Source organism: Chiroxiphia lanceolata, chromosome 15 (genome assembly GCF_009829145.1).
Source record: "Chiroxiphia lanceolata isolate bChiLan1 chromosome 15, bChiLan1.pri, whole genome shotgun sequence".
In the NCBI taxonomy this organism is placed as follows: Eukaryota; Metazoa; Chordata; class Aves; order Passeriformes; family Pipridae; genus Chiroxiphia; species Chiroxiphia lanceolata.
In genome coordinates, this window is record NC_045651.1 from 3,957,180 (window position 1) to 4,965,833 (window position 1,008,654).

Here is a 1,008,654-nt window from a genome sequence, read left to right on the forward strand (position 1 = left end):
TCCCAGGACAATCCCAAACCAGCAGTGTCTCCAGGAAGACATCATCTGGGCATGGTACCAGTGGCAGCCACCCAACTGAGGGCACACAGGGAGTGCTTGGGATGCTCGGAACCACCTGGAAATCCACGGCACCCTGGTGGTGTGGGAAAAGATGAGAACTTTGCCAGTATTTTCAAGGAGGGTGTGGGACAACCTTGTCTGTGACCTGGACAAATAAAAAGCTGGCAGGAAAACAGCGGAGCCCTGAGCGATCAAGAGGGGGAGGAGAGCGGCATGGCTAATGCCAGCCCAAAAACACGAAGTAGGTCCCGTGGGATCCCGAGGAAATCCCATTCTGCTGGAGCTGGAGCACGGGTTGGTAGCAGGAAAGCCGCTGCCAGGACCGGCTTCCGCAAGACTTCCTCTCTCGTGGCCCTTCGTTAGGGAATTAGGACGTAACGAGACGAGCGCAGCGGAGAGGAAACGAGCGCCCGGGGAGCCGCTGCTGGGGGAGTCTCGGGGGCTCTGCCCTGGCCCTGTTTGCTCTCATTAGGGAGGTGGAAGGAAGCACAGGCAGGCGCTGGCAGGCGACCCACGGCTTGGGCACAGCGAGACCGTGCGGGTGCTCGGAGCAGCCCGGAGGGTGCCCAGCTAAGGGGCAGCCAAGGTGCCCCACGGGCCGGGGAGGGGCTGAGCCACTGGGCTGGTGGTGGGGAAGGGGAGTGAGTGCGGAGCTGGGGAGCACCGGGAGCGGGAACAGCAGTGCTTGGGGGTGCAGGGTCCACAGCAGAGGGATGGAGGGTTGGGCACGGAGGGTTTGGGCTTGGCACGGGGCATTGGGCAGGGTGGTACCAGCTAAACCTGCATGAGGCCATCTCCAGCCCTGGTGAGGGCGGGGTCCAGCACCATCCCAGCCACGGGCACCCACTGGAGTGGTGGGGCTGAGCCCCAAAGGGGCTGCAGAACATGTATCCATCGAGCTGGAGCCTGTGTGAGTGGATGGGCTGAATCCCGTGTGGGTGGAGGGGCTGGAGCCTGTGGGGATGGATGTGTTGGATCCTGTGGGGATGGATGGGCTGGAGCAATGTGGGTGGATGTGCTGGATCCCATGTGGGTGGATGTGCTGGATGGGTTGGAGCCCCTATGGTTGGATATGCTGGAGCTCATGGGAATGGATGTGCTGGAGCCGTGAGAGCGGATGGACTAGAGCCTGTGGGATGGATGTGCTGGAGCCTGTGGGGATGCTCAGAGACCCCCACCTGGCCCTGGAGTCCTGCTCCCACCCCAGCCAGCTGGAGAGGGGCTGAAGGATGTTCCTCTACTCACCCCTTCCCTGGACAGCTTGGCCTTTGCCTTTCTTGGCTGCAGCCTGGATGTAGCCTCAGCTGTGTGCCAGCTCCAGCTCCAGCTCCAGCATGCTGGCAACCAGTGGGCAACAATGCTAGAATAGCCCCAGTGGCCCTCCCTGGGGTTCTCTGGGCCTGCTTCCCCCTTCTCTGAGATCAGGAAGGCTGAATCCCCCCATGACACCCCTCCAGCCCCATCTCCAGGCCCTGATGGTCTTTCCAAGACAAGCAAAGGGAAACACCTGCCCTCCAAACCCAGCTCCCCCTGTCTTCCCCACGCAGGGGCAGGATGAGCAGCAGGGACGGCGCTTCCAGTCCCTCGCTATTTTTAATTGCTCTTTCCCAGAAAGGCTGGTGCAGGCTCCGAAAGCCGCTTCCAGCTGGGAGTTTGGAAAGCTGGTTCCAGTTAGGCTGCGCTCTGAGCTGTTATTTTTAGGAGGGCTGAAGGCGACAGCCCCGCTCCCCGGGCTGCTGCTCAGCTCTGGCCACAGCTCCTGGTCGCCAGCACCTCGCCGGACCCTCGGCTGGGGACGTCTTGGCGGCGTGATTTTATGACTGCCCTTTTTTTTTCTGGTGCTTTTTTGGCAGGGAGGGACTTTCATCTCCCCACGTCAAGCTGTGCAGGCAGGAAGACCAAAGGCGGAGGATGTGAGCAGTGGTCATCCCTGAAGGGCCGGGGCGCGGAGCAGCGTCCTCTGGTTTTAATTAAAACCCATCCGCTGGCAAAGTTCGAAGGCGTGAGCGGTGCCTGGGCCAGGACAAGACCAGCAGGGAACAACTCCAGGAAGCACCAGGGCTGGGGCTGCCACAGCACTGACAGGGCCTCCTGCCCCATCTCCGGGCTGTGCCCCATCTCCGGGCTGTGCTCCTTGTCTGGGTCCTGCCCCACACCTGGTTTCTGCCCTCACCCTTTCCCCTGCTCCCTCCTACCTCAGTCCCTCTCCCAGAGCCCCCCCAGTGCCACTGCTCTGCTATTCCCTGGTTCCCCCACCGATGGCCGTGACCCCTTGGAGCTCTCCCCGTGTTCAGCCTCGCTGAGGTGCCCCTGGGCTGCCAGGCTCAGGGGACAGCGAGCTGGGAGTGCCCCCCAGAGCAGGACACCTCAGGGGACCACTGACTGCCAGCCCCTGCCACAGTCCCCAGGCCTTTGCCATGGGCCCTATCCCCTCACTGTGACCCCCAGTCCACTTCCATGGGTTCATCCCATCACTGTGACTCCACAAAACTCTTCCATGGAGCTCACCCTCTTTCTCTGACCCCCTTCCATGACGCTCATCCCATTGCTGTGACCCCAAACCCTCTTCTGTGCAGCTCCCATTGATGTGACCCTCCACCCCTCTCCCATGACATTCATCCTGTCTCCATGACCCCCAACCCTCTTCAGTAGGGGTCACCCCTCTGCCACAACCCCCCTCTCTCCACTGTGGGGCTCATCACTGTGACCCCCCAGCCTTCTTCCATAGGGTTCATCCAGCCACTGTGATCCCCCAGCCCTCTTCCATAGGATTCATCCCATCACTGTGACCCCCAGAACAGTTCCATGTGCTCACTCTCTGCCTCAGCCCTTTTCCATCAACTTCACCTTGTTCCCATGACCCCCAATACTGTTCCATGGGGTCATCCCATTACTGCAACACCCCCCCATCAGCCTCATCCCATCGCTGTGCCCCCCAACCCTCTTCTGTGGAGCTCACCCCTCTGCCACAACCCCCATCCCTTCGCTGTGGGGCTCCCCACAATCACCCCACACCCCCACCTCGAGCCACGCTGACTTCACCCCGGCAGCGATTTTTATCCTCACATCAAATCCCCCCCCCTCCCCGAGCCGGGCGCGGCGTCTCCTCGCCATCGCCGCCGCTAATCAGCTGTATTATCTGCGCCCCCATTATTCACGCGCTCGCTGCTGTCGGTGCTGCCCCATCCCACCGCCCTCCTCCTCCCGCGGCAACCACCTCCATCCTTCCTTCCTTCCCACCCTCCAGCCCCACCGCCCCCCCCGGCCGGACCGCGGCCAGCTGGCTTTGCCTGCGTTTCGGCTTCAGCCTCCCCCAAGGATTCCTAAATCTGATAAGGGAGGGGGGGGGTGCTGCTTTCAAAGGAGCGGGGTTGACCTTTGCCGCTGCAACGAGAGCCGCATGGAGGAAAAAAATTGGCTGCGGCGAGAGAGGGGGGAGCGAGCGAGAGAGAGAGAGAGCTGCTGTGGTTTTACAATCCCTAAATAACGCCGGGAGCTGAGCTGTAAACACATGGCGGTATTGCCTGAGCGTGTCCGCACTCCCCCCCTCCCCTCACCTCCCCCGATGGAAACCCAGCCTTGGAAAATACTCCGACCTTAAGGAAAAAGAAATGGGAAGAAAACAGCTTTCTCGTAAAAAAAAAAAAAAAAAAAAAAAAAAAAAGAAGGAGGCAGAAATCTCCTGAATTATTTAGCGAACGGTTCCAATCCGACGGCTAATTCTGCCGGCAGACGCCGGCGGCCGGAGCCTGGCGTTGGGAGATGATGACTATCGGCGGGAGCTGGCGGCGGGAGCAGGGTGGTCCCAGCCCAGGGGGGACCCGCCGGCGCCGCAGGGGTGCAGGGCAGAGCAAGGAGCCCAGCCCGATGTCACCCTGCACGCTGGGTGTCCCTCATTCCCTGGGGACAGGGGAGATGTTCCCACACAGCCTCTCTTCTCCGCTCGTCTCCTTGCCCGGAGAGGAAAACCCCATCACCTGGAAAGAGCCCCAGCCCCAATGCACCCTCCTCCAGCACCCCCAGCCCCATGGACACCCCAAAAAGTCACCTCTCCCCCCGGCCAAGCTCCCCGCAGCGCCTCAGGAGCGAGGGAGAGCTGCCACCCCGACCCCTCTCACCTGTTTCTTCCCTTTATTTTTTTTTCGGAAGCAACTAACACTTTTCTTTGAAGAGCAACAGATGAGCGAGACCCTCCCAGAGCCTTTTATGATGTTAAATTTATTGCCTGGCTCCGCAATTGCCATTTTAATGACGAACGCTCCCACGGCTTTAGCGCGGCTGAGTGCTGGCATTGAAAACAGAAGCCGGAGGGGACTCGCTGTCTCCGGTCTCCTGGAGGAGAACGGATTCCAGCCCTTTTCCTGGTCCTTGCACAAAGTTTTGCCAAATAGATAATGTGTTTTATAATTTCCAGTCGGTGCTGTGCTGGTAAGGGAGGCCCTCTGCTGGCACCGGGCTGATGGGAGAGCCCCGGGAGCCGGCTGGGAACCACCACCGAGGCATCGAGCCTGGGAGACACCTCTGGCAAGGGGGACCTGGAGAACCCAGCCTGGAGAGTCACCTCCAGCGAGGTGTACCTGGAGAACCGAGACTGGAGAGCCATATCCTGGAAGCCAAGCCTGGAGAGCCATATCCAGCAAAGCCATGCCCAAGGAACCTCCATTCCAGAGGTCCTGGAGAGCTCACAGAGGTGAGAGCAGGGAATTCAGCCCATGGAAAGGAGCCTGGGAAATTGAGGCTGGAGAACTGAGCTCATCAAGCAGAACCACAGAGCCACGATCAGAGAGCTGGGCCTGGAGAGATGTGTGTGGCCAGACCAGCCTGGAGGGTCATGTCTGGCCAGACCAGCCCATCCCCAGCCCTGCTCTTTCCAAAGGATCCCCATCCCTGCAGCCTGTGCTGCTCCACAGCCAGGTGGTTGTGCACATCCAACAGGAGCATCCCAGCCCTTCCTTTGGTTGGGGAAAGCCTCTGTATGTCTGCCCTGGGGCAAGAGCTGAGTGGGACCATACAGGGATGTTTGGGATGCCAAGGGGGAGCCATGGCAGCTTTGGCATGGATTGGGCTGGAGCTGCTGCCACTCCCACTGTGTCCTACATGGGAACAGTGGGTGGGAACAGTTCCAGAGGCCAGGAGTGACAGCCCCCACACCAGGAGCACCCATGGTCCCGTTGGCTTCTCCAGGAGGGCATCAGGTCCCTGCCAGGAGGACAAGGGCAGGCCTGGGGCTGGCGATGGGCAGCGGTGGCGCGGGGCCAGCCCTGCAGACCCACGCCGGGGATCTCAGCCGAGGACATCGACTTTTATCAGCAGATGCTTTATTTTTTTTAATGGTGCCTGAAACTCAGCCTGGGTTATCAGGGAGATATTAAATTGCTGTTGGAAGCGACACCAGCGGGGCGGAAAAGCCGTGCTGTGCTCTTACCTCTTCCCACAAGGTCGAGCCAGCCAGCCCCGGGGGACGGCGCATTCGCCGCGTCCTTCCTGTAGAGGGGATCACATGTCAGAGCAGAACCGAAGCCTTGAGAAAATTAAACCCGTGAGCTCACCGCCTTCCTGAGCGCAGGCGCCAGCCCTCCCTGTGCTCCCCGAGCCTGGGCTGCCAGCTGGGGTGATCTGGCAGCCGGGAGGATGCCACCTCCCCCGGGGACAGCAGCGGACCCCGACAGCGCGCCCACGGCTGGGGTGTGGGATGAAGGAGCTTTAAACCCTGCTGTGCATCGCTGGGTGCTGGGGAAGGACCTGCCCATGGGAAGAAGCCGTCAGCCCTGACAGGACACAGCTGGCAAAGTCCCCTGAAGGCCTTCAGCCAGATTTCCTCTGGGAATCCAAGTTCTTGCTTGGGCAAAAGGACGGATAGACAGGTTCAACTCTGGTGAAATAGAAAAGTGTATAACCATGTCTTGTCCTTGCCAGGGCCGTTCCCAGACTTGGAGATGGCCAGGCATGAGGGTGGGTTTCTTCCAGGACAAGAGGAGTCCTGTTGCAGCATCCCTCTGTGACACAGGGGATGGGCAGAGTCTATGAGAGAAAGGCAGCATAGTCCCCAGTTGTGCCTGCATGTGTGTGTGTGTGGGGGGGTGTCAGCTGCAGACCCTCCAGAGACCCCAAGCAGGGACCCCAAGCAGCCCATGCCTGTCAGTCATCTGGGACTGGCACCAGGGAAGGGGCACCATGAACAACACTGGCTGGGGGGGCCAAGACCACCAACGTGGGACCTGGGGACAGCCAGGCATTGCCCAAGATGGCAAGAGGAGCAAGAAGAGGATGAAGGAGAGGTCTAAGGGAGGACCAAGAGAGGACCATCCATGGGCATGGCTTGAAAAAGCCCCAGGGCTGAGCCAGACTTCTTCCCAGGGCACCCTTTGCTCTCTCAACTTTGCTCACACTCAGAGGGGGAGCAGAAGCGGAGCTCAGCCTCCATTTTCCCCACCAGCCACTTGTTCCTTCATCACCCTCTTCCTCCTCACGCCAGCTCAGCTCTGCCCCTTCCCAGCCAGCCAGAAAGTGCCAGGGCTGGAGTTACACAGCCACACTGGGCATCCCTCACGGGGGACAGGGCTTCAGAGGACCCCTCGGCACAGCCCCCAGTTTCACCCATGGCAAGGCAGGAGGTGCACACCCTCCCCCCCATACACGCAGACCCCCAAATCCCCTCTCCCTGCCACCACAGTCGCCTCCGAGTTCCCCCCGGGACCACCGGGGACACGTCCAGCCCTTGGCACAGCCCAGCCTGGGCAGGGGCTGCAGCAGGGACGGCAGCAGGCAGGCAGGAGCCGTGTGGGGATGCTCCAGCAGCTGCCGCCAGCGCGGCTGGCGGATGCCCTTTGGCCAGGAGCAACCAGGCTTTTTTTTTCCAGCCCTTCCCAGGAAAAAAAAAAAACCACACACAACAACCCAAGCCCCATAACGAGCTGTAGCGAAGCAGCGAGGAGGCGGCAGATAAGAGGCTGGAGCCCGCGCGGAGGCCTCACGGAGATGAAAGGCGATTGCGAACGAGCCTCCCCATCCCCTGCGGACAAAAGAGCTCCTAAAATATTAACGAGGCCCCGTGCCGCCAGGTCCCCCGGCCCCCAGCGCCGGCAGGAGCAGGCGGTACCCGCGCCGCCGGCCGAGGGGTCCTGGGGGGATGGAGGCACAGCGGGGAGCAGCGCAGGATGCTCATTAATTACCTCCCGCGCTCGGCGCTGGCAAACGTGCCCCCCGCTTCCCTCGCCACCCCGGGGAGCCACTGCCACCTTCCCACCGGCTCGGCGTTTAAAGAGCGCAGAGCAGGGGGCTGTGCTGGGGATGGTGGCCCCTCGCTGCCATCTCGGCGCCCCGGGGCACAGCCTCCCTCCCCAGCACCCCTCAGGGTGAGTTTGGGGGGATGCCGGGGCAGCTCAGGGGGATATTTTTATACCAGTGTCACGGGGAGGAAAGGGAAGGGGGGACAGTGCTTGGTCCTGAATTTTTGGTGTCTGTGTGTGGTTCCTGCAGGCCCCAGGCTGGGGACAGGGTCCCTGGGGTGCGGGAGTGGGGTGTCCTGTGGGAGCAGCTCAGCCTGTGCCCGAGACATCCACACTGCTCCTGCCCCATTCCCGGTGCTCCAGTGGCTGAGTGGGCTCGATCCCCAGCGCTCCCCATCCTCAGAGCCCTGCTGAGGGCAGCACGGCCAGGCCGTGTGCCAGGGTCCCAGCCTGGCTCCACTCCCTGGGGAGGACGGGGGGGGGCCGTGACGGTGGCAGTCGAACCCAGCAGCCCGGTGATTCGGGGTGACCCTGTGGCACAACCATCCCCCTGAGTCCCCACAGCCGCCCTATTCCCTCCTCGCTCCGTGGCCCAGCCCGAGCAGAGCGAAGGGTTTGGCGTCAAGGGGACACGGGGGGAAGGACGATGCTCCTGCTGCTCCGATTGTGCCGCTGGAAGGGAGGGAGGAGGAGCGCGGCAACAGCAGCTCCATCGCCGGGTCCGGAAGCGGGTCCACACGCAGATTGGGGGATTTGCATAGCACAGATGGCAGCCCAGGAATTTCAAAGCATCCCCCGTCGCCGCAGCAGCTGAAGGGCTCGGCGGCCCCGCGCAGCTGCCGGAGGGAGGGAGGCTGAGCTGCCCCGGCGTCCAGGGCCCGGCAGCCTCGAGGAGGACACAGGGCACGGCATCCCCGGGACCGCTGCCCCTGGCCCAGGGTGGGCCGCAGGCGGCCAAGTGGGGGGCGATGGAGGGGGGATGTGGGGGCTGCAGCCCCCGCCGCGTGGAAGGGCTCCCGCAAGGGCTGGAGGGCATGACATGTGAGAGACGACGGGAGCTAAATTTACACGGCGGTGGAGCGAGCTGCCTCCAAGGAGACGTGATCACGGGCTATAAATACCTGCAAGGAAACAACGGGGACAGGGACGGTGAATTATTCACAGGCGCAAGATGGCAGGACACGGAGCGAGCCCGGCCGGAGAGGGGGGAGCTGTGCAGGGGGGCCCCCCCCCGAGCTGCAGCCCGGCTGAGGGGCATCGGGGCAGCCGGGGCTGGGACACCTCGTGTGCCAGGAGCTCCTCAGTGGAGCTGTGAGGGTCCAGCGGGAGGAACCCCCGCCGTGGACCCCCGAGGTGCCTCCTGCTGGCACCAGGGACGGCTGCAGGAGGGAGGGGGTGGCCAGGATAGGGGTGCCCCTGCGAGACAGGTGTCTGGGAGGGGGGTGACACAGCCCCAGCCCAGCCCCAGGGAGGAGCGGGTGGGGCAGAACTGGGAGCACCTCCCGCCGGCAGCGCCTGGAGCGCTGTGCTGAGGGAAGGTGTCCTGTGTGGAGGTGACATGGGATGAGCCTTAGGGATGCGTTGGTGAGGCCCTTTGGGTACAAAACTAAAGGGGCTTCGCTGTGTGGTTGAGCCTCCCCAGCAGGTCCAGCATCCCCCCATCCCGGTCCCGACTCCGCAGTAGGGGACAGCAATGAGGTGACGTCCCATGCGCTGGAGGCACCCCCAGCCTGCCCTGTCCCTCTCCGTAGGTTTCCCAGGGGACGCTGGGCAGACAGAGCAGCAGGACAAGCCCTTTGTGCCTGCAGGAGACACTTCGGGAAGGACTTTGGGGGGGGGGGGGGCTAAAGCGTCGCGGAGCACATCTACTCTACTCGGGCTTTTAACGGTAATAATAAACAGAAATAACAACTAGTAACCGAACTAGTAACGAGAGCAGGTTCCTAAATCGCGGTGCCGTGCCCGGGAGGGAAGGGGGGATCCCTCCGCACCCCCCGGACCGGCCGCGCCGCTTCCCCGGCCTCTGCTGCCCTCCCCCGGCCACGGGGAGCGGAGCCGCCGCCGCGCCCGCGGGTGCGGGGGGCCGGGAGGAAGGACCCCCCGCTTGTTGGGGGGTATTTCTCATTTTAGCCCCCGGTGGAGGGATAATTCCTCTTTTCAGCCGTGTTTTTTTCACGCGCACTGGGCGGTGGAATTGGGGGCACGGTTGGCAGATGGGCACCCCGCGGTCCTCCAGTGCCCCTGTCCTCGCCTCCTCTCTGCTCCCGGCACACACAGGGTTGGGATTGCCCTTTGTGCCCAGCTGCGCTTCCGGCTGGAAAGCCCAAATCTGTCCCGACAAATCACACCTGAGTGATAAACGCCCCTTCTCCACCGAGGTCCAGCTGCTTCTCCCTTTGGCATCCCAGCCTGTCCCTTCCACGGGGAGGAGAGACACGAGAATGCTCTGAGGGCTGGAGCCCCTCTGCTCTGGAGCCAGGCTGGGAGAGCTGGGGAGGTTCACCTGGAGAAGAGAAGGCTTTGGAGAGACCTGACAGCCCCTTCCAGTGCCTAAAGGGGCTCCAGGAGAACCAGAGAGGGATTTGGAACAAGGGATGGAAGGACAGGACAAGGGGGAAGGGTTTCCCACTGCCAAAGAGCAGGGTCAGGTGGGATATTGGGAAGAAATTCATCCCTGTGAGGGTGGGGAGGCCCTGGCACAGGTTGCCCAGAGAAGCTGTGGCTGCCCCATCCCTGGAAGTGTCCAAGGCCAGGTTGGATGGGGCTTGGAGCAACCTGTGATGGTGGAAGCTCCAGGGCCCAGCTCAGAGTTGGTCAAGTCTATGCCTGTTGCCACCACCCCCAAACCTTATCCTGACACCTGAAGGGGTTCCAACATCTACAGCCACAGTGATGGCCCCAGGTTTGTGGTTGCCACAGCCCAGAGCTGCTGTCACCCAGCCAAGGCTCGGCCAGGAGGGTGTCAGTGCTCAGACACTGCTAATGCAGCTCAGGCAAGGGCTGGGATGGACATGGCCTGGCAGAGAGGCAGCTTTGCCAGAAGAAGGGGAAAGAGACAGCAGCAAAAAGGAGGAATGGGGCCAGAGAGTAGGAATTTTCATTTAGTTCATGGAGAGGTGACACCAGTCGTCCCCCCAGGCAGCAGGACAGTGCTGTGTGAGAGGAACCCTCCAAGCAGGGGAGGCTCAATCCCACAGCAAAGCCCCTTTAGTTTTGTACCCAAAGGGCCTCACCAACACATTCCTGAGGCTCATCCCATGTCACTTCCACACAGGACACCCTCCCTCAGCACAGTGCTCCAGGTGTTGCCAGTGGGAGGTGCTCCCAGTTGTGCCCCATCTGCTCCTCCCTGGGACTGGGGCTCTGTCACCCCCTGGGCACCCAAAGACTCTCTGGAAGGGGCACTGATGTGGGGAAGCCTTTCCAATAAGCCCCTGGACAAGGATTTGGGCTTTCCTGTTGGGTGCCTTCCAGAAGCCAACATGGCATTTGTGAGTGGAGTTAATTGACTGAGGCAGGATTTGATTTGAGGGAAGATTTTAGCATTACAATACAGAGTGTCTGTGCTTACCTGCTCTATATCAGCCCAGACTGCAATGCTTGGACTCAGTCTTGGAGGTCTTTTCCAACTTAAATGATTCCCTAATTGGAGAAATTACCCCACAACAAACCAAATAAAACCCGCTTGGCAAAAACCCATCCTCCCACGAGGCTTCCAACGTGGATCTGGAGAAGTTCCTACAGCTTTTCCACCAGCATTTTCCAAGAAGGGATTGCAAGTTGAAACACTGAGTGCTTAATGTTGGTATTTAGGGCTACAACAGGAAAAATCTCACACGGAGAGTGAGTAAGGAAGAGTAAGTCCAGCAGGGTCAAAATCCCATCACTGACTTGGCAGGATCCACACTGACAGCTCACCTGGACCTGCACACACACCTTGATCCCTGCAGGTGAGCCCCCACAGGCACCTGCTCAGTGACAGCAAACAGCACAGGTACCTCCAGGAGCTGCTGTCACCTCACTGTCCCTGCTTGTGTATCCTCACCAACTGCTCTGCTCAATTCCCTTTGCTATCCTGAAAATCCCACACAGCGTCAGGGAAGGGGGGGTAAAAAAAGAGGGAACAAATCAGGGAAGCCATGAACAGGGTTAACCAGATCTCAGAACATCCTTCCTCCAGCTGCACAGGTGAGCAGATACGACCCCCTCACCTCTGGATGTGGAGAAGCCTTTCCAACAAGCCTCTTGTCAAGGAGGTTGCCTTTTCTAGTGGATGCCATCCAGAGGCAAACATGGCATTTGTGAGCGGGCTTTCTTGACCAGGCAACAGCCAAGGCCAAGCTGGAAGCACAGTGATGCTTTCCTGGAAGCTCTGGTGACACCCAGTTATTCCTCTGCTCTCTGCAACTCCCTGACAGGAGGTTTGAACCAGGTGGGGGTCAAGCTCTGCTCCCAGGGAACAAGAGACAGGACAAGAGGAAACAGCCTCAAGTTGCACCAGGGGAGGTTTAGGTTGGATATTATGGAAAATTTCATCATGTGGTGGAGTCCCCATCCCTGGAGGGACTTAAAAGCCATGTGGATGTGGCAGCTGGGGACATGGGTTAGTGGTGGCCTTGGCAGTGCTGGGGGAATGGTCAGGCTCGATGATCTTACAGGACTTTTCCAATCCAAACAATTCCATTTGCCTGCCAGCCTGCAGAATTCCTGATCCAGCTGAACCAGCCACGCACAGACCTCCCAAAAAGCCTGACAGCAGGACTGCAGCAACTCACAGAGCTCTGGGTTGAGAGGCAGAAAAATCATCACCATCCCAGGCTGTATGGGAGGGGTTTTAACAAAACTTGCTAAACACTGGCTCAGGAGAAGCCACAAGGCAGAGAATCAAAGCTCCCAAACAACACAACTGCTGAGGGTGCTCAAGAGGGAGCAAGGAGAGGGTTTAGACACAAACCACCCGTTTTGTTTAAGAGAAGGAAGGTCAGAAACCTCTGCAGGGTTGCTCCATCTCCATCTTTGCTCCATCAGATCAAGCTGCTTCAGCTGCACACAGGGACCACGGACACAGGGAAGTTCAAGGTATGGTGCTTGTGGCTTCAGGACACCCATCATCTATCAGAGGGACTTTGAAAACTACTCTGACACGATGCTTTACACACTCTCCACACCTGAGAGCACACAGGGGCTGTTTGGGCTTCTTATCAGTACCAATGTATGACGGATGCCACATAAGTCAGCATTTAAAACAAACAAACAAAAAGAATCCCCAAACCAACCCCTCTCTACCAAAAATACAGCACGCATATAACCCCAAAATTAGGTTATCTTTTGAAAAAAAAACATGTCAAAGACCAGCAAGAAAAAAGCTCTTAAAAATGTTCAGCCTGTGCAGATTAAATTCACTCCTGACAAGACCCACAAAGGAGGAGAAGCAAAGCAGGTGCTCATATCCAGACAGGGCATCAGGGCACAGACTGACCCCATCAGGCTTTGGAAGCTGCTCCCTCTGTGTTTACCATCAGCTAAGAACAAGTTTCTCTCCCAGTCATCACACACCAGGGTAGAAGTTTAGCAGCAGTTCTGGTTTGATACCAGCTCTAACCACAGATGCCATTCCCAGTCATCCAAGTTCACAGAATCAGACTGGTTTGGACTGAAAGGGACTTTAAAGCTCCTCTGGTTCCACCCCCTGCTGCAAGCAGGGACACCTTCCACTATCCCAGGTTGTTCCAAGCCCCATCCAACTTGGCCTTGGACACTTCCAGGGAAGGAATGAACAGGAGTTCACTGGTTATTCAAAATGCAAACTTTCATCTACATCCCACAACTTGCTCTTTCAAGCCAAAGAAACATTTAGAGCTGAGCAACAAATGGCTTTGCTCGTGAAAAGACAAGAATGGTAAATATATCCAGCTCCCACTCGCCCCGAGATGGTTTCACCTGACTGTAAACAATAAAAACTAAACATTCTCACCCAGGGCAGGAGCAGGGGAGACACTGAGAGGCAGAAACAATAAAATAGATCCTGTGGGTGCCAGATCAGAGGAAGAGTAAGCCATGAGTTGTGGGAACTCCTGAAGAGCCAAGACAGCTCTGGCTTTCTCCAGCACCACAAATACCTTGTGCTCTCGCTCCAGAGCTTGATCCCAGATTTAGACAGCAGTGAGCCCTCTGGATCAGGGACTGAGGTGCTGGAAGCAGCTCGTGTGGAAATCAGAGCACCAGCAGAATTGCTTTTAAGTCACAAGTTCCAAGAAGGAAGGGGACAGTGTGGGTTTGGTGGGAGCATACACATTTCTGCAGGAAGATGCAGGCACACGACCACCAAGGCCACTGCAGGTCACCCACAAAGCCCTGCCCGTGGCCAGAGCGAGCCAGGCTTTGTAGGGAGCTAAAAGAGCCAAGATGAAGGTGACTGGAGATGGTTGAGAGAGGGACAGCACAGGACTGGAGCATCAGGGAGGAGAAGGGAGAGAGCAGCCACAAGAGGAAAGGAAGCAGCACGAGCCAAAATAAATGGGTTAAAAGAAAAAAAAGCCATTAAGCCACAGTGATTTTGAGGGAATTATTTAATGATCAAATTGCGACACGATACAAGAGTACAGGCAGTGTTAGCACAGATCTAGTCACACACACTTCCAGGGGAGGGCAGGGGCAGCTTGCAGGGATCCCTCCTGGAGTCTCTGAGCACCATCACTCACAAAGGAGTTGGTCTCCATGCTTCCCAAAAGCTAGGGAGCAGGATTTGTCCTGCTTTTAACCTTCCATCAGGTACCCTCAGTGCTCTTGTCCCTGTGCATTCCCTGTAGGAAACTGCTTCTGCCAAACCCAAACAACTGAGAGTTCCAGCTCTGAGCACAGACTTGTTCCAAGCCTACCCAAAGAGCCCAGGAATGGAAGGAAGCAGGGAATGAAACTCCATTCCAGCTACCTGCAGGAGAGGGAGGGAGGCTTCCCCAGTGCTGAAGAGATGAGAAGACTGCTCCAAGGTTCTGTATTTATCAAGGACAGCCTTCCTTCCACTCAGACACACCTTCAGGCTTTTATTCTCCCAGGAGGTGACTTCCAAGCTGTGCCTGGACATGCCTGGAGCCTGACCCAAGGGCTCCTCCACCTGCAGTGGGAGCACTGAGCACATTCAGAAGTGGTTTGTTGTCCTGGTTCTTTAGTTGTAACTCATTGGAGCAGTTTTCTTCTGCACCTCCCACATGCCCAGGTCTCCTGCCTTGCTCTCCCCAGCATTTGCTGCTCAGGGCACAAAGAAAATCCACCTTTAACTGGGCAAAGTTTCCCATCATCCTTCCTTTAGGCTCCTGATCTTCTCCTGTACAGCAGAGCCGAGAACAACAGGTCTAGAGCTGTTTTGCTGCTGAAGATGACTGAGACCATCCAAAAATGCAGCCAGGCATTGCTGTCTGCAGCCAGGAAAACCACCAGGAAAGTCAGGCCCAGGACAGGGAACAGTTTGCTGAGCACACCAGGGACACAAGATCATTTCCAACTCAGTCCTGCTGTTTTTGCTACATCAGTTGATGGATGCAGACTGAACAGAAGAGTCCAAGGACATTTCAGGATGCAGCTTACTTGGAAGCATTGGGAAAGCATGATAATAACTAAAAATATTTTTTAAAAAAACCCCTCTTGCCTTGCCAAAAAGCTGTGACAGAAATGCAGCAGCACATCCTGCTGAAGGACAAGCTGGTGTTTCAAGCACAGTAATCAGGTCTCCAGTACTGCCCAGGATCAGCTCCATCCCAATCTGCAGGTCCAGGGAGGTTGGGCTTTGAGCCATGGGAATGTTTAAGCCAACTCAGCACTGAACTAGGAGAGGTTCCAAAATACATGGGATCATGTTCCTCCTCTGGGTCACTCCATGCAGTGGATGGGCACTGATGAGCTCAAGGATGTATCCAAGCACAGTGTTCCAGCTCTGCTGCCAGAGCTGGGGGGATCTAAGCACCTCAGTCCTTTTTAATAAAACACATTTCTTTAGCACATGTAAAGAAAAAAAGGGAATTCCATGAACAATCTACAGAATCCACAGCGTGAAGAAAGCCATGCAAAGGGAAACAGGCAACTTAAAATACTAAATGAAAGTTTAAAAACTGGACAGGGATGCAAGAGGTTGATGACATGACAAGTTCAATATTCCTAGAAAGGCAACATCCAGAGCCCATGGCCTCCTGTGCTGTTTGACACTGGAACATACTCAATGTACAGCATCAAAGGAGCAGGTTTCTAGTCCCAAAAATAGCTAAGCTGGGTCAGGTTTTCAGTTAAATGCTAGGAAAAAAAAAAAAAGGCTCCTTCATCTAGTTCTCAGTACAACCCTCCTAAACAAGTGGTCATCCCACACAAGGGACAGAGCACATCCTCCCTGCTCAAACATCACCAGACCTGCTTTTACTATGCAATTGTGGTCGTGCCAACAGCAAAAAAAGTCTGAAATGCCTGAGCACTTCACTGCAAGTGAGACTCATCCCAACAGGAGCAGATGTGTTAATGGATCATCCAAGCTGCAGCTGTTACAGACTCAGGACTATTTCAATGCATGTATGGCTTATTAATGTCCTGTCACCTCGTGGATGTGACTTCTGCTCCACCAGAAACGAAAACCATCTCCCTCAGCTCGCTCAGCTGTCACTGCTCCTTTCTCTCTCCCCCCATACAGGCCACCTCTGATCTTTTTCAGCAACTTCCAATGCCCAAAGCCAACCAGATCTGTCTCAAAAATCACTCTTGGGAGGCTCAATTGCAAAGCAGGTAAAGAGAATCCCCCCAAAGCTCCTTCCTTGTCTTTCTGTGACCCCATGGAAAAACAGGGGAGGGCAACCCTAAGAGTAGCTCAGTTGGTCAGAGCATGGTGCTAATAATGACAAGGTTTGATCCCTGCATGGGCCATTCCCTTAAGAGTTGGACTCAGTGATCCTTGGGGGTCCCTTCCAACTGAGAATATTCTGTGATAAACTGTGAAACTCCCCCACTGAGGTGTTTGCTGAGGGTCCAGCAGGAGCACAGCCTGCACCTTACAACAGGTCACAAACCCAGCCACCAGCTCGCACTCCAGGTTTGACAATGCCACAGGTGTTATCCAGAGTCACACCCTGCCTTCCCAGCATTCCAGACACCAGCACCCTGTGGATAAGCACCAAGAGCTGAGGAAGGCCCGACCCGAGGCTCACAGCCCCGCACACCAATCTCTCCCCCTCCCCTGTAGCTGTCACCCCTCAGCCAGGACACACGTGCTCCACGCCTTTTCCAGCGAAGCCACTCTGTCCCCAGGCCAGGAGAGCAGCGTTCCTGGTGCCTCTGGAGGGGGACACAGCTCCCTGCCCGAGGGTCACAGCTCCTGCAGCGCTGCGGACACACCGAGAGATGAGACAAGCGGAACAGATTTTAGACCAAAAGCAGTGGACATTTATTCCTCGTTTGTGCAAGAGTGTCAAGATGCATTTGGGAATGGCTGGGACAGACCCTGTGGCCGGAGAGCCAGCGGCTCCAGCCTCTCCTGCCCGATGGCTTGGGTTACAATTCTACTAAGAGGAGATAAAACTTGCAGACTCACCTACTGTCACACCAACGATGCTGGCAAATACACTTGTATACAAAGAAAAGTTTCAAACTACATTATTTTTTTTTTTTTCACTAGATTCAAGTGAAGACTTTGTTCCAAAAAAAAAAAAAAAAAAAGACACATACAAGTACAATTTAAAACTGTATGAACATTTGCAAATGTTTAGTGCAAAGTAATTATGTAAAAGCTACATTTTATGAAAGTTTGTGCTGATGTGTTTGGTAGGTTGGTTTTTTTTCATTTTTTTTTTACCCTTTTACATCCATTTTTTTTTTTTTAGTTACATAAGGTTTCACTTACCTACAGTACATATGCATTGTGTTAGGTCCCATGCAAGTGGGAGTAATACCATCAGGCTTTGTAAAATGTCACTCTGATTCGCATTTAGTAAACTGCTTATTTGGTTTAACAGTCAAGTTCCTGGCACACTACACATCCTGATTTCATCTAAGTGCTCAAGCTCCTGTTTGCCTCTTCAGGTGCCTTGTGTGATGCAAACCAAACTGCTTCACGACTTCAACCCAAAAGTTGGTTTGTTTTTGTTTTTTTAAGAGAAATCCACCGTTAGTTTAAGCCTGTAACAAACTGCTCTGAAAATTAAAAGCCTATTCACACAAAGTTATATGTAATGACTGTAGTAATCAGTTTATTACACAGATTAATCATTCTTGAACGTACAAGCTCCAGGGGAGCAGTTGGGTCTTTAAATACACACAAGTTTTCTGTCAAATGGATTTTTTTTTTTTTTTTACCCTTACATCCAGAAAGACCTAAGCAGTTAAAAAACTTAAGAAAAAATAAGAGCTATTAGCTAGGTATTAACTGAGAAACCACATACAAACCAAAAAAAGTATGAAGGGAGGGAGAGAGTTGAAACAAATCAACATCACTTGATGCACTAATAGCTCCAATCCATTTAAATGGTGACCGGTTAAACTTAGACCTTAAACACAGGATGTGGGTACAGTTTCTCATTGGTCATAACATTTACCTAAGGTGTAGGTCCTTCAGAATAAAATGAATACAGAAACAGTTTCAAGTTCTTCACCTTGCTTTTCATAACTGTTATGAGTTTAAAAGGATTCCACTTAAAATCCTTCATGGATCAGCAACACTGTCCCTAAAAAAAAAAAAAATCTGAGAACCACCAGGACTCTTCCCATTCCCATCTGATTACCCAATTTTAACTCAGCAAGGAATGCTTTTAGGCTCACAAAGTTATGACTGAAGAACCAGCTTTTCACACACACACTTCTCTGCTAGGAGTCAATGTTGGTACGGGGAAATACAGTATTTCTAGTTTGTTGTTCCAAGTATGTACAACACGCAGCACTGCTGTATCAGGTAAACATGTGCACAGGGGAAGATGAGGCGTGGGCTCATAGAAAGCAGTCAAATGGAAATCAAAAGGACTTTCTCTTTCAGAGTTCCCCTATCTTTATTTGTAGAGGTTATCCAATAATTTCTTTAATTACATCGCATACTTCTGAGTCCATTCCCGAGCTATTCTGTTGTACCTGTATGTATAAAAAGAGGATTTACTTAACGTGGCATCTGCACAGTATTCCAGCTCCAGCAGTCTAGTCTACACATGGCATGAACTCACACTCTCTACAGTACACTATCAACAATTTGTAACATTTAAGAGCAAAATTAAACACTAAGCAAACAGGGGGAACAAGAAAGCCCAGGGTGCTTCATGGAAAAGAAACACCTGGTCATGTTTACAACAGGAGTATGAGATCTTTGTGACTGGAGCCATAAAACAGAGCAAGGAAAGGGCTGAGGGGAAAGGATTCTCAGGAAGGTTTTACCTGTGCCTCCCCTAACCCCTGGGAAAACTTGCTGTAAGTTTTCATTTGGACATTCTGGAATAGATTCTCATGTGTCCCTGCCATCTCCTCCCTTCTAAGTTAAACCCAATATCTGCCCAACCCCAACAGCCCTGTTCCTTGCTACATATTGGACTGTCATTTTTTGATGACAGTCAGGACACAGTGATTTGTCCATCAGAATTGGTTTTGTTCTGAAGGCACAACAATTCCCAACCCCCCTGTGGCTTTTGCATCCAAATACCCTTCACAGCCAGAGGAAGCTCAGGATACCTGTGTAAATCAAAGCAGTTGTGATTAACTGCACTGATGAAAGCTTCTCTCTGACAACCAGTTGTTCTTATTCTACAGAATTAAAAGAATAAGATACTTACAGCCAGAATTTTCCTACAGTTATGCACACCAAGTTGGTTTGTGTTGGAATTTAGTCCACAGACAACATTCTTTGGCTTAAAGAATCTGAAAATCCACTCCTAACTCTCTCCTTCCCATCACTGCTCAGAGACTACTCAAGCATCAAGTCCTTATGGTTAAGCCCAAAAATTTGTTTCCTTATGTTTTGGGGAAAAAAAAAAAAAAAAAAAGAGGAGTCCTGCATACTTCAAGTGCAGAGTCAGTGTTCACTGCATCTCCAAACAGGTGCTGCTGCTCTTGCAGCTCTCAAAAACAGGATGCATGAACTTCTCTAAACACTGCTCCTCAAGCATGCAGTAGACAAAGCAAATTTGTGGATCATTTTCCCTTCCCTGACCAGATCTGGGAAGGAACAGAGAGGTAAGAAGTGTTTACAATGGTCATTAAGCTGTTAAAGTGCTCATTGGCACTAAAGCTTCTCTGTACAGAAGCTTGGGAGTCCTCCTACCCCAACCTCTCCACCACTTCTTCTTCCCTTGTGCTGACAAGTGAAGGAGAAACAGGGAGTTTTTGTTATTTCTTTGTATGATTCCAGACCCAGAGCTGCCATGGAATATTCTCCCGTTGGAGTAACTTGCTCTCCCTCTGCTGGCTACGTGGGATTAAAGCAGCTCAGAGAGTGGCATTACAGATCTCGGGGAAAAACAAAAACACCCCTAAAAAGACCACAGTTAGAGCTTTGATTTGCCTTTTTTTCCCCACTCTTTTCCAAGAAGTGGGGCCTTTCAGTTCCCCTTTACTATGTAAGTGTGGATTCTGCCCTGTCATATTCCACTTTTTTTGGCTTCCATACTTACTTTTCTCTATCTGTTTTGTAGATCCGTGCAATCTCAGGCACTAAAGGATCATCTGGATTGGGATCACACAACAGAGAACAGATGGACAAAAGTACTGGGGAGAGAAAAGAGACACAATTAGTTTCAGTGCAGCTGAGGACACCTGCACAGGTCAGCCCACACCCTTCCTTGCCCTCCAGTCAGTAGCATCAGCAGCATTTATTTAAAATTCCCAAGGAGCAGTAATCCCAGGTACATCAGCTGAGTGATTCTGAACAGAATTCCTTAACAGTGAACTACACAAAACTTCACATGATCACAATGTCACAAGGAATAACCTCCTGGATAGGTGTGTCCAGCAGCAGCCATGTCTCTCTGAACCCACATGTGAGAGCATTCTGGGAAGACTTCCCTGCTTTTGCACCTGAAATTCAGCTTTTCCCTAAACCAGACACCTCACGGTTAAATGACCTGGAGCAGCACTAATCAAAAGTCAAACAGCAGACAAGTCCAGCTGAGATGAATTAAGAAAGGGCTGTTCACAGCTACTTAAGAATCACAGAATGGTTTGGGTTGGAAGGAACTTTAAAGCTCATCTCATTCCAACCCCCTGCCCTGGGCAGGGACACCTTCCACTAGACCAGGTTGCTCCAAGTCCCATCCAACCTGGCCTTGAAGATCTGTTTAAAAATACACCAGTCTTGCAGAGAACTAAGAAGTTTTACCCAATTATTTTCCAAGCATAAGGAAGATTGAGATGGATTAAGTGTAGTGTAATATTCAAAATGACCCAAGAACACCCAGCTCCCTGCACTGCTCCCAACCCCAGAGCCCTAGAACTTGAGTGTTTCACTATAAATATATAGTGCCTATATCCCAGAGGCCACATCCTGCTCAGCTGAGTGACAACCTCATCCATACAAGGAGCCAGGAGACTGCTGCAAAGCCACAAATAGCACACGGACATTCCTACGTTCACACCAGAGAGGAGAGGAGAAGGCAGGGAGTTACAAGCAAAGCATATTGGGACAACACTACGCCAGGCACGGCAGGGACATCTTGCCCCCCTCCCAGAAATGCCAAACATTCCCTTCTCTCCGCCTGTTTGGATCAAACAGTGCCACTCCATATGTCCCTTCACCAATTGCAGCGACGCGGAGTTGTCACAGTGCAGCCTCCGAGCAAGTTGGAGATGACAAGAGTGAGGAGTCTGAAGACACTAAAACACAAATCTGCTCCAATTTCCATCACTTGCACGAGGCAGCTATCCATGAAAAATGAAAGGAAACAGCACACAGCCCCACAAAAACAGCAAAGGAGTTAAGATGGGTTAAAACACAGGCCACAAAACAGATCACAGAATGGTTTGGGTTGGAAAGGACCTTAAAGCTCAGCTTGTTCCACCCCCTGCCATGGGCAGAGACACCTTTCACCAGCCCAGGTTGCTCCAAGCCCCATCCAACCTGGCCTTGGACACTTCCAGGGATGGGGCAGCCACAGTTTCCTCTGGGCAACCTGTGCCAGGGCCTCACCATCCTCCAGAGAGAAGAGGTAAAGAGGTCTGATATTCACTGGAAAGGGAGAAGAGTTTTTTTCCAAGTGGGACAAAAGTGAAAGCTTCCCTAGGTCTGAACTGAGTGTGCTGCTTAGTGGTGTGAGCACCAAGAACACAGAAAACCACTTAGTTCAGTTTCCCCCCTGTTTCTGTAGATCCTTCACTAATCAATTCTCAATTCCAAGTTCAAAGCATTTAGGGCAAGTGTGGTAATAAAGTGGCCTTGATTTAAGTGAACATATTTCTGGTTTGGAATAAAGAGCAACCTCTTCCTCCTTTTCCCAATTTTCTACTGTACACCTGTGAGAGAGGAAAGGGCTTAATTATCCTCTACCATAACTGGCATTTGGGCTGTTTATTGAGCTCCCTCTCAGAACACAGCTTCAGAGTGTGAGGGGGGCATGTAGAAGCAACCAGTCCTGAAGTGCTGTCCCTTAGCAAGGGACAGAGCACATTTAGCAACTGTAGTATGGCTCCAGCACCAGCTCCTTTCCCCCACATACACTGAGTAAAGTGTTCAGTAATGGGAACTCCTTGACACATCCAGCTGCTCCCAGTCAGTTTAGCCTCAAAACAGCTGTTTCTCCAGCAATTCTCCTGTAGCTCATTCCTTTCTGTCTGTCAGACTCCACTGCCCAGATCACTTGAGTTTCTTCAGCTGTAGGATGACTGAGACAGCTCAAACCTGTCCCCTGCCTTCACCAGAAACAGCAGGAAATCCAACCCAAGTTTTCTGCTCAGCTACTGTAATTGTTCCCTCAAGTTTTATCTTACCAGACTTTAAAAACCAAGGACTTTTTGGAACACAATGGGTCAGAACCACACTAAGTCTGGCCAGTACTCTCAGCCCACCCTAACACCCCTTTTCCCAACACTCAGCAAGTTCACTTTTCAGCATCACTCCAAAAACACTGAATAAAAATGGACACAACCATTTGGCTTCAAGCTGCACTGCCACATTCATCTGCTTTGTTTTATTTTTTTAAGTCTTCATTAATCCAAACTATTCTCATTACACTTGCTCTTGCTGGTGACTTCACATCATTCCCTTTTTATCTGTACAGCCCCAGCAAGAAGAGCATTTTTAACCAGTTATCTAAACTGGTGTAATTTTAATATCCTGCTGAACCCAGCTATATCCTGTCCATATCAATTCAGGAAGTTTCTCTTGAGGTTTTCCACTAGAACATTGCACATACACACCTTTTAGACCAACCAACATAAGGAGCCTCCAGACCACTATGGAAAAACCCCTTGGAAAAGGCACTTTCTCCAAGTTTCAAGTGCAAGGGTAAAGAGGAAGCAACCAAATATGTCAGTTGTGTATCAGAGTAACTAATTAAACCAACACTATGGAATTAGACACTCACCAGACCACCCTCCTCTGCAATCAAGTATTACAGCAATGAGCTTCACAGCAAAGCCTTGACATTTACTACTCAAATGACTACTCTATTGGTAGGAGACAATAAAAAAGTTCCCAAAAAGTTCTATAACCACAGAAACAAGCTGAATAACTACACAAGGCAGGTAAGTGACATTTTTACACCTTGTCCTACACATCCTGCATGACCATAGGCAAAGCATTATCAGCTTGACAGCATCCCCTGGAGTCTCCCACTGGAAGGGATGTACCACAAGTGTGCACTCTTTGAATTCCAGTCTGCAAAATAAACTTTACTTGCCATTGTTTCAAAGGGTTCCTCCCTTGAAACAACTCTGTGCAGAATTATTTCTCATCTCTTCACTCTTAGCTGTCAGAGTTGCCCAGTCTGCAGCAGAACATGAAGCAACTCAGAACCACTATCAGTTTAAAGCTCCCTTTCACTCCAAAATTGGGTTTGCTTTGTTTTATTTCACTCACCAGGCAGCCTACTGACCTCCAACCTTTCAGCTGTGCTCCCTAACTACCTCTGCAGACAACAAATACAACCTGCTCTTCAGTGTGGTTCCTGCTGCCAGGAACTAGCACAGACCAAGTACTTCTCAACACCAAGGGACTGGGAGAACCAAACTCATCAAGCAAACAGGCTGACAACAAAGTGGTTCTAAAAATGAGCTTAGCTTCCCCACAGAGCAGTGAGAGAAATGCACCTTCATCAGGCAGAATGATCACTCAACACTTAATATTAGACTGCTTGAGTAACATGCAGAATACAGTCTACAGTGTAACACAGCACAACTGGCATCCAAGTTCCCACTGCAAGACTTGCCTTCACAAAGCACAAAACACTCTGAAGTTCAAGCACAATCTCTCCAGGCAGAAAATCCTGTCATGGACAGCTTGTCAGCAGGATCAGCTACAGTTCAGCACTGCATGATCCACCTCCCCTCCTCAGCAGCTGCTGTGCTCTCACACTTCCCAGGCCAGCTCACCATCCCCAACCAGTAACTTCACCTTCCTGCTGCTGCCCCACCTCAGACTGAAGGGGTGGGTAAGATGCAAATTCCACTTGTAAATTCCATGGCTGAGGTTCCTCTGCCAGGAAGCAGCTCAGGACAACCCATGACAACAGCTCTCCACAGGTCCTTCCAGCAGTAGCCAAATGAGCAGTGTGGAACACAATTTAAAGCCCTACTGGAACATCTATTGGCTCATCCAAATTTAAGAGGCATGTTAAAGATCCTGGAACTCAGAGGTGAAGAGACTCTTAAAAGCAGCTGATCTCCACTTCCTCATCTTCCAAACACAACCCCCAGATGATTCACTTTGTCTGCAAAGCCTGACTGGTCTAATATCCACCACTCCAGCCATCCCTGACAGAGTACCAGCCACCACAGATACTGCTGTTTAAGTCTAGCTGGAATTCCAAACAAACCTGCTCCAGTAAAGCACTCATCCATGGGACACTTCAGGGTAAGGAAAAGCAACTGAGGAGCAATGGAATCTCCAGCTGAATTACAGCAGGGAGATGAAAAGCACCAATTTTTCCAAGGTAATGAAGCTATCCAGAAAAAAAAGACTGGTGTGTTCTGATCCAACTGCTGCTTGGTGCAGTTACTGCTCTCCAAAGAGGAGCCAATTTAGAATCCACCCAGGAGCAAGGGTCCATCTCTAAGCAAGCACAGAGACTATTTAACAAACCCTTTGTTGGTGCAGAGTACCAAGAAAGTGCTGAGATGGTTGCTCTGCATGCCAGACTGTCAGGACAGCAGGATGACACTTACTCAGCTCTCTGTCTTGGCTGGAGTGACACAGGAGTCTCAGGATCACCTTATAATCAAAAAGGTCATGCACTGACATGGAACAGTTGGATAACACAGGGAAGCATTGATTCCTGGCCATCACCAGTTCCCAACAATGGCAGCAGCCCACCCCACCTGCTGTCCCAGGGGAGTGATGAACATTGGGCCCAGAAGGTCTTTCTGTGGAAAGCCATTTGTCACCTCCTGGAGACCAGGAGACAGTGCTGTGCCTCCTGATCCAGCAAAGTCTCTGAATATGAGACTTAACAGTTTGTCAGCTCAGATTTAATTGATTATGAAACACCTCTGCCAGCAGAAATATGAGCCTTGGACACAACACTGCTGAGGAATTCTGAATTCCATGTTGGGGGGTTCATCCAGCTGTCCTGCTTCTCCCACCAGCTCCTTCACTGATGCCTGGCAGCCTCCACATCAAGACCCACTGCTACTTCCACCTCTGTTCCTCAAAATCAGGAAGCAACCTGATTCCTGGAAGGAGCATTCTCCTATACAATCACTGCTTTGGAGTTTCAGGCCCCAGACTCTTGAAACTTTTGAGGCACACAGCTGTCAAAGAGTTTTATCAGCACTGACAAACATTAAGCTTTTAATTTTAAACACGCTGAAAACACCACTGGTCCAACAGCTTCAAATGAGTGGCTCCTGACTGTGAACAGGCAAGATGCACCCAAATAAAATTAAAGCAGCTTCAGACTCTGTTCCAATTCAATCCTATTTCTTAACCACAGTCCCATTTCCAACTCCTCCAGCCTCTTCCCCAGCCCTACAGCAAGTGTACCTTTAAATCTGAGCAGTTTAAACTTCTGGCTTCAAAGCAACTCGAATTCCTGCTAAGTCAGTTCAACAATTTCTGGTGACAAAAGAAGAAAAGTTAAGTGTTGCCCAGTGTATCACAGACCGGTTGAGGTTGAAAAGGATCTCTGCAGATCATTTTGTTCAGCCCCCTGGCTCAAGCAGGGCCACCTAAGGCAGGTTGGCCATGACTGTGTCCAGGTGGCTTTTGAGTATCTCAAAGGCAGGAGATCCCACAACCTCCCAAGGCAACCTGTGCTGGTGCTCAGCATTCTCACAGTAAAAATAAAACACAAGAAGGTGTTTCCTGCTGTTCAGAGGGACCATTCTGTGCTTCAGTTCATGCCCTGTCACTGGGCACCACTGAGAACAATCTGGTTCTGTCACCTCTGTACCCTCCCTTCAAGTATTTACAGACACTGATAAGATCCCCCCAAGCCTTCTCTCCTCCAGGCTGAACAGTCCCAGCTCCCAGCCTGCCTCATAATGGGAGATGCTCCAGTCCCTCCATGGCACTCATGGCCCTTCCCTGGGCTCTCTCCAGTACATCCCTGACCTCCTTGTTCTGGGGAGCCCAGCACTGGATATGTGCTCCAGATTCAGCCTCACCAGTGCCAAGCAGAGGGGAAGGATCACATCCCTCAACCTGCCAGCCACATCCTCCTAGTACAAACTTCCTTGGAGCAACATCTGGGAAGCTGCACAAGTGGTTAAACTACAGCTTTGAGAGTTGAAAAGCAAAAATGGGCATTTCCCTTAGAACCCCAACTCAGCACATCATGTCACACCCATGCTCTGTGACAAAGCCACCCAGTTATGTGGGTAAGTGCTACAACAGGCAAATTAAAGCGCCAAGAAGATGATCAGAAAGCAGGTTCCCAATTTTTAAAACTGCATTGTGAAGGTCCAGTTCATTTAGTTCGCTGGGTACTTGGGAAATCCCACACAGTAAGTCTCAGTTAAGCAATTCTTGAAGAGCAGTAGCACAGAAAATCCACAGCACACTGGGCATGGAAGTTTGGACAGCAGAGCTGAACTCTGCCATGAATGAGGCTGAAGTTCCTCACTGCCCCTCCAGCACACTCAAACAGGCTCCATGAGTCACTAGTTACAAAACATGGGGAGAAGTGGGACAGGACAGAGTGAGCTGCTTGACTTTCACTGCAGAAGTACTTCAAGATCAAGTCTTGCACATCCACTTGCCAAGTTCAAGAGAAAGTATGTTTTCCCCCCCCCCCCCAATAGTGGCTGGGAACAGCTGTAATCATGTTAAAATACTTCATTCTCCTGTTTCAGGCAACAGGGATTCTTATTTGTACAGACTTGGAGATAATGTTTTTAATTTAAGCCTACACATTCCACTTAAGCCTTGGAGTTCAAATTGCCCACCAAGGTGTGGTTAAGACTGTATTTTGAGATGATTTATTCTCCAATATGTATTCTTTAAGGAACACTGAGTAAAGAATTACTAATACAAGCAAACTAGCTGTTCTACTGAGACACTCACTGTTGTTCTCCCAAGCCTTTAGAAGCTGTTTTAACAATTCTAGGAGGGACAGAACAAAGCCCCAAAATGCCAGTCACCTGTCATAGCCACAATCACTTTATCAAGTTGCTTACAGAGGGCTCCAGAGTGTGAGGGGCCAAGACCCTTTACCAGCAAACTGGGATGATTAACTACCACTGACAAGATTTATCACTGCCTTTTCACCAAAAAGTGGCACTTTAAATCCAAAGGAAGTCACTGCACACCCCTTCCCCTCCCTCCTTGGAGGTTAAGGTGTAAAACATGTTCATGTACCACACATTAACTGCAACATAACACCAAGCCCATCCAAGCTGCTGACAGTGCTGCCTCCCAGCTGCCTCAGGAGGAAGCTGTGCATGATAAGCTTTTTCCTAGAAGGACTGTTTCTAGTCATTCCAGATTTCTCAATCAGCAGAAAGCACACATTTTTTTTTTCAGCTGTGCTCTAGTTATCTGCTTACAGATTTTAAATTCAAACAGCTTGTTCCCAGTAGTATCCCAGTTAAAGGGTGGCACGATTTAGGAAATACTCTAAGAAATCCACAATACAAATACTAAATTGCTGCTTTGGAAGGGATGTGAGCTTATTGCTGGAAGTCTTAAGTCCTGTTACTCACTCTAACCTACCTAATCCAACAGCTTTTCCTGCTAGGAACACATCCATTCTTTGATAAGGCTGATCAGTCACTAGAGAGCTGAAACAGCCCCAAAGTCTGTCATGACACATTCTAACCTGACTGAACACAAGATTTCAGCCCTAAAAGACTCAAGTTGCCTTTGTGCAATTTCTTTACACTTGTTCAAGATGGGACCATCAGCTCTTTGCTTCTGAAGCTGAGCTCTGCTTTCTGTGATTCTGAGGAAAGCATTCCCAGTTTCTATAAAGTCACCTATAAGAATTTGCTTTGCTGCTTTAATTCCTTCAATAAATGTACCCCAAGAGAAGTGGGAACAAGGTTTTCTCCCAGGTTAGAGCTGTATGGATGCTGTGCATGTGCAGCAGAGTTTGGGCACTGAGTGAACTCCTCTTCAGTGAGTGAGAACTGATCAGCACTACAGAGCCCCCTGACCCCAGCAGGGCACTCACAGGGAGCAGTGGAAGGGGCACAGTGGCATAAAACAGCCACCCTGATCCCACAGAACTCCAGCTGAGCCAGGAGGATACAGTTTGAAAAGGGTAAGAAAAAAAAAAAAGGAGTCCAAAGCAGAAAACAGGAGATGTTAAAGCATACTGCAAATGTATTTGGGCAGCAAAATTAACATTAGGATGTATTTTCAGCCCACTGCTGCCCTTAACCAGTCTCTTGAATTCTTGCCCCAACCGTCCCAATTCCAGTCTATCTCCCAGTATTTTCAAGCATGCTGTCTATCACCCCACTGCCCATATGGCCACTTTAGACTCCCTAAAACAACACACATTCTGCCCAGCTATACAGCAATTAAATCAAACCAGAACAGATGTCAGTGCTTGGTGCTAACTTGGTGCTTCCAGGAGCAGCCAGTACTGACTGAGAGCACTTGTAAGGAAATTACAGCAACCTGACAATCATTTTCCTCCCTTTACTGACACCATTTCTTCAGTGCTTTCAACTCACAACAAAGACTTTCAGCCTCGTGCACGAGCAAATTCACTTCTGACAAGAGACAAGGAGATACTGTTTTGCCTTTCCAACTGTTTCTACAAATGCCTTTAGTTGGACAAAGAAAGTGGGAACTTCTGTGGGTTCAGGGAAAGAGAGACAGTGATGATGTCCAAGGGATGTACCAGGAATCACCTGCCTAAATCAAAAATTGCCCAGAAACATCACAGGGAGTTGGGGTGAAGGAGAGGGCACAGGAAAGCCTCAGAGCAGGGACATGATGTGAAGGATAATGTCATCAATGTGGCAACTGCAGCATTTGAGCACAAGGACACTGCAAAGCTACAAAACAGAGGAGTCAAGACATGGTCCATGCACAGGGTAGACCCAAAATATTCCTAAATAGCCATGGCTAGACCTACAAACTTGATCTACAGTTCATAAATCTACAGTTTCATTAGCCAGAAAAATCAGTAAAATTCCAACCTGGCTTTTCTTTCAAGCATTTAAAGCCTTGAATTTATAATAAATATGAATACTGCTTTACCAGGCAAAGGATACATTCCAAGCTAACCACTAACTCAGTTCACAGGGTCCAAGATATTTTTAGCTAAAAAAAGTCAAGATAGTGCAAGCTAGTTAAGTTTTATAACATGCTTTAGCAGTGCATGTCATTGAAAGCTTTGTTTAAAAGCTGCCAACACGGAGTTATGATGTTTCCTTGAAAAGGGGTCTTTTAAAATGACAAACAATTAGACAAGTTTATAACTTCTTAAGAACTACAGCTGCTCCCTTACATATTTTACTCGGTGTGTATTCTGAATATTAAAGTCTTTCGTTGTCATTAATTAAAAATATATAAAATTAAGCCTAGTGTCAGTGTTCAGACTCTGAGGTGAGGTGGCAGAAGTGTGTACTCAGTGCAGTAGGACTTATCTGATCCACTGGCAAAGCTGAGGAGTCTCCCTGTGCCCCAGGGCAGATGGATGTCCCGAGCATCCTACACTCAGGAATTGGCTGCCAGCTCCAGGCAGGGTCACACGACTGAAGCAGTGACCACAGAAATGGTTGATGCCAGCAGGAATGCAGCAGTTTTTACATCCCAAATCAGTACTTCATTGCAGCAGAGTAAAAATTAAAATGAGCATTGGAGGTACCTTTTGAAATAGTTAGTGCTGGGGACCACTGTGATCGTAGAATATCAAGACAAATGCTGCCATTACTGTTAATATTTGGATGATAGATTCTTGTTGTAAATGCAACCTGCAGAAGAAGGAAAATTTTCAGTGTAGGCTCACAAATATATACATCAGACCACATGGTAAAGGATGGATTTATGGGAGAAGCCACTCACCTTAGGTGGTTTGAAGGGATAATCTGTTGGGAAGTGAATTGTCAAGAAAAATACTCCACCTTGATAGGGACTGTCGTTCTGTTAATGAGAAAGAATCATTGCAGCTTGAGGAGTTATTGCAAGACAACCCATCATAAAAAGCCACAAGCATCAATTCTCTCATACTTACTGGTCCCATTATTGTAGCTTGCCAATGGAACACTGAAAGAGAGAGAGATTTACTTCAGTTTGGAGAAGCTCAAGTAATGATCTTACTTTCTTTCAGACAAAGCAGCACAGAAAAGTCTATTTTCAAAACAAAGCCCTCTGAAAGGCTGCAGGGAAGGGAGCCAAGGAATTAAACAGACACAGGGCAAAGTACTCAATGCTCCACAGCCCGGGATTGCTGTGGTACCACACATATGCCCTGCAAAAATCTTGTGACAATAGAAATCCAGACAGTCCTAGGCAACTTTTCAGACTCAAAAGTGTGAGTTTAAACTCTGCAGTTTCTAATGGAGCAGCTGAACTAAGTTTCCACAACTGCCCTGTGAGAACAAAAGGTACATGATGAGCTCATACCTGCTCTCCTCTCAGAGCCCTGGTCACACAGAGAACAAGCCCCAGCTCTGTGTACACCACATGTACAGAGGTAATTTAAGCCACTGCTATCCTCACTGAACTTTTAAGCTTAGTCTCTCCACAGAGGCCTCAAGATTTCATTAAAGCAGCAGAAAGCAATGTCTTAAGAGAATGCAGGAGCAACAGTCTGCTCCAGACTCAGGACCAGAATGTGCTAGGACACACTTTAGGTTAAGTGGACTAAAGTTAAACCTCACTCATATGCATCTGTCCAAGAGAACGTAAATCTGGTCATACAGAGGACTTGTGAAGAACGTTGTTGTGCTGGGAAGGAAAACAATCCAAGTTGATAATCTGTATGAGGCATGTTAGGGAGTTCTTGCAGTTCCTGCATCTCCAAAGGCTTCAGTGCCTGGGCAAAGAGCACAAATTATTTGGGAAATAGGACCATAGAAGCTCCCCTCAGCATGGATGTCAGCTACATGGCACCTTCAGACTGGGAAGCTGGAGGTGACTCCAGTTGTTGCTAGGGAAGCCTTCCAGACACAAGATGTGTGGTGTCTACAGCTGTCAAGACTACCTGGGCCAGAAGTTAGGAGTGGTACTACCTGTTCTCATCTAGCATGAGCAGTTTTTAATTACACATGGTACAGGCATTACAGCTGGGAATGATGTCATACAAGGAAGGAGGAAAAAGGCAAAGTGGGAACAGCCCTGCAAGGACAGAGGAAATGAGTGTTGGGTTGGAGCAGGTTTGTTTTAATCTAGTCTTACATTTCTATAGGAATGTGGAAGTTTCTATACAGTTCAGCACTGGTGAACAGCTCAGAAATTATTCACAAAGATCTTGGCAGCTGATTTTTTTCCTTTTAGAAAGGACATCTGAGCTTAGAGCCCTCAGCCCATAAATGGATTTCTCTATTTAAATATCCCCTCTCTCAGGAGCTTGGATGCAGCAGCCTTTGAGAAACTACATTCAATGCAGAGCCAGGAAACAGAGACAGTAGATCACATGTTCATATGTGGCATTCCCCCCCTTTCAAGGGGTTCAGCCAGCTTCCCAGGAAGTGCCTATCACCTGCACCTGGACAGGGAGAAACCTGGAGCAGAGGACAAAGGGGCAGCAGGAACCCCATAGGGAAGACTGTGGCCAGTCACAGCAAAACCACCAAAAATCTCACAGGCACCAGTAGATGCTGATGAGATTCACTGGAGTACACACAGGCACCACTGAAAAGAGAAGTTCAAATAACCATCTATTGTCTTAAGCCCAACAAGAAACCAGAAAGAAAAACATTTCCACAGTGAATCTTAACTTTTTGAAAGCTCCAACCCCAGACTCAAGCAAAGAGCTTGTTTAACCTAAGCTTTAGATCCTCACAGTATCCAGGACAAGTCTGATGAACGACAAGATGGATTTGACATGCAGAGCTTATTCCAATTGATTCTTTCCTTTGAAATCACCCATAAAAAGGTATTTACAAAGTAAGGGGGCTGCTGACTTTCAGTAGGTAAGCACAGGTACATGTCTGGAATAGCTAAGCCACTGGAAGCACACCAGTGTCATCCAGTCCCAAGCACATTTCCAAAACACAGGCCAGAGGTGGGTGGAAAAGGGCTAAAACTACATTGCCAAGAAAATCCCATTCCTACAGTTAACAAGGCAGGAACAGCTCTTCACTTCCCAAAGTTTATGAACTACGGGGATGAGACACTTATAGCTGGGGACAGTCTGTATCAGCTGAAGTAGCCACAGGAGAGCACTTTGCAAGTACAGCATGTCCTGAACATCAGGAAATGTCACTCTGACAAGGCAGCCGAGGCACACCTGGGGCACAGGGATTTGGGAGAAGGCACTTTGCTGCTGCTGCCACTGCTATCCACTTACACACCCCCGAACTGTTGCTCTCAACAACTGAAGCCTTTCATTAGAGGTCCTTCAGAAAGGTGGCACAAGAAGAACTTTTAGTAATTTAAAGCTTTCTGTGCTCAGCACTAACTTTCCACCTTCTCTGCCAGACAGTCGTCATCACCTTTGATAAGGCTCTGGAAACCACAAAGCAGTTTATCGTGGCACAAATCACACTCGCTAATTTAAGGGAATAAAAGCCTCAGCCTGGCTCTCCATCTTAGTCATTTCTTTTCCATGAAACTACAAACCTCTTTGAAACACTATTTGGAAAGCAGAAATAAGTTGTGAAGTCACTAAAAGCTTGACCCTACTGCTAAACGCTCTCAAAACCAAGCTGAGCTTCCACTTGTTTGACAGTTCTGCTGAACAGTAACACCCCCACTAATTTCAGTATTTTCATTCTCAGGTTTCAAGTGGGTTTTTTTTTAAATCTAGCCCTACATTTCTGTAGGAATGTGGAAGTTTCTATACACTTCAGAACTGCTGAATGGTTCAGAAATTATTCAGAAAGATCTTGGTGGCTAATTTTTTCCTTTCAGAAAGGATACCTGAGCTCAGAGCTCTCAGCACACAGCTGGAGGGTTTCCCTACTTAAATATCCCCTCTCTCAGGAGCTTGGATGCTTTGCTGACAGTATATCAGTGAGAGACCACGTTGAAAAGCTGGATTTGCAAGTGTTCTTGTCTCACTGCAAACATCCTACTGATCTTGCTCACCTAAGCTATGACAAGAGTTTGATGGTGCTATTAAAAAAAACAGTCAAGTATAATTTTACACTTTCTGGTGAAAATGAAGAAGATGGTACAACCTGCAGAACTGCTGCAGGTTAAAGGCTTCTCACAGAAAACCACCATAATGTACAGGGCATCAGTTAAGGTGCCTTATTCACAGCTAATAATGGCCTGGAGCTGTGTCAGGGGAGGTTTAGGTTGTATCTCAGGAAAAGGTTCTTCCCCCAGAGGGTGGTTGGCACTGAACAGGCTCCCCAGGGCAGTGGGCACAGCCCCAAGGCTGCCAGAGCTCCAGGAGTGTTTGGACAACACTCTCAGGGACAGGGTGAGATTGCTGGGGTGTCCTGGGCAGGGCCAGGAGTTGGACCGGATGATCCCTGTGGGTCCCTTCCAACTCAGGATATTCCATGATTCTAATCAAAGCAGACTGGGGAACACCACTTACAACTAAGGTAAGAACCAGCCACATAAACAGCCTGAAGTCAAGTCACACGATGTATCTTGCCCTCCCCTCCCTGGGCCAAAATACAGGCACAAGATGACAGTAGATCTTCTTACTATAAATCAACATCAGATAAAAAAAAAATCAGGGTAGGATTTTAAAGAGCTGCTTTTTTCCTGCTTAACACACCTCCTCGAGCTTCAAAAGGACAGAACAACTGCAAATCACAGCTCAGGTGAGCAGCCTGGCACAGCAAACACCAGCTGATGTGGAGGCCAAAGAGGTTGTCTGAGGCTGTCCCTTAGCAGGAGCTGGCAGGGCACACTGATCTGGGCACAGGTTACAAACACAGAGTCAGAATGGTTTGGGTTAGAAGGGACCACAAGGATCATATTGTTGCACCCCCTGCCATGGGCAGGGACACCTTCCACTAGCCCAGGTTGCTCCAAGACCTGTCCAACGTGGCCTTGGACACTTCCAGGGATGGGGCAGCCACAGCTTCTCTGGGCAACCTGTGCCAGGACCTCACCACCCCCACAGGGAAGAATTTCTTCCCAATATCCAACCTAAACCTACTCTCAGCCTGAAGTTATTCCCCCTTTTACTGTCACTGTGGTTCCTGATGAAGTGCATGATTTAAGGATGCTTCTCCTGCACCTCCTCCCTCATACCTAAGTACCCACATCCCAGTCAGGCCACAGGTTAGTCATGACAGCAGAGTTTAGACATTCTGGTTTTGCTTATTGAGAAAGCCACAAGAAGGATTCCAAACCGAGTGAAATTGCTTGAAATCCTGCCTATAAATTCAAAAACCAAAACCAAACCCAACCAACATTACTTCATGATTCAAGTTGTAATTTATCAACATTTTCCTTCCAACCACATTTTAACCTCTCAACCCCAAGGTCTACATATAACCCTCTTTAAAAAAAAAAAAAAAAAGGTAGTGTTACCTAACTGCTGTGTAAAACAGAGCTAACCCTGACCTTGCTGTACTAGCAGGAGTCCTGGGAGTAGATTGTTTTAGTCCTACAAGAACACATGACTGTACCATGTACAGTTTAGATATCCAAGTGCAGAAAGCTGTAGGCAGGTGCTTGCTGGTTTGGCCACAGAGCTACTGAGGTTTCCTAACTCCATCCAGAATTCCAGAACAGTTAACTCAAAAGGTGTAACTTAAGATATGCATCGAGTTGTCCAATTAATAGGGTGGGAGCAGCATCAGTGATACACAGGGAAGGTGTTAAAGGGATACAGAAGAGCAACAAATTTCATATCAGGATGGGGAGCAGCATCTAGTACTCTAACCAGAAGAAACAGAAGGGTTCTCCTTGCTGAGGTGCTGGACATCCTGTTTTAGAAGGCAAGAAGTGGCAGAGTGCAGGTGTCTCTGAGAGCAGGATACTTACTGTCATCCCCAACAGGCCCTGCTGAACACTGTGCTGGAGGATCACGTGCCAGATCGTTCAACTCCTACAAAACAGGAAGAGTTCAGTTCGTCTCGTTTCAAAAACAACCATGTTATTGCTAAAAAGCTGCTGGTGGCAACTCTGGCAGCGCCACAAAACTAACAGCCAGGATTTTGGAAAGCAAAGCTGCATCTTCAACACAGGAGCCACGCTTGGCACCTGCCTCAGTGACCTGTCCAGGCTGCCCAGACCCGGAGCCACAGCAATCTCACCATGTCACAGGGGCTGTTGGGTTTGCCTGCACTGTCCCAGCATTACTGAGGCATTATATCCTCCACTGTCCCCAGGTCACAGGGAGATAAGGTGGCCTCAATCCAACAACTCTCTGTATCAGCCTTATTTTATCCCCTCTATTGTAACAGTTCCCAGACTGCCCCAGCTACAGTGATCCAGTTTGTCACCTCCACAGCCTGCCTGCAGCACACACAGCTCCAGTAACCTGGGGCTGGTTTGCCTCCACACAAACACATCACTGACCACAGGGCAGGGGGAAATGGAATAAAACACAAGGCCTTCCCTACCTACAGACCTGAATGGAAACCCTCACTTTTCAGTGGCTGTGTCAGTCAAATTTTCCTCTGAAAAAAATCCCATTATGAGTCTGAGTGGGCTGAGTAATTCACAGTACTCCCGAATTATACCAAGCTTCAATTTGAAGCAACATTTTAGCACAGTTCAGAGAATTACTGTTACCAGCAACTCACATTAGCCATTTTCTCAGGAAGTGGATGCTTATTGGGAAGTGAAAATAGAGTAAAACTTTAAAGACAAACTTTACCTGCCCCATTTCTGGCTCAGCCACTGACCTGCTTTGCATGATAGGACCACACATATCAGCTTTTTTCTGTCCTAGCTCAGTCTAGAAAGCTGAACACACACCAGACAAGGATTACAACTAAATCTAGTGCTCAGGAAACACTTCCATGCTGTCCCTGGTCCGTTGTTCGTTCAGCTTTTCACCTCCCAGCAACAGTCCACAGTGAAGTTTCCATACCAGGCTTTTGGCAGACAAAACATTTAAGGATAATGTTTAAGACAAGCTGATAGCTGGAGTGGAAGAGGTTTGTCACTTAATGGCCTTTTGTTATTTACAGGCAGTGAGTGATTAAGCTCAGATGATCTTTGGGAATTCCAGCTTCTACTTCCCAGGAACTGGGAGGCCATCACTAAGCAAACTCTCTCCAGTCACAACCCCGGAATGCTGCCATACATCAAACAGGTAAATCTCTGGGCATTTCCCTCTGGATGCAGTGCAGATCCAAAGCTTCACATTCCCTGACACACACACGAGTTTGGTTCAGCTCTCAGAAGCTCCCAACTGCTGAAGAGCCCAGCTGGAAATCTCCTGACTCACCAGTCTATGGGAGCTTTTGTGGAGCTCCTGCTGAGCTTCTTCCACTTTGTGGTTCAGCACAGACTCGGGCAGGAACAGGCACTGCACACGCAGCACCTGCTCAAGAGCCTCCTCCATCCTGAAGGTGGAGAGAACATCTCCAGTGCTCCATGTGCCATCTCTGAAAGCCCTTTGGAGTTGCTCCAGCAGCAGCAAGCCAGGAGACACCCTGCCCCACCAGGGCAGCACAGGAAGGTGCAGACACTACACACACCTTCCTCGGGGTCAGTCCAGCCAATGAAGGGAGTCTCCACATGAGAACTTAAAACCAGGAATACACCTACTCTTCCTAAAGTTGTACAGAACACAGTCCACTTCCAAATGCTACTGGGCTCTAATTTTCTGGAAAAGACAATTTAATGCTATGGTATTCAAAACCACAAACACATTCATTAAAAAAAATATTCCTTGCCACTTCTCATCCTGTTTCATGCATCAGTACAAAACATACACTAAACTAGGAAGGTACAACTGTAAGAATCCACATTCTCCATGTAGGACCACAGCCCACCATGGATTATATTTATGGACACACAACATGCAGCTTCTCTACTATACAGGGGAGATGGTTACAAACAGGAGCTTGGGCACACACTCCACCAGTTAATAGAATACACATAAAGCTGCCCTGACATTCCCCCTGTATCCTGCTGCCCAAATGCACCAAGGGCTTCACCACACTGGATACAACAGTGGGACCACAAGGTAACTCTCCAGAGGCAGCAGTGAAGTTCAGGTAGTAGCAGCTCCATTTCTCATCAAAATACTATTTCATTTTCTACATCTCCAGTTCCAACTAGAAAGGAATACTTTGGTGCCCTGGGTATTATCTCAGTGGAAAGCCATGACTTACAACAAGTACTTGTACCACTTGTCTCAGTGACAAGGTGGCATTTCAGGTTCTGCTCTACAATTTCAGAGTGAAACATCACAGATTAAAAGGCCCGTGTAAAAAGCAATGTGTAAGCTCCTTGTGCCTGGAAAAGTTTAGCACCAACTCCCATTTCAAGCCCCTGCAACACAAAACCTCCCATACTTTGCAGAACAACAGCTTGGAGAGCAATGAGGAAGTTTAAGACCCCTCTGGAGTGCAGGCACCAGCTGCCTCTGCCCACCAGAGAGGCAAAATGGATTTCCTGGCAGGGCATGGATAATCCCTTTAACACACCATTCCCTTCCAGCTGCTTCTAAGACTCCCACTACTCCCTGGTCAGAGCTGCAGAGCCAAGTTTAAGGACAGGAATGGAGCTGCATCTATCCAGGCACACACAGAGGAGCACCCATGGCTGCTGCAGAGCCAAACCTGTCCCAGAGGTTACTTTGCCTTTTGCAGACTCCTCAGCAGTTCCCAAGGCACTGCAAAAGCACAACACTCAACCCAGCGAGGCCTTTGCTTCCAGATGTTGTTGCTGAGGGAGACTGAGAACCAGCTGGTTTGTGTAACTCGGAACAAATGACTCCAGAGTTCCCATAAAACTGGAGCTCGTAGCACGTGGTGGGTTCAGTTACAGTCTGGTACCATCTACAAACTTGCACGGATCTGATCCCAAACTGTTCTATTCCCCTGTGATCCAGGAAGTCTGGCTGGTCAGTGATCAAGCCTGATCTTGACCACACTGATATTAAAACAAAATCTGAAACCAGTTCCCACTCCAGACAGTTTCTGGTCCTTAAGCACACGAAGAAGGTTTTGCTTTAGGAGCTTATAAGTGAAGACTCAAACAGGCTTTAGATCAAATTCCAGTTTGAGTTACTCAGCTCCCAGGGGCTGCCTCACCCTGAGCTGGCTTTCCAGCTGAAGGTATCCTACAGAATTTAAAGTTTCTGCCAGCTCCCCTACAGCAAAACACCTCCAGGGCTGGGCCCACTGCTGTCGATCCTACCATTAACCTGACCCATCTCACAGCTATTAATGAGTCCCTCAGCAAAAATGAGGAAGTGGAAGCACAGCACAAAGCAAGGTTCAAGGTGTCCTGCCCAAAGGCCAAGTTGAATGCAACTACTACAACTAAATCCATGAAGGACATACCCTAAAAAACTATAAAAGTCACACAAAAAACTGATGTTTAGGCTCCAAAATGAGATTTAAACGTGCTCCAAAGTTCCCAACAAACCAAACTCCTACTCAGGGGTTCCATGAAAGCATTTTAAGGGAGATGAAGTGTGTTTATGCCACAGACCCCCCAGCTGTGCTTCCTGAGTCATGAAAGGCATCAGCTGCCAGCGAGGCCTCGGGGCTCACAGGCAAACCAGTGCCACCAGCCTTGCTCAGCCCCACACTACCCTCATCCCTCCCCTCCTACAGTTCTCCCATTTCCCAGGAGCTTGTACACTGCCTTGAAAACACACCTCAACCCAGGAGTTCACAAACTGCACAAGAAGCTTTCAAAGAACTACCAAACCCGAGTGGTTTAGGTCTCAAAGTTTAACCCTGCACATGTTTCAGGTTATAATTGTAAGCTCCAAAGACATTTGTTAGAGAAGTTCAAATTTATTCCTCTAGACAACAAATCCCTCCCCAGCCTAACACATTCCTGGTAAAACCTGCTCTGGTCAGAAGACTAGTTTTAAGGATTAAGTTGATGCTAATACAGCCTTCAGTAAGAATAACCAACCTAACTGGCAACCTCAAGAAGCCAATCAGGTGAGTAAAAAGTCAGCACCCTTTAGCAGTCAGCTCCAGCAACTTTATTTGGTACATAGCAGAGCTCCTTAAATCCACTCCAACACACTAGATGTATCCCTCTAGATTATCCAAAGTCCTCTTAGCTTGGACTCCATGGGCTTTCCACCCTGCTCCAGTTTGAGCTGCTTTCACATTCTATTTTACTCAGAGACCACATCATTAGCTTGATTATAAACCTAATTTCTGCCTCAGGTTGCTGCTGTGAGTGAAACAAGCTTTTAGCAAGTCTACTTGCCCCAAGCCCCTGAACCCTTCAGCAACAGGCAGTGTAGGGTGATGTTACAAAATCCTGACTTATGTAACCAAAAAGGAACTCGCAGCCACTTAGCCATGAATTGTTCCCAGCTCCCAACAGAGCAGAGCCAAGCAATAGGGAATCAGGGCCTAAGTCAAATCCATCACACCCAGTCTCACCTCAGGACCACAGAGGGCAGTGCCAGCCCCTGTGCAGGACCCACGGGGCAGGAGGGTGGGAACAGCCTCTGCACCTTCCCTGGGCCAGCAGCACCTCCCTGCCAGGATCCAGAGCCTGGCTCCACCTGGCACTTCCCTCGGCTCCTCTCACCCAGCAGCACCAGGCAGTGCTCTCACGTGTGCACCAAGGTCAGGCCACCAATTCCCTGCCACATCCATAGGGGTTCTCCTGCCTGCAGACTACGATTCCCGAGCATCTGCCATTCTAATGCTGCTATCCCGATTAACAGCAGCATTTTAATCCTTCCCTTTTGACAGAAACTGCTTTTGCAATGCTTGCAGTGGCTCAGATCCTCCAACTTTGACTCCTTCCAAGACTGCAGAAGTCAGAAGGCAACTGAGCAGCATGAAAAGACTCACCATCACAGCAATAACCAAGGTAAGTGTTATAAACACACTCTGATGTAACTGTCACCTTTCCTTCTTTATTTTTTTCAAAGGCTGCACAGGAAGAAGACCAAAGCAATGTATAACTTCCTCCTGGGGTAGAGTTTGAGTATCAAAACACCTCTCCAGCTAACAGAAGCCTCCCAGCCTTCCCTGTACACAAGCTCTCCAACACAGATGGGCTGTGCTGGCAGCTCCACGCACACAGCGAGGCCCAGCGGAAGAACCCAGTTGCTCCCACTGGCTGCTGTACAGAACTGGGAGCACTGAAATAACACCGAGTCTGCTCAGCACAGGTAGCACAACTACAACTCAGCACACCAACTGCACCACTGACCTCACATCCCACCCACAGGCAGGGTTCATTTTGGCAGAATGATGCCTAAGCATCCCCAGAGGTCGGGCAGCTCTGGACTCCAGGACTACAGCAACTACCACCACCCTCCTCCACAGCTGAGCAGGAACTAATGGAAGTCAGAGTTTAGTTCTGTGAAGCACTACTTGGTTTTTGGGCCTCTACAGTACAAGCAACAGTAATCCACCACTCCTCTGCTACAGAAAATGCTTTACTTGAGCAGGGCTCAGGCACAGCTGCTGCCTTCCCTTCCCCCTCACCCGCCGATCACACAGGGGAGCCCAGGAAAGACAATGAGCTAACCTTTCCCTTGCTCTTCCATTCAGAGAACTCCAAACACTGCCCTAGTTATCCAGTTATAGGTATTGCATTCCCTACAGATAAGCAACACAGATGGGGACGTGGCTGAATCCAAAGTGCTTCGGCTTAAACCTTAAAATGGAAGCCATCCACTCTGGCCCTCCTGTATCCCTCCCATCCTGCCCCTGGATTGCTTCACTCTGCATTTCTTATGAATTTACCCATGATAAGACAGGTAATTGTTATGTACAAACAACAATTACATTGCTGCACTTCACTGTTATCCCAGGGACTCTGCCTGGCAGCCCTGCTTACACCCCAAACATGTCTAAAAGAAAGGATTTCAACTTTCAGGCCTGCGAGCCAGTAAAGGCACCCAAACAAGAATCTGCAGCCCCACTGCCCAAAATACTGCAGTGAGTAACACAGGCAGCAATCTGAGAGCAGGTCTCACCCAGGCTGAGCTCTTTTGGAGCATCTGCTCAGAGAACAGCTGCTGCTCCATGCACACACGTTATCCCAGCACGAGCCTCTGGACAATCCCAAGAGCAACTGTGCCACAGGGACAGGCTGGGACAGACCCTGCAGGTTCCTCTGCTGCCTCACACACCACCAACAATGCTGTTCACCCGGTGTAAACTCCTTGTTCTGGCCCCCTCTTCCAGCCCAGAGCAGCTCAACATGCAAGAGGCCATTTCAGGTAACACTGTATCAAAGGTTTACTCTCGGGATTTTCTCCTTCTTTCCAAGTTCTCATCCCTGTGTTATCCGAGGACACAAAAATTTTGGAAAAAGTGTCACAGAAAGGCCTTTGTGGTTCGGTATAAAACCCAAACTGCCAAGAGCAAGGTCCAATGGTCAGACCAAGCCCTGCACACCGATATACCACGACTGATACCACCCTCAAAATAAGCCAGAGCAGCAGTTTTCCCTCCCATCCCATCTCTGTGCTCGACTCCACAGGGATTATTCCTACTCGATCCACACTCTGCAGGTTCCTGCTCTTGCCACAAGTTGCAACAGCAAAGGTCAGAAGCTGTCTGTCCCCTCGTTATCCTGACAGGGATGGCCACCACACACTCCCAGAGCCCAGAACAACCCGGAGATGATGATAGGAGAGCTCTCCACGGGGTTTAAAATAGCCAGAGCGTAAACAACCAGCCACGATTACTGGAGCAGTCAAGGCCAGACACCCACAGCAACTCAGAGTGCTCCTTCCAGCCTGGAGCTCCACTCCCAGCCAACTTTTAAAGCACCTGGGCTGCTACAACAGGCAAGTTTATCTACCCCCACACAGGTTTTCTGCTGGAAATGCTGCCTCCAGCCCCATCACCTCCCTCTCCTCCACAACCACCACCACACTCACTTCACTGAAACTCTTGGTGCTTTGCAGAGCTCACACAGCACTGCTTCGGCACTTTGAAGACTCTCATAACCCTACACAGTCCTCATTATCCCTCGGGGTTCTTAATCCTTGAAAAGCAGCAGGAAGAGTCAGTCTACAAGCACCCAACGTTAACAAAGACTCAACACATCCAGCTCCTCTCCTGTCACAAACCAGTCTGGAAACACAAGTGCTCTCAGAGCATTGACTCCTGACCCTCAGCTCACACTCAGCTACAACCAAGCAGCTTTCCCGAGTTACCTGACAGGGGATTCACCGTCCCCACAACAGCCCAGTGTGTCCCCCAGCCACATTTACCCCGTTCAGCATCCACTGCTGTATCTCCCAGGTCTATCGACCCACTCCCGAGGAGGAAGAAGTATTCCCAAACTCCTGTGAGCCCACAAACACTGTGGAACACTCCTCACAGGACCCCGGGGATCTCTAAAGTAAGGGACAGAACACTGCAGACAAGCAACACTCAGCTGGAGCACAACTTCCTTATGTAACTCAGTCCTGGACCCTCAGCTGGAAAATCCAACACCCTAAAACCACACTCCAAATCCTCCCCTTCCAAGTGCTACCTATTCCATGAGCAAAAGTAAGGCTTCAAGTTCTCTTCCATTTTCTTCTCCACCTGAGCTTTAACCTGATCATGAAGCTTCACAAAGCCTCCAAGGTAACCTACGAGCAAAGCAGAGATGTTAACACAGACCCGACAGCACACAGAAAACCAAACAGGGCTACAAACTGAGCTCAAGTGGGTGCTGGGGGGTTGGCAGCTGGTTCTAGACAAAAATTAGATTTAGGTAATCACTGAGAGCAGAAACACCACGGGACGGCTATTTTCTACACCTGACCCTTGTATACAGACTCCAAACTGACAGCTACACATTTCGCTGGGAAAAGGATACAAATTCACTAAGGAAATGCAACTGGACTCCAATAACCCTCGAGTATTTTTTTTTCCTGGTAAAAGACACCGATGATCAAGCAAACACTTTTAAGACAGCAGAGGAGCTGGGCAGCAGCGTTTTCCCAAAAGGCCAGGACACGGAGCAGGGTTCCAGGGAGGGGAAGGCAAGGCTGTAGCTTCCCCTCGGAGCCTGCGGGATGACTCAGGCGGTAGCACAGCTCCATTAGAAGAGCTAAACCACAGCGCCGTGTGACAGCTTTACCGTGCTCGGGGCCGCGATCCGGAGCGCTGGGACGGGCCCCGGCGGAACTTCCAGCGCGGGGAAGGGCCGGGCCGGGCCCCCGCGGGGCCGCAGCGGCCGCCGGGCCCGCACCACCCCCGGCCCGGCCTGGCCCCGCTACCGGCGCCCTCTCGCGGCCCCCGCCCCGCCCCGGGGGGCCACGTTGCTCCGGAGGGGCCCGGGCCGGGCCCCCCTCGAACAAAGCGGGAGCGGCCCCCGCGCTGCCGCCTGGCCCGAGCCCCGCGCGGGGCGGCCCGGCCCGGCCCGACCCCCCCCCGGAGCGGCAGCCCCGGGGCTCCGGCGGGGTTATGTAAGGCGGGCGGTGCGGGGCCGCGCGGGGCCGGGCCGGGCCGGGCCGGGCCGTGCGGCCCTTACCTTGTGGATTCTCTTCAGCGCCATTGTGTGCGCGAGGCGGCGGCAGGAGGGGCGCGGGCGGAGGGAGGGGGCGGCCCGCGGGACTATTTGCGAGGGGAGGGGGGAGGAGGAGGAGGAGCAGCGCGGAGGTGGTGGCGGCGCGGGGAGGGGACGGGGAGGGGACGAACGGACGGAGAGAGCGGAGGGGAGGGAAGGGACCGGGGCCCCCCGGGGGCGGCGGGGCCGGGGCCGAGCCGGTGTCGGGGCGGTGGCGGCCGCGGGCTCAGCGGTGCCGCAGCTCCTCCTCTCCCTCCGCCACCGCCGCTTTATGCGCTGCCTCCGCGTCGCCTGCCGCGGATCACTCCGCCGCCGCCGCTTCCCCCCCCCTCCACGGGCCGCGCTGCCGGTTACCGGCGCGGAGGGGGGGGGATGGGGCAGAAGGGGGAGGCCGGAGCGGCACCGGCGGGAGGAGGAGGGGCTGGGAGAGGGGCGTGTGGAGGGGAGGACGGGAAGCGGCGGGGAACTATTTGTCGTGCGGCACCGCCGTGCAGAACTCTCCAGAAGGGGGAGGGGGAGCGCGCGGAAGGATACGGCGGCGGGCTGGTCGGTGGAGAGAGAAGCGCAGAGCGCGCGCGCGCGGGGCGCGTGACGCACCGGCGGCGTTGTCTCGCGAGAGCAGCGGACGGGAAGAAGTCCCGGCAGGGCCGGGAGCGGCCTGAGGGGACCGGGACCGAGACCGGGTCGGGATTGGGGACGGGACGGGACGGGACGGGACAGCCCGCCCGGCAGCAACCTGGGGAGTGGCTTGGGGATGGCACATGCCGTGCGTTTAATTCAGGGACGACACGTGGGCACAATGTTAGAGATTCGTGGAATGGCCTGGGTTGGAAAGGGATCTTGAAGTTCCATCGCGTTCCAACCCCCTACCATGGGCAGGGACACCTTCCACTAGCCCACGTTGTTCCAGCCTGGTCTTGGACACTTCTAGGGATGAGGCAGCCACAGCTTCTCTGGGCAACCTCTGCCAGGGCCTCACCACTCTCACAAGGAACAGTTTCTTCCTAATATTTAATCTAAACCTACTCCCTTCCACTGTGAAGCCATTCCCCCTTGTCCTGTCCCTCCCTCCCTTGTCCACACTCCCTCTCCAGCTCTCCTGGAGCCCCTTTAGGCCCTGCAAGGGGCTCTCAGCTCTCCCCGGAGCCTTCTCTCCTCCAGGTGAACCCCCCCAGCTCTCCCAGCCTGGCTCCAGAGCAGAGGGGCTCCAGCCCTCAGAGCACCTCCGTGTTCCCCTCTGGATGTGCTCCAGCAGCTCCACGTCCTTGTGCTGTTCTTCCCCAGAGCTGGAGGCAGCTCTGCAGGGGGGGTCCCAGAATAATCCCCCCTCCCTTGCTGCCCACACTGTGGGATCAGCCCAGCACACGGAGGGGTTCTGGGTCCCAGTTCACGTGGCTGGGACAATTGCCCCAGTCTGCCCCTCTGTCTCAGGTTTGGGGGGCAGTGCGTGGTGATGTTGGCAGTGCTGCTCCTGAGACAAGGGAGAAAAGTGCCAGCAGCATTTCTAACCAAGGCTGGAAGTCATAACACTTTCCAAGAAGGCATCAGATCTGTCCCGTTACAGGAAGGCCTGGTCTCCCATGGATTTTTCTCTTGTGTGACTAATGTTTTTATTGAATTTTGCCACAATTTGCTGTTATTGCCTGCTTTCTTCTCCCCTCACGCTGCAGCAGGGTTGTTTGCCACTGCTCTTTTCTATCCCACACCTCCCCTGCACCTCTTGGCAGAGAGGCAGGAATGGCTTAAACAGGAGATTTTAGGGGTAAATAACATAGTGATAGGACAAGGAATAATGGGTAAAAATGGAAAGAGGGGAAATTGAGGTTAGATATTTGGAAGAAATTGTTCCCTGTGAGGGTGGGGAGGCCCTGGCACAGGTTGCCCAGAGAAGCTGTGGCTACCCCATCCCTGGAAATGTCCAAGGCCAGGTTGGAGCAACCTGGGCTAGTGGAACATGTCCCTGCCCATGGCAGGGGCTGGGACTGGAGGGTCCCTGGTGCTGCTCCCCCTGGGACCAGCCTCCTGCAACAGTCCCACCTTTCTGGTGTCTTTAGCACAGGGCATGTTTTGAAGTAATTTATCTTCCCTCCTTCACATTTGGTATGGCAGAAATAAACCACAGATTCATAAAAATGGCTTTTTGGGTGAGTTTTACTTGTCAGTGGGGGTTTTTTTCAACTACTTTGGTTCATTTTGTGGCTCTTTTCCCTCTTTCCTGTTGCCTTTTGGGTTGTTGGACACCCCTTGATTGCTGAACTCCAGACAACCCTGCACAGCTCATTGATCTGATGTCCCAGCACAAGGGAGTCTTCTCCTTCCTCAGGAATGTCTTTGGAAACAACCTTCTCCCGTTCCTGGGGAAATTTTCCAAGTACCTTCAAGTCACAGCTCTAAGAACTTCACATCAGCCAAGATTAAAGTAACCTTTTTCCTGTATTCTCAGGAAAAGTGTTGGATTTCGTTTCCAAAAAGAGACGGGCAAACAGTTTTGTTGTGCTTCTGGTACCAGGGAAAATGATGAGCTGCTGTTTGTTGCCAGCTGGATGTGAATTTTTCCAAGAGATGAGAAACGGGAGCAGCAAAGTCATTTTCATAATGTTTTTTTCACGAGGTCAGACCTGTGACACCCAGGAATGAGATTTCATAGAATCGTAGAATCCCAGGGTGGTTTGGGCTGGAAGGGACATTAAAGCTCCTCCCATTCCAACCCCTGCCATGGGCAGGGACACCTTCCACCAGCCCAGGTTGCTCCAAGCCCCGTCCAACCTGGCCTTGGACACTTCCAGGGATGGGGCAGCCACAGCTTCTCTGGGCAACCTGTGCCAGGGCATCACCACCTTCACAGGGAAGAATTTTTTCCCAATATCCCATCTAACCCTGCCCTCTGGCAGTGGGAAGCCATTCCCCCTTGTCCTGTCTCTCTATCCCTTGTCCAAAGTCCCTCTCCAGCTCTCCTGGAGCCCCTTCAGGCACTGGAAGGGGCTCTCAGGTCTCCCTGGAGCCTTCTGCTCTCCAGGTGAACCCCCCCAGCTCTACCAGCCTGGCTCCAGAGCAGAGGGGCTCCAGCCCTTGGAACATCTCCATGGCCTCCTCTGGACTCTCTCCAGCAGCTCCACGTCCTCCTGTTCCCCAGGGCTGGAGGCAGCTCTGCAGGGGGGTCTCACCTGAGGGGGCAGAGGGGCAGAATCCCCCCTGCCCTGCTGCCCACGCTCCTTGTTTGTCAGGTAAATGTTGTCTCACTTTGCCGTTCCTGCTGCCCCTCACACCCCCCCCCATGGCATTTTAGGAGACATTCCTCCTGCAGATTCCTGCCTTCTGTCTCCCAGGGAGGGAACAGGTCCTGCAGCCCCTGTGGGTACAGTGGTCTCTCATCCCAGGGACACCACTGTGCTCTTGGCTCCTATTCCAAAGGGAAGCACTGAGGGCTCTGCTCCCTGTGCCTGCCAACACCATCCCATGCCAACACCTCCTGCTCCCAAGCAGCAGAGCATCACTGGGGGAGTTCTCTGAGTCCTGCCTTGTCCTCAGATGACTCCTGTCTCCATGAGCCTTTCCTTCATCTCCCTCTGAACAGCTCTGCTCCACGGGGTCAGGTTGCAGTGATGTATTAGGGGAAAAAACCTCTAAGTGATTAGGAAAGGCAAAAGAATTTAAAGGAACACAAACTTCCCAGCTGAGCTGGCTAAATCTGGTTTTTTAGGCTTTGATAACCTTTGAGACCTTTCTTAGAAGTTGAGAAAGGTCAGTCTAAAGGAGGGAAACACAACCAGGAAAGAAAAAACCCCAGTGTTGGACACACACATAATGTTGAGCGAGGTTCAAAGAAAAAAAAACTCCCTGAAAAATGGCCCAGGAGCAGCTCCTGTCCCAGAGGTGCTCTGCCCAGCAGCACCACCCCAGTCATGGAATCATGGAGTGGTTTGGGTTGGAAGGCACAATAAAGCTCAGCTCATTCCACCCCCTGCCATGGGCAGGGACACCTTCCACCAGCCCAGGTTGCTCCAAGAGCTGTTCAACCTGCACTTGGACACTTCCAGGGATGGGGCAGCCACAGCTTCTCTGGGCAACCTGTGCCAGGACCTCCCCACCCTCACAGCCAAGAATTCCTTCCCCACATCCCATGTAACCCTGCCCTCTGGCAGTGGGAAGCCATTCCCCCTTGTCCTGTTATTTCAGGCCCTTATCCAAAGTCCCTCTCCAGCTACCCTGGAGCTCCTTGAGGCACTGGAAGGGCTCCAAGGTCTCCCCAAAACCTTCTCTTTTCCAGGCTGAACCATGGAAGTTCTGGAGCAGAGCCTTAAAGATCCTGGGATAGGTTAGCCAGGCTGACAGCTTTTGGTCCCAAAGGGAATTCAGTTCAAAGCATTTCTAAAAGGAATTTCTGAGCTTCCACACCCAAGTTGCCCCGTGTGTCATGAGAAGACTCCACATCAACCACAGCTTGTCCCTCTCCTGCTGCCACTCCCGGGCTTGGCTGTATCCAGATGCCAGGGCAACCATTGTCCCCTCCATCAAGAGAGCAGATGGATCAGTATCCACAGGAACACTTGTCAAGGAGCTCCTTCTGCGGGGTTTAAACCCAGGGGGAAGTGCCCTGGAAATGCTCTTTTTAATCTTGTCCCAGTCCTGCAGAATTTGCGACATCACAACCAGGAAGAAAGTGCGTGGAACCATTCCCATATTAGTTTTGAAATTCTAGGTGACTCAAATAGATGAGTCTTACTATCAAATGATTGGGTTTCTTTCAATACTGGCACAGGCTGCCCAGGGCAGCGGTGGAGTCCCCAGCTTGGAGGGATTTAAAAGACATGTGGATGTGGCACTTGGGAGCCCCTGCTCCAAAGTGATTTCCCATTTCTGGAGTCCTTCATGGGATGAATCCAATCCAGGACTGTCACATTTTTTAAACTTAACAGAAGTAACTCGTGAAGTGACTTGCTCTTGTTCTCAGTTAAATGTGTTTAAAACTGAGTTGGTCTGAGAAAGTGTGAAAACTTTTATCCTTTAAATAAAGCCAGGACTGTGGGGGTTGGGCTTTTTTATTTTTATTTTTTAAATAAACAATGACAGGGCAGTCGTGGAATGGTTAAACCTCCTCAAAGAGAAACAGCAGGAGCTTTTGGGGCAGAAATCAGTGCTGGCAGCTTTGGGCAAGCCCTGAAGCCTTTGAAGAAAAAGATGTCTGAGGTCTGAACCCATCAGTGACTCGGGGAGGAGGAAAGGGCTGGTTCATGTCCCTCCCAGCACAAGAACAGTGACACCCCAACCAACACCAGCCTGTGACAGCTCCAAAATGAGCAAAAATGGTTTCTCCACCCAACACTGATGGTCCTTGTGGGTCCTTTCCAAGTCAGGATACTCCTGATTTTATGAAACTGCTTGGCTGAGCGAGTGAGACACGACATGTGCTTGGGAGCTGGAGGAAGCAGGTCCTGCTGCCACCAGATTTTACCCAGCACACGGTGGCTCCTCACTGCACCAGAGACTGGCCTGGCTCACACACAGTATTGCAGAGCACTTTATTTTTGCTATTCTGTGTCAAAAAAGCAGCCCCATCACACAGGACCTCTGGGGGACACTGTTGGTGCAACTGCAGCACTAAAAACACCGACTGCAGCACTTTTTAGCCGGGGGATTGAAAAAAAGGGACCAAAGCCACTTTTGACACCAGCCTGGCATCAGAACCCCATCCCTGCAGGTATCCCCAGTGAAAAGCTGTCACTGGGCACCCTGCCCTTGGGGTGGAGCCAGCAGCTCTACCTGCTCTTGCAGGGCAACAGAAAAAAAGGGGATTAAAGGAAGGAAGAGCTGCTGCTGTGCCCATCCTGAAGAGCCAGCTCGGTCGTGCTGCTGCCTGCCTTCACCCAGGGGATGCCAGGGAAAACAGGGTGTTCCTGGCCTGGCTTTTGGCTGGGGACATTCCATGTGCATCCAGCACCTGCCCTGATCACCTTCAGCCCCCACACTGGTGGCCCCAGCTCCTGGGGTATGAAGGGATTAATCCCCCTCACACCTAAGGCACCTTATGCAGAGCAGCCCGTGGGTCTCCAGAGGGCAGGGCTCAGAATCTCAGGCAAATTCACAGCATCCTACTGATCTCAGTGAGGTCAGCAGTGTTTGTAGACTGCTTTACAAAGTGTCAACTTCTGTGCCCAACTAAACCTCAAGCAGGTGTCGGCACCAGCCTGGTTGGAGGTGCCTTGGCACTGGTCTGGGAAGGTCCTTGCTGGGTTTTTTTATGCATCTAAAATCTTTCAGTGTCACTCATGACTTCTTGTTCTCTCTGCTTGAGGGAACAACAGCAAACAGGGACAGAGGGAACTTCAATCAAGGCACTATCTGGAAAAGCAAATTGTTGGCCAGAGCAGGGCAGGGAGGACAACATGGGCAGTTTTGGTGCTGCCACTTCTTGTTGGCTGTGCAGGGGCACTGGGCAGCACTGGGCTCTCCGTTCGCAGGCAAGCTCAGATGCTGCAGGTGTCCAGAGGAGGCCACGGAGATGCTCTAAGAGCTAAAGCCCCTCTGCTCTGGAGCCAGGCTGGGAGAGCTGGGGGGGTTCACCTGGAGAAGAGAAGGCTCCAGGGAGACCTGAGAGCCCCTTCCAGGGCCTGAAGGGGCTCCAGGAGAGCTGGAGAGGGACTGTGGACAAGGGGTGGAGGGACAGGACAAGGGGGAATGGCTTCCCACTGACAGCAGGAAGGGTTAGATGGGATATTGGGAAGGAATTCTTGGCTATGAGGGTGGGGAGGCCCTGGCACAGGTTGCCCAGAGAAGCTGTGGCTGCCCCATCCCTGGAAGTGTCCAAGGGCCAGGTTGGACGGGGCTTGGAGCAACCTGGGTTAGTGGGAGGTGTCCCTGCCCATGGCAGGGGGGTGGAATGAGATGAGCTTTGAAGTATCTTCCAGCCCAAACCATCCTGTAGTCTGAGATTCTGAGGAATCTTATTCCTGGAGTTTAGACTCAGTTCTCAGACAGGACACCACATCTTTGCTCTGAACAGAAGTGAAAGAGGCAGAAGTACCGCACGTGTTGGTGTGTTGAAGGTAGAACCAAAAGCAAGAGGGAGGTTCTGTGGGCAGGAGAGCCACCAGCTGCTTGAAGGGACCTGCAAAAAGGGATCTGGGAAGCCAGGCAGCCCCTCCACAGCACTGAAGAGCCACACAGAGCAGGTTGTGCAAGACCAGCTGGAATGGGACAACCTTTCTCCCAGCGCCGGAGGAGGAAGTCATTCTCTTGGTGTTTTATCCAACCTTTGTGATGGCAAAGCAAACAACATGTTGGTTGTACCCCCAGGCCCTCCTGGGGCTGGGAACACTGGCCAGATGGTTGGCTGGGGTTTCTAAGGTTCCACCAAATCAAGCAGCTCACTGCCAGTCCCTTCAGGCTCCTGTTCCTTCCTCCCACCCTCTGGGTTTGAAAATGCTTGAATTGTGTCCAGAGAAGGGCAGCGGAGCTGGGGAAGGGTCTGGAGCACCATGAGAACTGAGGGAGCTGGGGGGGCTCAGCTTGGAGAAAAGGAGGCTAGGAGGAACCTCCTCACTCTCTGCTACTCCCTGACAGGAGGGGGGAGTCGAGGGGTGGATGAGCTCTGCTCCCGGGGAACAAGGGACAGGACAAGGGGAAACAGCCTCAAGTTATGTCGGGGGGGTTTAGGTTGGATATTAGGGAAAATTTCTTCATGGAAAGGGTGGTCAGGCACTGGCACAGCTGCCCAGGGCAGTGGTAGAGTCACCATCCCTGGAGGGATTTAAAAGCCGTGTGGATGTGGCACTTGGGGACATCGTTTAATGGTGACCTTGGCAGTGCTGGGTTAATGATTGAGCTTGATGGTCTCAAGGCTCTTTTCCAATCTAAGTGACTTCAATATTCTAACTAAATGTGACCTGTGGGCACATCTGAATCAAGATCCTTGTGCTGTGGGCCAGCAACAGCCTGTGGGGCCCCCGGCAGCGTGGGTCTGTGGGGACTGTGAGGGTGTCCTGGCGCCCAGGGGCGTTCCTGGGCAGAAAGCAACGGCACCCAGAGCACATTCTGGACAGTCATGCCCTTGCTCAACCTGTATCCACCCATTTTGGCTGCATGGAGGCTGCAGGTGACCATGCTGAGGGTTTTGCTGAAGTGAAAGTGCTCCCTCATCCTCACAGCCAGTTTTCCTGCCATTCCAGGTAGTCAGGTTGGTCAGGTGTGACGTGTCCTTTGTAAATTCCTGCTGACTGTGCTCTTCTCATCCTTCAGGTGCTTTGCACTGATTGCTGGGAGGATTTGCTCCCTCACCTTCCCAGGGACAGAGTTGGTGTTGGGCAGGCTGTAGTTCACCTGCTGGAGCTGGATGTGAGGTTTGCCCTCTCCCACTCAGCAGGAACATCCCAATTGCTACAACCTTCCAAAGAGATCAGAGAGGAGCCTTGTCAGGGCATCATCCACCTCCCTCAGCATCCTTGAGTGCATCCCACCTGCTCCTATTGGCTTGTGTATGTGTCCCCGCATCCATTTTCCTCCAGGATGGGAATGCCTCACCATTGCAGACTCCACCACTAGAACCAAGGAACTGGGAGGCTTGAGGGCATCCCTGGCTGCAGGAAGCCCCTGTGGTGTTGCCAGCACCCATAGGCACTGCTTCCCAGGCTGGCATCTCCTGGAGGTGTGTGGGGTGGGGGGATCCAAGGCACAGAGTCACGCTCTCCTAGAAGGAGTTTCATTCTGTTTTGCCCCTGGCGACCTGCTGTGCTGAATCAACACAATCTCTGAGATCTGCTGCCCTTAATAAATTAATCTCAAGAAATTCCGGTTTCCTTCCTCATTCCAGTTCATCTCAAACTGCCCTGGCAGATACTTTGGGGCTTTCCAGGAGGAATAAACTCACGGATATCGAAACCTGCCACATCCACCCGGAGCTCCCCAGAGCCTGGATTCCCAGTGGGCTGAGACCTCGCCCGTGCCCTGCGTGGGAGGCCTCTGGCACGCTCTGCAAACTGCCCACTGCTGCCACAGCTCCTTTCATTTTCACTTTTCTGGGCGTGGGAGCTTCAAAAGCCTCCGGGTCTGTGTCTGCAGCACCTCCGAGGGGAGCCACAGCTGCTCAGGCGGGAGCGCGGAGTCCCCTTAACCCGCAGCCCAGGAAACCCAGCACGGCCCGCGCTGGGAGCTGGGAACTGCTCCGGTGAGTGCCAGCGGAGCAGGGAGGGCTGGCACCGGTTTGGGAGCGGGGTGGCCAGCCAGGCTTGGCTCTGCCGAGCCCGTTTGGTGCCGGGGGACATCCCCGAGGGCGGGAAGCGCAGGGGAACCTCCCCGGCAGCGTGCGGAGGGTTGCGCGCTCTGGGGCTCCCGGGGAGCGCTGGATGCACCGCGCCTGACCCGCTCTCGCCCTCTCCCCGCAGCGCTGCGCTGGGGACGAGCCGGTGCCCACCCCCGCGTGTGGCGCGGATGTCCCGCGAGTGGCGGCGGCCGAGCCACCCCCGTGCCCCGCAGATCCCGCGGGCGCGGGGCGGGCGCGCTCAGCGCGCCGTGTACCTGCTGCTGGCGCTGTGCGCGGCCGCGCTCTACCTGGCCGGGGAGCCCCTGGTGCCCGCCGCCCGCAGCCTCACCTTCCACTTCGCCACCCTGCAGATCGGGGCTCTGCTCAAGGGCGCCTGCTACCTGGCGGAGGAGATCTTCCACCTCCAGTCCAGGTGAGCCACTGAGGGGGGGCGGGTCTGCCTGCCAAACTCCCGGGACCGCCCTGCAGGCAAGGGCATTGCACCCTCCGGGTGTTGTGGGTTTGCTCTCTGTGGCAACGCTGTGCTGTGCCCTCCATCACCCTCCCGCCTCTCTCATCTCTCCCTCCCTCTCCTCCTCTCCCCCTCTCCCACCTGCCCAGCTCCCCCGTATGTGTGTGGATCTCTCCCCTCCCTGGCGTGCTCTTTCCCCGGGGAACAGATCTCAGCCCCAGCCTTTCCCCACCGCCCAGTACTGCAGGGCAGGGGGCTGCTGTGTCCCTTTGCCGTCCAGGGTGACATGCCATCTGCTCCGTCTGAGTCCCAGGGGTGCTGCAAGGGACCCAAGCCCTCTCCTGGGGTGCACTGGCAGGGTCCCCCAGGGCTCCCTGGCTCCACACTGCCCTGTAAGAATGGTGGCACTGGCTGGGAGGTGGGATCATCCAGTGCCCCGCGGGCTGCAGATGCTGGGTGTGTGGTCACCAGCCTGACTCCTGTCTCCCTTTCCCACCCAGGCACCACGGCAGCTTCTGGCGGGCCCTGAGCACGTGCTTCCCCCCGCGCTGGCACGGGTCCATGCTGCTCCTCTGCGTCTCAGCCTATGTGGCTCTCCTCGGGGATGGGCAGCCCCTCGGCCTCCAACTCGGCCTGGCCAGCCTGTGCCAGCTCCTCATCCTCGCCCTGGGGCTCCAGGTTAGGCTCCAACACCTCCAGCCTGGCTGGTTTCCTGGGAGCCCTTCAGTGCTGAGCAGCTCTGGGGGCACGTCCCCAGCTCTGTGTGGCACCTGCATACCCAGCCCACCCACAGGCAGCCTGGCAGCGGGAGGAACACCCTCAGCTCAGCCCTGCAGAACTGATCTCCCTGGCCCCATGCTGCCACATGCATTGGCATGGGTGCCATGCTGCCTCCTAATGAGCACAGCCACTCCGGGGGGCTGGCAGAGACCCCCTGACACAAAAATGGGGGTATTTTACATCTGTCAGTCAAGCTGGTGCTTGTGGGGAAAGCACACCCTGTGTGCTGTCCAGAGGGTTAATTACCAGCGTGCTGTGGGGGCAGAGCCAAGCTCCACGTGCCTCTGTAGCTTTGGGAGGGCTCTGCTGTGCCCCTGCAGTGCTGGATGGGAGGGATGTCACACAGGGGGCTTTGGCCACCCATCACCTAAACGAACACACAGAGCTGGCAGGGGCCACTGGGAATCCTGATATCACTGGGATGTCTCCTCTCCCATGCTGGGAGCACTGGGCAGACACACAGGTTGAACTGGGACACACAATCCCAATGGAGGGTGCAGCCAGGAAAGTGTCCAGCTCACCCCAGCCCCCCTCCCTCCCAGCAGGGGCTGTGGGGGCTGTCAGGGGCTCTGCCCCACTGCCCAGTGTGGTGCTGGAAGGGGGCAGTGGGGTTGCTCACTCTCTGGACCTCACTGGAGTTCTCCAATCCCTGTGGAGAACTGACTGTCGTGGAAGGGCCCAGGTGGCTCTTTCATCCCCTGGTCTGTCTGTCCTTCCCTCACAGAAGCCCTCAGCTGTGGAGGTGTCTGAGATGTCTGAGAGGTCCAAGCAGAACGTCGCCCACGGGCTGGCCTGGTCCTATTATGTGGGGTACCTAAAAATAGTCCTGCCACGTACGTAGCTGTTTCCCTGCATTCTCATGCCTACAGATAGAAATAGCTCCTAATAACAATCCTCCCACTTTTACAGTGCTAGCAGGGAGATGGGGAGCAAGGCAGAAGGCAGCTGTACTCACACCAGGCCCCTCTGCCTGATGTTCTCTTCCACCAGGGGTGAAAAAGTCCATGGAGGAATTCAGCAGCGCCAACCCCAACCTGCTGGTGTGCAGGAAGACTTGGAAGCTCCACATCTTGATCCCTCTGAGCTGTGATGTCTATGATGACCTGGAGAAAGCTGACAGCAACATCCAGTACCTGACAGACCTCAGTGAAACCACCATGGCCCGAGCTGGCACCAAAAAGAGGGTCTACAAACACAGCCTCTATGCAATCAGGGATGAAGAAAACCAGGTATAGTGAGAGCAGTGTTGGGACTATCATCCCAAAGGTCTTCCTGGCCTCAGATCCCAGCCCAGAAGTGGCTGTAAAGGCAGGCCAGTGTTCCCTCTCCTATTAGATACTCCCAGCTTTCAGCAGGCTTCCGTGGGATGGAGAGGTCCTGCTCCTGCACCCCTTCCTCCTGGCTGCCTCCTCCCGGGCTCAGCCCTTGCAGGGATACTGGGCTCGCTTAACCCCTCCTGGAGTTGATTTAAGTCCAGAAAACTGAGGAGAAAAAAGCAGATGTGGGCTACAGAGCATCAGTTCCCAGGGGATGCATGAGTGTTTCCTTGTGCTGTGAAGAGGTGCTTGGAAATGTCTGTGTGAGTCATTGTTTGGCTCCCTCCCTTTCCCCCAGTCCCCTCTTTTCCAGGCTGGTGAGCCCTAAATCCCTCCATCTCACATTGCATCCATCTCCTTCCACACCTCCAGCCAGATGGGCTGTGCCCCTGCACCCTTGGGGGAGGGAACACCCTGGTCCCACCCTGGCTGTGGATGGAGGTGAGGGCAGAGCGATGCTCCTCACCTGGGTGCCCCTGATCTGCCCTTTGAGGGGGGCTGAGCTCTGAGCTGTTGCTTTGAGAGCCCTGTTTGAGGGACCACAGAGCCTCCTCCTGATCCTGCTCTGGGGAAAATATAGCCAGCAGTGGGATTTTCCCAGTGTTCCATCTGCCAGGCCCTGCTGAGTCACCCGGCCTCCTGGGAGCTCCAGCAGCTCCAAGCCTGGACCTGGCCTGGCCCATTGCATGTTCCCAGTAAAATCTGCCCCTCAGCTTCCTGCCCAGTCCCTCACAGCAACACAACACCCCCCTGGCACCTGCTCCAGGACATGCTGCCAAGGCCAGGAGCTTCCTGCTTCTCCACCTTACCTGGGGATCCCACCCCTCTTCCTTTTAAGTTTATTAAACTTCCCAGTTTACCCAGTGTAAGACCTACTGGTAACCCTGTTCCTCCTTGGAATGTTTATGGCCTTAACAAATCTCTCCTTGTTTGTTTGATCAGCCTCCCTCCAGCTGTGCATCCATCTTGCCAGTGTTTATCCTCTTCTCTGCCCTCCTGCTCTCCATTAGGATGCTCAGACTTAGAATCATGGAATCACGGATTATCCTGAGCTGGAAGGGACCCACAAGGATCATCCAGTCCAACTGCTGGCCCTGCACAGGACACCCCAACAATCCTACCATGTGCCTCAGAGTGTTTTCCAAATGCTCCCTGAGCTCTGGTATCCTTGGGGATGTGACCACTGCCCTGGGGAGCCTGTTCAGTGCCCAACCACCCTCTGGGGGAAAAACCTTTTCCTAACATCCGACCTAAACCTCCCCTGACACGGCTCCAGCTGTTCCCTCAGGTCCTGTCCCTGGTCACACAGAGCAGAGATTGGTGCTGCCTCTCCACTGCCCTTTATCTGGCAGAAAATCCACCGAGAAGGTGTGATCACAGGGAAGGGGTGTCTCTGTAGGGACCAAATTCCCTGGGGAAAATCGCTCTCCAGTCTGCTCTTGGGAGCCCTGACAAAGCCAGTGGCTGCACCTTGTGGGCAGAAGCACACTTGAGCCCACCTGGACCTGCCAGGCCAGTTGCTCTTTCCCTGCTCTGTCCCAGTGTTCCAGCACACAGCACCAGTGCAGGGCAGGCCAAGGAGCTGTCCAGGGGTCCTGAGGGCTCTGCCCAGAGCAAGTTCTCTCGACAGCCCTTTCCCAGGTCCTCCTGTCCCCGTGTCTTTTCTGCCGTCCCTGCAGCTCTGGCACTGTGCAGTGGAATATGCCACCCCCCTGCAGTCCCTCTACGCCATGTCCCAGGATGAGTGTGCTGCCTTCAGCCGGGAGGAGCGCCTGGAGCAGGCCAAGCTGTTCTACAGGACTTTGGAGGAGATCCTGCAGGGCTCCAAGGAGTGTGCGGGGACCTACCGGCTCATTGCCTACGAGGGTGAGTGAGGAGAAGGGTTGGGGTGTCCAGCACTTGCTCTGCCAGGCCTTGGGTGACCTCAGATCAGGACAAACAGGAGGAAGCAGGCAAGGTTTGAGCAGAGCTCAGCTGATCTCCCCGCTCGGGGGGCCACGGGGGTCCCTGCTGCCATGGGAGGGAGGGGCTGCCTCACAGGGAACGGGAACATCCCCCACGCACATCATCACCAGCCGGGTGAGGGAGGGGATTGTCCTGCTCTGCCCCGCCCTGGGGCAGCCTCACCTCGAGTGCTGGGGGCAGTTTTGGGCACCACAGTATGAGAAAGATCTAAAGCTGGTAGAGAGTGTCCAAAGGAGGGACATGAGGATGGGGAAGGGTCTGGAGGGGCCATACAAGGGGTGGCTGGGGACGCTTGGATTGTTCAGCTGGAAAGGAGGAGACTGAGGTCAGACGTCACTGGGGTCTGCAGCTTCCTCGTGAGGGGCAGCTCCATCTCTGCTCTCTGTGACCAGTGACAGGACCCAAGGGAATGGCTGGAGCTGTGTCAGGGGAGGTTTAGGTTGTATCTCAGGAAAAGGTTCTTCCCCCAGAGGGTGGTTGGGCACTGCCCAGGCTCCCCAGGGCAGTGGGCACAGCCCCAAGGCTGCCAGAGCTCCAGGAGTGTTTGGACAACGCCCTCAGGGACAGGGTGGGATTGTTGGGGTGTCCTGTGCAGGGCCAGGAGTTGGACTGATGGTCCTTGTGGGTCCCTTCCAGCTCAGGATATTCCATGATTCTATGATTCTAAGGACTTTTTTCTGTGGGTCTGAGGAGCATGGAGGGTGCTGGCAGCGCTAGTCAGCCCTGTTGAAGTCCCCAAAGGCACTGGGACGAGCTGTCTACTCCTGAGACAATAAGAACACTTCCTCAAGGATTAAAAACAGCAGACATCCAGGGGTAGGAGCAGCTCCCTTCCCTGCTGATGTTCCTGGGAGAAGTGGCTGGGGCTGTCGAGCCCTCCCCAGCAGGGGGACGAGTGTGTGCTGGCTCAGTGCCATTCCTCCTGACAGGGGATGGCAGGGAGCGAGGCTTTCCCTCCTTCCCATCTTCCTTTCAACCCCCATCTCCCCACCTCTGCCAGATGAGATCAGCATCTTGCTGAAATGAATGTTGCTTGTTTTTCAGAGGGATCTCAGCGCTCTCCCCGATGGGGAGAAGCACTTCCAATCCAGTGAGGCAGTTCCCATCACAACAAGCATTACTGGGAATCCAGCACATAGTGCCTGTAATTTTACTCTCTTCCCTGCACTTTGTGTTTTAATTTCTTCCTTCTGCCGTGCTGAAAATGGGAAGTAAAAGCTGTATTTTGACTGCGCAGGAAATTCTGCATATTTTGGGGCATCTCCCAGACTCTGCTCCCTGCTCAAACCCCTGCCTGGGGCCAACCAGTGAAGGTGGGATTTGTCTTTCTTCTGTTCCAGAGCCAGGAGAAGAAGAGACCCACTTCTTGTCCAGAGAGATCCTGTGGCACTTGCGGCAGCAGCACCAGGAGGAGTTCGCTGTGCACGAGGGGACCCCCCCGCCCACCCCATCCACGGCCCTGGACTCAGCAGAGCTCAACCTGCAGATCAGTGCGTCAGACCTGCCCCAGCCGCTGAGGAGTGATGGCTTCTGACCCCCTGCCCAGCCTCTCAGTGCTGCCTCGGGGCTCTGCTCCATCTTCCCCAACCCCCTTCCCCCTCTGGCACGTGCTGCCCATGGCAAAGACCCCCAACTCCCACCCAGACCTCCTGTGTGCCGTGGTTACTGGAGCAGCTGACTCAGGCCACAGCCCTGTGACATGCTTCCTGTTTTTTCTGTTGTGTACAGCTCACATATTCATCTGTTGGTGTATTATTTCTTTTATATCTGCTTTGATTTGTGTTATATAAAGCTTTTTTCTCTGGGATGAGTTGCAGCATCCTAAATCTTTGGGCATGATTTGCCCTTGGATAGGGAAAGGTTCTATCCCCACAGGGTGGTGGGGCACTGAACAGGCTTCTCAGGGCAGTGGTCATGGCCCCAAGGCTGCCAGAGCTCAAGGAGTGTTTGGACAATGCTCTCAGGGACAGGGTGGGATTGTTGGGCAAGACCAGGAGTTGGACTGATGATCCTCGTGGGTCCCTTTCAGCTCAGGGTATTCCATGATTCTGTGATACACTGTGGTGTTGAAAGTGGCTTTGGAAATCCCAGCACAGACACATCCAGCCAGCGTGACCTGACCCATCACGTGGCTCTGCCAGCACAAGGAGCGTGTGTGGGACTTCCAGGGTACCCTGATGGACCCACTGCACAGCCCCACACAAACATCCTCACATTCCACCCACCTGGGTGGAGGGGGGACAAGAGGAAATCAGGCCATGCTGCCACAGACAGTGGCAGAGCTGTGCCTGGTACAGCTTGGCAAGGACACGGAGCAGGGAGCACCCACTGCTCCATCCTCAGCTTCCCCTTCTGCCAACAGCGGGAGGAGGGTCTCGGTGGCCAGTTCTGCCCCGGGAGGGCAGAGGGGTAGGAGGCGGCTCAGTTGACTTGTTACCCTCTGATGTTGCAACATCCCTAGCCTTTGGTCCTTCCCAGGGTTTTGGCAAAGGATGAGGTCCCTTGGCAGGTCCCAGGTGCCTGCCCTCAGCCTGGACTTCCAGCACCAGGAATGTGACACAGCTGTGACCATCCTCTGGGATGGGCCAGGCACAGAGACCCTGGGGGACTGGGGAGTCCAGGGGCCCCGGAGAGGTGACCTGGCTGGGGATGGTGACAGTGCTGGGCCTGGCTCCCTCCTGGCTCCACTCTCAGCTTTGCCTGGAGCCAGACACACAAAAGCATCCTGGGGAATGCTGCTCCCTCTCTGTGGATACTGTGAGCCTCCAGCTGAGCCAGCTGCCCTGCCAGGGAAGGAGGGCAGAGCCAGGCACGGCTGTCGGGATCACAGCAGGGCACTGGATTTCCCTGTCACTCCAGGCCAAGGGGAAAGTGTGGCATGTTCACTCAGGATGGGGAGATGCTGATGGGAAGGGCTGGTGGGTGCAGGCTGCGGCTGAGGCTACAGCCCTGCTCCTGCCTTTGGCTGCCCAGCTCCTTTTAGAATCCCAGAATCATGGAATCATTAAGGTTGGAAAAGACCTCCAAGATCATTGAGTCCAACCATTCCCCCAGCACTGCCAAGCCCACCACTAACCTCTGTCCCCAGGTGCCAAATCCACATGTTTTTTTAACACTTCCAGGGACAGTGATTCCACCACCTCTCTGGGCAGCCTGTTCCAATGCCTGACCACCCTTCTGGGGAAAAAGTTCTTCCCAATGTCCAACCTGAACCTCCCCCAGTGCAGCTTGAGGCCATTTCCCTTTGTCCTGTCCCTTGTTCCCTGGAAGCAGAGCCTGATCCCCACCTGGTTCCACTCTCCCTTCAGGGAGTTGCAGAGAGTCCCTGAGCCTCCTTTCCTCCAGGCTGAGCCCCCCCAGTTCCCTCAGCTGCTCCTGGTGCTCCAGATGCTTCCCCAGCCCCGTACCCTTCCCTGGACATTCTTCAGCCTCTCAATGTCTGTCTTGAAGTGAGGGGCCCAGAATTGAACACAGAATTCCAGGTGCCTCAGCGACGCATCAGGGCTATATATGCAGAATGTCAGGGCTCCTCCATCTTCCATCCACGTGGCAGGACACGGTGGGAGATGCCTCTCCCCAGCTCCAGCCCAGTGAGCTTTCAGAGGAGATTTGGCTGCACACTGGCCCTGCTGGGAGTGGGAATTGGAACCCATTTCAGGATGCAGTAAAACCTTAATCTGCAGCCTAATCTCTGTCGTGCTGCATCTGTGCAGCAGCCAAAAACGGCAGATGAGAGGGCTGTGAAGGGAGGGTTGGGACAGCAAAGGCCACTGTGAAGAGCCAGCGCGTTTGCAGGAGGGACAGGGATCTTTGCTGGGGCAGAGGGAGACAGGACAGCAGGTGAGGGACCTCCAGCTCGTGGTAGGAGACACCCTGGGAGCAGGGAGAACACTGGGGTGTGGGTCCTGATCACCTGAGCAGCGTTCCCAAGGGCATGGAGCAAACGCTGGGAGCACCTGCTGAGATCCAAGGGGAATGTCTGGGATCAGGGCTGAGCTCAGCGACATGGGAATGGCCACGTGGGCAGCAAAGCCACCACAGTCCCCAGGGGCTCACACCTCCCAGCCCACTGGGGATCCTCACTCCACGACCTCCCTGGTGCCCTGGTCCCTTCCCATGGGGAAGCTCCTTATCTTGCTGGGCTGGAAGTGCTGATAAGCTGAGGCCATATTAGCAGGGGACAGGCTGAAAGACAGGCACCAGCCCAGAGAAATGTGACAGCACAGCCTTGTTCCAGCAGCAGCAGAGCTGCCAGCAAAGGCTCAACTCCTGCCACTGCTCAAGGGCACAGCCAGGGCCAAGGTGAAAGGCTCTGCTGGCAGAGGGAGCTGCAGGATCAGAGGCAGGAAAACCAAACCTCAGGAGTGGCAGCTCGCTGCCCAAGCTGGCAAACACAGCATAACCAGCTTCCCCCTGAGCTCCCCAGCAGCACAAATAGCTCAGTTTTAGCTCTAACCTGACTCAGGACTCCCGGGTTGAAGGCAGATCCACCCCTGAGCCACAGGGAGCAGCAATGCCACCACACCCCAGCAGGGTGAGCTGGGCACGTCCCAGGGCCATCCCCATCCCGGTGGAGCAGGGAGGGAGGGTCACAGCCAGGATCAGATGAGCCAGGCTCAGCAGGGCTGCACCTCCCTCCAGCAGGGCTGGGAATGGGCTCAGCTGGGATGCAGCAAGGACAGGGCTTCTCCCAGCCCTTCCTCACAGCTCAGCTGTTTTCCCACCAGGATTTGGTGGGATGAAAAAGCCCAGCTCCATTCCCAGCCAAAGGTGGCTGGGTCGTCCATCCTTTCTGAGACACACTTGGGCCTCTTCTCCTTGGGGGTGACCAGAAACCCCAGGAACCCCCCAGTGACTTGTCCACGAACCTGAAAAACTGACCTTCAGTTCAGAGAATCCCAAAATGGTTGGAGTTGGAAGAGCCTTAAAGCCCATCCAGTTCCATGGGCAGGGACACCTTCCACTATCCCAGGTTGCTCCAAGCCCCATCCAACCTGGTCTTGGACACTTCTAGGGATGGGGCAGCCACAGCTCCTCTGGGCAAGCTTCTCCCCATCCTCACAGGGAAGGATTCCTTCCTAATATCCAATATAAACCTGTTCTCTGTCACACTGTCCTGCAGGAAGTGCTGGTGAGGCTGGAGATGGGTTCACCTCTGGAGGGGAGAGCAGGGAGTGTTCCCAGGGCTCTGCTGCCCTCAGGTGTTGTTTTTTACTGATATCCAAATTTTCCAAGTCAGCCTTGCACTAAGTGGCACTTCACAAGTGTAGTTGTGCTCCAAAAAAAGGCCTTTGCACTTGCATCAGTTTATTTTATTTTATTTTTACCTTTCATGTAGTAAAAATCCTGCTTGAAAAGTGGCTGAGGAACTGGAAGGTTCTAGTCCACACCTGCCTGTGGATAAAATTTGGAATCTGCAAAGCAAAGAAACAGCAGCTCAGCGCTCAGCCTTCAGCAGTGCTTGGACCTAAACTGGCTACTAATTAATATTAATATTCATTTTATTAATATTAATGTTTCTGCTTTGGGCTGCACCTGTCACTGCCTCCCCAGTGCCTTTGCTTTTCTCTTCCCAGTGCTCAGTGGGAGCAGGATAACACACCCCGGGAATGTATCTAAATTAAGTTGCAGAGTTGCCTGACAGCCCAAAAACCATGAGAGCCGTGTGGATGCTGCTGTAGGACCCACAAGGGTAACACACACATAGCCCACAAAATCCCTGGGTTTAATTAAATTGTGCCAAGTACCTCCTTGGCTACCTAATAAATAATTTAAAGCCATTATATGTTGCAGGGTCACCACTGAAAGGGCTTGTTTGACTCATTACAGAGCTCTCAACATTCCACTAACCCTTATATAATATTCCATTAACCATTACTTCTACCTAAGCAATTTACATCACTTCCTGCACCTCGAGGCTCAGCAGGAGGGTCTCCGCGATAAAGCCGAGGTTGGAAAGGACCTCAGAGTCCTTCCAGTTCCAACCCCCCCCTGCCACGGGCAGGACACCTTCCAGTAGAGCAGGTTGCTCCAAGCCCTATCCAACCAGGCCTTGAACCTCTCCAGTAAACGCCCTCTAATAAACACCAACTCTGCCTTGATCTCCTCCGAGGTAAAACGGAATTACACCCCCTTGAGCGCCCCCGCCGCGTCCCCCACAGAGGGGGAGCCCTGGGAAGGTGGGAGACACCCCTCCATCCCCAGGCACCCCCCGGGGTGCCCCGACCGCAGCGAGGGGCAGCTGCGAGCTCCACTATCCCTCCCCGAGGCAGCCCCGGAGCCCCCCGTGCCGCGCGGGGTCGGGTCGGGACGGCCCCGGCTGAGTCCTCTCAGGGGGAGGTGCCTCAAGATGGCGCCGAGCGGGAGGGCGGGGGTACAAGCGTCACGTGATCTCGCGCCGCCCAATCAGCGGCGGGCACCGCCGGCACGGCGGGAAAGGCAGGTGTCACGTGTCTCCTATCAGCCAATCCGTGACAGGGACGGAGAAGTGGGAGGTGCACGTGTGCCCCGCGGCAGCCAATGGGCGGCGGGCGGCGGCGGTGCCAAGATGGCGGACGATAAGGTGAGCGGGGCTTACCGGGGGTGAGGGGCCGCGGGGCCTCCCCCGGCAGGGCCCGGAATCATCTCTGTGTCTCCCGCAGGACTCGCTGCCCAAGCTCAAGGACCTCGCCTTCCTCAAGGGGCAGCTGGAGAGCCTGCAGCGCAGGGTGGAGGACGAGGTGCAGGCCGGCGTGGGGCAGGTAACGCGCGGGTTCGCGGCGCTCCCTCTGAGGGGGCGAAAACAAACCCTGGGGAAAAACAACCCGCCCTGTGTCCCCCCCGCCATCCCGCCTCATTGTGCCTTCCCGCCCCGCAGGACGGATCCCTGCTGGCATCACCCTTTCTTAAAGGCTTCTTGGCGGGGTACGTGGTGGCCAAGCTCCGGTTTTCCGCCGTCCTGGGCTTCGTGGCCGGCACCTGCACCGGGATTTACGCCGCCCAGAACTACGCCGTGCCCAACGTCGAGAAGACGGTTCGGGATTATTTGAATGCGCTGAAAAAAGGTCGGGACTAGCGCGGAGGAGCCCGGAGGCAGTAGGGACTGCGGGAACGGTGCTCCTCGGGCAGCGGGCACAGAGCAGACCCGGGGCTCCCGGAGGCACGTCACCCGCACCCTTCTTTCGTTCTTTTCCCTGGAAAAGGGCTTTGCACTACAGCACTGCGGCACTCAGGGGCTGTGATGGGTGTGCACGGGGCATCACGGCGGTGGTGAGCACTCTACTAACCCACAAGGGGGCCCCGAGGGGCTGCCAGCTGCCTTTTCTCCTCACCCTCACCTCCCCCGTGTGAACTGAGGGGCTGCCGTGCCCTGCCACCTGCCGTGCCCTGCCACCTGCCGTGCCCTGCCACCTGCTGTGCCCTGCCACTCACGCTGTGCCCTGGGAATGTGCTCTGTGTGGTTCCCCAGAAAGGCTTTGTAGTTCTCCTCCTAAGGAGAGACAGCGCCCAGGTCTCCTCCTGCACCACAAATGTAGCAGGGAACATCCTGCCCGAGTCAGGCTCATTAAATCCTTGGTTATTTGGTCTCTTCTTCGGTGTTGCAGGGTGACAGTCTTGTCTGGCCTGTCTACACTGACAGCTGGAAATGGGAATGCTTGGGAATGCTGCCGAGGGGCCGCTCCGGAGGGGGCTGTGGGCGCTGATGCTGCTGCTGTCTGTGGCCATCTACGGCTCCCACGCCCCCCTCCTGACCCTGTGCAAGGTGGACGGGGCCATCCCCTTCAGCTCCACGTCGGTGGTGGTGCTGGTGGAGCTCACCAAGCTGGCGCTGTCCCTGCTGTCCCTGCTGGGGGAGCCGCCGGCGCCCGCCGTGTCCTGGCACCACGCCGCACCCTTCGCCCTCTCGGCCCTGCTCTACGCCGCCAACAACAACCTGGTGGTGCACATGCAGCTCTTCATGGACCCCAGCACCTTCCAGGTGCTCAGCAACCTGAAGATCCTGAGCACGGCGCTGCTCCACAGCCTCCTGCTGCGCCGGCGCCTGGGCCCGCGCCGCTGGCTGGCCCTGCTGCTGCTGCTGGGGGCCGGGGTGTGCTACAGCTGGGGGGGGCTCCGAGGGCACGGCGTTCCTGGTGGGACACACCTGCACGTCACACCCGTGGGGCTGGTGCTGCTCTGCGTGTACTGCCTCATCTCAGGCCTGTCTGCTGTCTACACTGAAGCCATCCTGAAGGCACAGCCGCTGCCCCTCAGTCTCCAGAACGTCTTCCTCTACTTCTTTGGGGTCCTGCTCAACCTGGCGGGCTCCCTGTGGAGCGGCACCGAGGGCGGGTTCCTGCGGGGCTTCTCCCCGTGGGTGCTGGTGGTGGTGCTCGGCCAGGCCCTCAACGGCCTCATCATGTCGGTGGTGATGAAGCACAGCAGCAACATCACCAGGCTCTTCATCATCTCCTGCTCCATCCTGGTCAACGCCCTGCTCTCCGTCGCCCTGTTTGACCTGCAGCTCACTCTGCTCTTCTTTGTGGCCGTGGCGTGCATCGGCCTCGCTGTGTACCTCTACTACGGAGTCACGTAGCCACTGCCTCCCTCCCGTGTGTCCAGGCAGCCCCAGCCCTTTCTCAGGGTTGGGATTGTTGCTGCTGGGTGCCTGCACAGCTCCAAGGACCCCCCAACAAGGAGTACCCTGTCCCTGCTTCCAGAGGGAAGCTGGGCCCTGCTCCAGCCTGGCCAAGCTCAGTGCCACGGGGTTCCCGTGGGATCAGGTGTGCCCAGCCTTAGGGCGGGTCCTGAGCCCTGTGTGGGTGCCTCAGTCTCAAGCTGTGCCAGGGGAGGTTTATGTTGGACATCAGGAAGAATTTCTTCCCAGAAAGGGTGATTAAACGTTGGAAGGGACTGCCCAGGGAGGTGGTGCAGTACCCATCCCTGGAGGTGTCCAAGAAATGACTGGATGTGGCACTCAGTGCTCTGGTCTGGTTGACAAGGTGGTGATCAGTCACAGGTTGGCCTCAATGATCTTGGAGGTCTTTTCCAACCTCAGTGATTCTGGGATTCTGTGTCCCATGTCCTCAAGCTGCTTCCCCACACCACAGTGGCCTGGGAACGCTCCGGCAGCAGTTGACTCTGCCAGCCCAGTGTGGCACTGGTGCCATTTTGGCTCCCATGGATGCTGCTTCCTCCCTCCCCATTCCTGGTGCTGTTTCCTGGGGCCTCTCCCACTTCCACAGTTTTCCAGCCCAGCTCCTGGCTGAAGCCCTGCTGTCCTCAGGTCCCGCTTCCCCTCCTTGGGCACAGTGTCTGTGTGGAACAGACAGGGAAGGGGGAATATGGGAACTGTTTCACCTACTCCCAAAAGGGAGACACCTCCTGGATTTGTACCGAGTTCCTGGCAGGCAGAACCCACCTGGGATATTAAAGCTGCAGTTCAACAGCATCCGTGTGTCTGTCTCTTGTGTCTGTCCTGTGTCTGCCCTCCCTGCAGGAGGGGATCTGTGTCCCTTGGGAGAGGTTTGGGGGCTGGAGGTGTGTCCGAGCCTGGTGACAGTCATGGGTGGGGGCACCTGCTTTATTCCACATGGTCCCAGCTGGGGTTTGCCAGTCCAGTGCCTGGCACATAGCAGTTTTCCTCCCCTGGAGCACGTTTCTGCAGGGAGCAGCAGCTGGAGGGGAGGGGCAAGAGGGGAGGCTGTGCCCGGGGTAACCGCTGGGGCTGGTGACCCTCGTGCTGCCAGGCCACACCCTGGGAGGTGGCTCAGGGGGTCTGTGTGGTGGCATCTGCCAGGCACCGCTGTCTGGCCTCCCGCGGGTGCCGGCTGTGCTCGGCGATCTCCAGCGCGTCCCGGAGCAGTTCCTGCAGCAGCGCCCGGTGCCGGCGCTCCAGCGCCTCCCGCTGCTCCCCCGCCAGGCGCCGCTGGTCCCGCAGCACCTGCGGGATGCCCGGGCTGTCTGGCACGGCCCTGGCACCGCCGGGAGGTGAGTGCCCAGCCCTCCCTGCCCACCTGCAGCAGGTGCTGCCTGCAGCCCTGCAGCTCTCGCTGGTGATTCCGCAGCAGGGCCTCCAGGTCCCACTCGGCCGCCTCCCGCTCCCGCAGCGCTGCCTCCAGGCTCAGGCCCAGCACAGCCACCTCCTGCTGCCAGCGCGCTGTGTCCCACTGCGGGGGACAGGGACAAGGGCAGGGCAGCTCTGGGGTGTCCCTGCTCCCGGGGACTGCCCTCGGGAGAGCAGCACCAGGGCAGGAGACCCGAGGGCAGGGTGGTGGGGTGTGGCTGTGCCCACCTCCCCGCTGTGCTCCCGGGCTGGCCCGGCCCCGAGCTCCTGCTGGAGGTGCCGGCAGTGCTGAGCCCGCAGCCTCTGCCGCTGTGCCCTGGCCAGGGCATGCTGGACCTCCAGGGATGGGCATGGCTGGCACTGGCTCCCTGCCTGGCACAGAGTGGAGCGGGCTGGGATGGCACCGGGATCCAGTGCTGCCAGTGCAGAGCGCTGCGGGCACTGCACGGGGACCCCGTGAGCTCCCACTCACCATGTCACCCCCAGGCCGTGGCCGTGGCTGTGGCATTTCACTCTGGGACAGCTCCTCCAGCAGCTCCTGCCCTGCACTGGCTGGAGCTCTGCTGTCCCCTCTCTGGCTGCTCCCACTGTCACCCCATCCTGCATCAGGACAAGGGAGGAGGATGAGTGTGACGTGGAGGCTGAAGAAAGCCACTCAAATGGAGGAGGGAGGCCTTTCCCACCCTGTAGAGCCATGCTCCGTGCCCACATATCCGCCACCCAGGTGTGGGATGCATGTCTGGCTCTGTGCTCCGGACCTGCTGGCTCCAGAGTGCCACTGGTCTGAGTCTCAGGCTGGCCTGGTGCTGTATTCCCTGCAGAGACCTGGTCCTGTGGGAGCAGGACAAGATGTTACAGGGACACAACCACGATTCAGGGCTTCTCCTGCACCTGGGCTGTTCCTGGGTGAGGGGGCCTGGCCTGACCTCTGCCCACCTTGGCACTGGGCTGATGCATCTCACTAGACCGGAGCACCTCAGCTGCCACCTGCTTCTTCTCCCACCTTTGACTCTTCAGCACCTGGAAAAGGGGGCTGGGGGTCCTTGCTGGGATGCTGCAGACCTCCAGGCCTGGCACACCTCCTGGGACACATCCCACCCCTCCACCTCACCCCCTGGGCAGCCCCAGCCCCAGCCCTCAGTGCCCAACAAGGGCCTTGGCACCAGGATGGAGCCCAGACCTCACCCGAGCAGGGGAATCGGTGCCATCCTGGTCCCATGCGGATCCAGGGGTGTTCCCGCACCTGCAGCTCCCTCAGGGCTCTCCGCAGCTGGGCCACAGCTGTCCTCTGCTCTGGGAGGGCAGTTCCAGCCAGGAGCTCCATCCGCAGCCCTCGGATCTCCCTCCGGCGCACCGTGATCTCCTCCGCAGGGTCCCAGAGCGTGGCAGAGATGGTCTTGGCCAGCCCCTTCACCCTCTCAGCCAGCCCCAGGGCTCCCAGGATCTCCTCCCTGGAGGTGTCTGGGAGAGCAGCGAGCCCTGGGTAGGGGCCATGGGGGGACACCAGCACGGGGGGTTCTGGTACAATGGGGGTGAGTGGAGCCGATGTCCAGCTTCCAATGACCGCGGGTGTTCCTGGGACTGAGTGCCAGGCATGGGGCAGGATGGGGGGGAACATCAGGGAGGGGGCATCCCGAAATGTGTCCCTGTCCCAGGGGCTACCTGGCAGTGACACACACAGCAGCAGGAAGGTCAGGCTGTTCCCCTCCAGCAGCCGCTCCACGATCCAGGGCTGGCAGCCCGTGTCAGGTTCCCTGCACGTGGGGTGAGAGGCACCCTGGGATGGCACTGGCATCCACGTGCCAGGCAGGCTGAGCCCCGACCCACGGGAGCTCAAGGATGGGTTGGTCACACTGGGAGGGAGCCCACATCCCCAAGGGGAGGTGACAACCCCTTTGGCTCCCAGCCATGGGCTCCCTGTGGGGTGTCGAGGTCTCTCCTGCTTCACCTCCGGGTATGGAATCCCCGCAGCCCGCAGCAGGCACACGGGGAGCTGGAGGGGGACACGGCTCAGCCCTGGTACGTACAGCCTGGGGCAGGGCCCCGGGGACACCAGGATCCTGAGGGCTGAGCGCTGGCACCTGCCACCCTCCAGCTCCCGCTCCACGGTGAGAGTGAAGAGGCTGCCGGCCCTGGGGAGAGGCCAGTGTGGGAGCAGAGCTTCCAGAGCGGCCCCAGCACCCCATGGCTCAATCCTTCCCTGCCCTCACCCCTGCACCGGGTGCCCATCTGCGAGGGGCTGCCGTGCACACCCCTGGAACAGCGCTGGGATGGCACCCAGCCCCCTGGCATAGGCACCGATGGCAGCTTGGGCATCGGGCACAGCGATTTCCGTGGCCTCCTCCACCATCCTGGAAGCAGAGGGGGGCAATATTGAGCGAGGAGGGCCATGTCCACCCACCTCCTGCATGCCCTGGGGAATATGTGCTCCCTGGGCATCGTGTTCCCTGCCCAGCCCTACCCACAACACTGGGGTTCCAGCCCCCCAGGAGCACCTGCCCAGCCATGGAGCATCAGGTACCTACAGGCCCAGGGGTGTCACATCCAGCACTTGCAGGGCTCGGCCATCAGGGTGGAGCAGGTCCCAGGCTTTGTCGTGGGTGCTGACCTGGAAAGGGGGGCTGTGTAAAGGTAGGGGGGCAGGAAAAGGGGGCTGCTGGCATCCTGCACTCCCCAGGAGCCTGGGCTGCTCGTGGCTGTGCACAGGTGAGGGCTGAGAAGGGGTGACTTTGGGGTCACTCCCAGCTTTTCCATCCCTGGGGCCAGGGAAGGGCAGAGCCCTGGGAATGCCCTGTGTGGAGCTTGGCAGGTCCCTGGCAGTATCCCAGAGCCAAAGGGCAGGGCCAGCAGGGTGGCAGGAGCTGGCATCACTCCTGTGCCAATCAAGGTCACACAGAGTGACCTTCAGGCCACGGGGATCAGTGACTGGCAGGAAAAGCTCAGCCATGAGATCGGCAGGAAGGGGTTTGAGGGCTCCTCTTATCCCACTAGGCTGCTGTAGCCTGGGAGATGCTCCATGGGTAGTCTAGGCTTCCCACACCTGGCAGGTCCTGGAAAGAGGTGAGAAAACCTGGGATCCAAAGATCTCCAGCTCCTGGTCACCCTCAGGATGAGGGTACTAGATGCCAGTATGTAATAAATACTATAATATATTATATATAATATAATACATGCCCTTGGCACAGGAGGGTCTGGGCAGCTGCAGAGAGGAAATGGGACCCTCATTCCATGACATCCTGCCTTTCTCCTGCCATACCTGGACCAGGCTGACTGTCTGCAGGCTCTGTGTGTCATCCCCCAAGGCCTCCAGTTCTTGGAAGATGGTGTCAATCACCTGGGGACAAGCTGGGAGCTGTTGGTCTCACACCAGGCAGGATCGGGGCCCGTTGGGTGACCCAGGAGCCCAGCACAGCTGTGCTGTCACCCCTCCCTGTCACCTCTCCCCTGTGCCCTCACCTGCCAGATGACACTCTGGAAGGGCAGCTGTGTCCCAGGGCCGTGGGGGTCCCACAGCAGCAGGGACACGCTGTAGCCAAGGGGAACCAGGGCCAGCTGGGGTCTTGCCAACTCCAGGACCTTCTCCTGGCAGGAGAGACGTATGCAGCAGAGCAGGGATGGCATGGCACAGAGGGCATTGGCATGGATCAGGGCAGGGCAACACATGATGTGGCACAGGTATCCCAGCACAGGTATCCCAGTATGGATGGCATGGCGTGGATGCACAGCATGGCATGGATGGCATGGCATGGCACCAAGAGGGAACAGGGAAGGGATGAGAAACACCCACAGCGCCCCACATGGGACCAAGCCCAGTGTCCCAGCAGTGCCTGTGACCCCCGAGGAGCTGACAGTGCCCTTGGGTGTCCCAGCCCATGGCTTGGGCCAGAATGTCCCTGGCACAGAAGGAATTGGGGTTCACAGTACCTGTCCTGCATCCAGGTGGAAAACACCATCGACAGCCAAGCTGCTCTCCTGGCACAAGGGATAATGTTCAGCTTTCCCCCATCCCAGCACGACCAGTGCAAGGTAAAGGAGGAACTGGGCACACTGGGATGGAGATGGCAGGGGTGGCACAGAGGGCACGGCATGGGTAGGGATGAGGGGAGACCCCCTCCCTTCCCCTGCTGTGTGGGAACCCCCAGGAGCCCCCAGGGGTGTAAGACAGGACCTGCCCAAATCCTCAGCACCCAGCAGGGTCCCAGGAGTGGCAGGCGGTGGGACAGAGCCCCCTGCTCCCACCTGCTCCCCCAGGGCCCCTCATACCCTGGATGTCCCTGTCCCTGGGGGATGTCCCTGACCCTCCCATTCTCACCTGGGGCTCCTTCCCAGCCAAGAGGAGCTGCAGGGTGTCCTCAATTCCGTCTACCTGGCTCTCCCCCAGCCCTGAAAACACTGAGGGTGGGGTGGGGTGGGCATTACCCCTCCCTGCCCCTGCTCCATCCTGCTCCCCTTGCAGCCTGGGGGGCTTCACATCATTCCCGAGCCCTCCCACTATGGCTCAGAGCCACCAGGGTGGGGAGGACACTCCCTCCCCATCAGCCCAGGCCAGGCCCACCAGCATGGCCAGTGGTCCCAGTTGCCACCACGGCTGTGGTTGCCACCCTGGTCCCCTGTTCTCTGCTGTGGGGGTTCAGGTGAAGGCTCTGGCATGTCCTGAGCTCTACCTGCTGCCTGATGGAGTCCCACGGCTGCTCGCACGCTGACATCCTGCTTGGCCTGCTGGGATAGAGGGGAATGAACTGGGTTCTGCCCCAGAATGGAGGGGGAATGATCCAGGTCCTGCCCTGGGATGGAGGGGGAATGATCCAGGTCCTGCCCCATGCACTCAGCACCCACCAGGTGCTGGATGAGCCCCTGGGGAGCTGGGTAGCCCCTGGCCACACCACACCAAAATCAGGGGACAGATCCCTCCAAACTGCCCTGGGATGTCCCCCACCATGGCACTTACCTCCCCAGTGTCCATGGGCACCTCAGCAGGAGCAGCAGCAGCTGCTGTTTTGGCCAGGGCAGGGGATGGGATTACACAGGTGGTGTCCTGTTCTCCTGCATTATTGATGGGAGTCAGGCACAGCCATGTGGGCAGAGCCAGACCCAGCCTGGAGGCACCGTGTTCCAGAGGCTGAGCCCTGCTGGCCAAGGGATCAGCAGGACCATGGGAGGCAAGTGGGTGCCTGGAGCCACTCACGCCATTGGTGTGCTCCTGATTCCAAGAGGGACATCTCTGTAAGTCATGGGTGGGAGATGAGGGACCTTGGGCTGTCATGAAGGTTTTCTAGGCATGGGAAGAGACGTCAAACCACAGAAACACCTTTACTGGAGATGAGTCACAGCAAGAGAGCACAGAAGGAAACGCCAAAGCTGAGGGTCTCCGTGGTCTGTGGAAACACAGATGGTGGGAGACAGGAGAGAGGTCCCAGGACAGCCCCACCCCTCCTTTTGGACAGGCACGATGAGGAGATGCACATGGATCCCTCCGTTCACCACCATTCCCCATGTAGAAGACAACCAGTGCCCTGCCTCCCCAAAACCCCCCTCACCTGTGCCTCAGGTGTGAGGGTGATGCCAGGTGGACACAGATGGAACAGGCAGCACTGGGAGCTCCATCAGGAGCAGTACTGGGGGCATGTTGGGGCTTGGGCAGCTGGAGTTGGCCACAGGGAAAACCCCTCTGGGAGGGTGTAGCCTTCAAACCACAGTGGGACAGAGTATGGCATGGGGCTTTGAGGGGTTCCCCAGAACTTGGCTGGGCAAAGCCACAGTAGGATAATACTGTGGGTGCCTGGACCCCAGGCCCTGTTCAGCCACCCTCCTGCTCCAGCCTTGGGTCTTCCCACATTTTGGTTTCCCCCCATTTCCAGCCAGCCCAGCTCGTGTTTGCTCACAGGTCACATGTACTTGTGCACAAACAGAGCAGAGAGGGAGGGACACAGAAAATACCCAGGACCCTAATGAGAAGGCAGGACAGGTCAAGGGGATGAAGAACAGGGCTTGGCCAGGTGAGCTCTGCCAACCTGCAACCAGCCACTTCTTTTAACAAGGGCCTGGAGGGACAGGACAAGGGGAAATGGCTTCACACTGTCAGAGGGCAGGGTTAGATGGGATATTGGGAAGGAATTCTTCCCTGTGAGGGTGATGATGGCCCTGGCACAGGTTGCCCAGAGAAGCTGTGGTTGCCCCATCCCTGGAAGTGTCCAAGGGCCAGGTTGGATGGGGCTTGGAGCAACCTGGGCTGGTGGAAGGTGTCCCTGCCCATGGCAAACGGTTGAATGATATGACCTTTAATGTCCCTTCCAACCCAAACCATCTTGTGATTCTATGATTCCCCCAATCCCTATTTTCCCGTGCCTTTCCCTTCCCCACTCACCCCCTCCTTTTGATCCTTCCCATAAGCATTCCCCATTGTCCTGTATTCCTCTGCTCTCCCTCAGCACCCCATAATCAATTTTCTCTTTACTACGAGGTATTCTCTGCATAACCCAGAATAAACCCATTTTCCTCTTTTCACAAAAAGTTTCTGGTTGAACACCCTCAAGGTCACACCAGAGGGACGTGTCCATTGGTGCCTCCAGAGCTCGGGTCTTGGCTGCTCCTCCTTGTTGGCATTTGTGTGTGTGTGTGTTTAATTTAGTCATTTTTCTGTCTTTGTGGGTTTTCTCTTGTGCTGAAGAGCAGCAGAGCAGCATCCTCACAGACCAAACATCCTGGGCCAGGCACAGCCCCAAGTGAGGAGATGGAGGACCAGCAGAGGGGCCACAGAGGCTCCAAGGATGGCTGGAAGGGGGGCTACGAGGTGTTGTGGGGGTCTGGGCAGAGAACACCAGATCCCAGAGAGCTTTGGGGCATCTGAGTGCCGCCAGTGGGAATATGATGGAGCTGAATTCTTCTTATCTGGGGCAGGTGACATCGCAGGGGCAATGGGGGCATGTTTGGGTTTGGGGAGCTGGAGCTGGCCACAAGGGAGGGTACAGCCCTGGGACAGAGCATGGCACGGGGCTTTGAGTGAGGGGTGCCCCAAAACCTGGCTGGGCAAAGGCACAGTGCGATAACATTCCCCAGGGCAGCCCGGGCTGGGGACACCGAGAGAGCCCCTCACTTGGGGGGCCTGTGAGCCTTGCCTTGGAGCTCCTGTGTGGAAGCACTGCTGGGAAGGCTTCAACATCTCACCCTGTGGCAGGGCCTGGCCCTGAGCAGGCAGAGGGCCCCTGCCAGGCCCAGCAGGGCCAGGGCCACGCAGAGCGGGGCGACCACGGCGGCGCGGTGACACCGCAGCACCGACACCGGCACGGCCACCACCTGCCAGCCCTGGTAGCCCGGCGGGGACTGGCACATGTAGTCCTGTGGCCAGCCCTGCCCCAGGTGCCCCGTAGCTGCCAGCGCCTGCAGCCCCCCAGCCCCAGAGCATGAGCAGCTGAAGGGGTTGTTGGCTGCAGTCACGTCCTGCAGGCGCCCCAGGAGCGTCACCTCATCCCACGGCAGCTCCACGATGGAGTTGTTGTCCAGGTGGAGGGTGTCCAGCATGGGGTAATTCCTGAGGGAGGGGATGGCCTGCAGCAGGTTTTGGCTCAGGAAGAGCTTCTTCAGGGAGCTGAGGGAGATGTCCACAGCACGGAGGTGGTTGTGGCTCATGTCCAGCACTTCCAGGTTGGGAGGCAGAGGTGTCAGCACTACCTCCAAGCCAGTGTGGGACAGGTTAAAGACCCGGAGGGATGCTGGCCACTGGCAGGAGGAGGATGGGTCTGCCATGAGCTTGTTCTGGCTGAGATTGAGGTTCTGGAGCCCCTGCAGCAGCTGCACGCCCTCACACACACTGTGGTAGGACGTCAGGTTGTTGTGCTGCAGACTCAGCACCTGGAGCTGAGGGAAAGCTCCCTGGCAGAAGGCAGGTGTCAGGCTCCCATCCCCGAGGCTGTTTTGTGCCAGGTCCAGGGTCTGCAGAGCTCTGAACACCTTTCCAATGGCACAGGGCAGGCTGGTGACACTGGAGCTGGTGACAGCCAGCTCCTGCAGAATCTCCAGCCACGTGCTCAGGCTGGAGAAGGCCTGTTCACTGCCCATCAGCGGGGCAGATGTCACGTTGTTGAAGCTCAGGGACAGTATGGGCAAGCTCTGGCCATCCATTCCATGCCAGTCACCCGTGCCCTGGAAAACACAGCTGTCAAACGCCAGCTCCTGCACGTGGGTGTAGGAGAAGAACCTCAGCACACGGGCCAGGAGGATCTCAGGCACCAACACATCAGCAATAATTACTTTCTGGATGATAAGGGAGCCCAGAGTCTCAATGGTAGAGTCGTCCAGGTCCCTGATGGGGAAGGCTATGTATTTCTCTAGCTCTCCCCCCCGAAACTCCACCACAGTAGCAGCGAGGCACTGGATGAGGCTGCCCGCGGTCTCCTCGGTCAGGTTGTAGCACACACAGCGCTCCTGGGTGCGGTTGAAGTAACACCTGTTTCTTCTGCCTTCTGCCCCCAACAGCCCCAGCCCCAGGAGGAGCAGAACAGCCACGCTCATGGTGAACAACCTGAAAACGAGGGGGAACGGTGAACAGCAGGTAAGGGGACTTGCAGGACTCCCATCCTGGCTTGGGTAGGTTCTGCCCTGCAGAGCCACCCCTTGGGGACATGGCACTGCCCTCATTGCTTCTGCACACTCCATGGGCACCCACCTGGCTACTGAGGGCTACCTGACTGGCTACGTGACTCAGGGCAACACTCAGACCAGCAGCCAACACCCAGGAGCTACACCTGTGCCACCCTCTCTGTGGCAGGGAGCCAGTGGCACTGGTCCATCCCACCCCAAAAGTAGGGTGGCTCCTGAGGCTCTGCACTGTCCTGCCTGGGCTGCCTTGCTGCAGGCTCCTGCTCCTAAGTGACCAGGGAATGCCATGGAATCAGGAGAAACTAGAAAGGCCGAGTTACGGATGGGGAAGCCAGATGTGTCAGTCTGACCATGGGATGGGAGAGCCCCAGTTCTGCTTGTTCCTGTTTAATCTGGGGCAGGAAATTGCAACAGAGGGCTTCATGGTTTCCCTCTTCTCACCCAGTAATTTGATTCATCACCAGCCCCCAAAGGGATGGTGGAAAATGACCTCCAAGGGTCCCTACAGGTCCCTGTCAGCACCAGGTACTGTTGACAGGAGAGTCTGGTCACCAGACTGCAAAAAAAGCAGCAAGCAAAAATTAAAGGCTCCTAAAAAAGTGCTGACTCAGCTGTGTAGTCCTGGGGAGTCTTTGGGGGTCCCCGGTACGGCCTCCTGCTTCTAGCAGGTCTGTGCCAGTACCAGCCCCGATCAGCCACAGCTTTTTTTGGCCACATACCAAAATCCTCCAAGGATGGATCCCTCCCTACCTCTCTGTATCGCGGGGCTGCACCACCCTCCCAGGGAGAAACTCTCCTCCAGCACCTGCACCAAGCCCCCCTCACTCTGGGGGGCAGCGGGATCAAGGGTGAGTTTGTCCAGTGACTCACCAGCCGGCTCAGAAACGTTTCCTTCCCTCACGTCTGCTTCCTCTAACCGCTGCCAAATCCAGGGCTGAGGTGCCAGAGACTCCAAGTTCTCAGCTCTTCCCGGCACCTGATCTCCCCCTGCCTCGGGCCGTATGAGCCCCCGGTGCCTGCGGGGTTGTTCCAGCCGCCGATGGCGCTCCCGCAGCCCGCAGTTGGACCCACGCGGTCGGGACCGACGGACACCCCGGGGCCGGCTCCCGGGCACTGCCCCTGCGCCCTCGGCGTGACTTCCTGACAGGGCAGCGCCGGCTGAGCCACGGGAAGCAATGCGCCGAGCAGCAGCCGCCCAGATCACCTCTGCTTCGCTGCCCCGCGGCCGCGGGCTGGGCAGGGCTGTGGTCCGAGTGCCAGCGCTGCTCGCTTTCCTGGGAAGGGGCACGGAGTGGAGTGTGCTCAGGATTCCCCAAAGGCAGTCTCAGGATCAGCCCTTTCCTTCCAGATGCTATGGGATCGCTGTGCCTCAGAGCCCACTGGCAGTGGAGAAGGGTACAGGACTGTCATAGGTGGCATCCAGACCGTCCCCAGGGTTATTCCATGCAGGATGGGGATGGGACCAGCTCCATGCTGTACAGGGCACTCCCTCACCCAAGACGAGCTGACAGCTTGGCCAAGGAACTCGTATCACTTGCCCCGTGTCCTCTGGCAGCTGGTGGCTGTGCCTGCTCCGAGGGGTTGAGTGGAGACCATCAGGCATTTGGAAAGATCCAGAAGTGTTCAAGACACAACTGGATGTGGCACTCAGTGCTCTGGTCTGGTTGACAAGGTGCTGATCAGTCAAAGGTTAGACTTGATGATCTTGGAGGTCTTTTTCAACCTCAGTGATTCTGGGATTCTGTGATCTCTCAGGATTTTTTTACTTTCCCAGGGATTTCTCTGCCTGTGTTGGATTCAGAAAGGTCTTCAGGAAGGCAACAAAACTGCATGGTTGGACACTGCCATTCCCAGTTTGTTGTTGGTAATGTGGCATAACACATTAGTGCCACAACAGTTGGGGCTGGAGTTGCCTGTCCCACACTCTCTGGCATTCCTGTGCAGAGGAGTTCTGCAATTCCATGATTCCTCTTCTCTGTCCTTGGGTTACATGAAACTCCTCTGCAAGGGAAGGATGTGGAGCTGCTGGAGTGAGTCCAGAGGAGGCCACGGAGATGCTCCAAGGGCTGGAGCCCCTCTGCTCTGGAGCCAGGCTGGGAAAGATGGGGGTGTTCACCTGGACAAGAGAAAGTTCCAGGGAGACCTCAGAGCCCCTTGCAGGGCCTAAAGGGGCTCCAGGAGAGCTGGAGAGGGACTGTGGACAAGGGATGGAATGACAGGACAAGGGGAAATGGCTTCTTGATGACAGAGGGCAGAGTTAGATGGGATATTGGGAAGGAATTCCTGACTATGACGGTGGGGAGGCCCTGGCACAGGTTGCCCAGAGAAGCTGTGGCTGCCCCATCCCTGGAAGTGTCCCAGGCCAGGTTGGACAGGGCTTGGAGCAACCTGGGCTAATGGAAGGTGTCCCTGCCCATGGCAGGGGCTGGAATGAGATGAGCTTTAATGTCCCTTCCATCCCCAACCATTGTGTTATTCCATCAAACTGCTGCTGTGTGCACCGTGGAAAAATCACTGCTGCCCTCTGAGCTCCCGTCACTGCCCCTTTTGGCAGCTCTGTCAGCTTCTGGCCGCCAGCCGCAAATTCCCCAAACGCTTTCCTGAGGAAGCACGAGCTCCTCTGCCCCTCGGCCACCACCACCACCACCACGGTGGAAGATTCCGGGGCCCCGAGACGCGTTGGTTCGCATTTCTGGTGAATCTTTGGGCTTTTTTTGGCCTCAGCGCAGACATCCCACCCAGCACCGGCAACGCACAGCTCTCCGCGCCCGGGGCGGGCTGGGGGGCCGGGTTCCGCATCTCCCCGCCCCCGGACCGCCCCGGGCCTTTTCCTCCTGCTCCTCCTCCTGCTCCTCCTCCTCCTCCTCCATCCCGATGTGGGGCCGGCGGCGCGGCCGGCGCGGGGCCGGGCGTGGTGCGGAGGAGCTGCGGGCCCGGCGGCGGGAGCGAGAGGCAGGTCAGGGAGGGTTTGTGGGTCCCCCCGTGGGTGGGAGGGACGCCCCAGCTCAGCCTTGTCCCCTTAGACCCTCCCGGCTCCGTCCGGCCGCGCATCCCGCGGTGCGCGCAGTGATGGCACCGGGGGGTCCTGCCCGCTCGGGGAAGCGTTTTACGGCTTTAAAAATTTAATCCCGCCGACAATTCCACATTTCTCCAGCCGTTTCGGCAGCCGTGCTGCCGCGGTTTGGGTTTTCCAAGATCCCGCCCGTGTCTCAGACGGGATAAAAGGAGGCTCAGGGGGGACTTTCTCGCTCTCTACAACTCCCCGACGGGAGGGTGGAACCGGGCGGGGGTCTGGTCCCAGGGAACGAGCGACAGGACAAGACAAGAGAAGACGGCCTCAAATTGCACCAGAGGATGTTTAGGTTGGGTATTAGGGAAAATTTAATCAGCAAAAGGGTGGTCAGGCATTGGAAGGGGCTGCCCAGGGCAGTGGTGGAGTCACCATGCCTGGACTTGTTCTCAAAAAACAAGTAGACACGGTACTTGGGCCGTGTTCAGCTGGTGGGTATTCAGCTGGAATACCGGGTGGTATTCAGCTGGAGGTTGGACTTGACGATCTTGCAGGTCTTTTCCAACCTTATTGGTTCTATGATCCTTCGTAAAAGCAGCCTCGAGTCCCTGCTGCTGGTCCTTGCAGCTCTGTCCGGCGCTCCTGCCCGTTATCCCAGCTGTGGATTCGCACATCCCTCCCAGGCCTGCACGGGGAGGAACGGACAGTTTCTCCTCGGGTTAAGGGAGGAATAAGGGGCTCTTGGGTGGGATGGAAAAGCGTCCTGCCCTAGGTGGGTGGTGACGGGTCCTGATGCGATTGCAGCTCTCAGGAAAGCCCGGCGGGAGGAGCAGTTGGTCAGCAAGCGGCTTCTGCGGGAGGACAGCGCGGCAGAGGAGGGGGGACAGGATGGAGCAGACGCCGTGCCGGACCCACTCTCAGAGGATGAGGTGAAGAACATGACGTTCTCTGTGGTGATGGGGATCTCAGGGGTCTTCCCCAGCCTCAGCAGGTGAAGGAGGCTGGGCAGGGGTGGCTTTGGGAATGTTTCTGAGTCGCTGCCAGACACAGTAAGGTTCTCTGTGCCCATCTTTATGCCCTGGGTTCCTTTACCTCCAGGATTAATGGGATGAAATTTTAATGCTGGTACTGCTGCAAGCTCACCTATGTTTTGATTCCGTGGCCAGGTCCTCGAGCTGCTCAGAGCTGTGCAGAGGGGCTCGGAGGACAGGAAGGGATCGCTCACCCGCCTCCGCCGGGCTCTGCAGAACGAGGACACTCAGCAGAAGTTTGTCAGGTCAGCCCGGCTCTGGTGTGGCTGTTGCCACGTCCCGAGGGGCCCTTTGTCCTGGTGGCTGGGTGGGTGAGAGCAGGGTGGGAGGTGACAGCAGCCTTTGGGTCCCACCAGGCTGGACGGCAGCATCCGGACGCTGACGGGGCTGTTCACCAGCAGCCTGGCCGACATGCAGCTGGAGGCAGCTCGTTGTCTGCACGAGCTGTCCCACTCCAGTGACCCCACTGTGGCTGAGGCCTGTCTGCCCGTGACCTCCTACCTCCTCACGTACCTGTCGGGGCACAGCGTGGAGTTCACGGTGAGAGCCATGTTCTGGCACCAGAGGATCCTTTGGTAACAGTTGGTATTGACCTCTCTTGGCCAAACCTGGCTCACGTGGGAGTGCTGGTGGGAAGGGGCCTTCTGGAAAGCCCCTGGTCCAACCTTCCCCTTGGAGCAGAACTGTTCCCAGTGCCCAAGTGTTACAACCCACCCCTGAAGGTGTGGTAACTGAGGTTCTTGTTAATGATAGACCCCTTGGGTGGGATGAGGGTGAAACAACACTGAATGACTGGGGTTTATATATATATATATAAAAATATATATTTTTTATATGTATACGGCAGCTTTATTTTAGAACAATTTGATGGCAATGCAAAGGATGTTTGTAGATGTTTTGGTTATTATCAACAGAAATATAACAATATAAAACTATAAAGATATCACTTAAGAAAATATATAAGGAAAAGAAAATAAAAATAAGAGTAGATAGTGGAGAGGAAAGATATCACCACCAGTGGATCCAGTGATGAGACTTGACTGTTGCAATTTCAATGCCCTCCAAAGTGGAAGTGATCAGATCCCAACCTGAGCCAGACAGAAAAAGAACCAACTGAAGCTGACACAGCTGGGAATGGGGTGGCTGGAGAGTCCAGCAGTGTCTGTGTGTCTGAATTCAGCTCTGCCCTGCTCGGAGGAGGGTGTGGGACACTGCTCTGGTGTGTTGCAGGAGCTGTGTTTGTACACACTGGGGAACCTCGTAGTAGAAAGTGAAGCTGTGAGGAAGCAACTTCTGCCTCAGGGCATCATTCCAGTGCTGGCATCCTGCATCCAGGTGGGTGAAACAGCTCAGCCACACTTCTCCTCCTGCCCTGCCCTAGAGAGACTTCTCTGGCTGACAGCCCTGAGTGAGCAGCCCTCCTTCCAGCCTGGCTGTGGGCACAGACCCCTCTGCAGGGAGCTGTTCCCTCGAGTGTGAGGGTCACTCCTGGGCTCTCCTGCACTCCATTTTTGGGGCTCAGCTCACCACCTTGTGCTCCTCTTCAGCTGAATCTCTCCCACCCAGTGGCTTGCTGATACAGTCTGTAACACAGGGAGCTGCAGGCCTCTCCCCTCTGCCTGGGTTGGGGCAGTGCTTTGCAGGTCTGCATTTGGGCTCCTAGACCCCTACAGCCACAGCCCAGTGAGTGTGGGGGATGGCTCAGCTTTGGTGTGGCCACAGGTTCCTGTGTCCCTCCCAGTGCCCTCTGTGCCCCCTCTCCTCCGGGCACAGTGGGACTCAGCTGCTGGGTTGGGTCTGGCACTGTGGGCCCCCGGCTTTGCCAGGAGGGATCAACTCTGTTCTGTTTGATTGCAGTCTCCACACGAGGCCGTGCTGGAAGGTGTGGGTTATGTCCTCTCACAGCTCCTCCAAGCCAAGGAATCACCCATGGAGATCATCCCGTGAGTCTGAGCTTCTGAATCCTGCACCAGGATGGGCCCTGGGGCTCAGCGTGGTATTTGTGTGCCGGGGACATGGGACCTTTCCCATTCCAGTGATGTTAATAGCCTAGGGCAGAATCCCACCAGAATTGTGGGGGTTTGGATGTGGATCGTGGCACAGGGCTTGGCTCCTTTCCCTCAGCCTTATCCAAGCAGACAGCTCTGGTATTTTGGTGAAAGCCAGTGTGGAGCAGAGTGGGCTCGCAGGGAAGTTCTGGCTGTGTTCCTCCTGTGAAGGAAAAGATCAGATTGACAGCCCTCAGTGCCAAAAATATGACCTCAGCCAAGGTGTCCTGAGTGCCCCCAGGCCCTGCCATGGACAGGGAGAGCCCAAGGCTGCAGCCTTTGGCTGAGAGTCTCTTCCAGGTGTTTATTTGGGGCATGTGGCTCCCGGTGTGGGGTGTGGCAGCTCCCTGCTTGGTGACCAGGGTCAGTGCCTCCCTGTCAGTGTCTGTCCTACCTGTGCCTCCATTGACTCTGCTCTCTGACCCCAGGCAGGTCCTGGACTCTGTCCTCCCCCAGCACATGCTTCGCCTCGTGTGCTTCAGCCTCAAGGCTGGGCTGGGAGCAGCCGTGGAGTTTGCCTGGTGTCTCCACTACATCATTTGTAGGTAAATGTGCTTTTCTTCTCGTTTTGAGTTCCCCAGGGGCAGCCAAACAGAGGCATGAAGGCTCATGGTCCTGTGAGGAGACTGGATTTCCTCCTCTTGCCCTTTTCCCTTGGGAGAGCAATTCCTCTGCCATCCTGGGTATCCTGCCCTCATATCTGAGCACACATGGGCTGTTTGCAGGATCACTGAGTTCCTTTATGGGGTGGTAATGAGTGATAAACCTGAGGAGGCTGTTTCTGGTCCTCTGAAGTGCCCCAAGATCTCCTCCCCATGTCTGGAGTTGTCCTCCACGCTTCCCAAAGCAAGCTCCCTGAATCCTCACACTTGTGGGCTTGGGTCAGTGCCACCCATCCAGGCTGGTTGTGCCAGCAATCCCTGCCTGCCACAGGAGAACAAGGAATGTGGGGGTACTCAAAGAAGGGTTGAGGCTGTTGCTTCTAGACCCATACAGATAATTCCAGTGAATCTGTTTTTTATGGGCTTTTAAACATTCTCGGAAGCTTAGAAAAACCCCTGCTATTGCAACATGAAATAAGCCCTGTGGTAGTTCAGGAGGGTGCTCTGAATTTCCAGGCCCTGTTGTTTGGCGAGGAGCTGTGGCAGTTTTCCCTCTCCAAGCTCCAAGAGCCACCCCACTGTCCCTCCCCTTTGCAGGCACAAATCCAACACCGTGCTGCTGGCGCTGGGGGCTGTGCCCGCCCTCCGCTCGCTCCTGCTCCACCTGGCTTCTGAAATCCCCCAGGATGCTCCCGAGGGCCTGGAGCTGGTGAGAGGGGGGCAGGGTGCTGGCTGTTCCCGGGATTGCTGTTCCTGGGTCCAGCTGAAGGGCTGTGTGTGTCGCTCTGTCTGTCACAGCTCGTGTGCCCCGTGCTGCGGTGTCTCAGCAACCTGCTGGCAGAGACGGGCTGCCAGGTGCGGGATGAGCGCCTGCTCATCGCCCTGTTCCTCCTCCTGCAGTGCTTCCTCCAGCAGCACCCCTTCCTGGTCCAGGAGTGCCTGTGGCTGCTGAACAACCTCACGGGTGAGTGTCCCCCGGCACAGCCGGAGCACTGCTGGCACCTGCCCCGGTTTTACTGACACGTCCCTTCTCGGCCCCCCCAGCGGACAGTCCCTTCCTCTGCTCCGCTCTGCTCTCCCTGGACCTGCTCCCGGCCCTGCTGCAGCTCCTGCAGTGCTCCCAGATGGCCAGTGTGTTGGTAAGACCTCACCTCGTGCCTTAGAACGGTGGGGAAGCGCTGGAGTTCCAGGAACATGAATCCCACCCTGACAGTGCTGGAGTTGGAGGGTGGATGGGGCGGTAGGGACAGCTTGGCAGGTCTCCTGTTGTGACAGTCGCCAGCCACCTCCCCTGAAGCCAATCCAGCTGTATTTACCCCTGGCAGAGCCTTGTCCCAGCACAGGAGCAGTTCCAAGGGAGATGCTAACTTGGAGTGAGCCAGGGGAGGCTGCTGACACCTTGCTCTGGAGGACCCCAAAGCTTTAGAAGGCTTGGGGGGACACGCTGCCAAGGGGTGGGTGGCACAGCTGGGTCTGCTTGGCACGGGGATAAACAGTGCCTTGGGGTGGGCATGGAAAGGGCTTGTAAAGAGCATTGAAAGTCCAGGGGGTTGGTGGGCACATGGCTTTGGGCAAGCACCTGGCAGGACAAAAAAAGCTGGAGAGAGACTTTGGACAAGGGTCTGGAGGGACAGAACAAGGGGGAATGGCTTCACACTGTCAGGGGGCAGGGTTAGATGGGATATTGGGAGGGAATTCCTGGCTATGAGGATAGTGAGACCCTGGCACAGGTTGTCCAGAGAAGCTGTGGCTGCCCCATCCCTGGAAGTGTCCAAGGCCAGGTGGGATGGGGCATAGAGCAACCTGGGCTGGTGGAAGGTGGTTCTGCCCATGGCAGGGGTGTGGAACTGGATGAGCTTTAATGTCCCTTCCAACCCAAACCATGCTGTGATTCCACGCCATGGGAGTTGTTCCCAGCCCTCCCCAGCCTGTCAGGAATCTGCCCCGAGGTGTTCCCTGCTCCTGCAGGTGCTGACCGTGCTGTGCAATATCGCGGAGAAGGGACCGTTCCAGTGCCAGCGGCTGCTCCAACAGCCCGTCCTGCCCCTGCTCCTGCCCATCCTCACCCTGCCCGACCCTGAGATCCTAGGGCAGTGCTTGGAGCTGCTTCACCTCCTCTTCCTGCACTGCCCACAGGTGAGAGCTGGGGGGGTCTCCAGGGCACAATAAAGGGGCAGGGAATTCTTATTGTGGGGGTTATTATCATGGAAGGAAGATGATTATTATAATTTTAAAAATGCTATTCTCAGTCACCACCACACTACCCCCCATCCCTCACCACTTCCCTGCCCAAAGGGAAACTGTGATGCAGAAGGTGGAAGCCCTTCTTGTGTCTCTGGGAAGTTCCTTTTCATCAACCAGGACTGAGGTTTGGGCAGGTTGTTTGTACCCTCTGGGGTTATTACGGGTGGATTCTTTTTATTCCACTGTGGTTGCTTCATTTAGTGAAGACCACAGGAAGAAATTCTTGGCTGTGAGGGTGGGGAGGCCCTGGCACAGGTTGCCCAGAGAAGCTGTGGCTGCCCCATCCCTGGAAGTGTCCAAGGCTGGGTTAATCAGGGCTTGGAGCAACCTGGGCTAGTGGAAGGTGTCCCTGCCCATGGCAGGGGTGGAACAAGATGGTCTTTAAGATCCTTCCCGACCAACCATCAGCATGGTGGGATTTACCTGGCTTGGGAATGTGGTGTCTGTGAGGGCTCTGGGGAGTTCCTCCAGGCCTGTTCCCTGGGCTGTGGTGGCTGTGGGTAGACATGATCAGCTGTAGCCCCTGGCCAGCTCTCACCCCTCTCCTCTGGCACAGGCTGCTGCTGATTTCACCAGGCAAGGCGGGCACCAGGCCCTGGAGCAGCACCAGAACACCCCAGAGCTGCAGGAGCGGGCACAGGCTCTGCTGGACATGGTCAGGCAGCCCCTGGGAGCTCCCAGTCCCTGCCACACCACACTGTCTGCCTTCTCCTAGGCCTTGCCACCTCCCTGCCCTCCCCCACGCTCCAAGGGGGAATAAACTGTCTGTCCACCCCATGCCCAGCTTCCCGAGGGCTGCTCAGGGCTCTGGCTGCAGGGGAGTGCTGGTCCTTGTCACCACCCCAGAGCCACCAGCCCAGTGCCCCCCCAGAGCCTGGAGAGAAGCAGAGCTGAGCTGCTGCTGGTGCCAGGGAGGGTGTGAAGGGCTGGATCAGCCATTCCTTTGGGCTTCCAGCCACCACGTGAAGCTCAGGGTAAGCACATTCTGTTTATGGATTGATAAGTTAAAGATACATGTCTGACATTAAAGATCATCAGTCAAGTCTCCAGCACGTGTGTATTCACTGTCTGTCCTCATGCTTGGCTTTTCACAGCGCTCTCCAGGGCCTTGGCCACTTCATCCACCGTCAGGTTGTTCAGTGGGATGCTCTTCTCCTTCCCAAACTCTGTGGGAAACATAAAGGGTGAGATGGGGGAGGGATGTTGGCCCTCTTCTGGTGCCAGGGCAACCCAAAACCTGCCTTGGGCTTCCCCAGTGCCACTGGTATCACAGCCCAGGCTCCCATCAGCACCCTTTTAGATCTATCACTCCCCAGTGTCCCCCTCTGTGCCCAAGTTGTCATTGCCACCTTCTCCTTATTCTCCTCCTTTCCCTTGGAGACAAGCCAAAGGAGGCAAACACCTTTCCCTGCCTCTTTTTGTTAACTTTGGCTGGGCAGAGACACATCCCAGAGCAACCTTTCAGCCTGCTCCCAGCAAGGTGCTCACCAGCACCTCAGTAAAACAGTCTGAAAAACTCCCTGTTCCTACAGCAGCCCCAGCCCAGGGCTCCAGTTCCCTGCAAGTCACACACAGACAAGAGACTCCACTGGTCCATGTGCTCGCACCGGGAAATTTGTGCTTAAAGAGTCATTGCATCTCTTCAAAGGACAGTTTCTAAATTGTTTTGGTCAAGCCCAAATGGTTTTTGGAATAAAACAAAGCCTTTACAGAGGTGCTTTTCTGCTCCTTCCTTGGTGTTTCACTGACAATCCAGAGTAAATAAAACCAGCCAAATTTTTGTACAGTGAAGGGGGGGGGGGGTGGGAGATCACAGCCACAGGCTGGAAACTACCTGCTGAGCCAAAGGGCCCTTTTCTGCCTCCCCCCAGGCCACTTCCCTGAAGTGAATCCCCCTCCTATCCCGAGGGCTCTCTCTCCACCAACATCCTTCACTGTAACCCCTGAACCCCCACTGCTGTATCTCATGGGAAGGAATTCCTCCCTGTGAGGGTGGGAAGGCCCTGGCACAGGTTGCCCAGAGAAGCTGTGGCTGCCCCATCCCTGGAAGTGTCCAAGGCCAGGCTGGATGGGGCTTGGAGCAACCTGGGCTAGTGGAAGGTGTCCCTGCCCATGGCAGGGAGTGGAACAAGATGGTTTTTAAGGTACTTCCAACTTAAACCGTCTTGTGATTCTATGATTTTTCCCCATCCCCATTTTCCCATGCTTTTCCCTTCCCAGTCCACCTCCTCCCTTTGAGCGTTTCATGGCCTTTAAGTCCCTTCCAACCCAAACCATTCCATGACGATTCCAGGACTCTCTGGCTCCCCGCAGGTGCCTCCTCCCGGCGGGCACCCCACACTCACCGTACCGCGCCCAGAGCTTGGGCTGGACACCAGAGCACTCTCGGATGAGGATGGGGAAGTCGGGGTTCGCCTTCTTCAGGGTCACATAGTGCTTCTCGATGAACTCCCTGCGGGGGAAAGGAGGAGCGGCGGGTCCCCGGCGCTCAACCCGGCGGTCCCCCGGCTGAACGGGACCCCCAAGCAGAGCACCCCGAACCCCATTCCCGGCTGTCCCCGGGTCCCCGCGCTGACCTGACGCCCTGGCTGCCGGCGGAGCGCTGGCACAGGTGGATGCGGAGCTCCCGCATCCTGAGGCCCAGCCCGCCCCCGATGCCCCTCACTGCGGCTGCCGCCATCTTGTTCTGCCCTCACAACAACACGGGGGGGCGGGACAGCGGGATGCCTCCGCCAATCACAACGCTCGCCGCGCCGCGCCGGCCAATGGGAGCGGAGGCCACGGTAGCGCCGACCAATGGGAGCGGGCGGCGTAGGGTGCGCCGGGAGGGCAGCGCAGGGCAGAGGGGACGCGGAGCAGGGCCCGGACAGAGAGCGGCGAGCGCAGCGATGCCGGACCGCGACAGTGAGTGCGGGACACCGGGAACACCGCGACACACCCGGGAACACCGGGGACACCGGGAACACCGCGACACACCCGCGACGGGACACCCGGCCCTCGCGCGGGGGGTGCTGCGGTGCGCGGGGCGGGGCGGCCCGGCCCGGTGTGAGGGGGAGCAGTGTAGGCCCAGCCGGGGCTGCGGGAGCGGGGAAACTCTCGAGGGGTCGAGGGGATCCCGGGCTGGTGCGAGGGACCCCCCTGCAGGGGGACGGGGTGCAGAGACTGCCACGAAGGGACCTCTGGGGGTGAGGAGATCCCCGGGGCGCGGGCCGGGGGCGCGGGCCGGGGGCGCGGTGGGGCTGGCGCCGCGGTGCGCTCGGGGCGGAGGTGTCGGGTGTTTTTGGGGCGCGGGGGATGAGACATCCCTGGGAGGGCGCGGAGCCGCCGGGGTTGGGGCGGGGGGTGTCACAGTGGCACCGGGACGCCTTTGTCCCGAGCACAAGCGGCAGCGGGCTGGGATCCACTCGGAGCTGCGGGTGGACACTGCTCCCGTCCCTGCTCCTGGGCCGGGTGGGTGGGCAGAGGGATCAGTGCCACATAGGCCCTGTCTGAGCTCTCTCTCTCACGTTCCCCAGATGAGCCGTTTTCCAACCCCCTGGCCCCTGATGGCCACGATGTGGATGACTCTCACTCCTTCCACCAGTGAGTACAGCTCTGGGGCACTGGGCAGCACTGGGGTGGGACTGGGCCAGCACTATGAGACCCCAGCCCAATGCCCATCTAGAAGGTGGGACTCGCTGCTGCACCCCATCCTTAAGACCTTATGCCCATCTGTACCACACAGGACCTGCTGGCAAACCCACTGCCTCCTTGGAAGCTGTCCTGCACCAAAGCTCTTTGGGAATGATGGTTTCTGTTGCCTCTCTCCCTTGCAGATCCAAGCTGACCAATGAAGACTTCAGGAAGCTCCTCATGACCCCGCGGGCTGCGCCGACATCTGCGCCACCGTCCAAATCTCGCCACCATGAGTGAGTAGGACTGTTTTACAGGACCATGGGACAATCTAGGCTTGCTTTCCTGCTTTCCCTCTGGGGCTCCGTGCTCAGATCATCCTCTCCCTTGCACTCTGCAGTGGAGTATCTAAAGGGGGTTTTCCTGATGAGTGTGTGAAGTGGGGAAGCACGTGGATCAGGGCTCCTGTCAAAACCAGAATGAAGTTCATGGCTGTTAAGACACTTTGTGAGGAGGCAGATTTGGTTTTTGTTTGGTGAAAATCAGTGCTTTCCCCTCCTCTCCCTGCTGCAGAATGGAATTAGGGAGAAATTAGGGAGAGGGACTGTGCTTTTCCATCTTGGAGCTCCTCAGTGCCATTCTGTGTCTGAGGGACTGTTCTCTCCACCTGCCATCCCTGTGGCTCTGCAGAATACACACGTGTTTTCTCACTCTTTTCCAGGATGCCCCGGGAGTACAACGAGGATGAAGATCCAGCTGCTCGCAGGAGGAAGAAGAAAAGGTAAATGGGGAAAGCATTGTATCAGGACTTGTCATTATACATCGTGTCCCTCCCATGGAAGGAGCTTCTGAGCTCTTGAGCTCTTAAAGAAGGATTATTTTGGAGCTTTGGAGAAGAGCTCAGCCTGAGGGCCTGTCACTGCTTGTGGGAACAGCTGTGGGAGGGCAGCAGCAGGATGAGGGTGAAGATTCACCTCCAGAAGAAGCAGGAGAGGCTCTGTGGGTGTCTGGCAGAGGAGGGCAGTGGTGGGGCATCTGTAGTGGTCACTGTGTCCTTTAGGGCACGTCTGCACAACAGGACTGTGCTGGACCCCTTCATTTTGGAAGGGAACATGGAACTGCTCTTTAGTTGGCCTCAGTACAGCACTTTCCTCTTGCCTGGTGTCCTCCAGGCACATTGTATCCCATGGCAGTTTAGTGTGGGTTTGGGGAGGGGGTTGGGAGCAGGAGAGACATATGTGGGGCCTCAGAGGCTGTTATCTGACCCCAAAACCATGAATGTGTCACCCTTAACCCGGAGGTGTTTCCCACCCCCAGCTACTATGCAAAGCTGCGGCAGCAGGAGATCGAGCGCGAGAGGGAACTGGCCGAGAAGTACCGGGACCGAGCCAAGGAGAGGAGGGATGGAGTGAACAAGGACTACGAGGAGACGGAGCTGATCAGCACCACGGCCAACTACAGGGCTGTGGGGCCCACGGCCGAGGCGTACGTGAGCTGCGGTGGGGCCTGGGCTCGCCAGCCTGATCCTTAACTGCCTTCTAACTGGCTCCATTCTCACTGCCCAGGGATAAATCTGCTGCGGAGAAGAGGAGGCAGTTGATCCAGGAGTCCAAGTTCTTGGGTGGTGACATGGAGCACACTCACTTGGTGAAGGGTCTGGACTTCGCGCTGTTGCAGAAGGTGAGCGCAGACACCACCGGGCTGCTCTGCTGCCCTGCCCTCTCCCACGGGCAGAGGGTGGTAGTTCCAGTTCCAGGTGCTCTGATCTTGGCAGTGTGGATTTCCCTTCGTGGGAAGGGTTGCTGAAGGGTCTGGGAACTGGTGGCAGTGGCCGGGGTTGGCTGTGATGCGTGGATATTCTCCACATCCAGGTACGGGCTGAGATCGCCAGCAAAGAGAAGGAGGAGGAAGAAATGATGGAGAAGCCCCAGAAGGAGACTAAGTGAGTGGTTGAGGACTTTGTACTCCTCAAAAAGGATCTTGCAGCTGCCTCACAGAGAGGAGGAGGCAGGGGAGGCGTTTGCTTGGCTTAATACTTCTGGTTTCTGTTTTCGTTCAGGAAAGATGAAGATCCTGAGAACAAAATTGAATTTAAGACCCGGCTGGGTAAGACTGTGTGGGTGTGGCTGTTCCCCACCTTTTGTTGTGCCGTGAACATGGGAGAAATCCTGGAGAGTGAATGGAGAAATGAAAACCTTTAGTCACTGGAGAGGGAGGAGTCCTGGATTTGAGGGCTGTAGGAAGTGTGTCGCTTAGGAGGCGATTCTTGTGTTGCTGATAAACTGAACGTGCTCCATGGGCTTGTCCAGTGCTCTCCCACACTTTTCCTTGCTCTCCAGGTCGCAACATCTACCGCATTCTGTTCAAGAGCAAGACCTACGAGCGGAACGAGCTGTTCCTGCCGGGAAGGATGGCCTACGTGGTGGATCTGGACGATGAGTACGCAGACACCGACATCCCGACCACGCTGATCCGCAGCAAGGCCGACTGCCCCACCATGGAGGTACCCAGCTGGCCTCCTGGTCTGAATGGGCCAGAGCAGGTTTTTCCAGGGGGGAAGTCCCTGCCAGGGGAGCAGGATGCTTCCTCGTGGATTTGCCTTTCAGGCTCAGACCACCCTGACCACCAACGACATTGTCATCAGCAAGCTCACGCAGATCCTCTCCTACCTCAGGCAAGGCACTCGCAACAAGAAGCTCAAGAAGAAGGACAAAGGTAGGAGCTGAAGGGAACTGAGTAGTAGGACTTCAGTGCTTGGAGCACAACCTGAGGGAATGAGATGTGTTTTGGGGTGTGCCATTCCCTTGCTCTGTGAGGCAGTGGGCTTGGAGAACAGCACTTCCTGAGCACTGTGTCCTGAAGGACAGGCTGCTGGGAAATGAGAGCTGTGAGGGTGCCTCGTGCTGCTCTGAACTTCCTGGTGAAGGCCTAGCTCCCTAGGAAATGTCCCCTGTTGGGGAGGGATGCAATGGCTTCTTGGGGGGGCTGAATATGATGTGGTGACATCCTCCAGGCTTGCCACTCCAGGGGTTTGGAACCTGGACTGGGGACAGGGAAGCAGCGGGTGATGTGCCTCTCACTGCTGTTGTGTCCTTGCAGGGAAGCTGGATGAGAAGAAGCCTCCTGAAGCTGATATGAAGTAAGTGTCACCCTGCCCACAGGCTGTGGGGTCACAGCTCTTTGCCTTAGGGAATGTCTTTTTGGCCCACCACATTTGGAGAGGGCTGGGTTTGGAGCTGCTGGACCTGCAGTTTGTAGGAGAAGGCTGGAGGCAAGCACTGGTTTGAATTTTGGGCTTGAGGCAGGTGAGGGCTGTTGCTCTGGACCACAAGATGGAGATCCAGCAGCAGAAGGGAACAGAAATGCAGCAATACCTCTGACATATGTGGATGCCACTTCCACATCTGCTGTCCTAGCTCTCGGTGCTCGTGCTCTGTGCTCTGTTACCAGGGTCCAGGTCACAGGGAGGTGACTGTGGCCTCTCCTCCTGCAGCACCCATAACCACAGGCTCTTTCCCACTTGTAGCATCTTTGAAGACATTGGGGATTATGTGCCCTCCACTGCCAAGGTGCCACGGGACAAGGAACGGGAGAGGTACCGGGAGAGAGAGCGTGACAGGGACCGGGAACGCGACCGGGACCGAGAGCGCGACCGGGACCGGGAGAGAGACAGGGAGCGGGACCGGGAGAGGGAGGAGGAGAAGAAGAGGCACAGCTACTTTGAGAAGCCCAAGGCTGATGATGAGGTGAGCCTCTGCTCAGGAAGGACAGTCCCACCTGAGCCCTTTGGGGGTCGTGGCTGTGGGGCTGGGAGGTCACCCTGAGGGCTTTGGGTGCCCCTACACATGACAGTGTCAGCTCTTGCTGAGCTCTGTCTGTCCCCAGCGGTTGGTGGGTGGCTGGGTGCTTGTCCTGTCTCTCAGCAATTGAGGCAGGACTAGCACAAACCTTGTAGTGTTTGTAGTTCAGCTCTGAACAGTCTTAAAGCAGAGCTGCACATCATGCAGCACTGTCACTCGCCTGCCTTCAGCCCTCCCGGGTGACACTGTGTCTCTCTCTCTTCTTTGCAGCCCACAGACATCGACAAAGGTGAGTCAAGTGGTGTGGACACCTGAAAGACATTGTACAGGGTTGGAGATTTCAGAACTGCTGTGACAGAGGGAATTGCCTCTGAGTGTGTGGAATGTGCAGAGGCAGCAGAGCAGAGCTCATGCTGCCTGTAAGCTGAGGAGGATTCCAGGGAGAAGGCTCCAGGCAGAGCTCACTGCAGCCTTCCAGTGCCTAAAGGGAGTTTATAATAAAGAGGGAGAGTGGCTTTTTTTGTGGGCAGAGAAGTAATAGGACAAGGGGGAATGGTCTTAAACTAAAAGATGATTTAGGCTAGATATTAGAAAGAAATTCTTCCCTGTGAGGGTGGTGATGCCCCGGCACAGGTTGCCCAGAGAGGCTGTGGATGTCCCGTCCCTGGAAGTGTCCAAGGCCAGGTTAGATGGGGCTTGGAACAAGCTGGGCTAGTAGAAGGTGTCCCTGCCCATGGCAGGGGGAGGAATGAGATGGTCTTTAAGGTCCCTTCCACCCCAACCATTCTAACATTCCAGGTGTCCTGGGATCAGCCCTCCCCAGTCTGTGCCAGACTGGTTTGCTGCTGCTCTCCTACCTCACTTGCAGCCTGTCTTGCCTGTTTCCCTGTCCCAGGGAGGTTCTGCCCAGCTCCATGTGTATTGCAGTGACCTGTTCCTCCCCCTGAATTTAACCTGCTTCTCTCTCTGCCCCAGGACCTGGCTCAGCCAAGGAGCTCATCAAGTCCATCAACGAGAAGTTTGCTGGAGCTGCTGGCTGGGAAGGAGCAGAGGCATATCCTTTACTGTCCATGCCAGCCTGCCTGAGTGTGGGCCCAGGCTGCCCTTGCAGGCAGGCCATGCCCCTGCATGGCTGTGGGACTGTCTTTCCTCACCTGGGAGCAGGGAAATGCTGCCCAAACCTTGCTGTTCCTACACCAAATGTAAGCTCTGCACCCTCCGATTCGGCAGTGTTGGGGCAGGAGGTGGTTTTCCAGCTGGCTGTGCTCAGCCTGTACCTGTAGGGCTTGTGGTGGTGCTTTCCCTAACTATTGTCACCTTGAAAAAGCCAGAGGACAAGAAGCAGCTGGGAGACTTCTTTGGCATGTCCAACAGCTATGCTGAGTGCTACCCTGCCACGTAAGGAACAGCGGGAGGCTGCGGGGTGGGAGTGGGGTGTGGAGAGGGGATCAGGGTGTGCAGGGGGGCTGCTGATCTCTGGCAGCAAGAACTTGAACATCAGCCTCACTTGTTGGGGGAGCAGGCCTGGCCTTGTCTGTGGTTACAGTCGACTGTTAAAATGTTCCCGCAGTCTTTGGTTGTGGCAGACCTGGCCTTTTCTTAGCTGCTCCCTGCTGTACATGGCTGCTCGGAGCTGCAGCCCCTCACAGCCTGGGAGAGGCTGAAGTGGCTGGGAATGTGCTGAATTCTCTGGTAATCCATCTGGAGCTCTGGCCTCCCTCAGTGGAAGAGGAAGAGCTTTCAGCCTGTAGAGTCATCCTGGGAGCATTGGAGTGCTCTGTGGTACAGCTCACCTGCGGGGCTTGCAGCCCTGGGGGTTCTTCTCTCTGGTCCAGGAACTGAGTGCATTTGGTCTGAGGCCCCAAGACAGGGCTCCCACCAGCTCAGAGGTCCTGATCTATGTCCCATGGACCCACTCTAAACCCTTTCCTTGCTTTTTTCTTCCCAGAATGGATGATATGGCTGTGGACAGTGATGAAGAAGTGGACTACAGCAAAATGGATCAGGTATTTTGTCACCAGCCTTTAGGAGCAGCCAGCAAACTGGGGACTAGTGCTGGCTGAGAGGATCCCATGGGAGAGAGAAAGCCCTGGAGCTGGATGTTGAATGTCTCCTGCCTGGAGCTTCTCAGGGAGGGGATCCAGAGCCAAGGCTGGTGGGAGGTTGAGTTTGTGGCTGGGCACATAGGGCTGTGTCAGAAGCCCTGACCAGCAGCCACTGAGGAGCTCCTCTGACTTGTTTTCTCCCTGCAGGGTAACAAGAAGGGGCCTCTGGGCCGCTGGGACTTTGACACACAGGAGGAGTACAGCGAGTACATGAACAACAAGGAGGCTCTGCCCAAGTGAGTGCAGCCCTTGGGAATGGCCACCCCCTCTGGGTGGGGTGGCCATGCTGGCCAAACCTGGGTGCTGGGGGAACTTAAACAAGATGGGTGTGCCCTGGTGAGGCCCTGAGGAGGAGCTGTGGGTCCAGGGCCTGGTGATTTGTCTTTGCTCTTGGAATCACTCTCAAGGACTCCAGCCCTGATCTCAGGGGCCCAGGCTGGGTCTGGAGTGTGTGTTTATGGCTGGGGAGACGCATCCTTTCCTCTGGCAGGCTGTGAATTCCCTGCAAGCACTGAGCTGTCCTGCTCCTTCCCCAGGGCAGCGTTCCAGTATGGGATCAAGATGTCTGAGGGGCGCAAAACCCGCCGCTTCAAGGAGACAAATGACAAGGCAGAGCTGGACCGGCAGTGGAAGAAGATCAGCGCAGTGAGTGCCTGGTGCTGGGGCCTGGGGACTTTATCCACAAGCTGCCAGTGTAGCCCAGGACAGCTCCCAGCTAGTCCTGCCCTCACTGTCCCAGTCATGGCTCTTTGGTCCAGCCACACACTGCTGGGGTGTGTGTGCAGCAGGGCCGCTCTCGAGCAGTTGGATTTGCTCCTTGCAAGAGCATCAGCCAAATACTTGGAGCTTCAGTCAGGGTTTTTTTGCTCTGGGCTGTGCAGAAGATGAATGTGCCCAAACTATAAGTTTGGAGCCATCCAAAGGGGCTTGGAGGGGACAGGGCATGTTTGGTGGCTCCCTGTTTGCCAGCTGGCAGAGCTGGGGATTGTCCTGGCAGGATGAGCTGGCCATGGGCACCCTGAGAGTATGGGATGGGATGGACAAGGTGAGAACAAATGGTCTGTGGTGGCCAACAAGGAGCAGAGGGGGAACAAGCTGCTCCAGCTGTAGCTCAGCTCACTCTGGGCTGGATCCAGTGATCTGGGTGTATCTGGGACCCTCGAGCCCCTCTGCTGAGGTTGTGAACAGCCACATTCCCTGAGGGTAATGGGACTTTGTGCTTTCTCTGCAGATCATCGAGAAGAGGAAGAAGTTGGAGGCTGATGGGTCAGTACTGTTGTGTCTGCTCAGGGCTCAGCTGCAGGGGCCCTCTTGGGGTCCCCTCAACCTTCTGTGGGGTGAAACTGTGGTCCCTGGTGCTGAAGTCTGGCTGGGAGGGTGATGGAGCTGCCTGCCCTGCATCCTCACCACCCTCCTGCCCCTCTCTGTCTTCCAGGGTTGAAGTGAAACGTCCCAAGTACTGACGTCTCCAGCATCTTCTCCTCCCATTCCTGGAAGCCCATCCTGCTGGGTGCTGTTCCCAGAGTGTGCTGGTGTGCTCTCCTTGCCCCACACACCGTCCACTTTCTGCTCTGGGCTGGGGGGCTCTCCCCTCTCTCCACTCTTTGCTGTAGAGACTGTGCAGTGTAAATGATGTACCCTTAATAAAGTTAAAATAAGTTTGCCTGAGCCTCTGTTTGTGTGGGCAGGAGAAGGTGCCTGGGCGGGCTCAGAGCAGCAGGGATGCCAGGACTTCTTTTCCATCTACCAGGCAGTCTTGGGGCTGACAGGGCAAACCCTGGCTAAGGGTATTTATTGTGGGAGACTTTTGGGGTGGGGGGCAGCACCCCTGGATAAAATTAACAGATTAAGCCTATCTGGAGGCAATAATCCCAGCTGAACATCCTGTGCCTCAGCGCAGGGGGAGGAAAGGGAACCTTCATCTGGAGTACAGCAAGTGGAAGGGCCTGAAGCAGGGGATGTGCAAGGTGCCCCGACAGCTGCCGGGGGGGGGCTGTGGGTGGGTATGATGGGGCCAGCACCAGACAAAGCTTGTCCCCACCATGCAGGGCCAGCAGGGAGCTGGGATGACCCCTCTGGACAAGGGCAGGGGTGTTGATGGTGACCCCTGGCTGGGCTGGGGCCCCTCGGGCTGTGAAAGGAACCAAAGGGCCCCTGGGATGCAGCGAGAGGAGGCCCGTGGTGTGAACTGGGGAACCCGTGGGGCTGCCAGTGGTGAACAGTGAAAAAAAGGAGGTGGAGGAGGCGAGACCTGGTGAAATGAGGCCACAAGGGCCCACGGGCTGGAACTCGCTGGGGGGTGCCGGCCGCAGCCTGGGCTGGCGATACCCTGAGCTGGTGACACCCTAAACGGGTGACACTCCGCAGTCCCGCCGGGCCGGAGCCGGTCCGCGCAGCGCTGGAGGAATGCAGGCGGTCCTACATAAACAAAGAGGCGGTGTTATTCAAACGAGGGGCGTGGACATGCAAAACACAGGGTGCCATGGCGGCCGCCATGGAGGAGGTGAGCACGCGTGGGGCTGCGGGACCCCGGTGCCCCCGAGCCCCACGGCCCCGGTCCCACGGCCCCGCTGCCCCCAGGACTCCTCGGAGGAGCCGGCGGCGCGGGAGCCGCGGCTGCGGGAAACCCCCGAGGACATTTGCTTCGAGGCCACGGCCAACGCCATCGCCCTGCACTCAGAGCGGCCGCTGCTCGCCGCGGGGGACGTGGATGGCGATGTGTACCTGTGAGTGGGGCCGCGGGCGTGGGGAGGGGTCCCGGCCCTGGGCACCGCTCGGCACCGCCCGCGGGTCCCGGCGAGCACTCCCCGTGCCCGCAGGTACTCGTACTCCTGCACCGAGGGGGAGAACCGGCAGCTCTGGTCCTCGGGGCATCACCTCAAGTCGTGCCGGGACGTGGCGTTCTCCCAGGACGGGCAGAGTGAGTGCGGGGCGCGTGGGGCGGCACCGGGGGGCACGGCGGGGCTGGGGGCACTGACGCGGCTCCCCAGAGCTTTTCACCGTGTCCAAGGACAAGTCCATCCACATCCTGACGGTGGAGGAGGGGCGGCTGGAAACGCGCTTCCCCAAAGCCCACGGGTAGGTCCGCACAGGCGGCTCATCCCGGACCCCTTCCCTTCCCTGCTGGAGCTGGGCAGGCAGAGCCCGGAGCGTTGTTCCCGGTGCCCCGGGAGCGGTTATCCCGCTGTGTGATCCATGACCGTGGGCTCTCTGCAGCTCGGCCCTCAACTGTGTGCTGCCCATCGACCACCACGTCTTTGCCACGGGCGATGACGGCGGGGCGGTGAAGGTGTGGGACCTGCGCAGGGGCGATGCCATCCTGGAGGCCCGGCAGCAGGAGGAATACATCAGTGCCATGGCCGTGGACGGCAACGGGAAGATCCTGCTCACCGCCAGGTACCTGGGGCCGGGCTCCCCGTGTCCGCTGGGGGCAGCGCCCTGTGCCGTGTCCCCTGCTCACAGTGTGTCCCTTCCGCAGCGGGGACGGCACCCTGGGCGTGTACAACGTGAAGAGGCGGCGCTTTGACCTGCTCTCGGAGCCGCAGAACGGGGACCTGACGTCCGTGGTGCTGCTGAAGGTTGGCGCTGTCCCCTGACACGGAGCAGGATCCCATGGATGCATGTCCATGCTCTGAGTTTCTTGTTCTGCCTCACATGCCCAGAGGGGGAGGAAAGTGGTGTGTGGCTCCAGTGAGGGCACCATTTACCTCTTCAACTGGGACGGGTTTGGGGCCGCCAGCGACCGCTTCGCACTGAGGGCAGAGTCCATCGACTGCATGGTGCCCATCACAGACAGCATCGTCTGTGTGGGGTCCCTGGACGGGGTCATCAGGTCAGGGGGAGTGGAGAGAGAGGGTGGGATGGACAGGGATGGGGAGGAATTGTGGGGAGGTGGGATGGAGATGGGGTGGGATAGGGAGGGATTTTGGGGAGTGGGATGGGATGGGGAGGAGTGGGGAGGAATTGGGCGTGGGATAGGTTGTGATGGGATGGGGATAGGGTGGGAAGGGGGTGGGATGGGATGGAGAGATTGTGGGGAGTGGGATGGAGATGGGGAAGTGCAGGATGGGGATGGGGTGGGAGGGGATGGGGAGGCTGTATGACGGGCTCAGCCCTGCCCAGCACACAGGTCGCGGGGGGGAGACGGGCCCGTGGTGCCCCATTCCCCCCCGCCCGGCCCTCACCTCGTCCCGCGGTGCCAGGGCCGTGAACGTGCTGCCGAACCGCGTGGTGGGGAGCGTGGGGCAGCACCTGGGCGAGCCCATCGAGCAGCTGGCCGTGGGGCCGGGCGGGACCCTCCTGGCCAGCAGCGCCCACGACCAGAAGGTGAAGTTCTGGGAGGTGTCCGCGCTGCGCTCGCTCGTGGTCGACGACTATCGCCGCAAGAAGAAACGGGGCGGGCCGCTGCGGGCCCTCAGCAGCAAGGCGGTGGGCAGCGGGGAGGATTTCTTCGCCGACCTGCGCGAAGAGCCCGAGGAGGCGGCGGCGGGGGGAGGCGACAACGACAGTGACAGCGACAGTGACTGAGTGGCCCCGCGCCGGGGGAGCCGCCCCCTCAGCGCTGCCGCCCCGCCCCTCGGCGCGGCTCGGCCAATCAGATCTGCGGTCTCCGGGAGTGCCCGCCCACAGGGCGCGCGGCCAAGCGCGTATACTACAGCGTTGGTGGGCGGGGCGCGGGCGTTCTGATTGGCTGCGAGGGCTGCCACTCAAGTTGGGCGGTGGGCGGGGTCTTAAAGGAGCAGAGGGGACGGGACGGGACGGGACGGGACAGGACAGGACAGGACGGGACAGGACAGGACAGTGTTGCCCCGCAGTGGCTCCCTGGTACAGCCGCGGTTTTGGGGTTCGGAGGCCCCTGTGCGAGGAGCCCCGGGGATGGCCCCAGACTGGGGGGCAAGTTTGGGATGGGTGGCTGAGGGTCCCGAGGGAGGGGGGGTTGTCCCTGACATAGGAGGGACCTGCTGGGGGTCCTTGGGAGGGGGGAACATGGCTGGGGTGAGAGGGACTGGGGAGGACGTGACCCCTGGTGGAAGGGGTGGAGGGTCATGGTGGGGCTCTCTGGTGGATGAGGGAGCTCTGAGATATGGGGGGGACAGGGCTGGGGGTTCCTGGTGGATGGGGAGGCCCTGAGATGGGAGGGGATGTGGATGGGGGTCCCCAGTGGGAGTGACTCGGGGGAGGGGGTCACCACAAAGTCCCTGGTGTGGGTGACCCAGGGATGGGGGACATGGCTTAGGGTCCCTAGTGGAGGGGGCTTGGGGGAAAAGCGTCATGACTGAAGATCCCTGCTGGATAGGGGGGATATGGGGGGGGATATCTGAGATAGGGGGGGATATGGCTGGGTACCCCTGGTGGGGATGCAGCTCGGGGGTGGTGGTGGTAATTCTGGGGTTTGCTGGTGTATTTGGGGCTCCTGGGACGGGGGGGGGGGGGAAGGGTGAGGCAGGATAATTCTCACGAATGAGGGGCTGACCTGGGGTCCTGGGGTGCCTGGGCTGGGCAAAACATGTCCTTCCCTTTCCTGCCCTGCTATCCTCGGCGGCAATTAGCCCTTGTTAACTAATTTAGACATTGTCTCTGTTACAAATAAACCCAGTGCCTTTCACTTCCCAGCGCCTTGTGCCCGTGGTGTGGCTCTGCCTCAGCAGGTGAGGGTCCTGCCCCAGGAGGGCCAGACAGACCTCCAGGTAGTACAAACAGGCACCTAAGGGTGCACCAGGAGGCTCTTGGAGGATCCTGGGGGTCTCCAAAAAAAAGGAGGACTTGGGTGCTGCCAAAGGGACTTGGTAGGTCCAGATGTGCATCACAGTGTGCCGTGAGCAGGGAGGGCTGGGGGCAGAGGGGTCAGGACCACCCCCAGAACTGGAATCTGACTGCAGCTGAGGCTGCACCTGCTGGGATGGGACTGGACAAGGCCAGAGGTGCTGCAGGAGCTGGGGGAGCTGTAGCTGAAAATCAGGAATGAAAACTCGTTAATACCAATGTAGGAACAGGCGTTGCTTTACTGCCGCTCTGGAATATGGCCCTGGATGCACAGGGGATACAGGTAGTACCCTATTAGCCAGGATATAAAATTATTCAGAAGAGTGTTACAATTTGTTACTTAAGGCGGCCACAGAGCCCCAGAAATCTGTTGGGCCTCTTGACTGATTCTCTCAACATTCCACTAAATGTTAATTCTGTGGAACTGGCAACTCAGTGACCTGGAGGATCCAGGACCCCTGGGACAGACACAGACCCTCAAGAAAGGACAGAGAGTCCCCCAAGATGGATATGGAACCCTCCAGGATGGACACTGGACCCCTCAGGACACACAGAGAATGCCCTGGGACAGCTCTGGGCCCCCATCCCGGGGCACAGACCCCTGCTGTCCCTCCTGGGCCAGGGAGAAGCAGCATAGCACCATCGTGTCCTGGGTCTCCCACCACCCTTGTGCCCCATTCAGGATTCATCCGCCTGGAGCTGGGCTGGGAATTCAGGAAAGGCTCCAGGGACTGGTCTGGCCCCACCATCACTGCACACATCCTGCAGTGAGTGGGGCCTTGGAGGGATTCGGGGGGAGCCAGGACCCCCAGCAGCCACCTGTCCCATCCCACTCAGGGGGGTGGTGGTGGAATTCAGCCTGGAGACCCCTGGCCTCACTGTCTGTGTGCCAGGACTGCACCAGTATGGGGGACCCCTCCCAAAGTGGGGGTGTGAGGGGACCCTCTCTGGTTTGATGAGCAGCCCACCAGGCTGTGGAGGCTCCAAATCCCACCCTGTCCTTTTCCCTGCCCTTGCTGCTGTGGGGGGAGAGCACCAAGGTACGCTGGACAGGCAGGGAGCCGAGGACGGAGGAGGGAAAGATGACGTGACACAGCTGGTACAAAATTCTTTAATCCCAAATGAACAACATGTGGCTGGACTTCCCAGTCCTGAGGAATCATTCATGGACAGCCGGGAATGACCACGGCTGCTTCCTGGACATGGTGCAACAGCAAACAGCCCGCAGGCACTCCCTTCCTTGGACAGCAGCTCCTCCAGCCCGCGGAACGTCCGTGGGCACCAGGATGATCCCTGTGTGTGGCCTTCTCCTCACCTCGTCCACACGTCCACCGTGCTGGCATCCAACACTGGCAGCCTTTCCAAGCAGCTGCTGCTCCTCCAGAACATGCGCTGGGCTCCTCCACCTCAGCACAAACCAGTGTAAAACAAGACAAACTGGGCAGAAAAACCACCATGCCCAAAACAATGCAAAAGCTGGCTGGGGACAGGGTGGCTGCTGGGGACCAGGACAGCAGCCCTGATCCTCCAGAGCCAGCTCCAAAACCGATGCAAACAAACCCAAAGAAAAGCTGGAACAGGGCCGAGGCCCCGGCAGGGCTCGGACACCGCTGGCAGCACCGCAGCTGGTAACTCAGGCTCAGTTGTGGCTCCAGCAGAGCAGCTCCCTATGCCAGCTGGGACTCTGCTGTGGAGAGGGGAGCGTCAGGCTCTGCTCTCACCCCAAACCCTCCTCTTGCACCCTCTGCTTCCAACCAGGAATCCCACCCAGAGCTCAGAGCCAGCAGGGTCCTGTCTAGCAGAGGGTGGACAGTGTTTCAGCCCTGCCTGCCAGGCTGAGTCCTCCCCCAGACACACACTCCACACTCCCAGGAGACACTCCGGGACTTTGGGAAAGGTGGGGGGTTGGCACGGACACCACGGGAGGACTCACCAAAGGCTCACCTAACACACGGAGCATGTGCAGCGCCACTGCAGCCTTGGCCTCCTCGTGCCTGCTCTGGCTCTGCCCATCCTGCCGGACCCACGTGAACCCACTGAAGGGCATGGGGTACCCCGGGATCTGCACCTGGTACCAGAACTGCAGCCACCCGTTGGGGTTCACCCGGATGCACTTAGTGAGGAACAGGGGCGTCCCCAGGCGTTGCCTCCTGCACAGGGTGTTCAGGTGGTCCAACATGTTCTGCACGGCTGGAGGCAGGGCCAGTGGCTTGGGCACTGCCAGGCTCTTGTCCTCCTGCACCTGGCCGGCTGGTGGCCTCTCTTCCCACAGCTGCAGCTTCTGCTTCAGGTCAGGGTGCAGCCACTCCACTCTCATCCCTGATCCCCTGAGCCTCAGGTTCCCTGCGAGAGACAGGACATGCTCACCTGCCCTCCAGCATCACCCCATCCCACCCCTCAGCATCTGCTGCAGTGATCCCGAGGATTTTAGGGGGCAGCCTGGCTTTAGGGACAAGGTGCAAGATGCCAAAGCCAAATGCTTCTCAGCTGGGGCACAAACGGGTACAAAACAGGACTTTGGAGGTCTAAGGTCCCAGTTGAATGTCTGGGAAGGGTGTCCCAGTGCAATCATGGGATGGAGCTCCGAGGGGGTTGGGCAGCTCCATCAGGAGGGTTTAAGGGATACTGAGGGATAGGGTAGCTCCATTAGGAGGGTTTAATAACTTGGTCAACACTCTGGATACCCTGGAATGGCACTGGTGATGTTCCCGCTCTGAGCAGGCAACTTTTTGAAAACCTCCAGCAGCCTCTTCATCCCACCACCACTAGGACTTGTAGATATAAGGGATCAACCACACCAAGAGCAGCTGGTATCCCACAAGACACAAGGGGTGTCTCAAGGCTGATGTTACCTCGCAGCCAAGCCTGGAGGTGGGATCAACCCTTCCTTAGGGACACCAGGAAGCCCAGCCCCAGCTGGGCACCACTCACCTTCCATCAGGGCTTTCTTGGCCAGGGCAGCAGCCTGGTGCGAGCTGTACTTGAGCACGGCGAGCTTGGCCTGTCTCTGGTGGGGGCTGGCGTGCAGGGTGACGCTGAGGACGCCCTGGGTGGCCCTCTGCAGCGTGGCCTCCAGCTCCTGCTGGCTCACCGAGGCGGCCAGGCCGTCCACGCTCAGCTCCCGCTTCTGCGTGCTCCAGCACACCACGATGGCGCAGCCCTGGCGCACCGGGTAGCGGTTGAGGGCGGCGATGGCGTCCCTGGCGCCGCGCTGGCTGCTGTACTTGGCGTAGGCGAAGCCCCGGTTGAGCCCGCTGAAGGTCATCATGAGGCGGAACTCGTAGAGCTTCCCCACGCTCTGGAAGAGCGGGATCAGGACGTCCTCGTACAGGTCCTGCGGCAGCTTCCCGATGTACACCTCGGTGCCGGCGGGCGGAGGGTCGCCCACCCAGCCTGCGGGCACACAGCCAGGGGGGCCCGTGGGGAGAGCTGCCGTGCCCATGGGGCACCAGGGCGCCGGGCTGCCCCCCTCACATATGTGGGGGGGCCCCCCTCACATACCTGGGGGAGTCCCCCTCACGTACCTGGGGGAGTCCCCCCTCACGTACCTGGGGGAGTCCCCCCTCACATACCTGGGGGAGTCCCCCCTCACGTACCTGGGGGAGTCCCCCCTCACATACCTGGGGGTGGCCCCCCGTAGCGCCGCTGCCCGTTGATCTGCACCAGCTCGATGCCGGTCTCCTTCTCCCAGGCGAGCAGGGACGTCTTTCTGTCCTGGTTGATGCTGTTGGTCCACCCCTGAGGAGGGAGATGATTGTCAGAGCGAAATGTTTCCAACCTCCCAGCTGGGAGCGTCCCAAACCCAGGAGGGAACAGCCAACCTGGTGCCAGCCAATGCTTGGTGGAGAAAATGAACCCCTCTGCTCTCAGGAAACTGGTGAGAGCAACATGGCCAGAGCAACACAGAACACGGCCCTGCCCACTGTCCCAGCCTGCTCCACATGACTCAGTCCAGCAACTTCGTTAGACCCCAAGGTCACCAACAGTCCCCTAGAGCCCTGCAAGGGCTTGGGAAGCCACACAGGCAGCAGCTGGTGCTGCAAGAGGGAGCTGGAGCACAGAGCCAAGGTAACCCACTGCATCATAGCAGATTTAAACTGAAAGAGAGTAGGTTACATTGGATATTGGGAAGAAATTCTTCCCTGTGAGGGTGGTGAGGTCCTGGCACAGGTTGCCCAGAGAAGCTGTGGCTGCCCCATCCCTGGAAGTGTCCAAGGCCAGGCTGGACGGGGCTTGGAGCAACCTGGGCTAGTGGAAGGTGTCCCTGCCCATGGCAGGGGGTGGAATGAGCTGAGCTTTAAGGTCCCTTCCAACCCAAACCATTCCATGATTCTGGAATCCAGAATCCAGACTGGGGTCCCAGAAAGCCAACCCTCTTCTCCCAGCATCCCCTCAGGCTTCTGAGAACATTAAGGAGAGTCTGGAGACACCATGCTACAACACACTGTGACCTGAGAAATGTTCATTAGGCCTTGGCCTGGACAAACAGCACCTGGGATAAGCTCCTTTTGAACTTATCAGAAACACTGCGTGTTCCCAGGAACTGGTGCTGTCTAACAAACAGCCTTGGAAACTTGGAAACATATTTTTCTTGCCTGAATAACAACTGAAATGGAATAATATTTTTGTTATCAAACTTTCAAAGAAGGATAGTGACCTGAATTGGGGCCAGGATGGAAAATTCCTATGACTAAAGCCCACTCTCTGTTGGCCCTATAAACAGTGGTCCAAAGCGAGCTGTCCTGGACTACAGGAGTCTACTTTAAACCTTATGACTCAACAGCAGGATCCTCCATATTCCTTTTTATCCTTACCCTTTTCTATAATTTTCTCCCTACTCCCAGTCTCCACACAGATAGTTTTTGGGGTTATTTTGGTTTGGATTGATTGATTTTGAATTTTTGTTTGCTTTTTCTCGGCATCCTTTAACCACCTGGTAAGTAGTAGAGTGAATGTTGCCAACAAAATTTGTCATGCTGTTTTATATTAAATTCAGATTATATTAAACCTGTTTTTGCCAAAACTTTTGCTGGTGATTCTTTAAGCACTCTTAAAACACTCATTCACAACAAATAGTCAGCAGGATGGCAAGTGATGTCACTGACCACTTACAAAAGCATGGAATAAGTCCAAATTTTAAGTTCTCTGATGAATTACAATGCCTATGGGAACTTTAGGATATTGGAGAAAACATGTACCCAGATTTTCTATCATTGCTCACCCACTGTACTCACTGTTGCAGAAGGGAAAATGGTGGAACTCAGAACATGAGGAGAACATGAGTCGAGACCCTAATACTGGAATTAAAAACTATATCAATCACTGGGACCACTGCACCCCAAAATCCCATTATAGCAGAACGGGGTTTTGCAGAGCGTGGGACCTCCTGTGACCTGTTTCAAACTGGGCCTGAGGGACCAAAGAGACCTTTACTATTTAGTTTCTCTGCATTTGAAGTGACAGAATAGAGATATTCTGATGGAAAAAGAGACCTTCTTCTCTAGTCCAAGCAGCAAAACGAGCTTAGAAAAATACACCAGGAACAGCCTGTACAAACCAGAGGATAATTTAATTGGCTGGAATATATTTTAAAGGGCTCTGCTCCCCCAGAAGGACTTGCACAAAGCTCTCCAGTCAGGAAATTAATTCCTACCTAAAGGCAGTTGCAGAAAGAATGGAATTAACAGAAGGACCTACTAAAGTTTCTAAATTACAAATGACTAGAAATGCACATCCATTGGCATTACAACAACCTGTTAAACCCTCACCAATTTTAGGTGCACCTCCCCTCCCTGAGGGGATGCCAACAGAAGATATTTGGTTCACTGATGCCTCAGCAAAAAGGCTCAATGGTAAATGACAATACAAGGCTGTTGCATTAAACATCAACACAAACAACAGAAGAAGGCTAGGGGATGAGTAGGAGGGTTAAGAGCAGTTTTTCTAACAGCTCAGAACGGAGCAAAAATGATCCCTGTGGGCTCCTGTGCTGTTTGGGCTGGTGCCACACAGTGGCTCTGCCAGTGGGAATCCCTGAATTGGGAATTAAACAGATCTCACATTTGGAGATCTCAAGACTGGCAATTATTATTGAATATAGCCAGGAAAACACTGGTCAAGATAGGATGGGTTAAATCCCATGCCAAGGATAACAAACCAGCCATAAACTGGAATCAAAAGATTGGTGGATTAACTAAAATCAGGGACATAAAGACAGAAGACTCCCTAAATCAGAAATGGTATCAATTGGGAGAATGGTTACATCAGAACTTTGGTCACGGTGATGAAGAAGCCATTTATTTTGCTGCACAGAGCAAAGGGTGGCCCCTAAACAGGAAAACTTGTGACACCGTTCTCACAGAACGTCCTCAGTGTAGATTAGAATGATAATTAGATCACTCTGCTAAAGCATCACCCCTATATGTCAGGAAAAGAAAAGCTTTATGATCTCCGCGGCAAATGGATTCCATGGGGCCGCTCAGGCCCCCTGCAGGACACAATCCACCCTCCCGGGGGAGAAGGAGTCTCTGGCCTGCTCAGGGTACCCAGAAGCCAGAATGGAAACATCACTTTGGTTATGAAGTCTCCTGATTGCATCCCAAGTGATAATGGCTCTAATTTCTCATGTAAAGAGGTTCGTGAATGGGCCAGGTGCGGGATAAATTCAAGGAAGATATTCAGTGGAATTGTCCCCATGCAAATGGAATCAGAGAAAGGGATCACAAAGGGAGTTTAACAAAGCGTTAAACTACAGGGACTGAGTGGGATGTTCGACTCCCCAGAGCACTTCAGCGACTCAATAATCGGTGTGGAGCCCCATGGAGCCCCGTGAGCCGAGCTGTCTTTTCAAAACCTGCTATCGGCTGCTCCTCCTTCCATTAGAAGGGAACATCGGATAGCACTGCAAACAAGACTGTCAGTTACGGTAAAATTACCCCAAATTGGAACGGTGCCTCTGACTTTGACTAAACCTTGTGGCCCACTTGCTTGGGAAACTCCTGACAGCAGCGGTACAAAACACAGGATTAGTGCATGGTGGATATTTCCTTCTTTTTAATGGGGTAACCTGTCCGGGCCAACCTCACCCTGACTTGTATTATTTTACTTTTTAGGAGCTCCACCTAATAGCATGAATTTGGCAGAGGAAAATATAACCATAATACGTGAAACACAACCTCCAACCAAAGAAAGGGAATTTACTTACTCAGTTTGCAATTAGTGGAGGGTAAGTGGGCTAATATTATATTTGCACAACAAAAACTAACTTACACCTCACAATGCTCCTCCCAGGCTCCTGAATTATATCAGCCAGCAACAAGTGCTGTTTAGTCCTTCATAGTCCCTCAAACGAGTGGAATTACGAATGCAGGGTAATACCGCAATTAAACTTCCTGCTCACCACTCCTGTCTACATCCTACACTGTCATGGATGGTTCCCTCACCTCCCCAAAACCATCACGGACATATGTGACTGGTATTAAACAGCAGGGATGCTGAAGTCCCAGCAAACAAAATAAACTCGGCAACAAGTGATTTCTTACAAGCTTTAGGAACTAACCGATGGCCTTTACAGATATAGAACGGGAAAGGAGTTCCTGCAAGAGGTCCAGCAGCACCACCGAACGTCATAACAGAATCATCAGCCCAGTCATTAGACCCCAGATAAAAATGTCCCAAAAAGATACTCCGCATGGAAAGGGTCACTTGCTAAGGGTGAATGCCAAGAGGTCGGCTGCGTGGGTCGCAGAGAGAGGCAGGACCCGGCTCTCCCCCCCCAGCCCCCGGTGATAACGGGGCTGTCGGGCGCCCCGCCGGCACCGGCTCACCCCGGGGGAACGCGTGGGATACGGTGATTCTGGGACCGGGACTGGAGCCCATTCCCTCTGAGCTCCCAGCTGGGACTGAAGGGCTCCTGTCCCCGCGGGAAGGGTCACCCCAGGGTCAGCAGTGCCCGCACCGCGCTCCCCCCGCCCGCCGCAGTCCCGGCCGCCCCGACGGCGCCCACCTTCGCCTGCATCGCCAGTGCTCTCGTTTATCCTCCACTGCTTTCGCTGACCCTCCGCCGCCTCCTACACCTGCCCTGTGCTCTGAGAGAGCACAGCACCGCCCTCCCGCTCCGCTCCGCCCCGGGCGGGCCTGGGGAGCTTGCCTTCCCTGTCCCTCCCTCCCCTCTTGTCCTTCCTTTCCCTGCCTTTCCCCCCTTTGTCATGCCTACCTTTTCTGCTTGTACTCAAGGCAAGGGCCAAGGGAAAGGCAAGCAGTTCCTGCAAGAGGTCCAGCAGCACCACCGAACGTCATAACAGAATCATCAGCCCGGTCATTAGACCCCAGATAAAAATGTCCCAAAAAGATCCTCCGGGTTTCAAACTATTCCCATTGACAGCTGGAAGGCTTCTTGCTGCTTCTTCCAGTCCCTACTAAGAAAGACTAATTTTGGCGGGTCAGAAACATCTGCTATGAAGAAATCATTCAAAAAATTTCCCGATGCTCAGGAGAGTGCATTGCTCTAAATCTCTGCTGCAGAATAAAACGTGGGTTAAGAGCACGGGGGTGTGTGAGAGACATGGAAGTGTTAAGGCTAATGGCACCAAACAAACAAGGGGAGGCTGAGGGCTGGGAGCTGGGACAGTTTTATCGTGCTGATGATCTCTTCACCTCCCCAGGAACGTCTCATTCACAGAGGACGGTGGTATTTACAGTAGGGCCGTTATCATCCCATTTGATGGGCCATGACTGCTGCCGGTGAGGGACAGTCCAAAACTCCCCTCCCCTCCTCCTAAACCCAAACGTAAATCAACGAGCTTAAACTTGGCGTTTCGTGGGCTTTCTCCCGTCTCCGGTGCATCAGGACTGTGACCATCACTTAGACACACAGACATCGAAATTACAATCAAGTGTCCTCACTGGGTACACGTGCGGTGAGATCTTTCTACTCTTATCCTCCCTCTTTCTTTTCCTTATACATTTTCTTAAGCGTTATTTTTATGTGTTTATGTTGCTGCATTACTACAGCTAATAACCGAAGTGGCTACATACCTGCTTTCCACTGCAACCAAATTGTTCTAAAATAAACCCTACAAATTTATATATTATATGAATTTATATATTTATAAAGATTGGCCGTTCAGTGCTGTTTCACTCTAATCCAACCCAAGGGTTCTATTAACAAGAACCTGGGTTACCCTCATCTTCAGGGACAGTGTAGTAGCCTTATTTATTTCTAGCAGAGGAATTCAGCCCCACTGTCCAGGACCTCAAAGAACAATTCCAAACCCTTCACAACACTGTCACATGCTGGGCTATACTGAATTATTCCATATTGCCCCTTATACAGGCTCTGCATCTTCTCTGACATTCCACAATCCAAATGCACAATCCAAAGCAGGTTTTGTGTTTCCTTGCTGAGCTCCTGCAAGTAACAGATCAACTCCCAAAGCTCTTGCAATGAGGAGAGATCAACAAACAGCCTGCAGGATTCACTTTGGAAGGAGGCATAAGGATGGTGCAGATCAATGTGATCCTAAAAGTCTTCAGACTGCTTTATTATTCCTGCTTTTCTCCATAGAAAAACATGAAGAAGCAGTACCATGGGATCTTCGAGGTCCAGACAATGACCAATATCTCACAGAACTGTGGGAAGAGGAAAAAAATTGATACGATAAACCTTGAAGTACAGACACACCAAAAAAAAATCATACCAAAGAAATGTAAATTGAATACAAAATTATAATTATAACAATAATTTAAAAAAAAAGGTTTAAAAGTTTTGTCCTTTTTCCCTAAGGAGAAAAAAATAGATTGTCCAGTCAGTCTGCCTCGAGTTGTCCTTTATATTTCTAAAGATAAGCTGTTTAGCTACACCACCATCTTGGTAAAAATCCAAGAAAAAGTGGAAAGGGAAATAAATGATTCACATCCACGAGGCAAAAATTCACTAGTGATCCAGATTCATAAAGATATGAAGAAACACACCTGGATTACCTTCAAAAATGGTACCTTCAAGTGGAAATCCACATTAGCAATGTGCCTATTTGTGCACTGCTCCTACAAAATGTAATTACGCTTTTGAATATCTTGACCAATAACTGACTATTCCAAGAAATTAGTAGCTCCTACCCTTCTATCTGACACCCTCTTGCTTTTCTGAAATGTATCTCAGCAAACCAGTGTTGCCACTAGATGGCAAAATGAGACTGAATCTTCTACATGACCTCAAATTTTATTCAGGGGGTGGAGATAAAAGAGAAATACATAAATATATTGGTATCGATTTTAATCCTCTGATATTTGTTTGGACAACAGTAACAGTTGCAGGTATTCTACCACATGAAAGGGAATTTCCCACTTTCCATTCATCCATTTTAAAGCATCTTTGGAATCTTGCAACATTCACAGTTTCCCCCATCTTCTTATAATTAGGCAGGATTTCTCTTTTTCCTCATGCTCACCCTGATTAGATAAAGGTTTATAACTTCCTTCATAGAAATTTTCACTTTGTATCTTTTAATACCAAACCAGATTTTTTTTCGCTTCTCAAACCACCTGAAAGAGTAATTTGATTGAACAGGTGGTGCAGAAAACAAGTTCCCCCTGTACTAACCCATCAGTTTGTACCACACGTGCCTGTCTAGGCAAGGCTTAATTGTCAGAACTGAGCCCAGAGCCATAAGCACTGCCTAAGGCTCTTATTCTGATTAATAATTGCATGAAGATGTTAATGAAGTGAACTGAAAAAGTGTTTTTCAGCTGATGCTGGCCAATAGCTGTTTTTGTCTAAAGGGGAAAAAAATAACTCTGTAGTCAGGATTATATGGCTCCCCCAGCTGATTAAGTTACTAAATGGGGCAGAATATTTTCAGGACAAAGAGCCGACTGACTCTGTTAATATATTAATTTTTTGGAGGGTCAAAACACACCCATCTAACATCTCCAGAAGCCAAGCCCAGCACAGTTGTACCCAGAGCACACACGTGAGCACAGACAGACAGGGCTTGTGTGACCCATCAGGGCATCTTGGACATGAGCCTTCAGTCATGTTATTTGTCAATAAGAGGGAGGCAGAAGAATCAAGACTTTTGACAAAATCAGTTCTGCATCACACAAAGTTGTGTGTTTGCTGCACAATAGTTCAGGAACGAGCATAGAACAGTTTTAAGTTTTGCCCATACAAAAAGTCTTTTTCTTATTCCCATTTCTAGTCCTCAGGGTTTTATTAGTAAATGAACAAATTCTGGTGATCCCCTTTCTGTAGTTCTCCTCTCATTCAGAGATTGAAAATGTCCCGTGTCCGGAGCTCTAAATGGCAGTTTTTTCATACTTCCAACTTAATAGTCTTACCACGTTTTGTTAATTCCAAAATTAAGCCTCTCTCCTGACTTTGGTAACTTTAAAAAATGTGTTCTGAATCAATGTGCTTCTAGAGGCAGCTTATAAATGGTGTTTGGATGAACAGCTCCCTCTGTTGAAGTCTGCAGGCATTTTGCATTTTACCTCTCTGGATGTGAGAGGTTTGTAATCACCAGAACTTCACCAGCAGTGAGCAGAGGTGTCCAACAGAACAGTACATGGACACTGAGAAAGAAAATCTGCCCACAGAACCTCAGCTCAGTGACATCTGCACCCTTCTATAACAAAACCAAACAAAACTCAACCAACTCACCAAACCGTGTGAAAGACAAATAATTATAATAAAGAGCTGTTCTGTTTCTTCCCAGACTTGGTGTCTTATGTCTGGTTCACACAAACGTCCAGGAGCTCAAAGGCTTTATTGAACCTGGATAAATTAAAAAGTGATATGGGATGGGAAACAAGTGGGAGTTCTGCAGAACAGTTAAAAACAGGCAGTTGTAGGAAATTTTCAGAGCACACAGTTCAGACACTTCAGTGTCTGTCTTCACATTTCTTTCAGTGTCACACCTTGCTATTTATAAATCACTTATAATAAAACTACCTGAAACTAGTGTCTAAATATCACAATGTGTTACACTATACAGGGGATAACAGTCAAACAGGAAGAAACACATAAAAAGTGCTCAACTTTCTCTGGGAAATGTCATTTTAATTCTGAAAGTTTAAATCTGAAACATGAAGTAGTTCGTGACCCATCAGCCAGTGCAGAACAGAAAAAAAAAAAACCCCAAACCCAAAGAAATCAAAATAAACAAAAAGACCCCACAAACAAATTTGAAAAAAAAAAAAAGAAAAAAAGGAAAGAAGAAAAAAAGGAAAAAAGAAAAAAAAGGAAAAAAGAAAAAAAGCCTTCAGTTACTGAAAATCAACAGAAACAAACTTCTTAATATGAATTTGTAGATGTTAAAAAGGGCATTTTTCTTTATTCAGCGTGCTGGAGGTTTGGAGAAGAGCTCCTCTAATCGAATGACAGGTGAACAGGGCTTTCTATTCCACATCCTGTCTACATATTCATTAGATATTCTTAACACATATAATTAGCTCATTTACAGTCCTTCTGAGCTGTCAGTGGCTGTACTGGCAACCCCTAATGGCAGATCCACAGTGGACATTTTCCAGCCATCCTGAGAAATGCCCCCAGTTCTCTCACCCTTCGTGGCTGCGGTTGAGGGATTGTTTCTTTCTGTTCCCATCCCAGCTTCCCTTGCCCCTGGAGGGTTTCCAAAGCCCGGGTAGGTTACTGTGCTCTCCACTGCCCACGCTCTGGGTCTTGATACCCTGTATCCACTCATTCCCGGGGGGAATTCAGTGGTGCCACAGCCTGATCCCAGCGCTGCTGTTTAGTTTCAGTGGCTGTCAAAATGTCATCCACCTGCTGTAAAAAAAGCCCACCAGGGTTTTGAGTTCTCCAGTCCTCCAGTTCTTTTGCCAGTTGATTTCCAAATATTGTAGGGCTCTTTTACCCCCCCCCCCCACACACACCCCTTGGGAGGACCATTCAAGTCAACCGGTTTTTCCTCCCTGTGTTTGGGTTTTCCCATTCAAAAGCAAAAAGCTCTTGACTTTCAGAACTCAAAGGGGTACTGGTAAAGGCATTTTTCAAATCTAACACTGTGAACCACTTTAGTGTCCAACATAATCCGTATGTTACCCATCAAAATCTGCTCTTCCAAAAACCTCCTCCTAGTTTTAACAACCATTCCTTTCTCCATGCAATCAAACAACACCTCTAACACGGCATTGATATCCTTCTAGTCCAGATCCTGGGTTTTAATCATCATTTTGAATGCTTTTGCCATTTAGTCTGGGTTATTTCACGGAGGGGGAGCCACTACCACCCCTCCTTGTCTAGCTCTGGTTCTTCCTGCAACCGGACTGAAATTCTCTTCTCTCTCTGACACATTCTCTCTACCTTTTCTTCTAGATGTGCTAAATCTGCCTCTTCACATGCCAGTTCCCTTGCAAGATTGGTTTCTGCATCTTGATTATCTGTTCCCCCACTCAACCTGAGAGGGGGGCCAACCATGAGATCTAAGTCGTCCTCCTTATCAGGGAGACGTTTAGAACAAATTTTTCCTGTGCCACACGTCGAAAAACAACGTTTTAACTGCTTCCCTTGATTCTCCTTTTCCAGGGCTCACACCAATGGGTCTGAGGGGGCTGGATTTACACCACAATCTTGCTGCTGTTCCAGATGGTTCTGCAAAGTGAAAACTGTGTCAGCATCCATAACCTCATCCCACTTTGGTTCTCATCTTAAAAACAGCATTAATTATGACAATGTGTGTTATAATTCAATGTTCTATAATGGCTACCTTTGATTACAATACTTCATTCATTTCTCCCTGGTAGCTGTTCCACGGGGGGTTCATCAGTCTTCCTAAAATGCAGCCAAGTGGGGACTTTTTCAAAATGTCCTCTTTGGATTATCCATTACCCGTCTCTGAACAGCAAATGAACCCAAAATGTTACAGTTCCACCACCTAAAACTGTTACATTTGTTCTTTATTTTATCTTGTTCTTTATTTTTATCTTTATTTAGTTGACATCTTCTTTGTCTGAGTACATCCCTACCGAATTTTCTAGGACTTCTCTAAGTTCCTTGTTTGGGCATTCTGGGATATTGCGAGTAAAGGTTCTATTTCTTCTATCAGTTACCACAGTTCATTTTCTCAAAACAGTTCTGGCTCAGTTGTTCTCCCCGGATTCAAACCCACCTCTGCCTCCTCTCTCTCTTGTAAAAAAATTCTACATATGCTTTGGAAAATAAACCATCTAAAATGTAAGTATAAAATATTTATCTAGTTCTTTCATAGCATAACAAAAAAGTAAACAATGTTTAGTAATTGGTGATGAATTTCCCTTGAGAGTGACATGCTTTTATTTTGTTTTTGTTTTAAATCCTGGTATTTTGAAACAAAAACAATTATTTTTATGCAATGAAAAATCATTAGGAAGAAACAGCAACCCTGCATTTTGAAAAAGTCATATTTCACCTGGAAATTCAATCATAGAGGAAGAGCACACACACAAATCAGAGTCTACCCAAAGTGTTAAAACATTAAAGAGGAACAAATTACTTACATTATCTTCCTCTGTATTATCATTGTTGTTATGGTCATCACTATCCTTGAACCCAGGTGGAAGTGGTGGCCCAATGAATTCATCACCTTCATCCTCATCATCACCAGTATCCTCAGCTGGACCTTTAGCAGAACTCTGGGATTGCTGGAAGTCCATTCATAGTACAATACATGTGTACAACTTAAAATATATGCAAAATCCGTGTTTCTGAGAAAAAGTATCTCCTATTATGAATACACTGCATTTTGAACACAAGGTGACCCCGAAAATTTGAAAAGCATGGGATGCTCAAGAATTCAGCTCCTTGGAAACTCTGAGCCAGTCACAGAGGGGAACATAAATATTGAAAACTAAACTAACATTAAAAACAAAACTGTACCCCAGGCGATGCTGGTTACCAGCAGCTTGTTTTCCTCCCAGACATCTGTTTTCTGATCTGTGAAATTCACTCTCAAAAACTTTCAGGACTGGCAAAATCTTTACCCGTGAAGGTCTGAAATGAGCACGTCAATGTAAAAGCTGCTGAAGCTTTTTCTCTTTGTCTCAGCATTGCAAAATCACAAGTGCTTTTCTTGTTGGCCAGTAAGCTGTTGAAATATTTAGAGAATTGGAAATATCCTGCTAGGATCAGAATCAGCTCTGAATTTGGGTATGGACAAGATGCTCTGCAACTGCAACATTCACTCCACAAACCTTCCTTGTGATGGGCACAATGGCCAAAATCCCACCTTGTTGACCAGTTTACAGTGTAACTCTGCAAGTTCTATAGAGTTGGCTTTGTTTGGGTTAAAACAACTGCCTGTTTAAATAAAAAGATCATTTCCAGTCTGAATGTCAGAGCCAAGAAGCTGTTCATGAGTATCCACAGTTCATTTGATGAACGTATCAAAAAATAGGCTGAGTTAAAATAATCATAATTTCTTTAGCTGTAAGAATAGGTGGATAGACTTGAAATACCGCTTTTTATAAAACTTTGATGAAATAAAAATTGACATTTTTATTGCTGTTCAGTTGCCTTTGCTGCAAAAGAACAGTTTTGGGGTTTTTTGGGATTCTTGAATAAACACGTACCAAAAAAAACCCCACCAGAAAATAAAAGAAGGCAAAGCAGATGGAAGGCAAAGCCTGCTATGGAAGCACTGAATGGGAACACCTTGGGCTTCAGCTCCATCTGGGAATAGCAGCTCCCAGGGATGCTGACTTCCAGCAGAGCCCAATTCTGAGGGACACAGCAGTGTCAGGGGCCAGCTGGGAGCTAAAGCAGGAGCTTTATGGCAAAAGGGAGCTGGGCCAGTGGAAGAGAGCCCTGGGGGTAACTGGAGCCTTGCAGGGCCAAGGTCTTGCCAACTGCTCCCTTGGCAGAGTTTTTCCTGGAGCTGGCAGGAGGAATTCTGTGCTTTGTGCCCGGTGGGGAGGATCGGAGCAGTTAGTCCAGACTGAGGGGGGTGGTTTTAACTTTCTTCATCTTCACCCTTAACTCTGTCAAACTTACACACTCAAATCCAAAGCCAGTGTGTTCACTGGTGGAGTTCTGTGCCTGGCAAATCCTGCATTAGCAGAGAAGTCTCGTATCCAGACCCCAGCATCCTTTCCAGCTGTGCTTTTGGCCCCTTCAGTGTCACAGCACAGCTGGCACTGGATGGACTGAGCTGAGCTGCACTGACCAGCCCAGGCTCTGGGCAGGAGAATTCCTCAGTCCACAGTTCCTCCTTCTCAAGCTTTCCTTGGGAGCACAGCCTTTCACGGGTCACAGGTCATTCCTGTCCCCCAGAGTTGCCAAGTTTGCCTCCTTTTTCCTTCCCTCATCTCCAACTTCCCTTTCTCACACTAAGCAAAGGGTTTGTTCAGTCTTTCCTCAGTAGATGTCTTTGCTGAGGTTTGCTGGGGGTTCCCTGCATTTTTTGGCAGCATCTGTAGACAAACTAGACACATTATGCCATTTATAACCCCAACAGAGTGAATAAGTCATATACCAGAGAAAACAATGCTCTTTTTAGAATATCTCTAACTATTTACCTTATTTTTACAGCAAATAGTGGGGAACAGACACATAACCTGAGTTATTCTAGAAAAATAGACCATTCTGAAAGCTGTTCAAAGCAAGCCCTTGACTCCACTTAAAACAGGGGTAGACCACCACCAGGAAGAGGTGAGAGAAAATGAGAAACATGGTTGCTGTTTGAAGGCAGCAGAATGTGAGCAGTGTGAATTTCCCCCCTGTGTTGCCTAAAATGGTTTGACTCTCACATTTTCGAACATCAGTCACCAGACCATCACTGCATCAGAAGAACTGTACCATTGGCAGCTGCTGTCGAGGAGACACATTTTTTATGTGAAGGTTGAGCCACTGCAGGGTATAAAATGATTTTAGAACACCAACTTAGTAAAAAGAGTGGAAAAAAAAGGTCTCAGTGGAAATGTATGCACCTGATAATAGCTGTAATATCAATGTTTCTCAGCATTTGAAAATCTAAGAGTTTAAAATCCACCTGATGAGATTGCCAACTGAATTATATAAAAAATTGTGTTATAGAACAGATGTGTCTTGTGCTGCCTATTTACTGTGTGTTCATTTCTTGAAATATAAAATTGAACTCCTGAGATTCAAAGCATGTGATCAGTCCCAGCAGACAGTTAGGATTTCCTCTAATCATCACCAAATTTCTGCATTTCTCCTGTCAAACCTGACATTCTGCCCCAGGAACCCTCAGTGGCCCTGTCTGCTGGCTGGGGTTCATTTAGTTGTCCCAGTGCTCAAGTCTACCTGTCTTCCTCCAAACAAATTCCATGGGGTGGCTTCCCAGACATCCTCCCTTACACTCCCACCCAAATCTGACTGAAGATTCTGGCACAAGTGTGGACATTCAGCTGTTTCTCTCTTGATGTCTGTTCTTAGGGACCAGCAGTGTTGAAATTGCCTCTCCAAGCCGAGGGGGAAACAGGAGCATCTGGGAGAACGTGATAATTCTGGAGGTAACAGCAGTGAAGAGAGAAAGAGGAATAACAAACAAGTGGGAAGAGTGAACAGAGGAGCAAATAAAAGAGAAAAGAGCAGTCTGGTTGGGATTGGGGGTCGTCACTCATGCACGGTGAGTTGAACATTTTCCATTGACATCTTCAAACGCACACACAGGCTGGAAGTGCAGTTTAAAGTGGTTACACTGGTCTGGGAGTATCGCTGCAAATTCAAGTGTAGGGGTGTTTCAAGTGGTGTTTCCTCAGCAGGCCTCCATTGGCCACCACATCTGTTGTGTTTGTAACATTGCAAAAGAAGTTGCAGAGAAAGAGAAAGCTGAAGTGCATGTGCAGCTGGGCTTTGCAAGCTGCATGGAATGTGCAGGTGGCTGTAATGTACTCCCGGGGCAGAGACAGGATCCAAGCAAACAATGAGAGGAGATGCATGTGTTAGAACTTCTGTGTTAGCTCTTCCCTAGACTAGGTTGACTTTAGGGGTGACTGATTTTCTCCTTGCTCAGCATCAGAATAAACGATGCTGCAATTCTTCTATAACGTCACCAGAATAAATTTTGGCCAGGCTAATGAGTTTTGTATTAGTACAAATTATACTCCTCCTCGTGGAGGATGACTGAGAGAGAGAGATCAACCCATCTCAGAGTGAGGGATTCTGTTTTCAAGTCTGCCTGTGGGAAAAAAGACTTTTTCATTGCTGGCTGCAGGAACACGTGGCTGAGAGCGGCTTTTGAACTGCTGGGGCAGTCCTGCCTTTCCCCCACCCCCTCCCCAGGTTGCTGTGGGTTTCTTCCCCCACCTGGGGAACTGGGACTTTGTGTTGTTTCTCCTGAAAGTTTTTGATTGCACCATTTGTTGTTTATTCAGATTTTATTAATAAAAAGCTGTTTCTTTTCCTTTTCCACGCTTCCACCCGAAGTTTCTTAGTTTCTGAGTTTTAATCTTGTTAAACTAAGACGATTTGGGATAGAAATCAGATTAAAGGTAATGAAATAATGAAACACTGTATTAGAATGAACAGTTAGAAATTATAGCACAGGCTTCTTCCTGTCCCTGTGCTGTAAGAAACTTGTCTCTCTGTGAAATGCAGAGGATGTGTTGGGATGTCCGAGATGGAGTCGTGTAACCTCCCCCTCACCACTGCTGACAATGCACCAGGAGAGCAACTCCTCCTTTCAAGATTCTTTGACAGGAGTTCATTTAGTCCTGTTTCATCCCCAAACCTGGGGGTGATGATATTGCTGTGATACTGTCAGGACATGCCTCAGGTGATTCACATCACTTCCAATAATAAGAACCCAGAAAACACGGCTGTGTCACGTGGTTGAGAAATGCTGCACTGCTGGGAACAGCTGGGACCAAAAGCTCTCCAGAAAAAGGAGTAAGCTCCTTTATATCAGCCTGTGGATTTGAAAAGGAAAGCTCTTATGCTGAATACCATGAAGACTTGTAGATCTGATCTCAAATATGTGCACTCATATGCAACTCAGTTGCAGATTACAGATCCAGGGTTAGAAGATCCTCAGGGACTGGAAGCAAGGGAGCATCTAATAAGTATTTCTTTGATCATTAGAGAAAGAAGAGAAACTTTCCGGTGTTTTAGGACTATGCACTTGTTGTAACTAATACAGGACACAGATTATCACCTTTTGTGCAGCCTAATGGAGCACTTGTTAGTAGTGATCTGAGCATTCTTACCATCACAAGAAGAAAAGAGAGCATGGATATTCTGTTTTTAAAATCCAGGCCTGTTGTAATTACTCAGTGTAATCTCATCAGAAGGACCTCCAGACAGGAAGGTGCCTGAATTGGCTGTACATGACGGATGAAAGTCTCTCGTGTCCCTCTGATAATTTTATGGTTTTGTAGGTTCTTTTTCAGGCACAGAAATGCTCATAAGAGGTAGCTGAAAAATGAAGCATTGGAACAATGGCAATGTGATAATTTTTCATCTAAACTTGTCCTTTTTTTTTTTGTTTGTTTCCTTGAGTGATTCCTTAATTGAAGGAACTCTGACCATAATTCCACGAGTCCTGAATTCCTCCTGTACAAGTCCGACAATAACCTTTTACTGCAGTACAAATCAAAGAAATGTACTGGACACTTCAGGTAGTGAGGTAAATACTAGAAGTGTCTCTTAAGTGAACATTTTCTTCTTTGGAGGAGTAAACTTGCACAGGGAATGCAGATAACACAGTAATATTTTTATGCTGTACAGAGTCTGTAAATACAAGAACATTTATATATGGAATTCCAAGCACACAGGGTCCATAGCAGCTGACTTATACGTAGCAGGCAGAACATTCTCACCACTTTGCTGTGCTTCCTTGTTTACTTATTTATATTCAGAGAAAGGAAGTGGTGAGGCTGACTGGCTGCAACTTTTCTGAGAAGAGACCATTTTGTGTCAGAGGAAGCAGCATCTCTCTCTCTCTGGAACGTCCTAACAACGGGGCTCTGAAGCAGAAAGGGCAGGTCTTTGGCAGAACCAGCTGGGCAAGGAACCCCTGGACGGGCTGGAAGGGCTCACACAGAGGGAATCCATGGCTGGTTCATGGATAGCACTGCTATGAACACCCTGTGATCACCCAGAGGAGGAAAAGCTCACCATGGATCTGCGGAACGTTCCCTACCGCTCGGACGTGCTGGCCTGGAGCGCGGATGACCTGGCAGAGTATTTTAGGACGGTGAGTTTAACTGGGTTTTGCCTTCGTGTGACCGAGGAGGGAGCTCCTGTGAGGTTGCCCGTGCCAGATTTGGGTCTTTTACAACGGGCACAGCTTGCAGCCCCACTGAAAGCAAAACCGCTGTCAAATAAAAAGCTGAGCCAAACTGGGCAGGGAAATCTATAAATGAAGCTTGAAAGTGCTTTTTTAAATTGGGTATAAGAGAAACTGGTGGCTTTACACTTTGCAGCTACGTTATTGCTCGCTGGTGTAACATTAACAGCTGTGGAAGGCATTAAGGTGTAAAGATTACAAATTTTCTGTGTCACCATCAATGATTTTCAGAAGAGAGCTTTTTTTTTTTTCCCCCAAATTGCTCCATGTCACAAATAAGCCTCAGTGTCTTTGCTAATCACATCCATGGCTGGACTTGTAAAACCTTGGGACACTCTGGGCTTCTTTTTGAGATCACGTGAAGTTTGTTTTTTCAGCAGCTCCTATAACTCTATAAAGAGAGTTTTATTTGGGGGAGTTGAGGCAAGTTTGATACTAGAATGCAAACCTGAAGCAGATCAAACACAGAGAAGTAAAACTGCCAGCTACTTACAAACCCCTAATTTTAGCGGGCAGGGGTTGGTGGCACAGGAAAGTGAAACCAAAAACTGGAGATGGAACAGATGAGATCATTATCAACAGGTAACTTCAGACAAATACAAAAAAACATTACAACTCTGATGCAGTGAGGGGGGTTATATCCCCATTTCCAAGAAATTAAGAAGGGAAGTGGCTTCCTGAAAGAGCTGATCGTGGCTTTCTGAACAGAGATAAACGGGTTAACTGTCAGTTCTACCATAAGTGAACGTGTGTGGTTACATTTATTGTTTAGTATCTGTCTTTTACTGATTGAGATACCCCCCAGGATAGAGATAATCTTGGCATTCCACATTTGGAGAAGTGAATCAGGGCACAGGCTGCTTTAAATCATCTAAGAAATCTGGGTAAGACAACAGTGTCAGCCTAATTCAGCCTAATTCACCTGTCATAAGCGACCAGATCTCCCCTGATAAACTCATATAATTTCCTTCACACATATCACTAAAATTTATCAAAGACCAGGATTCAACTCCAAGAGGGAAAAGCATTTCTTCCTCCTTCTCAAATAAGCTAATTGTGGGATAATATTCAAAGGACAATCACCTTCCAATTTTCTGTCACCTGATGTGATTTACTCATGACACAGGGTACAATTTTCATCAATTCATTGTTGATTTACACCTTCACATGAGCAAAGTTCAGCCAGCACACACACAAGGAGTTTATGTGACAATACTGTGATGTATTAGGGCGTGAATAAAGTCCTCACTGTCTGTCAAATACAAATTCATCATTCTTATCAATAATAACAACATCTATTTCATCATTCTAGGTGTGTTAACTTAAAGCCTGTGTTAAATCAAACCACGCGTTCAAAAGAGGGAAGAACCAACAAACCCCAAACTTTTCAAATAATTTCCAAAGTCTTTAATTTCTTTTCCTTTTTTTTTTTTTTTTTTTTTTTTTTTTTAGAAAAAGCAAAAATGTTCATATCTGGAATATCCCAAAGGTTATTTTTAATAGCTAAACAGTATTTTCCATCAACTAGTTTAAGAATGAGTTTAGGTCTCAGCCCCAAGTGTTGCAGTTGCTCCCCCTGCACAGACAGTGTCATGATAGTGCCTATTGTATGAAAGAAATAGTGCTTATTGTATGAAAGAAATAGTGCTTATTGTATGAAAGAAATAGTGCTTATTGTGTGAAAGAAATTACTCACAGGTTTAAGTCCTCAGCCTGCACAAAATCTTAATCTGTATCCTAAAATATTTAGCAGAGTTGGCTCTTAAAAATATTCTCTCTGCTGTCTAGATGTTTTCAGGATCCATTCTCACACCAAGATTACTCCTTAAACAGAAAAATTGGGATAGAATTATGAAAGGACAACGTTCCCTGTAAGATGTTCTCTGCTTTAGGGGAATTGTCCCAGCAGCACAGGATCATTTGCCTCCATAACTTTCACTAACTAAAGTTTCAGGCTGGACAAGGGCCATTCTTCTTCCTCAAAGCCTCCAAAAATCACTTTGTCTGCCTGCTCTTTGGGTTCCTTCTGCTTTGAACCCGACCAACTTGAAATGGAAAAATGCATTCTAGCCAGACCAAAAATATTAGTTGTGTTCTTATATTGGGCTGTTACTGTTCAAATAAAGAAAAAAAAAATAAATAAAAAACTTAAGACATCTACTGGAAATGTTTAAAGCTACATCATCAATCTGTACATGACCAGCTTCTAAAATGCCCTTATCCTAAATGTTACTGTAAAACAATATTGTGGAAAAGCTTCCCAAATATTATAAGTAATTTCCAGGATTAACAAGTGGGATTTCCATCTGGAATTGGAGGCTTTTCAATCACAGCAGTGAATTCTGTGACTAGGGTCAGGCCTTTAGTATCCCAGGTTTTTCTGTAATTCTTGTTTTCTGCAATTGCTCATCCCTGTCAGTACCAAAATATCCATTTTCTAAATATTTCTTTGGGCCAGGCAACTGTGAGGTGGTTGGTAAATGTGAGGAATTACACCTTTCTAAATGGATGAAAATCCTCAAGTTCACTGAAGAATCTCTGCCATAAAAATCCATGTTTGTGGAACCAAATGAGCCATTTAGACAGGTCATAACATACAAAAGGGTAGCTTGAAGCATCTACTCAAAGCCAGCCATATATTTAAGTGTCTCAATTAATACTTACAATTAGGGGTGCAATAATCATCTTCTTTTCATTGACAGTTAAAGTACAAGGACTGTGAGAAAGTCGTGAGAAAGCACAGCATAAATGGACAAAGGTTTCTGGTAAGTGGAGTTATAAAATTCCTTCCTGTAAAATCCCAATCAAGTGACTGTTTTGTCTCCTCCTTATTTTGCATTGGCAGATACAGAGCACTCATCTCCCAGGTGGCCACTGAGCTGGAAATTCAGGGAGTAAATGCTTTTGCTAAAATCAGCCAGACATCTTTCTTTAAATATGGAAAGCTGGGAACTCAAACATGTTGTTCAATATGCATATTTTTTTAGTATTTTTCAAACTGACAAGTTTTAAAGCCATAACCTTGTCTTGAATTCATCTCTTCCTTTGTAGGAAGTTCTTGTTTTCAACTATTAACTACAGAAGCCCCACATTTGTTAGTTGTCCTCTCACACCAAAGAAGACAAAGCCCTGTTCAGAATGACTGACCTTGCATTGTAATCACTCCTTCAGTCCTCTGGAGATAAAATTAGATTTCTTCTGTAGCAATACACAAAATCAGTGAAGCTTTAAGAGCATCAGAACCAGTAAGCAAAGACCCAGGGGGTTTAAATCAACATTGTTCCACTGTGAATCAATGTGTGATTGGAAACTTATCATTGCCAGTAAAAAAGATGGAAAGAGCCAAACTATCCCCCATGTTCCAAAGAGAATTTGTGCAGCTTTTAATTAACTAAAGAAAACACTGAATCAACTAAATCCAAAGTTTTCACAAGGCCTGAATGTGCCCTGAAGGTGAAGCTGCTCGTGCTGGGAGAAGAGAGGGGGTGACTGTGCAGGAGCATCAGCAAAGCTCTGGAACAGCACAACCAGTCGGGAGTGATCCCAATCCCACTGCTGTGTGATGGTTAAAAGGGGAACAAACACTCCCCCCCTCCCCATCCCAGTTTCTAGAAAGATTTTTCTTAGGCTGCCAAGGCTCCTCTGAAGTCCAAGGAGTTTTCCAGCTGCATGTTTTGGTGTTACAGATCTTAAAACTCCAGCCAGTGGTTCTCTATCTTAAAATTTCCAGTTTTACCCTGAAACTTTGCAATTGTGCACAGTCTTGCCTGATTTCACTGCACAGACATGAAGGGATTCAATATATCTACTTCTGAAATCACTTAAATATTATGTGAATGGTAATTAATGAGTTTTTGTATGCAAACTTCTGTAAGTCTCAGGGTGTTCCGTGGGCAGTTTTGTGATGTGTGCCGTGTGTTTCCTTTCCAGAACATGTCTGAAAACGACATTCAGAAATTTCCCAAACTCCGAGTGCCGTAAGTAAAGCCAAACCACTTCAACATTTAAAATTATTTTAGCTGGTTTGCAGTGAAAACTCACAGGAAATATCAGGGGAACGATTTGCAAGCGATTGGTCAGAGACCTGTTTATTGGAGTGCGCTGAGGGAAAAAGCAGAATATTCCAAAATACCAGGAGTGTTGTCATGACTGCTCGAGCACGATGATACCACACAAAAAGGCTGTCTGGGGGATGTTCAAAAGAACCTGTGCATAAATTCTTTGTCTGAGAGCAACTGCACAAAGGCTGAAGTTTTCTTGCAAGCCTTCCCTTTGAAGTGTGATTTAACTGTTCACTGCTTAACTGTTGACTTGAAGTCAAAGGGGAAAAAAAACAAGTCAGGCACAGTCCACGAGAGTTGAGGAGTTGAAAGGGTTTTCATCATGTGGTTTTGCTTTGGGTAGGTGTTCAAGATAAATCAGTCTGGAACATGTGATTGGGTGTTAAACAGCTTTCCTTGCCTCCATTAGGCCTTGAGGAAGTTCTCGATTCATATGAGTAGCTTTCAGGATTTCGTGGAAGTTACTAAATGAAGAACAGTAATCTCATTAAGCCAATGCTCAGAAACACAGAAATCAGTGGTTTTTTCTGATATTTCATGGTGAAAAAAACGAAGGGGGTTATTTTGCTGTGAGTCCTCTGCTAGATATTTAAGCTGGAGGTCAGAAGGTTCTTGACCATGAGACAGCTGGAGCTCCTCGTGGTCTTCTAAAGAAAGAAGAGGTAAAAAAAAAGGGAATTCAAGCTTTTCCAACATAGCTGTTTTTTGTTGCTCATTTTTAATCAGATAGGCAAGGACTTGAACCTGACAGCCTCAAACATCACAAGTTTCTTACAATCAGATCTATATTTTCACATGATAAATATCCCAATAACAGGGATTGGTGGGGTATGATATGTTAGGAAGGGAGTCCAGATGTTATGAAAAAAAATGCCCTGATGTCTCAAAATTTTTGAACTCACTGTCAATTAAAAGCAACATTTAATAATGTTACTGATACTGAGAGACCAGATTGTGAAAAACTCATTTTACCCTCCTGTAAATCACATTGATTGTAATTCTCTGATATTTTGTCCCTCCTTACCAGTCCTTTGGCAAAATTGCCTTGTGTTCTTATTGTTTGAGCTTACAATTTTGAGAACTTTTGGTGGTTTCCTTTCAAATTCCTGAGTCAAAAGTGGTCAGTGGGTGTTCTAATACCCCCCCCCCCCAGAGATATTGATGCCATAGGTGAAGAGATAAAATTATATCCATCAATGTGGAGTTTCTCCTATCTCCTCATCTGTCCCAATAATGCTTTGAAAATTTGATTTTCCCAGTCCATTTGCCTTGTAAAAGCAAATGAACAGCCTTTTCTAGTGAGTTTTTTTGGGTTTCTCAATGAGAACTTGGAAGAATAAGAGCTTTAAAAGAAGAGTGAAGCTTGGTGCACAACTTGAGGAACTGAATAAATAAGAAAATCATTAAATCTGAATGAAAGCTCTGGAACTAAGGCCCCTGTTCTCAGATTTCTCCACACTTACAAACAAGGGAAAAAAAATCATTAGATTATTGTGAATATACCTGCAAAAAAGGTGGTGTCATGGGGAGTCCTCCATGTAAAGCCACTGTTTAAAGCAAGACTTTAGAGCTGTAACAGGGAAGAGAACTGGTTCCCACAAAAAAAAAAACCCAAACCAAAACAACAACAACCAAACCAACAACAGTGACAACAACAACAACAGTACCACCAAGAAAAAACAAACAAAAACGAAACAATCCAAAAGGGAAAAAAACCCCAAGCCACCAAAACCCAAAACAAAACCCCAGGATGAAATTCATGGGTAGAAGAACCTGCCATTTATTTTACCATTAATTTCATTACTTCAGAACCTCACCCAAACAGAAAGTCCTTGCTGTTGATTTCCACTAGACCATATTCACAGTTTTCTTTTCTGTCATAATACAAACCCCAACTAGGAGGAAGAGTTTTTCTACAAGCTGAAAGAGCATCAGCATATTGTAGTTACAGTGCCTGATATTTAACAGCAGCGCTGAAATCTGAGCACATTCTGTAAAAAAGCCTAATTTAAATGGCAAATGTTACACTCCCAGTACTGGCCAGTGAGGAAATGAATAAAAGGTCCTGGTAGAAGAGGTTGTTCCTGTAACTTCAGCAGGGTTTGACTGAGCTGCTGGGCTGAGAACAGAACCCAGCGCTGCAACTGTGCAAGGTTTGCAAACCACAGCCTCCCTCTGCACAGACCTCCTGAGCTGGGTGTGTGGTTTAAATAGAAAATTATATTTCAGCAAACCTGCTGCTCAGGTCCTGAATAGCACTGTGTCATTATTTGGGGATGATTCTGCGGCTTTTAAGGAGACAAAGGAGCTGAGAGTTGTCATTGCAGAGTATGATCGGTCATTTCCTGAAGCTAATTAAAAAACTCCACTGTCTTCTGTTATTACTAAGAGATTTATTAATTTGGAAATTAATCTCCACCAGCCCTGTTACAGGTGCACATCTTCACAAAAGTTTTGGCTTGTTTTTAAAAACCAAATGAAGCAAAGAAAAAGATTTAAGCACTGTTTTGAAAATTAAAATCCTTAAAATGTTTGGAATTCTCCATTAAAAGGGCTGAACTCTCCATAGAAAACTTTGCTAGGAAAATCAGTATTTTAATACCATTCAGTTAAAATACACACCTGCAGCCTCACAAACAACACACATTGTCCTGAAAGAGTGAGAGGGACACTGGTTAAACTGGGAAGGGATGTGGCATATTCTACACAGAGCAGGCATGGAATATCTGCCCTAAACTTTAAATGAAACTCAGAAACACATGAGGGTGTTACTAACATTTTGATAATAAATCTAATGAAACAAGAAGCCAACATACAGCTTAAGAGACATATAAAGTTTTCCTGTTGCTCATTAGCACTGTTGGCAGTCACAGAGGGTCATAAAGGTTTCAACTTGTGGATAACAAATGAGAGTCTTGAAAAATATTCTAAAGCTCATTCAGAATTCAACAGAATGTGCCTTACTTAATGTGGTCAGAATTAATGAAGAAGAAAAAGCAAAGATCTCATTAAAAATTTAAAATAATTGTGGTGGTGGGTTGATACATGATATAAACACTGAAGTTGGTCTTTGCCACTCCTATCGTTCCCTGTCTTAGAGGAAAGATTTCCAGGTTTTCAGGAGGTCAAGGCAGGCTGTTGATCCCTTTGACTGTTCTGTGTCAAGCTGCTGCCCAACCTGAGATTTGGAATTTTCAGCCTTGCTCAGAAAGCCATAGGCCATAACACCCAAACTGTATCCTATAGCACTCAAAACTGCATCCCATAGTACTCAAAATTATATCCCACAGCTCTCCTGAAAATTTCCAGTAGCAGGAAGAGCATCATTGCACTCCTGGCATGTGCCAGCTCAGCTCTGAGTGGGACACATTCAGAGCCTACAAACATTGCACAGTCTGAAAGTTGTTCTACTTCCAGAAGAGTCAAAGTGCAAACCAAAAAAATTAAGGAATCTGAGCAGCCTTTCTCTTTCTGAAGGGGCAGAGGGGAATCTGTGTGCACACATTCTCTCAGCTGGGATGCCAAAGGTTGTTGCAAGGTTTAGAGAACATGACTGATAATCAGTTTTAAAGCCAATATAACACATTGCATCTGCCCAACAGACTCTTCTCAAAAGCCAAAATAACAACTTTTATCACCAACTAAGCTCTTGACAGGGCTCAGTATGTAACTATGCAACTTCCTGGCCCTGAGGACTTTGTATTCCATCTCTCCTACCCATCTTAATTCCTTTATCCCAACACACGTAGAGTGGACCCTACTCCTGACACCAGGATCTGCAGCTAAGTGCACAAAAGCCATTTCTGGAGGGCAGCTTTGGGGGCTGGCTGTGTGGGTTTCTTTAAGCTTCAACTTCCTGCCAGTTTTAAGTTTAGCAACTGGTGGAGGAGGCAGAAAGAGAAAGAGAAGTCTGAGTAACATTTTCTGCAAGTGCTGTTGCCTTATCCTCTCCCATCATCCACTCCCACAGCTCGGAGAGCTCTGTGGTTTTGGTACTTCCTTCCCCCCATGGCGACACACTCAGTGCCCCAACCTCCTGTAATAGTGTTGCTTGTGAAGTGTCACCCTCCTAAAATCCTCCTCCTTCTAATAACCCCTCTGAGCCACTGCTTTGGAGCATTTCAAATAAACTCGAAGTTGTATTTTAAGTAGCAAATGATTCATTTGTTTTTTAAAACGAGCGAGTTTTTCCTGTCGCCTTTTCCTCAAAAACCAGTTGGTAAAAGCCCCTACAGCAGGCAGTCCAGGTTTAGTCCAGAAAGCTTCCAAAGACTCAGCTCTTATTCACATCCAGGGAAGTCTGAACTAAAAGAATTATTATCTCTAAAAGCATTGATCTTCATTTTATTTCTCCAGCTAAAAAACCCCTAAATATAATGAAAGATCCTTCCTCTACCTCTTCTACAAGACAGAATAAGCCACACACAAGTTCCAGAATCCCCTTCTTGACCAAAGCACTGGTTCACACAGAACACTGCTCAGCCCAGAATGTTCCTGGTGGCTCACACAGAATTTATTATTCACACAGCAACTTCCTCATCCCCTGCAGCAGAAGGAAATTCCTGGTGCAGAGCAGAGCTGGTTCCAAAGAAGAGCAAGAGGAGCCCTGTGTCTATAACCTGGCATTTTTCTTGCTCTATACAATTTGCTTGGGTAGCAATGTCAGATTTAGACAGTTGTAATCCTTCTGAAATTATTAACACTTGTGTGTATTTCAAAAGGGGCAAGTAGGACAAATATTGGTTTCAAATCAGAAGATTACAAAGCACTGCCTTAAAAAAACAACCCCAAACTACATTATTCCTCTGTATTTTCATACTTGGATCCTTCAGTACATATCCTCAACTTCTCATCCCCATCTGCCTCCTTTTCAGACCTGAAATGGTCTTGGGTTTATTGGCTTGTTTTTAACCTTACATTACTTGAAAGCTTGTCTGCCTCCTGTCCCAGCCCAGAAGAGCAGTTACACATGAAAGATGCACAAATTAGGTCATTTGGAAAAAAAACTAGGGGGACTGTTATTGCTGAGTAGCAGAAAAAGTCAGAAAAGGAGAAGAAAAACAAAATAGAGGGGAAACTGCCTGGCCACAAACAAATCTTTTACAATATTGATATCAAGTTTGATTGACCCAATCTGAGACGTTGGGAAAGAATTCTACATTAAGAAGGAAGTTAGGATTTTACAGAATTCAGAATCTGAGGCAAACAGACATGTTAAGTTCCTGATTTTTTTTTCATACTGCTTTTATTTCCACAATTACTGTCTCTGACAGATCTAACCAACATTTTTAACCAGTTGTACATAAACAACCTGCTTTGGCTGTCACAGGAGTTTCTTGGTCAGACATTCCTCAAACAAAGAAATAAGGAGAACTGAGAATCAGAGCGTGGCTCATCAGAAGCTTTCTTAGAAGAAGAGTAATCATAGAGGAAAACTTCTTTACTGTCCTCTCAGTGGAGATAATCCTGTGAATCTCAGTAATGACTGTCCTGTACCCTCAGAGACTCTCTCAGGGACTCATTTAATATCAGAATTCCCAATCCTAGATATCTGGGCTGGCTGGGGGTGCCCTGGAGGGATCCTGGATTAAGGATAACTTGGTTGCAGAGGAAGAAACACAAAAAGACTGGAGAGGACACAGGGTATATTTAATCCCTATTTTTGAAAACCTAAGCTCTGTTTCCTGAAGCATTACTTGATTTTTCCACCCAAAATCCAACAGATGCCGTGGCCATTATTTCAAGCCGTGTTCTAATGTCTGTAACACCCAGAGATTCTGAGGCTTCCTGGCTTTAAGGTTAATTTTTAAACATGGCACAGCAACATGGGCTTTTATCTGGGTAAAAAAAGCCTTGTTTTCAATTGGATGTGCTGTGGTGCAACTTTGCAATAAGACGGTAAAGTCGGCGTTCTTACCACATAATAAACAATTCAGTTTTAATTTAGTAAATACTGAGGGAAAGCAGCTGAGAAAATGACTCGGCTGCTTTGACAAGTGACAGGTTTCGAGGAGTTTTTTTAAACTGTTTTTGTGTTTCTTTTACACAGAATCGTAAGTAAATTAAGTCAAGAAATAAACAAAAATGAAGGGAGGCTCTCTTTCCTTCCAAAATGGTAAGTAAAACAATTCGGTTTTCTTTTTCAAAGCTTTCAGATAGATCTTTTATTATATAAAATAAAGCTCTGTTTAGATAATATCAGCTGTGAAGAAAAGCAAAACCTGAGCCCATGAACACCTCAGGTGCTTCTGCCCTGTCCAGAACAAGTAACATGCACATTTCACACAATTTTCCACCCCAAACACATTAATCCTTAGGAAGCCTACAAAGTCCAGGCACATATTATTGCACTAATAAATCATCATTAATGCATTTCACAGACTACACATCATTACAATTTTTAATTCTTAATGACTTGCCACTGAATAGAATATTCCTGCAATAGAAAAGGAGCAAAAATTGCAAGAGCATTGCATCAGAAAAGAACAATTTATGTTCCTACACGATGAAAACCCAGGTCCAGTCTACATAACATAGTTTTGCATCATCTTATCACATGATTTACTGAGTCTCTTTGCTTCAAAGCACTTGACCTCTGACTTGAATTCTTTTCCAGACAGTTTAGTTACATTAGATTCCTGTATGTGCAATATGAAATAATGTGGTTTTGGCATTTTGAGCAGAGTTAAACTCATCTAGATAAGCTTCTTTCTACTGTTATAGCTAAATATTATAGCAATAAAAGTATCAAATATTCGAGAATTGCAAATAGAAGGAATTTATTTTTTTGTGTCTTTGTTGTAGGGCCCAAAGAAGTCCTGAAAACCCAGGTAAGTGTGTACTGGCAGAGAGCCTCTGACAACTAAAAGTGTTAAAAAATTTTAAACAAGAAGTTTTTAAAATATTAAGTTAATACTTTCAGGGCAGAGTCCACTGAGAGGAGTGGGGGTGGGAGCCAAAAATCCAAAACAACAAATAGAAATATGAGAGCATAAAGGAGTTTAAGAGAAGATTAAGGAGTAGATACAGGAGAACAAGCAAGAAAAAGTGCTTTTAAGAAGAAAAGGTGGTGAAGGAAGGCAAGAACAGAGACATTTACAGGAGAATGCCCAAACTGTCTTTCTTTGAGCCAATGCTCAGTATCAGTGTTTATATATTTCTGTTCCAACACCTCTACCCCTGCCCTCGCTCCCAGCAGGACACACTATTAGAGAGGGAGACTGAAATTAAAAAGCCTTTTGCTCTGAGAGCTAAAATACTCTTAAACAAAGGGATAAGAAGCCTGGGCTCATTCTGAAGGCATTCTGCTTCAAATTGTGTTTAAAACTGGAAATGCAGGACAAACTCAAATCATCTCCCCCGAGGGGGACTTTGCTCTTGTTTTTCAATCAGAGCATCACTCCTGACACCCTCCGTGGCTGCTGGGCTGCCTTTGAAACACCAGCTTGTTCCTGTGACCTCCTACTGAGGTTCAGAGCTCACCTGGGGTTCATTGTGTCCTTTTTTTCGTCGAGTTATTCCATCTTTCTGCACACTAAGAAGTCTGTGGCTCTGCTTCTTTCCTCAGGGTACGCTCAGGATGACGGGGGCTGGTCTTCATTTGTGAGTATTGGCACTGACAAACCCCCCCCCCCCGGTTCAATGCCTTGTCTGCTCAGCTCCCACAGACCCCCACCTGAATTTTATTCACCTCTTTCAAGCTCTTAAAAGAGGTGGCCAGTAAATGAAGTGTTGCTGTGTTTTTCAGTGGCAAATCCGTGCCATTTTATTCTTTAGAGTTGATTTGCTGATGAATAATTTGTTTTAATCCAAGCAGACTGCAAAAGTTCCTTTTGCCTTTTGGCATTTTAGCCAACATCATTACACCTCAGCTGCTGATGCACAGGCTGGGTTCATGAAGATCTCTAAAGTTAACCAGGGCTAATTTTTTTTAAAAAATGGAGAGACATTTAAAAAAAAAAACCCAAACCACTTGTTACTCAGTTCACAGGAGATTCACTGCTATTTTAGGAGCATGGAAGATAAAAATATTCTCCTACAGAGCACTTGGGCTCTGTGCCAATACAGAGGGCTCTGGAAATTTGCAGCCAAGACACCAATGGAGTGGTTTTTTGTGGTGGGCACAGATATGTGCACTGACCACACTGGCACAGTGACCTCACGAGCTCCTGCAAGTCCCACCGAGCTGGTTTGGGTCTGGCCAGTGGAGGACACCAAGACCCAAATCAAAGACCTCATTTTTCCTGAAGCATTTTTAAAAGTTGGCTTGCAGGCTGTAGGATACATGTTAGTGAGCAAGAATAGACATCAACAGGCATCAGCTGCTGCTCCAGTGTGGTTTTGGGAACACTGGATCGTTTGCTGGTGCCTTGTCCCCAAACAAAGCCACTGTGCATTTGGGTGAGCTCTCTCTCACCTTATCCTGACCCTCCACTGCGTTGCTATAAAATGGTACTTGTGTCCTTTCTGAAGCTGTTCAGTGCTCCCTCCATTAACATCAGTGTTGCCTCCTTTCCCCATTTTCTTTAAATGGAATTTTCCCCCTCAAACTCGTTGTAAAACCTTGAGATCCTCCAGAGGGAAAAATACCACGGGGAAAGGCCACAAGGAAACTACCCTGGAGCGTTCAGTGCTCTGTTCCAGCACCCACTTTTTATGCTCATTTGCCAGGAGGATGAGGATGATGATGACTATGAAAGCCCTGATGAAGACCAGGAGAAGGAAGACGAGGCTGACTATGAATCCCCAACAGAAGAACCTGGGGAAGCAGAACATGACAGTGATGGCTACGAGCCCCCTCCATCCAACAATGATGAAGCCCATCACAATGTCATATTTCCTGCCAAGTCACTTCCAAGCAACACTGATTATATAGGTAATTACTGAAAATGAAGCGCTGTCAATGATTTGTAAATTCTGTTTTCACGCGTTACCAGCCACGTTTTGGGTGGTTGGTCGTGGGATGGAGAAGGTTCTGTGGGAGGTGCAAACCTACCTTTCAGACTGGCTGGTGTTTCACACAGTCACTGAACTGCAGGGCATGGCAATAAATACTGTGGCCAGCAGGCTGGCAGAGGAGTCAGCAGCACAGGGACAGAAGGGCTGTAACGGCCAACACTGACCTGATCATAAAACAGCTGCCAATGACATCCTACAGCAATGTCTTTAGGATCTATTAAGCATCCAGGTTCTTGCAAGGGCTCTTTGCCCTAAAGATCTAATGAGTATTAAATGACCAAACTCTGTGTAGGTGTTTAGTTTGGGATTTTTGTTTTCTTTAGACAGACCTTCAACAACCAGATCATCACATCAGCCTCCAGTGCCACCCCAGAGACCTGGCCCATCCCCAGGACCACCCCCATTTGGGGCAAGAGGTGCTTCTGTATGTTCCTTTCCTAATGTTTTACCTATTTCCCGTGCCAGTAACTTTTTAAAAGTCCAAGTGTAATGCCATTTTTAACCAGCTGCTGTACGTAGAGGGAGAATTTCAGCCATCAAAACAGATTTGAACTCTGTTCCAGGGTGACTGTTTTTCCAAGCAATTAAATTTCATGGGACAAATATATTAAATTACTTGGGTGTTTCCTACACTGGAAATTTATATCTACTTGTGAATGTCTCTAACATATAAATTATATATTTGTAAGAGATGCCTCTCTGTTTCTTTAGTGATATTTGTAAAATAAAAAAAAGTTAATTCTTTCCAAGCTATTCATCCAGCAGTTGTCCAATTGAATTAAAACCACATAGAAGTGTGAGAGACTGTATAGTGAGAACCTTGATGACCCAGATTTGACTCCTTTTATTTTTTTTGCTGCTGTGAATCCTTCAAAACTGAAAACTCTTGTGCTGTTGACAGCTGGTACTATAATAAGTTCAATGTTTGCCAGGACAGATGTACATTAGACCTACCATGTACACAAGGTAATTCTGGGGTGTGATAGAAGGATTTTTGGTCTGACCCAGTGACATAGTTCATATGTAGAAAACACAGAGGACTACTGGGTGTCCTGAGCTCTCAAAAGTGTCCTAAATTGAGGCTGAGGATGAGCTTTTGAAGGCAGGTGTCTGGAGAAATCCAGGTTTGGCTGCTGACAACAAAATGCTGTTTGACCCCAGCTCTCCCAGGAGCAGAGAACAGCCCGTTCTCCCCCTGCCTCAGTCACCAGTGAGTGACTTATTACACATTTCTCCTCTTCAAATGTACATCCACTCATTTCAACACATTTACAAACCCAACAACTGCTGCACTGGAGGGGCAAACCCACAGCAGTGCTGTTGAAGCTCCTATTTCTTTCCTTTGGCAATAAACACGATCCTCCCCCAAAATAGAGCCCACTGGAGTATCCCTTGTGAGGCAAAACAGGTGGAGGCAATTCTGCATCCAACGAGAAGCCAAGCACATGGGGCATTCCTCAGGAGAGCCCCTGGCTCCTGTCCTTCCCCCAGGGAGCTGGGATCTGCTGTGCTGCACAGACACAGGCAGATGTGTGTGCTGGGGTTAACACACTGAAACTAAACCAGAGAGGTGAGGGCACATTTTAACCACGTGTGAAATATCTGTTTCAGCTGCCAGCTTTCCCTCCTCCACCAAGCAACAATGACCTGGGGAGAGACAGGAATATGAAGCCTTTGAAATGTAAGTAGGGCTGGGGCTGTCCTTGTAAAGCTTTTCCTGTGGAGCTCTTGGCTCCTGCCTCCATCTCCTCACTTCCACTCTCTTCTACTCTCACACAGAAGTCTCTCTTGTTATTCTAAGTCACCCCAGTTCACGGCTGCACAAAATAAAGGTATATTAACCTATCCCAGCCCATTGTCTCACACAGCTGTTGTGTTTAGCCCCAGCTCCTTCTATAGACAGAAGCACAAAGCCCCCCCTGGACCGCCTTGCTCCCCCCTTTGAAAGAGAGAGCCCAGCAGCAGGTCAGTATTTGCTTTATTAATATAAATGTGATTGTTTTAATTACTGAAAATTATCCCTTCGAATATAATTGATGCAAAAGATCAAGGCTCAGCCAGATGTACTCTAATCCAGTCCCAGGCAAGGTAATCTGTGAATAAATGTTGTGAGCAGGACTTGTAAAGTGAGGGAGAAATTGTATTTAGAAAACAGCAACCCAAGGTCAGAGAGGTGAACAGAAAGACTTGATGAGATCCCTGTGCAATAAAGGTTTGGGGTGACACTTAAGTGAATGAACAAGGAGATATTTAGTAGGTTAAAGGAGAAATAGAGAGCTAACTCTGCACATACTACTGTATGTAATGTTACAACTTAAACAGACTTAAAAGAATGCTGAGAACTAGTAAGACATAGAAGAAAAATTACATTTGTTTCAGACTTGAAAACCACATTACACAAAGAATCTGAAGATATGACTCTATGATTTTTATTTATTATCTGAACTCTTTCATCTGTTTTATAATGGCAGAAAAGTATCCAGTAATTCAAAGCTGAACCCTAGAAAATATGATTGTAAAACATGCCACCTTGAAAATGGTTAAATTTGCCTTTAAAAAGAGGTATTGCAATTTTACCATCACTCACAAAGCCAGAATATTTTTCTGCTTTACATCTCAGGGGGCTGAGGGCTTCAACTTGCAAAATTAACTTCCAATTATGTTCAAAACTCACCACTTTCGTAGAAAGCTTGATTAATTAACTTTCATTTTTTCTAAGTGTAAGCTTTTACTATTTTCAGGGAAGAAGCCAAGCATTCCTGAAAAGGTAAGATTTTTTGTGTGTGTGTGTGCTTATTGATGTTTTTTGCCTGTTTTGACACACACATTCAACTTCTCCTTGTTGTTTTCCAGCCCCTGGTTTCACAGCTAAGGTAAGAGTTTTCCCTCTGGAAATGGTCCTCTCAGTGCCAGTATTCCCCAGTTATTTCTCAATAAGCAGCTTTTTGCCTTTATTTCATCACCTTGCTCCTGCTTTAGGTCCCTGGGGGAGCAGTTGGCAATGATGCCCAAACCTCCTGTGCCACCAAGTGACAGATATGAAAGAGGGAACCCCCCTCCCTTAAGGAAGCAAAGCCCTGGAAAGTAAGTGCTCATTTCACTGAAATTTAATGAAGGATAAATTAAATTCAACAAAAATCTAGACAAGCAACACAAGGTGGTACAATTTACAGGTGCTGCCTGACAGCAGGGGCTGTGGATATCAAGGATTTTAACTGATGGATGTTTTAAACTACAGGGAAGTGTGAATGCAGGAAAACCTCTCTCTCCTGTCCTGACTGAAACAGCCCCAGCACACAGGGCAGGACTCACTGCCAAGCTGGGCAAAGAAATCCATGATCCATGTTTTTTCCACCAGCTCAGGTTCTTGCTCCAGGGAATGTTATTTCACGAGTTCTATTGCTGGGTTTTTTTAAGTGTTAGAAAAAAGAAATCTTTACTTAGCCTGCAAACCTTTACTTAGCCAGTCACATTCTCCAGCAGAACTAGATCATTCTCCAGCATTTTCTAGATAAACTGGGGGCTGGACACTGGGACTGAGCTTAAAACAAGTTAAGAAAGTAATTGAGATCTGCTAATCAGCCAGGATAATCTATCAGAGAAACCAAGATAAAAACGAGATCATTCATCAGAGAAACAAAGCCTGGAAGTCTTATGCTGAGCTCCAGCAATGTTGCCAGGTATTAGATGTGAGTTCAAGACTTGAAGAGTAATGTTTCATCATTGCAAAAACTCGTTTTAAGCTCTAATCTCATAATCAATGCATCAGTTTTCCTTGTTGATAGACTCAAGCTGGGCTAAGGACAAGCATAACACCTTAGATTAGAGTTGAAATTAGAATTTTAGGTATTTTTATGAGGAAAAAAAAAAGGTTTGGCCTTCGTTGGGCCTTTCAAACTTACTATAAATTCATATTCTAGTTGAAAATGATGCGCATGAATGAACAGGTAGTGTTCCACCTGTGACGAGTGTTTTGTTTTCATTTCAGGCAGAGTTGGCCACCACACAAAAAAAATGAAGTAAGTGTAGCCCCAAAGCATATATTTAAAATATATGGACTCCAATAAAATTAAGTGCCTGTATTAACTAATAATTCTGGACAAGGTAAACTTGTTTCTTTTATCAGTTGTAAAGAACACTCCTGGATCTTTCACAGCACACGGGGTGTTTTTAAGCAGTTCTTCTGTGTCAAGCTCATATTCCCTGAGTACTTTATCTTAGATAAGGGGAGAATAAAACCAGATTATTTTTTTTACATATATATAACATGGGAGAAGTGATTTTGCTTACACTAAATCTGGGACTTTGGGGGATTTTGTTCATCTTGAGGTGACCTGAAAGTTTCACTCTCAGATAACTCTTGAGGGCCTGCACTTGGAGGAATGAGGAAAGTTTGTATCTGCTGAGAGTTTCTGAGGGCTTTGGGTCAAGAGCCACTATGGGACATCCACCACATTGCTTATTTGTAAACAATTAATTAATTAATGCAAGACCTTTAACAATTACTTGGTGTTGCAAGTATTACAGCCCTTGTATAACCAAAATCCACCCACATCCAGGTTTTGTTTTGTAAAATACTCCTAAGAACTCTGCTGTAATATGTTGCTAATGTTTATTTTCTTTTGGCTCCCCAGGAAGAAGAAGACAGTAAGTATTTCTACAGTGATTTTTTCAAGCTTAAGGTTTTTCTTTGCCTTAGTTCTGTTTAAAAAAACCCAACTTATCTCAGAGTTGTTTCTTTAGAGCCATTTCAAAAGTCAGGTTGTGCCTGGTGCCACTCTCTGTGTAATGTTATTCACTTCGATGGGCAGAAGCAGAACTTCTTACATGTAACAACAGTATTTGTAATGCTAAATTCTAGAGTTAAGTTTGCAAAGTGACTCCACAAGAGAAGCAGAGGGTTTGACCAGGTCTCTGTGAATTATCACAGCCTCTGAGCCTCCATAAGAAATCTGAGCTGTGCAGAGCTCAGTTACCTGTTCCCTCTTACTGGAAGTTCAGGTCTGAGGCCACTGCAGAAGGAAAATGTTTTATTTCATGCCGGGAGAAACCTCACAAAGGAATGGGGTTCAAAAGGTGACTCAAACCTGCTCTTTAGAAGCAGTGCAACAGAGAACACCTGGTCATGCACCACCTTCAGCTCTGCTGCAGGGAAAGCACCTGAATTGTGGTTTATCCAAAGCAGAAGTTAGGGAATGTCAGTGTTGCTCAAACCCGTGCCAGTTTATTTTTCATTTTAATACTCATTTTTAAGCTCAGCTGACCATCTGAATTTACAACCTGTGACTAATATATCCCAGGCTGTTTACAGGCTGTTTACTCCGGGATGTTTATCCAATTAAGCAGCAGTTATGGGACAGAATTTCTTCCTTTAAGAATGTCCCCCATAAGATTTCAGTTGCCTTCTCTCCCTTCTCCACAGCTGCACCCCAGAGAGCAGTGCCCCAGCTGTGCCTGCCCCCCTACAGCTCCAGCTCCCTCCCAGCCAAACCTCTCAAACCTCCACCCAAGCCAGGATCCAACAGCCTGCCTGGGGCAGAAAGGTTCGTTTCACACTTGTTTTTTTTTTTATTTCTCTTGGATCTCAATCCCTTGGCAATCCAGCAAATAACAGAGTGTGTGGAGCTACAGGGATCTCAGACACCCGAGGCAACCATGGGGTGTAGTTCCTTACTTAGATTGTATCCAGTAAAACAGCCCAAAATCGCACTGAAATACCCCAAAATAGACCCAAATCCACACAGAATCACCCCTGAAATGTCCCAGAAGATCCCAAAATATTCCAAAGTTCCTCAAATCCATCAAAATCCCACGAAAATCAACCAAAATCCACACACATACCACCAAAATCCATCGAATTCACCCAGAATCCTCATAAAATCATCCTCAAAATACCTCCGAATTCCCCAAAATTCAGTCAAGATCCTAGTAAAATAGCCCAAAATCGCACTAAAGTTCCCCAAAATAGACCCAAATCCACACAGGATCACCCCCAAAATGTCCCACAATATCCCAAAATATTCCTAAATTCCTCAAATCCATCGAAATCATCGAAAATCCACACAAATACCACCAAATTCCATTGAAATTCACCCCAAATCCACACAAAATTGCCCCCAGAATATCTCCAAATTCCCCAAAATTCCATCAAAATCGCAGTAACGTAGCTCCAAAATTAAAGTACTCCAAACTAGACCCAAATCCACACAGAATCACCCCCAAAATATCCCACAATATTCCTAAATTCCTCAAATCCATCAAAATCAATGGCAATCCACACATATACCACCAAGATCCATCAAAAGTCACCCAAAATCCACAAACATACCACCAAAATTCATCGAATTCACCCCAAATCCACACAAAACCATCCCCAAAATATCTCCAAATTCCTCTCAGTTTTATGTCAGGGAAATATTTTGGTTCTTGAGACATCTCTCCCTTATGGATCTGAAGGATCCATAGGAATGAAAAGCCCTTTGGGAAGGGCTTTCTACAAAAATATGCTCCACAGTTTTCTCCAAAACTATGCAGGACATAGGTCAAAGAGGTTCCTGCCCACTCCAGGAGCCCAAGTGCTAAAGCTGTGACCACTAATTCATTTCAAAACTAAAAAACCCACAACCTCAGTCGTCTGGAATTGAATCAGAATTTCACCACCCCTTCCTTTACTAAGTCTTACCCTGATGGTTGGTAATCCCTGTTTAAAATTGTGAGCCTGGCTTCAAATTTTTTTCCTATTTTCAGCTTACAAATATTTGATTGCTCTGTCTTCATTTGCTAGATGGAGGAGCTCTTAATTAAATTTTCATTCCTGATAATCTGAATTCTGGGAATCTTAGGCTTTGCCGAGTGAGACTGGGCTCCTTGAGTCCATGTCTGAGGCACATTTTCTAATCTCTCTGTTTTTTTAGTGGCTCTTTGATGAATTCCTCCAATTTGCCATCACTCTCTGGAACTGCTGACACCCCAGCAGAGCAAATACTGCAGTAGCAATAGCCAGGTCATATGCAAATGGAACTGTTGCTTATGATGAACACTTCTGGTTATATTCAAACAAGGTGCCAAGCATTGCTGCAGTGGAGGCCCCCATCTGACAGATTCTCTCCCATTAATCAGGCCACGATGGGGAGTTTTTGTTCTCCAAACATAATTAGCATTTTGTCTCAGAGCCTTTTCAGCAGCCCATTTAAGCAGAAGAGAAGCATGAACTGTAAAGGACAAAGAGTGCAGGCCATTTGTCCCCAGCTAGGTGAAGAAACAAAAATAATAACAAAGGTTGAAGATTGAGACTCCATTTTGAGAAGTTTTGGGTGTGGGCAGAGGTTGGTAGGAACCTGTGGATGTCACCTGGTTCAAACCCCAACCCAGGCAAGGTCACCTTGACCAGGGTGCCACGTCCAGATGGTATTTGAGTGCTTCCAAGACCAGAGACTCCTCAGCATTCTTGGCAATCTGCTCCAGTGCTTGGCTGCCCTCACAGTGAAGAGTTTCCCATCCAGAGGGAACCTCTGGAGTTTCAGTTTGTGCCCAGGGCCTCTGTCTCATCACTGGGCACCACTGACCAGAGCCTGGCTCTCCTTTCAGATATTTATGAGCTTTAATAAGGGGATCCCTCCCAACCTTCTCTTTTCCAGGCTGAACAGCCCCAGCTCCCTCAGCCTTTCCTCACGTGTGGGATGCTCCAGTCCTTTTTGTTGCTGGCCCTTACCAGCCTGCAACATTAATGAGAAATGGCATTTTCATCAACAATGTTGATGAATAGTTTTAGAGAAGCCACAAAAAAAATATGACTCTGTGACCCTGGCTATCTCTCAAGGTGTTCCCTGTGCTTCCTGCTTTTGGGGAATAAAGGAGTCATTCCCTGAGAAAACTCAACCAGCTGGAGTACTTTTCTGCATTGATCCTGCTCCAAAAGTCTTGGTGGCCATTACTGATTCCCTCTACCTTATTCCCAGATCTGAGCTCCAGGTAAACTTCAAGGTGGATCCACTTACCCAGAGAAGATTAAAAAACCAAAGTGAGGAAGGAGAAAACTTTCCTCATCCTGCACGGGTCATTCTGTAAAACAGGCACAAAGTCCCAGTCAGATGTTCAGAGCACAGAAATGTTGCACAGAAATGTATTTATACTGACTACTTTTGTTTTTTGAACAGTGCTAGAAACCTGTCTTCAACTGGCTCACTACCACCTCGCTTACATCTAGGTCTGTATCCTGCATTCCTTCCTTTTTTTTTTTTTTTTTTTGGTAAGAACATGACTGAAAGTTTGAAAAGTGGTTTCAGTGGTTTCAGTGCAGTTAATATATAATATTTTTTTTCTGTGATTGTTTCTGGTTGGGCTGTGAACAGAAAACTATCAAGTTCCTGAAAGGTATCTTGTGTAACTTTCTTGGTCTTTTGGGGTTTTTTTCCCCACAAAACTTGGGCTCCCTGCCTGGTTAAACCAGTGTCACAATTTGATGCAACCACCTTTTTCAGTCCAGCAAACAGTACTGAGAGCTGAGGTGTGCTAATGCTCTCAGAAAAGGGAGAAAACACTTCCCATGTGAAAACACTGCTTATTTATCTTGTAACAGCAAGTAAAAAACAAAGAAAACTTAGAAATCGATTGTTTTGCAGGTAATTTTTCACTTATGGTAACAGTTGCCAATGTCCTACAGTGACAGTTTTCACTTTCTAATTGCTAAGAAGACAAAGATTGCAGAGAGAAAATGTTGCTTCTAAAGAAACCAAGATGCTCTCAGCTGAGTAACTGTGGTCCAGAAACTAAAAAGGTGTCACCTCTATTTCAAGTTCATCTGGTCTTATGGAAATGCAAGAGTTCCTGGGGTGAAGTTAGGCAGAGGACGTGGTGCTGATAGAGAAGCCTGAATCTGATTTCAAATCAGATCCCAAACATCTCAGCACCAGGGTGATGGGAACAAACACTTCATGCCCTGTAAAACCAAGATCCTGCACAGATGAAATTATTCTCCTGGCTTGAACATTTTTTGGTTTTTTTTTTCCCTATTTTTCTATCTTTGAAGGCAACAACAGCAGATCCCCCTCGAGAGGCCCAGCTGATGTGAGACCTCCACTGCCAATCCCCGGCAGACAGACTGTCCACCAAACAAACCCCGAGGAAGATGAGGTACAAAACATCACAAATGCTGTTAAACACAGCAAATTCTCTCGTTTCGAGAGGGAACATCTTTCAGAGTTTTTTTTTTTTTTTGCAATAGTCGTTCTCAGGTCGCCAATAAGTGCTTTCAGTTTTCTTTTCTGGGTCAAATTTCAACGCCTTGTTTTGTCTTCACCGAGAAAAACAACAACAGCACAACCCTGACAGAACAAAATAAGAAAAGCACTTGTTTGCTGGATTACTTGTTTGGCACAATTGCCTTCAACTAATATTACATATTCAACTGATATTACATAACCGAATATGCAATATGTATTCCACAAAAGTTTGATGAGTAAAGAACTCAGCTTTGTAAGTGCATTTTTTGTTTCACATTTCTTTAAATAGAACATGTTGAGAACAAACTCCTGGTGATAACACAGCTGGGCAACCATAGATGCCCATTCATGGGATTTACAGCATTACTGTCTCAGATGATAGTTAAACAATGAAAAAATATTAATTTAAAAACAAACAAACAAACAAACAAAGGCAAAGGATGCCAGCGTCCAGGTGGACAAAAGAGAAAATGCCCTTTAAAATATTGTACTGAACATATTTGTTTATTTGGCTTAATTGCAAGTGTATTACAGCCAGGTCTGCAATATTTTCAAATTTATCAAAGTGAGCCAATAATTTAAAATCCCTCAGTGCCGCTTCACCAGACTGTAACAAATACCCTGAAACTCGAACCTGCGGAGATTCTGCACATAACCCCAAATATCCCTCACACTGAGGTTTCTCTCTGCTTCCCTTGTGTGTTGCTCGAATTACAGACTCAGTCACTGACAGCTGAGTTTCTCCTCTCTCCTCTCCCCCAAACCATCCCTCAGGGCTCCCTGAACAACGAGTGGTACGTGGCCTTTGTGAGCCGGCCCGAGGCAGAGGCAGCTCTTCGGAAAATCAACAAGGTACTCTGGGAATGGCAGCTGTGGGAAATTATCCCTCTCCTCAAATTTAAAAAAGGCAACCTGAACTTTGGGAACAAAGAAGCAAGGAAGAATTTATTCAACGTGTTGGGTTTTTCTCTCACCGAGTTTCCGGGGAAAAAGACTCCTTTGATTTAAATTTCATACATTTTGTAGTTTCACAAAATCCCAGCCTTTTCAGGTAAGTTTTAATGTATTCATCTTTACCTAAAAAGGTTTCTTTTCTCTGAAAAGGGGCTTTCCCTTTTTCCCAGTTGGCTGCAAGCCATCCCCTGTCAAAGGTGATGGATCTTCCTTTGTTCTTAACCCAAAGAGAAAAGGAACCTCGTGTACAAAATGGCCCCAAAAGATTTAATTTTTAAGAATTTTCTCATTTCCCTTATCCTGCCCAAAGAGACCCTGATACCCAAGTTCAGGTCTTGGGACTTGGATATCTTACAACTTCATGATATAAATGATATGATATTCACATAAAAACCTGTATTTTTATTTCTCATGCAGAGGATCCTCCCACTCCCTCACTGGGTGTCCTTGTGCTCCCATGGGAAGGGTGCAGGTCAATAAAACAGAGAGGTTGCAGCACCAATGTAGGTGCTCAGAGGGAAGGATTCCTCTTGAATCTTTCCCCACAGAAAAGTTTCACACAGGGTCTAAATCACCCACAAAAGGCTGTTGTTTGCCAAAATCCAAGAGAACAAATTACGTGTCTCCAGAAAGCAGTTTGACCTTGCCAGTCTTAGGAGGAGCGACTTGTTCTCTGGAAATAGTTTTCTGTCATCAGTGAGGAGTTTGTCCCAAATTCCAATTTTGAGGCAGCTTGAATTATAAGATCCCACCCTTTCCTAGGCCATGCTGACCAGCAAAATGAAGCACAGATTCAGACAGGTGAAACCCAGCTTATCTGTGCATGTGGAGATAAATTAAAATTATAAATACAAATGAAATAATATTCCATCACTGGGGGAGATGTGGTTACTCCACTATTGCCATGAGCTGAGGGTGACATGTACAACATTCCAATCACTTGGAGTAAGGCCCAGCTTATGGGATCACATTCAGTGCCCTTAAGAAAGGGATTTCAATGGAAGACTTGTCAAGCCAGATCTGAAAGGAAGAAAAGCAGAGAGAGAGAGGTACAATATCACTGCCTTTGCCTAAATTACACAGCCACTATCATTATTTTAGGCTGTCTGTAAATGCATCACACAGGAACCTTGAGTGGCATTGGGCAGAAACGAACTTCTTTTCTGGTTAATGTGATGTCAGGTCTGGCCTTTGATATTTTGCTTCCTCCTTTAATGGAATCTCTCCCTCATAGAACATCCTTCCTTCCTTCCCTAAAAATCTGCTTTTGTAACAGGCAGAAAGTGTTAAGTAGCAAAGTTGCAAGACAGCACATTTGCTGAATGACTTAAACTCTCTCATGGTGCAGCTCCTCTTAGAAGAAGGAAAAAGATTTCAGAAAGAAAAAACACTTAGAAGGGGTGCTCTAGTTAAGGTTGTTATGCTGATCAAACCCAGGAGTGACTTCTGTTTGTCATCTGTCATTTTTTCATCTTTCAGGATGGAACATTCCTGGTGAGGGACAGCTCAAGGAAAACTGTCACTCACCCCTATGTGCTGATGGTGCTGTACAGGGACAAAGTGTACAACATCCAGATCCGCTACCAGGAGCAAGAGCACTTGTATCTGTTGGGAACTGGCTTAAAAGGAAAAGAGGTGCTGTGTGTTTTCACACTAATTCTCTTCATTGTGAGGGATCTCCTCTCTTACTCCTGACTGTCAGGTTTTCCTGGGGTGGAATTCTTAGAGTTATTCCCGGTAGAACATTGTTAGTGCTGGAAGTAAAATCAGATTCTCCTGTTTGCACTCAGGGAATGAAGAGATGACTTAGAATACGGCCATCAGAAATCCACACAGCTGGTTAGGGAATGTTTATTTACCACTAGTGCACCAGATGAGGGAAATAAATACGGAGCTGAGAGCAAATCCATACCTGCCAACCTTACTGTGCTCCCAGACTGGTGGCTCAGCTGCGCCAGCAGCTCTGTGTGGATTTACTGGCACCAGTGAGCCCAGTGAGCCTCACGCTGCAGTTCTGATTGAGCCAAAACACTCTGAATTTGTCCCTTTGAACTTCCAAGTGCAGTCATCACATCAAGCAGAATGACAACATCACGTATTAAACAGACTGCACGAATTAATTACAGCTTGTACACAGAGTTATTGAGCTGCAGAGGATGGCAGGAATGAGAACAGTTGATCTGACAGTGTTTACTGGACCTTCTATGTTTTTTGTAAGACTGCTAAATATTTAGAGTTTAAAAAACCCCTTTTGGTTGTACTGATTACAAATAGTTCTGTCATTTCTGCCATAGCCTTCTCATTTTTTCCATCCCACAGGATTTTTCTTCTGTGGCAGATATCATTGACCACTTCCAAAGGACACCCCTTCTTCTGATTGATGGAAAAGACAGAGGTTCCAGAAACCAGTGCATGTTAAAATATGCTGCAGGACATATTTAAATAAGATCTTACTGAAGATCACGCATTGTATCGAAACCTAGTGAAGTTTGAAAACTTGAAGATACTTCCTTTTTCAGCAAACTAAAATCATGAAGTCATTAAAAATCATCTCATTTCAAGGAAAAAGGATTATGTTATTTTTTTAATTATGCCTTAAATGCAGTATGCTTTAAATGTGATTTTCCTACGATGTGTTTGTTACTGTCCACTAATCATACAGTACCTGAGAATTTTTTTTATTTTCCAAGACGTGTATATCCTCTTGAAATTATTTCCACACCAAATTAGAGGATCCAGGAATAAACATGCCCACAGATCTCTGCTGCCATAGGAGAATAAAAACGTAAGCTCTTTTTTTTGGATGAGAACTGCAGCAGCAATTATGTTACCTCATGTGATACAAGGTACACCCAAACCTTGTCAAAGCTGAGGAGTGGACAAAAGACAATAGAAGCTTATTTATTCCCCAATAAATCTAACTGTGTCCACTTCCCTGAAAAGGCTGTGGCTCCAACCTGGATCTGAGGGGCACACGGGCTTCAGTGACACCAAAAATCCCTCCCACCCCAGAGGTGCAGGTGCCTGTCGGGGTTCGTGTCTGGGTTACTCAGGTATGAAACTGGATTTTTCACAGTTTTTTAGAGAACTCCTGCACCTACAGACACCACTTTCTGCCACAGCACTGAGGATTCCATGCTTTATCCCACACCCTGGAATTGTGTGTCTCCTGGCATCCTCTAACCTGAGTCAGAACAAGCTTTTCCCCTTTAACACGGACCTTCCTCCAGCTGAGTCTTCCTGATTAAATCCAGCAGCTGCGTTTTACAGGAAGCACATCCACGAGTTTATCCCATTATCATGTGATTCCTGACTGGCAGAACACACCCAAAGCTCTTAGAAAGCACAGGCAGCAGCCTAAACTTAGTTCCTCTTCCACCACTGCCCTCTGTTGTACTGTATTTTTAGAAGAAAACGTTCTCAGATCTAAAATATAACTTGCAACTGATGACCACTGAAGCACCAAGAGTTTTCCCCTCACCTTTGTTAAGTGGGATTTATCCAACTCCTTGCCTCAGTTTTCTGGTAACTTTTGTGTTCTGGCAAACCTTGGTTTGATATGGTAGATTCGTCACATGTTTTCTCCTTTAAAGCCATTTGTGTCTTGAAATACTGGAACCAAAATTCAAGGTAGACAAATACTTCCCATAAAATCTGTAGAGCTTCTCAGACATAACAATCAGATTTCATAAACAGTTTAAATAGATGTGTTTTGTAAATGTTATCTGCCTTTCTAAAATATTTGGAATTCAAAGTTAATTTCGTTTCCATGCAGCCCTGGGTCCAAAAATAAAGATGAAAAATAATATCTTAAAAATTCTTCAGCTGAGAAAAGCTGTTTCTGGCTCAATATTTTTTAATCTGGTGAAAGGAGAATCAGTTCTAATCTATGTTTTTAAAAAAATGCTAAAATTGAGAACATCTCCCATATTACCACTGACTGTGAATTGGAGGCTGTAATTTTATTCCACTGCACTGCCTTGAAAAACATGGATCAAGAAACTTAGAAATACCTCCTGTGGAATTGTGTTTTATTCATTTTAAATCATCTCACAAGTCAAAGAGAAACAAAATTTATACCAGCATAACAAATTCTAACACTGCACATTTTTTTCCCAGTAGAATAAATCACAGTTTTATTATTCAGATAAACATATTTGGTAAAAGAAAAAAAAAATATACCAAACGTTCAAACACTCAGAGATGTCCACAAGTAAAGTGTGATTGAATATTAATTGGAATGAACTATGTGAAAAGAGTGGCTGCTCAAATTTTGGGCCAAGAAGATTTCAGGGTGGAGTATTTAGGCCCTTTTTTTGTAGCCAAATGCATTAGGGAGTCACTACAGAAACTAAAACCAAAAGTGCTTTTGGTTTTACAGTAATCTGCTCTCTGACACTTTTTTTGGAAGGAGGGAGGCAGCTCAAATGCAGAGTTGCAGTTCCTCTTTCACCGACTGTTTCTTATCCTGTTTTCCAGAGCACAACTGAGATAAAAGAGGAATGACTTGAAGTAATTTCAAATCTTTGGTGCTGGTCCAACATGTCTTTTTTTAAAAGGAGACAACCACATGGGAAAAACTTCATGCCCAGTTTCCTGACCTTTCTAATTAATTAATTAATTAATTACATCAGTCTTTCCAGCCCTGATGGGCTTAATTTGGGCAACGTGGGCTAAAAAACCCTCTCAAAATCAGTAACCTGCTTATGGCTTTTTCCACTCCACATTTTCTGCTTAAAATAAAAATAGTCTGAGTGTAGGAAACCATACTATCGTTGTACAGTTCAACCTTCAGTCTTTTGAGGGAAGAGGAAGGAAAGAAGAAGGAGAAGGGGAAGAAAGAGTAGAAGCAGAAGAGGAAAAAGAGGAAGAAGAGGTAGAAAAAGAAGAAGAAAAAGAACAAGAAAAAAGAGAAAAAGAAAATGAAAAAGAAAAAGAAAAAGAAAGAAAAAGAAGAAAAAGAAAGAGGAAAAGAAAAAAAAAAAAAGAAACTTCAGCAGTATTAATAGAAGACAATACAAGAAAATGGATGTTTAATCTGTCAAACTCCAGGTCTTTTCTTCAGCTTCTCGTAAGCCTTTGGCCTTTATAGGATGGTTGAAATTCAGAATAAGGTCACAAAGCAGGAGCTGGCTTTCCACTAAAAGACAAAGGACAGTTTATCAGCAAGGTGTTTAGGCAATGGCAGCTGCTCATGAAGGGCACCTACACAAACACTTTTTGAAGTGTTCGTCTATCGGCTCATTCACAGATTTAATGGGTCACCTTGTTTTATTTACTTCAAGACATTTAAATTAAAATTAGTACTATTCGTATTAGAAGACTACCAGTGTTTCTGCAAAGGGAATGACTTCTGACTATCCAACAGGTTTGCCGTGGTTAATCCACCTGACCCTATTGCTACTGGTAACTACTGCTTAATGACTTTGACGATCCTATTGCTACTGGTAATTATTGCTTCCTTAACTTGTCCAAACACCAGCAAATCTCTTGTTTCATTACATGAAAACAGTTGCACCACAAAGGAAAACGAGCCCTTCGCAACCCTTAGGACGCCTTAAACGCCCTCCCGTGTAACTGGAGGATGAAGGCAGAGTTACCATTCAGCTTCTTCAACTCGCTGGACATTTTGTCAACACTTTTAATCGCAGCCTCGAGGTTAAACTGCCCCGCAGTGCCCTGTATGAAAGAGGAACAAAACATAACTGGCGGGGTTCATAAACTCATTGAAATAGCCACGAAACTGTTTTCTTTGATTTTCTCAATTAATATTTTAATTAAAACTTCCCCTGTTTTATAATTGTCCACTTAGATATGGCAAATTGCAACTATGGCAGGCAGGTACCAAACACTCAGGGTAGAGTTTCTTTTCTGTCACTTTTTTTTTTTTTTTTCAAACAGCTGCAATGAAATGAATCCTGTCTACAATTTCCTCTCCTCACCAGCATTTGTTTCCGTTTTGGTTTTGACCTTTTTCCTGCAGAATCAAAGTTAAAATGAGTCCAGTAATATCATCAGCCACAAGATGGAGCTGATGTGACATTAATGTGCACAAGGAAATGGTCACTATTAGCACCGAGTGTTAACGAATCTGCCACAACCTGCCCAGAAACATTTGTGTCTGTGCAGGTAATTAGTTTCTAAACAACATCTTTTTGCTTACTTTGGAAACCACATTCCCTCCCTTTAGCATTTACTTAAAACCCAATCAAAATCTAGAGACAATTAAGACTAGGAACCATTTGAATTAAGTATCATTTGAATTTTCAAATTTGTACTAGACTCCTTTTAAGGTTTTTTTTCCCCTCTCTTAGGAAAATATGAAAGAGAAATGCACATATCACATATTCTGGCCTAGTTATAAGCTCTTTATTTATCATTCAGAAAATCTAAAAATAAAATCTGGGCAAACTCTGGGCGATCCATAAATAGTGTTCACTACGTGGAACACCTCAGCACGTTGAGAAATATGACTGAATGAATTACCATACATTTAACATTGATTCTTTGTCTGAGTCCCCCTTCCCTTCACACAGTGGCTTTATGTGGAGTTCATCAGCCAGGGTCAAAGATCCTATAAAGACAACCCTCAAATTATTAAGGATTAATACATATAGTATATATCTCTATATATCTCATGTAAAAATGCATAATAGCATTTGAAAACTATAACGATTAGACCTCATTTTCATTAGTGTTTTTTGAAAGTAGAGTCAAAGAAGTGAAACAGTTTTAATTCTTCTTGAGGAAGAATAAAAATCTTGGATTTTATTTATTTTACTTTCTTTTTGAGACAGCATTTCAGAATTTTTTAGGAGTTAAACATGAAGTCACTAATAGTGAAAAGCCTGTATATAATGATGAAGAAATCCTTTTTTTTTTTTTTAATTGAAAGCTTTATGCCTTTTTTTTTTAATTCAAAGCTTTCTGAGGGATCTGAAAAGACATTGAAATTGTTTTCTAATATCAGTTTATGGAAGGAAAAGCTAAAGCACACACGAAAATAGTCAAGTGTTGACTGTGATGGGGCATCTCCCCCAGGCCACACTGTGATCTGAGATTCTTCCAGTGACCTTAAAACACTGTCTGTTGGTCAATGACAGAGCTGAGATTAAATACCAGATCCCTGGGCTCTTTCTTCCCCCATTCTTCCTGCTCCTCTCTCTTCACGGATCAGGACACCCTCAGGTGAGCTGGAGTGTGTGACCTCACTGGAGAGTTGTTTAAATGCTAAAAAAAAGGGAGAAAATGGGGTCAGGACACCCTCAGGTGAGCTGGAGTGTGTGACCTCACTGGAGAGCTGTTTCAACACTAAAGAAAAGGGAGAAAATGGGGTCGTTATTTCACCCTGGGATGTGTTTTCAGAACAGGCACAATGAAATGATAAAGACTGTGCTCAGCAACAGGGCAGACACTGAGCCCCTCTGGGAGTGCCCCCCAAATGTCCCCCAGTGAGGGTACAGCTCATTTGGGCTCCCTTGAGGATGAAGCCCCTGCCCGGGGGCACCAGCTTTGATGTCCCCCTGAGCTGAGGGAACCCCACAAACCTTGAGGGTTTCCCTGCTCCCAGGCTGCCCTTCCAAGCAGCAGAGCAGAAGAGGTGTCCTGCTGGAATGCCAGAATTAGAGAGAGCAGTGGCAGGTACCTCCCAGGCTGCTCAGGCTGTGCTGGCAGCTGCCCCCTGTCCCAGGGGTGCTCCATGGGCAAGTCCCTGTGCTGAGAGCCAGAGCCATGGGCACCAGGCCCCGCATGGCACACGGGCACAGAGCCCTCAGCTCCAGGGGCTGCTGCCCTGGGCCTTCCAGGTGGCACCTACAGGGATGTCCCGACTGCTCCTGAAGCACAGTCAGGCCCTCTGAGTACCTCATTCCCTGGCAGGAAAAATTCCAGGACACCAGAGACTCCAGGGGGATTTTGGTGCTCCTTTCCTGCTGCCACAGAGCTGCCTGGGCTGTCCCTGAGGAAACCACCCCAGCCCCTCATCACATGTCTCTGCTGCTCCTTCCCCCACACACTCTTCCCCTGCTCCTGTGTGTGGTCCCTCCCATAGGAGACAGTCCTCCAAAACTTCTCCAACGTGTCAAATGGTTTATGTTGGAAGGAACCACAGAGGTAACCTGCTTCCAAGCCCCTGGTCATGGGAAGGGACACCTTCCACTAGACCAGGTTGCTCCAAGCCCCATCCAGCCTGGCCTTGAGCACTTCCAGGTGCTGATGGGGTCTGCAGGCAGCAGCCACACGACCCTTTCCACCAGCAGTGAGGACACTGCTGCCACCACAGCCTGGCTGTGCCCTGGCTCCTTCCTGGCAGGCACTGGGCCAGGCTGATCCCTCCAGCTTGGAACAGCCCCCCTGCTCTGGGGCAGGTAGGAGCCCACCTGGGCAGAGGGATGTGCAGACCCCACACACGGGCAGCCCAAAGGCTTCACTGCCTGATGTTCATCAGCAGGGAAAGCCCCCCGTGGTGTGCCCCTCTTCCAGCACCTCAGGGGTCAGCAGGTTGCAGGAGCCCTGGAGGAGTTATGATTTTAGGAGTGGGAGGTGAAAAGTAACCACAAATGCTGCAAGGGCTGAAGAAGAAATGGAGAAGAGAGGGCTGAGGTGTCAAGGGGGGTGGGGTGGGGAATGGTGAATGAATTTCCTCTTGTCCTTTGAGAGCTCATTGCATGTTGCAGCAACTCATCTATAAAACTAATTCATCATCAACTTAAATTCACATGGAGTAAGCTATGGTGAGCAAAGCTCAGATCATGAACCTAAATTCAAGGAAGACAAGAGAGGCACTTTGCTAGACAGATTTATCAATTTAGACTGTGTCTAAACACACAAACACTGCCCTCAGATGCACATACCTGACTTGAGTTCAAACCAAAACCTGCTAACTAATGAGCTGGACTTGGGAACTGCTCATTTCTTCCCCAGTGTGTGCCCTGCAGTATTTAAAGCCAGGGACACCAAGCAAGGGAATGACAGTCAGCACTTTTCTTTAATTTACTGAAACCACTTTTCCTGCTGCTCAGAATTCATCTGTATTTTGAACTTGCTGTTTGGCACCAGGGGAGAAGGAGTTCCCAGTACCTCAGAGGAGAGTGGAGTGACTTGGATGTGCAGTAGAGAACAGATGGGCAGAGGAGTCAGCTGCCTGCCATTTACTGACTCTGCCATTCTCCATCTTTTCAGGGTGTGCTTTCATAACAAATTCTTCTTTAAAAGAGAGCATTCTACGTGTATTGGTTTATGACTGTGGGGGAAGCTGAATTGCGACTCAGAACAGCATTTTCTGGTTAAGCACAATTAAAGTGTGATTCAAAAAGAAAACATGATGGGCTGCTCAGGTTGTGGGGCTTTCTGGAGATGAGAAACACAGAGGAGGAAACACTTCACATCTGCACTAATTCCTGTACTCTCAGTCTACAGCCTCTTGCAGGACCCCAGGGCAAACAATCTGAATGTGCCCTTCCTGTGTGCCCCTAAAGAAAAAGTCCAGCAGAACCTGGTGATTTTGTTGGTAGAAAACTAAAGTATAGCTACATACATAAGAACACGCAATGTATCTCCTCTATGTAGAACTTACAAAGGTATATATAAATACAGGTACAAAAAAGTAAAATGGTAACCAGCAAGTTCCTGAAAACATTGGTGTCATTTTCTTCACTAACCTGTAAAGCAGAAATGCTTCAGCTGATAAGCCCCTGTTTATGTAAGTTTACTTTCTACCTTGTTTTTTTCCTGCATCCTATAAATAATCTTTCGTAACATACTTAAATTCTTCTGCGAACTAACTGCAGAAGGGAAACAGAACATTGAAATGACCAGAAAAATTATATTTAAAATACATACAGTAAACTGAGTTGCCAGAACTAATTGGACAAACCAAAGAGAGAGGGTCTCAAAAGCAAGGCCTTTCTAAAAACAATTTTAAATTATGTGAGATATTAACAAGCAAGAAGACCAAAAGTGCAGGAGGTTGACTGTAGATGGCATTTTCTTCCAAGAAAAAACAAGGGAGTGAGAGATATTTAATTTCTGCATTTCAAATTTACTTGGAACTGAAATACTTTCTGGGTTTCTTTATAAGGTGATATTTCAAATTGAAAGGTGAAATTAATAGTGTGAATTATTGAGTTACACCTCTGAGAGGAGTGTTCTCGTCAGTGTTGCCAACAATTTCATATCAACCTGTCAGTCATGAGCTGTAGTTTCAGCTTTCCCTGAAATAAACCCCCAGGTTTATGTGCAAAGACACACAGAGGTGAAGCTGAAGAGGTGAAGTTCTCTTTAATCACAGGCTGCTCCAACACACAAACAGTTCTGCCCCCGGGGGCTTTTGGAGAACACGCCTGGTTATGGGAAATGAAGCTGGTCAGGCACCTTTATGGGTGTCAGATAAAGACAGAATTACTACCAAAGCAGTTCTCTAAGGAGGAGAAAAGATTGGGAAGACTAGGAAAAGTATTTGAGGATGTGAAATTAGGATTATGATGCGAACCAGCAAGCACTGCAGGCAACTAAAACACGGCAGATCACTTTACAGAGCTGCCTTCCTCAGCTCTGCAGCAAAATTACTCTGACTACAATTTCAGGCAAAATAAAACAGTTAGATACACAGCCACTGAACAGGAGGGTTTCAAAACAAAGGATATACAAGATTATTTTCCTGTATAATCACAGGTGGAGTAGAAAGACAGAGACCGTGATCTCATATTGTATCTTATGGTTACAAAGATGTTTTAAAGAAAATCTTCTAAAGGGAAGTAGAAAAAAATAATCTACTGACTTCAAAGTCAAACAATATTTTAATATCTATTAATAAACACCAATAAAGTTAATTCTCATGCTCATGCTCACATGCTACTGACTTCAAAGTCAAACAATATTTTAATATCTATTAATAGACACCAATAAAGTTAATTAATCTATTAATAAAAATTAATAGAGTCTGTCTTTTAGGGAAGTCATATTTACAACACTGCAGTAATAGGAGATGAGATATAAGGAACTCACAGAACCATCAAGGTTGGAAGAGACCTTCAAGATCTAATCCAATCATCAACCCAGCACCACCATAATCACCCCTAAACCATGTCCCCAAGTGCCATATAAGCTTCTACTGAAAATATTGCCATTTGCTGTTACCTTGAAAGCTTTATCTTTCATAAAAATGTCCTAGTGGGTCTAATAGGAGAGTTTGAAGTTTCAAGGCATGTTATTAAACTTTCACATGAAAAACTCTGACAAAAGGGAAACTGATTTTTTACCATTGCTTCGGTATGAAAACTGTTAATCCAGAGTGCAAGGAAAGTCAAGCAGAAACCAAACCAATACCCACAGAAATCACTCATCCTCGACATGTGACAGTTATTTCTGATAAAATAATGTGTTTCATAAGCCTTAGAGCACAGACTGTGTTTTGAGCAATGAAAACCGGTAAATGCTGATGGCCAAAAAAAAAAAGCTGATCAGATCATGGGACAAAGGGAGTAAAGCAAAAGCCAGTCTTTGTCTTTAAAAGTTACAGTTGAGACAAAGAGTGACAGGCAGAAAAGATTGCCAAGATATGGACTTGCCTTAATACATGCTGAGGAAATAGGAAGAGTAAACCCTGGGTTAAAATGCATATTTGTGACATAGCATAATGAGGTTTTAACATCTCGGATGTTCTTGTCTTCTGCTTGTTGGCAGGGGCAGTTTAAATCCCAACACTGAACCCACAAGATGCTTCCTGCTGCTCTAAAATGTATTTCTGAAAGTTATTTTTAAGCAATAAACAACATAAACTTATTCTTTGTAGATACTCTGAAAGGACTCTATTTGATAATCTGGAAAGTTCTTTTATGCAGTAATAGGTTTTAAACTATAACTTTTATTAAATGTATTATTTAATTATATGACACGCCAAAGATGTGAATATTCAATAACTGAAGACAAGTGCCTGTATAATGCTAATGCAGATGGAATTGTGTGCTGAAACTGGTTAGTTGGTCTGAATAACTTTTATGCAAAAAGAAAGGCATATTTCCAGCAGCTGTTTAATTTATAACATTTGTGCTGTTCAGTTTTTTTAATGAAGTCAGGTAACTGGGTGGTGAATTTTTTAAAAGATGAAGAGTAAATATCAATTAAGTTCTGGTGGGATAATTTGGGAAATTAATCATAAATGTTATCCTTAGTGGAACTTTGGGAGGTTTACTAATATTTTTGCTTTCTTCATGGTCCCTGTGTCACGGAAAGGGGTGGCTACTGAGGAAAGCTTGGCAGGCAAAGTCTGAGCCAATGGAATTGGAAACACAGCTGTTCTTGCAGGGGTATTTAAAGTGAAATTCAGATCCATTCACGAGCTGAGTGGAAGATTTTCAAGAAGTATTTAGAAATTCTTCGTGCTTTCTGGATTTCACGATAAAAGCAATTTCTGGTGCCATCAAATATTTTCCCACTGATAGTAAAACCACCTAAATGACACAGGACTCGATGCAACTGTGAACATTTTCTCCATTATCAGCTACCCAGAACCACAGAACTATATCTTTTTTTAGCTCTTAACTGCACTCACATCTTTTTCCCTACATCCTGTCACACACCAAATGAAATTCAGGAAGATTTTGCTCACCCACCCAGGAAAAGTGAGTTCATAAAGCAAGGAATTGTGAAATTGTCTCCAGATCCTACCAGTGATTCCAGATTGCCTCTTGGAAAATGCTGAGCCCTTTTGATTGAGATGGCATTACTTAATAGCTCTGGTTTTATAGATATTTCCCCTCTGCTGTTTTATCTCCCTGGCTTTTCACAGCAGTAACAGCCCAGTGCCTGAAATACTGCAGGGAGATATAAGGGAGAGTGTTTCTATCAGTATGTCAAGTTTATCATTTGCTACACAGCAAATTATCCCTTCCTAATTTAAATTCATTTAACACTGTAAACTGTAATGGTTGGAGACAAGATGTAGATATCACAGCTGCTATTAGCTGCTTCTATTGTAATTATCTACATTATTTTTCATTTACCAGCTTGCATACATTACTACACGAAACACCCTATCAGCATTAGAGGTACAGAAATGAGAACTGAACAAAAAAGTAACATTCTGCTCTGGGAAATGTTATTATCATTGTGAAATTACAGGCTTGATTACTTTTGTTGCTTTATCAGAAGGCTGCTTTTTGGATTAACTCATGAAATGGCCAGGAGGAGGTACAACAAAACATCCTGAACCAATGCCTGCCTCAGCTGTTCCACTGGGCATTTCCCTGTAAGTAAGGCTTTTCATAAATTGGCTTTCTGAAATTTAAAAAAAAAAAAAAGTCTTAATTTTTGCAACAACAGTTGTATAAATACAACTGTGTCACAAATTCCACTGTCAGCATTAAAATCTGAAAGCTGGAGTGGCAGAAGCAGAGCAAGAGAGAAGCCACTAGATGCCCTCCTTCCCACAGCCAAGATGTGTGAGGCAAAGTTAAGAGGAAAGTGGCATCGTGCTCGCTGAACAGGCTGCTGGTTTAGTGCAAATGTGAACATGACAAGAAAAGTAATAGATGTCAGATAATTAATGCCACTGCCTTAATAGCATCTGGTATTAGCTTATCCTGCAATCCTGGGGGAGGCTGTGGCAGAGGAAGGGAGGCACACGCCCACAGGAGCTGCTCCCACCTGTGCTGTCAGTGCTTATCCCTCACAGTGCCACCCATGGCAGGGAATTCAGGCTCAGTCAAACAACCCCAAAGGAAGCCTTCTCCTTTCTGTTCACCACAGTGACAGCTGGGAGAACTGCATCTCCCCTTGCTGAAGTTGTCTTTGGCTCCAGCTTTTGCACTTGTCTCGTGGAAAATCTCCCGTTCACGTACCCTGGTCAGGTGTGTACCTGGGGGAGCTGCCTTGTTCATGAAGTCACATTAAGTTCTGAAACAACAAAGTAAACTGAAATACTGGCATTTGATCAGATTCTTTTAGCAGAAGAGAGAATGTGTGAAGCCAGTTATTTCAGCTGGAGTTTGACAGTCTTTCAAATCTGAACGGGACCACTCTGGAATAACTGTGACCTAAGTGAAAGAGTTATTAGCTGTGATCACTTTGTGCAGATAATTGGCATCAAAGGCTAACACCTGTCACCATCCTTAGAGGGGTTTAACAGGCATGGAGATGTGGCATTTGGGGACACAGTTTAGTGGTGGCCTTGGTAGTGCTGGGATAATGGTTGGACTTGATGATCTTCGAGGTCTTTTCCTTCCTAAACAATTTTATGATTTTATGTTTCCAGAAATGTGAAGTGAGGCCTTTCTCCCCCTTCCTTCATCAAACTTGGTTTATAGCTAAGGAATTAAAAATAATGTTAAAATTATATTCTTTTCAGGGTCTGTCCTGCTCAAATTAACTTTACATAGATACAATTGCTTTCATTGTTTTTCTAATAAAAATTCTTTAAACCGTACAATGAAACTGTGCAAGAAAAATAAAAAATAACCCAAAACTCCTCAAAAGGACAAAAATTGGAATTTGGAAGATTGCTCCAGGAACCAGTCTGACAGTTGATAATTTCTCTTGTAGACTCTAAAGGGGTGAAATCTCTAATGACATTACTAGATTTCTTTGGAACCACAGAGAAATTATTTTATGACTAATCAGGCACATTTAAATGCAGCAAAATATGTGTAGTTACACACAATCCCCCTTTCTGTGCATTCTGGTATATTAGCACTGACACAACCAGAGAAATGCTGTGCAATCCTTTTTTTATTGTGCCCATTTTTCAGCGAGTTTGGAAGTTAGACAAATCATAAAAAGGGTCATGTAATTTGATTATCAGAGGGGTGCATTGTACAGATACACTCAAATTGCATCACAGCACAAAGCAATGGGAGGTGCTTCCTTTTCCCAAATGAGGCAGGAGGTGGCTTTAAAGGGAAATAAAGGACATCTGTCCTAACAGTTTCAAATGGTATGAACAAGAAATTACACCATATATAAATTTTACTGAGTAGAATGTGAAATAAAGCTGTCCAGAGTCAGCAACACTGGCAATACACTTGCCCTGCAAATCCAGGCACCCCTTCAGTGCCCTCACCTCCTTGTCCCCCTGCAGATGATGTACCTGCAGGATAAGAAGCAGATTCCAGCCATCACCAGGTAATGCCAACTGTCCCTTTGCTCTCTGGGGCTGTGTCAGCTGTGTGGTGACTCAGGTAAACTCAAAAAAGTGTTTTCTGTTGGATTCTACTGGAGTCACTACAGAGTGACATCAATAAAAGGTTCCATAAAGCCTTTTCTTGGGTCTCAGCAAATCCAGAAGTAATTAATAGTTACACACTGCACCTACTACCCTCGTCACAGATAGTCTAAAATCCAGACTGGTTGAATTCTGTGCAGAATTGCATATTATATGAATGCTTGCAAACAGAATATCCTATTCCAGACCAGCAGATGCTTTAGTGACCCCTCAGCAGGAGACAAGACCGTTTCCTGGACCTTCATAAACTTTCTCCTTTGACATCCCAGGTATAATTTCTGGAAGTGTGATTAAGTACTGAAATACAGGGGTGCTCTCTTTGCTCTATATTACAGCCAGGCAGGTCTTGCTTCCCGAAATTACCTTACTCAGCTACAACCATCAGTAGCAGCAATGCTTGGCCAGGGTCAGTCAGCCTTGCAGACAGCACAGCACAGACATCTCAAGACACAGAAACATCCTTCCTGCAAGGAATTGTGGGCTCAGCCAGAAATACATGTTTACAAAGCACTGGATTAGGCTCTGGACACACCAAGGAAATAAAAACGGCCCATTGGAAGTGGATCTTTGCAAGCTACTTTAACAGAAGGTTATTTTTGTTCCTTTCTTCCTTAAGAACTTGAGGAATTTGATATGAAAGAGTTAGTTTAACTTTGGAGAATTCATAGACCTCCACAGATAACGTTACTTGACAGGTATTACACCCATTTCCTAATCCATTCACATTATTCCCCTGCACAGTCCTCAGAAGGAATGAAAATAAAGTAGATTATTTCTTAACGCCTAATACTGCTTAATATCTCTTTTGACACGTCTGGGACATGTAAATCATTATAAATTTCCTTCTAAAGTTAAATGAGATATACTGAAATTAAGTAAAATGGAAAGGCTAAGAATGTTCTGACGTTAATTGCCAATTTAGGCATAATATTGCAAGTTTTTTGCTGCTGGGAATTGTAAGTCCTAACTCTAAATGAGGAACCTGTGAAACTGAGAACTTCTTTACGTGTGTAAATATTTACCTTTTCTGCACAAAATTGTCTCAATATTTTATTCTCCAACTCCCTCCTGTAATTTTCATCTGAATTAGTGTTGCACAGAGATTTTTACTTTTGAATTTCCACTCTTGCAGTGGAAAGTTTAAGAGAAATGAGCAGCTACAAATTAGACTGTTCACTGCTGTCAGGCTCCTTCTTTGTGGTTGTAATGAATCAGCAGGTTTTGCTACAGAACTGCAGAGGTTACTGTGCCTCAGATGAGATTTTCCATGTCCCTGGCTGTGCCATCACAGCTTTCTTTATATTTTACCAGTTTTTGTCCTATCTTGTTCTCACACAGGTGAGAGAGAGGCCAAAAAAGCCAGTGGTTGAATTAGGAAATGGTCCAAGAAGCCACAAAATCTCTTGACTTGAAGAATTAGGGAAAATATTCCTATCTCTGAGTGGAGGCCTGAACTCAGAGTGGGTCCCAGACTTCAGCCTGGGCTTTGCCTACAAAAACAGACCTAGAGGGATCCTAAGGAACTGTTCCTGAACTAAATCCATGAGAGCACAAAAATGGTGTTCAATCAGAAGCACAAGATTTTCCTTTTTTAGCTTTGTGTTAGTGAAGATTTGAATACAGCAAAAATTTTGGCCTTTAATGGCTGAAGTACTTTGTCATTCCAGCAACTGGGCAGTTAAAATCTGTGTGTGGCCCTAAAATCAAGGAAGAAAGAAAGGAGGGAGAACAAGTATCACAGAATAACAGGGCTCTGCTTAAATAATTGCTTTTGTCTGGTACATATCCCTTAGTAATACACATAAATAATTTTTATGCCTTATCATATGATCATAACTTGTGATCTTTGCTACCTTGGCTGATACCAAGAGCTGAGCACTGAACTTCAGGATCATTTCAGCCTCTGCTTTGTGCTCATCACTTTATCTCCTTTCAGCAGCCACACACTCTCCTGACTCCACCTTATTCCTTACAGGAAGCAATGAGCCTCCACTGAAAGTCATGAGAACATTTATTTCCTGGAGAAATGATGACATTTTACTGCCCAAGCTTTTTAGAACACTCAGGTTATGTTGCTCCAGTGGCTGCTTTTTATAGCTTTCTCCTCTAGCAAGAACTTTTAACGTAAATGTTTGAGAAAAACACAAAAAAACAGTAAAGAGAGGAATTTAGAAATGTAAAAGCCTACTCTGACTTGTTTTAATCATATCTCATCAGAGGAATGTGTGTTGAGTATATATAAAAACTCCTAGCCCCTCCTGTAAATCAATATTTGGTGAAGCAAAAATTCATCAGCTCTCTAATACTCAATGTTTAATTACCTACTGGTTGGGTTTCCCCTCAGGAAGTCCATCTTCTAACCATCATAAGTTTGTTTTTGATAACTGTACCACTGGAAAAAAAGCCTGTAAGTGCCCTAAAAACATCCACAAGTACAATTATGTAGTTATTCCAAAATAAAGTCAATGTACTTCACCAAAATGATTCATGCAAGGTTAATTTTCTTACTTCATTCTTAACAGTTTCTCTGACACAAAGGTTTCCCAGCTGGTGAGCACTGCTGGGTAGCATGGCCTGGGTCACTTTTTGGAAAGGCTGCCAGAAGTAACTTTGGTGTCATTATTCATTAGCACTTTGATCACATTAGTGAGGATTTGTTGGCAACTGTTGGTGCAATAAAATGCATTTTAAATGCTTTGACTGTAGAGTCTGCTGTGCCTAATCAGACTGGCACTGCCCTCTGTTGAGAAGTGTTGCATGATTTACCACTTTGCCCAGGCACTCTCAGTTGATTAAATCCCTCTTTCCTTGCTGCTGGGCAGCAGAACTGACAGCAGCGAAGCGTCTTTAATATTCCGTGTAGTGCAGCTCTAGAGCTCTTGGAATACATAAGTCCAAATTTTGGTTTAAAAGCTCCCTAAATTTGATTTTACTTGGCTGCAAACAGGCAACCTGAAGATGAGCAGGTAAAATATTACAGCTGATGCAGAAGACATATAAGTTTCCACCTCCCCATGTGCTCCAGCCTGAGGTGAAGTTTGACTGGGAGTGAGAGTTCGAGTCACCGGTGCATTCACACCTCGTCCCCCTGCAGAGCTGCCAGAATAGTGAGGCTGCCACCCAGGATACAGGATCCAGCAGCTGGAAAAGGGACATTCAGTCACTTCAAATAAAGCTCTGTACACCTGTCAGATGCTTAAAATTTCAGGACAGTGCAAACAGTTCATGCTGTGAACCGTAACCTGATTAATAGGCCCATTAACAACGCATTGGGTTGTTTTTGGAAGGGATCAATCTGAGTAATGTGATTATTAACAATTAGCTGTTCTGTTGGTCCTACTCATTTTCCAAGCTCTAATTGTGTGAGCAGCAAATGGAAGCACTTTGGAGTGAGTTGTTTAGCTGTTGATTGGACTGTACCTGGCACTGTTCACTCCAGCACTGATGTGGATAACTATTCAAGCAATGAGAATTTGGGCCAGAAACATGAGTATGGCAGTTTGGCTCACTGTGACTCTAACACAGGAAAGAAAATGGGATAATCTGATTTATATATCTAAACTTTTCCAGGGCTTTCAGGGCAAAATTTAAAATTTTTCAGGGATTGTGTTCCTGTGTAAGAAAAGCAATCCATTTATTCCAGTGTTCTGCTTTTCTTTTTTTTTCTTTTTTTTTTTTTTTTTGCAGGCTCACAATAGTGATTTTTCCCCCTGTGTCCTCAATAAAGAAAGTAAAGAAGAATGAGAGGTAGGTATTGTCTTTTGTGGCAGCAGCAGAAGTTAATTACACTTTTAAAGCTTCTTTATATCAATGAATCCAAGCTACTTAAGGCAAAATGAAGCCTCCTTTAAAGCAAGGTCACCACCTGAAATGAACTATATCAAGAGCATATTTCCTCACCCAACAAACTACCCCTTAAAATTAGAATCATGCCAGCTCTTTGTACATTAATATAGATTTTCCCTATATTTTTGTTCCCTGCAAAACCAGTATGTAAATATGTGAACCTGGATTCTGTGCTTTTGCATCCCTGATAGGGTGAATTATTCTAAGCAAGATTTTCACTGTAGTGTCTCTATATGATTTGCAAGCTGAGAAGAACTCGGTGTAGTTCTTGAATCCCAAGCTGACAGGGATCCAGTGGTGTGGTTGGGGAGCTGGTGGGACAAGCAGCCTGGATTCCTGTGGCACAGTCAGGACAGAAACCCAGATTGCCATTTGAGACTCATTTTTACGCAGTTACACTTCATCAGATCTAACCTTGTGCATCAAAACCTCACTTAAAACATTATTTCCTTTCATTCCCCATCCTATCCACCTGTTTTGATACAGCCAGTACTAAAACATTTCCGTGATATAAGCAAGGATGGGTTTATTGTCAGCACTAATGCATTTAATATTTCCCAGGAACGAACTCATTAAATGAGAAACCGATCCCACGAGCTTCCCAAACCACAACAATCAGGAACAGTAACTCACGACTCCCAGCAAGGGGCACTGTGTCACTAAATGTCCCTCACCACCTATTCTACACTAAAAAAAAAAGTTATTGTGCAAGTCATCTATTTAGCATGAAACTTGGAACCACATACACATCTTTTGTCACTTTTAGATGAAGGTAATCACTTTTATTAACGTGTTTCTGCTTATTTTATTCCTCAGTCAACATCTTGTTAGGTGTAGGACTCACAAAATGACTAAATTAAGATATGCTTTTGAAAAATGAGATGGAATTTACTTATTCACAAATGCTTGGGTATTTCAGAGGGAAATAGAGATGTATATCCAAAGGATGAAATATATAAAGGATTTACTGTCCAGAAACTGGGGAGGGACACTGGAAAGTGTTTGGAGACAGGATTCAATTTAAAGTTTAGGTGTGATATGCAGGGAAGTAACAAATCCTTTGCATGCTAAACAAAAACCAAATGAGGAGATATTCAGCAGATTCTGCTTTAGGGAGTCTGAAAACAAGAATAAGGACAAACCTGAACCAGTGTGTTATCATGAAAAGAATTCCCGTGGAGATGTCGGTCTTTTCCAAGGCTAAGAAGTGAAAAAGAAGAACTTTGGTCTTCCAAATTAGAGATTTTCTAAGAAGGCAGAAAAATGAAAAGGAAGGCATTTTTAATAACAATCAGTGGGCAAACAAAATGCTTGATGACTGCAGAAACTGGGCCAATGTGTAGGTGGTTTTTCCAAATCAGAGGACAAATTCAAGGAGAGCAACACCATCAACCTTGTCAAACCTTCAGGTGGAACAAGGTCGTCAGCAGGAGCACACCAGTACAGAGCTGGTGTGGAGCTGAACTCTTATCTCCCTTTTTTTACCTTGTATTATCTCCAGGGTTGTGTGCAGTGCAATCAGATCCAAGCTACTCTCCTTTATAGCAGCTCTTTGTTCCAGATAAAAATTGTCATGAGGACTTCGAATGAATCATGGAATAGTTTGGGTCGGAAGGACCTTAAAGCTCATCTTGTTCCACCCCCTGCCATGGGCAGGGACACCTTCCACCAGCCCAGGTGGCTCCAAGCCCCATCCAACCTGGCCTTGGACACTTCCAGGGATGGGGCAGCCACAGTTTCTCTGGGCAACCTGTGCCAGGGCCTCCCCACCCTCACAGGGAAGAATTTCCTCCTAAAACTTCAGAAGTTTCTGGAGAACGTGGTTCTCTTATTTTTACACTACAATTTCTTCCTTTCCTTGTGATGTTTCCTGGCTGGTTTTCCTGTATTTTTGTAAAGATATTTGTAAGAAAACACTGTAGAAGGACCTACTTCTCTGTGTGTCTTATTTAATGAATTGGAGAATCTGAGGTTTACTCTGAAGAATAAATGAGTATTTTAAACCAATCAGAGTTAAAAACAGTAGTTCAACACAGTTCAGCTGTAGTGGTTAAACTGTAGTAGTTAAACTCCAGCAGTTAAACACAGCAAAATTCAGGGGCACTTTGCCCACGCATCAGCTGGGAAAGGAACTATGACCTTATTTCTTCAAGCATTTGAAATATTTTAATCTTTCTAACCATTTTGCTTTTGAAACAAGGAAGATGCAAGAAGTCAAATGACTGTCCTCTTACCTCTGTTAGTCTGAGCAGCCAACCAGTGTCCTGCAGGTTGTTTAGGTCTCAACAACAAGGGGACCAGGCAGCTGTGGAATCCTCTGCAAAGGTATAATGCAGAAGCAATGTTTGACAGTAACTTCTAACATACTTCTTACTTGGTATAGAGCACTCCCTTCCCTGCTCTGCTTTTGCTATAATGTGCAACTCTACTACCAGGAGTCACCCAGCTGCCCCCAAGATTTCTTTGCTGCCTTGTCTGAGCATTTTTCCACATAATTAACTTGGGGTAGGAAAAAAGCCCATGTCTTGGATGGATATAATTTCTTCTCCAAAGGTCATTATGGTTCATTTCCTTCTGCCTGTAACTCTCTGGTGTGGTCACAGCTGAGGTGACAACTGGGCAGAGTGGAAGGGTTGCAGAAGGAAGTGGCTCTCACAGCTTTTTCAGTAGTCAAAATTTGGTCAGGCCTGGGCCTGAAAGACTGATTGGGTGAGGAAGTAAAAGACTGTGGCTGCTCTATAAAAAAGAAAATTTTTTAATGAGATCTTCTCTTTCTTTCTCTCCTCTCTATTTTTAGCATTATGGGAGGCTTAGTCTGGATTTCTGACATCCTCACAATTTAGGATGCCCAGATGAGGAGTTTCCATCCATTGTACCAGGCAACTTCCATATTTTGTGCTCAGGAAGTATTTTCATGGTTTCAGGGTTACATCAACCCTTGCAGAGCTGTTTCTGAGCTGTGTTCTGATCCACACTGCAGAAGTACCATCACAAACCAGTTTAAGGGGTTGCTGTTAATGAGATTAAGGCACAGTAAGTGGGTGGCTGTTACACTGATTTTTGTTCAGCTGTTTCTATTTACAGGAATACATGACAGAGAATGTCAGTTTTGTTGTTGTTGGTTATTTTGTAGCTCTCTGTACTACATAAACTCAAAGGAATGAGAATATACTGTATACTTTTCTCGTGCTCAGCTCTATCCAAATCCCAGACATTTAGAAGAAAACCTCAAAAACAGCAGGGGGAAATCTAATGTTTCTCAGCTCTTTCCTCATCTCACACGCTCAGAGACATAACCTGATGTGAATTTGTGACGCAGGTTAATTCAGGAACTCTTACTCCTCAGGATTTGTCATTGCAGCTCAGTTGCTGTATGACTCTTCAGGAAGGCTGTAATTTCTTTTTCATTGCAAATGGATTGTCTGGGATAAATACCTGCCTCTTATTTTGTAGGCAGAGAAGGTCAATAACAGCCTTTATAGGATCTCTCCATAAAAGGCGACGATAAATAACAGTTTAACCTCTAATCTATATTAACAGACTGCCTTTATTTATTGTTTGAGTTGTGTGAAGACAAAGACAGGTAATCCAAAAGGAGCAGCTAATGACCTTCTTTTACAAGAGTGTAGATACCAGTGGGCAAAAACCATTTCAGGTTCAGCATCAAGCACGGGGCTATTTTGCAAAGAAACACTGCGTGTTAGTTGTTGAAACTTTTTCCTGCATTCCCCGAAACAAATGACACTCTTCCGAATATTTTAAATAAAGTCTTTCATGTTGACAATGCTAATATTATATTTTAACATAGATTTGCCTTTGTGTTTTTCTGTCATTTTTTATTGCATTTTATAAATCCCAGAGCAGAGATCCACCAAGCTCACTTTGAGACAGCCCTGGGATTTCCTTGGGATAGCATCATGCACTGGCACAGGTGATCATATGGCATTTCAATGTTGTTTTCCTGGCTGAATCGGTGGGGAAGTTACTGCAATCAGAATTGTGGACCTGAGTTTGGAGAACCAGTCAGGAAGGTTAATTTTAAGGGGTTTTAAAAATAGGATTATTTTGTGCAAATAATTTTCATGGGTAGATATTCCTAATGCAACGTAATCTTAAATTATTTTAATCCAATTATGCATTAAATCTAGATAATCATGGAAAAGATGGGAAGGGGGGGGCAAGATAATAACTTTATTAGTACTTGTAATTCTGGGATTTAGCCACTCTGGCATCTTGGGGACAGATTAGGAAATTACTAACAAATATTATTTTTAAGGAATAGTTATGCACGTTTTGTGTTCTATCTAATAAATATTTCCTAATGCATGAAGATCCGTATGTAATGAAGTTGTTTTTACTTACTTTTATATTTTAGCAATGCACAAGACAGGTAGTTGGAAAATGCTCTTCAACCTTAAGTCACGTACCTAGAAATAAGAAGTTAATTTTTATTTACAGAAGTACTGATCCACAGCTGCTCGTTATTTAATTTGTTCTTGAAATCTTGTTCAAAAATACCTTCAAAGCTCATTCAATTCATTTTTTAGTCTCGTTTTTCACTGAGTGAAAGAATCAATTTCTAGATGATCTTTAAAGATTTTATTTTCTTCCTATTCCTACTTTATGAAGCCCATTTGTGACATTAAATAGCAGAAATCTCTCACACACACAGTGGCAGTTGCAGAAGGTGTATTAGAGTTGTAATAATGGGAGAGGTGTTTCCTGAGGGTAGAGAACAGAAGTTCTAGCACAGTTTGTCTCACCTTAGTGTAAGGAACAAGAAAAGGAAGCCACAGCAGTGCTGGGAGAGGAAGATTTTAATTTTCTTTTCAGTTACTGAAGGATTTTGATCTGTGAATGTACAGATCGTGTTTTTCAGGTTTACTCTGATTAATGAGGAATTATGACCGATCTCAGCTCTGTGGAAATGTCAGTGGTGCTTTTTGAAAAGGAGGCCTTGGAAGCACATTGACCTTCCAAAGCAGAGCCACCCAAAATTGCCAGTCTGATTTTCCTCTGCTGTTGGTTCTGCAGCTGAGCTTTCTGATTCTCCCATTTCCATTCTCTGCAGATCCATTCTAATAAACTCTCTTACTTGGAACAATGAGGTCGAGCATAATTCAAATCCTGAATTAACTGCAAATCTGGCAATAGAAAAATTGATTTAATACCATGACAGGATTTTTTCAATGTAAATATATTGCATTAATGATAAAGTTAAATTAAATGAAAGAAATGGATATTGTAAGGACTGACAAATCCAAGCCACCATTGTATCTGTAAGACTAATTAAATGTGTGCACCATGAGAACCCTGTGGAGATGGAACACTGGTGCCTTTGAGAGCTACATACAACTGCTTTTATAAATATTTTAACTCAATTTTGGACAAACAATCAACTGGAAGAACCTTAGGAGAAGACATAAGTCCTTCTTGCAATGTTGTTTTTAATATTACAAGTATTTGGCTTCATTGTGATGGAAATTGTGAAGCCTTTCTACCAACTGGATTTACCGCAAGACTGTTGCACTATTTCTTTGAACTTTCAAACAGAAGGAGACCAGATTTCGAATCTTAGCAGCAGCCAGATAAGTCCAACCTTAATTGTCATATACATGAAATATAAATATGGAACAACTTCAAGGCTTTGTGGCTGTGTAGACCTTGGTGCCAACATGTGGTTCAGAGTAACACACGAGGAGCTGGGCTGTGAATCCAGGACAATATTCCTCTATTTCTGCTCAGTAATTATTCTTGCAATGAAAAAAAAAAAGATGTTGCTATTTTCCTATTCTTTTAATAGGGAAAGGGCTTTTTTTGGCGAAAAATACTACTTTGTACATAGACAAGTGAATTCCAATAATTACTTGATGTTTAGAAACATGGAAGACCATTGAGGTGTCTTTTTGTTGCAAGTACATAAATCCAACAAATATGGAGAATGTACCCCTGAGGGAAACAGAAAAATGGCATATTTTCATTATGCCAAACAACTTTCTTTACAACTTTTGCCAAAAAAGATTTTGTCAATATAATGCTTTATAAGGCATTTTATAAGGCTGATTCAAAGTAGTTCCTTTTCTTAAATGAACCACTTGTAGCAATTAGGAAGCAAAGGAATGTGAGGCCAAATGGATTTTTTTCTCTATTAATCTTTTTGTTTCATTGCTGGTGAAGGGAGGGAACAGCAGGCAGGATTTAGTTGCTGTGGTTTCATACATACAGCACACACTCCCATTTGTCACATCATATGACAGCTGGAAACAAAAATATAATTGCTCAGCATATGCAGAATAGATAACAACAGGTCATGGCTAAACTCTCCTCTAAGTCAAAGTCAAGGAGAACCATATATTTGGATTTAAGTGCAAATTCAAACCTTTGAATTTAGCTCATCTTTCTTCTAAGTAATTCTGGCAAATGCATTTTCTTTAATGGTTCTTCTCAAGCAGAAATAGATCCAGAAATCCAAACTGACTCATGAAGGGAAGGTAAAATTTTGCTTACAACATTTTAAAATTAATTTGAAAATTTCCCGATTATCAGAGACATTTCCAAAAATACTGAAGAATTCTATTTGGTGATATAAAAATATTTATCTTGCTTTTAGCTCCACTGTCTTTCATAGACATTTATCTGAAACTTTGGTTAAATTTGCAGCCCCTGAGACAGTCAAAGAGAATACTGAAAAGTGTTAAGGATTAGGTAATACAACATTAGACATAGCCTTAATTTTCTTTCAAGGTCATTAGAATTTTTATATTGCCTTTTTTATTTTATTTGCTTATATTTTAATGTTTCTTTACTTGAAATTAATTATGATATTTAACATATTTAGCATACACTAGTGGAAAAGGTCTCTGCTCTCTGCGTCGATGGGGTTCTCTTGTCACACAAGAAATGTTAATAACACTGAGCCTAAAAACAAATGGTTTCAAAAATCGAATTGGGAATAAATCTGTGTTCAGGTTTCCACTTATATGTTACAGTATTGGCTAATCAGGTACCAGTGGAGCTTCTGTACTACAAGCCATCACCTATTTTGACCTGAGCCCTCACACAAAGTATTAATTTCCTTTGCTGCCTGACAGAACAGTTGTGCTGTCACACAGAGCTGCTGTGCTCTGCACTAGAAAAAGGTGGGACAGAAATTTCAGCAGAAGCACAATTTAAATGTCTGGCTTGTCATTTGGTTCAGCAGCACCTTTGTGCCTCTGGCATGTGAAACATGTTTTTAGCTCTTTAGACAAAGACTGACATTTGGTTTTGCTGTGAAGGCTCGGCAAGGGAAAGGCACCTTGGGAGTGTCACCTGTCTTAATGCAGAGGAGTCTGAGGCTCAGTGGACACAACTGAGCCACAGAAAGGAAGATAAAGCAAATAAGAGTGTTTAACCTGTGTGCTGTCTCTGCCAAAACAAGGGATAGGGACACTTCTCTCTGTACAAAACACTCACCCTTTTTTGTTCAGCAACCGGAGCAACTTTTCCAACATATTGCTGGTTTATTTTCCAAGTTATGCAAGTTCCAAGGGACCCACACAGGGTCATAAGAGCACACTGGCTTCACAGTCCACTGAAAATTACCCTAAATATCTACGGAATATTTTTAATACTTACAAAGTTTTATAAAAATACCATTCACCAATTCAAGTTACGTCCTTCTGGAAAGGCAGACAAGTGCTCTGACCCAGTTTTATACATTTATTTATCCACTTTCTTTTCCTCCCAATTAAGTGGAATCCACACTGTTCTCCTTTGCTTTTGGAAGCTGCCAAAATATGAAGTGATCTCTGAGAGGACAGTGAACATCATGCAGCAAAACCCGAACAGAGTTCTATCCTATTTCATGGAGTACTAAATCTAGTATATTTTGAACTTCCAAAATTTAAGATACATCTGATAAGAGAACCTATTTAAACATCAAAGGCCAGTTTTGCTGGATCCAACATATAAATATTATGTTCCTTAAAAGGACTGAAAGGTATAAATTCTGCACTTATCAATGTGATAATCAGATTTCCTTAAAAACAGATGAACTCCAAATGTCTTTATCATTACCATGCTGGTATTTTCCATTATTTGCATTTGCTGGCAACCTTTTTGTCCTTCCAGGAGGGAACACTTGTGCTTATTTACACAAAATAAAGACAGCTTCACTTTCTAAGTTCAATATTTTGGGCAAGCAATAATATACCAGTGTGCAGGCCAGTCTTAGCAGGAAATAATCCCAGTGCTGATCACAATGAGATGACTCGTGGTATCAGCTCATTTGGAGAAGTTTAGTAAACATGTTATCTCCAGCACAGGTCTGAGGTAATGTTTATGAGTTCAGTCTGCCCTGTTTTGCCATTACTGGTGATACTCTTGTTACCAAAACAGCCCCAAAGTCTTTTCTTCATCATAACCTTCAGAAGGTCACGTACAGATGATGTTTCATCATTTGAACCACGTGTTTAAAGAGAAATCCCTCATGCTGTCAGAACACTTTCCTGAATTTAAGCCTTTAAATCTTGTTTATAATGAAGCTTGAACAACTTGATCCTGCAGAAAGCTTTTAGCTGATAATCTGATCTTTATGTAAGTAGGTTCCATTTTGCCTAAATGGTGAATATGTCAAGTTGTATGGTGGATTATCTGTGTCTAAATAATGAATATGTCGAGCTGTATGGTGGATTATCTATCTGATTGCAAATGCTTACTTAACACTATGGTTAGCTGGCCATCTATATTTGTTAACATAAGGACCAACACATGTCCTCCAGGACATCTGAGTGAAGTCTGACTCATAAACACAAAAGGAAAAATTTATGGAGAGTCAGTTAGAAGGAAAAACTATGCAGTCTGTATAACACATTTTATCAAGGTTCTGAAAGGCATCAGGTTTGTTAGTACTCTTTTTACACTCCATACATTTTCTATTTCAAACAGTGCCTTTAAAGTGCTTAAATTGTAACCACGATCGTGTCACAGACACTTTTCTCCCTTTAATTTCTGGTCGTGTAGACTCTCAGTTTAACTGAGCTCGGTCTAATCCTGACACCCCCAACACCAGGAGAGATTTGGAGGCTGCAGTGACTCCATCTCCTCTGTGCTGATGGGAGGGTCTCTGCTTGTGTGTCACCATCTAGAACTTCATAAGGAACGCTGCTGAGGCCACGGAAAATCAGCCCAGCTCCTCAGTTCTCAGCTGAGCTGGGTCAGTGTTTGTAACTGTTTGCAGCAATGTTCCTTTAATCCTTTTTCTTCACCTTTAGTAAGAAGTTATAACTGAATATGCACATCAGGAGGATCTGATGGATAAGGGAGTACAATTTGTAGTTGTTTTCAGGGTAAATCAACCCTTCAAATTTTTCAGCACATACAGGTACAGGATATTTATTATATGGAAATTCACAGCTACTGCTCTCACACCTCGGGGTCATAGGGCAAGTTCTCTATTCAAGATCTTCTCAGCAACTTCTCTAATTACCTCCAGAGCCAGAAACTTCTTTCCAAGATGGTCTTTTTCAGATTGTTCAAATATCTTCTAGTTTTTTCTGCCTTTTGCTTGTGGTTAAGGCCCTTAGGAATTTCCTTCATTACTTGCCCGTGAGAGCTTCAGGCAGAACACCCAACACTTTTTATTTGCTGTGTACTTCATCTTTTATCATTTTTGTCTCAGCTGCTTCAAAGTAGAGGATCCTGGTCTATGTATAAAACCACTGAACTTAGCTCAGTGTCTGAGATCTGAAAGAGTCAGAGTTGTGCCCCTTCAGAAGCAATGAGTCTACAGTAGGAGAATGAAACCAAGCAAAAGAATTGCTCCATTGCCAAGAAACAGGATCTGAGATGATAAATTAAATAACTAACTATTAATAATTACACTTATCTGAGGATTACTATACCAGTAATTACAGTAATCCATAAGGATTACTGTATACCAAAATCTTATCTTAAAAAAAGGCATAAAACCAGTTACATAAGAAATTCCAGTAGTGTAACTGGCAGCTTTCAAGCCTGCAGTGTCTGCAGACACTTCTACCAATAAGACCTCCAAAATATGTGACAAGCCCAGACAATCTGCTGAAGTCACTTTACATTTTCAATTTTCAGATCTCTGAGAAGTCAGGACCAAGACAAGTGAAAAGACATGAAAGATCAGGCAGGAAAACTGCTGGAGAGTCCCAGGGCCTTGAGGAACAAGCCCTACCTGTTCTGCTTTAGGGAAAGCAAAGAGACTGTCCTCAGCTAAGCTCTCTCCACATGGAAAAGCTTTGTGTGTGAATAATAACAGTGTCAGTAAATAGGACTGATTTTCAAGAAGAAACTTATGCCTTTTATATCAGTAGACCTGCTTTTCAAATTATTTCTAAATACATTATTCCGTACTTGAAAGAAAAGTCAGTCAAGCTCTTGGGGTCTTTTGGGTTTGGCTGTTTTGTGGGGGTTTTGCCTGGTTGGAGGCCTGATCTGGAAATAAGCATTTGATCATTTAAAAGTAAATGTTTGGTTTTCCATCAGGCAAGCAGTGGAAAATGCAGTTCTTTTTCATAGTCAGCTACAAACACTTCTAGTTCCTTTTTTACTTGGCTTTTTGCTTATTTGTAGTGGTGTTTATTCATCCTGTGTGCCAATTATTACAGAGAGAATACAAGAACTCTTGAAAATATGTATGAGAAGTACAGTATGGAGGGCTTGGAAATTTCACATACAAAAAGACTGGCTAAGGAATGTTTATCCCTACTCTTGAAAAAATAAATACATGGACTATTGCCTATGTTTCAGGAATTTTAGAAGGTACCAGAAAAAGGCATTGGTTTTCTTTTTATATGATATTAAAAATGCACACTTCTTCTGTATTTAGTAACACTAATCCCTGTAACTGGGATGGTTTTGGGGTTCATTTGCATAAGTCATTCCATAGATATTTGCTCAGTGAAGCACAATTACAAGTTTCTAGTCAAGGCTGGCAGGGTGGGGATGCACTACAGGAATCCAGGATTCCCTTTTGGGCAGCTGGAATGGAAATCCATAGTGCAAAGCTCACATTCATTTTGGCATTGCCATTCCAGCTGCCAGTCATTCCCACCCCATTGCCAGCCAAGTGCTGTGTGCCAAGCACGGCACAGGCTGGAAGGAGCTTCACCAAACACTGCCCTGGCTCTGAGTCCTGCTCCTGGTGACACAGCTCAGTCTTGGAAGGAGGGACAGGCAGCAAACGTTCCAAAACTCCATGGACAAATGGGAAGCTTTGCCTCTGGTCAAGGCAGCAGAAGTTCTGTCAGACTTTCTACCAGCAGAAATCACTCCCAGCACACCTCTGCTTGGAGCTGCTGTCATTTGTCTTCTCTAGGAAACCCTTGGAATAGCATAAGCACTGTGGAGCAGAAGGAGAGAAGACAGATGGCTGGAATGTCTTCTCCCATCCTGCCAAATCCAAGCCTTACAGTGGCACAGAAACACACAGAAACCAGCTCCTTCCTCTCTTGTTCCAGTCTGTTTGTCTCTGATGAACACACTGTGCTATAAATTGATTCCCAGAGCAATGAATGAAAAATGAGCAATTAGGCAACATACTTCACCTGACCTTATTCCCACCACTGTCCAGCTGAGCTCATCTGAAACAAATCATTTAAGAGACAGAGTCTCTTAATATTGGACAGAGTCACTCCAGTGACTTTCCTTTTCTAATGTTAAAAATACCCCAGCTATCAGACTCAACTTCTGTCAGTCTTCCTCCTCTTTGCAGCACTTGCTCTAACCACCTGCAATTGCTGTTTTGCCAATATAGACACATTTAGTTCTCTTAAGAAATCACTTCAAATGAGACACTGCAGATGGGAGAAACCACCAGGCAGGCAGATCTGTGCAGCAGAGGATGTGTCAGTCCCTGTGCTCCTTCCCACCATGAAGGGGAGCAGGGCCATGCCTGTCTCATGCAAGGGAGCTGGTCAATGCCTGAGTACTGGAAACATGATTTTTCCCATTCTGCAAATGATTTCTGTGTTCAAATCTAACTACAGCAATGTTTGTGGGAAAGCAACCCTACTTCTACTCCCATGGCACTTCTGCACATGATCCTCTAGATCTTTTGAGGAGTTCAGAGGGAGAAATGAAGTCATTTGCAAGGACTTAGGTGCCCAGTTCCTTTTGGAACATCCAAAACACATAGAGGGCTTTGAAATGCTCTTGCCTAAGCTGATAATTTCCATAAGAAAAAAAAATTCATTAAAATGTCCTTTTTTTTTTTACAGTAGCTCCACAAAAAACTCCAACTCCCAAATATGTATTATGCACCCTCAAGAGGGCAGCATGGGATTAAAAAATCACCTTACTAATGCCTTGGCATAACAGCAGGCTCTAATGGCAGCATGGAATTAATGCTGTAAACATTAATGATAAAAAAAAAAGGCAAAAATTAAGGTAAATCCGTGGCAGTATCATCAGCTCAGCTGCCCATTGCTGCTGTTCATGTAGCACCACATGGCTCCCAGCAGCAGGTGATGCAGGACTGCAGTTTCCATGGCAGTTCTTGCTTAACCAATACCTACTATGAGCAATCTGTTCAAAATTGTGATAGCCCTGTGTCCAGGGAAAGGAAGAGTCTAGTTCTGGGATGATGAAATTCTTGCCTGCTTTCCAATGGTACATAGAAATTTAGGATTAGAGGTACACTGACTGCAAGGGGATCCCACTTGTAACCGAGTACAGTTGACTTTCATGGCACTGCATCATTTTATCCTGCCCTCTTAAAAGATTTTTTCCCTCTCACTATTTCTCTTGGAAGACCATTTCAGAATTTCGTTGCTCTGACTGACCTTCCAGTGTAGATTTATTCTCAGCCAATTTATGTCTTCTGGTTCTTGCATCAACATTATCAGTTGGCCCCTACACTGCTTGTGTTTTGTTCAATTTAACATGTTTCTGTCTTTCATGCTCTGACAAAATCTTCCAATTCCTTGATCATTTTAATGATCATTTTAATTAATGATCATTTTAATTAATGCCCTTCCTCAAGCAAAGATGATAGACAATGATTCCACATGAACAATCTCCAAGTCACTGTCCTTAATCCTTCTTCAAGTGCATTGGAAATTCATCAGATCACCACATGTGCCTTTTTAAGCTCTAATGAGTCAGGGATGGTAATGTTATCATGTGTTTTGAAGACTTGGAGGAGGAATAAACTCGGGAATTAGCTGCAGGTACAGCCTCCAATTGTGCCATCACAGTGCAACAGGCCAGGACAAACAAGACACATCTCATGTGTCTCGTTTTAGAATGGTGATAAAATCCACCCATGCTACCATGTAACTGATACCACAACTATAAAACTATAAAGAAATATAAGACATACCATATGTCCTAATAGGATACTTTTCATCTCACCAAAGTAGTGTATCCTGCTGTAATTCCCACAGTGATGTCCGAGGGCAACCAAGTGTTTTGATACTGATACATCACTCCATAACCCACAGTACTTCATGTACTATGATAACTACTTTTTTCTATTGAATTTTCCAAACTAACCCCCCTCTCATTCCAGGATAATGCCTTCTGTAATTGTTCTTTAAATTGGTGTGACCAGTTTCATCATAAATCCTGTGTACTAAGGAGAAAATGTCTAGCAGCACTTCTATGACTACTGCTTCTCAGCATCTTACTCCCAAATGTAGTGCATTGCAAGATAAAAACTAATTTCTTCCTGATTTTTTGCAGGTATTTTTATTCTTGTTGATATTTTTAGGTTTGTTTCAGAGAAGGCATTTGACTTGAAACAAAAAAGGACCACTCCTGTCATCAGAAAAGTGCCTGGTGAGATAATACACAACATTTCTCATACAGTCAGGATCTCACTTATGATATCCATCCCAAATGTATCAAATCTCCCCAAATTATTTGTGCTCAGCACTGTGTGTTTTGATACCACAGCAAATTATCTATGGCTGTTCTCCCTGGGAACATGAAAAAACACTCTGTGAAACAACACAACACCCAGACTATTTTCAAGCTCCTTTCATCTATCAGAACTTTACACTGCCTCTTCTCTTTCTAAGGAGGAATTTGTCCTGGTCTCCTAAATTTTATTGGGGGAATGTGTTTTAAGACTTCTGCATCTAAAATAACAATCCTATTAGATACCCTTGGTTTTACAAGGTTCCTTCACACGTTTCCTCAGCGATTTGATGTGAAACAAAGCAAACACAAAAAAGCTTCCGGACTGAATCACCTTAGAGCTGAAGAGAGATAAAACACACCTGACTTTAAAAAGTAACTACATTTTCATAGCTGACCTATCCAAGTGGGCTCTGCTGTTACATAATTCCTAGGAATTTATAAGTAGCACTTCTACATGCCTGGATCACTGATTCATTCTGGTACTACTTAATGCTCCTGCTACTTCTAAATTATGGACTGTGCAGATACAAACTACAGCCTTGCTGACATTTAGTTGACTCCCTCTCAGGTTCTGATCAGAAATCAGCTTCCTTGCAGAGAGGGATGAGCACACTCACATCTGTGGACTACTTCTGGCAGCTTTTTTTTTCTAGTTGAGAAAGGAAAACAGAAAACATAACAGACTGTGACTCTTCAGAATAAATCCTTGGCTCAGACCTGCAACACTAGAACAGCTCCTCTGGTCTGGCTCCAGGAAGCTGGGGAAACTTCAGCTGGAAAAGTTTCTTTCTTTCAGGCTGATCTCAATATTTCATTGGTCAGGTACACAGCAATATTCAGTTACACAAAGGAGTACATATTTTGCTGTTTGCACACATGCAATTCCATTATGGTACCAAAAAATAACAGAGGTGGGATTACCCACTACTCGTTTTTCCTGTTGAGAAGTCTGCCATGAGCTTAGTCCTGCACTTCTTTCACTTCCCAAACTCCTCCTGAATCAGATTCAGGGTGTGACCATTTTATGTTGGACAAAGGCAGGTTGTCAAGAGGCTCCTTGAATCTCTTCCCCAAACCTTAAACCTGGAGAAGGTTAAAGGAGATGGAAATCTGCTTTAACACTTGCCAGACGGAAAAGCTTAAAACCGTATCCTCTGAAAAGAAACAGTAGAAAGACACATCTCTAATTACGTTTTCCTCCATCCCCAACACAGATGTTGTACCAAGATTACTGTTTCCTGAGGGCTGGATGCACATTCAGCCTTCCCAGCTGGAAAAGGCAAAGCACTTTCTCCTCAGGACGTCCCGTTTCAAACCTGCATTGGAAGTAGCACAAAGCCAAATCAGCCCCTTGTTTTCCTGCTTCATCCCAGGTACCTGGACTGTACATCCACCTGCACCCTCCTACTCCCAACCCCAAGCTTTACTTGACTGGACTGTTGGCTTTGTTGGCAGTTAGCAGGTTTTACACTGCATTATTTATTAGCTTGAGAAAAATCAAAGGATCTTTACTGAAAAAAACATTAAGTCAGCCAACAAAAAGAAGGCCACCTTTCCACACTTAAGGCATATATTTCATGACTTCCTTTATATATATATATATATATATGTATCTTGATCTGAGAGCTCAGCTAAGTCATTTAGTAATGTCTTCTGTCTTCTGTTAAAGTCTTTTTGGTATTCTTGTTGGGTAAAATTAACTCAAACAGAAGGTTTGTATATGATGAACAAGATCTTTGGCTGGTGGGTGAAAGAGATAATAAACAGCTTTTGCACTCTGCCTTCCAAAGGCTGAAAGCACCAGCTCAGGCCAAACCACTCCAATTATGAGAGCATGTTGGAAAAGGAGATGAAGAGAGGTGGGCTCTGAAAGAGACATCATAGGGCAAAATAATACAGATTAACAAATTTATGTAGGAGTCCTGTTTCTAACATGTGTTAAGATTTCTATCATCACTGATGTTAATAATTGACATGCAGTACAGTAGGAGTTAGATAACAGCAGGAAGGTTCAGGCCAGAACTCATTTCTTTTTCCAGAGTTGTGAGGCACTGGGGAGTGGGGAAATGCAGAACCAGTTCAGAGATGATCTTGCTTCACTGCCTTACACATTGAGGAACTTTATTCTGTCCAGAAAGATTTGTGCTTGTGTCAAACAACAGGACGTGTTCTTCAGAGAGCTGAAAGGAACAGGAAGTTAATTCTGTGTTCATGAAAGTGAGGAATTAATAGCAAAGCCTTGAGTCAGATATAAGCTGCATGGGTATTGTGCAAGCCTCATCACACAGCACTGCCATCTCAGCCCAATTTATGATCTGGAACACAGCAACTTTTACAGCTTTCTGCTGGAACTGCAACTTGCACCAAAGCACACGAGGATTTTATAAATACAAGGGAAAGAGGTAGAAGCTCCAAATTTCTTTTACTCTTTCACCTGGCTCAAGTATAAGCTGGATGAGTTCTGACGACACACTGCACCTCCAAATTCTGCAGGTCACATTGCCACTGTTTAATTCAGGGTTTAAATACAGTCACTGTATATTCCCTGAACTCAGAATGTACATGGAAGCCAACATTAACTTTCTAGCACAGTTAAGTACAATTAAATGAGTAGGATCAACTTGAGCATGGGTATGATCTGTGTGTTCATGTGGGCAGGCCATGTTCTAATTTTAATTTTCACCATAATATCTGATTGGGGCAACATTTTTATTGGCCTCACAGAGTGCCAGAAAATCTCAGTGTGTCCTCTGTGTACAACTTGAAAGCCCCCAGAATTCAGGAATTGCTTATCTCTACCCTGCCAGAGTCCCTGACTCCTGGTTCATACCACCAAAAGCCAGCTCAAACCAGAGGTGAATCTACTTCACGATACGACGAACGGCAATCGCTCTGATTCGTCCCGTGTGTTCTTATCTTACAGTTGGCCATTAATCACCACCCTGGCAATCAAACACTGAGGTATTTGCACATTCTCTTTGAAAACCCATCTCAATTTCCTTTTACTTGAACTGCCCTGTCCTTTGCCACACCTCTCGGTGCATCAGTGTGCACAGCACGCAGTGGATATGCCCGAGGAGTCTGATGACTCACCCCAGCCAGGGAACACCAGGGAAAGAGGTGAGATTGAAAAGTGTGGTGCAATTAAACGCAGAGGGCTGTCTGTTCATTAGCAAATAGCCACATTTGCAGGGTGAAGATAGTTATAGGATCGTGACTGCCATGGCTGAAGGCCAGGTGCTGTTCTCAGAAACGTGACATTCTCCTCGGTGTGTGACCATGTCAGCTACATGAGTACCAAGTCTGTTCTAGGCACCAAAATCCAGGAAAATTGTAAATCTAATTCCATCTATTTGGTGTATATACAGTATATAAAATGTACACATTTTTTGATGCACGTTAGCTTAGCCTTTGTGGCTGTTGAAATCTAGCTTATTCTCTTCTATCTGGAGGGATTTTGTTCTTCACAGAGAGGCCAATTGGGAGAGGCTGATTTTATGGGAACAGCAGGGCACATGAATTGGTCTCCTATCTAAGGTTTATAGGGAAGGTTTCCTTGGTTTCAGCACAGCTCCCAGGTACAGTTGAAGGTACAGTTTCTCTGTACTGCCATTAAGCTTAGAGTACTTGGGTTTTAGAACAAATATCTAAGATTCCCAAAGTCATCCTTGTCCCTAATCATATAACCTGCAGGGATTCCTCTGTTACCTCCCTCACATCATGATGGGTTTGTATCTGTTGGTTTTAGTACTGAAATGTTTCTGCCACTCTGTGATGTGTTTCCACTACGAATGAATAAATTTATTTTGCAAATATGAAGAGATTGCCAGGCTGCCATGTGTCTGAAGGACAGCCCCATTATTGCCTGAAATAGTCTCTGCTGATTTACATTTTCAGCCTTACATTTATGCATCACCTGTATTAATGTGGAGTGTAATACCCCTTCTCCTCAACCAATGTGAGGACTGAGCTCTGAGTCTGCAAAACTTGCATTATGAAGGAAGGAAAATGAACTAACTAATACTTTATTCCAAGTTTTACCGGCAGATTTTCTGTCCTGATGATTTAACTGTTATTTACACTGAAACCAACAGGCAGGATGATTGTAGCCCATGACTCCCCAGGGAGCAGCCATGGAATTATTGCATTCTGCACGATGTTATGGGTTGGCAACAGCTCCCGTGTGCTACACAGATCACTTCAATCCCCTGTGTTTACCCTATAAATAAGAAAGTGCTCCACACTGTTGTGCTAAAGAAAACAGCTGAAATCTAAAGCGGCTCGGTCCTGTTCAAGCTGTCCCCAGACACACTGCCTTCCACGAGGCTTTGTTTCCATTGCTTTGGCAATGAAAGCTGGCAGCAGATGCCACACTTGGACCCAGCACATTAATCACTGAAAGAAAACAGTATTTCTGCAGCTCTGGCAATTTCTGTACTACACATAAATAAGGCTTCCTGCCTTCCTGTTAACCCTGTGCTCGATGTAGGATCCCCTAAAGCACTTGGTTTCTTTGCAATGGTGTATTTCTGCTCTAGCAGTGTGTGCCTGGTGTGGATTCAATTAAGATCTGAAAACATCCATCTGGTGTCTGATTCAGAATTTAACCTGTGGCAATAAGCACAAACACTGTGTGACAGGTGCTGGGATGTTTCTGAGAAATAAAATGCAATTTTGATGCTGGTTTTCACAGAACAGTGGTAACAACAACACCATCCTAAGAGGACTGATTTCTGGCATTCCTAGCTACACCCCAGCACTCCCAACACTATGTGCTGAATGCCTGTAGGGCACCAGGGAATTCCTGGTGTTTGTGCCATATATGCCCTTCACAGATGCATGACCACTGGCACTCATCTTGTTACAGGAGGACATGAGAGGGGTGTAAGTGCAGAGCCCTCCAGAGATCTAACTAGCCCTCAAACAGACCTTTTCTTCTCCCCACTCCTCCTTTATGGTTTTTTTAATCAGTGGTTCTCTTGAGACAACTTTCTCCCCTGAGAACAAGCTGCCCTGCACACACTGTTGTGACAGAAACTGCTTCCAGCTCCAGTCTGTACCCGAGAGCTCCAAAAATGTGGGTTCATTGCACTGTTTCTTTGTGCCATGCAGCACATGGCACACTGTGGACACCCCTCCAGAAGGCAGGATGGCATTGTTTCAGTGGGTAATGGCTGTTAAACCAGTGTTAACAAATCACCTGCTCTTCAGCCAAGCTGCATTATTGCAGATGATAATCACAACATTTATATTGTTGTATCCCCACATTCAAAGCTTTGGCTGTGTTTCTGAGGAAGAGTAAATCAGTTTATACTGTGGAGGTACCAATCCATGTCTGAGGGAGCCATCAAGTACAGGCCTTTTTAAAACATTTTACTGATCAAACAACCCATTATTCATATATAATTACTTTATCTCCTGCAATGGAAAAAAAATCCCTGAAGTCAATCTATCAAACTCAGAGGAGACATCAGTGATGGATGGAATCCTCCTTGTGATTCTATTATTTACACTCCAGGTGGCACAGAAGGATGGACCTGCCTGGTGACCAAATCAGTTGGGTTGCAGAATTACAGGAAATTGTTGGTAAGAGCTGGGTATAACAAAAGAGATGAATAGCAGTCCTTGGGGTAGGGTTTGCACATGCTAATCTACAAACAATACATTACCACAGAAATCTCTATTTTAAGAGATATAGGATATTTTAAGAGATTTAAAGAGATACAGGATATTTCAGTGTGTTGAATTAGGCATACCTTTTTTTCCCCCCTCCAAACCTAGTTTTCAAGTTGCTTTCTGCCTAAAACAGGTGTTTTCTAGTAAGAATAGACTCATCCTGTGTGATATCTCCCTGAATTTCTGTGCAATTTCTAAGTTCTAAAGTCATTATTCTCTCTGCCTTTCTCCCTTTCTTTTTTTTGCTCTTTCAGCTTTTCCTTTAATGAAGATATTTACAGCTGGGAAACTCCATTCTTGGTGGAATCCACTTGTAGTTAAAATACAGGGTAGCTGCATCAGTAAATATGTGAGAGTGTGACTATATTCCTCAGGAGCTGCAGCTGCAGAGCTGCCAGGTTACCAGGGGCTCTAACTGTGAGATGATTTTGCTGACTTGTGTGTGTCAAAATAGCAAATCACCAAATAGAAGTCAGCAAAAATAATAATAAATGAAATAACAGGAAGGAATGGCCAGGACAAAAGTTACCTACCCAACCATCACCAGCATTTGCTTTTGCTGCAGATCCCATCCACAGGAGCTGTCAGGGAGCACTCTGTTCTTGTGTTCTACAGCACTTGGGAACGTGTGGCTGAATCCAAACCCACCAACACCCGACAGTGCAGAGGGACAGATCTTTGCTTCTGTAACTCAGTGCTTTGTAACAATATCCAACTTCTGAATGCCCTTTACAAACAACGGTGCCTTGAAGCTTTTATACCATAACCCCCAGGCAGCAAACTGAAACACCAGTCAATTTGTAATTAGAACATAGATCAGAATAATTATTTTTATGCATAACACGATACCAAAAGCTTGAATTTGCTGCCATTTACATTAAGCCTCATTCTTCCTGACCCTTTCCCTGAACATGGATGCTGGCATGCACTTCAGAGGCTGCCTGTGTACAGAAGAATTAAGAACAATGAGTCAGCCTTTCTGCTTTAATAAGAAAAGAAACAAACTTGTAAAAACACTGGAGTGATTTTTAGTGTATCAGACAAGGTTATCCAAATAAAATACAATAGCCCTGTGATTTCATAAAGCCAATTACATCTAAATAACCACACGCAGAGGTGCGAGCTGTTCTTTGCCAGTTACTCATTAACCAATCTTCATTAATCATAAAAAATGGTTTTACATGATTCTGGATTCTATAACTGCAATCTCCCAATCAGTGTTTTGCTCAGGTGGCCTTGGTCCAGCTCCCATCCCTTCTTCCCTTGCTAAGATATTTTGCAATAGCAGCTGATGAGTGAAAGGTACAGAAAGAGGTTTGTGCCACACGTGAAATCTTTTGCAGATTAATCTCCACATTTCGGGAGTTAATCTTAAATTTTATAATTAGATACAGGAAAAGTTTTCATTTACCAATGAAGAAATCAAAAGATATTTTATATACTTTTCATCAGAATATTTAGAGCAGTTCATTACCCTTGGGGATGTTTTTTATAACACTTTCCAGGCTAAGTGCAGAATGGAAACAAATTATAAAACAAACTAAATGTATTTCCTTTGTTACAAGGACTGACAAACAGAACTGAGTCAAACAAAAAATCAAGGCTGCTTCCCCATTTTTCAGATGTAATCGAATCATACCTCAGAATAAATGGAAAAAATATTAATATTAAAAACTCAATCCTGTGACTCCAATACCATTTATCTGTAGCAGCCACCATTCCAACTCTGTGCTTGGTTTTGTTCCTTTCAGTCACATGATGTTATTCAGAGTAGAACTTGACTCATCAACCTAATTGACTTGTATCAATCACGAATCACTTTGCATTAACACTTTTAATGAACTTCCAGCCACGGGGTGGTTTCAGTAATCCTTTCCCTGGAGCTATTATGGCAATCACACTGTGTTCCTCCAATCCAACACCTGAAGCCTAAAAACCTAAAGGTGACTTTTCCCTCTCTTCCCGAAGCGGGAATGACAGCAGCTCAGCCTCAGAGGCTGCTTAAATCCTGCCCTTCTGCTCTGTGCCCACAGCTTGGTGCTGGCTGCTCTTACCCTTGTAGAGAGGCACAGAAAACACGATGTTATCTCCCAGGCAGGAGGTCTGGCAGCTGCTTTTGGGAGGCAAAACCAACCAGTGCTCTGTGGATTGGCCAGCAGGACACTGGGGAATATGAAGCTGGGGTGGGCCCTCCCCATGGCCCAGTATATTAAGGTTTAAGCTCCACTGACTCCAGTACAGTGGCCTTAGTCAAGATTTTTCATGCCTCAGAGAGCAGTACAGCTGCTAAACTTTCTTTAATAAGGGTTTTATAGCTGGGGAAGCTGAACAGGAATTAGCTGAAAGGAGATGACTAACTTCTGGCCTTATTAAGCAGCAATCTATTATAACTCAAGCTGTAACATTGTTTTGCTCTAGCATGAATGAGGAATGTTGGTTTAAGTGATTTAGCCAAGTCACTGAGGCTGTTTCAGTCATTCCCTGCATTTTCTCTTGCCTTATGGGTTTGCTTTGTATTCAGGGAGCCAAATGAACTGTGATCAGTCCCAGGAGAAAGTCCCACATTTCCAATTTCCCATCAAGTCAAACAGATGTTCCCAGGACTGAGGGGCAATGTGGTCTTTATAAAGCTCACCTTTGGATTTCATAGCTTTTTATTTTGAATGAAATTAATTCCCTGTTACCTTACTGAGCCCGTGTTGGCAACGTTAACAGAATGTTCTGTTAAAGAAACCACAGGTGATGAAAAGTGGCCACATTCTGGAATCTCAGTAAAGTGGCACTGAAGATTCTTCAACAGAATGTATTTTATCTTTGCAGACCAATTTTATTGTGGTAGAGTGCAAAAAATTCTTTTATTAAAGATCAATTTATTCTTTTTAAGTGACTTGTCTGGTCTTACTATAACTCTTACAGGAATAGTCATATAGTAATCATGACTCAGTATTTAGGTAACACTATTTCCACAGCATCATACAACTACTGCTTTCTAAAAAATGCTAGTTTTTTTACTCTAGCTAAAGCTTTCAGGCATACATATCTAAATTTCATCTCAGGTACTAATGAAATATTTTATCTTAAGCACCTATAGAATAGAATGGAAAGTTTGGGGTTTTTCTGAAAGACCTGAGCATCATCAATTGTTTTAATTACATTCTGCCTCCTTATCTTACCCCCACTGAAGACAGAAAAAAACAACTTTAATTTTTTTCTGGGGAAGAGCTTCATGAGGAGATTCTGGTTACAAAAGGAACCCCTTCTTGATGAGAGATGGTGTCTAATAAATAATCATAGGTTTGTTAAAGATTATGGATGACAACCAAAACAGACAGGAAAATAATCTTCCATTTGAAGCTACAGCAAATTCTCACACACCTGAAAGACAGACATTCATCTAAGAACATCCAAGGAAAATTTCACTCTGACAACAACAGTAAGACACCAAAACTATCATTATTTATAACTTCATCCTTTCTGATTTCAACCAGCTCCAACTGGAGTTTTGGAGGACTAAGAAGCATTATTGCTTCTTAGGTACAGCACTGTGCCTTTGAGGGATTTGAAGCCCAAGTGCCTCAGTTTGGAAGCCATGAGTGCTGTGCCAGCCCTTGAAGCCTCTAATGTGATCCCAACTCCTGTCCCACCTGTCTCTGCAGGTGTTGCACAGCTTTATTCTTGCAAGAATTCAAGTAAAAGAGCCCTGCTATTCTTCCCACTAACCAGGAGGCTGAGTAGTCCCTGCTGAGGTAGAACAGGAAATGAAATATTTTCCAAATGAGACACTTGCACTCTGAGAAGGAGGGTCAGGTGATCAGGTTATGCACAGGAATTATACCCATGTGTTAAATCTTGAGGCACCTGACTCCTAATGGAGCAGGACTGCCAAGCATTTCTCCTGTTAGCTTAAAGTTTTATCCATTGCCAGGGGTACACTCCAAACTGCAGCAGTGCATTGTCTCCTTTTTACCTTTCCCTTCCTCCTTTTCCTACACAAAGACAGATGAGGGATCAAGCTAAGCAGGTTATTCCCAGCTGGCACCCACAGCAAGGGAACAAATCTAACTATTGCACAGCAAATACGTGCCTTGAAGACTCAGGAGCCTGAAACTGTGGAATTACGAAGAGCAGCCAGAATGTGTTGAATATACACGACCATCTGCATTTACATTTACCTCCCATCTCAGCCCTGAAAGGCTGTTGTTCACGTCATTTCCTCTCATCTCTGCTGCCCCCACAGGGGGAGAAGGGATCCCATGAATTGCATGGCAGTACGAGATGATGTCCCACTCAGCAGCAACTCAACAACAAGACTTGGAAGTTCATCACACCTCCATTTCTCTAAGGCATGAAATCTCCTCATGTACCAGAGCCAGTCTTACTGTTTTCTTAGTAACTGCCTCAAAGATTCCATTCAGGCCACAAAGTCAAAAATCTTCCAAAATCTGCCTGTGATGAAAGTACATAAATCTTCCACTTGCAAACTGCTCATTAAGACTATTCCCACCGTTGGCAGAATGTACTGGTGGTGAATAGTGGGTCAAAGAGCTAATTCCCCTGCAGTCCTTTTGCTGTCCTTAATGATTACTGAGAGTCCGGAAATGAGAGCAAAAAAGTATTTCATTCTTTATTCAACATGAAATCATCTTGATTTATATTCCTGAAAAATTAATAAAATGCCCCTGAGACAGACCATCTCTGCTGCCAGGCTTGCACAATGTATCTGCTTTATCTGCTGACCTGTGCAGAAATGTAGGAGAGAATAAAACCTCTGCTTTCAGGGCTGCATTTACTGTAAATTTCCATTCTTCCAGGAAAATTCGGACAGACAAATTTAGCAGCTCAGCTCTGACTTAAAGGGCACTTAGCTGTTATTTGTTCCACTAATGCTTTTGGGAAAAGGCCTGACAGTTGGATTTGGTGCCAGGACTGAAGACACACACAGGGCCTATGCAAGATGCTGGAAAAGCATGGAAAAGATTGCTTTCCCTTAAGCTTTCCCTATAAACTATCCCCTCATCCCTATAAACCAAATCTTCCTGAGCTCACACCAAAGCAGCTCCTTCCATACCAGGGTTCCTCTTTCCACAAATCCCAGCACCATCCCATGCAGACAACAGCACTTGCTTTCCTGTACAAAGCTTAGTTGGGTGTTGTCAGATTTACCCAATTCAGCCAAACAAACAGCATCCCAATTACCCTGTACTTTGTTACATGCCACAAATGTTCAATTCAAACCAGCCCAAACTCTTGGTTATTCTTGGTGATGATGGCACAGGCTTCACCACCAGTCACAGAATAAATGCCATAGTTAAGAGGGTGTAAGGGAGGGGAAAAGTAGAATGTGCTATTCAGGCTTTAAAACCTTAGGTACATTTTCTTAGCAAACCATTCATTTATTGTCCTACTTTATCCTGTTTCCTTATGATCTTACTTTTCTCTCCTGTGAAACTCTGTTCTGTCCCACCAAAGAGGAAGCATTCTCAAGAATACCCACAGAGTTTAGGAAGCAGACTTACATCCAGGGTAATATTAACACAAGTGTGAAAAGTCACCATGTTTCTAAGAGGGCAGAATGATCACTCTCTTAGATCATTTTAATCCTCCTTCATGCCAAAAAAGTGAAGGAGGATGAAATATGAGCTCTGGGAGACTGGAGTTGCTGCTTGACTGGAGAAAGCATCTCCCATCACTATCCTCTCCACTCCTGTGTTATTGATAATTATTTTCAGATTTAGAAACAATCCCTGTTTATTGACTTTGAAATAATTGCTGAATAAGTTAATCAGCAGCCAGAACAACGCTGACAGTGCAAAAGAAGTCAAGCACAATTGCTGCACCACCATTTGTACCCTTGTCTTTATAAAGCCTCAGCCCTTAAAGCTGGAGATGGTATTTACTGCTCTGCCATGTAACACCTGTGTTGGTAAGTTAGAATTTTCATGCAACGAAAATCCTAAACAGAACTAAAATAAAAGGACAATTAGAAAGCAGTTAACGAGCAATAAACTTCTATTACTTTACTACAAAGGTCTTGAAAAGTTGTCCTTCCACTTGCTCCCAAATCCAGATGCTCACATCTACCCAAGGCACACACAAGTTGAGCCTGTGTTTGCCTGTTTGCAGATCAATTCAATACTGCACAACCTTTATCAGTGAGAGGGTGAAATGCCTTTGCAGACCTGTCTGTGACACACTTCAGAAGCAGCTGAAATTGGCTTCTGGTTGCCAGCAGGCTTATCTTTTATCTTTTACCTCTGAATAACATAGCAGAGACTCTATTACCTGCATTTTTTCACGGTGTGATCTTTTAGGGACAATTTTGGGCAGCAAAGATATAAAGCAAATTCTTCTGTCTTTTTCGTTCCTCTAAAATAAACACACTCTCTCCTGGGAGCTTATCTGGAAGCTTGAAATGGAGCTAATGCCTATCTCAGGAGAAAACCCAAACTGCACAACAAAATGCGTGTACAAAAGGCTCTGAGCATCCTCACTCTGATGCATTATTCAAAATATTGAAATGAAAAATCTTTGGAATCTTCCTCAAGCAGCTGCACTAACAAATGCTGCACATGCATTGGTATCAACAGACCACACAGCTCTGCTTCAGGTGCACCATCAGATGGACACATTTTTCTCTTCCTGTATGAAGGAGGGATTTCAGAGAGGGCTCCAAGCACAGCTGCTGCTGCACCTTGGCCAGCTCTGCCCTGTGTGTGAGCACCACTCCTGGGACCTCCCAGCGTCCCACAGGCCTGGGTGGGTCAGCAAAGTCTCAGAACATGATCCCTAAAGAGCAAACACTGACTGCATATTTAATGCTTCCAGTGGCTCATGGAAGTCCAAACCCTTTCACAAACTTCTGTCAGCATTTTGCTGTATTTTCACCATCCTACAGACAGGACAAACCCATGGCTGATGCTCTATTTTAATGAGACAACACAGAGTGCTGGGTGGGAGACAACTTCCTTTCCTGGGAAGGTGCCGGGGATATTTTTTCAGAGAGTTTTCTAACAATTAAATAAACTTCTTTCAAAAGCACAATAAGCCTGTAAGTACCCCTGAACCTGAATACAACAAAAAGCCAAACTTCTAAGTGTCCTTTCCATGTTTCAGAAATATTTAATTGGATACAAACAGTATAATTGATAATATATACGTTTTCATTTCCAAGACTTGCACAGATATTACAAAAATGCAAAAGTTCAGCTGTGCCAAATCAAAATGCTGAACTCTGGACCATTTAATCAGTTAATTGATTTTCAATTTGCCCAATTTTGAGTTTCTTCTGTCTAAAGGAAGATGCAGTTCTGACTCTATTAGTTCATTATGCTGTAAATCAGAGAAAGAAGAAATAGAAAAGACCAGCAGCAGAAGGAAACATTATCAAGTTCGACAGGAATGTTCAATAAATTTTTTCCCAACATCCTGTTCAATATCATTTCAGCAATAAGAGTGAAATAAATTCTAGACATTTTGTTCTTTAAGTGAAATGTTATCATTTCATTTTTCTAAAAATGATTCAAACGGAAATGAAAGAATAGCTGCCAAAAGTTCTTCATTAACAAAGACCCCTAAGGGAGGATAAAAACCCTACACATCCAAACTCTTGGCATTTATTATCATAACTCCTGTCAAGAAAGGAACAAATTGTTCAGCTGTATTGCATAAGTTTTCAATACAGAATCCATAAAATTTAATTCATGGAATAAACCTCTTGGCAACTGCTTTCTAGTTAAGTACAACTGCTTTATTTCCAGATTAGCGATCTTGGTTTGGAGGTAATCACATTTTAAAATTATGCTTTTTCTCAATATTACTTCAAAACATCTCTTTTTTAATAGATCAGTACATAAAACCAGGCTTCTCAGTTCTTCTGATAAAAACTTTGATCAATATTTAATTGTTTGAGTTACTCTCAACTAAAGGGCCTCATATTCTAGAGTTTCATACCAACTTTCACTGAGGTTGTGATTCCTCTGAGCCTTTTGTTAACATCCCAAACACAACAAAACAGATTATCAGATTTTTCCTTTTGAGGCTATTTTTAACAAGAATTCTTCCTTGCTGACAAAAAAATAAAATAAAATGCTAAGCAGAAAATATGTTGTTTATCAGAAACACTGGATAGAAAATACAAACACACTACCATCTGCAGAAACATCCTGCTAGAGCCCAAGGATACTGAAAGAGCAGACATCAGATAGGTCTGTAGGGCAAAAGAGCCTTGGTGTTCATGTAGGATCATGGAATGGCTCTTGGTCATTCCAGCTGAGAGACTGACCCCTCCTGTGGCCCTTCATCTTCACTGGAGATCGCTGCTCCTCACCCCTATGTCAAATATTTACAGAAAAAAAGAACCAGTTTGTGAACTTTAAAGTTGTGGTAATCACTGAAGAAATGTATAACTAGAGAAAATAGAGGGGTATTTGTCTTATTTGACTAAAAATCCAAACGGCCATCGGGGTCTCCAGTCCCGGGTGGAGATAACTCACATTTCCGGACACGCCGGAAAACATGTGGAACACAAGATGTGACTTGAAATCTTATCTGGCTCCCACTGACTGCAGGGGTGGCTTTAACAAGAGTAGGGAAGGCTCCTCAAAGTCTCTCTTTTAAAACATGAATGCTCAGCCTACCCCTCCCAGGCTGAATAGAGCACTGTTACAGCACTATTTCGACAGCCCGTGGAGCTTTAGTGACAACACCGGGTAAGAAAAGGAGCTGTTGGCAAGGAGAAAAATCGTTCAGCCCACTTTCCTTCTACTCCTTTTAAGTCCCAGGCAAAAAAAAAGCTGGCCAGGTACAGTTGGTGTGACATATGCTGATGGTGGGGCCACTGAGGGTCTCATGATGCAGTAAAGGGAAGATGAAGAATTCAGCTCTTCTCACTCTGAGAGAACACAACAGGTCATGTTTTCAAGATGGTTAGGAAAGGACAGATTAGTTGAGAACAAGCTGCAAAGAAATCTAGAAATCCCTTATTCGAGCAAAGGCCCTAATTATCTTGCCACGATCCCAGTTCTCAGGAAATAGGGACTAAAGTGCTGCTGAAGGCAGCATCAGGTGGTTTCTGCTTCCCAAAACTTAGTGCACCCCCAGAGAAATAGGAGCATAACTACAGAATACATGGGTCTTAGTCAGAATTAATCTACAGAATTAATTCAAGGAGCTTGCCATTTCAAATGTGCTTTTTCATTAAAGATATGAGCATTTCTTAGTATTAAGAAGGACAGCAAGATCCAGTTTCTTCTTCCCAGCTCTCCAGTGCCATATGTGAGTAACACCAACCTCGTAATTATCCCTTATTATTTGTTTTTGGCCCTTTTCATGACATCTTCCCTGCTTCGTTAGAAATTTCATTTTAGAATTGCTGATCTCACTGAAAGCCTTGATGTTGCACCGTGTTCTCCTGTCCCAAATCTTTGCTTTGGCTCTCCAGTTCGCTCTCTAACGAAGATTTCAATCATGTCAGCGTTTGCTTTGCTGTCAGCCCCTTTGACTGGCCGTGAGCGTGCTGAACTCCCTTAACCCCAGAGGAAGCAGCTGTAAACCCGTCAGGGTTAATGGTGCACGGGCCGGTGGTTTCACTCCCCGCTCTCCCGAAGGCAGCAGGAGAGTCCTGCAGCCTGACCTTCCAGGGAGAGGGAGGGAAGGAGGAGGTCTGGCTGAGGGAGCCAGGCACGCTCCTGTGTTTTCAGTAAACACTGCCTGGAAAATGGGGCTGCTTTATAGCCCAGATTAGAGACTAAGATAGATAGCAGCTGGCTGGGATGGAGAAGCCCTCTGAGGGGAACTGCAGGGGAGGAATGTGCCAGGAATCAGGCAGAAGTTGCTGCAGAGAAATGCAAAGCAATGTTGGTTTTGCTGAAGGTTGCAGCAGGGGTAGAGAATTAAATTAATGACATCCTCTGCTGCCGCCAAAGCTGTGCAGCTGCTCAGCCACTGCACAAAGCTTCCTTAGTGCTCTCCAGCTCCCCTGACGGATCTGAGGCGTCTGAGCCTCATTCACCAAGGATTCAGCTCCCTCTCTAAAAATTATTTGTGAGGGCTTACATGTTCTGGTGACTGCAGCTCATCCAGGAGAGCCCAAATTACCACAGGCACTGTTAGGGGTGTGTTTAAAGCAGTTCCCAGCTGTTTGCTGTGAGGCTACATTGCTCAGAGTGTTGGAACTCACTGGTTCAAAGTTGACTGAAACAGTCTGCACATAATTCCACCTGTCACCACTGTGAAAAGAGCCCAACCCAAACCAATTTGTCCCCAAAAAAGAGCAATAGGAAAGACATTTCCAGGCAAGACACTGCAAAGCAGTGCAGATTGTGCCTAAAGAGAGAAGCTTGGGTGCCAATGGCACAAGCACAGGACATGTCCTGCATGGCATGTCCTCTTGGTGGCACATGATCTCAGGGCACCTGACCACTTGCTGCCTTGAACTCATGGGTTTATTTTGGGAATTTGCTCATTTAAGTCACTTCCTTAGTTCATCATTTGCAAAATTCGATTGTGTTGCGTAAGAATGCTGAGAGGATAAAATCAGTCAATGATTCTGAGATATTCAACTGGAGTGGTGGTGCAGTGGCTCACTTAGTTAGACTGATTAAAGATGTGTGAATCAGGGTCTTTTCCAGCAAGTTCCAATAAATACCTGTTTCTTACTTTACTTAGTTACTTTAATCCTATAAAAGCTACATGATAGTAGCAAATGCTGTGATTCACACATTTCCTCTTTTCCTCCACTCCCTGATTTTCTGGCTAATGTACCATCAGATATCAAGATATCTAGGATGAAGCAGCTGCTTCATTCAGCCACAGATTCGATGCTCTCATTGACCTTCTCAAGATGGTTATTGAAACCATTTCAGAGAATGCTAGTCTACTGGTTTGCCACTTTTTTTTTTTTTAAACTTCTGGACCAATGTTGTTAAAATAGCCCAGCACTCCTATTTTTCCTGAATTTTAAAAATTCTGAGTGAATTGCTTGGTGCATCTGGCAAGGCTGGAAAAGCAAACTGGTTTTAAACTTCTTTTTCTTTTATTTCATGTTGCATTGCAGCCACACTTCTCTCTAGGGTCAGTATGTATCACACCCTCACACTTGCTATCCCCAGGAATAAAGCTTTTGAATGCAGTAGAATCAGTGTGAGTTTAAATTCCTTTACAGCATGGACCCCAAGCATGGTCTGGCTCTTAGTGTAGGAATCACAAAGGCAATTTGATTTTCTTTTGCTTGTTTTTGTCATTCCCATAACAAAAAACTAACTTCATGTGCAGGGTCAGGTACAACATACTGGTCAGTTAAGGCATCCAAAACCTAAACTTCAGTCAGGAATCTCGTAACTGGGACACTGGCACTTGGATTTCACCTTTCAATAGCCACACCAGCCTTTATAGCTCCTGCACTCCTAGAAGTCAAGGCACTACCCACCTACTGTGATTTTGAGCAATAACAGAATAACAATTCCCATCTTTTAATGTCATATGACAAAAGTGCCCTATATGAGGTGGGTGCTCGGATAAAAAGGGAGTACAATTATTTTGAAACTTAAATTTGAAAAAGACTGAGGAATGAGTGATGTTTTCAATGAGTAGCAGAAATGCAGCCATAGCCCAGTTCTCACTCTGTGGAACAAACCACTGCATCCACAAATATCTGCTTTTGGTTTGGGGGAATCATGGCTCTGTTTCCCAAGGTATTAACTATCATAGAACCACTCAGACTGAAAAAACCCCTTAAGATCATTGAATCCAACCATTAACCCAACACTACCAAGTTCACCACTAAATCATGTCCCTAGGTGCCACACATCTTTTAAGCCCATTTTATAACTACAGAAGAAGACTTTTCACTGAGGAAATAAAGTCTTCCAGATGGAATATTCTATGCTTAATCCCTCAGGTAACCAGTAAGTTTATAAGTTACAGTTAAACATTCAGTATATTTTGTCAGGAGAGAAACGTGAATGTGAAGATTGTTTTGCCTGGTTTGAGAACAAGGTTTTGGAAAGCATGCAGGACTAGCTGGGTAAATAGAATTGCTACATATGGAGCAGAAAAAATAATAATTTCCTTGATCCTTAGGCACATGTGGGTATAGGGAGTCACAGAGGATTATGATTTCCTTCTTTCTGAATTCATAAAGGCAACATTTCACTGCAAAGAAAGCTCTGTTCATGGATTGATTCTAAAGGAAATAGCCTGGAGGTTGCTCTAATCCTGCCAGGGGGATTCAGTACAAGAAGTCTCAGATTCCCATGCTGGATAGGCAGCAGTGAGACAGAGGGTGCAGCAGGTGGGGTCAGTGGCAGACACAGTGTCCAGTGGATGGATGGGGCAGCTCCTCAGCTGCTCTGAATCGAGGGGCTCCAGTGCTTTACCTGCAATCTGATCCCCTGGTTACACCCTGTATGTTCATGGGAGAGGGAGATCTAACTGCCCCAACATTTCACTGCTTCATCCTGCTGCTTTTCCCAGAAAGCTTTTACCACTTCTCATATGAAATGCTGGAGTGTATCTGTGTCTCTGAGATGTCTCATTTTCCATAATGCTCGTAGCTAACTGAAATATTAAATACATAAAGTGCCAGCCTCTTATTATTTAAAGCCTAAATTAGGATAATTACCATAATTAAGACAAATGCTTTTTTCAGTCTATTATGTCTTAGCTTTTCCTGAAGGTAGATTCATTATCTGCAGGCCAGCTTTTATCTAACAGTGAAAGCACTATTGAAATTGGTAGCATTAAAGTTCATTGAGACATGAGCATCACCACTTACCTGAATATTACTGATTTCTCCACTGATTGTCTGGGTGAACAGATTTGGGGCTCATTAGAAAGATCAAGTATTAATTAAAAAGAAAAGGTGAAACAGCTCAGCCCACAGTGGGTGACACAGTAAAGCCATTCCAGTAGCACAGGCAGAATTTTAATTCCTGCTGTATTAAGTGCATATATATCTATTTAAATGCATATTTCTTTGGTGGTTGCTTTTAGTTTTGGTGGGAGGAGGGCAAAATTCTATGATTCTATGAAAGCCGTACTAGAAACATTAAAAGAAAATTACAGAAATCGTTAACACAGATTGAAAATGGTCAAAGCCATGAAGTCAAATCTCACTATGTTTCCAGTTTGGAACTTACTTATATTACAAAAAAGAGGAACAAAAGAGCACACATAGATATTTTTTAACTAGCCAAGTGGGATACTAATAAGAGATTTACAGTACAAGCTTCCTCACTGACAGTATTCAAGCCCACCTTGAGATGCACTGAGGCCTGGCCTTGATGGCCACGGGTGTGGGGGTACTTTGATCATATCTCTCAGCTTCCAAGATAAATAGAATTAATTCAAAGCATGAAGTTCTCATGGGCTGCCCTCTGAAGCAGAATAACCACAAGGACACACTGCATATCACTACTGGAGCTGCAGCACAAACCTCTACCCCCAGAGCCACTGCTGAGGCTCACTTTGGAGTTACCAGCTCCCTGGAATACCTGCAGCCATCAGGACACAAGATTTCAGCCTTCTGAGAAAATAAAGTCCAGTTCAACTCTTCTTTTCAGTTGGTAGCTCATATCACAGTGTGCACTCATAAAAGCAGTGCTATTTTATTAAAATATAATGTCAAATTTATGGGAGCAGCAATATAAACTTTATTGCAGGTTTTATTGTTACCTAGCACTCCTTGCAATAAGGGCATCTCACTCCCTCTCTGTGCTTCTGGAAAGGATTGCTTTCCTGTAGGATCAGCCTGGCAATGAGCACACCTCAGGATGCCATTTTCCTTAATATAAGAAAGTCCTTTTTATGTTCCACTGCGTGTTTTCTTCTTCACAAAAAAGCCCAAGGGCCTGCTCAGAGGCCCAGGCAATGCACTGCAGGGAAAAAAGGGAGGTGTGAGGCAGAACATACCAGAGGATAGGGTGGAGTCACTGCACTGCCCCTGTCCCCACACACTTCCAAGACTTCCAGGTTCCCAGAGCACACATTTCTTGTGAACAATTCCCCATTCTTACCACCACTAAGCCTTTTGAGTCTTCCCTGGCAAACCTGAGCCTTGGCCATCAGATACTCAGAGAGGATCAACTCTGGCACCAAAACTGGCCTTCGGACTTTCAAAAAATTTCATCACCAGCCTAAAATTCAGGGTCTTTATTTGCTGCCTTTTGCTGCAAGCTGAAAACCCAGACTCCACTCTTGCTGGCTGCCCACAGTCACAGTGGCTGCCCACTGTCAAATCTGTCCTTACAAATTAGTTCTTATCAAAAGTCAGGCCACAGGCAGAAAGTTCAAGTGGGGTCTCTGTGATCTGGATATCTGCTTTCCATTTTTAGGAGTAAAAGCCATTAAAGTATCCTACCCTTATTTTCCTTTCCTCTTTGGTGAGTTTGTGGTATGCCAGGAATGCCAGCTGTTCATTTAATACCACTCATTACTGTATCTAGACCATATTTCTTTCACCCACCACGTGACTAAAAAGCTCTCTGGAAGCTGATAGTGCAGAGCAGAACCTTTCCATGGCAAATGGTGCTGGTTTTCTGCTACAAATGATCAATCTTTGTGGCAGTCACTTTGTTGGTCCACCTGGAATTGTGGTTCACAGATTGTTCATTTCTGGGAAGCAAAAGAGTTTTTTAAGCAATATAAAGATTCTCAACTGTCCAAGGTAATTTCCCTGTCCTGGCTGCTGGAGTAGCCAAAACCCTATCACCTTTTCTAGAAGATCAGGAATGAACATCTTTAATAAAACTCACTATACATGCAAAGCTGGGTTTGACAGACTTTGTCATAAATTACCTTAAATCTCTCTTATATTTGTGTAAGAGTCCTTTACCCCAGCAGACAATTATTTGACTGTTCCTTTTCCACTGTGGACAACCAAAACACCAGCTCTCATGATTCCACTACTTATCCCAACAGGGTCTCCTCAGCACAGCTGTTCAAACATTTGTTAAATCACTGCCCAGCAAATAACAATCTGGTGCAGAATGCCTGTTCCTCGTTTCCACTTAACCATAGCAATACTTGACATGCACTAAAAAACATATGCTGCATTCACAAAAAAAAACCCCAATTCATCTTAATCAACAGCAGCCTGCAATTCTCAGAGGATACTGGGAAGTTCCATAGGTAAGCAGTGTCTTAAAGGCTGTGAAAAATGGATAGATTCATTCATCCTGAAACCTCATTCCTAAGAATGTGCACGTAGAAGTTCAAATAATCTGACTTTACACTTTGGTGCCCAAAGGCTGGGCCTGATTCTGAATCTATTAATTTAGTTTCTATGTATTGTAGCAGAATCCACTGTCCTTTAAAAATACATGGGATCTGTTGGGATGGACACTCAGCAAACAGAAAGAAGGATGCCCAGCACCAACACATTAATGTGAGCAAACAGAGGCATGAAGTGACTCGCTGAAAGAAAATCAACTGTGGAGCCAGGGAGCAAAATTCAAGTTTTCTGAATTAATGTGCAAGCTCCTGGACCCTTCTGAATTCCCAAACATGCCCTGATCTCCTGCAAAATCTTATTACTGCACCCTTAAAGTTTAGATAAGCAAATGGAAAGTTTATCCTGATTACTGAGCGGTGAGTAAAGAAATATTTCCTTCCCTGCTTCTCCCCCTTTCCTACAGGGATCTTAGCAAGAACTTTATGAATTAAGCAAGAAAAGAGACCACTACCTTAACTCCCTGATGCCTATTTCTCTGCTCTTGCTCCAGGACTGCAGAGCCACACTATACCTCCTGGAATTTGCCAGAAGTGATGTAATGAGCAGCCAAGCCCACCTAGAGCTGAGGCTGCAAACACACAGGGGGCCTTCAAACAGTTTTAGACGAGCTGCTGCTTGGCAAAATATCAGAGCCCTGTTGCAATTCCCCACACAGGTGAAAGCTGGAGAATCCACACAGCTTGTTCCCTTGCAAAGGTGTGCTCAGTCTCATGGATAAGGAACTGGTGCAGCCTGTGAGTGATCCAAGGAAAAAGTGTGGGTGCCTTCAGCACAGGGTTGCAGCTCCCTTCTCAGGACTGCTCTGACTGCACACTCCGTGTCTTGGGAGAGTCCCTCCCTGCTTGTTTCCCTCTTTAGAGAATTCCATCTTCTCCTTGTAACCTCACTATCAACTGAAACTTCCAAATCTTTCCACCCTTCTGTCTCCCTCTCTGAGAAAAGCACGAGGCACTGTGTTCATGTTTTTTAACACAGGTCAAGGCTGCATTTGCTACTTGCACCAAATGTATTTGTTTTCCTCAGTGGATCTCTCAGCTACCAGGGTTTGCAATCGTCAAACAGCACCTCTCACTTAGGCAGGAATAAAAGAATAAGCACCACTTCTAAAACAGGAAACTTATTTCCCATAACTCACCTAAGCCCTTTCCTCTCCAAAAGTCTGTAACTCTCAAGGCAGTCAGTTGTTTAACGTGATGTATAGTGACATAAAACATGTCATATTAGGATTGGTGTAGACAAAATAGTGTGGGTTTTGTGTTTTACATGTTCTCACATGACATAGAAACCAAAATATAAATGTTATATTTTCTTTTTTTATCAAGCATTTGCAAAAACATGCACACATCTTTCAAGAGAGTTTTTTTCCACTGTAGTGTTCTGAACCTCAGGATCTGTCTTATTTGTTCAGGACATGCCACTGAACACAGGGAGATCCCTCTTGTAAGTGAGGCTGTTTCGTGGTGAAAGGGTTGGAGCAAAAAAGCCTCTTGAGGTGTCATAAAATGTATTAAAATTAATATATTACAACCTAAAAAGCTATGCCCAGTGCTTAAAACTGAGTTGGACAGTGCAAATGTTGCATATTTATTAATAATGTTTGCTCTTCTACAAGACATTAATAAAGGAGATTTCACAGCTTGTTCTCTTTCAAAACCTCACACAGAATGGACAGTTGGAAAACTAGGCCTCACTGGACTGTGAGATTACCCTGCAAAAATAACCAGAGAGATATCTTTAGCTTGAAAGGCCAAACCCCACTCCAAGGAGATGGAACAAAAATGTTCATGATGAACTTCTGGGTCTTACCCTCCTGAGGCACCAGGCAAGAACCGCAAAGGGGTTGGAGGGAGATTCCATTTGATCAAAATGAAGATTTAGGATTAAGTTTTGACCTTTGCTGCTAAATCTCAGGGAAATGTTAAATGATGTATAATGCCCTGTCCTGCATCGAGAGAGGCTCTATGAAATGTTTTACTGATCCCTGGGGGTTTAGGGTGCAATAATCAAGCTCTCTGTTTCAGTGTTAAAATCTGATATTAAGAGTCTAGGGAAAAAGAAAGTTTAAGATCTTCAAGTAAAGGACTATGTTGAATCCTAATGGACTATTAATGCACCAGTCCAAATGCAAAAATTACATGTGAGAGTTCTCAGCAGCTTAATCAGGATTATGAATCCCAGTGAAGGAAAAGAATCGTTTAAGTGCTACTGGACAAATGAATGATAGCAAACCATACCTGTATGAAAGTTCAATTTCTCCATGTTTAAGAGCTCTTTCGTCTTGCTAATTGGGAACTCTAGCTCTCAAAATCTGCAAGAAAAGTAAATTACAAGAGAAGAATCCAGAACAGACTTAGCTCAGGAAAGCCGAGGAAGCCCAGGAATCCAGCCTAGTGTTATGTAAATTTGGGTTCAACTTGGCTTCTGCAGCTTTAAATAGAATCTATAAACTAACAAAGACCCTAAAATCCAAAGGAGCTCAAATGATGTTTTTTTTAAATCACCATTTACTCTGTGCTCACTCTCTGGCTGCTTCACCACACCTACCTTCACTGGGGAAGTGCTGATGTCATGGATGTTTTAAAGCCTTTCTCATAAAAAGATAACTTCTGTACAATCTCTGTGGTTGAACCATGTTCCAAGACAGAAGGCAAAAGCCTGAAGCAAAGCATCAGCCCTCCTAAGCCAAGCACAATTCTCTCAGGTAGCTGTGCTGTGTTTACAGCCAGGCTGTGGGGCAGGTTTGAGCAGAGCTCTCTGGTACTTCCAGAAGGAAAGCACTTGTGCCCATCCTGCATCCTCCAGCCACAAGCAGGGAGCCAAATGGCACAGCAGTTCCTTTGGGTTCTTTTATTTAGCCAAATTAGATATGGCTGTGGTGGCTTCTCCCATCATAATTTCCACCTGGAGCTGAAGTATTCAGATTTCCTGGGCAGTGTCAGTGCTCCTTCAGCTTGGACATAAAGTTACTGATTTTGCAGAATTTCTGATGAAAGCACAGTATTCCTAAAGCATAAGTTCCTGAAAATAGACATGACAACTGTTGTATACAATCCCTGAAATCACATATGAGGCACTATAAACAGGGGTTTGAAACACAGTCATTCCTGAGAGATTTGACACCACAAGGAAGTAGAATTCCTGGGTTAATGAGAGTCTTTGGGAAGTAGATCTGCTACACCAGGAGCTCTGCCCAGAGCAAAACACCTCAGAGCCGTGGAGGTGGTGAAGACATCACTGAACAGTCAGTGTGTCACCAACGGGAAGATTTCCCAAACAGGCTCGAGGGAACAACCTGGGGAAAGCCTGAATGGCCTGGGTGTGTTTTGTGCTCTGAAAGAGCTGATTTTCAGGTAATAATAAGAGTATTTCACGGTGCTGAGAGAGGGCTGTGCCAATCAAATAATTGCTCCATTGTTCTGCTGATGCTTTCCAGTCCCTCTCCAGCACCTGCAGGTCCAGTCTGACAGTTCTTCATTGAAACAAGAGAGCACTTGGCCAGAGCACTTTGCTGTTTGGGGGGGTTTGGTTGTTATTGGAGGGTTTTTTGTTTGTTTTTTTGGTTCTTTTTCCTCTGAACTGGTTCTCCCAAGGAGTGCTAAGGGTCCCTTCTCTTGAGGAGCACTGTGGAATATCTGTTTATGAGAGTGGAGCCTGATACCAAAGAAAGGTTAATCTTTTAACTGGAAACATTTTTTAAGTAGCAGTGAATTTATTCTGTTCAGAACTCAGAGTATGTTTCAGATTTTGTCTACAACGATTTAGGCTATTTCAATAGGTTATGCACTATTTTATTTTTCAGTTAAAGTCCCCAAAAAAGAATTTAAAATGTATTCTCTTTTCACCCGTTGCTATGGATTTTAAGTGCTTAATGTATCGAAAATCCCACTTTGGCAAATTAGTTCCAGCTTTAGTTCAGAAAATGAAGAATGCAGCCACAGCACAGGACTGGCTTGATTTAGGCATAAGGAATAAAGCAGGATTTATTTGGCCGTGAGCATAAAAGAATAGTCTTTGTAATGAAATAATTGGGTTTTTACCTGTAGCTAATGTTCTCATATGAATGCTAATTAACCCACTATTGAGTTTTAATAATTTGGTAATTTCAAAGTGCTTCTGGAACTGCAAGTATGCAAGGAAACAGGTGAGATGAGCTTCACACTAGGAGGGCAGATTGTTTATTAGATTTAAATGTGCAGGTGGGAAGATATAAACAAGCCAAACAAGGCTTTAGATACAGACACTTGTTGCTGGATTTTTCCTTTTAAAATTTCCTTTCTGTTTATGCTACTTTCCCTCATAGGAAGTCACAGCATTTTTCAAGTATCAAAATTAATTTTAAAATTCTGTTTCTAGGACTGGATTCCCATATGAACACATTCCAGAGACCTCCAACACAGTGGCTAGAAATAGCACTGCAGAGGCAAAAATGTGTAGAATTGGTGTTTTTGAGCACTTAGGCTGTTCTCTCTCACTGGAATTTACTGTGACTAAATTCTTTTGGACTGTTTCAAAATTATAAACCATAGAATACAATATTTATCTGTGAAAATAAAAGAAGATTAGACATGGCCCCTTTTAAGAGCAGAGTGCCATCCATGACCTCTTGCAGTTTTTTATGGAGCTATTTATTCAGTTTACAGTGTGTATTTTGAGTGTATACACAGCATAAGAATTAGATCTCTTGAGTGATACAACTTTGTTCTGAGGACTAAGGGAATGTGATATTGGAAGTTCTCTATGAATTGTCTGAAAAGGTTTTCCCTAAAAGTTTTTTTTTGGGGGGGGAACTAAACAGAAAAATGGGTAAATGCAGTTTGGGTGTCAGCAAAGACCAAGTCTATATAGCCTTTTATATTTCAAAATCTCTATTTATCTAGAAACTTTATTTCTCAGCCTCTAGTTTGCATGTCTTTGACAACCCTCATTCACAGCATATGCAAATACTGAATGTGTTACTGTTAGGAGTAACATGAGATGATTTATTATTCATTTAATCAGATGAATCTGTTAATTCCAGATGCCAGTAGTTTTGAATTCTATCAATATTTGCATTACCAGTAACTGGGAGTCAGCTGAGCACGGAGTTAGTTTAGATTTATGGAGGGCTATTAGAGGGGGTTTAGTATTTTGCATATTTAATGTGGGCTCCTTTAGGATATCTAAGGACACTGCTGAATTTCTGCTTTTCCCTTGATCACTTTTGGCCACTGTTGGAGGCAGGACACTGAGCTGGATGTGCCACCAGCCTGACTCCATACAGCTTATTACATATTCTACATGTATTTCATGTCTAAAGAGCAGACAAGGCATTTACACCCTGTATTACCAGGACTCTGCTTCACACTGAATATCCTCCACTCTCCAAACCAGGACTGTAGGTACACAAGAATTGTTAAACAGCTAAATTAGTTGAAAGTATGGGCTGAATCACTGCTGCCTCTCCAAGCACAGCACTTTTACGTTGGCTTAGAATTATCTTCTAATTTTTTTTTTTTGATCTTGTACTTATTTTTTTGATAAACTCACAGAAGCATGAAGCAGTTGTAGCCAAGCCAATGCCATAACAAGCATTCCCAGAGCAGCAGGAGTGAGCCCAAGGAGCTGCAGAGCTGTGACCCAGCTCGGAGTGATGCTGGTGGCAGCACAGCCCCAACCTGGGATCAGCTCCAGCCCTGAATGTCCCACTGCATTCCCATAAACACTCTTTGTGCTCTTTCCACCAACAGCACATTTTCAAGTTGAAAACCATGAACACCCATCCTTGGAACATTCAGTTTGGGGGATTGGGAAAGTGTGGTCCTCTCCTCTGGCTCCTTTTTTCTCTACTTTCTTCCTTAATAAGGCCTCAGCATTTCACAGCCACTGAAGAATCCAAGGAATGCCATTAACCAAGATACCACCCTGCTAATTAAAGCTAAATACTTGTTCTGAAAGAATTCCGTAGGAAATCTCTAGTCTTACACACAGAAACTCCTTTTAAAGCCAAAATATTAAAGCTCTGTGTTTTCCAGGTGATGTCTCAACCTTTTTTTTTTTTTTTGCCTTTGCACTCTTTCCCAGTAATTATTCAATCACAATCATAAGACTGTATTATTATTCTTTTAATGCTTACAAACCCCAGTTTTCAAGTTTTAGTCTCAAGAGCTTGTTCTCTGCTTGCTGGGCTGCTTTTAGAGTGTGGCTGTACCTGCCTTTATCACAGGGGAGGGAAAAGGAGAAGGGGAAGAAGGGAAGAAAGGACTAAAGGGTGTGGTGGACAAAATAAATTGCTGGAATTTATGTTCACTTGGGACAAGGAAAGATATGTTAGTGGCTGAAAAAGGAGGAAAACCCATCAAGATTAGCCCCCAATCTTCATCTAATTGAAAAGCACATATTTTCTATAATTTTACATTTTTCTGAACAGACAGATAAAAACTGCAGCTCAGGTTTGTTCTCTGTGAGTTGTCACACATAAAAACTTCCTCATCGAGAAATCTGTTTAGTGCCCCAGGAGTGGCAGGAAATCAAAAAAGCCTTTTGGCTGCCAGCAGTGAAAACACTGCTACATTCACCCCGAGAAACAACTGTAGGCCCAACATCTACACGTAAATATTTCAGGAACCCTGCAAATCTAAGCCATTGTTAATGGTAGAAGGAAAAACTTTTTATATATGTCATAAAACTTCACTTCCCCCAATACAAAAGACCCAAACAGCTCAGAAGTTGAGCACAACTTGCTCAGATACATCTGGTTTTCCTCCCTTCCATCACAGACAGATGTAACTTCAAGTAGTCCAGCTCAAGGCAACCCCACAGGATCAAGTAGATTTCTTGCACTGATTTTCAGTGCAGTTCTGTGCTTTTGGACAGCAGTGTCTTACTCTCTCCATTATAATTCTGCAAAATGTGTCAGGTCACTTCCAATAAACATGCACATTCCACTTTCCCTCATATCCTCACCCCAATGAGATTAAACTATTACCATCATTAATCACTTCATGAAATACTGCATTTGTATCCTACAGTCCTATGTTGAGACTTGTATTGCTGCTTATAAGCACAATACCCAAATTTTATGGCTATCTGAATATAAATATATTTCTCTGTAGAGGAAAATAAATTGGTAAATACACACATATTTGATTTCTCCAGTACTGTGGATTGCCACAGAAGTTCTAATTCTCAAGGCTTCTCCAAGCTTGTTTAACTTTAAGACTTTACAGAAGGAGTTTGTGAAATAACTAAGCCTGGAGCTCAGAAACGGCATCTCATTTCACAAATGTTTGAAATGCTCTCATTTAACACTTTTTGAAATGAAACAGTGCAGGCTTTCAGGTCTGCAACATCTTGTCCTAATTTGCAATGCAAAGTTTTACAAAAAGCTTAATGGAATTAAAGGCTTTTTTTTTTTTTTTTTTTTTAATCCAGAGAATCATCCTTCGAGGCTCTTGGAGACTGGCCCTGGCATCAAAAAAGGAGGCTGAAATACTTAATTTATGTTAAATACCACATGTCAGGGCAGTTTAAGACAGAGGAAACTTGCTGCTCATCATCTCAGTAGAAAATGCTTTGCAGCACTGCCCTTACAGAGGCACTGGCACCATCCTTCCTGTGTAACAAATCGCTTTACACTGTGGGAACACGGCTTTTCAGAAGATGTGCATTCGTTTTTTTGCATCAAAATGAGAAATGTCTAGGGTACTGTTACGCCTTTTTAGTAGATATATTAAGATTTAATCATACAGCTGAGATAATGAATTCTTTGCTTGCTAGTGATCCATGTTGAAAGAGCAAAAGAGGGGAATATGGTTCAAGATTCTTTTTCCTGCATTACCAAATACAGAACTCTGCTGATCTGACTGATCTCAGTGCTGTAGATGACACTGCTGCAAAATACGAGGAATTTTTGTTGTTCTTGTCAGTTATTTTGGTTTTGGGGGGGGGCTTTTTGTTTGTGTTTTTGTTTGGTTTCGGTTTTGTTTGTTTGGGTGGGGGGTTTTGTGTGTGTATGGGGTGTTATTTGTTTGGTTTGGGTCACCAAGTTTTCAAAATATCTGGCTTGTGCAGACTGAGAGCACTGAGATTCCTATACAACAAGGGTTAGGATTTATATATATATATATGTATGTGTATATATATATATGTATGTGTATATATATGTATATGCATGTATGTATATATGTATATGTATGTATGTATATATGTATATGTGTGTATATATATACATAGGCACTGAGATTCCACATATAACAAGAGTTTGGATTATGAATTTCGATTTAATTTCTGGTTTCTCAGCTTCGAGAGCTGTCTGTGCTATGAAGCTATTTGGTACCATCACAAGATTTTCAATCCGAATTCAAACCCGGAGCTCTAAAAAGCAGAGCTACGCACTTTTGCTTAAGAAGAATGCAAAATTCTGCCCCTGAAAAGCACCGCTCAACTCCCCTTAAACTGCCCCCAGAGCAAAGCCCCCGCTTTCGCTCGCTCTTGCTCTAGAAAAGTGAACGGTGAATAATTCAAACGTTTCATTAATTTTGTAGGAACAGGATAATGTTAAACTGGTACAAGTCTACAGCCTGAAGTGCCCGGCGTGGGCGCATCGCTGAAGGTTGGGATTCACCTCGGGGGAGCTTCCCGATCCCAACGGAGGGTTTGGGAAGGGAGCGAGGACAGGGGAGGGAGCCTCCCACACCTGCCAGGGAATACCTGCACTGGAAGGCAGAGGCGGCTCGGGGGTACCCAGAACAATCTGCCCAGCGTTGTGCCAGGGGCACGAGCATCTTTGTCCTTTCCCCCCGGCGGGAACCTCCTCGTTCGATAACCGGGCCGTGGTCTGGGGCACGGGGGGTGGGTGGGTGTGAGCAGCGGGACCCCGGCGAGGGGCAGGGCTGGCTCTGTACCTCGGCACACGCAGGGACTGCCTTCGTTCCTGCTTCCAAACGGGGAACGGGCGGCTCTGGGGGCCCCAGGCGGCTCTGGGGGTCCGGGGCTGCTCCTCAGCCCGCGGGGAAGGCGGGAAGCGCTGAGGGGGCTCGGGGGGAAGCGCTGAGGGGGCTCGGGGGGAAGCGCTGAGGGGGAAGCGCTGAGGGGGAAGCGCTGAGGGCACGGCCGGGCCGATGGCGGCTCTGGGGGCACCGCCGGCCCCCCAGCCTCGGTGTGCCCGCTGGTCTCACCCCTCCTGCGGCTGCAGGAGCCGCCAGTGCCGGCCCTGGGCGGGGAACACACACCAGGGAACGTCCCCGGCTGAGGGACTGACAGGCACTGCCGGCCCTTGGTCTGACTTTGCTCTGAAACTGCAGCGGCAGAGATACCAGAACCCTCCTGCAAATCTGTTCTAGGTGTTGGCTACTCTTATGTTATTTATGTATACATACACACACACACACACACACACGTATATATATCAATGTCAGCTCTTGGTCTGACTTTGTTTTGAAATTACAGTGGCAGAGATACCAGAACCTTCCTGAAAATCTACTCTAGATTTTTGGCTACTGTTGTTATTCTCTCGCTATATGTATCTATATGTGTGTGTGTGTGTTTGTATGTACACACACACGCATACATATATATATATATACATATCTATCTATCTCAGGTCTTGGTCTGATTTTGCTTTAAACTTACAGTGACAGAAATACCAGAACCTTCCTGCAAATCTATTCTTGGTGTTTGCTACTCTTGTTATTTGATGTATATGTATGTATATATGTATCTATACATACATATGTACACACACACACGTATATATATATATATATGTCAACTCTTGGTCTGACTTTTCTTTGAAACTGCAGTGACAGAGATACCAGAACCTTCTGAAAATCTATTCTAGGTGTTTGCTACTCTTCTTATTTACATATAAAAATAAGTAAGTAAGTAAGTAAGTAAGTAAGTAAATAAATAAATCTGTATCTATATCTGTATATATACACACTTATACATATATATATATATGAGAGGAGACACAGATGATTTGTTTTGAGAGTTCAGCCTCTGAAGAACAGCACCTGAAGACTGTATTTCAGGTGAGACCTTAGCTGGGTACCCTAATTTCCACCTCCAAACTCCAAGGTTTGGAGTCTGTCCCCACAGCCCCTGCGGTCCCACAGCCCTCTCTGGGCACTCACTGCTGTGCTGTTGTGATGGTGATGGTGCCCTGCTGAGGAGAGGACAGTTAGACTGGTTTGGTATGACTTTTTATCCCGACAAACTCAGGTTAGCTGTGACTTACACCTTAAAGTTCCTTGTCATAACCTACAATGACGTGTGTCAGGTTTTATTAATTTACTGATTCATCTTAGTACAACCTAAGCAGCTCTTTTATAGATTCTCGTATTTGATCTTCATATTTTCTACTGAGAAAAAATTTACCAAGCTTTTGATCACAAAACATAACCAAAGACCAGATTGGTAGGCTTTGAACAAGAGAACCTCTTTCAGGGAGATCAATGTCTTTCTACTGCCATTGACACAGTTGTCCCATTCATAAATACACACTCGCCCCTTTCATAAATACACATTGGCCCAATTCATAAACACACACTTGTCCCTTTCATAAATACACATTTTCCCAATTCATAAACGCACACTTGTCCATTTCATAAATACACATTGGCCCAATTCATAAATAAACACCCACCAATTTTGTTACATCCCGTTCTTCAGCACAACTTCAGCAGCTGCAAGGCCACTTTGCTGTAGTAGAAATGCTGACTGGACAACAAACTGATTAAAAATGTATATAGGGATCTTATGGAAAACAGAGGTTTTCCAGGGAGGATGCCATGAGGGACAGCAAGAGTGATCTAGGCCATAAGGGAGGGACTGGATTTTCTCCACTACATAATATCAGATGCAAAAAAATATAAGCAGACTTACTATGTAAAATGGTGTGAACTGTTCACAGCATTGAAATGAGGGAAATCTGAGCTGCTGGAACAAGTGGTGTTGTGGAGACTCTGCAGTGGAGGCTGAATCAATTCCTGGACCAGAGCTGGCTGGTGACAGGGGAATAACTGAAATTTTACTTTTATATGCTTATAGTAATTATATGCAAAATTGTGATTTATGAGAATGCTGCAGTGTTTATTGCCTGTCTCCAACTGAGCCTTACAGGTCCTGTTGAGAACATAATAAAATGTAACATTTTGTTCCTGAGCAGTAAACACTAACTAGGAAGCAATTTTAATTTAAAGGTAGCTAAGGTCTTGCTGTTTATAATTGCTAACAGACAATGACTAAGTGTACAGTGTCTATGAATGAGAGATTAAAATTAATGATAATCAAGATAATTAAAGTAACAATAATAAAAGGATTGCTTTTCATTACATGACATGCTCAGCACAAATGAACACATCCCTAAATAGATTTTACATGTTTAACTACCTATTTCAGCTCCTCAGTAGGCAGCACTTGAAGCGATATTTAAAAATATAAAAAATATTATTTGTGTATTTGTAGAAGTAACTCAGGTTAAATCTTCCACAAATTTTTGATTTTGAAGTGATTTCAGTGCACAAGAGAGTCACAGGATTGATGAAAATAGCTATAACTATCTGCACAAATACAGATTAGATCTAGAAAAAAACAGTTACACTCTTGGAATTCCAGTGTCTATGCAAAGCAGTTAGGATTGACTGGAATTTTTGGGGTCTGATTTTCCTCAAAAATAACAAGTGTTTCATTTCTCAACTATATCAGTAACACAATTTATCATCATTTTATAAGATCAGTGTTTCAAGTGCATGTGCTGGGTGTGATCCCCCTTCCACCTCACGAGGCCTCCTGTCCACATCGTCCTGCATCCTTTGCTTGCCATCCCAGTCCACCATTTGATTTTCAACAATTAACTTTCTCCCCTCTCATTCCTGGTTCCTTTAATTTTATGTTTTGTTTTGTTTTAAAATTACAGAGCATAACACATCTACTCTCTACTGAAGACTCGATGCCAACTTATTGCAAGCTTACAGGTGGTCTTGATGGAGAACCTATTGTTGAAATACTACTATTTTAGTACCTTATTGTCCATATTCTACTGCTCCTTGTAAATTATCCAAACTCTTTACTGAGGGAAAGTCACTGTTTGAGCTCCCATAAGTTGTTCCCATGCATGGCAGACGGAAGGAAAGCTTAAGAAAGGCTAAAATAAGACTAAAGGTGGCATTTATTTGTAATAACTTCCCTGGATGTATTTCCCTCAAAATCATTTTTAGAAGAGAGAAAAAGGAGAGACTTAAAGGAGACATTTGAAAGGAGAGTTAAACAAAACCAGCAAGACACTTGGGTTTAAGGCATATCAGTGCAAAGGACCAGAGGGAAGTCACCAATCAGTGATTTTTCTTGTTATTCCTGATCTGCAGCAACCTCAACGTCTGTTGTTTAGTCCAAACATTTCGAAGTCAGACTGTACTTGTCCTGAAATACTCATTTATTTATATTTTCAACGAATGTCTTTCTCAGCACTCCCACACAAAACTCAAACATTTGCAGTCGTGGAGCTATTTCTGCCCTACCTAAATTGAATAATGTGTTAGAAAAACCCCAACTGTTTAGCAATTGTTGACATGTCTGTCATTTCTGTTCTACTTAGAATTCTATTCTACTTAGAACCCTTCTAAGTAAAATTCCTATTGACTTTAGGTTTGTCCCTGTGTGCTCTCCTGTAACTGATGGTGGAGGAAAGGAAGTTCCAAAGACTGACTAAGCTAAAATTCACTGGAGAGGATTCATCAATATTTTGGAAATTTGGACACACATTGGGCCAGTTTTGATTTGCCTTGAAGAAGTCAGTCCACTACAAAACCATGCTGACCAAGGCAGAAAAAAAACAATCCTAAAAGCAAAACCACAATAAAAAAAGCACTTTATCTTTTCACTTCAGACTTAATTTTATGATGTGGAGTTGATATGATGACACCCTTTTAAGTAGAACCACTGCCTTAGACAGTGAGCTTTGCAAACTTGTTTGTAAGTACAATTCATGACCCATTTTTCTCCTTTTTAGTTTTGCTTTTGGGTAAAAATTTTTTCTGGTACTATTGGGAAGAAAATCTTTCAGTGCTACAGAGGATGTGTCCTTTATGTTGCTACATGAAGGATGCCAATGACGCAAGGTAAAAAGGCCACCACCACCAAAAAACCACCAAAAAAACCCCCACTCCAAAGCAAACAAAAAAAGCCATTAAGCTTTGCCACAGAATAAAATTATCTTTTGCTTTACAGCAATCCAATGTACCTTGTTGAACGGGGACAATGTATCTCGGAGAGATAACGACTCAAATGACTCATTTTTTTTATAGCAGTGATAATAATTGAAATACCTCAATGCAACGAACTACTGTTTTGATTAAGGCCCAGGTTACCTTGGCCTGTCTGATAACTTCTACCAAAGGGATAATTTTCATAAAAAATCTGGCTTTTAATCAGAAGTTTTCAACGGCCTCCTGGCTGCCTCCTCCTGGGTAGAGCCACTTGGATCAGCACAGGAAGCAAATCCACTCTGCAGAAAGGATTCAAGTTCCTAGTTCTCCACTGTCACCCCACAGCTTGTTGGGGGGCAGAATGGACACCTGACCAACACCAAATCTCAAAATTCATCTCAGAGGCAGCCTCCTGTCTAGAGAAGGCAAATTCAGACTCAGAGTCCCTGGAGCTTTCACAAACTGGTTTCTAGAACATTCATTTGACTGAGTTTCCTCTGTACCAGATGAGCCAAAGAAAAACTTCTTGTCAGCCAGTAAATATTTAATTTAAATTTCCTTGTCAAACTCACTGGATGTGACTGGAAAATGAAACTGGGAGAATTATCTATTATGCTTAAAAATGCAGTTTGATGATACTATGTGGAATATAAATGATGTTCCACGTTTAATGAATGACCTGAAGCAACTTTTCAGAGGAGTATGAGAAAAACAGAACTTTTTAGAACCTGTGCCTGTTTATATTGTTTGGGTATCCCAGAGGGAGCATCCACTAGATTAGAGCAGCACTCCTGAGTGGCTTTCCCTCCCCTCACTACTGGGAGGTGGCACAAAGAAGTGTGGAAGGGACCCAGAGCAAATGTCATCCTGTATTGATGCACTTGGCTGTGCAAGGGTGATGGAGCTCTCCAAAATTCCCGTGTGGATGCTCTGGGCAAGCTCAGCTTTCTGAGCTTTCCTTGCCCACTGGGCTCTGATCTGTGCTTATCAACTGTCTGCTCACATGTATGAACTTTAGCTTTGACTGGCACTTCACCTTGTGTTACCTCTGGGTAGTTGAGACAAATCACCCTCCTCCTGCCCTGGCTGCATTCCCTAACCCGGTGCTATCTCCCTGGGCTCCACGTGCTCCAGCAGTGCCCCGAGGCAGGATTGGGCCATTTGTTTATATATAAACATGTGGCACACTCCTCCTGTACAAGTGTTTGGTTTTGCATAGCTGGCAGATAACAGGGCTGTAAATTTTATTGCTAAATATTATAAACACAGATCTATGGCTTTGCCCCCCAAGAATTGTGGTTTGGGCTGGATTCTGATCTCTCTTGTACCAATTTTTTTACCTGTGACTTAGCCAGGCATGACAGTAGAGTGAAACTCTGTGGTTTGCTTTTCAATAGCACTGACATTACAGGGGGGTATTTTTAACATATTGTAAGCAGTTAAAAATATATTAGGTGATTTTCCAGCAAGATGCAAATGTCAATGCTTAAAATAATATATTTACTTCCATAATTTTCTATTTAATTCCTTATCATATATATCCATACTGTATAATGAACACAATGTTTTTCTGACTGTTTTATGAGAACAATCATTTCTGGTTTTCTCTATTCTGTACATCACTGGGTCATGTCTTTTTCCTGAAAATATCTCTCCCTAAATGACTATTAACACTTATTTTTCCCCACTGGTTTTCTTTCTAGAGAGTCAGAATTTATCACCACAGAGAGCAGCTATTGCTGCATAGATCCTGCTCCACCTTGCCTCAATTTGCTCAGGATTTTATGAGTTCAGTTCAGTTTGTATCTTTGGACACCACGAGACCCCTTTTGACACATTCCCTTTCCATTAACAGCACACGTGGGAAGGGGGTGTCATGTGCTTCTTTGCACTCTGTTATGAGTAGAGGTTTTAATACCCACAATAATTTCAACTCAAATATGCCTTCTGAAGAATCCATTTCAAGAAGGAACAAAATGTAAAACTGAACAGAAAAAATACTAACTTCAGGACTGTTTTAGGTGGTTCAGTCAATATTAAACTGATGAAAATAATCTAAACAAATGTAAATTATTTCAAAACACAATTTTACAGATTTATACAGAGATTTTCAAGATGCAAATAATGCATAACTGCTTAGTTCTTCATGCTTCACTGTAATTTTCTACATTTTAAGACCGTTAATATGCACGATCCTACCTTTCTGTGCTTGGATTCTTAGGTTCCACGTGCTGTTTAAGTCTGCAGTGGCACAAAAGTTTATTTTATTTGTATGTACAGTGCCTTCACTTGCTAATACTTAATCCTCTGTTACAGAAGTGTTACAAATTACAAGGCAATAATTAATTCAGTCACAAACTATGTGCCACAGAGGCAGGAAAATTGCAAATGCAGTTACATTTGTATCACCAACTCAGCCCCCTGAAAGCCTCTTTATAAAAGTGCATCATCAACATGTGAGCAGTGCCCTAACAGGGTTTAGCTGTTCCACAGCTCTTTTGCTTTTATCTTACATTTGCTATGTGAAACATGTTGAATTAAAACTGATTTCTTGTAAAGCTCACCTGTTATACCGTGGCAGGTGTGAGGTACACTTGTTTACCAGCACTAATCACAATTAACTAACTGCAGAAAGATCAGTGCTCTTCAAATTCTGGTCCATTTTGAGAGTGTTTTTTACCTAAATAATGACAGATGCAGAAAGTTATAGAGCAGGCAGCTCCTGCTGACTCTAAATATCTGTATAATGAGGTAAAAAAAAATATATATACATGTTTTGGAATGGGAAGTCTGCTATTGTAACTTTTTAAAGAGCCATCACAATGCGGGCTGTTCAGTGGAAATGTGAGTTAACTCCTTTCTGCAGAAAGGCAAGGAGGGTTTATTGTTTCCTCAGGGGGCTGCAGCAAGGAGGTAATGACCTCCTGTAAGATATAATCACAGACAGAAGGAGGGTCTGGGGCAAGGTGGGATGAGGATGTTTCCACTGCCACCTTTGATTGCAGGACAGGGAGCTGCACTGTGTTAGAGTTTTAAACCAAGTATAATAACCCAGGTGTGCTGTGTCCTGGTCCTCTCTGTGCCTGGCAGCTCTCACGGTAAAACTGCTGCCCAGAATAAAGGGGAAGGGATTTTGAAGTCTCTTAAATGGCAGTAATAAACATGCAGACCTTAGGGGATGTGCTGGGAGGTGATAGGATCTCACCCCCAGAACTGGGCATGGTATCTTTGAAATCTCCTCAAGATTTCTAGAACAGCCCTTGTAAGTGGAAAAGTCATTGAGAATTGTTCTTTTAGACTGTTGGTCTTGCAAAGTGTTTAGATAGTAAATAGTTCATGGGAAAGTCAAAAGGCTTAATTAATGAATGAATGAATTTGAATTCTTCAGAAGAATAGTATTGTGTAAGTGAACATATACCCACTATTAAGCAGAATCCACAGCATCAGTGAACTGGTTTTTGTGGTATCTTTTGAAACTTCTGAAATAACCCTTCAGAGGAGTCTTCAAACCACAGCCTGTCCTTGCCTCTCCCAGAAGGAATCCTTACAGTACAGAATGGCTGTTAGCATTACATGTCAAACTTACACACCTCAAAATGGACATTGCAGGCTCGTTTCTCCTCAACACACACATGGACTCAAACCAAGAGTGAAGCAGAAACAGCACTTTCATATCAGCAGAATATTCTGTGATCCTGCTGCTCCCATTGATGCCATACAAACCCTCATGGACCACATTTCTCTACTGCCAATAAAAAGTTAATCTGACCCTGAACTATTCTGTTTGTATTTCTGGGAAATTCGGAACAAAATTTAGCTCCTCCAAGCTCTTTGCTATATCCAATTTTGTGTTACTATGTTATGCAATGGTCCCAACTCAGGCTGATGTCAGTGAAACCTCAGTCTCTTGCTGCTGATGACCTTGAATCTTTCTAGACATTAAGCAGAAGAAAAATAATGACTTTCCCAAGTAAATCTCCTGAACAGATAAGAGAAGCCCGATCTGGGCCTTTTAAAAGACACCCTAGCCTAAGAAAAATCCCTTATTCTCACCTTAACTTGCAAACTTCACTCATGCAGGCTGTGCTAAATCCCTGTCTCACCTCAGATATGTCCATTCATTCCAAACCTCAGTTTTCAAATGAACAAAATGCAAACAAAGACTGATGCTTTGCAGGGAAGCCTAATGAAGACAATTTTGTAACCCGTTTTCCTCCCTTTGGAAGCAAAATGTACACTGGACACAGAGGAAAATATCAGATGTATTTAATACATGTAGAATTATTGTCTGTCATGCATTAGCATTGTTCAAATGTGAGTGTAAAGCAGACAGAACACCAAGTTTGTAAAGTCAATCCACGTAATTATGTAATTTCTGTGAGAGATTAATTGTTCTTACTGCAGTTTTACCAGGCAAATGGAATTTTGTGGATTTCTTTACCTTAACTGAGCTGTGCTGCCAAATTCAGACCTCCTCTTGGTTCAATCCCCTTCAGTACAAGCCAGGCAGGAACATCTAGAAGAAGAAATACAATTAATTTTGTAGGATATAAAGGAAAAATGTGTGTATCTGGGCAAAAGGCTGGAATGTCTGTGAGGGTTTCATGGTGCCTTCTGCCTGCTCTCTCCTGGGAGGGAAGCACAGACTGACAACAGATTTCAAATGTGAAAAGTGGCTTTCTTAGCATTTCAAAATTAAATAACTGGAAAAAAACCCTTCTAAAAAACCTGAAACGTCTGGCAGAGTTTTCAGGGTCACTCTCTGCAATATCAGACGAATTACTCCTGTGTCCTAAGTGTGGGCAATTTTGGAAAAAGCAGTCCCAGAACTCTGTGATGAAAAGCGGGTTTTCAGGAGCATTTTTAAGGGAGTAATTTAAAAGAAGGAGAATTTTATTTCTTTTTAACTGTGGAAGTAAACAAAGCATGTTATTGATTAAAGAGGGTGATTTGGATCAGGGGCTGCAGTCACTACAATGGACTCCATCCTGAGACACCTCCCAGGGCCATTTGAATTCTTGCAGCGGGAGCAGACAGGCTCCAGCTAAATTTAGCCTACAACAAACACAATTAGTGGAACATTAAAGATTCCCAGGCTCTAGAGCTCGGCAGAAGCTCCAGCCAAGCCGAGTGGGTGTCAGTGTGTTTCTCTGTGTGTGGTACAAACAGATGCATTCACTTGACTTCACAAGTTTACCTCAAATTTGTAAACGCAGCTTCAGCCGCACCGGGAGTTAACAACCAGCAGTTGGCAAAAGCAGTAAATTTGGGCCCTTTACACCAACTCTGATGCAGTTCCATAAGCAACCTTTAAAACTGGGCCGTTCCCATGTTTGTATTTAATTACACGTGCAGTTAATTTGGGTGGTTAATTTGTGCATGGCCCATTTTCTCTGTTCTGTCGATGTAATTATCCCATTCTCGTAAAAATAACTGTCAAGTCCAAAGTGCCTGTGTCTCCTTTTCAGCCCCAGTGTGCATCTACAGTATTTGGTTAAAGCTCACAAACACCCAGAGGAGAGGGTGAATCTTGAGTTTTAGCTGCTCTGCTCTCAGGTGTGAACCCTAATTCAGTGTAAATTGGACTTGTCTGTTCATCAGCTTCGAAAAAAAATAGCGAGCAAGACTTACCATGTTGAAAGTTATGTAATAAAGCCCATCTCCCTTCCCCTAACACACACCTCTTTTTAAAACTCTGAGGATTTGGAACAGTTTGGAATTTTCATATATTTTTTTTCCTTGTAATGTAAGATGAATTGTACCATAGAGCAGTTTGCTCAGCTACAGAATCAGTCTGGAATTATGTGAGTTCATGGATGAAACTTTGTGACAGAAGCCTTGGTGGATATTTTAGTTTAAGTAGTTCCTGAGTTATTTTACAGCCCCTGCTTGTTCAGTTTAATCCTTGCTGAATAAAATACTGCTCCTGCCATTAAATCCTCCAGCTTTTTATAGGAATGTGTACAGCAGTCAACAGAGACAGGGTAAAACACAGACCACTCTTGTTTTTTGATTCGGGTTGTTGTTTTTTTCTTTACTGGGAAAACATTGAGTTCAACAAGCACATTTTGGGGGCAATATATTGGGGCTTAAAATTAAATTTTCACAAAACTTCTGGAGTACTTAAAGGTTGGCACTTGCTTTACCTGATATGATTCAGATTTGCAGAATTTTTTGCACACTGTACTCAGACCTGTGTGTTTTCTCCACACCACTGTCCACTGAAATCTAATATCAAACTTTTTTCTAAGTTTCAGGTGAAAATTTCCTTTACAAATATAATTTGCAAACCTGAACTAGTTGGCAGATGAATAATTGAAATATTGTAAAAATGTAGCAATAAAGCAGACAGCTCTACTGTTAGATCATGGAGATAAGAATAACACCCCACCACCCAAGGAACTCTCAAAGTCGTGCAGAAACCACTGTAACACTGAAGTTCACAATTGACAGGAGATACTGTGTCAAAAAAACTCTAAACTTGGTAAATTCTGGAGTTGCAGATTTTTTGTTTGCTTTCCACACTCCGGGGTTCAGGCAGCCCTTTCTCTGTGGTGTTTGTGGGTGTCACTCCCCCACTATTTGGCACAACAGGACACTAACCTGTCCCACCTGGCAGCAAGGCAATAAAAGCAGTATTAAGGGATTAATCTGACCACAACTGGCTTCTGTTGCCTTCATGTTCCAGAATTTTCATGTTTCTATCACTGCATTTCTAACGTAGCTTTTGTGTAAGTAGACCTGACCTGTGCTGTCCACAGCCTGCTTGACTGCTTCATTTTCATATTATCAGTTATGATCAACACATTTTTTTTCCACAGCTATGACCTTATTTTTCCCCTCTGTGCAGGGCTAGGAATGTTAAATACACTTCCACAGAGGGAGGAAGAAAAAGTCCTGATTGGTAACATTATGGGGACTTTCAGTCTTTTAGAACTACCTTACTGACTTGGCAGGGGACAAAAGACCAGGCCTCTTTGCATATTTATTTGCATAAATGCTATCTTCAAAAATTGCACAAAGTTACAGTATTTGCTTTAATGCTAATATCCAAAATTGATTGAATTTACAATATTTGCTTTAAATAACCCTCTGTATGAAAACCAGAAATAGCACGTTGCAAGCAAACCTGCAGGTGACTTATATTGTCTTATCCTTGCCTGAGGGGAGGAGATTACAAGTTCTTTGGCTGCATCTATTTCATGCAAAAGTGGTTTAAAGATACTGAAGGTTACACGTGGTATACCAGGAAAACAATGGCTGCTCTGCATGCTTGGTTAGCACACAGCTACTTAAGATGGAAACAAGATTAGATAAATCCAAATCTGAAGACAATCTTGCTCCATAACTATCCAAGGTTAGCTCATATTTAGCACTTCCAAACAGAACAGGAGATGATTTTGTGGTCTTGGAAAAATGCTCAGGTTCTGTGAGCTTTGCATTTTTGCTTAGAACAAACCTGGGATCAATAAAATGCTTAGACCAAAAAGGAAGTGAACATTACCTGTTTACTAACAAGGCCATATGTAAGGTGACATAAATATTAAAATAGCCTCAGTAAATAAGAGCTTTTTGAGCTGTAACTCTGATGTTTATTATGGTTCTATGAGTGCCAAAGGAGAAACAATTATCTAAGTTCTGAGAACCTGTGATTTTAGAACACACAAGACTAATCCTGTAACAACCCAGCAAGTTTTCTATAGGTGACAAGAAAAGTGCCAAATAAATATTTTTCTAAAGATTTCCTGTTATAGAGAGGGAGAGTGATGACATATTGGATAGAAATTAGTAAGGATCATGTAGCATCCCAAAGCCCAGTAGTTTTCAATACTTGCATTTGCGAGCAGGATGTGTGTTGGTTCACCATCTAAGTGGAATTTGGTCCATATGAAGAGCCATATATGTCCTTTAACATACATGTTTGCATTGTCAAACTGAGAGATTGCATTAGAGTGAACCCAATAATGTTAAATGAAAAATAATGCTCATTTTATCACTTGTTAAAGTATGTCTACCCAATTTAACTCAAAGATATATGATAAGGCCAAGTTATTAATATTAATTTTAACTCATCTGGTAGAATTTTGTGTAATATCATACACAAATATTTGTGTAATATCATACAAAAACCCCAAACCAAATCAATCAAACAAAAAAAAAACCCAACCTGAAAACATTTTCAGTCTTGTGAAAATGTTATCTGCTTCACTGCAGAAGGGAAATCATCATGCAAGTTTAAGGGTTAAAGAATCTGGGGATCCCAAAGACATCCTAAGTCTGACCAAGGAACATTTTTCCTGGGAGAATTCCTCAGACCTGAGCTAAATAGGGCTGTCCACAGCTGTGCCAGGCTTAGGGTAGGGAAGGATCTTGGAATGCCCTCATTACTGAAGCCACACTGATCCCCACAAAGCAACAGACAGTGAGACTGAATAAATATCAAACCCCTCATCCTTTCTTCTTCCATACAAAAGTTGTGTTCAACTGGTTTGGTTTTTTTAATAACAGTAAGACCCATAATTAGAGATCTGCCCACTTGTGATACAGTAAAATACAAGTCTGGCTTGTGGGCATGAAGTTTAGGTTGAGTTAGATGATGGCATTATCAGCATTAAACAATCAGGTTCCCAGTCCACAATGAAAAAACATATCCCTTTGCCTTCTTTGAACTTGTTGCATTCTTAGCATTCTTACCATAAATCATTTAATAGCTGCCCTATTCATAGGAAAATGTATTGCTGAAGTTAAACAGTGGGTTTTTGCCTTCCACTCTCATTGGAGAGGAGAATGATAAATTACACCTGATTTGCATGCAGGTTTGCATACACAAAACTCCTGTCAAGAACCAGCAAACAATAATCTGCTCATGTCAGAACACACTGTACAAACAACAGCATCAAAGAGCTGCTGAGCTGTGAGGAACATGAGAATAACCCTGCTGCTCTGAGTTACTGAGGCTTCACCTCCCAAATTGACATCTCTGAAAGGCAACAAAAGGAAATAAACTCAGCATCTTTGTATCTCTCGTTATGCTACAATCCAAACAACCTGCATCCTGACTCCAGGGAAATTCTGAGTCCCAGATGAACCTGTATGGAGAATGTATAAAGTATAAAAAGGTTTCCCTGATGACACAAGTCAGTTTTCCAAGTGCTGCCTGGAACATCCATCAGTTCAGGCACTGGGCAGTGCAGGATTAGCCACTCTGAAATTCTCAGCATTACAACACGGACACATTGCTCCTGCACTTGGTGGCTTTGCAGGAATAAAGTGTGTCACTAGTCCAGCTGTCACAGGTCACCTACACACAGTTTTAAACACGGGGAAAACTCTGCTGATGTGTCGTGTAGTTCCCCCAGAGCTCCTGACAGCTCTCCATGCCCAGTCTGATGCTGAGCCCTGTTTGCTGCCTGCTTACCCGACTCACCTTCTGCAATCTGCCAGAGGAACAGAAGAGAACTAATAATTGTGACTCATCACAGGTAAGGAGGAGGCAGCAGGACAGACCTTTGGCTGCAGAGGACAGAAGGAGAGGAGCAGGAACAGTTCAGGGCAGATCCCTGACCAAAGCATATCTAACGTGCTGCTGGCAGGTTTTGCCACAGAGGGAAAGCACCTTTTAATGAATTTAGAAAGACAAGTGCAGAAGGCTTCTGTCATCCCAGGGTTTGGGAGCTCCATTTAGATTGTCCCTGAAACATTTAGGGGAAGCAAAGGACCACTTCTACATTAAGAAACTGTGCAGCAGCCTCCACTGTTTGTTTTGGCAACCATTTCTATTTAAAATGCACTCAGCTTATGCACTGCATGAACTGTCTATTTTCCTGTGAGCAAAAGGTGTGCATAGAGCTCCCTGGCCTGTGGTTCTGAGAGTGTAGGAGCTGAAGGAGTTGATTTTGCACCACCTTCTGTACTTCCCCCTGTGATTTTGACTCTTTTTGTGTGAACGTGCTGCTCTACTCTCAGCAGGCCTGATTTGTTTCAATTTATTATGACAATCCTACATGCCCACAATAACATTTAAATCATTCACATTCCCCATTTCATCTGCCACTGAACTACTTGCACCTTGTATGAAATGGATGTTTGAGAGCTGAGGGCAGTTTTAAGCACATAAAGTTAATAAGCACAGCTCCTAAACTTAGATTTGAGGCCCAGCCAGGGAGCTACAACACTGTTAGGGAAATTAAGATATGGCAAGGACAATATAAATAACTCAATTATATGGATCAAACCCTTCTAACTGATATAAAAGTTATTGGGTACTTAGTTATATGGTTTTCTAGCAATTTAGTATTGCGTCACTGTCTGCTCACGCTGATCTTTTTGACCCAGAGAAGGAATGTGTAACTGTAATTCCTCCTTTGCTGTGGTTGTCAGAGATGCAATTCCACGGGATTAAAAGTGTCCATGGGTATATCTGTCCTGACAGAAGAGTTATAATTGTGCAGCCTAAGAGCCCCAGTACCAGCAACTACTTTACTGCTTTGACTTCAGAGGAGCAGGCCAGGAACTCTCCCATATCCTAAAAAATCAACTGTAAGGGAATGAGAACAGTTAGAGGGACAGGTGGGGGACAGACATGAATAATTTCAGAAAGAATATAAGGATTGTGGCATGTTTATAATTGTTCATAAGCCTAATCTTGAGATTTGATTCGGGTTTATGATATGCAGCTGTTCTCTTGATTTTTCCAGTGATGGTAATAGATGAAAAAAGGGATAAAAGATCAGATCAACCCTGTCTTGACATTTTTTTGCTAGGAGTTCAAACCCAAGCAGTTAGATGGCCTGCTTGATTGATGGGCATGCTAAAAATAGAGATACCTAATGTCAACGGGAGACGTAAAATTGTAAACTCAAAAACGCGTGGCTGTAAAATTGCTGGAGGAAGAACAGAAAAAGGAAGAGCAAAAGAAGTTGAAAATAAGATCTTTATTGATGTAAAATGGCATTATGAACATGTTCTGCTGCACCCACCCACACCCTACAAGTGCTTTAGAGACCTGTAAAGATTCTTCAGCTCCCCATTCATGCAGTTTCTGCTACTACAAATAAAAAAATCAAGTGTGGGATTTCCACATGCCATATTCTGCCCTAGATTTTGGTAAGGACTTACCATCCAATAGGTTCAATTTTTGCTCATCTGATGGTCGTTTCTGACAAAAGACAGCAATTTTCTCTCTGAGCAGAGAAAGATTTCAGTGAGTGGGGAAGCACTTTAGAGGGTTGTCCTGTTATACAAAGACCTTTGTAAAAGAAAAATCAGGATAATCAATCCATAATTAATCAATTAGGCCCCAATCAAGCAAACCAGTGTGTCCTTGCAGAGGCCTTCTGAACCCACTGAAAGGGTTCTGGTGCCCCCATGTTGGCACTTTGCAGGGTGAGACACATCAGTCAGTGTTGTTTTACAGGCAAGGAGCTGAGTCTACAGTTTCAGATTAAATAGGGGGGAGCTGGAATTCTTGAAACTTTGCAAGAGCTCTTAATAAGAGAAGATTTTTTTCAAGAATCTTTGTCAAAGGAAAAATAAATAGTTTTTTACCAATTAACTTAAATAGAAAAAGATTAAAGTGAGAAAGCAGGTGAGAAATTAGGATTAGCTACTTCTAGAATTGGCTTAATTTGCCACCTCCCTTCTAGAATATTAGCAATAGAGCAATATTATATGCTGCACAAGGCTAAAACCACTTCACTGCAAAGACATTTGCAGAGGAAAGCTTTTAGGATTTAAAAAGAATCAAACCCAAGCTGAGGTAAAGCACAATTTGCATTGCAATTCAGCCAACACAAGGCATGCAAAAATTCATTTTCGGGAGGTATTCTGAAAATTAATTTGCACAGAATGTCAGCAGGCAGGATATTGGGCAAGTGCACTCAGGAAGGGTTGTTTGGGTAGATCAAAGTCCTTACTGCCTTACAAATAGAAAATTTTGGTGTCTTTCTGTCCAGGTGGTGACAGCCCTGAGGTTTCCAGGCTGTGATGTGTCATCTGAGATGTACTGAACAGCAATCCCTCCAGGGCTCCAGCAGTACAGGCTCTGGCAGCTGTCAGCACTTACAGCAGGGAAATCCAGAGGTTCCAAGAGGTGTCCAGCAGGCTCTGGGCTCACACTTCACAGATCCTGAGGTGTGGGTGCTTGGGCAAAAAATCCCACAGGTCCAGGGCAACTCTTTCCAAGTTCCATTAGAAGCAGTTGTAAGGATTGCTGCAAACTTCCAGAAAATGGCAGAGTTAGGAACTGGCAAACCAAGTGGGAAGAAGGTAATTATTTTCCTTCCCTGGGAATGCTTTCACATGAAGCAACAAAGAAACTATTGACACTGCTAAACAGTGAAGAATTTCATAATGTGTCCCATTATGAGGGAAAGGTTAGTGCATTGTAATTCAGAATGAATCTGGCAAAGTCCCCATTGCTATTTATGGGAGAAGTAAATACTGTGAGGGCTGAAATGTGACTTTCCTTCACAGACACCTCTACCACACCTCTTGGTGTCATCTTTGAACAAATTGTAACACTTAAGCTCCCATCAGTTTATTATCTGGAAGGGCAGGCATTTGGAATTTTGCAGTTAAATACAAACCTTTAAGCCTCGTGGCTTAAATTTGTGGAGTTGGAGATGGGGTTTTAACTGGACTGCTGGGGCACAAAGGACCCAGAAAGCTCCATGGTCTCAGCTAAAGCAGATCCTATTATTGCAGGACTCCAGGTTTGCAACTAATCCCATGATCAGATGGAACAACCCCGAGGCTGTGATACAAGGGCTCTCTGTCTGCCCAGAGCTCTGCTGTGAAGCCCCAAATTGTTCCTCTCCCTGGAACATGAGCCAAGATTGGAGAGTCCCAGACTCCACAGCTGCAGGCCCAGGACACAGAACCAGGAAACTGTGGAATAGGAACCCAGGGAAGGTGTTTCTAATGAGATCAGTGTCAGTAAAGCTGCCTCAGGGATTCAGCAGCAATATATCTCAGATATAATGTAGGAACTCATTACTCATTTATCATTAATCAAGACACACTTGCCTGCAAGTGGAAGCTTCTAATATTTGCAGATTTCCTATGATAGAAGGAAAGCAAGTAGTAACCTATTCTGGCCACTTTAGGGCTGGATGTGTTTGGGGTAAGATGGGAGCAGCCTGTAAGAGTTAACATTTAAACCAGGAACAAATAATTGCAGTGTCATGAAGCACAGTGTCCACAGTGTTGTGTGAAGGCATCTCAACACAGAACACACTCTAAGGATGAAATAATCAATCCAGGATCTTTACAGACAAAATTATTCAGAGTTCTTGGAGCCCAAATTCTCTTTTCAAGCAGCACCAGTCACTAAATATGTCTGTAAAACAGACTATAGGTCTGTAAATATCAATAATGTTTTAACTGTGTTTTAGTTACTGGTCCTACTTTACTGGCTTCTTGAATAGCATACTTAAAACCAAAAATCAACTTAAAACAAACCAACAAACAAAAAGCCATCCTAACCCCATACCTTCATCATATTGGTAAAATACATAATTAAAAGCATTACCTTTGACAGAGCAGAGCTGCTGCTCAGATAAGAATAGTTGTTAAGTTTTCCTGTCGTGCAGTAGCTCCAGGAACGTATTGACACATCTGGTTATCAAAACCAATTCTCCCTGAAAAACAAGAAATCCAGATGAAAAAGAATGCTGCTCACTTGTTTCATTACAATGTAGTTCTGTTTTGAGGAGAAATAGAATTACATCTCATGCCATCATCTTTCCACTCCTCCTTGAACAGCCAAGCCAGGGGAATGGTTGTAGGGGAACCGATTGACTGGTGCTCTTACTTTTGTCTGGAAAACTTACTTTGGCCTGTGGAGAACTGGCATTTTGGCAGCAGTTCCTCATTGTGCATAAGCCAAAAGTGGTATTTGGTTGACAGCATCTGGGAAGCAACGAGACACAAACTTGTCCTTTTGTACACCTGTATGGTGTTATTTTTTGGGACTGGGAACTAGGGGAGCCAAGCAAAATGCTGGGTGACAAAGGAGTTGCTTTTTACTGTGTGCTGATTTAGCAACATCATTCTTACTGTATTTCCCACCTTATTTCTCCCCCGCTTTTGCTCTGTAGGTCCGTGATAGAGCATTTTCCATTTCAGCACTAAAGCAAACAGTCCCTTTCAGTTTTGTGAAGCATATACTGCACAGGAAATACATTTCTGGGCAATTTGTTGTATGTCTGCTGAATCCAGGGCACAAGCTCAGTGACTGAACACATTTCTCACTGTAACACGAGCAAGTCTCTCTCTAACAAATGCTGCCCCTGCTGAGTTGCAGGACACATTACAGCCCACCTGCCAGGCTGGGGTTCTGCAAAGGGGTTGTAAAATTCTGAGGGCAGGAGCTACAGCTCAGACCTCAGCTCTTCAGGGACACTTAGTGATGGCACAAGGACACCACTAGAAAGTAATTTTCTTTTTTTTCTTAAGCACAAATATCAGCAGTGCAGGTAGGCTTCAAGTGCCAAGTGAGAAATTATAGGGGTCCAAAACTATGAATAGTCAGAGCAACCATGATAGTGAAAAACTTTAAGCATAAAAAAAAATCAAATAATGAATAAGAACGCAGAAAAGATTGCAGTCATATTGGCTAATTCACATGCAAAAATTTGGTCTGGTTTCTGAAATTTTAAGTGATTCTGTGACCTTCTGTGGCTTTTAAAGTGCTCTTCCTCACACAAATTGCTCAATCAAACTATTAAAGAGACTTTTAAAGATGTAAGTAGTACAGTACACACACACAGGGACACACTCTTCTATACAAATGCTTTATTAAAAATGTTTCTGAGGAGGCCTGTAACAAAACTATACCCTTGTAGCGTTAAAAAAAATCAAGGTAAAATGGTGTCTATTACAATGTATTAATGTTTTCTATCACTTCAAGAGTCTGGTCAGTGCCCAGTTGTGAACAGTTAAACTCAATGTCCATGTATGCTGCAGGTTATCCAGTTACAGATATTACTCTACACAAATGTGGAATTTCAGTCAAGTCTTTGTTTAGAAAAACTTCGTATATATTTTAAAATTTTTTTATGGCTACAGTAGAGGGTAGGAAAAATAAGCGTTATTTCTAATATTTACACGAGCACAAATAGTACAGACTTTTACAAAATGACAAAAAAATACAGTACAGAAACTTTTTACAATATCTGCAATTGATACTTGGAAAGATCCAGCCTTTGGAATTGAAACCCAGAGTCAGTTAAACTTCTTACCTCCTTTTTCTTCTGCCCTTCCCCCCCATCCCAGTATTCCAATACTTTACTCAGTAGAATTGATTAATGTAAAATATTGAGATACAGCAAATGTGGTTTCTTCTTAGAAAACACATGTATTAAATATATATATATGTAGAGAGAGAGATATACTCAGGACAGATCCTGTTTCCCTTATGTGACTAGATTTGCATGTGTAAGGAAAAAAAAATTGACCCTGTAATTAGAATTGAAAGCACTAAGATCTGCACCAGCAGAAGACAATTCCACTGCACTTTGTTATGTTTCCCTTCAGCTTCAATATTCCTGTTGTGTCCATGCTGATGTTACTTTCCTTCACAGCCACATCTCCCCTGGGGCTGGAAGGGGGTCAGATTTTGGCAGTGTCTGCACTGGTGTGAGAGACAACCAAAGACAGCCCTCACCCTTCAAGTGTTGGTTGTTACTCACTAGACAGCAGTTTTTATTCTGGATCCTTCACAGCTTTGACCAAGTAAGAGCTTGCTAAGCATGTCTAGTGAAGGCAGCCTACACTGGCAACAGAGGATATTCACAGACACAACCACACTTCTGTGAGCACTTTAAAAAGCACAGCAGTGTCAGTGCCATGCCAGAAAGAGCTTCCTGCCTAAGGCAAACAGGAACTTCTCAAGGACATCTGTAGAGGCCCCTGGTTGGCAGCAGCTCAATCAGTGTCTGAGGAGAACTTTTCGCTGTTCTCGCTGTTATGATCCCTGATTTTTCACGTGGAGCTGCCAAACGTGGAGTGTTTGTGATTTCAGTGAGTGCAACAAGCTTGTGGCTGTCAGAAGGAAGGGTGCAGAGGGTCCTAGAGACAACAGGCTAATGCTAATCACCTGCCCACGGGTCACTTCCTCTCATAAATAACTCTACTTTAGCATCTTAGAATCCTTCATTTAAACCTCTGTCCCTTCCCTGGAGTACAGTGTGTTGTTCGTGCTGATACTGCTGTAAAAATGGGTGTTAAACTGGTTGAGCACAGAGTTGCTGTGGCCAAGGTGAGGGGAAGGCATGGAATTGGACCACTCTCCCACCCCGTGGCTGGGGATACTGGAGAGGGGGGAGTAGGAATTAAAGCCTCCCATGTTCTGTCCCATTTTGTCAATGGGTTCAGAGCTGAGTCCCAGGGGCCCCGAGCGGCCCCCCGAGCTGGAGCTGCTCACGTAGGCCGTCATGCTGGAGAGGAAGTTACCCAGACACGGGCTGCTGGACGAGGGAGGGGGAGACTCCTTCTCAGGGGAGTTGTCAGTCCCAGGGGGTGAGTTTTCCAAGATATCCTGGTGCTCTGCAGCTTTGGGGCTGCCAGTCAGGGGGCTGTCCTCTGATTTCTCAGCTCCGAGCGCGGCAGCGCTCGCCTCGATGTCAGACTTCCTCTTCCTCTTCCTGCGAAAGTTCCCGTTGTCAAACATCTTTTCACAGTTTGGGTCCAGAGTCCAGTAGTTCCCTTTTCCTGTCGAAGAGAATGAAAGCGCATTTTTAGTATAAAAATATGCACACAAACAAAAAACAGCTGTCACCTAGGGCTTTACAGTGTTTCTCTCCTTTCACAGAAACTGAACAACTGCACGAGCAAAACATATATATTTTTAGTCATTGAAAACCAGAAGCCTGCCGAATTCTGAAAAAAAAAAATAAAGTTGTGTGCTGTATTCTTTAGCTCTGACTCTTCACACATATAAAACTACAAGTGGAGCCACTAGGAGGCCTTTATGTTTTGTTTTCTTGGTAAGGGAAGGATGTTTTCAGTATACAGTTGGTCTTCTGAATTTATGGCAGAGTAATCAAATCCCATACTGCGCTGTTCCTCCAGATTCAGTGGGGGAGGATAGCTTTCTAATAACATAAAATCAGATTTTTGGCCCTCTGTTGCAGCATAATTGAGTGTGTTTTAAATGCTCCCAATGGTTCTTAATAGCTATTGACAGAAAACAATAAATAATGGAATATCTGACAGCATATCAGCCAAGGGGTCGGAAATGGCAGAGGTGTGATTCCAAGGAAAGCACTATTTGCAACAAACAAAATGAGAGCAGCCTGCTCTCCTCTGGAAAATCAATATTGACTCCCTAAAGCTATTGGATTTCTTTGACAAATCTGAATTTGCCTTATCCCCTTTCAATCAAATCCCGGTTAAGTTTGACTGAAGTCATGCATTACACCAAACGGGTCCTGAATGTGCCTTGCCCAGTTGGAATGCTCCACTGATCCGTGCTCAGGAAGACCCAGAGCAGGCCAGAATTCCCTTCCCCTCAGGGATTTCACAGCAACACTAATTCACACCTGAATTACACACAGCTGCCTTCTAGCTCAGAACTCTGCAAACTGAAGTGCTACTCTGTGTTTGTCCTCAATCCAGGCTGTTATTAAGTGCTTCCTTACACTCTTAAAGGTGGATCATCCCAGTCTCTTTACAATTGGGCATTTTTAAATCGATCAAGTTTAATTAGAGGGGAGAGAGAAGAGGGGAGAGAGCTGTACCTGGATCATCTTCATCTCGAGGTACCTTCTTGAAGCAGTCGTTGAGGGACAGGTTGTGCCGGATGGAGTTCTGCCAGCCAGCCTTGCTCTTGTTGTAGAAGGGGAAGTTGTCAGCCACGTACTGGTAGATCTGGCTCAGAGTCAGCCTCTTGTCAGGAGCCTCGTGGATCGCCATGGCAATGAGGGCAGAGTAGGAGTAGGGTGGTCTGACCAACTTCATGAGCTCCTCTTGGGACGGCAGAGGCAGCCAGCCCAGGTCGGTGCCCCCCAGGCCGTGCATGTTGGGCAGGAGCTGCCTCTGCATGCCGTAGGACTGAGGAATGAAGGGGCTGGCGTTGGATCCGGGCAGGTACGGCGGGGGGGTCATGGAGGGGCCGTTCAGCCACAGGTAGGGGTTGGGAGTGGCGCCGTAATCCGTCGTCTCGAAGGTGCTCGGCCTCTGGGGACTGGGGACGTTCTGCGGATGGAAGAAGTTCTCGTAGTAGATGTTCATCTCTGGAGGCTCCTGGCCAATATTTGGGAACTGTGGGCTGCAGCGTGGCGGGGAGTGGGGCTGTGGGTCGAAGAAGCTCATGCTCCAGCCCGGGCGGGAGGTTGTGACACAGCTGTGCTAGTGCTCTTTCCCGGACAGGTGCATCACCTGTGCCCTGCCCTAGCTACTTATGCACCTGTAAATGTTTCAGCCAGCGCTGCAGGCTCCACCCCACAGCCCTGAGTGGCTGCAGATGAGGACGATATCCTTTTTGGAATGCTGGCAGTCCCGGGCAGTCATTGATGTCACATCAACCAACTGGGAAAGTTACAACTGGTTATCTTCTCACATGAATGAAGGAATTTTCCACTAATGTCATGCACATAAAGAAAGCCTAAGGTGCCTTGAAGTTAAAACTGATCAGAGATCCTCCTCTTCCTACCTTTCACAGTGAAGCTTTAACATTTAGTATTTTTTTTTAATTAAAAAAAGACATTTTGTGGTGCTGCTAGTAACAGCTCAGAATGCAAAAGCCATTGTCACTAGTCAATGAAACAGTAGGGATATATATGCTTTAAAAAAAAAAAAAGAGAAAAGAAAAGAGAAAAGAAAAGGTCAGACCTTTTCCTTTTGTAACTTTAATTGCAGAGTTGCTTGTACTTCCCCCTAGGCAATCACAGTACTACAGGCAAACTCTGTAGCTGGTTACTCACGTGAGTAATCTTACTGATAGAAAGGGAATTAACTGCCTAAAGTAAGGATTAATCTTCTGAGCAAAAAAAAAAAAAATATTCAGCTTAATCATCAAACCTTTCTTTAAAGCTTAAATTGGTGAACTGAGATGGGAAATCATTATGTGCTGATTCCTCTTTGCTGCAGGATTGGTGCAGAGAGCTCATAAAACCTCTTAGCACAATTTCCAAACAGGAAAGGGGTGGCAGTGTTTGGCTCCTCTCAGCTAAGTTCCAGTAACTTCATTTATAGCTATACAGACAAAAGTTGATTCCTTAAAATTAGGTGACAAGGAAAAAAACTCTATCCCCTTTTTTGACTTGGAAAAGTACTTAGTGCCTCATGTGGCACCTTGCATGTTCAAAGGAGGAAAAGACAGAGCTGGGATGTCACCACCCCCTGTCTCAGGGGGACAGCTCTTCACTGCATGGAGTTAAACCTATTTGCAGTGATATTTGCACATTTTTTCTGTGATTAAGGCACATCCATGCATTTAGAACTTGACTCACCCTTAACACCATACCAGTACAGGAGGTTCTGGTGTGACAGGGCCTTTCAGGTAGCTCTTGTCCTGTAATTTCTGCAGAAACACGAGTTTTGACCCGTGGGTTTGAATTCCTGGCTGCACCAAAGATGTTCTTGTTTTGTTCACACGCTCATCTTACTCTTTTGTGCTGCAGCAGCACCACCAAGTTCCCCCTTCCCTAAACAGTAATGATTCAGCAATGTCACGTCTATATTGTAGTTGCTTCAAAAGGTATGAAACAAATCCCACTGGAAATACTACTGAAATATTGAGTACAGTGACAAAACTGGCCAATTTGCCAGCTCGGAAATGCAGCTCTACAGCTGTTGTTTTAAAAATACATGCCTTCCCTGCACAGAAAATCATTTGTGCTACAACAAACAAGTTGCTACTTTAATTTGACTGACTGAGAGCTCAGAGTTTGTGCAGAGACACACATCAAGCAGACAACAGTTAAGTGGAACATACTGGGACTGGCTTATTTTCTAAGTGACAACTGCTGTGCTAAAGGTGACTTAAACAAACAAAAAAAAAAGAAAAAAAATATTCATTTTTCAGGAGCTAATAATTTGAGTACCTCCTTCCTCAAGGAATCTCTCTGAAATAATTTTTTTCTCCGTGGGAATCTGAGTTACAATCATGCAAAAAGCTGTTAGAACAACATTGCCTACAGCTTCCCAATTAAGTTCCTAACATATGGGTATATTTTAGAATTATATCTCTAGTCCTGCAAATTTTGTTACAAATATTATTACAATTATTGCTAATAATCCCCCTCCCATTTACAGAAGAGTCCACAGAAAAAACGTATAAGAAATGCTCACATGAATATAAACACGTTTACAATGAAATAAGACCCAGAATATAGTGAGAAAAGTAAACATAATGAATTTTTCACTGCTCAGCAAATAACAATTTTGCCAAAGAAACCCTCGAAAACAAGAAAAACTTGTAAATTTATTCCAAGATGCTGACTGCATCATGAACTTGGATGAGTGACATCTAAATATTATTCCCTGAGGTGCTCTGCGGGCACAGCCACAGTTGAAATGCACTGAAGTGGGTGCTGAGTGAACACAGGCTTTGAAAATATCCCAGGCTGCCCCTTACAAGGGGGAAAAGCACTACTTCTGCAGCCAGAGACTGATGGAGGTTGTAAAATATCCCCTGCAAATTAATCTTTACGAAGTTTTGGTGCAGTGCACCTGAGCAAGGTCAGCTGAGCACGCCGAGGATGCAGAGCACCGCCAGCCCTCCCTGGGGTGACCCCTGAGCAGTGTCACACACAGCTAAGCAAAGCAAAGGCTGAGGGGGAGAATGGCAAGTGCTGCTTTTACAGCAAGGAAGTGCAAAAGACACCTGTGGGCTTCTGCCTCCGAGCTGGGAAAGGGAGGGCAAAGGTCTGATCCCTCCCTGGCACAGCTTCCAGCAGAGACACGATCCAACAACACTTGCCTTCCAACTGGCTGGGCCTGATTTCCTCAGAGCAGAGCATAAGCAGTGCCAGGAAAAAAGCACTTTGTGAGTGCTCTGGGCACACCTTGGTGCCGCAGGGTCGCTGCAGAACACGCTCCTGGGCAGCACTTGGGGGGCAGATGCTCCTCTGGAGGCTGGAAGGCAGCAAGGAGGGAATAAACCTTGCTCAAGCTGTGATGGGCTGGTCAGAACTGGAGTTAACTGAACGCTTCCATGGGGTCCTCACCCCTGGCAGGGCTGGAAGAAGGCAGCAACCCCAGAAGTGGAGAAAGGAAAAATGGTGAGGCTTCCATAGAAAAAGGCTGGGAAAAGGCAACGTGCTGACCAGGCTGAGCTAACAGATCACTTTCAGGGCTGAAAAACTCCGTAAATAAAATTATGCTGGAGACATACCTTAATTATGGTTACTTCCAAATGCACTGGGTTCAGTGGGGTCTGGTCTGACTGTGCAGGATGCATCATGTTTTTAGCATTTCTCTTTGCTCCAGCACACTCCTGCCCAGCCCTGGGTGCATGTCTCCCCCAGCTGCAACTCTGATCAGCCAGAGACTGTTGGTAAACCAAAGACTGTCCACAACTCTTGAGTTATTCAAATATTTACTCCTCTCAATTTCTTAAGTGAAGCTCCAAAACCTGCAAGGTCAAGGATGAGCCCCTGCAGAACCAGCGCTTTCATAGGTTTTTTAGGACAGCTCCCATATACCCCTCTACTCCAGCCAAAAGTAATATTTCTTCACAGTGACTGCCTTTTTAGAAGGGAAAAGGTAATTATCTGAAATTTTGGGTTATGAAAGGTTCAAATTTATTTCATTTCAACTAGGATTCCTCAGCATTTTCACTTATACACCAAAGTAACCTTTACATGCAGTGTTTCTGAAATGCAGTGAGAGGTGTGTACCCCCCAGCACAGTGGGAATCAACACCACACAGGGTCAGAAAATAGAGAATAATATGGGGAACATGCTGTAGTGTTTTGGCTGAGATACACCAAACTACTTTCTTAATTGGATTTCCCAAAATGAAAAAGCAAAGTAAAGCATGATACCTGCTAGTCCTACAAGCACCTTTAGGTCATCGTGCTGTTTCTCAGTGTTTTAGAGAACTCAGACCAATGAAGCAGCATTTCCTGCAGGATGCAAAGCGCAGCAGAGCACAAACCCACTCTGATGGCTTAAGCAAGTTCAAGATTTTTTTGGTTGAAGATTTTTCCTGGCAAATCTTATAACTCACCCCACGTCACTTGTCCCTCACACGGGCAACATCAAGCACCCTGCATCCTGTACTTCAGCTGGTTAATCAGAAATTAAATTGAGTGTTTACACTTGATTCAGATCATGAAACTTATTGCCAGATAATCCCATGGTGCAGAGTTCTCTTTCTACTGAAGATGAAGTTTAAGTTGTAGTCACAACATTTTGTATAGCCCCAATCTGGGTGTATTAGCACAGTTTAACACTTTGCTGAAGAAAAGTTCATACAAACTATTCATGTGGTCACAAAGAAGAGGGGAAAACTGTTTTTGAAAGAGTTCACATACAAGTCAGTATGTGAACAGTCAGCAAACAACCCACCTTGTGTCAAACAGTTCCCACCCTGAATTCAGAAGCAGCTCCCTGTCCATCAGCAGGACATTTTCACATAATCTATGTCCTCAGTTTTTAAGTAGATTAGTTGTAGAAGTCTTCTTGTCTTATTCCAACAACCAGCTGCCCAACATCTGCAAATCAAACCACATCATCATAAGAAACAAGGTGTAGCAGGCAAAGCAATGTCATCTCAAGGACGTTACAAAAAGCATAAGAAATGTAAAATACAGTATTACAAAACAAGGCAGTGGAGCTTTATTTCTAGAAATGCAGGTTGAACATTAAATTAATGGAAAAGGTAATATCATTTGGAGCTGTGCCATAAATGCTGAAATGCCAAAATGCCCTTAGACTTTTCAAGTCCTCCAGAACAAAATCACTGTGCATTTTTAAAGCAACTTAATAACTGAGTTTTTAGAAGACTCTGAAACCTTGTAAGGGCTCTTAGTTGCTTTCTGACCATGAGAACTATGACAATAAAAGTAGCCATAACTCCTGCCTCAACTAAGGCTTTCCACCATCTTGCCAACACATAATAAATGTGGGAGAGGGGATAAGGTGTCCCCTGAGTTATGTATTAGTCGTGACAGTCACAGGCAGGTGAGGAATCTCCAGCTTCTCTTTGGCTTCCTGTGGCTCCCATGGGATTTGCTGCACTTGGAGACACAGACACGCTCAGCCCTGGAAGAGAGGGACAGCTCAGGCTGAATCAGGCAGTCTGTAACAAATCCTTCTCATGGCAGAAGCCAAGGTGTCCCTCTCAATTATAGGAAATTAATATGAATATAGATACTTAATCAATCATACTTTGAGAGCCTCACTGCTGCTGCAGCTTCCCAAATGCTTCCCTCTTTTGGATTATCTGCTTGTTCTACACTAAACACTAAATGTTTGTTTATACTAGAAATCAACGGTGCTAAAATCAAATAAGCTGCTGTGTGAGCATCAGTGTGTTTACCAAGGCAATTAATCTGTACACCTTTCCAAAACCCCTCAAGGTTTAAATTCTTGAGCATTTCAATGAAATTAATTGGTTCATTTCAATGCATTTTGATGATTTATAGAAAGAAAAAGTAGTAACGTGCTAATGTTTCTGCTTCAGTCACATTTCAGCATCAAGGTATTTGCTGGGATGGATAAATCAGCTCCTCCCACTCCATGATTCAAATGGAAATCTGAAATTGAAAAGACATTTTAGAGCCAATGATTTGTCAGAAAACGTGACTTCCTTTTCTAAGGGAAAAAGAAAATGAGGTTTTGTTCAGTGTTCCACAGCCTTTTGGACTCTTACAGCACAAACGCGGGGAAAATTAATTAGCAACTAAAAGAGGCGAGTGAATTGGTGCAAGTCAGCGTAGGGAACTCCTCTCTGGGCACACCCAGCCGTACATAAACTTCGGGTTGTTTTAAAGTAACCCGGGTTTAACTGCACTAAACCAAGATAACCTGACCTGCGGAGAGGGTGATTTACAGAGCCGCGAATCCTCCCACTTCCAGCCGCTCCGATTTGGTTTTCCCGGTGTCCAGGCAGGGAGATCACCCGCTGGAGTTCCACGATATGGGCGAAGTATCGCGACTGGTCATCGCCCCCTCGTGACGATCTGGGGAAATGTGTGCATTTAGCGCGGCCCTGCCCTGGAGAACAGTCACCTCTCCTGTCCTGGTGCCATCCAGGTGTCCCCGGGGCAATGTCACCTGGGGCTGGGCTGTAGCTCTGACCTGTAAAAATAACCCATGGGACACGTAAACATTTTAAATGTTCCGTATTAGAATCCTTCGTTTGCTTTGGAAATCTGTGTGGAAATTCTGGTACATTTAGAGATTTGTGTTGGGTTTTTTTAGATTTGTTGCCTTTACTTTTTTTATTTCCCAGTCCTGATCTCCCATAGTCCTGTCTTGTGAAAGGAGTCTAAATGCAGTTGTTAAGAAAGATTTTACAAGTTAATGCATTGTCCACTATTGACTGTGTCAAAGCAACTGAAGGAAAGACTTCCCATTCCTCAGTATTTCTACAATCCAGGTATCCAACCATAATGTGCTACAGCTTAAAATAAAATAAAATAAAATATTCCAGCTAAAGCTATTCTATCCAGGGCTGTTTTCTTATCTATAAAAACATACAACCAAACATTCTGAAGAAATTCTTCTCTCAAATATATGTCAAACATGGAGTGTGTTCAAGACATTTTCTAGTTATAAGATTCATACTAGCTCACCTAGATAAGCCTCTTTTTTTTGGCTGCCCAGGGCACAGATACCTTAAATGACTGTTTCCTGCTCCCCATCACCTTTCCTGTGCTTTTTGAACCGATCACCATTTAAACCCATGGTAACACTCCCACCAGCCACCTACCATGAGCTGAACTAATTCAAGGGCTGGGAAGGCCCATTTTGTGTTAACTAAGGATCAGAGGTCATTCACAGCTCTCACGTGAAGTTGGTGTTAAATGCAGGCTGAATACCCACACGTCATGGGGCATCTGGAGCTGCAGAATGCACTGATGCACATGACAAATCCTTAACCCAGACATTTACAGCACAGACACTCACAGTGGATCCCAGGAAAGATCCCTCATGGCACAGAGAAGCTCTCTGCTATCCTGGAAGACACAGAAAAGGATAAGTCTATTCAAACTCCAATCAGAACCAACTGTCCTCACTTTAAAACCACGATTAAATTTACCTAACATTTTAAAGTTTATGAAATCCGTGGCCTACCCGGGGTTTGTTTGCAGAGCAATTATTCGTTTACGGTGTTAATCTTTAGCACACACTGCAGCACGGTGGCAAATCAGAACAGAAATCACACCCCGAGTCAATAAAGGACAACTCCTCTCCTCACCCCACAGCAGTAAATAGTGCCAGTGCTGAAGTCCTTACAACTGAGGGCAGCCCCCGGAACGTTGCTCAATGTCCCCCCTCAAAAGGACCTCGAATGCCTAAAAGCAAGTAGGAACTCAGTTCTGGGAGGGAAATATAAATAATTTCTATGCCAGGGACTACTCCAGGCATCCAGGATAGGAGATGGCTGCAAGCTTTTTTCCATGGAGGCTTCCATATTCCTCGGGGGAAAAAAGAAAGATGTATCTAAAATGATGGACATTTTCACATCTCAAAATTAATCAGGGAAAGAATCCTTTAACTGTTTGGTTTTCCTCCCTCCTCAGAAAGGGTTTTAAAAATTTGGCTTTAAATTGCCTGAATTCTCTTGATTTCTATGTGAGAAAGATCCTGTGTTTGGTTAAGTTATTCCTTTTCTCTTCCCACACTCTGGAGAATTAACCTGTGCTTTTGTTTTAAACAAAATGCCCTAAGTGAACAATTCCCATTGATGTTGGCATATACTGAGCCAGCCTCTGGGATAAATGGTCCATCTCTTAAATAGATTTGTACTGAAACAATATTAAAAAAAAAAAAGTCCTTTTGGTATTTTCCTGATAGTTAAGCTAAAATCCTTGAAAAAAGAAGAGGAAGTTAACATAGAGAATTGTGTGGTTGGATGGCTTTAGACACAACTCCTGGACCTCAGCTGACTTAAACATAAACCAGATTTAATAACAAACAAACTTGCTTTCTCATTCCTGCCTTGCTAATTGAAAAACATGTTTAGCAGCTCCTCTTATTTCAAAGTGCCCTCATCCCATGATCGGGGTGAAACAGCCCTGCCTTTGAGCTCGAGGAGCTTTTAGTGATTTAAGCTGTATCATTATTTCAAAAATGCTCCTACCTAGTCAGCAGCTTTGATTCAGAGCCTATACAATTGCAAGAACAACAAAATACTTATGGATTTAGCCCAGGCCAAAGCAGAAATCCATACTCGTTAGTGCAATCGATGTGAGCTCTCATCATGGCTCTGGGCAGGGACAGGACTGTGATTTACCGGCTGTGGAGCTGCTGAGACACTTCACATTCAAACTGATTAAGTCAAATCAATCAAAGGCCACTTCAGTGCCTCAGCAGTTTGCCATCATTCCAAGTGTTTTATTTCCATGTACCTGAACTGACCGTGAATAAAAGAGTCTGCTCCACCATTGCCAGCAGCACCATTGCTGAAGCAAAACCACCAAAGCCATGAATATCAAACGGGTTAAAGAGGTTCTCAGTCTCTGAATGCATTTTGTCCTTGAAAATCCAGTAACTTCATTAACATGACACAAAAGCATCGACCTGTCCATCCAATCCCCCGATTTTCTAAGAGCTCTTGACAAGTGCTTGGCACGGGTTTATTGCTTTTTGCCAGCTCAGGTGATTACCTGCCTTTCAAGTAGTTCTTACAGTAAAAGGGCTGCTGCCTTAGGACGCTCAGCAGAACATTGTAGCTGATGCTAAAACATCCTCATTGACTCGCTGGATACTTTATGTCCTCCAGACTGAGTGAAACTTTCCACTGCTATTCCGTTACAGCTTCCTTCTGTCAACTAGAAACAGACCAGAAAATTCTTAATTTACAATTCTGCGCTTCTGAAATTATGAACAAAGCCAATCCTCTCTCTCTCCTGTGGACTGTGGTGTCCCAAGACAGAGAGACAGAGTCTAGTTTAGTGAGTCCTTAAAGAAAGGGTAAGAACTTGATGAAACAAATTTGGGAACTAGAAAAAAAAAACCAAAAGCCAGACTAAATAATACCAACAAGGAAAATGAAAACAGAAATCCAACGGTGCCCAATGTGTCTATGGACTCCTCACAGAATAACCATTGTGGCACCAAAAACCCCCACTGGGGTTTGGGACTAGATGATCTTTAGGGTCTTTTCCAACCCAAACCATAATTCTACTCACTCACAATTTCTGTTGTCTAATAAAGAAGATTACAGGTGTGTGTGACACAGATAAAAGTTCAATGTCGAGCAGTACCTGAGCAGGTACACAAGTCTATCACACATTAATTGCCAGTCCAGGAACAATGTGTTCCTGAGGTCTGTAAAATCTTTAATAAAACTGTCCTTCCTCCTCAGAAACTTGATCCTTATTGACTCAGACTCTGAACACCTTCCCATAGCTCGCATCAGCTAATTTTTACAGAAATTTTAAGGGAATTAAATTCCCTGCCAAAATGAACAGTTAAGTCATAATTCCATAATGAGACTCAGTATCACTACATGGCACAACCAAGGGCAGGCTGGATACCCAGGGCAGATAAGGACACTCCTGAGTGTCCTGATGTGGGTGAATGCCAACATTTGCTGTCTGTGAGCAGATCTTGTGCTGCACTGGCACAGCAGCTCTCCTGGAGCTGCACCAGCATCCCTGACGTGGTGTTGCACTCCATGAGAGATTCCCAGGTACCTGAGTCTGTCCAAAACTCAGACATCTGCCTAAATTGAACGTCCAGTGTGCAGCTTAAATGCATCTTGAGGTGTCTCAGCTCCCTGCAGGTCAGCACATCCCACCTCAGCTGCAAAGCAGCTTTTCCACCCCCTGCAAACTCATCAATAATTACTCACACAACACAATTATTACCCTATGCCACACAACAGAAATCCAGACTGTCACCGTCCAGCCTATTGGAAACATGGGAGAGAAGGGAAATAAGTGACACAGAAAGCACAGGAGAACATTGTTGGTTTTTTTCTGGCTTGCACAGTGAGGGGTGGCAGGGCTGTACAGATCACAACTGAAGCCACCCCTACTTCAGTAATTCCCTTCAACAGCATCCTGGAGTAAATTCCTGCCCTCTGGGCTTCACCTTAAAGAATGTGAAATGTTCTGTGCCACCTGAGCAGACCTTCCTCTGCACACATGAGCTAAAGGCCTGTTGAGCTTGTGACAGAAATGTCATTTTTAACCAAACTTTGCCAGATTGCCATACTGGCAGTTTATTATCCCAGGGCATCAACTGTCCTTCCTGCTGTGTTGTTTATTTGGACTAAATGTCAGCATCCACACTTTTTAGAAACTGCTCCTGACAGCTTTTTTTATTTCATTTTGATTTTCTGAGTTTGGTTTTCCTGGTTGATTTTCATGATTTTGGGCTTGAAACGGGCTGGCAAGTAGAGGCCAATCTGTGGTGTGGGACAACTAATACAGTTTTTGCCGATATTTAGTAAATTAAGTGCAAATCTAAACACTGCATCAAAAACTGTACAAAACACAAGCATAAATCATGAACCACTGGCTTAACACTCCACACCAAACTTCCTTTGGACACCGTGCTCCTGCCTTCCTGGTATTGGTTTCTGGGCCCTCACCTCACTCCCATTTTTCACACTTTTTTATTTTGAGTCACACTACTTCAGTAACAATTCATAATAAAACAGCTTGAGGTAAAACTCTTATTTTTCCACTCACCTGCAAACAAAGCTGCAAGATGCAATGCAAAGGTTAACCTTTGACAGGTATTTTGACAAAGAATAAACAGTTGCTAAATCGTCCTTTTCTTACTCATTCTTAACAGAACCAACTCTTTTCTTTTAAAATGCTTTTTTTATGTGTGATATCTTCCAGGTACCTGCAAATAATCCTGAAGGCCAGCTTTGGTACCCTCTCCCCTCTTCCCTCAGATGTTACACACACACACCTCAACCTCTCACTTTCTCCAACTCACAGACAACCTTCTCTACTAAACAGAGGGCTTTTCCCTGGAAAACTTTGTTCCTCCTCTGTGCCTCCTCAGCAGGAGTGTCAAGTCGCTGTGAGAAGCAAATGAAACACAAAGTCTGTCAGTATTCATGCCAAACTCTGTAGCTGGTGTTAAAACTGGACCCATTTTGCTGCCTGTGGTTGTTCTGGTGAAAAGTATCTCTTGGTGCAGTGTTCATTCCAACGGGGAATATTTCAAACCTCTCACAGGAAACAATCACTACTCCTGTCAACAGCTTCACTCTGACAACTTGCAAAGAGAATCTATATTCATGAAGTTAATTATTCACTCTGAAAGTAAGTGTTGATAGAAATACTTAGGCTTGGAACAAACTGCAGATGTCTTTCCATCGGTTCAAACTCTCAGCAAGGAATAACTTCAACCTCTTTGCCTTTCCTGCATCCATATAAATGGCAGCAAGGCCAGTCTCCCCCATCCACAACACTACACGTGGTCATATTTTATTTACTTTATAGAGACCAATGTAGGTGTCTGAAACATAAAAGGATGAGTGAAGGAAATCAATTATTCATCTTTTAGAAACCCCTCTATTTGGATAACTTACCTGCCTGTAGAAAGAACTGGCAGGTAATAAGATGCTGACCTGCAGTGTTGTGGAGCTTCACACCACTGAAGCATCATCTTCCAGCTCCACCTCAGGAGTTGGGAAGACACAGAAAATCAACTTGAAAGCAGAGAACTTGGACTCACAGAATTCCATGTCAGCAAGAAACCATTACCTTTTACAGGATGACACCTAGAGATTTCAGGGAGAGAGGTTCAAGGCAAATAAAACAGACTTTCAACATTTTATTGAACAGCAGAAAACGCAGCTTTTGTTCATCGTGCTGCTGGATGCAACGTCGATTTGTACATGTGTAAATAAACTCTTGCACGTTTTCAAACACTAGAGCTGCTGTTCTGAAAATAACTCAGGCATATGGTGCCACAGCCTTGGGAAAGATTGAGGATACAGAGCAGTGGGCTGGGAGCAGCAGAGGGATCCGGGGGCTGGGAACCCAGATCCAGCCACGGAGTAAATTGTCAGTGGCTATTTTGTGCCGAGCCATTTGTTGCCTTGACTACACTGCCAGAGAGTGTAAAGAGAGCTGGGGTGTGTCTGTACAAAGCTACAGAAAATCAGGGCTCCCCTGCCCTTTGGGAAGGGCAGGACCTGCCTCTCATCCCACGGGGAGCTTTGCAGTTGGCCTTTCAGCACATCTCACTGCCCGGGAACGGGGTTTGTCCTCGGGGAACACACCAGTCCCTTTGACCTGGATAACCAGAGGCTCAACAACCCCCTGTCCCACATCCCAGTGGACACATCCTGCAGTATTTTCTTCCAGTGTTATTCCTGTATCTGTAGCACAAGTGTCAGAGCCCGTGAGTGCTGTTCCTATTCTCCATCAGCCACCGGTGCCTTTCTTTAGAGTAGATGGTGCTCTAAAATAGAATATATGTCTCTCTATATATTTTCAGCTGAGCAGTGGCCTTGTAAGGCAATGAATCACAGATCTGTAGATGAAGGTTTGAAATGGTGCTCCACAGACTGCTTTCCATCTTCCAGAACTCTGGAAATGCGCTGCAAAAGGAACACAAGCAGATTGCCATGAGTTAAAGCGGCTTCTGTGTTGATGTAGTAAGGCACATATTAATTACCAGCTTGTGGCTTTAAGTTGTAGCTTAAATAAAAATAAATAAATAAATAAAAAAGACATTGACCAAATCCTGGATGTTTTAAATCGTTTCCCTATTCTGCAAAACCTTAAACCTGTGTTTAAACCTGTCCACATGATTCCAAGTGTGCTATGAAGCACCTCATAAATGAATTTTTAGCTTTAGTTAGTCCTTTTTCCATCATGTCAGAAAGGACATTCTGTCCTCCTTATTTTATGTGCTATTTAGGTTTAAAAGTGAGTGGATGAGATCATGCTGCAAAGCTGTAACTCCTGAGTCTGAAAAGAGCAAGTGATAAATTGAATGTAAGTGAAATACTATAGACTTCAAATTAATGGGTTATTCTTGTTCCTACCAGAAAAATATGATTAAGAACACATTTAAATGCAGGTTTTCCCAAATATTGCTCTATGGTCCCTGAAGGCACTATCAATTTATTTATTTTTTTTTAAAGACTGCAGAAAGTAATGGATGAAAATGAAACCTATTCCCTAGAGGAAAAAAAAAAAAAATTAAAAAATGGTTTGTTTTGAAAGATCAGCAGAATTGATGTGTAAAATATTACAAGTGTCCCAGAAAATTAAATTAAATGGAAGCTGTATGAGGAGTGGGTGAGGTCAGTTCAACCTGGAGAAGAGGAGGCTGAGGGGAGACCTGACTGGGGTCTTCAACATCCTCATGGAGGGAAGAGGAGGGGCAGGTACTGATCTCTGTGTTACAGGGCCCCAGGGAATGGCTGGAGCTGTGCCAGGGGAGGTTTAGGTTGGATCTCAGGGAAAGGTTCTTCCCCCAGAGGGTGGTTGGCACTGACCAGGCTCCCCAGGGCAGTGGGCTCAGCCCCAAGGCTGCCAGAGCTCAGGGAGGGTTTGGACAATGCTCTCAGGGACAGGGTGGGATTGTTGGGATGCCCTGGGCAGGGCCAAGAATTGGACTGGATGATCCTTGTGAGTCTCTTCCAGCTCAGGACATTCTGTGATTCTGTGAAATGTCACCCTCCCTACCTGAAAAAATCTTAATAGCTGCACTGAATATACTTTTTTTTTTTTTCTTTTTCTTTTTGGCTGTCAAACACAACGTCAAATTCAATAGTTTTAATTTTGTGACATTTCCACAGAAACCAGCAAAAGGTCCCCCCTTTTAAAGGAAAGCAGCCTGTCCTGAGCAACACCGGAGACTCCGGCGTGAGCCAGTTCCTACTTTCCAAGCAGCATCTCTGAGCTCAGGAACCGGCTCACAGGAGCAGGTTTGTGCCGTGCTGAGCTCCCTGCGGTCCCAGCGCCCCGTGCCCGGGGCCGTCACATCCCCCGGGAATCCCCCCGGGAATCCCCCCGGGAATCGCCGCTTCCCGCCCGTGCCGGCACCGCGGGGATCGCGGGCCGCGCGCGCCCTCTCGTGGTGCAGAAACGGAACTGCACAGGGATGCACATCCCTGCATCCCTAAATCCCTGCATCCCTAAACCCCTGCATCCCTGCATTCCTGCATCCATACATCCCTGCATACCTAAATCCCTGCATCCCAACACCCCTGCATCCCTACATCCCTGCATTCCTGCATCCCTGCATCCCTAAATTCCTGCATTCCTGCATCCCTACATCTCTAAATTCCTCCATCCTCGCATCCCTAAACCCCTGCATCCTTGCATCCCTAAATTCCTGCATCCCTGCATCCCTAAACCCCTGCATCCTTGCATCCCTAAATTCCTGCATCCCTGCATCCCTAAACCCCTGCATCCTTGCATCCCTAAATTCCTGCATCCCTACATCCCTAGATCTCTGCATCCCTAGATCCCTGCATCCCTAGATCCCTACATCCCTAAATATCTGCATTCCTGCATCCCTAAATCCCTACATCCCTAAATCCCTGCTTCCCTAAATCCCTGCGTCCCTACATCCCTAAATCCCTGCGTCCCTAAATCCCTGCATCCCTGCATCCCTGCATCCCTAAATCCCTGCGTCCCTAAATCCCTAAATCCCTGCGTCCCTACATCCCTGCATCCCCAAACCCCTGCATCCCTGCATCCCTACCCCTGGAAGCTCTGCCACAGCCAGTTTGCCTTCCACGTTGAGCTTCCACCCCCCTCTCTGAGGACAACAACAAAAACAAAGAAGCAAACTTTGACTTACAATCCCATGTTATCTTAAAAATACTTAATTTTCATAGCAAAGAATTTTTGAACGCTTTTTTTGTTGTTGTTGTTTTTCCTTAAACACACAGGACCTACCATTGTTTTAAATAACTGGTTCACTTTCTTCTTTTTGAAGGTTTTCTTGTCAGCCTCCGAGGTGGAAGGGAACACTGGTTGGCTCAGCCTGTGTGAGGGAACAGTTTCATCGGGTGCCACTGTGCTGATGGACAGAGTCAGTCCTTGGAACAGAAACATGTTGGGGGCACAAAACCAAACAAGGAGAGTCAGAGTGTAAGACAAAGCAGAACTGAAAACAATATATTCACTAAGAGGCATTTTTAGTCTACCTATATCCTTAGAATACAAAAATAAGTAACGGGGAAACACTAAACTTCATTAGATTGATTTGGATTTGGAAAAAAAAAACAAAAACCCATCTGGTCAAAGAATTAAAAATAGATAAATACATGACAAAGAAGTGGCAATGTTGTGTTGTGCTAAACCTCTGTTTCAGACATCTGGGAAGAGAGGGACAGCGAGAGGGAGAGATGAAGTGCAGGTCAGGGAATGGGATGTGCTGTGGAAGAAGTGGGTAAAGGATACAGGGCCTGTTTTCTCTGCACCCTGGCCAAGAGATGAGCTCCACCTTCAGTCACACTGTCCCCTTTTCTTTCATCCCACCATCCCTCTGTCCAGTGGGCAGTTATGTTATCTTGTGTCCCCTTCCTCCTGCTGTCAGGGAGGTTTATGGGATTCCTCTCCAACTTCAAAAGCAGAAGTAGAGACCCTACTATGGGGCAACCTTTGGGGATGTTCATCTGCCAAAACAAAGCACTGAGTGTTTCTTCCTGTTCTTTCCTTTTCCTGCCCTCAGCTGTGAGCCCTTGTTTCTGCACATGAGACCTTGCCAGTCGGGGAACATGAATGACCCTTTACTCTTTCAGGCAGGAGGAATGTCCACACTACACAAGGAAGGAGATTCAGAGCTCCACAAGTGACACTTGTGGAATTTTCCCGTTGCATGGGCAGCCCAGTGCAGCTGTAGCAGCCCAGCCTCACACCCAGCACACATTTTCACTGTCCTCCTTGTCCCAGAGGCACGTGGGGGGAGCTGCCTGCCCTACTTGGAGCAAACCCTGGATCACCCCAGGGAGAGCAGCTCACCTGGGATTGTTGGCATAGAACGACTGACAGTGCTCATCTGCTTGAGGACAGACGTTTTCTGAGGTGCCACCACGTGTTCTGAGAGGTTGGTGTCACTCATGAACTCGTATTTCCTTGACAGCTGTTTAATAAAATAAAATGAAAAAAGATATCAATGATGAACTGAGAGTTAGGCCCAGGTATAATACTATGTACTAGCTAAAAACATGCAATAATTTTGCAGATAAATACTTCTCATTCTACATGAAAAAAGAATTATTCTAAAAAAGCCACAGAAGTAATCTGGAACTGTAGGATGGTATTCCTACCCTATTTTTGCCATAATACCATCAGACAGCTCTGAGTGTGGTCTGCAAAGATAAATGAAGTTCTGAAAACATCTTTCCCCATTGCATTAACATTTCCAACTCTGCTGCTGTGAGCAAAAGAAGCTCCTGTAACTCAGTATTCCATGAAATCCACACAGTTCAGTGTCTGTGGTATCTAACTGAATCAAAAGCTAAAGGTGTTGCTTGGTTTTGTATATCAATCTATCTTGGTTTTGTATATCAATATATTTTGGGGTTGTATATCAATATATTTTGGGTTTGTATATCAATATATCTTGGTTTTGTACATCAATATATCTTGGGTTTGTATATCATTGTATCTTGGTTTTGTGTATCAATATATCTTGGTTTTGTATATCAATGTATTTTGGGTTTGTATATTAATATATTTTGGATTTGTACATCAATGCTTCTCAGAGCACGACTGTGCTTTACATCTCTCTTGTGCATGAGGACATTTAGTGTGAGACAACCATAATCTTCCAGAAGTATCTCCTTGTTTCCCCAAAGAATCCTACCTTCCCACTCAATTTCCCCTTTCAGATTCCTTCAAAAAATTTTTGATCAAACTATTTATGCTCCCTCCATTTAATTCAACAGCCTGTTACTGCCTGCAAATTTAAATTGTGACAGGACTTGGTCCACGAGCCCTATATAGTTATTTGTTTATTTGATTCATTATTTATTTATTTTATACAATACTTATTTGCTTATTTATTTCTATACTAAAAGAAAATTTTCCTGAGAACTAAGCTCTCTCTCTTTATATATATATACATATACATATGCACATATACATATATATATACATATACATATATATATATACATATACACACATAAAGGCACAGTGTTATTTAAGTCCTCCTAATGATCCAGCAGTGCAATAAAAGCACTGAGATGATGTATGGAGTGAGAGATGCCAGTGCTTCCAAACTCCAGGCTGGCACATTTAAGGAGCAGTGTTTGCAATCTTGCAGTTTCTGAACAGCTGCCTGTTCCCTAACAGGGTACAAACTGTCCAGGGCTCATCACTTCCCAAACAGCCCTGACTGTGAGAGCTGCCCTGAGATGTCAGCACAGCCAATTGCCTCTCCACAGGAGAGCCACTGCAACCCTCCCAGCACAGTTTTAAACTAACCAAGCCTCAGAATTCGCAGCTTCAGAGCTGTGTTGTCTGTCACCATCAACGAGCAGAGATGTTCTGATTCTCCCCCCAGATTTGTCTCCTTGCAGGTTCCACTCCTGGCAGGGCAGATCATCTCTGCATCCTGCACATTCCCCCAGGCAGCTGCAGTTCTGTGGGATATATTTTACTCTTCCCAAGCAAAGGACTAATGTCCTCTTTTTTTTTTTTTAATGGATTATAAAATGATACTCTAAATCTGTAACATACACATTTCATGTCAGAGACAGAGAGATCAGGTGCTGTCTTCTCATCAGCAAACACCACACTGCTTCTCTTTGTTCTTTTTTTGGACTTTCTCATCTTGACTTCAGGATGAGGATTAGTTGGTGGAGCGGTCTCCTCTGATTCTGCTTTCCCTTGCTTTGGTAGCAATGCCTCCAGATCAAAGCTGCAGGAGCAAAAGAAAAAAAGCTCATGTTGGGGAGTGATATTTTAAAAGCCACTGCTGCTCTGATGTCATTTGCCCATGAAATATAAATGCAGGTCATCCTCTCCTTTGACTTTCTGTGCAGCCTGGCAAAAAGTCTGGGATGTGCTTCAGCTGGCAACTGTAGACACAAATAAGATGTCTTCAGGCAGTGAGACATCATCTAAAAACGTTGCAAAGAATGTAAAATATTAAAACTAGCTCAAATCCCTTCTTAAAGATTTGTGCATCAGCTTAAGAACTAAACCAAGCAGAGCTAGAGCTCACATGGCAAATTGATGTGTGGTGATGATGGTGCTGAAAGCAAGACATGCTATTTTGGTTTGAAAAGGACCAAAGTGGAGCAGAGTATTGCTATTTATTGCCATGTTTTAAATGCATCCTCCTATTTATGTCACCATATTGGCTAAGAATGCACATACTCAGTGATTAAAAACCAACTCCCTCCTCTCTTCCTCTAATTCTTAAAAGTTTAAAAATCAGGCTATTTCTCATTAAAAAAACCATGAAATTGGTGCTGGTTTTACTCCCTTCTCTGTTGATGTAATTAGCCTTTCAAACGTGGGACTGAACTTATTTTACAACACAAAAATTGACAAATCAAGTAGTGTGGTGAATTTGTTGACCTGTGCTTCCTAGAAACAAATTGGCACCACAACAATTCAAAATAGGTGCAGGATGCAGCTGCTTAAATGGACTTGTCTGGTGCTGTGGGAGGTGTCCTTTGTCACAGGCACAGGGCTGGCAGAGCAGGTTTGCAGCACACAAATCGTGTTTGGCAGCTCCACCCTTCTGGAGTGGAGGATGAAGGGTTGGAAGAGCAGCCTGGGCATCTCAGGGTGTAAAAAATGTTAAAAAATGAACTGGTTTTTTTTAAAAAAAAAAGGTAAGAACAGAGGGGTGTTTCAAGAAAAAAAACACTTCCATGCTAGGCTCATAAACCACTGGACTTTTAAGAAGTGAACTGCCCAAAAAGGGAGATCAGATATTTAAAAAAAAAAAAAAATCATAACCAAACACTGCTCAACAAGGTCAGTTTTATATGTACCTTGTTTGGGAAGAAGTTCTGTGTGTTCAGAAAATAATTTATAAAGTGAACAAAACTGTGGATGAAAAAGCTGATCAATACCCTATAACTGTTCTTTCAGACTTAAAATCTCTGTTTCCCCGTGCTGCAGTTAAAGCATATCAGGCATCAGCCTTTTACATCACTAAAGGCTTTACTAAAAGTCCAAGTTTGTAAAGAAGTTGTTCTCCTTCCCTTCGCATTTTACAAGCAAAAAGATGGCAATTAAGTTAAAAGCTGTATAAAGAGAAACTTGCAATAAAACCCCAGATCCCTGTAAATTTTTGAAAAGTAATTTTTAAAATACTTGCTTTCTGAAAAAGAATTGCCACTTTTTTTTTCTTCAGTGAGAGTTGAGTATATTTTGTGTATTAAGGCTGAAAGACTTTTAGCCTTAAGTTTGGAAGAAGTGAGAGCTATGGTTAAATAATTGTGGCCTACCCAAATCTTCGTTCACGAAGCCTAGCCATGAGTCTGAAAAGACTGCTGGTGGTCTTTTAAAAAATCCTTTTGTTTAATCCCATAAACTCATAAGGCAGGACTGAAAAAAACCCCCAGCATTGCCTTCGTAACCAACCTTTCTGAAGCAGGTTTTTTGGGAGTGCTGCACTCGGAATTCATGGAAGACAGGGAAATGATGGATAACTGGCGGTAGGATCTCAGCATCGACCTCGGCCTTCCCACTCTCTTGTCATCAAAATCTGGCTACAGGATGGAAAAGACAAACACATTGTATCAAACAACTTCGTGTGAACCTCCTTTCGTCCCTTTGCAGCAGGTCTTGAAAATCCTACATATGTTTTAAGGCTTGGCATGAGACAGGTTATTTACTGCCATGAATTACTGTGACTGTATCTTCTGTCTGGATGCATGTTTACTCTTCAGACCTCCCAGATTCAATTCACAGACTACATTCTCTGCAAAATTTCAAATAGAGTTTTGTTTGTTTGTTTGTTTGTTTGTTTGTTTTTAACTGCTGAAGGGTTCAAGCATAAGGGAATATTGCTAATTATGTATTATTGCAAGGACGGGCCACGGGAGTGAAAACAAAAAACAGACTGAGATAAATATAGAGATTTTTCATCATACAGGTGTATAACAAGCACAATATTTAGGTTAGAAACTTGCTACTTCCCCCCCCCCCCCAATAAGAGAAGAATTAAATCCTGTTATAAAATTATCAATGCTGAAAGCAACAATATAAAATAAATTCCAAAGAAACCGGTGTTTAATCACAAAACCCAGGCAACATCGTTCCTACTGGGCTGCACAAGCTCAGATAGACTATTTTATTCAACATTTGTCTGGGGAGTTTGTGCTCAGAAGTTATCCTTCAATTCTCAGATATTTCAGTTTGGTCTCAACTAATATTTATAGTATTATACCCATGACAGGTTTTACTTCACAACACAGCTGGAAGTGGCTGGCACAGGGAGACATCAATTGCAGATCAAAGCCCTAAACCACTAAGAAAAGTTACCAAGAGAACAGACATGAGAATTTGCTTTTGCTTCCTTAATAGGGCTGAAAAGACTTGTAACTTTAGTACTTATAATAAAATACTCCAAATCTTCCAGAATGAGGAATATTTGATGTGCCAGAGAATTGAATCAAATCTTGGGCTGCAAAACTCAGCTCCTGTTGCCTTCAGTCCACAAGGGAAAAAAAAAATATTTTTTAGAACAAGATGTATATTAAATAAATAGAAATTGAGGTGGAGGTTAAAAGGGTTAAAAGGAGAGCAGTACCAGTTCTCTGGTTCCATATTGTTTTTCCACTTTGGCTTTTAAATGCTTGAAACATTCCTCCATCCTGTCATGGAAAGGACGAAGCTTGTCAGAAACTCTTCTTTCATGGATTTTAATTCCAGCCCCAAGGAAAGGTATCTTAATAGAAAAAAAAAAAAAAAAAGAATAATAAAAATGAGACTGTTCAAGTAGGTCCAACAACCTCCCTGGCTCCATTTAAAGTACCTGCTAAGTCAGCTGCAAAACTCCTCCTGTGACTGGCACATGGATTTGTCTGTTGAGCTCAGCTTGGAGCAACAACTACAAGATGGAAAGGGCTCATGAAAAATGGGTTTGTTCAGCAAATCTCTGAAAAATCTTGGCTGCCTCTTAGTGACTGTTTCCTCTCCTCTGTGGTGTTTTGATGTTAATCTCATGTGAGACTAAACACACCGGAATTTCTTAAAAAAATCATTCTCCTTTGTCAGAAGCAATGGCTTGCTTAGCAAATTAAAAAATTAATAAACTTTCCAACCCCTTTTCCTTGGCTATTATCTTGCTACCATCACCTTTGTCATGGTGGTAATGTGGTTGTAGCCAGTTAAAACCAACCCAAATCTCGTCTTCAAAGATATAGGAGAGCAGACTTTGACATGCTGTTTTATTGATAATAAGCATATTCTAAAAGAGAAACTTTGTAAAGTTTTGTTACCTTTCAGGCTTTGAAGATGACAACTTGTGAGATGTGTGCAAAATACTTTTAGCTACCCTTCTGCCACTGACCTTTTCTAACTGCTTTACTGTTAACTTTTAGTCATTTTCCAGCAATGTTTGGGCTTTTTTGTAAAATCCACTCGGATTTCATGGTTCTTTTTTGTGTTCTGACCCCACAAAATACTATGAACATGGTATACATTGGTCCATCCGTCGACCTGATTGTATTTTATGGAAGTTCAATTTCAATATAACTTCTAAAGACATGGTATTAAAGTTCATCTGCTACAGAGAGATCTGTTTGTCCCCTTTAGAGGGGTTTACAGGGATAGATAGAAATTACCACTTAATTTCCTTATGCCAGCTGGGGTTACAGTCAATCTATAGCACTAATCCACTGAGTACTTCTGTGGTCAGAAAGCAGCAGCACACAGAGCCTTCAGTGGGCAAGGACCCAGGAGAAAGCTGTGAAAGGCTGGAAACTCAAACCAGTAACCAAGCTGTGAGGAATCACAATGAAACAGGAGGAAACTTCAAAAACCTTCAGAAAACAGTGCAAAACAAATCCATTAAAGCTACATGGAAGGTTCACTTTAAAGCTGAGGGAGGAATAAATGGTTAATTTTTGCTGTTTCTCATCTACGAAGCAGAACCATGGAATCACTGAACAGTTTGGGTTGGAATTGTCCTTGAAAGGTCATCTGGTCCAACCCCCTGCAAGGAGCAGGGGCATCTTCAACTAGATCAGGGAGCTCAGAAATATCTCGAGGTATTCATTTCTGAGAGTAAAATTCCAGATGAACCCTCACTATTTCTTAACATCCCCCCAGGTCCATTCATTTATACAGCAAACAGTTCTTTCTCATGTAAATCATCTTTATTTCACAGGACTCAGCAGTTTGTGGTTCCTTAACAAACCACCTCTGGGCCAAAATGTAAACCTGTTCTCTCACACTCATTCATTTTGCCATATATTGATAGCAATGATTTCTATTTTGGATTAGATAATGGAAATAGAATTGATAATTTCTGAGGTCATGTTTTGCTCTGCTGCATTATCATAACAAAGATGTAGGTCAATGAAAAGAGCCCTTTTCCCTTGAATCTCTGCAAAAATAGAGGTTTTTCTGCTACCACCTCCCATGGGTGCATTGAGGACAAAAGGGCTGCTTGTCTTACCACGTCTACACTACCTATAAAATAATAAACAGTAAACCCAAATAACCTCAGTGCTGCTTTATGGGCAGAACATCCAGCTCTGCTCAGGAGATGCAGCTTAAAAATATTTACTAATGGTCTTCCTTGCTATTTGTCACACAAAAGACACGTAGCAGCAATCCTGGAGAGTCACTGAGCAAGAAAATAATTCCTGAGAACAGCTAACACTCCATTAAGGTTTCTAATGCAAAAAACCCTGCCACAAACAAGAGATACTCAATTCTAGGAAAGAGTTGTTTCCCAAGAGGGGTTCTGACATTTGCCAATGCTTGTTTTCCCAGCAATTCATGACATTGTTGTGACTTTTGTCATGCTCTCTCCCTTTTGTCTCCAGGAACACAACCTGAGTTTGAAATCCTGGCCCTTTTAGCCATAAATGTAGCCCTCTCTATGTGTGGCTTTTGATAAACTATTCCAAATGATGTGTTCCACAAAGTACCTTTCTGGCCTAGTGTTCACCCAGAACTAGGCAGGAAGTTTGTAACAAGAATTTTCTCTTTCTTCTGCCCCTCCCTGCTTTGGGAAACAGGGGAAAAATGAAAGTGAAAACGGATATAAATGCTATGTTCTCCTGCCAGAAAGGAATGGAACAAAGGAATAGCTGATGAAGCCTCAGTGGCTGCTGTCAGTGAGAAGTTACCTGCCAAGCAATCAGATCTTTGAGTCTGTTCAGCTTTTCTTGATCCTCTGGATGGTCTCTGGCATATTCTTCTGTAAAGAAAGCCTTAGACAAAACAAAGAAAAAATAATTCAGTCCATCATTTTGACAGCTAAAGAAATGATCATAGTATTGGCCATCAAACAAGAGAGACACAGCCATGCTCTTCAGCCAGATGCTGCTGCTGATAATTCCTCACTGTCAGCTGGGAGAGGAGGTGTTCTTCTGTTAAAATGTTTTCAGTCTTTATCCAACATTTCTGAGTTTGAGACTCTTATTATGAAACCCAATTATTGTTTCTTTTATTAAGCTTGCAGTGAAACTAAAAAGGCACAGGTTTGGAGCATCATGATTTACATCAACTAATACTGAGCTTCAGTTACTCTGGTTTGCACTCAAAGACAGAGGTGACCAGGAAATGAGGATAAGAGAATCTCTTGACTGATGGAATGATTGATTAATTATGGTTTTCACATTCCCCATCCATATTGCACTGCCACTATAAACACAGGATGTAGGAGAATTAGGAATTGATGTATCTGAATATGTTCTTTGCATCGACTTAGAAGCTCTTACCTTCTCATATTTAGCAAAGCCACCCATAACAGCTGGATCTACAATTCCATTCAGAAGCATGGAGAGTGGATTGATGGGAAGGTTCTCATCACTCTGGTACTGGTTAATCATCATCAGAATTTTTTCATTTGTCGTGGACATAGTCTCAATAGCATTCTCTAAAGGACTAATCACAGCCTGTAAAGAAACAAAAGGCTTCTTAAGGCTCATACAGAGATAAAAAACTCTTTTTGGTTTTATAAAACTCCATGTATATGAACAACAATTCAGCAAACCAACACAAACTTGCTCAATTCTCTTAGGCCTTGATGGTGAGACTGTAAATCAGACACAGGATATATTATTGATCCTGTCAGCAGAACGATAAAACCTAAGTAATAACAGTTTTGTTCGGATAAAAATAAGTAAAAAATAGCCTTGTGTGATAATTTTGCTAAGAATTTCGGACGTGGGGATTCAATAGATGTTTTAGGGGCTCTTAGCATGTTAATATGTGTTAGTACACACCAGGGTCGTGGAGACGACTTCGAACCACCTCAGAATCCCGGGAAGTTTGTAAGCCGTGACAAAGGAAGTTCTCTCGATCCACATGGACTGTGAGGAAAACAGAGCGGGAGAAAAATCACACTTTAGTCTTTTCTGCCTTCTGAGGCACCAGAGTGAAATGAATGTGGATGGCAAACACATGCATATTTTTGCATAAAAAGACGCTGCCACATTAATCTAGCGCGGCAACTCGCATGAATAATTTTTCTGGTTTCAGATTAGGTCATCTTCAGGCACAAAGCCTGCACAAAGCAGAGGAAAAAAGAAAATTACCCCTGAATATTTTAGTGTCTATTGCTATTTTTGCCATTGCAGATGGAATGACTGGGACTAAATGACCTGCTCCTGCCTCTGCCCAGATTATACTTCCTCCCTCCACGTTCAAAAGGTATTTCTGCAATTAAAAGCAGTAATAGCCCAATTATTTCTACAAGTAAAAGCAGTAATAGCCCAACAACAACTTGCCAGCATTCTGACTATTTTAGTTCCTTTCACTTTCCTTTTCTGAACAAGACAGGTTGTTGGTATTTTAAAATAGTTTAGTTCATTTACTGCTCATTATTTTACAGTATCAGCTCAGCTAAGGTGCCAGGACTGAGAAACACAACAAATGCAATAAAGTCATCCTCCAAATATCCCAATTTCCACCTGCATGTGGTCTGTTGTCATCAGCAATGAAAACATCAATGATGTAATTTTTGTGAAACCATTTCAAGTTCTATTCATAAATAGGCTCAAAACTCTCTAGTTTGCAAAGGAAGCCAAGGTGCATCAAGAGTCTTGATAACACAGAGCAATTCTGGAGTGCCAGGGTAGTATTTGCATCTGAAACCTTAATTTAACAGCAGGTAAGAAGCTCCTTTATATGGAAATTTTGACATGCTAATCAGCACACACACAGCTGATATTGTACATTTTGGAAAGAAATGGCTTTTCCCGTCAGATGACACAAGCACAGTTTTAGTCATAAAGGTTGGATGGCTTTTGAGAACAAACTATAAAATATCAGACACCTGTAAAATGAAAATATAGACACTTCCTATATTTATGCACAACACTGAAAAGTAATTTATGATGATGTAGACTCCTCAGAATATTTGAACAAGGAAGACTATTCCTCAGCATTGCACCATTAGTCGGGGCAAGAAAAATGACACAGGCAGTTCTCTAGTCTGTCAGGATCTCCCAGGACTGATGAAAGCAGACAACACACACCTCATCACCGAGCTGGCAGCTGATAAAAGTGTTGTAAACTAAAAGCAGCAAAGCATTTGACATTTATTTACATGTCACCTCCTTTCATAATGAAAATCTGCACCGGAAAATGTGGCTGCTTAACACAAACATGTTGGATGTGCTTAAGTACATAACGTTTACCTGCAATTGAAAAAGTGGTGTATCGTTAAGTACACAGGAGTTGTGCTCAAATAAAAAGCCTTGCATTTGTTTTTATCCATCCAGAATCCTAAATTCAGGATGTCTATAATGAGTAATCTGGGCCCAAAGCAGGATCTAGGATCAAAATTCACAGTTACCAGAACTACGTCCATCACCTTGTCATTAATTTACTTACAGCAAATTCATTTTCAGGGTCAACAGATCCTTTTCTGACTGGCCTGGAATAGTGGAACCGCTGCACGTTGTTGGACTTGTAAAAACTGGAAGGTTTAAAAAAACACTTTTGTAAAATACAGAACCTGGAAATTAATGGATTTTGTTATCCCAGTGAAATATTTCATTCTGAGTCAGTTGAATTTTTAATTAAAAGCAAATTTACTGCTCTGAAAAAAAGCACTTTACTGAAAACTCGGGAGGAAACTACTTTATCTATAAATCACGGTCAACACAGAGTATTTTACAATTATTAAGCTTCAGCTTGTGACTGGGTGTATTTTCTGGGTAAAAAACCCTCCAGAACTTCCAGATTAATGTTCAAACCTACAGAAGAAGGACCAGAAGAGATTTTTTCCTCTCCTGAACTCTTGCTGTGGCACAGGCTCTGCTTGTTGACTTATTGTGGAGCCTAATTTTGTTCAAGATAACTGACTGAACAGTGCAGATATTTTCACCTGGACTGGAGCACAAGTGTTTTTTCATCCACAACACAACAAATCAGTTTAATCATGTCCCTGCTCACAATGCAGAACAATATTTACTCAATAAAATAAACAAATGAAGCCATTAATGACAATTTTTTTTGTGACAGATAAGAAAATGTATATTGTAGAGGTGGACACCAACATAAAGAATGTCTTGCAAAGTCCTGTTATAATCTATTCTATTCAGTTACTGATTTTTCTCCATCATTGTGACCATACATTTTCACTAAACTTGCAACCACTCGGTTTTTAACACTGACTAATTTGAAAGAACAGGGACTGCAGAGTTTTAGCTGAGTATTTTGCTGTCCACAGAAAAATATCTCTCTTTGGGCTTTGTTTTTTTTTTAAAGATGAATTAAATTTAAAGCCATTTTAAGTAAAAGCTAATTTTGTTGAGAAAAAAAAATAAATCTTAGTAATCTCTTGTAATAAAAATGAGCCATGTTTTGGAAGCCCAGAGAAGCAAACAAATAGAGAAGCCCCAAACAGCTGAGCTAAGCAAACCATGGTGTGTTAGTTCAGAGGAACCCATGATTTGTGACCCAAAGAGCTCAGATTATCTTCATCAGTAAAGAAAGAAACTGGAAAATGCTGCCACACTGAGTCAGGTCACTTCATACAGTTCCATCTGAGAGGACAGATATTTTGAAGCTCTTTGAGAGAATAAATGCACTGCCATCAACTAATGTAACTAACAATGAAATGGCCAATAAAGTACACTCATAAAAGTAAATCCCCAAGAGCAGATGTGATCAGCAGTTTGCTTGAATTCTGCAGCTGAGACAAACCATTACAAAATCTCCCATCTGAGCAGAGATTCTACTTTATGTGGAGCATTTCACCACGTAAAACTGTCACCAGTTCAAAGTGGGGCTGCCACTACTCTGAAATCCAGTCAAACAGGACCACATTTGGAATCTGCCTTTCACTTACTGCTTCAAAAATGAATCGAGTTGAAATTGGGACCACAGTTTGTTGTGGGGTTTTTTGTTTGTTTTTTTTTTTTTTTGGAGGGGGGGGATGTTTGGGTTTTTGTTTGTTTTTAAATCCTGTAGCACAAGACCTGGGCTTGTATCTGCTTTACTGAGGTGCACATGAGGAGGGGATTCTTATTTTTCTACTCAGCTGCAACTTCAGTAAAGATTCTCCAGAGAAGGCTGCAGGCAAAGGTGACGACTGCTTTGGATCCAGCTGTTAGCCCCTCTGTTCTCAGAATGCTTTGGACAGTTCATTCCCTTTATTCCTTTACAAAAGCTTGACCACAGTGCCAGTGGAAAGCACTTTGCCACCGTGTATTTTGCACTTGGCAAGACAAGCCATAACAAAATTCTGTTGTCCAAGAGCCTTCAACTCAACCACTCTCATTGCCAGGGGCCTCTAAGACCCCTCTCTCCATCACTTGTCTAAGAAGATGTGTTGAAAACTCAATAATTTCCACCCAAAGCATAGATTCCACCTCCCTGCCCTGGAACCAGAAGTTATTTCTTCAGTGGTAGGTGAAGATGTTCCTTCATGGAATTCCTTGGGAATATACCTAGGACAGGCTGGACAGAGCCCTGAGCAACCTGGTCTAGCTGAAGATGTCCCTGCTCATTGCAGGGGAGTTGGACTAAATGGCCTCTAAAAGTCCTTTCCCACATAAATGATTCTATGAATACATAACTCAGCAAATTAAGGCAATAAAAACTCTAAGATTCATTGGCGAAATAATGGTTGTCAGTTTAGGAATATGGTCTAACTCTCATTATACATCTATTACAGAAATCCACTTACTTTATAATTTGATCAGGTACTGCCTTATTTTTGAATCTGGGCTGCTCCTCCAGGACTGGCTGCACTGTAAAACACTGGATATCTGAAATCGTGGAAGTTAAGGGCATGTTATTAACAGTTGAAACACTGCAGGCTGCAGGGGAAATAAAAATAATAATAATAATAAAAAAAAGACATTTCCTGATGAAAAATCTGCAGTGTTCAGGGTTTCGTTTGTGGGGTTTCCTCGGCCAAAAAAGGAAAAATCTGTCAGTAGTAACCAGTGAATATGTATTAATATTAACTTTGAACTGCATATTTTTATTATTTACTGAGCTTGAATATCTGCAGCAGAATTTTTCACACTGACTCATTCATTAAATTTTAAAGCTCAGCCAACTTACAAAAATAACATCAACGCCATGTGATGTTAACAGTTTCACTGTTTAGCTCTAGGCTTGCATAAAGTCAGGATGGTTAACATTTCATCTTTGAAATCTGCAATGGAACAGCCCTTTTACTTGAGATTTCCTTTTCCTATGGAAGTGTTATTTTTTAAATCTGACTGCTGTATTTGTAAGTAAATACATCTCATTCTTACATGTTTCAGTATATTTGACTCATGCCCTCTGGGTAGATTCTGTAGCTTTTTCTTAAGTGCAGAACCAGTGTGTATCTGCTGCTAGTTGCAATTAGAGGAGCAAATTCTACCTTAAAGACTGAAACATGTGATCCCAAAAACAACCAATTAGTTAAGACACAAGACAGTCTTAGGAGAGGTTGGCTTTCAAGTTTAATGTACTATTTTAGATAAGCCTGTAATACTCCCACTTCAGTCCCAACAGTGTTGAAAGACATCAATATTCCCTTTCTGTTCCAGAAGGTTCCACCAAAACAGGTTCAAAAGAACATGTGAAGTGTTACAACACTACCTTGAAAATTAATAAAGGAAAATCAACAGGTGAAAACAAATGTCTGAGGCAATGAGGTGATCTCATATCTGCTCAGTCAGTAATGATTTAAATTAGAAAAAACACCCAATCATGATCAGAGTTCTTGTAAACAAGAATAATTTAGGGCATCCTAAAAGTTGGTTAACAATGTTCAGGAGTTAATTTTGCCAGGAAAATTTCCAAGAGTGACTTAAGGCACATTTATGTTGCCAAGAAATACAGGTGGTCCCCAAGTGTGGTTCCAGTCAGGGCAATGTTCAAGGAAGACACGAATTTCATATCAAGGGACGACAGCTAAGAATGTGAGATGAGAGAGAAGTTGCTGGTTTTAAACTCGGCCAGTTCAAGTGTGTGTCACTGGTTTTGCCATTTGAAGAAAATGAAAGGTAAACCATATATGAACTTCAATGAATTTTCTGCCCTGAAAGGGTTGTCAAGCCCTGGAACAGCTGCCCAGGGCAGTGGTTGAGTCACCACCCCTGGAGGGATTTAAAAGACTTGTAGACGTGGCACTTGGGGACATGGTTTAGTGGTGAGCAAGGTTTATGGTTGGAGTTTTTAGGGTTTTTTCCAACCTAAATGATTCTCTGATGAATGAAAGAGACAGACTCCTTAGGACTGTGAGGAAAACAAGGGCTGACATCTCAGGATGACATCTCAGGAACAAGCCACAAAAGCCACGAAGGACATGTAAGTAAAACTGCAAACAGAGCTGCAACATTAATAAACTTCCACTCTTTTCAGGAAATTATTGTTTCACACAGACAAATTTCTGCTAAAACCAAGGCTTCTCCAGCCCCCCCTTCCTCCTGTTTTCAAGGATACATTGCCCAGGAGAGTTTTTCACCTCCTCCCCGGGAGCTGCCGTGGTGTTCATCTCCTCTGCACTGGGGAACTGGCTCATCAGCTGCGCCTGGAAATCCTCCCTCCTCTCGTATTCCTTCCCACGATAGATGAACACTTTGTTCTGCAAGGCATAAAGAGCTCATTTCTCGGGCTCTGGGATGCTGAGGCAGAAGTCAGAGAGTCGTGGTTATCAGCGCAAACACACGACGCTCTCCAGATTTTGGAATGAGCGTCGCTGTTTTCTGAATATGAATCGACCATAAAGCCAAACACCACTTTGATCAGGTGCTGGAATGCAGCACTGACTCTCCAGAGACCCTGGTCTCAACATTTTATTATTCAAAAAACAGTAACACTGGTGTAATACTAATATATTTCACTATTTTTTCCAGTGTTTCCAAGGCAGCTTTGGCTTTTAAACGTGGGAAAGCAGGATCTCTTGTTGCTTTTCAAGTGTGAAGAAAGCTACCCTATCCATCTTTCTGTGTAAGAATCACTTTTTTAACAAGAAAACATCAAATATTCAGGTTAGTTTTACGCTCTGAGCTCATGCACTACTGTGATTTAAACAAAGCAACGGTTTTTAAAAAAACTAAATAAATTCCAGTTGTGCATGACAGGTTTCTTGAAAAAACAGACCTTTTGGAGTCCTGATTTCTCTCATGGCACTCAAAAATAAAGAAAAGTAGGGAAAACACAGTAGATTCAGCATATGTTGAATAAAGCTAGTTCAAATTTACCATAATTGTCCTAGGATAGAAACAAGCTGTTGCCATTCAGGAAAAAAATTAGAGCAACACAAGACAGTTGGTGTGTACATGTCAGCTCAGTGCACGTTAGAGATCAAAAAAGCAGTGTTAGCACTAGTTATCATGAGGAAAACAGGAAAACAAAAGAAGAAACATCAATATCACACTGGACAAATTCATAGTGTATTCACATTTCAAATCCTACACATGCTTCCTGTCCTGCCAGAATTGGATAGTGAGGGAGCCAGAATGTCACAGGTATTTATTTCCATTGCAGCTGAGGCAACATAAAGCTGCAACTCCTGTCAGTGCATGGTGAGGAGCACTAAAAATACCAGCCATGAGTGAAACAGAATTTTGGATTTAATTTGAACACGAGTTAATGACATTCTACCACTTATCAGCACCCTGTGTGGAGACTCCTCTGAGAAATTACATCATATTGCTGCATTTAGCTCTCCTCTACCTCCTTCACCACATCATATATCTTTAGTTTCCACTATCAAACTAAGAAAGAAGCAATATAAAAGCATCTCCAAACATTTCATGCATATTCTTACAAGTAGCAAATCAGATTTTATCTGCAGTCCTGCATCCAAGCAACAGGAAATCCAGGGAAAATATCTCCAGAGACTCACTTGCATTAGTAGAGTGCACTTGTATGTTTAGAAGCATATGAAAATAGGGGAAAAAAAGTAGGAATTTGAACAAGTTTACCCGTAGGAACGTGGGGAATCCTTGGCCATAATACCCAACAGCAAAATAGTCTGGCTTGGGTCTCAGAATTTTCATGATGTTTTCATAGAACTTTGCTTGCTGGATCTGAAAGCAAAAGCAACTGTAATTACTTGTTTTTGGGGGGCTTTATCTATTCATTTTTAACCTCTACAGCAATATGAGTTGATAAGCTACAGCCATAATCAGCACACACAGGACACTGCTGAGGGACACTAAATACTATTTACATTTAAATGCATGTATAACAGGTAGATAAATGTGTATGGCTTCAACTTCAATATTTGATCTCAGGCTTATCCTTAATTTAGTAGTGTGAAAAAAGAAAAGCAAACACCAAAGTCATACAGCCACTGATAACACTACTGAAACAATACCTTTGGAAAAAGCCCTGGCCTCAAATATTTCCCAAGGTTTGGCTTAACTCAAATTCCTGTCCAAGCCTCACACAAAGGGCACACACCATGGAAAGGGCTTAGAACGATTTCTGCCATAAAATACCATTTAGGTGTTGTGTTTATGAGAATGCAGCACTGCAACTTAAATGGAACTGGCAAAACCAATGCCTTTTATTTTATGATAAAAGCAGAATTTGTTGGGAGCAATGGAAGCTCTCTTTATAAACAATACTGCTCAGGAACACCATGGTTTGATTCCCATGGTTTCTTTGTGGAAGATTCAGGGATATCTATTGTATGAGCCCTAAACAGTTGTTAAAAATCATGCAAGCATACAACATGGGGAGTAGGAAAAAGAAGGTATGTGGGAGACAGGATTCTTTTTAGATTAATTCAATTTTAATGAAAACAAATAACTGAACATTTTCTCTTCCTTCAAAATCTTCTAGCCTTTGGACCTAGTTCTAATTCCTTGTGCTGTGATACTTCCCCACTCCTGATTAGGACAGAATTCTTCAGGTTTGCCAACATTCAAGTTGCTAACATTTAAAGGAAAATTTAGGGGGAAAAGTTCATCTAGGTGCTTTTTCTACCTTAAAGCAGTACAGAGGCCTCCAAACCTTGCTTTATTTCTTTTAAACATGGCCTTTAAACTGCCCTAAGTGTTTATTTAATCTACAGAAATTTCAAAATGCCTTAATAAACACATTTCCATGCAACTTTAATCAACAGGTCTTCGCTGTTCTCTCTTTTACCACTGGACTGTTACATGAAACAGCCAACAAATGGATTAAAAATCTGTTGTAGACAACAAGCTCACAGGCAGCTCTGTCATTTGATAACTCAAAAGTATTAATTTCTGTGATTGAATTAATTTGAAGACCTGTATACAATCTTACCAGGTTTTGACTTAGAAGTTCATAGTCAAAAACTTCCTTTTCATACTGCTCTGCAAGCTCCTTGCATAAAGATATGGCTTCTTCCCACATCTGCAATGCAACCACACATTCAAAATGTAAATCCAGCCCCAACAAACAAGTTTTTAATGCATCACAGTTTAACTACACTTTTATTGATTATGCTCTCTTTAAAGTGCAGTCATTTATTAACTGTACATTTAGAGTGGAGGACTCGAGGCAATCATAAACTTCAGGAAAGCAGATTAATGTGAAAAAATAAAAGTGTTTTATGATTCATTACAGGAAGGAATAAGTAAACCTACTTTATTCTTAGAATAAGCATCAGATACATTAAGAAGAGTAAATCACTGAGGTGATAACACCCAGAACACACCCCAAGCACAGAGCTGAGGGGACTGACACCTGCCACTCCTTAAAACACCATTTTATAAAACATCCTGCAGCATCCACAGCTGTAGGTACCTTGCATATGACAGCTCTCCCAGCCAGCTAAAAACTAAGGCTTAAATTGCCACTTGCCCAGAGCAGCAGCTTCTTTCTTCCCACACAATTTAAGGGCTGCCTCTGACAAGGACTGTGAGGAGCTGCACTGGAAAGACCAGACTGAGGAGAGCCTGAACACTGGGTGCTGTAGACCAGAAATCATGAGGATTTGGTTTTCCTGCTACACTGTGGTTGCTTTAGATACCAACCCAAAACCCTGAAGCACCAAAAATTTCTACCTTCTGAGTTATAGGAAGGGCTTCTCAAGAAGCACTAATGAATTGCCTTCCCTCTTCTCTTTGTACCTTTGGCTACAGCTGAACAAGACATAATGACTTAAAGGTCTTATTGGATAATGAGATTAATTATCTAGCACTGCAGAATTTTTTCTTGCTTTCTTTCTTTGTTTTATTTCCAAAAATCTCAGCTCTACTGTACTTGTACTGACAGGTAATTTTATTAACAGTTGCTTTTTTTTTAAAGTTGAACTAAACCAAGGTACTGAACATCAAACTACTACATTTTAGGTTTGGAATACAACCCTTAGTTTTCTCTGAAATAAATATGTCCATTTTGAACTGTCTGGCTTTCTTGGAGATAAGGACTGAATGGTCTAGAAATGGAATCTGTGTAGTCCATATTCTTTTCCTGGTAAAGCAGGTACATTCAACATTTTTTATTGCATTTTATTTAGTGCCTGGCAAACATGCTTGTGACAATGTGTTGAAACATTAGCCCTCTTCCTTTGTGAATGTGGTTATTGAAAGAACATGTTCCTATGGGAGCAGATATTCTCTGGGAATAAGCCTTCAGGACACAGTTTTTACTCGACCCACATTTCAAAGAAGCTTTTCTACACAAGCACTTCATACAGGGCACATTCATCCAACTCTGCTATCCAGAGCAGCACAGCAAAGAGAGATTTGGCAGGGGAGGAACTCTGCAGACCTACCTTTCCTTTGTCAAAGTACTCTATGATCTTTTCATATAAATTCTCTTTCAAGTGTCGATAGGTCTGCGAGCACTGGAACTCTGTTGACATGACTTGGGGTGCACACTGTTCATCTGACCACTGGGAACAAGAACACATCAAAAACCCCATGATTTTGGAGTTCAGCCTTTCAACCTCCCACCAGATCTGGTTCCCTGGGCTCTTCTAAGTGTTTTCTTGCCAAGCCTTTTTTAACCATCCACAGAGAAACTGGGAAAGACACTTGGAATGTATTCACTACCTCTTCAGCCAAGTGCTGTATTTCATGTCCCTAAACAGAACATTTTAAAACTTGTGTTTCTTCACCACCACCACTCCCCTCCCCACCAAAAAAAAATACTTAAGATAAAAATCTGTGTGAGAAAAGTAGTTAATTCTATTTCAGTGGTGTCATCTTCACTGACTTGGTTTTGATTTTTTGCATTAAAACACTTCTCATACTAATATCTTTGTTTACAACAATACATACAATATACCTAATGTATTTCTATGATCAGAAAAAATTAAAATGAAGTTCAAGCAAAATAGCACTGTGGAAAGCCAAGTTTATGTGGTTCTGCACTAAAAAAAAATTTCACTAAGAAATCTCAGATTTTTGCTGAATAACATTTAAATTTGGAATAGAAATTCCAAATGGAAACGCCATTTGGAATGGAAATGCATCTTACTGACCATTTCTATTTATAATGTCAGCTACAATGAGAACAAACATTAGTTGTGAAAGGCAATTACCAGCTACAAAAGAAAGCCAACATGACTTGATAGCGTGACCCACATTCTTTAAAATTAAAAGTTAGATGTCCCCCTGTGACAGATGGAATAAACTGTGTCTAATTGTCATAACTGTTATGTTTAGGTTAGTAAGAAATGAGGAAAATGAACACCACAAAATGTTCTCACTATAAAGAAAAACTATTCTTGCTACAACACTTAGCTCTAGAAATACATGGCTCTTAACAACCTATTGAAAATATTTCAATGATTAATATTAATTTCATATGACCTACTGCAGCGTTTTTAAGTAGAAACTTGAATACCCCTATGGAAAATAACTAACAAGCAGTAAGTCTGAGATTAAGGCAGCCAGTTTAATATATAAATTTGAAAACCGCGAAAGCTTAATTATATATTGAGTTTAGAAGATCTAACCTTCAAGAGCCACGTGTGGAGCAGAAGGGTATATGCTGCTTCTGTGTAATTCTCACAATCTAAATGAAGATCTCGCAATTTATACAAATACCTGAGGGAGGAGAGAGCAAGAATTAGGCTGGGCATTGGCATGACTGGAATACTGAGTGCCAAAATGTTCTAGATAAGAGGAAACTCCACAGATGTCCCACAGTCACTCCCCAAAGAGACTTGAAGGACACTGAGGGGGGTTAAAGCTCTGTGCATTCGTTCAGACTTTTCTGTGCTCTTCTGTGCACAAACTTTGGGCACAAAGGGAAGACAAAGAGCCACCCTCCTTCTGTGAACTGCTGTCAGCTTTACCTTGAAGAGGAAGAACTGTCAGACTCGAGGTCTAAGACAGCTCTGAGTCCACAATTCCTGGACTGTTAAGACAGCTGCCTTTCTCTGTAGCACTTCTCACATATATAGCTGAAACCACAACAGATAACACAGGGTAAAGGAGAAAATGGAAAATACCAGCCCAGAAAGACAGAGCCAGTCCCTGTACAGCTTGGAAAGTGGTAGAGGGAGGAGAGTTTTTCTAAGCTAAACCAATGTTCTCCTTGATCCCTAGGGTGGCATTGCCAGCACAACCACTGCCCATCACGGGACTCAGGCTGCACATCTCCAGCAGCCAGAATGGAAAAGTGCATCCCACCCTCTGTGTTTTGGGACACAGGAGCTCCAACACCTTGTTGTAGCAGTTCAAGGCATTCCCATTCCCAGTTGTCATCCCAGCAGAAAATGTTTCCCCCTCAGCAGCACCCACAGAGGGAGAGTTGTTCCCCCCCGGCCACTCCGGCTCAAAGCTCCGGGTTTAGCTCTGAATCACCTCATTTTTGGGATGCTGGGCTTTGTTCTGCACATTTTGCAGAAGGAGAGGAGAGGCAGGAAATAAGGAACTTTGAAACAAGATCTGCTGCAGCTCATATGCAAAACTCTTGGAGACAGTAAGAGGTCATATCACATCTGAAAGAATTGCCAGTGTAGCTTTAGCTCTCCCAGAAAATGCCTCCCCAGTAACCCTGCTGGGTGGAGTGTTGCATATTGGGAGAGACTGGGTTATTCTACAAAACTTGAATGCTTTCTCTGCCACTCTAAATGTAAGATACACCCTCCGTCAAACCTCAAATCTATCTGCATTTCTTTAATTTTAAACAATAAACAATGAATGTTGAGTGATTTGATCAACTAGGAGTTAGAAAAAAACGCTGCTGCTGAACACACATCATGGATTCCAGATTGCTGGAGGCTAAACAAACAGTGCAGTGAGAATACAAATGAGGCCAGGGCTACCACAGAGTCACTCTGGATGGTAAACTAATATTAAGCACAGAAATTCAAGCACAGCAATAAAAATCAGAATTCACGAGAAAATATTGTTGCCCTCTCCAAAAGAGATCTAACAGAACAGCTGTCATACCTGATGTACATCTCTTCACGGTTGATGTCCTTGTAGAAATTCTAGGGACACAAAAATTTAAGTTATCTCCTAATATATTTTAACAAAACAAAAGAAAAATATAAATATAGATGTATATGCTGAGGTTTTGCCTTTCTTGCTCATTGCACAGCCTAAGAAATAGATTATTTACAGACTATGAGAAGTTTAAACCTGGAACTCCTACTTCAATTAATATTTTAATTAGTTATATGCGTGTGTTATTATACATACATAAGTATATTTCTAGTTCTTTAACAAAATCATCAGTGAAAGTTTTGCTGTAGGAGAAGAAAATATACTTATCCAAATGCATTAATATAACAAACCAGATGCTCTGGCAGAACCTGATGGCCAGAAAAGCTGGTATGTATTGAAGCAGACATGTAGCACTGTAAATACACAACATGGTTGTACAATACCTCTAAAAGGGGCCAATTCCAGGAATAAAGCTCATTTTTTTGTCACCATAACGCGTTTACAGGTGTACAAGTTGCTAAGGCTGTGCAAAATGTATGACCAGAATTGTCTCCTGAAGAGCTGCAGGAATTTATACCACGTTGAGCAGTGGTTACTGAGGAACAGAGAGTATGTGAGAGCAACACTTTAAAGGAGATGGAGGTCCCTCCTCAGCTCTGAGGAGTCCCCCTGGGGGAGGAATCTCTGTCTGACATATTCTAATTACAAAAGAGGAATGGCAAAAAACCCATAGGACCAGATCAGAGACTCAAATCTTCTCAGCACCTCACTTCAAGTGCCCCGATGTTTCTTCCCCACATTTAAAAGCTGTAGCTGTTGAGTTGCTGGAGCTGCAAGTGGGTTAGTTCCTCAAGCCCAACTTGAACCTGGCAAAAGCCCACTGGCATGTTAAACCTATCAAAAGGTACAGGCATGTGAGCAGTAAAATTCCTGATTCACCCACAGAACACAGGGGCAAGAAGGAAGGATATTGAGGTCCTGGAGAAGGTCCAGAGGAGACCAACAAGGCTGGGGAAGGGACTGGAGCACAGGTCCTATGAGGAGAGGCTGAGGGAGCTGGGATTGTTCAGCCTGGAGAAGAGGAGGCTCAGGGGAGACCTCCTCACTCTCTACAACTCCCTGACAGGAGGGGGGAGCCAGGTGGGGGTTGGTCTCTTTTCCCAGACAACTATCAGCAAGGCAAGAGGGCTCAGCCTTAAGCTGTGCCAGGGGAGGTTTAGGTTGGATATTAGAAAGAATTTCTTTCCAGAGAGGGTGCTCAGCCATTGGAATGGGCTGCCCAGGGAAGTGGTGGATTCTCCATCCCTGGAGGTTTTTAAGAAGAGACTGGATGTGGCATCAGTGCCATGGGCTGGGAACCACGGCGGGCTTGGATCAAGGGTTGGACTTGATGATCTCAGAGGTCCCTTCTAACCCAGTTGATTCTGGGATTCTATGAAAACCAAAGAAGTGAGGGGATGCTGCTGTCAGACTTATGGATGCATCCATGCAAATAGACATAAAAACCTCTTGCTTCAGAATTTATATCACTACTGAGTATTGTCACCCACTGCTGTCACCAGAAAGATTTCCCTTCCCCTTTAGTAAATGGATTCTGAGGCTTTCCCTCTCCTCACCCGAGGATGCCAGGAGGGAACGTACCAGCAAGTTCACGGTGCAGCTCATGCGGTTGTCCTTGCTCTCGTCGTTCATCACGGTCCTGTAGTCCAGCAGCTTCTCCAGGAGGCCTTTAACGAGGCTGACAAACCTTTCCACCAAGTCAGAAATGCCAGGGTGCTCCTGGGCACAGTCTTTAAGGCTGCAAACGCAAAAAATGTTGGGACAATTCCGTGAAAATCAGTGGCCCGTCAGCTGAAAAACTGTTTGGACCTGAAGGCAAAGACTGAGGTGGGGTTAAATCAACTGCAGAATGCACTGGAAAATCCCTCTGTGAGTCGGTAATTTAGATACCCACATGACAAGTGGCATATAAATCAAATATAAAGAAGAGAAACATTTCTTTTTCCTGTCTGAAAATGACGTTGGATTCAAGGGTGTGGCCACGACTTCAGGACAGAGCAACCTGCATCGGTGTTACCACAACCTCCAGTCTCTGGAACGTCACACTATTGCAACAAACAATATTGCAAAATATTTAAACACTGCACCTTCCTCTCCTCAACATAAAATGCAACCTTTTCCTTCTTTTTGTGCTGTTACACGTGAGTGGAAATTTCAAACTAACAAAAATTACAATTTTAGGTCAAAAAAGGCATTCACTAGCAAGGCCTCACCAGAGTAATTTGCCCTTGAGAAATAAGGAAAACCAAACAATCAACTTTCTGCAGATTGAAAAGAGCAGCTCGATCTCTTTTGATAAAAACAGAGGAAAATTGGTTTCATAGAATGGCATCATCACACTGAATTCACATTAACAAGACATTAGCATATACTGTTTCTACAAAGTGCTGAAGTGGTTTAAGAGTAGATATTTCACTTTATTGTTGGAGCTTTGTTTTAGAAGTTTAACTGTTTGAACACCATGAAGCAATTACCAGCATCTCACTAAGGATTATTTTCTTTCTTTCTTTGAGAGCTTGTTTCCTCTGCTCCTGGTTTTCCACTGGGATTCTCTCTGACAAACTGCATTTTATACACATATATTTATATACGCACATATATACATATATTTTCACATATATATTATAGATGTATGTATTGGATCTGGCAGAGATGCAGTTCATTTTCCCCAAGGCAGCCCTGCTTTATATTGGTATCTGGAAAGGTTCTGCTTAATTATCAATTGTGATATTCAACTGATATCAACTGAATATCAAACATCATTGTTTTCAAGACACCCAGGTAAAAAATTAACTTACTACTAATCTTTAAGTATACTATTAAAAAAATTAGTATAAAGTGTGATGTTTTAATTAATTGTAGAAAATTTTTTTTTTTTACTTCTCAGAATTCTTTAAACCTTCTTCAGAAGATACATATTTATATGAAGTTCAGTTGCAAAGAAATCCTGGAAACTCTAGCTCAGAATGGAGCCAGGTTCAAAGTTCCAACTTAAGCAAAGTAAAACCAGCACCTAAAGTTTATTCCTTGGATTGTTCAACTCCAGTGGAGTTACTTTGCTGAGACAGAGGGAGGGTGTACACTGGTGTCTGAAAGAACATTTATATTGTACAAGATGTGTTGGACAGAGGCTGACAGATAAAACCCAAACACTTTAATTGCTGCTATCTGATCAGTCTGAAACAACAGCAGAAATATTTAAATAAGTAACTGGAATACACCTTATGACATTAAATACACTGCAAATTGAAGGTAAATAATAAATATTGAAGAGCTGACAACTGACAGAAAGGTTGGAGCATGTTAAATTACATTTGTGGGAAAGAAAGCAGGAAAGCCTCAGAACCACATAGGAATATTATACAGGAAAAATGGTGTTGTTTTACATATGTGAGATCAGAAACAGGGTGAGACACTAACAGAGCAAAGCACAGTCACCATTCAAGTGGCTGTTAGGAATTTTTGCCACAGGTTCCCTTGGAGTGACAGCAAGCAAGGCAGACCTCTGAACATTCCCTGAGTGCACAATGAACATGAGTCACCCAGACATGACATTTCTTTCCAGTACAAGTAGAAAAACCTTGACATAACCCACAAGCTATTGCTGGGTCTCACCCAGGACATAACACATAACTCCAGTCACCAAAGAAAGGTGAACTGGAGTGCACATAAAGGAGAACTACAAAAAGAACAGGAGAGAGGAACACCTGTCTCTTGAGGGAAGATTTAAAAAATGTATTGCTCAGCTTTGTACAGTAATCTCAATAAAAAGGACCATAAAACTTCCAAGAAATTTTCCCCCCAGGAAGGAGAAAGAAACCTTTGATTTTTTGAACAGAGCTTGAAAAAAAAAAAGATTTAAAATAAAAAAGATTTTAAATAAAGATCAAGAAAACAACTGAATAACGTGGGCCACTGCAATGATGGGGGAACTGGAGAGCTGCCAAATGTTGTTTTCTGTTGTGCCTATATTAGTAACTAAAACATGCCAGGATTCATTTTCTGAGCCTGAGGACAAGTGGCCTGGCACCACAGAGCTACATTCTCCTGCATTTCCCCAAACAGGGCAGCCCTGTGTCCTCTGCCCATTGCAAACAGCCTCTCACCTATCCCAGATTATCCCAGATTGTCCTCCCTGGTGTTGTCTAGGACAGCACTCACCAGCACAGCTCAGAAGCCCCCCTGGGGCACACTAACAGTCAGAACCAGGGACAAATGCTTAATTAAACTTCTGCTGAACCTATTTAGTTTCTTGGGAATCAGGAATTTCCCAGTAATCCATGAGTGTGGGTGAGTGTTGGTCGCAGAGGTGACCACCAGCACACCACAGTCACTGACTGCTGCTCCATGGCTGCATCCAGGGGGCACTGGAACTGTGCAGGGATGCAGTTATGGGAAATCAGCTGATGAAAAGAGGAACAAATGAATAAATTTGTGGAGCCCAGTTTAACTGGGTCCCCATCCAGAAGGGGACAGAGGCTTGAAATCCCTGCTTTGAAAGGTGAGAAGGAAGGAAAGTTTAAACCAAACCGAACTAATGGAGGGGAAAGGGTGGAGAGGGGAGAGGGAAGATGAGAGAGAAGAGAAGAGGGAAGAGGAGATTCTACCACTGGTAGGTCACCAACCTCTGCTTCAACAGTCCCTCTGCAGGTGTCATTCAACAGCTTCAAGGATGGAACAAATAATATTGTCTGGAGATAAGATGAAGTGGCATCTTTAGAAATGTGGAAACATTGAACTTGAAGCCTCGTAGAAAGTGGGACAGTACGAGGGGGAAAAATAGGTCTGTCAGGGCAAGGAGGGTGCCTTGGGAAGGCAGAGATCAAATGCTCTGGAGTATGTTTGATGACATTATTTGACTGCACTACTGAAAGATGGGGATTAACTGGAGAGGTGCCACTTCTCCAGAAAAACGTTAGAACAAGGCAGGTAAAGAGTGTCACACAGCTCAGAAAGAGGGAACTTCAAAGAGTCTCACACACAAGGTCTGAGAGAACCTTTTCTGTTTGCCTTGATAAAATCTCAGTTTGAGTACTCTCTCCAGCTCTAAGGAAATGTTGTGTTTTAAAACAGATGGAGACGTTGTAGGAATGTCCAGAAAAATTCCACAGGATAAACTGAAATATTGGGGTTGTCTACCCTAAAGGAGAAGCCAGAAGGAAACAAGGCAGCAACTTCAAAATTTGTTTAAAAGCTGATGGAAAAAAAAGAAACAGAATAAATGATTCTTTACGTCCCAAGAAATAATTGGCCTAAACTGAGGCAAGGAAGATTTGGTATGGATATTTGGAAAAAACCAGCAAACATTCAGAACTGAAAAATCAGTTTATTGCTCTCAGTTAACACAGTCATTGCATGTGAGGAAGTGAAAAGGGTGTATTTAAAACTTCATCTGTCCTTGCCCATGTAGCACTTTCAAGGAATAGGTTTATATTGCCTAGAAAGTGGCAATACTTCTATGTTTTTCAAGTCTGCCTTTCTATATTTTATCTGCCTCCTCATAGGACAGAAATTAAACTAAAATAGCAAACATTTATAGTTGATTTAAATGATGTCTCTTTTTAATTAGAACATAATCACATATTTTATAAATAACATATACATACTATTATTTTATTATATAATTCAGTAGTTTAAAAAAAGCTTCCCTGAAAGTGGACTTTTTTCCATTGTGGTGTAATCAAACTTTCATGGTTCATCTGGTGAGGGCTGTGACAAACTAGAACACACAAAGCCAGGGACAAACTCTCAGAGGGATGTACAAGGACTCCAGCACTGCCCAAAATGTCACACCCAACTTGCCATCAGTGAAAATGTGGCTATTCAGTCAGGGAGTAAAGCTGAATGTGGATGGCCAAGAAGAGCAGGAGGTGCTATGTGATATAATCTGAGGCTTTAGGATTATCAGAAATAAAGAAATACTTTGATTAGACCTTAGCACCTCTTAATATTCTCATTCTAGGGTAGTCACCTTATTTAAATTCAGACAATTATCTCTTGGAGTCCAATCTAGACACTGAGAAAAGCAAGTAAAGCATTTTAAAATGCCTTATTAGTGTAAACAAAAACTACTACTGAGAAGAAATTAGCTCTACCCTGGCTGAAACCGGGACAATAGGCTATAAAGAAAAGTGTGGAAAGACTAATAGTGGGGAGAATATTTGATTATGCTTGAAAGCTGTATACAGAAATGCAGGTCAGGTATAATTTCTTCATAAATTAGCTAATGAAAAGCAACTAGAAAAATCATTTTGATGAGCAAAACTACAATTCAAACTAGGTGTACTGAAGCAGTGTACTGTTTCCAGTCCCTTGATGAAAAAAGTTGCTGAGATTCTCCTTTAAGTGAGGTTATCTACCTGTTAACTGGGAATAATAAGATAAAAACATATTCTTAAGGCATTTATTCTTATGCACTACTTACATGGTCTCAAACAACTGCATGTAGTGTTCATCCCCTCGTCCTCCTTCCACCTCATGATCCAACTTCAGAATGATTTCATTTTCAAACTAACAAAGAAAGAAAAAATCAAAACTCTCAGCAGCTATCCAGAGGTCAAACACATTTCACTATGGCATGGAAAATGTACCTCTGCAGGGTTATGTCATGTATTTGTACACATGAACACATTGAGAGGCACAGAGAAAGCATTAGTGGAGACCTACAGTGAAATAAAGCTCTGCTGCTTTACATCTAATTATCTAATTATTAACAGCTCTGTAAAAATGACAGCACGTTCTTCTTTCACACAAAATTTCACACAGTTGTCCTACATGAATAATTCTGTTTCTCCCTGGAGAATTTCTGTGTAATTGAGAGCTTTGGCAGACTGGGATGCAGATCATCCTGTCAGAGAACTGGGAACCTTTCACAGTTGAAAGAATTACTGTAGTGTTTTATGTAAGGTACTTTCAGATAACTGCAATGCACGATTTTTTACCTTACTTTAATATATCCTCAGCGAAAGGTTCAGCCCAGGGCTACACAGATGCAAACAGTCCTTCCCCTTAAGACACCAAAAAGGTCACACATCTCTCCAGATGTGTTGTGGAAGGGACAACTCCTTCAGTTGTAAGGAAACGTGACATTCCAACTGAAAACATGTTGCTACGTGCACTTCCTTCAGGCAGGTCATGATTAAAACACTCCACCCAGAAAAATTACTCAGCATTTTTCAAGAGCAAAGGCCAAACATTCCCCATTGTTCTCCAGCATCCAACCCAGACCTACTGTCCATCCTGATGCTGCAAACTGCTCTTTTACAGAACACTGCAGTGGGTGTCGCTCCTTCCAAGGAGCTTTGAGCAGCCAGACTTTGACACTCCTCACACAGCAAAAGCCTGGGTGCAGAGGAGCTGGCAGAGCAGATATATTCCTCTCCTCTCTGGAAGGGGCAGGGAGGAAGGAGCAACTTCCACCACTTCATATTCCTCAAACCAAGTCGAAGCAACAAAACCAAAATCGCGTGGAAACAAAATTGTTCTTGTGGTCGTAACGCAGCCCCAGGCAGATGAGCTTCAAAGAGAGGGAGTTAAACACATCCAGGGGGTCAGTGTGACACGGGATCCTGGATCCAAGATGTGCACACACCACACCATGGTACAGACAGGCCCCTTCTCCAGCCCAGCACCAGGGACAGCACAGCTTCAGGGGAATGAGGAGGAAAGAACTGCTCATGAAAACGTGAGTAGTGCTGTTCTAGATGGACATGGAATGGTTCAACCCTTGGATGAAGGGGAAAATTGAGAAAATACTTTGCTATTTATCACCCAGTGAGATACCTCCATAGAAAAGGTCATTGCTGAGGGTGAATTGGAAGACCTGTAAAGTATGTACACGAGGAACATCAACAGCAGCACTGAGCAACCCAGGATTTGAGCAGAAATCAGCAGTAAATGTGGTGCACTGAACTCCCCACTGCTCCTCAAGGGACCTCATGACTTCAGATCTCAGAGTGTCCATTTAAGAACCACTTCCCATAATGTTCTCAGAGAAAACTATAAATTGTTCAGTAGTACAAGCCTGTTTTCTGATTTGAGTAGAAGGACTTCTACATTAGAACTATTTCTTAATTATTTCTTACAGAAGTGTCAAATAAGAGAGGGCCTTATTTTTTCTGTAGAGCCCAAGAAGGATTTTTGGTTTGTTTTTCAACTCTTGGTCCTGTTACTTGCAGGTTTTGCTGCTCCAATATTAATTCTGTCTCTGTAATTAGAATACAAATTAAAGATTGCCTGTGGAACAGTACATACTGTACTAATACTAGAGAATAAAGAGCTATCATTGAAAAATAGCTTAACAGGAAAAATAAAATTACTCTCTCTGGTGCAGACAGAAAAAGAGGGTTAAAGGGCTCTGAATTAATTCCTATATGTGAGCAGCATGTGTATTAGTGTTTATATATGTATTAGTAACATGGGTAACATAAGTGCATGGCAGTTTCAGGACAAGGAAATATTAAACAAAAACACCCAATCCATCCATTTTCTAGAGCTGAAGCCTGTGGATTTGCTGCATTAAGACAGAAATCTGTGAATTTAGTGCAAGTCAAGCACCAGTTAAAAACTGTCCACCTCTTAAATCCTTCCTAGTACTTATTCAGCAGGTAGAGAATTGATTACTTCTCGAAGAGGCAATAATTTTACTTCGCTGGATCTGAACAAAAAAACTCTTCCTAAGCATCTTTCCTGCAGTTTCTCAACAAGCTGCAAAAAAAAAGAACCAGTTGCTTGGACCAAAACAAGTAAAAAAGCCGGCAGAAATATAGAATGGAGTTTTAGCGTTTCTCTGCCAAAATTAAGCCCTGGAATTAAACACTCCTCTAACTTAAACAGAGTGTGCCTAAGTGTCATTGGCACCAGTTGAGCTTTAAACTGCTTATCTGTCTAATAGATCCCAGGAATCTGCAGAGCTCTGAGCACCCCTCAATACCAAAGCAGGAGCAAGTCCATGTTTTCCACGTGGAAGCACCAGGCCACACAAATTTGGGTTCTGCTGCTGGGATGATCTCACGTCCTGCTGAAATCTTCCTGCATAACAAAGTTTCAAGAACTGGGAGGCAGAAATCAAGCTATTTACAGCAGTGGTAAATCACAGGCACCAGGGGGGCTTGCTGAGCTGAAATACTGGTTTAGTAACTTTGTGAGAGCTCTGAGCTCAGAGAGACAGGACACTGCACCAGGAGCGCCGGGAATGAGCATCTGTCCTCCAACAAATCTGGGAGTCCCAGAACACCCCCTCAGCCAGCGCTGTTTCCTGACAGTCCCACAGCAGCCAGGAAGGAAAGGGAACACACCAAACTTCCCCAGATGGCTCCAGCAATTGGCAGAACCCAGGAGAGATCCTCGGCTGGAAAACCCAAACACAAACAGAGCGACTTATTTGAACAAAAATATAAACACGGATGAATTAATCTTTCCTAAGCCAAGTTAAATCTGTAACTTAAATCCATGTTTATTTCAATGATATTTTCATTTACTCTGCAAAGAGCTAATTTTTTTTTAAGTTTGATTTTTTTTGTTTGCTTGTTTGTTTGGGGTTTTTTTTAAAGCAATCATTTTAAAGCTCTTGGCCTCAGATTGCAGTCAGAAAAAAGAGCATGAGGTTGCTTGATAAGATGTGTTTTGCTTTCTGAAGCCTTAATAAAATGCACACCCTGATCCTTCCTGGAAAGGTGGGTCACCAACATTTGGAGGATGGGACTCCTTTAACACCACGTGTCCAACACATGAACAATGAGCTTCCCTTTATATATGAAGGAGAAAGGGATATATTTGCAGGACTAACTCTATCCACAGACACAGAAAATAACTTGGATAAACCGCCTTTCCAAGATTCCTCACTCTCTGAGCTCATGACAGACAGAGCCTTGATGGCTAAAATTAGCAGGTAATAATGGCTCCCTCCCTACATCTTCAATTAAAGTTAAAATTATAAACTTACATAACACTGCTTGGAGTGAATGGAAGCTACATGTGCAAAGCAGAAGAAGGGATTGAAAGAAAATGTCTGACTGTGTCAAACACCTACGTATGGATTCCAACCTGTTAAATATATTTGTATAACATGTCATTCTTGAGGTACCCACAGGTGGAATTTTGCTTTTCTCTGTGTGCCCCCCCCAAAAAATAGAGCCCTGTCCTGGTGCCCAGCACAGGCCCATGAAACACTAACAGAAACAGTCATTTTGGGAAAGGTTATTAAATCATGTGGGAGGCACCAGACAAGCTCTGGTTCCAGTGCTGGTACAGGCTCAGCTCATAAAGATGTTTCTGTTTGTGAATTTTTTTTCCCCCTCTCTCTCATTAGAGAAGATTAGATTAGAAATAAATTATTTATTTTTAAAGTTCTGCAAAATTGTGTTTTAACTGAATGTCACTCTGGGCTCCCGAGTGCCACAGGCACTCTGGAAATAACATGTTGTCATTCTCAAAATTTTATACTAAATCTTTCAAAAAATATCCTTTGTGCTCTAAATGTCAATTTGCATATACAAATTGTGCACTAGCAAAAGCTAGAGTTTGTGTGTTTGTGCATCCAATAATCATCCATTCATATTAATTATTTGCTCATTTTAATGAAGATAACAAGAATTTTAAACCATAAATCTTAATGTGCTTTTCCTTTAAAATGTATGTTTTTAAAAACTTACCAGAAGGGCTAAACTTACAGAGTCAAGTTTGTTTATCTTAATTATCTCATCCATGGGAAAGGAGAGAATAAAACTCACCATTCCTGGCCAGTAAATGATTTGCAATTCCTAAAGCAGAACATTAGAAGCTAATGAGATTATGAAACAGTTAATGATAAAAACTGTCTCTCTGCTCTTAAACTGCAGTAAAATGTCCTTGTTCCTTGGCACTGTAAAATACCACCTGAAACTTATTTCTATTGGCCTGAGAGGTGATTTAAGGGTCGCTGAAATGTCTGGCACCTCCCAGGCTCCCAAGCTGCTGCTCCCGTTAATGGGGCAGTTTGACTGATGAGTTCCTGGGATTTCTGCTCTGCACAGATCCCTGGGTCTCTCCCAAGGGATGAGGTATAAGCCACGAGCAGGAAAACATTTTTAAGACAGCAAATACAGGACTACCAGGACACGGAGGGAACAGATGCACAGAGGCAAAGTGGTTTTTAATCTTGGCTTTGAACCAAAAGCTTTGCACTGTGGAACACGGACCAAAATGGAAATTCCATCTGCTCCTTTGTTCCACACTCGGCTGACACAGAAATGCCCCGAATGATTTAAAGTATTAAACATAGCTGGGTACACGAGATATTTATATTTACATGTGTCTGAAATGATGCCCTTTTTGTTTGTCGCTCACCCTTACACAGATTGGTTTGAGTTGATTATTTGAGTAACTACAAAGCCTGAATATTCAGCTGAAAAGGTACTGGGAAAATTTACTCTGGAAACACAGAATAAGGTGAGTCCATGGCCAAAGAACCTGATGAGAATGGAGATGTCAGATAGGGAAGAAACCAATAGGTACTCACTGCCCAGGCAGACACAACAAGCGATGACAGGAGATTTAGATTAAAATTCCAAGTGCCCTCTCCCACCTTCCCTATTTCTATTCCATCAATCGGAAATATTTCATACTTGTGATTTAAACATTCTTTTATTCTTTTCAAAATGACTGCAGAGAGCACTTCAGGAGTGTCAGTTCTTCACAGTGGTTATTTTTCTCACAATAAATACTTAGAAAAGTTAGAGTTCCCTGGGAAATGTGATAATATGGGATTAATTATTCATTGCTGCTTCTGTGACATATGCTCTACTAAATACTGAACATTGTGGCTTATCAATATCTCACAAGGAAGGGGTATAAGGAAAAATTTAGATTATAGAGGATCCTCAGAGGTCATTTAATTCTACCTCCTACTTAACAAATGTAAGTCTTGTTGCTCAGAAGCTTTTTCAGTAAAACTCTGAAAATTTGGATTAAGATCCTGCAACCTCTCTGGGTCCCTATTGCAGTGTCTTATGGCTGTCATTGCAACAGAAGTTATACTTGAGTCCAACTAAATCACTCTGGAGAGCCCACACTTGCTGCACAAAGCCATTCCTTTGGTTCTTAATACTCAGGATTTGACTTTCTGGGAGCAGAAAAGCCCACATGACACACATTTAACCAGAAACACTGAGCACATGATACTTTAATGCCTTTTCACACAGAGTGTTTTTAATTACCTTTTTGAATTCTGCTGTCCTCTGATATTCACACAGCATCATGTCAAAGAAAATTGGGATCGTGGCCTTTCGGAGTTCGACTTCTGGAATAAGAGTCATTTCCAGGATGGGCCCAACCATCCCAGGAATAAAGCAGATTTTGTTCTGGCCTGAAGCAAAACCAGAAATTGGATATTTGAGGTGAAAAAACCACAACTTTTAGGAAAGCATGTAGGACATGCAATCATTTAAAGCACTGTTTAAGCCATTTGTGTTGGTAAAGTCTCACAACTTCAGTCACTCCTGTCTGCTCCTTCTCAAAGGCTGGGAGAGTGTGAATGGACACTGTCTCCTTCCAAAGGGGCAGAATTCAGTGCCAGGAATGGGCATGTACACCAGCTGAGTTGACATTTTTCAGTGAACACTTCAGCTTTTCATCTTTTGACATCTCCTTATAAATATTTAGAGTAGAAAGTAATAAATAAACCTGAGAACTCCCCAAATTCTATCAGTAGGAGAGAGCCACACAGTAATGCCACACTCTGTAACCTTTCTGGCTTATGAAGGAGAAAACCATTACTTGCTTTCCCTTCTGAATAACATCAGACATTGCAACCAATAAACCAAACCAAGCAATGCATCAGAATTGCAGTGAATAGAAGTGATCAGCCACAAGACTGTCTGGAAACTTGTCAATTCAAGTGCATTTCTCTTTCTGAAATCAGATGACAATCACCTGCTGTTAGGCCAGCTCAGAACTGTGAGATTTTAGAAAGCACAAGTCATTAGTTCTGAGCAATTCCCTTATAGAACTCTCCCAGTTTTCCTTTGTGCTCCACAATTCAGTAGTACCCAAGTTGGGCTGGTCCATTTTTCTTCTGTGGCTTTTACAGAAACTAATTGAGCTTGACAAGGCTCAGAAGGTCTGACCACTCCCACATGTAAGCAGGACCAGCCCCCACATTTATTTGGGGTTGGGCTCTTGCTTCTGGAGGGTCCTTTCTCCTTTGGCTACAGGCAACAGATCCCCCCAGCACCCAGAGATGAGGCTCTTCCCACCCCTCCTGAGCCAGACTCACAGCCTGACTCATCCCAGGGCACTTCCAAGAGCAACAAACTCATTTTCTCCTGGCTTCAAGAAGGCTTTTCCTATTAAGTAAAACTAAGAGATTTACTTTCTACTAAACTGTAACTGTTCTTCCCTTCTGGCTCCACGCTCCAGGGCCTCTGCCAGTGCTCCCTAGCAGGGTGGGCTCACCCTCCATATGCTTGCCCAGACCACACAGCATTTGTCCCCTTGTCCCACAGCTGCTTCCCTGTCATCCATTTCTTTGGTGCTCTGTATATGGAGCAAGGTGTCATTAAAACAGATCACATCAGCCATCAACACCACTTCTTATTATTCATCCAGCAGGAAGAAATGTCCTACCCCACGCTGGTATCTGAATATTTCCTTCAGATAATGACTGAACAGTCCTTGAAGTTGTACCTGTTATGCTTCTGACCCTTATTTGCCACCTGCAGTCATCACCTCGACTCCTAAAACCCCTAAAACAGAATTCTCCTGTAGCACAGCTGTCGGATCAGCTGACAACAAACACCCAAATCTGCAAAAAAAACCTCAGCCAGGTCCAAGATGTTCTTGAAACTCTGCTCTGGTGTGGAGCAGAGCAGCAGCAAACTCAATAACCTGTGCAAGAACGTCAATACTGCCCGAAGCTTCTAAGGAGATAAATATATTCTCATAAACAATTGTGACAAGACCTGTTCCATAACTGAGTATTCTGAATCTGATGTTCCTCTCTCGTGAGTGCCACATTGATTTTCCCACACAATTGCCACACAAAAGTTTTCCAGGATAAAACAAATATTCTACAGAAGTTCAGTTAATAAGAAACGATCCCAGAGGAGTTAATGAGAAACTCTCAAAGGAGGAGCAGCAGAATGTGGCTGGACAGGAAATATAAAAACACTTTGGAATTTTAATCTAAACAGATTCCAAGTCTGAGTCCCCTAAATTCTGGAACTGTAGGTTCAGGCTGAGCAAGAACCTTCCCAGGGAAAATCTATCCAGTCTCAATTCCTGCAAAATAAGGTTTCTGAAATCTGATTTCAGCCACGTTTGAAATCTGAGAGAAGGTTGTTCTCTGAGAGATAAAAAACTGGCAGTAGTCAAATGGTCTCTCATGACAGTTCCAAGCTTAATCACAGGAGTGAAAACATATGTTAACTTCAAATAGCAGAAATATTTACAAAAGCACTTCTTGTCAGATATTTTTCAATGAATCAAGAAATATGACACAGATTCAGTGGCCCAAGTACTCACCAAGTTTGTACCACATGTCCCGGATGGCAAAGCCAATTAAACGCCTCATATCTCCATATCTAGGAAAAAAGAAATACAAAAGGTACTTTTATCATTACCTTTCTTATCATTTTACTACAAAATTAAAGATATAAATTCAATACACATTTTTGCTTACTTGTTCTGGATTTTGTTGTATTTTGCATGGGAGAAGTTTTCCAGCTGCAGTGAATCTTGGGTAATAAAAGCCACAGCCAAGTGAAAGTAGTTGTTCCACAGCTGTAAATTGAATATAAGGAAATTATAATAATTTTGAGGAAAGCGGGAATAATATTAAATGATGCATAATGCAGAATAATTTATGAAACCAAACTATGCAAGCAATATGAGATTTCTATATTGTGCAAAGATGCACATCATTAGTATTATGCAATTAGCAGAAAAGCAAGAAAGATGAATTTTAATAACCACTACTACACATTTGCTTTTAATAACAGAGCAGCTGAATAAATATTGCTAAAAAAAGATCCACAGGAGATTCATTAGCCAACAACATTAAACCCTGAACCAAGGCAGGACTGGGGAAACACATTAACACTGGTGAATCTTAACTTGGAGCTAAAGGCACCACTGTAATTACACTGCATTTGAGCACCACTTCAAAAAGCATCTACTGTCTCCTCTTTGGATTCTAATTCAACCAGCATTTGTATGAAATTCCAATATGACTTGTGAAGAGCTCTCTACATGAAAGAAGGACAAAATACATCCCTGAATGACTACTGATGTCATGTACTTGGAGAAGATGAAACCCTCTCTCACTTCCTTCTCTCACTTCGTTCCTCAAAGCAAATTACTTGTTCTCCAGACAATCAAAGTATTTCTCATATGTTAAGATGGAATGGGGAAAGAGAAACTTCACTAGGAAACATGAATTTAAGGAAGGAAATACTATTTTGAAAAGCTTCTAAGCAGTCAGCAACAGCTTCAGGCACTTAAAGACGTGGCTCTATCTGAATAATAGTGGTAGGTGTCAGAGATAGAAAGGCAATGGTAAATATATTTAGTGGTAATTTAAAGGATTGAAACAAGAGTTGTAACAGAGCTCTTCATTTTGTATGCTGTAACACAACCCTGGGCTGGGAACCCACACTGGAAATATAATGTTCCATCAAAACCAGGAGTGACCTCTGTCCTTTATAGCCTGGAAAACTCCAGTGTGCAAATAACCAGGAAAAACAGAGACTGACACACAAAACCACACATGGAACCACAGACATTTCCTAAAGGAATTATTGTCTATAATGTGTATTTATTCCTCCCTCTGAGGTCTAACCAAAGCTCTCCTGAGCAGAGCTGATCATCTCAAAGCTGGCCCTGCTGCAAACACACCAACTCAATACCATCCTCATTCAGGGCCTTTTGCATCAGGATAAATGTTATTTATGCCCTGGAAGGCCTCCTTTCCTCTCTTACCAAATATTTTAAATTATTATTTTGACCAGTGAGGAGTTCTCAGCCCCTGAGAAGATGTGTTTTTTGAGGTGCAGGGCACTCACTTGGCATGTGTCAATTATAATTTATATTTCATCATCATCATCATCAATAATAATAAAACGGAAAATTTCTCAAATCATTCTAGATTATAGAGAGAAAAATGAAGCCTTATTACTAAAGACACTGGTCTATTTATTCACTTAATAGCTCCGAGCACAGTGCCACCTTTGTCAGAGACACACACTATAAACTCAATAACCTGATTTATAAAATACATTTCCTTTTGTCCTCAGAGTACTCCAAAATGGCTGAAAAACCAGGATCCTTTGTATTTCAATAGCATGTTCAAATTAAGGACTTCCAAGCTTTGAAGTACCAGAACTGACTTTAAAACCTTGTGAGGCCAAATAGTCTCTCAAAGGTAAAACCAGATAGAAACAGATTTTAAAAATGTAAAAAAGTATCCTTATGAGACCCATTTGGTTTTCCCTTAAGCCCACACTAACATTCCAAGATGTTTTGGACACGTGCTCAATCGGAAAATGTGGAATTCATTTAGTAAGAAATTTCCAGGCACCTCACAAAGAGGAGGTTTGGTAATTATCCTGAAAAATCATCCCTAAATTAAGGCTGCTGCCCCCTCCTTCATACACCTCTGAAACCGAGACATTAAGGCCACCCTGTAGCCATTCCCCTACAGATACCTTTGCCCAGGGTTTTTTTTTTTTGGTAATTAGGAGAAACATGAATTCTTTGTAAGCCTTTTGAATTTCTGACAAATCGCCGTAGATGCGAAAGAAACTCAAGCACATCCTAAAAACAGACAAGATGACGGTTTTTGGGGTTTTTTTCCTTGAAATATTATAGTGAAAGCAAGCTCAGCCCCTGGAGACCAGCAGCCACAACACATTTCAGCTGGATACCGGGTTCATTGGTTTGATTCTGGAGACAAATGACACTTGTAAACTTTCTGCAAGCGTGCAGAATTGCAAAGCACGTGTAGTTAGCACAGCTATGGAGCAAGGTTAGCCAGAAACCACCTTTTGGAACCTCTGAACAGCATAAGAAATGATAAACTGATTTCTGGGATATATGGCACCCTCAATATGTGAGGCCTTCACTTCAGGAATGATCTCTTTCATATACTGGAATACATTCAGTTGTGACTTAAAACGAAATAACTTAGAAGAAACACCTATTTATTTTTACTATTTTTGTGAGTTAGCCACTGCTTACGTTTGCTTACAGCTAAGATACACTAATACAAAAAAATAGAGAGTGGGAAGTCAAATTTTAATTCATAGTTAAGAAAATAAGCCAATATGCTTTGCACTATTCAGACCCTCTTCAGTCCAGTAGCAGCTTTTTAAAGAGGTGTATTTAGGCAACTGTTGGAAGGTTTGCAGAGCTTTTATTCACGGAAGAAAAGTAAAGTATCTGCTTGACTTGTGATTTTAAGTCTCCTGTGAAGTCTATGAGGGTACTACAATTCTTTACAAGGCTCTCCTCATTTACTCTAACGTTGTTTAGCTTACTCAGAGCCTCCAGCTATTTGACAAGTCATGAATAAAAGAGCATTAATGCATCCCCTTGAACTGCAAGGTGCAGTGTTGAACTACAACAGCCCTGGTTGTTTGATAACACTCTGGAACACACAGAACTGCCCCGGGAAGGAGCTGGAATAAAAGCTGCACATTAAACTGCTGCTCTCCCATTTGAGAGAGGCAGAGCACAGCTTAATAAAACTTTGACAGACACGTGTTCTTTAAAGGCTGTGTGGTTTTGGCAGCCTGCACACTGTGATGTCCTTCAGACCTCTGATATCTGCTTGTAAAAATTACTAAAGCATCGTTCAGGAAAAAGTGAACGAGGGCTACAGAAATCATAGCTTATAAATCAGTTGTTAATAAACGGATAGAGCCTAAGAGAGATTTACATCAAGGATCTGAGGGTTTCCAACAGGGGTATTTACTAAAAATAAGTGTTAAGTTTGTCAGGAGAAACATCTTTCCCTGTGATTCAAAAATCTTAATTAACATTATACATATATATATATTTGCAAAGTCACCCATTTTGAAGGTATGAATTTTTTAATGAAATAAGTGTGGAAGGAGCTCTACATTTCATACTTGGGAACAGTGTAACTGAGTGTGAACTGAATGTTTTACCTTTCTTTTTACTATTGTCTTTTAAACTCTTCCTGTGTAACCCCTCGTGTGGCTGCTCTGTAGCTATTTGTGACCGAGGGGTTTTGTGTTGAGGACCAAGAGACCAACCCCAAACAGTTTTTAGTACAATGAGCCTGAACAATCATGTGCAGCACAGGGGAATCACCTAAAACAGATTGCAAGTTGTGAGATTAACTGTAAAATACGAACCCCAAGAAATCAAGAAAGCAAAGCCTTGGACTTTATAGTAAGAGTGCAACAGAATCACTTTTCAAACTATACCTTGTCAGTGTATTCTCCATCTATTTCTACAGTGACAAATCCTGAATCAAAAACTGTATTTACATTTTAATAACAGCTTCATGAATGGGAAAACTACAGACATTTTTATCTAAAGGAAACCAAACGTGGTAAAATGCATGACCCAATGTTTAAAGTTACAAGGAATGATTTTGAGCAACTTAAAAAAAAAACCCTGAAACTTAATTAAAAATTATTTCAGAGGAAACTAATAAAAATAAAGAAATAAAGGATGACTTTTCAGGGAAGACTACAAGTTAAAAATGAATTCTAAGTGCTAAATACTCCAGGAGTCAAACAAAGTTAAGCTTTTTCTGTCCTACATACTGACATTGTAAAGGCTCCATGCTGACTTTCTGAATGCACATGGCTGGCTAAGACAAAAAAAATGAGTTTTCTGCTTGCCAGTCCTGATAGAATCACAGGACAAAGTACTCTCTTTGGGTGCCTGATCATAAATAATCAAAGCATGATTCTCGTGTCCTATGAAAGGTGACCTAATCCTGCCCCACTCAAACCAAGAGCCCACCTGGTGCTGATGCACAGGAGCAGACAGGGCTCTGCAGACCTGCACGTGCCACCTGGATACCCAGCTGAGAACCCTCAGTACTTACTTGGACTTCAAAATTCATATTCTCCAAAAATTTCTGGTTCATCGTCTCCGCAAATTTATTGATGGCCCTCAAGAACACCCTGGAAAAGCAAAGCAACGATACAGATAAATGAGTGTAACCCCTGGGAGTCGATGCCAAACACAGGGGTTGTTGGTGGAAGCACATTTAGCACTGAAGTTCCCACACGGTGCCATTCTGTGCCATGGCATGGGATTTATAGTCTGTCACCCATACAGAAAAAACGACACACACAGTTGTCACAAAGTTTCTCTACCTCTGTTGCAGAAGTCAGACAATAGAATTTCTTCCCTCTGCTTCACACCACACTGCATTCCTGAGACAACAGAGCGATTCTTTCAAACACATTGTTCTCTGCTGACAAAACCACATCATTTACAAGGCTGTCGTTGCCTCCTCCCCGTGGGTTTGACAGCTCAAAGAGCTCCTGTGCTCACATGATTAGTTAGGAGCTGCCACTGCATTTTTCCCAATTTAAAGACATAAAGTGCAGCTTTTCAGCTTTCTCACAGGTGGTGAGGGCAGGACGACACCCCTGCCCACCTTCCTCCTCAGGCTGATTGTAAAAACACATTCAAATCTCAGTTACTAGACAGTTATTTCCTCCAAGAGAAAGAACGTGATCATTACCCCTCTAGCCTGAAAAGCAGCACCTATTTAAGCTCTTGATTAATGCAGCATGATTAAGCCATGCTTCTAAAGCTAATTTCTTTGTCTGACTCCCCACAGGACATTTGTAAAACAAAAATCAATTGTATCTCTAAATATTTATAAAGTTTATTTTAATAATTCAGTTGTTTTCAAAATTGTAAATTGACTGAAAGTGATCCATTTGCCTCTGCTTCGTAGCAGAGTACATTTTTTAAAACTATTAAGTGGAAATATTTCTATAGCAAACCCTGTGGGGGCAAACAGATGCAGTCTGAAAGGTGAAGACAAGGAAAAAACAATCCTAAGTGTTCAAATACAGTGACTGGCTGTCAACCAGCTATTCCCAATCTGGAAAAAGATCTAATAGTTATAACAGCCAGGTCCAGAAACCCCCAAGTAACATCAGAGAGAGCAATAATTCTATAATTAGAACTCTTAGAAAAAGATTAAGAGACTGCAGGATATCCACATGTTACTGTCAAAGGAATGCTGCATCCTTGGGTCAGATCCTTTGTGGTGCCCCACCTCAAAAAGATAAACAGATACAAAAAGCAAGGAGAGAGAAGAAACCAAGCAAATAAATGTGGCACAGAAATGATCCAGCACATTTAATGGGTTTCCTTAGTCAGGGGACACTCGGTGACTGAGGAGGGAGGTGGTAGGATCTATAAAATCAAAAGTGCTGTGGAGATGAGAGACTGAGCATTCCCAGCTTTCCCAGAGAGCATCAGAGGGCACTGAACACAATTAGAATGTGCATTCAAAATCAGCAAAACCAAGGCTTATGCTCATCTTGCTCAACTCTGCAACTCATTGCCACAGGATGCCGTGAATGCCCAAATTTTATACTGGCTTAAAAGTGATTAAACACATCAAAGACAAAACTGAAGGGAGGCTGATGGAAAGCTGTTGGGTCACTGGGGGCTGGCAGAACACAGCAAACATGTTATTCCCTCCCAGCTCTGTTGTTATGCTCGTCCCTAGACACCAGTCTCTGAGCCACTACAGAAACAGAACAGGCAGGGAAAGGAATTTGGGTCTCACCACAAAAGAAAAAAAATAATCTGAAGGCATAATTCAGTTTCTTAATGAGGGAGGTAAAGCAAAAGTTCAGCTTTTGGCAGGTTTATGCCAGGAAATCCCACTGAGCAATCACCCAGAGGAGCTCCCTGCTTCATTAGAGCATCAGACCAGCTGCAGTGAAACCCCTTGCTATGGGTGAGGTTCTCCAGGAGGAAAAAACTCCTTGCAAGAACTTAAAGATTTTCTTTTCATCCACATAACATTCCTCTGTATTGCTGATGTGATCAAAGAAATAAAATAATTCATACATGGTGCCACATCCTGCCAAGTCCTTTTTGTTCATGTGGCCAGAGGGACACACAGGAGCTGGCACTGGGAGGTTCCAGAGCTCCAAGGGTGCTGTGTCACTCCACTGCATCATCCCACACATCCAGCTGAGCTTCCTCTCAGTGGTCCAGGGCATACTGATCTCAACTAACACTAGCTCAGCTAATCCTGCCAGCTGAATTAAGGGGCTGACCTGTGAAAAGCCGTGTCACCAAATTACCTCAAGCTCAAGAAAGCTGATTTTGCTCAATGCTGCCCTTGCAGGCTGTGACAGCTCTGCTGAACAACCTCTGTGCACCCCCTGCTCTTTTTCAGACTACTGAACCTGCTCTTCCACCTTTTATGTGATCAGGTCTTACTGTGGAAAATGTGATTTCTGCTGCAAACTGTCCCACACTGCCCACAAGAAAATAAACACATTCTTTCCTAACGCTCCACTCACACGGGCACATTTATCTCCTCAAAGCTGCCTGATGCTGGACACAAACACCTCAAGATGTTGCAGAAAAAGGGGATTCTAAAAAGAGTGGTCTGCTTTAGGCAGCCCAAAAAACCACACAGCGAGGCAGAATCACAGACACCCACGTGTTACTCTGTGTCATCATCCTCATCACTCTTCCCAACAGCAGTTTTAGGGCAAGGCTTTTTTAGGGGTGTGTCTTTCTTGTAGCACTACATTGCTCTGGATCCTTTAATTTGCAAGTTCTTCAGCTCCAGCTGCTCAGAGAGGAGCATTTCTCTTCACTCACAGAGTCTTTGCTTGCAGTAGGAGGAGGGTCCTACGTTTCTGAGGCTTTTTTTACTTCCCAAATTCTGTGTGTTCTCACTACTCCAACACTTCTGGTGAAACATGCCACCCAAATATCCCATTTGGGAGACTCTGGGATGGTGCATTAAAAAAATCCCACACTTTAAAGTACTTTACTCTTAGCATGGAAGTATCATGAAGGACATAGTAATTTATCATAATTCATAGCTTACACACTCATGAATTTATTACTGCACATCTATTTTATAATATGAACATATTCCTGTGTGTCTTACTTTAAAATTTTTGTGAAGAGCATGTGGTTTAATGCTAACCATACATAAAAAGCCTCAAGGACACCTGAGAAATACTGAGGTATTTAATGCCCAGTAAAATTTCCTGATAATACTAAAAATATTTACAGGTTTCTATGCAATATAATTATATGTAAGCTGCCTTCTGCAAATATCCCTTTCCCTCTCACAGATATTTTTGCCTGACAGACTGGAATGACATATTTTCAGGAGCATGCAATATTTCCAGGCTGTCAAATTCCAAACATTTTCATGCATCTGTATTTTGCCTAAAGGGTGTATCTATTCCTGTCATTGGAAGTCACTTAGGTAGTAGGTTTGAATTCTATTCCTGGCCCCTGCCAATGCCATGTGTCCTGCCTCAGTGATTTCATTTCTACGTGCCTCAGTCTCCCCTATCACCAAACAGGGGCATTAATTAAGTGGCCCCAAGTATGAAACTAAACAGGTATTTATAAAACAGTTGGAGATTTTGATGAAAACAAGGGAAAATATAATTTTAATTATTACTGACATCATATTCCTATTTAAAGAATTGAATCATTGACTGGTTATGATTATTCATAACATCAGTTATCAACTATAAGTGACATAATGGAGAAGACAGAGGTAGAAAAGAGATGGTAGGAGTGTCCCAGAGCAGCTCAGAAGAGCACAATTTGCCCTGTCTGACTGCAGGAGAAATGATTGAGGCAAACTACTGAAAGGGATTATCTTGTCCCAGTGTAAAATAACTGAATTTCCCTTGTTTCTGTAACAGAACATTGGAGTTTACCTTTCCTCTCAGCTCAGGGATTGCTGCAGAGCTTTGTTTTGCAAGGTTATACTGAACTGGACTGACCAAAGCACAGGATCTTCATTTCTCACACAGACAATATCATTCCATGATTTTTTCCATTTAATGTTCATGTTTTCCTTTAATTTTAATCATCACACAGGACTACAAATAGGTTCTTCTGGGTATTTAATCATGATAATTTTTCTACACTAAATATGAAATTAATTTCTCATCAGCTTAAATAATTGTGATCTGAAAGTGTTGAAATTCCTTCACTCAATAACTCCCATGATATATCCTGACTTTATGGAGACTGATGCTTCTAATGTACAGTTCATACCAAAGTCTTGGGCCTGAAGATTCATGGATGATCTTCAAAGCCTGAAATCTCTGGACTAAATCTGAGTATAAAAAGACAAGGTTTTGGCTTAAGACAGCCAGAGAATTGCCATGGATCAACTGCTCTTATTTGCTTTAACTTTCTGATTTTCCTGCTGCTTCTATGTTATTGTGCTGTCTACTTTTTTACAAATTCTGGCCTGAAAGAAAGGCCAATTAATAGAATCTGTACTTAGTTTCAAACACTTAGATGTCTGTTCTAAACAGGGATAGAAAGGTACCACAAGTAACAGACAGAAATAATTTATGACAGACAAAAAATAATTCGTAAGTCACCTCAAAATAAGGATTTCTTAATTGATTCTCCTTCAAATAAAATAAAACAGAGATGGAGCAAGGAAAGAATTCTGTATCCACAAACAACACGTGGATCAAAGTAGGATTTCAAGGCTATTCCTTATAAGATGATGACTCTCTGTTTAACGGTAAAATAGGTCTGCACATTGTCCTTGCTTTTGAAGTGTAAATAGGAGATAAACCTAAACTGCAGATCTGGAACTTCAAGCTATTTTTAGCAAACTAGTTAGAATTGGTGCATCAGCTCCTTGCAGCATAAAACAAGAGATGATTACAGTAAAAAACCCTAAACCACAACCAAACCCCCCCAAAACCTGACCAACCAAAACCTTAAATTCACATGGAATGTTCTTAGGTGGCTTTGCCAAAACTGGCCTGTTCTTGCACCTTGTTCCAAGCACAGAACAATTCTGGGGCCACAAAATTATTTTGGAACAGGTGCATAAATCAGGTACAGAATTAGAAACCTTTCCAAAATCATGGGGAAAATAGGCCTTTCCTCAGACTCTTACACATGAATTCTTTTTGAAGCAGTGGCCCAACACCAGTGAGATGCTTTTCAAAGTCTTTTCAGGCTCACATGAGTAAGATCTGAGAGTTCACTGCTACAGCTTTGAGGTGAGTAACCCAGACACTGAGGTGAAGGCTGAATTAGTTCACTCAGGTATTTATGAGCATCAACCCAACCTCATGTTTGCTGTGTCTACTAAAGCTGTGACTGCACTGATGTAATGGCAGGTGGAAAAAAAGAATCAAGTACAAACTTCTACTGGATAATCAGACACAGAAAAACAGAGATAAAGCTTAAAAGAATGTATTACCTCTGTTGTGAAACCTCTTACTGAAAGAAACCATTGAAATGTTGGCATATATGTTGGTTTGTGGGGGTTTTTTTTCGGATAACCAATGAAGGCAAAGACAGTTTTTACAACTCAGAACTCCTTCCCACAAACCCCAAGTGCTTTTCCTTCACACAGTTTGGTCCACAAATTCAAGGCAGAAGGAGTTACATTAACTTCAGTTTGGGAGGGGTTTTTTGCAATCCCCAAAGCTGATCAATCAGCGCTCTCATCAGGGAATCCTCTACTTGAACAGATGAGGAATATGAGGGAAGTTCTTTCAAAGCTTGGGAGATGTACTGACTATTATTTTTGAAGATCTTCTCTGAGTTCTGATAGACACTGTTTGGCCACTATGCCAGTTCTAGGAAATCTGGAGCAGGAATAGCAGAGCCAAAATAATACTCCCACGTAATTTATGTTGATTTATTAGTAGTACCCTCATAAAATTCTGTGCAGAACATACCTGATGGGTATTTTAACATAAAACAAACACAAGGGAAAAGCAGCTGAAGTCAAATTATTCTCTTGTAGGCTTCTGTCACCTTTTCTCTTCCTTCTCACGTGCCAAGCCAGAGGAAGGAAAATTATATAAAGAGAAGATTCAAAAGTGGGTCAGACCCAATCCTCAATGTTGATCATTGCCCAGGACTGAAACCCTGATCAGCAACTCTGAACTAATGATGGAAGATGAAAGACACACAAAAGAGGGATCAGACAAGCAATCAATCAGTGTGACAGAAGAGATTAAAAACTCACAGGTACTATCTCAGTACCAACAGAGAGCAGCAGGAGAAAGTCTCAGAAAGTAGGATAAAAGATAATAATAAAACCTTTACAAAGCAACAGCAGAAATTATCTCCTAATCACACGGCAAGCAATCACTGGTTTAGAAAGGAAGGACAATGCAAGATGGAAACAATATTTAAAAACCTTTTGGCTACATGAAACCTAGTTATTAAGAGTACAATAATGGCAACACTTAGTAAGCAATACCACTTCCATGGTAACTGGAAAAATATGGCCAGTGGTGCAAAGAAAGCAGTATAATTTAATCATATTTCTCCCTTGTGTCACCTCAGTTTCACTACAGGCTGAAGAATAATTTTTTGTACCATCCATATTGAATCCTAATGATAAAGTGATTGTCCTTTTCCCACATTCTTTTTTCAGTGTACACCCAGAGTGTAATCTAACGTGGTCAGGAAATAACTGCTTCCAAATGTCTGCTCTCCCTCTACTCTTGTCTCAATTATAAATTGTTTATGTACAATTCATTTTCCTTATTAGCATGATTTGAAAATTTACCTCGAGCACTGTGCCAAGCATCCAAAATGCTGCATTCCATAAGGTGTCAGAGTTAATTTGACAGCAGTACCAATGAAATCCTAGGGACAGACAGGAATGTGCAAAGTCTTTGTGCCACACAAGTGAAGTCTCCCTGTATGTAGCTTTTCCTTCAGCATCTACCTCAACCATGCTTTAAAGACTTCTTAGCTCTCATTTAGGAATCAAAATGCATTGTCAGAACTGCATGTTACATACATATTTATCTCAAACTCCTGAAAATGTGGTGTTTTGTGGAGTTCAAGGGACTTCATAGCTTGAAAAATATACATAAAAAAAGCTCATTTGAGCTCTAAGTAACTGAGCCTGAAAGGTACTCTCAGTAATTTTTCCTGTGTAGTGAGATTCCTCTCACTTCCTTTGGTTTTCTATGCATCACAGCCAATTTTTTGCAAAGTAGAAATATTCTGAATTAAAGAAAAAAAATTAAATCACGTGGTGTCTTCAGTGCCAGATCAAATCTGGGAATAAGACACAAAGCTGAAACCAAGTTCTTAAAAGATGAATGCAATGATTTAATGTGGTTATATCAGGATGCTACACATTAATAAACTCCCACGGCTTCATTTCTGAAGGAGGTTTGAATTGATATTGTGAAATTACTTCTCCATTCTTCCATTGACTTTTGTTTCTCACCTGCTAGCAGTAATTCACCATTTATATCATGTTTGTGCATCATTTCCATATCATTTATTGTTCATTTCTCTATATCTAAGAATGGTGAAGGGATGATACTTTGGTAAAAATATTTTCATGGGTATTTCTAGGGACCATTCACAAATCAAAGGATTAAAATTGGAGAATTACATGAAATTAGTGTGGATAACCAACGTCTTATTTTTGCTTTCTTTTTTTTTTCTTCTCCCCTCCTTCCCCCAGCTGCTCTGTATTTTATTCATAATCTCACCATAAAACTTTAAAAGTGAAGTGCAATTTGGGCTTTGCTTTTCCTTTTCCCTGTTCCATAACCTTTCTGTGCTTGAAACCCCTTCACTAAATCTGCTTTATGGTTCAACACAATCCACGTGCTCCTAATTTTTCAGATATTCATGTTGAAAATATTTAGTGAGTGAGACTTTTTCTCTCCAGTACATAATTTCTTTACTTTTAGGAAAGCCTGGCTTTTTCTGAAGCTAAGACAATAATCTGTAATTACAGGTACCTACGAATCTGCCTCTTGTCTAATCACTGCTCATGTGAGCTCACCACTTCCCAGCCCAAACTGCTTCAGTATAGAAGTTGCATTGAATCAGCAGATTATGCCTTTTAAAAGAGATCATTATGCAGCAAACACATAATGCACCACCAGCAGGGTTATTTTGTGATGCTGCTGTTTAAAAACACAAAAATAACCATTCCAATTAATGTTAAATATGAGAAAATTGCATATATTTGATTTCCTGAGAATCTCGTATGATATGACAGGCTGGTCAAAGTTAATCAGAAAGGGGGAACACAGAAAAATTCTCAGTTGCATCTACAACACTTGATGAAAATGATGAATACTGAATTTTCAGTCTTTTCTGTGGTGACATAGAACAGTTTGTGTGGGTAACTCTTCGTCTTTTTCTTTTACTAATTTGCACATATGTTGTACAGAAGGGAAAATACTCCTCATTGCCTTAACACCCATATGTTTTACTAAAATTAAAATGCTTGAAAGCATACAAAAAGCATTTTATAGCAGCCACATAGCAAAGAACCTGAAGGGCTTTTGTAGGAAGGTCAAAGTTGTAGCTGGGAAAGTAACAGTTTCTTTTACTGACTTTTTGAGAACATCAGATTACCAAGATGGTTTTGTTTTGTGTTGAGTTGCTCTCTCCACTGGAGACTTTTCTTTTAGCTCAGAAAACTCGTAGCCAAGGAGCAGGAGCATCCCAGCAGTTGATAGCAGGAAAAATGAGATACTCTGCAGTGGGAGTGGGAATGGGATATCTCACAGCAGGTTTTCCCTCTGCATTTTAGATAAAAGCCTAAATAAATGACTGCAGTCAGAACCTAACAGGCATCCACTGTGTACCACCACCATGATGTGCAACTGCCTCTCTTGCTGGGAGGATTATCTGCTGCAGCCACTGCATAATTAAAGTGTTTGGATTCTTGGGAAGCAGATAATTCCACAACATGGATAACAACGGGCACCACGCAGAGCTGGTGCAGAATAAGCATCTTGTAGTGGTTGGTGCTAAAAAGATGCACGGGTTGGAAAAGCAGAGTTCCACAGGGCAGAGTCAGAGTCAGGCAGCTGCAGGTGGAAGGACATTGAGGGGCTGGAGCAGGTCCAGGGGAGAGCAATGAGGCTGGGGAAGGGACTGGAGCACAAGTCCTATGAGGAGAGGCTGAGGGAGCTGGGGCTGTTCAGCCTGGAGAAGAGGAGGCTCAGGGGAGACCTCCTCACTCTCTGCAACTCCCTGACAGGAGGGGGGAGCCAGGGGGGGGTTGGTCTCTTTTCCCAGGCAGCTCTCAGTAAGACAAGAGGGTTGGGTCTTAAGCTGTGCCAGGGGAAGTTTAGGTTGGATATTAGAAAGAAATTCTTTCCAGAGAGGGTGCTCAGCCATTGGAATGGGCTGCCCAGGGAAGTGGTGGATTCTCCATCCCTGTAGGTGTTTAAGATGAGACTGGATGTGGCATCAGTGCCATGGGCTGGGAACCACGGCGGGGTTGGATCAAGGGTTGGACTGGATGATCTCAGAGGTCCCTTCCAACCCAGCTGATTCTATGATTCTATGAAGGGCTGCTCTCTGCCAGGCCTGGGGCTCACAGCAAAGCATTGACTCACTCACACACATCAGACACAGCTGGAAGTGCAACTCTCCAAGGGAGTAAATTCACAGCCCACAGTGAAACAACTACCTCTTCTCCTCATCTGCCTCGTTCCATTTTTCCAGGACCTTTTGCCCCATTGCAAGCACTGACTGTGCAGAGACTGAGAAAGGCAACGAGGAAACAGAGTAGCCTGGATGTGATGGAGCAGAGGTACCAATTTGACAGCACTGAGGAAACAGAGTAATTTCGATTTAATGAAAGGAGATACAAATTTGAGAGCACTGAGGAAACAGTAATTTGGATTTAATGGAAAGGAGATACAAAGTTAAGAACACTGAGCAAATCGAATAATCCGGAGTTAAATGGAAGGAGACAGAAATCTGAGAGCACTGAGGAAACTGTAACCTGGATGTAATGGAGCGATGATATAAATTTAAGAACGCTGAGGTACTAGATACCAAAAACCCCAGCATGGAAAACAATAAATAAGTAAATTTCCCTCTGGAAGAGACTTTATGTTAACAGGGAAACTGAATTTCAGCAAGGACATCTTTAGTCTCATAGCAAAACCAAACTGTTCAAGGACACAACCTATTACTAAACTTTCACTACATCCTATTACTAAACACAGTTAAAGCAGTGACTAAACAGTAAAAACTGTTTGCATTTGTTAAAATACTTCGCATACCCTTTTGTGCAATTGTGCATAAAGGAATGTTTTCATTAGACATTTATACTTGCTGTTTAAAATATTCTTTTATACATTAAATTTGCAAAGTTCTGCAATATTCCCTAAGCCTGCGTGTAAATGTGTTCTGCCCACCTGAAAATTCAAGCCCTTATGAAAACAACTGCATTCCTGTCAAGGATGTTTAAGTCAGTCAAAAGTTGCAGAGGAAAATGAGATCAAAGAAAAGAGTTACTTGTATGCAGCAGATCAGCCTTCAAAATTCGGCCTTATTTGTGCAGAATAAACTGTAACACTATTACCCAACCTTGGTTACATAAATGAATTTTAATTTCCAACACTTCTTCGAAGAAAAAGAATAAAACTAACCCAAACTACTCATTTGGGGCTTGTGTTGGGGTTTCTTTTTTGGAAATATGACAATTTTTCATTTTTACCTAGAGATAAACAGCGAGAAGCAGTTCTGATACTTTAATTATTTTGAGGTTTTTCTCTCCTACAACTTGAAATCATTGAATCACAGAATGGTTTGGGTTGGGAGGGACCTTAAAGCTCATCTCGTTCCACCCCCTACTATAGGCAGGGACACCTCCCACTGGACCAGGTTGCTCCAAGCCATGCCCAATTTGGTATTTAACCCTTCCAGGGAAATGTTTCTCTTCAAGGGTTGTGTTCAGAAATATGCACAGTGTGGAAACCACATATTTCAGAAATCATGTTTCACAGGGTCAGTCACAGATGAGCTATGAAAAAAAAACCAAAACAACCCAAACCCCAGGCCTGCAATCCCTCCTGTCCTTTTCTTTAGCAGAAATCCCTGCAGTCCCTTGCTAAGAGGAACTTATTTTGCCTCACTTTGCTGCCTGGCCAGGCCCAGGATACCAAGAGAACCCCCAGTGTGAGAACTGCTGGGGTTCCTGGGGGTGCAGGGGACACTGCTTAGAAACCACAGTGGTGGTTTTGCTGAATTATTAATGATGCTCCGACATGAGAACCGGGTTTTGAGGGTGTCACAAAGCATTTAATCAGCAAGTAAGAAGCTATTTTTAGTAAATATAATGAAAGAAAATTGACAACAATTCCAGCTCTTTTGCCAAACACCCACAGTGCTAAAGCTTTCAAGTTAAGACTTAAAAAGCGCTGGGGAAGACTTGACTCTGACAGATGTCTGAGAACACTCAGATACACAGGTAATGAAAACATATTTTAGAAAGAGCCAAACTCCTGATGTTAGAAAATACCCTACAGTGTTATCTCACAGGAGCTTTTCAGCAAGTAGGAACCGACCTTGAAATGAACTGGTGAAACACTGTTTCCTTTCATTTTTAAGTGTCTAAATATAATGTGGACAAGGCTCAAAAAAACAACTCAAATGGACACACAATCAAAGTGCTTAGCAAGGCCACTTCCCACTGGACACAGACCAAACTGATATCAGGTACTAATTATGATAAGATCAAATACCTTCTGACTCTGTGTAAGCAATTTCCCTTTCAAATCCCAGAGAAAGAGAGGAAAGGGATTTGAATACTTTCCCTTTAGTTGCTCACCCCATTAACTCTTCTTTTACTCAGCAAATCTGACTCCTCATGCACTTCACGTTGACAATAAGACACGTGAATTTCCTGGGAGGAATTATATAACTCTAAATTAAAATTGTTATAAACAGCTGAAGGATAAACAGACTACATGGTGTTACCTAAGCCAGCAAAGCACTTCCCCACAAATGTTCCTAGGAATTACTGCTTTAAATAAGTTAATAACCAATATCTAAGTGTCATGAGTGGAATAAAGTGCATATACAAGCAGTAGCAACTAGTAAGAAGTGTGCAGTAAGCAACCTTAATTAGAACAAAAGTTAATTAAATCTACCATGGAGGATCACAAAAATAACTCTATCTCCTCATGACCTCAGTGATGATATTGCTGTTTCCCAAAGTGTTCTGCCCCACCTAGCATGGCACAAAACAAATGTTCTTTCCATCTTGCTGTTATTGGAAGAGGAAAAAAAAGGTATTTTATTCCCTTTTTTTCATTCTCTGTTGCACATTGAACACTGCCTGTCCAGTGGGACTAGTACACACAGCCTCTGCCTCATCCAAATGGGCTTTGGGAATCAGAGCATGCTCTAAAAGCAAACAGCCTGTTATTTAGAATAGTGATTTAAAGTAATTAGAGTGAAATAGTTCTATCCTGATAGAGGCAAAGCTCATCTAAGTAAGTTCAGTCAATTAAGCTTCTTTCATCTCACCCACCTCAGTTCCTCCTGGATGTGAATGTGTCCATTCTCCCTTCCTCTGGACACTGTAAGAAGTCATTCTCTCACTCTTTGCCCCTTATCTATGCCAGACACCTAAATTTTAGTTGAAATATCCCTGATGTCATTCATGCACTGCCTTTAGTTCCATTTGACAGTAATGAGAGTGACCTGCTCGACAAACAGGACCAAACCTGCAGTGCTGGTTTTGCTCTTCCCTTTCCTCTGCCTCTCCATAAATGTATGAATTTTACATCTCTGTGCTGCAGTAAATCCTAAAGCAAAACTCCCCCGGTGCCCACTGTCCTTGCAAGCTCCAAAACACAGGAGATGATGCAGGGGAGGCTCCCAGGCTTTGCTGAGTGCCCGGAGAGCTCATCCTGCCACCAGCCAGGTGACTCAGGAGATGAGCCCACAGCCCTAAAGAAGCTTTTTGCAAAATCAGAGAGTGGAGACTCGAGGTAAAACACCTCCCCCAGAGTGTACAAAGGTCTGCATGGAGCCTCCTGCTCACAACAGGGGAATTAAGAATGCAAAACCTGTGCTGTGCTGACACTTACTGTGTTTGGTTTCTTGGGGGGGGGGTTTAATTTTCTTTTCTTCTCTTGGCATTATTATAAGAGACCCAAGTTGGATCCCTTGTGACTTTTTCTCTGCTACTTCTCTGGTTTGGAGTAAAGAATGTTAACAAGACAAATCTAGAAATCTAAATTAGTCTTCAATTCATTTCACAGAACATTCGTTCCCTCAAAAAACACCTGAACAAAGAAAAAAACAACCCAAAATTCCTATAAAGGCTGATAAAACTCCTCCTCCCCCAGTTGTTGATATAACATAAAATTAAGATATGAAAGCAAGATCAATAACTCATTTCCTCATGCATTTTTGAGAACAGCAACATAATCAAGGAGTATAAACAGTGCCAAGTCATTTTAGGTGTTTACAGAAGAGCTGTTAAATAGGATCTAAATAATGTAGTTTTTAATGCTGATTTTTTTTCTTTACATGGCATGAGGCTTAGAGCAACAAAACTTGCCTGGACCAACCTGTCCCACACAGTTCAGAGTCATTAGGATATCTACAGTCCCATAAAGGGATTTTATTGTCAGCACCTGAGGCTATAAAGGAACCACCAAATGAAGCCTCAAGCCCCAAAGGCTTTGAACATGGACAGATACTTCCCATCCCTACAGAATAAAATAATCCTATACTTGTGGCTACTGCAGATGTCAACAGCATTTTCTAGACCAGAGAAGCAGTTTTACATAGGAAAGGTTTGATGTGCTTCCATGTGCCAGGTGGTTTAGGACTAAACTGATACTTTTTCAGAGCAATCCTTGCTACATTAAAAATAATTGCAAATCTCAGCAGCAGCAACATAAGAATGTGCACTGAGTTAGATTTTACCCTGCAGGCCAAAGACTGGCTCAGACAGAAGAATAAGTGGGATGGAACTCTTGTAATTTATAAATGAACACATCCACCAGCAGATCTGAGGAGGGGTCAGTGATCCCTCTGCATGAACTTCAGTGTAGTGATGAAACGAGGCTTGAGCACCTGAGGCATCCCAGGAAATTATCAACTTCCTTAAGTATCCTCTGTCCTCTCCTTTTTTACATTATAAAACCTGTGGCATTGCAAACAAACAACACATGTGCACTTCTACGTGAATTGAAACCTACGTACCTTTGAGACTTAGTCCTTAGACCAGTCTCTCTGGGACTTCCAGAAAACCCAGTGTTACCACCATTTCTACAAAACTTAAACAATGATAGTGCAGGTGACTGTCAACAGAAGTCTTGCTCCAAAAAAAAAGTGTATTCACTTCATCATCTAATCCACCATCTAACTCAGAGTGTTTCTTTGAGAAGTTCAGCTCTAAAGGTAACATCCAAATAAATTAAGAAATGTAAATGAAGTGATTCCCCCCCAGTCCAGATTCCTTTCAGTAATAAGATTTTTAGCCATGATTTCCATGAAGTATGAAGAGGAGGAAATCCAGCAAAGAAAAATAAAATTTCACGAGGGAAGTTGGTCCCATGCTCATGGCTATTTTTTATATCATTTCTCCTACATACGCAGATGATTGTAAAAACTTCTACGTGTTTAAATATTGAGGAAACTTTTCCTCACCTGCCACTTCCCCAAATAAACAAACTGAACTAACTATGCTTAGAGCAGCCACGTGGTTTGTTTTGCATTCTCAGTCCAAATATCATTTTCTTTGCACTGTTACAGACTAGAGACATAGAAAGAATAAAGTCAGTACCTCAGAAGGTCCAGGAACAATTATTATGAGAGAAACTCTCTCATAGTCCATCCTGTACCTTATCTACTCACCTTCCCTTGTTGCCAAAAGATTTATTTCTAACTGATGCCCATAATAAGCAAGAAAACTCACACCTCAAAGAAGAACATTTCCTCCCTCTTCAAACAAGCAATATTTAAAGCTACTCTGAAGGAATCCATCTGTGAAAAGCTGTCCCAAGCCATCTGTCCAAAACCATTATCAATGATGGAGGTGCATAAAGGTCACTTTTCTTTCCTCTCCAGTATCACATGATATGAAAATGAAAATAAGATCATATGGTGGCAAAATCTACATGACATGAAACTTTGGTTGTTCTACTTGCAATCTGAACAGCAAGACAAGAGCAGCCCTGTGGCTGAACAGAGATCACACAACAATTTGAGTATCCCACCATCATTTATGATGCCACCAAACCAGATTATAGCTGTGGGTGAAGATGTACAACCTGCACAGTTTATGTCCACAACATAATCCTTCAGTGAATTCTAGAGTATAGAAGTTCTCACAGATTGCTTATTAACAACAAGATCTCATGGAGCAGAGAACTCCTGTTTCAGTGCCATCTGCATCTGCAGAGGGAATATACCTGAGTTTGGAGTAACCAATCATGATGAAACCCCAAATTATCCCTAGTATAGCAATACATTCCCTCAGGGATGTGAGCTCCAGCAAACACCATCAACCTCCTCCTGCAAATAGTGTGTGGCACCCAAAGATTTGGTCTTTATCATCAGATCTTTTAGCAACCCATAACGGTTCAGATATTTGATATTCTTGGCACCCCAATGAATTTGCTGACATATCAGTGGGGACATTCTCATCCTGTGCAATTGTACATGTAAGACTCACCTGACCTTTGACAGCTTGGCTTCTGTTGACTGTCAACATTAAGACCAACTATGTACTTCCACTTTACTATTAAATACAACTTCTTTTTCTTTCCATTGTAAGTAGACTTAAAACACAGGCAACAAGCTACCTAATGGATTATCAGCACACTATTTCAGATTAACCTCTTGGCATCCCCCAAACTGGAGTGACAGAACAGTCTTAAACTGCACTGCAAAGCTTTTTGTAAGACATGAAGCGATTCACTTTGCAAAAGCACGTGGAATGTGAGCTCTGCTCCTCCATCCCCATTTTACCTGTTCTGTACCATGCTCATGGCCATCCAGTCCGAAGGGTAAACGTTCTTCCCAATGAGATCTTTGAACATTATGAATGTTTCCATCAAGAAGTCCTGGAACGACAACATGCTGTCAGTCTGTGGCTGTGGAACACACAGTTTCTGCTCCACTTTGCTCCCAGTGAAGCCAAGAGGAGAGTTCCTGGTGACATCAGTAAGGCCAAGATTGGAACTGCAGTTGGAACAGGAGTCTCAGAAATGAAATGTCTCCAAATGAAAGCTAAAAGCCCCATTACCTTGGGATCTTAAGAAAACAAAAGCAGGGAGGAATTGAAGAAGAATTTGTAGTAAACAACTAAAAGTTTGTAGTAAAATTGTTGATTTTTTTTTAAATGAATTAAGAAAACAGTCTCACTAGACATAAAGAATAAATAGATTTGAAAAATACCAGATTTTTTTATTTAGTCCATTTAGTCCACATTCAGCATTCCAGTTATGGCACCACTCTGACTTCAAGAAAGAGGAGAAAGTGGTCAGTTCTTGACAAGTGCAAGTAGTGCCTCCACGGACAAACTGTCCAGGATTGGACTAATGGTGCAATCAAAACCTTTGCCAATACCCTGACTTACTTCAGAGTTATGTCAGGAGTGTAAAAAGACAGACATAAGACCATGGAAACCTTCCAGAACATAGTGACCCCTGGCACAAACTAGAATGTACCCCAAGTATCAATAAATTTTGCTGTAAACAACTGACATGAAAGAATAGAGAATTTACTGCATTTATCTTACAACATTATCTGGAGCAGGAGTAGACTCAACAGTGAAAATGAAAAGTGGAAATGAGTGAAGTGGGAGGAAGGGTTCAACTAGTTGAGGATTGATTTTGTTGGAGTCTTTTGTTGGTTTGGGTTTTTCCCTCCACAGAACAGTTTAACACAAGGATCCCATTACTTATTACATCACCACCTCGGTGCCAGGGTCAACAGGAGACATTTGTGTCCTTCCAACATTTACAAAGTTGTCCAATGTCACCATTAGAAGAGGGAGGGAACAAAATGACACAGAGACAGAAAATGTACAGCAACAGAGTTCATACTAGGAAGAATCAAACAAGATGCTCAAAAAAATACCACTGCTTTTTCACAGGAAATGAAATACTTAAAATCAGTACTCACCACTAGTTCTGAGCTTGTCTGAAAAGTTTCAATGTACACTGAATAATGCTGGTCACTCATCTGGTTTAGGATGGCTGTCATGCAGGCCACGAAATGACTCTGAAAGCAAACCAGACACAAATCAACACAAGTGGATCACTTACAGTGTTGGATTGTACTCTTTCTGAAGCTGCAGTACTCAAAATGACTGATAAATCCATTTATGTATGCAAAAATAAATAACATTTAAGCTTTTGCAAGCCCAAATGAAAGAAATATGCTAAGAACTTGAAAAAGATCATTCAAAAGCTGCCCTGCCACATGGAAACACACATTGTGACAAGAAAACTTTATATATAATAAAGTACAACTTTATATATATTGAAGTACAACTCAGTTATCACCTTAAGACTGCTAAAAAGCACATGAAGTTGTCTAGGAGTCTTCCCTTAGGAATTCATAGGAAGAAAACACGTTAGCATCAAAATTTTCTAATCATTCTAAAAGCACACAATATTGACAGGAAGAAATAGGGCAAGAAATGCCATTTTTTACATTCTGCAGGTGTTTAAGCAGCTATTACAGAACTCTCAGACTTCCATAGAATACTATGACCTTCATGACTCAGAACTTCTTTCAAACTTCCTTAAAAGGAAACATTTTATTTTTTCCAAGTCCTGAAGTCAAAATGCTGAAATCCATAACATGATTCGTAATCCTGTGTTTTCATGTAATTTCCTGAAAGCCATTTATCTCCCAACAATAACAGCAATGATTCGAAATTTTCCTTTCAGAGGGTGAAGAATCCTCCTTATTGATGCCTTTTAATTTGCTGAAGTTTTAAAAATGACCCTGATTTAAATGCTTTGACTTTGTTTTAACGAGATGACGAAGTTGAGCGTGTAAAATAACGTTCTAGATTTCCTTGAATCTTTTCTCCAGAGTGGGTCAGAACCGATCCCAGGGGCTCAGCAGCCCCTCTGAGCAGAATTTGATTTTCCCCTGGTGCTGCTCAGAGTCTGTGTTTGACTCTAATTCCCTTTATCCCTCTCTTACATCAGGGACACGTTACCAGGTCTCGGCTGCGCTGTCGCACCCAACCATTTTGTCCCCGCTCCAGAGGAGGGAATCGTTCCTTCCTCAGCTCCAGGCTGTGACCACTAGAGGTCTTGTTCTTCCCTCCATGAGCTGCTGCTCGGTTCGTGCTGCCCGTTTTTTTATTTATTTATTCCTACGTGAGCAGACCCAGCACACTTCTTGCATACAACCGGTGAAAATTACAACCTAAAGGACCTAATACACCTTCTTTTGGAGTAACAGGAATGCCAGTGAGAGCCTTGCCTACTTTTTTAAGGCTAAGAAGACACATTTTCTGCAGGTAGTCCAAAAGCTTTTCAGGTAAGAAATCGTGTGTTCTCGGGTACTGATGCTCTTCTAAAAAAGAAATGCTGGATTTCCTGCAGAAGTAGTTCACTTTTACAGTTCTGGAGCAGAGAAATCTTTTCCGTGATGTTCAGTGCATAGCTGAGAGGAATAACGAATTGCAAGGGATTCAGTGCTGAGACTGTGTGGGGGTTTTCTTCTCGTGCCTTGATTTTTAAAAAAAGATAACCAACAGAAGTTAGAGAATTGCCATGAAAAGCAGCTTGTATTTTTAGTAGTTAAGCGTTCACCACTGAATGCCTTTCTAGACTCAGGTTAAAAAAATCACTGCTAGAAATAAGTGGCATTTTTTCACGAGCATTGAATGGATGTATTATGTTGCTTAAAGGCATCCAGACTTTAAGAAGGTTATTTCCTTTGTCAAAACCAACTTCGAAAAATGTGTCTATATGTGTGATTATGGTACAGCATGAATGCCTATTCTTAGTGACTGGGTATGGTGATTAAAAAATTAACAGATTATAGCATGCCTTGAAAATAAGCAGAGACCACCTATGGCTGTGATCCCACCCAAGCTGTCAAATTCACCTCAGTGGGGCTGAATGATACATAAAAAAAAAAAGTGACAGTAAAGATGATTTGCTACGAAAACTTCTTCCATCATTTCCACATAACTGTAAAGCAGGAAAATACACAAAAACAGTTTGATCTGGAGGCTTTTTTCTCGCCAGCAATCTCAACTATCAGAAATCAGCTGCCAGCATCTTTATAGGTTAAATCTTGCCCCTCCCTCCTAATCCCCCCAACACGAGCAAGAAAGATTCGCTTCTCAGAGGCAGCCTCGGATCTCTGAAGTGCCCTCTCCCCTCCTCCCTCCCTCCCAGCATTGCCATTCTCACTGGCAGAACTTAAGGATAACAGAGGGTTCTTCACAGCTGTGATCAGATCTGCAAATATCTCTGGGTGTTCACCGAAATTCTCCTCTGTGGTTTAAGTGCCTCTTAGTGGAATGTGCAAAGAGCATGAACTGCTGGTAAATACAGTAAGTTCAGCCCAAGAACCAGCTCTCACACTTGGATCAGCTGCATGTTCACTGGACAGACAGAAGAAATTCAGAGTCACACCACAAACTAATGTTTGTGAGTTAAAAACTTATGAAGTCAAACACTGTACACAGGGATTGAATGGTGTAACAGAGATGGTGAAGTTCAGGTGGAATCCTAACAAGTCATTTCAGCTGTGCTTTGGCTTGTTAGGATTTATCCTGTGGATTACAGCAGAAAACGTTGATTAGAACTAGGTCAAATGTATAAAAAACAAATGCATCAAAATAAACACTTGACTGCTGAGGCAATGCAAAGAGAAGCAAGTCAGCACTGCTATGAAGAGATCTAATAAAATATGTTGAAAACATTCATTTCTATTTAAATACAAAAGAACCCATAACAGAAACAGCGCTGAATTCCATTTTTTTAAATAATAGATAGTTCTCTGACAGCCTTTCAAAAATCTGTAAAGAAATAAGGAAATCCACAGTATGAACTTCAGCCAGGAGTAAATAGGTAGTCAAGTGAAAGTGAGAGGGGAAAACAGCTCACGAGACATTGAAACTCTCTGTCCACTTAAAAAAAAAGATAATATTTAAATGAACTAAAATGCTGCCTTTAGTATAAACACTGCAAAGTGGTGGGTAAGGCAAAAGAAATTCTCTTTTGGTGGAGTGTATACCAAGTACAGCAAAAGGAATCACAGATTGACCCTGTAACACAAACAGGGCTCCCTGAGGTCAAGCAGGAAGAAGGTGGAGTCTCTTCCAGGGCTGTAAAAGTGCAGATCAGCTGTGGGTGCAACATTTTCAGGAAAAGAAACAGCTGAGGCACATCAGGGGGATGTGAGTAAGATGCCAAACTTCAACACCTAGCAACTAAAGCACACTCTGCAAAGGCACATGGTGACAGGTTGCCGTAGTAACTTCAAATAGAGGACAAGGATGAGGCAAAATGCACGAGAAAAACAACAGGAATAACGTGGAATGAAGCTGCATTTTTATTCCAATCTAATAGAAGCGTTTCAGTGGCTGCAGGGTGGGCAATCCTCGTGCTGGAAGTTCTGGAAGGACTTAGGAGGGTTTTTATTTCATGAGGGTACTTAAGTGACATTTACCCACTTTACCAATGCAGAGCCAGAGTGTGAATACAGAACCCCATGTACAGCATTAAAGAGGAGCCAAAATAAAACCATGAATAATTCCTAATAATCCAAAGACTTGAAGGCTGAGATGATGTAGTTATTTTTATATTCCCTCTTGAGCAGAATATTGGATGTTTTTCAAATGTTCATTTTGCTCTCACAACTGCTATAAGGTGAGAGGACTCTTTGCATAGCACCTCATAATCTACACTCACTAATGATGGTCTGTATTAATTAAAGCACAGTTTTCTGTAGTGGGCAAAGAAACTTATCCAAACAATCCAATGTTTTTGAGGTATTTGCAGCAATTATACTGCATAGATTGGATTTCATCCTGAACTCCTTTTCAGGTTAAGCCAGAAGTTTCAAAATTCATCATATGTTAGTGGTAGAAATTGTAAAAATTATACACATGAAAAGCATGACCAAGAATTTCCACGGGCCAAATAGTTTTCTCTTTTTTGCTTTGGTTTTTTTGTTCAGAAACAAGTTCAAAAATCTTTCTGGACAAAAAGTGATAAATATATAATCTTGAATGGAATTAAAGAAAAACTAAGCAATCAACTATTTCAATCTAATGTTAAAAATCATCAATATTCATATTGGACCACAAACACATTACTGGGAAGGTCTCAAAAAATCCTGTCTTCACAGAATGATTGAGTCATCACATCTGTTTAGTGTCATGGGCAACACAATTGCAAAAAAAGCGTGGCAGATGCTCAGTGATGCCACGAAGAACCACAGCAGCTTGAAGCCACAGTTGCTCAGAAAACCCCATTAAACCTGGAGAACTGTGGCACATGCAGAGGTTGAAACAAACATCTTGATCACATCGTGCAAACACTAAACAATGCAGGTCTGACAGGAAAAAAACAAGCAGAGTTTGAAGGGAATTGCTAATGTAGTAGTTCTGTTGCCTCTCCAGAAATAGATGTCTCTGCCAATGCCTGAGCTGGCCTAAAATGTACTTTTTCTGCAAAGGCACAAATACACAAACATTGGGACAGACTACTGGGCAACAACCTTGGGTGTTCCTCACGTGTGAAGTGGGAAACAGCTCCTCATCCCTCCAGACTTGGAGCTTGCCAATGAACACACCTCACCAACGATTAATTTAAAATAACATTCAGCTGCTCTGAGCGGGTCTGAGTTTTTAATTTCCCGTTTATACACTCCCGTAGTTCATTGGTTCAGTCTCCTTGTGTTCCACAGCTGAGTGAACGGGAGCTCATTCCACACCTCACTGACAGCTTTGGATTCCTGACTGAAAACCTGCTGGGCTGTTTTAGCTGGTTCTACCATTTCCTTTACATTCATATGATTTAGCTAAAAGGATGCTCAACTCTAAAACCAGCAGCCTACGAGGTAGAATAATGCAGAACAATTTGGTAACACAACAAGATAGTAACAGCAGCTGCTCTGTAGGATTTTAAGACATCTTACAACTTAGACAAGCAAGACAATTTCAATATTATTTCATTTAAGACTTTTCCACATGTAGATAAAAGCAATAGAATAATGGTTATGAGTATGGCATAAAAGAACCTTCATTTTCTTAGAATATATCCTTTACCATCTATTTTTGGTATATTTTTAACTTCACACTCATTTCCCAGCAATATTCCAAGAAAATCTATTTTTCATTCTCTGTACTGTTTTTGCTGCTGCTGAGTTTTGTTGTTTGGTTGGGTTTGTGCCATAAATCCACTCCAGAACTTCTACTCCCGTCTCTGGCTGGGATGAGCACTCTGTAATTGGTTTACCTTGTGCTCAGGTCTGTGTTCAGACACAGTTCTGTAATTTACTACTTCTCCCATAATATTAACTTGGTGCTCATCTTCAAGCTGCAGGTACCAATAAATGATGGACAGCATTATTCAGAATGAGGTCAGGAAGCAATCACCTGCCATGAGCAATCATTGCTTGGAAGCTGAACTGGCTTGTCCTGAGCACAGTTACCCAAAAATGAGCTGTTTTACCTCCTCTCTTACCCACTGCTGTCACACACCTGAGCTCAGTTACCCAAAAATGAGTTGTTTTACCTCCTCTCTTACCCACTGCTGCCACACTCCTGAGCTCAGCTCTGCTGGATCAGATGAAATCTTCCATCCTGCCCTTCAGGGATCTGTGCAGCTTCTTCCCTCCTCCTCTGCAATCCACTAATTGCTTCCCCATAATTACTTGAGCTACTTTCCAGACAGGTCCCATAGGCCAGGAGGAGCTTCCTGCCCTGGTACATGAGATATCCACTGGGAAATCCAAGAATCCTGGTGCTGTCAGGCTGCTTATTTCCAAAATTCCTTGTTCAAAGTGCTATTCCATTGCTCTGATGCCACTTAACTTGAGAGGGATACTCAAGTGACTTGTCCTGCCAGGTGTCCCTGTGCACTCATTCCCATGCTGGAGATAATGCAGTCAGTATTCCATGGAAACAGTGGAACTACACACACAAAATACAGGCAAATAATAAGATTAAAGGTACTATCCATGGTTTATTTACTGTAGCAAAGACTGACCAATCTCTTGCATTTAAAAGGACTGGAAGGAAGGGATGCAGTGGCTGGGAAGAAGGAGTTCCCTGCCTGGAGGGACAAGATTTAAGAGCAGGAAATAACCCAGACTGCACAGCAAAACACATCAGCTGCAAGGGGCACCAGCACCGGGTCAAAAAGTGTAGAACTGGGCAATTTAAACTCATGGAAGTGCAGTAAACATCTTTTATTTCTAAGCCATATATTTTAAATTTACACGTATTGTGAAGATGAATGTCTTGGGTGATGATTCACTTCCTTAAAACTAAACAGAGCCACCTCCTGTATTCCCAGAACTGAGCCATTCTATTTGATTTTGCTCTTTTTTCAGCTGCACTCACTGAAGACAGAAAAATTAAATTGAATTTCAACTACGTGATCAGAGATGAGACTGATATAATATATTTGTGAATGGTTAAAAAAAAGCTTTATCACAATAGTTCTGCTTAAAACTGCCCAAAGTCATAACATTCCTCTTACTTTTAAATTGATCTTACAAAGAAAATGAGGCCCAATAAAAATCATTTTCAAACAACTCACATCCATTACACTAACAAATCTGCCCACTGTGTTTGTTTAGGATTGATTAACAGCAAGTAGAGACTGTCAGAACAGCTTTATTTTGCATCTGAATTATTTTTCGTATTTAAATTACATCCAATTGGGGTTTATATTGGGCTTTTAGTTCCTGTGTAACAGTGAGCTCCACTCTTAAGCTTGATAAAAACCTTGGAATCTGGCTAGTGGGGTAAGGGGCTAGAAAACAAACTTCATAGCAAAAAAAAATTCTTCTAAAATAGTGAGCTTTTCATATTGAATTTTGGGTAAGTTGTTTAGTGGAAAGCATAGGGAATACTCAGTGAAAGAATACTCCATGGAAATACATGTATAAACACGAAGGGATAAAAATCCAATAATTACTGAATGTCCTGCTGGTGGATATTCCACAAACCACTACCAGATGTGCCTCCTCCTTGGGTGTGGATCTCTTTAAGGAGCCACTTAAGTAAGATGTCCCAGTTGATTCAGTCTCATTTTAAATGTAACAGAAACAAATCATCTTGAAATTATAATAACACAGAGAGAAACTTCCCAAATATCATTGTCTGCACCAGTAATTTGTGCACATGCTAAACTCTTTTAGGGAGATTCTGTCATACTGACACATTATCCTGGGCTCTGGCAGAAGAAATGCTCCTTTAATAACTCTGTGCACCAGCCCAATGAGAGCTGGATTTATTCTGTGCTTACAGGAAAATAGAATGAAGATGGGAGGTGACATTTCTTTGAGTACCTAAATCAGGGATTATTTTAGCGCTTGGTTTTTCTTCCTTTCTTTTTTTTTCTTTTAAATGAGAAACAGAGAAACCAGTCAAAAGCCTGTGAAAAGTAAGGTCATTAGTAGAGGAGATGAACAACCTCCTAAATACACAGTTAAGGATTCATATATCACCATATATACACACAAAACACTCTGGTAGAAGCACAGGAGAGAAAACAAGTAACAGTCACAGCTCAAGTTAATAAAGAAAACTGCAAGAATTTGAACAGGACCTTGTTTTTCTTAATGCAAATGCTACACTTACCAAATACTTGGAATTAATTTTTAAATAAATTACTGCTTTTGACTGCAGTGTTTGGGGAACTGGCTTCATTTGTACGTGCTCAACAGTTTTAAAGTTGTACCTACCTGGGGAGCTGCTAAATTGGACTCTGGGGCAGCTCCCTGGAGCTGGGACAGCAGTTTTGCCAGTGAAGAGAAAGGCACATGGAATTCCAGGGGGCCCTGACTCCTGTTCCATCAGGAGTGTGACTGGCCCTTGGCTGCTCCATGACTGCAATCCAGGAGCCTCCAAACCCTAAAAACTGCAAAAGGACAGAACAACCAGGACTCCTGTTCCTGGTTGTTCTCAAAACCCATCCCATGTCTCACAGGGGACACCTCTGCTCCCCTGGCATTAAACCCTTCTGACAGCAAAGGATGTCCTTATTCTGAAATTCAACTCACCTCCCCTAGGAAAACCCCAAACATAAATCCTCCTCAGAATAATTAGTTATCATCCCAACAGACCTTCCCAAACACAGGCTGGGTTTCAAACAGTTTCCAGCAATTTTGCAAACACAGTCACGAAAATATGATGCAGTGCCATGTCATCTGACCATCTGAACTCCTTCAGAGGATGACAACTATATGCCAAAAAGACACTTCTTTGTGTTGTTTTACTGCCAAAATATTCAGGGCTACTTGCAGAGATTTATTTTTCCTAATCACTAAACTAGGATTCGATCCAAACAGATTGCCTTGCTAACAAACCAGGATGCTAACACCTTCTCCTGAACAGAACAAAGAAAATAATGAGTGTAAACACATGTTAGTGAAGTGCTTTCCTAGCAGAAAACAAACAAAAGCAGGATCACACCCATATATGAGCAGACTTATGAGTCAGAGGGCCAGAGAAAGGGTATATACAGAAAATACAATTTGTTATGTCTCTGATATTTAGTGTATGCATTTCCTAAACTTATAAGCCTCTTATTTTTATGATTAGTCACTGCAATACAGAATGTGTGGGAGCATCAGTATATATCTAACTACACATATAGGTTATGATTAGAACTATCACGACCTACACCTCAACTATATTTTGCATATTAATAGTATTGGATTTAATAGCAGTTTCAGGGCTGTGCTACTGAAGCCCTTCATAAAAGCTTATTAGATCATGGTTGGTAGAATCATCTTTATTATACCCCTCCTCTGAAGTGATACCTGTTTATTAAGAAAGTAATTTTTTGCCTTTTTAATTCTGTAGAACTGAAGGACTGAACGAGCATTTGGTAGATGTTGTTATCATCACATATTCAAAAGAATTTTTAATATATTTTAACATATATTTTTAATTATATCTTGTGACATAATAAACAAATTCTTTTCCCACGTAAGTCAGCACAAACCCATTAAGCTGAATGTTACATTTCAGCTTCCTAAACCTGGATCTCACGATTTATTTTTGTGGTTCCTGGTCAAAGACTCTCCAAACTATTGGCTGCAACATTACAATATTAAGGCAAGAGTCTGGAAAGCTGGAGGGACTAGAATCAAATTTCCCATTTGGATCATTATCAGTTTTCAAGGCATGTTTATTAAGAAGGAAAAGAAAGAGGAACTAGTCCTGCTCAGTTTTTATTTTAAAGGATGCTACAAAGATTTTTTTTTATCTTAAACCAGGACTTCCTGGACTGCAGGGCATAATGCCAGGAATCCAATAATGTAGACTATTTTTTCTTAAATATCTTCCCTAAAATAAAGATGTCTTCCCCACAGAATTTCTTATATTTAAAAAAGATGTTGCAAAAAGAGCATTTACTACTATACCAAGGCCATTTATCTTGTTTTTTAAAATGGCACTGTAGTCACATAAGTTAACAGTGTCTTTTATTTAATCTCTCTTTGGTACAACATCTTGACCTCACAGCTTGTAAAATACAACAAACATTAAAATATTTAAGTAATTTTTTGCAAATAGTTCTGAATCCCTTATTAAAAAAAAAGTCAAAAAAGTTTACAGTCAAACAAGAGAAGAAATAACACTGCACATATGTTGATGCCAAATGAAGAAGGCAAGAGGGAAGGAGGAAAATTGAAATACAGCAACAGTAGTTCCTTATCCCTTCCAGATTATCATAAAATCTAAATGACAGTGCTGCAATTCCAGGGTTCCAGGACATTAGGTCGGCCTTAGCAGGTTGCAGAGCTCAAGGCACAGATGCTCTGGAAGAACAGAGCATTCAGGCATGAAAACAGGAAACCAAGAACGTGCTCACCAGGATTTTGGAGGAGAGAAAAAAAAAAAAGAACTTGCACTCTGTTATGTTCCAGAAGACACTCTTCAGGATTTCAAAGCAGTGTGTAGGGAGGAGGCTTTTTGGTGGCAAAGCAACTGAAGAAAATAACTGTACAGGGTATGGACAGTGGGCAGAGTGGGTTACCCTGGGCACTGCCAGCAGCTGAGAAAACCCAAATATAACTCCTGCTCAAATGCATTTATCCTCTGCTGGCTCCAGTCCTTCACCAGGAGTGATCCCCTGGCAAAGGTTTGGGCACATCAGCATTTCAGGCTAAAGGAGGAAACAATGTGGGGATGTCCCGGGGACATGCAAAGTGCATGAAATAAGCCTTGTTAGTCTGCTAGCAGAAATCTTAATCATTGCAGCAGAAATCACTGGGGTTTTCTGGAAGCTGTTCCCAAAACAGGTAATACCAGGAACACAAACGTCTCTATCAATGTCTGAAATTTTATTTTTTTTTTTTAAAAAAGGGAAAGGATGTTCCCACTGAACTGGGTCAACTCCTGTTACACAAGGATGCACACCCCCTCAGGCTACCAGTCAGGTAGCCTTATATTCCTGCCTCATGAGTCTTTCTGTGAATTTAGGGGAATAACAAAGCAATCTTGACAGATTACACCCAGCAACATTTCTGTGGGTTCTACCAATATTTTGAAGTGTGTTGTTTTGTTTCTTTTTTTTTTAATTTGACTGGACAAAAAACCAAAAACAAAGAAAATAAAGAAAAACTGAAAACACACCTAATTTTATTTTGTTAACACACTGATAATCCTCACCCAAGCTTCTCTAACAGATGTTTGGTTGCCTGGCTTGCTCAGCTTTGTGGCAAGGTACTCATTTGTTTTCTTGTTTAACTTTGTCTGGAAAACATTGGGGAAATACACTTACAGTTGAGTCTGGAATGAGACACCAACCACACCTTCCTGCTTCATGTTTGATCTGCCTTCTAAATGACACAAGACCACGTTTCAGTATTTTCCTTAAACCACACTGCTGCTTACCCAAATTAAACCTGAAGCTACTCCCAAGGAGACCTTTTACAATGAAATTATTCTTTAAAATAAAAAACAGTGCAATCTTCTGAAAATAACCTCGTTGCAGAGCCACTGGGGCAACACACTGCTCATATGGCATAATGAAGGAGGGAAGGAACTTCTATAAAATTGCTGATATTACACTAACAGGCCCCAGGAGAACATTCCAGGGATACAAAAAAGAAGAAAGGTCATCTTTGTTCCTGAGACACTGGAGCAGGGCAGGCCATATTCAAATTATGCAACTACTTTAGAGATTCCTCTTCTTTTCTCCAACTCGCTAGAGATGATAAAAATCACATAAAAGGCTTAATTACTCAGGCCATTCTGCATTATTGTGCTTAGAAGAGGATCAGAAAGCACAGGGAAAGTGATTTTAAGGGAATATGTATCTGCTTTTGTGATGAACTTACATATTACTTTCTGAGGATTTCACACATTTCACAATGTATGAGGAACTAAAGTTTCTATTAATTTGTAGAGAATGCTGCATATGTTTTATCTTCCTGTCTCCCTGTGGAAAAACAATTTCAGAACACCAAATTATCTTGAAGATACTTATTTCCATGCAATTTTTCAGTCAGGCTTATTGCAGTTCCCATATAGAACTCCTGGGCTTCTCCAAAGTGCCAAGCTGAGTAAAGACTGAAAAACAAATACCCCGACACTGAGTGACGAGCAAGTGCCACACAGCTCAGGACACTGCAGATTTATCAGACACATCTACCAACTACTAACTTCTCTGACTCTCTAAACATAATTTGGTAAGCTAAAAATAAAATTTGAATTTATACGAGACATAAAATCAGGTATGAGATGCAAAATCAGGTATGAGACGCAGGCATTGAGAAACACGAGAAAAGGCAAAGGAACAAGCAGGCTTTTGCTTTGCCCTTGACATCACTGGGACATGTGTTTGTGTTGTTCATTTGTTCAGCAAGGTTCAGAGCCCTTGGTGTGCCCACAGATGTTCATCTTGCCTCTGGTGACTCCATCATTAAAGATCATTAAAGGGTCACCTCCCACCCTCTGTGGGGTCATCTCAGAAACTCAACCAGGTTAAGCATCACCTCTCCCAGGAAGACAGGGAAATGTTTACACCCCTGTGATTTATGGCTTTTTAAACCTTTGCTTTTTGGACACACTTCAGGACAGACTGGGTACAAGATCCATCTGACTCTAAAGGCACCCAGCAGGAGATATGTTTAATTATATGATACTTTAGTATGTTGTAAGATGGTTCTCTGCTCATTCTCAATACATATTAGGGTATCATCATCTCACTTTTCCTGCCATTGTAATGAATTACTTTTAAATATGATATTAAATTTGTTATCTCACCACATGCACTATTTTATCCCCTAAGGTAGAGTTGCACAGAATTCCATCCTCTGTTTCCATGTGCAGTGATTGCCAAAGACCCCCAGCCCTTAACTTGGGAGTGTTGTGACATCTCCAATAATAACCTCTAACTGCTGAGTCTCCACTTCCTTACACTAAGAATTTATGTATTCAAGAAGTTATTCACATTAATATTTCTTTGATATTAAGAAATAGGGAATATTATCAAGATTAAGAGCTGAATATACCAAAGCAATTAGTTACAAGGCTGACAGAACAACTGGAAAGTCACCCTTCTTGTTTTGGGGTTTTTACCATGTCACTCTAAGCCCTTCAGACATCAGGGGCATTTGGGTTTCAGACAAGAGTTCAGTCCCTGTGTAACTCACACTCTTCCCAACTTACTTCATGAAAAAATAGACAAGATCTGGATAAAGAAGAAACACGTATTTTCTTTCTAAATACCAATAAAGAAGTTTGGCATTTTTTGAACACTCTCTGTTCCTACATTCCTCAGTGCCTGTCAGTACTGAGACAATTTTAACTTTCATAACCTGTCCCAAGCCAGCAGTAACCACCAAGAAAAGGATAAAAATATTAATAATGTAAAATAATGCTACATATGATAATAATTTTATAACTTAGAAAGTGTGAAGAACAAATTAGCCAGTGGTTTGTCTTACCCCAGTGGGGCAAGATTTGACTGATTTTTCATTCCATTGCTCTGAAGAAAAAAACCAGTATCTAGCCATGAATACATTAATAATCTAATAATGCTACACACAATAATAATGCTGTAACTTAGACAGGGTATCTCTGTCAAAGCATGAGCTGCAGAGGAGCTTTCTTTTGATGCCTGGGGCTCCCAGCGTGGGGAGTGGTGCAAAGTTTGGAGAGCAATTGTAAGGCTACATTATTTTTCAGGCTATAAATAATTAACTGAAGTGGGCTCCTTCCACATCCTCTCCTCACAGACAGCAAAGCTTTTCAAAAGCAGTTCTTCTCCCCCTTTAGAAAAGGTAGTAGGCACTCAGTAATGATGCTACAATTCATTTTTAAAGGCACCTGCTCTGCATGGTAATAATCTGTGCACCTCACAAACAGCATTAAACTGCAGAGCATTAAAATACACAGGACAGAAGTGGTGTATAAAATGACAGAATAAAGTCACAGAGAATTATGGATAAGTTGGTGAGCCAGACTGAAAACATGACTGAAAAAAATGACTTTCATAATGCTCATAAAAGAGACTAAACCTGCAGCTGTTCTCATGGGTTTAAAGAGAAGTATTGCAGACACAAGCACAGCTAAATACACCTGTGTTGTCCCTTCCCATTATTTATTTGCAACATGAAGCAACATTAAATAGACAATCAGGATGCTGAGGCTTGTGTTTTTACCAAATACTTGTAAGTCTTATAAATCTGAACTTTGAGTTTCCTTAATTCCTCCACTATGGACAATATGAAATAGAACTAAAATTTTCAACTGCAAAGTCAAAGGAAGGGAACAAACACACCAAAAGGCTTCTTGATTGTGTAATTCTCATCTATTTAATTATAATGCCCCAAAATACCTGTCAATGAACTCTCCAGCATCACCAAGCTGGTATATTTTGATATAAAATTACTTATAGCAGGAAGTTTTAATAAGCAGAGGTTTCTCTCCCCCTCCACTTCGCACCAGTCCCTCTCCAGAATGGATAATTCTGTCTCCTGACAGGCTGAGGATAAAATAACACAGAACTCACACAGGCTGAGGATAAAATAACACAGAACTCACACAAAACCTGCACTACCAACCTTATTGCCAAGTGTACCACTGCTTCATTTTGCAAACATTCCAAGAGCAGACCTGCCAATGCATTAGTGACTTAGCAGACCACACTGCAAAATCCCAAAGCCTGAGTGAGGAAAAGCTCCCTGTGATGCTGCAAAGCAGCCCTGGTCACAACTGAGAACAGATTTCCTCAGAGGAGTGCCCAGCTCGTTGTATCCCAGTCTCCTTCCTCCCTCCACCTGCAGCTGCTCCCACCAGAAGTTGGGAGCTGGTGGGAAGTGTCACTCCCTGCATCCGCCCTGCCAAAGCCAATAAACATAATTCCAGTCTCTCCAGCACTCACTGTCAGCCAGTTTGTGGTAACCCGGCCTGAGCTGCAGTAACTCAATTCCCCCACACCGAAAATGTTTTTCAAAACTGGCGTCTGGGAAGAGGGGACAGCGAGGGACGTTCAGCTGAGCACACAGAGCACAGCTCAGGAGGATGAAATACTGGCCTGAAGGGGAAAAAAAAAAAAGCCTCAAGATGCAGATTTGAAATTTGAAATCCCAGCCCTGTTATTGTGATGAGATCTGGCCCAATCCTTCCACACAGGGTTCGATATTTCCGTGGGAAACAGAGAAGCCACGGGAGAAGGGATTTCAGCAAGATCCTGGCGTGGTTTCCTCTCTCACTGTCTCCCAATATATCCAGCCTTGTGCTACAAGTGAGAGTAACAGTAGACTCCTTACATTTACTGAATACTCCCACGTACTGAAGTGGCAAAAAAAAGAAAAAAAAAAAAAAGAAGTTATAGAGAATGGTAACTGCAAACCCAGTGCTTGCAGGGCAGTGCACACAGCTGCAGCACAGCACACTGCTCAGCACCCTGGGACTCAGCTTTGCCAAGGCATTCTTGCTCTGAAGTGATAAACTGATTAGAAAAAAAAGGAAAACAAAGCAGAAAAAAGTTAAGAGGCTGCAGCAAGTACAATGAAAAGTCGGGGTTTAGGAGTAAATGAATATTGTAATGATGCAAACAACTCAAGTGTAGGAATCAGAGTCTTCAGCAAGTTTTTTGTTCTGGTTTTAAGTGGTTTTTCCTATAGCAGTGTCTCATCAGGAGAAAGGGGGTGGGCAGTGGCAACCCAGGAACCAAGCAAATGTAGCTTTGAAGTTTGCTGCTCAGGAAAAATATTCAGTTATAACTGAAGACCCAAGAGGAAGTTCAAAAGGTCAGTTTTATGAACTAATCCACCTGTAACCAAACAGCTGAGGCCTCTGCCATACCCCCACAGATGTGTAAACCTGCCTAGGCACAGGCTACCTCTAGAACTGCATCACATATGTATCTTTTAGCATTTTATAAAGCCTAAATATAAACCCAGAGTAAGCCAAGGTGTAAGACGTGTGCATACTGTGGCACAAACACCAAGTACTTAGCAGTATTTTTTCAAACTGCTAAGAAAGAGCACTGAAATTTTGTGATATGAACCAGCTCTTTGGACACTTTCCAGCTCCCCAACCTGTCACGTTGGATAACTTCCATCTCCCTGGAGGCATTGAAGCAGTTCTTCAAGAGAAATTTCTCAGTTTTAAGTACACTTGTCTTTGCAAACTAACACCGAAAAAAAAATGCAGCTTGTGCACTATATATAAATGTGTGACTGAAATACTTTCCCCTTAAGTGAACAAAGAGTTGTATCTTGCCTCCTGACACTAAACCTTGCATGAACAATTTCCAGTGCCTGCTCCAGAAGAAATACTGAGATAACAATGTTTCCTAATCCATGAAGCCTTTCTTCCTGGAACAGCCAATGGAATGTATCGTCTTTTCAAAGGAAAAGAACTTTTATTTTTTATTAGAGTAGAATAAATGAATTTTGAGTATCATAGTTCCAAAAGCTGTATTGAGAAGTGAGATCATCATGGCTTTATCTTTCAGTGCATCTTCAGCACTTCCTCCAGAATGGCATTGCATCATCTCAGTCAAATTAGAGGCAAACCACACTCAATTTTGCTCCTAAAACTTGCTTAGCTAAGTCCATTTTTTTGCTGCAGTAAATATCACAGCATCTTCTCTACCCAGCCTCACCAGCCTGCAGGAATTTTCAAATCTTGCTATAAAATTAAACAGAGTTAAAACCCTATAATCTCTGCCATCACTGAAATGTTCCCTTTCTGAGGACAGAAGCTTACACATCCTATCCTGTATTCCTTATCTGTGTATCTCTTCCCCAGTCACCTGGATCCCACCTGGAGGTGGCTCACAAAGCAGGATTTGTAAAAAAGTTCGTGCCTTTTCCTTCAGTCCTTGTTTCTCAGGTAAACTCGAGTAAAGCTCCTTCAGCACTAACCAAACCAGCGTTGTGGGGAAGATCTGAGCACAGAGAGGAACATGCAGAGAACTCCTCTGTGGCCCTGAGCAGCATCAGAACCAGGAATTCTGTGTGTGCCCAATTAGAGCAAGTGATAGAAGAATATTGCACAAGGCAAGCTGTGCACTGGAGAAAACTCCAGACACAAAACTCTGCTACACCAATTATTCCATCTCTTATAATAAACACATTTACCTTCATAAAATGTGCTTTATTCTGTGAGACCCAAAGCAATAAGACTCCTTGTGATCAACGACCGGTCCCTGGACACAGAGGCCACTTAAAAACCTCTCTCAGCAGGTTCATCTTTCCTGTTCCCTGCCAGCTCTTTCCTGTGTATCACAATAAGCTGCATATTTGCACTTCTGGGGGACTGATTTGACTTTATAGGCTCTGCATCTGTCATGCATTTTCATCTGAAAATATTCCTCCTTGCAGCTCACCAGTAACTTTCAGCACATTTCCATTCATTTACCTTGGCAAGAAGGAAGGAAAAGGGGAAAAGAGAGAATTTTCAGCATCATCCTGCTCTAATGGTTTCAAATCCATCTCTAGCCCTTCGTGCTAGCAGGTGATTTGTGTTTCACTGCAGTCTCCAGGGATTTCAGAAACGTATCTAAACTTATCCTCAACATCTCTCACTGTTTTGAGGAATAAAACCAACATGAGTTTTATAAAAAGAACAGATATGGCCAAATTAATCAACTTGGCCAACAGCTACTGCTGAAGTTGCTGGTGGAGACAGAAAATGAAGTGGAAGTAAAGCAAATCCAAACCAATGTACTCAGAGCCTTAGTTCAGACTTGTTAACTTAAAAAGTTACATTTCAGACACTGATTATTCTTTGTGAAAAGCAGGGGTGAACCTGCCTGTGGAACGAGAGCACACAGACCACAAGGGCCCCAACATGGGCAGCCTCTTGTCCCAAAAATATTTTAGGAATACTGGAAAGATTTGCAACGTGAATGGGAAGTGACAGTCGAATAAATTCCTTAGAAATGGAGGATCATGATTCTCCCACCTAGGAAACCATAATTAAATACATCAAGCTGGCTCTCTAAACTGAAAATGTCCATCTAGCTGCACATCACAGAAAATCTATATTATACAGGATGAGACACAAATCAGATATGACAGAAAACTGCTGAGTCTGAATATGTTATCTTACAGTTATTACAGCTCTGTCAGCTCTCATAGAATCAAAAAAGTTTGAGTTGGGAGAGACCTTAAAGATCACCTTGTTCCAACCCTCTGCCACAGAGGGACTTGGGAAATTCAAAGGGCAGATGCTCAGAAGCAGAAGGAAAATTACACTAATCATCTCCCTGTTGAAAGTCCTCAAAAAATGCTTTTACCTACTGACATTTAATGAAGAGAATCTACTCAAGCATTTTTTTTTCAAGAAGTATTTGCCCTAAAACATGCATAAAGGAACTCCAAAATACTACAAATATGTCACACTCACTATAAGGAAAAACACTTATTTCTTGAGCAAATCAGTCAAATAGAAAATTAAGGGGACCGACTGCAGGTGAATGGGTTTGAAAACTATATCAAATAGTTCACTTTTTCCACAAACTGCAGAAAACACCCACAACTGCCACTCTCACACATCTGCACTCTTCCAAAATCCCCACTGTCCTTTGCTGCATGGTTTTCCACTTCATGCAATTCCCCAGAATCTCCATTTATCTTTACCAGCTGCACTCCTCTACCCACAGCTTCACTCATTAGACTGAAATACGAACCAAAAAATGTGTTTGACTCTCTTGAAGAAATCAGGAAGGCAGAGGCAGGAAAGATGGGAGAATAATTACAAAGAAAAGTAAGATTATGTCTGTTGTGGTCAGATTTCTCCTGCCTTGCAGTCTAACTGAGCTGTGTGTGCATTCCTAGGAACTCAAACCCACAATCCTCAGGTTGGAAAACCAGTCCCATTGTTGTTTGAAGGGGCAGGATTTGCACCTGGGTCTTTTCCAGGCAATTCATTAATTACAGGGACGCTGGAGCAAAGCTAAGTTTCCGCTGAAGAGTAACTGCCACCGTTAAGAGATGTGTGCACAAAGCAGGGAGAGACTTTAAAAGGCAAGATTTGCTTTAACAGTATCAGCCAAGCCTAAAAGTCAAAAATGCAGCACTATCAGTCAGATTGACATCCTCAAAACAAGGAAAAGTGAAGCATGAAATGTCCTCGAGCTTCAGGAACGGGAAGGGCTGGGGAGGAAGAGGCTGCAGAGCTGCATGTGAGGCCTTGGAACCACAGCACACATTAAAGCCCAGGAAATTCCTGCTCCCCAAACTGTTACTATTATCACAAGACATAAACTTAAAACTCACTTATGCTTTTTGTTATGAGTGAGTGAAGTTAAATTAATACGTTGAAAGCATTTCTATAAAATGGAACCTCAGAATTTTTCATATGTCTCTCTGCAGGAAATAATGAGCAAAACAAGGCCTGTAAATTGTTGTGCCAGAAAAGAGTGAGGAATTACTGCCTGGGCAAGGGAAAATGTTATTTAAACCGAGTAATTGGCAATGTTACACTGATTTGTGAACTCAAGCACAGACACCTATAACTCATTGAAATTCACCAGTCTGGGTTTTCAGTCCAAATATTTGAGCATTCCTACCCATGTATTTTCTACTTCAGCTTGATTTAATATAAATAACAGCATCGAAACTTTCATTATGATTTGTCTGAACTATCGGATGCCAAGGAAGCTAAAAACCAACAGAGTTGAAATAGCAATTTGCAAATTAAGAATGCAGGAATCTCACTCACATGTCTCTACAGCCAAAGGAGAGAGCTCTTATAAAACCCTTAAGGGCTTTTTACTTGTACTTAAAACACAAAGGATTAGCTTTCTAAAGCTTCTTTCTGAATTTAATTGGGCAAGTATAAGTTTCAAAGTAGTCCATCTGCCTGGAGCACAGCAGCTGTGGTGGGAAGTGGAGAATGCTACTGCAATATTTGGATAAATTCTCAAACAAAACTGTAAAAAGTCTCCAGTAATTAGTGGATGATACGAGAATTCAGAACTTGGCAGTGGAATGTTATTTGCAGAAACTGTTGGACTTGTTTATTGTGATGCTTGTTTCCAGTGCACAAACACTACAGTAATTTCAGTGCTTAATTCTTGCATATCATCAAAGTAAAATTTGGTGCTAATGCACATATTTATTCCCCCAATATTTAATGTGACATTTCTCTCCGCGGAGAAATAATCCAACACTCATTTTCTTCTAAAACTTTATAATAGAATAATATCACATTACTACTTTGCTTAAATTATATTACAGTGCCTAAATGTTACATGATGCTACAGAACAGTTTGCTATATCCTGTAACAAGATCTTTCCCACTGCACCCATCTCATCAGTTCTCCTAAATTAAATATGGTAAAGTCTGTTTAATGCTTTAAACCTTAAATAAAAGGTACTGAGCTAATGGAAGTGCTAAGGCTAATGAAACGACCAGTGAATTAACAGGGAACAGAGTTAATGGTAAATTAGCACTGTGTTAGGAATTTAGCTCCAACCTTGAAAATCACTGTAATCCTAGAACTGAACTCTGTTGGATTATTAAAAATCTCATAGAATATTTCCCATATTTTGCATAAATTTCTCCTCTTGTCCCTATTCTGTTCTGGCAACCAGATTCAGATATTGTTTAACTTATTAAAAATACCGGAAAAATAATTGATATTCAGGTACATCCCACGTGTGAGTTCTGAAAGTGAGCAATTAAAATCTGCTACTGGTCCAGCACTACTCATTGAACATCCTGAACCAGGGCTCAGACTCTTCTGGAATGACTGGGGATAGAAGAATTCACATTTGTGAGGAAGTCTATCACACATGTAATACATAGTTACTGTGACTATATTACTGTCCTGACTGATTTTCAGAAATGGAAGATTTAGTGCCATTCAAAATGTTCAACATTTGTTTTTCCATGACGAGCCCTGGCCAAATGTGGCAAACCAGAGCTTTCCAGCCCAGTCTCCTGCACACAAACTGAGTATATTCATACATGTATGTGTTTGATTTTTCATCCATAACAGGATTAAATGGCCATTTTCAAATCTAAGTTTTAAGATCTGTATCTGGGGTCAGATTCGGGCCCGTGATATTTTATATCCGTTGGATATAAACATATAATTATTTTTGGTGTGTTGTATTGCATATGAAAAAAAACTTTAGGTACCTCAAAATTATAAAACATTTTTCAGTTTCTATACAAGTATCTCATTGCCAAAGCTACAGAACCACTGCAGATGAAAATTTGTCGGGAGACAGTAGAAAAAAATTACCCTGTTTGCCAGTTTGTTCAACTACAGCTGTTGTCTTTTAATTTTCAGGGAACGTTTTCTGTTGTTCTGCATTTGCTGGTTATTTGGTCTGGACCTCTCTTCTGATGCCAAAGTATTCACAGAACTGAACTGACACAACTGAACCAGCCCCTTGGATATGACTGGCCTGCAGGAACTGCAGTAGGTACACATCAGTAACTTCTCCCACTGAATCCCACTGGATGCTGGATTTTCCCCTGGTCAGAAGTGGTTACGTTTTGTTTAACTGTTTGGGAAGATTAGTTTCAACTGGAACATCAAAAAGATGGCTGAAGAAGAAAAACTCTCTCTAAAGAAAGCACTTCAGTTTGGTATAAAGGGATATATTCCAGCAGTAAATCTATGCATCAGAAATGAAAATGCCCCCAAAAGTTATTATGCTTCTTGTTTAGACAACATGCAAATAAAACACATCTGACTGGTCCATCATAAAAAAGCTGGATCACTAATGGAGAGCTGCTGTCAAACAAGAGCCACCAGGAAAGCCATAGACTCGACCTTACCTTTAAATTAGTTAACCATAAGTGTAACAGCCTGTTGCAGCTTTGTAATACAAAGATCATGTTAGCTTCAGACACCAGGATTTCTGCATTCCCTGGCTACAGGAAATCTTTCCGTAAATTTTCTATTTAATTTCTTTATCTGAGGGTTTGGTCTAGTCAGCAATTAAATTTGAACGGAGATCCCTAAGGAGAGCACGTCGGTGAAAAGTACATGGGATAACAAAGAGCAGAATGATCAGCTCCGGGATTAAAGTGTTAATTTGTATCTTGGGAACGACCTTCAGGCAGGGGTCGAATGACAAATGAAATGGGTCGCAAGGAAACACGTTACTTACAGACTCTAAACTGTGATTCAATGGCCCAGCAAAACATGAAAATGCGCCCAGTGCTCCTGAAAAGGAACAGCCTGGACTCTGCAGACTTCCTGAGGCCCCCCCAGCACCGCAGGACCAAATCCCAGCAGGTCCGGTTCAAGGAGGATGGAGTGAGCACCAAGGCAGAGCTGGAGGCTCATCCCACCCGAGACGCGCCTTTCCCGACTGGAAAACCAGAGATATTTAGGGATCACGATTTTTTCCTAACCCGCTCTCCGACTTTTCCAACAAGGGCTCAGAAGGGGCTTCGGAATATCGCCATCCAAACATCTCCCAGCCTCAGGAAACACTGCCCGGTTTTTAAGAAGAAGAAGCTGACAGGAAGCAAATCATTAACAGAGATGCCAACGGAGCCTGCCCATCCCATCCAGGTCAATGGCAGCCTCTGTGAACAGGACATCGTGTCTGCAGATCTCTGTTACCTGAGGATAACGAACCACGGGGAGGACGGATGCAGGAATGGTGAGGGGGACGGGCAGTTAAGTCAAAGAGCACCAAAAGCACAAAGCAACGGGCCCATCTACTCAGAGGATTCCTCGGTGTCAGAGAAGACAACTGCGTCCACACAGGTGCCTGAATACATCCACGTGAGCTTTCCACAGGACAGAAATGTTTCCATGGATGCACCAGACACAGCCACGGATCCAAGTCATTCCTCTACTGTCACCCAAGGCACTGAAAGCAGTGAGAACAGCACACTGTCCTCCGAGCCCGAAAGAGCAGAGCCTTGCCTAAGCAATTCTGCCAACTGCAGGGAATGTGATCCCCATTCTGCTGCTTGGGGAGTGGGGAAAAGCGATTCTGAGCTGCCTGTAGCCAGCAGAGACGGCAGCAGTAAGGAAACGGCTCCATTGTCACCTCCATCAAATCACAGCTCATCTCCTTGTTCCCTCAGAGACTGTCACCAGGCAGGAGAGCACAAAGCAGATCCCAGCTGTGTGATGTTACCAGGTGATCACACAACCAGCAGTGACCCACCAAAACCTGCTCCGTTATGGGAGCCTGGAATGGAGGAGAGTTCCACCCAGGCAGATGCTGCCCAGTGGAACAGCTGTTCAGGAGGATCTCACACAAAGTCTTGTCCGCCAAGGAACGAAATCAAACCGCAAAGCAACCAAGAGATGAGTGAAGTAAATCAAATTCACTTGGCACATGGCGAACTCTGTGCCCTCCAAGGCAGGCTGCAGTCTGTGGAGGAATCCTTGCAGTCCAACCAGGAGAAGATTAAAGTCCTTTTGAATGTAATCCAAGACCTGGAAAAATCCAGAGCGCTGAGTGAAGGGTATGGTGCATTTTTAATATTAGTAATTCATTAGATGTAAAGTAGATGTTAGTGTTCTTTTAACCTTTGCTCCTGAAAAATACACCTCTTCTGATGTTTAAAGATGAGTTTGCAGAAAAGGCATCTTATGCCTTTTGTGGTAATTGGGCCTCAACAGAGAAGAAAGTCTCTTCATAGTTTGGTTTTAGCTGCCACTACCTTCATTAATTTTAGTGAGACACAGCTTAACAACTCCCTTTTCCATTTAGATTGATGGTGTTTGATATGAAGCCCCTGACACCTGAAAATTATCAGTCTCCAGCTGACTAAAATCTGAATGCAGGAGAACATCAAAACCCAAGAGTCCAACGTACTCCTGCAGTATAACCCGTGGCAAAGTCAGACACACACGTAGTGCCCAAGCAGCCCTAGAGCTGACTCAGTTGATATCACAAAAGCCACTCTCCTGCTCTGTAAATCATTACTATAAATCATTACTGCCTCCAAAAACAAGCAGAAGGAATAGTGGCTAGAGAACAGCATCTGCTGATATTTGGGGCCACACTGCTGGTTGTGTTTCATGACACCACCAGCAGCAGAGCTGCTTCAAGGGAATGCCTTGGGAATGGGGGAAGCCACAGTGCCAAGTGAACTTTGAGAGCTTCAGTGAGTCAGGAAGATTTCATGGGAAGCAGAGGGAGGTGCTTAAAAGGGATTAGAACTAAGGACACAGAGGGAGTAAAGACTCTTGGGAAGAACTCACTTCAGAATCTCAGATTTCAGAAGTCTGCTTTCTGCAGCTCAGTGATGATGAGTGACCTGTATTTTTGACACTAGCTGAGGCTGCCAGCAGCATTTATACACTTATTTCTGCATTATAAATAATAGTAATACTATAAATCCAACTAAGGTCTAAAGAACGGACACCTTCAGAGGTTAAAATAGAATTCTAAACATTTCTATACTCAAAGCAGGTTTCAGAATATCCTAATCAGGCTTTGACACCATTAACAGCATCTCCCACTTACAGTAAATGTAACTTGACAGTTCTGTCTGGTTATAATGTAGTATATCCATCAAATAACTTCTCTTTGAAAAACTTGTAGATAAATCTGTCAAAGTATTAAGATAATAAAGGTTCCATTTTAATTTATTTTTTAAAGATGAAACAACATGAAGTCTATGTTATCATGAGTAATTTTATCCTCAGCACAGGCAGCTTAGGCATCTAGAATAATCACTTATGCACAACTGCTTTGTGCATCAAACAGCACCTTCAATTTTAAAATGAGAGCATGTGTATCAATAGTATTTACTGATTAAAATTAATGAGTAAATCAGATAATATTCCACATTTCCACCAACTGTGCAAACATCACAGGAAGGTTGCACTGAGGGTTTTGGGTTCAAGTTGTATAGAAATAGCCCAGAGCACAACCCTGCCCTGTTCACATCACCCAGCACTAGGCCTTTGCATTTGTTCCCACGTGCCCCAACTTTCTTAAAACTTTCGCAGAAAAACAAAGAAAAATCCATTTTGAAGAATTTGTTCTTTTACAAAGTATTTTAGTTGGTAATTAAAGTTAACTTCTATTTGTGATGAATAACTTTCCAACTCACACTCCAAATATGAATTTACACTCACTAAAAAAATTAAAATAATAGAAATCTAGTTAGCATGCAATTTTACTCCATACAGATTACCTTTTTTATCTGGAAACATTAACCACTAATGTCCATCTGGCTGTTAAAATGAAAACCCTTCTATTAGCTTCCACTGGGCCCACATAAATTGTTATTCCATGTAAAATCTTTTCCCACAGAGCTCAGCTCCAGCTATCCTCTCTCTGAAGCTTGTTCCATATGATTTTCTACCACCAACTTTCTAATAACACAACAGACAAAATCAAATACTGAGAGCAAAAATGCAAAAAACATTTATAGCACCCCAGAACCCAAAAGTTCAGGTAAGAGGAAAGATTTGAGGCAGGGACCCAAGTCTGTGTCCAGCTTAAGCAATCACTTGTCTATTGTATTCTTCATCCAACCACCACCTGGAGTGTGCTTCCTAAAGAAATGACAGGAAAGAACCCCCACACCTTCTCCCCTACACGGAGTTCTGGATGAGAGACTGCACAAGTTCCAATTACAAATCCAGGTTTCCATTTGAAAATCTGACCATAGCAAAGCTTAATTTGCAGGGAAGCACAGCCAGATTATCCAGCAATATTCATAATCCATTTCTGTTAAGTCACCACAGGATTGAAAAGAAAAATTTTGTGAAATACCTTGAAGTTTGACACTGGGATTCAATGAGAAGCTTCAATCCATCTTGCTAGAATCATCCAGCAGTGACAGTGAACATTCCAAATTGTATAGATGTATAGATGCACATGGACAACTTCCACTTTAATTCCAAAACCATCAGGAACTTATTTTGGTACCAACTGCTCTCCCCTAATCCAAATAAAACTTGTTAAATGTGAGTTACTCATCCTTCAGACTAAATGAACCACCAATTTCAAACTGTTTCTAACAGTTGATAAAAAACCAGCTTGATAAAAATAATTCAGCTCCATTTGGTGTTATATATAAAAATCCCTTTTCTTTTGTTCTCAACACTCCAAATTTACATGCTATGAGCAGCAGAAATCTCACTTGGTTATACTCAAGTAAGGAAACACAAGAAGAGGAAAGACTGGAAAGCATAAGGGCAAAGATCAGACTGATTCACCAAACCCATGAATTTTTAAACACTTTAAAGTGGGTTTGTAAGAAACAGTTGCATGTCTAAGTGTTTTCATAACAAATATTCATGCAAGAACCAACAACCAGAATCCTAAAAGAGCCCAAAACAGTGCGAGGTGGGAAAGATGCGAGACAAGAATCACAGGGTTTGTGTTTTTTAAAGCAACCTTCTAACTTAGAATTTGACACCAGAATTTTTAGTAAGGATGATGGAAGTGGTGAATTTTTGTTCATGAAAGGTTCAGACACCTGTTGCTGTATCTATAAATACACTTTACACGAGCTGCTGTCTCTTACAGGCGTAACTTCTACCACACTGGCCAAGACCTGAACAACTGCAGCACCTGCCAGAACACTGCCTGCATCATCTACAGGTAATTCCCTCCTTCCCACAGTTCTGCAGGGGCTGGATCTCCCTCCAATTGAACAACACAGTGTTTTACAGCTGTAAAATGTCTCAGCTATGACTAATCCAGCTTTTAACAGAACACCAAGTGGTGTGTATGAGGTGTTTCTTTTTGTTTCCCGAGCAGAAAACAATTGACAGTGGTGTTGGCTGAGAATTCAAATAGAAACTCCCCACTAAGGTCTCACAGCGTTCTTACTTATGCTTTCAAAACCTCTGATGCCATTTCTGAGGACGAAATTCTTCTGTTTGTTGCATTTTTAAAGCTGGGATTTCTGTAACACATTTAAGATCTTGAAAAAGATAAACACTCAGCTCTCCAAGTGCCGGTGAGCTACAGCTACAGTTCACAAAAATTAAACTCCCACACTTCTCACTTCTGTAGCTATTTGTTATTAACTTAAGAGAGTGCAATTTGACTAAAAAAACGTTGCAGCACTGTGTCCTGGAAGCTGTACATGTTTCAAAAACTGTGTCTGTAAAAACACACTGTAAGAGCCTCCAGCTCCCCAACCATCCACCCCAAACCAGCAGGTACCAAGTCTTGGTTGTACTCTGCAGGTGGTTTGTCCACTCAGTAAGGGATTTTATAAGGCTTCCTCTAATTTATAAACACTCTCTCATCTCTGCAGCCTCAGTTATTAGGCAGAGAACCCAAATCTTGGGTTACTTGACTATATTTACAAAAACAAATGGTAAGAGATTTTCTCTTTTAGATTGAAACCTTTTCCTTTATTTCAAAGAACATGGCAGACTATTATCGTTGCCAGTTTGCAAGCAATATAGCTTTAATTTTTTTAAAGGATACAAGGAATAGAAAATACCCCCATGGCAGTGTTTTTCACACCACATCTTCTACGTGAGCCAAATTTGCTAAAGAATTTTATAAACTGAACATAGCACTGGAACCTGTTGTTCAACACACAGACAGGTACTGATGTCCTAAATCTCTGGCAGTGAAATCCCAAAGTAACCAAGATATCACAAATTAAACACCACAACTCCTCTGAGACAAAGCTGCTCATCTTCTTCATAGCCCACTGGGAAGTAATTTCCACTATGGAAGTAACGTGACTTATCCAAGAGCAAAGACTGCATCTGTACAAAAAGGAAGATCCAAGACAAAGCAGATTTCCTTTGCTTGGTCATCATCTCTGACCAAACAATCTCTGTGTATTTGATTGGACTAGACAGGAACAGATCACTCTCTAGAAGTTATGTCCAAACTACCCTTTACCACAGGCTGAAGAATAAACCATGAGGGTTATCTCGTGGTTTTAAGTTTCAATGCAGAGAAGCTCCTGAACAAGTGGCACAATTATCCAAAGAAAGGGACAGAGGAAATAAGAAAACACTGATGTACCTTTTTGATTTCCTGGCTAGTTTGTAATGATAATGGTGCCTGAAGGCTCTGCAGGGCAATGATTAGTAGAACACGTACAGAACACTGGTTTTCTAAAAAGTTTCTAGTTTTGAGAAACAGGAGACAGTGAGGGAACAACAGTTTTCTCTTTACAGAAACGTTCCACAAGATGAGGTTATGAAAAAAGTATTGGGAGTGACTAACATTTGAATTTAGACAACATTCTAAAAGAAATTATCAGTGTTTGCTCTAGACAAACCCATGTAATTCTTTCATATTTTATGCAGCCTAAAGGTCCGTGCAAGTATTTTTCCCCTAACGCAGCATCCCTGTTTTCATTAATTATGGAATCAAATGTTTTATCTTGCTCCCAGTTTTCCTGCTCCTAAAGAACCCAGCTCATCAGTGATGCAGGGTGTGGGGTTGCTGTCACTGAACCATCTTTATCACACACATTTTAGGCAATCCCTGAGTCAAACAATGCGTTAATCTCATATAAATCCCAGTGTGGATTACACCGATCAGGAAAGTAATAAAGAGCTTTTCTGCCTCTCAGTGACGGTATATTTGGCTTTATTAACTCCCCAGCAGGGATTCCAGACTTGGGATTTTCAATCTAGATCATGTAACACAAATGTTTGTTAATAATAAACAAATGCAAGCAGCAAACAAAACCAGTTTTCTGGGCATCTCACGGACAGTATTAAATGAAGACTGAATCGACCTCTTGCCTCTGGAGATGATCTCTCCAACATGAAATTAAAAACTCTGAAGAAGGGCAGAAAATAGGACTAGGAGCAGATGCCACCTTTACACATACCAGAAACCCAACATTTACTGTTCTTGACTACTGAAAAGTATTAAGTTGCAGCTTTGGCAATAAGCTGATAAAATGCCAGGGACACCGATTTTATATCACTTTCTTCTACCTCTTTGATATTTGTTATGTCTTGTTTCTTGTTCAGAGATCCTTCTCCAGCTTTTCTAAATCAGAATAATCCTACTGCTTTCTTTTTACCAGCTGAGTTGTATTATTTCATTAAAAACCCCCAAACACATGAATTATAAGCAAACAAGCTTCTAATTAAGCTTAAAGTATTATTTAACAATTTTTATGGATTTCTATATACATAAAAATACTCACAAAAAATAGTGTTTAGAATATACATATTTACTAACTTTATAGATTTCTTCTAATCGGTGCCAAGAATCAATTCAGGGCCTGAAGGGACATCCCAAAAATCCTGAGACTGTGCTTGGATTATGAAAAATACCACCTTTCTGCTCTCCCTCTGCCTCCTAAAACTTCCCCAGCGGACACAGCTGATAGAACCCACTCTCCTGGTCAGAAAAGATGTTTGAAATAAAGAAAATACAGTCCTGCTTAATCACTGTCCACGCTGACTCTTTCAACCTTACATTGATTTCTATGCACTCATCTGCTGTTATCTAATTAACATCCTGGCTCTCATTTGACATTAATAATAATTAGGGGTTTCAGTGGAGAAAATGAGTTCTACTTTCCTGTTAACTAACACCACTTATCTCAAAGACTTACATATTGGCTCACTTTCATAGATTTTTGCTCCTAGCCTGTCTCCTAGTGGGAGACATTCACATTTAACAGAGTTAAGCATGTGAGAGTTTTTAATTAATTCCAAGCATATGACTGTTAGACTATGGTATCAAAACCTGACCTTTGAATAAAATGTATTGAAAGGTCATTCTGGTACACTTTCATTTTTTCTCCCTTAATTTTTCTCCCATTGTTTCGGGCAAAATGCTGGAGTTGTTAAGTCATATAAAGTAAAAGGTTTGCCTTAAAAAAAAATTAAAATGAATTTATTGTCAAAGCAGAAACCAAAACACCCATGTGTTTTCACCATGTTCTGTTACTGAATAATGCCAAGTTATTCTAATGAGATAAACATCCTTTCCAGGGTTTTTTTTTAGAGGGAATTTCTCACTTACTAGCTTAAATCTCTTCATTTTTCCATAGTGTAGAATATGACTTCAGACAACAAGAAGGAAGATTTCACCAGATTTTGAAAACACTGGATAATGCAGAGCAAGATCCAGCTTCAGCTTCACCTCAGAAGCCACCACCTGATCCTCCAGCTCCGGAGAAAAAGGAGTTAAGGAGGAAAACAAAAAAGATGAAAAGAAAATGCTTCTGGTGGATTTGACTTCCTTTGCCTCCTTTTATATTTCAAGACACCAGAACAGAAAGAGCTCGGGAGCACAGGCCTGAAATGTGCTATTATAAAACCACAAAGGTAAAGAATGTTTAATTAGGGTATCCAAAAAATCAAAATAATCGAATTTAGTTAAATCATCTCACTGAGTAAAGGTGCATGAAGATACTATTTTCAAAAGAGAAATTGTTACTTTCAAAAGGAAGCTCTCTCATTTTTTTTCCAAGGACACTTTCATATGGTTTCTAAAGACCTTTTTTTTCAACTTTCCAAAAACAGCAAGGTTCAAATCTCTACTTTAAAAAAAAACAAACATGGTAGATGAAGGTAAGCATGTCACACAGCTTTCATTTCCTCTTTATGAACAACTTGGACTAAAAGGGAAGAACTTCATTAATCTTTGAACAAACCACACCATCAAGAACAAATTCAGGGAAACCTATGCTGCTCATACAAGTCTCTCCTCAGAGGAGATAATCATCATTATCTCATGTCCCCACCGAAATATTTTTCTTGCTGTCATTCATCTAATACTGAACAACAACAAAAAAGGAATTTTGGTTTAAGTTTTACTCCGCCCTTTTATTTGTTCATTACAAAAAGCCCCCATTGAGAAGTTTCAGCCACTCAAGAGATTTCTCTGGAAAGAACTGGGGAGTCATAAAACAAGAGAAGATCGTGGTAACTCTGGTTTAACCCCCTACTCAAGCAAGGTCAGGTTAAGTGAATTTGAGTTTTGAGTCTCTGCAAAGACAAGAATCCCAAAGTCCTTGGGAGGGGCTGCTCCAGTTGTTATTCCCGAGATCCAACGTGACCCTGCAGCCCTCTGAGCTGTGCCCGTCACACCTCGCTCCGTCCAAAAGCACCTTCTGGAAGAACAGGATGGAGAACAAATGGATAATAAAACCTCTCTCCTAAGCCTTCACCTCTTAAAGACTGACCAAACCCAATTTTCACTGCCTCTCTTCCCACGCTCCTGCTGCAGCCCACAGGCAGCTTGGCTCTCTGCCTCCAGTAATTTGATGTCTTTCCTCTACCTGGAAGCCTAAAACTGGACACGGTCCCTCAGATGTCATCACACAACTGCTGGATAAAGAGGAATAACTATTTTGGCTCCTGTCTTACTAAAGCACCTGCCCAGTCTGTCCTTTGAAGACTGTATCACTATATTAAAATATCCCAAGCTGTGGGTTTTTTTGGCCTTAAGGTGTAAGTCGATACATGATACAAAATTGGACAGAAAAAGAAAATTTAATGAACTTATCTGTATTACACAAACAATTACATATGCTGAAAAGATTTTATCAAGTGTCAGTACATTGACTTTTTTCCTCCAAAAACGATGGATTTACCAGCCAGCACAGGGAATGCCAATGGAACCTAATTTAGGGCTGATTATACTATTATTTTACTCATGAGAACGTGGTCACCTTCCATATGGGGGGCAAAGGGGAAAAGGTTTCCCAAAGCAAGTTTAGTGGAATGTACTGCAGACCTTTTCTTAGTGACCCTGGTTCAGGGTATTCCATAGATTAACCCCTGCATCCTATTTTTCTAAGTCATACTGTATTAATTGTGCAGTGTTAATTTAAAATGTCTGTACATTTTTTGTACACTTCTCTGTTCCTTGAATACTTAGGGTTAATTACACATTTGAAAACACATTAAAACCGATTTTGCACAGAAGAATTTTGTCTGGAAGAACTAATTTATTTTTTTTTTTAATAGAACTAGTCTTTTTGAAGAAAGTATGCAATATGTCACGGCTTAATTTATCAAAATTTGAGGGGACTGACACTTTTAAAAAACAATTCCATGTTAAGTTCAGTGAGTACATAAATGACAGGCACAAAATTATCATTATTGTAGAGGCTTTTCAGAAGGAAATTAATTTTTACCAGCAAAAAAAATGGATTTAGTGAGACAGAAAAGCTCTTCAATAATAGGTTGTGGGTACAACAAAGGTAAGAATTAAATTATTGCATCAGAACACATCACTGTATTACACTCAAGTACTCTATAACTGATATAATGAAGGATTTATTAGTGCCTAAGTTATTCTTGTGTATTAAAATAGCATTTTAAGACTAATATTCTCTGTGGTAAAGGTATAATAATAAGCAGTACCAACAGGTGCAACGGCAGTAAAACCAGAAGTTTTTTTCTTCAGTGAACTGATTTTTAATAATAATTTATTATATGAAATCTTTTGTCTTTCTTTTTGTTAATAAGCACAAAAACCCCTCCCTTTAAGCTATTTGATTTTGGGTTTGCACACATAATGCATGTGATGCCCTCACTGTATCTTCAAAGGATCCAGATGATTCAAATTAAACAAACCCCAGCACTCTGGTTCACCACAGAGCACCAACCAATTCCTGGGCTCAGGAGAACTCTGCAGGAACAGAGTTTGGTTTAAGAAAGTGCCACCAAAGGAAGCTGTAAATAAGGCTCTAAGTCTTTCTTACAACCTGAACAGGCATCAATGTTCCTGAAAAACTGAACTACACTGATATAAATGCTCACAGGATGTATAATTTAATGTCTGATGGACTTCAGAACCGTGGGCGATTTTTAATCCTTAATCTCCCAGTCAAAATTAGCTTCTGTCTTCCAGATTCTCAAGTCGGTCTTTTTTCAGTTCCCTCTCCCTCAGGAAAGTCTGGATTACCCCCAGAGGGCTACGAAATTCCCTTTGTGCCATCTGCACCCACGGCAGGAGGGAAGCACTGCAGGGATCCAGGGACTGGACCCTCAGCTCCCGCTGCTGCCACAGGAGAACAGTCATTTGTCTCTCTACCTTCAGCTCTCAAACTCACCCCCTCCAAGACATCTGTTTTCCTTGGGAGGAAACACTCTCCTTCAGGAAGGTTGTCCTGGACTTCTCTATTTCAAGATTTCAGAACAACAAGAGAGTCTTTTTATTTTTATTTTTATTTTTTTTTGTCAGCAGTAGCAGCAAGAGTCAAATTCTGAAATATATATCAGATCTCAACTCAGGGGTTATCTAAAACACAGGCAGAACTCCCTCATTCCTTTTCTTGAGCCTCTGATTACCATGAGATGTTTTTATGAGGTTTCAGGAGTCAATTAATAACAAACAACATTTAAATTACAAAGGAAGCAAACAGCTGTTCTTTGGAAAAAGAAAAATTAATTGAAAACAAATAGGCATTTCATGGAATCCCACAATAATTTCACTGAAAATAAAGCAAAAGTGCTGCAGAAGTAAATTATCCCTACCAAAGAAAAAGTATCATATTTTCACAATCAAACCACACCTACTAAATGCCAGGAGTTATTATTCCCAGTCTGTCACACACAAAAGGCTTTCTCCATAAAACTTTAAAGGGAACATTGGAACAAAAGACTATTTGTCACACTAAAAGGTAACAGTGGGGGGGGGTGTCATGGATGCATCAGCCAAGATCCATCAGCACAAAGGTAATGCTTGGTTACTGATTTGGTTAGATTTAACATAGAAATTTGTATATCCTAGCAACAAAATAACTAAAATTTAAGAGCTTTGTAACACTTGATTGGAGAATCTTGGCTATATAAAAATGTAATGTGTAAGCATTGTTTTTTCTCTTATTGTTCGATATTTTTAAAATAGTTTAGGAATTAATTATCAATTCTCATAAGAAATAAAAAATTACCAGAGACATGTTATGCAATTTATGATGTCAAGATTGGAAAAGCAATAGAAGCTGGGAGAGTGTTGGAAGATAATAGTACTGGCTACGAAAAACTTCTGTGATTTACAAAATGACAGTGTAATCCCTAAAACCAGCTCCCAGAATAGGAAAGACATTTTAGGAATACAAACACATTATTAAGCAAAAATCTAGAAATACCCCAAAAAAAACCCATAAATCAATGAGAAACAAACCCAAACAAACCACAGCTACCTGACAGCACTTGACTAAAACATATTGTGGGCCTTCTGTGAAATATGTATTTAAATGACAACTAAAACATGCTATTTATAAAACATTGCACAGAACATGGTATATTCCAAAATTACTGTGTTTGAAATCGTTGTTTTATGGAGTCAGCCTAACTTTCTTTAAACATTAAGAATGTATGGATAAAATACTGATTTCTCTCTCATATAACACCAGTTCATGTAGGGCTTCTGACAGTTTTGTGCACTACAACTCTTTTGAAAAAGCCACAATACTTAGTAGAGCTGCCAGCTTAGATACAAACCATCTTCCTAGGGAAATTTATTCTCTAATGTATGTTTTGTACATATTTAGGCCTTTTAATGTGATGTTATCTTTTGCAATAAAATGAGATGTTTTATTAGGTTTCAGGAGTCAATTAATAATAAAAAAAAAACGTTTAGGAAAAAGAAAAATGAATGGAAAACTAGTAAGCATTTATGGAATCATTCTGCAGCTTTTCCAGGTAGAGCAAGGATTTAAACTGGAATACTGAACAAAACATCTGTAGCTTTTAGCTAGGCCATGAGTATATTTGAATATATGGGATTCTCCAGCCACAGCAGCTCTCCAAAGAGAGCTCATTATTTCCCCACAGAGAAAGCTCTAGAGTAGCTTTGCTTAACAGAGCACAGAGTTTTCTTTTTGGCAAAGTCCTCATGTGCACAACAGTGTATATAAATATTGTTTAAAAACCTCTCTGTGTGGCGTAGCTACACTTATTTCATCGTGCTAAACTGAAACTGTGAGCAGAATCAAGTTTAGAAGTACTAAAGGATTCATGGTATTTCTGTTTACCTAATCAAGCCAAGACTGAAAACAAGTATTGTGTTCTCCGTGCTTTTATGTTTTACTTCCATAATTCCTGCAGCAGGACTTCACTGCACCACAATGACCTTCAACTAAAAGTCTAAATTTCGTAAGATATTCAAGATAAAGCTTGAATAGCCATATTCAAACAGCAAACTCGCCCCTTTTCACAAGTTAAGAAACACTTCTACAGCTAGAAACAGTCAAGGTTTTATGGATTTTTAAGTGTGAAAACAACCAAGCAGCTGCTAAAACCTTCACATTCTAAAGCAGCACAATGAAGGCAAGAGTGGCACTTAAGTAAGTCTTCTCTGCAGCAGCTGCAAAGAGCCAAATTACTCTTCCACCACCACCACCTTCTCCTGAAGGGATTATTTACTTCTGAGCCCAACTCTTGCCAGTAATTACATGAACACAGCACAGGCAGCACCTTCTTCCCTTTGCCTCCAACTGGCACTGGCAGCAAGAAAAGATCAAGGCAACTGGAACCCAAAATCCTTTTAATGCCTTCTCTGCCAACAACAGAGAAGATTGTGAAAAGGACACCTGAATATGAAAATTAACCTGCTTACCCCTGCTAAAAAGTAAAAGCAACCTCAGGAGAATAAAATCCAATAATCTATCCAGTCCAAGGCATTTAAACTTGCAAGGAATTACAGGTCTTGTATATTGTCACCGCTGTTTTTATCAGTATAACGTAATATTAGCATTGCTTTCCACACTATTTTCAAATTCTAGAAAATCACACTGCAGAAGAATATAAAAATACTTGCAATATTCACAAAGGTAGTGACAGATTTAAGAATCTGAAGAGTAACTTTCTGTTCTCCTGGAAGTAACAGATTTATTCCCATTTGAGATCTCTCATACCTGTATAACATCAGCTACATATTCTGACTGTAGCTATTCCACATGTCCCACCTGTACCTGCCAAATTTACCATACTTTCATCAACTTGATTTCACCTAAACATTCTGCAGGACATAATTCCTGACTATCTGCTTCATTTTTAAAAAATTAACCATTCAGACTTTCAGCAAGTTTGACCCTCTCAAGATGTTTTAAAGCAAACCTGAAAATTAACCCAGGGAACTAAAGACAGTACACAGAGAATGAAAAAAACCACCTTATTTTGCCAGTTCTCTCTGAATGCAAAAGACTATTTTGTTCATTACAAACAGTTTTTTCACATCTGAAAGGCTTCTCTGTCGAGAGGTGTTGCCTCAGCTGTAGGAAACTCAGTGATTTTTTGGAATTCTGCTGTGAAAAACCTCTCAAATGCCCAATAAACACACATGCATAGGTGCTTATGAGCATAATTAGCATTCAGAAAACTGCATTTCAAAAGTCACATTGAATTTGCTCTTTTTAGGTTAAAACAGCTGAAGAAATTACAGTAGATGAGAGGGCAAAAAAAAAAAAAAAAAGGAACAGATTTTCCAAGCCATTTCAATGTAGTGCAAGCAGCTTGTTTCCTAATGGTTTCCTAATGAGAAGGATCTTTTATGCAGGATCACTTCAGCTCTGTTTTGCTTCTTCCCGTGGTGTTTATGGGGCCCAGAAATCCCCCTTAACAGATCGATTAAATCATCCATGACACTTTCTCGTGATACAGAAAACCTTTGCAGAGGCTGCAGGGAACTGAAAGGTTCACTGGTCTTCATTCCAAACCATTTGCTGCTGTGACCCTGGATAAATGCCCGAGGGTCCCACACAAACAACAACAGACCAAGTCCTGACAAACAGCTGCCACAATTCTGGGACTTGCAGATGGACCAGCAGGGAGTTTGAAGCAACCACTGGCAAATATTTCCTTTGAAGAGCTCAGTTATTAGGAGACTAATTTTTAGGAGACTCATGCTCTGGCTGGCAACGACCTAAAACTGGTGTTTTGGTTTTCCAACAGAAATAACCAGGGAAACACAGTGCAGTTTCAAAGACATGCAATGTGCCTCGTGGCCAAAGCAATCAAGTCGATGACGCTCGTGGATTTTGCAGAATAATGCAAATCCTTAAAGACAAACCATTAATATACATCTTCCCATCAGCACAGTCTGAAGGGCAAGCTCCAGAGTTCTTGATGGAAACAGCTCTCTTACCTTCTCACAAATAGTCTAAATCTACAGGAGTGCTCAGGAGATGTGCATTTAAATCAAAATAAATTCATTTAAATCAAAATAAATTGAAGAATCTGTCTTTGAATGTAACTCTTAAACCATGGAATGTCCCCCCAAAAAGTCTCAGGTACGTGCTCTGTGTCAGCACATCTCCAGGGATTTTTCCATCTGCCAATTATTTATATAAATTATTTTGAACAGCTTTATGGTTTGTTTTGGTTTGAGGGGTTTTTTTTAAATTTTACTCATACAAGTCCATTTTGGGTTAGTGGAAACACTGTTCTCATTGTATTCAAGTGTGCCCTTTATGCAGGTTTGTAAGACATTCTTCTTTTTGCAAATATCAATTAACTTCAGATTTATCATGTGTTCTTTTAAAGAACATGCAAATCTCACAACTACACTTCAAAAGACACTACAGTGGCACAGCTGAGTGAAAAAAGAGCAAAGCTTGAGACCTTTTCCTTGAAATCAAAACAAAAGTTCAGAAACAAGGACTCCAAAAATGCTGTATTTACTTTTTTTTTTTCAGGATAACTAAAAATGAGCTTCAAAGCATTGGAAACACATTAAAATATTACTCACAATTAAGGGATCTCGCCCCATTGTTATAACAGTTCTGTTCACTGTGCGTAACAACTGCACCATTATTTCTTGAATATGGTGATAAGTTGAAGCCTGTAAATGAAAAACAAAACAAAACAAAACAGAGTTTTGGTATTAAAACCATCTCTCTTGCAAAAGTAAGAAGAAACCAAATATTTCCATGTTGACAGTTCCAGTTGTATAATATAACAACCCTATTGCAAGAGCAGCACTAATTCTTCTTGCTCACACTGCTCCTTAGTTGCAGCCATTTCAGTGGAATTCTCATTCCAAGGGGCACAGCCCAATTTCAGCCTCATCCACTCCACAACTGTTTTTGTTTCCAACAGTCACTTCCCATCCCTCGCTCAGGGGGACTCGTGTTCCCCCAGTAAGTGAATAGTCTGTAACTCAACAGCAATACCCTGGTAACAGTTAATTAAAGCAAATTGTCAGTGCCCTCAGGGCAGCCAGGAGCTCAGGAATATTCTTGCAGCCATAAAGGGTATAGTTTTAAAGAATAAAGTCATCTTCATTTAACCCTGCAGCTCTGGGAGGGCATGAGCTGATCAGGGTCAGCTCTTCGGCCCCACTGCCCAAGTGCTGCTCTTGTGGCCTGAAGGATTTTTGATTATTTATTTTAAAACACTGAGCAGATGGGAATAACCTTACCTTCACCAATTTTACTGACCTTACTCTGATCAGTAGACAGCTGGGGAAACCAGATTGCAACAAAGAAAGAAAAAGTCTAAACAAATTTCTAACAGCAAAAGCTAATTAGCTTGTACCAACAAGGCACCTATTTAATGTCAGGTACAGTTTGGAAAGAACACCACAGTCACAGAAGCCATGGGGAGTTCTTAATGGTTTAGGTGTCTGAGGTCCAATAACATCCCAGGAGAAACTGCTTCTGACTCTTTTTCCTCTGAGACATCCAATGTTTTCTCCCTTTTCTCTCCTGTTCTGATTAACCTGGATCAGGCCACCACACTTTGCAACAGGGACCTTCCCCACATCTGGCAGTTTATTTACTATTACACTTAATCCTGTTGTGTCCTCTGACTGTAACACATAAAAGCTTAAATGATCTTCTCTGCTGTCACAGCACTTCAGAAGTTATTATATTCTACAAATGAACAAAGTATTCACAGAATAATTTGTGATTGGTGTTTTCTTTCTTAAAATTTCAGTTTCTCTGGTACAGTCCCAGATTTATAACAAGACTACCACTGACAGTGGCTGCACAGAAGACACATTTGTTGTTGTTGTTCTTACAATATTATTTACCACTAGAATTAATACACGTATATATATATCAACAGACAAAACTTATAAACTCTGTAGCAGTGCTTTGCACAGGGAATTAATTTGTTCATTAGTTTCCTTTTTTTTTTTTTTTAAATTCAGAGGTGAGGGGCCATATAATTTAACTTGCACATTTCAGTATGTGCTACACCATTATTAGTAACAGTTCAGGCCATCACATAATGGGTTTGAACATTTAGCTGTGACTCCATTATTAAAGAGGAGCTCTGCTCTGAATTCACACACAGCACATAACACACCTCTCCTGCAAGACTACTAGATATGCTCAAGCATGGAAAGGTTATTTTCTGCTAGACCTTTGAATTTTCAGAGAAACATTAGCAAATGAATTAAAATAGTTCCTTTATGAAACTGAGACTCCCTTTCTTCTTGAAAATCTGAGAAACAATTAGGCATTCAATACTGACACTCCTAAATTAACAAAAAGTGTTTTCACACGTTGTCTATACACAGGATTTCAGCTTTTATCTCCCAGTTTCTAGCTTCAGAGCAAAGTCTAACAACCCACTGCAACATCTGCTTTCTTGGATCATATTTCTCTTCACAAGGATGACATTGGAAAACCCACCATCAATTGGGTTTATCTCATTTGAATAAACAGAACTTTTTTTGCAGAAGTTAATTAACAACTTGTTCCATATATAAATGCTCCCTTGGAAAACAGGAATTGTGCTATTCCATTTGATGAAGTATGGCCATCAAAAATGTGTGCTTGTCTTCCCTGGGGAAAAGGATTTGCTGGGTGACCAAGGCAGGGAACAATCAGAGCTCACAGGTGTCAGCAGTGGGGGGTGTTCCCACAGAGCTCAGCCCCCTGCAGACTCATTGTTGGGGTGGATGGCACACAGAGACCAGTTAATAGAAAATCCAAACCAAATCAAATTTCACTCTTATTAAAAAATATCTGTGCAGGGTGATAGCTATTGTTTGGTATAGCTTTCATCTTCTGTTTAAGATTCTAACAGGGCTGGGACAAAAACAAGAGCAATTCCATTGTCTGAGAGTCAAGCACGCACTTCAGATCCCGATGGAATGCTCTTTTGTTTGGATGGGGCACACAAGGAGCACCTGAATGGCTCCTTTGGAACTGCAATATTACACAACCTGTACTTCAGAGCCCCACTTGAAGACACCTCTTCAGTGTATTCATTTCAGCTCCCCCAGCTGTGTCCTCTCCCAAACTCTTGCCCAGCTCCACCCTCCTCCCTACATGGGGCAGAGGGAGAAACAGAGGAAGCCTTGACACTGCTCAGCAGTAATTAAAATTTTAATTGCTCCATCATGAACACTGTTTCAGTCACAAGTCTAAAACACAGCACTGTGTGGGCTGCCACAGAGGAAAATAACTCCATACAGACCAGATGAAGTGTGTTCACTCCCTGGGGCACCCAGTTCTATAACTTCATATTCCCTCTCTGACATATGTACAAATAAAGGCACATGTAAAAGGACAATGATTTTTTTTAAACCATAATTCATAATCATGCATCGTTCTGACTGAAAAGTGTTTGCAGAAGACCTTAAGGTAATTGGCCTTAAAAGAACATGCAGGTTTTCCCTGACTACATTCCCCTGAAATTCTCTTTTGCTAAAGTTTCAAGATCTGCCATAAGTCAGGCAAATGCTTTAAAAAATTCTGTACAATTCCAGGCTTGTTTGCTTGTTTGCTAAACAGCTTAAAATGCAACTGCTGCCAGTTACTGACTTGGTGCACAGAACAGGGGAAGGTTCTTCATCTCTCTTGCACTTACACTCTCAACCAAGATTTTACTTTAGATTCCAAGAGAAAGCATTTACCATCACATTTCATTGTGTAAGCACTATAAATAAGAACTTGTTCTGATACAGTAAGTATTAAGCTGTAGGAGTTATGTCAGATTAGAGGCAAAGTCACCTTTTGAAACTATCAGTTTGTACATGTCAAAGCTGTAAAGAGGGAAAAGGGAACAGGTTTTAACTAAAACAGAAACAGAAAGCCACTGATTTCACTCTTTCATCAATGACTTAATTGCAGTTCTGAAATTTAACTGTATTTTGCAGGTGCTGGAAGCACAGTCTCAAGCTACAAAGCCAATTTCAGAGACGATTCAGTCAAAACAATGCCATCTATATCCAGAAGTTGTTTGCTGTAAAGGAAATTTAAAATCAAACATAATATCTCACTGAGATGCCCAACAATGACTGCCTATTCATATAAATAAAGTCCTTAACACAGAGCAATGTTTTTAACAATATCCTTGCTACCTGCAGAACCAGCAGCCAGGCAGCAGCTGAGGAAAACAGTGTTGGAACACAAGAGTCTGATGGTTCACAAGTTCCCACCCACCAAAGGATGTGAGGCAAAACAGCAGAGCAGAGCTGGAAACATGAAAAAAATCTCTTTTTCTTTGATAAAGGAAATGCACTCTTCAGAAAGTCTGTGAGAGCTTCAAAGATCACCTCAGAGTATAAATTTTGATCACATGGAACACAAAACAACTCCTGCTGCTTCTTCCCTGTCCTTTGTGAGTGTTTCTATTTCTGGTGATTTTCACGGAATAAATCAAACCCAAAAGTATCAAAGTTAAGTTGACAAAAAGTTTTAAATGCTGATCCAAAATCAGATTTCCCTACTGAGATTGAAATAGCAGAAGAAGTAAAGACAAGATGTTGCTGTTATCAGTATTGTAAAGTGATTCTGCTACTAAAGCCTGAAGTTTCCTCCCCCAGCAGGTCAAATCATTCATTTTCTTAGAAAGAGGTTGAGAGCTACAGGAAATGAGCTGTTGAATAGAAAATTGCCTTCATCTCAAGGTTGAAGTGCAGTCCCATATGAAAAAATTTGGTTAATTGCCAAAGTAATTCTCTCTATCTAGATCACACTGAATAAAGGCATTCTGAAGGACACTGCCTAAACAATAACCTGACCATAAAATGAACCTTTTCCATTTGCCTACAGCTCACAAAGTATAGCCTTGAAACAAGATTTCTCACTTCAGCTGGAAGGTTACACCCAGAGAAATCTGCCCTGGCTCTTAAGGACAAAGGACTGTGTGATGTCTCAGAAATTGCTGTATTGAAAGTATTCCCTCTCTTTGCTCTTTTTTTCCTCCTTCAGATATGTCATCTCAAAAGCAGATTTTTAGTCCTGAAGGAGGATCAGCATTTAGCTGAAAAATGAGACCATGACCCAGAGATTCTCTGTCGAGGAGGGGAAAAGCTGCTGATGAGAGTCACACATTCACTGTTGTAGTTACAAACCCACTCTTACATGTGATATGTACTTCAATATATTCTAAAATCCATATTGTCTCTGATCAGCAGTTGTACTGCCAGAAGGCATGACAGGGTATGTTCTTTTTGCAGCAGAAGCATCTGGTTCTTTTGTTGATGTCCCAGCTGTTCTATGATGTTTCTTATACTCAGGAATGTGATGCCTCCAGAGGGTTTGGCATATCCTGGTACCACTGCTGGATTTAGAATCCATCCAAGGGACTTTTCTCCTTGAATCAGAAATCCCTCAGTATTTACTGCAAACACAAGGAGCTGGTAACTGCCACCCAAACATCTCGCAGGGAACCTCCCGTTTACCTTCTTTAAAAGAAACTATTGAACCATTTGAACAGATGTCAATGTATTTGGGTTTATTTAAATGCATGTGTTTTAACTTCTCAGCCATTCCTCTGCTGTTCTGTCCAATGTTCTGACTCACATCAACATGAGCTACAAACCCATACTGTCAGTAGGCCCTCATGAGCCTTTGACATGTTATTGTAGACAGCAACTGTTAAGTTTGAAAATAAACTTAATTTATGTGGTACATATGTAGAAAGTATTACCCCATCTTGCTTCATGACTGTGTCTTGCCTTTTGAAGGATACAGTAACAAAACTGGTTGCTTTACATTACAGCCTCATGAGCTGATAATTTTAATTTTTGCCCTATCATGTTTCCAGAATTTCTCTGAAGAACTCCATTGCAAATTCAAATGTTCTTTTTATATTCAAATGTTCTTTAATGCCTCTTTAGTACCATCTTGTATTGATCCCTCCTCAAGTGCTTACATCTAAAACAATGAGGAAAATAGCTCATGATACACATGGAAAGATTTCCCTGTGCAAACAGATGAAAGCAAGAAAATTGCTGTAATGATTTCATTACTAGGAAATGACCCAAGAATCCACAGTGAAAAACTTCTAAAATGACAACTTGCTTTTATCCAGAGTCTGCAAAGTTTGAACACATGTATCAGAAAAATATAGTTCAGAAAAAATCAGCAGGTATTCACAGCAGAAATTACAACTTTCTTAATGTAATTAACTATTAGGTTTTCTCAGAATAAATTCCTCAGATTATTGAAAAACTTCCTTGAATAACCTGCTGCTCATTAAAAAGTGAGGGACTGAAAAATCAATTCAATATTCTCTGAAATGAGAAAAAAAAGTAACAACCCAGATCACAATTTCTTCAGTGGCCCAAAATTTCGGGAGCCTGAGAAAGAATCTACAGACTCCAAGTGTAATATAGTAAAAAATAATCTGTTTTACCCAGACACTGCTGAAAGTGGAAACCACACCTACAACATCTATACAGGGAAAAGCCTTTGTTTCAGAAACTACAAGGGTTTTTTCTAAAAGAAACATGATGAAATTTGAAATTTTTTTTCTGAATAATTAGGATAATCATAGAATCATCAAATAGTTTGGGTTGGAGGGGACCTTGAAAGGTCACCTAATCCAGCCCTCTGTGATGAGCAGGGACATCTTCAACTCGATGGAGTTGCTCAGATTTCAGTACTTCACCTTTCAAACCTCAACTGCCCTTTAATTTAAGTTTATGAAAAATAGGAGGAAAGTTCAATTTGCCACTGACTCGTATTAAAAATTTAAATGAGATTAATCATCATCAATAATTTACCACCTAATCAGCTCAGGCTTACTACAGACCTGGGCCATCTCCACCACCATCAATACTCACAGGGTCCTGACAGCTCAGAACCTCCAGGATGCTGTTGAGTAATTCAACACAGTGCTTCTTCTCCTGGACCTGGAGCTGCTGATCATCCTTCTGTTCCAGTAATTCCTTCAGCTCTTTTGTAATCACAGGGAGCAGAATGTCCCTGCATTCTGAAAGAAAGCAAATTACCTTAAGAATAAATGTAAATCAAATATTAGTTGCAAGCAAACCCTCCTCCAAACAGCGGAACTCAATGTGCTTTAACAACTACAGTCCCTCCCAGTTGTGGATTTTCCAGTTGTGCCTCAGGAATACTCCTAAATTTCAGTGATATTTTCCTAAGTCAACAGTATTTTTCATATATCAAACCCACAACTTCCTGATAAAGATATTTTGTTTCAGTAAAATTCTGAAGGCTGTTCAGCTTATCTCAAACACTTGAGGGTAAATTATTCACTTATACCCAAAGCACCTGGAAATAAGCTATGCTTAAGTAGTGACAGGATTTTAATGTAAGAAAAATACTAATTATTCTTTCTGAAAACAAGGCACAAACAGCAACAGAACTGTTGCGTGTCCATCATTTTGAAACACACCTTCTAAAGGCACATAAAAGAATGTAGACAAAGAAAAAACTCTAATGAAAGAGCAAAAGCTGTGCATACATTCATTCTTATTTAAATTGAAATTTAAGGAAGCTGACAAATATTAAGTTACATTCCAATCTCACATGACTTTTAAAGATAGAGGTGCTTACAGGAATAACTTTAATGAAGGTAATGTCTCTCTAGGAATAAAAATACAGCAGATTTCTGTTCTAATTTCGTTGATACATGTCACTGAGTGATTTAAGTATTAACTTGTTTGTACAGTGCTATATAATTACAGAGAGTACAGCACAACAGTGTGAACAATGCTGAGTAGATGCTTCAAAGACTTGTTATATTTATGAAAAAAACAACCTGGGTATGAAACAGAGCTAAATGTGGCTTCAAAGGCTCCACCTCAGAATAGTATTTGTTTAGAACTCCAGAAGCATTCCCATCACAGTCAGGGAGCTGAAGATCTCATGGATTTCTCCCCAACCAATTCCTTAGTGCTAAAAATTCTTGTCTGTCAGTCTCAGGGAAAATAATTACACCACCAATTGGATATTATTTTGTATCAATACCACACGTCACAGTTTCTGAAAAAATAATAGGACAAAACCAGAAAGCCTCTTAACTACTGCAAATCTTTTTTTAAAGAATGATTTAGAGCACCTCTACCTGGACATACAGTGATAGTTGATAAGTGCAGCATGAGAGGTGGTGAAACTGTATCCAGTTTGATTTCAAACAAGCCAGGGGCTCAGAATCCCCCCAAAATAAGGGTGCTGGTACAGGAAGAGAGGAGGGTAAGAAAGGAAGGAAAAGAATGGAAAGTAGATTGTAAATGTCTGAATTTTGCAGATGAAGCAACAGAAGCTGTCCTTGCAGATTATTCTTATTTCAAGTAACAGCTCCAAGCCAGAGGAACCAGAAGCTTTTAATCACAGCTAAGGAGCAGCATCATTCCTCGCCTCAGAAATTATCTGTACTCTTGGTAATGATTTCTACAGCATTATTCCAAGCTACAAGAGAAATCTTATTCAATGACTAAATTACAAACTCCCTTGTAAAGCAGCAGCTAAAGAACACATATCAACACAAGGCCTGCTTGAAGAGCAGCATAAAAATGAATTTCACACAGCTTACAGTTCCTTTATGTGACTATTCCTGCACACAGACACTTCCTGCACTTAATGCAGCCCACAGATACCCCTCTGATTCTTTCTTGATTTGCTCATATGAACCACTTCTAACAACTAATTGTAAAGGCAATAATTGCAGTGCTATTAGCTCGTCGAGCAAAAACTAAATCAAAGAAACATCATTAACAATGTTAAAAGTTAGATACAATACCTGAAAAACTTGCTGAAATGTGATAGCACTTCTTTTAATATAGGGTTTGCATACTCAGTCAACAAATAAGTACAAATTGTACATTAGATAATTACCTCCCTGCTTTTGAAAAAGCGAGAAACAAACTTTAATTCTATTTTCACTGCAGTCTGTGGAACTTGTCCTTCACAGTCAAGGGTTATTTAGGGGGGGAAACAGTTCCTAGTATGATCACTTCAGGATTCATTCATCAAGATTCTGACCACTCCAAAAACACTTAAGATACAGTAAGATATATTTTGGATATAACATGTGCTAAGCAAATTCCATTTCATGGTTGTTAAGAGAAAGACCGTAAGTGTCTTAGTCTGTTACTGAAAGATGGCCCACATTTAGCACATTTTAAAGTGGGTTGGATGAAATAAAAAGATGGACTCACAACCCAAACAAGCAGTTCAGGCTGTATATAAAGAAAAACCTCTTCCTTACAAGGACATTCAAGCTGCAGAACTAACAGGTTGCACAATCTCTATATCTGAGAGGTTTTCAAAACCCAACCAGAGCAACCTGGTCTGAGCAGAAGCACAACATAGTAGCCAGGTACTCATAGCAAGTGCCATGACACAGCAGGAAATTTAAAGGAGACCGTGAGATTTTGAATCTCTGGGTAATGAATAGTGACTGTCAGAATGCTGGGAACAAAGATGCCTCTCTACATATATGCCTGTATATGTAAATCATGGCATTTCTAGGGCTTGTCATTTTTTTATCCATAGAATCCAACAACAAGGTTTGCTATGTCAGAAGAGATGATATCAAAGTCATTACTCTAAAGACAGATAGGAGAAACCTGCCTCTTATCATCTTAATCCATAGCACTTGCACAGCATCACTAGAGAGGCATAAAAACTGTTTCACATACATTAAACCTGTATGAAAATACACATGCAATATGATTTCTCTTCTCTGACACCCCCAGCCCTGTGTTCCTTTCCAGATCTCTGACTGTGTGCAAGATATGCTGAAGGAATGATTTATCACAGCCTAAACCCCCATCTTTCCTGTAGCACTGTGGATCCAGTGCCCTAACCAAACAAACCTGTCTGCAGTTATACCTATTTCTACACATGGCAACATTTGGTGTCACAAATTCTCTGCTCTAAACCTGCTGTGGATAAACCACACTTTTTATAAGGCTCCAAAACTATTACCCCAACAATCTGCAGCAGACACAGTAACAGCTACACACAAATCCAACGTGAGGAATCCAACACACTCAACCTTTAACTAACCTGCAGTGATAGGTAGGAATACAGATTCCAAACCAAGAGCATGTCGGAAATTTAGCTGGCATCTCTTTTCCCATGGCTACCATTCTTAAAAACAGTGCCCTTGAACACGTTTCCACTTCAAAAAAACATCAGCAGGGTGTGCTGTGCTAACAGCAAAGTTCAAAGTCACATCAAATTATGTGACATCTCAGCCACTCTTCACCTCTCACAAAGAGGATGGAATGTTATGTGCACTTAACCAGTTTCACATCTGCCAGGATAAACATACTTACTGCTCTCACTCCTCCAAAATAATATCCAGCTCAATTTTCAAGCTGTTAAGATGTCCCTTTGAACTCTCTGACAGCTAGCAAATATAAAAATTGCCTTTGGATAGCTTTTAAAGTCACAGGAAGCAACTGGATAATAAAACCCTCTACTTAACGAGCTTTATTTCAAAGGCAAAGGAAGAGAGTAGACTGAGCAAAGTCATTGATCAAGAGAAATCCTGTATTTTAGCTACAGTCCATTTTAAATTTATACTTGTATAGAAAATAAAAAATGAGGTTTTCAAGGTAGGTATTCTGGGTATATTAATCACTAAATTCCACCTGACTTCACATGCCAGTGATACTCATTTGATCAGTAATCAGGAAGCAGAGAAGAGATCATGAGTTACAAGTTTTGCTGGACACACCTTAAAGAGGAGTGGGAGAAAACTTCACTGAATTTAAAACTGCTCCATACCAGGGTTCAGAGGCCACTTAAAACTTCCTACCAAAATACAAAATACCAAATGTCTGCTGTTGTCTATAACTTATTAACCCCCCCCCCCAAACACACATTTTGGTGAAAGAATTAAGTCTTTGGTATAATTTCTCTTCTGCATAAAGCCATTCCACACTTCTTAAACATGAGGAAAGCTGGGCTTCTTGCACAGACCAAATTTTCCCATTGTGCTGAGAGAACAGCTGAGGCAGAAGGTACAATTGATTTCCTCCAGTTTTAAGAGCTAATTGCTCTGCAAGCTTCAGTACTCCCAGTTGTCCTCGGCAATACAAATTAAAATTTGATCCATATTGGATACATACAGAATCTATTAAAAGGACTTAACATATGCAGCTGGTCAATTATTTACAGTGCATTTTCAGATGTGAACAGTGTTGGAGTATCAAGCTACATGGAAATTCAGAGGCTGTTTAACTAGCCTTAGCTTGTTAACCTGCCATTGATATTAAAATGATAAAGATCAACACATTTTAGTAATCAAATTTTGCTTTTTTTTAATGTTAAATTGTTTGGTTAAAAACAAGGTTATATGACTGTATTTTGTGACTGGCTGCTAGGTAAACTCAGCTTGTTAGTTAACACAGGAGAATTACTTAATTTTGTAATGTACTTCTAGGACACTTCATAAATAGAAGAATAGGAAAATTAATTAGGTTTTATAAGATCCCTACCAGTTAAAGTCATCCCATGTGAGGATGCAATAATTCCAAGAGGTTCTGAAGAACATATAGTATCAAAGCAACTGAAAAAGACCAGTATTTATAGCAGTATCTATACTATGTAGATATATATTTATAGCAGTATTTATAGCATGAATATATACATATACACACCAGTATTAAGCTCTAGTCTCAGCCTGAGCTTGCAGGTGGACTAGAAAAAACATAAATCTGTAGTCATGCCTTTGCACCTTTGAAACTTCAGCTAAAACTGCCTCAATAGCACATTATACAAAATATGAAATCCTTCTATCATACTGGGACAAAAAAATGTTTATTGAATCAGTACATGAATCCCAGATTATAATACTAAGGTGTCATTGCACAAGTTAAGCAAGCAGAACGAGCAAAGTGCTTATTTGCCCATCAGCAATGCACTGAATTGGAAAAAGAGAAAAGCAGGAAAATCATGGAAGTCAAAGTAAAATTTTATGTTGCAGTATTTGATGGTCTGGACTCATCACTGAATGCACCCTCAGCAAGTCTGCAGGCAACACTAAATTGGGCAGGAATGCTGACCTGCCTGAGGGCAGGAAGGCTCTGCAGAGGGCTCTGGGCAGGTTGGATGGAGGGGTTGAGGCCAACTGCAAGAGGCTCATTAAGGTGAAGTGCCAGGTCCTGAGCTCTGGGCTTGGGGCAGAGTGTCTGGAAAACTGGCAGGCACAAAAAGGACTTGGGAGTGCTGGTGACAGCAGCTGGACATGAGCCAGGTGGGCAAGGAGGCAAATGGCCCCTGGTTTGGGTCAGGAACTGTGTGGCAGCAGGAGCAGGGCAGTGACTGTCCCCTGTGCTGGCACTGCTGAGGAACCTCCAGTGCTGCTGGGACCAGTTCTGGGCCCCTCACCAGAAAAAGGACACTGAGGGGCTGGAGTGTGGCCAGAGAAGGGAACGGAGCTGGGAAAGGGGCTGGAGCACAAATGTGATGGGGAGCAGCTGAGGGAGCTGAGGGGGCTCAGCCCGGACAAAAGGAGGCTCAGAGGGGACCTTCTCACCCACTTCAACTCCCTGCCAGGCTGCAGAGAGGGGGGTGTTGCTCTCTTCTCTCAAGTAGCAATCAATAAGACAAGCAGAAGCTGTCTCAGGGGTTTTCAGGCACTGGAACAGGCTGCCCAGGGCGGTGGGGGAGTCACCATTCCCAGAGGTATTTAAAAGACATGCTGATGTGGCACTCAGTGGCAGAATTTGCAGTGTTAGGTTTACAGCTGGACTCAAGGGTCTTCTCCAACCTAAACAATTCAATAAGTCTATGATTAAGCAATTCTCATCTCCACAGCTCCTCCCATGCCCCAGGAAAGCCCAAGCCAGATGAGGAGAGACATGGAGGGGGTCAGATGCATATTTAAGTATTAGCTGCTTTCTTTACTGCTTAATAAATGATGTGAGAACATTGCCAACAACACTTATTCTTCCTTAATGTTCAAAAGCATGAAAAAACCCAACTGTTCTGACTGGCTTTTTTATTTCTAGGTGCTCCAAACTTTATTTGAACACCTAAAACATCATCATACAGTTTGAGCACCTTGCATTTCCTTCATCAAGGTCTGTCATAAGATATAGTATTATACATATTTATCAACTCCAAACTCCAACACACTTCTGGGATAAATTCCCTGGTAGCACCTTCCTCAATAAGGACAGGTAGATTCATTCTCTAAGATTTAGCATTTATATGTTTTTTTATTTTGGGTTTGGTTGGGGTTTTTTAACCCTTCTATTCACCTGATTCTCCTTCAGGAGATATCTAATGATTTCTTATGTACAAGGTAAGTGAGAATCACACTCTTAAGTCATTAATGCAATAATGTCATTAAAAAGACATTTGGGTCTCCTTCAGCAAAAATCACAGACGGGCTTCATTCCTGACTGCTTCGTGTGTGCAGCCAAAATGGTAATAAAGATTTAACACCACTTTTGTCTCCCTTAGGAAACACTACTCTTGATTCCCTGGCTTGCCTGTAGTCATATCCATCTGTTAGGATGGCTTCATGCCCACTTAAAAACTGGCATGCCAATTTAATAAGGACATAGGTGTCATCTGAACACAGATTTAGAACAAAGCCTTAAGAATAAAGCCAGCGAACAACATTATTTCAATGAGGAGAGACTTCTGATGGTAGTCAGTGCTCAATTAAAGCACTGAGCTTCTTCACAAAGGACATCTGTTCACAACTGCAGTGATCTTTCTATTACAAGTCCTCCCTCTTCATTATTTGCCATTTATCTGTTTGCTGGGAGCCCAAAATTGACGAATTCAAAATATTTTTAATGCGTTGCTAAATCTAAATTCAAATTTCACAGTTTAGATCAGAGCCTCAGAAAGGGAAGGTACCCCAGGTCACCTGCAGACTCTGACAGCACTGTCAGATGCAGATTCTTTTGGCCTCCTGGAAGTTACTTTTAACATACAGGGAGGAGAAGCACAGAGCACTGCTGGCTGTTCATGGCTCAGCAGCTGGGGCAGGACACAGACCCAGCATGAACACTCACAGCACCTCCCTGCTACCAGGCACAGCCTTGGGGACACCTTGAGGCTGCCAGGGGGGTTTATCTCCAACTTTCTCCACTCCTCATGGGAGCTGAGTGCTGCCAGGGATTCCAAGGCAGCCAGAACTTCCAACACTGCCACTGCTGGAGCCAAAACAGCCCTTTCAGCATTCGGTGCCTTTTGCAGCTTGCAGTCCTTGCAGCTGCCAGCCTGGAACACAGGCTTGTCAGCACATCCTCCCTGGCACACTCAGATCTTTAAGGTCCCTTCCAAGCCAGGCTATTCCATGTTCCTGTGAATATTGATGAATTCCAACTTGCAAGCTTCCACATTTTGGGTTAATTCACACACAATACGTGTCCTATCAACCGCTGTAATATGTCTTTGTTCTCTCCTTTCTGCTTGAAGTATTTGTAAGCCAAGTTTTACACGTACTTTTAGAAGTTTGTTGTTCACCTGCTTTGATTTAGATTTCCCTCCATACAACAAGATTTCTTAAAAATGTAACTAAAAAAAATGCCCTAATGGGTCAAGTTTAACAAAAAGTTACCAGTAGCAATATGAGCATGTCACTTCCTCCTCCATAAATAGAAGTAATGGCTTTAATCTACATGTGTTCATCACAAATGTATGCAGATAAATACCCAGAGATGTGCTTATGCCAACCCTATCCATATCAAAATATTGCAGGAATAAAACTGTCAAAAAATGAATACAGGATTTGAAGTGATGGTTTAAAGGTAATGTACCCTTGGAAAAAAAAGCCAACAAATAAAAAAGCTAAATATAAAAATCCAGACTGAATCTCGAGGAAAAAAAACGTGTTTTTATAGAGAACTATTTTAAAGGAATTTAAAGGAATTTATGAACGGTGGGTGATTTCAATTTTTTCCCAGGAGCTAAAAACAGAGGAGTCATTAACAATAACATGCATTAAAACCTCCTATGCTCAAACACTCTACAGTGTTGAGAAGTTGTGTTCAAAACAGTGGAGAAAGAAAAATCACAGAAAAAAAACCTGACACAAAAAAACCTTTGGCTTAAGAACTTATAGTAATAAACTCTAAGATTATAATAGTTAAAATCAATATCTATAATTCAATTCTGGCCAGAATAATTAAACTGAAAGATGTTTAATGAGAAATTAGGGTTCCTTAGATTTCTTTTTTTTTTTTAAACTTTTTTCTTAACAGTCCTGAAGGTAAGAACAACACACTAGGTCAGCAACATGTGATAAATAAATAATTGCGATTCGTGAAACAAATGGGTGATTACATCAAAATAAAACAAACGGATTGTAAAACTTAATTACAGCCCCATAAAGAAATAAAACAGACCCTTATGAGGTCAAGAGGCCTAAAACCTCCTTACTATCCTTAGAATAAAATATAGTAGAACTTAAAATCTTTAGATGCCTGTTCATCCAAGAATTCATGAATTATGACCGGCTGTAGAGATAACCCTTTTAGCTTTAGCTGTAAGAAAACCCATATATTAAATACTTAGCAAAAACATGTAGAATGTATATGTATATGATATAATTAATATGCATGAAGTAGCTAAGATAAATACTAAATGTACCTTGTGTGCAGATTTGGGAAAGAGGTCCCCATTTCTGTCACCCAGCTGGCTGCTTGCTTTTTCCATATAATAAACTATTATTCAAAAACTTATAAACTTTGTTTATCACAAACTCCCAATAATTTTTAGGTAGTGAAATCAAAGTATTTCACAGGTAACACTCAGTGATGTACACATGACTGCAGGGGAATCAGTCTCATCATGGTGTGTGCAAGCACCCACCTTGTTTAAACAACAGTACAGGGACGAAAATAAAACCCTGTAGTCACAGCATTTCTTGTGGCCTGTGGCAATTTAACCCCTGGTGCTGACATATGTCTTCTGCTGCTGTTCTCCCAAAGCCAGCAAGTGGTTGGCAGATGCTGAACATGCCATGGCTGTGCCACAGCCACAGAGACAGGACCTGCATCTTCAGCCAAGACACGGGAACTCCATTCCCAGCCCTGCCCGTGACCATCTGTGTGACCTACTTAGGGTTGATGTTCTCTGAGCAGCTCTCTCAGTGCTCTGCTACAAACCCCTCAGCAGGAGGGGACCACCAGGGAACTCAAAGTCAAAAGCAGCAGTATCAATAATACACATTTTATATTCATTTTGCACCCACAAAAACCAATTCTCTCAAGGCTGACTCGTTTACAAATTTCAGCATAACGTCAGTGAATATTCCATGGCCAGCTTAGGATGAGCATCTACCTCCAAATGCTGTAAAATCAGCAACACTAAGTACAATAAAAAAATCCGTGTGATTTGTAAATAGCTATGTCTTAATTTGTTGATCTCTCAAAAACGGAGAGAGGTGAGGGAATCTTGACAATAGGCTTCATAAAAACAAACAAACAAACCCAACAGCAGTGATGCCTCCAAGTATTTTACATAGAAATTAAGCAATTCTAACAAACTTTTTCAGAAGAGGGAGAGAATAATCCATTAGATCCCACTATACAAAGGGAAGGATTCATGACAGGAGGCAGTTTCTTACATAATAAATGAGACTCTCAGATCCCATTAAGGGTGCTCGTACAGGACAAGAAAACCATTTTCTTGCCCTCTGGGATTTTAAAATAAAAAAATACCGAGTGATCTAAAAGGAAAGTGTCAAAAATTAAGATTTCTTGTCCTCTGACCAAAAAGGATGTGATAGTCTTATGACAAAACAGCACAAAAACCTCTTCATGGGCTCACACACCCTGTTAGAACGTTCCTAAATGTTATGGGGAAAGCGCCGAGGCAGCAAAACATTCATCATCCTCCACTCAGCCACTCCAACACCTGAACCACCAGAACCTCTCTGAACTGTGGTACAGTTACAGAGTGGGAACAAGAAATCAATGCCTCAACAAAAAACCTGGCAGTGTAATTTAAAGGCTTCTCAAAGTGCTGTGGTGCTGTGGGGCCTCTGAAGATCAATCACAGCAGCACGACCCTGGAGCCCGTCTGAGGAAATCACTCCGTGCCACGAGCCTGCAGTGAAAACCTGGGAATGCCTGGGAATGCACACCAATAAATTCAGTTTGCCCTCAAGGTTTCCAGCTTCAGGTTCGTGTGTAACTTATTTAAGAAAGACAAATTTCACTGGCTCTTTTTAAAATTATTTTTTTAAAACACCTTTGCACGTTTTCACGAGTCTGTGAATATTAATGGGTCAAAGAATAGAAATGCCAGTGTGTGGAATCCAATGGAATTATAAAGACAATACCACTGGGAATGGATGTGAATTAATTGAACTGGAACTGTAATGAACTACACTGAAAGAGACTAAATACTAAAATCTGGAGGAAAAATGGATAATCTGAAACAGGCACAAATTAATAGACTTGACTGTAATTAGCAAGGTAGTTAAATATATTCCATATTCATGGTAGAAAAAAATACTACCTGTTCCAGATAAATGTGAACTTTAGCTAATGATACTGTTGGCAATCTCACCTTAATTATCACTCTGGATCCTGTTCTGTGATAGACTACATGTGCTTTCACTCCTGTAAATCACCTTCCAGCTCATTGAGTGCAGTAATGAATCAGGCCCCATCTACACCCTACACACAGTTGGTTCTTTACTCAATTAATTTTAAAATCAATTGTATTAAATGCAGAGCAAAAAAAAAAACCATCTTTGGAATTTTCTATTTTAAATCACAGCAATGTAAAAAAAAAAGATTTGTTTGCTGTTTACTGTGCACAGTATTACAATAGCACAGTACAGAGACATTTTCATACCACTCTAATATTAAAGATATTTAATTGAGTCTTTTCACATTCTTCAGTGCCTGCACTTCAAAACGTTGTGGACTTTTCCTTTCAGGGAACTACAACCCAAAGGCTGAAAACAAAACAGGAATGCAGATAATCAAACAATATCAGTTAGATAAAAAACACCCTGCAATTATTACAAGGATGATTTTCTGCCATTGGCAATGTAGAGGCAGGTTGGATGAAAGGAAAGGCATAAAACTCCTTACCAAAAAGAGAAACTCCATTATTAAATGGCCCAACAGATATTTGGGTAACACCACGAAGGCAACAGTAACATTTTCATCTGTGTTAGAGGTACCACAGCTTCATGGGATGGTCTTGGAAAAAGGAAAATATATTTGCAAGAATCTCTTTTACCCTGTCTTGGTCACACTGAGGATGGTGAAAAAGGAAATTGTCAGGTTCAAGCATTTTAAACTCTAAATAACAGCAATTCTAGACCTTAAGATGCCAAAAAGCAGCTGTTTTCTGTCACTTCATCAAAATACTGAAGGATGAAATCTTTACCTGAGTATTTTCTACTTAGCAAGAATACTCTCTGGTTAGCAGTACCATGACATATTGTTAAAACAATATGTTACATCAAAGCTAAAACAAACTGGGCAAGTTTTAGCTTTATTTTAAAATGACTTGGACTTGATTTCTCTGTTTTGGACAACTGCTTCAGAGGACTTTAAACTAATACATTGAAAAAAAAAAATCCATTTTCCCAGGCTCCTCCAAAAAGAACATCTAAGTACTATTATATAATTATATACCAAGTGTTACATTTAAAAACATTTTAGGGTAGATCTTGTATATGGAATCACCACGAGCATATGAACAAGCTGTTGATCTCTCCATATTATCAATGGATACATTTTAACTGTTCATTATTAGTGCTAGTTTGGATCAGTGGCTCCTCAGAAATCCAGGATACAGAGGGAAGCAGCTGGGCTGGCACAGGGGTTGGGTAGGAAATGCTGCCTTCATGCTCTCAGCTGCTTGGGTTTGCTGTCAAGTGTCTGATGTGAGCAAAAAATAGCAGAGAGGTTTTCGACAATACGATTTTTTAATCTACAAATTCAAGACTTAAATGAACCCACTAACTACCTGTCTGGGGAAAATTAAAATGTATTAATTATCTGGTCAGCAGTATGCAAAACCCACCATTTATTGGTTTTATAAAAGGTCCCCAGAATTCAGAACTCCTCTTAGCAAAATTTCTTATTCATTATTCCCTAAAAAAATGCAGAAACAAAACCCATGTACCCTTTTTAGAATTCACAACGTATTCTGAGGCAGGCATTTTCCACGAGACAGCAGCTATATATTTCAAGGCATCAGACAAGCTGCATTTACAAGCAGCCAGCAATCTATTATTATTATTTATCTGCAGGCAGTAAAAGCTTTACAGAGTAGTTTGCAGTAACAGACCACAGCTAAAGCAAAGGCTTGTTAAACACATGAAACAAGCACCACACCCAGCAGACTGTAATGGAAGCTTTTTGGGAGTCCAAACCCCCACTCCTTCATCTTCTGGACCATACAGGGATGGGGAAGAAAGGAGGAAGACACAAGTGAACAGAACTGTGGAGCACACAAGTTCTTGCAAGCTCAACTATTTTCCTCCTGAATCTTCATTAGGGCTTTATTCCTCATTATACAAACATGGGATCTGCTGCCCTGACCAACCCTCCTGACCCATGAACCAGCAACAATTGTACTCCAGCGAGACAAGTTTCTTACAAGAAAAACTACTGAACCAAAAAAAGAAAAAAAGAAAAAGGTTTAGAGCTTACACTTAATTTCTCAGTATTACCAACAGTCAGGGTGACTGACTGAATTCTCTAAGCTCAAGAGTTCAAGAGAGTGCATTATTTTAACCCAAGAGTCTTTCAGTTTTGTGAGAGAATATTTCTCCTTCTCGTCTAAATGTTACCACAAGCACCAGAGATGAAATTATGACTGGCACTTCTGATCTTAGGAGCAGCAGCAGTAAAAGCAACTGGTAATGCAGTGATATATCAGACTCTGTTTGTAAAATTGAAATACAGCCAACTACCAGAGAAAACTGTGAATACAGAATTAGGATTGTTTGCAAATTAATTAGTTGGATCTGCTTTTAATAGCTTGGATCAATGTCTGGAGATAGCTCAGCTGTAACTACTTAAGTTTCACCAGTTGAAGCCACTGTGAATCTTACATATAGTTAAAAAAATCACAGCTGATGACCATGAAACTATTAACAAACACAGCTCAAAATAATAACAATTGAATCTAAATAATTAAACCAATTACATTATTTTCTTGATATTTTTATTCCAAGAAATCTATACTGGTCTCAAAACGCAGCAGATACAGCTAATTGTAGTTAAAGTTTAAAACACAGATTTCAGTCTCAGTAGAGTGCAACACAGGTCTAAAAATAAAGTGCAGTTTTTATCTGTCCTGGCCAGTTAGAACTGCATCACTCTGCTGGCAGCACAATGAGATGAGCAAAGCAATCCCCTCTCAATCTACTCATAGTCAGGACTATTTGCTACCCACTGTTGTACAGTCAAGCTCCTGGAATATTATCTGTGAATTGTCAGAAACTGAAACTCTGACAGAAGAGACACCAACATTCATCTCTGACAGAAAAGACACCAACATTCATCTGAGTGATCTGTGCCTTTCAGGTTCTGAAGGTTTGCACAGCCAGGAGATGCTGAGGGAGAAACAACTCAGCTGGTCCATGAGAGAGGAGACAGAACACTTGACACTGGAGATGGAGTCAACCATGGAAAACCTGGCTTCCCTACAGAATTCCTTCAGCAAAAATTCCCTTTCTGTGCCAATATGAAGGAAAACTAAGCACAAGGCTGATAAAGGCGTTTCAGTATCATTAACACCCCTGAGAGTGGAGAAAGGCACTAAGTTCTGATAAAGGTTAAGAAATATCATAATCCCTGTGACTGGAAGTGCTGCATTGCAGCTGAACATACCCCAGCACAAGGAGATTTTTTTGTCCTCTTCCCGGGCTTTATATAACAGCTGTGTTCACACGGTCTCACTTCATTTCCCTATTTCATTATAGAAATTCAAAAGGGTTCAAAGGATGTACAACCCAACCACCCAACCACTACATCACAGGAAAACCACACTCCGAGTTCCTGTGAGCCCCACCTGCCCCTTGCTCCAGGTTGGCAACCATCCCGTGGGAAGGGATGGATCCCCTCCGGAGCTCACACTCCTGCCATTCCCGCCCCCTCAGCGTTCATTTCACTCCATTTCCAAAGGTGGATTGCACAAAACACAAGCCACTCATCATTTTCACACCTATTTATTTGAAGCCTTGAAGGTATTTTATATTTACCTCGTTTTTTAAAGAGGTTGCTGCGGACTATTTCCTTCATGGACTGCACCTTCTGCTTCTGGAGCTTCACCGGTGGAATGCAAGTGTAAAATTCATACAGGAGCTGGCTGCATGCAAAGGAAAAGTGCCATAAATATCATACAGAGGAATTCAAATTCATCATGTGTAAACAAAGACAGAGAGACAGAGCAAAAGGTCGTGTATTTCTAAACATTTATCACTTTTTAATACTTATGTTTACTTGTATATCACAAATATTGACAAGGGACCAATATCCTTTTACAAAGAAAACTTCCAAGAGAAACAAAACCAGGAAGAAATAGATTTTGGCCATGATTACATATGTTTACTACTTTCCCTTTATTACTTTCCATTTTTTTGCGTGGTGGAGGTAATTTATCTTGGTCTGACAAATAAAGATCCTTTTTCAAACTGCTAAAGTCAGATTTGGTTTTTTTGGAATAGAGTTTGTTGTAGGGAGTAGGGGGGAGAAGAGAAAAATGAAAAGTAGATTGTTCCACTTGCTTGTTTTATTCACCAAGTTACTGTGTAAGTATTGGGGCACCATAATGAATTCTGGTGTTATTTAAGTCAGGTGATAACTCACTGTTAAAAATGTGTGTGCCCAGAGTTGTACCACTCTCTTGACTAGTGGCATAATTGATCTTTGCTGACATAAATTGACCAATGAGGATTCATTGCTGACATTTGGGAAGGGTTCAAAAGCTGCTCACCTCAGCAACTTGGCATCAAAGACCATTTCAACATCATGAAGAACAGATGGGATGTACTTCAAGGCAGCGACCTGGAGGGATGGATGGATGTACAGATCATGGCAAGGGATGTTTACATGCACATAAACAATACAGAGCACACAAATACACACAAAACAAACTCATAAATTTGGACTTTTTTCCTCAGACTGAAATTTTACATCACATTTGAACATGATTTTCATCACAGAGTCAACACAAGGGCCCTTATGCTGAGGACATGCAGAGGAACTTAAATACAATAAGCCAAGGAGATCATACTCTCTTTGCAGAGCAGTGGAAGGGTTAAGATTGTCTTTGTAGAAAATATTCTCTTTGCAGGCCACTAAGAAAGTGTCATTATGATGCAAATATGTAAAGCAAGCACTGATCAAGCAGCTTTTTGATCATATTTTGTATCAATTCCACCCCAGAATGTGCCAGGCAGGAGGCAGAAGTCAGGAACAGTCACCTACCCACCCCAAACCTACACTTCCTAGAAGAGATGAAAAGGGGTGTTCTGTCTCCAGCAAACCATCCACAGTCAAGCTTTGGGATGATTTATCTTTGCCTATCAATTTTTGAGGTATATTTTGACAGTGCAGTGGGATAATCAAACCTCACCCTGACAGGGGTAAGAGACACTTTACTCTTCTTGCCTGGACAAGAACACTTCAGCAGGCAATTTTGAGGCTCCAAATCTGAAGGTTAATATTCATAAAGCCTAACTTGCAGTACTTCATTGTGCAGTTTTAGGGTGTAAATTCCCACTAACGTTTCGCTGAAAACTAAGTTCCAGTGATGTGAAGTCTCCTATTATCAATCTGATAGAAGCCTATCCAGGCTCAATACTTCTCTGTACCTCTACACAGCAAGCTTCTTGTTAAAAACTTCATCTCTTTACTGAGGGTGGGGAGGTTAAAATAAAGACAGTCACAACACAGCTTGCTTTGTCTCTCGTTTAGACCTTTCAGGCACCATAAAGATATTTTATTTATATGAGCTTCTACTGTAAAAACCAATTAAAAAAAAAAATCAAAAGAACTTTTAAGGTCTTGATTCAAAAAGAAAGAATTTAGTCTGCAGCAAGGGTGTATACAGGATTTCAAAGTGGCTCAGTGCTGGCTTAAGATACCTTCAGATAAAGTCATTCCTCTTCAGATCTCAAACACAAACCCGGAAAGGTCAAAAGAGTGTTTAAAAGCCGTTTCCACTTCAACAAAGAGATTGTATCTTCTGCTGATCTTTGCCATTATTATTTCCTTGAAGCAGACTGGGGGGGAAAACGTTTGGATTTTTTTTTTTTTGGTTGGTTGTGTTTGCTTTTCAACAAGACTGTGAAACCCCGGGGCTGTTTAAAACACACACCTGCGTTGGGCTAGAAACTCATCCTGGCTCCACTTTTATTTCAGCAACGTGCTGTTCCTCACTCTTCAAGACACAAATACTTTATGAAGACACTGTACAGCAGCAGCTTCTGAATTTCATTTTACAGCAATTCACAGTTACTGTGAAAGATACTTGATAAGGGACAGGGCCACCAATGGCCACAGAATACTCCAAGCAGTACTCCAGACACTTGGTCTGTTGTGCTCTGCCTTTCTCATATTCCCTGTTCTACACTTGTTTGAGGATGGAAACGGGAAGGACACAGTTCCCACTCCTCTGCAGAGCCACAGCACCAGCTGAAGCACAATAACAAGTATATCCCTGCACTATTTCAGACTCCCAAGTTTCATTTGCAATAATTGCTTCAAATGATGCACTGTGGACACAAGTGAGCACTGCCCTTAATGAAGTCATAAAACCCTCCTAGTCAGCAGTACAAGATGTTCTGTATTCTTCAGACCTTAAGAGATTAGGTTTTTTTGAGCAGGATACAGATAAACCCACAGCACTGCAGAAAATTATTTCTTACATATACAATGCTCTGTTAAATTTATTTTAACCTTTACTCCTGCCCAAGCTTATTTTTAGCTGCCCTCTTTTGCAGCGTTACATTATACATATTCATGAAATTCGAATACCCCTGAGATGAAAAGTGCATTCAAAGAAATCATTGGTGCTCTGTTTCTTAATCTAATTTTACTTGCTATGAAGGCAACTTTAACAAGTTATTGTGCCAGCCCCCATTGTACACAACAAACAAAGCATCACTGTCAGTACCTTTCCAGCTTTGTTCTCTCATAAAAACTGTACAGAGAAACGCAGATTAAAGTTCTTAGAATCTGCTGCAGCAACATGGGTGGGTCAAAACCGTGTGGGAAGAATGAGAGGAGAAAGGCAGCGTCTTCATATTACATTATCTTCATTCTTTTCAATGCCACACACAATTTCTTCTCCCTACGTTACAATAACCTTGAGAACGTGTCACGTAAGGTTTCTGAGATCACACAGAGCGTGGGGAGTTGTGCTTTCTAAAATCAGTGCCTGGGAGCAGGCTGGGGAGAGCTGACATTTGCAACAGACTGGACCATCTGGAGGTCAAATGTGGTGTGGCAGTCGGGGAACAGAACAGTTGGAAAAGAAGCCGGGGCTTGATTTGTAAATTAAGGTTGAGAGCACAGGCTGGTCAGTGAAAGGGCACAGGCACAGGCTGCAAGCCAGGAGTCAACAGTGAAACCTTCTGAAAACACTTAATCTGAAAGTTAAAAACCACGCATCCAATTTTATTCCCCAGAAATACGAGGTGATTTGCACAGGCACAAAATACATGTGCTGGAAGTGTTGAGGTTTTTCCCCCTGAGGGCTGTGGGAAAGGAAATGAGGTACTGACAAGTCCCTACTCCCTCTCACCCCCAGATCCTCCCTTCGCCAAACTGTTTGCAGGATCTGGGAATTTATTTTCAGATTTGCAGATCTCAAGGAGTCCATCCCTCAGAAGTACAGACTTTATGAAAATATATCCCTAAAAACTACAAAAATCCATCAGCAGTGGCTACAGAGAAGCAACATAAATGCAGCAGAGCTGTAACATCATCCCTGCCAAAATAAATTAAAGGAAGGTTAAAGTCTAGTGTCTACGAATTGCAGTGTAAGTTTGGAAATGATTATTTTAAATAATTGCAAGAAAAATCTGTAAAAAACTCTTAAAAGGAGGAATCCTTACCCCTCACATGCACACTGATACTTGTCCTGGTGAATTTATAATACCCCCAAACTCTTTTAGACTAACATGGATTTCCAGTTTACCAAGAATAAATGAACAATTCAGCCTTCAGCTGTTCCAAGCTTACATTAACAGTGCTGAGAAACAGAACTAGAGATTTACCCTTCTCAAAGCTCGGGCACTACAATAAGTCAAAGCCTTTATTCACTTCACTCAGTTTTAGAACAAGGGACTGAAAAACTAGATTTTTAACTTTTTGTAATCTTATACAGCATTTAACAGATTAGGAAGTAAGATATTGCTCAGTAGATAAAGTTAAATTGAAACAATAAAGTGCTCCTGGCACTGACTAGGCTGTTTATAAAATTACATCTTATATGGAACAATCTTCTCCTGAGTGAATTAGTATTCAACACAAGTCTGAGTACGATTCTATCAGTAAAAGCAACTGGGAAATTACTACTGACTAAAATACTGCGTTCCATGATTAAAAAAAAAATAAAATAGCACAGACCAAGACCTTTCAGGTCTCAAAATAATTCTTTAAATCTTCTAAAATTAAACCTTAATAGTTTTTGGACAACCAAGGATGAAATAAGAGTTAAAAATTCACATTCCGAGGTTCTGCAAACAAGTTCACATTAAGTTTCAACATCCTGAGAAACCCAATTACTTTAGCTTTCTTCAGGGCTCCTAAAACGTTCTTCTCTGATTATCTTCAGACCATAATCTACTTGAACACATTCAGTTGGTCCTGCCCATCTGTGTTCCACTTTAATTCATATCAATGATAATTTCAACTGTGACAGATTTAAGGCTGCTCTGATATGTTGAATATTCCTCCATTTTTCCAGCAGACTCTTTGAACTTTCCTCTCTGGGTACGTGGAGTGTGACACCTCTGCAGTCCCGTGTGTCTGTGGTGTCACTGAATAACTGCCTGTCCCTCACTCTGCTGAGTTAAATCTGCACTACTACAGCATCTATCACTGTCACCTCCAATTCCCCAAGGGAAATCAGTGTTGCAATTTAGGCAGAGAGAGGCAGATTTATGAATTTCTTTCTACTCCCTTCTCTCTCCCATCTCACCAGAAATTATCTCTGTTTTTCTGGCCTGGATCCACCTGCCAGAGCAGGAGTCTGGAGTATCATCATGGAATTCTCCTCCAAACAGGCCCAGGAACACACCCTGTCTGTTGTGAGAGCTGTGGCTGACACACCTATGGAGCTCCTGATGAAGTGAAGGGGACCCTTATTTTATATTTGTTCCCCCAATAAACTTATTTTCAGCAGCCAGCACTAAACTACAGTGGGACACTTCTCATTCCATGCCTCTCCTGTATGGACTTTATAACATTAATGCAGCAGGTTTTATTTACTGTGTGTAAAGCAATCTCTTTGCAGACTTCTTCCAGAGACACAGCTGCATGAGTCAGCAGGAGTGGGAACAACAGCAAAGTTAGGATATAATCAGTATAAACAGTATTTCCCACCTGCCATAAAATGTTCCTGCTAAAAAGAAAACTTACAGTACCTGGTACAGATTTAGATACCTAAAAACCCAGTAGTGCTTCATGCTTATGATTAAATAGCACCCATTTTTCACAACTGCCAGCACTCATTAGGAAAAGAATATCTTAATTTTCAATCTGGCATTGAGCAGAGCACAGCTGGTCAATAGCCAGCCTACCTCTGAACCACACTTACATGCTCTTTAAATCAGCAGAGATTTCTTTTCTTTAGTCCTTCTAAAGACTTAGTTGAATTTTCAAGGCATAAGCAAAGATATAGCTTTGCTAAACAGGTGTAATATTCAGAATAGCATTACATAGACAAATATGGAAATGAAGGTAAGCACAATCAGGATTCCTTAATGCCATCCTGCCACTGGCATTACAATGGCACCTGTTCCAAAACACACCCACCAGCCATTCCAGAAGCAGCATCCACACTTGCAGACTGTTTCCTACAATAATTTCTTGTCACTCAGCAATAAAACTCCCCTGCTCATTAGAGGAAACACAGAGGGACAATCCCACACACTCACTTGGATATCCAGGTTCTCCCAAAGAGCATCCTCCCAAATCCAATTCTCAGTTAACACAGTGATAGCACAACTACCATAAGAGCAAACATTATTATAAAAACTCTTTCAGTATTCCTCCAGAGATACTTTTTTTCTTCTCCCTAACACTTCCATGCAGTGTTCACATGTATAAACTACTCCCAGGAAGGCCTCTACAGAATTATCAAATAATAACAGAGTGTATTTAATTGATTTTTCAAATGCCTTTAAAATATTGCTGTAATCATGGCATTATACAATTAGAGCAGTATTTACTTTTTTGGCTCTTTTGCAGTTGCACATTAACACTCCATGCAGAGTGTCAGATAATACAAATCTCGAGATCAGCCACCTGAGGTTTTATTCAAGGCTTTTCCACTTCTAGTCTCAGTCATATCAAAAGGAATCAAAACACAAAACCAGAGGAAAATTCAAGCCCAGCAACAATAAAGAATGTATGAAGCATCAACATTCCAGCTGCCAATAAGTCTTCTGCTTTTTACTCTATGGAGAGCCTTGACAGTTCTCTATTTTAATAGAGAAATACACACAAATTATTTGATATTAATGACATTAATAGCTCTTTTTCCAAAAGTCAGATTCCAAAGTGTCAGAATAACTAAGATTGATGTAAATGGGAAGCCCTGATCCTATTTTCAGTTGTTTAAATAACCTAAATCCAAAAGGCTGATAGGATGAAGTTTACTTTTCAACCTAAAAGTGGTGGAATCCCTGTTCAATACTATTTAAAGAAACTTAAGAATTAAACATTCAGGTCCCACTGGAGGCTTCAAATCATTAGATTCCTTGACAGATTCCAGCACCTGTGTCTTGGTTTTTTCACTCACTGCATTAATAAAATTTCTATAAAAGTATTTTCCCCTGACCTTTTCAGACTAGGCTTCAAATTTTATTAGACCACTTGATTTTCCAAAAGAGGGGAATTACAAATGAGACATATTGGATAAATTTCCTAGGAGAGTCTTTTCCTCGATTTGAAAAGAACAAACATAAAAAGGCCACAAATAAAAACCTTATAGAAAACCAAACCCCACTGGTTTCCAAGCACACACCAACCTGCAACAAAATGGCAGTTTTGTGTTGGCTTTTCATCAGGTTGTTGATGGATTCAAAGAGTCTCCTCATAGATTCTTCAAATTCTGTCTGTTCTTTGCCTTCATATAACCTGTCGAGAGATGCAGCAGGTTACCCTTTCAGAATCACAAAGTTTCGTCATCCTAAATGTAACAAATTGGACATTAAATATATATTTCAGGAGCAGATCCAATTCTGTGTACAGATATTTCCCCAGTGGGTTATATCTCTTATTCCCTGCATTGTGTAGAGGTTGTTCAGTTTGAACACAACATAACAACTCTGAATTGTTTTAAAAGCCTCTAAAGCATGACACCTCTCAGATCTGAGCTTCTAGAACTCATTTCCCTTTCAAAGTGACTTATATGCAAAATAAAAAAAAAAAAAGGAATTTATTTTTTCCCCGCTACAACTGAGCTACTCCAGAATAATCTTCACAAATTATCACTATTTCTGTCTTCTGCTGCTATTGCCACTTTTTCAAAGAGCTATTTTTACTGGTCTCACTAACCAGTCTGGTTTTTGGGGGGAAAAAAAGGTTTCTATTTGACACTTAAAAGTTTAAAAGTGCATTTAAACTGAGCTCACTCCATTATTTCTTCCTTCCCTGTCCTTAAGTTGGAATCTCTCAGATTATTTCTCCTGTGTTATTCATACTGGCTATTAATACTAAACACTGCCTGAAAGAAGAGTAAAAACACTGGGGACATGTGGAATTAGTTGTGTGAAACAGCTGTCAAAAGATAAAGAAAAACAAGGTAAGAACAAAAAAAACCAAGGCAACAAGAGAATCCTGAAATGGGAGGAGAACACTGTGAACTAAATGCTGTGCCCTCACTGCTCTGTTTGCTCCCTCAGAAGAGAAAAATCTCTTTAAAGTCCTGTATTCCAGGGTCACGTGCTTTTCTTTTCAACGTGAAACACAAATTGAAGAGAACTAAAGGCAAATTGAGAGCTTTTGGCTACAACAAGTGAAAATCAAAGCTGCTGAACCCCCAGCATCTAAAACGTTATATGGAGGGGGAAAAACCAATAAATACATGTACCCAGTATACTCTGCTTGAGGGATGGCCCTGCTGAGGTGTGAAAGCTGAGTAAAAATGCCAGAAAAATTACATTTGAAAGGCATCTTGAAACAAATAAGTCTTAGTATAAGCACACTTACATGGAAAATAATCTCATTTATTATCAGGTGGTATTTTAGGAGCTTAGGTTTTGGTCAAATTATTTCTTTTTTTCTTCCCATAGTGGAGACTGTGGTATATGGCCATTATTTAAAATTATCTTTCAATGGGAACAAAGCACATTTAAGTTGTAACAATGTGACTGTCTCAGTCTAAATGTTTATTAAATTACTTGGCTAATGTATTGATACAGCTTTTATTGACTATAAAGGTACTTTTATTGACTATTTTTTTGCTGCCATAAAAGTAAATGAAGTTTCTTGAACATAGTTTTTCATGCAAGTGGAAATTTAAAGTTTCCTTGACTAAACCTGAGGGACAAGGAGGGAGGTAGAAGCGTCACACATCATCTATTAAACATGTTTTTTAAATTTAAAAGTGCTTTTTAAACTTACTGTAAGTAGAATGATGATTTTATTTCCTGACTAATCACCTAGCTTCCATTTAGACACAATGTTCTTTGTTAAATTCCAATTAAATTTAAATTTACTGTGTTTTAGAAGCTCAGATCTGGGAGGTGCCATGTTTTAGAAGCTTTTAAAACAATTCAGGGTTGTTATGTTGTGCTCAAACTGAACAATTTCTACACAACACAGGGAACAGCAGATATAAACCAATTAAAGTCACTTGTTCTGAAAGCAAATTTTAAACAATAACTAATCATTTGCTTGGAAACAACTTCATTGGTGCACATGAATTTTACCACCACAAACAACCTTGGGCCAAAGAAAGGAGGAAAACAAACCCTTGATGTTTTCAGAGTCTGTGTTGTGCAAACCTTGCTGAGTGCAGGCAAAAGAATGTTGCTTTCCTTTTATCTCTACAGTTTAAACAGCATCAAACAAATGAAAATTCAAGTAGAACTTGGTTATTTCAATGTATCTGCCTGACAACGAGATAAAAGGTCTCCTATTTTATGTCTAATGTTACATGTCATTAATTTATCTCTTTCCTACACAACTTTTAACTTGTAATGTCTCTTACCTTTCAAAAAGGCATCTCAGCTTTTTAAGCAGCCCATCAAATCGAGAGAGAACGATCTAAAGATCTGCCTCAGCTCTATTCATTCAAAATATCTCCAAAATATCTTCATTCAAAATGTCTCCAAGAAGGTTAATGTCAACCCTTGGAAGTGAAGTGCTTTAATCGTAAATCCTAAGTTTTCTCGTGGGAAGAAAATATATTAATTCATATTTTTAGGTATTTTCTTCTTTTCCAGGACCAGTCTGACAACAGGAAATGGAGTGGAAAAAGTTGGATGCCAGCAGCTGTAGCTGGAAATCCAGTGCCAGGGGATTCTGGGCACTGGTTGCCTTGGGAAGAGCTGTTACTGCCTAAAATAATAATTGTCCAGTGAATCTGGAGTTTCAGACTCCAGTTAAGTAGGAGCAGATATGTGTAGTTAGTCACCTGAATATGCAACATGCTGCAATCACCTAATTTATGACACGTTATCCAATGTACACTAGAGATTAAAATGGAGACTAAAGCTCTCTCTGAACCAAAACCCTGCCTTCTGACCTGCAGCCATACAGGAAATTTTCCATAACCCCCTACACAATGCTCCCTTCCCCATGACTCTAAAATGTCCTCTTTTGCCATGACACCTCTTATAAAAATATAAAATAAAGCTTTTGAACTGCCAACGACGTTCTGTTCCCATGAGCACCATCTCCTTCCTTCCAGAGCTTCACACAGTGCTCACCTGTGCCCATCTATAAATAGTAAATTCCTAGAGGCAAGGATATTTCCAAGGGACTATCTACCAGCAGCAATTACCTTCTGAATCTACTCTCACTTCAACCAAAAGTTAATAATTCATCAAATAGGTGTAGTATTAAAAAACTATAAATCTACATGGATTTTTTAAAGAAATGGGAGGTGGAATAACAGAGAAAAATTATGTTAGAGCTCCTACTGAGCAAAAGAACAGAACACCTTTCTGTTCTGTTGGATGCCAACCCCAAACAGAACATCCAGTCACTTTGCTCTACCTACAGACCTGAGTTTGCCACTGCTTTTCCTCTGCCACTGCATTCCTCAAACCACGTGGCAAAGGGACATCAGAAAGAACATTAGGGGAAAACTAGCTAAGGATAAATGGAAAAACATGAAGCAGAAGGGAGGAAATGTGTCTGTGGTATGTAGTGAATTATGGGGACATGGTTACCCAAGGGTAGTTTTTCTCCTTCCAGTTTTCATCTCCTTCATTCTTCCATCCTCCTTTTCCACTAAACCTGAATATTACTTGTAAATGCTACACCTCCTCTGTTTGGCTGAGGAGTCTTTCCTACAAATTCCTTAACTGGAGATCTGGAACTCCAAATTCCTTTACAGAAAATGCCACTGCTCTGTGCCCCCTGTGAGCTGCTGAACACGGTGTTCTCAAGGACGAGCCTCCAGCCTCCAGCCGTCTGTTGCAACGCTTGGCCGTCCACTGGTCTTAGGCCAAGCCACCTGACACAAAGAAAAATCACCCTCTGAAACCTGCTGCTACTACTAAATGCAACTCTGGAATTTACACTGAGCATCAGAAAGCAGATTTGTGAACATTCCCTCTCCAAAAAATGTCTCAGCGATGCCCGTGTCTTAGGCCAGTCGCCAGTTTTATGTTTTCTTTGTAAAAATAAATCCAGTTCTGCTCTAAAAATCAGCCTTTTCTGTTTCTCAGGTCTCCTTCTATTTGTGATATTAGACAGCTTGTTAAATGGCAGCAGCCTGGGTACTTACTGTGAAAATAATGTCCTTGATCTAACAATGAACTTGAAAACATATTCCAGTGCTTTCAGGGTTCTTAGGATAGGTTCACATTGCTCCCCTCTGCTGGAAGTATCCAGGTATGTCTTCAGAACAGTCATTAATTTCCTGAAGTTAAAAAACATTTTTTAAATAATCTTTTTTTTTTTTTAAATTAATTTCTTTAACTTGTTTGCCCCCTCTAAGTAAATGTTCCTGCTCAGTCAAGCACACACAGCAAACAGTACTGCAAGTATTTTTGCATTCATATTGCACAAATTCTGGCAGTATAAACAAATGAGGAGCAAATTCTTAACTGCACAAGCAAGAAAGAAATGTGAAATCTCCAAATAGCAGCATGACTTTACACAATCCTGACAACATTTTTATAGAGGTTTGTAATAAACATGCAGAAGGTAACACAAAATACTACTTCTGCCTACCTACACCAAGCAGTGATTAAACACCACTCCATGCTCTGAATTAACTGCAAAGAAATATTACAATATTCCAGCACACAGCAATATTTGCTTATTTATTTTATTTAAACACTTCTTACTTTGTATCCAAAAGCAACTTTGTGCTCAACCCACAACCTGCTACAAAAGTGCAAAAGTTCATCTGAAACTAAATCTCTTCATTTATAGTTCTAGAACCATCTTTAAGGATTAAACCAATATTAATGATGTAATCTTGACCTTAATGCAGCTGTAAGAATTAAGATTTGGGTGATTGGGGGATTTTTCACTATAAAAATGGAAGCTTACTGTCCCCTACCCTAAACAAATGAAACCAAACTCCCTCTCTCTCTGTGTAACTAAAACATATCCCCAGCCTAACTCACATTTCAGGACTAAAATACTGTGTTTGCAGCCTCTCAGCCTTCTGGGCATTATATTCATTGTGTGTTTCCATTTCCTCTTCCTTATATCTTCTCTGAACTGTAACAGAATTTCTCCAACTTGGATTTAAGGGCAGCCCACTCCAAGTGCCTCAACAGTCAGTGTTTAGTGCTCCCAGAACTCCAGAAAAGCCAGGACAAAGGAATTACTAAATAGGAGCCAACAGTTTGGCCAACAGACCATACCATAAATTGGTTATAATATGTCTGGGACACAGTATTTCTTTCCTAACTAGGAATTAGGCCACTTTCAGCTACTTGTTTCTTTAATAAATGATTCTTGAAGCAGAGTGAATCTTCCATGATGTGCTTGGGATCAATAATGCCAAGAGAACTCATGAAGTGGGGAACAGTCATAAGCATCATTATTTTGCCTCTACTCCCTTGATTAAATCATCAGAATCTCCCAGCCAGGCAAGGCTGAGAAATACTTGATGCAAATAAGGCTGTTCTGAGAGGTTCTGTACCCATCCTGCTCTTCCTTCACCATGGCATTAATTTACACATTCAATTACATGTGCTAATTACATATGGCGTGGGAGAGGATTAAAGAAGGACATGTAGTTTGCACCTGAGCTTTCTGAGCCCAATAATGCAACCTGAACTTCCCTGGAACGTGAGGAAGGGCTGGTTGGGCACTGCTGCCTTTCAACTCCAGCAAACTCACGGCCCAGGGCATGATTTGTGTGACATTTGCTGTTGAGGTAGAACGTGCAAATTCGGCACAGGACACTAGAAGATCTCCTCAACTATTCCAAACCTTCAGCTCAAGTCTTCCATGCACTATTCATATTCCAAATTAAAGTTCTGCTTCAATCTGACACCCCATTAAGCTGCCGGAACAAGGCTTCAGGTGGATTATAAAACCACATTCATCCTCTTGGAGCACTTCCCCAAGATCAGCACTAACTGAAGATGTTCCATTCCTTCATAATTCAGCCACTTTATCCTACAATCATCTGCAAAAACCTTTTCTAAATAAAGTAGGAATCCAGGATTAGATTTACTGGATAACATGTCTCCACAATTTTTACCCTCTTCTATGAATCCATGTCTTCCTCTCTGAGCATTATCTGGCAGCTCCAAAACTTAAAAAAATATAAATAAACTCCACCACAAGTTTGTCTACCTGCCCACTGGTGTGACCATGTAACAAATGCTAAAACTCCATTTCACAGCAGAACACATAACAAATACCAAAATTCCACTTCACTGCACTGAAACCCTCCTGGTGCAACATCACACTGAAATGCATAGAAAGATTTGACAGTTCCCAAAGAGGTTTTTTTTCCCCCTTGAGTTTGCTTGATGTAAAAAAACACGTGGAAACCTCTGTAAATGGGTTAAGAACATCCTCAAGTCCTCACTTCAGGCTTTTCAGCTCAAGGCCAGGGATATAAAGAGAGAGGCTTTACAGCAAATTATCTTTTGATAAACTTGACAGGATACAGGTGAAGTGCTCAGACACAGCAAAATCCAGACCACAGAACTGAATGCCAAAGAATCATTTAACCAACAAATGCCAAAGAATCATTTAACCCCAAATCATTTGCTATTTGTTCATTAATTCCAGTTATAATCACACACGTCTCAGAGGCAGGCTTGTTTCCAGATAAGCAAACAGCAACATCCAAACAGCAGTCACCATTCATCACATCAGATAAGTCACAAACAGGATTTACTTTCTGTAATGTGATGGTGGAGGCTTAGGAAAAAGAGAAAGAAAACCAACTTACTTGTATGCCAGTGTTGCACTAAAATGCTGTTGGATATAGGCTTCCAAAACAGTGTTAAAGTGTTGGAACTTACGGTCTGCAATGAGCCCAATGATGTAGATCTGAACAGACATGGACAGAATTAGCCACAGTCACGTTTCAAATTTAAATGTTAGCCCTCTGAAATATTTCTGATAACTCACTGTTTAAGGGTTTTTAAAGAAACTTGATTTTCAGGCAATTAGTAATATCCCATCTGCTCCGCGGCGATTTAAAGATTAATTCCCCGAAATGAGCAACTTGACTGCTCGTTCAAACTTATCGGGTTCTTTGCTTTGACAAGTGAAATCCTTGGTGCTGATTCTTACCAGTGCATCAAAGACAAGGATGTCATACTCATTGCTGTGGGAATGTTCCATCATGATGTTAAACAGGGCATCCAGTGTGTCTTGGAGAAACTATAGAACAACATGAAAGGACAAACTGGTGACCAGTTCAACTTGAAAACCTCACAAGTGGTTTTTCAGAGGGTAGACTTGGTTTCTCTCAAATTAGAATTTTAATACCTTCACTGAAACATCACTTTAATTCAGTAAACACTTCCAAGGATTTAGGCTCTAGTTTCTTTAATTTTAAGAACCTACATCCTCAGACACATGAGCAATCAATAATACATGCTTAGCTCAAAGCTTATGGAAAAGCTAAAAATATTATATAAATGACATAACTCTCTAAAAAACTGCATTCCTACTTCCTTAGTGACACAGATTAGTAGTTGCTATTTTCACATATACATGATGATTAAAAAAAAACTCTTCATACTTCTGTGGTCTGATTCAAAGCCTGCTTTAAATCAAAGGAAAGTATCCCAGTGACTTGGGACACAAATCTTTGGTTAAAAAAAATCCACCCCCTTTTTTTTTTTAAAGTTCTCCTTCCTCTTCTCCAGAGACATCTAATGTTTATATTTAAAGACACAAATGTAATAGTGCCTTCCATTTTCCAAAATATTAACAATTTTTTTCACCTTATACTCATTAAATTAATAAAGTGCTTCATTGGGTACATAGCACATCTTGGTTTTAATATCAACATGTAAATTAATAGTAAGAATTACAAAGAAAACAGTAGGAGTTGTTATCTGAAACAGATAGACAAAAACAACCAACTGAACAGAGACTATAGAAAATATTTTTACCATTACTGACATCATCTCCTATCAAGTTCATTTATAAAATTTTCTGCACATGTTCAAGTTGACCTGTGACATACGTGTATTTGGATAAAGCAATGGTGTTCAAAATAATATTCCTGATATTGAATTTTCCATTCAGGCACAAAATTTCCAGCAACATAAAACAACAGAGAGAAGAAAAGAATCCTAATAAATTAATTACCAGTGAAAGCACACAAGTTTTGGCAATAATCTTGCAAATCCCCACAGCCCATAGCCAATACCGGAGATATCTGAGAGCAACAAGTAGGAATAAAGCTGGATAGCAGTGAACAATCCTGTCCAGCTGTTTGCTTTTTGCTCCCTCTAATGCAGAGCTTTGCTCATGTCCTTTGCAAACCATCCTTGACAAAGGCATTCAACTGCATGATGATCAAAAAACAAAATATAAGCATCTGGCTTTTTCAGTTCCAGCGTTTGCTGTGACTGAGCCTCCAGTTTCATTTTCGTTTTGAAACTATTTACCATGTGCTCTGCCATGGTATCAGGGACAGAGAGGATAACTGTTATTGGAATAACTATTTAGAGATGTACCTTCACCACTTCCTCTCCATCCACAATCTTCAGCTTCTCCAGGTTCTCCTGGAGCAGCTCTGGCTTCATCCGCCACTTCAAGAGCCCCAGCAAGCCCACTGGTGGAACACAGAGGGACAGGCACTCACTTTAAAATTATCACCAACTGCTGCAAGTGTCTTCTTTCTAAACTGCCTGCTCAGAAGATACCCACCATTCTGAGTCAGCTTGGTGGAACAAACCAGAGTTGAAATATAAAATGCATCTCTGGAGCTCACTGAGAGCCCCCCCACGATACTCGAGCTCCTGACTAAGGTTGCTCCTTTGTTCTCCACGTGCTGACGTGTAGAAGGTAATGTCAAATAAGCACCAGCATCCTCCATTTTCTTACTGTCCCCCTGAAAGACAACATACCAGCCATCACACACTACAAGCCACTGGATTTAAAATTAGGCTTATTTTGTGTTTTCTAGAGAAGCAAACAGAAATCTCTGTTTCCGTGGACTTCAGCCAATGCACTAAAGGATCCTCAAGTCCCATGTGGCTCCTACAGGATTCAGTGTTAGTCAGAAAGAAAGGCAGCAATGAGCATGCAGGGAAAATACTTCACTGAAATCATGCAGGTCAGTGTTTTAAGGTGCACTAAGGGACTGTGAGGGGTGACATCACCGGCAGAGTAAAAACAAGAGCCAATCTTTCCTTAAAATGTCAATACCTATGGAACACAATAGACTATTGAGCATCACCTTGAGGACTGGACCTTTAATATAAAAGATAAGGGCATGGTAAGATCGAATTTTAAATCAGACAATACACTGCAGTAACTAAGTGACAAGTATCACACTATTTATGCTTTTCAGTAGAATGAACAGTACAAAACCAGAGAGCCAACAGGTATTTTTCCCTCCTCTGTTTCATCAAGTTTTGTGCCACAACCCTCACGTATTTTCTGTGTCTCAATTTATTATTCCCCAGACAGGAAAATAATTTTAGGCAAAGGCAATAAAAATCATGCTCCTCACTGTCTACAGAACGAAGTTTTTCTTTACCAAAACTACTCCAGAAAATCTCCCTGATTAGTTTGAGGTGTCACATAAAGCTACAACCCCGTGACAGATATGACTCCACTGCAGCCCTTTAGTCCACAAACAAGGAGTTACAAAACCACAAATCTAGAAAGATGTTTTAAAGCCTTAAGGTATTTCTCTGATTCAGTGACCACAGATGTACAGTTCCTACTTCCTATCAAACAAGAGGTAAAGTTAAAAATTGACTATAAAAGACTTAGACAAGAGGCAAAATCTTTATGCAGCAAACCAGAAAACATTACTAACATGTCTGACTGTATCAAGCTTGCCAAATAAGTACTCTCAGAATTTCTGGAACCAAAAGAAACTCTTGACCTCCTCTTTTTGAGACAATTTAGACAGACAATGGGGAAAAGACTTGAAATTTTGATTCAAAAATCTATCAAAAAGATCCAATGCCTGAAGGCATCAAAAATACAGCACACTGTTTAAAATTGGCAGTTTTCAAATTACTTGTTTTGAGAGGCCAGATGTATGACTGCTTTAGACACTTACAGCTTACAATTACTGCTTTTAATACTAGAATAGGCAAACATATGTCAGAAAATCTGTCTATTTTTCACAACCATAAATTAGGTCAACTCTGTTTAGCATTTCTCATCCATGCTGTCACTTAAGAAAAAATTACTGGGCTGATGCAGAAACGAATTAGGTGGAATTTCATAACCAACATCACCCACACTGTCATATGTGATAGTTATTTTCCTTCCAGTCTCAGTCTTTATCAATTTTCAATGAAGAGAAGATAAATAACTACACACTGCCATCAATCTTTTTTTTGGATTACCTAAGCAACTTGATTTAGTTGGATGCATCTCACTTGCTATTGATATTACAGCAACCTAGTTGACTGAAAAGAGCCCTGAGAAGTTTCTTTTGTGTTGGGAGTGATTTTTGGTTCTTAGTTCCTGCTAAACACCATCCTCCAAGGTGAGGGGGAACCCAAACCAAGGTCTTGAAACATCTGTTCCCTTGCTTCAGTTCACAAAGCCAAAGATGCTACTTGTGTCCCAGCAGGGCCAGCCAAAACTATTCTTCACATCCAAAATCAAGCCCCTGAAGCTTTTACTTTTGTATCCCATACACAGAGCAGTTCCAAACAACCAATTCCCTAAGATTTCATTCCCAGATTATTCATGTGGCAAAGATTTTAAACAAACCAAACAATTCCCTCCCTTCAGCAAGAGTAATGGTACCCACCCAGCTGCTGAGCTTCAGTATAACTTTCTCTATACTGCAGATGACCAAAACCAAAAATATCAGTGAAAAAGTTCTAAGAGTAAACATCTCTAATTTCTCTTAAACAATTTCTGACTGAAATTCAGAGCAACATTTACTGAATGTTGCATTTTTTTCAGATGAAAAGCATATTATCTTTGATAGAATAATAAAAATCAGTCTATCACTAAGTAAACATACAAAGCAGTCAAAGAGAACAGTGGAAAAGAGGTGTGCTCTGAGGGAAAAAAGGAAGAAAATCAAGGCAGTACCTTTAGGACTAACAAATCATGGATGCCATCCTGCAGAGTTGTTCCATCCTCCTTCATCAGTCTTATGTAAGCCATTGCAAAATTCTTCTCTCCTTTATCTTTGGCTGCAAAGCAAAACAAGACTTTCAGTTGGGTACTCACCAACGAATTAAAATTCACCAGAGTAAGAATTCCCTACTCACACTCTTGAGTCGACCTGTGCCTGAACATGAAGCGCAGGTGAATCCTCTGCATGTCCTCAATGGGCACTGCTACCTTTGGGAAAACCAGAAAACAAGAGGAGAGTTAGGGGGGGTGGAGGTGGAAAGTGGTTTCAGGTGTGATGAGCTCCTGTTTTAGAATAAACAAGCACCACTTCTGCTGCTTTTGTAACTCTTTTCACGGGCCACTTGAAACTATTGAGCAGCAGAAGTGGTGGCTGATAAGGAACGACCTGTTAGACTTTGCTCAAAGCCTAAAACCAAAGAAATGAAGCACAGAACACAGTTAATGCACACAGGTGCTTGTGTGCTAGAAAATAACCCCACTGCCAGTCTTACCCCCTTAACCAAAGAATTATCCAGCTGCACTATGCAACTTTCACATTTCTCATACAAAATCTGACAACTAGTTTAATAAACAAGTGAAAAAGGTATGAAAATTCTAGTAAAATAAATAGACTATATTTTTGTGATTAAATTTACCATCACAGCAACTCTCAAGTGCTTTATTCTTAATACAGAACCTTTGGGGCAAACACGCAACAAAAAAGGCCAACAAGGTAAGAAAAAGCAAGAATTGACATGTTATAAGGTTTATAGTTCTAAACTTTAAGACTTGCACTCCTTGGTGTCCATTCACAACTTCCCTTTACAAATCTGACTACATAACATTCCTCCGTGTTAACTACACTTTTCAACAGGATCTACTGATATTGCTTCTGTGCAAAAGTCTGAATTACAGAATAATTTTCAAAAGCAACAAGTAAAGTAAGCAATAAACAGAATGAGTCAACATTTTCAAAACAACAAATTAGCTTCTGTTGGAAATTACACTTCCTTTCCCTCCCTCTGCTGCACAATCACAGCAACACACCTTGAGGTAATAATTGCAGACTTGTCATACATGGTTATTTTATCTTAAAAAAAATTATGCTTGCTAGGAAGCCTCATACCATTTCTGGCAGCTTCTGGGCATTTTCCAACCATACACATTAAAGCTTGATTAGATAATTATTACTGTGCCTCTAAAGAAAACCAGGACAATTTTTTTCTCTCTAAAATCATGAGAGGGGGTGGGTGGGGCGCTTCCTTTTGGGTTGGCCCCCTTTGTTTGTTTGTTTTTTAATTGAAGCTGCTAATCTCTGTTGTTTCACCACGATGAAACAAACGCAATATTTCACTTTTGACGAGCACTGTTAGGACACGAGGTTATCTGAGCTGATCTCCTCCGTTCTGCTGAACAGAATCCCAACATCATTTTCTAGGCCAAATTTCAAGGCTGGGTGATCGTGTATCTCTAATAACTGATGTATGACTAAGGCTCCTTCCTTCAGCTGTATCAGGGCCAAGATGTTCTTTAGAAAAAGCTGATGCTGTGCAACCTTTCTGCCTGAGATACTCTGAAGTGAAAAGAGTGAGAAGCATCCAAGCCCTACCTTCAGGGTCTCCATCCAACGCGGCTGTTTGACCTGATAGTAAACCACTGATCTGTACTCGCTCACGGGCTTGTCCCCCGCGCCCAGACACACGGCGTTCTGACAAAAGGAGGGGGAAAGCAGCGCTTAGTGCCTCGTTAATTTGTGGGGATTTTTTGGAACTTGAGCAAAACCAAAGAATCGCCGAAAAGAGCCTCCCTCGGCAGTCCCGAGCCGGGAATTCCCAAGCGGCTCCGGGATGCGGCTTCAACGCAGCGACCGCGCCCAGACCAGGCTCAGCTCAGCCCAGGCTCAGCCCCAGGCTCAGCCCGGCTCAGGCTCAGCCCCAGCCTCAGCCTAGGCTCAGCTCAGGCTCAGCCCCAGCCTCAGCCTAGGCTCAGCTCAGGCTCAGCCTAGGCTCAGCTCAGGCTCAGCCCGGCTCAGCCCAGCCCAGGCTCAGCCCCAGCCTCAGGCTCAGCCCCAGCCTCAGGCTCAGCCCCAGCCTCAGGCTCAGCCCCAGCCTCAGGCTCAGCCTCAGCCTCAGCTCAGGCTCAACTCAGCTCAGCCCAGCCCAGCCCAGGCTCAACTCAGCCCAGCCCAGGCTCAGCCCAGCCCCAAGCTCAGCCCAGCCCCAAGCTCAGCCCAGCCCCAAGCTCAGCCCAGCCCCAAGCTCAGCCCAGCCCCAAGCTCAGCCCAGCCCCAAGCTCAGCCCAGCCCCAAGCTCAGCCCAGCCCCAAGCTCAGCCCAGCCCGATCTCTACATCCTGCCCTCCCAGCGGGTTTGAATTTAGACATGGCCTCATTTAAAATTAAATAGTAATGACAGCACCAACAGAGGGGAAGCGTTGATGTGAAGATACAGCGTTTTCCGAGCCTCTGAACACAATGAAAATAAACATTTGCCCCGATCTGTGGGCAGGGCCAGTGTAATTGCATTTTACAGGGGTCACACAGCAGACGTAGAGCGGTGTGAGGAACATGCAACAGATTTGATTTCTCAAACTGACGAATTTAAGTAACCAAGACATCACCTCAATTAGTATGAGAAACACACAAAGGGAAAATAAATAAATCTAGCTTCATTATTCCATTTTTTTTTTTACTCCATTTAGCTTAAAATGTTCTATTCCAGAAAAATTTCAGAAGTGCTTGGCTGCCACCACAGCTGACTTCCAAACTGAACATTGTAGAGGCACAGACATCAAACACTTCGAATTTTCCCACTGTCTAAAGACTATCAGAACTAAGATGCAAGTTAAAGGTTTGGTCAAGTTCAAAATCTGTGGCAACCAAGGAATTCAGGATTTTTTAGTGACTCTGTGAAGACACTTGACCTGCATCTGCCTGGTCTGGCTGACCTGTAATGCTGATCACTGGAGCAGCAAGATCCCTGACACTTCACCAGGCACCAGACATGAACCTGAAGTGCATGAAGGAAGCAAACAGTGTCAGAAGCCTGCTTCAAACCCCAGGGTGCCCTGTGAGCAGAAGGGTGTGATGCTGCTGCCTGGAGATGATTTGTACAGTCTGGTTACAGTGATTTAACAGCAGAAAGCTGGGTCTCATCTGCCTGAGCAGAGATTGTTCCAGGTCTATGCACCCACTTGTTTGAATGTATCCTGTGACATTCACTTGGAACAAAAGTTACTTGCACAACAGTAAAACCAGGGCTGGTTCTGCAACTGAAACTGTTTTGATACCTAAACAGAGCCAGTTTCCTGTGTAGTGACCATATATCTGGATAATGGGGAACATTGAAATTAATAGCAATTTTTTGTTGCAGGGGTTTTAGATGCTAAAAGGGAAAACCAATTACTTGTTTTATTACTTGCAGTCAACAGCATTTCAACTGACTCCTCAACAAGTTGCTTAAACATGTCTAAGGCACTTTACCCCCAGAAATCTGGTGTGGTGTTTCAGCTCATAGACAATGTGACAAATCCACTTTCTCCTGCTATTTGCAGAACTGAACATACAGAATATTGGAATGCAAGATTTAATGCATTGTAATAGCTTTAATTCTTCAAGGAATACTTTGGTGTCTATGTATTTTAAGCATATTAACTGTGATTAGACAGAATACAGAATAATTTGTGTGCATGCAAGTCATGCTTGGGTGCTGCCACAGGTACAGGTAATGTTTTGTAAGCAGAGTTACAATTTGTTGTGTGAACCTTAAGCATTACGTGGGTTTAGGATTCCCTTCACTCGAGCTTTAAAGTTACATTTTAGGTCATAAAAACATTTCTGCAAGTTGTGAACCACGGGGAGTTACTCCATTTTTATTTTGTCTCAGGGAGTGTCATTATGATTTCATCCTCATGATCACAACACAAAGCTCAGAAAAGGAAAGGTCAAAAATCCCCCTGAATACCAAGCTGGTGATAAACCCCAAGGAAAAGAAAAGATCTTCAAAATGGGAATAGACAAGCAAAAAGACACTGCAAACATTTATGTTCCATGTCTGATTGTCGCCACTTAATTCATTCTTTGCCATGTACTTAATTCAAGGGACAATGACACAAATCCTGGCATGAATCAAGGGTTTGTTATTAGCAGAAATGGTACTTCTGACATTTTAATGTGCAAGTTGAATTCTTCTGGGAATTTCCACAAGAAAAACCCCAGAGTAAGAACGCAGTAATTGTCAGGATCAGCATTTGTTCCTTGGCACAGCTTAAACAGGTCATTCAATGTTATTCCTTGTTACAGTTTTATGGAAGACATTTATAGAGCCTTAATAGATAGATCACTTTAAACATCATAAAACTTGTCTGTCACAAGATGTCATAAGCTGACACAAGTAAGGGAACAGCAAGTCTTTGAATAATGGTATTTTCTAAAAATGTATAAGTTAGGTAAGTCTTACTTCAAAAACACAACTCATGTTTCTGTATGTTTTTCATACAGAAAAAAAAATAAAGAAGACTTACTGGCAACACTTTTCCTTCTTCATCACAGACACACATGATCACTTCCACATTCCTCTGAGTTGTTTTATTGTATTTATCAAAATCTCCGTACAGCAGAGTAATATATATGTCATTTCTTATATCTCCTAAAAAACAAATCGAAAGGTTAAAAATCAATTAAAACGCTGTAGGAGCAAAGGATCAACCGCACTTCACACAAGAATCTCCTTTTTTGCGGTGAAACAGATAAAAATGTTTTATTTTCCATCTGAACTTAAATTTTTCAGTTTTTATTCTTAGCTGAAGAGAAACTACGACGTGATGACGAACGCAACAAATAAGGAGCTCTCCGAGGGACTCGAAGCAATTCTCGTCCTGCCCCGACACCTGCTGGTGAGGGGGAGGTTGATCCAGTAGGAATTTTCCCCAAATTCACAGCTCTCTTTCTAGAGGGAGCTTCGAAGTTTAATTTTCTCCTGTCAACGAATTCCTATGACTTTAAAAAAAGTATCAAAATTTTACTTAGGTTGGGAGGGAAAGGTTCAAGTTGTTTGTTTGTTTGTTTTAAAAGAAACACTGCAGAGACAGGGATTTCAATTGGAAGATATCTTGTCATAAATAAAATAAAATAAAGAGACTGTAAACTCATATGTATATTCTTATCAAATGAGAGCGATAAGTTACAATAAAACCAAGGGTAATTAAAAATTGAAGTGATATCCACCATAATCTACTTGCAGGACATGAAAACAATGTACAAGGAGACAGGATTATCAATCACTGTCTTGATTTTATTTTGGAATAAAATAAATAAATAGCAAATATTTTCCAAGGATTTTACTGTTTTATATAACCCTCTAATATTGGAACAATATTGGAGTGAATTCTAAAGAGCCTCTGAGTTACCCCTTACAGAAGTAAGTAAAGCTGCAGCTGCTGCTCATTAAAAGAGGGAAGGAGAGGAAAAAATCCCTTCCTATTCCAGAACAAAGCACCTCCTACCTGGCATGATGATTTCAGGGAATCCCAGCTTTCTAGCAACAACAGTGGTTCTGTCTACCAGGTGTGGGTAGTCCTTTCTAGTCTGAATCACATCCCCAACCAGCATTTTCACAGTCACCCAGACACCTATTAAGAGCAAAAAAAAAAAAAAAAAAAAAGGCAGGAGGAAACATTGCATTTCTAGTAGGGAAAAGAATAACCTGTCTTCAAATGATTTCCTCTTCCACCCAGCAAAGCAGGGATAAGAATTCACTTTCCCCACTTCCTGTAGATGAAAGTAAAAGCCCTGTAATCCAAAAGTGCCTCTACTAGTTTAAAACTGCCTCTAAGATTCTGCAACAAACTCGTGACTCTTCACTTCCAGCTTCAAAGTTGACCCACCACCATGGTGGTGCTACAGGTCTAACATAAAACCTTCTGCTTAAAATGTAAACAACATAAAATGAAGTGTCACAAAAATACCTTGTTATTTAGAAGAAAATAATAGAAATGCACTTTACCTTGTCCCCCGCTGTCTCCCTTTGAAGCAGTGATTTTGCTTAGGAGGCTGTGTAAAAAGTCATTCTCTGCCACTACCCTGCAGGATAAACAACAATGTCTGTTGGGAATTGAGTGCTAAATAGATCAGACCAGAGCATAAATGACAAACAGCCTCAGTCTTCTTTGCTGGACTTGACCCTCTTCTGATATGTTCTATAATTTCATTGCCCCTCCCTCAAGTTCCAGCCCACTCCCTTTTCAGTTCTGTGCACACAGAAGTGAAAAAGATTCAGTGACCAGCTAAAGATGGTGTCTGGGGCCAGAGTGACCATGTGAACAGCCTCACCAACCTGCCCCTCCTGCCCCCTCCACTCTCCCTGATAAACAGCTAGAGAAATGAACTTGGAAATTTTATCTGCTGCTTCTGAGTTTAGAAAGAATTCTCACACAACAAACACGTTGGATCAATTTGGAAACAAGAGAAATAATAAACCAGTGTGTCATAGCTGGGTCTTTCAGAATTAAATTTATCCTCCAGAGCACATGGCAGCAGTGCTAGGTGGGATGCACAAGGATTTTCCCAGTAAATACTGGAATCTCTGCATTGAATCTGTGAGCATCACAGTTTTAGGTAGCTGGTCTGGTATTTCTTTTGAAAATAATGTGTGATAATTCTATTACTTTTTAAAGGAAACCCATTTTTTTCTCAGATTTTTCTCAAATTCAGCACAGAACCAAGCTCATAAATTAGTAGCTACCCTTGCTTGTAAAGGTTACTGTGGAGTAGGGGTAACTATTTGGCTTGGGTTTGTGAAATGGGATGTGGTACCAGCTGTCTGAAGGAGCACATTCGTAGAATTATACATTTATTTAACATGCTGTGCAATCCCTGTCAAGTCCTAAATGCCTTTTCAAGTCACACTTAAATAATGAACATTGTTACAGCATAAAATTATTAAAAGGAAAACTTATTCTTCAACCATTTCAGGTTGTTACAGCTAAAGAGACAGATAAATATTCTTGTCCTTATCAAAAAGAGATCTGGGACTGTCTTACGGGTGAAAGGGAATGAAGTGCTGCTTTTCTTCATCACTTTCAGCTTTCCCTTTTATGATATCTGTGAGATCCATGACTAGAGGAAGAAAAGAAAAATCATTAAAATATATAATAGCATTGCAAAATGGCTCTTTTCTCTATGAATGATCTTGTGCCTCGAGAGAAATATGGATTTTCACTAGCAAGCAGTGCAGCCCAACAGGGGCAGGTTTGTGGGGCAGAGCATTTAGTGCAAAGTCCACACTACAAACCTTGAGTAAAGGGAGAATTCAGACTAATTTTGGTCTAATCCTGGGAATACAGGTGTGAGTGCACTGGTGATGCTGTTGGGACATAATCGTGGGCTTGATTTCATTTGCAAGGAATTCTGTCATTAAACTCTGGCACTGTGCTTCCATTTACACTTAGCAGGAAGTTATATAAACAGGAAATTAATAATAATATATTTAACAATTAATAACAATTTATTTGTATTATTGTATACTTAATTATATACTTAATAACTGTATTATCATAGAATTAATAATAAAGAACTAAACAATAATAGCAACATTAAATTCAAAAGCACGTTTCTGACTTGAACTAAAAAGTAGTTTTTAAGTTTTATGGATTTAAAAAAATACAGAAGGTAGTTGATAGAGCTGGTTTGTGTTCTGAGGTGTCTTGGTAGAGATTCTACATTCCAGGGCTGGCAAACATCCCTTGGGTCCTGCTTGAGCTCCAGCACAGGAGACATCAGGTACCTGCCACCCCAAAAGGCCTCCGGAGTCCTTGGGTGTATTTCTTGGAATTACTGTCCCTCAGATCCATCTTCCCAACTCGGACTATTTGACAAACTAAATAAATTTTGTCTCTGCTCAGGTCTTTATTTCCGAGATCCTAAGACAGAACCAGAAAAGAATTGAAGTATTACTTGAGGAAAAACCGAGCTGTGACATTGAAACAGGACCTCCAGTAAGAAACTGAGTCTTAGAAATCAACAGGGACAAAAACCAACAACTAACAAAACCAAACCAAACAAAACCACCTCCAACGAACAAAACATCCTGAGCACAAAGGATGAATTTGAAAGGATAAAATCTGAAGAAAATATAAGGTAAGATAAATAGAGAAAATAATAGCAACCAAGAGACACAGCAGATAAAAATATCAAGTCATCAGCAAATCTAAGAGGCAACAAATTCTTTTGAAGACCACTGAAGCACTGGAACATTAAAACATTCAGTCTTGCTCTGTTTCTAAGATTGTCTCTTGTTTCCTCTTCCCCTTCTTCATTCTGCAGGAGTTCTGGCAGTGACCACAGAGAAGAGACAATTGGATTTGCCAGTAAGAAGTAAACTGGAAAACACTTACTGTGAACACCACTTTCAGGTTGTTGAGCATATCAATCTCCTTTGGAAAGCCTCGGCTCCCCCATCTCACCAAGTAATTCTCACTGTTTTGAAGACAAATATCTCATTGTCATGTGATTTAAAAATTCCTCCCTTACACGGTACAGAACAAAAGCTGCATAACAGGCACTCTATGGTGATGGCTTAAATCTAATACCAGACTAAAAAGACAAGAAAAACACTGCACAAATATCATCACTAAGCTTGGAAAAAAATAACTTGAACATAACACAAATGGACACCTTTTATTTTTTTAGAAAACATCACTATTATCATAGTCTGTTTGGTGGAAATACTCCACAGAAACATAATCTGTCTTGGAATTTATGATTTTCTCTCATTTTTTTCCCACTCTTCCTCTTTCAGCACTTGACTCCACACACCACAATATTCCCCATCAAGAATAATCTCTTTAAATTTGCAACAGGCTCAGGCTTCTCCAAACTTCTGCAACGTTCAATCCAGGATCAAAGCATTTGGAAACCTAGAATCCTTGAGTAGAACCAGGAACTAGTTTTGCCCACACTTCACTTTGCTTTGGGTTTTGTCCCTTTTATTTCTGTATTCCCTGCATTATTAGCACGGTGGCAATTATTTTACTTCCTTTGGGCTGGCTGCTTTTGCTGCTCTTCTCCAACGAAAAGAGGAAAGTTTACCTGATAATTGTTGATTTCTGTGGGTCGTAGAGTGACATGAAGAGTTCTGCATCCTCTCCAATCCGGCAAACAAAGTTCCTCACAAACACATAGAGGCTGTGGGTCGGGGCTGAAGACATTCGGGAATACGATGCATAGTCTGGCTGATCCTTGGACTACTCAGAAGGAGGAAAATCATTAGCTGGATCCATTAATTAAAATGGTGGGATGCTACAAGCAGTTTAACTGTTACATATCACAAAAAGTGAATCTTGAAAAATCGAAGGAAGTTTGGATTAAAATGCTTGTTGCCCTGTACGTTGCTCTCAAAGCTTTGCTTAATAAGGCAGACACGATGAGCAAATAAGGTTCTGACCCTCCACCAGGCTTCACCAGGGGTTAACATCCCCTTCTGCAAGGAAGCTGGAGAGTCACCAGGTCAGAAGTGGAGAAGTGACAGAGATATTGAAGATCCCACCTTCCTCCTCTGAGCCCTCCCTGCACACAGGGAGATAAAAAGCTCAGACTTGGTTCTGGAAAACACTGAACTCAGACCAGGGGGGCACCCCATGTGCAAATAATGACAAAGTTAATGACAGAGATGCCTTAAATCACTTAGGGGACTTGGTATGAGTAAGATCTTCCTTTGTATGGAATTGTAAACTTATTTCCCAGCAGGGCTCTCCTTTCAGAAATGGAACAGGGTTTATTTTATTGGTTTTTTTCCAGGGAACACAATAGCTAAACTGTTTTTCTTCCCTTCTTCCTTCACCTCCAGGAACCTTCCTATTTTGAGAATCTTAGATTTACTTTCATTCAGGAGAAAAGAGCCAAGTTAAGTTTCACTCTTGTATTTTAATATATTCAAAACCTTACCTCCCCCAGGCTGCTTTCAGTGGAACTACTCTGAAGTCCATTTCTCAAATTCTGGTAAAATACTGTGCCTAAAAGACTTAACAGTGTTTTTGCTATGCTGCAGCAACTTAAAACCCTTTAGGAGAGAGCAGGGAGTTGGACTTGGTCCTTATGATTTTTCCACCTTGAGATGTTCTATGACTCCCCTGTCAGTTCAGTTCTTCAGCCACCAGGCAGTTACATAAAGGGGGAAACAATTTCACCACTTTTAAAGATGTCAGCACGGAAGTAAGTCTATAAGTCTGAAAGAATTAATTTTGGACACAGCAAGATACAGCAGAAGGTCTGCAATCCACATCATGATGGGCTTTCAGTGTGCTGGAAGCACCAGCAAAATGAAATAAGTCTCTTTGAAGAGGAGACAAATAACATGATGAGATCAAGACACAGCTGAGCAGGTTCACTGACTCAAAAATAGGCTCCTGAATTCTACCTATACTCCATTTCAACCACCAAGAAACAGCTACTTAACACTTGATGGCCTAAACCCATTGTTTGGCTCTACTTTTAAAACAACTCACCACAGTCTATTGCAGACTCCCAAGTTTAATTTTCCTTATATTGTTGGTTAATTACATTTTGATGTGTGGGGAGCAACATTTACTTACTGACACTGTTGAGAACAACTCAAAAAGTTTTTTGCAGTGGTTTGTCATGGGCGTTCTTGAAGTGTCATGACAACCCAACTGTTTTCTCTCAAGTGTTTTACTTGCTTTTTTACAGTTTATTTTCTCATAAATGGAGAAAAGAACCAAAGAGGCTTAAAAATCCCTGAAGAGATTTAATGTAGAAAAAGGTCAAGGGAGTGTAGTCACCTGCTTTGCAATTTAGAAGATTAAATTTATGCACTCGTCAGCTTTGCTCTGGCACATGAACTTCTGGTGTCCACAAGATTATGCTGAGTTCACCTTAGTGCCTCTTCAGTGAGCTTAAATTCAGCTTCATCAGACTAACTAACAGGCAGCAACATTAGCAAACAACTAGTGCTGCCACAAAGTCTTGTAAAACTAGCTGTGGTCACTCACAGTGTGCAGCTGAACTCCAAGTGTGTAACTATTCATGGTGTAATTCAGCCCATTGAGTAGTCCACAGATGGAAAGAGGAGATGTATTTCCATACAGAAATCCAAGAATGGATTTAGAACCAGCTTTAGACAGAGGCTTTCAGCCCAGCCTACAGCCCAAATCCGGTGCACAGACTCAATTAACTCAATTTGAGGCTTAGCCGTGTTCACACCACATGAATGTGAATCTACTCTTAAAGCCAGAGGCAAAAGTTTCCACCTTTTATGGCAGAAGGTTACATCCTTCAGCCCTTAGACTAGTTTTTGGTTTGGATTTTAGGAAAGGAAGCATTAAGTTTCCCACTCATTCCTACCATTTCCTCCTTGATTCGCTCAGTGATTTTATTAGTGGCTTCTTCGTGGGCATGAAATAGGCTGATGACACTGGTGTTGTCTGGATCCAAGATATTTCCATCTTCATCTCTAACTATCAGGTCGAGCTCAAGGATTCTGTGAAAATACAAATAATGGTTGGGTAATTTCCCTCTATATAAAGAAAGCTTAGAAACCTAACACACAAGGAGAGACTTCAAGTTTTAAAGCAATAAAGTCTAAATAAATGCAACTGTATTTCCCCGAAGAAAAATTTAACTAAACCAGGTGATTTTGTTTTCAAGCTGTTGTACAGTATTTAGAAATTTATAATAATGTCACCAAAGCATTAAAAGGTAAAGCATTAAAACATAAAATAGGTTCACCCTGTTCAGTGACTTTAACAGTTCTCAGCATTTTTGCTTTTTAATGTGCAATGTTTGTAATCAAGACGTGCAGAATTTTCCTGTTACCTTCTGCTTTTATGTTGCTCTCTCACCCTCCCAGCCCTGTTACTTAACTCACTGCTGTGCTCTGTTCTGCCTTGCTCTCATACAAATAATGTCTTTATTCTTTCCACTCATTTTTTCCCCCCTTCAACATCTAAAACCTCAAGTCTTACCTCCATAGATCCTACATATCTTGTCCACTGTATCTTCATGTCAAGAGACAGCCTTTCATCCCTATCTAGGTTCTCAATCCTCTGTCCCCCTCTAAAATTGGCCTCCTTTGTGCTGTACTGTACTTTTCCCAATTTTTGGAGTATTCTGGCTGCCTTTCCAGCACTGCTGCTGCTGTTTGAAGCATTCTGTGTCAGAATATAAAACATCTGCACCACTTCACGTGATAATCCACAACCCCTCCTGATTTGGTGTTCAATCTCCTCTCCCACAGTGACCCACTCAGCCCCCATTATTGTTCCCCTTGATTCCTTCTCCACAGTTTGGCAAATTTCCTTCACACAACACAACTCAACCCCACACTTCCAGGTGTTTATAAACTCTCTGTGCAATCCCAAACCATTTTAAACATCCCCCTGACCCCTGCTGTTCCAAAGGAAGCAGTTCACTGTCTCATAACGTGGAAAGAAGAGCGTGAAAAAAATCTGAAAGCAAATAAGTGTTAATGAGTTGTCTTGATCAGAACTTTGACTGGAGTTTTTCAAAGCAAACCCTGTCTTGGAGTGACCATTCAGCTCCACCCAGTGTAATAGGACCCAGTGTATCCCACAGTCTGTTCTGTGTGAATAAAATTAATCAGAAATTTGCATCCAAATCACAGTGAACAGTTCAGAGTTTCCTAACATCTTGTGCTCATTGTTTATGTGTAGCCACAGGTACTTGAGAAGCTTTTAGAAGCTAAAAGAAGACTTCCAGCTGCACAGAGGCCTTCAGGCCACAACAACCACAGTCACTTAAAATAGCTAAGTAGAGTTTATAAGCAGATCTCATTGCCTGTAAAACCAATACTACAAAGATTTGTTTATCAAGCTCTCTCTCTCTTCCTTTATCAGATGGTGGAACGCCACCAACAGCACTTTTTTTGCCAAAAACCATGTTGTGTTGCAGTGACCTTTCATTAGCAACAAGGAGATGAGATGTTTTGTCAAATAACTATTCTGTCCCTGGTAGTTTCACTTCTATTATCAGAACTAGAATTCTGCCTGGAAATTCCCCAGTGAACTGGGTGTGGATGTGTGTGTTTGCAGACTTACCATGGTCTGTCAGCACCAATTCTGAGGGTCACATAATACTACAGACATAGACTGTGTTTGTAAGGGGTGGACAAGTTTTGAGTCCTGAGCACACTGGTGTTATGTGTATATAAAGGCCAGTTATCTGACATCAAGTCTTTGCAATGAGCAAGCTCATATATTTATAATTAACAAATAAATTAATGCTTTGAAAAGGCACTTTATTATGAGAAACCTCACCACAGTATCCACTATTATCCCAGGAGTAAGAGGGAGAGGTTTGAAGAGGAAGATTCAACGTGAATCAGATTTTTGAGTTACAAAACTGCAAACATGAAAACTTTGTCGTCATCTCTTCGGTGATGGGCTTTAAAATAAATCAGGTTTTCCAGAAGCAGTGCAGGCCACTTACCTGTTACCATAATCAATTTTGGAAGTGACTTTCTGTTTGAGTTCTTTGAGCTCATCTTTCGGCAAAGTCCCGGACAGGAGCTGTGAGCGCCACTCCATCAGGTCAAACATCATGGACTGCACCTGCTGGAACCTCTCCTTCTTGTTTGTCTGAGACAGAAGAGAAAAAAAAGAAGTTTCAGGCTTCAAGTTGAAGTGTGACATTGCTCTTGAAAATTAAATACGTGCCATATTTAATGCTAAATTATTGCAGGAAGCAGGCAAAGTAATGAGCCCGGCTTCCTTCCTCTTCTCATCCCACAAACTGTTAAGGACAGAATCTCCCATGTGACCATAAAGAAATGACATGAAATTTAAGTAGTTTGTATGGGGATAGGGAATGATGTCATTTTTGTTTTATTTAATTGTGCTGGTTTAAGATTCTTTAAAAGTCTCATCGAGGGAAAACATCACAGAAGCAATTTACTTCTGTCTGAGAGACTGGTAAGATCATTTTGGGAACAACAATATTTGACTGTGGTATTAACACATTTAAGAGAAAAATGAGAGAATGCAGAGAAGTCACTAAAGCAGTTTTAGTGTCATTCACTGAAACAAGAAGGGTTCTCATTGTTGACTTTAACAAGAATAAGAAGTGACACGTTTCACAAGTGACATGTTTCAGAAAACTACACCACATTCAAGATTTCCTTGATCCAACAGAAAAAAAAAAGAAAATCCAACAGCTGGGATCCTGAACCAGTCAGCACAATTGCTGAAATTGCCAATTGTTAATAGCTACATGCCCCTAGTAATCCTTGAACAACCTTTGTTTTAGCATTCCAAGAACATCATGAGTCTTCTTCACGTGCATCTTGGTTCTGCTTTATACTCCTACCTGGAGACTTTCCACCTCTACAAATCAAAATTACGAAAAATTTATCATGCCCGGGATACTCAGTGTTGAAACAACTGCCATGAAGTTACAACACCCCTCAGCCTTTCCATTCACAGAATCACAGGATCATCAAGTTTGGAAGGGACCTCCAAGACCATCCAGTCCAACCCTGAACCCAGCACCACCACTGCCAGGTGGATGGTTGCACCAGATATAAAGCCATTTAAAGACATTTAAAGCCACTGAAGAAAATGGTAATTATCTAAGCAGTGAGGAAACAATTCCTTAAACCCACCCAGACCCTGCCCTGCATCGAGGAAAACACACAAATTTGGACACTATGCATAAATAGGACTGACTATCATGCCATAAACAGTGTGTTAAGTGTCCTACCACATAGAGCTGCTTCCAGATGCTTCCCCATTCCCAGAGAGTAGTGGTAACTTCTTGAACTAGAGGAATTTCAGCAGGTATTATGTTTTCTGTGTGTCTAGGAAATAGAAGAAAACATAACACAAAGAGAGTCTGTGTTTCATGGGTGTATATTGTAGTTACTGTGATTGGGCTTTATAAATGCCTTAAAACTCAATGTTTAGCAGGCAAGACTCTTAATGTGATACAACAGATAAATTCAATACCTTTTCTTTTCAACAGTCACTTCCTTGATGTGGATGAAGGATTTAGGAAATATTCCCTGTTGAAAGAGAAAAAAAAAAGTAAGTCCAAGAACATTTAAGTAACAGCCATGACTATGAACATAAACGTTAATCACATAAATGGTAATATCCCAATTAACTCTTGGCTATCTAGTTTTTTATTCAAAAAAATGTTTTTTATTCAAATAAATGCATTCCTCTTTGACAGACAAATAATAGAAGTTTTGTCATATCCTTCTCTGCTAATATTAAGTGCATAGGATTAACTTTCTTTATAAGAAACACCACCTTCCACACTCTTCCCCCAGGAAACAGTACAGTTAAATACAAGTCAATACCACACAATTTAAATTCATTAAAGAAACATTTTGTCATGTGAACCTGCAAATCTCTTCTTGACAGTTAAGCCAGGTTCTTCTTGGATTCTTCTCTGTTCAACAAGTGATTTGTGGTACTTCAAGTCCCATAATAATTCAATAACATATGTGCTACTTTATAAAGCCTTTCTCTGAGTTAGATTTCAACTTCTATAGCCTTTTTATTTTAAGCACTAGATCTTAATCAAAACACAATCATGTCTTATCAATTCCACATTTTTTCATTAAGATTTAAGTTCAAAAGATTCCATGAAGAAGCCAAGTAACAGAAGAAGGTCACACTGATACTAAATTTAGTGATATCTTAGCACATCAAATTAATAATACTTCTTGAAGAATTGATCTTGAAGCCCTTCAGCAATATTAGGAATTAGTTAAAAGGAAGTGATCAGTTCTGGTAAATATTTTTCCTTTTTAGTTTTTAGATTAAATTTTAATCAATTAAAATAAAAATATTATGTAGAATAAATGGCAACAGCGTTTTGATTCAAAAGAAATGTCAAAGGAGGAATGAAGACACAGGTGTGGCATTGGGGGGAATGGTTTGTCACTCTGTCATGTCCACCCTCAAGTATGGCAGATAAGCAGGTGATAGTCACTACCTTGGGTGTCTGAAATACTGAAATACATTGAAATATTGTGCTGGGTCAAGAACTTGTGGCAAACTCCCTTATCACTATCCTGCTCTTGCCTTCTCTGTGGTGAGCTAGAAATGGGCACAAACAGGTGTCCTGGAGCTCATGGAATGGGAGAAACAGCAGGGGGAAGTCTGGACATCGTTCATAATTCCCACAAAGAATCCCTCATTCCTCTGTCTTGTAGGATGAGGAGTCAATGAGCAATGGAATGAAACAACAACTCAAGCATCTAATGCTTCCAAAAGGAAAGGAAATCTTTCAGCTATCACATATAGTTTGTAAACAGACACAAATGAATTTCTCTAAGTTAGTTGAAGTCATTTCTAATACCTACAGGCCACTGAATACAGAACAGAAAAAAAATAATGGAGAATTAGAGAACTTCACACTACTCCATTTTTTTTTTGTTGTTGGCATATTATCTGTCCTTCTGCTCCCCAGATATCTATTTTAAAGAGGTTGTGAAGGTTTTGTACATCCTTTTCCCAAGATACAGAGAAGCAACTTCCAGCAAACAGTTTTGCTGTAATACAGGCACGAGTCTCTAACTTCAAATGCCTTTGCATTGCTGCTCCCTAAAAAAACCTTGTGCTAAGAGCAAGCTACTAAAACAAAGAAATGTTTTTCTTCTAGAAAAATGCATTTAAAACTAAGAAGTCACTTCCTTGGTATTTAACTCAGCAGTCACTATACCCAGGGTAAAAACTATTCATCTGTGCCTTTCCATCTTTAGGTATGAGAATACTGACCTTTTTTTTAATTAATATGATTTTTGTACCGTAGAGATATTTAGGAATTTGAGCCTCATGCAAGCTGTTTATATTGTATGTAACCTGAAAAATCCTTAGAAAAAGTATAGAAACAAATATATCTAGCAGTAAATTTACTCAAAATTTAATTCAAATGGTGTCTGTTAACCTGAAGACACAGTAATTTCTTCTTCAGTGATCTGCTTTTCTCCCAGTTCTCACTTCTATTTACCAACTGTCCAGGATGAATGTTGATCACTTTATTCATCTTGAAAGGAGAGAGAGAGGACAGAGCTGACTTGAGAGATCAGGACAGAACCATCTACTAAGAGAGAATAAAAAACCCACTTCAGGGGTTGACTTGTTAAAAATAGTCCCATAGGGCTGAACAGTGTGATCTTACCTCTGCTCCTTTGTATCTCACCAGGTAACCCTTGTACCAATCTGAAAGGGAGAAAGATCACTTGGTATGACAAAAAAACCCATGGATTAAAACACATCCAATAAAGTCACGAGTTTTATTTCATGTGAGAAATATCTAGCATAATGTTTGTAAAAATTAAAGGCTACTTTATGCATACACAGATTAAAGTGAGCACCAGGAAGCACATTAAGCATGACTTGAATTTTAGCAAACATGATTATATGGTCGACTTTCAAGTCTTGCATAGAAAGTACAGATAATCTTACACTGGATTTCACACCCCCACACTCACATTAAAAAGGTAGGATGAGTTGTTTTGCAGTGTAATATTTATCACAGACCCTTAGATATCTATCTCAGCTGAGGTGGCCCATGGGACTGGACAGCCCATGGAGCTCCTTTGATTGTGCTCTGGGTGTAGGATTAACTCAATACAGCACATGGTTGTTACATATCCATTTTCCTTGTATATAATAAGACTTAAGCCACCTTTCTGCCATGAGGAATTATAGCTTTTAGACTCAGCTTGAATAAGCAATTTCCAGTTAGAACCTCAAGGCAGTGCAGGACTGTTATTTGGTTTGTGCTCCATTCATAACCAGAAACCCCTCCTGGAAGGCAGGGGTGCTGTATTGCAGTAGTGGCAACTAAAACACCAAATCAGATTTTATTCCATCTATTCCACGGTTAAGTCACAATAAACTTCTACAAAAAAACATAAAATGCAGAGTTCAACCTTCCTGAATTACAGCAGAGGCCGTGACCACTGTGCACACAGCCACCATGCAAAATCACCTCCACAGCAACACTATTTAACTCTGTTAAATACTACATGTTTTCATCCCAAACAAAGTATTTTATGGCTAAAAGCATATGTTTTCTAATGATAATTTAATGAACTGTTATGATCTCTTCCCTGCCACTTTTTCCCTCTCACCATTTCTCAGACAGCACAGGAATTTCAGCCATGCAACCAAAACACACACAAAAATAAATCCCAAACAGTGCTGTCAGAAAGGTGATGTTAATAGGCACAGGAGGATGACTGACCTCATAAAAAGACTCAGGACATCTTTTTTTCAGGTTTTTTTTGCACTGGTATTTTTTTCCGTCACTGTCTTTGTCAACAACAAAATTCCATCTTACTTCTAAAACTGAATTATTTGCACATAGCCTCAGTTTACAGTCAGGTGTGTAGAATCTATTTCCTCCCATTTGCTGTGACAGCACATGTATGTTCTGGGCATATATTTTTTTGCACGCAAAACCAACTAAAATAGGACATAAAATGAGCACAGGAAAGAACCTGTCACTGTTGGTTACTCACCAGCTGCAGCTGGCAGCATATTTTTAAGATATCTGATAACAGATGAACTTCACTCACACAACGTGAAAGATTCTGCTTCTTCATTGGCAAACATATTTCATAAGACAAGGTATCAAGGGCAGGGGATTCAGAAAAGACTTCATATAAAAAATAACCCCATGAGATCAGCACTCAACTCTCTGGGCTGACAACAAATGTACCACAGGGATCAGAAACCTTAAGTGTTATTTCTGCAACTAACACAGAGCACAGGGCTAAGGAGGTTTCTGCTTTGCCCACGTGTTTTTTCCAGAGCCAAAATGCTTAGAATGGAGGCTTAAAGAATTCTGCAGAGCTTGCAGGTTTTAGGAGAGGCCGTGGATCATTACTTGTGACTTGGAGAGATTCATCTGCTGCCTGTCTAAGAGCAACATCAACGTTTTCACTGATGCTTAGAGATACTGAATTTCACAAGTAGAAGAAAAACCATGTGCTCCAATGTATTGGAAATGTGGTTTCTCAGATGCTCCTCTCTCAAGTTCTTTGTTGTTTCCATGCAGAGCTCTCTGCAGGGGAGTGGGCTGGGCTCAAACAGCTTCAGAGCCTTTGCAGCCCTGTGACCACAATGTACCAAGTGCCTTCCAACACCAGGCTGTGTCTGTGACTGTGTAATGCAGCAGCTGACCCTTCTCCTGAACATAACTGCAGTTGGTAAGATACAACAGACCCATTGGATCAGCACAAATAGGTTGAAGAGGGTAATTTTACAACACATTTTGCAAAGCTTTAAGCACTTCATAATTTTTTTCTCAATTTTTTTTTTAACCTGGTAGAGAACATCACTAATCATTACTGTTACAATGACACTTAGAGACACCTGACTGCTGTGAGTTAGGTATGCTAATAAAACTTTAGTAGCTCCTGCACATTTAGAGAGAATTCAGTCAGACTGTGAAGGTATTGACTGTCATGAATGACTGGACTTGGATTTTTGCTGCAAGTTGGATGGTTCTCAGAAATGTTTCTATCATGCAGACCCTCATTTCTTTAACATACTAGATTTCCTTCTTATATAACAAGGGTTCTGAATGTCTCCTAGCAACAAATATCTAGTTTAGAGGCAAAAAATGTACTTCATTAAAACTTAATGTCCCTTCCATCAGGTAGGTTACAAAGCTGGCACCAACTTCACAAACTCTATGTTCACCTTGATGACTTCCTCATTTGGTAATGGCTTCCCAAAAAACCACATGTACTGTAATATGCCTAATTTTGGCTCTTCAAAAAAGAATAGGTTCTTCCTCAAAATAGATCACTACCACCACTAAAAATAAGAGTATTAGACAACTACTGATGTAACACAGGGAACTGCTGTGAAGTGAAAGGATTGTGTCATTCACAAAGAAACCTATAGTGGAAGGCAAGTGACTTACCTTCACAGGACTCCAAGATATGGACCACATCACCAATCTGAAGAGGTAGTTGAGGTATTCCTGTGCCTTTGAAATTGTATATAGCTGAAAAATTAAAGGATGACAATACTATGTTTCAATACAGCCATACACTACAATTAAACTGAAAACCAAACATGGTTATTAAGACTCTGATACTGGGATAAGCACACTATGATAGACAAGCAGAACCACAATTCTATCAAGAAGCTCCATTTGTCACCATTAATTTGTCTCTTTGCTTGTGAGAATGGAAAGGTGGTGAAAACTGCCAGTGCTGAAAACAAACAAGAAATAATCAACAAACCCCACAGAAACCTCAGCAGGCACGTGGGAACAAGCTCTTCATCACCTGCTCTGCACAGGATTTAAGATGCAGGTCTTGAATAAATACACATTCACAGTGGTGGAGAATTGTTTGTCTACAGATTCAAGGGCTTTGAGCACACAGCTTACAGAAATTTATGGCTACACTGATGAGAAAGGGCACAGAGTTGCCTACAGAAACTGAATTTCCTGAACCCTTTCCTGGGTTTAGATGCTTCAATTTAACATGAAACTGTTTCATATGGAAAGAGTATAAAGTTTCATAGTTCTCTGTATGACTCTGAAAAGAACACAGGAGCAGTGGATTTTAAAAGTGTTCTAATCAGAAGCTTATCTCTATGTGGTTAAGAAACAGTACTTTCAGAGAGAATTCAAGAAAATAAGCCTCCTTACCAGTTCTGATGTTCTAGGGCTACAGGATGTGGGCTGCTATGGTTACCATGTGCCTCTGTAACTTTTTTTTTTCTTCATGGGCTTGGTTATAGACTTGAACAACAGCATTAGAGAGGAGAAGTGGTTATTGGAGTTAAATCACACTAGGAAACTATTAAAATATGTAGGTGAAACTCAAAGTTGTGCAGGTGGGAACAGGAACACTGGCACTGAACACGACCTGCTTGGGGCAGGAGAGGTGTTGGTCAGCAGAGCTCTCTGCCCTGCTCCTGCCAGTGTCCCAGTCCATCCAAACTGGAAGCATTTGGGACTAGGGGAACACTGATCCATAAAGCAGAGCCCACCTTCAGTATATTCCCCCACTCCTTTTTCTCCCCCCATCCAGGCTTCTAAAGCAGGATATTAAATCTCTGCTAGGCCAAAACGTACACTGGGGAAACATTTTATTTAAACATTTTACTTTGAATTATGTTTAAAGGCTCCAATTAAATTGCCTTTCAGGAAAATGCCTGAGGTAGGAGTGTAGAGCTAAATAGATTCATCCTTGTTACTTTACATGTATTCCATACATTATGTTTCCTGGGGGTTTTATATTTGCTATATTTCTGGAACAGAAATTAGAAGGAATCTCAGATGTAAGAGGCTTACTGGACTTACTGGTAATTATTTATTTTTTTTTACATGAAGAGACGTTCCCAGCTGTTCCTCCTCCTGAGTGGATAGAGCAGGGCTTCAACAATTCAACACAAGGGGAGGGGAAACTAAAGAATAACTTTGAAGTGAGGCTCTGCTGTCCAGATTCAGCCATTTATCCGAGAGAATCTTGAAGACACTCCCTCAGTGATGCTCAGAGGACTGCACACAAACTTGAAATTAAATAGTAGATGTGTGTATAGTACATGTGCAGTTACATTCTGAGTGGTTTCTTTTCAAGAAGTGAAAGATGGCCAAACCCCTGCTAAGTTCCCATGACATTTAAAGACACATTTCCACCGAGGTGTTTGGGAGATGTGGGGGATGTGTGTGCTCTTACTTTTTGCCTGAAATGTTCATGCAAATTAAGGTTACTGCTGACTACCACATGCTTTAGATTTCAAAATATGCACTGCTCTACTCAGTTGTAGCTGTCTCAAAACGTGGATTCAAATTACTGAGTCATATATTTATGTTGCATTTTGGGTTTGCTCCCTTAAAAGCTTCATTTACCAGCCACGAATATATTGAAAAGCGCAGCAACAAACTGACAAAGGAAGTGGTTCTCTGAGCTTAGACTTCTCTAAATGAGTAAGTGGAAACTTAACAAGAGAGATTTTACTGTAGAGCTTGGATTGTTTGGCAGGATGAGTTTAACAAATCCCTTTACTAAGTTTTAAGCTATAGACCTACCCAGACGTTTTGTGACAAGAAACTGTGATAAGCTTCCATATACCATTGCAAAAAACTCTAAACAGACAACTTAATACCATCAGCTATGTCTGTACATCTTATCTACAGCTTAACTATCATACCTGCTAATTTTTGATTATTAACTGTGAATGAAAATTTGAGTATTATATCCAGTGATGTTTTCTGTCAGCTGTTAGTGATGTCATTTCCCTTACAAACTGGGACCCTCCTATATTTGGGAGTATCCCCTCAGAGCTCACCAGCCATGAGAAGGGTTCCCTTTCTTCCACCCTCTGTGGAGAGGTCGTGTGTGGAGATCCTCAGGGTTATGTGTGCATGGTATACAGACACATATTTAACTCATTTTGCTCCTCAAAAATATGAAAACCCAGTAGGGAATTAAGATTTTTTTGGTGGGATACCCACCACAGGTTGTTGGTTTTTTAAAAGTAAACTCTCCATTCAGTAGAAATAAAACTGTCTGAAGAACTTTCCTACCTCTCCCCTCCCTGGTATCCTCTATCCCAACCATAAATCCATTGTGAGTCAGGATCCCCAAGGCACAGGAGGTTGTTCAGAGACCCCAGCATTCATTCTAAATCCCAACAGTGATTGCTGACCTCAGGACCAGCTGATGTCATGGCAATAAGATTAGTGGGGAAGCTTTGGCTGGCAGATGCCCTCCCCAGCAGGCAGCACCAGGCCAAGGTGTTCCCATGAGCAGGGAATCTGCACACAGCCACTGTCAGACTCCCCCAGAAAGGCACAGAGAATGCTCTGAACTCCTGTGCTCCTAAAGAGGGACTTCACACTTAATTGAGAACACAGTAAATTTCCCTCAAATGAGCAAATAAAACCCATCTTTTTTAGAGCTCACCACAACCTCGGTGGTAATTTTATAGCACACACATGACAGAAAACAAACAAACAGCCCAATGAAAAACTCCCTTAGATTCCAGGCTTGAGCTCCCTCAGGAGAGGGGCTGAAGAGCAAAAGTACCAGGTCAAACTGCTGGCATGGACAGCTCTCCAAACTGAACCCTGCTCCAGCACAAGGGGGCTTAGAACTGTACCTCAGGAAGTTGGAAACAATTCCCATCCGTGGCAGAATGCCCAAAAATTCCTTTCTTTTCCAGCCAAACAGGACCTGCTGTAAGGACAGTGACTGTGATTGTGCATCACCCTCACCCCCAGAACTGAAGACATCTCCCAGTGTCCATCCCAGGGGCAAAAAATGAGCATGAGGGCTGAAGAAAACTTCTATTTCCATTTAATTCCTGCTTATCTCTTAAAGGCAGACCTGCTGGATATGATATACACATTCCCCCACATATATATAGGTGTGGATGCTCTTCAATACACATGTGGCTGTGGAGCTGTTCCATTGCACCACGCAGGGATTGGGCACATTTTCCAGAGCAGAGCCATGAAAATCTCTAAAGAACATTGCACTCAACGTTCCAAGATAAAAAGTAAATCAGAACAGTCACACTGTTAAGGTTCCTATCAAAAAATAAATTCAGCAAGTACCAAAAAACAGTTAACATTTTGTAACTGAAATTTCGTGTCCCCCTCAATTCAGAAAGAGACAAGCAGAAAAACAACAACAAAAAAATCATCCTTTGTAGCTTGTTTGGGAACACTCACACACAAAACACTCTAGAAAAGTCACAGTGACCTAGGTAAGAGAATTCCTCCCTCAAAAAGATGGATTTCTTCAATATTCACTTGCTTTAAGACCCCATATTCTGGCTATTTATGTGATTAGCCTGTAAGCTACTGCAAGATGGGAAGGGTAAGCAAGGAAAATCCCACAGACATGCAACACTGAAACCATTTGTTATCCCAATAATCTTACCTGTCTTTCCTGCCTGTTTTCCCTTCATGTGCAGTCCCTGCTCTGCCCTTTATAAGAAATACAAGCACTACCTTGTTCCATTTTGGGACTTACCTTTTAGTAAAAATCCATGTTTCTGGTTGGTTTCCTTGGCTCCCTTCCACTTAGACTGAATTTGACAAAAATTCCTGAAGTATCTCTGAGCCAGCTCCTAATTTCATTTTTCCATAATATCAGGACTATTAGGTATGATTTGGATGTAATAACTAATGAGGTGTTTTGCATATTCAAACAATTTCTAATTATGTTCAGTTGCCATTTTCACCTTAGGTGAAAATATTATGCAGTCCCAACAGGATTTCTTAACTTCTGGAAAGATATCTATAAAATTTATGTTCCAGTGCTCTGAATTAAGGATCCCCCCCCCTCAGATCTCACAGAGCAAACGTGAACATGGGCACAGTTCTGATGGATATTTCACAGGTATCAAACCTCAGGGTGGGTGAGAGGCTGATTTCATTTCTTGAAAATCCAAGGGGAACTCTTCAGTTCTCAGGTAACAGACCGTTATCTCAGACAACAATTCAACACAGATTTCCTCACATGCTTAACCTTGGGGACAGATGGAGGTTTGAGCTGACTTGAGCTACTTATTTTCTTTCTCAAACACAACAAAGCCAGCATGGATTATAAGAACCAGGAAGTTCTAACATGCCTAACTAGTTATACAAAGATATTGTCACTGAATTTTTACCTGTTCATATAAAACATTAGCACTGTTATTTTTCTTAAAAGTCTTCATGAAGAACAGGATATTTAATTGTGATTTTTCATTTTGGTGAAAGATCATGGATGAAAAAAATCCCTTTCTTAGCTTTGTTTTCATCTTATTTCAGTTTGCCTTTTGTTGTTTCCCAAGCAGCTGGAACAGCCTGGTGGGTTCAGGGGTTACATTTCATGGAGGAGTCAACCTGCCCTGAACAAAGCTCTGCTCCCTTACAGCTCAATCTGTTTAGATTTTAGAGATGTAAAATAATTTTCAGAGGCATTCAGCAAATGAAATCAGACAAGACAGCCACAGCCCTTCACTCTCAGGCTGAGCATGAGTTTTTCTACACTTACAAAAAAGTCACCCACAACCCTCCATGATTTTTGCTTCAAATTGACAAACATCCATTTTCAGCTTCAGCAGGACAGGAGTAAATCTGATGCTTGAATTTAGCATTCCAATATAATATTTCACCAGTCTGTAACTTCCCTTAAGGTCTGAGCACAGAGCAAACACTTTCCATCAGGAACCTGCCATCCAAACCCACTTTTACCATGACTATTCCATCTTGTCTTGTCCACAGAAATAGCTCATATTTAAGCTGGGAATGCTCCAAGACTAAGAACAAGTTTCATGTGTAAAATCAGGCTTGTGGTTTCCAAGCACAGAGTTTAACATCTGCCACCTGGACCATCCCAATTAATCAAGTGAAACACAAAAGAGGGCACACAGGCTGGGTTCTACCATGGCCATGGGATGGTGTGGTTTTCCAAATGTCACCTGCAGCACAACATTGCTCCTCCAAAGCACAGTGGGCCCAACTCTTTCCAACTGAAACTCTGCCCATCAGCAGAAACTGAGGCAATCGGGCTCACTCCTAACAAAGGGCTTGAAAATTCAACCTGAGAATTGTAACCAGACACTTAAAACCAAAGATTTCCAAAATCACCTAAGACAGGATAACCCCACATGGTCAAAAAGCTTCCAGTGTCTATTATTCCAGAAGCTTTTCACCTTTCACAGACTTTATGACTCAGTCGACTCTGTTTGCCCATATTTCTTATTTTCCTGAGACACAGGAGACATGACTACAACAGACTATAAATTTAAAAACCTCTTCACTTGTGAATATAGTTGTTAATACCTCATATTTGAGGCCTCATTAATCAAATGAAACTCATAGAGTAAAGTTAGTAAAGTTTAGCAATCAGCCTATTTTTCCACCAATTTCTAAGTGGATAAGTTTACTAATTTATGATATAGGACAGAACAACCAGTGGTGGCAGTAGATGCTTGTTTGGGTTGGTTTGGTTGGTTATTTTAATTATTCTGGGTGAAAGATTCTCCCACTTTTCTCACCAACTTATATCATGAAAGAATGCATTTAATTTCCAAGAGAAAGGAAAATAAACTGTGAACCAACAGCTTGGCTAAGAAAAGGAACTCTTGGGTATAAGGTACAGATTATTGAATTTGTACTCATCTATCAACTTCAAGCAATTGTACAAAAGCAGAGGCAGAATGTTCCTACTGAAGACAACCTACCAGAAAGTTACATGTATGAATACTTCAATAACTAGTATTCTGATTTTGCTGGGAAGTCCATTTGATTATTGTTCCCATTTTGCCCACTCTGCTTTGTGACAGACTAAACCACAGCACTGCTGCAACTGGGATTTTTTACATACAAACATAAAGTGTCTTACAATCCAGTGTTACACAGAAACCTTGGTTAACCCAGGAAATGGACTTACTCAGGGTGAGCAGAGAAGGAGCAAGTTCCCACTGTCACCACACAGCAGGACAGAGGCTGTTCAGATTCTCTTTGCCATTAAAATCACTGTGTGCTCATGGGTGAGAGCAGCAGGAGAGCAAGAACAGGGCAAAAGAAAAACCACCAGGATCCAGGGTCGGTTCTTCCCAGTGACCTTCTCTAGAGCTTAAATTATATTCTGCTTTGGACATAAAAACCAACATTGCTGGGTTGGCATTAATTTACCAGGTAATATATTTTCACAAGGGGGTTTTTATTACGTGTGGTTTGCTGCACTTTCCAAATGCCACAGAGACTACTACAAGTGCAAAAATTAAGTATTTTCTACTATTTATAAAACTGAAACAGAAAATATTTACATACCCTTTATTTTGTAATATAAACTGCAACCACAAGAGGCTGCTTCCATTTCACAATTCTGCTACTGCTGCACATGCAAGTTGAACAAGAAAACATTTTTTTCCTCTTATTAATGCTTTGATGATTTACTTTATTTCATGAAGCCATTTGGGTGGATTTTTTTGAATTGAAGGCACATCACAAAACATCATGGCCTACTTCAAATAAAAAATGTCTTTTAGAATTTAGAAGTTTAATAACAGAGTACTAGTATGCATCTTTCAAGTGCTTTAGATTTGATTTCTAATTTTAAGGCTTTTTTTAAACAGCAATTCAGCCCTTTATACAAGTTAACATCACTCAGATTAAGAAGATGACTTCTCTTCCAAAAAAAACCACTTACCAGTTGAAATACAGATTTTTTTCTGTAACACTAACCACAAGTGACAATCTTGCAGAAGCAACTGCAGGATTCCCCTTCCCCTACGTTTGTTCTCCATAACTTCTGGCTGCTGGGCATTAAACAACACACGAGTAACTTTTTGCAAGTTACTCAGTCTGTTTCTAAAATACCAAGCTGCATTACTTGAGAGTGAGAAAGTTGACACTCGTGTACTTTTTGCCATTCTGGTTGAAGGATTAAAGCTTTTTACAAAATGGATCATCTCAATGAAGCCACCAAGGTAAGGTGGAAAGTGTTGATTCATCACAGCAGAGCAAACACCTGCCCACATCCTGCTCAGGAGGCAGAGAGACACAACCCAAAAGGCAGCTCAGTTACGTACCCACGCCAGTCTTCTCGGTCTTGTGCCATCTTGCCATCACACATGAACCCCTGAGGCTCCAAAGGATGCCCACCAGCAAGGAATCCAAGGTTGATGGGCTGCAGCCTTGAGGGCGGGTGACCAAGCCAGGCCTGGAAGGAGCCGCGTTCCCCAGCGCCGGCACCGAGGAGCGGGCGGAGGCAGCTGCGAGATTTGCTGCTGTTCTGAGCTTCCTTCCTCTTTTCTCAACTCAAGACATTGTCATGGGGGAGGGGAATCCCAAACTGGGTGTTACTGTTGCTCGATACTGGTGGTAACACATCAGCAAAGGACCAAACCCAGGGCAGTGCTCTGCGGCACCAGCCCCAAACTGGGGACGTGTGTGAGCCCGGCTGCAGTGACACCTCTGACCACGGCTCCCTTCACCTCACAACACCACACCCGAAAGGTTTGACTTCACAGGTCAAACATCTTAAAACCTGCTCTCTTCTAACCTGTCCTGGAACAAGGATTTGTCTTTTTTTCTTTTGCAAGTTCACCTCTCCTGAGAGGCGAAGACAAAGCCGCGTTTCAAACCGCACCCATCGTTTCTCAGTTCTGTCATTTTATGTTTGCAGGAAAAAACGTTGAAGACTTTCTCTTTAGTCTCTAAACAAAGCAGCACTTTCTTCAAGACTTATTGTCCAGACAAAACTGGAAAAAGCAATTTATGGCATATTTACAGCTGCTGTGTGAGCTAACTGCCATAAGGACATTTTGGATGTGCAAAAAAAATCAATCCAAGTTGTTTGTAACGTGGATTAAGGACAATACACTTAATTGAAGGCAAGTATGCCACCTTCGCTCATCTTCTTCACTTACAGTTTGGACTCAAAAAAACCCCAAATAAAATGCTTGCAAAGATTTACTGTTTGTTTGTTTGATCTCCTGCTTAGTACAACAAATTCACGTGACAATCCTGTCCTCTGGATATTATATTGCAACTTAGCAATCACTGTTTATCCAAACTGTTTAACGCTGCCACGCTACATTCCTTGGGACATTTTGGATAACACATGACATTCTATTTCTTGGTTTTAACTAGCAATCATGTGGAGCACAGACTGCCAGTCTGTCTCATTGCACATGGAATTCTGATACATATTTCTGGAGGAAAATCACTTTAAACTTTACCAGATTTGCTTGAATTGCCCTAAATCTTCACCATGTCCACATAGTAGCTTAGCAAAAGGGTTTAGCTTGTTACTCTCCCCTAAAATAACATTGAAATTCATGTTACATTAACTAAAGTGGGCTAAATTCTGAGCAACATCCATTATCTCCATTTACAGACAACAAGCTCCATCTATGGGTTCTAAATCTTTCCCACCCGTGGAACATCCATTTTATATCATTCTTCTGTTAAAAAAATATGTTGAGGCTGAACCATTTCATCTTTTAGTTTACATTATGGGATTTGAGCAACAGCTTCCTAACCAGTGATAACTATCTTCCTTACTCCTCCCAATCCCTGCTGCAGCAAATCCCCTCTTCCCATTTCCTATTTGGCCTAAAGGATGATGTGTTATTATTTTCTTGTTCTACATCTCTCTTCCTTATGGTGCTTACCTGTAACACAACAGTGCTGAGGAAATCCTTTCTAGCACTTACTTGCAAACATGCTTCCTCATGTAGGTCTACTAAACCTAGTTGATACCAGTATCTTTTGCAAACAAATTATCTAAAATACAGGAATTTCACCTTCAAGCTGGGATCCAGTTGGTAACACTTTGCTGCTGCCTGGCTGTGACTGTGCAGAGCTCAGCACACACCCAGGGACTGGGCTCTGTGCAGAGCTCACATCCCCCCTCACACCATCCCAGCTCCCCAAAAATGCCATTTTGAGGACCCAAACTCCCTCAGGCAGCGCTGCTTCCCACGTGCCATCCCTTCCCCACGCCCAGCTCAGCATTGCACACACATCTGCTCTGACTTCCTCCCCTGAAACTTTCACGATGATGCTTTTGCAACTCCTCGACCAGAACCTGCTGCTGCTTCACCTCCCTTGGCTCAGACAACCCCGTCTGACCGCGGCGGAAAAATCTGACCGCGGCGGAAAAATCCGAGCTGTAACTCCCAAAAAAATGGACTGAGGAACAAAATCCTTCTCTAGCTTCAAGAGGAAAGTGCACCCAGAGCAAAGCATGCACAGTAACCCTAAAATCCTGTTCTTACACCAGAGGACAAATCCCAACATCGCTCTAGAGAATTAAGGTGGATAATTGTTACACCCTCTGGCAGGGGAGGCTTTTGTTCCAAGTTATTTATGTAGTTTTGTTCCAAGTTATTTATGTAGTTACCATTCCACATTAATATTCCACAGAAAACAGTGGGCAGATTCATCACCCTCACATACCTCATAATTTTTTCCTTAAGACTTTTTTTCAGACAGAAGCTCTTTTAAGGAAAGCAGAAAATTCCTGGCTTCCCCAAAAGATGAAACTCTCTGTCCAGGGAGTTCACAGGTAGAACTTCCCTTTTGGGGGCTGGGGGGCAGGCAGAGGAAGGGAGACAATTCTTGCTTCCTTTAACATTGCTCTTGGTTCCAGAAAACAAGTTCTTTTAAGATGCTGACTTTATAACTAGCCAATTTTAGCTGTGCTAATTTCCATCATACAGGAGAACTTGAGCAGAACACAGAAGTTGCATTTAACTGCTTCTGAATTCTATTCCAAGCCAAGATCTGTGAGCAGCTGCAAAAAAAAAGCAACTGCTGTGACAAAACAGAACCAAAAAAGGCAATGCCCAAAGGACTCTCAGGCACAAAACCTTAAGTATATTATGGCCAAACCAAAGCCTGAATGCCAGACATATTTCCCCACCTGCTGTAGTTGTGCAAGAGATGTGTGAGCACACAAATATTGCATAAGATGAAAAACTTACACACTCCAAGGAAACTCCAGCAGTGGAGGTGAAGCAGTTCCTGAGGGTAAGAGAGAACTGGGATGTCACTGATTGGGATTTTGTTTGTAGCATTAATTAACAAGTTATTTCCATTTAGAAAAAAAAAATTAGTAATGCCATATTGCCAAATAGCTCAAAATATAATTAACTATAACTCAACATACAATTAACATAACATATAATTAAATGTCTTCCTAGACAACCTACAGCTCAGTACTCCCATTTAAACACATCAACTAATGTCAGCTTACCTGAGGTTTTCCTTTAAGTAGAACAATCACGTACTGCAGTTGTTTTATGCTATTTGTGTCACAGCAACAATAAACAAAGGTAACTTTCACCATTTGCATAAAAAAAAAATAGGTTTTCTTCTAACATTTAGTAGCAGGAAAAGCAGGATTTCTTCAACACAGCAGCATTTAAGTTCAAAGCAAGAAGAGTAAGAACTACTTCATGGATATACATTTGCTTCCAGTAATGTCATGGAATATCTTAAGAGATAACAGGAAGATATTCTCTTATGGAGACTCAATAACCAACTGAAGAATTTGGATGCAAATTCCTTAGATTAATGGTGATACAATTAACTTGTATGACACGTGGATCTCTGATTATTTTGTTCACCACCAGCAGCAGCAGCCACCAGGCTGTGCCTAAACCTCCCTGTGTAGAAATGGTCTGATGATGAGTTAGTTCCACACTGGAAAGGGAGAAGCCAGAAGTGGTCATTTAAAGTGACTTTCCCACCTCTTCAGTCACTTTGCTGTGACTCAGTTTTACAGTTCAGTGTTGGTTGAGGTGAGTGATGAGCTAAAGCCACTCCCAGTCACAGCTCACACAACCCCAGGGCACCACTTCTGACCTGGCACAACTGTGACCAAGCCAGTGGGTTGGCAAGATTGTTCCCCAGTGAATTGTTTTTCCCTGATGGATTTAAAAGGAGAAGTCCTACAGAACTTTCATCTGAACTAAGAACCTTCTACCTAGACAGTGGCTAATCCATTCACCAGAGAGAGCTTAAACTGCAGTATGACTGAAAGGAATTACTCAAATTTCCATATAAATGCTCAAAAAAAAGAATCAATGGAATAAGCTTAAAAGCCCTCCTCAGAATTATATTGCAGGACCTTCAGAACATTACAAAATTGTCTCCTAAAAGCATGACAACACACAGCACCTGCATTACACTTTCTTAGCATTTATTGATTTTTTTAAACAATTCCTACAAAAGACCTTGCCTTTCATTTAAAAAGTAGATACATGTTTCTTCTCAAATGCAATACACACTATATTTTATAAAGAAAGAGAAATAAACCTTTATTTTAATTATTAGTACAAATACAAGTTTCAAGTGAATACTGACCAACAAAACACACAAAAAGATTCAGTTCACCTTTGCCATCAGGTCAGCCTGAAAGTTGAAAAGGTACATCATTAGGAGGAAAAAAATATTAAGAATTCTGAATCCAGGAAGAAATTCAGGAGAGCCTGACTTAGCCAAGTTCTCCATCAACAACACTGTCCAGTCTGTCTTGCTCAGGGTTGCCCCTGTCCTGCCACACAATAAAACTAGTGCAGCAAGTGCTTCTCCTCCACAACAGCACATTTAGAGACTTCACCAAGAGTCAAGACAAGGCAACACTTGAGGTCCCAGTGAAGGGAACTCCACCAGTGCCCTCTGGGAAGTTATCAAAGTGCAGTTCTCATTAACCCCCTCATACTCTTCAGAACACAAGGCAGATCAATACCCAAGTCAGGAACCTGTACACTGAGGTGTGACAAGTTTACTCAGTATTTCCTGCTGAAGCAGGACTCCAAATTGTCCAGGTACCTTCCAGAAGTGTAAGTTTTACTGCTGAGCACACTGTGTTTCAGGGGTTTTCTTGGAAGGTACATACAAGGTTGTATATTTTGTCTTTTTTGTTTTCTTCGCCGCCGTGATTTTATTTTCCTTCTTATCTTCTTCTGTAGATTCAGATCTGGATTCAGCTGTTAACCTACAGGCAAAGCAACCATTCTAAATACACATTTAGTTTATATAAAACAGGACAAAAGTAAGAGTTTTAGGCAGAGTCAAGAAGCCAACTGGCATAGAAGACCATCCATAGGCAAAGACAGAGCAAGCAGGGCTTAAGGAGACTGAAACAGAGCATTTTTATATCAGTCCTAATCACATTTCATCACTTAAAGCCTCCCCCCCACACCTCATCTGCTGAAATGTTGGGTAAAAAAGGTTCCTGAGTGTGTTTTCTGGTTGGGATCAGCCTTCAAAAACACCAGTGACTGTGCCATGCACCCAGAGGAGATCAAATCCCCCAAAACACAACTCCAAGCCCCAGCAACATAATACAAATATGCTGAAGTCAAGCTTCCTTCTTCTACACCACAAAAAGACTACCCTTAGAGGACTCCACTAGCTTCCACCTAGTTCTGTACTACTATTGCCTTTATTTTAATGCCTGAATATCTTGGGTTGCTGCAGGAAAATTTATTTTCAGGCTCTAAATTGCATCATTTGCCCACTGACATGTTTCAGTGCTGCTGTGAATGGAAATGGGGGCACAACTGCCTCAATGCTGGCAAAGAGATAAGTAATTCTGAAATCAAAACATTGTCTTCAGAAGTCTAAATCTCATTTTTAACTTAATTAACACGCAAACATGCCAACAGAACAATTGATAAATAATGGTATTTTATCCAACCAAATCACCCACAGTCAGTTGACTGTTCCACATAATTTTTGTTGTGAAAATAATCACGAAAAATGAAGTTCCAAATTAAACATGGCTTTATATACCAACACAAATCTATGCTCCCTCATCACCACATACATTAAAGCAACTCTCTAGTGACCTTGTGGATTTCTAGTGGTCTCAAGAGCAACCACAGCCCCTGATAGCTGATTTCAATGATGGCTTTCCAAACAAAAAGAGCTGCTCCCCAGTTGTTAGAGATTTATTTGCAATACAGACCTGCAGCTCAACATGAAGACTATGAAAGGAGCTGTAACAAAACAGTTTGGGGAAATTTAGCTACAGATTCCAACTAAAATCAAACTATTATGCACTGCAAGCAATATTATTCCCTAAAAGCACTGTCTCACACTAACAAGAAATAGGTTTTGCTGTGCCCCTGCCCTGGGTCAGTGTTTGCTCCACCAGGTCATTCTCATGGCTCACAACCTTCTGTTTGTGGTCACCTTCCCCCAGGCTGCCCCACATTTTAAATTAGTCAAAAGTTGCAGCAAGACAGAACACACTTTTTTCTTCCCTGTGTAATTCCCAGTAATGATTCTGTGGTTTGCACTTCACCTGCAGTGCAGTCTTTGCCTCCCAGAGAGCAGGAATTAGGGATGGGCAGTTCTGTCCATCTGCTCCTGTGGTAGATTCCCTTCCTTTGTCCCTCCACTCTTCTGCTTTAAAACAACCTCTGCCCAAGGGCACCAAAACCACTACTCTAACAGCCAAAATTGCCACCCAGGATCACCTAAAAAAATACAGACAGGACTCAAACAAACCAAAAGACCAAATAAAACCAAATTCACTTTAGTTACGTTCCAAAGCAGCACCACAGGATTTATACAAAATACTGCCCCCTTTTACAGCATTAGGCAATTCTGTCAGTGTATGATGTAACAACTCTGGCAACCAAATTCACTCTGTGCCTCTTGTGAGGAGGATATGGAAGCCAAGAATGAAGCTGAGCCTGGGAGGAAGGGTTGGGCCACAGGGGGGAGGCAGTTCTCTTTCTCTCTCATTGTCCCACTGCTTTTAATTGGCCAGTTAACCTCCCCCAAGTCTGGTTGGCCCAGGATCAGTTGATCCCTGTCAGCTTTCTCTCTTCCCATCTGATGTTCTCCTTTGGCCTGTGGAAGAGAGGGAGTGAAAGCAGCTGGGTGGGAGTGTGGGACCCACCACAGCCCTCAGCCCATCCCTTGGAGCACTGCAATGGATCACCAAGTGTCAGCACAGGGAAATGGATGGATCAGAAAGAACAGGCACCAGTTAAACACTTCCACCTTTAAAAAGACCAAGCTATGACATGATTCTATCAAGCTGTGACTGGGCAGACTCCAAAACTGAGTTATAACTGGAGCTCTACCCATTTAAGGCAGATGAACTGTCTCATCAGGTGAAGCTCTGCTTGCCTAAAACCCCAAAGAGATTATTAGTATCCAGATCTCCTGCTGGGCCAAATGGCTGCAGGCATGTGAAGTAGATTTGGTCTATGTAATCCAACTAAATAATTTAAGGGAGCAAATAGGCTCTTAGGCACACAAGCTCTTCTTTAGATCAAACTAAAGCAAACAACTTCAAATCTAAATGCAAACTAAGTTGTGCAGCAAGGGCTGGAATTTGCTGTTTCAGTTTCAGAAGGGAAGAAAAGCATTTCAATACAGAAATTTATCTTTTTATTGACCAGATGGCCCAACAAAAGATACCACTGCACACAGCCTTTGTAGTGCCTGAATTTCAGCAGCAACTGATAATTAATAATAATCACTTGAATATTTAAACCTTTAGTCTCAACACTCTCATACCACAACCAGATCAGTCCCATCACCTAATAAGTTACTCCAATGTGTACTTTAGATTCTGGAAGGACACAGACATGTCGTGCAGATCCGTGTGCTGACAGGCTGAAGTGAGGTACCTGTACCTTGCTAAATCACCTTAGCAAGAAAGTGTCTTCAAACAAGGGAGTTTGTCACCCACACAAGCACACACTGATCACTCCTGACCACTTCACCACCTCCTGAGCTGAGATGACAAAGCTTCCCAAACCCCACTTTCCAGAAATGAGGTTTGCAGCCTGTAACCCAGTTACAGTGGTTCTTTTCAGTGCCACATTTCATGCACCAATAATGACAGAGCTAATTACTGCACAGAAACTATTCCAGTCACAAAACCAACCCCCAGAGGCCACGACAGCCTTTTCAGCTGGAGCATCATATTTTATTTAACATAAGTTCAAACACTGACACTTATTTAGCATTATTTTTACCGTCCACCATTATTTTTTCCCCCAAAGTCTCGGTTTTCAGGTCCACACTCAAGTTGCTAATAGATTTTGTGCCTAGAGTTTGGCCATATCCATCTCAGAACAGTCCAGAGATTCCTTTAGACTTTAGAAATCCAACCTCTCAAATACTGAGACTTGATCATGACTTCCTATTTCATAATAAATCATTGCAGATCAGGGTTAAGTAAACCCTCAATGTCATATTAAGAGCATCATGACTTGGGGATTTAGTAGTTCATTAACACCATCAGAAACAAACAGAACTTCCTGCCTGGATTTGCCCTTACCAGGCTCATACCATCATTGAAAACAGCTTATATGGAGTTTTGTGGCAGTCCTTTAATTGTGTTGGTGGTTTTTATTTTTTAAAAGTTATTGATTTATGTTTTGTTCCTTATTTGAACCAACAAGCAACAGGTGCAAGATTAAAAACCTCCCTCTGAGCTACGGCTTCATCTTCCTCTTCCACTTTTTCTATGCACTCTGCTTTCAAACATCAACTTCATATATAATTTCCACTCACACCCTCTCCATGATTATTCAAATAATCACCCCCTCTCCAGTTAAGTTCAGCCCTTCACTTCACATAAACTGTTTCCAACAACTTCCTGTCAGCAGACACTGTACCTTCCTTTCCTAAAAGGAATGTGAGGAAATAAGTGAAATGTTTCCTACCAGGTTCAATGCTACCTGTTCCTGCATGTGTCAGAACACACCACTATCACTCAGTTATCCCATCTTTCCTCTCCACTTTCACCACCCACATCTGACCTCCCTGATCTTCCCTCCTCACTAACAGTCCCTGCACACTTTGACACAGCTGCTCAAACAGCTGCTCCTGCCATATTTTTTCCAGGCTGTTTCAGAAGATTGCAACCTTTGGCTACTTTAAGTCTGTTAATCACACCCATGCAACCTTGACTAATTGATCTAAGAGTCAAAGGATCAATCCAATTACTTCTGAATGCCATTAGCTCTGGCTACACTGTGCAGGTTTCCATGGGCTAGGCCTTCCTCCATCTTCAGAAATGCTGTCATTTTAGACCCACTAAGTTATTTCTTCTAGCAGACATCAGCAAGCTGTAAGCTCAAACCATCTAGACAAGCCCAGACTTTTTTTCTCCTCCCAAACGAATGTGTTTACAAAGATTATGAACAGAATACAAAAAAGCATTCACTGAAAAAGTAGAAAATGGAAATCAGCATTCCTTTAACCAAGATAAAAAAAGCTGGAGATAATGACTATTCTCAGTTACTTTACCATCTAGCAAAAAGTAACTTCTCAGTTCAGGGCAAAAATGTGATGTTAATTTGGCAGTTGTCTTTCCAGCTATCATGCATCCAGATTAGGCAAGTCATTTGTCTGACAACACAAACAGCTGATTAATTCTCTGTGATCTTGTACGATGCCAGTTTTGTTAACGCCACTCAGGTTAAGAATGACTTTAAACAATTTTTAGGCTTTTAGCTAAATCTGCAAGTTGATGAGGGCTGAAATTAGGTATCAAACTGAAGCATGACACCTATTGCCTTTATTACCTTGAGGTGTTAACAGGGTTTGAAGGGACCAAAAAACAAGAAGTCTCTGAGGTTGGAGCAAACCAAGCGAGCTGTCACGCTACCTGTCTTCAAGTAATGGCAAGGTTATTTTAGTTACAGTTTCAAGAGTCTTTTTTATTAGTCACCACTTTAGTCCTCCTAAAAGGTATTGAGAGGTTCAATGTAGGCAGCTGGAGCTGAGGAATGACCCGGCATGCAACACTGAGGAAATAGATAAAGAATTGGATAGCAAAGTTCATGCAGCGAAAGAAAAGAGATGCAGGTCTGTGCTGATTGCCTTGAGCAGAGACAGAAGCTGACACTGACCTGAGGGCAGCTGCAGTCAAGGAATTATTTCCACTTCTGCTGTTTGAAGAAAAGGCCTCGTGGTTGTCTTCTTGAAATTTAACTCTCTTCTTTTCCCTTTCAGGTTCCACTGTGTTCCTCTTTGCTTGCAGAGCTGTGTGGAATGGGGATGCTGGGAAAGCCTGTCTTAGTGGAGAAGCACCACTCTGCTCCAAGTACTTGGCAGTTATCTTTTTTCCTTCCTTACTTGGCAATTGAGTGAGAGCACCTTCTCTTACTGGAGTACTTTTGCTGTCCAAGTATTCACAAGCAGTGTCCACTGGAATCCTCTCCCTCTTCTTTTTAACTTTAGAGCCTCTAGGTAATTCTAAGGAAAAAAGGAATATACTTTTTGTACAGAAGCAAAGCTGGAGTTAATCTGTCCACCAACATGCTCATAATAGAACTAAAAAAAACATTTCACATGACTAAAGACCATGCAGTAGTTTTTGATAGACAACTTAGATCCCTTAAAGAATGTCCCTTCATATAGTCTAATAAGCCCAACAGAAGCCAGCTTGAAAAAAGAGACATCATCCACTCTACCTTTTCACCAAGACCTTTAATCAGATGCTCTGAACTACAGGCTGTGAGATAAGCTTTCAGAACCAGGATTTGAAAGTCAAATCCTTTGGGTATGGAAAAGTACAAAACCAACTCACCCCATGCATAGAATCCCAAAGTGGTTTGGTTTGGGAGGGACCTTAAAGCTCATCTGGTTCCACCTCCTGCCATGGGCAGGGACACCTTCCACTAGCCCAGGTTGCTCTCAGCCCTGTCCAGCCTGGCCTTGGACACTTCCAGGGATGGGGCAGCCACAGCTTCTCTGGACAACCTGTGCCAGGGCCTCCCCACCCTCCCAGGGAAGAATTTCTTCCTAACATCTGATCTAAACCTGCCCTTCATCAGCTTAAATAGAATCATCTTCCTCCACAGTCTCCAGTTCCCTTATTTTGCACACACTCAGCTATCAGCTGTTTTTCAGGAGGGCCTCTGTTGCCAAAATTTAAACCATATTAACTTGAGCTACTAAACAGTTTCTCCTCTAAATGCTTTGCACTTTATTACAAAGCTCCTGCCAGCTGCATTCAGAAAACTGAGGCTCCCATCAACACAAAGATGCTGTTACTGTTATGAAAAGCACCTCCTGAGCATCTGTTCCCACCCACTTGACTGTGGTTGTCCAGCTGTACTCCATAAAGCCCCTGAACACTCATCTGTACTCTTTAGTCTTCTAAAGTCACTGTTAGGACACACTGAAGGGAGGTCCTTGAGCAAAGCAGGGCTTTTCTCTTTCAGTTCAGCAGGTTTTGGACCTGGTTATTATCAACAAGGCAGCCATTTAAAGTTTAGTCTACAGCTGGAACTAAAGTGATGCCTTCCTGTCTGATGTCATCCCATTTGTGAAGGTGCAGAACATCAGCTATTTACTTTTTCCCCCAAGTGGAAAAGTTGTATTTACCTTCAGGTTCATATTTCATTTTCAGCTCATCCAGCATAACTCTCAAGCTCATATTCTCACTCTGACACGTCTGCAACTGCCTCTCACTGGTAAAGAGCTTCCTTTCAAATTCCAGGACCCTTTGGCTCTCATACAGAGCTTTCATTTTTTGCAAGGAGAGTTCATTTTTCAATGTTTCAGTTTCCTTGCTGGGGTGGGAGGAAAATTATAAAGTCAGACTTGGTTTGCTTTGGTTTTGTTTTTTTTTTTGTTTGTTTGTTTGTTTTAAGTAAGGTAGGAGGTGTAAAGTCAACTCAGTACACAGCAACTTCATGGCAAATTGTATTTATACACTTGGATCTGAGGGATTAAAAACAGTCAGAGGCCAAACACTATGAACTTGATAATTAATGAATATGGAATTCACTAGTCAAAGAACATAACTAGATAGTCCAATAAAGCATTTTAAGTGTTATTATCTATTTCCTTTGATAAGGGAAATAAATATATACAGCCTATAGACTAAGAATCTCATACAGTCACCTTACAGATTAAGTTTCAATTTATTAAAGTTCTCAATTGTCCTGTATCTAGGAGCGTGGAAGAAAGCAACAAGGTACAATGGTTCTGCTGCTATCTTTTAAAACAGTAAATTGAACTCCAAACAGAAAACTCTCATTCCTATAATGAATTAGAAAATATAGCAAGGAGCATGTCTGTATATACAGTCAGTGCATAAAGACAGTAACAAAAAAGGGAGAATAAAAGCAAGTACCTACAAGATAACCCTGCTACAACCAACTTCTAGGGCTCAGGCTGTAAGTACTTACTTGGAGTTGTCAAGTTTAATTTTCAGTAAATCTGCATAGTACTCATCCTCAGAGTCACCTCCTTTTTTGCTACTCCCAGGTTTGGATTCTTCCATATTCTCATATAAAGTCTGATAAATAAAGAAATGTCAGGTTGTCAAGCAGTGACCTTTCAGAAGCACACTAGCTTGGCCCTTAAGTGACATTTTCCATGCCTTTCTATGGAGAAGCCTCATCATACAGGGATTTAAACACTGAAGATAACTCAGTTGCTCTGAGTACCTCCTCATTTGTTACAAATATCAAATAGCACTAAAACTGAGAGTTCTCTCTCATTCACTGAAAAAAAATAAAAAAGTAAGTTATCTCAACTGCAGAAGGCTTTCAAATAGCACTGCAGAACTTGCTTTATACTTGAAAATACAGGATATTGTATGGGTTTTTTCCACCATTTATTTCTAGGCTTCAGCAGCTGGACCCCAAAGGAACACAAGCCATGCTAATCAACAGTTAATCTCAAAATCAATTACATATTTCAGATGAGGGAGTTAGTTGATAATAAAGATGCCATAAATGCATGTGACACTGGGTTTTTGTTGTGTGGTTTTTTTTCTGAAGTAGCAGCAACCAGACTAAATAGTGTGTCCTACAGACCTCCCAGTCCTCTGTCAGTCACTGACTGCAGATACTTTGGGTTGGTTATTGGAATCAAGTATTTGGTTTCCTGACACCACTTATTTATGGCCTAGAGACAGAAATAGAGCTCAAACTTATAAATGGCAAAACTGGTAAAACAATCAGGCTTCCTCAATTGCTTGCTAAAATGGGTTAAGCTTGGCTTTACACCACTTGGGTTAAATACAGAATAGAGGAGGCTATCCTGGAAAGCATAATCCTACTGCACAAGCTAATACACCCCAGTTTACACTCCAAAGCTGTGATAAGAAAGGGCCAAACGAGTCCAGAAGTGCAAGAATTAAAAGAGGCTGCTCTCTGTAAACACATAAACATCAGTAACATTACACTAGTGACCCAGGGGTCCTCATGTACTTCTCATTTGTCATAATACTGGCAAGATAGTTGTTTGTATAAGAGGACTGAAAAAAATTGCTCTACAAGGATGATTAAACAACTCAGCTTGGTTAGAGAAGAGTAGGGTTCAACTGTAAAGTTAAGACACATTAAAAAATAAATATCCAGGAAATTCAACAGAGCTGAGACACTAAAAAGTGCCAAAGCCTAAGTACACACAGTAAAAGTGTGAAATGGCTACACCTTCCAAGAGAAAAATCAGATGTCACAGCTCAGTGAACTTTGACCAAGTAATAGGATTTGAATGCTACAAGTAACTAAGATACGAAGGTGCTACACACAGGAACCCACAAAAAAAATGTTTCTTCAACCCAGGTGTTGAATTTTCTGCTTCTCTAAACTTGAGGAGTATATGTTTCCCAACTGTAAAACACAACTGGGGTCAAATAAAAGTATGAGTAGTTTTGAGATCCCTTTTCAAACCAGTTTTCATAATTCTTGTTCTTATGTTTTAGCTTCCACTTAGGATTTTCTACAAACCACATACCTTAAATTTTTCTAGCTGCCTCACTTTCATCAGCAGATCTTCTATTTCCCCATTCTTTTGCTCCAACATGGCCTGTAAACGTTCCAGCTGATCAAATTCTGCCTGAGAGCCTTTCATCTGCAGCAGTGTAGCCATTTGCAGCTGGAAAAAAAGGGGAAAAAAAATAAATCTTTACTACAAGTACTAGGATTAGTGACTGAAAGTCTCAGCCTCTTACCCAGAACTGTTCAGGTACTTAAGCCTTGTAATTCTAACCCTGAATATAGAAGTGCACTGGATGCTTAAACTCAGCCTTCATAACAATCTTAGCAATTATCCCCATAGACTGACACTCAAAGTCCTCAGGAGAGCTGAAAACTCCCTGAACAGCTCAGTCCTGAGTGTCACACCCTCCTCTGTACTGACTAAAGAACCTGTAAATGCACTGTCAAGGACACACAACATTCCACATTCAAACCATAAACACCCAGTCAGTTAGAACCCAGCTACAGCCCAGGCTTATTTATCAGAGCTAAAATGAATCTTGAAAACTTCTCACTTGGGAAAACCCACAAATTTCAATCCCTTTTTTCCCCCCCACTTCTGATTCTGAGGTGTAACACCACCATGTTTGCCTTCTGCAATATTAACCCAAGAATTTCAGCTTTTTCTGCTCCTCCAGTGGAACACATCCTTTCAAGCACAAGAACATCCTCTGTCATTGCAAAGAAGAAGTTTATCACAATTTTGCACTTAGAGCAAAGTTTTCTGAGGGTGTTAATGTATTAATGTCATGTTTACAAGGGTCTTAACACATTGAGTTACAAGGGATAAATCAGACATTTAAACAACTGGGGAAACAATATGAAAACCAAGACATTAAAGACTTCACAGAGTGTTAATGGACACTGAGGCATTTTTATCAGTATAGTCACTATGGATAAGGTAACACTGTGGGACACTGGGAGAAATCACAGGGAGAGGATCAAAGGAAAAAATCAGACTACAGATTGAGGGAGAAAGTGAGAGGAGAGCATTTACCCCATGCAATCTCCTGTATCAGCTACAGGGTATTGATGCTTCTGTACACAAACTGGAGCTCCAGAAAGATTAAATTATCTCACAGCTTCTACAGAACATAAGGGAGGCAAAATTTTGCCCCTCCCCAACACTGGCTGACTAAAACTATCCTTACAGTTCCCAGTCACAGACATCTCATCTTCCCCCTCTGACTCAAAAGGCCTCTTGCTATCAGAATTACAAGTTGCAGTTGATCTACATAAAAACAAAGAACAGGGACATTAAGAAACTGGAAGGGGTAGTCTGGGCTGTGGTAGAACTTTCACAGGAGTGCTGGGACATCCTGTTCAGGACTCAGATCTTCGGGAGTCACCAGCAAGTACCACACAGAGACATTCTGACAACTAAAGCTGCAGCAACAGTCACCTCCACTGCAGGAATCAGTTGTGAGGGGGGAGATAAGCACAGACTGAGCTTTAACACACAGCAGCACAGTGCAGAGAGGAGGCTAACAGGGATCTAGGATGGCAGCTTAAGCAGAACAGCTGTCCTAACAAACTACTTACTTCCAGTGCTGATATCAGAAGAAATGTTATGAGTACAAACTGAAATTCCAAATCAAAGCATTAAGCAGCAGAACAGGGACACCAATTTGCCTCCATTTTTGGTGGAAGTCTTCAGTATTAGGCATGTTTCTTATACATTGAACCAGTAGGACTGACCTACCCTCATATTACAAGGAGAAAATTTCTGACCAAACTGATCCCACCCAATGACTTTGCTCACTCAAATCTTTGCTGTATCTGTAGGGTTTTTGCCTTCTCCTTCAAGAATGTTGTTTCAACTATTTTCAACCTCCTCCACAAAAGCTGGGGAACACAAACCTGTACTTTCAGCACAACTTATGATCCTCACTCTAGATTTTTAAGCACTCTCCTCAAACTTCACCATCAAGTATTTGATCAAAATGAAAGGATCCACTTTAGCATTGGAAAAAACCCAGAAGACCAACATGAAAACAGTTGGCAGCTCTGCCATTATCTTGTAAGTCAGCTTCTGTCAACTACTCAACATTAAACAACAGGCTCCCATCCTGTAACAGTGTAGTCTAAATTAAATAGGTATGGCAAAAGTTATGACTTATTCTTGCACCAAAAATAGGGAAAAGCAGAGAAAAAAAAAGAGGGCAAAAAGAAGAAAGCAACCCCGAGGGCAAAAAAACCCAGAAACCAAAACCCACAGTGTGATGGGAGTAAAAGCCTGTCCTTCTCTTGACATTCATTCCTGACAATGACAGTCAATGCACAAATATATGATTCATGTAGTACAAGAACTAGACAAGAAAAAACAATTATCAAGGCAAACTGAATGGTAGTTTGACTGACAGGAGCTGAGTTTTACTTTTATTCATTAAACAACTACTGCCAAAGGAAGCAAACACAGTGCCTTCAGTGCAACATGGAGGTCTAGGATAAAGCAGGAGCAGTAGTAGCAAAACAAAAATGCTGATGAACCGTAGAAGTCAAACAGCACAACATCATCTCACTTGTTTTTATTCCCATTTCCCTCCCCCCAGACCACTGTACCATATTTTAAAGGTAACAAATCCCCCAGGCTGTGCACTGGAGCAGTGCCCAAGGACACCTGGAGCATTACAGTAATGGTCATACCTTCATTCTCTGCAACTGTTCTCTAGTGAATGCATGCTGTTTTTGGAGGGACTGATATTTTACTTTCACACTGATCAGCTGCCGTTCCATTTCTGCCCTACGGTCCTCCACCTACAGAATATTGTGAACAGTTATTACTGGCAAGTTATAACACTTGGTCTCACTTGGGGGAGGAGTTTTACATGGACATGTTGCCTAGCAATGAGTGTTCAATCTGCAAATACTGCTTTTGCAGCAACAGTACTTGAAAATACAGGCTGTTGATAACCCCCCTGTAATAGAAGTGCTATAGCTGCTGAAGGGCAACAGATTTTTCTTTTGTTCTTTTGATATCAAAATAAAGTAACATTTCATATGCTTCAGTGTTGCTGCAGAATAGTTTTGTTCATTGGCATCAGAACAGTTTAAAAGAAAATTAACTGTGTACCAAAATACCTCCCTATGCATTTAAGAGCAGCTCAACTCTTACTGCAAAACCAATTCAAAAACCCTCCCAAATGCTCAAACATCCTGACATTTTCAGCATGTTTGTAAGACACTTTTTATCAGTATCTTTTAGTATTTCACATATTATCTTGCACATTAAAGAAGGCTTTACCAGCTGAACAAAACTACTTAGAGTCAAGATCTGCACACAGAACAGTCATGAGCCCTCACTCACAACTTTTGACTTGATAGCCAGGTAACTTTAAGTGAGTTCATTAATTTTAGTAACTCCTTAACTTCGGAGAGCATAAAGATGATTTTCCATATGTCAGATCAACACTGAAGTCATATTTGAGGAATAGAGATATGTGCTGGCCAGATCAGGTCCAAACACTCTAATATTTTCAATGCAATATAAGAAAGAAAACTTCAGTATTTTCTTCTCAGGTATCTATGGTATAATTGTACCTCAGCAAAGAGAGAATTGCCTTTACTTGTAGGGTCCAAAGATTGTTGCACTGCACGATCCAGTTGAACCTGAAGCTCCTGGTTGGCTTCACGAGCTTTCTAGATTAAAGCAGAGAGGATATTAACCATTCAAGCACCTGATGCTCTGCATACATGGATTTAATCAGATAGTTTGAACTCTAATTTCCTATGCTTTAGCACAGATTGTATTGGACTGCAGTACTTTAATGTACGTACAGTTCTAGTCACTAAGACAAGATAATTTCATTTCACTAAAAGGCTTAATATTCTGCTGTTCTTCAGGACAGGAACACAACTAAAAACCTTTGAGGGTTTGCTGTTTGTTGACTGGATTAATGGTATGGAGACCACAGGTCTTGCTGTGTTAGTCAGTCACAAAGCCTATACCCTCCAACACAAGTTTTCCCAGAAACTTGAAATAAAAACTAGAATTGTGGCAGTGAGCTGTGGGAAGGTCACTAAGAGGCAGAACAGTGCTGGGCAGCTCTCCTTACACAGCCTGCCCCAAAACAACCCCAAGAGAGAGCATTTACCAGCAGGCAACACCAAACACCATCAGCCAATACCCTTCTCTTTCCTCTCCCTCCTCAGAACTCCTCAAAACTCCAATTTCACCAAAAAGCTGGCACCACAACTTGTGCTATTTGGGGCTTATCTGCCAAAGTCATATAAAATTAAGAGAATACCTCTAATGCATTACAGTAAGAAACAACTTCTTTTTCCCTCTCTTCCTTTTCTGCGTGCAGTCGCTCCAGCTGGTTCTGTAAGTTACTGTTGATGAGTTCTAGTTGTTCTTTACTGTACTGAAGCTCATTCAGCTTCTCTTCAACATTGGCCTAAACAAAGAAAGTATGAAATAAATAGTATTTAAAACAACTGGCAGAAAAGCAAGCCCAAGTGAGCCAGACAGTTGTCAGTAGTAATTACTTTTAATACAAAATATTATATTGAAGAAGAGAAGGTATTAAAGTCTAGCTGTTTTTTTTTGCTGTGCACATTGTCTGAATATAAATCAATCCACACAACACATCTTATCATGAAATAAGTGCAAAATCTGATCTTCAATTAGCCTCCATTCCTAATGGTTCAGTGCTACTCACACACCTTCACACTTTCCAGTTCAGTGAGCTCTATCTGAAGGTTGAGCATTTCTGAGGACATGGTCTCGTGGACACGCTCAGACATCATGTGCAGTTCCTCTGATTTGGCAGCAATTATTTCCTTCTGATGCTCCACTTTGTGCCTCAGTTGTTTCTCTGAGAGTCGGGTTTCATCAAGTTCTGCTTTCAGGTTCTCCAACTTAAAAACAGTTGACGAGCAAGTAGTGTCATTTTATAATAAAGTCTTGAAAAGCACAATACTTCTGACTATTCCAATTACAGAAAATGTCTTAGAAACACAACTTTAAATAAACCTTTAGAGATAATTAAATGTGAAATGTAATCTAATTAACAAGTAACAGTGAAGATGTTTGTTAAAAATCAACCAAGCTTCTACACATTGTAACTATTTATTATTTATTTTACTAGTTAAGAGTGCAATTATAAGTTAAATTTATAGTATCTAAAATGCTACTAACAACCTTTTAGCTACACATTAGTTGTCAAACCTTGTTTTTAAGGTCATTGATTTCTTGTCCAAAGGCTCTGGCCAGCTGTTCCTTCTGTGTTTCCAGCTGCATGTTCTGCTGCTGCTTCAGGGAATCACACTCAAAATGCAAACTTTCCAACATCCGATTCTTGAGTTCAATTTCTCTCTGAAGAGTGTATTTCTCTTGTTCAAATTTCTGAAAGAAACAGCACATTAATAAATCTAAACATAACAGTACATCGACCCCTAAGCATTTATGAAAAAGTACAGACTCAGAACCAAGATATTTGTAGCTCATTCAATCTTTTGTTGGAGTTCTAATTAGGGAATACCCATGTTTAAAAAAAAAAGGAACAACTGTTCTAAAATTATTATTTATTATAGTGCAATATTCTCTTCTTCATAGAACTGTTTATTTCTTTGCACACAACATGAAATGCGGGGGCATCTTTTCTGCAAGTGCCACAAAGAAATTTAGCAAGAGTTTACAGGCACTTTCTACCACCATGGAACCCAATTATGTTAAAAGTTGGTACAGCCCATCAAGTGTTTCCCCCACTGCAGAACAGCTGAGTGCAATGGTTTTTAAAGACAGCTGAATTGTCTGCTGTTGTGGAATAAATCCCATCAACCCTCCCAGACTGAAGAATGATTTTTTTAAACAGCTCCCCTCTCTGCCTGATTGCATGTTTGTTAATTATAAAAGGCTTCCATTTTACTCTTCCATTCAGCCAGCAATTAAGGAGGAGGAAAAAAATAAAAAGAGGAGAGTGTTGAAAGTAGAAATGGTAATAACAAAGCCAAACCAGTCTAAAGATGCAGGACAATTTCTTTCCTTTTCAAAATAAATTAACTCTTAAAACAGAAATCAGAATTAAAAAAAGGAACAGAGCAAAACTAAAAGCTGTCAGGTATCAGACTGACCTTTGTGGCCCAGACACAGCTTATCAAGGACAGGCTTAGCTCTCAAATACAACAGGAGAAGAGCTTTAACTCAAAGATAAAGGCAGTGCACAGGACAGATTTGGGAGTGCACTTGTGGCCACACCCCAGAATGACAAAATTCAAGCAGATTATATCTTGTACAGAAGAGAACAGAGATGTTCCTGAACAAAGGTTTTGAAAGAACTTACTTGTGTGCACAGGAACTGCTTTGGCTCTCAGATTGCAAGGAGGAGAGCTAGAGACTCCACAGAATCTGTTGGATAACCACAGTTCCCACACAGGATGTTATTCTACTGAGTGAAAGCACACAACTCCTTCCCTCTGCCCTTGGAATCTGAGTTCCTAATTGATCTGGTTCACACAAGCTCTTGGCTCCAGCTCCTGACCCAGGATTACAACCTGTGGGTGCAGCCTGACAGCACAGGGTTGTCAGCAGCAAAGGAGGATCCTGCCCTGCCTTCCTTATCACTTGTGCCTTCAGCTGCCTCTCACACAAAGCTTGCCAATGGTAAACTAACCAAAACAAGCAATTCTGCTCTTTCATACCGTCCAGCTGGTATGAAAAAAACCACACAGAAACCAAAAATTACACACATTTTATCTCTACCCCAAGAGAAGGGATGGATGCACACCCAGAAAGAGGCTAAATGAAAACAAATGGTCTATATGAAACACGGGCTGGCCGAAAACAAACTTGAAAATTAAAGTCTTTATGAAAAGTGGAAGAGATTTTTCCTGATTGCAATTTTCTTGAACAATTAGTAAGAAGAAAACAGGTCAACTAAATAATACCTCTGTATCTCAGCACTGTACTACTCTTTTTTCTGAGCTGCAAAGAAATGTCCTAATAAGTTCAGGACCCCTGGGTATGTGAAAAATGTGAAAGCTTCACTACAGAAGAAATCAATTTTACAGTCTTGCTGCTCACATTCTTCTCACAGCTTTAAATGATGTAAAGCTTATAGGGAGAGCACACATGAATGAATTGCTGAACAGAGGCAAAACACATGCTCTGAAACAAATTCACTGCAGCATTTAGCATTCATTTTACATTAAAGGCAATTAGTCCTGCATGGTACAGAACACTTGATGCATAATTAGCTATGAAACCCTGTCCCAGTTAGATACAATTATGCTCAGTGTCTTAAAGCAGAGGAAAAAAAGCTCTTTATCCAAGTTCTTAGAGGTTTATTAAAATTAATGTAGACTTCAAAAGGCATTTAAAACACCTGTGCCTGCAGAAAACAGTTAAAATAAAACAAAGTTGAGTTTTGACCAGTCATCACCTCAGTTTTCTCAGTCAGTTCACGGCGTGTTTGATCCAGCTGATTTTGGACTTCACTCTGGGACTCCAGCAAATGCAAACCATATTCTGCTGCCTTTCTTCTCTCATTCTCTGCCTCCTTGAGTTGCTGTTTAAGACTTAAAATGGTGTCTGCCTCCATTTTCCTTCCTTCTGTCACTTCAACACTGCAAAGACAAAATTGTTAAAAAATACACCTTGCAGTAAGTTACAGTAAGTTACAGGATTTCCTTTCTTAACCAGGATACAGGGATATATTTTTTGCATTAAGACAAAAAAAAAAAAGGCAACCAAAAACAAGACAGCTCACAAACAAACAGATCTACAAACAGTAAAATAATAGCTATTTCTTCATGAATTTGGTTAGTGTCTTACTCTTTATTACATCTTAACTAACAGCATGCAGCAAAAGCACCCCTGCACACCTGGTTTCCTCACCCCCCAGAGCCAGAATAATCTGGTACAGAGCTCTCTTGCCAAGGACAAGAGTGGGCCAGGGAATAATCTTATAAAAACACTTATGCACATGGCTGGCAATATTTTCTTTGTATGACAAATCAAGCCCCACCAAGTACAGGATCACTTGTGTACACAAATAACACTTAAGATTCACGTGGGCAGCTGTATTAGCAGGCCAGTTCACTCCTAATAACATTAGGTGGGATATAGACACAGATCAGAGCAGTTCAAGGGAAGAGGCAAAAATAGAAATCCTGTTAAAATGTCTGGAATTTTAACACAGCATTTATTTAAGTGCTTGATGGAGTCTTTCATTATTGTTTATTACTTTAAAATTTCGCTGCAGGCAACCTCTTTGTTAATAACCATCTCCTTGGTACATGTTTCAGAAAGCTCATCCATTTGTCACTTCAGAGTGCAAAAGACACAAGGTGAATTTGGCAAAAAGTGAGTCAAAGTAAATCCAACGAACCTAATATTAAAAAAAAAAAAAAATGAAATTCAAGTCAAATTAACACCATAAGTTGGTGGGACTGCTTGCTCTCAAATCTACTGAATCAGCATGCTGCCAAAAAAATCCTATTAAGAGAGAAAATGCTAAGCAACTTGGGCTTCTGAACAACATATGCCAAGAGTTTGCTCAGAAAGCAGGAGGTACCAATGATAGACAAACACAAAAAAAAAAATCTGCAGTTGATTTTTCAAAGCCAGGGTTCATAATTGCTATATAAATTCAGGATTAAATTCTTTATTGAAGATCTAACTCTTTGTTTTCCCATAAGCAATTTATTTGTTGCCACTTCTTATTGGCACATTTATTATTCCTCACTTTTTTTTTTTTGCTAATTTGTATTCAACATGGAAAACTCCTTGTGGAGTTACCCAGCTCCCACTAAAATAAAAATATAGTGGAGGCATAGTCTGAGGCACGAGATAGAAGTTATTAAATTCTGGTTTTTGCATTTTCTTCTCCCTTCTTGTTGCTATCCAGGTTTAACACATACCAAGAGACTTTATCCAGCCATGCTCTGAAACTTCACTTTTTCACATCTAACCACTGCAATGCCTGAAATCCTAGTTCTGCACACTTATGCCAGTGAAAGACAGGAATTTTGCAAACCTGTAACTAAGAATCAACAATATTATGCTCCTGCAAGGACAGATAGACCGTGTACAATTTAAAAACTAAATGTTTAAGGTAGGATGTAGCAATACAAGCACATAGGCAACCACTCCTGGCATCTATTTCCATTAAAGAGAATTAATGAATCCTTGCTCACTTACAGAAATAGAATTTTTAAAATAGCTTTATCTTCTGATCAGACAGCAGCATAGAGGCAACAGAGCTATCTGACTGCTCTTAGCTTACTAAATTAAATGAATAACATGTTTAGCTCACCTTCAGAAGTCCATTGTAGTCTTTCTTGATTTTATTCTTGCACTCCACCTTTAAAAGAAAATAAAAGCAACAGTTGTCTACAGTAGCTGAGTCTGAACTGCCACCACAGCACAGTCCTTCAGAGAGTCCCTGGTCAGAACATGCCTAACCCTGGGGCTGCCTCATGAACATGCAGATCACAACCTAAAACCCCATATAAATGCAAATCTTATTCAAATCTCACTTAGGCAGCTGGCAGACAGTTTAGAAACAGCCAGATCAGGCAGTGCAGCCAAAGGAGGGATGCTCTGCAAGTGGCCTGTGGGGCAAGTAAACAGGCTACACCCTGGTCACCTACTTCTGGAACACATGGAATTTTTAAGGGTTGTTCAGGGATTTTTGTCTCACTCCATCCTAATTCTTCAGTCTCTTTTGCATTTCCCCCCCAGTTTCAGGTCGAAGACTTTTGAGCTCTTAATATATAAATTACTGCATAATATATATATAAAAAAATCTTATTTTTTTTATTTTATAGTTGAAGTATGGAGGAAAAGAAAAATAGCTCTCCTACTCACACGTTCTTTGCTTACTATTAGGGAAAAAAAACAAGTGTGTTTTTTGGAGCACAGACACTCTCAACATTCCATTGTCAATTCCAGATGCAGCTAATCTAATTCCAAGTAGTTTTGTTCATAAAGCTGTATTGTTGTATAGGAAATAATTGCCTGCAGTTTAATATTGTACATGAGGCTATGTAAATTGCCCTGAAAACGCTTTAAGAGTAGTTAAATAGGCAGCAAGGTGAGCAGGCAGGAGGCGAAATAAGGGCAGAATAAATGGAGAGCGACTTCTAAGAGTTGCAAGAGAGTTAGTTCTTCACTTGTGGCTAATTAACACATTTGATGACAGATTCTGGGCTGAGGGCTGCACACCTCGATTATTCAACCATTCAAGCACTCATTAATAAAAACAATAAGGCAGGAGATAAAAAGGCAGTTTTTTGGCAGGCAGACTTTTTCTTCTCCCGCTCTCTAACAGTTCTGGTTAATCTGCTATTCCCGAGGGCCACGTGTAACAGCTGCCTGTGTTCTGATCCTTCCAGGAGCACCTGCACAGTTTTCTGAGGGCTGACATAATCAGCAGGCTGGTTTCTCTCCCTTATCCCAGCTATTCCCCTGACAATTCCATTGTTACTCACACCTACCACCCCGCACACACTCAAGCTGGAACATTTTCAGGGCTAATCACCTTCCACAAAAAACCACCTTCTTGGGCTAGTGAGTAATACAGAGACTATCTGTACACCACGGATATATTACATCCCATATTATACGCCACGGATATATTACATCCCATATTATACACCACGGATATATTACATCCCATATTATACACCACGGATATATTACATCCCGTATTATACACCACGGATATACTACATCCCGTATTATACACCACGGATATATTACATCCCATATTATGCACCACGGATATATTACATCCCATATTGTACACCACGGATATATTACATCCCATATTATACACCACGGATATATTACATCCTACAGGACATGCTAGATACGTATATATTACATGCCATATCACATGCTGTAAATGTGTATCTATATCTATTTATACATACGTATTTATCTATAAAACGCAGAAATAACACACTACAGCCTCATCTTTCAGTCACCACAAAGCCCCGGGCAGGCCAGCAGCTGGCTCTGGGAGCACTTTGCGTAATTAGTGCCATGTCCCCTCTGCTCTCTCGTTCCGGACCCATTCCCCCCCCCCCACCCGCTCGCCCGCCCTCACCCGGTAATGCCCAAACGGACACCGAGGGCAGGCTCCCCCCGCTCCACCGGGGGCCGTAGGGCAGCAAACCACCCTCCCCGCCCCAAGGGATAGGGGTGGGCACCGGCAGCACGACCGAGGCAGCCCCAGAGGGAGAGGACAATCCCCCCCTCCCACCCGCTTCCCCCCTCACCGCCCTCACTGCTCACCGGCGCCGCTCCCGCCGTTCAAATCGCCTCCGCGGCACCGCCCCTCAGCCAAGTCTCGCGAGAGCTGGCCCCGCCCAGCACCGCGCCCGGCCCGCGCATGTGCGGGTGGGACCCGGGAGGGGGGGTTTCGCGTGAGGGGTTTGTGTGAGTGGTTTTGTGTTGGGGAAGCGCAGAGTTCTGCCTGTAGGGACCGTGTTGGTACTTTCGCAGGGCCTTGGCCGCCTTGTTTTTTGTCGTTAAATGCCAGAGTGTTGTCCCGAACGCGAGCTCGCAGCGCCGATTCACACACCGAACCGAGGGGTTTCTGTGTGTTATTCTAGTCTGCGCAAAGCAAAGGCTGGCTCAACGATCGTCAAATCTTTACGTTATTTGCATGCTTCAACAGAGGCATCAGCATTCCTTGGTTACAAGTTCCATTTCATGAGTACCCAAGCCCATATTCGCTAGTTATATCTCTCTTGTCTTAGCCCACAGGTGCAGTTCTCTGCGTTTCAGTCTGAGGTCTGTTCTGAGCAGGTGGTCAGTGGGTGGATGGTCCTGATCTCCCACTGCCAGAATTCCCTTCCCCTGCTTACTGCTCAGTCCTGCTGACTTAGAATCATAGAATCATAGAATCAGCTGGGTTGGAAGGGACCATCAAGTCCAACCCTTTATCCAACCCTGCTGTGGTTCCCAGCCCATGGCACTGATGCCACATCCAGTCTCTTTTTAAAAATCTCCAGGGTCAGAGAATCCACTACTTCCCTGGGTAGCCCATTCCAATGTCTGACCACCCTCTCTGTAAAGAAATTCTTTCTAATATCTAACCTAAACCTCCCCTGGCACAACTTCACTCCTGGGGGCTCTCTCCAGACAGCCCCTAATCGTGGGATTGTCCACCCTTTTCCTTAAAAGATTAGCCAAGCATACAACAATCACAATGCAATGGCTTCATCATACCTTTCCATCTACAGCTGCTGATTAACAACTAAAAAAGAAAAAAAAATACAAAGTCTGATTCAAATCCTGAGGGGCTCAATATCAAGAGCAGCAGTGAGCAACCCATCCAGGCCAACTACAGAGAGCCTGATCCGCTTGTTCCCTGTGTGCTCTGAGCTATTAAATGCCCCTGGTATGATTCTTTAGCACAGCACCGTGTTCACATTTTCTTCAACAGCAAGCTTCTATTTGTATATAAAGTCTGGGGTGCAAGGGTTGGAAGCAATGGTAAAGGAGGGTGGCCAGGGCTACTGTCGTGGTCTGGCTGCTCTTGTACTCGTTAAACAACATTCACTGTGTTAAGCCTTCCCCGGTGGGGAAGAATGTTTGCACAGAGCCCATGGGAGATTTTCCAAAGAGGGAATGTTGTAATAAAGCTCAGCTCCAGCACTGCAGCCATACCCAGCCAGAGCATAGGGAGATGTGCAGGACATGCTTGGCTTCCAGAGTCACAGACAATGCCACTTTGCTCAAAGGAAACACAGGGAGTAAGCGATGAGAGTCAAAATGTACAGAGTGCTCTGTGTCATCTGGGAAGCCTGCAAAGTCCAGGGGCAATCAGCTCCTCCAGGCAGTGTTCTACAGGAGAGATATGGGGCTGGCAGAAGAATGCTGCAAGTGTCTGTCCCACTGCCTGCTTCCCTCATGAAGGAAATCCCAACCCTCAGCAGGGCTGCTGAGGCTGCCTGCTCCTGAGGAACTGTCACCACCTCCTTATTGAGCCAAACCTTCCCTTGGGTTCTGTGGAGCTTTACTGTCCAAGCTACACAGCAAGTTCAAGTGCTTGTAGCATGGAATCATAGAGTATGCTGAGATGGAAGGGACCCATCAGGATCATCAGTCCAACTCCTGGCCCTGCCCAGGACACCCCAACAATCCCACCCTGTCCCTGAGAGCGTTGTCCAAACCCTCCTGGAGCTCTGGCAGCCTTGGGGCTGTGCCCACTGCCCTGGGGAGCCTGGTCAGTGCCCAACCACCCTCTGGGGGAAGAACCTTTTCCTGAAATCCAACCTGACCCTACCCTGACACAACTTCATGCTGTCAACTAACCTTCTAACTTGTTATTTGCCTCCCTAGCTTGCTCTAGTTTCTACTCATCTTCACTTCTTGCACCAGGGAGCAGTCCCAGGGAGGGATTTCACAGTGTTAAATTGTACACTATTCATAGATTTCCTAAGCCAGTGAAGATCTGAGTGATATCCAGCAAGAAGGACAAAATTCATCAGCAGGAGTGTTTCACCATATACCTCCTGAAGGTTATTAGAAAGTCCAGGGGCGGGTGTCTATGTACCATTTTATTCTACCCCAAAAGAAAACCTTAGTAATTTTTACCTTTTAAGCAGTGGTTAAATTTTTAATCTGTTCTGCAAGATTCATGCATTTTGTACTTATTATTCTATTTGATGTGACATCCCTAACAAAAGCCACTGCACAGAAACCTGTGATAGCAAATTCTGCCTTTAAAGAAACATGTTTCAAGTAATGCTAGATTAAATTCAAGCAACAGGCTGTAAGTAGATGCAAGGATAACAATCCTATTTGGAGCAACTGGGACAGAAATAGATGTCTTAAGAAAAAAGGGGCTTGGAAAATAAGCACATAGTATAAAATTTGACAGAGGGAGCCAATAAAACACTACTACTACTACTATCAAAATGATACTGCTCCTACTATTCTATCAAAATGTGAGTCTGGCTTTTGTCAATAGAAATGGGATTAAAAATTAAATACAGAATGATCTAGACAGGCAAGAATACCAAGTTGATTAAAACAGGGACAGGAAACGAGACAATCCTGTTCTAATCCTGATTCTGCTGCATTCACTGTGTGATTAACCACTCCAAATACCCACAGCTAAACCCCCTTGTTTTAAAATAAGGATAACAGCGACTTAATTAACAAATCCATGTAATTCTCATGACAGTTAGTGAGTACATCTTGGAAAAAAATAAAATACATTGTAAATGCTAAGTATTAACATGATTACTCCACCCTCACAGCATGCTAAATTTTAAAAGACTTAAAATAGCTGTTGCCTCCCCCTCTGGTTCCACAGTCACATATGACGGCTGACATGAAATATTTTAGCAAACTCCATAACATTTTCTTCAGCTAAGAATTTCCTTTTATACCTTAAAACGGACTTAGGAGCTTAGATGCAAAGTAATTAATTCATTATTTAAAACATGCCATTATTTTCAGACCTGTTCTCTTCCCCTTGCTGAATTGTCTGTCACTGGGACACTGTTTTACAGACCACGTCTGCAACTTGTAAAACCCATGTGCTGGTTTTTAATAAGCCAGTAGCAAGTTGTCAAGTGTCAGAATGCTACAGGATCATTCCCTGGTGTTACAGTGTCTGATTCTAATATATCCCAAGATTCCTTGGCTTTGAAGCTGGATTTCCCTCTAAGAGGTTGTAGAAAAGCCTAGAATGACAAGGTCATTATGTCCATTGTTTGTGGTAATTATGGATTTATGGAAACAAATACTTTTGTCCCATTTATCTATGAAAAGACAGTCGCTTTTCGTGTTTCTTTTCAGCTTAGGTTGTATTTAGTCCCTTGCTCTTAGAAACTTTTCTCCTGCCTATGACCTCAATAACAACCATTGCCCTATAGAGATTCTACAAATCCAGTAGTTACTGAAGCATAAAGTGTGCAGTTTGTATACTTTTGTTTATTGACATTTTATATCACTAAACTTAATTAAATCTGTGCACTGCTAACCCTGTGTAAAATGGAAATCCGTGTTTTGTCAGTCTTATCTCTTCCAGCAAGCCAGAATTCCACATAAGTAAGGGAGTAATTGCAGCAAGTAAATGTGTTGGGGCTATTTTTCCCCCCCGAGGAGGAGGCTTGTTGTCTTTATCTAAATAAAAACAAATGAGTTACAAAAGCCCTCTTGGTTTTTCCCTGCTAATTACAAACAAGTGAGTAGCAGCAGCCTGTTGGGAAGTGCTGATTAGGAGCTGTCACTCTGGCCCAACAGACCCAGGGGTCATTATAATAAAAACCTAGTGGAACATTAAGTTGTGTTCTGTTTGTTTGCTATTATTTGCCTGTTCTTGCTCTTCATTGTTTAAGAACACTTAATGTTGCACAATTTAAAGCCATATTACTTTATTTGCCAGTGCAGCTTCGTAAAAGCCCAGGTTTAACTCCGTCCAGATTTTTGGTAAACATGAAACTGTTCTGCACTTTTGAGATGGGACACTTTCACCTGCCATTAAGTAGAATCCAGAGGACTATACATTTCAATTTATTACTCTGAATTCCAAGAGCAGTAACACCAATACCTGAGTTGTTCTGCAAAGAACTCAAGTAGCTCAGTAATTACAGCAACAGATTGAGGGCCAGTAACTGTTTGTAATCCTCTCTAAACTCTTAGAGACTGACCTCATCCAAATCACTTCATCTCACTATTTCAGTCATCGTAGCAAAACACGTCTTTGCTCTATATTTTTCTTACCAATCTAACCTTAAATAGCCTTCTGTGGCTGCACAGGAGTACTGGGCAGGAGCTGTCAAGTAGGTGTGAGAGTCTCTTTCAAATACAGACTCTCAGGTTTGCAACTCCCTCATGAAAGCTTTCCATGACTTTTATTTAGATTTGTTACATTTTTTTACGGTTTGATTGAACAAGGCAGGAGCCTCACCATGACTTTCCTGGATTTATATAAGCCAGGGGTCCAGTTGTGAAAATATACTTTCTTCAGGACATAAATTCAGAGACAACTTACGGTGGAAATTTGCATTAAGACTCAATTAGCATCTTGTAGGCTGTATTTTCCTTCATTCCTGATTTTCTTTTTTTGTTTTTTAACTATGATGTGAAACTGGATGCATCTTTCACCCTTCTTTTCCAACATCCAGGGTTAAAATCACAACTGCAAGATTTTGCTAAAAACCAACAAAATAACAATACAAGTTTCATAATAAATTCAGGAGGTTGACTTGTTGTTTGTTTATACTTGGTAACCCAAGGGATCAGTCAATCCCAGGGCAAGGTTACCAAATCAACATGTAATAGAACCTGGAGTGTACAGGAACTCTTTATTCCTTTTAACTTTTCTTTCTTTAAACAGTACCTTGATAAGTCACTTGAACTTCCCACCCAGTATAAATGCTGATATCCATTATTACCACTCTGCAATTTGGTGGTGGGTCAGATCCCCCCCAGCTTTTTTCCCTGCATTATGACTTTCCTTACTTGACACAAGTTTCCGTTCAATTTATTGCACTGATATAGAGTTAATTAAGTATTTAAATTCTACTCTCCTCTTGAGTAGGAAAGGATTTTGGTAACAACACTGAGTAATTAAAACCCACATTTTATGACGTAAAAAATATACATACAGACACCATCATTAACGCTTCTATTTGTACAACCATTAATTAACCCAACCAGTTCACTACTCTTGAAACTCATAAATTATTGTGATTTACAAGGAGCTTTTATATACTCACCGGCAGCAGAGCTCCCCGAACTCAGCCATCTCCCTTCTAACGTGGTAGTTACATACCTGGGGTTCCCTCTGCCGCGAAATTTTCGCGATCCACGTTTTTATTCCTTCGGAATTCCCGGGCCGGGCTCGGTGCGCGCGGGTCTCCAGCACCATCTGCCGGCCATTCCCGGAATTCCAGCTCCTGCCCGGGGGGGAGGAATTCCCTTTCTGGGAATCAAACAAATAACACCTATTAAATATTAATGAGAAAATTATATTGAATTAATTAGCATAGCTTCATTTTTATAAAAGGTTTCTTTCCAATTATGTTTCACGACTGCCGGGTTTTTTTTACAATAAACAGTTGGACAAAGCAATTGCCTTTAATTTTAATTAAATTTAATTTCATACAGGTCATCAGCTACATTCTGGATGATAATTTGAGCACTGTTACTTTCCACTTCTAGTCAGGTGGAGTAAAAAGTTTAATCAGCTCTGCCAGCTGGAGGTCATTAGCTTTTTCACCATCAAAATCAATTTAGCTTCCACCTGGATCTCATTTCAGACCTGCTATAAAAGATCTTGACTTCCCCCAAAGATACAGTAGTTTTGGTGTGTTGAGCAGGTCAGTATGAAAAACTAGGTTTTGGGTTTGTTGGTTTTTTTTGTTTGTTTGTTTGTTTGTTTTTTGTTGTTGTTTGGGTTTTTTTGTTGTTTTTTTTTTTAGTTGTTGTTTTTGTTTGTTTGTTTTTTACTTTTTCTGTTATTATGGGTAGTGTATATTAAGCTATAGCCTTTTTCTTGTTTTACCCGTTCTTAAACAGGAGTGGAAAATGTGGATTTCTGGTTAATCTATATTTTATCAGTTTACTATCTATCAAGTAGTTTTGAAAATGCTGATTAGCTCTTATCCATCTCTAGCACTTGTAACAACCAAGAAAGAAAAACAAAAATCAAGTAAGGTAAGTTATTTATATGAGTTGTATTTCAATATGACAATGTTTGGCTCAAGAAGTGCATTTTAATTTTAAGGCTAGCTTTTACTCAAAGACTGTGTCGTGAAATGTTCAATCTGAGGTTGTCTTTAAGGGGTCTAAATTAAGCTGTAAATGTGATGCCATATTGTGCATAAAACTGCTGTTATAAAATATGAGACATAAATAACTTGTAACAGTTACATGGAAATGCATAAAACCTGATTAGTCATGTCTCCACTGATTGAGTTGTAATTGGAGAGCACTCAGTTGGGATTGGGATTTTGAAGCTGCCTTCTTTTTTTCTTAAATTACTTGAGTGTGTTTATCCCAGTTTGTGATAAAGAAGTATAATTTATTGAGCTGTAGTGATTTAGCTTTGCTTCAGTTCCAAGCTTCCTGGTTTTAGGAGTTGCTTTTAACCAATTTTTTTATTTTGTCTAATACTTGTGATTTTACCTGTTGTGCCAACCCTGGTCCCCTTTCATCCCTCGTAAAAGGTGAACTCAAACCTTTTATTAGATAAAACTAATGGATGATTCCTTATTCTTAAAGTGACTTTGCTGCCACTGTTTAGGACTATTTGACTTTAGAGCTGTAGAACATGACATTGGACCACATGTATCAGGTGGGAATTAATGATTTAGAAGTTGACCAAATCAACAGTATCTGATATTTATTTTTATAAAGAAATATCAGACTGAAAGTTTGGCTTTGAGGGGATTTTGAGTCCTTTATGCACTGATTTTATTTTCAGCTGCATGATTACCTGCCAGTTTCCAAGGGTATCATCAACCACAGCAAGGTCCAAATTTATTTGACTTGTTGGTTATGAGCAGATACATTTTCTAAAGCTTCTGGGAAAGGCTCATAAACCAAACCAAGCAAACCCCAATCTTTTTGTGGTTGTTTGGATTTTATTTTTTTCCCTTGGTGTAATTTTTCCTCCTTAAAGTTAATTTTGAAAACAGTATGAGAAATAAAAGTAATGAAATGAGCACAATTGAGCAAAATGGGGTAATTTGGGAAGATGAAACAGAAGGGTGTAATCACTTGAATGTGTTCTTTGTTTTTTATATTTGCTTAGCTTGGTAAAATATTCTGACATTTAGAATCCCAGCTTCATTTGCAGTGTAATTATACTAATTAATAGCTTTACTGGCAGATCAACAGCTCAGAGCCTGGTTTTAATTCTAAAGTTCTAAACATAATTAAGTTTTGTTTCATTTTTAAATATTCATGCTGCATCTCAAAATATAAAACCATTTAATTTCGAGTGCAAGGTCTCACAAAATGCCTCAGTGAAGATGGCCTGGAACCGTGTTTACTGTATTGTATTTATGATTACAGTGTCTTTTGTAAGAGAATTATTCTGTTTCCACGAGCTGTGCTACTATCTTGAAGGGTGTGCTGGAAGAAGCATTTAGTGTGAAGCAGTGAATCAGGCTTTGCAAAGCCTTGCCTTACCCAAACTTAGCCCAGATAATCCACTCAGACTTAGGTGGATTCACCTGAGCTTTTCAGGCTCAAAAGTACCTCTTGAGCAAACCATTATCACTCTGTACCAACCCTGCTGAAATACCAAGTTACAGATATATTTTTTTTTGCCTAAGTCTTACCCTGGGCAACATTTACTAGAAAACCCCAGTGTGAATTTTGGGCAACATCCCATAGAATATCTCAGCAGCTGTGACTCGGAAATGCTGCTTTCAAAGGAGAAATGCAAGTGGTTCTGAGCACTGAAACGCTCTTTTCTTAAAAGACATAGGCTTCCTTCTAGGGATTAACTCAGAATTAGGAAAAGCTGCAAAGTAATTAGGTTGTTCAGCACTCAGGGCCCGTTTTTGGTGGACTGAGTCTGTCCCATTATAGAATGTCTTAGGACAAATTGCTGCTAATTAACCCAGTGTGAAGGGAAGCAGTACTTCTACTTGCAAGATCCTTGCTAAGGAAGAGTAAGGTAAAAGTAGTTAAAGCATAAATGAATGCAATAAAAAAAAAGTGAGAATTTTGTGATTACCTGAGTTCTCCTAAACACTTTAAAAATAAGTGTACTCAGTAACTGGGAAATAATTCTATCAAAAAGTTGATTTCAGTTTCATTTCCTTGTGTTTTTATTGCTGTTGAAATATTTGTTTATTGTTTTTCTTGTATTTTCATCTTGGGTAGTACCAAATCAAAAAAAAAAGTGTATTTATATATTCTGAAGCTATTTGTTAAACTTTATAATAGTCTTGGTAAACCCTATAAATGTGGTAAAAGTCCTGTGACAGGCATTGCCCCCTTTCTCACATGGTCAAAATCAAGCACTGAAGTTGTCTTTTCAAGTGTAACTAAGCAGCACCTCGAAAAGCTTTTGGCTATTTCATCATTAGCAACAATTAGTATATTCATATATTATTCCTGTACTAAATACACATATAAACTTGAACTACAAATTAGGAGAAACACTTATGCATGTGGTCATTAAATAACTTTATTTTTGATCATGGCAATGAGAGCATAGTTAACTTCTGTTAGGCATTTAAGGTCAAATGTTCTTTATTGTAATTGTTAACATTTTTTCACACTGATTATATCAAAGAATAGTAATTTTAAGATTGCAGTAATCCTCCTTTTTTCCTGTGGCATACAGAATGCCTTTGTGATGTCTCAGGATCTGTTTTAAATTGTGTGTGCTGATTTGAGCAGCTGGCATCTGGCTTTGGTTTAAATGATCTTACTCAGATGAGTAATAGGACTTAGGAAACACTTCTGAAAATAGCAATTTTAAAGCATGTCACTGACTTAAGTAATGAACCACTGGATGTCACTGTCTTTCTCCAAGTGCAAAGATCACTTTTTGGTACTGTGATAAAGGTTGGTGTTGACTTTTCTCATAGACTTTTGTCATGGCCTTACATAAAAAGGGATTATAAAAAAGGCAATGTGGTTACAAGGGCTCCAGAGGAGGCATTTCAGCTGGTGGAGTAGCAGAGAACTGGTCATATTTTTTGAAAAGCCCAATGTAAGGACCTTGCTTAGGAAAAAAATGTATAGGAAATGGGGGGACAGATTCCTTCAGGATGTTTGGCTGCTGAACTGGGCTTTACCTTTCTCCATTTCTTTGAATTCTCCAAAATTAGAATACAAGTACCACTCTTTCAGTCTCTCCTGAAGAGTTCTTTTTATTTCATTAATACAGTTTTGCATATCTTCTCTTCAAGAGGCTTGCACTGTTTGGTTAGAGTTGTGTTCTCTTTTAATATCTTGGTGTTTGTTGTATTTTTGGGAACTATTTAAATGAACTGTTTTTGTGCCAGATTTGTGCTTTGCCTTTACCCTTTATTTTATTTCATTATTCGAGGTTGAATGGGGGAAGGACTGTTCTACCTGTGCAGTTCTGTGCTACTCAGTTTCCAGTGACTTCAGAGGGAAGTATCTCATAATAAAGTTCTTCACAGACAGGAAACTGAGGCAAATGAAGTTAAATCTTGTTTATTTTTAAAAAGAAATGTGTTTAAAAAAAAACCTGTTAGGTCATAAAAAAGAAATGCCACCTGAAATATTATTATACTTCAAATGCTATTGAAACAGATATAATCATTAAAAAGCATCAAATGTGCTATTATTTTGCTGCACAGTGTATTATTTATATGAGATGCTGAGGCAGATGTGTTTCCCTAAATAACTGAGGTTCATCATGGTTTGGTCCTCAAGTTAAAGGTGGTGCTTGTTGTCCCTTGTGCCTCTAGTGTGAAAACATGACAGGGTGGATCAGTACAACTGGCACTATTTTTTCTTGAATCAATTTAATTGCACTGAATTTTTCAGGAGCTCCCACATCACTTTGTTGTACTTTCCCCTCTGTGGAGCTCCTGGAGTTTTGTCCATGTTCTCAGAATGTGCATTAGCTTGGGATGTGCTCTGGTACAGCTCCAAAGCTCCCCAGCAATGGCAGGGATTTCTCTTCCAAATTGCTGCTTGTTTTCATGGAATTTGAAGCCTTTGTGTTCAAGCTGAGGTTGTAGTCACTGGGGTGGGGGAAGTGAAGGTGGTTTTGTGAACACTTGGAGCCAACCTAAACCTGTGCTGCAGGTGAAGGGCTTGGTCACATCCCCTTCCTGTCCCTGCCTTCCTGCTGCTTCAACAGGATCAGTAGAATATGTCTGTAGCTCCTCAGTGCAATGATTTCCCACTAACCATGATCACCTTTATCATGATACAGTGTTGGCTTCTGTGTTCTGGTTGGATAGTGAAGATCATGGGGTTTTCTGTGTTGTGCATTTTTAGCTGTACTTTCACTGCTGTGTCACTTTCCACGAGTCATTTAGTCAAGTCTAAATCAGAATATGATGCAAGTCATTATTTTTGACAATAAATAGTTATATACCATATAAACTTACTAAAGATTTTTCCTTTGACTTTCATATTCTACTGATGTTTTAAGTGAATTCAGTGAGGCTTCAGCAATCAAAAGATTTTGTGAGTTGTGATATGTAAGTATTTTGTGTGAGCTGAGTAATGCACTGGTTTGTGTTCACAGTTTAGGTGTGTAATCAGACAATAGTTTATCTACCATTGGCTTGTTCCAAAATGTCTGCACAGACTAATCTGATCTTTCTGTCTTGGAGTTGCAAGAGCATATGAAAAAGAGGAGGGAGAGGAAAGGAAAAAAGCACATCTTGTGCAAAACTATTGCTACTTTTCATCATTATCTTACAAATAGTATTGCTGACTTTTGTGGGAAATAAAGCCCTTCTGTTGCCTTGAGATCTGTTCAGTGATGTAAAGCATTTGTTTCTTTTAGTTGCATAATTAAGTCAAAGGCAAGGTTATCAAAATCAAAGATGTAAAGCTTTACTCTTTACAGACATTAAGCTGGGTATTTAGTATCCATATCTTGTGAATGTAAACTGTGTTGGATTTTTTTTTTTGAGATTTGCTCCATCCTCAAGTATTTTTCTCTGAAGTAGTATAGCCTTGTGTCAAAAGTTTTATACTGGAACTGGTTTTAATCTAGAATTGCCAGCAAGGCTGTTCCAAAAAGCTACTACTATGCAAAAAGTAGTGGTTACTCCTAAATGATGTCATGATTTTATTGGTATGTAAATGTGCTTCTGAAAAGCACATTGAGAAAAGACATATTTGTGTCAGGTAGGTACAGCTGCTGCACTTGGGAACTTGAGTCTTCATTGCTGCTTTGGGTTTCAGTGCTGTTGAATGCTGTGCACTAACTCTGAAAGCAAAAACTAATTAAATCCAGATGTAAAAAGAGTCATCAATTGCCAGGTTGAGAGGAAGAGATGATTCATTTGGCTGCTTCCACTGCCCAACCTGGGAGCTGCTCCTCGAAAAGCTCCCATCACTTCTGGAAGGGGGGAAAGGGTGCAGGTCATGTAATTAATTGCAGCAGACATTCATTACCTAATGTCTTGTGCTGAGGTTGGCTTTTTTACACATTTAGCAGATTTTAACACAATTCTTGAGGCATAGAGTCCTTCCAGTTGACAGCATTCATTTACTTAAGCAACTCAATAGCAAGGCAGTGTGACCTTGGGTCATATACCTAATGGTCATATACCATTATCCAGATATATGCTATTCCCTACTTTTCTGGCCTTGACTACAAGACTTTCAAAACCTGTGTTTGAGAACAAAAGCTCCCTTGAAACCCTATGCATTTCTTATCTGAATCTCTTTTCTGGTGCTCCAATTTACTATTTGAACCATATTGATACTCAGTAGCTGCAAGAAATTTGAGGCCTGAAGAAACAGATACTTCTTAAAAGTTCTTTTTACTCAAACTTCTAACAGGAAAATTCAGTCCAGGGGTTTATCTATGATTTCAGGCTCTTTTTGATTAGTTTTGGAACAATATCTCCCTGCTATTGCCATAATCCTGGAAGATGGACAGCCTGATTTGAGCTTGCTGAATTTAACCGTATTACTAGATATGATCCTAAAATGAAATACTTGTCTGTCTTGTGCTTATTCTCAATTCAGTGTGTTCTTATAGTTCCAAGGTTTTCTAATGCTGCTGATTAGCTGGACAATTAATGAAAAGTATAATGAAGCTTGAACTTGAATTCAGAAATTTTTCAGCACAGAGAGTGAAACTCTTATGAAAGAAAAGCTATGAACTCTACTTTGTCAATGTGAAATTAGCCAAATTTTTTAGCTCTAGTTCAGTGGATTAGAAACCTGAACTAAGAGTTACTGTGCTTGGTGTTGGCTTGAATTATGAGAGTCATGCCTCTGGAAACAGTGATTAGATTTAAGCAATTGCTCTGCTAAGCATTGCTTTGTTTCCTATAGTGAGGGAACAGGATGGGTCTACACTTCCCTTGGAAAACCTTCACTATGTTATTGGGTGTCTTATTCCAACTTGGGTCCTCTCATATTACACAAATACAGTATTCCACCAACAAGAAGAATAACATAAATTCCCTAACTTTTAGGTAGTACTTAGGTCCTACCTTAAACTTACAGCTCTCTTGATCTTAGGTAATTTATATAAGGTACTTTTTGAAATTTGTTTTACGTATATACTTTTTTTTTTTTAATTTCTGGCAGAAACTGTTTTGGCTGTGGCTTCCCAGTTTGAGAAAGCCAGGCCCAATTAAGGCTTTTCCTTAGGCAAAATTTTAATGTGATGGGCGGAGCAGGAAGACTCATCCACTGAGTCAGTTGTTTACCACAAGTTTTATTTTATTTGAGAGCACTTGTGCTGACTCCTTATACACCTTTGTAATGGTAGTTACTTTATTCCTGCTCTTCCTTCAGGGGAATAGAATCAAATGTGCTTAATTTTTAGGCAGAAAACTGGCAGAGGTTGACGTTAATTAATACCCCTTCCAACAGAATATGAATTAAAATGAATTGGAGCACATTGGGTTTAATCTCTTTGGCTGGCATCTTCAAACAAGGGAAGTGTTTGAAAGGGTTACATGTTGAGCACCTGCCTCTCCTCAGGAGTCCTGAAGATCTCAGCCTTTAGCAGAGGCACATCCTGGCACAGCTTGACTGCCAGACAATTTGGTGTTTTCTCTTTTTTTTTTTTTTAGCCCATTATGTACATCTAATATCCAGCATAGAACTTGCATTGTGTCTTAGAGCTGCCTCCTCCTTTGTCTTTGTGTGTAGTCATCTTGCTTCTGGATTTACAGGCGAGTGAAGCAAGTTTAGAAAGTACAAGGGAAGCAGCTCTTAGTAGCTGGTGGATTTTAGCTTCATTAAAACGTGGTTTTGTTTTCCTTGGGGATAAACTGCTGAGCAGAGGGACCTGAAAGATACTTAATATATCAGACTTTGGAGTGAAAGGCACTCAGATTATCAGCAATTAGTTTATAGTGGAGAATGAATGAGAGGAGAACTTGTATATAGAGTTACCATTCATAACTTCCTACACTATTTTTAGGTGTAGAAAATTCTGTTGCTTTAATACAGGTCTTAACAGGCAGCTATTTGAAATAATTAAGATATACTTTGTTTTGTAGGCATTTGGGATATGACTTGGAATGAGCAGAATGCATGTATAGGTGTGGATTAACTTTAACATCAAGCTGGGAAATATTGTGCTTACACTGAGTACAAAGCCTGTATTAGCAAACCTGGTAGTTAATTAATATTTTTAGTAGGTTGTTGTGTGTTTGTTTTGGTTTTTTCCCTCAAGCATTTTGTGTTCCCAAAGGTTCCCTGTGGTTATAAAGGGAAGTGTGGCTGTATGCACGTGCTGAAAATGTCTCAGGAATTGTATTTGGGGTTTACTTTTGGTACTTGTAAAAATATATTGAGGATGAGTTTATCCTGATGGTCTGTCCAGTTTTCAATACAGTAGGTTGTTGAATGTAAGCACTAGAGATGGGAAATGAAACTCTTACTTTTCAAGTGCTGTAAAATTGAGGCTTCTGAATGAAATCCAGGTTTTGTATCTTAGTCTGGTCGAAGGGTTCACTCAGTACCAGTGATGCTTTCAGACAGTGGTTTTCACAATGGGAAGTGTTTCTCAGCCAACATGGAAATAGTTACCAACTGAAGCAGCAGCTCAGCTCTCTGCAGCCTGGGATCCTTTATTCTACAGAAAGTGATCTGGCTTTAGTAACTAATATTGAAGTAAAACTCTTGTGAAATTTGATTTTTCTCTTTGATTAAACATTTGCAAATACCTCATGGGGAAAAAAACCACAAAAATTATTTCTCAATATTAAATGTGCAAACAGGGCTGAAGAAACCATATGAAATATCCAGTGACTTTGCCCTGCAGTTTTTGAGGGGGTTGGTTTGTTGACCTTTTTATCATTCTTTATTCCAGTTGAAGTATATCTTTGTCAGAAATCTGTGTGTGCTGTGCTTCTCTTCTCCTTACTTTTATAATGTAGTTGTGGAAAATTCCAAGCCTGAAGTGAGTATTATGTGATAACATTTCACAAAATACCTATTTACTTATCATGTGCTGGATATATGGATCACATTAAAACCTCGTGCTGTGGCACCATTTCATTTTCTCAGCAAATGAGGTGAATAAAACTGAAATGAAACTGCTCAGAAAGATATCCTTTCCTTTGAACTGAGTGTTACAAACAGAAATGATAGCTGTCCATCAAATGTGATCTTGGTGGCATGTCATGGACATATTTCTTGCTCCTGGAATTTCATTTTGACCTCATATCTTGGGACAAGGTTTAGAGGGGCCCCTGTCTCCCTCGGCCTTGGGGTGCACAGCAGCCTGACCCTTCCCTCACTGTCCAGATGCATTCAACTGACTTGCAGACAATGCCTGGACACACAAGCATTAAACCCACAACATTTAAAGTATTAAGGTCATAAAGAATTGATGGGAATTAAGGAACCATCCCATATAGATGCCGTTTCCTATTATTTTTAATATTTTCCAAAAAATAAATAGGAATGAAGTATTTCCCTAATAAACATCCCACATATTTCTCCAGCTGCATCCCTTTGCCTCTGTGGGATGTGCAGAGAATGTGGTTGTTCACACCCCCTCTGTCAAAAGAAGGTCCTATGCAGCAGAATCATTAGAGATGGAATCTGAAGAGACAAACATCTGAAAATGAGAGGCTCCTTCAGAGGCTGGTTTACACAGATATTTATACCGTGAATTCACAATTTATAATTTGCACTTGTTTCTCTGGTTCAGCCTCTGGAGGAGCCTTTCTGCCCACTGGTTATAGAAAGTCAAGTCCAGTAACTGTTCTGTGGGCTCTGATTCACAACTTGTAAACACAATTTTAAGATGTCTTTCCCCTTGCCTGTTGTAATGCTATTGAGGTATCCAGCTGCCATTTGGAAAAGAGGACTGCACTGAGTGCAACTCATTTAGCTCCTGACTTATTCCCTTGTTGCCTTCAGCACTTCACTTGCCCTTTTAGGAGTCCCAGCTCACTGTGAGAGCCCCTGACATTGTTCATCTCCCAGTTGCCAGTAGATAAGGGCAGGTCCCAGTCTCACAGTGGTTGTGTTGGGGCCATGTAACTGTTTAAGGTAAGGCAAAGACTGGCAAATTCCTATTTTTGTGTGGAAAAAAATCTATCAAAGCCTTGGAAGAGAAATAAAAAGTCCCAGGTGCTTCATGAAGGTGATAGGTGGGTTATTTACTATAGTGTAGGTAGGACTGATGTCAAGGCAAATAAATTACTCCAAGGGGAGGGGGTGTTGTTTTTGTTTTCTTTCAAGAGAAGGCCACAGGAACAATGAATACAGGTGGTAAAAGGCTAACAATAGTAACTCAATAGATACAGCCCTGCTTAAAAGGCAATTTTAACATTTAGTATCTGTCCTGGATATAAAAATAGACACTTCAAAGTTTGCTATGAAGTAATTAAAGGCTATAAATTTGTTGTAAATGAATGCATGTCATGGCATATACATGAGTTCTCTCAATTCATTAATCTCAAAAGGTCAATCATAGGAGCCATTGGAAATGTTGCCTATACATTTCCTGGGAAAGAATCAAAGAAATCAGTCTTAGGGATGCTGGCAATGACAAGTTTAATGCAATAACAGGTACATGCAAAAATGTTTGAGCCCAAGTTTTGCTTTTTATCACTTTGAAATTTGACATCTGATGTACTAACCCTTAACAGGGCACAGTTTAATACTTATATATTCAGAGGATTAAAAAAAAAGAAACTAAGTCCTTCCTTTTCTTAAGTGAAGCAACTTAGACTCTAAGAATTGTGATAATGGTACTTGGAACAAGTTCACAGGGGCATCCAGAAGTACATGAAAAAGCAGTCCAAGTCATTTTGCTTCAAGTCTTGATACTATCTCAGTAGAGTTAGATTCAGTAGTGTCTCATCTAGACAAGCCTCGATTTTCTCCAGCAAGAGGTGGGAGCAAGAAGCTGTATATTAACCTCTGGCCCAGAGTATCTGAATAAAAAGGAAATAAGGAGTCACACATGGTCAGGTTGCTCATTAGGTGAATATGTTGCTTGAGACTTTCACTGAATAGATGTGCTTATTACTTAGCAACTCAGGAGTATTTGGATGTAATTGCAGAATATTTTTGTTGTGTGTTAGTGAAATGACATTGTCAGGCAAGAAGATGGTGAGACTTGGGTTGATTTACACCTTCTCTTGCCTGCTGTTGCCCAGCAGAGGAGCCTGCACTGAGCTTTGGGCTGCTGCTGCAAAGGAACCAATTTAAAGATGGGGTGGAAAGATCTGCACTGGTCCAATAACATGAATGGTCTCACTGGGCATACTGGAGGCATTTGCTGTTGGCTCCTCTTGGCCAGAGGATATGGAGTTAGAGAACCTCTGGTTGGACAGGCACAGCTGAAAGCATGAGGGAGGAACCTGAAGTTTAAAAATAAACAAAAGAAAGATCCCCTGTGGTTAAATTATAAACTTTCTTTCATCTAACGACAAAATTTGTCCTCCACCTTCAGGAGTACTAGAGGTGGGTGAAGAAGAAATCAGTGTTGTCCATGGACTCTGTAGAGTGGGGAGAGCTGGGGGATTCATCAGCCCTCAAAGGATTCATTTCAGCTTTCTAAGTTTTACAAAGCCCCAAAGTTTTCTTTACAGAACAACACAAGTGAGTTTGTTCTTGGGGTGGGAGCAGCAAATGCTGTCAGGTTCCTCTGTTGTCCTCACAGTTTTGGGCCTTTTTTTGTGCAACAGTAACCCATGTGCAGCCCTCAGTGTTCCCCCAAGAGCTGCTGCACACTGTACATATTTGTACAATGTTTAGCTGGCAATTTGCTTCTCCTGAAAGCCTAATAAAACCATGGTGAGCTCGTTAGCTCAGACTTCTGCTAAGGTTTTGTGCTTTTGTCTGGAGGCTAATCTGGAGACAGAGAACTGAGAGGAAAAAAATTAAAGGTAACTGCAGTTCTGGTGAGCATGTGGTTTACACTTTAGCAGCTGTTGGCCACAGGTGAACATGTAGCTGTTGAGGTGTTCCCCAAAAAACCACCACTTTTAACAGATCTCTTTTTGCCATAAAATCATCTTTGGATTCGAAACTTCATAGCTTGGAGGAACTTGTCTGCCTTCAGCAATAAAGTGGATTTGCTGAAGGGCAGAAACTGATGACTGGATTTCACATGGAATTTTCAGCTGGTTTACAGAAGTCAGAACAAGCTTCCATAGATCTGGGACAAGGACTGTAAACATTCTGTGACAGAGATGTGAAAAGATAAAGAGGATAAACAGCAAAATTCTTCTCAAGATGGGTTTTTTTCTACCTCTTAGGCACCTTTAGCTGCTGTGGTTCTCTATGTTCCACGTCATGTGTGGCCATGTGTGTTCATACAACAGAGTTGCTGTGGTATCAGGTATTGATGCATCCAGATATACATTTAATTCTCTGTGTTCTTCATCCATATGCTTGTTGCGAGGCCATGAGCAAGTAATTCATCTTGTGTGTGTACTATAGGTAGGATAAAACAGTTTTTCCCCAAGTTATCAGTATCTTCTGAAGACAAATTCAAATTTTAGTGATGGTTGGGTTGATTGGTTTTGCTTTGGTTTGGTTTTTTTTCTATTTTTCAAGAAGAGGCCAGGAACCAAGTTCCCATCTCTGGCCAAGTAATTTTGAATGATAAACAGTAATTGCTCCTCAATAGAGTTTTTCAGAGCATTTAGCCACAGTAGGCAAGTTACCATTGCCCTGGTACATCTGATGATAATTCTGACCACAAACCAAGTGGGAAGAGAAGGTGCATCCAAGGTCATTCTAGCGAATATTCTGCTAAAAGTGATGTCTGAGACAGGTTTGGCTATTGTGTATCACAGGGGAATATGAGAAAGTGGTCAAGCCATAGGTGTGTTGTGTGGAGACAAATGTACAGCTGGGGAAAGCTCATGTTTTGCATTACCCATGACATGATTTCTCCTTGATCCCATGAACTGCTGTAGTTTCCAAACAGAATGAAATCAGAAAGCATGTAGACCTCCATGTGGTATAATTGAGAAATATGTTTAGAAAAATAAATCACTAACAGCTAGTTTTGTTTTGGTTTTTTTTTTTTTTTGCTGTTACTTTGAAATTCTCTAATTGGATTATTAGCAGATGGTGCCATTTCTATTGTCTTGCTTCACAGCAGTCTCTTCTGAAAAAGGAAGAAAAAAGTACTTTATTTCTAATTAGAGGGTGGTTTCATCTGGAAAATGTTGCTTTAGTAATCTACCTCATAGCTATTGTCAAATAGTGGTAGATAAGAGTTTCACTGATTCATAGATCTTTCCTAGAGAATATGGATTGCAACTTGTTTCCAGTGAAAAGTAAAACTGTATTTTGCCCTCTGGTAAGTAAGGGGCACCATTGAGAAATGATGCTTCTCCAAGACATATTTGTGCTGAAGACATTCTGACTTAACTCCTCCAGAAATTGAAATGTAATATTATTTTTTCTTTGCATTTGCTAAAAATATCACAATGGGGTTGGTGTAACTTAGCTTGAATTTTTTTTTCTTGAATCTTCTTCACTAACAGGGAAAACGCTCTGTCATTTGGAACATAAACTGTGTGTCACAGACAGGCAGCAAGTAGCTTAAACCACTTATACTGTAAGTTCTGTGGAGATAAAAGTTCTGCTTGTAACTAATTAGTTATGTATCTGATTAATCTTCCTGAATGGTATATAACTAATCATTTATTTTTGGGTATACAGAGTTAATCTTAGCAAGTGAAGCATAACTTTGTAACATGACTTTGGATATATCCTCGGGCTGAGAAGATCTTGGGTTTAGTGGATGGAAGCAAACAAGCAAAAACTTAGTCCTGAATCAGTTGAGTTACTTTATTCACACCCCATTTGAGGTTATTTACTGATCAAATTCCACTTGCTTTGCCCTAAAAGGCTTGATTTTTTTATTTTTCTAAGTCCACTTTGACTATCAATGTTTAGGCTCTCAGATTGCTGATGGGGTTGATAATTGTATCTGTCAACTCAGGGATAAAACTTCTCCTGTGCCTGGAAAAACTTCTGCTGCAAAATACTCTTTGAGAAAACTTCATCTAAGTTTCCTCAGGGAAGCAGGAAGCTCCTGTAATTAAGATTTACAAGAGTAGAGAGGATGGATAGTTGCCACTTAAGTGGCACATGAAGAGCAGACACATCCCTAAATTCAGAACAGACAATCTAAATGTTCTAAATGTCAAGGTCTCTGAGGTAAAAGTTGCTTTACTGAGTGTTTGTTACTGTACATGGATGGAACCTTTGGAGTCCTGACAGCATTTAACAACTTTCTATCTGTCCTGTTTAAACAACAGCGGGACTTAAACATGTTATTTGGCTCGATTAGCACTGATGCCCTTGCAATGTGCCATTATTACACTGAGAAGGTTGTGGTAGCTCCTCTTGCCAGTTGAAAAATATCTTTGAAAACAAATCCAGCTTTCAGACAGTTCTGCTATGGTTCTTGTTTAATAATTTGGGGGAATTTTTGACACACCTATTCCCTGAAGGGAATAATTTTAGCTTTTCATGTTAGGGATTTAACCTGTTTTGGTTATATTTGCTCACCAAATTGGCCACCATAACTCTTGGAAGGTAATGGAAATACCTGCACAAATTTATATTGCTCAAATCTAATCACATGGATACAGTTGTACAAGGGGTTACTAAGCATTATACACTTAATTGAGGGGCGCATACGACCTCATGCAGTGTTTGAAATGTCTCTAAAGGACAGGAAAGATTTTTCAATCCCTTCTATAGATGTTTTTTGCAATGAAAAAGGCAACATTGCAAATTGCAGTTGTTTAGTGGAAGAATATCCGTGATAAAGCTGGAGGTGAAGAGTTGTAGTAAAGTTTAACCTTAACAGAAACACATCAAGCAGTTTGCCATTTGTGGTACTGACCATTAAATAATCCTTTCTAGGCTTTGTTACAACTTCCTAACTCTGTGTCTGGGAATGGTCTCAAAAGGAAATGTAAAGATTCCTTTTCATTTAATTGCCCTCCTGTGGGCTGTGAGCTGTGGAGTTCCAAGGTGGGTGATTAAATGGCAATCACTGTCTGTACACTGATTTTTACAGTGGAAAGGCACTGCTGTCATGGAACTTGTCTGTTTGACCTGCTGCAGTGAGATCCTGCAGCAAAAGGGGAAAAAAAAAATTTGTGCATCCTGTCTTCAGGAGAGGTGGGTTTGAGGGCTGTTCTATACAACACGTGATCTTCAGGACAAGTTTGTTACCAGCAATGCCAAACACAGGGCAAAATAGGCTTCTGAATGACCATGGCCAAGAAAGGAAATGCCACGTGAACTTACCCAAACAAAGCACCTTGACTTAAGAAATGGAAACCAATAAGTAAATTCCATTGTTGTGCGTTTGTGACTTTTTCCTGTATGGGATTAAGGGTTACTTGAACTTTACAGTGTCATCTGGTGCCTTCTAAAGGATACATTTATATTTGTTTTGGCCAGCTGGAGTAGTGACATCATTGCTGCAGCATGTGTTTATAGGAATTATCGGGCTTGAAACATGTTATGAGGGTTTTATGCCTTGGTTCACTGTGTCTGGTTTTACATTTCAAGGCATGTGATGGGCTCTGCAGGGGTGATGCTGCTTGGAGCTACAAAACTGGCTGTGTCTGTATTGAATCCATATTGTAGATACCGAGGATTTGGAGTGTTCTGTTACAATGGGTTAAGTAAGCAATGTAAAAGTCCTGCACTTGTGTTGAATTTCTTTATGTACTAGAGTTGCTTAGAGTGTTTCTTCTAGACAAATGCAAAGAAGGGCCTGCCTAAAGGTCAAAATGGTGCTCTTAGGCATTAAACTGTGAGTGCCAGTTGTGCTTCTGTACCTGTGCACACTGACATCCAGCTTGAGTGACTCCTGCAGTCCCCAAGGACCTACTGCAGCGACAGAAGTAAACTGAAAATGTGCAGAACTCACTCGGATTTTCTTTCAGGAGCTGGTAAGCACTTGTGAGAAGAACTTGATGGCTGAAGCCCTAAGGAGAAAAGCAGCCTGTCCTAGGTAGATCCAGGAGATGAGTGGGGGAAGGAAGGGATATGAACATCTAAGGGGAAGAAAGGATAAGAATGGAAGAGCAAAGGGCAGGCTCCCAGCACAGATCATCCACATATGCTGAGACAGGGGTGGAATTCAAGCAGTTGTCTGTGCAGATGGAAAAGGAATCTGAGATTCATAAACAGAGAAAAAGGACTTTTTTTTTTTAGTATGTTTGGTTTTGTCCTGATATTTTGCTTTCTGATGATGTACTGGTTATTAAATCTAACTTATTACCATTAAGGAAATTAGTTCAGTCAGAATCATGTATTTTACATCAACTTTCCCACACTTCAAGGTGGGGACTTCACTCATGTTTCATAGCCTGAAAAACTTGAAATCTAGACCTTCTTGCTGTCAAGTTCAGCCTGATGTTTGGGTTGGAATGATGTTTTTGTAGTGATGATTCAATTAGAATGTTAGTAAATACTAAGCTTTGCATTACTTCTGGAAGTTTGGCTGTCACTGGTAGAGGAGCAAACCTTTTCTAAAGCCTGATTCTTCTACTGAGACTCTGTATTTCAATAAATAGTTAAAGTTCATAGAGAACTACTCAGTCAGGGCCCTCAGGGCACCAACAGGCTGGAATGGTCCTGACTTCACCTCAGACACACACAAACCCTGCCCGTGTGTGGTTGTCAGCAGCCACTGCAGTAGAAGAAAAGTTCCTAAGAGAAGCATAACAGGGGTAAGTTTATCTCTTTGTACATACCAAGGCTTTGGGTAGCATATATTTTGACATAAGTGCTGGTGCTGACCCTTCATTTCACTTGAACAGGGCAACAATGTTAGCATGATAAAATAGTAAATGGTTCAGGGTGTCTGTGTCAGACCTTAGTGTTACTGGAAGAAAATTTTCAAGTGCTGATTTTTTTTTTTTCTTTATTGCTGAATTAAAAATTCTGAGTTCAAAATAAGTCCTTGGTCCTTTATAGCAGCTGATGTGGAGTTCATCCTAAATCTCCTAGAGTTGTTCTGTTGACTCTGCTTTCTGTGGTGGTCTCCTGGTGGCTCAGGACCAGCTTAGTTTCCTGGACTAGAGCAAATATACCTAAATCAGAAGATCATTCCCCAGGCTGGCCCTGATGCTGCTGCAGTGGTGATGCCACAAGCTGTTACTGTGCATAGCTGTTCCTGTGCCATGTAGATGTACCAGCTCATGTGAATCTTCATTCTAGAATCATTAAACATGTTTTCTAAGGATACAACAACTCTGGTTTTTACCCAAGAGAACCATCTGTCTCTTCTTGCCAGTTCACTACATTATTTCCAGTGCCCTTTGAGTCTGACACTGGTATTCATCTTAAAGGGTTGAAGTCCTTTCACACAAGAACTTTCAATTATTTGAGTCCTTAACGGGGTGAATTCTTTTCAAGCTCTCCAAACTGTGAGAGCTGAAAAGTGAATCACAGACAAACTGCAATTTCTAAGACAAAGACAGGTAGAGATATGGACGTGTGCCTGAATGACAATTCTGCTGAGAGCTTATCTTCTGCCTTCTCCTCTATGAAATTCTGCCAGTAACCTGAACAATGAAAGCTTTTCTTCCAGCAGTGAAGTCATGATACTGTCCTCCAGCAAAAACTGCCTCTTATAGGTTCTGGGAGCAAGACTCAGAGTGCTGCTGAGTTACTGAAAAGCTGGCATTGCAAAATTAAGGTGTAATACCTGATCAAGCAATTTAGCACATCCTGAACCAAGTAAAAATGTATCTGTAGCTGGTTCATCTACAAGTGTGTGGTCATGGAGAAGGGGTTTGAGTGGGAAAATGTGAAGGCAGCATCACTAGCCCCTGTCCTGCTTATCCCTGTTCATCTGGTGTATTTGCATGGGATATCAAAGAAGTAGCCATATTTTAAAGGAAAACTTATATTGCCTTCATATTGCTGAAGTAACTTGTGGTGCTGCACCACCAAATATCCCAATGCTTGCCCCACATTCTGTGCTTCCAGGACAACTTTCACAACTGTGCCTCTTTTCAAGGAAAATTACATACTAACCAGTAACTTGGATATTGTGCTGCTCTTGTATTTAACAAGCTTTATTTGCTAGTTTTCCAAATCAAAAGTTAGAGCACCTGTAACTGTTGCCAAAAATGTTAAAAGTCTCGAGTTTTGTCTGTTTTTCAGAGCATATCCTTGCTTCCTGATCATTTTTTAATGTGATCAAGTCCAACAGGACTGGAACAATTCTTGTGTAGTTGGCAAAAGCCAATCTGAAGACAACAGGGTCTTGTGCATCTAAACTTTTAAGACCAGACCTGGTAGATAGAAGTGCTTTTCCTTTTGAAGCTTTATCTTGCTCAATCAAAATCAGGGCAAGATGAAAATTGTTTTTTCCATGCCAGATGCCCTGACTGGCAGAGATGTCTCCTGATCTTGGGGGCTGAGTGGGTTTTGTCTTTTTTATTGTTTTGTTTTCTTTCACAGACTCTTTAATCATAACAAGTGTGACTGAGGTCTTGAACACATAATACAGAAGTGTTCCAATGCTTATGAATTTTTAAGATCTTATCCATCTTGTGAAAATGTAATTAGGTCTGCCAACTCCTGAATTTTCCTTCCTTCATGTTTCCTTTAATGTTAGTGGGGGGTCCAAAGCCATTTGCTTTTGTGTCTGTGGAATGATCCTTTCATCAGAGTGGGTAGGTACTGATTGTGTTTCATGAGACTGAAGCCTTGACCATACACAAAATGAATGCCATGGGCAGGGCAGTGACTTAAAGCAGCTTGTAAGAAGCAGTATAGGGGCTGGAAAGGTAGAATAGAAATAGCAGGATGGGGAAAAATAAGGATAAAAATGCCAAGATCATGAATTTTATTAACATCGTAACAAGCAGTTTATTTTAGAGCTGTACTAAAATTTTAGCATCAGTTCTTCAATTTCTGTTCCAAATGAACACACCTAACACACAGTGTCAAAAACACTGCATGTGCCACAATGCAATTACTTTAAATAACAACAAGAATCAGTATCTTTCAGTTGTTTGTTCACAACAAGCCTTTTTTTCATAAATAAAAGGGAAGTTGACTTATTGAAATGTAATCAATACCTAGCAATGTTCAGTTGAACTTGGTAAATTAATAGGAGTTAGTTTAGGCTTGGAGAAGGATGGGGGTGGGATACCACCAGTACCTTTGATATCCAAGTAAATAGTCCAGTACACACTTGAATGATCAGGACAAATATTCCTCTGAAGAAGCAGAGACTAAAAGTGTTGGATTTGGGTTTTTTCATCTTAGATGTTAGTCAGCCAAATTCAGCTATCTCAACACCAGGTACTTGTATCACTGACCCCTCTCACTTTACATTAGTATTTCTTTACTTCCAGGGTCTCATTGATGTGACACTTGTTTGGTTTGGTGGGTTTTTGTTTGGTTTTAAGTCCAGTAATAAAACCCTGAAACCAACTTCCACACTGGTCAAGCTCTAATAGGAATATGAAGGGGGAAACAGAGCTCCCATCACCACTAACTCCTGAAAATGATAATCCATAAACTTATTGTTTACCAAAAGGAAAATGAGCCTTTCAGCTGGATTTAAGCAGCCTATGTGTCAGCTTTGCTGTCAGTGTGTTGTGCCTTTCCTTCCCTGATCCCCTTCCTTTGTGCTACTCTGGAAAGTCTGGATCTGTGGCAGTGAAGGGCTTGTCCTGGGCACACAGCTATGGAATGCTGAGGTTATGATGTCAGTGATGTGCTGTGATTTCTCTTCCAAAATCTCTTGTCCTTAAGGACAGTGCCTGGTGATATAAGCAGGGATGGTTTTTAAAAGTGTCAATAATTTACAAGCTACTTGTGCTGCAAGGTGAACTGGTCACACACAGCCTTCCTGCTTCTCCAGAGCTGTTTGATATGCACTGGCTAATTGTTCCCAGGGAATGCCTCTGGAATTATGGAACATGTAGGCAAGTAGCTTTGAGGACAGTTCCTGCCTGCTTGGATATATGTTATCCTTGTGTGACAGCAGTGATTTCCTCCTGAGTCAGCTCATTGGATGTGGCATTGCTAATTAAAAGATACATCACCCAAATTAAGCCAGGTGATAACAAAGCTTGTCACCTTTACTACATGGAACTCACTGAGAATGAACAGAATTTTAAACAAACCATGGAGTATCTCAGATCAGGATCTGCAGGAAAATGTGTTTGACAGTTACCCTTTATCAAAGGTTTTGGCCAAATACCAACTAAATGGGACAGCAGAGATTACTTAATGTACTGCATTCATCTCAGTCATGAGTGTGGAGTGCTTTGCTCACTTTGTTTGTTCAACTCAACATCTGTGAATCTGTATCTGGAAAATCATAGATGTTGATGTACAAGTTTAATGGGGACCTTGGAGGGTTCTGACTTGGATCAATGTTATCAACTGTCATGTGTTTTACTTCCCACTTCATAGGCAAACTTGAGACAGTTAATAGCTAATTACTTCAGTTCTACTCTTCTAGTAACTTTTTTTTACCCACCTGCCCCCTCACTGTTTTCCTCCCCCACCAAAAAGAGAAAGTGCTCTGACTTTGACTTCTTGTTGATGGTTTACAGGAGAGGAAGATTGATCCCAAATTACTTGTAAACACGATTTAATCAAGGGTTGAACTTGTCTAATGACAAAACAACACTTAAGGCGTAGTTTCAACTGCAGTGCTAAGAGGGCTTTAATTCAGAGAAATGTTTTCCTTTAATCTTTCCTGCCTCAACATGTGTCCTGTTCTTCTTCCCATCAGGTTTTTTTTTAAATCCTGATAGAGACTTATATGCAATATCCTAAGTTGTTAATATGTTGAAGTTCTGATGAAAGGAAATTGTACATAAAACAATTTGTTTTGGCAAGACCGTGTGCCAAAAGTAAACCCTCCCTTGATGTGTCAGTACAGAAATAAACACAGGAGGGAGGAAAAATGCTGGAGAAACAAACACAAATAGACTTTGGACACAGAAACACTCTAAGTTTACAAATAGTATCTATTAAACAAACATGAAGACTGGAAAGTTAAACAAAATGAAGTTCCTCAGATATATGAAAGCCCTTACTAGTAACCCTTAAAATAAAACAGAAGATATGAAATCCAACTGATGAGGTGACTGTGCCTCTTGCCAATTTGCTTTCTTGAAAGGCTTTAATGCACGAGTTGCTCACACTGCAGTGGCAGCTCCAGGGATCCCACTGGGGCTGGGATAAGAATGGTCCTGTCTTGCCCAGCCACAAGGCAGCCTTTTGCTTTGTGGAATATTTGGAGGACGCAGGTTGTGGTTTGCTGCTTCATATCACACCAGTGTGCTTGCAAAGCAGCCTTTGGGGCACGTTAAGTACGTGGCTTCTGGAGACTTGTGTGTCTTGTGGGAGTGTCTGGTCATGTGAAGAGAAATATCTTCTGGAGAGGGAAATGTCCTGGGGCACATCAGGCTCTGGGGCACCAGAACAATTCCCAAGCCTGCAGGAATCTCGGGGCAGGAGGTCAGCAGTGAGCTGATCACCCCCTGAGCAGCAGCAGCAGCCAGGCTGAGGGATTGTCTGCTTTGTGCTTCATGATTTTCAACTACAGGGAGAATTCTCTCCAGAACTCTGGAGCCTTCTGGCACAGCTGGAGCAGGAAGCAATGCCTCTTGCCATCACTCATCTGGGGTTATAATGAACTAAGTGTTAAGGTCTTGGGGCAGCTGAGCAGGTGAACTCCTGTTCTGAGTCTGTGCTTTGAGTTGTAAGTGAATTGAGATACCAATTCTACTCCTTGAAGTGCTTCTAATTCCCTACCCATAAATATAAACCATGTGAAAACCACAGAAATAACCCATACTTTGTGCTACACATCTGTGGATTATACCAATAACTGTAGGGCAGATAAACCTGATGATCTTTGAAACTATCTCCTTGTTTACTGAATCAATCCTTTCAAGAACTAGAAAGAAAATTCTATTAGTGAACCAATGATGAAAATATTTTTCCTGTGGTAAATGTAGCTCTTCCATTCTGAGTTCAGTGGGTGTGCTCTCTTGTGTAGTGCTGGGAAATTTACTTTATTTAAAGTAGACTAACTTGATTTTTTGATAAGGATTGACAAATCTGATTGTAAAAAATGCTCATAAAATGCAGATGATAGCATTGCATTGGATGATCTCAATATTCCAGTAGTTGATTTATACTGAAAGATTCTTGCAGTTAATAAATAACATCTATTTTTATCTTCCTTTAGCTTATCCTTCTGTTTGGGGCTATTTGAATTTTGATCTGGAGTTGCTGAGATTAAAAGAATGAGAATCAGATCTTTCAGGGCTAATTATTGGCCTTTGTGGTTGAAATTGAAACTTAAATATGAAACTAGTTTAGTCCAAAGATACACAATTAAGGCAAATGAAAAGAAATCAGTATAAAAAATTACAATGAAAAGCACAATGGTGTCACATCAGAATCACTTTGTAATTTGAGCACTGAAATTAATCTTGCACTTAATGAAGAAGTTGGGGGTAGTGATTATCCCGGTTTTTCTGATGTGTGTGTGACACAATTTGACACAACTTGGCAGCTGCTGGGTTTTAATGGAGCAGTGTGCTCTGCCTTTAGCCCATCAGAGGACTTGGTCATGCAGTGGTGACAGTGCTTTGGGATGTGTTCAACATTGGAATTTGCTTTTTTTTCTTTACAGTTCCCCATTCCGTGGGGAGCAGAACTCCTGTCTTGTGTTATTGAAAGCAATCACGAGAACATTGCAAAGCAAATCAAAGGAAACATAAGCAATTTTCCGATGATGATCTCTTTTCTCCTCAGAAAGATACAATGCTGTCACTTGATGCCAGAGACATGTTCAGTTTGCCAAATGAATATCCTGAAATTCATCCTGTTGTGTTCTATAGGATGTGTATCTCCAGTGACAAGAACTCTTGTAATTTGAACACCAAGTGATTTAAAAGAAAAATATAAATTGAATCGTAGAAGAGAGAGTATTACTTGCAAGTGTGAAGACCAAAAAATGTCAGAAGCCTGGCTTCTCTCTTTATGCTGCTTGTCCAATGATGTAACATGACTGATTCATATTTCTCAAATGCTTTGAGCAGTTCTTTAGCTTGTGTTTCTCCACGTGTGGCTGCAGCACGTCAGCCTCTTTGGGCAGATGATAAATAGCACGTGACTGCTCCATGACCATCACCCTGAGAGCCTCACTCCTCTCTTTCCTAACTGCTTGTAGGTGGCTAGTGGGGTTTTTTCACCTTGCTGGTTTGAGGCATTTGCAGAATTGATCCTGTTTCTCCTAGGGCCAGCAGTGTTGGGGGAGTGGAGGAGAGATTTACCTTTTGTCCTACACCTCTGTTACAAAGATAGCATTTCAGCCACCACTCATTTATGCTTGAGAGGAATGTTTAAGGTGTTCTCATCTGTGTTGCTTCTAGGGGAATTAAATGTCTAGGAGATGAAACAGGCTGTTGGGCTAATTATGTGCATGACTCCTTGGGTTCCTTATCTGAAAGCTACAGCTTATCAGGGAAAGACTGGCGAAATTCTTGGTTTGCTTTCCATAGTGTCTGTACAACATGCAAGGAATTACAACACCAGGAACTTCATCCATGTATAAAGTCCTGTTTAAATCACAGAAACATAGAATCAACTAGGTTGGAAAAGATCTGAGATCATCAAGGCCCCACTTAAATTGAGCTGTTATTTGCTACAGAAGGGGGAAACTGTGACCCTGCCTGGTTTTATGCACACTCACATATAACACACCAAAAGCTGTTAAGGTGCCTCTCTCTCTCTGAATAAACTGAATTCAAATGGTTCAGTTAGGAGGCTGTAACTGCAAGATGTAGAGCCCTCCAGGAATGGGAGGGAGGCAGCCCTGCCTTCTGGGAGGTATTGTACCCACACAAGAGATGGGAGATCAACAGGAAGAGCCTCTGCAGAAAAGGGCCCCAAGGATGGATCAAGCAACCTGTAAATGTACCTTGAGCAAAGCTTTTCGGTGTGACATTCCATCCCCACCCTCCCACCACTTCTCACTGCCAGAAATAAAAGCAAAGCAGCTTTCTGGTTCGGGATTTTATTAGAAGTGGTTTGGAACTATAAACAAAGATTGCCCTTTTTGATTTCTGCTGTGTTGAGGGAAATACAATAGTGTGATGTAACTATAAAGAAAAGGGTGGCATCAGAGATGCCAGATCCCATTATCTTCCTAGTTGGAACAATATGTAGGCACTGCAGTTTTTGGCTCGCTGGGTTGAAAGGAGATGACTCATATAAAATCTTAGCCTTAGGAGTCTTGTTCATTCTGATAATCAGTAACTTAATTAATGCAAATCTCTGAAAACTAATGAAAAGCAAACAGAAATGTATTTGATTTACCACTCCTGTAACTGACTCCAGTGGAGTTAGGAGAGAGCTGAGTCAGTTCCACTGCAAGATGCAACAGGCTGGCTGTGCTTCCAGAGGAGGTGGGCATTCCCAGGAATGGCTGGGACTGCTGGCAGACAGCAATCCAGAGACTTATGCAGTGAAGATAGTGAGAGAAATTAATAATCCACCTGTTTTCATTTGCTTTAATCCACATATGACTCATGGCTGCAGTGGGGCTTTTATAGCAGTTGATTTTAAAAATAGTCAACAAGTGAGCAGGCACATTTACAGCTGTGGTTGGATGGGTATTCCCACCACTGGAATCTTCAACCTGGTGGGTGTAGACTTCCTATTTTCACAAGAATTTTCAGTTTCTCATGAAATTGGTGGTAGAGGGAGGTGTGAGGTTTGAGGATGTGAAAGACCCAGTTTGAATTTCTGCAGTTGCCAAATTAAATGTAAGTTAAACAGAGCTCCTCCCTACTTTTTATTTTTAAAGCTGCTATATTGCAAGTTCTTGATGCTGAGCTCTACTTCTACATCTTCAAATGTAGTTTTCAACTATGGAAAGCAAGAGCTATGAACTTTGTATCTTAGGCTTGATAGGCAGACTTAAAATAACTGTTTTGAAGTCTGAAGTACCTGTTTTTTTGGTAAGAATTAAGCATAATGAAATCTAGACAGATGATGTCACAGAGAGTAACTGGATAATTGAAATCACCATACTGGCTCTGGTAGTTGCTTTTTACCTGTGAGTTGGCTGTTGACTGATCTTACCATGAGATTTTTCTCTTTAAACCCACATCTTTTTAACCTCTATTAAGCATTTCAGATAGGTAGACAGATAGAATAAATAGCAAGTCTGTACATATCTCAAGGCATTCAAATGTATGGTCTGAGAAGGGGTAAAAATCCTTTTAGCAGTGGTGGGAACAGAGGGTGAACATCACATGATGTGTGGGAAAGGTGCAGTGAAAATCGTTTATCCTCACTGGACTAATAGATGATATTTTTATCATCTATTCTAATGCCCTTTGCTGCTAGTTCTGTCACTTAGTTTGCACCAATATAAAAATACAAGTTAGACACACTGCTCTTAGAACATAGGAAGCTGTGTGTGTGTCTGCTGCTCTGCAATTGAGGGATGTACATATTATGGTAGGAAAAGATTACATTTCTTAATTAATCATAGAATCACAGAATATCCTGAGCTGGAAGGGACCCACAGGGATCATCCAGTCCATCTCCCAGCCATGTGCAGGACAAGATTCACATCCTGTGCTTTTACACTTCATTCCCATTAGCCCTCCTTTAGCAGTTAATGTGGGATGGGAAGTACACCAGCTCTGATCCTGAGTCAGAACTGCACAAATAATGTGGAGTTTTCAAGTATTCCTTGTTTTTTCTCGTGAGGTCTTAGTCCCTGCAAACTGTACAACAGCTCTCCCTTGAGTTAGTTTTGCAGATATCAAAATGTCACCTCGGGTGGATCCATCAACTACAACACTGCCAGAATACTGATATTGAAAATTCATTTGCTCAAGTGTTAGAAACAGGCCCTGGCTTCAGTGTGCCATGGGTTGGGAGCTCTTCTCTTCAACATAAACAGCTCTTCCCTTTCATTTTTCCTGTCTGTCTTGTTTAGATGCACAGTAAACTGGGGCCCTGTTATAAAATTATTGCACTAGATATTTACTTGAAGTTTTCTCCTTTTCTGTGCCCCTCGTTTTGCCATTACCAAGATAAATTTGTATGTGTTAAACCTCTGTGCAAGTCCTGAGAGAGCCTTTTTTTTCCTGCAAACATCAGTTCCACAAGGACAGATGCTGCAGATGGGGATGTGAGCTGATGGAAAACAGTGATAAAAAAAAAAAAAAAAAATGCAATAATGCAAAAAATTCTTCAGTGCTCTCTAGGGAGATTTTGTGACTCTTTTTCAGTTATCAATGTTTATCACTTTCCATAAGAAACTGAGTTATTTTCAGATAAATAGAATGACAATAGTGGTGATTTTCTTTGTATTTCATACATTGAATTCAGAGGTTGGGTGTAGCTTTCAGAGAGCTGGAATGGAAATATGTTGTGTTGTCAAATGTGTTTTCTTCTCAGTTCACAGTGGTTTTGGGAAGGGGGGCACATTCTTTCAGCTGAAAGGTCAAAGTGAATAAAAATGTGTGCAGACACTAAGTTTATACCTCATAAAATGGATTGTAACACAGGATCATCCTTTAGTCCCCTTAACACCACCCCCATCTCTCCTCAAGTTACTTTTATCCTCCAGACTTTTTTCCAGGGTCTCTTCTGTTTTTAGGAACTGCAATTAGGGGAATAAACTGCTAAAATTCTCCTTGGGATAGTCATTTACAGCTTGTTAATCAGGGAATGTCACAGGAGAGGAGTGTTCTGATCTTGTTGTAAAGCTTTTTAACAACAGCAAAGATGGAGCTTTTAATTGCTGGAATTGGAGTTTAGGCTGAGGAAGTTTGGAAGAGTTAAGTCAAATAGACAGAAAAAACCCTAAATGGTAGTAATTCCATGGAACTTACTGAATTTAATGTCTTTCCCCTCTCCCATTCTTAGTAAGGAGTTTATAAATAATTCACTCCAAGTCTCAGGGACAGTGCACTTCCCAACATTAGTGCATCACTGCACTTTCAGCAGTTAATTTACAGCTGTATAGGCAACTCACTTCTAATAATTTAACACTGACAAGTTCAGCTGTGAAGCCTTGCTCTCAGAAGTCAGAAATTCCTTCAGTGATTCTTGGAACACTCCTGATGAAACAAATGCCTGTTAACTCCAAAAATAGAGTTATGGATCCAGTTGGCCACAGTGCTGTGAGTTCTGGACACTTAATTATCAGCCTTTCCTGCTGTTTATAGTAGCTGAATATTGTGGTTCATGTTGAGAAACTTCAGGGGAATCAAAACATTTCCATGACTTCTCACATGCACTCAGGAGGCTCCTGAGTGTCCCCCTGGTGTCCCCGAGGGGGGAGAGCTTTGCATTACAATGCCCAGATGCACCTTTTGAATTGTTTGAAAATGAACTGATGCACAGATTTATAATGCAGTTAATTTCTGATGTTAACTGCAAAGAAAGGGGAGCTTTACTGACTCCTGCTGTATTCACAGAAGTGAAGTGTGTTTATGGGATGGACAAGGAGAGGCATTGGAGCTCTTTCATGACTTCTTGCCAGGTGTGCTGACAGATGTTCCTGCCCTTCCCTCCTCCCAGCTGAGACCCCAGCTCTGTATGTCCCTGTGCTTTTAGGCTTCCACAAAACATTTAACGACAGATCTTTCTTTTTAGTTCTTGCAATATGTCTTCATGCCTAAAACAAATACGGGTGTTTTATTTCTGTGAAAAATGGTGTTGATCCAGAAGCTTTTTAAGGTTTAGTTGATGTGGTTTGGAGCCTAAAAATGTTATCACAGGAAGTTCTCTCGTATAACAAACAGTACAATTTATGAACTGTTATTAAGCTTAGTTTTCATATTGGAAGGAATGAGAAGCTGAATCTCTTCAGCTGCTGAGTTCAAGCAACTGGGTAAAATATAAAACATAATCTTTTATAAGAGATAAAAGAATTCTATGGGCAAATTATCCCCATCTAGTCCTCAGATATTTTTTTTTTTCCGAAATGGATTTTTTCCCTCACTGACTGGAATGCACTGATCAATTGTGAAGGAAGCATTTAGGAGCTGTCTGCCACATGCCCTGGAATGATGATTGCACTGTTGGCAACTCCCATTTAGCAGAAGAATCTGCTCAAGGGATCCTCCAAGGAGAGTGCTGCTGATGGCTCTGGGCAGTGCCCTTGGATTTCAGCACAGAGCTCTGGCTCTGCTCCTCTGCTGAAGAGTCATTTGCAATCCTCTCTTCCTTCATCACCTTCAACAAACCAGCCAGTGTTCCAGAATTTTGGCTGGGCTTCATCTTCATGTCCATTTGTTTTCTTGCAGTCTGTCACTTTAATGCATAACAGTTAATAAAATAGCAAAAATGTCAGAAAGAAAAATACACAGTATGAGAGAGGTAGGTAGACTTCCTATCAAAAGCTGAAAAATGAACTTGAGCAGATTCTAAAACAAACACAGAACTTCCAGCAGGAACAGCTCCCAGGAGCTGGGTGATGGGATTGAAAGCTGAACTTTCTCCCTGGTTGTTTCCTATAAAGTGTTTTTGAAACACGGTCACGGGAGATGCAACCAGGTTCTCACCTGCCCAGAACCCCCGGGAGCTGGGCTGGTGTTGAAACATCAAAGCCCTTGGATTTATGGAAGCTGGGAAGATCCCAGCTTTCACTGAGCTCTGTGCGTGCTGTGATTCCTTACAAGTGGTGAAAGAACTGTGTCTGTGCAGATTTGAGGGCTCAACAAAGATACTTTGATTTAAACACGTAAAAAATGATGAAATGAAAAGTTTGGCCCATCTTGGAGCATAAGAACAAACCAAACAAATGTTTTAATTGATTTAAGTTGGCATCAGTAGTTAGAAACTAAGCCAAAGGGGCTGTGGATCTGGATGTTGAGCTTAGAGTTTATTTTTCCTTTACTCTTCAAGATGCAGGTAAACACAGAGGCACGCGAAGTGTGGCTCAAACGCTACAGAGAATGATAAGAAGGTGAAGGAGACAACCAGGAGGTCAAGAGCAGTCGAGAACGTTGCTTTGGGGGATCAGAAATTGCGGTTTATCGGGCACGGACCGAGCGGGGCTGGTTGGTGCTGAGCTGAGGCCACCTCGTGGTGACACCCGGAGGCTGCTCCGGTCACAGCTCCGAGCTTTAAATCGTCGGGGGAGGTTTGCAGGGAGCGACTCAGTGATGCTTTTTTAGAACCGACACGAACAGAATTCCCTTAAGGATACCCGGAGACGGTCGTTCAGGAATGGAAAACAGAATTCTTTTCCCCGCATTCTCCATTTTTTCTGTTTTATTATGGAAAAACCGTTATTTGCTGGGTTTTGTTTTTTTCAGGTGACTCAGTAACTTGGAGGAATTTGCTCAGCTTCTGAGGAGCAGCTTATTTCAACTAAAAATGTTATTTCTTTGAAGTGTTAGGCTGTTATGCAACGGGCTCGTAAACGAGTCTGAGTGCCACCCTCATTTTGTACAAGGGAAATATCTGAAATAGAAACTATTCTATAAGGCTTTCCAAGTTTGAGTGATCACTGAAAATTCAACCAGGGTGTCTTCTGACTGCAATTTTGTAAAAGAGTTTCTTAAATGGCTCTAAATCTTGATAACTCCATAGGTAATGGGAATGGCTTAACAGAAACAGCACCTGGTCTATGAAAATAAGCTGTTCAGTTTAAAAAATCCCAACAAACAACAGCAAAACAAGAAAAACCACACAACAAACAGGAACCCCATATGTCTTGGCTTCTTGGAATTCTCTGGAGTAGTAGTGGGAAGCAAACTGCATCCTCTGAACCTCTGATGGTTCTTAGTTGAGATATTTCAGGTTTTGATTTGAGGGCTGAGGAGAGATCAGCTGCTGCCACTGGAGAGTGGAAAAACAGTCATTCTGCTGTCAAGGGATCTGCTGCTGCTTTCCCATTAAATTGAATGATAAGGTATCTTACCTTCCTGCATTTTCCTTTCCTTGGTTCTGGGGGGATATATTCATGTCTCAGTACAAATGCTGCTGAACTTGGAGATCTTTGATGCTGTTTTCAGTTCTAAAAGTTGACCATATATCTTAAGTTTGGCTTCCCAGTTTTGTAGGATTGGATCCCTGTCCCTAAAGGTTGATAAATAGTTAAAAAAATTAATAGATTATCTGAGTAATTAAGTGAGGGTTTTATACACTTCTGTATTTCATGGTTTTCATCTGGCAGAAGCACTTTATGCTTGGATCTTTCACAGAATCTTCCTCTAACATGGGTACCTAAATACAATTTGAATGACATGGAATGTGAATTGTATGGCAAATACGTAGAGGTGCTTTCAGAGGATGAGCCAAAACACAGAGTGCTTTGAAGATGGATGTGAGTGTATCCCTTGGTTTGCTTTCTGACAGACATGTGTAAGCTCTGGGGTGTAGAAGGAGGATGTGTAGCTGTGGTGTAGGACACTGCTGGATTCAAATAATTGCTGCTTGGAGTTTGGACACAAGAACTGGGCTCAGTGTTGTATTAACTGTGGCTACACAGCTTTTGGTTGACTTCAAATATAAGCTAAACTCAGCAGAGGACTGGATTTACATTGAAATATTTGGCTCCCTTTGGATTGAAATTTCTAAATAAATTTCTAAATAAATTTCTAAATAAATTTCTAAATAAATTTCTAAATAAATTTCTAAATAAATTTCTAAATAAATTTCTAAATAAATTTCTAAATAAATTTCTAAATAAATTTCTAAATAAATTTCTAAATAAATTTCTAAATAAATTTCTAAATAAATTTCTAAATAAATTTCTAAATAAATTTCTAAATAAATTTCTAAATAAATTTCTAAATAAATTTCTAAATAAATTTCTAAATAAATTTCTAAATAAATTTCTAAATAAATTTCTAAATAAATTTCTAAATAAATTTCTAAATAAATTTCGGGTTCTGGGACTATTTAAACAGATCAGCAAAGGTATAAAGGTGTCCAGAGGGAGTTCCCTTTCTAATTAACTTTATGATCCTAGAATTTCCTGTACAGAAAGTTAAATACTTGGCAGCTTTCAAGAAAACTGTACAAACAGAGTGTCTGACAACTCAGCTGTTTGAGGTGTGATTGTCTCCTGTGAGAGACACACTGGCCATGCAGGGACCAAATTTATTTTATTAAATGGCTGTATGTGAATGACATCAACTCTGTTATGCTGTGGAATGAAGGCTCAGTGACTTAATGGGTGAAATGTAACAGAAAATAGAGAACAGTGAGAATCATGAGCTTTTGTGGCTTTTGTAAATATGTGAGCAATATTTTGAAAAGCCAGTTTAGTCCTCCACTGAATATTGATGGTGTAGCATTATTTTAGATCATTGGCTTTATTGAAGTAGAAAGTGACAGACCATTTAATCTTAGGTTGTGCAACAGAAAAAGCATTATTAACTGATTTTCCTCTTTCTCTTTTAAATTATCCCTAAGGCAAATAGTTCAGTTCATCTGTGTTTGCACTGTTCAATCTTACAGTCAGTTTAAGATAAATAAAAAGCAAAAAGGCTTTTATGGGACTTAGTTGTGATGACTGGGAGACACTGAACCAATTTAAATGGTCCCAACTGAGGCCAAGTTGGATCAGCCAGGGCAGAGTTTGGTCAAATTTACTTTAACACACAAAGATGAAAAGCACTGAAGGCTGAACTTATCAGAGTGAAAATGTCACAACTGAAAAGTTTTTATTGACCAGAAGCTGCAAAGGAAGTTGAAAAATTAAAGGGAAAAACCCCCTTGACTTCCCAACCATTCCATAGGGCAGGACTTTGCTAAGTGCTAATGGATCTCAGGGCTGGCAGGTGGTGATGACTGGTTTGAACACGACTTTAGATCCCATTTTCAGCATCTTGTGCAGAGATTGAATGCTCAGAATGCTGATCCACTCTGAAATTGGGTACAGAGGAGAACATTTAAACATCTTACTTGATTTCATGTGACACAAACGCTGCCACATAAATTGGAAGGTCAGAATTTTCACCTCTGGACTGGAGGTTAAGGTGTTTCTATGAAATCACCTTCAGGTATAACTATTATATATAGGGAGTTACAGTAACAGAGAAGAAAACCTCTTGGTTTCTTTGTACTGTGTGCTATGAGAAATAGCAACTAATTTGAAATACTTCATTACAACTATTAATTTGAATCTTAATTTCAATAGATGTGTTAATTAAATTAGATTATTCCAGTGGCGTTATCCATGCTTCATATTCAATATTTAAGCTGTATAAACTACGAAGAAGCTGGAATGATTTTGTGAAGAGAGTGGCAGGGTTTTTTAAGGTTTTTTTCTGATATGTATCACTTTCCAGTTTGATTCCCATGATGATAAAAAATTATAATAAATTGTGAAGGCTGGTATTAATAATGTTCTGCCATGTCAGAATAGCTGTAGTATGTCTGTCTCCCTACAGACATGATGGGCAGTGTGTCATTCCAACATAGATATAAATGTAATACTGGAAATTGGGAAGATTATTGACATTTGGCACATTAGTTATTGGTGTAATGGAATGGATTAGTGGATTAGTGTAACAGATGACATTTCAGAAGATGAATAGAGTTTTATTTTGGGATTTGGGGCACCATGTGAGTAAGGAGCTGGCAATCCCATTGTCAAGCCCAATGCAGTGCTAAATCAAGTGTTTAGGCTGTTTAAAAAATACAGAATCATTGTGTTCATTACCTAAAGGTTTTCCTCCTTGTCTCATTTTGTTCATGCAAAAGAGGAGATCTTGTCCCTGGGCAGTGACAAAGCTTTGGGGAAATATTCCCTGGAGTTCTGAGCCTTGAAAACAAAGACTTCCCTGTCAAACCTGTGTGTCAGCCTTTGCTGTGATCAGACTGATGGGAGTGGTGCACTGAGGAGCTCTGTCAGAGGAACAGGACAACATAAAACACTCCTCAAGAAGGACCAAACCCAACCATTTCTGATGGCAAAACCAGGCTTTGTTGAAGGGCCAACAGATGTTTTTTCATCTTCCATAATTTCAGTGTTTAGCAAAACCCCAGGAGGAACCAACTACTTGTCTAAGGTTTTGTTATCCTCCATAGATGAAAAATTACTTTGAAACTGGGCCAGGAAAATACAAATTTAGGTTGTATAACACAGATTCCATAGGTAAAAACTACATGGGGCAGCTGTGGTTTGGGGCTTTATTTTATTCATCCTCTATTCCACTTTTTCAGCTGGCCATGAGTGTACACAGGGCCACTTGGGAGGTCTGCTCCCATCTTCTGTGTCTGAAATTTAGGTAGGGTTTGCTGAACTTTAAATGCAAACATAAAATTGTCATGAAAAAAAATATATGGCCACTTCAAATGCTGTCCCACTTTTATCATTTTTTTAATAGTATACTTTGGTTTTTGGAAAGACAGTAAGAAGGAATTATTGAATATTTGTTATCACATTGATAATAAATAAAAGTGAATTATCAAGAGAGGCAGATTGGTGTTTTAAATAGATGAAATAAATATAATAATCTGAAATAAAATATAAAATAAATATAATTAAGTTGAAGTAAATATAATGATGAGTTTATTTTTACTAAATTCATAGTGATATCAGTATGAAGCCTTTAAGGCTGTGGTCTTTATCTTCCAAATTGCCTTTAGTTACATAATCTAGGAGAAAAAGATCTTAGTTAAGGTAAATGAATCTGCCTTTATGCTGTACTGTTTTAAAAGAAAACCCAAACCAGTCAAAATGAACAAACAAAACCATGCAAAAGCCAGAACCCTGAAGGTTGTGGGAAGAGTACATATGTAACAGCTACAAGTTAGGATGTCGTGTCATGTTCTTAGAAATAATAATTTTAATAATAAAGTGACACTACTTGATACCTTTGCCTGATTTTTTTTCTTTAAAAATATGTGTGCCTAAAGGTTGTTCTGCAGTGATGAGCAACTACTGGAAATAATTAGTGTTTCACTACCCATATAAGAAAATTTTTCTTACCATTAGTCAAGAATTTGTCACTGCAGTGGCAGGAAATAATTCCAGCTCCAGTGCTGATTATCCACCAGGGAAAGAACAACTCTTCTGTTCTTTCCTGAAATAAACACTTGTTTATATCTCTGTTTATTTATCTTTCTGTATATTGAATTTGTCTCCCCTTGGGCTACACTCCCCCTCAGTGAGTCTCACCTAAGTGATATTTTGCTGCCTCTGCCCTCTCTGGGAGTGGTTCTCATTTATTTCATGGGCTTGACTGGACTATATTCAGGTTTGGGTGGGTGACTGTATTCCAGCAGCATATTAATTCCTTTCCTGTTCTCTCCAGGAGTATTATCTCAGGGTTTGTAATCCACTCTTGTTCCCTCACTGTACTGAATGCCTGATGAATCTGGATTCATCATTTCTCAATATTCTTCCAGATCTGGTTAATTTTGAATTTCAGTATTGCTCCCCAGTGTTCTTTTACTTAGTTCCAGATCTTGCCAGATGAATGCTTATGAAGGATATTTGGTTATGTGATTGTTCAAACGAAACTAAAAGTAATGACTGCATTGAATAATATTGGAGCTCTTTGGAGTTCAGAAAGAGAGAATTTGTGTTAGTGGAGCAAAAGGTAGCTAGGTGTGTTTTAGGGGCTGTTGCCTTAATTTACACCAGGTCAAAACCCTTAAGCCAGGAGAAAAACCCACAGGAATTTCTAAACAGGGTGAGTTTCTCAAGAGTATTTTGTGCCTTAGTAGTTTGTAGTCTGATGCCCAAACTGAATCTTAATATTCTCCCCTACTTACAACTTCTTCATCTCTAAAAATAGTCTTTCTTAGAATTAAATGGTATTGCAGGAAAGCCCATTTATAGCAGTTTATTAAGTTTTATGGGTTTGAAGTTTATTAAGTTTTATGGTTTCCACATTCTCTTACTGAAGGATGGGGAGTGGATGTTCCCCAGTAGGGAGTAACTCAGCTGCAGTCCCTGAGAGGTGAATTGTGCCCACAAAATGTGACACTGGGAGAGCACACCCGTGGCTCTCACTTTAACAGGCTCCTTCCCTCACAGCTTTTCCCACTGCCAGAATTCCTGGAGCTGTAGGAAAACCTCCACGTTTGCTTTGTTGTGGCTCGTGCAGCTGTTTGTGATGAGGAAAAGACTTTTAACTTCAAGCTAATGAGTTAATTAGATCTTTTAAAATTATTTTCAGCCTGGTTTAGTGCATGTCCCGAGGCCACAGGAAGAAGTGTTTAGAAATCAATTTATTGGCTGACAATTAACTACACCCTCAAGTGTAAGCAAAATTCACCTCTTCAGTCCCTTGGCAAGTTCCTCTGCACCCAGTTATTCCTCCAGCTCTTTTTTGTTGTTGTTGTTGTCTGAGGATTTAGGTGAGTTTTCCTCTGTTCCTGTCAATTAAGATGTCAGAATATTGTGCTTGTAATTGTGATCCTGTTAAGATGCCTTTGGAAAGAATGTGCATTTCCTTATCTTTGAGCATGATTTTCAGTTTAGGTTGCTTTTTTTTCTTGTTGGGTCCCTCCAGGGTTACTTTGCTGTGCCCTCAGCCCTCACAATGTGTCAGTCACTGGCCCTGTTTGCTGCCAACCATGTGTTACTGTCTAGTTTTGGTGGTTAGTAACACAATTGGGAACCTCCTCCTCATGTCTGTGAAGTGTCTGTAATTTATTCTACATAGATAAATCACCATTAAAAAAAATATTTTGAAGACTTGAACTCTCCCTGATGGATTTTCTCCTCTAACTTTCTAATTATCTAAAATAGTCTACAAGTGTAAACATAAACATGATCCTGTCAGCTTTGAGTCCCTGATTTTGATGAATCCCTATTAAGTAGAAGAGAACTGATTTCTGGGTCAACTGAAAATGAATAACTTAAGAGCAGCTGAGGAAAAAAAATTAATATAGTCTTTACTGTCTTGAGCTCTCTAAGCATAACTTCAGTTGTTTCTTTAAAAAACAGCCAAACAGCCCCCCTAAAATGTTACTTTGTTGTGCTTTTATCAATCTGTAGAAATCCTAAATCACAAGGGTTTGTTACAGTGTCATATACAAATGCAGGGAATAATATTTTCAGATATTTTTATTTCATTTATTAGCACATTTAAACTTGTGAAATGCATGAAAGAATAGAGTTATTACAGAAAAGGGGGCTAAATGCTTTTGCTATAGAGCAAGAAGGGTAGCACAGGCATGGATATATAGTGTCTCCCAGGTCCCAAAGCAAGCCTTAAAGTAAAAAGGTAAGGAAGTAAAGAAAAGGAGAGGTTGGAAGACCAAGGAAATGGTTGCAGCAAACTGGAATGGATCAGGGAAAAGGGAGCAATTGGCAAGGGATAAAAGTTTCTCAGAAACTGTTAAACTGTCAAAAAAAGCCAGAAGAAATAATGAGTGTGAATCCTTTCAGGGTATAATATTTTTGAGGTTCTTTTGTCTTTATTGACTTGGATTTTATATATATTCCAAGATGATAAATTCTTTAAGTGTGCTGTTTTGCAGCTACTTTTGTGGAGGGGTTTACTCCATTTCTGCTACAGAGTGGGGGAAAATAAACTGTGGTGTTTGTGCATCAGTTCTAAGAGCTCATATTTAAGCTGGTTATACCTTAGTAGGGCTCTATTCTTGGTTAATATTTTACACTGAAAAAACCCTGTCCTTTTTTATTTGGTTTTTGTCTTTCTGGTTTTTTTTTTCCCATTTCCATTGGAGTAGCAGCTGATGAGCTCTGAGCTGGATAAAAGAAAGTTCTTGAAATTAGGCTCACAATTGTAGGAAGCAATAGGGCAATAGAAACCTTTACAGTATTAGGTGATGATTATTCATGACTGTTAAGAAACACAAAAAAGTCCTAATCTCTTAGAATGTTATAAGCAATCAATCTACTTCTCAATGTTAGAGAAATCCAACCACACTGACCTCTGAATCAGCACTGAGTGTCATTTAGCTGCAATACAGCAGCTAATTTCTCAAATATCTAATTTACAGAAACTTTATTTTCCTGTTCAGTGAAATCCAGGATACTACCGAGAAAAAGAAATAAATTCTCATCTCAGTTCTAGTCTTTCTTGTTTCAGCTGATAACTCAGTGTCTCCAAAATGAGTCTTGATTGTTTTAATCAAGGTTACTTTTTTTGATTTCTCCAGGAAATTGCTTTTGGTCCTGGTATTAAACTGTCACTGATGTGCTACTTTAGCACTCCATAAAGGAAGTAAACATTTGTCTTGCAGTAACCAGTGAGAGTTTGTGAGTGCCAGCTGGCTTTCCTGGGCCTTCCTCAGGAAAAGGAGCTCGAAAGAAACAAGATGACTTTATTTTTTTGTCTTAACCTGGGATGTACCAATAACACATTCATCAGTAATTAGAGGAATGTAAGGATCTGAGAACTTCTCTCCTTCCTCTTATCACTGAAGCTGAAAAGCATGTGAGGTATCTTAGTTATTTCCTGGGTATGGAAGCAAGAGGATAGTGGCTACTTATATTGAAATGTAAATGATGCAGCAGTTAAACAATTGCACACACAGAAATAGGAGTGCAAGAGATGCTCAGCTGTCCAGGTCTGATGGGTTTAAGTTATTGTCCAAAATATGTTACTGAAGGAACCACTTCATCAATTAGTGGAAAGTGGATAACAGAGGGGTTTGGAGAAGCTATAAATACCTCGTGCCACCTACAGTTTCTGAGTTTCTGTGACCTTCTGTTATCTATTCATGTTTTCCCATTGTCTGTGTATGGTCTCATTCCGCAGCAAGAGGGAGGGAACTTTGTGCTCCACAATAAGCTGATACACCACAAAAAGCAGGACCCATCCTACAGAGCTGGGAAGTCCATCAGCTGATGAAGTCAGACCTGTCAGATGGGATGTGAGGCAAGAGGAGTCTGTCCCTCAGGCAGCTGCACCAGCTCAGCACAAAACCAAAATAGTTTGAGCCAAGTGCCAAGCGCAGAGGTGTCTGTGGAGGGGGCAGCAATCAGCTCCTGTTCAGCGGGTTGGAGGGGTGTGTTTTATTAGCAGAAAGTTTGGATTCTATGGGATAAGAGTAGAATTTCATTTCTTGCTACAGAGTAAAGATTGCAGACACTGCACAAGTGGGGTTTCATTATGAAGCAGCTTGTCAGGTCCAGACACAAAGCAATATTCACGTTATGCAGAACACATCAACACCTTCAGCCGGCACCTTTTGGCCACTGTCACCACCTACTGCAGTTCCACACTGTTTGTTCCAGCACTGCTGGTGGGGAAGCAAAGGAATTTTCAGCTCAGCATTTCTGGAGCTTCTTTCATTCCTTCCTTTGATTAGAGCTCTGTTATTCTGATGGGATACTTGGAGACACTAATTTATGGGGTTAGTAGGAGTTGAATGATGATTCTCATCCTTGAAGCAATAGCTCTTGCTGTCACTTTGCTCTGCAGACTTCTGGGATAATTTCTCATACCCAGATTACTGCATAAACATTTTTGATGGGGACATCCATCACTCATCACTTGTTTAGGTGTTACTAAATATCTAAAAAAAAAAAAAAGACAAGTTATATATCCTAGTAATTAATTAGAACCTATTTAAATCTTAAAACATGGGAAGTTTAAGGTTGGAGCATGTCCTGCAACATGACATGGTAGTATGGACTTCACAAGCACTTTCCAGTCTGCAGTGATCCAACTGGTTTTCATTTGAAGCTGAAATTTCACTCTATTCAAACTTTAAAACTAAAGTGGACTCCTGAAGCTATACTTCAGAATTCATGTAGGTGTAATTCCATATGCAGAGTCTCCATAAATAACGTGAGTGATCCCATTAAATATTTAGATTGTGTAAAATACATCATAATTTTGCCCTCAATTTGATAAGCACACTGAGTATGTCTTTTAGTATGTGTATACCTTTTAGTGCAGGAAGGGACAAATATTTTTAAGGAACATGCAGCACAATTTTACCTTTAGGTTATTCTTCAATAACATCATTAACAAAAGATCAAGTTGTTGGGTTGTTTTTTTTTTTTTTCAGTAACACAAGGACTATTACATGTTAAAAAAGAAAAATGAAAATTATATGAGGTTTGGGGTTGGTGGGATATTTTCCAAAATGAGAATTCTGGATTGCCTCTTAAGTGTACAATGCTTACAGTTTCAGATAGTTATTTTGATTTAGTGTGATGTGTAGAAGTAGTTTAAAGCTAAGACATGTGCAAGATAAGCAATGTTTCCCATCCTTAGTTCTTTTTAATAACAAAACTGAAGACAACACAGACACAGTTCCTATTTAAACATTCTTCTCGCTGCCTGTTTTTGAAGTAGCTGGTTTGGGGGGTGAGGTTGGATACCTTGGTGGCTGAACAACTGGCTTCAAAAGGAAAGTCAAAATATTCTGACAAGTTTGTCCTCTCTAGAGCAAATGTGTGTCCCTCGTTCATCCTGCTAATGTGTGTCTTCTGTCTCCTTCACGGGGGTGTTTCTGGAATGTTTCCCAGTCTTGTCTTTCTGATATCTCTGGGTTGCCAGTAACAATTGTTTTAGATTTCATGTATGTATCTAAGTTTTATCAGAAGTTAAAAATCATGTTTTTATTATGCCAAACATTCATTTATGACTATAAAAAAATCACATTTGCAATGGGGGAGGGGGCAAAAGTCAGGAAGTCCAGGAAGACAAAATGGCCAACAGCTGTTGGCCAAATCCTGGAGCATGACAGTGATTTAGCAGGTCCAATGGCCAAAATTGGTGTGAAAGAGTCCTGTCTGCCTGCACAGCAGAGAAGAAGGACTCTTTCAATTCTCATTAGTTGCTTCAGTTTAAGAGACAAGCAGATATGTCTTAATTTGACAGGAGTGTAAATGGACTACCATAATCACAAGAAAAAGGGCTTTTTTTTTTTTAGCTTGAAATTTCCAACAACTGTTGTGCCAAGTTCATTAAATGAAGGTCTACTAATAGCTAGTTCCTTCTCCAGGTAAGATTTTCTCGTGGGGCAAGTTAATATATCTGAAGACATCAGATCCTCAGCTGAAAGATGTGTGGGAACAATGAATGCTTAGCATGTATCTGATCTAGTTAGAATGGAGTGTTTTGAAAGAAAACACCATAATAACACTTTTTTTTTTTTGCCAAAAGCAATTAACTCATGGCAATATTTAGCCACTACAAATGTTCTCTTTCAGACTGTCATTATCATGATTTGCTTTTGGTCAGGTTGTTGTTACAGAAGATGTGGCCTTCAGTAATATATTCAGTTAACTTTACCTTGGGGCAGGATTTAGCACTAAAGCTCAGCCTTTCAGTAGCTGTTTTCTGTTATTCTCCTGTAAGAATCGTGTTGTTCTGAGGATCTCTCCTTGTATAATGGATTTTCTTTCAATGGTAGTTGCATCAGAGAACTGGTGTGCAAAGCTCCTGCTGTGTGCTTACTGAATTTGTCATTCTTTGTGCTGCTATTCCACTTCTTCACCGTGGGGCATCTCTGTTTCCTAATTCTCTTACCTTACTGCAGTGCTGCTCAGGTGAGAAATGAAAAGGCAGCTGGCTGTTGTGCAGCTTTGATCAGGACACATTATTTTCGTTTGAACAGCATTAATGCACTAAAGAAGTGCACAAAGGGTCTTACTATTCCAGTTGTCCCCTGAACATGAAATCAGGGAAGGCTGTAGGAGCTCTGAGCTGCTGTAACATGTGGTGCTCTTCAGGAAGAAGCTGGAGTGATGTAAGAAGACATCAGCCGGACAGCTCGTGCTCCTGGAGCTGTGACATTGCTGTGAGAGCAGCCTGAAGCTCTGGGGATGGGGTGCACAGAAGCACAGATCCTGCTCTTTCCTTGGGGCAGGGAACCCCGAGTCACATCCGAAAGCACTTTGCCCGCGTGTCGCAGCACACTGAGCTGCTACAGCTCGTCCCGAGAAACTTCCTGTTCCAGAAAAGGCATTTGTAAAAATCTGAATTCGTGACACCCAGGTGAAGAGCTTTGGGGCTGAGCTGTGTCAGGGTGTGTGTGTGCAGATGCAGAGGAGCTGCAAAGGCCCCCAGTGACGCCCCAGCCCTGGGACAGGTGGGATGTGAGAGCACACTCAGCTCAGAGCGAGAGCTGCAGGAGGGGTCAGGACAACTGAAACTTGGTGACACCCACCCGAGTGGGAGATGACTAACACTGCAATTCCTAAATTCAGAATGGGGACTCATCCCTAGTGAACCGAGTCTTTAGAAGGGTTTGTGGCATAAGACTAAAGAAATAGCAAATGTAGGCGGAGAACTGCTGCTGACAGCATTACAAATGCTGCGTTAACTCCTGGACTTTGTGTTCATCAACATGCTCCAAAGGGAACAAGTTTGAGCAGGGAGGGCCCTCTGTGGTGGTGAGGGGAGGTTGTCAGAGGCATGAATTGAAAGGGACTTTGAAAAACTGTCTTTTCTTAAAGTGCAGTGAGCACTGTTGATAACCTGTGATGGATTATTAAATATCTGCCAAGGGGGGTGGTTGTTGTTCACCACTGTGTGTATCTTGTCGTGCCTTTCCATAAGCCTTTAGAAGCCTAAATAACCACGTGCTTTCAGTCTGTGTAGCTCCCTGAATATTTTGGTTAAAGGAAAAGAATCTTCAATTTCTTATATGGTATTAGTGTGGTGAGCACTGACCACAAACAGCCTGTGTTGAACATAACACAGGAGATGAAAATTATCAGGGCATTGAGTGCATTAATTCAGAAACAAGTTGATATTTCTGCCTTTCCCCCCCCCCTTCATCATATTGAACAAAAATAATTTGGTGGAGAGTGTGGAAAGATTTAGTTAAGATATTGATTTCTATTCTCACAGGTGATGCATAACTTTTAATTTTAAAATGAATCTAAGGGCTTTGGTTTTTATAGGGAATAAATACAACAGTAAATAACTACAAGGCAATGAAAATTACATTATATTTTTCACCATGGAGGCTTCAAAAGCTAATCCAGATGGGTGCTTAAATAACTCTGCAGACTTCTGTTGGTTGGTGTATTTAATGGGGTGATAGTTTTCTCTGCAATTCAGTAGCACCATTAAGTGATTGTTACCCAATTTTGGAAAGCACTTTAGGATGAGTAATGGTTCAAGATTAATTCTTTTGGAGTGTAAAAATAAATAATGGGCACACACAGGGATTCAGGAGTTTGAGCCTAAAATTTTCCAGGTCGATATAGTCACCAAGCAGGTAATTTAGATGCAGTGAACTTTGAATATATTGTTCAAGAAAAGCTTTAGGTGTTCATTATCTGAACAGCAATTTGTAGCAGTGCATTTAATTTGACAGATGAACATTGAGCTGGTAATGAAAGATAATGGAACTTTAACAGAGTGAAATACAACTTTAATAGTCAAAAAATAAAGCAAAAAACTACCACAAAAAAAAAAAAAACTCACACAAAAAACTACAACTCCCTCCCCAAACTCTTAAAAACTATTTTTTTTGTTTCTTGAAAGTATTTGCAGTCTGAATAAAAGCAGTGTTACAGATGTTAGAGTTCTTAATTCTGAAGAAGTTTAAGGAAAATGTCTCCAAGATCTGAAAAAAAAAACAACCCCAAACAAAAAACCAAAAAGGCAAGTAATCAATAATTACAACCAAAATATTTGCATTAAGCGGATCCAGAACACTTAAGAGAGGTTTTGGCAATAATTCTGTGGAATGGGTCTGGAGGCCCTACTGCAAAATCTGGGTATTCCTGTGTCTGTATACACAAGTAATACCCAAAGTATACAGCTTAACATATTTCATCATGCTTAGATTTTTTCTTAGTCTGCATTTTGTGACTGTGCTGCTCTTTAAAAACATTCTTTGGGATTCCTTGGAGTTGTTGCCAGAGCACTTCAAAATTTTAAATGGTCCTTTGTGTAGTTAACTTCAACAGGAAGAACAAATCTATCTCTTGATTATAACACCAAAAAATTTAGGGTTGACAAAGTATATGCACTAGAATTATAGGGATTTTAATTTGGATGAGTGATTTCAGAAGTTTATTTTGCACAATTAAAGTTCTCTTTCTGTGAAGGTTTTTGAGGCACTTAATAAGATGATTGAAGAATGTTTCCAAACATTGATTATAAACTATCTTTGAACAGTTTCCCAGATAGAAGGGGAGGATTATTCTAGAAGGGGAGGATTATTCTAGAAGGGGAGGATTATTCTAGAAGGGGAGGATTATTCTAGAAGGGGAGGATTATTCTAGAAGGGGAGGATTATTCTAGAAGGGGGGGATTATTCTAGAAGGGGGGGATTATTCTAGAAGGGGAGGATTATTCTAGAAGGGGAGGATTATTCTAGAAGGGGAGGATTATTCTAGAAGGGGAGGATTATTCTAGAAGGGGAGGATTATTCTAGAAGGGGAGGATTATTCTAGAAGGGGAGGATTATTCTGGTCTTTTCTTTGGGAAATGATGGTCAGAACAGTAAAAAGACAACTCTGAGTCCTGAGTTTAGCCATGATGTCTCTTGCACTTGCTGTCTTGGTGATTCCTCTTTAATATTTGTGTATGTACAGAATATATTGCTCAGTTTTCCTCTGTTTCTGAGTTTTTCATGGCTTTGTTTATCTTGGCAAACAGCCCCTTCAGTCAGAGAATAATGAACTACTTGGTATTTAGTTGTGCAGCAGCCAAGAACAAGGCAGAGAAGGTACTTTCAGAGCTGAAAGTTCTAACTCTAATTACATTGAATTCAACCTTGCTCATCTCTTGGAGTTCATCAGCATCTCCAGGTGCCTGACATGAAGCTGTTGGAAAAAACTGCAGATTAGTTCAGAGCTACAACCCTTATTGATGCTGAAAGTTCCCTGTGGCTCTTGGTTCTATTGTGAGTCATTATTTTCAGTAACTTCTCCCTCTCCATTGCAGTGACAATGCAGAGCTGTGACCATGAGCCAGATGCTACAACACTTAAAGCCTGTTCTGGAGGTCAGATAGAAATGACTCCCAACTGCACCATGTTGAGTAGCTTAGGGAAATGATGCTCAGATATAAAAGAATTCTGTTTGTAGTGGTAACACGTGGTAACTTCATGATTTTTTAAAAAAAAATTGAGTTTTAGTTCCTGTGTGGAGGGTTGAATGTGCATGAGAAGCCCTTTGCTCTGAGCATTCCATTCTACCTGCTTCTCTGTGTGTAACTTTGGTACACCAATATTTGGCTGTGGTTTGTTTTTTTGGGTTTTTTTTGAGGTATTCAATATTTTCTAAGGAAAAGGATGAAGTAGACCAGCGTATTATGATCATCACACATCTCTCTAAAATGGTATAAACTGTATGCCTTTCATCTGAGTTTTCAAAAGCCATTTTCCCCCCACTCAGTCCAGTCTTCAATAACAGTTTTTTACAAAATCAATCAAATCACAGACAGGCAGAGGATGAAACAATGCATTGGCAGCAACCCAGAATTAAAGACCAGCTTGTTCCAGTCAGGAAATAAATATCAGCTCAGGAAAACTGCATGTGAGCCCCTGAGTACTTGAGGTGAATCTCTTCCTTGCTAAGGGCTTTAAATACACAGCTTAGAAAGTGGGTGCTGGCAGTGACAGTACTGGGGGACCCAGTTACAGGAGGTAGATTGAGCAACTAATTGTTGAGTGACAGGCAGAGATGCTCTGGCATTGCTGGGAATGTCCTTCTAAAATGAAGGAAGGACCTTGGAATGTGAGTGAGGATAAAGGTGAATGGACAGAAGGGAAACCTGGCTGTTTATTTTGAGTTCTGTCTCAAAATGCATGTGCCTACAGAAGGCACATTCTCCTGCTGCCTTTATGTGGACATGGTAAATTTGACACCACAACAATGTGTTGGTGTTAAAATCTGATGCCAGGCTCTGCAGAGAAGTTTGTGATCATAACAGCTCAAGCTGGCTGCCTGAAAGCATTCTTTAGAGAAAGCCACTGCCATAATAGCAACCAGATTGGAGGGGAATTTGAATGTGTCTAGCCTAAAGCATGATTTTGAAATTAGTATGTATTTTGCACATATTTTAGGAGCTGATGTTAGCTGAACACTGGAAAAGTGACATGGGAGGGATAAGTAAAGATAATATTGAGCTTTAATAATGGAAGTCAATACCATAACATTGAAAATTAACAGCCAGAGTTCTTGGCCTTTTATACTTGGGCAGAAATTACTTATGTCCTAAGGAACAGACTTAAGGTGTGAGTAACCAGTGATGTCAATCATGACTGTAGTCAAGATGTTTCACTATATTCCAGCTATGGTTGTGTTCTGATTTAAAAAAACCAAACCCAAACCAACACTCTCTTCTGCTCTACAAGTTGGCCTTTCCCCCTGTGTGTTTATTCTGCTTAATTACACTGAAAGGATCTCAAATCCAAAATTCTGGGTCAAAAAAAAAATAAATAAAAATCTTATGTTTGTGTGAAATGGAGACATGAACAGTTTGGGTTTCCAACTGAAGCTCCCAAGCCTTTGTTTGGCATTTGCTAAATCTGTCTCCTGGCTGGTTTGGGTTCTAGAAATGCTACTTCAGTAATTAGCTTGTTAGAAAAATTCCCACTAACCAGATAAAATTGTACTTGATGCACTTGAACCCAGTCCAGGTTGCCTGTTTACAAAAGACAAATTCCGTCCTAATTCCTGAAATTACTTCCTACGTTTTGGCACAAGAAGCTGTTGTATGGCAATCAAATGAAGGAAAAATCTGCATCATAAACTGACCAAGAGTGAGCAGGAATTCAGGCTTCCAACAGCAACTTTCCACTTTCTCAGTTCATCTCAATATCTAGTAACAGAATAACTCTGTTCCTTCCTTTCTGTGGTCATATATTTTGGATTTTCTCCCCAGATGAAAAGCCAACTATTGTTCCCTCAAACCTTCCACTGTTTAATGCTTGTATTGATTACAGTCTCCTGTTCCATCTACTTCAGAGAGTTAAATACCAAGCCCAAGTGGACCAGCTGGTATTTTGTACTCACCACCTGGTGCAGAATAAAGGCAAAGCTGTTGTGGCACAAACAACCCTAATCCTGGAGCTGTGTTGTGTCCCAGTTTGGCTGTTTGTCAGTGGTGAGCTGTGTTCCCTGAAACTCAGAGCAGTTGGGGATGGGATGGGAGACAGGGATCCTGCAAAGTGGGACCAAAACTGCCACTGGCCAAGGGGAAATGAGAAAGAGAAGAGGAATTAAAAATCACATTAACAATGCCAGTGGAAATAACAATTGGAAGCTGTAAATATTTGAGCTTCACAGTGGTTGTGGAGGAAAAAGGCTGTTGCCAGACATTTAGCAGTTGTATTGAAACTTAAAATTCAAGAGTTGATTGACCAGCACAAGATAAACAATTTTGTTGTTGTTGTTTGGGTTTTGTGGGTTTGGTTTTTTTTTTTTAATAAGAATCATTTAATGCTCAAGTGATTCCATGATGTCAAGGTTACCCTCAGTCCAGATTTTGTCTCTGATTTTCAGCAGACCAGATGATTGTATAATGAATCCAGAAATCACTGGATTACTTGGCTTACACCAAACCCACCCCAAAGCACACAAGTATATGAAGGTTACTCTCAATCTGCATAAAGCCGATTTAAAAAGTAATTTTTTTTCTCTTCAGCATAAATGAAATGGGGGAAATATTTCTTTATTATAAAATTATGGCTTGGAAATATGATCTTGGTCAAGTGTCCAGTGAGTCTGTACAAACTGCCTTCATTCCATGATTGTCCTTGGCAGTTTTGCATAGATCTGATTTTGGTTTTTTGTTTGGGTCACTTCATTTGTGGTGTTCTCTTGTGTATGTATTGCATTTAAAGGAACCAGCAGCTACTAATTCTAACCTTCTGAGCTCTACTAACACACCTTTATCTTTACTAGACAAAAATCTCAATTTTTATTTTTGAAGATACATGGCAACAGAAACATGGCCTTTACTAACATAATTTCCTGTCTCAGCCCTTAATTGTGAGGGTGACGTTCTGGCAAAGGACAAATATGTTTTCTGCACAACATCTTGGGAAAGAATTCCATCTGTAATGTGAATTTTGCTTTTCCTCATTGTTAAAGGCATATGATAGTATGTGACAGACAATAAAGAAAGGCACAAGGTCCAGTAAAAGCAATTTTGAAGAAAAGGTTCAATAAAGTAATTTTTTGAGTTCCTAATGAGAGAGTAATCTACAATAGCATTAGACTTCTTTTAATGGTGTATGTATATATAATATATATGTAGTTTTAAAGCATTCCTCAAGGTTGGGAATCATGCTGTCTATTAAGCCAGGGTTTAGAGTCATTGTAGGTTGAATTGGTATTTTGGCATTCCGTGACAATTTTTTTCAGTAACAATGTAAAGAAGTAAAAGGTTAATTGTATAGTTTTTTGGTCATTTGTGTTCTGTTTGTGAGGAGGATTGTGGAGGGTGAATCATAAAATGGTTCAGCACCTCTTGAAGAGAAAATGATAGAAAAGGAGTTAGATGGTGGAATCCTGAGGTAGTTCACATAAAGTTATTTAATTTCAGGATTTCTCTCATATTTCTTCCCAAGTGATGATGAATGATGATAAAATTAAAATATGTTTGAAATCAGGCCTATTAGAGATAATAGATACACTCACTACCTGTTGGAGTTCTCAGAAAGGTGTTTCAAGGGCCGGATCCTGGCACAGGATTTGAAAGGTATCCCTGGTATCCCTTTGTATCCCCTGGTACTGCAGGATTTGGAGCTGGATCACAGCACTTGTGAATCAGTGGATTAGTTTAATTTGGACAAGTGGACCAATGACTGTCATCCCCTGCAGTGCCAGCTGTGCAAAGCCTTTGCTGGGCTGGGAGATTTTTATTCCTGGCTTTGTTATTTCCTTCTGTCATTTCTTTCCCCCTGTTCTGTACTTTTATACACTCCATTAGTTTGAAGTGAGAGAAGTGTGGCTTAGTCACCCAGAACTGCTTTTATGGAACATAATTAGGAGCTTCTGACCCCAAAATGCACTTGGGCTAAGTATTCAGAGGTTGGGTGTTCCTACAAGCCTGAGTGTGGTTCTTTTTTATTTCCCCATGTCAAGGTGCATTTTAACAGTAGCCACCAGAAAGAGAAGCTTTGTTGTCTAAATTTGTTCTTTTGTTTCCATACATTTGCAGGTTCCTTAAAGGAAACATAGTTTTGCTTTCAAAACAATGTTTCTAGACAATTTCAAGTGAGTTGTGTTGAAAAAAAGACAACATTAACCACAAGGAAGTTTGTTATTTCTAGGCCAAACACATTATCTACCAATCTTTTTAACACAAGGGATGTTGTTCATGTTTTAGGCTCTCTTCAGGTGTCAAAAGGCTGAGCAGACCAGTCTTTTTGCGTCTGAAATTAGAACAGGAATTGAAGTAACACTTTTTTGAGGCTTTTGTGCCCGTTGACTTCATTAAATTAATAGCATTTGGCTTTTTAATTAGCACCCATATTGGATACAGACTGCTCCCATTCCAAGGGGTTTACTGATCTTCTATAGAAAGCGAATGATTGAGCTTGAAAACTTCAATTCCTATACCTTGGAATAACCATTATGAAGTCTTGTGGCTTTCTTTCCAAGTGTTGGCTTGGAAGAAATTGTGTGAGAAAGCCAGTGCAGCCTAGAAATGAGACAAATCCTTTTTGCCCTGCCCAGTGTGGCCAGTCACTGTGTTGTCCTGATGGTTCTGGTTTCATTGGGAAATTTCTTGTACTCTTTTTTTCCTTCTCAGGGAGGGGATGTAGAATTAGAAAACCCAAACAGGAAAACAATGAACAAAATGGATGAACTAGATATGCAAAGCTTTTGAAGTGGAAAATTCAATAAAACACTTTCAGATCTCTCTCTCTTTGGCTTTCCATCTCTTTCATGAAGTGTGCAGAGCAGATATTGAAGAGTACCACTAAAAATCCTATTCTACAGCTGTCCAGATCAATGTACATCCATATGTAAGCACTTACAGGGAAAAGCTGGAATTTTCTCTAGTACTTTGCTTTCAATTACCATATCTATTAAAGACATCCATAAGGGAAAAAAATTTCTACTGTCAAAGACCACAAAATGTTCACATTAATAAAAGATTGCGTATTTACAAAATACTTCTAGTTCTTTATATTTAATGTAGACTTTAACTTAGATGGGAAAATAATACTTGAAACATGCTTTGTGAAGCTCAGACTGCTCTATAACTTTGTGTGCATTATAAATCTCCATAAAGAAGTAAATGGAGGCCAGGAGGCTGACTTGCCAAGGTCATAGCCCCTAAGTAACACAAAAACAAAATCCAGGTTTTCTGGTTCCTGCTTTAAGCACTAGATATTTCCTTTCTGCACTCCAAAGAATTTTTTAATGTGACTGTGCTGGTGTAACAGGGATTTAGCTGCCTAAGCTTTGTGCTGAACATACTTTTAAACTTCTGATGTTATTGGAAACTTTTCAATGTCAGGGGTAGGGAACCACTATATTATAAAGAGATGAGGCTCTGAACCCCTGATGCCAGCACATGCTAAATGATATTTTAACTTCTATTGCTGCATCTTTGAAGCAAAAATTCTAGGAAGTCACTTATTCTTCAAAACCAGACAGTTCTTGACATTAAGAACTGTGAAGCACCCACAGGTGAGGTAATGGAACATCTCACATTGTGGCAATGGCACTGCTTAGTCCATGTGCCAGTGTTAATAACATTCAATCACAATGCAGAAGTGATTAATAACAGCTTTGAAGGCTTTATTTCCTCCAAAGCTGCCAAGACTTTCCGATGAGCTCTGTCCTTCAAGACAGTGTAAGGTAATAAATACTTTTTCCACATGAAAATGTTTTATTTAGGGTAATAGGTGTATACTGCCCTATCCTTCTGATTTGGGTTCCAAACTGAGGAACTAGTCAAATTTTGAAAACTCTAAGTATTTAGGTTATGAAGCTGATAGTTTCTATTTAAAGGATAACTTTGTCTTAAAGAATGGAGGTTTTACTTCTTGTCTAAGAGAAGTATTGACTTCTGGGCCTACTGCTCTGATAATTTTGCATTTAGTTCACTTCAGTGGTTGAAGCCTGCATTTGAATTTGTGCCTAAGATTGTGCCACTTTAATTGTTTGGGGGTTTTTTAACAACTGCTGGTGTAGACAGCTGTGAATAATGAATTATTATGCTTGGAATTAAAACAAACGAGAGAAGAAAAAAACCCCTAAATGTCATGAGATACAGAATCTCTCAAAATTGCCTAATGTCAGTCTCTAGCAGAAACAAAACAAGTTTAAACTGAGGAAATACTGCTTCATACAGCAGTGAAGGTCACAGATTATTGCCAAAACCCTCTATATCCTGCACCAAAAGCAGCACCCTCAAACCTGAAAGGTTTCCACGCTGTGACCTCCTTAGCCTTTTTATATGTTCCATAAGTATTTAGGTTTTCCAGCTAATTCAGTACTTCCTTATGGAAGCACTATATGTCCTGTAAACAGAATGAAATGTCTTGAACATTGCCTGCTATATGCAAGCCATGTTCTTACTGATTGTAGACTTTAAGAACAAAATGCTCACCTATTAGGTAGACATTGTGTGGTAAAAGCCTGTAATGATGGGCCCTGTTTTGCATTTTTTTTTCCTCATTTTGCCTTTCATTTATTTAAGTGCTGAGTAAGAAACAGAAAAACTGTACAAAGCTGTGTGTGTGTGTGAACTGTGAGATAGAGGTAACTCAGTAGTTAATGCTCTGTAGTTGATGGAACATGTGGCACAGGAGGTAGCAGAGGGGATATAACATGCAAAGCTTCCTAGCTTGTTTTCGTTGTGTGCTACATATCTAATATAGAAGAACCTAATTTAATTTGCTAAGCTTTTAGTGGAACTACTTTTTGTTTACTTCAGAAGCTGTAATTTAAAATTCTTTAACACATTTAAAGTGTTTTCAGCAGCAGTGAAGGGTGTATGATCCCATCTCAGGGGGGGTTAATCAGCTTTCTGGTGCTTCCCAGTTTGACTTTGCCTACCTGAGCAACAGCATATTAGGAACTAGGAAAAGGAGCAAGGGGATTCAATACCATCCATTATTAGGATTAAACTGACAGAACAAACTAATTCCAATTTTCAAGGACAACTGCAATTCCATCTCTGAATCCAAGCAAGAGAAAATAGATGTTTTAAGTCTATTTTGTGATCTACTACATAGCTACTATACCATACTAGAGTCCTGCTCTAAGTGGAAGAAATCCTATTTAAACTCTTTGCTGCTCAAAGTTCCTTCTCTTTTTGTGCACCATGTGGTGATTCCCAGTGTGCCAGGGGGACACAGTGCCAAAATTATTGCTCCATGGAGTCATCTTGGGTATTACCACATCTCACAGTGGGGATGGATTGATGAGTAAAGGTGTACAGGCTGCTGATATTCATGGGTTTAACCTGGTTGAGGGGCATACAAGGCTTCCTTCCATTATTAGACTTTCTAATCCATGTGATGTTTCATAGTAAGTAGCAGCCTTCAGTAGTGCCTTAAATCTGATGACTGCTTTTGTTGTGTAGTTGTAGTATTTTAAAAGCAGCTCATGCTTATTTCAGTAAACTTAATATTTAAAAACAGACAGAAGTGAAAACGTTGTTTACTCAGCTTAACACACTCTTAACAAAGAAAACAAAAATGTTTTCCCAGCCAGCAAAACCAATTAACACGCAAGTATCTTTATAAAAGGTATTATTCAGTATTTAATTGATCATTAATTTTCCTTTTGAAATGGGAGTAGATAACACCGACATCTTCATGAAACTTGTCATTAAACCTCTGAGGGCTCAGATAAACTTGACTTCCCGAGGCAGCCAGGGAGCATCTGCGCGGGGCCACGAGAGGGCACCGCGACACCAGGCAGTGCCTGCGAGGGTGGTGGCACGGCCGGGTCCCCTCCGGCCCTAAACCCAAAAGTCCTGTAGCGTGCAAGGACCGCGCCGAGATGCGACGCGCTCCGAAACAGCGCGGCAATTATCGACATCCGTCACATCAAACCCATTTCTGGCTTCTAGCAAAAATCAAGCTCGAATTCCTCAGCATTGACAGGGTACCCAAGTGCAGCTTTATGTCCTTTTTAGGGAATGTGCTGAGAGACTTTATTTAACTTTTGCTATATGTCATTGCTTCCCAAACGCTCGCATCAGGGACTTTAAAATGAGGCGGGGTTTGAAATGCCCACATCAGCCCGGTCATGTGAGGGAGCATTAAGTGATGTGTCAGATGTGCTCGAGAGCTCCTCTTAGAGCTGTTCGGGGAGCCGTGTGACTTCTGATAAGATTCAAGGCTTGATTGCTTTGAAGTGATCAAAATTAGTCACTTCCTCTCCACCCTCCTGGTTCCTGCTGGCGGTGGTGGCTTTGCAGGTAGTCCTGCAGCACGGGGTTCTGTGCTGGCCTTTTGTTGCTCGAACCCAGAGTACCACACCTTTGGATTCCTTGAGTCGAGTCTATCTTTTGCCTGTAAACGTTCAGATTTCAGGACTTCATCCATGTTGCAGTTCCCCCCAGGCCTCCAGACAACTGACTGTTGTGCGCTGGAAAAGTGTGAGCGTTTGGGAGCCATCGGATGAGCTTGACATGTGCAGGCCACATGGACACCACCAGTGTGGGGTGTCCCGTGTTGCTCAGACATGTCACACTTCCTACCCAGCTTGTGCACATGCAAAACTGCCCGGGATGTCCCCAGGAAGAAATGTGGTGACGTTATGGATGCCACACCATGTCATGCAGCTCGAAATTAAGTGCAGACACTCGTGCTTGCGTGTTTTGTGAAGAACGCGTTGGAAGTTCAAAACTGTCCAGAAAAAGGGGGTTTTCTTTCACTTACCTCTCTTCAAGCAGCTGCCACGATGGTCTGGTTTTGCCCACCCTACTCCCAGAACTCAGCTCTGCTCGACTGTGAGTGGTTTTGATGGTGCTATGGCAAGGTGGAGGTGCTGGTGGAGCTGATGAGGATGTCAGTGGTGTGCTCAAGAAAGAATTGCTTAGGAGACAGCACTGCTTGAATGTAGGTACACTCTGAACATCTGCTTAGGAAATGCTCTCCCATGCTAAGAGGAAAAAACAAAACTACTCTTTTTCTTACTTGAAAACAAATAGATTAAATAAAAATATTAGTTCCAAATTGATGCAAACATGTTCTAAGTAGTGAAAAACTCATTTTCTAAGAGAAACTGCTATGTTTCTTATTGCAAAAGTAGCAGGCAAGATTTAAATCCCTGCTGAGCAGACAGCACACCTTTGATAGTCATCTTGTTTGTAAGGGGTTTTACATATATGGAAATGTTGGTAGTGTCTAATACTTGAGGAAACAGTACAGATAAAAGCTGTCCAGCTTTAGAGGGCTCCTAAAAATAACTTGTCTAAGTTGGTATAAATACAAATAAGAAACACTTTATATATTCAAATGATTTGATAATCTGTAGTTTTAGGTAACACATGCTGTGCTGACCTTTGCCAGCTCCATGCAAAGCGATGAACAGGGACTTGTTTGCCAACTTCTGGAGATTGCAGGAAGCTGGAAGCCCTTTTACAAGTGTGACTATGTAAAAAAAACCCAGCAGAGTTAATACTCTGCTTCACTGTGGCTTGTCTTGAGATTGTGGCCATCTCCTTTTAAGAGCTGTTTTAACTGGAATGTAGGAAAACGTACCTCTTTTATAAAAATTAAATATAATTCAAGGATATCCTTGGCTTTCAGTTCATCTATTTTTCTGTCATTTAGTCTGGTTCACTTGTCTTTTTCAGGGAAATGTTGTTCTGAGGGATTAGCAGTAAAGCATGGAATATACTGACTGCCTTGGATGAGTGTGTTGAAGAGGTTTTAGGTTTTTTTTTTTTTTCCAGGATTTCTTAGAAATTGAAATTTATCACAGTTATGAAAAAATACCACCAGTAATGTTTGCATTTCCTGTAATCATTTATTTAGTAACAACTGCTTCTGTCCCTCCATCCTGGGGCAAGGGGTGTGCTCCTCTCCTTCTGGCCATCTTTGTAGCTGGGAAGATGATCTCTAGTAAACTAGAACAGGAAAAAAGCCTTTCTTTGGAATGATGTTTCCTGGCTGCCAAGGAAAGTTAGGTTCCAACAAAAGCATTTTCACTGCTCGACTGAGCTCAGGGCGGACACCAGAGTCTGTGTGGAGGAGACTGCAGAGCTTTTGCAGTACTTTGTCTCCCTGAGCAGTGTCATTTCTGTCTTGCCTGGTCTGAACCAGCTGTTCCTTGTTCAAGAGCTGATCCCTTGTAGACTAACACTTGATGGAGGGCACTTGCCCTGGAATAGATAGTGCTGAGTGTCGGTGACGTGCCTGGAGCTGGCTGGGCTTCTGCCCTCTCGAGAGGTGAAGGAGAGGGACATGGTTCAGGCCCCTCTGGTTATCACTGCAGCTTTGGGCACTGGAGAGTTGTGGGTTTGCCCCCTACTTCATGTGTTTATGCTGGTGGTTAAAGTCCTCTTCCTCTGGGAGAGCTTAATTTGGGGATCCACACACCTCCCCAAGCTTTTGGGTTCTGTGGGTTTGGAAGAGAAGGGGGGGATAGTGATTTCTAATCTTTCCTGAAGCAGCATAAAGCAGCCACTTGAAGGGGCGACAGCTGACTCCCTCTGGGCATTTTCAAACCTGGTGTCACTTGCCACTGAGCCTTCTCATGTTGGGTACTGCTGGAAAAGGATCACTTCACTGAGCTTTGTGTTGTCATGGAAGTGGTTCAGTCTTATGGCTTGATCAAAACAGTTTCTATGCACAAATGGAATTTCTCATGTAAATAATTCACTCTTAAATGAGAAAAAGCACTGCCTTGGTTTTTCAGACAAAGACCAGGAGAGGTGAAGGTTAACTTGTGGTGTTGCCTGTGCTCTTTGGCAAATTTGCCTTCACAGGGAAAAGCTCCAGTGTCAAGCCTTTGCTTGTTAGAGAAGGCAGCAGATAAGTAGCTGCCCTGCTGGCTGTAAAGGAGGACAGTCCATTGGTTTGGGCAAAGCCAGCTATCCAGGTGGGCAGGAATGCCTCATGTAATTCCAAATTTCACTAATCAAATCATGAAGAAAATATTGCCAAAAATGATCAGATATTTAGAATGCGTCACTACACACTGGAAGGCCATGTCCATACCTTGTGGTGAACCTCTTACACTGGTGTTTTCCTATAATCCCTTCACTTAAAATACTAAATGTTTATGCTTGTAGGAAAAAAAAGCACCTGAGAACCTGAGTCCTAATGTAACTTAGCCTTGTCAGATCTTTGGAGGGTCGGAGGGTTTTGTGGTCATGCTGGCCATGATCCTTTGTTGAAAACTTTTCCCTTCCTACAGGAGCAGAGCCTGGACTCCTGTAGTCAGAGACCAGAAGTTTGTGATGTAGATAAAGAACAGATTATCTGTGTTGCCAAGTGAGTTAGGCATAAACATGTCTTTTGAACTATTTTTAAGTGTGCCAAACAGGCAGGTTTTCATGATGTGCATAACCAGCTTTATTTTGGGTCAGGAGGTCGCTGTGTGTGTGGAGCACTACAGGGAGACCCTTCCTGCTAATGGGCCAAGACTTACTTTTTAAAAACCACTTTTTTGTGCACCTCCCAAGACTTGCAATTTTCCAAGTAATCTCTAACAGCTATAAGATTTTTAGGGTGTGCTGCGTTTTTTTGGTCCACCTCAGGTAAGATGTTCTGAGCTTCACACTGCACCAGACCAGGGCGGAATTACCATGCACAGGCACCTCGTTTGGTCTTATTTACAGAAAATTTGTCTGAGTTTTAACTTAGCGCTGGACTTCAGCACTCCAATCACAGCAGGGGCCGGGGCGGGGGCCCGGGGCAGGAGCGGGTCGGGTTGGGGTAGGTGAGAGGGACCGGGGCAGGTGAGTCCCGGGGGCATCGAGTGCACGTGAGCGGGGCTTGGACGCAGTGGAGGCGCCCCGGCAGCACCGGAGGGAGGGTCTGGGTGCAGCAAAGTCTCGAGAACACCGGCGGAGGTGCTGATGCAAGTGCCGGTACAGGTGAGCAGTGGGAGCACCGGCGGCGGTGCAGGTGAGGGGGCCGGCCGCAGTGGAGGGCCCGGCACAGGAGAGGGGTCCGGCCGCAGAGGAGGTGCCGGTACAGGTGAGGGGTCCGGCCGCAGAGGAGGTGCCGGTACAGGTGAGGGGTCCGGCCGCAGTGGAGGTGCCGGTACAGGTGAGGGGTCCGGCCGCAGAGGAGGTGCCGGTACAGGTGAGGGGTCCGGCCGCAGTGGAGGTGCCGGTACAGGTGAGGGGTCCGGCCGCAGTGGAGGGCCCGGTACAGGTGAGCCGGGGCAGCCCCGGCCGAGGCGCCGCCGCCGCCGCCAGGGGGTACTCGGGGCGAGCGAACGCGGGGAACAAAAGGCGGCGGGTTCCCCGCGGCCGGAGAGGGGGAAACGCGGGGCCGGTTCCCGAGCCCTCCAGCCCGCACATTCCATCCCGAAACCCGAACCGGGGGCCGGGGGCGGGCTCGCCCGCGCTCCGCGAGCCGCGTCCCCCCCGGCGCGGGCGCGGCGCGGGGCCGGCGGGGCCGGGGCTGCGGGGCTCGGCCGGGGCTCCCCCGGGTCCCCCCCGGCGCTGTCCCGCCGCCGAGCCCCCTCGGGCCGGTGCCTCCGGCGCGGCCCCGAAGTTGCGGCGCCCCGGCCCCCGAAGTTGAGCGGGCGGTGACGTCAGGCCCGGCGGCCAATGGAGCGGCGGGCGGGGGGGGGCGCGGCGGCCGCTCCATCCCCGCACCGCCATCCCCGCACCGCGCACAGCCCCGCGCCGCTCCCGCACGGACACACCGCCGCACGGACACGCCGCCGGAGCGCGGACACGCGGCCCGGCCGGGGGCGGCTCGCGGCGCCCCGAGGAGCCCCCGGAGGCTCGGCCCCCTCCGCGGGGTTACCTGCCCGGCCCAGGTGGGGCGGTGCGGAGCGGAGGAGGCTGTTTCGGAGGGTGCCGCCGCTTCTGATGGATGTTTTGTGTGCGTTTGCCTCCGCTCCCGGGTTCTCTTTCATGTGAGGACGCGTCTGGCTCGAGCTCTGTTAAACTATCTGCCTTCTGGTACCGGCCGTAGATAACAGAAAGAAACCTGAGCCCGAAAGGCAATTCCCCACCTTCTTCCACCTAACGTGACCTTCTCGGGCGCCTTTGAAGGTTTGCTGGTGCTCCGGCGATGATGGCAGTGGTGGGTTCCCTTGGGCTGTACTAAGAGCCTCTTGTTTTCTTTTCCCTTTCTTAGAGGCATTTCATCTTTAAGGGCCGGCTGCTCGCGCACACTTTTATACCCACCGAAGCCATCAAGAAACCATGTTGCGTGGTGGAAGAAGTGCGTTTCTGTGCCTTGGAATGATCTTGAGCGTTTCGAGCTCCGTGACTTGGATGCCTGTTGGAGGATGCCCGCATAAATGTACATGTATTGCTTCCAACGTGGATTGTCATGGACTGGGACTCAAAACTGTACCGAGGGATATTCCCAGGAACGCGGAGAGACTGTAAGTAAAACCGTTAAGGGCTCCTCGAGTACTCGTAGGAACACCTGGGACGAGTTTCCCAACACCTGCCTATCAGTGCAGAGTACTTAGGAACAGGAGTTTCAGTAATCCAAGACGGATTAATGTTTTCAGGAGGGAAGGGGAGGAGCTTTTCGGGAGTTACAGCGATCCTGCCGCTGTGCCTTTTCAAAAAACGATCGGTTTCAGAGTTTCACGGTTTTTAAGTTTCAGTTGCCGTCTGATTGGGTTTTGCAGTGACTTGCTTGTAATGGAGCTGGGAGCCGTACCTGGAGTGCTCCCCGCTGTAATCATTGTCAATGCAAACACCAATTTAATATGCAATTAGAAACCTGGATGTTTTCACCTGGTGGCAGTTTCTCCTTACTCTCTCAGTATGGCGATTTCATCACCATGGAAAAACCGCCTGCTGCCATAAACTAATTCAAATGGAGAAGTCACATTAAACAGCCTCTAATTTCTCTTTTAAGCTGCTGCGGGGAGGCTGCTTGTTTAATTTTTAATCTGCTTCAGGGTTTATGATAGTAATGTAACGCTGTGGGGAGCAAGGAGAATAGCGAATGTGTTCTTAGCAATTCCTCTCTGTCATAAGTTCTTATGAGTATTTCACTCGACTCCTTTTACTTAATAAGTTTCTAAGGAGAAAGCTGAAAGCGAACCCGAGCTTTGTGATAGTGTTCTGGCACTCAGTTGGTGCAGAGGACGGCGTGTCTGACGTTCTTAATGCATAGCAGATGGCACATTTCAGAGGGTGCCCGGTGCTAGATATGAAGATGTCCAGAGTGGAATGTTAAACAGAGCCCCAGCCCGGCTCTGCGCTGCTCCACGCATGACCTCAGCAAAGTGCACTCGGTTGTGCCTTGTGTGGATTAGCTGATAACTTAAAATGTTTTTGAACTTGTAAGCAAACGCTGGAGATTGTATGGCCTGACTTCCTGTTTTATTTCCTTCTGGGTCATAGAGTTGGGGAAACTTCAAATTTTCAAGCAGTTTTTTTCCTCCGAGGAAGAAAACTGGATGAGGTTACTAAGCAAACAAAGTTTCTGTGCAGAGAGCACTCCTAAAGGCTGAGTTCTGCCCCGGAATGGAATTTTATAGTATCCTTGGCTGTTTCTAAATGCGTTTTATAGTGCTGAGAGCTCTTAAATGACAGCAATATGCAGCTTTCTCACTACACTGTTCTACCATCTTTGATGTTATGTGGCCATATCAGCCTTTCTTTTAACCCCAGCTGTGTGAGCAATCGTTTTCAGATGTCAGTGCTATAGAAACCTTAACTTCTGCCTGAAACGGTGAAACTGTCTACTCTAAAATCGATGAGTAGCAACCTTGGCAGTTTAGGGCCAAAAAAACCCACCCCGGTCCTGAAACAACAAACCCCACAACAAACCACTACCAGAGTAAGCACTGCCGAGGCAGGCAGAGTATGTGTGATAACACGGATGGCTTAAGAGTCAAAGGCTAGAATTAAACTTCTGAATTCCAGGTTAAAATGATTCATGAGTGCAAGGTTAGTTGGCCACCGTAGAAGAACTTCAAAATGATAATTTGTTATTGCTCAAGTTTAGGGGGAATAAACGAACGTTGTTGCCAGGTTTCACTGGTGAGAACTTATGTAAGAAAGACCTGAACTTGCTTTGCCTCCTGCAGGAAGCTGAGCCAGGAGAGGAAAGCTCTTGGCCTTGGCATGTTAAGTGTTAAAAAGACTAGAGGAAAGTGTAATCACTGTGCTCTTGGTCTTGTTCTTTTTGGTGTTACTTACAGATTTAAATTTTAGATTAATGGCTGCATAAAGAACAGTAGTAGCGATTTCACAATATTCAGTTTGAATATTTAACCTTAGAAGATACCACCACTGATAAATATGAAATGGAGCTGTGTTGGATAGTTTGTTTGGTTTGTTTTTTTTTTTTTAATAGTGTATTATTGGAGCATTCAGTGGCTGAAACCTTGTGGAAATAGGATACAGAGGATTGCATAGTAACACATTAATCCATATTTTTAAACACTGTCTTCAGCTTTCATCCTGTCAGTCCATCGTGAGCCTTTCCCTGGTTTTATAATGCTCACTGGCATCATCATTACAACTGTGTTTTAAAGCTTGGGTCAATTCTTTCAAATCTATTTGTCTACTAATTGCACTAACTTGAATTTTCTAGAGTAAGCAGTAGAGAGAAAAAGACTGAATTCCTCCGAGTCTGATTCTGCTCGTGGGTGAAACATCAGTCAGCCACAGGACATATCAGAGGATCTCATTTTCCCTGTGGTCCACAGCAACCTGTAACTATTTATGACATAGCAGTGGGTTGATGTGTAGTCTTGTAACTAGTATGTTTAGCTTGTAAATAAGACCTAATTGATTATATCTGAAGTGATGAAAATATTTCTCATCTCAGAGAAGTGTTTATATGTTGGGAAAATCATTTTAACAAGTTTCTTGCTGGCCACACACTGAGTGCCTTTTTCAACTGTTATGCTCTGGAAAGGTATTTACTTCTTTCTGCATTCTCTTGAGCTAAAAATTCCACATACCTGTTCAAGTTGGAAACTTTTTGCTTTAATTAGTGAGAGATCTAATGGCACCACTTAAAATGTTTTGCCACTAAACTTTTAGAGTTATGTTTGGACAAATGTTACAGATTGTTTGGGCTAGTGGAGCCAAGTTAAATATTATTCAAATTTGTGTTAATATGAAACCCAGGAAAACTGAAAATATAACATAAAGGAAACAATGGGAAATATCTTTAGGGGGAGAAGAATTTCTTATTGAGAAGTTCTATTAAATGAACCAGCTTTGATTACTGATTCTTCATGAGGAATGAGATGCACATTTTTTTTCTGAAGGCTTTGAAGGTGCACTTTTTGTGAGGAGTTGTACCTATGATCTGTGTCTTGAGGGAAATGCACAGATTAACCAGGGATCACAGAAAGAGTTGTAAAACTATCCTATACTTTTTTTTTTTTACACAGATTCGTCTTTAATAGTAGTTTTGCAAATATAGCAAGTATTGCTAGGTTTGGGTTGCAGTTTACCTTGTTATTACACTCTATGATAGTCTTCTAATTGTGTGGTAGAGATTGAAGCTTTGGCTCAGTTCACTTTCATGAAGAGCTAAAAAGAGGTGAACACCATGTACTGCTGCACAACCAAATTACTCAGTCTGGACAATGTAAGTGGTGAAGGAAATACTTGTCACTTCCAGGAGTAACTTCCAATTATCTTCGTTCTGGGGAAGGAACCCTTGGAATAGCCATCGTCTCACGCAGGAAGAGAGACAGAAATTAGGTCTGAGACTTCTCTTCAAGTTGCAAAATGTGATGCTGCACAGAGGCCCTTGAGCAGGATGATGGAGCTGACCCTGTGGCTCGTCATTAGGATTGACTGGTCCATTCCACATTGTGAAACAACATCCTACCAGAAATAGAAGTTTGTAGACCTTTCATGTTGAGGAGAAAACTAATGATTTAGTAGTGAACTTGATTATTTCTTTTAAGCTATGCAGCTGATAAGACCTTCTGTCTTATAAAGGCAGCACATGTAAGGATATGTAAATACATCCATGAAAATCCCAAATATTTCACCTTAATGAAAAGTTCATTAGAATTGCCTCATCAAACTCCTCTAATCAGAGTTTGCTTAGCTGTGCTTCAGTTCTTGCATGTGATTATTTATGTAATTTTTCTTTGGTGGAAACCTTTTCTGTCTGTGTAAAATATTATACATGTGGCCTTTTGTGACACTTAATAATGCTGATAGTCCAGTTTAGTTTGAGATGATGGGTAAATGCAGCGACCAGATCAAAGCCACCTGTCTGACAGTTGTGTTTTTGAACTCTGAAAGGGACAAATGACATGGAGAAAACTGCTCAGGAGCCTTCTGGGTCAGTGTCTGCTTTCTGTTGGAATGGAAAGCCTGAGCTTTTGTGTTTTCCCTTCCATTCGTGCCTGGTTATCTCCTTGTCTGTTAGCAGCACATTATATATGTATAAAAGTTTCTTTGGAGAATTTAACCATGTTTGAGTTCTTGATGAGTTTATGTTCAGTGGCTTAGAATCTTGTTTAATTGATAGCTCTCCCCTCTTAGTCATTGTTTTGCCTTTCATTTGAGGGATTCTTTACCTTGCTAAAGTGATAAAGCTTGCGAGACTAATCTGTTCTTTGCTTTGTCTGAGCAGCTAAATTGAGTGTCTCCACATATAGGTGCAATTTAGAAGCTTAGTCATCTGCTTACTCCTGAGTTTTCATGTGGTCTGGGGTTTCTGTTACACAAATATATTATTATGGTGGTTTTGGCCTAGGTGCATTGAGCTGCTGAAGTTGCACTGGCTTGTAATAAGTCTTCAACTTCCTCAAGTTTGTCTCCAAATTAAATGCGAGCTCCTGTCTTGAATGCTTCCATATTGCTGCAGAACACGCTGTTAAACACATGCAAATGTAATTATAGTGACTCTTACACTGACATTCTGTTTTTCTAGAGCTCTTCCCACTAGGGATTACCACTCATTTGTTTGTGCAGGAATAGTCTCCAAAACCTTGCGTGGAGCATTTCTCAGTTTTTTTCCCTAGGTCATGTGTCAGTAAGTAGATGTACATGGCTTTGGCTTGGAAAAGCTTGTTTTCAGAGGGGACTGATCCTGGGAAAACTTGGCTGAGTTGCTTAATTTAATGGGGATACTTCCCTTTATTGGTACAATGCTGTGTGTGCTTGGCTGGACACTGCCCTGTGCTTGTGTAGGCTCAGTCTTGCACTATTAAATCTCTTCCCTCATTTTGAAGTGATGGAAGCAGGAAGGAGGATGGAATCAGCTGCTTGTAAATTGGTAGCTACAGGAGCAGAGAGGTGGCCATTGTCATGTTGTCTGTATTTATTTGCAGAAATTTGGATTAGATTCTTAGATGAAAGACCAGACTACTTCCTGCAGAATTTTTTAATGAGTTGCTCTGAAACTATTTTGGTTTTTTTTCCACGTTCTTTAGCAGAGGAGTGTTGATTCATGCAGAAAAATTAGGTGAAAGGAAAGTTGCTCCTCTAAAAAACAACTGTTGTCTTTTAGGAAGTCCTAAAATACCCCTGATGAGCATTGTTTTTTACCCCTGGAATTTGTGTTTGTATGAGTTTGTGGAAGTGTGTACCAAAGACTGCAGGTATAGCTTACCTGTAGGGATGGGTTGTGAGGCCAAAAACATTCAACTCTAGTATATTTTATTGGTTTAGTAATTGTATAAAACTCAGTGTTGTAAGCTGTCACATGACTGCTAAGAAGTCATTTGACCTTTATAGTCAAAACTACCTGTAATCTTTTGGAATATCACTACCAAGTTTGTGGTTTTTTTTCTGTTGTGTGGTTTTTTTTTTTATGTTTGTTTGTTTGTTTTGGGGTTTTTAGTGTACAAACATTTCCAGCTGTGTTTAAAACACAAATAACTTGTCCTGTGTGGATGTTAACTTGTGATATGATTTATTGTCTGCATTTCAGGAGTATTTAGGCTACTCCTTAACTTCCACAGAACAGAAGGAAAATGATTTTTCCAAAGAAATCTCACAAGATGCTTGGGAATAATGACAGGGAAAAAGAACTTGTCTCTAAGAAGAACACTTAGTGAGTGAGTTTCAGTGATTGTATGTTAAGAATTGAGCTTGTTTACTGGAGAGACTGTTCAGGAGACTTAAACCAGGATGTGTTCCCTCCCAGGAACTAATAGTTAAAATTACTTGAAGCTTAATTTTTCCAGATCTCTTGATATAGTTTGTGTGGTGCCCACAGTGCTTGATTTCCCACAGTGTGACTGTGTGCAAGTGGCTTCTCCAGGACCAGCAGATCACAGCTCTAAGTAGAGCCAACATTGTGGTGGAAGCTGGATGATGGCACCTGTAGGAATCAAAACACACATCCTGCAGTCCCACAGCTCTCTGAAGTGGCTTCTCTTTTCCTGCTTGGCTTATTTTCCACTCCTGCAAGACAAAGCAGGGATGTCTCCTTCAGGGTGAGGCACAGCGAGTTTCTAACTTCAGGTGAGGAGGGAAGGATTTCAAGGTAAGTTTGGGGAGAAAAGCTGAAGTGAACCTCAAACAGCAAAGCTTTTTCAAGAACAACAGTACTGGCAATGTCATGGAGAATGACTAGAAGTGTGGCAAGTATTTCTTCAGATGTTTATCTATCCAAATACTCCTGTACAATGTGCAGGGGAGCAGTGGTGCTCACAAATGTTACCATAAGAGGTCAGTTTTGTTCCCCATCCTTGTGAGGTTTGAGACAGGCTAGTGGGATGTGCATCCTGTCCTTGGCTCCTTTCTGGTGTTTAGGTGGCAATCTCTTCTTGTTGATTCAAGTGCATTAGCATGATTTTAGATGGATTTTGGCCCGGGACTGCTGTTGTCACTCCCATCCCCTTTTATGTTCATTAACAGGTTTTGTTTGCCAATGTAAAGCTATATCAATTTGACTTTTTTGTTTGTTTTTAAGTCATTTTCAGGATAAGAAAGGGCTGGGTTCTAGTCACATTTGGCTTGCAATATGGCCCAAGCTACTCTGTTTTCAGTATTTTCCAAGTCTTTTCTCCCGAGATCTGTAATGCTCTATTTCCAAATCTGTTTTCAATGTTGTGCAGTCAGACATATCATTAAGATCTTGAATGGTTCTCATCAGTGACAAGAACTGCTTCTTCCCTATTAAGAAATGGCTTTGTAAGCAATTGTCAGTCTTTTCTAATGGTCCTAAATACATAAAAGATCCGTCTGCCTATTTACAAAAGGGAGCAGGTCTGTGCTCTTGGGCTCAGAGTAAATTTTAGATGAGTTTAAGGCCATTTCTGTAGAAAGGGAATTTAAGAGGGTGATTTTTACCACTGCCAGTTATTTTCAGCTTTTTTTCCCCCCCCCCAACTGAATCTGGTCTGTCAGTTTTCTCTGTCAGAATAAATTTGCCTGGTATTCCAGTTTTACGCCATCTGTTTGATGGCTACAATCTATGTTTTTAATCTTATGATTGATAGATTTTTGGAGCTTTTCATTAGATTTTGACTTTTCCAGCAGTGACTTGCTGCTTTTTTCTAAGACCTTAAGTTCATGTCTCAGGTGCAAATAAGAATTTAGCTACGGGTTCAAATCTCCTTTGCTGTTGCCAGTGAAGGAGCATTTTCAATAAACATGGATACACTTAAAATGAGGTAGAAAACACTGTTTTAAAGCGGATCTTGTCTTGACTTTGCATCAAGAAATGTGGAAAAGCTGTCTGAAATTTACTGCTCAGTTGTTTACAGGATTGGTGTTGATCAGCAGCTCACTTCTACCTGTGTTTTCCTGAAAATCTGCAATACTGTTGCAGAAGTGATTCCTAAATTCTAATATCAAAGCAGGTGATACATGGAGAGTCCTCAGGAGGCTCCTTGGGAGAGTCCTCTGTTTCTCCTGCTGGGATCCCACTGTGCCTTCCTGCCTCAGGGCTGTGGTGAAGGATCAGCTTTGTGGGATTAGTACCAGGTTATTAATGAACACACTCAAATGTTTTCAGAGTCCAGGCAACACTGAGGATTTTGGGAGGCAGCCTCCTCTTGTTGATACCTTGCTGGCTGCTAAGTTGAGCCCTGGTCATTCTGCTCTGAGGTGCAAGGCTTTTAGCAGTGATACCATATTTAGGAAAGAGTTTTTTAGGCTATTTGGAGAGACTTTAACCCTCTCCTGGTCGTGGGGATGCTGTGGTGACACCATGCTGTGACTGCACACAGACAGTCACCCAAAAATACAAGACACACGAGGTACCTGTAATTCTTGACAACGTTTTCCCTGCAAACCTTGACAGTAGTTTGTGTCTACAGGACACAGGACTGGTGTTTCAACCAGGGCTCCATATAATGGGAGGGATAAACTGCTCTGGAGGTTAATGATTTGGAGATCAGTAACCCATTTTAACAGCCTGGGAACATGCTTGGAGCAGGTGTGGGGAGGATGAACTCCATTTCTGAAAGATATTTTTGGGTTTTTTTTTCCCCCTTTCCATTTTGGGGTTTTCTTGGGAGGAACAGTCCTCGTTTTAAACAGAAAGTTTGTTTTGCAAAGTTTTAAATTTACTGTAATTTTAATTCTATCAGTTAAAAATATGTCATGCCAGGTAGGCTGAGTTAGAGTTGAGGGCAGTGCCTGCTGTACTGCTCAGTGCTGTTTCATCTGCCTGTCTTCATCCCTCTGCTCTTTTTTCTTTGCAGAAAACCCTTTGGGAAATCTTTGTTTGTACAGTGCTCAACAGGAGAAATCTTGAGCTATCATGAGGGTGCTTTTAGGCCTGCTAACTGAAATGATAATTAACTTCATATTAGTGAAGCTGAGGTTCTGATCTCCAAAATCACAGCACTATCAAATGCAGCTTTTAATGTCTGTCTCCAAACTTTTTTTTTTTTCCCCAGGAGCTGGAATCTGTCAAGGTTGGCTGCTTTTCTGTGGGGGGGGAGTGAGGCACAAAGTGGAGGGAAGAGTATGGGAATCAGCTTTCTCATGAAATGTGTCAAAAGATAAGCATTTAACTATTAAGAAAATAACATTTTGATAGCAGAGGCATAGGTGCATGCTTGTGCATGCTAATAGTTAGGGGACTGTTTCTGAATCCTTGGGGGTTTTATTAGTTGGTCTCTCTCCTTTATTCCTGAGGCAGGTAAGGAATGTGCTAATTAACTGATACAAAATACATGTGTTAGTAGACTGTGAGGTATTACTGGTGGGTGTTGTTGTGAGACCCTAATAAATAACCTTGAAAGCTTCAAAAGATGGTGAGTTGTGACCCTGATGAACCATCTCAGGTCACATTAAAGTGAAGTATTTTAAGTCATTCAGCCAAACTGTCCTAGAGAACTGTCTTCTCTGACATTTTCTCTGGGTGTGCACTGGGCAATAGTGAGCACTTGTGCAGGTATTTGAGCAGCTTTTTAGGTTGAAGTAGTACTTGGTTGTCTGTCTGTCAAAACTGGTTTTCAGCATTAGCAGAAAACATGGTTGTACGTTACGTAATTCTGACCTTATACAAAAGCCTGGCTTGACTTGGAAAAGCTTTTTCCACAAACAACTGGTCCCAAAGTAGAAAAGATTCAAATTCCTAACTTCAGTTTTCCTTTGAAGATAACAAAAAGCTCAGCCAAAAATGGAAGACACTTCCCCTAGAATTTTGCAATCATGTTCCTTGGGACGTGCTGTCTTGTCCAAGATGAATGAAGAAAGATATTCTCTGTGTAAGAATATAATTTATATTAATGATTCCCCCCTTATAAGAAGGAAATAACAAGCAGCAGTTTGATGGTCCATTCTCTCTGTTTTAGGATACAGAGTGTAGCATGTAAAGCTCCTGTAACAGATGTGATTGCATGACATGCAGCCCATTACAAGTAATCCTGTAATATGTGTGCTGCTTGTCCACAGCTATGGAGACACCAATGTTTAATTAAAGCAGTTGTGTTGTTTAAATACGACTCTGAGAAACTTCAGCAAGAAAAAGAGCGGTTTAAATGCCTTGTGCCTTCCCCTGACTCCTAAAGCATGTTCTGCCTGGACTTTGGTGGGAACTTAATTTGGGGATTTTCTCCAGATTTATCCTTTGGCTGCGTGATGGTTTTGTTTAGACTAGGGAGGCATTATATTAGGAAGGGGTTTTTTTGAAATGCTGATTTTTGGCAAAAACCTGGGTGAAACATCTTGGCTTGGGGAGGGCAGTGGTTACAGCACCACTGAACAATGTGGGAGCTCCTGGGTCACAAGCTCCTGTGGAAAAGTTGTAGAGGGATGAGAAGAGGCTCTGACAGTCTCATCCTTTTGAAGTGGTAGAGCTTGTTAGAGGTGATGTTTTAAGAATAGAGCTGGGGAGCAAAAAAAAAACCCGAGAACTCATTGTAAGGGAATGGTACAGGGAAGCAATTGTGCATTTCTGAAATGCCTGAATAAATGCAGCAGGGGAGGTAAGCTGGAGATGGGAGTAAGGGGGTGAGACAACCTGGAAATAAAATTCTTGGGCAAAGAAAACTTGTTTTGCAGAAGTGGAAATAGATATGGAGAAATAAAGCCCTGAGGGAAAGGGCTGGTTCTTCAGCGAGATGAAAACACACATCTGGATATAAGTTCCTCAGATAAGAATGTGAAAGTGTAGAAAACAGCCCAGGGATCCTTTGGAATTGTGAGTTTTGATAGATAACATATGAGAAGACAGCAAAAGATAAGGAGCAGTCAGAGGTTTTATGATTTTTTTGGGGTGGGTTGTTTGGTGTTGGTGTTGGTTTTATGTTCTTTTTTTCCCCCTGGAGAGTTCTTTAGCTAATTGCTTATGAAGTTTTTTTAAATGGATTACTCCCTGTTGATGTGAACTTCATTTTATAGAATAGATATTTTCCAAGGTTGTTCTTCAGGTATGTAATTGGGTGAGTGCAAAGTGGTTTTATAAGCATGAATAGTTTCAGTAACTTGAAACATAAGTTTTGTGTGCCAAGTCTTTAGGAAAACTTGAGTTTTGAGTTCATTTAGCAAACGTTGTGAAATCAATTCAGCTTTACTACAACAAGTCTGCTGTTGAAAACCAAAAGTGGGATGAGGATGGGGAGACAAGGAAGGTGGGAATCTACTTGAGAGTGAAGAAAATTGTTTGTAAATTGGTTGTAACATCTGGTTGGGAAATTCAAGTCAATATAAACTTCCTTCAGAATTTTATTTTACATTTTAAAAGTGTTCTGTCTTTTGCTGCAACTTCTTGGCTTCATCTGCTCCTTAGTGGCCACAGTAGACCTGTTACACTCAGTGTGGTGGTATTTGGAAGGAATAGAGTTGGTGAAACTGGATGCTTTATAAATTAAAAAAAAAAAAAGAAAGAAAAAAACCACCCTGAACAGCAACAAAAAGAAAAACCACAAACATAAACTAAGACCTCTCTTACCTTTCCAGGAAAAGATCTCCTGGGAAGGGTTTCTAGTCTGTGCATGTCTGAAAGGGAGCAGGGTGATGAAACCAAGGCTTGATTTTCATGCCAGACTTCACTAAAATCATTTGTTTGTTGGTGGAACTTCTTTCCAAGTCATCAAGGATTTACAGCAGTCAGAAGCAGGTGTGAAATACTTCAGGTCCTAAACATCAAGTTGTCTGTGTTACTGAAGAGCACCTAAACACACAGAGCACTTTCCTCACTGTGAGATACTCAGTCTCACACCATGTCATTAAGTGAAATCCAGAATTAAATGCAAACATCAGATACTGTCTCTGTGGAATAAAGCAATGTGCATTTTGCTCAAGTTTGCTGAAATGTGGGGTTTTTTCCCCTAGATGAGTCCAAAACTGACAAAGATGGAAGCACAGGCACTGTCCTGATGAGATTGTCCATATGATAGTTGAATGAAAATATGGCCCAAAGAATGTTTGTTGTCTGATTTCTCCCTGTTTGGCTGCTTGAGCTTTGGAATTGCACTGGGCTGATCTAACCACCTGATTGATGTCCATATAATCAGCTGGTGCCTGGATTTGAAAGATGAGCTACAGTTGTAGGAGTTAAGTAGCAATGGCTAAATAAAATCAAGAATTGAAAAGAAATAAGTAAAAAACTGAAGTTTTTGTATAAGTAGTTGTTAATCTGGGTTGGGCTTTTTTAATATGAATTAAAATGATACTTGAGCTAATATGAGAGCAAATATGACACAGAACTGTACTTCTTTCTCTTTATAATGTGCACTTTCTGGCTTCTTCATATGAAGCCATGTTTCTGTAGCAACTGTATTTTAAAGTATTTCATATAATTTTCTTTGTGCTTCAGATTTAAAGCTTTCTACCAAGCCCTCAGTTCCCCCCAAAACAGAAAACAACAAATATTTGTTTTACCCTCTTCTCTGTAGAAAAGGTAGGACCATAGAGTCTTTAAGGTTTGAAGAGACTTCAGGAGGTCTCCTGGTCCATCCTCTGCTCAAAGCAGAGCATGGAATTTGGGCAGGAAAGTGTCCAGTTGGGTCTTGAAAACCACAGCACCTTTATGAAACCTGTTCCTCAGCTTGACTGTCCTGACAGCAATGAGGTTTTTTCACGAACAGCCAGAATCTCCTAATTTTCAGGTTGTGAGCATTGTATCCCTTCCCCTGTGTTGTGCCTCAGTGAAGAGCCCTGCTCTGCTCCCAGACTGACCCCTCTGGAGGTGTTGGAAGCTGCTCTTCAGTACCCAAAGCCTGCCCTTCTCCAGACCAGACGAGCTGAACTCCCTTAGACCCAGCTTTTGTAGTCAAGCTCCTTGATCACTTCAGTGGTATCTTACTGGCCTTGCTCAAGTCCATTGGGATCTTTCATGGACAGAAGGGCCCCAAACTGGACTCAGCATTCCCTGTGTTGTTGAGAAAAAGACTCTTCTCCATTAATCCACAGCTGTTATTTCAGTATAGAAGCCATTGAGGTTGCTCAAACATGATTGAACTTTGGTGAATCTGTGCCTTTTCTCAGCCAGCTTCTCTTCTGTTGGCCTAGAAATTTCTCCCAGTGGTATTTGCACTGATTTTCCCAGTAACAACAGGCTGCTGCTGCCCAGTCTGCACTTTGCCATGTCCTGCTTCTAAACTTTTTCCAAGGCAAAGGTAGTATTTGCCTGGATCAGAGATGTCACAGCAAGGCTGTGCTGTATCAGCCAGATCTCTGCACCAGCAGATCAATCCTGTTTTCCCACAGGCTTGTGTGGGTCAGGATTTCTTAGGTGATGCTTGACTTGATCCTCTGCTACTACTGCCTGTTCTCTCCTCCTTGAACAGAAAGACTTGAGAATGTGTCAGTCAAGACTCGGCTCAGAGAGGGCTTTGAGCACCTGCTCTGTCACTAAACCATCACATCTTGTTTATTATTTTATAGCTAATGTTCTGCTAGAAGCTTTTCTTGATGTCCCTTGCTAGTTTGAGCTCCAGCTGAGCTTTCACCTTCCTCATACCATCCCTTCATGTCTGGGCAGTGTTTCTGTGCTCTGTGAACTGTGTGTTCCCCCCTCTCCCGTGCTGGAGCTCTGTCTGAGATGCCCCTTTACCCAAGGTGTGAACTGGCACATGAGGTATTGCCAGTACAACCTACACCTGTTTAATTCTCTCTACAGACTCTCTTTGTCTTCCACAAGGGCATAGGTGACACTGCCAGGTGAGATCTGGGACACATCAAGAGTAGCTACAGGAGTTTGGGAACAGAGGTGAAGGACAGAGGAGTGTAAAATGTGCTGTTCAGCATTATTCTGTCAGCATAACATTTCCTTTCTATATAATCAAACCTGCAAACCCTAATAATTAGACAGGAATTCCTGCAGGCTGAGACAAACACGTATTTCCTTGGAAGAAGCAGAGTGCTTGAATTACTCAATCCATTATGCTGCTCTCTGTGGGCCTTAGGTATGACTTCCACATGAGTCTGCTCAACTGGAAATTCAACCACTGCACAAGCTGCAAAAAGTAGGTTTGGGGGGTTTTTTTCCTTGATGTTTTTTAACATCTGTAGCTTGCCAGATAACTTTTTTTTTCTTACTTTTTATGAGGATGAGGACAGAAGTGTGTCACCTGCGAGCAGTTCCAGATCATTTGGACACTAAAATGTGTGTTATTAACCAAGCACTGCTGTAATGGACTTGAGAAGGGAGAGCTTATTCACAAGATTAGGGCACTTATCCTCTAGGATCCCTTTTCCCATTGTTCAGCCAGAAAGAAAACAGTCTGAGTCATACCTGACAGCCTCTGTAATCACAACGAAGGATCTCATTTTTTTGCATTAAAAGCTGTGTGGTGGAGGTGTGTTACAGAGGTAGGATGGGCTGCAGCACAGGGTTTGCACACTCCAGCTGTTGTGTGACTGTTTAATGACTATTTCAATTTTCCTGGGGGCTGAAACTATCCGGTGTCATGTGGTGCTGTCCAACAACTACAGCAGAAATTATTAAATGTCGAATTCTGAGTTAATTGATATTGTGGCTTAAGATCCCCAAACTGCTGGATCCCAGCATAACTGTGCAGATACACTGTTGTTGCTGAAGCTGTGCAGGATATTTAGGAATCTTTTCTAGGACTGGTGGTTGTTTTTTTTCTCTGCTACTGTTCCTCCACCTATGACTTATTCTTACTGCAGATCAGACGAGGGGTGGTCTGTTTTCTCCTGCAAACCAGGTAGTTTAAGATCTCCCCTTAACCTTTTGTTTAAGTTGAGCAGCTCTCTCATCCTCTGTTCATTTGTCACATGCTACATGGAGGGCTTTAAATCTTTTTCTTCCGAAAAACTGGATGATGTGAAGTGTTCAGAGAGTGCCAGTCTTTCAAGAACTCTGCAAAGGAGCATGAGAAATTCTTTTTCTAAGTGAACTGTTTAAGAAGAAGAAAATCACTTAAGCCTTACAGAGTCAAAATATATTTTTTTGAAAAATGAAATTGCTTCAGCTGAATTTGATTTTGAAGTTGTTGTCTTTCTTTACAAGTGATGTTCATACTTGCCCATGTGACTTGGAAACTACTGGAATTTGTGTATTTCATAAAATCCAGTCCCAGGAATTCATTTCCTGCATTGCAAAATATGTTAAATCTGAAGATATGCAGATTGTGCTGCCAGAGGGCTTCAGGGTAGCGTTATAATTGAGTAGTTTATCACAGTAACTTTGAAGTTCTTGGACTGAAGGCATAGGAGAATTGCCAAGTGCTTCCTATAGGGAATATGGTCATTTAAGGTTAAGAGGCTAGTGGCAGTCCACAGCCATTAAAGGCAAATTAGCTGCATAGCAGAAATCCTGGAAAATGGTTAAAATAATAAAACAGATACTGGGTGTGTAAAGACTGCAAAGGGCAGCCAAAAGCTACTCTGTGGGTCCATTCACACATGGAGTGGATTTTTGTCCTTTTACTGGTTATGGTTATTGGTGTGTTCCCAAACTAAGAACTGAAACACTCAAGAGAGGAGGATTTACTGAACAGTTTTTTGCCTCCAGCTCTGACTTTCCTAAAAATCAAGAAGGTATTCCTAAAAATCAAGAAGGTGTTTTTCTTATGGCTTTAAGTTTCTAGAGTGCAATAGGTAGCCAGGTCAGTGGTGGAAAAAATGCATTACCTGTGAAAAATGCAAGTTTCTTCCAGCTCAGGTGCTGAGTGTTTGTGTTCGTGGTCACCTGGCATGGTGATGGGGGCTGGAAAACAAATCTGACAGGAAAACTTTTGTGGGCTGACTCAGCTGTCATTCCACCTGGTTTGGGTTGACACAGTCACAGAGTCACAGAATATTCTGTGTTGGAATGGACCCACAGGGATCAGAGTCCTTTAACAATGTCATGGCACAGGAAAGTCCTTGTTTCCCAAGAATAGGGGCTGCTGTAGTTATGTGGAGGAATTGGGCTAATGAAAAATATCAGTAGCTACTCAGATTCAGGAATCCAGGTTCAATTGTTATCACTGGAATTTTAGCTGCCACGTTTTGAATGTTGATTTATCATTTAAAATAAAATCCCTTGGAATGTATTACAAATTATTCATAGCGAAGAATGTGTGCTGTAACCTCAAAACAGATGCACTTAAATGTCTTGGAAAATCGTTTTTCTTCTGTTCTTCATGAACTTCTGAGTGTTCCATGACTTGTGTTCCAGGTGAAGTTTGTTTTGATGGGAGTTCTAGATGGTGTGTTGGATCCTGATCTGTTGGCTCTTAGGGGGCAAGAGAGGTTTTTATTAATTCCTAAGTGCATTGTCATGTGTGACAGAAAAATTTTATGCATTCCTTCTTGGAAAATGCCAAAAATGAGATGAAGAGAAGTGCACCTTCCCTGTGGATTACAGGGAGGGTTGGTTTAATCAAGATTCCTTTCAGAGCATTGGGTTCTGTGCTGATTTGTTTGTCCCAAATGTGACCTGTGTGTGTAGCTTTGAACTGGTGTGTGGCAGCCACTTTGAAAACTCAGCAGGAACAGAAACTAAACTTTGTTTGAGATTCTATGACTCAAAATGAATATTTACCTTACTTGGGAAGCAGTTGGACAGGAAAGAATCCTAGTGCTGTTTAACTTGGGTAAGAGCTGTCTTTTGAAGTCTATGGCAGTTAATTTTTCCTTAAATACAGTTTCTCTACTGCTCTTATTGAGTTCTTTATTAATATAAACAATCAAATATCTAAGGACTTCAATGAGGTCTAGTGCTCCTTCTCCTCAGATATTTTCACTTTGTCTGCAGTTTTGTTTTGTGTAATGTCTTCTTGAGTTCAAGAAAAACGAATTAATAAATATTTTCTGAAATACTGCCTGTCTAGGACTTGTGTTTGTCATTGAAATGCAAAATCAGCTACTACCATGAAATTACTGGGGATCAGAGACGTTCAGTTTTGTTGTCAGGAATGCCGCTGTGTTTGCCAGATTGGCACCTGAAGGCTCCCTGAAAATAGAGGAAAACTTAGTTGCTCTAGAACACTTAGTGACAAGAAATGGCCTTAACCAAATGCAATAATTCTGTTTCTTCTCGAAGGGGAACTATATTTAAGCAGCTTCTTTTCTGACCAAAAGCTAACAGGGTTGGCTCTGAAGTCTGATGGTTTTTCAGACCAGAAAAAAAATTGTAACTTAAAAAAAAAAAAATGTACAAAGTAGAAGCTTGTTCAAAGCAAATACACCACTTGCAGTAAGAACATCAGAGTGAGAGTATTTTGTTCACCTGTGAACTTGTACAGTGCCCATATATGAGAGACTCCAAAACCAAACCATTACAGAGTTGTACAGAGAGAAAACTGGTTTATGGGCTTTAGTAAGACTTTTGAATTTGCCTTCTGTGTGCCTGGAAAAGCATAACTGGGCAGCCAGAGGTAACTCCAAAATGGGCAGTTGATTAGGAAACTCCAAACCTGTAGTCTTGGAAGAGCTGAGGAATTATGTTAGGGACTCACCTGGGCATGCTCAAGATTCACAACTCTGATCAGGGCCCAAACTTCAGATTATCTTGCAGACTATATTCAGAGAAGCAAGTAGCAAAATGACATCTGACTGTGATAGGAACTCGCTATTACTGGTGTTACTTTGAAATTTTGCATCTTAGTAGTGTTGGTTTGAATTTTTGCATCCTCGTGTATATAAAAGGATTTGAATTTTGTGTAAGGCATTTTTATTTATATGTAACTACTGAATTGTTGAGCTGAAGATTGTGCAAGACTTCAGCATCTGATGGCTGTTGTTGTTGGCTCTTCTGTCAGAGTTGTGACGTTCATTGTGGAGGTGATGTGGTGTCAAACTCAATTCTGATCTTGTTCGTCAGAGGAGCAGAGGCTCAGAGCTGGCCAGGATGAGGGTGTGGATGTGCCAAGGTATGTGAGTCTGGAAGGCTGAAGCACAAAGTGTGAAGTGGCAAGTGGATTTGCTTCTCAAATCATAAACTTTATCCAGTCCAAGGACGAGGGTGGGGGCTGAGATCAGTGTCTGGATGTTTTGGAAGAGCTGAGTGGCTGAGCAGAGTCATCATCAAGTGAAATTTAAGTCATGTAGCAGAGGAAATCTGTGCACTCCTGGCATGCTCCAGAGAATGTTGGTGCTTTAAAAGTCTGTCTTAAATTCACTTGATTGTCTTTAGAGAGGAATGAAAGATGAAGCAATTCAGAGGAGTTCTTGTGATGAAGCAGGATTTGCTCCAGTTGCTCCAAGCATCCCTGTTTATAATAAGTGTGTACATTGTGTGACTCAGTCTTCAGCATCTACAAAATATGTACTGGGTTAAATTGTTATTAGAACATAGCAGGACATGTTTATGAGTAAAGCTCCCTTTAAGAGTTTATCTGAACTCACTTTCATGAGGTCTGGTACTGTTCTAGTTCAGTTCATGTTTCTATTCCCACTTAAATGATTTTTTTCCACATCTGTTTTCTTGAAGCTACCACTACACCTGAATTGACCTTCATGTTTTGCCCTAAAAAAGTAAAAATTAGAAAATGGTTTGACAAGAGAGACTTAATACCAAGGGCTTTATTAGAGCTGGTATAGATGACAGTTCTGATTTCTTTTTAAGTGAGTGATACCAGCCTGGCTGCTGACACTCCACAAGAGACCTGTGTTCTTTAATGGTGTTTTCTTAGATGTTCTCAGATGGTGAGACAATATTATTTGAATGTGAAATGACAGAGTAGTAGCTTGGCTTGTGTATGTGTGGAGTGAGGTAGATATGTTGACTAAGATCCAAGATCTGCTTGGCCCCACATTGTACCCAAAACGCAGGAATTCTGCACAATAAGAGTTTTATGTAGAATTATTTTATCTGGACGTAGATATGTGTTAAATTCACCTTTACAGTATTATTTTCCTCGTATCTTTGACTCAGCTGATTTCTTTTCCAAGAAATCCTTTTGACTCCAACAGTCCTTTTGAACCCTGATGGGTTTGAAAGCCAACCAAGGTTGCACGTTAAGGTTTAGCTTTTTGTACTTCAAACCCACTAGTGAGCCCATAATCAGCTGCCAAACTTTATAAAGGAAACATAAAATATTATGTTGCCCACAAATACCAGCTGTAAACCACTAATGTCTGCATAGGTTCAGTAACTTCAGAGTCACAAAGTTTAATTGAGTAATGGGGTAACCTGTGGCAATCTGCTACTCTGCAGCCAGGGTTAGACCTACTGTGAGCTGCAGGAGGAAGTTTTACACAGTAGTTCATCACAGTTTTACTCTGTTTTTCTTCAAATGGCAGATAAGCCTTGAGGAAAAACATGCTGGAAAGGGCAAATGTTCAAAAGGTAAACACTGTTTTTAAAACAGAGGCAGCAATTAAATCAAAATGGTTTGAGGAAAGTGATCTTCATGAAGAATGGCTCTCCTAAAGTTAGAGCTTTGTGCAAGTAATTTGACTGACAGAAATGGAAGACTCTGACTTAGATAATAACCTTTGCAAAGGAGTAATAGAATTGATGTTATGTGTACAGTATAGACTGTGCCAGTCTGCAGGAGTAGAGGAAAAAGCAATCTCAAGATATGTATTGATCAAGGAATGTTAAAGTTTTTTTCAGACTAGGGAGCTGCAGATTTCACCAAGGGAAGAATGTTGAGTGTCCTTGGGGCTGAAAGCAGGGAGGAATGTGTGGGATTGGTGTCTGGGGCTGGGCAGGAGGGGTGGTGTGGTGGAGAGATTGCTGTGTATGTGCCAGGAATGGAAGTTCTTCATGCACTTGTTCAAGCTGAGTAAAGCTGGGCTGGTGATCAGGTCTTACCAAAATGCACAGAACCTGCGGCCACTGACACTGTGTTGCCCTGTACACCTTGGCTGGCTCCTGCCTGCCTCAGAATTCCAACCAGCTTGGTGCCATGCTTTGCTAGAGCTTCTCTGAGATAAAGGCAAGGGAAACCTTGTGAAGGAATGCCATGGAAAGCAGGTGGGGAACAATATACAAGTCCAACCCAGGCTATTTTATGTGTTGCTTGCTCCAGATGTAATTGTTTGCAATGTTCCCTGCAATCAGCTCATGCTGGGGCGCCAGTGAGTGGTTAATGATGCACCAGGGTGGGAGGACTGAACTGAGAACAGAAGAGGAAATTAAGCTGGAAAATCTGAAAAATGTAGGCAGTGATTCAAAGGAAAAAGCATGATTTAATGGAAAGGATAAAGACAAATGGAAGAGAATAGTTGGTGCAGGCAGTGAAAGTGCCCTGTAGATGCTTTGTGGTTTGTTTTTTTTTCTTCAATGGATCTTTTTTAAATATAGCTGACATAAGGCAAATAAGGATACTGGCTGTCTTGTTCATATAGCTAAATTGTAGGAACTTTCCCTCCTTGCTTTCCATCTGTGCTAAAGAAAATGTCTTCCTGACAGGAGAATGTGCTTCTTGTATTATAGGAATATGTCCTGTGCTAAGATGCATAAACTCTTAAAGTTTATAATATCTGTTCTTAAACCATTTTATGACTTAAGGATTTTGTTAGTATTATTTTGATGTCTATCAAAACCCATCAGAAGTAGAATCCAGTATTATTAAACACTTATTTCTCTACTCTAATGTATCACATACTGCTTTAATCCTGTTAAAGAAAGTGGCAAACTGGGACCTATGACACCAGTAAATATTCCAGTCATCTGAGTAGGACTGCACTTAAGGGTCACTGAACTAACTTGTCCTCACTTCAGGCTCTGTGTGGTCTAAGTTTCTGCAGCAGGTTGGACTCACTTGGTTTAGAATAACCCCAGAGTCTGATCTTAATTTAGGAGCCTAGGACTCATGTTTCAGCTGTATTATACCAATTGGGTCTTGAATATATGCAGCTTCTTACAAGGTTGTAGTCTTTGAGGGAGAAAGAAGCTTTTAGTGAGCATCAAAACTAGGAATACAAGTGGAAGAAGTTTCATATATGAGAGCAACATAGTCAGAGGAGGAGACAAAATGCATCAGGATTGATGACTTGCTTTTTGAGATTTTAATGGAAATGTTCATTTGTACAGTGTGAGCAGCTGGGAGATGCTCCAGTGACTGAAATACTTTCTGCTAATGGAAATTTGGATGTCAGTTATAGTGCCTGAATGCTGCTTTCTTTTTCCTCTGCAGCGATCTAGAAAAAAACAATATCACAAGGATCACGAAGACGGACTTCACGGGGCTGAAGAACCTTCGTGTCTTGTGAGTACAACACAAAATTTGTCTTTTTTTTTCTTACAAGACTGTTTTAGGGTGTTAGTACTGAGATGTCCATAATTCTAGAGAGCAAATGGTGGTAATTTCTGCATATTATTCAGTTGTTGTTCTTTTAAACCAGGCAACTGGAACAGTTTGTGATGTGAAACAGTAAATTTTAGTTCTGTGCTGAAGTGAGTGCAGTTTCAGAGCTATTTAATTCTTTCCTACTGACTTTTAATAAATCCTGTGGTAAAAACCTTGTCCACTATACAATCATTAATGCATAAATCAATGATATTGAAACACTAGCAAATAGGACTTTGAGATTTTGGTCACTTTAAGGTACAGTGCCATTAATAGCACTTTTGCAGAAGATTTTGCAGGAGTTCATTAAGGAGAGCTGTAGAAGTTGTACACAAGGAAACCTGTGCATTTTTTTTAGTCTAATATGCAGCAATACATATATTTTAGGTGATGCTGTCTCATGATCTCAAAGTATCAGTCAAGAGCTTAACCACACTCCTACATGGACCTTGAACATTGAAAGGGGAAACAGGAATTTGTCATTCCTGGTTTCCTGTTTTCTCTTACCTGAATCTCAGATAGCACCACTAAGTTAGCGATGAAAAGTTGTCCTTTGAGTAGCTTCTAAAAGAAGTCCTTAAAACTGCAACAGTTGAACTGTCACAGTCATTTAGTGATAATTCAGTTAATTATTTAAGTCCTGCAAAGGAAAAGGCAAGTCATTTCTTCTGCTACCTTATTGCTTTTGAACAACTTGTCATATACTAAGGAAACACTTCAAATGTATTGGAAGACACTGTGTTCCTGTGATGTTTCTCTCATCTCTAGCAGTGGAGTTGTTTAGATTTCCTTGGCTCCCATCCCAACTGTCAATACCATTTTGGGTGTCTATTAAAATACATGAACTATACTATATTAATGCCATAGTTGTTTTGTTTTTGTTGGGTTTTTATACTGTCAGACATTGTCTAACGCTGCTACAGTCATTTATGCCCTTAACAATAAGCAAAATGTACAACTGCCCTTTTTTATATGAATTTTTTTGTCCTATGTTTATTACAAGTTTACATTACAGCCTTGCAGTAGTGTGGTGTTTGCCACAGAATTCATTGGGAATAAAGCATCCTTCAGATTTTTTTAAATTTTTTTAGTTCTTCTTCATAATTCTGGAATTCTACATTACTAAACCCCTGTTGTCCCTCTTTTTGTCCCCCCCTGTGTACATTGGGGGTATGGTGGGAAGCACAGAAACATGCAACCTGTCCCAGTGATCCTAGACAGGTATCCTAGTCCTGTTTGCAGACATCAGAATGAGGACTAGAAACAAGTGACCTGCAACAAACTCATAGAACAGGCAGAAAAAAATATCTTCTGGTCTCAAATAAGCAACATGGAAAATATTCCTTTGTGCACCTTTTCCTTTTATCCCTCATAGCTCCATCTTTTTTCCTTGGGCAGTTTTTCCTCTCCCTCCTTTCAACAACCTTTTTGGTTCACGTGTTTGGATTTTTTTTCAGTTTTGGTTTTTGACCTTCCTACATGGTCTTAGATGTGGAACACTCTCTTGCTGCCTGTCCTCTGTGCTGCTCTCCTGTTGAACAGCTCTGAGCATCCTCAGAGAATTGAGGGCAGAGGAGTGGCTGTTGAGAACAGGCAGGGTTCTCAAGGTTTCCCTGGTCTTCACTGAGCCCACACTTACTGTGTGTGAAGTTCTTCCTTCTTAGCTTTAGCCAAAACCACATGGAACATTCAGAGATGTTTAGTCCCTGCACCCAAGTGCTCTAAGAGAGGCAGAAATGGGGCTGTGCTGGAAGGCAGCACCGAGGGAGGGAAAAGCTGAGCTCAGTGGGACTGTTGGTATCTATTCCTTGGCTTCCACTTCACCCACGGAGCATTTCTGCTGTGTAAATGAATAATCACCCCCTGCACACTGTAAATCAAAGAGGAGTCAGTCTCCTTCGCTTAAACTTATCCCTGTCGTGGTTTCAGGGTGTGGAGCGAAGCAGGATCAGACAAAGTGGAAAGCTGGGACTTGTCCCTTGTGATTTTACACCCTGAAGTTGTGTCACAGAGCTGCCTTGGCTCTGTTTCTGGGGGAGGTTGAATCCCTTTGGATTACCTACCAGAGTTTGCTCTGGAGAAAGCCTGAAATCTGTGCAGAACAAAGTCTGGACACAAAAATTACATCTCCACTGAGTGAGCTCCTCTTGTGGGCTCCAATATCTCAGTTATGTTGCAGAGGAACATACTGAGGATGTAACAGCCAGGCTCTAGACCAACACCTTTCTGAGCAAAGTGGTTATGGTTGTAGAAGTTTAGAAACAAAAATGTGCACAAGTCTGGCAGTTAAAAGGCAGTTTTGGAGCAGTATCCTGTCAGTGACCAAGAGGAACAGTGCTGCTCTGTCCAGGCTTTAAAATAATCTCCAGTTACAACTGTTACTGATACTTCTGTGAAAAGCATTTTTATAACGTGTGAGGAGAAGTGGGGAAGCTCTTATTTATTGTGTTAAAATTAACTGGTATTTTTGGAATTGCAGACACTTGGAAGAAAATCAGATTAGTGTGATAGAACGTGGAGCTTTTCAGGATCTGAAACAACTCGAACGGCTGTAAGTACCTCTATTTATACACCTCTGGAAAAGCTACAGTTTTTCTACCTCACTATCAGTGGCCATCCACAATATTTCATGATTATAAAATTAACCTTCTTTAGGAAAAACAGAGATGAGCACCTGCCTAAATTAAAGTGGTCTTTTAAATACTGCTGAATTTGTATTACATGATGGCTAATAACTGAAATAAATGTAGAGGTGCTTGCCAAGAAAACAGAACTGATGGCAGTGAAATCAAAGCCTCAATAACATTATCAAAAGGACATTATCTGGGCAACTCATAAAATTGATATGTGGGTGAAAAGATTTTTTATCATTATTTCATATGATTATATATATTTTTATTTTTATATATATATGTCTATGCTAATGGAAGTTGGAATTCTCTCCTTAGAGATCCACAGTATTTCTGAAACTGTCTTTGTACTTAGTTTTCTGATGAGCTTCATTTCCCCTGAAGTAGCATAATGCCAGTGACAGCAGTACTTTCAGAGTACCAAGCAAGAATTACAGAACAGACTGTAGATTTCCTCTACTTTTGATAGCAATTAAATTTACTTAGTAAAGTAAATAAGTCTCCTAATCGAGAATCAGTTTATGGAAAACTAGTGGCCCTGCAGAAGTATAAACTCAGATATTTAAAAGGGCAAAAGTAATACTATATCCAGCTGCTGCTCTGAGCTGGGTGTGCTCCTTGGCTTTATCATGAAACTACACTAATTCTGTCTTCTTATGGTGGGAGCAGAACAAAATCTCTGTAATGCTGAAATACTTTGGGGAATTATTCTTTGTTAGAGGTAGGTGACAATATCACAAGCTGGTTTGGAATGCAGGGGGGGTTTTATGCTTGATTGGGAAGTGTTCTCTGCCAGGAATTTCTTGCAGGACTCGTTATTTTCTCACTGATATTTTCCAAAGCAGCTTTCATAAGTTAAGTACCCACTAGCAATTGTTCAGGAGAAGTCTGGAGTATTGAGCAGATGTACTAAAGCTGTTTCAGATGATCTCAGGATTAGTTTTGCATTTTAGTTGTTTAACTAGTGCACTGAACTTGGAAAATTAATTTACTCAGGATTTTTGTCGTGCATTAGAAAGCTCTGCTTACGGCAATAAAGGAGATGAATTTTAAATTCTGATTATAAGCCATTTTTACCTATATTCCATTAGAAAGTACTTTTATGAGCAAAGTTTTGCCACAGCTGATTTATTTCAGTAAAAAAAGAAAAAAGACAAAAGCACAGATTAGTTTTCTAAAATTAAACAGAACCTGACACTGTAGAAAACAGTTTATTCACATTCTAGCTCATCTTGGAGAGTCAGCATCCTAACTAAGTCCTGGTTTTAAGCTTATATTTTTGTGTATATATATATATATGAAACTAAATCTTTCTCATATCTCTATTTAGATAAAGATTCATTTAGTTGTGAAATGAATTTTGAAACAATTTCAAGAGAAGGGCTGGCAATTAGTAGCCAGAAACGATACTCAAGTGTCGTCTTGACGTTTTTGTTGTCAGCAGATGAAAACAATGTATTTTGTGAAAGCAGAAGTTAGGAAATATGATACCTTTAATAGTGTCTCTTTAAGTGTGTGATGTTTGAAAGTCTTACTTTTTTTTTCCTGTGTGAACTCTTAGCTTGGCCTGTTGAACATTCTGCATCTCTGCCTCTCTTTTAGGATTGCCTGTCATTAAAATATTTCCTAAATTAATGTAGTACGAGAGGGAGGCCTGGAAACTTGCAACTTTTTGGGATTTTAGCTTAAATCACTTTTAGGACAAAACTATAAATCTGGCTTTTTTGCTGTGAGTCAGTAGGCTTTGGAGAATGAACTGTGGAAAGTTTGGCGACACTTATAAAGGCTAAGTTGCAACATTTTAGGTGATATTAAGGCTGTTTTACTAAGTATTGTCAAATATTGCAAAATGCTAATGAAGAAAGTATGCTGGTTGCATTTAAAAAACCCAACAAACTGGCTTTTTTCCATTTAATTTCTTTCAAATAATGAATAAAAATCGCTTATATTGCTTTGATTTTTGGAATAACGTTCTTTTTGATCTATCGAAGTGAATGAAAAAGCAATCGTTAACTTCTTTTTAAGCAAAGCAGCTGCATTGGGTCAGACTTTAAAGAACAGGAGTAATTTCTGTTCCTGGCAAAATACCATATATAAAGGTTTTTCATTCAAAGTAAGAGAGGAAGTGTGTTGTTCCACTTCTCACCTCATGGCAATCATTTGAAGGACCATAACCTCGGGTGAATGTTGTAGCTCATTATATTTTCACTTATCTGGATATGGAAGCAAATGCATTGTTATGATCTGAGTAAATTAGCAGAATTTTGTTTGCCATGTCCTGCATAACCATCTAAGTAGACTTTAAAGGAAATGTTTTTAGAGCTGTTACCCACTGCTGCCAAATGCACCGTGGGGATGGTCCTCCAGTTATTTGGATTTTACTCTGGGTTTTTTTATGTGGGGTATAAATGCTCACAATGCCAGTGAAGCAGGATATTGTCAAAATTGTATACTGGCTCAAAGTTTGGCAATATCAGCTGATGGAAGCACATCATGCAAGGTTTGGTAAAATAACAGCACACAGCTGAGAAGGGAAGCTTTGGTGAAGGTAGAAGCCACTTCTGACTTTGGTATGTTTGTACTCAGCTTTCCAGGTCTGCAGGAATTTTAACCATTGTCTCTTAGCAAAACTTGGTATTTTCAGTGTACGTTGTCCTGTTGAATCCTAAGATTCAAAATCCTTCAGAATGACCAGTGGTACTCAGTGTGGAAAAGCCGAAATGTCTTTAGGACTTTTATTGCAATAAGTTTATATAGTTTTATTCCAGAACATAAAGATGAGTGGTGAGGTAGCTGACCATAAAAAGTCAAGCAGCTGAGACAACACTAACAGACATAATTTTTGCACACAGCTTAACTACCTCCTTCTTTTTACACTCTCACTGAGCCTCAGGCCAACCAGCTCCTGGGCAGTGTAATCCTGGAGAACTCCTGGGTCAGTGTGACTGCTCTGAGGTGCTGGAATGACTTCAGTGAGTCTCCTCTCAGGCTGCTCAGCTTCTCCCAGGATTCTCTGGCCATCACAGCTCATGTGCCAAGAGGATCAAGAAGTAACAGACTTGTGGTGGGCCCAAAGGATGAACTGACATTTCTTCCAGAGCCAGATGTGTGCGACACATCCATGTGAAAAATGAGGCAGGATATGAGACACCAAAGTAGCTCTGAAGTTCTTCTTTCCAAAAAGTGCTCCTAATTGATGAGGGATGATAGGCTGTGCAGGGCAGATATGTGCATCTGTTCAGTAAGTGTTTAAGGAGCTATGGAAACGTTCTGCTAAAACCTGGATGTGCCAGTTGCAAAGTTTGATAGTCTGCCCTCCTGGCCAGGGCAACAATTTTACCACAGTGTGTGTGCCTGGTGTACAGAAGCTTTCAGAAACTCTAGTTCTTTTTTTTCCTATTACTCTTCAGTAATTTTTTTCCTAGTACTTAACTGTGAAAGATCCGACTTCCATCCCCTTTCCTGGTTTTGTTTTTTGTGGTTGGATGTAGTGAGCACATGCCCATACAAACAGAGGGCTAAGTTGCAACATTTTAGGTGATATTAAGGCTGTTTTACTAAGTATTGTCAAATATTGCAAAATGCTAATGAAGAAAGTATGCTGGTTGCATTTAAAAAACCTGGCACAAAGTGTTAAACCCAAATGTATTTTGGATTTCAGCATTTCAGTTTGGTGCTTTGCTGTTGACACCTTGCGTGGTTTTAGGATAAAATGATTCTGAAATTTCGGGTGCCAAGAGGATCAAGAAGCAACAGGCAAAAGTGGTGGGCCTAAAAGATGAACTGACATTTCTCCCAGAGCCAGATGTATGTCACACATTTGTGTGAAAAATGAGGCAGGATATAAGACACCAACAGATCCTGACTTTTCCACGGCCAACTGCCAGAAATTGTCACGTAGCTGTATAATCTTCAAAAGACTGGACTTTGGCTGATGGCTGGTTCTTTCTACTCAAATTAGTGTCTTTAACTAGCATAAAAGATCTCAACATCTGAAAGCACTAAAACTGTGTTTTTGTTGTTTAGGGGAGGGGGGGAAAAATGTATAAGCATGGCCAAATCTTCTCAAAGTTGGGAAAAATAATTAGCTTTAAGAAAGAAGCAAAAAGCTAGAATCCAAATTTTAACCCCAGCGTATACAATGTATGGTTTTGGTTTTGTCCATGTGAAGACAGAGGTTAAAATGGAAATTATATTTGACTTTTAACTGCAGAGATGCTACTATGTATTAAATCTTTGTAAGCAGCTTCTTAAATGCCTCATTAAGGTATTAAAGTGTATTTATTTGGCACAGGGTACTGCAGAATTGCTATTAGTGACCAAAGATGCTGAGGAGAAGAATAAATTGTTAGGTGATGCTTCACAATCTGGATTTCATAAATTGAGATTGAACAGGCTTTAAATAAATCATGTAATACAAAAAGCATCTTCCATAATTACCACGCTGAGAGGAGAGGTTGGTAGGTGCTGCAGAGCAGTCAGGAAAGTAATAAAAGCATTGGACAGTTCTTGGCTGTTCTAAACAAAAGCAAATCTTTGGCAATGTGGACAAACCCACAGTGTTTATGCAGGGCTTGCAGTGTGTGCAGTTGGGATGTTTTTCTGGGGCTGTGTAACACTGCACATTTAAGAAGCCATATGGATCTGTAAAGATGTCAGACAGTTTGAATGTAACCTTTCAGGAAAAAAAAAGCTTTATTGTTTTCTGTCTCCGTTTCCCTTTGTCATTATGGGTAACATATCTAATTGGAAATCCATGCTCATAAAATGCTTATCTATAAAGGCAGGAGAACAAAAACACGCTGAAATGGATTTAAAGCTGTGATCTGATGTTTAATCAATTTTCTTACTTGCATACTTCCCTCTTCCTTCTCCAACTACCACAAGTCAGTTGCTGGAGGACCAGGTTTGCTACCAAACTGCCCAGGAGCTGCTGGTGCTTTAGAACTGCTCCGGTTTTGCCTGTGTCCTGCTGCCAGGGCAGCTCTTCACACTCAGCCTTGCCCCTCTAGGGAGGGTGTGAAAGGTAAATTGGAGGCATCTGGAAGCTCTGGTGTCTCTGCAGTGGGAGGGTTGGCTTTCTTTGTGTTCAAACCAAAGACAGTGGCATCACCCCTATCTCCTGAGGAACTGGGTGTTCCATATGTCAAAACTTGAGTTAGTCCTTTCCTGCTGGGCAGAATTACTGCAGCAAAGCCCACCATCATTAGGGTGGAACCATCCTGTGCTGTCTAATCCGAGGTCCCAGTCTGTGTCAGTCATGTCATCTTTTGTAAATGGGGGAAAGCAGTTTCTGTTAATAACTTTAGTCCCATGTCTTTTGAGAAATTATTCCAGTCAAAAAAAAAAAAAAGGGAATCCTGTAACCAATATCTGACAAAGGAGTCTCTCTTACCTTCCCTTTTCAAGAAAATTCAACATTGTCTTTCAAATGCTTGTCTGTGTGAGTATTCACATTGTGAGGTTGTCCAGCATGAGGACCCAGAATGTTTTGGGTGGGAGTATCTGACCAGGTGCTATTGGTTTTATTCCTGGATTCTGACAGGACAATCCTGGAGAATGGAGCACTCTGTGCTGCAGAATCTTCCCAGTATTATTTGAATCACTTCCATTCCTTTTCACTCCCCAGTCTGGGGTTTGTCCAAGGCTTCCCTTTCAGACAGTGTCTTTGAAAAATCCATGGCAAAGCTATGAATTTGTTTGGAGGGACTATTTGGCTCAACCTGCATGGTAAAGTCTTACTACTTTGCTCAAGAATTGTATTGTTTTGGAGTGTGGGTCTTCAGTTTAAAGTGGCTATATTGTGTTTACTGCTTCCTGTTATTATCAGTACTTCATCTGCATAGTTTTCTGAGCTTGATAACAATAGAGCAACACCTTCATGTAACAGCTTTCTAAATTCACAAGTTCCTTCATCAGATTATTGCACAGTTCCACAGTTTGATGCTGATTCTGGCTCAGAACCAGAAGACCAGAGGAAAGCTCAGTCTCCTCTCTCAGCTGTGCTCTGGAGGGATGTTCACTTACTCTTTCTACAGAGTACAGAAATCATACTTATCAAAGAGATCTCCACTGAGGGCTATTAAATACACTAAGCCTTCATCCAGATGAGAAAAGGTGGGAAGCTGGCAGGGCTGTAGAAGAGAATCATACCTTCTTGCCCCCTATAATCTGCATATTGGCACTGGTGGAGGTGGGATACAGAGCTGGCTGGACACTAAGTCAGTTCCAGTACTGGGTGATTTCTGATTTTCATCTACTGCGAGAAACTGAGCTGCTTATCACGTTTTCCAAATCTTATTCTGCCTCTGCTGAGCTAGCTGACCACCATTTAGGTCTGAGGGATGTGCTGTCCTTTCCATGGAGAGGGCTGAGATGCTTTTTCCTGCCCGGAGCAGAGGTCCTTAATGGACTTCCAGCTGCCCTTCATCCCACTCTGGATATCTGAATTTCAAGAGCTGTCAAGTCACTACCAAGGAATCCCTGTTTCCTGTAAGAGTTGCTTAACAAAAACCCAGGCAAAATCAGCAGCTTCCCTGAGGAATGTGACTGATAACGAGAAGGTAAAATAGTAGATGTGAATTTTATTTATTATATATGATGGAAACTGCTATACAGCATGCAAATAGTGTATTGCTGAGCTGTGTGATCAGTGCCTGAGTTTACATTTAGAATCACACAGGACAAAACCAGTAGGAAGGACAGGGTAGCTCTTGGTGTATCTGTATGGAGGGTGTGTCTCTACAAATAAAAGAATAAAATAGATATGGACAGGCTGAGTGGGAATAGTGCACTTCAGTCAGTCATTGGGGAGGAATGTAAGTACTGTATCATATTGAGTCACATCTTGGCTCAAGCTGATTGCTCACCTTTGTTAATTCTTGGAAGGAAAGAAGGAAGCTCATTAATTTTATATTGCTTTTGAGTCAGCGTTGTGTGCCGCTCTTGGCTCAAACAGCCAAAATAAATGTTCCCAAGATATGGCTCACATACTTCACTTATCTGTCAATACTGTGCTCTGGCTGCTCTGGAAGATTTCAGAGAGATGTATTTTTCTGATGCTACTTAACTGGCAGTAATTTAGGGAAATGTTAGTCATTTGTGTAAATGATACATCAGATATGGTCAGGAATGATTATTTTTCTTTTTTACTGAAAAGAACTCTCTCTTTGCTGTTCCCACAATTCAGATATGCAGTCAATAAAAAAAAATTGTTGTGAGAGGAGGAGAATTTGCAACTATTAGTCCAAAAAGTCATCTTTTTTGGAAAGGAATGTTGTGAGATGTCTAGTACATACATTTCCATGTAGAGTCAAGCTTCTCACAACAGTTAAGAACTGAAAAAATACTCAAATATGGCCTAGTTTGTGCAGATACCCAGTTCACAGTCAATAATATATTCTATTATGTATATTAAGTTTTCAGAAAATTTTACTTGATTTTGGCTGTAGTACAGTGGTAGTGTTACCACAAGGCTGAGGTATTACTCTGACTCTGAAATTAAAGAATTCAGGTTATTTTTCAGAAAGGCAAAATAGAAAGAGTTTGGGGGGGGCAATTTACTATAATCTTAATGATATCTATTCTGCTCATGGTTAGAACTTGATATGCTGTAATATAAATGTACAACACAGTAGGGCTGCAATATATATACACACATAGACACTTGAGTAACATTTGTGTCTTGGTATCTCAAGATTAATTAGTGTTTACCTTCTCCTGGGAATGGGGGCTTGCAGGTAGAACTCGTTTATTTTTTGGGAGCCACAGTGGTTGAAGTGCAAGGACAGATCACGAGTGGGGTAAGACTGTAGTGACAAAACCCAGCATGAAACAGCTCCTAGAAGTGAAGCCTGGGCGTTCTGAGAGGTCCCCAGTCTGTGTTTTGCCTATAGAGAAAGTCAGTCTCCTGTTTAGTGTCTTAATAAAGCTGTCTGTGGTTCTATTCCAAGTATTCCAGTAGAGTTTAAACCACATTGTGAAAAGGTCAGTTGCGTTTTCAGCGATGTTTCTAAAAATTGACTTATAGAAGTGTAAGGAAAAGCTTTAACACAAAAAAAAAATATATATCTGGGGCTTTTTTGGAGGTGACTTTGTTGTTCTGTGGGCACTGGAGACTTGAAAACCAGTAAAGCTCAGCCCTGTCATGTGCTCTGATCGTGGTATTACCTCAAACAAGAGGCATCTGCGGTTTGGAGCTTGATGTTGGGGGTTTTTTTTCCTTATATTAAAGCATTTAACTTTAGTTTTTATGGAAATTAGTCAAACATGATTTCAAGCACTGAAAGATGTGTCTTTGCACACCGAGGAGCTGCTGTTTGATGTCAGTACAGGTTATATGCTTGGAAAGGGTTTATATTTCTTATGATGCTTTGAGAAAAAAGTCAAAATTGCCTTGCCTTTTCTATTATCCTTTTAAAAATATGGCAAGCTGTCAGTTTGCCAAACAATTCTGCAGTTGCTGCACTTGAAGTTTCAGGACTGGAAAAGTAGGTGCAGGTGAATTCAGGGAAGAAATCCACAGTCAGCTTGGTAAAACTCACTCCACGTATATCAGGTTTGATAATATGTGTTCCTGCACATCAGAAAGACACTGTTATTGGGACTGCACTTGATGTGAGTGGCACAGACAGACTTAAATGGTAGCAATGTCATCCTTTTACTGTTGATAAGTACCTTGCATGAGTGCAGGTCTTGTCCAAGCAATCTGGAGGTAAAATGGAAAGAGCAGGTAAAAAGTGTTGAGCAACTGGTGGTTTGTGAGTTCCCTGCTTTGAGTTTCTACTGCACCATCTTTATTTAGCAAGGATTTTTTTTTAAGCCTCTAGCAGTGGTAAATTAGTTCAAAGATTAATCCCTCCTGCTCTTTCTTGCCCATGAGTCAAGTGAATAAGAACTGTATTTCTTTGTGTTTATTTTTATGGGACTGCTGTTGAAATAAATTTTCAAGTGGTACAGTAGCTGTCACTGTCTTACCCTTTGGGGACTGTTCAGTGAATAAAGTAATGAGAAACCACTTATTCTTTGAAGATGTGTTGAGGTTGTATTTCCTAATTGGGTATGTGCATTTGGGAAAATGATAGTTTCCAATAACTGTTTATGTACTTTGGACTCCTACAGGGCACTAATACCCTCAGATTTCATAGTTTGCCCTGTCTGTAGCACATAATTATATAGTTATATATTACTCAGCCATTGCTGGACAGCCAAGCTCTTGGTTATTGCTGGTCCAAGAGTGAACTTTTTATTTCTTTTGTAAACATTAAATAAAAAAATATAAAAAAATTGGCCCCTCTTTTCCGAGGGAGGCCATTAGCAACTCTGTCAATAGGCCTGCACAGGAGGAGTCCAAACACAGGAAAAGTGCAGGAGAGGCAAAGGGCAGCGAGCAAGAAAGCAGGATGCATGCTTCAGTGAGTGGGGTTTGGTTTGCATTAGTACATCTGAGCAGGGCTACAAAACAAAGAGGTTTATTTTAACAACATGAAAATAAACGAACCCGATTTCATCAAAAACATTTTCATAGTAGGTCACTGACCCACAAGAACTCGTGGAAAAACAGATTTGGGTCTCGTTTCTGTTGACAAGAGGTTCTGTAACCACAGGATTCTCGAGCTTCTGAAAGCAGTGGTTGCAAAGCCAGTGGAATAAGGACCCTTCCACTCCAGTGTAGCTGTAACTCAGTTGGAGTAGCTGATCAGCACTGGACATTACATCAGAGTTCTGAAACATTCTTCTTTCCTGTGGTTTGTTTGTTTGATTTTAGTAGGGTTTTTTATACTTGATGAAGACTTATGGGGGTATTTGCTTAAGCAAAACACTTAAGGATTTAGGAGTAGTTTCTTTCAGATCTGTAGGAAATACTCGAGTGTCTGTGTTACTGTTGGGTAAGAACTTCTGCATCACTGGTCTGGAATTATTTGGATGAACTTTATTTAGCTTAAGTAATTTTATCAAAAGGGTTTTGCTTCTTTGAGCTTCCTCATATTAGAAGGATTATGCTGCTTGCCATCTCAGAAATACCATAAGTGTTGGCTGAATTTCATGCTGTCGAGCACAGCAATCCTTAAATAATCCTGTTCCTGAGTGAAAGGATGATGAATTCAAAGTACTTAACCTCCTTTTGTTCTTGGAGAATACATGAATATGTTGATCTTGAAGCCCTTCTGTCCTTGATGAGATCAGTACAGTCTTGATTTTGCTTTTCCTCTGCCATAACTCCCTTTTAGCTGTGTCCATTGAACTGCAGCTCCCCTGAAGCTGCAGCTTTCCTTCTACATAGAACAGAATAAACTAATCCATTGTTGGCTTCTAGTTAACTACATGTTAGTATTATGTTCTTAGTTGCTTAGAGATGATTTATTCTCTAGATCTTTCTCTTTGTCAGGGTGTTCTAGTATGAGTATACAAAGAAGAGAGAGAGGATTCTGTTCTAGCAGAAGCATCCCAGGAAGAAGAGAGGATTATGGGGTTCATGCAGGTGTTATGGATATTCCACTCACATTTTAATACTTGTGCTTGATAACTCTGAGTGAGGTGAGATGTGATGTAGGATATTAAGAATACAGGAGAGAAATGGAAACTCTCAGGTACTGAAGCACCTCAGAAAAACTGACCCCAGAATTTGGTAACCTGCTGGCAAAGTGGCTCAGAGGTAATTATCACAGCAACTGACTGTGCTCAGTTTTTAGATAAGACAGATTTTGGTGACTGATTACCCCTGTGGCTTCCTAGTGAGATGTCCTTTGAGTTGTGACAGGGAATTCCCAGAGTCAAGAGCTGCTTTTTCATTCTCAAATTGAAGCCAAGTGTGCAGTGTGCCCTCCGTTCCACCCAGTTATTTCCTTGTAGCCATTCCATTGGCTTTGGAAGGTGGACCCTTTTTTAAGGAGCCAGTTTGACTTCAGGGAGGAGATGCTCCTACTGGCCTTCCTTTTTTAATAGCTCTGCTTGGCACATAGCCCCAGGGAGAGGGAGCACCCCAGTGCCATGGAGCATTCCTGACTATATATGGAGAGCGTGGTGAGCCAGGCTGGTATCGGGTTATTAAAACATATCAAACAGGGACAGTTCTATATTTTCTGGTAAAACATTGCAATAAAAGTTGTACTTGTGAGTTTTATTCACTGCAATTTCTGACTTCTGGAAACAGTTAATTTGATTAGTATAAACTTTTAAGACTTGTCATCAGGGGCAGTGTGGCTTGGAGATGTGCATGCTAAAATTTACCTCTTGCTTTCTTCCTAGGCTTTCAGTCCTGAGAGATTACTCTCTGGTGTAAGAAAATGGTTTAACTATGTCTATTTTACAAAAATTGATGAAGTATCAGAAGTGATAGACACTTAGGGATATTCCAGTAGATAATGTTCCTTGGATCAAGTCCTGTTTTTCACATAGTCCGTGGAGTAATAATGAAAAAGTAACCACTCATTGTGTATTAGGGTTTTGAAGATAAAAAAATTTGAAGATTTTGTGTGAATTCCTTATTTTTTTCTTCAGATCTGAAATAAGAGAACTTACTAAAAGCTTTGCAGAAACTGAGAAGCAGCTTCAGCAAAGAACACCTCTGTGTTTTAGGGTTTATTGACTAAGCTTTTTTGGATTTATTTGAATGATAGCTAAAAGAAATTTTTAGTTCTTATGTTAAAATCTGCAAAAGGCAGATCTAAAATGCCATCCTGCATGAATGTAACTGAGTGGTTTTATAAAGATGCTACTGAGTTAAGAGACTGGGCACATAGTTTGTGTCTCTTCTGGATTTACAGGATTTCCTTGCAGTGAATGTTGTCATTAAGAAACACTCTGAGACTTGAGTCTCTATTCTCATCTTCACTGAAGTTGGTAGTTACACTTCTGTCCATTTCTCTACCCTGCAGGGCATTGATCACACTTTTTAATGACATTTAGTGAATGTTATTAGGCCCCTTTTTTTGTTTCTTCATGTTGGCTTTGGGAAAACGTTGAAATTTAAACCTGTTCCTAATACTTCTTTTGCCAACGTTTGTTCCTAGCCAGAGAACATGTGTGTATAATGCTTATTAGTGGTTCTACCCTCCATCTTAATGTCAGATTTTTTCATATGAGGAGATCCTTAGGAAAAAAAAAAAAAGGAATCTTTTATGCTGAAAACTATCAAATGTTACAGAGCTCCCAGTGTGTGTGTGCTGCCACTTTGCACAGACACATAGTCTGCTTCTGGGAGAGGGTAGATAATCTTTCTCAGTCTAATGAGAAGTTACTAGTAAAGGTTATTACTTCTGACAGCTTTGAAAATGTGAACCAGGACCACCCAGTCTGCTCAGTTTGGAATAAGGGATCTCGGAGTTGTAGCTGTTGTAAACAGTTTGCCTTCAAAATATGGTCCCTTAGCAACTTCCAGTGGTATCTCTCACAGCTTTTGGAAAGGCTTCTGTAATAACATGTCACATGGATAGAGGAGTTCATTTATCCCACACCATAATCCTGTAATATGGTTGTCCTGGGCTTCCTCATAGCAACCTTATTGAAATTCCATTATATCTGGTCTGGCTTTATTTCCTAGGATAGTAATATAAAGAGGTGATGACAGAAAGTAATGGATAAGGTTGGCTTTTTTAATGGGTGCTGCATCTTGGCTGTTTTTCCTTTCTGAGAGGAAGTGATACAAAGCAAAGAAGAAGTTACATTAATGAACACAACATATTTCTTGATGTTAATAGGATTTTCTGGTGAAACCATTGAAGGCAATTGGCTGTGCTCCTGCATTACTGCTTCCCAAGTCAGTGCAGTTAAAAGAGAAAACTCAGTTACTCCTTGGAGTTCAGGAACTCCTGTCTTTCTGGTTGAGTCTCCTGTTATGCATTAAGTCATTTTTGCTGCTTCTTGGTCCCTCCCAAGCTTGTGATGTAACTGCTTCTCTCTTTAACTGGTAGAAACTCCTTCAACTGCATCATGTTCCCCGAGGCTGTTCTCCAAGGACAATGCCATGGAGCTCTTAACAACAAAGGAAAAAAAGCAAGCTTGCTCCTTGCCAAAAATGAGACCCAGATGTTTGGAGTGTGAAATAAAATAAATGACCAAATTGGGGAGTGAACCCAAAGTTACTTGGATAATTTCTGCATATTAAAGGCTGAAGTAGCAGGACTGTTCCTTTAAAGCTACTCATTTAAGAAATTTAAATGCATTGTAATTTTGATTTTCTGTTGGAGAATGAGTTATGTAGTAGGTAGCCATGTGAATATAAATTTTAAGTCAAACTTTGAAGTTGTTGAACTTGTGTGGAAAGGAACTGAGTGCTACCTATTTCATGACAATTATGAGTGACTTTGGTTTGGTAGTAAAGCTGTTGATGCTCAGTAGAAAAGCAGGCACAGGATTCAGAGGCTGATGGGTCTCACATTCATGGGGTTAAAACCAGGTAATTGCTGTACTCAGAGACAATAAAGCTGACAGTTTATGTCAGAGTCTGTGTATGAACTTAAATTTCTGGGTGGAATGTGTTCAGTAATATGCAAGTGTAGTATTAGTTAATATAATACTGCAAGACATTTGAAATGAAAAGCAAAGTTGTGTATAGGGGCCTTTTGCTGTGAGATTGTCTGGCAGGAGTCTGGTACTTTGCTTTTCCCTCATAGCCGTGGAAATTTGGTGATTTCTACTCGTGCCTTCAATATTTGCAGTTTGCCTGAAGTAACTGATATTGTGGCATTCAGAACTTTCAAATGAAGTCAGTGGCTTAAGGAGAAATTAAGTTGCTTTGGGAAATTGCACAGTTTGCCAAGTTTGAATAAACAATACTTGCATTGCTTTTACATTGATTTTGTATTTTCCCTGGGAAGGAGGTGAGTGCCCCTTGGGAATGTTGAAGAAGGAAATTTCTCATGGCGTTGGTGAGTATCCACTCACTGTAACCTTGGAGAAAAGGGGGTTTGGGTTTTCTTTGATTTGTTTCTTACTCAAAGTAAAACCCTTCTGCAGCTGTGAGAACAAAGTATGAAGCTGAAGGTGCTCTGTCTCAAAATACTGGATACAACTGTGTTTGGTGTGATCTGGTAATGCTGCTTCTCAGACCCACTCTGAGGTGTATTTGTACACCCTGTGTGCAGATGAATGAGAGAAGTCAAGAAGGATTGTTATTGCATTAAAGCTTTTTGAAATTTCCATATTAATTGTATGAGGAACGCACAGGTCTCGGAGATTTTAAATGTTCTTTTACCTGTTCGTTTGAATTCTGAAATTCTTCTGAATTTCCTGAAGTCTTCCAGTGGTGCTAAAAGCCTTGAGAAGGAAGGGATATAAGGAAGGGATATCCTGCAGGGGAGGGGTGTCACACTACCTGCTTCTTCAAGTGTATTCTCCTTTATAATTTGCAGTAGCAAAGAATCTGGTTTAGGATGTTCTTGAAAAAAAGATTAAAATGGTTGTGAGCTGAGCAGTGTTCTAGTACTGGTTGTGCTTCCTTGTGCATCTTGTTCTTTTCCATCTGTGCTAATCATGCCTATGATATGCTGATCATGCCTGTGATACAGGTTAGATTTAGTTTCTGTTTGCTCTTATTGTGAGTGGAGCTCCATGAGGCAGCAGCACCTGAACTGGATGTGACCCTTCCAAGTGTGTGAACATGAGGGATGCAGCTCAAGCCAGTACCCACAGAAAGTTTCTCCTCCAGGGAGACGTGACCTTGAAAACAAATTGAAAATTTCCCTGTTGATATTGAGGGGTTTTGACTCAACCAGAAGACAAGAAAAGGAATAAAGCAAAAATGCAATAAATATTAAAATAACCTTTGTGAAATGAAGGGTTTTTCCCTCCATTTGTTTCATGGAATGATCCTGATTAAGATCTTCAGTTTACTTCTAGGCTGGTGGTGTTGTTTCTTTCCAGCCTTTGGTGGTTGTTTCCTACTCTGTGTTTTAATAGTCAGGGGAATCTTAATAGTTAAGTTTCTCTCCTGTCCCAGCTTCAGACAGAGGAAGGAATATGATTAGCCTGGTTGGAGCCAGGAAGGTAGGAATTTCACAGTTAATAACTTCTCCATTGTTTTTTTAAAGGCCCTTGATATTCTGTGATTGACACAGAGGCTGTTTCCCTCCATCCCTTTGCCTTCAGGACATAAACCCCCCCAGTTGGGCAGTAGGCTGAGGGAGGAAGGGGAAAACTGGCCCTTTTTATATATATAAGCCAAATCTTTTTGGGAGGTGAGAGGGGGTGTTTGTCCTGTGTTGAAACAGAGGGTTTGATGCTAAATGTGGCTACTCTAAAGAAAACAATAATAAACCAGGGGACAGTGTTACATGGATGGGACTTTTAAAGGTCACAGATTCTGTAAATCTGTATTTTAAGCCATTTGAATAATAAAGCAGGAAAATGCAGTTTGTGATACGATAAAGCTGTGAAGTACAGAAATTTATGTATTAATTTTATATGAAAATAGAAGTCAGCATCCAAAATAACTGGGAGAAAAAGGGCTTGCTTAGAGGCATGGAAGGGCATAGGAGTTGGGACAGAGGGACCCTGACTGAAGTAAAATAAAGAGAAAGTCCATATTTATAGACGTGTAGGCACAGATACATGGATATGCATATGCATATATATGTCTGTATACACATCTGCACATATTCCTATCTCTTGGCTGCAGCTGGAATTATGAATTTTTTGTGGTGGGCAAAGATATCATGCATATATATATGATGTTATGAATATTATTATATATGACATCACGTATTTTATAGAAGTGCTCCTCCAATACACCAGAATTTCATACGCTGGCATTTAAATGCTGCATTCTTCTAAGGTGATTAGAAGAGTGAAACCACTGCCATGCCTGGTTCTATGTGAGGGATTTTGAGAGGATGAAACTGTCTTGTATCCAAATTTAAATAAACTCTAGATAAGTTTATACCCTAGACTGAATTTTCCACTTTTCTAAGCAATCTTGGTTTTAAAAGTGTGCCAGTAATTTGTAATAATTTCAGAAGAAGCAGTTTTTCACTTCTGCAGTGAATTCCTGCATACAGAGGTATGGGCTTTTAGCTTTTAACATTTACAGCTCCCTAAACACCTTCCAGCAGAACCCCAGGTGAATGAATATGAGCCTGTCCCAGTGTATTGGTTTCATGGCTGCCTTGGAGGTGACATATGGACTTCTGGAATCCCATTGCTTACACACCAAGAACTATTGTGTGCAGTTGGTGCCTGATCAACTTTTTTGGGTCACTTATGGGGACCTGAGGAGCAGAGTAACAAACCAGAACATGGCAAGTTGTATTTCCCTTGCACAGGAGTGGTTAAAGCAGCCTGGAAGGTGGAGGGAGCTGCAGTGTGTGGAGGTTGTTGACTGTGCAGCCAGCATGTGTCTAATCAGACTTAATAAATCTCAGTGCAGGTATTGCCAGAGCTGATATGACTCCTGGAGAGCCTCTCTGCACAGTTCTGCAGCTTCCAGGAGGCTTTATTAGTCTGGACTCCATGCTGTGCACATCCAGAGCTGCTTCTGATCCAGCACTGGAGCTGATCTGTCCTGTGGCACGGGGGCGATTACGGATCATCCTGCCCAGCGCTCCGGGATTCCCGGAATACTTTGCAGGTCTTATGAGCTGTAAAACATCCAGTGCAAAATACATGGGAGAGACTCAGCAGCTGCCTTCTCATCCAGCAGTCACAGGTCAAAGAATCTGGAGCAGATCCTGCCTGGCTCTGTGCCCCAGATTCCATCCTGGCCCTGGCTGTACCTGGGGTGGTGCTGGGTGTGCACACACACACTCGTGCTGGTTGCAGGCTGGATGTGTTACCAGTGTGAGGGAAGAGGCCACTTCCAAGTTTTTATGTTGCAGTGTGCTGAGTCCCAGGTGGCATTCCCAGTTTGAACAGTCCCAACGATTTAGCGTGACAAAATTTGTCTGATTTTGCTCACGAGAAAATGTAAATGATCATTTTTTAATTCTAGTCCACTGTTCAGATTCACAAAGACATGTCCTTCCTTCATGTTGTAAAGGTACAGCTAAATGTCCTTACAGCTACAGTTGTAAAAGTGACTCTGATTTAAATTCAATTTCCAGGTATCACATATTGTTATTTCTATTTCAAGTCACTAATTTAAAATCAGGAATATCTATACTTGTTGATAAAGTGCAGTCCCAAGAACAATGCCCACAAAATCATTTTACAGGATTTTAGCTCATTTGGTGTATGAACGTTTTGCAGACCATTTTTGTTTCACTGTTGTAATAGAAGGCTTCACCATTTCCAAGGTGCTTGTTATGAAATGAGAAATACTGCTGTGATTAAAATTGAACACCTGACAGGATTAAGATTTAGGCAATAATGTGATGGTGAAAAGCTCTTGTTAGCAGGTATTGTTAGGCTCGTGTTAGGAGCTATCCCACTGCATTTCATCTGTGTTTGGCACTTCTTTGTCAAACTGGAGGAAACTGCTTATAAATGACCATTCAGAGCATTTGGTCTTTTCATTAAATAATCTTTGTCTATGTCTCTTTTTTTGGAATTTAAAAACATCCTGTCTGGTACTTTGATACTTCAGTATTGAGGACTTTCTTAATGGCCTTTTTCTCAAGCCCAGGAAGAGAAATAAGAGGTGTAACTGGGATTTTTTTTTTTTCCCTAGGCTATTGGTAGCTTTCTGGCACATAATAAATATAAGCATGTTAGATGTATCCTGTGGCAAGTATGTCTAAGTTTCTAAGAGGTGATCTAGTCTTATATTTTGGTTATTTACAACTGTAATACAGTAGGTGATGTGCAAAAGAAACAAACCCCTGTTCATTCTCTGAGTTCCCCTAAGAATCCAACTATGAATTAAATGGCTTTTGGCAGAAATTTCAACTTGAAATGAATCTTAGGAAGTGGTGGAAGGTCTTCTGGAGAGTGCCATAGCTTAAACCAGGACATCAGTAGCCATGGACTCTTCAGATGTTTCTTGTTACCTTAATTTGCTTTGTTATAACATAGTCACACAGCTTTGCCTTAGAGCTTCAAACTCTGGTTTGGGGCAGAAATGTTGTGTACCCACAGTGTGTGGAGGATGTACCATGTGCAGGGGCACTAACCAGGACTGCTGGGTTATTTTGAAAATCAAGTTTATGTGAGTTAAAGCAAAGCAAGGATGTCCTCAACTTATTGACTTTGACACACAGGTTCAGTTTGCTGACTGCTGCAGTGTGAAAAGACCTTCATTTATAACAATATAATGTGAAAAATATTTAATAAGTTTAGACCCATATGAAAATTTTAGTGCTAGTGAAGAGCAGGTCCCAATGTGAGCTTTGCAAAAGTGTCCTTGTGTGGACTTTACTTCATGTAAGGTTTGAAAGAAAATCAATACTGATGACTGGATGAAATCTTAGAATACTTAGGACAATTTAGAAGGGCAGCTGAGAATTTGTTCCATCACAGGTAGGTTAGTGTTGGGCCATATAAATAATAGAAAATAATTTCAATGTTTAATATTCTGGATTGATATGATTGTAAGTTAGGGAAAAAGAATTTGATGTTAGGGTGGTTTTTTTCCTGTAAGTTATTCATGTCACTGCAAGTTGTAAATGTTTGACTTCTCAGGTTGCAAACTTTCTAACCTTGAGAATACAATTTTTTGTTAGTATGGATATTGTCTGCTTGTTGGTGCGAAACCTGTTCTAGAAACTTAATCTGATTTTCATTAGTTTCTTAGGCTTAAAACAACAAGGACAAACTCAGCAGAGAAAAGAATATTCTTAAAACATATTCCTTGGATCTGAGATAAGTCAGATGACTTTTGGGTTGGCAGTGGGTAATTGTGTGTACATTGTGAGATCTGAAATGACAGTCAGCCACAGGAATAAATATTGGACAATGTGTGGAACAGATTCATTTCACTGATAGTAGCTTTCATTCTGATTGATAAGTAAGTTGAATGTGTTGAGTGTTTCTCAATAACTGGTGGTAGTCTTGGTGAATGAGGATGGAGCTTAGTGCTAAGCCCTACATTATCATAAGTATTTTTCTTCCTGATGTTTCATCCTGTTACTCTAGAAGATAAACATGCTTAGCTGAAGTAATGAGTTTGATGAGGGTTAAGTAGCACATTACCATCGAACTTGAATTAAATAAGATGAAGATTAAGTTTATTTAGGTATAAAATTGTGAAATGCCACATGGATGTAAGCAAATCCAGTTTTACATCTTCCCATTTCCTTTCCCAAATGCAAACTAGTGCTTAGTATCTCTCATGTTCTTGTTTAGTGTTTTATTTGCTGTTTTCTTCATTTATCTCCGCAGTGAAATTGGGGAGTTGGTAAAAGCACTAGGAAATAACCCATATTTGTCTCTGCTGAAGGCAGCATGTGGTATGTGTGATGCACAGGCTCTGGGAGCAGGATTGCAGGAGCAGCCTTTGATCTGTTCTAGGTGTCAGAAAGAGAAGTTAATACTCCTCTTTCCTCCCATCACCCCTTTAACTTGCAAGACACATTCATATGGTAGCCACGTGAAATCTCTGCCATACGAAACCCCACAACATTGGTTTGATCTCTGAGGAAGGGCTTTCAGTTCCAAAAATTCTTGAATTCTGATAGTGAGATTGCTCAGTGTGCAGGAAAACTGGAAACCAGATATTGGGTGTGAAGTAGCAGTAGGTTTATAAGAGTTCCAGGTGTCTTTTGGAGATCAAAACTTCAGCAAAAAACCAGATCTGCTATCCAAGTTAACTTGTCAGGTAGATTGGGAACAAAGGGGGCATAAAGACAGGCTCATAAATGAACTTACAGGACGCAGCTTCCTGTTTAGAACAGGGAGTTGGGTGTGATTAGTTCAGGTCAACTTCATTAGGATAAAGCCAGAGACTGTTTTTATTGTCAAACAGCAGAAAAAGGATTGAAGAAAAAGATTGTGTCTTACAAGTAGAACTGCTTTTGGATTTCACGGGGCTGTCACGCCTTTCAAGGAGAGGAGGCTCGTGCTTTTTATAGCTACTAGGCTGGAATAGCTTGTAACAGTTGTTTTCTGAAAACTGGCAAGTTGTCATCAGTGTTAAACTTTGAGTAAAAGGGACTGATGTATAAACATTAATCTGTTCTCTAAAATGTTCCTGGAAGAATCTTCCAGATTAATATTCTATTTCAAGTCACCGTGTAGTGGTCTGGTTACCCATATGTTCTTGTGTTCTACAAGAGGGCTCCTGTTTGCAAAGTGAAGTTTCAAGGAAGTTCTTCAAAAAAAAAGAATAATAATTGTTTATGCTGTAGAAATAACAGCCAAGCTGGGAATAATCTTGCTTGGTTAAGGTGCTGTTTTTCTGTGCCTGTATTTTTAGAAGGAGAGAGAGAAAATCCAGATACCTGCTGGTAGCTGTTCCTAGAGCAGTGTGAGCTGAGTGTGTGATTCACGGGCATCCAGAGGGAAACTGAAAAAATATATTTGTGTACTTATCCATATGAAAACATTCAGACTTTGTGGTGACTGTTCCTTGACTCTGTAACTCAGAGATGTAGGCAGGTGATCTGCAGGTGGCACAGTCACTTTGGCTCCTGTGTGAATGACATGCACAATGCATCCTGTGCAGAGTTCACGGCATGTACAATGTGAGCTTCATGTTTAATTAATAAACTTCTTAAACTGGAAGATAATCTAATGGTTTTTTTTTTATTCTAATTGTTACTGTTTAGGCGTTTGAACAAGAATAAATTGCAAGTCCTTCCAGAGCTGCTTTTTCAGAACACGCAGAAGTTAACTAGACTGTAAGTATAATCTGATTTATTTTTCTATTGTGTGTCCCTTGCTTTACAGATTTCCACGGTTGTGTTTTGACCGTGGTGAGAGGTTTAATTTCTCTGATATTAAACTGCTAGTTGGTAAGGGTTTCTTAAGGGATGTGTTTGCATGTGTGTAGTGGTAATTGGATAGAACACAAATATCAGAGGGAAGAGAAACCACAAAATTTTTCTGTTTCTTGTATATTCACCATGATGACATGAAGGTGACTTATTTTCAACTCTCTATGTAGGTTTATAGAAACCATGAAATGTGGCAGCTTCTCATATCCAGTACAGTCAAGATGTCCACAAAGAGAGACTGCATATTCTTGTTTAAAAATAATGCACAGTTAGATTTATTTTTTTCTTTTAGCTTAAAAAAATATCTTTTTTTTTTTTAATTAAGTCAAGGCATTGTCAGGTAGACCAGCCAAGTTCTGGCTGTTGTCTTGTCAGTCAGGAAGATGAGGAAGTATGGAGAGGTAAAGAACTTTTTTTTTCCTTGAAATATAAAAACTGTGCTATAAGATGATTAGATGGTATCATGTCAACAGCAGAGAAGTCTAACATGAGCCTGGAATTATTTCTTTTTGGTGGGAGGAGGGAGAGGTGGTGTCAGCACAATGGCTGGATGAGTTTTTAAGTATATTCTTAAAAAGTGTATGAAAATAAAATGGATGATGAGGTGCCTGCACCTGCATTTACTTATCAAGAAAAGAATCATCTGCCTTTCTAAAGGAGTTGTCAAAAGCTGCTTGAAACTGGTTTTTGGATCCTGACAAAGTTAAACTCGTGATCCACACTGGCTTTTTGAAAGATGTTCTAGATGATAAAACTGTTCTTTTAATGCTTGGGTTTGTTTATGGAAGGTCAGATACTGAGATTTGTGATTTGGTCAGTGAAATTGTGAAGTTACTACTTGTTGGTTGAAAAGTTGCTCCGTTCATGTGGAGTTTTCATAAGTGTTTAAATACCTCCATCTGCAACCAAACCAACCATTTGGGCAGTGCAGTAAATTTTTCTTCCTGTGGACATACAAACCACGTGGTGATAGTGCAGATTAATTTTGGAGCCATGACTGTTTAAAGAGGCAAGTTTGGAGAGCGTTGTGCAGCGAGTGATATCGATAGTTTGGAGAATTTCTGTAATGAACTTTTGGTCTTGTCCAAACTTGCTCATGAAAAGCTGCACAAGTAATTCAAAGACATTGTTCTGCAGATTAAAAAAAGGTATAAAAGCATCAATAATTATAAGCTATAGCTGTCTTTTAGTGTTAAAATCATTGCAAAATCTTTGTTAGACTTGTTTTGCAAGCTTTGTCGTGACTATTGAATGCCCTAGAATATATTTGCTCGGGCTGAACAATTGTGTTGTATTTCCTAAAGTTCTTTGCCTGGTTTTGAAATGTTGTATCTTGGAACTCCCCTTGAGTGTAACATTGAGCTGGTACTTGCAGATATCTTCATCTGGTCTCTGGAAGGTGCCAGTTGTATTTATTTCTTGGAAGAGCTGGTTCATGTGGGTTGGTTGTCTGTGGAAATGGTGATGCTTGTGAGATAAAAAACTTTTTGAGAGTTTACCTGTATCACTACACATTGCAGTTTAACGTGTTGAAAATCCCTTTGAGTGGCTGTCATGAGGCTGAAAGAACTTTCTGGTAGTTTGTGGTTTGGTGGAAGGTGGGGTGTGTTGATAACTTGTGCCTCGCACAAAGAAACAAACAGAAAATAGCAGAGGTTTTGCAATACCAGAGAGTGTATTTTTTAGAAGATCATACAATCATGATACATGATAGTCCTTAACAGCAAGGAAAATCGTTTTGCTTTTAGAATATGAAGATTGTAATAAAATTACACAGACCAGAATGATTAATCTGAATGCTGTGTTCTGTAATGCCTCCCAACGGATGCTGTCGGAACATTTGTCTTTATTCACTGACATTCACTCAAAGTCTTGCTTACTGTTTAATAGTGCATTAGATAGATCACTTTAACACTGTTTGTCAGAAGAAACTTGCTTTTTCTTTTGAAGATACAAGTGTTATATAAATACAGTGTGCATTTTAAGTAAATAAATCTTAGCTAAGTGAACTTGCAGAGTCCCAAGTGTGGTTTGGTTTTATGTTTTGCAGTCATGGGATGAGAATGAGAATTTTTTTCCTACTATAACTTGTAAAAATACACACACATACACATATATATGGTTGCTTTCTCTTATTTTGTGTTACTGTCGTGGTCCTACTGCTGGAGAGTCAGAGTTGTTCTTTCTGTTATGAAGTGTCTGAAATTCAGCAGTGCCACTCTGTTCACAAATGGGTAAAATGCTCCAGTGAAGAGGTTTGGTGCTTACATTCCTCTCCCAGCTGCTCTGCCCCAGCCTTTCAAGAAGAAAGCATAGCTGAGAAAGTGATGAAAGGGAATAAAAGTAGTGAAACCAAGACAGACTGATGCAGAGGTGATGGAGTTTTTGTGGGATTTATGAGGAGTGAATGAAAATGAACATTAAAAAGTGTAGATAATACTGATCTTAATTTTAATTGTCCATGCTAAAGCTGTATTATTTCTGCTGATGTATTTTCAAACTCTTGATTATGGGTTATTATTAGTCCATTATTTTATTCTCAATAATTATAATCCTCATTAAGTAGAAAGTCTAAAATTGAGTATTTTAATTGTGTAAGCTTGCTGCACCTCAAATGATGCAAAATTTTAGGAACTAAATATTACTGTGCAGTGTGTCCAAACTGTAAATTTTGGATAGTCTTGTCTACATGGACATGTAGGAAATACAGATGAATTCTGTGATTCTTACAGCTGCTCTCTTCAGCAGGATTACAGTGAATGTAACACCCTATAGGTTTTTTAATGAAATACAAGCTTGACTTTGATTTTATTTTTTGAATGCAAAACTAAACAGAAAGATGACATTTTAACTTTGGTAACTTGATAAGAGTGTAAAAGTTGAGCATATTTATTAGCATGAATAGAAATTGGTGGAGATGGAGTGACCGACCTGCTTAAACATGCAGGAATTTTGTGTGCTGGAGGGTTTCAAGGAAGACCTGTTAATGTTTCAGGAGTAGTTAAGGGTTGCAAAACTAACTGAAGACTTTTCTCAGTGTTCTGTCAGCTGGGCTGAAATCTCCCTTGGGGTTTTTTGGAGGAACCAACTTTATTTATGTCGTTCAGTAGCAGCAGAACCTCTTCAGCCTTGTTGCTGCTGGAAATCGCAGCGTAGGACGTTGTTTCTTGTCAATGATGTGCTTGAAAAAGCTGGAGAACAAACCTGTTTGGTTCTTGTGCTGTTTCATACACACAGAGTTTGGAAGAGCAGTGCTGGTGTCCCTGATGGTTTCCTTGTGTGCCACCACAGCATCCTTGGCTCAGGGCATGGGGCGTTTCCACTGAAATGCAGCCTTTCTGGTAACTAATGAATTTGAATTTAGAATTCTGCTCAGACTATAACTGCTCCCTCAACCTTCACCTCCAGGTACCTTTGCCTTTTTTCTCCAAGCCTCTCCCAAAATGCTGAGCTTCAGGATATCCTTGTATCTTTTACAGTGCTGGACAGACTCCGTTGTCACATCTGGTCGTTATTAGAAGCAGGAATATATATAGTGAAATAAACCTTAAGTGGAATGTGAAATGTCCCACAAAATGAGTTTCTCATAAGGTTTTTGAGCCTTTTCTTCTAGAAAGATTTGGCTTGGAGACTCATGGATTTTGTTTGCTTTGGTTTAGATAAGAGTTTTAAGTTTAAGTTGGATGAACCCTTGATTGGGTTCTCTGGTGGAAATGTTTCTCATTGTTCTGTTGCCTTGACTGCCTGGGTTTTAAAGCTTCTTAACTGCTTTATCTGGGATAATTATCTAATAATTCAAACTGCAGGCACTTTTAATGAGAAAACTGAATCAAGGAAAAGGCATTTTTAATAAATTGAGTATTAGAAACAAGAAAGATATTTTTTAATAGTTTCAGATATTTACTGATATCTAGCCATAAAGTAAAAGGTATTATTAATACAAGTGATGAGAACATATAGTAAAAGGAAACATGTAATTTAACAGCTATAAACCCAGGTTTTGATTCCAAGGTAATTACTTTCTAATATCCAAAACAACCAATGAAATTTATTAGCCAAGTTTGTAAACAAAGCTTTGTGAGTGCTGGAATCCTGTGTATCCTTTGTGTGCACAGCTGGTGTATAAAATGATTGTAATGCATCTGCTTTTCACTAAAAAGCAAGGATGCTAGTGGTGGTGAGATATACTAATTTATCTTAAAAAACAAAACAAAAGGGGAAAACAGGCCCATTCCCCCACAAACACCCCATCAAGTAGGAATATATTGATTTCTCTGTTGAAGCCTCTCTACTTTAACCAGCTGCTAAGTAGCCAAGGTAAAGCTCCTTTGTGTGGGTGGAAAAAAACTCTTAGAAGTGCTCTAAACTCAAGTCTTGTAGTGATGCCTCCAAGAATTTATAGCCAAGGACCATTTGGTGGGTCTATTCACTTTTAATGAGCTGTCTTAGTTGTCACTTGACTAAATAAACCAGGCTCTGGAGACTTAGATACTGAGATTTGATACCAGAAGTATCAGGTTCGTGGAAGCATCCATTAGGCTCTGAAATTGTTTACTTTTTAGGGTAGTATCAGAATTCAGATTTCATATCAAGGCTGGACCTTGTAGTGTGGGAGCAGAGCCCTGTGATCCTGAATTCTGAGACAAAACAGGTTCGTGGCTGTGTGTCCATAATACCTTTCAAATCTCATGGTGCTTAAACTTTCTAGTTATGGTGTCCCAATGTTTTATCATGTTCATCTCTAATTATTACCAAAGTAGGAAGATGAACAAAATGGAGATGTAGATCCAATAAAATGGGATGGCCTCTTAGTGTCAGGTACAGCCACTGTGTAATAAGTTGCTTGTTGTTAACACAATGTCAATATTTGTAGCACTGTGAGATTTGTCAAAGCTGGATCAGTGGGATGCCTGTTTCTTGCACAGTGGAATGTTTTGAAAGTTATTGATGGATGGCTAAAACAGTGAGTCAGTACTTGTAGCATTCCATATGAATTCTCTGAGTAGCCTTAAAAAGAGGCAATATTTAATTTTAGCGGAATCACAGAAGGCTGAGGTTGTGTGCTGGGTTGACCCTGGCTGGGTGCTGGTGCCCACCAAAGCTGCTCTAGCACTGCCCTCCTCAGCTGCAAAGGGCTGAGAGTCTAGGGAATGGCTTGTGGGGAGAGATAAGGGCAGGAGAGGTCATTCACCAGTCACCATCATGGGCAAAACTGACCTAACTTCAGGGATGTTCACTTTATTACCGGTCCAATCAGAGCAGGGTAATGAGAAATGAAACCAAATCTTAAAACACCTTCCCCTACCCCTTTCTTCTTCCTGGGCTTAACTTTCTGAATTCTCTCCCTGCTCCTCCCCAGCAGTGCAGGGGCACAGGGAATGGGGGTTACAGTCACTGCTGCTCCTTTCTCCTCTGGGGAAGGACTCCTCCCACTCTTCCCCTGCTCCAGCCTGGGCTCCTCTCCCTACGGGGCTGCAAGTCCTGCCAGGACCCTGCTCCTGCTTCCCACAGGATCACAGCTTCCTTTGGGCATCCATCTGCTCCACCCTGGAGCTCCCTGGGCTGCAGGAGGACAGCCTGTCTCACCTGGGCTGCATCTTCCAGTCTCTTAATTGGAAATTTGTGTTTCCCAGGGAGGTGTCAGTGGCTATCAGTGACTGTTTTGCTTGTTCAAGTGCTACTCAAACATTTAATTGAATCACTGAACCAAACTGGAAAGTGAAACTTGTCACTTTTCCTTTAAATTAATGATTGTCAGGAACTATCTGACATCAACCTCCTTATAGAACTGCTGGTTTTGGAAGGATGAGAGAGGATAGCATGGGGAACTTTGTGAACTTGCACTGATCCACTGTCATTTGTAATGAAATTTAAGTTGCCTTTTATCTGATTACATTTAATTTGCTTCTAAAATGTTTTCATCCTGAAATAAGAAAAATTATTCTTCCTGAAATAAGAAAAATCTCATCTGTGCTTTAGTGCCACAGCTGTCTGTGCATTGTGATGGATCATCTGAGTTTTCTGGTTTGGTGTGCAGCAAATGCTCATCATAGCTAATAAGGTGTGTGTGTTCTGTAAAACAGGCAAATAAGTAAATATAACTATGGTATCTGGAGGAGCACCAGGAAACACAGAATATGGAGGTTATTAATAATTTTTAAGGGGAGCTTAGAAACAAGAAAGCACATCTACACAAACATACGCAAAATATACCAGATGTTGCTGAAGAATTTGCAGGCCAAGTTTTATTATTTAATAATACCTTCACTGCTTAATTTTTCTTCTTGAGCTAGGTGTTAAAACCACATTAAAACTGCCTAGAAACAGTGGTTCATCCTGTCATTCCTACACTTTGGAGATGCTGGTGAGAAGTGTGTATTGCTGCGTGGATTTGCACACTTCAAAGCAATTTTAGTGATAAACTTATTAGACACTGGAAACCCAGGTGGTATGTTGAATTATTAGTCACGTTGGCTTTTAGTTTTATTTTAATGCATTACAGTTTTCCATCTCTTTTCTTGACTTGTCTGCTTCCTCATGTTACTGTTTGTGCAGTGCGTGTGTGTGGATTTGATTTTGTGTGAGTAGTTTCATTAGAAAGGAGTAGCTGGAACTGCTTAGTTACATCTTTACTTATGAGGCTGCCCTGGTTAAACATAAATATGCAGTTTTTCTTATCTCTGCTGTGTGATGTTGTTCCATTGTGCTGTGCTGCAGTCAGGGGTTGCTCTGGGTAAGTCGGTGTGTCCTGGCTGGAGTTTGAGGAGTGTGGTGTGTGTTGGATTTTACCAGTGTCTGCCTTCCTTTGATTGCACTTATACCAATGTCTGCTCTCCTTTGAGTGCCTTTATAAGATGTTTATTGTAGCCAGGGGGTTGTTGCACACGGGCATGGTTTGCCAAGGATTTGCTGCTGAAAGCCTTACTAGAAGCGTTGCTTGTAAACCCTCCTTCCCAACCTGCTCCTCAGCAGGCACAGAGTATCAAATCATGACTCCTGATCGAATTCAGCCTCTTGTATCCTGGGGATGTTATCGGGAGCTGTGTTTGGAAAAGCGACCAGATCATAAATTTTCTTAGTGTCCTCTTTATTTCTCTGTTTGTTCTCTCTCTAGAAAGAAAGCTCTCCCGGGTTGCTGCCTTAGAGCTCCATTATCGTTTCCCATTAAAGCAGGATCCTGACAATTCAGTTGTTACAGGAGTTTGAGTTACAGTGTTGCCATGACAGAAGAGCACGGGCTTGTAACAGGGTGTTTTTGTGGTTTTATCCACATCCAGTAATTGTAGTTTTACTGTGTATAGATCACAGCAGGTCTTTTTAGAAGACAGTAAATAATTACAGTAAGTGTTTGCTGGTCTCTGGGGTGCACTTCTGGCTTGAGAAAGATGTGCATTAGGTCAGAAGCTTGTGCTGCAGATAGCTGGATGACATTTACACCATTTATCAAGCTGAAGGCATTCTAGATGATCTTTTGGGCTCTGGTTGTAAATAATGTATGTAACCATTTTTTTTTTTTAAATGCAAATACCAGTTTTATTTGAAAAGTCTAAGGATTTTTTTTCTGTCCAAATTAGTGCAGAGGAACAATTTAAAAATATAATAAAAGATTTATTATTATTAATACTGTGAGAGTAGAAAACAAAAGAAAACATATTGAAAAGGCAGAAGGCTTCCTCCACAGTGCTGCTTTTCCCATGTGTAAAATTGGTTATTTGAAATGATAGTGTGCAGATGTCTTATTTCCCCTCTTAGGGGAAACAGGCACGATTGGGAAAGAAAGGGTGTTCTTTGCAAAAATTACTGCTGGGTTTCAGTGGCGTCTTTCTTCTAAGAAGGTTCCTGTTGCCAACTTCTGTGATCAGGTCATCTTATTACAAAGCTATTTAAGGGAGTTTGTGGCAAAGGATTATACATTTCCAGAAGAAATGCCACACATGCAGATTAAGCATAAGTCTGCCTTGGAAATAAGTTTTTTTTACTCTGTTGGCTGAGTAATTACTGCCTTGCATTTCTACTGCTTTTTCCTGTGCTGTTTGAAAGGTGACATTCTCTTTTCATTGATGTTTAGCTCAAGAAATCAGGAGGTTCCCAGTTTTGGGATTAATTTTCCACTTAATGATTTGGCAATTATTTGGTAGCTTTAACCATGTTGCTGGGTGTCCATTTCCTGATGGTTTTTAGAGCACTGTCAAACATATTCTAGTTTCAAATCACATGGCTTGGAGATAACATATTAAAAATTATTACACTGTTATTGAGTGTTCAACACAATCCTGAACTGGAAAAGGTTTAGTTTATTTTACTAACACCAATAGTAGCCTTTTAAACTTACTAAGTCCAGCCTAGGACTCTGCATCAACAGAGCTGTTGTAAATGGTTTCCGATGCTTCTTAAAATTTGTCTTACTCTTAGTATCAAACAAGGAGTATTGATAAAATCCAGCATGTACTTGCTTTATCCAATTAGACATTAATCCCTATTAGAGTTCATTCTTTTCTCCACAACGTTTGGGAGCATCCAGGAGATGCTTGGCAAAATTAGGCTTTTCTGAACTTCCCCAGCCTCTCGTGCCTCTTTGAGCTGCAGCAAAGCCAGCTGGATCGGGGCTGCCTGGGTAGTCATCACCTACAGAGCTGGGCAGGTTCTGAGGATGGCCCCGTGTGCTCTGCCAGCTCTGAAATGTGTCCTTTTTAACTGGCTTCAGCTTCTGCCTGCAGAGTGACAAGTTAAAATGGGGGGAAAAGCACAGTGACTCAGCCTCTGGTTCCGACGGCTCTCCCGTGACTGAGAGCTGTTAGAGAGTTCTCAAAATATTGTGGGTGGGCATTATTGGCTTGCCCTTTTCTTACATTGGCCTCCAGAACTTTGGGGCTTTGCTTCTCTGTTAGCACCAGTTCAAGTGCTGTAGCTCCCTGCAGTGCTGTGTTCTGGTTCCTCTGGGTTGCTTTGTGGCGAGGGCAAGGCTGGGGAGCCGCTGTTGCCCCTGGATTTGTCTGTGGCCCTCCTGGGCTGCTTTTATTAAGCTCGACAGAGGATTGAGTAGCTGTGTAGGTTGCAGTCGGAGATTAATTAGGTTATATCACAGGTATATTATTACTGTAGGGATTCTGACCTGATGGTTTATAGGCAGTTTCTTTTCCGGAAACTGGATAACCCTGTTAGTCTGACTGTGCAGCTCTGAGTTTGTCACAGTCAGATTTACTGCATTTGCTTTGTAATGTGGCTTTTTGGCCTTGCTGTTAGAGCCAGTCTGCAGATGTCAGCACATCTCGGGGTACCTGCACATAAAGTATTGCTATATGGATATTGCTTTTCTTGTTTAAAAACTTCCTTTTAGTCGGTTAATTCATAGGTGAATATTTTCTGCCTTTCCCTGAAAGGAGCTGAAAGGAGCTGTAAAGTGTTTTGCTGAGTGCTCAGCCAGTGGTCTGGAGCTGCTGTGGTCCTGTCCATGGTTAAGAGAAGCAGTGGGAAATCCACTTCTAAATTGTCATTACTGCAACTAGGAGAAAATGCAGAACAAATATAACCTTTTTTTTTTTTTTTTGATGTATAGGAGATGAGAATTGGAGCATTTGGCATTATTTTCACATTGAGGCCATTTCCTCACACAAACAGAACGTAGGAACAGATTGAACTGGTGACCTGAAGCACAGACATCTCATCTGCGTAACAGGAAAAATATCATAATGATAATGTAAATATTTCCATTGCTTTCCATAATAGACTGTCATCCTGAGGCCAAAGATGAGTTTACATTCATCGTCTTGTAAAAGTCCTTTCCAATACTTAAGAACGATGTTGGAGATAATGAGAATTTCTTTTAGTGTGTGTGTGTGTGGCTAGTACAAATAGGAGGCGTGATCATTGGTGTAGAGATACTAATGAGGGTTAAATTCTGAGTGCTGCACATGAAGTCTTGATTTTGATCAGCATCTTCAAAAACAAAAGGCCATTTCTGATCACCAGTTTTCTGGCATCCAGTTCTCCTGCTGACTGCTTCATGGCAGCAGAACTCGGCTTTACCTGCAGGGCTTTGTTTTACAGTCAGAGTGCCCCTTGAGTTAAGGGTTTGGTGGGTAAAATGATGCCAGGCCAAACACTTCCTTGCTTTAATTCTCATTTGGTTTCCTTCTTGATGTCTGTAATGTGTACAATGGGAAGCTTAAGTCAGGCTTTCTGGAGCTTTTCCATGTGTTTCACAGGGGTAATAGGGCAGGCCTGGTTAAAGTACTTCAGACACTTAGAGGTCACCCAAACCAGTGCTGCTGTTACTTTTAAATGCACTATGTTTGCTTTTGAAATACGGTCGTAAATGATCCAGGATTTCATTTTGATTCAAATCCCCTTTGGCTGAGAGAAGCTGTGGGATTGTAGCCTGAGGCAAGTGTGTGCCTGTCAGAAGGGTCAGTGTGGGGCTGAGCCAGGAGGGGTTGGATGTGGAGCCCGGTGCAGTTCCGTGTCCCAAGTGCAGCCTGCACTGGAAAACTTAGAGGAGCAGGAACTATCCATGAAACAAAATTAAAATAACTTGTGCAAGTCGTAAATGTTACGTGGCTACAAGAATAGATTGGCAGGGGTGGCTTGTTATCATCTTACTCTTATGACTAAGGCAAGGATGATGTACAAGGTGTGCCTTTGAGCTGCTTTGATTTCTTAGTGTAACACACTGAAAACAAAGGCTTATGGCACCTCGTGTTGTACAAAGGCCATGAGCTGATTTTTCATGTTTCCCTGGTATACTCTGGAACTTAGTTTAGTGAGATTATTCAAATGTACAGTAATTGCCACGGTTGAAGTTGGAGGTTTTCTACAATGGAAATGCAAATACTGTTGAGAAAATTGACTGAAGCATATTTGAAATTAAGTACATGCCTCTGTAAACTCCCTGGTGGGCTGTTACTAAAGACATATCTCTGAAAGGATTTCTTCAGGAAACAGCTGATACGAATTTACTTCATTCCTATTGATCTATGAGGGAATGGTAAATTTAATATTTTGAGTGCTTTACATGCAAGGTACAATATCGGTGCTTGGTGAATGTGAGGGGGGAAATGCTGACAAGACATCCAATATGAAATTATTATGGCTTCTGCAGTTAATTACTTTAGTTGAGGGAATCATCACACAGTCACAGGACTAGAACTCCTTGTTAGTTGTGATAATCATCACTGGGTCACTGTCCTTTCTGTCTAAAGAAGGTGCTGAGTGCTCTGGAACATTATCACACTCTGAGCCTTAAACTAAGTTTTCTACAACTAATGTATGCATAGAGTAACTGTCTCTTCAAAAGTATTGGGATGGGATTTTTCTTTTTTTCCCCTTGAGCTACTTACATTTGTACCATCTTATTCTCCTTTTTCCCAAAAATTGCTTGATTAACCCCATACCTTAGAGTCCCCTTTTGGGAGCAGAGCTGGTGGGGTCTTTATTATGCTAGGTCTTTATTATGCTAGGTCTTTTATTAGGACTTTTTCTGCAGGAGTGGAGGCCTTTGCAGTGTCTTGGTGTTATTTGCTCTGGGCAGCCTGCTGGTCTGTAGGAGGTATTTCACTTCAGCAGCTTCCCTTCCTTTGCTCTGGAGGCCTCACGTGTCTCCTGCTGCATGAAGTGCTTGTGTGGCTGCCAGTGGCTACACTTGGAACCCCAGTCCCAGGGTTGTGTGTTGCAGCCAGACTGGCTGCAATAAAACACCTAAACCCGTGTCCCTTCACTGGGTTTGCTGAGAGGACACAGGGGCACATCCCCACCTACAGGAATTAATCCTGTGAAGCTCCGTCACTCTTTTTTTTTGGATGTTTGTCGTGTGACTGGGAAATGCCTGGTTCAGGGAGCCCATTCCCACCTACGACAGAGTTAGGACAACATTGCTCAGGTAGCCTGCTTAGTTTTGACTTTCAAGGTCACATTTGTCAAGTATTTTGATCCAGTGTAATTTACATCCATCAGTAATTACAGGCTCCGGAGGGACCGCAGCAATAATGGTTATTTTTTTCCTGACACGACAGGAAACAAATTTCCCATAAGCCTGGGGAATGCAACATGCCACTTGCCCCAGTTGGTGGTGAGCTTCAAAGGAAAACAATGTTTCTTTTTGCTGGCCTCGGGTTTTGCACTATTTTATCTTCCAAACTGGTGTTTCGATTGCTGGAAGGGAATTATTTGTTACTCATTTTCCCTGCTTTTCAAAAACGAGGACCACCTCACTCTCTTGCAGCTGGAGCTTATTCCAGCTCCTCTTTAATGAGGTAAACCAGTTTCATTGTGTTTAAACAACACATGAACAAAGGGCTGATGGCTGGGTCGGCCTGTGGATAACTGTGGCTACAACAGGCCGTGTGTCGGGTGTCAGACTTGGCAAAACTCTGAGCTACGGCTGTTTCCCACTTTGCAGTTAAGGTTTGTAAATTGTGGATGTAAATAAATACAGTGTTGCAAAAAGCATAAATGATATACCTTAAAGAGTTGAGACTTATTTATTGCCAGTCTGGTTGTTTGGGGGTTTTTTTTGTATCTCTTAATTCACTTCATGGGGTTCTTTTTTTTTTTTTAAAATAACTCAATGAAAAGGGGAAAAGGACTTCCCTCTTCCTTTAGGGCACATTGAGCAGACCATAATGTATGGAAAAGTGAGGACTTACCACTCTAGCATGACTCTGGAGCCTAGTCCCAGAAAGGAGGAAGAATTTTGTTAAGCAGAGACTTCCTGTAGCATTTTTTGCGTGTGTTCACCAGTGTTTGAGTGTCAGGTTGGAAGGAAGAATGCCAGAGTGAGCTTCCTTTGGGCTTTCAGCCTGGCATCTCCCTTACTTATGGTGACCTGAAAGGAAAATACAGTTGAAAACTGTGTGGAAGCAATTTTAATCTCTGAAAATTTCAAATATTCCTAGTGAAACAAGCTTTAGCAGTTGCCAGGGAGTATTCAAATGCTAGAGGACTGTGTTGAATGGCCTGTGACAATACTTCTGTGTAACTTTAAACCGTGCTTATTGAATTTTACAGCAGTTAGTTACTTCACTGAGGGTTTTTTCCCAAGTAACTTTCCACAATTGAATTCATCTGTCCAGGTTGGGGGGATTAGTTGTAGAAACAGTCAGTGGCATGTCTTGCATCAGCAGTCACTGGGGTTGTTTAGGTTTTTTTTTCCCCACTAATGTGCCTGCTTCTTAAGGTTTTCATATTTAGTCTTATGTTGGCCAAGTCATTTGTTTCTTTCTCCTGTAGAAGGAGATTTTTCTAGTTTTCTTGCCAGAAATATAAGAAATGTATATACCATACAATATAAGAAGGAAATCAGCATATTAACCTCACTAGCATTTAACTGGCCATGTTTTGAGTGGGAATTTGAACCATATGACCTCAGAGGTCCCCTACAACCTGAAATATTCTGTGGTTAAATGTATTATTTACAGTATTTAATGCTAGGGTTTGGAAGCTTTTAGCTGGTGCAAGGTTTGGCAGATACTGTGGATGGGATACTAAGCTGTGGAGTTTGTCTTTTTTTTTCCCCCCCTCTTTCTATTCAGAATGGAAGATTAAATGGCAAAGACAGGGTTTTGTGGGTGCTGGGGGATCCTGTGCCTAAGAGCTACAAGACTGTGCTCCTCAGCATCTTGCAGGAGTGTGAGATGTTGGTTCTCAACTCCCCCAAAATTTGAAAGTCAGCAGGAGCCAGAACTGATGAACTGCTGCTGAGGAAAGTAAAGTTCAGCTGTTTCCTACCCTAAATTGTGCTGTTTGAATCCACTTGTAGTGTTGGCTTTGATACCCTTTTCAGAGGTAGGATGTGCCTTTGGTGTTCAGTGTTTTTACGTTTTATCTTCTTGCACCTTATTGTAGGAGAAACTTATTTGCTTTCTCCATTTCCTGAGTGTGTCCCGATTCTGCCCTGCTTAAAACCACCTTATAAACCCAGAATGACTGACCTGTGTCAGGGCTGTTACAGAACACGTGCACAAAGGTGCTGCCCAGATCCTCTTAGAAAATAACATGAAAAAAAGGAAAAGAAAAAAAGGCAGTAGAAGTACAAATGGCTCATGTTCTCAGGTTTTTCCTTCCTGAGATCGTTTTTAGAGTGGACTTGGCATGGATGGAGGCTGAAGGTATTCTGAGAGGGGCAGGAATTTCCAGTTTGGTGTTTTTTTTTTTTTTTTTTTTTTGAGGACCCATGTTTTCCTGCCTTCAGGAGGAAAATCCTGAGGTTCCCCAGAGGGCGTTGTTTGGGATGGGGTTGAGAGTTGGCTCCTGTTTCCATCCTGAGCTCAGCCTGGATCTCGAGGCTGTGTCAATAACTGAGTGTTGAGGGCTTTCAGAACACCCAGTCCTGAACCTGCCAAGGCTTTCAGTTCCTGCTCTGTGGCATTCTTCTGTTTACATCTCATGGTAAAATTTGGAAGGAGGGCAAATTGGTCCCAACCTCACATTATCTAAGAACATAGCTTTTGAATTTAAATGTTATTCACTTAGTTTCAGGTTGCAGCTACAGCAAAAGGATTGTTCTCTTTCTGATCTTAATCTGAGGATCTTGATCTAATTTTTGAATTTATTTCCAAATAGTCTCTAAGGTAATGTTGCTACAATGTCAGCAGTCTATTTAAATTACAGAAAAATCCCAACTATTAAATAAAATGGTTGAAAGGAAATGTTGTCATAAGATCCACTGGGCTATGCTGAATTTTAGGCACGTTTTAAGCTACTACAAAATTATGCCCATGTCTCAAGTGAGGTTGGTCTGTGAAGATTCAGACAGGCCCAAACAATATATAAAATGAGATGGTGAAGTGACAGAGCTGAGATGACCCTGTGGAGACAAGTATTGTTGTCAGTAATCTTCAATATTGTCTGTGCTTATTTAAAAATATAAAGTGTATTCCTTAGTGTTTTGGAGACAAACACGTGATTTCCTGTGTGTGTTTTGAAGCTTGTGGTAAAGCTCCAGCTAAGGAAAATATAACACTATTTCTTGTATGGTCCCTCTGATGCTGAAGGGAATGACTTCTTGGTAGTGCCTCCAGAAAGGCTTAACTTGAATTACTCAATTAAGTTATTGAATTACAAGCTTCTACTTTAATGTAGAAGTCAAAAGATTTTTTTTTTTCAAGTAGTGGGGTTTTTTTTTACCCCAAAAAATTCTTACAGAGTTTGTGTGGGAGCCACGTGTGTACAAAAATAATACAAAATATTCCAAAATCTTAACATTTGTGTTGTGCAGATTAATTAGTTCAGACTTCTGAGGTAGTCAGCCAAAGAAATGATTTATGCTGTGGAGACTGTTATGGGAAGTAATTGGTAATTGTGTGAAGGTGACAGGTACTTGAATTTTTTGAAGAAAAATTAAATATTTGAAATATTTTCGTATTTTCATTTTCTTTGTAATAAAAGACAAATTCAGTTTGTGAGTTGGTTAAAACCATTTAATATTTAGTGGCTCTTCATTTTATATATTCATAAACTGAAGTTATGTCACCTCATAGCCCTGTATCTTAAATAATTCCAGACAGCATAATTATCCTTAATTATTAAATTATTCTTTACTTGGTTAATTTGCAGATAATTTCGAGTCCTCATTTTACCAAGTAACTTCTCATGAATCCATCTTGCCCACTGGTTACCTTGTAGCAATGATGCTTATTGAAAATAGTACATTAAATCATTGATTACCATTTCATAGGGTTGTACATTTTATATTTCATAAGAGAATGTAGAAATTACATTTGAGCTGCAATGCTCTTATTCCTTTGATTGACCCCAAGGCACTTCAATATTTAAATGAAAGGATGGGCAATGAATTTTTTTTGCTTATTGTCAACTATCTCCACTTGCTATAACATAAGTTTAGAGACTTCTTATGGGAATTAGGCCTCTTTTTTTTGCAGGATTTTATGTAGGTATTAAAAAATTGATAGCTTTTATTTCACTTGTGTGCGAATGAGAAAGTTTTAGAGGACAAAGGAGTGATCCATATACTGAGGTCAGGAGCCAGAACAAGGGGCTGAGAGCCTGGAAGGGGATTTTGTGGCAGTTGTTTTATTTAGGATTGGAGTTGGGGTGTCTTCAGACTAAACGGTGGCCAGTGGGAGTGAGGTCAGGGCCCACAGGATTTTGGGAGTCAGGGGCTCCCTGGAGTGCCAATGTCATTATCCCTGGGCTGGGATAGAGCTGAGTCCTGTAGAAAGTCATGAAAGCACATCTTGCTTGACTGCCTGAAATCAGAACCAGCAGTGAGTGAGATCAGTGTGTGATACCTGGGGAGACACAGAGCCCTTCTGAACTTACACTGCTGAAAACCCACCCAGCCAAAACCCCTCAACTTGGACAATTTAAGACAACTTTTAATTTTTTTTTAATATTATTGTCTTTACACAGTGGAGTTCATGTTCTGAAAATACTGAGTTAGTCCAGAGGACAACTGGGGTTTAAATGTAGCTGTTGTGCAGAGGTGAATCTGTGTTTGTGGATGTGATCCCAAGTCATCATCTGAACTGGTTCAGGTGTCTGCAGAGTCCACCTGCTGTAAATCCACCCCTTGTTCTGCTCAGTATTTCAAACTGGGTTACATAATAACTCAGGGAAACAAAAATCCTGTATGGAAAAAAACTATTTATTCAATAACTACAAGTTGAGTGCTTGGACTGATTTTTTTTTGAATTTTTTTTTTTAAGTCATCTTGGAAAATATTAATTAGCAGGTAATAAGGCAAATAAATGCCAGATAAGGGCAAGGAATTCTGGAATGTGGTGAGCAAGTCTCGGTGTTCTGGTTGGAATTTTAAGTTGTTGAAGTAAGTACATTATTTAAATGGCCTGTGCTTTAAAGAATTGGATGGCATTTGGAATCGAGTAACTTTGTGAGGGTTAGTTTACTGTTAGATAGCCCTGGTGTTAAGAGTTGGTGATTTATTTCATTTTAGGTGGCCAAACATCTTTGTGTGATGGTTGTTCCACATGCACATATATTTTCCTGACCCTCCTGGTAGTTACTTTTTTCCATCTCTGCTCTTGCACGTTTTGCTGATGCCCAGTTGCTCTTGGAAACTGTTTCTTTATATGGAAATTCAGACTATTTTTCAAGAAAATGTAATACTTAATGAAAACAGTGTTTAGTGCAACAGCCCAAGCACATTATAAATGCACATGCTACTGTAGATTTCATAGAAATGTTACAATAATGTACTGTTTGCCTTGGGATTGTTGTATTATTGGGATATAATATAAACAGCCAGCTCTTGAGATACATGGCAGTTTTTGAATGAAAGATTTTGTAGGTGTAAAAACTGCTGCTTTTGAGTTTTAATGGGTATATTGGGAAAATTGGATACTACTTGAATTGTCTTAAGTTGTTAAAGAGTAAGTAAATTCTAAAAAAAGGACTGAGCTGTGATCGTTCCTGTTCCTGAAGTGCTGATGTTTTTTCAGCAGTTGTAAATCAGTGCTTAAATAGTCTCCTGGTATAGAGACAGGACACAAAGGGTTTAACTGTGCCTTGCCTTAAAAATCATGGAATTTTTTGGTTAAACACAAAGAACTCGGAATGGTGAAATCTCAATGAGTGATCGAAGCAACTTTAATTTTTGTTGCAATTTTCTTCAAGACTACTGATATTGTCCAATTTTATGGCATAATAGAATGATGTGGGCAGCTCATAAATTGGACTGTATTTTCCCCATGGTTCCTGATATTAATAGAAAGAAATAAAATAAGTCTGAGCTGGTTTTATGCACCACTGAAGAGAACGTGTGACGGCGAGGCGAGCCTGGAATTGCAGAGGGGCTGCAGTGGAAACAGGCCTCGGGTTTATTAACTTGAGATAAATATTTAAAACTGTCATTTCAATGTGTGCAGAGTGTATTTTTCATGGTTAAGTTTGGTTTCCTTTTCAAGTGTGTGTCAGAGGGGAGCACCTGCTCCTGCTGCTGTTGTGGTGCTGCCTGAGGAGCAGGTCCAGGGGAGCTCCTGCTGCTGCCGGTGGGTCGGGAGTGAGGGTGGCAGATTTTCAGCCCTGGTGCTGCAGCCAGAGCTGGGATTGACAGCCCGAGGAGACAGCAAAGAGCTTTGGAATGGGCTGGTAGGGAAGTTGAGAGGGCAAGTTTTGGAGAATTTCAGCTATGTCATGGGAAATGGCCGCAGCCAGACCTGTGATTAGCAGGAGAGTGCAAATCCTCTGGGTCATTGCCAGGGTTCAGGAGGGCAAAACACTGCTGGGCTATCAAATTGTTGCCATACTTTGTTTAAAAGAGAAGGGGAGGGGAAATATAAGAAAAAAAAATACCAAAGACTTTTTTTGGTGTCAAATTTACCATCATTTTAGTGCTGCTGACATGTACATCCTGAGCAATGCATGAGGATGGAGAAGGGCTGGAACAAGTGCATTTAAATACTGAAGAGGTGTTGAAGAAATCTGAAGAGTTAATAGCTACTCGGTTTTTTTTCCTGTGGATTAAAAGAATTCTCTCATGAATTGCCACTGATTTTTGTTTTATAAAACTTACCTACAGCGAGGGTAGCTTTTACATATTAGTGATCCCAAAATGGTTTTAAACTGATTTTTCTGATTCCTAAATGGAAAGCAATCATGTGGCATATTGAGGTAATATGGAAAATTATTTTACCATTATTTTTTTTAACGAATAACAAAAGTATATTCTGCAAGAACGCTAATTAGGGCTGTAGGCCAAAAGCAAAGCAGACAACTGAAACTACTCTCAGTGCACTAAAATGCATTGAATTTTTCTGGTGTGAGGCAAAGCTGTTGTAAATACCTGCTGTATTGGTCAGACCTGCTGAGTGTGATCTGTGAGAGCACTCAAGGAGAAGTTTCCTGGTTCTGGGACAGCTTTCCAAGTCAAACCTCTTTATTCATTCACCTCAGCTAAGTAAACAGAGGTGTTTTGTTTTGCCCTTCTGTGGTTGCTTCCCAAACCACAGTGCCAGGGCTCTTGGAGCAGCTCCTTTGCCAAGGTGTAAAGTAGAGTGAGGTTGTGCCACCGGTCCCTGGGACAGGTGGTGGCTGACCACAGCCTTGCCACAGTCAAACCCATTCATTTTCCTCTCACCCCATTTCTTTAATACTCCTGATTTATTCCAGGAGCAGGCTGGAGCTGGGATTGATTGTACCAGCTTGTTGCAGTAGGAACCCACAGCCTGCAGAGCTGAGCAAGCCCTGCCTGGATCCCTGCCCTGACTAACAGTGAAAGGTGTGGGTGCTTGCTTTGAGCATCCCAGAGGGATGCCAGGGCTCCAGACTGACTGGCATTGCTCCTATCAGGAGTTTTAGTCTAAATGACAGTGTTGATGCTGCCCTGGCCCTCTCTCAGTGGCCGTGGTTGTGGAGCATCAGGATGCCCATGGCTGGCTGTGGAACTTGCTCCTCTGGATGATTAACAGAGGGAGGAATCGACTGTGGTGGAGGGGTAAAAACAAAGTCCTTTTACCTGGGTTAACTCTTAAGTTATCCAGCCTTGTTTCCCAGTCCCACAGGGCAGGGACATTTGAATTGGCAAAAGCTGATTATGCCTCAACTGGGACTGACAGAAGTGCTGATCAGTCTGTTCCCAAAGAGTGTGTCAGGTCTTATGTAGTGCTGTGATTTATTTTCTGATCACTGGGCTTGTATTTATTTCTTGTTCCCTCACAATACTAATGACATTTCCAGTTGATCTTTCTTGTTTTTCATTTCCCTTACATGTTTCAACTTTCAGTAAATACAATTCCACATTCTTTACTTGTGTATAAGTTACAGAAAACTTACCCTAAAAGCGAGTCCCTGCAGTTTATATGTCACTATTATATTTTGGTGTATTAATCTGATTGTTTGAAGTAATCTATCCAGCCTATTTCTTAGTAAATGCAGAGCACTTACAGGTTAATGTTTCAAGAACAATACTGCAAATGAGCAGAGCTCTGCACACTTCTGTGCCAAATGCTGTCTAGATCTTTCCCACACAGAGCTGTCCTTCCCCCACTCCTCTGCACAGAACAATGGGAAGCAGCAGCATCATCCATGACTCATGACACAGAGCTTAGTAGATGCTGTGGAAGCTCAGAACTGTGTCTGCCACAGCCCCAGTGGTGAATGTGGGACTATTTGCTGACCAGTTGAGAGCTTACATGAGGCATTTGGTTGGAGGACACACTGTAAGTCTTCACAGTGATAATACTGATGATTTTGCATTGTTTAAAAAAACCACAGACCTGTGAAAGTAATATCTAAAAAGCACTGTGTGAATCTGTGTTGACTTTGATATCATTTTGGGAAGCTTGCATATCAGCAGTCTAGTAGGCTGTTGTTAGTGCTTGAGATTCATGTGTTGTCTCATAAGAACAATAAATTTCCTAGGTGAGAATTTGTTCACTAAGAAGTAGCTAAACTGGGTGTAGAAGCAATAACCAGGAGCTGCAGTGAAATAAAGCTTGATGGGAGACTCTCTGGATTTCAGGCCTTCATTCCTGAAGGATGAGTGGAATTGATAAGCATAAAAATGCAGATCTGTTCTGTATTGTCCCCAGTGCCCTGTGGACTCTGTTTGCATAGAGTGATATGCAGGGTCTGAAAGGTACTTCTGAGGAAATCTTAACCTCTTAATTGAGGGATTAAGAGGTCACCACAAGAACTAGTCACAGAACACTGCCTCTGAGGCTGAGGCAGTGCTCTGCTGTAGGATGGGTATGTTCTGCTGTAACCAGTGACAAAATATACTGGTGCTTTTGGGGAGTGAAGCGGAGGGATGAACAAATATGAAATATGGGACAGTCTTCAAAGCACGGAGAGGTAACAGTTACCTGGAAACACATGGAATTTCTCGATGTTTTCGGCATCCTGAAAACCAGAAGAAAGCATAAAAATGCCCAGATGTGTGGAAGAGATCTGCAGTGTAAATGCATGAATACCGTCGTGATCGACACACGCAGTGACTTTGGAGTATGTTTTTAATTACATTGTTTTCGTGTAGTGCTGTGTGTGAAATGTTTTGATCTCGCACAGGAAGAAGAGTTAGGTCTGTAACAACCACATGAATGGTGTGAGAGTGCTTTTCAGTGTGTTTCTGTGCCTGGAAAAGCTGGCATGTTGTTCCCTGTCATCAGCTCAAGACGTGAAAAGGAAATGTACAACTGCTGAAAGTTGTGCACAGAATCTGGTGAGGAATCTTCTGTCTTTGAAGATCTCCATATGTGAAGTATCAGGCATGTTTTGAAGATGACTTGGTTCTTGGGATTCCTGCAGGTACTAAGGAGGAATGTACACGTTTACCAGGCCTGTGTTTGGCAACAGTTTAGCAGCACAAAATAAATCACAAAGGAAATGCATAAATATGCTAAGTTATTGTCTCTGTGAGAATTTAGCACAGTTAGAAAGCTCTGTCCAACTGTGATCTGTGTGGTCTGGCTTCTGGCAGTCAACATACTGGAAGTACAGAAGCCAATGTTCCAGAAACTCATCTGTAAGGAGCTCCTGATGGGCAAGACTCGAGTTGTCAGAGATCAGATCGTGCTGTTCTGATAGCAAACCATCCATCTTTTTCCTGTTGCCTGCCTTAGTCAAGTGCTTCTATTCTGAGCCTGATGGAACAGGGATGTACAATGACCATGGAGAAAGACTCCATAACAGTGAGAGAGTGTGATTTGCACCTGGATGGTGTCCTGAAGTGCTGGACAAATGAACTCATGAGTCAGGGAGTTGTGTTTCTGTAAAGAGGCTGCACTAGACTGATTTTTTTTTTTTTTTTTTATATTTACTTGTTTTCTAACTTTGTCTTGATTTGTCTAGGACTGATTTGTTGCTGGGTTTTTCTCTGCACCTCAGGGTTGCTTGGATTGCTGTGTAGGCTTTTTGTGTTGCTTCTGAAAGGAGGTGGCCAAGGTTGCCACATCAGAGCTGCTGTCCCAGTAAGAGCCATCAGAAAGAGGGATAAGGGATAAACTGAAGGGGGATATCTAAGTTCATTTGCCCACAGTTTTATATGGTGAGCTGCAAGTCTTGTGGGTTCCCAGGGGCTTTATTCTGAACTAAGGTGAGCTGGCAGACATGCAGATTAGAGCCTAAATGGGACTTAAGTACAGCACTTCTGGTGAAGCTCTGCTGTTTTGCCACAAAACAGATGGAGCTTTACTAAGGTGTTTCATAAAAATTCTGGGGATGGCTTTGACAGACAAGATCAGGAGGAGAATTTAGCACTCAGATGGCTCTAAGCTATCCCAGGAAATCCTGAGCACAATCTTCTCTCTCTGGTGATTAAAAAAAAAAAAACCTCCTGAGAGTGGGGATTGTGAATGTTTAATTCAGAGAAAAGTCTGTTGCTTTCATAGTAACGAGACATAATTGAACATAGTGTTTAATTCACAAGAATATTTTCTGAGTGGGCTATAGGAAGAGAAACAGGGTTGTACCAATCCATGTACAAATTTTCTGTGGTGTAAATCTGAATTTTCCTTTGTCGTAGAGTGTAGGCTGGGCCTAGTGGTGAAGTTTACTTACAGCTTTAGCCTTCTATTCAGACAAACAGAAAATTTACTAACTAGATTAAAAATTTTAGAAGAACTGAGTGGAATAATATTTAATTGCACAAAGATCCTGGCTTTGCAGGAAAGGTTTGAGATACAGTTTTAATAAGATTATTGACTAAGTTTGGGGGAATAAAGCAGTATTTCTATTAATTGTAAGGTTGATTTTATTGATCTAGTCTACTGACTCTTATGATGGATAATCTAATTGTTCTGTGCTTTGAAAATCTCATCACACCAGCATTTGGGCAGGAGTTCAAGGTCATATCTGCCTTTATGGAGCACGTTTCTTGCAATAGGAATGTGCAGGATACAAATACAGCAGAACAGAGGCTTAACAGTAACAACAAAGAAACACGCCTGCTTTAAAACCAGACTTTAATTTTACAATCGCATTTTCCACATTCATAAAGAGATATTAGAGCTTAAACTTGCCTTCTGGTTCGAGATATGGCACACAGACCAGTGCATATTCAACTGCTCTGTGTGTTGTAGGCTGGCCTAGAGCTGTGCTCGGCTCCGAGGCTCAGCCTTTCTCTGAGAGAAGCAGAGCTGAGTTGAGAACTTCATTTTGAGCTTTGCAAATCTTTCGGCTACCTTTGAATAAAATAAATAACTTTGTCAATTCCTTGTCGCTTTAGGTTTGGTTGTTTTTTGTTTTTTTTTTCCTCAGTTGACTTCTCTGCCAGCAAAGATTGTCTCAGGAGCCCGTGTCCTGTGTGTCAGGAAATGTTGTGTGAAATGAGGGTTTTGCAAGCTCGTAGTTTTCTTTGTCCATTCCACTGTGTTCGGGGAACGAGGACGAGCCACGTGGTGCTATTCATCAGTGGCAAAGCCCTGTGAAGCAGAACTGCTGCAGCAGATGAGAAAACAGTTGTCAGTAGATGTAAAATTAGAGATAAGCTGACTGGAGTTATTGGTTAAGCCCGGGGAAAAGTCTTTGGAAATACGTCAGGAGTTTGGATAGTGAGGGACACGAAGGAAGAAGTGGATTTTGTGGTTGTGGGCTCACTGCATGCAGGTGAGTAGGAGTTCCTGTGGAGCATTTCAGTTTTAGTTATGATTCCTGTCTGTGCTTGCATTCAGGGGCAGGATTTTAGTCCCAAATGGCACGTGGTACTCCTCTGAGCTCCACAACTTGAGTATGGAGTGAGGTGGTGACTTGAAAGACTTCCAGTCTCTCATTCCTGGAGTCTCATAAGAACTCGAAACACTGATCTTTGCAAAGTCTTAGATGTGGATTTGTTTTAGCAGGCTGACTAAAGCATTCGCCCCAATGGCTTTGGAAATCCAAATTCCCTTTAATATTTTTTGAAACTGCAAAAACAAAATCAAGAGTTACTTGTACTGTGTTAGAATATTGGTTATTAACAGTTTAGAGCTAACCTGGTTTCAGAAATGTTCTCCAATATAAATGTGAAAATGGGAAAATATTTAGGTGTTAAAAAAGGGCTCTTCTATCAGGAAGCCTGTTCCTACTGTTAAGGTGTAAGCCATAAGGGTTTATGTCTTTCAGAAATAAGAAATATGCCTGTTCTTTCAATTGGCTGTATAAGTGTTATCTGTGCTATTTCCATTGTAAGTGTAAATTGTTTAGCCCAACTTTGACTTGGTTGCAATATTTATTTGTTATTTTTATGGTGTTTATTTTGGACTCTTGAGATAAAGTGTACATTGACTTTCCCATTGAAATGCAAAAATAAATGCAGTTACCATGGCATCTCACTTCTGGGTTGGGGAGTGTGCAACATTTATTTTGACTGCTTTATTTTAATCTATGGCCAGATAAACTTAACATTTTACTTCATATAATTTGATGTACAGTTATTTTTGTGTGTCTGTTTTATGGATTTTACTATACATAGATCTGTATCAAACTGATTCTGTATACAATGTGTTACTTGATTTGTCTGATTCCCCCCCCCCCAAATTATTTTTTAAATTGTAATTTCATCTGCTGGAAGGTAATTGCTGTGTTTTTAGGTACAGGCTGTATGACAAAAATAACCCTCTTAGCTCGCTGCAAAAAGATTATGCAGAGAAATGGAAAAGTAAATATAAACTTAAAAAGGAGATGAGATGACATCTCTGACTTATGCTTAGTCATTTTAGGAGGAAGCCTGTTCATCAGCTTCACTTCAGAATGGATTTTGCTATTAGTGAACTTGTGATGCAGAAAGCTTCAGGCAGTGTTTAAATAGAACAGAGAGTACAGCTGTTTGGGCTTTTGCTTATCCTAAAAAGGCAGACAGGCTTTAAAACCCAATTCTGCAGCTTCTCCCTTGTTTGCAGAATTATCAGAGGGACAGATAAGAGTGAATTTTGCCTGTGCCCCTCACTCAGCTGAGATGCCCTTTGGGAAGGGCTGAGGGATGCTTTTCCCACTGAAATGCAAATGGGAAGTACTGGGGCAAAACTGTCCAAGTTCTGTGGGTTACAAACCCCTTGTGCAGGTGCCTGTAGGCAATGAAATCCTGCCTCTGCTTCTGCCAAGCAAACAACGAGGCTGAACGAGCTTCTCCTCTGAAGTGAGGAACAAATGCTTACAGTGGTATAGAAAGCTGTTCCCAGGCAGCTCAGATGGGCAGGGCTGGGTGTAAAACAGCAGCACCAGGGGTAGCTGAAGTGGAGAAGGGTGGTGAGTTAATGACCATTCCTGCGAGGTGAGGAGGGACATGGAGCCCTGCAGTGTAAATATTCGGAATACTTGCTGTTGGAAACCTGTGTATGTTTTTCTTCTGGGCTTTTTAAAATCCAGTTAGCCAAATAACCCAGACAATTTTCTTGTACTTGTTTAGGCAGGAAGCCAGCTGTTCAATTTGTCCATATTAACTATCTGAGCATTTAGAAGAATAAATATTCCATCTAGTTTTCACTTTCTTGAAGTACAAAGTATGTTAAAAATATTCCCTGTAAGTGTTTGCCTTACTTTTGTCTATAGATCAACAATTTCTAATTAAAAAGCTGCCTCATTTCAGGACAATGAATTTAGCTCAGAGCAAATGAATGATAATTGTAACCTTTGGACAAAAGGGTCTGATTAATTGTAATTATTTTGTGTGCAAAGATGCACAGACTTTTGCTGATTACCAGGAGTAGGAAAAAAAGTCAATTTTTCCTAGATTATTTTTAAAATCTGTTTATTTGGTGCATCTTCCTTTCCTGTGGAAAAGCTGCTACTTCTGTCATCTTTTGACTCCATAGAAATCTTTCCCAAGTAGAGTATTTATTTGGAAGGGAAATGTTTATTTTTGTGCCTAAGGACAGGATGTGTTTGTGCCTCCCCTTCGTGTCTAAGAGGAGAAGGGGAAGAGAAGTCCTGAAGTCTGACTGTGGCATTTGAGAATTCATCCCAAGGTTTCAGTCTTAACAGAATTCCTAAAAAGGGGGTGGCTTATGCCATGAAGTCAAACTTGTTACTTTTGGCTGCCTAATCACAGATAATAATTAAATCGACCTGCTTAATACAGGGCGGCTCTGTAACTGATGTGTGAAGCTGCAGTCAGAAATACCCTGCAATATATAAAGCTACAGAGCACAGACACATCAGAAATCCTGCTTCAGACAGAGGGAATAACAGAATATAGAACAGATAAACTAGGGATGCAGTAGATCTTCCTTCTCAAAGATTTATTAGGTAAACAGCAAAGTAGTTGAAAGTAGTTTGTAAAATAATACCTGTTAAACTAAACAGAAGCTTCTTGGTTTCTCTGTGGGTGTCTACAAATAAACAGTGGTTTGGCCTGTCAGCAGGAGATGCTGTCATTCACTGTGGCACCTCCCTCTGTGCCATGGAAGGTCGTTCCTGGTGCTGTTTGGTGCCCCAGGAGTGAGGAACTTGCCCAGTTGTCACTGCAGGAGCAGCAGTGCCCAGTGCTGGATCAGCCAGAGAGCTGCCAGGAGAGACCCAACAGCATTGGAGGCTGGAGAGAATTCCAGATCCCCCGACAAACAGACTCATGGAGAAGATGAGTTAGAGGAAGCAGAGTTTTGTTTGATTGTTTTCCAATAGCCTCCAACTGCTTTTGGTGCAGAGGTTCTTCTGAATCTTTAAAACTCCTGTTACCTGGAGGTGTGTAAGCAAGTGCAGTTTGATCAGTGAATTTTTCAATGTAAACAGTATTTGGGGGATCAGTATTCATTATATAATTTGTTTTAATAAGCAGCTGGTTCCTCTGGGCTTTTCTTTCTTCCTGTTTCTATTCTTTCTCTTTTTTGGTGAGAGAAATTCCCTTTTGTGTTTGCTGTCCTGGTGTGACACCCAGAGCTTTAGCTGCTGGTGTGCTGAGCTGTGCAGGCAAGTCCCATTAGGAAGATTGGGGTCTTTCTGTATAACCTCACACAAGCTGAAATGGAAACCAACCACTTTAGTTGATTATAATTCCATTTACATTAATTGTTGGGTGATATGACACCTGATGTATAAAACCTCCTTGGATAAAGCACAAAAAACAATAGTGCCCAACTGCTCCAGCTAACTTTATTTACTATTATGAGGCAACCAGTCTTTTTATTTATATATTTATTCACTGGTTTTGCGTTTTGTTGATTTTTTTTTTTTCTTGATTAGGGCATTGTGAATATTTCAAAAGCCATCAGTAGTGGTTTGGACTTTGTTTTCCCCCAGAAGATAAGAAAAGTGGTAGACCCCAAGGGGTGGAAACCCCTGGAAGTTTTGAATTTCTGTCCAATGAGCGCTCCTGCAAAAAATGTAAACATATCACAACCAGACCGGAAGAGGAGAGTTGTAGTTTGAGGTTAGAAGAAGGTGGCCATGTTGTGAGCCACAAGGAAGGGGCTCTGAGCCCCACAGGGGGGGGCTTTGGCCCCCCAGCCCCAGCTGGAGCCTGTGGGGACCTGGAACAGCATAATGCTGGGCTAGGTGCCTATAGTTATGCTGGGAGATGTTTTTCTCCATCGTGGGCAGTGGCCGTGGCAGTGGCCGGAGAAAGCAGCAGCCAGAACTGAACCGAAGAAGCAACAAAGACATGCAGCACCAGAGAAGGGACTCCTGGAAGGAGACCCGAGGGAAAGAGAGTCAGCAGCTGAGTTCTACAGAGTTCTTGGGGGTAAGAACTGATACCAGACCCCCCAAAACTCCTTTGAGACCTCCTGGAAGGAGGAAGTTGATAGACTCTTACTTGAAAGAGCCTTGAAGTGCAACATGCTGAGAAGCTCGGACGTCCTGAGAGCTCAGCCAGGACGGAGTGTGGGAGGTTGGCCTTGAGGGCCCTCCCTTGCTGCAAGCTACAAAGAAGCTCGCAGCCTGAGACAGGGCACAGAGGCCCTGCAAGGAGCTTGAATCTCCTGAAGATACCAGACCGTCACGAAGACCCCCTGTGCTTCGTGATATGACGTGGTGATACGACCTTGTCTGGGGTGACGAAGCCCACGGAAGACCACTCGTTTGGAGAGACGAGTGGCCGAGGGGGATACCCCCCTCGTGTGTGCTGGCAGAGATCCAGCTATCAGCTGCTACAAGAAACAGAAGAGACAGAGAGAACCTGCTACCTTAGAAGATGCTGCTGCTTAGTGACTGCTACTCTGAAGAAGCTGCTGCCCTAAGAGACTGGAAGGGATCTGTCCTTCTTTCCCTCCTGGACTTTTATTTGGAGGGGAGAAGAGATCTGATCCATTGTAAATACTTACGTCATGGTAGAGATAGTTGTAGTCGTGTGTATAATGTATTGTAGTATTTATTTGTATAGTCATTGTAATATATTCCCTTTCCCCATTCTGAGTCTGGTTGTGTTTTGTCTGGAAAAAAAAACCCATCTCACATTGGGTTGAGATGTGGGAGGGGGGATGGAGCTAGGGAATTGGAATTTGGGCTATCTCAAACCATGACACCATCTCTGTGATATTTGACAGATGAGAATTGTAAAGTCAGGCACATGTCACAAACAGCCCATAACAGATTTACAGTGGACTCCTTATCTTCTAACTGCTTAAGAAATTCAGGAAAAAGTTATTTTCTGCTCTTCTCTCTAACTATTCACTTTTAGGCTTTTTGGTGTTAATATGTAGTAACAGCTACTGAAGGCAAATGTCCTTTGAGGTTTTACTAACAGCTGTGGTGATGGTCTTGGCATCACCAGGACCTGCTTTTAGCCAGGATGTCTTTGATTTTCTTTGCTGCTGCTTTGTTAGGATGTCACCTCAGATGAGCAGTGCTTGTATTTGCATGTCTTCTTAGCCTGAATTATCAGAAATTAAATTACTGCATCACCATCCCAGTTTGCACAGTTAGCAAAGCTGACATGCTCTTGTTGATGGAAAAGGGAGCTATAGTTAAAGAACAACAACAACAACAAAACAAAAAACAACCCACAAACAGACAGTGGATCTTTATATTATACTTATATTTATAGTTAGGCTAATCAGGTTTTATTTATAATAATTTTAAAGGGAAATGCTGCAGTTGAGAAGAAGCCAGAAGGGATCCTGGGGGCTGTCTGTGTTTGGAGGCACCACAGAGCCTGTCCACAGAATTGATATATAGTTTCATAGTGTGCAGGAAACGTGTCATTTCACTCAGGGCTGTAAGATCAGGGCTATAATACATCTCACTCACTGGAGTGTGACGAATCAAATAACTGTCTGACAAGATCTGCTTCTTGGGAGCTCTGCAGAGATGAAATGAGGTCTGAATTCAAGGGCATGTGAGAAATAATACTTTAGAAAATACCTGGAGATGAGAATTAAATGTACCAAAAAGAAGGTGAAATGTTTAATTTTTAAAGGCATATTTGCTGTGTTTGGTTCAATAAGTTAATGTTTTCCATATTCTACGCTCACAAAAAGAAAAAGCAGAATGTGTGTTCTTAAGCAGTGTCTTGACAAGGGCCAGTCCCATTTCTGTCATTAATGAAGGGTAATGTCTGCAGTGGCAAATGTCCAGAAAAAGCAATCCACTATAAAGGCATATTTACTTCAGTCAGAGAATTTGAGCTGTGGTTAAAGTATCAATATTAGCTTAAGAAAGTATTTGGCAGAGAGAGAGTCCAAAACACAACTGGTTACCTTACTTAGCGTGTTTGTGCTCGGGCGCTTTCCCCTGGTTGTCACAAAGCCACTTTGAAGGGTAAGGAAATATCTTAATTCTTCGCTCTGCAAGGGTGAAGCTCTAAAAAAGAGGTTTCTTAACAGTTATCAGTGGCTGTATGATGCACAGGTAGAGTGCAGAGCCCTCTCCTGCTGCTGGAGGTGGTGTCCAGGTGAGGAGGAAGCAGTGTCAGGCATTTAACAGTACCTGGTTCACCAGCTCCTTCCCGGAATATGAAGTGGCTCAGGGAGCTGTATCACTAGTGGGACACCATCTCCCATTCTGGCCATCAGTGTAACACTCCTCTCTCATTATGGGTTTCCTCTAAATTCAAAACTACAGCATCTGTGCACGAACTGTTTGCTGGAAGAATTCCTTGCCTTTTATTAATACGCTCCTGTAACCAGTTCCAAGCTATCTGCACTCCTTCACACCCTCCCCACATGGAGAGATTTAAAAATAAAAACGAACTCAGTCTTGAAGTGGGAAGCATGAGAACCTTTGTGGGTTATTCCAAATACATGAATGTATTTGGGGCTAAGTATTGGTCCGATAGGAAGCGTAATTTCAAATGACTCATTTGGGAATATCGTTCTGGAGGGGAACAGTGCTTTTCTTGATTCAGCTAAGTCATGTTCTCTGTCAGCATTGCTCATTTGCTGTAGATGTATTTCAGATTATTTTAATGTTTTAGCCAGGTTTTACCTCAATTACTCAGCTACAGGAGTGTTTATGCAGCTTCTGATACTGTGGAGCTGAAGAAATTACTTTGTGTTCAGCAATCAAAACAGTTTCTGCCTGGTACAGAAATGGACTGTTCTGACACATCCTTCAGTATTTTCTAATTAGAATTTACTGAAATACAGAAATTCTTGTAAATAGTTTATGTAGTCTGATACAACAATATAAGAGTAATTGGAAACATGACATGTGAGTGTCCTGTGTCCATTCTCATGTTTTAATTCTCAAGAGTTGATTCTGTGGTGAAGAGTCAAGAAAGGTTAATCTTTCCTTAAATGAGATTAAGGCTAGGGAGCAACATGATTCACATTGCAAATTAATTAGCAGGAAATGTGTAAAATGCAGATTACTTGCTTTGACTCTGATAAAGGATAAGATTATTTTACTGAAAGCACAATTTGGAATATATGCTGATATAATCATGCTTTAAATACGCTTAAAACCTGGTCACTGCTAACTTGATCACATTTTTCATCAATTAACAAAATTTCCATTTTTGTAGGGGATGGATCTTCCAACTTGGGTGGTGGGGTTTTTTTCTTGTCTGAACCTTTATCCCTTGAAGTTTTTTCCTTGAGTAAGAATTTCAAATATGGATTAAGTACCAATGATCTTGAAATTAATCCATCTTCTCTGAACATAGGGGTGCTTATAGAAGTATTTTCTATTAATTGAGGGTGTTGGTATGGAATACTTTGGGCTTAGATGTTTAAGTTCAGTTCTTGGGTGGCTTGAAGGGTGTTTTGATAATGCAGGAAGGGGGGGTATATTGAACAATATCAAGACCAGTAGATTTCCCCTGTATTTTCCAACTTCTTTTAAGTACCTAAATCTCTTGCCAGTGTAGAGGGCTTTGGGTAGCTTAATTAAATTATTAATTTATTAAGTTCAGAATTTTATTTGCCCTTCTTTAGTGTAGTGTTACCTCTCCTTAGGTGATCCTAAGAAGAGGACACATATTATTGCAGTGTTATCTTGACTTATTTTGTGATAAATGGCTTTGACATTTTCTGGGCTCATCCTTCCCAAAGTATTTAGAAAGATTTTGTATTCGTAATAAACATCTTCATCTCAGAAACTGATAATAAAGGTCTGCTACAAGTAGGAATTGAAAATGTCAATTTGTTTGAACAGCTTGTGTTGTTTTAGCACAAATTGTTTGGTGAGTACACAAGGCTCCAGTTCCATCTGAATGGCACTAAATTATGCTGAACTAATTATATTCTTGCTTTATGTAGCCTGACATTTAATTACAGAAATTAAATTCCATGTGCACACCTCACCCCACGAGTGCATGACATGTAGCTCTCTTTCCTTTAGCTCTTTCTCACCTGCTTTATCTCCCCATCAACTTCTCATTTGCAATAAAAATGTATTTCCATGACAGCTTTTACCTGAGATGTTGCCTTCGAGTTGCAGTTCAGAAGCCATGTGAGCAATTGGCAGAGGTGCCATTTTTTAATTATTTTTGAGTGTGTATCAGGCTTAACTGATGGAGTTGAGTTCTTTTCAATAAATTATGATTTGACCTTTTTTGTTCTCCATGGAAACCATCCTTTTATTAATGCTACTGTTCTCCAGCAGCTTTTATGATGTATCAGAATCAGTGAGCAGATATTGAAGGAAAATAATTCCACACAAACACTCCCTTCCCCCACTGAAGAATACAATTTATTCTAAATTGCGTTTTCAGGTATGAAAAATCTGGATGAAGCATTAGATGAAATGGTGAATATATCAGCTGAATCTGTTACCTAACACATGGGCTGGTCAGAAAGGAGCAGTCAGCTACCAAAGGATTGTAAAACCTGGATTTGCCCCTGCAAGGGGCACTTCCAAGGGGAGGAATACTCCAGGGTGTCCCTGCAGTGGAATTAAGACAGCTGTATAAAATACACTTGCAGAGCACTGGTTCGATTATGGCTTTTTCTTAAGGCTAAAATAGAAGGTGTGGCTGAGAAATTTTTCCTTTTCCCCACACAGCTGGAGTGTCAAAGCATCTTTCTGTTCACAGTAAGTGTGGGCTGGTTCCTGATGTGCTCCAGAGTTTGCTGCTCCTGCAGACAGAGCCTGGCTTGCCTGGGACAGTGGCAGGATACAGGCAGAGGATTGGGTAAAAGGCAGTTCCAAAAGCAGGTGGCAATTATTTCTCAGTACTGTTTCCTGAAGACTCGAAGTGTTTTTAAAGTAAAAAAACTCTCACAGCATGGAAAAGAAAAATAGTCGATTTACCATAAATGTATTAAAACACAACCAGATCATCCCAAGACAGGTTTAAACGTTTAGAACTTTATACATGTTATATACAGTTTTATACTGTGGTGATCTCTGGACTGAAAAACCTCTCCGAAAATTAAAACGTAATCTTTGTCATTATGTTGCATTGTCCTCTGCAGTATTAAATTTCAGATTAAATACTGTGACTAGAACAAAGCTGTGAAGTGTATTTGGATTTCTGTGTGGCACATGATGAGATCCTCTGGTCCTACCTGGAGTCATTTTACAATATGATCATAATCTTGCCAGATAATTTCCTGACCTCAGGGATTAAGTGTCTTGTCTCTGTTTTTCTGGATGATGTTGTGTGCTTTTGGAGACATCTCAGACTGTCTTGAAGTCTTTAAACTACCCTCGTGTGTAATCATGCAAAAAAGATTTGGTTTTGTGTGATCGTGAAGAGGATAAATGTATTTTTTTTTGTCAGATACTGATGCTTAATTAGAGTTGTGCTGGAGCTGCAGCTGTGGATGACATAACTGATGAGAGGGTATAGGTTGGCATTTCCTCAGGTTTGCATGGCATGCACAGCCTGCCTTTCCAGGGGAACTCTCCCTTCCCTGATGGCTCCATGAAAACCCCTCCACCTGTGAAGTCTGACCTCCGAGTGCCCTGCAGGGGAGATAAAACGAGCCTGATTTGCATCGAGTCTGTTACTCTGCCACTGAAGAGTCTCTTTTCCTCCTTTGTTGTGATCACTTTGGAACGGTGTCCAGGGAATTCCAACACTGCTGTTCATGAGGAAACAGCCCTGCTTCAGGTTTCTGGCGTTGGAGGCTGCAGGGAGGTAACCAGATACTTTTCCAAGGTGTCATCATTTGAGAGTGAGAGGCATTAACGAGGGCTGAGCTGTTGGTCTAATCAACCACTCTGTTACTTTGTGACAACGTTATTACTTCTTCATTTACAGAATCATGAGCTTTTGTGTCAGTCAACACCTCATCAGCTGTAAGATGCTGCCCCAAAGCAGGGCTGTAGGTGTTACAGCTGCTGTGGGGCATTAGCAGTGGGTTGCAAAGAAATGAAAGCAGTACCTGCAATTTGGATAACAGCTGAAGCATTTTAGTCTTTTGAAAGTGTTCTTGTATTTCAGAGAAAAGCTTTTGACACACTGAGCTTTTCTGTTCAGAATCATCCCAATTACGGTCATCTGAGGTAAAGCACCAGATTTTTATTTTTTTTTTCAATGGTGATTTAAAATTAACAGCTTTTCCTTTTTGTCTGTGAACGAGGAAGAGAATGAAGTATTCATGATCTAACATATTGCCTATTAAAAAAAATCTATATCATATCACTGAGTACTTTGTCCAAACATAGTTTTAAAAGACTGTACCACATTATGTGTAAATGCTGCTCTTTGGACTGTATAAAATAATTGAGTGTTTTTCAAGCCTTTTTACTTTTGTGAATTCAAGATCTTTTACATTTTGGAAGGACTGTTGTGCTCTCAAAAGCAAGAAGCCTGGAAAGCACTAGTGCCAAAAGTCTGTTAGAGAGTAACCTGAAACATGGAGTGACAGCAAAAGCAGAGCAAAATAGTTGTGGGCGTGGTGAGTTTAATTTGTAACATGCATTGATTGCCACACCCCAACCTGATGCAGTGACCTGTCCATTGAGCTGCTCTCTACCATCATTACTGTTCTCTTGACACAGGTATAGGACACTACAAAGCCTTTTTTACTTTGCTTATTAAAGTTCATTTGACATTAATTTATTGTGGAACACAAAACACGTTGGAGTGGATGTTTGCCTTGTGTATTGGACATGCTGAGAGGTGGCTGGGGAACCTGGAAAGCCCCTCCCTACCCAGCAGGGTGATTTGGTGATGGCAGAAGCTGGTTGGAGGGTGCTGGGAGAGTGGTGCTTGCATAGTTTTGTAGATGGAACTGGTTAAATTGCAGAAAAAGCTGAAGAGGGAAGATTGTGATATGTGTTCCTGGAGAGCTGGATTGCAAATTGAACTATAAATTCATGGAAGGTACATGTTTGGCTGTTGAGGAATTTGGAAGTCAGTGAGGTGCTTGCAGGTGTGAAACCTGACTTCACAGCTCCACTTCTTTTGGATGTTCCCAAGTCCTGTTTCCTGTGGCTGCTGAAATTCCACAGAACAAAAAGTGTGATAGTTTCCAGGCAGGTTTGAATTTGAGTCACTCGTGTTTGTTGCCCTCAGCATTGCACTGACTGCACAACTATTGGAATGGACTTGTGTAAATAGGGACCAACACTTAGTTCCTTTAGTTATATCTAAAAGTATCACATAGATGCCTTTATAATGGTCTGTACTAGCACTATGTACTAACTGGCTCATCCTTTTTATAGCAACAAATTCATATATTGAAGCCGAATTTTTGTGTCTTTTGTGGTCACATTGCTGGGCAGACCTTAGTTTGTCTTCAGCTTATTTTTTTTCTTACCCATGTGTGCCTGTTGCTTGGGGATCAAAGTATAGACTATCTTTTTAAATTAAAGCAACTGGTAAATGAGGAGAGAAATATTGACCTGCAGAGAAATGGCATAAATTTAACAAACTGGTTAGAATCTCCTTGTAGGGATTATAAATTCCTGCATTCTATTCAGAATAAGCAAACTCCAAACATGTGTCTCTTTCCTTTTCTGTTGTGTGGTCTTATCTTTTAATAAGAGCCTTTTTTTTTTTTTCTGGTGACTGCAATTAGAAGGTTTGCTTGAGCTGAAGATCGATTAGGGGGAATTTAGCTGACTAGAGCTCTTCAGTTCAAGTTACAAAACATACAAGGCTGTTCAGTAATTACATTTCCTGGAGCTGCTGCCTGCAGTTGATGCAGAGGTTGGTGTAGAGTGGGAAGGACTTTTGAAAACCAATATCTTGAAAATGTGGCAATTCAGTGCCTTGTATTGAGAGGGGACTAGCAGAGGATTAAGTCTATTTTAGAGGTAAAATGGTTATACTTTATTGTTCCTAAGGAGAAAGTACCCACGGAGTTATCTAAGTCTTGATTGGAAAAGATCATAACCTTTCTGTGTCAGAAATGTCAATTAATGTTGCAAGAATGAATGAGCGATGCTAAAAGCTTCTCAGGAGAGATAATGACATTATGGCAGAGCACTGATTAGTTGACACAGGAGGGTTTGTGTGATTAATGTGATGTAGGACATTACTTCTGTGCACAGAATATCCCAGTTCTGAAGTTAATATTGAAGGAAGGTTCTGCCAGAAAGCCTTACTTTGAACATTTCCAGCCATTTAAAAAGGAATTATAAAATATGTATTGGTTTATTTTCTTTTGTGACAAGACTTTCAAGGACTTTGATCAAAATTATGAAAATATCATAGCTACTGCTTTACCAGTGATGCTTCTTTAATTTAAAAACACAGATTACTTTGGTTTAAATTGATGGAAATCTTATAATAATTCCAACAGCAGTGAAAAATCCAACTATAGTTGGTTTGATTATAAGAAAAAAAATAAATTTTTGCCTTTAGGCAGAAGGATTTTAAGGAAGTATCTCATATGTGCTGTTATAACATCAGGAATTTGTGGGTTAAACATTTTAGCCCTAGAGCCTGGCTTGGTGCTTAGATGTACAAGTGCAGATAGGAGGCAGTTGTAGCTGTAAAAAGCCTTGGGTTTTTAAATGACATGTGAATGTACATCAAGTTGGTTCAGAAAATTAGACTACAAGGATCTCAATCTCCTTTCTTGCCCCCACTTCAAGAGGTCCAGTGCTTTTTCTTTAGAGCACTGAGACCATCAGCTAATTCAATTTGGTATCTTGCAAATATCCAATTTCCAAAGTATTTTTATTGAATGCAACATATATTTTTCTTATTATTATACGTTTTTATGCTTCCTTGAGTTTCAGAAATTTAAGAATACTGCCCTGAACGAAAAGAAACGAAGTTCAAGTGATGTCATAAAGTAATGTTAGCTGCATAAACAAGCAGTGATACTTTTTGCTCAAGTGGTTTTTACTTTGGATGATTAATGTTATGCTATTTAAAGGCTTCAAGATTTTAGCTTTCAAATGTTTGGAGTATTTGATAACTGAAAGGAGTGGTATCAAAATATGGGCACGGGGTTCAGAGGGCATGTTTCTGTGCTGAAGAGAATACATGTCCCAGGCTGGTTTTGAAAAGCTCAGGTAGAGGATTCTAAGAGATACAAATTGTATTGGAATAAATCTGGGCTTCTGTAAGAATGATCATCTCCCAAGAGACACCTGTAGTTTTATGGTGCCTGAGACCCTGAGGTGGTTTTAACCATCTTTATTTCAGTTTATGTGGATGTTGTGCTGTTCCAGTCCCCCTGGATCCCACGTAACCCTGAGCTGCTGCAGCTCAGTGTTTTATCCATCCTGACAAATAAGTTGTAACCCACAGGTGGAGAGCAGGAGAGCAGCAGTTTGCAAGGCCTTAGAGACTTGCCCCAAAAGTGCCACATCACCCCTGAGATGGATGTGTCTTCAGTTACAGAAGGAGAGAGAATGAATGAATAGTCCAGTTCTTATTTTACAGACAGAAAAGAATTATTCAGAAACCATGCACAGTTGCTTTATGGGAGAGTAAGTTTGCTCTGATCATCTGAGGAAAACAGCATTGTCACCTGTTGCCCTGCCACCAGTCATACCTAACCTATAACAATTAAGAAGAAATAAAAAAATTATTATATTAATCTATAAATAAATTATATAAATATTATATATAAATATATAAAAATATATAAATTAATTATATATATTAAACTATAAATAAATAAAAATTAATAAACTAAGAAAGATTTTTCCAAAAATCTAACTCGGGTTTAGGAGGAATAAAGAGATTTCACTGCTTTCCCAGATGACCAAGTGAAGCCTCAGAGCAGGAGGTTGGTTGTAGCCACTGTGTGAGTGGAGGTGAGCAAGTGTTGACAGGCACTTTTAATGTTGAACACTGAACTATATGGTGCTTCCCCACAGAACTGTTACATGTTAAATATTTGCCTCTGGGTGCTACAGATTTCTCTTCCTGTGTATATTCTGTAGCAACCTTTTAGTGTACAAGATTTACATTTTTCTCTTTTGATTTTGGTGGATGAAGAAATGAGGGATATAAAGAAGTCCTCTTTGGTTTAAATCTCTTTATATCAACACATCTGAGAGTGCCTTTTTTCTTGAGCAAGCAGGTGTTTTTATTGAAGTAGCTGACTCCAGACAGCAGTCCCACTGCAAATGTTCAGGAAAATCATTTTAAAAAATCCAATTTCTGTGTTAAGTTCTTTCATGCTTTTAAGGGGCTCTTCCTGCTAGAACTATTGGTGCACTGATATCCCCTCAGGACCCCTGCTGTAGGCTTACAGCTGAAATGGTGAACATTAAAGTCCATTATGACATTTAAGGTCACAAGGTTTTTCTCATGTGGTCTCTGTTTACTCTGGATGCTCCTTTGAGGCTCTGGAGTGTGAAGGGGTGGAAGAAAACACAGAAATCCAAATTTCAGGTTGTAGGAGGACAACTGGGGGAAAGTTCCTTTTGATAAATGCTCTCTGCTCTCTGCTGTGGATGTCACTGTGACATTTTGGGGGAATGTTTTATCCTTTAAAACCATATGCCTCATTGTCTCTCTCTTCTTTTCAATTCCTTATTATTTTTTATGTGCTATATACCAGTCATCAGATTGTATTCTAGATTCTGGTTTTCCTTTCATTACATGGCAACGTGCTTTCTCCATTTCTCTGGTTAAGCACCGTTCCAGACCCTTTAAAGAAAGGTTGCTCATGCAAAAACTATGCTGAAGTGCAAATCTGGACGTATTCAGAGAGCTGTTGGATTCATTTTGCTCAAGCTTTCAATTGATTTTAAGGTATGAAAACCTGGGCTTTTATCCAACTGGCCAGGCTTATTCCACCATCTGCTTTTGCAGATATTGCACCTTCCTTGGGATCTGCTGGTGATATATTTGAGGTATTCACAGGCACCGTGGTGAGAGGCACTGTTGTGGATGTCATCAGTGATGAGGCAGTGAGAAAGCTGAGTGCACTCACATCAGATCTGGGGAGGTGACATGTGGCTGCCTTGTCTTGTAAAGCCAATCTGAAGGAAAAGGAAGGTTCATTCCTATTTAGGATAAATATATCATGACTGTAGGGACTGAGGTAGAAAAATGATTTTAGTGTGTTTGTCACGTGAGGTAAAATGCTGCTGGTTTACAGAAAATAAGCAATGTTTAGCAACGAATGTGTAAGAATAAAATGATTTATGCTAAACCCCAGATTGGTATTAGATATTCATCTGAGCTTTACATGGGTCCTTAGGAGAAAAATTTACTGATTTTGGGCATCCTTGTTGTGCTTGCACCTTAAAGGTTTGGATGTGGTGGCCTAAGTGGATTCAGTCTTGGCTCTGTGCTCATGTTCTGTGTGATGGGACAAGTTTCAGTGTCTTTCTCTTGTTTCTTTTCACTTGCCTCACAATGTCTGCACCAAAACAGTGTCCACTTGCAAATGTTCTGACCTTTCAAGGAAAATACACACACCTGTGGTTCACAGGCTTACATGACTTTTTCTTCCAGGGAGTTTTACACCTGGTAATATAAAACTACCTCTCAAACATAGCTTTGGCTTATTTGTGTGTGAAATCCTTGTGGAAAATCAGCCTGTGTGTGAAATCCTTGTGGAAAATCAGCCTGTGCACCGTGTTTTACACCTGGTATTATAAAACTACCTCCAAAACATAGCTTTGGCTTATTTGTGTGTGAAATCCTTGTGGAAAATCAGCCCTGTGCACAGCACAGATGGAACTGTGTGTGCCATAGAAGGGAAATTCAGAGTTTAGATCCTTGAGAATTTAGGTCATCCTTTCAGCAGCAGCAGAAAGATTTCCTGCAGGTTTATTTGGTGCCTGATCAACTTTGTGCCAAAGTTTCTCAAGAATTTGGCTGGAGAGCAAGGAGGCTGCTTGTGTGCATCATTAACCTTCCATGTGATTTCTCATTTCTGGGAGGTTGGAGCTCTCCTGGTTTTGTTGACATGCCTGATTATGGAGCCTCATGAATGCAGATAAGGCCGTATCTGTTATATGTAGTCTTTTTTTGTTGTTGTTCTGGAAAAGAGATTCTTCTATCAGTATGATCATAGAATGGTTTGGGTTGGGAGAGACCTTCAAGACCACCTTCTTCCACCTCCCCTGCCATGGGCAGGGACACCTTCCACTAGCCCAGCTTGTTCCAACCCCTGTCCAACCTGGCCTTGGACACTTCCAGGGATGGGGCAGCCTGTGCCATGTCATACCATAAGTGGAAGAAGATGATGAACTCCAGCAGAAATTGCCTTGGCCAACTGAATAAAAAACACTTTAAGGAATGAAATCATGGGGAGATTAAAAACTGTTTATAGAAAAACTTAACATGCTGTCTATTTGAATTAATATTTAACAGAATATCAGGTTATTCTTTTCTCTGAAGCTTTAAGCTGCATGTTTTAAGTTGAAAGAAACTGGAGGTTCAGACAAGGTGCATGAAGGTCCAAGTGCTGTTAGCAAAGCCTTCATGGAAGGATCAGCCCTAAGCCAGGGTGAAGCAAGCACTTAATTGAGGAATTCTGGATTGGAAAGAGTAACATGTGGGTAATTATGTAGAAACAAATATTTATGTCAGTTTGAGGTGGATGTAAGGTTTAACTGTGGTTTAGCAGGCAAACTAAAAATCAAAATCTCCTGAGCTGAGTTTGTACCATCTAAGTATCAGCCAGTGTTAAATACAAACTTATCATGAGAGGCCCAGGGCAACCAGTGCTTTAATTTACAGACTTTGACCCCAAATGAGTAAATTAGTTGGCTTGTGCATCTGCAGCACCAGCATTTACCCTGGAGGGATGGAATCAAGGATGATTTGCAGCCTTCCTAAAGTGAACACAGTTACAGCACCAGCCCCTGGGATCTGAATTCCTCCCAAATATGATGAGCCTACTTTTGATTTAATTTTTTTTTTTTTTTTTAATATTAGAAGAGAATATTTAGCAAACTGGAGAACACTTGAGCTCAGACTACAGATAGTTTTGCAAATGTCTGCTATGAATGGATGGACAAGAATTGAGAGACCACTTTTGTCAGATTTGGCAAAATGCACCCTGTGAAATGGGCTTTATTTCACCAACATTTTTTGCTTCAGGAAGGAATGCTGATAGACATTTCAGCATCACCACTTGCCCATGTTTTGACATTCCTATCAGCTATGTGCTATTTGCAGGGTTGTTTGCTTTCAAGTGGTGCTTTTTAAAGGTTTTTCTCATTTAGATGTACTAGTATTTTAAAATTTTGGTTTATAGGGATTTTGGAAGATCTCAAAATATACAGGTTTTATTTACACTTAAACAGAAGTTTGTTTCAAGATATTTAAGTCCCATTCTAAGTTTTCTTCTGCCACATAATTTTACAATGTACAGCATGGGGAGCCACAGTGCTTTTCCTCTGGGACTGACAATAGCATATTGCATGTGGATTTGGGAAAATGTAACATTTGAATTGAAATAGAATTGAAATTCCTGCCTTCAAGATGCGTTTTATTTGTGCTACATTCATTCTTTTGCAGCTAACCCACTATGAACCCTTTAACAGTTAATGCCTTCTAGAAAGAAGTTCCTTTAGTATTATGCACGTGAAATTATCATATTTTAACATTTACAAAAGCTTAAAAATTAGTTTTAAAATAGGGAGATGTTAAAACTTTTTGGGGGAGTGATTGATTAATTAGGAGCATCCATTGTTTTTCACATGTGCAGGTTTCTTTGAATTTTAGTCTATTCTCTCAACTTTGGGGAAAAACAGGTCTGTTAAACGAGTTTCAGAAACCGATTCCAGGCCTGATTTCTTCAAGCACAAGGGATTGGTATGGGAGGAATGCAGTTATCCTGCATTCTGTGGCCTGGAAACCTCATGAGGTTTATACAGTCAGAGGATGCTTTTTCCTTTTCTAAATGTTTCTGCACTTCTCATCTGGCTTTATGATTAATACTGGGAGAAGCTGTTTGCTCGAGATATTAATGTATCTCTCTTTGGAGCAATGGCAGTGGCAGCTGATGCCTGATGCTCCTGGCTTCTTGTGTTCATGGCATGTTTGTGTCAATTCTCACAGCTTTGAGTTTCTCTAAGATTTTTTTCTTGCTCACCTGAAGATATGATGATAAAATCTCACTTAAACAATGCAAATCTAAGAGGAATCTCTGGGAACTCTGGTTTGTTCACAAAAATAAACAGTAAAGCATTGCCCAGGTTGTGCCTCTGCATTTTGCAAAGATTGCTTATCAAGGAAAGGCAGATTTGTGTGTGTGAGATTTGAGCCTGAAGAGAAGAAGGTCCCAAAAATACTCCCCTGAACGTTAAGGCAGCCTTGTTTTAATTTCAGTGGTTGCAATAATAACCACGTAAGGAGCAGAAAATAGGCAGTCTGAGCTGAGCAGGGAAAATTGTGGGGTAAGACCTTCACTTCTGTAATCAAAGCATGTAATAGAACTCGATTGTACACAAATTTATACTTATGACAGCCTTCATTTCATGTTCTATTTAAGAGGACCTCTGTATGTGAAAATGAGTAACAGGCCAGCCCAAAATAAAACAGACTTCACATGGGATGCTGTTTGGCAATGCATTCCCCAGCCAGCCTAATCAGAAGCCATAAATCAATAGGCAAATAGGACATGCCACTAATTAGTCAGTAGAAAATTCTACCAATGGGTTTTTAGCAGAGGCTTGTGCCAAAAAATCCCCCACTTGTTGAAGGCATCTTTTCAACTCCGCCGTGTAAAAGGCAGATCTGGCTTTTCCAGAAGAAAACTTATGTAAATGGGACGAGATTTGTGTCTTAACTGGGGTAAACCAACGTGTCACTAACTGAAATCAAATGTTTGTGGCGGTGTCTCTGGGATACATCTAATCCTAGCTGATTTCTATTAGCTGCTTTGTTTTGCAATTTAATGGCTGTCAGATTTGGCCCTCTGTGTCAAAACCCTGTTTAGCCAAATGTCATTGCCAAGGCAATCAAACGAGCAGTGCTCTTGGTAAATAAAATTTGGCAGGGGGTTCACCAGTGCATGTTGTGGTTAAACCAGCCCCACTCGGTATTTCACACATGTGTGAATTCTAAAATGTATCAAATTTATAACAAATAAGCATATTTGAGTTGATGATTGTCAAAGTTAAAGAAAATCAAAAGGTCCCCTGGAGTTGAACTCTGCAATATACAGGGTGCAGTCCCAAATACCTGCTCAGCTTTTATGCCTGAAAGCAGAAGTAGCCTTTGGGGATGCCAAATGTGAATCTAACATAGAAGAAACTACAGAATAAACATTCCTTTTGTTTCACAACTGTTATTTAATTTAAATCATGTTATCCTGTGGTATTTTAGTGTCTGTGTGCCCAGCTGTTAATGAGGGCTTTTGACATGCACAGCTGCAGGGGTGATCCCTGAAGAAAATATACTCAAGTCTTTCACTTTCTAAACACAATTTATGTCTTTCCAGTTTAGATATTTGCATACAGACTTCTATTCTGATGTGCATTCTTGCTGAGTTGCTTCATAAGTCTTTTACATTGCTCCATGAGAATTAATATGTGCAATGTACATACAAAAACTGCTGCATGGGATGAAAAAGGTCTGTTGAATTAATGATTTTTCTGGAAAGAGCAAGTAGAAAGTTCTGTGAGATACGAGTTACTTTTGAAGTATCATTCTCCCATTTTTTTCCCTTATATTTTTAGTTTCAGGTACAAACATATAACATTTCTCTTTTAGCTGTGTGCTGGGGGATTTTTGTGTTTGGGAAGAGTGGACATTGCACCTCTGCTTACTTCATGTTTTTGTGAAGTAACAATTTCATGTGATGTAGGAGAGTATCTGTGAAACACACTGGGGCCTGAGTTTTACTTGTAGTGATGCTGAATATCAGACATATTCCAGTGGAACATGCATAGGGCACTTAAATCCTCCGGGATTTGAGCTATACCACGAGAAGGACAATCCATAGGACTCAATAGGAAACTGCAAGTCAAGTAATTTGGAAATTCAGCATTACAAATACATGGAAATAGAGCTCAAAATCCATTGAATCCTCTTGAAACAGAAAAACAAACAAAACCTCCAAATAACCCAAACCACAACCCCCGCCCCCTGCAACCTTAAGTCCATGTTAATGGACTGGCTACTTCCTTACTGCCCAGTGAACATATCTTTCATTCCAAAAGACAGACATAATAGCTCAATCCTGTAGTAAGTAATGTGGATATTGTATTTTACTCAATTAAAATAATTTTTGGCTGAATGCAACGAAAGGTGGATGTGGGTGTGGCACTCTGAAGTCTGTGGTGTATTAAAATAATGATTTAAAAAAATATATAATAGATTAACTAAGGGTTCTTCAACTCCACGAAGGAAAGAAACTGGTCCAGCAAAAACCTCTTGTGTTCTTTTATTTTTTTCACTTGTTCCTGCTTAATCCACCTCTGCTCTTTTCCCTGCTGCTGGAAACTGGAGTTGTTTCCTCCTCCCATGACAGCTGTGAGACTGGACTACGTCACTGGGTGCTTCTGGATTGCTCTTGTTGTAAGGGCTGTTGAAAAGCTGTACAATATCATAACACAGGCACTGAGCTTGTGTCACCTGTGTCACTCAGTGTGTGCCTGCAGCTGTGGGAGGTCAGGTGGGCCCTTGGGAATGCCCTGGTGGGATAACAGGGGGGGATGGATCCCCTGGAGTGCAGCCCCACTTGTGCTGAGCACTGCCTTGGGTCAGAGTTGGCTGAAGCAAACAGCTTGTGCAGGGAATGTGAGAAATTTGGAAATCTCTGTGCTTGTTTTCCTGCGAGAGAGGATTCTTTGAGGATTTCGTTCTTCTGCTCTTGATCAAATGATTCCTCAGTTTGTGTAATCATTGTGCAACCCAGGCTTTTGTAAATGGGGTTTGTTTATCCTAAGGAAGGAGACAGATGTTTCTTGTAAGAATTTCTTTTTTTCAGTGCTATATAACGTAGAAACACAAAGTTTTTTACTGGGTGCTGTAATCCACTCATGCTGTTTAGAACTTTGGGCTGTAATCCACTCATGCTGTTTAGAACTTTGGGCTCTGGTTGCTTCACCAGTTGTGTGGACCCTCCATTGAGAAAATAAAGCAGTACTATCACTGAGCAGTGCTCAGGAATTAGCACAGTGCTTTTAGGAACATCTATAGTGAATCCTGAAAAACATCCTGAAGGGTTTTGAACTGCCAGCTTGACTGTGCTGTTGGATGTTAATTATTCCTTGCATACCCTGCACCCTTATTGGTTTTACTGCCTTAGAAAATGTGGGAACGGTGAATCTCGAGTTACGAGAGGATAAATTGCACAGCTGGTTTTAGGAAGAAAATAAATTATTGATTTTCACAAATGACTGCTGCAGTATTTGGCACCAATATCTCTGAGAGAATGATGATGGTGTTTGCAATGCTCCCCCAAAGAGCTGTTCCAGGCCTCCTGTCCCCTGTTTTTCCATCACCGTGTCTGTTGCAGTGAGAGTTCTTAAATGTGTACTTTGTACAGGACAAAGACAACTAACGTGGAGAAATAATCTCTCTGCCTATGTTAGCAGAATATTTTAGTATTTTGGGGTGGATGGAGTTCCCCAAACTGCTTCACTGGGAGAATCTGGCTGCAGATTTGCCGTCTCCCTCTTTCCAAGAGCGCCGGGAGCAGCGGTTGGCAGTTGTCATGTCAGGGGCTTAATCAGAGCTTTGCATCTCTCTACATCTGGAGACACTGGTTTGTTTTCAGTGCCTGTTCCAGGTGGTCAGGCAGGGAACCAGCTCCCTGTGATCCCAAACCACCCCTACAGAAAGGGCTGCAAGCGCTGAGCTTTGTTCCCCGGATTGCTCAGGCACCAAGGAAGGGTAGTTAGAGGAGAAGACTATTTCTGGCATGCCAAGGGTATAATTTGGAGGAATAAAGTCTTGCTGTACGTTCTTAGCCATTTTTTAAATGCAGTTTGACGTTTCCCTTAAATATGCCATGAGATCTGAAGCTCTGGCAGAAGATGAATGCTGTGTTCTTCTAAACAACATCGGATACATGCGCACCCCCGGATGTGGCAACACTCGCATTTCCTCCCAAAAACTTCTTAGCAAGCAAATGCACAGAGTAGGAAGTGAAAAATATCTTCCAGTGAAAGATTCCTGACATCTTTCCTGCTACTAGTGCAAAAAAAGGAATGATCTTTAATCCCTGCTTTTCATGCTCACGCTGTAGCAAGCATTTAAGGTGGTGATGCTTAGAGGAACTTTCAGGGGATAAAGAAGAAAAAAGATCCCATATGTTACTGTAAAAAAACCAAACTAAGAACATAGAATTGCAAGGTGTGGAGAGGTGTACTTGGGACTGTGAATATAGACTTAAAATGTAAAAATAAATAGAATGAATATCTAGAAATGGAGTGTGAATGGTTGCACACCTTGTCAGTCTTATTTTTGCATTCTCTAGTTGCTCATCATTTGCCATGTCCCTTACACTCTTTTGTTGCACATGACTCTGGAGCCCAAGTTGTCCAGACCAGCATTCAGCACTCCTTTTATGGCTCCTGAAGTGTATTTTTCTTCTGAGTATTCAGTTATAGAATTTCCTATCCTGAAGTACTCACTTTAAAAAGAATAGTGAGAAAGGTTTGAACCTTAATACTCTTGGAATGAGGAAACAGTTTCTTGGCTCACAGGTTCTGAAATCAAGCTGAAGGGCCGAACTTCTGAAATAAATCAAATCAGGGATTTCATTTGTTTAATTCATAGACACGTCCAGACCTTTACTGGAATAAATTAAAGGGCAAATCTTATCTGACCTGCCAGTCTTTAAGATCTTTCCCACTGCTTATCTTCACCTTTTTATTGAAAAAGCAGAGATTAGGCTTTGAATTGTTGGTTTGCCAACATCTGTCTTCAAGCAGTGTAGCACAGGTGTCTGTGAGGAATATTTTAAACAATAAAATTGTATATGTTAGCTGGAGAGTGCATTGTATTCGACCCTGGCTGCAGTTTAGCATTCCTCCCAAGACTTTTCCATGATCAGGGATCCTGTTCTCTCTCTGAAGGAGTCAGAGAGCTCCAATGTGCTGCAGTGGTGAAGGTGTTGACTCCAGTCTTCACTTCAGATTACATGGAGAGGTTTGAAATGCACAGCATTAGTCAGGACCAAGACTCTGAGCTTCATTCCCAATTCTTTCTGGAGTGAATTATCAGCTGTAGGACTTTCTAAGTTGATCAGTTTTGCTTTATTTGTTTTTTCTTTTTAAACAACCCAGTGGTAGGACCAGTGAGAATCGAATATTTTGTTGTTCTAGCCTTAGGTTGCCTTAATATGCTAAAATCAAGCAAAGAAGATAAAATAAAACACCTTCCAAGTGTACTACTGGAGCATTCATGGTGTGGATCTGTGCTTTGTGGAATGATGTAACACAGACACTGTAGTTCTGCTAACTAAAAAAACCCACAACATCTTCTGAGGGACATGCTGTCATGGTAGTCCAGAGAGCTTTTCCTGAAAGGACAGAAGAGGAATGATTGAGAATATCACATCTCTGAGACACGTGCCAGCAAAACTTCTGATATAAGTCATGTTTCATAGCAGCTGGAGTAGGTTTGGGGTTGTTTGGTTTGGTTTTTTTTTTTTTCAGAATATTTTTCTGCATGTTCTATCTCCTTTCTGCTCTTTCTTAGCATTGCATTCCCTTTGCAGAATGAAAGTACAGTGAAAAGCAGAATTTACTTTCTAAAACTACAATTTCTAATCGAGTATAAAATTAGGAAAAATAAATGTGGTTTTTTTTCATGTCCACAGTGTTTTTGCAAGGGGGAGGGAAAATGATATTATGTGGAAGACTGGGAAGAAAATTAGTGCAGCAGTTGAGAATCATGGACTAGCTGAGGTTGGCAGGGAGATCTAATCCCACCTGCCTGTGGTTGTGTCCAGATGGATTTTGAGCATCTCCAAGGATGGAGACTCCATCACCTCCCTGGGCAACCTGGTTTAATCTGTCTCACTTGGGGTGGTGCAGGGGGAGGTGTGTGGAGGACTTGGGGGTGGCTGCTCCTGTGTGTGGGGTGACACAAGACTTCTTTTAGAGCCAGAAATGGCATCACTGAAGAAAAAAAAGGGTGGAAAAAAGTTCCAAAGGGCAGCTTTATTTATAAAACACCTACTGCAGCTGTTTGTCATTGCAGGCAGCAGCTTTCTTGCTTAATTGCTGGTTTATTTAGGAAAGCACAAAGTTTGTTTGTAGACCAGACTTTTTGGCAAGTTTATTATGAAATACAGTGTAGTACAAATTCTGTCCCTTTTAAATGAACTAATTACAATGGAAACTTAAACAGATGTTTGTGTTTATCTGTGGAGATGAAATCTTGATGCAAGACAATTTTAGTCCAACATTAATTGACTTAATAAATGCTTGAAGTGTAATGAAAGTTCCTTACAGCTTTAAAAAAGCTCTTTTTGTATTTTTTTTTTTTTTATTAGAATGGTGGGAATCATAGAATGGTTTGGGTTGGGAGGGGCTTCAAAGATCTTCTAGTTCCAACCCCCTGCTAAGGGCAGGGATGCCACTCACTAGAACAGGTTGCTCAGGGCCTTCATGTGAAGGATAAATAAAGGAATGAAAATTAGCGAGCAGCATTTATTTTTAAATTTAATAATCATATTAATATATTGAATTATTCCTCTTATCGCTGAGTTTTCTTGGAAATAAGGATAATTACAAAAAAGCTCTAATCTGTTATGTATTTTCCCCCCTCACAATGTATCTGGTGCTGCAGCAAAACTCTCCTGTACAGAACAGTAATTCAACAAGTTGGATGTTGAAGGCTGTGAGATGAATGGTGGGAATTCAAGGCACCACGTGTAACAACTGAATTAAGCACAATGCACAGTTACATAGTAAGTCTGGTGTTATTTTTGGAAGAGGATCTTGGAGAAACAGGAGATGTGACAAGTTATGAAAGTCTATCATTTCATAACTCAGAGGAGACTCCAGAATGTCATGAAAACACCACGGTGCTGGTGCAGGGGGGCTCACAGGGGAGAGCTTTGCCTTCTCCCTCCTCTTCCTTCTGCTGTTTGCACCTGTCAGAACCGAACTGGTTCAGCCAAAAAAATATGTGGAATGTTTTTCATTGGTGAAACTGAGCACTCCCTTCCCAAACCAATCTGAAGTCACGTCTCCTGCAGGAGGGGAGGTCGTGTGTCCGCGGTTGGGTTCACCCTCAGTTGGCTACTGAGTGTTCCACTGAAGGAAAAGTTAAATCCAGCAGCCACTCTGCCCTGTCTAGATTTGCTCTGCTCCCTAGATTTGGAAAGAAATACTGTTAAAAGTGAGATGGGGTTTCTCCCTGGAAAAACAGACTTAAAAAGGTGCCAAATCACGGAGTATAAATCACAGACATCTTCCTCTCTGGTTTTTTTCGGTAGGTGGGATAGTGGGAGAGCAAGGGCACTTCTAGGAGTTTCATTCATGTTTCAGATGTATTTATATGTTTTTATTTTCACAGCTGTGGACTCTAGGAAGATTGATTTGCTACAAAATCAGGGAATAATAGCCTTAAAAATTAGCAGGTTTTGGCAATGTGTCCTTTAGTAACGAACCAGGAGTCTGAGAGGGAGCGCACGCCCGTGGGTTGTGAGGCTCTCTGGTTTCTATGGGATTCCTACAGAAGGATTCCAAACTTCCTGCTGTCAGAAGCCTGTAGTTTTATGCTGGAACAAAACAGAAATATTCTGGTAGGAAGTGGGGTCTAGGATTTCTTTTAAAGCTGGTGACTTGATGTGCACAGTGCAGGTAGCTGGTTCCGTGCCCAAGTGTTACTCCTGTTGGTCTCCTTATAATCCTGATGTTTTCCTGTTGTATGAAGATGCTGGTAATTTTATTCAAGATGATGGATTGTTCTAGAGAATTTTTGGTTCTTTTAAAAAAACTGCTCTGTAATGCAGATATTCCTTTTGCAGTTTCACAATTTCTTAAGCTGCTTGAAATCGTCCCAGGGTTGTGTTTCAGCTTGGCGAGATTTTCCAATTGTAGGACTGCCATGGCAGTATTTGATGGCTGGATTAAATAAAGTGGGGCTGTAAAATACTTCTCTCCTTCCAAAACAGCAAGGAGAAGTTAGCCTGACACTGAATGGCAATTCTTTTGCAAAAGCAGTTAATCTTTATAGTACGTTCCTTAAAAATATGTAAATGTACTCAAAAATTGGCAAGTGTAAGTTTAGTGGTGATTAAGTGAAATCATAAGTTACACTTTATAATATCTTTCAATCTCTTTTTCTGCTTTCCCTGGGCAGTAGCAGAGTTTTTTCCTAGGGTGCCAAGTTTAGTTTATAAATTGGAAATGTGTAAGGAAAGAATGTTCTCTGCACTGACTCACTCTGGTGTCTGGTCTTTATTCCAGGCTGTATTGATGACAAAGTATGCTATGAATTTAGAACATCTACAGCCCTGCAGAGGTGGCAAATTGCTTTCTGCTTTGCTTCCAGTGTTTGCATGCTCATCAGGCTTGCCTCTTGACCTTTTCTACACCAAGTTGCTCTTGCACAGCAGAGCAGTGGCACAGGTGTGCTCTTTCAGACAGGAATGCAACCTTTCTGGGCTATCAGTGTGTAAAACTTTCCTGCTTTCCTCCCTGTGCATTCAGAAGTATGAGTTTTCTGGATTTTTGAATTTTTTCTATTAACCTTGAGAGCTTATGTAGGTGATAAACCTTTAAAATACCATCCACAGACTAAAAAAAACCCCAAACACCTCTGTTTGTGATTTTTGTATCTTTTGGTTTCATGTAAACCAAATCAGAAATCACTTCTGTTAAAAATAAAACCTAAAGTAAGGTATCCTTGTGGTCTTTAATCTCAAAATGGGACGGCACCAGCATGAGAAATTGGAAGAAAAGCCATGTGAGTGCTTTTAGATCAGTGTTGCATCTGACCTAAAGCTTTTGTTCCCTTTTATTCTTTGGGAACCAATCCATTCACTCCTGTGGGATGTACATCCCTGCTCCCTTGGAGCAGCAGGCTGAGTAGCTTCCCTCAAATCTTGAGGTTATTTTTATAGGACTGTTTGGCATCTGTAAATGTCAGTAATAGTTGAAGGTGGAGGATGGGGAGCAAGGGATATTAAACTTTGACAGCATGTACATTTTTAAACTGCATTTTTCTTTTCTGTGGTGATTTTTGGTCTTCAGCAAATGGATGAGGGAAGCCCAGCTACCCCCAGCACTGTGGTGCAGCTGGGACTGCCTGGAGCTGGGCTGTGCATTACTGGGGCTGTGCTCATGTTGTGGTCCTTATGTTTATGACTTAGGTCAGTGGGAGTCAGTATTGGAACCTTTTTGATTATTCAGTCACCTTTTTCAGTGTTACAGGTGTCTCCAACTACTTTTGCTTCAGTTGCTTTCTGCATTTCTTTCCATTGTCAAGCCAATGGAGACAGTGCTGAGTGAGGATTCCGAGAGCTTCTTGTCCTCACATCCGAAAATCTGTTCCCGGTTGGTGGATCTGTCACTTGACAAGTACACAGACAGCCCAGTAAGGAAGTTTCCTTCCCTACTCCAACGTTTTATTTTTGTTATTTGTGTGAGGAACTGAGCTCCCGAAATAAGTGACTTGGGTGTTAGACTCTGAGTAGGTCTGTGACAAAAATTTTTTGTCATGCACAATGATGTGCATAAATGCTCTGTATGTGGGATTTGGTTATGCCAGATGGTGTATCAGTGCCTCTGAGAGCTCTGCAATTAATTGGTTTTGTTTCCTGCATCTCTCTTGACTGGGGCAACCAGACAGCGATTGCTTCCCTCTCCCCAGTGAGATTCAGGACTAAATAAAACTCTATTACACACCTAGGGCAGCAAATTATTTCCACAGTCCTCTACAAAGTGTTTTTTTCTTGAAGGAAGATGATGAGTGTAGGAGAGGGAAACATGTCTGCAGAGAAACCTTGGTGTCCCTTATGCAGCTTTACAATGAATAAACTCACAGCAATAATTCTGACAATCTTGACCTGGAAATTTGGGTTTATTGCTACATAAATATGGGCTTGGTTTTGGAGTTGTTATCTTTGCTCTGGGTAATTGTCTGCAGATCCATCAAAATCCTAAAAATAGCAGCTGATAAGATATGGGACATGCTCTTCATTTTTTATTAATCTGAAGTGATGCCATCAAAATAGTAATTACTTTTCCCTGGATTAATTTTATGGCGCTTGAATCTGGAGATTTTTTTTTTTTTCCTTCTTTCACCTTCACCTTTTTCTTACTGGAAATATATTTTAAAACTTCAGGTAAATTTAATTCTTTTGTAACTACTTTTTAATTTCTCTGTAGATCTGAGCACATTTCTCATCTGTGGCGTGCAGTTCAATTATATGACTTCCACAAAACTCGAAAAAAACTTGAGGACTGTGCTTGGGCTTTCTCCAAAAGTTGTCGATGTTTTCGTCCTCTAAAATACCTTTGTGCTGTTGCAGTAGTGTTATCTATCCGTACAATTTTCTGCTAGTCAGCTATTTTAAGCTCATGATTTCTCTTGCTGCCACGACATTGCGTTGTCACATACGTCTGTTTGTTGCGTAAGGAACCGGCATTGCGATTTTAATGGAAGCCTTAGGAATTTGAGAGGATGTCTGGGCTGGAGTGGGCAGGTATCCGCGGAGCAGCTGAGGAATGTGGGGCTGGAGGAGGCTCTGGGAGGCAGGAGCTGTGTCCTGCAGCAGCCGCTGACACTTCAGTGCCATCCCGCCGGTGTTTTGTGCTCCCCGCTGGGCGCGGGGATGGGTAATTAACGGGAATTAAACTTTGAACCGAGAAACGGGGTTTGAGGGGCCGGGGCTTTGAAGAGCAGGAGATCACAAGACCAGTTTGCTGTTGGTTGCTTTGCTTCAGATGCAGCTCCACGTGGAGCTGGACCGGGAGCTCAGCCTGAGCCCCTCCTGGCCCCGGCAGCAGCCGGATTGTTGTGTGCTGAGCAAACACGGCACATAGGACACGGCTCCATCCCTTGGGACCTGGGGTCAGACTCATTAAGGGCTTTTCCTACGCTGAATTGTGTGTGATTTGTACTGTAGTATAATCCGTTGCTCTTCCAAAGATCTTTGGTTTCTCTTTTGGCAAAGATTGCAAAGTGAAATTTGCCTTTATTACATCGTTAGGATTGACACCTATAGTCATATAGTTAGAAGAAGCCACACCCTTTCAGTATTTTATCTTGGGGCAAAATTGGGAGCAAATTAGACTAAAAATATTAGAATTCAGTCAGAGTTTTTGATAGTAATGTAACTGCTTTAATCCTAAAAATGAAGCTTTATATATGAAAGTGTTGCCTGACAGTCACTTAGCAGGATCCCTGTCAACTATTCAAAGCTCATCACCACTTGTATTTCTCTAATACTGTCCTGCTAACAGAGTAATACCCCAGGAGTGATTGTAAGACAATGAAATACCCTCTCAAACATATACACTGTGCATATAGTTTTATTTTTATATATATATATATATATATACACACATATACACACAGACACATATGTATGCACAGGCTTTATAACAACTCTTACCTGAAAATGTCAGGACTGAAGGTCAGTCTGCTGAGTGCAGCAAATGCACTATAAATTCTTTTTGGATCCAAGTGGGGAATATTTGTTTGCTGCTGTCAGTTTTGAGGTTATATGTATTACTCACTGTCAGGAAGCTCGTTCTCCAAAGAATAAATAGATCTGTCATAAAAATTTTAACCTACCTTAAAAAATATGTTGTAGGAAAAACAATGTTTTTATAGATTAGCACATCCTTCTTGCTGACTTTGTGAAGGAATTTGAGGGTATGCAGTAAACTTTTATTAAGAATTTATGGTTTCCTGGCTCACATTTACTGTGTATTGATAAGAATAATCTCATTGTTTTAACACAGCTTTGTTGGCTTGTATTCTTTTCTCTGCTTTCCATTGGCGGTTTTTTAAATGAGTCAAAAAGAAACAATATCCCTGGGGAAGACTTGAGAGCAGAAGGTAAAGTTCAGAACCAGAAAATTGTTTTCTTGTAGGGGACAGCACCTGGCTGACCCTTTGTTGTTTGAATGTGGCCTGAAATTCTTTGTGGTTTGAGTGTAAAACCTTTGCCTGCCATTGCCCTCTGGCAATTGGCAAGTCGGTGCCGAGCTGGAGATTTTTCCCTTTCAGAACATGAGCAAGTGGGTGGTGGTGGCTGCAAACGTCCTCAGCTTCATCCCTCTGAGAAGGGAAGCAGGCAGGGAAAATCAGGCAGATGAGAGTAACAGCATGAACAGGCTGAAGATTTTACCATGGGGAATGTCTTGTGCCGTGATCCACCTGAAAATATCTATTTTCTCACTGCATGTCCACTATCTGGGGTGGAATGGGAGAATTTCACAGCCCAACTGAGTGGGGTTTTCTTTTTATTTCCTTTTTCTTTTTTTTTTTTCTTTTTAACTTCAAGGCAAAGTGTGACCTCCTAATGCCTTTTTAACCTCTGAGCACTTTTTCAGCACAGAAGCAATTTACTGGCAAACAGTAATTAACCTGCAGGGAAACACATCCTTGAGTTTTATTGTATCTCAGTATATGGGTCAAATTAATAACAGTGCAGAGGTATCATCTGTGGCATTTGAAAATACCAGTAGAAAAAACAAATCAGCAGATTTAATTTAAAATGAATATGTTCAAAGATGTAAGGAAGAAAGCTCATTTAAGAGAGCAACGGTGTTTTGAATTAAAAACCTTTTGGAGGTTTTCAGTACAATTTTATTCTTTTGAGATGGTGATAGCCACTCAGGCGAAGGTTTGGAGTTATTCAGGTTTTTGTTTGGTCAGTATGTGATTTTTCAGATGGCTTGTTAGTGTAATCCAGCTTTTGCTTTTGGTATATATGAACAGAGGACAAATTTGCTGTTATTTTTGAAGGAACAGAAACCCCCAAAAAGGGAATCGCTAAACTTCCAAAACATAATATTTTCCAAGCCTATTACTGAGTGTTCAGAGGAACTAACATGCTGTTCTCTACCTGGCTTTGGGCATGGGGAGATTGACTTAGAGGGGAAAATGAGAGTGAATCAGAACATAGAGATTAAGTGAAACAGCATCTTAGTTTTTCAAATATGAGCTGTTGAACAGGTTGAAATCAGGCACGGGGGTTTCAGGACACCGAACTGGGGCCTCTCTCTGAGGATGTGCCCAATGGACCTCATCTGTTCCTGGGTTTTTGTGCTTTAAAGCACTTTGGCATCACCTCTGGTGCACAAGCAGGGAGTCTGAAGGTAATAATGAACCAACAGGTCTTTTGAAATGACTGATGATCTTCCTGACAGGGAGAACAAGAAGAAAATGGTGGCGGGAGGGCAGAAAGAAATCCAAATTCACTCAGTGGTTTTTTACTACCTGAGAACCCTCTCCCAAGCTATTTATAAAATATTAGTTTGCATTACACAGCTGAAGGAATTCACAAAATGCTAAAGCTGTGACTAAACCCAGGCTGTTAGGGTTTTTCCCTTTGGTGCTCAGAGAAATGGGAGTTGAGGGAATTGACAGTGAAACATTGCGAGTTTGCAGCAGGAATGTAACTAAGAATTGATATTTTAAATGAGGCGGAAGGGAATTAAACCCAAACACAAACTCCAGTGCCATTACCCCAGTAATGTATGGAATGCACTGCTCTGGGAGAACTCCTTCCCTTTACCCCTCCCACCCCATCCTCGAGTCCTGCAACTCTGCAAAGGTCAACTCTCAGAAAAGCTGGGAAAGATGGTAGGAAAAAGCCAGGGCTGGAAACTCTGAAGAAGGGCCTTTGAAAGGGGATCATATTTGTTCTCTGGGCCACACAGCATTAGGAATTTCCATAAGGGTGAAAGAATTTACAATGTGCAGCCTATGCATAACCAGCTCCTGCAGCCTGTAAAACTCGGTGTGTTTTTCCAGTAGTAGGAGCTCCTGCAGGAATCCCTGCTCTCCTCCCAGCCTGCTGCAGTCCTGGCAGTCCAGTGCTCTGTGAGAGAAATCCTGGGGTGCTGTGCCCTGGGAGAGGTCCCTGTGTTAGTACACAAATCAGAAAACTTTCTGTCCTGTGTAACAGATTAGCCAGGGTGGAATTGTGATGTCCACCACCATAACACAAGCCTCCCTCTGAAGCTGAGCATAGCAAAATTACCCAAGTTCCCTGTTAAATGCAGATTTTAAAGTTCTGTTTTAATGCATGGTTACTTTTAACATTCCAGGAGTGTGTTTAGTAGGAACAAAATTTTTTCTTTTTAAACTTCATTGGGACATCTTGAGTAATAACAGTAAACATGATAACAAATTGTTCTTTACTGCAGTGGTGTTTCCAAGAATGAGAGGTAGAAAATATTTGAGGTGAATGTGTGCCCTTCAGTTTATAGAAGTGAAGAAACCATGTCCCAGATTTCATATGTACACTGTACCCCTCTACTCTTACTGATAATGCTAATCCAGCAGGAGAACTGAGTATTTGGCCTAAAATGTCATAAAGGTCACGCTAACATTCACTGACATAACCAGTAATATACTTGAAATCTAATTTCCAGAGCTCCTTTTAACTTTGAGTCCAAGGCATTTTCCTCCTGTCACTATTTGTTCCTGAGTGGATCTTTGTGTCAGTGAGCTCCTGCCTTTCCACAAATGTCATGGAGCTTGTTCTTGTCCTTAAAAGCTGCTTCTTCCTCATCAGCTCTAGTGGTAGATTTTCAGTTTGGTGTTTGCATTAGGGTTGTTAGGAAGGATTTAGATGATTCTTTCAGTGTGTATTTGTGCTCCAGGTGGGTGTCTTCTTGCTGCACCAGAAGGCTCAGTGCTTTCCCCAGAAGGTTCCAGCTGAGCCAGAACGTGGCAGCCAAGGCCAGGGACACAAGAGATGATGTTTTCTGCTGGTTGGGCCCAGTTCTCCCCTCTCCACTTTGAAAAAAACCCAAGAAAATAAACAGCAGGGCATAGCCCCTTGTCATGCACTTACTGCATGGGGATGGCAGAGAATGATCCTTCATTAGCACATGTTGGAGATGGGAATATACTGTGCAATTATCCAGCTGTGGCTTTGGTTTGGTGGAACTAGGGAAGATTTCAGTCACAGGAACTGCTCACCTTCTGATTAAATAGATCAAAGCATTGGCCTTTTCAGTGCACTGTGTAACAGTGCACGAGGTCCAGAAGAAAAGCACTAATTTTTCAACCCAGCAGAATAGAAAGGTCAGGATATTTTTTGAGTTTGTACTGCTCCAGTTCTGAAATGCTTTGTAGTGAGCTGTGGTGCTGTGGTTTCAGAACAGAGCAGTTATTCAGGCTCAGTAACATGAAAAGAGTTTTACGAGGTTGAGTATAAAGAAGTGTTTCCAAGTTATGCTAGGAAGGCAGATATAATTACTTTTGAGACTGTTCTCAAAAAAAAAAAAGAATCATTTGAAATCACAGATTGATAGATAGATATAACTTTTTTTTTTTTTTTCATAAATAGCACCATTCTGCAATAAAAGTGCAGTCAGTTGCCTCAGTGATTAAATCTCTGAAACTGTTTAAAGGCTCTGGAATGGCTTTGCATTAGGAAAAATAACAGTCTTGCATGGGTAAGTTTGGCTTGTTTGGGATAGCTCCTATCAAAAGCTTCATTAGCTTTACTGCTGATAGTAATTTGACTGCAGCACATGCCAGTTTGAATGATGTTGAAATTCAAGACTGGATTTAGGCTGCTGAAAGCAATGAGTCACTGTACAGAACTGAGGTGGTGTGAAAAGCTTTGCTGTGTTTAAAAGCATTTTATAAATTGGAGGACCCGTGTGTGATGGTTGTAGGTGGATATATGATCACATGAGCTTTATTTCAGAGATTAGGTAGTAATTTCAAAATGTAATTTTTGATTCTACAGCTTTATCCTGTAGTAAGATTAATGAAGAACACAGTGATTTTGAGTGTCCTCATCCTCTAACAATATTTTCAAGGGAAGTAGTGAATGGGGTCCTGTCACGTTTCCTTTTGTCTCATAGGAGTGCTAAGAAACTCTAGGACATATAAAATGGAATATATAATTCCACCTCAGTTTTCAAAACTTAATTATGTAAGAGGATTTAAAAACCTTGCCTTGGAATTATCAGGCTGTCTGATTTGAATCAAAGTAGTGCTATATGCTGCTAGAAGTGTGCTGCAAAGAAAAAGGGAGATAAATCTCAGTTAAGAAAAAATCCGATACCTGATCCAGCCTTTAAATGTGCCTAAGTGATATATTCATCTTGAGCATGGTCTTGCTTCTGATAGTTTTTGTCCTGTGGTTTATTTTTCAATTGCTAAAGCTATTCCAGATGCCAGAAGTGTCAAACAGACAAAGCAGTGATTCCAGTCGACATAAATTCAGATTATTGATTTAAGGGGTCAGTAGCAGCATAAAAATACATGATATATTTAATGTGTGAACTGACATATAAAGTCTTTGAGTGGCGTTATTTTGGTGATGGGCAAATATTTAGTCTAGTTTGAATTAAAAATCCATCAGTTTTTAAGCTAAGGTAGGTAGAAGTGTTTGTAAATATTAGTTAAAAATTAAAATCAGAAAGGAGTATGAACTGCCAGATTTTGTTACAGGGATTTGGGACATAAGAACCAGTGTGTTCCTCAAAAATTCATCTTTTCAAGTCAGGTTTCTGGATTTATGATTGAAGAGAAAGTAAAACACGAGTTATGGGTTGATTGATAGGAAACTCCAGGCCATGGTTGCAGTACAGGCAGCACTGGCAGCTGAGTCAGTGGAAGAGCTTTTTCACCATCATGTGTATTCCTTTTCTTTACAGGTGTGTTTAGCCAAGGATTTTCTTTCACTTGCCTTTGCTCTAGGATGTTTTGTTCAGTTCCTGTGCTGTTAGATGTAAGACATTGCTGCCCTCTGTAATGTTGAGTCAGGGCCTCTGGGGTATAAAAATAAAGTAGAAAACAACAACAGTGTTTATTTAGAAAAATTGTCTAATATTGATCATTGTTATCTCCTGAGAACCTGTAGCAGATGAACACATCTTGTATGAGTGGCCTGTGAATTGAAAGCTATTCCATATAGGATTTATTGATATTAGATGAGTAGTGAGCACTGAAGTCAAGGCCTTTGTGTAAGGAATCACCCACCATTGCTGCTTAGACTGCAATTATCTCTAGTTGTCTGCAGAAAGCTTTTGAAAAATCTACTGTAGCCTAAGTGCTGGAAGTATTTCAACATCACCACTCCTGAGAACTTGGTCTTTGGATTGCATCCCCCCAAAAGCTTCAGTTAGAATTAAACAAATGGCTTTAGCTTTAAAATATAAACCCATAAAACGAGTATAATGGTTGGAGGCCCCCCACCACCACACACACTTTTAATTAAGTGACTGTGTTGTTTCCAGATGAGAGGAAAGATGACTCATTTGGGGGCTTTGAATGATCTCTATTTTGTATTGAAAAAGTAAAAAAGTAAATTCAAAATGGTTACTTCAAGTTGCACATTAGCACCTGCACCACAATTGGATATACTGTGTCTCAAAGTAAAATGTTTAGTCTGATTTTTTTTTTCCCCCAAAGCTTAATTTCTGGAGTCTGAACCCAACTTTTAGGTTTAATGAAGTTCTAACCTTATAAAAGCAGGGTTTTATCATGGAAAATGCCTGGTTTCCACCAGGAAAATGTGCTTACACCTTCCAGTACCAACGTGAGAGGTATTAGGAGCCATGAGTCTTAAAATAGAAAGAAGGAAGCAGCTTTAATCAATACAAGGCACTGCACTGGGATTTAGAAAACTTGGTTTGTTTATAGATTTGCTGGGGCTTAACTGTGTGGTCACAGGCAAAAATCTATTATTGATATTTGTTGCTGCATCATTATTTACTATTCTTCCATCGATACCTTAGTGTAGAGCATCTCCTTGGCTTACACCAAGTTTAGTTGGAATCTCTGCTGTTGGTATAAAATGACAACAAATGCCAAATCTGAAACACTCCAAGTTGCTGCAGAGCTGCAGCTTTTCTACTGGAATACAGAGAAATACCTGGAATCAAGGTTTGGCTTCTGAGAAAAGCCCATAATTGACTGCACACCTCTGCAGAGAGTTTTAAAATAAAAACTTGATGTTTTTGTTGCGTAAAAATGCAATAGTTGCTCAATTCTTCTTTTATTAGAAACTAAGGAAAAGCTTAAATAAACTTTTGCTTTACAGCCTTTAATCTTTGTCTTTAATTAACCTTGGAAGGTGGTTAAACACCTCGGTGTCGTTTTTTGGGGTTGACAGTTGCTCATTTGTCAAAGGGTGAACATTAACAATCCCCATTAGATGTCAGGGCTTGGATGGGTGCAGAAAGATGTGTCTGTTCAATTCAGTTTAAAAAGCGAGGTATGTAAAGTGTTTATTGCACCCTGAAATTGAATTTTTGCATTACTGATGGGTTACTGAACTTACTTTTCACGCTGTGACTATGGTTATAATAAAAGTTCTAAATAAAACCTTTCAGTAAGTGTGTGGTTTTATACGTGTAGCACAGTTTTATTCTTTGAGTCCCTGGCCGTGTTGCAGCTCAAGGAGCAGGGGGGAACATTTTACAAAATGATGAATATTTCCTGAGTAAAAATGAGATGTTGTTGGGAATGTATAGAAAGACAGACTAAATCTCTTCTGTTTCCAGCATACTGTCAGCTGGACTGAGTCATAAATTCTTCAGTCAACAGCAGTCCTGCGAATGCCGGGAACAGAAATGTTAAAGTCTTGTACAGAGAGTAAAGAGCTGAGACTTGCAAGTGAACTGAAAGGACTATGATTCATTAAAATCTGAGAGAAGTAGAGGTCCACAGGTGAGAACAATATATTCTTGTCATGTGCCCTTTCAGCACAGCCCAGCCATTCATCATCCTGCTCCTTGCTGTAACCAATGTGTTACGAGCTGTGTTTTCCTTCCAGGCATCTTTTTCTTTTTTTTTTTTTTTTTTCTTTTTCTGTCCCCCACCCCAAAAAAGGCAATGGAATTTTGCTCAGATATTTGCTTCTACTCCCCTTGTTGAATCTTTCATAAATCTTTATCTGTTGGGTCAATTACAAGTCATTACTGAAATAATTCATTATAGGCTCGGGCAAAGTTAATATTGTTAAATTATGAACAACTGTACCGTGTTTTCTTCCCTCCAGTTTTCCTTGGGGCTGGCAAAGTGTGTGAATGGGCCACTGGGGCTGGGGGAAGAGCAGCACCAAAGGAAAGGGGACAGGTCTGGCTGATGTCTCACTGACCCAGAGGTTTGGGTTTTGTTTTCATGGCTGGTGCAGCACAGTTGTTCAGCGAGAACTCAGGAGTGCAGTGTGTGACTTTACAGTACCTACACCTCTCCTATTTTTATTCTGTTCACACATAAAATAGAACAAAATCTTTTCCCGTCCCTTGTTGAAGTAGAAGATTCTCTTAAAGCAGAATTTATCGTGGATTTACAGGCACAGGGGAGTGGGGCTTCCCAGCCTGGCTGGCAGAAATTTTCCAAGTGCACACTTCACTAGACCTAATAGGGAGACAAAACCATGAGTCTTCTTAAAGACTGTCTTTTAATTAGCTTTGTAATGGATTTCCATTGACTTCCTCTGCATGAGAACTACTCCACTAGTTCATTACTATGATTTAAAAGCAGCTAATTACAATCATAGCTAAATAATTGTGTTCAGGTATTCCAGCACATTTTGGTTCTCATATTAGCAGTTTCCAGGCAATGCATCTCACTTGTGTCTCGTTTATAGCCTTCTTACAAATGAAGTGATGGCAACTTAAATGTCTTTCTCTCTGTAAAACAAAAGGGAAAATCAATAATGTCATCTATAAAGAATGTGAATGTACCAGCATTGAAAATGATGTAATGAGAATGAAATTCCTTCTTGTCCTTTTCTGAATGAGACTATAATACTCTTTGATAACAGTTGGTGTCTTCAGAATTACTGGAAAGAAAAGCAACAAACAAAAATATTTGGTAGAATTTCAGCTCCCAAAGCCTGCAGGGTAGAGAACAGCAAACCAAGGCTAAATGACTCTATTTTCACATAATGCACCGTAGATAGATCAAAAGCGTTTCAAAAGTGGAGCTGATAATGTTTTTTCTTGGTGTGATTGTTACTCAGAGTTAATAATAGATTATCCTGTTTGTAAAAGAAACGTGCTCACTGAGCAGGGACTCCTTTCCTTTCCTGTCTGGTGGAAAAGACAAGTTTGAGGTTGCAAGGAATGTATTTATTGGTGTGGGGAGTAAACTGATGCTTCATAGATGAGTTGTGAGAGCAGGAAAAGGGGTGTAATCTTAGTCATGGAAGAGCTGTTCCTGGAGCTTCCCTGCCCTTCTGTTCCTGTTCTTTTTCTCAGTGTGCACAAGTGCAGACTTGCTGCCTGAGGGTTGAGATTGGGGCTCTTAAACCCACTGGCACTAAGTTTGTGGAGCCTGCAGATTTTCTGAGAATCATTTCCTTGTGAGACTTTGTAGTTTCAAGATCTGGTTGGGTGGGGACTTGATGCTTGTTATTCGAGGTTCATAAACCTCTCTCTGATGTGTCTAAAGATGGTGTTATGAGGTGGATATTAAGTGCTGGTCATTAGGATACTGAGGATATTAGGATATTGAGTGCTGGGCTTGATGTATTTGAAGTGTGGAGTTGTTTATGACAGTAGCTGTGACAGTGATTTAAAATAGACTCGAGTCTATTTTGCGTTCTCTGTAATTTTGGTATGGGAGGTTTTCCAGCAGGAGTATGTGGTGAAATCTCAGAAGGCTTCACTTGGAAAAACCCAAACCTTTGCAAACTGTGATTTGGCTGAGTTTGTATCAAAACTGTGACATTAAATACACATTTGTAGCACAAACATTTGTACTTATTAATTGACTTTGAGTCTTGGTGCTCCTGAGAAGTTTTCTATGTGTGAACACAGCACTGCTTTGGAGTGGAGTCAGGTAGGTTCATAAATCCAAACCAAACTACTTCTAGGTTGCAAATGTGTCTGCAGATGAATTTCCATTTGTGCAGAAATAACAGTTGCTGTAACTGGGCTGCATCAGAGTACAATGTGTGTCCTCACACTGCACTGCAAATCACTGAGGCTCTTGTACAAACTGTACAGATGACAGAGTGGGAGCAAAGGTTTATAAAGTGACTTGTCTCCTGAGCCACTAGAATTGGGCTGCACCTGCAGCCCCTTGCCCCTGCTGTCACCCCAAACTACCCTGGAATGCTTTGGTGCTCCAGTGGGAGTGTTGGACCTTCACCCCGCTCACCTCAGCCTTCGAAATTGTGATTTACGGGGTTTACTCTGTTCAGAAACTCTCAATAACACACCAAAGGAGCAGCACAGGGGTGTGTGTTTTTTGAGAAGGACAAAATTACTATTATCAGCTGCACGTTCTCCCTGAGTTCAGGTATTTACTGGGATGATTTCAGGTGAGGGATGAGTGGTTTAGCTCCCCTGCTTGGCAGCCTTTCTGACAGACCTTCAGCAAAGAACACTTGGGGGTTTTCCCCACAAAACCGTGCTCCCACAAAGCTGGTAAATGAGAAAACAAATACTACAGGGAGGAGGAGCTCAAGTATTCCACTGCAAGTGCTCTGGATAATGGAAGAGTTGGTCTGAGCAGTGTGACAGACAAAAGGCTACAGCTGATGTTAGAGCTTAAAATTCCATGTTCATCTAAGTTAATGTTAGTGAGCAGAAGCAGGATGGTTTGTGGTGTGTGCCCTTGAGTTTTCACCATCGTGGAGGAGGGATGAAAGTTCCTGACTGCTTCATGACATATGCTGCAGTTTATTTGCACTGTGGTTTGCACAGACCTCTTTTTTAAAACACCAAACTGTAATGTTATGGAACACACCACATGTTTTTGTATCGCGACTGTAGTACAAACGTGCTCAACTTTCATTTTCAGTGTATCCATCTTCCTATGGTTGATGCTGTGATGTGCCTCCATTTTGTGAAAAACTCCTTTACCCCTTGTCACAGTGACGGGAAGGACAATATCAGCTGTTCGATATTTAAAAACAAAAGATTATTTTTTTCTGAAACTTGAATACATTACGTTCAACTCACTGATTTAATAGTGGTTACTTTCAGAGTAAAACTTGGTTTTCCTGTTTCTTTTCGCTGTAGTTTATTAAAACCCTGTATTTTCATACGTTTAAATCCTTGTACACATTTTCTGATTTTACAGAACAAATTAAACCCTGTTTTCTTATTACTGTACATCATTATTTATAGTTCTTTTTCTCACTCTATAATCCCAGTGGGATTTTTTTCCATGCCCTTCAGTGGCTTATGTAACAAGCACTAAATGAATGAATGCATTGCCCTTTGGTAGTAGATAATAATTAAGAAGGTACCTCAGAATATTTCTGGAGTTGAATTTCAAAAAAAATGTCTTAATTTTAGCACGCAGTTTTCTATTTTTTGATGAGCTATACGGCCCTGTTCTCCTTCCAACACTTAAAGAATGTGGTCTGCTAAGAACAGATGGTGTCATTTAAGTTTTATACTGATTCTACTTAAACTTTTAAATGAAGTCCTTATGCTTTTAAATGTTTAGTTAAGACTTACTGATTGTTAGCAAATTGAGAAAAGTTGGTCACAACTGATTACCTGTTTAGAGACTGAAAGGGGTAATTGTCTCAATTTTTAAAACTCTGTAGTCATTAACATCGTTAGTGGATTCCTGTCATCCTCCAAAGGAAACAGGGAAGCCAGTTCATAAGCTGGGAATCATAGGTGGACTTGGGCTTTTCCAAAAGCCAGGAAGTGGTAGGGCTTTTCCAAAAGCCAGGAAGTGGTAAAACATGCATGTGGTTTGCTTTAGTTGGGAAATTAAGTGGGATTCTCCACCAGTGAGGCTGATACAAATGAGGAATCACTAATGTATGAGCTCTGCTGTGACACTGTCAAAACAGATTATTTGAAAGCACAGAAGTGATGTGTTTTTGTCAGCTGTTTCCCTCCCTTTTATGCAGCTACAGAAGCTGTTGTTTGTATAAGCTGCCTTTCACATATTTCCCGGGTTTCAAAGTTACTAAAGTGTATTGTTCATAGTTTACATCACTATTTGCTTGGCAACTGCATTAATTCAGTTAGTTTAACTTTCATTTGGAGATCTATGAACGTTCTTTGCGAAAAACACCAAAAACCACCAAACCCTCAGAAATCCTGACTGTGGAATGCTAGGTGAGGAATTGTCTGCTGAGAGATGAATGAATAATCACAGCACAACACTGTGGTATCCATGTGTTCCCAAATGCAGTGCAATGTGCACCCCGTTGCTTTCTCTGGGAGGTTGCTGATAGAAAAGCTTGTGATGAAAAAGAAGGCTGAATGCCCACAGTTGGTCCTGCCCTTCTAGCACAGTGTAGTTAGAAAGCTTTCCCCTTCAAAATTTAGCCATAATTAAGATGTTGGAATTTCTGCTTTCCAGGCCAGGCCAGAGGCAGGGCTTTGTATGTGTGTTCCCTGCTGTGAAAAGTCAGCCAGTGAAGAGGACTGGACCAAACCCATTGCTGTGCAGTGGAAGGGATTATGGAGTCCTCACATGATAATTTTTTGCTGTCAGGGCTCTAATCTCTGGCAGGGGAAAAGGACAGTCTATTTAACTGCTGCAAATAATTCCCAAAGGGATCAGGTGCTCAGTCGTTTCCATCATCATGAATTTGTATTTCAGCTTCTTTCCTGACTCCCAGAACTGCAGAGGAATTTAGAGGTAGCCTAAAAATTTCCTTGGTCAATGAAACCTGACTGTCAGCGTGGCCCTGTGTGCCCCTAGTGAGAGGCTGCTGCCTTAAAGGTTTTTTGGCTGCAAAATGTGCCTGTGTTGGTTTTTGGTGACACCAGTTGAGCATTTTTAAGGAGTGCTGCTGTCAGGGCTTTTCTCCACAGCTTGTGATGTTTGGTGTTACCAGAGACTTGATAACTGTGGAGAGTTTGCACCAGCAGTCACGAGTGTAGAGTTCATTTCAGTGTGGGGTAGAAGAAATGATTTTGGGTGGCAGAACAGGGATGGCTGCGTTGCCACGGGCACTGTGTGGTTTTGCCAATTAAATGGCCTTTGGTTCCATGAGTGTGCTGAGTACCCACCAGGCTGGTGTGGTTCCTGCTGGATTGGCCTTGGCTCAGCCTGTGGGAGGGGAGCTGAAGGCCCTGCTGCTAATGAAGAAGTGACTCCACTTAAGGAGATGCAGATGTGCCATCGAGTCCTTGTTCTGTGTTGTCTGTTTGTTTTAAGTAGAATTTGGTCTCGTTTTGAAATAGCTGAGTAAACCTAATCAGCCTCAGGAAACTAATGAACTGACACTACCAAAGGGGCAGAAATATTGATTCACTGGCTAATAAGAAAAACTTAATAATGAATTGTAGCCTTCTATTAATGTGTAAATGAAAAGCAGATGCTAAAGATGAATGAAAGCACGGATTAATATTGGGTTTTGTTGTCAGAATTTATGTTGATGGGAAATGGAGGAAATGTACCCTTACAAAAATATTTTGTAGTGGTTGTTAACACCTTATATTCTTTCTAGGACTTTGCTGTTTCATGTACTGTAGTATAAATGTGTAAGCTGTTAACAGCAGGATGAACATTCAGCAAGTTGAACAACCACCTGCTCCCATAACTGAATCATTATTTAAATTCCCTCTGCATTTCACAGGTTGCAGCCCTGAGAGGGATTCAGATTTATAGTGCAAGGCATCACACACAACTCTCAGTGCCCTGTTCTCACCAGTTCTTGCCTGCCTTATGTATCCAGTTTGGCTGCAAGTGGGTTGTGCTGTAAAACTAAAACTCCAAGGTGATGTGTGATAGGGCTGGGCATCAAATGGGTTGGAAAGTAACCGTTCTCCTTAAGTTATCAATACTGAAAGACTTCAGTAGCACAAGAAATTCCACCCCTTGCTTGCCCTGGAAAGTGATTGCAGGAACAAGAAAACTGTTTAAAGAAATTCAAGCAGTAGTGAGGCTGAGCCCTTTCAGGTTTCACTGTCTCCTTCTCTCTGCAGTTGACACTGGTGATATTTCCAAAATCAAGTGCTTGTTTCTCTTAAGCAAATATACTATGAATATAAGTAGTTTTATCTGTAGACAATAATAAATATATTAAGTACTTGAATAGAAATTGATTGTAGGCTAAGAAAATAAAAACAAGAAATGTCCACCCCTCTACCAAAAACCCCCAACACTTGATTGATTTAAAATATTTCAGTTTGATATAAAAGTTATGTAAAGCTTCAAAGCACTGGAGTTCACAAGCTGCTTTGTCCATAGGCTCTTAGATATGACAGTGGTTTAATGTCCTTTCCAGTGCACAACCACCTTTGCAGCAGGTACCATTCTTAGAAGAGTTTATCTGTTAGGGATGTGGATGAATTCAGTGGTTGAGTGTTAACTCTAGTTGGCCCAAATTTGCTAATCATTTGAGAGAGGGTGTGTATTCCATGTTTGTCTGACAAATTTCTATGCTTTAAGAGTCACAATCTGACTCAAAGAAATAAAACAACTTTTTGTGCTGCTTTGATGACACTTCTCTTTGTCTAGTTTAAATGCTTTCCTGTATTATGGTTTCAAATCATTGTTATTTCATGCCCAGCTCAGCCTGCTCTGTCTTGCTTTTTGACTTGTAAAATTGGTGGGAGCAGAGTGGAAAAATGAAAGTAGGCAGGGAGGGAAATCTGGTGTTTAGTTGCACAGTGTCGTGAAGAACCAGGTAGAGACATGAACATTTATGTTGTGGTTGAGCTGTAGCTAAAAAAATCATGATGTGCATGCAGGAAATTCTGTGACTGCTAGAGCCACACTGAAACTTTTTTGTTGTTTGTTTGTTTTTTTACCCTTCTTTCAGGCCTTTTCATCTAGGAAAGAAGGTGGCATCTGCTTTTGACTGGATGATGAGCGTGCCAGTAATCTGATAACTTCGTTTTTCTCTTTTAGTTCTTCCTTTAAGCACACAGTGTAATTATTGTGGTTTGGGCCAAACAGCTTCTACATGACATTCATGTCCTGGCTCTGAGGGATCCTAATCCTGGTATTGGAATTTTCAGCAGTGTTCCTAGGGTGCTCTAGATCAATTTTTGCCATCAATCCACAGAGAAAACGTGCATGTTAAAGGGGACACAACCCCTTTGTATGTTATTTCAGGCTGACTGGGGAATATTTAGAGATAACAAAGCTAGATCTCATTGTCATAGGGCAAGCATTTGTCTGATTTACTAATCCAGGGGAGATAAAACAGTGTCTAAGCTAGGATTTGTCAGACCAAAAGCACGTAGAAACTGGATTTGCCACATGCACATGATTCTCTTTTACCTGACAGTTCTCTAGTCTGTGTTTCCAGCCAGTTGGCTTCTCTCCCTCATACCAGCTGTTGATTTACAGCCCTCCCAGTGTCTGTAGGAACATCTCTGAATGTGGTGTGAGGTGGCTGCTCCATTCTGGAGCTGCCCCAGTGTCCCTGTGGGATCTGAAGGCTCAGTGGGTGCACTGAAGCTTTGCTGCCTGGAGAAACCAGCCTGGCAGTCCTTGGGGGTGCAGAAAGGTGACCAGCTGCCATCTGGTGCTCTCATGCAGAATATTGCTCTTCCCCATCAGTTCTTCCTGCTGCACTCGCTGTCAAAGCAATGAGTTCAACTTCTGCTTTCAGAGGTGCTTTATTTTTCCCTGAAGACTTTTCTGTTTAACTCCTATTACCCACCTGATGGAGGAAATTCCTCAATGTCTTTTTTTTCTTCAGGCCACTGTCCCTTGCAGTTGCCTTTCTGTAAAACTTTGTTTGTGATCTTGACGGGAGAGCAGAGGGGAGACTGATCCTGGAGTGGTGTGGGGTGAGCCTGTTGTGTTCTAGACTATCAGTTAATGTTGATTCTGTTCAGGTTCAGTTTGGGGGGGTGAGACAAAAATAATTCAGAGAAACCTCGTAATCCCTAGAGAAGAACTAAGGATGGAGTTCAATGGACAGAGAACAGACAAGCCCTGAAATCCTGACAACACTTAAATGTTGATTGATTTACTTTGTTTCTAGAACATATAGCTGACAAACTAATGCTGAGATAAAAGACATGTTTAAAAAAACGATTTAGGACATGTGATCTTTGTAATGCTGATGCCCTGTAATCTGTCAGAATGTAAATTGTGTACACTTGAATCCCAGGTAATCCTGTACTTTGCAGCTCTTCATACTTGAGCTGCTTTCTTGTATAATTCAGAAAAACTACAAATATTTGGGTTTAGTTGTATTGCTTTTATTAAGATAATATTTAGAGACTCCAGTGAAGAATGGAGTACCACATGTGTTCAATAAAAACATGGTTTGTGTTTAAAGGAAATAAATTGGGAAAAGGCCCCAAAGTTCTCAAGCAATCCCTGCATCAACTGCTTCAAAGCAAGGCTCTTGTTCCTTTCAGCTTCGTGCCTCAATTCTGTGTTTATGTTACTGATGAAGAATCATGATGTTACCTTTTTCAAGTTGCTCACTGTGGATTAAATGATGCCTTGTGTTTCCTGGAACCCCTGAAGAAGCAGCACCGGGTGTTTGCAGCAGCAACACTTGGGCTGAATGGTTTGAAGTTTGCTCAGATGATGTTGGGACCAGCCCTCTTAACGTTATTCCAGGAAATACCCCGTTCAGGTGTGCTGGGAGACTCTGCCCTTGGTGTGATTGCAGCCTTTTGTGGATGTGAGACAGCTTAGAATAACTTTGCCAATTTTTAACTCAGTGTTTAAATGCTTTACTTTACATTACTTAATTTGCTTTACATTTGTGACTGCTCATACCGTGTGGATTCATTTAATAGGAAACATGGCTCCTCTAATCAGGTGCTTTAAGCTTTTTTGGTTTTTTTCTTTGAGATTAGGAATTCCTCAGTTAACTGCTTTTGTGTGATTCCTGATGTCAGTAACAGGCTCAGTTCCTGGAAACATCAGTGCAATTATAGGCCAGAGGTACAAACGTCCCTTGCCTTGGGAGAAACAGGTTTCATCCATCAATTAGAGGCATTTAACAGTTCCCAAGGTAATTTAAAGGTTTGCAGCCAGTAATGACAGTTAATTCTCACTGTTCCAGTCTGAAGGAGTCGTGGTACTGCTCACCCCTGAGCCTCTTCACATCTCTCCAGGTGGTCGAGGCCCGTGATGCTGACCCAGGCAAACTGCTTGGTTGGAACTGGTTGGTCTCCAGTGTGCATAAAACATTCCTACTGGAACCTGTGGAAAATGCTTTGTATTAATCCTTTCCAGTTAACAAAAGCAACCATAGAAATAGTTCGAAGGTTGTGAAAGATATAAAAGTCAAGGGATCGTGCAGCTCATAAAATTACAAATGTTATGTTTCATTTTTGCTTTCATCCATGTATACTTTTAACAAAGTATTCAAAGTTGAGGACTAAAATGCCAGAACATTCCCTTAGTCTTGATTTGGTTTAGAAGAGAAGTTCATTGCTTTACAAGCTTGCTGGAGTTCCATCGTGTCTCTAATCTGCTATTTCTGAAGCTATGAAATTTGACATTCAGCTCTTCTGTACTGCTGTGCTGTGGCAGGACTACTTCCTTGGTCTGTTCTCTAGTTCTAGTTGAACTGATATTATTTGGAACTATTAATGTAAAACTACTGGGAAATAAATCTTTTATATATTTTCTTTGATAATTGATTCTTGAATTGCTGCGGGTCTAAGACTGCAGTGGAGATTTAACCCAGATCATACAGATATTGTTGAGTTTCTCAGTTTATATTTAGTTGAATTGCCTTGTATTTGCAGTGGCTGCCCTTGGGAAGTGAGTGAGATCAGTGAGTGAACCAGTATTCATCAGGGGATAGCACAGGGTAGCAGGAGGGCAGCTTTTGAGTACTTAATATATAAATGGGAATTCAAAGGGTTCTGCAGCTTGTAAAGGTAAAGTGTGGCCACCAGTGAGCACAGGGGCTGACAGAGGTTTTCAGGTGAAGGCATTTGATTCTCTTACCAGCACACAGAGCACCATTTGCATCCAGGATTCCACAATGGCTGTAGAGATTTCAGTAAGCTCACCAGAGAGAATCCTACTCACATTTTCATGCTGTGCCTGATGGTTGTGCTTTGCACATCCCTGGGGTAAGCTAAAGGTATAGGAGATTATAGATAGATAGATATGTGTAGTGCTTTGCATGTGGTCCTTTTAGAGTGAAATGCCTGAAGATTTTAAGTTAGTTGGGCAAATAGAACAAAATAAATTGGCTTTCTACATGAGGACAGGATAATATTGTCATTATTTTCACCCGAAGGAGTGCTACAGTATCAGCCCAGCTGCTTTGCCTTGCCAGATCACTTCCATTAGTTGATGAAAGCAGTTATTAAATAAAAGGATAGCACAAGTAAAGTGAATATTGAGACTTTCTTGTATGAATTTTATCTGAAAGTGGATTATTTGCTGAAGCAAATGCGTCTTCATTTATACTTCATTTAACCAGGGGAAATCTCAGACCAGCTATGCCAATACATAAGAGTAATACTGAGAAGTGTCCAGCTCTCTGCTCTGTTTGCTGGAAGTTTAAGGCTGCAGTGAGGTGATGAAATCCAGTAAGCATTGTTATATTATACCCTGCACATTCAGTGCTATTACACAGCCTGTGTAGGCAAGTCTCTTGGTTTGACATCTGAGTCTTCCCTTGGCAAGTGATGATTCTCTCTGTTGATGAGGTAGTTGATGTGGGAATGTGGATAAAATTAAGTTAGATGCCCAAAGAAACACAAAGCTGTAATGTCTGGTTTACATTCAGAAATGGCTGTTGTGTGGACAGACCTCTTTTTGTAAGATATGTATTAAGTACCACATTTCTTTTGAAGATCATTAACTTCAAAATGTATTTGGTTGTGTGGGGTAATTTTAGTATAATTTTGTATACAAAGAAACTGAAAGTCAGGAGATAGTGAGGACTTTAACTAGATCATGTGGTGGGTTATTCTGGCCAGAGCACTCAGGAGTTTGACATTAGACCAGACACCACATAATCCAGGCCTGGGAACCCTTTTCTGAGGAAGACTTAGTGTAACTCCTGGTGGGTGTTGAGCCTGCACGGGCTCTGCCACACTGTGTACGTGTTCTTACTCAAGATAGAACCATTTTCAGAAAAACACACTGACACCTTTAATTAAGCAAACAGTATGATTAAGGAAAAAAAAAAAAAAGCTCGACACCACATCAACAGCAAACCAAAGCAGCAGCTTTGCATCACGTGGTGATGAAAGATGACTTCCTAAGAAATGCCTTGATAGCCCTAAATAATCCAGTAGTTGGTTGGAATGTCTCCCATGTGCTCTGGGTTTGTCTGGCAAGGCTGCTGGTCTGATTCATGGGTTCAGAGAAACACAGGACTCGATGTGTAACCCCCGTGAACTGGGCAGTTGTGCTTTTAGAGTTCTCAAAGTGCAGAGTGATTCCAGTCAACCTTCTTTGTAATCACTTCAAACCAAGGTTTCATTGCAGTGTGCACATGACCTTGAGCCTCGTGGCTGGAAAAAAAAAGCCACTTTGTCTGCGTTAGCAAACTGCATGTCTTTCCTTCCCCTGAGATCCAAGTGAGCTCCTGGTGGATGGGATGGACCTGCTTTTTGGGGTTTGGTTGGGGTTTTAACACTGGCACATATTCAGGAGGTAGGTTTGTGATTTTGAAGGGGAAATCATTGCTTCTTGTTCACTTAAGACAGCTTTGGACCCTGTAAAATTCCTTTATTTGCAGTTGATAGTGACAGTGAAGAATGGGATGCCCTTATTTCGCTTCCTTTTGTTATATTTTATAATGACTGAGGAGGCCAACAGAAAACCTCCCACCTCGAAGGGCTTGACCAGATTCCACAAAGGAAAAACCTGTGATCCTAATCTGTGCACTTAATTGGGTAGGGTAAGTTTAATGGGAGGATGGTCATGTGTAGATGGATACAGATTTTATATAAACCCGTTAAATATGATTTGATGCCTTTGTAATAACATGTAAAATACCCTGATCCTGTCTTGGAGGTATTTTCTGTAGTTGAGAGTATGGAGACATTACATTAAAACATCTGACATTCATTTCACTCCCGAAAGGAACAGAGGGAAGATACAGAGGCCTTTGACCAAAGGTTAATTTGCTCCTTTTTGTGTTATATTGTGTTCGAAAGACTAAGAAAAACTTGTCTTGTGAAGCTCCAATTCAGTGGTGTTTTGTATTCTAAAAGAAATGAAGAGACATTTTCTGACAGGTGTGTTATTTGTCTTGTGATTGCAGTGAAGGTGGTTTCTCCTTCCCATGTGAGGGTTTTTAGCAGGGATTGACATCAGGTGTGTCACACTCGTGTGGCAGCAGCAGGGCAGGTTCTGAGAAAGGGGAACGAGTGCTGTGATGGACAGGAACGTGTTTTCCTACAGGAATTTTTGGCGAGATCCATCCCAGAGGATTCTCAGAGTATGGCAAAATGCATGGATGTCTCTGGTTCCAACCCCAGGTGTATCAGGCAAGGCAAATCCTGCCCTTGCAGGTCAGGAGAGAGGCTGGATTGGAGTGTGGGGAGGAAAGCCTGGTGTTAGACTGCAGATGCAAGAGAGGGATGCTTGGGATGTGACTGTTCTAATGGGTGCCCTGAGTGATTTCTCATCTGAAGAGTAGGAAACCTTGGGATTTTATTCCTTTTTCGTCTTGTGACATATTACTACTTTTGAGACTGTGTATTGAATTTCAGCCTTAGGTGTACAAGAAAAGTGCAGCTGGGCATAATTAAAATTATCTATGGCAGGATTTTAAGGCGTTAGCTTCTCTTTTCATTCTGTGTAAAACTTGGATCAAGGATTTCCTATGAGCTTTTCTGGAAGCCCAGTTTCTCATTTTACTGCTTTGATCAGTTTAGCATTGATTTAATTTGTAATGACTGTTTCCTTTATTGCTAGATTGTAAGATAACTGTTGCCAAATTATCTTTATTTGTGTGTTAAATTGGAATTTTAGAGATGCTTTGCATTCCTTTGCAGGGTAGGTTTGTCACATGCCACTGTAAGTTGTTAACAGATAGCTTATTTTAAGAACTGATGGGCCTGTCCCTGCCCTGCCTGATTATCCCTGTGCCCCCTTAACTGCTGTGTATTGATTCCAATTAACATGACTGACATCCACCACTGAGGGTGAAGTTAATCAGCTAGAGGATCTCCTGGTGTGAATTCATTTCCTCCTCTGAGCTTGTCCTGTGCAGTTGAGCATTTAAAGAGACTTAATGCAGACACTGCACAGACATGTCCAGTCTGGGCAACAAGTCTGAGCCTTGGAAACTAAAATAGCTTTTTAAAAGCTGTCCCGGCCAAATAAAGTTGATACACTTTTGAAAGGTCAAGCAAACCACCTTTTCCTTCTGCCTTGATTATTGATTGCTGGAAAAGGTCATCAAACTTGGTCAAATTTCAGCAAATATGTTTTTTAGCTAAGCAGTGACTCAGATGAAACAATGGGAGGTTTTGTTAGTGGTGTTGGCGGCACCAATTCCGATTTTTGTGCTTGGGATGTGAAACATGAACGTCCTGGAACTTGGAAATTTTGGGGGTAGGAGAAACATAAAGGTTACTGAAGTAGAGACTTTCTTAGGTCATTAGTATGTATGATGGATAAGAGGTTTACATTTATAGACTGAAGTTGGTGACTGTGGTTAAAATGAATCCCCTACTGAGCACAAACCAGGTACACTGGGCAGCAGCTCCTGTTCAGATTGTTTGCAACTGCCACCCCTTCTTAATCACTGCTCTTGGCCCCAGCTGGAGCTATGAAAATTAACAACTGTGGGCTAAAATGTCTGTCTAGGTTGGCTTAAATAGTTAAGATAAAAGCAGAGAAGGAAGGGCAGACCTGGAATAATCATAGTGAATTGATAAATATCTTCATTTTTCCCGTGCCAATTTAGCAATTTGTAGCTGTTAGAATATGAGCTACCATCTGGCTTCATAGATCTTTATCTCACTAAATTACCATGGCTGGGCCAGGTCCTACTGAATGTTTGTAACTGTGACAAGCAGCAAATAAAGAGAAAACACTGCTGAGCCTGCAGATAAGGCTGATACTTCCCTCTGGAGGAAAAAAAAAATTGCTGGGTTTTGGTAATTTCCTACTTAAACACTTAGAAAGCTTAGCCCTTTGTATAAACTACAGATCTGCACTGTTTGTTTTTCTAACTGCATAGCTCTAGTGTACTCATGTAGGAACGATGCTTGCTACTGTAGGATGTCATCTGTCAATGAAAATGCTGTTTTCAAGTGATTTTTTTTTTTTTTTTGGTCCTTCACTGAAGGATTTTCACAAATCTTGAGCCCAAATGGCAACATGTGAGAAAGAAATGCAGGATGTAGTAACAGCCTTGTTACCTTGGGGTGGTTTTATGCCTTTTACTTGTCTGTGTCTCGTGTGGTTTTGCCTTCCCATCCCCTGGTGACATCCACAATAGCAACAAGCACAGAAATTTTTTGGTTTTTTTCTTCTTGGCCATTCCTAGTACATGTAACAGGTATAAAGGAGATTATTGTGCATTATTATAAGCTGTTGTGTATTATATGGATCCACAAATATTATAAGGATTACACAACCTGTTGCCTGAATCTTATTAATTCTTCTGCTCTGTCTCCCGGTTTTTTTACAAAGTTGTTATAAACTATAAAAGATTTGTTACCTACAAGCCCGTTTTCCTCCAACTTCCATGTGAAAACTTGGAAAAAGTAGGCTATGGAATGGTCTCTTGCTGGTTAATTCAAGGTGAATTCTTTACCTGAACTGAGTGTGGCCTTGCATAAATTGTCCGTTTTGTTATTTCCAGGAGGAATAGTGAAAAAAGAGTTCATTTTTCCTGAAACCAGATTTATGCCTAACCTTGAATGATTGTTACATCAGCATTTGTGAATTAAACACTGTGATGATAAAAGGTTTTCTTCTTTCTGGATGCACCACGTCAGTACCAGGACACTGAGAGCCAGTCCTGTAGAAAACATCACTGGCTGCCCTTAATCACTGAGCAGTGAAGGGGTGGATCTTGCAACATTTGAGCTCAGAATGTTTCACTGGAAGTCTTTATAGTCCCAGTGTTTATTTTAGTTTCCAGCTCAGGCCATGGTGTGACACAGCAGCAGGTACTGCACTGTCTGTAGCAGCTTATCCAAGCTGGGTATCCCTTAGTAGTGGCAAATTGAGCATGGGGATTTAGCCTTTACTTTTTCTTTTCCTGCTTACTTTTGGAGCATGACTGCAGTTATTATGGCTAGCAAACTTTGATAACACATGTGAAAATAAAGGCAGCCTTTATTGGAGCTTTCCAATTCAGAGAGTAGCTACCAGAGAACCAGGAGAAACAAGCTGGTAATATCTGGAGAAGGAGCTGATTTTTAATAGATTTTAAGACACTTATCAAACCAGGGTTTTTCTGTGCATGCTGACTTGAGGGGTTATATTGCAACTAAACCCATATTCTGTGGAACCTTTTTCACTTGTAGCTGATTATTGAGAATTAAATCACCCAAGTAAGCAGGTTTGTGCACACATCTCCAAATTAGTAAGACTAAATTTATCAGGCTAGAGCTGTCATTTTGAGTATATGCCTGCTCTATTTTAAAACCAGATTATTGCACATTGTATTGTATTGGAAATTTTAGCTTAATAGTTACTCCCTCTTAGCATATAGAGCAGGATTTGTCATGGCAAACACTTGTTATTCCTGTTTCAGTGTTCCCTAAGTGGAAGGAGAAATAGACTTCTTGTTTATGATTATCATTATTATTTTGGATGGCTGATTGTTTTTCTTCTCTGCTTGTTTTTGGCTTGCTGTGGGCAGATATAACAAATGATCCAACACTGTAACAGTGGGAAATGACCTTCTGTTCACCAGCTTGGATACTACAAGCACAACCTCCCGAACTGACAGGAGGAGTATTTTCTGGTTTGATGAATGGGTTCAGATTTTATTTGGTTTCCCATGGTTACTGAGAAGGGATAGCACAGTTAGCAAAGCACCAAGGGGGGTCCTCTCTTATTTTTTAAGTCCAAAACCTCATCATAAAGATTTATATCAGAGTACTTCACAAATATAGACTCTCAGAATCAGATCTTTCAAGCAGGGGCAAATAGAGGTGGTGGGATGTTACAGGAACTGGGTGGTACATCACAGTGCCTTAGTAGCAAGATGTCCTTTGAAAAGGAGAGAGAATATTGGGGAGACAGAAATTGTGTTGAATGATGTATTTTTTTTATAAGCAGAGTCCGAAAACATAGTAGATACTGTGAGGCACTATCAGGTTTTATAAATGAAAGTTGCATTTCTTGGTCTTGCAGATGACATATAAGCAGCATCCAGAGGCTAAATGTCTACATTAGTCTTATATGGTCTGGTCAGAGAGGGTGGGGAATGATTCTTTCCTTGTGTGGTTCCTTTATTTCTTTCTCCAGATGGGTGTAATTATTTAAATTTGGCTCAGTTCTAAAACTTACTTATTTTTTGAAAATGTGACCTCTTGTCAGCAGAACATGAGAAGTAAAGTGGGTGGAGGGAAAGAAGCAAAGCTCTTTCACCTTCTGATTCTTTGGTTTTCTAGATGCTTTCTGAGAACAGGAGTAGGAACCAGCTCCAGTCCTTGATTATCCTTATTCTTACATGGGCATCGTGAAGAACCTGTGGTAGATGTGCCATAGGGCTCCTTCCCTGGGGAGAAGTTGTTGCTGGGAAGGGCAGGAGTGATTTCTCCCTTTCTGACCTGACCATGTTTGGTGTCAGTCTGCTGGAACCTGTCTGAAACCCTTGAAGAGTGTGTTTTGATTAAAGCTGTTGGGTATGTGCAGTTTATTTTGTGTGCCTCAGGTTACAGTATTTGGCTTAGAATGGGGGGCTAAATGGAGTCTAATGGTTTATAGCAAGAGTTTAAAGAAATATGAATGTTATTGTAGAGTGGCAAGTCATTTGTCAGTATTATCAGCCCTGCCATTTTCTGTCTTTGCAGCCATCTTATGTCTCCATTTAGATAAAAATAAAACCACACAAACATAACATGACTGTAAGCATTGCACTTCTAACAGTTGCAGTTACAGCAGACGGATGCTGTGCTTGGTGAAGAATCCTTTTAGATCATGTGTCTTTGATATCTTCTAATGCAGGGAGTCAACCCTTTGAAATAAGTTGATCTTTTAAGCAATGATTTTAATAATGTAGCTGAGAACTTTTTTGTTATGTAGAACAGTTCTTCCTGGCCTCAGCTTTGACGATTAAATTCATTTTTCATGAACTCACAGTGCTTCGGGCTCCTGTGAAACCTTGCTCAGCTTCTGAGGATTTTTTTTTTTCAATGTGTGATGTGAATTCTGTAAAGCCTTTCCATAATCAGAAAGGTAATTTAGGCCTTTCCTGACCCCTTTTTTTCCCCCCCATTCCTCTGAAGAGGGAAGTTTCAATAGAGTTGGAAATTCTCCAAAGGCTCTTATACAACTGGTACATTCTGCTTTAACATAATGCAATCCTTCCACATTTTCTGTTTTTCCTTAATTAACGGGCGGATGGAAGGAGTGTTAGATTCAGTTTCACAGAAAGATTTTATGCAACCACACAAGACAGAGTGAAAATAAGAGAAGGAACTTTGGAGGAAATAGTGTTTTTGAAAAGTCAGCTGCATTCTAGCAGGTTTTTTTCCCTGCTGCATGTTATATGGTGTTGCTGGAAACACTGTGATTTGCTGATCCTGCTGCCTGTTACGAATTGCCCAAAGAAGAGATTTTTTAATGTAGCTTATTAAATAGGACATTCCCTGCTGTGCAGTGGGATTTGGGCTGCCCCAGCCTCCCTTCCTGAATTTAGGTTGAGCTGCAATGTTGCTGTGCTGCAGCTTTGGGTATGTGGTCATGTAAGGACAAAAACTTCCAGCCTGTGAACTGTAGAGATTTTAGCAAACAGGGACAAACGTGGAAGCTTTTCTGCAAGGCATCCATGAAGAAACTGAAAGCTTAAAAAGTAAGGTCTCTACATGTACTGCAGTGCATGTCTGCAAATGTAGGGGAAATGGCTGGAGATGAGAGGCAGTAGGAGTTTGTGAAGTTAGGAAGCATCAGGAAAGGGAATATTTGACAGCTTTAACAGATACTAGCGACAGAGAGGGAGTGAGGGGGAGGGCAAATCAAGACTGGATGGGTGAAATTCTAAGTTGCCTGTTTTTTAAAGGAGTAGGTTGTTCTTAGGGCTTAATTGGGGAATAGGAACTGTCTGATAGTCTGTGTTCTGCACAGAACATACTGTAGCCAGTCATAAAATAAATGTTATCTAGATCACCAGTAACCTCTTTCCCTGCAAAGCAGAAGTCTGTTAGTTGAAAAACTGGGTGTTGCTAGATGTAGTTCTTCTGTGTCTATAACAGAGATTCCTTCTGCAGACAACTGGAAAATGTAAAACAAAAATCCCAGATGGAAGCTAGACCTGAAGGGAAACTTCTCAGCACAGTCTGATTTGGTGATTGCACTGTGGTGTGTGAGTGGTTGTATGAGTGAATTTCAGCTTAAGGAAATCTTTCATTTCTGTGAAAGACACTCTGGTAGTGTGGAAGGGGAAATATGTTGAGCTGCAGACTACAGATTCACTTTATTTTAACAGAACGTCCCTGTAGTTTATGCATCTCACTTTGCTTTAGTCTCAACTTCAGAAGTTGAATTTTAATTCAGAGAAGTTGTTGATACACCAGATGATTTTGCTGCCATTCAGAGGGACCCCACCAGCCTGGAGAAACAGGCTGATGTGTTCATGAAGCTCAGCAATGTCCTGAACCTGGGGAGGGATCATCTCTTGTAGCAGTACCTGCTGGGGACTGGCCATGGGGAGATCAGTCTTGCAAAGAAGGATCTGAGGATCCTGGGAGACAAGGTGACCATAAACCAGCAAGGTCCTGGGCTGTGTTAGGTAGAGCATCAGCAGTGGGTCAGGGAGGTGAGCTTTGCCTTCTGCTGAGCAGTGGTGGGACACATCTGGAGGGCTGTGAGAGACACATGAACTTACTGGAATGAGTCCAGCAAAGGGCTGCGGTGTTGATTAAAGGATTGGAGCATCTGACACATGGGGAGAGACTGAGAGGGCTGGGACTGTCCAGTCTGGAGCAGAGAAGGTGCAGGGATCTTACCAGTGTGTATTAATACCCAGGGAGGGGGACTTAGAGAAGGCAGAGCCAAGCTCTTCTCAGTGGTGCCCAGTGACAGGACAAGAGGCAATGGGCACAAATAGAAACACCAGGAAGTACCTTTAAATACAAAAGGAAGATGTTTTTACCTACAAGGGTTCTAGAACATGGGACCAGGCTGCCCAGAGAGGTGTTGGAGATAATTTTGGCAGTATCCCAAACCTGGCTGTGCGTATCCCTGAGCTCCACTGCTTGAAGAGGCTGCATCTCCAGGGCTCCTTTCCCATGTCACCCATCCCATGACTCTGGAAACTGGCAAGGATGCCAAGCCAGCAAGAGAAGAGAGAGCATGTGACAGGTACAACTGCTAGTAGGAAACCATTTGTTCAAAGCTGAGAACGTGGGAGATTTTTGAGAAGGGACTTCAGTTTTTCCTGGACACACAGAGATAGCAGAGACACTTTGCACTTGGGTACCTTTGTCCTCAGTGCAGAGCTGTGTAGATGATGGATATCTTGGCTGTGGAATGTGCTACTTGGGCAGAACAGGTTAAAAACCTTAGAGCTTTCTTAAATTAATGTTTTTACTGTAATTTATAATCCACTTATATGAGATCGTTAAGGGCTGCTAGTTCTGGGGAACTGGTTGAGAACTAACTGGGATTTGTTCCTCCTGTGATTCTTGCAATAATTCCATAGGTGCACCCTGACTTGTACTCCTCACTGCCACCCTGTGATGGTACGTGGGAGACTTGGGTGGTACCAGTTGTTTGGGGAGGTTATTTGTGGTGTGGTAGGGTAAATACTGGCATGAAAGGAAACATCCTTCTTTTGCTTTGCTGTTTTACTGCTGAGTTTTGCATGAGGGACGTGACTGTGGTGCCTGTTCAGTGAGAAGGGGTGAAAATGTGGGTATATGTTTTCATCTTTATAAAAACATGTTTTACTGTTTCATAAAGTTCAGAGAAAGAGTTCTTTCAACTATGAATTAAATATCAAAGCACAACAAACAGGTAAAAGCTCAATTCCCTTTTCATGTATTTTTCTGTAAGACAGTTCCTGAGATTGGGCAGAGCCATCACACCTTTCACTTTTTATCCCTTAGTAAGAGAGAACATACGTTGAGATCATAAATTTTGGAGGGTCTTTGGAGGTTTTTAATCCCACACCTTTCTGCAAAGCCCTACACATCAATTAGAGACTTCTCCCCTAGGAGAGGGAGGAGCAGTGGAGATGCCCTTGCACCTGGCCCACAGATGAAGCTCAGTCACAGTCATGCTCTGCTCTAAACATTCATCTGCTGTCTCAGAGTGCAGGAAATGACAGTGCCAAGGGGAAGGAGGCTTTGGGTGGACATAAAGTGTGTCTACAAAAACACAGACTGTGGATGTGTGAGCAGGATCAGGATCAGACAAAGTTTTTCTTTTTTTTTTTTTTTTCTTCCAGTTGAATTTATTTTGAAACTTGTAAATATTTGAGTCATTCATCATCCATATAGATTCTAAAATAAGGCATTCCTGAAACTTGGGTGTATTATTTTGAGACAGAAGGCTAACATTCTTATTTAGATTAACTACTGTTTTATTAAACCAATATACAGAGAGGGTGGAGGTATACACAAGCTAAAAGAAATGTTCATTTTGTTGAACCAAGCTGACAGGCCATGATTACAGATCATCTATTTTTGTGATGCAAACTGGAAATTAATATAAACAGTGTGGACCAAAGCAGGCTTATGTTTTGCTTGTTTTTGATAGGAGCTGTGTGGAAGGGATGTCTCAGTAAATCAGCTCCAAGATTTATTCAGTGATGCCCTGTGAAAACGTTCCAAGTCAAGTCAGTATTCATTTCTGAGAGTGTAACATTTTGCTCTTTAGAGTTTTAGCTCTGAGATAGGGAACACCACAGCAGCTTGCATTAATTGTTCGGTGTGATGAAGCGTATAAAGTCCAGTGTTCCCTGAACATCAGATCAGAAAACAGATACAATTCCAAATATGTAAAGAGTGGGCAAACTTTGGCGACAGTATGATAGATCCTGTGGTAGCTACAGCTAAAACAGGCTGCTAATATGCATCTGAGCTCAGGAGATATTAAACTATATATAGATTCTGCTATTCCTAACAGATTGTTGTTGAGATACCTGACACATTTTTTGATGTTACATGCATTCAGAAGAGCTGAGCTTTACATAATTTCTGGTTAGTGTTAGCTGTGTGAAAACATATTAAAATGAGTGGCCTAGTTAGGAAACTCTGTCACATACGCAGAAAGGCAGGTTTGGAGGTTTCTGCCAAAAATGCAGAAACTCTCTTGGTGTAGCAGGCATTCTGCTCTGCACATTTCTTTTGAATTTAACATAGGTGCAAAATACAGTGAGAGGTGATCTGTCATAGCAGCCACCCCAGGGACACGAGCAGCTGAGTGTGTTCCCTCTTTGCCAGTGTCACCAGGCCAGCCAGGCACTGGGAAGGTGAGAGGGACCAGGGTCCTGGGAGCCAAAAAACAATCAGAAGAGAAATTATACACATTTTAGCACCCTTTGGCTACAAACTGCCTCAGTGCAAAGAGCCTTAGAGCGTTCCTCAGGCAAACTCCCAGCAGATGTGTGAGCACGTGTACGCTGAGATCCTTCAGAGCTCAGCTATGTTTGTGTTTACTGAGCTGAAAGGCAAAGAGAAAAGATGGTGGGAAGCAGGGATTCTCTGCTTCCATGCTCTGGATTCCAGTGTAGGAGGTATTGGATGGGGTGAGGAGGTGAGACATGTGCACTGTTGATATGACTGATGGAGTGAGTGCTTGTTCCTCACACGGTGCTGTTACTGCTGGAGGTGCCCAGGGCTTTTGGCTGCACGGGTCCAACTGATTCAGATCAAGAGAGCTGCAGAACAATTCATCATATGGGCAGACCAGTTCTCTCTAGCAACCTTCTGTGAAATCGTGGCATCGCTTTTGTTGAAGACTTTAGCTCGTTTTGCAAAAAAAAAAAAAATGTTCTTTTTCATCCGAAAATAGGGTTATCATCTTCAAAATATTATGTGTTGTCCCTTATCTCTTTTGCTGTGAACTTTGTCTATCATTTCCAGCGTTTCACAAACCTTGGCAAGTAAAGCTGAAGATTATTTTTATTACTGTACCTGGAACAGCGTGTTAGGAGTGTACTTGCAGCCAAAGGATTACTCTGGGTTTTCAACACCTCCAGTATGTCTAAGATGACCTTCCTTTCCTCTTTGGTTATTTAGTTGCCTGTCTTTGATAGGTGATGTAAGAGGTCATACGCTGTTCAACTATTTCTAGGTTTTTATGCCTATTTATTGCCTTCTAAATGTTTGCTTGGTGGTTCTGCTCTCTTTGCCAGGGGATATTAATCATAGTAGTTTAGATCTAACCTTTAGCATAGAGACAAGAAAGTCTCTTATTTTTCTTGCTTGCAGGACAAAACCCGAGGCAAGTGCTCCTGGCCACTCGAGAGGACACATTACTGAGGCAGATGGAGCTTTGTTTTTCCTCCTGGGTGTCTGTGTCTGATAGAACTGCTTTCAGAGAACTACTGGGATCTAATTCTTGTTTGCTTTGTACACATTTTGGGATGTATGGATTTTCCAGCTCTTTGCCGAGGCTTTCTTTAGGTTAACTAACTATTCCAGGGTTCTTTTGCTGTCTCCTGTCTCTTGCTTTATAGAGTGGAATAATAAGATCATTTAGCTCTTGAGAACCACCTGACTTCTGATGACAAAATTGTGTGTTCACAGTGGTTTGACTGAGACACCAGTTTGCTGTTGAGCATCTTCATTGTCAGCGTGGTTAAAGATTTGTTTTCAGAGAAAAGCATCTGCAAATGCTGCAGTGGGATTGTGGAGCCAGGAAGCTGCTAAGCAGCTCCAGTCCTTTGCTAGGCTCTTACAGGAGGTTTATTTGATTTTAGTCACCACAATAAGTGAAGTGCCAGAGAATGGTAGTCACAGAAGATATTTTTTCAGGCAGCTGTGGGGATGCACCAGGCTGGGACTCCATGCTGGTGCCTGGCCTGTGTCTGCTGCCTGCCACAGCTCTGCCATGGGCTCATCAAAGAGGGGCTTCAGCTTCCTCAGAGAACCTCTCTGCTTCCCCAGGGTAGGTGCAGTCACACTCAGGACATCCTGCTCTGCTTCTTGGTCTCCTTAAAGGTGGTGTTGGGGATATGGGAGTCAAAGAGGAACTGCCTGAGGGATCCTGGGTCTCTGATGAATACTCCCATCTGAAGAACCACCTTTTGGTGCTCCTAAGAGCCTCTGTTCAGAGGAGAAGATGCTGCCAGGTGTTTGACAGGTGACATTGAAGGTCCTGATCTTCTCTTGTGTACCTGACTGATGGCATTTTTGGGAGGATGCGTTTTTGGGAGGATGCAGTTCTTGACAGAAGCGGGGTTTGAGTGTGAACCCATGGTGTGTCCTGCCAGTGAACAGACCTAGATTTGGCTGAGGAAAAAAATACTTAGCTGGGTGTTTGTCTGCTCTGAAATGCCATCTCTGATCTAAACCCTCTCTCTAACCTATATTTGCCACTGAAACCACAAAGCAGGAGTGTGAGGTGCAGTTCCATTCCCAGATTTTGGCAACATCTCGATGGGAAGAGTTTTTCCAGGAGCCCCTTTAAAGGGTTATGGAAGAGGCTGTGGAATAAAAGCACATCTCCACAGAACAAAGTGCACACACACGCTCCCTCCCTCCTGTTACCAGGCTGTGACCAAGGCCTGGGGGAGCCAGGGTTTGCCCTTGGGGCCAGGAGGAGTTGGACTTGGCACAGCTCTGTGTCCTGCCCTGGTGTTGGACCAGGGAAACTGGGGAGCAGCACAGACCAGGCTGTGCAGGGATCAGCCAGAAGACCAGTAGGAATGGGCATTAAATCCCACTTGGGTGTTACAGAATCAGCTCATGTTATATGTGATTGGGTATAACTTTGCTCCTGAGATACAATCTCAAAGACAAGGAAGCCAGGAGAAGTCTTATCAGACTGAGATGTCAATCTTAATACTGGGCCTTGGAGTGTGTGGCCCCTGTCCCCCTCAGGCCTTGTGTGAACATGTCATTTAGCAATCCAAAGCTGCAATTTTCGCTATTGCTGTGTATGTTTCAGCTGTGCTTCAAGTAGCATTAAAAAGACAGTAATAAACTGAATTTATTTTGAAGGATAAAAAAAATGTGTATAATTAAAGGAATCTGATTTTAGGAAGGTAACCAAGAAAAAAAAACCCCACTCATGCCAAAATATCCCACGATCCCTCAAGAAAACCAAACATAACCAAGGATTGAGTTATAACCTATTGTATCTTTAATCCCTGCTTAACATCTGAATAAAAAGAACATTTCTCTATTGAGAAATTAAATGCTCTATATTTACATTTTCTTTATGAAACGAGAAGGAATGAAGTCATTGCACTGCATTCTCTTTTGCTTGACTGACATTTGATTTCACACTTTTTAGTCGACTGTAGAGTTGTGTTTTCCATAATAAAGAGATTTCTTTTCCCTTGCATGATTAAAATCTATTTCCTCCCTTGGATCTTCAGCAAAGGGTTGATTGGGTTGTTGTATATACATATATAGATATATTTTTTTTTTCTAATTTCTGGATTGTTTTGGTTTTTTTTTTTTTTTTTTTTACTTTTACAGACTCTTCAGACTAGATTTTGTTTTTTTGAGGGGGTTTTTCTTACTTACATGGACCCTAAAGTTGTTCTAAGCTGCACACTCCATGGAGTTTCTGAGAGTGATTGAGATTACCATCTTTAAATCATTGGAGCACATAGAGAGCATAAGCAGATGTTATAAAGCACTTTGATCTCTGTTATGCCAAGAAATTTGGTGGTGGTGATGTAGGCAAGGTCTCAGGCCCCAGACACATAGTTTAGAAATAGTTTGAAGTCCAGACCAGCACTTAGAGCATCAGGATCTGGGAAACAACTGCATTTTAAGCTGGGAAACCCCACCCAGTTCTTTTTTAGCTTTTATATTTCCTCTCCCCCTGGGGAAATGTGTTCAGTTGGGCCTTATATTGTGGAGATTTTTCACCTACTGCTTTCAACCAGCACTGTCAGAGCTGGGGCAAGGACAGGGCACAGCCCCAAATTTCTATATCAGAGAGGGGTTTATATTTTATTTTATTTTATTTTTAAAGACTCAAGCTCTGTAGTTTAGAACATCAGAGCTGCCCTGTTTCTTCATGCAGATGAGTGTGTTATTTCTAAAGGTGTCCCAAGCATCCAGTCCCCAGCACTCTGCACTTGATGTTTGGCTGGCAGAGGCCAAAAGTGAAAGCACTAAATCCTGCCCTAAGAACTGCTAATGCCTGTTGACATAAATGAGTATTGAGGGTTCTCAGCAGCGCTGAACCGACACTTGCCACTGCCAGAGGCCAACTTTAAACAACTTGATTTTATTCCTACTTATGTCCCAAGCCTGGAATTTGGATAGAAGCTATTGTTGTTCTTTCATAAGCCATGTTTTAAAAAGGAGGCTTCGTTGCTTCTGATTTATTTCATCTTCTTGTCTTCTGTCTTCACAGGGGCTTCAGCAAACTGTTCTCATAACTGATTTCAGATGATTTCAGAATATTTTATTGTCATTTCCTCTGGTGAACCAGGAACACAATATTCTTAGCCTCTGTGGAGGAATTTTAGGCAGAGCAAATAATTCATGTGTCTGCAGAATCATTTTATTATTGTTTCTGTTGCAGAAAGTTACAATTGCCCTATTTTTAGAATTTACATGAACTAAATCTGAAGAGGTTTTCTCAGAAGAATAAAAAGAGAAGGAATGGTTTTTGAAACCAGTATTCACACAGTAGGAGAAGGGTTGTATCTGTTTTCTTTGCTAAAATTAGATGCTGTGAAATATGCTGAGAATTGAGTGAGTGCAGAACCTCTCCTGCTGTATCCCAGTGTTTTGGTTAGGTGGTGATACTCCATCCCTTTGCACTGGTATACTTGGGGAAGGCTAGAATGCATTGATACTGCTGCAAATGCAAAGAATTGATTGGCTTCAGTGCATCAATATTGGTAAAAATAGGCAGTAGAAGGGTTTCTGTGGCATGGGTCCTGTTTTCACTGAGGAATTTCATGTGGTCATGCATTTTTATAGAGCTCTCATGCAGAAATAGAAGAATTAAAAAAATGAAAAATAAGGACATAAAAATAAGACTAAAAATAAAAAGAATAATTAAAATAAATAAAAAAGGAAAAATAAAAAAAATAGAAAAATGAAATATTCGTGCCAGACTTTGGACTGAGTGCTCAGGGCAATAGAGTGGTGAAAGTGTGAGGTCACAGGAGCTGAAATGTTTCTCAGTCTGTTGGAGGATGGGGAGCATTGGGAAGAGATGCCCCAAGTACAGTCTCCACAAAACCAGCTGTGAGCTGTGTGTGTTTACAGCCCAGCAGCTGAGACACACACCTGCTTGTTGGCTTGGGAGCTCTCTGCTTATTTTCATAGCTTTTGGTCATATCAGAGGCTTCCTGCCAAAAAAAAAGTTAAACGTGGAATATCCAAGAGTTTAACTGAACAACAATGCATGGGTGAGAATATCTGTGTGGCACAGAAGGGCTCCTGTTAGAAATGCTGATTAAAATTATAACAAAGCTCATAGAGATTTCTCTTCTGGCCCCTTCTTAATGTTGGGGTTTGAACAGAATGGGTAGGAAATATATGTGAAGGAAGTTTTACTGGGAAGCTGTTTTTTCTTCTGAAGTAGCGTCTAGTACTGGCTTGGACTGCTTATTTCCTGGAGCATTTGAGGAAATTTCAGTGCTCATTAGGATTTTACAAATTGTGGAGATTTCCAGGAGATGCTTATAATTCTTATTATAGGACTGAAAGGAAATTATAATCTCTGTCATGCTGTCTCATAATTGTATAAGAATATATAAATATAATATTAATAATATGTGCAATGATCTTAATAGCATATATATAAAAATAAGGATTTATAATAAGAATTGAATAATTATGTTGGAACATAGTGTAGAATGGAAAACACAGCTTTTATTTGATCAATAAGGGCCAAGAAGGCTGAAAAAAATTAACTGCTGAAGTGTTGGAGGGCATTTTAGGAAATTCTGGAGGTTTCTGTGAAGTAGGATAGAATGTGTTTTCTTGTCTTAACTGTAAGAAGAATGTGATTAATTAAGATGTTATGTGTATTTCCACTACTTGCAGAAGTGCCAGCGAACAACCCCCTATGCTTGCAGAAGTGTAAATGTATTTTTATGATGGAATACAGAGGAACAAAGACAATTAAACAGAAGGGTACCCATGTCAGAGAACACTACAAAAGTGATGGGAACTGTAGAGCAGTTGTTTATTCTTCCTCTTTGTCTTTTCCATGTAATGGATAAAAATATCTGTTATTATCAATGGTAAGTCTCAAGTGCAGAGAGAGACAGTTTTTATCTGGAAATCTGTGATGTGCTCCAAGGGAGTGGTGTGTGCATTGGACAGCTGGGGACACAAATAACTCCTCTTCCACCTCAGGTTGAGGCCCTGCTTCCCCAGCTGGTTCTCTCCTGCTGCAGAGGCTGCATTTGGGGTTCTTTGCTCCTTGAGCCAAGTGGTGGAGAGAGCTCTTAGTCCCACGAAGCAATTGCCTGCTTCTCCTTCCTCCCAATAGCACTTGTGAATGATGCTGAAGAACATGTAATTTTATGTGCTTTTGACTGAAAAATGCAAGAAGTAAGTGTTGAGTCTGAGTGAAGAGATGGAAATGAGTGGAAGATGCTCAGAGTTTCTGATTTGGCTGCCTGGCCTGGGAGTGGAACAGGGTAAAAAGATCGAGTTTGCTGGGAGGAATTTTCTCGTCATTCAGATAATGCTGTGGATTTTTACATCCTTCTAAATCCCTGTCAGGAGATTGAAATGAGGGTGTTCAGGGCAAAAATTGCAGGAGGTTGGGCACCAGGAGTCGGTAAAGGAGGAGTGTTTAGCAGAGCTGCAGCTCACAAAGCAGGAGCATTAGGGAGTGCTCCCTCCTTCTGTGGGCTTTAAAATGACCTCACCTCCTCCTTCCCCTTGCTGTTTGCCTTTGATCATTCCACAGAACTTAAGATAGATGTTCTGATCTTAACACAAACCCTCTGCTGTTTGGCCACTGAGTGTGGAATGACTGTTGAATTCCTGTAGCCCCAGTTACTCAGCCAGGCCACAAAAAGTTACTTTTCTCTTAGGCAATGCCCTGTTTTCCAGCTTTCTCCCATCATCCATGTCTGCCCTTCCCTGAGCAATGTGGGGACAGGAACTGGAAACAGTGTTTTATAGGAACTCTCACCAGTCTTTTTTTACAGCAACACTCTTGCTGTCTTGCCACGTGGGGGATGAACAGGAGCTGCAGTCGTTTGCTGTGGAGGCCTGGATGAGTTTACCCAGTTTCTGTGGTGGGATGCAGACATACAAACAACCCCACTTGGGTTGAAACAAACTTAAATCCAAATTACACAGCTTATTAGAGAGAGTCTGTAAACAGCAATTTCTCTTCTGAAGCAGCCTGACATCGGAGGCCCCAGCCCCTGGTATCCTCAGTCATGTTCTCACTTAGGATTAATAGGTTTTGTGTTAATTTTATCTTTAGGAAAGCAAGATTTGTCTTTTTCTTGAAGAAAAGTAATTAAGTAGAATCACAGAATATGCTGAGTTGGAAGGGACTTATCAGGATCATCCAGTTCCACTCCTGGCCCTGCACAGGACACCCCAACAATCCCACCCTGTGCCTCAGAGTGTTGTCCAAATGTTTCTTGAGCTCAAACAGGTGGTTTGACCACTGCCCTGAAGAGCCTGCTCAGTGCCCAACCACCCTCTGGGGGAAAAACTTTTTCCTGATATGTACTGGAGGAAAGATTATATACAGTATGAGTCTATCCCTATTAAAGAATTTATCCAAAGCTCAAATCTCAGAACACAAGTTGAAATTAGCTTTTTAGAGTGCCTATAATTATGAACCTGGATGATACAGATCATCCTAAGGTCAGTCCCACAACCTTTCTGCTGTTATTTTTGTCTCTCTTTTCCTCACGTCTCTGGACTTTCAACTGATGAAGCTGAAAGACAACATGAAAAATACTGACATGGACTCCATATTTATGGGAGACCAGCAGTGTTTGGTTCCCACTCTTTCTCTGGGCATCCTCTGCTAACTACAAAGAAGAGTTACTAATGTCTACGTAGATTTGTGGAGAAATATCTGCATGCACTAAAGCCAGGTAGTATCTAGGATTCATTGACTTCAGAGGGAGAAGTGGATTTCTGCACTTGAACACCTCTGTGCTGAGCAGGCAGAGGAGCCCCAGGTGTGTGGGAGAGCCCTGACCTGCAGCAGGATTTGCTGGGATGTGTGGGGGAGCCCCAACCTCGTGCCTTTGCCCTTTGGAGTCGTGTTGTACCAACGGAGCAGGGAGAGCACCCAGGGAACCTCCAGCACCTGCACAGGGGCTCTGCATCCCCCAGCAGCCTGGAGGAACACCAAAGGGAGCTGGCAGCTTCCCAGCTGAGGGTCTCTCCCAGGCTGAGGCAGCTGAGCCAGGATCCCACCATGCAGCACTTTGTGATATTTTCCACAGCTGGATTTTTTTTTTTTTTTCTTTTTTTAGAGCTTTATATATTCTCTTCACAGTCACCAATAATATCTTGAGTTCAGCATTCGTTCAGGTTTATGTAGCTCAGCAAAGATGTTTCATTTCTGAGATATTCAGCGAGGGGGGGGATTTACAGACAGAGAAGATGAGGAGGTTTTCGGTGTGGGGTTTTTTTTTTTTTGAGGGAGGAGCTTTTTAATGTTTTTAGCTTCGGGCCATGAAGTGCTGGAAGTGCTGCAGAATTTTTTACTTATTTTTATTTTTATCTGTGAGCCAGGCACTCGTCCATGCTCTCTGCCCTGCCAAAAAGGTTTCAGCATTAATGTGACAGACCACCCTGCCCGTGGGTGAGGTGTGTAATTCTTTCTTGGAGCAGAGATCTCGAGCAGAGGCAGCTTGTTATGTCGAAGTGCATGTGGTTTTCTCACACGAGTTACTTGGCAGTCCAGGGAAAATATTAAACTCCACTTAACTTGGAAAGACCAGGAGGCCTTAAATGCATAGTAAAAAAATGTCTGCATTTCATTTCATTTCATTTCTTCTTCTCCATCTCTGTATTGGAAAGTCTTTGGCAGTGGTGGAGAGAAATCTTCCCTCCCTCTGAAGTACATCCCCATGTTTGAGTGTGCTCTGCCTCAGGAATGACTGCTGGCATTTCTGCAAGGATTTTTTCTCTTTCATGGTTGCCTATTGAATTTATAAATAGAGATTAAAATGACTGGTATTAAGAAGGAGGTAAACCCCCAAATCCAACGTTCAGACCTGGGAATTACTGCATTCTCTTCTCCAATTTTGCACAGGGCTCCTGGGCCTTACTTGTGCCACACAACTTCTATTTTTGACATTAGAAGTATTGATATTTTTCAGCATCAGTGTTAGTATTTGTTTTTATGAGAGGGTAATCTTTTCATTTAGTAACTTTCATTAAAGACCATAAATTAGAGTTTTGAAAGTGTCTCGCCCATTAAAACAAACAATCAATTTTAGGACTTTAAAACATAATTATTGGAAATCATTAGAAATTATTTCTTCTAAGGATTAAATTCCTTTAATCAAGTTTCCTATTGAAAATAATGGAATTTTTTCTTTTGTGGATAGCCATTTAATGTTAAACAAATGCTGAATATTTACTTTTTCTACTTTCTGCTTTTATAATAATATTGATATTAGAAGCTAGTTTTTAAAAAAATGTTCAATTTACAGGGTTCTTTTAGTCAGAATTGTGCCTTTGTGCTCTGAATACTTGTGAGGAAGCAGGGACTGTTGACATTCCCATTGTGCTCATCTCTGTGCTGCAGCCTGCTAAGGGAGGAGCTGGGATTTGCACCTGTGTACACGGCATCCAGAGGGATGGGAATGGGGATGGCCATGGCTGTGTGAAAGGTGGGGGCAGCCTGCCAGGGAGGGGAGAGAAATTCTCTGCACGGGGGTGTGACAGAACATGAAAGCAGAGGAGAGTCCAGAGGAGCAGGGGTCAGGCAGGTCTGACCCTCCATCACCCGGCAGCTTCCAAGGAGTTCACAACTTCAAACCGGAATCGTCGCGGCAGCAATTCCGGCACGTTCTTGGTTGGGCTGCCTTGGGAGCCTCTTGTTCAGCAACTGTTTTCTGGGCTACCTCTGCCAGTGTGCCTGGAAAACAGCCTTCACGTGGAGCTCCAGATTTTTGGAGCAAAGCTGGGACTTGATCCATGCCAAACAAACAGAAACCCCTCTCTGAGTTCCCGGCCATCAGTGAAGGTTGTCGGTAACCAGGGGTTACCACTGGGTACCTCCGAACATTAAGTCCTTCACGTCTGGATTAGTTGTTTGTGTGCCACATTTGTTTAGAGAGTTTTCCTCTTGCCAGCCTGGTGTTGCAAGATTTCCCCCTGTCAGACCCATAACAGCCCCAGAGAGGGCTCCCAGACCTGCTCCTGGGGCTCAGTGTTCCCTGCTGAGCCGCATGGCAACCGCCTCTGGAACGCCCGTGGCCACAACGTATGGAAGAGAGAGAGCTCGTGACCGAAATGCTGTTGGGTTCCAAAGAGCTATGGAGGCAAACTTAGCAGGGAACTGAATTCTGAATCTCAAGGAGAATAATAGGAAAAACAGCTGCAGAATCTCCTAACACTTCGTGTACGAGCACTCATTTTAAAATGAAAAATTACAATTTCATCAGACTGACATCAAATTGGCTCGTCAAGCACTGAAAATAAAATGTGTTTTTCCTTTAGTTCTCATTCCTTTTTGTTTTTTTCATGATACAGTTCAATTTTCAGCTTTTCCTTGTAAAAAAAAAAAACCCAACCAACCACTCCCAGAATGTTTCTGAAAATGAAAGCCAACAATTCCAGTGAACTCACAGCTCCTGAAACTGAGGTTTTTAGCCATCAGACACTGGGACTTGCCATGGAATGGCTGTCGGTACCCAGCAGGTCTCAGAGTGTGCAGTCTGACTGTGGGCTCTCTTCCTACTCTGGATGAATCAACCCTAGTTCATTTGAACTGTTAAAAAGCAAACAGCTCCAAGATGCAGAATGAAGCCAAGACTACATAGCACAGGAGTTAAAATGAGTAAATAGCAAGTACTACAGCTTTGATGTACCTAGATATGCCTCTAGGACTCTACAACTGCCTCTAAATTCCGTTTAATCTACTGTCTGTGTTTGAACTTAGGCAACAGCCTAAATATTTGGGTGTTGTATTTTAACCATCCTGTTTTCACTGGGTTTTGGAATATATTCTTTTCTATGTAGCATTTGAGCATAAGGTGCAGTCGTGCTCTCGACATGTTGATTGGAAAATGGATTTGTAATCTGCCATAGGAATAATGATGTGTCCATATGTGGATATCAAGTACCACTGGACTCCTGCTGCATTGTAGGAGCTCAAAACTCCAGTGCTGCTGCGGAAATTGGAAGCATGTTTGGGAACAAGTTATTTATTCCTCTCCCTTGGCCTGCTCAGGTTGTGCACCCAGTGCATGTTCCTGCCCCATCCTCATCTCTGCGGCGTTTCCCTGGCGTGGTGCCCATGGAACAGTCCCCAGGACCATCACCAGGATGCTCCCAGCTGGAGATGTGCAGGACAGGAGGCTGGATCATGGTTCATTACCTGTGCACCTGAATTTGCATCTTAGGCCAGCACTTAATTTCTGATCTCCCCGTGCTCAGCTTTGGAATACACTCGTGGAAAAATCCTTAATGCAATACATCCCGTTGTAGGGAACTTCAGTAGGTCCTGTTTCAGAGTGATCTTACACTTTTTAGAGGGGAGCAAAAAGCTCATCTTGTACAGAAGCACAATGCAGGCAGTGGGGAGGGTGTTGCCCCGAGTGGATCCCCCATGGGCTGCTGGAGTGTCCTCGCCTTGCTGCAAACCCGGGGAAATCAGTTCTGATCTGTTGCCATCAACATGAATTCCTAAGGACTTGTTTGCTGCCTTCTCTGTGTTAACACTGATGGGATTTTTTACAAGCGTTCCCCAAAAATAGGGCGTTGTGTAACACTGGGTGGTCCAACACTGAGGCATGAGATTTTTAACTCTTCGTGGGTTTAATGAAGTTGAAAATGGTGCTATTTGCTTCAAAGCAACTTGACTTAGGTTTGGCCAAGGTACTGAATTTGTTATGGTATATACTGCTAAACAGTGCTGCAGAATTCCAGCCAACGGCCGTGTTTGCAGAGGTGGGGATTTTGTTGGAGCAAAATTTTATTAAATTTACAGAATAAATTTAATTAAAAGCCAGTAATTTCTAACATCTTATTTACCGTGAGCGTGCAGATTTCCAGCATTGATAGCTTTGCATATTTACTTGGCAATTTGTTAAAGCAATTTACTTTGTAATTATTTCGTGATTACTTACACTTTGGTGCCATGCCACTCTCTGTTAAGTTAAAAATTTTGTTGTTGGCTTTGTGGCTCTCAGATCTTTGTACCACTTTGTGTATAATAGTTCTTCATACCATCTTCTAATCTTTGACTTTCTTCTAACTTTGACTTTGTTCTAACTTCCTTTGCTCTGCTTTTGTCTCTTCCTGATCCATCTGTGTGTGGCCAGCCTAAGAGAAAAGATGCTTATTAAGATGTCCTTTCGGACCAGCCTTATGGTCTATTTAGGTGAACAGTGTTTCTATGTATTTTTTACATAAAAATATTGTTTCCTATGCCATGGGTACTTTCCAACCACATATAAAGAGCAGGGGTTTTCCCCAGAGCATTCTAGTCTCTAGGATTAACAGAAGTAGGAAGGATGTCCACGTAGCAAGTCCCTTGGGTGATCAAGGTACCCATTATGTCTGTATTATGTCACTTGTTCCCCGTGACAAATATTCTTCTTCATCCCTTGATGATAAATTCCCCTCATATTAATTCCATGTGGATTTTTAGGGTCAGTAGCTTCTGACTTAAACCCCAGTTGATACTGGATTAGGCTGTGCCTGAAGAGAGGAGCAGTGGCAAGTCTTGCACGTGCACTCTTAGGGGGAAATGAAGCTTGGATGAAAAGTGAAGTAAGGCCAGATGGAAGTGCTGTTAAATATCCCTGGTAGCCCAAGTCTTAAAAGCTCTGTTTTCTTTGTAAAGCTTTCCTGCTATTCATTCAGCTGGGAAGTGTATCCACAGTGTTCTTCAGTGCAGCCCCATGTAACAGATGATGTGTTTGCAGGCAGAGCTGCTGTGGCCCGTGGAGTCGTGCTCTGCTCCTCGGCAGTGACATGTTTGTGTGGGATTTTGATGAAGCCATGTCTTCCTGTGTTAGACAAATATGAGTGTCATTTGGGCAACCCTGGGCCTCCTCAGTGCTGCTTACCTCAGATGGCATTCCTGCTCCAGACCTGGGCTGGACTGTGTTTATCTCTCAGCTCACAGGGTGCCTTTTACTACTGTGTCTGCTGCTTGTCTTGAAAAGAAAGCTTGAAGTGGTGTTGCTTGGTTTTCCTTTGGCTCCCACTTCAGTCTCAGCCTTGTTATTCTTAAACATACTTCAGAAAACTGCTAGAAGACTTGTACAGATCTGCAGTGGTTTGTGGGCTTATCTGGGATGTGTGCTTTAGTTTAAAGTATGTGAGATCTCTTCTTGCCTGTTCTCCACTGGATTTAAAAGTTATAGCTTGAAAAGTGACTGCTGGTAATGGCAATTTATAACAGCCCATGTCCTGGAGCATAATTTACAATGAAAAAAGCAGAGGATTTAGCAAGTTTAAAGCCTCCCTGTCTGTTGCTCTGCTTTAGGCATTGTGGGATAATCTGGCACATGCTTAGTTAGTCACTGCTTCAAACAGAGCGGTATTTTCGCTTTGGTACCTAATGTCTTTTGCAGACAGCATAGATAATGTTGTCCTGTGAGGTGGGGTGTGTTCTTATATTTGCCAGGGCTGCAGAAGAGGAGACAGATACCTGGTGGTCATTTATTTTAGTGCAGATTACTGTTTGCCTGGTTTTGCTTGGGACTGTGTACAGGAACCAGATTAAGAGATGTCTCCTGTCCAGCTTTTTGGTCGCTGTGAGGTGACGGGGTGGATGTGAAGTCTGGGGCTCACTCATTACACCACAGTGAGTCCTGCTCTCTTCTGCTCTGATAAAACCATGTCTGGGATGGGTGTGATGCACAGCCTGGTGCCCTTGGGAGCCTGGCTTTTTGCTGTCCTGCTGCATTTTGTCCCTGCACCAAGAGGAGCCTGCAGGTCAGGTGCTGGTGTGGCCCTGTGTGGCTGCAGCTGTCCCTCCCACCTCGTGTGTCCTTGTATTTCTTGATCCTTAGGTGTGCTCCCTGTCTCTTTCCTTAATGTGCACCCAGGAGCTTGATAGTGAGAGAACTGGGAGTTCAATACATAGTATAACTAGAAAAATGGTGGATAAATTTTCTCCAACCCTCCCCTTTGCCAGCATCTTTGCCAAGGCTGAGAGTCACTGCTGTGGGGTTGCTGACTGTGGACAGGTTTTGCAGAGATGGTTCCTTGGATACAATCTGGGACGAGAGCAAATGTGTTTACAGGACTGACCTCTCCATCAGCCCAGTTTAGGCTATTGAAATCTCTTTCTATGGGTTATTGCATTCCTTTGAGTATCTTTATAATACATTAAACACAGAGTTTCTGTTGCAGTGATTTATGCTGAGGTAAATTGCTGGTTGATACACAGGGATTTAGTGTCTCAGTTTATGAGTCTACTTATTCCCTGTGCATTAAATTACTGCTTCCTCTGACTGGAAGCAGCTGAAATTCAGTGTATTTTATTATTTCTTGCACCATTTTGACAAACTTACCAATGTGGTTCAAAGAGTGAAGCTGTTATTTAAATAATACAGATGTGTTTGTTCATCTTTACATATGATAGTCCTGGTTTCTTTCATGTTCATGACCAGCTTTGCCTCAGATTGAAATATTTTGTTTTCCAGACACAGGGAGTCTGAAAGGATGAGGGTTTCTGCACTTTGCAAGGTCATGGGACACAGTGAGCCAGCAGGAACAGAAGCCTTGCCAGGGCTCACAGAGCAGCACCCTGTACCAAAATCCCCAGGGTTTAAGAAATTCTGGAAAGCAGCTGGATTTTCCTCAGTGCCTGTGCTTGCTCATGCACCCAGAAGCTTGACAGTGAGAGAACCAGGAGTTCAATAAATAATATAACTAGAAAAATGATGGATAAATTTTCTCCCACCCTCTCCCTTTTTAGGTGGAGAAATCCTTTCATTCAGTTTAGATAGTTTTGGTAACAGGGCTAGGATTGAGCTGAGCTCGGGATGATAAAGACCCTCTGATATACTGGATGCTTCCAAATGACTCCTAAATCTGTGAATTAAGTCTGTTTTGTTTATTAAGATTGTCAGTGTGTTTAGTTTTTCCTCATCTAGTACAAGCACTTTAGCATCTGCATCTCTGTATAATAATTTCAAGATTTTTCCTCTTGCCCTCATTTTACTGAACTTCTTGATAGTTTGATTTATTATATTCCTAATCTTATTTCAAAATTCATGTGGCATGTAACTTCCTTGGAAAGTTAAATGTCAGGTAAATGGCATTGCTGTGTTAATTTAAATTTAATCAATAGATAATGTGCTGCAGCAGGAACACAGAACTGCTCAGCAGGTCTCTGGCTGGAGGTGTGAATTTTCTTACAGAATTTTGGGGTGCTGTGTATCAAATGGATGCCTAATGTTTGGCTGGAGGTGCTGTCACATGAAATCTCTGTAGTCAGTGATTCATTTTCAGTTAATTTAGTTTGAGTGCATGTACTTTGCCTTATTATCTTCTTGTAGTGTTTTCTGTTGTTGTTTTTTTGCCATGACTATTGTCAATGTTATAAATAAAGCTCCCTTTGAGTACAACCCAGCTTGTAATTGGATTTGGGGAAAGGAATATTGTGCATGTTAACTTTGCTAACAGCTGTGAGTATGGCTTTTGTACTCATGAGTGTGAAATGCTCAAAAACCAAAGGACAGAGCAGTTATTTAATTTGGTCTGAGGGTATAAAATTGGGCAGTATTATAGTTTTTATTTGAGAAGAGCTGTTGGCCTCTACAGAGAATACAGGACCTGATACATGGCAGCATGTAGCTGCCAGAGGAGATGCATGTAGTCTGGGATTTTGGTCTGCTTCTGTAATATCAGATTACTTTTTGCCTATTTTTGATTTATCTACTGGTTACTTTTTAATGGCAATTGGGAAATGGATAAGGGTATGGTGGGATAACTGTGAGTGTTTGCACATCTGTGGTTTTAAGTGCCAGTCTGGGAAAAAATGAGAGCAGAGTAACATATTTCCATTGATAAAGTAAAGAAATAAGAAACAGCAATGTACATAAAATAATACAGGAAGAATGCAAAAAGAATGTTATTTTGGTACAGTTTAAGAGGCCTGATATCAATGGGCCTGGATGAACTGTCTGACCTTATGAGATTTGCCAGAAGAATGCTGAAATTTTATGTTCCCTGACACAGCAAAGGGGGTGGCTCAAGGCATGGCCCAAATGTTCCTGAATGCAGCAACTGCAGGTGATCCTGCAAGTAGCAAAGTGAATTAACCAAAAAGAAGCTCTCCTGTCTTAGATTTTGCTGCATAATGAGCATGTTACAGGAACACTGTCAGTGAAAGCAACTCTTTGGGTTACTTTCATCTCCATGAGTTGGTTCTGCATGTGGGAAGGAAGTATGGCTGAGATAATCTCTCAAGTTTTCTATTTAAGGGTGTAGATGGAGATTAAATGAAGCAAATTGGCTGGTGAACTCAAGAATCACAGGCTCACAGAGCTGGTATTTCTTCATTTTCAAGGTTAAAAGAAAAGCAGAAAAGCTGCAGCAGAGGTCTTGAGGTTTAATTGGATGAATAACTGTGTAAAAGACTTGGACCTGGACAGAGCCACTGTAAGAGCAGCAGGCTCAGTAAAGATGCTGTACATTCTGGAAAGTTTGCTATTGAAGTTGTAGGTGTTTTTGTACTGAAGAGTGCTAATAGAAAGTCAAAATAACAAAGCATGGAAACATGGTAGTTAAATGCATTCCAAGAGAATGCTTGTTAAGCTTCTTAGAAGTATTTTCCCTTCTGCTTGTTCGGCCATAAATCTGGCACAGTTTTATGTTTCTTACCACAAAACTGCCTGTTGGTGTAAAGAAAACCAAATTCCTTCTTTGCTGGCCACCAACATCATCCCTTGTAGCACAAGGCTCAGACCTGGCACAAATTTCCACCCTGAGTCACGTATTTAGTAAACATTTAATTCAATTTGGGTATTCACCTGGGGAGGAGATTAAATGAGAGAGGTCAAGCAGCTGCTGAGTGTTGAGTAATTCTATACTTTGGACATGTTGAGATTTTAATAAACATCAAGGTAAATGGTTTGAAATTGGAGCTGGGAGTTGAGACTCCAGAAAGAAAGGCTTCGTCTTTCTGTTTTAATTATGAAACCAAAGAGACCTCTATCCTTGAGTCCTCAAGCTCTAGGAAGGTATAATGAGCTCTGTTCAGCTTTGATTCTGTATGTGAGAATATCCTTCAGCTACAGATTAAAAAGACAAATATCTAAAAATATTTTTTAAAATTGTTTTGGAGGCTACTGACCTACTTCTGTAAAGAGCCTGCAGTGTAGTACATGTTCAGGATTTATGGACTGTGTTACTAAGTCAAAAGAAAAGAGAAGGCAAGACTTGAGTGCTGTGCCTGTGATATCCTTAAGCCTGATTATGTGTGTGTATTATTTCTAAAGTCAGCCTTTTATTTAAGTTCACCTTCGTAAATACTGATCTGGATGGAGATTTCCATGTTCATCATTGTATCATTCATTGAAGAACATGATTTGGCTTTCTGGTGTCAGTTCAGGGTCCTGCTGCAAAGTTCATTGTCAACCTGTTGCTTCCCTGGTGTGACAATTTGTTTGCTGTGGCAGGGAGGTGGAAGCCCTGGACGTGTGTGATGCAGAAGCTGTTTGTCTGCAGTTGCAGGACAGCTCCTCAGAAGTGAGGGTGCAATCCATCATCCACTTAGCTTGTGAAACAAGACTGCGTTGCCCTCAATTGTGGAGTTTTTAAACAAGTTTCCCCCCTCTCCCACATTTCCCTTGTACTGGGAAGGAATTGAATTCCCTGTGAAGACCTACTGAGCCCTCTGTTTTTGCTCCTCCACATCTGCCCTTTAAAATCTCTTGAGTTTCCTGATGAAAATGTCTGCTAAGGTGGTGAAACCCTTCCTGTCACACTCACCTGTGCGAGTTTTGTTCCCTTAGAATTCCCTCAGATGTCTTCCTTGTGTGCATTTGGTCTGTCTTGTTTTTCACTTGTGCTACATTAGTCCTTTGCCACCTGAATATCATCTTCCTCTCTCTTTTTATCTTTAGCTGCTTGGAGTCCTGGTGTATAATTTGCAATTTTTAAGCTACAGTGGCGATGGATAACTTTGCACCTCAGTTCCAGGAGATCAGAATGGTGCTGTAATAAAAACTGATAGGAAAATAATTTATTTTCATTTTCTCCCACATAATGAGCTTTATGTGTGCCTTCCCAGGTGTAACATATACCCTGTGTGACCTTCAGCTGGAAAGTGAGTCTCCTCTGGTTCACAGTTCGACCTTGAATCTATGTTTTATTCAATTCTAGGATATTTAGGATAACTCATCTCACCATGGAAAAAAAATTTTGCATATGAAGTTCCCCTGCTCTGCATTTCTTACGCTTGTAGATTCACTGTGTAGGTGATGTGCAAGTAAGAAAAATCTTAGAGATTTGTCCTTACTTCGTGTTACATACAAAATACAGGCAGAAAAGGTGTTAGCTTAGTAAAATCTTCATGTGTTTTGGTTTGCTAATAAAACTATTATGGCATCTCAAGACTAGCTGTTTCAAAGAATAAAACTTTCAAAACACCCTTACCTAAACCTACAAAATCTTTTTTCGAGTGCTGACTTTGAAAGATGATTAAGGTTAACACTTCAAAGTATGCAGTAATCAGCAAGTGATTTGAACTTTGTTGTGCTGAATTGATCCCGTTAAAATCCTGCTGTCAGGGGTGATTTGTGTGGCTGAGGCTTTATTGAGCAAACAGAGCTGGCAGCACTGTCCAACTGGTCAGACCAGAGCTGCTGTGGCCCGGCAAGCCCAGAGCCCTGTGTTTGGTGTGTCAGATGGGGCACACGAGCCCTGGGTTTATCTGCAGCTCTGCTGCCGTCCACAAACATGATGCTGAACATATTCCACACACACAAATAGGAGCTGCAAGTTTCATTGGTTTAGTTTGGTTTGGTTATCAATTTCCATCCATCTACTTTTTTTTCCCCTCCCGTAAATATTTGCATCCCAGTTTTGAGAGCAAGTATTATTTTTTTTGTTTATTTGTTTTGTCTTCACAAAGTCTTCTAGAAAGAAGTTTCATGCCGCTGTGTGTTATATTAAAAGATAAATCTTTTTGGTTTCAGATGCACTGGTGATTTTATTTGATGTGCTTTAGTTCTCCGCATGAGAAGTGGTAAAAATAATTCTTGTTTTCTGCTTAATGTTACGTGCAATCTCAGTGTATCCACTCTGTAACTCTTGTCCAAGCTGGAAGTCCACAGCTGTCTCTGTCCTTGTGCAGAGAGCATTCTGTGTTTCTGAGCTTTCTTCATAGAATCACAGAACATGTTGAGTTGGAAGGGACCCATCAGGATCATCGAGTCCAACTCCTGCCCCTGCACAGGACACCCCAAGAGTAACATCATGTGTGTCAGAGTGTTGTCATTATCTTGTTTTCTTATCTTGGTTTTGGAGGCATTTCTCAACTTTGATCAACTGATAAAAAGCACTTTATCCATAGTCACTTCTTATGAAGTGACTGCTCTGGGCAATTAACTTATTTTACCAACATTGAAAAAATCGGAGTCATCTGCAAACCTTGTTGCCTCATCCACTCTCTTCATTTCATGGACATGTTGACCATCACCACTGTCTCTGGAACCATCCTGTGAGCTCCCCATCAGTGTGAAACTGCCCATTTATTCCCAGCTCCTGTGTCTTGATTTTTAATATTGTTAATGCACACAGAGACCCTTTCCTTTCATCCTGTGACTGCTTAGCCTTTGTGAGTGTCTTTGGTGAAGGACTTTGCAAAAAGCTTTCCAGAAATTAAAGCATGCTGTAACAACAAGGTCACCCTGAAGAACAGACTTGTTGGCTACTTCGAATAAGTTTGTTTTTTTTTAATTTGAGGTAAGACTGAATTCAGTAGAGGCCATGCTAGCAGGTTTTCACTGTACTTGGCCAATAAATGTCTATTAATCCTGATTCACATTAATCCCAATTAAATACTAAGATTTCAGGAGTCTATTTCCTTTTCTCCTCTAAACTGCTTCGGAATATTGTCTTTGCCTCTGTCACCTTCCATTTGTTTCCTGCTGAAGTCAGTCGTGCTCTGTAGTTGTCAGTGCAGAAATGTTTTGCTGGTTTTAAAGAGCTAAAAGCAGCTGGGTAGAGTAACACGTGAGGCTTATCTTGAGCTAGCACAAAAAAAAAAAGGCCAAGATACTTGTCACTCCGTGTCAGAACTACTTTTGAATGACACCTATTCCAGGTGATATCTCTGTGAATTTTAACAGTGTTGTAAAGCCTCTTCCCCTGCCTCTCTCATTTCTGACAGTTCCTTTGGCTCTCACCTATTTTAAGGGAAAGCTGTGGAGTGGGAACTTACTGAGCTCAGTGTAATTATTTACACTCAGCTTTTCTCCAGTGGCCTTAAGTCTCGGGGGCATATCTGTTGCATCTTTATCCTTTTGTTGCCCTTAATTTTCTATGGCAGATTTCTTGCCTTTGAAATCTATGAAAATAAATATAATAGTACTTTTTCTACCTTTAGCAAGTTGTTCCTCAGAGTCTGCCTTGGCTTGTCTCATTAGTTTTTATTTATTATTGGAAAGCTGGTATTTCTCTTCTCTGGGATCCTTATATGTCTTTGATCAGTCCTTATGCTACTTGAAACATCTATTTTTAAAAATTTATGGTATCTAAACCTTTATATCATCTAAAATTACTTCCCATCACAAAATGTAACTGATCTACGTTAGGATAATTTTTACTGCCAGCGTTCATAGGAACATTCTTTTTTGATTTTGGTGTAGTTGCTTGTGGTACTTTTACTCTTCTTAAATTAATGATTAACTGGTACTTGCCTCCAGTCTCCTCTGCTGCTTGTTCATTTTGACTCTACATTAAATTAGGATGCTGCAAAATTACTACCTGGAGTGTCCTTTGGTCAAAGAAATTGTTTCAGTGGTTGGAAATTTCGGGACCTATTAATTTAAGATGCTTAACATTTAGAATCAGTTGGAGGGTGTATAATTATCTCTTTAGATAATTTAGTGAGCATATCTTTGTTATTTCGCTAAACAGAATTATCTTAATATCCCTGTGCAATCGAGCAGTGTACATAAAATAACACTTACGTGGCTCTGTCAGTGTAGCACACGCAGGTTTGAGGATCACATGCACATAGGTGACTGGACCATGTTGCCTGTGAGTTGCAAAGCTTCTGGAAAATAGGGCTGTGAGGATCAGCTTTGTGCTCTTCTGCTGCTGACCTCGATACCAAGAGAAAATAACACAAAGCACATTTAATCAGGTGCCACTGCTCGGTTCAGTGCATCTTGCAGATACTTTGAGTTAAAAAATAAGCTGTAGAAAGGAATTTTCAGCTTTCTTTATCTGTCTCTTGTGTGGCTGATGTCAATTTAATGAATCTCTTTACTAAAAGGATGTGTTACAGCTCTTTATTTAAAAGTTGCCTGTTGCTGCCTTGGCTTCCAGCTCTTCTCGTTCTCGTGTGAGGTTATTACCTGCTGACCTTTGCTAAGGTCAGATTACTCTGAGCTTTATAGCTCCTATCCTGGAGGTTATGTTTGTGTAATACACAGGTAAAATTTAATTGCCTTGTCAACATTTATTTTCAGCTGTGCACAAAGTGGTTGTTTGCCTATCAAATATCTGAAGTCAGCAGCTGAGTTCCATAAGCAGAGCAGTTACAGTTTTCCTTTTTGCTTGCTGAGCTCAGTGTGTTCTTCCATCTGATGTTCAAACCAGCTTCAAGCAACATTTAAAAATAGAAGGTTGTGCCATTTTGTACGTTCATGTTTGTTTTGACCAGTAACTAAAACCCTGACAATGGGAGAGGTCAGGGAGCAATAGGAATTTCCCTTGGAGCTCAGGTGGATGAGTGGCTCTAAGGGGACATGAAGCTGCTGTGTTGTTTTTCCAGGAGCCACCTCCTGCACAGGCCACATGAGATGCCCTTAACACACATCTCTGTATTTTCATTATGGAGGGGGAAAGGTGTTTGCTGCTTCCTACAGGCTTACACGTATCCCTGTGTGGTCCCCCGGTGTGCAAATGGCAAATATCTGCTGTGATTGCTAAAACAGTTCCATCAAGATTATTAACTGCATCATTAGAATGTATAAATAAAACTTGTCACGTGACTTTGATTCTCTTGCTGAAATTTGAACATATGATGATGTGCTCTGGTAGCCTGCCGTAGTAAAAGCAATAATTGAACCATCAGACCACAGTTTCCTACTAACATATATTCCTTATAATTATATTTTTCCATGGCTTAAGGGAAAATTCACAAGGGGACAGGCTGAGTCTTTGCAGGGCTTGCTGCTTCATCAATCAGTGTCAGCATTTTAACTCAGGGACTCTTCAACCCAGGGAGCTTATTGTTTCTTAGCGGGTGTCCACGGTGCAGAAAAAGATGATGAACCGAGAAGAAAGTAGCCCAACAAGTTATGCTTTTTCCAGAAACAACAAGAAATCTTCTAGGCATCTTACAGCTTTGAGGTGTCTTTGCATTTCTGGTTCATTCACCAGCCTTGAACAGTGGAACACTGAGCTCTGTGTAGCATCCACAGATTTTAGGTTTCCTAAATTATAAATGTACTGGTTTCAAGTGTATGTGAGCAAGAAGGTATCAAAGGGAGACAAGAACTTATTTACTCTTGGCCTGCATAAGGGGTAGGACTGGAACTGCTGCCTTCTTCAAAATGAAGTCTGCCAAGGGAGGCAGAACTGTGATGCCAGTGGAATAAATTAGGAAAGCAGCTTGTGTGTTTGGTGAATAAAGGGAAGAGAAAGGAAAGAGCAGAGTTTGTCCTTCATGAGAAGGAAAGGTTCTATATGGTCTGGATCTGAGGAGAGGTCATGGCACTGCTAAAGCACCCAGTAACCCTCCCAAGGTTGGTATAAATGAGGAGACAGGGGACGCTGGGCAGTAGAACCAAAACAGAAACCTCAGAACAAAGCAACAAGCAATTAAAAAAAAAAACAAGAAAAAGGGGGGGTAAAAAAGGGAAGGAAAAGCACAAAAACAAAAAAAAAAAAGGAAAAATGTCGACAAAAAAAATCTAACCTGTAAAAAACCCACAACAAACAGTGCAGACCATTTTTTAAATTGCAACACAAATATCTAATGGTGAGTATTGGACCTTATTCCTTTCAATGAGAATATTTCATTGTCTAGTCAGTAATTAAGAACACCTTCACTGCAGTTCAGTGTGCAGCTTCCTAGAGTGCCAATAGTAAATAATTAATACTAAAGAAGTGTTATTTCTCTAAGTGATGAGAGTGTTTGTTTTCTGCTTCCTCCACTTATGGGAGCAGGTGGGCTGTTTTCATCTCACATCAGCTTTGCAGATGAGCATTCTTTTGTATTAAAAATCAGTTTGGATTTTTTCAGTATGTAAAAGCACATTGAGTGAGACTGGGCGAAGGAAATGCTGAGTGGAAATGGAAATCATGAGAGAAATCAATGTACATTCTTACCAAAAACAGCTCTCACTTTATTTGATGCAAAATCATTAAAATATCTGTGTTTTATGTTACAAATTTATTCTCTAAATTGCTGTTCCTTTTCTGGATGATTCAGCATTTGATACTTAAATCTGAAAAGACTTTTTTATTTATTCTCCTTTGTCGAATTGTCAGAAAAAACCCTGTGAAGTGAATGAAGTCTCCTTTTCTGTGGCTTTGTATTTATTAAATATTTAGGTAGGAGCCCTTTGTTTTGGCTATTTGCACCTGAGCCTTCAGGGAAATATTTTTCTAAATATCCTCTTAGACTTTGTTGCCACAGCCAGAGGAGTGTGGATGCTTTAATGGATGCACCTATAGAACCCATACAGGCGATGGTGGTTATTTCGTGAGCAATGTGCTTTTTCACTTGTGTGGTTTTTCAGTTGTCTTAAAGCATTTCTGCTGAGGGGAAAAAAGATGATTATTTTCAGATTTTTTTAATGCAGAAGTTCTGGCAAATAAATTAACCTTTCAGTCTTAAAGGAGGATATGCACTGTGAAGTGTCTAGAAGGGAGGACGACTCCGGCCTTAAATGAATTCAGAGCGGGATGTCTGAAATGGCAGCAATGACAAGCAACAGCTTCACTCTTAGACCATTAAAGCATTTACATGCCAGAATATTCCCCCTGAGTTAATGGGCAGGTTGTGATTTATGGAGCTGCTTTTGTGCACAGTGCTCTGGCTCACAAGCTGTGGAGCACCCTTGGGCCAGCGCCGTGTTTGGCTGTCCAGCCCCAGCCCCAAGGTCTGGAAAATTTTGTCTGTACAGCCCCAGGGTCTGGAAAACCCCCCAACCCATGCCCTGTCCTTGCTCAGCATTCACAGCCCTTGGAGGCAGCTGAGCTGTCCACAGCAGGACCCCAAGAGGATTTCATCAGCTGGTTTGCTCTCCTTTCTTATTTTTGACAATTTAAGTACTGCACCATGTGCTGTGCCCTTTAATTTTTCTGTATAATTGTTTTCTCCCTCCTTTGACCTTCTGCAGCACATCTGAGCCAGCTGGGCTGTGGGGGCAGTGCTGCCAGCAGCCTCTGGGCAAGGTTTCAGTGCTGTGCCATTGCAGTAGCCCACGGTCACATCTCCACCCAGGTAACAGTGGGGGATGACAGACAACCCTCTGGTAGCCTCTTTATACACTTCTAGACAAGGCAGTTTTACAGTCCTGTTTTCCTTTTTATGAGGTGCAAAGACTGAAAGTTTATAGATGATGGCAGGTTAGTTTTGGACCGTCCTGTAAATGCTGTATAGGGGCCTCTGTGAATCTGATTGTTTGTACAGTGTTAGTCTTCTCAGTAATCAGATGCAAGCACTTTGGAAGAAGAGAATCTTTTTTTCACTGGTTGGTAATTTCTTTGACAACACTTATCACGATGAAGACTTACTGCTGCTTAGCTGTCCTAGCAAAAGATGGTCATTATTAAATTTGAAACCACAGTCTCATGAACAAAAATAAAAGATTTTTATGTGAAAGTAGAGAGACAAAAGTGATTTATATTTCCTTTTCCCTTCTTTTCCTGCTTCCAATAGGTCCTTTGCCATATTAAAGAGATCAGTGACTCACTGAGCATATGGCAACAAATCTGTGGAGCTCCTAATCCCCGTTGAAGCAGAGGCAGTTTCCAAAAGTGAGGTTCAATGATTTATGAGGAAGAGCGTTGCTTTCTTCCTTTCTCCAGATATTCACATCAAACTCTGTCTTTACAAGAATGCTTTGTTTCCTTTTGAACATTTTGAGCCTGTCTTGTCCCAGTGCTGGAGCAAGACGTGTAACACAAATGGACTCTGGCAGCACACGCTCGGCTTCGAGCTCAGGAACGTGCTCGTGGTTCACACGGTCGGTGCAGTGCAAATGTGTTCTCCCTCACCCACAGCAGGCAAAGGTCAGGAATCAGTTTGAGCCGTTCTTCCACCTGCTCCCCCGGGGGTCCCAGGCTTTTCTGTGTCCCATTTCTGAGCAGGTTGCTCAGTTTGGTGGTGGGAAAGGCCAGCAGTCTCTCCTCAAGTGAAAGAGAAATGAGAATCTGTGTGTGATCTGCTTTTGAAGTCAGCCAACCAAACTGGTCTTGACAAACACAGATTAGCAGTGACTCTGCTCTAGATCCCCATTGTCACAGCAGTGAGTGGGTGTTGCTCAATAGCTCCATCACAGTATCTCAGTTGAAGCAGAGGTGTCTTGTCTTCCAGCTGCCCAGTTGGTTTTTCATGGCAGGATATCTGTCTCAGCATCTCCTATGCAGCCTGTTCAGGTCTTCAGCTGGAAAATGCTTTTTATGTGAAAAAATGTTTGTTTCTGGAGTATGGTTTTTAGAATAATAGCAGTAGAACACTAGATGAAGTATTTGAATTTAAGTATTACTAGCAGTATGTGGTCCCTCTGAATTTATGTGCTCTAAGGGTTTTTTTCTGTCTTTTATTATTACTTATTGCAGCTTTTTAATGGTAAGCCATAAGTGCTAAGCTGCAAGACATGGCTTGTACTCTGATAATCACATTAATGAGCCATTAGAACTACAGAGTCCTTTGTTAACATCACAGGTTTGTGTGTGGTTGAAACAGTCTTGTAGTTATAAAGTTGTAATTATGCCCAGGTAAAAATAGAGAAGGCATCTGTTATACTGGGTACTGAAGGCAGAGCCCCTGTGGCAACTCCCACAATAGAGGCAGGTGTCACCATGTTGTCACAGTCCCATACCCTTGATTTCAGACAGAATCCCCCTTAGCTTGCCAAGAATGCAGGAGGAGAGAAGTCATCTTCTACTTTTGGCTCCAGAAGGAAGGAAGAAAGAGCAAAACCCAACCAGGTGCTTCTGAGTGCTGAGGGACAGCCCCAAATCCACGCTGGTGCCAGTGCTGGCTCTGGGACAGGTATTGGCTCCATGAGCTTTAGACAACCTTCTGCACTAGAACAGAACAGAATAGCTATTGCTAAAACCATCTGGTGATATTAATTCTAATCTCACTGAGGCAGCTTTCATAAAATTCTCGTTACTAGAATCCAATCATTACTTATGAATAAAGCTTTCACTTGGAAGATGAAGCCTTAAAGCTCTAATGGATGTAAGAAGCTTGAAAACCTGAATGCTTGCGTGTGCCAAGGTTGAAAATAAAAGTTGGGGAATAAGGTGGTATAAAAGAAATAATGAGATTTTTCCAAGGTTGAGAAATGATTTAGTGAATAAGGTGGTATAAAGTCAATAATAAGACTTTTTCTTAGAGGTCTAACTAATAATTTTTCAGCTCTGTGTTTGATACTGTTGAACTATGAGATGACTATTATTATCTTTGATAAACAATACACAAAGCCAAGTCCCCGTTTGTGGGACTTTGGAGATTCATGGATCACAACCGGTTCCAAGATAGGATTGGAAGAGTATCTGGGAGAAACATTTTCCTAAGCATGATTGTACCATTACCAGAACATTAAACGTAATTTTAATGCATTACTGGAATTTGTTTTGAACTTTATTTCTGCGTGTATATTCTGGATGTGCACCATTCAGAAAACTTTATCTGAAATATGGATTTCTTGGCTTGCTGTACTAATTTTGGTTTTATTTTTCGTGTATGGGATAAAGAGTGAAAGTGACTTAATCCTCAAAGGCTGCAAGGAATGTTGGATCTGGCACTGAGAAAGAAAATAGTTGGTTTGCATTGGGAATGGTACAGAAACCAAATATTTCTAATGCTTCCTAAAAGAAGAAAACTGAGCAGCTGATACTGAGAACTTGCAACTTTCAGGCTTTTATCACAAATAACTCATTAAAAATGCTCATGTATTTTGTCAGCCATTTTTGCAGTAGCTTTGTGCTGTTACTGGAATAACACATCACCAGCACAGCTCACTTTTACACAGAGAAAACACAATTTGGCAGGTGTCAGGAGCATGTAAGTGAGTGTGACAACACCAACATGTTTGTGTATAAACCTACAATGCCACTTTATGTTCTGGATTGACAGATTTTTAAAGTCCCTCTGTGGAGATGAGCTTTAAAGTTGGGATTGGGGAAATTTGCTATGCTTTCATTTGTTTTGCTATAAAGTAGATATTCCTTTACAGAGCTCCTTCAGACAAACATCACAAGTCGTGTGAATTGAGTTTTATATGAAATTGGACTGGTTTGCTCCCAAGTTTTCATACAGTTCTGATAGGATTTGGTTTGGCTTAAACATATGTTTGACATTTGTGGTAAATCTAATTGATGGTTACTGTTTTTATGGTAGATATCTCAGCATATTTTAGACCAAAATGTAAAGCTGGTTTGTATACATACTTTCTGATCTCACTTCAGTACTCCTACAGCACTATATGGATTATGATTAGAGCATTCCTGAAACTGGAATGCTCAAAGGTTGTATGGGAAGAGATCGATCCCTGCTGTTCTTGCATTATTGGTCATGTTTCTGCACCAGTGACTGTGTAAAGTATTAAATCTTTTTATCCCATAGTTTTATATGATGTTTTCGTATTCCTACTAGAAAAGTAATGAAAATGTCTTTTAAATGTCTGAAAGCAAATATTAATGTTATCCTGGCTGAGTATTCCTATGCTATAACTGGGATAATCTAAAAATAAAAGCTAGTAATACCAGTGGGAAAAACCACAAGTTTTGAGGCTTCAGGTATTTTGAAGAATGAAAGTTTTGGTTTTTTTCCTCAGCTGTGTCAGTTACTAAGTAAAAAAGGGTATTTTTCTGTAGACATGGCCTCAATGACAGGTTATTATAGCCTTATTAGAGCTGTTATTGGTGACAGCCTCAATTCCAAGGCTACACTCGAAGTAGCAAGATTATTGTGTGAGGGAAAGAAATAAATGAAAAAAATGGAATTTTTCAGTGCAAGAAGGAGTCAGTCCTTATGATGCTTGTAATGCAGCAAGCATCATAAAGCAGGGAGTTAAATTCTGTTAATTCTGTTAAAGCAAGGAGCTGTTACATTCTGCCATGACTCTTTGACTGAGAAACCTCCCAAGGGAAGCAGCCTTCCAGGGAGATGGCAGGGCAGTGGCTGGTGAGCTATTGGCTATTTACTGGGTGCAGACCTGACCCTAGTTCATTCCTGGAATATTAAACTTTTCATATTTACTCCTGTTGTATCTGGCAAGAGGCCTCAGGGGAACCCCTGTTGGTGCTGCTCGACTCCGGCGTTTCATCCTTCCTTGGCTTAATCTGATGGAGCATTCCCAGGCTCAAAGCCAGGCCCAGAGATTTCCTCAGCAGCAAAACATGAGCCTGGCTGAAGAGATCCAGGCAGCTTTTCAGTTGCTTGCCTTTTTTTTTTTTCTCTAGTCACTATATGTTACTGTGCAAATCGGTGGGCTCTGAACAAGTCCCCACCGCATGGAAATCAAACAAATGCTCCTTCTTAACATTTCCTAAATCTTTGCAAGTGGCACAGAGATTACACCCTTGCTTTGGAATGATGAAATGGCTTCAAGATGATCTGCGGAAAACACCGGATTATGATTTGGATGATTAATAATTTCTGTAGAAAAACTTACGTGTCTTATTATTTTTCCACGTTTTTGGCCTAAAAGGCGGGTAAGGTTTCAGGCACTTCCTTGGATGAAATTGATACAATTTAGGGAATTAAACTGCAAAAGAAAGGGGGAGTGAACACTAAATGGCACACGTGGTTCTCATGTACCTCGTGGCCCGGGCCATTTGGCAGTTCTGCATTTTCCTGTGCTTCAGAGTGCTAAGCTTTTTGTACACGTTAATTTATAAGATGTGTTGCTGATTGATTTGCACCCGAATCACTGACTGCAAAGGTGTTTACAGAGAAATGGTGTCAGCTCCACAGCATGTAGGGCTTGGGAAAACATGACTTGCAGGGAAGGGAGAACCACAGCAGGTTGGTTTACATAGGAGAAGAAAAGCTTCCAAAACTCACAGTCCTCGTTCACAGCAGAAAAATATTTGTGTCGTCATTTTACTTTTCAACTGATTTTGGGCAGTGAAACTCAAGTATTACAAGTGTTGTTTTGGAAGTAGAATAATTTGGCAGTCCCAGGTACCAAAACCTGCAGTAAGATGTCATTTAAATCATGTTGTCAGTCAAAATCCAGCCAGCTGGATTGCGTTGACTGAGGTCAACTTTCTCTCTGTAAAAAGGAAGTTCTTTTTTTAAAAAGGTGTGGTGAAATATGTGTTGAGTCAGCTTGTAACTAAATTTTTTAAGTTTTTTTGAGACCCTTTTTCTTTCTGAAGTCAAATGCAAAATTCAGCCTTTGCAATTAACCTTTCAGTTAATTGTCATCAAAAGTTCCAGTTGTTTTAAGTATTTCAACCGTAGTCACGCTGAATCTCCTTCCCTTGAACTTAAAATCTGCTTTACTTGGCTGGACCTTTTGTCACCACAATCTTCTTCCCAGAATCTTCCAGCTTTATCTCTGTTTCTGTATTTCACGTTCACCCTGGGCAGGATTTTCAGATGCAACTGGGGAAAACAGATAGCATTAAAAAATAATGGAAACTTGGCTACCAAATCATACAAGGGTCTTTGCCAACCCTATCATCTTCTGTGCACAACATTTGATGTGTTCTCCTCTATGAAATTTTGCCCTTTCTGCTGACTTGGTGAATCTCCTTCTTTTACCATCGCTTTGAGTGGCTCTCCCTCCTCCCATTCTCCTTTAAATGTGGTGGGAAGAAGAGAATCAGAGGATTGCAAATGGCAGCCCTGTTTATACTTGAAGATCTGAGCTGTCCTGAGGTTTTATACAGTTCATATAATGTGTATGAACTCAGACTTGTACCCATAGTGGTAACACATAGAACTCTGATCAAGTGATTTTTGGGTCACATTTTCCCCTGAATCTCCTCTCAGTACTTGGTTAACCCTGTTGGGGTTTTATTAAGAACTAAGGATGCAGAAGCATGTGGTGTGCCTGTGTAACTCTAGATTTCAAGTTTGTGCCAGATTACTTTGCTTGAGATAAGGACTAACTTTCTCTATACGTTTTTTGCTACTACTTCATTGTGATGCAGCAAGATGACAGGAACATTGAAGTGATAGTTCCTTCCAGCTTTGATGGAGTAGGTAATGTAGGGCAGCCTTTGTTAGTACTTCTTGGCTAAATAAATGTTTCAGAGCAGACAGACATGGCCTCGAATGCTTTAAAATATATACTTTTATCCTCTTCAGAGGCAGCCCAGTCAAATATATGAAGCACCAGCAGCCACTCCACTTTAACTTAATGCCTGTTATGTAAAAACAGAGCAGAGCAGCAGTTTGTCAGGCTCATCATTCTGCCTTTGCCTGTGGTCAGGGCAGTGCCTGGAGACCCACGTAGAATTGCTTCCATTGTTTGTTTTTTTGCCCTGGCTGCCTTTGGTGTGTGTGATGGCAGCTTTGGACAAGAAGCAGAGAATGTTTGTACCTCATCAGGCTGTGTCATACACGAACACCTCTGTTTTATCCCTTCTCAGTTCCTCCTTTTCCATCTCTAATATTCCTGCTGCACCTCGTCATTCCAGTGTGGAGGCTGTTTTTTCTCTGTTGCCCTTCTCTGAACCTTTCCCAGTTCTACCAGTAGGATCTTCCCCAGTTGTTTTTCAGCTTTCTGTATTGAGTATACCAATAGTAAAGGTTGCACTGAAGGTGGAAAGCACACCTGGGATCTGAAGAGTGATAAATGACTTATTCTTTGTTTTCCTCTACTCCTGATATGTTTTTGGTATTTGTTTTGTTTTGTTTTGTGTTTGTTTGTTTGTTTGTGGTTTTTAAAAATTATTTTTGTTTGTTTGTTTTGGTTTTGGTTTTTTTTGTTGTTGAGCTGATGTTTTCATGATTTTGACTGCTTAGTCCTAGAAACCTTTTAGAATTTTAGGTAGGTAACCTCTCATCCTGCCAGTATCTTGCTGTTCACTCCATTGATATCTTCCATAGCCTGATGATGCTCCTGAGGCATTCCCAGCACAGAGGTGTCTGAGATGAGAACTTCCTTTCAGCAGGAGCATGGATACAATTGAAGTTTTTTATGGTTTTGTACTGGTATTATCTCTGAATGTCTCCTGTGTGCTTTGGTGACCATGTGGTACTTCAGGCTTTCTGGAAGTGTTCTTGCTTTTGATAAATGAGTAGGATTTCTACTTTCAAGGGTTTCTCTGAGTGTTGGTTTTGTGGGGTTGATTTACCCCCACCTAATTGTGTTTTTGCAGTTAACCTGTTGGAGTTCATTGTCCTTCCTGTGTCATTTGGTCCTTTTATAAAATGTTTTCTGTTTTTGTGGTGTCCTTAACCATAAGCAATGGCTTTCTCTTGGTCTAATAAAATTCTTTTTGATGAGTGATACATCCTCTGAATCTTCAGTGCAGTGACTTTAAATAGCTTCTGTGCTGCCCACTATGGGCTTGGTGCCTCGACTGCCTCTTTTAACTCCTTTATCAGAATATAAGAGACTCCTTTTCTTACTTTCCCGCAGTTTCTGCTTTCGGAGTTGAACAGAAAAATCCACTAAGCCCCATTCTCACTGTTGCTGCAGGGCTGTTGCAGTTGACCCTGCTGTGGTCAGTGCTGCAGAGCAGCTCTGTGGTGCTGCCCCTTCCCTGGGTGCCACACTCTGCTCAGGGGGAACTGTTGCTCTGCTGTTGGTGGGTTCCCTGCCTGGCTGTGCAGTCGAGCTGCTGCTGATCATATCCTCGTGTGCAGGCTCTCCTGAGCTGATGTTATCTAGTTTCCATGGAGGTAATGGAAGGCTCCCATTACTGTTGTGTTTTCATCCTTTGCTACATTTCTGCTTTCCTCCTGTATCTACTTACATGATTCTATTTCTGTGCTTGCTGTCGCTACTGCCGGCACAGCAGTGCCAGGCATATGTAAAAAATACCCAGAAGAAGCCTTGAACCTCTGGTGCAACCTCTGGTTATATTCCAAGGAGCTTTCAAAAGACTTAAATTTAAGTAAGAGATGGTGCCTATTAGCTAAAGCCAAATTACAGGACACATTTGTACACTCTCCCCAACACAGGAAGTAGAATTATCTGATAACTCAGATCTGAACAGCGACTCTGCTGTGCTTCCCCAAGCTCACTGTACTTTTGTTGCATGTCCACGTGTGCCAGGCTTTGACAAGTGCTGTCATTGCTCATCAATCAGCATTATCCAGCACCACCACTGCCAGGAAGAGTTTCCTGTAAGAGGACTCTGCAGCGGTGCTGGGGGACAGGTGCCTTTGGGGGAGTTTGGCCTCCTTCCCCTTCAGTTGTGAGCTGTGGGTGATGTGACAGCAGGCTGGGCATGAGCCACCAAATCAGACACATTAGACATCTGCAGAGGAGTTAATAGAAGTGTGAGGCAGGAAAAACAGGGATGGGGAGGGAGATGAATGTGAAGGAGGAGGAGAATTCCCCTGGTTGTGGTGGAGGGCTGTGGAGCCTGTGCTGGACACCCATGGGTGCCAGCATGGCTGGGCAGAGCAGTTTGTACTGCACAGGGCACTGTTTGATTGGCACATTTTTAAATAAAACTGCTGTTCCCCCCACCTGTTTGTGGAAATGCTGCACTTGCCAGGCTGTGAATGGGTTTTGATTTGCTGTTGGTGGTTGATTGACCATTTCCTTCCCGTGGCAGTCAGGGTTACTCTGCCATCTCCACTCTCGTGGGAGGCACTGGGATTCTGACCATCTCCCAGAGGGATTCACACCTCTAATAGAAAATAGCCTAAGAACCTGGAATTAGCTGGGATCCAGACAGGCTTTACAGAATAAAGGACAGAGCCTGGTCAAGGACCAGAAGCTTGTTTTTCTTACAGAAACTTTAAAGCAACTTAAAGCAATGGGATTTGCTTTTTAAATGCTACAACTACTGGGAAAAAAGTTTGTTTGAGTCTGGCTTGCTGACACAGCAGAACCAGTCAGGCAGGAGGGTCTCAAAGCCATGGCCAGTCCTGGTTCTCACAGGTATGTGCTGCCTCTGCTCCTCCTCTGCTGTATCCCTGAGGAGAAGAGAGGAGTAGTAATTTCCTTGGCTTATTTTTTTCTTTACAACTCTTTCTGAAGTTGGACAAACTTCAAGGGGTCAGACTAGGAAACCTGTGCTTCTGAACATGGGTTTTCTTCCATGGACAGATGAAGGAACTGAAGGATGTAATTTACAATTAAAACCAGAATAAATTTACACTTTCGGTTCCTGATGAGCTGAGCTTTGTATTTATATTTAAAATATTTCCTTAAAAAGAAGACAAAACTTAAAATTATGTCTACCTGTAGAGCATAATTACTTTTAACTGATTTTAGAGGCAGACACTTGAGCCTTGTGATGCAGCTTGGACAGCACTGACTGCTCACACCTGTCTGTGGTCCCTGACAGTGAGAATGGGGGAGCAGCAATCATAGATTGCTTTGCTGATTAATAAAATCCATATCATGCATCTCAAGTACAAGATCAAAGTTTTGTAAGGGGGGGGGGAAAGCAATGCACAGGCAAGAAAAGAAGCTGAGAGATGAGCTTCATGCTGAAGATGTCTGCTCATCTCATTAATTTTTATAATATGAGACTGTTTGGTTTATGCTTGTGAATTTTCTTTGCATCAAATTTGCTGCAAAAATTTTCCTTTACCCCGTAATATGCTAAGCTGTTCTCTAAATATAAAATGTGTTTCTTTGCAACATGTTTTTTCATGCATTTTGTTTGTTGGGTAACTTCATAATGCTTTTAATGTAGTTTGTTTGATCTGTCGAGGTAAAACCAAGATGGAAAAATGTGTAAGAAGGGTTGGTATTTTAATCTTCTTTGCTACTGAATGTAATTTGCCCTTACTGTGCTTTTATTAAGAAAAGCTTTCTTGAAAAAAATTGCTAGTAACACAAATTTCCTTGAAGCTTCTCTACGTCTTTTAGCCTCTTTATTCTCCTTGCTCTTAAAAAAAAAAAAAATAATATATGAATTATGTGTAAACATCAGCAGCTTTTTTTCCACCCCTCCAAGACCTTTGGTTTTATGTTTTTTTCACATGCATCTGTAATAGCCCTTTCTTTTCCTTCAGTGTAAGAACTTTTTCTGAAAGTATAATAGTAATTTTGGAAAGAAGAGCTATTTCTAAGGTAGCCAATATCTCCTTGGTTGATTTTTAATGTCTTTTGGAAATGAGGAATAACTTACTCATCAGGGCATTCAGGAGCTGTTGCCTGGAAGGAAAGGTATTGGAGAAGGACAAAAGAAGGAAAAGTAAAACTGGACACTCCATATTTTTTTCTTGAGCTGCATGTATCATTTCCTTGGAAATGATTTGTGTTTTCATTCTTTCTTATTTGGATGTCTAACTGATTTAAGTGTGCAGAAATATTTAATTAGGGATTAATGAAAGACCCTTTTGTATTACAAATGAACATGCCTTCGAGCTAATTTCCTCTGTTTAAAACCCCACATTTCTGAACTTTTAATTAAAAGTTTGAAAGAACTTTATGAAAAAATATATATCTAAATATGAAGCTGCACACATCTCTGCATCCTTACCATCCCATGTCAGTGGAGTTAGTACAGTCCTTCAGTGAATTTATGCTACATCTGGCTTTTCTTTCAACTCCCTGGAGTCACAATAAGGGACCTCTTACTGTTGAAATGATCCATCCTCCTGTTCTGTAAAGTTATTCCCATAAATTCAGTTCCCAGTTTAGCAGTCAAACTGGAGCTTTGCTCCTCATTGGCCATGCTTATCTCCAATATCCAAAATGCCAACTCTGCCCTCAACCTCTGACACTTGTTTGAACCAGGAAAGAGCAATGCAGGAGTCAAAGCAACAACTGTGAGTAACCAGGCTTGGATTTCCAGTTTGCCAACCTTTACCTGAGGTGATAAAAGCAACTGGCAAAGGGCTGTGTCATTCACTCTGCTGTTTTCTCCCACAACTCCTTCTCTGTGTCATTGAGCAGCAATGAGACCTGGGGTTCCAGTGAATCCTGTATCACTGAGAAGGAATTCCCAAAGAAATTTTTTATAGGTGAAAGAGCATTCCACAGCATGTGAGCTGGGATTGTACAAATGCACCAACACCGTTCACAGCCTTGCTCTTCACAGGTCTCTGGAGGAATCTAAGCCAAGCTCGTTAGTTAATTCTCTCCCTAGAAACATTTATTTTCCCTGCCCCCTTTTCTCTTTCGTTTTGGTGGGTAGGGAAACCCTAGGATCTGACAGTGAACTTTTGGTCTCAATAAAGCAGTTATGCAGCGCCTGGGTGGAATTTCTCTGAACTCCACTAAGAGGGAGAAAATGTGGAAAATGCTTCCTCCAAGCAAAATATGAACAAAATGTTGTGATTCATTAAACTCCTTCCTATTTGCCTGCAAGTGAGAGAACCTTACAGTTATTCAGCTGAACGGTGCATGGCCCTGAGGGGGCAGAGCCAGCAGAAAAGGAGATGGCTTCAGTCCAAAGAGCAAAATGCATGTTTTCAGGAAAATCGGGACATTTTGCTGCAGGCACATCCCTACTTGCACAGTGAGTTTGTTATACTGGGATTTTGTGTTGCTGTTTGCTTTGGTTTTAAATAAGAAACGAAAGCTGCTTTTGGTGTCACCCGGTGTCTGGAGGCTGCTCCACGGAACGGACCATCTGTCCTCCTGGACACCTACTGAAACATGTTCTGTCTACTAACACAGATTCTGTGATTCTACTAACAAGGGCCACAGGATTGCCTTGGAAGAAGGAAGAAAAAAAAAAAACCCACACAAAAAAACCAACCCCCCCCTCCCAAAATCCCAACTCAATAAGCAAGATAGGCCCTTTCCTTGTCTGAGGAAAGGCTGATTCTTGAGACTGCCCTGTATTGGCTTGATATAAAGTTCTCAGCTGTCTCAGAAATGAAGCTGACCACCTACAGATGGATGTGGTAAATTCCAAGAGAGAGACACACGCCGAAAAACTCCTGCAGATATCACCACGTAGGGATTTTACATAAAAACATGGAAACCCAAAGCACCCGGCTGGAAAAAGAAATTCTGGTGCCACATGGATCGACTCTGCGCTGTGGGAAGAACGTAGACTTGGCTCCAAATGGTGAGGAGAAGAGGCCATGAGCGCTCTAGGAGCGGTGGTGCCGAAGGAAAGGGGTTTGGCAGAGTGCAGGGAGGGAAACGTGGGCAGCATACGGCCTGGGAAAAGCTGATCTGTGCAGGTACCTCACAGGAATTTAAGCCTTCCTGAGCCTGAGGGGTGTGAGGGGAAAACTCGGCCATCCTGGAGCTTCTACACACGGGTGATGGAATTCCTGTTGTCCCTCTTCACTGTGGTGGATGCTGTTGCATTATACAGCTTCTTCAAGAGCAAAGACAAAAATCAGTCCTTGTTTTTTCATCACTCCTTTGTCTGCAGATCCTGTCAATAGAAGCATCTTTGTGGAGTGTCTGTAGTCAGGTCATTGGATCACTCTCAGTCCTGTGCAGATGGGAGTTCTTAGTTTATTTTAAGCTTTTGTTTTTCTAGATGAAAATAATTGTTCAGCAAGTTGAACTCAGTTTTAGAGTGAGTTGTCTTGAGTACATTACAGCACCCACATCCTATTGAATCACACTGTGTGTAGGCTCTTGGCAGCAGTGACTTCACATCTGTTTTACAATTTTTGAATCTCTCTTAATATAATAAAGATAATGTTTATGAGCCTTTAAAACTGTGGTGTGGGAAAGGGTCGGCTGACTGCTGAAAAGCTGGTGTGATGATGAAAATGGAATAACAGGAATAGACATGGTCTGTATTATAAAAACATGTCTGACATGAAAACAATGGCTTCTTCTAATCCTTTAGGGCTGTGACTATGGTTTGTCCTGGAGATGCTGCCTTCAACTTCATTTAACTTTGGCTTGGAAAGGGAAAGACTATATAAATACACCATGTTGCTCTTTGGTGGGGTAACTTGCTGCTATCAAAGGGAAGGAGGACCCCAGAGCATCGCTGTGGGGCAGCTTCTCAGCACTGCAGCTGCTGCAAGAGTATGTCTAGACTCTGCTGATTTAGCTGTTAATCAGGTAGAAGAGATGAAGACACTTAGACATTCAGTGAGCAGTGAAAGGGTAAACGTCAAATAATTTCAATGTGGGTTTTTGAATGTAATGTCTAATATTCGTGGATGAAGTATTGTGAATTAACTGCATTCCCCTCTGCTGATGTGCATGAAGGAAATGTTAACTGGGTAATGCAAACCAGACAGGTATAATTAACATGCAACTCGACTTGGTTAAAATGCATGTGAAGGAATTATTTAGCATAGTAAATGAAAACAGTTGTTTGTTCAATAACAGTTTCAGCAAATCCTCCTTAACAACAAAATCTCTTTCCCTCCTGTGTTACCTTTTTAAGAAAATATTGGGAAAATTTAATTTCTACTGATTGTCCTCTATTGATGGGCCTGTTTGTTTTATTTCACCTGTCAAGTGCTGCAGGCTGTCAGTAATGCTCACTTTCTAATGACCTGATTAAGGGACAAATTTACCTACACCTGTACAAAAGGAAAGACTTCTGTTTCAAGTCCATGTTTGCCAAAATAAATGTTCTGTATTGATGAGATAGCTTTTCGAAAAACAGGGAATTTGTGTGTAATATACTTCATTCCAGAGTGCAGGTAGTTTTTCAAGGATTTGTCCGTAGCATTTAGGGTGAGTTCTGACTGTAGCAAACTTGGCTATTTCTGTAAAGATTAGAATTTTTTCTCTCAGTTGCTCTCAGTTACCAGGCTACTGAAGCAACTGAAGGTTGGATCCCAGGGTGGGTTCAGGGACAGTTCTTTACGTTCCTGTGTTTTAGAATCTCTAAAAATACCTCATTTGAGCAGAATAATCTAATGAAATGTTTTTCTCTGCACTTGCTGAAGATTTTGATCTCCTCCTGGGGCAGTAGATTGGGAGATGTGTTGGAACAGTTTTCCCTGGGAGAAGTGGGGCTGTTTTCACAAACAATTTTTATTCTTTCCTTGCATTTTTTTTCTATCTGTCTCACTGTCTGAAAAAGGTGTGACATCAACGCTTGGGCTTGAACACAACTGAGCCAGAAAAGCTGTGGTTTGCCAGGATGGTTTCTTTCAGGAATATGTTTTTTAAATTACGTGGGATTTTTTTTCTTAAAGGAAAAAAACACACGGTTGTAAAGACATGAAAAAAAAAAAAAAGGGTCATTTGGACCATGAGAGTCATTCTGACATTGTGATTTCACCTTCTGTGGCGATGCTGCTGGGGAAGGATTTTGCTCAGTGTTGCACTCTGAGTTGGCTGTGTGTGCAGCCATATGCCAGGGAGTATCAAGGATAGATCTGGCAGACAAAACCCCAGAGTTCTTTTACAAAAACCTTGTGGAACCAGAGCTGAACATGTTTCATATCAGGTGTTTTCCACCAGTGTGGTCCACGCTAGGATGGTATTTTGTTACCCTGTTGAGAAGTTAAGATGGAGTACTACGATTATTGCAGTTCTGTAATTATTATAGAGTACTGTAATTGCTATGGGCTATAAGGGGTCAAGATTTTGTTATAAACATAATGCAATTGGAAAGCTTATTTGTTTATAGCAAAGTATCATGAGAAGGATCTTAGATGCATTAAAGCTAAACAAACAGGACTGAATCTCTGAGGTTAGCCTGCGGCTCAGAGTCAGCATTTTTCCTTGGGATTGCCCCAGTTGTTTGGTAAATTCAATGTTCTTTCATGTTATTGGCTGAATTGGAAAGTTGAGAAATGTGAAACTAGAAAGATGTTGATGTTCTTGACATAATGAATGATATAACTCAAAGCTGAGCCCAGCTCAGATAGCAAGTCTGCTCGTGTAATTACCAGTCCTTCTCTGCTGGACTTGCAGGCAGTTCCTTGGTTGTTTTACAGCTCAGCATCAAGTGCCATGTTCTGTTTCGTAGCTTCTTGCTTATATATGAGCATAAATGCCTCACTGCTCCTGTTTCATGAATTTTTGGACAAAAGCACCTTTTTAAATCGTTCTTTTGAATGTGCACACCTGCCACAGTGTATGCACCTGACTTTGGTGTCCTCTGGTCCTAGCAGTGAGTTAGCAAGTCCAGTGTTGGAAAAACAGAATAAGCAGAACTAAATAATCACCAGCTTCTGATTCTGATGGAAAAGACACCATCTGTCCTTTCCATGAAGAACATTGTATTTATCAGGAGCAAGCCTGGTCCTTCCAGAGGGGCTCCAGTAGGGAGAGATCCGTAGCTGTCAGGTGATAAATGTTCCTAATTAACAGGTGGCCCCCAACATCTGACGTCCCTGCTGATCAGATGATGTATTGCCCATGTTGTGTCATGGACCACTGTGTGCTAGAACAAGGAGGTAAAACCAACAGAAATGTATCATTTCTTGCTTTCAGTGATGGCAATAACCTCACTAAATAAATAGTGAGAGAAACCAGACCCCGGTACTTCTCTGCATGAAGACCAAAACTTGAAATTTCGTTGGTTCAATTCAGAATTAATAAATAATTCTTGGTCAGTTATGAAAAATAAGTCCTTTATGTGACTGTGATACAAGTCTCTCTGAAAGTCACTCCCCAGTCACTGATGAGAAATTTCCATTGTTCATGAACATTACTGATTTTTAGGCTCAAGACATAAAAGTTCTCCTTCAGAACATGGCAGATTGGGGTGGGATGGGGGGACACACTGAGTGTTCCCCTCAGGGCTCTCCCCTTGGAAGGCCTGTGGAGCAGGGAGGCACAGCTGGCAGATGGGGATGGTGGCTTGGAGGGGCTGAACACAGGCACTGGCTGCTCCAGGGCTTTATTAACTTGTTATGGAATTCAGTGTTTTCTACAGAGCCAGGTGCAGGTGAAGGCTGTCCCAAATCCCTGTGCAAAAATATCAGACATGAAGGATGGGGTTGATCAGTTGGCTTTTCTTGGAAGAGCAATAAAATGTATGGAGTCTCATGATTATGTGTGCCTGCATTACAAGGAAAATCATCTCTTGAAACCTGAAGGAAAGTGGTTTTCCTCAAAATGTGCTGACCTATCTACTGCTTGAATTGTACTGCCTGCTGATGTTCCCTGGAATTTTAGTGAGGCAAGAGTCATCTAAAAATGAAAATAGATTACTTGGCATTGTTTTTCTTACTGTGTTATTAGTGTATATTAATTTTTCTATTGTATGATATGTTTCATTTACAGAATACCTTGTCTAAATAACTTCTCTATGGATAAAATGTGGCATAGTTAACATCACTACAAGAGCATTTGTTTTATATGTCCAGTTAATCCAAACAATTACTAAAGGACTATTTGTAAATTATAGTAGTGGCAGAAAAATCAATTAGATGCTTGTTGCAAAAATCGTTACATTGATTGCATTTTGGTTTTTTCTTTCTTTTGCTTAATACAGAATGGGAGTGACAAGAAAATCAAGTTACCACTCTAATAGTTTTTTCCAGGACTAGCAATTATACTTGTTACTGAATTTATGATCACATTCACAATTTCATTATTTTACATTTCAGTACAGGCAGCCAAATGTGACAGCTACGAGGATTGTGAGTTTATGGTCATGGCTTTCAAGTGTGTTGCTGTATTCAAATTATTTTAATTATTCATCCTAGAATGGTGATTGTTTCCAGCTTTTGGTAGCTACTAAGGGGGAAAAATAGAGTTGCTTCACAATTCATTTGGATATAAGGTATTTTAGCATCTCAAAAGACTTTGAAAGGAAATTGAAGAGCTGTTTAATCATACTGATTATATATACAAATATATTCAATATATGTGAAATAAAATTGTAAAGGTATGTATAATATGGCAATAACCACATACTCCTGAATTTTATAGAATCACAGGCTGGTTTCTTCCCTTTCCTTCTCTTTAGTGCTAGTACAGAATCCTGTGTGTTTCTGGACCAGTGAGAAGGATGTGGTATCCATCAGGGAACTCTGCTATTCCTGATGGCATTGAAATCTCTTGGATTCATGGGGGATATTTCCATTTATGTGCTTAGGGACGGACCAAGCTAACAGACCTGGGGTTTGTACTCTCTATTAAGCCGTGTGAAGAGGTCAGGTAGACCCAAATTAGTGCTAATTGAACTCTTATTACTACACCAACTGTCCTCAATCCCAAATTGCTTCAGATCTGGCACCTGAAGACTCACAGGAGCAGCTTTTCTTCTCACCTGCAGGAGGTAGGTGACAGTAATGTTCTGTATGTTCCACAGTGTAAGTGCTGTTAGATGGTAGGGGAAAGAGCAACTTCTGAATTTCATTGCAAACCCAGAACCATCCTCAGGTTGCTCTGTGGCTCTGTGTGCTGCATCCTGAATCTGAATCTCTGGATATTAAGGCAGAGTGTGTTTTCCATGAGGAGAGTTGAGCTGTGGACCTCAGCGTGCCCAGACTGTGCAGTCTCCATCCTTGCAGGGTTTGAAGACCACACAGGATAAAACCATGAGCAACCAGGTCTGACCTCAGACCTGTCCTGTTTTAGAGCAGGGACACTCCAGGCTTCCCTTCCAACCTGAATTACCCTGTGGCTGGAGGGCCTTGGGTGATGAGTGGGATGAGACACAGACCCTGTTTCTGTTTCTGCACAGAAGATACTGCTCTGAAGACCCAGACATTTGTTCTGGCATAAGTTTTTTTTACTGATCCAAAATAATTTTTCCCAGATATTCCTTGTGATTTAGTGTTATTTCTGTCCCTGTGAATACACTTAGTCGAAAGTCATGCAATTAACTGAGTCATCCACATTAGTCACTCCATTTTTATTGTATGAGATTTCCTTACATTTTCCTTTGCTTTGTTGTGACCCTTCTGAAATGACACATTTTCTTTCTGAGAGAAACAGAGAAATGGCCAGTGAATCTGGGTTTATAATGCACTGGGGTTTCAATTAGTTTCTGAACTAATTAGTTTCTGAACTCAGAGACTGATTTCTAAAGCAATCCTTCTCAGGCAGGATTTCTGTCTTACCCTCTCGGCGTGCTTGGCTTTCATTATGAAACTGGAACTCTTAACTTTTTAATCCAAACCTAGTAGGATGAGAACTTTTTTTTTTTTTTTTCCTTTGGAGTATGCTTCCAATGCATCTTTCACTTTTTCCATAAGTTGTCCACATCTGTTTTGTGAGATGTTGTTTAAGGAATGGCTGCAGCACACGATGGTTATCTGTCCTGACTGATGGAGCCTGGGTATCGAATGCACAGGCTCACCATTAGCAGGAATGCCTGTGCTGGGATTACAGCACCACAATGGCATGTTTGACCACTCACACGTCCTGTGCAAGCTCTGCACCTCACACCATGCCTGTTTTTTTGGGCTGTGCATGGTGTGTCACTTAGAACGCAGCAGTCATTTGGAATTCAGACCGGCACCTCACTCAGTGATTGATTGTGCTTAAGTGTAGGGAAACAAATAACTCTGGGCATTACAGTTCTGATGGATTTCTTTACTCGTCTGTACACTCATCATTTCCAGTGGGATTAAATGGAGAGATGTGTGAATTTGTCATGTTCAGGCCACATTCCTGTGTTAATGAGTCACCTTGAATATGTGCTGAAATTGCACTGACTTTTCAAATATTTTGTTATTCAGTGTGTTGCAGTCTGGCACAATAGGCAGTAAAATCAAGTTTTGCCCAATGGAAAAGGGTATAATGACTGATTTTTAAAAGGAGTTTTGGTTGGGGGGGGGGTTGTTTTGTTTCCTTTTGTTTGTTTTTGCTCGGGGTGATGGAGACAGAAAATACCATTTGAGTTTTACTCGTGTTCACATGGCTCCAAGAGCTTGGTGTTACTTCAACAGAGGGTTCCCTGATCGCATTAATATTTCTGATATCAGTATCACCTTTGAAAGCAGCAAGTCCCTCAGGCCAGACCTTTCAGCCTGGTTAGACTAAAGCATTCCATAGTTTAGATGTTAATGTTTCTGGCCACCTCTGAACCGTGGTGCAGTGCTCACTGGAGAGTTCAGTTTAATAGAGCATAAAAGTATTGGTGATCCTGCACATGTGAATGACCATTCAATGTTTAATATAGAATGCACATCCTTTTTAAAGGCTTAGAATACATCATATAAATTAGCAGGAGAAAAGACTGTGTTATACAAGAGATCAGACCTCACAAATTTGAGGTCTAAAATCCACGGATAGACTCTCGTTTGGTTTCCGGGATTTTGGTTTGCGTTGTGCATCTGAATTTTAGCTTAAGCACTAATATTTGCTCTCCTTTTTTTCTATCCTGCTAATCTGAGAATTCTTACATTAAATATAAATATTTAGCCAAATATTTATAATACAGTGAAAAATTACTTTCATTTGCTCGTGTTTAATGGCAGTGATAATTTGCCTCATAGGTTATGCCATGAAGTAGGACTGGGGAGCTCAGCTCTGAGAGGTGCAGAGGGAGCCAGGCAGGAACTAGGACTGCTGTCCTCATTTGTCTTTTCCTTTAATATAGCTTTTGTAGCTGATTTTTAGTATTCCCCTTTAAACTGACAAAAAGAAATACTGGGTCAGAGCTGTGTGGTGCTGTTGGATACATGTGGATAGGGACAGGCCCTGCCCACGGTGTGCTCTCCCCGAAATCCCTGATGGGTAGCTTGCTTTAAATTTGTGTTAATGTCATTAACAGTGGATGTTCAGTGCTCTGGATACCCATGAATTTTGTAGTATAGAGCCTATGTGGCCTGTTCCACTGAGCATAGGGCTTATCAGAGGAAATGAGAAGTGTGCTAAGAGGATCTGGATCAGCTGATCACCCGGGAGCCAGGGGGCTCACTGGGGGGGGGAGTGGGGGGGTGTGAGCCTTTCCTGTGTGTCCCCATAAATATTTCTGTGCAGATGTAAGTGTCTCCTGTAGATTGTGTTGGGAGCCATATACAGATGTCTGGTAGATCAGTTTACTTTGTAGCCCCCCAGACTGTTTCACCAGATGACTCCAAGCCTGTTTTCAAAGCGATGCCTGAGCACACAAACCAGGGGGAGGCCACTTGCTGAGTGGCTTATGGCAATAGAAACAAATGTATTTTTGGTTACTTACAAATGTGTAGCTGCTTGAAGAATGAATTTCCAAGGAAAGGGAAGTTGGAATATATGTCTAATGGGTTATGCAGGCTTCTGGCTGGAGACCTTCAGGCTTTGCTATATACGTGTGTCTTATTTGCATTCAAGTGCAATGAGAAGAGCACAGAGCTTTCTTTTTCTGGACTGTGGTGTTAAGAGTTCATTGAAAATGAATCTGGGTAACACTTTGTCATTGCAATAACATTAAATCTATTAAACATCTCTGGAAACATCAAAAAGAAGTTATGGATTAAACCAGAACCAAAGCTATACAGAAAATAGAGCAGGATTCTTTCCCTGAATACTTTTTTTTTTTTTTAACCTGAACTTGTTCCCCGGTGATTGTTTTAGAAATAAATTTCAGTAGTAAATATTTGCGTATTGTACATGGTGAAAATAAACGGTGAGCTGAAATGGCAGGGTGCAAGTTGAGCAAGTAACCATGTTAAAATTGTTCGATTTGAGGAAAAAAATAACCTACAGAAGGATAGTTTTGTGGCTGGGACTGGTTGTCTCAGCCATGGGTGATGTGAAGAGTTGCCAAATGTGTTGTTTGTGATTCCCATGCCTTCCCCACGCAGAGTCTAAAGAGAAACAGAAAACCCCCAAAGTAAATAAGAGCCGGGTTTGCACAGAAACAGTCGTGCAGCTCAGCACTGCACATCATCAGCCAGGCAGGACGGAGCCAAGAATGGCATTTTGTAACAGATGCTGTGCAAATCAACTGTTTTAAGTGGAGATAGCTATTTAAACATCTTATTATAGAAAGGAGTATTTGCAATAGATCTTCAGATAAAACAATTAAAAAAAAAAAAAAATCTCTCCTAATGGTGTTGCCCTCAATCTAATAACGAACTGACAGCACACTCTGTTGGTGAGACCAAGCTCTCTGCAGTTTTTTCCCTGTATAAAGATGGTACATCACAGCTCATCTGAGTGAAAACATGCAACGTGCTGAGCCAAGTACCTGATAGGAGTGTTTTTAGAATTTAGTGTTTTAGGAAGAAAACACCAGCAATCTTACCAAGCGAATCAAGCAGGAGGGATATTGCATGTTGTACCTTGTGATCTTTGTGAAATGTTTGTCCTCCTCGGTGACAGAAGCATCCCAGAGCCCATATAGACACATTTCTGGCTGCAGCACTTTGAAAGCACATTCTCTTCTTGTTATTTTGCTTTTGTCACAGCGTGGCTCTTTCGTGCAATTAAGTCACGCAATTAAATTTCACGCAATTAAAGGGAACGAAAGGGAGGATGAAGGCAAGACCGCCTTTTTCTACTGGAATTTTTTGGGAACCCACGTCTTTGCAAATAATTTCATGGAGTCTAAAGTTAGACTAAACAGTGTATTAGAAATGTATCATTGTATGGAAGATTGCTTCTGCCTTGGTAAACAAACCGGGGATAGAGTTGCTCTTTGTTTGATGTGCCTCGTAGCCTCACATAGTACATTTAATTCTTCCCAGAACGTGCTCGTTGGAGTGGGGGCTCTTTTGAAGGTTTTTGTCAATGTCTGTGTCCAAATTACGGCGCGGTTACCAGGCACACACACACACAAACACTCAGGCAGAGCTCACCACCAGCCCTGCTGCTGCTGCTGCTTAAAGCAAGGAAAACATTTATCCTGCTTTTCTCTTCTGCCTAGCACTTCAGAGCACAGCCTGCTTTTATTAGTTGGTGACTGCAGTTGTAAGTCCTTTCCCTCCTACTCCCAGCCCTTCTTGTTTTTCTAGGAGGTTCATGCACCATCAGAGCCCTGGTGGGAATGAGACCAGAGGGCTGGATGTTGGGAAGCTTTGGGGGTAGGGCTGAAGAGGGAAGGGAAAGGGGTTTTAGTACTGTTAGGGAAGAGAATCCTGGGCAGCAGTTTGGGGGAGAGTTAAAAGATTAGACAATAAATTTACTTAACAGAGACTAATCTACTGGGACTGAACTTCATATCCTGTTTTGGGATAATATATTTCCTTCTGTGCTCTGGAATGAATCTGTCATCTCAAGTCTAATAATGAGAGGCAAAGGATTTTTAATCTCTGACCCCTTTCCATATAATTTAATAAAGGCTGGTTTCTTTATTTTATTTGGAAGCCAACTTATTAAACTTGTTCTTAACTGCTCTTCTGAAAAACACAATTCAGGATTTTGCATTTTCAGGTTTTTAAAAATGGAATAGTTTTTTTTTTTTCTTTAGTTGAGGGCAATAATGTACTTGCAAAATCTTTGTTGTAGCCCTCATTTCAGAGCAGGGTTGTTTGTTTATCTCTCAGCATCTCTGTTGCAGTGCAGAGATGAGAAGCAGAGTCAGGCCACGCTGTTTGCACATTCTTGGCTCCGCATCCTCGCCGGATTCCATCCGACTGGGGCAGACAGGGATGGGAGACCTAAAGCTGGCGTGGGACTTTCTGTAGCCGTGAATGCTCCTTATGTGGGAAGCTGAGTTTCCAATGTGGTAACCACATGCATAATTAGCTGCAAAATCACAATCCTCCCCCCTCCCACCAGCTGCTCCTCGTGTGGCAGCGATCGCACCCCTGACCTGACACAGTGACTTTGCTGAGCCCCCTGGTCCTCTGCAATTTGTTGGAAAAGGTCTCCTCATCCTTGGGCAGCCCCAAAACGTGCTTTGATTATAAATCACTCTGGGGGCCCGTTGAAAGCTGTTGCTCCCAAGGAACGTGGTGGCAGGTCACGCCGAGGTCTCTCTTGCTCTACCTGAAAGGAAGAGTCAGTAAAATACGGCAAAGAACAAGGCTGACTTCCAACTGCAGATTTAGAAGCAGAATACAAAAGGAACAAAAAACACAACCAAGCCCTTTCCTTAAAAGTCTGTCTGAGATTTAGGTCAGTGTTAAGGGCTGACCTCCCCTAAGGGCCTCTGTCCCAAGGATGTCTCGGGCTCCTCTGGTTCAAACCAACCACGCTGTGCCCACCACAGACGTGTATCTGTGGCATCCAAGGCCCTTCTGAGATCCTGCTTCCTACATGAGCCTGTTTACCGTGGGCTTTCTATAAAAAGCATTTTCATGTAACTTGTTTTAGCTTCAGAGTTTTTACTTTTTTTTTTTTTTTTTCCCCTATTACAAAAGGGCCAAACATGACAGGGCAGGAATTTCAGATTTGTCACAGTGAATTTTAGAGACTGAATTACAAGGAGCAGTGCAGGCCTTTCAAGTAGCCACGTGATCAAACTTTTAAATTCCTGTCGAAAATAAAAGTTTGGTCTTGACACTGATTAAGAACTTATTTTCACACTTCCTAGAAATTCCAATCTAAGCAGGCAACTCTTAAAAACTAAGTTTTCAAGTAGTTACTTTGGTTTTAATCTTCCAGGTTGCTGTGTCCCGTGTTTAGTTCGTGTTCTGGACTCTTATATTTGCTTTGCAGATGCTGCTGAGGTGTGGCAGTTCCAGCACCTTGTGTGTGATTGCACACTTTATGTCCTGTGTTGGTCAGTCCTTCCCATAAAGGGGCTTTGGAAAACCTGGGCATGGGTAATACAGCTCGTTCTTCTGAGAGTTTAAATTCCAAGGATTAACACAGAGGGCAGACCTTCCTTTTTTTGAACACTGGAACTCAGAATTCAGCATGCTGGAGTCCAGGTTCTCAGGGAAGAGAGTGATGGGTTTGCAAGAACCGAAGTGGAACTGTGCTGCTTGATACAAGTGTGGCTCTTCTCAGGCTTTCTAAGTGACTTTTTTTGTGGTTGGTAGTGGATTAGTAAATTAGCAAAATCTTGAATTTAAAAATAGGATCAATTTAGGGATGTCAATCCTCTAGGGATCATGATTAAAATGTGAATATTTTGTTATAATCACTGGTTTCCATAGTAACAGCAAGTTACAGACTCATCAGATTCCTGGGCTCTCTTGTATCCCACTGTAACCTCGTTGTTGAACAGCTTTCCTCCTCAGAGCAAAACCCAATAACTCTTATTTTCCATTAGCTGTAACAGGTCCAGTAATTAGAACAGTAAATTTTGTCCAGTAAATAGAGTATGTACTTAGCTGTGCTACTGTGGTTTTACAGCAGAAGAAAAATGGTGACAGTGGCAGTTTTAGAACTGATACGAGTATTTTCATGTAATTTAAACAGCAATTATGGGAAAAAAATAATAGTTTTGCTTCATCTTGATAAATTACATGTTATGGATACCTCTATAGTATTTTGTCTTCAGAGACACTTATTAAAATGTTTTCTATACAAAGGACGTTTGCTCCTTCATTTTGATTACAAGTGGGAGAAAAAGCAGATAGATGAAAATTGAGTATTCATGAGTGGTAATGGGAACAAAAGTGCAGGTTGAAAGATGGATGGTGTTTTTTCCTTGGGAAAGGTGATTTTCTGTAGCATAGAGACAGGAACCCTGGATTAGAACATCTGGAATGTTTGGCTTATCCCCATTAATCTTGAAAATCTATCCTGTGACTCCTGTGGATTTATATTTCCCCCCTTTTTTTAGCACTCTGAGTCATTAGATTGTCTGCTTCATTATACACATTAGCACATCACACTCCATAAATCCAAGCTGCTATTCTCCTGGATGTGGCTGTTATTTCTGGGTTTGCTGTCTGTCTGTCTGTCTGTCTGTGTGCATTCATATCCTATTTTCCCCCCCAACTTTTTTGAAGGTTGCAAACTTTGCTGTTTGCTCAGTAACAGAGACCTAAAGCCACATCAGCGACCTGGAGGGGGCCTGGTGCTTCATTCAGAGTAGGCAAACTTTCAAATCCAGTTTCTGAAGAATTCTTTCAGCTGTTCCTTAGATGGAAAACTTACTTTTCACACACTCTCTCTCTTAGAAAAAATATTAAAAAAAAAAAAAAGAAATAAAAAAAGGGAAAGCAAAAGCCCCAAGTGGAATGGGAAGACCCTGTTTCACCTCTGTGAGGTGTCTCTCCAGGTCAGGTCCAGGAGGCTTTAAATGGGGCCCCTGGGGCAGGTGCTTGTAGGGTTTGTGCTTGTTCTGTGAGTAAATAAATTACTTCAGTCTCCAGGACTGTCTCCAGGGCCTTTCAGCAGCACTATAAATTCTTGTTATCCAGACAAAAATCAAAACCTATTTCTAGTAGAAAAAGCAGATCCTTTGTTTCATTTTTTTTCCCCCCCCAAAGTCTTTTAAGACTGAAAAAGCCAAGCAAAATTGCCAAAAATATTAAGATATTCAAGCAGATTTTGTTCAGCTCCCTGGCTTGGTCTTCTGTAATTAACTGGGTACCACATGTGGAGTTTTTGAACAGGGAAACAAATGGAAGCAACTCAACATTCCAGGTGTACCCTACAAATAATATGAAGGGCTGAAGGAATGTAGTTTCCAGTGTATTTTAATTAGCTGGGATGTCTTCTTAGCATTAAGTTTATTTGATTCTGCAGCAGAAGAGAGTCAAGTGTTCTATGCTTTATGGTTTTCCCTCACTAGGAAGGGGAAGAAGGCAGATTAGGTTGATGGCTACCTGGTGCTAGATGTCACCATCTGCCACCAGTGACATCTGACAGATGTCACTAATGCTAGGTTTTCTCTGTCACACTCAGTTTTAGGCTGTTCTGTTCTGCATTTTTAAGTCAGTGAAACTTTAAATAGCAAGAAATCACTCTCCAGGCTGGCCAGAAATAAAACAAGAGCATGGGCTGAACTGCGGGTGCTGGGATGGTAAATTATTTTGGATATATTTACAAACATTTTCTCTCAGAGTTTGCATTTGTTATATTCAGGGTGTGTTACAGCTGAAGAGGTTTTAACATTTTGATCTTGAAGTCTAGATTTTGAAATCAATCTAAAAGTCTGAGCAAGACTGTTACTTATTGGGAAGTATTGATTATGATCCCTCACTGTAAAATAATTCCTGGAGGTTAGATGACCTGAGACTCCTCACTACCTTTCTGTTTTGTCCTCTTCTGTCCCTAACAAAGATACCTGTAAGGAAGAGATTTCTCACCAGACACCTTTCATAATTCTCAGGCAATGTGGAGAGTTCTTGGTGTAAAAGTAAATAAGGCCCAAAAATCAGGGAGTTCTTTCTATACTGTGTGACATTACCACATTTAAACTGATGGCAGCTGAATATTCACTTTTTAGGAATAAAAAACCAAACCAAAACACAAAAGCACAGAAAATAGTCTTTGCTTTCATAGTGTTTGCTACAGAAAAATGCTGATCTTCAGCAGTGCAAAGGTAAACACCAGCTCTGGCAGAAAAAATGGGCTCCTTTGGAGGGTCTTTGGGGGTGTAATGTATAGAGCACGGTCTGAAATCATGTGAAATGAGGTTGGTTTTGCTTTGAGTCAGCTCCCGTGTGTTTGTGGCAGTATTCAAGTGCCTGTCACATCCTCAGCCCTGGAAACTCGACTGAAAGCTAAACTTGATATTCAGAGTGTGATTTCTCATTTGAATTACAGAAGAAATGGTTTATGGATTTGTTCAGTAAATAAAAGAGACTTCTGAGTTCTGTGAGCAGTAACTGTTGCATGCACCAGGCTCTTCAGTCCTTGTGTTACCTGTCTGGGGCTTCTCACAAGCTCAAGAGCTCTCTGGAGAGCTGGGATGGAAGATGGAACTGTGAGTTTTGGAAGTACAGAGACACTGTCCTGATTTGGGGGTTATACTCTTGGCCATCCAGGCAGTCTTAGTTTTTTACTTCATTGAATTTTCCTTTCAGATCTTTTATGGGACCTCTGCATGGCTTTGATTTAAATTATTTTTGTTAAAACAGTGTTCTGTGTTTATAGTAATAATGGGAAACAGAGCACGGAGTGTAAATACTAACTCGGGAAGGGAAGGAAAAGGCTGTGGCAAGAGTGCAAGGCAGGCAGAGAATAAACATTTTCTTGGTGTAAAAAACCTTGATTCAGGGAAAAAAGATAAGTAAACACAAATAGCATGTAACTTAGTGTAGTTGCTGTAGATGTTGCATTATTTCTCAGTGAATATACAAACAGTGAACCTGTGCTCTCCGAGAACTGCCTGAATTATTTCAGCTCTAACTCCATATTTCGGTCACTAGTATGAAAAAAAGATACTTTTAGTTGCTTTAAGGTGGGAAAAACAGCCATTTGTTTCTCATATCTTCACAACTACAGGAGTCAATAAACTTCCCTGAAATAACACAGCTGAAAAACCCGATATCGAGTTTCCCAGTGTGGTTCACTTTCAAGTATGTAAAATATAAATTATAACCAAAGTAGTGCTTTTCAGCAAGTTTGGAGGATGTGATGCCTGTGTGTTATAGGAAAAGCTGTAACGTGTCCATCTCTGCCACTCAGACTTCTCCACGCAGCTTTGTGCAGTCACACTTGATCTATTAGAAACTATAGTTGCTGGAAAAGTTATGAAAACATTCGCTAATATTTTACAGACTGGAGTTTATTTTTCCAAGGATTTTACCTTTCATTTATCCCGGAGCCTTTCTTTTTTTTTTTTTTTTTTTTTCCATCAAACTGGGTGGTGAAAATATCAGATTGCACTTGAATGATGGCACGTTGGGCCCAGCTTTCCCCGTGCTGTGTGATGTGTGCAGTGGAAGTGTGTGGCCACTGACTCATTAAATAACTGTGGATGGACCAGCCCTGACCTGGGTGTGGTTCCTTCTCCAGGTGTTGGTGTCCCAGTGGGTGCTGAGGTTGAGCTCCTGTCCTTGCTGGAGAGGAAGGGGGTGGCTTGCAGAAAACAAAGGAACCAATGATGGTGACATGTGTTGGTTTGATGGATCTGCATCAAACGTTAATTATGAGCTTTGGTTGGTGGGTTAAACAGCATCTCCTGGTTTGAAGTTGGGAAAGGTAAGGTCAGGACAGAGTGTTAATTTTCTCTACCAGATCTATGGATCTCATACACTTCCTTGAAAGATGTTTTGCTCCTTGGCACAGCAATTTCACATCATCTGTGAAATTCCACATACTGTCAATATTTTTGGGCAGTGTGGGGAGGCAAACACTGTGCTTTATTCAGGTGAGATTTCTAATAGCCAAATTGTATATTTGTTATGAATCAGAAAAAAGTTATATAATAATTGTGCATATTTAAGTCTTCTAGTTACAGAGGCAAACCCAAAACATGTTAGAATCCTGGTTTTAACTCTGCCACTGGTCAAGACAGTTTGTGACAGGTTGGTTTGTTTTTTTAACTGCTGTAACAGAGAATACATGATTGTAGCTAAGAATACCTTTCTTAGCTACAATCAAGACGTTGTAAAATCTTTAATTTGAGAGTTAGAAAAAGAGATATTCACTTTACACACATTTTCTTAGACTAAAACTCTTACTGTGAATATTTGTGTAAAGAACAGATGTTAATCCAAATTACACGGTGCCTGATGACAAATACTAAAAAACTTATAAATGTGGTTATCTGTTCTGAAAACCTAATTTTAAAGGAGATGTTCCAATTTTTGACTATGGAGTCATTCACAGTCTCCAGCCAGAATGATGTATGGATTCAATTTTTAATAATTGAAGCATTCCATGAAATGCTTTCAACATTTCACAGAGTCACTGTCAAAACTGTTATTTATGGAATGCAACCGGCTCTTTTTCTTTTCCGTTCGATAAACGGGGCACACAGAATGAAATATATCCAAAAAATGGATTGTCAGGGCAGATATGAACCTTTGCTGCAGTTGAACCACTTGGTGTTGACAATGAAGGAGTCCAGGCACGGTAGATCATGAGCTCTGAAGAAGTTGCCAATTTAAAACTGCGAATATTGGTTAACATCTTGGTTGCTTAAGTCAACGAAGCAGAATCCTCCTTGCAGTACTTAGTTAGGCAGAGGAAGAGCTTAAAAATACGTTGGTTTATGGCTTTTGGGTTTTTCTGATGTTTAATCCACACCCTGGGTGCCAGCAGTGCTGTGAGTAACGAGTCTGTCCAGATTTCAGTCACGGATGGGAACTGTGAGCTTTGCATTTGATAGTTGGCCTCAGCAACCTGCAGTGCCGTCCTTTAATGAGCCTTCACTCCAGTTCATGACTGGGAAGGAGCCCCAGCACTTTCCTGGCAGGAAAGCAGAGGCAGTGCCACGGCAACTCAGGGCTGTTCTTTCTCAAAGAAGCTGCAGGAGGCCGGTGCTGCTCCAGGAATAGGCTGCTCCATCCCAGGAGGTGGAGCTGGGCTGCTGTAACCTGCTTTTGCTCAGCATCTGAACATGAGGAGGACTCGTGGGACCGCTGGGATTGACCCCTGCTGTCCCCACTGCTGCCACTTTCTCACCAGGGAAGCACCAAGGGGCACCAGGCTCCGTGGCGACGGGGTGATGTGGGGCCATTGAAACTTGTCTTAAAGGACACCAATTCATGCCCTGGGTGCTTAAAGCAGCTGGAAACAGGCTCAGTGGAGTGGGCCCAGCTGTGGTTCCTCCTGGGCTGAGTCAGTGATCAGCAGAGGGCACCAGATCAACACAGCTGCCACCTGCGTGGCGGGGCGGGCGCAGGTTGGCCTGGCCGTGCTCTCAGAACTGCGGGATGACTTAAATCTCCAGCAGAGAGATTCAGGTTCAGTGTACAGGCTTTCCTTTAAGGCTTTTGCACATGTAAATCATGTAAACATGATTTCCATCTTATTGTTAAAAAGATAATTTCAGGTGAGTAACCTGCTCCGCTGTCACCTTTCCAAAAGCTCTGGGACCCCGAGCTGTGCCCTCGCAGCACCTGGAAGCTCAGATAATCTGTTCTGTCATTTCAGAGAGATTGAGATTATTCAGTTGTGACTTAAAATTCTAAAACCCACACAAACCCACTTTTTTTTTTTTTTTTTTTTTTTTTTAAATGAGCAAGGGTCAAAATAGCCCAACAGGAGATGACTCTCTGGAGAGTGAGGATGGTATTAGTTTTGCATTGCCAGAGTTGCTGCATGAGGAAAGGTATCAGAAAATGAATGAGTAAAGTCCCACCAGCTTCTGGTTTGTTTTTCCATAAGAGTTGCAAAGAAATTTTAAGTTTATCAACATTAACACCTGACAGAACAAGAAAAAAAGATAGATGAAAACAAATTGTTTTGTTGGGAAAACAAATGTAAAATGAGTGAAACATTCTCAGGTTTCATTGGAAGGTGCCAGCCCTGCAGTGTCCCAGTCCCTCCTTCCCTCTCACAGTCCAGTAGAATGTCCTCAGCTCCTGCTCAGTATTCCTAAAGACCACACTGGTGTTTAACTGGCACAAAGTATTGTTTTAGGGGAATGAAATGTTGGAGCTTTTCTACTACCAGAAAGGAAAGGAAAGCAGGTGAAGCTCCAGACATCAGCTGGGTTTTTCAATCTCTACAAGTTCACTTTAATGCTTTCACCAGAGTGCATCACCCCACATAATTTCTCCAGCTTTTTATAGCTGTGCTAATGATGTTCTCATTTCTTCTATAATCTGTTGCAGTCCTACACATTAGATTCAGTGATGACTTTGCAGAAAACACAGAATATGATGTTGGCAGGAATTCCCTTCCCTGGAGGTACAAGACATTTGAGTTAGGTGAGGAGGGCAGAGTTTGCAGTTTTTCCTGGCAGTGGTTCAGTGCAGGTCTGTATTTATTGTGACTCCAAAAAAGCCTTTTATTTAGTCTTTGCGTGAAATGCCTCTTGCTTTTCTTTTGGAATTGGTGAAAGTCGAGAGCATTTTATATCCTCAGAGATTTTACATTTTTTACTAGTGCATGTCAATGTAGCAGAAAATTTTGACTAATAATGCCTATGGCAGGGGGAATACAGGGCCTGAGAGTTTTGTAGTTTATTCAGGGAGAGCAAGATTAGAGTCTCAGTTGCTAACCTGACTACTGCTACAGGACTAGAGCAGTCTAGATTTAATTTACTTTTTCTGAGGGGCATATCAAAAGGAAGAAATCATTTTATAGGCCAGACAAATGTGAATGGTATTGTGATACGTTGTCATGGAAATGTTTTAAGAGACCAAACTTATTTAATAATATATAATATTGTAGATAATGCATTAGTTAAATCAGTGAGTTACACAGGTCAGTGAACTGAAACGGGTGTTATAGGGAACAGAACAGAAAATGAATAATTTAAGCTGTTACCGTATGTGTTTTGTAAAGTTGAATATAGGCAGAAGAGATGGATAAATACAGTCTGATGGATAGAAGGAAATGGAGAGACAGAGATTACTTGTGTAATTCATCCAGCTGTCACAGTAAATAAGAAAATCTGTTTTCAGTCCTAGATCAGCCCTCTTTGCACATAGTTGAGCTTCTGCTCTGCCTCTTCATCCTCTCAAAATATCCTTCAGAGGTTTAATGTCTCAGGAATTTAAAAACCCCCATGTAAGGGGTGTTTTAATACCTTGTGTGTTGGGCTGTGAGCAGCACAACTGTTCCTTAAGGAAATGCTCCTGCGTGTGAGGGATTGGGACAGGATCGTTTGAGTGCCGTGGCAGAGGGGGCTGAGCCTGGGGCAGGACATCCCTCATGTCTGTGCCACTGCCAAGGTGAAAACTCCAAAACCCTGCACTGTGGGACACTGGCCATTAAACAATCAAGTGTGTTGTATCTCTAGAGCTTCTGGATTATCCCAAACAGATTTTATTTTTTCTTTCTGTACTGATTCAAAGTGGTACGAGTCAGCGACAGAAATATGTAAGGCACCAGTATCTAATCTCCCCCACCCTCATTTTATAATGTTTAAAAATGACTCTTTGCCCACCTACAGCAGTCAGCCCAATGAAATAATGATTAAAGTAACTGGGGTACCACAGTATCCTTCAGGGTCCCTCATCAGGCACCAGCAGGGCCACATGGAGCAGATCAGGTGCTAAGTGTTCCTCTTCAAAAGGGTTCTGTGGAGCAGCTAGAGACTGTTAAGTCTTGCAGACTTTTTTTATTAACTACTTCTTTAGGTAAGCATGGAGGTATTTTCTGCTGTAGCCTGCACACCACCTCTGAGTACCAGAAATCAAATAAAAAACCCCTATTTCCTGTCTTCCCAAAGGAACTGCATTACCTATAAACCTTGTTTACCTTTGGGTCATGATTAACATTTCCCCAGAAGAGAGGATTTTGGGTAGCCTGAGAAGGAAATGCAACACAGTGATGTGTGTGTTTATAGTATCAATGTGAGAAGAGTAAACAAGGAAAAAAATATTTCTATTTCTGTGATTTCTCATTGGACTTTTTTCGTTTGCCATTTAACTAGTAATGGATGGGATAAGAAAACATTCATGCTGTGATTTTCGGGGGGGAATAATGATAACAGTCAGGTTTGTACATATTTCCAGTGCATTTTTATTTTCTTTGCTAACCCACATCCTTGTTCATGTGCCAGCAGAGAACATCTTTGTAAAAGTCAGCTGTTTTTTTTATAAATACCAGAACATCCATACTATATGCTTCCTGCAGGATTTTCCACCACCAGAGGATACAGTTGCTTATCCCTGACTGTGAATTTTGTGTCCTCTGAGAGCAGTTAATACCACAGAGATTTTAATTGTGGTGCTAATGTGGAAGGAAAAATAAAGTCAGTGAGTAAGGTGGAGAAAAACATGTGTTTGTTCCAAAAGAGTATTGAGCAGTTGTGTGTGTTCTGGACTTGAGGAGGAGGCAGCTACACCTCGAACTTGCTCTGTCTCATGCTACAATACCTCAGGCCACTGCTGCCTGTCTGGAGGGGTTTTAATGAAGGTCACCCTCTCCACATGTTCAGCTGCTGCTCATTCTCTCTTAATATAATATTATACATCATATATATAATATATGATATAAAATATATAATATATAAAAGAGATATAATATCTTTTATATTTTATATATATAATATATTGTATTAATATCCTACATTAAAACAGAGCCTCCACAGAACAGTTCAGCTTCACTTAGTTTGGTATAGTCAGTCTGGCATCCTCTTTCTCTGCTAAGAGAATTAAGATCTTTGCAGACCTGAACTCTCAAAACCAGCAGATACCTCAGTGTTATGTTAAAGATGTGTTTCAAAATGGAGGGGGGGAGGGATTTGTTCTATTTCTTTTGTTCATTTTGTTTAGGATGCCAAAAATTGGTATTTACTAAGTGCCCCTGTTTAGGTACTTGAGATTAATCCTCCCTCTCTGTACTGAATTCCAGTGACTCATTGGAAAGAAATCACCTTGACAACCCCTAAGTTTGTGTGTACAGTTCAGGATCTCTTCTTGCTTATGGCTTCCTAATAAATAGTGAAAAATCAGCATTTCAGTTCCAGGGGCAAAACATATGAGTAGTGAAAAAAATCTTTGCTAAAGGCAAATATATTAAGTTTTGCCAACAGCCTTGTGCAAATGGTATTAATTATTGAGAGCACAACTTGTGTGTCATGTAGCACTTATTAAATTGGAACTAATAGACAAGATGTTTTGTTTTATAAGAAATCAGCACCAGTGGTTTAGACCTATTGGCCGGGTGAGGTGTTCTTCAACAGCAGCATTTTTACCTTTCATTCTTATGCAGCTAGGCCACAGACAGTGAAAAAAAACCAAATAAAAAAGGCATTAAAAAATGCAAACCAGCACAGAATGACAAGGGGATGGTGTGTCTTCCTCATAACCAGGCACCATAAAATTGAACAGACATTAGTGTAATTTAATACTGTGCTCATATTTTAAATTTAGATTCTAGAAGCTTCGTACAGGTGTCAACTTGTAATAGTATGTTCTGTAAGTAAAAGGACAAGTAGTTCTGTTGAATTTTTATTTTTTTTTTTATTTGTGGTTCATGGGCATTTGGATAATGTAAAAATATCCCATGTAAGCTGATAGGCTGGTGCTATCAGAGCATCCCTGCTTGGAATTGCACGTTGACAGACAAGCAGATCACTCTGTGCATGTGCTTTTGGAAAGGTTGAAGGAATTTGAAAGTTAGTGGAAACAGCATCTGTCAACTGTTATTGTGGTGTTGCTCTTCCTTGTTTAGCAAGTTGTCAACCACTAAATTGACAGAAAATCAAGCAAATGTATTTTTGTGTACAGTCCTTGTCAAGTGGTGGAGACCCTTTTTGTGTCTTGTCTTGGCAATGGCATTGTAGGTTCATGGAAAAAAATCTAAGCAAGCTATTGCTGCACTGAAAGACCTTGGGTTAGGACAATTGAAAATACTTGCTCTCTGACATAATAAATATTTAATAACTCTTCTGTAAATAAGAAGCAGTTGGAAAACAGAATTCACCAGCAGGATACTTGAGTTTTCTCTGAAGTGAGCTAAATGCTCCTTTTAGCAGTTAAGCCTTTACAGATGTCAGCTGAGGAGAACAAACATCTTCATAATTTATTTATCACAAGTGAAAGCTGATTTGCTACTTGTTCATGTAGATGTTGCTTCCATTTGACTGTCTCCATCATGTCCACTTTAAAGAAAATTACAAGCTGAGATTCTAAAATAACTTTTTTTTTTTTTTTAAGGATGCTTTTCTTCCCTAAAGGTAGATCTCATGCAAGAGAATTTACTAAAGGGAAAACACTGTCCATCTGCAAAGCTTTTCAAAGAAATGCTCTTTTTTCATTAATTTGCATTGGTGAAGTTGCCTTAAATGCAAAGGAAGCTTTTATGTTTGTGTATGTGTGTCCTTCAGAGGTATCAAATCCCCAGTTTTAGAACCAGGTTTTTGCAAGAATTGTATTCAAACCCTCTGAAGAAGAGGAGCTGGGCCCCAGTCTTTCAGATTGACTGTTTTCCTGCACCTTCAAACACCTTTTTTCACTGTACGTGACTGAAAAATATTTTTAAATTCTGGGATTTTAAGACTGAGTGGAGATTTTAGGCAAACTGCAAGAAGGCTTTTGTAGGAAAGGTCTTTTGAATATGGAAAAAGACAGAGGGAGGACAAACCCCAAACTATTCCATGCTCCCTTATTCCCTCCTAAGATTCTGAGTTGATACTGCAGCGAAATTTTTCTTTGGGGTGTAATGTTTACTTGAGGAAGATGGTGTTGAGGAATAAAATTCCCCCCTTTATTTTAGCTACAACATTCTTAGGATCACTTAGCTGCTAGGTTGTGCTGTGCACTGTTTGAAAAGAAGCAGAAATTTTGAGATAAGATCAACTGCTCACCTGGGGAGACTTAGAAAAGTTTCGTATTTGAAGCACATGTTCCAAACTAGCTAGTCAGGAATGGATAACATTAAATTCTTACATCTGGCACAGAGCTGCTTTGCTTTTATGTTGGTTTCTTTTCTTGTTTTATTGTTTAAAAGGATAATAAAACCTCACAATAATATCTCATAATCAGCATAGCATATCTCCAGGCACCTTGTGCGTGGTGGATTTGCCAAGAAGAACATAAGTCGTGGTTTATTTTGCCTGCAGAAATGTTGAGGGTTTGCATCTGGATCCCTTTGGAAATAAATTTATGATTTGTACCAGTGCAAAAAAAAAAAAAAAAAAAAAAAGAAAAGGAAAAGGAAAATATTTCAGGCTGGATGAATATATGGTAATTCATTTTGGCTGGGTGGTAAACAGAATTAATTATCCAAGCAAATGATGCACTTTTGGCACCACTTCAGCTGCTGCCATAGGTTGCCACAGATGCTTCAAAGCCAAAGTTCCAGCTATTTGAATTTGGCTTTGGTGTAGTTCTGTGGTTAGTTCTGAGTAAGTGGAATAAGTTGCAGAGAATAAACCCAAAATCCATCTTAAAATGAACAATAATTCCAACTTTTAGGTTTTTAGTGTAGTTTTAAAGCAGATGTTAGCTGTGCCTCACACAGACTGATTTTTCACTGCTTGTTTTTAGGACTGTAGGAAACACAACAAGAGCAAGGAAAAGAGTTGAACAGGGAACGTTCAGGTGTCTTCATTAGAGTTTTCTCTTCAGAATTCTTTCCGAATACTCTACTTTTTCCCCCCCACTAATTCCTTTTTATTCTTCAATCTATGTAAGTGAAATGTTGATGTCAGTGGCCTGTTTATTGGCTGTGTTTGTTTCTTTATGCCAAATGTGTGTCAGCTGGAGAGGTGTCCCTGCAGGTGTGCCCTGGTTGTCCCTCCTCCCTGGACACCTGCTGTGGCTGCTGGAAAAGGGCAGGTGACTCAGCTCAGACTGATCTTGTCCTTCTGTCTCTGTGGCTTCTGCTCTAGATTTTTTTTCCACCAGTTCAAATTCCTTTATAATTTTTGAAAGCAGCTCTTTCCTAAGGATTCTGAGGGAATCAGGATCCATCCACCTTTTGGAAATCCTAGTCCCAGCTGGTGATTGTAGGGTATTTTCTTCGTGAGGTGAGTCTTTCCTACAGATCTCTTTAATCCTCCCCTTTGTTTGATGCAGATACTTTTAGCTCTCTCTAAGGAAAAAGTTCTTCTGAAGGTGTCAATCAGAATGTTATCCCAGAAATGTCTAGATGATGTTACCAAGAGGAGGAAAACCACGCTTTGAGCAGTGATATTTGGTCAGTCACATTTACATGTTCTGATATCCTTCTTTACTGGAGCCAGAAACTGGACAGTGATTATGAGACCTGAGCAGCCCCTTTGGTCTGTGTCTTTTTAGGCCTATTCATTATTTGGCCAGCGTAAATAATTTGTGACTTGTTTTTTCCAGGCTTACAGCTTATCTTTGTTTGGGTCTAACCATCTAGAATAGTTGTGCACTGTTTCATTTTCCTTAATACTTTGCCTATATTACTAAATTGGGTTTTTTACTCTTTTCTTATAGATAAACTATCTGAAAACCTTCTGTGAATAGACTGCTGTTCCAAACAGAGTTCTGATTACTAAGCAGTCGGGTTTTTTGCCATCAGCAAATGATCATTCACTTACTAATGTAATGAACCATTTTAAGAGAGTTTGTCTTGTTTGTCTCCCGTTAGTGTTGGTTATCATTTGTCTGATTCAGCCTCTTAACTCCGTGAAAATTGTTCCCATCAAATTATATTTTTAAACCATGACAGTGCTAAATGCAGTTAATTGTTTATGGAATGTTCTGCAGCAGAGTGATAGAGACAATTTGGATCAGTCAGGTGGCTCTGACTAAAGCAGAGGGATAAATTACTGCGTCACTGTGTTTCAGAAATCATTGGTGTTGCTTTGAGAAGTGCCAGTCTCAGTTAAAGATGTCAGCAAAGTTAAGGGGAAGACAGAAAAAAAAAAATCCATTTTAAAAACCTTGGTTTAATTTAAAAGTTAATGCTGAAAAGTGTACAGCTGAAATTCTATTTTCCTTCTGTTACACCCACTGATGACTGCCATGAGAGCAATAGGCCAGACATGGGATTAAAACTGTGCTAGTTAAGTAATTTACTAACTACTATGCTGCAGTTCTACTCTTTTTTTAGACTGCTGGCTTGAACTATAGACTTGAGAATTCTTACACCTTTAAGACATTTTACTAAACAAATATGAATTTAATATTGCGAGTTACAGAATGGAAAATATAGCCTATACAGGGCTTACAGTATTTCAAGGGCCGAAATATGAAATGCCATTTAATATGAAATGCCATTTTTCATGGAAACACATAAATTGAATCATGAAGAAATACTTTCCTTCTAAATCTTTTTCTGTAGACAGACAATTTCATCAAACACGCTCTCAATAGATAATGTGGGTGTCAAGGTGTGAACATGTCTTGAAACAGTCCTTTAATTTGCCATGGGAAGTTATTATGCTGACTGTAAATACTGTAACTTTCTCGTGCTAAGTAAATCCAAAATGAAATCTAGACAGGCCATAAGGAAATAAAGCTTTGGTTTAATTCCATTGCATTCCAACATTATGGAAAGGCACATCTTGGAATTGGAACTGTCCATATCTAAATAGTTTGGGGTTTTTTTTAACCAGGACAATTCAGTTGTCCTTTCCACGGTGTGGTCTCCCCACAATGCCTGGAGAAACACAGTTGGTCCAATTTGTCATTTATACAGATCTCTCCCAGTGCCTGGAGTACTTGTTTTATGAGGAGAAGGTCAGACTTTACAAGGGCTCATGTCAGCCATCCTCATCTTGCACAGGCATTTGGGGAGTGCACCTGCAGAACTTGCATAAGGTTTCATTCAGCAGAAGGATGTCTAATATAATTGTTTTTCAGCTTGGACTGTATTTCGTTATGTGACTTCCTCACCTAAATCTTAATTGTGCTGGAACAAGTAAGTAAGTAAATAAATGTGATTATTTTAAAAACTTGAGGTTGACTTTTAAAAAAAAAAAATCTTCTCACATTGAAAATATGGGAGGAAAACTACTTGGAGATGTCTTGTGTATCTTTTAAATACTGTATTGACAAGTACATCATTTATTTTCCTTAAAATTTGCAATATATGATCAGTGAGTGTAAGAAGAGTTTGTGAAGAAGTAGCAGCTTCATTTTTTTTTTTCCATGATATATATTTGTCTTCCCAACTTGATCAGTAATGAGCAAACTGCTCTCTTGATATTGGAGAAGCTCACACTTGGGAGTTCAAAGCCTGGCCTGTGTGTCTGTGACTTAAGCATCACATATGGAAAAGGGAAAATATTTTCTTCCTGATAGTTTCTTTTATATTAAGTATTTTTCAGGTGGATTTTTTTTTTTTTCATTCACTAGAAAACTTAAAATCATTAAGGAAATCAGAAAACTCCCTTGCCTTGGGATTATTGGGATTTTGTTGCCAACCAGCAGAAAGGAAACACTCACTGCAGGTAGAACTGAGCTTCCTGGGATACTTCCACACTGCTGGTGATATGTTAACATGACTTGGCAATTTTGATAAGTAGTTATTATATAAAAAAGAGGATTTTCAAATGCCTTACTGATCAGTGGCTGACTAGGGCTGTGCTGTAAAGAAATTTTGAAGGGAATTTGAGGAGATTTTAGTCCTGTGCCCATTAGGAACCGATACCAGTTGGCTCAGGAAGAGCATCCGTGGTCATTACCTGCTGCTCCAACCAAAGCACTGCTGTGTGTCACAGTTCATGATGCCTGCAGTTTTGGTTTGCATCCAAAATGGTTTCCTTTTTTCTTCTGTGAAACTCTCTTGTTAAAAGGAAAAACTTTATGCATGCTATTTATCTTTCTTATGCATTTAGGAACTAAAGAATGATCTTGGTCTTTCCCATTTAAAATAGAAAAATAAATTCTTGAAACTACCTCATCTCATGAAGCTCAGCTGAAGAACAGGAAATTTCTGAGAGTTGGTGTTTTTATTTTGCTGTTAGAGGCTTTGTGGTGGCCAGAGTATATATTTTAGGCAGTTTTCTGTGACTGCTCCAAGTAGAAAGCCCTGAGGTGTGTTTTATTTGTCAGGTGTGACCAACCAAAGGGTTAAACAGAGTCCTCCAAAAACGTCAGGCCGTGTAAAACCACATGCCAAGTTTGTAAAGTGAAAGGCATGTGAGAAAACAGGTCATAAATCACTGTGTCTGTAGGAGATGAAGTCTCCAGTATTTATTATTTACACACCATTTTGATTTGTCCATAAGGAAGGTCCTTGTCAGGATAAATACTGTAACTGTAGTGATAACATCCAGCATCCAGCAATGGGGCACAGCTAAGACACCAAACATCCTCTTACCGTGTTTCCAGAGATGAAGGGGAGCATTTGGCTCACAATAATTTCTTTTTTAGGGGAAACTATATATAAACCATTGAAGAAAAAAAAAACTGAAGGCAAAGAAGGGTTGTTAAAGTATCTTAAGGAAACACACGTATTTCTTTTCCTCGTGTGTTCTTGAGCAGCAAGGAAGAGCAAGGAGTTTGGGGGGGGGTTTTTTAAGAGCTTTTGGAAAAAAATGGGTTTAGATTTCTTTTCTTAGGACAGCTTTTCGTATGCATCTATATAAAACATGTATTTTTTTTTTTGTATGTGTATGTACGTGGATCTGAGTATATTTATAGCTCTGGCTGGAGCCAAACACGTGAAGGCAGACGTGAGTTCCCCTCTGTACCTCTCTAGACCCACACGTGCTTTCCTGCTCCTCCAAATCCTTTGAGGAGAGGCTGCCAGATGGAGCAAAGTGACTCCATACACATGCATCCAAATATGTAAAAAAAAAAAATAAAATACAGGTTTGATACAAATCTAAAAGGTTTCCGAGTGATCTGAGAACCTTTTAAGGGTTTTCATGAGCTCACCTGTTTGCTTTTCCTTTGTTGCAGATATCAGCTCTTTCACTGCCTTGTGCTGGCACCACAGCTGAGCTCCCTGAGCTGGTTAGTTCTGTGTCAGTCCTCTCTTGTGCTGAATCTTTCTGGCTATGAAAAAAAATAAATTGCTCTTCAGGATCTTAATAGTGTCTGAAGAAAAGGCCCTTATTTTGTGACAGAACAGTGTGTATCTGCAGAGCTTGTTCAGCAGTTGGGAAAGATGGGAAAGGGTTGTGTGTTCCCAGCACACCTGGACCTTCTATAGAAGTGACATATGGGGAGATGAGACTGTGTGACACTTTTTCTACAGTGACAGTTACAGTGACTATTCTGAGATGCATTGGCTGTGTGATTTTTCTGTGTTTGACTCTCATTTCGTTTAAAAGTTTTTAATTATCAAGTGGGCTTTTATTTAGAATGACACATTCTGATATGTCATATGAGAGTAGTTTATACACTCTAACCAGTTGTCATTCAATTTAAAGTAAAACATTCATGTATCTCTCTTTTGCCTTTGTTAAAGGAAGAAATATCAGTGTGGAAAGTTTAGACTTGGTTGGTTGTTTGTTTTTTGGTTTTTTGGGTTTTTTTTCAATTGTGTTTATTCCTTTCTTCTCTCTGTAAGAAGCTGGTGTGTTCCCTGGGGACAATGTGCTGAACCAGTAGTCTGAGAGCTTGGGTTTTATCCCCTAGTCTATTCACTGTTTTTCTCCTCAATAACTCTCTTTATCTTTCTGTGTTCCTGTTTGTCTCATGTGCAAAGTGGGAATAACAATCCCGGGGCTTCAGTGGAAATAATGTAGAAATTTCTTTCTGAAAATCAATAAGTAAAATCTATGTGTTAGTGACCTTGGGTGCATTCCCCCCTTTTTTTCCCTCTAAATAAGTTGTCTTGAGAATTTTCCTCTCAACTTGGACAAGATGCCTGTGGAAGTATCAGGTGTCTTGTCAAAATAGTAAAAAGCGTTGCCTGAGCTGGAGGTATTTTGTAAACTGCAGAGAGAAAAAAAAAATAGCTGTAATAGTTTTCTCAGAGATGTGTGATTCCTCTTAGCAGGGGAGGAAGAGAGAATTTTATTCTCTGACCACATTCATGGGAGTAGTTTTCATACGTGATTTTTGCCAGCAAACACTCCCACTCCGCATATTCCCTAATTTCGTGCCTCACAGGCACGGGTGGCTATTTTTGACCAAGCTTTTCCAAAAAGATGCAGCAGGTTGGCGCAGGCAGGTTGGTGTTGGAGATTCAGGCTCTGCCATTTCCAGTGCGTCTCCATCTCCGCCCCGCGTGGCTCCCTCCTGGCAGCACGATTCCCAGGGATCTGTCAGAGATGGATGTGGAAGCAGAGGAGCTGCAGCGTGTACGAGTAGCAGAAGACAGGATGAATAGCTCCTGAGGGTGTGCAACCCGCAGGAAGACAAAGGAGAGAGCACTCCAGCTCCCAGGGAAGAGGCATCATCTCTCAGCATGATTAAGTGCTTCCACGGAGCTGCAGCAGCTCCAATAGCACTTACATCTGGTAACTTCTAGCTTTTATAGAATGCCTTTGCCAGATTTTTCGGTATTTCAGTGAACATATGTATGTTTATGCTGGAGAAAGGAGTTTGCTTTAATGTCACCCCTTCCGAGACACACTTGGTAATAAACAACTCCAGATCACGCCTGGCGTGTTTTCGTCGGGAGCGAACTCAAAATGTTACGCTGAATTTCAGGCTAACACTAGAGAATACACCTGGGCCTTTGACAAAATATGTGTATCTCAGGGCAGGATTAGTGTGTGAAATTCAGGCTCCTCGAGTTTGTTATTTTCTCAGTTTTGGGTCTTTTGATTTTGTCACTGGGGTGATTAGAGTTGAACGGAGCTTCGTGCGGCCAGGTTGGGGAATGTGAGGAATTGGTGCCATGTGTTTCCCATTGTGGGAACCTTTATGATATCATCGTCAGGAACATGCTCAATATGCCTTCCAGACTTGGCATGCTATTCAGATTGCATGATTGGTTTGGACTGTGTCAGGACAATATTCATGTTTCCCTCGGTGCACAAATATTAAAATATTTAAAGCGTTTAATCTGGAAGAGGAAAGATCCCCCCCCCCCCAAAAAAAACCCCAACAAACCAAAAAGAGAACCTTTATATTCCTGATGAAAATGTGTCCAGCATTAACATCTCGACCTTGTTTTGCTGTGGGGACTCTAAGAAATTCCCTGTTCAGTGGAGCACTAGTTCTCACCTATCCATCCTTCAGTACTCTCACAAAAACACATTTTTGGTCCCAGTTGCTAGAAATAAAGTCCTCCTCCTGTCAGCATATGGATAACAGCTGTCATTACTACTAGCCAGTTATATTGTCTGCTGTCCCAGTCCTTTATCTGTCCAATTCCAGACACTATTTCAGAAAATCAGAATAAATAATCCAGGCATGTAGAACTGAGGCCAAGCGATTTTATTTACAACACCTGTTGCCTTTTAGAGGGTTGGCAGAGTCAGGCTGAGCCACAGGGCTTTCTGGGTTTCCTAACTGGACTGGAAAAGGATCTTTGCAGGTTTTTTAGGTAACTCTTAATTTTTATTTTCATTAAAAGGTTTCTTATTTTATTTATTTGTATTCTCACTGCAGTTCTCTTTAAATACCCCTGGATTTTCTTTTTTAAATTTTTGATATCCAATGAAAGCCTTTCCATTTCCTCGGATGTTTCCAAATTTTAACAACTTTTCTTAATTTCTGCCTTCTGAAAGCTTGTCAATTTAAGCTGAGATGTTTTTGATGTTTCAAACTAAGCAGAGCTTGCATGTCAGTATTTGAATGCCAGACCAGGCCAGCCTGGGCTGACTCCAGTCATGGAGGTCATGGCTTGGCCACTGGTATTTTGGGCCACCTGGTCTTCGGTGTTTTGAAATTGTGGTGACCTTGAGCAGCTCAGCACAGCCATTACAGCTGTGCTGCTTTAGGTGTGATCTCAGAAAGAAATCCCTCATAATGAGTTGTTTAAGGCACACCTGTTTGTTATCTTTAGATGAACTGGTAGAGCTGGAAGTAGAAAGGCTTTGGAGGACACAGACACTTCATCAGGTCAGGCAAATTAGCTTATTTTTTGACTGTGCTTATTGATTTAATGAATAATATTTTATCTGTCCAGAAATCTTTGTCTTAGGTCTTGTTTAGTCAGAATTTACATTGGTTTTGTGTAAATTTAGAAAGCTGCAAAGAGGACTCAGGTGTCTCACAACCTTAACTAGAGCTCTAGAGGCATTTAGGCTGGCAGGGACCTCTGAGGGTCATGAAGTCCAATGTCCCTCTTAAAGCCCAGTCAATTGTAGCAATTTTTTAAAAGTTATCTCCATTTCGTCACAGGAAAATCAGAAACTTGAAGCCTGAGAAATGGAATATGTTTCTTGAAAATGTATGTAGTACATATAGATACATGTTACATATACACATACATGTTTTTAGCATCCAGTTCCAGTGTGGCTGCCTTTGCTACCTGTGTCAAAAGAGATGGAAAATTATGTACTTGGGTTCCAATGCTGGTGATTTTATATGCTATTCAAAATAATAATTAATGGCCTTTGTGAGAATGGGTTGGTCTCTAAGTTTACAGATATGTAAGTACAGGACAGAAAGGAGAAAAGAAAATACAGCCTCTTGCTCAGTAATATGCATATATTTATCTTAATTTGAAATAATTAATATTTATCTTAATTTGAAATAATTACTTTCTTACATAGCTGCCAATGATCTCTCATTTCTGTGGGTAAACAAAATTTATTAAAGACTTAGAAAAGCTAAAATGCATTTTGGATAAAAAGGCAGTCATCAAAACTACATAGAACCACTTCTTGTGCACTGAAAGTTTTTGGAGGCTCTGTGAAATAGCAGCTCATGCAGGGCTTCTGCCCTCTGGGGCTTTTTCTTATTTTAGCAAGGATGTCATGCAACATGGATTATATGTAGAATGTACATAATATCTGTCTATAAATATGCATATTTTACTCAAATCCAGAATCCATACAACAGACCTTTGAATGTGAGATGAGCACAGGCAGAGTTAAAGTGGTTTCAATGCAGTTTAAGACCAATAGCCTGAGTCTGCACCCATTTCAGTGCTCCCAGTGTGGAAAGTATCCGGGGGGAAGGAAGGAAAAAGGGAGCTGAAGATGTTCATGGAGTCTACAAACTGTTGCTGATCCAGAAGGAAAAGCTGAAAGTGCTTGATCCAGTGCAAAACTCTTTCATAGGTGCACCATTGCCATTTTCTTACAAGGTATTTTGTTTATTAACCTTGGCTCTAGGATGTGAAGTGACCATTATGCTTTTTGCGCCTTCTTTTTAAATATATTGTGCCAAAGAGAGACATAACAGTTTGTGGAGAGACAAAAAAGTGCTTGGAGCTGAGTTCTCGCCAAATAGACATAATTATGTTGGATGTAAAGAAGAAACAGTGTCATTGTATGAAATATGCTTTAGCAGGGCACGTCCAGCTTTAGAAACCATACACACCCCTAAAGACAGTGATATTCTCATAATTTCTTTATCTTAAAACCTGCATGCCAATGTGAAACAAAAAACACCTGCCTGTTCCAACATCTTTTCAAAGACCATGAGTGCCTCTAAGTGGCAGGAGTAAATAGAGTGGCAGAGTTAAAACTCCCTGTAGTGCACTCCAAATGGGATTAAACATCAACAAACCCCTGGTGAAAAGATCTCTTACTTTGTAATTTCCTGCGTTGGAATTATCACAGTTTTGGGAGGAAAAACCAGAATGCAGGCGTTGTTTGATGTGAGCATGAGGAGGTGCTGTGGCTTCCCCAGGTGGAGTTGTCTTCAAGACTTCCTCAGACATACCCATTTTAGGAAATCTGTGTGGGGAATGACACCTGTGTTTTCCAGTGCCCCTAGAATTACTCCTGTTTTCATATTATTTATTCTGCAGTCACTGAGACACACTAGAGCAGGTTTTAATTTTTTCTTATTTTGTGGCCCTGCTGCCCACACAGTACATTTCTGGAATGGGCAGCTCATGGGGGAGGCTGGCAGGGAAGTCCAGTCCTTGACAAACTCTGTAGGCTCAGTAGGTGTTTCCTGGGTATGGCACATCTCTGAGAATGTCTTTGGAACAGGGTCCTTCTGCCTGGTATTTATCACACAGTGGAGTCCCTTTTACCACTGCTCCAAAACTCCAGTCTGATATAGGTACTTCATTTTGTGATGGGATTATTGGTTTTGTGTGCTGGTGCTTTGATCTCATGCATTAGCCACCAAATCCAACCTTCTCCAACAGGTAAAAATCCACTCCAAAGAGCCAGTTCTCTTTGGAAAGCACCACATCCACCCTGGAAGAAAATTCCCATTTTCTGAAGCATTGCTAGAGAGCATTAGCAGGTGTTTTTTCTACACAATGGCTTTAACTAGATACCTTTTTCCTTAACAGAATAAATATCTATTAGATGCCTGCAAAGACAATAGAGGAATAAATTTTTCCATATTTAGATTTGTTGCTTTCTTGATAGGAGCATTCCCCATGCTCTGTCCCTGACAATTCCCTTGGCAGTTATGTAACTTTCATTTTGCTCTATAAATTTTCATTTCAAGTTCATGTATAAATGCTAGTGTAAAACAAGTATTTTCTGAGGTGGTTTAAACATTTTATTTATTTTTACTCAATAAGTAAAATATGGCCTACTATAATGACAAATTTGATTCCCCCAACCCTAAAAAAAAAAAAAAGAAAAAAAAAATCCAGAACTTTGTTTTTCATTAATAGCAGCAGTGGAAGATTTCCTCAGGTTTTAAAACTGTACTTAAGATAAAAATGTATTCTGTATGGTCTCAATTAGTGTGAAAATGTGCAAATGTCACAGATTGTTAATTACTTGAAGCCAGAAACATGGGAGAAGGAAAGGAGGTCCTCTAGTTTTCCTTTGATGTGAACATGCTCCAGAGGATGGCAGCTCCCCCATAACTCAGTGCTGAATGAAGGAGGGGGGTGTCTCCCAGGTGATGAATTTGCACTCTGGAGCCTGGAATTTATTGTAAGCTGTGGAAGCTGAGATAGTGGCCACAGGGTCAGTTTAGGAAAATGCTGCCAGCACAACAGTTATCTGGGCCTGGTACTACCAGCATGATATAATTAAATATGTTGTTTGGCCAGCAGATCAGAGTGGGAGTTGGAATTAGGATATGAGAGTGCCAAACAGGCAGGCTGCAAATCAGCCCTGCTAGTTGAATTCTTCCTTATTTAAAAGGAAAAAGAAAAAAAGAACAGAGAAAAAAAAAAAAGTGAAAAAGATTTGTTCATGTTGTCATTACCTCTTGAAAGGAGGTCTTAGAAAGTCTGACATTTTAGAGGAGAGGTAGGAGGACAAGTCGGGGTGGAATGGCAAGGCAAGATTGATCCTTGAGAGGCTCGGGGAGTGGGGGGAACCATGTTACAAATGTTAATAAGGCAAGTTAAGAAAAATGATACCAGATGTGGCCGTAATGCCAACAATCAGCAAAAAATGTAAACATATATAAAGCTGTAGTAATAAAGCTGTTACAGCTGTAATGTTCAGGATGGAAAGAAAAATGAGGTCTCTCTTTTTAACTTGAGCTCTGTCAGGCTCTGGCCTCTGTTGATATTTGTTTTTCCCCCTGTCCGTTCCATCCTGTTAGGACAGTGATCCGTCTGCACGGAAATTTGGGAGAGGCCGTTTCCAACGTTTTGTGTTGGAAAACAAAACGTGGCACTGCCAACTTCTCTTACAACAAACTTTTCTATTTATATCAGAGGACACTTTTGAACTCTTCAGCTTATTTCCCAACCAATTAAATTTCTGAGTGCGTGGAAACGTTTGAAATTACTTGTCTCCCATTCAAGACCTGCAGGACTCTGCCCTGACAATACTGTAAAACCTGTTGAGAACAAGGTGACAATTTTCAGGCCAAATTTTATTTTCTCATCACCTCTACAAACAGGAGTTCTTATACTTTTTTTTCACTTTTTTTTTTTATGTACAGGACTACCTTACAAGCGTAATTTTTCAAAAGGCCATGAAATCTCTGTATTTCCATAGCACATGGAGTGATCCATGTCTGCAGAAAGCTTTGCTTTTCACTTATCATGAGCTTAGTGATTCAGTATTTGATAATTAAGGCTTCTTTTCTGTCGATCCCATGACTCTTCCTAGCTTTAATGACGCAACAGCCTTTGGATTATTTCTCAGTAACGATGAAAAATTTCAGGACTTTGAATTGTTCCCAGCTTTCTGGGACTCCCTAATAATTGCACCACATCAGTCTAATGAGTTAGTGCAGTCCTAATGCATCCTGAGTGTGAATGACTAAAAAGTCATGTGGCTGTTGTAAGAGCTGTAAATTTTGTGTGTAACTGTGCAAAAAAGTACAGCCTTTTATGGTCCGTGGTGTTGAATCACGAGGTTTGTGCCACACTCCTTTCACTTTATGGGCTCATATATATGATTAAAGGGAAATATTTTTTAATAAGCTTTTTTGTAAAACTATACTCTGAGCTTACAGGGAGTGGATGCATTTTAACAGTGCTTGGAATTTCCACTCCTGGTTGTTATACAGTGTTGCTCAGTCCTTTCCTTATTTAGTAAGGAAGCTTGTGAGATTGTTATCTGTCAGATGTTGTTCCACTCGGTTTCAGCATTTCATTCACGTGTTCTCCCAGTCCTTATCATGGCATAAATAGTTCCTGTCTTTTTGTTCTGATTTGTTGGCTGCATCCCTTATTTGCATTCAAGAGGGAAACATCCTAATGCAGGGGCAAAATGTTGTGATTGTTTCCATCAGGAAGGACTCAGTTTGGCTCAATTAACTGGGATGACTGGGTGCCTCTAGCATGACTGCAGCAGGATTTCATGCTGGCAGTACCTGAGGAGTGTTGCTGTCAGGAGGTGCTGGAGAGAGCAGCAGGATTCTCTGCTTGCTTGTCTGTGTGTTACGTGTTGGTTTTGCCTGTGACAGTTTGATTTGCTGCTACGGGTTCCCACGTGGTCACCGTTTCTGAGACATACCCTTCTCCTAAGATGAAATGAGATCTGAAATCTGTGACTTCTACAGATGTATCAGTACATTAGTTCAAGTAGATTTACTTATTTCATCTCCTCTGTACTGATTACTTGAAACACATTCAATAAATCAGATTTTCGAGTCATGCTTGGGAAAGAGTCGATCATCCCATTAGTCATTTATTATTCCTTCATGCAAAATGGAATCACTAATTCTGTCTGGGACACTTCTCAGCTACCTATGTTAGCTCCTGTTTGCGAACTTGAACTGTGTAGAAGAGGCAGTCTTAAAACAGGAAAATCTTCAGGTGGAACAGATGTTTTTCCATGTTGCTGCTACAGCAGTAAGAACACAACCTGTCAGGTACTTCCTTGCTTTATGTGAGTATCAATCTTCCAGTAGCTTCCTCCTCATGCTTCTGCTCATATTCAATCCTACAGCAAGCCCTGTGTGCTGTAAGCACCCTATGGTCAGACTCCCTTCCCCTCTGTGTAGTGATGTGGAGTTGCAGAATAGAGTATTTCTGCAAAGAAGAAATGTCAGGAAGAAGAAATAGGTGTTGGAGGAAAAAAAAAAAAAACCTGTTCCAATTGTAATGAGCCACTTCTCTGAAATGCTTGTACAGAAATATTCTCCAGAAGAGTTTGAGACAAAAAAAAGTAAAGGCTGCTGGGAGCCATTTGGTATTGACTTGAAATTAGAATTAAAAAAATAAATCTTTGTGCAACTCCCCTGAAACAACGTAACGGTGAAGTTTGGACAGCAAATGAAGTAGAGAGGGAAACTACTCTTGTCAAGTTAACTTACCAATTCGCTGTGATTTTTGTTAATCAGGTTTACAGTAACTCAAGATAAACATTTGAGATGACAGTGTGTTATCACAGGTATCTCTGCCCTTTATTGGAAGGCTGAAATAGTTGTTCAAGATGAACAGTTTATTTTCGGAGAAATAGACCTTATCATTAGGGCCACCCACAGAGAGAAGCAACTCCAATTATTGACTGGAATTGCTCGTTCGCTCTCTTGTCTCTGATCTGTGTGAGGCTGCAGAAGCTGCTCCTGCCCCACCAGGTCCTGCACCAGCCCTAGTGAGGCAGGAGGCTGCTGAGATTCCCATCTCCAAGCCCACAGAAGATGCTCTGCTTTTTCCATCACAGAGGAGCAAATTGTGTGGGAGCAATTCAGTGCAGGCAGGAACCCCCTCCAGCCCTTTGCCCTGGAGATAAGAATGGATAAATAAATAGTGACTCTGTGGTCAGGGAGGCAGGTTGTTCACAAAGGAGGCAAGAAGTCAAGTGTGGGAGTTCGAAAGCCGGTGCAGACTGGGAGGAGGGCAGAAGAAAGCGTGGGAGGTCATTTATTCTCTTGTTGAGTGCACCATTTAGTTTGCATTTTCACTCTGTAGTTAACACAAGCTACAGAGGTCTTCACATAGAGTTTTATATAAATATATAAAACGTATTAAAAATTGCATTATTTCTTAAAATATTTTTTTCTTTTAGTTCAAAGTGATACTATGAATGATAATTGCTCTCATGTCCCCTTGTTTGCTTTTAGGAAAATATAAATGTTTGTGTGGAAAAAAAATCTTACATCTGGAGTAAGCATAGTTTAAAGTTTGCATTACCAGTAATAAGAACACAGACAGCTTTGTGCTTTTCTTATTTTGGGGGTGAAGTGGTGCTGGGTGACTGCACTGGCTCCTCACAGCAAATAGTGTCACTCTGCAGTGCTCAGATCCACTGGCAAGAAGTAGATCACCAGAGATTGAAGTTTAATCAGTCAGTGATGTTTCAGAAATGAGTTGGACCCCTTGCAGGGTGAAAGGGATGTGTGGGGTGGGTGATGGGTTCCAGGTGAGCTGCTCAGGCACTCCAGGTACCTGAGGAGAGGGAGGGAGCTCTGCTCATCCCGCCTCTCTCTCCCCCAGGTGTCACTGTTGGTCCACACTGTGCGGGTTGGATGCTCCTCCAGCTCCACCACCTGTGGTGTACCTGTGGCACAGAGGTCTGAGGCAGGGCATGTCCTCTGTCAGCAGTGTGGCCAGAGTGAGGTGACAGCCATGGAAATACTGCAGGCTATTTTATTGTACATCTGAAACAACGCTCTTCTGCTCAGTGCAAGTGGTGGTTTCCATTTCTAAGCTCTCTCTCTGTCCATCTGCCCCAGAACTGAGCTGTGGTGGTTTCCATTTCTAAGCTCTCTCTCTGTCCATCTGCCCCAGAACTGAGCTGTGGACAGAGCTGGTAGGAAGATCAAGGAGCTGTGGAGCAGTATTTGAGGTGGGACCTGGCTGTGCCTGGACCACCATCCCTCTCCTGCCTGTGTCTCCTCAGCAGGGCGAGCGGTTCCCTGGCTCCACAGGAGCCGAGTGCTGTGAGTGAATCAGGGCAGAAAAGGCTTTGCAGCTGCCCCATGGCTGCACTTTGTGAACCCTTGGGTCCCCACAGAGGGGTGGCCCCTTGTCCCCCTGCTCCTCATCCACCCAGTGCTGCATCCAGGGTGCTGCTCTGCTCTTCGCTGAGGGGACACAGCCGGGAGCAAAGGGACACAAAGGAGGGAAGGCCAGCTGGGCAGTGCCAGTGCCCTTGAGGAGTGAGAGCACCAGCAGGTCCATTGGGGCATTCTGCAGTATCCCAAAGCAAGGTAGGATATTTGGCTTCTAGTTGCCAAAAACATAATGCAAATTCAACGTGTCCTGAACACGGTTTTGGTGTCTGTGGGGCCGCTGGTGTGGCCGTGCCAGCCGCCCTCAGGAGCAGGGCCGGGAGCGGCCGAGGGCCCCGCAGCGCTGGTGGGCGTCCCCTTCAAACGGGGTCTGCTACCATAATGAAATAATTACAGAATCCCAGGCTGTTATCCAATTACCCTGACATTTCACCATTCTTTGCCGTTAACTGGATTAGGTCCATTGTAAAAGGATTAGAGCTGGAGCAGAGCTGAGCCGAGCGAGGCGCCTGCGCCGGGAACGGTCACTCCCGGCTCCCTGCGATGGGAAGTAACTCGTTACACACAATAACGCAAAGTATTTAAAATCTGTGACGGCGTTGTGGAAATCTTGTGCATGGATTTTTCTAGTAAATAATTCAAGGCAGCAGAAAAGAGGAGCTTTTTTCTTTTTCTGTTTTCTCTTCGTAGTTGTTGCCCATTGCCATCTGCATTGCCACAGTAGCCAGCGTCCATTTTCTGGAGAAACGAAATACCCCGAATATTTCTGTGTTTGAAATGCTGGAATTCATTTTATGTATAATAGTTGGTTTGATGCTGTGCGTTCTCTCTGAATTAACTGTTTTTAAAAATATTAGACTGATGAATAATCGCTTCAGTAAGTTTTCAGCAGGTTTGATCCTTCTGTAACTACACCACAGCTTTTCTTTTTTCTTTTGTTTCTTACTTCTTTCTGTCCAATTTGGATTGGTATAAACACTGAGTGATGGTTGTTATTAACCGGTCAGACTGTGCAGATTTCAATTTCCAGTCTTACACTTTGCTCGCATTATCCACACTGTCACTAAATACAGTTTTACAGTGTTATCTTCCACACATGATGTCCCTTGGTGTGCTTTCTCCTCACAAAATCCACCATTTCTGAGGCTGCCGAAGAGCTACTTTTGTGTTGAAGTACAAGAACTGCATCAACAACAATAAAGAAAAGAGTAGGGGAAAAAAAAAAAAGGAAATGGGCTTGTCAGAGTTGAGAAAGGAAAACAGTGTATTAAAATTGCTTTGAAACTACTTCATTCTGCTTGTGTCTTTCCTGCCAAATCGTGCTCTCATTGAAGTCAATGGGATCTTTGCCATGGAATTAAATAAGGACATAATGGAACACTGCTAACGTCACCGCCCTGGCTTTTCCCCTCCCCTTCCTAAAATGGTTTTCTTCCCTTCTTTCATTGCTTTTTTTCTTTCAATGAAAGCTGGCATAACAATTATCTGGAGCCATGTTTAGGGAGCGTAATTGTAGTATCTTTTTTCGTACGTGTGTTCACTCTTAAACGTTAAATCTGATTTATTTTAGTTCTGGAAAAGATCTACTCTTCTGTTGGCAATACTAGAGGATTTTTAAATTGCATTAATTGTTTCAGCATCTTACGAAGCAAGTATGTGTGAGAAAAGAAACAGGTTAAAAGCTGCATATGAGGTGGTTGTGTTGCCAGCCCAGAGCCTTCCTTCCCAGACCTGTGCTGTCACTGGCTTCAGGTCAACACAGTGGCACTTGAAATCTGGTTGGGGAAAAAATGTAATTGTTTTGGATTTCCTTGGTGGTAGTGTTTGGATTTGTTTCACTAGCAAAAATGCCTTGCAAGTGTTCTTGTCTGTGAAATTTAGATATTTCCAAACGTTTCATTCTGTGTAATTATTTGGGAAATTTTGAAGTAAAAGTGCTCCAACACTTATTTTTTTTTGTTTAACTAAAAATTTTGCCGAAATGGAGCCATTCCTGCTGTTTCAGTTTCTCTAAATGAGAAGCTTATCCTATTAGGAAGATCTCAGATCTGTTACATGTTGCTGTTCCAATTTCTGCTGTAGACACAGCTTTTGAGCTCAAGTAGGCATAACCTTTTAGTCTTTCTAAGTGGGGCTATAGTTCAAATTTAGAAATTTACAGCATTTACAGTAAAAACTGCACCTCTTGTGCTTTAGTAAGGCAAGTTCCTCCCCTGATCAAAGCCAATCAGCTCTGAATATATACACATTTCTTTTTATTGGGTGCCTTGCTGAGGGACTGGGGCTGTACTTCCCTTTAACTGCTGTAATGGAATAGGGGTAGGAAATAAGACATGCAGAAAGCTTTCTGTTGAAGTTTTCCCAGATTCCACACCTAATTTGCCTTTCAAGTACAGAGCTTAAGCTGCTCATTTTTCCACTTCATGCAAAATAACCCTAAAGCAAAGCAGATTTTGACAAATTCCTCCTCGTGGCCAATAAGTGTAGCCCTTCCAAGCAGGTTACACTTGACCCTTTGGTAACTCTTTTCCTACCTCTCTCCCTACTTTTCCTCTGCCATCATCTCGTGGTTTTACGGGTCCTGTCTTCCCCATTTCCTAATTATGTCCGTGGAACTCGATCATTATGTGGGTAATTGGAGTTGTGATACAGGCTTACAGCCTGCATTACAATGTAATATGAAATGTAGACACTTCTGCTCTAAGTGGAAGTGACAGATCAGAGCTTACAAATTGCATTCATTCACTTAAGAACCGCCTGGGACCTCTAAATTGATCACATGTGTTGTATGGATTATGTAATATTAATTAGAGTGGTATCCAATAGAGCAGCTGTGGTGCTTTGATGGTTCTATTAAATCTCTGTTTTCAGGGGGTTGTAATTCAGTTCTGCGAGGCTTTTATTTCAAGGGAGGGAAACTTGGGAGTATAATTCTTTCTTCACTGGAATTGAGAAGGGTTAGCACAGGTAGTTGTAAATTTAAGAGTGAAACAAAGAAAAACAGTATTCGGGAGGTCTCAGAATTCCAAGTATTTTTGCACCTGTCCTCAAATTTTCTATCTTTAGAAATGAACACTTTTCATCTCAGAACTGAATATTTTCTGTTTTAATTAAAAATAGTAATTTATTGCCCTGCTACTGTAGCATTAATGTTTTACATAAGCTGATGATACTTTTGTGTTTCTTGAAGGATGTTGACAGTTGTTATTTATAGCACATAGGATATACAGTATTTGTTATTTAAATAGATGGTTATTATTAGAGTAGGATTAAACTAAGGCATAGGAGGTGCACTGTTTGTCTAAAGCAACCTAAAAAGAAAGTTGAATTTGTAAGTGTAAGGTCACACCTCAGTCTTCTTAATTTCAACTTTTCAGCAATATTGTCTTGATGTTAAAATACTTTTATGAGGATATGAACGTGCTGCAATTATTTTGTGCAACATCTTTACCTGCTCCTGGGTTGGGTGCTCTTACTGAGCCATATATGGTGTTAAAGTTTCGAAGGTAATTAGAATCACTCACAAACTTTGATCTAAAAGTTATTTTGTTTGCTAAAACTCCCAGGCAGCGTTCTAGGCCTGATTTAATTTGCAGTGTGAGTGGTACATCTTCTGATTTCACACCTTCAGGCTCCAGCCTGTCTAACATAAACTGTGTAGTTGTAACACAGGGAAATAAAAGGACTCCGTTAACATCCTATAAATTATATTAAGAATTAAAAAGTGGCATTTGTGGGCTCTTTAGGGTAGTGAGCCTGGCTGGGTACTTGGTTTCATCTGCAGTGGGACTGATACTGGTAAATTCATAAACGTGGCCTTTTTCCCTTCATGTGTAACTTGCAGTTCAGAACAAGAGCAAACAGCACCAGGCAGATGCTCCCAGCACTTCCCGACTGCTGCAGTAATAAAACTTCAGCGTTATTGCCTTATAACATGATTGATTTGCACTGTTTTCCCCAGACCCTGTGTGCAAACCTTGTTATTTAAGGTCTGCATAAAAGCTTTTTATATATTAAGAAGTTTCCTATTCTAGTGTGTAGGGATAAAAATCTGTCAGTGTGGAGCTATTTGGGATTTTTTTTTTTCCCCTCAAAACCTACATTATTAGTCATGTTGAAATTATGTGTTATATCTCCTTTGGGATCCTGTTTTAAAGGAGCAGTGGCCCACATTCCTTTTATTTTCGTTTAGTATTTTCATTTATTTATTTGTTTGTTTGTTTATTTATTTATTTATGTTTGCTCTGAAGTTTAGAGCCACTTTTTATAGAGCAGTTCTGTCCCTTGCAGTTACTCTCAGTATCTTCCAACCCCAGAGAGCTGCACTGCAGAGTCCAAACCCACGTGCACATTGCATTTTTCCCATGTGCAGCACTAATTATTTCTCAGAGCAGTGATGATTTTTACATTTCCCAAAGCATTTCAAAGCAATCTTCAAAGCTGTGGGGCTCAACCTTACTCTAGTGACTGAAAATCGGATTTTTTTTTTGTTTTTTCCTCAGTTTGTACATCACTTTACTTTCAGTATGTTCAGTGCAATAAAAAATTATATTTATACTTTTTCTTAACAAGAAAACCTTGAAATCATCCACTAAAGTGGGAGAAGGGTTGAAGTTTTTCACCGGGGTCACTTAATTTGCATCGTGGTCTGAGATATTTGATCACAGGATATCAGAGATCTTACATAAGTTTAGAGTTGGTTAATAATCAGATTTCTTGTTAGCTACTAAATAAAAAACATAATTGGATACATATGCCTTTTTATAGGGGATTTTTGTTGTTAGGAGGACTGGATTTATCTGTTGATCCATGTATTTATACTGCCAATCTTTGTAATTGATAGGGAAAACTAATTTTGTTTTAATCTTCTGCCGAGTGCAAAAGATTATCCTTTTGTTAAAAGGAGCTCCTTGATTATAAGTGTGAATTGTTATCACCTGCTGAATTAAAGTGTAGTTATATCACAAAAAGTACTCAGAAGCAGAACGAGTTCTTACCATCCTTTAGTCTTCATACTCTGAATTTATTTTGGCTTAGTTGTATTTCAAATACAAACAAAATGGCTTTTTAAAAACTAACTTCTTAAAAAACACCTCCTTTGAAAATGCTTTTTAAAAATTACTTGAAAATTTACGGTAGCTTTTTTACCAATAGGAAAATCTTAGTTCTGCATGCAAACCCCAAGTATTACATATTACAAGTATTACAGTGTTGCCAGGAGTGCTTTTGTTCAAGGATGTACTTAATGGATTTTATTTATTGGAGTCACTGCAGCTCACTGCTTACCCGACCAGCAGAAAGTCTGAATTCCACTTATGTCCTGAATATAAAATGTCATTTTCTTCGATTTTATTTGTTTATAATCCTCTCTTCTGAAAAAAAAACAAAAACAAAACCAAAAAAAAACCAAACAAACCAAAAAAAAAGAGAAGGGCTTTTATTATTCCTAAAACAAATTATAAAATGCTGGTTTGGATGACAGTTTTGGGATGCCTCAGGACCGTGGATTACAGGTGTTCAGAGCAGGATCTTTAGCACTGTGTGATCTCACTGCTTTTCTAGTGCTTTAGGATGGTGAAGGGGAGTTCAGCAGCCCTGACTCGAGGGTGAGGGGCTCTTGGGGAAGGATTTACCAAGCAGGATTTACCAAGTTTCGTGTCCTTCTTTCCATAAGGATGTGGAACTGTTGGTGCAAGCCCAGAGGAGGCCACAAAATTGATAATGGGACTGGACACCTCCCCTGTGGGGACAGGCTGAGAAGGTTGGGGCTGTTCAGCCTGGAGAGGAGAAGGTTGAGTGGAGACCTCACAGCACCTTCCAAGATCTGAAGGGGCCTCCAGGGCAGCCAGAGGGGGACCTTTCATCAGGAACTGTAGTGACAAGACAGAGAGTAATGGGTACAGGCTGAAAGAGGGGAAATTTAGGTTTAATGTATGGAAGAAATTGTTTCCTGTGAGGGTGGTGAGTCCCTGGCACAGGTTGCCCAGAGAGGTTGTGAGTGCCCCAACCCTGGCAGTGATCAAGGCCAGGTTGGATGGGGCTTGGAGCAACCTGGCATAGTGGGAGATGTCTCTATCCATGGCAGGGGGGATTGGGACTGGATGATCTTTAAGGTCCATTCCAACCCCTTAGCATTCTCTGATTCCATGATTTTAGGATTTAAGCCTGGGGAGAAACTTGCTCTACCTCTTGCTGGGCCCTTCCCAGGCCAGCAGGGCTCTACAAGGAAGAGGTGGTCATTCCTGGTAGATGCTGGTCAGAATTTCAGCACTTGTGTCTCAGTTAATTTCCTCTCTACTTTTGGATACACTTTCCATCTCCATGAGGAACTTCCATTTCCATGAGAAATCAACCTTTTTTTATTTTTTTAAATTTTAAAGTGCCATTAGACAGACAAGATGGATGGCAGCATTTTGCAGCTGTTGGTATGCTGTATGATCAACCTGGAAATGGGTGGAAAAGACTTTTTAGGACTTATTGAGCGGATCCTTCTCTTTGATACAACCTCACAGGTCCCCAGAATAACAATACTGCAGGATTTTTCATTACAAAATTATCTGTTATTTTCCTGTAACTTTTTCTTCACCTTACACTTGTCTAAAATGAGTATAATTGTGTGCATTTGAAATCCTTGTCTTTTTTTTTTTTCTTCTTTAAATTAGTAATGAAGTAATTTCATATTCCTCTCTTCCCTAAATTTCAAAGTAACGAAAGAATCTGGAATATGCTAGAATTGTTTCACTGCTGCCCAGAGCAAGAGCCCTGCCAGCAGGTATCCTCTGAGTCTGCCCACCCTCAGCCAGGTGTATGGAAAAGGTTATTTTCCGGGGAATCATTAAAATATGGTCTAAAATTGTTCTGTCTCACTTCATTGCTGCAGGTCTTAAAGCAGCTTTGCCATAAAATCCAGTGGATACGTACAGGTTTTAATCATCTGGCTTAATAGGGTGGCTCTTGTATTAAATACTCTGCATGGCTGAATGTTTGAACCATATTGTACTGCTGGAAAATCCATCTCTAATGAGATTTCCCTGCAAGTTAACAGAGTGATATAAGGAAATGAAGTTAAAGGGCAATTTAACAATCTACTGTTTATATGAAATCAGAACTTTTTTTGAAGAATAGAAAGTTTTCGCTCGAAATGCTGAAATCAAAGAAATGAATCAAGCAACCTTTTGTTACTGAGAATTTTACATAATCCCTTTTTGATATCTCAGCAGTTTCATTTTCATAAAACTTCTTCTTTATTACTGAGCACTGAATTAAGGCCTTCCGCGATTTTTTTTTCTATAGGAAACTTTAAGGCTATTTCTGGAAGGGGAAATATGTTGATTGTGAGGTGTTAATGGTATTTCCAGTCTGGTTTGTGGAGATTTTCCTTCAAAATACGTGATTTTGAAGCATCTGAAACATGCTGAAACATTTGAAGATCCTGGAAGCATCTAAGTACTTTAAGAGACACATCTTTATTTTGATTAGCTTGATAGATTTGATCAAGACTAATACATTTGATCAAGACTGAAACTTCTTTGAGATATTACTTTGTGGTTTTTATACCAGCAGCATTCATTCAATATAGTTTTAAACTCTGTGCATATTGAGAATAGTGTTTCATCATCCAGCATAGATTTAAGACCATCATTTTAGTGCTTAAACTATAAACAATTTTTAAAGAATGACATAAAGTATGAAGTAATTTATTGTGTCCCTTCCTTAAAGGCAGCAGAGAGGAAATGAACCAAAAGAAATGCTATTATGCATGACAAATAGGCAAGGCAACATTATTAAACAACTAGACTGCTGGTAGTTAATGAGAAAGCCACAGTGGATTTTAAGATGGTAAACTAAATTATTTTACTAATAGTTATTTGGTTTTCTCGCTGTAAAAGCTTGAATTTTTAACCCAGATGTTTTAACTCAGATGTTTCCAAGTGTCCCAGCCCTTCCCTGTACCTCCAGCTAAATGTCTGACACTGACAGTATTTATTTCTGCTCTTTCCACCTGCTGGAAAGGCAGGGCAGGTGAGTCAGTGGTGTAGCTCCTGGTGACTATCAAATTAGTTCCACTACAGTAAGAAAACCCTTTTTTGTGACTTTTTAAAGCCAGTTTTGTTGATATGGAGAAAGGTTCACATATCTTCAGCCTTGTCCTGTGACCAGTCTCGGTTTCCTGTAGCTCACATGCAGTGTTTCATTAGTCAGCTGGGACAGTCAGTGCTGTATCAACAGCTCCCTGCTCATCCTCATCTTTCTCAGGTCAGTAATACTCAGATGAATACTGGAAAAAAAAAAAAAAAGATGATGAAAAATGGTGGTGATTTCCAGTGTTTTTCCTTGGCTCTCTGACAGAATTTCTGATTTTCTTTGCCACGCTCCTCCTGGCACCCAGTATCACCCTCTACCTTTCCCTTTCCCTGAAATGTGCTCCTTTTCCTTTCCCCAGTGTTGCTCCAAAGTGAGCTGGAATGCCTTACTGACAAATCCTGCTCATTCCAGACAGTACCAGGTTCTATCTACCTGATGATTTCTTAGTATCCAGACAGTTAAAAAATATCAGAGATACTAGAAGTACTAAATTTAATGTATCTTCTCCTTGATTAGGCATTGTGTAAATCATTTATTCATTCAGATACAATACATGAAAACTGAATAGATTGTGTAATCTTGCAGCAAAATGGGTCATTCATGTGTCTGATAAGTAATACAATTATTTATAATTTGATTTGAAAGTCAATTTTCTTTTAAATATATCAGTCATATATGGTCACACACTGTCAAGAGCTCTGTGGACAAATATTTCTGAAAGCTGAATGGTGTTCACCTTCTGAAGCTGATACTTGGTCAGTGCTGTACGATTTCCTTGGATGAGCTCCAACAGTTTCTTGTGTTCAGTTGTGTCAGCAAATGCCAATACACCACCACAGTGCCTTTGCAGGCACCAGAGTTACTCAGGCATTGGAAACTGCTTGAGAATTCAGCTTAACTTTAGGAGAATTTTTCAGGCTGGTTCTTCCTTCTAAGCAAAATCAAGTGGAGTGAGACACCCCATCAGATCTCCCTTTGGCTGAATGAGTGTTGAATCACATCTCCCACTGCCAAGGCAAGAGTCCCCCTCTGAAGTGATCTGCAGTCCTGCCTGGAGGGATTTCTGCATCCCCAGAGAATATTCAAATATAGGTAATGATTTCTCATCAAGTAACACTGGCTAAGGACACATACCAGTCAAACTCTGAGCTTCCTTTGTCCCAGGAATAGTAGCAAGCAAAAGCCCTTAAATGTTTATTTACCAGCTTTTTTCCTACAGGCACTCGTGTCACATAAAAGTACTTAAAACTTATAGAGCTGCTGAATCAGGCCTGTGATAATGGATGATTTTACTCTTTTCATCTTGAACATCAGGCAGGTTGAGTGGAAGGGAGTGATAGTGCTGAAGAATTATGTGGCACTTGCCAAATGATGCTTCGTGTCCCCTTCTACCCTTTGCAATATTGGTAGTATTGGGAAAATTTTGTAGCTGAGGATGTCGAAGACAGTTTATTGGAACTCTGTGGAAATACACTTTCCAGCAGACTTCATTTTTTAATAATTAAAATAACAAATATCACTTATTAACTTGGCTCCTAATTTTACAGTATTTATGCTAAATAATACAAATATTATTTATACTGTACTAGTAGCAGAAATGGAAGTCTTCATCTTGGAATGCATTGTCTCTTGTAAGCAAGGATGTCCCTGTTAGTAAAATGGGTGTTGCAGACTCTTCTGGCAGGATGAAATCCAGGCTTCTTGGGTATTTGAAAACTTAGACTAAAAGTGAATTCTCCAAATCCATCCTTCCTTCCTTTTTAAAACCCAAGGACAGCATTGCAATATAGGACCACTGAAACATCTGAACTTTCACACTAATCTACACTTTAGCTTTAAACATCATGAATTAAAGTAATTAAGATTAATAGAATTCAGTTCTGAGCAAGACAAGGCGTGCAAGCTCTGAACTCCTGCTTGTCTCCATTATCCTGGTTAAGGCATATTAAGAGTCCTGCATGGATTCCCATGAAATAAATGTGTGTAGTTGTGCTAACTACTGTTTTTTACTTCTTTTTGAGGGACCTTCTGAGCAGCACAGGCTATTTTAGGTAACAGAAATTACTGTGACAGGCAGGATATTAGTAGATGTATTAAAAGTGAAATAATTGCTTTTGCAAACTGATTTTTTATATTTAAAATATATTTTTCTCTTTAGCAAACTACCAAATGCCTCAAACATGAGTGTTTTGTAGTGTTAAGAAGAAATTTGGGCAAGTAGAAGGTCTATTGCTTGTCACCTAAAATTTGTCTCTTGGTATACATGGAAAAGTACAGGTTGTGACAGATTACATTTCTGGAAAATGTCATGAGTGGAGAGATGACAGAAAAGTGTGTTGGCATTAAACAACAGTTTTAGTTAATAGTTCAGGAGTTATTTAAGAAATACTGTTATGTGTTACCCCATATGTGTATGTTACTGCTGATGTAAAAACTACTGCAGTGTGATTTTATCTGATTGTTGATGCTCGTGGGAAGGGACCTTAGAAGGCCCCGGGCTTTCAGGAGAGTAAAAGTTGCAGCTAGCACATCTTCTGGCTCCTGGAGGATTTAATAATCCATTTTTGAAAATATGGCTCCTTTCCAGTTGGTTGATGAGCAGAGAACAATCATTACAACCCCTTTTTTCCCAAGGGAGCACAAAGAGCAGTTTTTGTGTTTTTAAGAGAGGCAGATTAAGATTCTCAAGTAAGGAAGAGTTTGAGAGTGTTTTCACAGATGCATTATGGAAAGCATGTTTGGCCATATATGATTTATAGTAACCCTCTAAGTGTTTGGTCTGATTTGGGCCTGTTGGATTTCAGCAGCAAATCCTCTCCAGGGCAGTGACAGGAGAGGGTTGTGATATCATATCCAGAAGGCAGGAGGGGTGACACTCTGTGTGTTAAAGAGCTCTTGGGATCAGAACATCCACAAATTGCATATATTCACAGCATCTCTCAGGCAAACCCCGGGAATGCCCCATGTGAGGGGCTCTGCCTGCCCTGCGCTTCAGGGACTCCCTGGAGTCCCCAGGGAGCTGCTTGTCAGCCCTCAAAGTGAGTGTAGATATGGCTCACCTCCCACTTCATCCTCTTCACCAAGCTCAGAAAGCAGAGCCCCTTTTTTATTATAGCTCAGCACTTGTGCTCATTTGAACTCTGAGAAAACAGCCTTTTATTCCAGAGTGGAGCTGTAGTTTTTGCAAAATCTCCTCCGTTATATGAGGCACTAAAGCGAAGAAATTAAGAGAAGTGGTAAAGTCATGATGATTGAACAAATTGTTGAACTCTTTACTTGCTTTCCTCTCATCTTCAGGCTATTACAAAGTCAATTTAAATGGAAAAGTAAGCACGTAGCAACTGTTGTGTGTGTTGAGAGGAAATTGTGTGCTTTCCAATTTATGGTGATTTCAGGAGTGGGATGAATCCACGTCTTTGGCTGTGTTCCAGTGAGCACTGCAGAAGTGCCATGTCCTTGGCCAAGGAACACCCACCTGTGTGTTGGTGTTGCCTGCTGTCTCCATTCTCCCTTTTGCCATGATACAGAGATATTATAGGGAGAGAGGGTCTTCCAAGGCTCAGGTGGGTATTTGAAATAAACTGCTTTTCCAGTGTCCAGCTCACTCCTTGAATTACATGGGGACTTAAGGTTCTGTATCCTGTTGTCCTGCTCTCAGAGAATCACAGAACGCGCCGAATTGGAAGGGACCCACGAGGATATTGCAGGACTGTGCTGATTCATCAGAAAAACCTTTATTAAAACACAAAAGAGGTGTTGAAAAAATTTAATATATGGAGGTGATTTTCTGCCTGGTATTTCTCTCTTGTGGGACCAGGTCACAGCAAAATCTCTTCTTGGCAATGCAGAAAACTAGGCTGTGTTAGTAGCTGTATGTACTTACTTGGACTCCTGAGCTGAGATCTTTCAATGTAGGCAATATTTTTTAATTAATGCCAGGGGAAAAAAAACATTTGAGAAAAATCAGTGTTGGATCTTTGAAAGCCAAGACTCCAGTTTTTAACTAGTTCTGCCAGTGCTTTGGTGTGCTGTCACTGATAATTCAGGGTCTGTATCCATGATATGTGAAACATAATACCCATGAATGCAATAAAATTTATTTTGATATTATTGCAATATTTGGATGCCTTAAATTAGTTGCCTGGGAAGGCAAGGTATTATAATTATGATATTTTGATTCTTGCATGTCTGCACAGTGGAGAAATCCCTATCAGCAGGCATAGTCTCATAGTAAATAGCACTGGGGAACTGCAGAGGAAGTAGATGTGCAATAGCAGGAGTGCCAATGTAATTATATTTTGTTCTTCTGTGTGGTTACTCCTGAGGGAGAAGGAAGTCGGTAATTGAAATGATTAGGCACCAATGTTATTGTGGTATTAGCTGGCACACAGGCAGCACTGAGAGCTTTGTCACTTTGTAGTGGAGCTTTGTGTATGATTTACTCAAGGTAGAAGTATTTAGAGTAATTAAGGGGAATGGGAGCTTAGCTGTTCAGGGGTAATAATGACTGTAGAAGTAGCAATAGTAATGATATTTTGAGACACCTGGTGACAATCTGGCCCTCTTTGTTTCTGCAGGGGCACAGTCAGAGCTCCTGGTAGCTTTTAAAGCAACTGTATTACTTCTCTAACTGACAGACCTTATGCAATCAAGCATCTTATGCTTAACCTACGGTTGTATTTCCCCTTATTTTTTCCTGACCTTGAGTAAATGATTGTCATTTTATGTTCTAGCCAAAGCCCTTGAAATGTTCCTCTCCAGAAAAGGACTCAATATCACTGTTCTGTTCCCAGAAGATTGCTGGGTACTGTGAGGGTGGAAACCATTTGCTATTACTTAATGAAAAAATGTCCTCCATAAATCACCTCTTCAAGTGGAGCTCACAGTGAAACAGCGTGAGTCTTTAGCACTGCCAGCACTCTAATAGACTTATATATCCTGGGTACTCATTATTTGCTGGTTGTTAATTATAGAGTGTGTTTAAGACAGGAAATCTGGTGTGCTTCTTAAGGGAAAAGCAGCATGCCCCATCCTACAGATGAGAGGGAGAGGGATCAGGGAAAGGAGGGGAAGGAAATGTCTTTTGGTTTAATTTAAAGGAATGGACTCTGTACTTCACCTACAATGAAACACATCTGATGTTTTAATGCATGTAACTGGCTGGGGTTTTTTTTTACTTTTTAACTCTGAATGTTGAGGCTAAAGGATTGTAAGACCTCTAGAGAGGTTATTGCTGAGGCAATTTGGGTGCACCTTTGGGAGGCTTTGTTTGTCATTATGGTATAAGAAACCAACCCTTTGGTTAGGTGTGTGAAGGATGTCCCTGGGGGAGGAAAACTGGAGCTTTAAGATCTCTACGCTGCTCCCTGCTTATTAGGTCAGTTAATCTAATTAAGTGGTTTACTCTGACTTCACACAGGCATGAATCAGAAGCAATTTATCTGGGAAGTCAGTTGTGTGCAATCATTATAGTGGTGGTGGGAGAGGAGGGCTAAATCCAGTGCCTGTGAAATCACCCCTGCTCTCTGCTCCCAGAGATGGCTTTCACATCCATGTCAGTGGATGAAGTGTATAAATAGCTCTGCAGCAAGAACTGACAACTCAAGTTTTCCTTCCTCCGGGCAACTCTTTTACCTGCTGGTTTCTATTTCTGACTTTCTGGAAGGTTTCTTTTTCTTTCTGTCAATGGCACAGCTTCCGTAGGGAGGCCAGAAGGGACTGCTCTTGCTGCAGAGCCACTAGTTTGCTGTTCCTGACTCCCCCTTCTGACAGGGAATAGCAAGTTTGGACCCACTCCAACAGAAAGTAATGTCTAATTCTAGTTACCTGTTTTCCAAGCTGTTTTACACAAAGGAAGAGTAGAAACTTCAGTTGTCCTTCTCTGGCTGAAGGATTGCTTGCTCCTGTTTGAGGGGGAAGACGTGGAGGGTAAATGGAAAAGGAAAAGATGGGAAAGGTGGAGCACAACTGGGCTTTGTAACCAGGCTTTGTCATTCACCTCTTCATATTTATTATCAATAACAATAAAAAGCCACGGGTTAGTTATAAATAAGCTCACATGTGATCTTGGAAATAGTGATATGGGGGAAATGTTGAGATATGGGGGAATGGAAAACTAACTGCTCTGTTTGAGATGTGCTGTGTGAAGCTGTCACACCCGTGGGAGCAAAGGAAGTAATCGGAACAACAGAGGCTTCTCTTGATTTCTTGCTAGCTAATGATCCTCATTTGTCAAAATGGGGGAGGGAGGGACAGAATTCCTTTCCTCAGGAAAAATCTTCCCATATTCTAATTTTTGATAATGTGTACACACATTGTCCTGTGCACATTAACTGTCAAAGTTTTCTACTCTGTGTCCCTGGCTCCTCTCAGATATCATTGAGCATGGAAGGTGCTTCAAAACAAACTGTGCTCCTGCACTGGTCTGCATCCTGTGCAATCCATGTGTTGTGCCTTGGAGCAGAAAGCAGCTGATAAAACACTGATGACAGACTGTCTCTATGGTCAGATTCTTGTCTTCCTGCAAGATACGGGCTGTGTAGAGTCAAACTGCTATATCAGACTGGGAAATCTTCTGCAAGAGTGTGGGTTCTGACTTGAGTGCTAATTAATGTAGTGAGTTCCTTCATATAACAGTTTTATTGTACTGTAAGTTTTAACAAGGCTAATTACATGCAATTTATATCAATAATCTGTCAGGCCTGAAGACCAACAGTATTAGAGAACCTGTATTAGAAGCCATTATTTCTTTAAGAATACTTGGCACCTTTGAAGACAGTCTTGTTTTGAGATAATTGATGTCACTTAGCATTTTTATTGATGTATAAATGTATATTTATATTGATAGGATATAAACTTTATTAATCTAATTTTGCAGGAGGTGAGTGACTTTCCAAAGTCTATTTGGTAGAGGCAAGAGCATAGCTGGGTATTAAGACTTCTCTAAACCAGAATTGGTGGAGGAAAAACTTTTCAAATGGGCGCAAGTTGAAGTACAGAAAATTGAGCAGTTTGGAAACTGAGCAACCTCTTCTACTTGGCCCTACTTTGAGAAGGGAGTTTGAATGAGATGATCTTCCTTCCAAACTCTCCTGTGACTGAGATGACTCTCTATTTGGTGATTGTGTATCCAGCTCTGTGAAATGAATGTGAGGATACTTGGCAATATTTTTATTTTCCCTCTACACCTTTTTGTTTCTTCACCTTTGAGTGCTGTTTTTAGACAGAAAAATGTTGAGGTCAGGTTCTGGTCTAACAGTGCAGTAACATGCTGCTGATCAGAGGTTCATCCATATCTCCTGCCCTGAAGGCTGCTTTTTCTGAAGAGCCCTCTTCTAAATATTTTTATTACTTTATGGCCTTGATGAAGAGAGGGAAGCTTTGCCTGCCAGTTCAAGAGCTCCTGCTCTGTGTTCAGACAGCCACCAGCTGTGTAACTACTGCTAATTGCCTAAGATTTCTGCAAAATAATAAATCCTAATTTTGTAGCAATTTTATGGCCTTTGCTTGCTCTTCACCTCTGTTGGTTTGCAGACACCTGCACTCAGGTCCACTGGTTGAGCTGTTCATGGAATGTGTCTGTTGCCTCATTCAGCACCATTTGCTTACCTTGAATAAATAATTGCAGTGGGCAGAGCTTTCCTGAACCACCGGGGACATTCCAGCGGGGACACTAGTCCCTGATGGGACAGCAATGGTGAGCAGCACTGCTGCTGGGGAGGAAACAAACCTCACACTGTGCCCGTCCACCACAACACAATCACTGCAGGAAACATCTGCTCACCTGTCTCATGACCAGGCACAGTGCTCCTGGCAAGTTCATGGAGGGCAGGACTGTCATAAAGGAAGCTGGAAATTGTGACAAACCACAGAGGAAGGATTCTGCATGCCGAGGTTGGCAGTAGTACCCCTGGAGCTGGGAGGTTGCAGTGGGAGTTCCTCAGACCTGTGCCTCTGCAGTGAGCTGTCCTCGTGGCAAAAGGCAGGGCTGTAAAGGAGCCATCCCTGCAGCTGTGTGGGACAGGGTTGTGCTGTGCAAGGGAGGCTGCCAGGACCTGTGAGCTCCAACCGTGACCTCAGCACATCACTTACTGCCTGAGGTGGTGACAGCCCTGCAAGGTGGTTGTGTGGCCAGGGCTGGAGGGTCAGGGGCCACCCCTGATGGGAAAGCTGGGTCTTACAGTTGGCAATCCATAATAGTCTCCTAAAGCAATCCTTCTGGCAGTGTTTATTCTGCTATTTCCAGTCTGAGTTCCTGAAGGAATGCTGAAGATAAGGAGGCTGGAATAATCAGGTGGCATAGGGAGCAGCAAAGAATAAACTCTCTTTTCCAGCGAATGCAGAATTTGGAAAGGACAGACCAAGTTGGGACTTGAAAATATATCACAGGGAGAGAGGGTGGAGTGGAGCCTTGTGGCCTGCAAACTCTGCTGGAGGAAAATCTGCTGTTTTGCACTGCTTGTGGCTCTGCTCTGTTCCCACCCTCCCAAGTGGAGGGGAGCCTGCTTACCATCCCACAGCAGGGTCTTACTGAGGTGAAGGGTTTAGAGGAAAATTATTTCATTTCCAACTTATTTTCTGTCCGCAAAAATAGCATCTCTGTAAGGGTTTTCATAGATGAGAAAATTCATCTTCTTCCATTTTCTCCTCATTAGAAGAGGTTAAAGGAAAGTGTCTCAAAATGTTTCGGATCCAGGCACTGAAGTACTTTGCTGTGACCACAAGGAGGCTGAGGGTCCGTCTGCTTTCCCATGTGCTTTGTGTTGCCACAGCCTTTGGATAAGGAGCAGAGACTGGCAGGCCTGATGTGGCACATGCCACTTCTCTGCCAAAAATTAAATATTTGCCGTGCCAAGCCTGTTCTGGCAAACTCACCACAAGCAAATAAGAAATGTGTATTTTCTAACTGAAAGCATACTGAACATCAGCTGAAGTCCAGCAGTTCGGAGTCTCCTTTTTAAATTTTCCTCAGAACGAAAAGATATCATGAATAACACCTTTTTCTGTTTCCCAGTGAGGCAGAGATTAGCAAAAAAAGCCCTATCTTTCTTTTTTCCCCACAAACTCTTCCTGAAAGATGCTTGAAGCAATGGAAAAAATTAGCAGGCATGTGATAAATGGCCCACAGGCAGCAGATGCAGTAATCTGTGTGCCTTTCTAAAATAACTGTCTTAAGGGGAACTTTTATGTCGTTATTTCTTAGCTACTCTGCTTATCAGAATGGCTTTGCACAGTGGCATATATCATGCTTTTATTTTAATTAAACATATCTCCAGGAAGGGCTTGTAAAAACGTAGCCAGAGGTGTTTTATAGGATTTGAACTTGAGGTCATTTTGTTCCATTCATCTCATTTGCATTCAGTGGCTTCTTCACGTTCTCTGTGAGCAGAAAAGGTACCAGGGCAAAGGATGTCAGTGTGGGTAAAGATCATGGTTTGTGCAAGGTAGCCTTTTCTACTTCAGTGGACTTCTTTGTAATGTAGCTGCTGTCTGATACTTATTTAGTCTTTTACAGGGGAAGAATGGTCATTTATTTTAGGAATTCAGCCCTTTCGTTTTCCAAAGCAGGTTAATGTATTTTCTCACATATCTTTGGTCTACAGGCCACGTCTGTATTTTCCTTTGTGGCGTCCCCAATCAGCCTCCTCAGATATTAAAGGGCAGTTTTCGTGATGCTGAAACATTAATATTTCTAGAATCACCTCTGAACAACGTTTTCTGTTTTATTCCTTGGTAGCAAAGAGGCAGATGAGCAAAGTGCCCAGTTCCTAAGAATTATCTGGGAGACAGAGCTGGGTGCAGTAGTTTCAGTACGAGTTAATGTTGAAGTGGATGGGCTCAACGGAGCTTTAGTGGAAGGAGCATAAATAAAGGGACATGTGAGAGGGTGTATTAAATGGACCTGTGTCAGGATTCATTTGTTATATCTACTGGGATTTGTCTTTGCATGATAAAGTTGAAGGCTGAGAGATCAACCCCTCTGTGGAAGAGAAACCTCATTCAGGCAGATGTATTTTATTTTATTTCTAAGTTGGCGAGTTACAAAATGCATATACATTTCAAAAGCATTTTGGGTGTAGTTGTACAATATAAGAAACAAACAGATAACACTTTTTTGTCCTACTAGAACCACAGGTACCCTTTTCATCCATATTATTTTAGTAGTATAATATTTTATAAAATATGAAAGAAATCTTACAAAAACTGAATGACTCATGCATGAAACCTGATCACACTGGGTGTGGGTCAGGAATCAAAATTCTGGATAACCCAATGGTTCCATTATAGCAGAGCTGAATTTTTTCACGGAGTTATATTTATTCTGAAATCTTACAGTAGTGTAGTGTGATTATTTTTGATTTTAAAAATATTCCCCAATGTTAGGAATACAGTGTTCAAGAACCCACTGGACGTGGCACTTCTGCCATGATCTGATTGATCAGTCAAAGGTTGGACTCAATCTCAGAGATCTTTTCCAACCTAAATGATTCTGTGAATAATTTTCATAGCAACTTTAGGCTTGGACCTGCAAAGTTAGCAGTGGACTATTAGTTTTTCTAAATAATGGTTGCCCCTTCATGAAATGTAGCTGTTCCATGTTTATTTTGAATATGTTGTAGCTGTCTTTTAGAGCTTCTAATTAGTCAAATGGGCTCTGTGTTTTAGCAATAGCATTTGAAATATATCAAGTTTATATCTGCAGTCTAATAGTTAATATGATGTTTATGTGTGCTCACACGTGCATGTGTGTTACAGGTAGGGAGGGGAAGATGTGGGAGCCAGTATTACTGAGCTGATCCAGTCCTCACCTGAATTTTAATCACCTTGTCACCATCTAATAATGTTCTGACAGAGCTCATATTACTGAGTTCTGGTGATTTGGGGGCAGTTTAAATTCTGTTTGTATCTTGTGAAGCAGGAGCAAGTCCTATGTTAATGGGATCATTTATCCTGCTGCTCAGTGTTTCATCCTAAGCAGTGGTTACTGTGGTGATAACGATGGTCCCTTTTAGTTTTGCTACCCCAGCTGATTCCAAAAAGCCCAAACTGGACCATCCCAAAGAGAACACAGTGTGATATTCAGCAGAGCCACCTCTCCTCCCATGATGAGAAGCGTGGCTGTGCAGGCAATGTTTGAAGAAATGTCTGTTGCTCCTGGCAATATATACAGTATATATATATTTTATATATATATAAAACATGTATACATGTGTGTGTATATATATAAAAAACATGTATATATATAAAACATGTGTATTTGTATATTTATATATAAACATGTATATATGGGGCTTTTTCCGCATATTTACCACCTTCTAACAAATCCATATGAAAATACAAATAATTTCAGGAAGCTCAAGCTGAAAGAGTAGTGAGTTTTTCTGAACCATTGATACTGCTCTTGACAGAACAGTATCTGGGATAATAATGCCCATCACAACACCCCCAGTGCTTTGTGGTTCGTTTGGCTCCTGTGAGCAACACAGTTGGACTCCTACATCACTTTTACCTTGTTGGGGGAAAAAAAAAATCTAATTGGTCATTAAACTGCATTAGCATCTGTAATGAGCCCAGGCAGCCCTTTTCAGCTTTTTTTTTTTTTCTCAGCCTGTGTTCCAGAAACCTCTGTCGGGTTGTTTCATACAAGCATTAACGACACAGTGACACACTTAAATGCAAAATCTTGATTTAAGAAATGGTATGATAAAATTTTAATTAATCTTGTCAATTATTCTCATCCCTCAACGGAAAATGAGTAATTTTTCTGGAATACTTAGTGTTGTATGGATTTATTTAAAGTCCCGGTGCTTCCACGTTAAAATGAATGATTTTTTACTTACTGGAGTAAAATGCTTGGGTATGATAAAGGCAGCAATACATCAGTCTTCATGTCTAGAATCTCTCTACAACCTAAATACTGGAGTTTTGTACTTATTTTAATATATCTTCATTTTTCTTTCCTGTCATTACCTGATTTCCTGTGAAAATTTCTTGATGTGGTTCTCTTTTTTTTTAAATTCATTAGATTTGGCATGGCTGTTTATTTTATCAGCTTGGCATCTGGCTAGTGTAGCTCCTTTAAAACAATGTGATTGAACCAACCCCTATAAAATTAACCCTTATGATCTAAACAGACAGGTACATATACAGTATTACTGTAATTCTCGATCTGTAAAAATTACTTGGCCAAATTAAAACTTCTTTGTGTTCTCTTGTTAACTTGTGTCCATCCAGTGGAATGTTTTAACAACTTTCAAAACATTTTTTAGGCCAGTATTTTTACATCTGCTGTCAAAGGAAGTGTCTCTTACATTGGGGGGAAGAAAACCCAACCAAAACTAAAAAGAACTTTGCAGAGCTGCAATATAAATCAAGTGCTTAAGTTTTGCTTGGAAAGCTGTAAATAATGTGTTATAACATATGTTTTAGGGAAAGTTACACATCCCTATGCAATTGCTGATGTTCTGAACTGGTCAGACTCCTGAATGCAATGTATAGGAGCTATAACATGAAGTGACCAGGTCAGCATTCAGGATCAGTTCATGATTATATTTAATTCAGTGTTCATTTCCAGCTTTCCTCTTCTTTGTTGTCAGCTAGTGCCCCTCTTGCAAAGCATTTCACAGCCTGTTTGCCAGTTGCTGCTTACCCAAAAGAGCTCTACCAGAAATATCTTTATCCTATTGTCAAGGCATAGAAAGTTCCACATGTTTCTGTTTGTTTGTGGAGTTATTTGGTTGATTTGGTTGGGGTTCTTTTTGCTTTCTCTGTTGGATTGCTGTCTTTTTTTTGTTGTTTTATCTATGAATTCTAACGTTCTTTATCCTGCCCAGTGAGGGTTTTGGGGTTATTCTTAATGACTTAAAGCTGTTCTGTGTGAGAAGGGAGAGCCATGCTAACTAAATATACAAAAGATATATTTTTTTAATAAAAAAAGGCCAAGGAGTGTTACAGCACTGTTATAATACCAGTACTCCCACCAGAAACCTCATACATATGCATGATAAGAGACCACCATGTGGGAGAAAGGCTGTGAGCATGGGGGAGAGAAAATGAATATTGATAAAACATGTCACAGACTGTGAAACAGCCCACAGGAAATATATAATCTCAGTGGGTCTGCTTAACTGAAACAGATGAAGATCTAAATCCGTGCAGCTGATAATGTTTTTTATCTCGAAAGGTCAACTGGGTATTTGACACTCCTGGTCTCACCAGGAACCTATGGAAAAGACACTGGGCAGGGTGTTTTCAATACATTTTCTTTAGAATGGACATTTATGGCCGGTCATTGACCTTGGGATTCCATCAGCAGTAATGAAGGGCAGTCAGGAGTGCTCTGTGCCCAGCACAGCAAATGATGCACATACACAGATGAGGACACATCCCTGCTCCATGCTGGGCTGGGATAACCATGGCACTGGCACTGCATTCCTGCTTCCAGCCAGATAGAAGAGAGCAGTGGGACTAACAACAGCAAGACCGCTTTGGGAATATTTTAATCTTAGAATATGCTGGAGTTCTGCTTCTTTCCACTTCCCTTCTTCCCTCCTCTCCCTTTTCTCCCTCCTCTCATTGGTAAAACATAAGCCAAAATTTCTACTTCTTTACCCAAACTCTGTTTGCCTGATCCCACATGGAGTTTAGTTGAGTGCTGTCGTAAAGATACATCACCAAGAAATTAAGTACAAAATAGTGTTTCTAGAGCGCCCTTACATGAAAATGTTTTAAACTCCAGTTAATCAGAAAGTGTCAAACCAGCTCTGGGTGACGTTCATTGTACCAGAAGCACAATGTGTAGATTAAAAGATGATCACAGAATCACATAATGGTTTGGGTTGGAGGGGACTTTAAAGATCATCCAGTTCCTACTCCCCTCCCATGGGCAGGGACACCATCTCTGAACTCAACTAGTCCACCCCAATGAGCAGGAATTCAAGCAAAGGTGGAAAGGAGGAACAAGGAGATCCTGGCAAAACTGAAAGATAAAGTGTTCAAGAGATGGAAACAGGGAAAGGTGACCAGAGAGAAATATAGAGATACTGTCTGAGTGTGTGGGATGGGACTGAGAGTCATCCCTGTGCCTCTCACAGTTACTGTTCTTGTTCCTCTGTGATGGGACATGAGTCTGGTTAGAGCCCAGAGCACTTTAGAAGTCAATGAAATCAGCTTCTTCATTCTGTGACTTCCTCAGCCTTATGGCATTGTTTACTTTCTAAGTCCCAATGTCTTAAGTTAAAAATATTGGCAGTGATTGGGCTGGTTCATATATGATGAAAGCACAAAAGAAAAAAAAATTAAACATATTCTAGTCTGCAGACAATCAATCTATGATAATAGTCATTGAAAGTAAAATATTCCACTCCTTATTATCATAGTTGGATTCAATCTGAGGTAGTTTTTAGTTCTCTTAATTTTCTTCCCTATTTCCATTAATTTATTATTCATGTCAGAAGTTTTGTTTGTGTGTAGGGCATGGTGTGCTGTTTTTGTTCTTGTTGGTTTCTCATAATAAAATATTTTCCGTATGTCCCAGAACATGAAATTTCACTTATTTAATTTCAATTTACTAAAAATGTGTACGTATATAGCTGCATGTACTTCAGAGAATATTGATTAGAGAACACCTCAGTATAATCTTCCTTGAAAGGATATAAGGACCTAAGTATGAAATGTAAGCTGCCCTTGAATTGTGGAGAACAAATGAAGTTACTCATATTTGAGTGACTTTTATTAATTGCTTGTCTCTTCTGTCTGCACTTGGATAATATTTGCCCAGAGAAAATACCTCAGCAAAAATTTGTTTAGCCTAAAATATTACTTATTCCTAATAGAGTTACCCAAAACATTGGATTATTCTTGCCCTCCTTTCCATCCTTGCTATTCAGGTTGTTTAGAATGAAACAATAATTTTTTTGATAAATCACTAGAAGACCCAAAAAATTGACAGTGTCAGCAAATTAAAACCACAAAGATAGTAGGCATTCAGGCTTTAGAAAGTACATTGTTTTCTTAATAGGATAGGCTGCAATAAAAAACAGTAAAAGTTGACCACTGAGATTTCATTGAGCCGTGGCAGTGTTGGCAAAAGGATGGAGGCTTTAAAGGTCATATTGGATAAATCTTACTTTCAAATGTAAAGTCACCTGAAAATCATTCATTTCCCTGAGAAAAGAAAGTTTGCCTTTGGAAATGAGGCTTGCCAACCTTTGTCATGGTGCCAAGCTGAAAAAGCAATTGTGAACCCCCTGCAGACTCGTGTTTTCCCTTTCAAAACAAAAGGGGGAGAGGAAAGAAAAGCTGCCACCACCCAAGCAGCAAACTTCACCTGTGGTCTGTTCTCCTGCAGCTACCACCAAAAAGACCTTTTCCTGCAGCACAGGGATCATTTCCCCGTTCTTTTGGAGGCTTTGTAGCATTCCTGGAATGGTGGGATTCCTGCTCCAAGTGGCTGTTGGCAGCAGTGGAGCTGAGTGAGGTGCCTGAGCCCCGGGGCTGTCCGTGAGGCAGCAAAGCTCAGGAGCTTAAAAAACCACCTTTAAACAGGAGCACATGGGGGTTTGGAGTGCCCTGACCTTGCCCTTGGAACATGTTCACCTGCTTTAGCCTTGGTTCATTTAGAAGCCCTGTGAAGAAAGTGTGAGCAGACAAAGTGCAAAGTCTGAGCCCTTCTTCCCCACTGACCTGGAACGTGGCAGGTCAAGCTGCTACAGAGACCTTGCTTTAATTAGTTGCTCTTTTTTTAGCATCTTTCATGGAAGGAGCTGAACCTTTTTTTTAATTTAGGCCTGTTGAAGGCATCTAAGGAACCCTTTTTGGCTCATAACCAGGAGTATCTGAAAACAGGACTCCGGTAACCACGAGATGTCTCTGCCTGGGGTTCTCTAACTTCTTTATTGCACGTTGAAAAAAAATGACGTGTTGAATTTTAAGGTTCCCTGATATAAACTGCTGGAATGCAAGCTGGGCAGGGCTGGGATTGCACTTCTGACTCTGGATCAAATGCCAAAAGTTTCCATTTGAAGTGGAAGATAAATGCTGTCCCAGGTTGGATGTGCTGTGCTGGTGTTGGGATGTAAGGCAGGGTGGGTTTGACTTTGGCACAGGTAGGCAAGAGTTGTAACTGTGTTACACGTGGAGAAACTCTGGCATGTTCTGGGAGCAGACCCCCCAGGAAGGTGGAGCTCACTGGGTAATCTGCTTCCTTTTTACATCAGATGAGTCAGTGCCTCATCCTGCAGACATTGACTGTGTGCATCCTTGGCTCACTTAATCTTAGCTGATTTGATTGAAAATAAAGCACTTAGTATCAGTTTCACATTAAAAATATTTCCTTAGTTTTATTCAAGATTTGTAATGTTTTCTATTTTAGAACTTAAGTGAAAGTTTTTACGTGTTAAAAACCTGTTTATTACTGTGACTCTGTTTTCTGTATAATAACACAGATTTGAAGAAACATCATTATAATTTTAAATATAAATGCATTCACAGGATACATGTTCTCTAATTATTCACCCTTGACACGCATGTTTTTAATAATAATTTGGCATTTAAGCGAAATACACCTCTTCATCTTGTAAAACTTAGGGTAACAACTAATTAAAGCAGTAGTTCTGCTTTATTTGAAGAGCGGTTATTTCTTTTGGAAAGTGTTGTAAGCCCGGTTTTAAAGTCAAATTAACTGTGTTCTGTGTTTATAAAAGTGAAGTGTTCCATTCTGGGGCCCGAATTCCAGTGTCCTGCAGCAGCTGGGGAGTGCTGGGAGTGGTGGTGCTCTGGGAGGCCAGGGAGACCCAGGGAGGCAACTTGCAAACAGAGCATCATTTTCTTTTTGAAGATATCTTTTAATAGAGGTGGATAAGCTTTGTCTTTTTTTTTTTTTAAAGTATATTGCTGATGCTTGCAACTTCCCCAGAAAATGTTTTCTGGTGCTTCTGCAGGACTGTGGGTTGTGGTGTTACAGCAAACCTGGATTTCCTGCCATTTGTCATGTTAAGAGAGTACTGCCTTTGAGATACTGGCATAAAACATGAGAGCATCCAAGTAGCTGAGTTTCATTCTGAGCTGTCAAAAGAAAACCCTGTAACTTATTTTTTATTAAAAAGAAAAAAAAAGAAATCCTGAAAAACTTCTTCAGTATTGAGGGAAAATCTGCTCGTTAGGGCATTCCAGCTTTGATTCTGCAGTTTCTGTGATTTGGAGTCAGCTGCCCAAATCTTCAGTCTCGTTAACACCGAGGAAAAAACAATCTTTTTGTCTCAAACGATCACCTGTAATCAGTCAAACATTTAAATAGCCTAATCTGACTTCCCTGTTAAGGATGACTGATGGTCTGGTTCTGCATAAGGTCTTTTGATTAGATGCTTTTCTTTTCTTTGAGTACATGTGCCTCTCTGTGCATCCTTTTCCAAGAAGAACACAGCACATTTTATAACAAACTTTTGTGGTTGGTTTAGAGCACGTACCGTGAAGAAAAATTAAATTTATTCTCTCATAACCAGCGAAATCCCCCTGTTATTCATAAATGTGGAACACTTCAGTAATTACCAGGGGGTTCAGCTTCTCTTTGCAATACTGCTAGAGCTGAAACTAGTGCTGCTTTTCATTTTTAGTGGATGAAAAACTTGGGAAATAAATGCCTGTTAAAAAGTAACATATAACCTGGCAATTTTTTATATTTTGTTTCTTGGGTTCTGACATTCCCTAGGAAAACTAAGACTTAAAGTAAGTTCTGATAATCATGTAGATACTGCTGTAATAGCAAGGTATTGAGATGTCACATCTGTCAGCCATTTTTTTAAGAGCTGAAGTTTAGGCTTAAATGACATCAAAAGTCAATGTTTAATAGTTTTTATTTAAGTTAAAAATATTACCCTTGTACCTGCAGTTTCAGGAATGACTGTGAAAATGAAATTTAGGCATAAATGAAGAAGGGGACATATTTTGAGAATGTACCATGAGATAACAAACCAATTTAATGCCATCAGTGCAGAAAAAGGGGGGGGAAAAAAGCAATATGAACGTTCAGAAAAGAACATGGTCATTATGGCCTGAGGTTTGGAAGCAGTATTTAAAATATTATGTTGGGGCTTAAAGTCAACCATTAAAGAAAAGAATGGACTTCTTTATTAAGGATGGATTGCATTATACAGAAATATTATGTGAGAGTGGTGCCATTTTCTTCATTGCCCAGGTAAAACCTGCAGCAAGAGCACGGCACAGAAACTGTTGCTGCTCTTGGCAAATCTGATGACACTTTGCTCATCTGTCAAATTCTGCATTTAACTGGGCAAGAGCAATATCCCAAAGCTGCTCTTCAGCTGCAGAGAAAGCAGAGCCACCACTCCAATAAGCAGCAGGGTAAGACATTATTATTCCATATCCCAGCTCACTGTCTCTGATTTATGCTCAGGTGTAAAAGGGGTGCAGATCAGACACATTCACACACACGCTGTAAGGAAGAGACTCTGCTGGTGGAGAGGTCACAGCAGATAAATCAAGTGGCAAACCTTTGACTTCTTTGTTTTATAACATCTTCTTTAGGCCATCAGCTGGTTGCAGTGGGTTGTTTTTCCCTGCAATGTAGTTTATTAGGTATAAATTTAGGAATGTGTAATAAACCAGCATTCAGTATTTTTTTAGCCTTCCCTATTGATTACCACAGTAAAGGGATGAGAAGCTCCAGTGCAGTGGTTTGCTGAGATGTTCAGGATGTACATCCCAGGCTATGACTGAGTGCTCTAAGCAGAATAATGCCATTTCAACAGAAAGCAATTGGTTGGAGTTGACCTATATGAAGAAAAGAGTGGGTACTCTAATCAAATGAGAAATTATTTTCTATTTTATTTAAATTACAGTACTTCAATACATGAAAAACACTGCTTTAAATACAGCAAATTGCACTTAAGTTAATCAACTGAAAACAGTTCAGATCTTAAATATTTGTAAGAATAGTGGAGTGAGGTAGGATGAGGCTGATACAAATTATTCCTTCTCTTCTTTCCTGACATTTCAACCACTGTTCTTAAGATTTTTTTTTTTTAACCTAACAAACTGCTTTATATCATGGAGTTTATCCTTCACTGTCACAGAAGATGCTGCCATGGAATTCAGCTAAAGAAATCGATTTAATGTTTTGATAAAGGAGAAAAATTAGATTGGCATTGCAGAGAAACATTTAATAAGGATGAGAAATAAAGTCAAAGCACAGTGCTTGTCTCTTACTGTGGTTCAAGTGTATAATTTAAAATACTGTTGGTGACTTTGGAGTGGAGAAAGTCTGGAGAAGCTGACCCAGAAGACATTGGTTGACATGAAAAAGCATGTAGCTGCTACATTTCTTAGTTCTGAATGACCACTGCCAAGTCATATTTGGCTTTTAATTACAGTTTAGTAAGAGTTTTTTTACAAAACTCAGCACAGTTCATACAATGACTAAAATAAATACGTTGTTAAAGTATTTACAGGCAAAATCTCCTTGATGTGACGCTTGAATGTAAAATATAAGAACCTGAAATTTAAGTTATACAAAGGCTTGAGCTGGGTATTATTTTTGTAATAAAATTCAATAAGCTGTTCAGCTGAAAGGAAAGATGAAGGAATAATAAATGCTCTTATTTTACTTAGAGTTTTTGTAGTTTAAGCTCCCTTGGAACAGTTTTTGCTTTTCCTGTATTTGTTACAGTGATAGAAAATCCCATGTGAACAGAACTTTTCCCTTAGCCTGTTTTTGGCAGGGGAAAAGGTCCTTTGTGTTGTCAGGTCACCTGCAGTCCTGCTGAGGGGGGGGTCTGTAGCAGTTGCAGGGAAGGCACTTTTGGAACACTTTTCAGTGGAGAAGACACACTCATTTGTACATGAGGTATTTCTCACCTGTGAAGGCACAGGTTCCTTGTCATAAAATATCCTGAGTTGGAAAGGACCCCCAAGGATCACTGAAATCCAGCTCTCCTATGCAAGAGAACTGAGCCAGCTGATGGCTTTGTCAAGGTTGCAGAAGTACATTTAGGATGGAGCCAGGAATTATGCCAGGAAATGCAGCATCCAGTGCTGCTCTCTAACCCAAGAAATGGTGGACTCAAAATTGGAACCACTCCAGGCTGGGAGTAGAAGTCCCTGTGCTTGTGGGGTAAGATCCTTGCTCTTCAAGGCATTATGCTATTGCAGTCTGATTGAGAAGTCTTTATAGTAATTGCATGTCTGGAGAGAAAAGTTTTGCTTCCTTTTCACTTGGAAGAAAGGCATCATAGTGAGCCTCAAAGGGGAAAAAGCCCTATAATCATTTAGGTTGAAGTGCTTCTTAATTCAAATGGTGTGCCACTTAGAGAACTTGATAAGAAGGATTAGAACTGGGAAAGAAAGACATTTTTAAAAGCAAAGCTATTACAAGGTTCATTACTTTATTTATATGTTCTCCAAAATCACATGAATGAAGGGAAAAAATGAGGGGAAAAAATACTGGCTTCAGTTCAGAATGTCAATTACTACTTTTTTAATCCTCTTTTCACAATTTATTTGACATCTTGAACAGTAGCCAAAAAAGCTATTATAACTATAAAACATATTCATTGGTATAAATCTCATTAAGTTGAGCAATTTAATTAAGGTATTGACATGCTTAATTGATACGTGCAAGGAGAGACCATTTTCATATCTAATTTCCATACGTTTTCTGCTTTTAAAAAAACCAGCTCCGTAAAAATGTTATAGATTCAGCTAAGCCCTGTCATCCCAAAGGAGCACTTGCTGCCATTTACCTTGATTTAGAGCCAACTACTCTCCTAAGTGGAGCTCCATTAAGTGGATGTGATGTATGCCTGACTCAAACATGCGTCAGCTTCTCTTATGATCAATAGTGGAATATTTATATTAATAAAGCACCAAGTTAATTAAATAAAATAGTCTTCTGGGTAAACTTAAGATACTAGGGGATGGGCAGAGAATCAATATACTCTGCCATTTGGACATTAACTGTGTGCTCTGAAATTTGATGTTATGGTAGCAAAGATGCTTGCGGTGTAGGAGTGTGGGAGGCACAGAAACTCGCAGGGCAGGAAGCTCCTGAGCACCCTGGGCAGGCAGGATTTGCTTATCCAGTTAGAGAAAAACCAGCAAACAAAAAACCTTGGATCTGTTTGGCTTCTGTGACTTCATTCTTGCAGGCACATCGGAAATCCTTTCTTCTGTGGACACACTGAAGTGGGTGTTTTCCCTGTTGCCTGAATTGTTCCCTCACTGGCAGAGAAAGGAGCGTGAGACACTTGCCCAGTTAGGGTTTATCAGTGTCAGTAAAGGATCATAGGTCACCCACAGAGACATTTTAAACATTACCTTTAAAATCAGTGTGCCACCCATGAGTGTGTCCAACTCTCGTGTGTTCCATGTCTCAGCCCAAAGCACAGCTGTCCTTCAGCCCTTCCCAGCTGCAGCCACCCCCATGGGCTCTGTCTCCTCAGACAGAGCTGGCTGAGAGATTTCTACATGAATGAGTGACTTTTGACCACTGTGGAAACCTCTCCCTGTTAGAAATGTAGTCCCAAGTCTCAGTCCCAGATCCATGTCACTATTTTGCTCTGATAAGCAAACCCTGCTGTCCCTGTGGCATTGTGCTGTTTCTATAACGTGCAGATGGCCTTTGAAGGAAGCAAGTTCCCTCAGGTACCATTGCAGTCCACTGATACCACTTCATCCTACCTTTTGTCTGTGTTTTAAGGCTTCAGCACAGCAGAGCAAAAAATAAAGTGTGTTTTTAAATAATACTGCATCTTTAAAAAAAGAATACCTGGCTTTGATAATCAAAGGAGACGCTCGCAAGGCAAAGAAAATCTTAATTCAATATTAATAGTTTGTTCAGTCATCTTAGAACTCGTTCTGTGTAAATATGCTCCCATCTCTTAGTCAGGGGCACTGTGACATTGCCGAAAACACTGACACCTCTGGTGCAGAGGCAAGTGCTCGTGTGCCAGAGCCCTCAATTCCTGAATTCCTGCTCGCAGGCGTTGCTGGCTGGCACTGGGCTCCTTCCTGCTCCCTTCTCACATGTCCTGGGGTTGGTTTAAAGGCAGCGAGTTAAAACTGAGAGAAGAAGAGCACATTCCCTTGGGCATTCCCTTCTCTTTAAAATCTGAGATGTGCTGGGCTGGGTTCTTGCTGAGCGCACAGTGATTGGGGAACGTCCCATGACCGCAGCCTGGGGTCAGTGGCTCAGTGGAAGGTTTCTGTGAGAGTCTTTGCTGACCTCTGTGTGACAGACACCACCCACCACACAAACTGACAGAATCAGCCTGTGAACCCAGGGGGAGGCAGCATATGGAATAATGTACAGAATTTATTAAAATAATCAGTAGTGGTGCTTCTGGGCTACTGCAGGAACAGGACAGTGACATTTTCCTGTGATGTGTGATTTTGACCTGGTTGAAATGTTTCTAATTACCAGGCACAGGGGGAAAGCTGAAGGAATAATCTCCTTTGTCTTACAGTGAATTTTGTCTTCCGGTAGCTTATGTCAGCACTTACTGAAAATACTTGATTTAATTCCTATTTTTGCATTAATGTAGAACCTTCTAAAGAAGACACATGTATGGTGTGTTTGATACTTCCAAATATGCTTCATATATGAAGAACTAAACTTTGCCTCTTGTTTAGTATTACTAATCAAAGCATGTATGTTACATCTGAAAGTTGAAAATGTTTAATATATGTAAAACAGTACTTCTGTTGTATTACTGTGTTCGGTAAAGTGTTGGTAATGCATCCCAACCCTACCATTTAGTATTTGTTTTGCCTTTCTTCTTTTATATAATTCTTCTGTTCTGTGATTTAGAAAGACTGAACAAAGAGTGCAAACTAGAAACAGCATTGGAACCATATGTGTTATAGTTGTATATAATCTATATCATAATTTAAAAGGGTGGGATAGCTTCAGTTAGAAAACCACTTTCTGTGTTAGACATAGAGCTGTCTTTCCAGAAATTAACTGTTCAGAGAAAGGGAAAGCGATTGCATCTGAGCTGGGATGAAAACAGATTCCACCATGAATTCCTTTCTGGAGCCTAACAAAAACCTTTGTGTATGGAACTGTGATGCAGAAAGTCTTGCATGTTTTTTGACTGACTCTTAGTTTTAGTCTCTTGATTGTTGGTTTTCTGTTTGACATCTGGAAGTAATGATGTGAATAACTAATATCAGAACGTAAACTTTCCAAGTCTTATAATGAAGTTAAATTTCCTTTTTTGATAAGAAAGAAGTGTTGGTGTCATAGGACACATGACACCCCCTTAGCTAATTGTTTTTTGAAAAGCTTGCTTAAAGAGGTGTCATAAATTGAAAAAACTTTTGGGATAAGAAGTCAAGTGTTATGGTCGGGCAGAGTTTCTCCAGGAGACTCAGATAACTGCAGTGGACTTTAGAGAAAGTCATCATCATTCCCAGCAGTGATGAAATCAAATCACTCTGGAATTTCATGTTCCTTGATTTGAGAGCGTCTCAACAATGAAACAGCGGCGTGTAGACTTTTTGCTGCTTCCCTTGGGGTCTGTTGTGCAGGAGGCACTCCTCCCTCTCCCTGGTCAGCTTTTTTACATTTAATTTGATTTCATTTTCTGAGCTGACATTGTCAATCTGAAATTCAGCATCGTGCTTGACAGGGAGTCGGAAGGAAAGCCGAGCTCATTTCTGGAAGTGGCTTTATGCAAATAAATCCTGCCGTGGATCGCTGGAGCAGCGCATTTGCTGATGGATCAGAGCAGTGCCCTTGTTTCCTTGGCATTTTGGGAATAAAGCTCCAAATGTGCCACAAGAGTCTCTGAGAGTTACCATAAACCATTCACTCAGGTCTCTCTATGAGTGTTTTGGGTGTTTGGGGATAAAAGGTGAATTTGTTTTCCAACAAAGACCTGGAGGTTTTCATTATAGGGTGTTTTATTGGCTTCAGGGAACTTACCCCAGCTTGTGGCTTGTTCAGGCCAGGTTGGTTTGTAGGTGGTAATGAAGTCCTAAGGACAGTCTTAATTCTTGGGAGTTGTCTTCATTTTAGCTGAGTTTTCAATAAAAGTTTAGGTCCTTGGTGGATGATCTACCAAAACATTAACATAAGAAAACCCTCAGTAGGATGAGTGGCATGATTACAAGTATAGCTTCTTTTCGGGAAGATAAATTCATTAGCTGAAAGCTAATTTTGGCTTAGATCTGTGTCATGTTAGCACCTTTGTTCTACTAGTGCGCTTTAATTTCATCTTCTGTATTTAAATTACTTATATTCTGTTTAAATGCCCTTTTCTAAATCACAGCACTATGGAATGATAAACTTTCCGTGCATGTAGTGGGATTCTTGAGTGGATAGTCATTGAAAAAAAGAAATTATCAGGTTATATTTCAGTGAGTCTGCAGATAAAGTAGGGGAATGAGGTTTGTGGGGGTCTCAGGCAGCTGTAATGGTCAGGGTGACCTGCTCTGAAATCCTTGGATAGCTTGTGGCTTTGTGGATCCTACTGTAAAATGGAGAAGCTGCTGTTACTTAAACAGTTGCATCTTGCAATAGAGTTGCATCCCCAATAGAGTTAACCACTTTGTGGTATTACATCGTGGTCTAATAAATCTGCATGTCATATCCTCATAGAAAAATGAATTAAGGCTACAAACCCATCTGAAGTGTATCTTCTGCTGCAGCGTTTCACAGGGACTTTCGGGGACTAAATGATCCATAGCAGGAAAGATATATAAAGGTGAAGCTGAGGAAGAAAGAAAGAAGCTAAAATATTAAAAAAGAAAGAAGGGACAGGGTGCCTAGAACTCTTTTGTCCTTTTTCTGGGGCTTCAGTAGTTGTTCATGGAGTACAGTCTGCTGAATACCACTGCAATATTATCATTTATTTTTAAAACTTGTATTACAGCTAAAGCACTGGTGTGCCCCTTTTATATTGGGGCACTTTTTACCACTGAACAGAATAACCCCCCCTTGACAACCAGGCCTGAGCTGTGAACTGTTCTTCTCACTGTAGGGGATTCAAATAACTTGCAGCTCGTTTTTACCTCACTGGAATAAATTGAATGTCACTGTAGTTGGTTTTAGTATCCATGGATTCTCTAAAATGTTTATTACTTTTTATATAGCCACAGAAATGTCTACAGCGATCACACAAACAAATTAAATAAATGGCCTCTTTAACGTTGTTAAAAATAAAGCCTAGATTTTTACATGTGCAATTGTACTTACTCCTATGAAAACTGTCTTATTTTCTTAGCTAAAGTACAGGATCATAGCCTGAATTAAATAAACACTGTTATGATTGTCATTTTAATTCTACACTGTGATGGTCAGTTACACAAAAATGTAATGGTCAGGGAGATTATTTTTTTTGAATATGTCAGTAAAGTGCCAAAAATTCTTTACTATAAAAATATTCATCATTAACAAAGGCAGAGTTAGGTCAGGAAAGATCATTCAAAAGAGAGCCTTGCTCCAGATGTTAATCAGTTATCCAATGATGGTGCAGGTTATTAGCTCATGTTTTATACTTTATGAATTCACACATTTATCTTCTAAAATAAGAGCCCATCATATGTAAAAATATATATAATAAGTTATGTACAATAAACTGCAAATATCTTTTAGCTTAGTGCTCAAGCAGGGCATAACCAGGGGCTCATTTTTGCTTTGTGGAGATGAGAGGAGGGTACTATTGCCTAGTGTTGTTTAGAATTTGCAAATGCACAGCATTTCTTTCCAGTACACATCAACAGACAAAGGTGTAAACCAGAAACAGGTATAAACCAAAAACTAGTTTGTTTGGGTTTTTTTAATTAGGTTAAAATAGCAGAGTTTCCATATAGCTCCATTTCTACTTCAGAAAGTATTAACATTAATAAGCAGTCTTCTTATAATTTGTTAGTCAGAAGCCTTATCTTATTTCTAGTAGGCTGCTTCTCTTCAAGGGTTTCTCCTGAACCCACTGGCTGTTACTCTCTTGTTCCTTCTCCCTGACATATTCAAAGTTGAGTATGAAGACTTGGGAGGACAAATTTCACTTTCATTGCCTGTGTTCCAGAAGACAAAACAGATGCTGCTTTCTAAAATGAAAACTCACGATCAGGCTCAAGATGGGTGGTTGTAAAATCAGAGTCTCCTAAATGCTGTCTGATCACTATTTGCTTGGCATTTTGGAAATGGCAAGAGGAGGGAGGAAGAACTGTAAAAGTCATAAACATGCCTTTGATTTGGGCATTGACACAGATTAGTTTTACAGTTCGCTTAAAATCACATAAAAATATTTACTAATCTTCCTAGAGATATTGTGACAGATGTAACTTTTTTTCTGTTTTCCTTGGGTGCATTGATAGACAAATGTTGTAACACTGTGTCTAATTCAGTGAAACAGAGGGGGTTTCGTTGTTTGGTTGGTTTTTTTGAAGCAACCAAGAATTTTAAAAACCTCTAATGGTTCTTTCAAACATTTAAAAGACTAGAGCATGTGCTGTGTCATCCCTGCAGTTGTGAAGTCATGAATCTGTAAAAATCCGTGCAGGTCAGGTCCCTTAAAGGGTCTTTATTAACAGATGGGTTTCAGTTTGTCCTTGGAGAAGGTGGAAGATACTAAAGGTGGAAGACAATACGATCTGTTGCTCAGATCCTTTTCCTCCTTGATTGCTTTGTGAACGCTCCTCCCCGGGAGCTCAGGCTCTGCTCAGTGTCCTGCTCTTCCCGACAAAAGCATGTGTGTGTGACTGGGGTTAATTAGGCCACGTGAAGCTTCGGGTAAATGGTGAGGTGCAGAAGTATAGAGTTAACATCTCTCACCTCACAGTGAAACTGGATCAGCAAAGGAATCGTGGTGTTTATCTTCTGGAAGCTCAGCAGTAGTGCTTGTGCAGCAGTGCGTGATTGTGTGAAAGCAGCGAGGACTGGCTTAATTGGAACTTTTGAGCTAAATTCCCTCCTCAAAACAAACAAAACAAAACTAGAGTTTTCCCAGCAGCCTCCCAGAGCACGGGTTGATAGCCAGCTGTATCGTGTTTAGCAAAAACACAACCACCTTGCCTTGTTCGGGGCACACAACATCCCCAGGACCTGCTCTCGTTTTGCAGAACTCAGAGCCTGTCACCATCTTTACTCTTAGTGCAGTAGGAGTAGGAAGAAATTTTTTTCCTTTCAAAAAAATCAGCAGTGATGCCAAGTTTCCACAGAGTAATGCTCTACAATCCTGTAGTTCTTAAGCTCTTGCCTTGTAGCCCATGGGCAACAACACTTATCCATTTTTCCTTCAGACAGAGAGCTGGAAGTGCTGCTTTACAGTAAATACCATTTTTTACACTGAACCTCCAGAAAGAGCAAAGCCACTGCTTCACTGAGGGTATAAAGCCCTCCTGAGGACAGAGGTGCTGATGAGTGTCAGACTTGCCACAGCTTGTTCTAATTACTGTTGGAGTGAGCTGATTTGGGCAATGCATTTCCCACCTGGAAGTTGATAAATATCTTGAACTTACCTTGCATATTCACAAGGCTCAAAGTTTCTAAATTGTCCTTAACAGCTAACTCAGTTATTTGTTAATCCATTTGGAGGACAGGAAAAATTTAATACTGACGAGTTTTGGAAATACGAAGACAATAACTCCTACGTAAGAATAACATTTGGTTGTTGAAAATGTTCAATATTAGTTTTAGGTAAAAAAAAAAATAATTCAAAAGCTGATGTGTAATTTTGGCAGAGCAGGAAAAATCCTTTTGTTCTTTGCTGTAAATGAAATGGTAGCTTAATGTGGTACAAAAAAAAATGTGGTGGAAATACTTACAGAACCTGTTTTCACCTGATTTCAACATGTCCATCCTTGAGCTTGTGTGTGCTGGTGCTTTACCTCCAGATCCATTTCTTACACACCTCAAGCATGGTCCCTACTCTCTTGGCTCAGCCTTACCATGCCTTAGCCTTGCTAAGCACACCCTCCTTGCAGCAGAGACAGATCTGCATCCTTCTGCTCCCTGAGGGGCTGGAGCTGCCTGGCAGATGTGACCAGCTGAACTGTCCTGGTGCTCCCAGCATTGGATTGATGGGCAAGAAGAAATCCCAGCCCTTGGAAGGGGATCTGTGCTGCAGCCCTTGTGCTGTTGGTGCAGGGATGCTGCCTGTGCCGTGCTTGAGGTTAAGCAAGGTCTGAGGCACTGCAAGTTGTTGTGGATTGTAGTAGAAACTCTACAAGAAAAAAAGCTTCCTTGGGAGTGCCAAGCACTCGGTTAAAAGAAAAACACATCATGAATATTAATATTCTGTGCTGGAATTGTTATAGATATAATGGAGTAAACTTCTTTTTTTTTCCCCTGTGGATTTCCTTGGTCTTTTTACCCCTTCATGTTACCCTTTTTTCTCTTGCAGACTCTTCCTCCAGCATTGATTCCTTTGCCCTGTCTCTTTGATTGTAGGAGTTACTTTCCCTCCAGCTCTTGCTCTATGAAAAAGCTGAGCTGTATCATTCCTCACTTCATTGACTTGCTTATCTTTTATTATGTGTTACTTAGAGATACCTATTATCTTTGGATTATACTCTCTAATTTTCCCCATCTGTTACTCTTTAGCTCCTTAATTGTGTTACCTAATTCAGCAAAACATTGTAGGATAGAGTTTATGTGTAACATGTTGTACAAATTAAAACTAATTCTAATGAGACAAATTGCAGTGACCAGATTGTGTTAAGTATGTGACCTTTAGTGGAGTGGTTCAGTCTGGTTTTAGTCCAGTTGTAAAGAAAAGTTGGGTTGAAGAACAGTCAATGAACTGAAGTGCACAAAACCTCTGAAACATTTTATTTTATTTTATTTTATTTTATTTTATTTTATTTTAATCACTGGATGAGACTGAAATGTTTTAAACCCAGAAATCCTATTTAGTGAAAGAATGTAAACAAGCTACCAACATGGATGAATTAATTCTCATTTCTCCCAGCTACACATTCTGTGGCTGGAGTGAAGTTAGTGGGCACAGGGCTGATTTCTTAGCACTGGTGGCAGCTGACTCTTAAAGTCAGCATTCACACCTTTCATTGGTTTTATTTTGCAAAGCAAGCAAACCTCATTAATTTTCCCTGTTATTTTGTCAGGAAGAGTTGATGGGAAACAAATCTTGCACCCTCAAGCCCCATATACCATCAAATCAAGCAGCGTTTGCCTTCTGGTTTTGTATCAGCTGCTACAGAGAGTTGTGTGTGAGCTCTTCTTTCTTATTGCAAGAAGCAATTGAATGGTGGACAAGCTAAAAGGTACTTTGAAGGAATCAGTTATTCTGGATTTGTCCTTCATTTTAGCTAAACCATTGGTTCCATGTGTTAATGGTTAACTCTGTGAGTTTGCAGTTTTATTATGGAATCAACATGCAGTAACATACTGGGAAAGATACATACTGGGTTGTGAAGCATTTGCTCTTGGGGACTATTCTTGGGGACTAAACTCTTTAAACATTAAAGGCAAGCCTAGTTCTTTATGGGATAACACTGCAGTGTGATCTCTGTTAGCCCATTTGGGCGGGAGAAATAATTAAAGAGTAGTGTTCAACCACAATAAATACTTCTTAAGCTCTTTTCAGGCAGTTGTGCAAAAACAGTCTTTTAAAATCTCTGTGTCAAAAAAGATTGGGAAAATAATTTGTCAGCGCTCAAAGAGTGGGGGTTTTTTGTTTGTATTTGAAAGGGGGGACAAGCATATGGAAGACTAAGCATAAGACTCAGCATAATGTTATCACTGCTGATTTTTTGATTTTCATATAATCTGTGGTATTTCCAGCACCATTGGAGCTTTGCAGGTTGTATCAAAGTAGCTGTTTTAATGTTTTAAATCCGTAGTTCAAATGAAGACACTAATTTTATGAATGTTCGTAGGGTCTGTGTTCCAATTAACTGATTTATGTTCTGTCACTGGCAAAATAATAAAAAAAGGGTCTTAATGTATTTTGTTGCTCTGTTAGAGAGTTGCATTTTCACTTGGGATGCAATAGGCAGTGTTAAAGCAGGAAGCTAAAACCAGCACTACGGCAAAGACTGCAGAGGCACTTAGGAAACGTCAGCACTTTTGGGTGCTTTTTTTTCCCCCTTTTCCAATCCTTTTGTCAGTAAGGCTCTTTCAATGCACGTTTGAAGATCAGGAAAACAATATTAGACTTGCAGAGGGAGTTAATCTGCGTCCGAAGCATTTCAGCAAAATTAAAATAAAAACTAAAAAAAATAAAAAAATAAAAAAATGTACTGACTTGTGCCAACTCCTGTTCGAGGCTGGGTTGGACTAACGTGTGGTCTGCCGTGCTGGGAGGGCACGTGAGCCACAGCTGCTGGGTTTTGTTAGATCCCACAGCTCTGATTGTGCAGAATTGAAGTCCAAGCTCTTTAATATCCCCGTGGCTCCATTTCTCCATCTCAGAAAGGAGGATGTTGCTTCCTTTGGGGGTTCAGCACACAGTGCTGGCTGGGGGAGCTCTTGGTTGAACGTGTCCAGTACCGTTGCCTGCTGTGCTGTTCCCCTCACTGGTCCCTCTGGGATCGCTGCCAAGGGCTTTCCAAGAGTGTTTCCATCAGAAACCTGGATGAGGGAGCCAGGGGGTCACTGCACTGTGCTGAGGCAGTGGCTGGTTGCTGGATTTCTGTGCAGTGTACTCTGCCTGTGGATTAAACTGGATGAAATTTACTCATATTTATCAAAATAACAGGAAGGATAATTTAATCTCAAAACATTTACTTCTCTCAATGTGTCTATTTTATCGTGAAGGTGTTTCCTTTGTGTTGGGCTCACTGCTTTCTCCACAGAGGAACCTTTGTGAAGGAGGGTGATGCTGATGGACTGGCACATTTTAGTTTATCCTTAGGTCAAGTGCTTTTGGTCAGCTAACACTGCATGTTAGGGGGGGCATTTTTGGAAGTCTTTTCTTCTGTAAAGCTGGAATTTTTCAGATTTCCTCCTTAGGATATGTCATGTACCCATGCATTGCACTTTCCTTCCGTTACAGAGTTACGTAGTTTGAAACTTCTGCCTAAGAAATAGGAAATGTATTAGCAATCATAATTTATTTTTCTTCATATTTGTTCATTTTTTCTTGAATACTGCAATATTTTTCCTTTTTTTAAAGAGTTTTGTTTTAGCCTCACCTCTGTTCACCTGGTTTTCTGCAGTTGCTATGAATAACTAATATTTATTTTACATACTGTCAGTGTGAGCTTCTCATTTTGCCTGCAGGGGGTGAAAAGCTGGAAATTTAGGGTAAACTCAGTAGACAAGTTGCTTGTTAACAGCCTTCTGCTTTCTCGGAGCAAATTTTGGGAAGTGCCCAGGCTGAGCCTGGTTGGGGTTTGCTTGCTTATGAAAGATGCTTAACAAAGGTTTGGCACAGTATCAGGAGGCAGAGAGAAACACTTTTCCTGGCCTCTTCAAAATGGGATTATTATAATTGTGAGAAGGCAGTTAAAGAAAACTAAATCTGCATTGGTGAATTTTCCTCCATGCTGTGTCATTAGGGCCATGCAAGGCTGGCAGTTCTTCAGCCCACTGGAGAGATTTATGCAGTAGTGGTACCTAGAGGAGAGTGCCTAATAGAAAATGAAAATAATACAGTTTACAAGAATGTTTTTCATAGGAAATGGATGAACTTCCTACAGTCCCCTGGTTTTGCTGACTGCAGGTTGAGAGTTGAGCATAAAGAAAAAGCACAAAGCAAAAACATAAATTAGCCCTTTTAGAACACAGTAATGCTAGAAAAAATAACTTTTAAACCTAACTTATTTTTAAACATGATTTGAAATAATGCACAATAAAATGCCAGACAAATGCAACTTGAGACGTTGGCGGATTTAGTGTGGTTTTCTTTGACCACACAGTTCTGCTTTTTCAAGCCCTTTTTGTTCTGCTTTGCGTGCGTCTTCCCTTCAGATCTGACTAATTTTTGCCTTCCTAAGCCATTTTGTCACGCTTTTCCCATTGGCTGTGGCTCTGCTGTGCCTCACTGTCACACCAGAGTGACTCCCTGTCATGAAATCGGTCTTCAGCATAAGACTTCCTTCTTCTGGGTCTGAAGTACCCTTTACTTTCTCTGGGTTGCCAGATCATTTGTCTGGGTTGAAGGTCTGTCTTTAAAAGAACTAATATTTTGTTGCTGGCAAAATAAAGGGGAGGTGAAGGAGAGGTCAGAGTGTGGATCAGTGTTAAACAAATTGTGAAGGTCACAAAGAATTTTAATCTGACTTGAAAAAGGGACTTGTATCCAGCAGCACATTTTTGTTTGTGATAGTCTGAATGGACAATTGTGGCTACTTTGAGAATTTGGTGTAGACTGCATGACTGGTATAAATTGAATTAGTCCCATGACAAGGACATAGTCCCCTTTTTTTCTTATCTGCCTGATGGAAAGCAGAAGAAAGGCCTGCGTGACACATCTTGACCCGCAGTGTCAATGTGGGCTTTTGTGACAGGCTCTGATTTCTGGCCTCTCATTTGATAAAACCAATTTGGGGGAGGCTAGAAAGGGAGCTTGCTGCAACACTAAATGTACTTACAGAAAAGAGTGTCTGGGGGTGAGTACAGATTCCTGCCATTCATTCCCTCTTAATAGTCATTAGAAATCCAGAGTTTCTTTCTGAAAAGGGGGCAAAATGCTGGGCTTGTGTAACACGGGGACACAGTCACCCCAAACGATGCACTGTGTAATTCCCTGGGCTGCAGTATCACCTTTCTTTGTCCTTTTGTCCAGCCATCCTTGCCTTCCATTTGCTCATTTCTTATATTTTTCTTTCCCACTCATCTGCCTTCCTGTCCCCTTCTTACACAACTCTCTTACCCCGGCTTTGTAACCTAAACCAGGCTGAAGTTGCTCCCTCTCCTCCCTGCTGACAGGGCACCAGCAAGGAAATCAGGGTGAGTGCTGCTTTTCCTTAGCATGAAAACATCCCAGCTTTCTGGGTTTGTGTCCATCTCCCTCCCATTCCTGATGCCCTCCTTCCTGCCTCCACCTGCACTGCTGGAGGGTTGCAGATTTGGAAATATTCATGGTGCAAAAAGGGAAAAAGCACCTGAATGCAGGTTGGGTGACAGGAAACTACAACCTGAACTCACAATGAAGATGTGATAATTTAAATGGAAACATTTGTAATGTTTTAGTACTAGAAAGGCTTTTTGACTTGCTGTTGGTTGGTTGTTTTTAAGCAAGGTTAAAAATTCAGTTGTTGCCATTGATTCACACTGCAGTGGGGTTCTTAATGTGGTGGATTAAGATCTTTTCACTGTGAATTTACAAGGCTTACAGGAGAGTGATTGTCATGTTTTTCCTGAATATTAATTTCAAATAAGAGGCTGTAATCTGAGCAGGGGTAGCCAAGTTATTTTTGCAGTCAGTAAACCAACAGGAGCATAGTGAGAAAATTTCATTTACACTACAGGGTTGCAATTCCAAGGCACAAGGTTTGGCTGCAGGTACTCTGACAGCAAATCCTGCATTGTGCCAGTGTCATGACTACATGTGAGGGATGTTTTCTGGAAGTTCTGTCACTGGTATCACGAATTCTGGTGGGTTTTGTTGTGGAGTCATTTCAGCTCATTCCATAGACCTCTAGAGGAGGGAAAGAAAATTGAAAACATCATGTGGTGTATCAAATCCAGAAACATCTACTTTTCCAAGCACGTGGATGTTCCATTATCTCATGGAGATTTGAGAAATGTGTTCTCTTTGTTAATACAGTGTATTTTTTTTTTCCTCTTCCCTTATTTAGGGACCTGAGTGAAAACCAGATAAAAGGAATCCCTAGAAAAGCCTTTCGAGGAATCATCGATGTGAAGAACTTGTAAGTGACAACTTCATTAATATTTGTGGTGAAAACCACTCTCCCTGGGTTACATCTGGCTGTTATTATGTGTTTGGCTACCACTTGTTTAGCTCTGTGCAACACCAAAGGGACCTGCAGACCCTGCAGCTTTTTGTCAGGGGCCTCACAGGCTACTTTGGTCCACACTGGGAACACCCCTGGGGAAGTTCTGAGCAAAGGAAAAAAAGTGTTCTTAAATGCTTTACCCATTCCTGCACTATTGCCCTGAAGAAAGATATGCATAGGAAAAGTACTGTTAGAGCTCAGGGATGAAATTGAAATGTTTCACTTAGAATAAATCTTCTGTTCCACCGCTGGTGTGGACAATAAATATGACAAAATGTGGCACACAGGCACCGTGGTTGAGTGCAAACATCAGAAAATTAAAAAAAAAAATAAATAAATACTGTGGGCAGTTAACTGTGCATGCTTTGACAGTCGGTACTGAATGTTAAAATAATTTGTAAAAGCCATTAAAGAAAGAAAATAGGGGTTTATTGTTGGTGCTGATGAAGCTAGGCTGTCCTAACTGTTTTCTGTAACATTTATTTAGTAGAAGAGTCAGCTAAGGGAGATCTAAAAAGAAGCCCTTTTGTACAAAGTCTTGCACCATACCTGTGTTCTGTTTTTTCTGAGCACTGTGCAGATGCCTTTGGAGGCTTTGGGATGTACAGAATATGAACACTTGTAGACATGATATAACACTTACAGCTGTTTCTGCAGTCATTCAGCACACTAAGCCTGTGCTTCTTCAGTGGTTTGTCACTCACTTTGTGCATATTCAACAGTGACTTTAGCTTTTCTGGTAACAAGAGGCCTTTTTACCTGAATATCAGCATGAGAAAACACATCTTGAGAAGCCACTTACTCTGATGTTCCTCTTCAGTGGAGGAGCATCAGAGGACCTGTGTGAGCAGGTCTAGTTTTCAAGACACAGGAAAATACGAAGAATGTAGTATATAGCAGGAAACATTTTGTGGATTTTAGACAGAAGAGTGGCTTTTTTGTCATGTTAGCATGAGCTTTACTTACATTGTGTGATCTAGAGGAACAATAGATGGTCTTCTGTCTCAGAAAATCTAACTTTCCCAGCTATAATTCATTGTTAGTTGTCTGACTTCATTTAAAATAGCAAAGTTTGCATTCAGAGTTTAGTTCACCTCTGGCAAGCTGTCACAACAATCACAGGTGCTTTGATTTATGCACCCACTCTCAGTGCAGAAGGAAGCAGGGTTTTTCTCCTTTCCCTGAGCTGATATCAAGGGATGACTGGCTGGAGTGCTTACAGGAGCTCTATAAATGTCAGGATTTAAAACTTCAACAACAAATTGTGACTGTCAAGTTAGGCAGTATCTATTATTTTGCTGTAAAAGACACAGTATCAGAAATACTTCCCTGTAGCTACTGCTTCTGTCTCTGATGAGTACTGAGTTTATCACAGAATCATAAAATAATTCTGGTTTGGAGTGACCTCTGGAGGTCACCTAGTCCAGCCTCTGGCTCAGCAGGAGCACAAAGCTCAGTAGTCTGACAGATTGCTGATGTGAGCCACGAGCACTGATTGTTTAGATAAATAGCAGGAGGAGCAGACTTTCCCCTCATATCTGTAGACATTCTTTTTTGGTAAGAACTGTGTGAGTTGTGTACCCAGGGTGGTTCATTAGAGCAGGTGACTCTTGTTTCCAGACACAGACTGGTGGCCTGTGAGCTGCTGAGAGAAACATGGCAAACTCTTGAGCCAACTTGCTGCTGGAAACACATTAAAATTTCTACAGCAATAACCGTAAGGGTGTGATGCGAGTTGAACCAAGTTTTAATATTTAAAGCTCTTAAAACTTTAAGCAGTGCCTTTAACATGCCAATTGCCATTCTAAGTCTAGACTTGGCAACCAAGCCTCTCCCTCTTTGAGTCCCAGGGATGACCACGCCAACGGAGGAGGAGAATGAGCCTCTTTTGCCTTTTGGTGCCATCCAGCTGTTCCAACACCTGCACTGCTCATGCCTGGTGCCTCTGCCACGTAGACACTGAAGGGAGAGCAGCAGGGTTGCCTGTTTCTATGGTTATCGCTCTGCTGATTTATTGTACTGTCTCGGAGTTCTCCCACCCTATAAAAGCGTGTTTGTGAGGGATCTTGGAGACTCTGAGACGTAAGAAATAAAGCTACACATTCTCCCACGCTCCCCAACCTTTTCCAATTTATATTTAAAATTCATACAGGGAAAGGCTGGCGTGGAACAGTCTCTGTTTTCGTGGCTCGACATTTAACGTGACCTCAAATTCTTCCAGGTCCTACAAAAAGTGTCCCCATGTCATGGCAAAAATAATAACTCTGTAGATATTATAACAGGGACTCAGCAAGTGCTAGAGCAGATGAAAGTCTCTAGATTAATGCAGTCTTTCACAGCAGCTTGGAAAGCTTCCCTCAGGAAAGAAAGCAGAGTTGATACAATAGACTAAGCCAGGGCATGAATTCCTTTTGGATACAGGCTCCGAAATACTCGGCCTGAGGGCTCAATATAAATTACAGTGGGTGCCATTTGGAAACCCTGTGAGAATTACCCTGTCTCAATGTGGTCATAAGTGACACAAAGTCACAGGCTGTGTCCAGCTGGAACACTCTGGTGTAAAAAAAAATCTGTTTGGTGAATTTAAGGGCAGAGGTGCTGCTGTGTGTGCAAAACACTGAGAGTCTTTGGTGATGGCCCTGAGCACCAGGGCTGCAGAACTGCCTTGGTGCCAGTCATTTAAAAAAGTAAATGTTAAGATGATAGGGGAAAAAAAAAAGTATTATAAAAAGCAATGTTTCAAGATATTTTTCACCTTGTCTTTCTCTTTAAATGGTAAAAGCTTTGTATCTTTTGTCATTCTTTTAGCAGAGCAGTGAGCCCAAGAAAATGGGCTTGGATAAGGGCTGTGCTAAAGAAGAGCTTTTAAATGTCAGGAAAGCCACTGTTTTTGCACAAAATGAAGCCAAAGCAGAAACTGGGGGTTTTCAAACTCCCAAGCGGGGGAAATTTTGTTGTCTGAATGATTTTCATATGAAGTGTTTTCTGCTGTTTGAGTACAAAATCAAAGGAAGAATCTGCAGACAAAGAATAAATTAGTAACTCCATTCCTAATTGAAATACAGAATTATACAGCTTTCAGAAAGTGTCATGAGCACATAATGTCCATTACCAGTAGTGAATTTATATGATAATTTGGCAAAAGCTGACACTTTGAACATAGTGTAGAGTAGATGCATAAATGCTGCTCAGTGGTCCTAAGAGCTGAACAAGAAAGGGCAAGAGAGGGCCAACCTGCAGAGTGCACCTGTATTCAATTTCTGTTCCTTATTACTTAGAGGACAGGAAATGTTTCTTGCAGGATTATAGCCCCAAGTAAGCACATTTATTTCAAGAATTAAAGTATATGGGTTTGGGTCTCTTTGAGCTTTGGGCTATCTCAGCACTGTCAGCCATGGCCTTTCATCATAAAAATATATGGAGCTGGTTCTTGGATTTCTGCACGTTTCCCCTGCTTGAATCACATCTTGGCATTCAGGTGAGTGCTCCTCTGGTGAGGCATTCCTGCAGGTGCTGTTGAATAAACCTGCACAGCCTACCTTACTGAGGGCAGCCAGGCACCCAGGATAGGAATATACAGAGCTTGATATTAGGAAGGAATTCTTCCCTGTGAGGGTGGTGAGGCCCTGGCACAGGTTGTCCAGAGAAGCTGTGGCTGCCTCATCCCTGGAAGTGTCCAAGGCCAGGTTGGACAGGGCTTGGAGCCACCTGGGCTAGTGGAAGGTGTCCCTGCCCATGGCAGGGGGTGGAACTGGATGAGCTTTAAGTTCCTTCCAACCCAAACCATTCTGTGAGTCTACAAAATCTGTCCCAGGCAAGGAAGTGAAATGATTCATGGCAAAGGAAAGAGGAATATGCAGCACAGATATGTGAGGAGAATGGCAGAGCAGCAGAGCGGAGGGGGAGCCAACCTGGCTGAGGAACCACCCCGTTTGAACCCCACTGGAGCCACGTGGAATGACACACTCATTGCTTTTTCTGTGAGGATTTGCTGCCATTTCTTGTTCTTGATTCACCAGAACCTGTTCGGCTTCTGCCTTTTATCTCTTGTAGGCTTTGGCTATAGGATACTTTAGCACTGGGATTCAGAATACCACAAGCTCAGAGGTTCATCTGTCATGATAATGTGGGCTCATTGCATTTCTGTCTAAATATTTCCCAGGCACACACGAGATAATAGCTCATATCACTAGACCTGCAAGCTGCTTTCCTGGTGTCCTGGGGCCACTTAGCAAATTGAGGGTAATATCCTTCTTGATAGCCCTAAAGGTGCTTTTGGAGGAAGAAATGAAGCATTGAGATTTATTTTTTTAAAAAAAATGCAGGAATGCATCAGCACATATGTAACGTTTAACACTTCTGCAAGTCAGTACACATTTATTTTCCTAGTGGTTACATTACCTATGCAGTGTGAAAAATCAGAGCTCTCTGAGTACTGTAAAATATTGTTGTACCTATTAGTTTCAGTTCCTTATTTGTTAAATGGCTTTTCCTGGAAGGTACTCTTACTTTTTCTGCATGCATCTACTATTAGCATCGATCCATGTGACTTTTACAAAAATTAAACATCTAGATTGCACATTCAGGTTTTGGAAAAAGCTGAACTTGCTCTTTACATTAAGAGTTATTTGACATTCACCTACACAAAATATAGAAATGTTCCTGTGGAATTTTTTTCTTTTTAATCCATCACAACCAGCACTGCAGAGCATATTTGTAATTTTTGCCATTCAGCCATAGAAATAACTAAACATACCTGTCAAATTAAAATAACAAATAAATCCAAGAAAATAATGGTTGATTTGTGTGTAGCTGTTTCACCAGCAGAAAGCAAGTGATTGTGAGTTATTTGCCCTACATAAATATGCAGTAGATCTTAATGAAATGTTACACTACAAAAAGTAACTTCTTTAGTCTCGGTTCTCTAGGGAAGCTATTATCCAGAGCCCTCTGAAATTCCTGGCCTTAGTTTCTTGACATTTGTGTACAGTATTCACTGTTACTGTTGCAGTTTGCAGTAAAATAAAACAAAAGGAGGGAGATGAACAGTTGGCCAGATTTTCCACTCCTTTGGTGTAAAATCTGGAATAAGTCTACTGAAGCCAGTGGTTGGATTCAAATAAAAGAAAAGAAATGCCTAGAGGAGAATTGATTATCACATGTTGGCTTGTGTACTTGCTTATGTATCTTTCAATGGACTGAACAATAGGTGTCTGTATTTGATGGTGTGCATGAAAAGCACAGTATATTTTAAATATGAATAATGAAAATTAAAGGAAAGGATACATTTCTGTTATGGAAGAGATTTCAGGTTGTTTTGATCTCAGCTGGTATTTTTAAGTATTTTCAGAGCTGGCAAAACAGGTGAGAGGTATGGAAACAGCTATTTGAAATACTGGAGACAAACCTTTTGCCTTCTTTAGGGGGTGAAAAGATCATTTTACTTCAACCGTAAAGATTTGTAAATAACTTTCCTTCCCCTTACCCACAAATTCACGCTGCACTCAATGTATTCCAACAGTGTGTTCCTTTCTGTCTCCTGTAATTAGTCTTCATTGTGACAGTGACCATAATGAATTCAAGAGAGATCTCTGTGGCCATCACATTTGCTTTCCTAGAAATTTCATTGTCATGCAGCATTATTATAACATTAAAATAACACGTTACCCACTTACCACCTTCTATGGAGAAACACCACCTGCAGCGTCGGTTAATTTTATGAATACATTAGTTTGAGCTTTTGCCATCTGTTCTGTCCCTTGTAGCAAATGCAAAAAGCATATATTTCACAATTAACTCATTAAAAAGATATGATTGATTGGAATGCACGTGCATGTTCCCTGCACAATGCACGGTGCACTTAAGGTGAGATGTGCAAAACCAACCCAGCAGAGAGAGAGAGAGACTCTGAGTGGTAGCAGAGGACATTTTGGGAGACAATCATGTTCATCTCTTTACACCCTCATAAGAAGGGCCGGACACAGAGCTCGCTGCTTCATTTTTAGTTGAGACTCGTGGCCCACCTTTGCAGGCCCTGCCTGGCTGCCTGTTCTGCCCAGGGAGCTGCTCTTGGCTCTGCTGCCTGAGGTCACTTGCTGGTATATCATCCCTTGGTTTTGTTTTCTACTTCATTCAGCTCTGAATCACTAACCTTTAAAATCCACCTGCACTGATCTTTCTAAATTACTTCTCTTGTCTATCTTATAGTAAAAATCAGAGAATAAAGCCAGAAACCCTAAACACTGTGCCTTAAGCCTGGCTTTGGGCAGGCAAGAAGGTGTAGGGGGGACTTCTGTTTTCCTTTGTCCCAGCTGAAGGCGCTTCCTGTTGGCCCTGTTTCCATCAGGAACATCCTAACTGCTGCAGCCGTAGCCAAGGGAGAGCCTGTTAGGAACACAGAGATGAAAACTTGAAATTTAATTCAGAAAATGCATTCTTTTAATCTCAGTTTCCTCTCTGCCTCCAGTGAATCTGCAGAGCCTTTTTCCTCTCTGTCTGTGCTGTTCTGTGTTGGGAAGGGGAGGTGATGCAGATTCCCTCTGTACTTCCTAAAGGTTTGTGGGAGCACAGCATCCTGGACACAGGGGTGTGTGCCCTGCCTTCAGGGAGGGCTCCTCTGGTATCCCATTGCAGGATGGCTGAGGATGAGCTCTTGAATAAGGAGCTAGTTCTGCATTTTTCTAGAATATGATACCCAGAGGCAGTGCCTTCTGAATAACTGTGCTCTCTACCAGTTTATCAGAGCTGTCGTGAAATACTGTGTATTTCAAGTGTCATTGCAACACTGAAACTCCTGCATGTATCTCTTTTAACATCATAAGGAGTAGGCATTATTCAAAATTACCTCAGTGGGAAGAAAGTTTCGTAGGATTTTTGCATTGTGCACTGATGCTCAGAGATGCCAGTTCAGCAGTGATCTTGCTAGTGAGTGAGCCAGTTTCAGTCTTGATAGTGCATTTTTGCAAATGCTTGGCAGTAGTGTTATATCAGCTCTTCAGGGGCCATTTGACAAAAGCATGTGGTGATAGGACAGGGGGGAGTGGCTTTAAACTGACAAGAGAGCAGATTTTGGTTGGACATTAGGAAGAAATTCTTCCTGTGAGGGTGGGGAGGCCCTGGCACAGGTTGCCCACAGAAGCTGTGGCTGCCCCATCCCTGGAAGTGTCCAAGGCCAGGTTGGACGGGGCTTGGAGCAACCTGGGCTAGTGGAAGGTGTCCCTGCCCATAGCAGAGAGGTGGAAGTGGATGAGATTTAGTCCCTTCCAACCCAAATTATGAGAGTCTAGGATCCTGTGATTCATGTGATCAGCTGCAGGGTTTGGTCCCAACCTGCTCGATATTCCTGTATTTTATGAGCAGAGCTGCCACTGGGAATGCTGCTTCCTTACATTCCTCCTGAACAACCTCAGATGGTCCCATCTGCATCAGGGAGCAACAGAACAGACACGTACAGACTAATAACCTGTAAGTGCTGCAGCACACAGGAGAAATACTGGAAAACCCCAAAACCATTTCAGGAAGTATTTAAACTTATGTTGTATTTGGTAGTGTGATCAGACTACATTTTCTGGTTTTTTTAATCCCCTTTCCCATGTCCCTTTCTAATAAATAAAACACAAGGTGGACTAACCAGCACAAAATGATCTTAAATCTGTTGAATGTGCTAAACTACGACTTGTACTTCTCTTGAGATCGATTGCACAGATTGAAAATGCACCGCTCTTTTTATTTTCTTTCTTTAATTTTTTTTTTTTTTTAAATGAAAACATCTGCATTAAGTAGAGTGGATGTCTGCTCTATTCTCCTGTCCACTTGCATTTCAGGAAGTATTTATTTCATGGATGCCTGTAGTTGTGGGCTCAAGTAGCCACAAGGGATCTGTCACCGGCAACTTATTAAAAGCTGAACCATCACTCCCGAGAAACAGATTTCCTCACTGTAAAGTTTGCTTTCCCCTGAGTAAAATGTCAGATAAATAAAAGCTGAAATACCTCTTAAGTGTGTTCTACCTATAAAATAGAAGTACATAAGCCAGCACTATGTTGTAGTGGAGGATGTATGTTTGGTGGCATTTAATATTTTTTAAATTTTCGTCTTTCTGATGCTAATCAGAGCTTTCTACCTCCATAATAAGGTTATACATAATATTGATTTCCCCAATTTCTGTATGTATTGGTTTCAATATCAATTTTTGGGCAAACCATAGATTGTTAGATATTTCTTGTAGGCATAAGACAAGCATTAATACCAATTATTTTTTCCTTTACTGGAGACGTATTTCAAGCATTCTTTAAAGGCTGTACTTTAATTGTTTATATGGTAAAATCCTAATGCTGATGGCAAGAAAGATGAAGTGCACCACATAAGCCTAAGTCATCCTTTCCATGTACTTCAAATTCTGTTGTGATCTTCCCTGTGCTTTATATTTTGCATAATTTATTGCCTTCTCCTGTCTAAGAAGGCTTCTCCTGCAGCCATGAGCAATGCAGCTCTGTAGGCTGGTCATCAGTGGGGCTTTGGAAGAGGGACATGGATGTACTGTGTCCCATCAGGAACGTGGCACATCTGGCACAGTGACGTGAATCTGGCACGGGAGACCGAAAAAATTCAGTATTTGGGTGGGAGGGCCCCGGGCTTGGTGGTCACTTTTAAATTTTCCGTTTGATTAGGTGAAAAAAAGGTAAAATCTGGGAGTCTGGAGATTTACGTTGCACATAATTCACTTGCTTAAATGTAACACTGGTGGAAATTTTTAAATGAGACCACAAGCACCAGGTCCAGAGCCTGGTATAAGAAAACCTCACTCCTAAGCTTGAATGGGATCCTTTATCTGGGGTTTGAAATCTGCTACAAAAAGTCAGGGTGACTGTTGTTATTTCCAGAGATTATTTATCTGCTTACTTAGTTCTCAGAGCTCTGCTCTGTGTTTTCTAGGCTCATTATTCTTTTACCCTAATAAAGCACAGCTCCATTTTGGTGCAGCACCCAGGCTGCAGCACTGCTTTTGTAGGGACAGTAATGAATAGCAGATTTGGCCCTTTTCTGTTTTAATAGTCTTACAAGAGTCTCTTTGACAGAAACAAACTCCAGAAAGTACCTTGATTTAAAAACAGGCTATGTGGTATTCTTACTGTCTTTTTGATATAAAACTTGATTAAAATGGGATGAGACATCAGTTGAAAAAGTATGGAAATCAAATTTTCTTTATTATGTACGTGTTTAGGCTAAGATATGCCTACAGTTTATCTTTGTATAATTTATGCTGTCTTTTTGCCATACCTTAATTCTGAATACATTTGCTGAAGATTTCCTGCAGCATTCATCTCTGATTGTCAAGAGGAACTTTTATTCTGGAAAAAAAAAAAGAGACAGTACTGGTTTTAATTATGAATCTAAATAGCTTCATAACCACTGTGAACTCTGAATTTACATCATTTTTATGATAGCCTCACCATTCCAGGTTTATTGATTTTGTCATTTGCTTCATTACATTTAATGCAAACCTTTTGTATGGAATTATTCCGGTGCTGTGCTGGGCACGGAGGGGTCAGTGTGTGCAGTCTCTAGCCAAAACAGCACAGCAATATCATTTTAGTGCAGACTCCATGGCTAAAGGGGGGTTGTAAATACTGTCCACCAGCAGAACAAAGTTTGCCTTCTCCTCTTGACCTTCCCAGCTGGACAAAGTTAAAACCATAGCTTGAGTTGTCTTTTTTTTTTTTTTTTTTTCCCCTTTCTTTCTCTCCCCCCTGTGTTTCTTTTTTGGCTTTTTGGTCGGTGCAACACATGTCTGTCAGTTAGAGAGAAAAAGGATCTTTTGGCAGATCAGGGTTGGGCAGTGCCTGCTCCATCCCTGGCAGTGCCACTCTTTGCCATGGGACTGGTCTGGCAGGACCAGTTCTGTGCCCACTGGAGATGACCTGCTGCTCAGAAATTGTTTTGAAGAGCCAAGGTGCTTTTTGGCTTTCAAGGCAGGGACACTGTGGGTTTCTGGGGTCCTCAGTTGTTTTACCATTTCACAGGGATTAAGTTTTGATGTTTCATTTTGTAAATAGGCAGCAGTGTGCCTGGATTTGCTGTAGCTTTTAAAGTGCCCCTGCCTGTGGCAGAGGGTTGGAACTGGATGATCTGTGAGGTCCATTCAAACCCAAACCATTCTGTGATTCTATGAATAAAACCTCCTCAGTTCTTAATTTACTGCATCCCCTTTTTCTGGGGAACACAATTATTATTTTTAATCCAACTTCATTTATAAAAGCAATGAAAACACTACTGCTAAACAGGTAAGTAAATGGATCCTTGTTTTCCCAGAAGGCAATGAAATGGGCTCAAAAATTAATTTCAGTAATTGATTGGGAGACTAGATTTCCTGTAGCACTCTTCCTCAACCATGAAACGAGATGGATGTCCCCCCCCCTTCGTGACCCCAGCCCTCAACTCAGCTGCAGCTTTCTGTGTGAGAGCAGAGCTGGGTATTTAAAACAACAATAATGACGAGGCCTGTGTAGTTTCTTGCCACATTTAGAGCCCAGAAGGGAATGATTGTGTTTCCCATTCAGTCTGTTCCATGGCTTCGCTGCCCTGCAGTTGGGTGGCTCCCTGAGATGAAGTGGCTGTAGGAGAACGGAGCCACCTGCACTCCAGTTCAATTCAAAATCGTTATGCCTTGAAAGGAAAACATTTTTGGAGGGGAAAAAAAAAAAAGAATTAAGCTGTAATGGGATGGTTGTGTTTTACGGTCTTTGTATCACAAGGTGGTTTTATATGAACATATGCTCACCGTGTTTGTACAGCAAGGGATGTTACACAGTCCTTTTAAACAGCTACATCGCTGCATCATTTGAAAATTTCCTCAGAGGAAGCTCAGATCGTGTAAATCCTGCATGGATATTAAGAAGATCCTGTGGAAGGTCCTAATTTTATTTAAAAAAACCCCTCAATGTTTGTGCTTGGATCTGCAACGTTTTCTTCCGATATAAAATAAGGATCTGAGTGAAGCACAGAGGGATTCTCAGGCACTCAAATACATGTTATGAGATTAATAGAAATAGTGAAAAGTTGATTATCTAGGTGCAAATTTGAGAATGGCTTCAGTATAATAGCTTTGAGGTAGGCAAGAATAAAATCCCTTTTGTTTAAGACCAGATGACCCAGGGAGAGTGGGAGAGCAGCAGTAGAAAAGGGCTGTGAGATGATGGTCTCATTTGTACAACTGATTTCTGCTATGGAATATCATTTTCCTTCACATTTTTTTCCCCTACCAAAAGCCTGTGGGATCTAATTTTGCTTTTGTTTACCCTTTAGTAGTCCCATAAATGTCAGAGAAAGAAATGGGAGAATTCCATCTTCATGGGGAAGTGACCTCTGCTCCAGTCTTTTGTGGTTTGGTTGTTGTTTTTTTTTTTTTCAAAGCTCTTTTTGGAGTTATTTTTCCAACTCATTGAGCAGTAGTGCAGTAACACTGTGAAATATCTGTACACAGCTTGTCTGAGGTGCATTTTCACACTTAAGAATTCTTCTTCCTTTCTCCTGTTTTACTGGGGAAAGTGAGGATTTCTGCCTTGTTCTTTTGAAGGAACATAAGGCTTTTTGAATGATCAAAATAATTGCTGTATGTAAAGTCTGCATCAATATTCTGTCAATCACAAGTTGTTTATAAGGCAGTCACAGTATGTTAATACTGGAATATAGAATGATGCTTTTCAAAAAACAAACAAAAAACCCCCACAAAAAACCAACAACAAAACCAATCCCCCCAAACCCTAGAATTTAAAGAGAGAAGCTAATGGGCTGTATAAAACTGTGGTGTGGGGAACAAGAAATCTTAAGGCAAATGGTTTGCATTAAGATCCCTGTAAGCAGCTCTTGCTGCTTTTCCAGGTGCCCAACATAGGAGCACCCAGCCTGCTTCTCAGGGCAGCGAACCAAGGCTCTTTCATGCATGTTAAAAATTGCTTGTCATGATGTGGGGTGGGAAATGGCGCTTTTTGGTGTGAAAATCAGCTTTAGAAATGAGATTGATTTTTTTTTTTTTTGTGTCCTTTTTATTTCTTCCTTCTGCTTTCCTTTGTGACCCCTGGGTAGCCCCTGTTGGCGAGTTTCACCCTTGAACCCGCTTTATTTTGTGTTTCATTGATATGCTTAAACTCAGGTCGCGTGCAGCAACAGCTATTGATTAGGTCCTGCTTTTAAACCCAGTCTTACAGGGAAGATGCTGCCAGGAGGTCAAGTGGTCTGCCTGGAGTGATTCACTGAGTGGGGAAAGGAGGGGGACTCGCAATTACCTGAAGCGTTTTAGCGGGGGTTTCTTGGTGGGGATGGATTTTTTTTTTTTGCTCGGATTTTAGCGCTCTGCCTCGAGCTCTCCTTGCAGTTCAGAGACGTGGTGCTCTCCCTTGATGAGGAGCAGCTGAAAGCGTAATTAAGGGTTAATGTTCAGGCGGGTGGGGTGGGGGGGGGAGCAGCAAACCTTTTGCAGTAAGTTGGGCAATAAGCAGCTCTCTCAGCCTGAGAAGGGCGGGAGAAATGTCCCGGGAAGCCAGTTGTGCAGGTATCCTCTTTACCTACTTACAAAGGAATTGTTGCTTTGGTTGCCAGGGAGAAAACTTCAGGGCAGGGCTTTTCTCTGGCCGTTTTATTTCGGCGCTGTCACATCTCAGCGGGGAAGAGATGTTTGAGGTTTGGTGTAAAGGGTCAGGTAAGGTGACTGGTGTGCTCTTGTGATCCAAACTTGCTGCCCAATCCTACCAGGGAGGACAAGTTTTCTTGCACGACTGCCTTTTTGTCATGACAATCCTGGCAGAGGAAGCAGCTTTCTCTCCTATGAGTTTTTATGGACTAATGTCAGGAAAAAAATACTAATAAAAGTATGCCACCTAGCAAGGAAATTGCAAGGCCATATGGATTGAGTTAATTTTTAAATTTCTTTGTTAATGGCTTCAATTTTGTAAGTCTTGTAGAATCATTATTCAGTGACCAGTAAGCAAATGAATCAATGTAAGTAATGTAAGTGAATTAACAGTTCAGATACATAAGCATTTGTATTGAAGAAATCACAATGCCTAAGATGACCTGAAGGTTCGTGTTAAAATATTTCCTTTTGAAATTATTTCCTTAAAAAATGTAAAAAGAAAAAACAGTTTGCTGAGAAAAATTTTGGCGCCTGTAACTCCTAAGAAATTCTGTATATAAACCTGCCTCTGCAATATTTCCTGTTGATGTCAGATGTAAGGTGCACAAATTATTTAATAATACTAACCATATTTCTAATAGTAAGCCATCTTCTACCTATATTTTTGTTTTTGAATTGGGCATGCAGTTATTTCACGATGCTGTTTTTACTGGATTTTAATGGAATAATTCTTTCCCACTTCTGTTCAATTACAAGTCCTGCATTTATAGATAAGTACAGACTTCTAAGTTGCTCAAGTCTCCTGCAAGATGGAATAAATCCCTTTGGAGGTGACCTATCATCCTGTTTCTGCAGTGACTGTTGTTTTGGAGATTATGGTTGTCTCTTGATACTTGGATTTCTGAACTGTGAAGCTTCAGATCCAGAGTCAAGTTATTCCTTGTCCAGCAGTTAATGTCTCCAAGTGATTAGTGATCCAGAGGGAAAGCTGAAAAACAGGCTTCTCCACCTGTTAGCCTGATTTTTGGTTCTCCCCAAGAATTAAGGTTTTGTGAGGATATCAGATATCAGTAGGATTTTTATGATGTTTTTACTTTTAGGCACTGCAGGTCAATAAAACACTAGTGCTGTTATATGTGTTTTACCTATATCTTTATAAATGTATTTTGTGACAATAGCAACATCATCAGTAACTATTGCAGTGAGTGGTGTTCAGCACTTTTGGTATAAGCTCTCCCTGTTCTGTGTTTTAGATTGGTATTTACATGTCCCAAGGCCAGGGAAGCACATTTTAAATTGGAAATTCTGTAGGTTAATGGAACTGGAAGGGACACGTTCAGTTCCTCATGACACTGCTGACAGCTGAGCATCTGTGGGGTGGAGGAATAAATATATTAAAGGTTGAGGGACTCAAATGCAAGAGCCATCACATAAATGGCAAAAATAGATGGATGCCATTTGCTTTTACGAATTAAAAATAATAGACCTATGCTTTCATGTAGGTGGTAAGAAACTCCCTGGTGAATATGCACAAGAGTTGTGACATATGCTCCATGTCCCGTTCTTGAAGGATATGTGGTAGTGCCACATTGATTTGGTGAAACATTGTTCAGAAAGTTGAAGATCTGCTAACAAAAAACTGAACGTAGCGATCCAAACATATTGGGTGCTTATGGTTCATATGGGCGTTCAAGTGGGAACATTTGTTCCCAAGTGCTTGTAAACATAAATCTGCAGGATGGATTTGCTGTCCTTACCCTGGGTGACAAACGTTTCACAGCTGACGTGAGTTTGGCTGGCTGGAAAACACTAAAGCAAAATGGCTTTTTTTTTTTTATTTTTTTGTCAGCTGCAATCCAGTTTGCTGTTAATTCCATAGCAAAGTATTTAAAAATGGATGCAATTACTAAGTGCCCAGATAACTAAGAACATTATTTTTAGTTCCCATTTAATCTGTCAGGTAATTGACTTATATTTGGTTCTTCAAATCTTTTCTGGGTTTTCTTTTGATTGGCTTTTCTTAAAGGTTCTTTTCTTTTTCTGTCTAGAAACTAGTTATTCTTTCCAAACCCTTCTTGTTCTGGTTGGTTCTTAAGTGCTTTGGGCTTTCGTTTGTTGCGTGCAGGTGTTTCATTGACAGCGTAGGTGAGTTTTGGAAGTGCTCTAGACCTGGTGTAGATTTGGGAAGAGGGCAACACAAGTCACAGAGGCATAACTGGTGTGACATCTTTAGAAATATGCCACAGGATGATTCATCTGGATATGGACAACTACTGAGGGAGGAAGGATAGGTCTTCAAGTTCACGTGTAACTGCCCCACAAACACTTCATGTCTATGGGTGGGCTCTGATGGTGGTGATAATGAGGAGTCACCTGTAGGCTGGCCTGCCCAGGACTCTTGCATGAGGCTCTGAATGCACACAGAAATGAGTAACAGTAGCAAAATAGCAGATTTTACTAATTTGAACCTTTTTCCAGTAATCTTAGTCTAATGGGAGTGTTATTACCTTACTTATATATAAGTGTATGTATATGTAACTACCTAAGATAAATATATAAGCACAGTGAGTGCCCAGAGAAGTGCAGAGTAGTGTTTTTATGAACTTAGTACAAATATAAATAAGTATGTGAAGTGCACAGCAAGAACTCACCCTTTCAGTGAGGTTTTTGTAGCAGAAGCGGATAAGGCAGAAATCCAAAGCACACATTATGTTAACTTATTTGTTTGAAATCATGTAGGAGAACAAGCAAATTTGTGGCAATGAGGTAGAGAGTCAGACTATAAGAAGTAATTCCAGTGGGACCTGGGATGGGGAATTTGAATTCATTGCCTTGAGCAGTGAGAATGAAGTTTGATGTAAATGCCTTAAAAGCTCAGAAGGTTCAGGCTGAATTCGAATGTCTCTCTCCCACCCTTAGCACCAACTCATCTAAACTCACCCATATGCCTATCTAGGAGTGATTACAAGTCAGCCACACATCTGGCTTGCAGAATGAGATGTGATGCTAAGAAATGACAGACAGAAAGACTTAAAATCAGGGGGTCAGGACATTGCATGTGCGTTGAAGCAACGACTGGAAAACAAATTTCAAATGTTTTAAGTATCTGTTGCCAGCCTTGTTTTCTATCAGTAAGAGGGAAACAGCACAGGAGTGTGGTTATATGATGTTATGTATGGTTATATGATGTTATATATGGTTATATGATGTTATGATGTTATATATGGTTATATGGTGTTACATATGGTTATATGATGTTATATGTGGTTATATGATGTTATATATGATGTTATGTGGTTATATGGTGTACTTGAGTCTGCTACTCTTCCTCAGCTGGCCTGAGAAATCATGTGCCTGCAAAGCATCCAAACAGGATGAGGAGTCAGAATTTGGAGCTGCATGTTGTTTAGGAGCATTTGTATGTTAAAAACAAAACCTCTGATAATACTCAGACAGGTACCCAATTAATGACACAAAGATATAACTAAGCCAAATGACTCCTTGTCTTAAAGTAATTAAAACACTATTTTTATAGGTTTTTTTGTTATTTTTCAGTGGCAAATTTTACAGCAGAAACCACTAGAATGAGATAAATTCCATGACTCAAAAGTGAGCTGCTGTTGCCTGATCAGTATTGGAGAAAAGGGGGAAAACAAACAAACCTGGAAGCACAGCTCTTACACCCCTCACCTTTAATCATCTGGAGTGGCACTTGCTCTCCTAAAATCAGAGCCCACAGCTGGGTTAAAGCTGGAATGGCCTGCTTTGAAACCCCTTAGAAAGACTTCTGAACCTGTGTTAAGCATGAGCAGTACTGGAAACCCCTACCAGAGTTATCTAAAACTAATGCAGCATCTTGAAATATGTAGTGTTCATTAACTATGCTCTGGTGACTGTGGGATATAGTTGTTACTTTAGCATCTCTTAAATGTTGAGGAGCTGAATAGAACCCTACTAAAAAAACAAATAAAATCCCTAAAATGGGGCACTGAGATATTCAGAACTGTGCTTCCTTCTCTAGCTTTAACTGCCTGTTTTTAATTTTTTTTTTTAAACAATCTGATAAACCAGGATCCAGTTGAAAATTTATTGGTGTATTATACTAAGAAACTACCATTTATAAGTGCAAGCTTATATTCATCCACAAAGTTTTAATATGAATTTTATAGTTAACAAAAAAAAAAAAATCACCAAAATCCAAAAACCTACTGGTTTGCCCAAATTTACCAGCCATGCAGCAAGTCACTCTGCCGTGACTTTACTCACAGCATTTGCTGGTTTGGTATTCCTTCCTCCTAATTTGTGTCTTAAGGGCTAGAAAATACATATCTCAGGTCATTGTATGACTGTGGGTGATAGAATTAATCCAATGTACTATGGGATTTCAGAGGGGACAGATGTCTGGAGATCAAATGTCCAGATTTGTTTTTGCTCTGTCATCTCCTTTAACCGTGTAAAACAGGAATTACTGGAGTCCAGGTTCTGGCACGTTCACCTTCCCTGTGCCAGGGGTTCTGTTCATTCTCCACCACAGCCTCTGCTCCTCAGGTCATTGCTCATCAAGTCAAAGCCTCTCAAAAGCAGGAGAGCCGTAATTTTCCTCTCAAACCTGATTTTTTAAAATTATTAATGATACAAATGTGTAAACAGTAAAATGCCAAAATTAATACACCTTTTGCTAAGCGACCCTGTTGAATAACCAACCTGGGGGCTCCTGCTGAGCTCTGCACAGCCCTGGGCAGAGCTGGGCTCACGGGCATTCCCAGGGAAGCCCTGCAGGGGTGTCCTCAGAGCAGCAGGAATGTCATCCATGTGCAGAACATCTCCTCTCCTGTGCTGTGTGCAGAACCAGAAGGGCACTAACCCTGCCTTGCATCGCTCCAGAAAGTTTCTTGCACCCCTCTGAGCCCATCTTAGAAATACTGGTAGCTCCAAACAAACCTTGTCTGTCCTGACAACTGGCAGCTGATACACTTTTTAATAGGAAGGGATGAAGCATTCTGTGCCTTCCCTTTTTTTTAGGTTTTGGTTGCCTAATGAATTTGTTACGGCTCGGAAAGTACACACGGAATCATTTTCAAGAAGAAAACCCAAATCCCGGCTGATGGCCCGGCATTGATCAGCTGGAACAGCTCGCCTGTGGGGGCTTATTTGTTTTGCCTTCAAGAATGAGCACGGCTTATGTGCTGTTAGTTCCACAGAAGTGATGCCATGATGGTCCTTGAGCCTGTGTAAACACTGGCCTTGCTCACAGGGCACGTGTAGCCTCCTGCTGTGGGCGGTGGGATGAGGTTCTCTGGTGTCCTCAAGGCACAGCAGCCTGGGCCCTGTGGATTCACTGCACCTCTGTCTCCCTTCCCCTCCCTGGAGAGGAGCAAGAAGCTCCAGGTTTGATAGAAACAACAGCCACAAATGTGTAAACAGAGCTCAGGCATCGCTGCAGGTCAGGGGTGGGAGGTACCACTTCCTTAGGGATCCCATTCCACCTGGGACGGGTGGGTGTGACCACCTGCACCTTCTCCACCCCTCTTTGTACATTAAAAATTTCTACTAGACATAGATTAAATATCTGATTTTTTTTCTATATAAATGCCTTGGTTTCGCATTTTCCAGTTTCATACTAACATCCCAAATTATATGAATCCCTGTTAATATTCCTAGTCTGATTCCCTGTTATGATTTCCTATTAATAAGGTAACTGATTAGTAACATTTTGGAGGTAGAACTTTTCTTTACATTTGGTATTTGATACTTGTGAACTGAAAATAACAATAAGTAAGAATTTAAGGAGGTGCAAACCTTCTAAAAGTGTAAAAACCACCACAGTAAATAACTTTGGTATTCTCGAACACCCATTTTATCTTCCTCATTTCTTCCCCTTTTCCCCTTTGGGGCTATGGCAGAGGAGAACAACAGATGGTTATCAGTCAAGAGTAACTAAGGAAACCACAAAACCTGCCCCAATTGCTATGGAGACAGCCATTTCTGTGCTTGGTATGCACTATTTGTTACATCAGCAACCAGAGAGAGTTAAAAAAAGAAAAAAAAATTCTTCTAAAGCACCTGATATTGAAAGAAAATCTTGGGTTTATGTGTATTTGTCCTTGTGGGAAGTGGCAGGAGTAGTCTCCATGTCCGTTTGCCACTCAGGTTTTGCTTTAAGCTGATCTGATGGCTCGTTTTTGACAGCAGCATTTTGATTTGTGAGTTTATGTAGTACAAATACTCAGAGTAAATATTTAATATTTTTGAATAGTCTGCAGAATAATTATTTATAAGCAACTCTTCCCCTTCAAGTCAGATGTCCCTCCCTCTTTGAATTTAACAACCCGGCAGCAGAGGTCGGGTGTGAAAACTGAAGAATGTGACTGTGCCCAATTATTTCAGGCAGATGAGCTGTTTCTGCACAAAAGCTTCAACTGTGGCTTTTGGCAAAACCACATCCTTGGGAGACAAAATAAAAGGAATTTTGGAACACATGTAAAAATCTCAGAGGGAGAGATTGCAGCTTGATCACAGCAGCTGTATCAATTTTTTCAATTTTCTAATATAAGCAAGCTCTTATAGAATGATTTTAATGAAGCATCAATAGAGTAAAAATTAAATGTGAAAAAATGCCTTAAAAGCCACTTTGAAAGAACTTCATATTATTTTAGTGTAATTGAATTTAATGCTACTTAAAAGAACCATCTTTTCCCATTTATTGGGGCTTCCTTATCAATTAATTTGAGGATAAGGACTTTAGGTTGGTATGTGAGAAATTTTACATAGATGTGTTGGTGTCACTATCCTTTGAGATTTTAATATTCTTGAACTTATACTAGGACATTAAATGTTATAGAGTGTATCTAATTCTTACAGGTTATTAAAGAGCTTAAGTGTGATAGTGTGAACTTTACAGGAAAGGGATGGCAGAGACCCAGCAGTCTGTATTAGAAATGAAATAGAAAAGGTTTGGGAAAAATGTTGTCCAAGCAGAGGTTATTTTGGAGGTATAATTAACAAAATTAATTCTTTTTCTAACAATGATTCTATAATAAGTTACAGTGAATTTGCCTTCCTGTGAAATGACTGTTGACAATTCCTTTACATACTTTAGAGATACCTTTAATATGGATATTTCTGGTTAAAAATGTAAGTCTTTTATTGATGAGGTAATGGCTCTTGCCTAAATTCAGATCTACAACAGTAGATATCATCTATAACAGTAATTTTGTATCTGTAACTGCAGAACCTTCTTAAAGATGCAGCTGTTATAACACTGCTTTTTTATGCTAAACATGGGAAATGTGAGAAGCAAAGAAACCTGAACACTATTTATTATGATACTTGTTAATGCAGGCTTTTATTTCAATATTTAACTAGATTTTTGGGCAAAATATAGGAAGAGGTTGTAGTAATTTAACTACTGTCACAGTATAATTAAACAACAGATTAGCACTTGAGTTCTGTAGTGGCCTTGATAGTGTTTCAAAATAAAAAAAAAATCCCTCACTAAATAAAGTACAAAACACTGCTTATATAGTCCATTATTGTGAAATGTTGGTGCTTGAAGGGCCTGTTCTTCATGAATGTGAGTGTGGCTAATTGGAGAAAAAATACTGAAAGCTCTTATATAGGCACAGGTTAGTTGGTGTACTGTGAGGAAACCTTGCTACTAATATAAATGTAGGGTTTTAAACACTAACTGATTTTTAATGTTAGTAAAAGATGAGATTATTTCAGTTTTGGAAAATTTCACCCTGCATGACTTGAATTCTTTAATATTTTAGAATAGTTTTATGTTTTTAAAGCTAGTAACATGATAACAATTATATCAGCTTTGTTGCTGGGGATTTTTGCCTCTCAAATGCATTTGAAAATTAAATATTCCTTATTGTTGTGAGCAAAACCTTCAGGGCTCAGTATTTAAAGGATTATTTCAAATGGCAAAAGAATATCAACATTGTAAAACCCTATTCCTTATGAATATTATTGTAAATGTAACTCTTGTGTTGGGTGGATAATGCACAAGTCTGGATGGATAAGCTGCTGTTATACTCTGTCAGGGAAATGTTTTAGACATTTAAAGTGGTGCCTTGGCCAAGCCATAGGCTCTCCCATGACATAAATCCATTAGGACACATTCCTCATTTCTTAGAAAGGTGATTTGTATCCAAGATGTTTTGGTTTTTGAAAGAAACATCAGTTTTAAGTTTGACAGTGATCAATCAGTTGCATACAATTTAGTCACATAATTCTCCTGCTTTTTAGTAAAAACTGACTGTAGGTGTTGAGCCCTGCTTCGAGGCAGATCATAATACGTGTGGCTTTATGTATTATAGCTCTACCCTGTGAAAGATGCTTTTTCCTCTGAATGGTTTCATAAATTCTTGCATCGTTTATAAGCATTTGTCTGTGTCACACTCCACCTAAATCCCATTTGCCCATTCAATATTTTCCTTGCTTGAGTGCTTTGCTCCCTTCTCTGAGGTCTTCTGGTATTGCTCTTTGTTATCTGTTCACATTGTCTGGTTGCTAATTGCCTGTCATGGAGATCTGGGATCCCTGGAGCCTCTTAGGTGAGGTCAGGGATGATAATTCAATCACAGGGAGCTGCTGGGTTTCCCAGGCTGGGATCTCAGCTCACTGACATTGGAGCAAGGACCTGTTCTGGACACGTCACCAAGTCCAGTTCTTTGTGTGTGATCCGTGAGAGATTTGGCATTTAACCCAAACACTTTCACCCAAATTAAAGTTAGTTATCCGTGTCACTTTGCAAAACTCAGAAGTTCAAAGCTCGGTGGTGTTTATTTGTTTATGCCTTGGCTTGTATCTCTTATAATGTGCCACTACCTGGCTGTTTCACACAGCTCAGTGATTGTGGTTTCATTCATCCTTCAGCCTCTTTTAAATGCAGTGGCTCACTTTTTCAGCCTGAGAACACTGTTTTCTTCAGAGGCAGTTGAATCACTTAGTAGTTTTAGATAAAATCTGAGCTTACGGCTCTCTTCCTTCAAAAGGCAGTAAAGGCTTTATTCTTTCAAAAGGCAGGAGTAAATGGAGGTGTATGAAAAGTGATTTTGTCCATTTTAAAATTGCCTTAAATCTGAGTTTTTTGTCGTCTGACCCTTAGTCACCAATACATTGCACCTCTGTGAACGTAACGTCCTGTTTGTAATCTTCAGGAAAAGTTTTTCTGGAACAGCTGTGAGTGCTGACAAGTAGAGGTGGCATTTAAATCTGAATCAAGGCTTCTGCTGGCCAAGACCATTTTTTAAGTTTCCCTGTAAGCCTGGAGCAGCTGACCTGTGTCTCAGGTGGCTGCCTTGTGCTCTGTGTGTGTGAGTGCTCCGTTCAGAAGGCAGAGATGGAGAAATGGGAGCGGTGTCACCTGTTCCTCAGGGAAATGTCTGTGCCACCTGTTCTGAAATACTGGCTTTTTGTCCTTTTTTTTTTTTTTCGTTTAAGTTGAATTTTTACTTTCTCTGCATATGGTTAGTTTTATTCAGGTAAGATGTTCCTCTTAACAAATGTTAGGCGTGCCTGTTCTGCCCCTCCTACAGCCTACCCACACTGGGTATGTGATCTGGCTGCTGGCCCACATCACAGGGGGTTTATTTTGTCTTCATGGGTGTAAAAGTATGTGCTGAACACCTGCCTTTGCCTTTCTGTAAGACTTCACCTAAAGTTTTCCCAAATCTTGAACTTAACACGTTGTCTTGGAAAGAAGAAAGTGTTTTGATTTTGAACTCTCAAATCTCTAGTCTCGACTGAACCGCTCACCAGAGTGTTGTACAGATGCACAGAACAGGATTTCCATCTTTACACATGGAGAAATAAATTGGGAGGTGGAGGGTCTTAAAACAAACCATGGCCTGATTTTAAGACAACTAACAGTTCTATTCCTTTTGAGAAGATATTCTCATGCTTTGCATTATAGGCAGATGTGAAAGTGTTGGTGTGATAGATATCAGGAGACATGAGCTCTGGGACAGAGGAACACCAAATGTGTGCATCTCTCCCAGAGACTCTGCAGACTTAGTTCATGGGCCACAGAACCAGGGTGCCTCACTGATGAATATTTTCCCTATTTACTGACCATCCTGCTAAGTGTGTGTCCTCTGAGCATCTGGAGGTTTCCCTTGCTGTGTCCTGTGCATTGATCACACAGACTAAACCTGGTTGTTAGCACCAGCATGATTGGACCTCTGGAAATATGATTAAGATGATCATTACGCTTCTTCAGCAGAAATCAATCTATGAGAGTAGTGTTTTTTTAAAAAAACCCAATACCCACATAGGAAGCCCTTTAATCAGAAGGCTTTGTGACTAGCACACTGGGTTTATTTGCTTATTTTAGTGTATTTGACAGAAAAATCAATATTATAACTCAAATAAAAATACACAGTACACAGTGCTTCCCGTAGGAGAGGGAGAGGTGATTCTCAAGTTGAGCTCTCTCTCTTCATCGTGCTAGCATGTGCCAACTTTATGCTTAGTAAAGCTAAGTGTAAAATACTTAGTCAAACAGTTAAATATAAATATAAACAGTAAATATAAATATAAGTCATTATATATAAATATAACAGTGATATATTGAACTCATTTGGAGTTTATTCCTCTTGAAAATGCACCATCCTTTCTGTTTGAGCCACAAATTTTTGACAACCCACACAATTAAACAGGGATATCAGAAGAAGCCATTCAGCAGCTGAAGGTTGTCCCAGCATTCAAAAATATAGAGGTTTTGGCATCTTTCTTAGATGGTCAGAGAAACAGAGAGAACGTAAATATGTATGTATACATATTTACTTACACATGCATTTATACTCTGCATGAACTCTTACAGAGAAATCCCTTTTGGATGATTGTCCCGCTGTCCATCGGTATAGGAGACATTGCTGGAGTTTTGCCAAATTCACAAAGTTCTCCAAAGTTACAAGAGCTATGAGAAACTCTAGTTGGGCTTTATGCTTCCTAAGCTTTTTAGTAGACCTTAGAGTGTCTATGGGTTTTCCTGTGCTTTAAATCATAAAAAACATGCTGTTCATTGACACCACACTACAGCACAAAGGGTGAGTTTCCCATAGGTGTCAAGTATATACATACTGAAAAGTTCAGTGTTAGTAGATCAAACTCAGTCTTTAAAGGAATTCATAAAGATTGTATTTGCTCTGTCTGTGCTCTGTTGTATATAGTAAGATAACAAATCTCTATGTAGAGCAAAAATTAGATGCAGCAAATAAATGGAAAGAAGCTGGTCAAACTATACAACTATATTGTACATGGGTGTAATATATTTGCTATATTTCCATATATATATATATATATATATATATATATATATTAGAAAACAGGCACAGCAATGCAATCTTTGAATCTTTGTTCATAATATTTTACATGCACAGTACAAAAGATCTCTGCTTCACCAGATCTAAAGTTTATGCTGTGCAAAGGGCAATATCGTATAAAGTCAGGAGCTTGCCTCTATTTTTTCATGAAATGCAGATATTTTATTTAGACGTGGCTAGATATGTAATTTTATTTCTTTAAGCGTAAAATTTAAGGGATCAGATGTCAGAAAATGTAATCACTGAATTTTAAATTCCAACTTTAATTTTTTTAAGCAAAAGAGACAGATGTAGCTGCACTGCTGTGTCCACATGTATTGCAAAACACATTTAAATCATGCGCATACAGGGAGACAAATGAGAGAACTCTGCCATCCAAATATTAAATTACACATTTTGAAGCAAAATAGTGGTTTAAGTGTACATGTGTATAATGCTTTTTGTCACTGGGTTGCTCTCCCTGATGCAGTTAGACAGGATCTGTATTTAGTCAGAAATCTTTCAATAGAACGGGCTACCAGATGGGACCAGTAACAATGCAGAGAGGCATCGAACCACCACAGACATTTGGTGCTTAGAATAATAAAAAGACTATAAAATTAGATTAGTTGAGTCTAATTTGGAATTGGTATATTCCCTATGCACTCTCACAGCTCTTGGGTAGATAAAGCCTGGAGATTTAGTACTGTCAGGACAGAGGACTCCAACTTCCAGTAAAAGAAAAAACGGCATTCTGGGAGGTCACGGAGGGCAGCACAGTGACCTCCAATGATTTACAGGCCTTTAGCTTAATGAAATTGTTTCAGTGACATGACGGTAAAAGCTCATAATGGATTGGATGCCCTAATGTAATGAAATTACTCCCTTCTGCCTTAAAAAAAAAAAAAAAAAAAAAAAAGAAAAGAAGGAGGGAAAAAAAAAAAAAAAAAGACGCAATTAATATTTACTGAGACCTGACAGGCTTCAGTGTGCGGCATCGTGCAGCGCTGTCAGACAGCCGCGAGCAGAGCCCCAGCAGCAGCGTGGCAGCTGAGCAGGCGCTGCGAGGGGGTGGAGGGACACCTCGGTGACGGGGAAGCCCCAACCTGGCGCTCTGAAACAGCTCTGCCCGTTACCAGCCTTCATCCTCCTCTCCCTTCCTTCCTGCAGGCAACTGGACAACAACCAGATCAGCTGCATCGAAGATGGAGCCTTCCGAGCCCTGCGCGACCTGGAGATCCTGTGAGTTGACTTGGTGCGCGGTGCCGGGGCGCTGGGGGGGTGGCTCTCCCCGTGCTGCAGTGCTGGGGGAGTCTGGGGGCTCCCACCTCGGCCCCCTGGTGCAGGTGGCAAAGCCAAACCTCACACTTCCCCTCCGGGCTGGGGTTATTGCTAATTAAAGCACAATAGACGAGTTCTCCGCTGCCGCTCCTGAGGAGCAGAGATATCGCCGTGCTCGCTGCTGCGTGGAACAGATGGGCTTCAGCAGCATTCCAAGTGCGTCCGATGTGTGCTCTGCAGCCACTGACCTGCCCGGGGCTGCCTGATGCCGAGCAGCGGATGGGTAACAGGTTCATGAGGAACAATATTATGAGATATCTGACCACTGCCCTAGACAAAAAGCTGTTTGAAAGGTGTTCTGTATGTAAGAGGGAGGAGAGACGGGCGTTTGGCAGGCTTGTTCAGTGCAGTCATTGGCTTTTGGGGAGGATCCTTCTCTGAGGGCTGAAATAACACCACGTTGTGCTCTCCATGTACCACAAACTTTACACGTCGGCTGTTAAAGCTGCAGCACATACCACTGAAAGAGAAGCAAAGGCTTTGACAGTGCAAGCTGACTCTAACAGAGAAGCAACATATTACATTTAGATTACAGTCGTTGTAATGTAAATCCAGTATTAGCCAGAACTCTGTATCTGAGCAGATAATTTGCTTATTACTGATAGTTACTCGTTCACTTAAAGACCTTTTCTGGAATAGGTTTTCACTGTGTGAACTGATATAAAGCTTCTCCTGTCACCTCAAAGTTAATCCTGCGAAGCTGAGTGTTAATACTTGTGAAAGCACATCGTTCTAAGCTGAAATGGAAGGGGCTGGGGGTAACACACGACCCCTGCAAAGCTGAAACCCTTGGCGTGTGACCTGGAGTTGGTGCTGGACCAGCAGTGACACCACAGACACTTAAGTACAGCAGGGAAGGCCTGCCCAGACTGCTGCAGAGCTTGCCCTTAAATTACATGGGATGAAACAGCAAATGGTAGGTGGTTAAAATAAGCACCTGCCTCACACGCTCCTGGCACCTGGAGACTGAGCAGAGTCACAACATTGCCTTTGGCTCTTGAGAGCAGGCAGGGCAGTGGGCTGTACAGGCAGAGCAGTGGGTTGTACAGGATGGACAGTGGGCTGTACAGGCAGGGCAATGGGTTGTATGAGATGGGCAGTGGGCTGTATGAGATGGGCAGTGGGCTGTACAGGCAGGGCAGTGGGTTGTATGAGATGGGCAGTGGGCTGTACAGGCAGGGCAGTGGGCTGTATGAGATGGGCAGTGGGCTGTACAGGCAGAGCAGTGGGCTGTACAGGCAGGGCAGTGGGCTGTACAGGCAGAGCAGTAGGCTGTACAGGCAGGGCAGTGGGATATACAGGCAGGGCAATGGGCTGTACAGGCAGGGCAGTGGGCTGTACAGGCAGAGCAGTGGGCTGTACAGGCAGGGCAGTGGGATATACAGGCAGGGCAGTGGGCTGTACAGGCAGGGCAGTGGGCTGTATGGGATGGGCAGTGAGCTGTACAGGCAGCCCTGTGCCACACACCACAGAAGGCTGAGTACACGTGTGACAACACAGGGAACTCTTGCCCAGGGGCTCTATACACCTTGTGCTGATGCTCAAGGAGTTCTGCCACCAGTGTCAGCACCAGCTCAGCAGTCTGAGGGACCTGGGATTGGTGGCTGTGTCTGTCAGGGCCAGCTGAGGTGCCTTTGGCCCCTCTGTCTCCCAGGCTGAGACACTGATGTTGGTCAGATAGTATGTGTTGCTCATATTGTTAGCAGTAGGTTCCTGATGAGTTTCTTATGTGGGAACTTATGCTTTCAAGAGTATTGTTCACATTCTATATTAATAGCACTTTCAGGAAAAGTAATGCGTTACCACTATGAAGTTTTACTTGTCTGTCAGATTGAAAAGTCTACTGTGTGGTGAAAGAAAGGAAGGAAAGAAAAAAAAATTAACTCCTTTAAAAATTGGCTTTTTTTCCCCCCCTTTTTTTTTTGATGGACTGATTTTCCATATCTGCACAGAGTGAATCAGTCCTCTCCTGACAGCAGACTGTGCTATAACTTTCACTGAAATAGGCTGGACAATAAATGGAGGCTTTTTCTGTAAAATACTGAGTTCTGCAGGCTCTGCAGAAGTTGCTGGGAATGCACCCTTCTTCCCAAGATGTAGGAAATTTTGAATTAGTTTATTTACCTCTTCTGCTTTTAATTGGTTAATTCTGTCCCAGTTATTTTTGGGTGGGAGAAGAGGAGGATATAGAATATACATCATAATCAGTTCTTTAATGCATTTTTAATTTCAGCACAGATACACTGCTACAGGAAAAATCAATCTTAATTCTAAAAGATGAGAAAATAGATTGATAATATCTATTTCTAAACTTATTTTTCTTGCAGTCACAAAATGTGAGTTTTATGCTTCCAATGTAATACGATTTTTTTCCATGTTGTTCTTCAAAGTCTGAGCATTTGATCTCGCTATCAAAATAAATTTGCTAAATGCCCCAGAGAATATAATATCTTCAGTTGTAAAATAGTCATAAGTGCTAAAATATAAAATGATCTGAACCATCAAAGAACCTTAACAAGTGAAACCGAATTTCATCATTTCAGATACGCCGTGCATTTTGCGCAGATATAGTTTAACCTATAATGCAATATGTAGAAAACATTTAATGATTCTGGCAAAAAAAAGTAATTATTTGTTTGAACAGTTTGCAAGGGTACCAAATAATGTATTTCCTATTTATCTTATCGAAATCTTGTGACCTTTCTGATATTGAATATTTCCATTCCTGCATCTTTTCTCTGCGCGCGCCGCCCGTCTACAGAATTCTAAATTCTGTAGAGGACTCGGGGCAGAGACGAAGTGCTTTGCATTACTCAAAAAATAAAACTAAGAATGCTTTCTTTAGAAACACTTTGGTTTCTGGATCACACTTCTCACTCAGGTTGAGTTCCTCAAAAATCGTGAGTGCAAGGAGCTCTGTGGTTCAGTAGCTGTAGGAAGGGAAGGAAGTTGTGCAGTTATCCGTCGAAGTGAAGAGCCCGCCACGGTCCACGTTATTTCTGTTTATTCACAGATTGTTTTCTCTTACTATTTTTATTTTCTTGTTTTTGTTTTATGAATATGTTCCTGTACCAACAAATAGCACAGAGGTAGAGATGAAAATGGCACTGAAATTCGTGCCTAATTTCAGTAGCTGACGTGGTGCAGTGAGTTGTGAACGTCAGCTGCAGCTTGGATCAGACCAAGGCAATGCAGCTCCCAGTGCAAACACAGACTTTTTGTCACTTCTGCGTTTATGAGCCTCTGTGTTTGGAATGCCATGAAAGGTTCCCCATGATCCTATGGTCTCACCTAATGCAGGTGCCAAGTGCTACTGCTGACTCTGAGTTTTGGGTTAAAAGATGTGAAAATGTTGAATATGAAGCGCTTTGGTGCCTTCTTTGGATTGTCTTTGCCCCTGCAGCGAGGTGAGAATGATGCCTGAGAAATGACACGTGGAACTGGCACACTTACTTAAACGTTCTTTCCTGGTAGTTCTGCACTGGGACTGGTTTTGTTCATTTTTGTGTCAGATTTTATTCCCATGCAGGTTTTGGTTTCTATCTGTTGATAAAATAGGGATTTTTCATCTTGACATACTTCCTTTCCCCCTTTTTATTAGATGATAAAGCATATTTCAGTGGTTTTGGTCTTGCATTCCAAGACATAGAAAGGTGTGTGCGACAACTAAAACGATAATAAAATGTAAAAGGTGAATATATTCATAAATGAATGGCAAAAGCTATTAACTATCTTATGACCTGTTGGAATAGAAATGCGCAGAAGAGTTGAAGAAAACTGGTGTGAAACCTTCCACTAATTAAAGCTTTTTTTAGTTAGGAGAAGGTTTTCTGCTCTGCTTAGTTTTTACTTATGTCCCATGGCAAATATCTGGCAATAACAGTATTATTGAGAAATATGTATTAGTGTAGCCATAAGCATGATTAAAAGTTATTAAAAAAACTCCAAAAAGATTATTAAAAAAAACCAAAAAAAACCAAAAAAAAACCCAAAAAAACCAAACCACCCCAAAGTAGTCTTCAAAATGAACTTGGCCAGTATTCCCTATGGTGTGTGACCATATTGTTCATATCATTGTAGATTAGAAATTAGTCCAAAGCTTTATTTCCGAATGTGCAATATTATAAAGGATAGGAGATAAAACTCTTTGAGAGCTCAGAATTTCACCTTCAGTCCCTTAGGATACATGAATAAAAGGAATTAATTTCAAGGTGGTTCAACAAGCTCAAACTGGATAAAGTAGTAATATCGAGTGACTGAACACGCTATTGTCATTAGACTGGAAGAGCTGAACAATTTTTCTCAGTAAGAAACAGAACTCAATTTAGCAAAAACCCCTTTAATTTATTTATCATTGTTTTTGTCTCTCTGGGGTAGCTTGAAAACTGTGTGGTGACATGGCAGTTATAGCATGTGGACAGCACAGAAAGAATTACGAGTCACTGTTGACAACTTAGGTGGAGTATTTTCTTTATGCTGTAAAACTGTTTTTGCTCCTGCTTTATAATGATAGCCAGAGGGACTGGAGGTTGAACACATTCTGTTTGTTGCACAAGATTTTATCCTACCAAGAACTAATCCTGGGAAGTCTGCGGGTAGTATTCTATTAAAGATGGCAAATGAGTTCTTGCTGTACAGAGCTAGCACAGAATGATTGGGGGGGTTGTTTGTTGTTAGTCATGTTAATTGTAGGTCTTTCATGTAATAGCACTGTGTCTGAAAATCCTCCTTCCTGAGCTCACCTGCTTTTTGAAGTGAATGAGCATCGAGTCCATAGCAACAAACTACACGCGTGGGGTTCCACCATTCCACTTCAGACACTTTAGCGTGGAAAATCGTGGCAATTCCTTCAGAATAAATACTGAAAAAACAGAGACATCCCAATATTTGTAACTTCCATTCTAAAGGAGCCCTAAATATTTTATCTTTAAAAAGAATTATTTTTTTTCTCTGATGGCAAAACATAATAAAGGAAAACACGCCACCCTTCCATCTGTGAAATCTTGAAACAAAAATGATAGGAGTCTTAGAAATTAAAGTTGTTGTGTCAATGTTTGTATATAGAAGCTTATCTCTCCACATATTTCTGCCTCACTCCTATTCCTGCTCCATGACAAACCCACAGAAGCACAGAACTCCAAGGGCTGCCCTGGTGTTTCTGAGCTCTGCTCCATCCCCGAGCCGTGTTCAGCGGGACACAGCACGATCTGTCAGACCAGTCTGGTCTGCAGCCCCCAGTTTTGTGCACTGTCTGACACATCCAGTCATTGCAAACATCTTACCAGTGGAATAGGGTTATTCCTGCTTTCCTTGTTTCGATCCAGTGCGTTGCTGTTATAAAAGATTACGTTTTATAAAAGATGTAGTCCATGCAATTTCTGATGGAGGTGTCATGGATGAAGTGTGCCTATAATGCTCACTGCCTGTTGTCATAGCAAACTTTTAAGAACTTGTTTAAACAGAAATTAATATTTTGTGCTACAGGCAGGATTTAATTGTTCCTAGGGTTGCCTCTGTATGCTGAACACTCAGTTATGTAGTCAGTTTTACTTATTTGCAAACTGCTATTCTGGGCATGTCTTAACTAGATAGAAGATTTTTATTTGCTTTCCCAACCTGGAGAGACAGGGAATGAAAGTCATGACATAATTCTAAATATATGAGATGTCATTGCTTAATGAAAGCCTGAAAATGCCACACAAATGCGATTTCCTCCTCTATTTTGCTGGAAATTACGGTCAGTTGAGGCAATCAGGATCAAATTTGAACTCTGTAAATTGTGTTCCTATAACTGATACCAAAATGCCTAAATACAATAATGAAAATGAGAATTCTATCTAAAATTATGTGCATAGGTGGTGTACTTATTCATGCAGTGAAATTAAAGTGATGGGGGGTTTGGTTCAGTTTTCTTGTGGGTTTGGTTTTTGTTGTTTTGGTTTTTTGTTTGTTGGGGTTTTTTTTCCTCTTACCCAAGGTAGCTCAAATTTATGTAAATTAATAAAAGTAATTTAAAATCTTTATTTACTTCATCACTCAACATGTAAATAATACATGTAGTAAAAAGAAAACTGAAGGGAGTAACCACTGGCAGTGTATGAGTAATTGAAGTATCTATCTGTCGGGTAAAATTAGGTGAAAACCAAGGAATTTGGCATCTAAGAGTATCCTCAGCTTTCTGTGTTGAGCTTGTCTCACAGACAGATTATGCCAGAGGAAGAACAGCCGTTGGTTTGGCAACTGAGAAATGGTGCACTCAGAATACAGAGGTGTCAGTGGGCAAATGGGAATTTTGACTTTTCCTTACTCCGTTATTTCTTAGACTGTCCTGGAATTTATACCTTTCCTGTTCTTCCTGTGTCGCTGTAGGTCTGTAAGGAAAATGTAAGGAGAAATGCTCCTGAAGAACCTGGCTGCTGTTATTACAGTTTCAGTTATATAAATCAGAGATAAGATGAACTGCAGAAATGCCTTTTTCTGGTGAACTTTTAGAAAGGTACTGCCCCCCCCCCCACTGGACCCCAGGGAAATGAGATGCATAATCAGCGTAAAGAACTGATGGAGGAGAGATGGGGTGCTTACAGGGTTGCTTGATAAGAAATGTTTCTATTTGCTGATGCATGTCCATGGGAGATGTGGTGTGGCTGCTCGAGATGTGGAAATTGAAGTCTGAGATAACCTCTGTTTGCAGCAGATTACAAATGGGAGGTTGGAAGTACAGCATGGTGAAGGGAACACTGTCCAGATGGCACCGTGGTGACAGGCTTTCTATCAAAGACCAGCTGAGATAAAATAGGAGTGGGTAAAAGAGGGTCTCTGAAAATCACTGGTGCCTGTTAGAGATGTAATGTAGCTCTCTCTTTTATGGGGAGAATATATTTGCATAAATTCATTGATCAATGGTTTCGCTAATCCTGCCGCATTCCGGGCATGTCCTCGCAAATTGATGAACATTCCTCTCGATCCTCGGTGCGGGTCCCTAATTGTGTTACATATTTAGAAAAGATGGATTTTTCCCTTCCTGGAGCATATGTAGTAGTTGAATGCTGTGCTCATTCTCCTTCCCTGCCCCATTAGGTTGGAGGGTTTTTTTCCCTTTAAGAATAGCCTGGAGCTGTACCGGCTGCAGAACTTATCAAGATAAGAGCCGTGCCAGGTTAGAATTATTAGTTTCATGAATCACTGACCAATATGCTTTTTGAAGAAGCCCAGCCTTTATGGGTTGTGTGGTTTAAGCCCGTCATTGGTGCTGCAGTCACTGCTCCGAGAGATTCCAAAGTCAAAACTCCAGGAGACACAGAGATTTCTGGCAAACCTTCTCTGCCATGATATTAATTGTTTCATTTGCATGCTCTGCTCATCTTGTGACCTGCCCTCCCTCCCCTTTGACTAATATAGTTTCTTCATCAGTAATATAAAAGATGTAGAACAAGCATTTTGACTGTTGAAAGTCGAATGAATGTGAACGACTTAATCCAGAGGACACTCAACTGTGTATTTAATGCAGACATGCGGCTCAACACCTTAACCAAGAGCTGAGCTGAAGACTAGGATGGGAATAAAACTCCTTGCTGGTAAAGTTGAGGTGATGACACAGTTCTGAGGGAACTTAACGTGTTCAAGGCAGATGAATAGTCATTTTATGCTGTCCCTTGCAGTTCATTGTTTATGTGACTCCCCAAAGCAGCAGGATGACGAGACTACGGTAGTTGGATGTAATTGCGTCCGCATCAACAACCTCTTTGGCTGAGGGAGGAGGCTGCATGTCTCTGTAGCACAGGGTTCTGTGATATCAGCGTTAGATATCCCAGGATGTCCTCAGCCCTTCAGTGACACTGTTTGGGGTCCAGAACCGGTGGTGTGCGTGGGAATCCCCTCTTGCTCCGGGGTCAGTCACCACAACGGCAAAAAATGAAGATTTCCAAAAATGTTTCAAATCACTTAACAGTTCCCTTCTTTTTTTCTGTGTGCAATTAAAGGCACTGTTTATGACCTAAACATTTTTGTCTTTCTCAGAGGTTGCTTTTGTTCCTCTACTGTGCCAAGTACAACAACATGGACAAAGGCTCTGAGCTGCAGCCAGTCTTTATACAAGGGAGGACTCAGAAGTCTGTTTTTCTGGAAAGAGAGAGTAAGATTATGATGGGAGCTCTGTATACCAGCATTGCTGAGCTCCCAATTCAAGCAAGGTGTCAAATATTTAACCTTAAACTGTACCTGTAGGGATCAGGGTGCTATGCATTACTTATTACTGGCATAATCCAGTGTTTTAGGCTGGGACAATAATATTGTGCCTATGGTAAATTAGAAATCAAATCAGTAACGTGTAGATAGTTAGCTTGGAAGTGAGGTAGATAACTACAGCTGCACCTGAAAAACAAAACATTGGTGGAAACTTCTCATCTAAAGATCAAAATGTGTCTTTTTTTCCTGCTGTTCACAAGGTTATGCATATAATGTAAGTATATATGTGTGCAAGTATATGTGATGACAAAAGCATGTGTGTTATGGTTAAATCAGGAAAAATAATTTTTAAAACTTGAAAAAGAAAGGCATATGATTAGTATAAATTAGGCTTTATTTATGTAACATACCCAGTTCTGGGTTTAAGAAAAAAAAAAAATTAAGAGCTGCTTTAAGGGTGGAAGTATAAAACAATGTCAAAGTAATTTGAAGACAAGTAATCGCAATTTTTATGTTAATTAAATTATCATAAATGAAACAATTTCACATTAACTGGTTCGATATTTTTGAAGTGGAATGACATTTCTTACGTTCCTGTTTCGGGGTGAATAATCTGAATGCATTGGTTTTGGCTGTATGAGTGATGGATGACCACGCTTGGGACATCTGCAGATCCTTAGAAACAAATTTTAAGGTGCTCTAAGGTCATCCAGAAACCTTTGCTGTGATGTACCATGTTGTCCTTCAGTGTTTTAGAGGTATGAGAAAATAGCTCAGTCAGTTGGAAAAGCATCAATGGCTACATAAAACCATTGAAGGAAACAAGGGACAGTCGTGCCATTAGTTCCCAAAAATTGCACACATCCCCTTGTCTTCACAGTGCTGGGTGGGGTGAGACATCAGTGGTCTGCGAGTGCCAGACTGTTGCTCAGAGTGGGATTTCTTTGAGGGTAAATTAGAAGAGAAGCCAATGGCTGTGCTGAAGGGGTGTAGGAGCACATACCAACAAGGCCTCTGTTCGCCATCAGAATCTTGGGTTGTGCCTGACACCACAGGGGCTTTGTTGGGAGAAGGGAGTGTGGGAGAGCAGATCTTGCTCGTGGCTCTCAGCCTCGGACTTGGCTCCCGCGGTCGATAAATTGCCGCAATGCAGCATCTCTGCGGCGGCGCCCGAAGGCCGCCGAGAAGCCCCCGTTGGTGCAAGAGGCGGCCGCGGGCTGGGCGGGCTCTGGGGAGGGGGTAGCCCCCGCCGCAGGCACCCCCACGCTTCCTACTGGCTCCTTGGGCAATTTCAGCGGTGTCTTAAAAGGGTTGGGTCCATTCCGTCTGCGAGACACCCCCGTCTGCCCGTCCACGGGTAGGGCGTGAAACCAGGTGAGGCGCTTCAGTCGCACTTAGGCTGAAACGGTTAGGACAGACCATCCACCATGGCAGGTATATTTTATTTTGTGTGCATGCAGATACTGCAGAGATACAGCCATGTATGGGCAATGTCTGACTGCTTTTATTTAGCTAATGTAGAATATTTCTGAACCGTCGAATTTTTTTCCGTGTGTGTTTTATTTTGCGCTTTTTTCGCTCTGTGGACTGAACGCAAGTGAAACGCTGTGAGTATTTGCTCTTGCAATTGTTATGGGTTCTTAGCTGTGTTGCATAGGCATGCATGAATATGAGCAGGTAGTGCTGCTTCTCATGGGCAAGTGGTGTTTGGGAGAAATGTAAAAATTGGAAAGACAGGCATTTTTAAACATGTTGACCTTTCTCTTGTGTGATGCAACACAAGCGCTGTCTAATGTCTTATTAAAATAAAATCCTGATGGAAAGCAGATCCCTTTCCAGCTTCACCAAGAAACATGTAATTGCCCTTGTCTAGAAACTACGTGTAGTCTTTGTTCTTTCAAAGCATTTCTTTCCTCTGTAAATGTAACTTTTCCTTAACAACTGTTCGTACATGCAAGTTTAAATTCACGGGGTGTGTGTACATTCCCTATTTCATTCATATGGATTTAAATTAGCCTGTATAGTAGCCTTACTTTCCAGCATGTGTGATTTGCAGGTTGAGGCATTACATACTATTAGAATATAAAATTATTCCACAAATACCTTCTGAGTGTCTTGCATTTTGGGGAGGCAATTTTGGCAGTCAAGGTGAAGTGTTCTGTCTTTGAAAGAATTGGTTCTTTTCCTTCCTCTGCTGTCCAAAGCCAAGAATTGCCTTTGCAGTTCAGTGTTGCACCGTGCCCATTGTCCTCTTGTTGGAGCTATGGAAGATCTCTTCCTGCTGCTCTCTCCCAGTGGAAATGCCATGGCCTTGGGAGCTGAGGGGCAGCTGAGACACTGAAACCAGAGTAGCTAATCTGGCCAGAGGAATAAGGGGCATTATTTTACCTGCAGGACCTGGTAGTTCTGCTGTTGGGGGAAAATGCAGCTCAGAGGTTCTGTCAGCCCCGTGCGTTCCGATTGCCCGCCTCATTAGTAAAACCTTTTCACTGGTGCTCAGGCTAAACTGCCACCAGTGCCGTGTCATTTGCTGTGTGTGCATGTACCTGTCACACGTGGGGCTGGTGGCTCGTCCCTCTTTGTTCCCAGTGGCCAGCCCTGGACCTGCAGCACCCGCAGTCCCACGGGCGGTGCCGCATTGCGGCAGGAGCTGAGGTGGCCACAGGCTGCCACAACAACCAACCCAAGGAGACCCAGTGTTGTCACATAGCCCCTTCCATGCAGAAGACCATTTTTATCACTTTTTCTAGCTTGGAAAGGACAACTAATTTCTGTGTACCACTTGGAATGGCTTTTCTGTCCCTCAGGTGTGACACGGACCAGTATGAAAAGGTTATCACGGAGGGGGAGGCTGTCAGAGCAGAGGCTTTTGCTGTAAGGCTGTAGCATTAAGGTTGCAGTGTACTGAGGATGGGACAAGTTAAAACACTGTTTTGAAGAATGGCACTGTTCCTTTCTGATCCAAATTTAATCAGGTTCTTTAGAATTTCTTCTGGTGGAGTCCTGTAAGAAAACTGCAGCACTCAGCTGACTGAATGCTGAAACCTTTTACCCTGGAAATCTCCATCATTAAATGCCTTCAGCCTGAACAAATGACTGAAATTGCTTGCTCCTTTCAAATTATGGAGTTGAACCGTGTTAGTTTGAATTGGATTATGTTTTTAAGGCTGCTTCAGCTTCAGAAAAGACTAAACTGAAACAACTGTTCAGGCAGGGACCTGAGAAACTGTTTTATTTTGCTGAAGAACTGATGCATCAAACTTAAGGTTTGTATAATCTGACTCCATCTTGTTGATTCTTTTTCATCTTTTCCATAAATGCTGTCTGGTAGGCTTTCAGACCTTTGTATTCATTGAGAACCTAGTCCAGTTTGCATTGATTTTGTCAGGAGTAGCACAGAATCCATAAACAACAGTACCTGACATGCATGCAGTTGGGTAACACCAAGAGCCAAGTTTAGTATGAGACATCTCTGTGTAACTTAAAAAAAATAAAAATAAAAACGTATCTACTTAACAATGAATTTATAGTAAAGTAAAATAATTGTATTTATTTTAAGCTTAATTATATTAATTCGTTGCACAAGAGATTTTCAAATGAATCTACAAAAAAAAATGTAGGGTACTTGGAATGGAATACAATCATATTTTTGATTGCTGTGGCTCCTGTGAAACTCCATGCCTAAATAAATAGATTGCAGTGACTAGATTCACTCTCTGCTGAAATCAGCAATGGGACTTGCTCTGACTCCAGCAGACATTGGTCTGGGTATTATGACAATTGGACTCATTCCCAGTGGTTCTAGGCAAAATATCAGCCCTGAAATTTGGTACCATAGAGAAACATCAAAACTACCCTGATGATGCAAAACATTTATACAGTGTTTGCAGCAATACTTTTCTTTCTCTGAGTCCAAGTAAAAATTCTGGATGTAATTGGGATTTAGAGCCACAGCAGGCATTCCCAGTCCAGTGTACTGAAAAACATGGAGCCTTTGGATAAAGACTTGGGAAATTTTCTTGATTCAAAAAAACCCTCCAAAAACCTGACAACAATTCATTTGCCATTTTTGAGTTTAGAACAGTAACTGATTGGAGAATCCTTAATTCAAAAACAAAGTAGTGGCAGAATAATTTCAGCCTGCATTCTCTTGTCTTTGCACCAACGCTTTTATATTTCCATTCAGACTGAATTCAATTTGTATTTTCTGCCTAGAATTAAAGTGCCATGTGAAAGATTGAAAAGCTGATTGAAATTTCTCAGAAAAAGCTTTTTCAACTCTCACTGGTCAGAGATGTTAGAAAGAATTGTGGGATGCAACTGGTTACCTGTATTTTCTACAGCTAATAGAGGTGATTTGATTGTGTGGGAAAATAGCTGTGTCTTTCTGTGTACAGAAAGAGCAACATCCTTAAGGGGAAGCAGTAAGACATTTCATGTAAGACCATGTGAGTGACATTCTTGATTTAACATGTAACAGCACATAACCTCAATGAATTTTGTACCCTTTTTCTCTGTATAACCTTTTTTATATTTACCTCTTCTCTTCTCTTCTCTTCTCTTCTCTTCTCTTCTCTTCTCTTCTCTTCTCTTCTCTTCTCTTCTCTTCTCTTCTCTTCTCTTCTCTTCTCTTCTCTTCTCTTCTCTTCTCAGCAAGGAAATTCAGGCATAATGATATTTATATATGCACATCCAGCATAAATGCAGGGCTAAAGGTAGCACTGGAAAGGTTTGGCCATAAGTCACCAGAACCCTTAATTTTGCTCCTGCTTGTATAGATGCTGCAATAAAACCTTTGATTTTGCAGGCCAGTATGATTTTTTTCTGGCCTCTTTTACCTATTTGCACTGATTCCCAGTCCAAATCTATTTAGCTACATAGTTTGCCCAACATTTTCATAGCTAAAATTACTCCCTTTCCCTCTCCCCTGCTCTGAGCTTCAGCTCCTGAACTCACCAGTCCCAGAGACTCTAGCAAAGGCACAGCCAGATTCTAAGAAGAGTTAATGCAGCAATTACAGGATTTAAGTTAATATACCCTGAAGTTATCACTCTGGGCACATGTGATCATCTTGGTTCTTGCCAGGTGACAAAACAGGCATTTTAAGCAAAGAATTTGTTATTATAATAACTCAGTTTCCCCAAAGCCTGATGTTTTTGAAAGTAATGTCATGCCTTCAAGGGGAAAAAAAAATTTACCATAAACATCTGGCCTTTATAATAGGCTTAAATAGTTAAAATCTGACACTTGTATGCAAATTAAAATTAGCCACGGAATGGGAAGAACTGGGCAATTGTAGCAGTAAACACTGCTGACAGTTTTGTGCATAATTCCATGCTAAGCTTATTTATTTTATTTCTTCCATACATTTCCAAAAGGAACATTTTCTTTCCTCTGTGTCCTTGAGATAGTCATATTTCTGATGTCTGCTTCCCAAGTTAACAATGCTAGAGCCTCTCACCTTGCTGTGATGAGAACACTTGTGAACAGATTGTCAAAAGACTCATACTAGAACAGAAACCACAAATTGGCAACTAGTTATTTTTATTTCAGTGGATTTTGCTTGTCACCTGGAGACTATTTAGAACGTTATTTGCCTGGGCTAACATTGTGTTTAAAAATAGCACTTAGACAGTGCCAGCTCATTTTAGAGTTGGGTACAAATATTGAGACAAAACCCCAGCTGTTATTGCTTTTGCTGCTAATTTGAGGTGTCAGATCAGAGCTCTGCTGCTGTATGTCAGTGAATGAGGCCCCTTGTGAGATCATTATGTTTTCTAACAGTCGAGAGTAACGGATTAATCAGTGCAGCATCAGTTGCTTTCATTATCTGCCCACATGGTAGTTGTGGGCTTTAACTTAAACAGCCTGTGGGGAGATCAAAGGCTCGAGTACAAGAGGCACTCGGGACTCCCCAGAACTCTGAAGGGATCCAGTTGAGTTTTGGACGCTGCCTAATGAGCAAAGCTTGGATGCCTTGAAAGTCGAGGGTGACTGTACTCAGTGCTGAGGGATAGAGTGCCAAAGCCATTTTGCTTTTTCATCAGAGGCCATAAGAAGCAGTAAATATTTAATTCAATGCAAATTCCTCCTGACCTGTGTGAAAAATAGCTCTTTACAGCTATTGGAAGTATAGCTCCTTTTTGCCCTGCAATCTGAAAGTTAATTAGAAACATTAATTATGGCAGTGTATAAAATTCGAGTCTTGGTTTTATTACTAAATATAGATTCAGATTCCCTTTTTGGAATTGCTGCTGTTAGTTATATTGGGTGGTATGTAAGGACTGGAAGGGGTTTGAAGTTGTCATCTACTATCCTGCTCTGGGCCCATCAAATCCTGACAGGAATTCATTTAGTCTTTTATTACAGGTTTCACTTTCTGATCACTGTACAGCTCTTTTCTGTATTTTTCCTGATTTTACTGTAAGAAATATTTCCCCTGTATCTAATGAAAATTCCCCATTCTGAACTTGAAACCTGTTACTGCTTTGCTTAACCCTTGTTTGAATACAAAAACCAGAGAATGTCTTTTCCCTTTGCAGTGGCTTTTTATGTAGTTGAAGGGATGCTTAAAAGCAAATTACATGGATGTGCTAACACAGAGATCTAAGGTACTGTCACTGTTAGTGTTAAATTTTGCTGCAGATGCAGTCACCCAAGTTTGTTTCATCTCTAGTATTTCAGACAGACCCTTAGATCCTCCTCTTTATGTGCACAAATACTGATGGTGATGTCTAATCTTGCATGGGCTGCACAGTTTCAGCCCACATCTACAACTGTGAAAAGATTCCTTCACGTATTTTTATTTACCAACACTACACACACACAGCCTAAAGCTTTTGAGTTTGGGAGAAGTTGTGTTTCTGGCAGTGCCAGGGACAGACTAGTGTTGCCTTTCGAGCTCCACTGGCAACTTGGGGTGGACTGTTCAGCCTATTTTTGCATCAGTTCACCCACTTCTGAGTAGAGATAACATTACCAAGAAAACTATTTACATGAGAGGCTTAATTATGCTTGGAGATGCCTTGGTTAAGTCTGAATAAATTTCCTGTTCTCATTTACTGGATGTATGGTTGCACTGGGGACAGGAGCCTGGAAACCAGGCAGTTGTGGGAGAAGCAGTAATCGGGGAGCCTGACAGTAATTCACTCCTGGGAACGTTACAAGGCTGCAGACACACCGTTTGTGGCTCTCCATTGCATGCACACAGATAATAATCTTGCATTAGGCCCAATTACATGGTGTTATGGACACACAACATGGGGATTACACACCCAGCCACCGAGCACCCCGTGATAAAGCAGTGCTGTAATTGGAGGAGACAGAAGGAAATGTTAGTTGTTAGTGCTGCCACTGCTGCAGTGCCTGGCACTGCTGTGCCCCACCAGCCCTGTCCCTTTGCTTTGCTGCTCCATTTCAGTGTCTCACCTTCAGAACACAGGTTTGTCACAGTGCCGGATAACTCGGCACCTTCTCCTTTCCACAGAGTGTTGAGGGAGTTTTGAGCAGGAAAAAGGAACTGAACAGCTGAGGTTGAAGCCCACAGACAGTTGGAAACATGCTGCCAAAGGAGGGCTGGTGTTCCTGCTATCAAATCCCATGTATTAGAAGCCTGTAAAGAATCTACAGTGCCCAAGCATAAAAGGCATTCAAAACCAGAAATCTAGTATATGAGCTGGTGCCTTTGCAGATCTTTCTCCCCATTTACCTATCAGTAAATGACTCTGAGTATTTCCTTCTGAGAATTTTGCAAATGCTGCAATGTCCCTTGGTCAGCCAAATGTGACACGAAAGCAGCCTGGCGTGGATCACCAACCTGAATGGCCAGCACAGCCATGTGTTACAGCCTCCAGGAACCATGCTTGTTAAGGCTCAGGGAGAAGTGTGTTCTCAATTTGAATTAAATTTGAGTTAAGATTCCTCAATTTGATTAGCTGCTTTGCTAATCAGCTGCAGAAATGGAATGGGAAAGAAAATCAGTCTCTGTTACCGTCAAGTAACACGGAATATCCTCAGCATCTGACAGGTCTCCCCTGCCCCTTCCACTGGAATCTCTTCAGACTGTAAACAAGAAGCATCACTGTGGGTGTGGTGCTGTACTGATGCACAGCTAGTGATCTGTGTACATTATGAAAATGCCTTATAGTCACAAAAATGGACATAGCAGTTTTTCCTTTTCTCAGTGAAAAACTAGGACACCAGAACTGTTTTTAAGGTGGGGCGTACCAGGTGGTTTTGTCATCAAACAGTGTCGTGTGTTTAACAAGAAACCCAACCCTCCCATAGATTTTCCCACTTGAAGTGTGACTGGGAAACAGTAAGACAGTCACTATTTTACAGAATAGTGAATATTTTAGATAATTCTGTTACGTTGTGTAACTTCTTCTGACATCCTTGCCAAAATATCCTTTTGATTCATATCTACTAAACTGGAATAGAGCACATAGGTATATTGTACTGAAAGTAGTATTTCAGATGAAAAAGTTGACAGGCATTCTGGTATTTATTGTATGCTCTTAATCACATTAATTGAAGTCCAAGTAATAGAAGCAAAATCTCTGTGTACTTGGTGATTTACAGAATTGGCGGTGTTTGACCACTGACCTCAGAATTAGTCCAAGGGACATGAAAGGATATTTAGAGTTCGTGAGTTTTTAAAATAAAATAGTTTTATTTTAAAAGTATTAAGTTTTTAAAGTAAAATACTGTAATATTAGAAGGGTTCAAAATTTATACATTTATACTTTTTTTCCCCAAATTCTTTTCCATAAAAGTTTTGTGATTTCTTCTAGCATTAGGAGTATAATTTTTTTCTGACTTTCATCTAGTCCTGAACACTTGTATTCCTATACCAAAGGGTGGAGAAAGATGTGAAGAATAATGCATAAATATTATCTAAAAAACCACAGACATGACAGTCATTTCTACATGTTAATGATTTTACTGTCATTACATTGAGTCTGTAATTAAGACCTCTTTGTCAGGGAAAGACAGTGGTGTACATGAATTTGGAGCAAGCCAGAACAGAAGCAAAATGTGCACCAAAAGTTTGAGGAAGGAGATAAGTAATTGTTCTCAAATCATGACAGGATTGCAGACTGAGCATTCGTTCCTTTAGAGAAGTTCTGATTAGTAGGGGCTATAAATCAGCTTTTTTCTTCAGAAGGAGGAAAGCAGCTCCACACGTGGCTCTAACCAGTTTGGACAACTGGCAGAGGAGTGAGTCAGGAGAGCAGCTCCTCTGGGGCTGTAAATTGGAGTCAGTGGGACTGTGACAGTTCACAGTGGTGGAGGAGGTACCACCTCAGAGATTGCTGATCTCACCTTATGCATCTCCCAAGTAGTCCTTGGAGGATCCTCAGCTCTGCTGCAGTCCTGCTCCTGCTGAGCTTGCAGGATCTGACAAGGATCACGGCCCAAGGTGGGAAGTTGGCTGGCATAAATAATATTGTCTGTAACCTCAGTTTCCTGATTCAGCGTTTTGGATGTGAATAGTTTACAGGGAGAGGACTTCTAAATGAGAGGACAGTGCTTTTTCAAGGGACAAGGGTTCTGGAAGAGGTGGGAGGTATAAGGTATAAGAACTCAGCAGAATATAATTTTCTCCACATGATGTTGAAGGAGTCAGAAGATTCTGGAAGTTTTCTACTTCTCCCAGCTCCCTGGTGTTTGTGAACCTGTTTCTGTGGATCTGAAGCTTAGGTGGATCGAGATGAGGCTGGGTCTTGGAGCAGCTGGCAGATGACTGGAGCACAATTTATTTTTCCCTTCATGTGCTAAAATGCTGCTGTATTGTGTACTCACCATTATTGGGACACATCCCTTAAAAAATCCTAGCTGGGAAGGCAAGATGGAAAGCTCTGCAGAATATCTCTGGAGCACACCTCTCCTGAGCATGTTCCCATTCCAGAGCCAATGAGTTCCCACTGCGTGGGAGCTGCGTGCTCTGCAGGGGTAAATTCCTGCAGCTCCAGCTGGGCTGTAGTGCAGGCAGTTCACTGGTAATTAGTGCCCTTTGCAGTGTTTGGCCTCCTTTGTTCCGAAATAATTGCTGTTATCATAGATGTTTTATTGCCTTCATTATGGTTAACATTTAAATATCAATGAAATAGTATGCTACTAAGTCATCTGTGCAATAGCTGTCTGCTGGAGTTATCCCTGAAAATTGTGTTTAAAGAGTATATTAATTCAGCACTGACTTAGGATTCTTAGAAGGAGGGTTATGTATTTGTTGATGAATTATGGGAAACCATTGCTTATTTAAAAACAAGCAAATATTTGAAACCTCTGCAAAACCTGAGCCATTCTCATTTGATGTCCCGTGAGCAGAAATACCACGTGATTGGAATAATGCTCTGGCTGCTAAATAGAATTTTTAAAGAATTTTTGAAATACTTTTGGATCATCGAGTCAGACAGTAAAGGGTGACCTTTTTGCATCCACAAGAAGAATTGCACTGGGAGCCAGGGCTGTGTTCTCTGCAGAAGGAAGCTCACTGTCACAGCCTATTCTGCCTGAATCCAACCCACGTCCCTTTGAAATCAATAGAAAATCTCTCTTGAATTCCTACAGCCTCCACTGACTCCTGTAGCACCACATGTGACCTATTCAGACATCAGCTATGGATGCAATTTGATTTTTGTGAGCTGACTTTACATGTGGCTTTTATTTATCACTCTGTACCTAAGTTCTTCCATCTGACTTCGTAGCTTGTTTCAATGTAACAGGCAACCGAGGCAAGTTTGCCTCAGAATTATATTTTTATGTTTACAGGAAAAAGAAATGGTGGTGCAATTATAAATTCCATTCGTGAGCCCTATTTGAACTTCCCAAAAAGCAAATAAATACAGATACAGAGGGGTGGGTGTGCTGATGTAAATATTTATGCACTCTTAATGGGTTTGTTCACTTTCTGAAATTGTTGTACAGGCTTGTTTTGGCTCCCTGGCCACACAGGACCGTGGTTGCATCACTTGGTAAATAAGGCAGTTGAGCAGTAGCAAGGGTATGACACAGAGTTTCATTTTGCACCATAAAATCTGCCACAGTGGGACATGTGTGTTGTCATGATGAGATGAGCAGGAATTCAGAGGCAGAGCTTCCAGCCCTGCAGATGTGCACTGGTGCTGTGTGTGTCACTGCCAGCACTGCAGCCACAGCACGGCAGAGGAGGGCAGGCTGGGATGCACAGCTGCCAGGGACAGGGCTGATGGATGTGAGAGCTTCCTTGCTGCTTTACTGCTTAAGTTGACAGTGTTTCCCTCTTTATCTTGTCCAGTACATTTATAACAGGCTGTGTTTGACTCCTTGCATGTTGAGGAACTGAATGCACAAAGCGAGTGGTTTTTGCACCCAGTGATCCCCATACTTATCTACACGTTTCTTGTCTGATTTCTGATAGCCTCAGTTTTCCAGAGGATCTGGAATGAATACTACATATTACACTATAAGCCTTGTTATGCTAAGACCTGCAGCTCTTATCAGCCTGGTGTGTGAATGTGTGGGACTCGACTGACACAGATCTCTGGCAGCAGATCTCACATGCAGATCCCAGGTTTTCAAGACACTGCTTCTAGTGACATAACTCCCTGTGCTCACAGATTTGGAAAGGAAGGGGAATTTTGCTCTGTTGATGCAGTTTGCTGTCATGGGTATGTCAGCCCCCATGCTGGCTCCAGATTGCCAGTGTATCCATCTGGAATACCAGCTATGATCCTGCTAACAAAGTGGTTGAGTGCTTTCCTGCTGGGATGCAGTGCAGCAGCAGCACAAGCACAGTGCTGTCAGTGGCAGAGCTGCTCACACCCCTCTCCTGAGCTGCCTGTGCACAGCTGTGTTACCCTGCAACCTCCTGGCTTTGCCAGTGTGCCCATGTGTCTTCCTGTGTACCCAAAAACCAGCCTTAATAGGATATAATCTAATTAGCTTTAATCTGCTGATATAGATGATGGCTCTGCCGAGGGATTTCTAGGCAGAATTGTAAAAATGTTTTTAAATTGGCAGATGACCAGGAGGGCTGGTTAACTTCTGTAATAGTCTGCTAGAGCTTTTGATTAAATATCCTATGTAAATATATGTCATTGGAACAACTAAACAGTGCAGGGAAGGAGAACATGCCTTTAGGTTGCTTCAGCAGGTATTTTCTTCAGCGCATACATAAACATACACCATAAACATGGTGTCTTCTACCAAGGTGACCCTGTGGAGTGCTGTGCCCCTTGTAGAAAGCAGAGGTTGCTCCATGCCTTGGTGCTGTGAGCACCACATGTTTCAAACAGGCAGTGGCAGGACTGGCCACGCTGGGACACGGAGTCGCCACCAGATCCATCCATTCTCACGACAAACCAGCCTGCAGCATTTCCAGCTTTGGTGCACTTGCAGCATGGCAATTACGCCCTTGTTGGAGTGCTTTCCATTTCCTGTGCCATCTTGATAAACTTTATAGCTTCTAATTTGCTAGAGAGTCATTGATATAATTAGGAGCCCCGTAAATGGGAGCAGCACACTCAGCTGATGGCAATCGAGCCAGTTCATTTTCCATAAGAAGCTCTAAGGGGGTCCCTCCCAGCAGTGAGATTATTTTCTCTTTAGGCTCAGCTTTGATAGAGCAGCAGCAATCCTTACATGCCTGGGTCATGACATGTTTTATTGCAGCCCGTTCCACTACCCATATATTTTTTCATAAGGAAGCCAAGGAAAGGGAGCTCATCCGTCCTTTTGTTTCCAAAGAGCAATTTGAGCTGTCTGTCCATGTCAGCAGGCTGTGTTAACAAGGCTGTGAGAGCCAACAGCTCTCTTTTTGTGAGATGAGCCCTGTAAGTGCAGAGCTTTCACACTGCTGGGTCCTGGTCTGATGTCCCTCCACTCAAGTTGCACCAGGTTTTCAAGCGAAGTGGCAGCTGAACCCATAAGGGTGGGTCTGTTCCAGTAGTCAATAAAAATTCATCTCCTGCACTCCTGGTTACTGTAACATGGTAAGCACTAACCTTGAGCCATTCTCATGCTGCTGTTGGTTGTTTTCCCCCTAATATCATCTTTCATGGTATGTCACAAATTGTCAGAGGTATCAAGGAGTGTGTCTTGCTGCTCGCAGCCAGGCAGATTTATTAGCAAGGATTTTATCAGTTTGTTTCTGTAAATAGTGTGTTGGTGAAGAAATGTAAATAACTGACCAATCTATTATTCTCTTTTCTCTCTATTTTTTTTCCTCCTGACAGTACCCTCAACAACAACAACATCACCCGCATTCCTGTTACCAGTTTCAATCACATGCCAAAGATCAGGACTCTGTGAGTAATATCCTCTAATATTATAACATAATGATGGTGTAAAACAACTCTTTGCCTGTTTGTTGCCTGTGATAATCTCATTTCAGTCTCTCAGGCTGCCTTGGAGGCCTGGGTGACTGCAGAGCTGGGGAACCCAGGCAGGGGTGTGAAGGTGCCTGGTGCCCTCAGGGCCCTGACAAGCACTGTGCTGGATTTACCCAGAATTAACATCCAGTTTTAGCAAGAATTTGAATTTACCCAGAAATGAAACTGGCATTTTTTTTTTCCCCCATGGGAAAGTCCATAATGTGAAATGTTTTCCAAGCTGGAACATCAGGAAGATCATAAAAACTGCTCAGATGGATCAAATAATTGAATTTGGTTAATATCCTGTATTTCAGTCCTAGTTATTCTTTTCAAATTCAGAATACTAATTGGTGAAACAGGGCATTTTTAAAGAACTTGAAAAAGTGTCTTTTCCAGATACTGTCTGAAACAAAATGTCACTGATTCTGATGCATTTTTTTTTAAAAGCTTCTCTTACATCAAATCTGTCTTTTTGTAGCAGGATGCCATTGCACTGGAAAAGCTTTGATCTTTAGCAGTCCAAAATACAAAGATGTGAAATTAGACTGACTGTTTGTATAACTTAACCATAGCCTACCAAAACCGTATTCTTTAAGTACCTTACTCCTTTAAATTGCTTTAGGCAAGATACAGCTTCAGGAAAAGTCATGTTTAAACAAAGCGTCTGTTTTTCCTCCAAAATCTCAAACTCAACCAAGATGTATTTAGTTCTAAAGGCAAAGAAAGGCAAATAGTAGCTAGCCTGAAAATTTTCTGTGCCACTGAAAAAATGAAATCCTTCAAGGATGCTGCATGTGCCTTTGTAAAATCATATTAAATAAATTAACAGAACTGAAGAAAAATGGCTCTTGCTTATGTCAATCTGTGTCAGATAACCTCTGACTTAAATTTACATTCTTCATTAAATGATGGCATTATTAGATCTTAATGTATGTATTTAAATGGGAATGTTTGTCTTTTAGGAGGGAATGGATGAAGAAGATAAAGGTGTAGAGTTAAGGTTCCTGGAGTTTTGCCTTTTCTTATTCAGTCACAGTGCTCCAGAAAATTTGCCTGGCTTTTCCAGATTAGCCACCCTTGTCTGTTAGCACAGCTCGGTGCCTTCTGCCATTTTCCTTTTAGTTTAATTTCAGAGATGGCTTTGTCTATAGCTCCCTGGAGACTTACACTGACTAATCCCCCTCTGCTGTAATTAAGGGGAAAAAAAAAAAGAAAATAAAAGAGAAAAAAAAAAAGGGAAGGAAGTCATAAATAGGATTTATAAAGGGAAGCTTTTATATTGAATTCTGAGAGCCACGTTTTATAGAACATGAATGCTGACCCACTCTAAAAGGATTTGCTGGAAATTTAATTTAGGGTCTATGGCTAAAAGGGCAATTTTAGCAAACTTGCATTTGTATTCCTTCACCTTATGTTCTTTAAAGGTAGTTTCATCAATATCAAGGGACATGTTTCAGTCTCCAAAGATTGCCAGATAACACACAGTACCCTTAGCAGATCAATATAGGAATTGAGAAGTCCTATATAAACAGCTGGAAATATAGTAAAATGTTTTGGTTTTCAGTCTTTCATTCCATATGTTTCAACAGAGGCAGAAAAGTCACCAAAATAGCAATTAACAGAAGATAAATACCGGACTCAAATAGCATTTCATAATTTTTTCTGCTGCTCCTACGTATTAAAAATTCTTCCTCTACCCCAAGTCATCTTAGCACTTTTCACAATTAATGCTTTATCAATTATAGTTATTATCAAAACAAGCTTTCATCACTACATATTACTTAACATTCTCTGAATATCTTCTGTTCAGGCTGTCACCTGTTGAGGTTAATACCATTTTGATTTAACCAAGTTTTGTGTCCATGGGTAGCACTGCCCTAACCACTAACACATAGCTGAGCATATGTTAAACTGATCAGGTTTTGTTCACCTATGTAAAACATTTACCTAAGGATATTTTTGGGGTGAAATGTTAACATTAATATTGTCTCTAGTTTCCTGAGCTTTAGCACACTTGACAGCCTGTTTCTCCTGCATTAATATACAACCTCAGTGAAGAGTCTGCACGCGAGGAGAAAGCTGTCTGAGGTGTAACAGCTGAAATAAATTTACCATTTAATCTGTTGGCTGTTGATGCAAATTCAATCCGAATGGATATTGAATGATGCTGTTACAGTTTGATGACTCTACTGTTTTCTTCAAGAACGATCATCAGTCTGTACACCTTCTCAGAGAGCTTCACACTTAGGTGTGCTTTTTTTTTTTCCTTGTAGGAAATCCCTGGTCTGAATGTTCTTAAGTAGGGACAAGCCCTTTATCCCATCAGCTGAGGCCCAGTGCACTGTGGATATTTTCCCTGTGTGTCTCTTTTACACTCTAGTGAGATCCATTAGCAGGACATTTGAGGGTCCTTCTGCAGCAGCTACATCTGCTGTGATGGTTCTGTGGATAAATGGCTTTTTCTTCATGGCTCTCAAAACAATCTGCTCATTTTAGAACACAGAAGGAAAAATAAAAGGTATATTCACCTTCAACATGACCTCTGAGTGGAAAGAATGAAAAGAAATGAGAGAAGTGCCAAGAAATTTTGAAGCACCCGAAAAACTCTTTACTAAAATCAGCTCTTCTGTGCTAACCTTTTTTACTTAACTGTCTTTTCTGCTGTTGAGTTTCATTGATCTTTTAGCCTTGATTGGAAGTGACAGGAATTAGTTTTTATTGATCTGCTTTCCTTTGCTTGAAACAGCTTTATTTATGGTAAAGCATGTCCCCTGTATCTATTTGCTTAATGGTAAGTGTGCTGTTGTCTCTGCATGTGCGAGTGACTGCTGAGACAGGTAATTGCATAATTTCTTCTAATTTTTTTATTTGAGGGTAAACTGAAAATGTGCAAAATCACTTCAGTGCCTTTCATGTTCACAGGGAATTGGTGTATAATGCTTTTGAAGTACTGTGAGAAGTCTTTTTGTGGCTGTATTCATTAATATAATTATCAAAAATATATTCTAATGGGCTGCTTTGTAAAGACTGATAGGCTCTCTAAGTGGTCTCTTCTCAAAGAAAATCGTATCCGTGTAAAAACAACTTGAGCAATTAAAAGAAGGGCTCTGCTGAGGCAAAGCAGTGGTGGTTTGCTCTGCTGAAACAGGAAACCCCAGGGTCCAGCTTTATCGATTTAGTGAGGGGGAAAAAAGCAACTCACAGAATTGGAAAACTGCCCCTTTTTGTGAAATTTATTACTCCTGCCTGCCTTACATTCCTGTGCAGGGGATGCAGGGAATGGCATGGGATGAGCTCAGTTCCAGTTCCTGAAGGAAGATGATCCTAAGTCTCATTGTTGGCTGCTGTGGGAAGGATGAGACCTTGAGGATTTAAATGAAATGCTGACTCTTCTTAAGTCAGAACAAAGTCTTACTTAGGGTCATTTCTGGCTAAATGATATTTATGTATTTATTTATTTATTCTTTCCTTCAACAGAAAGGCAGGTTAATGGTTTATAATAACAAAACATTTTACTAGAAATCTGACTTACTGCAGCTTCACTTAAATAGCTTCACGAGCCCTAAACTCAAGGTCTCGTAGCCATCCTTCTAGAACAATTACATGTTACAGCACTCCCAGGAGAGCAGTGCCTTCCATCTCTGCAGGAGAAACTCTCAGTTCCAGATTTGTGGGGGATTTTTTACCATGGCTGCCCACCCCAGACATACAAATCTGGGGACTGTCAGCCCGGGCGCCACTGCTGAGCTGTGCTGCTGCTGTGCAGTACAAACAGCTCCCAGGCAGACAGTTAATTTATTTGGAGGATGGACAAGGCTAAATCCGGTGCACACCAATTCTGTGCCTGCAATATTAGTGAATAATGCTTTGTCTAACCGTTTCTGACAGCATTTTCAATCTGGTTTATCATTTCATTTGGGGTAACACTGCAAATCTATGACTCATTACGGGAATGAAATAATTAGTGTCCTGGGCTTTTGTTTTGACCTTAAGTTTGGTAGCTATTAAAAGTACCAGATTTGCTCCCTGAACACATCATGGTTTTGCAGACTTCTTCCCACAGTGTGATAATGCTTCTGTAAATCCCTGGTGCCAGGCATGGAGCAGGCTGGACAGGGAGCTGCATGGATAGATCCTACATGAGTTAAAACTTCCTGCCTAGGTCCTGCACATTTGCATTAAATTGCCACAGTATAAAAAAGCATTGCTGAATTTCTACAGGCAACACAGCAACATAAAAGGTGTCAGTAGACTCTGATGTGGAGGGGTTCTCTCTTCCCTCTTTTCCCATCTCCTCAAGAGAGGGAGAAGAGGGAAGAATCTCCCATCATCCTGTTTTTCAGCCTGGTCCTCACGTTTAGACAAACCACTCTTTGAATTGACTCAAAGATATCCCATTCATGCAATTCTTTGTGATATAAAATCACAGGCAAAGTGATTACGTGTCACAATCTTAAATTCTGTATGTTCTTGTCTCTAGAACGGCCAGTTGTAGATGGGTCATTATTGCACTTCATTTTTCCAAGGCATTATAAATAATAGCACTAATTTATATATGGCCTTTGTGTCACAGAATCACAGAATATGCCGAGCTGGAAGGGACCCACAAGGATCATCCAGTCCAGCTCCTGGCCCTGCACAGGACCATCCCCAAGAGTCACCCCATGTGCCTTTAGAGTATCATCCAAATGCTCCTGGAGCTCTGGCAGCCTTGGTGCTGTGCCCACTGCCCTGAGGAGCCTGTTCAGTGCCCAACCACCCTCTGGGGGAAGAACCTTTTTCTAATATCCAACCTAACCCTCCCCTGGCACAGCTTGAGGCCATTCCCTGGGGTGTGTTACGTGGCAGTGCGGACAGTCAAGCCCTGACTCAGCCGCAAGCAAGAACCTACAACGATCCTACTGAAGCTGCAGTGTAGAGCCTGGCAGACTTGTACTTGATTGCTCTGTTTGTGGCTTATGTTTTAAAAAAACCTACCAATAACTGCAGGTTTTTGTGTCTCTTGCAGGCGGCTCCACTCCAACTTCCTGCACTGTGACTGTCACCTGGCCTGGCTGTCGGACTGGCTGCGGCAGCGCCGCACCATCGGCCAGTTCACCTTCTGCCTGGCCCCCGTCAGCCTCAGGGGCTTCCTGGTGGCAGAGGTGCAGAAGAAGGACTTTGTCTGCTCTGGTAATGGCCCCAATTACTCGTTTCTCTGTCAGCTGGTGGGCTTATGTCGCTATTCACATGAAAAACATCGAGTGGAAAACGACCGTGTTGTGTTCCAGTGCCATCCTGTAGCAATCCTGGTTTTATCACTGCTAAAATGTATGGGAGCAGATCAAGTTGTTGGGGTTTTTTTTTCAACTTTATAAGAATTATTGGATTCCAGTTAACATTTCACTTCTCACATTATTTTTTTTTTCTACTTTAACGTTGCCAATGATATCAACATAAGAAATCAATTAAGTGTGGATAATCTGGTGTTTCTCAAGGGAAGAGCCTTACAGCTGACTGGAATAAGAAAGAAAGGAAATAGAAAATGCAAATCTGAGTTGTGTTGACAAATGATTGGACAATAGAACATGAGGAGCAGATTTTATCCTGGAGACTGAAACAGGACTCTTAGGGAGCCAATGCACTTTGCTGTCCTGCAAGTTTCCACACTGATAAATGAGGCAGATGATACATGGCAACTCACAGACCATGTGTCTGTGTGTTGGGCCTATTCATCAAATCTCTAGAACTGCACTTGGCTCTTGTGTGACACAAATAGATTTTCCTAAAATAAGAAGAAAAACAAAGAAAGGGAAAAGTAGAAAAATTGGAGAAAAGAAACGTCTGAATTGGGTTGATAGGAAGGAACTGGTGGAGGAGAGCTATGGCAGTGGGTATGACGTGAAAAAAGACACCAGACATAAGTTTGGGGGTAATTTTGTAGGCCCAGTGGAACACAGGGAGCTTGTCATGAAGCTGATGTGAGTTCTAACCTTGACAGACTGAATCTTGTGCTGTTGGGTTCTTTCTCTCTCACAACCCTAAAGCTCCATCCGATTGGTACGTGGGTTGGCTGATGGAAATACAGTAGAATTGTTTGTGCTAGAAATGTTTTTAGGAATGCCTTTTTTCTGTAGTTTCATTTACATGTGACAAAGAAAAAGGGTTTTACTTGGAGAAGACCCTGCTTAACTACAGTAAATTCGTGCCCAGGTGTGCAGAAGTGTTATGGGCACATGGAAAATGAAGTTGCACACGAGTGGTCTTTGAGACATGATATTCAAGAGTGCTGAGCAGCTTCTATGCAGTTGTGGAGGTGATGCCCAGAATATCTTGTAAGTTACATCAAAAGTTTGAAATAAGTTTAAAATAAGTTTAGAAATGTTAACAGTCTTGGGAGAGGAAGGATAAAAGAAATGGATAAATGAATTAAGCTATTAGCAGAAGCTAATTTTATTGAAGAGGTAACCACAGCTTTTTTTTTCCTTAAGAAATGAAGTTTTACATGGGGCATGGGTTCAGCTATTTGGATTTATGACATGGTGAATGAGGGAAAATGAGTTGTTTAAATCAGGAGAAGAGATAATAATTGCTGAATGAGAAATGTAACGTGAACAGAACCCATTTAAATGGGGTTTTCTGTGCAGACTGTGACTTCCAAAAGAGGCAAGGGTTTGAACAGTTGCCTATTGGATCAAAAGCATATAAGGGTACTCTCAAGATTTGCCTGCTTTTAAAAATATATAAAATAATGAAAATTCAAGGAAAGAAGTTTTCAGTGAGACAGTACATCAACTGTATCCGTGTAACTCTCATTTGGGAAATGAAATGTACTGAAAAAGAAATTAATTTGAAGAGCTCATTTTAGTGGAGGCTTTAGCTGAGAACTCAGCTTAGTACATGCTAGTTCAACAAAACCTACATGGACAGCTAGTTTAAAGAGCATATAAATCTTCCCTTTTCCTTATTACAGTTCTTATTCCTAATTTTACAGCATAATTTGTTAATGTTTGACTATGAAGTCAAACTAGGACAGATGGTGAATAGTGAACTGAACTTGTCCTTCTGCAAAGGAATTTTATAGAAGTTGAGCTTGTATGAATCACTGTAACTAGCCTGGAGCTGGCAGTGAGAGCCACCTTTGCATCACAGTTATGAAGAGCTGAAGTAGAAAGTAGTGAACAGTAGCCCTGTTTGAGTACAGGCTCAGAATCTTAAGCACCTGTGTTTTTATGGCAGTGGGAATATCATCGCAGGAAAAGGAAACTCAGCTTTTCCTTCACTGTGAAATGGGCTTCATCAGAGCATTCCAGTTCAAAACCTGTGCTTCTGGATGCTTCAAAGGAGCAAGAATAGAATCATGATTTGGGGAAAGAAGATAAACAACATTGCAAAACTGACTTCTCTTTATTCTTTGAGCCCCATGCAAAAATAGTGGTGTTTTATAATTTTATGGGAAATACTTTCTTGGAAGCAGATTTTGAATGCTACATGCCAAGCTGGAAAAGAAAAATTGAAACAATGGCAGAGAAGTGCCATAACTGGAACCCAAATTGCTCGATTCCCTCTAGACATGTCCTGTCCTGTGATGTTTAGAAGCATTAGCAGCAAAGCCTCTCGAGATAGTGTTGCTGAAGCCAGAGTTACATGCAGATATATCTGGGTGAACTGAGTCATACCTGTGTAACCTGGGAGTCAGTCTTTCAAAAATGTTATTCAGTTTATGCACATGAATCATAAAAATGCTGTTTCCAATGGCCCTTGTGGACCAAGTGTGAGCAGCAAGAGGAGCTATTCTGGGTTTCACTTGCTCGTGCCCATGAGCATTTGGCTCAGAGCTGGAGGTGAAGGTGCAGAATTCAGTGGTGCACAGTTGCCTGGAGATGGGTTTGCAAGTATGTGTAATTGGATTTGTGTTACTGAGGAGAAGGGGAAAAGTCATGGACAGACCTGAGTGGGGCTGGGACTCGACAGCCCCTCACCATTGGAGGAGAGGTGAGTCCTGCTGCCAGTCCTGTCACCCACCAGGACCTTCTGGCTGGCTTCTCCAGCAAGCTGTCCCCTCCTCGTTGGAGAGTCTCTCCTCCAGAGCCACCCCTGACAGAACAGCTTTCCTGGGCCTTTGCCTTTAAGGCCATCTGTTCCCAGGGAAAACTCCAAACACACTCTTCCTCCTGCACAGTTGGTTATTGAGCTCTGGGATGCATTTGGTGAGACAGTCTCCTACAAGGTACTATGTGTAAGAGGGGAAATTGTGTGGCACCAGAGGATGAGCCCCTTGTTGATGTGCTGCACAAAGGTAGCAGGCTGTATTTCACACAGGTAGCAGACTGTATTTCACACAGGTAGCAGACTGTATTTCACATAGGTAACATGCTGTATTTCACATAGATAAAGAAGTGTATTTCACATAGATATATTTCACATGATATATTTCACATAGGTAGCATGATGTATTTCTTCTCTCTCTACCATGCCCTTGCCATTCACTGCCACACTGATGTGATAGGAGAAGACAGTACTCTAAGTAAAGACTTAGCATGAGTTGAAATACTACCTGTACTCTGATCTTTGGGACTTGTTTATTTTTGTATTCCCTTAGCTAGCAGAGAAGCATCTGGGGGTTCTGGCTTATGCTCAGTACCTCTTAGAGCCTTCCAGTCTTTGCCTGGATCAAACCCAGCTTCCTTCCCATGCTCAGATGCTTCACTGTTCAACTGGCCTTTCCTTCTCTGCCTCTCTCCAACACACTTTATCTCTCTGCCTATTTGTCTGTCTCTTGTCCTCCCCTGACCTCCTCCTGATAGTAATTTTATTTCATTTTCCTCTCATATAAGTTTTATTATAGCTCTTTGATTTTTCTTCTCCCTGCTCTTTACTTATTGAAGTTGAAATTAATCTGCATATTGATCAATTATGTCAAGTCATAATGTGGTTTTTTTCACCTGCATCAGTGTGGCTGTAAAGCTTTGCCAGCTGAAGCAGTGGGTTTGTGAAGTTTTGCAGTTGTACCACCAGCAGCCCCTTGGTCTTTTCGGGGCTCTGTTCAGGAGCCACTGAGTGACCCCATTTAGATTTTTTTTTATCATTCTGGTTTTCCTGAATATAAACATGGGGGAAAAAAATACATCTGAACTGCCTGTCTAACAATAAAGCAGCTGCATTTAGGAGCACTGAATCTCATACTGGGACTGTAGCACACTTCAGCTGCTGTCCAGGTTTGTTATCATTTTGGCCAGTAATTTGATGTATTTTACAGTGGGCAGTGTTTGAAATGGAGTATGAACATTAGATGAGATTTCTTAGAGTAGACCAGAGATTGATTTTTCTAAGAGTTGATGAAATTTATAAGTGTAAAATATGTGATTTTTAAGTACTTTTCTAAGATAGGGGTTTTTTTAATAATGAAAGAAGCGTTCTAGAGAAGGAAGGTAGATCAATAAAACATTCTCTTTTTTTATTAGAAGCCATTTTCTCTGATCCTTGATCCTTAGTTGCCATTCAGAGGGTCTCCAAGAACCTGAAAGAAGTCAAGATGCATAATTTGGATTAAACAAGTTAAAATTCAGTCTGAAATTTACTCAAGAGAGAAAGTATTATCACAGACAAGTGTCCAGTGATTTCTGCTTATATAAACTGATACTGATTTTAAGAAAACAGTGGATTGACCCAAATCTCAGTTGAAGATCTAGAGTTTCTGATTCATGTAGTGAGACTGCAGCTGAGGTATAATAAAGAGAAAAATATGTTAACTTCCTGCTGCTTCATGCAGACTGGGAGCCCTAATGAGGCAGCAGATTTATTTGTTTAGGTGAGGTCAAATGGCCTTAAAACAAAGCTGTTACTCTGTGGCCCGGACCAAGGAGCTCAGGAGATTGTCTTGCTCCGTTTTTTAACTAATAATTTCATAACATATTGTTGAGGAGTAACTAATAAAACAGCACTCTTCAAGCTTAGTGTCTTAATGAGAGCATTCAGGAGATGCCAAAGGAGAAGTGGGTGGGGAGAGGAACTCCCCCCCATCTGCTGCTGTTTAAAACTCTGTGCAAGGGTGTATCTGTGGGCTGGAGAGGTGCTGCCAGCAGGGAGGATTGGTGCTCCCTGCAAACTAAAGAGGGGGAAGGACTGTTTGCTAATGCTGCAGGGCAGTGGCTCCTGAGGGATTCTCTCCTTGCTGTCCATCCCAGCTCATGCAGAGAAAGGCTGCTGCTGACCCTCGGTTCTGATGGTCACAGGAACTGGATAAGGAAACTGGGAGGAGGAGAAGGAGGAAAACTTTTCCTCTGTGTGTGCCAATGGTCACTTCCTGCCATGTGGGACATCCTCACTGTACAGCTGTTTTATTGCTTTTAGAATGAGCTTGACCATTTCATCCAGCTCTGACCTTTCTCCACAAGAGTCACCTGTGGGTCATGTCAGACACAGCATCCTTTTCTTCCTCCCTATAAAGTTGTTTCTTGCTTTTTCTGGCCATTCAAAGACCCCATAAGTGCTCTTATAATGCGTGGAGTCCAGGCACGACTTACAGCGTAAGACTTTTAAAGCCTTTTGGTAAAAATTGTGGTTTAAATTTGATCTTGGGAAATTTCTGTGGAATGCTGATGGAATTTTTACCTCCTGTTACAATGTGCTACCACAAACTAACATTAATGACCAGTCTAAAGAAACTTTTCAATACTGTGCAGTTGTTAGTTGCTCCTCAAATGAAATCCTGTAGGAGATTTGGAGAGATACTAATCACTGTTTATCAGTTTGTTTGTTTTATGTTTCCATTAAGTTTCTAATAACAAATTTTAGTTTACTCTAGCACTAGCAGTTATGTTGTTTTAGACTGTAGGAATTTACTTCTTGACTTGCTTAGTATGTAAGATGCCACATATGGTGCTTTTCATTTGGGTGACCATCTTGCAATTCTGAGGGATAAATACATATTTATTAAGGCACTTAATACTTCTTTGAGGACTAAAGCTGAAAATTGGCTTTTAATTACAGTAAATTTAGCTTTACTGTTGAAAATGATGTCTTACCTTTCAGTATAATTAGCTTTTTTTTTTCCTTGGAACCCTCTGTTCCCCAGAGCAGTATGTATAGTGCCTTAATGCTTATTTAATTATGGCAGGTTGGGGTATAATTATTCTGCCACTGAGCTTTTGAACTGTTGCTGTAAAAATAATAACATGATTAGCTTTTATGTTAATGTCCAAAGCTTGTTTTATTACAAGTTGTGTTGGCAGTATTTTGGTACAGAAAAAGCTTCATGGCAGTGCCACAACTGTTCTCAGAGCCAGTTCACAGAGAGCAGTGGTGTTAAATACACAGGAACGGGGTTGACTTTGAGGATGTGGACAAGCCTTTGTATGAAATCTGTAGAGTTTCTTCTGTTCAATACATGTATGTGATTGGCAACTCATTTATGGACACACAGTTAATGAGAGTAATTAAACCAGGCATAGGGCTGCTTTATGGACAGTGAAATTAGTGATGTTATGTAGTTGCATTACACCCGTGGTGGGTTGGCAGTGGCCCACCATCAGCCACCCTGCTGCTCACACTCTCCCTCCTCACTCTTCTCCTCCTGGGGTGAAACCAGGACCTGCTCCAGCACCTGCTTCCCCTCCTTACTCTCTGAGTTTGCTGCTTGCAGGACTGTCTCTCACACTTTTTTCCTCATTCCCTACTGCCTGACAGCATTTTGCCCTTTCCCAGGTGCATTCTCACAGAGGCACCACCACCTTCACGGGCAGGCTGAGCTGTGGAGCCGAAAGGAAGCGTCTGGAACTGCTGCAGCCTCTCCTCACAGCAGCCTCCCTGGCAGCTCTGGGCACCAACAACACCCTGTACCCAAACTGAAGGGGTCTCCTGGCCCATTGAATTAACTCCTAGTAATGGCAGGCAAACATGTTTAGGTCAGGAGATCCGTAAGAATTTTATTCTATAATTTCCAGACACCATAAAGAGCTCGAATGTACCAGGGGCCTCTTGCAAAAGACCAAAGGCAATGACTCCAGTTTGTCTCAGGACAAAGGCAGGAAAGGTCAGTGTTACCCCTCCTTCCTTAGTGTGTTCCAAATGTCAAAGAATTTGGTCCATGGAATCCCCAGGTGGCCCTGGGAAGGGGATGATGCTTCACTTTTCAGTCCTTGCCCACTCCGCTGGAAAAAGGTGTTTCCTCATCTGACCAGGCTGGATCCCTTGGATGTCATTATCAGGAGAATAGTCACATTATGCCAGCCATCCCTGAATAGCTGTGTGAAGCTGTAATGCTTCTGGCTGGAGTGAATCCCATCTTCCTCCTCCCCCTGAAGAGCCCAGCTGTAGTGCCAAGGAAGGGAAAGCCTCACTTTAGCTGTGGCAGGATCAAACAAAGCCACGTGGTATTTAAAACTCCTTTTCAAGTAGCAGCAAAAAAAACCCAAGGGCTCGAAGCATAGTCTTAAACTTTTCCTATTTCTTCCAGAACTTCATCAGATTTCCCTGTGAAACAGTTCAGGATGGATCACCTGTTTAGAACTGTACTCCCATCATAGGCTTACAATTGATCATGACCATTATCTGTCTTTTAACCTAGTACAGGTGGTATCCTTCCACTTAAATTATTTATCTTCCTCTTCATTTTTATGCTTGAATATATTTATAAGTTCTCTGCATTATTTCTGGACCTATTTTTAAGTGTCACATGCACCTCTGAGACTGCTGATACAAGTTGTGGAATTGGCATTAATGTGATGAGTGTGCATGGGCAAAAGCACTACATCTTTTAAGACTTTCTAGTAGCATTATTTTAGTCTTTGACCTGCTTTGGAAGACCAAACAATATACAAACCCACAGAACTCTTTCAGGAGAACATTTATGGACACACATATGTGTTGACAGGGCTGGAGAAAGACCTTGGAAAAAAGGCTCAGAGTGGGCACAGGGCATAGGAAATATTCTGCCTTTTCAATCCCTCCTGTGGAAGGCTTAGGTGGAATAAATTTCCCTGAGAGAAAACCACCTTTGTCATAGTTTTGCACAGACTTCAGTTGTCTCACAGATTATGTTTTATTAATCCTTCAGAAGACCAAATCTACCTGTTCAACCTCTGTGGTTACAGGTGAGCCTCTTTCTTTGTTCTACTTCTTTTCCATTTTGCTTAGAAGTATTCTATATAATTTTGGTGCTATTAATGAAATAATTGGAATACTAGTGCTTTTAGGATAAGGTAGTGTGAAGTAAGATCTGACTTTCAATGGTGTTGCCTTACTGATAGAGTCTGAAACATGCTAAGTAGGATTTTGTGGAATAAAGTAGTCTTCATCCATTAAGCCAGACCTTCCTTTCACTGCAATTGGATATTTCTGGTTTTACTCCTCGATATTTATTTGTAAACTGATTAGTGTTGACTTTTGCCCACAGAGCACTTGTGCTCGTGTGCCAGGAATTTTTAACAGATACATTTACTGTTTGGGAACGTTCAGCAAAGCAGTGAAGTAGAATCAAATAATGAATATTCATGACTAGAAAATTTTTGCATACCATGAACTTGATGGTATTAACATCCTCAATTAGGGGCTCAAGTTACTAATCATAAATCTTAGAGCTGTGCTCAATGAATAACTGTTGAACAATCGTAGATGGAAATATTTGCATAAAGCATTTGCTGCCCATTTATTGTAGAGTAAACACATTTGTGCAAATTTTGTCCGTTAGAGGAATATTTGCCATCCATAAGGAATGTTGGCTTTGCAGAAGGTCAGCTGTGATTCCCTTGTGATTCCCTCTCTGCAGGACTGTGTGTGCTCAAATGTACCTTTATGCTGGGATGCAGACACCAGTCAGGAGCAATACATCTGTTTTAGGTGGCTCTTTGAGTGTGTGTCGCTGGGAATTTAGTGCAGACTATAGCTCATGCAATAATAATTGATTTCAGAGGTCCCAGCACTGTCAGAAGTTCCCATGGGTTATTTAATTAAACCTCAAAAGGTCAGACTGTATCCATGGATCTGCAATACTCATAGTGTTTTGTTTATTGATCAATAATTTCGTGTCTGGTATACTTAAAATTATGTAAACTCGCCACAGATTTTTAACCTGTAAGCCCTGTCAGATTTATCTTAATATCCATTAATATTCTTTACAATTAGCTGTGTTTTGCTGGTGGAAAAGAGCTGCTGCAAAGGCAGCTGGATAGGTGAGGAGGTAATAAAACACACTACTTAGTGTGCTGTAATTGGGTGTCAGTGAAAATGAGATTATTTAGTTTATTTAGTAATTGCAAAATTTATTTTAGATGCCTGTGACATTTAAACTGTCCATTTATACACCATAACCATTCTATTCTGATAATTATAATATCAGTCTGTTTGCTGCATTTAAAAGGGTAGAAGCTAATTAGAAGCTCATTTGGAAAAAAAGCATTTAATTTCTCTGTAAACTGCTGGGTCCTAAGTCTCTCCTCTTTTCTCTCTCCCCCTAACCCATAGTCTGAGACTAAAATCAAGTGCTGCCAGATATTAACTATCATAATCACTGACCTTATCATTCCATTACATCAGGCACAAAAAGCACAGTAATTTTTGTTAAATCACTTTCCCATTTTAGCTTCCACATGTTGTTAGTGTTTTTCTTACAGCAAAATGTATAATTGAGTTGATGATTTTTATCTCTTAGAGAAAAATATAATTAACGTGGTGAACTAGGGCTGCTGTGTAACAGAAAAGATCTGAGATGGCAAAATGACAGATCATAAGAACAACTTCAGAAGGGAGATAGATAATATAAATACAACTGGCTTGTCTGTGGCCATTTCCTTTGGCTGCATCCACTCCATAAGGAGTTTACTGCACTTGTGGAGGACACAGAGAATTCCTGGAATAATTCTGTCTTTCCTGTGTCTTTCCTTTTGGAGAAGTATTGGCAGCAGAAGGAAAATCTTTTTTTTGGATTTCAAATACCTTTCTTTAGAGGTTGTGTTGCCTTGGGGCCCTTGATGTGTCTGTATGCTCATACTCTGCATACCTGGGAAAGTCATACCCAAATTTTAATAACTTTATATTCCATAGACTACTTAGACTTGTTTTCTTGACCAGTCCTTTCTTTACCAGCTCCCCACAACTATACAAACTTTAAACTGATTAATCTCTCTTGGATTTTTTTGTACTTTAATTCTATAGATCTGATAACAATAGATCCTCATTTAAGTGGAGCTGTTGAATCAGATGTGCTAAATACCTGTTGAGTGTGTGTGTAATACAGTATTTTGCTCTTTGCCGAGGAGAAACAAGAGAAAACATTTAATAATAATAATAATTTACGCACAAAGTCATTTTATCATTAAAGTTTTCAGAAATCTACGGTCTAGGTCTGCTTTTGGTCATGAAGAAGAAAGAATTTCACCTGCTCTAAAGGGCTGTGCTCATAGTGCTTAGGGATGTGGTTTAGTGATAGAACTGCAGTGCTGAGTTAATGATCTTAGAGGGCTTTTCCAGCCCTTGTAATTTTATAATTCTACTCTTGCTGCTTGTTTTTTTCTGCCAGACAGACTTGTGTTTCTATCCCTCCTCTTTCTTTTCAGACTGCTTTATATAATCCCCTCCTTTCATGCCATTCCTCCAGTGCAGATCCCCCTGCAACACTGCATCACACAAACTGTGGAGGTGCTGAGCCGAGTCCCACTGACTCTTCTAGCGTTGATTTAGATGCAGTAGAGTCAGAAAAGACCCTTTGAACTCCAACTGGCAATCCATCAGGTGTTTTGATGTTGTGCCCTAACAAAAAGGGAGGGTATTACTGCTCCTCTAACCCACAGTGATACGTGGTAGTGTTATAACAGTGCAAAATGCATTTTCCCCCTGCTACAAAGCCACTTCAGAAAGCACATCAGATGTGTGGTGATAAAGGATGTGGGGAAGATTTGACCTTGCTGCCAACTTCTTGCCTCCCAAAGAGCAAGGATTGCTCTGAAGTATTTCTTTCCAGTTGGATAATTTCTCCTTATCCCTAAAAGCTTTCAGTAGCTCGTTTGCACTTCACTCCTTCATTTAGTTTTGCCCATGGCACCACAAGGTAGGCAGGCAGAGAGAAAATGTAAAATATTAGCAGTCAGGTTCCAAGAGCAAATTTCTTGTTCTTAAACTTAATAGAGAGCAGTGCATGTTTTGAGGCAATATAAACTACTTTGGGGAGTAGTCACAGTTAAAATATAACAGAAACCTTAGACTTGCCTTAGATTGGCAAAGCTGGCAATGCTTTTGGAGCAGAGCACTGTTAATTTTGCAGGAATTCTATTCACTGACAATGGTGCCCTGCATTTCTGTGGCCAGAAGACAGACCCCAGAGAGCTGCTTGCCTGCCTGTTATACATGTGCTTGTTTAACTAGCAACATTGTTTTGTCTTGTTCAGTTCAAATAGCTACCCCTTAAACACTATATTAAATGCATGGTCATGTGTGTAGACTATGTTAAGACAATAATAAGATTTTGAAACTGGACAAGTCAAAGTTCGAGGTGCCTGATAATTATAAATTTGTTTCCTTGGACCATATGCATATGGATTTAGATTTTAATTGCATTATTGAATTAATTTTTACAGTAGATTTTTGCCCAGATGATTCTTGTGGGTGACACTGAAACCAGCTCTGTGTTGAGATGAAAGACTGTTGATGGTAAACTCCTTATCTGCAACTATCCCAGTGGCTGGAAAGAGGACTATAAATGAGATAGGATATTTTAGCAAAGACAAGGATCATTAGGATCACCTCCTGGTGAAAGCAGCTGCCCACTCTCACAAAGAATGCATTTGACTCCTGCCCATGCTGGACTGAAAATTTCCTTTGAGATCCTTTTTTTCCTAGGTGGTCACTACCTCTGAAAATCTTATTTCTGGATGCCTGAATTGGAGCTCTGGGGCCTGGTCTGCCAAACTGCAGTCACTCATAGCTCTGATTAGCATCAGTGAAAGCTGTATTTAAAACACATACAGTGCCATGAAACCCACAGTTTTCTCCTGCTCTCCTGACAGAAAGTCAGGTGGTGACCCAATAAAAACATTTCAAACCCGTTACTTGAACTTGGCAACACTTTGCACACAGTTTAAATGGTGATCTTACCCTGAAACTTGGTAGTGTATTTTAATACAAGGCAGTTCTGTCATCCCTGGTTACAAAATAATATTGAAAGGGGGTGACAGCTTGCTTGAACTCAAGGAAATTCAGACAAACTGCAGTGACTTCCCTTCAGAATTCAGTGCCTTTCTGACGGAAGGCATGATTTTGCAGTAATTGCCTTTTGCTTTCCAGCAAGTGTAAAGTCAATCTGTAGAAGTTTTCAGCTGATGCCTTTTCAAACTGTACCTGCCTGTCAAAATAATGATACTTAGAGGTGCCACTGAGTGGCTTTCCCGTGGTGGCTTTTCTGTGCTGTTCACAATGCTTTGCAAACAGGAACGTGAGTAGTCTTGATGTACAAGTTGACATTGTTGTGCATAGTTAAGGGCTAAACTGAGCATAAATCAAAGGCATAAATCAAGAGAGACAATTTATAAGAATTTTTATAACATTTTGGTTGTCATAATGAACACTGGATTGCAAGTTGATGCAAAAAAATATTCTTTTGACTTTTTGTCACCTGCAGTTTTAATTCATGGATCATATCATAGATCTTTCCCAAGACAAATCCCAAGAATGCACAGATTTGTGTATAGTTGTTTAATGGTTTTGCATGTATTTGTGATTTGACAACTATGATATTCTAGTTTTTCCAGCCAAAAGGCCAATCTGCCACGACTTTTGTCACTTTTTACCAGCTCAAGCCTTCACATTTAGCTGTGTCTGGTACCCGAGGTTCCTTGTGTTCCATGTACTTTGGAAACATGACTCACTATAAATAAACCAATAACTGCTACATCTTGATAACCTCCATTAGCATAGCAAACCCATTTTATCTATGGCTAAGTGTATGCATATATCAGAACTTCCAGTGTAAGAATCATAACCATTTGAGTAAAATTGACATAATTGCTACAGTTTCAAAAAAAACTTAATGACACCTAATTAAACCTGAATCTTATGAATTGACTAAAATGGATATAGAGCAATGTCTTCGTGCTACACCTTCGCTCTGTGAGAAGCTTTGTGTCTCTCAGTGGTATTACTAACTCAAGGAAGGGTTTGAAGGTTTGAACTCATATATTTCTAAATTCTTTTTGTGTTTCCATTAACTGCATTGTCTAATCTTGAAAAAACTGGCTTTCTGTTTCCAGTCTGATGCCATAACGTTACCTCATTTCAAAAACATAAGTCATCATTGATGACAGTCTTCTCTCAGTATGTAAAAATACTCAAGAAGTGTTTGTGTAACAGAAACTTCTAAGCAGAGATAACTTTTGGAAATACGACTTGATCCTGAGGTTTAATTTTGAAATCTTTGAATAATTTGATAGGGCTGATCATGGAGGAGACCAAAGAAGTGTTCATGAGGGAAAGAGATTGATAGACTGGAGACTGAGGAGGAATAAGAACACAGTAATCTTCTACACATTTTTCTCTGCAGTTGATGTGTAGCACATAATGTTCACTGAATCCAAATAAATTATTACTTTATACAGTGAAAGGATCTGGAAAACTCCAAGCCTGATGTATTTAGTTGTTAAAATCTCTGCTGATCATTTTTTAAAACTAACGTTCAATGTTTTCGTTCTGTCTCAGGTTCCCAGTCTGAACCTCCCTCGTGCAGTGCCAGTTCCATCACCTGCCCATCTGCCTGCACCTGCAGCAACAATGTAGTGGATTGTCGAGGAAGGGGCTTAACAGAAATCCCAGCTAACCTGCCAGAGGACATTTGGGAAATGTAAGTGCCAGTGTAATGCGTTCTTTTCCTTGTCTCTCCGTTTTTATTCCATGTCTGGGCCTTCTGTGTGGAAGAAAGGCACATGTTTTGAAAACTATTCTGTTATCAGGTATAGTGTAGTTGTTCTCTTTGCTTTTGTTCTTTTCCTCTAAGAGCTCAAAACATTCTTTATTGTAATTTAAGATATTGTTTGACGTCGCCCTACCTAAAAGCGAGATGAAGTTCTTGGTGTATTAAGTTCAGATTGTGTTTGCATCTCACAAACCTGGAATTACAGTTCTGTAGTCAGTAAAAGAAACACACAGTCCTTTTTTATTTCTAGTTGGTGATTCCCCCATGAGATGGAAGGATGTCTTGATAGCTTGGCAGAACGCATTTATAATGAATTAGGACATCAGAGCACATTGTCCCTGCTGATTTTACCTTCTATTTCTTGTCTTCCGCATTTTGTTATTCCCAATTTTTTAACAGCTTTGTGACTTGTGTGGTGAAATTAGATGCTAGTTTTACAGAATTATTTGTCTTTACTACCTTTAGGAATCGGAATCTTCTATTTCTGTATCCATGACTTCATGCTACTGTGGTCCTGAAATACTGTTACATTAAACCAGTTTGCTTTTGGTTAGTCCATAGGGAATGCAGATCAGTTCTTTTCCTATTTAGGTGCTTGTCACACAGAGTTTTCTGACATCCAGCCAGCTTTTACAGTCTACACTGTATGAACTCAAATATTGGGTAGTCACGGGACTCATCCATCTCTTGTTGCTGTAGACATACTGCTACATAGCAAAATTCACTACAATAAAGAATAAACTCATAGGATCATAGAATGTTAAGGAAGGGATCCTGAAGACCATCTCATTCCACCCCTCTGCCATGGGCAGGGACACCTTCCACTAGCCCAGCTTGCTCCAAACCCCGTCCAACCTGGCCTTGGACACTTCCAGGGATGGGGCAGCCACAGCTTCTCTGGGCAGCCTGTGCCAGGGCCTCACCACTCTCACAGGGAAGAATTTTTTCCTAATATCCCATCTAACCCTGCCCTCTGGTAGTTTCAAGCCATTCCCCCTTGTCCTGTCCCTCCATCCCTTGTCTGCAGTCCCTCTCCAGCTCTCCTGGAGCCCCTTCAGGCCCTGGAAGGGGCTCTCAGGTCTCCTCGGAGCCTTCTTGTCTCCAGGTGAACCCCCTCAGCTTTCCCAGCCTGCCTCCAGGGCAGAGGGGCTCCAGACCTCTCATTGTCCTCTGGACTTGCTCCAACAGGAGCTCCCTGCCCTTTTTACCCCGTGGGCCCATGAGCTGAACGTGGCACTCCAGGTGGAGTCCCACAAGAGTGGAGCAGGGGGGCAGAATCCATCCCTTCCTTCAACCTGCCGGTCGTGCCGCTTTGGATGCGGTGCAGGGTGCGGGTGGCTCTGAGCTGCAGGCACTCACTGCTGGGTCATGCTGAGCTCCTTCACAACCAACACCCACAGTCCTTCTCCTCAGGGCTGCTCTCAATCCATTCTCCACCCAGCCTTGTGTTTGTGTGCTTAGGATTGCCCTGATCCAGGTGCGGGGCCTTGCTCTTGGCCGTGTTGGACTCCATGAGGTTTGCATGGACCGACCTCTCCAGCCTATCCAGGTCCCTCTGGATGGCATCCCTTCCCTCCAGTGGGTCAACCACCACACCACCTTTGCCAGCTTGGTGCTTTTGGCAAACCTGCTGAGGATGCACTCAATCCCACTGCCCATGTCAGCAGAGATGTTACACACTGCTGGTCCCAATATCCAACCCCAAGGAGCTTGAGTTCAACTAGTTCTTGTATTTCCCTTTAACTCAGTATTTCTTTATGAGCCAAATTGTGTCTGACAAGAACCCTTGACTGACAAACTGTTCTACAAAAGTGAAACACAGAGCTGTTGCTCTAACGCAGTTATTAAAAGTGACCTACATTTCACTCTGTTTCAGTATTAATTAAAGATCTTTTATTCAGCCTTCCTACCTTTCTTCATTAGCATGGGTAGGCAGAAACTTCTCTGACAAAGCTGCCAGCAAGTCCTATAATTGTTTTTGTTGATAAAACCCTATCACAAAACAGGTAACTCACGTGTCATGGGACATAAATCAAGCATCATATAACACTAATTTTCCCTTGCTGCTGACCTCTGCTACATGTAACTTAGAGGTCTGTTGTGTTACTCTATTACCCCTTTTTCTCGAGGTGAAGATCTTCATGTCAAGAATGTTTATTATGAAATAAAAAATTTAGGAAAGCCAGAAATCTCTATCGCAGACTTGCTTTTTCATAATTTCATAAAGTAGGTAGCAAGAATGTACAGAATGCAATTCATTTTTTCATAAAGCTTTGTGTTCAGTGGGGAGCTGACATCAGCAGCCAAATTGACTGAGGAAAAATGAGTTACAAGAAATTGAAGCTGAGGAATACAGACTGTGTGCTGAACGCTATGAAAGATTCTCTGCTTACAAAGTGGTTCTCTTGTGCTTTTCAGAGGAGAAATGAACAGTGCATGTTATAGAGAAACACATGAGAATAAGCAGAGAAAAGTTTTGCATGAATACTTGGATGAAAACAAAAGTCATTAAGCACCTGGAGGCATATACTGACAAAGAAATACCAAAACAAATATGGCTTGGTGGTTTGTTGGAAATGAACAATATAGTCATTTCAGTACATTGAAACAGCATCTACAATAAAAGGAGAAGTTGCATTTATTTAGAAAGGGTGCATACAAGGTAAATAGGGAGCTTAGAGTGAATGCAGAATGGACTTGACCTTGCAGAGGTATAGGGAAGGAGGGATGACTAACCGGTAGGAGACAGCCTCCAAAGAATCTGATTTTCTGCTCAGACTTCATTGCAGCCTTGCAGCCAGTGCCTGTCAGACTGAGTGACAGCTCAGCCCATGGAGGCAGCAGAGCCAAGGCTGTAGCAGAGACTTGTTAAACCCTGAGCTCCCAACTGTGCCTGCAAGAGTCACTGCCCTGCAGCTTGTGGGAGCTCGGAAGGACGTTGTGACAAACAGGAGGGCAGCAAGTGTGGCTTTCCCTCAGTGCGTGGTTTGGGCTGCTGTTGGCTCAGGACATGGGCTGGATGGGTCCAAGCTCTGGCACTGCTGGGTTTATGCCAGGGTAAGGACAGCTTTCCTGCATGCCCAGGTGTGGGGCACTGTACTGTTTCAAACAGTATTTCCTTCAACATCCTGCTTGGCAGCTCTGTTTGATGCCTCCTAGTAGAGGAGAGGGATAAGTAACTCCCTATTCATTTTTTCCCCCTCTGGCCACACTTTCCCTCTAACCCTTCTTTAGAACGAAGTTTTCATGCTATTTGTCTATCTCAGGTCAGTCTACTCATTCTTTATTTATCACCTCAAGCGAGGCTGTATTTTAGGATATGAATTCTGAACAGCTTTTGTCTGAGAATTTTGTACACTTTAAAACAGTAGTGCAGGGACTACCACTCCTGCCTTTGTGCTTTATAATAGTTAGTGCAAGACCCTCCTGAGTGAAAGCAGGGCACAGCTCCCCCAAAGCCTGGCCCTCCTGCTCCTGGCTGGTCTCAGGGGTGCTGGTGCTGAGATGCCTGAAGGTGCCAGAGCAGGGACCACTGGCACTGGGCACTGCTTATCTGAAGGATCTTAACATTGTTTAAAAGGAGGATTGATTTAATTGTAATACTAAAGGCTGGATTGTGATTGAGATGCTTGAAAGAATAAAAACTAGCTGGGCTAGTATGGAAACTGTTGGGAAAAGAAGGCTAAACTCAAATCAGGAAACAACCAAACACATGGAGGAGAAGGATTGGGAACAAAGGAAATCAAGACAGGTCGAGCAAAGTGCTGTGAGTCTGAGAAGGTGAGAAATATTTGGTGATAAGGCCTGAGATTGCTGTCAGTGAGTCTGGGGCACAGGGTGGGCTGTGGGGATGTGACAGGAGAGCTGGGACATTGGGGTTGGGCAGGGTTTGTGGCCAGGACAGAGTGATGCAGGTAAAGATGGAGCCAAGGAGTCTCTTCCCACCAGAAAGCACAGCAATCTTCCAGAGCCTTCCTCCTTTGTCACCATGCACTTGGGAAACCCAACAACAATTTGTGTGTCTGTCCCTGTGCACTAGTGACTATCTAGGCAGAGATTAACTGTTAAACTCTACACAGAGATTTCCTGCTTTCACTGCTGCTATTTCAGTTTTAGACAGCACTGCAGAGGTCTAGGTCTCATACTTTTGTTACACCTAAGTTTCCTTGCGGTAGAATTAGTTGTTTCGGCTTTTGGTTATAAATTAAATATTAAATTATATTTTAATTGAATATATTTTTTTAAAAGTAAAAGAAAACTCAGAAAATTACAAAATTAATGTTTTTAGCTGCAGTCTTCATTCAGAGCTTTTGTATACATTTATTGTGGTATTCACTCTAACAACAGCATAGTCTCACGTTGCTGTTAAAAGCCTGGATTGGTTCCTTGCTGTCTAGGGATGTATCATGGATGTATAGTGAGGGAACCTGTGCATATAGGGTCTGTTTACTTGTTGCAGAAACAGGAAAATTGTAAAATGGGGACTGTGGGGAAGATAATATCATGAATGATATTCAGAGAACCGTGTTTCTCTTCTTGCCAGGGGTTTTATTAATTGATTCTGGGCAAGGGACTTGCACAGACTTTTCCTGGGTGGTCACTAGTGATGTAATCCTCGGGCTGTGGCTGACTCAGCTGAGACATTCACTAGTGCTGAGGACTCACAGCTGCAGCAAGAGTCAATAGGAGCTGTGCTGTGAACACATTGTGCTGTGCAACGCTAATTACTCTGGAAAGCCAAGTCTCAATTTGTAAGTCTGCAGACTTACAAATCAAACTCCACAATCTACAGTGTATCCTTAGACCTTGAAAGTGATCTTAGATCAAACTTGGGCTTTCTCATATCAAATTTGCTTTATTACTGTTACTTAACCTGTACCATACTCTCTGCCTGGTGAGATTAAGAGAAATGTAATTATATAAGGCAAGGGTAATGCTGGATAGGATGTGTCTGAATCACACACGAGGACTGTTTGGTTAAGTGCTGATGTAATTGCTCCAGACAGAGTAAAGAGGCTGTCAGTCCCTCAAGGAAAAGTGCTGCTTAGGCACCGTGTCTGGTGAGAGAACAACCACAGCTCCATCTGACAGCTGAGCAGAGTAAACCAGGATGGCAGCCTTCCCCCCAGCACCTAGGTTTGGCTTAAGGTCAGTTTTAGTCACTTGTTCTGCGTTGGTTTAGTTTATCATTCTCACTCCTGGTAGCTGAGTTGGTGACTGATATTTTTGTGGGTGTGAGCAGTGTGTGATTTTGGTGTGTAACTCCTACACTTGGGAAAAAATCTGGGGTTTGAGCACACAGGAAGGATCTGATGTGCTTAACTCTTGGTTTCCTAATGGTTCTGGCAAAATGAACACAAACCTAATTGTCTGCAAGGCAATCACTTTGAAATGTGGTGTTCTACTTGTTCTAACTGTAATGAATGCTTTCCTGACAAATTTAATAGAGAATTGCTGTCATGAGGGTACCACTGTGCTGGGCAGTGTTTCAGACTGACCTGCAGATAGACAGGTTTGCTCTGATTGTTGTTTCCAAGATTGCCTCAGGAAGAAATTCCCTTCTCTGTTCTTTAATACCTGTAGGAGTGTGTATTTCAGGAGAGCCAGGAATCTTTATGAAGCTTTCGTGATTTGAGGAAGGTGATGAACAATGTCTGGGCATTTAAATTATTGGTATATTCAAAGTGAATTTTCCACCAATTAAAATAAAATCAGAAAAGCTATTATGAAAAGGTTGAGCACTGGTAACTATTTATTATAGTAAAATTATTTTTTTTTTATATAAAATTAACTGCTCCACAACATTTTCATGTTTATTAACAACTAACTGTGAAGTTCTCAGCTTCTTAAAGGCAGGATTTTTTTCTTTTACCAGGAATATAAGCATGTAGAAACCATAAACTTCGTGGATAAAAAAATGACAGTTTTGCATTTAACACTTTTCTTCCTCCTAAAAGAAAATTATAATAATTTTCCCAGGCTTCCAGTAAATACTGCAGCTGAAGCCAGCACAGTATTTTTGAACAGAGTAGTAAATGTTCCATAATTGCCTCTGGTGGCAAGTTCTCTGGCTGGGGAATCAGGTTGGCTCCTGTAGTTGAATCATATAATATAATTTTCATTCACTGCTATAAATTGGCTCTGGACAGCTTCACATGTCAAACTTGACTACTATTTTCTGGATCTCACCAGGCAAACTGTGTCACTCACTCCTTGCATTCAATAGAGGTTTCTGTTGTCGGGCCAAGAAATATGTAGGAAATATTCTGTGAGATCAAGACACAAAAATAATAAAGAAATAACAAAATATTTTAGATTGAGAGTCAGTGGAGAAACAAATATACGAAAAGTGATAAGAATAAAGGTATATTCTGTGCTGAGAATGATTAAGGAAAACAGAAACCTGTGTTTTAGAAACAAGCAGTAACAGCAGGGAGTTTCTGCTGCAAGATCAAGACAGGACTTATTTCTTACATCTTTTCTTTCATTTCTAAAATTAAGTGTATCTAATGTCATCTGTAGACACAAGATGTTTTTATTTTGATAAATCTAGATTTCATACACATGATAATGTCCCTTTTGGCTGTATCATTTTTTACCCTCTTCACTACTCTTTATAATTGTGAGATTTCTTCTAAAAAAAGGTTATGTACAGGTTAATTTACTCAGCCAAGCTGTATAGGAGTAAACTTACAAGGTGTGTAGGTTTGAGCTTGTCTTGGTTTTTTGGTTTGGGTTTATTTTGGGGTATTTATCTTTTGTGTGTGTGTTCTCTTTTCCCCAGAGGCATCTCTTCAGTCCAACAGGAACATAAATTAATAATTATGAATAAAAATGAATGGTATAACCAAAAAGGCACATATCTTTTATCTAATACAAATTTCACTGCAAAGCTCCTGTGTTGCTAAACAAAACAAGGAGATTGTAATGTATAATGAGTATATACATTCTTAAAGCCAATTATGAAGGGGAGAAGCAATCACAGAAAATAGAGTAGGGAGCATAAAATCTTCACTTTGACATTAACTATACTAATCAGATTTTTTTACTGGATGAAACACTAATTGTCTTTTGGCTTACATGTGTTCTCCTGTTTATTTTGCTTAAAAAATTAGGAAAAGAAGAAAGTATTTGGGGAAAGTTTATAGTCAAATGCCGTAATCCATTTTGTTGACAAAGTATTACAGGTGGCAGAACTTCAACTACCGGAAAGCTATTTAATTTTTCTACTAATTTCTGGTGTTCTGCCTTTTTTTTTGTCAGTATTTGTAAATGTGTAATAAAAATACAGAATGTATGGAGCTCTTAAAAGTAAGTTAGATTAGAGATTAAACAATTACTTTTTTTTTCTTTTCTCTGAGTTAACTTTCTTCCATTTCCAGCAAGTCTAAAGGTAGATTTTTGTGTTACAACTTGACAAATATCTTGCAAACCAAGTTGAAATCCTCAAATCCCTGAGCTAGGGATAGCACTGTGACAAAATTTGGAGAGTGGGTCTGGGCTGGAATTTTCTTGAAGTAATTGGAAGCCAACAGAGGGTGATTGGGACTGACCTACTCAAGCACTAATGAAATAATAATGGGATGTGTTACGGGGTAAGTCTTTCTGGGACCTCACAGAGCAAAAACTTGTTCTCAGGAACGCAAACATTCTGAGTCTGGTTTGTTAAAAACCATTCCTGCTGCTTTACATTCAGGAAATGGAGCCATAGGTGAGTGATTGCTTTCCCATAGGCCCTGTAGAAACCATCTTTCTCCCAGATATGACTTAAAGCTTCAGAAAAAAAAAAAAAAAAAAAAAAAAAAAGAAGAAAAATCCCCAAACCAAACTCCCCCCCCCCCCCCAAAAAAAATCCAATTAAAAAAAAAATAACAACAGAAAGTGCTCAGCAAAGGTCTAAGGTTGAGTCAGGCTCAGAGCAGATGCTCTGTTGTTGAACACAAGAACCTCATCTCTGTGGGATGGTCTCTTTGGAGCCTTCTGAACTGGAATCTCTTGGTCTGAACTGGAACAATGGGGTGTCACAAAAATCCAGGAGGGGGATCCCTGTTGCTGCTGTTTGCTAGACCACAACATCTTGGAAAGACACACACATGAACTCTTGTGTGCTGGTTGAATGAGGTGCGTGACTGGGCTGCATTTCAGCAGCAGGGAGCTGGAAATTCCCAAATTTCTCCAACCTAAGGATTCTGTGTCTTGGATTTGTGTTCACAGCCTGTATACAGGTAAAATTCTTCCTGTAAACCCTGATCCCAAGTCCAGTGACCCAACAAAGTCTGCTGAGATGGGAACAGGGAGGCATTATTTTGTATTCCACCCCAAAACAGCTTCTGTTAAACCTTTAAGATCCTCACTGGTGGTGGCTCTGGGGAGCTCAACTGGAGTCCCTGGTTTTACAGCTGGGCACAACCCAGAGCAGTTCCTGCAGTGGTGGCATTGCAGTGGCAGGTGCTGGCTGAGGCCCTGCACCCTCACTCCAGGGATGAAGCAAGGAAAATACATGAATGAGGCTGGCAGGGGGTATAACAACGAGAGGTTGTGAGAAGGACCAAAAATTCCGACCGGGAATGTGGAGTGTCACAGTGGTAGATGGAGAAACCTTGAGGTCTGGCAGTGTAATGCTGCATTCTGGTGTTTATGTGGTTAGAGGGACATTGCTGTGATGTCAAAAAGTGTTTTGCAAAATACCAGTCTAAGGATTTCTCTGATGTCTTCCTGTTTGTCTGTACTGCACTTAATGCAAGATTAACATGCTACAACAGAGCTGATGGATTCATACTGCAGCTGCCATTACAAATTCAGCATTTACCAGCTGATACCTGACCAAATGCTCAGTTACACAAGTTGTGACAGCTGAAACTAGTTTCACTGGGGCATGTTAGAAGATCCAATATCACTAGCACTACTTTCAGATGAGCAGGGAACATATCAAAACATCTGGTTTCATTCTGAAAGATGTCTTCTGGTGAGCAGAATTATCTGTGTAAGTTCCTGGGTAGATTTAGTTGACAACTCAGTTCATTGTTGGTAGGATTTTGTCTGTTGAATATCTGCCCTCAGGTGAGTTGTTAATAAGCAGCTCTGTCTAAAACTATAGCAGGAGCTTGACAGCCAGACTCTGAAAATCAGCACCAAACTGAATATGAAGGGAAACTCTAGTTGTCACCTTGTATTAATATAGGTGGATGGTTTACTGGCTCTCAGCTCTCCAGTTCCTAAGGCAGATTCAATGAGAGGGATCTATAATGCAAATTATTAATTTTATTTGGAAGTCATCCAGGTTCTGTGATGAAAGGCAGCACTAGGAGGACCATATGTGTTTAGAGGTTTTACAGTGGTGGTAGAACCTCTGGCTGGGGCAGAGGCTGAAGGTTTTAACTCTGTTGAAGCAAGCAGTAAGCACAGACATTTAAAATGCTGAATGTCCTACCATCCTAAAGCTCTTCATTTTCTACCTTAGAACTGACAGGTGAGAGACACAAAAGGCTGTTCCTTGGGATGTAGGTCCTTAAACACTTTCTGAAGCAGCAGGACTGCAGGGTTTTTGCCTTGCAGAGCAGTGCCCTGTTCTGGGGTTTAAGGAGTAACAACTGTGGCTTCTGCATGTTTTGCTGCTGAATGAGCCACAGGTTCTGGCTGTAACTGCAGGGCAGGATTCCTTCCTTCTTTCCCAGCAAGGGTGTCTCTGATCCAGGGCTGTCTTAGGGTAAATACTTCAGTGCAGCTGGCCAAACCTGTTGTGCATGGTAGGAATAAAACTCGTCTTTCAAAGGAAGAGGCAAGAAAGGCATCAGGGCAGGGACCAGATCTAGCTCATATTTGTAATAAGAAGATCAGATTTTAAGTGTGACTTATTCATCTTAAATACTGAAAATACATCGGTGGGCTTTCCTTCATCAGTGTCAAAAATATATGATAAGATACAAAGCACAAAATATGAGATAGAGGTGAAATAATGGTCCAAGCAGGTTTTTTTAATCCAGTTGTTTTCAGTCCTTGACAAGGAGGAAAAGTCTCTCGTGACTGTTGAGTGCTCTAGAAATTTCCTCCTTCCTAATACAAACGTTTCTCCCCAGCCCTGGGCTCTGTCACTGTGGTGGATGCACACGCTCCTTGTTTCCCCTAGACAGTCCCTGCAGATCCCTGCTTATAGGGCAGGGGAAAATAAGAGGAAAAGGGAGGGTTTTGTCCTTCCCAGCAACCTCCCTGCAGGTTGTGTGTGTCCTGCCCGGGCAGGAGTGTGCTACAGGTTCCTGCTGCACACTCACCTGGTTCCTGCTGCACACTCACACTTCAACCTGAGCTTTGGCTCTCTCAGAGATTGCTTTGGTTGTTGGCTGCCTGAGCAATACAAGCCCCAAAGAGCCCTGTCCCCGGGAGCAGTCTGGCTCATCCACTCGTTTTCTGTCTCCCAGCAGGGAAGGCAGTGGCCGCCCAATGCAGGGGGACGTTTGTGACACGTCTCAGGCAGGAGCTCGGTGGCACCGCTAATAGAGCGTGGCTGTCTCATTTGTAGGCTCTATTCATCTGACAGCTGAGAATTATCAGTACTGATGCTTCACTCCCTCTCTCTTTTTCTCCAAGGTAGTGATTTGTCTATGTTATGGGTAGGTAAGCTTGACAAAACATTACACATTAGCAGCTGAGACGGTGTTTGAAATGGGAAAATTGCTGGCAAACCGCTCCATTAGAGACCCAAATAACAAATTCTTTCTTTCCCTCAAAGAAAGGGAGATAGTTAAGGCCCAAATTAATACGTCTGTCTCCCCCACTCTGCAGGGGGAATCACTCTTCAAGACAAATGGCTTGGTCACTCCTGAGTGTGAGCTGGCTCTGCTCAGCCCACGTTAAGCAGAGTTTTTTTATCCTTTGTGTTTCGCCATCCTGGGCTGAGCAGTTACAGGCACCACGTGAGGAGGTGATGAAAAGATTTGCACCTCAGTGAACTCTGAGATGGATTAGCATGGGAATTTGAGTGCTTATTCTTTACTCTGGGATAGTTTTTCATCTTTAACTGCATGGTTTCCCCGTGTTTGTTTTGGATTTTTTTTTTCTTTGATATGTTTACTTTTTGCTGTCATTGCTGCAAAGTCATTTAAAGAGAGTGGGAAGAGGGAGGACTTTACCCTGTCTAACATCATGTTGTTACAAGAAAAATGTATCTGAATCCGTTGGGCCCTCATACTTTCCAATCTCTTGATGATATATTGGAGAATAGAAAGGAAATTGTTCTTGTCCTTTGATGTTGTTGTCAAAGACACTAAAATAAAGCTTGGAGAGGCAGACAGAGCGTTGCTGGGTGTCAGGAGGGGGGAGACACGCTTCAATTCATCTCAGCACTCAGCTGGCAGCAGGAGACATGGCACAGGGAAACTGGGAACTGAACGGAGGAACAAAAGCTGCTGGGAGTTTGAACAGGGCCAATTTATTGTATTGGTGTCGTGAATTCTACTTGTCGAGTCTTGTGAGCAGATCTGAGCATGAAATACCAGAGGAGAATCGAGGGAAATTTTCTCGAGTTGTAAGAAATCTTAAATGCAGGGGGTAGTAGTTTAAATTATGAAAATTTACCCTTTTAGGGCTGTGTGTCTTGTACACGTTTCTCAGATGTGTTGTAAAATTATTTTATGGTATATTCTGATAATACCGCCCAAAAATGAACTCCCTGATGCTGCCCTGCACTAGCACAGATGGTTTTATAGTGTATGACAGCACTCCATAGTATGCAGGGATGGACCATGAAAAGCACAGTTTTCCAAAGGTCGTGTTCTAGGTAAACCAGGTAATTTTCTCTGAAATAAAATGTGGTGGTAAAATTTAGATTAGCTGTTCAATTTTTGGAGGAAAAAATGCCAACATAGGTAAGGAGTGTGTTTTTCACTTTATTTCAAAGATGGCACCTCTAACAGCAGTTTCCCATTATGTCACGAACAACACTGTTTTATAATTAAGCCTTCATCACCCTGAAATTGCCAACACCCCTTCTGGCAGAACCTAGAGTTTCTTGAGATTTTTAATCCTCTGCTGTCCTTGACATGTCATTTACGAGCTCAGATGAGGTGAAAGCACAAACTATTAATCCAAACAATGTGTTTTCTGCTATTTCAGTTGTGTAAGTGCATTGTGTTTTTCAGGCTATGCCTGCCAATCTATAATTAAAACACGTGCTTGTTTTATGCAGCGTATTTAATGCAGCACAAGCACTTATTTAATGCTCCAGGATTGGCTCTGTTTTGTGCCCAAGTTGGAGCCCACCAGCAAACACACCCTGATGAGAGCCCGTGGTGCTGCCTGTGCTTCCCTGGTAGCATCTGCAAGATGTAGTGCACTGAGCAGGATGGCTGCTGTGTAACCTTTGGTGCTTCATTTACAGAGAGCTTCAAAAATGTAAGGTCTGAGGTGAAACTGCAGCAGCACATGACACCAGCCTTGTCCATCTATTTCTGTACAGGCCATCTGCTCTAAATCCTGTAGGAACGGGTGAAGAGTTCATCAGTAGCTTCAGAAGGCAGCTCTCTCGAAGAATTCCTGTTTTTGTCTTCCTCTCCACCTTTTCTGGAAATTTCTGTATTGTTGGGGTTTTTTTTTACTACTTAGGACATGTGGCTATTCCAATTTTGTATTTTTTTCACCCTACAAGAGGAAAATTCTGTGTGTATTTCCACCCTTAAATCACTAAAATTTCCTTGGAATTTTAAGTCATAATAAAAAAGAACATGTTCCTCCCCCTGCCCCCCATCTTTTTATTTGAGTTTCCCTGCAAGGACTGCTGTGCCTGTGTGCAGGACCTGTGATCCCCCAGTTTCCATCCCCAGGGCCAGGGAATTGGGCAGGCACGGCCCTCTTTTGTTCCTCGAAGTGTCTGCACAGAAATACTTGGGAGGAGTGAAACACCCAACTGGCAGGCTGACAAAAAGCCTTTATGAGAAGAGTGTGTGTACTGCTAATTCTGGTGACAAACACCCAACAATAGTGGTGTGCTGGAGCTTGCAGCAATTTGCATTTCACTGTGGACTTGCCAGAAATGAAGCGTGTTATATTTAGACCAACTGGAAGGGAAATCTCAGACACTAATTCAGATCACAAAACAAGGAGTAGAATTAACTCTGATCACAACCTTTAAGATAGACTGCTGCAGAAATAAAAGAGGGCATGCACGTTGGCTGTACAAGTTGACTGTGCAAATATCACAATATTTGACACTTAAATAGCTTCTTAGAGTACAACTGTGCTGGCAAATCATCTTATTTTCAAGGGGATTTTTTCTCTTGTCTGTGGATCACCAGAAGGATACCCTGTGCAATAGAGAGCTGATGGGCCTTACACATTTTCTCTGCATTATTCCCAAACCTTGATTTATTTCTCCCTTCTCCCATTTCATTTTATCTCCGTTCCTGGTTCTAAAATTTTTTTCTCCCCTCTGCAATGCTGCAGCAGCTCCAAATGACTAGAGTGCTTCATTCCATCATTGCAGTATGTTTTTGTATTTCAATTCCATTTCCAACCGCAGATTTTTTACTATTTAAACTCTTTCTCTTTTATGGCACTTTGGGGAAAAAATACACAACATTTGAATAATAAGTAAGAGAAAAGAAAAATCACATTTTACTCTCAGTTCCAACTCTGTAGAAGTTTAGCTGTCGTGGTCATTGGAATTTATTTTATGGGAATCTACTTTTACATTTCTAATTGAGATGAACACTTAGAGTTCATCTGAGGAGAAGTTATTCCTTTTAGCAGGAATTTGGGGAACTTGCTGACAATTGAAAGTACTTCTGGGAAGGAAGAGAAATTAATCTTAGTGGTTACTGTATGTGGTATCTTAAAGCTGCTTACATTTTATGTTAGTGAGACGTGCATTTATGATACTTCATAAAGAATACCTCTTTCAAACCAAATCTTAGAAATAAAAACAGCAGCATTTTTTTGTAGTCCAGACCATATTTTAGAAAACCTTCAGCATTTGGTAGTTAAAATAGGAAGATACTGTTCTTTTTTGTACTGCTTTAACATAAAGTTTCTCCCCCTTTCCTCTTAAAAACCCGAATTCATCTTGCAGTGAATCTACTTTGTTTTTTAGCATGTTCCCACAGATTCTTGCTCCTTGAATTGTTCTGATAGTATTATTAATCTGCTTATTAAGCTGTCACAACATAGCCTAACTTTTAGTTCGGGTGGCTACGTTCTATTTACAACACCTAGTCAAGGAAAGCATCTGCATTTTTTATTTTCTACCTTAACTTTCAAATATACATACTGTTATTTATTAATTCCACGAGACTTAAAGGTGCAGTTTCTCTAACCTGAGGCTTTTTTCCTGTACCAATTTAGTGTAATCAAAGAGATTGTTTTATTTTCTAAGTTATTTTCTCAGCGTTTTCTCCGTTTGGTGGATTTCAAAAGAAAAAACGTGTCTTGCATAAACATAAATTTGTTTTTATATTTATACAGAATTTGCTGTCATGTTTAATGTGATTCCCCATCCTGTAGCTGTGTAGTTAACATGTATATTGCTTTGTTTGTTTTCAGACGTTTGGAACAAAACCTCATCAAAATCATTCCCCCTGGAGCTTTCACCCAGTACAAGAAGCTTAAGAGAATGTAAGTTTTAATAAGACCAACATGCAAGGGCAATCATGAAACTTCCAGCTTCAAGTTGAGTATCTTTATTTCAGAAACATATTGGCAATTCTGTGTTGAAATCACTGGGGATTGCACAAATAATCTCTTCAAAGTGTAAGCAACAATGGAATTCGGTTCAGGATGCCTAACAGTGCATGAAATCCTTAATAATGCTTAATTTCACTTCCTATTATAAACGATGTGATCTAATTAGTTGTTAGTCTGTTCAAACTTCAAATCTGCTTCCTCAGAAAAGATTTGAAGTCCCATTTTTTTTCTCTCTTTTGTTCTGGTGTCTGTTTGCAGCAGTTCAGTGAAGTTGACCTCACTTAGAGCAGGAGTGAGGATTTTTTTTGTAGTGCCTTCAGTGGCCTGATGTTGAAATGGTTTGACTGTTTACAAGAAAACAAAGAAATCTGCTGGGGAGCTTGTTTTCCCTGTTGCTTAATCACCAGTTGATACCCAGACAATTATTTTTGTATTAGCTCTCGTGTTTTCTTTTTGGATTAAAAAAAAAATAAATAACCCTGATGTGTAGCAGCTCTGTCCTGCAAATAACCCAGGCATTCCCCCAGCTGGGTTTTCTTTTCATTTTTAAGTGGTATATAAGAGATGATGTGACAGTAGCACCATGACATAAATAATGGTAAAGCAAGTTACTCCTGGTTGATCACAATATCAAGAGGTTTATGGTACCACTGGACCAATAACTTCCAGGAGTCATCCTGGCTTTGTAGCTCAGTGCTAACACTGCTGAAAAGGTGCTTTTGCAGTTCTTTTCTGATGTGAACAATGCTGGGATTAAGACAGTGTGAGCTCATTTCATGGAAGACACTGGATGAGCAGATAGCTAATGCTTTTGGAAACTGAAATGAGCTCCTGCAGTCCCATTGATGTAAGGGTGAAATGACTGCATTTTCCAGTCCAAACTCACCAAGTTCCTAGTGCTGAAGAGCTGTAAATATGGATCTTAATATTTAACAGGTCTAATCATCAATCTTAGAGGGTCTCCATTCTTCTGTCTCACTTTCAATATAGCTGTATGTATTTTTAAAGAAGTCCTGTATTGGATAGTGAGATGGTAATTTCAGTGAAAAATGATGGATCCCTTACCAGTGACCTAACTTGTAATTTTTTCATTATTAAAATCACTACATAGTTCTTTCTGAGGTGTGACTAACTTTAGGGTTTGGCAGTGTTTTACTGTCCTTTCATTTGTCTTGATTGGTGAACTCTAGTTTTAAGGGAGTTGACCAGAAAAATGTTCTTTCATGTTACTAGCTGCTCAATCCAATGCAGCACTTACTATGTGAAATGATTAATCTTAGAATTTCACAGCAGAATTCCATTAGCAAGTTGTGTTAACAGCTTTCTGGAGAATAATTGGCATACTCATTGAGATCTGAACTCATAATTAAATAATAAGTTATTGTACCAGATGATCTGTGTCAAAGCTGAGTTAATGGAAGAGCATTTTGTGGAGGAACTTGGGAGAAGTATTTGGGCTGCAGAATGTCCCATAACAAACATGATGTTTTGCCATTTGGTTATTGACCTGTCTCCTTGTTTAAGTTTTGTTCCTGCTGGATGGTGAGGTTTTAAATTGAGCACCACTTCAGTTTCACATAGTTTAATTGAGGACATTTGTTTCAGTATTTGAAGAGATTATTGACATTGTCTTTTCAGTGTGCAAGATTCCCGGTACTGTCAACACAAAAATATACTTTAGTCAAAAGAGTATCTCTTAAAACAAAAGAATCATCCCTTTTTTTCCATTAGAGGAAGGACATGTTCGATATCACTGAGCCTTTCTTCCTTTCTGTCACTTTGATTTCAATGAGCAGTGCCATAGCATGAAGATTATCAATTTAGTTAATTGATACTCTGCTCAGGGCACAAAAGAAGAACATGAATATAATTGTTGTTATTATTACTATTAACCATTATAATATTTTATCTACTTCAGAGGAATATTAGCATACCACTGTAAATTTTATTTTTCTCCTAGTGAATAAATATACAAGAATGTTATGGGTAATAGCCTTCTCAATTGCAGCACTCTGGATTTTGATTGTTTACTGAGTATTTCCTGCAAGATTAGACAATTTTTGTTTCTTAGCTAATTGGATAACTGAGATTAATTTTTAAGTAAGAGCCAGTTGTCCAAGATAATCTTGATAGGGCTTGATATTAATAGGTCAAGATGATAGCAGAGGATGGATGTTAATTCAAGTGTTATACTTGCATGTAGCTGAAGTTTGCCCTTTAGAATGTCTCTTCAACAACTTCTAGGATGGGAGAGCTACTTTGGTGATCCAATTTTAGCTAAGGAGCTGGAATATTTTGTGCCTTGACCTTAATCATAATTGCCCACATCTCCTCACACAATTAATGACATGAAGCTAAATGTATCCATCTCTTCTGAGAAGGAAGATTTGACACTTGAAGGATTCAGATATGCACTTGAATGATATAATCTGGGGTGATGGTTTCCCTGATTTTGGGGTGGGTGTAACCCCAGCTCTGTGCTCAATTATTCAAGGGCTTTAGAAGAGGTTTCAGGGGCTTGAAGGAGACACATCCTGTGTACAGGGGTAGAAGTTGTCATGTTTGCATGAAGTATCCAAGCCCAGACAAGCCATTTTGAATTAATTCACAGAGCAGTTGTGCTTGTACCATAGTTCTGTAACTTTTAACTAACAAGTTTGTAGCAAGTTTGTAGAGCAAGACTAAGAGCCAAGTACACAGAACCACTTTGAAAGATGTTGTACCTCTCTGATGCTTGTAGTGACATTCCATGTTGTCAGATTAATTTTACCACATATTAGCAGAAAACACATTGAGATTTCACAGGCTTCCCAGTAGCTCTGTGGAGTTGCTACTTTTGTTAAGCAGCTTCTAAAAACTAAACCATATATGACATGGAGTTTACTGAGTACTCCTGTCCAATGAGAACAGTCCATTTTACATGTGAGAGATAATCAAGTAATCTGTTTCTAATAATGTTACTCAACAAAGAGCACATTCATCCAATGCTATTAATAATTTTGCATATGGCTGCATCTAAAAATAAATCTGTTTTGTTTCAAAACCTTTTACAGTAAAGACATTTAAGCCCTACAGTTGTATGTTGCACAGTGACTTGCAGGGTATCCTTGCTCCCCTGGTGCAAAGTCAAACCCAATTTATGTCCCTAACTGGTAACTGAGCACAGCCACCCTCCAAGGTCTGTTCAATAACCTTTGGAAAGATTTCTACTGTGCTGCCAGAGGTGCAGGGAGACAAGTATGAGGTGACTCATGTATTCCCTGCCTGAGTGGAATCCTGGTAATTTTATTACATTTCCAGTTGAAGAGCCACACTTCCCCTGAGGGATTCAGAGATACCCTAAACTATGAAAATGAGCCTTATGTCATCTAAATTGTCTTTTACAAAAACCTGTGTCTCTTTGTCTTGGTGTAAATCAAGCACAGAATAGGACAATCTTACCCAAGCAGGCCAAACGAAAGGAAGAAAAATACAAGGACATAATTGAATCCCTTTCCCTCAGTCAAGTCAGATGGAGCCTCCTTATCCAACAGCAGAGGAACTTGGGCTCTAATGGAAAGGAAATAATGTGTCTAATTATCTTCTAATGCTGATTGTAGTGCATCTGCATGAAGTGAGTGAGTGTCATCACCCAGCATGGCATTTCTGCACGTTCAGGCACCATTAGTTATACACTCATTAGTGTCCGGACATGGAGAGAGAGGAAGGATGGAGATGTGGAAATGCAGCAAATCAATAAAATAGTGCTGAAATCCTTGCTTCAGAAATCAGATGCCCCTTTCAGATGCTTGTCGCTGTTCAGCAAATCCGTCTTTTCATGTGATTTTAATGGATTTCAATGTGTTGCTTGATAAATAGATAGAACTGATCCGCATCAGATTTCTGCTTGCTAGATAAAAAGCAGAAGTCAACCTAAACAAGTTGCACAAAAACCTGTATAAAAGTAAATATTCCTACTTTCACTGTGACAAATTTGACTGGTGTAAGTTAAGCTGAAGAACCAGAAACCTTCCATGAGTGCTGTCCTGGCAGGCAGGATGTTGTAACAGAAAACAATAGATTGCAGAGCAAATTGGTTTGATGAGCCTTATAAAGTAATCAAATCTTAAAAAAACTCAAAAATCTCACTTTATGTGGCAGATTTGAAAACTAAGGACTGCATTAAAATGTTAACCAACATAATTTGTGGCTCAAAACATGTATAGAATGGCAAACCTTCTTACTTTCTGATTATTAAGTTCTCATTCAAGTGATGTTTATTTAGAGTCTACTTAGCATGTGCCCCAGTGGAAATATCAGTGAAGATGTACTTGAAATACTGTATTACTGCAGTTTCAGCTCTCAGTGAAGAGATTTAATGCTAGTGATACAAGCTGATGCCAACTGTCAGGGAATGCAGTGAGGGTGGCTGAAAGTTGTCTCTCAGCTCCGCACTTGGTTGAACTGATTGACAGAAAGTTTGGGTGGCAGTGACAGTCACGATAAGGCTCTGAGCATCTGGGTACCACGTGGAGTAAATTGGGCTCCATCTATAAAGATGCTGTGGCACAGTCTCTATTCATCTTTGTTGGTTATGATTAGAACTGAAGGGTATTTTCCTAACCAGGAACACGCTTCCCTCGCAGATGACAGCAGGCTGTGCAGAATTCCACTCACACCGCAGCTGAAGGGGTGGAATCTTGCTGGGCTCCCTGGCAGGGTCTGCAGCTCACTCACTGGGTGTTCCCACAGTGCTGCTGGCCTTCAGAGCTCCACGATTTCCATTCAGGTGCTCAGAGGCTTTCCCCAGTGTCTGAAAACTCTGGGCAGACCTGCCAGTGCTCTGTCAACCCTCTCCTCTCAGCTGCTTCACCAGGTCAAGGTCGTGCTGGAATTCTGCCATTAAAACCCAGGCACCACTGGTCCCGTGCCGAGCTCCTCAGTGGCACTGGGGCCTGCTTTGGGATCAGGGGCTGGGCAGTCTGAGTGATCCTCTGTATTGTTATAAAGTTGGCCTCCCATGCCTGCATTTAAACATTCAGACAACCTTTATGCTTTGTCAGGGGCTGCTTCTCGTGCTTGAGGGCCACCCCACAGAGTCGCAGCGCGGTCTCCAGTACTAACAGCTCTTAAGATGGTTTTATCAACACCACTGTTGTGCTCCAAAACTCTTCATAAAAACCTTTGTTTTAATGTCCATAAAATGAAAGACCCCATTAACAGGAGAGCTCTGGTTATTGAGGCTGGTGGCTTGTCGTACTGACTGATGTTTCCCAATCCTTCCTGGAATTTGCCTATCTGTGCCCTTGCATCACTTCTCTGAGTTAATATGATCTTTTACTTCTGTTTTTATATCTTCCAATAAACCACAGCTAGAATCTTTTCGTCAAATTCCTGTTTACAGTTGTTTTTTTAATCCTCCCTTCTCTTTGCAGAGACATCAGCAAGAACCAAATAACTGACATTGCGCCTGATGCATTCAAAGGCTTGAAATCTCTCATTTCATTGTAAGTAGAAAATAGAACTGAATGGGCATTTGGGGAGAGCTTGCATGGAAGAGGAATAAAAATGATAATGTGCTGTCTGGGGGAACATATGTTTCTGTGTGCAATTGCCAGCTTGCGTGAAGCATCTGATCTTTTGTAAATGAAAAATTGGTGATGAAGTTTAGGAGAGACTGTTTACAAGTCTCTAGTAAGCTCTTTTATAGATCCACACCCCCAGGGTTGCTGACTTGTTCAGTTCTTCACAGAAGTGCATTAGTTGATCTTCACGTGCACCTGCAGTCTGGTCCATTCACCCCTACTCCTCATGGCCCACAAAACCTCACCATAGCTCACACATTGTTTGGTGGTGTGGAGGAGCTGGGAAAATACTTCCATACTGAATTTTTCTTCCAGAGTACAGAACTGAGATTACACTCTCTTAAGAGTTTTCTGGTTTATTTCGGTTTTTGTGGGGGTTTTTTTGTTGCTTTTTTTTGTGTTTTTGTTTGTTTGTTTTTTTCTTTTTGTTTGGGGCTTTTTTTTTCAGACTAGTTAGGGAAGAACCTAAGCTTGTAAGAAAAATGTTTATATTTCTTAGCTGTAATTAGTAATTTATTAAGCTGGAAGGGGTCTAAAATATGACTTCACACAAAAGATAAAAAGAAGGTAGGATCTCTTGACAGCCATTCATTTCTCTTTATAGAGCACAGAAACTGGTTTAGCACCAAGTTGAACTTACTTGCAGCTATATTTCAGCCTAGGTGCTCAGAGCACTATTAAAATAGTGGAGCTTTTAATGGGTAAGAGGAGCAATGCAAGGTCAGAAGCTACATATGGAGGATAAACTAGAATAGACTGTTAGAAAGAGCCCAGGCTGAGAGAAGAGTGTGAGCACAAATAGAATGATATTTGCCTGCGTTTATCTTAAGGATAGTTTTAAAACAATTATCTCATTAATATTCATATAACACAGCTCGATTCTTTAAAGAGTGTAGTTTATTTCTATAAGTTGCCATAATTTTGTTCACTGAGTACTGGGTAATTCTGACAGACTGGATAAACTTGTTGACTAGTACTGATATTAGAAGGTTATTAGGTGTTAAACTTACATGTTACAGTAAACCTCTGAGCCAGAGTTCAGAAGGATTTGCCCTTTTTTGTGACCTGAATCCAGCTGGGAGAATGCCAGAAATATATATTAAGTGTTGCTGGTGTTTGTTGAATAGTTTGGGCAGTGTTATTCAACATGGTGTGGAAATGGTCAAATCCCTCAATGCTGCCTGGAAACAATTCAGTGAGTGAGTGACATTTACTGAACGCTACAGTTTTGGCTTAGTATGAAACTACTGCTGATGCTGCAGTGCTACAGCTTTCTGGTCTTGGCAAACCTCCTGATTTAGGAGTGAGCTAAGGCTCACTTTAGGCAAGACATTTCCACTGGGATTGGCCTCCCAGTGCAGAAGTTATTCAGCTTTAGCTATAGTTAATTCAGATACCCCCCGGTGGCCTCAGGAGTGGGATGAAACACATCAGAGTGGACAGAGAGGAAATGAGAATGTAAACTGGGCAGGAATTTATAGTGTTTTGACTTTCATACAGAAGCAAGTGAAATGACTGTGTATTCTCTGCCCAGTCACCCCAAATGATATTTTAAGTAAATGATGTTTAAATACGTTTATATCCAAGTGGGTAAAATATTGCTTAAGTTAATGCTAAAAGGTTACAGGGGAGAAGAGAGAGGGCAGGGAGATGAGACACAGCACAGAAAAAGCTGTAGCAAGGGAACTGCCTCTGAGCAGTCTTTCTTTTGCTTGGTGGTATTCTCTGCCTCAGTTTCCTCCTACCACAGACACACAAAGCTGTTGTAACACACAGTTTCTGTTTGGCAGATTCGTTTCTAGGACAGTATCAGACTTGTTTCTAGGACAGTATCAGCTCCAGTTTTGAAATTGTCAGCCTCTTCCTCTAGGTTCCATTGTCCACTATGCTTTTACTTTCTTCTGAAAGGTTTTACTCTTGCTTTTCATTGCAGGTAGGTCTCATATAAATGTTTTCCCTATGGTTGACAGGCAGTGGTTGGTTCCCTCCTCTTTCACAACGTGTCGCCCAAATCTTTGGCCGATTCCTCCCTGCTGGTCACATCTGTAGTTGTTTCAGTTTCTGAGCCCTGGATGTCTTTATGGAGCAAGATTATCTGCTGGTCTGCAGAACCTGGGTTTCACTGAAGAAACCTTCCCCAGGTTTCTACCTCTGAGAAGCAGAGGATCTTCTTTCCTCTGATCTCTGCCACAGCCACCAGTCCACCTCTGTCAGTCACAGAAAGTGTAAGAGAAGATGAATCCTTTGAAGTGCCAGCCCTGCCAATGAAACTGCTGAAGGGGGAAGAACAAGGAGGTGGAAATGAAGTGAGACAGTTGCTTACTGGTGTTTTCCCTCTTAAGCAGCTCACTCTGTTGGGTGCCCCAGGCCTCAGTGACTTTAGCCAGCTGCACGCCCTGAAGGAACACAGCTCTGCATACGGTGCTTCAGCCCAGCTGAGAGCAACTTTTATTGTCCATATACCTCAGTCAGATGTGATTGGTGCATACATTTTAATGAGGCACCACCGAGGTTTAATCTGTGAGCAGAGCAGCTGGACTTTGCAGCTATCTGAGTTAAAATCAGAGGAAAGGAGGGGGAAATATTAATGCACAAATGAAAGCAAGCAGCTTGGTTTCCATTAAAAATGAAGTACTGCTGTACTGCCTAAAATCCTTGCTCTTTCTCCTCTGTATTATTCCCATTTTCTGCCCCTCCCTTTCCTCCCTGCTTGCTTGCAATTGCAGTGCTCCCTATGGGTCTGAGAGAGTGAGAGTGCTTGCCTGGAAGGCAGCCAACATTGTTAGACTGGCTGGCTAATGGAGCCCTATGTACAGTGGGTTCTACTCTGCTTTCTTCTGAACTGAACTCAGGTTGGTGTTTCCAGGCAGAACCGTTTCTCAGAGTACTCTGCCTGTTGTAGAGATGGTAGAAAAAAATTGGTGTATTACAGTTTTCAGAACACAGGAATGTTTATCATAGAAGCCGTTTCCCCTCAAATGTATAAAACTCAAATCTTGAAAAAGTGCTAAGTGATCCATGTGCTAGCAGGTCATAAGTTTTTACTGTAAATCTATATATTTTCTTTAGCAAGAAATCCACCTATGGGAGTCAAATAGGTCACAAAATCTTTATGCTTCAAAGTAGTCATTTCTACCTTGGGTTTTCTCTGAGTACAGCAAAAGAAAGGTAAGTTTGTTCTTGTAAGGACTCAAGACTTCTCCATTCCCCACACTCAGGAAGAAATAAGTTATTTTTCTATGCTCATTTTTCAGTGGGATTTCATTTCTTATTCATATGACTCTGTGGAACAAGGAATTTCTACTGTTTTTCTTAGAAACATTTGGACATGTACATAACTTTTTTTTTTCCTGGTTGTTACAAGAATAAGCAACCAGAAGCATTGTTCTTAAAGAACCTTTTTTTATTATTATTATTGTTCACAGAGTTTTCTGGCTTCTCCTTTTCTCCTTGTTGTGTCACAGGCAGGTCAGCCCTGGGTCTGTATGTTCTGAGGATTTAATTCCGTTACAGTGTCTGAAGTTCTCTTTCAATATTCAGGCATTAGGGCTTAGATCCTTAGCATATTTTTGGTAGGAACCTTCACAGGTTTGATATGAAGGTTCAAACCTGCTTATGGACAAAACTGGGGCTGCAGTAAGATCCATGCTCTGGGTTTGGGAGAACAGAGTTGTGGAGAGCTTGCTGTAAAACCATGGCAGGGAATGGAGGCTGTTGTGGACCAAGGACTGAGAAAAAGGGCCTTTGGTCTTAAAAATGCCACTGTGGGATTTAGGAGGAAGAAGTTACAGTGCATAATGTCAGTGACAGCTGCTGGGCAAATAACTGCTTGTCTCTGGCAAAGTCTCCCCTCTTGAAAAGGTGGAACTAATTCTTTGTCTCAGAGAGATCATAGTGTGGTGCATATGTTGAAGGCTGTGAGATGTTGTGATACTGCAGCACTTGGACCATGGGAAATATCCAAGATGAGAAACAAATAATTAGATTTGAATCTAAAAAATCACTAATGTGGCCGTGGCTTTCATGGTGGAGGGTTTAGTCTTGCCATCCAATGCTTCTTTCCATATAAACACGAGAGCAACCAGTACCCTTGCACTGAGAAGTGTGGCAAGACTGATTGGTTGTAAAAGAATGTGCTATCTGAATTTTTAAGCAAAAGTTTGAGAAATACTGAGTTTGTAGTGCTTGGTGTTTGTGTTCCATGGTGAGCATCACCCTGTGCTGGAGCTGGGTGGGTAATGACTCAGCCCAGAGCACGGGGGCCAAATTAGGAAGAGTTTCATGTTTCAAAATTGCCGCATGCACTTTCTGAAGTAAATTAATTTTTCATTTAATCAGCTCGAAATCTGTCTAATATCAGTGAGAGGATTGTATCAGCATTTGGTTATTGTTAATAGGATCAAAGATAAATGTTATCCTTGGGGTCTGTAAACTTCCCACAAATGTAGGTTTGGAAGGCCATATCCAGACTGTCTGGGGACATTTTATGAGATATGACAAAATAGTCTAAGCCTTCAGGGTGTTAAACTGCATGAATAAATTTTAGACCACTGCAGAGGGAGAATTCCTTTGGTTTTGTTCATATACTGAATTAAGCTAGGGAACACTTTAAAAGCTTAGATCAGCCTGGGCACAAAGACAAGAGACAGCTTAGGTTTTGACATAGCAGTCCCATTTAGACCATCATCTCCTGGATGATGATGTATGAGGTGTCATTCATGGTGATTTGAAATCTGCAATAAAACACTGTCTATTGCAATAACTGCCAAACTTATTTTAAGGTAACAAATTGCTTTGGATAGTTTTACTGTGATTTATTTAGCTTAACTTGTTCAGAAGAAATATGAAATAGTGCAGGGGGAAAAAAATTACATGTCTAAGTTTCTTTCAGATATTAGAAATTTATTGCTGTTTTTATCCCTATCAATTCCTCCTCTTTTGAAAACCTGGATTCTTATTGAACCTGTGCCATCGTACATACCTTGGGAAATATAATTCTTCCTAGCAAGAATTGTTTTCACAGTCTGAAGGAAAGGTAAAAGCATTCTGAGGACTGAAAAAGACATTGCATAAAGTCACAATTTGACACTTCAGTAAGAATGTTTCAGCCAAGCCAAAATAAAGGAACACTTAGCTGGAAACCATATGGTCTAAAGTAAGGGATTCTGTGCTAGGCTTTCATACCCCAAAAATTTCTGTATCACCTTCAAGGGGAAAAAAAAAAAAATCTCAGTGTTCTGTGATCTGACTTAATGAAGCAGCTAAATTTCAGCTACATTTGTAAGTAAGGTGGGCTGAGAAATTGCAAAACAGAGACAACACAGCAATTATTGTTTGAAACCCTTGAAGGTGGCATGTTAAACTTCAGTGAGCATGAAAGGGAGGGTACCCCCGTTGGTAAAGTCAGTGCAAATTCCTTCCTTTTAAAATTGTTCCAGAGGTCAGAATGGATAGAGACTGTGAAGAATCACTGAGAATTTTGTTTCAAGACCCTGCTGCTGAAGGTTTTATGCAGGCTTAATTACCTTCTCATCCAAGAAAACACAGTTGTGGTTATGTGTCCTTCCAGTGCTTCCTTTGTCTGGTGTGTCCCAGGCTTCCAGATGAAGCCATGCAGTGACTATTTCCACTGTTTAATCTTTATTTTTCACTACTTACAACATCCGTTGGATTAATCTGCAAAACCTGAAGTTTAGTAGTAACAATTAATTATTTAACTGGAAATTTAATATCTAATTGTGTCTTGGAACACATGCATTGTTGGGGGAATATTGAAATACGATGCCAGAACCAGGCTGAAGAAACACAACGCCTCATTATGGCTGTAATATATTTGTATAATTTCTTCTTGCAGATCTGTAATAACTCTTTAGGGTGCTTCTTCCAGGGATCTCCTCCAATGCTCACAGTGCTGCCAGGGGTCTGTGCTTTATGTGGTGTCGTATTTGTCAGGCCTGGGGCTCGTTTGGTCTCCTAAAGTTGAGAAGCAAATGAAAAATCAGGAGCACGCACTAAAAGTTTTCGTAGTTTTTTGGTGTTCTAATAAAAGTTGTTCTAATTCACTGATTCGCTGTCCATTGGCAGCAATTACTGAGCTAATTTGATTTTTATTACGTATTAACCTTGTTAGTGTATTTTTAATAAGAAAATATTTTGAGTCTAACACTTGAGGTGCTCTGGGATGGGAGAAGGGTCGTGTTCCTGTGCCAAGCCTCCACTTTAGCCAGGCCACCTGCATGTCCTGCAGCACGTGTGAGGGCTGCAAGTGAACACACATTTTTAGAACTTGTAATGCCATGGGCAGATCTGCTCTAATTTATCTCTGCTGGTAAACTCGTTGAAGATTTAAATGAAGTTCTTGAGTTGATTTGGCTGTGTTTCCTGTTATATGGCAGTTTGAAGTTGGGTTGTTTGTTTGGTTGGTTTTTTATTGGGGGTTTTTGTTTGGTTTCTTTTTCCCCCCGGAGCTGCAGTTCTGGGAATGTTGAGGTGCTGGCCAGTGTGATGGGCAGCTGGCAGGAGGAGAGCAGAGTGCTGCAGTAATACCCAGCCTGGCAGAACCTGACCAATGTCATGTTCATTGGTGTGAGGATGAGGATGATTTTTCTGCCTTAAACAGAAAAAAAGAAAAAAAAAAAAAGAGAACTCTGAGGAAAGCAAATTTTCTGTGCTTTTTCTTAGAGCAAGTGACCATAAGGAACTCCAGAAATGGGGTGCAGTGCATTGGGATCTCCCCACCTCTTTGCCTCTCCCTGCAGCCCTGCCATGGCAGGCAGACGTGGCATTAACTAATTTGGCTCTGGGTAGTGCTGAACATGAATATGAATTAGAGACAAGAATATGAGCTCTCATACTGACTTTTGTTTAGCTGTTAATCTGTTCCAATGTTAATGTGCCACATGCACATAAGCCCAATTAGGTTGGGAAATGCTTATTTTCCTTTTCACAGCTTCTAAAAACCGAAGCTTTGTTTTTATTTTACAAGCTATTTTAATCTGGTTTATTTTGCTGAAAATAATAAAGGGGATGTATAAACCCGTCCAAGGTTTAAAATTCAGTGACACACTGCACTCTGACCTTCTGACTCTTACTTTAAAAGTACATGAAGGAATTACTCTGAGAGTCTTATTTTGCATTCAGTCGTACCATAGGTAACAATTGCACTGGGTGTGAGTGGGGATTTATTTAAGGGTTTACTTTACGTGTTTTTACCTCTGCAGCCAAAATAACCCTTAGACTGGAGTGGGGATGCTTTTACTTTCCATGGGTATTTTGTAAAGTTTATATTCTCGACTCCTTCTTATATGATAGACTATTCTGCATTATTGATCACTATTGATGATCCTGCTACTTCCCAAACTAAGGAAGGTGCTTCTCAAACACCTCGGAGCTCGTAAACTAAACTTGGTATGCAGATGATGTGCTTGCTAAAGAAATCATCTTTCAGAAAGACTGGACAGTGAAATGAGTGTAAACTGGATTCTGTGGGCATTAAATTAGTGTTTAACCTTTTACAATTATTTTATTTGCAGAGGTTTTGCTGATACAGGTGTACACATCAGTTAAAAAAGTCTGTCAGCCACTCCCATGTTGGTTCAGAGCCCAGTGAAATTCAGTGACTTGAATGTTCTCCCATAGTTTGAATCTGCATCTAAATGGTCCTGTTGAACCTCTCAAAGTTCAGCCACCATTTCTCTCTAGCTTTGGGTAGAGTATAAAAGTCTCTGTGACTTGCATGAAATTTTGTTGAAGTAGGAAATTGTGTGTGTCTTCTGAAGCTGAAGTTAAGAAACAATTAGGAAGATTTACAAGCATTCATTACCCACAAAATACAGTCACTGGAACAGCACATTAAAAGCCAACCTCCTGACTCTGTAATAGATAAAGAGAAATCATGTCACATTTGTTTAGAGAAAATATAATACTGGGTGATCACTGGTTTCTTGGGTAGCACTTCAGTTCCTGCTAGACTGCAAAAGTAATGAAAAATGAAGTTTCAAGTTTGGATTTTCATATTTAAGTGGTGTTATTTTATTTAGACTCATTTTATTGAGGCTCAGAAATGAGCTGATCTGGGAAGGCTCCCCCAGGGGTGATAGACTTGCAGTGACTGATGAAGAGTAAACTGAAGTGGTGATGCTCTGGGAGGGCCAGAGGGTATTGGAAGGGGTCTGTCATGCCAGGGAGTTTGTTTTTCAGTATGTCCAACTCTTCATAATATTTCAAATGTTGTAAGACAGGGCAATTGCAGGATTTCAGCCTGCATTCAAGCCTCACATGGCTGTTTGATTCATTGCTAGGATATTGTTCCACATGAAAAAGTTAGGGAATTAACCAGTTTAGTGGCACATAAGCACCAAAGTTTTGGCATGAGCTGGTTTATAACCATTTACCATGTCCTGTGCAGGGCATAGGAATTACATAAATACTGTTTTGCCCAATTTGAAGTCTATTAAAATGTTTAGGTAAGGGAAAATATTTTCAGAGGGACCCTAATCATCTTCCCTTTTCCCAGGGCCCACGGAAGCTCCTCACCCACTTTTCTGGTTTTGACAAATGTTACCAACTTGCAGAAATGACATGAGTAAATACTTCAGCCATGATTGAAATTCAGGTGTTCTGTCAAATGTGATTTTGTTCTGATCACTGGATAGCACATCTCAGCATAATGGTGCTTCTGTCCCTTTTCCCCTTTAGTTCAGTTTCCTGAGGATGATATATGTGCATTTTTCCATTAAAAATGAAATATTTTTTAATATTGAAACTGAATCGTGGATACCAGGTCATATATTTATGGTTGAATAAATATATACAGTGACTCTCATTTTTATTATAAAGCTTTACCGATTTTTATAACTAAGCCATGCCTAAATTATTTTTGAGTTTCTGAAATACATGTCTACTTCCAGTTCAGGATAAATTTCTTTATATTAGCTCGTTGAAATGGTAACAGCAGCTGGTGAAGCCATAATATTTTATCCAATGATGCCTGTGTCACATTTCATGCCAATTACTATATCTTAAGAGACTCAGTTATATGAAATTTTATCTACAACTGGCTTGTGCTCCCTGGCTTTTAAATTCAGTATTGCTGAGCGGAATTCTAGGTTTTTGCATCAGACAATGTGCCTTTCAGTGGTTAAAATATTTCTAAAAAGGGTGAACAAAAAAAAAATCCCTTAAAAGAATGAAAAATATTTCAGATACAGTTTTTGGATGATGTCCAGTTTCTACATTAGAAATGCTTTCCAACACCAGACGAAGCCTGAATCATAACGACTCATTTAATACCATGTGCTCTCTGAAAAGAAAATGAGATCAGTGGTTAAATGAAATGCCCACAGATCCTGGGCATGGTGCACAAGATCAATAAAGATGATAATGCAGAGATGTGGGAGGACACTAAACTGGGCTGTTATTTAAGATTTATTTTGTCTTCCTGAATCTTGCAGAGTGCTCTATGGAAACAAGATCACGGAGATTCCCCAGGGCCTTTTTGATGATCTTGTGTCTCTGCAGCTGCTGTGAGTATGATCCCTTCCTCTCCTTTATTTTACAGACTAGCTAGATTTACTGTTTTTTTCGGCTTCTGACATTAATATAACCACCTTTTCCACTGCAAACTCACTGGGATGTGCTAGTCTGTTGTGTCTGTGTCAGGCAAGAGGGAGGCAAGGGCTGAAAAAAAAAAGAAAGGGAGGTGTCAACAGTTTTATAGCACAGTGTGTATAATGGATAATAGACACAGAGGATTTGAGTGTGGGGAGGAAATGAGAGAGGGAGTGAAGTCCAAGAAAGGAAATTTGGTCACCGGCTGATGCGTGGGTGGGGATGCCATCTGATTGTTTTTACACATTTAGCACTTGTGGTTGAATGTCTGGATCCTTGAGGGCTGTGCTGCCAGTACCTGCACAGGCAAGGGAAAGGGCACTGTGAAAGCTCTGATTGTTGCAGCTCCTGCTCAGCTCCATCTTCTTCTTACGTCAAAAGCGGCTTCGCCGCTGGGGAAATGATTTCACAATATATTGTGATCTGAGGGGTTTGTGCCATGTGTGATTTAGCATGATCAGGGGAAGTTATATATGTTCAGTGCATATTAATGTAGCAGAAAAAATTTCCTAAGCCAAATGTGAAATTGCAAATTTCACTCCTGTCTCCATAACCACATTGAGAACCAGTAGCTCCTTCAAAGAGAAAGGAATCATCAGCCAGTCAGTAGAGGGAGCAGAAGTGAAATGAGTTTAATATGTATTCCTAATGTTCTGATTACCATCATGGATGATGCAGTCAGAAAAATAAAGGTGATATGTCATAAATTAATCAATTCTGGTTTATATCACACGCAGCACTCCACTCCCAAACAGTAAATCATATAAAATATAGAATATAACTTACCTTCTGGACACGTTATTTCAAGCCTCTCTGATGATTTTGACATAGCCAGCAATGAATATCCAGAAGTTCATGATTGTCATTGGGTCTGTCACTCTGTGATTGCAGTCTTTGCCATCCTTATAGTGCTGTATAAAAGTAAGCATAGGTTTAGATTGGAAATTCATGAGCAAAGCCAAAGTAGTCAAATGAAATAAGGGAAGGACTACTCAGACATGTAATTTATCCATAAGATCTTAATTGCAAACATGGACCACCCTGTTCTGGACAAGGACAAGTGAGAGCAGCTGTGGTTTGGCTGTGACAGCCCCTGAGCTGCAGCAGTGGGAGCTGTTCATCTCCTGCTCACACTGCCAACCATTTTATCTTCACCTTTGGCACACACATGTTCTGGCAGCTCCTTTCCTCTCTCCTGGCCCACACCTCACAAGTTTGTTGCAATTCAGTGTCTCCATGGGCAGCAAGAGGCTGTGTATTTAAGGGGGAGATGGTTTGCCACGTGGGAGGGCGATAACTGAGAGTGCTGAGGAGCTGGGACTGGGTATGAGCAGAGGTAACAGGCAGGTTAGTCCTTGTCTGAGCCTTATGATAGTCCTTCACCCTAAATGTTTCATGGTTACAAGTTTGAAGTGATACAGTTGCTCTGTCTAACCCAGGACACTTTACAGATAGGATCTTTCCCAGTAGGAAAAAAAATAATAGAAAAAAAACCCAACTCAGCGCATGGATCACAGTGTCCTACAAAAATAAGGGTCTAGAACTTGTGCACAAGGCATTAAACAATTTTCAAGACCTTTATACTATAGTCCTGCATATATTTCAGCCAAGATGAAGTAGTTTTCCAGTCAGAATTTAAGTGCAAGTGATGCCTTATTGTAAAGGAGGTAAAACCTACATGCCAGAGAACCAGAACCATTGAAAGGGGTTGTGCTTCAACCATTTAAACATTCTCAAGCTGAGAAGATCTAAGTAGGTTGCCCCATTATGGGATTTCCAGAGCATTGATGCTGAAGCCTTTCAGGGTCTTTGAAAGTGTTTGAATGTAAAGTATCTTTTGGCAAGGAGAGCACTGAATGATCATCCTTTAAATACAAACAGATGTTTGCACACTTTTCTGATTGTGGCTTTGAAGCAGCTGTTTATGAGATTGCTTGTAGTATTTTAATGGGTACTAAAAAAATAAATGGCATTCGTTGGTCCTAGACCTGCTGTTGAACAATTGGAAGAGTGCCCTGTGATTAGATCTAATTTAGTGTTCAGTGGGCACTAGATTGGATTTCTTCTTATTAGTCTGGAGACACACTGATAAGAATGCTCTGATTAGGGTATCCTGCTAGCCTGTCTGATTTCCTGAGCTGGAGCAGAAGGATTCTTGAAAGTGTTATGGTGAAGCAGAACACAATGAGAAAAAGGGAGTCCTTGTGGGTCCTGTGTTATATAGAAGGAAAAAAAAAAGCACTGTGAAATTGCAGAACGGAGGATAGTCTTATTAATTATTTTGGATAAGACTCATCAGAATTTCTCAGAAATGTCATTATCCTTGTGTTTAAAAATACTGTCACAATATAGGCCCAAATTATTCCGCTTGTATTTTGGCTGAATTGTCCCTTACATCTGCAGACTGTGCCTTACATCTGCAGATTGTGCTGCTGATGTCAGGAGACCCATAGCTGGGTAAAGTGACACTCAGCTCAGGCCTGGTGGCACCTTAAACTGCCCTGTCTGACTTGGGTGTGTGGGACATGAATTTGGAAAAAGTTTTAGACCACCTGGCTGGTCTTACCATTCTGTGTTTCTGTCCTAGGAGACAGAGGTGGGTAAGCCAGTGTGATATTGTATTTGGCAGGAAAATAACTAGGCATGGTTAGATAATAAGGGGTGGTGGTTTCCTTGTTGTTTTTCTTGTTTTGTTGGGTTTTTTTCTTAAGCCCTATGGGGTTAATACAAAATGTTGCTTATGAAGTTTTCATTATAATTAGCTATGTTAAGTAGTTGACATTCCCCACAGAAATAATTGCAATTGAATTTTTGTTAAATTGCTGATTTCACAAATATTAAGTCTTCCTAAATATGGAGTTGTACCTAACACAGCAGCAAACATCATTCTGCAGTCTGACTGCACATCTCTTCTGTGGAGCAGGAGCATTTCTTGGAACATGTAGTTTTCCATATCCTGTCTGAAGTTGCCCAGGGAGAGGATGCTAGAAAGCTGCTGTAGCTACTGTACCCTGTCCTCATACACTCTCTTCAGCAGGTTGGATCAAGTGTCTTCTGAGAATTTTAGGTCATTTTGCATTTGAGAGAGCTATGCTTTTTTCCAGAAAAGGATAACTGGAGTCTGATTTGTTAGTTGTTTTTTTTTTTCATATACAGTGAACTGAAACTTTCACTGGGGAAGCAATCCATCCAAGCCGTGAAACAGTGTTTGATTAATTAACATTGTTTGTGTATCTTGCATTTGAATATCAAAAGAATGGCGAGGGCTCCAGTTTAAGGTGGAAGTTTTCAGGTAACCGTTTGCTGCAGACAGTTTGAACTCCGGTCCAGGAGCCCTTCAGCCTGACCTTGGTCTGTCTGGAAACTGGAACATATTTAAACGTCCTGCCCACCTGTCTCTCAGTTTCCCTGGAATGTGGACCAGCTCTTTCAGGAGCCCTGGAGTTTGCCAGCGTGCCTGCCAGTCCCTGCACAGGGGGCAGGGCACAGCACTGAGCAGCTCCCTCTCTCTCAGCAGCGCTGTGACAGGGAACGCTGACGGCTCCTGCACAGTCACCGCGGTGAGCTGGGGGGGACGGGCACTGCCTTTGTGAGCCAGCATTTGTCACAGCTAAGCCATGCACCCTCTGCAACCAGATTAAAACAAACATTCTGGGAGCCTTTTTATTGCAGCCCTGCGCTGTGTGCTTCGCAGGGCTCCGTTTCCTGGAACGAGGAGGTATCATAAAATCATAAAATCTCTGCTGCTTAAAGAGACTGTGTAGCAGAATAATATGGGGGGCGAGGTCTCATTTTTCAAATGTCTGGCAAGTATCAGTTTTCAATAAATCCTTCTCCTTGAGGAAATTTACTTTGCATAGTTACCAGTCATAAAGTGGTGATCCTAAATCTTACAGCTGTGATCCCCATGGCTTAGTGAGCAAGAAAGAATCCCCCCAGTGGTCTCTGTTTTGATGTTGCTAAACGTGGATCTACTCCTGGGGTACACATACATCGAAATCAGAGGTTTGTTGTATTCCTCTCTCAGAAAACAAAGCCAAAATCTTACAGCCTTCTCCTCTTTCACCTAATATTCTGATCATTAGGGAGAACTCAACACAGTAGTTGTAAAAGACCAATAATACTGGTGGATGGAGTTTGACGTATTGACACATAAAATAACTTCAAAAGTGGTGAAAAATTATCACTCTGGGCTTTAAGTGATGTTTAAAATCTTTGTGCTCTGTGGAATTCTTCAATTTTTGCATGAAGAAAGACAACAGGCAGTTAAAAAAGAAACCTTCTGACCAGATGTAAGGGGACAATGTTTTCACAGCAATGTCAAGTAGTTGGAGTAGGCTGCCCAGAAACTTGTGCATTCTCTGTCCTTGAAGACTTTAAAGACCAAGCTGAATAGAGCTCTAAGCAACCTGATGTGACCTTAGAGCTCATCCTGTTTTGGCAGTCTAACAAGACAAGAAACCATTCAAGCTTCCTGCAATTCTGAATTATCCTGTGATCTGGAGAAATAATTATTTCTCAGATAAAGCACATGTCTGCATTAACTGTGTATAAATCACCTTTGAGTGAGGTTCAGACCAGGTGACCTGAAGGTCCTTTGCAACCTGTGTCATTTCTGGGTTCTTTGAATCCAAATTCTTAGTAAAATGACATATGAGCTTTTCTCTTGATGACTCTGAATATTTCTGGCTACACTCATCCTTTTAGTCCAGGACAGAATGCTCTCTGCACAGACCTATTTAGTAGCTTTAGAATTGTTTTCCAGCCATTTGCCTCAAGGTTTTTTCCTTCAGATTTCTGCATTTAGTCTGCTATTGTGATAATGTTACTAAACTCAATAACTGCTGTTAAAGTGAGGGAGCAGCATCTGCCAGACTCAGAAATACAATTACAGTCAAGCACTAATGAAAGACTGCAACAGCATCTGCCTTTTCTGTGCCACTTGTGCAGCCTGGCTGATGCAGGTTCCCAAAACAAGCACTCGTTCCTACGTCAGTGTGGAATTCATTAGTTCCTCTGACGCCAGTGCTCCGAGCTGGACCCACCTGACAGAAACTCTCCTGCTTATCAGAACATGAGGAACTAACTTCCTGATAGTGTAGAAAGCTGATAAAATGTGTTCATTCTGTGGTGCATCTGAATTATCATGTGGTTATCTGGAATCAGCTGTGATCTTATCAGCAGGCACAAGTTAGACAATACTGAATTTTAAATACAGAAGTCTGGGTGCTGTGACAACACGTGCTTATAATTCTCCAGGTAGTAACATGAGTACCACAGAGTTGTTTTATGGATGGTGTTCAGCTGGAGTTGCAGTTTTCTGGATCAGAATTGAAATCTTTCTTTAAAATCTCTCCAGAACAGGACTGTCAGACTGTCAGACTCCGTGCTTCCTTCTCGACTCATTATCAGCTTGTGACTTTTCCTTTTTAATTTACTTTGAATAAATTTGTCGTCACCATCATCCAGCTTCCTGAACATGGAGAAACACTTGAAGCTGTTTCAAGCAAGCATGATGATGATTTCACACTGGTTATTATCAGCTGAAGCACTGACAGAATCTTCAGTGGTCAGTCATCACATTAGAAAATGTAAATTTTAGTAGATGTCTAAGTGTCTTGACACAGTGAGAGGCAATCAGAATGTTCCCTGACAGTCCAGGCCAGTTTAAAACATTCCTGAAACCTAATGTAATTATTTTGCCAATAAGTAAGCAGGGGCACACACATTTCTGTCATTAGATGTTGCTTGTCCTTGACTGCTGGGCTGACCAAGTACTTGACTGGATGTTGCCATATTGACACTTGAGCTGCTCTCCCGTGATAAGTCGTGTTAAATCAAAGATGACACTTGGTTCCCTATAAATGTCAGGAGAAAATGCTGAAAAATACATGCTAATTTGTTTTTTTTACTTCCTGTGCCATGTGTTGTATATCCTAAGGAAAAGTTCCTGCTGAGAGTTCTTTCCTTGCTGCCCTATAGTGCCTTTGAATGTAGGTGAAACTTTTGGCTATTGATTTTCTATAAAGGTCACGTCTGTTCAATTTGTATTCTACTCTTACCCATGCAAAACTGTTACCCAGTTCTCCTCTTCCAAACAAGCCTCCTCTGCCTTTTATATCTGCCTTTTTCTGGTGAGTTCTCATTTTCCCCAGTGGAGTCTGGCATGTGGGATGTGCCAGCCAGTTCACAGGATGCCAAACATTTTCATTCTCATCATGTTGTCGCTGCTGTCAAAACACAAAGCTAGTAAAAGAGGAGGAGAAGTTTTTTTGGTGCCTCTGTGAAGCTTTTCTCCCTGGCATTTTGGTTTTGGCTCACTAATGTACCCTGGGTGGTTCCTGGTCCATCCCCTAGCACCAGAGACCAGCCTGCAGTCCCCAGCCTGTGCAAAGTTGCTCAGCTGCTGTTTGATTCTCCAAGTTGTGTGGTTATTTGCTGATAGTTTGATTACTTGACTTCACTGAGATAAAAATGCAAACATTCCTAGGGGTAAAAGCCATATAAACATTCCCATTTGCTCTTAAAACCCAATTTTTTCGATCATTTTGGGTTTGGAGTTCAGAATGTTATTTAAATGTTAATCACTTGAAACTGTGCTTGGGCATATAATTCAATTACGGGGACCATCTTAATATGCAGATGGTTGCTTATGAGCAGCTGATACAATTACAGAGCCAATTCAGTGCACATCCATTTCAAGGGCTTAGCTGAAACACGTTATTATTTCAGTGTGTGTGGACAAATCCACTTTTTCAGGAAATGGGTTCATGGAATTGTAATAGTGCTCTGCTCAGCTCACTGCTCTCAATGGCGTGTAAACCACAAGGTCTTTAACCATCCTCCTGTCTTCTGTGGTGGTCCAAGGCTTGAGAGAGGTTTCTTCGTGTTTTTAACATATCCAGAGGGATGAAAATGGAGACTTGGGTTAATAATCCATCATCCCTCTGGGCAGCAGGCGGTTTTATTTCTGCTTGAATTTTTAACCTCCCTTTGAATGCCGCCCCACATCTGGAGGCCGTGTGTAACTCTCATCCAATCAAGCTGATAACAAAATGGGAAAATGAGTGGAATTTACTTTCACCATGAATTGGTGCAAAATAAATACCATGTAATTCCTGCTAAAGTAAGACTCAGCTTTTAGTGCTGTGCTTTCTCTTGGTGTAAGTCCAATAAAAGGAACCCTTAGTATGTTTTGCAGACTGGTTCAGTGTTTCTGCTTCCTGGAATATGTTTTTCTCATCTGCCTTTGTGTTAGTTTTAAAAAAACCTCTTATAACCACTTTTAGCTCCATGTGAGGCCAGCCTTGTATACCTAATTAATAATTAGATGCCATTAGGGGGGCTGGGTTAGTGAAGAAGGATTAAGCAAAGAACTGGAATTTATCGAGGGGAATATCCACAGAGGAGATACTTTAAAACAACTGAGGGGTTTTAAAGGAAAATGAACCTTAATGCTTCTGGCCAAAAGTCGTCATCTAACTCACAGTAAGTAGGAGGAGAAAAATTTTAGGGATGATTTATTCTGCTTTCTCACAGTTTTTTGCTTTAGATTAGATTAGGGACTACACATATTGCATGGGTGATACACAGAATAGGTGTTGTCACCTCAGAAAAGCTCTGTAGGACCTTAATTCCCACCTCTGAGCAGTCTGCACAAGCATTTTCCTGTTCCAGATTCCTCTGATACTTAAAGGAGAGTGCGAGCCTCTGTATTTGTGGCTTTACAGAGGATCAGTTGCTCTCATTTTTGGTATTTGGCTCTTAAGGAAATGTCACAGATTTTATCCCCATGAACCCAGTCATTGAAAATTCATGCCAGGAAAACTCGTCACATTGTGAATTCCGTTTTCCAGCACTGGGTTTATTCATGTTTTGTTGAAACTAATGAGAGAATGAATCTGAATCCAGTGTATTCACTGCAGTTCCAGGTCAGCTTTGCTTGGGAGGATTTATTCAGTGGGATGGTTAGACTTCAAGGCCAGTCTTAGCACAGGAGTGAACAGCATCTGCCCAGCACAGCTCTGCTCTGTCTGCACTTCTTAAGCAGTACAAAAAGACATCCTGGTTATCCACGTTTAGAACTACAACTTTAGTTCTGTTGTAAACTTTCTTATTTCTGAGATTGTTTTCATTTTTGTTTTATGCCTTGTTGCAAGTACTGCTTGCAACATAGACTATCCCTATAACAGTAGAAAACAATTAGCATCTAGTAAAATAAATTGAAGTACACACTTGCTTTCAGGTTTTTTCCTGTGTATTTTAGATACCAGTGCACAAGGACAGAGGGTAGAAATCAAAGGATTTGTAATCCTAAGAGCATGTCTGGGGGTGTTGTTCAAAACTCAGTAGCTGGTTCTGCCTTCTCATACCTTCCTAAGCTGTTCTTAATGGATAAGATACTGTACAAGCCAGAAAGAGAAATGCATAATATGGGAGAACCAAGAGAGGATGAAAACTGCTTTGGCTTGGACACACGAATGGCTACAAGAAGCAAGCAGGAAGGGATGACATTGCTCTTTGCTGTGTTTCCTGTAGCCTAATATGAAAATTACCCTGTTACTTCTGGTGGAGCCAATGGGAGTGTGGATTAGGTGTCACGGAAATTCAGATTCCAGAGGGGTCATACTGGTGCTGCTTATGATTTCATAAAATTGTTTTAGCTATTAGTTCATGCAAAAATGTAACCTCATTTATCCATCATTGCCTTCTATGGGGTTTTGCCTTAAATAATGTCAAACTTCATTTTCCACAACATGTAGAGGAGAGAATTGAGCTGAATTTATACTGACTTTTCAGTAGGCTGGAAAGGTGAATTCTCCTCCGAAGCCCCCTCATTCCAGAGCATTCCTGTTCTCCTGGAGTTCTCCATACTGCTCAAGTATGCCTCCATCTCCCTCCATCACAATTGCTGGAGCCACTGGCTGCAGTGATGAGGCTCTGCCAAAACAACAGCAGGAGCAGAGAACTGTAACGAGTGTACCATGTTCAAAAGGTTTCAGGAATGCAAAGGCAGAGGAAGCACCTTCAGAATTATTTTTTGGAGCAAAAGAAAGGCATCATGTGCAGCTGCCAAGCACACATTTCCTCCCTGGGAGGCTGCCCCGTTGTCTCTGCTGGTGTATGTGCAGAAAAGGGGAGCTCCCCATGCTGTTAGTGGTGTATTTAAGATGCTGCATTTGTTTGCTGAGGAATAGAGGATATATTTTCCTTTTTTCCTATAACCATATCCATCTTCTGATTTCACATTACTGTGGTGCCTTGTTGAGAGCCACAATGATGCAGCCCCTCGAACTCATTGACAAGGGAAGAATTTTCTACCCAAGAGAACTTAGTTAACAACATACATTGTTTGCAATTTACCATTTTTCCTCAGGCTGAGAGTAGTCAAAAGATATGGATTTTGGCTTTTGTAAGAAGAATAGGTAATTTCCTGCCTCTTTTCCTTCTGAGTGTAAGATACCACCTATGCAGATGACAGTGACAATTCAAGTGTTCTTGTGTTTGATTGTCTCAGCAGGAGATCCAGCTTGTTGTTGGGTTTGTATATACTTGTTATGCAGGACAGAACTCCACTTGGGTGATCTAAGAAAACTTGCACAAGTACTGTCCAAGATTTTCTGGCTGAACTGACTGGTGTAGCTGTACAAAACGTATTTTTTAAAAAATAATTTAAATTGCCTTTGTGCTGCTTTTTCACAACTGCACAAGGGATATGGTGTGACTGGAATGGAGCAGGTTCATGGGACTGTAGGACAGTAGAGTTTGGAAGGGTCTTCAAGTGATCACTAGACAATGAGTCTGGAGAGCCCTTGCTTAAAGCAGAGCCACCTTGTCAGGTCAGAGGAGGTTGCTCATGACTTTATTCAGTATCATCTTTAAAACCTCCTGCACCAGAGACTGCACAGCTCCTTGGGCAGCCTGGTCCCCTGCTGATCTGTCCTGAGGTGGGAAGTGAGTTTGCCTTTCAGTAAGTTTTAGTCCAGACCTTACACTTCTCTTCTTGCCTCTGAGCAGAAGCACTTTTTTTTTTCTTTCCTTCCATGATCAAATTAGCCCTGCACTGCTTATCAAGAGATTTCAAACTCCCAGAATTTCAGTTAGACTTAGGACAGCTGCTGGTAGAGAAAACTCAGGGGGGAAAAAAAAAAAAAAGGGTTCTTCTCATTGTAAATGAGTGGGTGCATGGAATAGCAAGGTGAGGAGTATTTGCTGTTTCTATGTATATTAAGCTGAAGGCTTCCTTAAATATTTGTGTAGAATTTTGAGCAAATTGGGAGGGGGCTGGGCATACAAAACCCCCCAATCTTTGTGTATTTTAAGATGGCTAGCACTGTCATATATATATATACATGTATGATGTATGTACACACTGGTACTGTATATTCCCCAGCTATGAGAGTACTCATGTTGACTGTTTTCTCACATTTTAAATGTAGGAGGCGAATGAAGCCCTTTACATGTGGGTTGGCTTTGCTGACTTGATTAATAATTTTTTAGACTTAACCCCAAAGTCCGGTCTATCTTTATTTGATTACTACAAGATGAACAGAATTCTAAACCTTTTCTCTGTTTTCAGGCTTCTCAATGCCAATAAGATCAACTGCCTGAGGGTGAACACGTTCCAAGGTCTGCATAATCTCAAACTGCTATCTCTTTATGACAACAAACTGCAGACCATCAGCAAGGGGCTCTTTGCACCTCTGCGATCGATCCAGACTCTGTGAGTATGCAGGCAGATCACAAATGACAGCTCTCTCTTTTCCCACCAGAGATGTTGCCTGTCTTTGCAGCTGACATTAAGACAATTGGAAGAGACAGGAGTGGAGCAGCCCATCCTTTCTCACAGAAAGAAAAGGAGCAAGAAACAAGGAGTATTGCATCAGTTCAGCAATTGATAGCAAGGCCAGCTATCGACACAGCCTGCCCACAGTGACATAAATGTCATAAGTGTGCTAAGCTTGTACTGCTTTTTGGGGAAGATAATATGTGCATTTGACTTGTAAAACACATTAATAGCAGATTCTATTAGAATCGTTGCCTAAAAGTTTTAATGAGCTAATGAGTTGGAACCTCTCCTTTCTGGGTCTGAGTCTCGCTCATTGACTGTGGAAATGATACCTGTGCTTGTGTATATTTACATTATATATATATATATATAGGTTGGAAGGTGTAGGACCTGGGCATGACACAGATGGTATATTCAGCTGATATTTCACTTCAGAGGAATGATCCATTGTATTATTTGATCCATTTAGAAAATCCACTGAACATTTTGACAGTCTTTGCATTTGGAGGCATTAGAATAGGAATCAGAAGCAAAAGTACAGGAATGACTCAATATTTTGGAGAAGAAGGTCTCATCCTAAAGCTGTGAGTTGTAAGATAATAAGGTAAATAGTACTCCTTCAGAGCAGGAGTTGGCAGCTGATATTCCAGTATTAAAATATGTATGGATATGTATTATACACATACTGGAATACACAGGCACATATATACGTATATGCACACACATACTGTAGTACTGGAAAATTTTTGTATACAACGCACATATATACTTTAATACTTGAAATGCATTGGCCTGAGAACAGTTTTGTAAAGGTTTTATATTCATACACAAATGAACTCACTAGGGATGATTCTAGCAGCAGGGTTTCTGCCTCCACCTCAGGCACAACCTGAGTTTTCCAACAAGATACCTGGCCAGTATGTCCGCTGCAACACTGGAATAACCCCCTCCAGTTCTGTATATGTACACAGATGTAAACAGGGCTACAGAGAGGGTTCATTCACAGAAGTAATATAAGGTTTGTCAAGTTAAACAACAGGCAACACCCTCAGGTGTAACATTTCCCTGGTTTTCAGGGTATTGTTGGCATTCCTGGTGGCCCTTACTTAGAATGGACTTGTTCCTTCACACCAAGACACTTCTTCATGAAATGTTTTGATTCATGCTCCCATTTTTAATATTCCAAGTGATTACCCTCTTCTGTGTTTGTTCTGGAGCTACAAAACCAGACCCATATCGTGTCTCTCTGTGCTTGTTTGTTTTTTGGACCTTTCACACCACGAACAGCTCTACTGCAGCAGTCATCTTGAGTTTCTTCAGGCCCTCTCTGCTCTGTGTGCCTTCCCTTCCCACTCCTTCACAACCATTGCCCTGTTGTGTTTATTTATACTTATTCTGTTAAATGACAGTCCATAAATGTAACTACAAACAGAAAGGAAGTTTCTACAGGTGGAAAACAGTAACAGAGGCTATAACTTTACACCTCTGTCCAAACCAAATTGAAACATCTGTCTTTTCTTAAACTGTCTTTGCAGTTATTGGAGAGCTGTGTCCTGCTCCCCTGGAGGTCAGAGGGACTGATGCAAGTTAGCTTAACTGAGATCAGAACCCAGATCTGGGAAAGACCTGACAAACTCTCCTGATAGTGCTCAGCTTTGTCAAGCAGAATGAACCAGAACAGCAGCAGAGGAATGCTGTTTCTCTCTAAGATGCTCCAGCAGATTTCTGTTACCAAAGTCTTAACTACCCAGTTAAAATCAGTGCTATAATACCTGTTTCCAGTGGCATAGGAAACAGGTTGTGCAAATTTTGGTGAAGGATAAGTTCTACCTTGCATAAACAGTTCAGTCTAGTAAATAAGACTTTTTGCTCCAGGAAGGAATACGTATAAGGAGAATACTTTTACACATGATGAGTATATAAAATATTAATTTCATTCTTGGGAAGAGAGTCCTGGATCCTTCTGGCTTTGCCCAAAGGTCCAAGAACTTTACTTAAGTATTCACATTGATCCCTAAGAAACTGAGTTGCTGATAAAATTTCTTTTAAACCAAGATACAAAACGATGTCCAGGTAAGGTATTTCTATCAAAAGGCACATGTCAAGCTTTCAGAGAGAACACAGGACTTGGTGACAGGAGGTCTGTGTCCTTTAAAGCGGGCTTTGCCATCTCAGTTTTTGTTTCCTCCCTCAAAGCACTTGCGGGAGGCTTAACGAGCTGTGAAACGTGGTAGCTCACAGAATTCTCCCATTCAGGTGCAGCTGTGTGTGGTTTCCCCAGGCCTGGGGTTTGGTGGGCGTTTTTTGGTTTTGTTTTTGGGTTTTTTTGGGGTGGGGAGCTTATTCAATGACTCCGCTCCTCAGGTTTGCGTTCTGTGAAAAGCGGTGATGGAGCGGCGGTGTCACGGGTCACTTGTGATTAAACATGCCATCCTTCTCGCAGACATTTAGCTCAGAACCCATTTGTGTGCGACTGCCATCTGAAGTGGCTGGCTGATTACCTGAGGATAATCCGATCGAGACGGAGCGCGCTCGGTGCAGCAATCCCCGTCGCCTTGCCAACAAACGCATCAGCCAGATCAAGAGCAAGAAGTTCCGCTGCTCAGGTAATTCGTTTATCCAGCCTGTGCTGCACTTTCAATTCAGAAATAAGCAGGTCCAGAGAGCCCGCTAATCCAATCTGCGGGACAGTGTTTGCTGTAATGGATATTATGGAGCATCTCGTAAAATTAAATTTGGAAAATTCGGTTAGGTTGTCCAGAAAGCCAATTAGCTTATGGATTAAAATAAAATAAAATATTAAAAAAAAAAAATAGAAAAGGCAGTCTATAGCTGTCTTCTGTGTGTCTCTAAAAAACAGAGGAAAAAGATAAAAGCTTGTGATATGTAATTGTAAAGAATGACTAAGTTATGAAATATTTAAGGAAAACAACAAAGATGTGTGTGAATCCATGTGGCAAATGTCATATTTTGAAGGTGTGGAAGGTGGCTGGGTTGTCATTTGTATTCAGCCAGAACTCTTAGTGACCTAATGAGAGCTGAGCTCAAGTAAGTTCTCAGATCTTAAACTGAAAACAGTGTGAGTGAGATTTTAATACACTGGCAATGGGCATTTCTGATCTGGGGTGGAATCGTCGTCACAAACTTCATAGACTTATGTCTTTATATCCCAACACTATCATGCCTTAATTCAAGCAAACCTGTTGGTAGACTTTTGTTTCAAACAGTTTTTGAATCAAAATTTGCATCATAATTTAGGCAAAGGTTTTGCATTGTGAGCTAAATGGAAAAATGTTTGCACTTGAAAATAACCTCCAAAGTAATATAAACAGCTTTTTTCAACCCTAGCTCTTCTTTATGATTCAGCTGTCAGTAAAAGGACGTTTGTTGCCTTGCACAGCACAACTAAGCACATGACTGCTTCTTCATGTGTTTTTCCTATTGCTTATATTGGTTATATGTATTTTAGATGACTGCTCTTTTTTTTTATATTGTAATGACAAGAAGGTTTCAGTGAGCAAATCTATCAGTGTGTACCGAGAAGAAAAATGACTGTTATTGATGGAGTACCTCGCAGTGTTTTCTATGAAAATTACTATGATTTTTCTCTTTTCCTCTGAAAAGAAACATGATTAATTGTGTTCCTGGTGGTAAAAGATTAATGACTCTAGATGGGGATGCAGCATGAAGCTGAGGTGCAGCAGCCCAAAACAAAGCTGTTGTGCTTTGTGCATCTCTGAGAGCAATATGCCGAGCTAACCTTCCCTTTATGGGGAAAATAAAATAAAGATAACTTCATTTGCAGCTAGCTTTTCCTTGGGCTAGGCTTGTTAAGGTTTTAATCCCTTGTGACTCAAGCCACAAAATTTATTATCAGACCTGAAATTATGACATATTTTGTCTAGGTTTCTGGATTTGTGTCCATCATAGTAACAAGATAATTAGTCGGTAATATTCATATTTAAAGAACTGGAAATGAAAATGCATAATATAATTTAGAAAGGAAAGTAGACTGCAGAACAGATCTGTATAACCTGTACCCAATTTGCCATTGTTATTTCTTCTGCTTTTATTAATAGGCTAGAGAAATTAATGTTATGTATGTGCATGCATGCTTTGAACAATGGTACAGGGGGATTGGATAAGGCAAACACCTCTGATATCACTTAGGAAAAAGTCACAGCTAAGACGAGCTACAGTGCAGAACACAGTACCTGGTGATGCTGAGAAGAATATTTTGTGTGAGTTCTTATCTTGGGGGTCCTTTCCTTGAGGCATTGGGCTGCTTTTCCCTTGGTCTGCAGCTCTACATCTATATCAAAACCACATGGAAAGGCATAAACCTGACTTATGAAGGAGGAGAGCAGGGATTGCACAGCTTCAGAACAAGATTTCAGCTGGCTGAGAACTAATGCTATTCAAAAGCTCAATAGAGAAGATATTTTGCCTGTAGAGTTTCCAGATGGTGATGAGATACATTGAACTCGACTCGCTGTCTGCTCACATGAGACAGGGGAACGTCTAATGGTTTAGAAAATTGAGTTTGTCAATCAATCCAGAGAACAGACATCCTTGGCACCTGTTCTGCTCAACTTGTCCCTTTGAATCATGGCTGCTTCAGGCTTGGCATTTAGCAGGAATTTTTCCGTGTTTCATTTTGAGGAATATGTTTCATCCCGGGATTTACACAGCAGTCTCTGGGCAGAAATGTCCATGAGGTTGAATCTTCATCACTCAGAGTATTGAGCAGTGCTTTGTGTTATGCAGGGATGAGCCTGCACAGTCCCACAGGGATGGCAATGCTTAGTAGCTTGTCAGTGTCCTTGCTGGCTTGTGGGATCCTCCCTCTCCAGGTTTTACATCTTTTGCTTGGTGACCGAGAAAAGAATTTTTGTTTAAGCCTTTGTGTAAATATGCATCTGTTTCTCAAAGGATTCTTATTTCAGGATCCTGGTATTTTTCATGTAGTTTGTTTAATGCATTTAGTACATTTCAGTGGTCAGAAAGTTGGTTTGGAGGTGGGGGGAAACACAGGAAATATGAGGGGTTAGTTAAGGGAGCGGTGGGAGGGGTTTTATCCTGATCTGGTCTTTGACCTTGAGATGAGATGAGGATGCACAGGAAATGTGAGCTCTGTGGGAGCAGAGTTACTCAGCCAAGGTCAGGATCACACCAGTGAGCAGTTAATTCTGGTGAGCTCGATACTTTGACACCAGGGAAAGGACCAGGTTTTGAAGTCAGAAAATTCTGAGGTTGTCCTGAAGCAATTATGTGTTTTCCACCTTCCATTATACAAGGCATGTCGTGACAGGACAAGGGGAGTGGGTTTTACCTGTAAAATGGTCAGTTTAAATTAGGGTATTAGGAGAAATTGTTCCCTGTGAGAGTGGTGAGGCCCTGGCACAGGTTGCCCAGAGAAGCTGTGGGCTGCCCCATCCCTGGAAGTGTCCCAAGGCCAGGTTGGATGGGGCTTGGAGCAACCTGGGCTGGTGGAAGGTGTCCCGGCCCATGGCAGAAGGGTGGGAATTTTTAAGATCCCTTTCAGCCTCAGCCGTTCTATGGTTTCTATAATCATAAAGGGGCCTGTCAGAAATGACCTGGCACGAGAAAAAAATGTGACTGTTCAGTAATTAAGGGAAGAAGGGAAGTGGTTTTTTGTACAAGGGTAGGAGGAGAGGAGTTCTTAACAGGAACAGGGTGAAAAGCTGAGATGTTTGATGTTTCATCAGTGGGAAATGGTCAAGGAGCACCAAGAAAGTCATGTCAAGAGGATACCTCAGAGATGCAGATGGGCTAAATGGAACTGTATTGATAATTAAATGAACCCATTGAGGATAAAACTATGCAACACAGCAAAAAAAAAAAAATCAGATCTAGAAACTTCATTCTGCACACTGCTTCCTTCAGGTTTCATTCCAGCTCCCCCCATCCTTTAATGATAGTATTTAGCAAGAAGTACTGCTTTGTTTTTTCAGTTGATCCCTTTTTTCAATTGAGGCACCTTCCCCAGATGCCATTTCCTCCCAGCACCAAGTGACTCAAGCTTTTACTGATAACAGTGCAGAGCATCTGCAAAGGTTATGAGTGGCCATAGGAAGGAGTCTCTGTGCAACAGGTAGATAATGTCCATAATTCTTTTCAAAAGGAGAATTGGAAGCATTATAGCATGAAATGAAAGAACAGCAGGGAGAGGGCATGTTTTTGCCCAGGGCGGTTAGACAGGCAAAGCTGTTGATATACCATCAAATATGTTTAAGCATCAGCTTGCAATGGATACTATTTCCCAGATTTTCTGCTTGCCATTTTATGCATTTAATACAATCACTAAAATAATAATAACCTCCCTGTTGCTCAACTGTCTCCCACAGCTATAGAATCTGAGGCTAAAAATCTGAGACCTTCTCTTGACAGAGAAATTGGAGGACACAGGCTGTGGCTAATTCTCTCTCTCTTCTGTTTTAGAAAAGGGAATACTGTCATTTGCAGTGGCAGTAGTGAAATTCTGATGATCATTTTCTTTTTTCTGCATCGGCCCACTATGACCACCACGGATGCAGTGGTGCTTGCCAGCCTTAGGTCAGTGGAGGCTCCACTTCTTTGTGGGGAGAAGAGGAAAAAAGATCAACACAAATATCCTGCCCGTAGCATTTGATTAAGTCACTACACAGCAGTTTGTTTTCTAAAGCAGCACTGGGCTTTAGGAGGAAGGGAAACACATCTATGAGCAGATTGTGTTGTCTCTGTGGTAGCTTATTGTCACTTCAAGAGTTGGCAGGATCCTTGATTGCTGTGTGACACTGTGTATGAAAGAGGTTTGGAAAGAATTGCCTTTGTATTCATCTGCATATCTGTTTTTCCCTGTGATATGTTCGCATTTTTTTTTAGTGTATTGTGTATTTCAAAAGCGATGAAAGTTCCCCCTGCTGCACTGACACAAACTCTCTCTGATAATGATCAAAGCAACGTGTATCTACAAATACCACATCACAAAGCTTTTTATCTTCTATTCTTAGAAATAAGACTCTTACAAAGAAGATTGTTATTTGAATACTATGAAGTAAAGCTGTCCTCCTGCCTCCTCCTGCATCGGGGCATACGTTGTATCTAAGTGACCTTTAATTGTTACTTCCGTTCCAGATTGTGATGTACAATCAAAAGCACAGGGAAGAGAAGGAGGACAATGAACTGTCTTGCCAGCTCTGTTCTCCTCCTCTTTGGACACTACTGTTGGTTAACCCAACCCAAGGCAAAGTCAGCCTCTGTGGGGCATATGGATCCAGAGCTTGCTAATTTAGGCTGGTGTGCATTTGTCTCGTGTTATCCCTATTATTAGATGGTAATGTTGCTTTTTGGTCACTCGTACTTTTTTAAGGCATTTGATAAAACCTTCTCCTACTAATTCCATTTTTTTTCTCCTAATTCTCCTGTGTGCTTTTCCAGTCTCTGTCCTCATCCTTACTCACCTTCCTTGAGTTACCTGTCTGCTTGGAACAGAGCTGCTGTTGTGTGTAATCACCTGAAATTTCTTCTCTCTTCTCTGCATTGTTGCACCCTGAGCAGCACAGAACTGCAGTGGATGGAGTCAGGGGAGCACAGGCTGCTCATCAGGACGTTTTGTCCAGTCCGACAGCAGTTCATACATTTCATGTCCCTTGGTCTCCCGGGTTATCCCCTTCTCTTGGCCTCTTAGTGACATGTAAATACTATTTAAGCTCTTTGAGCTCTCAAATGAAAGCTGCAGTGTGTTGTTACTCCTCAACAGTGTTAAAAGTCATGAAGGTGTGGGTGAGTTAATCCAGATCGTACACACCTGTCTGATTGAAACACGCTCCAGTTGTTCCTGTGATTTGCAATCACTCTGATGACAACTTTACAAATTCCTACCCATTCTAGTAAGCAAGTAGTCATTACAGACGTGCATTCACCTTCTGCCCTTAGCATTTCTGCTTGGTGGAAAGCACTGACATCCACCCTGCTCATGTCTGCCTGTGCTACAGGGTCAAGAGGCCAAGCTCCAGCACGTTTCTCAGGAGGGCTTTTGTTTGAGTGCAGGGAGGGAAAGGGATACAAAACACTGCCTATGATTTGGACAACTGGAAAATTGACTGCATCCAGATTTTGTCTGTGTTTGGTTTTGAGGTTTTTGTTTTGTTGTTTGTTTTGTTTGGTTGGGGTTTGTTTTATTTTGTTTGGGTTTTTTTGTATGTGCTTTGCTTTCGTTCAGTTAAATGCTGTGTGTGTTTTACCCTTTTTTTTCCCCTCTCTGAAGACAAAAAGACTCAGCAAAGGTACCTTCAGAAACTCTCTGAATGTACCAAACTGAGGCTACGTTTGTGGTGCATAAGAGTAACTCTGTGTGAATGGAAGGCTGTTTAACAGCATCAAATCACCAGCAGATTAAATCCTGCACTGAACTCATTATTATGAATACAATTTTTTCACTGCACACTGAAAGTGAGTATATTTGAGCTTTGGTTTGCTTGAAATCTTTCTGAAGTTGAAGTCATCAGGGAACACAATGCAACTGCTATGACTAATGGTAATGGAACTAAATTCCCTTGTACTGCAGAAGTGTTCCTGTTGTTACAGTAATTTGGCTGTACTGGATACTGATTATAGCCCTCCCTTTTCTGCACATCTTTGATAGCAACTCAGATCTCCATTTTAAAATTCGTGTCAGTGACTCAAAGCCTTCACTAGCTCGTGCTGAACATGATGGTGAAGGGTTCCTGCAGTGGGGGGAAGGTGGGCAGAGTGAAAATCATTTCACTCCAGGGAGCATAAGCTTAACATAAAACAGGTGGGTCTGGTTTGGCAGAGAGTGTGGTTCTTAATAAGGAAGTAAAGTGGCGTGTTCCAGTCAGAAACTATTTTAGCCTGTGCCTCATTTTATTTTTGAGTTGAAGTAGCCTTCAAAAAACCCTAAACATCTGAACTGCTTTGTTAGCCACCACCATCCTTATTTACAATTGCAATAAAGAGGCAGGATGAATGTTTAGTCACAGATGCATCCATATCACTTAGGCATCCAAATAACATAGCTGTCCTGGATTCCCCATGCAGGCAGAGTATAGAGCTGTACAGATTCCTCACTTGAGATCCAAATTGTCCTCTGGAGGTGTCTTCATTAGCTGTGGCAGAAAGCTGAGTGACTGATTACTCCTGTAACCTCAAAAACTAAGGTGGGACAAAGTTTGCTCTCTTCTCTCACGTTGCCATTCCATGTGTTGAGATTAAGCTGAGCAAAACTTACCAGAGATGCCAAGGTAGCACTTTTTTGTGTATAGTGGTCACTTGAATAGGATAAAGAAAATAATTGGAGAGGAGCTGACTTGAAGAGAGCTAGTCAGCTAAAACCAGTGCAAGGATGTTAGTGCCTGCAATTGGACAATAAATTTTTCATCTGATTGTTCTAAGACTGCAGCAGCCTCCTGAGGTGGTACAGCTTGATGGGGCACTTAAATTAGGGTCCTATATACAAATTCTTAGCAAACTGCAGATTCAGTGACTGATCAACAGAACTTGGACTACAAGAAGTAACACCCAGAACAAGCCATACAATGCTGCTTGGATGCAGAGGGTACCTAAAGGGAGGGGTTTTCATGAAAGCTGGCAAATATCTGGAGATAAGATCATTCATTTATCAACCTCATTTTCTGCAAACATTTGTGCAGGGTGATCTTATGTACATCCAAAGGCTTATGGAATTTATTTTCTTTAATGGAATTTACAAAATATTGTGTTTTCCTGGTACTTTGCCTCTCCTGTGTTCTAGGGACATGAATTAGGGTTTTGACAGACTTTTCTTTGTGTGCTGGTACCTCTTGTTCATTGCAGTTGATGATTAGCTTAGGCAGTTATTGTAAGTGGTGTTTAATTAGTGCAGCAAAGGAACAGAGACTTGTTCAAAATATTCTCATGGGTTTTCTCAGGAAGAGACATTTGCAGAGCTCTGACTGCATTTGTTTCCAGTAGGACTGAAAGAGTTCATTGACACTGAAATTACTGGGTTTATTACAGATATTCCACTTAATACTGTAAATCAGTATATAATATAAAAGTCTTTGGAAGATATGAACTGTTACTTGTCATTGCTTAACAGAGTACTGTGGATGAATTTATTTGAAGAGCCCAGGCCAGAACTGCTGCTTTATTAAACCTGTGTAGGACTAAGGATATAGAACTCTGCATCCTTCTTCACTGGAGCCATGCAAAATTATTACCAGGAATGGTAGTTATAGATATAATTTCTAAATAAATGAGGTGTGGATTCCAGGCTTATGCATACTCTGAATTAATAAGGGGAGAAAATTAATGCCCTTTCGTGCCACATTGTATGAGTCACAAAAGAAAATTTATAAGCTAATGTTTGTATCAGTTTGGACTCTGGCTGGTTTGGCAGCTTGTAGAGACTGAAGATTTATTGTGTTAAGATTCCCTTAAAAAGCTGGTTTAGTTTCTCTCCTATATTGTAAAGATAGACAGTAAATCAAATTGTGTCTCGCTGCTGTACCAAACCCACAGAAGGGGGTGACTAAGTTGGCACTGTACTTATTTTCTGGAGTTCCCAGGTAACTGTGTGTTGACTTTTCTGCATTATAAGGTTGGGTAGTAGCAAAATGGTGAAGCAAAGACCCTTCTGTATTATCTGTCATCTCTGCTCAAGTACTTGTATTGTTCTTCATGTAGGCAATGAATAATCTGCTGGATGCTGACTTTGTTCTTTGGGCAGTGCAAAGCCCTTGCTAAGGAAAGTGATAGGTTTTTAAAAGCACAAGCACTGACCTTCACTGAAGTCCAGCAAAATGTTCTGAGCAGTTGCAGAGGACAGACACTGCCTCTCTCATTGTGAATCCTGCAAGAACATTTGAGATGTGACTTTCAAAAGCACTGTCCACTGGTAGACACTGAAGTCAGTGAGAGTTTTATTTCAGAGAGAGCTGTCAAGCCAGAACTGAATGCCCTGCTTTATGTGTCAAAGTTGCAGCAATGAGTTACAAGAAGCAAAGCTGTTTGAAATAATCCAGGATGCTGGAAAGACAGAATGCTTGGCTTCCATCAGCAAATGATGTACCAAACCCAACAAATATGCCAAGAAACAGAGTAACAAAATATATTTCTGTAGTAGCACGTGTGTGCTCCTTTCCTATAAAGTGCAGTTAAAATAAATAAAAAAGAAAAGAAAAGAAAAGCAGTGGTAATTACAGATGTCAGTGTAAATGGCCCCAGCATAAAAGGCTCCTGGGAGCTGAAATCAGGCTCAAAGGGCCCTCGGGGAGCATTTGATGCCAGAGCTTGGCCATCAGCTCAGAATCTGCTGTTATTAATATGAGCTGAGGTATTTCTAAGGTTGCATTTAAATAAATGGAGCAAACCAAAATGGCATTTGTACTGAAAGGAGACACCAGGAGAGAGTAAGTAATAAAAAGCAGCGTAGATTGGGCATTGACTGTGTGGTGGAAGTTGCACATCCTTCCTGGAAGGAGCTGTCGGCAGTCCTTTGGCAGTATGTTTTCTGTGGGACCGGTTCTGTCTGAGTTCTCCTGGGCTCTGTTCGTGTACACTAACCCCCATTGTGCTCCAGGGTGTTCCTGCAGCTGTAGCCTAAAGGATGACCTCTTGTATCCGGCACCTTTTTGCATGGGTGGAGTGGAGAGCAGCTCCCCGTGAACCTTCAGCTTGTGCTTCTCCATGCTGCTTCCTCTCAACGCTCCTCTCTCTCTGGCGCTGCCTAACTCTGACTCTGGCTGTCCATGGGGTTTTCCTTTGTGCTTGATCTAACCATGTGGTAGAACAATACAAATGGAACATGGTTCTGTCAAGCACCATGGAAGGCTGCATACTCCCTGCAGCATGGCATGCTCGGATACTTCTGCTGGTTTCAGAAGCATCAAAAGGTGAGAGATTTCCCCTTTTCTCCCAGGGAAAAAAATAAAAAAGGTGAGGTGTTGCTTGACCTGGGCACGGAGGGGGGAGCCTGAGTGATGTTCGGGACAGACTTTCCACAGGGCTTGCATGCAGAATAACCATTTCTAAGTAATTAATCTGTTTAATTGCTCTTACAATAGACAAGTCAGGCATTCTGTTGGTTGATATGATTGAAGGGTGATTCCAGGCATACCTGCAGAGGTGAAAAATCAATTTTCTTACCTATAAATAATGTAAGCTGCATCTGTGTGTTTGAGCTGTCCAGTCCTTCTGCTTAAGGTACTTTGGATGCCATTTCTGTAACAAGAGGCCTGCAACTTAACTGTGACTTTGGACCTGATCTGAGCAATCTTAATGCATTGTGAAGAAATATAATGCAAAAAAAACCTTCAGAAGAGTCTGCAAAGCACTGTCTTTTATCTCTTGAAATGACATGGGTAACATGGTCTGTATGAAAATACTGTTATCCAACAGTTCCATAGCACAAAGCTGAGTCAGCAGACCCAAATGGGCCATTTTAGCTTTGACAGATCTTTAAATACTTCTCCCCTACATAGAGATAATGACACCTATTCACAAAGGACTTTGAGAGCCTCATACAGAAGTTTTCTCATATGGAAATAGTGTCCAGTCTTGCAGATTTGTCACTTATCTGTTGTGGAGCCATTAGGAGAAGGTCATCTGATAGATTTTATCTGTAATTACTGATAAGAATTAATACCAGCAATGTGAAATCATCACAGACAATGTACCTCCTTTTTTCCTGTGGTTACATGAAGAAGTAAGTATTGAGATCCCTGGGGTTTTGTCCGAGTTTTAGACCAAGTCATCCCTGTGGTCCTAGTTTTGATGCCAAATTTGAGGCAGCTGGATCATTTTCTAGAATGAATGCATCAGGTCAGTTTTGAAACCCCTGTCAAGACAGCCTGATGTCTTGCAGAGCAGATCATCCAGCACTCCTTTTAAGTCCTCTGGGCAAAGCTAAAGTTTAAGAACCGAATTCAAGTTCGCTAAACAATGCTTAAAAAGAAGAATAGGATGAAAAGGTATTTCTGTTGCTTAATTTCTCCATGTGTCTATCAGAAAGGCACCTAAAATTTTTGAGCACTTGGAAATGTGGTGTTTCTTTATCTCTGTACTGCACATGTGTTTGTTTTATGATACTGAGAAATTGCGATGCCCTGGTACCTGATAGTGGTGTCACATTGGTTGTGAAAAGCAAATGTTATCAGTAACTAGCAATTCAAATAACCACAGCTGCCCTCAGTTAAGCACAGGCCTTGCTGTTGCCTTGGCTACTTGTTTTACAGCAAACTTAATTCTTGCTAATTTTGGAAATGACTAGAAACTTCCAGGTAATGTTCTGTCCTGCATCTCTTCTCCCTGCCTTTCCAGGAGAGATCTTATGGTGTGCGAGAGATGCTACGTGCATGTGATGGTTTAACTGTGCTTCCTGAGTTCTGCTGTGCTCTCTTGGAGCCCTGCAGTCCTGCCCTGATAAAGCCCTGTGGAGAAATGGGTATATGTGCTTAAACAGTTCTGCAAGCAGATGGCTGAATTTCACATTGCTATCCCAGATGGGAATATCTTAATAGAGCAGCCACCTGTCCAAGTGATCTCAAGGCTCAGGTCAAACAGTAAATTTTATCTAGTCTTTGGCAGGTGATTCCTGCTGTCTCACAGGCCAACAGATGACTGAGTACTTGCTGAGCTGTTGGTTACTTTTGACTCAAGAGCTTACCTGGGTAACTCTTATTTAAACTCACTTGGAAAGGGGGAAAAAAAGAAGAAAAGAGAAAAGAGAGAGAAAGAAGAAAAAGTATGAAGGTGATGTTTGCTCCCTGCCTCTCCTGCTGAGCTGAGAGGCCTTTCCTCTGTTGTAAGTGTGGTGGCCGTGGACAGATGCCCAGGCAGCATCAACTTCTTGTGGCTGATGCAGTGTGGAAGGGTTTGTGCCATCAGGAGAGCAGGAACCAAGTCAAAATGTGGTAAAATTCTTTATTTACTTTGCCAGAAAGCTTTAGAGAAAACCAAAAACTGATTTTCAGCCTCTAATGTTATATCCTCCTTTTTCATAAAGCATTCCAGTTACTTTGCCACCCTCTTTTCCTGTAGGAAAATGAATCTTGTATCCTTCAGCGGACTAAAAATTACAGTTAATAAATTTTTACCCTAAGTAACTTCATGTTGTTTGTGTTTTTTTTTTTAAACAAAAGCTTTTACTACGAAAATGAGAAGTGCTTCTTCAAGGGTTAATTTGGGGATTTCCAAGATACTTTCTGATTACTGAAAAATGTTGGCGGGTTTTTGAATGTGTACTGTAATTGTAGCAATTCTAATAAACTCTGGTCCTGATAACTGTTCATCTTTGGCATTATTTCCAAGGGATCATAAACAACCAGACATACTGACTACCAAGCTTGGAATTGTTAGGACTGAAAATCAGATGTTGGGGTTGGTTTTTTTTAAAGGATAAGAGTTTAAATGATGGGGCTGTGGGGAAAGGCTTAGACTGTAGTTTTATGATGCTTTAAAATGTCCAGTGGTCCTGTTATTGTAAGTGCTGTGCTGTCAGTGAAGTCACACTTCAGATGTATAATTTACAATAAGCACAAAACCCAGCAAAGTATTTGACACCACTGAAGTGGTAAAATGCAGAGCTGTATGTCAAGTTTCTCACAATCCAGTTTGGAATTACAAAACTAAACCAAAGTCTGTGGAATCAAAATGTTAGACTGCCTGTAGAATTGCTTGTTTTCACTGCATTGCTCTGTGGAGGTAATGTGCAACATAAATTAAAATAATAGTGGGTTTAGGCAGTTTCTTTTTTTTTTCAGAAAATAGTAGGTGGTCATAAAATGAGCAGTGGAGTATTTATCAGTCAGGGAAGGGGAAGCAGGTGATGAATGTCATCAAATCTCTAGAACCAAATTTCTGCTCAGGTTTAAGGTTTTATTGATGTTTTTGGGTTCTTAAATAATCTGCTCAGCCTCTCCCTGAGAAAGCCTTGCAGTTGACTGTTTAAACTTTGGAAAAGAAATGCTTCTTGGTAGTTACAATCACTGGGTATTTCACGAGGTTGCTGAGGCAATTCTGGTGCTTCCATTATGAAATACGAAGTGAGTGGGCAGGAATTGCATGGCAGGGGCTTGGCAACACTTTGCTTACATACACATTTATTAATATTCCTGGTTCCTTGAAGCACTGAGATCGAGTTTCCAACCTGCTGTTACTAAATGAGAAATACCAAACCTGAAGAGGACAGATTAGTTCACTGAGCCTAATTGGAAAAGCATTTCATTAGAATGGGTCAAAAACCTAGTCAAAGAGGTCTGGCAATCATGGAGTAATGGTACATCAGGGAGTGCTTCTCACTAAGTATGGTCTACCCGTTCCTTAATTAAAATGAAAATGATTTAAACTCCTATTACTTTCCTTTGCTGTTTGTTTAACATACTTAATAAAGGTATCTAATTGTTGGAGAACTGACAAGGTTCTCTAATAAAAGGTTGCTCTCAAAAATAGCTCTGATAGCTGAGGTCTGAACATTTGGGGCTTTTTAATGACATCTTTAAAAGTCTTTTGTCATTTGAATTCTTTCATGAGATGCCTTTTCCCTGTTGCTGGACAAACTTCCAAATGGGAAACAGCATCTTTGCTGGAAAACACCTTAACAGGTAGGTTTGTTAGACAAGGAATTAATCTATCAGGAGAAGAATGAAAAAACAGAGGCTAGTCTTGAGATTTTTAAAAACTGCTGAGCAAAATTCCTTGGCAAGCATTAAAATTGTGTGCAGGAGCTGGGAGCTGACAGGAGGCAGTGTAGAAGGTAGATTCCATGATACCTCTGATCACCACAGTTATCAACAACTGTTTGCTGGAATATGTTTTCCTTTCGTTGCAGGGTCAGAGGATTACAGGAGTAAATTCACCGGGAAGTGCTTCATGGACCTCGTGTGTCCCGAGAAGTGTCGCTGCGAGGGGACGATCGTGGACTGCTCCAACCAGAAACTCACCCGGCTGCCCAGCCACCTCCCCGAGTACACCACTGACCTGTGAGTGGGGCTCTCCAGGGGATGCTTGGCTTTCCTGTTGGCTTTCCTACCTCTAAAGGCTGTGAAAGGGACTCAAACAACTGAAGGCACCTCCTACATCATCCTTGTGTGAAAATGGGGAAGCACTGCAACCCTCATTTCCTGAGCGTTCATGCCAGCGGTGGGGATGAGGAGGGAGCCATGGCCCCCTGCACCAGCCAGGTCCTCTGTGTGTCCTCCTGAAGTGCCATGGTTCCCTTCCACTCTACCTTAGAGTCCTCTCTATTTTCCTTTGTCTCTGGTCATTTTATTTAAGAAATGGTTTAACCCTTTTGAGTAAACCTGTGGTCAGGAGCTTGTTCCATCTCAGCAATGCCTGCTACTTGGGTGAAATGGCCCTCACTGAAACTAATTTATTCTTAAGCTGCAAGTAATTTTGGGAAATTTATTTGCTTTTTGAGATTCTTCAGAATTCTAAGGGTAATATACTGCTAAAGAGAGTCTGAGAAAACATGTTTGTTACTTAGTAACTGAAGAATCTGGTTATTTTCTTGCATTAGTAGCCCCTTCAAAGAGAATTTTCTTTTTGTGTTAGCATTGTATGTATTCTACTTATTCTGTTTAAACCTCCATAAAAATTTTTGGTCTGAAGTTAAGACGGAAAATTATGAGAGACCTCCAGAAACACAGCAAAGACTCTCCATAGCAAAATGGAGCTATGTGTTATCAGAGAAAAAATTTTGCATCCCAAGCCTGCCAGGACAGGGGCCTTCACATTAATTTTGAAGACCAGTAGACTTGGACAGGAAAGGACCTAAAATCAGATCCCTTCTGTTTGCATGGCCCACATCTCCAACTGCATGTCTGGTGTAGCAGAATGCTGAGGGAGATTCAGTCACGCAAACAAGGTTGTTGTGTAATGGATAAGGTCAATAATTCCTTGTCCCGTGGGTCGGAAGATGAAGCCATTCTGACACTGTCCTTTGGCATTACGCTCCTAAAGGCATCCCAGGCTTTTACTCAAGATGCTCTTCTATGTTCCCTTCCCTTCAAAGCTAAACTCTTTTAACTGCAGGAGCCTGAGAGACCGTGGCAGACAGTGCCTTGCTTACCAAAGGTCATGGTTCTCCGCGTGGCAGCCCCGTGTGGCACAGAGATATCTCTGCAGACATCTGTGAAGCACTAAATCCCTCTCTGTTTGTTCCTGTCAGGCGCCTGAATGACAATGACATTGCTGTTTTGGAAGCCATTGGACTCTTCAAGAAACTGCCCAACCTCAGGAAAATGTAAGTCTGAGTTACTTGCTTGTTGAATATACACTGCCTTGGATTTTTACAGCTCAGTACTGCAGTAGTAGAAATCTCTTTTTAATGTGAGTTTAAGAAACTGGGTGAGTTGCCTCCTAGATGGACAGACACAGTTAAACCACACTGACAGAAAAAGATCCCTAGGCTGACATTTCATTATTTTGTTGGGCTACATTTCTCAAAGTCTTTGGATCATAGGGACTGACAGGAATTCTGTCCCAGAGTTTATTCAGATATGCTTATTGTTAGAGAGGGCTACAAAGCTTAGCATTTTGGTTTTGTCTTTCAAATGTATTGCGTGACTCCAACTGGTGTATTTTTTTCAAATAGTCAAAGGAAAATGATATTACAGCATACAGATGATGGCAGCTTCATTCAATCATCATTGTTTTAGAGAGGAGAATCAATTAGCAAACTTAGAAATCAGTAATTCAAATATATATTTGTGCAATTCTGTTGACAGCCTTCATCCTGGCATTGTGCAATATATATATTTAATAAGAGATGTGTTTTGGGAAGAGGATAATATGTTAGATACCTCCTAATAGTCTTCAAAATGGATTTTTTTCTGATGTTATTTAAAGTTTTAACCCTATGCTAATGTCTCATTTAACTGTTTACTTTAGTAATTTAGTAATTTAGGGTAACCAACCAGCCAGGCTGGCTGTTCTGCATTCATTTCACGTGGTTTCTGCCATCTGGAGCTTCCCAGCCATTTGAATCCATGTGAGACCTCAGGGGCCTTGGAGGCACTGTAGTGGGGTTCTTTTGTCTGTCTTATTTCTTCAAGAGTTTCAGGTGCAGCACTGTAGGTTTAGGAGGGGGGTTATATTTGTACAAGTACAGACCACCAGACTTGGAGAATGAATCATAAACATTAACCTTGTATTTTGTGAATGATCCATAATTTGTAGCTGCAGTGCACTTAGGAAAAGTTGTTGACATTGTTGAAGTGCTCTGTTCCCTCTGTAGGGAGACAGTAAATGGCAATGAAAAATGCATGTTATATAAGTGTATACACAAACTGGAGAGCACCTGTCCTCATCAAACCTTCAGGATTCATGTCTGGAAAATTGGAGAGGTGTGATAGCTGGAATAATTTCTTTGGGTTATTTAAAACTTACTGCAGGCCAGTTATGGTGTTGTCCTTTCTGTTCCCACCCTCACTCAGGGATGCCTTGATGGGTCTGTATTGTGAGGCATAAATGCAGCATGAAACTGTTGTGGGAGTTCTTTTAAGAGTTTGTTTCCTGTGGAAGAATTTTTTATCTGCCTTGGTAGGTGGTGAGAGCTGAGGGGTGTAGGCACAGGTCAAACACGTGGCAAAAACAAGTCCACCCTACACCTCAGAAGCAGTGTCTCTAGCTCTGTGTGTGGCAGGAATGTGGTTCGTGTGGTCTTAATTGGGTCTTATTGCTGCTATTAAATTAAGGAGGAAGAATATTAATCCAACCCCCATTTTTAGTGTATATAAGGGACAAGACACTTTACCATTATTTGATTGACAGCATTGACTCTGTCTCATCCTATTCCTTGTGTGTTCAAGTGTTAAAGGCAAACAGCAGGTGAAGGAATCTCTCTGGAAACTGCACTGCTTCCTAGGCTTAAGAAAACAGCTCAGAGCTTTGCAGTGGCAGAAACATTTGCCTAAATCGCATTTTTCTTTCTTTTTTCTTTATTTTTCTCTGTAATACTCTGTTGACTGAAATTAATCTGAATATCTGGAGTATGGATATCAGAATGGGTATTTGAATCCTTGCCCTCCAGTTGTCCTTCAGTTTAGGACTAGTGATAGATCTGTGTCGAGGAGCTTTGCAAAGAACCTCATTTGAGAGTGCCATGGTTCCACTGGGGCTGGTACAGCTCCAGCATCATTCCAGAGAGAGGGGAATTATCTCTGCCTTCCTCTTGATGGGTGTTTCATCTTTGTGCCTCCCCATCTTACATTATGCTTGTGTAGCTTTGGTTTATAACATGAACACCTTGAGGTGGTTTGTAAATTTGACCATAAGAAGGATTCAGACTTTGCTTGTGTCTCACCTTTGTCCTTTTGTCCCTCGAGCTCCATCAGGTGTCCCTGTCTGTATGTGTGTTGTGGCATACAACAGTCTCTGGAGTTTTTCCAGTAAGATTTCAAAGGGAAGTAGTCATAGATTTGGCACTGAGATAAGATTATCTTAGTTTTGAGATATACAATATTTTTATTAGCTTTGTTTCCTGGTAAAGGTGAGCTTCCTTCTTTTGTTTAAAAAAAAAAACAACAACCAAAGCTAAAAAGTATCCACCTCTAAATATGAGAGGACATCTGACTGTTTGTTGTTTAAATCTTGTCTATGTCATAAAGCAAGCATGAAAAAAAAAGAAAAAGGAAGTGTCAGAGCACCTCTGCAATAAGTGTACTGCCAACCCCACCTCTGATATGTAGCTGTAGTGGGCAATTTGTCTGTAAATAGTCCTCCTAAGCTGAATCTTATTGTATGATGTGACAGCCCAGGATTTAATACATTTTAATGCAAACCAAAATTGAATTCCTGATATAGAAATATAAAGGTCAGAGATTCATAATTCAAAGTGTTACCACATTTTATTTAGGAATCAATAGCTAAATTTACCTTTTAAAAGGTTAACACGTCTGCGTATGGCTTTGAAAAAAAAATCAACAATAATTAGCTGCAAAATCTCATATGCATAATGCTATTTTCCTAACCTAAAGTTGAATCTATCTTTATGTGTGATGCTTTTTACAGTAGAATAAAAAGGTTGATGTAGTTTCTTCTAGACAGATTTAGCCCAGTCCAGAAGTAATTTACTGGGTTCTCCAGTGAACTCTGTGTGGCTTTCATTGCATTCTTGCCACATTGCCTCCCTCACATTGCAAGTGTAAAGGGAAGCCTTGTCTCTGAAAGCTGAAATCACTTCCAGGCTCCAAGGACTGTGCCACTAGTATTTTGCAAGGTGGTTAGAAAAGAGCACTTTGAATCTGCTGAAAGTGCAGGAGAAATACAAGGATGTGTTTTCTGAGCATTTGAAGAGCGGGAGGCAGCTCCATGACTTGGATTTTTGGGGGTATCCTATCCCCATGAGGTAGAAAGGCTCCAGGACCTGCTGCCCTCCAGCCCTGGGAGCTGGAACCTTCTGCCTTTCACAGGTGATTGTGTTTGCAGTGGGAGATGTTCTCACTCAGCACAGCAAGGTCTCTTATCAGGGAGGGTGAGGGGAGACATCACCATCCACAAGTTTGGACTTTTGCCTGCAGCAAGTACCAAAGTCAGGATGAAGCAAATGCTGGGGACCCCACAACTCCCTAGGACTACCTCAAGTTGTTACTCAAGGAAAAAAACCCTCCAGTGCTTGGGGACTCCCATGGCAGTGGGAGCCTGGAAGGGTATTCTGGCCACAGCAGACAGGTTCAGGCTTCAAACCCCCCTGGGTACCCAACTCAGAGGGAGCAGAGATACCCTTGCTGGATGAAATGGGGTGCTGACCCACAGAGAGAGGCTGCAGCCCCCAGATGGCATCTCATCTCCAGAGCCTGCCTGTGCCCACGGGAAATCAGTGGGACTGACCATTCCCTCTGAGATCCCAGCAGCTGTTTCAGGCCAAAAAAATCAGCAGTGAGCTCGAATTCAAAATAGAAAGGTGAACTGCCACACTTCATGCAGTGCTGGGGAAAAAGGGGACTGACCTCTTTTCTTGAGAACAAGAGCAATAAAAAATATTTACCTCAAAAACTGAAAGGGTCATCTGACAGTTCATTCTGTTAAGTCTTGCTTAGTTACAAAGTGAGCATATAATATGGTCTTATAATAAGAAGTGTCAGGCTGTCTTGGCAATAGCTGGTACTGCCAACCCACCTCTAGTATGTAATTGCCTTTGGAAGTTTAATGTGTAAGTATTTCTGCTGGATTGAATTGTATGGAGTGTCAGACAGTGTCAGAGCAGGATTTGAAGCATTTTACATGTCAGATAAAATTGAATCACGACAAAGTTTGCAGACATGAAGTCAGTTTCGAAACCAGAATCTCAAGTTTCTCGGGGAGGCAGAAGTAGTTTGTGTCCTTGGAAAAAGATGTTACCTGCTGTTCTTTCCCCTAAGCGTGAATTTTGCCGTGGCAAATGAGGTTGCAGTCAGCTGTCGCTTGTTATACAGAAACAGGCTTTATTTTCTGGAAATCATATTGCAGAGTGTGTTGTGGTTCATGGCATTTGGGCTCATCGTGAGCCTCCCTTTTTCGTCAGTGAGGCCATCAATCTGCTCTGCTGAATGACTGTAGGAGTGTCACTGGGTGCAATTCACTGTAGTATTTAAGACTTTCAGTGCCATCCTGCTTCTGAAAACAGCTCACACTATAAAAACCAGCCAGACTGTTGGTAAAGTCTGTAAAACCTTCTCAGCATCCTCCTGAAGAATGCAACAGCACTGGGCTTTTCCTCCCAGCAAATACTTGAAGATTCCAAACACATCACCAGCAGACAGAAATATCCTAGGGAAATCCCACTTGGAACAGGCTGTTTATATGATAAAAATACAGGGTTTGAGGTGAGACCAAGCAGAGCCTTTGCAGTCCTCTGGATGGGAAGGTGTGTCAGTAACTCAGCAGTGAACAGCACCCTGGAATGTTAACATTAACCCAGCAGGTACAGCAGGATTGCTTCTCCTAAGTCTGAATAGAATCCAGCTTGTTCTGTGTTGAAGTTATGAGATCAACAGAAATAATATTATTATAAACTTAGCCATAAAGTAAATGAAATCTGACTGAAAAGTGAGCTGTGTGAACAATGTCACCTTGATAGCTTCTTGATCTGTTCATTTCCTTTTCACAGCCCCCCATAAAGTAGACCCAGGCTTTCTGAAAATTTATTTTGACCTCTTGCCCAAAATAAAAGTCTGGAAATAGGATTAAATGTTATCACCAGGGTAAATCAGGGAGCCCTTACAAAAAGCCTTCTCGAGTGACCAGGTTGACTATAGGCTCCCATTTGGGTCCTTCCAGAGGGCAGGAATCTCAAAGCTCAGTTTCTTTTCCGTTGTCTTCCAGTATTTCAAGAAGAATTCCTTATAGGGGCTTAGTGTTGCAAGAGGATAGGGCTTTTCTAGAAGTGGGAGTTTGCTATTAAGTCTGTCAGTAGTTTTTTTCTGATAAAACAATTCCTTGTCAAATGTGATGATCACATCTGAAAGGTTCTTTTAGGGCTGGGAAGGACAGAATTAGAGGTCTCTGAGTTGCAGAGCAGGTAAAGTTTTCAGTGCTTTCATTTGCGTTTTTTTTTTGGTGAATGAGTGTTGTCATCTACCTTTTTTTTTTTTTTTTTTTGGTTGCATTCTGATATGGGGAAACTTTAATTCAGGAAGACAAATAACAAAATCCAGGCTGGCAGAACATCTGCTTTGACAACACTCCAAGCAGGATTGCAGGGAAGTGTCATCTTTGCCTATTCATTATTGCAGAGCTTGTCTTCCCTCTGCGTTGCAACTTTGATTTCACCATAGCATTTAATCTTGGATTTTCAAATCTCTTGCACGGGAAAGGTGTATATAACTGGCTTCTCCTGAGGCTGCTGGCATATTTTTGGACAATTTTGTGTTGCTGAAAGGGTCAGGCATTATTAATTCAAAGGAGTGAAGTTGCCTATCTGCAGAAGTTCTTTGGCAGCAATTAAAATTCAGATGGTTTGCAATGTATAAAGGTGCCAGTTCCCTTACAGATGGTGACCAGCTTTTGTCTCCAAGATTTGCTCTTTTTTGCCTTCAGTATCTAACAGACCATTAAAATCACACCCATGTTTTAATGCATGCAACTTTTAGATGGTAAAAAGTAACTGATAAAACTTCATAACTACAAGTGTAGGTCAGTGTGCAATCTGTGACTTGAAAGTCAAAGTCTGTCTAATAAAGTAACTCGCCCTCCCTTCCCACCTCAAGTACTTACTTATTTATTCATTCATTTTTGTGCAAATATTCATTGTGGCATGATCTTTACCAGGAAAGGGATCTTTGGGAGCATTTATTTATGCCAGCATTCAAAAGAGATGCTGAGCTATAAACATTTCCACCAGAGAAATAGCTGAGCCCCCAAATTAAATGCATATGTCAGAATATCCTTCCTTGACTTGCTCTGACACTGAACATAAACTCTTCATGTGAGCGTTAGCACAAAGCACTAAACTTCTGGAAAGCAAAATCTGCATGTAAGTATTTCTGTATGGTTTTATGTTATTTTTGGCTGATTGCTGGCGTGCTCCTATTCTTTCTGATCACAGAATGCACAAGAGGTGATGGGCCACATGCTGTAGGGCCCACTCTCTGACAGTCATTCAGCAGACATAAACCAGTGTACTCCAGTTTCCCACATGAAACATATCTCCAAGACTCAGTTTCTTTTTTTTTTATTAAGTGATGACTTCTGCAAAGAGCAAGGCCCATATTATTTCTATCTGAGGCCAAGCTGTCTCTTGCCATGTCTTCTGTCAACTTTTATCCCAGTAAGATTGCCAGTTCTTCTGAGCAGAGTAGCCCAGGTGTTAATCTGATACCTTGTCATTTGTTTTATATCACCTGGAATTGGATTTTGAAACTATTACTCATGCTGTGTGTGTACTGGGATCATTTCTGGAATAATGTGCTGTTCAGTATGAATAATGGTTTTGGAATTTGGCATCTTCTTGGGAGCAAGAACGTATCTTGCACTTTCCCTTTTTTTGTTGTGGATAGTGAAACAAAGAATAGTGTTTCCTGTCATAAACCTAAACAAATAGGATTATTCATCATGATCTATACAGGATATCATGGGAGATACTTGAAGGACTGAGGCCCAAAGTTTTAATGTGTTTAAGGCCATCTATATAAATGTTTTAAATAATTAAATGCCATTTATTTTTATGCATCTCTAATGGCACTTTTATCATTCAGAAATTGTCTGTTCACCGGGGTTTTCACAAATATGAAATATTCAAAAGATTAATTTTGCATTTCAGCAGAACTTCATTTGACTTTGTACATCAAAGTTTTCCAGTGTTGATCTATAAGCAAACATCTTGAGGTGGTATGGGCAGAGTAAATACTTAGAAAATAATGCTGTATATTGCAGTGGCTGTGAATTGACAATTAAGTGATACTCATTTCATTTTGGTTGGCAGTGTTTGATTTAAGTGCCTGGGACTTCATGAGTGCACATACTAGAATTTGTATCAGATGTACTAAATAAAAGTGGTCCATATTTCCACAAGTGACACCATTTCAGTGGTAGTAACATTAACTGATCCTTGCCAGATGAGAACACAGTCTCAGGCTTTGTCCATACCTTCATGGACATGAATCAGATGTTAGAAACTCTCACTGATTATATCTCTGAGACATGTATAAGAAAGAACCACACGAGGTGCTAAAGAGCTGGTAATTCCATTCATTTAAATTATCTTGATGTATCTGATATAACTGTGCTTTTGATGTGGTTTCTGGATACTCTCCTTGCTGAATGAATATCTCTTTAGATAACCACTAAAAGGCACAAATTCCTTCTATCCTCCTCCTTCCAGTGTGGTGATGTATGTTTGGAATGAAACACCACTAATCTTCTCACTGTGACTGGTTGTGTCCTTCCAGAAACCTCAGCAACAATAAGATCAAGGAGATCCGAGAAGGTGCATTTGATGGAGCTTCAGGAGTGCAGGAACTGATTCTGACAGAGAACCAGCTGGAATCAGTGCACGGGAGGATGTTCAGAGGCCTCACAGGGCTCAAGACCTTGTAAGTGCAAAGATGTGTCTTTGTTCCTTTCTAGGTGCAGTGGGGCTGCTCAAGGTCAATGATTCCTGCTGAAATACCTGTTACTAGACAACAAGTGCTGCTGCTGGGTCTTGCAGCACGGTTATGAAGTCTTCAGTATATTTCTAGTTCCGGGCAGGTTTGAGATTTATCTGCTATTTCTGTAAAATAAACAGATTTTCAAGAATTTCGGGAGCAAAATGACAGTGAACCGGGCGTGTGCCAAATCTGTGCACTTGTAATCATTTAATACTTCTACTCTTTTGTTATTTCCTGTGGAAACAAGGCACGTGGGACTGTGTGCTCTCTCTTAGCCCATCCTCCCACTCCTCCTCCACCCAAATTGGAATTGTTGATCTGCTTTTGAAAAGCCTCATAGTGGGCTAGGAGCTGACAAAGGCAGTGGGCACTCACTCTAAAGTGAAAGGTACCTCTCTTGCATAGTCTGCCCTGCTCTAGGAAGCAAGCACTTGACTAGATGAGGTCAGTAAATAGACTCTAGGAATCAAAATGCAATTAAAATCTGCAATGTATTCATTAGCCACAAGTGCTTCTTATGTTTCAAGGTATGGCACAATTACTTAAGCCCTTACTCAAGCATAAAAAGAAATTCAAGTTTCTTTTCAAGGACTTTGGTCTGTAATGACAAATATGGAACTTTTGCTGTTCCTTTCACATTTTTTTTGTGGTTACAGCCATCTGTTCTTTAATTTAATGTATGCACTTTACTAAGAGATTTGAAAATACTGCCCAGAGATATTAAATTAATTTTTATGCCGTAAAGCAGCCCGTGGCAGTGCTCCTAAACAAAATTCAGCATTTTTTAATAAAAAGATACTTAACATTCAAGCTATCCTGCTGACCTGACCTACATTTCCCCCAGCTGATAAAGCAGTCTAAATATACACAGCATGATATGAGGATCTGTGAGTATAAGTTTTCTTTCAGGAAGGGCACACAGTGCATGGTGAACCATGATATGAAACCAAAGGGTTTGGCTTGAGGGGCATATATTGCTATCCATTAATTTACTTTCTTTCAGCATTAGAATAGTAATCTACTGCAAAGGGACCACATTCATGAGGGTCATGGTCCAGTTTTTATAAAAGACTGTATGTTCCTGAAATGTAATAAATCACTGTGCAAGGTATTTTAGTGTCCAAATTTGGCCTTCCCATCTTGCAGTTCTGCATTACCTACAGTTGGGGAAATGTTTCCCACTGAGGGCCTTACTTCCCTCATTTACTGCCCTGTTTGTTGTAGAGCTTGTGGTCTTGACCTGGCTTTCAGACAACTTAGTACTCCACCTGTCAGGTGTGTGTGTCTCTGTGCCCTGGGAGTCTTTCCTGACACAGTTTCACCCCAGCTGCAATCCCAAAATTACTGAGACCGTGGTGCCTCTGATGGTGACTGTACACAGAGAGCAGTAATGCAACAGCAACATCATGTTCAGCCCTCAGACATGATGGCCCTGAATTTCTCCCCAGCCATGTTTAATCTCTGTTTGGTATTTTTAGGTATCACTGATGTAGCATTTAAATGCCCAACTGGCAGACACCAATCTGAGATTTAAACTCCTCAGGGAGCCTGAATTTTTGTTGTCCACTGCATGAATTTGATACCAAGATGTTTAAGCTTCCTCAATTTGGAGGATCAATTCACTGGAACAGCAGCATGAGCTGCATGTATTTCGTGGATTTCTACTTTAATTACTGAATAATTTCTCACCTAAGTAGGAGAATCACAACAGTGCAGTGGTGTTTACAGACCCAGCTATTGATTGGCACACAGTGTAACAAATACACATGAGCCTTTTTTGCAATGGAGTGAAACAAGATACTCCAGTCTTTCAGATTAATTGGGCTCTATCGTGGAGTTCATTGTTACCATAACAACTCCGAGAGATGTATCTTCCAAAACACGGCACTGATTCATCTGGTACAAGCACTGAGCAAAAATCATTTTATAGGATGATTACTGTTTTTCATCTTCTCAATTAATGATGATAATGACATTTCAGAGCTTGTGCTAGGTCTGAGAATCTTTCCTAAGCTATTCCTTGATTTCTGCTGAGGATGCTGTTCCCTTCCATACTCTTGCAGTGTGGATTACAAAAAACACCCATGATAGTAGCAGAAGTAATGCAACTAATATTGTTATTGTCACACACTTCTGGGAGTCTTTCTCAATTGAATTCTGAAATACGTCCTGACTTATGATTATCCTGACTCTGATATTTACTAAATCGAACCTTTAATTTTTATTTCAAGTTTGTCACTAGTCATAATTGTAATTACATACTGCATTCAGATATGGATCTCCCCATCAGCTTCTAATGTTGTGTGGAAAAGATGTGTTTTAAATTCATGAGACCATGTTTACATGAATCTAGCCCTCCTCTGGCTGTGTTCTCCTTCAGCAATCAATAAAAACAGAGTGCTTTCCAAAGCCCTTGTTGATGCCCTTGGTAAAGGACCTCCTATCCTGAAATTATACCCCCTCCCAGTAGTTCCTAATTCCCTGATTTAATCCTTGCAGGATGCTGAGGAGCAACTCTATCAGCTGTATAAACAACGACACCTTTGCTGGCCTGAGCTCAGTGAGGCTCCTTTCTCTGTATGACAATCACATCAGCACTATCACCCCTGGAGCCTTCAGCACATTGGTCTCCTTGTCTACAATGTAAGTCATCTTTTTATGGCATGAACACGCCATGCTGCTGTTACTCTGTGCTTTCCTTTTGAAAAGACAACCTTGCAGCTTGTATCGAAAACCTTATTTAGGGAAGGAAAACTCCATCCCAGGTTTGGGGGATACAAGGTGTGATTCAGAAAAACATTTGAATTGCTTCAGCTGGAGTGGCTGAAAACACTTGGAGGTTGGCAGCCTCAGGCAGGATGACTGTGGGTTTTGCTGTGTCATAGCCCAGTGCAATGTGCAGTAGAAGTTCACATAAAACAACCTCTGCAGATTCAGAAAGATGTAGCTTATCATACACTTCAGCTCCCTGAAGCTGCTTTTGTTTCAGTAGAGTCTGATTTTGTGAGAACAGCTTTCTTGGATTTCAGTTAAATTAGTTAAATATCAGAAGAAATCTACTAGCTAATGCCTAGATTTTTAGAACAACTGAAGAACACAAAACAATCAAGTCTTACTGAGTGTGAATTTGAAAATCCCAACCCAAGCTTTCTGTTAATTCTCTTATACTTCTCATTCCTCCTCTGGAGTACGTCCCATGTTTCTTACATACTTTTAAATGCTTTTTGTAGTGTGTCCATTTTAATAAAGTGCAGACTGATAAATATGGAAAGAAAGTCTGCCCTTTGTTTCCAGCTGTGAGTGGGGACCCTGGTGTTGCTGTTAATGGAAGTTGTCTGTCCTGAAAATACTGCCTAATTGTCCAGTCAAAATAAACTAGTGGTGCTATTGCATTTCAGCTTTGGAAAGCATTCTCCATCATGTTTGGGGGAAGAAAGAAGTGTTGAATCTCAGCTACTTTGTTGCTCACACTTTTCATTTTGTTGTTATAACTTTTCACCAGAAAACCAGTTATCATTTTGGCATTAGCTCCGTGCAGCATAAGGAACACAGACTCTTCATCCATTTACATTTTGTAATCTCAAAAGTCTCCTTGAAACTGATGGACACAAAGAGAAAAACAACCAGATTGTTTTTACTGTCTGTTTTCAAGTCACTGGTCAAGGCAAGTGGTACTTGCTGAAAGCTTGTTCTCACTGTGCTGCAGGCAGTGCCTGCTCCTTGTGCAGTTGTCTCTGTGCTTCCTTCCACGATTCCTTTTGTACTTGGGACTCTCTGAGTCAGTCTGTAAAGTCTTGCATAGAATTGTGTTTGTCATGTTTTGTTAATAGCCTATTTTCTAATTTTTTTCTGCCGTGGAAAAGAGATTATTGCACTTGCTAGCAAGAGCAATTAAAGCTGCTGCTAATTAGAATGCATTGCTTTGGCACTGACTTGTAATCCTGTTGGTTCCTGGCTGTGTCTTGATGAAAAAGTTTGTTCTTTGACACATTTTCATTCTGTATTTGATCTACAGAGAGAAGAGGTGTGCTTTTGACTTCTTTAGTCATTGGTTTAAGGCTATAGTGATTTTTCACATATAAATGCAAAATTCAGCTGTGTTCATTTCCCAGCAGTTCTCCGTTGTAGGTGGATATATTAGATGACAACACTGCTGAAGTTTGATAGTATGACTGCTTTTCCTGTTCAGCCCACACTCTGGGAGTTAATTGGGTATTGTAATGACTTTATTTTTGCATCTATTGATATGAGCCAAAAATTCATGCAAAATTCCATTTCCATTTTTATATTGGCATACTTACAGCACTAAGAAATATTGCTCCTTTTGTTCTTACTCTTTGTGACTCAGCCTCATTGATATTCTCAAAACACGGACAGCTCTGACAATAATACCCTGACTAATGGTTTTCAATAGGGGAAGAACATCTATTTTGTAAGTTATTGATAAAAAAATAGCAGGTTTTTATTTTTTTATTAGTCAAACTAGCTACTGTAGCATCTTAATTTGAAGTGTGCTTGCACTTGTGCATACAGAGAGTTCAGTCATGTCTTTCAGTCCTTACACAGCCAAGTGGACATATTTGCAAGTAGAACTGGTTTTCCGTGGATTATTATTCTAATAGGTACATGGAGCAAATGCCAGAATGATAACTGGTTTCATCAGAATAACATGCCAGTGTTCTAGGATAAACTTAATCTGAATTCCAGAATATATTTCCAGCCTAATTTCAAAATCATCCAGATGTGTTTCAGCATGTTTTTTTAAGAGGTCACTAGAATCCATTTAAATAGTTAATATTCTATGGCTTCTTTGCAATTTTGAAGAGACACTTGTAGTAGGATATGCATATTTCATTTGTCAAGACTTCTATTTCCCCTTGATTTTAAAAATACGTCTGTGTCCTTGAGTAAACACTCCTGAATTTAATGATAGTACAACATCCCTGCTAGAAGTTTGATTGCTGTATTTCTCTTTGAGTGGTTAAATCCCTCTGATGATTAATGATGAATTTTTACGTCAGTTTGTCCGCTCAACATTACTGTTGGTGATTTGAGAACTCCACTTGAATAGCCAGGTTGGACAGTAAAGCTTTTGCATATAATCAGCTTTTCCAGACCTTACATTTCAAGCCAGGTAGGGAATCTCTTTTCCCATGTGGTACTTTAAAGAGAGCCTTGATCTTACGGTTTTATCAAAACTTGCGTCACAGATTTGCCATGGAAAGAGCATTTATGTATAGACATGTACACTGCATTAAAGCAAAAAAATCTCTGCTCTGCAGTTGGAAAAGGATGAAATTTAGATGTTGCTAAAGTAGCAGGAGGACGTGTGCAATTGCTGACAAGATAAATTTGTTCTTTTTTGCCCAGAGTTATTTGAATTCCAAAATAGTAGATTTGCTTATTTATTAATTTTATGTGTAGCAACCCATTTATTTCTTTCTTATTTCCTAAGAAAAGCATAATCCAAATTCTAACCCAAGGATTTAATGAATTTGGTCATATGTTAACCTGTGTTTGCCAAGAAGAAAATGAGAGTTTGTGGATAGTTACTGCTGCTCAGCTAGTGAGCAGTAGCACATTAAATCAAAGCAGTCTCTCTTCTCTAGACAAGGATAATTACTATTTTTGGAACATTTTCTCAATTAAATGATGGAATGTTTCTGAAACGTTTTGATACGTCTCAGTAAGATGCTCTCTGGACGTGCAAAATGTTCTTTACAACCCAGAGCTGCTGGTATTCCAGAAACCTGATTATACACACCTGCTGTTTGTTTCCAATTGTGGATTATTTAATTCTCAGGATCTGTGTCACGGAGGTAGTTCTGTGAACATGATCTCACTCTCTTCCACCGGTGGAACAAATGCCCTTTGAAGTGTTCGTTGGCTCCCTCAGCGTTGGCGGTTCAGACATTTGGTTCGAGCACTCTGTTCATGCCAAAGTAGATCAGCGTGGAAAACACACAAGGCATCCTGCATGTGGTCCCATTATGGATTTAAAGAAAGTGGAAAACAATTCAGAAGGAAAGCAGCTAGAATTAGAGTAGTGCTTTCAGGGCTTCTCTGCACCTTCTGTCTGAAAGCTCCCGTGTAACCTGTTGGTTTTCTCACCTCTCTGTGGCAGGTTTGAATCCTGCTCAGCGTGAAGCAGGTTCAGTGTTGTTATTACTGAACATTCTGCTGAGTTTTCTGCTCCCCCCCAGTTCTCCTTCTCCACAATGTCCAATGGCCTGTGCTAGATCCACGTGTGACTACAGCAGTGATTGAAATGGGCTGTTCTGCAGTGCCAAGAGCAGCTGTAAATCATATTGTGGCTCTGTGAAGTTGGCCTAGAACCTATAGAATTTAGGAGTTGGTTTGGGTTTGTTTTCTTGCTGCCACACCTCAGTGGAGCCATATGTGCTTGTCTTCAGCACTATTGTTTTCTGAAGGAATTGCTTGCCTGAAGTCCTTTGGGTTTGTGAAAGTGTGTTGCAAGTGAAGGCTTACAAGGTCTTCAGCTACTACAGCTGCATTTGAAGTACCTGTTTCTTGGGACTTAAAATTTCTTATCTCAAAGAAAGTCTTGATTTAAAGAAATTTCATTATCATCTTTCTTTCTCTACTACCAAAATAATAACTCTCGGACATATTCACACATGACATGCAAATTCCATCAGTGTTAGTTTAGATACTTCATTTTCCATACAGAAGCTCTGACAGCTCATTTTTTCTTCCATGAGGCAACCTCAGACTGAGGCTGTTTGTTCTCCCTGTCTCTGTACATAACACAGTCAGCTTCCTCTTTTTTACAAGTGAAACAGTAAATACTTTGGTTTATAAATATATCTATATATTTAGATATTAATTACAATCCTAGTCCTTGTATAAAACCTACATAGAACTTCCCTGATCTGAAGGATGGAGGAGGGATCTCATAGAAACAGATGGCAGGGAAGAGCTTGGACTTGGAGCCCCTCATCTTTGTGCAGTTATTTCAGTATTTCTGTATGTTCATTTGTAATGCAGTCATGTCTTGTTCCCTTGCAGTAATTTGCTGGCCAACTCCTTTAACTGTAACTGCCATTTGGCCTGGCTGGGAAAATGGTTGAGGAAGAAGAGAATTGTCAGTGGAAATCCACGCTGCTTGAAACCCTTTTTCTTAAAGGACATTCCAATCCAAGATGTAGATGTCCAGGACTTCACCTGTGACGGTAAGAAAATCCAATTAATTTTGGCATTTGGGATAATGTTGGCAGCTCTGTGAGAATGTCCCTTCTTGTCAAATAGTACTGCAGGATAAACATTTCAGTTTAGTGACGAACAAGGCAGCCACCTAGAGATGATCATTGTTCTCTATCAGGAGTTTATTTTTATTCTTGGTTTCCAGTTACTGAATTTATACTATTTGCACCTAAATATAAAAATGAATTTACTGTAGACAGATGTTCTGCTTTGTCTAATCCTGTGTATAATCCTGGGCCTTCCTTCCACTTCCTTATTTATACACTTAGTTAACACTCTGAAGCCAGTGGGAATGGTGCTTGTTTGGAAAGTCTTTTAGTTTTGGATACTATTCAGGGTCACCAGTAACAGGTATGAATACAGGGAATTTAAAAAAAAAAACTTAGATATTATTTTAAATGACTCAGTGATGCTTAATACTTTGTTGGGTCTGTATTTAAAAGAAAATATCCTGACATTTCTTTCATTTTCCAGGTAGTTTTTTTGACTTCTGATCAAGCAGATTTTAAAGAAAATAGTAAGGAGAAAATTGCCTGATGACTGCACTGCTAACTTGACTTGTAGCATGTTAAGACCAGATAGGCTGGAGCTGCAGTTAGTCATAGCTCTAAAGAGACCATAAGAGTGATAGAAGTTTCCTACTAAGAGTAAAAATTAATTCCTATCCTAGTTGAGCAATCTGGCAACAGGCCCAGGTGCTTGGGCTCAGAGCTCAAGGCACCCAAGTTTAGTCATTAAAGAATCATTTACTTTTAGTTTGGGAGGAAAAAAAAAAAAATCCCAGTCCCCAAAATGACATTTTACACTTGGGAGAAAAAAAGAAAAATCCTTGTGCACAAGGTGTCATTCCACACTTGGGATCTTTGTCATTCAGTCACTCAGAGCCCTGGGGAATGGAAGGTAGGTGGTGGCAGGGTGTGAAATGCAGAACACAGGGGAAAATTAAATATGCTGAAAAAACGTGCTCTTTCTGCAGGTTTGTGAAGGACTTTGAATTTTATTTCCAGTCATTAAGCTCAGCTGGGGAGAAAAGTTAAAAAAAACCCCAGAAGTCTTCCCTATTGCTCTGTAGGCTGGTGGTGCCTCCCCAGCCCTCTGAATGCAAATGACTCCCTACCCCTGCAGTTCGGGGTCATCCTGTTATCTTACATCAGGGCTTCCAGTCTTATTCTTTAATCTCAGTGCTTGTGGGTGCCTCCAGCAGAGAGAAGAAAAGAACAGATCTGCCTCAATTAGTCCTCGCATCAGTTAAAAGGCAGAGCCAGGCAGCGCACAACGAGGGCAGGCTGTGTGCTCTGTGTCTGTGCTGGGCAGCCCGGGCTGCCTGTGCTCACACACAGTCCTGTGGTTCCTCTCCCTGTCATCCCAGGAATGTGCCACTAAGTGTTTCCTTTCGTGTGCATCGTGATCCTGCACCGTGCCTGTGCCTTATGTTTTGCAAAGCCTGTTGCTTTTGGGGAAAATCCATGCTTTAATGTTCTTAGCTTCAAAGAGCTGGTTTCTTCTGCAGAAACCCTATTGTTCTTCAATTAAAAGATTTAATCTGCTGTTTATGGACCTTTGGAACCGCTTTTGGAGAAAGTAGATATTTTTATGTGTGCACAGATGGATTGCCAGCAGTTGGGAGTATTCTGCTTCACGTTGTTGTTTGCCTGGCTATCGTATTCGAAAACAATGAGGCTTTACAATTCAGATGATAAACAAAGTGCCAGGCTGACTTCAAAAAATAAACATCTAAAAGCTGAATTTTAAAAAAGTCTTCCTAAAGCAGGGTAGGTAGTGTCTAGATGAATTTAAGGGCATCTTAAATGATGGTCTTAAATTCGTCGTAATTTAGTGGCTAAGTTCTCCATTTCCTCTGGGGCACTGTGGGTGGGGGAAGGATTTGGGATTCACATGACTGATTGGGCTGCAGTTTGTAAAATTGCAAAGTAGATTCTCCTTAAAAGTATGGCTATTCAGTTTATGAACTGGTCACGTTGCCTGAAGAACCTGTATGAAGGCTGCCCCAAAGCGCTGGATGTACTTTAAAATATCGCAATGGTTCCCATGGAGTCAGGGGTGTCCCTCCTTGGTCCTTGTCAGCGGTTTTATCTCCAAAGGGCCTGACTGGGGCTGGAAAACTCACTTCCTCATATTCCACCTCTCTCCCTGTGCAGGTAATGATGAGAGCAGCTGCTTGCTTTCACCTCCTTGTCCTTCCCAGTGTACCTGTGTGGACTCCGTGGTTCGCTGCAGCAACAAAGGGCTGCGGATGCTGCCCAAAGGAATTCCCAAGGACGTGACTGAGCTGTGAGTTACCTTTTACCTCGCCCCTTTCATCAGAAGTTCATGAAATTACATCATAGGGAGGCTTTGGAGGTCCCTGGGGGGTTTGCCTTTGACTTCAGTGATTTTGTGCTTTGGTGCTCCCCGTATGTTCTGACTGTAATTTCTGTACTTATTTGTCCCTTGACTGAATAAATTGCTCTGTAATGGGAACAGGGTTTATCTGTCCTTGTACCCATTAATTCTGGGTGTAGGGAACAAATGCATATATTAGTATCAAGTAATCCTGTAGCACTTCTGCAAAGCCCAAGCTCACAACGGGCAGTTTGAAGGGATGATGGAAATAAGTTCCTGAGTTACGCAGCTGTGAGCTAATTATCCTCTGAGGAGACTAAAAAAAAAAAAAGGAAAAAGAAAGCTGGTGATCGAAACGTGGAATTCTTTTCTCCAAACCTCATGAAATGGCTAAAATAACAGACAATTAGATTATATGGTAAAGTAAATTCATCCTAGTTGAGAACCATCTTCCTTGTTGTCTTTTCATCTACTTTATACTGGATTTTCTTTCCATGGAAAGAAAATAACACTGGTGGAACTGCTTGGCTTAAACAGTTGGCAGTAGAAATACTGAGCTTTTCCCCTTTAGGCCCATATTCAAATCTATCCCAGGTGAGTCGTTACTGAAACTTGTTACAATCTCATCAACATTGCTATGTGAAAATAATTGGTTGAGTTAGTTGTATGTTCAGTGAATTTTATAATGAATTAAAATCTGATTCTGCTATTTTCTAGTATCTAGGATTATTTTTACTCCCTTCACAGTGGGACAATGGGGTTTACACTGTTTTTACCAGTCTTGTAGTCAAATATTGTTGCTGAATGAGAAGGGTACTGGATGTGCTTGTGGCAACTCAAATTAACATGGAAATTTTGCATTAATGAATACATCTTGGCCTGTATTCTCTTCTATATTGCCATCAGTGGTAAGAAGCCTGCAAGGTGATTTCTGCTCTGCTCTTGTTCAGGTTTCATTGCATTCAAATGGGACTTGCCAACACTGAGATGTCACAGATGTTACTTTGATTTCCACTGCCACACCGAGGAATTTTTCTGTTTGAATTTTGCATATTGAGTTTTACTGATATTATCTGATACACTGACAACGTAACTTTCACAAAAAGAGTGAAATTAATCTCACATTCTTGAAAACTGCTACATTTCTTAACTGTTTCTTGGCAAATGAGGCAATAGCCTGGAACTGAGCAGTTTGAGTTCATAGGAATTTACGTGACTGTCTTCTTCAGTAGGAACCTCTTGGCTGTGCAAAACTCTAGTGCAGCTTTCTGCTTTCCATCCAGAAATGTGTCAGCAGAACACTGTCAGCCATGGACTGCCTGGCTCTGAATATTTCATGTTCTGCAAATATAACCTTGAATCTGTCCCAGCTGTCTCAAAATTCAATCCTGATCTCACTCTCAACCAACAAAAATTGAGCTCCTTATTTGTATCTATACCAAAAGATGGGCTGCAGGTACTGAAGCAAGAAATTTTATGTGTTCATGGAAACTGTGACAAGAATGAAATACGTAAATAACAAATAATCAATCTTACTTGCCTCTCTTCTGCATCCAGATTGAGATAAAGATGTTGCCCATCATCTAGAAAGGACTATATCGTGCGGGTTCCAAGCTACCAGTGTGAACTTACACATTTTAATTGTTCTGTGTTTGAGAATTGCCATTGTTGCTGTGATAAACAGTATCCCCTGTGCAACTCCACCTCTTGCCTCATCTCCAGGGCAGCTGGAACCTGGCAGAGAGAACCCATTAACTTTCTGGGCACAGGGTGAAAGAGAGTTATCTTTTTCAATATATTAACACTCAATAAAATAAATAAGTAAAATACCCCCATTTCCTTAGGGCACTCCTAGATCCCTTGAACTGTCTCCTAAGCCTGGAGTATACTCTAGAAGCTGTTTTGTTTCTGTGGTGGCAGTGGATGTCTGTTTAGCACTTGAAACCAGAATGCTCCTGAGGTACCTGTTGCAGAAGATCTCAGTGCTGTTGGATGTCTAGAGGGAGCCCCAGCAGCCTCCAGGGCAGGGCTGCCTTCACCTTCCTCACTGGTACAGCCCTCAGAAGTGCTCAGAGACACTAAAAACCCTCCCCATGTTATCACTGCCCCCACTCTCCTTCCTCACTCCCACATCCAAGACCTCTGGGCAGCGTCTTGGGCTCCCACCAGGCACTCGCCCAACCCCACGGTCACTGAGGACAGAGGTGGTGACAAGGGGACAACAAGGACATGAAAACCCTCTTGTCCTGGCAGCCCACAGCCCCCTCCCTGCAGGAGACCTGAGCAGGGATAGGATTCAGGGGAGCATTTTAGTGCAGCTTTTCTGAATGCACCACCCTGACATTCGTAAACTTCCACTATTGACGTGTTCGTTTACCAGGCACATGAATTGCAGTGCTTTTTTATTTAACTGCAGTGGTTTTATACAACATGGCTTAAGGGAAAAGGGCTGCCACGTATCTAGTTAAACCAGTCTGTTGTGGCTGAATACAGCCTTCTCAGAAGTTCTTTTAAATTCTTTTAGAGGTCTTAAAATAGTCTTAAAACAGGAATCCTTTCCTTGTAACAGCCATTAAATAGCAATGTGCAAAACTGAACATATCTCTTGCACAGGCACACAGGGAAAATGTTACCCTTTCTGGGTCAAATTTCACTGTACCTAAGCTCAGCAAAAAAGATCACCAGCAAAGTTTTATTGCATGGTGGACTGGAGACACAGGCTCACTCCTTCCAGCTTTCTTCCAGAGTTTCTGGTTTGGATGTATATGTAGACAAGACATGTGAAAACCATTATCTCCTTCATATTTAGAGCTTGGAATGACAGGAGACATCCCTATGTTTGGTTTGTACCACCCTTGGGAGGAGGGATTACCTTGGCAGGGAAGGCTTCCATCTAGAACAGAGTTGAAAAGATCACTAAGTCTCCTGGCTTTTTAGAGGAATGATGATGCAAGAAATTTCTAATTCCCATTTAGTCCTTCACAAAACCCCATCATCGTGGGCAAGCTTTCTTTCAGCTTCTTGGGAATACGAAAATAATTTGTTGTTTCTTTCAAATCCCTTTGCTGTATATTTACAAACTGCCTGCATTTTTTCCCCCACTCTTTGCCCTGAAGAGGAGCCTTGGGTTTTTTGGCCATACTCAGTTTTCTGGCCCAGATGTTCAGAAGTAAAACGTTCATGCAGTGAGCTGGTTTGGAACTTCACCTCACTGCTGCTTAGTGTTTTAGGCTTTCCTTTTCTTCTACTTTTTTTCCCAAGTCTGTTTGAACCAAGTTTCCCATGCTCTTTTTCCTTTTATGTATTACCTCAGTGTGTGAACACTAGGTTTTTTGTCTTTTCTTCCACAAAAGTATAGTCTATTTCTAATAAAGTCTTATCTGACAGCATCCAGCTGCTTTTATGGACCTACAGCAAATAATATTTTGCACTGGGGAAAAACATTGGAGGCAATTATGTGGACGGCGTGTGCACAAGCTGTAACATAATGAGTGTGGTGTGTTTTAGAATAAATATGTACTCATCATGTCATCTCTAGGCTCCAAATGTTGTCATGACACTGAGCTATAGGATTGCACTGGTGGGATTGTTAGGAAAACCTGCATGCATAGATCATTGTTAGTGATTGTTTTTCTTTCCATTTATATTACTACATACTAATATTTGCGTTACTTTGGCCATTTCTCTTTCTCTCCTCGCAAACCTTCCCTCTATGTTTCTGTTTCTTGTTCTTTGTGGTAGGTTCCTGTGCTTGACACATCAGTTTTCATGTCTACCTGGAGCTATTTACCACCAATCTCAACCTTCCTCTCCATCTCCAGAGGCGCTTGTGATTTCTTTTGACTTGTGACTAAAAACAGTGGCTTGTGCTGGGCCATGCAAATTGGTGCCATAAATATTCTCAGAGCAGTTGGTTATGATGCATGTAGAATGTTGTAAGAGTTTAGTACCATTTTTCAGTTTGCCTGTGTTGCTGCTGATCAAAGGGAAGCTCTGGAGTGAGATATCTGATGAAAATCATCTGCTTGAGAATGCAAATGCTCTTGCTTCTGTCTGGAAATCCACTGTTTTACACACTGACCCTTAGCAGGGGCTTCAGTGAATTTTCCTGTGATAATAAAGGAGAGAAGCAATTTAGATCAAAGCTTGTGCTTACCTGGTCCTGTGTCACAAGAGGTTTTACACCCTGCTTAATTCTCTGTGGAGGGGGATTCTCCTGTTGAGAGAAGGGGTAGCACTGTAGAGGATATTTTAGTTACAGATGAAATACAGGACTTAATCTGCATTTCAAATCTGATAGTTTGGAAAAAGTAAATGGTAGCAATACTATCAAATAACATGTTCAATGACTGGTAAAGTTTGAGTAAATACGAGAAATGTGGCATTAGCACTAATAGAGACTAAAAGTATGTTTAATTTTAGGGCCTTCACTTTCCTCACCCACCTGTGTTTCTGTGTGTCAGACACGTAGGTTGTGATCTGTACAGCAAATACAGCAAAATCTGGAGTCCAAATTTGCCACAGCTTAAGAAAGTTCAAGGTCCAGATTCGTACCCAGATCCACACTTGAATTTTGATTCTTCTCGAGAAACTGTAATTGAAGCTCCTAAAAGTCGTGCTTTGTGGATGTTTCATCTTTCACAGCCCAATTCTTTTCTAGACCACTGTTTTTAGGACCTTGAACTTGACTCGAAATGTTAGGATATTTGGTATCTGCATCAAAAAATTTCAGACTATAACTTAATTTTACAGCTTCATAAGATTGTCAAGCATCATCTTTTTTTGTGTGATGTAGCATTCTATATGAAATAAATACAAAAATTAAAGGGAAGGCTTTGTGCCTTTTCAATTACTGCCTGAGAACTGATTTCTCTCTCTCCAGTTTCTTCTCTTAGCACAGATTGCCACTGTGAGCTTGACTTTATGGCTGAGTAGACATTTCAGTACAAAAAGGAGTCCAAGTGATTCAAATTGTTACATGATGCTTTGGCACCTTGTGCTGGTTATATCACCTCCAATCCAAGTGGTTTCAGTACAAAAATAGACCAGTTGGAAAAAGAACAGCTGTCATCTTTTATGCATAGCTTTAAATTTTTTATGTGCAATGTTAGTGTGTGTGAAAGGTGCTGGATGAGCCCTGGGGCCATTCCCACAGTGCCAGCCATCCTGGCCACTTACCCATCTCCAGCCATGTTTTCCAAGAAGCTTTTCCAGGTAGGAGGGAGGTGGCTTTCTATGAGAACTGAACACATATTTTGGTGGGGTTTTTGGTTTGGTTTGGTTTGGTTTTTTTCAATTTTTTCTTTGGTAATTTCTTGTTGTCATCATTGAGACTTGAGGATTCCCAGCAGCAGGGTAAAAAACCAATTTCCAATCTGATATTTAAGCTAGAGTCTAAAAACTTCAGGAAGCAAATGAGATTGTTTTGGGTACTAGTCAGTGTCTGTATTAAGGCAACTGACACTCACTCTTGACTCTGTATATTAATAAATTGACTCCAAGCATTAAAACTAAACATAGATTTTTCATTCGTACCAGAATTTCTTTGCATATCAGATGCCATGGACATCATCTTCCTTTGGCTAAGGACTGAAAAGAATTTAAAATGTAATCTTCCCTCTACATCCCTCTTTTACGGATATTTTGTTTTGTTTGGGCAGGGGGTCTCTAGCTTCATATATGGCATTTTATTTGTGTAAATGTACCCATATACAAGTTTTGTAACTCTCTCTGCCCATTCACCCTCAGGGATAATTCTGTTACTCACTGTGTTCAGCTTCCAGCCCTTTTGCAGCCCCCATCCATCATGTTCAGCTCAGCAAGGTGGGGAGCTGCTGCCCCTGCACCCCCCAGCTCTGACAGAGGCCTGACCTTCACTTGCAGCCATTGGTTTCTTCAACTATTGCAGCTCAGATCCTCCTGATTCTTGGCAAGCTCTTATGCCCTAAAAGCTCTGTTGTTTTGTTTTTTTTTTCAAATTCCCTGCATTTAAATGTGCTTTCAGAATGAAATGCTTAGAAACTGCTGCCATGCTTTGGATAATGTGGTGAGAGGTTTAACAGTGGTGAATTGTTCTTATGTGTGCACGAAAAGTGTGTTATTGGTACTTTTTCTGAGTAAAATTGTGTTGGTTCAGAAACTATACCACTGGTATAAGTATTGCAGTTTTCTGCTAGCACATTTATATAACCATCAAATTGCTGCAGTGCAAATCCAGAGCTATTCAAAGCAGATCTTCTGTAGGAGTTTAACTCCAGGGGTCTGCATGTCTATGTTAGTCTGAGTCATAAAGAACTGGATTAAAATGTGCACCCTTGACTTTTGATTGCAGCAGAAAGCAAAATAGGAGGGAAAAAACCTTGGCTCACCACCATCAGTTTGTTTAAATTGCAGGCTGTTTCTTATTGAGATCAACAAGAGAATATCCTGAAAATATGTTTCTGAAGGTTTCAACATATTGCAAAAGCCGAGTCTCCTTTCTTAAACGAAAGTCATATATAACTTCCAAATACATAATACATGACCTGCTTTTGATTTCCTTTGGAAATCCTTTGGATTTTACATTTGAAATAAAGGCTGGAACCTTGACCTATCCTCTTGCATGGGTTTGGGATTTGTGATTTTCTGGGATGAAGGAGAAGGAACAGGCTCCCAGTCACTCGCCGCGTCCATAGCAGAGCGTGACTGGGGGAATGAGACGTGGCTTGCCCCGTTTAAACAGTAACACATGGGGCTGGATTCTGAGGACCTACATAACAATTTATGGTGTGAGTTCACCAAAAAACTCCGCTTTCAAAATAATTTATGACAAATTTAGCCAAAATGGAGCAAGTGACTTTACACTTGCTGACTGTGGATGTCCATGGGAGGTGTGAGTGTGGCACAATGAACCCATACTCTGATTAGTGACAGTGTTTGTCAGCAGAGCAGCTGTCGCTCCTTTTAACTGTTGGATGTGCAACTCTGTCACTCGGATCATTGTCAATGGAGAGATTAATTTGTTCAGTAGGCTTTTTTCATTAAGAAAGAAATTTGCTTTTGGTGAAAAAGTCCTGCCTTGCCCAGCCTAATCCTGGCAGGAATTAGGAGAGCTGCAGTGCATGGGCTAAGGTAACTCTGCCTGATGGCATCCTGTGCAGGAGGGATAACTGTGAGGCTGGTTGGAGTAGTTCAGTTGGAGAAGTTCAGCTGAAAAGAGATCTGAAGCAGCAGCAAAGGGTGAGAGGGCGTTATGCTGAAATAGAAGGGGGGGGAAATGATGTGACAGTTATAAAATGTATTATGCAAGAAATTCTGTTAGTGTTTATAGGCTTTTATTTTTAAATGATGTAAAAATAAAGTTTGTGGGAAAATTTTCTTGGATTTAGTTTACACAAGTATCTCTGTGTTGTTACAGTTAATGTAGAGGGGGAACATACAGCACAATAATAATCTATTATAATTGTTGTTTGCTGTAGTAAAAGTAGAATAAGGAGGTCTGTTGCCAAAGAAAAGGAAATTGTATGTGTGGAATAAAAATTCTTAACATAATTATCAGATTCTGTTTTCAGCAGCAGAGGCAGCACATTAAGTGTTCTGATGTCTGTGGGCTCCATTTCCTGGCTACACTTGATTATATTTCAAAACATGCCACATCAATTGCATTGTCTGTCTATCTTGGAAAAAATCCCACGAAGTATCTTGCAAGGAAGGGAAATATCATTTCATCTTTTATCCCCACCTGTGGGGGGAAAAATCCCTTCCTCCTACACAGTGCTTTCTGAGAAGGTTGGATTTGTTTCCCAGGTAGATGTGGCTTCTGGCAGATGTCTGGAGGATGCCCTTGGCAGTGCCATGGCACCACAGCAGTCACTTTCCACTGGAGACTTATCCCTTTGGTATCCTCCAGGGATGCAGTTTCACCTAAAAGCCAAGGTTAAGGAAAAAAATTCCAGCTCTGTCTCTAGTTTATTGTAATAAACAGGAACCCCTCACACCCCATTGCTACCACAGGTCAGCTGTGGAGTCTGGAGTACCCATGCTCTCTTCTGGGCAAACTTTTTGAAAGTATTGTATTTGTTCAGGGTTTTTCTCTTGGTTACTCACTGATCGTGTTACTTCAGTGGAGAAAACCTGCAAAATGCAGGCACTGTGTGCCTGTATGAGGACATGGGATTATCCCCAAAGCTTTAGCCCTACTGTGCATGTAAATACATAGAGACATAATCAATGGTGTCTCAAACAACTTTCATGCTGGAAACACAAGATATTTTATGAAACACACTTAATGCCTGTAGGAGGAACCTCTGTTCAAAGAGAGCTTGGTCTTTGGTCTTGAATTTACACCAAATTTTCTTCCTGTACCAGCACACTGTGAACAGGAAAGGTGAGGAGGGTGTATAGTCAGAATTGCTGTGATGGATGTGGCATCAAACTTGTGGATGTTTCTGCTGACAGTGGAATAAGTGGGACTTTTTGCAGCCCAGAGATGTGGCAGTGCAGCTCCTCTTCCCTTTCTGGCTGTACAAGGAACTTACCCTCACAAGGCAAACCTTCCCTAACAGGGTCAGGGAGCAGTCAGTGCTGCTACACGAACTTGTTAAAGGTAACTTTAAGTTCAGGGCACAAGCCATGCAATTTTTCTCCCTTCCTTCAGTTGCTGTCATAGGAGAACCAAATGGTCATTTCTGTTTGCTGTAGGCCAGAGATCCTTTATTCGCTTCCAAGTCTTAAAACAAATAAAATAAATCAATAAGCTGCTGTCGTGCTTTGCATGTGGGGTAATTCAGTTATAAAGGGAAAACTGCTAAAGTTCCAAAGCAATGAATCAAAGGTAATTTCATTAGTGACTGACTTTATATTTTCCTCATTCATGGTGCCGATTGAGTGACACAAGTTCTTGTTAGTATGTGTTTGTGTAATTGTCAAATCTGACTTTTTTCAGATACTTGGAAGGAAATCATCTGCCTGCTGTGCCGAAGGGGCTCTCTGCCTTCAGACACCTGACACTGATGTAAGAAACACGTGGTTTCAATGACAAGAAAATTACATGACTCTTTCTGCGCTGTGCTGTGGGTGGAACATAAATAATTAGTATTTGGGGAGTGAAAAAAGCCCCACAAAACCCCCAAACCTTCTGTAATTTGAATTTGGAAAGAATTTCACAGTGGCCACTGCTGCCAGTAAGTCTTCATAAAGAGTGAGGTGCCTGAGAAGCCCCTTGCTCTGCAGGAGCTCACAGCCTCTGCGAGAGGACTGAACTCACCCAGGCTGCTGCAGTTTCACTTGGCAGATTTATCTGTGCAAAGCTGTAAAGGTCATTAACAGAGGAGATGCATTAATTTGTGCTAGGTGAGGCAGTATTTATAATGCTAAGGCAGTGATAATTTGCATAGCTGTTTGTGCTATGAAGTGTCACGGAGACAGAGACACAGCTAGACTGTGTTCGGTAAAGTGCTGCCTGAAATACACAGGAGTGAGATTCCCTGCCCAAACCATTTAGCAGAAATTTTCAAATGCTGTTGGAATCAGCTGTGCAGGTACTCAAGTCAAACGGGCAGAACAACCTCAGACAAAAACAACATGGAGAAAAAACTGGAATCCTCTATTTTGAGAGAGCTTTTTATTTGGCAACATCTCTAATTTTGGGTTTTTTTCAAGGCAGACCAACAACAAAACGAAATGTTCTGGTTGAGCCTAAAAGGACTTTTTAAAATGAAAAATGAAATTTTGTTCTAGTAGCTGTCAGTGTGAAGAGCATATGGAAATTGTGTGCCTGGAATAGATTGCAAAGCAAGTGGGGACAGTAAATATTCAGCACTGCTTGTATCCTTTATTGATTTATCCTTCTTCATTGAATGTTATATGCTGGAAATAAGTCTTAATATTCTGAGTCTGAGGCTTTTCAGGGGAGTCTGATCTGCTTTTCCTTTAGACCTTATTCAGAGTTGGTTAAAAAATACAACAGTTGATAAAATGTGACTTTTCAATTGCTTCAAGCATTTCGCTGCTCATATATTATGTAATCCTTTAAAAAAGCCTTATATCTCAATTCATACATGCAAATGATATTTTCTCTGTGTGTTTCCTCAGTGATTTGAGCAACAACAGCATCAGTGTGTTGGCCAATCACACCTTCAGCAACATGACCCAGTTATCAACCCTGTAAGTGGCCCAAAGTTTTGGTATCAGCTTTAATTGCTTTTCAGACACCATCTTAGGTGTTGAGCCATTAGTGTATATCTTGTTAGTTAAACCTGTGCCTTTCCATGCTTCTCTGTGGTTGAATTGGCAGTGAAATGATCAAAGACATGCAGTGTTGTAACTCTGCTCTCTCCTTCTCCAGCATCCTGAGTTACAACAGACTTCGCTGCATCCCCGTCCACGCCTTCAACGGGCTCCGGTCCCTGCGAGTGCTGTAAGTTCCAATCCTCCCATGAGCTGAACTTAGCAGCTTATTAGGATGCACTTGATGGCAGGGAGGGTTTTAATGAGCAGGTGGCTTTCACTTGGTCCAGGATTCATGAATACTTTCACACAGTGAGCCCCAGTGTACTTGCACTTAGGTGCAGTATGTCCAGTAATGACTAGAGCAGGTAAGTGCTAAACTTTTAGTGAAGCAATTTGCATATTTGCAGGATGAATGACTTTTCTCTGATGGTTCAGGGACAGGAACTGTCATGAAAACAGGCCTCCAAAAGATTGCATAGAGTCTTGTCTCTTCTACTTGAACAGTGTTTTGCTGCCCCACAGGAAAGGGCTTTTCTCTTTGTCTGTAAAAACTTGATCATCTTTCAGAGTGTAAGTTTCCATTGGATGCTTCAGCAAGAGTGTCTTCATGGAAAACCTGGGCATTTTCAGAATATTTCCTATTGATTGAGATTTATGCAGGCAGGGTTTTACATAAAAGAATGCAATTTGAGGGGAAGTTAGAAGCCCCCACACTAAAACACTGAGTAAGTCAGTGGCTGGGTACCAGTGGTGTTCAGATGCCTGTCTGAAATATTTTTGAGTTGTGAATGAAGTTTCACCTCATATTGACTGTGGCACACCCAGAGATATCCATGTGTGGGTTATTTCTTGGGAGGTCCTTTTCTGCACTCTTTCTTTCCAGTGTAGCTGCTTTCAGCAGCTTTCTGGATTGAACAATTTGCTTACAATCTCTTCTGGAAGTCATCTTTACATTGTCTCTAGAGTGTGGGCCTCTTCCTTTCAGCAAGCAGCCCCTTCCCAGCTTTCCTTAGGCATCTACTGAACTGATTCCTGCTTCCATGTAGTATTTACTGCCTCTCTCTTGCCATCAGAAACAAACCCCAAACTGGGTTTGCTCAGTTGCTTTGGTGGACGTGCCCCATGTGAAGCTGTAAGGACAAGGTGGAGAAGCCACCTTCCTTCCTCCTCGTGGCCCAGAAACATGAGTGAGTCACCACAACTTGCACAGTAACTCAGGGGAATAAATTAAATAGCTTATCTGTGCTGAAATTATTCAATGTGCTGAAGGAGAATGGGCTTTGAACACCGAAAGGTCAGGACAGAGGAGCTGAAGAGTATGTCCTGAGTGCTTTGAAACTTCACATTAATATTTTCTTGGGTTTTTTTTTTTTCGAAAAAGTTAGATGTCATTCACGTGCAGAAGCATGTGTTAATTAAAAAGCAATGGGTGCTGTGCAGTGACTCCATAAATGTGGAATCAGAGGGTCGGCACGGGCAGCCCTGCGACTGTGGCAGCGCTGCTTGGCCGAGACCTTTCACTGTGGTTTCAGTGGTAAAACAGATATCTAAGTTTCAGCCTCCTAAATTACGAGGCAGCTCTGGATTCCCAGTTTTCATTAGTAAAAACAAGAAAGATACGTGATTTGGATTTGTTGCTTTAAGTTTGGCGTGGGAGCCTGATTTCTAGCGCACCAGGATGGTCACATTTGAGCTGTTACATGAGACCTGAAATTCAGCCACAGATTGATATACTCTGTTTCATGGCCAAATAAATTATTCCATATGGAGCTGTCTTCTGGCCTGCTTCTGATATGCAAGCTAGCTTGATTAAAGCTAGTGTGGGGCTCTCTCCCCCAAATTACAGTGTAGATAAACCATGCCTCCCTCTTTCCAATAGCTACAATTTGTCTTTTCACTTCTGTCCTTGCAGGCCACATATGGACAGAAACAAAGGGCAGTATTTTAATAACAGCTGTTATCTTTTGGCTTTTTTAAATGATTTGCTAGTCAAACTGAAAAAATGTCTTCCTCCTTCAAGGGAGAAACCCCCCCACTGTCTTGCACAGAGCAGTGAAATGAAGCCCAAGTGGGAACCTCTGCCTCTGCTCCCTGCATTTGGAAGCTTCCAGATTGATTTGATTTATTATAGCCCACAAAACTCTGGTATCAGCTACAACTTCTGCCACGTGTCATCAGTGTTGTTACTAAAAATCAATTCTCCAAAGAGAAAGTGGTTTCCAAGCGACAGTATGAAATCTGTTATTGTCAGTTATTTATTATCCACGCTCTCGGGGGAACTTAAAAGAGAAAACATCAGCAAAACAATTTCCACATTTTTTGTAATACAAAGAATGCAGGGATCTCATTACCTTTGGCTGTGCATGCCTTTGAAGGTAGCAAGACCCTTCTCATGCAGACTTCTGTCTGCCAAATTATGTTCTCTTTTTTGCCTCTATAGTAAATACATTAAATATGTCTTTGAAAATCAGAATAATCATACATGTATGATGCAATTGGTCTTTGACAGATATTTCATCCTGTCCTCCCTCTCTTACACTTTTCAGCATGATCCCAGTTGAGAAAACTGCAGAGTCAACATGTTTGTGTTTAAGCCTTAATATCTATCAGTGTTTACACAACCAGGCATTTAATCTCAGTCTTCACATGGTTTATCCACAATGGCAGCCCGAGTGTGCTGGGGACCACACGACACAGAGTCTGGAGTATTCTTTTAATAAGCAGAAGTTGATATCAGGAAGTTTTTGTGCCAAAGCTATTACAGTGAAAAATTGTGGGTTTGTTTTTTCAGTTCATTTGTCCAAAGCTAGTCTTCTCAGAAATTAAATGTAAACAGATTAAGAAAGCTGAGATTGAGACAAATTTTAAATATTGTAACTTCCTGGAAGACCTGAACAGATTATTTTAAAGATTATTTTTATTGTGTAATCACATATTTTTATATGTGATTCAGTTAAGAGGCAAAGACCAGAAATCAAAATACTTTCTCGGGTCACTAAATAATTTTCCATATTATATTTAGGGGGGAAAAAAGGATAAAATGAGCTACTGGATATTCTACTAAGATGAGATATTCTACTTTTTCTGAAAGCTGATGGTTATTTACTGCAGTTCAAAGCTCAATCAAACAGCAATACATGTGATGATAAATCTCCCACTAATACTTTTTGGGCAAACCGTTGGAACTGGTTTTTGCAGTACACTTTCATTGCTGGATGCTGCACTGATTTGACCTAATGCAACTATTTGGTGGGTTTATTATTATTATTATTATGATTATGATTATGATTATTTTGCATCATAGAATGACTACTTGTGCTTATCCACCATCATGGCTGGACTTCGCGAACGAAGCGCGTTGGTGGCTAAAAAGGCCAATACGAGACAGGCACGTCTGGTTGCAAAAGGCACAGCAGAAAGACTCCTTAGGTGGTAAATTCTGCAAGGCACAATTCTTTCTGCATTGCCTTTTCTCCTCAAGGGTGATCCTGCTGCGTTCTCAAAGGCATCAGCAGCGTTATAGATGGTGTGTCTCCAGACCTCCCGACTGGAGGCCAGAGTAGACCTGTTATGGTGATCAATGTGGCCAAGGCTGAGATGTTGTTTCAGGGAGTCCTTGTATCTTCTCTTCGGGGCTCCTCTCTTGTGGCAGCCGGTGGCAAGTTCACCATAGAGCAAGATCTTAGGGAGGGGGTGGTTGGTCCTTCATCCTTGAGATGTGCCCTGCCCAACACAACTGTGTTCTCAGCAACATGGCCTCAATACTTGTGACTGCTGCTTGTTCAAGAACAGATGGATTGGTCACAAAATCTGACCAGTGGATGTTTAGGATTGTGCGGAGGCAGCGTTGATGGAAGCGTTCGAGGAGTCACGGGTGGTGGTGGTAAATGACCCATGATTCAGATCCGTATAAGAGAGTAGACAGCACTATGGCTCTGTAAACACTGATCTTTGTACTTTTCTTCAAAGTACTTTTCTTCATTTCACCAAACTCTTTTATGAAGCTTTCCAAAAGCACTATATGCCTTTGCTAACCTGTTGTCTGTCTCTCCGTCAATCTCACCATCTGAGGAGATGAGGCTACCAAGGTAATTAAACTGCTGGACTGAATTGAGCACTGATTGGCCAGTGGTGATATGGGGATGATGGAAGACTTCCAGAGGTGCAGGTTGATAGAGAACTTCTGTCTTTTTTAAGCTGACTTCCAGCCCAAAGAGCTCAGCAGCGTCTGCAAAGCAGGATGTTAAACGCTGCAGAGCCGCTTCTGTGTGGGCGACAAGGGCGGCGTCATCAGCATAGAGCAGCTCCCAGACAAGATGGTTTAAGGTGCTTGTTCTAGAACAGATGTACTGGTCACACAGTCTGACCAGTGGATGTTTAGGATTGTTCGGAGACAGCGTTGATGGAAGCGTTCGAGGAGTCGCCGGCGGTGGCGGTAGATGACCCGTGATTCGGATCCATATAAGAGAGTAGACAGCACTATGGCTCTGTAAACACTGATCTTTGCGCTCATCCAGATGAGCTCTGCAGTTGTGAGCATGGAGCAGTGACACTGAGGCTTCCCACTGTCCCTGACATCTGAGCTGTGCCAGGTCCTGCAGGGTTTGGCATCTCTCAGGGTTCACTGTCGGTGTTTGCCCCCGGTGGGATGTGGCTCTGTGAGCTCGGCCAAGCCTTTGGCCACATTTGTCTTCACTGAAAACACATCCCCTCTGTGTCTGCAGTAACCCAATGCTGTGGACAATGGGCTGGCAGGCAGGACGTGGGAAGGGTTAGTGAAAGAAAAACAACCAAAAAACCCCAGCCCGAAAGGATATGCTGAATTCATTTCCCTCCCTGAAGACAAAGGAATAAATTAGTGAGATTAAGTTTTGACTTCAAGAATTAGTGTGTTTTGTTACTCTGTCCTCCAGATGAGATCCACATCACCTTAAATCCACACCCCTGCTGCTTACCAGTGTTTAGACAAGAGGATTGCTAGAAGTTGTGCTTTTGAGGGAGAACACACACATCAGTGTATGGGCTTTAACTGTCCTAGTGTTAAAGATTTCATTTGGCCTTTTGCTTGTAAGGATTTTTGATATAAAAATGAGCTCCTGTTGGTGATCCAAGAGGAAAAAGATTTTGTTGCACTATTGAATTGTCTTGCCACTATTTATTATTGTGAGTTTTAAGTTTGTTAGCATTTGTCATTTCATTTTAGCTGCCTGGGTGATGACGTTGCTGTAATTTCTTTTACTGAAATACAGGCATTTGCATCCATGAAACATACCTCAGTGTTTGAGATATGTAATAAAGCCAGTAATTTTAAATGGTTTTTTTTTTCATTTTTGCTGGGATTATCTTCTTGCTGATAAATGGTTATGTCGTTCTTCGGCTTCTCTTGGAAGAGTTTCCAGTGTACCTAGGAAAGAAAAAACCTACTCCTTCACAGAATAAACACAACTGATACATGAAGATAAATATAAGTTCTGCTGTCTGTTCACAGAGAATCATCTTGCAGATCTTTAAGCTGTTTAAAAGATCAGAAATTAGGAATGGCTGCTTATTTAAATGTGCTCACATCACTGAAGTCTGAAGGAAGGAACATTTTGATGACAAGGCCTGATCTTGCACCCTCATACCAACAAAAACACTCCTTATTTAATAGCTGTGGGGTTTGTCTCAGTCAGCTGGTCATTCTGTAGAGAATTAGAGAGTATATTTTATCTGGAGTTCCTGTGTGGGAGCTCAAATCCTTCCTGTTCCTGGTCAGATTAATTGCTTGGAGATCCATCCTTTTATATGCCAAGTTATTACTAATAGCCAAAACCAAGGTGTGCTTAAAAGCAAATTTCGGAATCAGGATGTTGGGAGGGGAAGCTTTTGGCACACTGGCAGTGAGAACTGGAGAGAGGTGCCAGCAGGATAACTCTGCTGCAGTTTTTGTGGCTTTATGCTCTGTAGAAAAGCTTTGCAGCACAGTGAGATAGAAAATGCAGCTGCAATGAGCTGTGAAACGTGATTGTGGTGACGTTGCTTGTGCTCACATAGGTCACAGACTCAGGGAGACAGGACAAGGGGGATCTTCCCCTGGCAAATTTGGCTTTCCTTGCTGTGTGTACTGACATAAGGCAGGGTGTAAAGGTAGAATTTGTAACAGTTAAAAGGCATTATGGAGATCCTGGTGCAGCTTATAGTGGTGTTAGGGTAGGAAGGATGCAAAAAGAGATGCTTTTGGTTTCATTTGGGGCTGTTGTGTTTTTCTGTGGGTCTAGATTTGGGTTGTTCTAAATAAACTTAGTGTTTCAAGAATATGCACACTCACAGAAATAGAAAGTGTGATTGCATTGTCAACAAATCAGCAGGTAAGTTAGAAAATAAATGACTCGAGGGCAAGAACTGCTACAAAACTGACACATAGCAGCCTTCTGTTTTCCAGCCTCCTCTGCCATGTCTGGAGCACTGACAGTAATTCCCATTTATGCTTCCTTATGTAACCCACACATAAATGTATTTCTTAGAAAAGAGATAAAGTGGATGCTTAAACTGCCCTGGAAACAGGGCAGAACTCTTTCACAAGGGTCCTGAAAACCCTGCTAGAAAAATGTTAGTTTCTTTGCACAGAGCGAATAATGTCCTAAAACAACTAATTTCAAGTACTTTCCTTGGTAGCACAAATGTACTTGTCAAATGGGTTTTAAAAACACCACACATAGAGGTACTTCCTACTGTAAGAATGGGAAAGCACAGCTATATTTACCCTCAGGGACCCTTGCTCTCTCCTAGGATCTCTCTGAAGTCAATATTTAATTTAACTTTCACAGTTCTTATTGTCCCTGTTCTGTTTTTGCTGTGTTTCTGGCTAATGGGATTCCATAAGAGAACACAGGTCTGTATGTGAGGGTCTGCTTGTCATCAATACACTTTTAATGGCATAAATAGTATGTCACCTCTTTAATTTACAGCCGCAGTCACCAACAATTCTGATCATATCATTGTTTTAAGTGCCAGCATCTAGAAGTAGAAGTAATAATGCATAAAGTGTGGAAACTCAAGAGTTGTGAAGCTCATAAAAACTCTCGAAGAAACAAAATTAAATACTCTTTTTAAGCATTAATCCTTTTACCTGTGCAGTAAAGGGAGCAGGGAGCAGACAAAATACTGTGGTTTGCTACCTTCCTGCTTCTCTCTCTTCTAGGACACTCCATGGAAACGATATTTCCAGTGTTCCTGAAGGTTCCTTCAATGACCTGGTATCCCTGTCCCATCTGTAAGTACTTCTGCTTGGGTTCATCTGTTTGATTGATAGCTTCAGATTTATAAAACACTGCATATTATTAACAGTGTAGGATTGTGTAGCTCTTCTGGTTTTCCTGCTCACTTTTCATATTGTGCTCTGGATATTCACAGTGCATCTGTTCAAAAGAAACAAAAAAATACTAGAACGTGTTGTTATTAGTTGCAAAAATATTTTCTTAAGGAAAACCAAATGAGCAAGTGTGACAGTTTCCTTCTCTGTGGGCTTTGTGTTTAAGGTTTTCTTTCAGCGTTGTTGATGTGAAATGCAGAGTGTGTTATGGTCTGAGAGCGAGACAGGAAACCTCCCACAAAGAGCAAATATTAAGCAAATGTGAATTCTTCCCTTAATAAGTGTCATATGTTTTGCATACCGGAATGTTGTCGGTATATGAACTTGTTGATGAATCACTACTTCAGACACATCTATTTAATCACGTGGAAATTGGTCATTTCACAGCATTAATACTTCATTCCGTAATTTGCAAAAATTATTAGACATTTCAGGAAATTACTGTTGTCCTGGTGGAGGTCCAGGATATTTTTAAATGCGGTTCAGTTGATGAAAGAGCTGTACAGACAAATAGCTGCAATGGCTACAAACTAAACCTGAAGTGTTACAGTTGGTGCCAAAAAAGTGACCAGACAGCGCTTTTTCAGTGAGATAGTATGTGATACTTCTCATTATTAAACAATACATGTAAAGGAAAGGTGATTTTGTGTAGCATGTTTCTTGATTACTGTCCTCAAGTTATCAGAGGGTTGGGCAGCTCCTGGTCTCTGTGGGAAGTGACCATTTTCACAGGTTGATGTGGATGTTTTCTGCTCTGCTGCTGATGGACACACACACACTGAGACATACAAACAGCTTTGTGTGCATTTAACATAGCTTTATATCTATCTATTATCTCTTTGCAACCTTCAACATGCCCTCCAGAACAGTTCCCTGAACGCAAGATTCAGTTTGAATTGACATATTTTCTGTATAGAAGGTATATCCTCAGACTGTGTGTTTCTGTGTGGCAGCTTTCTGCCTCTGGTTCTCTCTGGACAATGAAAAATAAAAATGTCTCAGATTGGTAGGGACAGAAATCATGTGAGCAATCTGGGCAACTTGAGCTGAGAAATAACCCTCTTACAGGGTTACACCTTGATATAATTTGTTTTACACAAAGTGTATTTGTTTTTCTCGTTCCCAGTATAGTCAAGTCATTCTGTGTGTTGTTTAGACTGAGCTGAAGCCCTGCACCTCCTTTTGGAAGTGCAGTAACACCTTCCATATTGGGAATCTGGCTTCTGGGGGTATTTTTAGAATAAGAGAGAAACATATCGTGCCCCATTTGTTTGGATTTCCCTCGGGGTTCACTTTAAATGAAGTGCAGACACAGTTTTCCTGGGTAAACTGGTCACCTTAGGGAGTGATAAAACCCCCTTTGGCCCAACACAATCTCTGCAGTCTATCTGTTTGGATATATGTGCTGCCAGAAATGTAAAATACACAAAGCTCAAATGAACAGTAATAAATAGGATCCATAAAATAAATAAGACCTGTCTGGGGTGTAATTTGCACAGTTGAACAGTTGAATTTTACAGTGCAATTGTGCTCTCTGGTTTCTTAAAGAGGATCCTGAAACTTTTAGCAACGACGACGAATTTGTTCTTCACATGCCAGAGAAAGCTGTGCTTACTCAAACTAAGTCATACATAATTGAAAATAAATGCATTTTGAGCCCTTCCTCATATATAGATCTTCAAGGAAAGAGCATACACTTGGAGTCAGTCTGAAAATTATCCAGGGAGTTGCTATTCATTGACCTCTTAAAGCAGGGGAGAAGAAAATTTTGTCTTAAAAGTTCAAGCTGTGTGTGCAAGGGTGGGATAGGTGTTCTGGCAGGAGAGAGGTGAGTACCAGGGTTTTGAGCCTGGGCCTCCTTTGTCAGGACAGTTAACCTTTAGAATTGCAAAGAGGTATTTGTGTTGCACAGACAAAACTTTTGGGTTTAGTCAGAGTCTTTCGTAACAGCTTTAAGTTGGTCTGTAACTGGAAAAACAAAATCTAGATACTTCCCTCACTTTCTCCATAGCTGTTTAAAGAAAATGTTCACCACATTTCCTTTACACTGTAACCATCATATAGCTGTAATGCAAATATTATAACAAAGGTTTGTATGTGCTATACACACACTGCTTTTGCTTACTATTTGTTGCTTTATTTACTTGAACCACGCAATTGTCTATTTAAGCCACGACTCCACTAACTTTTTTAGTCCATAATAAAAATGTTACAGCACTCCTGGAGGATCAAGTGTAATATTATTTAATATCGACCCAAAATCCGTTGGGGTGGAACTGAGACCTCCTGAGTTAGGTCAGTTCCTGCATTTGTCCTCACCCTTCACAGCTCTTCAACATTCAGTGTTCCAAACACTGCCCACACATAAACTGACCCCCTGGCAATCCAGGGATTCCACAAACCCTTGGTAACAGGTGCTGGGTAGAGCAGGTATTTCCAACATATTTCCTGTGAACAGCTCAGATTTCTAATCTGTTGAATCATCTTGTCTTTACTCAAATTTACATTAATTACCTATAAAAATAACCCGTCCCCTTCTTTGTGTCTTTTCCCTCCACATTACTGTGAATGGATTTATTTTAATGGACTTCATTGAGTTGCCTCGAAACAAAATAAGTGTCTGAACAGAAATACCTGCCCAGCATTTTTGAAAATGCTGCTGGTGGTGTTTCACTACAGCACAAGATATTTTTACCTTCTGGAAATAATTTGCTGTAATGTGCAAAGAAATTGAGAGAATATGTTAGAACTCATGAATGAAAATAAAAAAATTCACTGGAGTTTCTAGAAATAATAATAAAAAAAAAACCCACAAAAAAACCCCACCAAAAAAACAGACCAAAAAACCCCCCAGCAAAGCACAAACCACAACCAGAAGAACAGGAGGATACATATAATAATTTCTGCAGTTGTCAACAGTGTTATTGGTAATAATTTGTAGTGTCTATAGAGCAGTTCTATTTCTAATGTAGTTTATAAATATTAATTGACATGGTAACTAGCTTTCTGTTGTCCTCCCCCTCTCATTTTATATATGGCAGTTGCTTAATGCTAAAGTTAATTTCTCAATCCAGCTTTCACTGCTGCATTTTATTTGACCTTGGACAAGTGAGCCAGTTGATCACAGTTACAGGGTCAAAAAGTCAACCCAGTAGTTTTTTTCCATTGCAAGCAATGGATTTCCAGGAGGAGTGGATGGATATTTTTTAATGCTGTGCTGCAGTACACATTTGATTTTGATGAATGAGGCCCAGACAGGGTTTGAACCTCTGAACTCTCATTATGAATCTGTCTAGGGCACAGTGGGTTCATTAGTCACTCCAATAGAAATGTATCAACAAATTTACTGAGGTTTCTGTCTTAATATCCTGCCTGATACGTTTTTATTTGAAAGAAGCTTGAGTTTAAAGTACCACCTTAAAAATAGTTTATAGCATATGCAGAAATTTTAAAGTCTAAAACCCAGTTTGAATTACTGGTTTCTTTACTATCTCTTGCCTGTGCTAACTTTATTTTGTTCGTTTTCTTCCCATGGCAATTCAGGTGTTTTTACAGCTAAAGTCTTATGTTTGCTTTGAGCAAAATAAATTCAACATGCATTTCTTCACACTTTCAAAAATCAGTTGGTTTTAAACTGACTTCTTTGAAGTCTGGACTCTGTTTGTAATTGACTGATTGCCTGAAAAGACACTTTCTTTAAGAGAAAGAGAAGTATAAATGAGTCAAGGCAGCACCTGAATTTAAGGTTAAAAGGTTTGTTTTCTTTCGTGTAGATGTCCATAACAATAAAGAAGTTCTGAGAATTATCATTTCACTGTATAAATATATCTTCCTCAGCTATATGACCTAACTCAAATGGTGGGTTAAGCAGCAAATGTGTTTTCAAAGCCATAAATAAACTTAGCAGACACCAGGTTGCAGTTCTGAAAACTGAGGTATCCTCTGTGTGTGTGTGTGTTTTTCATCTGGAGAGGAGTCACTAACCTGAGTCATCAGATCCAAACTGAATCACACAACTCACTGCTTGAATATGCTCAGGAAGGACAAAGAATTAAATAAAGGAAACCAACGTGATAAATTTTATGAGAGCAACGTCTGGTGGCATTGCTGGAGCACAGCTGTTTGATAAAGGGATTTCTTGTTAAGTATTTTTACAACTTGCCTGCCCGGTGATGAGAACACTTCCCGAATATTCATCAGATCTTTGCCATTAGGACAAAATGTGCCTCGGTGAGGTCAGAGCTGTTGTCTTTGCCAAATAACCTCTTCTGATTGTTCTACCCCCCCAGGGCCCTGGGCACCAACCCCCTGCACTGCGACTGCCACCTGCGCTGGCTCTCGGAGTGGGTGAAGGCGGGATACAAGGAGCCCGGCATCGCCCGCTGCAGCGGCCCCGAGGCCATGGTGGACAGGCTGCTGCTCACCACCCCCACCCACCACTTCCAGTGCAAAGGTAGGAGCCATCCCAGAGCTCCCTGCCCTGTCCTGCTGCCTTCCCTCACACACACACACGGCTTCATTTTTATGCTCTCGGGTTCGTTTGAGGGCGCGTCGGGTTTGGCTTTTGCTTTCTGAGCCGTCACGTTCCTTCCCTTTTCCATTTCCACACGGTGCAGTTAGAGCAGATGAGAAATAGTTACATTTCCTCCACTGGAAGGAAAGCCAGGGAACCTCACAACATATATTATTCCTGTTGCTCACACCAGATTATACAGTGGCACATTAGCACATAAGGTGTTAGAACTTATTGGAGCAAATAGATCGATTTTGGCCTGTGGCCTACCCCAGAAAACTGAGGTAAAATAAGTTATTTAAAAATATAGAGCGCTCTATTTGTCATACACATGCACTTGAAAACTGAGAAACTGAGAATTCTTCTAGAAAGCAAGTGTTTAGCAAAAGCACATTTTAATTTGCACATCTGCAAACTGTTCTCATCAGCTCTGGTTCAGAAGCTGTAGATCATAGAAAACTTGTCATGTTTGAATGGGGTGTGCATTCATTCAGGAGAGGGTTGAGGTGCAGCTATGAACCATTAGGGTAGTCAGTGATAGGAGTGTGCTGCACTAGAGAGCAGTCAGACAACTAAAAAGGAGCACACTGTTTTACAGATAAAGTATCTCATTAGTGAATGACGATTTGGACATACCTCTGTGTTCTCATTGTAAAACAAAAAGTTTAGGAGGTTTGCTTAGGTTACCAGCAAGTACTTGAAGGTGGAGGTGTATTTATAGTGGAAAAGATGGCTCAGTGGCCTCTCTTAGAAATGGAAATGAGGGCATAAAGCCAGTTTTTATGTGTCTCAGAGTGCCATGCACATTTACAGTACTGCTTGGCAGGGTGATTTTATAGATGCTGGGATTAAACTGCTGAACAAACAAATAATGGTGTTGAGGTGGGTTTAGAACACAGCTTCCCAAGGCTGAGCTGAATTTTATCTCCTTTCAGATATATCTTTAATAACTGTAACCTTATAATTTAATTACTTTGAAATTTCAGTCTCAAAACTATCAGAACTCTGACTGTAATTATCAAACTACAGCCTTTACAATGGTCTCTCAGACCTGAAGTACAAATACACCCTAAGTACTAAAAATACCACATAATGTGTTGTTCCCGTTAAGTGAACCACAGAAAATAATTGCATTTATATATTAAACAGGATCTGTAAATTAATTCAGAAAGAGAAGCTAGATGCTTTCTTCATTCTGAAACCAAGATATATCAATAGTTATGCTCACTCTCTCCCCAAACTAAACAAGCAGTTCTTAGGCTAGAGATAAGTCTGTTATCCAGGATATTAAAAGTAGCTGTATGCTTTTTATGTAAATATTGTTTTGGTCCACTAGAAAGCTGCTGGACTTTCTAATACCCCAAAATGGGACTTTCTACTATCTCCATGGTTTGCTTTATCTGAGTAGAAAAGGAGAAAAAAGTGTTGATTTGGAGCTGGTTTGGGGCAAGAAGAAACTGTTGATGGTCTGGATAAGTGGCAGTAGAGTCCAAGAAGCTAAGCTCCAAGCCCTAGAAAAATTCACCTTTGCTCATCACAATACACACATTATAAAAAACAGTGCAGGATTTGGTAGTCTTTCTGCACCCATTTCCCATGTGCATGTTTGAGACTCATGCTGTTCTGTCTGGGAGCACGTGCAGCTCCAGTTCTGGAGCTTAGGGAGTGCTGAACCCTCCAAATCCCTGAGTCACTGTGCCAGGAGTTGGCCCATCCTGAGCTGGATACTTTGAGATGCAGTGTAAGGGTCGTGCACATGTGTCCTCTGTGACCTCCAGGAACTTCTACATTAAAAAAAAAAAGAAAGTAGTTTAACTTATTCTTGTTAAAAGTATGTTTTTAGCCTGTGACTGAGCGGGAGATTATGTCTCAGCAGAGCCAAGAAAATAAAAGTGTGTAATGTGCAAGTCATGCAAACTCAGCTCTGTTTTTTATTAACTTGCCCTCCCAACTATGCAGTAGAGGAAAGGAATGTGCTGGGCTGAGGGCATTTTGCTATATGGATTTATAAATCAAATCCACAAGGGCAAACTAATGAACTACTTAACTGCTAGGAACTAACACTGTTCTTATTAGCTCCTACATTGATTAGCTTTGATCTATGCTACAGGAATAAATGGAAAATGTACGCGTGTGTATTATGAAATAAATAAATAATAGAACAAATTCTTGCTTACTGACCTCTAAATCTGGAAGAGCAGCACTGCTGCCTGGCTCATGAGCTCTCCAAGGAGCTACCTTGGTTTGTTCTTTGTATATTTTGCCATCAGGACACAAGTAGCTCAGATATGTCACATTCCAGGCCCTGTCAGTGCCAGAAATTCAGCTGTGATTTCCCCTGGCTGCCCCAGCTCCAAGGTAAAAAGTGTGGCATTTAGTTAGACATGAACACAAACACAGAAGAGGATGACAAACAGTTCTTTATTTTATTTTTTTTTTTGGATTTGTTACTTCTTTTGTATTTTTAACTCATTACTGAGTGCCTTGAAGGCAGCACCATCAGTGCAGGACCAGGACACAGCCCTTACCTGGCAGGTGCTCTTCAGCTGAGACCCCTTGGTCCCCATTTCTGCCGTGTTCTTCCCCCTGTTGGTGCTCTGCAAGGGTTCAGAGTAAACAGAGAAGGTTTATAGCTCATGCAGGATGATTCAAAGCAAATCCCTGACTGGAAAGGCCTTTTCATCCCTAGTTTTGGAAACCCTCTGGAGCTCCACCTTCTCCCAAACATTAAGTCATCAAATATAAACTTCTTTTCAAGATGTTTCACTTTCAAGATGTTTCATAATTTACTCCTTCTCACTACTTACCATATAATACCAGAAGCTCTGTGGCCACTTCTGATGAGTACAGGACCTATTCTAAACTATTTTAAAGCATATTTCCTTAAAAGGGAAACAAAATTATTTTAATATAATTTGATATCATTTAAGCCCTTTTAAAGTGCTAGGTTTTCTTTTTTACATGTAAAAGCCAATGAGTTAATACTCTTTAATGTTTGAAAGGCTGCCATTTAAAAAAAAAAAATCACCATTCTTTAGCTATGAATATAACTGTCTCAATTAGCTCCCTGTAAAATCTCAACAATAAAATAATGATTGAGTTGGGACCCCAAATGTACTCGGTATTGTTTTGGTCTGTGTTTGTTTTCCTGCTCACTCACAAACATCACTATTTGTCTGGAAGATTTCTGTTAACATATATGAGGTTTATTAAATGGTTTAAATATGGCCATGTGTATTTACCTGAATACATTTACATCTTTGCATATTTGGCTTTTTTTGCATTTTGTCAAGGTTGCTGAATGTTGATGATCATTCTTCTGGGTAGAATAGGAAGAAAATAAGTTTTTAGCTTAAGTTAAAAATTAGGAATGGTAGAACACTTTGCACCTAAATATTCCCATAAACCTCTAACTAAATCTTTCTTGTGCATGTTTTTTGTTTATTCTGTTGCATCTGCACTTTCATTCTTGTTATCAGCCATAGAAATGTCAGGTTACAGTTCCCTGGGGGTTGCTGTTGCAGGATTTCCAGCACTGAGAGAAGGAAAAATTGCTGAAAGCCAAATATACATATATATATATAACCCACTCTCTGGAGGTTCCCAGGGTGTTTTTTTCAGAGTATATGTTTGCATCTTCAGAATATAAGCATCGTTGAGACTTCCCTAGCACTTGATTTAAGCACTTAAAGCCTCTCTGATCCCTGGGAATCCCAGGCTGCTGTGTTTGTGTGTTTGTACCAGCGCAGGGTGAATACTGCTTGGGAAAAAATGTCTGTGTGTGCATGGGAAGTGTCAATTTTGTCCTCCAGTTCTCCATTAATGCATTGTGTCTGCCTTTCCAGAGCCAGCAGATCTCAGTGTTGTGTCCAAGTGCAACCCCTGCCTCTCCAACCCGTGTAAGAACAACGGGACGTGCGGCAGTGACCCAGTGGAGCTTTATCAATGCACTTGCCCTTTTGGCTTCAAGGTATGGCTACAAATGAGCTACATGAAAAGCAAGAGCATTTCCCCTTCCCTGCTGGTCTTTTAATTGTTGTACCATGTCAGGTTTAATTGTCATGCACCATGTCAATTTTATAGGCAACTGGGCTCAAAAAATCCCTTACTCAGGGCACATTGTGTGTGACATTTCAGCTCTGCCCCACTACATATTTTATCCCATGCTATTGGAATTGCATTGCTTTATGCTGTGACCACACAGGTCATCCTGAGCAGCTTGCTTTACCTGACCCTGTTTTGAGCAGGTTGGTTGGACTGTACACTCTCCAGAGGTCACTTCCAACCTTGGGCATTGTCTGATTGTATAACAGACATCCATACAAAATGGCAAGTTTATCTTCCTTTTAGTTTCTTTTCTTCTGCCAGCAATGACATAACCATTTTATAGGCTTCCAGGCCAAAGAGGAGGCAGTTCAGATGAGAATTAAGTGCTGGTCTGGTCCATGGTGACAGAATGTTGGTACCTGCTGGTTTGCATCCATCTTACACAGACTGACTAAACAGAAAGGTGATCACTGATCAGACACAACCCCTGACTCAGCTGTCCCTGTCTTTGGAGTGCTGATGCCCACAGAGGGGTCTGCACATGTGAATCCTCTGGATGCCAGGCATTGTGGGCAGGCAGTGCCAGCTTACTGATAGCACTGGAAAATGGGGAAATCATGTCACTGAGTAATGCAGGCCCTTCAGCACTGATGTACAGTTCCCCTGGTTCACACTGCATCGTGACAGCTTGAGGGTACCAAGACACTGCCTCAGAGGTGATATAGCTGGAAATCTAACTCAGGAGCCAGTAGCTGAAGGATTAAGTATAAGTAATAAATGAGGCATATGATCTGTTCACAGCCTGGAGGGTTTGGATGTTATGGCCAAAGAAGTAGGCTGCATCCTGCAGACTGGGATTTTATTTGCCTCTTTGGATATTTCCTACAGTCTTGGTCAGTTGAAGCAGATGCTCATAAAACATAAAGTAATAAGAATTATTACTTTGGAAAAAAGAAGAAGGGCAAAAACCAGACATACATGTGGGAAGTAAGCACAAGTATCCATGTGTTACACTTGAGGTAGGATTTAGGAATTAATCGGTTCTGATGATATCACCATTTCCCTTCTCTGTTTGCCTGGGATACATCCCAGAGTAATTGTGGTAGATCTTTGAAACATTGGAAAAGGGAAGATGTAAAGCTCATTTTTTCTTGGCCCCCACACCTAGTACTCAAGAAGAATAACAGTTCCCCTAAATAATTGAAAAAGCCATTGGAAATTTCCTGTCATTAAAAATCATTCTACCCATTGGCATATCAACCAGCAACTTTTCTGGGATCTTAAAAGACCATATTGTCAAAAATTCATTTAACTGAAACTACTTGATAACAATCTGTTTATCTCCTCGGGTTAATAGAAGAATGGCCATTTTAATTTGATATTTAACATGAATTATGTTGAATTCAGATGGGAATTTGAAAAGTAAATTATTTCAGAACTAGCAGGAAAACACATGGATCTTTGTGTACGTCTTACTCTGCAGGGCACATATCATGGAACAGGTACCCAGGCTATTCAAAGTGAAAATTTGTTAGTTATGAGCATCTTCTTTTTTTTGTCCTCAGATTTTTGTTTGCTGGTGGTTGTTTTGGTGTTTTGGGGTTTTTTTACAGTATTTCTTATTCACAAATTCTCTAGTATAGATTCATTTATACTGCTAGAAGTTTATTAAGTTTATATTTATGAATTATAAATTATCAAGAATAACCCTCTGGTGATACCGGCACCTTGTATTGCGCATTAAACCTCAGGATGATTCTTTGTCCTTGGAAAGGGTTTTGATAAACGCTTGAAGTGACTCAGTTCAAACATCTCAAAGAGCATCCAGCTTTTCTCCTCTCTCACACACTTTCTCAGGTGACATCAGTGTGTGAATGAAAAACCCAAAAGCACTTGTGAGCCTGTAAGCACCGAGCCGTCAGCCAAGCGTGGCACGGAGCAAACAGACCGGGCATGGCACTTGGAGTTTAAAAATTGGGTTTAAAAATACTGCCTGGATAACAGCTCGGGGAGAACTGGTGGAAATTTAATAAGCAAAAAGAAAAAAAAAAAAAAAAAGAAAAGAACCGTGTGTCTTTACCACAGGTTTTTGAATAAAAATGAAGTATGACAGGCCCAAATGCAAACCATATGAAAGGAGCACTCTATCTACCACGCAGTTCTCCACCAGAGATTCATGCTAATTCAATAACAATACCTTGCTTCCTTCTCACCAGCCAGCACCAAACAGCTCAATCCATCTGGAAGCTATTTCCCAGACCTTGATAAATTGCCCTAAATCTGCCCTCTCAGCATTTGTTTTTCCTTGTTTGATGTAGATTTTCAAAAAATCCTGTGTGGAAGAGTGCATCAATAAAGTGAAAAACCCACCTATTTTTTTCAAATGTAAGCTGACGGCTTTATAATGTTCCCTGGGCAGGGACAGACATTACAAACTGTTTTCTGGGGCTCCTGTGCTCATGCCAGCCTTCAGATAAAACCAGTAGGCCAGCCAGCAGAAAGCCACCTAAGTTTCCAGTTGCCAAAGTGGTGCCTGATGAATCAGGACGTTCTGTCAATTAACTGCATTCTCCAAGCCCTGTACTCTGATTTTCGCTACCACATTGATGATGACTCCATGTCTGACTTTTCAAGCTCACAAAAATGTTTTTGCTGTTGAATGTATACCTTTTATGGGGCTTTTAGCAACGTGCAGTGCTGCCCTTGGTGGTCTGAGTAAGCTTAAAAGTGAGATAAGCCATGGGCCACCTGAGCTGCGAGGCCAGAGGGCACCAGTGGTGACTGATGAGGACAGAAATAGAGATTGCTCACTCAGGAAGGGGCAAGGCTGTGCTGATAACAATCTTTGCTGCTGCTCTTCCCTTAAAATGGGTGATGAATGTGTCTGCTGTAGTGCTGTTGTGGTTGTTCTTTGGGGAGAAATCCCCAAAGAGTGGGAGCTGGTGGGAAAGTGCCACCTCCAGCAACTGGCAGGATCACAGGCAGGAGCTCCAGGGTGCCACCAGTGCTGGTAGGAGGTGGCTCTTCATGTCATGAAACTCATGTTTTCATATTAAACACGGGCATAGGTGTAATTATCCAGCAGGCTTTTTTTTTTTTTTTTTTTTACGCCATGGCATTCTTTGAACGATTATTTAAATAATGTGTGTGGTTTAGATTGTAAAGTGTGATTGCCAGTAGAGAAATGGATCTTTCTTCTGCTGGAAATGCTGCTGGCCACCTGCAGAGCCAGTGTGTGTGAGTGCAGCTGGGGGCTGGTAAATAGATAACAGCCCTTTACCAATCCATTTATCCTGCAGAGTGTGTGGCTTTTAAGTATTCCCATTGATATTGCAAAACTGAGTCTATGGGTGTTAGAATTCAACAGAATAATCAAACTTGCAGTCAATAAGCCATTGAGAAGGGATTCACTTGAATAGCTGTAGTAAAAATTGAGGTAAGGGAAACCAACACAATATATTTTGCCATTGCTGCATTCCGAAAATGCCCTTTTGGGGTTTTTTGGCTGATTTCTGTGTCTTTTGTACATCGGGGGTCTTTTTTAAAACTGAGGTAAAAACAAATGGAGGAGAATAATTTCCTTCTTTCAAACAGAATTATTTGTAGAACTGAGGAAATAGTTTAAATTACGTCTTTGTTTTATCTGAAATGAAAGAACATTGCCAACCCAGAACAGGAAACACAGGGCCTGCCTGCAGCCTCTGTGATTGCTCAGGTAAAGGAGCCAGAGCTGCTGGGATGCAGGATGTTTGTCAGCTCTGCGTTCTGCTGGTACTGAAAGCTGTCTGAAAGGGAAAGTGAAGATAGGTAAAATTAGCATAGCCCATGTCCCACCCTTCAGGCACCAGTTGCTGATGTGTGTCTGTGGCAGTGTTGCTCACTAGGTTTTATCCAAATCTATTCACCTCCCTGTTGAGCTCAGCCAGTGTCCTGACTTTTCCAGCAGCACTGCAGTATCTGGAGGGTTCAGGCAATTTCGCCAATCATCCAGAATGACAGATACAATTGGAAAAATCCTGGGTAAAGCTCCTGGGCTTCGGAGAGACAGCACTCTTTGCAGCCAGACTCTTGTGGTGGGAGGCATTACAGTGAAGCCAAAATGATATTTATTGAGGAAGCTGGCTCCAGAGTTCTGCTAGGAATTTGGCTCTTCCCCCTCTCCACCCCCTAGGCCAGGTTTTCATCCCTGGGAACACGGTTAGAAGCTGGGGGTCTCAGAACAGAAAGTCTCTGGGACATGCAGGATTCATGTCTATCCCATGTTGTGCACAGACACAACTGATGTGCCAGCACTTGAGCAGATCAGAGCAGCTGAGCAGAAGCTGTGGCTGCTGAGCACAGGTTATATCAGTGCTGGGTACAGTCTGTGCCACTGGCAGGGACTTGCTGCTGCACTGACTGTATCATTCCCTCCTGAGGGTGCACATGGCTTTGCCTTTGCTTGGAGCAGGGGCATGAAAAGTTCGTATTTGCGCTTTGCCATGTCGATGTTCTGTAACATTGCACAAACAATCTGTCAGTCCTACAATAATGGCACTTTGAGGAGAATTCAACACAGAACTAAGGTGGGTGTGGTGGCGTTTGCTCCTCCACAGGCACCCAGGGCAGCTCTCACAGCTCAAGGGTGAGACAGTGAGGTTGTTGCAATGGGGCAATTTCTCCGTGATGCTGATTTGGGTGGGGTTGTGTGGATGTTGTGTGAGCCTGTGCCTACTTTGTTAGGCTAATACTGCATGCAAATGTAGCTCCATGCTGTTGTTTCTTTGGGTCTGTTAACATATCCATGTAAGTCCCATATACATCATTCAGTGCACAAATAAATCCCCAGGTTGGAATTGCAAAGGGAGAAGAAATTGGAAGGAACTCTTCACCCAGCCTGCTCTCATCCACATCAGCCAGGAGAGCAAACACTTCTGCCTTCATGTGTTGCTCTACCTTGGCCTCTTTCCTCTCCCAGTGTCAGGATTGGGGGTCAGGCAGTGGAATGTCAGATCAGTGCCAAGTTTTCACATGGAGAAATAAGTGCAGCAAAATGCTGCTCGTGTGAGGTGGTTCTGCCTTGAACTTTCATTCTAATAAATTCTCCTGCCGTGCGTGTTTATGTGATCTGGGGTGTTTTATTTTTGTTTGGTAGTTTTAAGCATACTAAAATTACTTATTAATGAATGTTGAAGAAGCATTTTCTACTCCTAGTAAAATAAAAGAGAAAGCCTTTAGGGATGAGAGGTAATGGGTGGCCACATAAAGTGAGTAGACCTGTATTTATGTGTGGATTTCTAAGGCAAACACCAGTGTCAGCAGTAGGTGGTTATAATTTCATATAATGCTCCTAGGGCAGAAAAAAACTTGCAGAAATCACAAGAATTTCCCATGTATGCTTATTCTGTAAAACCTACCGTGCATCAGTCAGACTTGTGTTTCTTTCTTTTTGCTCTTTTTGTTTTAGTAGTTCTAAAGAAAATAGAGATTTACATGTAGAAGAGCACAGAAATGAAAGGCTTAGGGAGGGATTACCACCCCAGTTGCTGGATGAAGGTGTCGAGGCATGAACACACCCACCACAGGCCCTGTAAAAACACACTCACGTGGTGTGGCAGGCCCTAATGAGGGCTCTTAACAATAAAGACAGCTCTGAAGAAGTATTTCAATTTCTGTCAGGCCAACAAGAAAGCAGATGTTGAGCAGCTTCAGGCATTTGCTGTGTTTGTGTCAGCAGTAGCTGAGCAGCTCAGGTGAATGAGGAGCTGTACCCACAGGTGGGCACTGTCATGTTCATTTTCTTGCCAGTGTGGGTTATTCCCCCTCACTCTGTTTTTACTGCTGTTTTTCTAGTCTAGTTCTAAATGCTTTGAGGTGACCTGTCTTCCAATTTTTCTTTTCCCAGGGTAAAGGAAAAGTTTTTATTGGCATTTAAGCTGAATTTCAGGCTCTTCTTCTTATGTTTGCCTGGTCCTATTACGCTAAATAATAATTTTTCTTCCTCTGTGGTTTGCCTGTAATTCAGGTGATTGCTGGTTGCTATAACTCTGCTTAATCAAGTTCTGTTTAACCAGCTCTTAATTTTCTGCATCCCCCCCATTTCCGCGTGATTGAGTCGGTTGACATCGTTGGCCACGGCTCAAAATCCTTATTGTTAGATTTCCTTGTGATTGTCTGTCATCTGTCATCCTTGAGGCTTTCTTGGCACCGACTGCACTTGATGATATGGCTTTTTGGGTTTCTTTTGTTGTCCAAGAACACGAGCGGAGATTGTCCCTGGGAGGCTGATTGCCTTATTTTCTCCTTTCCTTTGGGGGTGATGGAGTTGGTGAACTTGCTACAAGCAGGCTAAAATGAAAAGAAAACTTCATCATGTGAGAGTAAACTCTCTCTTGTTAACAGAAATGACCTAATGCCAGACTAGCTTGAGAATTAGTAGGTGAGTGAGTAGGGGAAGTGCACAGACACTACAGGTGAAGTTGTCCCAAAGCTCTCTGACAGTGTCAGGCTCCAGCTCTGAGCTGGTGCAGGGCACACCTCTCACCCTGTGGGTCCCCTCCTCGTGCTGCTGAGCACCTCTGACATAACTGCTGTGTCTGTCTCATTATCATAGTGGGCATGTTTCATGTCTTTGATGGTCTGAAAAAGCCCTGTGCACGTTTGATTCTGAAATCCCTGCTGCCTGCCTGGGTTACCTGTCACTGCCAGCCACTATCAGATGGATGCTAGAAAGGAGTGCTGGTATCTCTGAGCTGGAAGCCTTGTAAGGGAAGCTTTGCAGAGCTTCCACGAGCAGAACAGATTATACTGGCATTTTTGCTGATATAACTTGTATTTCAGTGTGAGACCCTTTATCAGCACAGAGCTGTTGCAAACCAAAAGCCTGAATCCTTAACAGACAGGGATACAGCAGCAGAAGGATCTTCAAAGGGGCTGTGACTCTTCCAGCATCTTTAGCTCTATTTATTTCAGAAACCTAGTGAGCTCTTTGGAGATATTTTTTTAATCACATAAGCCCATGTTAGGTTTCCTTGGGTTCCTGCTTGTAATGCATCCCTCCTCTCCATATTCAGCTTAAGTGTTAGGCATAGTTAATTTAAAATGCAACAATTATGTTTTATTTTATTTCTTAAATGTCATTGATGGTATTTTTGTTTTCTCTACAAATGTCCAATCTTTATAACTTTTAACGAGAGTTCATGTTAAAAAAGAGGCATTGAAAGGGAAAGCTTTGTCACTGCAACATTTATTTTACAATAAACAGGCCCTGAAGGTGCTCAGAACGCTGTTCTTAATCGTGAATCTTGGTTGAAGTAGGGACTACTTATAAAATATTCAGTGTTGGTTTTACAGCAAATATTTTGGGTTGGATTTTATGTACAGAGTCCACCCTGGACAAAATTAACTATATTCAGCGTCTCTAATTTTCTTCTACATCTTCCAAAACATTCACACAGTGGTCTGCATCAGCCACTTGTAACCTTGGAAGCTCTAGAGCATCTGCCTCATCCAGTTTGGCACCTCCAGACTCAGTTCAGACACGTGCCATGTGAATTGACTCCGTGATGGATTAATGACATTGATTAAAAGCCCAAAAGACCATTGAAACCCAAAGTGCTTATGTAAGGAGAGGTTTGGAAGGGCAATCAGGATTTATGTGGTAATGAATATAATTACAAAATAAACCTCGGATGTCCACAGGGAATTAAATCCCATACTCGGAGGAGAAGAACCAGAGTTTTTAAAAAATAATATGATGAATCCTTGCACTTTGACTTTGACAGACAAATTCCTGATTACTCACTACAGAGGTAATGGAAGGTGCATTATACCCTGGAGGATCATAAATCTTTCTGATTTAAATAAAATGAGGCCTGAGAGAGCAGAGTTTGCCTAATTTACTGTAAATTGACAATTGTGATTTATTAACAAGGACAAGGGAGTCAGTGCTGCTGCCATGGCCAATTGTTGTTTAATCAGATGCCAGGTGAACCTAGGCTGGCATAGGAGGTAACTCTACAGTGCTGGAGATGGTGGGGTGTAAATGTTGTCTGTGGGTTTGCTTCAGACAGTAACACTGGGAAGGTTTGCAGAGGGAGTTAAATCAGCCCAGTGGTGGGAGGGGCAGCACAAGAACAATGTCAGAGTATCTTCTTTTCATACCCACCTTCTGTGCCATTTAGCAGCCAGGATATCTCATGATGGTTGTGAGCAGCAGGTGACTTTGTTGATGTTTTGATGTGTCAGTGTAACTGCAGCTGTATAAACAAAGATGTACTAAAAAAAAAAATAAATCAGATAATTCTTGGTAAATTCAGATTAATTCTTTTTTCCAAACTGGAAGTGAATGAAATTAATTAATTTTTCATGTTAAATTAATCATATTTTAAGCAGCAACCCTCAGAAGGTACATTTTTACAGAAGGTACATTTCCCTCAGAAGGGATGAAGAGAAACAGTTAATTCATCCCCACTGTGGGTGCCCTAACCCGAGGTGTGGGTGTCTGTAGCAAGGTCTGTGTTCTGAAGGAGGAGTCACAGATTTTTGTGAACAACAGATGATCAAAATCTTTCAACTTCCACCTGGCAATCTAAAAGCAATCTGATCCAAAATTACTGTGATATTATCCAAGCCTTGCCAAATAATTTGTATATATCCCCAAGCAGATGGGTCTGATGTACACCCCGCCAGCTCTTCTCGTCGTTTGACCTTGCCAATGAGCTTCATCTTTTCCAAACTGAGGTTTAGCCATTATGTCTATGGCAAGATGGAGCATAAACATGGAAACAGTATCACCTGGACCTACTAAAGACCTTCTAACTACTGTATACAGATATCAGGGTGTCAGCTGTTCTACAGATCTCTTAATATCAGTGCAGTCAGGAAATCAGTTTCAAATGGCTCCAGTGGTAAAATAACAGTAATTCCAAATACTGTATTTTTTAGCCCTTCCTGCGAAATAATTTAAGTTAATTTTATATTTCAAAATCAGTTTCATTCTTCACTCGGTTTGCAACATCTCTGACTATTTGGTAGCCAAGTATTCCCCTCCCAAAGCTGTGTTTGCTGAGGTGTCCATCAAGTCCTTCATGCTGCAGTCAGCTCAACGTGGCATGCCAGCTTTCAAACCTTCCTTTAAGATTTGCACGTAAAACTTTTCCTTTTCATGATCCCATTATAGCAAATACTGTGTTCCTTTGCCTTGAAAGGCTCTGAAATACACAGCTGGGAATAGAAGTGGAGAGAATTTTTCCTAACAAACTTGTAGCTTAGTGTATTGGCTTTGAGGCTGAATTCATAGCATCGTGTTTCCTTAGTCAATTGTGCAAAATTCTTCTTCTTTTTTCTTTATATTTATGGCTGATAAATGTACTTATCACAGGGAAACTGCTGAATGCCTCATTCTTATTTTCTGCCTTAACTGTCTACTGGAGTTGAAGTTTATGTGATAAAGCTTTGTTTGTGAGATACCTCCTTCCCTTCCTGGCCTGGAAAATTTCAATTTACTCTCCAATTTTGACTATCTTTGACGGAGGGATAAAGGTTTCAAATGGTGAAAGAAGACACTTCTAAAAATGCCATTAGAAATTAGCATCAGTTTATACCCTGTTGGATAGCTGCATGGCATAACTTTTGAAAACCCTTTGATCACAGTTCTCACTGTACTAAGCATGAAAGTAAACCTAAAAAAAAAAAACACCTTCAAAATTTCAAACTGAATTCTTTTTCTGTGCTGAGTGTCCATGTGTTCTATTATTTCTGGGTTTTTTCCCCTCTCATCTCATCCCATCTCATCTCATCTCATCTCTTCTCATCTCATTCTTTTATATGAAGAATCAGGAATCATGACCTGTTTACACACCGTGTTTAACCCTTCACTCTGCTGTTGGACCTGTCCAGGTCTAATATATGAGCAGGTCCCACTGGCACATGCAGATGTGTTTGTAACACTCGAGTGTATTTATATCTGTGTACACCAGAATAGTTCAGAAAAACTGATGAAATACTTGCCAAGCTCTGTGGAAGCAGAGCAGAGCTCTACATAGTGGCTTCAAATGTCCATTTATTCTCATTTCACAAGATTAGGAGGTTGAAATTTTAAAGCTGTAAATTTGAATAACACTCCTGAATATGCTCATGGAACACGTTGTACTTCTCACTTACCCTTCTGTGAATTTTCCTTCCAGCCTATCACGAAGTGGAAGATTTATTAAACTTTGAATGTAATGATTTCTTCTTAACTTCTGACCAGGACACCCATAAGACAAGTGTTTCAATGCTTGTGAGACTGAGAGTTGGATGTGGATGCATTACTCCCACTATTAGGAATGTAAAGGACAGAGTGTGCAGTGCAGGATCTTTGTAGCTGGTAATTTTGTCTGTTTACCCTAAAAGCTTTAGCTCTATTTAGACCCTGATAATTAAGTTGTTTATGAAAACTTCCTAGTTCTTAATTTAAAGTCTCTATCAACTATATTTGTCTTCATCTAGTATTTTTACCAAACACATGAACGCTCCCATCTGTTCTCCACATATACCATCTAAATAAAATTTATTATGAACACATTGTATGCTGTTAACAACTCGAATAAACTTTGGTATTTCTTTTGTATAGCTCATTTTTCCAGTGTGCTGGGAAACACTGTAGTCATTGAACAGGGCTGTAATTAGCTGGAAAGAGGTCTCCCTATTCACAAACCATTGAAGTTGGACAGACTTCTGCCTGTCTGCAGGTGTCTTCCTCGCTGCCTGGATCACGTTTCTCCTGCAGTCAGCAGTGATGGTTTTATACATCAGGAGGTTTGAACCTTCTGCCTGTGGTGAGCTCTGTGCTGCTGCCTCTTAACTGTGCCCACTGCTGTTTGAAATGGGTGAAGGATCATGTTAAGATGGACAGAGTTCAAATCTCTGCCATGTGAACGTGGATGAAGCTCTCAGTCTCCACAGACAATACTAATTAGTGAAAATTAATCTTAAAAATATCATTGCAGTAGCTGATACAGTGTCAAAGCACATGAGTGCTTTTTTAACTGCATTATCCCTTATTCTTCCTGCTGAGGTCTTTATTAGTTTTTTTGCTACTTGTTCTTGGGGGTTTTACTGATCATGGTGTAATGTTCCCAGTTTTGGATACTTGTAAAGGCTGGAATTTGGCACAGCAGTGCTGAGGAACAGCTTGTAGATACACTAATGCCCGGTATGGGTAATTTCAAACAAAGAACTGACACTTTATAAGTCTGGTGGATAGTTCTGTTCTCATTCACTGAAATATGGAGCTGGAAAAAGTCTGGACCAGCTGAGGTACTTCAGCTTTAAAAAGACAGCTGGACTCTGAACATATATGTCTTCTAATAAGTTGCAGAAGTTTCCTGTTTCAACGCCTAAACTGTTTCTCTTCCACAGAAGATGAGAAAAAAATATATAGAAGTGTTTTGGATCTGATACCTTCCTATCACACTAGACAAAAATTTATTGCATCCTAAAAAAGCTCTAGAAGTAAAATATTGCACACAGAGGGACCTTCATCCTCTTTCTGTGAATTGCTGAGACAGTCCTATCTTCTTGCCTGTCCTTGAAACAAAGTCTGCACCTCTTTTTCTGACTCAGACTTCATTAAGGGGCTCTTTAGTCTTGAAGCAAATAGACAATATTCTCCTTTGTAACAATAGTTATTTCCAAGTAATGTAATTCAAGGAGTATTTCCCAACTCACAGATAAATTAATTTTAGTGATGCTTGACAGCAATTCCATTTTTCCAGTAAGAACAGTCTTACTGTAAATTGAGACTAGAGAATTGCGTTATTCATTTGAAAGATGTTTCTAGAATGTCTTTAGGCTCTTCTGGGTAGGGACAGTCTCGTATAGAAATAAAATGGCCTTGCTTTGCTGTAGATTTATTAGTACCACTATTTTCTGCAGCTTCTCTCCTTTCAGAATTCTTTGTTTTCATAGCCTTCTGTGTTTGGGAAGTTGTACTTGTTTTGTGGGATGACAATGTGCTATTGATAAAGTCAACTCAGAGAAGATAATCCTTGGAGAAGGATTAAGTGTTGTTTGCCCATTTATTACAATGAGTAAACTGAGTCAGAGAGTTTCTAATTTTCCTAAAGCCACATAGCAACTTAGTGTTGCAATTAAGTCTGGCTCAGCAGCAGATACTGATGGGTTTTCCTGCTGCCTGAGGCTCAAGAAGCCAATAATTCAGCCATGTTCAGGACAGGAATGAGAGCTGAGTCTGTCATGCAAAATTTCATGTGCCAGTGTGAGAGACTTGCTCTCATTTTAACATTGATCTTTATTAAATTTTTACAAGAATATTCAAATTAATCTATGGAATTACAGTAGAACTGATGGGACTGTTTTACATGGTGTTCAGCTGTGACAAAAACTTTCAGAAAAAACAAATGCTTTGCTTCTTGCTATGCTTGGCTGCAAGGGGGTTAATATTTTAGTGATACAGGGATGAAGAATTCATATGAAACAGAAGTAACTGATGTCTGAGACAGGGACATGGGAAAATAATAACCAGTGTCTTCCAGCTACACTACAATAAGGTGGTAAAGAGCCAGGATTCACAAGACAGATGGACAAAAGAGGGGCAGTGCTGGAGAAAGGTGGGAGCGGAGCAGTGTTGGTGCTGCATGGCTCTCATCCACACAGCGCTGCGGGGCCACATGGTGCCGAAATAAAACCTGCGGGAGCTTCCCTCGGCACCTTCCCAGTTCTTCCCTGAGACATTTGGGGACTCAGGATTTCAAATGGAGAAGGACAGGCTGCTTGGCAAAGGCAGCATGGATGAAGCAGAAAGCCTCTGTGCCAGGGCTTGGGTGAGGTCCTCACGTGCTGCCTGCACGGCTGTGCTGGGCATGAACTCACAGCCCGGCAGGGGGGTGGCCAGGTCTTTCTGTTGCTCTTTGGAAACGCTTCTCTTTTGGTTCAGCTATGGAAAAAGGCTGTCCCTCTTTCCTCGTGTTGGCAGGAATTTTTAAAATGCAAGGCTGCTTCTCCTCGCTCTGGGGAATGCTGGAGACAGAGCCTCAGGAAATACAGCGCTGTTAACAAAGCTCCTCTGTGGTGTTGGATGAAAGTATAATATAACATGTAAAGTGTAATATGTATAGTGCTGAATCCGTGGGCTGAGGCCAACGGTGTGAGGTTCAATAAGGTGAAGTGCTGACTCCTGCACTTGGGTCACAACAACCCCCTGCAGCGCTACAGGCTGGGAAAAGAGTGGCTGGAAAGATGCCTGGGGGGGAAAAGACCTGGAGGTGCTGGTCAGCAGCAGCTGAACGTGAGCCAGGGAGTGCCCAGGTGGGCAAGAAGGCCAATGGCACCTGGCCTGTATCAGGAGTAGTGTGGCCAGCAGGACCAGGGCAGTGATGACTGTCCCTCTTCACTGGGCACTGCTGAGGCTCCACAAATCCTGGGGTCAGTTCTGGGCCCCTCACCACAGGGAGGGCACTGAGGTGCTGGAGCATGACCTGAGAAGGGCAGCGTTGCTGGGGGATGGTCTGGAGAGTCAGGGATATGAGGAGCAGCTGAGGGAGCTGGGGGGGCTCAGCCTGGAGAAAAGGAGGCTCAGGGGGGACCTTCTCACTCCCTGAAACTCTCTGACGGGGGGGGGGGTCGGGCTCTTCTCCCAGGGAACAAGGGTCAGGACAAGGGGAAATAGCCTCAAGATGTGCCAGGGGAGGTTCAGGTTTGGCATCAGGAAGAATTTCTTCACTGAAAGGGTGGTCAGGCACTGGAATGGGCTGCCCAGGGAAGTGGTGGAGTGCCCATCCCTGGAGGTGTCCCAGGAATGACTGGACATGGCACTCAGTGCTCTGGGCTGGCTGGCAAGGCAGTGATCAGTCGAAGTTTGGGCTCAGTAATCTCAGAGGTCTTTTCCAGTTTAAATGATTCTGACTATAGTGTTCAATACTACTAATACACAAATATTGCAACTCTACACATTGATGTCACAGGCTGGGATCTGCCTGCTTTGTTTAGCAACTTAGAAACCATTGCTACTCCTCTTAAGTACAAGGTAAAGAATGGTTTTAAAGCAAGACAAAAAAAACCAACAATCTGGGTTGAACTAATGTATTTCCCAAGATATTTTTCTCACCTTGACTGCAGTCATCTACCAGCTTTCCAGCAGATGAGCTGGCAGAAGGCTGCTGCCAGCAGGATCTTTGGTAGGAAGAGTAGAGCCATCTCTTAACTTCTTGTGATTGCAGAGATCTCTTAAGTACTGAGACTTTCAGGTGGCTTTACTCCACCCTACTCTGTGAATAACTGAAAAGCAAGACCGAAATTTTCGATGTCTTTGCCCATTTTACAAAGAGCATGTTCTAATCAGCAGAATACAATGATCAGAGACATATGTCTGTGCCTTGAAGGGCCAATAAAAGTAACAGAGGAGGTTGCTCAAGCTGGTGAGGCTCAGCTGGAACTGATGTATGTTTTAAGGCAACCTTTAAGAAGGGAACTGATTCAGTGATGATATCTCAAACAGGATTTGGTGTGTTCTGTGCAGAAATCCAAACTCAGCTCCCATGACATAAAGGAACTTTCCCCTGTGGGTTCTGACAACTCTCAGTAACGAGCACAGTGTGTTGTTGCAGTGTTTAACTGAGCACTTGGTAAACGCAGCTGATGAGTGCTGGCTCCACATGGGCTTGTGCTGTGTGTGGCCTCCTGCTTACCTTTGGTTGTGATTCTTTCTTTTCATTGTAACTAACACTGAAGTGTGTTAGAGTAATGGTGAAACCAGCTGTTTCCTTAAAACAGCCTAATGAAAGAGTTCATTGAAATCTTGAAACCGAAATGATGCCAAGATACCCACCAGTCCCCTTGGTCAGAACACTTGCCCTGCCCAAATTCTCCCTGAAGTGATGAATATATCTGATCATCAATAAAGAACATTAGGTGATGTGATGGGTCTGAAGACCACAGACCTCCTGTAAGTGGTGCCACGAGCAGAGTGAGGGAGCAAGAGGCATTGATTCAGATGGCATGACTCCTACTAACCTTGTTTCTTTTGAATTTTCCCAAATAGGGTCGAGACTGCAGTGTGCCCATTAATTCTTGCATTCAAAACCCATGTCAGAATGGAGGGACCTGCCACCTCACCGAGGCAAATAAAGATGGATTCAGGTAGTAGCACAAATTTCATTTAAAATGAGATGATAAAATTAAATGTGTTTCTACTTTGCACTACTGAGCTGTAATGGCTACTTCGTAGAAACTGCTGCATGTGACACTTATATTTGTATTACAGAATAATTAATCTGGTTTCATTGGTGTGACATATCATTTCCTGTGAAACCTCCTTATTTCTTTATAATGGAATATACACTTAAGAGCTGTTTTGAGCAGTCTCCCTGATCTGCATTGTCGTATCTGTATCCTAATTTTCCTTGGGGCATTTCAATCCCATGTCTAGCTGTTTTTGTATTTGTAAAGTGAGCATCTGTTGCTTGACAACCTGATGCAAAATGTTTTCATAACTGAAGAATCTTGTAGACAAACAGGCTTTAAAGAAACAATTAAAAAGCATGGGGAGATTGCCACATCTTGAGTGTTGTGCCTGCAGCAGAACAACCTCTGCAGCTGAACATTACAGATTTTAGTTTGCCTGGTTAAGACAGTTGTAACATAGATGGGGATACTCCAAGAGAAGTGCAGAAATTTTCATGAGGTAGCTGGAGATCTGTGCTGCTACAGGCACTATTTCACAACTGAAAACATACAAGTTTGAGGGTTTGGTTGCTGGTTGTCATTAAAGTTGATAGAGAATTTCTTTTTAAAGAAGAGCTGCTGAAATATTCATAGATTTGGTCCTCAGCATTTATGGTGTTTCTTGCAAAACAAGGAGCAGAAAATGGAAGAAATGCCCCAAAGCTCCTCTGTCTCTGTGTGTGGTTGTGCTGCTTGACAGACTCCAGAGATTTTGGTGAAACCACTGCTCTGATCTGATGTACCTCCTCTTGATTCAATTTTAGCAGGTCCAGCAATTTTTGGAGTAAAAGTTCAGGTTTAGTTTCTGCTTGAGAGAAATAAAAGTCTGGTGGTCTTCAGTTCCAGTTCCTTTTCTAGTCACCTTCATGTAATAGTGTTTAGATAGCTTTTATCAGCTTTTGCCAAAACAAAATTGTACCATATTAGAATATCTGGGTTTTGTCACTCAGTACTCATTTTTCAAAAATACAGCTGATACTAAAAATGCAATAGTAAAACATTTTAAAATATCCATAATACGAGAATGAAAGGCTCCAGTTTATATTTTGGATTGGGTTTTTCTTTAGCATTTTTATTTTGTCCCATGGTAGAAAATAAAAGGGTTTGAATGACCTGAAATAAAAGCTACTTCTGAATTTTTCTCATGAAGAATTATACAATTTCAGAGGCTTTGCCTCAGTTCCAAATGAGCATTGTTTTTGAGATCCTTTATAAAACTGCAGGGGTGATTTTGTTGCTTAACAGCGTTCAAGGCTTTTTAGGGAAGGTTTCTGCTTTTATAGTTATTTCTATAGTTTCAGTTGGTCTAATAAAAGACACATAAAACCATATCTCATCAAAATCTTGCTGCATAAAATTGAATGTTCAGCATAGCTCTATTTTCTCCTTGTTTTTAATTCAGTCAGTCTATAGCCACTGTGGGTCTGGAGGACTGTGGAGCTTTGGCTGTGGAGAAATGTGATGCGGGGATGGAACAGTCGGGTGACAGGGAAGAAAAAGAAACATTTTGAGATTGAATTTGGTTGGTTGGGTTGGGGTTTTTTTGGTGGGAAATCTCTCCAGTGGATGGCAGCAGTCAGAGTTACATGCACATAAATTGTGTTCATCAAGATGGGAAAGCGTTGCCTTAGATTATAGGCTGCGAGAAAGCGGACGTCAAAAACATTTTCATGAGAGGCCTCCTTGGATTTTTTTTGTTGTGTGGCCTGTAAAAGGAATTATATCTTCTGTATATTCTCTTCCCTAGGGAAATATATTCATACACAAGCCCTACTGCCAAACTTGTCAAATCTTTACTCTTGTAAAAAGGAAACTTAAGCCAAAGCTTTCTCCCTATGAAATGCCAAGCAGTTTAACTCTCAAGTTTCTGTAGCCTCAGACAAAAAAGCCACCATTTTAAATAATGCTGAGGTGGTGATGTTCCCCCAAAGACAGGAAACTCTCAGTTTTGGCTGAGGTTCCAGCCTGACTCGCCCCGCTGTGCCTGGTCCCCACAAGGGCTCACAGCAGCAGGGGATTGAGGCTCTCAGGTTTGCTGGAACAGCAGATCCTGGAGGGACAGCAAAGGGCAAAGGTTCAGCTGGAGTTATTCCATCTTCTTTTACCCTTGTACTTGTTCAGTCCTGAGTAATTTCAAATCCTCTTTCTTGGAGTAGGCGCGAACTCTGCGCTAAGGGACAGATAAGTGACACCGTGTGGCTCAGAGGACTGGAGACATCAAGCTCTTCCTCCCTTTGAATTGTTCTAATCTAATCTGTGTCTTCCCTGACAAAAGGTTGCCAAAAAAGAGTCGCTTATTGAGACTGATAAAAAAGATGGTCAGTCAGACATGTCCCGGTGGTTTAGGATTCCTGGGAGTGAGGCTTTGGCAGGAGGCAGAGCTGTCAGCTCTGCTTCACTTTTAGCCACAGGCAGCAGCTGATCTCCAATAACCTGCGGTGCTGGGAAACAACTGCTCTGGGTTATTTTAACTTTTCTCCACATAAAACCTCCCTCCGTTTCCCAGATCGGGGGTGGGTTTTTTTTAGCTTTTTCCACAAACTTAAAGTTCCCTCATAAATGTAAAATCCTGGAACTGATTAACTGCCTAGTGTTAATTCTGCCTAGTTCAAGGAAAAACATTGCACTTCCAGACTTGCAGGCTACTCCTTTGGGATATAGACATAAAAAGCTTCTTTACCAAGGAATTGTAATAGTCCTGAAAGAATTTACTATCTCTGTTTAAAAGCTGATTTTTTTTTTTTGAAACTTGATACACTGTATGTATATATATCAATATAAACAGATGTTAAATGATTTCATTAGAGTTTATTTAAAAAATTGAATGTAGTAAACTTACAAAATTATCAGCTTAAAAAAAAACTTACAGAATACTTCAGCTGCAAAAGTTTACCCCAAAAATGTTGTCATTGTCATTAAGTTTTGTGTTCCCTTGCACCTTCACGAGGATAGTGGGATTTTATTTTGGGTTTTTTTGGGGGAGGGGAAAACACACCAGTCCCTAAACAGGAGGAACAGGGAATCTGAACCTTTATGTGATCACAGCATCTTAGAAAACAGTTCTTTCCTGCATGGCTCCATTATTTCCAAGGTCCACATGAAATGCTGTCTCACAGGGATTCACTGTTGAGTCACTACAAAGTTTTCATCGTTGTCCCTAGAATTCATTTTCTCTCTCGGTCAGCTGGAACCCAAGTTTGATGACCTTCCAGTCACTCAGCAGACTTCATTTTTCTTCTAAGCTTTTTCTGGGAGAATACATACAAGCAGTCCCAAACTGCAACTCTTTCAACGTGTGGTTCAGTCCGAGTCCCAAGTGGTGTGTTTTATCTTTTAATTTCAGGCCTCATATCTGGCACATTTGAATGCAAATCAAAATAAAGAATCACACGTAAGCAATAATGTAAAGACTCCCTATAATACATAAGGACCAGTAGCCAAATGCCATCAATTATTCTGACATTTCCCTGAGTATGGAATGTGTCCTAATATTGAGCAATTGTATATTAACAATCCCATATGAATTGTTACTAATGGTAACTCCACTGAGTTGAACCATTACTGTGATAGTATTTAATAATGTCATTTTTAATTGCATACATCCAAGCTGTCCCAATCCTTTTGTGGAAGGAGAATGGTGTTATATTCATACAAAAATCACCAGCACAAAGCCACTCTTGTTGCTTTTCTTTAAATGGAGAGAAAAATTTCTGCTCCCAAACGGAGACCTTGTCTTCCAATTTGCAGCCTGGAGCATATTTTTATGGTTGAGTTATAAACCTCTGAAAATGGGGTTTTGTAATCAAAAAGGGAGACATGATGAATGTCTCACTGTATTTAATTAGATGTTTTTAACCCCCTCCCTGACATTTGCCACAAAAGATGGTATGCCAGCTCTTCTTTCTTATCTGCCTCCTGTGATCCTCTGGACCATTGCAGGGTCAGCAAGAGGACGTGTTTTATTAGCAATAATGAGCTTGAGACAGGAAAAGAAAATATTCCTTACTGATTTATTGTGTCCTAAATTGGATTTATTTGAGCAGTTTGGTTTTGGTTATTCATGGTGAAGGTTTTCTAACTCTCACGACCTGTGGATGGTCCCTGCAGAGCTGAATGAAGGTGACTGTGCCTGGTATCCCTGTTCTCTGCCTGTCTGGGAGACCTTACTGTTGTGGTGGCTCAAAACACATTCCCTTCCCACTTTTTTTCCCTCTTTGTTGTTCCCTTCTGAGGTGGCACATCATGAAGAATCTAACCTAGTCCTCAGGGTCCAGCCTAGGACTGCTGAGGGTGGATGGAAAACTCTGTGCCATCCCTCCCATGGGAGCCCCTGTGCTCTGCTCCGTCGGTGGCAGGCAGGAGGAAGGGAAGGCAATGTCACACTCAGAGCAGCCAGCCCAAAAGCCATGCAGCTTTCTTCACAGATTCTGAAGATCTGTTTCTCCAGGGCATTCCCCTTCCCAACCCCATGACACCTCCATAAAGCAGGATAACCACCTCCTGTCCACTTTGTCCATCTGAGCTGAAAAAGGTCCCCTGCAGTTGTGTCTGCATTAGCAATTCTCCTGGTTTCTGAAAGCAGTGGATGGCCATTAGTGTGACTGCTGTGGTGCTTTCTGGTTTTCATCCTCATCCATCAGCACTGCTTTACATTTGTTCAGTTCCTTTTCTGCCACCAGAGCTTGCATGGGAGAGGAAATGAACAGTTGAGTGAATGTGTAGTTTGGACTGGGACTCAAAACAACCCTTTCTGTGACTAGTGAGTGAACAGCAATGCTGGCACTTCAAAACTGACACTTCAAATACCATTACTGGCTTCTTATAAGCCACTGAAATGACCAGAGCACTTAAAACATGTTTTTAGACTCTCTTCTTGGAAACTCTGGCCTCAACCTCTTCATCACTTACAGACAGTTTAAAATATAAAGCTTCTGTTTGTAACCATAGCTTCTAGATCTAGAGAGGAAAGGAAATGGAGACTGAAAAAAATGTCAAGTCATTCTTCAACCATTTAGTTTGTTACACTCTTTCTAGGGACCATACATCACAGTCTTGAGAGACAAAATTTAGTGCAATTATTCTTCACTGGTGTCCACATCCTCACAGAACCATTACCAGCTCTGCCATGGTCTGTGTTTTAGTTGAATTATCTGGGCATCATCAGCCCTTCCACAAACAGATGTTGGAGGAGCTGCAGAAGTACTGAAACCTGACTGCACTTGCAAAAGCAATCATTCCCAAGCATTTCTTGTTTGGACAAGTGACAGAGTGGTAATGAGAAGAAAATGCTCCTGTCTGTAAACTCAATTCAAGTTGGTCTTTGAAGACAGCGAGCTACCTAAAAGCTGCCAAGCTGCCCTGAGATTGTGCAGTCCTCAGTAGGAAAGTGTCCACATTCCCACAAAACCATTAACAGAGAAGCCAAGGATTTGAATATTGTGATGGGTGTTTACTCCCCTGCCCTGGAGTTGCTTACTTCAGTTCAGAGCAAGAGTTACCAGTGAAGAAGGCAAAGGGAGCATGGAAGAGCCTGGCTCCTGCTGATGCTTTTTATGTCTCATGTGAATGATTTCATGACCTCATGAACCATCAGACTGCATCCTTCAGGAAACACATAGGGTTAAAGTGCCCTGAACCTCGCAGCAGCAGCGAATTTGGCTCCAACAACTCACTTCTATATGTTTTCATTTCAGTTTTACGCCTCAAATCTCCTGCTCCTTCAGATCCATGCTAACATTTATTAATTTTTTTTTTTCCTTTCTCCAAAGCTGCTCTTGTCTCCTTGGGTATGAGGGGGAGAGGTGTGAAATAAACCCAGACGACTGCGAGGATAATGACTGCGAGAATAACTCTACGTGTGTGGATGGCATCAACAACTATGTTTGTCTCTGCCCTCCTAATTACACAGGTAAGAAAGGACCACAACAAAAGAGCAAGAATCCATGAGAAGTGCCTGATGGGAAGGGTCCAGATGCACGTTTATTTTGTGTATGAGCCTATAATTAATCAAAAATCTAGTTCCATTTTAAGGCAGCCTGAATTTTGTCCTGGAGAGATATTAGTTCTATTAATGTTGCAATATGTGTGCTCACAAATATGGCTGCTTTTCTGAGTCAAAATACTGATGCCTCATTTGTAAAATACATTAAAAAATAGTGTTTAAGGTGTTAGATAAATCTGTACCTCAGCATACAAACTCTCTAAATGTATTTCAGAAATATTCCCAGTTCTGTGCTGAGTCTGATATACACCTGTTCTGGAAAATCTTGGCTTTTAGGGCATGGCTTTCCCCTGAGGTCTCAGAGGTCTGCATTTATTTAAAAAAAAAAAAAAAAAGAGCCTGACAATGTGCTGCTTAAGTTCATTATGTCCTTTCCACCAGTGGAGAAGCAAAGGCTGTGTGAGAAGCTGTGGGCTGAGGTGTGGCCTTCAGTGTGCACCCCTGGCAGGTGACAGAGTCCTCTGCCGAGCCCATGGCCACAGAGGTTGGGGACTGAGTTAGAAATGGGTTTAGTTTTTCCAGCTTCCATCCTGCATTTCAGATAAATTCCTTCCTAAACCTTCTGTGAGAGCAGAAACCCTTTTATACTGGGATCTAAAAATGCTTTTTCTCCAGTCGTTCTGGAATGGACTAATTCACATGGTGTTAGCCCAGCCTTCCTGGCTCAGCGTGCAGGGGTGAGGAAACACCTGCAATAGTTCCTACTTCCAGCCTTTGAAATGGGTTTATTACCTTCAGAGCATGGAGAAGTAATGAAGGGCTTCTTGTACATTGGAATATATTACATGTCAGGGGATTTAATGAGGATCAAGCTTGAGTGGCTGAGTAAAGCAGGAGGAAAGCTTCTAGAATTTCCAAACTCTTAAAATACTTTTTGTGGCTGATACAAAGGAGGCCCATGTAAATCTTCAGCTGAGAAAAGCCTTATGACTTGAATGCACGTTTATTGGAGCTCTAAAATGATATTTCTGCCAAAACCTAAAAAACTTAAGCTTAGCAAAGAGTTTTGCTTGTAGTATGTTGAGCCCACTGTGCTTATTTGTGCACTATTTTTGTCTGCTACTCTTGGGTGGTTTCAAAGAGGACTCAATACAAAGAGGCAGAGTCTTTACATTTACAAGGGGAAATATATTTGCCCAGCCAAGAAAACACATCTCTAGTAAGGAACTGAATCCAGCATATATGCAAATGTGCTTTCCTTTCTGCAGGATTATTGCAGAATTATTTTTTTTTTTCAGATAAAAAAAGGTAGGAAAGAAGTAGATTGGGATGTTTTCTCAGATGACCATCTGGATAAGGGCCAGAGAACTCGTGTGATACTTCAGAATCAGTTTTGAAATATTTTTAATCATCTTCCAGTGGTTTTTGGGGTTGTGGGGTTTTTTTTCCCACCTGAATTTTGTCTATGCTGTGACTATGCTTATTAGCAGGAGTTTGTGACATACCAGGCCCATCTTCCCATGTGGGATCACACACAACTGTTTATAACACACAATAAGCATTTGCACACATAAGCACCTGCTAACAGTGCAGGCAGTAAGTTTGACTAAGATTGAAGCAAAATGAATTTTCGAAGAAAAGAAGGAAATACTCCTGGAAAATATAACGTGAATCATAAGTGGGAAAGGTTGCAAAAATAGGGGTGTTGCTTAAAACAGAATCCGAAGGGTTCCAATAGTTTGTGTTGCTTAAAATAGGAAGAGTTTAGTGAACTGTGATACAAGAATTGCCTTCACCTGCTTTCCCTCCATTTTGGAGGGGGATATTTCATCCAACCTGATCAGTCAGCTGGAAGGACTGACTGCAGTGCAGCTGCCTGGGCTGAAACACCCCTCAGAGCCACACCTGGCCTTGGAGCACAAAGGGAGGGAGCAGCATAAAATGGTTGGAAGAACTGAAGCCATCAGCCAAACACGAGTACATAGGAGCCAAGCAACTGAGCTGCGGTTTTGAGGGTCCTCTAAGAGTTGAATCCAAACATGAGAGATTGGAAATCATGTGGAGTTGCTCAGTTAACTGAGCAGCAGCTGAGGAAGTGCCATGGAAGCACAGAGGCAAGTCATGGAGACACACTTGGGAAGGGTTTGTGTGCCTGACCTGGAAAGAGAGGGATCTGTTGACCAAAGAGTTTGACTGAAGTCTGCTATGACATCCAGGCATCTCTGTGTATGTTCTCTTTAGATAAAACTTTTTATACTGAAGGAATATCATTATCTATTTAAAAAAAAAAAAAAAGTAGGTGCAGGTGACTTCAGTACTGCACAGGAATGCTAGGAACAGAAAAGCTTTGTATGGATTTCATCTCTATTTGAATGAACAAAGAATGGATGGCAGAGAGTACTGTCCAGGGAAGCAGCTTTCCTGTGAGGTAGCCTGGGGACAATGAGCTCTTGATGTGGGACTTTGCCTAAAAGGGCACAGACATCCTTAGGCAGGATGTATCCAGTAGGACAGAAAATATAGGTAAAATCCCTTTTTCTGGTGCCCAAATATTATACTTAGTTCTGTTGTTAACAAGGAGTAGGTAGACAGAGCAAGGTTTTTTTTTCTCACCAGGACTTGTATGGAGAACAGACATTTCTTTAAAAGGGTCACTGGCTGGGCTTTGTGGCTGAACAAATCCAGACCATACATTTTTATCGATGTAATTATGCAAGAGTTGTTGGTTCTGGGTACAGATGGGATTTCTCAGCAGGTGCTGAAGTTAAACCCCACGTTAATTCAAGAGTGGTGTGTTTTACACTGGAGCATTTCTGTCCTGATCCTCTGGGGATGTTTGCAGTAACATGCAGGCTGTTGGTTAGAGGTGCCCAGCTCAGTTAGTGCAGGTTCCTGCTTTTTTCAGCTGGAGAGGCAGGCAGGCTCTGGCAGCACTGCCAGGCAGGTACCCTGAACCCCTCATCACTCCTGTGGGCTTGGATGCCACAATTCTGGTAAGACTCCAGTGATGTTTCAGTAAACGCTGCATGTGTGGAACAAATGTATGTTGTAATAGGACAAATAGTCTGACTACAGGGAGGAGGAAGATCCAAGAGCGTGTGTGTATGTGTGTTGTTCTGTAAGAAATAGTTTGGGTCCCCCTTGGTTTAGTTGAGTAATGGTTAAATCACGATAGTAAATCTTACGTTTCGAAATGAAATGCAAATTAAAAATGTGCGTGTTGAAAATTTTGACTGTTGACAGAGTCGCAGTATCCAGGCTTTGGTTTTTTCCATACCTTAGTATTTTCCTGCTCCATGTTCTGTCTGTCTAGTTTTACTCATTATAGCCTTTTTAGGAAACAGTATCCCAAATTATGATGCATGAATTTTGCTTTCATTGGTTGGAATAATGAAGGCCAAAAATCTTTCTTCAATTAATAACATTTCGCAGTGTTTTCCTTTAAAATTCTCTGACAGTCTTTCTCCCCGCTTGAAGTAGATGAAAAATGCCCAATTTGTTAAGTGACTGCTGAGGAGAGAATTTCCCACACTCCAGCCCCATTTCACTTTCATTTAAAAAAAAAGAAAAAACCCACACCAAAAAGCAACCCACGCTCCACAATAACTCTCCTTCCTAGTTCTTTTCCATCTACTGGCTTCAAAACAATGTGGAAATACAAATGGATTTTATGAAGTAGTAATTCAAGTTGAAGAAGACAAGACTGAGAGGAGGGGAGGCAGAGAGCTGAATACCATGAAAACATTCCAGCCTCTACCTGCACCACCAGGTTTCCTCACCGTTCTCACAGTCAATATTTTGTGTTTGTTGCCTGTATTTCAATAACCAAACCAACACTCGTGCTGTGTAGTAGAGTCCTGATGGCTTTTATTGTCAGCTGATGTCTTATTTTTCTTCTGCCCAGCTGGTTATTTTAATCCTGAAGCTAAATTACAAACATGTATTTCCTCCAGGACAATCATGCACCCAAAATCCAGGCAGCTCTGAGCAGTGTAGGCTGGTTTATAACCCAGTTCTGCCCTTGGTGGATGAGAGCTCCTCCTTACAGCTTTGTAGGTTTTCCTCTTCTTAAAAGAGAGACATATATAGGAACATCAAAAGAGAAAGCTATGAATTAGATAAACCACCCCAATTCTTTTCCTTTTTGTATTTTTCTAATTTCTGCCTTATACAAACGTTCTGCTCTCTCCCTGGCTTTAGAGTTTAGAAATGCAGGGTGAAATTCATAGAGCTTTTCCCTTCCACTTCTTTTTCTTATTCACTACTGTCATAGACCTCCTGGAGAGCCATCACTGTTTTGCTCATAGTCCTAGATTCAAATACAGCACCTCTTATCTCCAAAGAGATCCTCTCCTCAGCCTCATTTTCCTCTGGGTATCCAAGTGAAGAGGGGTCCAAACATATATAAAGGAACAAATGGGCTGCACCAAACATGTACTGTGTGCTTTGAATGGTTTTATGCTTTACCTGCTAGTTTATTTGGGACTTTTCCTTCCTCCTATCTGATTTTAGCCACAAGCAGAAATATGTAGCACTTCCACACAAAAAAATCCCCTCAGGAAATATAATCCTACTTTCTAAGGATCCTAAAAAGCCTCAACAAATACCCACCCTTTTTGTTCTGAAATGTAAAAAAAAAAAAAAATTAGTGGCTTCTACTGCTTAAAATAGGTCTTTTCTAAAATACACAGAGAGAGGAAGGGAGCAAGTGTTTTAAAATAGTTTGTTTCCCTGGGAAAAAGCTGCAAGCAGTTTGCATCACAGAAAAAAAATATATATATCTCAAAATAAATAATCAAAAAAAAAGCTAAAAACTATTTCTGGTTTGATGTCTTTGGAAGAGAAGGCTAAGATCTATTTTACCTTAGGGGACCTTGTGGTGTCCTGTGGTAGATGGCATCTGAGATTTTTGCAGCCATGCTGTTTTTAGACAGAGCAGAACTCCCTGTTAGTGATTATGGGCCCTTTTTCCTGGTTTATCCCGTTGTGGTGACGCTGCCTGGCCCGAGCCAAGCACCCAGACCAGCCAAACAACCCTAGGGAAAGCAGCTGTGGGGTGGCTGCCCCTGTGCTGGAGCTCTCCCACCATGACCATTGTGAGATGATGTGACAGCACCCCCAAGACAGGCACCAGTGACAGCTGGACAGGGCTGAGGTGGATCATGGCACTGTAGCTGCTTTTTCCACCCTGTGAGTTTTTAACTGCGTGTTTGATAGAGAAACAGGAAGGTTTGAGGTAGTGTGGTTCAGCCACAAGGATATAGACTGCCTAATAAACACTGAAGGCTTAAACAAGTACTTAACTATCAGCTTCTTTTAAATTTTGGAACCTTAGCTATAACTTCCCCGAGACAAACAGTGAAAATTGTGGTCAGAGTTTGGTCTGTTTTCTTCCTTTTATTTGAAGGAGTGCTGCCTTACATGGAAGTGTCTCAGTTTTAGTTACTTGGCAAATCTGAAGAGTGTTTGCTTTCTGTGCAGAACATAAAAAGGCACCCACATTCCCCAGTTGTGTAACTAGGAATGAGAAGTGCTGGAAGAGTTGGAAGGTTTTGGCTTTGTTCAAGAGCCTAAGCCCATTTCCAACCCTGTTTTTTTAGAAGAGAACCACATGTCATTGCTATCAGATTGGAGTCTCTTATCTCATCTACTGGGACTAAAGGAGGAAATAGCACAGTAACTGGCAGAGCTGCAGCCTGTCTTCAGCCTCAGTATGGGTGTCCTGTTATGTTGGAGTGCTCCAGCTCCAGGATTTCCTCTGGTCAAATTCCCATCTGTAAAATGTAAAGTGTCATGGTTGTGGAATAAGATATACCAGAGAATTTCTCTTTGTTCGTCAGGAAACAGTGTATCTATAAGAAAATGGAATGTCAGCTACTGCTGTCCTAAAGGATGGGTGGGATGAAATCATCCTCAAATGGGATGTACAGTTCATTAAATCCAGTCTGTGAAGAAGCACAGTGGGAAAGAAGCAAATCTTTCTGCATATGAAGTGCTCTGCAGAGACCTCCTTTGGTTCAAGGACCATGTTGGGTTCACTTGGCAAGGTTTTGGTGGCAGGGGAGGAAGGGGCTTGTAGGGGTGGCTTCTGTGAGAAGAGATCAGGAGCTGCTCCCTTCTCAGACCTGCCACTGCCCAAAGCTGAGCCCATCAACAATGCTGATGAAAAAACGTGAGAGAAGCAAGCATGCAAACACCAAGGCCAGTGACAAAGAGGAGGGAAGGCTCCCATGAAGACCACAGCGAGGCAGGCTGTGCCCCTGCAGCCCAGGGAGAACCCATAGAATCATAGGATCAGCTGGGTTGGAAGGGACCTCTGAGATCATCAAGTCCAACCCTTGATCCAAGCCCGCTGTGGTTACTAGATCAAGGCACTGATGCCACATCCAGTCTCATCTTGAAAACCAGCAGGGACAGAGAATCCACCACTTCCCTGGGCAGCCCATTCCAATGGCTGATCACCCTCTCTGGAAAGTATTTCCTCCTAATCTCCAACCTAACCCTCCCCTGCCACAGCTGAAGACCGAGCCCTCTTGCCTTGCTGATAGTTGCCTGAGAGAAGAGACCAACCCCCACCTGGCTCCCCCCTCCTGTCAGGGAGTTGTAGAGTGTGATGAGGTCTCCCCTGAGCCTCCTCTTCTCCAGGCTGAACAGCCCCAGCTCCCTCAGCCTCTCCTCACAGCACTTGTGCTCCAGTCCCTTCCCCAGCCTCATTGCTCTTCTCTGGACCTGCTCCAGCCCCTCAATGTCCTTCCTGAAGCAGGCTCCTGGCAGGAGCTGCAGCCCACGGAGAGGAGGAGCCCAGGCAGGAGCAGGTTTTCTGGCAGGAACTGTGTCCCTTCAGTCTGCTCCTGAAAAACTGTATCCCACAGAAGGGACCCACGGTGGAGCAGTTCTTGAAGAACTGCAGCCTGAGGGAAGGACCCACGTTGGAGAAGGTCATGAAGGACTGTGTCCCATGGGATTTAGCCCATGCCAGAGCAGGGGAACAGCGTGGGGAGGAAGGAGTGGCAGAGACAAAGTGTTTTGAACAGACCACAACCACCATTCCCCATCCCCATGTTCAGACTATATGAACCTACAGTGTGTCCAGTGTCCTCTCTGCCAGCTCTGGAAGGACATCTCAGCTAACGTGTGACAGCTCAGGTGTGACTGCACTAGACTGTGTGAATAACTGAATCAATCCCTAACAGATCCCAGACAAATGGGAAGGCATCCATGTAAAGAAATACAGCTCAAAAATTTAGGTAGTCCAGCAAGATCAGGATCTGTTCCAGGCACAGTGGTTCTGAGGGATAATGCACCTGGACATTGTCTGGTTCAGTTACTGTCTCACAGACTGCATTGTGTGGCATTTGGGATGTTGAATATGGTTTTTCATACTTTGGCAGTGCACAGAACTAGAACACGTTCCTTCTTCAGGATTCTGAAATAGTGAAAGGATCATTATTTCCATGCCCAGATCTTGTTTTATCCATTATCCTTTCATTAAACCTCAAGATTTGGGATAATTGCTCCTTGATTCTGAAAAACAAGCCACTGTGGGAATCTCGATGTGGAATCTAACTTCAGGTTCCCACTCAACAGGTGGGAAGTTACCACTTTCACCTGGTAAGTGAAAACTCTGGAGATTTTAAGAATTAACGCAGGATAAAAAGCACAAAGTAAATATTATTTAATAATTAATTAATATTTAATAATTAATACTTAAATACTAAGTATTGTGGGCAGTGTTCATCAAGCAAGAGCAAACTTCAGTAATCCTGCAGAAAGAATTCTGCTACAGTGCATTCCAGGTAATTTCCTTGATATTTTGATATCTAACATGGCAGCATTTGCTATTGAAGGATTTTCACAGAGTTTCTCATCTCTTCATTGCAAGTTCAAACAGCCTGGAAGTAAAAAAAAATTCATCTTTTTTTTAATTTTCTAAGATGAGCCTCAAATCGGTTTTATCAAACATCAACAACATTCCTTACTGAATTACACTGTTGGAGGAACATCCTATATCTGTTCCACCCAACCATTTTTGGGTTCAGTGTTCTGAAATTTCCAGTTGGCGCTGGCTTCTCTTTAAATGACTGAAAAGAGAACAGGGGAAAACAAAATAAGGAAGGTATTTCTTCCGGTACAAGTTATTAGATATAAAGTGAGCAATCTCTTAGGAGAAAAACAGCACATGAATTTTTATTAGCAGTAAAGACAAGAGTTCCATTCTGACTTACCTGGCAAAGTTCAGAACATTGCAACACACTATTTAAGTGCTCACCCTGCCCAGCCTGGAAATATTTTCTCTGTGGACACAGGCCAGGCTTTCCCCATCCTTTCCTCACTGCAAGCACGTTCCTTTTCTCAAATAATATTGTGAAATTCTTGACAGCATTTTTGCTGTTCATCTTCCAGGCCCTGCTAAAACTTCCTTAGCGTTAAGGACAGGAATATTTTCTGTGTTGCTTCATCAATTATTTCTTGAATGCTCTGAATGACAGAACAAAGTATCACCCAAGTGACTTATGGAACAAAAGAAAAATCATTGAACTCGTTGGTTGCAAATTGGTGCTCTGAATTGTCTTTTCAGAACTGCAGTTCTACTTACAGATAAATAAGTAAATACTTTTACTGCATCCAGTTTCTCTTTTACTGATTAAGGAGAAATAGTGTAACTTGGATCCTGGCTTTAAAAGCCTAATGGGGCATGAAATAAATAGCTCTCATGACAGCACAGAACGGAAAAAAGAAAGATGATTATTAAACTGTGTGTAAAAGTCCTCTTTATTGCTCTGTTGTTGTTTTGGCTTCGTTCTGAGACGTGGGGAAGGCTACAGAAAAGCCTAAGCTTGTTTCTTGGCAGCTCTTCAGAAGCACTGAGCCCTGCGGAAAGCCCCGTGAAATTCAGGGTTTTGCTGAAAAATAAGACCAGGAAAATGTTGCATGAGGCAAAAAAAACCCCAAGTTTTGTTGCGGTTTCTTAAGACAACAATCAGTGCTGGTGAAGGGGACAAGGAGGTAGTTTCAAAAGGGCAGAATACCTTTGTTATTGTTTGGAGATTTATTTTTTTTTCCTTTTTTTTGGTAATTCATGAGTCAGCAGCAATGGCAGATCCACCTGTTACTGTTCCACCTTTCAGTATACCTTGGTTCCAGTCTGAAAATTGCAATTTTTATTTTTTTTTATGGTAGATCAGAGTGCTTCCTTCATTATTTAGGATTGAAAACTGCTTCACTGATTAAAAAAGAAATATAGCTGTGGTTTCCCAGTCCATTTTATACAAGCACTTCAGAAACCTGTGCGTACCCAAAGTGGAGTTCTGATTTGAGAACGTGTGGGAGAGGGGAAAATGGGGAGGTTGGATTGTTTTCTACGTTTGGGAAAGCGTTACACTGAAGTTTTCTCTTGTTTTAGCACGATCAAATATCTTCCACGAAGACAATCAGTGCTGCTAGGAGCTGGCCTAGGATGAATGTCCAGTTTGTCTTTGGGTTCACATAACTATCCATTGAGAAACTTGGACTGGACTTTTCATGGCTGCACAGAGAAGCAGCTCTGTGTCACTCCAAAAAAACAGAGGATCAGATTTTTCCTCTGATACTGACATTAAAGCAACCAATGAATGTTGCACTCTCAGGTCTGAGGGCAGATTTTTTTGACCCAGATATTTTCTGAGTGAATAAAATATGGGAGAGAAAGACTTTGTGTAGCTGGTGCCTTGGGTTTTTTTATTTTCAGAGAGTGTTTTATTTCCCTGGCATGCTTTCTGCAGTGTCTACTGGACACTGGTGGGGCCTGAAATAATGACCCAGAAGTATTCTCTTCCTGAGATGAGGCTGCTCTAGTTGCAAGGCGTTCCCAAGTGAACTCCCTAATGAGTGATAGATGGGAAAAATAACAGGAAGGATCCTTAAATGTTCCAAGTTTTGCATGAAAAATATCATTTTTTTGGATGCTGTGTTTGGTACCTAGCCTAGAATTCTCCTACATTTTGATAGTGGTGTCTTCAGAATGACACAGTGAGTCATAATATTTGACATTTGGGGAGATTTTTACTGGATCTCTAAGCACTTGTCAAGACTGTTCAGAAGAATACTTTAAGAAGAATTATGATTTCCTTTGAGAGTTTTGAAACTGTTCATATTTTTTAAAGCCTGTTTCCTTTTCCTCAAAACAAAGCAAAACAAAAAAAGAAACTTCAAAAGTATGTGTTGACCATTTTTAGTGAGAGCATAGTTGAAGGCATCCATCCATGCTGTACTCAAGTATTAAATGGTCTTCCAAAAATATTTCCAGCTTTAGCTTATTGAGTCCTTTTAATGTCAGGCAATTAGGGTTTTTTTCATGTTTATTCTCACATAAGATTTGTAGCACCCAAGGGACATGGGGAATTCTGAGATGACAAACTGGAAGTTGTTCCAAGCATCAGAGCAAGGTCTGACCTGCTGTTTTTCAGGTCCAAGGGAGTCCCTTTGCTTGTTAGTATTTGGGAGGGTTGGTGGCCTGTGGATCTGGGGGTTGCATTAAACAGACCTGTCTCCAGTTCTGCCACCTCAGAGTGTTAATAGCTGTCCCCAGTGACAGAGGGCTTTATTGTGGCAAGACTTGAACATCTCCAGTTGCTTTTGAGGAGCAATAAAGTACAGTGGCAAACCTCAAGGCCAGTGAATGATCTGTCTCCCTGGTTCCCATGGATCTGCAGTGTTCAGTTTAACTGGCGTTTCCCCTTTCCTGAGCTGGATACCTTCGTTACATTTGCCCAGGATTTATCCAGGGTTGTAAGAAGACTTGGTAGTATTTCACAGTGGTGACTTCCTGGGTTTCCTTGGCTCCAGATGGAACTGGGTGTCTTATAACTGATACTGTGAACAATAAACTGCAGGTTGCCATGTCAGACCTCTCCAGTATTGCCAAACCCAGCCCACTAGTGAGTCATGAGGGGGTGTGTGGCACATGAATACAGGGTTTGTGCTGGTGGTGCCCCCTCTCATGGCTTGTATTCTTGCTCCACTGTCTCATTTATGAAGAGTTTTATCAAGAGAGATGTAGCTTGTACTGTAGGGAGGCTGGACATGTGGGAGAAATAACCTGACTGAGCATTAGCAGCTGGGGGAGTTAACAACTTAAACCATACCTATCAGCACCAGAGTCATCCTCGAAATTGTGCTCTCAGACACCCCTGCCAGATCACAAAACTGGTAAGAGATGAATGGTTCTGATTTGCATTTTCCATCTGAATGCTGACCTTTGTGGTTTGCTTGGCTTGTGTTTTCAAGTGTTTCTCTGTAGCCACTGGAGTGTAGAGAAATGTAAGGGTTTTTGAGTTTCTTCCAAGGCAGGTGGAGCTGCAGCTCCGTGGAAACACCTCAGAACATTGCCAGCCCTCCAGTGCCTCCCACGTTATCCTTTTTCCCACACTATCCACATGGCCTGTTTGCTTATGTGATGGTATGTGCTGTGTATAGGCACAGAAAATATGTGTAACCCTGAAACCCTGCAGATGTGCTCTTCTGATAGAGCTGCACAGGGGACTTTGGGACTGTAGCTTTTGAGGGTTTCCATGTTGAGGCTACCTGACCTTTGCTTTTCCTGCAAGGCTTTGGGAGGTGTGGGGTAGGTTGGATTCTGGGGAAGGCAAAGATTTCTGTGGTCTTTGGCTGGATCTCAAATCCTGGGGTACTGAAGTGTGACCTAATAATTTAGGACTCAGAGAAGGATTGTATTTAAATAAACTATCTGGGTTTGAACATTCTGCAACTATTAATTATTAAAATTTATACAAATCCAGGGAGATTCATGGCATGTTACACACCATACCTAGAAACAGCTGAGCTGAGCTTACATGTGATGGATTTTTTTTTTTCTGAAAAGACATCATCTCCTGTGAGCACAATAGAGCTAGTACTTCTCTTATAAATAGTGAATGTTTTATAATTGCATGCAGCCCTAAAGCTGGTTCCTATTATGGAGAGTCACAGAGGTTCGGGGGGGAGACTTTGTGGGTTGTTTTTCTTCTGCAGAATGATGTCCAATTGACTCCTTTGGCAGAGTATTAACTATGGCTAAAATATGTGTCCGTGTGAAAATGTTACGGTCTAATGAGCAACTTCACTTTTGTGTCACTTTCTTACTTTGAAATAAGAGGTTCTGGGTCAGGAACTGCCCATTTGATCCCTTGTCTGTCTCCAAGTGGAGTTTACATGTCAGCACTTTTTATACCAGCCTTTCAAACCCATGTGATAGAAACACTGTGGTCACTGTAGGTCAGAGGAGCCCAATTTAATGAAGTCTCAACAAGTTGTTTTGTCACTTCCTGATGAACTACTGAGCTGTCTCCACTGAGGGAGATTGGCCATCCCTGGATACCTTGGGTGTTCAGGGCTGTCCAAGTTGTGTTACAGCTTTATTGCTTTTCTTTTTTCCTCAGGTGAACTGTGTGATGAGGTGATCAACCACTGTGTTCCTGACCTAAACCCCTGCCAACATGAGTCCAAATGTGTTCCCCTTGACAAAGGAACCAGGTGAGCGTGTGTTGGTCTCTGCACACTGGGAAAATCCACCCATTGGCTTGGCTGGGGTTGAACTGGCAATGAGTTGGGGGCAAAAATAATCAAATTTAACACAAATAATGCAAGACTATATATGCTCCAGTCCATGTCACATTTTATCTTTAATGAATACATACATACTTTTCTAGCTTTCTGTGATTTACTTGAAAATAGTGGATGTACCCTCAGAGCAGAGAAATTATTCTGGAAGAGAGCCTGAAAAGGAGAATTTATAGAACAGTCACTGCAGAGTATCTTAACCTGCATCAGAAAACAAGGACAGTTTCCTTATGTGCTCCTTAGTGCATTTAGAAATTCAAGCAGCATAACAGGAGCCTTAACAGATCCAGAGCTGGATGGCTCTCACTCAGGACTCACCTTTTCCACTGGCCTTGCTTGGCTCATCTGGGATTTGGTGAAGTCTGTGTTTGTGTTTGCCTTTTGGGAATGACCTGCCTGTTTCACAGGGGCAAAATAAAGGCTTGTGTTTTAAATGGCAGTAGAACATCTGGAGAGTTGGGGAGTTTTGAGAGGTGCATAGTAGCAGTGTTCATCCCTTGTGTGAAGAGGGAATTTCAGAGCAATTTAGCAAATGGAGACAGCCAATTGAAAAGTCAAGATCTGTGGAAAGCTTGTCAGGAAAAGATCTTTGAATCAAAGTACAAAGGAGAGATAAATCCAGGAGAGTGCAGTGCAGTGTGAGCTGCATTCTGCACCTTCCCCTAAGGCTGTTCTCCCAGCCATCATTCAGTCCTGGGTGCTGCCTCCCGGGATTTTGTGGAGTACACCCAGTATGTCCCAGGAGAGGGGTGGTAGCACTCTTTGGTCTTCCTGGTAACTCACAGTTGGGGTCAGATTGTGTCCTGTGAAGCCACCAGATTGTCAGAACAGTGTAAACTGATACACAGGACATTTCAGGAGAGCTAAAAGGAAATGAACCAAAATTTTAGAGATGGTGGGCAGCTGGACAGTCCAGCCTTTCTTTTGGGTGAAAAGCCTCCAGATAGAAATGTTTCCAAATCTTGAGAAAGATGAAGCTATTAAATGATGAGGATGGTTCCTGAAATTATGTACAGGATAAGGAGCTGTGTGCTGGTACACAAATAGTCCCTGATGTTCTTTGCAGGTTTCATTCCTAGTTAATCCAGCACTTGGTTAATCCAGTAGCTGCATCTCACGTTATGAGATGAAGGAAGGGATGGAGACAGCTGTAGCCCTGAATGGTTTTACTCTTGCTGCAAGCATTTCCATACCTGCCACCCAAATAACTGGAGAAAATAAGACACTTTTTTTCACGTGCTTGCTAGAAAAGTGTTCCTCACAGTGAGGCCATTAACCCTTGAGGGGAGCCTAAATAACTACTTATAATTATTTTTCTAAATATAGCAAAACTGTATAGAAATAATGTAGAAAAAACTATATTTGTTTTTTCTAAATTTAGAAAAATTATATTTTTCCATACTGTTTGTCATGTTATTCCTTCCACTATTTGTAGAATGCTACAGAAAAATCCCTGATATCTTTACTGCTCCTCTCCCATTTTACTTTCTAGCAGCCAAAATTGAGAGGTGAAGGAGCCTGCCCAGCCTTGAATGTAGAGTTGTGCAAGTATTGCTATTTCTTTCATGCTTTAGTGGCACCAAACCAGTCAGAAATGGGCTGAGAGCCCTCAGCAGTTTTGCAGTGAGGTGTGTGTGCTGCTGGGGCTCACTGAAATCAGCAGCCTCTGCTCCTGTGCTGTAGCTGATCCCTTGGGCAGCCTGGTGTTCCATCCATTTAGGGTGTCATGGTGCAGGATAATGCTGCAGGCAGAAGGAGTCAAGCTCAGGTACCTCTGTCTGCTTCCAGAGGCAGGGAATATTAATGGCAGGATTCAGGCTTGTTCCTGAGCTGTTTGTGCCCTGGGCATCTGAGTAGGACACACCAGTGAGGGATATCATGGCAGCAAGGACGGTCTGTCTGTCCTGCCCTCAGCTCTAGTCAGTCCACAACTCTGCAGAGGGAAGAAAAGATGACAAAGACAGGAAAAAAATAGGAAGCCAAGTTATTTATTGATCTGGGAAGGGAAATTCCATCCTGGCCCTGCAATAGAAGCCATGATTCAGGGCTTTAAGGCAACAGGCATTGAGTGCAGATGCAAATGCCAACATTTTCAATACCACTGGACGTGTTTTTAGGTTCTCTCTGATACTGGGAATGTTGCCATCACCACAAAGCTGTAACGGAAAACAAGATTTCAATGGTAGTGGTGTCAGATGGTCACTGGGAAATGAGATAACTGATCTAATCACATAAATTACTCTCTTACCAGGATTTGAACATGAAGGTTTCTTTGCCACGTTCTTTACTGCATCAGACTTTTACTGATTGACACCTAGTCCCTTGCTGGCAGTGTGTGGGATAAGGATGGAGCTACCATGCCATCATTCCCTGGTGGGGGGAGACCTTGGTTTTCTGGGAAGACTCTGGGTGAGGAACTCATGGGGCTGAATTTCTCCCCTGCTACACTCCAGGCAGGAATTTTGTGGTAGCTTCAACCTAGATGTGACACACCAAGAGCTCAGAGGAGACTGACCCAAAAGGAATTCCATGTTTCTAAAGGAAAAGCCAAGTTTGGAAGCAAACTGGACTATTTCAGTGTCTCTTTGGCTGCACAGAGCTCTTTGCTTTCTGAGCTAAAATTGCAGGTGGCTTTTCTCCCTTCCAGCCTCCACAACTTTATTGTGCTGTTACTATAGAAGAAGAGTAGCTTTCTGTATGCCAGAAAACAAAACAAAACAAAAATCAACCAAAAAATACCATTTAACACAATGAAATTACTTCCAAAAAAAAAAACTTCAGAAAAGGAGCATGTTTTTCCATTCACTGTATTGATGTTGGAGCATGGTATAAATATAGTTTATTATTCTAAAGCTTGGAATTATTACCTGACAGCTTAAAATGCTGATTTAATGCAGCCCTGCAGAGAAAAGTGGTGGTTCTGTCATTACTGAGATAGCCAATACACATCATAAAATTGATGCATGGCAGCCCTGTATAAGGAACTGCACATCGTTCATTATTACATCACTTTATATTAGGACTGCAGGGATCAATAAAAAGCAACAGGATTAAATGCTGCCAATTCTCCTCACAAAGTCCTTTGATTGACATTATTTCCTTGCAGGTGTGACTGCAATGCTGCCAGAAAATGCTGCCCACTTCTTAGGGTTTGGGGAAGGAACACCTTTTGCTTTTTGTTCTGTTTTGTCATCTCCATTATGTTAATCACAGTATTCCCTGAGCCAGCAGGGTGTAAAAAAAGCAGTTCAGGTGTGCAGAGCTGGGACATCAACCCTCCTGTGGCTGTGGAGGGTTGTGGTGGGGCCTCTCCTGCAGGGAGGGTGGAGACAAGAAGTGTGTGGATCTGCCCAAGCTTATCCACCCAACAGCCACAGATCCACAGGCTTTGCTCCCCTGTTTTAGCCAGTCACGAGCCACATTTTGAAGTGGAGACTGAAGGTCACAGTGGCTGCTGTAGCCCTGATGCTGTGGCAGCTGCTCCGTGGCCATTGGCACACGCAGGACACGCTGCTGCACTCTGGCAAGTGCCACCCACCTCACTGCCTTGCCCTGGTGAGCTGGGGAGTGGCCAGGAGCCACACACTATCACTGGGAACCAGAGTCAGCACAATGACTGCTGCCTGCAAAGTGGAAATATTTATCCTCATCGCTCCCATGTGTCCAGTTCTTCTGAAGAAGTTTTGCACAAGGTGCTTCCTCCTGCACTTACCCCACCAGGCTGCTGGCAGGGAGGAGGAGGAGGAATAGATTGATGGAGCAGTAGTTTTGCTCTTGGTGCTGCCTCCCTCAACTTTATAATGTCTCTCCTCTTCCAGCTCTCGGTGGCAGGCACTCTGAGTCCAACCATGAGGCTCTAGCAAGAGCACAGACCTCTCTTTTATTGCTGAATTAACTGTAGTTCTTCCCTTGTCTTGGTTGAACTGGTTTGCCTTTTGTTTTCCAGATGTGCAACAACATCCAACTGAGAGGAGTAAAACGTGTTTTATGGACTAAAGAGTGTTCATGACTAAACATTGTCTGCAGTATAGATTCAAAAAAAAGGGCTGCTCAGCAATCCCAAAAGATCTGATCCAAGTCAGGGACTTTGGGAGGCATTTTCTATTGTCGGGTTATAAACTTCTGCAAGACTTATAAATAGAAGTGCTGATGCAGCCTTCGTACAGCAAACTTGAGAATTGCATAAAATAAAACCAAAAGGCAATGTCTGCAGGCTTGGGTACATCCCATGGTGATGCTCCTGTGAACGGTGTTCCCCCACAGCAGCAGGTACAGGCTTTGCCTGAGTGTCACCACGGGAAAGGACAGGCTGCAAAGACAACTTTCCGTAGTTGCAGCAGCATTTTGCCTTGCAATTGAATGGCAAACAAGTGGTGGTCTCACAACCAATGGTCTTTTCCTTTAAATTTGCTGAATTTTATGGCCTGTTTGCAGATTGCTTCCATTTGGAAGGCAGGACCTTCCTGAGCTCCGTGGAGCTGCACAGGGCCAACCTCAGACACTCGGCACCAGCAGAATCACAGTCTGGGGCACCAGAGCCACTGCCCTGGCAGAATATTGCCCTTCGGGTCTGCGAGGTTAGGGAAGATGTTGTCATCTTTAGCAGAATTGGGAGACAGCTGTGTGATCACCCTTCTCCACAGCCTTGGCTGAGGAAAAGCAGTAGTAGGGTGTTGCTTTGCTCAGCTCGAATTTCAGCAGATTGCAGAACCTCGAGTGCAGCCAGCCAGGAGGGACCTGAGCGTTTCTGATGGCAGGAGTTCTGCTTGATGCTGCCAGGAATAATTGCTAACACCTCCCCACCTCGAACCAGATTGGCTCTGGGCTGCCTGTGCGTGCTGTTGTTGTGATGGCCGAAACAAGCCATTAACGGCGACCTTCTTGCCTTTCAGATGCGAGTGCTTGCCGGGTTACAGCGGCAAGCACTGCGAGATCGATGATGACGACTGCGTGGGCCACAAGTGTCGTCACGGGGCCGTGTGTGTGGATGCTGTCAATGGCTACACCTGTGTCTGTCCCCAGGGCTTCAGGTAAGAGGGAGGCAGCTCCTCCCTGGAATGGCCGGTGGAGTGTCGGGGACACTTTCTTTAAGTGCTTTCATGCTCAGGGCTAATCAGCCTCCAGTTACAGCATTGATCTGGCATTGCCACGTGAATGGGTGGCTCGGTGCCTGTACCTGAAGGAGGTCTTAACTGGGTCCAGGGGGCTGCAATCCTGGCTTGGAAAGCAGCAATTTGCCCCTTGAGCCAGTGCTGTGTTAGTCTGCCTGCCCCAGCCTTCCCTGGTAACACACTCAGCACACGAGGTAATACACTCCCATGAATTATAGGGAGATAAAGCCAGCGTGTGCAGAGCGAGTAAAGAAGAGTAAAATTGCACGTATGAACCCTCAGACCTGGCTGCAAGAAGGTGTGAGTCTGAAGATTCTGTGACAGTGTCTCGGTGCCTCTTGGTGGAGGAGCTCAGTGTGATTTGGGCTGTAAATTTCCAGTCTCTCGTTCTGACAGCTGCCAATATATCGGACTCCTGGAAATCTCTCTGTCTGTCAAAGATAAGTGTGCTCCTCCAAATGGATTCACTAATCATTGCCTGAGGCTGGATACTGGCTTCCTTCCAGCTAAACCTTGTCTGTGTTTGAAATACACACAAGACAAAGAAGGAATACCTGAAAAGATCAGTCTTGACAAAGCAGAAATTGCGTGAACACTTATAAATCATTTTCTCTTCTTTGTATCTGCAACTGTTTTCATTCTTCTTGCTTTCATCCTTGCTGGTTTGGGGGTTTTTTCCCCTCTCAACACACATTTTTGTTCCATAGCAGGCACCCTTCCCTGAATAGGCATTGATATATAGCATGATGTCAGCCCATGGTTTCGCTGAATCAGGCTTGTTATTTACAGGGTATCAGATATCCTCTGAATTTCAAATTCATACCCTTTTCTCCATGTTTCACTCTCTGCTTCAGTCCATTTGGGGATCTTGCAGATTGGTGACTGGTAAGGCTAACATGTGACTGTCCCACAGTGGGATTGTAAATCCTCAGTGTTATCTAATTGTTAGAGTTGAGAAATGGGATTGCAAAGCCATGTCTGGAGTCAAGGGTAACTTGCGCCTGTCATCAGATGGAAGTGACTGGGAGGCTTCTGCTGCATGTCCCCTGATTTTTAGGGCCTGTCAGTACTAGGCAGTGATGAATGTGAGGGGGTTTTTCCAGGAAAGCAGAGTCACAGTGTTTGGCAGAGATGTTTTGAGTTGTGACACCGCTGGGTGGAGCAGCAGGGGTCCCTTGCCGTGTACCAAGCAGCTCTACTGGCAATTTAAGCAGTGCCCCAGCTTGACTGGTCTCACCCCATGGGCTTCCAGAGCAGAACAAGAACAGCCCAGCATTGCTCAAATGATGGGGTTTCATTCCACTAAAAGTCCTCTAAGTAGAAGAAACATCTTTCTGTACAAAACTCCAAAACTCAGCTGCCAGCTTAGACAGTACTTCATAGCCCAAGGCTATGTGGGCAAGCAAAGTAATCCTGCTGCCTGTCAACAGCACAGCCAGGATTAACTTGAGTTCTCCTCTTTGCTTTATTTTTTTTCCACTAGTCCATGCCACCTCCCTAAATTTCCTGTGCAAGATGCAAGGGAGACAAGGGTCTTCTGGGAGAAAAAGCCCTACCATGTTCCCTCTGCCAAGGCACAGAGCAAGCTGGAGCCTGCGTGTTCTCCATGCAGAATAGCCCCTGATCTTGTTTGATTTCAGGATTAAAATTCTGCTGACAAAATATGATCTCATTATTCTTCCCATGATTCCAGCCTTTTGTAGTTTAAAGGCCTGCTGCTCTGAAGGGGGTTCTGAGGTTTGGGTTTTTTCCCTGTTAAGATTACAATTGCAAATATGGTGATTGACAGAGTTCAGCCTTCTGATGTTCAGGGTTACAGACTCCCCTTTCTCAGAGCTGCCTCGGGCACGGGGATGTGTGGCAAGGAGATAACTGCAAGTGTTTGAAGGCTGCAAGTGTTGATGAAAAGGAGAGAACGTAAAGAGTGGTCTGACAAAGGTAACTAGAAGACCTAAGATGATGATTAATGAAGTTTTTTTGGCTAAGTATCAGGAATCATTTCCCAGCAGTGAGCTTGCAGAGTGCCCTCCCAATTATCCAGAGCTTATGCTGTTGTAATAAATGCACAGACCTATAACAATTTTATGGTTGTCACTACACTGTATGTCAAAGCCACTTGGAGCCACACATTAATAAGGATGTTAAAACTTACACCCTCACAGGGCTGAACAAATGGCACTTGGGTGACTTTTAACAATGTAGGTAGGGCCTCACCCACAGTGAGTGACACCTCTCTGATGACAGCCCCAAAAAGCAATAGTGCCAACATGCACACGCTTGCTTTCCCATCTTACCATTTCCAATTCACTGGTCAGATGTACTTGTGCTCCTCACAGCACCTTTCCTTAGCACTCAGCAACCTCTTGCAACTTCATAACATACTTTCATCCTGCAGAGTTTTCGGTGTTTTCTTCCCAAAATAGCATTCGTTTACCCCCTGCAGATGAAAACATTTTAGAGAATTTGTGAGCCCTGCTGGATAAAACCCAAGTTCTCAAAGCTTCCCTCCAGCAATCAGCCTCACAGTAGTGTTGCCTGGTAAATGCTGCTCTGGTAGGGAAGCACACATTAAGCTGCAGAGCCTGATGGAAGCACTGCTCCTCCACGGTGCAGATGCTTCTGAGTTCTCCACTGGGACAGATTGCTGCGAGAAACTCAGCAGTGATTATTTAAATAAAGGAGATTGTACCAGGCAGAATGGACTTGGCCATGTCAGGCTGTGCTCCACATTCCACTGGTGAGAAAATAAGTCACATTAATTATTTCTAAATATGCCCTTTTAAAAATATTTCAAAACTGAAAAAGAAAAGGGCTTGACAGACACTGTTGCTACTGTCATTTCTAGATGCCAGTATCAGGACAGAAGCACTGGTAAAGCCACTGACTGAAGGGGTTTCAAAGCAAGGAAGATTGTGCAGGAGCCATACCAGGAGCTTCAGGGAATCTTTCAGAGCAGCACCAAGCACAGACACACTGGCTTCTTCCAACATTTGCTTTCTGTTAGCGGAGGCTGTTGTGGGTCGCGTGGATTTTTTTATTATTATTATTTTTAACTTCTGTGAAATTAGAATTTTATACACTGAATTTTCCTTCTGTTTTCCCCTTGCTGCTGAAGACAAAACAGAACAATGGGCATTAGGCAGAACCAAGCTCAGGGGCTGGGTTAGCAGTGCTCTGTTCTGCTAGGCACCTCTGGGAAGCAATTCCAGCTGAGCCCAGGCCAGGTGACAGCCACCTGTGGGGCTGAGCCTGGTCTGATCCCTTTGCTGGCTCTCCTGATGTGTTTTCCAGCCACAGATCCTAGCCCTGGAGAGGGAGATTACATACCTAATGAAACCAGGCTGTGAATAGGAATGTGCTCTGGTCAGACAGTCCCTTCCATGCCTGGCTGGCAGTGGGGACATGGCACTGGTGTGTCCCCAGCTCACCAGCTCTGGTGGGTCCGACTGCTGTGATGGTAGGAAATGCCACAGTAACTACCTTAAACTGGCAAGAATTGCTTTCTGTGTATCTATCTTCTCATGAGATTGTTCCTTTTTTTTTTCTTTTTTTTTTAAATATTCTCTTGTTTTCTTGGAAAGGGGAATCCAAGCCATCTCTTGTTGAGTGGTGCTGTGCCCTCGAGGTGCTGTGCTCACCCTGCAGGAATGGGGGGGCCTGTGGGCATCTGCCAAGGAGCTGCAGCAAATGATCTTACCTCAGAAGAGAACGTCCCTGAATCTATAAGTAATTCATAGTTTAGGTGTGTCCACAAACACGTGTTCCCAAGAACAAATTTACTTTGAGAAACACATCAGACTGAGCAAAGACAAGCGTTTCCCAGTGTGCTGGGTTCACCCTGTCTGTGCTCACCAAAGGGGAGAGAAAATATAATGAAAGGCTGTGGGGTGAGATAAGGGCAGGGAGAGATCACTCACCAGTTACCATCACGGGCAAAACAGACCAGACTTGGGGAAACTACTGACAATTAAGTTAGAGTAAGGTAATTAGAAATAAAAAGTAAATCTTAAACACCTTCCCCTCAAAGCTTCCTGCCCCTCTGAGCAGTGAGGTGGGAGTGGGATGGGCTGTAAAAGATCACTTGTCCTTGTGGTGGATAAGGGAAATTTAGGGCAATACAGTGAGAAAACTGTTGAAATGCAGTGTATCTTGAAGGTACCCAGAGGTGGTTCTGGATGAGAAGGAAACCTCTGTGTGTTTGTATACATGAGTGATGCCAAGCCTGAGTGATGGCAAGGCTGGAATGGGATGGTCCCTACAGCCTGTGCTCCCAGGGCAGCAGCCAGACACCAGCACAGCACTCTGCTTCAGGCCAGCAGTGGGTTTCACCCCCCTTGTGCATATTCCCATGGAACAGACTTTTTTTTTTGCCTTACCCACATCACCATGTACAAGGCCAACATACAGATTTGGACAAGGTTAGGATGGTGGTAGGGTATTCCATGCTCTATAGTGGCTGTGGGGAAAGGAGAGCTTTTCTGGCCTTCTCCCAAGTCCAAATCCCAAATGTTTGCACCTTTCAAGGTGTTCTTCAAGACTGCCTTTCATAAAAATGAGACCCTAGGTCTCTGCTGTCGGACATGACAGAAAAGCAGAGCAGCTCCACTGCCTCTAATGCAGTTCAGGATTTATCCCATCTATATTTTGTTGTGTATTTCTCTCTCATGTTTCGTAGAGGCAGACCAGAGAGGGAAATGTTTTGTGCTCTCACTCCAAAGAGGACTAAAGATAGAGCCATGGTGCTCTGTGCAAAATTTAACAATCCTCTGCATTCCCTGCTGTTACAGAGGCAGCAGGTTCTGGCTGAGCAAGCTTGGTCTGGAGTATGTCGTGGCTGGTTTATTTGCTGTTCTTGCATGTCTTGTAGCAGTGCTATTTACTGAAGGGCCATGGCTTGGGTTTCCATTCTAATTGTATCTAGGAACGTTGCCTAGAAATTCCCTGAGCTTCCATGTCTCACCTGCCTTGCTGGAGAGGAGTGAGGGTTCTGGCATTTTTGTGCTTTGTTTTTGTAAGAGTGCTATTACTCCACAAAGTGCTGGTCGTGGGACAAGTGGGAATCCAGGACTGGGCTCATGGTTTATTCACTGCGTGAATGGGTGTGCCACAATCCTCTCCTGGAAAACCATCTGCCCTATGCTGGTGAATGCTGTGCAACACAGAGAGATGGTGTGAGAGCCCTTGCTTACAGCCCTCACCACAGCTATCCATCCCCACGGTGTTCCCTGCAGCTATCTCCATGGAATTGCCCACAGCTGTCCTGCCCCATGGTGTTCCCTGCAGCTGTCTCCATGGAATTGCCCACAGCTGTCCATCCCCACAGCATTCCCCACAGCTGTCCTGCCCCATGGTGTTCCCCACAGCGTGTTCCCTACCCACCAGCTTGTCATCGTTTTTCCGCCTACATGTTGTCAGGCAGTCACAGGACTTGATGCAAAGAGTCTGTGTGCTCTCATCAGTACGAAAAGGGTTTGCTGGGTTTGTGCAGTGGCTGTAATGAGGGATTTGGGGTATTGCAGGGCCCTGCCATGTGCAGCCCTGCCCCAGCCCCTCTGCATACCCATCGATTGCACAGGCCAACTGGAGGTACCGGGCGGAGATTTGTCATTTACTTTTTGCTGTTTGGTCTCACACATGACTTCAGTGTGAAAGAAGACTGCAGCTTTCTGCTCTTTCTCCCTCTCCCCTGCCCTTACACAGTGTCAGTGCCCCTCTGTGGCTGAGCCACTGCCCTGTGGAATGTGCAGCAGCTGAGCCAGGAGGGCAGCCCGGGACCTGAGCCATCACTGATCCTCCGTCTCCTGGCCCCAGCCTGGGAGGTCAGAGCTTCCTACACACGGGCTTTGCTCAGCCTCTCACACAGTCAAGTCTGAAGCACAGCACCTTCCTCCAGATCTCAGATCTGGCATTTGGTTTTCAGCTGCCTATGACTGGGGGAGAGCTTCCTTTCCTTTGCCTTTGCCTGATCCAGGACATTGCCAATCACAAGCTCAGCTAACATAAAGTTAACGATCCTGCTGGTGTTAGAAACTATCAGTTCAGGGGAGCTGCCCAGCAGATAGTGTGGTGGCAGTGCACTGCTGCTGGTGCCTTTAGCAGTTGTCCAGCTGTTGGTGATACCCTCTAATATACAGTAAACAAAGTGAGGGGGCTGTAAAACCCACTCAAAACAGAGGTGCTTGCCACTTACAACAGCAGAATAGACTCAGATCACAGAGCCAAAGATGAGGAAATCTCAGGTTTGGGTTTAAATGGCTCATAGATATTGCTGGGAACCTCTGCAGGGCGCTGCGTGGGTGGAAGCTATTTCAGACAGGCTGTGGTACCTTGCAGAGCTAAATAACCAGTGCAAAGGGCAGTATAGATTGCTTTCAGTATCTGAACTGGCTCGTTCAGGGCCAGCACAGGGATTTCTGACAGCATTAAGCTGTAAAGCTTTTACACAGCACAGCAGGCACACGGTAGCTGAACCTCAGTAGCAATGTGATGGCAGCATCTGAAAACGCTTCCTTCCCTGAAAAAATGGTGATAACCGAGGGTGGCTTCTTCTTTCCTTTACTTCTACAGTGGACTTTTCTGTGAAACCCCTCCGCCCATGGTCCTGCTGCAGACGAGCCCCTGTGACAACTACGAGTGCCAGAACGGGGCCCAGTGCATCATCGCCCACCACGAGCCCGTGTGCCGCTGCCTCGCCGGCTTCGCGGGCCAGAGGTGTGAGAAGCTCATCACGGTCAACTTCGTGGGGAAGGACTCGTACGTGGAGCTGCCATCAGCCAAAATCCGCCCTCAGGCAAACATCTCCCTCCAGGTGTGTCAGGCAGAGCAGCCCAGTGCTCCTCTAAGCAGTAACACCCGCCGTGTTTTGCAACCACGGGCTGTCGGCCAAGATGCTGAAAAAGTCAAGAGTCAACTTGTGAGCCCCCCCTTGTCTGCTCTAAAATTATTGAAATGGGAAGGAGCAACTGAGGCACTGGTGCACCTTTGTGGGCACACATCCTGCCTCCAGAATCTTGCCACCCTCTTATTCCCAGACTGGCAGTGCAACCACGGATGATTCAGGAATCCTCCCCGTCTTCTTACTGATTCACAGCTTTGTGCTTCATCCTGTGGAAATTAGTGTTGAATGTTAGGACACTCAATAAAAGAGGCTGCTCTAAATGGCCTCTCCAGATAATATTTTGTTTACTCTTTTGCTGTGCACATTCAGTCGATGGGGTTTTGTTACAGGCCTGTCGTTACACCTAAATTTGGGTTGATGTTTAAGTTCAGAAGGCAGTTGAAAACAAATATCAAAGGTGCCAGGGCACTACTGTCATCGTTGTGGTTGTGGATCAAAAGTATCTTGGATACTTACCCCACTATGATATTTAAGTGATTTGAAATTGCAGTCACAATCTAGTAAGCATTAAACTGATTTTTTTCCCCCTTAAATTTCAAAGTAAGTGAGGGAATAATTTCTAGTTTTGTATGTTTTCTAATAAAAAGATGGTTATAATTAAAATAGCAATGTCAACACGTGGGAAAGAGGACCAAATTTCCACATTAGGAATAGATTTTTAAAGGGTGGTTCCTGTAAAGTTTGTTCTAATGACAAAATTCAGTAAGTAATATTTATCTTTTCTTTAATAGCTTGAGTATGCTGTTCATATGAAAATGAAGCTGATTCATGTGTATTTGAAACTCCAGCTTTTCTTGAAAACCCTTTATTATTTAATATTACGAAAGAGATTCTAAAATACAGACACTCTAAAATATGGCTCCCGAAAGGCTCCAAATACTGTAGGTCTACTTAAAAGCTGGAAATCTGAACAAAGCACATTACATCAGCTGTAGCTTCAAGAATAAAACTGATTCTTACAGAAAGCACATGCAGATGACATTCTCACTTCTTGTTTCCCAGGCTGGATATTATTCTTGCATCCAGTAATTAATTACTAGTGAATTAAAATTAGAATACAACATTGATTATTAAAAACAGATAGAGGAAATTGTATTAAAAAGTTCACAAGAAAAATAAAAGCTTCTAGGGGTAAAAGGATAGTATTTAAATATATGTATGAATCCAAACAGATTTTTAAATTTGCTGTTTAGTTTTTGCATTTAACAGCCGTTATAAAAAAAAAAAAACTTATAAAGAAAACTCAAGAAATACGTGCTGTCCTTCTTTCCTTCCTCATGTCCACAGCAAGCCAGGGAGCAGCTCAGCACCTCCTGGCTCTGGCTCTCGTTGTCGCACCTGTACTCGAGTTATTAAATTATACTTGAATTGCACATATGATTTTGGTTTGATTTTTTTTTAATGTAGGCTTATTTCTGTTTTAATCATTCCCAAGCGACCTCACCTGGTTATTAATGTTTCACAGGTAGCCACGGACAAGGACAATGGCATCTTATTATACAAAGGTGACAATGATCCTTTGGCTCTGGAGTTGTACCAAGGACACGTGAGGCTCATCTATGACACACTGAATTCCCCACCTACCACAGTATACAGGTAAATAGCTGAGCTTTGCCAAGACAGTTGATTTCCAAAATAGGTGGAGAAGAGGCAAGATTTTTCTAAGAAATGTGCATGGGAGAAGAACCTTTTATTTTACTTTAAGCTATATCTTTTATGCATGTAATTAGACAAGAAAGTTAGAATAAAGACTTAGCTAGAGGCTGCATGGTTGAAAATTGACATTTATTGGCAATACCAGTGATACTGTGTCCTACTGTAATTACAGAAAAATCTATTTTTTGTAAAGATTCGGTTTCTGGTGAATTTTGTCCTTGAAATAGTTCCAATTAATCAGTTTCTTTGTTGATATCTAGTGTTAATTTACTGTACTAACACAGAACAGTGACTGTGCAACTGCAGGGTTAGACTGTCATATAGGAGGAGAAGGGCTGAATTCCTCTCTAGGGTGAATATTGTTAGAGGAATTCTTGCCTGTATCAGTAGTGACTATACAAACCATGAAAAAGCACGAATTGCAAAGGTAAGTTGTAGGGTAATTTGACCTTCAGACACTTGGCTTCTGAGGATACCAAACCCACAGGTTTCATTCATGAGTCACAAGATAGAAAAGCAAATGTACAAGAGAAATCCATGCACAGAGGTGTTTCTGGAGTAAAGAGAGTTGTGCTGCTCTGGTCATCCATGGTTCCTTCAGCAACCCTCTCCACAGGTTAACTCCCTGCTCATTATTTTTAATCCCTGTTGCTCCAGTTTATTCTGGGTACAAATGCAGCCTTGAGCACATGGTGTGTTTTGGGTTCAGCACAGACTCATGGCATTGGAATTCCCAGCCCACCTCACTCATCCTGCAGGAAGAGCATCCTATTAGAGCAAGGGACAGGATGGATGCCACCACATATCACCAGCCAGGAGAGGCCTTCTGCTCTTTCCAGAAAGTTTTCTCAGCACTTGGTAAAACTTGAGCCACCTTCTTTAGGGGGAACAGTGGCTTGTTTAAGAAAATGCAAAAACTCTTCCTATATGAAAGCAAATTGGATAATACCAATGCAGGCATGTCACCAGGAAGAGCACTGGCTTGGAATGAAGGGAGTAGTTTGCTCGTGATTTCCACCAGCTGGATGGATAGGTGTGAAAAGCACCTCTGTGTGTGGCTGCTGATCCTAATTGATTTCATGTTCAAGCAAAGCTGGAGTAGTTAAACAGTTTTACGCCGCTAATTAGAGCACAGCGAAAGCTCTTTACGTGTGGGCAGCACAGGGGTGGCAGGGGGTCAGTGGGGATGTTTGCTCACTGTTGTCATGGCAGAGCAGTGTGGTGACAAGACCTGCTGCCACCATCACAACAACACTTCATGGACCCGCTGCCTCCTGGCAAAGCTGCCAGGGATGGCGAGCGCCAGAGTCCTCGTTATTCCCTCGCCCTTCGCAGGGATCAAGGAGGAGGTCTCCATTCACACTGACACCTCATTACCATAAGATTAATGGCCTGTTCACTGCATTCTGCACTGCAGTGATCTGTTGAGATGGGAAAGAAGCTGCTTAATACGATGCCCTTTCCGAAATGTCACTCTAATCTTTTATTAGTTTAAGGAGTGGAGCAAAATGGGATTAGCATGGAGCTTGATGGGAAAAGATTAGGTTGATTGAGAAAAACTGCAGCTAAAGAATGTCAGAAAGGGCCTCTAAATAGATTAAAAGACTTGTTTTTCTTAAGGGCTGAAGAAGGAGGGGGAAATCTGCTTCTCTCCTTACAATCCTAGGATTTAAGGGTAGAAGGCATGAGTGGATCTGGTTTGACCTCCCTGTATATCCTGTTTGACTTTTAGCTAAGGTGTGAGCTCTGTTTGGCTAAGACACAACTTCCAGTTTGGCACAAGAGTTTTGACAGGAAAACACCAAATAATGGAAAATCCCCCATTTCCTTTAGCAGTTTGGACAATTGTCAATTATTTCCCTTATTCAGGCATTGGCCATCATTTCTAAGTGGTGTCACTAATACCTTCTGAATGTTTTAGAGGCTTTCTCCAGGGAAATGAAAGTCCATTTATACCTTGTACTGGTTCCCATGAGTTTATCTGTACTTTTAATTGCATTGTCCCCTAACCTGCATTTTGATAAAGTGAATAGGGGATTCAGTGTGATGCATTTTATCTCAGCCTGAAGCAACTCTTTTCTGCAACTTCTACAATTCTGATTTTTCATTAAAAACAAGGTTGCTGGGAGAACCTGTAACATTCAAGTCTCAGCCTCACCACTGATGAAATAGTTTTCCTTCTCCATTGCTTCCTTCTTGCTGTTTAGATGCCTCATCTAAATTTCAATCTCAGCAAAAGTGGACCGTTTGCTTTGAGAAGCTCTGTTGAAAGACTATCAGATTAATTTTCATGGGCAATATTACGTGCTGCTCTCCTCCAAAGCAGTCCACTTCTTGGACTGGATGAGCAGGACTTTGGCTCTTGTTTTATCTCAGAAGAGTCTGCCAGAAGAGGAGGAGGCCCTAAAACACTGCCTGGTGGGAGCTGTGCCAGCTACAGCTGCAGGAAATCTGACCAGGTCCTGGGCTGTAACTGAGATGTTTTGTTGGCCTTTTCAGGTACTCCCAGGATGGGATGTGGGAAGTCATTGGCAAGCCACAGGATCTGTAATTCCTCATCAGAGTCTCCATGATAAGATTTATTAATGGTACTTAAGAACAGTAAAATTAGCAAAATACTTGGCTAATACAGATAATATCCTGTAGGGATAAGATAAAACCCGTGGTTTGGGAAGCCAGCAGTGAGTAAGGCATACTGGTGGTAGTTTTCCATAGTATTCCACAGAAGGGTGCTGGAAGGATGAAGTAGGCCACGTGTTCCAGTGCCACTCTGTGAATGCAGGTTGTCCCTGGCTACCAGGACCTGTTCCTGCATCTTAGTTGCTCCTCTGAGCAGACTGAACTGGAACTGCAGTGCAAAGCCAGTCTGGAAGAGCCCAAGATTAACTGACTGCACATTCAGATTTGCTTTACATGTGTTCATTCCTATGGTGTGTTTGGATAGAAAGGTTAAAGTTGACACTGGACTTCTCTTTCATTGCAGTCAGATAAAGGTCAGCACAAGTCCAGTGGAAACAGCTACCTAAAATACACTGTCACTTACCATCAAGTTAGAGAGAAATGCAAGTTAATGCATGAATATACAATGACTGAACTTTAAAAGAACTTTAAAAGAAAAGCTGACTGGTCTGTTACTGGAACCCCTCATTTGTGAGCTACAGGAAAATGGTTTCCTGGCTGTCATAGTAAAGCTCTTACAGAAGGCCCATTTTTGAAGCAGGATTCCTGTTTGTTGTTTCTTTTATTCTATCTAATTATTCTATAGATGCACAAATGAGAACAGAAATCTGTTTCTGAGTGCTTTACTGCCCCCCTGGTTTCTGCATTGTTGGGAATTACTCTTCCATGCCATGACAGGCCTTGGTACCAGGCCAACAGTGAGTTCCTGAAATAAAGTAAATCTTTTACACAGATACTCTACCTCAATTTAAAGATGCCAATTGATGAGGAACGTGCTGCTTTTATTTACCACCACCACACTCCAACTGTTAAAAGTTTGAATTAACAAAGAGCAACTAATTCTGTAGTTGCAGCATTCAGGCAGTGACACTGGTATCTGTTTAACTGTATTCTATAGGGAGAGCTCCCTATTTTCAGTCTTTTTTCCCACAGCAATTCCTTGAGCCAGAGATAAGACCTTGTAAATTTTTCTCCGATATAATTTATGCTGCTATACAGTCATATTGATTAGGATGCTAAATTAATTCTTCCTAATAGAAATGGAAAATAGAAATTTGACACAAACTACTAATGTAATTGCCTCCAGAGTTCCCAGATTGCCATGTTGCATGCAGACTGTCATATCTGGTAAAGAGCAAGATGCAGGCGTCACTGCTGTAAAATCATATGTTTTCATGCAGGGTTTCTGACAGCAGTGAAAAAGGAGGCAGTTAGGAAAAGATAAGAATTAATTATATTTGTCTTTCTGCAGAGCCTATACCCAAATTACATTGTAATTCCTTTTAAAAGTATCCTTGCATAATCTGCTTTCAAAAATGCTACATCATTAAAAATATTCCTTGTAGATTGTATCATGCAGTTCCCATGGTCTGGCTGATTCTTACATAGTGTAGATGGATGTTCTTGTGGTTAAAGCAAAAGGCCTGGAATGAGGGAGCTTAAATTCTTGCTGTATCTGTTTCAGATGTGATGACTGCAGGATGACAAATTCAGTCTGACTCTATGCACACAAAAAAGTACAGAAATGCACAAAAATTAGAAAAGGTGTTCCAGAAACGTGCTGTGGGTCTCTGGAGGGTGAGGTTCCTGCTTCCTTCTCCCTCCAGGCTGTGGAGCAGCACAAGGATCTTATCCCAGCAGCACCTGCAAACTGTCTGTGCCCTTCCACTCCCTCAAACTCAGTGTCCAGCAGAGTTCCTGACCATGTCAGTGCTGAACTGACATGGACCCAAGGACTTTGGTCCTCTACTCAAATGTCTTCTGGTGCTAAGGTTGAACAGTTGCATTTGGTGGTGGAAAAGCTTCCACATCTTCCAAAGAGATGGAAGATGGGATTTTTGTGCAATCGTCTCTTTAGCTGCAATTGCTTATCTGCAAAATAAAATAAAAAAAAAAGCCTGGGAGGCTTCACCATTAATTCACTGCCTTCTGGGGAGGAATGTGCTGGAGGAGTGAAAGCATTAATTATTCTTAGGATCATTATTAGAGCTTGTCAAACTCAGTTTTTACCAGAAGTCTCTTTGCAGAGCACACTGCATGACTAGTCCTTTTCTTCCTAATACCTTCACAGTCTGCAGCCTGTGCTGTGCCTGTCCCTGGTGGGATGCCTGTTTGATACTCTGGATGGTCTCTAAATAGACTGTTTTTCAGAGGTTTCTATGAGACATCACTGAGCTCTTAATAATTCTGCATATTTGCAATTCATTTCATTCTCTCTATCACACTCTCTTATTTTTTCAGGTGCTCCTTAGGGATTCTGCATCAAATATAGTGAAAGAAACTGGCATTAAACTCTGACCTGCACAGTAAAAACTGTAAAATTTGAATGTACTTATACATCTTGCATGAGCCAAGGCAAAGGACAGCTGAGGTATTTTTTGCCTTTATAAAGGGCTCTGGTGTACTTAAATGGGAGAAAAATGGCAAGTGTGTGAGTTCTTGTCAAACTACAGACATTGCGCTTCCCTAGTTTTTCCTGGATTTTTTTTGTGTAGTAGGACAGTGAAAATGTAAAGCCAAGACCTTAAAATATCATTTAACTTTTATCAGGAGGTTCAGAATCAAATATTTGCTTTCATGAATTTCAGAAACTTTCTTCTGCTGAGCCGAAGCTCAGAGAAGGGTAAAGTTTTGTCCTTCAGGCTGCTGGAGGACTTAGCAGGCAAAATCTTGTTAAGCTGAATTAATTTTTTTTTCTTTGTAAATCTCTCCAGTATCTCTTGCAGGAATGATAGTTCCTCATCTCTCCTCTCTCTCCTCACCCCTGCCCAGCTCATTCTTTTCAGTGCAGTATCTGAGTACCCAGAAGCACTGCAGTGCAGCCCCACAGCCCCATGTCTAACCTTAGACATGTGAAGGGTGTTTTAGAGAGAGGTGTTTTACCAGAAGAAGGCAAAACCTTCCACAGAGTGAGTCAGTGCTGGTGTATCTGTACCAGGTACAGGAAGTTAGGAATAGCTCATCTAAAGCCACTTGCCCTGTGGTAGTGACAGAAATAGGAATTACATTCTCTGAGTTCCAGGTCACCTCCTTCAGGACCCAAAATCTGGGTCTAAGTTGCACTCAGACATCCCCTGTCAGCAGAGGCCGAGCTGGAGAAAGGTGTGCAAATATGTTTTAAAGGTATTTTCTTGCTATACCACAGGTCACTGGTCCAGTAGTACGTTGCCAAAGTTGGTTAATACTGAGGAAGGCTGAAGTATTCTCATAACACACAGTGATGGAATAAATCTAACCACAGTCAAAATGGCTTTATAGACTTCCCATGCACTAATGACTTGCTCGTGTCTTGAATTGTGAGGTTTTCACCTTACAACAACATGTAGCAAGCTAATATGTTTATTTTCTGCCTGTAAATTTCTTGTAAACCTGATGAGTAACACAAAGTTTAGCTGTGTACCATGTGTGATGGATTCACATCCCAGTTATCCCAAGCACCCGGCTCTGGATCCAGTCGGTGCAGCCTCTGTCAGAAGCAGCACCTGCAGCCCTGGTGCTGAGGGTGATCGTGGAGGTGCAGGATGGGTCTGTGCACAATTATTTCAGTGCTTCTTCCCACTGTGGAAATGACCCAGAGCTCTGTGTTTGCTGCAGAGAAAAGGTGGGCATGGCAGCTGCTACTGTAGCTGTCAAATAGGAGATGGATTTGGGTTATGTCTGTGGAATTAGAGGCATCCAACTGTAGGCTGTTGACGTAGATGAGGTGGAAACAATTTCATTTCCTGACCATGCATCAGGTTTCTAAAGAGACATGGCTTTTTTTGCATCTTGGGGCTTAGCCTCCAATTTCAGATAAAACCTGTCATTCTGATTGGACACCCTGTTAATTGTGTTGTTCAGTGTTGTGGCCCTGCTCCCTGCTGCTGGATGGCAGATTCCTCCATATTTTCCAGAGCTGAAAAGGGGATGGATGAAGTACTGCCTGATGAAATGACTCTGTGAAGGCACTTGGTGGATTTTCTCATCAGAGCCTGTGATTTGGTAACCAGTTGAATGGCAGAGCTGTTTTCAGTAGTGTTTTAACATCAGTGTCAGTCTGGTACTGATGTTAAAAAGTGACCCCAAGCACGCTGCTCTGTTCCAAGCCCTGGCAGAGCCAAGGACTGTGCCACAGCCTCTCCTGGTGTGTCCACACATCTGTACTCGAGCAGTGCTGGGGAGGACGTGGCACTCGGTGCTGTCACCGCCCTGCTGCTGTGCCAGGGCCTGCCCTCCTCTCTGCTCTTTGCAGTGTCATTTTTATAGGGATAACAGATTTAACACAACCCAATAGCACCATGGACTCTCTAACTGATTGGTTTTACACTCTGTGTTTGCTGGGTTTGTTATTTTATATGATGGCTGCTACAGTAAGGACACAGAGATGCAGTAGCTCGTGGCACCACCCTGCAATGCTGTGTGTGATGTGCCAACACATCCCAGTGGGGAAGGTGGGAAGGGAGCAACGCTGTGATCTGTCACTCAGGAGAGCCCCAGGACTCCAGGAGTGCATTTGAGCTATTTTTACTGCCATTAACAGATTCTCAGCAGAATGAAGTATCCAGCAGCTTCAGCTCCCGGCAGAGGGGCTGGAGGGAGGTGTGGGAACCTCTCACCCAGGCCGTGGACACTGTGAGAGTTCACTGCAGACAAGCAGTGCCGTGAGCCTGACCCTTTTATGAATCATCTAGGGAAAGGGGTCAGGATTGTGTTAATTGCGTGTTGCAGGGGTGTAAAAAAAGGTCCTTGCTTTTCCCTTAGAAGGTCTGTAATACAATGACTTTCACTGCTGGCAGGGGTGCTGCAGGAATTGAATTATGACTGGAAATTAGATATGCACGGCCTGGCCAAACGATCATTAAGGGAGATAGGGTAATCAGCTGCCAGTGTTCAAGGGCTGTAAACACCAAGAAGAGAAAGATGGTTTATTTGGGTGGTCTACAGAGCAGGAGAAAAGGTATAAAATCAAGCAAATTAAAATGGAGGCATCAAGCAAAAAAATCTGAATGTCCAAGCGCCCTCAGCCTAGAAGACCATGTAAAACAGGATTGAACATAACAAAAGAGTTAATTTCAAGCTGAAAGTGAATTTGAGTGCTTTAATATCCCTTTCACCTCTTATTTCCCTAGTCCTGTGTTTCATTAGCATTTTTCATACTTTTTTTCTCAACATGTGGTTTTTATTCAGCTTCTGAAGATGATAGTGCTTGAAGTGATGTGTTATTGTAGAGGTAACACAAACACCACTCCAATTATGATTTTGCCTTTGTTGCCATGGAGAAGTTTAAATCTATTTTAGGCCAAGGACTGATTATAGCTGGAACTAAGGGTGGGAGGTAAGTGTAGCTTGGAAAGGTGAAAACCCATCACTGCTGATACCTGCAGTCAGCCTGGCACAGTTTGAGTTTCAAAGCTCCAAAACTGAAACCTCACTGTGGTTCCCTGCAGCTCTCACCTTGTGTTTCTTGATTTTGGTACCTCTTCTCTGGTGCCTGCTCCTCCCATGTGCTGTAAGCTCCTTAAGCTCTTTTGGACATATATTTTTGTTTATTCCCTTCTACTCTTGAGTGTTCTCAAAGATTATCTAAATTCAGTATACCCCATGGCCTTCACTCCCCAGTCTCTTATCATCTTTGTGTTTCCTTTGTTCTGTGCATCAAATGAGGCGTGTCCCCATTAAGACAGAGGTCAGGGAAATCTGGAGACTGTAGCTAATGAATTGATGTTCTCATTTGCATAATTGATGGTTATACATTTCTTCAGTGACATGGTTTGCTGTGATACTTAAAACTATTTTTGTTTTTGACTCCTCTGCCCTGCTATTCTCTGCTATCTACACTAAAGGTATATTACTTGTCAGTGAAAAAAAACCTGACCCCAAAGTCCAAATTTTACAAGTTCCAATTGAATGCTTTAATCCTTTAATGCATTTCTGTTCACTGGCATATTTATAGTGGCTCAGCTCTCAATCTCTCATGGGTATTAGAGGAAGGGGAGTCAGTGTTTAAAACATCTGTGTGTGCTTGGGGCTGGAGTAACGGGGAAAGAAAATATGGGAAGGAGAAGAGAAATAGTTCAAAAATGGGAGTGGAAATTGGTTCTTTCCTATATTCCCTATGGGTTTATGTTTAATTCACATCCCTTTCCCTTAATTTCTTGGTATTGCGGAGTCTAAGACCAGAGCAAGGCCATGTCCATGGCCTGTGTGCAGTGCCCTCTCCAATGGCTCATCATGCTGGAGTTGCTCTGACAGGTGTGACCAGCTCCCTACCAGGTGAAATTTTAATGTCTCTTCCACAGAGCCCTCTCTAGTGGCCTCCATTCCCTGTGAGAACAGCTCTGAGAGAAGAGAAGGTGCTGGACCCAGGGCCTTCCCATGAGCTGTGGAAGCTGGACTTTCCTCACATGCCCATTTTCCTCTTTTTTTCCTGCTGAATCTGGTCAGGTGCTGTGGTCAGCTCTCGGTGAGGGTAACCTCGGTGAGAGCAGTGTGATGGACTGTGCAAGGCACATAACCTGGGCTATGGAAAGATGAATGGGGTGGAGAAGGGAAAGGTGAGGGCTGCTGTGGGTCGAGGAGCAGCAAGTGTGTCCCTTCTGCTGGGGACACAGGGCAGTGAGGGCTGGCAGCTGCCCCTCCTCAGCCCCCAGGGGCTCCCAGAGCAGCCAGCTCCAACTGGGACGTGTTGGCTACACTGCTGAGCTACACAAGCCCTCCTACCAGCACTGGGCTGTGCCAAAGGCACTGCCTTTCCCTCAGGATAGAGGCTTTAAGGGACCAGAAGTGATTCCACTTGGAAAGGAACTGAGATGGTTTCTCAGCATCCAGTTTATGACACGACTGCAGTGAAGGTGCTGCAGGGACTGAGCACAGTGGGCGAGATGCTGACAAGGTGGGTCCTCACCTCGGCTGAGCACACTCCTAGGTCCTGAGGAGTTTTTCTGTGTTGTATGAAACTTTTGACCCCCTTTACCGCTTACTTTTTAGCAAGTTTAACCATTAAATTCCTGAAAATCCTTGCTTACATTTCCAAGCGTTTACTCTCCAAACATAATCCCTCCCTTTTTTTTTCCAGCAAGGGTATACCGTAAACTATATGCTATCCAACGGTGTTGGCCTAAAACCGCTCCAGCTGGAAGCCAGCTAAAAATTCCCGTCCGTATGAACGCCTTGGAAAGGTGCGGGAGCGGGGCATCCTTAGCGCAGCGGGGGAGGCGGCCGGTGCAGAACCAGCGGCCCTTTTTGGCTCTTCCCGCCGCTCCTTTTCCCCTCTCCCGGGTTTTGCTCACACACGGGACTGTGATTTGACCATGAAGCCCTGGCAGAAGGGGCGGCGAGAGGTTTCGGTGTCCGTGGGGTGTGCGGGGTGTCGGCGGAGCGGCCGCTGCGCTCGGCGGTGTCACGGCGCTCTCTGCTGACCCACCGCCGGTACCGCAGCCGCCGTTCCCTCCTACCCCAGCCCCGGCATTCCCGGCCCCGCAACCCCCTATTCCCGACCCCGCACCCCCCTATTCCCGGCCCCGAGCCCCGGCATTCCCGGCCCCGCACCCCCCTGTTCCCGGCCCCGAGCCCCACATTCCCTGTCCGCACCCGGCATTCCCACCCCGAGTTCCGCATTTCCGACCTGGACTCCGTGGTCCCGACCCGCGCTCCGCGTTCCCAGCCTCGCACTCGGCATTCCCGACCCGCACCCGCTTTCCCTGCCCGCGCCCCGCATTCCCGGCCTCGCACTCGGCATTCCCGACCCGCACCCGCATTCCCGACCCGGCGCAGGGTGGCCGGCGGAACCCCCGTAAATCCCGAGCCGGGGCGGGTATCTCCATCCCGCGGATGGCTCCTGCCACCCCGGCAGGAAAAGCCCTGTCAGAGCACCCGATCCCCAGGGAGAGTTCAATTAAGGTTTTAACGAACCCCTAACAGGTCAGGGGCCGCTGAGGAGGAGCCGAGCGGTGCGGGCTGCGCTGCTCAGCGGCCGCCCGCCCTTCATCCCCGGCCAAGCCACTGTCTCCAGCTGTCTCTGACCATTGCCGGGGCTCCTCAAGGCCCAGAAGAGGCTCAGAGGAGAGTTCATGTAGCATTTCTCTCACCACCGGTCTCTCCCCCCACTGTTGTCTCCATCTCTTAAGATCCAAAGGCGTCTGAATGCCTGTCCGTCAGCAGCAGCAGCAGTAAGTGCTCTCACACAAGTCTCTGCTGCCTGGGGATTTCCTGCCATCCTGGCTGTTTACATACAGCTTTTTTATCATATCTCTGTGTCTTCTCAAACAGCAAATGAGCGCTTTGACCGTTCTGACTTTATCTGCTTTACAAAACTGCAGTGTTGGGTGATGCCTATGAGTTACTTTGTTTCTCTAAGTCCAGGCACTGAGTATTTTAATTCAGAGTTGAAAAGTGAAAGGGTCAGAACAGAGTAATGCTCTTCCACGTGTACCTGCAGACTGGGACCTCTCACTCCCTCTAGAGCAAAAATATCAGCTCTGGGTATGCTGAAAGGCACGAGCACCGTGTGGGGTGGCTGCTTCCATCGCCAGGACTCACAGACACTTGTTTTCCTGCTAGTCAAGGCATAATCTGGAAAAAGCACACCCTGTGGAGAAGTAGGTGATGAATGCCTGTGAAATCCTGGCCCTGGGAAGAGCCAGCCCTGCCAGATGTGATAATGTTGTCCTCTGACAAATGGCCATAGCTTGGCCTTCTGCAGATAACTGTGTGGTTTGTGTGTTAGCTCCAGCTATTGATCCCACTGGGGAAGGGCTCCCTGTCTTACAGCCATCCCTCCCACCTCCGCAGTGCTCAGCTCTCACAGCCCATGGGGTTTGGCTCTGCTTCTTCCCTTCATTGGCACTTCTGCACAGGCTAACAATTACAAATGTGCATTTCCATTTATCTCTCCCCTTTCAGCTGGAAGTCCAAGTGCTTTCCCCCCGGGAATCAGGCATTGCAAGGCAGCAGTGAGATAAGCAGGGAGCACACAGGGATCACCCAGTCGGCGTTGCTGTAGCACAGCTGTTCCTTGTAATGCAGCAGATACTTAGCAGAATTCCAGAGTATCTAAACTGAAAGCTTGGACCAGCTGTTTTCAAACTTATTTGAGTTGTCAATCCACACAATAGCTTGATGGAGGTGTGGCCCCTATACAGTTACTTGGCTACAGTGAGGACAGGGTTGCTCTTCTGAGGGGCACACACTGCAGCACCTTTGGCAATGAGTCTGGAATACATCCTACACTTCTCACCCCGGCCCACACAACTCACTGCCCTTGCCAGCGCCTTGCTACAACTATTCTGAGCCAGACTGTCTCCTGGATCTACTGTGCAATGTCAAGCCTTTAAGTTTTTCCTTTAAAACACTTCAAAGAGTACTGCTAGCTCCAGGTTCTTGAGCTCTCCCCAGGGCTCTCTCACCATCCTGAGCATGGGCAGCAGCCACAGCCCAGCACTTTCCTGGAGATCAGGAATGAGCAGTTCAGCCAGCAGAGCTTTCCCAGGAGCTTTTCTGTGGCAGAACTAACCTCTTGTTTATGTAAAGCCGCACTGTGAAAGTGCTCATGTACTGCTGTCACCTTACAACCTGTGTAACCTTAGGTAAACTCTTAAGGTTGTATGTGTCCATGATTCATCCCAAAAACCTGTGGGGAGAGCAGCACTGCAGGGGCACATTAGCTCAGTTCTGAATCAGCAGTGTGTTCTTCTTAAACAGCACATCCTCAGAAATGCCTGCAGTGCTGACTTGCTGCCTGACATTGCTCAAGTATAATTGGTTATGTCAGGTCTACCATAAAACACTATAAAAATGAAACTTCTTCCAGCAATGACTGAATTCTGGTAATCTCCAAGGCATGTAATTTGTTTCTGAAGTCAAGATTTCCTTGCTACAATAGCTTTACACAACAGCTATGCCAGACTGGGCATTAAAGAGGGGCAGCATGTATTCTAGGTTGAGGTGGACACATCTAAAAGGTGATTCATCCTTAGAGATGTGTGTGTCTGCTCCTCTCCACTGACAGTGAAGAAGGTGTGGGTAAATAGCTCAGAGACATTGACCTTTGCAGCTTTGCAAAACACCTGAAAGGAATCTGACCTGTGACTTTGTAACTTACTGAGAGAGGATGCTGAGCTTGTGGGCCATTTGAACGAGCAGAAACCCATTCTTAAAACTAACCTTTTACACTGTAATGTGGTGAGTACCACCTGTGCAGCAATTCCACATCCAGGCTGTTGTCTAAGCAGTATCTCAGGATACCCAAATCCCACAGTTGGTGTGTTCTGTCTTTATCTATATGTACCAGAATCTCCGTGGTGCCACAGTCTAGTTGACAAGGTGGTCTTCCATCATATGTTGAACTTGATGATCTCAGAGGTCTTTGCCAACCTAATTGATTCTGTGGTTCTGTGAAAGAGCTGTCGAGTTATCTAAGTCACTGCAGGCTTCATGCATCTGAAAAATCAGTGTTGAAAACACATGAGCAATAAATACAGGGTGCTTTTAATAACTTGTCTGCTCACATGGCTGCCTGCTCCCTGTCCCCCCTCCCCCTAATTCCTGCTGTCTTATTCTCAAGACTTGATCTACACCTGAATGTCTCCCAAAGAGTTGTCAGTTTTCCTTGTGTGCAGGTATTGCTATCTGGTATTGAACAAAGCACTCTGGCCATTTATAAACCAAACACTCCTGAATTCCTTCTGTAGCTTTAAGGAACTCAGCCTGTCCTTATTCCTTAGTACATAGTTACAAGCCACTTCTGCCGTGAGGAAATGCTGGTTTCAAGAGGCCCCTGCTGTCTTACCCAGACTGCAGTCCCTCCCTGCCCCTGTGAAATAATTTGTGTTTAAACTGACCATCCAAGAAACAATGATTTCAGTGATCTGGCCTGCAGCACGGGCCCACCAGGCAGTGGGACAGAGGGGCAGCAAGCTGTGGCTGAGAGCACAGAATGGGATTTTTAGGTAGCTTTGTCACCGAAGCCAGTATGCTGTGTAACTCCCCGTTGCTTTTCTGCCCTGGGAAACACAACTCCAGTAGCTCCTGTCCTGATTAGCTGTTTTCTCAAGCATCACATGTGTCAGTACTGCCTGCACAGGCATCAGCAGTGTGTCAGTGTGTACCTGGAGGGAATGCTGAGAGCACGGTGACCGTAAAGGAGCACCAACTGGAGCTGTGCTGTGCAAGATATGCTTGGACACAGGATGTCACAGAAGAAGAGGCTGCTCCTTGTCCATCTTCTAATTCTCTTCTTTGCTTTTCCTTTTAGTGTGGAAACAGTAAATGATGGGCAGTTCCACAGTGTGGAACTCGTGATGCTGAACCAAACTCTGAACCTGGTGGTGGACAAGGGGGCTCCCAAGAGTCTGGGAAAACTCCAGAAACAGTCTTCTGTCAGTCTCAACACACCCCTCTACATTGGAGGTACTGTGAGTTACTCTGGACTTGAGATTTTAACATGTTTTCTCAGAAGCAAACCATCTTCCATCCCATGGATGGAAGGCTCTCCAGGGCAGGGGGTGGGAGTGGGGGCACTAGTAATTTGTCTTTCCCCTCAGCCAGCGGTTGGTTCCCTGAACAGAGAGCCTGGAAACACCACCTCTGCTGCTGTGCTTTGTGCTCCACAGCCCCCTGGCACCCACCACAGGGCCAGCACAGGCAGTTAACTCAGCACAGGCAGGTTCTGTGTCACACAGTCATGGCAGGAACAGTCCACTTGTCATTTCTGGAGCTTTCAGAACTGGCTGGCACCAAGGTGTTGTGGCTGAAGAACACAGTGGAAGTATCACAGTCAATCACAGCAGAAAAGCAAATCAATAGTCAGTAGGTTTAAATATACCACAACCAAGCAGTATTTCTGCTGGAAATTTTATAGGGGTCTGAAAACTGGGGGGAAGAGGATGTGTGATTAAATAACATATTAAAACACAAGCTGACCTAAGAATGTCTTGGTTAATAGTTTTCTCACTAGAAACTGAAGCCAGAGCTTCAGTATTGGAGAGGTATTAGAATTGACCAAACTTCAGTGAAGAAGTTTTTTCACATTAAATACTGAATTTGGAGGGAAGGAGCAGCCAAGTGGGGTGGGGAACAGATGCCCAGAATAATGACTATCCCACTGATTAGGTGTCTGGTTATGAGAGACAGAACAAAGGCTGGTCTCTGCCCAGTGGATTTGTTTTTGCCAGAACCCCCCCTAGCTCTATTCTGGACTGAATGTTGAAATCTCTCTCTTTCAGTGACACAGAGTTCTTGAATTTTCAGTCAGCAGAATAATAAGACTCAGAAAGTCTTTGGACTTTTTCTAATGAGATCATTGAAGCCAATAGTAGAAACTCTTACCAACTTAATTTGGTACTGGTCAAACCTTTTGTAAATAATTCCCTTTAATAACATTTTTCTAAAAGAACTCTGAATATTGCCCTTGTAAAACAGAAAACCGGCTAATCTTGCTTTGTACAGAGCTGAAATTTTATAATTGGCTCCTATTAAGAATGTCACAGGCTATTAAAGAGCACTGTGCATCAAAGATAATCTGCTGGTGCAGAGGCCATTGCATTTTCTTCCTCTAACATAGCATAAAAGATACCAACCCTGCAGCAATTTTTACACAGGGAGCTTGGGAAATAATCACATGGAAAAGTTTTGTTAATGGATGAGCACAGTGGATTGATACCAATTCTCAAAAGGTACCTACAAAAAAATTCTCAGGACAAACCTGAGACCTGGAATGAAGGACTATTGGAAGCCATGGGCTCAGTGGAGACTTTTTTGTTGCCTGTTAAAATTCTTCTTGCTTCTTTCTAAACCCTCACTGTTCTTCATGTGCTACCTCTCCATGTGCAGCATTCCCATGGATGCCAGCTGCCCTTCCACTGCAGGTGGTTTAGTTAAAGTAATTGATTAAATTACCTCAGAGCAATTGTTCCTAACCTACAGTAAGTGTTAACACAGAGCCTTCATGTGCCCCCAATTTTGTCCATCTCCCCAACTACATGACCTGGTCTAGCAACTTCCCTCCTAACACACAGTTAAACAAAGATGCTGGGTTAGTTTTAAGGCCACCTTTAACAGTGGCATTATTTATGGATAACAAATTCTGTGCAACCTTACACAGGTCCTATGCAAATTAATTCTTTAAAGATTTTAAGGGGCTGTGACAAAAGAAACGTTACCAGTTGCCATTTATGTATTATCATTGTAACTGTGAGTGAACCTTCCCCTTTTGCTTTTATCTGAAGGGATCCCAACCTCTACTGGACTGTCCCCCCTGCGCCAGGGTGCGGATAAGACACCAAACGGTTTTCATGGATGTATCCACGATGTCCGCATCAACAACGAGCTGCAGGATTTCAAGGATTTGCCACAGCAGTCACTGGGAGTCCTTCCTGGCTGCAAGTCCTGTAACATCTGCAAGCACGGGATCTGCCGGTCCCTGGAGAAAACGAGTGTGATTTGTGAGTGTCACCCGGGCTGGATGGGCCCCCTGTGTGACCAGGAAATTGGAGACCCGTGTCTTAACCACAAGTAAGCTCAAACAAGTGCTGATGGGAGGGCAAAAGCTTTACACCTAATGCATATTTCACATTTCATCTTGTGAAACCACATCTGACTATTTTTGGTAGGTGCTGGGTTCTCACATGAAATTATTGACAGCTGTGAGTCAGCACCTGTGGCAGCTCTCAATTTCCACTGCTTGTTCTGAGCCTGCTGACCCTCCAAAGGACATCATGAGCCTGAAGGAGGTCAGGTGTCAATGCTGCAGATCATGCTTTCAGCAGTGATTCTACACATTAAAATACAAACCCTCCTGTTAATGGGTATGGCTTGACTCTGACGAGGTGACCCACTTACCCAGAGCAGAGCTGCCCGTGAGCACGAGGTACACATTTTAGGGGTTTGCTCACAGCAGCACTGGACCCAGTCTTCAGACTAACCCATTATGCACTCCAGCGTGAGCAGTTTTATATTTCCCAAATAGTTGACTTAATTATTACACACCCAAACACCCCTTTAAAGTGCAAGTTGAAAGGGTAACGTGGTGTTGCATGCGAAGGGAGTGTGAGCGTAAAGCGTTCGCTGTTCGAAGGCTCCATAACCACATCTCCATCAGAAACACAGGATGAATGGCTTTCTCATGGCAAGCACAGAGGAAACAGTCCTGTGCAGAGCAGCAGGATGCATAGTTCAGTGCTGTTTCATAAGCAGATGGAAGTACTTTTGTTCTAGAAGCTACTTTGGTTGCACTGTTTGTGGAAGGGGCTTTTTACGAGCACATACTTTTGACAGGTAAATTGCCACAGTGAATAATCACTTAAAGGCAGAAATTTAACCTCATAGAGGTACCATTTTAGACTTGTTACTGGGCCTAATTCTGCAAAATACTGAACCCTGGAAGGTGTTGAGAAGCACCTGATAGTTTACAAACCAAAGGTATGAAAATCCAAATGTTTTCATAACATTTCATAACAAAGCTGTTGTGGCTGGACAAGAGAAAAATGAGGGAGTTCCAGATGTCTGCATGATGAAGGATTGTTCCTCTCATAATCCAAGGAGGGTGAGGCAATCATGAATGTAGTTCCTTGCTAAAGAAAGTAGCTGTGTGTATTCTTAATGCTCACACACTGTCCCACCTGTCATGAAGTCACTTCAGTTTTTTGAAGCTGTCTCCTTAAAGCCAAGTCCTGTGTGTCCAGGGGAGCCCAGAGTGCTGCAGGCAGGTGTCTGCTCCAACACTCATAAGGTTTATCTCAGTGAGGAAATGCACCTGTAAAGATTAGGTAACCTCTGGTTAGTGGGGCAGAAAATACTGCTATATATAGACTGTGAGTCCCTGTATTATTTTGCATGTCTTGATCTGACTGAAACTGCTTTTACTATTTGTGCTTTGTAGTTCAAAGCTTAAAAATTAAATGTAGAAGAATTCAACATAACAGGGAACAATTTGAAATAGTACTAGAAAGAAAATAAATAAAAATAAGAGAGATGTGGGTTTATGTCAAGTAGGACCTGTTAGAGCAAAGGTTTATAAGCCCCAAGCACTTTTCCCTTGGCTTCTTCCCTGTTTTCAGTCCATTTCAAGCCCCTGCCCCAGAAGTGGGGATGGTGTCAGAGAACCTGCTAAGGATCAACACCCCACCCTGTGGTATTCCTTGGAAATGCCAAAGCTCAGTGCAAACCACAAGAGCCAGGGAACCCTTCAACTACATCTGCCTGCCCGATAAGTCTGTGCATAGTTTTTCTACTGGCACCTTCATTTATCACGCTGGTTTTCATCACCTGATACTATTTGTACAGTAATTCTGCTCAGGAAGCCTGGGCATGCAGCTTGATTGTTGGCACTTAGTTCCATGTGCTGATGCTGTAAGTGTGAGCTGTCTTGTGTGGATGCCAAGCGTTGGTCCGTGCTCACAGAGAAGCCTAATGCTTTTTAGAGAGATGCCTTAGGTTCACAAATTCTAGATGTATTCTCTGAATACATCCAGTATTCACTGAAAACTCACAGGTTCTTCAGAGAGTTTGACACTGAACTGCTGTTTTTGGATTAGTGTCCTGGAATTAAATGGGCAGAAGTGCCAAAACCAATCATTTCTGGGAAAAGGAACATTCCCATCTAACACGGGCCAGCTCTGAATGCTTCTCTCTCTCCAGGTGTCTGCACGGTAAGTGCGTGGCAGCCAACGTTGCTTACACCTGTAAGTGCATGGAGGGCTACACGGGCATGTACTGTGACAAGAAGAACAATTCCTCAAATCCCTGCAGGACTTTGAAATGCAACCACGGGCAGTGTAAAGTTTCGGAGCACGGGGAGCCCTTCTGCGAGTGTGACCCCAACTACAGCGGAGAGCTCTGTGACAGAGGTAGGACCGGGCACAGGGCCTGGGCTGCTGCTCTGCTGCATTCCTGCTTTACACCTCTGTTTCCACCTCTCTTCCATGGGATTTGTATGGGGAGTAAACGGCAAATAGCAGAAGATGAAGCTAAGCCGGACTCTGCAGAGCCATACAGGGAGGAGAAAAGAACCACACAACGCTAGGTGGCCACTATCCAATCATATGGAAAGGGGGACATGTGCAGTGAAGGGGTTTATTCTCTGTCTCCCGAATCCTCAAGGTTTGCAGCTCCTGGGATTCAGGTGGGATGTGTAAAGGAGAGGTTGTTGTGAGGTTTACCCTCAGCAAGCAGGGATCAGTTAATTGCAGTGCTGGGAAAGGAGGTATCCTGCATACCAAGGAGGTGCTGCTCACCTGAGGTGGCATGAAAGATTCTCGGCTTGCTCCCTTGGATGCAGCTGAGCAGGTTTCCTGGGGAATCCCACAGATCATGCTGGACTTTCCACTAGGGCAGCTCTTTTGCCCTGCCCTGAAAAGACTCTCTGGAAACTCACTGAATTTCAACTTTGTCCTTTCTGTCTTATTTTTGTTACTGTACAGAAGGAAGGAGCTGGCTTATATTATTTTTATTTAGGTTGTGCCTTTCCTGTGAATGAACCACAGATTTTTCAAGTTATACACATGTACAGCCTCACCAAAGTGTGTCTGGCTGATGCACGGTGACTGCAGAACAGCACAGACATTTTCAGGTATCCCAGACCACCAGTGCCCGGCAGAGCAGGCTGACCTTTGCTCCTGAGAAGCAGACATGGTAAAACTAACTCCTGCTTTGCAGGAGTGTTGCAGGATTCAACACTCAGCATTCATTAAAGCATTTCCAGAACTGCTGATCAAAGCCAGCAGGCCTGTTGGCCTCGGCCTCGCACCGGATATTACACATTTGTGGAACACAAGCTCTGTGTTGATGGCAGGTACAAAGCAGTAAAAGATTAGGGTCCTTCTCACGCCATCTGTTTTTGAATCACGTTACGAGCACAGGGCTGTTTGCTGATGTTTTGGGGAATATCTGGCAAAATAGTTACCGCTTTTTTTCTTTTTTTTTTTTTTTTTTCTGTCTTTACATCTCTCTTGTCTCCCCAGAGAATCTCTGCCAAGGCGACATCATTCGAGAAGTAGTCAGGAAGCAGCAGGGCTACACGTCCTGTGCCACTGCTGCCAAAGTGCCCCGCCTGGAATGCCGTGGCAGCTGTGGGAGCGGGCAGTGCTGCATCCCCCTCCGGAGCAAACGGCGGAAATACTTCTTCCAGTGCGTGGACGGCTCCACCTTCACAGAAGAACTGGAGAGACACGTGGAATGCGGCTGCTCAAAATGCTTATAAAGCCATTCTCCAGTCTCCTGCCACTTTAATCGACTCAGAAGCGCTATGAAAACGGGACCTATTTACTTGCAGAGTGAAGAAGAAGAAAAGAATTATTAAGTATATTGTAAAATAAGCAAAAAATAGAACTTATTTTTATTATGGAAAGTGACTATTTTCATCTTTTATTATATAAAGTATCGCACCACTTTGGGTATATGTATCATATAGTGAGCTATTTTTACCATGAAACTTTTTTAACAGTTGTAAGAAAAAAAATTTCAAAAGTTAAAAGGTAAAAAAAAATTAAATATATATATATATATATATATACATATATATATATATATATATATAAAGAAAACATAGCCTAGCAGGAGGAGTGTGGGGTGACTTTATATGTATGCACAATGAACAAACATAAAGGTGTTCCAAGGACCCACTGCCGAACTGATACGGGCTGAAGGAATCTCCTGGTTGGGTTTCCCAGGCGAGTGGATCCCTGAGACCAACTGCAGCCATCTGCCTGCTCTGGCACCCAGAGAGCCTCCCCTCAGCCCCTTGCTCTGCCCAACACTGCCAACCTTGGTTTGCTCCTGTACAGTGGCCCCGCTTGCTGTTTGTGAACTTGTTCCCCAGAGCACACAGGCACTGCCGTAGCTGGAGGCTAATTACATTATTTGACTATTGTAGTACTATAATACATTTTTTTGCTGTGTACGATGTATTTATCTGTGTTCACGTTATATTCTTGAGCAACTGTATCTATAGAGCACAGGCAGCTTTATCCAAAAGAAGGGTGCGAAGGGAAAAGGAAGCGGGGGAAATTTATGTTGCTTTGGGTAATTTGGGGGCAAAATGTGAAAATAAGTGCTAAGTGATGCCTAATAAATGACACAGTACTTTTGTGTAAACTCCTCAGCTATGTTATTTCCCAAGTTTGTGCCTTCTTGCTCCCAGCCTTGAGCCCTTTTTTGTATATGAAATATAAGGAATGCACTGCTACATAGTTTGTCACACCTTGACACTTTAAATTGCAAAGGTTGTAATGAGCATGAAAATACTGCAGGTGCCAGAAACGCACCTGCAACGTATCAGCTTTTACTCCCGCTGTCACTTGAGCCATGGGTGTGAGCTGGGCTGTAGCTGCTGTTCATCCACACTCTGGCACTGAGCAGATGGCTGCTTTCCCACAGCTTTTTAAACGAGCAGAAGTTGCACTATGTCCACGTGAAGGTATCCAGCCGACATCTGTCCGCCTCAGCAGCGTCCTCTGCTCTGCACAAGGAGAGGTGCCACAGCTCCATCCACGGACCGACCGGCTCAGCCAGAGCTCCTCCTTCTGCACCAGAGCTCCTCCCTCTGCACTGCTCTGTGTCCTGCTCTCCTGTCTCCCGAAGGACCCCCCTTCACTCGAGCTGTGTTCAGACCAAGTGCTGACTAGGAAATGGAAGTCAACGCAGGGATAAATTCTCACTGTGGATGTGAGGCAAAAATTGACTCTGGGAGTGAGCTTGGTTTTTGAAGGGTTTTTGTCAGGGCTGCCTTTTCAGGCTCAGTACATACGTGCAGAGAGCACCGTGGATACCTTGAAATTTCTCTTACTGTAAGTTTCAAACATCCCCACCAACAACTGTTTTGTTACCTGTGTAATTTCTTTCTTTCCCTAATACAGCAAGTATTATGGTCCTTTCTTCAATTTCTTTCTCTAAGAGGGAGACTCTGAGCAGAGATGCTTAGCAGCCACAAGGTCCTTCTAGGAATGCTCACTAGTCCCACTAAATGGATTTCAGATTAGAGGCTTCAGCAAAGGAAGAGTAGGAGAGTTGAATCAAGAAAATGGGCTTTGTTTTTGATTTGGGCTTTGGAAAGATGCACAGAATGCAACCCTGCCATGACAAGTACAAATGTTTATTTCCCATTAAAGCACAGAGATCATCTAGCTATTATACAGCCAGAGAGCTCTAACATGTTTATTCTTCTGCTGTGTCAGTCTCTCCTTAACTGCAGCAGTTCATTCATATTGCTTTGCTATGAGCAACATGAGCAGAAGGGACATAACCAATGCAATAGCCATCTCCCAAAATAAATATCAGTACATGGAGCTGGCAGTCAGTGAAACATAATCACTACATAATGTGCCAAACTCTGATTGATACAGTACAGCTCAAGAGCCAGAGAAAAACTAACCCTGATTACAAGTATTGTGGTGTGGGCTGCTTTTTATTTTTAATGTAATAAGAAGCTCATAGCAGCTGGGGTCTGTGGTGTACAGCAAAAAACACCTAAATCCACAAGCTACAGACTTTAAAAATTTATGCAGAGTAACTGCAAACACTTGTGAAAATATGTGCCAGGCATACCACTACCATTAATGTTTCATTCCTGCTTAAAACATTCTAAAGAAAGAGCTACTGTGGTGCCAGGCAGAGGAAATCCAGACTGAGCAGTGGCTGACCTCGCTCTTCAGTTTGTAGCCACCAGACTGCCAAGGCCTGCAGAAACAACCCCTCTTGAGCACTGCCCAAACCTATGTTCACTTTGTCCCTGCAGCAGCAACACGTGTGAGAAGGAGGGTGACATTTACTGGTGGCCTCGAACCTGCTGGAGGGTGCTTTGAAAGGAATGACCTGGCAAGGCAAAAGCCATCAACATCTTGTTAACACATCACTCTGGGATTTACTTAAAGCCTTGCAGCAAAGGGACCAGCAACAACTCAGCAAGGCCGGCCCTGTTCCTGGCCCTTTTCTGTCACGGCACTTCAACGTTAAGAGTTGGGATAAAGAACTAAGAATTATCTATTTTGTAACCAAATGATGCAATTTTTGTATGCTTTTAGGCAGCACTTGCCATTGGATAGTGATGCTTTATGTCCATGATTCTCTGACTTGCTATAGAATTATTTTATGTTAAGAAGAAAATAAAAAGCATTCAGATGTGCCAAATATGTGAGGTTAACTGAAGTGTAATTAGCTCTGAAAGTTCCTCTGTAACCTGCCTAATGTTACAACAGATTTCAAGAGCTGCGGGTACAACGCAGTAGTTTTTACCTCTGTAAAGTTTTAATATAAAGTGAAGAAAGATGCTTACCCTTAAAAAATGGCAATGCAGACTGGTGTGAACTGATGTATTTTATTATTAGATTCTCATTGTGATGTAAGTTTAAATAAATTGTTGGGTTATGGAAGATTGTAACGCCTTGTGATGCAGGTTATTTCTATGTGTATTTGAGGTGATGAATCCAACCTTTAAGAATATGTGAGGAGTTACAGACATTCCTCTTGGACAAATCAGGTCAAAGAATGGCTGTAGTTAAAGGTGGCATGAACAGTGGTTACATATTTTTATGGCATATCAGTCTAATCTTTCAGGAGTCTTACAGGCACAGATGAATTAAGCCACACAGTTTTTTATCCTGGTCATTTTTCTTAAATTAAATACTTTATTTGCTACTTTTTTTTTTAACTGCTTGAGAAAGACCTGCAGCAAAAATACACTAATGTTAGAATAAATAAAGAAATTTTGTGAACTGGACTCGGAGAAGGGTTGGCTGAGGAAATGGAAGTCACACAGCCAGCAGCAGATGACAGGGATCCTGTGATGTCCTGACACATATATTCCAAATTTGCTGCCACACTGCTGTAGCTGATTATTGTTATTAGTGACCCAGGTGTAACAGACCTCTGCTGTTCATTGCATTCCAGCCTTAGCACGGAATAAAATGAAGCTCCCACCTAGTCCTCTGCCTTCCCTCACCCATGCCCCCGTGTAACACTCACATATTGCTAATTATGCTTCAAACTATGGCCCTTAAGAGTTGCCTTTGCAATTCCATGCAAAGCTGGTGACAGCACTCAGCCAATAAAAACACTCAACCCTAATGAGCATCATTAAGTCTGAACTGTGAAGGTTAATTACATAATTGTAGCAGATGGTAGCATTTTCACCTAAAGCACACCCAGCTGAGCCCACTAAAAAAGCTAGCAGGGAAGTGTTCAAAAATTTCTGGGTAGTGGCTGCCACTGGTTTGCACAACAGGTATTGCTTGTGGCTTTGCAGCACGTGGGTCCCTCAGGACGCACTCGGGCAACTGCAGCCTCGGGATATAATGCTGCTGTTTGTGCTTCTGCCTGCAGTGCCCCAGGTACCGCCTTTTAGCAAACAATGCTGGGAAACTCGCCTATCCCGTGTTCCTTTAACTTTGTTTTTTCTAGTCGGCAGAGGATGGTCAGATGGCATTTCTGTTTGCAGGGTGGTTGGCTGTGGGGTTTGCATTGTCCTCTCGAGTCCTGTCACTTGAGGTCTCCGTGACATCCCGATTTCTTCTCCTGCTCACACCAGGCAGCCTCGCGGTTCAGCGGGCTGGACGGGCGGGGTTGGCTTAGTTTTGCCAAGCCCAAGGTGCTCCCGATGCCTTCGGCTTAAGCGAAATGTGAGACTGGATCACCGGGTGGCCAGTCCGGTATCGTTCTGTGTGTGCGCTGAGCCAGGGTGTTTTCCGGGGTGTTTTCCGGGATATTTTCCAGGATGTGCCCCTGCAGCTTTCGGGGACAGCTGAGGTGAACGGGATCCGCCACCAGGTGGTGCCGGAGGGCGGCGTGTGCCGCTCCGCCAGCCCGGGTAAGGGGAGGGATGCGATGGGATGCGATGGGATGCGATGTTTAAGTGGAAAGGGACCCACAACAACCATCTGGCTCCACTGCCTGAGCGGCTCGGGGCTGACCGAGTCACAGCCCGTTGTTGAGGGCATTCTCCAAATGCCTCACACACCCTGCCAGGTCTGGTGCATGACTGCCTCTCCAGGAAGGCTGTTCCAGGGTTTGGCCACCCTCTCCATAAATAACTGTGTCCTGATGTCCAGTATAAACTCCTCTGGTGTATCTATGGAGAGAGGGAGGCTGCAGGGTGACCTCATGCAGCTTTCTGTGAGGAGGCCTGGAAAGGGAGGTGCTGAGCTCTTCTCCACAGGATCCAGTGAGAGAACACGTGGGAATAGTTCAAACTGGACAAGTCCAAAGTCATCTTCACAGGAGCCACGTGTGCACAATACATGGGTTTTCTAGGGAGCGTTAAATAATAACTCCTCAGGTTTAATTGATCCTGTGCTATCAACTTCCTAGCATTGCTCACCCATGAGGACAGGAGTCCCCTCTTGTGGGGACACGTGGCATGGGGTCACTGTGCCCAGGAGCCTGAGGTTTGCCCCAGGAAACTGCATAAACCAGCAGCAGGAGACAACCCAGCTGAGCCCCAGGAGGGTGTGTGTGGGATCTGAGGGTGTCTGACACTTCATCAGCACCATCTCTGGGCAGCAGAACAATGGCCATATGTGCTGGCATATGGGATAGCTTCTGCCTATGCACTATGGCAACCTCAGGACAGTGGCCTGATGGCAGTGTCACCAGGCTGCTGTTGATGGTACCATTACTTCTGTGCTAGCAGCTTATGGAATAACAACTGATTCTGCTACTTCTACCCCAATTCTGCTGCTGTTTCCTCACACACCATGTGCCTGCTGTTTATTATCTAGCAGGGCTCTACTCCCAGGTGCACACCCTGCAGCCCATGGTATCTCTTGCCTATGAAGAAAGCACAGCTGTTCCTCTGAGCACATTCACCCTGAGAGACCCCTGCAGGCAGCAAGAAACTCCTCGGGCATGGAAGGGAGCACACACACAGTACAAGCAGTGCTTATTAGTATGAGGAAGCTTAAACTTACACCATGATGCAGGGGGACACCCCGTGGTCTCACAAGCAGGAGGAACAGAAGCTACTGCGAGACTTGCATAGCTTTGTATCTTGTTCCTACGTGATCTCTTGACCTTCTCCTTTCCCAAGGCTTCTGTGCTTTCAAAGTACAGGAATGCTCAAGGTAGTCTGGGGATGGTACTGCCTTCTCCAACCGTCTGTGAGGCTCGTCCCCACGGCACAAGGATCACTCCTCTGCTGTAAAAATAACCTCTTACAACTGCTGTGTCTTACCTGGCGAGGAAAAGTACACATCCTACCTCAGAGGTGTGTGGAAGGGAGGAAAGCAGGGAAGTGAGTGCTCAAAACTCACAGGGAATCAGTCCATTACATTTTCAGTGGTCCAGTCTTCCAGCTAATCTTCCACCAGCAGCATTTAACCCTGTGCACATGATGGAACCCTGTTCCCCTGGGGATGGCTGAACACTTGTCCACCCCAGGGGAATGAATTCTTTGTTTTGCTTTGCTTGCATGCACACCTTTTACTTTCCCTATTAAACTGTCCTTATCCCAACCCATGAGTTTTCTAGCTTTTACCCTTCTGATTCTCTCCCTGACCTGCTGCTGGGGCATTCAGTAAGTGGCTGTGTGAGGCCTGGCTCCTGGCTGGGGTTAAACCACAACAAGCAAATGCTTCAGCCCTGCCTTAGACACTTTGCTTGCAGAGCAAGGTTGCAGGAACCAAATACCACAAGGTAATTTAGGTGGGGACATGAGATAACATCATGCTTTCACCTAGCATGTGATAAGACCAGGAACAACAGGAAGTTACTATAAAGGAGCTTAAACTTCCTTAATTATACAGCAGCACATTTTGCACCTCTTAACCTGCCCTAGTTTCTCCTGGTAAAGCACTTATTGAACTGTTGGGAGATGGGGGTTTTTAATATTTTTTTTTTATTTACTATATTGAGGTAAATACCAAAGTATGGTTTAGAGCATGAAGACGTAGATTAAATTGGTCACACCAATAAATAATTGAGATTCTTACATAGCACCAAAACAATTTTTGTTTTGCCCCAAAACATCTTTGTAAGTAATACTGGTTAAAAAATATATTCCTCACCTTTAGGTATATCGTTCATAAAGAATACTCTGATGTAGTTTCATTCCCCACAGACACTGGGTAGTACTTTAGGACAGTAGTTAATAACTACTGCTTGGAATTGGTTATATAAGTGTATATATACACATATATATTTACACATTTATATTTATATAGCAAATCATTCATTCATCTTCAGATTGATTTATTCATAGGGGCACATGCTGACTGACATACAAATAACTCCAATCCAAAGTGCTCATAACTTATAAATCAATCGATATGCAAATTAAGGAACGTTCTGAGCCTCTTTCATGCCTGTGTTAAGTTTCCAGTTTGAGCTAAACCTCTACTCTGAGATGGACTAAAGACAGTCGGGTGTTGATCTCGGCTTGGGGTTTTTTCACATGTTCTGTATTAGCTGTGCTGTTCAGATATGACACTGCAGCTTCTTGTGAAGAAACCAAACCTTCAGATTTGCTGATCTTGTTTTTAAATTGAACAGCCCTCAGTTCATTAATTATCACAGAGCCCTTTATTTATTTCCATATTTTCACATGGGGAGATGAATTAAGAGGGTTTGCTAGATAAAATAGTGTCAAGTGCGCATCCAGTGTATTCAAATTCAGAACTTGCTCTCCAAACTTAGTCACAAAATATGTATTTTTGTCCCTGACCAAAGTCAGAGGTTAGGAAAGCATTCAGTGAATCTGCATTGCTGGAAAAGGAGATTATAATTTCCTCAGTGACAGGCTGGATCAGGAACCTTTCTGTCTGTTTCTAGACAGCAGGAATTGGACAGCTGTCAGGCTGTACACTAGGTTTTTTCTTGTTTTTCTGGGTTGAATGTATATATTTATTACCAGCACTTCCCAGGGATGGTATTTCATTTCCTCTGGAGTTAGAAGGTGTGTAGGAAACACAGTCAGAGTGTGGGCTCTGGAAAAAAAATGCCTCAGAATTAAGGTAATGAAAAATCTCCCTGCAGATCTGTTTTCCCCAAGCCCACCAGAGATGTCTGCGAGACACCGGATGGCTCATTTTACACCAAACATTCCACGCTGCACAGTCTGGTGACAGACAGGAAATTAAAGACTCTCTTTTCCAATCACAGTGTATATTTATGAGCGGGCACGAGTTAACTTCCAGGTAGCAGCTAAATTCTTCTATTCCCTAACATGTATGTAAAATGTTTGCGTTTAGAATTTCAGTAAGAAACTACTTTGCAGTGAAAAACCACAAAACCACATCAAAGTTTCCTCACTTTATGAAGAACATGCTGGAATTTCCACAATTACATGTAGCTTACAGAAAGAGAGAAGTTCTGCAGCCTTGCTGATACACTCTGAACTTCCTTTAAAGGACAAGAAACAAACACTAAGAAGCCTTTAGAGTAAGTTTTCCAAATACAGACATTTCAGAAAGAAAACATGATTAATGGGAGATGGCCTCCACATGAGAATTTCGGCTTTTTTAATGCAAGATTCTGGATTAAAATGAAAAATAAATCCTTACATGGGAGGTTTTAGAATGACAGACAGTAAAAATACCAACAAAATACCAGTGCTCAAAGCACAGAATCACAAAATGAGGTGCCTGGGCTGGTGGTCAGTGGGGGGAGCAAAGCTCTGCTGGCACTGAGGACAGGTCTACACCTGAAAGCTTTCCTGGTAATAGGGTGCTAAGCGAACACCATCCTCTTCTGGGATCTGACATCCAAAATCCTTCCCTGAAGGAAGGCAGTGACCAGGGCTAAGCAAAGGTCACTTGGTAATGGGTAAAAGGGTTCTTTTGTATATGTTTAGGGGCAGTGGGGAAACAAGAGGATGAAGAGATGTGATTCCTGTTTCTACACAACAGGTTCATGAGTAAACCCCAAACCCAGGAAGTTGAGGATTTAGTCTTTCCTTGGTTTGGGAGGGGTTATTTCAAAAGAGACTTTTGCCAAAGCAAAACTCCAGATCCTTCAGGAAATTTCAGTTTCCAAGACAGAGCTTATGGCCAAATCCTTCTTCCAGACCAGAGCTTTTAGATCCCTCCAAGATCACAGTAATCGATCTAGAATTACACAGCACTTTATCACACAGGACAGGGGAGAAACCAGCTGGTTGTTCCATTATGAGTTCTTGCTGGAAACTCTGGAGCTGTGAGGAGTAGGTTGGAGATCTCAGCATGTCCTGCCACCATCAGTGGGCTTCCCTCCAGCTGCAGACAGTCAGGAGAGACTCTGTAACCCTTGTACGGGGCAAGACAGATACTGAGCGTACTCAAACACTCATGTACTGAATGTGAGCCGGTGTGTACCCAGGTGGGCAAGAAAGCCAATGGCCTCCTGGTCTGTATAAGGAATGGTGTGGCCAGCAGGACCAGGGCAGGGATAGTCCCTCCATACTGAGGCACCAAAAGTGCTGTGTCCAGTTCTCGGCCCCTCAGTTTAGGGAGGGCACTGAGGTGCTGGAGCATGTCCAGAGAAAGGAATGGAGCCAGGAAAGGGTCTGGAGATTCAAGGATAAGAGGAGCAGCTGAGGGAGCTAGGGGGGCTCAGCCTGGAGAAAAAGAGGCTCAAGGGGGACTTTCTCACTCTCTGCAACTCCCCGATGGGACATTGGAGCCAGGTGGGTACTGGGCTCTGCTCCCAGGGAACAAGGGACAGGACAAGAGGAAACGGCCTCAAGATGTGCCAAGGGAGGTTCAGGTTGGACATCAGGAAGAATTTCTTCACCAAAAGAGTGGTCAGGCATTGGAAGGGGCTGCCCAGGGAGGTGGTGGAGTGCCCATCCCCAGAGGTGTTTAAGGAACGACTGGACTGGACATGGCACTCAGTGCTCTGGTCTGGTTCACAAGGTGGTGTTGGGTCATAGGTTGGACTAGATGATCTCAGAGGGGTTTTCCAATCTAATCGATTCAGTGATTGTGCGATTAAATATCAGCCCATGCTTGTACCGGCTGAGGAGAAGCTTCCCGAGGACTGACGCTACTGGTGCAGTTACTGGAGGAGTCCAGACACCAGCAAAACGAAAGGAGCCATTTCCAAAACACTTCAGCCGCAGCGAGGGGAAACAAAAATAAACTGCACCTTCCCGCTTTATTGAGGAGGAAGCTCAATAAATTACTGAGCGACAGGGAGCGTTCGTGTGCCCCTGTACCCCGTGAGCCGCAGAGATGCCCACCGGTTGCACAGCGAGGGCGCCACGGCCGCGGGTATCGCCCCTCAGCCCGCGCCCCGCTGCCGAGGGGAGGCGGCGGGGCCGCGATTGGCGGCGGGCCCGTGGTGTGAGGGGCCGGGGGCCGCCGGGAGCTGTAGGCGCGGCCGGACTGCGGCTCCCGGCTCGCCCCGCGCCGGGCGGGGGCAGCGCTGCGGCTGCGGCAGCGACAGCGGCGGGGCGGGCGCGGAGCCGCCCCGGCCCCTTTGTGTGCGCGGCCGCGGCTCCGGCGCCGCCGCCATCTTGTGCCGAGTCCGCGCCGGGGGCTCCGCGGGCAGCGCCGGGGCCGCGCTCCTGCCCCGAGCGGGGCCTGTGCCCGCGCTGCCCGTGCCGGGGCCGCCGCTCGGCTCCTCCGCTCCGCCGCCCCGCCCCGTCTCCCCGCCCCAGCCCCAGCGCCGATGCCGCGGCGGGAGCGGCCCCAGCCCGGGCCGCGGGCGTAGCGGCGGGCGCGGCCAGCGCCGCTCCCCGGGAGGCGGGCGCCCCGAGCGCGACGAGCATCAGGAGAGCGAGGCCCGGCCCCGCCGAGCCGCCGGCGCTGCCCGCCCCATCAGGCGAGGGACAGGAGACCCGCCCCGGCCGGCAGCGAGCCGGGCCGCCGCCGCAGCGCCATGAAGATCAAGGATGCCAAGAAGCCGTGTAAGGCCGGGCCGGGGGAGGGGGTGCGGGGCCGGCGCGGCGGGCGCTGCCCGGCCATGGCTCCGGGAGGTGCCCGCGGAGACCATCCTCGATCCTGTGCGTCCCTCTGAGGGAGGGGTCGGGGCTCGCGGGATCCTCGGGGAAAGGGCTTCTCTTTGACTAGAAAGCGATATCATCGGTTCCCTGGGTGTGGGTGATGTGTTTGATGGAGATGGTGTTTAATCGCTGTGCCGAACACCTGCGCAGGTGGCTTTTTAAGGGCTTATCAACTCCCGATTCTTTTTAGATAGAATATTTCCGATTATTTGGGTGCAGGTCTTTAATTAAAATATGCCGGATGCTCCCCTTTAATAAGCACAGCTGTAACAATATCCTTACTATTTGTTGCTTTTGAGCACCGTATTTCTTTTGGAGGGCACAAACGTGGTTCGGACTCAGGTGAAAGCAAACAAAATGTTTTAAGATTACAGGTGCTTCTTTGTGGGAAGAGAGGTATGGATTGAGCAAAGTTAATCTACATGCAAACGATCTACCAGCTGTGCAAGTCAACACACCTGTCAAGCTAATACAGGTGTGCCTTGGCTGAAAGGGATGCAGGTATTGCTCCACCGAATTAAGCATCTTTTTCTTTGTCATCATACTTCAAGAAGTACTTTCAGGGTGAGTTACAGTGTAGAAAAAATGTCTGGTCCCAAATTTCTAGGCCTCCTGTTGGTCCTGTGGCATGCATGGCAAATGAACAGCATACAGCTACAAGAGGATCTTGAAAGGGGATGTTTCAGATATATTGTTTGAGCAGCCCAATAAGAAAACCATCAAACATGTATTTAAAACAGGAAGTGTTAGTGTAGCTCTAGAAATAGCTATAAAAGCTGTGCAAGTACCTTGTTTCTTGTGGTCTGTTCAGGAAATGCTAAATACGCATCTTGTAGCACCCAGTTAGTCATCACCTCTTGTTAATGCCAGTGTGTGGAAATTCCTCAGTTTACTGTAATGATGTTTATGAAGAGTACAGTTCAGACAGCATTTTTTTTTCCCCTGGTATAATATTAAGGAATGTTATCAAGACTCTGAAGGAGTAATTGACTGTAAAATGTTACAGTGGTTTGATAATTAAAATTGGGAGAGTATGGCTGCTCCTGTTGCAGAAACCTGCTAATTTCAGGAGCGTCTCTGCTGGACCTCAAAGACTTGTTTTGTGTAGTGGTGGATTTAAATCTCATGGTTAAATAACAATGCAAATGTTATCAAGGAGTTTTAGCTGCTCAAATATGCTACAGTTGTAGTTGCACTCTTCCATTTCTTGAACCTGAACTTTGATGTTGGTTTCATGATGGGAATTATAAACAGTTGGAACTGCAGAGGCAGGAGGGGAAAAATACAGTGTCAAACTATGTAGTTTATTTCTTCTGGGCTCTTGAACATACTTTGAAGCTGATGGCTTTTTTAAAGATAATAGCACTTAGTTTCTTAGGGAATGAACTTTAGACTCATTTTGCTGATCTCTGATCCTGGTTAGTCACATTGACTGAAGTGTGAGAGCAGCTGAATGTTTGAAGAGGAGCAGATCCACAAAAGTACTGAAGATGGGGAAGTCCATTTCTGTTCAGGGCCTCTGGTGCCCAAAATCTGCTGTCAGTTTGGCTTAACTGCTCACATTGACATGAAAGCTGGGCTTACAATGCCACTTTTAGACTGTTGACAAATTATTTGGCTAAGACAGTTGTAGATAATTTTCAACACAATTGCTGGGTGGGTGCATGTTCCTTAGACCAAGTGAGTATCTAATCATCTGTGCTGGAGCCAAATTTGATACAGAGGAAAAATGGTTAATCATTATTTAACTTAAGAATCTGCAGAGTGGAACTGAGAAGATTGCCTTAGCCTACCTTTGCTTTCATGTGTGATGTTTGGCATCAGGAAAAAAGGCATGATTGCACTGCCTGTCATGTCAGTCATCAGAGAGGGTAAAATGGAGACACCCAACCAGTTCAGGGCTTCTGATGTGGATACACTGCCTAGACATGCTTGTGTGGTCCTCCCTTCCAGATCTTCATCTGGCTAGTGTTGTTGCTAATTTGATGGACTAAAAACTAAGAAATGCAGCTGAATTTGTGGAACACAGCTTCTGAGATTGGCTGTCTTGGAAGAGGCTTGTAAAGGGCCGTGTAAATCTCAGCTGCTGGGGATGGGAGGTGTCAGGGATTTGAAAGGAGGAGAACAGAAGTTCACATCGGGAAAGCTTTGTACTAAGTTAGTGTGGCAGCGGAAAGGTTGTGGAGTCTGCATTTGTGAAGGATTCCTGAAAAACTTCAGAGGTCTTAAAGTCTTGGCTGGACAAAGCCATAGTTGAGCTCATCTAGAGTTGGCAGTTTTCCTGCTGGTGTGACTGAGAGGTCGGACCAGATGACCCCGGGAGGAACCTTCCAAGCGGCAGTTGCGTGATAACTCTTCTGAGGAAATGCCTCTGGGGGAGAATGGCTGGCAGTTTTCAAGGAAACCTCCAAAGGTTATTTGTGGGTTGAGATGAAAAATGTGAGAGCAGAGAGTCTTGCTGCTGTGTGGGATCTGCCTAAAGGGAAGAGAGCAGCCACTCATTGAGAGGGAGCTCTGCATGTTGGCGAGGAAGGCGAGAGGGACAGTGCCAGCATGCTGTGCTCTCCAGGGGAGCTGGAGCCCTTCCTCTTGGCTCTGAAGGAAAGGCAGAGACTTCTAACATCTAGTACACTGTGTATGTTACTTTTTACAGTGCGTTCCTTTTGATTGTTTGTTGAAAAGAGTTTGAGAACAAATGCCTTCATTTCCCTTGAGGCGATTTGAGACACACTAAAGACGAACATGCAAAGCAGAGAAAATGCAAAGTGCTGTATCAATATAAAGAAAGATAAAAATTTCAAGTTTATTTTCTGTAATATGGTTCTATGGACACATGTAATCATCCTGGACACAGTGATCCCATGCAGGATTGGTGTAGTAAAATTGATGAAAAATCCATTTAGATTGATGGAGAATCTCTTTTAAATTGATTTTTTTTTTGTTTGTTTGTTCATAGAACTTGCTGCATAGTCTTGGGTATCCTAGCATTTTCTTATTAGTCCTTGAAAGCTGATTACTAGCCAATAGCAGATGTTACAGGTCCTCATTTGAGTGCAGTTGAAAAATGTGTTTCTAATAATATATTAATACTGCCAGGCACAGTTTATACTGTGTTAAACACAGTGTATCTGTGAGTGTTAAATTATGCCTCTGCCTGCTGTATCTCACTATAATTACACCTATCCCCAAAGACATGGCTGCTGAAATGTCAACAAAATTAAGAGAATGAGCAAGGAGAGAGAAGATGAAAGCAGTGATGTGTTGTCTTGTGGTAGCTTTATATGGCATCCACTTGTGGATGTGATGAACCTCATGAAGAGCAATTGCAGTAATTGCCCATTCCCACCTGTCCTCCCACTGGTAACTGTGGCTGTTGTGGAGTGTGATTAGAGGTGGCTGAGTGGGAAAATGCAGGGAGTTTGTGGGGCGTGATGGAGAAGTTTTCCCACGAAGAAAAATAGGAGAATGTGCCAGGGTATGCCAGATACATTTAATCTGTGCGTTAATTCTGTCCAGCCCAAATGTATTTTGAGCTGGACTTGGGATATTTGAACCAAAAACCCGTTACAAAACTTGTTAAGGAGAGAAAGTCTCCAGTGCCTCAAGGAGTAAGGACATTTGAAGTGCAGTTTTGCTCTGTAGAGGCTCATACCCCTGTACATCCCCGGACATGGGTGAAGCAAAGGCACTTTGCTGCCTACCCATCAGGTTAATCCTGCTTGATTTAGCAGTTCCACAGCCTTTGGTGTGCTCTCCCTTAGCTTGTCCCATTGCACACATGAGCTGCCTTGGCCTGCCAGCTGATTCAGCTGGTAGAGTTTGCCATCAAGTTTTACTCTGCTGCATGCACATGTTTTAGGGAAGGACTGGAAGTGTAAGAATGGATGTACCTACAGAGGGGAAAATGCATTTGGAGAAACTGCAGGATACATTTAGCTTCTGTGTAAACACTGTGTAGTAGTTCAGTATAACTTTTAAATAGTTGTTTGCCTTGTCAGTATTTGGGTAGGAATAGGATCAAGGTTTTATTATCAAAGGCTGAATTACAAGATAAGTTTTGGGCATCAGAACTGATAATACTGCGTACTTTGATAGAGAACTGTTGCAGTGCTGGCAGGAGTAAGCTTAAGTTTTCATGGATTTCATGGTCATTTTCCTTCCCTTTATTTTAGGGCTGTATGGAATCATGAACTTTGGCACCCTTGGCAGTTGTTCCCCAGGCTACATTTGTATTTGAAGTGCAACAGTCTTAATAATACATAAGCTTTCTTACAAAGGTGACACAAAGTGATGTAGGCTGTTCTCTGCTGTTACTGACAGCTGTGAATTTGGGGGTTTTTCCCATGGTGCAGAGCTCCCAGCTTGAAATAGAGGTTAGCTGCTCTTCTTTGAAGGTTGGTTCTTGTTAATTTAAAGCAGGGTTGACCCAGAATGTTACTTTATCTTACAGTGAGAAGGAAGTATTTCAAAGGTGTTTGTGTTTCAGATGTGTCATTACATTCTTAGGAAAGAGGCTGACAGGAATCTGTTTCTCCGTTTTTAGAAGCTAAATACAAATAGAACATTAAACTGAAGAATCTTACACTTGATTGAATAAGCAGAGTAGTAAAAGTCTTTGAGTTTGTACTTCCTGCAGCTTTGGATCCAAAGTGAGTGTGCAAAATCAGAATACTAGTGTGTGGTCTGGGTGGAGAGCTTTGAAGGTCCTCTGCTCTGCTGAAGCAGAGCCCATGTAAAAGGAAAACACTTCAGCCTTTGTGTTTGCATTGGCATGAGAGACTTTTTACTGTAATTATTTCCTTTGGCATATAAATACCTTATATGATAAGATATAAATAACCTTAAGATTTCTGCCAGTAACTGCGTACACCAAGAATTTGAGAAGTGCAGACACAAGAGAACGAGGCTTCCCTGTGTATCTCTAAAGATTATTATGGTTTAAAAAACAACCACCAGCCACCAGCATAGGGTTTTCTTACTCAGCAGAACTGCTACATCATTGTATGAGCACAATGCTCTTCCCTTGTGGGAAGTGCTTTTCTACATTGCAGGAAGCAGTGCTAAGGAATCCTCTTAAACATCTGGATTTTTTGAGGGGTTGACCATCAAAGCTACTTCGTGGTATATATGAAACAATTTGTTGCTTATAGCAAAGGTTCCTGGTTGCTGTGTCTAGGTAGGGACCACAGTGGCTCCTGGCAGAGCTAAGGAGTGGAAGAAAATCTGGATTTGGATTAAGGAGGTTGTATGTTATGATCCCACTCTTGCTGTCCTGGAGACAGTTAAATTTGTTGTCAAGTATCACATTAAACACCATATGTGTTTTGATTTTCCAGTTAGTGTTCTACTTCATGTATCTATCTCTTCTCAGATAGTAAAAATCTGTGTTTTGTGTATTCTTAAACAGAGCCTGGCTTGAGTTCCTAAAAGCAGAATGCCTGTTTGTGAAGGAGTTTTATGTACTCTATCCAGGGCAGTTGGGCTTGTTGAATAAAAAGCTCAGTTTTACTTTTCTTTTTTTCAAATTGTTGCTGACCTCTGCAGAGAGGAGTTGAACTTTGAAAAGATGGGTCCTGGATTTGTTCTGTGAACAGTGGTCAGATTCTCAGCAAGGAATACTTCTGAGCTGTGCCTCACTTTTTGTAGAATCTTCCTAGGAACAGGAATAGTTACAAAGAGGAAGAGCTGAGAAAAATCTTTTAATGACCTAATCCCCTGGAGCTGTGGAAAAAGCCCAGTTTTAATGCAGAGGAATTGATTCTCCTTATGAAGTGAAGCTGTGGAATGGTGGTTACAGTTGTGCAGGTCCTCAAACCTGGTCTGTGCAGACCTATAAGCTTGAAAGGAAGGTTGTGTAATTGGCATCGCTGTCATCCAGGCACATTTCTTTAACTGTGACTGCTGAAAGGATCAAGCTGATGTCTGGGGATATTTTTTCCAAAAGATTCTGTTGCTGGCATTCTCCTACATCTCTCACTTAGAGAAGCATGACCCACAGATACAAGTATAAAAATACTTTTTAGAGTCATTCTCAGCCCAAGGTACACACCACGCTATTTTTGTCGTGTTCCAAGCCAGCTTTCAAATACAAGACTGCCTGAGAAATCTTTCATGGATTTGAGAGACCATACCAGCTACTGATGCAGATATGCTGTGTAAGAGTGAAAACTCTGCTTCAAACGTGCCTCAAAGAGCAGCAGCCTCCCCTTAAGCAGAGAGCTCATATACATGATTTAAAATGATGCACAGGTTCCTTTATGTGTGGCAGGACTTAGGGTCTCTGTGTCCTCTTCAGGCATAGTCAGGATTAGCCTGGCTGCTGGAAGTCTTGTAGGAAACTCTCCATAGGACTCTGACTAGTCCTCCATCCTGAAGCTCTCTGTGGCCTTATTTTAACCCTGCAGATGAAAACACTTCCAGTAATTGGAAGAGGAACTGGTGTTTCCACATGGGTTCCTGTTTTTTCCAATCCCTCTGCATCCAGACAGGATGGATTCTGCTCCAGGATCCTCCCGAAGCGATCTGATTTGAAGGCTGCAGCTATAGGAGGTTTCCATGTTGTGTCCATGTGCAATTATATTAAAATTCAGGAGAATCAGTGTATTTCCATTCTTTAAAGGCAGCTCAAGCACGGATAAATCTTGTATCCTTGCAGTCCCAGCTGATTGTGCTCTTGCCACATATGTGTATCCCCTTCTGTGTTTGGAACACAAAATGGCTGTAATTTTCCTGGCTGCACCTGTAATAAAATCAATATAAATCAATCAAGAGTGGCTTACAAGCACAAGAATCCTTGTGTAATTCCTTTTTCTGGGCTGCTGGTGTAAGGAGTAAGTTAACAGGACGTGGGCCCACTCGCTTGTCACAACTCCTCCACCTTGCAAATGAAACTTGAGCAATGTACTTACCAGCCAAATCTTGACAAATTTTCAATAGAAGAACGTGAAACTTCTTGGGGTTTGTCACAGAGGTGAAAACAGACGTATTTCCTCAGTTTCAAAATCCTTAAATGGCTGTTAAGATCACTCAGTTAACCCAGAAAACTGGTATTGTGCAGCACGATCGCATTTTCCAGCATAAAATATGTTCCTGTTTAAATTATGGAATAAACTTACAGTTCAGGTTTTTACTTGATATACTTGATTCTTAAACCTTGAGATTTCTAGAGGTGTGACTAACACTGTATTTGCAAAAGCCTTTTGGATCATTTAACATGGGATGTGGTGGATCTTCTGACAAACAGGCATGACTTGCACCAAATCTTCATTAAGCTCATTGCCTGAACTTTCAGCTGTTTCCCCCTCTTTCCTGTTGTGAAGGACTAGATCCTAGTTTTTCGGTAGGCCCACTGAGCAGAAAGAATCCCAAATATTTTAGGTAGTACTTGGCTTGCTGTGTCTTAGTTAAATTCTGAATGGGTTGGATTGACTCCTGCAGACATGTTCTGGTCCGTTGGGTGAAATCAGCTTCCCTTCTTCGCTTTTGGTCTTGTGACATCCTTTATGGCAAGAGGCTGAAACTTGGTGAGGTCACTTAATAAATCATCAGCTAATTGTGGTCAAACAGTAAGGTGACAAATTTTCTTATGTCCAGAGTCACAGGGTGAAGAAGTCAGGCAGTTGTGAAATCAGTTCATGTGTGGCTTTATGCTTAGACCTCAACTTTATACAACAGATATCAGGGTTATAGACCTTCTTTATTTCCACTTGGAGCTAGATTTTGCTCACAGAACTTACTCTTGTATTTAAACACAGTTTTTCAAGATGAGTAAGGTAACCAACTAAATCTTTTTTGTTAATATCTGACAATATTCTCTGGGTACCCATTCCTGAAAGCTGAGGCAACTTTGAAATTTCTTTTCAACTTTAGCACTCATAAATGAACTGACACACAGCCAGCCTTGCCTAAATACATTAAAATGTTTTGGTAGATCATTCTTCTCAAGAATAGATCCCACTAGTAATGTAAATTCAGTGTAATTGCATCTTGCTCATCATGAACATGTTAACATCTTTTTGGTTTTGTCCTTGAGTTTCATGTTTCTGTAAAATATGAATTGCATCTGAAGAAATAAACTGGAACTCTAAAAAAAATAAAGGGCAAGCAAAACAAGCAAGTTATAATGTCAGTTAGAAAATAAAAACATGAGCTTCCTAACTGGATATTCAGAGTCTTTCTTAAACTTACAAATTAAATTTTAAATACTGTTTCTGGGAGATGACAGTGGGAAAACTCTCAGATGAAGATGATGTCTTTGCTGTAGAGTTACTGAGTATCTGTTTCACTGAGCATGGTTGGGAAAATTTATTGGTGCAGGCATATTCAAATTATGGTCCTGCATGTCATAGACCATAAAATCCCTGTTGGGAACTGCAGTCATGCCACAGAAGTGACAAAGGCAAAGCACTTGGTTTACTGTTGTTTTGTAGTACAGAAATGCCCTCTTCTAGCCAAGGTACAAAAAAAGAAGAAAAAAGGAACCTAGATTCAGTAATATTAATTTTGTGGTTTGCTTGTAGTTCTTAATAGGAGTTTTTGTTATCCCTTTAACTTCAAGGGATATAAATTGGGCATCTTAACTGTGCCAGTTTTTCAAGTGCATGCAAATAAATTAAAGCTTCCCTCTCAAACATGTTGTGTGAGGAGCTGTTTTAGGAGGAATATTGTTCTACTCTGTTGCCAGCTCTAATGTGTAACCTGCTTTCTTCCCGTGTGCTTTGCAGTCTTTGTGCTGAAGTGCATCAGAGCTACTATTTTAGAAGGGAAGGTTATTTTAATCCTTTGTTCTCAGTAAAAAAAAAAAAGTGGTTAAATTTTGTTGATGAGTTGGTCTGAAAGATATGGTATAGTTTGGGGAGTTTTAGTTGGGCTTTCTGAGCACATGTAATAGCATTTAAATGTGTGGAGTTGCTAATTTTCCCATTTTTACCTGTGGCCAGAGGGATACCTGTGAGGTTTGTTGTTAATGTCTTGTTGAAAAAGTAGTGCAGCATTGGTTTAACTCTTAAGTTCCACGTATGGCTTTGTGTCTTTAACAATAATTCTTGTACCTTCACAGCTTTCCCATGGTTTGGCATGGACATTGGGGGAACATTGGTGAAGCTTGCCTATTTTGAACCTATTGACATCACTGCAGAGGAGGAGCAGGAGGAGGTCGAAAGCTTGAAGAGCATCCGCAAATACCTGACTTCCAATGTAGCCTATGGATCCACTGGCATTCGGGACGTCCACCTGGAGCTGAAAGACTTGACCATTTTCGCTCGAAGAGGAAACTTGCACTTTATCCGATTCCCAACTCATGATTTGCCTACTTTTATCCAAATGGGAAGAAACAAAAACTTTTCAACACTACACACGGTGCTCTGTGCCACCGGCGGTGGCGCGTACAAGTTCGAAGAAGATTTTCGCACAGTAGGTACCCTGGAGCTGATGCCAAAAGCATTGCTGATGATGGGTTAAATAATCAGTATTTTGAAAACCTGTACAGTACTCAAATATTATTAATTTTCAACTGTATTAAGTATGGGAAATTACGGCCTTCGTGGAATCCACAGCGTCTGTTAAATTGTCTTTGTGCTCTGTGAGAGAACGGCAGCTTAAATGCCCCGTGCCAAACTGAGGAAGTGAGCCTAAAGCCCCTCTGAATTTCTGCCCTGTGGTTTTCTGATAATCCTTGGAGCGTTAATGAAGCTGCAAGGATAGTTAGAGCGATGCCATTGAGCTTTTTATCTGCTGACATCTTAGAAGTGACTGTTTGACTTGTAAGATGGGGGAGGAAACCCACAAACCTTGAGAAGACATGCAGATGTGTGAGTTCCACTAAGATAACACTCAGTGGGGCCTTGAGGGTATTTAGTGACCTTTTTTTTGATTTAAATTGATGAAAAATGTGGCTAATTTTTCAGTAGGTTAATGTCTGAGTATCTCAAGAGTTATCTTTGAGCTTACCAAAGCAGATATTTATACTGCCTGTCTCTTCTTGATTCAGGTCTGAGATCTAGATTTATAGTCAGATGGATTTGCTAAGTGATGTATTCAGAACTTACTTCTGAATTCTTTATTGGCTTTATACTGAGATTGAAATTCCTGAATTAGTTGCCTGAGAGAGCTTCTTAAAGTTGGGCAGTACAAATATACTCATAAATTTGTAGCATGTCTGTGCAATGTTAGGACATGTTGACACAGTCTTTTTTTCTTTCCTAACACAGATTGGAAACCTCCAGCTGCACAAACTGGATGAGCTTGACTGCCTTGTCAAAGGCTTATTGTACATAGACTCTGTCAGCTTCAATGGCCAGGCAGAGTGCTATTATTTTGAAAATGCCTCAGACCCTGAGAGATGCCAAAAGATGCCTTTTAACCTGGATGATCCATACCCACTGCTGGTTGTTAACATTGGTTCAGGAGTCAGTATTTTATCAGTGCATTCCAAAGACAACTATAAAAGAGTAACTGGAACAAGGTAACCTAAACACCTGAGTTGGGGTTGTTACTCTGTGGGACAACAAGCCTTCTGGTTTTGAAATGCTTCCTCTCCCTGATTCCCCCACCTATTCTTTTCTTCACTCTGTAGTATGGGAAAGTATTTTATGTGTAATTTACAGTTGCAGTCATTGAAGCCCATTCCCATGGTTCTGTTATTGAGGAGTTTAGTTTATCTTATTTATCAATGAGTGATAAAAGTGCTCCATAGTGAGAGTTCTGTAGGTTTTAAGTTTTGATAACGTGTGCAGTGAACTGTGTTTCTCTTGCTCCATAAGAACAGATGTGTCCACACGTGTTTTACAGTAAAGGATCAAGGATCAGTCAGTGACATCATGTGGGTATTTAAGGAGTTTGTCTCTTATTAAGTCTTTCAGCTTACGTTTTGAGAGTTTATTTGTTATCTCTTACCTTCTTGTAAATAAAATAGCAGGAAATTGATTGAGAGCTGTTTGTGAATTGAACCTTAAGCAGAAAAGCGAACAGCTCGGTGTCTAAATTGAAGGGCTTTATTTGTTTATTTTGTTAGTCAGACATAAGAGTCTTTCAGGTGAGAAAATACTACTTAAAAGCAACTAGTTTCCTTTGTCCTTAGTCTAGGTGGAGGGACCTTTCTTGGTTTGTGCAGTTTGTTGACGGGCTGTGAAAGTTTTGAAGAAGCTCTGGAAATGGCATCCAAAGGAGACAGCACACATGCTGACAGGCTGGTTCGGGATATTTATGGAGGAGACTATGAAAGATTTGGCTTGCCAGGATGGGCTGTAGCATCCAGGTAAGCAAGAGTCTCCTTGTTGGTTCTTTTGTTGGTTTGGGGGGCTTAGAAAACAAGACTTAAACTATTAATGCAGAGGAAACTGCTTTTTTGCAAACTTTTATTGTTGTCAAGTTACTTTTTATCCTAAAAGTATATATCCTTAGCTTTTTAGAAGGTTTAAAGCCACAGACAACTGCAGGTGCCTGCCAGCTAGATACTGAAGAAAGCTCATGTGGTATGTCATACACAGCTTTTTGTGAGGTGATCACAGGAGTGGCAGGAAGGAAGTGCAGAGGTGGTGTGGTTTAACCTGGCAGGTAGCTGAACACCACACAGCCACTCACTCACTCCCCCAGTGAGATGGGGGGAAAAAGCAAAATTCCTGGGTTGAAATAAAGATTGTTTAATAGGACAGAAATGGAACAGAACAGAATAGTCTCCTCCCAAGTCCTTGTGCACCCTATTCTGCCTGCTGGTGGGGTGAGCTGAGGAGCAGAAAAGGCCTTGACTCCTCTCAGCAATAATGAAAACATCCTTGTGTTATCAACAGTTTCCAGCACAAATCCAAAACACAGCCCCAAATAATACCAAAGAATAAGACTGCATTTTGCTGTAGATAGTTCTTCATGGAAGTCAACCTGAACAAAAATATTTTGTTGGGGGTCATTATTGTAACAAGATTGACTGTTTGCTGTGAAGGAATAAATACACACGTAGTGTTAAATTGCTGTATTTAACACAGACTTTGAAAGGGAGCTCCTCAAGAACAAACATGAGACTTAGGTTCTGTTACAGCATAAAAATTACATTCTGAAATTACTACTTCAAATGCACATAAATCACTTTTAATTAATGGAAATTTTTCCTGTTCTAGTTTTGGGAACATGATCTACAAAGAGAAGAGAGAGTCTGTTAGTAAAGAAGATCTTGCAAGAGCCATATTGGTCACCATCACCAATAACATTGGGTCTATTGCCCGGATGTGTGCAGTAAATGAGGTAAAAACTGACAAGGAAGTGATCTTTCTACAGGTCTATTATTTGTTTTCGGATTAAATGACTGCTAAAATGATGTATAATTTTAAACCTTTTAGTACGTTCTCAGATGAAATGAGGAAATTCATGTGGTAGCCTTGGGTTGTGCCCACAATCATCCTGGTTTAGCAAGGGGACTTCAAGTCCTTCATCACAACATCCTGTGCTCCCCAACTCCCTCACTTCCCTGCAGGCTTTGGGCTCCATTCCCTAACAAAGCTGATTGGAGGCGCTCCTTGTCAGGTTACTCTCCCCACTGGCAAAGAGATCCATGTCCCAATTCTCCAAAGACAGTCAAAATATTCTGAACCCATTCTTAGTACTTTAATCACAGAATAGTCAGGGTTGTAAAGGACCTCTGGAGATCATCCCATCCAACCCACCTGCCAGGGCAGGCTCACCTGGGGAGTATGTCCAGCCCTGAAACATGGACTCTGTCCTTGGAGAGTTTCAGAATATGTGCCTTGAGCAACTGCTGCATTTAAATTGCTGCTTTGAGCAGTGCATGGGACCTGATGGCCTCCAGCAGTTTCTTCAAGCTGAAATTATTCTCTGATTGAAGCCTGTGGAAAGCCTTGCTTCTAGTTAAGCATTATTTTTAATTTTTACTGACTTTTGAGACTTCAGGTTGTTTTGACACCTGTCACCTTGCTGGTTGACACCAAGATGGTTTCCTGCCATCATCTATTTCTCAAAGTCCTGCTAAACAGACCCAGTGTGTGTCCAGTTTCAGTAGGACCATGGGCAGTCAAGAAGCTGTGGAAGAACACTGAATTTAGGTATAGAAGGCATTACTGTCTGAGTACCAGGGATTTCCTTATTCATTATGAAAAAGCTTTGGATAAAATGAGGTTTAGTAACAGCTTTCCTGGTAAAGACTATGCGTAACTGTATTTAGAACTCTGCTTAAAATCTCTGGATGTGATCACCTCAGAAGTACCAACAACTTTGTTACTGAAAAACCCTCCTTTTGCTTAGGAGCCAGACTAATATATTTTTCTGGTTTTAATATTCCATAGTCTCCCTCAGTTCCATTCTCTGACTTTTTCTCATATCTATCTTGGAGAATAAAGTTAATTTTGTGAGTATTAAGTTAATTTTGGCTTTTTGCTTTATGGCAAAACTTGATAACAAGGAGTTAAAATGAGAGTGAAGTTGAAAGTACATATTAATAGACTGAGACAAATGTATGAAATTTATATTTAAGGGTGGGAGTAAAGGAGGACAAATCAGAACTTGTAAACTGCACAAACTAGCTTTATTCCAATTCTTTTGGTGTCATTCCAGCTATGTCACAGAACTACAAATCATAAGAAACAGTTAATAGGGATATACAAACTAGTATCTTGAACTGATATATAAAGGTTAAATGGATGTAATTATTTTGGCTTCCTGCAGTAGAACAGAATTATGGTTCTGTGCCTTAATGGTGTATCTACTTTGTCTTCACTGGGAACTAATCGAGATCAAGATGGTAAAAAACAGTCCCATGTTAGTCATTTGACTGCAGGTTGAATTGTTACAAAAACTACTATGACAACTTAGATACAATTAATGTATTTATTGATTTAATGTAATTAAGTGCTTATCTAAGCACTATACTAAGAACTACCACGATTAAATTTTCTTTTCTTGTGTCATTAAACCAGTGTTTAATGTTGCTGTCGCTTAACGTTGGGTTTATTTCAGCGAATGGGGGAAAATTAAACGATTTTTCACTTTTTTACCTTTGACTTGATTAAAATTCACAGCTCACCTGCAGTATTAGCTCTTGGTCTGATGCTGTGCTGAGGTATATTGAGTTCTGAAGATGAAAGGAACACCTGCCATGTCTTACTGTCTTCGGCTTCTTTACAGTGCTGCCTTGTTGCATATGGATCAAGCAGCATTGTACAGGGCTATGAAGGCATTGAGTCTTCTCTACCAAACAGAACTAGCTTTCATTTCATTTCACTTATAGCTGGGCTGTTTCTTTGGCTTAATTACTGAAAGTCCTCGCTTAATTTGCAACACAAATGCTACTTGTCTGTAAATTAAGTCCTTTAATTCTTGTGGGTCGCACAGACTTTCCTTTTCCCCGAGCGTGCCATGTTTTAAATTTTGAATCCGTGTTTTAATTGTGGGTTGTTTGGGTTTTGTGGGCTTATTTCCTTGCTCGAGACAGCCTGTTCTTTCATAGCTCAGTTTCTCAAAGCTGTGTTAAGCAGTGAAAAGTCTTAATCCTTTGCCGTTTTCCTCTTTTCTTTTTAGAAAATAAACAGAGTTGTGTTTGTTGGCAATTTTTTGCGTGTGAATACTTTGTCGATGAAGCTTCTTGCGTATGCACTGGATTACTGGTCAAAAGGCCAGCTGAAGGCCCTGTTCCTAGAACATGAGGTATGCTGTGGTTCATTTATCTGTATGTGTTGTTCCACCATAAATAAAAAATGCATTATTGAGTAGCTCTCGTGAGATATCCTGAGGCACCAAGTACTCAGTAAACATTAGAAATAAGAGGAGGCTTGTGGTGCTGAATTGGTTCTCTGGGAACAGCTCTCTGCCAGGGAAGTACTTCAGTCACTTTGGGGTAGCTCAGTTCACGCTGTGGATCTGTGGAGGGGGACAAGAAAATCTTAAAGTCTGTGCCCAGGGTCAACAATCTTTCTTAAGTTTGGATGGAAACAACAGTAAGTGTTGTATTTCAAAGAGTCCAGAGATCTAAAGCTTGAGCCTTTGAAACGGGCCCATTGTTCTCTGCTGGGCTTGAGCAACATCCTGAAAGTTGAGCCTGCCTTTGACAAGGCCAGCTTTTATACCACTACAGACCCCTCAGAGCTCTTGTAGTGACTTTGTGCTCTCAGACTGACCTGCTTTGGGGCAGCCTCTGCTGCCATTCATCAGTATGGAATGCTGAGAGTTTTCACCTGTTTTGATTAAAATACAAGCAGATTACAGGTGCAACAGTTGGGAGGTTTGTAGCTTCTTGGCAGTGGATCAGCAGTTTTTGTCCTCAGTTTGTTGGTCTGCAAATATTACAGCATTAGATCTGTTCCCCTTCAGTTGATTCTCACAGCATTTTTCCTTTATTGCTTATCCCAGGGCTGACAGGCTGTGCCAGTGCCTGCAGTAATAGCAGAACTATTCCTTGTCAATTCTTCAGATTTTTCTTGGGTAAATTTTGAACTCTTGCATTTAATCAAGTGTATATCCCAAACACTTCAGTATTCCATAGTTATAGGGAGAGAGAACCTTTCACTCCCCCACAGGAGGGAATGTAATCCAACAGGAGAATGTGGTTCTTTATGCACAGGTAAGCAGAGGGTCAAAAATTGTGAGATCCAGTGAATTTAAGAAATTCTCAACTTGCACTTAAGGAACAGTGTTACTGTGCGTAGTGAAGATCTTTGGGCATCTACAATATGCAGCTCCTCTAGGAAAAAGGAATCAAACATGATTTCCATTCTTTAGGATTCACTGTCTTAGAAGCCCTGCAGTGTATGGTGAGGCTTGGTGTGAAATCCCTCAAAGTTAATCTAGATGAGAAGGATAAAAAGCTCTGTTTCACAAAGCTTTGAAAAATTATGGAATATTGTATATTGAAAATGTATGGTGTGCTTTCTGTAGCATTGGTGGTTGTCACTAAAATGTGAGTAGTGCAAAATTTAATACCCTACTTAAACTTGAAATTTTCTATTTTTTTTTTTCAACAGGGATACTTTGGAGCTGTTGGTGCTCTGCTTGGGCTGCCAAATTTCAGTTGAGATACCAGATGTCACTACACTGAACTATTTTCCACCTGAACAACACTTGTTTATGGCAATGGGAATTAAATCTGGGGAGGGGAGAAGAAAACAGCCTGTAACTGTTTATAAGAAGTGATTAGCTACTGAGTATTGCTGTTCTAAGGAAGGGTTTCACTCTGGGCATTGGAAAGTGAACTGTGGTTATCATTTATGTTCTTTGGTACATGTAGCCAGTGCTGAACTCATAATATGCAATACATCCTCTGAAAACAACCTTCCAGAAATCCAAGACAAAAGGAATGCCAAACCATTAAGTGCTCAGCGTGAAAATATTGCAAGTTTATTCCTGAGGCTTTAAGCCCATCAGTTTTGTATATAATTAATGAAAGAAAAATTATTTTCATTAGTTTAGTATATTATGAGCACAATTTCCCCTGTGTACTTACAGAAAACAACTTTTAAAACAGCAGGGTACTATCTACAAGATGAGAGGAATTTGTAGACCATTTCTTACCACAGTTAAGAACAGTAATTATTTTATTCTTATGTCTATTGGAAATAATGTTAATGCTTTAATTTTCAGTGGGAAGAATAGAAACACAAAGAATCAGCCAAAGCAGCAGATTAAGCATTTGATGTTATGAAAGTTTCATGAAAATATTCACTTGCACTCTTCATTTATTTGAAAACTCAGCTGGTATTTTGGGAAGATCCCTCTGTCTTTGATTGGATTTGGAAAAGAGTTTAGTGATTAATGAGCACAGGTTTTTTCATGTTTCATTGTTTTTTGGGTTTTTTTGAGGGCATGACTTCCAAAATGCGTTCTGGATTTTTTTTTTTTTTGTCTCTTTTATCAGTTCTGCCATCATGAATCATTATTTGTAAAGGTACCACAAAGCCTGAGAGAACTGAAGAAATCTTTATAAAATAGACTAAATACAGGACCTCATAATTCTGGTGCTTTGGCTCATTTCTGTGGAGATTTGGAAAATTTTGGCTACTAATTTGAAACTGTGATTTCTACTTAATTTTGTAAGAGTTGATCAGAGTCTAATTAGATGTTGAAAATGAAAGGTTGTTAGCTTACTTTTGGATTTGGGAAGTTTGTTTCTGAAAGCTGAGGGACAGCATCAGAGTTTGTATTGCAGCACCAAACGGACCAATATTTAGTGCACTTGCAATATGGAACATCAAATCGTGGCCTTGGGATAAAATCCATCCTCTGGAACTGATCTTTGGGGTTTTCTGTAGACTTTTAAAATTTACAGTTGTGATTATTGTACTAAGTTTAGTCCTGAAGTCAGGGCATGAGATCTTAAACTTACAAGACCATTATACAGTCCTTAGCTACGTGAATTTTTGTGGACTAAAGAGCTACCCAATTTTATTATATTTTCATGTTAAATATTTCCTGTATGTGCATGAGGAGCAACCAGACTAGAACACATTGATATCTCGGGGTTTGAAGGTATTTTTAAAACTGATTGCTCGAGTATTCCACAGCATGGCTGTGTTGTATTTACAGATACACCCACCTAGTGTGTTAGAAACCCTGTGTGCTATTTCAGTCTTCTCTTTCTTACAACTCAAAGCCCCATACTAACATCATATGTTATCTTCTCAGATTTTCTGTGGTCCTTTAAGAGTACAGTACCTTAGAGTAGGCAACTCATTTAAGTGCAACGCCTGTTGCAAATTGCAGTTCCATTTATTGTTGCTTTTCCCGGTACTTGTACTACATTTCTATTGTGCTTGCTTTTGAAGTTTCACTTTAGACATAAACAACTAAAAATTACACTCACAGTTCAGCTGATCTGATGCTAATTCAGAGCACTTCAGAAAATAAGTGAATATGGTTTTTATGGAATGTCTTTATAAATGCTGTATACTGCTCTTTTGGGTCATGATTGACTATCAAAAGTAAACTTTATTTGATTAATAAAACCGTGTGAAAACTTAATTTTCTGAGTGTTCTGACAGCCTGCTGAAAAGTTTGCAAACTAACAGCATATTTTATTTGCAAAGTGAGGTACTTTTAAGACATGTACTACAGCTCCATTAGAAACAGTTCCTTTAGACCGTGTTTATTGCTACTTCAGTTCTCTTTTGGTGATACTGAGAGTCCTCGTGAAGCAGTAGTTAGAAGCTACTTACATATTTAACCAAAAGCACACATAGCAGGTGATTACCTAATTTCCATGGTTCATTAAACCAATTAAAGTTGACGTGACCTAAGATACAATTTTTTTTATTTAAGTAAATTGTACAGAGTTACAAAATAAACAAGTGGAGTAATTCTTGAATAGCTGTACTGTATAGAAACTACTGTGAGAATCAAAAAGTATGCCCTACCTCTGGTTTACTTCCCTTGAGCTTCTAAAAAAAATTGGCTTCCTGTTCCTAGTTTAATCAGCACAATTGGTACTTCATTACAAGAGCAACCAGAGCAGTTGTCAAGCCCTACTGTAAAGCCCAGGGGTCCTGTATTTAAGCCACATCTTTGGGTTTCATCTCATTTTCTGTCAGCTTAGAACTTGTTATTAGAGTCCCCAAAGATTGACTCTACCACCAGGAGAAATGACAGGCATCACAAGTAGTTGCAAGATAAGCCTTAAAGTCTTTTCTTTGAAATTCTCTTCTAAATAGGTTGAAAAGGATTGTTTCTTTTATAGAAATCAGTGAAGTAACTTGCTCTTTCCTGATCCTCTCTGTTTTTTCTTTCACCCTTGCCATTTCCTCAAAGCCAACCGGTTGAAGCAGCTTTAGGGTGAATGGATGCAATGTGATGTACTACAGTAGAGAAAATTTGGGGTTTTCTCAGGACTACTGTTGTCTTCTCAATTGGAACCACTTCTCTGGAGGAAAGTTCTGTGATACTTCTTCTAAAGTAAAATGCAAAACTCATTTTGAATGTGTTATCATTTTCAGCTCAGTCAGTCATGCGAGTGCCTTTTAATTTTGTCATATAATGCCAATTTTAATGGTACTGGGACTTTATCCATGACGTTTCCTGATGAATGTTACTTACCAGTGAAGTGGCAGGTAATTTTATTGGCCATGGAGATGATCCCTTCAATCCCATGTAGCAAGAGATGCCAGGAGAACAACCTCAGGTTTCTGGCTTCCTATCCCTTGATCTTGGGGTGATGCTTTTGCATTTCCTGGTCTCATCCCTCCAGCTTGGTCTTTTCAAGTATTATGCACAGTTTTGTTGTATCTCCCTAAAAATCATGCAGGTTTATAGTGAGATAAGTACTGTTTATTTCTGGACAGAGAAGTTCAATTTTAGATGAAGTTATTCCAGGCTATTGGAGCTAACCACTTTCACCTTTCTAATTCTGCTTAGCTAACTGCAGTTTGGTTGAGAGAGGAACTCCTACAATACACTTTGAGTATTTAGCAGGCTGGAATGAACACATCCTCAGTGTTCTTTACTGAAGCCAGCAGAGGTTTAAATATAAACAATTTTTCATTCTTTTTAGTAAAGTCTTGATATATTTAGCAGTTCATAGAGAAAGTGCATTGATACACTCTTTAGCTAATATTTTGGTCAAGATTTCCAAAGGGTGTTCAGACCTGCCTTTGGAAGATCTTTCCCTCTCTCAAGCACCCGTGTGGTTCTGCCAACACCTCAGTTCATATCTGGAGAGTAACAGTGGAAAGAACACGAGACCATGCTGTCCCACTTAACTCCAAGCCTGTATATTAAGACCAGAAGTTCTGTTCTGGCTTCTCATACCCCTTGAGAAGCACTGTGACATTCCTGCTTGCACTGAGTTGTTGGTAGTTCACGTGCAGGGTGCCTTCAAGGGCTGTAATACTGACACCTTGTCTCTGTCCACTGCAGGTCTTCAGGAAGCACCTGCTTCCACATAAGCTGCAATAACTTCTCATTTCTAAATGTTTCAGAGTAACAGTGGGGTTTTAACATTTGGAACTAATCAAAGTGTCTTTTTCTAGAGCCAGTCTGTGCTAGATAAAGGCTGATGGTGTCTTTCGCATTCATTAACTTACATTAATGAGTAAATTCACAGTCAACCCCTGCTCACATTCTGGGTATCAGGGCATCACTGTAATCCTGAGGAGGCAGTTCAGTTCAGAGCAGAGGTGAAGGTCAGTGTGGTTCTGTTGAGCTAGTTCTGGTCAACTTTTTTATCCTCAGTTCATTTAAACACATAAGACTAATTCTTTCCCCTGTCCTTGTTTTCCTGTCTACATCCTTTTTATGGATTATGTAGGCTTAAAAAACATGTAGCATGTTAACAGAGCTTTGCTGAGGTTCAAAAGTGAACAAAAATCCATGAGTCAGATTAGAAGTGTTTGACCAAGACCTTCAGGTCACAGAGCAGGGCTCAAGGCATATTTGACACAAACAGTTACTGTTTGGTTGTTGTTTTTTTTATTTCCTGTTAACACACAGTCAGAGGGGGTAAACTTCACAATCATTGCGGATAAAATGGGTAATTTAGTCCTCAGATATGACCATGGGAGATTAAAAAATGCTTTATCACAGAAGGATAAATCCTGCTTACATTCTTTTAAGTTTTATTGATATTTTAAAGTACATCACCAGTATTTTGTCATCTGTGGTAAAATGCTCTAAGGTTAAAAAAAGTCTGCAAATAAGCCTGTTTTATTAGTTTTGTTTACTTCACACGTGTAAAGCATATTAAGTATTCTAAAAAACACTTTCTGAAAACATCTCAAAAGATGCTGTAATCTGTTTGTAATTATTAATGTGCTGATGGAATATGTTTGAGCAGTCTCAGTCTGCATGACTGAGTGCCAAATCCTGCTCACTCTAGTTACTTGAGTAGATGATCCTTTTAAACTAATGAGCAAGATTTGGCCTCAAGGTCTTCTGCCTGGGGAACACAGTAATGATACTTTGCATATTCCTGCTGGTGCTAAATCATTTGTTGAAAATAAAGATTCTAACTAGAAATTGTAAATAAAATATTTATGGCCTGGTCCTTTTGACAGACTGAAAATTGTATCATTTGCCAATACTTTTTGGCCTTATTTCAAGTTTCCCTTTTGGGTATGTTAGGATCCTTTTTTTTTTTTGAGTATGTGGACTGTGTTAATGTGGCAAGTCATTGGCAGGTGTGGCTTCCTATGCTGCTTCCTGTAAGGCCCATAATATTCCTGTTGTGCATTAGGATACAGATGACTCTTCACTGCTGTATTTCCATGTTAGCCTTCATCTTGTTACTGTAGCTGTTTGCACAGATAGTGTTCTCTGCTAAAACTTCAAGAAATTCAGCCATTACTGAAAGCTTTTGGGGAAGCTGTTGAGAATTCAAAAATACCCTTTTAAAGTGATTTTAAAATCTGAATGTGCTAATTAGCCTTGCCTATGAAATGAACTGGAATATCGTGTGTCAGTTGCTAATCTTTGCTATAAATTGCTAGCATTTCACAATTCTTCTACCATCAACTTCAGAACATTGTAAATACAAGCTTTGGGAGGAGTTATATTAGTTTCAGATTGTGCATTGCAAAAGAGTTTATAAGACTAGTGAATTAGTATTTTGAGACCTATTAAATTACAGCATCTAGAACATGAAAATGAGTGTGCTGGTGTTAGGGCATAGAGGGCTTTTGATAATCTGCACTTTTACATTCTTGAGTTTTGGCATTTTAACAAACAAGCATTTAATTTTCCATCTACTGTCTCGTCATGTGCAGGCCTTGTGATCACCAGTTGCTGTCTTCAGACATTTGTTTTAGTTAGCAGAGCAAGCAGGCAAATTTATGACTTGTAAACCCTTGTAGGATGAAGTTCTCTGAAGAGCCATTTGGTTAAGTTGCCTTATTCTATTACATTGCACTCATGGTATGTCTCTGCTTCCTTGTTTACTGTTCAGACACTGAAGATGTGATGTAAAAATACGTGCTACAAATTTTTATTCATAAATTACTGATGAATACCTTTGTGTCACCTGTTAATACAGCTCTTGTAAATGATGCCTTTTATGCCATCTTGTAAATTGTTTAAATTATTTTTCTTTTTATAGATCCTCATTATTGAATGTACAGATTAGATCCCTTTACTATGTCACTGAGTAATTTGATTTGGGGCCCAAATATGGCCAATGCTATAATTCATCCCATCGAAACTGTAAATAATTCTTTACTGCTTGTTTGCATGAATGAAGTTTGGATTTCATTTGCTTTGTCATAACCCAACTCCTCTGTCATGGGCCTACTTTTTACAGTTTATTTTCCTGGGTTTATTACCGTTTGTTCTGTACGAATGTTGAAACAGTCCTTTGTCTTTTCCTAATAAATAATTTGAGATTGTTCATTGTTGGCCTGCATTTGTGGGGCTTGGGGAGGGATTTCTGGGTGTTTTCATTCAGCATCACAAGCTGCTGTGGTATTTGATACTGGGGGTTGTGGTGGAACATTTTTATACTACAGCAACACGACTCGTGTGGTTTCATGCTCTTTTCTTCCTCTAATAAGCTGATACTTCACAGCTCTAAGATTGATATCCTGTTTTTAGAAACATTGGATGTCCTAAAGAACATTCAGTTTTGCAGTATTGAAGGATAAAACATGCTATGAGGGCACTGCAAGCCTTCCCCTTCCAAATTAACTTGAGAGCACCTGCTGCTTCCTGCACGTGGCTGGGTGAATCAGAGAGGCATTTTACTGTTGAATAAAATACTTCATGTATAAACTGCACATTATATGTAAACTGTAATTACTTCTCTGCTGGAATTGCCTTTTGCTTATGCTTTCAAAAGCCAAATTGCGTTGTCCTGAGGTTGTTTTAACTTGCATGCCCAAGAAGTTGTGAGGAATGAAGGAAGCCTGTGGCACAGCAGCATGCTGGCACTGCATCTTGTGACAGGCTTCCTGTGTCAGAGGTGGTTCTTCGAGGTTTTGTACAAATATTTTAGCCATCCAAACCCCAAATCTTTGCTTTAAACTGCCAAAAATGAAAATCCTCTTCTGTGTTGTATCTCCCCTGAGCCTGGCAAAGAGGAACTCTGCACCACAGTGATATTTTTTAAGGGAAATGAGCTGCTAAGAAACATGGGTTGCTTTACAAGTTGAGAGGGTGCTGATTTGTTCAGTGTGCCTTTTTAGTGTGCAGAAATAGCTCTCAGAGTGAATTGCAGCAGCTTTTTGTGGAAGCTGGTTTGCATTTCAGCTGGAGTCCTTAACTGATTCCTGGTGCAGCCCTTGTGCAAGCTGAGGGGACAGAGCAAGCTGTGTGAGCTTCATTTACTTCTGCTTTAGCTGTTGATCTGATTTTTTAAAAAAAAGTTTGTATGAAACAAGTGACTTCCTCTTGCTGTAAGACTGTTCAAGCCAGCTGTATTTGCTTTTTTTTTTTTTTACTCAGAAATGCAAACCTCTGATTTAATAATACTTACAACTTCCCTCTTTTTTAGAACTATAGATGAAAAATTGTTTGCCCTTTATCCTGGAGTGAAACCCCCTAATCCAAAGGCCTCTCTGTCCATCAAGAGCTGTTCAATAAGTAGATCCACTTTCTGCCATTTTGGGCCACAGCACAGAAAAGTAACAGTCACCTTGTGCACCGTGTGTGGGAGCACCAGGGTTGGCCACACTCTGCTGTTCCCTGCCCTGAGGGACCAGGCAGATGTTGACCAAGATCTCCAGGTTTATGGCTGCTTGGAGACCAGCCTGCAATCTGTGAGTAACACAGTGGTTTCCTCACTTTCCTGGAGGGGCTGTGTTAAATGTATAAAAGGTTGAGTCTTTCATAACTGAGGTGTGTCCAGATAATGCAAATTATCGAGCTGCCTCTGGCGTAATCTGTTCATGTACTTTTTATATCACAGGCTTGGCCTGCTTTGTGGAGTTATTGATGTCTTTTGATAGCAGACAATACAAATTCCCCGGGGAAAATTCCCTTGTGGGTGTACAAGGGTTTACAGCAGTAATTTAGGAGGAAAAGACATTACTTCTTAAGGAAGACTTTTCAGGTCCCTGTTGGAGAGCTGCAAGCAGGGTGTGGGGAACACTGAGATGCTGCTTTGTGCCTCTCTCCCAGTGTGTTGCTGTTACTCACTTGTCCCCTGGTTAAGCAGAGACTTCAGGAATGGCTTTACCTTTCATGAAAGGCACATTGCTGTGCTGATGGTGAGCACATAAGGATAAGGGTGGAAAAAGGTACAACCCAAACAAACTCAAAACTCCAGAGTCAGTAAGACCCCATCCCTTGTAAGCTGATACCAGGGGAATGGCAAGTGTGCAGCTTCTAATAACGTGATCTCCTTTCTGGCCATTAATTTTATTTATTTTAAATTTGCAATTGATTCAGCTTTCAGTCTGGGATATTTAATGTAAGCCAGTTTTTGAGACAGGCACCATTCATCATCCTCTGGAAACCAGTCTGCTTTCCATTGCTCGCCCCCCTTTCCCACCCTTGGTGTGGGTGACCCACAGACAGGGCCCTGCTCTAGGCTGAGGTGTAACATCAGCTTCTGGTTCAGCCAGGAAAGGTGAGTAATTTCAACAGTTTTACTTATAAAAGTGGTGCCTCTCCAGCCTGTTTGTATGAGGGGTATTGCTGACAGCTGGAGGCCATAGCTCTCTCAGCTTTTCCCAATCAATCCATTATCCCTAAATTAACAGCCACCTGTCTCTGGTATTTTTTGGGTGATTCTCAGCTCAAACTGAGACCTGCAGGTGACAGGAAAACACTTTGGTCCTGCAGTTCTTGCGTCCTCTGAGGACTGGGGTTTGATTCTGCTACCACAGGGAAACATGACGTGGAGAAGGTCAGTGTAAAAAAGCCTTCAGACAAACAGATATTCTGTCTTGCTATGGAGCACTTTTAAAAAATGTGTTCCAGTCCCACCAGGAATGTCTGTAGATGTTACAAGCATTTTTCACACCAAACACTGCTGCTCTTTGCTCTGAAGGGTGAGAATGGAACCTCTGGGGATCTCATAGAAGGGGTGTGATTTCAAGTTCTCCATTTTCAGCTGTTTTTCTCCCTCACACTGGGACCTTGCACAGGGAAGGGGGACAGAGAGCTGCCAATGCAAACAGCTCTGCTGCCAGACCAAGAGAGGAGCTTTAGGCAAACACTGCAGTATGCAGGAGGCTGCCTCAGCACACAGATACAGCTCCAAAACACTCCACAGAATGCTCCAGCCTCAGACATTAATGTGGTGTTAATTAATGTGGTATTAATTTTAAGCTGTTTGGTGACAGTTCACTAGCTGTGGTTGTGCTTTGGCTCTGTGTCCTTTTTCTCTGTATCAACTAACAAACCCAAGATTAATCTTGACACAAAAACAACTGCTCATTTCCCACCCAAGGCTCTATACGCACTGCCTCAGTGTGGTGATTTTCCCCATAGGATCATTTGGGGTGGGTGGGAATCCCCTCTTGCCTGTAGTCCAGGACAGTGACAATAGATGCTCACCCCATGTGGTTTTGTATCATAAAGATGTGACACTTGGGGACATGGTTTAGTTACGGGCTTGGCAGTGCTGGGGGAATGGTTGGACTCAATGATCTTAAAGATCTTTTCCAACCTAAATGTTTCTATGTTTTCCTTTAACTGGAAGTGTTCAAAAAACATGGAGATGTGCTTATGAACATGGTTTAGTGGGGGACCTGACAGTGCTGGGTGAGTGGTTGTAGGATGATGTAGAGACACATATATTTCTAATTTAGCTGCCTCTAGAACTTCTTCTAGAAGTCTAACCATAGGTGTTAAAAATATATCCAGTGATCCATTACAACCTCTGAAAATTTGTGTGAAACCTAAAGTACACTTATTGTTACACTTCGGTACCTTATTTCAAGTCTACACTTCCTTATCATCATCTCCACTATTAAATTTATATGCCAACCATCAGAGGCATTTATACTTTGACCAAAGCATATTTTTGAAAACAAATTTTAACATAAAACTGCGGGGTTTTTTTTAACCAGCCCAGCCCACACTCAAAGTTTCTTGATAAGCAAGGGTTTGATTGTTTTACTCCAAGTAAGAGGAGTCACAGCTATAACCCCCAATGAACATTGGCACATCCCTGGTCTGTACTTGCAGTAATCATTCTAGGTCTTCTGGACCAAGGAAACCCATAATTGCCTCAATCACCACCTTGATCATCTGTTGGTTTATGCTGCATTCTGCAGCTCCTCCTAGATGGGATGGTTGGTTCCAGGTGGGCTTCGCTGGGAGCCTGAAACCCCTAAGGAAGTGAGGCTGTTTCAGAACCATTCTAAGGTTACTTTCAAATAAATTTGCTAAGTTTTGTTAAACTACATTTTATCCAACCTGCTGGACCTGGGAGCATTTCCATGGACATGGGGGTTTGGGGTATCCCTGGGGTGTGCCCCCACTCTCCCACATTCACAGGGATTGTACAGACAGTCAACAGCAGTTAAAGATCCAGCTCGGGGGCATTTGATCTGGGACCTGCAGTGACTTACAGAAACAGGTTTAATTTCTCCTGAGAGCAGGCAGGACACGTGAGCAGGTGTGACACGTGCTGCTGCTCGTGTTCCTGCTCTCAGCAAATCCTGCACAACGGGACTACAAACTGAGGGAAGGTGAAACACTGGCACAGTTTGCCTCTCGTGAGCTGACGTGGTGTCGAAGGTAAAGCTGGGTTTAGGACGTGCTGTTTAACCTAAAAATCACGTTACGATGCGATGTGAGGGCACAGTAAGGCTTTGGGTCACTCCTCACAATATTCAATTAACACATCACTGGTCTCCAGTCACTGTAGTTGCTGGAACAGATTTTTTCCAAAGCACAGAGTGTCAACAAAATACTAAGAGAAACGTCACACTCAAAGCCTCTTTCCCAGTTGCTGCAGCTCTTGCTGATGGGAAGTGTTGCTGGAGAAAAAAAATCCCAGCATTTTTAGAGAGATTTCCTAACAGCCCTTTCAACAGATACGAAACTAGACGTGTTGAAATAACATTTGTCACTTGCGTGTTTGTTTGAAATATGATTCTAGTTTAGAGTATCATTCATGATTTCATTCAAATGCCTGTGTTCCTACGAGACTGCTCTCCTACCCTCTCCAGCTCCCACGCATACGACAACAGCATTTTACTCAAAGGGAGTATCTCTTTCAGACTCTAATAACTTGCTGCTTCGCTCTTCATTCTCTGTCTTCAGAGACATGTGATCCTCTTGAGCTGCCAATTTTTAGCCTGGTATAGGCTTATAAATATATCATTCTGAGGCTATGGAAACTAAAGGGGTCTTTTTTTTCTTTTTTTTCTTTTTTTGCACAATATTTTTCTTTTAGAGAATTTCCTGGGAAACTGAGCGCAGTTTATTTTAAAAATAAATTACAGAAATCATTCCTTC

General features: G+C 42.4%; 16 protein-coding genes across 33 annotated transcripts; 9 read left to right on the plus strand and 7 right to left on the minus strand.

The window, feature by feature from the left end:
- Positions 1 to 17,482: 17,482 nt before the first annotated feature.
- On the minus strand, positions 17,483 to 44,080 carry UBE2D2 (ubiquitin conjugating enzyme E2 D2). 3 transcript variants are annotated; one of them, XM_032702721.1, is made up of 7 exons: positions 43,567 to 44,080; positions 34,957 to 35,020; positions 30,071 to 30,102; positions 29,902 to 29,979; positions 29,705 to 29,810; positions 19,907 to 20,000; positions 17,483 to 18,380 (listed from the first exon to the last, which is right to left on the minus strand). In XM_032702721.1, exons 1-7 carry the CDS (start codon positions 43,588 to 43,590, stop codon positions 18,335 to 18,337), a joined length of 444 nt encoding a protein of 147 aa, XP_032558612.1. In that variant the 5' UTR covers positions 43,591 to 44,080; the 3' UTR covers positions 17,483 to 18,334. The 3 variants fall into 3 exon arrangements, with proteins under 3 accessions (XP_032558612.1, XP_032558614.1, XP_032558613.1); XM_032702723.1 differs by lacking the exon at positions 43,567 to 44,080 and adding an exon at positions 43,174 to 43,210; XM_032702722.1 differs by lacking the exon at positions 43,567 to 44,080 and adding an exon at positions 42,580 to 42,720.
- Positions 44,081 to 53,025: 8,945 nt separating this feature from the next.
- On the plus strand, positions 53,026 to 59,177 carry STING1 (stimulator of interferon response cGAMP interactor 1). Its single transcript, XM_032703370.1, has 6 exons — positions 53,026 to 53,270; positions 53,810 to 53,987; positions 54,814 to 54,922; positions 55,080 to 55,318; positions 57,085 to 57,271; positions 58,711 to 59,177. Exons 1-6 carry the CDS (start codon positions 53,026 to 53,028, stop codon positions 58,902 to 58,904), a joined length of 1,152 nt encoding a protein of 383 aa, XP_032559261.1. The 3' UTR covers positions 58,905 to 59,177.
- A 4,721-nt stretch (positions 59,178 to 63,898) lies between these two features.
- SLC35A4 (solute carrier family 35 member A4) lies at positions 63,899 to 66,779 on the plus strand. Its single transcript, XM_032703244.1, has 3 exons — positions 63,899 to 63,932; positions 64,012 to 64,110; positions 64,227 to 66,779. Exon 3 carries the CDS (start codon positions 64,995 to 64,997, stop codon positions 65,922 to 65,924), a length of 930 nt encoding a protein of 309 aa, XP_032559135.1. The 5' UTR covers positions 63,899 to 63,932; positions 64,012 to 64,110; positions 64,227 to 64,994; the 3' UTR covers positions 65,925 to 66,779.
- A 12,084-nt stretch (positions 66,780 to 78,863) lies between these two features.
- Positions 78,864 to 85,973, plus strand: TMCO6 (transmembrane and coiled-coil domains 6). Of its 2 annotated transcripts, none has more exons than XM_032703257.1 (12): positions 78,864 to 78,945; positions 79,804 to 79,928; positions 80,166 to 80,275; positions 80,387 to 80,570; positions 81,261 to 81,365; positions 81,888 to 81,973; positions 82,507 to 82,623; positions 83,278 to 83,389; positions 83,479 to 83,644; positions 83,725 to 83,819; positions 84,649 to 84,816; positions 85,481 to 85,973. In XM_032703257.1, the coding sequence occupies exons 1-12, from the start codon at positions 78,864 to 78,866 to the stop codon at positions 85,637 to 85,639; spliced, it is 1,509 nt and encodes a 502-aa protein (XP_032559148.1). In that variant the 3' UTR covers positions 85,640 to 85,973. The 2 variants fall into 2 exon arrangements, with proteins under 2 accessions (XP_032559148.1, XP_032559149.1); XM_032703258.1 differs by having other exon boundaries at positions 83,581 to 83,644.
- On the minus strand, positions 85,894 to 87,651 carry NDUFA2 (NADH:ubiquinone oxidoreductase subunit A2). Its single transcript, XM_032703259.1, has 3 exons — positions 87,501 to 87,651; positions 87,270 to 87,376; positions 85,894 to 86,090 (listed from the first exon to the last, which is right to left on the minus strand). Exons 1-3 carry the CDS (start codon positions 87,602 to 87,604, stop codon positions 85,999 to 86,001), a joined length of 303 nt encoding a protein of 100 aa, XP_032559150.1. The 5' UTR covers positions 87,605 to 87,651; the 3' UTR covers positions 85,894 to 85,998.
- An 83-nt stretch (positions 87,652 to 87,734) lies between these two features.
- Positions 87,735 to 96,104, plus strand: IK (IK cytokine). The gene is made up of 20 exons (XM_032702962.1): positions 87,735 to 87,828; positions 88,440 to 88,506; positions 88,740 to 88,832; positions 89,258 to 89,317; positions 89,854 to 90,021; positions 90,102 to 90,216; positions 90,408 to 90,478; positions 90,596 to 90,642; positions 90,876 to 91,039; positions 91,143 to 91,251; positions 91,636 to 91,675; positions 92,063 to 92,282; positions 92,607 to 92,625; positions 93,312 to 93,390; positions 93,654 to 93,734; positions 94,285 to 94,342; positions 94,589 to 94,677; positions 94,978 to 95,086; positions 95,673 to 95,707; positions 95,877 to 96,104. Exons 1-20 carry the CDS (start codon positions 87,813 to 87,815, stop codon positions 95,902 to 95,904), a joined length of 1,668 nt encoding a protein of 555 aa, XP_032558853.1. The 5' UTR covers positions 87,735 to 87,812; the 3' UTR covers positions 95,905 to 96,104.
- An 801-nt stretch (positions 96,105 to 96,905) lies between these two features.
- On the plus strand, positions 96,906 to 99,473 carry WDR55 (WD repeat domain 55). Its single transcript, XM_032702964.1, has 8 exons — positions 96,906 to 96,944; positions 97,022 to 97,167; positions 97,261 to 97,361; positions 97,432 to 97,519; positions 97,658 to 97,837; positions 97,920 to 98,019; positions 98,104 to 98,273; positions 98,644 to 99,473. The coding sequence occupies exons 1-8, from the start codon at positions 96,924 to 96,926 to the stop codon at positions 98,966 to 98,968; spliced, it is 1,131 nt and encodes a 376-aa protein (XP_032558855.1). The 5' UTR covers positions 96,906 to 96,923; the 3' UTR covers positions 98,969 to 99,473.
- Positions 99,474 to 101,307: 1,834 nt separating this feature from the next.
- DND1 (DND microRNA-mediated repression inhibitor 1) lies at positions 101,308 to 108,221 on the minus strand. Its single transcript, XM_032703371.1, has 5 exons — positions 108,139 to 108,221; positions 103,825 to 104,078; positions 103,136 to 103,597; positions 102,149 to 102,547; positions 101,308 to 101,891 (listed from the first exon to the last, which is right to left on the minus strand). Exons 1-5 carry the CDS (start codon positions 108,219 to 108,221, stop codon positions 101,872 to 101,874), a joined length of 1,218 nt encoding a protein of 405 aa, XP_032559262.1. The 3' UTR covers positions 101,308 to 101,871.
- A 9,432-nt stretch (positions 108,222 to 117,653) lies between these two features.
- Positions 117,654 to 147,417, plus strand: LCP2 (lymphocyte cytosolic protein 2). Its single transcript, XM_032702963.1, has 22 exons — positions 117,654 to 117,786; positions 120,017 to 120,354; positions 123,150 to 123,212; positions 124,378 to 124,424; positions 130,558 to 130,623; positions 131,313 to 131,338; positions 132,076 to 132,110; positions 133,179 to 133,383; positions 133,790 to 133,890; positions 135,078 to 135,147; positions 135,348 to 135,431; positions 136,208 to 136,233; positions 136,320 to 136,339; positions 136,446 to 136,550; positions 137,455 to 137,485; positions 138,101 to 138,113; positions 138,889 to 139,009; positions 141,623 to 141,672; positions 142,495 to 142,598; positions 143,462 to 143,539; positions 145,121 to 145,276; positions 145,961 to 147,417. Exons 2-22 carry the CDS (start codon positions 120,277 to 120,279, stop codon positions 146,081 to 146,083), a joined length of 1,602 nt encoding a protein of 533 aa, XP_032558854.1. The 5' UTR covers positions 117,654 to 117,786; positions 120,017 to 120,276; the 3' UTR covers positions 146,084 to 147,417.
- A 1,175-nt stretch (positions 147,418 to 148,592) lies between these two features.
- On the minus strand, positions 148,593 to 206,466 carry C15H5orf58 (chromosome 15 C5orf58 homolog). 2 transcript variants are annotated; one of them, XM_032703309.1, is made up of 7 exons: positions 206,370 to 206,466; positions 167,067 to 167,131; positions 164,939 to 165,019; positions 150,761 to 150,871; positions 150,133 to 150,215; positions 149,242 to 149,320; positions 148,593 to 148,781 (listed from the first exon to the last, which is right to left on the minus strand). In XM_032703309.1, exons 4-7 carry the CDS (start codon positions 150,786 to 150,788, stop codon positions 148,675 to 148,677), a joined length of 297 nt encoding a protein of 98 aa, XP_032559200.1. In that variant the 5' UTR covers positions 150,789 to 150,871; positions 164,939 to 165,019; positions 167,067 to 167,131; positions 206,370 to 206,466; the 3' UTR covers positions 148,593 to 148,674. The 2 variants fall into 2 exon arrangements, with proteins under 2 accessions (XP_032559200.1, XP_032559201.1); XM_032703310.1 differs by lacking the exon at positions 164,939 to 165,019.
- Positions 206,467 to 225,457: 18,991 nt separating this feature from the next.
- Positions 225,458 to 229,118, minus strand: FOXI1 (forkhead box I1). The gene is made up of 2 exons (XM_032702922.1): positions 228,413 to 229,118; positions 225,458 to 227,384 (listed from the first exon to the last, which is right to left on the minus strand). The coding sequence occupies exons 1-2, from the start codon at positions 228,984 to 228,986 to the stop codon at positions 226,831 to 226,833; spliced, it is 1,128 nt and encodes a 375-aa protein (XP_032558813.1). The 5' UTR covers positions 228,987 to 229,118; the 3' UTR covers positions 225,458 to 226,830.
- Positions 229,119 to 240,578: 11,460 nt separating this feature from the next.
- Positions 240,579 to 405,226, minus strand: DOCK2 (dedicator of cytokinesis 2). Its single transcript, XM_032703120.1, has 52 exons — positions 405,081 to 405,226; positions 397,453 to 397,536; positions 394,693 to 394,733; positions 392,508 to 392,563; positions 392,263 to 392,359; positions 390,994 to 391,142; positions 388,891 to 389,026; positions 386,620 to 386,774; positions 385,926 to 386,007; positions 385,316 to 385,451; positions 384,573 to 384,648; positions 383,537 to 383,613; positions 383,037 to 383,162; positions 382,056 to 382,180; positions 379,145 to 379,243; positions 377,691 to 377,763; positions 377,509 to 377,612; positions 375,145 to 375,328; positions 374,952 to 375,049; positions 373,552 to 373,641; positions 373,205 to 373,305; positions 370,562 to 370,696; positions 366,630 to 366,738; positions 360,362 to 360,432; positions 359,628 to 359,734; positions 345,292 to 345,440; positions 339,010 to 339,102; positions 301,903 to 302,001; positions 300,745 to 300,839; positions 284,837 to 284,915; positions 280,436 to 280,536; positions 280,279 to 280,337; positions 277,974 to 278,122; positions 272,204 to 272,289; positions 267,361 to 267,517; positions 265,723 to 265,763; positions 264,279 to 264,369; positions 263,091 to 263,210; positions 261,635 to 261,724; positions 260,320 to 260,424; positions 258,833 to 258,974; positions 257,076 to 257,157; positions 254,774 to 254,858; positions 253,162 to 253,248; positions 252,655 to 252,831; positions 252,061 to 252,144; positions 249,510 to 249,647; positions 248,339 to 248,466; positions 246,476 to 246,656; positions 244,751 to 244,871; positions 243,683 to 243,825; positions 240,579 to 241,365 (listed from the first exon to the last, which is right to left on the minus strand). Exons 1-52 carry the CDS (start codon positions 405,115 to 405,117, stop codon positions 241,291 to 241,293), a joined length of 5,505 nt encoding a protein of 1,834 aa, XP_032559011.1. The 5' UTR covers positions 405,118 to 405,226; the 3' UTR covers positions 240,579 to 241,290.
- INSYN2B (inhibitory synaptic factor family member 2B) lies at positions 302,997 to 333,239 on the plus strand. Of its 3 annotated transcripts, XM_032703122.1 has the most exons (5): positions 303,008 to 303,079; positions 303,202 to 303,279; positions 322,710 to 324,859; positions 327,886 to 327,960; positions 331,355 to 333,239. In XM_032703122.1, the coding sequence occupies exons 3-5, from the start codon at positions 323,499 to 323,501 to the stop codon at positions 331,539 to 331,541; spliced, it is 1,623 nt and encodes a 540-aa protein (XP_032559013.1). In that variant the 5' UTR covers positions 303,008 to 303,079; positions 303,202 to 303,279; positions 322,710 to 323,498; the 3' UTR covers positions 331,542 to 333,239. The 3 variants fall into 3 exon arrangements, with proteins under 3 accessions (XP_032559012.1, XP_032559014.1, XP_032559013.1); XM_032703121.1 differs by having other exon boundaries at positions 302,997 to 303,279; XM_032703123.1 differs by having other exon boundaries at positions 302,997 to 303,279; positions 331,360 to 331,467.
- A 3,962-nt stretch (positions 405,227 to 409,188) lies between the features above and the next one.
- SPDL1 (spindle apparatus coiled-coil protein 1) lies at positions 409,189 to 430,077 on the minus strand. Of its 12 annotated transcripts, none has more exons than XM_032703228.1 (14): positions 429,987 to 430,072; positions 429,175 to 429,293; positions 428,018 to 428,065; positions 426,143 to 426,326; positions 423,931 to 424,107; positions 423,426 to 423,620; positions 423,008 to 423,157; positions 422,301 to 422,399; positions 421,407 to 421,517; positions 418,738 to 418,878; positions 417,180 to 417,289; positions 416,371 to 416,558; positions 414,891 to 415,236; positions 409,189 to 409,999 (listed from the first exon to the last, which is right to left on the minus strand). In XM_032703228.1, the coding sequence occupies exons 4-14, from the start codon at positions 426,299 to 426,301 to the stop codon at positions 409,852 to 409,854; spliced, it is 1,824 nt and encodes a 607-aa protein (XP_032559119.1). In that variant the 5' UTR covers positions 426,302 to 426,326; positions 428,018 to 428,065; positions 429,175 to 429,293; positions 429,987 to 430,072; the 3' UTR covers positions 409,189 to 409,851. The 12 variants fall into 12 exon arrangements, with proteins under 12 accessions (XP_032559119.1, XP_032559114.1, XP_032559108.1 ...); XM_032703223.1 differs by having other exon boundaries at positions 409,892 to 409,999; positions 414,564 to 415,236; XM_032703217.1 differs by lacking the exon at positions 409,189 to 409,999 and having other exon boundaries at positions 414,686 to 415,236; positions 429,201 to 429,293; positions 429,996 to 430,077.
- A 62,491-nt stretch (positions 430,078 to 492,568) lies between these two features.
- Positions 492,569 to 973,800, plus strand: SLIT3 (slit guidance ligand 3). The gene is given in 37 exon segments (XM_032702926.1): positions 492,569 to 493,222; positions 513,734 to 513,805; positions 516,366 to 516,437; positions 537,153 to 537,224; positions 736,117 to 736,188; positions 761,389 to 761,460; positions 782,961 to 783,032; positions 788,107 to 788,270; positions 801,762 to 801,903; positions 816,505 to 816,576; positions 822,060 to 822,131; positions 831,662 to 831,733; positions 842,398 to 842,541; positions 845,051 to 845,109; positions 845,112 to 845,213; positions 858,440 to 858,590; positions 859,781 to 859,855; positions 867,480 to 867,623; positions 870,180 to 870,323; positions 874,710 to 874,873; positions 877,064 to 877,196; positions 886,171 to 886,239; positions 887,319 to 887,390; positions 887,572 to 887,643; positions 894,637 to 894,708; positions 899,097 to 899,260; positions 903,166 to 903,290; positions 918,390 to 918,487; positions 924,340 to 924,479; positions 936,929 to 937,022; positions 942,002 to 942,139; positions 948,788 to 949,028; positions 950,584 to 950,714; positions 964,684 to 964,838; positions 966,656 to 966,941; positions 969,066 to 969,274; positions 970,388 to 973,800. Coding segments are annotated over 37 exon segments (4,560 nt in total). The 5' UTR covers positions 492,569 to 493,037; the 3' UTR covers positions 970,627 to 973,800.
- A 7,315-nt stretch (positions 973,801 to 981,115) lies between these two features.
- PANK3 (pantothenate kinase 3) lies at positions 981,116 to 1,003,635 on the plus strand. Its single transcript, XM_032702864.1, has 7 exons — positions 981,116 to 981,237; positions 990,392 to 990,744; positions 991,542 to 991,795; positions 992,411 to 992,587; positions 993,444 to 993,567; positions 995,854 to 995,979; positions 997,293 to 1,003,635. The coding sequence occupies exons 1-7, from the start codon at positions 981,210 to 981,212 to the stop codon at positions 997,341 to 997,343; spliced, it is 1,113 nt and encodes a 370-aa protein (XP_032558755.1). The 5' UTR covers positions 981,116 to 981,209; the 3' UTR covers positions 997,344 to 1,003,635.
- Positions 1,003,636 to 1,008,654: the final 5,019 nt, after the last annotated feature.

Bases quoted from the DNA above. Each gene is read 5' to 3' on its own strand.
- UBE2D2 (XM_032702721.1), bottom strand. From the start codon at position 43,590: ATGGCGCTGAAGAGAATCCACAAG. The intron at 30,103-34,956 runs GTAAGTATCCTG...TCTCTCTTTCAG, and splicing joins AGGGCCTGTTGGGGATGACA to TGTTCCATTGGCAAGCTACA. The intron at 18,381-19,906 runs GTAAGTATGGAA...TTATACATACAG, and splicing joins TACAAAACAGATAGAGAAAA to GTACAACAGAATAGCTCGGG.
- STING1 (XM_032703370.1), top strand. From the start codon at position 53,026: ATGTCCCGCGAGTGGCGGCGGCCGAGCCACCCCCGTGCCCCGCAGATC. The intron at 54,923-55,079 runs GTACGTAGCTGT...CTCTTCCACCAG, and splicing joins CCTAAAAATAGTCCTGCCAC to GGGTGAAAAAGTCCATGGAG. The intron at 55,319-57,084 runs GTATAGTGAGAG...CCGTCCCTGCAG, and splicing joins TCAGGGATGAAGAAAACCAG to CTCTGGCACTGTGCAGTGGA.
- SLC35A4 (XM_032703244.1), top strand. From the start codon at position 64,995: ATGGGAATGCTTGGGAATGCTGCCGAGGGGCCGCTCCGGAGGGGGCTG.
- TMCO6 (XM_032703257.1), top strand. From the start codon at position 78,864: ATGTGGGGCCGGCGGCGCGGCCGGCGCGGGGCCGGGCGTGGTGCGGAG. The intron at 79,929-80,165 runs GTGAAGAACATG...TTCCGTGGCCAG, and splicing joins ACCCACTCTCAGAGGATGAG to GTCCTCGAGCTGCTCAGAGC. The intron at 84,817-85,480 runs GTGAGAGCTGGG...CCTCTGGCACAG, and splicing joins TCTTCCTGCACTGCCCACAG to GCTGCTGCTGATTTCACCAG.
- NDUFA2 (XM_032703259.1), bottom strand. From the start codon at position 87,604: ATGGCGGCAGCCGCAGTGAGGGGCATCGGGGGCGGGCTGGGCCTCAGG. The intron at 87,377-87,500 runs GTCAGCGCGGGG...TTTCCCCCGCAG, and splicing joins GCCGGCAGCCAGGGCGTCAG to GGAGTTCATCGAGAAGCACT. The intron at 86,091-87,269 runs GTGAGTGTGGGG...TGTTTCCCACAG, and splicing joins CAAGCTCTGGGCGCGGTACG to AGTTTGGGAAGGAGAAGAGC.
- IK (XM_032702962.1), top strand. The intron at 90,643-90,875 runs GTAAGACTGTGT...CTTGCTCTCCAG, and splicing joins TGAATTTAAGACCCGGCTGG to GTCGCAACATCTACCGCATT. The intron at 94,343-94,588 runs GTATTTTGTCAC...TTCTCCCTGCAG, and splicing joins ACTACAGCAAAATGGATCAG to GGTAACAAGAAGGGGCCTCT.
- WDR55 (XM_032702964.1), top strand. From the start codon at position 96,924: ATGGCGGCCGCCATGGAGGAG. The intron at 97,168-97,260 runs GTGAGTGGGGCC...CCGTGCCCGCAG, and splicing joins GTGGATGGCGATGTGTACCT to GTACTCGTACTCCTGCACCG. The intron at 98,274-98,643 runs GTCAGGGGGAGT...CCGCGGTGCCAG, and splicing joins TCCCTGGACGGGGTCATCAG to GGCCGTGAACGTGCTGCCGA.
- DND1 (XM_032703371.1), bottom strand. From the start codon at position 108,221: ATGCAGGCGAAGGTGGGCGCCGTCGGGGCGGCCGGGACTGCGGCGGGC. The intron at 103,598-103,824 runs GTATGTGAGGGG...GTGTGCCCGCAG, and splicing joins CTACGGGGGGCCACCCCCAG to GCTGGGTGGGCGACCCTCCG. The intron at 101,892-102,148 runs GTGAGCCTTTGG...CCCTCTCCACAG, and splicing joins GCACATGCTCCGTGTGTTAG to CAGAGTCCCAGCTGGCATAG.
- LCP2 (XM_032702963.1), top strand. From the start codon at position 120,277: ATGGATCTGCGGAACGTTCCCTACCGCTCGGACGTGCTGGCCTGGAGC. The intron at 133,384-133,789 runs GTAATTACTGAA...TGTTTTCTTTAG, and splicing joins AAGCAACACTGATTATATAG to ACAGACCTTCAACAACCAGA. The intron at 143,540-145,120 runs GTACTCTGGGAA...TTCATCTTTCAG, and splicing joins CTCTTCGGAAAATCAACAAG to GATGGAACATTCCTGGTGAG.
- C15H5orf58 (XM_032703310.1), bottom strand. From the start codon at position 150,788: ATGGGGGAAGAAAGAGCCCAGGGATCTG. The intron at 150,216-150,760 runs GTATTTAATCTC...TTGTCTTTATAG, and splicing joins AGAAAGAGCCCAGGGATCTG to GATCTTTGACCCTGGCTGAT. The intron at 149,321-150,132 runs GTATGGTAATTC...TCTTTCATACAG, and splicing joins ACAAAGAATCAATGTTAAAT to GGCACTGCGGGGCAGTTTAA.
- FOXI1 (XM_032702922.1), bottom strand. From the start codon at position 228,986: ATGAGCTTCTTCGACCCACAGCCCCACTCCCCGCCACGCTGCAGCCCA. The intron at 227,385-228,412 runs GTACAGCTCTCT...TCTCTTCGACAG, and splicing joins TCGAGATGAAGATGATCCAG to GAAAAGGGAACTACTGGACT.
- INSYN2B (XM_032703121.1), top strand. From the start codon at position 323,499: ATGACAAATGAAATGGGTCGCAAGGAAACACGTTACTTACAGACTCTA. The intron at 324,860-327,885 runs GTATGGTGCATT...TGTCTCTTACAG, and splicing joins TCCAGAGCGCTGAGTGAAGG to GCGTAACTTCTACCACACTG. The intron at 327,961-331,354 runs GTAATTCCCTCC...ATTTTTCCATAG, and splicing joins ACTGCCTGCATCATCTACAG to TGTAGAATATGACTTCAGAC.
- DOCK2 (XM_032703120.1), bottom strand. From the start codon at position 405,117: ATGGCAAGATGGCACAAGACCGAGAAGACTGGCGTGG. The intron at 384,649-385,315 runs GTACCTGATGTC...TTCTTCCTCTAG, and splicing joins GAGGCCTTTTGGGGTGGCAG to TCATGGATCTCACAGATATC. The intron at 258,975-260,319 runs GTAAACTTGTTC...TATGCCTTGCAG, and splicing joins GATTCCCCACGTTCCTACGG to AACAAAGTGTTCATCTATCG.
- SPDL1 (XM_032703223.1), bottom strand. From the start codon at position 426,301: ATGGAGGCAGACACCATTTTAAGTCTTAAACAGCAACTCAAGGAGGCA. The intron at 423,621-423,930 runs GTTTGACAACTA...ACTGTTTTTAAG, and splicing joins TCAATGACCTTAAAAACAAG to TTGGAGAACCTGAAAGCAGA. The intron at 417,290-418,737 runs GTATGTGGTTTG...TTTATTTATCAG, and splicing joins GGCAGCTAGAAAAATTTAAG to ACTTTATATGAGAATATGGA.
- PANK3 (XM_032702864.1), top strand. From the start codon at position 981,210: ATGAAGATCAAGGATGCCAAGAAGCCGT. The intron at 991,796-992,410 runs GTAACCTAAACA...CTTTGTCCTTAG, and splicing joins AAAAGAGTAACTGGAACAAG to TCTAGGTGGAGGGACCTTTC. The intron at 995,980-997,292 runs GTATGCTGTGGT...TTTTTTCAACAG, and splicing joins CCCTGTTCCTAGAACATGAG to GGATACTTTGGAGCTGTTGG.